We start from the raw sequence: 1,153,433 nt of genomic DNA, 5'->3' as shown, positions 1-1,153,433 counted from the left end.
GTATGATTGTTGGTGTCTCGCCTGGGCTATCTGTTTCGTTCGGTGTGATTGCTGGTATCTCGCCTGGGCTGTCTGTTGAGATTGCCCTTTCCTCAGGTTGTTCCCTCTGTCTGTCCACCAGATGTGGTGTGTGTTCCACATTGTAGTCTGCCTCTGGTTCAGCGGTGTTGTTGGTAAATCTACTTTTGATTTGGTCTACATGCCTCCGGCAGGTTTGGCCATTGTCCATTTGTACCACCAGTAGCCTGTTTCCTTCCTTGCCTGTTACTGTTCCTGCAAGCCATTTGGGACCCCTGCCATAGTTTAGCACAAACACTTTGTCTCCTATCTCATTCCACCTCCCCCTCGAATTTCGGTCATGGTACTCAGTTATTTACGGCGCTTTGCCTCAACGATTTCATGCATGTCTGGGAGGATTAATGAGAGCCTTGTCTTTAAGGTCCATTTCATCAATAGCTGCGCGGGGGGAACTCCAGTCAATGAATGCGGACGAGATCTGCATGCCAGCAGCAGTCGCGACAGGCGGCCCTGCAGCGTGGGATCTTGGATTTTGAGCATGCCTTGTTTAATGATTTGCACTGCTCGCTCCGCCTGGCCGTTGGAGGTCAGCTTGAACAGTGCCGTCTTAACGTGATTTATGCCGTGGTCACTTATAAAATCTTGGAATTCTGCGCTGGTGAAGCACGGACCATTATCACTGATCAATATGTCAGGAATGCCGTGCGTTGCAAACATAGTTCCAAGGCTCTCCACAGTGGTAGAGGTGGTACTCGAGTTTAAAATGGTGCATTTGGTCCACTTTGAAAATGCATCCTCAACTACGAGGAACATTTTGCCCATGAAAGGGCCCGCATAGTCTACGTGCACCCGCGACCACGGTTTCATGGGCCAGGGCCAGGGGCTCAGGGGGGCCTCCCTGGGGGCATTACTGAGTTGGGCACAAATGGTGCACCATCGGACGCAGAGCTCCAAGTCCGCATCAATGCCAGGCCACCAGACGTGGGATCTGGCTATGGACTTCATGAGAACGATCCCCAGGTGCTCGCGGTGGAGCTCCCGGACAAATGCCTCTCTGCTTGTAGGGACAGCTCATGCATGCGCCTATGAAAAGGTTTGATCTCCTCGGGGCAGGCATCGCGAGCCTCTGCCCAGTCACCAGTTAAGACGCATCTTTTTACTAGGGATAACATGGGGTCGCTGGTCGTCCAGGCTCTGATTTGGCGAGTCGTCATGGGCGAACCTGTGGACTCAAAGGCATTGATTGCCATGACTATCTCACAGTCCTGTTCGTCAGACCCTTCTGTGGTCACCAGGGGTAGCCTGCTAAGCGCATCGGCACAGTTGTCTGTGCCTGGTCTATGCCTTATGGTGTAGTCGTAAGACGCCAGCATGAGTGCCCACCGTTGAATGCGCGCCGAGGTGTTGGCGTTTATTGCCTTGCTCTCGGATAGTAGGGACATGAAGGGCTTGTGGTCGGTTTCTAACGTGAACTTGGCCCCAAAAAATTATTGGTGCTTCTTTTTGACTCCGTACACGCACGCGAGCGCCTCCTTCTCCACCATTCCGTACCCACGCTCCGCCCGCGAAAGTGACCTGGAGGCATAAGCTATGGGTTGTAATTTACCCGCACCATTGACATATTGTAAAACGCACCCGACCCCGTACGCTGACGCATCACATGTAAGAACTAGCTTTTTACCTGGAGAAAGCCAAAACACTGTTGGAACATAGAAGGTTGCGTGACTTATTGAAGGCGCGTTCCTGGGCATCCCCCCAAAACCAATCGCACCCCTTTCTGAGTAGCACGTGGAGAGGCTCCAGCAGTGTGTTTAAGTTCTGCATAAAGTTCCCAAAGTAATTGACTAGCTCGAGAAAGGCGCACAGTTCCGAGACATTCTGGGGTCTGGGTGCCAGACGAATTGCTTCGGTTTTGGATTCTGTTGGGCAGATTCCATCAATGGCAATCCTTCTGCCCAAAAATTCAACCTCGGGCGCGAGAAACAGGCACTTGGATTTCTTAACTCTTCGGCCTACCCGATCCAACCACTTTAGTACTTCCTCCAAATTGCGGAGATGGGAGTCGGTATCCCTGCCCGTGATAAGTATGTCGTCTTGAAATACAACCGTCCCCGGGATGGACTTGAGCAGACTCTCCATGTTGCGCTGGAATATAGCAGCTGCCGACCTGATGCCGAATGGGCATCGATTGTACATGAAAAGGCCTCGATGTGTGTTGATGGTGGTGAGTAGCTTAGACTCGTCGGTCAATTCTTGCGTCATATACGCAGATGTGAGATCTAGTTTTGAGAATAGTTTTCCTCCAGCCAATGTGGCAAATAGGTCCTCCGCTCTAGGCAGCGGGTATTGGTCCTGTAGGGAGACTCTGTTTATGGTAGATTTGTAGTCCCCACAGATTCGTACGGATCCATCAGGCTTCATGACTGGGACGATGGGACTTGCCCAGTCGCTAAATTCCACGGGTGAGATAATGCCTTCTCGCAGAAGCCTGTCCAGTTCATATTCAATCTTTTCCCTCATCACATAGGGCACAGCTCTAGCCTTGTGATGGACCGGCCTAGCATCCTGTGTGATGTAGATTTTGACTTTAACCCCTTTGAAGGTGCCCACACCTGGCTGAAAGAGATGTTCAAATCGACTTAGAACTGTTGAGCAGGAGGTCCGTTCCTCTGACGACATGGCGTGAACATCATCCCATTTCCAGTTTAGTTTTGCCAGCCGGCTTCTCCCCAGCAGTGCTGGGAGATATCTGAGGACAATCCACAGGGGAAGTTCACTGTCCCTTTGTGTGTGACTGAGAGCATGGACGATTTCTTTGGTATAGGTCCTTAGTTTGGTGTTGACCCTTGTGAGTTTTGGTCTGTCTCTTTTGTGCGGCCACAGCTGTTCAAATTGTTGAGCGCTCATGAGAGATTGGCTCACTCCCGTATCCAGCTCCATGTTGACGGGTATCCCGTTGAGTAGGATCCTCATCATTATTGGAGGCGTCTTGTTGTAAGAGCAGTGGCCATTGATCGTATTGAACCGCTGTACCTCGGTGTCCCGGGTACTGTCCCCACCGTCTTCTCGTCCGCTTTCCGATCCTTCTGATTGGTATACCAGCCGAGCTGCCATTTTTCTGCACATGCGGGCCAGATGCCCTGTATAGTCGCAGTTTCTGCAAACAGCTTGCTGAAATCAACACCCCCTTGATGAGTGCCTTCCTCCACATCTCCAGCACAGACCGCTTCCATTGTTTCCAAAGGATGAGCTGCGTCTGGCTGATCTCTCTTGAGCTTCTCTCAGTTTGTAGTTGATTGCTCGCATTGTGGGTGGATGAGGTGTGAACGGCCGTTCATGTGGCCCTTGATGGCTTCTGGTGCCACTGCCTGCTGTTGCGGGCCTGCTCTCCTGCCTTTGTCTGTGTGTGGGGGTAGCGGCTTGTTTCACGCTGTGAACCCCTTGTTCCGATGTTTCATTAGTTGTCGTACCCACAGTGTAGATCAACCTCGTTTCTTCTTCTCCTGCCAAGAATGTCTGTACAACCAGTGCTGCTGCCTCTAGGGTCAAGTTCTTGGTCTCTATGAGCTTTCGGAATATGCCTGCGTGGCCTATTCCTTCAATAAAAAAGTCTCTCAGTACTTCTCTCCTTAGTTCATCGGAGAACTCACATAAACTAGCCAGCCTCCGAAGTTCCGCCACGAAGTCAGGTATGCTCTAGCCCACACAGTGTCTGTAGTTGCAGAATCTGTGTCTGGCCATGTATAGGCTGCTCGCTGGCTTCAGGTGGTCTCTTAACAGTGTGCTCAACTCTTCAAACGACTTGCTTGCTGGTTTCTCGGGTGCCAGCAAGTCCTTCATTAAGGCGTATGTTTTCGAGCCACAGCTGGTCAAGAGATGGGCTCTTCTCTTGTCTGCCTTATCGTCGCCTAACCAGTCTTTGGTTACGAAGCTTTGCTGGAGCCTTTCTATAAAGTCCTCCCAATTATCTCCAGCATTGTATTTTTCATCTGAGCCGTTGGTCGCCATTCTGTGGATTCTGTAATCCCGTAACTCGTCGCCATTGTAAAGTCCTGTCTCTGCAGTACAGACGCACAAGAGGCACATGCTGAAGTCAAGGTCACTCAGGACCTGCACCTTTATTACACAGCTCTCGTGTGCCACACTTGCCTGAAACCTGTCTTTATATACCTGTCTGGGACATGTATCCAGTGTCTCCTGCAAGTGCACCCCTGGTGGTAAGGTAAGCTTGTGGTTACAGGTCATCTCTAGTTACAGTCATGTATAGCATGGTAAGATACAGTTATGTACAGTAGTGTGAGATACATGACAGGCAGGAGGGTAGGTGCATTTGTGGTGGGGGGCAGAGATTGTGGGGAGGGTGGGGCGGAGAGATCGCCGGGATGAGGTTTACTGAGTAGCTTGGTGGCCCTTGTGCTCCTCCTCTTGCCCACAAGCCATGCTGTAAAGGCACTTGCCTCATTGATCCAGTCTTTCTTGCCTCCCCCGAGGCCTGGAAAACCCAGCCCACGTTAGTTAAAATTAGAGATTTTCTTAAAATGGAGGCACGCAGCTTTCTTTAAAAGGTTTTGATGACCAACCCATCTCCTGAGAGCGGATTGGTCGCCCGTCCCAGGTCCGTTAAAAATGGAGGTAGGCGGGATGGAGACGGGTTGCTGTCAGATTTGGAATTTGTAACATTTTAACTTCCCACCTGTAATGTATGCGCCTGTGCGCTGTTGAGTTGTGAGTGGTTTAGCCTGAGATGTTCACAAGACTCAATAAAACCCCAGCCAGTTGGGTTCGGGGGATCCACGATGAGGCAGGTGGTTGTGAGCCTGGTGGATGAACTGGTAATGTGTAGTGTGATTGTTAAACCTTTGCTAATAAACCAACTAGTTCTTAATAGCAATGTGTTGCTATGAATTCTTAAACAAAGAACCCATGAAGCAAATACATTGCACTACCCAACCCAAACCAACCTGGTTTTTCATACGTCCTTACTATACACTTTAAATGCACACGAAGCCCATGCTTGAGAGAAGGTCAGTCTGTGACCTGTCCTTTATTCCTTAGCACTCAAGTGCAGGAAGTGGGTGGAGCTTCCCCTTTTATCTGTGAAGGTCGAGGCTAGGAGTGTCTCCCACAAGTTCCCCACCTAGTGGTCAGTGTTCTCACGGTGTACAACTTAGGTCAGTTTATACATGGGTTACAATGCTGGTTGAATACATGACATCACCTCCCCCCCCAAAGTCTTATTGGGATCACAGGTTGAGTCTCTCTGGTGGTTTACGGTCCCTTGTAGAGCGCCTGAGTTGGGGCTCCGGTTGTTGGGCGCTGACCTGAGTGTCTGCTGTTTGCGGTGCTTCAGGCCTATCCGGACTGCCCACAGTGACTGAGCTCTGCTCCCTTTGTTCCTGTGTTCGGTAACCTGTGGTGGAGTGAACTCTACATCGTGTTCTTCCTCTGCTTCTTCTATGGGGTTGCTGAACCTCCTTTTTGTTTGATCCACATGTTTGTGGCAGATTTGTCCATTGGTAAGTTTAACTACCAGAATCCTATTTCCCTCTTTGGCAACCACAGTGCCTGCGAGCCATTTGGGCCCTGCAGCGTAGATGAGGACAAAAACGGGATCATTTACATCAATACATTGCGCTCTCGCATTCCTGTCATGGTAGTCATATTGTGACTGGCGCCTGCTCTCGACAATTTCTTTCATGGTGGGGTGTATAAGGGACAATCGGGTTTTGAGCGTCCTTTTCATTAGCAGCTCTGCGGGTGGAACCCCTGTGAGCGAGTGTGGTCGGGATCTATAGGCCAACAGGAGGCATGATAAGCGGGTTTGTAGGGAACCCCCTTGGATTCTGAGCATCCCCTGTTTGATTATCTGCACTGCTCGTTCTGCCTGGCGGTTTGAGGCCGGCTTGAACGGTGCCTTTCTAACATAGTTAATTCCATTGCCTGCCATGAAGCCCTGGAATTCAGTGCTTGTGACCAAGATGTCCGGTAGACCGTGGGCGGCGAACATTGCCCGTAGACTTTCTACCGTGGCAGAGGATGTGTTTGAATTTAAAATGTCACACTCGATCCATTTGGAGTAGGCGTCTACTACAACCAAAAACATTTTCCCCATGAAAGGACCTGCGTAGTCCACATGGATGCGTGACCAAGGCTTGGCGGGCCATGGCCAGGGGCTAAGGGGGGCTTCCCTGGGCGCATTGCCCAGCTGGGCACACGTGTTCCACCTGCGAACACAAAGTTCCAGATCTGCATCTATCCCTGGCCACCAAACGTGTGACCTGGCAATTGCTTTCATCGTGACAATGTCCGGGTGCTCATTGTGGAGTTCTCTGATGAACACCTCTCTGCCCATCTGGGGCATGACTACGCGGTTTCCCCACAGTAGGCAATCGGCCTGAATCGAGGGTTCATCCCTGCGTCTGTGAAATGGTTTAAATTTCTCAGGGCATGCCCTGTACGTGGCTGCCCAGTCCCCATTCAGGACACATTTCTTGACTAGAGACAATAGCGGGTCTCTATTTGTCCAGACTTTAATCTGACGGGCTGTCACGGGTGAGCCTTCGCTTCCGAAAGCTTCAACAGCCATGACCATCTCAGCAGCATGCTCGGTAGCCCCCTCAGTGGTGGCTAGTGGGAGCCTGCTGAGTGCATCGGCGCAGTTTTCAGTGCCCGGTCTGTGCTGAATAGTGTAGTCATAGGCGGCTAACGTGAGTGCCCACCTCTGTATGCGGGCCGATGCGTTTGCATTTATGGCCTTGTTGTCGGCCAAAAGGGACGTTAGGGGTTTGTGATCTGTCTCCAGCTCAAATTTCCTGCCAAACAGGTACTGGTGCATTTTCTTTACCGCATATACACATGCGAGCGCTTCCTTTTCTACCATCCCGTAGCCCCTTTCTGCCTGGGACAGACTTCTGGAGGCATAAGCTACCGGCTGTAACTGACCCTTGGCATTGACACGCTGCAACACACACCCGACACCATAGGACGACGCATCGCACGTTAACACAAGTTTCTTACATAGGTCATATAGCGTTAACAGATTGTTAGAACATAACAAATTGCGTGCTCTATTAAAAGCCCTTTCCTGGCTGTCCCCCCCAGACCCATTCGCGACCTTTGCGTAGGAGCACATGTAGTGGCTCTAGCAGCGTGCTCAATTTGGGAAGAAAGTTACCAAAATAGTTCAGGAGCCCCAGGAATGAACGCAGCTCCGTCATGTTACGGGATCTGGGTGCTCTCTGGATCGCTTCCGTCTTGGACGCAGTAGGGCTGATCCCGTCTGCTGCTACACTCATCCCCAGGAATTCTACCTCTGAAGCTAGGAAGACACACTTCGCCTTTTTCAGTCGAAGCCCTACCCGGTCCAGTCTGCGTAGCACCTCCTCCAGGTTGTGGAGGTGTTCTTCAGTATCATAACCCGTAATGAGGATGTCGTCCTGAAAAACCACTGTTCCTGGAATCGACTTGAGGAGGCTTTCCATATTTCGTTGGAAGATCGCGGCGGCCGAGCGAATCCCGAACGGACATCTGTTGTACTCAAACAACCCCTTGTGTGTCGTGATGGTGGTCAGCTTCTTTGACTCACTCGCCAGCTCCTGGGTCATGTAAGCTGAGGTCAGTTCCAATTTTGAAAAAAGTTTGCCACTGGATAGCGTCGCAAAGAGGTCCTCCGCTCTCGGTAGCGGGTACTGGTCTTGGAGTGACACCCGATTGATGGTGGCCTTGTAATCGCCACATATCCTGACCGACCCATCCGCCTTGAGCACCGGCACAATCGGGCTCGCCCAATCACTGAATTAGACTGGCGAGATGATGCAGGCGGTCCAATTCGCCTTCTATCTTTTCCCGCATCACGTACGGCACCGCTCTGGCCTTGTGGTGTACTGGCCTGGCGTCCGGGTTTATGTGAATCACTCCCTTGGCCCCTATGAAAGTGTCAATGCCGGGTTGAAATAATGAATCAAATTTGTCCAGGATCTATGAGCATGATACTCGCTCCACAGAGGAAATTGCATTGACATCACTCCATTTCCAGTTCAGCAAGCCAACTCCTCCCCAGTAGTGCGGGACCGTCCCCTGGGACAATCCAGAGTGGCAGTCTGTTCTCCGAATCTTTGTGGGTCACGACTACCGTGGCGCTGCCTAGCACCGGAATGAACCGCTTTGTGTAAGTCCGTAGCTGTGCGTCAATCGACGATAATTTTGGCCTCCTGGCCTTGGACGCCCACAACTTTTTGAACTGTTTGATACCCATCAGGGACTGGCTGGCACCCGTGTCTAACTCCATTGATACTGGGATGCCATGGAGGAGCACTTTCATCATTATCGGTGGCGTCCTGGTGTATGAACTGTATATGTGCTCCACATGAACTCGCTGAACTTCAGCTTCCAGCGATTTCCCCCAGTGTCCATTTCTGCAATTTCTGCAGGTATTTTGCTCACCTCTGCAAACTCCGGCTGAGTGTGTGCCTCCACGCCTCCAGCATGAGCTGCGGTTTGAAACAAAAGGTCCCTTGCCAGTCGATCGTCCCTGACTGCCACTGTTATTATCCTTGAGTGCACCATTAACAGGTGTTGATGGCCCCATTACTGGCCGCATTGTCCCTTGCAATGGCGTGAATCGCCGTTCAGCTTGCCATTGTCTCTGTCGAACTCCCCCTCTGGGTTCGACTACATGTTGGGGCATGCCTGACTGCCCTTGTCTGCCTGGAGAACTGTGTGTTGCTTTAACAATGTTTGATCTCTGTCCCAACCATTCCTTAACACAGTACCTCTCGTCTGTTCTGCTAGTGGCCATGGTCGCGTGGTTTAAATCCCAGTTTCTTGTCGCCATTGATACGTCCTTACTATACAGTGTAAATGCACACGAGGCCCATGCTTGAGAGAAGGTCAGTCTGTGACCTGTCCTTTATTCCTTAGCACTCAAGTGCAGGAAGTGGGTGGAGCTTCCCCTTTTATCTCTGAAGGTCGAGGCTCGGAGTGTCTACCACAAGTTCCCCATCTAGTGGTCAGTGTTCTCACGGTGTACAACTTAGGTCAGTTTATACATGACAGTTTTGATGGTTAAATTTCCCCCCATTACGTCAGTCCTTTATTTTTGATGTGAAGTTTATATTCATCAAGGTTAAAGATATTAGAGCTGGGAAATGGCCATTCATTTCAGGCATTCAGTGTCAGCATCGAGCACTTACAGATGCAGACGAACCTCCTTCTGTTCTGTCCCTACAACATACCCTAGCCCGAAGCTCGGGAAAACACTGCCTTCTGCACCAATGAGGCATTTCCCATTCGACCAACGGGCATCCTGTGGACTCTCTGACTCCTGCCAAATTAGGAGAGGCTTTCGGGTTGGCCCGTGCCCACTAGAACATAAGAACATAAGAAATATTCAGCCATATAGCCCCTCGAGCCTGCTCCGCCATTCAATAAGATCATGTCTGATCTGATCATGGACTCAGCTCCACTTCCCTGCCTGCTCCCCATAACCCTTTACTCATTTATCGCTCAAAAATCTGTCTGTCTCCACCTTAAATATATTCAATGACTCAACCTCCACAGCTCTCTGGGGCAGACAATTCCACAGATTTAAGACTCTCAGAGAGAAGAAATTCCTCCTCATCTCAGTTCTAAATGGGCAACCCCTTATTCTGAAACTATGCCCCCTAGTTCTAGATTTCCCTATGAGGGGAAACATCCTCTCTGCATCTACCTTGTCGAGCCCCCTCAGTATCTTATATATTTCAATAAGATCACCTCTCATTCTTCTAAACTCTAATGAGTAAAGGCCCACCTTGCTCAACCTTTCTTCATAAGTCAACCCCTTCATCTCAGGAATCAACCTAGTGAACCTTCTCTGAACTGCCTCCAATACAAGTATATCCTTCCTTAAATACAGAAACCAAAACTGTACGCAGTACTCCAGGTGTGGCCTCACCAATACCCTGTACAGTTGTAGCAGGACTTCTCTGCTTTTATACTCTATCCCCTTGCAATAAAGGCCAACATTCCATTTGCCGTCCTGATTACTTGCTGTACCTGCATACTAACTTTTTATGTTTCATGCACAAGGACCTCCAGGTCCCTCTGTACCGCAGCAATTTGTCGTCATTCTCCATTTAAATATCACCCCAGAAATATCACACAAACTCATTTCACAAACTCAGTACAGCAGGTTTTTATTCCATTAGTCTGGGTTGGATTTTACTCCAGGTAGACCTATTAATAACTGTCAACATAGTAAACTGACGGGAGGCAACATCATCAGATGCACAAGGAAAACATCAACTGAATTATTATGCTTTGCTACATTACTGACCGAGCTGAAAATACTGCATTCCATTTGGTCACCATTCTTCTAATGGGACGTTGGACATTATGTAGAGAAGAACTCAAAGCTGTGGCCAGCGCTTGAACTGCTTCCAATTGAACATAGACCGCCTAAAGTAATATTATAATATGTGTCAGCTTGGCTCAGGTCACAACGCTGTCACCTCTGGGTCTGAAGGTGTTTTTACAGTGATTTGGATAATTGGATAAATCCTTATTTTTGGCACATATATCTGGCCAGGTGTTTCATCTGGGAGCGGGCAATTCTGCGTTTAGGCACTCATTGCGATGGCCATTGAAGGTGGGAGCTGAAGGGTCATGTGTGGATGGGATTATCTGAAGTGAGCAGCTATGGGACGCAGCTGCACCTCCCTTCCAGGGTTGCGATGGGGGCGACGCCTCCTAGCTCTGGGGCAACGGGGATCCTCCTCCTCCTCCTCCTCCTCCTGCACCTCCTCCTCCTCCTCCTTGGGTGGTACTGCTGGCTCGACCTCCAGCGGCTGTCCCCTCATGATGACCAGGTTGTGCAGCATGCAGCAGACCACGACGATTATGGAGACCTGTTGAGGAGAGTACTGCAAGGTGCCACCAGAGCAGTCCAGGCACCGGAATCTTTGATGATGTACCTGGTGGCACAATGAGTGTCAGTGAGCAATGCTCTGACGCTGTCCTGGGGTTCCGCAGAGGAGTGAGCAGCCAAGTGGACAGGGGATATCCCTTGTCCCCAAGCAGCCAACCGCAAATCTTGATTCGGACCGGTGAAGACGGCAGGCACACTGGTCTGACGCAGAACGAACGAATCATGGCTGCTGCCTGGACACCTCGCATCAACTGCCAGGATCTGACGCTGGTGGTCACACACGAGCTGCACATTCAGTGAGTGGAAGCGTTTGCGGTTCACAAAGATCCCGGGATGATGATGTGACGCCCTCAGCCCAACGTGTGTAGAAGTCAATGGCACCCTGCACCTTAGGGAAGCCTGTCATTCGGGCAAATCCGGCCTGCCACTCCACTTGTTTGTCCCTTGTCATCGGGAAGGAGATGTACTGGACCCTTCTCCTGTTCAGTGCATCTGTGACCTGCCGGATGCACCGATGTGCCAATAATTGGGAGACCTTGCCAACGCTTGCAGTGGCAGCCTGGAAAGACCTCGTCGCGTAAAAATTCAAGGTGATGGTGACCTTGGTCTCCACGGTGAGGGCTGTCCTGAGGCATGTTGGAGGCTGCAGAACCTCTCGCAGGACAGTGCAGAGCTCCCTCAGTACTTCCGTTCGAAATCGTAGCCGTCGCAGGCATTGCTCATCAGTGAGCTGGAGGAAGGAGAACTGAGGTCTGTAGACCCTTCCAGGGTAGGGCTTCCTTCTCCCACGTCTGCGTTGGCCCCCTCCCCTGGCAGCAGCCTGCTGGCCATCTCCCTGGTCCTCCTCAATCTCGGGCTCCTGTGCAGGCTCTTGCTGGAAAGGCTCCTCTCCCAGTATTTGGCAGGGTGGTTAGCGTTCCTCACCCTCCTCCTGATACCAGCTCCCTCCTGGCCACCCTCTCTAGCTGCAGGTCTGCACACATCTGCACGTCCTTCTCTCGCTTGTGCAACCATGGCTGCTGCCTCCCTTGCCCGCTGCCTGTCTGCACGGTGCTGACAGTGATGCCATCTCCTGCGTGCCGCCCTGCGTCTGACCAGGTGTACCAGGTGTCGCCCTCCCTAAACTGAGCCCATCCTCAGGGTCAACCCTGCCAAGCAGGTCTCTGCAGCCCACAATGAGGCCTACAGGCCCTCCAATAAACAGTCAGCAGGATTATTGAAGCAAAAACAATCACTACAACTTATTACACTTTAATTTCAAATCAAAACGTAATAAAACTATTTTCCTGCCAAAGGGCCCCGATTGCGGCAACACTCCAGCGGTATTGCGTTCGAGCACTGACTCGAATACCTGGCGGGGCACTGCCTGAAGAACTCCTATCTTTTTATAGCTAAAAATCCAGGTGGTGTCCGTTTTTCCAGCTGCCCGCCCACTGCTTCCCTCACCGCACAAAACTTCTCCTTTACAGCGGCTTCAACGCGCCGTTTCCGACGGAAGTAAACACCGCTGAAACCCCGCCAAGCTGAATATGGCTCGGGGAAGGAAAAATCCTCGACCACACAGCGGCGCATCGATTTTTCTGATCGACCGCCCAAACTCGGCGGTAGCCATGTGAATTTCGGGTAAGGAGAGCGGCCGATGATGTGGGAGACAAAAACTAACGGAATTGACTGATGTTAACTTCAAAGTAATTGGTGCAGATATAGTACTCTGCCAACCATTGGCTATCAGCGTCTGAGTCCCTGCATGGATATTTCACCTCTGTAAAATCTGTTCCCCTCACACTGCTATCCTCCACATTCTATCCAGACCTTTTTCAGTTTTTTCATAATACCATTGGTTATTTATCCAATGGAATTTTCCATTGAGGAATCGTGGTCGATTTGATGTTGTAATGTATGCACCTGTGAGTATGCTCATGGGTTTGTAGAGCTGTTGTCACCTGGTGCGGAGGGGAGCGGGTAGGTCCGAAGGCCTCCTCGTAGGACTGCTCCTGGGCACGGCCAAGGTGGCCATCAGCCGGTCCAGGCAGCGGGCGGTCGAGGGGGTCGTTCAGCCCGACTGCCTGCTTCTCTTCTGCGGTTACATCCGAGCCAGGGTGTCCCTGGAGATGGAGCACGCGGTGTCCACCGGTACGCTCGCGGCCTTCCGCGAGAGGTGGGCGCCGGAAGGACTGGAGTGCATCATCACCCCCGGCAACCAAATTTTAATTTGATTTTACATGTTTTAAAGTTTAATTTATTTTATTGCCGGGTTTTAGTGTCCCCCAAGTTAGGGGGCACTTGTATAATTTGCCTCTCGGTGCCCAAATAAAACCACAAAAAAAAACCACAAAAAAAAACAAAAATAAAAAACAAAAAAAAGGGCCTTGAAAAATGTTTGGAGTGTTCCCCCCAAAGAGGGCACTTGATTTAATTGGTTAATCGGTTACAACCAAAAGAGTTGTAGAGCTGTTGTCACCTGGTGCGGAGGGGAGCGGGCAGGTCCGAAGGCCTTCTCATAGGACTGCTCCTGGGCCTGGCCAAGGGGGTCATTAACAGGTTCAGGCAGCGGCCGGTCGAGGGGGTTATTCAGCCCGACTGCCTGCCTCTCTTCCGCGGTTACATCCAAGCCAGGATGTCCCTGAAGATGGAGTACGCGGTGTCCACCGGTACGCTTGCGGCCTTCCGCGAGAGGTGGGCGCCAGAGGGACTGGAATTCACCATCACCCCCGGCAACCAAATTTTAATTTGATCTGCTGGTTTAAAGTTTTATTGTTAATTTGTGGGTTCTAATATCCCTTTAATATGGGGGCAATTGGCTTTACCGTTTAATTTAAAATAGTTGTAGAGCTGCTGCATTGTGAGTGGCTTAGCCAGTCACGTGATGTTCACAAGACTCAATAAAACCCCAGCCAGTTGAGTCTAGGTCATCCACGATGAGGTATGCAGTTGTGAGCCTGGTGGATGAACTGGTAATGTGTAGTGTGATTGTTAAACCTTTGCTAATAAACCAACTAGTTCTTAATAGCAATGTGTTGCTATGATTTCTTAAGCAAAGAACCCATGAAGCAAATACATTACAAACATTTTCTGGATTTCTTCACAGCAATGATCTGAACCAACAAAAGAGGCAGAGGTGGAGGCTACTGAGAATCTCCAGACATCGGTAGTCAAACGCTTTCCTTCATCAATATAAGGTGATGGAAAGGATCACCAAGCTTCTCTTACATATGTTGCTCTTGGACGTTCCTTTAGCTGATTTCTGAAATAGGAGTACCCTGGCTTAGACCAGATCAGTCCTTCACTCTTGAGAAGGTTTGTAGTGTCCTTGGCTTATGTTTGTAAGGAACATAGAGAGGCTTCACTTACACTGAGGATGACGAGTAAAATTTACCAACATATTGGATAAGGCAGAGTTACCTCAACTCATCGAAGCTTCACAGGAACACTAACAACACGGCAATCAGTATCAGAACTGTCAAACACCCATCAGTTATTTCCATCACATCGATGATAACATTTTCAATAAAATATCTGCAGCGCAGTCAAAGGACGATGCACTTTCCTACATCAAACTGAAGGCTTTAATTATAGGCCTTGCACCCTTCTCTGAATCCTCAGATAATGTGAACCCAGAGAAAGTGCGAGAAGAATTAAACTAAAATGGGCAGCCAAGTGAAGTGAAATGCAGAGATTCATACAGAAAGGGCAGCAAAGTACACGGTAAAAGAGTACGGGAAACAACTGGACTCGATAGATTGCAGAAAAAAGCAAAAAATAAAAGGAAAGAAAAATGGTTAACGACAACAATAAAATAAATTGAAAAATGGTTTGCCATGACTAAGAAAACAATTTTCACCTTAAGTGAGAAAAAACTTTGTTGGAGAAGTTAACACCTGAATTATAGGTTTTTATTTAAATGAAACAAAAACCTCATTCTTTCAGGACTAGGGTGCCAAAATGGCGCAGTCTTTGCGATAGATCCTAAAATAGCTCAGAATGAGGTAAGATATGTGAATCACATAAGCAATTATCACTTACAATTAATCGTGATATAATCTCTGATAACATTTAATTTTAGTTAGTGTGATAATTATAAAACATCAAAAACCATCACTGTGCGAAGGGGTGAGAATTTATTAATCGCTCAACCATCGGTGGCTGTGCCTTCAGCTGCCTGGGCCCTAAGATCTGGAACTCCCTCCCTAAACCTCTCCGCCTCTCTACCGCTCTTTCCTCGTTTAAGACACTTCTTAAAACCTACCTCTTTGACCAAACTTTTGGTCATCTGCCGTAATTTCTTCTTACATGGCTTGGTGTCAAATTTATTTGTTTTGTCTTAAAACACTGCTCTGAAGCACCTTGGGACATTTTATTACATTAAAGGTGCTATATAAATACAAGTTGTTATTATTGTTGTTGACATATAAGCAGTTTAAGAGGAACGAGAGATGACCTCTGAGTAGCACTGGCTGATATTACATAAGAACATAAGAAATAGGAGCAGGAGTAGGTCATTTGGCCCCTCGAGCCTGCTCCACCATTCAATAAGATCATGGCTGATCTGATCATGGACTCAGCTCCACTTCCCTGCCTGCTCCCCATAACCCTTCACTCCCTTATCGTTCAAAAATCTGTCTATCTCCACCTTAAATATATTCAATGACCCAGCCTCCACAACTCTTTGGGGCAGGGAATTTCATAGGTTTACAACCATCTGAGAGAAGAAATTTCTCCTCATCTCAGTTTTAAATGGGCGGCCCCTTATTCTGAGACTATGTCCCCTAGTTTTAGTTTCCCCTGTGAGTGGCAATATCCTCTCTGCATCCACTTTGTCGAGCCACCTCATTATCTTATAATTTTCAATAAGATCACCTCTCATTCTTCTAAACACTGTTTATAGGCCCAAACTACTCAAACTATCCTCATAAATCAACCCCCTCATCTCTAGAATCAACCTAGTGAACCTTCTCTGAACTGCCTCCAATGCAAGTATATCCCTCCTTAAATACAGAGACCAAAACTGGACTCAATACTCCAGGTGTGGCCTCACTAATACCCTGTACAGTTGTAGCAGGACTTCTCTGCTTTTATACTCTATCCCCCTTGCAATAAAGGCCAACATTCCATTGGCCTTCCTGATTACTTGCTGTACCTGCATACTAACTTTTTGTGTTTCCTGCACAAGAACCCCCAGATCCCTCTGTACTGTAGCACTTTGCAATTTTTCTCCATTTAAATTATAATTTGCTTTTCTATTATTTCTGCCAAAGTGGATAACCTCACATTTTCCCACATTGTACTCCATCTGCCAAATTTTTGCCCACTCACTTAGCCTGTCTATAATCCCTTTGCGGATTTTTTGTGTCCTCCTCACAATTTGCTTTCCCACCCATCTTTGTATCATATTGATAAAATAGAGAGAGAGAAAAACAGCTTTGCTAATGTCCCAGTATATAAAGGCACTGTCCATTATAGCCTAAGCCACACACAGCAGAAGGTTACAGGTTCAGTGCTTGGTCTGATCGCACATCTGGGTTACAGAGGGGACAAAATTCAGCTCGGCTTCCTGTTTCTGACAGCTGCTGGAAGATGCGCAGGCAAGGACAGGATTCTGCTCAGCTGTGGTCTTACACATGATGAATAGGCACTTGGGTGAGCAGCAGGTGGCCTCTTCATTGTGGGGTGGGGGTTGGAGGGGAGTGCGCGGTATGATACTGAAATGAGACTGTAGCCCAACAGATGTCAGCACCTTCAGCGGAGAAGGGGAGAAAAATGGAACACAAAGAGGACAAGAAAATGAAGATAGAGAAGTTAGGAACTAGCTGAGAGAGATTGTGTTTTACAATGAATGAATTGGTGGGGTTATTAACCACAATTGATGAGGCCATCTTGTTCCAAGTAGCAGTTAGTAATTTACTTTAAACAAATTAAAATATTTTAAAGTAATTGAATGTTTATCATAGCAGATAACGCCGATAAGTCAACCGGCGCAGTATTAGTGATCCAATTAACACTATTTTCCCAATTGCTAAAAGGAAAATTTAATCCCAAGCGGTTGCCGTTTTCTGGCTTGTTGTGAGGTACTATTGCTCCCTGCTTTTGAAAATGGTCGATGTCATGTATCTTACATTATTATATATAACTGTATCCTAACATGCTATACATGACTGTAATAAGATATGACCTGTAACCACCAGCATACCTTACCACCAGGGGTGCACTTGCAAGAGACAGGTATATAAGGACAGGTCTCAGGCAAGTGCAGCATTCCAGAGCTGTGAAATAAAGGTGCAGGTCCAGAGTGACCTTGACTTCACTACTTGCCTCGTGTGAATCTGTATTGAGGGGACAGGACTTTACAGTCATGGCTTAGCAGCTCAGCCACACGGGGCAGAATGTCCCTTGTCTGTGCTGAGTCAGCTGACACGGTGTTGAGGCTGCGATTGGTCTCAGTGTCGTGGGCTGGGGGGGATGCCACGTTAGCCAGGGTTGCTGCTGCTCACTGGCAATGGTGACACCGGCTGCAAAGTGGATGGATTGAACTCCATATCGATGAACCTCACGGTGGGATAGCCCACTGACTGTCTTGGCTCACACAAGAAGAATGGCCATTTGGGTGAGGTAACGGAGGGTGAGACAAGAACGGGAATTTGTTCCCCAGCATGTTAGTGCTGCCAAGAGAGGAGGAGGGGAGAACATTGTCAAAATATATGACAATTTTGACAGCGCTGCTACTTAACTTTGGGCTAATTTGCTGCCCATAATGTCCAGCATCTGAAAGTACTTTGACTTCACTCCAGTGCCATCAATTGCTGACAAAGTGCAGGCGATGGGACTAGTGAACATACACCTACAAGCTTCATGCAGCCGACAGCAGCAAAGACCACTTTCAACGGTCCAGTGATCTGCTACCAGAAGTCTGTCGTCATTCGCTGACCTTGTACATGCACTGGGATGTCTTTTCACCACGACGCAAGCCTTATGTCTTGGCTCAACATTGGGCATCAAAGCGAAGCTCGTTGCTCACGCATCACATCGACATGATCGCACTGCCAGCACAAATCAGAACAGAGGGTTGTTGTTTTCAAAGCCTAGCTGACACGGAGACTGGAATAAGTTCACTGTACGTATAACAGACTCTGTTGCACGTAACAACAACTTTCACTTATATATCACTTTGAAAAGCATGACAAAAATCCACAGACCCTTTATTGATAGGTGCACAGAATATGAAAACTGTTTTGTCTGTGATGAACTTATGAATGACTCCACGAGGCAATGTGTGTACTCAGACTGTAGTGACCTTGGTCCTTTATTTGTAACTCCAGAGTGAGGCAGCCGCATGGTAGCTCCCCTTTTATACAGCCCCTGCCACCAGGACAGGAAACCCCGGGTTCCACCAGTTGCACCCTCTAGTGGTGCCAGCATAGTATATACACAGTGTAAACCTTATTGATAGTACATCAGATAAGCAAGTCTCCATTTTATGCAACTATACAGTGACTACACAGAGAGTATATCTATAGTCTGTATACATAACATCACTCTTTCCCAAGTCCTTTGTGCCAGTTACTTTTGCACTATGTGCTCTGGCTTAGCTCTCCCCAAGTGCCAATAGCCCTTGCACCTTGGCTGTGCTTGGCTTGGATCTCTCCCTGTTAACCTGCAAGTCCTTTTGCCACAACGTTGGGCAGTGGTTACCAGTTTGGATGGTTCGATGATGCAATGGAGGGTCCAGAGGATTCTGGGTGTGATCCATGTGTGTGTCCATGGCTACATATATCCATTTCCACCGCCGCCCAGTGAGATCAGGCAGCTGGCCCGTTACATTAACATACAGGATCAGACAGTGCAAGTACAAGGAAAGATAGAGTTTGTATCATGACTTACATTCATTATGTTTTACAGTCTTGCGCCAGGATTGGGTAGATTGCATTCATGGTTCAGTCATGGTCAGTACTGAGGTAGCAGTACAAATATGCAAGGACGCTAGTTCCAGAGCAACCGGACAGGGTCCTAGTCGTCTGATGGCGGCGCTACGCCCCCTGCTATCGGGGGGGGGCTTGGTTCGCTCACCTTGCCAAGATTCAGGGCCTTTGTCGTTGCCTAGTGGTGGGCAGAGCCACAGATGTGTGTGGCCTCCCTGTTCTCCTTTGAGGGCTGCCAAATCTTCTGTCTGCTCTCTAACGGTGTTGGGAACCTGGCTGTTCCAGGTCCCATTTGGGGAACTCGTTGGTTCTGACTTTTCGCCCCCGGACATGGTCGAGGTAGTGACTGGGTCTGAGGGCTGCACCGTCTCCACCCGGGTGGTGGGCAACGGCGGCCGACTGCGTGTATTGGCACCATTTTCGTTTCCAGATCCATGGCGAATGGTGCCATCAGCATGGGATAGACCTGGGGCAGGGTATCAGGATTAGTGCCTTCACCCTCCTTAGGTCGCTGGCCTATAGCTTGTGGGGACACCTGGGGCAGGGTATCAGGATCAGCGCCTTTTCCCTCCCGAATTTGCTCACTTGCTACTTTTGGGGACACTCTATTCCTGACATCTCACAACAACATTTTGTTCTTTACATTAGGAATAGTACCGACAATTCGCAACAACATATTGTTCACAATCTTAATCGGTTCGTTACATGATTGCCGTGCATAAAATGTCTCTTTAAGTTCAGTTGGTTGCAGGTCTTCTTTAAGAGAACCCTGCTGGCTTTACCCCAATCAAATCCTTTGTTGGACCCCACGTGTTGGTCCCTCAGCGTTGCACCTCGTGGTATTGCCGTAGCCATCTTTTTTTCAGCCACGCTGCACCTTGCTGTAGCAGGGACGCCATCTTGCCTCTGTCCTCGAGGTCGACTGCCTTGATCCTTCTCTCCCGCGATTCTGCCACAAAAGCTGGAAGAGTGCCTATGAATTCAATCTTCCTCCCCAGGAGTCCTACACTGGAGCCAGGAAGGTACTTTTAGGTCGTTCCGGTCAGATCATTGCCACGCAGTCATGATGGACGGTCTGTGCCTCAGGTGCTGCGCTGGTCTGTTCTCTGATGCCTGGCCCAAGTGAAGGTAAGGTATTGCTCTGCCTCTGAGCACGGGGGACATTGATTGCTGGAGTGAAGAGGTCTTCCCATTTCCACTGGATCTTCCCCATCCACCTTCTGAGTAGCGTTAGACCATCGCCTGCAACAATCCAATCCACAGAGGTAACTTGTGCACCACACCATTATGGATTACACTTACATCCGCACTACCTCGGACTGGGATCAGCTCCTTGGTGTAGGTGTGCAACTTTTCCTGTAATGGAACCAGCTCGAGTCGTTTTTCCTTCCATAGCCTTTCAAAGGCATCCTGGCTCATCACTGACTGGCTCACTTCCGTGTCCACTTCCATGAAGACTGGAACGCCGTTTATCTCGACTTCCATCTTCACTGGAGGACAATCGGTGGTGCAGGTATACACTCCATACACTTCTTCTTGGGGCTGAGCTGCCTCCCTGGCCAAATCATCATACTCCCCGCTGGATTCAAAGTCATCTACCGACTCCTCTGCTAGACGGTCAGTCGTATTTCTTTTACACATACGCTGGAGGTGGCCCTTCGTGCTACAGGCTTTGCATACATACTCAGCAAACCGACACTGGTGAGCCCTATGGTTTCCTCTGCAACGCCAGCATGGTGCTACTCGATTAGCACCCCTCGGCGGACTCTGAGTTCTGGAACCCTGAGGTCTGTGCTCTCTGCCCTGGGCAGAGCCACGTTCTACAGTCTTGCCTGTGAAAGGCACCATTCTGTGTACACTTCTTGCTGGGTTTGAGTCCACAAGATGAATAATTTGCTTGGTGCTGCAGATCGAGGTCATGAACACCTGACTGATGCTGGTGGCCTTCCGCAGGTTGACTGTGGTGTCGGCAAATAATAGCTTGTGAAGGGGGGCCTCGTGGCCAATTCCCATAACGAAGATGTTTCGCAATGCTTCGTTGAGGTCCTACCAAAATCACACGGTGCCGCAAGTCTCCTGAGGTCGGCAGCATATTTTGCAATCTCCTGTCCCTCAGGTCTGCGGTGAGTGTAGAATCTGTGCCTGGCCTTGAGGATGCTCTCTTTTGGTTTTAGTTGGTCACGAATTAGTTCAGTTAGCTCATCGTATGTGTTATCCTTGACCCTCGTGGGTTCCTGACGAGGCGGTGGACCTCGGGCCCACAACTGGTCAGCAGGATAGCCTTGCGCTTCTCCGCCGATGCGTCCGTTTCCCCTGTCAGGTCGTTTGCCATGAAATATAGCTCGAGCCTTTCCATGAAGGCATCCCAATCATCACCCTCTGCAAAGTCTTTTAGTGTGCCAAAGGTAGCCATAATTGTGTGAAAGTCTGTATTCTCATCGCCACTTGTTATGTCTGTAATGTACTTATGAAAGCAATGTGTTGTACTCAGACTGTAGTGACCTTGGTCCTTTATTCATAACTCCAGAGTGAGGCAGCCGCATGGTGGCTACCCTTTTATACAGCCCCTGCCACCAGGGCAGGAAACCCCGGTCTCCACCAGTTGCACCCTCTAGTTGTGCCAGCATAGTATATACACACTGTAAACCTTATTGATAGTTCATCAGGTAAACAAGTCTCCATTTTGTACAACTATACATTGACTACACAGAGAGTATATCTATAGCCTGCATATATAACATATACCAAACTAGGAGAGGAGAGATTGGTCAAAGAGATAGGCTTTCTGAGCAGGTTTTTTTGAAGTAGGAAAGAAAAGTGGAGAGGTTTAGAGAGGGAATTCCAGGGAGTAGAACCGAGGCTGTTGAAAACTGTGCCACTAATGGTGGAGCAGAGGGAGTTGGAGCGTGTAAAAGGACTACTGTGGTAATGCAACTACTGATGTAAATAAAATAAGAGTCATGTGACAAAGTCACATGATGACGGGTTTCTATATTAAGAACCATCTTGTGTAGTGTGCTTCTTAGTGATGTTGTAAGAATATACCACATTGGCGAACGAGGATGGAAAAATCGGATTCCCAAGCTGAAGTTTTTGTTCGTGCATAATCCATCCAACCGACAGAGAGACTTTGAGAGGTTTTTGTTTTGCAGAATAACTAAAAGTCCAGGGTAAATTACAAGCACACTTGGCTTTCGGAATGTATGTGGAGCGGCTAGAAATGTTTTTTCACCGCGAATAGTATCATCGAAGTCCACAATAATGAAAACCGTAACCGGGTGGTGTTAGAAAGAAAACAGGCTATTTTCTTGCCTGAAGCAGGCCCAGAGTTGTATGAAACCTGACAAAGTTGCTACTTCCCATCAAGCCAATGGACACGCCATTGATGGAGATTCAGCACTACAGTCCTGAGCCCCTGGAAATTGCTGAAAGTTATCGTTTTAGAAAACAAAATCACTTAACGGTTGAAAGTATCAGTAAGTACATTGTAGCTTTAAAAAAGCTATCCATTCACTGTCATTTTGGAAACTTTCAGGACCGAGCATTGTGTGACAGCTTTATTTGTAGGCTGAAAAATGAAGCAATCAGAAGAAAATTGTTGACAACTCCTAACTTGACTTTTGATTTAGCTTGTCAGACAGCCATGTCGATGGATATGGCCGACCAATAATCCCGAGAATTTTGTGGCATTTCCAGTCATCAGACAACTGAGGTGAATCACCTGTAGGTTAAAAGTAAAAGGCAGTTGGGCTCCAAGGCCGCAGCAACTGGCCAAGGTAACAGAGCATTGAAGTCATGCTATCGGTGTTTGGGACAACACATTGTTCAAAGCTGTCCATATGTGAACGCAGAGTGTTTCTTCTGCAAGAAATCTAACCATCTTGCGAAGGCATGCCGACTGAAGAGCAAACCAACTTTCAATGCTACAAGTAGGAATCACCAGATACTATATAGCATTGAAGAGAAGCAATAGGATGAGGAGGTTCTGGAGATGCATGTCATCAGGAGCACGAAGGTATCTAACAGCAATTCACAAAGTACATCATCCAAGTAGATGTTGCAGGAACCAGGATACCCATAGAAATCGACACTGGTGCATCCATGGGCATAGTACCGAAATTGCTATATCTCAAAAGGTTAAGTGATTTTCGATTGGAGAAATTGAAGATAGAGCTACGAGGCTACTCAGGAGAACAAATCCCTGTGGTAGGATGTATCACCGTACTGGTGAAACACAAGAATCAGTTTCAGAGCTTGACTCTCATAGTAGGTAGAAATTGGTTGGGATCACTGAAACTAGAAACTGAGAACATTATCTCTAAGGTAGATCTAAGTAATTGGGCTGCACCCATTGTTGTACCTAAGTCAGATAGTAAGGTAAGATTGTGTGGTGATTGTAAAGTAACCATAAACCAGGTTCGAGAGGGTTATTGATCCAATAAATTGACAAATGTAGAAGATTTGTTCATAATGCTGACATGTGGTCAGATCTTCTCAAAGTTAGATTTAACGAATGCCTACCAACAACTTGAGCTAGATGAGGAGTCCAAGTCATGCTTGACTATAAATACTCATCTAGGCCAATCTCAATTTAATAGCTACCATTTGGAGTGTCTTCCGCCCCCATCATATTCCAAGGGGTGATGAACCAGATTCGGCAAGACATTGAAGGGGTAGTATGTTATTTCGATGACATTCTCATTTCAGCACCAAACAGTCAAATCCATAATAACATATTGAATGACGTGCTCAAATGGCTAGAGAAGCACAGAGTACGAGTGACTGCTTGCAAGTGTGAGTTATTTCAAAACTCAGTGGAGTACTTAGGGCACAGCGTAGACAAAGATGGTTTACATCCAACCAAGGGAAAGCTGGATGCAATCAGAAATGCACCCTACTCCCAAGAATGTCACTGAACTTCGATCATTTTGGGGTCTTTTGAACTATTATGGACTGTTTCTACCAAATTTGGCTACAGTGTTAGGTCCACTGAATGAACTGTTGAAAAAAACAGGTCCATTGGAAGTGGTCAAAAGAATGCGATACAGCATTCGAAGAATGTAAAAGCCACTTGGTAGAGAATACCATGTTAGTTCAGTATGATGTAAGGAGATCAAGCTAGCATGTGATACTGCTCCATATGGAGTTGAGGCAGTGATCTGTCACATACTACATAATGGGGAAGAGAGACCAATTGTTTTTACTTCACGCACTCTCAGTGCCAGTGAGCGTAATTTTGCACAAATCGAATGGCAAGCTTTGACATTGATTTTTGGGGTCGAAAAGTTGCACAAATACTTGTATGGTCGTAAGTTTACCATTGTTACTGTCTATAAGCCCCTGACAGTAATTTTCTCTCCAAAGTCCCCAGTTCCAATCTTAGCTGCAGCCCGAGTGCAGAGATGGGCTTTGATTTTGTCAGCATATACATATGACATTGAGTACAGATGATCAGCTGATCAGTAATGTTGATGCTATGTTTAGGTTGCCATCCTCATCACAAGTTACACCCAATAGGGAAGAATTGTTCTATTTTTCATACATTGATCAGCTGTCAGTCACAGCTGAAGAGATTGGTAGAGCAACCAAATGTGACCCAGTTATGTCAAAGGTGTATGATTACATCGCAAATGGATGGCCAAACCAGATATCAGAGGAAGATATTCATCCATACTTCATTAATGTAGATCAAGATCAGCCCTTGGAGAAAAACTCTCCTCAGGCTCAGCCTAGAATGAGTGTAAGTCCTACAACAAGTTTGTAAAGTTCTGTTCAAGGGTGAAGGTAACCCCTTCAAAACTGAAAAATAGTGGTTAAGTTCGATTTGTAAATATGGAAAAATAAGTCCATATCTTTTGTTGTGTATAACTATGCAATTTATGTATGATGATTATTTTGTTATAATTACTTTTTCATTAAGGAGGGAGAAGTGTAATAGAGCTCCCCTAGTGGATGACTGTGGTAATGCAACTACTAATGTAAATACAATAAAGGGTCATAAAGTCACTTGATGACAGTTTTCTGTTAAGAGCCATCTTGTGTAGTGTGCTTCTTAGTGATGTCGTAAGAATATATCACAGAGGGGATGCACAAATGGCAAGTCAGAGGAGTGAGCAGTTTGGGATAGAGTAGGGCTGAAGGAGGTTGCAGAGATTATTACTGGGCAAGGCCATGGAGTCCACTCTCTCCGGGAACCGGCCCTTGGCAATAGATACATCGAGTAAGATGTAGTCTACAGCACAGAAACAGGCCATTCCTGGTCTATTCCAGTGTTTATGCCCCACACAAGCCTTCGCCCATCCTTCGTCATCTAACAACAACAACAACTTATATTTATATAATGCTTTTAACTTAGTAAAGTGTCCCAAGGTGCTTCACAGAAACGTTATCAAAAATAAATAATCCCCAAGCCACATTTGGAGATATTAGTTCTGATGATCAAAAACTTGGTCAAAGAGATGGCTTCTGTCCTTGTGGTGTCCAGAAGAAGGAGAGTCTAACTCAATGAAGATGATGTCAGATCATCATCATATCATCATAGGCAGTCCCTCGGAATCGAGGAAGACTTGCTTCCACTCTAAAAGTGAGTTCTCAGGTGACTGAACAGTTCAATACGGGAATTACAGTCTCTGTCACAAGTGGGACAGTCATTGAAGGAAAGGGTGGGTGGGACTGGTTTGCCGCACGCTCCTTCCGCTGCCTGCGCTTGCTTTCTGCATGCTCTCAGCGATGAGACTCGAGGTGCTCAGCACCCTCCCAGATGCTCTTCCTCCACTTAGGGCGGTCTTTGGCCAGGGATTCCCAGGTGTTGGTGGGGATGTTGCATTTTATCAAGGAGGCTTTGAGGGTGTCCTTGAAACGTTCCCTCTGCCCACTTGGGGCTCGTTTGCCGTGCAGGAGTTCTGAGTAGAGCGCTTGCTTTGGGAGTCTCGTGTCAGGCATGTGAGCAATGTAGCCCGCCCAACGGAGCAGGTCGAGTGTGGTCAGTGCTTTGATGCTGGGGATGTCGGCCTGATCGAGGACGCTAACGATTGGTGTGTCTGTCCTCCCAGGGGATTTGCAGGATCTTGCGAGACATCGTTGGTGGTATTTCTCTGGCGATTTGAGGTATCTACGGTATACGGTCCATGTCTCTGAGCCATATAGGAGGGCGGGTATCACTACAACCCTGTAGACCATGAGCTTGGTGCTAGATTTGAGGGCCGGATGTTCGAACACTCTCCTCCTCAGGCGACCAAAGGCTGCACTGGTGCACTGGAACATCGTCGTCAATGTCAGATAGGCCAGAGGGAGCTATGGGATCACAGAAAGTGGTGGGGAGGTAAGGCTTGGTGCCTTCAGAACAGACATGGGAGATGATGTGACTGAGGGGCAGTGTATAGATGGGGTGAAGGATGGTGAGCTGTCTGGATGGGGTGAAGGAGGGTGAGATGTCTGGATGCCAACAGATTGGGATCCCACCTAAAATCCCTCTAAAAATACAGTCTTGTGGGTGATGATGGCGCCTCAAGTCCTGGTTGTGGGAAATTGTAGATGAATCCAATGCGAGATTTTTTAACGGTTATTATTATTTCGATTATATTAGAAATGGATTGCCCAGCAGAAAAGTAAGTCAAATTGCAAAGAGCCATGTTACAAATGTGTGCTATCGTCAGCAAGCTTCCGTTGGCCAGCCACGCATTTCGGGAAACTAAGGGCTACAATTTTGCAGACAATAAAATTATAATAGCTACAAAGGAATAATGCTTGACTATAATTGCAGGGGAACATCTGTTGTTTCCGTGTTGTGTATCGCTGGAAGTGTTTAAATTAATGACATGTTTCTGTCCGAGTAAAGTGTGAGAGGAACCCCCAGCTCCCAGCTCTCGGCTGGCAATGCATGGCACAACAGCAGCTTCAGTACTCAGCAACTTCAGTCCAATGGCTGGGCTCGAACAGCTTCAGTTTAGATAAATAAATGTAAGTGTTAGTGCATGATTTTAATTTTAATCATTCTCTGGATGTGGGCATCGCTGACAATACCAGCATTTATTGTCCATCCCTAGTTGACCTGAAGAGATAGTGGTTGGCCTTCTTCTTGAAACACTAGTAGCGGTTTGATACAACTGTGGGGCTTGCTGGGCCACTTCAGGAGAGAGTTGAGAGTCAACTACATTATTGTCGGAATGGAGTCACATACAGACCCGACTGGGTAAGGACAACAGGTTTCCTTCACTAACAACAACAACAACTTGTATTTATATAGCGCCTTTAACAGTAAAACATCCCAAGGCACTTCACAGGAACGATATCAAACATCATTTGACAGCGGGCCACACACACAGATAATAGGGTAGGAAATAGAAAGGTTTTAAGGAGCGCCTTTAAGGAGGAAAGAGAAGTACAGAGGTGGTGAGGTTTAGGGGAGGGAATGCCAAAGCTTAGGGTCTTGGCAGCTGAAGGCAAAGCTACCAATGGTTGAGCGATTAAAATTGGGGTTGCTCAAGAGGCCAGAATTGGAGGAGTGCAGGTATCTGGAGTAGGGCTGGGGGAGGTTACAGAGATAGGGAGGGGTGAGACCATGGAGGGATTTGAAAACAAGGATAAGAATTTTAAAATCAAGACATTTCTTAACTGGGAGCCAATTAGGTCAGTGAGCACAGGGTGATGGGTGAACAGGAGTTGGTGCGAGTTAGGGCATGGGCAGCCGAGTTTTGGATGACCTCAAGTTTATGGAGGGTAGAAAGTGGGAGGCCAGCCAGAAGTGCTTTGGAATAGTTATGTCTATAGGTAACAAAGGCATGGATGAGGGTTTCAGCAGCGGATGAGTTCAGGCAGGGGCCGAGTCAGGTGATGTTATGGAGGTAGAAATAGGCGGTCTTAGTGGTGGCCCTGATATGTGGTCAGAAGTTCATTTCAGGGTCAAATACGACACCGAGGTTGCGAACAGTCTGATTCAGCCTCAGACAGATGTTAGGAAGAGGAATGGAGTCAGTGGCTCGGAAACGTTGTTTGTGGTGGAGACTGAAGACAATGGCTTTGGTTTTCCCAATATTTAGTAAGAGGAAATTTCTGCTCATCCAGTACTGGATGTCGGACAAGCAGTCTGACAATTTAGAGACAGTGGAGGGGTCGAGAGAAGTGGTGGTGAGGTAGAGCTGGGTGTCAGCGTACATGTGGAAACTGATGCTGTGTTTCTGGATGATGTCACCAAGGGGCAAGATGTAGATGAGAAATAGGAGGGGGCCAAGGATAGATCCTGGGGGGACACCAGAGGTATCGATGCGGGTGTGGGAAGAGAAGCCGTTGCAGGAGATTCTCTGGCTACGATTAGACAGATAAGAATGGAACCAGGTGAATGTAGTCCCACCTAGCTGGACGACGGCAGAGAGGCATTGGAGGAGGATGGAGTGGTCAACCGTGTCAAAGGCTGCAAATAGATCAAGAAGGACGAGGAGGGATAGTTTACCATTGTCACAGTCATAGGATGTCATTTATGACTTTGATAAGAGTTGTTTCGGTGCTGTAGCAGATTGGAAACCTGATTGGTCAGATTCAAACATGGAGTTCTGGAAAAAATGGCCACGGATTTGGCGATGGCAAATTCAAGGGGGCCGAATTTGGTCGTCGACCATTTCTCGGCAGCCCCTAGGTGGCACCGACCTTTTGCCGCCCGCTGCAGCCGGGTCCCGTTGGGAGCCACTTTCGGCTCCATTGTGTCGGCAGCAGCGGCAGTCGCCGGGCGGGAGTGAGCAGGAGCGAGCAGCCGGCATCATCAGTGTGCAGCAGTTGGAGGCCTCTCCACTCAGGGATCTGCGGAAGGCCTCCAATGCGCATGCGCGAGACTTCACGATTTTTTAGTTGTAGTAGGTTTGGCTTCCGACGTGTCGTCATTTCGGGGCCGTTTGAGGCTGATTGCTGTACTGCGCATGCGCATAAAGGCACACCGTTTTATTCCACCTGTGAGTGTGAGAGGGGAGAGGAGTGAGTTGATATTTGAGAGGACAGAATTGGAGGTTGGTGAGGAGAGTGTTGCAGTTTGGAGAGGGGGCAGTCTGAGTTGCAGAGGGGGCAGGCTGAGAAATTGAGAGCCACAAACTCTTGCACAGCCAATCGTTTCATCATTGATGATGAGTGGCCATAAATCTGCCATGAAGATTGCCAAAACCGGGCCCAGAGCTCCCTGGTTTAATGAGGAGGAATTGGAGGAGCGAGTAACGGAGGTGGAGTGCAGGTACAAAGACCTCACCCAGGATGGTCGTGGCAAGCCTCCACCACCATAATACCAACGCATTTGGAGGGAGATCGCTGAGATCGTGTCCACAATGGGCAACGTTGAGTGGGATGGGACCAATGCCCAAAATGTTGGAACGATTTGGTGGCGGCAACAAGAGTGAGTAAAAATGTATTCACCCCCTCCTGCCAATTCCAAAAGGGTTGTGTGCCAGATGTGTGTGTGTGTTTGTGAGAGTGTGTGTGGGAGTATGTGTGCGGATGTGTGTGTATGGGTGTGTATGGGGGTGTATGTGTGTGTGGGGGGGGGGGTGGGTGAGTGTGTGTGGGGGTGTGTGTGTTGGTGGGTGGGCGGCATCAGCAAAGGGGCTAAAGGCTACAACGTTTCTTTGTGCAGAAGAAAAACGCATCCAAAGCAGCAAGGGGAGGGGGAGCAGCAGAGGTGGTCTAATTGACCAGGAGGAGAAGCATGCGTTGGCATTGGTGGGTGACCGTTGCTGTGCAACCACAACGGTTGATGCAGATCTGATGCCACAGCGTGGTAAGGCTATACTAATCTGCGGTCTGAGCCAGGCTCATAGCATGAAAGGTCATGCAATGTTAAGTCACTCGCAGTTTACCGCACACTTTGTTGCCCAGTATTGGTGTGCCCATGTAGAGATGGAACTCCTTGCTGGCAGAATGTGAGATGGCACGGCTCACATCTCAGCTTGACCAGCACCAGCCCCCCCCCCCCCCCTCCTCCTACAGACTGAAATATTGTCCTCTACTTGCAGGTGATGACTCGGACAGCACGGTTCAAGGCACACAGTCGATCTCTGGCCTTTAGAGAAACCGTCAGTCCCAAACGTCTCTCACTCCGATGTTGCCCCCAGCTCAAGACAGCGGATCCTTCCTCCACCTCGCCCCCGCACCCCCCCCGCCCCCCAAATCACCCATTTCCACCGCTCTCACCTCCGCCACCCAGAGCCACGAAGAAGAGGAGAGAGAGGAGGGAGAAGGGCCCGACTTTGAGCCCCTTGAGCTCCAGGAGCAGGAACAGGATGACAGCAGCCTCCTGCCATGTGAGCCAGGTGTCAACAGAACCTCGGCGTCGGGCTCCGGGTTTGGAACGGACTCCACACTAGCAAGCTCTACCAAGCGCAGAGGCCGTGGCGCGAAGACAAGCAAGGCGCCAGAACCCACCAGGAGTGAGCAACCACCTGAGGATTCACCATGGCTCTCTGCAATTCAGGAGATGGTCCAGCTATCACGGACGAGCTTGCAGATAGGTCGCGATATGCTCCAGACCATGGCTGGGATCGCTGGCAGCATCGCCACCTTCACCCAGCAGAACGATGACAGGATGGACCGGCTCATCGCTGTGTTGGAGCGCACAACCGAGAGCGTTGAGGCGATGAGGCAAGAGATGGCTTCTGGACGCGCAGTGCAAGCCCCCGAGCCCACACCCTCAAGGCAGACAGGTCTGGAGGAGCAGGACGCCTTCGGTCACACCCTCTGCCTTCTCACCAAGACGCACACGTCTGCAGACATCCCGCTGCCCTCCTGCACAACCTCGTCACCCAGAGGCAGTGAGGGGCAGGGGAGTGGGACACCGTGGTGTAGGCGGGGTGAGGAAGAGGAGCTTTGAAGTGGGGGGTGGGCGGGGTGGAAAGAGTGGTGGTGGTGGTGGGTAGAGGGGTGGGTGTTGGTGGTGTAAATGGAATAATGTTATGTAACCTTTGTTATTGTGCACTTGTAAATACACTCACATTGTTGACCCTCTCTTGTTGAGTGTCTGATTTTAACATCATGTGTGGTGCTTTGTGAGAAACACACACCTGTCCCTCAGGTCTTCTGCTTTATCAGAGTATCTTCCCATCCACATATGACTGCATTGTATAATGGGTCCTGTCATCAGGCCATCGCAACACGACAAGGAAGGGTCACCAATGCAGGAAGGCTGCCATTCAATGACTCTTACTTTAACCTACTTGCAGGGAAGACCTTAAGGCTTGCACTTCAACCCTCTTTTTCCAAGGCCAAACAAGGCGGAATGCCACCCCTGAGCTGATATGGTCATCAGTTACATTGCAGTACATTAAATGTCTTTCCCCGTGTTCCAGACCTCATGTAATGCTCTTCTGACGATCAGTTGCAGTGATGTGCCATTTCTTTACATCTTCGACCTCTCGCTTATTCAGCCTGACATAATCCCACACCCTCTGCTCAGTCACAATATGCGCCTAAATATGTTCCACATTAAATGCTCTCATGACTCTGGGAGGGCATCTCCACTGAGCCTTTACCATCTTTCGCTACTCATTGCCGCTTCATCCACCACACCTTCCCTTCAACGGAGTCATGTGGAGAAACAGATCTGAACTCTTCCTGTACGGGTAAGGTCCATCACATTACTCTTTATGTGCTGTGAGGGTTATTCCATCTGATGAAAATTATTACATCTCTCAGAATCGACTTATGTCCATCACTACAACAAGGCACGCTGTGATGAATCAGAGTAGATTTTATGAAGTGGTTTCCTTGCAGTACAAAGAAAAACACATTAACAAGGTGATAATGACAGTCTAGTCATTGAAACCTCAACGGTAGGTCACTGAGTCACCACGGCACTTGTCTCTTGCTGTGTTCTATTGACCGTAGTCCTTCCTCAGTTTGCTCTGTAATCGCGCTGCCCCTAAGGTCAAATAGCTGTAACTTTATACCCTTTTCGTCCCAGGCAAATGTTGTCAGAGTCTGCAGCTGTCTCAGGCTTACAATAGATCATTCTAACCCTAACCCTCTCACCCTCTATGTGATATGTAGTGCTTCCCTGAGAACTTAAGAACGTAAGGACATAAGAATTAGGAGCAGGAGTAGACCATTTGGCCCCTCGAGCCTGCTCCGCCATCCAATGAGATCAAGGCTGATCTGATCATGGAATCAGCTCCACTTCCCTGCTCGCTCCCCATAACCCTTTACTCCCTTATCTTTCAAAAATATGTCTATATCTGTCTTAAATATATTCAATGACCCAGCCTCACAGCAGAGAATTCCATAGATTTACAACCCTCTGAGAGAAGAAATTTCTCCTCATCTCAGTTTTAAATGGACGACCCCTTATTCCAGAATTATGTCCCCTAGTTTTAGTGTCCCCATGAGTGGAAATATCCTCTCTGCATCCACCTTGTCGAGCCCCCTCATTATCTTATAAGTTTCAATAAGACCACCTTTCATTCTTCTGAACTCCAATGAGTACAGGCCCAACCTACTCAATCTATCCTTATAAGTCAACCCCCTCATCTCCGGAATCAACCAAGTGAACCTTCTCTGAACAGCCTCCAATTCAAGTATATCCTTCCTTAAATACAGAGACCAAAACTGTGCACAGTACTCCAGGTGTGGCCTTACCAATACCCTGTACAGCTGCAGCAGAACTTCTCTGCTTTTATTCTCTAAACCCCCTGTAATAAATGCCAACTTCTTGAAGGACTGTGTCACAGAATTAATTAATCAGCTTGGGTGGCCAAATGTGAAATGCTGAAGACTTCACTTATTCATAATTATTTTGCCTTCGCCATTGGGCTTCTCAGTGAAGGTCTTTCAGCAAGGTCAAAGAAAAAAGTTCCCATCAGTCTAGACACATTTCAGTCGCTTTTATCACATCCAAATGAAACCTAACCATCAGCAATAAAGTAAAGCAACATTCACCTAACTTTTTCCCAGCAGTCCCACTCCTGATAGTCCAGCACCTGCACCATAGCGGCGATGTGCAGCGCTGCAGCACTCGGAGCCCTTCTCCCTGCCGCCCGACTCACGGCCGGCTCACACCTGCTTTTTGCGAGCGGTCCTTCTGGCGGGCGGCAGGTCGATCTGAGGTCAGCATCCCTGACCAAAAGACCGATTTGCAGCATCCGGCCTGGGCAGGCGGCATGCGTCACACAGGTGGATCCCACCGCGACCAATCTCCCACCGGGCGCAACCTCCACTAATTTCATCCCCAAGGACTTTAGAGAGGAAAAGAAACATAAGAACATAAGAATTAGGAGCAGCAGTAGGCCATTCGGCCCCTCGAGCCTGCTCCGCCATTCAATGAGATCATGGCTGATCTTCTACCTCAACTCCACCTTCCTGCACTGTCCCCATATTCCTTGATTCCCTTAATATTCAAAAATCTATCCATCTCTGTCTTGAATATACTCAAAGACTGAGCCTCCACAGCCCTCTGGGGTAGAGAATTCCAAAGATTCACCACCCTCTGAGTAAAGACATTTCTCCTCATCTCAGTCCTAAATGTCCAACCCCTTATCCTGAGACTGTGACCCCTGGATCTAGACTCCCCAGCCCGGGGAAACATCCTCCCTGCATCTACCCTGTAAGAATTTTGTATGTTTCACTCAGATCATTTCTCATTCTTCTAAACGCTAGAGAATATAGGCCTAGTCTACTCAATCTCTCACCATAGGACAATCCCCCCATCCCAGGAATCAGTCTGGTGAACCTTTGTTGCACTCCCTCTATGATGAGTATATCCTTCCTTAGGTAAGGAGACCAAAACTGTGCACAATACTCCAGGTGTGGTCTCACCAGGGCCCTATATAATTGCAATGAGATGTCTTTACTTTTATATTCAAATCCCAAATAAAGGCCAACATACCATTTGCTTTCTTAATTGCTTGCTGTGCCTGCGTGTTAACTTTCAGTGATTCGTGTACAAGGACACCCAGGTCCCTCTGAATACCAACATTTCCCAATTTCTCACCATTTAAAAAATACTCTGCTTTTCTATTTTTCCTGCCAAAGTGGATAACTTCACATTTCTCCACATTATATTCCATTTGCCATGTTCTTACGCACTCACTTAGCCTGTCTATATCCCCCTTGAAGCCTCCTCACAACTTGCATTCCCACCTAGCTTTGTATCATCAGCAAAACTTGGATATATTACATTTGGTCCCCTCATCCAAATCATTGATATAGATTGTGAATAGCTGGGGCCCAAGCACCGATCCTTACGGTACCCCACTAGTTACAGCCTGCCAACCCGAAAATGACCAGTTTATTTCTACTCTCTGTTTTCTGTCCATTAACCAATCCTCAATCCATGCTAGTATATTACCTCCAATCCCATGAGCCCTCATTTTGTTTAATAACCTCTTGCGTGGCACCTTATCAAATGCCTTCTGAAAATCCAATAACACCACATCCACTGGTTCCCCCTTATCTATTCTATTAGTTACAACCTCAAAAAACTCTAACAGATTTGTCAAACATGATTTCCCTTTCATAAATCCGTGTTGACTCTGCCCAATCCTATTATTATTTTCTAAGTGCACTTCCTCAATGTTAGAATCTAACATTTTCCCTACTGCTGATGTCAGGCTAACTGGTCTGTAGTTCTTTGTTTTCTCTCTCCCTCATTCCTTAAATAGCGGGGTTACCTTCCAATCTGCAGGAACCATTCTAGAATCTATGGAATTTTGAAAGATGACAACCAATGCATCCACTATCTCTATAGCCACCTCTTTCAATACCCTAGGATGTAGGCCATCAGATCCAGGGGATTTATCGGCTTTCAGTCCCATTACTTTCTCCAGTACCATTTTTTTTACTAATACTAATTTCTTTCAGTTCCTCATTCTCGCTAGACCCTTGGTTCTCCACTATTTTCTCGAGGTTTTTTGTGTCTTTTTCCGTGAAGACAGACACAAAGTATTTGTTTAATTTCTCTACCAATTCCTTATTCCCCATTATAATTTCTCCTGTCTCAGCCTGTAGAGGACCCACATTTACTTTTGCTAATCTTTTCCTTTTTACATACCTGTAGAAGCTTTTACTGTCTGTTTTTATGTCTCTCGCTAGTTTACTCTCGTATTCTATTTTCCCTTTCTTCATTAATTTCTTGGTCCACCAATCTTCAGGCTTATTGCTCTTTTTGGCAACATTATAAGCCTCTTCCTTTGATCTAAAACTATCTTTAACTTCTCTTGTTGGCCACAGTTGGACCACTTTTCGTGTGGGACTTTTGTGTCTTAAAGGAATGTATGTTTGTAGTAAATTATGTATTAATTCTTTAAATGTTAGCCATTGCTTGTCTACCGTCATACCTTTTAATGTAGTTTCCCAATCTACTTTAGCCAACTTACCCCTCATATCTACATAGTTCCCTTTGTTTAGATTTAAGCCCTTAATTTTGGATTTAACTAAATCACTTTCAAACTCAATATAAAATTCTATCATATTATGGTCACTCTTCCCTAAAGGCCCCTTTACTACAAGGTTATTAATTAACCCTTTCTCATTGCACAATATTAGATCTAAAATAGCTTGTTTCCTAGTTGGTTCCTCAACACACTGATCTAGCAGGAGGATGGAGATAGTCAGTAGTTTGTAAGGATGAAATGTGAATGGGTTGAATTTTTGAGGAGAGGGATGATGACAGCAGATTTGAAGGTGAGGGGGATAGTACCTGAGGATAGAGAACCGTTAACAATGTCAGCTAACATGGGAGCCAAGGAAGAAAGTTGGATAGTCAGCAGTTTAGTGGGAATAGGGTCAAGGGAGCAGGAGGTGGGACTTATGGACAAGTTCAGTTCGGAGAGGGCATGAGGGGAGATAGGAGAAAAACTAGAAAAAGGTGTGAGTTCAGGCTAGTGCAGAGGGGAACAATCGGGGACGTTTGGCCCAGGGCTAGGGGAAGGGAGGGAAGCGATAGAGGCAGCTGATCGGATGACCTCAATCTTGACCTCCATGAGCTCCTCGCACTTGTTGTTGGAAGTGATGGTGGAGGAGACAGGAAAGTGGTTCAAGAAGTTGGTTTGTAGTGAAGAAAATAAGACGGGGAATATCTTAGCAATCCAGGATGATCCTGGAAAAGTGAGCAGTTTTGGCAGCCGAGAGCAGGCCCTAATAATGTTGTATGTGGTCCAGGCAGAACTAGCGGTGAATGGCTAAACCAGTTGTCCACCACATCCATTCAAGTCTGCGTCCCTTGGACTTGAGGGAGCGAAGAAGAGGGCTGTACCTGTGTGAGTGCCCGGGGTGAGATATTAATGGTTTTACTGGGGATTGGCACATCAAAGGTGGAAGTGAGATTATGGTTGAGCAGTTTGGGAGCTGCATAAATATCATGAATGGAGGGCCAAAGGCAGGACAGTTTGGATTTTGAAAGTGCAGTTGTAAGTGAATTAGGAGAGAAATATTTCCATCATTGTATCCTTCTATTCCTTTCTCCCTCCTGTGTTTATCTATCTTCCCCTTAAACGCATCTACGCTATTCACCTCAACTACTCCCTGTGGTAGTCAGTGCCACTTTCTAACCTCTTTGTGGGTAAAGAAGTTCCTCCTGAATTCTCTATTGGATTTATTAATGACTATCTTATATTGATAGCCTCTAGTTTTGGTCTCCCCCACAATTGGAAACATTTTCTCCATCTGTGGAGAGAAAGCAGAGTTAACGTTTCGGGTCGATGACCCTTGACAACGACCTGAAACGTTAACTCTGTTTCTCTCTCCACAGATGCTGCCTGACCCACTGAGATTTCCAGCATTTTCTGTTTTTATTCCAGATTCCAGCATCCACAGTATTTTGCTTTTGTATTAACATTTTCTCCATGTCTGCCCTATCAAACCTGTTCATTGTCTTAACGGCCTCTCTCAGGTCAACTCTCAACCTTCTCTGTCCTAGAGTAAAGAGCTCCAGCCTGTTCGATCTTTCCTGATAGTTATAACCTCTCACTTCTGGTATCATTCTTGTGAATCTTTGTTTGCACCTTATCCAGTGCCTCTGTAATCTTTTTATAATATGGAGACTAGAACTGCTCACAGTACTCCAAGTGCAGTCTAACCAAGGTTTGATACAAGTTTGACATGACTTTCCTGCTTTTCAATTCTATCCCTCCAGAAACGAACCCCCATGGTTTGCTTTTTTTATGACCTTATAAATCTGAGTCCCTGCTTTTAGTGATCTAGTATCTGTGCCCCTCGATCCCTTTGCTCCTGTATCCCATTATTATCCAAGCAGAATGTGGCCTCCTTATTCTTCAAGTATTGTCTCCTCCATATTCTTTCAAGTAAAAGGGGCTTTCTGAGTTTTCAGTGATGGCTGTGCCTTCTTTAGGGGTGCGCCGAGAGTAGGGCAGGTCTCCAGAATGAGCAGGAAGATTACATTTTCTTCCACTCTGCAAGTTTGAACACGTTGGGGTAAATATTTAATGAATGGTCTAAGCGAGCACGCACTGGAAATGTCTATAAGAGTTAATCAGTTACGACAATCCATGCGTTGTGTCCCTGTGTGTTGAGGGCACACTGAATGATGGAAGAACGAAACTTCATGGTGAGCCTGTCAGTTTCTTTGCCTATCTATAATTTGGCACGGCAGTACATACAAAGCCCATTACTGTATCACTGGGCAATCATACATTATGGATCTTTCTAGCTACACATTTCTAGTGCCCTTTAGCTGAAAATACTACACTGGCTAGACAGTCTTAATTGCCAGTTCAACTGAAAGAGTCAGCTTGACTTAGTAAAGAAGGCAAAGAAAGAAAGAACTTGCATTTATATAGCGCCTTTCATGACTTCAGGACATCCCAAAGTGCTTTACACCCAATTAAGTACTTCTCAATTGTAATCACTGGTGACAGCCAATTTGTGCACAGCAAGGTGCAACAAGCAGCGATGTGACAATGAATATGTGTTTTAGTGATATTGGCTGCGGGATAAATATTGGCCATGACATAAGGGATAACTCCCCTGCTCTTCTTCAAATAGTGCCATGGGATCTTTTACATCCACCTGAGAGGGCAGACAGGGCCTCAGTTTAAAGTCTCATCCAAAAGATGGCACCTCCGACAGTGCAGCGCTCCCTCAGTACTGCACTGCAGTGTCTCTCTAGATCTTGTGCTTTAGTCTCTGGAGTGTGGCTGGAACCTACAACCTTCTGACTCAGAGGCACATTTCCTACCACAGAGCCACGAATGACACGCTCGCGTCTGAATCAGAAGGTTGGAGGGTTCAAGGCCCCTTCTGGGAGATGGGGGTCTGACTGCACCTGATACTCTGGGACACTAGTGAGGGAGTGCTTCATTATTGGACGTGGTATCGAGGCACTTCAGTGGAGACCCTGGGGTAGACTGCCAACTTGTTGCCCGGGTGTAAAACTGGCATTGTGGACCAGCCGCCCATTAAAGAAACCGTCCCATTTCATTTCCACTGAAATCAAAGCTGCGCCATGTGACTTTGTAGTTTGTGCATCAGAAGCTTTTACAGCCAGTATGAGTGAGATTGCTCATCTATTGCTGGCTGTGTGTTATTGCTCCGCAGTTACGGCACTGACATGGCACTTTATCGTATCTTCAGAGTCTTTTACAATCAGTGCATTATGTAGGTAGTAGCCAACCTGTGCTCAGCAAGATCCCAAAAATAGCACATCAATGAATGAATAACCAGATAATTCGTGTTTTATGATGTTGGCTGACGGAGGAATGTTGGGCCCCTGGACACCAGGAAAACTCCGTTCAAGTAGACCCATGGGATCTGTTACACCTGAACAGATAAACAAGGGCTTTTTTCAACACCTTCCAGAAAACGGTGTTTCGCACACTACGGTGCTCCCTCAGTATTGCACTGATATGTCAGCCTAGATTATGTAGTTAAATTCTGGATTGGGGCAGAAACCCACAACCATCTCACTCAGAGGCATGAGAGCTACCACCTGAGGCAAACTGGAACTTGTGCAAGACCCAAAACAATAACTATTTGTTTTTCCCGTGTATTCTCCATTACAAAGAACCTTCCTGGTCCATTTATTTTCTCCAGTCCCTTCTCTCCACTTCCCCAGATGATGCACCAACTACAGTTCAAGGGTCACCTGCATTCAGCTACTTATCTGCTTGTGAGGGCCGAGATAATCTGGTGTATTAACCCCGATACAGCAGCCATGGTATTCCATATTATGGCCAATTAATCTCGCCATCAAGCTCCAAGTCAGTGCCCCATCATGCTATACCAGGGTTATGAGCGAGAACCTCCACTTTTGTGCTTATCGCACAAAAATGGGCGTTATTTCCAGCATGGGCGATAAAAAAGGGTTTTCAGATCGCCGGATTCTTGCCCATTCTCAAAACACCCAGGACTAGGACCTCCACTTTTTTTGCATGCTTAACGCCCACTTAACACCCATTTTACCAATGAAATGACATATAACGCCCATATATCGCCCATTTTGGCACGAAATGGAAACTGCCGGTCATTTTTCAGAAACTTATCGCCGAGCGTTACTTTCCCATGTGCTTAACACCGATAAAAGATATTATCGCACGCCCACTTTTTACATAGAAACATAAAAACATAGACAATAGGTGCAGGAGTAGGCCATTCGGCCCTTCGAGCCTGCACCGCCATTCAATAAGATCATGGCTGATCATTCCCTCAGTACCACTTTCCTGCTTTCTCTCCATATCCCTTGATCCCCTTAGCTGTAAGGGCCATATCTAACTCCCTCTTGAATATATCCAATGAACTGGCATCAACAACTCTCTGCGGCAGAGAATTCCACAGGTTAACAACTCTCTGAGTGAAGAAGTTTCTCCTCATCTCAGTCCTAAATGGCCTACCCCTTATCCTAAGACTATGTCCCCCTGGTTCTGGACTTCCCCAACATCGGGAACATTCTTCCCGCATCTAACCTGTCCAGTCCCGTCAGAATCTTATACGTTTCTGTAATGTCTGTAAGCTTGTAATGTTTGTAGCTCCACAGTGTGGATGTGGACGTATTGTGTAATGCAACTGCAGCATTAATAATAAACAGAACCAGGCAGATTCCGAAGGCTTTCGAGAGAGCTGCCTGCCATGTTAGGAGCTGTGTGTACTGTGTTCTGTGAATATATCACATTTGGCAATGAGATGGGAATTTTCGGATGATTTAAAGCTTAAATTTTGTTGGGGAAGGATTCAGCCAGCCGACAGAGAGACTTTGGAAGTTTCTGTCTTTGGAAAAAAGCTACAAAATCCGAGGTAAAATACAGCACACGGTGTGAACAGCTAAAGATTAAAATGGTAGGTATAATCGGACATTTGGGGGAATAATAGAAACGACCGGGAATATTTTAAAGCATATGTGGATTGGCTAGAAATGTATTTCACTGCAAGTAACGTAATCGAAGTTCCAGACAATGCAGTCCAGAATCGGGCTGTGTTGGAACGTAAGAAAGCGATCTTCTTATCGGAGGCGGATCCGGCATTGTACGAAACCCTTGTAAATCTGCTTGTGCCTGACGAGCAAAAGGACACAACACTTAAAGAGATTTTAACAAAGCTGGAGCAGCGCTATAACCCCAAACTGTTAGAAATTGCTGAAAGCTATCGTTTTGGGATTCAGAAGCAAAAGGCTGATGAAAATATCAGTGATTATATCATAGCATTAAAAAAGCTATCGATGCACTGTAATTTTGGAAACATTCAAAACCGAGCATTACAGTATCGTTTTGTTTGTGGAGCGAAAGGTGATGTGATCAGAAGGAAGTTATTGACGACAGATGACTTGACTTTTGAGATTGCTTGTCAGAGAGCGAGGTCGATGGGCATGGCCGAACAATATTCCCAAGAATGAAATAATAATTACAGACGTCAGTCAACCGAGGTAAATCATCTGCAGGTTCAAAGTAAAAGATGGTGTGGGCCCAAAGTCTCAGAAACTGGAAATTCTAACAGTCGCGTTGAAGTTGTGCTACAGGTGCCTGGGACAACACATTGCTCAAAGTTGTCCATACGCGAAGGCAGAGTGTTTCTTCTGCAGGAAGATTGGGCATCTTGCGAAGGCATGCCGACTGAAGGTAAATCAGCACTCAAAGCTATGAGTCCGGTGTTCAGAGCTATGAGTAGAAATCCCAAGAGACTACATAGCATGGAAGGACAACAACTAGACGAGGAGATGTTAGAGTTACGCGTCATCAGGAGCACGAGGTTAACGGACAGCGATTCGGAAAGCACCAAAATCCACATAGATGTTGCGGGAATCAAAATACCAATGGAAATTGACACAGGTGCATCCGTGAGTGTAGTACTGGAGTCGCTGTACCTCGACAAATTACGTGATTTCCAACTGGAGAAATCCAAGATAGAGCTGCGAGGCTACTTGGGAGAGAAAATTCCTGTAGTAGGTCGTATCACCATACCGGTGAAATATAAAGATCAATTTCAGAACTTGCCCCTAATAGTCGTGAAAGGATACAAGTCTGCCTTACTAGGAAGAAATTGGTTGAGCTCACTGAAGCTGGATTGGAGTAAGATTTTCTGTGTGGAAGCAAGATTTTCATCAACGGATGAAGTATCCGAAGGTGTTCTGCGAAACGGGCAGTCCGATCCAAGTCTTCAAGGCGAGTGTCAGGGTACAGAAGGACGCTAGATCGGTTTACTACAAGCCACGTTCCGTACCATATGCACTCAAAGAGAAAGTTGATCAAGAACAAATTGTAAAATCTGCCCTCATAAAACAAATGTTAGATCCAAATCCAAGGAAACGACAGTTGTCATTGGCTCACAAATTGGCTAATTTTTTGACTACATATCGAAAAACTCCTCATACAGCTGCTGGTAGAACACCAGCAGAGTTGTTTCTCAAACAACAGACATGAACCAGATCCTCATTGTTAAAACCAAATTTGGCACAGTCATAGAAGAGACACAATTAAGCCAGAAAGAGAATGATGATAGAGGTAGAGTAAAAGAGAGAAGAATGAAATTAAACCAGAAGGTGAGAGTGAAGAACCATCACCATAAATGGGTAAAGTGGTTACCAGGAAGAGTGGTGAAGGTATGTGGTCCTCGCACATATTTGGTAAAGATGTTTGATAATGGACAGGTTAGGTTTGTTCATATTGATCATATTTTATCTACAGACATGGAAGGAGTTGAAGGTGGGAATGATTCAATTATTTCTGACTCTTCAGATAGTTTTGATACACCAGTAGCAAATCCTAAATCCAATGTCCTGGAAACAAATCCAGGAGAGAATCAGAATGAAAGCCTGAGTCCGAGTCAGGAAAACAAAGAGCCTGAAGTTAAGTGAGTTCAAATGAAAATCAAGGAAATCCTGTGGAGGAAAACGTTCCTCAGGATGAGCCTCGAATGAGTGTGAAATCAACACCATGTTTGGAAGGTTCTGTTCGAGAGCGAAGGTATCCTCTTCGAAACAGAAAACAAATGATAAAGTTAAATTTGTAAATGTGGAAAAAAAAAGTTTATATCCTGTGTTATGTAACATAAAAGTTATGTATGATGTTTGTTATGATAACTTCTTCATTAAGGAGGGAGAAGTGTAATGTCTGTAAGCTTGTAATGTTTGTAGCTCCACACTGCGGATGTGGACATATTGTGTACTGCAACTGCAAAGTTAATAATAAACAGAACCAGGCAGATTCCGGAGGCTTCCGTGAGAGCTGCCTGCCATGTTAGGAGCTGTGTGTGCTGTGTTCTGTGAATATATCACAGTTTCTATGAGATCCCCTCTCATCCTTCTAAACTCCAGTGAATAAAGGCCCAGTTGATCCAGTCTTTTTGGGGGCGGAATCAGCAGAATGGGCAAAATCAATACCCATAATATCACCCAGCGTTACTTTCTGCACAGATTTAACGCCGAGATTCAATATTAACACCCGCCCACTGTTTTTTGTCGTAAAGAGCATATTTACCCAAACTAGTGTCCATGGAGATCGCCCATCATCAATTTCACCACCTCACACACATATCACCCACAATATCGCTCGCTCAAAAAAACAGCCACAAAAAGTGGAACTAACCGGAACGAATGTCAGCGGTGTGGCTGGCATTTGTTAAATCCCACTCTTACGTGAGGAGCTGATATCTGAAAGATTTGCTTGAAAGAGCGTTGATGTGAGTGACAACACTGACACACTGCTGTGTGTGTGCAGCTCAGACATCAATGGTGCCCATCACCTTGGTGTCAGTTAAAGTTTATGTTGATTGATGTTAAGTTGTATTTAACCCTTTCATGGTAAGGAATCACCAGTGTGTAACAGTCCAGCTATCTGAGACAATGCGCTACAAGGTTATGTTCAATAACAAAAATTTAATACCAACATTGGTCTGAAATCATAAGTATCACAGCCAATAACACCCAATCCCCACCCACACCCCACTTTTTCCACCATTGACATAAATCACATGTTCAACATGTCCACCAACACAGAATACAAAGGCAAAGCAGGAGCGTGGTCCCCAGCCCCCATACATTGCAACAAATTGCATACACCTAGATGGAGATATAACACAACCATCACCTGCGCACATGCACCTCACTTTCCTTCTCCCCTCCCCTTCTTCTCCCCACCTCTACCACTTCCCCTCCTCGCTCCATGGCGCCTGGCCAAGGAGCTCCTCATTGTCGGGGGAGGGAGGTAATGGCCGAAGCGCTGGTTGGATGGATACGGGAGAGGACGGTCCCTAGGTGGGAACGTGCTCCGAGTCAGAAGCAAGATGTTGCTGCTGGCGCTCATGTGTGGTTGGCAATGGGTGTGTGGCACTTGGGGTGCAGTGCCGCTCTCCGGGACCACTGGGACATTACCGCCCATTTGATATCGCTCCCGGTAACGTCCATTTTCAAAAATTGAAACTAGGTGTTTTGAGAATGGGTGAGAAGCCGGCAATCAGAAAAGCCTTTTTTAACGCCCACGCCGGAAATATTTGGGTGAAAAGCACAAAAGTGGAGGTTCTAGCCCCTAGTTTCAATTTTTGAAAATGGGTGTTACCGTGAGTGATATCAAATGGACAGTAGCGTTAAATTTTTTTGACCTTCTGCCGTAAAGTGTGGCTGTCTTTAGCAACGGCATGGCAACGCGCGATTCCCATGATTCAGGAGGTCAAGGGTCATCATGACATGCGCAGAAGAGGAGAATGAGAGAGAGGGAGTTCAGAGGGACTAAAAGCGTGTGTGGCTGTGGTGTGTGCTTGTTTGGCTGTTGTAAGAGGAATAATGGAGATTCACCAGTAGTAAAAAGCCTACTAAGCACCAAGAACATAGTTGGCACAGAGTTTTTGTCCAACAAATAAGATATAACATGGAAGGGCTGGAGGAGGCCCTGGAGCTGGTAGCCAGGAACACTGGTGGCAGAGGGCTCGCAATGATCCCGGAGCGCCGCACTGCACTCCAAGGTGCTGCAGCCCCATTGCCAACCACACATGAGAGCCAGGAGAAACATCTTGCTTCTGACTCGGAGCATGCTCCCACCTCAAGACCGTCCTCTCCCGTATCTGTTCAAGCAGTGTTTCGGCCGTCACCCCTCCCCCCCGCGCCCCGCCACCCCCAATGAAGCATCGCCTGAGGACCTCCTCAGCCAGGCGGCTTGGAGTCAGGAGAGGAAGGGGTAGAGGTGGGGAGGAGAAGCTGGGGGTGGGGGGGGAGGGAAAGGATTGGTTTGTACAGAAATAATGATGATTTCAGACTAATGTTCGGTTTAAATGTTTTTTATTTAACAAAATCTTGTACCACATTGGCTCAGATAGCTGCACCATTACACGCTGGTGATTCCTTTACATCAAAGAGTGTAATCAAACTTAACTTCAATTAACTTAAACTTTAACTGTCACCAAGGTGATGCCCACCATTGATGTATGACCTGCACACCCAGCAGTGTGTCAGCCTTATAAATAACACCAATGTTCTTTCAGGCAAAGCGAGCATTGATGAGCTCCTGATATAAGGCTCTTGCATCTATCATGCCACCACGGGCCCTTTCATGCGGTCTACAGGGGGGCAGGGGCATGGCTTCAGCGTCAGCCTGATTGTCTGGACCGATGTCAGCGTCTGCCTCCTCGTCCTCCTCTTCCTCTCTCTGGTGAGTTGGACTGTCAGACTCATCAGGCAATTCTTGTCCCCTCCTGAGAGCCAAGTTGTGCAGCATGGAGCACACCACCACGAATTGAGCTACCTGCTCAGGGTGGTATTGGAGCTCGCCTCCTGAGTGGTCCAGGCATCTAAAGCACTGCTTCAACACTCCAATAGTTTTCTTCAAGATATTGCGAGTTGGTCTGTGGCTCTCGTTGTATCGCCTCTCGGCTTCGATGTGGTTGTCACGCGGTGGGGGGGTCATCAGCCAGGTGGCGTGGCCATATCCTTTATCACTTAGCATCCACCATTGATCTTGTGGCTGATTGTTAAACAAGTCAGATACAGTGTTCTCACACAGGATATGAGCATCATGGATGCTGCCCGGATATTGAACATTCAATCGACAACCTGTTGGACATTCAGTGAGTGGAATCCCTTGCGATTCCTGAAAACCTCAGCATCCTGAAAAGGTGCCCGCATCGCGATGTGCGTACAGTCTATTGCTCCCTGCACTTTGGGGAAGTTTGCAATTCTGGAGAAACCTCGAACCCTCTCACTCTGAGTCTCCCTGGTCATAGGGAAGCTGATCAAGGCCCTCCTGCGTGCGTACAGGGCTTCAGTGACCTGTCTAATGCAGCGATGTATGGCATGCTGAGAAAGTCCGCAAATGTCTCCAGCTGTGGCCTGAAAAGAACCCGATGCGTAGAACGACAGTGCCGCAGTGACTTTGACCTCGACGACAGTGCGGTACTGATGGTGCTGGCAGGCTGCAGATCAGCCCTTATCAGCTGGCATACCTCAGTGATAACCTCTTTGTGGAAGCACAGTCTCAGATGGTGTCGAAGAAGTCGAGGTAAGAATGCTTCTCCCTGTACTTACAACATCTGGTCCTCTTCATCAGTCTGTCACGTCTTACCTTGGGCACATAATGCAGTGCAGCATTCCTTCGATGATGTCGAGTCTGCTGCAAGTAATTGGTCAGCAAGAGAGGTTGAGAAAGGACAGGCCCCATTACAGTAGCTCACTATTTTCCGCTGGTGACACACAAGGAATGCCCCGACGAAGACACAGTGTGGTCAAGGTGTTTTTACAGATGTTCACATCAACTCCAACGACCTGCAGAGTACATCCAAACTCCCCTGAGGTTGAAGCACAGCAGCCTTTTAAAGGATACGACATGTGATCTACAACATGGTGTCCATAACGCTGTGATTCATTCCGGTTAGTTCCACTTTTTCTGGGCAGTTTTCTGGACGAGCGATATTGTGGGCAATATGTGTGTGAGGTGGTGAAAGTGACGCTGGGCGATTCCATGGCCAATAGTTTCGGTAAATATGCTCTTTACGACCAAAAAAAATGGGCGGGCGTTAATATTGAATCTCGGCGTTAAATCTGTGCGGAAAGTAATGCTGGGCGATATTTGCCCATTCTGCTGATTTTGCCCAAAAAAAGTTGGTGGGCAGCAATATATTATCCCGCCGTTAAGCACATGGGGAAAGTAACGCTCAGCGATAAGTTTCCGAAAATGCCCGCCAGTTTTCATTTTGTACCAAAATGGGCGCTATATGGGCGTTATACGTCATTTCAGCGGTAAAATGGGTGTTAAGTGGGCGTTAAGCAGGCAAAAAAAGTGGAAGTTCTAGCCTTGCATCATTAACAGAGTACGGTGGGAGGCCAGCCAGGAGTGCTTTGGAATAGTCAAGTCTAACAACGGCATAAATGAGGATTTCAGCAGCGGATGAGCTGAGGCAGGGGCAGAGACGGGCAATGTTACGGAGGTGGAAATAGGCGGTCTTAGTTATGCCACGGATATGTGATCGGAAGCTCATTTCAGGGTCAAATATGACACCGAGGTTGCGAACAGTCTGGTTCAGCATCAGACAGAAGTTGGGGAGAGGGATGGAGTCAGTGTCTAGGGAACGGAGTTTGTGGTGGGAACCGAATACAATGACTTCGGTCTTCCCAATATTCAATTGGAGAAAATTTCTGCTCATCCAGAACTGGATGTCAGACAAACAGTCTGGAAATTTAGAGACCGTGGAGGGGTCGAGAGAAGTGGTGGAGAGGTAGAGCTGGGTGTCATCAGCGTACATGTGGAAACTGAAGCTGTGTTTCCGGATGATGTCGCCAAGGGGCAACATATAGATGAGAAATAGGAGGGGGCCAACGATAGATCCTTGGGGGACACCAGAGGTAACGATGCGGGGACGGGAAGAGAAGCCGTTGCAGGTGATTCTCTGACTACGATTAGATAGATAAGAATGGAACCAGGCGAGTGCAGTCCCACCCAGCTGGACGTTGGTGGAGAGGCGTTGGAGGAGGATGGAGTGGTCATCCGTGTCAAAGGCTGCAGACAAGTCAAGAAGGACAAGGAGAGATAGTTTACTTTTGTCACAGTCACAAAGGATGTCATTTGTGACTTTGATGGGAGCCGTTTCAGGACTGTGACAGGGACCACACAAATAAATACAGACCAGCCCACGACCATAAAACAGGATAGTTACCAACGCCCACAAAACATGTAGATTTAATGGACATCCATTTGCTGTTTCTGGGATCTGGCCTCCGTTACAGAACAACATTGATGATGCCTCCAAAATTTATTTGGATGTGAAGTCCTTTTGGAAGTGGCCTTTGAGTATTAGAAAAGGCCAAATTTGGCAATCTTAATAATTCATCCCCTCAGCCATCTATTCTGATCATCAGTCTGAGAGTAGATGTGACAGAGATTCACTGGACTCATTCCTGGGATGAGAGGGTTGTCCTATGAGGAGAGCTTGAGTAGATTGGGCCTATACTCTCTGGAGTTTAGAAGAATGAGAGGTGATCTCATTGAAACATATAAAATTCTGAGAGGGCTTGACAGGGTAGATGCTGAGAGGTTGTATCCCCTGGCTGGAGAATCCAGAACTTGGGAGCATAGTCTCAGGATAAGGGGTAGGCCATTTAGGACTGAGATGAGGAGAAATTTCTTCACTCAGAGGGTGGTGAATCTTTGGAATTCTCTACCCCAGAGGGCTGTGAAGGCTCAGTCTTTGAGTATATTCAAGACAGAGATCGATAGATTTTTGGACACTAAGGGAATCAAGGGATAGTGCAGGAAACTGGAGTTGAGGTAGAAGATCAGTCATGAGCTCATTGAATGGTGGAGTAGGCTCAAGGGGCCGAATGGCCTACTCCTGCTCCTAATTCTTATGTTCTTATCTTACCGATGTAGCTTGTTTCTTCCTAAATTGGGTCAGTAAACGCCAAACCTGAGATGGCCCAGTTTGCGTTCCTTCATCTTAGCCAGATAGCAATTGGGCTGCGGGGTGGGGGGGGGGGCGGAGGGATGCGGGGGTGGAGGGGGAGCGGAGGGGTGCGGGGGTGGGGGGGCGGAGGGGTGCGGGGGGGGCGGAGGGGTGCGGGGGGGAGGGGTGCGGGGGGGCGCGGAGGGGCGCGGAGGGGTGCGGGGGGGGGCGGAGGGGTGCGGGGGTGGGGGGGGCGGAGGCGTGCGGGGGGGACGGAGGGGTGCAGGGGGGGCAGAGGGGTGCGGGGGGGGTGGGCGGAGGGGTGTGGGGTGGGGGGGTGGGCGGAGGGGTGCGAGGGGGTAAAATTAGATTCAGGATTCCTTGGATATGGAAGGGAAAAGAACCAGAGTCCACATTATTGACTGGTACTCAGTGGCCTCTGTTGGAAAGTTCTTGGGGTCGAAATTCAGGTGGGCCAGAAAGCTGGCACACCTATGAGTTGTTAGTTGGTACTCACCGCTGGAACTCTTGGTCCGGTGAGTAGATCCATTTTCAGGCCGAGCCGCACTCACTCTGCAGAGGATGCACCGGTAGAAAAACCTACCGGGGTCAGGGGATCGACAGATCGAGCTGAAAATGGATAGATAAGTTTTTATTTTATTTTAAATTGGCGGTGCATCTATTTGGGCGGGGATGGGGTGCAGGCCGAATAATCCCTGACCTGAATTTAGGTCGGGTCGGCCTGTTGACCCAAAAGCGGCGGCTATTCGATTTTTAGGAATGGCCGCCACAAACGGGCATTACCGGTCTCTTTGAGCTCCTAAATTTCGGCCCCCTTAACTCTACACATTGGCGGAGGTCAGGATTAACTGCATTGCCCTCGACAATTGAATAACCGATTGACATTCACCCGTCCGGCTCATACGTGAAGAATGGCCTCATGGGCGAGGTAGCAGAGGGCAACTGATACCCCAGCAAAAGTCAGGAGAGGAGCGTATAAAAGGCCCAGACACACCATTTTATATTCTACTTTTGGTTTCGTTCAAATTTATGAAAGTGTCGGCAACATTGATGATACCTTTTGGAGCAAGGTCCTAGAGGTGCCTTGAACTGACAGCCATTAAAAGGGATCTTGGATTAGCCACAGCTCGGTCACTGCGGAAGGTAAAACATACATTAACTAACACACGCCCGTATTTGATTAACACAGTGAAGTATGTCAGCAGTCTCACTCAGAGAGGCCACGGCGTGGTGTGCACTGTTGGAGATTGACGCATTCTGCAACACAGGTTGATTAAGGCACTGGTTGGGGCAGAGTAACAAGTCATTGGAATTCAGAAGAATGAGAGGAGATCTTATCGAAACGTATAAGATTATCAGGGGACTTGATAAGGTGGGTGCAGAGAGGATATTTCCACTGATGGGGAAGACTCATCATCGTAGGCAGTCCCTCGGAATCGAGGAAGACTTGCTTCCACTCTTTGCATGAGTTCTTAGGTGGCTGTACAGTCCAATACGAGAACCACAGTCTCTGTCACAGGTGGGACAGATAGTCGTTGAGGGGAAGGGTGGGCGAGGAGTTTGGTTTGCTGCACGCTCTTTCCGCTGCCTGCGCTTGATTTCTGCATGCTCTCGGCAACGACACTCGAGATGCTCAGCGCCCTCCCGGATGCACTTCCTCCACTTAGGGCGGTCTTTGGCCAGGGACTTCCAGGTATCCGTGGGGATGTTGCACTTTATCAGGGAGGCTTTGAGGATGTCCTTTTAACGTTTCCGCTGCACATCTTTGGCTCGTTTGCCGTGAAGGAGTCCCGAGTAGAGCGCTTGCTTTGAGAGTCTCGTGTCTGGCATACGGACAATGTGGCCTGCCCAGCGGAGCTCATCAAGTGTGGTCAGTGCGTCAATGCTGGGGATGTTGGCCTGGACAAGGACGCTGATGTTGGTGCATCTGTCCTCCCAGGGGATTTGTAGGATCTTGCGGAGACATCGTTGATGGTATTTCTCCAGCGACTTGAGGAGTCCACTATACATGGTCCATGTCTCTGAGCCATACAGGAGGGCGGGTATTACTATGGCCCTGTAGACCATGAGCTTGGTGACAGTTTTGAGGGCCTGGTCTTCCTCAGGTGGCCGAAGGCTGCGCTGGCGCACTGTAGGCGGTGCTGGATCTCATCGTCAATGCCTGCTCTTGTTGATAGGAGGCTCCCGAGATAGGGGAAGTGGTCCACATTGTCCAGGGCATGCCATGGATCTTGATGTCTGGGAGGCAGTGCTGTGCGGCGAGGACAGGCTGGTGGAGGACCTTTGTCTTACTGATATTTAGTGTAAGGCCCATGCTTTCATACGCCTCGGTAAATACGTCAACTATGTCCTGGAGTTCAGCCTCTGTGTGTGCACGGACGCAGGCGTCATCCATGTACTGTAGCTCGACGACAGAGGTTGGAGTAGTCTTGGACCTGGCCTAGAGACGGCGCAGGTTGAACAGCTTCCCACTGGTTCTGTAGTTTAGTTCCACTCCAGCGGGAAGCTTGTCAACTGTGAGGTGGAGCATGGCAGCGAGGAAGATTGAGAAGAGGGTTGGGGCGATGATGCGGCCCTGCTTGATCTCAGTCCAGACAGAACTAGCGGGCATAATTTTAGAATAAGTGGCCGCCCATTTAAAACTGAGATGAGGAGAAATTTTTTCTCTCAAAGGGTTGTAGATCTGTGGAATTCGCTGCCTCAGAGAGCTGTGGAAGCTGGGACATTGAATAAATTTAAAACAGAAATAGACAGTTTCTTAAACGATAAATGGATAAGAGGTTATGGAGAGCGGGCAGGGAAGTGGACCTGAGTCATATAAGAACATAAGAAATAGGAGCAGGAGTCGGCCATTTGGCCCCTCGAGCTTGCTCCACCATTCAATAAGATCATGGCTGAACTGATCTTGGCCTAAACTCCACTTCCCTGCCCGCTCCCCATTACCCTTGACTCCCCTATAATTCAGAAATCTGTCTATCTCCACCTTAAATATATTCAATGACCAAGCCTCCACAGCTCTCTGGGATAGAAAATTCCACAGATTTATAACCATTTGAGAGAAGAAATTCTTCCTCATTTCCATTCTAAATGTGCGACCCCTTATTCTGAAACTATGCCCCCTAGTTCTAGATTCCCCCACGAGGGGAAACATTCTCTCTGCATCTACTCTGTCGAGCCCCCTCAGAAGCTTATACATTTCAATAAGATCACCTCTCATTCTTCTAAACTGCAATGAGTATAGAACCAACCTGCTCAACCTTTTTCCATAAGACAATCCCTTCATCTCAGAAAGCAACCTTGTCAACCTTCTCTGAACTGTCTCCAGTGCAAGCATATCCTTCCTTAAATACGGAGACCAATACTGTATGCGGTACTCCAGGTGTGGTCTCACCAACGCCCTGTACAGTTGTAGGAGGACTTCCCTACTTTTATACTCTATCCCCCTTGCAAAAAGGCCAACATTCCATTTGCCTTCCTAATTGCTTGCTGTACTTGCATGCTAACATTTTGTGTTTCATGCATAAGGACTCCTAGGTCCCTCTGTACCGCAGCATTTTGTAATCTCTCCCCATTTAAATAATAATTTGCTTTTCTATTTTTCCTACCAAAGTGGATAACCGCACATTTTCCAAACATTACACTCCATCTGCCAAATTTTTGCCAATCACTTAGCCTATCTATATCCCTTCGCAGATCCTTTGCATCTTCTTCACAACTTGTTTTCCCACCTATCTTTGTATCATCAGTAAATTTGGTTACATTACACTCAGTCCCTTCATCCAGGTCATTAATATAGATTGTAAATAGTTGAGACCCCAGCACTGATCCCTGTAGCACCCTACTAGTTACAGTTTGCCTACCTGAAAATGACCCATTTATCCCGAATCTCTGTCTTCTGTTGGTTAGCCAATCCTCTATCCATGCTAATATATAACCTCCAACCCCATGAACTTTTATCTTGTGCAGTAACCTTTTATGTGGCACCTTATCGAATGCCTTCTGGAAATCCAAATAGACGACATCTACTGGTTCTCCCTTATCCACCCTGCTCGTTACATCCTCAAAGAACTCCAGCAAATTTGTCAAACATGATTTCCCTTTCATAAAACCATGCTGACTGCTTTATGATTTTCTAAATGTTCTGCTACTACTTCCTTAATAATGGACTCCAGCATTTTCCCAACAACAGATGTTAGGCTTAACTGGTCAATAGTTTCCTGCTTTCTGTCTGCCTCCTTTCTTAAATAGGGGCATTTCATTTGCGGTTTTCCAATCCGCTGGGACCTCTCCAGTATCCAGGGAATGTTGGTAAATTACAACCAATGCATCCACTATCTCTGCAGCCACTTCTTTTAAGACCCTAGGATGCAGGCCATCAGGTCCAGCATCTCTTCATCTTTAGTCCCATTAGTTTGCCTAGTACTTTTTCTCGAGTGATAGTGATTGTTTTAAGTTCCCCTCCCCCAATAGCCCCTTGATTATCAATTATTGTGATGCTTTTAGTATCTTCTACCATGAAGACCAATACAAAATATTTGTTCCATTTCCTTGTTTCCCATTCGTAATTCCCCCGTCTCATCCTCTAATGTTTACTTTAGATACTCGCTTCCTTTTTATATCCCTGTAGAAGCTCTTACTGTCTGTTTTTATATTTCTTGCCAGTTTACTCTCATAAGCTATCTTTTCTCTCTTTATCATTTTTTAGTCATCCTTTGCTGGTTTCTAAAACTTTCCCAATTCTCTGACCTTCCACTGATCTTCGCAACATTGTATGCCATTATTTTCAATTTGATACTTTACTTCCTTAGTTACCCAGGGATGGTTCATCCTTCTCTTAGAGTCTTTCTTTCTCACTGGGATATATCTTTGCTGAGAGTTAAGAGCCATTGCTTTTCTACCATCTCACCCTTTAAGCTATTTTCCCAGTCTACATTAGCAAACTCTGTCTTTATATCTTTGTAATTACCTTTATTTAAGTTCAGGAGGCTAGTTTGAGACCTAGCTTCCTCACCCTCAAATTGAATTTGAAATTCTACTATGCTATGATCACTCTTCCCAAGAGGATCCTTCACTACGGGATAATTAATGATAACCAGAGTGTGACAGTAAGGGACAGAGTATAAACATAAGAATGCATCAGAAAGTGAGGTCAGAGTCAGGAAAAATAGTAAAAGGACAAAATTAAAAGCTCTTTATCTGACTGCATGCAGCATTCGTAACAAGATAGATGCGTTGACAGCACAAATAGAAATAAATGGGTATGATCTGATCATTACAGAGACGTGGTTGCAAGGTGACCAAGCCTAGGAACTGAACATTCAGGGACATTTGCCTTTTCGGAAGGATAGGAAGAAAGGAAAAGGAGGTGGGGTACCTCTGTTAATAAAGGATGAGATCAGTGCAGTAGTGAGAAATGATATTGGCTCAGAAGATCAAAGTGTAGAATCAGTTTGGGTGGAGATAAGAAATAATAAGGAAAATAAGTCACTGATGGGCGTAGTCTATAGACCCCGTAACAGTAGCTACACTGTAGGACAGAGTATAAATCAAGAAATGATGGAGGTTTGTAAGAAAGGTACAGCAATAATCATGGACGATATTAATCTTCATATTGATTGGACAAATCAAATTGGCAAAGGTAGCCTTGAGGAAGAGTTCATAGAGTGTATGCGGGATGGTTTCTTGGAACAGTACATTGTGGAACCAACCAGGGAGCAGACTATTTTAGATCTGGCAATGTATAACGAGCCTGGATTAATTAATGATCTCATAGTGAAGGAACCTCTTGGGAAGACTGATAATAGCATGGTAGAATTTCAAATTCAGTTTGAGGGTGAGAAAGCTAGGTCTCAAACTAGTGTCCTGAACTTAAATAAAGGTAATTACAAAGGTGTGAAGGCAAAGTTGGATAAAGTGGACAGGGAAAATATATTAACGAGTAAGACTGTAGAAAAGCAGTGGCAAACATTTAAGGAGATATTTCATAACTCCAGTGAGAAAGGAAGACTCTAAGAGAAGACTGAACCATCCCTGGCTAACTAAGGAAGTAAAGGATGGTATCAAATTGAAAACAAAGGCATACAATGTTGCAAAGAACTGTGGCAGGCCAGAGAATTGGGAAAGTTTTAGAAACCAGCAAAGGACGACTAAAAAAATGATAATGACAGAGAAGATAGATTATGAGAGTAAACTAGCAAGAAATATATAAACAGATACTAAGAGCTTCTCGGGTATATAAAAAGGAAGCGAGTAACTAAAGTAAACGTTGGTCCCTTAGAGGATGAGACTGGGGAATTAATAATGAGAACAGGGAAATGACAGACACTTTGAACAAATATTTTGTATTGGTCTTCATGGTAGAAGACACTAAAAACATCCCAATAATTAATAATCAAGTAGCTACTGGGGAGGTGGTGGGGGGGACTTAAAACATTCATTATCACTAGAGATAAAGTACTAGGCAAACTAATGGGACTGAAGGTGGACAGGTCCCCTGGACCTGATGGCCTGCATCCTAAGGTCTTAAAAGAAGTGGCTGCAGAGATAGTGGATGCATTGGTTGCAATCTACCAAAATTCCCTGGATTCTGGGGAGGTCTCAGCGGACAGGAAAACCGCAAATGTAACACCTCTATTTAAGAAAGGAAGGAGACAGAAATCAAGAAACTATAGATGAGTTAGCCTAACATCTGTGGTTGGGAAAATGCTGCAGTTCATCATTAGGGAAGCAGTAGCAGGACATTTAGAAAATCATAATGAAGTCAAGCCGCATCAGCATGGTTTTATGAAAGGGAAATCATGTTTGACAAATTTGCTGGAGTTCTTTCAGGATATAACAAGCAGAGTGGATAAGTGGGAAGCAGTTGATGTTGTGTATTTAGATTTCCACAAAGCATTTGATAGGGTGCCACATTAAAGGTTATTGCACAGGATAAAAGTTCACGGGGTTGGGGGTAATATATTAGCATGGATAGAGAATTGGCTAACTAACAGAAAACAGAGAGTCAGGAGAAATGGGTCATTTTCAGGTTGGCAAACTGTAACTAGTAGGGTGCCACAGGGATCAGTGCTGGGGCCTCAACTATTTACAATCTATATTAATGACTTGGATGAAGGGACCGAGTGTAACATAGCCAAATTTGCTGATGATACAAAGATAGTTGGGAAAGATAGTTGTGAAGAGTTTGCAAAGAATCTACAAAGGGATATAGATAGTCTAAGTGAGTGAGCAAAAATTTGGCAGATGGATTTTAATGTAGGAAAATGTGAGGTTATCCACTTTGGGGGCAAAAACACAAAGGCAGAATATTATCTGAATGGCGGCAGATTAGGAAAAGGGGAGTTGAAACGAGACCTGGGTGTCATGGTTCAGCAGTCACTGAAAGTGGGCATGCAGGTACAGCAGGCGGTGAAGAAGGCAAATGGTATGTTGGCCTTCATAGTTAGGGGATTTGAGTATAGGAGCAGGGAGGTCTTACTGCAGTTGTACAGGGCCTTAGTGAGGCCTCACCTGGAATATTGTGTTCAGTTTTGGTCTCCTAATCTGAGGAAGGACGTTCTTGCTATTGAGGGAGTGCAGCGAACGTTCACCAGACTGATTCCAGGGATGGCTGAACTGTCATATGAGGAGAGACTGGATCAACTGTGCCTTTATTCACTGGAGTTTAGAAGGGTGAGAGGGGATCTCATAGAAATGTATAAGATTCTGACGGGACTGGACAGGTTAGATGCGGGAAGAATGTTCCCGATGTTGGGGAAGTCCAGAACTAGGGGACATAGTCTTAGGATAAGGGGTAGGCCATTTAGGACTGAGATGAGGAGAAACTTCTTCACTCAGAGAGTTGTTAACATATGGAATTCCCTGTCGCAGAGAGTTGTTGATGCCAGTTCATTGCATATATTCAAGAGGGAGTTAGATATGGCCCTTACGGCTAAGGGGATCAAGGGGTATGGAGAGAAAGCAGGAAAGGGGTACTGAGGGAATGATCAGCCATGATCTTATTGAATGGCAGTGCAGGCTCCAAGGGCCGAATGGCCTACTCCTGCACCTATTTTCTATGTTTCTATGTTTCTATGTTTGGTGGGAAAAAGAAAAAAGAAAATTAGTATTTAAATGGGGAGCGATTACAAAATGCTGTAGTACAGAGGGATCTCGGGTTCTTGTACATGAAACGCAAAAAGTTATCATGCGGGTACAGCAAGTAATCAGGAAGGCAAATGGAATGTTGGCCTTTATTGCAAGGGGGATGGAGTATAACAGTAGGGAAGTCCTGCTCCAACTGTATAGGGTATTGGTGAGGCCACACCTGGAGTACTGAGTACAGTTTTGTTCTCTTTATTAAAGGAAGGATATACTTGCATTGGAGGCTGTTCAGGGAAGGTTCACGAGGTTGATTCCTGAGGTGAAGGAGTTGTCATAAGAAGAAAGGTTGAGCAGGTTGGGCCTATACTCATTGGAGTTTAGAAGAATGAGAGGTGATCTTATTGTAACATGTAAGATTCTGAGAGGGCTTGACATAGAAACATAGAAACATAGAAAATAGGTGCAGGAGTAGGCCATTCGGACCTTCTAGCCTGCACCGCCATTCAATGAGTTCATGGCTGAACATGCAACTTCAGCACCCCATTCCTGATTTCTCGCCATACCCCTTGATCCCCCTAGTAGTAAGGACTTCATCTAACTCCCTTTTGAATATATTTAATGAATTGGCCTCAACAACTTTCTGTGGTAGAGAATTCCACAGGTTCACCACTCTCTGGGTGAAGAAGTTCCTCCTCATCTTGGTCCTAAATGGCTTACCCCTTATCCTTAGACTGTGACCCCTGGTTCTAGACTTCCCCAACATTGGGAACATTCTTCCTGCATCTAACCTGTCTAAACCCGTCAGAATTTTAAACGTTTGTATGAGGTCCCCTCTCATTCTTTTGAACTCCAGTGAATACAAGCCCAGTTGATCCAGTCTTTCTTGATAGGTCAGTCCCGCCATCCCGGGAATCAGTCTGGTGAACCTTCGCTGCACTCCCTCAATAGCAAGAATGTCCTTCCTCAGGTTAGGAGACCAAAACTGTACACAATACTCCAGGTGTGGCCTCACCAAGGCCCTGTACAACTGTAGCAACACCTCCCTGCCCCTGTACTCAAATCCCCTCGCTATGAAGGCCAACATGCCATTTGCTTTCTTAACCGCCTGCTGTACCTGCATGCCAACCTTCAATGACTGATGTACCATGACACCCAGGTCTCGTTGCACCTTCCCTTTTCCTAATCTGTCACCATTCAGATAATAGTCTGTCTCTCTGTTTTTACCACCAAAGTGGATAACCTCACATTTATCCACATTATACTTCATCTGCCATGCATTTGCCCACTCACCTAACCTATCCAAGTCGCTCTGCAGCCTCATAGCATCCTCCTCGCAGCTCACACTGCCACCCAACTTAGTGTCATCCGCAAATTTGGAGATACTATATTTAATCCCCTCGTCTAAATCATTAATGTACAGTGTAAACAGCTGGGGCCCCAGCACAGAACCTTGCGGTACCCCACTAGTCACTGCCTGCCATTCTGAAAAGTCCCCATTTACTCCTACTCTTTGCTTCCTGTCTGACAACCAGTTCTCAATCCATGTCAGCACACTACCCCAATCCCATGTGCTTTAACTTTGCACATTAATCTCTTGTGTGGGACCTTGTCGAAAGCCTTTTGAAAGTCAAAATATACCACATCAACTGGTTCTCCCTTGTCCACTCTACTGGAAACATCCTCAAAAAATATCAGAAGATTTGTCAAGCATGATTTCCCTTTCACAAATCCATGCTGACTTGGACCTATCATGTCACCTCTTTCCAAATGCACTGCTATGACATCCTTAATTATTGGTTCCATCATTTTACCCACTACCGATGTCAGGCTGACAAGGTAGATGCAGAGAGGATGTTTCCCCTCTTGAGGGAATCTAGAACTAGGGGGCATAGTTTCAGAATAAGGGGTCGCACATTAAAAACGGAGCTGAGGAGGAATTTCTTCTCAAAGAGAGTCTTGAATCTTTGGAATTCTTTGCCCCAGAGAGCTGTGGAGGCTGGGTCATTGAATATATTTAGGTGGAGATAGACAGATTTTTGAATGATAAGGGAGTCAAGGGTTATGGGGAGGGGGCAGGGAAGTGGAGCTGAGTCCATGATCAGATCAGCCATGATCATATTGAATGGCGGAGCAGGCTCGAGGGGCCAGGTGGCCTACTCCAGCTCCTAGTTCTTATGATCTTATGTGACCTCCGATCTCCTCACACCTCATGGTGACCTAGCATGTCTGGCCCCGTCACGAGTTACTTGTCTGCCTTCATGCCGCCTCCATTTGTGGTGGAACCCAGCCCGGTCCTGCAGCACTGATGCACTTCTCCTTACCAAGCCCAAGGTTGACACTTTCTCCAGTAAAAGTTCCCGTGTCACTTGCAGGTGAGCGGTTCGTTATTTTTGCCGACTGCAGATGATTAGTTTGTTCGCGTAGGTCAGTCCAGGCAGAGCGACTCTCAGAAACAATTGATTGAAAGTTGCCACAAAAGCATGGGGCAGCCTTTGCTCTTCAGCTCCAGGGCCCAAAGCATTGCAGGGGTGGAGCGGTGAGAGGAAAATTGGGCGGAGTGGATTGCACAAGAGTCACATAGCCTGCCCGATTTTTAGAAACCAAAGCCCAGGAACTCCTGGAAACAACTCAGAAAGTCAGACAGCATCAGTTGAGAGAGAACAGCGGAGTTAAATTCTTGCCACAGATGCTGCCTGACCATCTGGCTGTGTCCAGCATTTTCCAGGTTTTGTTTCAGATTTCCAGCAGCTGCAGTTTTAGCTCTTTGTCTGATTTTTCGTAATTATTAATGAACGGATGGAAAAGTGGACGGGCTGCGTTACAGGGGTATGGTCTGCCTGATGACTTTGGTCAGATGTGTTGCATCCATGCTATAGTTTAGGCCCAAGCACTACAGAGGGAAATCTGTCCTTGTAGATGCAAAGGCTTCCCCAGTGGCCAAAAGAAAGAAAGACTTTCATTTATATAGCACCTCTTAAAACATCCCAAAGTGCTTTACAGCCAATGAGGTCATTGTTGTAATAAAAAAAAGAAAGACTTGCATTTATATAGCGCCTTTCACGACCACCGGACATCTCAAAGAGCTTTACAGCCAATGCAGTACTTTGGGAGTGAAGTCACTGATGTAATATAGGAAACGCAGCAGCCAACTTGTGCACAAGCAAGCTCCCACACACAGCAATGTGATAATGACCAGATAATCTGTTTTTTTAGTTATGTTGATTGAGGGATAAATATTGGCCAGGACACCGGGGATAATTCCTCTGCTCTTCTTCGAAATAGTGCCATGGGATCTTTTAGGTCCACCTGGTAAATTCAGTGCGGCACCTCATTGAGCACCCGCCAAAAACAACGTCTGGATAAACAGTGGGTCCAGGCTTGCAGAGTCGGTAACTGGTGGCTACTTAACGGGATGAGGAAGCGTTTCACTCGGAGGTCACAGTCAGTGCAACGTTTACACACAGCTCGGTGCGTGAGCCTCCCAGTTTGCAGTGGCAGACAGACAGAACAGTACAGGTTGAAAACAAGTGGTTTTGAAAACTTTAATGGGTGCATTACTATGCCGCGCCTTTAAGACTCGGCTGTTGCTGGGGTCTGACTCAGAGTTCCGCGCATGCGCAATGGGGCTGCAAAATTTACCAACCAATCTTTCATTATCAACGCCCCCCCACCACCCCACCCCCCCGCCCCCAGATCTGCTGTGCAACGGCTGATTTAGTGCCTCGTCAGCTCTTCGACCAATTCTGACATATGTCTGGGCAGGAGGCGCAAACTTTTTCATGGCGCTAAAAGTACCGCTCCGTCTGGATTAACGCCACAACAGAGGCACGACCGAATTTCTCCAAAAGGGTCCATGTGGCTGAAGGCTGCCAGAGCTGAGGAATCAAACCCAGCCTGGCGACAATGCCGTCAGGTGATTGGTGGGAGGGAGGGTTGCTGAGTCTGGATGGACATATTCCTGGAGGTTTCATCACATGACCGCTGTCTCCACTTGCTCTCTGCCGCTCCCCCGCCACACACACACTCCTGCCATTGATCACTTGACAAGTCCCCCCCTCCTCTGCATGCCCCCATCCCATGGACAATTGGAAAGTGAAAAGATTCAGTGTCAGCTGTGGCTCAGTGGGGAGCACTCTCACCTCTGACTCTGAACGTTATGAGTTCAAGTCCCACTTCAGAGACTTGAGCACGTAAATGTAGCTTGACACTCCCAGTGCAGTGTTGAGGGAGCGCTGCACTGTCGGAGGTGCCATACTTTGGATGAGATGTTAAACCGAGGCCCTGTCTGCTCTCTCAGGTGGATGTAAAAGATCCCATGGCACTATTTCGAAGAAGAGCAGGGGAATTATCCCCGGTGTTCTGGCCAATATTTATCCCTCAATCAACATAACAAAAAAACAGATTATCTGGTCATTATCACAATGGTGTTTGTGGGAGCTTGCTGTGTGCAAGTTGGCTGCTGCATTTCCTACATTACAACAGTGACTACACTCCAAAAGCACTTCATTGACTGTAAAGCGCTTTGGAGCATCCGGTGGTCGTGGAAGGCGCTATATAAATGCAAGTCTTTCTTTTCTTTTCGTTACCCAATTGGATGATTCTTGGTTGTCAGTCAAACATACTTTTTTCCCATTTCTTATATTTTTAGAACGAATAAAAAACATTTTAGAAAACGCATCATTTTTGTTTGAATGTCCTGATGATTTTGTTCCCCTGGGTTGCCCAGTGAAGCGATATTAATCTTTAATTCCTGGGAACCCCAGGACACTGTGCAGGGTTGGTAACCCAAGTGGGAGGGAGGGAGGGATGGAGGGGCTGGAATTGATGTGAAAAGGATTTTGTAAAATGGAGGGCAAGTGAGCCAATTCCAAGTGCATCAACACAGCCGGTGTACATGTGAGCGCTGGTGGGAACACACGGTAAACATTGGGGCTGATTACTTCCCAGTCAGCAGGACTGTTCCCAGGTCACTCGGCTCGGCCTGACTGTCAATCAGCAACTTTTAATGAAGCATTTTGCAGGTCACTGGCCTTTCAGCTCTTATCTGACTCTGAGGGCCCAAGTTTCGGGCCGCACCTAGAACGACGCAGCCCCGACCTGGACGCCCGTTTTTCGCGCCAGAAGGTGCGCCTAAAAAATACTTACCGATTCTCTGGCTCCCTGGAGCTGGGCGCGGCACAGCATGAGCTGTGGGGGGCTGAGCCAGGTCCCTGCACTGAAAACAGTGCCGGGACCTCTGTACAGGCGCGCTACAGTGGGCGCGCATGTGCAGTAGCTCCAGGCACCCAAAACTGTGGGAGGGACCCGAAGCATGCAGCCCCTAGCCCTGGCCAAATGGCCTCACTGGGGCGGCGTGGATCAGGCTGCACCTCCCACGCCCAGCTCCTGCTTCCTCCCTTCAGCTGGCTCTCTCAAACACCCCCCACCCCCCAGCTCCCGCTCCGACTCCCCACCCCCGGACCCAACCCCCGCGCCCCCCCCCCCCCACCGGACCCGACCCGACCCGTGGCCACCTACCTTAAAATCCGGTGCTGGGGGCGGGCCCCGCCCGAAGTCTTGGGCCCGACTGGGCCCCGCCCATTCAGCCTCCCTCCCCTCTCCTCTCTCTCCTCCCTCCCTCCCTTCTCCCAATCCCTCCCTTCTCCCCCCCTCCCTCTCCATCTGCCCCCTCCCCTCCCTCCTTCCCTCTCTCCCTCCCTCCCCCCTGCTCCTCCCTCTCTACCCCCTCTCTCCAACGCCCTCCCCTCCACGCCCCTCCTCCCCCTCCCCTCGCTGTCAGAACACAGGCACTGACAGACAGAGAGTGAAAGAGACACACACAGACAGACAGAGAGATAGAGACACTGACAGAGACACACAGGGGGGTGCTGGGGGAGCCGTCCCAGCACGCTGTTGAAGGGCTCCCGGTGCTGCAGTCAGTAAGTAGAAAATGTTTTATTTATTGATTTTTTTAAAAAAATTATTTTTTATTAATTTTTTTTGATTGATTTATTGCTTGATTTATTGATGTATTTATCATTTATTATTAATGATGGTTCCTTATTTGTAAAACTGATGTGTTTAATGTTTGTAAACTTCCCTTTAAACTCTCCGCCCATTCCCTACGCCTGATTTGTAACCTATGCCTGATTTTCTAAGTGTAGACAAGGTTTTGCTGAGTGTACAAAAATCTACACTTACTCCATTCTAAGTTAGTTTGGAGTAAGTTTTCACTGCCTAAACTTTCAAAACGGGCATAAGTGGCCGGACACGCCCCCTTTTGAAAAGAAAATCTGTTCCAAACTGAAACTGTTCTAACTGACTCGAACTGGAGCAAACTAAATGCTGAGAATTGCAATTTCTAAGATACTCCATTCTAAACCAGTTGCTCCAAAAAAAAACAGGAGCAACTCAGGCCGAAACTTGGCCCCTGAGGGTGGTATTCAATCTTTATGTAAAAAATAAAATCTCGAACAATTCTTAGAAATTTGGCATTCAAACCCATGAATGAAACATTCATTCCAGACAAATTATATAACCGTACTTCTCTGGTGTTCTTCCAAAGTAAAATTCTTTTGCATTGCAGGAAATGACTGTCTGTAAATTTCCACAGGGATGTGTGTGTGTGTGAGGACACAATCCGGTCTGGCAGGAAGTCCGACTGCTTTGTAGTATCCACAATAATAATCTAATGACACAGAGTGAAATAAGGGATTTCTCTTCTATTTTCAGCTGGATGTATTTTCTGACGTTAGCTCACTGGCCAGGGTGCTGTAATGTACTTACTGCATGGGTTCTTTGCTTAAGCAATAGAAACATAGAAACATAGAAACTAGGTGCAGGAGAAGGCCATTCGGCCCTTGGGGCCTGCACCACCATTCAATAAAATCATGGCTGATCATTCCTTCAGTACCACTTTCTTGCTTTCTCTCCATACCCCTTGATCCCCTTAACCATAAGGGCCATATCTAACTCCCTCTTGAATATATCCAGTGAACTGGCATCAACAACTCTCTGCAGCAGGGAATTCCACAGGTTAACAACTCTCTGAGTGAAGAAGTTTCTCCTCCTCTCAGTCCTAAATGGCCTACCCCTTATCCTAAGACTATGTCCCCTGGTTCTGGACTTCCCCAACATCGGGAACATTCTTCCTGCATCTATCCTGTCCAGTCCCGTCAGAATCTTATGCGTTTCTATGAGATCCCCTCTCATCCTTCTAAACTCCAGTGAATAAAGGCCCAGTTGATCCAGTCTCTCCTCATATGGCAGCCCAGCCATCCCTGGAATCAGTCTGGTGAACCTGTGCTGCACTCCCTCAATAGCAAGAACATCCTTCCTCAGACTAGGAGACAAAAACTGAACACAATATTCCAGGTGAGGCCTCATTAAGGCCCTGTACAGCTGCAGTAAGACCTCCCTGCTTCTAAATTCAAATCCCCTAGCTATGAAGGCCAACATACCATTTGCCTTCTCTACTGCCTGCTGTACCCGCGTGCCCACTTTCAGTGACTGATGAACCATGACACCCAGGTCTCGTTGCACCTCCCCTTTTCCTAGTCTGCCGCTATTCAGATAATATTCTGCCTTCGTGTTTTTGCCCCCAAAAATGGATAATCTCACATTGATCCACATTATACTGCATCTGCCATGTATTTGCCCACTCAACTAACCTGTCCAAGTCACCCTGCAGCCTCTTAGCGTCCTTCTCACAGCTCACACTGCCACCCAGTTTAGTGTTATCCACAAACTTGGAGATATTACACTCTATTCCTTCATCTAAATCGTTAATGTACATTGTAAAGAGCTGGGGTCCCAGCACTGAGCCCTGTGGCACTCCACTAGTCACTGCCTGCCATTCTGAAAAGGACCCATTTATCCCGACTCTCTGCTTCCTGTCTGCCAACCAGTTCCCTATCCACGTCAGTATATTACCCGCAATACCATGTGCTTTGACTTTGCACACCAATCTCTTGTGCGGGACCTTGTCAAAAGCCTTTTGAAAGTCCAAATACACCACATCTACTGGTTCTCCCTTGTCCACTCTGCTAGTTACATCCTCAAAAAATTCCAGAAGATTCGTCAAGCATGATTTCCCTTTCATAAATCCATGCTGACTTGGTCCGATCCTGTCACTGCTTTCCAAATGCGCTGCTATTTCATCCTTAATGATTGATTCCAACATTTTCCCCACTACTGATGTCAGGCTAACTGGTCTATAATTATCCGTTTTCTCTCTCCTTCCTTTTTTAAAAAGTGGTGTTACATTAGCTACCCTCCAGTCCATAGGAACTGATCCAGAGTCGATAGACTGTTGTAAAATGCATCCATTATTTCTAGGGCCACTTCCTTAAGTACTCTGGGATGTAGACTATCAGGCCCCGGGGATTTATCAGACTTCAATCCCATCAATTTCCCTAACACAATTTCCCGCCTAATAAGGATATCCTTCAGTTCTTCCTTCTCACTAGACCCACTGTCCCCTAGTACCTTCAGAAGGTTATTTGTATCTTCCTTCGTGAAGACAGAACCTAAATATTGGTTCAATTGGTCTGCCATTTCTTTGTACCCCATTATAAATTCACCTGAATCCGACTGCAAGGGACACACGTTTGCCTTTATTATTCTTTTTCTTTTCACATATTTATAGAAGCTTTTGCAGTCAGTTTTTATATTCCCTGCAAGCTTCCTCTCATACTCTATTTCCCCCCTCCTAATTAAACCCTTAGTCCTCCTCTGTTGAATTCTAAATTTCTCCCAGTCCTCAGGTTTATTGCTTTTTCTAGCCAATTTATATGCCTCTTCCTTGGCTTCAACACTATCCTTAAATTTCTTTGTTAGCCACGGTTGAGCCACCTTCCCCGTTTTATTTTTACTCCAGACAGGGAAGAATAATTGCTGAAGTTCATCCATGTGATCTTTAAATGTTTGCCATTGCCTATCCACCATCAACCCTTTGAGTATCCTTTGCCAGTCTATTCTAGCCAATTCACGCCTCATACCGTCGAAGTTACCTTTCCTTAAGTTCAGGACCCTAGTTTCCGAATTAATTTTGTCACTCTCCATCTTTATAAGGAATTCTAACATATTATGGTCACTTTTTCCCAAGGGGCCTCGCACAACAAGATTGCTAATTAGTCCCTTCTCATTACACATCACCCAGTCTTGGATGGCCAGCTCACTGGTTGGTTCCTCGACATATTGGTCTAGAAAACCATCCCTAATACACTCCAGGAAATCCTCCTCCACCGCATTGCTACCAGTTAGGTTAGCCCAATCAATATGTAGATTAAAGTCGCCCATGATTACTGCTGTACCTTTATAGGATAGCAATACATTGCTATCAAGAACTACTTGTGTTTTTAACAAAGGTTTTACAATCACACTACACATTACCAATTCATTCATCAGGCTCACAACCACCTACCTCATCGTGGATCCCCCGAACCAAACTGGCTGGGGTTTTATTGAGTCTTGTGAACATCATGTGACTGGCTAAGCCACTCACAATGCAACAGCTCAACAGCGATTTTAAGTTGTCAACAGTGCCACAATTATTTTGTGTAAAACCATAAATCAAGTTCCCCGTTATTAACGGGGGGCATTAAAATCGACAATTAAACCAATTAACTTTTAACCAGAAACTTAAATTAAATTAAAATTTGGTTTCCGGGGGTGATGATGCACTCCAATCCCTCCGGTGCCCACCTCTCGCAGAAGGCCGTGAGCGTACCGGTGGAGCAACAGCTCTACAATTATTTTGTTGTAAACTAATAATCAAGTGCCCCCTGATTAAAGTGGGGGTGGGCGCGGGGGGGAGGGCACAGTCCAAAGAACTTTTCAAGTGCCCTTTGTTTTTTTTTGGTTTTTTTGAGGGCACAAAAACACAAATTATACAAGTGCCCCCTGGCTAAAAGGCGGGGGGGGCACTAAAACCTAAATTTCTCCCAGTCCTCAGGTTTGTTGCTTTTTCTAGCCAATTTATATGCCTCTTCCTCGGCTTTTACACTATCCTTACATTCCTTTGTTAGCTATGGTTGAGCCACCTTCCCAGTTTTATTTTTACTACAGACAGGGAGGAACAATAGCTGAAGTTCATCCATGTGATCTTTAAATGTTTGCCACTGTTTATCCACCGTCAACCATCACGGGCACTAAAATATAGACAAATTAAACTTTAAACATTAAAGATCAAATTACAATTTGTTTGCTGGGGGTAACGATGCACTCCAGTCCCTCCGGCGCCCACCTCTCGCGGAAGGCCGCGAGCGTACCGGTGGACACCGCATGCTCCATCTACAGTGACACCCTGGCTCGGATGTAACCACAGAAGAGAGGCAGGCAGTCGGGCTGAAAGACTCCCTCGACCGCCCGCTGCCTGGACCGGCTGATGGCTCACTTGGCCGTGCCCAGGAGCAGTCCTACGAGGAGGCCTTCCGACCTACCCGCTCCCCTCCACACAGAGTGTCCAAAGATCAGGAGTGTGGGACTGAAGTGCAACCAGAATTTGAGGAACAGCCCCTTCAGATATTGGAAGAGGGGCTGCAACCTCTCACACACAACATATACATGGAACACGGACTCTTCCAGACCGCAGAAATTGCAGGCGGCCTGGGAGCCCATAAACCGACTTAAAAATTTATTGCACGGGACTGCTCCGTGCAATACCCTCCAGGCCAAGTCCCCAATAAATAGAGGGAGGACTCTCACGTAGAGTGCACTCCATTGGGGACCCCCGCCTCCTCCGGACGGCAAGATGGTACGCCATGGCGTGTCCGGACGGCAGACGAGGATGGCAAGGTGGAGAGTGTGCAGGAGCAGCCCGTACAGGAAACCTCTCCATGCAGAACTGAAAAGCACGGAGGCGATTTCCCCGAGGCGGCTCAAGTTGTGAGGCGCCGGCTCCCGAGGGAGGTTTCGGGGCTTGGCGCCGATGAGGAATTCCGTCAACAGCTCTACAAACCTGTGAGCATCCTCACAGGTGCATACACTACAGCGGGTAAAGGCACTGGGGGTTGCAGCATCGATCCACACAGCCCGCAAGATTTCGGGCTTGATCGCTGGTCTGTGCGGAGTTTGTCGATGGCAGGTAGGACTCCGTGGTTGTCGCAGTGCCCTTTCGTCTTGGGATCCTGACCCCTGCCCAGTGACCTCGGCTGGAAAGTGCAGATTTATACATGGGCAGGGGACAAGGACAGGGTTGTGTTGCCCTTTGTGTGGATAAGCTCGCAGCCACTTAGTTAGTGGGCTCTGACGTGAAGATTGGCTTGGGGTAGGGCTGCTGCTACTTATGGAGCTAAATCCCAGCAAGACTCAACATCTGCAAGACTCAGAATGTATTTCAGCGACAGTGGAGCGATGTGAAGCAAATCTGATCTCGCTCTTACCTACAAGTTTATCTTGAGATGGCCGTGGATGAAATCCCTGCTTTCCAACTATGCTATTGCTTAATTAATTTTGACGGACAAGATAGGGGTGGCACGTTCCCTTTCCTGAAGGCCATTAATGAACCCGTTGGGTCACTAGAACAATCTGGAAGTTTCCGTGAGTGACAGCACACAAATTGCCAGGCTGACTGAATTCAGTTCCACAAATTACCTTAAGTAGGATTTGAACTCATAAATCACAAGGTTGCTGGGCCCATACCATAACCACCTGCACATGCACTGGTCCTGAAGATGCTGGTTGTTACTGGGATACAGACCACATGGGAGCCCTCCAAAACCTCAGCCTCGCAGCCGTTCTTCATATATTTAAAGAAAGACTTGGATTTATATAGCACCTTTCACGACCACCAGACATGTCAAAGCACTTTACAGCCAATGAAGTACTTTTTGAAGTGTTGTCACTGTTGTAATGTAGGAATATATATATATATATATATATATATATATATATAAATATGTATATGTACACGAGACTGGACATGTTGAGTGTCAGATAGCTGTTCAACTATGGGGGTATCATAATTTGGTGCAATCCCACCCTCACCTGAGGCACACCTGCACACGTTCCAGCGAAGATTACTGGATAGCAATCAGGAGCAGGAACCATGGCATATTTTCTACAGCCCACGAGTGCTGAGGCCAATTGTATACCTCCTCTAATGCCCCAGCAAGATCAGCTAACTGACCACAGGCTAAGAATTGGCTCCATAATCCCTTAATACACTTGGCTATAAAAAATCTACTGCTCTCAGATTTAACATTATTAATTGAGCGAGTATCTGCTGCATTTTGTTGGAGAGAGTGCCCCACTCCTACCATGCTTTGTGTGAAGGCGTGTTTCCTAACGTCTCTCCTGAGTGGCCTGCTTCTGATTTTCAGGTTATGTCCCGTTGTCCTCGACTCCCCCACCAGTTTCTCTCTATCTGCCCTAGCAATTCCTTTGAAAATCTTAAAACCTCAATCAGATCACCCCTGAGCCTTCTATAGTCCAGGGAACACATGCCTGGTTTATGTAATCTCTTCTCATAATCTAACCCTGCATTCTGGTGAATGCTCTCCTTCCAAGGCCAATACCATGCGGTGCCCAGAACTGTACACAGTGCTCCAGATGTGGTCCAACCAGGGCTTTTGATATATTTTTTGTACCTGCCCACGAGCTTTTAGTGATGTTTAGTAATATATTGGCCTTGGAGGGGATGCAGCGCAGGTTCACCAGAATGATACCGGGGCTAAAAGGGTTAAATTATGAGGACAGGTTGCACAGACGGGGCTTGTAATCTCTTGAGTTTTGAAGATTAAGGGGTGATCTAACTGAGGTGTATAAAATGATAAAGGGAATCAATTGGGTGGATAACAAGAAACTATTTCCTCTGGTGGGTAGTCTAGAACAAGGGGGTGCAACTTTAACATTAGAGCAGGGTCTTTCAGTGGTGATGCCATGAAGCACTTGTTTTACACAAAGCATAGGTGATATATTTTGGTAGGAAGAGTGATGAGACAAGCAATGTTGAATGGTACAATATGAATGAAAGAATGAAAGAATGAAAGAAAGAAAGACAGACTTGGATTTATACAGCACCTTTCATGACCGCTGGATATCCCAAAGCACTTTACAGCCAATGAAGTATCGTTAGTTTTGTAACGCAGAAGCCAATTTGCGCACAGTAAGCTCCCACAAACAGCAAGGTGATAAATTGTTTTAGATGCTGATTCAGGGATTGGCTAGGACACCAGGTATAATTCCCCTGCTCTTCTTCAAAATAGTGTCTTAGGATCTTTTACATGCAACTGATAAAGGACAAGGCCTCAGTTTAATGTCTCATCTGAAAAATGGCACCTCCGACACTCACTCAGTACTGCACAGTTGTATCAGCCTAGATTTATGTATTTAAGTCTCTGGAGTGGGACTTGAACCCACAACCTGCTGTTTCAGAGACAAGAGTGCTGCCCACTGAGCCACAGCTGACACTTATAGGTTAGGGTGGAAAGAACAGAGAGACCTGGGGGGGGGGGGGGGGAGGTTTGTGCACAAATCTTTGAAAGTGGCAGGCCAAGTTTCCAAAGCAGTTAATAAAGCACATGGGATCCTGGGTTTTATAAACAGAGGCAGAGAATACAAAACCAGGGAGTTATGTTAAACCTTAGTGTGGAGTGGACCCAGCTGGAATATTGTATCCAATTCTGGGCACTGCACTTTAGGAAGGACGTGAAGGCTTTGGAGAGGGTACAGAGGAGATTTACTCGAATGGTTCCAGGGATGAGGGATTACAGTTACGTGGATAGACTGGAGAAGTTGGAATTGTTCTCCTTAGAGCAGAGAAGGCCAAGAGGAGATTTAATAGAGATGTTTAAAATCACAAAGGGTTTAGATAGAGTAAATAAAGTGAAACTGTTTCCAGTGGGTGAAGGGTCAATAACCAGGGGGCATGGATTTAAGGTGACTGGTAAAAGAACCAGAGGAGACATGAGCAAAAACATTTTTGCACAACGAGTGGTCAGCATTTGGAATGCACGGCCTGATAGGGGGGTGGATACAGATTCAATCGTAGGCTTCAAAAGGGAATTGAATAAATACTTGAAAGAGAAAAATTGCACGGATATGGGGAAAGAGCGGGGGAGTAGGACTAACTGGATTGCCCTTTGAAAGGGCCAGCACAGAGTCGATGGGTCAAACGGCCTCCTTTGGTGCTGTACTGTTCTATTCTTTCCAAGGCCAATATATTCTTTCTAAGGTGCAGTGCCCAGAATGGTACAAAATACTCCATATATAGTCTAATCATATAGGTGTCACCTATGGCTCAGTGTGTAGTATTCTCACCTCTGAATCAGCAGGTTGTGGGTGCAAATCCCACTATGAACTTGAGCACAAAAATCTAAGCTGACATTCCAGTGGAGTACTGAGGGAGTGCTGCACAGTTGGAGGTGCTATCTTTTGGATGAAACATTAACCATTAAACTGACATGTCTGCTCTCTCAGGTGGACGTAAAAGACCCCATGGCACTATTTCGAAGAAGAACAGGGAAGTTATCTCCGGTGTCCTGGCCAATATTTATCCCTCAATCATGCATTGTTGTTTGTGGCAGCTTGCTGTGTGCAAATTGGCTGCTGCATTTCCGACATTAAAACAGTGAGTACACTTCAAATAGTACTTCATTGGGACGTCCGATGGTCATGAAAGGTGCTATATAAATGCAAGTCTTCCTTTTTTTTAATCAGGGCTTAGTATAGCTGTTGCAAAAATTCCTCCCCTTTATATTCTAGCTCTCTACTTATAAAGGCTAACATTCCATTAGTCTTTTTGATTATTTTTTGTACCTGACCACAATATTTTAGTGATCTGTGTACATGAACCCTTGAACCTCTTTGGACCACCACTGTTCCTAGCTTTTCACCATTTGCACAGGATTGCATGGGATATACGGCACAGAAACAGGCCATTTGGCCCAATCAGTCCATGTCAGTGTTTATGCTCCACTCGAGCTTCCTCCCGTCTTTCCTCATCTAACTCTATCGACGTAACCCTCTATTCCCTTCTCCCCCATATGCTTGTCCAGCCTCCCCTTAAATACATTCGCTTCAACCACTCCCTGTGGTAGCGAGTTCCACATTCTCACCACTCTTTGGGTAAAGAAGTTTCTTCTGAAATCTCTGTTGGATTTCTTGGTGACTATCTTATATTAATGGCCTCTAGTTATGTTCTTCCCCACAAGTGGAAACATTCTCTCTGTATCCACTCTATCAAAACCTTTCAGAATTTTAAAGACCTCTATTAGGTCACCCCTCAGCCTTCTGAGAAAAGAGACCCAGCCTGTTCATCCTTTCCTGATATGTATACCCTCGCATTTCTGGTATCATCCTTGTAAATCTTCTCTGCACCCTCTATATCCTTTTTATAATATGGTGACCAGAATTTAAATGACATTCGGATCTATCTGTTTTGGTCAAAAAGTCTTACCAAATCTTGATGCAGTGGCAGTGGTGCTGGAGGAATGAAAGCCTTTGCAAAAGGACAAAGACTAAGAAACGATGATAAGAACATAAGAACATAAGAAATAGGAACAGGAGTAGGCCATACGGCTCCTCGAGCCTGCTCCGCCATTCAATAAGATCATGGCTGATCTGATCATGGACTCAGCTCCATTCCTTGCCCGCTCCCCATAACCCCTTATCCCCTTATCGTTTAAGAATCTGTCTATTTCTGTCTTAAATTTATTCAATGTCCCAGCCTCCACAGCTCTCTGAGGCAGCGAATTCCACAGATTTACAACCCTCTGAGAGAAGAAATTTCTCCCCATCTCTGTTTTAAATGGGCGACCCCTTATTCTAAGATCATGCCCTCTAGTTCTAGTCTCCCCCATCAGTGGCAACATACTCTCTGCATCCACCTTGTCAAGCCCCCTCATAATCTGATACGTTTCGATAAGATCACCTCTCATTCTTCTGAATTCCAATGAGTAGAGGCCCAACCTATTCAACGTTTCCTCATAATTCAACCCCCTCATCCCCGGGATCAACCTAGTGAACCTTCTTTGAATTGCCTCCAAAGCAAGTATATCCTTTCGTAAATATGGAAATCAAAACTGCACGCAGTATGCCAAGTGTGGCCTCACCAATATCCTGTATAGCTGAAGCAAGACTTCTGCTTTTATACTCCATCCCCTTTGCGGTAAAGGCCAAGATTCCATTGGCCTTCCTGATCACTTGCTGTACCTGCATACTATCTGTTATATATGTGGACTTGTATTTACTCTGTACATCCACCAGAGGGATCATTCCCTGGAGTCCCAAGGGATCCCATAATCCCTTGGGAGCACAGGTACTTAAGAAGGCTTCACAGGTTGGAGAGACACTCTGGAGACCTGCAATAAAAGACTATGGTCACACTTTACTTTGAGCTCAGTGTTCAGTCTGACTCTTTCTCCATACACAACAACTGGTGACGAGATACAGATAGCGAACCCAAAGATGCAGAGAACAGTGGGCATCCTGGAGAAATTTTCAGAGGGAGATGATTGGGAAACTTTTGTGGAGCAACTCGACCAATACTTCATGGCCAACGAGCTAGATGGGGAAGAGAGCGCTGCCAAACGAAGGGCAATCCTCCTCACCGTCTGTGGGGCACCAAGGTATGGCTTCATGAAGAATCTGCTCACTCCAGCAAAACCCACGGAGAAATCGTACGACGATTTGTGCACACTGGTCCGAGAGCATTTGAACCCGAAGGAAAGCGTTCTGATAGCGAGGTACAGGTTCTACACCTACAAAAGGTCTGAAGGCCAGGAAGTGGCGAATTACGTCGCCGAGCTAAGGCGCCTTGCAGGACATTGCGAATTTGAAGGACATTTGGAGCACATGCTCGGAGACTTTTTTGTACTTGGCATTGGCCACGAAACCATACTTCGCAAACTTTTGACTGTAGAGACCCCAACCTTGAGTAAGGCCATAGCGATAGCCCAGGTGTTCATTGCCACCAGTGACAATACGATGCAAATCTCTCAGCACACAAGTGCTGCTACAAGTACTGTGAACAAAGTGATGTTGTTTTCGAATCGTGACGTATAGGGCAGGTCACACATACCTGCAGCTGCATGTCTGCAGATGACTCAGAGTCCACCATCAAGGGTGATGAATGCAAGGCCATTAACACATTGTTGGCGCTGCGGGGTGATCATCGCTTCCATTTATGCCGATTCAAAGGATATGTTTGCAAGGGCTGTCGAACAATGGGACACCTCCAACAAGTGTGCAGGCAAGCTGCTAAGCCTGTTAAACCTGCAAAAGCACCATGTTGCAGAGGAGGATCACAACAAAACAGAGCCTCAGATAGAGGAGGCAGAGATACATGGGGTGCACACATTCACCATGAATTGTCCCCTGATAATGCTGAATGTTGAACTAAATGGACTCCCAGTGTCAATGGAGCTGGACACGGGTGCAAGACAGTCCATCGTGGGCAAAAAGACTTTTGAAAGATTGTGGTGCAACAAGGCCACAAGGCCAGTCTTAACTCCAATTCGCACAAAGCTAAGAACTTACACAAAAGACCTGATTCCTGTAATCGGCAGTGCTACCGTAAACATCTCCTACGATGGAGCGGTGCACAAGCTACCACTCTGGGTGGTACCGGGTGATGGTCCCACGCTGCTCGGCAGGAACTGACTGGGAAAGATACTCTGGAACTGGGACGACGTCCGAGCACTATCGCCCACTGACGACACTTCGTGTACCCAGGTCTTAAACAAATTTCCTTCGCTGGTCAAACCAGGCATCGGGAAATTCCAAGGAGCAAAAGTGCAGATCCACCTAATTCCGGGGGCGCGACCCATCCATCACAAGGCGAGAGCAGTACCACACATGATGAGAGAAAGGGTTGAGATCAAGCTAGACCGGCTACAAAGAGAGGGCATCATTTCACCGATCGAGTTCAGCGAGTGGGCCAGTCCTATTGTCCTAGTCCTCAAGGGAGACGGCACCGTCAGAATCTGTGGGAATTACAAAGTAGCTGTCAATCGTTTCTCCCTGCAAGACCAATACCCACTACCAAAAGCCAACGACCTCTTTGCAACGCTGTCAGGAGGAAAGACGTTCATGAAGTTGGATCTGACTTCAGCCTACATGACGCAGGAGCCGGAGGAATCATCGAAGGCCCTCACCTGCATCAAAACGCACAAAGGTCTTTTTGTTTATAACTGATGCCCGTTTGGAATCTGATCAGCGGCGGCGATATTCCAGAGAAACATGGAAAGTTTACTGAAGTCGGTCCCGCACACCGTGGTCTTCCAGGACAACATCTTGGTCACAGGTCGGAACACAGTCGAGCATCTGCAGAACCTGGAGGAGGTTCTTAGTCGACTCAACCGCATGGGGCTCAAGTTAAAATGCTCGAAGTGCGTTTTCCTGGTGCCTGAAGTGGAGTTCCTGGGAAGGAGTATTGCGGCGGACAGCATCAGGCCCACCAACGCGAAGACGGAGGCAATCGAAAACGCACCGCTGCCACAGAACGTGATGGAGCTGCGGTCGTTTCTGGAACTCTTGAACTACTTTGGTAACTTCTTACCGGGTCTCAGCATCCTGCTAGAACCACTTCATGTCTTACTACGAAAAGGGGGCGAATGGGTTTGGGGCAAAAGCCAAGAAAATGCCTTTGTAAAAGCGAGAAAATTGTTATGCTCAAACAAATTGCTTGTGTTGTATGATCCATGTAAGCGTCTGGCACTAGCATGTGTTGCGTCGTCATATGGCGTCGCGTGTGTATTGCAACAAGTTAATGATTTCGTGAAGCTGCAACCAGTTGCTTATGCATTCAGGAGTCTGTCTAAGGCCGAGAGAGCCTGCAGCATGATTGAAAAAGAAGCGTTAGTGTGTGTCTATGGGGTAAAGAAAATGCATCAATACCTGTTTGGGCTAAAATTCGAATTGGAAACAGTCCACATGCCACTTATATCCCTGTTTTCCGAGAGAAAAGGAATAAATACCAACGCAACGACTTGCATCCAGAGATGGGCACTCATGTTGTCCGCATACAACTACGCCATCCGCCACAAGCCAGGTACAGAAAACTGTGCCGATGCTCTCAGTAGGCTGCCATTGCCCACCACGGGGTTGGAAATGGCGCAGCCCGCAGATCTAGCCATGGTTATGGAAACATTTGAGAGTGAGCAATCACCTGTCACTGCCCGTCAGATCAAAACCTGGACAAGCCAGGACCCCTTATTATCTCGAGTCAAAAGCTGTGTGCTTCACGGGAGCTGGTCCAGTGTCCCAGTGGAAATACAGGAAGAGATTAAGCCGTTCCAGCGGCGCAAAGATGAAATGTCTATACAAGCAGACTGCCTTCTGTGGGGCAATCGAATAGTGGTCCCCAAGAAGGGCAGAGATACCTTCATCAATGATCTCCACAGTACCCACCCAGGCATCGTATTGATGAAAGCGATAGCCAGATCCCACATGTGGTGGCCCGGTATCCATGCGGACTTAGAGTCCTGCGTTCACAGATGTAATGCTCGCAGTTAAGCAATGTACCCAGGGAGGCGCCGCTAAATTTATGGTCTGGGCCCTCCAAACCGTGGTCTAGGGTACACGTCGACTATGCAAGCCCATTCTTGGGTAAAATGTTCCTTGTGATTGTAGACGCGTACTCCAAGTGGATTGAATGTGAAATAATGTCGACTAGCACGTCCGCTGCCACTACTGAAAGCCTGCGGGCCATAGTGTTGTGCATGGAGAAAGAGTCAGACTGAACACTGTGAGCTCAAAGTAAAGTGTGACCGAAGTCTTTAATTGCAGGTTCCCAGAGTGCCTCTCCAACCTGAGATTGAAGTCAATGATCCTGTATTTGTATTAAATTATGGACAAGGTCCCAAGTGGCTTCCCGGCACTGTCGTGGCCAAAGAGGGGAGCAGGGTGTTTCGGGTCAAACTTTCAAATGGACTCATTCACCGGAAACACTTGGACCAAATCAAACTCAGATTCACGGACTATCCTGAGCAACCCACCTTGGACCCCACCTTTTTTGATCCCCCAACATACACACCAGTGGCAACTGACACCATGGTTAACCACGAAGCAGAACCCATCACCCACAGCAGCCCTGCAGGGCCCAACACACCAGGCAGCCCAGCAAGGCCAGCTGCACAGCAGCTCAACGAGGGTCCAACAAATGATTCAACAACACCAGCTTTCACACCGAGACAATCAACCAGGACAAGAAGGGCCCCAATCGACTCACATTGTAAATAGTTACACTATTGACTTTGGGGGGAATGTTGTTATATATGTGGACTTGTATTTACTCTGTACAGCCACCAGAGGGTTCATCCTCTGTGTCCCAAGGGATCCCATAATCCCTTGGGAGCACAGATATTTAAGGAGGCTTCGCAGGTTGGAGAGGCACTCTGGAGATCTGCAATTAAAGACTTCGGTCACACTTTACTTTGAGCTCACTGTGTTCAGTCTGACTCTTTCTCCATACACAACACTATCCTTTTGTGTTTCATGCTCAAATACCTCCAGGTCCCGCTGTACTGCAGCACTTTGCAATCTTTCTCCATTTAAATAATAACTTGCTCTGATTTTTTTTCTGCCAAAGTCACACTTTCTAACATTATACTCCATCTGCCAAATTTTTGCCCACTCAATTAGGCTGCCTATGTCCTTTTGCAGATTTTTTGTGTCCTGCTCACACATTGCTTTTCCTTCCATCTTTGTATCATCAGCAAACCTAGCTACATTACATTCAGTCCCTTCTTCCAAGTCGTTAATAAAGATTGTAAATAGTTGGGCTCCCAGCACTGATCCCTGCAACACCCCACTAGTTACTGGTTGCCAACCAGAGAATGAACCATTTATCCCGACTCTCTGTTTTCTGTTAGTTAGCCAATCCTCTATCCATGCTAATATATTAGCCCCAACCCCGTGAACTTTTATCTTGTGCAGTAACCTTTTATGTGGCACCTTGTCAAATGCCTTCTGGAAGTCCAAATACACCACATCCACTGGTTCCCCTTTATCTACCCTGCTCATTACATCCTGAAAGAATGATGAAAGAGTACAGAGATAGGAAACCAGAGGAGTATGAAGAACAACCGAAGGAAGGAGAAGATGGCAGCTAGGGGCAGTCAGGTCTGGAGAGAGGGAGTGCTGGAGTTGAGGAGGAAAAATCCCTGGAATAAACAAAGTGTCGACGTTCTGGAGGCAACCAGCAGCATGTAATCTAACTTCAGAAAAAAGCAGAAGGGAAAGGCAAGAACTCAGATGTGCACCAGGGTGAATGAGGAAATTGGAATGGCAGAAAGATGAAGTTAAGGCAGTGGTGAGTTTATTGTGGTCAGCAGGAATCTGGAGCTCACTCATTCCCTTATTTAAAAATCTCTAAACCAAACAACTGATAAAACCAGATATGTAGAGCTCCTAAGCCGAAGAACAAGAGAAGAGTTCTGACGAAGGGTCATTGACCGGAAATGCTGGCTCTGTTTCTCTCTCCTGATGCTGCTTGACCTGCTGAGCATTTCCTCACTGTCTGAGTGAGTACAGAGGAAGCGAATATACCCACGAGACGTTGAAGCGTCCAATCAACGCCTCAATGGAATCCAGATGGCGCCATTGTGTCTGTGGCGCAGCTTCAAATGCTGCCTAACGCCCGGATGTTGAGGCCCCATTAACTGCCCACTTACCGCCTTCAGGTAAGTGTGCAAAGCCATGATTTACCGCTGCAATCCACTTTACAGCCGGCAAAAACTGTATCCCACGATTCAGGGCCGTGCCTAACGCCTGCCGTTAAAATATCCAGTCAGCCAGTGACACCGCCTCAAAAACAGCAAGATCCAATTTCAGCCCCTAAATCTTTATAAATCACAATTGTGATCCTCAATTGTGGCCAATTCTGGGCACCGCACTTGAGGAAGGATGTCACGGCCTTGGAGAGGGTGCCGGGGAGATTTACTAGAATGGTGCCGGGGGTGGGGGACTTCAGTTATGTGGAGACTGGAGAAGCTGGGGTTGTTCTACTCAGAGGGAGAAAGTTAAAGGGAGATTTGATAGAGGTGTTCAAAATCATGAAGGGTTTTGATAGAGTAAAGAAGGAGAAACTGTTTCCAGTGGCAGAAGGGTCAGTAACCAGAGGGACACAGATTGAAGGTCATTGTCAAAACAACCAGCGGGGGGATGAGGAGAGGTTATTTTACAGAGCGAGTTGTTGTGCCTGAAAGGTGGTGAAAGCAGATTCAATAGTAATTTTGAAAAGGAAATTGGGGGCCAAAATTCACGTCCCCAAAGGGATGGCTACCGCGGGGTTTGGGCGGTCGATCGAGAAAAACGATGGGCCGCCGTGGTCGGGTGTTTTTCCCTCCCCGAACCATATTTAGCTCGGGGGGATGGGGGAGGGGGGGGGTAATTTGAGCGGTGCGCACTTCCGCCAGAAAGGATGGGGTGAAGCCGCGGCAAAGGAACGTTTGCAGCAGGACCTCAGCAGCGCGGCCACGACAGCGAAATTGAGCATCGAAAAGGTAGGATTTTTCCCAGCTGTGCCCCTGTGAGGTTTTCCAGCCGGTGCACGAAAGCGATACCACTGGAGTGGTGCCGCGATCGGGTCCGTTTGGTCGGGAAATAGTTTTATTACTTATTGGTGCTTTTATTTCAGATTCCAGCATTCGCTGTATTTTGCTTTTGAAATACTTTTATTAATTGTTTTGGCTCCATTAAACCCGCTGAGTGCTGCTCAGAGGTTTGCACATTCCCCTGTACTTTTGTACAACTTTCAGGTCTGACTCTTTAGTGGAGGCCTGTGGGCTGCAGAGACCTGCTTGTCAGGGTTCACCCTGAGGATGGGCTCAGTGTTGGGAGGGCGACACCTGGTACACCTGGTCAAAAGCAGGGCAGCACGAAGGAGAAGGTGTCACCTTCAGCACCGTGCAGACAGGCAGCGGGCAAGGGAGGCAGCAGCCATGATTCGTTCATTCTGCACCCGACCAGTGTGCCTGCCCGAATCAGGATTGTGGTTGGCTGCTTGGGGACAAGGGATATCCCCTGTTCACTTTGCTGCTCACTCCACTGCGGAACCTCAGGACAGCGCCAGAGCATGCGTACAATGATGCTCATTGTGTCATCAGGTGCATCATCGAGCAGTGCATAGGCATCCTACACTCCAAAAGTTCTTCATTGGCTGTAAAGCGCTTTGAGAAGTCCAGAAGGTGCTGTATAAATTAAAGTCTTTCTGTCTTTTAGGTGGTCCTAGGTTTACTCCTCATAAACCGTGGGAGGGGTTTTGGCCAAGAAACTTGCCCAGCTACTTACTCCACTTCCAGGGTGATGAGCAACAAAGTGAGTCAGTTGGAACCCTTAGTCTCAATGACCCTTTACCTCTCTGGCAAAAATCCAACACGGTTGCGGACAAAACTGTAACAGTACACTGGGGACATCAGGTGCTGTATCCCATTGTTCAGCTCATTGTTCACGAAATGCCTCGGGCAGATATTCTGTGATCATCCCTTACAATGTCATCGAACCCATGATTGATGAAGATATTGAGTCGGATGCATAGCAGTAGACAATCGCCACACTCCTCTTTAGAGCGGAATAGGTTTAATGCGAGTCTCCTGTCTCTGCTAATATCGATCTTGGAGCTGGAGTGGAGCTCTGGATAAATTCCAAGATTTGGCCATGTGCCCTGTAGTTTCCATCTCCTTCATCAGGGCCACAAGAGGCACTGGGTCATAAACCCTGTGAAGATCAATGAAAGCATTGGGATTGCCCTGAGTATGTACGATCCTGCATAAAGCTGCAACCTGCTCTACATATTCCTCACAGCTTTTCCTTTTCTGTTTACGCCAAAGCATTCAAAATAATGCCACAATGCCCAGGCCGACTGCCTTAACAGCCTGTGCTCTCAGCAGGAGTTCGTAAGAACATCAGAAATAGGAGCAGGAGTAGGCCATCTGCCCCCTTGAGCCTTCAATAAGATCATGGCTGATCTGATCTTGGCCTCAACTCCACTTCACTGCCAACTCCCCATAACCCTTGACTCCCTTATCGTTCAAAAATTTGTCTGTCTCCACCTTAAATATATTCAATGACCCAGCCTCCACAGCTCTCTGGGGTAGAGAATTCCAGAGATTCATGACCCTCTGACAAAAGAAATTCCTCCTCACCTCCGTTTTAAATGGGCGACCCCTTATTCTGAAATTATGCTCCTAGTTCTAGATTCCCCCATGAGGGGAAGCATCCTCTCTGCATCTACCCTGTCAAGCCCCCTCAGAATCTTATACGTTTCAATAAGATCACCTCTCATTCCTCTAAACTCAGAGGGCTAGAACCTCTACTTTTTTTGCATGCTTAATGCCCACTTACCGCCCATTTTACCGTTGAAATTACGTATAATGCCCATATATCGGCCATTTTGGCACAAAATGGAAACTGCCGGGCTTTTTTAGGAGACTCCGGGAAAAAATATTACCGCCCGCCCACTTTTTTGGGGCAGAATCAGCAGAATGGGCAAAATCAACGCCCATAACATCACCCAACGTTACTTTCCGCACGGAATTAACGTCGAAATTCAATATGAACGCCCGCCCACTGTTTTTTGTCGCAAAGAGCATATTTACCCAAACTAGCGGCCATGGAGATCGCCCATCATCAATTTCACCACCTCGCACACATATCGCCCACAATATCGCTCGCTCAAAAAAACGCCCACAAAAGTGGAACTAACCGGAACAAACGCCAGCGGTGTGGCTGGCATTTGTTAATCCCACTCTTACATGAGGAACTGATATCCTCTGGTAGGCCTTTGGGGTGGGCTTCCCACGCCCTAGCTGTGTCAAATCACCCCAGTGTAACTCCTGCAGGAAGGAGACATTTACCTCGTCCGAGAACCTCCTGGCTGTTTTCCAGCCTCCAAGTGCTCCTCTCCCACCTCACTGCTCTCTCCAGCATCAGTCTCCACAGTGTGCTGTGATGCCTCCTCCTCTCTCTCCATTATAGGCCAAATTCAGTCAAATATGTGGCTGGTAACAGCTACTTTTTGTTTGCCTACTTGCTGTGAAACTCTAAAGTCTCCCTCCTTCCTCCCAAAGCAGCCACACCACACCCAGCCACGCCTTCAGTCCCTCTGAGCTCCCTCTCTCTCTGTCTCCTCTTTTGCTCATGTCATGATGACCCTTGACTTCCAGAATCGTGGGAATCGAGCGTTGCCATGCCGTTGCTAAGGACGGCCACACTGTGCGGCAGAAGGTCAAAAAAATTTAACGCTACCGTCCATTTGATATTGCTCGCGGTAACAGCCATTTTCAAAAATGTTAACTAAGTGGTTTGATAATGGGCGAGAAGCCGGCGATCTGAAAATCCTTTTTTACTGCCCACGCCGGAAATAACGCCCAATTTTTGGGCGATAACCACAAAAGTGGAGGTTCTAGCCCAGAGTCACAGATACCAACGAGATCGTTATTAGTGTTTATTCTTCCCCTCCCTTCAACAACAACAACTTGCATTTATATAGCACCTTTAACGTAGTAAAACATCCCAAGGCGCTTCTCAAGCGCGTTTTCAGACAAAATATTTCACACTGAGCCACATAACGAGATATTAGGACAGATGCTCAAAAGCTTGGTTTAGGGAGGGGGTTCCAGAGCTTGGGGCCCAGGCAGCTGATGGCACAGTTGCCAATGGTGTACTGATAAAAATCTGGGACGCACAAGGGGCCAGAATTGGAGGAATGCAGAGATCTCGGAGTGTTGGAGGGCTGGATGAGCTCACTGAGATAGGAAGATAGGGGGCCATGGAGGGATTGGAACACAAGGATGAGAATTTTAAAATCTTCTTGATGCTAGAAACCATAACTGAGCCTGGGAGCAGTAAAGATACGTTGCTGGTCCCTGCGCTGATTTATAGCACTGACATAAAAGCACCAACACCCAGCACACACCATCCACACTGAAGGGCAAAGTGAAAGGTTTGAAGATATCAAACAGTGAAGTAGAGTGACAACTGAGCAGGAGGGAGAACAGACAGAAAGTAAAACCCATGCACACATGAAGGTTATGTTCTTATGGGAAAGTGGAGTTGAGGTCAAAGATCAGCCAGGATCTTGTTGAATGGCGGAGCAGGCTCAAGGGGCCATACGGCCTACTCCTGCTCCTATTTCTTATGTTTTTATGTTGAGGGCCTTGAGAAGGAGTGAGAGATAACCCCTCTCAGTTAAAAGGTGAGAGCTTGGTAAAAGAAAGAGAGGGAGACTGAGAAATCTGCATTGGCCTCACAGAGTGACTGGTGAGACATTCCACCCTTTGAGATAAACAGCTGGAGGAGAAAGGGTTAAAGATGAAAATGGACAGAGAGAAAGAACTTGCATTTATATAACGTCTTTCACAACTTCAAGTTACTCATAAGTGGAGGACTGGACACAGCCAGTTAAATATGTTTGGCGTGTAGTCACTGTTATAATGTAGAAAAACACGGCAGCCAATTTGCGCACAGCAAGCTCCCGCAAACAGCAATGTGATAATTGTTGTGTATAGAAGAACTCCACGAGGCTGAGTACTGTGAGCTAAACTTAGTGTGACCTTAGTCTTCTTTATTACAACTCCAGAATGCCTAAACAACATGGCAGCCAACCTTTTATACTGGCCCTGCACGTGTGTGTGCAGGTGACCATTAGCACTCCAACAGTCGCGTCCTCTGGTGGCAAGTATTACATAGTTACATACATAATAATAATGACCAGATAATCTGTTTTTGTGATGTTGATTGAGGGATAAATATTGGCCAGGACACCAGGGATAATTCTCCTGCTCGTCTTCGAAATAGTGCCATGGGATCTTTTGCAAACTGTCGAAATCTCAACCTCCGATAAATGACTCAGACACCTTCAGCTCCAGCAGAAGTTTCTTTAATTTACTTGCTAGCAAGGGAAAGGTCGCACTCAGTCAATGGCTAAGTGAACACCTTAAAAATGGTACAGTTTCACGAGATATTTATACAGTAAAACCAAAGTTATGGCCTCTCCATATGTATTGGCTCTGTCTCGCAGTCAGTGAATACAGATAAAGAATTAATTACTACATCCTTGTCCTGACGTGGTTTTCAGATATTTCCTTTTGTCAGGGTTATTAGATGGCCAGCCGGCCATTACTCGATGAGAGTGTGGTAATGAGCTAATACCTGACTTGCATTGTGTCAGGATTGTCCAGTTTCCTAGTCAGTTATCTTTTTGCATCAAATGGATGAGGTCTCTACAAGAGATAATGGCTGGTGGTTTGAGTACTTTGAAAAGGGTGGGGTGGAGTGGAACTGGTGTCGTATAGACAATAGGAGAGCACCATGGGGGGTGGGGGGGTACTTGTCTCAGCAGGACTTGCCTCCTAGTTGTCTGGTGACTATCAGCCATTTCAAGCCAGTTTTAGCTGTTTATGCAAGCTGACTGCTTTATGCAGAAATTTCTGGAAGGACCAGGACTCAATTTAGTTATATAATGCAAAGGGCACAAAAATACCATGTGGTATCAGCTTAGATAAAAATACATTTCCACAAAACACCTGAGGGTAGTTGAGACAAAAAGAAAATACTGTGGATGCTGTAAATCTGAAATATGTCATCGACCTGAAACGTTAACTCTGTTTCTCCCTCCACAGGTGCTGCTTAACCTGCTGAGTATTTCCAGCATTTTCTGTTTTTATTAGGGCAGTTGGGATCTCGGTTTAGCGTCTCACAGAGCAGCATTCCCTCGGCACCACACTGGAGTGTCAGCCTGGATTTTGTGCTCAATAATGAACAGAAATGATCAAATGCAGGGATTGAACTAGGATCATGGGATCACCTTCTGCGAGCACAGGCGAAGAGAGCTGAGTGATGCAGAGTGCGTCAATATTCTGGTGTGTTGGTGGATAACATTATGGGGAAAAGGGGCAGCTGTTCTAACACTGAGGGGTCGATTTTCAGCACCTTACTGCCCGCTGCTGCCCACTGCCGCCGACATTCCTCCTGAAGATCTACCCAGTGCCACTTTGGAGGTGGCCTGGAGCGGGCAGAAGAGGAGAGCCGCCGGGAAACACCCGCTGACATCAGCGGGTGGCCAAGTGGCGCAACTGAGCTCCCGCCCGCCGAGCTCCCAGATTCCTGTGAGCGGGAGTCGGCGGCAGAACGTGGGTGGATCGCTACGATCCCCGACGGTAAGTATGAAGAACCTGAAAAAAAGGTAAGTGAACATTTTAATACTTTTTTTCAACAGCGACTTACCTCGATGGGGTCCCCTGAAGGTCTTCAGATACTTATTTTTTTCAGGTCTTCAACCCTCCGTGGGCCCGACTCCATCCTCGGCGGCACTTGGAGAATGCGACCTCCCGCCCGCTGCCGCCCAGATTGGCGGCGTACGTCGACCATTTGCCACCCGCCAACCTTCGAGGGACCTTCTTCATGAATATCCTGCCCAAAGTACCGTCCAGTACCTCAGCAGCCATCGGCAGCACTTTGGGCGGCACTTGGGCGGGCGGAGGCCTTGTCAGCCTCCAAGTCTCAGGGGGCGAGATAGCTAATTATACCCAATCTGACAAAGGACCTTTCCCACTTCCACGCTTTCTGGAATTCCAAAGTTATTCTATCTGGATATCAGCTTGAGATTATATTTTCGGATATTCAGCTGTTATTGCAATAAATTGCGTGTCTGCTTCTGGTTAGACTCTTGAGTTTCTGGGCGGAATCGGTGAATTTTAAACGTAGCTGAGCTACGCCCAAAACCACTTGCATTCATCTTTTCCATGAGCTTTACCGCTGGTTTAAGATTCTGTTTGCCCGAATCAGGCCCCGCCCACAAAACTGGCACCGCCCCCTGGTCAACAGTGCAGGATTCCGCCAATTGCGCTGGTTCAAGAAGGTCTTCAAATCGCACTCGTCGGCACATTTCTCAAATCAAAACATATTTAGTTTACTAAGAATCTGACTAGTGTGCACCAATGAAACTATTAAATGCTTCAGTATCATTTCTTTAAGTCATTCTTAGCGATTTTAAATCAAGTTACTCACAGGTGGAGGACTGGAAACTCTTATTAGAAATGTTTGGCATAAACCCATTTTCAGTTGCATGAATCAAACTGCACCAGGTTACCACTCTTACCTACTTCATGGAATACATTTTAATGGAAAGAATAAATAAGAATCGATTGTGTTCTATGACGCTGCTGATAGCGCTGGTTCATAGAAGACTGCACATGTGTAAATTTTTGCAAATGAATTTTAGCGGAAACTTGAAGGGTAACCGAACCAGCCAAATCTCCAGCGCATTTTGCCCACAATTTCCCACTTGCGGCCAAACCAAAATCTCTGCCTCCTCACGTCCCAATGCATCGTGTGTTACATCGCACTGTGCGGGTACAATTCTTTTTCCTCAAGACGCTGCATTGATGCAGAGCTCAGTGCTGATAATTAGCTCCTGTCCTTTTCACCATTTGTTGTTTATTTTGCCAATTGTTCTTTCTGACCCAAAGGCTCTGACTCCATGTTCAACCTTGCTTTCATAGGAGCCAGCCGTCATCCCATAATCTGACCAGGCTGCCATTCTGAGGCACACGTATAAAGAATAAGAACATAAGTATAAGACATCTTGCTGCAATTATATAGGGCTCTGGTGAGACCACACCTGGAGTATTGTGTACAATTTTGGTTTCCTTACCTAAGGAAGGATATACTTGCCATAGAGGGAGTGCAACGAAGGTTCACCAGACTGATTACTGGGTTGGGGGGGATTGTCCTATGAGGAGAGATTGAGTAGACTAGGCCTATATTCTCTAGAGTTTAGAAGAATGAGAGGTGATCTCATTAAAACATACAAAATTCTTACAAGGCTTGACAGGGTAGATGTAGGGAGGATGTTTCCCCCAGGCTGGTGAGTCAAGAACCAGGGGTCACAGTCTCAGAATAAGGGGCTGGCCATTTAGGACTGAGATGAGGAGAAACTTCTTCACTCAGAGGGTGGTGAATCTTTGGAATTCTCTACCCAAGAGGGCTGTGGAGGCTCAGTCTTTGAGTATATTCAAGACAGAGATCGATAGATTTTTGGATATTAAGGGAACCAAGGGATATGGGGACAGTGCAAGAAAGTGGAGTTGAGGTAGAAGATCAGCCATGGTCTCATTGAATGGCGGAGCAGGCTCAAGGGGCCGAATGGCCTACTCCTGCTCCTAATTCTTATGTTCGTATATTCTTATTCTTTATGCATGTACCTTGCCAGAGGGTGTTGGCAGGGGCATCACATCAGAGCTCCCCCCTGCCCTTGCCTGCTGTCCACATGCAGAGACCACCAGCAATAACCCAAAGTTGCTGAGTCTCGCTAACCGCTGCATTGCTGTGGTGAGGGAACTGAATCAGGAATCTTTCTGAACAAGCCGAGCCTCTGGGACGGCCAGAAGCATCTTCAATTTGAAATAGTTTTGTCGATGAATTATGAAGAAATCAGCAGTTCAAAGACTGCACGAGAAACAGAGAGCCAATACCCCGCAGATGGAGGTGAAATGGAAACAGATCTTCACCATCTCTCTTCAAATGAATTTACATTTCTATAGCACCTTTAACAACCTCAGGGCATCTCAAAATGGTTTACAGCCAATGAAGTAGTTTTGAAGTGTAGTCACTGTTGGAAAGTAATGTAGGGAAACACGGCAGCCAAACTGTGCCCAGCAAGGTCTCACAAATAGCAGATAAATGACCAGATCATTTGTTTTCAGTGATATTGCTTCAGGGATAAATATTGGCCAGAACACTGAGATGAACTCCTCTGCACTTCCAATAGTGCCATATGTATGGGTCTGTCTATAAGATAGGGGCTACAGTACTGGTGGATATAGTCACATCACTACATGACACTGGGGTACAGTACTGGTGGGTAGAGGTCTGTCACTGTATAACTGGGGTAGAGTACTGGTGGTGACAGGTCTGTCATTGCATAACACTGGGATACAGTACTGGTGGGTACAGGTCTGTCACTGTTTAACACTGGGGTACAATACTGGTGGGTACAGGTCTGTCACTGCATAACACTGGGGGTACAGTACTGGTGGGTACATCTCTGTTACTGTATAACACTGGGGTACAGTGCTGGTGGGTACAGGTCTGTCACTGTATGACACGTGCGTACAATACTGGTGGGTACAGGTCTGTCACTGTATAACACGGGAAAAGTACTGGTGGGTATGGATCTGTCACTGTATAACACTGGGGTACAGTAATGGTGGGTACAGGTCTGTCACTGTAGATACTGGAGTACAGTACTGGTGGGTACAGGTCTGTCACTGTATAACACTGGGGTACAGTACTGGTGGGTACAGGTCTGTCACTGTAGATACTGGAGTACAGTACTGGTGGGCACAGGTCTGTCACTGTATAATACTGGGGTACAGTGCTGGTGGGTACAGGTCTGTCACTGTATAACACTGGGGTATAGTAGTGGTGGGCACAGATCTGTTGCTGTATAACACTGGGGTACAGTACTGGTGGGTACAGGTCTGTCACTGTATGACACTTGCGTACAATACTGGTGGGTACAGGTCTGTCACTGTATAACACTGAGGTACAGTGCTGATGGGTACAGGTCTGTCACTTTATAACACGGGAAAAGTACTGGTGGGTATGGGTCTGTCACTGTATAACACTGGAGTACAGTAGTGGTGGGTACAGGTCTGTCACTGTAGATACTGGAGTACAGTACTGGTGGGTACAGGTTTGTCACTGTATAACACTGGGGTACAGTACTGGTGGGTACAGGTCTGTCACTGTAGATACTGGAGTACAGTACTGGTGGGTACAGGTCTGTTACTGTATAACACTGGGGTACAGCACTGGTGGGTACAGGTCTGTCACTGTATAATACTGGGGTACAGTACTGGTGGCTGCAGGTCTGTTACTGTATAACAATGGGGTATAGTACTGGTGGGTACAGGTCTGTCATTGTATAACACTGGGGTACAGTACTGATGGGTACAGGTCTGTCATTGTATAACACTGGGGTACAGTACTGGTGGGTACAGGTCTGTCACTGTATAATACTGGGGTACAGTACTGGTGGGTGCAGGTCTGTCACTGTATAACAATGGGGTATAGTACATGTAAGAAAACTACATGTAGGACCAACCTTCCGAATATGCCAACTTAACATCGACGGCGTTTCTCACTCAAATAACACAGGATTGACACACATCCAACAGTTCGACACAAGAGGACGTATCAAGTGATAAGTGACCTAATCATTTGCAATAACAACAACAACTTATATTTATATAGTGCCTTTAACATAATAAAATGTCCTAGGGCACTTCACAGGAGCGTTATCAAAAAAATACATTTGACACCGAGCCATATAAGGAGATGTTAGGACAGATAACCAAAAGCTTGGTCAAAGAGGTCGGTGTTAAGGTGCGTGTTAATGGAGGAATATGGCCTGGCGTGCTATGTCCGAAACGGCATCAAAGGCTGCATCAAACTCAAGCGTACCACTATTGCAAGAGTTTTCACCTCAGCGATACGCATAGGAGAGCTAACAATCTCCAATATCTAAATAAAGCCCCACTCGTACAGTGGCCTGACCCACCACTCCCTCCTGGTCAACATCCATCCATCCATCTCGGAGAGAAACAGCCATCGCACAATGTGGAGCTACGTAGACGGCAACTACGGCAGTGATTCTCAAACTGGGCTCCGCAGACCCCCGGGGATCCCGAGAGACTTTCCAAAGGGTCTGTGAAAGAATGAGTTAGCCAGGAGATAAATCAGTGCAGATCCCTGCTGCATTGTCAGAGGCGTGAAGAATGCACTCAACACATTATTGATCGTTGGATAGCATTATAAGGATAACAGTTACTTGTGCATAAATCAGTGTCGGAACTGTGGGAGGCATTCAAGGAGGAGATCCGGAAGGCTCAGGCCAAACATGTGCATTTAAAGAAAAAGGCTGGGAAAAATAATTCTAGAGCCCTCTGGATATCTGGGGATTTACAGGGGAGGATTAAGAAAAAAAGGCACTCTTATGTCATATATCAACGGCTAAATACTTTAGAATCTTTAGAAGAATATAGAAAGTTAAGAAGCAAAATTAAAAAGGATATTAGGAATGCTAAGAGAGAGCACGAGAAATTCTTGGCCAGTAAAATTAAGGAAAACCCTAAGATGTTCGGTAAATATATTAAGAGTAAGAGGGTAACTAAAGAAAGGGTAGGGCATATTAGAGACCATGAGGGTAATCTTTGTGTGGAGGCGGAAGTTGTTGGTTCTTAACGAATACTTTGCATCTGTTTTCACAAGGGAAAGCGGTAATGCAAATACTGCTATCGAGGAGGAGTGTGATATTCTGGACACGGGGAGATTCCCCTCCTGTAAACCAGTCTGATTGAAAGGCTGGCTTCCAGTCGGTCACGGAACACTGGACAGGACGCTACAACCAACGGGTAGGTGTGGGGTCCAGAGGGGTTCACTCTACGGTGAACGGGGAAACCCGACCCCGGTTTACCCCCGCACCCCCCCACAACCCCCCGCTCCAGGCAGGTCGTAAACTTCAAACTTCAGGCAATAGACTTTATAAAAATGTCATTTACATGGTCCATCAGTGTAGAGCCATTGAATATTCAATCATCCAAGTCTATACTCATTCTATTATCTGCAGTCCTGTTCCTAATCTGATATTTAATCAGCCTTTTTTTCCAAAAATAATTTAATTCCTGCTGATTTCCGTCTTTATTTTCTCTGTTGCATCATAGCCAGTGAATATTTGTTTCTATTGGAGGGCTATAACCTGCCTTGAACAGGATGAATCCTCGGAATAGTGAACAAAATAGGAGAATAAAATTCTAAAGTAAGAAGGAAAGTCCTGGGACTGCAAAGCAAGTCCATTAACGTGCCTGACCAGTAGGGGGAATTTGAACCCCAAAAAATGGATGGATTGGGGTCGTGTGGGAAGTTAAAGTGTTAAAAATCTGAATCTAACCCAACACGGCCACTTCCGGTTTTAATGGAAGCGGGATGGGGGCGGGTAGCCCACTGTTTCCAGGAGGCAGGTTGTCCATTTAAATATTATAATGAAGCTGGAAGTCTCTGATTTAATCACCATGTTGAATTTAACAGTTGCTGGCTGGGTTTTGCAATGCTCGTGAAACCTGCTAGCTAAAGTAAGGCAAAGACTGCTGGATCCAAGAGATAAGTGCCTTTACACTTACCGCCTAGCTCCAGCGTCCCTACATAACCCACCCCCCGCAAATCGGAGACACCCTCCACGAGGCTGACGATTTTTCCCCGCTCCCCTCCCTCCCCTACCCCCCCCCCCCACTTCCTCAACGAGGCCATCCATCCCACCCCACTCCCCAAATTCAGCCCTGCTCTTCCTGGACCCCCAATTATGCTGCAACCACCCTCACCCCTCCCAATCTCTCTGCTCCTCTGGCCACCGATCATTCCCGACCACCACCAGCCCCCCGCCCTCCCCCGCCCCTGGCAGCTTCCCAAGCTGTTAAATTTGACAGGGTCTGCAGGAAACCTGTTCTCCTGCTTCGGAAACCACCCCCCCCCACTACTCACAACCTGCCTCCCCATTAAATTTCAGGCCATTATCGCTACAAAGTGTTAGGGGCCCAGGGGCAGCACGGCCAGCCCACACTGCGATATGTGTGCGCACTAGGTCCGTGCAGCAGAGCTGGTCTCCAGTCGTCTTGGGTAATCCTTGCCACTGGATCAAGACCTAGATCTGTCAAGCCCGTGTGGTGGCTGGTGTGCAACGGTCACCACACGTTAAAAAAATTCACATACAGGCATCTTCCACCCTTCAGGATTTAGTTCAGGTCCTTCATTGAAACACCTGTGAACTCATCCTTTTTTGGCGTGGAAGCAAGTCATCCTCATTTCAAGGGACTGCCTATGATGATGATGATGATATTCTGAATGAAATAAATATAGTGAGAGAGGAAGTATTAAGGGGTTTAGCAGCTTTGAAAGTAGATAAGTCCCCAGGCCCAGATGAAATGCATCCCAGGCTGTTGAGCGAAGTAAAAGAGGAAATAGCAGAGGCCTTGACCATCATTTTCCAGTCCTCTTTGGATCTGGGCATGATGCTGGAGGATTGGAGGACTGCTAATGTAATACCCTTGTTTAAGAAGGGAAAAAGGGATAGGCCGAGTAACTACAGGCCTGTCAGCCTAACCTCAGTGGTGGGAAAATTATTGGAAAAATTGCTGAAAGACAGGATAAATCTGCATTTGGAAAGGCAAGGATTAATTAGAGATAGTCAGCATGGATTTATGGATTTGTTAAGAGAAGATTGTGTTTGACTAACCAGATTGAATTTTTTGAGGAGGTAAGCAAGAGGGTTGTTGAGGGTAGTGCGTACGATGTAGTATATATGGACTTTAGCAAGGCTTTTGATAAGGTCCCACATGGTAGACTGGTCATGAAGGTTAAAGCCCATGGGATCCAGGGCAAAGTGGCAATTTGGATCCAAAATTGGCTTGGAGGTAGGAAGCAAAGGATAATGATTGATGGATATTTCTGTGACTGGAAGGATGTTTCCAGTGGGGTTCCGCAGGGCTCAGGACTGGGTCCCTTGCTTTTTGTGGTATATATCAACGATTTAGATTTGAATATAGGGAGTATGATTAAGAAGTTTGCAGATGACACTAAAATTGGCTCTGTGGTTGATAATGAAGAGGAAAGTCATGGGCTGTAGGAGGATATCAATCTACTGGTCAGGTGGGCAGAGCAGTGGCAAATGGAATTTAATTCAGAGAAGTGTGAAGTGATGCAATTTGGGAGGACGAATAAGGAAAGGGTATACACATTAAGCGGTGGGCCACTTAATAGTGTAGATGAACAAAGGGACCTTGGAGTGCTTGTCTACAGATCCCTGAAAGTAGCAGGCCAGGTGGATAAGGTGGTTAAGAAAGCATATGGAATGCTTGCCTTTATTGGCTGAGGCATAGAATATGAGCAGGGAGGTTATGCTTAAATTGTATAATACTTTGGTTAGGCCACAGCTGGAATACTGCGTGCAGTTCTGGTCGCCGTATTATAGGAAGGACGTGATTGCACTAGAGAGGGTGCAAAGGAGATTTCCTAGGATGAGGACAGATTGGATAGGCTGGGTTTGTTCTCATTGATGGAGGGGTCTATTACGAGGGGGCATAGTTTTAAGGTGGTTGGTGGAAGGTTTAGGGGGGGGGGCTTCTTTACGCAGAGGGTTGTGGGGATCTGGAACTCGCTGCCTGGAAGAGTGGTGGATGCAGAAAGAGATGGTTGGATGGGCATTTGAAGTGCAGTAACCTGCAGGGTTACGGACCTGGAGCTGGTAATTGGGATTAGACTGGATGACCTTTTGTTGGACGGCGCAGATATAATGGCAAGTATTGCAGGGAATAGAATCCGGCCAGGATGATCTCCTGGACTAGTTTCAATTGCCTGGATGGGTCGGAGAGGAATATTCCCAGATTTTTTTCTCCCTAAATTGGCCTGGGCTTTTATCTGGTTTGTGCCTCTCCCAGGAGATCACATGGCTCCGATTGAGTTGAACTGTAGAATGTTTCAGTATAAGGGGTGTCGCAGTTGTGTGGGGTGGACTGGTTGGGCTGGGTGCTCTTTGCCTTTCCATCATTGTTCATTGTTCATAGGTTTATATGTAACCTTTAGGACTGCTGTCCAAGGGTCGTGTGGCTCTTTGTCGGCCAGCATGGACACGATGGGCCGGAATGGCCTCCTTCTGCGCTGTAAATTTCTATGCTTCTAGAACAACAACAACAACCTGTATTTATATAGCACCTTTAACGTAGTAAAACATCTCAAGACACTTCACAGGAGTGTTATAAGACAAAATAAATAAATTTGACACCGAGCCACATAAGAAGAAATTACGGCAGATGACCAAAAGCTTGATCAAAGAGACAGGTTTTAAAGAGCGTCTTAATGGAGGAAAGAGAGGCAGAGAGGCGGAGAGGTTTAGGGAGGGAGTTCCAGAGTTTAGGGCCCAGGCAGCTGAAGGCGCGGCCACCGATGGTTGAGCGATTATAATCAGGGATGCTCAAGAGGGCAGAATTATAGGAACGCTGACATCTCGGGGGGTTGTGAGGCTGGAGGAGATTACAGGGATAGGGAGGGGCGAGGCCATGGAGGGATTTGAAACAAGGATGAGAATTTTGAAATTGAGGCGTTGCTTAACCGGGAGCCAATGTAGGTCAGCGAGCACAGGGGTGATGAGCAAGCGGGACTTGGTGCGAGTTAGGACTCGGGCAGCCGAGTTTTGGATGACATCAAGTATACGTAGGGTAGAATGTGGGAGGCGTGCATTGGAGTAGTCAAGTCTAGAGGTAACAAAAGCATGGATGAGGGCTTTAGCAGCAGCTGAGCTGAGGCAGGTTTGGAGGTAGGTGATGTTACGGAGGTGGAAATAGGCATTAACAGTTATATGATGAAACCTATTTAACCAAAGAATGCACAAAGGGAAGGTGAAGCTCCTCAAAGCTCTGAATATTGTTTGAACAACAAAGGGGAAGAACAGAAATGTGAGCCTCGCAGTCTGAGCGTACTGAGGCGAAGTGAGAGCAGCCCATTCACAGAGTGCAGATTATTGCTGTGCCTCCGTATAACGCTGTGATTTCTCAGAATTTACATCCACTACTTCCTTCCACTAATTAAATCATTAACAGACAAATTGCAGCTAAGCCACATTAAACTTTAAACCACAAAACCAACATTTAATCCCATAACACAGAGGTTCCCAAACTGTGGGAGACGAGGTGATCAAACTCTGCAGTGAGAAGGCGGCACACCCACCTCACTGAGACCTGTCAATAAATACCTGTTTAAAAGCATTATTAAAACACTCTTTACATACGGCACTTTCATATTATGAGCATTATATAATAGAATTTGGACGGAAGTTCCATAATTACTATTCCGTTTGAAAAGGGGTCCTTCAACCAAAAAAGTTTGGGAACCACTGCTCTATAATGGAGAAGCAATTGTGCAATGGGCTTCACGAGAGTACAAAGTCTTCCTTGTTGATGCCAAAGATCGAGGTACATTCCATTCGTCGTGGTAGCAGAGAGAATCTAACCCAGACCTAAGTTTTCTCTCTGTAGACAGCAAAGGAAACCCAATCATCACCTCCAGAACCGTTCTTGAACAACTTCCCCGACAGTCAACACAGGCCCTCAATCATCAACACCGGCATCGGAATTCCTGTCATTACATCAACACTGCAACCACAATGGAACTTCAATAAAGCAGACTGGGAAACCTTCCAAAGGTCAGTTGACACCAACATCAGGTGGATTCTGCCAACTAGCAATGCCTTCAACAGATTTATAGGAATTATTAAAGCCCCACCGTAAAATGCATGACATCTCAGGGGTTTAGAAAGACATATTCCTTGTTGGACGGAAGAAAGTGAGGCTCTCTACCAGGAGTATTCTCTGAACAAGAACCCAACCACAGCCACCGCACTCCTGGAGTCCTTGAGCTCGGCGAGGCGTGAAAGGTGAAGGAGCCTTGTGGAGAAGTCTAACTTCACTCACTCCAGCAGGAAAGCACGGGCCCTGCTCCGTCAACTTGAGGGGGAAAACCCCTATAAACACAGGGTGACCATCAGAGCAGCACCATTGCATCCCACTCGATGCAAACATCAAAAGCTCCGGTGGACAAAGAATTTTGCCATCAGGTGAAGCAGCAGCTTTTGATAAACTTATCGGTGGCACCAAGATCGTCAACTAGATCTGATCCTTTCACCTTGGATGGACTAAAGGCAGTCCTGTCGTCAACCAAATCTGGAAAAGCTGCTGGTCCAGATGGTGTTTACCAGAATTCTTAAAAGCCCTGGGACCCAGAGTGAAGAAATGGTTGACCGCCTTCTTCTCTGAGGTACAGACAACCGGTAAAATTCCACCTATTTGGAGGGAGACTAAAATAATTGCACTCCTGAAGCAGGGGAAAATGCTTGTGAAGCTTCCCGCTACGCTCGATCGCCTTACTTTGCATTTGTTATAAAGTGCTGGAGAGCTTACTACTCTACACACTAGCCCCCATCATCGAGCCAACCATTCCTAAGGAGCAAGCGGGCTTCCGGAGTGGCCATAACTGCTGCGACCAAATGGTAGTTTTAACAACGCACATCGAAGCTGGTGTCCATTGCCAGCTCAAGACCGCCGTAGCACTCGTGGATCTGTCAGCGGTGTACGACACACTGTGGAAACATAGACTGCTTTTCACGCTCTCCACTATTTTACCCTGCAGAACAACGATCCATCTCCTGAACTCCATGCTTAGCAACCGACGCTTCCGGGTGTACTCTGGCACCGAGAAGAGCAGATCTAGGACATTGAACAATGGACTCCCACAGGCTTCTGTCCTGGCACCCATGTTGTTCAACGTTTACACCAGGGACCTTCCCGAAACAGAGTCCCGCAAGTTCGTATAGACTGATGACATTGTCTTGGCCACGCAAAACATGAATCTATCCGCTACCAAAGAGATCCTGACCAGTGATTTACAGAGGATGGAGGCCTACTCCGGCCAAACCTGCTAAAGACCATCACCTCGACATTCCACCTCAACACCCATCAAACAAACCAAGCTTTGAAAGGCTCTTTTTGCGGCGCAGAAGTAAACCATGCCAAAAAAATCCTCCTATTTAGGAGTCACGCTTGATCGCACCCTGTTATATAGGCAACATCTCTGGGACCTTGGGAAGAAACTAAAGGGTCAATGTGATCCAGAAATTGGCCGGATCCACATGGGGAGCAGTCACTCAAACCCTCTGTACGGCAGCAATCGCCCTGGTGTACTCTACAGCGGAATACTGCTCTCCAGCATGGCTATCAGTCCACATCTCAAATCCGTTAATGTCCAGCTGAATTCTATTGTGAGAATTATCACCGGCACGCTTTTATCGACAACAACACCTTGCCTCCCAGTGCTTGCAAACATCGTCCCACCATACCTACACTGCGAATATGCAGTCTCCAGAGAATACAACCACTACACCAACAAAGACATACCGATCCAGGCCGACTTGAACAACCTACCATCAACCCGTCTCAAATCTAGAAGGCCATTTTGGACCATCGCCGATGCCCTTCAGCCATCTCCCCTCAGCCTTGATGACCGATGGCGAAATGCTTCGAAGAACTGTGACAACGGAATGGATTCTTTACAGAGGACCCCACAGTACAACCTGAAGGATCAAACCTTCCTCGCAAACAGTGGATGACCATCAGCCGCCTCATAACCGGTCACGGTCGATGCTGCCACCTTCTCCATAGATGGAAGATTAAAGCATCCGCTTCATCCGACTGTGGAGCTCCTAATCAGACCTTGGTGCGCATCATTGAGCACTGCCCTCAGAGGGAATTCGCACGCAGCCTACAAGATATGCACGCTGTTACACCAGAAGCTTTGTCCTACATATCTGACTTAGATATTAATATTTAATTTGTTTTTGGCTGCTATCAAACGAAAGAAGAAATACTGGTGAGTACAGGTCTGTCAGTGTATGGGGTCACTGTACTGGTGGGTACAGCTCTGTCACTGTATAACACTGGGGTACAGTACTGGTGGGTATAGGTCTGTCACTGTATAACACTGGGGTACAATACTGGTGGGTACAGGTCTGTCACTGTATAACACTGGGATACAGTACTGGTGGGTGCAGGTCTGTCACTGTATAACACTGGGGTACAGTACTGGTGGGTACAGCTCTGTCACTGTATAACACTGGGGTACAATACTGGTGGGTACAGGTCTGTCACTGTATAACACTGGGATACAGTACTGGTGGGTGCAGGTCTGTCACTGTATAACACTGGGGTACAGTACTGGTGGGTACAGCTCTGTCACTGTATAACACTGGGGTACAGTACTGGTGGGTATAGGTCTGTCACTGTATAACACTGGGGTACAGTACTGGTGGGCACAGGTCTGTCACTGTATAACACTGGGGTACAGTACTGGTGGGTATAGGTCTGTCACTGTATAACACTGGGGTACAATACTGGTGGGTACAGGTCTGTCACTGTATAACACTGGGGTACAGTACTGGTGGCTATAGGTCTGTCACTGTATAACACTGGGGTACAGTACTGGTGGGTATAAGTCAGTCACTGTATAACAGTGGGGTACAGTACTGGTGGGCACAGGTCTGACACTGTATAACACTGGGGTACAGTACTGGTGGGTACAGGTCTGTCACTGTATAACACTGGGGTACAGTACTGGTGGGTACAGGTCTGTCACTGTATAACACTGGGGTACAGTACTGGTGGGTACAGGTCTGTCACTGTATAACACTGGGGTACAGTACTGGTGGGTACAGGTCTGTCACTGTATAACACTGGGGTACAGTACTGGTGGGCACAGGTCTGTCACTGTATAACACTGGGGTACATTACTGGCGGGCACAGGTCTGTCACTGTATAACACTGGGGTACAGTACTGGTGGGCACAGGTCTGTCACTGTATAACACTGGGGTACAGTACTGGTGGCTATAGGTCTGTCACTGTATAACACTGGGGTACAGTACTGGTGGGTACAGGTCTGTCACTGTATAACACTAGGGTACAGTACTGGTGGTACAGGTCTGTCACTGTATAACACTGGGGTACAGTACTGGTGGGTACAGGTCTGTCACTGTATAACAACAACAACTTGTATTTATATAGCATCTTTAATGTAGTGAAACGTCCCAAGATGCTTCACAGGAGTATGATACGATAAACATTTGACACGGAGCCGCATAAATAGAAATTAGGGCAGGTGGAGGTAGGTTTTAAGGAGCTTCTTGAAGGAGAAAAGAGAGGCAGAGAGGCGGAGAGGTTTAGGCAGGGAGTTCCAGAGCTTGGCGCCTAGGTAACAGAAGGCACGGCCACCAATGGTTGAGAGGGCAAAATTAGAGGAATGCAGACATCTCGAGAGGTTGTGGGGCTGGAGGTGATTACAGATATAGAGAGGGGTGAGGCCACTTGGAGAGATTTGAAATAAGGATGTGAATTTTGAGAGTGAGGCATTGCTTAACCGAAAGCCAATGTAGGTCAGCGAGCACAGGGGTGATGGGTGAGCGGGACTTGGTGCAAGTTAGGACACGGGCAGCCGGGTTTTAGATCACCTCTAGTTTATATAGGGTAGAATGTGGAAGTCCAGTCAGGACTGCGTTGGAATAGTCTAGTCTGGAGGTAACAAAGGCATGGATGAGGGTTTCAGCAGCGGATGAGCTGAGGTAAGGGTGGAGACGGGCGATGTTACGGAGGTCTTAGTTATGCTGCGGATATGTGGTCGAAAACTCATTCAGGGTCGAATATGACACCGAGGTTGCAAACAGCCTGGTTCAGCATCAGACAGAAGTTGGGGAGAGGGATGGAGTCAGTGTCTAGGGAATGGAGTTTGTGGTGGGGACCGAATACAATGGCTTTGGTCTTCCCAATATTCAATTGGAGAAAATTTCTGCTCATCCAGAACTGGATGTCGGACAAGCAGTCTAACAAATATTTACCCATCAATCAACATAACAAAAACAGATTATCTGGTCATTATCACATTGCTTTTTGTGGGAGCTAGCTTTGCGCAAGTTGATTGCCGCGTTTCCCACATTACAACAGTGGCCACAGTTCAAAAGTACTTCATTGGCTGTAAAGTGCTTCTCGACGTCCGGTGGTTGTGAAAGACGCTATATAAATGCAAATCTAATTTAACTGCTGGTTGCAATCACCCACCCCCTATTCTCCTCACACCCCCTCCCCACCCCCGGGAATAACCTGAGGGTGGCTGCCAGATAGGTATGTGATCCAAACTGGTTCATGAAAAAGCGAGGAGCCAGCAGCTCACCACACCAACATCAGTGTCCTCGCCCAGGCCAACATCCCCAACATCGAAGCACTGACCACACTAGACCAGCTCAGTTGGGCGAGCCACATCGTCCACATGCCCGACACGAGACTCCCTAAGCAAGCGCTCTGCTTGGAACTGCTACACGGCAAGCGAGCCTCAGGTGGGCAGAGGAAAAGCTTCAAGGACACCCTCAAAGCCTCCTTGATTAAGTGCAACATCCCCACCGACACCTGGGAATGACTGGCCCAAGACCGCCCTAAATGGAGGAAGAGCATCCGGGAGGGCGCTGAGCACCTCAAGTCTCGTCACCGAGAGCAAACAGAAAACAAGCGCAGGCAGCAGAAGGAGTGTGCGGCAAATCAGGCTCCCCACCCACCTTTTCCTTCAACCATTGCCTGCCCCACCAGCGACAGAGACTGTATTTCCCATATTGGACTGTTCAGTCACCTGAGAACTCACTTTTAAGTGGAAGCAAGCCTTCCTCGATTCCGAGGGACTGCCTATGTTTATGATGATGATGATGCACACTAAAATTAGGCCAAAGGCCAATTTCAGGCCCTCCGGTTCGGGCATGCATTGTTTTTGCCCGCTTTAAACGGGGCACAACAAATTGTTCCCCATTAGCAGGTATTACACACAAAAGCAGCCCCCCTTTTTTAGGTTAAAAAAAATTAGGCAGATTTTGGACTTCTGCTGGGATGTGAGAACACGTCTTAGAATCTGCGAAGCCCTTCAGAATTCAGCGAGTCTCGCCATATCTGTTACTTAGATCATTACAGATTAATTATTCATGAGAGAAACCTCCGTAGATACAACGAGCTTCATTTATCTCTTATTTTATTTCCCTCAAAATAACACATTCTAAATACTTTATGCCTAAGAGCCACATCCATCATCATCCCATCTTGGATCAAGGCCATACGTTTGAGAGGAGTTAAAAAGCACTTTAAAGATCCCAGGTCGGATTGCTTTGTGTTGTTCTGTGTACATTCACAGCTGCTGCATGTCATAATACATAAGAAGTCAGAGATGATGAAAGACCATTCATCCCATAAAAGCCCATCCCAGTCGATAATTCTCCCGTCATGGTATCTGATTGCATTTTGAATAAGTCCACTGTGTTGGTCTCTCTTAACTTGTCCATAGATTATTTTGAACAGTACTCAGCCCTTGATAAAGATTTCCTTGGATTTCCAATCACAATCTGAGCTCAGCTTCTCTATACTGTTGTGTATCTGTAAAGCATGCACTCCTATGTTCCGACACCAGGGAGCACTGTATATAAGCCGGTCCCTAAGGCCTGTTCCTCACTCTGGAGTGTCTTAATAAAGACTGAGGTCACTGTTACTTTAACCTCCCTGTGTACAGTCTCATCTGTGTTAGGAACACAACAACTGGCGACAAGTATATAAATCCGACGCAAAGATGCAGCAAACTGTGGGCATCCTGGAAAAGTTCTCGGAGGGTGAGGACTGGGAAGCCTATATCGAACGGCTGGACCAGTACTTTGTAGCCAATGAGCTGGACGGAGAAGGAAGCGCTACAAAAATGAGAGCGGTCCTCCTCATGGTCTGCAGGGCACCGACCTACGGCCTCATGAAGAATCTTCTGGCTCCGGTGAAGCCCACAGATAAGTCATATAAGGAGCTGTGTACACTGGTTCTGGAGCATCTTAACCCGAGGGAGAGCGTGCTGATGGCGAGGTATCGGTTCTACACATGCCAGCGATCTGAAGGTCAGGAAGTGGCGAGCTATGTCACTGAGCTAAGGCGACTTGCAGGACAATGTGAGTTTAATGGCTACCTGGAGCAGATGCTCAGAGACTTTTTTGTACTGGACATTAGCCACGGGACCATCCTACGAAAACTTTTGACTGTAGAGACACCGACCCTCATTGCGATAGCACAGGCATTTATGTCCACCAGTGATAACATCAAACAAATCTCTCAGCACACAAGTGCTAGCAATGTTCATAAAATAACTGGAACTATGTCTGCGAGCAGAAATGTACAGGACAAAAACCACGAGTCTGCAACTGCCAGCAGGCCTCAGGTGACCCAGATGACTCAGAGTCCGCAACAAAGCATGAATGCAAGGCAATTCACATCTTGTTGCCGTTGTGGAGGCTTCCATTCAGCCGAGCTGCAAGCTCTGCAAAATCTGCTAACCATCACGTGGCAGAGGAAGATCGGTCCATGGTGGATCAAAGCAATTTTGAGCCTCAGAGAGAGGAGGCAGCTGCTGAAGTACACGGGGTGCACACATTTTCGACAAAATGTCCACCTATAATGCTAAATGTAAAATTGAATGGCTTACCCGTAGCCGTGGAACCGGACACTGGCGCTAGCCAATCCACCATGAGTAAAAAGATGTTTGAGAGACTGTGGTGCAACAAGGCACTCGAAAGTGAGAACATACACCAAAGAGCTCATCACTGTCCTGGGCAGCGCCATGGTCAAGGTCACCTATGAGGGCATGGTGCACGAACTGCAACTCTGGATTGTCCCGGGCGATGGCCCCACACTGCTTGGAAGGAGCTGGCTGGGCAAAATCGCGGCGGACAGGATTCGGCCCACAGACGCCAAGACAGAGGTTATCAGGAACGCGCCCAGACCACAGAATGTCACGGAGCTGCGGTCATTCCTGGGACTCCTCAACTATTTTGGTAACTTCCTACCGGGGTTAAGCACTCTCTTAGAGCCCCTACATGTGTTATTGTGTAAAGGTGAGAACTAGGTATGGGGAAAAAACCAAGTAATTGCTTTTGAGAAAGCCAGAAACATTTTATGCTCCAACAAGCTGCTTGTATTGTATAACCCGTGTAAAAGACTTGTGCTAGCATGTGATGCATCGTCATACGGAGTCGGGTGTGTATTACAATAAGCTAACGTTGCGGGGAAGTTTCAACCTGTCACCAATGCCTCCAGGAGCTTGTCTAAGGCCGAGAGGACCTACAGCATGATTGAGAAAGAAGCATTAGCGTGTGTGTACAGGGTAAAGAAAATGTATCAGTACTTGTTTGGCCTCAAATTTGAGCTGGAAACCAATCACAAGCCCCTCATATCCCTGTTCTCTGAAAACAAGGGAATAAATACTAATGCCTCAGCCCGCATACAAAGGTGGGCACTCGCGCTATCAGCGTATAACTATACCATTCGCCATAGGCCAGGCACCGAGAACTGTGCGGATGCTCTCAGTCAGCTACCATTGCCCACCACGGGGGTGGAAATGGCGCAGCCTGCAAACTTGTTGATGGTGGAGCAGCCCGCAGACTTATTGATGGTCATGGAAGCGTTTGAAAATGATAAATCATCTGTCACGGCCCGCCAGGTTAGGACTTGGACCAGCCAAGACCCTCTGCTGTCCCTAGTAAAAAACGGTGTACTGCATGGGAGTTGGGCCAGCATCCCCGTTGAAATGCAAGAGCTAATCAAGCCATTCCAGCGGCGAAAGGACGAGCTGTCCATTCAGGCAGACTGCCTGTTGTGGGGTAACCGCGTAGTGCTACCCAAAAAGGGCAGGAAGACGTTCATCTCGGATCTCCACAGCACACACCCAGGTATAGTAATGATCAAAGCAATAGCCAGATCCCATGTGTGGTGGCCCGGAATCGACTCTGACTTGGAGTACTCTGTACGCAATGCAGTGTATGTGCTCAGTTGAGCAACGCGCCCAGAGAGGCACCACTATGTTTGTGGTCCTGGCCCTCCAGACCATGGTCGAGAATCCATGTCGACTATGCGGGCCCGTTTCGCGGTAAAATGTTCCTGGTGGTGATGGATGCTTTTTCAAAATGGATTGAATGTGAAATAATGTCGGGAAGCACTGCCACTGCCACCATTGAAAGCCTGAGGGCCATGTTTGCCACCCACAGTCTGCCTGGCATTCTGGTCAGTGACAACGGGCCATGTTTCACCAGTGCCGAATTTAAAGAATTCATGACCCGCAATGGGATCAAACATGTCACCTCGGCCCCGTTCAAACCAGCCTCCAATGGGCAGGCAGAGCAGGCAGTATAAACAATCAAACAGAGCCTTAAACGAGTCACAGAAGGCTCACTCCAAACCTGCCTGTCCCGAGTACTGCTCAGCTACCGCATGAGACCCCACTTACTCACAGGGGTGTCCCCGGCTGAGCTACTCATGAAAAGGACACTTAAAACCAGACCCGCACTGGTTCACCCCAACCTACATGATCAGGTAGCGAGCAGGCGGCAGCAACAAAATGTAAACGATGGTCGCGCCACTGTGTCACGGGAAATTGATCTGAATGAACCTGTGTATGTGCTAAACCATGGACATGGTCCCAAGTGGATCGCAGGCATGGTGATAGCTAAAGAAGGGAGTAGGGTGTTTGTAGTCAAACTAGACAATGGACAAATTTGCAGAAAGCACCTGGACCAAATGAGGCTGCGGTTCACAGACTGCCCTGAACAACCCACAGCAGACACCACTTTTTTCGAGCCCACAACACACACCCAAAGGATCAACGACACCACCCCAGACCAGGAAATCGAACCCATCACACCCAACAGCCCAGCAAGGCCAGGCTCACCCAGCAGCCCTGCAGGGCCAACAACACGCCAGCCCAGCAAGGGCACAGCCAACACATCAGAACAGACATTTGTACCGAGGCGGTCCACCAGGGAAAGAAAGGCTCCCGACCGCCTCACCTTGTAGATAGTTTTCACTTTGATTTTGGGGGGGAGTGATGTTGTGTATATGTAAAGCATGCATTCCCATGTTCCGACACCAGGGAGCGCATCCCCTGAAGTCCCAAGGGATCCCAGCATCCCTTGGGAGCACTGTATATAAGCCGGCCCCAAAGGCCTGTTCCTCACTCTGGAGTGTCTTAATAAAGACTGAGGTCACTGTTACTTTAACCTCCCTGTGTGTAGTCTCATCTGTGTTAGGAACACAACATATACCATTTAATATTTTATACATTTGAATTGGTTCCCACTCTTTTTTCCATTGAGTACAGCTTATGATTTACGATTATGTGGCCTAGACTGGAGAATTTTAGCTATGAAGAAAGATTGGATAGGCTGTGTTTGTTTACTTCGGATGCTGAGGGGAGACCACATTGAGATGTATAAAATTATAAGGGGCCTGGATATAGTGGATAGGAAGGACCTATTTCCCTCAGCAGAGGGGTCAACAACCAGGGGGCATAGATTTAAAGTAATTCGTCGAAGGTTTAGAGGGGATTTGAGGGGAAATTTCTTCACCCAGAGGGTGGTGGGGGTCTGGAGCTCACTGCCTGAAAGGGTGGTAGAGGCAGAAACCCTCACCACATTTAAAAAGTACTTGGATGTGCACTTCAAGTGCTGTAACCTACAGGTCTATGGATTGAGAGCTGGAAAGTGGGATTAGGCTGGAAAGCTCTTTTTCGGCCGGTGCAGACACTGGGCCTAAGTGGCCTCCTTCCATGCTGTAAATTTCTATGCTTTTAGGATTTTCTCATTTTTCGCCACAGCTCATCAGTGTCAGCCATGGCTCAGTTGTTAGAATGCTTGCCTTTCAGTCTGAAGGTTGTGGGTTCAAGCCTCACTCCAGAGATTTGAGCACAAAGTCTAAGTGCAGTGCAGTGCTGATTATCTGCTCATTTATTTTATTGCTGTTTGTGGGATCTTGCTGAGTGCAAATTGGCTGCCACGTTGCCCACATTACAATAGTGACTGTACATCAAAAGTACTTTATTGGCTGTGAAGCGTTTTTGATGTCCTGAGATCGGGAAAGGCACTAAGGGCGTTATTTTGGCCAAAGGGTGGAAACAGGCTCCAAGGCTATGTGAAAGTCTGGATTTAGCACGCAATTTTGGTCCTAATTGATGATTACCACAATTAAACTTGCCTGGAGGTGCTAAACCAGAAACCTGCAGGCTTAGCACTCAAGTGCGAATTAGACACAGTTTTGGTGGAGCAGTTTTTGTGAGTTCCTCTCACCCACTTCCATTGAAGGTGTGGCGTGCTCTGGCTGGCACACAGAGGCCCATTGCAGGATGGCTCAGTGACCGAGGGAGAGGGTGCACAAGTGCTTGGGCACAGCACTGGAGGTCCTGGTGGAAGAGGTCCAGAGGGGGAGAGATGTCCTGTACCCGCAGTGGGGAAGGATGCCACCCTCTCTCCTGCAGCAGCTGGTGCTGCTCCACCTGGTCTCATGTCCTCCTCCCATTCCTCATTCAGACCAAGGGCGAGCCCTAGAAAGATGCCGATGACCAAGCACTCCCTATAAGGTGGAGTAGCACAGCACTGAAATCAACATCAACCCCATGTTTACTGCCAAACAGCTGTGCGTTGTTGGGAGCGGGCGTTAGTTGAAGCGCAAGCCACCAGAATGCCGTGCAGCCTCTTTAATAAGCCCTAGTTAATTCCGGGGATGAGGGGTGTGATGTCTGTAACTGCTGTAAGCTTGTAATCCTTGTAGCTCCATACTGTGGATGTGGACGTATTGTGTACTGCAACTGCAGAGTTATAATAAACAGACAGGCAGCTTCCGGTAGCTTCCGGACAGAGAGCCTGCCATCTTAAGAGCTGTGTGTGTGTGCTCTGTGAAGATATCACAGTTGGCGACTGAGGATTGAGATTTTTCGGATGTTTAAAGCTTAATTTTTGTTGGTGAAAGATTCAGCCAGCCGACAGAAGACTTTGGAAGTTTCTGTCTTTGAAAATAAAGCTACAAAATCCGAAGTAAACTACAGCACATGGTGAGAACAGCTAGAGATTAAACATGGCAGATGTAATCAGATATTTGGGTGAATATAGACACGACCAGGAACGTTTAAAAGTGTATGTGGATCGGCTAGAAATGTATTTCACTGCAAATAACATAATCGAAGTTCCAGACAATGCAGTCCAAAACCAGGTTGTATTGGAACGGAAGAAAGCGATTTTCTTATTGGTGGCAGGTTATTATTATACGAAACCCTTGTAAATCTGCTTGTGCCTGATGAGCCAAAGGACACAACACTTAAAGAGATTTTAACGAAGCTGGAGCAGCGCTATAACCCCAAACCGTTAGAAATTGCTGAAAGCTATCGTTTCGGGATTCGGCAGACAGCGAGGTCGATGAGCATGGCCGAACAATATTCCCGAGAATTAAATAATGATTACGGTCATCAGTCAACCAAGGTAAATCATCTGCAGGTTCAAAGTAAAAGACGGCCAGGGCCAAAAGTCTCAGAAACTGGAAATTCTACCAGAGCATCGAAGTCGTGTTATAGGTGCCTGGGACAACACATTGCTAAAAGTTGTCCATACGTGAAGGCAGAGTGTTTCTTCTGCAGAAAGACTGGGCATCTTGCGAAGGCATGCCGACTGAAGGGTAAACCAGCTTTTAAAGCTATGAGTCCAGCGTTCAAAGCTATGAGTAGTAATCCAAAGAGACTGCATGGCTTGGAAGAACAACAGCAGGACGAGGAGATGTTAGAATTACACATCATCAGGAGCACGAGGTTAATGGAGAGCGATTCGGAAAGCATTAAAATCTACATTGATGTTGAGGTATTCAAGATACCAATGGAAATTGACACGGGTACCTCCATGAGTGTAATACCGGAGTCACTGTACCACGACAAATTGCGTGATTTCGAACTGGAGAAATCCAAGATAGAGCTGCGAGGCTACTCGGGAGAGAAAATTCCTGTAGTAGGCCGTATCACCGTACCGGTGATATATAAAGATCAATTTCAGAACTTGCCTCTAATAATAGTGAAAGGAGACAAGACTGCTTTACTAGGAAGAAATTGGTTAAGCTCACTGAAGCTGGATTGGAGTAAGATCTTCTCTGTGGAAGCGAGATTTTCATCAACGGATGAGATTATCAAACAGTATCCAAAGGTGTTTTGCGAAACGGGCAGTCCGATCCAAGGCTTCAAGGTGAGTGTCAGGGTACAGAAGGACGCTAGATCGGTTTACTACAAGCCACGTTCCGTACCATATGCACTCAAAGAGAAAGTTGAGCAAGAACTCAAAAGACTAGAGACTGAGAACATTATTTGTAAGGTAGATCGATGTAATTGGGCTACACCCATTGTTGTTGTACCTAAGTCTGGTGGTAAAGTAAGATTGTGTGGTGATTATAAGATAATTGTAAACCAGGTTCGAGAGGGTAATGTCCCCAATACATTGCCGAATATAGAAGATTTGTTCACAACACTGACAGGTGGTCAGATCTTCTCAAAACTGGATCTTACGAATACCTACTTATAGCTTGAACTAGATGAGGAGTCCAAGTCATGTTTGACTATAAACACTCATCTAGGCCTATATCAATTTAATAGGCTACCGTTTGGAGTGTCTTCTGCCCCTGCCATAATCCAAGGGGTGATGAACCAGATTTTGTAAGGTATTGAAGGGGTAGTATGTTATTTGGATGACATACTAATTTCAGCACCAAATAGGCAAATTCATAATAAGATATTGAATGAAGTCCTCAAACGGCTAGAGAAGCACAGAGTATGAGTGTCTGCTCGTAAGTGTGAGTTATTTAAAAACTCAATGGAGTACTTAGGGTACAGAGTAGACAAAGATGGTTTACATACGAGCAAGGAAAAATTGGATGCAATTAGAAATGCACCCACTCCCAGGAATGTCACTGAACTTCGTTCATTCTTGGGTCTTTTGAACTATTATGGGAAGTTCCTACCAAATCTGGCTACCGTATTACATCCACTGAATGAACTTTTAAAAAAACAGGTCCAGTAGAAGTGGTCAAAAGAATGCGAAACAGCATTCAAGGAGTGTAAAAACAAAGTGGTAGAGAGCACCATGTTAGTTCACTATGACATATCTAAGGAGATTAAGCTAGCATGTGATGCCTCTCCGTATGGAGTTGGGGCAGTAATCTCTCATGTATTAAGTAGTGGGGAGGACAGACCAATTGCTTTTGCTTCACCCACTCTCAGTGTCAGTGAGAGAAATTATGTGCAAATTGAAAGGGAAACTTTGGCATTCATTTTTGGGGTCAAGAAGTTTCACAAATACTTGTATGGTTATAAGTTTACCATCATTACAGACCATAAGCCCCTAACAGCAATCCTCCATCCAAAGTCCCCAGTTCCAACATTAGCTGCAGCCCGAATGCAGAGATGGGCTTTGATTTTGTCAGCATATACATATGATATTGAATACAGACAATCAGCTGATCACAGTAATGCTGATGCAATGTCTAGATTGCCTTCCCCATCACAGGGTATACCCGATAGGGACGAAGTGTTTTATTTTTCATTCATTGATGAACTGCCAGTCACAGCTGGGGAGATTGGTAGAGCAACCAAACATGACCCCGTGATGTCAAAGGTGTCTGAGTATATTGCAACTGGATGGCCAAACCAGGTAACAGACAAAGATACACATCCATTCTTCATTCATAGAAATGAATTATCAGTAGATAAATATTGTATTATGTGGGGTGCAAGAGTGGTTATACCAAAGAAATTCAGGTCCAAATTATTTGGAGACCTCCATGACCAGCACCTGGGAGTGTGCTTGACCAAGAGTTTTGCACGTAGTTATTTATGGTGGCCAGGTCTTGATAAAGATATAGAGTACATTGTGAGTCAGTGTACGACATGTCAATCAGTAAGCAAGCAACCACCACCAGTACCATTACAGCCATGGAAATGGCCTCCCAGGGTGTGGCAAAGGCTACATATTGATTTTGCTGAGTTAGATGGACAACAATTGTTCATTGTCATTGATAGCCATTCAAAGTGGGTTGAGGTGTTTCCAATGTGGAAAATAACAACAAGTAAAACATTGGACATTTTACGAAAATTATTTTCTGCATTTGGCCTCCCTGAAGAAATTGTTTTGGATAATGGACCACAATTTCGTTCAGAAGAATTTGCACAATTCACAAGCAAAAATGGTGTGAAACATACCAAGGTTCCACCATACCACCCTGCTTCGAATGGTGCAGCAGAGCGCACTGTACAAATTGTCAAACGTGCCCTCATAAAACAAATGTTCGATCCAAATCCAAGAAAACAACAGTTGTCATTGGATGACAAATTGGCTCATTTTTTGATTACATATCAAAATACTCCTCATACAATTACTGGTAGAATGCCAGCGGAGTTGTTTCTCAAACGACAGCCACGAACCAGATTCTCATTGTTAAAGACAAATTTGACACAGTCTGTAGAAGAAACACAAATTAGACAAAAAGAGAATCATGATAAAGGGAGACTAAAAGAGAGAAGAATGAAATTAAACCAGAAGGTGAGAGTGAAGAATCATCACCATAAATGTTTAAAGTGGTTACCCGGAAAAGTGGTGAAGATATGTGGTCCTCGCATATATTTGGTAAAGATGTTTGATAATGGACAGGTTAGGTTTGTCCATATTGATTATATTTTACCTGCAGACATGGAAGGAGTTGAAGGTGGGAATGATTCAATTATTTCTGACTCATCAGATAGTTTTGATATACCAATAGCATATCCTACATCCAATGTACTGGAAACAAATCCAGGAGAGAATCAGAATGAAAGTCTGAGTCCAAGTCAGGGAAACAAAGAGCCTGAAGTTCGAGTGAGTGCAAATGAAAATCAAGGAAATTCCATGGAGGAAAATGTTCCTTAGGATGAGCCTCAAATGAGTGTGAAATCAACACCATGTTTGGAAGGTTCTGTTCGAGTGCAAAGGTATCCTCTTCGAAACAGAAAACAAGTGGTAAAGTTAAATTTGTAAATATGTATAAAAGTGAAGTTATTTATGATGTTTGTTATGATGGTTTTTTCATTAAGGAGGGAGAAGTGTGATGTCTGTAAGTGCTGTAAGCTTGTAATGCTTGTAGCTCCATACTGTGGATGTGGACGTATTGTGTACTGCAGCTGCAGAGTTATAATAAACAGACAGGCAGCTTCCGGTAGCTTCCGGACAGAACGCCTGCCATCTTAAGAGCTGTGTGTGTGTGCTCTGTGAAGGTATCATAAGGGGGTTGACGTATGAAGAAAGGTTGAGTAGGTTGGGCCTCTACTCATTGGAATTCAGAAGAATGATTGCTGATCTTATCGAAATGTATAAGATTATGAGGGGGCTTGACAAGGTGGATGCAGAGAGGATATTTCCACTGATGGGGGGAAACTAGAACTAGAGGGCATGATCTTAGAATAAGGGGCCACCCATTTAAAACAGAGATGAGGAGAAATTTCTTCTCTCAGGGGGTTGTGAAATTCGCTGCCTCAGAGAGCTGTGGAAGCTGGGACATTGAATAAATTTAAGACTGAAATAGACAGTTTCTTAAATGATAAGGGGATAAGGGGTTATGGGGAGCGGGCAGGAAAGTGGACCTGAGTCCATGATCAGATCAGCCATGATCTTATTGAATGGTGGAGCTGGCTCGAGGGGCCGTATGGCCGACTCCTGTTCCTATTTCTTATGTTCTTAATATGTTCTTTTAAGTGACAATCAGCTGTTTAACAAGCCTCAGGGTGACCATTCCTAGCGCAGGTTTCAACTCCTTTACCAAGATGGTGTCTTGGGCTAAACGCAAGCTAAACTGGCGATTCAGCTTAAGGCCCCATCTTGGCTACCTCAGAGGCTCTATCGCACCTAAATTATTCGGCTAAAATTGCCCACTATATAAATGCAGGTCTTTCTTTATTTCATTTACTCTGGATTTGCAATTAGTCTCTTCCATTTCTAATGTTTCAGTGGTCCAGTGATCAAGATTGAATATTATAAGATCGATTTGTCCATTTAGCTGGTTGGATCCCACTGGTATCGAACATTTGAGCGCAGGACTGGGGGTTGCTTTCAAATGATTCCCATCCCATGCACACTGACTGAAATCTTCCATCTGAACTTTTATTCAGTACTAAAGGAGCTTTCTTGCATGAGATGAAGGAACGGTTCATTAAGATCCCAAAGGTTATGCCACCGAATTGAAAGTAAGCCAATGGGAGATTCTTCAAAGCTCCAACCTCAATGGCTGCAATGAAAATTCCAGACTTGGGTATTCCTGCTGGGCGCTTCTCCCTCACTGAGTGTTTTGGAGGAGGAACACAAGGCACTGAGGAGGAATGAGGGGCAGGTTTGCTTGTAGTGGAGGTCGACTGGCCTTGCCCAGGAAGCTGAGTGCACAGATCCTCGGACAGTGACCTGAGAATGACCGAGGAGAACTTGCCCTTGCACGCTCCGCTTCACCGAGGAGATAAAGTCATGCCATCTGCTCAAGCCTGACATGCAGACACGATGGACCTGGGGACTGTGCCATTGGCTGCGGGGGTGACTGCAGCACTGAACACCATTGCTTCCGGATCCTTTCAAAGCACCTCGGGGGATGTTTGCAACTTGTTTAAAACTTCAGTCAATCAGCAGTGCACTGATGTATTCAGCAGATGATAAATGCCAGGGCTTATTCCTTCAGAAGTGGAGAGCCAGCAGCAACTTAAGAAGGCACTACACTTCTTTTTAAAGGTCCAGGTTCCCCACAGAACAGGGTCTTCTAGATTGAACTCACATCCATGGTCTTCACTATCCAGAAGAGGCTCCTTTCAGTGAATGGGCGGGTGGTCGGTGACTAGCAGCGTTCGATACCCCAGTAACGGTGTTCATTTCAAGGGCAGTCCTTCATGCCTTTGTTATTTGAAGCTGAAGGCAGAGCGGACATTTGTCAGCTAGTTAAGGATATTCTCGTTCAGTCCTGCCTCATGACCCCATTGCTGAACAGTGATCTAACGAGCCACGCGGAGAATTGTTGATTGTGCAATCAGTGTGGTGAAGCAGTGCATCAGGAAGCTGGTGAGATGAGTATAGGTCTGCTAAAGAGAACAGTAACCTATCAGTAAAAGTCACACCAACAGCACGTAAATCTAGGCTGACACTGAGGGAGTGCTGAACTGTCAGAGGTGCCGTCTTTTGGATGAGACATTAAACCGGGACCCCCATCTGCCTTCTTAAGTTGATGGAAAAATCCCGTGGCACTATTCAAAGGAATTCTGGTCATTATCACTTTGCTGTTTGTGGGAGCTTGCTGTGCACAAATTGGCTGCTGCGCTTCCTACATTACAACAGTGACTACACTCTAAAAGTGCTTCATTGGCTGTAAAGCGATTTGGGATGTCCTGAGGTTGTGAAAGGTGCTATATAAATGCAAGTTCTTTCTTTTCTTTCAACCTCTAGGGCCAGATTTTCTGCAGGTTTGCGACCCGGGTTTCTGCCGCGATTTGACTCTCCGCAGCGAAAACTCAGTCGCAAAGCCCTGTTCGTGGCGGCGCTTCCAAGTACCGCCAGGGAGAGGAGCACCGGCATGTAACGACGCGGATTGCGTTTGCGACCAGCTTTCGGATCTCTCCCAGCCCGTATGCCACGCCCAGAATAGCAACAGGGTCAAACCTGTCAGTGCAGCCCTGCCAGCAGCGGTAAGTATGAAAACCTGCAAAAAAGGGAAGTTAAAGTTCTTATTTTTAAATTTTTTTGCAGCGATTACTTAGTTAGGGGTCTTTTTTTGTCTCTTCGGGAGGTCTCTTCCGCCCATCCGCAGGGACGAGAACCTCCCTGCGTGCTCTGACTACCTCCACAAGAATATGTCAGGAGTCATCGGAAAACCTTGGTGCAGCCCCCTGCCTTTGGGAAGTCATTTGTAAAGTCTCAGCAATAATAAGACCCTCCAGATACTCCCTCCACAGTCCGAGATGAACCTTCAAATGCGATGTGGCCAAGGCTGCTTTAAATATCCCCACTGGAAAGGAGTCATCGATGACGTCATCAGACCCACACCATTAAATAGGGCCGGGAAACACACCTGAACAGGGGCCATTAATTGAACGATGCTCTGAGGAGCGGGATGATCAGTACAACGCGGTTCCGACCCGCCACGTGGCCTGCATGTCCCCCCGACCCGACTCGGTAAGGAGAATTTTGGTCATTATGTTATCCGGGTGCTTTGCAGGTGGCTTCAGTTAGGCAGTAACAGGGTGAGAGGATATCCTTTGTGGAAAGCATACCCTCAAGTCGCTGGAGAAATACCACCAACGATGTCTCTGCAAGATCCTACAAATCCCCTGGGAGGACAGACGCACCAATGTTAGCATCCTCGACCAGGCTAACATTCCCAGCATCGAAGCACTGACCACACTTGATCAGCTCCGCTGGGCAGACCACATAGTTCGCATGCCAGACACGAGACTCCCAAAGCAAGCGCTCTACTCGGAACTCCTTCATGGCAAACGAGCCAAAGGTGGGCAGAGGAAACGTTACAAGGACACCCTCAAAGTCTTCCTGATAAAGTGTAACATCCCCACTGACACCTGGGAGTCCCTGACCAAAGACTGCCCTAAGTGGAGGAAGTGCATCCGGGAGGGTGCTGAGCACCTCGAGTCTTACCGCCGAGAGCATGCAGAAATCAAGCGCAGGCAGCAGAAAGAGCGTGCGGCAAACCAGTCCCACCCACCCTTTCCCACAACGACTATCTGCCCCACCCGTGACAGGGACTGAGGCTCTCGTATTGGACTGTACAGTCACCCAAGGACTCACTTTTAGAGTGGAAGCAAGTCTTCTTCAATTCCGAGGGACTACCTATGAGGATGATGATGATGATGTGGAAAGCATGCTCTGCCCCATTACTTTGTCTAGGGAGGTGCTGGGTAGTCTTACGTCGGCTGTGTTCCAGAGGCAGGGAGCAAACTGCTTACTCGTCCACTCCCAGTTGCCCTGTATGTTGAACATAGTGCTGACCCTTTCTGCTGGGACAACGCACCTTTCGTCCACTCCCTGACGTGGCCGCCGCAACAACTGAAAGGTGGTGTTGTCCTACACAGCTCCCTTCCTTCAACAAGAGTTCTTAGCAGTCTCCAGATTTCCGTCTGTGCATAAACATCATCTCCCCTTTAAATGGAAGGCCAACCCTTTAAAAGTGCAGGGAAGATACCCCCAATCCACACCACCCCACCCCCCTCGCCCACGTCATGTTATTCTGGGATTATTAGGTCAACCCCAGAAAATCTAGTGACATCGGATGTTCCCATAGCACTGCAGTCACACTGGGACAAAAAAAATTCAATCCTGGTGTGGTCCGACCAGTACCTTTGCGTCTTTCTGTTTTGGCAATATATCCCAGCATTCTATTTGTGTTTCTGATGACCTCACCACATGCAGCAATATATCGCTTCTCATGTGCAGCTGCCCCAGTAACAACAGTAGAACGATTGGCAGCCTACGGGAATGCAGAGCCTCCCTACTACGTGGGCCCCATGAGCTGCTCACTCCTGATTCTCCTGGGGAAAGTCACCCATCTTTCAAACTAGATCTTGACTGCTCCATGAAGCATTTCCAGTCTTAAGGGTACTACCATTGAATGGGGGGTGCTGAGCAGAGGCCGGGCCTCACCAGTGAGGGGTAGGGGGGTCTATCTGTGTCAGTATTGTCCTCTCTCTAATGCCACTCCCAGTTACAGAGAGGCTTTGTCAGGGATCCAGGGAAAAGTCTACGGACCGAAATTGCCCTCCGCCCAAAACGGGGCGCGCGCACCACGTTTCTAGTATTTTTACCGCCGCAATGGTTAAGATGGCCTCTTGAGTGAAATTCCGCTCTTTGGCTTTTTTGTTCAGGTGGACCGGAAGTCGCTCATAGTGGGGGCGGAAGTTGGGTAGTGAGCACACTAGAGGGGGGAGGTTGGGGGGTGAGCACACTAGAGGGGGGAGGTTGGGGGGTGAGCACACTAGAGGGGGGGAGGTTGGGGGGTGAGCACACTAGAGGGATAGAAGTGGGGCGGTGAACACACTAGAGGGGCAGACATTGAGGTGGTGAGCACACTAGAGGGGCGGAGGTTGGAGGGGTGAGCACACTAGAGGGGGGAGGTTGGAGGGTGAGCACACCACAGGGGCATAAGTTGGGCGGTGAGCACAATAGAGGGGGGAGAGGTTGGGGGTGAGTACACAAGAGGGGGGAGGTTGGGGGGTAAGCACACTAGAGGGGGGGAGGTTGGGGGGTGAGCACACTAGAGGGATAGAAGTGGGGCGGTGAACACACTAGAGGGGCAGACATTGAGGCGGTGAGCACACTAGAGGGGCGGAGGTTGGAGGGATGAGCACACTAGAGGGGGGGAGGTTGGGGGTGAGTACACAAGAGGGGGGGAGGTTGGGGGTGAGCACATTAGAGAGGGGGAGGTTGGGGGTGAGCACACTAGAGGGGGGGAGGTTGGGGGTGAGTACACTAGAGGGGCAGAGGTTGGGGGTGAGCACACTAGAGGGGCAGTAGTGGGGGCGATGAGCACACTAGAGGGGCAGAGGTTGGGGGTGAGTACACTCGAGGGGCAAAGGTTGGGGGTGAGCACACTAGAGGGGCAGTAGTGGGGGCGATAAGCACACTAGAGGGGGGGAAGTTGGGGGTGAGCACACTAGAGGGGCAGAGGTTGGGGGTGAGTACACTAGAGGGGGGGAGGTTGGGGGTGAGCACACTAGAGGGGCGGAGGTTGGGGGTGAGTACACTAGAGGGGGGGAGGTTGGGGTGAGTACACTAGAGGGGGGAGGGTTGGGGGTGAGCACACTAGAGGGGCAGAGGTGGGGGTGAGTACATTAGAGGGGGAGAGGTTGGGGTGAGCACACTAGAGAGGCAGAGGTGGGGGTGAGTACATTAGAGGGGGGGAGGTTGGGGGTGAGCACACTAGAGGGGCAGAGGTGGGGGTGAGTACATTAGAGGGGGGGAGGTTGGGGGTGAGCACACTAGAGGGGCAGAGGTGGGGGTGAGTACATTAGAGGGGGGGAGGTTGGGGGTGAGTACATTAGAGGGGTAGAGGTTGGGGGTGAGCACACTAGAGAGGGGGAGGTTGGGGTGAGTACACTAGAGGGGGGGAGGTTGGGGCGATGAGTACACTAGAGAGGCAGAGGTTGGGGTGAGCACACTAGAGGGGGGGAGGTTGGGGTGAGCACACTAGAGGGGGGGAGGTTGGGGGTGAGCACACTAGAGGGGGGAGGTTGGGGGTGAACACACTAGAGCGGGGGAAGTTGGGGGTGAGCACACTGGAGGGGGGGAGGTTGGGGTGAGTACATTAGAGGGGCAGAGGTTGGGATGAGCACACTAGAGGGGGGGAGGTTGGGGGTGAACACACCAGAGGGGGGGAGGTTGGGGGTGAGTACACTAGAGGGGGGGAGGTTGGGGGTGAGTACACTAGAGGGGGGGAGGTTGGGGGTGAGTACACTAGAGGGGCAGAGGTTGGGATGAGCACACTAGAGGGGCAGAGGTTGGGGGTGAACACACTAGATGGGCAGAGGTTGGGGGTGAGTACACTAGAGGGGCAGAGGTTGGGATGAGCACACTAGAGGGGCAGAGGTTGGGGGTGAACACACTAGAGGGGGGAGATTGGGGGTGAGTACACTAGAGGGGGGGAGGTTGGGGGTGAGCACACTAGAGGGGCAGAGGTTGGGGGTGAACACACTAGAGGGGGGAGATTGGGGGTGAGTACACTAGAGGGGGGGAGGTTGGGATGAGCACACTAGAGGGGCAGAGGTTGGGGGTGAACACACTAGATGGGCAGAGGTTGGGGGTGAGTACACTAGAGGGGGGAGGTTGGGGGTGAGCACACTAGAGGGGGGGAGGTTGGGGGTGAGCACACTAGAGGGGCAGAGGTTGGGATGAGCACACTAGAGGGGCAGAGGTTGGGGGTGAACACACTAGAGGGGGGAGATTGGGGGTGAGTACACTAGAGGGGGGGAGGTTGGGGGTGAGCACACTAGAGGGGCAGAGGTTGGGGGTGAACACACTAGAGGGGGGAGATTTGGGGTGAGTACACTAGAGGGGGGGAGATTGGGGGTGAGTACACTAGAGGGGGGAGGTTGGGGGTGAGCACACTAGAGGGGGGGAGGTTGGGGGTGAGCACACTAGAGGGGCAGAGGTTGGGATGAGCACACTAGAGGGGCAGAGGTTGGGGGTGAACACACTAGAGGGGGGAGATTGGGGGTGAGTACACAGAGCGGGGGAGGTTGGGGGTGAGTACACTAGAGGGGGGGAGGTTGGGGGTGAGCACACTAGAGGGGCAGAGGTTGGGATGAGCACACTAGAGGGGCAGAGGTTGGGGGTGAACACACTAGAGGGGCAGAGGTTGGGGGTGAACACACTAGAGGGGGGAGATTGGGGGTGAGTACACTAGAGAGACGGAGCTGTTCCTTTCGTGTCTTTCGTCTCTCTGTTTGTCCATCCTCCAGCTTCTTTTCCTTCCTGTGTGTTCCCGCCCCGACTTCACCCCGGCCCCCCTCCGTCCCTTTTTCCTCTGCTGCCCGACCTCACCTACCTCGGGTCAGACAAGGAACTCCTCCATGGCGGCAGGGCCCCACCCGAACATTTCCTCGGTGGCGGGTGCCCCCACGCTTCTGACGTTCTGAAATCCAGAAATACCCGAACCTGGGCTCGGGTGTTACCGGATTAGTGACATCACAAAGACGTTCCGAAGTCCGGAAAAACACGTAAACCGGCTCAGCCTTGGTCCCGAGGTTGCCAAATTTGGGATGTCGAACCTGTATCACCTTGATGGATCTTACCTGCTCCAAGATTGGAATTCCAATGGTACCGGACTGTAGTGTATGTAGGCACCTTTAGTAATGAGCCTTTATTTGCAGCTCCTGAGTGCAGACAACAAGTTGTGTGTTCCCTTTTATACTGGGTTACCTGCAGTGCTTAGCAGCAGCACCCTCTGATGTACCGGTAAGGTGTGTGCAGTATAAGGATACATTCAATGTGACATAACAATGTTACAGACATCGCACAGTAAATAGGCATGCATACACAATAATACTGCCCCCTGAGCATTTTTCATATCCTTATTGTCATGCCCAGGGGAGGTGATCAGTGGTGGGCTATGGGAAGTTGTGGTGAGGGTTGTGCGGTTGCCAGGTGTGACCCCTGTGCTTGAGGCTGGCCTCATGCGTTTCCCCTCCCTTACACACAGACCATGAGGGTGTTATTGTTGTGGGATCCCTCGGGGGGGTAACCATGGCAGCAGTGGGTGGTGTGTATACACTGTGATGTGCGTAGTTGTGGGCAGAGCCACAAGACTGGATGGGCTCCTTGTCCACCAATTGGGATGAGGGTCAGGTCATCCCAGGGTTTGCCAGAGAAGCTGGAGGGTATTGGCCTCATGCTCCTGGTGTTGGCCCTGGTGGCCAGGGGTTGTAGGACTGATCTGGTGCAGGCTGCCATTGGTGGTGGCTGGGCTGCCCATTGACCACTGTCCCTGTAGTGGGTCTGCTCCCACTGCCTGTGTGTGTGTCCTGCAAGGGACATCACATTCGTTCCAAAGGTCCAGGCTACATGGTCAGGTAGCCTGCTGGACCGGGGGGTCTCCCACAGGGGGATTCCATTGGCATCAGCATGGTCCCTATAGAACCCAATGTCCTTTGGCAGTGTCCTATCGGTATACCCGACACCTTGGCTCTGATCACACATAGTCGAGCCGGCATTATACATTCTAGCATTTGGGTGTCCTGGTTTCAACAGACATGGTTACATTAGGCATTTCACATTCTTTATCATTATTGTTAAGCATAATAAACTTGTTCTTAACCTTACTGACACCTGCATTCATCTCATTAGTCACATTAGTTAAACCAGCATCACAATTCATGGTTACATTGCATACATTTTCATACTTGCACCCTTTAATTGCAACTTTAGCTTTAAAGTCAGTGTACTCAAATAGTTGAAACTTCCCCTTTAAATTTTTTTGGTTACAGGTCTCCTTTAAGGGAGCCTTCAAATCCGATTGGCTGCTCGATGTCACATGATGCTCCTCCATGTTCACTCGTGGCATGGCGAAGGCCATTTTGATTACAGGTTCTGCTGCTTGTGGTGCTGCAGCCATTTTCTGGTCTTGCTGCAGGTAGGCTGTGGTGCTCTTTTCTTCCACAGGTTCGATCGTGGACATTGGGAATCCATTTCTTTCGTCAATGTTCTCTTCTTGGAGTGCTGCCCCACCCGGAAAGTGGAGTTTGGATCCTCAGTCTCGGAGATTTTGCCGGGGTGTTGTGGGCAGTTGAGCTGCACAGTGGAATCTCCGGATGCTGCGATGGATCCATGTTCGAGGTCGAGAAAAAAAAAAAAATCGGGGATTGCCAGAGCCCGGAGGCCTGGGAGCAGCTTCGCTTGGACAGGCGGCCATTGTGGTCGATTGGCGGGATTCATCCAAAGTTCTTCAAAGGTCGCTTGGCTCATCACAGACTGGCTCGTCCCTGTGTCGCCCTCCATAGAAACTGGAACCCCGTCGACAACTGCTTTCATCACCCACGGAGAACTTTCTGTGGAGCAGGTATGTGTCATGTATTCAACTATCATTGTAACCCATGTATAAGCTGATCTAAGTTGTACACCTTGAGAACATTGACCACAAGGGGGTGAACTTGTGAGAGACACTCCTAACCTGGACTTTCAGGTATAAAAGGGAAGCTCCACCCACCTTCATCATTTGAAGTCTTGGTAATAAAGGTAACTGGTCACAGAGTGACCTTCTCTCAAGTATGGGCCTCGTATGCATTTATACTGTATAGCAAGGACATATCATTGGCAACGAGAAACTGGGATTTAAACCACGCAAGCATGGCCACTAGCAGCACAGAAGAGAGGTACTGTGTTGCTGATGATTGGGGCGACTTTATTGAGAGACTACAGCAAAGTTTTGTCACTAAGGAATGGTTGGGACAGGATTCGGCCGACAAACGCAGGGCTCATCTCCTGACGGTTTGTGGATCCATAACGTACTCTCTGATGAGGACCTTCTAGCGCCAGAGAAGCCAGCGGACAAGACGTTCGAAGAGCTCAGTAAGTTGATTGGGGAACACCTTAAACCGGTGAGCAGCATGCACATGGCGAGGCACCGGTTTTACACACACCGGCCGGCGGCAAGAAGGGCAAAGCGTTCCTGACTTCGTGGCAGATCTCTGACGACTGGCGAGCCTATGTAAGTTCACAGATGCATGCAGAGCAGAGATGCAGTGAGACTTTTTTATTGAGGGCATCGGGAACGCTGGGGTTTTCAGGAAACTGATTGAGACCAAAGACTTGACCTTGGAAGTGGCGGCTCTGATAGTCCAGACATTTATCTCAGGGGAGGAAGAGACCAGAATGATGTATGACAAAAATCTTGGCTCAAATGCGGCAAACGACCAGGGAGTCAACATTGTTAACGCAGCACACAGTTCTCTAGGCAGACAAGGGCAATCGGACATGCCCCAGCATGTAGTCGAACCCAAAGGGGGAACTCAACAGAGACAATGGCTAGCTGAACGGTGATTCATGCCATCGCAATGGACAATGCGGCCAGTAATGGGGCCATCAACACCTGTTAATGGTGTGCTTAAGGACAGTTACAGAGACAGTCAGAGACGATCGACTGGTAATGGACCTTTTGTTCCCAACAACGGGGCCTCCAGCTCATGCTGGAGGTGTGGAGGCAAACACCCAGGCAGAGCTTGTAGGTATCAGCAATATACCTGCAGAAACTGCAACCACAAGTGGTCACTTGGCGCATATGTGCAGGAAGCCTGCAGCCAGGTTGATGTATGAGGAGGACGGGCCCGATGTAAGCCATACGAGGCCAAATGAATACTGGGTGAAATCGCTGGAAGCTGAAGTTCAGCGAGTTCATGTGGAGCACATATATAGTTCATATACCAGGACGCGATCGATAATGATGAAAGTGCTCCTCAATGGCATCCCAGTATTAATGGAGCTAGACACGGGGGCCAGCCAGTCCCTGATGAGTATCAAACAGTTCGACAAGTTGTGGCCGTCCAAGGCCAGGAGGCCAAAATTATTGCCGATTGACGCACAGCTACGGACTTACACAAAGCAGATCATTCCGGTGCTAGGCAGCGCCACGGTAGTCGTGACCCACAAAGATTCGGAGAACAGGTTGCCACTCTGGATTTTCCCAGGGGATGGTCCCGCATTACTGGGGAGGAGTTGGCTTGCTGTCATGAACTGGAAATGGGGCGATGTCAATGCAATTTCTTCTGTGAAGCGAGTATCATGCTCACAGGTCCTGGACAAATTTGACTCATTATTTCAACCCGGCATCGGCACTTTCATGGGGACCAAGGTAGTGATTCACATAAACCCGGACGCCAGGCCAGTACACCACAAGGCCAGAGCGGTGCCATACGTGATGCGGGAAAAGATAGAAGGCGAATTGGACCGCCTGCTGAGGGAAGGCATCATCTCGCCAGTCGAATTCAGTGACTGGCAAGTCCGATTGTGCCGGTGCTGATATGTGGTGATTACAAGGCCATCATCAATCGGGTGTCACTCCAAGACCAGTACCCACTACCGAGAGCGGAGGACCTCTTTGCGACGCTATCCGGTGGCAAACTTTTTTCAAAATTGGACCTGACCTCAGCTTACATGACCCAGGAGCTGGCGAGTGAGTCGAAGAAGCTGACCACCATCACGACACACAAGGGGTTGTTTGAGTACAACAGATGTCCGTTCGGGATTCGTTCGGCCACCGTGATCTTTCAGCGAAATATGGAAAGCCTCCTCAAGTCAATTCCAAGGATGGTGGTTTTTCAAGACGACACCCTCATCACGGGTCGCGATACTGAAGAACACCTCCACAACCTGGAGGAGGTGCTACGCAGACTGGACCGGGTAGGGCTGGACTGAAAAAGGCAAAGTGCGTCTTCTTAACTCCAGAGGTAAAATTCCTGTGGAGGAGGGTAGCAGCAGACGGGATCAGACCTACTGCGTCCAAAACGGAAGAGTGATTCAGAGAGCACCCAGACCCCGTAACACGACGGAACTGCGTTCGTTCCTGGGGCTCCTGAACTATTTTGGTAACTTTCTTCCCAAATTGAGCACGCTGTTAGAGCCGCTACACATGCTCCTTCGCAAAGGTCGCAATTGGGTCTGGGGGGACAGCCAGGAAAGGGCTTTTGATAGAGCACGCAACTTGTTATGCTCCAACAAACTGTTAACATTATATGACTCGTGTAAGAAACTTATTCTAACGTGCGATGTGTCATCCTGTGGGGTCGGGTGTGTGTTGCAGCATGTGAATGCCAATGGTCAGTTACAGCCGGTAACTCATGTTTCCAGAAGTCTGTCCCAGGCAGAAAGGGGCTACGGGATGATAGAAAAGGAAGTGCTAGCATGTGTATATGCAATTAAAAAAATGCACCAGTACCTGTTTGGCAGGAAATTTGAGCTGGAGACAGATCACAAATCCCTAACGTCCCTTTTGGCCGACAACAAGGCCATAAATCCAAACGCATCGGCCCGCATACAGAGGTGGCCACTCACGTTAGCCGCCTATGACTACACAATTCGGCACAGACCGGGCACTGAAAACTGCGCCGATGCACTCAGCAGGCTCTCACTAGCCACCGCCGAGGGGGAAACTGAGCATGATGCTGAGATGATCATGGCTGTTGAAGCTTTCGAAAGTGAAGGCTCACCTGTGACAGCCCGTCAGATTAAAGTCTGGACAAATAAAGACCCGCTACTGTCTTTAGTTAAGAAATGTGTCCTGAATGGGGACTGGGCAGCCACGTACGGGGCATGCCCTGAGGAATTTAAACCATTTCATAGGCGCAAGGATGAACTCTCGATTCAGGCCGATTGCCTACTGTGGGAAACCGAGTAGTCATGCCCCAGAGGGGCAGAGAGGTGTTTATCAGAGAACTTCACAATGAGCACCCGGGCATTGTCATGATGAAGGCAATTGCCAGGTCACACATTGGTGGCCAGGGATAGATGCAGACCTGGAACTTTGTGTTCGCAGGTGCAACACGTGTGCTCAGCTGGGCAACGCACCCAGGGAAGCCCCCCTTAGCCCCTGGTCCTGGCCCGCCAAGCCATGGTCACGAATCCATGTGGACTACGCAGGTCCTTTCATGGGATAAATGTTTTTTGTTGTAGTAGACGCCTACTTCAAATGGATCGAGTGTGACATTTTAAATTCAAGCACATCCTCTGCCACGATAGAAAGTCTACGGGTAATGTTCGCCGCCCATGGTCGACCGGATGTCTTGGTCAGCGACAATGGCTCGTGCTTCACAAGCACTGAATTCCAGGACTTCATGACAGGCAATGGAATCAACCATGTCAGAACGGCACCGTTCAAGCCGGCAAGGCGGAATGAGCAGTGCAGATAATCAAACAGGGCTGCTCAGAATCCAAGGGGGTTCCCTACAAAGCCGCTTATCATGCCTCCTGTTGGCCAATAGATCCCGACCACACTCGCTCACAGGGGTTCCACCTGCAGAGCTGCTCATGAAAAGGACACTCAAAACCAGGTTATCCCTTATACACCCTACTATGAAAGAAATTGTTGAGAGCAGGCATCAGTGACAATGTGACTACCATGACAGGAATGCGAGGGCGCAATGTATTGATGTCAATGACCCTGTTTTTGTCCTTAATTACACTGCAGGGCCCAAATGGCTTGCAGGCACTGTGATTGCCAAAGAGGGGAATAGGGTTTTGGTAGTTAAACTTACCAATGGACAAATTTGCCGCAAACACGTGGATCAAACTAAAAGGAGGTTCAGCAACCCCATAGAAGAAGCAGAGGAAGAACACGACGTAGAGTTTACTCCACCACAGGTGACCGAACACCGGAACCAAGTGGAGGAGAGCCCAGTCACTGTGGGCAGTCCAGACAGGCCTGAGGCACCGCAAACAGCAGACACTCAGGCCAGCGCCCAACAACCGGAGCCCCAACTCAGGCGCTCTACACGAAAGCGTAAACCATCAGAGAGACTCAACCTGTGATCCCAATAAGACTTTGTGGGGGAGGTGATGTCATGTATTCAACTATCATTGTAACCCATGTATAAGCTGACCTAAGTTGTACACCTTGAGAACATTGACCACAAGGGGGTGAACTTGTGGGAGACACTCCTAACCTGGACTTTCAGGTATAAAAGGGGAAGCTTCACCCACCTTCATCACTTGAGGTCTTGGTAATAAAGGTAACTGGTCACAGAGTGATCTTCTCTCAAGTATGGGCCTCGTGTGCATTTATACTGTATAGTAAGGACATATCAGTATGAGTTCCATACTTTTCTTCCAGGGGTTGAGCAACTTCACCTTCCTCTGTGTCGGAGCCCCGGTGATCAGCCAACTCATCAGAGACGCAGTGAGTAAAGCTTTTTCTGCACATCCTTTGAAGGTGCCTTTTCTCTTTGCCTGCATAGTCTTTATAGCGGCACTGATGGGCCCTGTGGTTTCCTCCACAGCGCCAGCACGGGGCCATCCGGTTTGCCCCATGTGGCGGACTCAGGGTTGCGGGACTCGGGGCAGTGTTTCTGCCCTTAGAAGTATCAAAACGGTGCACTGCTCTCGTCAGTTTAGAGTCCCTTAGTGCTTCATTTAGGTGGTCGCCAAAGTCGCACGATGCAGCCAGTCTCCTGAAGTGTTCTAATCTTTCTACAAAAGTGTCCCAATCTTCCCCATCGGTAAATTGCTGAAAGTTGCTGAGATTCGACATACTGAGCGTGTGGTTCGTGACCTCGTATTCCCGTCGCCAGTTGTAGTGTATGTAGGCATCTTTAGTAATAACTCCACGAGGCAGGGTATGATACTTAAACTGTGCAGACCTGCAGTCCTTTATTTGCAGCTCCTGAGTGCAGACAACAAGCTGTGTGTTCCTTTTTATACTGGGTTACCTGCAGTGTGCAGGTAACCCTTAGGTCTCCAGCAGCAGCACCCTCTGGTGTACAGGCAATGTGTGTACAGTGTAAGGGTACAATTAGTGTTGCATAACAGTGTTACAGACATCACACAGTAAACAGGCATGCATACACAACATGGACAATTCCTTGTTAAAAATCTTCCGTTCGCAGACAATGCATGTGAAATGCCAGAAATGCCTTATTACTTAAACACCTCACACTACACAATTTCCTGCAGACGCAAGGAGATCATACACTTTTCTAGGTTTAAATCGACTCACATCTGGATGGGTGGTAACGAGTGTGACAGACCCATTCACTATAACCTTGGTCAAGTACAATGGCACAAGGGAAAAACACGGAGGAAGGAAACTTCTTTGTAGTTCAACATTATCCTCCAACGGGGCATATACCTGTCATAAAAATAATTAAGTTCCCAATGACACTTCACCCAGGACACCAGAATTCCCTGGCATCAGAGTTTATTCACTTTACTCCTGGGGTAAGGACATCGGCTGGGATACAGTCAAGAGTAAACTACAAAAAATATTGGTTTATGCCAACAGAACCTTACCGATTCAGAATTGAGCAGAGTCCATATTTGGAGCCTAATTCCACGTTCAATTCTACCTCCATGATATATGATTTCCTGCGTGCGGAGGAATGCACTAATCAGGGGTTCCTTATCTGTAATAAATGGAAAAAAATGTAAGCAATGTGGCAACGGTTCTGATAGGGCAAACTGCCCTGTTATCTCTACACCAGTGGGGCCGGATTACTGGAGACATTTCTCTTTGGGGAATTGATCCTATGCGGTCATTACAGCTTCCAAGTGGTCCGACTGTGGTCTGGACACAGGCACTTGGATAATAACACTCTCTAAAGATGTCACCCATTGTGGACACATTCCCCAATACCTTAAATCCTCTCAATCTAGGAATTCCTATTCCCCTAGTATTATTAATGCAGCTATCAAACTTAGCAATCTAAGTACACTTCTTAGTCAGTTACAGTGCATGGAACTGATTCTTACCTTTACCAATGACTCAGTCGAGGATACTATTAAAAGGATACAACTCTTGATGTCACAAATTGAACTGGATAATATTTGGCAAGCCCCAGATTGGCTTGATGCTATAGGTCAAAGTATTATAGAGGCAATGCCATGGTTATCATTGGTTACTAAATCCACTATTGATTGGATCACTGATGCTGTCTCAGGAGTATTTGAAAGTATTTTTGGTGTCTTCTTATACATCATTCCAGAACTTAGTGTGACTGGGATTGTGATCCTCATCTTGGTTCAAAAATAATAACCTATCTCTCCACAGATGCTGCCTAACCTGCTGAGATTGCCAGTATTTTATGTCTTTGTTTCAGATTCCAGCATCAGCAGTATTTCTTCTTTTGTATTATAACCTTCATATTGCTTCCAAAGATTGGACTACTTTGGCATCCACTCCAAGGGTTGCAAAAACTTGGACTAAAGCATCACAACTTGCAAGCATTGCTGCTGCAGTCCTTTAATCACATATACGGGTCCTCGGAAACACATGAATGAGCACACGGCCTTGTGCTCCACATCGCGACTTACCCTTTCTAACGTAAATTGAGTTTGTAAGCCTACACACAGACATTCAAAACTCATCTTCCACCACTGCACCTCTATTGAATCCTACACCTTATCGACCGGATTCAATTATCAATTGCTAATGTTATGAGAGTGTATCAAGCTCCAGCCAGCTCAAAATACACTGCAACGTCTCCTTGACTCACCTGAATAACTCACCTCTACAGAACATTACATCTACTAATTAGACATTCTAATTACATGTTGTTCCACTAATTGTATGAAAATGTATCTATCATTCTTCAAAATTCTGTCCAATGTGAAATAAGGCAAAACATTGGCTTTGGAATGATTTAGACGAACTTTGATGTAGCACATGCTTAGAATATTGTAAATCTCATCATATTAATATTGTTCGATGTACTCTTGAAACCTTGTTTGATAAATATTGAACAAATCCTGCCCTTGCTGCTTGTGCTCATGTTGATCAAGAGGAGGGTGTGAAGGAATTCTAGCTATGAAAGAATTCTTGCCTTGAAGGGCTGACCCTGGATAAGTTACTTTATAACTTCTTAAAATAAGATCATTGTTGAAAGAGCAGTTGGGTGAATTGACTAATTTGAAGTACTTCTCGCATAAACTAGACCAATTCTTGTGACCCTGGGTGAGTTATTTTATAACTTCTTACAATGGGACATATGTTGTAACAACAGCAAAGGGGCATAAATGGCATCTGCCCTTTGACCATAAATGATAACCTCACAATGATCATATAATGATACAGTGGTTAGCTGGATGCAAAAGGCAGCTAAAATATAACTAGTGTTAATTAACTTGATCAACAAGAAACACTTGTGAAAAACAACTGAGGAAGGTATAAATATTGAGAGCTCGGCTGAGATTTTTTAGATTCGCTTAGACTCACTGAAGCGTCGCTCAACTATCAGAGCAGGGCAGAGGCATCATGCCGGCTCTATAGTCCTCTACCACTCAGGGATTTAAGGTAAATGTTACCTTGATAATTAATGGATATCCTGCTTAAACAAGAACTGTAATAATGTAACGAAATTTAGATTTAAAAGTTAGATTCTCTACTAGAAATAAGATAGTACTTTTCACCTTTTTTAAGAACTGTTAACATTGCGATTGACTCACCAACTGTAAATTGCAGATCGGTTCTTTAATAAATCTCTATATATTTTAGAATTGTCTCCCACAGTCTTCTGTATCACTAACTGGTGAACCACGTCTCCATACACTCTTTTGCTGAAGAGGTACATTATTGAGGAGGGACCCTTACAATATCTGGGACATTATAATCTGGCTGAAACTTGCTAAAAAGTGCTCTCTGGAGCACGGTAACATTCTTGGGTTGTCCCTTTCCTTTGGGCCAGATAGACCAGACCTTCAGATCCATTCAGTGTCTTTAGGATTTGGCTACCCCAACCTTAAGTTGAGAGTGGACAGAACACCTGTGACGTATGCTTGATCCGGGATAGGCCCAAAGGGGCTCGGATTGTAATAATCACTACAGACGGGTAAATGGAGTTGAGGTACAGATCATCCATGATCTGATTGAATGGTGGAACAGGCTCAAGGGGCTGAATGGCCTACTCCTGCTTCTGTTCCTACTCTATGCTCCAATGCGATGAGAACAGTGCAATGAAAAGGATTGCCTGCAACGTTACGAGTCAGGGCCCCGCAGGTGATTGGGGGGGGCCTCATGGGACACGTGGCTTGGTGTCAATAAAAAATTGTCTTATAACACTCCTGTGAATCACCTTGGGACGTTTTACAACGTCAAAGGTGCTTTATAAATACAAATTGTTATTGTTTAAGATATAACAAAGTACCTCAGATGTGTTGTGACTTTAGTACTTTGTATCAGGGCAACATCAGTTACAGATATCTTTATGGACCCAAATTTCCACATGATTTGCACCTGATTTTTAGGAGCAACTGGTGGAGAACGGACTATCTTAGAAATCGCAATTCTCCACATTTTTTTTTCTGCAGTTCTAGTCAGGTAGAACAGTTCCACTTTGGAACAGAATTTTTTCTTCAAAAGGGGGCGTGTCCGGCCACTGACGCCTGATTTCAAAGTTTCCACAGTGAAAACGTACTCCAAACTAACTTAGAATGGAGCAAGTGAAGATTTTTGTCGAACTGAAAAAACCTGTTCTACACATTAAAAAATCAGGCGCAGGTTACAAATTAGGCGTCCAGAACGAGGTGGGGGAGGAGGGGGGGGGAAGAGAAGTCATTAAATTCTACAATAAATCCTTATTTATACTTCTACAAATATTATACAAATAAATCCAACCTGAATAAAAATTTACAAGCAAAGAAAAGATTAAATAAACCATCTTCCTACCTGTGTGAAAGTGCTTCAGCCAGCCTCACAAGTTCGTTCGTTCGTTCCCGATGGCAGGGGGGGAGGAGGAAGACGTTCCCGATGGCGGGCGGGCGGGAGGGAGGGAATGTGGGACCGACCAACCGACCGACCGCCCGAACGCAGCGGGGGGGGGGAGGAAGCCGTTCCCGATGGCGGGCGGGAAGGAGACAGTGAGACATGGGGCCGTCGGGAATGGCTGCTCAACTTCTGAGGCTTCCTGCAGCCTTCTCACTGCTGCAAGAAGCCTCAGTGCTGATGGGCTGATGGCAATGTGCTTTTATTAAAAAATGTTCAAAAATTAAACAGCTACAAAAAACTACAAAAATGGCCGAGTGCCAATGTTTCCTTCACACTGAGCATGCGCGAACGCTCCAACGCGCACGCGCAGCGTTGCCGGCAGGAAAAAAACTAATTTAAATAGTACCCGCCCCCTCCCACTTACAAAATCGGCGAGAGTGTAGGCTCCGCCCCCCTGGGCGCCGCGCCAAACAGACAAGGAGCTGCAGGGCTCTCCAGAATCGCGAGGTTTTTTTCCGGCGCCGTTTTAGGCGCGAAATACGGGCGCCCAGCTCGGAGGGGCGCCCGTTTTTTATCGTGTGGAAACTTGGGCCCAATGTGTGGTTGCTGATTTGCTTTGGGCCTAGATAAATTGATATTTTCATCTCTCCTAAATGAGCCTAGTTTGGGGTAACTTTCCATCTTAATATTGAATATAGAAATCATTAAATATTCAGCTATCACGTGGAAGTTAATTAGACATGTGGATCTCAGTTATGTTGGTACAGTACGGTGAAACTTGCTTTGCCTGTCAAACGTAAATGGCTCATCATCCAAGCAACGTGTTTCTACAACAACTGCAGCATTTTATCGAAATCTAGGAGCGCTTTACACGAAGGGAGGAAAGGTTTGTGCTGCACACAGGAGGGCGTGTGATGGGGAACCGAAGGCTGGCTCAACGGGAGGGAGGGGGGTGGGGCGGCTGGTGTTTGAGGAGAAACAGGAAGGAGGTGGGAAGACAGAAAGAACTGGGGAACTGAGGGCAGGAGTGCAGTGCCTGAATGAGCATCCACTAATGGGGAAATGGGAGGGAGGGGCTGAAGTCTGATGTTACAGGAGTGAAATATGGCATTTAGTGATTAAATATTGGCCAATACACAAGGGAAAACTCTCCTACTTTTATTCAAAATAATAGCCATGAACTCTTTCACATTAACCTGAAAGGGCAGACATGGCTTCAGTTTAACATTTCATCTGAAAGGTGGCACTTCCAACAGAGCCGTACTCTCTCAGTACAGCACTCCCTTGGTGCAGCGCTCCCTCAGTACAGCACTCCCTCAGTGCAGCGCTCTCTCAGTACAGCCCTCCCTCAGTGCAGTGCTCCCTCAGTGCAGCCCTCCCTCAGTGCAGCTCTCCCTCAGTGCAGCACTCCCTCAGTGCAGCGCTCCCTCAGTGCAGCCCTCCCTCAGTACAGCACTCCCTCAGTGCAGCCCTCCCTCAGTACAGCACTCTCTCAGTGCAGCACTCCCTCGGTGCAGCACTCCCTCAGTGCAGTACTCCATCAGTGCAGCGCTCCCTCAATGCAGCACTCTCTCAGTGCAGCCCTCCCTCAGTGCAACTGTTCTGCCATTACTCCAGCTGAGATCAGCGTGTGCACTGGAGTGTAAGCTTAGATTTCATGCTGAGGTTTCTGGAGTGGGACTTGAACCCACAAACCTCTGATGCCTCTGATGCAGAAGTGAGAGTGCTACCTACTGAGCCATGGCCAACACTGTCAACAAAGGATGCATGCAGGGACATAAGGCAGGGGGAGATTATCAAGGTAGGGTGGAGTGATGCCATAGAGAGATTTGAAAACAAGGACAAGAGTTTCAAACTGACACTGGAACATAAGGATGTGGAACTTGGAGAAGATGGGTTGTAATGGGAATAAGGCAAGATTCGTGGCACACTGTGAACAAATATATTTATTATAATCGAATTATGTGGAAGGGTTATGTAATTTTAATAATCTTGCAAATTGGATTTTTTTTCCCCGTTTCTCACCAATGAAGGTGTTGATTCCTCATTACAGTGCAGTCCCTTGGCTGCACAATGTGTCCACTGCGATGTCTAACAAGTGGCTGAGCTCAGGCACATTACGGCTATGTCCGATTCTGTCCTCAACCAACATCCGCGAGCATGGCTTTCACCGGGTAGCAATAAGGAGAGGGGACCCTGGCTGATTGCTCCTCCACAACTCTGGGCACTGAGGCCAATTGTAGCAGTCCTACCATCACTTCAGCATAGATCAAGGATCACAATTCAACAGCAACAGCAACTTGCATTTATATAGCGCCTTTAACACAGAAAAACGTCCCGCCGCTGCCATCAGGGGTGTCATCAAAACAAGATTTGACACCGAGCACATAAGGCGATAATGGCCTGGAAATCCCGCCTCCCCAGGTCCGTACGGAGTGTGTACGGAGTGTGTACGGACCCGGGAAGGCATCGCAAAAGCTGGTTTTCAGCGCACAAAGTGGGTGCGCTGCAAACCAGCTTTTCCGATCTGTCAAGCTCCTCTGTATCTCCACATCCAGGACATTTGCAAGGGATTGCGGTATTTACCCATATCTTGCCCTGCAAATGTTCTGAATTCTCCTGCACCTGATAAAAGTAGGCGAATAGCCTACTGTTACAGGCGTAAGAGTTTTAAAACACACAAAAACATTGTAAAATAAAATTTTAAAAACATCTTTTATTGTTAAAAACCCTGCCCACTACAGTAAGTTTATTTTAAACCATAATTATAAAAACGTTTTTAAAAATCGGAAAAATATATATTTTTTCTAAGACATTTATTAACTTTGATTTCAATTCATTTTAATTATGTGAGGTGTGTTTTTGATTATTTATTACAATGAGAACTGGTAGATACGGAGTTCCCATTGCTATCAATGAGAAAGCTGTGGAATACTGTACCTGATTGGCTGAGCAGTCACGGGAAGAGAAGGCCTCCCCACCGGAATCCCAGGCGCCTCCGAGACCATCAGGTAAACTCGTAAAAATTCTCCGATTGGAGGCGTTCGTTCGAAAGATGCCTCCGGCCGGAATTTCAGGGCCATTAGGAAAGGTGACCAAAAGCTTGGTCAAAGAAGTAAGTTTTAAGGCGTATCCTAAAGGGAGAGTTAGAGACGGAGAGATTTAGGGAGGGAATTCCAGAGCTTGGGGCCTTGGCAGCTGAAGGCACGGCCACCGATGGTGGGGCGATTAAAATCAGGGATGCTCAAGAGGCCAGAATTGGAGGAGTGCGGAGGACTTGGAGGGTTACACAGATAGGAAGGGGCGAGGCCATGGTGGGATTGGAAAACAAGGATGATAATATTAAAAGCTTCTTGGTCTGTATGAGCAACCGAGTCATCAGTGCAGCAGGATATCTATATCTATATATATATATATACATGTCCAAATGCAATTAGAATGTTTCTAATTTCCACATCTCATGTGAATGTGTCATTTCTGTAAACCTTTAGCAAAGCAAACCTCTGTGTTGTGACATTTTGTGGGAGTCTGTTTTCCCTTCTCTAATGCATCAATTTCAACACCAGGCCAACAAAAAAATTGAGAAATTATACTTTGGAAATGAACAGTCCCAATACAAGGACATTTTGTTGCTGGTTTTAATTTTTGGCAATTTTTCTGAGCTCATAAAGATAAGAGATGGGAAATGGAGCAGTTAGAATCGTATCACATCTCTTAGTATCATCTCAAAGCACTTCATGTAAAACGAATACTTCGAAATGTAGTCAGCTGTTGTTATGTAGGAAAATGCAGCAGGCATTTTGCACACAAGCTTCCACAAACAGCAATGAGACCAATGAGCAGTTCAGTTATTGTTAAGAGTGTTGGCTGATGGAGCAATGTTGGCCTAGTGACCTGCTCTTCATTGAATAATCTCAGGGGATATTTAAAATCCATGGGGCCTTCAACATCTCCTGCACAACTGCAGCAGACCGACAGTGCATCAGGTTAAAGTCTCACCTGAAGGACAACAGCTCGATAGGGCAGCACACTCTGAGCGCCAGCACAGATTATCCTCTCAAAGCTTGGTATGGGGCTCCATCCCAACCCCCTGACCCGGGGCCAAGAGTGTTAGCAACTGAGCCAAGCTGAGCCAGGGTATTTCACCTTTGGCTCCCAGTGTCAGCATCAAATGTGTAACATGGCCAGGCACATTTTACAGATAGTCTGGAGTTTTGCTTGGTTTGCTTTTGTGAAGTGAGAAGGGCAAGATAAAACCTCACAGATTCCCTCCTCAGGACATTAAATGGATAGGGGAGAGGCCAGAATAGACAGCTTTGTGCTTGGTCTATGGAAGGATGGCCTCCTCTCATTTAGTGTTTTCAATGGTTCTGCTCTGGGATCTAGGCTGGAGGGATGGGATGGGGTGGGGTGCAGTGGGAGAGAGAATCATGGTCAAAAGACACTATATCTGGCCTAGATTTTCCTCCCATTTGAGGTGGATTCTAGGCAAACAGTTGAAAAAATGGGGCTGGGAGGCCTCCCAATTCCTGGCCAGTCACAAACCCGGTTGCAGTTTCTGCCAGCAAGCATGGGCAAGTGGGTTCTAAATGATGTCCAACATTGGATTTGCTTCCTGTCTACCACTTTTCTTTTATTTGTTCACAGGATGTGGGCATCCCTAATTGCCCTTGAGAAGGCGGTGGTGAGCCGCTTTCTTGAACTGCTGCAGTCTGTGTGGTGTTTTTATAGCAGTTTGGTATGACTGAATGGCTTACTAGGCCATTTCAGAGGGCAGTTAAGAGTCAGCCGCATTGCTGTGGGTCTGGAGTCACATATATACCAGACTTCCTTCCCTACAGGACATTAGTGACTCAGATGGGTTTTTATGACAATCTGGTAATTGCATGGTCACCATTACTGGTACAAGCTTTTTATTTATTTAATTAATGGAACTTAAATTCCCCAACTGCTGTGGTGGGATTTGAACTTATGTCCCACATAATTAGTCCAGGCCTCTAGGATTTCTAGTCCAGTAACGTAACCAGTATGCTACCGTACCACACATGGCTCTCCTCAGAAAGAGATCAGTGCCTGTATGAAAGGGACACTGCTGGTTACTGGGCAATGTCTAACTTTGGTCTAACTTTGCTGCTGAAGAATTGTAGGGTTTTCTTTTGCTTTGTTGGGATTTTTCCATCTCCTGGCTACCAATACCTTCAGCATTACTGCTGGTGCTGTGTGGATTATATACATATATTTTTGGCCCTTCAGACATGAAGTACAGGACACAGTGATGCTTCCATTAAGGATTCCTTGTTTTGAAGGGGAAAGTGAAGATGGACTATCAGGTGTGGTAGCCCAATGGTGATTGTATTGGACGAGCAACTGATAGCTTGTGAGATCAATCTCCACTATAAAAAGAAAGAAAGAAAGACTTGCATTTATATAGCACCTTTCACGACCACTGGATGTCTCAAAGCACTTTACAGCCAATGAAGTACTTTTGAAGTGTAGTGAAATGTGGGAAACACGGCAGCCAATTTGCACACAGCAAGCTCCCACAATATGATAATGTCCAGATCTATTTGTTTTTGTTATGTTGATTGAGGGATAAATATTGGCCAGGGCACCAGGGATAACTCCCCTGTTCTTCTTCGAAATAGTGCCATAGGATCTTTTACGTCGACTTGAGAGAGCAGATGGGGACCTTGGTTTAACATCTCATCTGAAAGATGGCACCTCCGACAATGCAGCGCTCCCTCAGCACTGCACTGGAGCATCAGCCTGAATTTTCTTGCGCTCAAGTCCCTGGAGTGGGACTTGAACCCACAACCTTCTGACTCAGAGACGAGAGTGCTACCTACAAATTGAATCCAATAAATCTGGTGCCTCTAATCCTACAATATGCGGTTGACTGCTAATGCTTTGGGTAATTTCGGATGAGTAAATAAATTCTGCCTTGTCATGGCTAACCAAGAGAGGGAAAACGGCGTAAGCAGGCAGCTGAGGAAAAGGTTGCCCAGGCGAGCCTGCTGTCAGGTTACCAGGCATCGCCCAGATCCAGCTCATGAGGGACAGCTTTCCCTAAACAAGAGCTGTGCAAAATCAGTACAATAGCAAAATACTGCGGATACAAGAGGGCACGAACTCTACCCAGGACAGCATGGGTGATATAATTCACGTCCTGTACTGTAAACTGCGCTAAGGCTGGCCTTTGTGCAATACCTAATAAAGTACCATTGTACCAGATTGGAGTCACCTCGAACAATTGGGAAAGGGTGCACAAACTGTTATATATGCATGCTTGTACTGTTATATGATGTCTGTAACACTGAATGTACCTTTACACTATACACACGTTACCTGTACACCAGAGGGTGCTGCTGCTGGAGACCTAAGGATTACCTGCACACTGCAGGTAACCCAGTATAAAAGGGAGCTCACCTCTAGGCATCCTCACTCGAGGAGCTGCAAATGAAGGACTACAGTCTACACAGTTTGAGTACCATACCCCTGCCTTGTGAAGTCATTAACAAGGTGCCTACATACATAATAACTGGCGACGAGGTCTTGAACTACAGCATGTCGAATCTCAGCAACTTTCAGCAATTCACCGATGGCGGAAGATTGGGACGCTTTTGTCGAACGACTGGAACATTTCTTCATAGACCTGGATGGGGACACACCGGCTACACGACCGAACAAGTGCAGGGCCATCCTGCTTAACAGTTGTGGGCCCACCATCCATTGTCTCGTCAGGGACTTGCTAGCCCCGGAGAAGACAACCACCAAGAGCTATGAGGAACTTGCAACACTAATACAAGAGCAACTAAAACCAAAAGAAAGTATCCTCACAGCCAGGCACCGGTTCTACACTTACCAATGACCCGAAAGCCAAGAAATTACTAAGCATGCTGCACATTTAAGAAGACTAGCTGCACCGTGTGATTTTGGTGACCACTTTAATGAAGCACTAAGGGACATATTTGTCATCGGAATCGGCCACGAGGGCCTCCTACACAAATTGTTCTCTGCAGACATCACAGCCACCCTGCAGAAAGCAATTCAAGTGAGCCAGGCCTACATGGTTTCGGCCGGCGACTCCAGGTGAATACTGACCCAGGACTCTAAACCGGCGAACCCAGTGCACCGAATGGAATATTCTAAAGGCAGAAATGTTGCCCCAAGTCCCACAACCCTGAGTCCGTATTATGGGGCAAACCGGCTGGCCCCGTGCTGGCGCTGTGGAGGAAACCACAGGGCCCACCAGTGCCACTACAAAGACTATACATGCAAAAGCTGCAAAGAGAAAGGGCACCTTCAGAGAATGTGCAGAAAAAGCTTTACTCACCACGTCACTGAAGAGTTGGCTGATCACCTGGGCTCCGACACAGATGAAGATGAAGCTGCTCAACCCCTGGAAGAAGAGTATGGAATCTATACCTGCTCCACCGAAAGTTCTCGATGGAAGATGGAAGTAGACATCGACGGAGTCCCAGTTTCGATGGAGATCGACACAGGGGCGAGCCAGTCTGTGATGAGCCAAACGATCTTTGAAAAAATTTGGATAAATCCTGCCAATCGACCAAAACTGTCTCCTGTCCAAGCAAAGCTGCTCACTTACACCAAAGGTAAAATCCCGACTGTTGGCAGCGTGGACGTCCAGGTCTCCCAGGGCGGCGTGATGAACAAACTCCACCTGTGGATCATTGCCGGTGATGGTCCAACGTTGCTGGGAAGGAATTGGATGAACCCGGTCCAAGTCAGTCGAAGTGGCGACAGCCTCCAGGCTCCAGCAATCGACATCCCACGCAGCCCTGAACATAAATCAATCGCTGCATCTAGAGATCCCACCATCCAGCTCAACTGCGCGGCGACGATTCCACAACACCATGACGAAATCTTCAGGACCGAAAGTCCAAACTTCCACCTTCTGGGTCGGAGCAGGACTCCAAGAGACGAATATCGTCGAGAAAAGTAGATTCCCGACATCCATGGCCGAACCTCAGGAAGAAAAGATCACCACAGCCTACCTGGAGGAGAGCCAGAAGATGGCGGCCGCACCACGAGAAGAAGAACCTACAATCAAAATGGCCGCGACCAAATCACGAGGGGCAGCGTTGGAGGAGCGACACGTGGCACCAAGCGGTGAATCGGTTTGGAAGGCTCCCTTAAAGGAGACCGGTAACCAAAAACATTTTTCAACTGAAAGATGACAAGGACTTTAAAGTTAAAAATGCAGTAACGGGTGCAGGTATGATAATGTAACAAGGAATTGTGATGCCGGAGTAACTGATGTAAAAAATGAAATGAATGCTTGTGTAAGTAAGGTTAAGAACAAGCTTGCAATGTCTGATGATTATGATAGAAAGTTCGAAATGACTAATGTAACCATGTATGATGAGACCATGATACAAAAAAGTGATGCAAATGCTGTCATTAACAATGTAAAGGTAGTCAATAATGTAGCCTCGACTATGTATGATCGGAACCAATGAGTCATGTATACAGGAAGTAGACTGTTAAAGGACACTGGGTTCTACAGGGACAATGTAAATGCTAGAGGAATGCCCCCGTGGGAGACCCCCAGATCTAGCGGGCTACCAGACCATGTAGCCTGGACCTTTGGAACAAATGTGATGTCCCAGGAAGGGCTCACACACACCCAGTGGGAGCAGACCCACTACAGGGACAGTGGTCAATGGACAGCACAGCCACCACCACTGGCAACCTGCCCCAGACTGGCACTACACCCCCTGCCCACCAGGGCCAACACCAGGAGCGAGAGGCCAATACCCTCCAGCTTTCCTGGCAAATCCTGGGATGACCAGACTCTCATCCCAAATGGAGGACAAGGAGCCCACACAGTCCTGTGGCCCTGCTCACCACCACTCACTTACCCACACCACAGAGTATGGACCCTACCCACTGCTGCACTGGCTCCCCCACTGAGGGATCCCACAACAGTGACACCCACATGGTCTGTGTGTGAGGGCGGCGTTGGAGGTTGGGGGGGGAATGTATGAGGCCAGCCTCAAATACAGGTATCACACCTGGCACCCACACAACCCTCACCACAACCTCCCATAGCCCTACTGATCACCTCCCCAGGTCATGACAATAAGGACTTGAAAAATGCTTAGGGGGGAGTGTTGTTATATATGCATGCTTGTATTGTTATATGATGTCTGTAACACTGAATGTACCTTTACACTGTACACACCTTACCTGTATACCAGAGGGTGCTGCTGCTGGAGACCTCAGGGTTACCTGCACACTGCAGGTAACCCAGTATAAAAGGGAGCTCACCTCTACGTATCCTCGCTCGAGGAGCTGCAAATAAAAGACTACAGTCCACACAGTTTGAGTACCATACCCCTACCTCATGGAGTCATTAACAAAGTGCCTCCATACATAATACAAACCATGACAAATCTATGCAAAATCAGTCCTGCCACTCTAGCCTCCTTTGGCAACTCAGCATGGAGGTCTCCTCCACAACCGCATCTTGCCCCAAATTGTTCCACACACACTAATAAGAACATTGTAAAGTAAACAAATCTGTATGCTTTCCTATCGTTATCATGGCTCCATGCATCCTCTCGGTGCCTCCTTACTTCTAAGTTAGCGGAGGTTCTGAGGCATCTGCTGATGGTTTTCAGCCGGAGCCTTGGGAAACTGAGGTGGAACTTTAAGACACCAGTTTGGTTGAGGCCGTTTTCCCCTTTAAGAGAACAGTAAGGATGGTGGAGGGACTCTGCTTGCCCTCGGGTGTCGGGAAGCATTTCATTATCGAGGCTGATCACAGGTGCAAAAGACAGGCAATTACAGGCCATGTGAGGTTTTTAACCAAGTGAAGGAAGGAAGAGGTTGTGGTGCTTCTTGCACACTGCTGGTCAGTTGTAAATAGTGCCGAAGATAGTGAGGCCAATGTGGCTGCAAATGTGTAAAGTGCTTATTATAGTGCTCTATTTACAAGGCATGTAACCTCCAGCTCTACAACCTTTCAAGAACCTCTACATTCCTCTATCTCTGGCCTCCAGTGCATCCCCCACTTCCTCCAGCCCCACCTGTGGTGGCCGGGCCTTCAGCCATCTAGGTCTTAAACCCCAAACAACTTTTCCTTTCTCTGCTCCTTCTAGTGCTGCTTGTGATATCTTTAAGAGACCACTAACAAGTACACACACTCAAGATGGCTCTTTGACAAGACTGTACTCATGTGACCTTGTCACATGACCTTTATTATTAATACATCAGTAGTTGTTATTACATCAGTCGTTCACTAGGTGGAGCTCTAATACACTTCTCCCTCCTTATTGAAGAAGTTAATCAGATCAAAATAATGATTATACATAACTTGCAAGGTATACACAACAAAGGTATGAACTAATTTTTCCATATTTACAAACCACTTTTTTTCTGATTCGAAGAGGATACCTTCGCTCTTGAACAGAACTTTCCAAACTTGGTGTAGGACTTAGATTCATTTTAGGCTGAGCCTGAGGAGAGCTTTTCTCCCAGGGCTGATCTTCATCTATATTTGGACTCTCTACAACCAGACTGTTTGTCTGGCTGACTTGTACTCAGACTTAAATTCTGACTTTCTCTTGGGTTTGTTTCGAGTACATCTGATGTGCTACTGGTACGTTACTTGTAACAAGACTATCTGACTCATTAGAAATAATCGAATCATTCCAACTTTCAACTCCTTCCACATCTGTAGGTAAAATATGATCAATGTGAATAAACCTAACCTTTCCATGATCAAACATCTTGACCAAGTATGTGCGAAGGCCACATATATTCACCACTCTCCCTGGTAACCACTTTAATCATTTATGATGATGGTTCTTCACTCTAACCTTCTATTCAATTTCACACATCTCTTTCTTACTCTACCTCTATCATGACTCTCATTCTGTCTCAATTGTTTCTCTTCTACTGACTGTACTGAGTTTGGCTTCAACAACGAGCACCTGGTTCGTGCCTGTTATTTGAGAAACAACTCTGCTGGTGTTCTACCAATAGTTGTATGAGGAGTATTACGATAAGTAATCAGAAAATTTGACAGTTTGTGGTCCAACGACAACTATCATTTCTTTGGATTTGGATCCAACATTTGCTTGATGAGGGCACATTTTACAATTTGTACTGTGTGCTCTGCTGCACCATTTGAAACAGGGTAGTATGGTGGAACCTTGGTATGTTTCACACCATTTCTGCTCATGAACTGAGCAAATGCTTCTGAATATAATTCTAGCCTGTTATCAGACACAATTTCTTCTGAGAGGCCATATGAAGAAAATAATCTTCTCAAATTGTCTAGTATTTTACTTGTTGTTATTTTCTGCATTGGAACCACCTCTACTCATTTCGAATGACTATCAATCACAATGAACAATTCCTGTCCTTCTTGCTCAGCAATATCTACATGTAACTTTTGCCACACCCTGGGAGGCCATTTCCATGGCTGTAATAGTACCGATGATGGTTTCTTGCTTACCGATTAACATGTAGTACACTGACTAACGATGTACTTTATCTCTTTAACTAAACCTGGCCACCATAAGTAACTGCGTGCAAAACTCTTGGTCAAGCACATTCCCAGGTGCTGGTCATAAAGATCTCCTAACAATTTGGATCTGAACTTATTTGGAATATCCATTCATGCTCCTCATATGATACAATCTTTATCCATTGACAATTCATTCCTATGAACAAAGTATGGATGAATATCTTCCTCTAATACCTGGTTTGGCCAGCTATTTGCTATATAATTATACACCTTTGATATAATTGGGTCACGTTTTGTTGCTCTACTAATCACTTCAGGTGTGACTGTCATTTCATCAATGTATGAAAAATAATAAACTACTTCCCTATTGGGTGTAACTTGTGATGGGGTTGGCAACCTAGACATAGCATCAGCATTACTGTGATCAGCTGATTGTCTGTACTCAATGTTATAAGTATATGCTGTCAAAATCACCATATTGGGTAGATTACACTCTAGAACCTGGTTTACAGTTATTTTATAATCAACACATAACCTTACCTTACCATCTGGCTTCGGCACAACAATAATAGGTGTAGCCCAATTACTTAGATCTACCTTAGAGATAATGTTCTCAGTCTCTACTCTTTTGAGTTCTTGCTCAACTTTCTCCTTGGTATGGTACAAGACATGGCTTGCAGTAAACTGGTCTAGCATTCTTCTAGTCGGGGAGACTAGAACTAGGGGGTACAGCCTCAAAATACGGAGGAGCCAATTTAAAACCGAGTTGACAAGGAATTTCTTCTCCCAGACGGTTGTGAATCTGTGGACTTCTCTGCCCAAGGAAGCAGTTGAGGCTAGCTCAATGAATGTATTCAAATCACAGATAGATAGATTTTTAACCAATAAAGGAATTAAGGGTTACGGGGAGCGGGCGGGTAAGTGGAGCTGAGTCCACAGCCAGATCAGCCATGATCTTGTTGAATGGCGGAGCAGGCTCGAGGGGCTAGATGGCCTACTCCTGTTCCTAATTCTTATATTCTTATGTTCTGTACTCTGACACTCACCTTGAAGTCTTGGATCGGACTGCCTGTTTCACGGAACACCTTCGGATACTGCTTGATTACGTCATCTTTCAATATAAATTTTGTTTCCACACACACAAAAAATCTCATTCCAACCCAGCTTCAGTGATCCCAACCAATTTCTACCTATCAGGGCAGGCGTGTGTCCTGCCACTACTATGAGAGGCAAGCTCTGAAATTGATCCTTGTATTTCCTGGTAATACTTCCTACAACAGGGATTTGCTCTCCTGAGTAACATTGCAGTTCTATCTTCAATTTCCCCAGTTGAAAATCACACAACTTGTTGAGATATAGCGACTCCGGTAGTACACTCACGGATGCACCAGTGTCGATCTCCATGGTTATCCTGATTCCTGTAAAGTCTACTTGGATGACGATACTTCGCGAATCGCTGTTAGTTACATTCGTGCTCCTGATGACATCTATCTCCAGAAATTCCTCGTCCTGTTATTTCTCTTCAATGCTATATAGTGTCTGCCGATTTCTACTGATAGCCTTGAAAGTCGGTTTACTCTTCAGTCGGCACGCCTTTGCAAGATGCTCAGTTTTCTTGCAGCAGAAACACTCTGCCTTCACATATGGAGAGCTTTGACCGATGTGTTTTCCCAGGCACGACTTCAATACCCTGTTACCTTGGCCAGTTGCTGAGGCCTTGGGGCCCAACTACATTTTACTTTTAGCCTGCAGCCGATTCACCTCGATTGTCTGATGACTGGAAATGGCGTGAAATTCTCGAGAGTATTGGTCGGCCATATCCATCGACATAGCTGTTTGACAAGCGAAATCAAAAGTCAACAATTGTCTTCTGATGGGTTCATTTTTCATCCCACAAACAAAGCGGTCACACAATGCTGGGTCCTGAAAGTTTCCGAAATGACAGTGAATGGATAGATTTTTTAAAGTTACAATGTACTCACTGATACCCTCATCAATTAATTGATTTTGTGTTCCAAAATGCTAACTTTGAGCAGTTTCCAGGGGCTCAGGACTGTAGTGCTGTTCTATCAGTGGCGTGTCCTTTGGCTTGACGGGAACAAGCACCGTTTCAGGGTTTCCTACACCTCGGGGCCTGCTTCAGTCAAGAAAATAGCCTGTTTCCTTTCTAAAACTGCCCAGTTACGGTTTTCATCATCGGGGACGGCGACGATACTATTCGCGGTGAAAAACATTTCTACCCGCTCCACATACGCTCCGGAAGTCTCTCGGTCGCGATGGAACTCACCAAGCACCTTATTATTCCCATAGGCGGGGCCATCTGGATGCTGGCAACGTCGACAGTTCAGCCAAATGTGCTTGAAATTTGCCTTGGATTTTTAGCTGTTCTGCAAAACAAAGAACCTCTCACAGTCTCTCTGTCGGTTGGCAGGATTATCCACCAACAAAAATGTCAGCTAGGGAATCAAAAATCCTACCCACGTGGCTGATCTGTGATATCTTTAGACACCACTACACAAGCACACACACACACACACACACACACACACAAGATGGCTCCTTACCAAGACTGTGATCACATGACCTTGACACATGACCATTTATTGTTATTACATCAGTAGTTGTTATTACATCAGTAGTTCACTAGGTAGAGCTCTATTACAGTGCTTAAAACCTACTCCTTGACCAAGCCTGAGGTCACCTGTCCTAATGTCCAACTTTGACTCAGTGTCAATTTTTTTCAGATTACACTCAGGATGTTTTACTATGTTAAAGATGCTGTATAAATGCAAGTGTGTGGTTGTTGACATCTCCTCTTAACGTGGCTGCCCCGGTGGAGGCAGTGAAGCTGGTGTGCTCAGTATCAAGGTTGTCTCCTTCCACCAGGAATGGCTTGGCTTTTTGTGGGCATCCTTCCCTAAAAAGTTTGCTTTCTCCTTTCCTGGAATTTAGCCAAGATGCCGCAGCTGAAATGTGCGTAAATTTGAGACCTTGGTGCCCTGAAGGACCAGCAGCCTCAAATGTTGAAGCGAGCAAATAGTTTCAGATACAAAATGGCAGTATGCATCTGTGAGTATGCTCACAGGTTTGTAGGGCTGATGATACATTCGTGCCAGGGTGTCCCTGGAGATGGAGCACGCAGTGTCTACCGGTACTTTCGTGGCCTTCCACAGGAGGTGGGCACCGGTGGGACTGGAGTGCATCATTAGAGCAGGGAACAGATTTTTAATTTGATTTGTTAAGGTTCCTTTAAAGTTTATTTGTTTATTTGTGGGTTCTAGTGCCCTTACCAAAGGGGGCACTTGGCTTAAAGCTTTAATTTAAAATAGTTGTAGGGCTGTTGAGTTGTGAGTGGCTTAGCCAGTCACTAGACGTTCACAAGACTCAATAAAACCCCAGCCAGTTGGCTTCAAGGGATCCACGATGAGACAGGTAGTTGTGAGCCTGGTGGATGAACTGGTAATGTGTAGAGTGATTGTTAAACCTTTGCTAATAAACCAACTTGTTGAATGGGGCAGGTAGGATAGGGTCAGCCTGCGGGTGGACATGTAGTCCTGGTATAGTCCTGGTGCACTCCTGGTGTAGCCCTGGTGCACTCCTGGTGTAGTCCTGGTGCACTCATGGTGCACTCCTGGTGTAGTCCTGGTGCACTCCTGGTGTACTCCTGGTGTAGTCCTGGTGTAGTCCTGGTGCACTCATGGTGCAGTCCTGGTGCACTCCTGGTGCAGTCCAGGTGCACACTTGGTGTATTCCTGGTGTAGTCCTGGTGTAGTCCTGGTGCACTCCTGGTGTAGTCCTGGTGCACTCCTGGTGTAGTCCTGGTGCACTCCTGGTATAGTCCTGGTGTATTCCCGGTATAGTCCTGGTGTAGTCCTGGTGCACTCCTGGTGTATTCCTGGTGCACTCCCGGTGCACTCCTGATGTACTTCTGGTACATTCCTGGTATAGTCCTGGTGTGTTCCTGGTGTGTTCCTGGTGTATTCCTGGTGTATTCCTGGTGCACTCGTGGTGTAGTCCTGGTGCACTCCTGGTATAGTCCTGGTGTATTCCCGGTGAAGTCCTGGTGTATTCCTGGTGCACTCCTGGTATAGTCCTGGTGTATTCCCGGTGAAGTCCTAGTGTATTCCTGGTGCACTCCTGGTGTAGTCCTGGTGCATTCCTAGTGCACTCCTGGTGTAGTCCTGGTGTATTCCTGGTGCACTACTGGTGCAGTTCTGGTGTAGTCCTGGTACATTCCTGGTATAGTCCTGGTGTGTTCCTGGTGTATTCCTGGTGCACTCCTGGTGCACACCTGGTGTATTCCTGGTGCACTCCTGGTGCGGTCCTGGTGTAGTCCTGATGCACTCCTGGTGCATTCCTGATGCACTCTTGGTGTAGTCCTGGTGCACTCCTGGTTCAATCCTGGTGTATTCCAGGTACACTCCTGGTACACACCTGGTGTAGTCCTGGTGTAGTACTGGTGCACTCCTGGTGTATTCCTAGTGAGGTCCTGGTGTAGTGCTGGCGCACTCCTGGTGTAGTCCTGGTGCGCTCCTGGTGCACTCCTGGTGCATTCCTGGTGCACTCCTGGTGTATTACTGATGCACTCCTGGTGTAGTCCAGCTGTAGTCCTGCTGCGCTCCTGGTGTAGTCCTGGTGCACTCCTGGTGTAGTCCTGGTATAATCCTGGTGTATTCCTGGTGCACTCCTGGTGCACTACTGGTGTAGTCCTGGTGTAGTCCTGGTGTATTCCTGGTGCGCTCCCGGTGTATTCCTAGTGCCGTCCTGGTGTATTCCTGGTGCACTCCTAGTGTAGTCCTGGTGCACTCACGGTGTATTCCTGGTGCACTCACGGTTTATTCCTGGTGCATTCCTGGTGTAGTCCTGGTGCACTCCTGGTGTAGTCGTGGTGCACTCCTGGTGTAGTCCTGGCGTAGTCCCAGTAGCAAACCTGCAATAGAGGTAATTGGCCCTGCTTTAACCCTTTAAAGAACTGCACTACTCTCCTGGACCTGATTGGCACCAACTGGCCTTGCGCATAAGAACATAAGAAGTGGAGCAGGAGTTGGCCATTTGGCCCCTTGAGCCTGCTCTGCCATTCACTATCATGGCTGATCTGATCCTGGCCTCAACTCCACTTCACTGCCCGCTCCACATAACCCTTGACTCCCTTATCATTTATAAATCTGTCTATCTCCACCTTAAATATATTCAATGACCCAGTCTCCACAGTTCTCTGGGGCAGAGAATTCCAAAGATTCACAACCCTCCGAGAGAAGAAATTCCTCCTCATTTCCGTTTTAAATGGCCGACCTCTTATTTTGAAACTATTCCCCCGAGTTCTAGATTCTCCCATGAGTGGAAACATCCTCTCTGCATCTACCTTGTCAAGCCCCCTCAGAATCTTATACATTTCTGTCACGTATGTACATTCTGTTTATAGCCACCAGATGGTGTCATTGTTGGAGGCCACTGAGCAGCATGCAGATGGTGCTGCTCAGGTATAAAAGGCCAGCCATTTTGAGAGTCAGGCACTTTGGGCCTAAATAAAGTAGAGCCAAGGTTGTACCTTGCTTAGCTAAACAGTACTCAGTTTGAACCTTTATTCCATACATAACATTTGGCGATGAGAATACAAGAATCTTTGTTTGCCAAATGAGCACGATTGGATTTTTAGAACGATTCGTGGAGGGAGAAGATTGGGCAGACTTTGTGAGCCGTTTGAACCAGTACTTCGTGGCCAACAAAATGAAGGGGGTCGACGATGCAGATCGGCACCGGGCCGTGTTCCTCACTGTGTGCAGTTCAAAGATCTACGGTCTGATAAAGAATCTACTCATGCCTAGTGATCCAACAGAGTAAACATACGAGGAGTTGTGAACATTGGTACGGGAGCACCTCAAGCCAGATGATGGCATCATCATCTCGAGATACAGGTTTTATAGACACATTCAATCGGAGGGCCAGCGCACGGCAGAATTCGTTGCCGGCCTGAGACGTCTAGCGGGACCATGCAAGTTCGGGACAGTGTGGGCAGACATGCTGCAAGACCTCTTTGTTATCGGTATCAACCACGAGGTGATCCTGCACAAACTTCTGGCGGTGGAGGAGTTGGATTTAAAAAGGGCCATCCAGATCGCTCAATTATGTATGATGAAGGTCAGGAGTTTAAAGCAAATATCAGTGAAGAACCGAACCTCGGCAAGTACAGTAAATGTGATTGATTCGGCGTTCAGCAGAGCGGCACATGGCTGGGCCTATCCGGCTGCGTCCGCGAAACCTGTAGCTTCCCAATGTCGCCAGCGGGAATGTATCCGACTTCTCCATGTTGGCATTGTGGGGGAAATCATCGGCACCAGCAGTGCTGATTTAAGCAATATAGTTGCAAAGGCTGTCGGAGAGTGGGGCATCTCCAGCGTAAGTGTCCACAGATGAGCAAGGGTGCTGTGACACACCACGTGGAGGATGAGAGTCAGACTAGCGCGGATCCGGATACGCAATCTGAGATGCCAGAGGAGGAAGTGTATGGACTGTACTCCTTCATAACCAAGATGAAACCAATTTTGAATAAAGTGAAGTTTAACTGGATACCGGTATCGATGGAACTGAACACGGAGCGAGTCAATGAATGAGAAGACATTTTATAAGCTGTGGGATACTAAGACTGTGTGGCCAAGGCTGAGCCCTGTTAACGCCAAGCTGCGCACATACACCAAAGAATTGATACAGATGATTGGCAGTATACAAATTAAAGTGTCATATAACGATGCGGTTCATAAGTTACCACTGTGGATTGTTCCAGGCAATGGCCCAACGCTGCTCGGCAGGAGCTGGTTGAAGAAAATCAGATGTGACTGGAACGACATAAAGATGTTGTCGTCGGAGGAAGATACATGTGCCCAAGTATTGAGCAAGTTTCCCTCGCTGTTCGAATCGGGTAGCGGCAACTTCATGGGAGCCAAGGTGCAGATCCATGTGGACTCAGATGCAAGACCCGTCCATCTTAAAGCTCGGGCAGTGCTGTATATGATGAAGGACAAAGTCGAAAGTGAACTGGACAGACTCCAGCGTGAAGGGATCATATCACTGGTTGAATTTAATGAATGGGCTAGCCCTATTGTTCCTGTGCTGAAAATTGATGGCACAGTCAGAATCTGTGGAGACGACAAGGCTACAATCAACAGGGTTTCGAAACAAGATCAGTACCCGTCACCGAAGGCTGATGACTTGTTTGTGATGCTAGCTGGAGGGAAGTCGTTCGCAAAACTGGACTTGACATCGGCCTACATGACACAGGAGTTGGCCGAGCCGTCGAAGAGACTTACGTGCATTAACATGCATAAAGGTCTGTTTATTTACCACAGGTGCCCTTTTGGAATTCGCATGGCTACAGCCATATTCCAGAGGAATATGGAAAGTCTACTGAAGTCTGTTCCCAGAACCGTCGTGTTCCAAGATGACATCCTGATCACCAGTCGTGACTCCAAAGAACATCTGAACAACCTGGAAGAGGTTTTACTGCGATTAGATAGAGTGGGACTGAAGCGCTCGAAGTGCATCTTCATGGCACCGGAGGTCGAATTGCTCTGGAGGAAAATCGCCGCTGATAGCATCAGACCTACTGATATGAAAATCAAGGCCATCAAAAATGAATGCTCCCAGGCCGCACAACGTGACGGAGCTGCGCTCGTTCCTGGGTCTACTCAACTATTTTGGTAACTTCCTACCTAAATTGAGCACCTTACTAGAACCATTGCACATGCTATTGAGAAAAGGCGACAACTGGGTGTGGAGAGCATCGCAAGCCAGAACTTTCTAGAAAGTTACCATCTGCTTTGCTCGAACAAGCTGCTGATACATCATGACCCATGTAAACGTTTAGTTTTGGCCTGTGACGCATCGTCATATGGAATTGGTTGCGTACTCCAACAATCCAATGAGTCGGGGAAACTTCAACCTGTCGCATCTGCATCCAAATGTTTGTATAAAGCAGAAAGAGCCTACAGCATGGTAGAAAAAGAAGCCTTAGCGTGTGTGTACGGTGTTAAAAAGATGCATTAATATCTGTTCGGTCTGAGGTTCGAATTAGAGACTGATCACAAGCCGCTCATTTCATTGTTTTCCGAGAGCAAAGGTATCAATACCAACGCATCCAAAGATGGGCGCTGACATTGTCTGCCTATGATTATGTCATTCGCCATGACCTGGCACAGAGAATGGTGCCGATGCTTTGAACCGGTGGCCATTGCCCACATCGGAGGTGGGAATGCCACAACCGGCGGATCTAATGTTAATCATGGATGCTTTTGAGAGTGAAGGAACTCCTATCACGAATCAACAAATTAAGACCTGGACCAGCCAGGACTCGATATTATCGGTGGTAAAGGGTTGCATCCTCAAAGGGGATTTGTCTGCCATACCTAAGTAAATATGCAAGGAGGCCAAACCGTACATCCGTCGCAAGGACGAACTGTCTATTCAAGCAGATTGCATATTGTGGGACAATCGAGTTGCAATGCCCAAGAAAAGAAGAGAGAAGTTCATGCGTGAGTTACACAGCACACATCCGGGTATAGTGGTGATGAAGGCCATCGCCAGGTCCCATGTATGGTGGCCAGGAATTAATTCTGAGCTGGAAGCATGCGTGCATCAGTGCAACACTTGCATGCAGCTCAGCAAAGCACCAGCGGAATCGCCGCTGAGTCTGTGGTCATGGCCATCCAAACCCTGGTCCAGGATCCATGTAGACTTTGTAGGTCCCTTCCTGGGCAACATGTTTTTAGTGGTGGTGGGTGCTTATTCGAAGTGGATAGAATGCATAATCATGTCATCCAGCATGTCCACGGCAACCATAGAGAATCTCAATGTCATGTTCGCGACACATGGTCTGCCTGACATAGTGGTGAGCAACAATGGGTCGTGCTTCACCAGTCAGGAGTTTCAGGAGTTTGTGAAACTTAATAGCATAAAACATGTTAGGTCAGCACCGTTCAAGCCTGCATCCAACGGGCAAGCTGAACATGCAGTACAAATTATCAAGCAAAGCATGAGGAGCGTAACCCAAGGATCACTGCAGACCCGCTTGTCCTGCATACTGCTGAGTTACAGGTCAAGACCACACACTCGCAGGGGTCTTGCCTGCTGAACTCATGATGAAAAGAGGTCTCAAGACCAAACTATCTCTGGTACACCTGGATTAAATGATCATGTTGAATACAGAAGACAAAGTCAACAAGGGTACCACGATCGTGTAACTGTGTCACGCGAGATTTCTGTTAATGATCCTATATATGTGTTGAACTATGGTCAGGGTCACAAATGGATCGCTGGTACGGTCATGGCTAAGGAGGGCGATAGAGTATTCATTATTAAGCTCAAGAATGGGCAAACTTTCAAGAAACACATGGATCAGCCAAAGCTGAGGCACACAGACGAGCCAGAGCAGTCGGACGAAGAAACCGTCGACGACCAACCAACCTACCAGCAGCCTTCAGTGGACTCAAGGGTCATTAGTGAACCCGGAATTTCAACATGGACCTGTTCAATAAGAATGGACTTGCAATTCCTGACATGACCACTGCCATCCCCAACAAGTCAATCATCCAGCTATCAGCCACAACATACCCCGCACACTCACTCAAGGCTGGAATCGAACTGAGACGATCAACCCGGGAGCGCAAAACACCGGACCATCTCAACCTGTGAAAGACTGTGATAAGATCTCAGAGGGGGGTATTGTCATGTATGTACATTCTGTTTGTAGCCACCAGATGGCGTCATTGTTGGAGGCCACTGAGCAGCATGTACGGTGCTGTTCAGGTATAAAAGGCCAGCCATTTTGAGAGTCAGGCACTTTGGGCCTAAATAAAGCAGAGCCAAGATTGTACCTTGTTTAGTTAAACAGTACTCAGTTTGAACCTTTATTGCATACATAACAATTTCACCTCTCATTCTTCTGAACTCCAATGAGTATAGGCCCAATCTGCTCAACCTTTCTTCATAAGACAAACCCTTCATCTCAGGAATCAACCTCGTGAACCTTCTCTGAACTGCCTCCAAAGCAAGTATATCCCTCCTTAAATAAGGAGACCAAAACTGTACGCAGTATTGTACTTGAAAGTGATGGTGAGGATTCTTTCAGTGTTGAGATGTATGATAGGAGCTGGTAATTATGCCCTGGTGGTATTGCCGTAGAGTTTGCTTAACAGTCTGACAATGGTATAGACAAGGTTTTTTGAACGTATCGCTTAAAGTGAGCAATGCTTTTAATAAATGCTCTTGCTGTGTTAGCAAAGTGCAATAATGCACAGATTTTATTTCAAAGCAATTAAATACAAGGTCGGGTGAGATTTTTTGACATAGTATTGATTTCCCAACTTGGGCAAAAAAAGTCTATCTTTGTTTTCTTCAACTCCATAAATTGAACCCTCATTTCAATGTACACGGTTTCAGCCATGTCTTTTTAGTGCACCCTCACCTCTGAGTCAGAGGTTGTGGGTTCAAGTCCCACTCCAGAGACTTGAGCACAAAATTCAAGCTGACACTCCAGTGCAGTGCTGAGGGAGTGCTGCACTGTCGGAGGTGCCGTCTTTCGGATGAGACGCCAAACTGAGACCCTGTCTGCTCTCTCAGGTAGACATAAAAGATCCCATGACTCTATTTGAAGTAGAGCAGGGGAGTTATCCTGACAATATTTATCCTTCAGCCAAAGGCTTTTGACAAGGTCCCACACAAGAGATTGGTGTGCAAAATTAAAGCACATGGTATTGGGGGTAATGTACTGATATGGATAGAGAACTGGCTGGCAGACAGGAAGCAGAGAGTCGGGATAAACGGGTCCTTTTCAGAATGGCAGGCAGTGACTAGTGGGGTACCACAGGGCTCAGTGCTGGGACCCCAGCTATTTACAATATACATTAATGATTTGGATGAAGGAATTGAGTGTAATATCTCCAAGTTTGCAGATGACACTAAACTGGGTGGCGATGTGAGCTGTGAGGAGGATGCTAAGAGGCTGCAGGGTGACTTGGACAAGATAGGTGAGTGGGCAAAAGCATGGCAGATGCAGTATAATGTGGATAAATGTGAGGTTATCCACTTTGGGGGCAAAAACACGAAGGCAGAATATTATCTGAATGGCGGCAGATTAGGAAAAGGGGAGGTGTAATGAGACCTGGGTGTTATGGTACATCAGTCATTGAAAATTGGCATACAGGTACAGCAGGCGGTGAAGAAGGCAAATGGTATGTTGGACTTCATAGCTAGGGGATTTGAATATAGGATCAGGGAAGGCTTACTGCAGTTGTACAGGGCCTTGGTGAGGCCGCACCTTGAATATTGTATTAGTTTTGGTCTCCTAATCTGAGGAAGGACGTTCTTGCTATTGAGGGAGTGCAGCGAAGGTTCACCAGACTGATTCCCGGGATGGCTGGACTGACATATGAGGAGAGACTGGATCGATTGGGCCTTTATTCACTGGAATTTAGAAGGATGAGAGGGTATCTCATAGAAACATATAAAATTCTGACGGGACTGGACAGGTTAGATGCAGGAAGAATGTTCCCGATGTTGGGGAAGTCCAGAACCAGGGGACACAGTCTAAGGATAAGGGGTAAGCCATTTGGGACTGAGATGAGGAGAAACTTCTTCACTCAGAGAGTTGTTAACCTGTGGAATTCCTTGCCGCAGAGAGTTGTTGATGCCAGTTCACTGGATATATTTAAGAGGGAATTAGATATGGCCCTGACGGCTAAAGGGATCAAGGGGTATGGAGAGAAAGCAGGAAAGGAGTACTGAAGTGAATGATCAGCCATGATCATATTGAATGGTGGTGCAGGCTCGAAGGGCCGAATGGCCTACTCCTGCACCTATTTTCTATGTTTCTATCACTAAAACAGATTACCTGGTCATTATCACATTGCTGTTTGTGGGACCTTGCTGTGCGCAAATTGGCTGCCGTGTTTCCAACATTACCACAGTGACTACACTCCAAAGGTACTTAATTGGCTGTAACATGCTTTGGGACGTCCTGAGGTCATGAAAGGTGCTCTATAAATCTAAGTCCTTTCCTTTCTATATGCATTTATGCTTTCCTTTTACATCACCTGCAGTGGCTCCAACATTCAGGGGCTGAAAATGCCCCTCTCAGAACTCGGAGGATAACTCCCCTGCTCTTCTTCGAATAGTGCCATGGAATCTTTTAAATCCACCTGAGAGAGCAGACGGGGCCTCGGTTTAACATCTCATCAAAAGACTGTACCTCCGACAGTGCAGCGCTCCCTTATTACTACACTGCAGTCTAAGCCTAGATTATGTGCTGACGTCTTTGGAGTGGGTTTTGAACCCATGATCTTTGGTGAGAGTGGTAGCACTGAGCCACGAATTACTCTGAAAGCTTCAAAGGCTGAAACACCAGGTTGGTGACCAGACTGAAGTATCAGCAACAGATGAGGCAATAAACAATATTAAGTTAGAAAGGGTAATGGTCTGTGACAGAGACACATCAACATCAGTAATCATTTCATAGATTTTCCCATTCTTGCCCATCAGTACGCTCATTTTTCCAAATGCATTCACAAGCTTCGGAAGATCATTTACACTGAGAAATTAGTTGTTTGTGCTTCTCGTTAGCCTCTCATTTTACTTCCTATCGTTGGTTCATCTCTTCACCTTGGCAACATCGATCACTATCTCAGCTGCTTCCAATAAAATGATTTAGTTACAAGTTACGTACAGTGTTTGAGAAAGGAGCAGCTATGGGTACATTGGCAGCTTTTGGTATTGATATTTAAGATGTTGAGTATTCTCCGCCACCCTCCCCCCCCCCACCCCCTCCATCACCACTGTCCACCACATATAGATTCCCAAACTAGCTTCCTCCCTCAGCCCTCGGGAATCTGCCAAGGAATCAGATTGCTGTGTTTTTCTGTCGAGCTAGCACATTCATCTTGTCTTCCTTCAGATAATAGGCAATTTTTGGAAATTAGGATGGGGGGCTTAAAAGAATGAGCTTGCATTTAGGCAGAGCTTTCACAACCACGGGACGTGCGTATCAAAGCGCTTTTCAACCAATGAGTTATTTTTGAAGCGCAGTCACTGTCATGTAGGCAAACACAGCAGCCAACTTGCACAGCAAGATCCCACAAACAGCATGAGATTAATGACCAGGGCCATGAGAGAACAGACATCCTGCCTGTCTTCAAATAGAGCCACCTGAACAAGCCGACTCATTCAGTAAATGGCACCTCCAGAAAGCTAGCCCCCTCTCAGTACTGTACTGACATGTCAGCCTAGATTATATGCTTAAATTCTGCAATATGTCTTGAACCATCAGTCTTCTATTCCAAGGCAAGAGTGCTACCAACTGAGCTGAGCTGAGATTGTCAATATTGGTGAGAGAAACATTTGAAAATCATCGCCTTGGAGAACCCTTTAGGAATTTGGCATGAATAAGTTAGGTACTTTCAGCCTCAACAAGACATAGAAACATAGAAACATAGAAAATAGGTGCAGGAGTAGGCAATTCGGCCCTTCGAGCCTGCACCAAGATTCAATAAGATCATGGCTGATCATGCAACCTCAGTATCCCGCCCCTGCCTTCTCTCCATACCCCCTGATCCCATAGCTTAACAGGATTGATCACGTAAACGAAAGAATGCCAATCACACCAGGACAAGAGGGTGCAGGTTCATGATTGTGAAGGGCATGTCTGGGTCCATGCAACAGAGCAGGTCTCCAGTCGCCTTGGTTAACCCTTGCCACTGGACCAAGACCTAGCTCTGTCAAGCCCGTGTGGTGGCTGGTGTGCAACGGCCACCCCACGTTAAAAAAATCCACACACAGGCATCTTCCACCCTTCAGGATGTAGTTCGGGATCTGGAATATTAGGTCCTTCATTGGAACACCTGTGAACTCATCCCTTTTTGGCGTGGAAGCAAGTCATCCTTGATACAAGGGACTGCCTATGATGAACATTTCTCTACACAGAGGGTGATCTACAACTGAAATGGTTTGACAGGAAGGGTGGCTGATAGCAACAACAACTTGCATTTATATAGTGCCTTTAATGTCATAAAACATTCCAAGGCGTTTCACGGGAGCGTTATCAGACAAAAATTGACGCCGAGGCAACGAAGGAAACATTTGGACATATGACCAAATGCTTGGTCAAAGAGGTAAGTTTTAAGGAGCTTCTTAAAGGAGGAGAGAGAGGAGGAGAGATTTAGGGAGGGAGTTGCAGTGCTGGGGACCCACATGGCTGATGGCACAGCCGCCAATAGTGTGGCGAAGGAAGTGGGGTATTTGAGTCGATACGCACCCTTGACCCATTTTGGCCCATCCCTCCTTTCTTCTCCAGACCATGCCCATTCCACCCGGATCATCCCATTTCTGACAAAGGGGTACCACATTAACCTTCTTTTACTTTCAGATACTGATCATCCGACTGTGCATGTCCAGCCACTTCTGTTTTGCCTCATATTTTGTAAAGTATCTTGCTTGGCATTCTGTGCCAAGCTCCAATCCTCTTTGCTTCATAAGAGGCTGCAGGAAAAAAATAATAATAACTAGCTTGGACTGCAGTATGAGTATGAACAATTTGCCACATGATTGCATTTTAAAATTACTCACGAAGGATTCAATTTTTTTTATCTCCAAGTAGATGGCCGCTTCATAATCAAGTCCGGATTGTAACTTTAAAAGCAGCGCAGGTGAAAAATTAAGCAGCTTTTTGAGATCTTTTTAAAAACTCAATATGCCTTTTAAAAAAACTGATTTATTTGTGCATCAGTCATTAGTTGCTCCAAATATATGGCACCTTTTCGGTTGTCATAGAGTTGCTGCAGCTCGAGCCCAGCTGCGGTTTATATAACGTTGGTTTCAATTTGAGTCCAATATATGTGGAGACAATGCAACCGTGCCATCTGTGGCTCAGTGGGTAGCACACTTGCCTCTCAGTTAGAAGGTTGTGAGTCAGGGACTTGAACATAAATATAAAATCTAGGTTGACATTCCAGTGCAGTGCTGAGGGAGTGCAGCACTGCTGGAGATGCTGTCTTTTGGATGAGGCCTGTCTGCTCTCTCAAGTGGATGTAAAAGATCCCATGGCACTCGTTTGAAGAAGAGCAGAGGAGTTATCCCTGGTGCCCTGGCCAATATTTATCCCTCAATCACCATTAACAAAAATCCCCAGATTATCCGGTCATTATCACATTGCTGTTTGTGGAAGCTTGCTGTGGTGGCTGCCGCATTTCCCACATTACAACAGTGACCACACTCCAAAAGTACTTAATTGGCTGTAAAGCGCTTTGAGACGTCCGGTGGTCGTGAAAGGCGCTATATAAATCCAAGTCTTTCTTTTTAACAGTGACTACACTTCAAAAGTATTTCATTGGTTGTAAAGCATTTGGGACGTCCTGAGATCGTGAAAAGCGCTATAGAAATTCTTGGCTTTTTGTTTTGTAGTTTTATTGTCTTATAGGGACATGTCACATGACTGAGCAGCTTAAGTTCGGTCTGAAAGTTAACCGGTCTGAAAACTTCACTTTTACAGGCACCATTTTTCTTTCAATTCCTCTCCCCACCGCCCCCCCCCCCCTTTTCCTGAAGGTCCGGACCCTTGCTGATTTCCGTTCCACTGATGAAACACATCTCCAGTCTCTCTCCCTCCCCCACCCCTCCACGAGTGTTTGTTCTTTGTACGCGAGCTTGGCCAGTGAGTGTCAGCGGGCGATTTGACTGAGGAGAGCCAACACAGCCAAACCCATGCACTTTCTGGTGGGGTCACTGGACAGCCCATGGTTTTGTTGTACAGTGTGCACTGCCTTTACCCACTTGGCAATCAGGGAAGTGTATCATTAAAGAAAAACACGTCATTGTATCGGCAACCTTCTTTTTGCTCTCAGTTCAGGGCAACTAGGGTCGGTCAATAAATGTGGCCGTGTCAATGTTGCCCCCGTCCTGAGTTGGTTTGTTCGGCCACTTCAGAGTCATGAGTCAACCACCTCGTGTTGATTAGGGTCTTGTGTCGGCCAGACTCGGTTGTGATGGCAGGTTTAGTTCCGTGAAGGACATTAGAGAACCAGTTGGCTTTTTATGACCATCCAGCAAATTTCGTGGGCCGATTTATTGCAGTCAGCTCCTCACTGTGCCCTGGCTGGATGTGAGTTGACAACTGCTGGGTTGCTAGTTTGCTACGATAACCACTACACTGTTGTGTCTGCTACCAGTTGCATTGGTGGGGGCCCACTTGCTCAGCAGAAACCTGACGGGTGGACAGTTAAAATCGCCCTGGCTCTTTCCTGTCTGAAAGCCACCATGATCGCAACATCTGCAATTTTAACCTGCTCTCCTGAGCAGGCAGCAAGGACACTTGTCCAGACCCAACAACGTCCTTCTTTACAGACGCATGTTGCGGCCTGATCACATAATTGAGGCCCGACTGTAACTTTAACACAGGCCTGAGTGGGGAATCCACCTAGAATTAAAATCAGGGCCATTTTGTTCAGGATTGGCTGATAAAATTATATCCCAACGTCCAAGCTTCCACTGGGCAGCTCCAGTAATGTGGCTCAGCTTGAACCTCCATCACAGCACCAGCGTGATATTTAACGAGTGCCGCACATCGGGGCGGAAATTGGTCACAGCCGTTTCCAAGTCCAGAACCAGCGGTACGCTGACCACGGCCTCCCAGCCGGCTCCAAATTGGTCCCCGGGCTTTGTTGACAGTTTACGCACGAGCTGCCGGTGCCTGTCACAGGAGGACGGATGCCGGGCTGCTCAAAGGTAAGTCCCGGGGGGAGGATTGTACCTGGCAGAAAAGCCTGCTCCGCTCAGTGAAAATACATTTCCCGGAGAGTTCCTTAAACAGGCTTGACACCCCTCACCAACATATGTAAGGCCACTCGGCGGACATGCCTAAAGGTTAGGCCCGCCAAATTTAGCAGAGGCCCGAACGTCCACACAGATTGGGCGCCGGCCGTCCCACTGCTAAGTTAGTCCGCAGTGCGCCCGTGTTATGCTCGTAAAATGAGTACTACATACAGCAATTTCTACCCCAAACGGTCCTGGTGTCACCTGGAAAAGAGACTGACATACGAAGGCCAATTATGGGCCTTTGTGCAGTGAGCCTGTGCTCACTAGTACCCGATCCCCAGAGCTCGTGCTCACTAGTACCCGATCCCCACAGCCCCTGCTCACTAGTACCCAATCTCCACAGCCCCTGCTCACGCGTACCCAATCCCCACAGCCGTTTCTCACTAGTACCCGATGCCCAAAGCTCGTGCTCACTAGTACCCGATCCCTACAGCCCCTGCTCACTAGTACCCAATCTCCACAGCCCCTGCTCACGCGTACCCAATCCCCACAGCTCCTGCTCACTAGTACCCGATCCCCACAGCCCCTGCTCACTAGTACTCGATCCCACAGCCCCTGCTTACGAGTACCCGATCTCCATAGCCCCTGCTCACTAGTACCTGATCCCCACAGCCACTGCTCACTAGTACCCGATCCCCACAGCCCCTGCTCACTAGTACCCTATCCACAGAGCCTGTGCTCACTAGTACCCGATCTCCAGATCCTGTGCTCACTAGTACCCGATCCCCACAGCCCCTGCTCACGAGTACCCGATCCCCAGATCCTGTGCTCACTAGTACCCAATCCCCAGAGCCCGTGCTCACTAGTACCTGATCCCCAGATCCTGTGCTCACTAGTACCAAATCCCTAGTGCCCGTGCTCACTAGTACCCGGTCCCCAGAGCCCGTGCTCACTAGTACTCGATCACTAGAGCCCGTGCACACGAGTACCCTATCCCCAGAGCTCGTGCTCACTAGTACCCGATCCCCAGATCCTGTGCTCACTAGTACCCGATCCCCAGAGCCCGTGCTCACTAGTACCCGATCCCCAGAGCCTGTGCTCACTTATACCTGATCCCCAGAGCCCGTGCTCACGAGTACTCGATCACTAGAGCCCGTGCTCACGAGTACCCTATCCCCAGATCTTGTGCTCACTACTACCCGTACCCCAGAGCCCGTGTTCACTAGTACTCGAGCCCCAGAGCCTGTGCTCATTAGTATCGGATCACTAGAGCCCATGCTCACTAGTACCCGATTCCCTGAGCCCGTGCTTACTAGACCCGATCCCGAGAGCCTGTGCTCACTAGTACCCGACCCCCAGAACCCGTGCTCACTAGTACCAGATCGCCAGAGCCCGTGCTTACTAGTACCCGATCCCCAGAGCTCGTGCTCACTAGTACCTGATCCACAGAGCCCGTGCTCACTAGTACCCGATCCCCAGATCCTGTGCTCACGAGAACCTGATCCCCAGATCCTGTGCTGACTAGTACCCGATCCCCAGATCATGTGCTCACTAGTACCAGATTCCCAGAGCCCGTGCTCACTAGTACCAGATTCCCAAGCCCGTGCTCACTAGTACCCGATCCCCAGAGACCGTGCTCAGTAGTACCAGATCGCCAGAGCCCGTGCTCACTAGTACCCGATCCCCAGAGCCTATGCTCACTAGCACCAGATTCCCAGAGCCCGTGCTCACTAGTACCCGATACCCAGAGCCCCTGCTCACTAGTACCGATCCCCAGATCCTGTGCTCACTAGTACCCGATCCCCAGATCAGGTGCTCACTAGTACCCGATCCAAAGATCATGTGCTCACGAGTACCCGATCCCCAGAGACCGTGCTCACTGGTACCAGATTCCCAGAGTCCCTGCTCACTAGTACCTAATTCCCTGATCCTGTGGTCACTAGTACCCAATCCCCAGATCAGGTGCTCACTAGTACCCGATCCCCAGAGCCCGTGCTCACTAGTACCTGATACCCAGAGCCCGTGCTTACTAGTACCCGATCCCCAGAGACCGTGCTCAGTAGTACCAGATCGCCAGAGCCCGTGCTCACAAGTACCCGATCTCCCGAGCCTGTGCTCACTAGTACCCGATTCCCAGAGCCCCTGCTCACTAGTACCTGATCCCCAGAGCCTGTGCTCACTAGTACCTGATCCCCAGAACCCGTGCTCACAGGTACATGATCCCAAGATCCTATGCTCACTAGTACCCGATCCCCAGAGCCCGTGCTCACTAGTACCCGATCTCCAGATCCTGTGCTCACCATTACCCGATCCCTAGAGCCCGTGCTCATAGGTTCCCGATTCCCAGATCCTGTGCTCACTAGTACCCGATCCCCACAGCTCGTGCTCACTAGTACCCGATCCCCAGAGCCCGTGCTCACTAGTACACAATCCCCAGAGCCTGTGCTCACTAGTACCTGATCCCCACAGCTCGTGCTCACTAGTACCTGATCCCCAGAGCCCATGCTCACTAGTACCCGATCCCCAGAGCCCATGCTCACTGGTACCCGACCCCCAGAGCCCTTGCTCACTAGTACCCGATCCCCAGATCATGTGCTCACTAGTACCCAATCCCCAAAGCCCGTGCTCCCTAGTACCCGATCCCCAGAGCCCGTGCTCACTAGTACTTGATCACTAGAGCCCGTGCTCACGAGTACCTTATCCCAAGAGCCCGTACTCACTAGTACCTGATCCCCAGAACATGTGCTCACTAGTACCCAATCCCCAGATCATGTGCTCACAAGTTCCAGATTCCCAGAGCCCGTGCTCACTAGTACCCGATACCCAGAGCCCGTGCTCACTAGTACCCGATACCCAGAGACCGTGCTCAGTAGTACCAGATCGCCAGAGCCCGTGCTCACTAGAACCCGATCCCCAGAGCCCGTGCTCACTAGTACCCGATCCCCAGAGCCCGTGCTCACTAGTACAGGTTCCCCAGAGCCCGTGCTCACTAGTACCCAATCCCCCGAGCCTGTGCTCACTAGTACCCGATCCCCAGAGCCCCTGCTCACTAGTACCTGATCCCCAGAGCCCGTGCTCACTAGTACCCGATCCCCAGAACCCATGCTCATGAGTACCTGATCCCCAGATCCTATGCACACTAGTACCCGATCCCCAGAGCTCGTGCTCACTAATACCCGATCCCCAGAACCCGTGCTCACTAGTACCCGATCCCCAGATCCTGTGCTCACCATTCCCCGACCCTAGAGCCCATGCTCACTAGTACCCGATCCCCAGATCAGGTGCTCACTAGTACCCGATCCAAAGATCATGTGCTCACGAGTACCCGATCCCCAGAGACCGTGCTCACTGGTACCAGATTCCCAGAGCCCCTGCTCACTAGTACCTAATCCCCAGATCCTGTGCTCACTAGTACCCAATCCCAAGATCAGGTGCTCACTAGTACCCGATCCCCAGAGCCCGTGCTCACTAGTACCTGATACCCAGAGCCCGTGCTTACTAGTACCCGATCCCCAGAGACCGTGCTCAGTAGTACCAGATCGCCAGAGCCCGTGCTCACTAGTACCCGATCCCCAGAGCCCGTGCTCACTAGTACCCGATCCCCAGAGCCCGTGCTCACAAGTACCCGATCTCCCGAGCCTGTGCTCACTAGTACCCGATTCCCAGAGCCCCTGCTCACTAGTACCTGATCCCCAGAGCCTGTGCTCACTAGTACCCGATCCCCAGAACCCGTGCTCACAGGTACCCGATCCTCAGATCCTGTGCTCACCATTCCCCGACCCTAGCGCCCATGCTCACTAGTACACGATCCCCAGATCATGTGCTCACTAGTACCCGATCCAAAGATCATGTGCTCACGAGTACCCGATCCCCAGAGACCGTGCTCACTGGTACCAGATTCCCAGAGCCCCTGCTCACTAGTACCTAATCCCCAGATCCTGTGCTCACTAATACCCAATCCCCAGATCAGGTGCTCACTAGTACCCGATCCCCAGAGCCCGTGCTCACTAGTACCTGATACCCAGAGCCCGTGCTTACTAGTACCCGATCCCCAGAGACCGTGCTCAGTAGTACCAGATCGCCAGAGCCCGTGCTCACTAGTACCCGATCCCCAGAGCCCGTGCTCACTAGTACCCGATTCCCAGAGCCCCTGCTCACTAGTACCTGATCCCCAGAGCCTGTGCTCACTAGTACCCGATCCCCAGAACCCGTGCTCACAGGTACCCGATCCCCAGATCCTATGCTCACTAGTACCCGATCCCCAGAGCCCGTGCTCACTAGTACCCGATCTCCAGATCCTGTGCTCACCAATACCCGATCCCTAGAGCCCGTTATCATAGGTTCCCGATTCCCAGATCCTGTGCTCACTAGTACCCGATCCCCACAGCTTGTGCTCACTAGTACCCGATCCCCAGAGCCCGTGCTCACTAGTACACAATCCCCAGAGCCTGTGCTCACTAGTACCTGATCCCCACAGCTCGTGCTCCCTAGTACCCGATCCCCAGAGCCCGTGCTCAATAGTACTTGATCACTAGAGCCCGTGCTCACGAGTACCTTATCCCTAGAGCCCGTACTCACCAGTACCTGATCCCCAGAACATGTGCTCACTAGTACCCAATCCCCAGATCATGTGCTCACAAGTACCAGATTCCCAGAGCCCGTGCTCACTAGTACCTGATACCCAGAGCCCGTGCTCACTAGTACTCGATACCCAGAGACCGTGCTCAGTAGTACCAGATCGCCAGAGCCCGTGCTCACTAGAACCTGATCCCCAGAGCCCGTGCTCACTAGTACCCGATCCCCAGAGCCCGTGCTCACTAGTACCGGTTCCCCAGAGCCCCTGCTCACTAGTACCCAATCCCCCGAGCCTGTGCTCACTAGTACCCGATCCCCAGAGCCCCTGCTCACTAGTACCTGATCCCCAGAGCCCGTGCTCACTAGTACCCGATCCCCAGAACACATGCTCATGAGTACCTGATCCCCAGATCCTATGCACACTAGTACCCGATCCCCAGAGCTCGTGCTCACTAATACCCGATCCCCAGAACCCATGCTCACTAGTACCCGATCCCCAGATCCTGTGCTCACCATTCCCCGACCCTAGAGCCCATGCTCACTAGTACCTGATCCCCAGAGCCCATGCTCACTAGTACCCGATCCCCAGAGCCCATGCTCACTGGTACCCGACCCCCAGAGCCCGTGCTCACTAGTACCCGATCCCCAGATCATGTGCTCACTAGTACCCAATCCCCAAAGCCCATGCTCCCTAGTACCCGATACCCAGAGCCCCTGCTCAATAGTACTTGATCACTAGAGCCCGTGCTCACGAGTACCTTATCCCTAGAGCCCGTACTCACCAGTACCTGATCCCCAGAACATGTGCTCACGAGTACCCAATCCCCAGATCATGTGCTCACAAGTACCAGATTCCCAGAGCCCGTGCTCACTAGTACCTGATACCCAGAGCCCGTGCTCACTAGTACTCGATACCCAGAGACCGTGCTCAGTAGTACCAGATCGCCAGAGCCCGTGCTCACTAGAACCCGATCCCCAGAGCCCGTGCTCACTAGTACCCGATCCCCAGAGCCCGTGCTCACTAGTACCGGTTCTCCAGAGCCCCTGCTCTCTAGTACCCAATCCCCCGAGCCTGTGCTCACTAGTACCCGATCCCCAGAGCACCTGCTCACTAGTACCTGATCCCCAGAGCCCGTGCTCACTAGTACCCGATCCCCAGAACCCATGCTCATGAGTACCTGATCCCCAGATCCTATGCACACTAGTACCCGATCCCCAGAGCCCGTGCTCACTAGTACCCGATCCCCCGAGCCTGTGCTCACTAGTAGCCGATCCCCAGAGCCCCTGCTCACTAATACCTGATCCCCAGATCCTATACTCACTAGTACCCGATCCCCAGAGCCCGTGCTCACTAGTACCAGATTCCCAGAGCCCGTGCTCACTAGTATCCGATACCCAGAGCCCCTGCTCACTAGTACCGATCCCCAGATCCTGTGCTCACTAGTACCCAATACCCAGATTAGGTGCTCACTAGTACCCGATCCCCAGATCATGTGCTCACTAGTACCAGATTCCCAGAGCCCGTGCTCACTAGTACCAGATTCCCAGAGCCCGTGCTCACTAGTACCCGATCCCCAGAGACCGTGCTCAGTAGTACCTGATCGCCAGAGCCCGTGCTCACTAGTACCCGATCCCCAGATCAGGTGCTCACTAGCACCCGATCCAAAGATCATGTGCTCACTAGTACCAGATTCCCAAATACCGTGCTCACTGGTACCAGATTCCCAGAGCCCCTGCTCACTAGTACCTGATCCCCAGATCAGGTGCTCACTAGTACCCGATCCCCAGAGCCCATACTCACCAGTACCTGATACCCAGAGCCCGTGCTCACTAGTATCCGATCCCCAGAGACCGTGCTCAGTAGTACCAGATCGCCAGAGCCCATGCTCACTAGTACCCGATCCCCAGAGCCCGTGCTCATTAGTACCTGATCCCCAGAGCCTGTGCTCACTAGTACCCGATCTCCCGAGCCTGTGCTCACTAGTACCCGATCCCCAGAGCCCCTGCTCACTAGTGCCTGATCCCCAGAGCCCATGCTCACTAGTACCCGATCCCCAGAACCCGTGCTCACAAGTACCCGATCCCCAGATCCTATGCTCACTAGTACCCGATCCCCAGAGCCCGTGCTCACTAGTACCCGATCTCCAGATCCTGTGCTCACTAGTACCTGATCCCCAAAGCCCGTGCTCCCTAGTACCCGATCCCCAGAGCCCGTGCTCACTAGTACTCGATCACTAGAGCCCGTGCTCATGAGTACCTTATCCCTAGAGCCCGTACTCATTAGTATCTGATCCCCAGAACATGTGCTCACTCGTACCCAATCCCCAGATCAAGTGCTCACAAGTACCCGATCCCCAGAACCCGTGCTCACTAGTACCCGATCTCCAGATCCTGTGCTCACTATTACCCGATCCCTAGAGCCCATGCTCACTAGTACCCGATTCCAAGATCCTGTGCTCACTAGTACGATCCCCACAGCTCGTGCTCACTAGTACCCGATCCCCAGAGCCCGTGCTCACGAGTACCCAATCTCCAGAGCCTGTGCTCACTAGTACCTGATCCCCACAGCTCGTGCTCACTAGTACCTGATCCCCAGAGCCCGTGCTCACTGGTACCCGATCCCCAGAGCCCATGCTCACTAGTACCTAACCCCCAGATCATGTGCTCACAAGTACCAGATTCCCAGAGCCCTTGCTCACTAGTACCCGATTCCCAGAGCCCGTGCTCACTAGTACCCGATCCCCAGAGCCCGTGCTCACTAGTATCCAATCGCCCGAGCCTGTGCTCACTAGTACCCGATCCACAGAGCCCCTGCTCACTAGTACCTGATCCCCAGAGCCCGTGCTCACTAGTACCCGATCCCCAGAACCAGTGCTCACGAGTACCCGATCCCCAGATCCTATGCACACTAGTACCCGTTCCCCAGAGCCCATGCTCACTAGTACCTGATACCCAGAGCCCGTGCTCACTAGTACCCGATCCCCAGAGACCGTGCTCAGTAGTACCAGATCGCCAGAGCCCATGCTCACTAGTACCCGATCCCCAGAGCCCGTGCTCACTAGTACCCGATCCCCAGAGCCCGTGCTCACTAGTACCCGATCTCCCGAGCCTGTGCTCACTAGTACCCGATCCCCAGAGCCCCTGCTCACTAGTACCTGATCCCCAGAGCCCGTGCTCACTAGTACCCGATCCCCAGAACCCGTGCTCACAAGTACCCGATCCCCAGATCCTATGCTCACTAGTACCTGATCCCCAAAGCCCGTGCTCCCTAGTACCCGATCCCCAGAGCCCGTGCTCACTAGTACTCGATCACTAGAGCCCGTGCTCACGAGTACCTTATCCCCAGAGCCCGTACTCACTAGTACCCGACCCCCAGAACCCGTGCTCACTAGTACCCGATCTCCAGATCCTGTGCTCACTAGTACCCGATCCCCACAGCTCGTGCTCACTAGTACCCGATCCCCAGAGCCCGTGCTCAGTAGTACCAGATCGCCAGAGCCCTTGCTCACTAGTACCCGATCCCCAGAGCCCGTGCTCACTAGTACCCGATCCCCAGAGCCCGTGCTCACTAGTATCCAATCGCCCGAGCCTGTGCTCACTAGTACCCGATCCACAGAGCCCCTGCTCACTAGTACCTGATCCACAGAGCCTGTGCTCACTAGTACCCGATCCCCAGAACCCGTGCTCACGAGTACCCGATCCCCAGATCCTATGCACACTAGTACCCGATCCCCAGAGCTCGTGCTCACTAGTATCCAATCGCCCGAGCCCGTGCTCACGAGTACCAGATTCCCAGAGCCCGTGCTCACTAGTACCCGATACCCAGAGACCGTGCTCAGTAGTACCAGATCGCCAGAGCCCTTGCTCACTAGTACCCGATCCCCAGAGCCCCTGCTCACTAGTACCTGATCCCCAGAGCCTGTGCTCACTAGTACCCGACCCCCAGAACCCGTGCTCACTAGTACCCGATCCCCAGATCCTATGCACACTAGTACCCGATCCCCAGAGCTCGTGCTCACTAGTACCCGATCCCCAGAACCCGTGCTCACTAGTACCCGATCCCCAGATCCTGTGCTCACCATTACCCGACCCTAGAGCCCGTGCTCACTAGTACCCGATTCCCAGATCCTGTGCTCACTAGTACCCGATCCCCACAGCTCGTGCTCACTAGTACCCGATCCCCAGAACCCGTGCTCACTAGTACCCGATCCCCAGATCCTGTGCTCACCATTACCCGACCCTAGAGCCCGTGCTCACTAGTACCCGATTCCCAGATCCTGTGCTGACTAGTACCCGATCCCCACAGCTCGTCCTCATTAGTATCCAATTCCCAGATCAGGTGCTCACTAGTACCCGATCCCCAGATCATGTGCTCAGTAGTACCAGATTCCCAGAGCCCATGCTCACTAGTACCAGATTCCCAGAGCCCCTGCTCACTAATACCTGATCCCCAGATCCTGTGCTCACTAGTACCCGATCCCCAGATCAGGTGCTCACTAGTACCGGATCCCCAGAGCCCGTGCTCACTAGTACCCGATCCCCAGAGCCCGTGCTCACTAGTACCCGATCTCCCGAGCCTGTGCTCACTCGTACCCAATCCCCAGAACCCGTGCTCACAAGTACCCGATCCCCGGATCCTATGCTCACTAGTACCCGATCCCCAGAGCCCGTGCTCACTCGTACCGGATCCCCAGAACCCGTGCTCACTAGTACCCGATATCCAGATCCTGTGCTCACCATTACCCAATTCCTAGAGCCCGTGCTCACTAGTACCCGATTCCCAGATCCTGTGCTCACTAGTACCCGATCCCTACAGCTCGTGCTCACTCGTACCCGATCCCCAGAGCCCGTGCTCACTAGCACCCAATCCCTAGAGCCCATGCTCACTGGTACCCGATCCCCAGAGCCCTTGCTCACTAGTACCCGATCCCCAGATCATGTGCTCACTAGTACCCAATCCCCAAAGCCCGTGCTCCCTAGTACCCGATCCCCAGAGCCCGTGCTCACTAGTACCTGATCCTCAGATCATGTGCTCACTAGTACCCAATCCCCAGATCATGTGCTCACAAGTACCAGATTCCCAGAGCCCGTGCTCACTAGTACCTGATACCCAGAGCCCGTGCTCACTAGTACCCGATCCCCAGAGACCGTGTTCAGTAGTAACAGGTCGCCAGAGCCCGTGCTCACTAGTACCCGATCCCCAGAGCCCGTGCTCACTAGTACCCGATCCCCAGAGTCCGTGCTCACTAGTATCCAATCCCCAGAGCCTGTGCTCACTAGTACCCGATCCCCAGAGCCCCTGCTCCCGAGTACCTGATCCCCAGAGCCCGTGCTCACTAGTACCCGATCCACAGAACCCGTGCTCACGAGTACCCGATCCCCAGATCCTATGCACACTAGTACCCGATCCACAGAGCTCGTGCTCACTAGTACCCGATCCCCAGAACCCATGCTCACTAGTACCCGATCCCCAGATCCTATGCTCACCATTACACGATCCTAGAGCCCGTGCTCACTAGTACCCGATTCCCAGATCCTGTGCTCACTTGTACCTGATCCCCACAGCTCGTGCTCATTAGTACCTGATCCCCAGAGCCCGTGCTCACTAGCACCCGATCCCCAGAGCCTGTGCTCACTGGTACCTGATCCCCAGAGCCAGTGCTCACTGTTACCCTATCCCCAGATCATGTGCTCACTAGTACCCAATCCCCAGAGCCCGTGCTCCCTAGTACATAGAAACATAGAAACATAGAAAATAGGTGCAGGAGTAGGCCATTCGGCCCTTCTAGCCTGCACCGCCATTCAATGAGTTCATGGCTGAACATGCAACTTCAGTACCCCATTCCTGCTTTCTCACCATACCCCTTGATTCCCCTAGTAGTAAGGACTTCATCTAACTCCTTTTTGAATATATTTAGTGAATTGGCCTCAACAACTTTCTGTGGTAGAGAATTCCACAGGTTCACCACTCTCTGGGTGAAGAAATTCCTCCTCATCTCGGTCCTAAATGGCTTCCCCCTTATCCTTAGACTGTGTCCCCTGGTTCTGGACTTCCCCAACATTGGGAACATTCTTCCTGCATCTAACCTGTCTAACCCCGTCAGAATTTTAAACGTTTCTATGAGGTCCCCTCTCATTCTTCTGAACTCCAGTGAATACAAGCCCAGTTGATCCAGTCTTTCTTGATAGGTCAGTCCCGCCATCCCGGGAATCAGTCTGGTGAACCTTCGCTGCACTCCCTCAATAGCAAGAATGTCCTTCCTCAGGTTAGGAGACCAAAACTGTACACAATACTCCAGGTGTGGCCTCACCAAGGCCCTGTACAATTGTAGCAACACCTCCCTGCCCTTGTACTCAAATCCCCTCGCTATGAAGGCCAACATGCCATTTGCTTTCTTAACCGCCTGCTGTACCTGCATGCCAACCTTCAATGACTGATGTACCATGACACCCAGGTCTCTTTGCACCTCCCCTTTTCCTAATCTGTCACCATTCAGATAATAGTCCGTCTCTCTGTTTTTACCACCAAAGTGGATAACCTCACATTTATCCACATTATACTTCATCTGCCATGTATTTGCCCACTCACCTAACCTATCCAGGTCACTCTGCAGCCTCATAGCATCCTCCTCGCAGCTCACAGGGGCTGGTCAATTCATAAGTTATTATACCATGGATTGCATGACTTACAATCAGGGTTTTCATACACTACTGTTCCCAGGTCATATAAAAGGGGTCGGCCAGCGCAGCCTTCGGTCACCTGAGGAAGAGAGCATTTGAAGACCAGGCTCTCAAATCTGGCACCAAGCTTATGGTCTACAGGGCTGTAGTAATAACTGTAGTGTATGTAGGCACCTTTTGTAATGACTCCATGAGGCGGGGTATGGTACTTAAACTGTGTAGACTGTAGTCCTTTATTTGCAGCTCCTCGAGTGAGGACACCAAGCTGTGAGCTTTCTTTTATACTCGGTTACCTGCAGTGTGCAGGTAACCCTTAGATCTCCTACAGCAGCACCCTCTGGTGTACAGGTAAGGTGTGTACAGTGTAAAGGTACATTCAGTGTTACAGACATCACACAACAATACAAGCATGCATACATAACAACATTCCCCTCTAAGCATTTTTAATATCTTTATTGTCATGACCTGGGGAGGTGATCAGTGGTAGGCTATGGGAGGTTGTGATGAGGGTTGTGTGGGTGCCAAGTGTGATCACTGTACTTGAGGCTGGCCTCATACATTTCCCCTCCCTCACACACAGACCATGTGGGTGTCACTATTGTGGGATCCCTCAGTGGGGTAGCCACAGCAGCAGTAGGTAGGATGCATACTCTGTGATGTGGGTAGTTGTGGGGTGGTGGGCAGGGCCACAGGACTGGGTGGACTCCTTGTCCTCCAATTGGGATGAGGGTCTGGTCATCCCAGGATTTGCCAGGGAAGCTGGAGGGTATTGGCCTCTCGCTCCTGGTGTTGGTCCTGGTGGCCAGGGGGTGTAGGGCCGGTCTGGGGCAGGTTGCCATTGGTGGTGCCTGGGCTGCCCATTGACCACTGTCCCTGTAGTGGGTCTGCTCCCACTGGGTGTGTGTGGGTCCTTCCAGGGGCATCACATTTGTTCCAAAGGTCCAGGCTATATGTCTGATAGCCAGCTGGACCTGGAGGTCTCCCACAGGGGGATTCCTCTAGCATTTGCATGGTCCCTGTAAAACCCAATGTCCTTTAGCAGTGTCCTACCTGTATACATGACACCTTGGCTCTGATCACACATAGTCGAGCCTACATTATAAATTACAGCGCTGGCATCACTTTTTGGTGTCATGGTCTCACCAGACGTGGTTACATTGGGCATTTCAAACTCTCTGTCATAATCATCAAACATAACAAGCTTGTTCTTACCTTACTTACACAAGCATTCATCTCATTTGTCACATAGTTATATCAGCATCACAATTCATGGTTACATTATCATACTTGCACCCTTTTACTGCATCTTTCCTTTTAAGTCCTTGTCCTCATTTCGTTGAAACTGTCCCTTTAAATTTTTTTGGTTACCTGCCTCCTTTAAGGGAGCCTTCCAATCCGGTTGGCCGCTCGGTGCCACGTGTTGCTCCTCCAACGCTGCTCCTCGTGGTCTGGTCGCGGCCATTTTGATTGTAGGTTCTTCTCTTCGTGGTGCGGCCGACATCTTCTGGCTCTCCCCCAGGTAAGCTGTGGTGGTCTTTTTTTCCTCAGGTTCGGCCATGGGCGTCGGGAATCCACTTCTTTTGGAGTCCTGCTCCGGCCTAGAAGGTGGAGTTTTCGGTCCTGGAGATTTCGCCGCGATGTTGTGGAGTCGTCGCCGTGCAGTCGAGCTGGACGGTGGGATCTCTGGCTGCAGCGGTGGATCCATGTTTGATGTCGATTGCTGGAGCCCAGAGGCCGTCGCCACTTTGACCGACTTGGACCGGGTTCATCCAATTCTTTCCCAGCAGCATGGAACCATCACCGGCTATGATCCACAGGGGAAGTTTGTTCAACACGCTGCCCTGGGAGATCTGGACGTCCACGCTGACAACGACCGGAATTTTATCTTTGGTGTAGGTAAGCAGCTTCGCTTGGACAGGAGACAGTTTTGGTCGATTGGCGGGATTTATCCAAATTTTTTCAAAGGTCTTTTGGCTCATCACAGACTGGCTTGCTCCTGTGTCAATCTCCATAGAAACTGGGACCCCGTCGATGTCTACTTCCATCGTCCACGGAGAACTTTCGGTGGAGCAGGTATAAATTCCATACTCTTCTTCCAGGGTTGAGCAGCTTCACCTTCATCTGTGTCGGAGCCCAGGTGATCAGCCAATTCATCAGAGATGCGGTGAGTAAAGCTTTTTCTGCACATTCTTTGAAGGTACCCTTTCTCTTTGCAGCCTTTGCATGCATAGCCTTTGTAGCGGCACTGGTGGGCCCTGTGGTTTCCCCCACAGCGCCAGCACGGGGCCATCCGGATTGCCCCATGTGGCGGACTCAGGGTTGCTGCACTCGGAGCAGCATTTCTGCCTTTAAAAGTATCCATGCGGTGCACTGCGCTCGCCGGTTTAGAGTCCTGGGTCAGTATTCGCCTGGAGTCGCCGGCCGAAACCATGTAGGCCTGGCTCACTTGAATTGCTTTCTGCAGGGTGACCGTGATGTCAGCCGAGAACAATTTGTCTAGGAGGCGCTCGTGGCTAATTCCGATGACAAATATGTCCCTTAGTGCTTCATTAAGGTGGTTTCAAAAATCACACGGTGTAGCTAGTCTTCTTAAATGTGCAGCCTGCTTAGTAATTTCTTGGCCTTCGGGTCGCCGGTAAGTGTAGAACCGGTGCCTGGCTGTGAGGATGCTTTCTTTTGGTTTTAGTTGCTCCTGTATAAGTGTTACAAGTTCCTCATAGCTCTTGGTGGTTGTCTTCTCCGGGGCTAGCAAGTCCCTGACAAGACAATGGATGGTGGGCCCACAACTGCTGAGCAGGATGGTCCAGCGCTTGTTCGGTCGTGTAGCCGGTGTGTTCCCATCCAGGTCGTTGGCAATGAAGAAATGTTCCAATCTTTCTACAAAAGCATCCCAATCTTCATCAACGGTAAATTGCTGAAAGTTGCTGAGATTCAACATGCTGAGTGTGTAGTTCGTGACTTTGTATTCTCGTCACCAGTTGTGGTATATGTAGACACCTTTTGTAACAACTCCACGAGGCAGGGTATGGTACTTAAATTGTGTAGACTGTAGTCCTTTATTTGCAGCTCCTCGAGTGAGGACACCAAGCTGTGAGCTTCCTTTTATACTCGGTTACCTGCAGTGTGTAGGTAACCCTTAGGTCTCCAGCAGCAGCACCCTCTAGTGTACAGGTAAGGTGTGTACAGTGTAAGGGTACATTCAGTGTTACAGACATCACGCAGTACAAGCATGCATACATAACAATAACCGCCCTCCTATATGGCTCAGAGATGTGGACCATATACAGTAGACACCTCAAATCGCTGGAGAAATACCACCAACGATGTCTCCGCAAGATTCTGCAAATCCCCTGGGAGGATAGACGCACCAACGTCAGTGTTCTCGATCAGGCCAACATCCTCAGCATCGAAGCACTGACCACACTCGACCAGCTCCATTGGGCGGGAAACATTGTCCGCATGCCCGACACAAGACTCCCAAAGCAAGTGCTCTACTTAGAACTCCTACACGGCAAACGAGCCCCAGGTGGGCTGAGGAAACGTTTCAAGGACACCCTCAAAGCCTCCTTGATAAAATACAACATCTCTACTGACACCTGGGAATTCCTGGCCAAAGACTAAGTGGAGGAAGAGCATCCGGGAGGACGCTGAGCACCTCGAGTCTCGTCACCAAGAGCATGCAGAAACCAAGCACAGGCAGCGGAAGGAGCGTGCGGCAAACCAGACTCTCCACCCACCCTTTCCCTCAACAAATGTCTGTCCCACCTGTGACAGAGACTATAATTCCCGTATTGGACTGTACAGTCACCTGAGAACTCACTTTTAGAGTAGAAGCAAATCTTCCTCGATTTTGAGGGACTGCCTGTGATGTTGAGAAAGCAAATGGGGGAAGATTAATAAGAAGGGTTTTCTAAACTCTCCCCAGCTGCTTTAAGACAACTGTGGAAAAGTGTGGCTGAGGAAGTTTCCTCAATGGATTCCATCAGGAGGGACCACAAACAATGTCGAAAAAGGTGGAAGGACCACTACAAGATTGTCAGAGGAAGTAATATTTTTATTGATGCACTCCTATTACTTAAGTTGCAAATGTGACACATGTTTGTATCGATAGGCTTAGTGTTGCTCCTTATTTGCCATGAATGATCGTCACGCATAATAAAGACTGCTTTTTGACATCTTCAAAGATGTTTCTGCACTTCGAAGTCTTCCTCATGAACCACCTGCAACTACCAGGGCCATTAAATACAGGACTGTATTAAATGCACACAGTACAGTATAAGTGCTTCGATGACTATCTGTGTGTGCCACAAGAGCAGAAGGCCCCTCTGGTAATCATTTGTATTGCCATTTTTGCAGGGAAAGATGTCCTACAACCGTCGGGAGCAGCGACGGACAGGCAGCGGTCCCCCCCAAATAATCCCACTCACCGACCTCGAGGAACGCGTAGCAGGTCTCCTTGGTGCCTCACAAAGTGCTGAGCCCTCGTTTTTGAGTGAGGGTAAGTCCTGCTGGTTTGAGGCAATGTAATGTACTGTCTGTGGGCAAGGGTTGGGGCAATGTGATGTACTGTCTGTGGGCAAGGGTTGGGGCAATGTGATGCAGTGTCTGTGGGCTAGGGTTGGGGCAATGTGATGCAGTGTCTGTGGGCAAGGGTTGGGGCAATGTGATGCAGTGTCTGTGGGCTAGGGTTGGGGCAATGTGATGCAGTGTCTGTGGGCAAGGGTTGGGGCAATGTGATGCAGTGTCTGTGGGCTAGGGTTGGGGCAATGTGATGCAGTGTCTGTGGGCTAGGGTTGGGGCAATGTGATGCAGTGTCAGTGGGCTAGGGTTGGGGCAATGTGATGCAGTGTCTGTGGGCAAGGGTTGGGGCAATGTGATGCAGTGTTTGTGGGCAAGGGTTGGGGCAATGTGATGTACTGTCTGTGGGCAAGGATTGGGGCAATGTGATGTACTGTCTGTGGGCTGGTTTGGGGCAATGCGATGTACTGTCTGTGGGCAAGGGTTGGGGCAATGTGATGTACTGTCTGTGGGCAAGGATTGGGGCAATGTGATGTACTGTCTGTGGGCTAGGGTTGGGGCAATGTGATGCAGTGTCTCTCGACGACATATAATGCAGTAGTGGTGGTCATTCAAATGAGCCTGCGCTATGTGACCTTACTCATGTCACCCTGTCCCCTCCCCTGCTGCTAACCACTCATCTGTTGTTTTCTATTTTGCAGATGAGGATTCTGAGGCGTCACATCCTGCAGTGGAAGGCCCCACCTTGGCCCATCCTATGGGGGTGGAAGAGGCAGATATTAGCCATGCCGAGGAACCTCTACGGGAGCAGGAGGAGGACGAAGACCATGATTAAATTGGAGGAGTGTCGGGGGGGCCCTCGCAGGCACTAACTACTTAGCTGCGGCCACAGTTCGTAAGAGGAATCACCACATTCTCTGGCATTGCCCCCATCCGAGGCCCCGGGTACAAGAGGGTTGCAGCAACAAGCTCCCAGGGTTGAATCCTGTATGCCGTCTCTGTGGAGGCTGAGTCAGCAAAGCCGCTCTGCCGAAAGGCAGGCAGACACTCACCTGGAATTGGTGAGACTGTCTCAGGAAAGCATCCAGCTCAGCCGACAGCTCCTCGAGGTCCTGGTTGGGATCTCCGGCAACACTGCCGCAGTATCTACGGACATGAGGGAGGGCATGTCGCAGATTGTAGCGGCAACAAGGGAGAGCACCGAGGCTGTCAATGCCACTCGGCAATTGACGGTCTCGACTCTTGGCACTCCAGCCACCCAGACTGACAGCACCAGTGACTGGTGAGGCAGAGCAACAGGCTTGCCACTGGGAAGCTGGGCCTTCCTCAGCCCCAGCTGCTCCAGAGGGTCCAATGCCATCTCCTACGTCTCTCCCCAACAAAAGCAGCGTCCTGTGCGCGTTGCTGCAAAACATCTTGGACCCAACATGGGTAGGGTTAGGGATAGGGGCAGGGGCAACAATCGACGGCGAGGTGGTTAAAACTAGGGGGAGGTACAGGTGGCTGCAGCTAAAGGATGTTAGGTGGAGGTGTTGTTCTTTTGTTGTTGTTGTTTTGCTGTAGTTTTGGTGTTATTTTATAAAAGTTTACAAAACTTTTACCATTGCTGTTTATGTTAACATTTTATTGAAGTTACTAAATTAAAGTTTCCAAACTTTCATTAATGTAAAAATGTTTAATAAATTTAATAATGTTTTATAAATTGTTTTTTTCACCTTAACCATTCTAGTGCAGTGTCTCACTTGCAGAATAAGAGGGGGCTAGTCAACATGGTGGGATAGAGTGGGGAGTGAACTATGAGTCAAGTATGAAACATGCCGTTCAGCCTTCATGCAAAGCGTTGAATTATGAGCTGTTGACGTGAGGCTTTTGCAGTGGTGAAAGCTCCACAAGGCCTCCCCTGTGGTGGTGGGGGTGCTGGCATAGGTTCATTGATAGGCTTCTCGTCATCCTCCTCCTCCTCCCCACTCTCTCTCCTGAGGTAGTCCTGCAGTCGCCAGTGGCAAATCCTGTCCCCTCATGATGGCTAAGTTGTGTAGCATGCAACACACCACAATGAACCCTACTGTGGGGAATATTGTAGGCAGTCTCCAGTGTGGTCCAGGCATCAGAAGTTCTGCTTGAGCACTCCAATTGTCTTTTCAACGATATTGCGTATGGCTATATGGCTGTCATTGTAACGATGCTCGGCTTCTGTCTGAGGGTTCCGGAGGGGGATCATGAGCCAGGTGGCGAAGCCGTAATCTTGGTCCCCCACCATCCAGCTCTGGCCTTGTGGCTGACGCTCAAACAGGTATTGAGACACTGCTCTCATGCAAGATGAAAGCATCCCTGGAAATTGGGCATTGACTGTCATGATGCGCTGCATATGGTCGAACCCTAAGCCTAAACCTAACCCTAGCCCTAAATGTCCTTAAATGTCCTTAAATATCCTTAAAATAACAAAGTATAAACTCACAAAAAACTCAAGGTGTAAAACGCAGCCTTCCCTCCAAATCCTTTTATGCACTGAACTCTTGCTCTGTTTTTCAAGATGGCGCAGTTAGCGCTGGGTGCGTGGTGACTCCAACCTGGTAAGACATGATTTTTTTCGGGTGGGTTTTTGGGCAGGTGGTAAAAATGACAATGTCGGCAAATTTTGCAAAAATGGCGATAGCAGAGCTTTGCACGACGATTGACGTCATTAAAAAAAAGGGCGGGCGATAATTTTTAGCGTGGGCGCAAAACCGATGCCGAAACTTACGAAATGGTGATAAATTATTTTACCACCAAAAAAACACACTTTCCGCCCAATAATAGCAGTAAAACAGGCACAAACCTGGCAAATTTCTAATCCTGTGTCTAAAGCCACTGCCTCATCCAGTCTACGATTGTATGGAATATGAAAAAACAGAATAAATGAAGCACTTCTGATTTTGTTTGCTTTTACCATTTTCCTCTCCTTCTAACTCCTCATTCCACAGTTCCACTTGTACTGTTCCTCTCTCTGTGAGCCTGGACAGCAACCAACCAGAGCGTCACAGCTGATGGCAAATTTACCCTGGCTCATCAGCTTCTCCGGCAGGAGTCACTGGTTAACAATCGGGAACCGGGAACCTGGCTGATTTTACCTTCCCTTGCCCAGGAAAGCGAAGGCAGAGATTAACAAAATGAGTACAGTACAGTGGACTGGGACTGGACTGGCATATCTTGGGAAATTAGGAACAGTGCACATGTTGATCTGAATTCAGCTCCGAGTCACAGCTCGGGGTAAAAGATTTCAACTCTAAACCCAAGCATTGGGGACAGGGCCGATACCTCGAAAAAAGTGATCAAAAGACAATTCAATTAATAAAATATGACCGTGTCATTGTGCATTATGTAATTTTCTTTAGTTTTGTTAAAATCCTCACATTAGAAATTTTAATTACGGCAGGAAAAAAGGCCAATTATAAAAAGTATTGAGTATTTTGAGTGATTTATGGAACCTATTGGCCAGATTGCACAAACATTACTCTTGAATTGCAGCTATTGGCCCTGAAATCCCGGCCTCCCCGGGTCCATATGAAGTTTCTACGGATCTGGGAAGGCATCAGAAAAGCTGGTTTTCAGCGCACAATGTGCATACGCTGAAAACCGGCTTTTCCAATCTGTGGAGCTTGACAGATCCTTCGCATCTCGGGAGCGAGGACATTTGCCAGGGCAAGATTGCGGGATTTACCCATATCTTGCCCAGCAAATGTCCTCAAAATTCTTGCGCCTGATAAAAGCCTACTTTTACAGGCGTAAGAGTTTAAAAACATACAAAAATATAATTAAATTAAATTTTAAAAACACATATTATTTTTTTAAAACCCTGCCCACTATGTTACATTTAATTTTAACAATAATTTTTAAAACTTTTTAAAAACTCGGAAAAAAATGTTTCTCTCAGATATTTATTAACTTTAATTTCAATTAATTTTAATTATGTGAGGTATGTTTTTTATTTTTTATTACATGTGTTCAGTGTCTTTGTTTCTTTTTCTTTGTTTTCTTTTCCCATTAATAGCAATGAGAACTGGTAGATACAGAGTTATTGCTATTAATGAGAAGGCTGTGGAATACTGTACCTGATTGGCTGAGCAGTCACACGTGACTGCATCTTCTGCGTGGGAACCTGGAGGACGGGAATGCGCTTCGCAGCACGGGAAGAGAAGGCCTCCCCACCGGAATTGTAGGCTCCTCCCAGACCACCAGGTACTTCCGTAGAAATGTTTCAGATCTGAGGCAATTGCCCGTGGAAAGCCTCTGACCGCAATTTCAGGGCCATTGTGTGTGATATAGCCTATGACAGAGCAGTGTTGCACCTTTAGCATTGAAAACACCTGTCACAGTGCCATCTACAGGAGTAACAGATACTGCAGGTACTTAGAAAGAGTATTCATTGAAATAAGCATCACACTTGCCAGATTTAATATTTATCCCTCAACCAACATCACTAAAACAGATTATCTGATCATTATCACATTGCTGTTTGTGGGAGCTTGCTGTGTGCAAATTGACTGCTGCATTTCCCACATTACAACAGTGACTACACTTCAAAAATACCTCTTTACTGTAAAGCGCTTAGGTACATCTTGAGTTCGTGAAAGGTGCTATATCAATGCAAGTTCTATTCATTTAATGCATAATGGATATTTCATCATAAACCTGCTCTGTATGTCTGTTCTTTCCACCTATTTAACTTCAGGCACCTCGCGTTACACCTCAAATCACCTGATGGCTTACATCTTAGAGTCTTAAAAGAGGTTGCTGCAGGTATAGGTTGCATTGGTTGTAATCTACCAAAATTCCCTGGATTCTGGGGTGGTCCCAGCTGATTGGAAAACTGCAAATGTAACACCCCTATTTAAAAAAGGAGGCAGCGAAAAGCAGGAAACTATAAACTAGTTAGCCTAACATTTGTCATTGGGAAAATGCTGGAGTACATTATTAAGGAAGCTGTAGCAGGACATTTGCAAAAGCATAATTCAATCAAGCAGAGTCAGCATGGTTTTGTGAAAGGGAAATCATGCTTGACAAATCTTCTGGAATTTTTTGAGGATGTCTCCAGTAGAGTGGACAAGGGAGAACCAGTTGATGTGGTATATTTGGACTTTCAGAAGGCTTTCGACAAGGTCCCACACAAGAGATTAATGTGCAAAGTTAGAGCACATGGGATTGGGGGTAGTGTGCTGACATGGATTGAGAACTGGTTGTCAGACAGGAAGCAAAGAGTAGGAGTAAATGGGGACTTTTCAGAATGGCAGGCAGTGACTAGTGGGGTACCACAAGGTTCTGTGCTGGGGCCCCAGCTGTTTACACTGTACATTAATGATTTAGACGAGGGGATTAAATGTAGTATCTCCAAATTTGCGGATAACACTAAGTTGGGTGGCAGTGTGAGCTGCGAGGAGGATGCTATGAGGCTGCAGAGCGACTTGGATAGGTTAGGTGAGTGGGCAAATACATGGCAGATGAAGTATAATGTGGATAAATGTGAGGTTATCCACTTTGGTGGTAAAAACAGAGAGACAGACTATTATCTGAATGGTGACAGATTAGGAAAAGGGGAGGTGCAAAGAGACCTGGGTGTTATGGTACATCAGTCATTGAAGGTTGGCATGCAGGTGCAGCAGGCGGTTAAGAAAGCAAATGGCATGTTGGCCTTCATAGCGAGGGGATTTGAGTACAGGGACAGGGAGGTGTTGCTACAATTGTACAGGGCCTTGGTGAGGCCACACCTGGAGTATTGTGTACAGTTTTAGTCTCCTAACCTGAGGAAGGACATTCTTGCTATTGAGGGAGTGCAGCGAAGGTTCACCAGACTGATTCCTGGGATGGCGGGACTGACCTATCAAGAAAGACTGGATCAACTGGGCTTGTATTCACTGGAGTTCAGAAGAATGAGAGGGGACCTCATAGAAACGTTTAAAATTCTGACGGGGTTAGACAGGTTAGATGCAGGAAGAATGTTCCCAATGTTGGGGAAGTCCAGAACCAGGGGACACAGTCTAAGGATAAGGGGGAAGCCATTTAGGACCGAGATGAGGAGGAATTTCTTCACCCAGAGAGTGGTGAACCTGTGGAATTCTCTACCACAGAAAGTTGTTGAGGCCAATTAAATATATTCAAAAAGGAGTTAGATGAAGTCCTTACTACTAGGGGAATCAAGGGGTATGGTGAGAAAGCAGGAATGGGGTACTGAAGTTGCATGTTCAGCCATGAACTCATTGAATGGTGGTGCAGGCTAGAAGGGCCGAATGGCCTACTCCTGCACCTATTTTCTATGTTTCTATGTTTCGATGTTTTATGAAAGGGAAATCATGTTTTTAATTTGCTGGAGTTGTTTCAGGATGTAACGAGCAGGGTGGATAAGGGGGAACTAGTGGATATGGTGTATTTGGATTTCCAAAAGGCATTCGATAAGGTGCCACATAAAAGGTTATTGCACAAGATAAATTTCACGGGGTTGGGGGTAATATATTAGTATGGATAGAGGATTGGCTAACTAACAGAAAACAGAGAGTCGGGATAAATGAGTCATTTTCCGGTTGGCAAACAGTGACTAATGAGATGTCGCAGGGATCGGTGCTGGCTCCTCAACTATTTACAATCTATATCAATGACTTGGATGAAGGGGCCGAGTGTAATGTAGCCAAGTTTGCTGATGATACAAAGATGGGTGGGAAAGCAAATTGTGAGGAGGTCACAAAAAATCTGCAAAGGGATATAGACAGGCTAAGTGAGTGGGCAAAAATGTGGCAGATGGAGTATAATGTGGGAAAATGTGCGGTTATCCACTTTGGCAGAAAAAATAGAAAAGCAAATTATAATTTAAATGCAGAAATATTTCAAAGTGTTGCAGTACAGAGGGACCTGGAGGTCCTTGTGCATGAAACACAAAAAGTTAATATGCAGGTACAGCAAATAATCAGGAAGGCAAATGGAATGTTGGCCTTTATTGCAAGGGGGATAGAGTATAAAAGCAGAGAAGTCCTGCTACAACTGTACAGGGTATTGGTAAAGCCAAACCTAGAGTACTGCATACAGTTTTGGTCTCCGTATTTAAGGAAGGATATACTTGCATTGGAGGCTGTTCAGAGAAGGTTCACGAGGTTGATTCTAGGGATGAGGGGGTTGACTTATGAAGATAGGTTGAGTAGGTTGGGCCTATACATATTGGAGTTCAGAAAAATGAGGAGATCTTATCAAAACATATAAGATATTGAGGGGGCTCAACAAGGTGGATGCAGAAAGGATATTTCCACTCATAGGGGAAACTAAAACTAGGGAATATCGTCTCAGAATAAGGGGACGCCCATTTAAAACTGAGATGAGGAGGAATTTCTTCTCTCACATGGTTGTAAATCAATGGAATTGTCTACCCTAGAGAGCTGTGGAGGCTGGGTCATTGAATATAGTTAAGGCGGAGATAGACAGATTTTTGAGCGATAAGGGAGTAAAGGGCTATGGGGAGCGGGCAGGAAAGTGGAGTTGAGCCCATGATCAGATTAGCCATGATCTTATTGAACGGCAGAGCAGGCTCAAGGGGCCAAATGGCCTACTCCTGCTCCTATTTCTTATGTTCTTATGTAAGTCTGTGTCACATTCATCTTATCTTATGTACTCAGCAAACAGTGACATCGCAATTGAATAAGTCGGCACAATAGCAACTGAACATGAGCAAAGCAGACAGATAATCTTCCAAGGGCTTGTCAACACAATAAATCTCAAAATAATCAGTCTGAACACCCTTCAGCAAAAGAGAGGAGACTGTGAACCAATCAAGTCATTCAAAATAGTTTGAAACTTCATTTTGGTTCTCGGACTGCAGTTTGTGATGACAAAACTAGATACTAATATAATGAAGACATAAAATGGACATTGCGCAATATGAGTGACAAAATTACATGGGCTTCTTTCTTACTGTCAGAGCACACGAGATGTTTAAAATCAAGAGCCCAGAAAGTGGTCCAGCTTGTTTTAATACAATATATCCCAGAATATAGACATTGTGTCTGGCTAAGTATCTGAGGGAGGAGGCAACAACAACAACTTTTATTTATATAGCAGCATTAACGCAGTAAAATGTCCCAAGGCGATTCACATGAGTATTGTAAGTTTTTAAAAATTGACAAGCCGTGAATCATAAGAAAGAAGGCCTTGCATTCCTATAGCACCTTTCACGATCTCAGGATGTCCCAAAGCATTTTCCAGTCAATTAAGTACTTTTGGAGTGTAGTCACTGCTGTAATGTAGGAAACGTGACAAGCCAATTTTCACACAGCAAGCTCCCACAAACAGCAATACGGTAATGACCAGATCATCTTTTTTCGTGATGTTAGTTGAGGGTTAAATATTGGCCAGGACACCGGGGTATCTCCCCTGCTCTTCTTCGAAATAGTTCCATGGGATCTTTTACGTTTGCCTGAGAGGTTTAACGTCTCATCCAAAAGACAGAGAATGATACAGCACAGAAGGAGGCCAGTCAGCCTATCGTACCTGTGCCAGAATATATGCATCTTATGAGTTTTATTTATAGGTAATGTTTGGCAGCTGCTTGTGAGTTTGAGACATATAACTTGGAGCGTGCCTTTACCTTCACATATATTTACATTTTGTTTATCTGGTTTTCGTTCAAACAGTTTGTCTTGTCCAAATTGAATAGCCCATCTAAAGCCATCAGAGAGACACAGAGAGTCTGAATGACAGTCAGCAGGAGGGATAGTTAAACCTTTAAATACTTAACAACAACATTTACATTTAAATTGCCCCTTTATCGCAGCAAAATGTCCCAAGGTGCTTCTCAGGAGCAAAATCAGACTAAAGTTAACACTAAGCCAAAGAAGGAGACAAAGAAAGAGGGAACGGAGGCCAGCTATGGAGGAGCGCAGAGATCTCGGCGCGCTGAAGGACTGAAGGAGATTGCAGACATACGGAGATAAGAAAGGATTTGAAAATGAGGTTGAGTTTTTTAAATTGGAGGCCTTTCTGGACTGGGACCCAATATAGGTCAGCGAGCACAGGGATGATGGGTGAACAGGACTTGGTGCGAGTTAGGACACGGGAAGCAGAGTTTGGAATGAGTTGAAGTTTATGGCGGGTTCGGATGGGAAGTCGGCTAGGAGAGCATTAGAACAGTCATGTCTAGAGGTGACAAAGGCATGTGTTGTGTATCTGTAAAGCATGCACTCCCATGTTCCGCCACCAGGGAGCTCATCCCCTGAAGTCCCAAGGGATCCCAGAATCCCTTGGGAGCACTGTATATAGCCGGCCCCTAAGGCCTGTTCCTCACTCTGGAGTGTCTTATTAAAGACTGAGGTCACTGTTATTTTAACCTCCCTGTGTGCAGCCTCATTTGTGTTAGGAACACAATAACTGGCGACAAGAATACGAATCCAACGCAAAGATGCAGCAAACTGTGGGCATCCTGGAGAAGTTCTCGGAGGGTGAGGATTGGGAAGCCTATGTTGAACAGCTGGATGATTACTTTGTACCCTGGACAGAGAAGGAAGCGCTGCAAAAAGGAGAGTGTCCTCCTCACAGTCTGCGGGGCACCGACCTACAGCTTCATGAAGAATCTTCTGGCTCCAGTGAAACCCACAGATAAGTCGTATGAGGAGCTGTGTACACTGGTTCGGGAGCATCTTAACCCGAGGGAGAGCGTGCTGATGGCGAGGTATCGGTTCTACACGTGCCAGCGATCTGAAGGTCAAGAAGTGGTGAGCTACGTCGCCGAGCTAAGGCGACTTGCAGGACAATGTGATTTTGATGGCTACTGGAGCAAATGCTCAGAGACTTTTTTGTACTGGACATTAGCCACAAGACCATCCTATGAAAACTTTTGACTGTAGAGACACCGACCCTCAGTAAGGCCATTGCGATAGCACAGGCGTTTATGTCCACCAGTGATAACACCAAACAAATCTCTCAGCACACAAGTGCTAGCAATGTTCATAAATTAACTGGAACTGTGTTTGCGAGCAGAAATGTACAGGGCAGAACCCACAAGTCTGCAACTGCCAGCAGGCCTCAGGTGACCCAGATGACTCAGAATCCCCAACAAATGGTGAATGCAAGGCAATTCACACCTTGTTGGCGTTGGTGGAGGCTTCCATTCAGCCTATTCATGCCGCTTCAAAGGGTATGTTTGCAAGAGCTGTGGAACAATGGGGCACCTCCAACGAGCTTGCAAACGAGCTGCAAGCTCTGCAAAACCTGCTAGCCACCACATGGCAGAGGAAGATCGGTCCATGGTGGATCAAAGCAATTTCAAGCCTCACAGAGAGGAGGCAGATGCTGAAGTACACTAGGTGCACATATTTACGATGAAATGTCCACCCATAATGCTAAACGTAAAATTGAATGGCTTACCCATAGCCATGGAACTGGACACTGGCGCTAGCCAATCCATCTTGAGTAAAAAAATGTTTGAGAGACTGTGGTGCAACAAGGCATTCAGACCAGCCCTGAGCTCCATCCACACGAAACTGAGAACGTCCATCAAAGAGCTTATCACTGTCCTGGTCAAGGTCACCTACGAGCGCACAATGCATGAACTGCCAATCTGGATTGTCCTGGGCGATGGCCCCACACTGCTTGGAAGGAGCTGGCTGGGCAAAATCTGCTGGAACTGGGATGACATCCGAGCGCTATCACATGTCGATGAGGCCTCATGTACCCAGGTTCTTAACAAATTTCCTTCCTTTTTGAACCAGGCATTGGAAACTTTTCCGGGGCGAAGGTGCGGATCCACTTGGTCCCAGGGGCACGACCCATTCACCACAAGGCGCGAGCGGTACCTCACATGATGAGGGAGAGAGTGGAAATTGAGCTGGACAGGCTGCAACGTGAGGGCATCATCTCCCCAGTGGAATTCAGCGAGTGGGCCAGCCCGATTGTTCCAGTACTCAAAAGTGATGGCATGATCAGGATTTACGGCAATTATAAAGTAACTATTAATCGTTTCTTGCTACAGGACCAATACACGCTACCTAAGGCAGACGACCTATTTGCGACGCTGGCAGGAGGCAAGACATTCACGAAGCTCGACCTGACTTCAGCCTACATGGCGCAGGAGCTGGAGGAGTATTCGAAGGGCCTCACCTGCATCAACACGCACAAGGGATTGTTCATCTACAACAGATGCCTGTTTGGAATTCGGTCGGCTGCAGCGATCTTCCAGAGAAACATGGAGAGCCTGCTCATGTCGGTACCACGCATGGTGGTCTTTCAGGACAACATAATGGTTACGGGTTGGGACACCGCCGAGCACCTACAAAACCTGGAGGAGGTCCTCCAGTGACTGGATCGCGTAGGGCTGCGGCTGAAGAGGTCGAAATGCGTCTTCATGGCAACAGAAGTGGAGTTTTTGGGGAGAAAGATCGCGGCGGACGGTATTCAGCCCACAGACGCCAAGACAGAGGCTATCAGGAATGCGCCCAGGCCATAGAATGTCACGGAGCTGCGGTCGTTCCTGGGACTCCTCAACTATTTTGGTAACTTCCTACCGGGGTTAAGCACCCTTTTAGAGCCCCTACATGTGTTATTGTGCAAAGGTGAGAACTGGGTATGGGGAAAAAAAACAAGGAATTGCTTTTGAGAAAGCCAGAAACATTTTATGCTCCAACAAACTGCTTGTATTGTATAACCTGTGTAAAAGACTTGAGCTAGCATGTGACGTGTTGTCGTACGGAGTCGGGTGTGTATTACAACAAGCTAACGTTGCAACCTGTCGCCTATACTTCCAGGAGCTTGTCGAAGGCCGAGAAGGCCTACAGCATGATTGAGAAAGAGGCATTAGCGTGTGTGTTCGGGGTAAAGAAAATGCATCAGTACCTGTTTGGCCTCAAATTTGAGCTGGAAACCGATCACAAGCCCCTCACATCCCTGTTCGCTGAAAACAAGGGGATAAGTACTAATGCCTCAGCCCGCATACAAAGGTGGGCACTCGCGCTATCAGCATATAACTATACCATTCGCCACAGGCCAGGCACCGAGAACTGTGCGGATGCTCTCAGTCAGCTACCATTGCCCACCACGGGGGTGGAAATGGCGCAGCCTTCAAACTTGTTGATGGTGGAGCAGCCCGCAGATTTGTTGATGGTCATGGAAGCGTTTGAAAATGATAAATCACCTGTCACGGCCCGCCAGATTAGGACTTGGACCAGCCAAGATCCTCTGCTGTTTCGAGTAAAAAACTGTGTACTGCATGGGATCTGGGCCAGCATCCCCGTTGAAATGCAAGAGCCAATTAAGCTGTCCATTCAGGCAGACTGCCTGTTGTGGGGTAACTGCATAGTGCTACCAAAAAGGGCAGGGAGACATTCATCTCGGATCTCCACAACACACACCCGGGTGTAGTAATGATGAAAGCAATAGCCAGATCCCACGTGTGGTGGCCCGGTATCGATTCTGACTTGGAGTACTCTGTACGGCAATGCAGCGTATGTGCTCAGTTGAGCAACGCACCCAGAGAGGCACCACTATGTTTGTGGTCCTGGCCCTCCAGCCCATTGTCGAGGATCCATGTCGACTATGCGGGCCCGTTTCGCGGTAAAATGTTGCTGGTGGTGGTGGATGCTTTTTCAAAATGGATTGAATGTGAAATAATGTCGGGGAGCACCGCCACCACCACCATTGAAAGCCTGAGGGCCATGTTTGCCAGCCACGGCCTGCCTGACATACTGGTCAGTGACAACGGGCCATGTTTCACCAGTGCTGAATTTAAAGAATTCATGACCCGCAATGGGATCAAACATGTCACCTCAGCCCCGTTTAAGCCAGCCTCCAATGGGCAGGCAGAGCGGGCAGTACAAACCACCAAACAGAGCCTTAAACGAGTCACAGAAGGCTCATTCCAAACCCGTCTGTCCCGAGTACTGCTCAGCTACCGCACGAGACCCCACTCGCTCACAGGGGTGCCCCCGGCTGAGCTACTCATGAAAAGGACACTTAAAACCAGTCTCTCGCTGGTTCACCCCAACCTGCATGATCAGGTAGAGAGCAGGTGTCAGCAACAAAATGTAAATGACGGTTGCGCCACTGTGTCACGGGAAATTGATCTGAATGACCCTGTGTATGTGCTAAACTATGGACATGGTCCCAAGTGGATCGCAGGCACGGTGATAGCTAAAGAAGGGAATAGGGTGTTTGTAGTCAAACTAGACAATGGACAAATTTGCACAAAGTATCTGGACCAAACGAGGCTGCGGTTCACAGACTGCCCTGAACAACCCACAGCAGACACCATCTTTTTCGAGCCCACAACACACACCCAAGGATCAATGACACCACGCCGAACCAGGAAATCAAACCCATCATGCCCAACAGCCCAGCAAGGCCAGGCTCACCTAGCAGCCCTGCAGGGCCAACAACACGCCAGCCCAGCGAGGGTACAGCCAACACACCGGAATAGACATTTTTACCGAGGCGGTCCATCAGGGAAAGAAAGGCTCCCGATCGCCTCACCTTGTAAATAGTTTTCACTTTGACTTTGAGGGGGGAGTGATGTTGTGTATCTGTAAAGCATGCACTCCCATGTTCCCCCACCTCATCCCCTGAAGTCTTAAGGGATCCCAGCATCCCTTGGGAGCACTGTATATAAACCGACCCCAAGGCCTGTTCCTCACTCTGGAGCATCTTATTAAAGACTGAAGTCACTGTTACTTTAACCTCCTGTGTACAGCCTCATCTGTGTTAGAAACACAATAGCATGGATGGGGGTTTCAGCCGCAGATGGGCTGAGGCAGGGGAGGAGACGGTTAATATTACGGAAGTGGGAGTTGGTGGTCATTGTGATAAGAGTGAAAGATGTGATTGCACGAGAACGGGTACAAAGGAAATTTACCAGGATGTTGCCTGGACTGGAGAATTTTAACTATGAGGAAAGATTGGATAGGCTGGGGTTGTTTTCTTTGGAACAGGGGAGGCTGAGGGGAGACCTTATTGAGGTGTATAAAATTATGAATGGGCCTAGATAGAGTGGATAGGAAGGACCTATTTACCTTAGCAGATGGGCCAAGAACAAGGAGGCATAGATTTAAAGTAATTGGTAGGAGGTTTCGAGGGGATTTGAGGAAAAATGTCTTCACCCAGAGGATGGTGGGAGTCTGGAACTCTGCCTGAAAGAATTGTAGAGGCAGAAACCTTCATCACATTTAAAGGGTACTTGGATGTGCACCTGTAACCTACAGGGCTATGGACCAAGAGCTGGAAAGTGGGATTAGGCTGGATAGCTCTTTGTTGGTCGGCGCGGACACAATGGTCCGAAATGGCCTCCTTCCGTGCTGTAAATTTCTCTGATTCTAGTGAAGATGGGGTTGGAAGCTCACCTTGAAAGTTGACATTCTGAGGACATCAAATATAATCAAATATAATTGCAAGTTTTTTTTAAAATTCAGTCAGGGTGGTTGAAGGAGGCTGCTGACACAGAGAAGGAATGATTACAGCATCTGTGTTAAAGCTTAGAATTGAAAACAATGGTTGTTTTTTATGCGGATAATCATCTATTCAGCGGTAATGGGTAATTATAAAACGCTAATCATTTTCTTGGAGCCAATTGAACAACGTTTGCTTCACTATCTCTGGGCAGTAGTCTTAAACTTCCTTCCAAATTCTTTCTTTGGTGGGATATATAACCCTCCAGCACTTTCACAGCAACCCACCCTGCTTAAGATAGGCAGCTAGACCGTCTGGCTCCAAAAGACAAAGAAACATCGAAAGCAATAATAGAACCTTTTTTTGTTGTTTAAGCGGTGAATTGTTTATGATGTTTATGGATGTTTATTTATCCAGCTGCAGTCAGGAGGGGAAACGCCATTGCTTCATTCTCCAGGCGCCATTCAAAGAACACTTGCTTACCTGCCAAGAACTCCTTCACAGCAAACAAGCCAAAGGTGGGCAGAGGAAACGTTTCAAGGACACCCTCAGAGCCTCCCTGATAAAGTGCAACATCCTCACTGACACCTGGGAGTCTCTGGCCAAAGACCGCCCAAAGTGGAGGAAGTGCATCTGGGAGGGCGCTGAGCACCTTGAGTCTCATCGCTGAGAGTATGCAGAAATCAAGCGCAAGCAGCGGAAGGAGCGTGCGGCAAACCAGTCCCACCCAACCTTTCCCTCAACCACTGTCTGCCCCACCTGTGACAGAATCTGTGGTTCTTGTATTGGATCGTTCAGCCACCTAAGAACTCATGTTAAGAGTGGAAGCGAGTCTTCCTCGATGCCGAGGGACTGCCTATGATGATGATGGATGATGCTTCCCTGCCTCTGGGCAGAGAGCTCAGAAAATGCTTTCCAAATTCTTCCCTGGGCGGTGTGCACCCCACTGCCGCGGCAGAGCCATCGGACTCACCCATCATGGGAGATTTGCTAGTATTTATAAATCATTTCTCACACTTCAGATGTCACACTGTCTCATTTGCAAATTTATGTCATTTTATTTCCATTTGGGACAGGGGCTGGTCAATTCATAAGTTATTATACCATGGATTGCATGACTTACAATCAGGGTTTTCATACACTACTGTTCCCAGGTCATATAAAAGGGGTCGGCCGGATATAAAAGGGGTCGGAGGGTCTAGTAAGGAGGAGGAACTGAGGGAAATCCTTATTAGTCGGGAAATTGTGTTGGGGAAATTGATGGGATTGAAGGCCGATAAATCCCCAGGGCCTGATGGACTGCATCCCAAGTACTTAAGGAGGTGGCCTTGGAAATAGTGGATGCATTGACAGTCATTTTCCAACATTCCATTGACTCTGGATCAGTTCCTATGGAGTGGAGGGTAGCCAATGTAACCCCACTTTTTAAAAAAGGAGGGAGAGAGATAACAGGGAATTATAGACCAGTCAGCCTGACATCGGTTGTGGGTAAAATGATGGAATCAATTATTAAAGATGTCATAGCAGTGCATTTGAAAAGAGGTGACATGATAGGTCCAAGTCAGCATGGATTTGTGAAAGGGAAATCATGCTTGACAAATCTTCTGGAATTTTTTGAGGATGTTTCCAGTAGAGTGGACAAGGGAGAACCAGTTGATGTGGTATATTTGGACTTTCGGAAGGCGTTCGACAAGGTCCCACACAAGAGATTAATGTGCAAAGTTAAAGCACATGGGATTGGGGGTAGTGTGCTGACATGGATTGAGAGCTGGTTGTCAGACAGGAAGCAAAGAGTAGGAGTAAATGGGGACTTTTCAGAATGGCAGGCAGTGACTAGTGGGGTACCGCAAGGTTCTATGCTGGGGCCCCAGCTGTTTACACTGTACATTAAAGATTTAGATGAGGGGATTAAATGTAGTATCTCCAAATTTGCGGATGACACTAAGTTGGGTGACAGTGTGAGCTGCGAGGAGGATGCTATTAGGCTGCAGAGCGACTTGGATAGGTTAGGTGAGTGGGCAAATACATGGCAGATGAAGTATAATGTGGATAAATGTGAGGTTATCCACTTTGGTGGTAAAAACAGAGAGACAGACTATTATCTGAATGGTGACAGATTAGGAAAAGGGGAGGTGCAAAGAGACCTGGGTGTCATGGTACATCAGTCATTGAAGGTTGGCATGCAGGTGCAGCAGGCGGTTAAGAAAGCAAATGGCATGTTGGCCTTCATAGCGAGGGGATTTGAGTACAGGGGCAGGGAGGTGTTGCTACAGTTGTACAGGGCCTTGGTGAGGCCACACCTGGAGTATTGTGTACAGTTTTGGTCTCCTAACCTGAGGAAGGACATTTTTTTGAGGGAGTGCAGCGAAGGTTCACCAGACTGATTCCCGGGATGGCGGGACTGACCTATCAAGAAAGACTGGATCAACTGGGCTTGTATTCACTGGAGTTCAGAAGAATGAGTGGGGACCTCATAGAAACATTTAAAATTCTGACGGGGTTAGACAGGTTAAATGCAGGAAGAATATTCCCAATGTTGGGGGAGTCCAGAACCAGGGGACACAGTCTAAGGATAAGGGGTAAGCCATTTAGGACCGAGATGAGGAGGAACTTCTTCACCCAGAGAGTGGTGAACCTGTGGAATTCTCTACCACAGAAAGTTGTTGAGGCCAATTCACTAAATATATTCAAAAGGGAGTTAGATGAAGTCCTTACTACGAGGGGGATCAAGGGGTATGGCGAGAAAGCAGGAATGGGGTACTGAAGTTGCATGTTCAGCCATGAACTTATTGAATGGCGGTGCAGGCTAGAAGGGCCGAATGGCCTACTCCTGCACCTATTTTCTATGTTTCTATGTTTCTATAGATTGCAACAGTAACAGTCTGAATTCTTAAGGAGTTTTTTTCTTGGAAAGGGTGGAGATCAGCTTCAGTGGAGTGTTTGCTTGCTTGATTCCAATAGGATCCATCCAGCCTCTGGAAGACCTTATTTGAGATACTGTGTGTGACAATTGGGCGAGGAAGTGGATGTGGTGTATAGCAAGAAATATAGCACCTTTAATGACCTCGAGAAATTCCAAAGCGCTTTGCACAGTTGTAATGTAGGAAACACAGCAGCTAATTTGCACACAGCAAGGTTCCATATACAGCAATGTGATAATGACCAGATAATCTGTTTCACGACCTCAGGACATCCCAAATACTTTACAGCCAATAAAGTACTTTTGAAGAGTACTCACTTTTGTAATAAAGAAAACATGGCAACCAATTTCCGCACAGCAAGCTCCCACAAACAGCAATGTGATAATGACCAGATAATCTGTTTCAATTATGTTGGTTGAGGGATAAATATTGGCCAGGACACCGGGAAGAATTCCCCTGCTCTTCTTCAAAAACAATGCCATGGGATCTTTTAATTCCACCTGAGAGAGCTGACGGGGCCTCAGTTTAACATCTCTTCCGAAAGACAGCACCTCCGATACTGCAGTACTCCCTCAGCACTGCAATGGAGTGTCAGCCTAGATTTATGTGCTCAAGTTCCTGGAGTGGGACTCAAACCCACAAGCTTCTGACTCAGAGCCAAGAGTGCTACCCACTGAGCCATGGTTGACTCAGGAAATGTGGTGCAATGTTATGGGTGAGTAGTAACCACATCGTTTGTAAAAACAACTCCAATAGCTTTGGTAGGAGGTTAGCATCTAATATCAGAATGCATAGATGATTCATTATCATATCCTGGGCCTTTCGTGCACTCCACCAACCATCTCTGTACTTTCCTGCAAAAGCGTCTCTATAATAGAGGCTGAAACAACCCTCAGAGTGACCAAGCTTGTAAAGGTACCACCCAGTTTAGTACTCTCGGTGGGGTATTGTTCCATGGGCACTCATAGTCCCCAGTAACTCGCCGAAATGGTCATCCTTCACATCACTAGATTGTCGTGCCATACAGACCAGCATCTCCTCCAGTTCTGATTCCCAGAATCTGCAGAAGTAGCTGATCTGTACCTGGGCAGTCGCTGGGTTGCTGCCATTGACCTCAGTGCCCACGGATTAAGCAGAGGATAGCCAGCCCGAGTTGCGGTTGCAACACGGTCACTGATCCCTGGTGAAAATAGCACCTGTGTATCGGGTAAGGTGAGAAAGAGAAGGGGCTCTGCTGAAGTGCCATCCTCTGCCAAATATCCCCTCTGGAAAAGAGAATGCTGCAGGGGGATGCGGGGGGGGACCTGATAGTGGGCTTCAAAATGATGAAGAGGTTTGACAGGGTAGACGTAGAGACGATATTTCCATTTGAGGGGGAGTTAAAAACTAGGGGCCATAAATCTAAGATAGTCACTAATAAATGCAATAGGAAATTCAGGGAAACTTCTTTAACCAGAGAGTGGTTAAAATGTGGAATGCACTACCACATTCTCCAACATGACACTAACATCCCCTACATTATAACAGTGACTACACTTCAAGCGTACTTCATTGGCTGTAACGCACTTTAGAATGACCTGAGGTTGTCAAAGGTGCTACAGAAATTCAAGTTTGTCTTTTTTTCTTCTTTCCTTATAGTTGAGGTGATGGGCAGAGTTGCATTTGCTGGGAAGCTAGATAAACACACGAGGGAGAAAGGAATAGAAGGATATGTTGATTGGGTGAGATGAAGTAAGGTGGGAGGAGGCTTGTGTGGAGGATAAACACTGGCATAGACCTATTGGGATGAATGGCCTGTTTCTGTGCTGCAGCTGTAATGTAATGCTTTTCACCACTCATTGTCTGGGTAAAGAATATAGGAACAGAAGTAGGCCATTCAGCACCTCGGCCTCTTCCGCCATTCAATTAGATCGTGGCTGAATTGTATTTCAACTCTATTTACCTTACCTATGATCCAAATCCTTTGATATTACTTCCTTAACAAAAATCTATCGATCTCAGTCTTGAAAATTTCAATTGCATTCAGAGCTTTTTGGGGGAGAGTTCCAGATTTCCACTACAGTTCGTGTGAAAAAATGCTTCCTGATTCCTCTCCTGAAGGAATGTCTCTAATTTTAAGATTATGCCCCCTTGTTCTGGATCCCCCATTGGAGAAAATAGTTTCTCTCTATCTACCCTACTAAATCCCTTTATCATTTTGATCAATCTCAACCACAAAGGAATGTAAGCCAAGTAAGTGTATGTCGTCTTAATTTAACCCTTTAATCCGTGGTGTAATTTTGGTGAATCTGCTCTGTATCCGAGGCCAATATCTGTTCTCTGAGGTTCAGTGCTCAAAACTGAAGGCAGTGCTCCAGACATGGGTCAGACCAAGGCTGGTGCATAATTGACCACTCGGGCGTGGTATCAGAGGGCTGCTGATACCAGTGGTATTTACACCACAGTAAGAGTCGGTGTCCTTGGGAGATGAGGCGAGAAACGCCTGTTTTAGTACAGAGCTACAAACCATCTTTGGGTTTGAGTGGTTCTGCTGGCCTCATGAGCAGCAGGGACAAAGTGTGAGCAGAGACTGGATCAACAAGAGAGGATTACTGCCTCCACCCTGCAACCAGGCATCATTATATTACAAAGACTGTGCTTTATTTTTTGACATTGAAATAGAAGCTGAGTTTGGCTCTTCCAGTGGCTTGCTGGGTAAACGAACCGACCCTGGTCTCACGTGACCTGCACCCAATTGCACATTCAAACAGTGGTCACCAGATGGGGATCAGGAGGAGCAGGAACCCTGGCTGATTTATTTATTCTACCCCTCCCCCCACCCTTTTAATCCAGGGGTGCTCAGGCCAATTGCATCTACCATTGATGTAGTTGAGGCCAGCACGGATTCCTGCTCTGATCAATACACCGCCCGTGACCCCTGCTGTAAAGTCCACATGAATGAGCATCAGGTTAAAACAGCTTTGTGCTCCAGTCACTTCTAGCCAGTGAGCCACAAGGGAACTATACTTAGCTGCAAGGAAAGGAACAGCTGTGATTCTCTCTCTCTCCCCCTCCCCCAGCCACAGTGGCTAAACAGTCTAGGCCAATTCAATAAGGAACCGCAGGCTTGTTGCACGTAGAACCCGTGCACTGACCAAGGCTCGGTGCATTACGGAGAGGGGCGGGGAGTGGGGGCGGTATGAGTGGTGAACTGTAACCCTGACGCATTCAGCAAAACATTCTGATAAATGAAGTGGAATGTGTCAGCACATTCCTGCATCTATCAGTCCAGGCATGTTGTGCAATATAACAATAATAATGTAACATAACAAAACAGATTATCTGGTCATTATCACAGTGCTGTTTGTGGGATCTTGCTGTGCGCAAATTGGCTGCTGCGTTTCCCACATTACAACAGTTACTACACTCCACAAGTACTTCATTAGCTGTAAAGTGCTTTGAGTGGTCGTGAAAGGCGCTATATAAATGCAAGTCTTTCTTTCTTTAATATTGTTTTTTATCTTCAGCATGGAGAATAGTAATTTAAAAACAAAAAATCCTCTTTGGCAGCTGTCACTTGGACAAGTTTTTAATTCGGTAAATGCAGAGAGGATGTTTCCCCTCATGGGGGAATCTGGAACTAGAGGGCATAGTTTCAGAATAAGGGGCTGCCCATTTAAAACAGAGATGACAAGGAATTTCTTCGCTCAGAGGGTCATGAATCTTTGGAATTCTCTGCCCCAGATTGCTGTGGAGGCTCGGTCATTGAATATATTTAATGTGAAAATTGACAGATTTTTGAATGATAGTAGAGTCAAGGGTTATGGGGAGCGGGCAGGGAAATGGAGATGGGCCATGATCTTATTGAATGGTGGAGCAGGCTCGAGGGGCCGTATGGCCTACTCCTGTTCCTATTTCTTATGTTAACGTAAGAAATAGGAGCAGTAGGCCATTCGGCCCCTCGAGCCTGCTCCGCCATTCAGTAAGATCATGGCTGATCTGATCTGGGGCTCAATTCCACTTCCCCGACCGCTTCCCTTGACTCCCTTTAGTCCTTGAAAAACAAACACAAAATCCTCCTCGGCAGCTGTCGCTGGAGGCGAGGACGGGGTGGGTAAGTTTTTAATACTGTGCCCATGGTGATCAAGGCCGAGGACCAATGGTTTACGGTGCTGAGCTGTGGCTCCCGATCCGGCTGGCGGAGGCAATCCGGTCCGGGTGTTGCGGTCGGCCGCCGAGTGCCGGAGCCGGGCGGCGCGCTGATTGGCTGGCGCGAGCGCTCGGATGCCGGCACAGCGCCCCAGCTGATCGCTGCTCCCACTCCCCGCTCCGCTCCGATCCGCGCCGCGCGTCGGGCCAGTGCCAGAGCCGGCCCCACTCGCTGACAGCCCGCTCCCGCCCGCGCGTGTGTCGTCCGTCCGTCCACCCTGCTCACCCCCTCAGCTCCCGCACCGCACCGCACACACTGGGCCCAAGTGGCCAAGGGGAAGCCGGCTTGTCTGCTGCTTGCTGGCCCCCTCTCTCTCTCCCCCTGCAGCCCCATGGCTGCTCGGCTTTAAAGGCAGCGTCCTTCCTTTCTCTTCCCCCTCCTCCCCGCCTCCTCATAAAGTCCAGGCGCTCGGTGTGTGAGAGAGAGTGAGTGAGGCAGCGCCCGAGGGCGGGAGACAAGCCAGCGATCGCCAGCCACCAAACTCGCTGCCCTTCCCCGCGACTGGAGCGCCGCCTGTTCCAAGGTAAGCGAACGCCGCTTTCTTCATGTGGGAGTGTGTGATGGACGTGCCAGCCTCGCCCGCCACTTCTCGAAGCCCAACGCCGGCCAGTTGTGGTTGCATTCGCGGTTTTGGTTGAAAGCGATTCCTGTTAAAAACAAAGGTGGAGAAGCTTGTTCTTGCTCAGAAGCAGAGAAGGTTCAGGGCAAGAGGTGCTCAAAATCATGAGTAAATGAGGAGAAACTGTTCCCACTGGCGGGAGGGTCTGTAACCAGAGGACACAGATTTAAGATCATCTGAGAACCAGAGAGGAGCTGAGAATTATTTTTACGCAGCGAGTTGTTGTGATCTGGAATGCAATGCACTGCCCTGAAAGGCTGGTGGAAGCAGATTCAATAGTAACTTTCAAAAAAGAATTAGATAAATACTTGAGAAGGAAACATTTGCAGAGCTGTGGGGAAAGAGCAGGGCAGTGGGACTATTTGGATAGCTCTTTCAAAGAGCTGGCACAGGCACGATGGACCGAATAGCCTCCTTTCCCTGCTCTATGATTCTCTGAATCTGCTACTACACTGCAGCAGCTCTTTTTAACATCACTTTTTAAAAAGCGTTTCTGCACAGCAGCAGGGGCATTGTGATAGTGAATCCTGCGGATTGTAGCGCTTGGGAAGTGTTTGCATCCGGATGGCCCACTCACTGAAGCGATGGACAGTGAGGCCGAAGCCGGTGAGCCAAAACCTCCTGAGGCAGATTACCCGTCCGCCCCCCCCCCCCAGGGTTGTGCTGAGTGTTGGTGGCCCTCTCCTGGAGGGGGACAGGTGAAAACGTGTGGAGGTAGGGTGAGGTGTAATAGGGTTGTGGCGGCGGGGGAGCGAGGAGGTAAATGTGTGGCGGTCGGGTGAGGTGTGATAGGATTGCAGGAGGTGGGCGGTATAGAGAGTGTGGAGGTAGAGTGAGGTGTGATTGGGCTGCCACTGCCTGGCATCACCTCTCCATCCTAGCCAGTGGCACCTGTGCTTAGCACAAAGTAAATGTTTTTGAAACAATAACAAATGGAAAAACACCTGCCCTGTATAATACGAGGTGTGCAGGTAGTTTACCAAAGCGGCTGAACCTGATTGATCTACTTGACCAGGAGGCAGAAACGTTCTGCATTGGCCCACAGTGTCCCTAAAGGTGTGTGCTGCCAACCAGCTGAGTGTCAGTGGTCGGGGCACAGAGACTATTCCGGGATCTGGGACCTCCAGCTAATTAGAGACCTGGGCTATTGTCTTTTGCTTTTCTTTTTAATTAGGTGCCTGTCACTTTCTTGCACTGAATCTGCATATTCCTGCAGTCGGAATAATGGCTTAGCTCCTAAGTACTTAAAACTCTTAAAACGTACAAGAAAAACTGCTTTGCACATCATAGCCTTCAGCTCTTCACCGACATTGTCGCAATTAAGTGTTTTATTCAGTCTGTTATAAATAGAGGCTCATTTCTGCCAGATTCATCACATTTTAGCTTTGAAACAAAAAAAATTGATGCACAGAGCTGGGCTTCATTAAATTCCTGTGAGTTTCCTTTGTATCAAAGCCCCGTTGGCAAGTTAGGAAACCATTAAGTAAACAAGGAAAGAACGGCAGGTACAAAGAGAAGGTTATCTTAACTCACATAGGAAATACAATTGCCTTAAAATTCATAGCTATTCTACATCCATTGTGCGAGGTATGATAACTGGCTTCTTAAAGGAGAGCCGAGCAGCAGTACTTTTTGCTCTATTGCAAATGAGGTTTTTTTTCTCTCCTGATTTTCTTACCCACACCTTGCTGCTAGGCTGATTCATTGGCATCATTGAGCATCAGATATCAGCGGGCAGCCCCCCTCCATTGCAACACATTCTCTTGTCAGGCTTTCCCTTGCCCCTTTAAACATCGCTAATGTTGTGCTGTTCAATGTGAATGTGTGAACTTGAGTCAGGTTAAAATCCAGAATGATTTTTTTTAAAGCTAGTTAGGATTGTGTTACAAGGGATGCGACGCAGATCGGGAGGGAGGGAGAGGGCTGGGTTCTGATGGCCATATTAGCAAGAGTGACGGTCCAAATGGTTCACAAGGTTCTGTATGGGTGACTTTCAACTTGGGGCAGGGTATAAAATGGGCAATATTGGGTTGGCTGCCCTGTTAAATACCCCGCCCAATTTTCAGTTCCATCAGGGCGAGGGTTTATCACGAGCGGCTGTTCCGATACCCCCAGTTTCTTACTGGGTGGGTTGGGTTAAAATTCCCCCACCCCTCGCTGACCTACATTGGCTCCCAGTTAAGCAACGCCTTGATTTCAAAATTCTCATTCGTGTTTACAAATCCCTCCATGGCCTCGCCCCTCCCTATCTATGTTAGCTCCTCCAGCCCCACAACCCTCCAAGATGTCTGCGCTCCTCTAATTCTGCCCTCTTGAGCATCCCTGATTATAATCGTTCAACTATCGGTGGCTGTGCCTTCAGCTGCCTGGGCCCAAGCTCGGAAACTCCCTCCCTAAACCTCTCCGCCTCTCTACCCCTCTCTCCTCCTTTAAGATGCTTCTTAAAACCTACCTCTTTGAGCAAGCTTTTGGTCACTTGTCCTGTGTGGCTCGATGTCAAATTTATTTGTTTTGTCTTATAACACTGCTGTGAAGTGCCTTGGGATGTTTTACTACGTTAAAGGTGCTATATAAATACTTGTTGTTGCCTGAGCTCAGCTAGCGCAACACAGTCTGAGGATGGTACCCGAGACCTGCTCTGTACCCTTCAGTATGCCATCAGGCAGTGGGTTTACTGATTCGGCGATTGAGTGAGCTTTAAAACTTTTATTTCACTGAACAGCCGAATGTCTCCTCATCACAATTAATGTGGGGCGTAAAGAAGCCGAGTCTCTTGCCTGATTTGCAATGCTGAAATTTTCAGGCTGTCATTGTACATAACTGGACAGGCGGTGAACTACGCTGATTCAGGGCTTGGCTGAGAGCAAGAGAAGGAGTTTTGTTGGGAATTAATATTGTTTTTACTGAAGACTAACACAACTTTGCATATTATTGAGTGAAGAATCTTTCAGTGTGAGATTTTCAGTCACAAGTTGTATGTAAACAAATTTGGTTTAAATCAACAGTCTCCATCGATCACGTAGGCTACAGGATACAATACGTACCCTTGATATATTCGTCTTCTCCCTTTGATTTTCTATGTGCTTTCTCGTTTCTACTTCTGGATGTAGTTCTATTTCTCTGTTCGAGATTTCTAAATATTTTATCTTGTAGCCATGGCGACGCTGCCTTTCGGATGAGACATTAAACCGAGGCTCCGTCTGCCCCCTCGGGTGGATGTAAACGATTCCATGGCACTATTTTGAAGAAGAGCAGAGAGGAGTTATCCCCAGTGTCCTGGTTAATATTTCTCCCTCAACCAACATCACCAAAACATTATCTGGTCATTATCACATTGTTGTCTGTGGGAGCTTGCTGTGCATGAATTAACAGCCAGATTTCCTACATTACAACAGTGACTACGCTTCAAATGTACTTCATTGGCTGTAAAGCGCTTTGGGACATCCTGAGGTCAGGAAAGACACTTTATAAATAAATGCAAGTCTTTCTTTACTGAAGGAAAGCAAGAGGAATTCTTGGGATTGCCAACACCATCTGCACACTCTTGAAGCCGCTATCTTGAGGTGGGAGGGGGATTTGAAGGCAGTGCCACATGTGAGTCTCTCGCCTCAGTCCTGGAAAGTTAGAAGGCCATAGTTACTTTCTGCAACCTACTTTTGCACCAATTAATGACAAACATTTTTCGGTCACTGACTTGTGCTGCCGATTCCTACTCTACTCCAACCTTTACCTCTCAAATCAAACCAGCAGCTGCAAAATAGTATATAACCAACCGGGCTCTAGATTTATTTGCGACAGTCAAACCTCACTGGAAGGATAACTCACCATGGGGAAGAATATTTCTGCTGGAATTCATACTTGGAGTTAGAGCTGGAACTGAGGCGATCTGTTGTCTGCCTGACTGCTTGTATTGAAAACATATATCTCCCTATGACCAGGTGAGAAGATGCACTTATGAGTAAAAATATTAGCCACATAGAATGGATAAAGTCACATTTGATGTATGGCATCTGTGTGAAACTATAGGATATAATCTGTCAGTACTGATCTCTATGCGTAAACAGCAAGGTTTGATTTTTTTTCCCCCGTATGCTCGCTGACCTACACTGGCTCCTGGTTAAGCAATGCCTCGCATTCAAAATTCTCATCCTTATTTTCAAATCCCTCCATGGCCTCGCCCATCCCTATCTCTTTAATCTCCTCCAGCCCCACAACCCCCCCGAGATGTTTGTGCTCCTCTAATTCTGCCCTCCTGAGCATCCCTGATCCAAACGCCATGCCACTTGTTGTCTGGGCCCAAGCTCTGAAACTCTCTGCCTAAACCTCTCCGCCTCTCTTTCCCCTTTCACGGCGCTCTTTAAAACATACCTCTTTGAGCAAGGTTTTGGTCACCTGCCCTAATTTCTACTTATGCGGCTTGGTGTCAAATTTTTTAGTGCATAATACTCCTGTGAAGTACCTTGGGACGTTTCACTGTTAAAGGTGCTATATAAATGCATGTCATTGTATAGTTGGGGAAGTTCAATATTCTGTTTCTATTTTTAACAGTACATTGAGAGCTCCCCCTATGGCTCAGTGACTTCATCCAATGAATAGCTGAGCCACCTAAATTAGGAAGGCCCCGGGTTCGAGCTGTCTACCCCGAGTTAGCCAGTTGCAGTTGGGACACGGCAATTGGCATCGCTACCTCTGGTCTAAGGTGGTGAAATTGCCCATGGTTCCCACCCCTGAGCACCTGCCCAGTGATCCCTGCTGCAAAGGTGGACTTTGGATTAAGTTTGGCATGAATACCCGGGTGACAAACTGGAAGAGTGATTGGCTCACGTGGAATTGTATTCTAGAAAGAAAAAAGAAAGACTTGGATTTATATAGCGCCTTTCACGACCAACAGACGTCTCAAAGTGCTTTACATCTGTTGTAATGTAGGAAAGGCGGCAACCAATTTGTGCACAGCAAGCTCCCACAAACAGCAATGTGATAATGACCAGATAATCTTTTTTTTTGTTATGTTGATTGAGGGATAATTATTGGTCAGGACACCGGGGATAACTCCCCTGCTCTTTGAAATAGTGTTCTGGGATCTTTTACGTCCACCCGAGAGGACATACTCGGTTTAACATCTCATCCGAAAGACAGCACCTCCAACAGTTCAGCACTTCCTCAGCACTGCACTGGCGTGTCAGCCTAGATTTTTGTGGAGTGGGACTTGAACCCACAACCTTCTGACTCAGAGGTGAGTGCTGCCCACTGAGCCACAGCTGGCACAACAAGTAACTAACAGCCAGAAATATTTTTTAAATAACCAACTTATGAAACGATGTGTGCAGAGATATTTCAGTGTCTACACTTTGCTCACTCATATTGGGCATGTGCAGACTTCCTTTGATAAACATGGCAGCACCTAGGTTTGCTTAACTAAATGCAAGAAAGTCACCATTCTTCAAAGGGTGACGGTTCATGCTGAAGTGAAGCAGCTCATGACTGCTCAGTGTCATAGAAACATAGAAAATAGGTGCAGGAGTAGGCCATTCGGCCCTTCTAGCCTGCACCGCCATTCAATGAGTTCATGGCTGAACATTCAACTTCAGTACCCCATTCCTGCTTTCTCGCCATACCCCTTGATCCCCCTAGTAGTAAGGACCTCATCTAACTCCTTTTTGAATATATTTAGTGAATTGGCCTCAACAACTTTCTGTGGTAGAGAATTCCACAGGTTCACCACCCTCTGGGTGAAGAAGTTCCTCCGCATCTCGGTCCTAAATGGCTTACCCCTTATCCTTAGACTGTGACCTCTGGTTCTGGACTTACCCAACATTGGGAACATTCTTCCTGCATCTAACCTGTCTAACCCCGTCAGAATTTTAAATGTTTCTATGAGGTCCCCTCTCATTCTTCTGAACTCCAGTGAATACAAGCCCAGTTGATCCAGTCTTTCTTGATAGGTCAGTCCCGCCATCCCGGGAATCAGTCTGGTGAACCTTCGCTGCACTCCCTCAATAGCAAGAATGTCCTTCCTCAGGTTAGGAGACCAAAACTGTACACAATACTCCAGGTGTGGCCTCACCAATGCCCTGTACAACTGTAGCAACACCTCCCTGCCCCTGTACTCAAATCCCCTTGCTATGAAGGCCAACATGCCATTTGCTTTCTTAACAGCCTGCTGCACCTGCGTGCCAACCTTCAATGACTGATGTACCACGACACCCAGGTCTCTTTGCACCTCCCCTTTTCCTAATCTGTCACCATTCAGATAATAGTCTGTCTCTCTGTTTTTATCACCAAAGTGGATAACCTCACATTTATCCACATTATACTTCATCTGCCATGCATTTGCCCACTCACCTAACCTATCCAAGTCGCTCTGCAGCCTCACAGCATCCTCCTCGCAGCTCACACTGCCACCCAACTTAGTGTCATCCGCAAATTTGGAGATACTACATTTAATCCCCTCATCTAAATCATTAATGTACAGTGTAAACAGCTGGGGCCCCAGCACAGAACCTTGCGGTACCCCACTAGTCACTGCCTGCCATTCTGAAAAGTACCCATTTACTCCTACTCTTTGCTTCCTGTCTGACAACCAGTTCTCAATCCATGTCAGCACACTACCCCCAATCCCATGTGCTCTAACTTTGCACATCAATCTCTTGTGTGGGACCTTGTCGCACTCCTTCTGAAAGTCCAAATATACCACAGCAACACATCCAAATATACCACATCACTTAATACAAATGTAATCTCTTTCCAGTTTATTTTCGAGTTTATTATTCAGTTTCATATTATTGCATTGACTACTGAATAAGACATTTTGTTTTATGTAGCAACTGATTTGGCCGGCGAGCTCCTGTTCACCCAGCTGGATTAGTGGGAGCTGCACGCAGTTGATGCAACATGCTACAAGCCCTCTAATCCCCCTCCCCTGCCAGGTTTCCCCGATGGCTCATCTGCTTAAGGCAGTGAGCCGCTGGGATACGCAGACCAAGATAGCTCCTGGTTAAATTCCTAATCTGTACAAGAATGGTAGTGAGGTCACTAAAATTGACCTGGATTCGCCTCCCTATCTCCATAATCTTTTCTAGACCCGCGATGTCTGCGCTCCTCTAATTCTGCCCTCTTGCGCATCCCTGATTATAATCGCTCAACCATTGGTGGCCGTGTGCCTTCAGCTACGGGGGAAGCCATTAGGACCGAGATGAGGAGAAACATCTTCATTCAGAGAGTTGTGAACCTGTGGAATTCTCTACCACAGAAAGTTGTTGAGGCCAGTTTGTTAGATATATTCAAAAGGGAGTTAAATGTGGCCCTTACGACTAAAGGGATCAAGGGGTATTGAGAGAATAAAGGAATGGGGTACTGAAGTTGCATGATCAGCCATGATCATATTGAATGGTGGTGTAGGCTCAAAGGGCCGAATGGCCTACTCCTGCACCTATTTTCTATGTTACCTAGGCCCCAAGCTCTGGAACTCTCTGCCTAAACGTTTCCTCCTCTCTACCTCTCTTTCCTCTTACAAAACGCTCCTTTAAAACATATGTTTTTTACCAAGCTTTTGGTCACCTGCGATAATTTCTACTTACGTGGCTTGGTGTCAAATTTTTTATCTCAATACTCCTGTGAAGCGCCTTGGGACGTTTTAGTACATTAAAGGTGCTATATGAATACAGGTGGTTGTTGTTGGATTCGGGAGGATGAAAAGTGGTGCTTGATCACGCATGAAGTAGGCCCAAGACAAAGTATCAAAGGGTAGCCAGGACCTACAGAACAGCAGTGCAGCAAGGGAGAGGGGAGGAAGGGAAGGGAAGGGTTGCCTTGCATGCTTATAACCCTTGCCCTGAAGCCATTGCCTCGGCTGTGATCCTTACTGTGCTGTGGCAAATGTAAGACCGACAGTTGATTTTTAGTTTTGACCCCTGCCCTACTGAATAAGGCCAAGTGGCAGCAACAACATTAGGGGTGCTCAAATTGAGGCTGGATGGGAAAATCTGATTATTTGAGTGTTATTTTTAGCCCATTTGCTGCTGAAACCCTCATTCACGGTTTTCTCACCTCCAGACCTGACTATTCCAATGCCCTCCTGTCCAGCCTCCCATCTTCCACCCTCCATAAAAACAATACTGCCCGTGTCCTAACTCACACCAAATCCTGCTCACCCCTGTGCTCACTGACCAACACCGGCTCCAGTTCCGGCAACATCTTGATGCTAAAATTCTCATCCCTTGTTTTCAAATCCCTCCGTGGCCTCACCCCTCCCTATCTATGTAATCTACTTCAACCCTTCGAGATCTCTGCACATCTCCAATTCTGGTCTCCAGCTCATCCCCAATTTTAAATTGCTCCACAATTAGTGGCGGTGCCTTCTGTTGCCTTGACCCTAAGTTCTGGAATTCCTTGCCTAAAGCTTTTCACCTCTCTACCTCACTACCTCACTCTCCTCCTCTTTTAAGATGCTCCATAAAACCTACCTCTTTGACCAAACTTTTGCCCCAATATCTCCTTATGTGGCTTGGTGTCCAATTTTGTTAACGCTCCTGTGAAGCGCCTTGGAACGTTTTACTACTTTAAAGGTGCTATATAAATATAGGTTGTTGTTGATCTTTGAGGGACCAAATTACTTATTCTTGTCCTGTTTCAAATACTGTGGTTCTCCTCCCTTGGGCTGAATACCCAGGCGTCTATATCATCAGCACAACAATCACTGTCACCAAAATAATACTTTACATTGCACCATATCATGTTGTTGAAGTGCCTCGAAATACATGATTATTTTTGAAATGAGATGACCGTTGTGTAGCCGAATGGGGCAACCAGTTGTTCACTGCAAACAGGAATGAGATGAATCATAGAATCACGCCGCACAGAAGGAGGCCATTCGGCCCATTGTGCTTGTGCCAGCTCTTTGAAAAAGCTGTTCAATTAGTCCCACTGCTCAGCTCTTTCCCCATAGCCCTGCAAATTTTACCTCCAAGTATTTATCCAGTTCCCTTTTGAAAGTTACGATTGAATCTGCTTCCACCACCCTTTCAGGCAGCGTGTTCCAGATCATCATAACTTGCTTCATAAAAATAAATTCTCATCTCCCCTCTGGTTCTTTTGCCGATTATCTTAAATCTGTGTCCTCTAGTTACCGATCCTCCTGCCAGTGGGAACAGTTTCTCCCTAACTACTCCATCAAAACCGTTCATAATTTTGAACACCGCTATTAAATCTCCCCTTAACCTTCTCTGCTCTAAGGAGAACAATCCCAGCTTCTCCAGTCTCTCCACCTAACTGAAGTCCCTCATCCCTGGTACCATTCTCGGTAAATCTCCTCTGCACCATCCCAAGGCCTGACTGAATGATTAGTTCATGTGTTTGGCTCTGGGTTGAGGGAAGAATGTTGGCCAGGACAGCGTGTGAACTGCCTGCTCTTCAAATAGCGCCATAGAATCTTTAGCTTCTGCCTGAAACACCGGGCGGGCGGGGCCTCGGCTTAACATCTTAACCGAAGGACAACACCCAGTGTAGCACTTGAACCCACAACCTTCTGGTTGAAGGTCACCCACTGAGCCAAGCTGATATTAGCAACAAGGACAAAGAGGTGATTTGATACTGTATGTGTAGGAGAGACTGATGGCAGGCTGCAAAACAAAAAATACTTGTATATCTACTGATAGGGGTCAGCAAAATTATGAAGGGGCTTGATAGGGTGGATGTGGAGGAACTGTCTGCTTGTGAGTGATTCCAGAACAAGGGAGCACAAATATAAGATAGCCTCCAGCAGATCAAAGGAAGAATTTCTTTACACAGAGCGGTGAGAACGTGGAACTCGTTGCCACGTGGAGTGTTTTAAACTGATCGCATTGATGTATTTAAGGGGAGACCTGATGCATACTTGAGGGAGATGGGAATTGAGGGATATGAGAACAGGATAGGAACGGGTCATTTGAGTGGGAGGAGGCTCGTGTGGAGTATAAACACCGGCATAGACCAGTTGAGCGGAGTGGCCTGTTTCTGTGCTGTAAGTTCAATGTAATGGGCTGAAAGGCTGGGTTGCCAATAAAAGGATAACTCTGAGGAAAGAATCAATTAAATGTTGAAATTCCACAAAAAAAGCCAGATACAAAAATCAGAGGAATGAAATTCCTCTCCCTGTTTCGAACTCACTGCTCAGCACATTTGTAAGACATTGCTGTGTAGGTAATGTCATTAATCCACTTCAATAAATCTAATCACTTTGTTGAAATATCGCACACAGCCATTTGGACATGAAGAGGTTAATGGCTAACTAGTGCACAGAAAGAGGAATTTCAATCCTTTGAAGAAAAGGATGAAAGCACACAGATAATGCCAGCTCATCATCATCATAGGCAGTCCCTCTGAGTCGAGGATGACTTGCTTCCACATTAGAAATTAGTTCTCAGGTGACTGAAGAGTCAGACGGTGGTTGGAGGGACGGGTGGGTGGGGAGCCTGGGTTGCCGCACGCTCCTTCCGCTGTCGACGCTTGGCTTCAGCTTGCTCTCGGCGAAGAGACTCAAGGTGTTCAGCGCCTTCCCGGATGCGTTTCCTCCACTTTGGGCGGTCTTGGGCCAGGGATTCCCAGGTGTCGGTGGAGATGTTACATTTTTTCAGGGAGGCTTTGAGGGTGTCCTTGAAGTGTTTCCTCTGCCCACCTGGGGCTCGCTTGCTGTGTCGGAACTCTGAGTAGAGCACTTGTTTTGGGAGTCTCGTGTCGGGCATGCGGACGATGTGGACTGTCCAGTGGAGCTGATCGAGCGTGGTCAGTGCTTCAATGCTGGGGGTATTGGCCTGAGCGAGGACACTGACGTTGGTGCGCTTATCCTGCCAATGGATTTGTAGGATCTTGCGGAGGCAGCGTTGATGGTACTTCTCCAATGTTTTGAGGTGCCTGCTGTACATAGTCCATGTCTCTGTGCCATATAGGAGGGCAGGTATCACCACTGCTCTGTAGACCATGAGCTTGGTGCCGGGTTTGAGGCCTTGGTCTTCAAACACGCTCTTCCTCAGGCGACCGAAGGTTGCGCTGATGCACTGAAGGCGGTGTTGGACCTAGTCGTCTATGTCTGCCCTTGTCCTTGTTTGACAGTAGGCTCCCGAGGTATGGGAAATGGTCTACATTGTCCAAGGCCTCTTCGTAGATTTTGATAACCCAGGGGGGCGGGCGGCAATGCTGTGTGGTGGGGGCAGGTTGGTGGAAGACTTTTATCTTACGGATGTTTCGCGTAAGGCCCACGCTCTCGTACACCTCGGTGACGATGGCTTGGAGTTCGGCCTCCGAGTGTGCGCACACACATTCAGGGCAGCAGATCACCACACTCAGCCATTCGAGGGAGAGAAGTATTGGCGGCAAAAGAATCGCCATGGATGGGAATGGAAAGATGCATGTGTGCCCTTTCCATTCTCAGTGCATGCAGCCTCCAGCAGGTGTCAGTCTGTAGTAGTCAGGCAGTTGGATCCTGGCCACTCGCACTCCTGCCTATCCCAGGGCACTCGGCTCCGCTGTAGAACACCTCCTTTGGGGTGGCCATCTCTCCGGGATTGCCCTGAGTCTCCAGGAATGAACCGTTCAGTCTCCAGGGCACAGCTGTGAGCAACTCACGAGAAAATCATCGGCATGTTAACAAAACAAATTTTTTTTTTTCCATTTTCTGTAAACACTTTTGTTGATCAGATATTTATAGATTGTTTTTAGAAGGCTGATTGACAGTCAAAATTCATCCTATCGGGTGACACAGAATCTGTTTGCTTTCCGATTGGTGTGGGAAAACGATGCTGTGAGGGGGGAACGTGTCGGGTGACCAATGGTGGGCGGAGGGCGGCTGGAGGAAGGAGGTCATGTGATACAACTTGCATTTATATAGTGCCTTTAATGTAGTGAAACATCCGCAGGCACTTCACAGAAGTGTTGTACGATAAAAATTTGACACCGAGCCGCATAAGTAGAAATTAGCGCAGGTGACGAGGTATGTTTTAAGGAGTGTCTTGAAGGAGGAAAGAGAGGTGGAGAGGTTTAGGCAGGGAGCTCCAGAGCTTGGATTCTAGGCAACAGAAGGTACGGCCACCAATGGTTGAGCGATTATAATCAGGGATGCTCAGGAGGGCAGAATTAGAGCAGTGCAGCTATCTCGGTGGCGGGGGGGAGATTTGAAAATAAGGATGAGAATTTTGAAATCGAGGCGTTGCTTAACCGGAAGCCAATGTAGGTCAGCGAGCACAGGGGTGATGGGTGAGTGGGACTTGTTGCGAGTTAGGACAAGGGCTGCCGAGTTTTGGACCACCTCTAGTTTACGTAGGGTAGAATGTGGGAGGTCAGCCAGGGGTGTGGTAGTCAAGTCAACCTCCAGGAATACGTCCAACCAGAGTTGAGAAACTCACCACAGCTGCGTGTCAGGGAATTGAATCTGGGAGCTGTGCTCTCACTAGGCCACCAGGTAGTACTCCCATATTCGCTCTCTTTAATACATCACTTGTATTTACGCAGTTAACAGCGAGAGGAAAGCAGTACGTGTAGAAATTAATAACAGCAAGCACAAAACTTCCGCTCCTGGTGGGCTTGTTTATATGTTGACCTATTTTTATTTCCTTCGCAAATTGAAACACACTGACGTATTAGAGAGACGGCGCATGGAATTCTTTAATTTGAAACAGTAGACTTTGTACAGTTAAGTTTGAGGGTGGCATATTATGAATCATTTGATAGAACAGCACTCTTTAACAAAGTGGGTAGATTTTAATCAATACATTTTTTCTAAAGATTTAATGCAGTCAGTTCTGTGTCTGTGAAGCTGCATGTAAAAAGTAGACACGTGTATGTACTGGTAGTGGTGGAATGAAGAGGTAACTCAAAAAATAGATTAAGCGCCCAATCGCTGACTTCCTACTCCTCAAACAGGAATTAGAAACACTGGGGAATATCAAGACATGTTTATTAAAGGTCATGAATGATGAACAATTACTACGGTATTCTCCCAACTATGAAGCACATCGAACTGTGTGTTCTGCACAAGTTCAAGTCTAATATTAATAATGGCAATAGTCAAGAGTTGTGTAAATGGACATCTGTGGGGTTTTGAACTCCCTTCCTCATTGTGGCTTCTTTGTGTTCTCCAAGTGTGTTGAATCTGGCCATGGCTGCCCATGGAGTCTTTACCCCCCGAAACCTCCACAGTACAATTGGGAACATCTCATAAGAGATTCTCCTACTGTCCCATGGACTGCAAGTGAGGTCTCCATTGCAGAGGTCACTGGTGTTGTCCTATAATCAGAAGACAACTGCAGTGCAGACAACTGGGGTTAGACAGGTTAGATGCAGGAAGAATGTTCCCAATGTTGGGGAAGTCCAGAACCAGGGGTCACAGTCTAAGGATAAGGGGTAAGCCATTTAGGACCGAGATGAGGAGAAACTTCTTCACCCAGAGAGTGGTGAACCTGTGGAATTCTCTACCACAGAAAGTTGTTGAGGCCAATTCACTAAATATATTCAAAAAGGAGTTAGATGTAGTTCTTACTACTAGGGGGATCAAGGGATATGGCGAGAAAGCAGGAATGGGGTACTGAAGTTGCATGTTCAGCCATGAACTCATTGAATGGCGGTGCAGGCTCGAAGGGCCAAATGGCCTACTCCTGCATCTATTTTCTATGTTTCTATGTTTCACAGGGTAGAGGACAGGGGGAAACTGGGTGCTTGACTTTCCCATCCACCTAGACTGCTTTACAATGTCATGTGTAATGAGACAAGGGACTTTGCAATACGGTGTTGCTGTTATAATACCAATGTCTGTATCATGTCCCATTCACCCATGACCCCCTCTCTCAGTGACTTCTGTTGGCTCCTAGTCCCTCAGCTTCTCCAATTTAAAACTCTCATCCTTGTATTTAAGTGCTTCCATGGCCATGGATCTCCCTAGGTCTGTAATCTACATTATTTATGTTTAGAGACACTTATCCACGCGGGAACTGTATTATGACACATACCATTCTGCATTTGTGTCATCATCATCATAGGCGGCCCCTCGAAACGGGGATGACTTGCTTCAACACCAAAAAAAGGACGCGTTTACAGGTGTTTCAATGAAGGACCCGAACTACATCCTGAAGGGTGGAAGATGCCTGTGCGTGAATTTTTTTAACGTGGGGCGGCCGTTGCACGCCAGCTACCACACGGGCTTGACAGAGCTAGGTCTTGGTACAGTGGCAAGGGTTAATCAAGACGACTGGAGACCAGCTCTGCTGCACGGACCTAGTGCACACACGTATCGCAGTTTGGGCTGGGCCCCTGGCCGCGATCTCGTGCCTCCCCTGGGCCCCGATCACGTCCCTCTACAGTCTCTCACCGCTCCTTCGCCGCTCTCACTGCTCCTGCTGGATCTGCCCACGCTTCAATTACCGACCTGGATCTTGATGACATCACTCTTCACAACCGTTGCCCTCCTGCACCAGCTTGCGCTGTACCTTGCAGTGGTATGCCGCCACGCTGTTCCTGGGCCTCCGCACGACGCTCCTTTTATGGTCCCATCCTGCCGCTGATGTTTCCTCGCAGGCCGGGGCCTCCGCTGTATTTGTATAGCAATCGTGTGAATGAATCTGTTTGTGTAATATAACAATCGCAACTTGCATTTAACATAGTAAAATGTCCCATGGGCTTTAACAGAAGTGATTATCAAATAAAATGTAACACTAAGCCACATGAGGAGATATTAGGACATTTGACCAAAAAAGAGGTAGGTTTTAAGGAGCGTATTAAAGGAGGAAAGCAAGGTCGAGAAGCGGAGCAGTTTAGGAAGGCAATTCCACAGCTTGGGGCCCAGGCAGCTGAAGGAACTGCCACCAATTGTGGAGCGGTTAAAATCGGAGATGCACAAGAGGCCAGAATTGGAGGAGTGCAGAGATCTTGTGTGGTTGTCGGGTTGGAGGAAGTTAGAGAGCTAGGGAGAGGCGAGGCCATGGAGGGATTTGAAAACAAGGATGAGAATTTTAAAATCAAGGGTGATGGGCGAACTTGGTGCAAGTTGCGATACAATATGGGCAGTAGAGTTTTATATGAGCTCAAGTTTATGGAGGGTGAAATGTGGGTGCAAAACATAGGGTGGCAGAAATTCAGGGTCTGTTACTATCTATTTGCAGCAGCCATTCGGCAGAATCGCGTGGCTTCCGCTTTGGGGTCAACTAGCCAACTCGACCCAAATTCAGGGTGGGGTTTTTTTCGGCCTGGGCCCGATACCACCCGATTCTGATGACCGCCGCAAGCGCGTCATTCGAATGCGCACCGCCGCTTTCCCTCACATTATAATGAACCAACCGAAATTCCGATCGAAAATTCTAACCCCCGTCTCGCGATGCCCCGACAGCTTTCTGTGTCGGTGCATCTTATCCCCAGTGTGTGCCGCCCTTCAAGGGGAGGCTCCACTGTCGTGGCCGCCATATTTTTATTTTTGCTGGCCGACTTCCCAATCGGCCGGCAAAACAGTGCCCCCCTGCCCCGGGTTCGGCCGGGCCACCAGTGGGCAGCCTGGCACCCTTCTTGGGTGCCAGGCCGCTGGCCTGACCGAAACCCAGTGTCCGAAGATCTAAAAACATAGAAAATAGGCGCAGGAGTAGGCCATTCGGCCCTTCGAGCCTGCACCACCATTCAATAAGATCATGGCTGATCATTCACCTCAGTACCCCTTTCCTGCTTTCTCTCCATACCCCTTGATCCCTTTAGCCGTAAGGGCCATATCTAACTCCCCCTTGAATATATCTAACAAACTGGCATCAACAACTCTCTGCGGAAAGAATTCCACAGGTTAACAATTCTCTGAGTGAAGAAGTTTCTCCTCATCTCAGTCCTAAATGGCTTACCCCTTATCCTTAGACTGTGACCCCTGGTTCTGGACTCCCCCAACATCGGGAACATTCTTCCTGCATCTAACCTGTCCAGTCCTTTCAGAATTTTATGTTTCTGAGATCCCCTCTCATTCTTCTAAACTCCAGTGAATACAGGCCCAGTCGATCCAGTCTCTCCTCATATGTCAGTCCAGCCATCCCTGGAATCAGTCTGGTGAACCTTTACTGCACTCCCTCAATAGCAAGAACGTCCTTCCTCAGATTAGGAGACCAAAACTGAACACAATATTCCAGGTGAGGCCTCACCAAGGCCCTGTACAACTGCAGCAAGACCTCCCTGCTCCTATACTCAAATCCCCTAACTATAAAGGCCAACATGCCATTTGCCGCCTTCACCGCCTGCTGTACCTGCATGCCAACCTTCAATGACTGATGTACCATGACACCCAGGTCTCGTTGCATCTCCCCTTTTCCTAATCTGTCACCATTCAGATAATATTCTGCCTTCGTGTTTTTGCCCCCAAAATGGATAACCTCACATTTATCCACATTATACTGCATCTGCCATGTATTTGCCCACTCACCTAACCTGTCCAAGTCACCCTGCAGCCTCTTAGCATCCTCCTCACAGCTCACACTGCCAGAATCTCTCCCCTTTAACGGAGGGGAGAGAGCATGGTGATGCACACGCGCTGTGACATCAACAACGTTCCACCGCTGATTGACAGTGGCCGAGTCCCTCCGACCCATATTCAGCCTCTCAGTCTATGTCCCGCCCCCACTATGACAGATTTCCTGTGAGACTTTGAAAACATTTCAAAGTCCTGAAAATTACTCTTCTGACCGCATCATGGATCGTGTGGTAAGTACAGAAAAAAAATCATGGGTGCGCCAGCTTTCTTGCGCTACTGAATTTCAGCCCCAGGATATCTCATTCATGTGGTATTGGCACTTGTCCTTTGTGGTGTACCATTCTGTGCCCAACCAGTTCCTGCCAGACTCTCTACAGAACAAATCCACCATTCTTTTCCCAAATAGCATGCTTGTATGTGTCAAAAACTTTCAAATTAAATGTTAATGATGTGAATAGAAGCAGGGTGACTTGGCTTATAACATTCCCTTTCTGTCGTATATTGTTTCCCCCATAATGCCCATGCATCAAGTTGGGTGCAAAATTTTTCTCTTTTTGCTTCTGGTAAATATCCTTTGTGAATCTAAGCCGAGTGTACTCTTGGCTTAGCGATTGCACTCTCCCCTCCGTGAGTTAGAAGGTGGAACTCTAGCATGTACTCGAGGCTAACCTGTTGGTGCTGTTAATATGGATTCTTTTTCCCTCAATCTGTTTCAGCGAATACACTGACTTGAACACCAAAGCAGCTTATAACAAAGCAGTCTTTATTAATTGTTTCACTGGCCGGGACTTATCAGAACAAAAGAACGCTCTCCCTCAGAGTGCGCCCACTTCCCTCGGACAAGCCCCGTTACAATGTAGGGGCGCAATGGTTATACACTTTCAGTACGTAATACAATTGAGGGACATTCAGTTCACCCTATCCTTTGTGATCCCTCCGTCCCTTTGTCCACTCATGAGCCGATACCTGACCTTCCTTGCCCAATTAGATACGGGCAAGTGGTTATAGCAACTGTTTTGCACAAAGAGCTTTTTCACCCATTGCTTGTAAATGTTACAATTTTACTGGTGTGACTAGTAACTAAGACCTTGAGCAAGTCTGTTATTTGTGCTGATGTTGTAACATTTACAGTCTGACATTCTTTTAGTTATCCTTCCATGATTCCTTTGTTCACTTCACTGTCTCTATTGCTATACATACATTTTCGCACATTCTCATTCCCCCCTTTTATCATTCCATGATAACCCTGGTGACTATTCCAGGAGTATCGCATTCAGCCGTTCGCACTCTCTTTCCTGATCCTCCTTGTCGAGTAGGTCTTTAGTTTGCTGGATCATAACCCGGGAGCCCATGGCCACAAGAGGGTTTGCTAACCTTGCCATCATGACTTTACAACAAAGGTTAAAGCAACCAATAATCAAGCAACAGGTAATTATTACTACGATGAGAATAATTGCTCCATGCATTCGATACGATCCCCCAGGATCCACCTAATAGCCAATCAAACCAGCTAGATCCTCCTGCTGGCGTGGATAACTTCTTTACCTCCCTTCTTATGTGATCAGCGAGATTGGTTATGTTTTCTGAACTATCGGGAATGTAAGTGCAACATTCAGATCCCATCAGGGCACACGTTCCCCCTTTCTCAGCTAACAGATAATCGAGGGCCATTCGGTTTTGTAATGCCACGGTCCGTATTGCTACCATTTCGGCCGTGATGTCCTCCAGAGCTTCAGCAGTATAGTTAGCTATCTGTTCCAATACCCTCTCTAGGTTCTGTACTTCATGGTGCGTCCTATCCCGAATGGGAACATCATGACCCCAAAGAACCTCTCGACGGGGGTGAGGGGTCGGCTGGAGGCATGTGCTTCCGCCAGGGTACGTGTTTGCCGCACAAATGGCACCACATATCCCAAATAGCAGGACCCTGTCCATTGCCTAGGTAACCAGGGGTATGCCCTATGCCCGCACACAAAATACGTGCCGTTATACGCTGCCTTTATATATATTGTGTTGGGGTTCCAAGACTGGGCCCACAGACCTCCACCTGTTTTATTCGGAAGGTGAGAGAGGATAGTGACTCGTGCACCTGTTGTGATGTTGAGGTTGTGTGGGCAATCGCTGTACCCTATGATATGTCCCTTTTTGCTGGTGTCATTTCGGGTTAAACATATGGTCCCGGTTGGCCTCCCGATCCCCGAGGTATTGGTCAGGACTAAGAATGGGGATTCCTTTTTATGGTCATAGGGTGGTTGGTACCATCCCTGGAATGTTTGACTAATGGAGTAGCCAGCACTCTCCCACTCGGTGACGTCCCCGTGGTTGTCCACGCGGTAACGGTATAATGCTCCTCCTGCCCTCCATGATCCCTCTCTTAACCCGCCTTTCATCTTTCGTATTTGTATTGGCCCCCCTCCTCTCATGCTAGTCTTGCTCAGAAGCCACTTGACAGTCTCAGTTAGGGTCAGTGGAACGGGGCGCAAGAGAATTCCCCCTTTGGAATGTATAGGGATATGTGAGCACACCCAGCAACTAGAAAAGTTCCCATTTCGCGCATAAACATAAGCCATATACAAAAAGGTGTTTACATGGAGCTCTCGCTTCAGTCTCGCTTCCCATGCGCCGCACTTGACGTACACCAACGCTACTATACAGACTGTGGCACACAGACACAGTTTCATCTTATCGCTCTAGGTTAACAATTACTCGAGAACAAAATGTTTCTTGTAGCGTCTCTATGGACAAGGATAAATAGTCCGAATATTTTGCTGATTCAAAGAGTTCGGTTTTCTCGCCTCTCTTCTCAGGTCACCGTCGGTGTAGCTGGTTGTCTATCACTACGGGCAGGGGTTCAATCTGTTCTCCTCGGGACCCACTCGGTTAGTCGGGACGCTCCTAGGAATGACCTTATTCAGCGATGGAGAAGAGGAAGTCTGGAACAGAAACAGGGGTTAGGACAACCAGTAAAATAGGTTTGTTATGGGGTGACAAGTTTACAGTGGTGCAGGTGAACCCAGGCGCTTCTCCCCTCAACCTTAGCTGCAGTGGGGGTGGTAAGCAACACCTGAAAAGGCCCCTCCCATCGTGGCTCTAATCCCTTTCGAATCCATTTCTTAATCAGGACATACTTCCCTGGTGCCACGAGGGACAATTCGGGCGAAACTGGGAGGTCGAGGTGAGCATCTAGAACCTGGTTGTGGGCTATTCGCAGAGCCTGAGTCAGGGAAAGAACATAGGTGGTCATTTCCTCAGTCATGTGGTGGAATTGGACAGTAGAGGGAACATTCTGATTCCATGGGGTCCTAAGGGGCTCTACCATAATTGACCTCCACGGGGGTCAGTCTAGCCTTGCCGGTGGGAGTAGTTCGGATCTGGAATAGGGCTATGGGAAGGAGTTTGAGCCAATTGAGTCCGGTTGATGCTACCAGTTTTGCAAGCTTGGTTTTAAGAGTTTGATTAGCACGTTCAACTAATCCCGCAGCTTGGGGTCGGTAGGCACAATGCAGCTGCTGGTTAATGCGCATCTGGGAACAGAATTCTTTGTTAACTTGGCCAATAAAGTGACGGCCATTATCAGAACTCAGTCGAGCTTGGGATATCGTATCTAGGAACAATTTCCCTCATTAACACTTTAACAACAGTTTGAGCCTTATTGTCCAGGGTAGGGTAAGCTTCGATCCATTTGCTAAACACATCCACTATTACTAACACATATTTGTAACACTGAACTCTTTGCAACTCAATGTAGTCCAACTGCAAGGTCTCAAAGGGACCTTCTGGTAGGGGCGTCCTACCCCAATCACAGGGGACTCCCTTCCCTGGATTATGCTGTTGGCAAACAAGGCAGCGACTACTGATGTTCTGGGCCAGCGCCTGGAGTCTAGGGTGCCACCAAGTGGCCAAAAGCATGTCATTTGTTGTCCATGTTCCACAATGAGTAGCAAAGTGCATACATTCAATAACCCATCGGGCTAACTCGTCAGACATGCAAGTCTGTTCCGCGGGAGTGGTCCAGAGTTTAAAGACATTGTCATAAGTACATCCATAATCTTTCCACAACAATTTATCTTTTTCAGGAGCGTCCTCCTGTGCTTTAATGACATCTTGGATGGTTGGCATTGGTTTTTCCGAGGCTAACTTATCCTTTGCAGGATTTTTAGTTTGACTCATCATTCTGGGCACCACCATTTGTTGTCCACGAGAGGCCTGTTTGGCCTCTTGGTCAGCACAGCGGTTTCCTATGTCAACCGGAGATTTTCCGGTAGTGTGGGCGGTACATTTGACAATGGCAATGTGCTTGGGGAGCATGAGGGCTTGCAACAAGTCAGATACTAGCTGCTTATGGGATATCTCATTCCCATTTGAGGTTAGGAATCCCCTATTTTTCCATAATTGTCCGAAATCATGGGCTATTTCAAAGGCATACCCAGAGTCGGTATAGATATTGACCTTGAGGTCTTTAGCCAAGATACAGGCTCGGGTGAGGGCGAATAGTTCAGCTTGTTGGGCGGAATAGGCGGTCTCAAAGGCGGCAGATTCCAGGACCTGATTCTCCTGGTCTACTATGGCGTATCCCGAATTTCGTCCGCCTTCTGGGTCAATGGAAGAGCTTCCGTCAACATACATAATACAGTTAGTGTCCTCCATTGGTACATCAACTAAATCCTACCTGACCGAGGTAGCTTCTTGAATTAAAGATAAACAGTCATGACTCGGTTCTTCCTCATCTTGGGGTGGCTCGGTAAGAAAACAGGCCTGATTAATGGCAGTACAGTGCCGAAAAGTAAGCCTAGGATTATTTAGTAGGTAGATCTCATATCTACTCTGCCTGGCCATGGTAAGATGTTGAGTCTGCAGTTGACCCAAGAGGGCAGCTGCGGAGTGAGAGGTATATACAACAATATCCTGCTGGAGGGTAAGGTTGGCGGCAGATTGTAGGCTATTGTAGATGGCAATTAATATTTGAGTACATACAGGGTGCCCCAAGACAACGGGGTCTATTTTAGAAGAGTAGTAGGCAACAAGCCTATGCTTATCCCCGTGTTTCTGAGTTAAGACAGTGGTAGCACAATCTTTCAGGATCGTACAATACAGTTGAAAGGGCCGGTCATAGAGGGGCCGGCCCAAAGCCGGAGCTTGCAGCAGGGCTATTTTTAGTTCCTTAAAGGCTTGGACGTCTGTGGTTTCTATTTCAAAGCTGCCTTCCTTGGTTGTGTACGGTGTGAGGTGCTTGGTCATCAGGGCAGCATTAGGGATCCAGGATCTACAGTAATTGATCATCCCCAACCACTGCCGCATTTGTTTAGCCGTGCTAGGGACTAAAAACTGGCAGATGGGTTCGACTCGGCTAGCCTCCAAGGCTCGGTGGGTGCCTTGAGACTGGCCAATTTTGACCTTTGATGGGGAAACTATGTATCCCAGGGAGGACAAGTAATTCAGTAACTGATTAGCATCCTCCCGATTACTTGGTTCATCTGCGCTGGCTACCAGTAAATCGTCCACATACTGAGTTAAAGTGGATCCCTTAATCAGCGTGAGGGACTGTAACTGTTTCTGCAGGCACCTTGAGAATAAGGTCGGGGAGTGGATGAACCCTTGGGGAAATCTAGTCCATGTATATTGCTGTCCCTGGTAAGTGAAGGCGAACAGGTACTGACTCGCCTGGGCTAGCGGCAAGGAGGTCTATTATTACGAAGATCTTGGCGTTTGCTGGGATTTACGACAGTATCTGTGCTGGGTTGGGAACCAGAGCATGTAGGGGCTGGACGATAGCATTGATGGCTCGAAGGTCCTGGACCAGACGCAACTGATTTATTTTGCCTGGCTTAGGGACTGCCAGTATTGGTGTATTACACGGGGACTGACATTGAACCAAAATCCCCTGTTCCACTAGTCCCTTGATCAATCGGTGGATACTTGGTATTGCCTGTGGTTTCAGTGGGTACTGACGGATGGAGGGCCAGTCCACATTGTCCTGTACTAGGATCTCAATCGGATCGATTGAAGTATAGCCCACTTGGGAGGGGTCCTCTGCCCATATGTGAGGATCCACGTAATCGGGTGTATTGGTACCGGTATGGTGGCATAGTACCGTCAGGACCTTCTCGGGATCCCTGTGAAATTGGACCGTCCGGCCATGTCCCACAATCTGCAAATCCGGGCTGGTAGGGTCAGCCTCGTCTATATAGCTTGGCGCACCATAATTCCTAAATCTCTGGCATGGTGGGGAGGTAATATTTCGCGAGTGATGTGGGGTGCCACCTTTGGGGGCTGCCGCCACAACTTTCTATTCATTTCCACGAAATCTGCTTTCCCCCCCGGTCCAGACACTCTGGCTCTTAGGAGGATTTCCCACTCCTCTCCCATGTGATCCTGGTAGAGATTCTGGAGATCCTGATTCTTACCACTAAGATCATAGGCGAGGGTCACATGATAGGGCGCTTGGGGCAAATCCAGGGACCACCATTGAGGGGTCCGGGTAGTGTAGCACTGCCGTTTAAAGGTTCCTTGCTTTACAATGATCCCATCGTCCCCGCATTCCAGATGCAACTGAAATTTACAGAGGAGATCCCTAGCCATCAAGTTACAGTCCAAATTGGTGGTAATAACAAACCGATGTTCCACAGATTCTTCCTTGTAATGGTTCTGACACTGGGAATGTTGAGACTTGTCCCAGGAACCCTGACAGTCCCTGTGTCTCAGTGGAAGCGGGGAGTTTAAGCTTCGACTGCACAGAGGACATGGAAGCTCCTGTATCTATTAAGAAGGGTTGCCACTCATTTTGAATTTTTAGCGATATCATTGGTTCCTCATCCGAGGAAGGTCCTCGTACAGTCAAGCTGCGTGGTCAGTATTGCTATTCGGGTGACAGTTGGGCAAAGAGGTTGTTCTGGGAGAAGTTAGTATAAGATCCCCGTCCTCTCCCCCCTTGCCCCCCTCCTTTTCCTCCTCTTCCTTTTTCGTGCCGATGGGAGGGGCATTCCCTGCTCCAATGTCCTTCCTGTCCACAATTAAAGCATTGTCCGCTCCTTCCCCAGCCCTGGCCGCCTCCCATACCCGATCGAGGGCCATAAGGGGGTCCATAGTTTGCGGGGCCTGGACCGTTGGGGTGTTGGGTATACCTATATTTTTGGTTATCCACCCATCCCCTTACACAGTGCTGTGATTCCATTTGATATCCCCTTGGGGCAGGTTTCGGCCTTTCCTCTCGAGGAGGCTCTTCTTTCTAGTCACGTATTCAGTCTTGACCTGGGTTGGGGGCGCACCTCCCTCCTCTCCTTTCTTTTCCTGCCAATAATATTTCATTGCTCTCTCCATCTGGGCCTGACTGTTATCTGCCCAATTCATATTATTGGTCCGGATAACGTGAGCAATCGAATGGGGTAGGCACTGAAGTAGAATAGCGCAGAATTGAGGTGAATTATCCCCCGCCCGGAAGGCATTATCTCCAGATTGACCTCCGTATATTTCAATGAATCTTTCCATGAATTCGTCGGCATTTTCGTCTCGCTTGGGTTTAGTTTCTAATACTGCGGCCATACTGATGGGCTTCTGAAGGGTCGTGCCGAGGGCGGTGAAAACAGCGTTTAGGCGGTCATGGGCGTTTAGGGTGTGCAGCCAACAATGCGTCATGGGTTGCACGTCTTAGGTGAGCTAGAAATCTGGAGTGCTCAGTTGGGCTCAGGGTCTGTTGTACCAGGGCCCACAGGTCCCTTGATTCTTCATTATAAACTGCAATGGTAGTCCGGAGATGATCTATAAACTTGACAGGTTCCCTTTTTCGATCTGGCATGGTGGCCAGAATGGCCATAATTTCACTCGGTTTCCAAGGCACATAGACATCTATGGTGGGGTGGTCTGCAGCTTGTTGTGTGTCAGGGTTTGGCATTGGTCGAATCGGGAGCTGCCGCCGGGGCTTAGGGGTGGGGGTGTCAATCTCGGAAGACGTTTCTGGGTCGGAGGGTGGCTCGGAGCCGTATGACCGCACAGCACCTCCGCGTCCCGATCGGCGGGAGGGTTTGTTTTGCCTTTCGCGACTGGCATTCTGACTAGCGGATTCACGGGACTGCCTGTTCCTTCGAGATATAGATCTGCCCTTCCGGGTGTGAGATCTGGTCATCTCGGCTACATGGCTCGTGAACTTGGGATTTGAGTCGCTATCAGAGGATGAAGGGTCCGTCTGGGCTTGTTGGTTCGTTGGTGTGGGGTTATGGTTATCCTTACCTCCTACCGCCGGAGTGTAAGGTGGAGGTTGTAAAGGGGACTGTAGTCAGGGGCTGCGGGAGGCGCCGTTGGGCGCCGAGTCAGTGACCATTCATCAATTTCATCATCAGCCTCGGTCAATGCAAAGCCAACCATTTGACTACGTAGTCGGTCAATACCTTTCTCAGAGGTTCCAGTGGATCTCTTAGTACGTTTTTCGTGCGCGCATTCTTTTTTAAGACATCTACGGTTTTAACATGTCCTCCTTCTCTCAATGAGAGTCCTAATTTAGTGGCGTTTTCCTGCCAAATTGACAGAAGTGATGCATCTTTTAATTTTTGACAATAATGTCGCCACGTGGCAATTAAATTCTTGTCCCTTTTCCCTCGTCCTCTTTTCCAAATCAATCCCTGTGCCCTTTTTGCTACCTCCACGCTTCTAGTGCCTCCTAGGGGCCATTGGTCATCTCCTAATAATTTGTTCAGGGCTCCAGCTAACAGTCTAAATTGTTCAGCTCTTTCAGGGAATTCTTCACATAACTTTTGTAGCGGACTACCCGCATCCGTAGTCATATCTAACTGATTACCCATCCTCGCGTCGCCCCGCATATTGTCAATGTTCTAATTAGTCCCGATTGTCCCCGCGTCGCCCCGCAGTGGAATAAGTTATCTTATCCAAAGCCGAGGCGGACCAAGTGATATACAATTTCGACGCCGTACCTGGCATAAGTACAATTTTAAATTTACACAGTCCCACGTCGCCCCGCAGCTTAATTTTACCTAATTCCCTGTCCTCCGCTCCTGGTGGGCTTGTTTATATGTTGACCTATTTTTATTTCCTTCGCAAATTGAAACACACTGACGTATTAGAGAGACGGCGCATGGAATTCTTTAATTTGAAACAGTAGACTTTGTACAGTTAAGTTTGAGGGTGGCATATTATGAATCATTTGATAGAACAGCACTCTTTAACAAAGTGGGTAGATTTTAATCAATACATTTTTTCTAAAGATTTAATGCAGTCAGTTCTGTGTCTGTGAAGCTGCATGTAAAAAGTAGACACGTGTATGTACTGGTAGTGGTGGAATGAAGAGGTAACTCAAAAAATAGATTAAGCGCCCAATCGCTGACTTCCTACTCCTCAAACAGGAATTAGAAACACTGGGGAATATCAAGACATGTTTATTAAAGGTCATGAATGATGAACAATTACTACGGTATTCTCCCAACTATGAAGCACATCGAACTGTGTGTTCTGCACAAGTTCAAGTCTAATATTAATAATGGCAATAGTCAAGAGTTGTGTAAATGGACATCTGTGGGGTTTTGAACTCCCTTCCTCATTGTGGCTTCTTTGTGTTCTCCAAGTGTGTTGAATCTGGCCATGGCTGCCCATGGAGTCTTTACCCCCCGAAACCTCCACAGTACAATTGGGAACATCTCATAAGAGATTCTCCTACTGTCCCATGGACTGCAAGTGAGGTCTCCATTGCAGAGGTCACTGGTGTTGTCCTATAATCAGAAGACAACTGCAGTGCAGACAACTGGGGTTAGACAGGTTAGATGCAGGAAGAATGTTCCCAATGTTGGGGAAGTCCAGAACCAGGGGTCACAGTCTAAGGATAAGGGGTAAGCCATTTAGGACCGAGATGAGGAGAAACTTCTTCACCCAGAGAGTGGTGAACCTGTGGAATTCTCTACCACAGAAAGTTGTTGAGGCCAATTCACTAAATATATTCAAAAAGGAGTTAGATGTAGTTCTTACTACTAGGGGGATCAAGGGATATGGCGAGAAAGCAGGAATGGGGTACTGAAGTTGCATGTTCAGCCATGAACTCATTGAATGGCGGTGCAGGCTCGAAGGGCCAAATGGCCTACTCCTGCATCTATTTTCTATGTTTCTATGTTTCACAGGGTAGAGGACAGGGGGAAACTGGGTGCTTGACTTTCCCATCCACCTAGACTGCTTTACAATGTCATGTGTAATGAGACAAGGGACTTTGCAATACGGTGTTGCTGTTATAATACCAATGTCTGTATCATGTCCCATTCACCCATGACCCCCTCTCTCAGTGACTTCTGTTGGCTCCTAGTCCCTCAGCTTCTCCAATTTAAAACTCTCATCCTTGTATTTAAGTGCTTCCATGGCCATGGATCTCCCTAGGTCTGTAATCTACATTATTTATGTTTAGAGACACTTATCCACGCGGGAACTGTATTATGACACATACCATTCTGCATTTGTGTCATCATCATCATAGGCGGCCCCTCGAAACGGGGATGACTTGCTTCAACACCAAAAAAAGGACGCGTTTACAGGTGTTTCAATGAAGGACCCGAACTACATCCTGAAGGGTGGAAGATGCCTGTGCGTGAATTTTTTTAACGTGGGGCGGCCGTTGCACGCCAGCTACCACACGGGCTTGACAGAGCTAGGTCTTGGTACAGTGGCAAGGGTTAATCAAGACGACTGGAGACCAGCTCTGCTGCACGGACCTAGTGCACACACGTATCGCAGTTTGGGCTGGGCCCCTGGCCGCGATCTCGTGCCTCCCCTGGGCCCTGATCACGTCCCTCTACAGTCTCTCACCGCTCCTTCGCCGCTCTCACTGCTCCTGCTGGATCTGCCCACGCTTCAATTACCGACCTGGATCTTGATGACATCACTCTTCACAACCGTTGCCCTCCTGCACCAGCTTGCGCTGTACCTTGCAGTGGTATGCCGCCACGCTGTTCCTGGGCCTCCGCACGACGCTCCTTTTATGGTCCCATCCTGCCGCTGATGTTTCCTCGCAGGTCGGGGCCTCCGCTGTATTTGTATAGCAATCGTGTGAATGAATCTGTTTGTGTAATATAACAATCGCAACTTGCATTTAACATAGTAAAATGTCCCATGGGCTTTAACAGAAGTGATTATCAAATAAAATGTAACACTAAGCCACATGAGGAGATATTAGGACATTTGACCAAAAAAGAGGTAGGTTTTAAGGAGCGTATTAAAGGAGGAAAGCAAGGTCGAGAAGCGGAGCAGTTTAGGAAGGCAATTCCACAGCTTGGGGCCCAGGCAGCTGAAGGAACTGCCACCAATTGTGGAGCGGTTAAAATCGGAGATGCACAAGAGGCCAGAATTGGAGGAGTGCAGAGATCTTGTGTGGTTGTCGGGTTGGAGGAAGTTAGAGAGCTAGGGAGAGGCGAGGCCATGGAGGGATTTGAAAACAAGGATGAGAATTTTAAAATCAAGGGTGATGGGCGAACTTGGTGCAAGTTGCGATACAATATGGGCAGTAGAGTTTTATATGAGCTCAAGTTTATGGAGGGTGAAATGTGGGTGCAAAACATAGGGTGGCAGAAATTCAGGGTCTGTTACTATCTATTTGCAGCAGCCATTCGGCAGAATCGCGTGGCTTCCGCTTTGGGGTCAACTAGCCAACTCGACCCAAATTCAGGGTGGGGTTTTTTTCGGCCTGGGCCCGATACCACCCGATTCTGATGACCGCCGCAAGCGCGTCATTCGAATGCGCACCGCCGCTTTCCCTCACATTATAATGAACCAACCGAAATTCCGATCGAAAATTCTAACCCCCGTCTCGCGATGCCCCGACAGCTTTCTGTGTCGGTGCATCTTATCCCCAGTGTGTGCCGCCCTTCAAGGGGAGGCTCCACTGTCGTGGCCGCCATATTTTTATTTTTGCTGGCCGACTTCCCAATCGGCCGGCAAAACAGTGCCCCCCTGCCCCGGGTTCGGCCGGGCCACCAGTGGGCAGCCTGGCACCCTTCTTGGGTGCCAGGCCGCTGGCCTGACCGAAACCCTCTCTGGTGGCCCAGTGTCCGAAGATCTAAAAACATAGAAAATAGGCGCAGGAGTAGGCCATTCGGCCCTTCGAGCCTGCACCACCATTCAATAAGATCATGGCTGATCATTCACCTCAGTACCCCTTTCCTGCTTTCTCTCCATACCCCTTGATCCCTTTAGCCGTAAGGGCCATATCTAACTCCCCCTTGAATATATCTAACAAACTGGCATCAACAACTCTCTGCGGAAAGAATTCCACAGGTTAACAATTCTCTGAGTGAAGAAGTTTCTCCTCATCTCAGTCCTAAATGGCTTACCCCTTATCCTTAGACTGTGACCCCTGGTTCTGGACTCCCCCAACATCGGGAACATTCTTCCTGCATCTAACCTGTCCAGTCCTTTCAGAATTTTATGTTTCTGAGATCCCCTCTCATTCTTCTAAACTCCAGTGAATACAGGCCCAGTCGATCCAGTCTCTCCTCATATGTCAGTCCAGCCATCCCTGGAATCAGTCTGGTGAACCTTTACTGCACTCCCTCAATAGCAAGAACGTCCTTCCTCAGATTAGGAGACCAAAACTGAACACAATATTCCAGGTGAGGCCTCACCAAGGCCCTGTACAACTGCAGCAAGACCTCCCTGCTCCTATACTCAAATCCCCTAACTATAAAGGCCAACATGCCATTTGCCGCCTTCACCGCCTGCTGTACCTGCATGCCAACCTTCAATGACTGATGTACCATGACACCCAGGTCTCGTTGCATCTCCCCTTTTCCTAATCTGTCACCATTCAGATAATATTCTGCCTTCGTGTTTTTGCCCCCAAAATGGATAACCTCACATTTATCCACATTATACTGCATCTGCCATGTATTTGCCCACTCACCTAACCTGTCCAAGTCACCCTGCAGCCTCTTAGCATCCTCCTCACAGCTCACACTGCCAGAATCTCTCCCCTTTAACGGAGGGGAGAGAGCATGGTGATGCACACGCGCTGTGACATCAACAACGTTCCACCGCTGATTGACAGTGGCCGAGTCCCTCCGACCCATATTCAGCCTCTCAGTCTATGTCCCGCCCCCACTATGACAGATTTCCTGTGAGACTTTGAAAACATTTCAAAGTCCTGAAAATTACTCTTCTGACCGCATCATGGATCGTGTGGTAAGTACAGAAAAAAAATCATGGGTGCGCCAGCTTTCTTGCGCTACTGAATTTCAGCCCCAGGATATCTCATTCATGTGGTATTGGCACTTGTCCTTTGTGGTGTACCATTCTGTGCCCAACCAGTTCCTGCCAGACTCTCTACAGAACAAATCCACCATTCTTTTCCCAAATAGCATGCTTGTATGTGTCAAAAACTTTCAAATTAAATGTTAATGATGTGAATAGAAGCAGGGTGACTTGGCTTATAACATTCCCTTTCTGTCGTATATTGTTTCCCCCATAATGCCCATGCATCAAGTTGGGTGCAAAATTTTTCTCTTTTTGCTTCTGGTAAATATCCTTTGTGAATCTAAGCCGAGTGTACTCTTGGCTTAGCGATTGCACTCTCCCCTCCGTGAGTTAGAAGGTGGAACTCTAGCATGTACTCGAGGCTAACCTGTTGGTGCTGTTAATATGGATTCTTTTTCCCTCAATCTGTTTCAGCGAATACACTGACTTGAACACCAAAGCAGCTTATAACAAAGCAGTCTTTATTAATTGTTTCACTGGCCGGGACTTATCAGAACAAAAGAACGCTCTCCCTCAGAGTGCGCCCACTTCCCTCGGACAAGCCCCGTTACAATGTAGGGGCGCAATGGTTATACACTTTCAGTACGTAATACAATTGAGGGACATTCAGTTCACCCTATCCTTTGTGATCCCTCCGTCCCTTTGTCCACTCATGAGCCGATACCTGACCTTCCTTGCCCAATTAGATACGGGCAAGTGGTTATAGCAACTGTTTTGCACAAAGAGCTTTTTCACCCATTGCTTGTAAATGTTACAATTTTACTGGTGTGACTAGTAACTAAGACCTTGAGCAAGTCTGTTATTTGTGCTGATGTTGTAACATTTACAGTCTGACATTCTTTTAGTTATCCTTCCATGATTCCTTTGTTCACTTCACTGTCTCTATTGCTATACATACATTTTCGCACATTCTCATTCCCCCCTTTTATCATTCCATGATAACCCTGGTGACTATTCCAGGAGTATCGCATTCAGCCGTTCGCACTCTCTTTCCTGATCCTCCTTGTCGAGTAGGTCTTTAGTTTGCTGGATCATAACCCGGGAGCCCATGGCCACAAGAGGGTTTGCTAACCTTGCCATCATGACTTTACAACAAAGGTTAAAGCAACCAATAATCAAGCAACAGGTAATTATTACTACGATGAGAATAATTGCTCCATGCATTCGATACGATCCCCCAGGATCCACCTAATAGCCAATCAAACCAGCTAGATCCTCCTGCTGGCGTGGATAACTTCTTTACCTCCCTTCTTATGTGATCAGCGAGATTGGTTATGTTTTCTGAACTATCGGGAATGTAAGTGCAACATTCAGATCCCATCAGGGCACACGTTCCCCCTTTCTCAGCTAACAGATAATCGAGGGCCATTCGGTTTTGTAATGCCACGGTCCGTATTGCTACCATTTCGGCCGTGATGTCCTCCAGAGCTTCAGCAGTATAGTTAGCTATCTGTTCCAATACCCTCTCTAGGTTCTGTACTTCATGGTGCGTCCTATCCCGAATGGGAACATCATGACCCCAAAGAACCTCTCGACGGGGGTGAGGGGTCGGCTGGAGGCATGTGCTTCCGCCAGGGTACGTGTTTGCCGCACAAATGGCACCACATATCCCAAATAGCAGGACCCTGTCCATTGCCTAGGTAACCAGGGGTATGCCCTATGCCCGCACACAAAATACGTGCCGTTATACGCTGCCTTTATATATATTGTGTTGGGGTTCCAAGACTGGGCCCACAGACCTCCACCTGTTTTATTCGGAAGGTGAGAGAGGATAGTGACTCGTGCACCTGTTGTGATGTTGAGGTTGTGTGGGCAATCGCTGTACCCTATGATATGTCCCTTTTTGCTGGTGTCATTTCGGGTTAAACATATGGTCCCGGTTGGCCTCCCGATCCCCGAGGTATTGGTCAGGACTAAGAATGGGGATTCCTTTTTATGGTCATAGGGTGGTTGGTACCATCCCTGGAATGTTTGACTAATGGAGTAGCCAGCACTCTCCCACTCGGTGACGTCCCCGTGGTTGTCCACGCGGTAACGGTATAATGCTCCTCCTGCCCTCCATGATCCCTCTCTTAACCCGCCTTTCATCTTTCGTATTTGTATTGGCCCCCCTCCTCTCATGCTAGTCTTGCTCAGAAGCCACTTGACAGTCTCAGTTAGGGTCAGTGGAACGGGGCGCAAGAGAATTCCCCCTTTGGAATGTATAGGGATATGTGAGCACACCCAGCAACTAGAAAAGTTCCCATTTCGCGCATAAACATAAGCCATATACAAAAAGGTGTTTACATGGAGCTCTCGCTTCAGTCTCGCTTCCCATGCGCCGCACTTGACGTACACCAACGCTACTATACAGACTGTGGCACACAGACACAGTTTCATCTTATCGCTCTAGGTTAACAATTACTCGAGAACAAAATGTTTCTTGTAGCGTCTCTATGGACAAGGATAAATAGTCCGAATATTTTGCTGATTCAAAGAGTTCGGTTTTCTCGCCTCTCTTCTCAGGTCACCGTCGGTGTAGCTGGTTGTCTATCACTACGGGCAGGGGTTCAATCTGTTCTCCTCGGGACCCACTCGGTTAGTCGGGACGCTCCTAGGAATGACCTTATTCAGCGATGGAGAAGAGGAAGTCTGGAACAGAAACAGGGGTTAGGACAACCAGTAAAATAGGTTTGTTATGGGGTGACAAGTTTACAGTGGTGCAGGTGAACCCAGGCGCTTCTCCCCTCAACCTTAGCTGCAGTGGGGGTGGTAAGCAACACCTGAAAAGGCCCCTCCCATCGTGGCTCTAATCCCTTTCGAATCCATTTCTTAATCAGGACATACTTCCCTGGTGCCACGAGGGACAATTCGGGCGAAACTGGGAGGTCGAGGTGAGCATCTAGAACCTGGTTGTGGGCTATTCGCAGAGCCTGAGTCAGGGAAAGAACATAGGTGGTCATTTCCTCAGTCATGTGGTGGAATTGGACAGTAGAGGGGACATTCTGATTCCATGGGGTCCTAAGGGGCTCTACCATAAATGACCTCCACGGGGGTCAGTCTAGCCTTGCCGGTGGGAGTAGTTCGGATCTGGAATAGGGCTATGGGAAGGAGTTTGAGCCAATTGAGTCCGGTTGATGCTACCAGTTTTGCAAGCTTGGTTTTAAGAGTTTGATTAGCACGTTCAACTAATCCCGCAGCTTGGGGTCGGTAGGCACAATGCAGCTGCTGGTTAATGCGCATCTGGGAACAGAATTCTTTGTTAACTTGGCCAATAAAGTGACGGCCATTATCAGAACTCAGTCGAGCTTGGGATATCATATCTAGGAACAATTTCCCTCATTAACACTTTAACAACAGTTTGAGCCTTATTGTCCAGGGTAGGGTAAGCTTCGATCCATTTGCTAAACACATCCACTATTACTAACACATATTTGTAACACTGAACTCTTTGCAACTCAATGTAGTCCAACTGCAAGGTCTCAAAGGGACCTTCTGGTAGGGGCGTCCTACCCCAATCACAGGGGACTCCCTTCCCTGGATTATGCTGTTGGCAAACAAGGCAGCGACTACTGATGTTCTGGGCCAGCGCCTGGAGTCTAGGGTGCCACCAAGTGGCCAAAAGCATGTCATTTGTTGTCCATGTTCCACAATGAGTAGCAAAGTGCATACATTCAATAACCCATCGGGCTAACTCGTCAGACATGCAAGTCTGTTCCGCGGGAGCGGTCCAGAGTTTAAAGACATTGTCATAAGTACATCCATAATCTTTCCACAACAATTTATCTTTTTCAGGAGCGTCCTCCTGTGCTTTAATGACATCTTGGATGGTTGGCATTGGTTTTTCCGAGGCTAACTTATCCTTTGCAGGATTTTTAGTTTGACTCATCATTCTGGGCACCACCATTTGTTGTCCACGAGAGGCCTGTTTGGCCTCTTGGTCAGCACAGCGGTTTCCTATGTCAACCGGAGATTTTCCGGTAGTGTGGGCGGTACATTTGACAATGGCAATGCGCTTGGGGAGCATGAGGGCTTGCAACAAGTCAGATACTAGCTGCTTATGGGATATCTCATTCCCATTTGAGGTTAGGAATCCCCTATTTTTCCATAATTGTCCGAAATCATGGGCTATTTCAAAGGCATACCCAGAGTCGGTATAGATATTGACCTTGAGGTCTTTAGCCAAGATACAGGCTCGGGTGAGGGCGAATAGTTCAGCTTGTTGGGCGGAATAGGCGGTCTCAAAGGCGGCAGATTCCAGGACCTGATTCTCCTGGTCTACTATGGCGTATCCCGAATTTCGTCCGCCTTCTGGGTCAATGGAAGAGCTTCCGTCAACATACATAATACAGTTAGTGTCCTCCATTGGTACATCAACTAAATCCTACCTGACCGAGGTAGCTTCTTGAATTAAAGATAAACAGTCATGACTCGGTTCTTCCTCATCTTGGGGTGGCTCGGTAAGAAAACAGGCCTGATTAATGGCAGTACAGTGCCGAAAAGTAAGCCTAGGATTATTTAGTAGGTAGATCTCATATCTACTCTGCCTGGCCATGGTAAGATGTTGAGTCTGCAGTTGACCCAAGAGGGCAGCTGCGGAGTGAGAGGTATATACAACAATATCCTGCTGGAGGGTAAGGTTGGCGGCAGATTGTAGGCTATTGTAGATGGCAATTAATATTTGAGTACATACAGGGTGCCCCAAGACAACGGGGTCTATTTTAGAAGAGTAGTAGGCAACAAGCCTATGCTTATCCCCGTGTTTCTGAGTTAAGACAGTGGTAGCACAATCTTTCAGGATCGTACAATACAGTTGAAAGGGCCGGTCATAGAGGGGCCGGCCCAAAGCCGGAGCTTGCAGCAGGGCTATTTTTAGTTCCTTAAAGGCTTGGACGTCTGTGGTTTCTATTTCAAAGCTGCCTTCCTTGGTTGTGTACGGTGTGAGGTGCTTGGTCATCAGGGCAGCATTAGGGATCCAGGATCTACAGTAATTGATCATCCCCAACCACTGCCGCATTTGTTTAGCCGTGCTAGGGACTAAAAACTGGCAGATGGGTTCGACTCGGCTAGCCTCCAAGGCTCGGTGGGTGCCTTGAGACTGGCCAATTTTGACCTTTGATGGGGAAACTATGTATCCCAGGGAGGACAAGTAATTCAGTAACTGATTAGCATCCTCCCGATTACTTGGTTCATCTGCGCTGGCTACCAGTAAATCGTCCACATACTGAGTTAAAGTGGATCCCTTAATCAGCGTGAGGGACTGTAACTGTTTCTGCAGGCACCTTGAGAATAAGGTCGGGGAGTGGATGAACCCTTGGGGAAATCTAGTCCATGTATATTGCTGTCCCTGGTAAGTGAAGGCGAACAGGTACTGACTCGCCTGGGCTAGCGGCAAGGAGGTCTATTATTACGAAGATCTTGGCGTTTGCTGGGATTTACGACAGTATCTGTGCTGGGTTGGGAACCAGAGCATGTAGGGGCTGGACGATAGCATTGATGGCTCGAAGGTCCTGGACCAGACGCAACTGATTTATTTTGCCTGGCTTAGGGACTGCCAGTATTGGTGTATTACACGGGGACTGACATTGAACCAAAATCCCCTGTTCCACTAGTCCCTTGATCAATCGGTGGATACTTGGTATTGCCTGTGGTTTCAGTGGGTACTGACGGATGGAGGGCCAGTCCACATTGTCCTGTACTAGGATCTCAATCGGATCGATTGAAGTATAGCCCACTTGGGAGGGGTCCTCTGCCCATATGTGAGGATCCACGTAATCGGGTGTATTGGTACCGGTATGGTGGCATAGTACCGTCAGGACCTTCTCGGGATCCCTGTGAAATTGGACCGTCCGGCCATGTCCCACAATCTGCAAATCCGGGCTGGTAGGGTCAGCCTCGTCTATATAGCTTGGCGCACCATAATTCCTAAATCTCTGGCATGGTGGGGAGGTAATATTTCGCGAGTGATGTGGGGTGCCACCTTTGGGGGCTGCCGCCACAACTTTCTATTCATTTCCACGAAATCTGCTTTCCCCCCCGGTCCAGACACTCTGGCTCTTAGGAGGATTTCCCACTCCTCTCCCATGTGATCCTGGTAGAGATTCTGGAGATCCTGATTCTTACCACTAAGATCATAGGCGAGGGTCACATGATAGGGCGCTTGGGGCAAATCCAGGGACCACCATTGAGGGGTCCGGGTAGTGTAGCACTGCCGTTTAAAGGTTCCTTGCTTTACAATGATCCCATCGTCCCCGCATTCCAGATGCAACTGAAATTTACAGAGGAGATCCCTAGCCATCAAGTTACAGTCCAAATTGGTGGTAATAACAAACCGATGTTCCACAGATTCTTCCTTGTAATGGTTCTGACACTGGGAATGTTGAGACTTGTCCCAGGAACCCTGACAGTCCCTGTGTCTCAGTGGAAGCGGGGAGTTTAAGCTTCGACTGCACAGAGGACATGGAAGCTCCTGTATCTATTAAGAAGGGTTGCCACTCATTTTGAATTTTTAGCGATATCATTGGTTCCTCATCCGAGGAAGGTCCTCGTACAGTCAAGCTGCGTGGTCAGTATTGCTATTCGGGTGACAGTTGGGCAAAGAGGTTGTTCTGGGAGAAGTTAGTATAAGATCCCCGTCCTCTCCCCCCTTGCCCCCCTCCTTTTCCTCCTCTTCCTTTTTCGTGCCGATGGGAGGGGCATTCCCTGCTCCAATGTCCTTCCTGTCCACAATTAAAGCATTGTCCGCTCCTTCCCCAGCCCTGGCCGCCTCCCATACCCGATCGAGGGCCATAAGGGGGTCCATAGTTTGCGGGGCCTGGACCGTTGGGGTGTTGGGTATACCTATATTTTTGGTTATCCACCCATCCCCTTACACAGTGCTGTGATTCCATTTGATATCCCCTTGGGGCAGGTTTCGGCCTTTCCTCTCGAGGAGGCTCTTCTTTCTAGTCACGTATTCAGTCTTGACCTGGGTTGGGGGCGCACCTCCCTCCTCTCCTTTCTTTTCCTGCCAATAATATTTCATTGCTCTCTCCATCTGGGCCTGACTGTTATCTGCCCAATTCATATTATTGGTCCGGATAACGTGAGCAATCGAATGGGGTAGGCACTGAAGTAGAATAGCGCAGAATTGAGGTGAATTATCCCCCGCCCGGAAGGCATTATCTCCAGATTGACCTCCGTATATTTCAATGAATCTTTCCATGAATTCGTCGGCATTTTCGTCTCGCTTGGGTTTAGTTTCTAATACTGCGGCCATACTGATGGGCTTCTGAAGGGTCGTGCCGAGGGCGGTGAAAACAGCGTTTAGGCGGTCATGGGCGTTTAGGGTGTGCAGCCAACAATGCGTCATGGGTTGCACGTCTTAGGTGAGCTAGAAATCGGGAGTGCTCAGTTGGGCTCAGGGTCTGTTGTACCAGGGCCCACAGGTCCCTTGATTCTTCATTATAAACTGCAATGGTAGTCCGGAGATGATCTATAAACTTGACAGGTTCCCTTTTTCGATCTGGCATGGTGGCCAGAATGGCCATAATTTCACTCGGTTTCCAAGGCACATAGACATCTATGGTGGGGTGGTCTGCAGCTTGTTGTGTGTCAGGGTTTGGCATTGGTCGAATCGGGAGCTGCCGCCGGGGCTTAGGGGTGGGGGTGTCAATCTCGGAAGACGTTTCTGGGTCGGAGGGTGGCTCGGAGCCGTATGACCGCACAGCACCTCCGCGTCCCGATCGGCGGGAGGGTTTGTTTTGCCTTTCGCGACTGGCATTCTGACTAGCGGATTCACGGGACTGCCTGTTCCTTCGAGATATAGATCTGCCCTTCCGGGTGTGAGATCTGGTCATCTCGGCTACATGGCTCGTGAACTTGGGATTTGAGTCGCTATCAGAGGATGAAGGGTCCGTCTGGGCTTGTTGGTTCGTTGGTGTGGGGTTATGGTTATCCTTACCTCCTACCGCCGGAGTGTAAGGTGGAGGTTGTAAAGGGGACTGTGGTCAGGGGCTGCGGGAGGCGCCGTTGGGCGCCGAGTCAGTGACCATTCATCAATTTCATCATCAGCCTCGGTCAATGCAAAGCCAACCATTTGACTACGTAGTCGGTCAATACCTTTCTCAGAGGTTCCAGTGGATCTCTTAGTACGTTTTTCGTGCGCGCATTCTTTTTTAAGACATCTACGGTTTTAACATGTCCTCCTTCTCTCAATGAGAGTCCTAATTTAGTGGTGTTTTCCTGCCAAATTGACAGAAGTGATGCATCTTTTAATTTTTGACAATAATGTCGCCACGTGGCAATTAAATTCTTGTCCCTTTTCCCTCGTCCTCTTTTCCAAATCAATCCCTGTGCCCTTTTTGCTACCTCCACGCTTCTAGTGCCTCCTAGGGGCCATTGGTCATCTCCTAATAATTTGTTCAGGGCTCCAGCTAACAGTCTAAATTGTTCAGCTCTTTCAGGGAATTCTTCACATAACTTTTGTAGCGGACTACCCGCATCCGTAGTCATATCTAACTGATTACCCATCCTCGCGTCGCCCCGCATATTGTCAATGTTCTAATTAGTCCCGATTGTCCCCGCGTCGCCCCGCAGTGGAATAAGTTATCTTATCCAAAGCCGAGGCGGACCAAGTGATATACAATTTCGACGCCGTACCTGGCATAAGTACAATTTTAAATTTACACAGTCCCACGTCGCCCCGCAGCTTAATTTTACCTAATTCCCTGTCCTCCGCGTCGCCGCGCGTTTTTTTTATCCCTCCATGTCGCCGCGCAGTTTGTGTCGCCGCGCGATTTAGCCTAGCCCTATCTAACCTAGCCCTATCCTCCACGTCGCCGCGCGATTTAACCTAGCCCTATCTAACCTAGTCCTATCCTCCATGTCGCCGCGCGATTTAACTTAGCCCTATCTAACCTAGCCCTATCCTCCACGTCGCCGCGCGATTTAACCTAGCCCTATCTAACCTAGCCGTATCCTCCGCGTCGCCGCGCGATTTGAATCCAATCAGTGCCTAGACGGGCCAAGTGATATACAAGGTAGACGTCACACCTGACTTGGACACTTATTCCCTATCCTCTGCGTCGCCGCGCGATTTCCCTAATTCCCTATCCTCCGCGTCGCTGCGCGGTTTCCCTAATTCCCTATCCTCTGCGTCGCTGCGCGGTTTCCCTAGTCCTCCGCGTCGCCGTGCGATTTCCCTAATTCCCTATCCTCCGCATCGCCGCGCGGTTTCCCTAGACCTCCGCGTCGCCGCACGGTTCACGTCACCGCGCGATTTAAATCCAATCAGTGCCTAGACGGGCCAAGTGATATACAAGGCCGACGTCACACCTGACTTGGACACTTATTTCCTAAGTTGAGAAGCTATTCGCCAGATTGACGTGGATCTCGCTGGAGAACCAACGAGTGGCCAAACTTTCCTCAGACTTTTGGAACTGAAGGAAACTGAAGCGGTATTTTAAAGGGTACTCACTCCAGTGGCCACTTTCCTCCCGTCTCGTCCAAGGCTAGTCTGGCTCTTAATTCGCAAGTTTTTGGCAGTCGTCTGTTGAGATCCCACGCCTGACACCAAATGTTAATACGGATTTTTTTTCCCTCAATCTGTTTCAGCGAATACACTGACGCGAACACCAAAGCAGCTTATAACAAAGCAGTCTTTATTAATTGTTTCACCGGCCGGAACTTATCAGAACAAAGGAACACTCTCCCTCAGAGTGCGCCCACTTCCCTCGGACAAGCTACGTTACAATGTAGGGGCGCAACGGTTATACACTTTCAGTATGTAATACAATTGAGGGACATTCAGTTCACCCTATCCTTTGTGATCCCTCCTTCCCTTTGTCCACTCATGAGCCAATATCTGGCCTTCCTTGCCCAATTAGATACGGGCAAGTGGTTATAGCAACTGTTTTGCACAAAGAGCTTTTTCACCCATTGCTTGTAAATGTTACAATTTTACTGGCGTGATTAGTAACTAAGACCTTGAGCAATTCTGTTATTTGTGCTGATGTTATAACATTTGCAGTCTGACATTCTTTTAGTTATCCTTCCATGATTCCTTTGTTCACTTCACTGTCTCTATTGCTATACATACATTTTCGCACATTCTCAGTGCAGGACAGAGAACGTGATGCTTTGTCAGAATTGCTGTCTTTTGGGTGAAATGTTAAAGCGATGCTCTGCCTGTTGCGTTGGATGTAAGCGATCCCATGGCACTTTATTGGGGGGAAAAAGTAGGGAGTTCTGGTGTCCTAGCCAACCTACATCCCTTAAACAAATCCACCAAAACTCATCATCTGGTCATTTATCTCATTACTGCTTGTGGAATCTTGCCGGGTGCAAATTGGCTGCTGCATTTGCCTACATTATGAAAGTGACTACACTTCAAAAATAATTAATTGGTTGTGAAATTCTTCAGCATGTGGTGAGGGACACCATATAAATGCAAGTTATTTGCATTTATCAACAACAACAACTTCTCCATGTCTTGTGCCCTCCTTTATAGTAATATTGATGCCTTAGGATTGATGTATCGCACCTGGCACCTTATTGATGTCCGGGGTCTGTCCATATATCCAACCAAATATGCTCTTGTCTCCAACCATGCTCATTCAGCACTCACAGAGCACCCTCTCTGAACCTGCTGCCATTTTCATCACAATTAGTTTCTCCAACTTTCAGTATTTCTCTGGGTCAAGCAGCTCCGTAGTTGTTTGAAGCATGAGAGAATCCTTGCTGGAGGAGCATAGGAGCAGCCCCTTAAGTCTGCACCACCATTCATTTGGATCATGGCTGATCTCTACCTCAATTCCATTTACTTGCCTTTGATCCATATCCCTTGATATCCTTCCCCTTCAAAAATCTATCGATCTCGGTCTTGAAAGTTTCAATTCCCCCCAGCATCCACAGCCTTCAGGGGGAGAAAGTTCCAGATTTCTGCTATCTTTTATGTGAAGAAGTGCTTCCTGACATCACCACTTAACGGCCTGGCTCTAATTATAAAATGGTGTCCCTTTGTTCTGGAATCCCCCACCAGAGGAAATAGTTGCTCTGTATCTACCCTATCAAATCCTTTTTAACTTTTTAAACACCTCGATCAGATCAACTCTCAATCTTCTATATTCATGGGAATACAAGCCAGGTTTATGCAACCTGTTCTCATAATTTAACCCTCAAAGCCCCGGTAACATTCTGGTGACCCTGTGCTGCATCCGCTCCAAGACCATTATAGCCTTCCTGAGGTGCGGTGCCCAGAACTGAACGCAGTTACTCCAGATAGTGACCAAGGCATTGTACAACTGAAGCACAACTTGCCCCCTTTATATTCCAGCCCCCTTGAGGTAAAAGCCAGCATTCCATTACTCATTTTGTACCTGTCTGCTAGCTTTTAGTAATTTGTGCATGGATACCCAAATCTCTGACTCCTCCACAGCCCTTAGTCTCACTAAGAACATGTTCTGATTTGTCTTGCTCGGATCCAAAGTGGATGACCTCACACTTCCCCACATTGAACTCCATCTGCTGCAGTTTTTCCCGCTCACTTAATCTGTCTATGTCCCTGTGTAATTTCCTGCTCCCATCTGCACAACAGTGAGCCCCCTCACTGTGCTGCAGTGCTTTGACTAGCAGACCCATTAAAAGTAAAAAAAAAACAACAGGCTTTGCATGTCATTGTTTGGCAAACGAGGCATTTCAGGACCTGCTTCAATTAACTTTACTGTGGTTACACTGAGCATTGTCAGTTTGTCAATCATGCAGATAATGGTCAGTCAGTCGCGGCATTGTCGTGAATGGTCTCCGTGGTAACAAGAATTTTGATACAGTATGATCGGAAGTAGGCTTCCAATAGGTTATTCGGAGTTTTATCAGTTCAGTTGATGATTCTGATTCTTTCCCCCACCCCTCCCCCTGTGTTTGTCCTTGACTTCATCTTGCTCAGTGAAGATAAATTCCCTTGTTAGTCAAGTAACTGCTGTTACTGCCGCCACAACCATTTCACCACCACACATACACATCCCACCAGCAGTATGATACATGCAGCAGTTTGTGCCTTCACAACAACTTGCATTTATATAACAACTTTAATGTAGTAAAACATCCCAAGGCACAACACAGGATCGTTATCGAACTATTGGACACTGAGCCATATAGAGATATTAGGACAGATAACTAGAACCTTGATCAACGAAGTAGGTTTTAAGGAGATTCTTCAAAGAGAGAGAGATAAAGAGGCCGAGAGGTTTAGGGAGGGAATTCCAGAGCTCGGAGCCTCGGTAGATAAAAGCACGGCCGCCAATGATGGAGCAATGAGACTAGAATTGGAGGATCTCTCGAAGGTTGTAAAGCTACAGAGATAGGGAGGGGCGAGTCCATGGAGGGGTTTGAACACAAGGATGACCATTTTAAAATCGAGGTGCTGACGGACCAGGAGCCAGCAGTGATGGGGTGAACGAGACGGTGCGAATCCAGTATGGGCAGCAGGATTTTGGATGAGCTCAGGTTTACGGAAAGAAAGAATGACTTGCATTTATATAGCGCCTTTCACGACCACTGGATGACTCAAAGTGCTTTACAGCCAATGAAGTACTTTTGGAGTGTAGTAATGTGGGAAACGCGGCAGCCAATTCGCGCACAGCAAGCTCCCACAAACAGCAATGTGATAATGACCAGATAATTTGTTTTGTTATGTTGATTGAGAGATAAATATTGGCCACGACACCGGGGATAACTCCCCTGCTCTTCGAAATCTTTTACATCCACTTTAGAGGGCAGATGGGGCCTCAGTTTAACGTCTCATCTGAAAGACGGCACCTCTGATAGTGCAGCACTCCCTCAGCACTGCACTGGAGTGTCAGCCTAGATTTTTGTGCTCAAGTTCCTGAAGTGGGTCTTGAACCCATGACCTTCTGACTCAGGCTAGAGTGCTGCCCATTGAGCCACAACTGACAATGTAAATCGGGGAAGATGATCGGACTTGGTTGTGATTCTCCCCCTGCTGTGTGCATTTACACACTATGAATTGCCACTTGGACAAAGTGCTGGAAACCTCTGGTTGCTATGCAGCCATATCCTGTTGAGCCACAGCACATTCAGGAGAGAAGGGGAGAGTGTAAAGGGTTGGGAAAAAACCTTCAAATAAATGGAGGTAACTCATCATCATCATCATCATAGGCAGTCCCTCGGAATCGAGAAGACTTGCTTCCACTCTTAAAATGAGCCCTTAGGTGGCTGAACAGTCCAATACGAGAGCAACAGTCCCTGTCACAGGTGGGACAGACAGACAGCCGTTGAGGGTAAGGGAGGGTGGGACTGGTTTGCCGCACGCTCTTTCCGCTGCCTGTGCTTTGTTTCTGCATGCTCTCAGCAATGAGACTTGAGGTGCTCAGTGCCCGCTCGGATGCACCTCCTCCACTTAGGGCGGTCTTTGGCCAGGGACTCCCATGTGTCAGTGGGGATGATGCACTTTATCAAGGGGGCTTCGAGGGTCCTTGTAGTTTTCTCTGCCCACCTTTGGCTACATGCTGAAGTATTTACAGTTCCAGGATGGACGTGGCCCATGGTGGGGAGGGGAGTCGAGTGGAGGGAGGGAGGGAGGGAGGGAGGGCGGGAGGTGGGGAGGTGTCACTGCGGCTAGCTGCCTTCTTTCCACGTTATTATCCACGCCCAGGCAGCCCTGGAGGGGGAGCAGGCGGTGCCCAGCAATAGATGCAAGACCTTCCATAATCAGTTGGGACTGCAAGGAATAGTGTGTCTGATCGACACTGGCAACAATCTTATGATTTTGTTTCATTCGTTTCATAGAATCATAGAAATTTACAGCACAGAAGGAGATCGTGTCCACACCGGCCAACAAAGGACTGTCCAGCCTAATTCCACTTTCCAGCTCTTGATCCGTAGCCCTGTAGGTTACGGCACTTCGAATGTATATCCAAGTATTTGTTAAATGTGGTGAGGGTTTCTGCCTCTACCACCCTTTCAGGCAGTGAGTTCCAGACCCCCACTAACCTCTGGGTGAAAATATTTCTTCTCAAATCCCCTCTAAATCTCCTACCAATTACTTTAAATCTATGCCCCCTGGTTATTGACCCCTTTGCTAAAGGAAATAGGTCCTTCCTATCCATTCTATCCAGGCCCTGCATAATTTTACACTCATCAATAAGGTCTCCCCTCAGCCTCTGTTCCAAAGAAAACAGCCCCAGCCTATCCAATCTTTCCTCACCGCTAAAATTCTCTAGTCCAGGCAACATCCTCGTAAATATCCTCTGCAGCCTCTCTAGTGCAATCGCATCCTTCCTGTAATGTGGTGACCAGAACTGCACGCTGTACTCCAGTTGTGGCCTAACTAATGTTTTATACAGTTCAAGCATAACCTCTCTGCTCTTATTCCTTTTGTTTTGTTGAAAAGTACTCTTTTTATGTTTAAGTTCCTTTGTTAGTTGCGTCTCCTTTATTAACAACAAAAGGGGTGGAGAGGGATGTAATTTTATTTATTTTCTGTTGCTGGATTGTCCCAGAGTCATCTTGGGATTTTTCTGATCGATATGGCTCAGTACACAGTCCATGTTGTCGAGTGAGCCAAGCTGGATGCACAGAGTGAGTTTTACCAGATGAATGAATGACACTGCCATCAGTAATCATAGATCTGCACAAAAGGGTTAGTTTACAATATGCCAAGTGCGAGTGTTGGGCTCGAACTTGAATCGCGCCAGACCGAGTGGACATAAAAACCCAACTGTCGAATACTGAAAAGGGTCTGGAGTGAAATGGCTGTTCGTAGCAACATGCAGTACAACTGAATGCACTCAGCCAGATTAGTAGAAGACAGCTTTACTTGGGCTGTGATTATGGCAGGTTATTGGGGCAGAGTTGTGACCTGGAAGTACTTCACTTTTGCTACTGGATACAAAAGGTGGGCAAAAGTGTTGTGTTCACAAGCGTTATTGTCTCCCCTCCCCTCCTCCCCCTCCCTCTTCCCTGCCCCTCCACCCCCCCCTGCCAAAAAAATGCCAAGCTACAGCAGATAATGGACTTCCAGAAGGCATTTGACAAGATGCCACATGAAAGGTTACTGCACAAGATAAAAATTCACGGGGTTGGGGGTAATATATTAGCATGGTTAGAGGATTGGCTAACAGAGTTGGAATAAATGGTTCATTCTCTGGTTGGCAACCAGTAACTAGTGGGGTGCCGTAGGGATCAGTGCTGGGACCTCAACTATTTACACTCTATATTAACGACTTGGAAGAACGGACTGAGTGTAACGTAGCCAAGTTTGCTGATGATACAAAGATGGGAGGAAAAGCAATGTGTGATGAGGACACAAGAAATTTGAAAAATGACACAGACAGGCTAAGGGAATGGGCAAAAATTTGGCAGATGAAATATAATGTTGGAAAGTGTGAGGTCATGCACTTTGGCAGAAAGAATCAAAGAGCAAGTTATTATTTAAATGGAGAAAGATTACAAAGTGCCGCAGTACAGCGGGACCTGGGGATACTTGTACATGAAACACAAAAGGATAGTATGCAGGTACAGCAAGTGATCAGGAAGACCAATGATATCTAGGCCTTTATTGCAAAGGGGATGGAGTATAAAAGCAGGGAAGTCTTGCTACAGCTATACAAGGTCACACCTGAAATACTGCGTGCAGTTTTGATTTCCCTATTTACGAAAGGATATACTTGCTTTGGAGGCAGTTCAGAGAAGGTTCACTAGGTTGATTCTGGAGATGAGGGGGTTGACTTATGAGGAAAGGATGAGTAGGTTGGGCCTCTACTCATTGGAATTCAGAAGAATGAGAGGTGATCTTATCGAAATGTATAAGATTATGAGGGGGCTTGACAAGGTGGATGCAGAGAGGCTGTTTCCACTGATGGGGGAAACTAGAACTAGAGGGCATAGAAAATAGGTGCAGGAGTAGGTCATTCAGCCCTTCGAGCCTGCACCACTATTCAATAAGATCATGGCTGATCATTCACCTCAGTACCCCTTGATCCCTTTAGCTGTAAGGGCCACATCTAACTCCCTCTTGAATATATAACCAACGAACTGGCATCAACAACTCTCTGCGGTAGGGAATTCTACAGGTTAACAACTCTGAGTGAAGAAGTTTCTTGTCATCTCAATCCTAAATAGCTTACCCCTTATCCTTAGACTGTGTCCCCTGGTTCTGGACTTCCCCAACATCGGGAACATTCTTCCTGTATCTAACCTGTCCAGCCCCATCAGAATTTTATATGTTTCGATGAGATCCCATCTCATCCTTCTAAACTCCAGTGAATAAAATGCCCAGTAGTTGATCCAGTCTCTCCTCATATGTCAGTCCTGCCATCCCAGGAATCAGTCGAGTGAACCTTCGCTGCACTCCCTCAATTGTCCTTCCTTAGATTAGGAGACCAAAATTGAACACAATATTCCAGGTGAGGCCTCACCAAGGCCTTGTACAACTGCAGTAAGACCTCCCTGCTCCTATACTCAAAACCCCTAGCTATGAAGACCATTTGCTGCTTTCACTGCCTGCTGTCCTGCATGCCAACTTTCAATGACTGATGTACCATGACATCCAGGTCTCATTGCACCTCCCCTTTTCCTAATCTGCCGCCATTCAGATAATATTCTGGCTTCGTGTTTTTGCCCCCAAAATGGATAACCTCACATTTATACACATTATACTGCATCTGCCAAGCATTTGCCCACTCACCGAACCTGTCCAAGTCACCCTGCAGCCTCTTAGCGTCCTCCTCACAGCTCACACCGCCACCCAGCTTGGTGTCATTTGCAAACTTGGAGATATTACACTCAATTCCTTCATCTAAATCATTAATGTATATTGTAAATAGTTGGGGTCCCAGCACTGAGTCCTGCGGCACCCCACTAGTCACTGCCTGCCATTTTGAAAAGGACCCGTTTATCCCGACTCTGCTTCCTGTTTGCCAACCAGTTCTCTGTCCACGTCAGTACATTACCCCTAATACCATGTGCTTTAATTTTGCACACCAATCTCTTATGTGGGACCTTGTCAAAAGCCTTTTGAAAGTCCAAATAGACCACATCCACTGGTTCTCCCTTGTCCACTCTACTTATTACATCCTTAAAAAATTCCAGAAGATTTGTCAAGCACGATTTCCCTTTCATAAATCCATGTTGACTTGGACTGATCCTGTCACTGCTTTCCCAATGCGCTGCTATTACATCTTTAATAATTGATTCCAACATTTTCCCCACTACTGATGTCAGGCTAATTACCCGTTTTCTCTCGCCCTCCTTTTTTAAAAAGTGATGTTACATTAGCCACCCTCCAGTCCATAGGAACTGATCCAGAGTTGATAGACTGTTGGAAAATGCATCCACTATTTCTAGGGCCACTTCCTTAAGTACTCAGGGATGCAGACTATCAGGCCCCAGTGACTTCTCGGCTTCAATCCCATCAATTTCCCCAACACAATTTCCTGTCTAATAAGGATATCCTTCAGTTCCTCCTTCTCACTAGACCCTCGGTCTCCTAGTACTTCCGGAAGGTTATTTGTGTCTTCCTTCGTGAAGACAGAACCAAAGTATTTGTTCAACTAGTCTGCCATTTCTATGTTTCCCATTATAAATTCATCTGAATCTGACTGCAAAGGACCTACATTTGTCTTCACTAATCTTTTTCTCTTCACATATCTATAGAAGCTTTTGCAGTCAGTTTTTATGTTCCCGGCAAGTTTACTCTCCTACTCTATTTTCCCCCTCCTAATTAAACCCTTTGTCCTCCTCTGCTGAATTCTAAATTTCTCCTAGTCCTCAGGTTTGCTGCTTTTTCTGGCCAATTTATATGCCTCTTCCTTGGGTTTAACACTCCTTAATTTCCCTTGTTAACCATGGTTGAGCCACCTTCTCCGTTTTATTTTTACTCCAGACAGGGATGTACAATTGTTGAAGTTCATCCATGTGATCTTTACATGTTTGCCATTGCCTATCCACCGTCAACCCTCTAAGTATCCTTTGCCAGTCTATTCTAGCCAAGTCACGTCTCATATCATCGAAGTAACCTTTCCTTAAGTTCAGGACCCTGGTCTCTGAATTAACTGTGTCTCGCTCTATCTTAATAAGGAATTCTACCATATTATGGTCACTCTTCCCCCAAGGGGCCTCGCACAACAAGATTGCTAATTAGTCCTTTCTCATTACACATTACCCAGTCTAGGATGGCCAGCCCTCTAGTTGGTTCCTCGACATATTGGTCCAGAAAACCATCCCTAATACACTCCAGGAAATCCTTCTACAACGTATTGCTACCAGTTTGGTTAGTCCAATCTATATGTAGATTAAAGTCGCCCATGATAACTGCTGTACCTTTATTGCATGCATCCCTAATTTCTTGTTTGATGCTGTCTCGAACCTCGCTACTACTTTTTGGTGGTCTGTACACAACTTCCACTAGTGTTTTGTGCCCTTTGGTATTCTGCAGCTCCACCCATACAGATTCCACATCATCCAAGCTGATGTTCTTCCTTACTATTGCGTTAATTTCCTCTTTAACCAGCAACGCTACCCCACCTCCTTTTCCTTTCTGTCTATCCTTCCTGAATGTTGAATACCCCTGGATGTTGAGTTCCAGCCTTGGTCACCCTGGAGCCATGTCACCATCTTGCCAATTATATCATATTCATTAATTGCTGCCTGTGCAGTTAATTCGTCCACCTTATTACGAATACTCTTCGCATTGAGGCACAGAGCCTTCAGGCTTGTCTTTTTAACACACTTTGCCCTTTTTGATTTTTGCTTTGGGTTTCTCTGCCCTCCACTTTTATTTTTCTTATTTCTATCTTTTGCTTCTGCCCCTATTTTACTTCCCTCTGTCTTCCTCCATAGGTTCCCAACCCCCTGCCATATTAGTTTAACCCGTCCCCAACAGCACGAGCAAACATTCCCCTCGGACATTGGTTCTGGTCCTGCCCAGGTGCAGACCGTCCGGTTTGTACTGGTCCCACCTCCCCCAGAACAGGTTCCAATGTCCCAGGAATTTGAATGCCTCCCTTCTGCACCACTCCTCAAGCCACATATTCATCTGAGCTATCCTGCGATCTTAGAATAAGGGGCTGCCCATTTAAAAGAGATGAGGAGGAATTTCTTCTGAGGATTGTAAATCTGTGGAATTCGCTGCCTCAGAGAGCTGTAGAACATAAGAATTAGGAACAGGAGCAGGCCATCTAGACCCTCGAGCCTGCCCCGCCATTCAATAAGATCATGGCTGATCTGGTCGCGGACTCAGCTCCACTTACCCGCCCTCTCCCCGTAACCCTTAATTCCCTTATTGGTTAAAAATCTATCTATCTTTGACTTGAAAACATTCAATGAGCTAGCCTCAACTGCTTCCTTGGGCAGAGAATTTCACAGATTCACAACCCTCTGGGAGAAGACATTTTTTCTCAACTCGGTTTTAAATTGGCTCCTCCATATTTTGAGGCTGTGCCCCCTAGTTCTAGTCTCCCCCACCAATGGAAACAACCACTCTGCCTCTATCTTGTCTATCCCTTTCATGATTTTAAATGTTTCTATAAGATCACCCCTCATCCTTCTGAACTCCAAGGAGTAAAGACCCAGTCTACTCAATCTATCATCATAAGGTAACCCCCTCATTTCTGGAATCAGCCTAGTGAATCGTCTCTGTACCCCTTCCAAAGCTATTATATCCTTCCTTAAGTAAGGTGACCAAAACTGCATGCAGTACTCCAGGTGCGGCCTTACCAATACCTTATACAGTTGCAGCAAGACCTCCCTGCTTTTGTACTCCATCCCTTTCGCAATGAAGGCCAATATTCCATTTGCCTTCCTGATTACCTGCTGCACCTGCAAACTAACCTTTTGGGATTCATGCACAAGGACCCCCAGGTCCCTTTGCACCACAGCATGTTGTAATTTCTCCCCATTCAAATAATAATCCCCTTTACTGTTTTTTTTCCCAAGGTGGATGACCTCACACTTTCCGACATTGTATTCCATCTGCCAAACCTTAGCCCATTCGCTTAACCTATCCAAATCTCCTTGCAGTCTCTGAGTCCTCTACACAACCCGCTTTCCCACTAATCTTAGTGTAATCTGCAAATTTTGTTGCACTACACTCTGTCCCCTCTTCTAGGTCATCTATGTATATTGTAAACAGTTGTGGTCCCAGCACTGATCCCTGTGGCACACCACTAACCACTGATTTCCAACCGGAAAAGGACCCATTTATCCCGACTCTCTGCTTTCTGTTCGCCAGCCAATTCTCTATCCATGCTAATACATTTCCTCTGACTCCGCGTACCTTTATCTTCTGCAGTAACCTTTTGTGTGGCACCTTATCGAATGCCTTTTGGAAATCTAAATACACCACATCCATCGGTACACCTCTATCCACCATGCTCGTTATATCCTCAAAGAATTCCAGTAAGTTAGTTAAACATGATTTCCCTTTCATGAATCCATGCTGCGTCTGCTTGATTGCACTATTCCTATCCAGATGTCCCGCTATTTCTTCCTTAATGATAGTTTCAAGCATTTTCCCCACTACAGATGTTAAACTAACCGGCCTATAGTTACCTGCCTTTTGCCTGCCCCCTTTTTTAAACAGAGGCGTTACATTAGCTGCTCTCCAATCCGCTGGTACCTCCCCAGAGTCCAGAGAATTTTGGTCGATTATAACGAGTGCATCTGCTATAACTTCAGCCATCTCTTTTAATACCCTGGGATGTATTTCATCAGGACCAGGGGACTTGTCTACCTTCAGTCCCATTAGCCTGTCCAGCACTACCCCCCTAGTGATAGTGATTGTCTCAAGGTCCTCCCTTCCCACATTCCTGTGGCCTGCAAATTTTAGCATTGTTTTTGTGTCTTCCACTATGAAGACGGAAGCAAAATAATTGTTTAAGGTCTCAGCCATTTCCACATTTCCCATTATTAAATCTCCCTTCTCATCTTCTAAGGGACCAACATTTACTTTAGTCACTCTCTTCCGTTTTATATATCTGTAAAAGCTTTTACTATCTGTTTTTATGTTTTGCGCCAGTTTACTTTCGTAATCTATCTTTCCTTTCTTTATTGCTTTCTTAGTCATTCTTTGCAGTCATTTAAAATTTTCCCAATCTTCTAGTTTCCCACTAACCTTGGCCACCTTATACGCATTGGTTTTTAATTTGATACTCTCCTTTATTTCCTTGGTTATCCACGGCTGGTTATCACTTCTCTTGCCGCCCTTCTTTTTCACTGGAATATATTTTTTTTGCGCACTATGAAAGAGCTCCTTAAAAGTCCTCCACTGTTCCTCAATTGTGCCACCGTTTAGTCCTTGTTTCCAGTCTACTTTAGCCAACTCTGCCCTCATCCCACTGTAGTCCCCTTTGTTTAAGCATAGTACCCTCGTTTCTGATACAACTTCCTCATCCTCAATCTGTATTACAAATTCAACCATATTGTGATCACTCATTCCGAGAGGATCTTTTACGAGGAGATCGTTTATTTTTCCTGTCTCATTACACAGGATCAGATCCAAGATGGCTTGCTCCCTTGTAGGCTCTGTTACATACAGTTCTAAGAAACAGTCCCGTATGCATTCTATGAATTCCTCCTCCAGGCTACCCCCTGTGATTTGATTTGACCAGTCGATATGTAGGTTAAAATCCCCCATGACTGCTGTCGTTCCTTTTTCACATGCCTCCATTATTCCCTTGATTATTGCCAGCCCCACCGTGAAGTTATTATTTGGGGGCCTATAAACTACGCCGACCAGTGACTTTTTCCCCTTACTATCTCTAATCTCCACCCACAATGATTCAACATTTTGTTCATTGGAGCCAATATCATCCCTCACAACTGCTCTGATATCATCCTTTATTAACAGAGCTACCCCACCTCCTTTCCCCCCTTGCCTATCTTTCTGAATCGTCAGATACCCCTGTATGTTTAATTCCCAGTCTTGGCCACCTTGCAACCATGTTTCTGTAATGGCCACCAAATCATACCCATTTGTAATGATTTGTGCCGTCAACTCATTTACTTTATTTCGAATGCTGCGTGCATTTAGGTAGAGTGTTTTCATCCTCGTTTTTAAACCATGATTTTTAGTTTTTACCCCTCCTGCAGCCCTTTTATATTCAGTGGCCCTTTTTGTTTCTTGCCTTTGGTTTCTCTGCCCTCCATTTTTACTCATCTCTTTTCTGTTTTTTGTTTTTGTCTCCTTTTTATTTCCCTCTGTCTCCCTGTATTGGTTCCCATCCCCCTACCATATTAGTTTAACTCCTCACCAACAGCACTAGCAAACACTCCCCCTAGGACATTGGTTCCATTGCTGCCCAAGTGCAGACCGTCCAGTTTGTACTGGTCCCACCTCCCCCAGAACCTGTTCCAATGCCCCACGAATTTGAATCCCTCCCTGCTGCACCACTGCTTAAGCCACGTATTCATCTGTGCTATCCTGCGATTCCTACTCTGACTAGCACGTGGCACTGGTAGCAATCCCGAGATTATTACTTTTGAGGTCCTACTTTTTAATTTAACTCCTAGCTCCTTAAATTCGTCTCGTAGGATCTCATCCCTTTTTTTAAACCTATGTCGTTGGTACCAATGTGCACCACGATAACTGGCTGTTCTCCCTCCCTTTTTAGAATGTCCTGCACTCGCTCGGAGACATCCTTGACCCTTGCACCAGGGAGGCAACATACCATCCTGGAGTCTCGATTGCAGCCGCAGAAACGCCTATCTATTCCCCTTATGATTGAATCCCCTATCACTATCGCTCTCCCACTCTTTTTCATGCCCTCCTGTACAACAGAGCCAGCCACAGTGCCATGAACTTGGCTGCTGCTGCTTTCCCCTGATGAGTCATCTCCCTCAACAGCACTCAAAGCAGTGTATCTGTTTTGCAGGGGGATGACCAGGTGGGACCCTTGCACTACTTTCTTTGTACTACTCTTCCTGCTGGTCTTCCATTCCCTAGCTGGCTGTGGATCCTTCTCATGCGGTAAGACCAACTCACTAAACGTGCCACTTATGTCATTCTCAGCATCGTGGATGCTCCAGAGTGAATCCACCCTCAGTTCCAATTCCGCAACGCGGTACATCAGGAGATGGAGGCGGATACACTTCTCACACACGTAGTCGTCAGGGACACCGGAAGCGTCCCTGAGTTCCCACATGGCACAGGAGGAGCATATCACGTGACCGAGCTCTCCTGCCATGCCTTAACTCTTAGATACCCTTAAATTGGTAATAACAATGTTACAGTTCACTTACTGATATAAAAAATAAAAAGAAAAGCTACTCGCCAATCACTTACCCCATTGGCTGTGACGTCACCTTTTGATTCCTTTCTACTTCTTTTTTGCTTTCTCTCCCGCTGTAGCTGCACCGGTACGCCTTTTATAGGCCGCTCCGACACTGCTCCCACCTCTCGCCAACTGCCGCTGACTCTCGAGCTCCCGCTGGGCCTTTTATAGGCCGCTCCGACACTGCTCCCACCTCTCGCCAACTGCCGCTGACTCTCGAGCTCCCGCTGGGCCTTTTATAGGCCGCTCCGACACTGCTCCCACCTCTCGCCAACTGCCGCTGACTCTCGAGCTCCCGCTGGGCCTTTTATAGGCCGCTCCGACGCTGCTCCCACCTCTCGCCAACTGCCGCTGACTCTCGAGCTCCCGCTGGGCCTTTTATAGGCCGCTCCGACGCTGCTCCCACCTCTCACCGACTGCCGCTGACTCTCGAGCTCCCGCTGGGCCATTGAATAAATTTAAGACAGAAATAGACAGCTCCTTGAACGATAAGGGGTTATGGGCAGCGGGCGTGGAAGTGGAGCTGAGTCCATGATCAGATCAGCCATCATCTTATTGAATGGCGGAGCAGGTTCGAGGGGCTGTATTGCCTATTCCTATTCCTATTTCTTATGTTCTTATGAAATGTTGCCCTAATTAAATAAATGCAGTAAATTGCGCTCTGTCATTATTCACTAATCGAAGATGAATAAAGATTCAATTTAAAGTGCTTGGAGATCAATAAGGTATTAAAACTTCTCAAATGTACACCAAATATTTGCTCTTGGGCCTTTATCATTGTGCTCTATTATTCTAACTGAATGCAACAGTGTAATGAATCCAAATGAACAGTTTCCCAATTGCTGCTAATAGTTTCTCTTTGATAAAGGCAAAATTAATTTTGTTCATTCAAAATTATTGAACTTTTAACAAAAATAAAATTGCATTTCCAATTACTTTCGCAATGATCTCTCTGAGTGGAGAATTTATTGTTTTTGCCGATGATCATTTTAATGACGTTATTTTAGAAATTTCTTCCGTTTGACTGCTTTCTTCTACCCGTTTTGCCCGCTCAAGATTATTAGCATGGGAGATCCACATATGGGCAATGGCTGAGGACAGGATCAGGCTTGTTCTGATGCCTGCTGCAGTCAAACAGCCTTTAGTCACTCGGGGCTACGTTCGGGACAGGCGGGGAGCTCAGCTTTGTAAAACTGGCTGAGAAACAGTGTTGACGTGCATTTAAAAGTAAAGTTTGAACCTGGCAACTTTTAAACTTTGACTGGAAAGAAAGAAAGGCTTGCATCGATATTGATCCTTTCACAACTTTAGGATGTTGCAAAGTACTTCACAGCCCATGAAGTACCTTTTGAAGTGTGGTTGCTGTTGTAATGTGGGAAATGCGGCAGCCAATTTGCACATGGCAAACTCTCACAAACAGCAATGAGATAATGTCCAAATCATCTGTTTCAGTTACATTGGTTAGGACACCAGGGAGAATTCCCCTGCTCTTCTTCAAACGGTGCGATTCAAGTTTTCACAAACACTTGAGAGGGAAGATGGCGCCTCGGTTTAACGTCTCATCCGAAAGATGGCAACTCCCGACAGTGCGGTGCTCCCTCAGCACTGCAGTGGTGTGGCCTGGACTATGTGCTGAAGTCTCTGCAGTGGGACTTGAACCCACGACCTTCTGTCTTTGAGGCGAGAGTGCTGCCCACTGAACCAAGTGTGACCTTGCCCCTGTGGAATTTAGTGTTACTGGGAGTGAGATCACGAATGTGACTTCCACGTTTGCTTGTTTGATGATTGTTTGAAACAACTTTGTGTTTGCACGAGAGCAACATGTAACGTAGCCTGTGTTTTTTGGGAGATGTTGGTGTATTTTGCTCTTGGATGCGAGCTATCAGTGGGAGATGGAAGACTTAACGCCTGTTTGGCATTAGGTTTCGGCCATTCAAGGATTGATTTAAAGGCACACGGGTCAAAGGTGCATCAAAAATGAGAGCCTGGAGGAGGCTGAGAAAACCAGGAAGGGATCGTAAAAATAAGTTAGACTAGGCTAATTGGAAAAACAGCTCTTGTTCAGAAATAAAGGAAGATTAATGATGTATACAGTCTTATCTAGAAGGGAAAAGGCTGTATAGGATTGGCAAATTCAAGAGGGAATTGGCTAGATAATTGGCAGAGAATGTGGCTGAGGTTTATGAAAGAGAGACTTGTGTGTGGTGATTTTTGGAATCAGGACCTCTGCATTCCTACATAAAAGCAAAATACTGCGGATACTGGAATCTGAAATAAAAACAGAGAATGCTGGAAATCTCAGCGGGTCAGGCAGCATCTGTGGAGAGAAAAACAGAGTTAACGTTTCAGGTCGACGACCCTTCGTCAGAACTGGCGAATGTTCGAAAAGAACACTTTCTTAAGCACTGAAAGGGGGAGGGGAAGAAAGAACAAAAGGGAAGATCTGTGATAGGTTGGAAGGCAGGAGAGATTAGAGAGACAAAAGGGATGATGGGCTGAATTGAAATGGTAATAATAGAAGTTAGAAAAAGCTTAATCTGGATAGGGAGTGAATGGCAGAGTAATAACCAGCTGCCATTATAGACAGAGAGAGAAAAAAGACAAGAAAGAAGAAAAAAAAACTAATATTCCTCTGCATTCCTATGTCACTTTCACCACCGACACACTGTTTGGATTGATGATTTTATGGGAACATTGCACCTTCCATACATAGTTTACTGTGGGGTGGGGGAGGGGGCGTGGTGCGGGGAAGAGAGAGTACGAAATGGACAATTCCGTCATCCCACCATCCATGCAGGGAGTTAAGAACATAAAAACAAGGAGCAGGAGTAGGCCATTCGGCCCCTTGAGCCTGCTACACCATTCAATAAAATCATGGCTGATCTTCTACCTCAACTACACTTTCCTGCACTGACCCCATATCCCTTGATTCCTTTAATATTCAAAAATCTATCGATCTCTGTCTTGAACATACTCCGTAAAGATTGAGCCTCCTCAGCCCTCTGGGTTAGAGAATTCCAAAGATTCACCACCCTCTGAATGAAGACATTCCTCCTCATCTCAGTTCTAAATGGCCGACCCCTTATTCTGAGACTGTGACTCCTGGTTCTTGACTCCCCAGCCAGAGAAAACATCCTCCCTGCATTTACCCTGTCAAGCCCGGTAAGAATGTTGTATGTTACAATGAGATTGTGCTTGGAGAGTACAGATTGGAGATAATGACTGTTGACACTGTGGCTTCAATTTACACCTGCTGTGGGAGAGGCTCTCCTCTGGGAGTGTGGGATTGCGGGATCATCCCGAGAAGCCAACACAGGAGCGAGGGGAATCTTATCATTTGAGGCAGAGATACAGGAGTCTTTCGTGAGGCTGAGCTCCGCAATAAAACCAGAGTCCACAGTCAGAAGGGAGCTTCTGTTGGGAAAAGAGTCTAACGAAAGGGAACACAAGACCAGTGTAGTACAAGAAAAATCCATTCAGCCACTCAAAGCATATTGCACGTGCTCTAACTCTCTCCCGTTATGGCATTGAAGTCCATTTTGAAATATCTTTTTTCCCCCCCTCTTTACTGGCCTCCTGCTCCCTCCCCCAGCACGTTATTGAAAATGTCAAGCACTCTTTGAGTAAAGCCCTAGCTTATATCCAGCTTTGAATGAAGTCCTAGGCTTTTGATAAGGTCCCACATGGCAGACTGGTCACGAAAGTAAAATCCCATGGGATCCAAGGCAAAGTGGTAAGTTGGATCCAAAATTGGCCCAGAGGCAGGAAGTAGAGGTTGATGGGTGTTTTTGTGACTGGAAGGCTGTTTTCAGTGGGGTTCCGCAGGGCTCAGTACTAGGTCCCTTGCTTTTTGTGGTTTTTTTCAATGATCTAGACTTGAATATAGGGGGTATAATTAAGAAGTTTGCAGACAATGCAAAAATTGGCTGTGTGTTTGATAATGAAGAAGAAAGCTGTAGACTGCAGGGAGATATCAATGTACTGGTCAGGTGGGCAGAACAGTGGCAAATGGAATTCAATCCGGAGAAGTGTGGGGTAATGCATTTAGGGAGGGACAACAAGGCAAGGGAATACACATTAAATGATAGGACACTGAGAAGTGTAGAGGAAAAAAGGGACATTGGAGTGCATGTCCACAGATCCCTGAAAGTAACAGGCCAGGTAGATAAGGTGGTTAAAAAGACACATGGAATACTTGTATTCTATGCCTCAGCTAATAAAGTCAAGAGCAGAGAGTTTATGATTGAACTGTGTAAACCACTAGTTAGACTACAGCTTGAGTATTGTGTGCAGTTCTGATCACCACATTACAGGAAAGATGTGATTGAACTAGAGAGTGTACAGAGGAGATTCACGAGGATGTTGCCTGGTTTGAGAATTTTAGCTATGAGAAAAGATTGGATAGGCTGGGTTTGTTTTCTTTGTAACAGAGGCTGAGGGGAGACCTTATTGAGGTGTATAAAAGTATGAGGGGCCTGGATAGAGTGGATAGGAAAGGACCTAGTTCCCTTAGCAAAGGGGTCAACAACCATGGGGCATAGATTTAAAGTAATTGGTAAAGGTTTTGAGGGGAGATTTCTTCACCCAGAAGGTGGTGGGGGTCTGGAACTCACAGCATGAAAGAATGGTAGAGGCAGAAACCTGCACCACATTTTTAGAAGTACTTGGATATGCACTTGAGGTGCTGTAACCTACAGGGCTATGGACCAAGAGCTGGAAAGTAGGATTAGGCTGGATGGCTTTGTCGGCTGGCGTGGACACGATGGGCTGAAATGGCTTCCTTCCGCGCTGTAAATTTTATATGATTCTATGATCTGCTTGAAATTTATTTTTCACTCATTTAAATTTCTGTCCTTGGCTTAATTTGAAGAAGGTTATGCATGAACCTCATTGACTTAACATTAAAGAACCCTTAATGGACTGAAAGCCATCAGGAGAGGGCAAAGGCTAAATTCTGAGGAAGCTGGAAATCTGAACTATAAACAAAAAATGCTGGAAATAAGCAGCCGAAGAGAGAAAGCGAGCTAACGTTTCAGGTTGGTGACCTCAGAACGGTCATCTCTAGTTCTGACGCAAATCATCGACCTAAAACGCTAACTTTGTTTCACTCTACAGATGCGGCCTGACCTGAGTGCGACATTTTCTGTCGATATTATAGTAGAGGACAGAGCCTTGGCTGCTTCGTGAGTCTTCCAGCATATGCACCGCTGCCATCAAATGTGGTCCAGCAAATGGTATTGATTTAAATATGTAATTGTTAATATGCACAGGCCCCAAAATCTCAGCCCGTTTATACCTCTGAATGACTACTTGAAGAAAATTTCAACCTAGATAAACTGAAGTTACAACTCGATTATTGACGTCAAGTGCATTAATGCACTATCACAATTACAGTTTAACATTATTAATGACACCCTGTTAAAATCTGAATGAATTCTTTACAATCTTGTCTGATGCACAGTGTAGCTGCGCTCAAGTGTTTTATTGCCTAGTCACTGAAGTGCAATAATTGCCCGTGAGCTTTCATCATCAGTTTAATGCTCAGAGAAGCAGGTCTTCATTTACAGCTGAAGATACATTATTACAAAAATACATTGCAATTAAAAAACAAAAGGAAAGTATTTTACCATTTCATTCCAGGGTTTTCTTTCCTCTGCTCACCGAGTTGCTTGTTTGTGCTGGGAGGGTATGTGGGGAGGAGGAGTTCCAGAGATGGTGGGCAGCCTTTTGAAGCCTTGTCGAATTGACCTTTCTTTGTGCATGTGTCTAAACGAGACTGTCCGCGGGTGATTGGACCTTGCAGGGCCAATCCTGTCCCCTCCTCCAGTGAACAGGAGTAGGACAAGAACAAGAGTAGGCCATTCACCCCTCAAGCCTGCTGTGCCATTCAATTAGATCACGGCTGATCAGTACCTCAACTCCATTTCCGCACCTTGTATGTCCCTTTGATATCCTTACCGAACAAAAATCTATTGATCTTGGTCTTGAAAGCTTCAATGCGCCCAGCATCTGGTGTTCTGATGTTGGCCAATATTCATCCCTCAATCAACATCACTAAAACAGATTATCTGGTCATTATCTCACGGCTGTGTGTGGGAGCTTGCTGTGTGCATTGGCTGCCACGCTTCCTCTATTACAACAGTGACTGCACTTCAAAAGGACTTGATTGGCTGTAAAGCACTTTGGGATGTCCTGAAGTCATGAAATGCATTTTATTTTCTTTTATGATGTCAATCTCATGTAAACACCCTACCACGAACCCAGCAAAGAATTCTTAGCAAAGTTTTTTTCCCCTCATGCAAACTAGCAGATGTCCCATGGCATTGCTCATTGTGTAATTTCAGCAGAGCAGTCACGTGGGGTGAATGGAGATCTTGAGATGCGCTCAAATAGTGAAGTAAGTGTCGAGGTGCCTTTGTATAAAATTTGTCAGGAACCATAGGATTACACAGGATTACATAGGATATACGGCACAGAACAGGCCATTTGGCCCAACCAGTCCATGCCGGCGTTTATGCTCCACTCGAGCCTCCTCCTGTCTTTCCTCATCTAAATCTATCCGCATAACCCTCTATTCCCTTCTCCCTTATTTTTTGTCTAGCCTCCCCTTAAATACATGTATACTATTTGCTTCAACCACTCTCTGTGGTAGCGAGTTCCACATTCTCTCCTCTTGGTAGTCTGTCGTATCCAACAAAGACGTTGATGTGCTAATCATCAATGGCATGTGTCTTCAAGTGGCTGTATAAGTCTCTTGTACGTCGGACAAGAGGAGTTCGATGTGCCTAATGCTGACAGTACTGCCACCTGATGTCGTCTATCTCTAGTGTCCCACAGGCGTTGACATCGGCTTTCTTCGAAGGTCTGGCATGCAGTCCTCGTGAGGGTTCGCCACTGGATTTTATTAGCTGCTGTATTCTCGAGGTCCTTTGGTCGGATGCCACAGTACTGGAGGTTAGCCTTGATGCAATCTTTGTAGCGCTTGCGGGGGTGCCCCTGGTGTCTTTGACCTTCACAGAGCTCGCCGTGAAGAAGCTGACGAGGGATCCTTGACTCATCCATGCGGATGACATGTCCAGCCCACTGGAACTGGGCTCGCATGATCATCACCTCGATGCTAGTTGATTGTGCTCTCTCCAGAACCTCAAAGTTTGACACCCGGTTTTGCCAGCGTATGTGGAGTATAGATCTGAGACTGCGCATATGGAAAGCTTCCAACTTTTTGATGTGACGCCTGTAGGGTGTCCAGGTCTCACATCCTTAAAGAAGAGATGAGAGAACGACTGCTCTATACACCAACAGTTTAATTGACAGTCGGATGTGGTGGTGACTCAACACCTTATTGCGCAAGCGACCAAGTGCCTGGCTGGCTTTACAGATCCTTGCATCAATCTCCTTGTCCAAGGACCCATCACTTGATATGGTGCTGCCAAGGTATTTGAAGCTGTCCACTGACTTTAGTTGTATACTGCCGATGAAGACTGTGGGAGCAGGTGCAGTGCTGCCAGAGGCAGGCTGATAGAGAACCTCAGTTTTACTAAGGCTGATGGCTAGGCCAAACAATTCTGTTGCACTCCACTCTTTGGGTAAAGAAGTTTCTTCTGAATTCCCTATTGGATTTCTTGGTGACTATCTTATATTGATGGCCTCTAGTTTTGCTCTTCTCTACAAGTGGAAGCACTCTCTCTCTAGTATCCACTCTATCAAAACCTTTCATAATTTTGTAGACTGCTATTAGGTCACCCCTCAGCTGCCTTTATTCAAGAGAAGAGACCCAGCGAGTTCATCCTTTCCTGATATGTATACCCTTGCATTTCCGGTATCATCCTTGTAAATCTTCTCTGCACCCTCTTCAGTGCCTCTATATCCTTTTTATAATATGGCGACCAGAACTGTACGCAGTACTCCAAGTGTGATCTAACCAAGGTTCGATACAGGTTTAGCATAACTTTCTTTCTTTTCAATTCTGTACCTCTAGAAGTAAACCCTAGCGCTTGGTTTGCTTTTTTTATGGCCTTTCTAACCTGTGTCGCAGCTTTTAGTGATTTGTGTATTTGTACTCTGATCCCTTTGTTCCTCTACCCCACCCAGACTTGCATCCTCCAAGCAATAAGTGACCTCCCTATTCTTCCTACCGAAATGTAATACCTCACATTTATCTGTGTTGCACTTTATTTGCCCATTCTGCAAGTTTATTAATGTCCTCCTGTAATTTGTTACAGTCCTCCTCAGTATTGACTATTCCCCCCCCGCCCCCCCCCCGCCACAATTTGGTATTGTCCGCAAATTTAGCAATTGTGCTTTTGATTCCAAAGTCTAAATCATTAATGAAAGTTTCATATTTTAAAAAACTGAAGCAAATTACAACTCAATAGGCAACGAATATATCAATCAAACCATCTACACAAACAGAAAACAATCCCATCCCCATTCAAATCAAAGAACACTTGGCCACCTAACTTCATTGGCACCGAGGACATGTGAACACCTAAAATATCCCAGGAGCCACTCCGAAGGGACTTGGACAGTAAAGTAAGAGCTGGTATTTTGATTGGTTCCTGGGTAGTTTCGGCTGATCAGGATTTTTGTGTGACCAAGATTTTATGTGTTGCATGCAGTTCAGTACAGCAGATATCATGGTACAGTATTCGCAGTGAGTCATAAGTTATGCTGTTGCAACACACATGCTGTGCCTGGAACATGGGACGTGATAGTTTTCTGTTCATGTAGATGGTTTGATTGGTACATTCGCTGCCTGTTGAGTCGTGATTTGCTTCGGTTTTTTGAATATGAAATTTTAAGGCAATGAAAAGCATTTGCATATAGAAGAGACTGATATTAAAATGTGGCTGTTGAAATGTGGCAGAGGAAGCATGTGATGGAAGAATTGTTTAACATATAGATTGTGTTCATGTGGTGTTTCTAATTGCATGATGCTTCTGATGGAGTCGAATGGATTGGGCGCAAGGGGTCAGCAACGGTGGGGGCTAAGATTGGTACATGGGGGAAAATGTAAGGAAGACGCAAATAAGAAGGGAAATGGGGAAAGAGAAATAGGAAATGCCGAGGTGGGAAAGAAAGGTATAAAGTGCTGTGGTTGTAAATGAATGAACAAATGAGGAAATGGATGCATTGTAAAGCGGACAAAAATGAATGCGATTCACAGGAAGGAAAAACAAGTGAAAGATTAAGGGTCGAGGCAACAGGATAATAAAGAAGAAATCGAATGGAAGGAAGCAGTGTTGGAAATGATGAAGAGGGTCGTTCAGGGTGGAAATAAAACTTTGGGGAGGATTGGCTCTAATGGAAACGAATCAATACAGAGGGAATATCAGCGCTGAAATACGGGCCAGTAGTACGGGAAGTCATGAGCCAAACCTTGCTGGAAAAATAATGTTGTGTTCATGACGCACGCGTTATTAATGAGCAAGTCGGCCAGAAATTTGAAGGGATGAAGAGATACGGCGTGAGTTGTGAATCTTCAGAACTTGCTGCTCGATTTACACCGCTCTGTCGCTTGCTTCGCACTAACAGCACCTCGTCCTCAGCCTCCCCGTTATTTTTAAGAATGTGCTGGATTTGCACATTAATTGCCCATTAGGGCTAGTAATTAATAGTGTAAGTACCCTTTGAATGGCATGATAATTGTTCATGCGATGCCAATCACCCTCTCTGGCCCAGAAAGGGGACGAGTTAAACTAACCAGCCTCAGTCCAACATGTGGTGAATTCTTTTCAGAGAATTTTTTTTTCTTGGTCTTCATTTCTACCACTTTGTTCTCTCTCTCCATCTAATCTTTCTTTCCCTCTTTATTTCTCTTTCTGTACCCAATTTGACTCTAAATGACCCTCCTCCTCTGTCATTCTCTGTTTCTTTCTCAATCTCTAAATCTCGGTGGTTAAGGAGATGTTGGTCCTGTTCACTAAGGTCCCGGATGCCCCGTTGCCACTTCCAGAAAGTTATGCAGCAAAATGTTTGCGAGCTGAAGTGTGCAGGGAAAAATTTATATAATGGGGCATGCTGAGAGATGCTCTGTTCCAGCAAGATCTGACCTGTTGTAATAGTTGTTTTGTTGAAGATGTGACCGATTGAACAGGTAAAGAGAATGCAATGTGTTTGAATATTTAGACTGATTTCAGTTTGGTGTCTTGTGTGAGGTTTGTTATGAAAATTCAATTGTGTCATATAAAAGGAATGTAGCGCAGATCGAATGTTGGTTGATGGGCAGGAAACAAATTGTTTATCGAGTTAATACACTCACTTCACTGAAGAAAAAAATTGAAGATTCACAATATTTCAATATGGGCATTGACTGCAATGAAACTGAATACAGGGCGGGGCTTATAACGGGTGGCGGTTGCTGTACTGTTCGTTGTACTCTACTGCCCAAAGTACATTTCTACCCCGGCCCCTCTCGCCTCCAGCCTCAACTGCTTTCTCTTTATTGCAACCTTTCCTGTCTTTCTCTACTATACCAATGCTCCTCTGCTCATTGCTCTGTCAGCTGTGGCTCAGTGGGTAGCACACTCACCTCGAAGTCAGAAGATTGTGGGTCCCACGCCAAGAACTTGAGCACTAAAATCTAGGCTGACACTCCAGTGCAGTGCTAAGGGAGTGCTGCACTGTCAAAGGTGCTGTCTTTCGGATGAGATATAAAACCAAGGCCCTGTCTGCTCTCGGGTGGCACTATTTCGAAGAAGAGCAGTGGAGTTATCCCCGGTGTCCTGGCCAATATTTATTCCTCAATCAACATAACAAAAAACAGATTATCTGGTCATTAACACAATGCTGTTTGTGGGAGCTTGCTGTGTGCAAGTTGGCTGCCGTGTTTCCACACTACAACAGTGACTACACTTCAGAAGTACTTCATTGGCTGTAAAGCACTTTCGGTAGTCATGAAAGGCGCTATATAAATCCAAGTCGGTCTGTCTTTCTCTCTCCAACGGTATTCCCACATGCTGCATCTCACTAGTCAAAGCCCTTTTGTACCGTCATCTGCATTTCATTCTTTCCCAGTAGACCTTCTCATCTCCTGCTGTCTTCCCTCCCTCCTGCATTTGGCAGGCTTTCAAAGTCCAGCCTTGATGGTGCAGACCTAATACTAGCTGAGTTAACTTGTATTTCTCTCCTGCTCTCCGACCTCTCAATCTGAAACAAATACTCCAGCCTGTAAACTGCGGGAGATGGTTTTGCTGTGAAATGATGCTCGCTGGCTATGAACTCTGTGTACTCCTCACTGAAAAGGAAAAACTGCTTTGAATGGAAAGATTACAGTTGTACAGTGGAATGGAAATGCATTCAAGTGTGCTGCCGGGGATGTGTAGGTGTTTTTGTTCTAGGGCACCAGCCAATGCACAAGAGGTCAGAAGGTCGGTTCGTCACCCCAACGTGGGATGTTGCTGAAGATTATTAATGTTCGAGGAGCAGCTGTTCAATGCCATTTTATTTTTATGTTTTTCTGCACAGTGTGAAACTCTGGAAATCAAGTTGTTCAATTTTCCTCAGTGAATCCTATCTGACAAGCATATTGACCCTTTTAAAGAAAGAATGAAAGCAAGAATTCCCATTTCTATAGTTCCCTTCATGACCTCAGGATGTCCCAAAGCACTTTACAGCCAATGAAATTTTTTTTGAAGTGTAGTCGCTGTTGTAATGTTGCAGCCAATTTACGCACAAAATATGTGGTAATGTCCAGATCTATTTGTTTTTGTTATGTTGATTGAGGGATAAATATTGGCCAGTACACCAGGGATAACTCCCCTGCTCTTCTTCGAATAGTCTCATGGGATCTTTTATGTCCACCTGTGAGGGCAGACGGGGCTTTGGTTTAATGTATCATCTGAAAGACGGCACCTTCGACAGTGCAGCGCTACCTCAGCACTGTTCGAGGGGGCCTTACCACTCGGGCACTTTTTAAAATCAAACATTGGCAGAGTAATGTAACTAACAATGGAAGGGAAACCTTAGGTTAGATTGAATTCTAACTCGAGGACTCTGCCTAAAACGTTAACCTGACCTCCCTCTTTCAGATGCCGAGGGATCTGTCCCGACTAATTTTCCAACCACATCTTTCATCGGCGCATATATCCAGATAGCGTAGGTATCTGCCCGTTAAATTTAAATGGATGGAAAATCATCCAGTATACACAGTACAGTGAAAGGAACACGGTGGCACTTATGTTATCGGGTAAATGCTCAGTTGTAAATACATAGCTAAAAATCTAATAACATTCTTGCATGTAAATTATTGCTATGTTTAATAATTAATTTTTCAGCTTACATCGTTGCAAAAATGTTAGTAGATTGTGCTCATTATGTTCTGAAAATGATAACCAATATATGCAGGAGTTGAGTGGGGTCCTCTCTAGGCGAGATGCCCCTCTTGGGTTACCCCACCCCCACCCCAACATGTTCATAAAGTTGGCCCTCTTGTCAATTTTCCATTTATTTGCCATCTCGTGCTGCCAGGTTGTAAATTGGCTGTAATGGGTGTAGTTGATAAAATAGCACTGCTGAGTGTGAATACTGTGCCAGGCTTTTAATCCTGAAAGCACCAGGACCAAACCAGCATTTATTGCGCTATGGGATGATATTCAGTGGAGCAGGCTTTGACATCATGACACCGTCTCGGGACTGAATAATGAAGATTATATGACGAGCTACCTCACTCAATCCAGAACAGTTGAAACAGAGGACCCAGCCTGCACTCGAAGGGGGGTAACTTCAAAATTAATCTGCGGAAACGATGGCCTGGATTTTGTGGTAAGCGCGCTCGCCACTGACCTGGGGGAAAGCGGCTCACAAAGATCCAGCGATCTCTGTGGCATGAATTTCTGCTCTCCCAACCTTGGTTTGAATCCGATGCTACATCAATCGAATCTCCAGCGTTCAGCAACAGTGATGTCAACCAGCAGGCTGAACAGCCAATCACATTAAAGAATGCTCACAGACACAAACCAGGAAGTAAAATGCACAGATTCTAATTTACTTTTTTATAAATTTTACTGAGCAAAATAACAATTGGGACATACACAAAGGAATTAGGTAGAAGCTGAAAAATCATAAACAAACTTTAAAAAAAAAAAATTAGAAACCATTTTTGGGCGGTAAGTAGGCAATAATATGATGAATTTCTAGCCCCATGTAAGTAATTACATTAATGGGAAAAAAAACTGACCTTCCACAAATATAAAATTAGTTTTTCAGGACCAGAACGGTTGTTCAGCAGTCAGGATGTGTTAAAACCCAGCTACACCTCTTTCATCAAGGCTTGACTTTTATTAGGGGGGGTGGGGTGCAAAGTTAAGAGATATTCCGGCGTAATAGGGAAGCTTTTGTCGTTCAGAGTGATTTGAATTGATTTCCGGCTCTGGAGTTCCACAGCGCCACCTGTGAAGGAACAGGGAATGACTGACAGAAACTTCTGGATTTCCGCCTTTATCTACGCATGTGCTGACTCCAGAACTTTGTCACTTTCAGAGAATTAATGGCAGCGAACGCTAACAGCTTTGCCATCTCTATCACTGCAAAGTCCGGGCCAATATTTCAGTGAGCAAGTGGTCAATCTCTGGAACAGGCTCTCCAGGGAGATGGTGGAAGCAGTTAGTATTCATTCATTCATTCAAATGTAAACTAAGATGGATTTCTTTCAGGAAAGACATTTTGGGAGACACTGAGTAATTTTAAACATGATGTGCTAAGTGTAGCGGGCTTGGGAGGGACAGGTGACTTTCAACCTATGATTCCCGAAGCTCTCCACCACTGGGGGGTTTTCCTCGCCTCACGTCTGGGTCTGTTGTAGACTCATTGATAGAGATTGTTGCTGTGATTGGTCAACATCTCCATTATCGTTGTATCATGTGACTACCAGGATGGGAGAAGGCGAACCAGATGGATCTTTTATCATCGAGCAATTCCTCTGTTCCTTGCAGTGATGCACTGCTTTGCTGGAGTTTGTGTTCAGATCACCTTTGGTCAGAAATTGAAGAGGCTTGTTCTTGTTGGAAGTGTTCCCTATGATCGTACCCCCCCTCTTCCCGCCACCCCCTCCCCCAAGGGGATTAAATATGAGTCCGCGATAGAGCAAGTTTTAAATTCTCTTCTGTGTTGCAACCCACTTGTGAGTCCCTCGATTTGCATAATCTTTTTTAATGCACCTGATACAACTGAGGAATTTAAACACCTGGACAGCTACCTTCCAGTTTCCTGTCTGAATCGTGACCTTTCAACAAATAAAGTAGACTGTGAATCATTCGTGTTGGCAGGAGCTGATTCCCACGAGCTACGTGGCCTGCTCCTAATCTATACTTGATGTCCAGGTGTATGTTCCACCCATCCTGGGTAGACACGGACAGTCAACATCTTGGCGAATCCACCATCGGTGGCCGTGCCTTCAGCTGCCAAGGCCCTAAGCTCTGGAATTCCCTCCCTAAGCTTTTACAGATATATAAAACGGAAAAGAGTGACTAAAGTAAATGTTGGTCCCTTAGAAGATGAAAAGGGGGATTTAATAATGGGAAATGTGGAAATGGCTGAGACCTTAAACAATTATTTTGCTTCCGTCTTCACAGTGGAAGACACAAAAACCATGCCAAAATTTGCAGGCCACAGGAATGTGGGAAGGGAGGACCTTGAGACAATCACTATCACTAGGGGGGTAGTGCTGGACAGGCTAATGGGACTAAAGGTAGACAAGTCCCCTGGTCCTGATGAAATGCATCCCAGGGTATTAAAAGAGATGGCGGAAGTTATAGCAGATGCATTCGTTGTAATCTACCAAAATTCTCTGGACTCTGGGGAGGTACCAGCGGATTGGAAAGCAGCTAATGTAACGCCTCTGTTTAAAAAAGGGGGCAGGCAAAAGGCAGGTAACTATAGGCCGGTTAGTTTAACATCTGTAGTGGGGAAAATGCTTGAAACTATCATTAAGGAAGAAATAGCGGGACATCTAGATAGGAATAGTGCAATCAAGCAGACGCAGCATGGATTCATGAAAGGGAAATCATGTTTAACTAACTTACTGGAATTCTTTGAGGATATAACGAGCATGGTGGATAGAGGTGTACCGATGGATGTGGTGTATTTAGATTTCCAAAAGGCATTCGATAAGGTGCCACACAAAAGGTTACTGCAGAAGATAAAGGTACGCGGAGTCAGAGGAAATGTATTAGCATGGATAGAGAATTGGCTGGCGAACAGAAAGCAGAGAGTCGGGATAAATGGGTCCTTTTCCGGTTGGAAATCAGTGGTTAGTGGTGTGCCACAGGGATCAGTGCTGGGACCACAACTGTTTACAATATACATAGATGACCTAGAAGAGGGGACAGAGTGTAGTGCAACAAAATTTGCAGATGACACTAAGATTAGTGGGAAAGCGGGTTGTGTAGAGGACTCGGAGAGGCTGCAAGGAGATTTGGATAGGTTAAGCGAATGGGCTAAGATTTGGCAGATGGAATACAATGTCGGAAAGTATGAGGTCATCCACCTTGGGGAAAAAAAAACAGTAAAAGGGAATATTATTTGAATGGGGAGAAATTACAACATGCTGTGGTGCAGAGGGACCTGGGGGTCCTTGTGCATGAAACTCTTTTAGGTATTCTCTCGAACGTTGACTTGCAAGCTGGCAACAACAACAACACGTCTCGACAACCGACACTCGAGTCTTTAAACCGCCGCCCCCAGACAGCACCAGCTCGCGGGAGCCGGAGGGGGAGCGTTTAGGTACCCTGTACCAATAAAGGGAGAGTGACTAGTGCGACCAAAGTGTCACCGCGTGGGGAAAGAAAGCCGGGCCTGCATCATCGGTTCAGTCCCTGTGGAGCTCACAATGGCCGTTCGCCGAGGTCCCGACGACGAGCCGCCAGGCAACGTTCAAGCCCGCAGAAGCTCCCTTCAATTCGACTGCGGTATAATGTTGCAAGACGGTGGCAAGTCCATTGCCGGTCCGGACGAGCAGTGTGCGGTGCGGGGAAAACAGCGGGAGCAATGGCGAGAGAGAGAGAGAGAGAGAGAGAGAGAGAGACAGCCACATGCACAAGACTGGACGAGACGGAAGTCGAAAGAAGGGCCGCAGGCCAAGGTCACACAGGACCAACGAACAGCGGGGGTTGTGCGGTGTGGAGCGGCAGTAAGTAGGCAGCAGAAAGACGAGGGCGAGGCATTTCTATCAAAAGCCAGGACACCTCCACCTTGCTCTGCCCGTCATCCAACCGCAGACCAGCTGACCAAAAAGACCAAGCATGCCAGGGCCGTCCCTGTCTCAAGCCGACCGAAACGTCTTCTGTGTGCGCGAACGTTCAACTCTCTTCTCGCTCTCTCTCTCTCTGTAACACGACTCTCATCTGCTGACCCACATCTCGCTCGTTTCGCATCCGGGCCGAGCCGGTTGGGTGCGACATTTGCCTGTTCGTGCGAGTTCGGTTCTTCGTTGTGCTTTTTTTTCGGAAAGAACCTCTCGCCCGCGCAAGAGGCACCGGACGCGGTCGACCAAGGCTCCGGGCCTGCAGCATCCCGGGAAGCACTCCTGCTGGCCTCCACGCCTCAATCCCAAAAGATTAGTTTGCAGGTGCAGCAGGTAATCAGGAAGGCAAATGGAATGTTGGCCTTCATTGCGAGAGGGATGGAGTACAAAAGCAGGGAGGTCTTGCTGCAACTGTATAAGGTATTGGTAAGGCCGCACCTGGAGTACTGCGTGCAGTTTTGGTCACCTTACTTAAGGAAGGATAGCTTTGGAAGGGGTACAGAGACGTTTCACTAGGCTGATTCCAGAAATGAGGAGGTTACCTTATGATGATAGATTGAGTAGACTGGGTCTTTACTCCTTGGAGTTCAGAAGGATGAGGGGTGATCTTATAGAAACATTTAAAATCATGAAAGGGATAGACAAGAAAGAGGCAGAGAGGTTGTTTCCATTGGTGGGGGAGACTAGAACTAGGGGGCACAGCCTCAAAATACGGAGGAGCCAATTTAAAACCGAGTTGAGAAAGAATTTCTTCTCCCAGAGGGTTGTGAATCTGTGGAATTCTCTGCCCAAGGAAGCAGTTGAGGCTAGCTCATTGAATGTTTTCAAGTCAAAGATAGATAGATTTTTAACCAATAAGGGAATTAAGGGTTACGGGGAGAGGGCGGGTAAGTGGAGCTGAGTCCACGACCGGATCAGCCATGATCTTATTGAATGGCGGAGCAGGCTCGAGGGGCTAGATGGCGTACTCCTGTTCCTAATTCTTATGTTCTTATGTTCTTAAACCTCTCTGCCTCTCAATCTCTCCTCCTTTTAAGATGCTCCTTCAAAACCTGCCTCTTTGACCAAGCTTTTGGTCATCTGCCCTAATATTTCCTGATGGGGCTCGGTTTCAAAATCTGTTTGATAATTGTTCCTGTGAAGCGCCTTGGGATGCTTTACTACGTTAAAGGCGCTATATAAATGCAAGTTGTTGAATCAATCGGGTTTGTAGTCGCTGATGAAAGTTAGCCTGAGTCCCTCCATTCCCTCTTGACCCCTTTTAACAGGTACCCAGAGTTACACATACTGTGCATGCTGGGTACTTTTTGAAGACCTTCATCTCCAGAGGTTGTGCTGGGGCATGTTTCATGGGTGTCTGCAGCTCTCCCGTCATGTTCCTTAATAGGCAAACATATTCAAATAACCAAGATCTGCCATCCAATAATTTCCATCATGTGACCCTTTTGTTTTTTGCTTTTGCCTTTGTGAATCAATTAAAAGAAAAGAAAGACTTGGATTTATATAGCGTCTTTCACGACATCGGACGTCTCAAAGCGCTTTACAGCCAATTAAGTACTTTTGGAGTGTAGACACTGTTGTAATGTGGGAAACGCAGCAGCTAATTTGCGCACAGCAATGTGATAATGACCAGATAATCTATTTTTTTTTGTTATGTTGATTGAGGAATAAATATTGCCAGGGCACCGGGAATAACTCCCCTGCTCTTCTTCAAAATAGTGCCATGGGGTCTTTTACATCCACCTGAGAGGGCAGACGGGACCTCAGTTTAACGTCTCATCCGAAAAACGGCACCTCCGACAGTGCAGCGCTCTTTTAGCACTGCACTGGAGTGTCAGTCTAGATTTCTTTGTGCTTAAGTCTCTGAAGTGGGACTTGAACCCACAACTTTCTGACTCTTAGGCGAGTGTGCTACTCACTGAGCCACAGCTGACATTATTCTGCAGTTAACATGAAAATGCACGTTATTGTTATAACAGCACTGATCGTAGAGGAAGCCGAGGTTGCTATAGGACCATTTTAAAGTGTACACGGCCCAGAAACGTAAGCAATCGATTGCAGACCGATCACTTGCGCAGGCTTTGCCGCCAAGTTGAAACAAGTCTGAGTCTATACCAGCAGGAGTACGGAGATGGTCAGCAACGCTGCATTCTGGCAAACCGCAATGCTGCACTACGGGCGGGTTCCCTGACCTCTGACCTGGCAAATCCAGCAGAATGGTCTCGAGGCCAGCATGTGGGTTGAGTTCGCAGGCGCCGGGCTGAAGCCCCGCCTCCCGGAAAGCGCACCCCATTCCGCAGTGACAGAAATCCTGCCTCCTGGTGCTCGGCCATGGTGGGGGGGTGCGGCAGGGGAAGAGGAAGAATCGGTTGAACCATACACGTGCAGGGGTCGCGGGGCCAACGGAAAGAAACGGGAACCCTGGCCGATGTTTGTTCCCTGCTGGGTGCAGAAAGCTGTTGTTTCCTTATAAAGTACATCGTTACCAGCTCCCTTCTCAGCCAGTTTTAAAAGGTAGCTGAAAACGCTGCCATCTTCCATCACCATCAAGAGGAATAAATTCCATTGTTCCGTCTTTTATTACTGTTACCCTGAACACAGACATTCTCTCCATCTGTTTCTGTATTTGATTATTTTTGGCCAATTTAAAGCTGCTACTGTGGGCTGTATTGCCACGGTCACTAAAACCTTTAAGGGTGTTTATTATTGCTGCAGGGCTCCGTATAGAGTTGGCAAAGATTGCTGTCTATTACATTTTCCAGCGTGTCTGGTGAATAGCAAGTACACATCACAATCATTTGCAGCAGTGGTCTTGTTCCATGTACTGAGAATGTTTCCCCGGCCTACTGGAGGCTTTTAGCCTCCATTTTGATACAGTCCTCGCAATGCCCCCTCCCTTGAAACTGTGTAGCTGATCCATCGGCGGATGGGGAGGGTGGGGAGAGAAAGGGAAGAGGCGGGGGGTGGGGGGGGGTGGGTGAAGAATGGGGGATGTAGGGAGAGAGAACACGGCAACAAGTTTGAACTGATATTCTTCAACTGGGTTTATTTTTTTTAAAACAATTGTAAAAAATAAAACTAAATGCTCAGATTGAAAATTAGGTCGAATTTAGACTTTTTAGTAAGTGAATCAGTTTTTGATTTTCATAAAATCAGTCTCTCTGCATCTAAATCACCATCTGTAAAGAAAGGCATTTATATGGTGCGTTTCACGATCTTAGGATGTCCCACAGTGCTTCACAGCCAATGAAGTACTTTTGAAGTGTAGTCACTGTTGTAGCCGGGTCATTGAATATATTTAAGGCGGAGATAGACAGATTTTTGAACGATAAGAGGATAAGGGGTTATGGGGAGCGGGCAGGGAAGTGAAGCTGAGCCCATGATCAGATCAGCCATGATCTTATTGAATGGTGGAGCAGGCTCAAGGGGCCAAATGGCCTACTCCTGCTCCAATTATGTTTTTTTGTAATGGAAACACTGTAGCCAATTTTCACAGTCTCTGAAGTGGGACTTGAACCCACAACCTTCTGACTCGGAGGCAAGAGTGCTGCCCGTTGAGCCACAGCTGACGCCAAAAACCGGGTTCTAAAACTGCAACATACCATGCACAGAACAGAACCACAATCTCTTTTTTTTGGAGGGAGCAGGCACAGCACTCGCTGATTGGAAAGGAACGGAACCCGTAGCATCACTAGCAGTAAGTTGTTTCCCCTCGCCCCTTTCAAGCATGCCGGTGAAGGAAAGGTGGAGCCGGCCAAGAGTTCACCAGTTTCGAGGTGCGTTCGATGATTTGACTAGGAGGTGGGGTGTGTAGTCTGCAGTGCAAGGTAATGTACATTTCCAATTGGTGAAGACGGGCAGACAATCTCCTGCCACACCTCTGCCACAGAAGCCTGAGTCTGGCCCAGCTTGACTTGTGTTCTGATTTTTGCATTTCACTCCTTGTGAAGGCACTTGGGTTTCACTCAACCTTTCTCGCATTCAGATTTTCCTTGGGTTTTCCACTGTTTCTCAGACAACAGGCTGGGTCTGTTGTAGGTTAGAGATTGATTGCCTGGATTAGACGACAACTCCATTATCGTTGCATTATGCGACTACCAGGATGGTAGTCCTACCTGCAAATCCTCTGGGAGGATAGATGCACCAATGTCGTCAGCATCCTTGATCAGGCCAGCATCGAAGCACTGACCACACTCAACCAGCTCCGTTAGGCGGGCCACATTGTCCCCATGCCCGACGCAAGACTCCCTAAGCAAGCGCTCTACTCTGAATTCCTACACGGCAAGCGAGCCCCAGGTGGGCAGAGGAAACATTTCACGGACACCCTCAAAGCCTCCTTGATAAAGTGCAACATCCCAACCGACATCCGGGAGTCCATGGCCAAAGACCGCCCTAAGTGCAGGAAGAGCATCCGGGAGGGCGCTGAGCACCTCGAGTCTCGTTGCTGAGAGCATGCACCAAACAAACGCAGGTAGTGGAAGGAGCGTGCGGCCAAACCAGACTCCCCACCCACCCTTTCCTCCAACCACTGTCTGTCCCACCTGTGACAGAGACTGTAATTCCATATTGGACTGTTCAGTCACCTTTTAGAGTGGAAGCAAGTCTTCCTCGATTTCGAGGGACTGCCTATAATGATGATGATGGGTAGAAGGCAAACCAGGTGGACCTTGGTCTTTTTTAGTCTAGCAATTCCTATGTTCAGTCATGATGGTGTGACAGTCACTACTTGGGAAATTAGAAGTATGTTACTGCCACTGCCTGCCACACTGCGTTGCAGACTACACATGCTACCTTCTATTCTAGCTCCTTCCTTCCCCAGTACCTCATTACCTGTTGAACTCCTGCCTGTTTCATATTTCCCTCACAAGCTTTTAAAACCCTATTGTGGTCTCAAGTAATCTCCATTTCTAGATGCTGCATCTCATTCCTCTTACCTTGGTACTGCCCTGCCCTGCCCTGCCCTATGGATCTTTCTCAATAAGACAGGCCTGATCAGCTGTGTCAGCCTCAGGCTCGTGCTCAGGGCTCTAAACACGTTTATTGCACACACGTGAGTATCATTCCTGATCACCAAGGTTGGCACAATGATTTATCAGAATGCTAATTGTTGTTCTGTACTGGACTTAATCACACGTTACCTCAGCTATTAGACTCTCCTGCTGACTGACAGCTTCTAAGAAATGAGTGTTGTCATTGGAAACCTTTGCGTCTTATTAATTTCAGTGAAAGTGATCTTCCTGTCATGGTCTGCAACTTGCAGTCAAACAGAAGCTGACAAACTATTGACATCATCAATTATTGCACACAAATGAAAACAATCTGAGAATTAGCAGTGACAAAAAAGAAATATTGCCATAATTATTAAACCCAATTCATAACATCGCAACCACTCTCCCAAAACACACAAAAATCAGTGCTCCAATTCACTTCTCTTCTTTTTTCCTTTGCTCACTGCAAGGGACAATATAGACAATCACTTTAAGGCGAGTACGTTGGTATTTAAATGGATTGAAACGGGTCAAAGAGTACAAATTTGTGTTCATTTAGACAGCTGAACCGAGACCAGTGTTGGCTCCAGAAACTGCACTGACAGTGGAAATAAAGCCATGGTGTACTGATGGGTGGCAATGATAACATCATGAATCATGTCCTGAAAATGTGCTTCTACACCTGAACCAGCTGTAGGGGCTGTGTCCTCCCGGGTCGGGCTGTCAATGTGCCTTATGTGTTTATCAGTTACCCATCCCCAACATTTTAACTTCATGTCAAAGGTTTTTCTCTTGGTGATCAGGCTTTTGCTGAGGTGACGCGCTTCCTTTCCACTCAGGGTCCTTCCTTTATGTGCTCGAGGGACTTGAGCACATAAATCTAGGCTGACACTCCAGTGCAGTGCTGAGGGAGTGCCGCACTGTCGGAGGCGCGCCGTCTTTCGGATGAGGCGTTAAACCGAGGTCACGTCTGCTCTCGGGTGGACGTAAAAGATCCCATGGCACTATTTCGAAGAAGAGCAGAGGAGTTATCCCCGATGTCTTGTCCAATATTTATCCCTCAATCAACATAACAAAAAGATTATCTGGTCATTATTGTCATGTATTCAACCAACATTGTAACCCATGTATAATCTGACCTAAGTTGTACACTGTGAACACTGACCACTAGGTGGTGAACTTGTGGGAGACACTCCTAACCTGGACCTTCAGATATAAAAGGGGAAGCTCCACCCACTTCCATCACTTGAGTGCTATGAAATAAAGGACAGGTCACAGACTGACCACCTCTCAAGCATGGGCCTCGTGTGCATTTATACTGTATAGTAAGGACGTATCAATGGCGACAAGAAACTGGGATTTAAACCACGCGAGCATGGCCACTAGCAGAACAGACGAGAGGTACTGTGTTAAGGAATGGTTTGGACAGAGATTCAACTTTGTTAAAGCAGCACACAGTTCTCCTGGCACACTCCAGGACAGTCACAGGGGCAGTCAGAGACGATCGACTGGCAAGAGACCTTTTGTTTCAAACAGCAGCTCATGCTGGAGGTGTGGAGGCACACACTCAGCCGGAGTTTGCAGAGGTGAGCAAAATACTTGCAGAAATGAACGCTGGGGGAAATCGCTGGAAGCTGAAGTTCAGTGAGTTCACGTGGAGCACGTATACAGTTCATACACCAGGACGCCACCGATAATGATGAAAGTGCTCCTCAATGGCATCCCAGTATCAATGGAGCTAGACATGGGGGCCAGCCAGTCCCTGATAGGTATCAAACAGTTCGAAAAGTTGTGGGCGTCCAAGGCCAGGAGGCCAAAATTATCGCCGATTGACGCACAGCTACGGACTTGCACAAAGCAGATCATTCCGGTGCTCGGCATCGCCACAGTAGTCGTGACCCACAAAGATTCGGAGAACAGACTGCCACTCTGGATTGTCCCAGGGGACGGTCCCGCACTACTGGGGAGGAGTTGGCTTGCTGTCATGAACTGGAAATGGAGTGATGTCAATGCAATTTCCTCTGTGGAGCGAGTATCATGCTCACAGATCCTGGACAAATTTGATTCATTATTTCAACCCGGCATTGGCACTTTCATGGGGGCCAAGGTAGTGATTCACATAAACCCGGATGCCAGGCCAGTACACCACAAGGCCAGAGCGGTGCCGTACATGGTGCGGGAAAAAATAGAAGGCGAATTGGACCGCCTGCTGAGGGAAGGCATCATCTCGCCAGTCGAATTCAGTGACGTCGTGTTACGGGGTCTGAGTGCTCTCTGGATCGCTTCCGTCTTGGACGCAGTAGGGCTGATCTCGTCTGCTGCTACCCTCATCCCCATGAATTCTACCTCTGGAGCTAGGAAGACACACTTCGCCTTTTTCAGTCGCAGCCCTACCCGGTCCAGTCTGCATAGCACCTCCTCCAGGTTGTGGAGGTGTTCTTCCGTATCGTAACCCATAATGAGGATGTCGTCCTGAAAAACCACCGTCCCTGGAATCGACTTGAGGAGACTTTCCATATTTCGTTAGAAGATCGCGGCGGCCGAGCGAATCCCAAACGGACATCTGTTGTACTCAAACAACCCCTTGTGTGTCGTGATGGTGGTCAGCTTCTTCGACTCACTCGCCAGCTCCTGGGTCATGTAAGCTGAGGTCAGGTCAGGTCAGCTACACGTGCTCCTACACAAAGGTCGCGAATGGGTCTGGGGGGACAGCCAGGAAAGGGCTTTTAATAGAGCACGCAATCTGTTAACGTTACATGACCCATGTAAGAAACTTGTTTTAACGTGCGATGCGTCGCCATATGGTGTCGGGTGTGTGTTGCAGCATGTCAATGTCAAGGGTCAGTTACAGCCGGTAGCTTCTGCCTCCAGAAGTCTGTTCCAGACAGAAAGGGGCTACGGGATGGTAGAAAAGAAGGCGCTCGCATGTGTATATGCGGTAAAGAAAATGCACCAGTACCTGTTTGGCAGGAAATTTGAGCTGGAGACAGATCACAAACCCCTAACGTCCCTTTTGGCTGACAACAAGGCCATAAATGCAAACGCATCGGCCCGCATACAGAGGTGGGCACTCGCGTTAGCCGCCTATGACTACACAATTCGGCACAGACCGGGCACCGAAAACTGCGCCGATGCACTCAGCAGGCTCCCACTAGTCACCACTGAGGGGGCTACTGAGCATACTGCTGAGATGGTCATGGCTGTTGAAGCTTTCGGAAGCGAAGGCTCACCCGTGACAGCCCGTTAGATTAAAGTCTGGACAAATAGAGACCCGCTATTAAATGTGTCCTGAATGGGGACTGGGCAGCCACGTACATGGCATGCCCTGAGAAATTTAAACCATTTCACAGGCGCAAGGATGAACTCTCGATTCAGGTTGATTGCCTACTGTGGGGAAACCGTGTAGTCATGCCCCAGATGGGCAGAGAGGTGTTCATCAGAGAACTTTACAATGAGCACCCGGGCATTGTCATGATGTCATGCTTATCACGCCTCCTGTTGGCCTACAGATCCCGACCACACTCGCACACAGGGGTTCCACCCGCAGAGCTGCTAATGAAAAGGACGCTCAAAACCCAGTTATCCCTTATACACCCCACCATGAAAGAAATTTCTTTGCTTTTCTTTTTTTCCTTTTCTTTCTTTCCTTTTCTTTCTTTCCTTTTCTTTCTTTCTTTCCTTTTCTTTCTTTCTTTCTTTCCTTTTCTTTCTTTCTTTCTTTCCTTTTCTTTCTTTCTTTCCTTTTCTTTCTTTCCTTTTCTTTCTTTCTTTTCTTTTCTCTCTATCCCTTTTCCTTTTCTCTTTCCTTTTTCCTTTTCTCTCTTTCCTTTTCTCTTTCCTTCTCTCCTCTCTCTCTCTCTCTCTCTCTCGCTTATTTTCTCTCTCTCTCTCTCTCTCTCTCTCTCTCTCTCTCTCTCTCTCTCTTGACAACAACTTGTGCCTTTAACGTAGCAATAAGTCTCAGGAATGTAAGAAGATAATAGGACAGGTGACCAAAAACTTAGTTAAAGAGGTAGGTGCTAAGGAGCATCCAGAAGGAGGAGAGTTTTAAGGAGGGAATTCCGGAACTTGGGGCCTTGGCAGCTGAAGGCCCGGCCACCAATGGTGGGGCGATTAAAGTCAGGGATGCTCGAGGCCAGAATTGAAGCAGCTCACATTTACTTGCATTCCTATTAGTAGTTTGAAACTCTCATCATTTGATAAAATACATAATTTTCAGTAAAATTCTTTGTATGAAACAGAAGCAGAATTTCTGATGATGAAAGACTAAGCCAGTGACATTGAGTCCTGAAATTGAGATCTTAAAAATAACTTGCTAAAATTGTCACCACCCATCTGCCTTGATTCGAAGCCTGTCTTATTGCGTTGAGTCAGGAACCCGTGCATTTCTTTGTCTCAGTGCTTTATCTGAGCCTTCACCTGTACAAAGGTCTGATGTCGGTATAAGATCAAATGGATATTTATGGCCCAATGTAGACATTCCGACCAGAAGAGACTAGCAAAAACCGCATTTCCTGGGATGAGTAGAGAAAAAAAAGAGAGTAAAATGAGGGATAAAAGGGACATGCGACAAATCTAATAATAGATCAGAAAATCTAGCAAAGTATAGAAATTATAGAGAAGCACAAAAGCTTGAATGGTTATGAACAAAAACTAACGGGCAATACAAAATTAAATAATAATCGATTTTATCAAAATAAATAATTGTAGAATAATGAATATAGAGCCCATTAGAAATGAAAAAGGAAAGCTTCTTCTGGTAGATGAAGGGATGGCAGATACTAAATAAGTCTTTGCCTTGGTTTTTACAGAAAAGTGTGGCAGTGAGAATGAAAAGATACAAATGGAGGAGGGGAGCAATTCGATAGGGTTGGGGTTCAACAGTGTAACTATAGATAAGGAAGTAGCAATGAGAAAAATTGGTGGATCTCCAAGAAGGAGAGGGGGGTGGGTTTTGGATTTCGGGGTGGGGGGGGGGGTGATTTTAACTGGGAGCGGGTTTCGGAGAGGCAGGTGGGCAGGGTGGGTGTAAACCCTTTCCCCGCCCCCTCCCCATTGACTCCATCAACAACAACAGCTACTTGCATTTCTATAGCACCTTTAACGTAGTAAAATTCCCAATGCGCTTCACAGACGCATCATCAAACAATCTGACCCCAAAACCACAAGCTGATGTTGGGGCAGATGAAGAGGTAGGGGCCGAAATTTAGGGGCGGTAACAAAGGTTGGATTTCCTGTGCCCGACGCGCAAGCCCCGCCCCAGCCACGAAATTGGAGTCACTGCCCCCGAGAGGGGCTGGAGCGCAATGTCGGGCGCTCCACTTTCTCTCGGGGGCGGGACCGGGGCGCTAAGCGATGCAATTTACCAGCGCTACACAGGAGCACAGGGCTCTCCCCCTCTGTTTGAAAGGGGAGGGCACGCTGTGAGCTCTGCAGTGGGGCAAGGGGCCACCACTTCTCCACCGGGGGTGGGGGAGGAGCGGTGCGGGGTAACGTGGCGGCATGGACCCCACAAAATCTTCCAACGCAAGGCCGCGGCCGGTAAGTTGGTCATTGAGACAATCCACCCCCCACTTTAATATTCGCCCACCAAGAGCAGAGTGCGGCCCGGTTCGTGGCACGTGGCGCCAACATCACCTGTGGCAGCCTCGCAGGGCACTACCCATTTTCCATTCTGGGGCGAAAACTGGTTGCTGCGCATGGTGATGATGTGCCTGGGGGGGTCCCGGCAGGTGCGGGGTGCTGCCGGTTTGTGCTTCTGCTAACTCCCACCCAATTTCGCAGGAGGCGGTAGCGGCCCAGTGTGAAAGCCGTTAGCGCCCCGGGAGGAGCAAACAATGCGAATTTCTCCCCTGTAAGTTTTAAGAAGCATCTTAAAGGAGGAGAGAGAGGCAGAGACGTTTAGCGAAGAACTTCTAGAGCTACGGGCCTAGGTAGCTGAAGGATGGAGCGATTAAGATCGAGGCTGTGCAAGAGGCCAGAATTGGAGGAGCGCTGAGATCTCTAGGGGTGGGGGGCGCAGATGGAGGAGATTACAGAGATGAGGGAGCGAGGCCACGGAGGGATTTGAAAACGAGGATTATCATTTTAAAATTGAGTTGTTACTCAACTGGGAGCTAAAGTAAGTCAGCGAGCACAGGGGCGATGGGTGAGCGGGACTCGCTCCAAACAAGGTTGGCGAGATGAGAATGCTGGCTCGACGATTCACTGGAAGGGTTACAGTCACTGGTCGATTGGGAAAAGGGACTGAGTCATATTTTAGCAAGGCCAAGGCTTCCCGCGCTGGCTCGTTCACAGATCGGAGAATCGGTGCAGAGATCTTAATGCGCAGTTGATGTCCCTGATCATAAACCAGGAGTGCTGCGAATCCGATAGGCCGACCCCCACCCCCCGCCACACCAATTCTTCAATTGGTGCTCCCTCTGGGCAAGGCTCCATGCTGGGAGTGGACGTTGCAAAATTCACCTTCGTGACTTTGATTCTAACCCTAGCCGTTACAAGTCTCCCAGCATTGTTGGCCCCCTCACTCTTGATGTGGTTAAATCTTCGGCCCACACAGTTACAGGCAGGGTACCGGAGCAGGCCAGTTGGAAGGTTGGACTGCAGCATTCGGGCTTGACAGCCTCAATTCTCCCAGATAGATTGGGAGACCTCTTTAGGTTTTTTTTTTAAACTCCTATTCCTGATTTTTCAGGATTGGTGCAGCTCATCTCACCTTTGCCATTGGCCTGCCCAGTTTCTAAAGTGCTGCAGGCCTCTGGATGATGCTCATCATCACTTTTGAACATCTGGCCTTTCCCACATGGACTGAGGCACTTTAACTTCAGTGGCCCCATCGAGATCACCTTAAACATCTAGAACCTCAAGCTTCTCCAGGCCTGAAGTAAAAACAGAAACTTCCAGAAATGCGCAGCACCTGAAAGAAAAGAAAGACTAAAGTGAAAGAAAAAGAATTACTTGCATTTCTACAGAGCCTTTCACTATCTCAGGCCATTCCAACGCACTTTACAGGAATTGAAGTACTTTTGAAATGCAGTCACTGTTGCAATGTAGGAAACACAGCAGCCAATGTGCGCACAGCAAGGTCCCACAAACAACAAATCACCAGATAATCTGTTTTAGGTCAAAGGCAAAATACTGCGGATGCTGGAAATCTGAAATGGAGAGAGAACAAGCTGGGTACACTCAGCAGGGAAGGCAGCATCTGAGGAGAGAGAAACAGAGTTAACGTTTCAGGTGGATGACTTTTCATCAGAATTTGTTTTAGGTGTTGGTTGAGGGATAAATGTTGGCTCCCCTGCTCTTCTTCCAATAGTGCCGTGGAATCTTTTACATTCACCTGAGAGGGCAGATGAGTCCTCAGTTTAGCGTCTCATCCAAAAGACGGCACCTCCGACAGTGCAGCACTCCCTCGACCAGCACTCTCAGCCTGGATTATGTGCTTAAGTCTCTGGAGTGGGTCTTGAACCCACAATCTTCTGAGTCACGGCTGACACCACATTCTGGATTTATCAAAGCTGTAAATTGCAGCATTTGAAATCGTTACAAACTGAATTTTGATTTAGCATTTGCACCAGGATTAACGACCTCGAGTGATTCAATTCCGGGATCGCTGTCTGTCCAATCGTTTTTAATAAATGTTTTCTTCATTTTTTTAAAAAACTGATCAGATCTCGCTTACTCATGAGTCAACTGTTGCAGTCGGTGTTGGGCTTTAGAGGGGGGGGAAGAATTGCACATCACTGTCACTCTTCTCAGGATTCTGTCACCATGGGCCCAAGTTTCCACACGATAAAAAACGGGCGCCCTTCCAAGCTGGGCGCCCGTTTTTCGCGACTAAAACGGCGCTGGAAAAAAACTCGCAATTCTGGAGCGTTCTGCAGCTCCTTGTTTGTTTGGGGGGCGGAGCCTACACTCGCGCCGATTTTGTAAGTGGGAGGGGGCGGGTACTATTTAAATTCGTTTTTTTCCTGCCGGCAACGCTGCGCGTGCGCGTTAGAGTGTTCGCGCACGCGCAGTGTGAAGGAAACATTGGCACTTGGCCATTTTTGTAGTTCTTTGTAGCTGTTTAATTTTTGAACATTTTTCAATAAAAGCACATTGCCATCAGCACATCAGCACTTGCAGCCTTCTCACTGTCCCCTTCCCCCCCCCCCCCCCGACGGGAAGAACGGGCGCCTCCTCCCCCCCACCCCTCCCCCACCGTGGGGAGAATGGGCGCCTCAGGCTGACTGCAGCATTCTCCGTGCCTGAAGCACTTTCACACAGGTAGGAAGATGGTTTATTTAATCTTTTCTTTGCTTATAAATGTTTATTCAGGTTGGATTTATTTGTATAATATTTGTAGAAGTATAAATAAGGATTTATTGTAGAATTTAATGACTTCCCTTCCCCCCCCTCCCCCCCCACCTCGTTCTGGATGCCTAATTTATAACCTGCACCTGATTTTTTTTAATGTGTAGAACAGGTTTTTTCAGTTCTACAAAAATCTTCACTTGCTCCATTCTAAGTTAGTTTGGAGTACGTTTTCACCGTGGAAACTTTGAAATCAGGCGTCAGTGACCGGACATGCCCCCTTTTGAAAAAAAAATTCTGTTCCAAAGTAGAACTGTTCTACCTGACTAGAACTGCAGAAAAAAAAATGTGGAGAATTGGGATTTCTAAGATAGTCCGTTCTCCACCAGTTGCTCCTAAAAAAATCAAGCGCAAATCATGTGGAAACTTGGGTCCCATTTTTCTACCAAACCGACTTGGCACAAAGTGACTTCAGTATGAGGCTTGCCTGAGATGGAGCCGTTCCTCCACTCATCCCCATGCTGGGTTGGTCATCCATAGGCAGGCAGGAGGTGATTTGAAATGCAATTGTTTTGCACAAGTGTTAAACAATGACCCATTCATTTGCGCTTTCTGCTCATTCAGGAAACATCTGGCATCTTGCTGTGACAAAATTCCTTTGATCTCTGCTAGACTTTGAAGGGAGGCTTTTTAAGAATCAACAGACCACCAGGGATCAGCCAACTCAGGTAGCAGAAAGGCAGAGGGGGAACTAACAGTGTCGGTGGAAAAGAGAGCAGAGCAAATGTATCTTCCTACGTTAAGTAAGATTCCCCAGTAAGCGTGTGTGCTTTATGTTTGACGTGGTTATGCTACTGGACTCATAACCCGCCGTTTAAATCCCACCATGGTAGTTTGAGACATTGAAATTTGTTTTGAAAGAAAAATAAAAGTGCAAATGAAAATTTGGTGCAGGTAGCAGTAAAAGTGACCACGAAGCTGTAGGATTGCTGTTAAAAACCAGTTCACTCATGACTTTTAGGGAAGTAAATCCTGCCATCCTTACCCAGTCTGGCCTATATGTCAGTCCAGTCCTACACCAACATGGTTGACTCTTAACTGCTCTCTGAAGTGGTCAGGTTTTTTTAAAGTAAGTCTCTGGGGTGAGTCTTGAACCCACGACTTTCTGGTTACTAACTGAGCTGCGGCTGACTGTGGTCCCAGGCCCCTCGGTACTGAATAGAACCTGTTCAAATTGACTCGGTGGTCTCAAATTACAAGGCCCTTTCCCATCCAGGGAGGACTACAAGTCTACTCCCGAATTGTGTGTGAGTAAATAAACATGCATCATCGTGCAGCCAGGCAGTGTTGTAAGGATGTTTTGCAGGCTCACTTTTCCAAATGTGAATGCTGTAACTATTCCAATTTGAAGTTGCAGCAATAGTCTTCTTTGCTGCAGGGCTTGCACGTAAAGAGATGTTTTCTGAGGGGTTAGTTACACTCTGGTCTTACAACAGCAACTTATATTTATATAGCGCCTTTAATATAGTGAAACATCCCAATGCACTTCACAGGAGTGTTATAAGACAAAACAAATAAATTTGACACCGAGCCACATAAGAAGTAATTACAGCAGGTGAGCAATAGCTTGGTCAAAGAGGTAGGTTTTAAGGAGCGCCTTAAAGGAAGAAAGAGAGGCGGAGAGGTTCAGGAAGGGAGTTCCAGAGCTTAGGGCCCAGGCAGCTGAAGGCACGGACACCGATGGCTGAGCAGTTATAATCAGGGATGCTCAAGAGGGCAGAATTTGAGAACTTCAGCACTGGGATCATTTCAACAATGTGACTTCAACCGCAATGATGCTTGGAAAGCTGAATGGACTTCACAAGAAGTCATAAACACAGACCCCGTGAAAGTCCCGGTGTGGAAGGTCTCTGGCTTTGATCGTCCACGAAGCTTATGGGCAACCCAAAACCGCATCCGCACAAACCGTGGCAGATGCGGATACTTGATGCACAAATGGAGAATTAAAAATTCTCCAGTGTGCGATTATGGTCATCCAGAACTGACCACGGAACATAGAACGACTCGATTCCCGATTCCCACATACAGAGAAGGCATCACAACGATAACACTCCGCTACTTCTGAAATGGTGGGCCGTTATTATAAAAACGGCATCACCAAAACCAACTCCATATTAGTCACAGGAAACTATCAGTCCGCACTCTGGGTTTGGCATCTCACCCATTGGGAACACACATGCATAGAACGACCCCTCGTGTCTAACTAACAGCAACCCAATGTTTAATGATTCTTCATTCAGGAACAATATTCCATGCAAAAATATAATATAAATTGTAAATGAAAATAAATTCACATAGACTCTAGTAAAGTAAGAGAGACAACTTTATTGCTAACAGAGCTCTGGGAGAAGAGTTGAGGTCCCGCGATCTGCGAATCACCTTCTCCCCGAGTGCCTTGTGCCGCGGGGTTATAAGCAGTTTACAGGGGGCGGAATACAATCATTTAAATTCATTTACATACAACCAATCAATCCATATGGCAACGCAATTCATTTACATACAACTTTTTAGTCCTAGTTAAACCTGATAGCATGGCGCGAGTTTGGGGGCCCTTCCTCTATCTTCTTTTGTGGTTAGTTATTCTGTTGCAAAGCTTTCTATGAAATAGTGGCCTGCACCTGGCTAGGAGTCACTTGTTGCTGCAGAGTTCATATCAGGGACAGCAGATAGGTTTCTTGGTACAAAGTTAATTTAGTGGTGGCTTACCCCATCCTGCTTTGCTATGTCCGAAAATCCAGTCCAACAGTTCCCCCTGTTGGTCCTGGAGGATGTTCACGAAATCCAGAGGACCACAATGAAGGTGGCTCAGTGCCTATCTTCGAGGCAAGTTACTTCCCTGCCTGCCTGTAGCTCTAGCCCACCCTTCATAGGTAGTGGTCTGTGCCTGCGTCGTCCGCTCCATCTTCCTCGGCGTCTCCGGGTCTTCCCACCAGATGTTCTTTTCCGGTGATCACGCTGGCAACCGGCACTATTCGGGCCATCATGACTTTACAGCAGATATTAAAACATCCGATAATCAAGCAACAAGTAATTATTATTACAACAAGAATAACTACTCCATGCGTTAAATAGGACCCCCAGGATCCCCCTAATAGCCAGTCAAGCCAGCTTATTCCCCCCTTTTGTCTGAACTCGTCACGCTGCTTTCTTATGGCATCAATGGCTTGGGTGATATTGTATGATTCATCCATAACATGTGTTATACATTTGTCTCCTATTATTGTGCATACTCCCCCCTGTTGGGCTAACTGATAATCTACGGCATAACGGGTCTGCTGCATATATAATCTTAATTCAGACAGCTCCCGGTTGATGGCATCCAATCCCTTCGATGTGCTGTTTCCCAGAATGGTTAATCCACAAATAAGGTAGTTCCGATTTTTGGCACTAATTACCCCCGCTGATACCCCCGCTGATACCCCCCCCCCCCCCCCCCCCCACAGACAGGGTCCCGAGGAACCCGTGGCCGAGTGATAATCCCAGCGTGATAGGATCCTCCCAATCGGCACAGAACTCCTTGCTGATGGCCCGTGTTACTATCCTTCTCCGGGTATGCCCCCTTTGGGGGCATGGAACAGTGAGTGGTCCTATAGTTCCCACTGCAAACAGGAGGGTCGGTGTTGCGGTCTTGAAGGTGACGTTGAGGAGGAACACGATTCCCTCCTTAGCTCTATAACACTTTACGTCGGTGTTGCTAACACTCGTGAACTGCTTATACCACCAATTGCTCGGTTCCCTTGAATTTGAGCCCGATCCTACCAATTGGTAAGCATCAAATGGGTATGCCCATGTTTCTGAGCTGACATGAGTTCTGTTGCACTGACCGCAGATAACTTGCCTCCCTGCGGTCACCTTCAGGCATCTTTGCTCGTTGCAGGTGCAAGTAAACTGGCCTCTATGCACTCGACAGTGCTGACGGGCACACTGCGTCTGCACACAGGTGATGTTCTCGGGGACCAGGGCATATGCACACCCCCATCCTTGCCCCGAGAAGCAAAGCGGGTAGCTTGCATTGTCTGCGCATACTGTTTCGTCCTTTCCCCGGGACCCCCTGCACACAGGATCTGTGGGATTTATTAATACCACGCAGCTTCCCTGTATACCCCTTCTATATTCGCCCTTTTGTCCCTCACAGGGTGCGTCCGAGGTATCCGCCGTATATAAGTCACGGGGGGGTCCACCCAGGGGTGGCCACGAACAGGGCCTCTAGTGATTGGGCTAGTGGGTAACACAGTTCGATTGCCGTGTAAACGTATATGGGTCTTGAAAAACAAGTTATCTTCTAATCCTATTAGCTTTACAACCGTGACAACATAGAGTAACGCGATTATATACCCTATCTTAGACATGTTTGTTACGCTCAAACAATACAATATTTACACATTAACAGTAGCCGTAATTTGGACTTGCTTGCAGTCGTCACCTGTTCGGGGTGCATAAACAAGTATCCTGGTTACATTATCATGAATCACATGTCTTATGTTTAATCATTAGTTTCTTTGTACAATTTCAACTGGGTCGAATGTTTCCACACACTCTTCCCTCATGTCCAGACAGGCACAGGTGTCTCCACTGATTATGACCTCATATGGGCCATTCCATTTTGGTGCAAACCCTGGTTTTTCAGGTAATGTTTTTACCATGACGCGACGTCCCGCCAACGGGACGTCAGGGTGCCTTTCAAGCTCTTTCTTAGCGTCTCTCGCTTCCTGATTGTCTCTTACTAATTTACGCATCCCTTTGAGTTGAGTGCTTAGTTCCAAAACATACCGTTTAATTTTGGCTTTTAATGGGCCTACGTCGGCCCCACCTGTTATGATGCTTTCTGGTAATTGCATCGCCCTTCCTGTCATTAGTTCATAAGGGGTTAATCCGGTTGTCCGGTTTACCGTGGCTCTTAACTTCATTAATATAATAGGTAATACTTCTGTCCACGTTCTTCCTGACATTTGCATGGCCTTGGCCAGGACGTTCTTAAGGGTACGGTTCATGCGTTCCACCATTACAGAACTCTGCGGGTGGTAGGGGATGTGGAATTTTTGTTTTATGCCCATTAGCTGGCATATTGTTTTTACAATCTTCCAGGTGAAGTGGGTGCCTTGGTCGGAATCTATCTAAAGAGGCACTCCCCATTGGGGAATCACCTGCTTGGTCAATATCCTTGCCACTGTTGAGGCAGTGCAATCACGTGTGGGGAAAGTTTCCACCCACCGGGTAAATTGATCTATAATCACTAGGCAATATCTTTTTCCATGGGATGGGGGCAAAGGACCTGTGAAATCAATTTGTAAATGTTTTTATGGCCCCCGTGGACGGGGCTGGTGTCCCATTTTAATTTTAATGGGCCTGCCTAGATTATATTGTGCGCACGTAACACATCGATGGCAATGTTTGGCAATATCTCTCCCCATCCCCTTCCACCACCAATCGCTTCCAAGACTCCTGGTCATGGCCTCTCGTCCCGAATGGGACAGGCCATGGTGCAACTCCAATAAGGTATTCTGTATGCATTCAGGCGCCGTTTCGTCTCCAAACGTTATCCTTTCCTTGCATTGCGCCCTGCTTTGTCCACATACCCCTTTCTTCCCCAGAAGTGTCCTGGTGTAGTTTCTCGATACTTATCTGTTTGTCTCGGACACCAGCGGCGCTGACTGAGGCTTCCTCACACTCCTCTTGTTCTAATGCCTCTTGTGCAGCTAAGTCCACAGCTTGATTTCCCTTGTGACTCAGCCAATCTGGACTGGTTCGGTCCGGTTCCCTTTGGTGGGCTTTAATTTTAATGACCGCTACCTGTTTTGGTTTATTACTGGCTGCTAAGAGAGCTTCTATTCTCAGCTGGTGTTTTATGGGATGTCCGCTGGTTGTGATAAAACCCCTCCTCCCCCATGCTGTCATATAATCGTGTACTACCCCGAATGCATATCTACTGTCCGTATAGATATTAACGATCTTACCCTCTGATAGTTCCAGTGCCCGAGTGAGGGCTACCAATTCTGCCACCTGAGCTGACGACCCCCCATTAATTCGCCCTGATTCGACTGTCTCTAGATCCTGGTTAACTACAGCCCATCCGGTACGAGGTAGTCCCTGGTTAACTACAGCCCATCCGGTACGAGGTAGTCCCTCTACGTATTTTCGCGAGCCGTCCACAAACAAGGTTTGTTCTGCGGTTTGAAGAGGCGTGTCTTTTATTCTATCCTCTTCCATGTCCATATCCACGTCCCCGCAATTGTGGGGCTCTCCCTCTTGCACTATGCCCTCCGCGGGGTTTTCCCCTACATCTCTAATTATAGTTACTGCTTTGTTGGGTGGCGAGAGGACTGCTTCCCACTTTTCCCGTCTCATATTAGAAACGGTTCTCCGTTTTCCTGTGTTTAACATTTCTACCAACGTGTGTTTGGTGTGGAGAATGATGTTTCCGGTAATTACCACCGGCTCGCTTATTTTTACTGCCCAAGCTGCGCAGTCAAGTGCAGCTATACATCGGGATAATCCGGTCACCACCGGACCTTCGGCGGTGGAGTAATAGGTATAGGTCTCCTTTTATCCCCGTGATCTTGGGTGACCACGGCCGTATAGAACCGATCTTCATTGGTACAGAGGATGTGGAAATCTTTAACCATGTCAGGCAGTCCCAATCCAGGTGTGGAGACTAGTTCTGACTTGAGTTTACTATACGCCTGTTTTCGTTCAGGGCCCCACTCTATAAGGTCTAGGGCCGGTTTTCCTCCCTTTACTAGTCTTTGTATAGGCTCGGCAATCTTTGCAAACTCAGGGATAAAGTTCCGGCTGTAATTAAAGAGACCCAGTACCTTCCTCACCCCCCTCACCATTACTGGTCTAGGCATGTCCTTGACAGCCTTTTTCCTATCCGAGGGCATTTCTTTCAACCCCTTTGAAAGGCAGTACCCTAGGTACAGGACTTGGGTTTTCCCTACCTGGGCTTTCTTGGGGTTGACCTTAAGGCCTGCCGTCTCCAAAGCTCGTAACACCAGGTATAAGGTTGCCTGATGTCTCTCCATGGTTTCTGAAGCTATTAATATGTCGTCGACATATTGTAAAATACTATTTCCTGCCGGTACTTCTATTTGTTTTAGTACGTCGCTCATGACTGGTGGAATATGGCAGGACTATTATGGAACCCTTGTGGTAATCGGGTCCAAGTATATTGTTTATCCTCCACCGTGAAGGCGAATTTCTCTTGTGATTCTGGGTCGAGGGGAAGTGCCCAGAAGCCATTGGCTATGTCCAGGACTGTAAAGATTTTATGTTCAGGGGATAATCCATTAAGGATTGTGGAGGGACTGGCCACTATTGGGTACAGTTTGGGGGTGACCTTATTAAGGGCAGTGTAGTCAATGGTTATGGTTAGTCTATAACTCCCATCTGGCTTCCCTACTGGCCATGTTGGGGAGTTAGTGGTGCTAACAGTTTCTCTTAAGATACCTTTTTTCACTAGTCCCTTTACTATTTCTACAACTGCTGTTCTGGCTTCGGGTCTTATAGGGTATTGCCGGTGTGGTTTATGAGATGGTCCAGGGACCTTAATAGGGTCCATGTCTGCCTTTCCGGTATCCAGTTTTGTCTGTGCCCAAACCCTGGGCACAGAGGCACAAATGCCACTATATCCTCCAGTCTCGGTATGCCAGTTGGTTTTGTGGCTGTTGCTACACCTAAACTTTCCATATGGTGAGCGATCTCTCTTACTGCCTTCTGACTTTGGCCATGTTAATTTCCCCTCACCACAATCAATCAGGGCCTGGAAGTCCTTCATTATGTCATTCCCCAATATTGTTCCCTCACGATTTTTGCATACGTAAAATCTCATGGGTATACAGAAATTATCAATTTCCACCACTTGGGTGGTGCTCAGGTAGGCCAGTGTTGGCCGTCCATCTATTTCGTTTGTTAAAGCCTTTTTGTTGGTTACGGGAAGGGGTAGATTGGTAATGGATATTGAGGCTCCAGTGTCCATTAGCATCTCACACTGTCGGCCCCCTACTAGTGCAGACACATATATACTTCCCTCCTTTTTACTTTGTACAGGGGCCGCCGGTCATCACAGGATGGCTTTGTACTCCTGCCACTGCTGGTATTCCTGTTCTGACAGGGTCCTTGCCTTATTAGGATAGCCATTTTTACTATAGCAGGTCGCGTCTAAATGTCCCTTTTTGCCGCAATATGTGCATTGTTTTTCCATGCTTTTCCCCTTACATTCTTTGGCAAAGTGACCCACCTTCCCGCAGTTATGGCATGTCCCCTTTTTCTGTCCTTCCCCCCCCCCCACCCCCACCCCCGTCCCTGCTGCAAAAACCCTTTCTTGTTTTATCTTTGGGATTTTTCTTCGCCCCCTCCCTGGACGCCACTAGCCCACTCGACCAGTTCATCATAATCCTGGGTTACAATTGCTCCCATTTTTATAATGGTCTGGTGTGCAGCGGATAGTCCATCCTTAAATGCCTGGATAAATGCTCTGTCGCCGTGGCCCGGGTTTCCCTGTCCAGAGCATTCTTGATATATCTGGAATAATCGTTCCCCATACTCTGAGGCTCCTTCCCCCTTTTGTTGTTTGGTTGTAGTAATTTTACTCCAATTAGTAGGGGCATTACCTAAAACTCATTGGATCTCGGTTTTAAAAGGGTCAAAGGCCGCCTGTTGACCATCTACTTCAGTGGTTAAAGGTACCGCATGTGTCCCAACGTCCCCCTGAAAAGTCGGCATTGGCTGCTCCTGCGGCTTCTCCGGCCACTACTCTCCACCGATCTGCCGGGCAAGCCGCTCGGACTAGTTGGTGGATATCTCTGAGGTGTAGTTGGTGGCCCACCCAAACAGTATCCAGCTCTGCCCAAAATTTGGTATTCGCACACGGGGTTGTAATTTACCCAGGGATGCCATTATCTGCCGGGGGTAAATGGTTTATAGGTTGCAGTGGGATTCGCTGCAGTTCCTCCCCTGGTGACTGGCGCCGCCAGGAAGGTTTCTAGATCTTCCTGACCCGGGGTTGTTGCCTCACTTTGGTAATCTTCGTAAAGGGGAAGTGAGGCTGTTTCTCCCCCCAATTGGGAACGGTTCTGAATCTGTTCTAACGCCAGGCATTTCTTTTCCCATTCCCTACAGTTTCCTTGTGCCTGACTTAATTGTTTACTTTTTTCTTCCCTTTTCTCTCTAACGTCCTTTACTTGCTCAATTAGTCCTGCTAACTGATGTACTAGTAATACTCCGGCCTTTTTGGTTTTATCTTTCTTTTGTTTTGCCATCTAATTTAGTTTTGTTCTAATGTCTGAGATGCATCCCAGCCTTCTTTCTGCATTTTTTTTAATTAAGACTTGTCGTTCGGTCATGTAAGAGTTAATTAGGGACCCGGGTGGTCCACATTTTACGTCTGTTTCCATACCTGCCATTGAAGATGTTTATTCTATGTTCCTGTATTCCCCTCTAGTTTATGGAATTTCCGAACTTAAATACTCACTGCCATGATTCACCTCGCAGAGACCTCTTGTCTTGCTCGCGAAGATTAACGTGTTTCCTTACCACCGGAGTCGGCTCTTGGTTGGAGTGATCAGCTCCCTTCCGCACCGATTTCTATATCACCTTCTATGAACATTGGACTAAAATAATCAACCTCCGCATCACTAATTACTTTACTTTCAGTTGTACGCCACGACAGTCTGAATTTCTTAACTCTTATCACATACTATCAAGTTATGTCTCTTTCCTCACTTAATCTATTTTATTCGTTTGATACCACTTCGCCGGCCAGCCGCTTCCCCCAGTATAATTTCTGGGTGGTCAGAAATTGACTACTATCCCGTTCTACTGGGTCATACGACTATCCAGCTCCGCGGTATCCTGTTCGTGACGCCAATTTGTTAATGAAAATAAATTCACATAGACTCTAGTAAAGTAAGAGAGACAACTTTATTGCTAACAAAGCTCTGGGAGAAGAATTGAGGTCCCGCGACTTACGAATCGCCTTCTCCCCGAGTGCCTTGTGCCGCGGGGTTATAAGCAGTTTACAGAGGGCGGAATACAATCATTTAAATTCATTTACATACAACCGATCAATCCATATGGCAACGCAATTCATTTACATACAACTTTTTAGTCCTAGTGAAACCTGATAGCATGGCGCGAGTTTGGGGGCCCTTCCTCTGTATCTTCTTTTGTGGTTAGTTATTCTGTTGCAAAGCTTTCTATGAAACAGTGGCCTGCACCTGGCCAGGAGTCACTTGTTGCTGCAGAGTTCATATCAGGGACAGCAGATAGGCTTCTTGGTACAAAGTTCATTTAGTGGTGGCTTACCCCATCCTGCTTTGCTATGTCCGAAAATCCACTCCAACATTAAGGATGAAGAAAATGAATCATTAAATCTTTGCTTTAATCTCCATCTCCCCAAAATCCAGACTATCTGGCTCCCCCTTTTGTCCACTCTTCTATCCTTACTCTCTCGCAGTTCTTTTGTAAATCTCTTAAAATTTCTTTATCCTCTTAATACGACAAAGTGAGCTGGAAAATTGGATGTGATAACAAAGAGCAGCATTGTAAAATAGCTTTCATCATTTGGTGAACATGGAGCTGAACCATTGATAGCTTCTTCAGATCTACCTGCTGCTTACTTTGCATCACAAGCAGTATTCGGATCCCGGGGACTAAAGGCTAGCCTCTATTATGAAACGCACTCGGCAGCAATTTTAAGTGTTGGCAGATTGAGATCGCTTGGCAAGCATCCTTCTCCTTACCCCCATCCAACACATTCTGCATCTCTGTTTAACAAAAAGGGCCGTGTTGCTGATTGAAAGCACCAAGATACTGTTGAATGCTGGCCAATTTTAGAGGTGAAATCTGTATCACACAAAATTTGCTTTGAGCATATTAATAAGTAAGCTTCCTGTAAGGTCTCATTTCCAAGTACCAGTTCAAATGGTGCAGGTGAAAGCATCTTTTATCCTGAGATTGTCCTCCCTCCCCTCGAGCCTGTTTCTCTCCCGAGATCTTTTTCAGCGAAGAACAGGGGAATGCGTAGTAAAAGAAAAAAGAAAGACTTGCATTTATATAGCGCCTTTCACGACCACCAGACGTCTCAAAGTGCTTTTACAACCAATGAAGTACTTTTGGAGTGTAGTCACTGTTGTAATGTGGGAAACGCAGCAGCCAACTTGCAGACAGCAAGCTCCCCCACACAGCAATGTGATAATGAGCAGATAATCTGTTTTTTTTGTTATGTCGATTGAGGGATAAATATTGGCCAGGACACCGGGGATAACTCCCCTGTTCTTCTTCTTCGAAATAGTGCCATTTGATAAACATAAGAAATAGGAGCTGGTGTAGGCCATTTGGCCCCTCGAACCAGCTCCACCATTCATTAAGATCATGGCTGATGTGTTTTTTACGTCCACCTGAGAGGGCAGACGGGACCTTAGTTTAACGTCTCATCTGAAAGACGACACCTCAGAGTCCCTCAGCACTGTACTGGACTATCACCCTATATTTTTTTTGTGCTCAAGTCTTTGGAGTGGGACTTGAATCCACACCCTTACTGACTGAGTGAGGCGAGAGTTCTACCCACTAAGCCACAGTTGACATGACATGTATACATTAATCTGGCTTCCTAGCAATGCGATTCAGCATGTGCAGCTTCAGCCATTTTACGAGCATCTAGAACCTAGGATGTTCTAGACATGCAGGTTTAGTGGAATCCCTTGCCTCTAACTGCTTACTCCAGGTCGTTAGATTTGGCGGGCTTTGGCAAAGAGGCATACCCACTGTGAGGCTGATTTCAATTGTCCGACAGAGCGATATAGACCAAAGCCCAATTTCCTTGTTCCCGAAAAAGAAAGTGCTATACAATGAATGAACTTGGGCAGCCTGAAATATGTGTCTGACCTGGGAAGTGTTGTGCTCGACTCTAGTCACTGGAGAGATTTTCACTGCATTCTTGCGATTAGCTCCCGTAACCCACGGTTCACACAGTTGTCTGTTCAGCTATTTTGCGAGTGTGCTTGATGTCCGCTGAACATCTCTGACGTGCCTGGGAACAATAAGTGAATGTGAATTGGCAACATGAGCTTCACCCCTTCCCCACCCCAAGTGACAACCCACTTAACCTGCAATGTGTCAGAGGGTGGAATGCAGGGCAACCTTGGGTGGGAGTGCAGTTTTTCGTAGAACAGGAAAATCAGGCCATTTTTATTCCGCCTTCGGAATCTTGCGCCACATTACTGCTTTTCTTAAGACGTGCTTTTTATTCACGCTGGGACACCCTGTCGAAACAAAACAGTTGAGAGCTAGGCCCAGACACTTCTGGAAGTGAGTTCTGCTTTCATTGCCGCTGCCTTCAACTTGATTGACAAAATTGGAAAAACGAGGAGGGGAAAAAAAGAATAATCCTCCCCTCCGACGTTGGATTACTTTTGATGCAGAAATCCTTGCGTGGAGTTAAGGTCGCTTGCTCCTTATGCCATTTAAGCCCAAAATCTGGTCAAAAAACAATGAACAGTATTTTCTGCTGAGAGGTTTGGGAGCTCGCAGTTGATGTTGGCTAGATTTACCTCAGTCTCTTGATCTGTCCTGCCTCTTACTGCAGTCATCATCATCATCATAGGCAGTCCCTCGAAATCGAGGCAGCCTTGTTTCCACTCTAAAAGTGAGTTCTCAGGTGACTGAACAGTTCAATACGGGAATTACAGTCTCTGTCACAGGTGGGACAGACAGTGCTTGACTGAAAGAGTGGGTGGGGAGCCTGGTTTGCCGCACATTCCTTCCGCTGCCTGCGCTTGTTTTCTGCATGCTCTCGGCGACGAGACTCGAGGTGCTCAGCGCCCTCCCGGATGCTGCTCTTCCACTTAGGGCGGTCTCTGGCCAGGGACTCCCACGTGTCGGTGGGGATGTTGCATTTTATCAAGGAGGCTTTGAAGGTGTCCTTGAAACGTTTCCTTTGCCGGGTAGGAGTTCCGAGTAGAGCGCTTGCTTTGGGAGTCTGTTCGCATGCCTGACACACATGTGGCCCGCCCAGCAGAGCTGGTCAAGTGTGGTCAGTGCTTCGATGCTGGGGATGTTGGCCTACTCGAGGACACTAATGTCGATCGAGTACTGATCGATCGGGTACTGAGGGAACGCTGCACTATCAGAGGTGCCGTCTTTCAAATGAGATGTTAAACCAGGGCCCTGTCTGCTCTCTCAGATGGACATAAAAGATCCCACAGCCACAATTTGGAGAAGAGCAGGGGAGTTATCTCTGGTGTCCTGGCCAATATCTATCCCTCAACTAACATTAGATGATCTGGGTCATTCATCGCATTGCTGTCTGAGGGAGCTTGCTTGTGCGCAAATTGGCTGCTGTGTTTCCCACATTACAACAGTGACTGTACCTCATTGCCTGTAAAGTGATTTGGGACGTCCTGAGATTGTGTGCGGCGCTATAGAAATAAACATATAAAACACCTGTGAACTCATCCCTTTTCGGCGTGGAAGCAAGTCATCATCGTTTCGAGTGACTGCCTATGATGATGAGGATAGAAATAAAAGTCTGTCCCTCCTGGAGCAGCAGAGCAACACTTGTTCAACTAATTGGAGGGGTGGCGGGGGGGGGTGGAATAGTAAGAAATGAAAGGTTACATTGCACGGCTCTACCAAAATAGCTGCTCTTTCACTCCTGTTGCTGCTAGGGGATTCAAAGCTGTGCCCACGGTCAGCACTGGCATTTACCATCTCGAGCACACACTCTTCACAGCCGAGCATCGGAAAGGATGCTAATCCACATTGCCCCTTAGGGCTGCTTACTGACTCATCCGGCAGCTGATCCCTACCTTGTCTTTGTAGCTCTCCGCAGAGAAGAGAACTGAATTTAAACTCTTTGCGTGGTCGCAATGCTTTAAAATTATTTCTTTTTTCTTTAGCTGAATTGGCATAGGGGAGGGGGGAGATATTTGACAGTAAAAGTACTTCTCCTGCATGGCTTCGATATCCTCTGGTTAGCAGTTTCTGCGGTGTAGACCCATCCCCACGAGAAATGGGATGGAGAATGCTCAAACTAATTTCACACAGGATCCTTGCGAAGCAGAAGCAGGACAATCTCACCCCATCGCGCTATGCTGCATTTCAACCCAAGCCCCAGAGGTTAAAGCCCAGGATTCAACCCACTAAAGGTGAAAGGACTGGCTGGTACGGCGGGGCCTAGGACTAGGGACTACACTGGAGCCTAAGGCCTGGATTCAAATGCACCCCAAACTGATGGGGTGAGAATTTCCACTCTAATTCACTGTACCACTCAGTCTTTTGGCCCCTGAGGAGAACGACTGTTCCACTATACCATTCATTCCTTCAATCTTCAAAAAAGTTAGAGTTTCTTGCTCTGTGGATTCATTATCCCAGGTGGTTTTCCTTAGAATCTGGTAACATTGTCCACCACATTTCGCCCAAATTGCCCCAGATTTGTATTGAACCATGTGCACTAAGCCGAGAAACCAGACACTCGCATGGAAGGTTCTCCAACTGACCAGGGCCATTATTTTAGAGATTATCACATTACATGCAAATCACATTATGAAAACAATACAGCTGATCTGAGAAACACTTTATTTTGGTTGTTCCATTGATTAGTTCCATCTTTCAGCTGCGAATTCATTTGTAAACTCGCAAGTCTTTTAGCATTCAGCTTCCCTGCAGTTGTAAAGAGTCAAATGTGCAGAAGCATTCCCCGCTCTCGGAGGAGCACTGCCCCTATCAAGATCGCTGTGTAATGAAAATATATATATTTTTTAAAACTGCGCTAGCAGGCACTGCAAACAAAAATAGCTGCATTAACTCATCAAAATAGCAAGTTTCTTTTAAAAAGAAAAAAAAAATGACTTGCATTTATATAGCACCTTTCACGACCACCTGTTGTCTCAAAGCGCTTTACAGCCAATGAAGTACTTTTGGAGTGCCATCATCATCATAGGCAGTCCCTCGGAATCGAGGACCAGCTTCCACTCCCTGAATGAGTTCTTTGACGGCTGAACAGTCCGATACGAGAGCCACAGACCCTGATACAGGTGGGACAGACATTTGTTGAGGGAAGGGATCGGTGGGGCTCCTTCCGCTGCCTGTGCTTGGCCTCTTCACGCTCTTTGCGTTGAGACTCAAAGAGCTCAATGCCCTCCCGGATGCACTTTCTCCATCTCGGGCGGTCTTCGGTCAGGTGTCAGGGTCTCCCAGGTGTCAGTGGTGGTGTCGCACTTTACCAGGGAGGCTTTGAGGGTGTCCTTATAACGTTTCCGCTGTCCTCCTTTGGCTCGTTTACCACAAAGAAGCTCCGCATAAAGCATTTGCTTAGGGAGTCTCGTATCTGGCATGTGAACTATGTGGTCTGCCCAGCGAAGCTGATCGAGTGTGGTCAGTGCTTCAATACTGGGGATGTTAGCCTGATCAAGGACACAGATGTTGGTGTGCCTGTCCTCCCAGGGGATTTGCAGAAACATCATTGGTGATATATCTCCAGCGACTTGAGGTGCCTTCTATACATCGTCCATACCTCAGATCCATACAGGAGGGCGGGTATTACTACAGCCCTGTAGACCATGAGCTTGGTGTAGATTTGAGGGCCTGGTCTTCAAAAACACTCTTCCTCAGACGGCCGAAGGCTGCACTGGCACACTGAAGGCGATGTTGAGTGTAGTCACTGTTGTAATGTGGGAAATGCGGCAGCCAACTTGCACATAGCAAGCTCCCACAAACAGCAATGTGATAATGACCAGATAAAATGTTTTTTTTAATGTTGATTAAGGGATAAGTATTGGCTAGGACACCAGGGATAACTCTCCTCTTCTTCGAAATAGTGACCATGGGATCTTTTACGTCCACCTGAAAGGACAGACAGGACCTCGGTTTAACGTCTCATCCAAAAGACGGTGCTTCTGACAGTGTAGCACTCCCTCAGCACTGCACTGGAGTGGGACTTGAACTCACAACCTTCTGACTTCGAGGCGAGAGTGCGACCCACTGAGCCACAGAAAATATAAACGCTGTTTTCTGAATTTTGTGCTCATGAAGGTGAGGGATGTTGGTGTCGAGGCAGTCTGAGGTCAGGTACAGCCCGGATTCAGTCTGTCCCAGTAACGTGCCCCAAGCCCCAATCTCCGAAGAGCAGCTCCTGCTACACCATTTTTAGCCTTTCCCCAACTGGCCATCCCGTGGCCTTTGTGAGACTGCCAGGTTGGTGCCAAAGTGTCGGGGCGTGCTGTGCGCTGTAAGATCACGCCAACTAGGAACCCGATTTATGCTGGCCTAACTCATTGAAGCTGTGATTTTATTTTTGTTTGGTCTGTGTGTATTTGGTGACACCTCCTGGTGCTCCAAAACATCCGGTGGTTTTGGATGCCACAATTGAAAAACGGAAAGAAATGTTTTATTGTATCATAGAAAAATAGACGGTTATTGCTTAATGGTTTATGTTCCACTTCTTATGGCCAATTAGTGTTAGTTTTGTGCCTTGTGGATTTTAATTGCTCAAATTCTTCATCCAACGGGTAGATTTTATCCATCCGCACTGCCAGCTCTGCAGCGGGAGAGCATTTGGGGAATTTGGTTGCAGAGGTCGCACACCCGACTCGACCTAGCTTCCATTAAAACATAATGGGTGTGTGAAATATTCACTATCTGGCCACTGAACTATAGCCTTGACCAGTGGAAAAGGCGTCCTGGGTGCAGAGCCTTGGGTTTGAAGCTGTAATTCCCGGGTTTGATTTCAGATTTATTTAAGCCCATCCTGTCCATCACCTTAACCATCCCGTCCCTCCCCCACCGGCCCACCGCGACTGCAGTGTGCATTACCTACAAGATGCACTGCAGCAACTCGCTAAGGTTTCTTCGACAGCACCTTCCAAACCCACGATCTTTACCACCTGCAGGACAAGGGCAGCAGGCGCATGGTGTTGGCAGTCAGTCTCCTTCTTTCGATGGTTCACACCAGCACACTTCATATTTTGTAGTGTAGCATATGGAACAGACTTTATTGATATCTAGGATGACCCAACCTGGATCAGAATGGCTTTTTGGTTTCAAGTTCCATCTTTCAAGCCATCTGAAGAACTTGAAAACCATGCTCCTTTACACTATATTTTGCCTACATCAAAGATACATTTCATAGATAAAACCTCCTCATGTATCTATTCCCACATCCTTTGAAAACAGACTATTCATGTAAACATTTGTAGTTGTAGACTCCAAAGCGACTTCCCTTAAATAAGACTTCCTGACCTAACTGTTCCCAACCTCTTTGAAGAACAGGCTTTATTAGCCGTTATCTTTCTACACTATAGCTAATGGATTCTTTTAGCTATGTTTATTACCCTAGCCCCTAAAGTTGCACTTTAATCACTCATTGCTGACGTCATTACTGTCATGTAAAGTGCTCGTGTTAAAAAAACACATATCAGAAGACGAGCAATATATTCCTCGCCTGACACTTCAAGGTTACCCTGTTTATCTTGGAAAGCCTGTTGCTCCAAGATACAAAGAAGTTTGACTATTAATCCTTAACTCCCCAAGATGTCCAACACATGGAAACGCCACCACCTCCCAAGTCATGCACAATCCTGTCATGGACATATATCGCTGTTCCTCAATCATTGCTGGGTCAAAGAAATTAGTGTGCAAAATTAAAGCACATGGTATTGGGGATAATGTATTGACGTGGATAGAGAACTGGTTGGCAGACAGGAAGCAAAGAGTAGGAATAAACGGGTCCTTTTCAGAATGGCAGGCAGTGACTAGTGGGGTGTACCGCAAGGTTCAGTGCTGGTATCCCAGCTATTTACAATATACATTAATGATTTAGACGAAGGAATTGAATGTAATATCTCCAAGTTTGCAGAATGACACTAAGCTGGGTGGCAGTGTGAGCTGTGAGGAGGATGTTAAGAGGCTGCAGGTGACTTGGACAGGTTAGGTGAGTGGGCAAATGCATGGCAGATGCAGTATAATGCAGATAACAGTGAGGTTATCCACTTTGGTGGCAAAAACAGGAAGGCAGAATATTATCTGAATGGTGACAGATTAGGAAACGGGGAGGTGCAACGAGACCTGGGTGTCATAGTACATCAGTCATTGAAAGTTGGCATGCAGGTACAGCAGGCGGTGAAGAAGGCAAATGGCATGTTGGCCTTCATAGTGAGGGGAATTGAGTATAGGAGCAGGGAGGTCTTACTGCAGTTATACAGGGCCTTGGCGAAGCCACACCTTGAATATTGTGTACAGTTTTGGTCTCCTAATCTGAGGAAGGACATTCTTGCTATTGAGGGAATGCAGCGAAGGTTCACCAGACTGATTCCCGGGTGGTAGGACTGACATATGAAGAAAGACTGGATTGATTTGGCTTATATGCACTGGAATTTAGAAGAATGAGAGAGGATCTCAGAGAAACATATAAAATTCTGACGGGATTGGACAGGTTAGATGCAGGAAGAATGTTCCCGATGTTGAAGTCCAGAACCAGGGGTCACAATCTAAGGATAAGGGGGTAAGCCATTTATAGGACTGAGATGAGGAGAAACTTTTTCACTCAGAGAATTGTGAACTTGTGGAATTCTCTGCCACAGAAAGTTGTTGAGGCCAGTTCGTTAGATATATTCAGAAGGGAGTTAGATGTGGCCCTTATGGCTAAAGGGATCAAGGGGTACGGAGAGAAAGCAGGAATGGGGTACTGAAGTTGCATGATCATATTGAATGGTGGTGCAGGCTCGAAGGGCCGAATGGCCTACTCCTGTACCTATTTTCTATGTTTCTAAAATCCCGGAACTCCCTACCTAACGGCACTGTAAGAACGAACACCTTTACCGCGTGGACTGGAGCAGTTGGAGAAGGCGACCTACGACTACCTTCTCGAGGGCAACTAGGGATGGGAAGCAAATGATGGCCTTGCCAGCAACGCCCACATCCAGAGAATTCATTAAAAAAAACTAAATGCTCCTCATCAGCAGTACAATTGTAGATTTTGCACCTTCTAAATTTGTGTTGGGAACAGCGCATGTTGACCTGCATAAACTAGGGTGTAATGTTGATGGGTACGAATGGGAATAATTTGGAGTAATGAATTGAAACCGTGACACAACATTTAAAGTGCACTGGTTTAAGTTTGATCTTTCCCACTATGTATGAGTAATCTTCTAAATGAGTCAAATGGCAAATGGCCGGTATGTGAAGTTCTAATTTACTTTGAAAGATCGTTTGACATTGAAGTGTCACTCGAGTTTATGACACCATTAAAATTAAATTACAACCCTTACACTCTACCAACAAGCCGTAACAGTACTTCTAAAGAGAGAACACCCCATTCTATAACCCTGTGTGATTTATTTATTACATTGTACTGTATATAACCTGAGTTTAGATAAAAGTTTGAACAGTGGTAGTCTATAAGTAACAAGTTAAATCTTGATATGTTAGTTTTGTAGGGATGTTCCATCGAGGAGGTAACCAGGAGGGTTGATGAAGGCAAAGCGTATGATGTAGTGTAGATGGATTTTGGCAAAGCTTTTGATAAGGTTCCACATGGCAGACTGATCACAAAAGTGAAAGCCCATGGGATCCACAGCAAAGTGGTAAGTTGGATCCAAAATTGACAGAGATTAAGCAAAGGGTAATGGTTGATGGGTGTTTGTGCGACTGGAAGGATGTTTCCGGAAGTGGGGTTCCGCAGGGCTCAGTACTAGGTCCTTGCTTTTTGTGATATACATCAATGATCTAGACTTGAATATAGGGGGCATGATTTAAGAAGTTTGCAGATATTAAACTCGGCTGTGTGGTTGGTAATGAAGAACGCTGCGAACTGCAGGAAGATATCAATCAACTGGTCAGGTGGGCAGAACAGTGGCAAATGGAATTTAATCCAAAGAAGTGTGAGGTAATGCATTTGGGGAGGGCTAACAAGGAAAGGGAATACACATTAAATGGTAGGAAACTGAGAAGTGTAGAGGAACAAAGGGGCCTTGGAGTGCATGTCAATAGATCCCTGAAAGTAGCAGGGAGGTAGATGAGGTGGTTAAGAAGGCATACGGAATGCTTACCTTTATTAGCCGAGGCATAGAATACAAGAGCAGGGAGGTTATGCTTGAACCATATAAAATACTGGTTAGGCCACAGCTGGAGTATTACATGCAGTTATGGTCACCGCATTACAGGAAGGATGTGATTGCACTGAAGAGGGTATGGAGGAGATTTACGAGGATGTTGCTGGGAGTGGAGAATCTAAGCTATGAGGAAAGATTGGATAGGCTGGATATTGTTTCCTTTGGAACAGAGAAGGCTGAGGGGAGACCTCATTGGGGTGTATAAAATTATGAGGGGCCTTGATATAGTGGATAGAAAGGGCCTATTCCCCTTAGCAGAGAGGTCAACAACCAGGGGGCATAAATTTAAAGTAATTGGTAGGAGGTTTTTTGAGGGGCAATTTCTTCACGCAGAAGGTTGTGGGGTCTGGAGCTCACTGCCTGAAAGGGTGATAGAGGCAGAAATCCTCACCACATTTAAAAAGTATTTGGATGTGTACTTGAAGTGCCGTAACCTACAGGGTTACAGACCAAGAGCTGGAAAGTGGGATTAGGCTGGATAGCCTCTTGTTGGCCGGCATGGACACGATGGGCCGAAATGGCCTCCTTCTGTGCTGTAAATTTTTATGATTCTGTGATCTCAGTTTATCTGTGTTTCTTCATGGGAGTTGGGGAAACTATCACCGTGTCGTACCGAAGCAATAATACATATGCTGGAGAAATGGATCTGATTGCTAACATAGAAGGTACATCAGAGTTAGTACAAAGGGTCATGTAAATTTTAAATGGTTGCGCACAGCATCCCCTTGGTATTCATCTAGAGTCATTAAACACCCTCTAAAAGCTAGGAGTTACAGCTTCAGGATCAAGGCCACACTTGTCTTCCAAGGAACCTTCACTCATGACATACTGTTCTCTGGTCAAGGCTATAGCAGACTGGCTTATGTCCGTGATAGTCGTGAGAGTTACAGCCTCTAGAATCAGACTGTTGTGGGCCAGGCTTTCTTTATTAAATTGATGAAGAGCCAGGAGCCATAACACAGGACAGTACCAAGGGTGAAAAGAGTAGAAAGAAAGACAGAGTAAATGAGCAAGCGATGATTTAGCTGACGGCAAGCTTGGGTTGGTGCAGAGCTCATCTGATGGCTCAGCTAGATTGTCCAGTGATATAAGGAATGTCCCAGATCATAGAAACATAGAAAATAGGTGCAGGAGTAGGCCATTCGGCCCTTCTAGCCTGCACCGCCATTCAATGAGTTCATGGCTGAACATGCAACTTCAGTACCCCATTCCTGCTTTCTCACCATACCCCTTGATTCCCCTAGTAGTAAGGACTTCATCTAACTCCTTTTTGAATATATTTAGTGAATTGGCCTCAACAACTTTCTGTGGTAGAGAATTCCACAGGTTCACCACTCTCTGGGTGAAGAAATTCCTCCTCATCTCGGTCCTAAATGGCTTCCCCCTTATCCTTAGACTGTGTCCCCTGGTTCTGGACTTCCCCCAACATTGGGAACATTCTTCCTGCATCTAACCTGTCTAACCCCGTCAGAATTTTAAACGTTTCTATGAGGTCCCCTCTCATTCTTCTGAACTCCAGTGAATACAAGCCCAGTTGATCCAGTCTTTCTTGATAGGTCAGTCCCACCATCCCGGGAATCAGTCTGGTGAACCTTCGCTGCACTCCCTCAATAGCAAGAATGTCCTTCCTCAGGTTAGGAGACCAAAACTGTACACAATACTCCAGGTGTGGCCTCACCAAGGCCCTGTACAATTGTAGCAACACCTCCCTGCCCCTGTACTCAAATCCCCTAGCTATGAAGGCCAACATGCCATTTGCTTTCTTAACCGCCTGCTGCACCTGCATGCCAACCTTCAATGACTGATGTACCATGACACCCAGGTCTCTTTGCACCTCCCCTTTTCCTAATCTGTCACCATTCAGATAATAGTCTGTCTCTCTGTTTTTACCACCAAAGTGGATAACCTCACATTTATCCACATTATACTTCATCTGCCATGCATTTGCCCACTCACCTAACCTATCCAAGTCGCTCTGCAGCCTCATAGCATTCTCCTCGCAGCTCACATTGCCACCCAACTTAGTGTCATCCGCAAATTTGGAGATACTACATTTAATCCCCTCGTCTAAATCTTTAATGTACAGTGTAAACAGCTGGGGCCCCAGCACAGAACCTTGCGGTACCCCACTAGTCACTGCCTGCCATTCTGAAAAGTCCCCATTTACTCCTACTCTTTGCTTCTTGTCTGACAACCAGTTCTCAATCCATGTCAGCACACTACCCCCAATCCCATGTGCTTTAACTTTGCACATTAATCTCTTGTGTGGGACCTTGTCGAAAGCCTTCTGAAAGTCCAAATATACCACATCAACTGGTTCTCTCTTGTCCACTCTACTGGAAACATCCTCAAAAAATTCCAGAAGATTTGTCAAGCATGATTTCCCTTTCACAAATCCATGCTGACTTGGACCTATCATATTACCTCTTTCCAAATGCACTGCTATGACATCCTTAATAATTGATTCCATCATTTTACCCACTACCGATGTCAGGCTGACCGGTCTATAATTCCCTGTTTTCTCTCTCCCTCCTTTTTTAAAAAGTGGGGTTACATTGGCTACCCTCCACTCCATAGGAACTGATCCAGAGTCAATGGAATGTTGGAAAATGACTGTCAATGCATCCACTATTTCCAAGGCCACCGCCTTAAGTACTCTGGGATGCAGTCCATTCAGCCCTGGGGATTTATCGGCTTTCAATCCCATCAATTTCCCGACTAATAACGATTTCCCTCAGTTCCTCCTCCTTACTAGACCCTCCGACCTCTTTTATAAGATCTATGATGAAAGAGTCGAGCTTAGCTGGAAAGGCCGTGTTGGGAGTGGGGGAGGGTGTGGTGTGTGCTAAAAGGATGTGCTGAGCTTTATTATTTTGCCTCATATTGCTTGGGAATCTTTCCCGTGGTGGCTACAATTGGCCTTGTGCCCCAGCTTAGGGTGGGCCTAGACTGCGAATGGTTGGCCGCAAGAAGACAGCACAAATGACGCAATGGCCTTCCTGTGGAAGCTGCCAGTGGGAATGTCGGATCAGGGGTCTCTGGACTGGGAAGCCTGGCTGATTCCTTTCAGTCCTCAGGCCAATTCCAGCCCTCCCATCTGCTAAAAGTTTACAGCTTGCTAGCACCTCCAACAGTGCCTTTACACTGGATCTCCAGCTAAGACTCCCTTGTTAAAGAGGAAGAATTTTCCGTCGGCTGTAGTTGGAGATTTGGGAGAAAGCACTAGACTTTCCAGGCCTTCGAGAATTCAAGCTCCCTCACCATTAGGCAAAGAGTGGCGGGCTGGTTTGAGGGGCAGTTGTGGAACGTGTTGGGTCAACCCTTGTTTTTCCAGCTAACATCACTGCGGGTTTTTTTTTTAAAGTATGAAGAACCATATTTTGGAAGAACCCAGTGATAATGGTTCATTAGTCTGAGAAAAAAACTGAACCTGTGGTCACATTTGTACAACGTCACTGAGTTCATATAAATACATGCACACCGACCTCGTACACACACAACGCCATCTTGTCCTTTACAAGCACGCACTTCCCCAGATTTCCCCCGAGACCAAAGGATTGGAGACATTCCAGCACTGATGCTGCTGCTCTCTGCAACCACACCTCCAGTCACGACTGTTGAGATACAGTGCACACCTCGAGTTCCCTGTAACACTTGATGAGGTGTTCACAGCCAGGCTACAGGAGCAGAGGAACAGGGGTGGGCCATTCAGCTTCTCGGGCCTGATCCGCCATTCAATTAAATCAGATTAACTCCAGCTACCTGCCTTGGTTCTAAACTGTTAATACCCCTACCCCACAAAAAAAATCCGTTTTAAGCTGGACTTAAGTGAACATTTTGGTTTTGTGGAACGACTGGGCTTGATGGGAGCAAGTGGCCTCCTCTTCTTCCATGTTTTCTTACAAGTGGGTAAAAAATCTATTGTGGTTATCTGTCGAATATGACTTTTACTTATTCTCAGCTCCCTGTTGGTATATATGCATGTCACGATCTATTTTACTTTATTACTGTCTACTAGCTAAAGGTGCCAGTACTCCATGCTAACTGGTCAATTTGCAGCAACAGGATATATATTGGGTGCAAATCGATTCAAGCCACAAATACTGAACATGTTATTAACTGGAAAAAAACACACCAGAAAGATTCACTCTCGGGTTGCCAACCCTCCAGGATTGCCCTGGAGTCTCCAGGAATTGAAGATTAATCTCCTGGGCACTGCTGTGAGCAACCCAGGAGAACGATCATAGAAGCATTAAAAATAAATGGTGTGTGTTTTCATTTTCTTTGAACACTTTTGTTCATAGAAATATTGGAAATGGGGGTTAAGGCTGTTTGACTGGGTGGGGCCATTGGAGGTGGGAGGTCATGTGATATGTAATAGAGCTCCACCTAGTGGACTAACAAAAGGTCGTGTGATCACAGTGCTTGTTAAGGAGCCATCTCGTCGTGTGTGTGCTTGTGTAGCTGTGTCTAAGATATCACATGATGAAACCTCCAGGAATTCGTCGAACCAGAGTTGGCAACCCTAACTTACTGCTGCTGTGCGATTCGACAGTGAAAGTAAACACCGTGCTCAACAACTGCAGACAGTCTGGTTTCAGTCAAAAGTTCCCGGATGTCACTTACTCCAGGGTGTGATTAATTATTGACCAGCCAGCTGGCCCGCTAAATGGACACGGAGTGGCAGAAGTGTCACTGGGGGGAGGGGGAGAGCTAGGATTCTTCCTGCTTGGCACCAGATAAGCCCGTTAGCTAATGCCTCAGTGGGTAGGCTGATCTTAGTTAAATACAACAGTGGGAACTGTACTAGTGCTGTGTGCTGTGCGGATTTACCTGGTTAAGTGCTGGCACTGCAGGGATAGTGTACAAGGAGTGGGTGGACACTCCCATGCGGATTCCTCACCAGCTTGGTTTGGATTATTTTTAAAGTCGAACAGTGGGTTTTTATGCCTGTCAGATTCCAGGTTCCAAGGAAGAAAGCATGCGAGCGATTCGATAAATGTTCCTATTTTCACCATAATCTGTGCTCTTTTCTTTTACTTCAAAACCAGCACACTCTCCTTCTGACTGTCTCCAGGGACTGTCTCCAAATAGTCATTGAATTTTTAAGTGTTAATGCAGTGGTCAGTTTTTAAAATTCTCTTTACCCCTTCCCCGCCCTCTTGTTAACTTTGGCTTACTATACTCACGACCTCTTCAGCTGTTCTACAACTTACAAGAGACAAAAAAACACACGCAGCGTGCGCAAAGCTTGTTTTCATTCTGCTTGAACTCTGAACTGGCAATACTAATTTGCATAAGTTGCAGCTGTTCTTAAAGGGGCAGTCCTTGTTTTCACTGACGTTCATGCTGTTGTGTGATTTCATTACAGGAGCACATGTTGAAACAGTATTGGTGGTATGAACAGAAATAGCTGGAAATACTCAGCAAGTAAGGCAGCATCTGTGGAGCGAGAAACAGAGTTAACATTTCAGTTTGCACTAGAGGGTACAAAGGAGATTTATAACGATGTTGCCTGGACTGAAGAATTTTAGCTATGAGGAAAGAAAGCTTGGCTAGGCTGGATATTGTTTTCTTTGGAGCAAGGAAGGCTGCGGGGAGACCTTATTGAGGTGTATAAAATTATGAGGGGCCTAGATAGAGTGGATAAGAAGGACCAATTTCCCTGAGCAGAGGGGCCAACAACCAGGGGGCATAGATTTAAAGTAATTGGTAGGAGGTTTAGAGGGGATTTGAGGGGAAATTTCTTCACCCAGAGGGTGGTGGGGTCTGGACCTCACTGCCTGAAAGGGTGATAGAGGCAGAAACCCTCATCACATTTAAAAAGTACTTGGACGTGCACTTGAAGTGCCGTAACCTACAGGGCTACGGACCTAGAACTGGAAAGTGGGATTAGGCTGGATAGCTTTGTCGGCCGGCGTGGACAAGCTGGGCCGAAATGGCCCCCTTCCGTGCTGTAAATTTCTCTGATTCTATGACCTATTCGCTCCTACTGCCCTGTCCCCATGTTGCCTCCACTGTCGGCCAACATGTCTGTTATATATGTAAACCTGTAAATACCATATTTAACCATCAGAGGGCTCATCCTCTGGAGTCCCAAGGAATCCCACAATTCCTTGGGAGCACCTGTATATAAGGAGGCCTTACAGGCTGGAGAAGCACTCTGAGACCTGTAATAAAGGACTACAGTCACACCTTACTTTGAGCTTGCAGTATCTGCAGTAAAGGTCTGACTCTTTAGTCAAGACATAACAATGTCCACTCTCACAGGGCAACGTCTTCCCATCCCAATTGGAAAGCGAAAAGTCTCTACACTACCCGACAGCCTTTTCTTTACAACTCCCTACATTTTTATAACTAATAAACGAGTGTTTAAGGAAAGTGATTTTTGTTTTTAAGGTCCCTATGAATTTTCTCCCGGGTTACTCCCTGCAGTGTCTGGGAGATTAATCTTCAGTTCCTGGAGACTCCAGGGCAATCCTGGAAGGTTGGTAACCCAAACGCAGCATCTTTGGTTACTGGATCCATTGATGGTGAATTCACTGTGGCCTTTTAAACAATGGGATTGGACTAAATGGAAGATTGTGTACCCACTGCTTCAGGTGATAGCCTCTAGAATGTTTTATTTTTCAATTTTCTCCTCTCCTGAAGGCATGTTGGGGGTTGGTTCCATGGGCGCTCTTCTACCTCATCAAACTGTCCCATTCTGTGTTACACAGGATTACATAGGATATACGGCAGAGAAACAGGCCAATCAGCCCAACCAGTCCATGCCGCGGTGTTTATGCTTCCCTCGAGCCTCCTCCAGTCTTTCCTCATCTAAATTTATCCGCATAACCCTCTATTCCCTTCTCCCTCATGTTTGTCTAGCCTCCCCTTAAATACATCTATACGATTTGCTTCATCCACTCCCTGTGGTAGCGAGTTCTACATTCTCACCACTCTGGGTAAAGAAGTTTCTTCTGAATTCCATATTGGATTTCTTGGTGACTATCTTATATTGATGGCCTTTAGTTATGTTCTTCCACACAAGTGGAAACATAATCTCTCTCTCTCTCTCTATCCACTCTATCAAAACCTTTCATAATTTTAATGACCTCTATTCGGTCACCCCTCAGCCGCCTTTTTTTCAAGAGAAAAGAAACCCAGCCTTTTCATCCTTTCCTGATATATATACCCTCGCATTTTTGGTTTCTGGCACGGGCTTGACTGGCCGAATTCCCTTCTTCCGTGCTGTAACCATTCTATGATTCTGCGATCATCCTTGCAAATCTTCTCTGCACCCTCTCCAGCTCTCCCTCTCCAGTGCCCCTTACAAGAAGCACAAAAATAGGCTATTCAGCCCATTAAATCTGTGCCAGTGTTTTTCACTTGAGTCACGGAGTCTAATTGCGCTCTTCTGCTCACTCCCCATGAGGGTGACCAACTCCTGTTGGACTTATTCCTGGAACTTTCATCACATGACTTCCCACCTCCAATCGCCCCACTTGGTCAAACAACCTTCTTTTCCCATCTCCAATATTTTCATAACTAATAAACAAAAGTGTTAGAAAATGAAAAATACACAGACCTTTTTTAAATATCCTGATGATTTTTCTTTCCCAGCTTGTTCATTGCACTATCCAGGAGATTAATCTTTAATTCCTGGAGACCCCAGGATAATCCTGGAGGTTTGGCAACCCTACTCCCCACGCTGTTCAACAGTCCTCATGTTCAAGTAAGTATTATAATTTCGTCTTGAAAGTACGTATAGGGCTCTTCAGCAATGGTTTGTGGCAGAGCATGCCACAGTCTTAACTATCCTATCTAATATTTTTAAAAAAAAATCTCTATCCTCCTCATTCCTCTTGTGGTAATCTTAAACTTGTGGTGCCTTGTTACAGTTTCACCATCCAATGGAAACTATCTGTCACTAATTATCCTATCATAACCGCTCATAATCTCCCAAGGCCTTTATTGGCCCCTCCGCTCAACCGTTCCAGCTCCAGGGAAAAAAGCCCTAACTTCTCCATGGCTAACCCCATTATTCCTGGTAATATTTTAGTGAATTGACTCTGCATCTCTCCATTGCTGTTGTATCCGCTCGAGAATAGGGTGGTCAACACTATACACACCACTCCCAACAGAGGCCGAAAGACTTGTATAAGATCCACATTGTCTTTGTTTTTGTATTCTATGTCTCCAGATATAAAACCAGGGACTCCCTTTGTTTTGTTTTTAAAAAGCCTTATGTACATGCTTCGTTACCTTTAATGACTCATGTACCTTCATGTTAAAGTGTCCCAGCTCCTCTCCTCTCATTCATAATCTTCTCATTTGAGGTATTTCTTCCTTGTGACTTCTAAATGTATTACATCATATTTCTCTTCAGTGAACTGATCTACCATCTATCTTCCCACCCTGCTAGCTCACCTATATTCTCCTGAGATCTTTCATCCTCCTGTTACAATTTACCATACCAGTGTTGATATTGTTCAGGAGTGCACATTATGCCAGTTTACTTTCCCTGCTCCTCAGCGTAGGGGAATTGGGGCTGATTATCGTGCCTCGACTATTGCCCTGCCCGAGACCAGCGAACTCAGCACTTATAAGGTGGTTAAGAAGGCATACGGGATACTTTCCTTTCTTAGCCGAGGCATAGAATATAAGAATAGGGAGATATTGCTTGAACTGTATATCATCATCATCATCATAGGCAGTCCCTCGGAGTCGAGGATGACTTGCTTCCACACTAAATATGAGTTCTCAGGTGACTGAGGAGTCCAATATGGGAATTACAGTGTCTGTCACAAGTGGTGCAGACAGTGGTTGAAGGAACGGGTGGGTGGGGAGCCTAAGTTGCCATGCGCTCCTTCCGCTGTCGGCGCTTGGCTTCAGCTTGCTCTTGGCGAAGAGACTTAAGGTGTTAAACGCTTTCCCGGATGTTTTTCCTCCACTTTGGGTGGAAATGGGCCAGGGATTCCCAGGTGTCAGTGGGGATGTTGCATTTTTTCAGGGAGGCTTTGAGGGTGTCCGTGAAGCATTTCCGCTGCCCACCTGTGGCTCGCTTGCCGTGTCGGAGCTCAGAGTAGAGCGCTTGTTTTGGGAGTCTTGTGTAGGGCAGAGAAACCCAAGGCAAAAAAACAAAAAGGGCCACATTACAGAAAAATTCTAAAGGGGCAAAGTGTGTTTAAAAAGACAAGCCTGAAGGCTCTGTGCCTCAATGCAAGGAGTATTCGGAATAAGGTGGACGAATTAACTGCGCAGATGGCAGTTAACGGATATGATATAATTGGCATCACGGAGACATGGCTCCAGGGTGACCAAGGCTGGGAACTCAACATCCAGGGGTATTCAACATTTAGGAAGGATAGGCAGAGAGGAAAAGGAGGTGGGGTGGCGTTGTTGGTGAAAGAGGAAATTAATGCAATAGTAAGGAGGGACATTAGCCTGGATGATGTGGGATCGGTATGGGTGGAACTACGGAATTATAAAGGGCAGAAAACGCTAGTGGGAGTTGTGTACAGACCACCAAACAGTAGTAATGAGGATGGGGACAGCATCAAACAAGAAATTAGGGATGCGTGCAATAAAGGTACAGCAGTTATCATGGGCGACTTTAATCTACATATTGATTGGGCTAACCAAACTGGTAGCAATGCGGTGGAGGAGGATTTCCTGGAAAGTATTAGGGATGGTTTTCTGGACCAATATGTCGAGGAACCAACTAGAGAGCTGGCCATCCTAGATTGGGTGATGAGTAATGAGAAGGGACTAATTAGCAATCTTGTTGTGCGAGGCCCCTTGGGGAAGAGTGACCATAATATGGTCGAATTCTTTGTTAAGATGGAGAGTGACACAGTTAATTCGGAAACTAGGGTCCTGAACTTAAGGAAAGGTAACTTCGACGGTATGAGGCGTGAATTGGCTAGAATAGACTGGCAAATGATACTTAAAGGGTTGACCATGGATAAGCAATGGCAAACATTTAAAGATAACATGGATGAACTTCAGCAATTGTACATCCCTGTCTGGAGTAAAAATAAAACGGGGAAGGTGGCTCAACCATGGCTAACAAGAGAAATTAAGAATAGTGTTAAAGCCAAGGAAGTGGCATATAAATTGGCTAGAAAAAGCAACAAACCTGAGGACTGAGAGAAATTTAGAATTCAACAGAGGAGGACGAAGGATTTAATTAAGAGGGGGAAAATAGAGTACGAGAGGAAGCTTGCAGGGAACATAAAAACTGACTGCAAAAGCTTCTATAAATATGTGAAGAGAAAAAGATTAGTGAAGACAAACATAGGTCCCTTGCAGTCGGATTCAGGTGAATTTATAATGGGGATAAAGAAATGGCAGACCAATTGAACCAATACTTTGGTTCTGTCTTCACGAAGGAAGACACAAACAACCTTCCGAATGTACTAGAGGACAGTGGGTCGAGTGAGAAGGAGGAACTGAAGGATATCCTTATTAGGCGGGAAATTGTGTTAGGGAAATTGATGAGATTGAAGGCCGATAAATCCCCGGGGCCTGATGGTCTGCATCCCAGAGTACTTAAGGAAGTGGCCCGAGAAATAGTGGATGCGTTGGTGATGATTTTCCAACAGTCTATTGACTCTGGATCAGTCCCTATGGACTGGAGGGTAGCTAATGTAACATCACTTTTTTTTAAAAAAGGAGGGAGAGAGAAAACGGGTAATTATAGACCGGTTAGCCTGACATCAGTAGTGGGAAAAATGTTTAAATCAATCATTAAGGATGAAATAGCAGCGCATTTGGAAAGCAGTGACAGGATCGGACCAAGTCAGCATGGATTTATGAAAGGGAAATCATGCTTGACGAATCTTCTGGAATTTTTTGAGGATGTAACTAGTAGAGTGGACAAGGGAGAACCAGTGGATGTGGTGTATTTGGACTTTCAAAAGGCTTTTGACAAGGTCCCGCACAAGAGATTGGTATGCAAAATCAAAGCGCATGATATTGGGAGTAATGTACTGACGTAGATAGAGAACTGGTTGGCAGACAGGAAGCAGAGTGTCGGAATAAACGGGTCCTTTTCAGAATGGCAGGCAGTGACTAGTGGAGTGCCGCAGGGCTCAGTGCTGGGACCTCATCTCTTTACAATATATATTAATGATTTAGATGAAGGAATTGAGCGTAATATCTCCAAGTTTGCAGATGACACTAAACTGGGTGGCAGTGTGAGCTGCGAGGAGGACGCTATGAGGCTGCAGGGTGACTTGGACAGGTTAGGTGAGTGGGCAAATGCATGGCAGATGCAGTATTATGTGGATAAATGTGAGGTTATCCACATAATGAGGTTAAACACGAAGGCAGAATATGATCTGAATGGCGGCAGATTAGGAAAAGGGGAGGTGCAACGAGACCTGGATGTCATGGCTCATCAGTCACTGAAAGTGGGCATGGAAGTACAGCAGGCGGTGGAGAAGGCAAATGGTATGTTGGCCTTCATAGCTAGGGGATTTGAGTATAGGAGCAGGGAGGTCTTGCTGCAGTTCTACAGGGCCTTAGTGAGGCCTCACCTGGAATATTGTGTTCAGTTTTGATGATCTAACCTGAGGAAGGACGTTCTTGCTATTGAGGGAGTGCAGCGAAGGTTCACCAGACTGATTCCAGGGATGGCTGGACTGTCATATGAGGAGAGACTGGATGAACTGGGTCTCTATTCACTGGAGTTTAGAAGGATGAGAGGGGATCTCATAGAAACATATAAGATTCTGACGGGACTGAATAGGTTAGATGCGGGAAGAATGTTCCTGACGTTGGGGAAGTCCAGAACCAGGAGATATAGTCTTAGGATAAGGGGTAGGCCATTTAGAACTGAGATGAGGAGAAACTTCTTCACAGAGAGTTGTTAACATATGGAATTCCCTGCTGCAGAGAGTTGTTGATGCCAATTCATTGGATATATTCAAGAGGGCGTTAGATATGGCTGAAGGGATCAAGGGGTATGGAGAGAAAGCAGGAAATGGGTACTGAGGGAATGATCAGCCATGATCTTGAATGGCGGTGCAGGCTCGAGGGGCCGAATGGCCTACTCCTGCACCTATTTTCTATGTTTCTATGTCACGCATGCAGGCGATGTAGCCCGTCCAGCGGAGCTGATCGAGAATAGTCAGTACTTCGATGCTGGAGATGTTGGCCTGAGCGAGAACACTGACGTTGGTGCGCTTATCCTGCCAATGGATTTGCAGGATCTTCTGGAGGCAGCACTGGTGGTACTTCTCCAGTGTTTGAAGTGCCTGCTGTACATAATCCATGTCTCTGAGCCATGCAGGAGGGTAGGTATCACCAATGCTGTGTAGACCATGAGCTTGGTGCGGGGTTTGAGGTCCTGGTCTTCAAACACACTCCTCCTCAGGTGATCGAAGGCTGCACTGGCACACTGAAGACAGTGTTGGACCTCGTCGTCGATGTCTGCCCTTGTTGACAGTAGGCTCCCGAGGAATGGAAAATGGTCCACATTGTCCAAAGCCTCGTCGTGGATTTTGATGACCGGGGCAGTAGTGCTGTATGGCGAGGGCAGGTTGGTAAAGAACATTTGTCTTATGGATGTTTAGTGTAAGGCCCATGCTCTCCTATGCCTCGGTGAAGGTGTGGACGATGGCTTGGAGTTCGGCCTCTGAGTGTGCGCAGACGTAAGCGCTGTCTGCATACGGTAATTCGATGACAGAGGATGGGACGACCTTAGATCTGGCTTGGAGGCAGCGGAGGTTGAACAGATTCCCATTTGTCCTGTAATTTAGCTCCGCTCCAGCGGGGAGCTTGCTGAGGGTGAGATGGAGCATTGCAGCAAGGAAGATCGAGGAGAGCATTGGTGCGATGACACAGTCTTGATTGACCCCGGTCCACATTTGGGTCTGTGATGGATCCGTTGGTCAGGCTCACAGCTTGCATGTCAACGTGGAGCAGGCGGAGGATGGTGACTAACATTTGGGGGCAGCCGAATCTGAGGAGAAGGCTCCATAATCCCTCACGGTTGTGAGGTCAAAGAAGGCCATGTACAAGGGTCGGTGCTGTTCCCTGCATTTCAGTTGTATCTGCTGTGCGGTGAAGATTATGTCCATTGTGCTCCTTAGTGGGCAGAATCAGCATTGCGATTCTGGGAGGAGCTTTTCAGCCACAGGGAGAAGGTGATTGAGGAGGATTCTTGTGATGACTTTCCCAGTGTTCGACAGCAGGGAGATTCTCTGTAGTTACCACAGTCGAACTTGTCACCTTTCTTGAGGATGTTCACGATTACAGCGCCTAAGATCTCCTGGCATGATCTCCTTCCAGTTAAGAGAAATGAGTTTGTGGATCCCCGCCAGTAGTGCTTCTCCGCCATGTTTTAGTGCTTCGACGGGAATTCCGTCTGCTCCTGATGACTTGTTTTTCGATTATCGGATAGCCTTTTCAACTTTGTGCCGGGCAGGGGTTGTGATGAGGTGGTGGTGGTGGGTAACATGCCGTGCGATGGAGTTGAGGACACTCACGTTGAAGACAGAGTCTCATAGAAGCATAGAAATTGGGTGCAGGAGCAGGCCATTCGGTCTTGGCTGGTCATTCAACCTCAGTACCCCTTTCCTGCTTTCTCTCCATACCCCTTGATCCCTTTGGCCGTAAGGGCCATATCTAACTCCCTTTTGAATATATCTAACGAACTGGCCTCAACAGTTGAGGAGATCTTCGAAATGCTCCTTCCTGCGGGCACTGACTACCTCTCTGTCCTTGATGAGCACCTCTCTGTTCTTGGTCAGCTATGGGGTAGGGTCTTGGATGCATGGGTTGTAGGTGGTCTTGACTGCACTGAAGAATCCTCGCACATCGTGGTTGCCAGCTAGCTGCCGGATTTCTTGAGCTTTCTCCACCCATCATCTGTTCTTTAGGTTGCGGGTTTTCTGTTGGACCTCGGCCTTCAGACGTCTATAGAGCTGATTTCTTGCCCTCGAGTTGCATTGCTGCTTCCAGTCCAAGAATGCCTTGCGCTTGCTGCATATTAACTCCTGGATCTCCTGGTCGTTCTCGTCGAGCCACTCTTGGTGGTTTCCTGATCGAGTGACCGAGCGTCTTTTCGTAGGACAGCGAAGGACTGTCGGAGGACAGCTGGAGCCTAGAGGTCGGAGGGCAGCGGGAGGCCTGGAGGTTGGAGAACAGCGGGAGGTCTTCCAATCAACGAGGCCCGGAGGTCTGATGCCGTGAGCAGCAGGGTCGTTGCCCAGGAGCGGCGTAGCTGACGGTAGGAGTATGCGTGTGTGTTTATGAACTAGACCCATACAGCAGAGCCTGATCTCCAGTCGTCTTGGATCCCCTTTCCACCGGGCCAAAACCTAGCTCTGTCAAGCCCATGCAGCAGCTGGTGTGCAACGGCCACCCCACGTTAAAAGAATTCAGACACCGGCATCTTCCATACTTTTTAAGATGAAGTTCGGGACCTGGAATGTCAGGGCCTCATGGATAACCCTAACATTAACAGACCGGAATGTTGCACCGCTATCGTTGCCCAGGAACTCGGGCACTTCGACATTGACATCGCCGCCCTAAGCAAGACCCAGCAGGCAGGGGAAGGCCAGCTCAAAGCTACACCACCTGGAAAGGTAAACCAGAAGCAGAATGCTGCCTCCATGGGGTTGGGTTTCACCACAAAAAATGAGCTAGTGGGCCATCTCAGAGACTCCCCTTGCGGTATAAACGAATGCCTCATGGCTCTTTGGCTCATCATAGCCCGGAACCAACACTGGAAGCTACAGATGAGACCAAAGAGGAATTCTACTCCAGCTTCGAACAATCCCTGTCCTGAGTCCCAACGGGCGACAAGTTGATCCTCCTTGGCGACTTCAACGCCAGAGTCAGAAAGGACTCAGACCTCTGGGGAGGTGTGATCAGCAGAGAGGGGGTTAGGAAAGCCAACTCCAATTGCACCCACCTCCTGACGAAATGCTTAGAACATGCCCTCGTCTTAGCTAATGCTCTGTTCCGTCAGAAGGCCAAATATAAAGCTTCAAGGCAACACCCTCGCTCCAAGCACTGGCATCTGCCAGACTGTCATCATCCGAGCGAGGGACCGCAAAGACATGCGCATCACTCGCACCATGACAGGAGCTGACGACTGCTGGACAGACCACCGCCTAATTTGCTCTGTCATCACCATCAACATTGCCCCAAAACAGCGACGGCAACAGAAACAATGCCGCAGAAAAATCAATGCTGGAGCACTCAAAGACCCTGTTAAAGAAGCCCTATTCTGCCAGCGCCTCGCGATCAACCCGACGACTCCCATTTACCCAGAGACGCAGAATGTTCACAGTGCCTGGAGTGCCCTCAAGGCCTCCATAACTGTATACAAAACTAGTGAGGCCGCAGCTGGATTACTGCGTACAGTTCTGGTCACCACATTACAGGAAAGATGAGAGAGTACAGAGGAGATTTGCGAGGATGATTCCTGGACTAGAGAATTTTAGCTGTGAGGAAAGATTGGATAGGCTGGGGTTGTTTTCTTTGGAACAGAGGAGGCTGAGGGGAGACCTTATTGAGGTGTATAAAATTATAAGGGGCCTAGATAGAGTGGATAGGAAGGACCTATTTCTCTTGGAGGGGTCAATAACAAGGGGCATAGATTTAAAGTAATGGATAGAAGGATCAGAGGGGATTTGAGGAGAACATTTTTCAACCAGCGAGTGTTCGGGAGGGGGGTGGGGGGAGGGGGTCTGGACCTCACTGCCTGAAAGGGTGGTAGAGACACAAATACTCATCACATTTTTAAAAGGTACCTGGATGTGCATTCTTGAAGTGCCGTAACTTACAGGGCTACGGACCAAGAGCTGGAAAGTGGGATTAGGCTGGGTAGCTCTTTTTCAGCCAGCACAGACACGATGGGTCGAATGGCCTCCTTCTGTGCCATAAATTTATCTGATTCTATGACCAGGGATCAAACTTGGCACCTTCTGGCCTGTGACTCGGTACCACATTGGTGCTGCGTGTCCCCACTCGGTCATTTAGCCCTTGTTTTCTTTCTGCGTTGGAGGCTTGCGTCACTTTTTGTTTGTTTGAGTCTGAGGTGATGTGCCTGGGAGCACTTCTACTGCCCAAATTGAATCTTTTCAAAATTAAATTATGTTGCAAATTAATTTGTAAACTTTTCTTCTGATCGCATAACCCATTGCTGAATTCAGTTATCAATTTCTCAATTTAATAATTCATTCGAAAAGATGTATGTTCATTCTTGAAGATAATAGTGAAATCCATTTTGCCAATTAATTCACTAATTGTTTTCTTAAATTGAGAAGTATATTTGTCTGGTGATTTTGAAATCTAACACATTAAGGACTTAAAAAAAAAATTAATGCTTAATGTTTTTCCTGAGATGTATTTCCAGCATCAGACATATTATAGTCTCCCGCTGTATAATAAAAGGCTTGGGTTACCACATTTAAAAAGTACTTGAAGTGCCATAACCTGCAGGGCTACGGACCAAGAGCTGGAAAGTGGGATTAGGCTGGATAGCTCCTTTTCGGCCGGCATGGACACGATGGGCCACTATTGGTGAGGCCATGAATTCAAGAAGGTTCCAGAATCGATTGGCAACCTGTGCTGAGTCAGCTGGGTGTTATCGATAGTCGCAAAGCCCGCGGGCCACGTACACACCTGGGAAAAATCATCGTGTTCCTGCTCCTGATTGATATTGAGTGACCCCTGCCAACAACAACTTTCATTTATATAGTGCCTTTAACATAGTAAAGCATCCCAAAGCGCTTCAGAGGAACGTTGCCAGACAAAATTTCACACACAACCACATGAGATGTTCAGGTAGATAAGAAGTAGGTTTTAAGGCACATCTTAAAGAGGAGAGAGAGGTTTAGGGAGGGAGTTCCAGAGCTTGGGACTTCGGCAGCTGAAGGCACAGCCACCAATGGTGGAGCGATGAAAATCGGGATGCACAAGAGGCCAGAATTGGAGGAGTGCAGAGATCTCAGAGGGTTGTAGGGCTGGAGGAGGTTACAGAGATCGGGCGGGGCGATGCCATGGAAGGATTTGAAAACCAGGATGAGAATTTAAAACTGCGGATTTGTGGAAGTTGGGTGAGAATGGACTCGAGCTTAAGCCCCCACCCTGGGAGAATAGCCGACCGCAACTCACTGAGCTGAAATCGCGGAAGGCTGTAGACTCGGCAAAAGACAGCCCTTTCCAGCGAGGAGAGAAAAAAATTGGAACGGCAAAATAAAATAACTGATAATCTCTCAACAGCAATATTTAATCATCAGTCTGCTACCTTTACTTTTGAATGACTTGTGTTATTCGAGAGTGTGTGATGCATCAGAGGATGTTGTGGTGAAGGATGTGTCCATGACAAGCTGTTTTAATTGGATTTTATTTACTGATGAGAGAGCTGTAAGCAGTTTGTGTAATATCATAGATTGTATTGCTGCAGAGAGGCACTCAGTTTTATATGATCTCTATTACTGAAGAGTCATAAATAATGTGCATCCTATTGGGAGTTATTTTTAAAAGGATACTGCGAGGATTTATTGGATGTGAGTTCCCACAAAATAGATTAAGACAAACTTTTCAGAGAAAACACAAATGATACTTTGAATTCTACACCCAGAGTTGGTTTTAAAAAAAAAAGAAATACTGGAAATGCAGAAAGCTATTGCGATGTTAGAGAGAGTCGTGTAATGTGCAGAACAAATCTTAATCTTGGATTTCACACCTTTTTCTGGTTCCCTGTCGTGAGCCCAACTGGCTAACCAGCAGCTGTTGGGTAGGATGTTAACGAGAACAGAAAATTTCACACCCCCTAGATAGACTTCAGATTGGAATATGTAAACTAGAACAGAGAATTCCCCACACTCCACACTGTGTTGTTAATTTGAATGATTGGACAAGGATGAGGGCGAGTGTGAGGGATGGCTAGTGAGATGGGGAAATGATAACGTAGATAGAGAGAGATGGGTGGAAGTGTAAAGCCAGTTGATGTGAGTATGGATGTGCAAGGGTAGGGAAGGCAGAGTGATGGGGATGTGATGAGTGGCACAGCAGAATGAGGTTGAGTGTGGCTTTGCAGTAACATTTCGTGATCTACTGAGATAGAAACATAGAAAATCATTGAAAGGCTTACGCCACTACAGCCAGGTCCATCTGACGACATACCTGCTTGTTCCCTCCTCTGCAATGTGCAACCAGGCTGTGTTGATCTGCTGAGGAGGTCTTTTCCGCCCATTGGTAGGGAAGAAAACCTCCCTGCGTGCTATGACTCCCTCCATAAGCATCTGAAGGGAGTCATGGGCGACCCTGGGTGCAGCTGTGCACCTTTGTGCAGTGTTTGTCAGTGTTTGCAGCAGCTCAATGTTGTAGAACATGAACTCACAACTGTCAAAATGAATGTGGACATGATCCCTTTAAGGACTCGCTTCCTTTTAATTGGCCGGGAACCTTGCAGGGCTGGCTTAACAAGCCCAATCAGGGCAAAATCACTTGGGGGAAGCGGGATGCAGACGGAAGCGGGGTTTGAGGCCGCTGTCACTCTGGCTGCACCGGACTCGCCACGGCTGGCGAAATCGTGGCCGCAGAGTACATAGAAACATAGAAAATAGGAACAGTAGTAGGCCATTCAGCCCTTCGAGCCTGCACTGCCACTCAATATGATCATGGCTGATCCTCTATCTCAACACCATATTCCCGCTTTTTCCCCATACCCCTTGATGCCTTTTGTTTCTAGAAATCTATCTATCTCCTTCTTAAATATATTCAATGACTTGGCCTTCACAGCCTTCTGTGGTAGAGAATTCCACAGGTTTACCACTCAATGAAAAAATTTCTCCTCATCTCGGTCCTAAATTTCCTACCCCGTATCCTGAGACTGTGACCCCTTGTTCTAGCCTTTCCAGCCAGGGGAAACATCCTCCCTGCATCCAGTCTGTCCAACCCCGTCAGAATTTTATACGTTTCAATAAGATCCCCTCTCATTCTTCTAAATTCAATTGAATACAGGCCTAGTCAACCCAATCTCTCCTCATACGACAGTCCTACCATCCCAAGAATCAGTCTGGTGAACCTTCGCTGCACTCCCTCTATGGCAAGTATATCCTTTCTTAGGTAAGGAGACTAAAACTGGGCACACTACTCCAGGCGTGGTCTCACCAAGGCCCTGTATAACTGTAGTAAGGCATCCTTGCTCCTGTACTCAAATCCTATTGTAATGAAGGCCAACATACCATTTGCCTTCCTAACTGCTTGCTGCACCTGCATGTTTGCTTTCAATGGCTGGTGTACAAGGCCACCCAGGTCCCTTTGTACATAGACACTTCCCAAGCTATCTCCATTTAAATAATACTTTGTTTTTCCTACCAAAGTAGATAACTTCATATTTACCCACGTTATACTGCATCTGCCATGTGTTTGCCCACTCACTCAACCTATCTTAAATCGCCTTGCCATTTAGGACTGAGATGAGGAGAAACTTCTTCACTCAGAGTGTTAACCTATGGGATTCCCTGCCACAGAGAGTTGTTGATGCCAGTTCATTGGATATATTCAAGAGGGAGTTAGATATAGCCCTTACGGCTAAGGAGATCAAGAGGTATGGAAAGAAAGCAGGAAAGGGGTACTGAGGGAATGATCAGCCATGATCTTATTGAATGGCGGTGCAGGCTCGAAGGGCCGATTGGCCTGCTCCTCCACCTATTTTCTATGTCTATGTCTATGTAGCATCTTTGCATCCTCCTCACAACTCACAATCCCACCTAGTTTTGTGTCATCAGCAAACTTGGAAATATTACATTTGGTTCCCTCATCCAAATTATTTATTTATATTATATAAATATATATATATATATTTTTTAAACATTATATATGACTAGCTGGGGCCCAAGCACTGACCCCACTAGTCACTGCCCGCCACCCTGAAAAAGACCCATTTATTCCCACTGTGTTTCCTGTTAGTTAACCAATTTTCATTCCACGCATAACGGGAACTCAAGTGCATGCCCAATTTAAAAAGACAAAAGTATACCCCCTGAATTGACACTCTGAGCAAAATGGAGAAATGTGACACCGGTGCAGTCATGTGTGATCTCCTGAGATTTGGCCTGAGATATATTGCTGGGGCAGAGCAAAGGGAACTTTGATCTGTACTCCAGTGTGCTGTTACCTGGCTAAGGGGTATTTAATATTGCCACTGAGTGCCAGAAATAGAAAGTTCCATTCACCATCACAGGTGGACCATCTGGCTCCTCTTCTTTTCTCCAAATCCCTTTCTTTCCTGACCCTTTGGGAATTGTTTCACGAGCACCCTCTGCTACCTGGCCGAAGTGGTCATCATTTCTGTGTGAGCTTTGTAGTTAGTTTTGACAGGCTTTGGGAGGAGGGGGCATCACACAAGCGTGATCCTGTCGTCACATGACCGAGAATGCTTTCCTTTGGTCCACACCCAATATCCAGCACCAAGCCCTGGGGTAGATCTGTGGCTTAAAACAGGGGATGGTTGCAGGGGGGAAGGGTTCCAGTCTATGTTGTCTTGAGCACCCTTTGGCTGAGTGAGGGGGGGAGGACGCATGGAATGAGCCTCATCATCGACTTATCAATGCCTGAAGCAAGCCTGGAATGCAGCATTGGAATTGGCATCTAAAGCAATAAAGTGGCTGGCACGTCATAAATGGTCCTGCATAGGTTCTTCCATCAAGCTGAAGACAGATGCCTGTTGTACAGTTGATGAGGATGTTCTTGAGAGTGGGCACAATGGCTGCTGGAAGACATTACCTGGAAGTCAGATGTTTGAACAGGTGCTCATATATAATATATATATATAAAAAAAAAGAGTTCGGTGCCTATGGGATTGGGTTGCCTCAATCCCAGGAATTAATCTAATGAACCTTCGTTGCACTCCCACTAAGGCAAGTATATCCTTCCTTGGGTACACAGTACTTCAGATGCGCTTTCTCCGATGCCCTATGTAATTGCAGTAAGACTCCTTTACTTTTGTACTCCAATCTCTTGGCAACAAAGGCCAACAATACCCTTTGCTTTCCTAATTGCTTGCTGCACCTGCAGGTTAACTTTCTGGGATTCGTGTACAAGGACACCCAGATCCCTCTGAATACCAATCTAATTTTTTTTTTTAATTCTGCTTTTCTATTTTTGTACCAAATTGGATAACTTCACACTCCTCCACATAACATTCTATCTGACATGTTCTTGCCCACTCACTTAACCTGTCTATATCTGTTTGAAGCCTCTTTGTGGCCTCCTCACATCTTACTTTCCCACCTAACTTTGTATCATCAGAAAACTTGGATACATTACACTCGGCCCCTCATCTAAGTCATTGATATAGATTGTAAATAGCTGAGCCCCAAGCACTGATCCTTGCTGCACCCCACCAGTTACAGCCTGCCAACTAGTCACTCAAAATGTAACTCCTGACTATGGGACATTGGAACAAAGTCAAACCCTCTGACTGGCTTGATATTCCAATCCCTGAGCCATTCAGCACTGCAGTTCTTCAAGGCAGTGTTGACGATTACATAGAATTATATAGAGCGTGCAGCACAGAAACAGGCTAAATGGGTGTGTCCATATAGTGAAAGAATATGAACTCCCATATCTGGCAAATAGACACTACCTGTGTAGATTTCTCAGTAAGGAAACAAAGCTTGCATTCCTATAGTACCGTATAATTTTGTTGCATTGTATCATAAGAACATAAGAAATAGAAGCAGGAGTAGGCCATACAGCCCCTCGAGCCTGCTCCGCCATTCAATAAGATCATGACTGATCTGATCATGGACTCAGCTCCACTTCCCTGCCCGCTCCCCATAACCCCTTATCCCCTTATCCTTTAAGAAACTGTCTCTTTCTGTCTTAAATTTATTCAATATCCCAGCTTCCACAGCTCTCTGAGGCAGCGAATTTCACAGATTTATAACCCTCTGAGAGAAGAAATTTCTCTTCATCTCAGTTTTAAATAGGCGGTCCATTATTCTAAGATTATGCCCTCTAGTTCTAGTCTCCCCCATCAGTGGAAACATCCTCTCTGCATCCACCTTGTCAAGCCCCCTTATAATCTTATACGTTTCGATAAGATCACCTCTCATTCTTCTGAATTCCAATGAGTAGAGGCCCAACCTACTCAACCTTTCCTCATAAGTCAACCCTCTCATTCCTGGAATCAACCTAGTGAACCTTCTTTGAACTGCCTCCAAAGCAAGTATATCCTTTCGTAAATATGGAAACAAAAACTGTATGCAGTGTTCCAGGTGTGGCCTAACCACTACCCTGTATAGCTGTAGCAAGACTTCCCTGCTTTTATACTCCATCCCCTTTGCAATAAAGGCCAAGATGTCATTTGCTTTCCTGAGCACTTGCTGTACCTGCATACTATCCTTTTGTGTTTCATGCACAAGTACCCCCAAGTCCCGCTGTACTGTAGCACTTTGCAATCTTTCTCTGTTTAAATTTTTGATTTTTTGATTCTTTGATTTTTTTTTTGCCAAAGTGCATGACCTCACACTTTCCAACATTATATTCCATCTGCCAAATTTTTGCCCACTCACTTAGCCTGTCTATGTCCTTTTGCAGATGTTTTGTGTCCTCCTCACACATTGCTTTTCCTTCCATCTTTGTATTGTCAGCAAACTTGGCTATGTTATACTCGGTCCCTTCTTCCAAGTCATTAATATAGATTGTAAATAGTTGGGATCCCAGCACTGATCCTTGCGGCACCCCACTGGTTACTGATTGCTGTTTTCTGTTCGTTAGTTAATCCTCTATCCATGCTAATATATTACCCCCAATCCCGTGACCTTTTACCACAACGATCAGGATAGTGGAAAGGGAATTAAATGGACCGTGGTCTTTTTTCATTCAGTAATTTTTCTGTTCTGAGTTTTGGCTCAGCAAGGCCGCACAAACAGCAAGTGAGATGTACGCGCAGTTATTCTGTTGTTTTGGTGCTGCTGGTCAGTTGGAGACAGAGCATGGATCGGGAGTAGGATCCCCAGCCAATTTGTGACATTAATTCCTTCATGAAAGAAAGAACATGAATTTATATAGCACCTTCCACATCCTCCGGATGTCCCAAAGCGCTTCCAGCCAACCAAGTACTGTGGAAGTGTAGTAATGTAGCACTGAGCCAAGAGCCAGCGCGACACTTCAATGCAATACTGAGGGGGTGCTGTACGGTCAGAGGCGACAGCTTTGGGAAGAGACATTAAACCAAGGCCCCTCCAGACCACTCAGGCGGCGTGGCCAACATTTATTCCACAAACAGCAATGAGATAAATGACCAGGTGGTGTTTGTGGAATAAATGTTGGCCACGCCGCCTGAGTGGTCTGGAGGGGCCTTGGTTTAATGTCTCTTCCCAAAGCTGTCGCCTCTGACCGTACAGCACCCCCTCAGTATTGCATTGAAGTGTCGCGCTGGCTCTTGGCTCAGTGCTGGCAGCTGTCAGTCAGAAGGTTGTAGCTTTAAGCCGCACTGCAGAGATGGACCCTGAGAACTTCCTGGCTTGACCTGTGTAGTGCAGCTACTGATGAGACAAAGGAGATCCAGTTGAATTTCCCCCCCCTCCCTTTTCACATTTTGTGCTTCTCCAGGTGAGGGACATCATTGCTGGGAATGGAACTGCCCTGCCTCAGGCACCCATTGTCAGCATCATACACCAGTGCCAAGTATAACATAGCTAAGAAAAAGACTTGGATTTTAGGCTTTGATGTTTTTGCGGCAATAATGGTGGCGGGGCGGGAAAGTTAGCGGCCAGGAATAGTTTGTGCCTCAGCAGGTAAGTTTGGGCAGCTGGGCCCTGAGTCAGGGGGCGCAGCGCTAAGGGAGCCGTTGAGCACGTCTCTTGGTGCTAGCATGGGAAACTCCCGAGCTAAAGAGTCGGGCCGGGAGCGTCCGAGAGACGTCTGGGGGGGCGGGGGGGAACCGAAACCCCCCACCCCCCCCACAAAAACATTCAAACATTGCCCACGCCACCACAACACAACTCGCAAAAAAATTTAAAGTATAAAATAAAAACAATCACACTTACCTTTAGGAGTCCATTATTCACGTCTTCGCCGACTGGATGGTTGGACCGCCCTGATTTCCCAGATAGTTATTGTGGGTCCACTTTAGGGCGGACGGGCCGGGCAGGAGCTCAAGCTCGTGCTGGTGTCGCCACTTGGGGCGTTGCACACCGACCGGACGCAGCTCTTCTGAGCGGTGCTGCTCCGGGGCGAAAAACAGAGCGCAGGAGACTGGAAAATCCAGCCCTTGGATTCATATAGCTCCTTCCACAACTATGAGAAGTCTCAAGAGCTTTACAGCCAATGAATGTACTTTTGGAGTGTAGCCACTGTTGTAATGTGGGAAAAACAGGGTGAAGCTCAAACAAAATACTGCAGATGCTGGAAAGCTGCTGGAACTCCATTCCAACAACATGTCTCAGCCTCAGCCACAGAAGACATGTTTTCAATTCCCCACACCACCCTAGTGTAAGAGTGCCCAAAAGCGGAGGTTTTATCTTGTAGGCCTTTTTAAAAAAAAAAATTAAATCTCTGGAATCTTGGCACCCTGATCATTATTGCGCATCCCTAGTTGCCCTGAGAAGGTGCTGTTGAGCTGCTGCCTTGAACCCATTGGTAGTGGTTTGATACAATTGAGGGCCATTTCAGAGAACAGTTAAGAGTCAACCTCGTTGGGGTAAGACTGGGTAAGGATGGCAGTATTCTTTCCCTGAAAGGCATTAGTGAACCAGTTCTTTTTAAATTAAATTATGACAATCCAACAGCTTCATGATCACTGTTACTGTTACCAGACAATTCAGATTCTCTAACTGCCACGGTGGGATTTGCACTAGATTATTAGTCCAGTAACGCAACCATTACACTGTGTGTCTGTGCCCACTCCAAGTTGGATTGAAATTGCTCAAACTCATTTCAGACTAAGCAAACTTTCACCTCATTAGCCTGGACCGGACTTGAAGTGAAAGGTCAGTATCGAACCCATTGGCCCATCCAGTTCCCACTCCAGTTGGCTTGATTTTCTGATGGCGCAAGGTATTTTTTACAATAAGATTTTTTTGTCGGTTCAGTTTCAGTGGACGGAATGAGATGATCTTGCATCTTTTGTGTCTGGTTACCTGAGGGGTTTAGCATAACAAAGAATATTGTAAATACATTAGTAGTGTATTAAAGTAGAGCAACACTCTGGCAGTTTGCTACTTCAGCAGGTATATTTATGGCACATTGGAACATCATAATTATAAATTCTGTCACAAGCAGCTTTTCTTCTGGTTTCACTCGCAGTACAAGGCTCCACAACAATTCACTGATCACTGCTTCTGACACGATTGCCATAACATTGAGGAAGATCCACCTTGTAATCAGTCTTATCTGCATATGTAAACTAGGCCTAATTAGCATAATTCATTAGTATTTTCTCCCTTTCAGTGTGTGATGATAATTTCTAAATTTTATCAAGACAGGACATGTGGTTTTTGAATTATAGTGTAGAATCTGTTTTGTAATCAACTTATAATTTATGTATATGTAAATTAATTTCAAAGTGTATAATTGGTGTGTTCTCCTGTGCAGCTCAATGATTTTACCAAGCCAGTGAAAACTGTTTATACATGGCTGCTTGTTCGTTTGGATTTCAGGAGATCAGTGTCTGTGTGACCGATCATTAGATCTGGCTCCTTTATCCCAGCAACAGAATTGTGAATCCAGTCAATCCTGGATAATAGAACATAAGAAATAGGAGCAGGAGTCGGTCATTTGGCCCCTCGAGCCTGCTCCGCCATTCAATAGATCATGGCTGATCTGATCTTGGCCTCAACTCCACTTCCCTGCCCCCTCCCCATAATCCTTGACTCTCTTATCATTCAAAAATCTGTCTATCTCCACCTTAAATATATTCAATGACCCAACCTCCACAGCTCTCTGGGGCAGAAAATTCCACAGATTCACGACCCTCTGAGAAAAGAAATTCCTCTTCATCTCCGTTTTAAATGTGCGACCCTTTATTCTGAAACTACGCCCCCTAGTTCTAGATTCCCCCACGAGGGGAAACATCCTCTCTTCATCTACCCTGTCAAGCCCCCTCAGAATCTTGTACGTTTCAATAAGATCACCTCTCATTCTTCTAAACTCCAATGAGTATAGACCCAACCTGCTCAACGTTTCTTCATAAGGCAACCCCTTCATCTCAGGAATCAAGCGAGTGATCCTTCTCTGAACTGCCTCCAAAGCAAGTATATCCCTCCTCAAATGAGACCAAAACTGTACGCAGTACTCCAGGTGTAGTCCCACCAATGCCCTGTACAGTTGTAGTAGGACTGCCCTAATTTTATACTCCATCTCCCTTGCAATAAAGGCCAACATTCCATTTCCAACTCTGTCCTCAGGATAACGGAACTGGATGTTGTAGAGTAAACTCAAGGAGGCGACTCTCGGATATCAGTCTCCCAGTATCTGCCAGTCTATAAGATTGTTGTGATAGGATAGCTACCGGGCTATTATTCAAAGTCTAGAAGCACCATGTAATTGCCATCTGTCTCCCTTCTTTCCTTCACCCACTTTTCCCTTCTTGCTTTCCTTCACCCACTTTCTCCTTCCTTTCCCTCGACATTATCCTCTTCCTCCTGTTAACTTGCTCACTTTGTCCTCTTCCTCATTTAGTTTACAAGATAGTAAGATAATTATGGTCGAGTAATGCAATTTGGCCCACCTGAATTCAGACAAACTCTGACGAGCCCCGTTGCAACATCTAATTGTTTCTTACAAGTTTTTGTCTCCATCTGGAAATTCATTCACTTCCTTTTCCTCCTGTATGCTACTTACTTTCTTTTGGGAGATTAAAATTTTGAAATAGTTAAGAAATCAATTTTATGTGAAAGAATCACCTGTATTGCTTCCATTTTATTAGTTCTGTAGTTAAAATTTTAGAATTAAAAAACCTTCAAATGTAGCTGGCTGCAATATCTGTCAAATGTCAACAAATCGCCATATAACACAGCCTTGGAGAGTCTGATCTTCTCATGGACACATCTCGATGTGTATTCTTTTCTATGGAGTAAATAGATAAGGTAGATCACATTATGTCCTGTAATTGTGCCTTTTTGAATCTTGGTGTGTTAAGCTAATAATAATGTAAAACCAAGAGTGATGATGATGGAAAGGCCTTTGAACTGAGTTTAAAAGCAAGACCATTGTAATGTGAGGTTGGGAGCTGAAACATAGGGCCCAAATTTCCCCAACCCCTTTTTACGGCGCGCACTCCCAAAATGCGCCGACTTTGTGTGCTCAAAACGGCGCCAAAAAACTTACCAATAATTCTGGCCGCTCTGCTCTGTGTCCCGGGTCCTGGCATGGCGTTTCTCATTGAGTGGGGGGCGGAGCTACAGCCCTGCACCGAAAACAGTGGCGGCAGCTGCGCACATGCGCAGTAGCTCCTCGCCCTTCCAGTGTGTCACCGCCCCAACCCTGGCCGAAGGGACGACCCGATGCTCGCCACCCCTATCCCTGGCCGAAGAGATCTCAGCACGGCTGTGTAGATGTGGCCTCAGAGTCAGTGTGTTCCGGACCCCGATCACAATCCAGTGACACCTGTTGGAATCGCATTCGTGTGAACGTCAAGTAAGGATGGGATCAGGCACAGCTGTGATGCCTCACCGCGGCTGAACAGCCTGCTGATACTCACTTGCATGGGAATAATTGGCGATTGGGCAGGGGGTGCCTGTGCAAAGCAAAGAATCAAAAGCCTCCAGAGACAATGGCCCCAAGTTTCCACATGATTTGCTCCTGATTTTTAGGAGCAACCGGTGGAGAACGGAGTATCTTAGAAATCAGAATTCTCCACATTTAAGTTTTCTGCAGTTCTAGTCAGGTAGAACAGTTTCACTTTGAACAGAATTTTTTTTTCAAAAGGGGGCGTGTCCGGCCACTGACGCCCGATTTGAAAGTTTCCACAGTGAAAACGTACTCCAAACTAACTTGGAATGGAGCAAGTGAAGATTTTTGTACGTTTGAAAAAACCTTGTCTACACATTAAAAAATCAGGCGCAGGTTACAAATTAGGCGTCGGGAACGAGGTGGGGGGGGGGTGGGGGGGGGAGGGGGGGGGGTAAGGGAAGTCATTAAATTCTACAATCAATCCTTAGTTATACTTATACAAATATTATACAAATAAAACCAACCTGAATAAAAATTTATAAGCAAAGAAAAGATTTAAATAAACCATGTTCCTACCTGTGTGAAAGTGCTTCAGGCAGGCCTTTCAGGCAGCGGTGTGGCGTCGGTCCTGACGGCAGGGGCAAGAAGCAGCAAGCAGCCTCAGTGCTTGAGGCAGTGGTGTACCGTGGCGTCGGTCCCGACGGCAGGGGCAAGAAGCAGCAAGCAGCCTCAGTGCTTGAGGCAGTGGTGTACCGTGGCGTCGGTCCCGACGGCAGGGGCAAGAAGCAGCAAGCAGCCTCAGTGCTTGAGGCAGTGGTGTACCGTGGCGTCGGTCCCGACGGCAGGGGCAAGAAGCAGCAAGCAGCCTCAGTGCTTGAGGCAGCGGTGTCCCGTGGCATCGGTCCCGACGGCAGGGGCAAGAAGCAGCAAGCAGCCTCAGTGCTGATCATGGAGGGGCAATGTGGTTTTATTAAAAAATGTTAAAAATTGAACAGCTACAAAGAATTTGAATAGTCTCAAACAAGTGCATGTGTCCCGTTTATCACAGTCTTATCTTTAATTACAGAATGAGTGGTGGAGATTGAAACGGTAACGAGTTGTAAAGGCTGAATTAAAATGCACAGTTGCTGCAGTAACACTGGTTAAAGAGCCAACATTAATTCAGCAGGTGATTTATTCAGCAGTGCTGCTAAAAGCACTCCCTCACACACAGAAATATCAAGAAAATTAAAATGCAAGCCTTTGCAAGGGTTCAATAAACAAATGTTCACTTTTTCTGCAGCACTTTTAAAGGCCATTTAGGACAGAGATGAGGAGGAATTTCTTTACTCAGATGGTTGTGAATCTTTGGAATTTTCTGACCCAGAGGGCTGTGGATGCTGAGTCTCTGAATATATTAAATGCCGAGATAGATAGATTTTTGGAGTCTAGGGGAAATCAAGCGATGTGGAGATCGAGTGGGAAAGTGGAGTTGAGGTTGATGATCAGCCATGATCTTATTGAATGAAGGAGCAGGCTCGAGGGGCCGAAGGGCCTACTCCTGCTCCTATTTCTTATGTTCTTATTTTACCTTCCCTGTTCTAATCCCTGATGTACTTTTCCCCCAAATCTTGTTACCTTTCTTACTGACACAACTTCCTGTCTCCACCATGGCATTGCACGCTTACTCCTACTCCCATCTTCAGCTGTATTACCGAGGCAACGGAAAATGAGAGAGTGAGCAAGTGTGCCATTTTACTTCAGTAGATTAGAAGGTTACAGCTGTAGGAATTGTCTAATGTGATGAGTCAACTGCCTAATAAAATTTTATTTGGCTTTTAAATTGTACTTTAGTGTGTCATACACCAAGGGGAGTTAGGGCCAATTTACTGCACCACTATGCACAATGTCTCGGGATCATCAATATACAGCAGATGGAAGTAGCGGAAAGGAGAATTGGATCAACTCGTAAAGATGGAAAGGAAATTCCCGACGATGTGGGAAGGAGAATCCAGATCAATTATTGAAAGTGTGCTTTACCCACTTCGTAAAATGGCCAGCTGCTTGGCAGACCATGCCGATTTAACCTGTCGGTTAGCCTCTGATTATCGCTTCCTTTTCACAGGTCAGCTCTGTGCCTCCCTCACCTCAAGACAAGGCAGAGATGTGGCACTAGAAAGAAATAGCAGAGCATTTAAACACATTTTAATGCACAAAGTGTGAAGGGAATCAGATTTCGACAAAGAGAAAAGGGTTGAACAATCTTGTGAATTTTCTGAAGAAAATACCTAGATTGTCATCACACGCACTGTTTGTAGATGGGTGATCTGCACTGAACCCTGACATCTTTTCCCGACAATTATTCTTTAAACTCGCCCCTTGACCTTCATTTTTATAAGGGTAGCACGAGGATTCTTCAAACATATCACACATTATTAAAAAGGTATGTGACTCTGGAGGCTTTGCTTTCAGAAATAATTTCACTTTTCACTAATGGCCAGCTGGTTGTTATGCTCCTTCATAACCTATTTTAGAATTCCCCCACCCTTCCACCCCTGCCACTGAAGGAATTGACTCCTACTAGGGCAAGATACCATGGACACTCTAGTCCAGTACCTCATCCAAGTGGTCATTCTGTACGCGTGAGTATTGGCAGATTATTTTACCATAGCATGCTGCCCCAGCTCAGATAGCTCACTCAGCACAAACCGACAATCAAAAACCTATTCTCTATCGGTCTGGTCCCAGAGTTAAAAGAAAAGTGTCTAAACCAATGGGCCATCTAGTCTCCTTTGAATATAACACCACTTTTTCCATGGCTCAGTATGAGCCCATGCAGTGTATTTACCCACTAGCTATCAGGGGAGCCTTTTCTTCACAATATCTTAGCATATAGGCATTTTGAAATAATTGGTGATTGACTTGTCTTGACGTAGCAACACCGCGACTTTAAAATTCTTATCCTTCTTTACAAGTTCCTCATGGGCCTCGCCCCTTCCTAATTCTCGAATTCTCGAATTTCCTCCAGCCCTACAACCCTCTGAGATCTCTGCACGCCTCCAATTCTGGCCTCTTGCGCATCCCCGATTTTAATCGCTCCACCTTTGGTGGCTGTGCTTTCAGCTGCCTAGGCCCTAAGCTCTGGAATTCCCTCCCTAAATCTCTCTGACGCCTTCACTTCTCTTTCCTCATTTAAGATGCTCCTTGAAACCTAACTCTTTGACCAGACTTTTGGTCATCTGCCCAAATATCATCTTTATATGGTTCTGTGGCAAATTTTGTTTTTATTGATAATAAAAGCACCTTGGGACATTTTATTACGTGAAAGGCATTATATAAATATAAGTTGGTGGTGAGATAGAGCTTAATCGCGAAGACTTCTAGAATGCCTGTGCTCTGTAGTAACATTGTTACCTCTTATTCAGGAGGCCATGGATATCGGTTCTGCTCCAGTGATTTAAATTTATAACCGAGGATCAATGTTCCCTGTAACTTTATTTTGGGTGTGTGGCCCCTTTACGGGGATGCGTAACCCATTCAAACTTACGCGCATGGGCGGTTTTTCCATTGATCAAGCGGCCTGCGGGGGAGCTTCAGAGAGCTACGTGGCCGGGCGGCTAAGTGGGTACATTGCCGAGGAATACACTTTGTTTGGTGCAGTACTTCATTGTCAGAAGTGCTGTCTTTCAGATGATACGTTAAATCGAGGTGCCATTTGCCTGCTCAGGTGGATGTAAAAGATCCCATAGCGCAATTTAAGGATTGTGAAATGTTTATCCCTCAACCAACATCACTAATACAAGTTACCAGATCATCTATCTCACTGGGACTTGTGTGAAAATTAGCTGTCACGTTTCTTGACATGACCACAGTGACTGTACTTCAACAGTACTTCATTGGCTGTGAAATGCTTTGGGACGTCCTGAGTTTATGGAGTGGTCCCGCAAGTTTGTTTGTTCCTTTCTTTCCATATCCCTGTAAATTTCTCAGTGAAAGAAGCCCAATTTTTCACACCCTTTTTTGTAATTTCTCATTCCTGGTGTAATTCTAGTGAACCTTTTGTCTGGTACAATTGGATTTCCCTGTGGTTGTGCTCATGGTTTGTGGTCGGAAGTGTTGTGCCTTTTATATTGTGCCTGCTGTAGCAGGCTGAGAAGTTGGAGCACCACCTCTGGAGCAGGCAGAAACAGCAGGTATTCTTGTTTGATTTAGCTTTTTTTCATTTGTTGCAACAGCACCTCTGGAGAAAGTCAGCAAGGTGCTCCTGCTGCAACATTACCCATTGATTGCAATGGGCCTTGGGCGTGACACCATTACCATCTCAAACACATGTATAATTGTTTAACTTAAAGTTCAAGTCCCACTCCAGAGACTTGAGCACATAATCTGGGCTGACAATCCAGTGCAGTACTAAGGAAGTGCTGCACTGTTGGAGGTGCCGCCTTTTGGATGAGATGTTAAAACATATCTGCATTCTCAGGTTAATACAAAAGATCCCTTGCACGATTTCGAAGAAGGGCAGGGGAGTTATCCCCGGTGACCTGGCCAATATTTATCCCTCAACCAACATCACTAAAACAGATGATCTGGTCATTATCACATTGCTGTTTATGGGAGCTTGCTGTACGCAAATTGACTGCCACGTTTCCCACATCATCATGGGCAGTCCCTCGGAATCGAGGAAGACTTGCTTCCACTCTAAAAGTGAGTTCTCAGGGACTGTACAGTCCAATACGGGAACCGCAGTCTTCTTCACACGTCACAGTCACAGGTGGGACAGAGAGTGGTTGAAGGAAAGGGTGGGTGGGGTGTCTGGTTTGCCGCACGCTCCTTCGGCTGACCGCTTGTTTTTTGTATACTCTCGGCGACGAGACTCGAGGTGCTCAGCGCCCTCCCGGATGCTCTTCCCCCACAGGGCAGTCTTTGGCTACCGTTCTCCACACTACAACAGTGACTACACTTGAAAATACTTCATTGGCTTTAAAGCGCTTTGGGACATTGAGGTCCTAAAAGGTGCTGTATAAATGCAAGTTCTTTAAGAGGCAGAACTAATCTGACTGGCCTGTAACCGAAGCTTTTAGCTCTATGCTTAAATCTTATGGAAAGCAAATTGAACATTGAGGATAAAACTGTAAGGAGATGCCATAAAAAGGATTCTGCCCCCTTGATGTCCATGGAATCTCTCTTGTAGAATGAGATGAGGTAAGTAGAATATCCTGAGGTAATCTATCAGCATTAACGATCGGTGTCTGGAACTAAAGTTGTGAGGCTTAAAGTGGCAGTACGTCAATCCCTATCTCCGAACAGTCCTTGAGAAAGTTTGAGTTACTGATGGCAGAAAGGAGGAAATAAATATGTTTTATGGGTTTGGCCATGTGAGTGGTGCACACTTCGCCACAGATAGTACTCTGACAAATGAATGCGCCTCGTCTGTGGGCCGCATAGAAATCTGTCAAGAGTGTCTGTGGAAGCAGGCCGGGATGCTCTGTTCGATCAGCCCCCTTTTGATGCAGCATTATCAGATAAGGTACGCTCAGCCTTTTGCTGGCAGTCATTCAGATCCTGAGTTACTGCACCCGGCACTGGATGTGACCTTGTCCGTTGAGGCTGATGCAGTTGCGGTCTCCAGTTTGAAAATCTTAAATGTGGTTCTTTCGAGACCCATTGTGCAGATTTCCGGAGGGCCGCGAAGACTGTCAGTAACTTCAAACCGTTGATGTGCAATCGCCATTTTGGTGTCTGTTTGTCTTTGATGCCTCGCCCTTTCAGGTTGCCTCGCCAAGCTTCTTTCAAAGCATGTTTCTTGAGGCCGCGAGCAATCGAGGTAAAAACAGAAAGAAGCTGGTAGGATTCTCTGACTGGAGAAGCTTGACCTGAATATCTCTGTAAATCATATTGTGACCAATCTTGCATCTCATGGTGCACTCCGTTAAACTTTTTCCTGCATCCTTCAGCTCAAATGTTTTGCCCCGCAAATTTCTGGAAGTGCGAGCAGATCACTAGGGCAACGGGGCATCTGGGACCTCAATGAATGCGGGTCCAAAGGTCTATCTCCTCAACCAATGAGATTCAAGGATTGAGAAACAAATCATCGTCGCCATCATAGGCAGTCCCATAAACCAAGGATATCTCGCTTCCACGGCAAAAAGTTCACAGGTGTTTCAATGAAGCACCTGATATTCCAGGCCCCGAACTAAATATTGAAGGGTGGAAGATGCCTGTGCATGGATTATTTTAACGTGTGGTGGCTGTTGCACACCAGCCACCACACGGGCTTGACAGAGCTAGGTCTTGGTCCAAGATGACTGGAGACCAGCTCTGCTGCACTGACTTAGTACGCATACATGTCGCAGTGTGGGCTGGCCTGTGTGAGAAACAAATAGGGGAACAACGGAGAAGGAAGTAGGATGAATTGGAGCAAAATCAAGAACAGAAATAGAAATAAAGAGGAGAAAGATTGGATTAAGAGAGAGACAAAATGGAGACCGAAAGGAAAAGCAAGCAAATTAAAAAAAAATTTTAATCTCTAAGAACAATGTGCTACCTGTAGGAATGAGACTGAACAGTTTAAAAGTTCCCTTTCTGGGCCCGAGACATTGATTGGCATTGCATTAACAATTACACGTTGTTAAAAATATACGTAACGCTCATAATTACCAGCCCGAGCTTTCTGTGGCAAGTTTCATGGGCAATTAATGTGCAAATCCAGCAAGCTCTTCAAAATAATAGGGAACTAGCAGCAATCTAGAGATTTGTAACTCACACCGTATCTCTTCATCCCCTGAATTTGCTGGTCGAATTGGACATTAATAACGGTGTACATTGCTAACGCACCGTTAATTTTCCAACAAGATTTGGCACATTATCTTTGGGACTGCTGATACCAACCCTTCCCTCTTGTTATCGTTGGGGTAATTTAATGAGCTTGATTTATGATCCTGCTCCTTATCGAACCTAAATTCTACCTATAGCTCAGATATTAGAATATCTAAGCTGGAATTAGGTTTGCGTTTTCATCACCCCAAAGCCTGATCAAGTGGGTTCTCATTTTATGGCCTATATCTTTCAGATAAGACGTTAAACCGTGGCCCCGTCTGTTCTCTCAAGTGGAAGTAAAATATCCCATGGCACTATTTTGCAGAAGAGCAGGGGAGTTATCTCTGGTCCTGGCCAATATTTATCCCTCAATCAACATAACAGATTATCTGGTCATTATCACATTACTGTTTGTGGAAGCTTGCTGTGCGCAAATTTGCTGCCGCATTTCCTACATTACAACAGTGACTGCACTCCAAAAGTACTTAATTGGCTGTAAAGTGCTTTGAAACACAAAAAGTTAGTATGCAGTACAGCAAGTAATCAGGAAGGCAAATGGAATGTTGGCCTTTATTGCAAGGGGGATGGAGTATAAAAGCAGAGCAGTCCTGCTACAATTGTACAGGGTATTGGTGAGACCACACCTGGAGTACTGCGTACTGTTTTGGTCCCCTTATTTAAGGAGGGATATACTTGCATTGGAGGCAGTTCAGAGAAGGTTCACTAGATTGATTCCTGAGATGAAGCGGTTGATTTATGAAGAAAGGTTGAGTAGGTTGGGTCTATATTCATTGGAGTTCAGAAGAAATGAGAGGTGATCTTATTGAAACTTATAAGTTAATGAGGGGGCTTGACAAGGTAGATGCAGAGAGGATGTCTCCACTCATGGGAGAATCTAGAACTCGGGGTCATAGTTTCAGAATATGGGGTTGGCCATTTAAAACTGAGATGAGGAGGAATTTCTTCTCTGAGGGATGTAAATCCCAGAGAGCTGTGGAGGTTGGGCCAGTGAATATATTGAAGACGGAGATAGACAGATTTTTGAGCGATAAGGGAATAAAGGGTATTGGGGAGTGGGCTGAGTCCATGATCAGATCAGCCATGATATTAAATGGCGGTGCAGGCTCGAGGGGCCAGGTGGCCTACTCTTTCTCCGATTTCTTATGTTCTTATGAGACTTCCGGTGGTGGTGAAAGGTGCTATATAAATGCAAGTCTTTCTTTATTGCGGACCTTAGACTTGATCTGATCTAATCCTGAGGTTCCTGACCTAGAGCTGCTCAGCCCCTGAGACACGGATGTGATGTTCCAGCTCCGAGCTCCAAAGGTTGTTCCTTTGGCTACACTGTATTTTATAAGATCCCATGGCACAGTTTGCAGAAAAGCAGAGAGCTCTCCTGGTGTCCTGGCCAACATTCAAACAACATCACCAAAAATAATCAACTGGCCATTCATCTCATTTGTTGATTGTCAAGCCTTGTTGTATGTAAAATTGGCTGCAGTGTTTGCTTACATGCCAACTGTGACTGTTCTGCAAAAGTAATTTATTGCTTATTAAGTGCTTTAGGACATCCTGAGGATGTGATGAGGTAATATATTATATCTATAAAACTGGATAATCTAAGTGATTTAAGGACTATCAATCTAACTAGTTTTTCCGAAACCACAGAATTATGTGACTAGCTTTTTAGAGTTTATTTTATTTGTAGAAGAGACAGAGATCTAATTGAAGCTTTTAAGGTTATGAAGGGGATTAAAAGTTGATTCAGGAAATTGCTCACTATGGTAAAGGGTTTCAATATTGACGAGTAGAAGTTAAAATGAGGAATTTAGGAAAAGGAAGGGAAGACACAGATCTTTATCACCCAAAGGAACATTACATCGAATTTACAGCTCAGAAACCGGCCATGCAGCCAAGCTGGTGTTTGTACTCCACATAAGCCTCCTCCCATCCTACCTCCGCTCACCTTACCTTCATATCCTTTTATTCCTTTCTCCCTTATGTGTTTATTTAGCCTCCTCATAAATGCATATATGGTATTTGCCCCACCTACTCCCCATGGTGGCACATTCCCCCTGCCCACTACTCTGTGGGTAAATAAGTTTTTCCTGAATTCCTTATTTTATAAAATTGTGGAATAAGTTAGCAGGAAAGGATATTGAAGCAGATAGTGTGAATAGGCTCAAGACCTCAGGAATATAGTTAAAAGGAGATTGATGTAATTGATCTTTGAAAACACTAGTTAGACCTAATGGCATTTTTTCCTATAGATTCTTATGTTCAATTATGTAAAAATAAAACATAACCTTTATAGTGATCCATGCTGGATCCGATTTATCCTGTACAGGAAACATGCTAAGTGCAGATTATATTACCGCCATAGTGATCTGTGCTAAATTTGGCATGGGCCTAATTTATTATAGCCTGTTATAGATCATGAGTCACTGAACAGCCCAATATATCCCTAGCAGTTCTTATGGTTGACCTATGTATGTGTTTGTGAAGGAATGGAGATGTTTGAGAATCACCATAGGATTCCAAGTGAGGTCTGACTAGTGTATTTATAAAGTTTCAATATAACCTCTGTAGATGTATACCCCACTGTTCTGGGGATATATCCGAATGTTCTGTTTGCTTTTTTTTGATAAAACTGATTTGTCGCGTTAGCTTGACATTGAGCATGTTGAATTTCTTATCATTCCCAGCCCCCTTTGTTGGTACAACATGCAATACTAAATTGTCAGCTGTAGCTCAGTGGATGGCACTCTCTCTCTCACCTAAGTTAGTAGGTTGTGGATTCCAGTCCCACTCCAGAGACTTGAACACAAGATCCGGGCTGGCACTTCAGTGCAGTGCTGAGGGAGTGCTGCACTGTCGGAGGTGCCGTCTTTCAGAGGAAACGTTAATCCGAGGCCTCGCCTGCCCTCTCGAGTGAACATAAAAGATCCCACGGTACTATAAGGGAGTTATCCCCGGTGTTCTGGCCAATATGTAGTCCTCAACCAGCATCACTTTTATATAAAAAAAAATTATCCGGTCATTATCACTTTGCTGTTTGTGGGAGCTTGCTGTGCGCAAAATGGCTGCCGCATTTCCCACATTATAACAGTAACTACACTTTCTCTTTCTTTCTCTCTTTCTTTTTGCAAAACTGATCTAAATCCTCCTGCAAAATCTTGTAAACAGCCTCCTGTGCTCCCTATTTAAGCACCTGTAACTTGTTGAACTTAATTGGGTGCATTTGATACCCTCCTCTATACCTTTTCACCTCTACATTCGATTTCTCCAATGGCCTCCTTGCTGACTCCTTCTCCATCCTCCACAAAGCCCAACTTCTTCGAAACTCAGCTGCCTGTATCTAGTTGTGTTTGCCCAACTCTCCCACCCTCACTAACCGACGTGAGGGTCATTGTTCCCCTAACGCAATCAATTTAAAACCTTCAACCTTTTATTCAAGTTTCTCTAGAAAGAAAGAATGATACTGGGATTTATATAGCGCCTTTCACGACCACCGGACGTCTCAAAGCGCTTTACAATGAAGTACATTTGAAGTGTAGTCACTGTTGTAATGTGGGAAACACGGCTGCCAATTTGCGCACAGCAAGCTCCCACAAACAGCAATGTGATAATGACCAGATAATCTGTTTTTGTTATGTTGACTGAGGGATAAATACTGGCCAGGACACCAGGGATAACGCCCCTGCTCCTCTTCAAAATAGTGACATGGGATCTTTTACATCCAATTGAGAGGGCAGACGGGGCCTCGGTTTAACGTCTCATCTGAAAGACTCCCTCAGCACTGTGAGTGTCAGCCTAGATTTTTGTGCCCAAGTTCCTGGAGTGGGACTGGAACCCACAAACCTTCATGACTCAGAAGCGAGAGTGCCAGCGACCGAGCCACAGCTGACTCTTGAGCCCAGTGCCACTTTACCTCTGCAATTAACGCAAATGGAATTGAGGAGAGATGTAACACGGGTTGCTGAATCGCTACTACCCGCTTCACACTATCACACAAAGTCCCTGTTTCCACCTGCCAGACAGGCGTTGGCAAGTTTGTCAGCAGATGCCAAAAGGAGAAAATAGACTTTAAAAAAAAGATTAAAAAAACTGTTATAGATCTGCTTTATCTGCACGCATTCTTCAACAGAATGATACAATCAATATTGTACTCGGGCTTTGTCACAAACCTCTTAGTTTGCAGGAGGGGGGGAAATAATTGTATTGACATGGAGTATGTTTCACAGAACACAAGGGAATCCAAGATAGTGACTGAACAGCACATTATTTTCAATGGCTCCTGCTAGCTGAAAGTACAATGCCAATAAAACTGCTTGGATCATAACAGACAGTTTGGGGTTGTATTCAGCGGAGAGGCCTGTACAGCACTGGGCTCTACAGGTGGTTGCTGCTTTTATGTTACAATTGACTACAGGTTCTCAGTTGGCCGCGTTCTCAAGTCTAAATATTGAGAGCTCGAGGAGCAGACAGCAGTAGGGATCCAGGGAAACGACAGGTCTACGATTTTGCTGACAGCTTAAGGCTATCTGTTCCAGGTAGATAACTGTGAGGGGTGGCTCCCATACATTGCCACTCTGGGACTACCCCACGATGCAGCCCTGAGCCCCCTCATACCTATACAGTCCAGACTTCCCCCAAACAAGGACAAGAAGGTTCAGTGATTGTAAATGTGACGTAAATCTGCAGCGTAGTAGAAAAAGAGAAGGCGTACATTACTCGAGGGATCAGCACCGTGATCTTTATTTTGAGACCAGGTTGGATTCATCAGGAAAGGCTAATTAATCAAGAGGCTGTCCTTTTCCTGATAGGCCTTCATCTTATGATGTCATAAGAACATAAGAAAAAGGAACAGGAATAGGCCATACGGCCCCTCGAGCCTGCTCCGCCATTCAATAAAATCAGAGCTGATCTGATCATGGACTCAGCTCCACTTCCCTGCCCGCTCCCCATAACCTCTTATCTCCTTATCGTTTAAGAAGCTGTCTATTTCTGTCTTAAATTTATTCAATGTCCCAGCTTCCACAGCTCTCTGAGGCAGCAAATTCCACAGATTTACAACCCTCTGAGAAGAAATTTCTCCATCAATTTTAAATGGGCGGCCTCTTATTCTATGATTATGCCCTCTAGTTCTAGTCTCCCCCATCAGTGGAAACATCCTCTCTGCATCCACTTTGTCAAACCCCCTCATAATCTTATAAGTTTTGATAAGATCACCTCTCATTCTTCTGAATTCCAATGAGTAGAGGCCCAACCTACTCAACCTTTCCTCATAAGTCAACCCCCTCATCTCTGGAATCAACCTAGTGAACCTTCTCTGAACTGCCTCCAAAGCAAGTATATCCTTTCGTAAATATGGAAACCAAAACTGCATGCAGTATTCCAGGTGTGGCCTCACCAATACCCTGTATAGCTGTAGAAAGACTGCTCTGCTTTAATACTTCATCCCCTTGCAATAAAGGCCAAGATTCCATTTGTCTTCCTGATCACTTGCTGTACCTGCATACTATCCTTTTGTGTTTCATGCACAAGTACCCCCAGGTCCCGCTGTACTGCAGTACTTTGCAATCTTTCTCCATTTAAATAATAACTTGCTCTTTGATTTTTTTCTGCCAAAGTGCATGACCTCGCACTTTCCAACATTATACACCACCTGCCAAATTTTTGCCCACTCATTTAGCCTGTCTATGTCCTTTTGCAGATTTTTTGTGTCCTCCTCACACATTACTTTTTCTTCCGTCTTTGTATTGTCAGCAAACTTGGCTATGTTACACTCAGTCCCTTCTTCCAAGTCATTAATATTGATTGCAAATAGTTGGGGTCCCAGCACTGATCCCTGCAGCACCCCACTAGTTGCCAACCAGCGAATGAACCATTTATCCCGACTCTCTGTTTTCTGTTAGTTAGCCAATCCTCTATGCATGCGAATACATTACCCCCAACCCCATGAACTTTTATCTTAGAAACATAGAAACATAGGAAATAGGTGCAGGAGTAGGCCATTCGGCCCTTCGAGCCTGCATCGCCATTCAATAAGATCATGGCTGATAATTCCTTCAGTACCCCTTTCCTGCTTTCTCTCCATACCCCTTGATCTCCTTAACCGTCAGAGCCATATCTAACTCCCTCTTGAATATATCCAGTGAATTGGCATCCACAACTCTCTGCGGCAGGGAATTCCACAGGTTAACAACTCTGAGTGAAGAAGTTTCTCCTCATCTCGGTCCTAAATGGCTTACCCCTTATCCTAAGACTATGTCCCCTGGTTTTGGGAACATTCTTCCCGCATCTAACCTGTCCAGTCCCGTCTCAATCTTATGTTTCTATGAGATACCCCCTCATCTGTCTAAACTCCAGTGAATAAAGGCCCAGTTGATCCAGTCTCTCCTCATATGACAGCCCAGCCATCCCTGGAATCAGTCTGGTGAACCTTCGCTGCACTCCCTCAATAGCAAGAATGTCCTTTCTCAGACTAGGAGACCAAAACTGAACACAATATTCCAGGTGAGGCCTCACTAAGGCCCTGTACAACTGCAGTAAGACCGCCCTGCTTCTATATTCAAAACGCTATGAAGGCCAACATACCATTTGCCTTCTTTACCACCTGCGTGCCCACTTTCAGTGATTGATGAACCATGACACCCAGGTTGCGTTGCATCTTCCCTTTTCCTAGTCTGCCACCATTCAGATCATATTCTGTCTTTATGTTTTTGCCCGCAAAATGGATAACCTCACATTTATTCACATAATACTGCATCTGCCATGCATTTGCCCACTCAACTAACCTGTCCAAGTCACCCTGCAGCCTCTTAGCATCCTCCTCACAGCTCACACCGCCACCCAATTTAGTGTCATCTGCAAACTTGGAGATATTACACTCTATCCCTTCATCCAAATCGTTAATGTATATTGTAAAGAGCTGGGGTCCCAGCACTGAACCCTGCGGCACTCCACTAATCACTGCCTGCCATTCTGAAAAGGACCCGTTTATCCCGACTCTCTGCTTCCTGTCTGCCAACCAGTTCCCTATCTACGTCAGTATATTACCCCCAATACCATGAGCTTTGATTTTGCACAACAATCTCTTGTGTGGGACCTTGTCAAAAGCCTGCTGCAAGTCCAAATATACCACATCCACTGGTTCTCCCTTGTCTACTCTGCTAGTTACATCCTCAAAAAATTCCAGAAGATTCGTCAAGCATAATTTCCCTTTCATAAATCCATACTGACTTGGTCCGATCCTGTCACCGCTTTCCAAATGCGCTGCTATTTCATCCTTCATGATCGATTCCAATATTTTCCCAACTACTGATGTCAAGCTAACAGGTCTATAATTACCCGTTTTCTCTCTCTCTCCTTTTTTAAAAAGTGGTGTTACATTAGCTACCTTCCAGTCCATGGGAACTGATCCAGAGTCGATAGACTGTTGGAAAATGATCACCAATGCATCCACTATTTCTCGGGCCACTTCCTTGAGTACTCTGGGATGCAGACTATCAGGTCCCGGGGATGTATGGGCCTTCAATCCCATCAATTTCCCAAACACAATTTCACGCCTAATAAGGATATCCTTCAGTTCCTCCTTCTCACAAGACCCACTGTCCCCGAGTACCTTCGGAAGCTTATTTGTATCTTCCTTCGTGAAGACAGAACCAAAGTATTTGTTCAGTTGATCTGCCATTTCTTTGTACCCCATTATAAATTCACCTGAATCCGACTGCAAGGGACCCATGTTTGTCTTTACTAATCTTTTTCTCTTCACATATTTATAGAAGCTTTTGCAGTCAGTTTTTATATTCCCTGCAAGCTTCCTCTCGTACTCTATTTTCCCCCTCTTAATTAAACCCTTAGTCCTCCTCTGTTGAATTCTAAATTTCTCCCAGTCCTCAGGTTGTTGCTTTTTCGAGCCAAATTATATGCCTCTTCCTTGGCTTTAACACTATCCTTAATTTCCTTTGTTAGCCATAGTTGAGCCACCTTCCCAGTTTTATTTTTACTCCAGACAGGGATGTACATTTGCTGAAGTTCATCCATGTGATCTTTAAATGTTTGCCATTGCTTATCCACCATCAACCCTTTGAGTATCGTCTGCCAGTCTATTCTAGCCAATTCACGCCTCATACCGTCGAAGTTACCTTTCCTTAAGTTCAGGATCCTAATTTCCGAATTAACTTTGTCACTCTCTATCTTAATAAGGAATTCGACCATATTATGGTCACTTTTCCCCAAGGGGCCTTGCACAACAAGATTGCTAATTAATCCCTTCTCATTACACATTACCCAGTCTAGGATGGCCAGCTCCCTGGTTGGTTCCTCGACATATTTGTCTAGAAAACCATCACCTTATTCCGTATACTCCTCGCATTGAGGTACAGAGCCTTCAGGCTTGTTTTTTTTAAACACACTTTGCCCCTTTAGAATTTTGCTGTAATGTGGCCCTTTTTGTTTTTTGCCTCGGGTTTCTCTGCCCTCCACTTTTAGTATTATCCTTTCTATATTTTGCTTCTGATTCCATTTTATTTCCCTCTGTCTCCCTGCATAGGTTCCCATCCCCCTGCCATATTAGTTTAACTCCTCCCCAACAGAACTAGCAAACACTCCCCCTGGGACATTGGTTCCGGTCGTGCCCAGGTGCAGACCGTCCGGTTTGTACTGGTCCCACCTCCCCCAGAACCAGTTCCAATGTCCCAGGAATTTGAATCCCTCCCTTCTGCACCACTCCTCAAGCCACATATTCATCTGAGCTGTCCTGCGATTCCTACTCTGACTAGCACGTGGCACTGGTAAGATTGCTACTTTTGAGGTCCTACTTTTTAATTTAGCTCCGAGCTCCCTAAATTCGCCTCGGAGGACCTCATCCCGTTTTTTACCGATGTCATTGGTACCTATATGCACCACGACAACTGGCTGTTCACCCTCCCTTTTCAGAATGTCCTGCACCCGCTCCGAGACATCCTTGACCTTTGCCCCAGGGAGGCAACATACCATCCTGGAGTCGAGATCGCGGCCGCAGAAACGCCTATCTGTTCCCTTTACAATTGAATCCCCTATCACTATTGCTCTCCCACTCTTTTTCCTGCCCTCCTGTGCAGCAGAGCCAGCCACAGTGCCATGAACTTGGCTGCTGCTGCTCCCCCCTGATGGAAACATAGAAACATAGAAAATAGGTGCAGGAGTAGGCCATTCGGCCCTTCAAGCCTGCACCGCCATTCAATGAGTTCATGGCTGAACATGCAACTTCAGTACCCCATTCCTGCTTTCTCGCCATACCCCTTGATCCCCCTAGTATATTTAGTGAATTGGTCTCAACAACTTTCTGTGGTAGAGAATTCCACAGGTTCACCACTCTCTGGGTGAAGAAGTTTCTCCTCATCTCGATCCTAAATGGCTTACCCCTTATCCTTTGACTGTGACCCCTGGTTCTGGACTTCCCCAACATTGGGAACATTCTTCCTGCATCTAACCTGTCTAAACCCATCAGAATTTTAAACATTTCCCCTTTCATTCTTCTGAACTCCAGTGAATACAAGCTCAGTTGATCCAGTCTTTCTTGATAGGTCAGTCCCGCCATCCCGGGAATCAGTCTGGTGAACCTTCGTTGCACTCCCTCAATAGCAAGAATGTCCTTCCTCAAGTTAGGAGACCAAAACTGTACACAATACTCCAGGAGTGGCCTCACCAAGGCCCTGTACAACTGTAGTAACACCTCCCTGCCCCTGTACTCAAATCCCCTCGCTATGAAGGCCAACATGCCATTTGCTTTCTTAACCGCTTGCTGTACCTGCATGCCAACCTTCAATGACTGATGTACCATGACACCAAGGTCTCGTTGCACCTCCCCTTCTCCTAATCTGTCACCATTCAGATAATAGTCTGTCTCTCTGTTTTTACTACCAAAGTGGATAACCTCACATTTATCCACATTATACTTCATCTGCCATGCATTTGCCCACTCACCTAACCTATCCAGGTCACTCTGCAGCCTCATAGCATCCTCCTCGCAGCTCACACTGCCACCCAACTTAGTGACATCCGCAAATTTAGAGATACTACATTTAATCCTCTCGTCTAAATCATTAATGTACAATGTAAACAGCTGGGGTCCCAGCACAGAACCTTGCGGTACCCCACCAGTCACTGCCTGCCATTCTAAAAAGTACCCATTTACTCCTACTCTTTGCTTCCTGTCTGCCAGCCAGTTCTCAATCCATGTCAGCACACTACCCCCAATCCCATGTGCTTTAACTTTGCACATTAATCTCTTGTGTGGGACCTTGTCGAAAGCCTTCTGAAAGTCCAAATACACCACATCAACTGGTTCTCCCTTGTCCACTCTACTGGAAACATCCTCACAAAATTCCAGAAGATTTGTCAAGCATGATTTCCCTTTCACAAATCCATGCTGACTTGGACCTATCATGTCACCTCTTTCCAAATGCGCTGCTATGACATCCTTAATAATTGATTCCATCATATTACCCACTACCGATGTCAGGCTGACCGGTCTATAATTCCCTGTTATCTCTCTCCCTCCTTTTTTTTTAAAAGTGGGGTTACATTGGCTACCCTCCACTCCATAGGAACTGATCCAGAGTCAATGGAATGTTGGAAAATGACTGTCAATTCATCCGCTATTTCCAAGGCCACCTCCTTCAGTACTCTGGGATGCAGTCCATCAGGCCCTGGGGATTTATCGGCCTTCAATCCCATCAATTTCCCCAACACAATTTCCCGACTAATAAGGATTTCCCTCAGTTCCTACTTCATACTAGACCCTCTGACCCCTTTTATATCCGGAAGTTTGTTTGTGTCCTCCTTAGTGAATACCGAACCAAAGTACTTGTTCAATTGGTCTGCCATTTCTTTATTCCCCGTTATGACTTCCCCTGATTCTGACTGCAGGGGACCTATGTTTGATGTCTTTTCTAACCTTTTTCTCTCTACATAGCTATAGAAACTTTTGCAGTCCGTCTTAATGTTCCCTGCAAGCTTCCTCTCGTACTCCATTTTCCCTGCTCTAATCAAACCCTTTGTCCTCCTCTGCTGAGTTCTAAATTTCTCCCAGCCCCCGGGTTCACTGCTATTTCTGGCTAATTTATATGCCACTTCCTTGGCTTTAATACTATCCCTGATTTCCCTTGAGCCACCTTCCCTTTTTTATTTTTACACCAGACAGGGATGCACAATTGTTGTAGTTCATCCATATGGTCTCTAAATGTCTGCCATTGCCCATCCATCAACCCCTTAAGTATCATTCGCCAATCTATCCTAGCCAATTCACGCCTCATACCTTCAAAGTTACCCTTCTTTAAGTTCTGGACTTTGAATTAACTGTTTGATTCGCCATCCTAATGTAGAATTCCATCATATTATGGTCACTCTTCCCCAAGGGGCCTCGCATAACGAGATTGCTAATTAATCCTCTCTCATTACACAACACCCAGTCTAAGATGGCCTCCCCCCTAGTTGGTTCCTCGACATATTGGTCTAGAAAACCATCCCTTATGCACTCCAGGAAATCGTCCTCCACCGTATTGCTTCCAGTTTGGTTAGCCCAATCTATATGCATATTAAAGTCACCCATGATAACTGTTGCACCTTTATTGCATGCACCCCTAATTTCCTGTTTGATGCCCTTCCCGACATTACTAGTACTGTTTGGAGGTCTGTACACAACTTCCACTAACGTTTTTTGCCCTTTGGTGTTCTGCAACTCTACCCATATAGATTCCACATCTTCAAAGCTAATGTCCTTCCTAATTATTGCATTAATCTCCTCTTTAACCAGCAATGCTACCCCACCTCCTTTTCCTTTTATTCTATCCTTCCTGAATGTTGAATACCCATGGATGTTGAGTTCCCAGCCCTGATCATCCTGGAGCCACGTCTCTGTAATCCCAATCACATCATATATATTAACATCTATTTGCACAGTTAATTCATCCACCTTATTATGGATACTCCTTGCATTAAGACATAAAGCCTTCAGGCTTGTTTTTTTAACACCCTTTGTCCTTTTCGAATTATGATGTAGTGTGGCCCTTTTTCTTTCTTGCCTTTGTTTACTCGGCCTTCCACAATTGCTTTTTACCTTTCTACCATCTGTTTCTGACTCCATATTACGCTGCATAGGTTCCCATCCCCCTGCCATATTAGTTTAAACACTCCCGAACTGCATTAGCAAATGTTACCCCTAGGACATCAGTTCCAGTCCTGCCCAAGTGCAGACTGTCCCTTTTGTACAGGTCCCACTTCCCCAGAACTGGTTCCAATGTCCCAGGAATTTGAATCCCTCCCTCTTGCACCACTGTTCAAGCCACGTATTTATTCTAACTATCCTGCTCCCTCTATTCTGATTAGCACGTGCCACTGGTAGCAATCCAGAGATTACTACCTTTGAGGTCCTACTTTTTAATTTAACTCCTAGCTCCCTAAATTCAGCTTGTAGGACCTCTTCCCGCTTCTTACCTATATCGTTGGTACCTACATGTATCACGACAACTGCCCCCTCCCTCTCCAGAATGTTCTGCAGCCGCTCCGAGACATCCTTGACCCTTGCACCAGGGAGGCAGCATACCATCCTGGAGTCTCGGTTGCGGCCGCAGAAACTCCTATCTATTCCCCTTACATTAGAGTCCCCTATCACTATAGCTCTCCCATTCTTTTTCCTGCCCTTCTGTGCAGCAGAGCCACCCACGGTGCCATGAACCTGGCTGCTGGTGCCTTCCCCTGGTAAGTCATCTCCCCCAACAGTATCCAAAATGGTGTATCTGTTTTGCAGGGGAATGACCGCAGGGGATCCCTGCACTACCTTCCTTGCACTGCTCTTCCTTTGGTCTTCCATTCCCTATCTGGCTGTGTACCCTTTACCTGCGGTAAGACCAAGTCACTAAACGTGCTATTCACGTCATTCTCAGCATCGCGCATGCTCCAGAGTGAATCCACCCGCAGCTCCAGTTCCGCAACGCGGTTCATCAGGAGCTGGAGGCGGATACACTTCCCGCACACGTAGTCGTCAGGGACACCGGCGGCGTCCCTGATTTCCCACATAGTACAGGAGGAGCATAACACGTGTCCGAGCTCTCCTGCCATGACTTAACCCTTAGATACACTTAAATTGGCAACAACAATGGTAAATATTATTTACTGATAAAGAAAAAGAAAAACTACTTATCAATCAACAGCCAATCACTTACCCCCTTGGCTGTGACATCACCTTTTGATTTCTTTCTACTTCTTTTTTGCCTTCTCCCTGTAGCTGTACAAGCTGGGCCTTTATAGGCCTCTGCCGATCCCCGGACTCACGCCTCAGCGACCACGAACTCCCGCTGCCTCTCGCGGCCTTATAGGCCTCTGCCGATCCCCGGACTCATGCCTCAGCGACCACGAACTCCCGCTGCCTCTCGCAGCCTTTATAGGCCTCTGCCGATCCCCGGACTCACGCCTCAGCGACCACGAACTCCCGCTGCCTCTCGCGGCCTTATAGGCCTCTGCCGATCCCCGGACTCATGCCTCAGCGACCACGAACTCCCGCTGCCTCTCGCAGCCTTTATAGGCCTCTGCCGATCCCCGGACTCATGCCTCAGCGACCACGAACTCCCGCTGCCTCTCGCGGCCTTATAGGACTCTGCCGATCCCTGGACTCACGCCTCATGGACCACGAACTCCCGCTGCTCTCGCAGCCTTTATAGGCCTCTGCCGATCCCCGGACTCATGCCTCAGCGACCACAAACTCCCGCTGCCTCTCGCGGCCTTTATAGGCCTCTGCCGATCCCCGGACCTCACGCCTCTTGTGCAGTAAGCTTTTATGTGGCACCTTGTCAAATGTCTTCTGGAAGTCCAAATATACCAAATCCACTGGTTCCCCCTTTAATCCACCCTGTGTGCCAAAGTAAGAGGTAGGTCAGTTAACACGGCAAACGAGCCCCAGGTGGGCAGAGGAAAAATTTCAAGGACACCTTCAAAGCCTCCTTAATAAAGTGCAACATCCCCACCAGCACCTGGGAATCCCTGGCCCAAAACTACCCTAAGTGGAGGAAGAGCATCCGGGGGGGGCGCTGAGCATCTCGAGTCTCGTCGCCGAGAGCATACAGAAAACAAGTGCAGGCAGCGGAAGGAGCGTGCGGCAAACCAGACTCCCCACCCACCCTTTCCTTCAACTACTGTCTGTCCCATCTGTGACAGAGACTGTAATTCCCATATTGGACTGTCCAGCCACCTGAGAACTCACTTTTAGAGTAGAAGCAAGTCTTCCTCGATTTCAAGGGACTGCCTATGATGATGATGATAAGTGCCAATGTAAGTATCTGCCTGCCTTAGTTTGGTCACACTGTTACCTCGAGGTAGAAAGTTGTGGGTTCAAGCCCCACTCTGGCACATAATCTAGGCTAGCATGCCAGTGCAGCACTGAGGAACCACTTTACTGTTGGAGCTGCTGTCTTTCAGGTGAGACTTGGGCCAAGTCTGCCTGCTCAGGTGGGCACAAAAGATCCCATGACACTATTTGAGGAAGAGCAAGGAGTTCTCCTGGTGTCCTAGCCAACATTCATCACTTGCCCAACAATGAACTCGCCATGCCTCTCATTTGCTGTCCATGGGTCCTTGCTGTGTATAAAGTGGCTGCGACGTTTGACACACAACAATAGTGACTGCACTGCAAGTGTAATTCATTGGTTGTGAAGCACTTAGCTGATCCTGAGCATGTGATGAGGTGTTATATAAATGTGGTTTCTTGAAATGAAGGAAGCTCATTGTAGTGGATGCAAATCAATGAAAAGGGGTATGATTGCCAAATGTTTTGGCTGACAAATGTTTGTTTTGATGCAAGGCATCGAACAGCCTGTGCAGTATTGAATGTTAATTGATTAACTTCACATGTATGGATTTACTGCTGAAAAAGAACTTGCATTTCTACAGCGCCTTTCACAACCTCAGGACATCCTAAAATGCTTTACAACCAATGAAGTACTTTTTTGAAGTGTTGCCACTGTTGTAATGTAAGAAAAGTGGCACCCTATTTGTGCACAGCAAGGTCCCACAGACTGCAACGCGATAATAAGCAGATCATTTGTTTTATTTAGTTATCTGGGTTGAAGGATAAATATTGGCCAGGACACCAGGGATAACTCTCCTGCTCTCCATCGAAATAGTACCATGGGATTGTTTATGTCCACCTAAGAGGGCAGACGGGGCCTCAGTTTAACATCTTGTCTGAAAGACGGCACCTCTGACATTGCAGCGCTCCCTCAGTACTACATGAAATGTCACCTTAGATTTATGTGCTTAAGTCTCTGGGTCAGAAGGTTGTGGGTTCAAGTCCCGCTCCAGAGTTGAGAGTGCTACCGACTGGGCCACAGCTGACACTTCTACATTCACTTGTGCTGAATAACTCTCGACCCATTTTTCTCCCCATCTCTTTTGAAGGCACTGGCTCACGCCTGGGGTGCAGTAACACAATCACCAGCTGCCATTGGCATCCGATCCCCTCAATTTCCCAGTGGGCAGGTTAGGTTATAATTGACCCCAAATTGTATTTTGTTATTCGTTCACGGAATGTGGACATCGCTGGCAAGGCCAGCATTCGTTGTCCGTCCCTAATTGGCCTTGAGAAGATGGTGGTGAGCCGTTTTCTTGAATGCAACTGAGTGCCATTTCAGAGGGTAGAGTCAACCACTTTGCTGTGGATGTGGAGTCACATATAGGGCCAGATAGGGTAAGGACGGCAGATTTCCTTTATTCGTGAACCAGATGGATTTTAACGACAATCTGGTAGTTTCATGATCGCCATTACTGGTAGTAGCTTTTTATCCCAGATTTATTTTCTTAATGGAATTAAAATTCCCCAGCTGCTGTGGTAGGATTTGAACTCATGCCTCCAGATCATTAGTCCAGGTCTTTGGATTATTAGTCTAGTAACATAACCACTATGCTACTGTACCCAATTACTTCAATGGGATGTATAAAAAGGACCGAGAAACAGGAAAGATTAGGATAGAGAGGCAGTTTGCAGACGAGAGGTGAAGGGAATGATCACCAACTAGATAACGAGCTCTCCGCTGTATCCTGTCCAGGAATGCGAGAGAGGTGCTGGAATAGTCTCCCTAGATTTGGGCACAGAAAGAAAGAAAACTTGCATTTATCCATTTATACAGCTCCTTTTCTCAGGATGTCCCAAAGCACTTCACAACCAATAATCACTTTTGAAGTACCACTATTACGAAGAAAGACGCAGTAGCTGATTATACACAGCAATGTCCCACAAACAACAAGGGTGATAAATGACCAGATAATCAGTTTTGGTGGTGTTGGTTGAAGGATTTGTTGTTTTGGTGGCGTTGGTTGGCCAGGACACTTGGGGAACTCCCTGCTCTTCTTCGAATAGTGCTATGGTATATTTTCCGTCCACTTGAACAAGACATCGGAACCTCAGTTTAACATCTCATCCAAAAGACAGTGCAGCTCACTCTCAGTACTGAAGTGTCAACCTGGATTAGGAAAGGTGAGAGGGAGAAACCAGGAAATTACAGAACTGTTGCTCTAACATCTGTTGTGGGAAATTATTGAAATCTATAATTGAGGACAGAGAGACTGAGCACTTAGAGAAATTTAAGCTGATTAGAGACAGTTAATGTGGATTTGTAAAAGGTAGGTTATGTCTAACAAATCTAATTGAATTTTTTGAGTGAGTATTGGACAGGGAAATGTCTTATGGATATAGTTTAAATGGACTTTCAGAAGATATTTAACAAGGTTCCACATAAGAGACTATTAGCTAAAATTAACGCTCTTGGAATTGAAGGCAAATTATTGACCCAGTTAGGAGATTGATTTGGGGGTAGAAAGCAGAGAGTATGGATAATGGGTATGTACTCGAATTGGAAGGAAGTGACTAGTGGTGTCCCACAGGGATCTGTGTTGGGGCCTCAACTAGTCACTATATTTATTAATGACTTGGATAATACAATAGACAGCCATATTTGAGGATGTAAACAAAGATTGATAGCGTAGTAAGTAGCGTAGTTGGGAGCATAAAATTACAAAGAGACATTGATAGATTAATTGGGTGAGAAAACTGAGATGAAGAGGAATTTCTTCTCTGAGGGTTGTAAATCTGTGGAATTCTCTACCCCAGAGAGCTGTGGAGGCTGGGTCATTGAATATATTTAAGGCGGAGATCGACAGATTTTTGAGCAATAAGGGAATAAAGGTTATGGGAAGCGTTCAGGGAAGTGGAGCTGAGTCCATGATCATATCAGTCATGATCTTATTAAATGGCGGAGCAGGCTCGAGGGGCCAGGTGGCCTACCCCTGCACCTATTTCTTATGTTCTTACGTTCTAAAAACTGTGCCAGATGTATTTCAACACCGGTAAGTGTGAGCCCTCCATTTTGGCAAAAAAATGGATAGATTTGCATATTATAAAATGGTGAAAAGCTAGGTACAGCAGAAGTCCAAAGAGATTTAGTGGCCCATGTACACATCACTAAAATATAGTAGTCAGGTACAAAAAGTAATCAAAAAGGCTAATGAAATGTTGGTCTTTATATCTAGCGGGCTAGAATATAAAGGGGAGGAAGTTTTGCTATACAAAGCCCTGGTTAAACCACAACTGACGCACTGTGTACAGTTCTGGGCACCGCACCTTAGAAAGGATTTATTGACCCTTAGAGAGAAACTTTTTCTGCTGGTGGGGAATCTGGGATCAGGGGACTTCTTTACGCAGAGGGTTGTGGGGATCTGGAATTCGCTGCCTGGAAGAGTGGTGGATGCAGAAACCCTCACCACTTTTAAGAAATGGTTGGATGAGCACTTAAAGTGCAGTAACCTGCAGGGTTACAGACCTAGCGCTGGTAATTGGGATTAGACTGGATGATCTTTTGTTGGACGGCGCAGATATAATGCTAAGTACTGCAGGGAATAGAATACAGCCAGGGTGATCTCCTGGACTAGTTTCGATCGCCTGGAGTTCAGGATTAGAATATCGGGTCCTTCATTGAAACATCTGCGAACTCGTTCCTTTTGGTGTGGACGCAAGTCATCTTCGTTCGAGGGACCGCCTATGATGATGATCTGTAACCTTTAGGACTGCTGACCAAGGGCCGTGCGGCTCTTTGTCGCCTGGCGTGGACAAGATGGGCCGAAATGGCCTCCTTCTGTGCTGTAAATTTCTATGTTTCTATAACCTTAAAATCAGAGCCAGGCCATTCAGAATAGAAGTTCGGAAACACTTCTTCACAAAGGGTGGTAGAAGTGTGGTACTCTCTCCCAGCAAAATGCAGTCGATGCAAGCTCAATTAATAATTTTAATTTTGAGATCCATAGATTTTTGTTAGCCAAGGGTATTTAAGGGATATGGAGCCAAAGTGGGTGGATGGAGTTAGGATACAGATCATCCATAATCTCATTGAATGGCTGTACAGGCTAAGGGCAACCTGAATGGCCTACTCCTGTTCCAATGGGCCCAAGTTTCCACATGATTTGCGCCTGATTTTTAGGAGCAACTGGTGGAGAACGGACTATCTTAGAATTTGCAATTCTCCACATTTTTTTTTCTGCAGTTCTAGTCAGGTAGAACAGTTCTACTTTGGAACAGAATTTTTTCTTCAAAAGGGGGCGTGTCCGGCCACTGACGCCTGATTTGAAAATTTCCACAGTGAAAATGTACTCCAAACTAAAGTAGAATGGAGCAAGTGAAGATTTTTGTAGAACTGAAAAAACCTGTTCTACACATTAAAAAATCAGGTGCAGGTTACAAATCAGGCGTCCAGAACGAGGTGGGGGGGAAGGGAACTCATTAAATTCTACAATAAATCCTTATTTATAACTTATACAAATATTATACAAATAAATCCAACCTGAATAAACATTTATCAGCAAAGAAAAGATTAAATTAACCCATCTTCCTACCTGTGTGAAAGTGCTTCAGCCAGGAAGAATGGTGCAGCAAACCTCACAAAACGAGGGAGCCGATCGAACGCGGGTGGGGGGGGAGGGAGCCGACCGAACGCGGGCCGGGGGTGGGGGGAGGGAGCCGACCGAACGCGGGCCGGGGGGGGTGGTGGGGAGGAGGGAGCTGACCGAACGCGGGTGGGGGGGGAAGAGGGGAGGGAAGGGAAGGGAAGGGAGCCGACGAACGCGGGGGGAGGGAAGGGAGCCGACGAACGCGGGAGGGGGGGGGAGGGAAGGGAGCCGACGAACGCGGGAGGGAGAGAGCCGACCGAACGCGGGCGGGCGGGCGGGAGGGAGGGAGGGAGCCGACCGAACGCGGGGGGGGAGGGAAGGGAGCTGACCGAACGCGGGGGGGGGGGGGGAGAGGGAAGGGAGCCGACCGAACGCCAGGGGGGGGGGGAGGGAAGGGAGCCGACCGAACGCGGGCGGGGGGAGGGAAGGGAGCCGACCGAACGTGGCGGGGGGAGGGAAGGGAGCCGACCGAACGTGGCGGGGGGAGAGAGGGAAGGGAGCCGACCGAACGCGGGCGGGAGGGAGGGAGCCTCCTGAACGCGGGGGGGGGTGGGGGGGTGGCAGGGAATGGAGCCGATCCAGACGGCTGGCGGGAAAGAGAGAAGGCTGCAGGAAGCCTCAGAAATTGAGGAACCATTTCCCGACGGCAAAAGGGGGAGGTCGTCGGGAAACGGCTGCCTCAACTTTCTGAGGCTTCCTGCATCCTTCTCAATGCTACAAGAAGTCTCTGTGCTGATGGCAATGTACTTTTATTAAAAAATGTTCAAAAACTAAACAGCTACAAAGAACTACAAAAATGGCCGAGTGCCAATGTTTTTTTCACACTGAGCATGCGCGAACGCTCCAACGCGCACGTGCAGCGTTGCCGGCAGGAAACAAACTAATTTAAATAGTACCTGCCCCCTCCCACTTACAAAATCGGCGCGAGTGTAGGCTCCGCCCCCCTGGGCGCCGCGCCAAGCAGACAAGGAGCTGCAGAACGCTCCAGAATCGCTCGTTTTTTTTCCGGCGCCGTTTTAGGCGCGAAAAACAGGCGCCCAGCTCGGAGGGGCGCCCGTTTTTTATCATGTGGAAACTTGGACCCTATGATCCAACAGTTATGGGCTCAAGTCTCAGGAGTGGGGCTTGAACCCTAGCCTTCTCTCTGAGGCTGGTGTGCTACCACTGAGCCAAGGCTAACATTGATTGAAGTTGTGGACTGAGTGGGCATTTTAGAGAAGTAAAATTGAAACCAGTGCATAAGTTAAGGGGAAAAATAGGTAATAACATAACAGGATACACTGGAGAACAAACTGACTCTGGTGCCTCATACTTGAGTTGCAGTTTGTGCTATTCAAGATATTTGTTGTACAATCCATTTTTACATAGAATTACAAAGAGTCTGCAGCTCAGAAACAGGCCGTTTGGTTCAAATGGTCTATGCTGGTATTTATACACCACACAAGCCTCCTCCTAATCCACTTACCTCTTCTTATTCTGACCCCGTGTCCCTCTTCCCTTTCCTGTCATTTGCATCAAGCCTCCCTTTGATGGAATGCTTTCTGCCTCAAGCTCTCAAAGCTAAAACCGATAACTTTAAAGCCCATCATTTTTTTTCTGTCCTTTTCCTCAAACAGCCAGTGAAGATGTCGTCCTGATCCGAGCTGGGGTCAGTGGGTATTTGTGGAGCCTGGCAATGTGAATTGACATCACAGTTGAAATGAGATGATCACTGAGGCATCCTTGGTTTTAGGGTTGCATAATCCAATAATTGCTATCCCTTGTACTACCGGGCTCAGCAATCGCCATCAAAAATAAAAGGATTTAACATTCATTCTAAATTTTACTTGGAACGTAGTAAGGATTCCCTCTTTGGAGATAGACACAAATTATGCACGCACTCAGATGTTCTGAAGTAGTTCCAGCTGTGAGTGAACTGCCAACTTTAACTCTGTGCACTGTGCATTAAATTAGGTTGTGACAACCCGGAGTCTGTGGCTCACTCAGAATGTTGTGCTGAGCACAGGTGATTGATGGACAACATCCCATAATAAGGACGGGTGCCTTTTGCCAGTGCAAAGATTGGCACTGGGCTGTGTGTATGTGTGTGTGTATATAGTAATTTAGTTTCATTGTGCTCTGCAACCCGCTTCATTCCAGAATAGAGTGGATGGATAAACACACAACTCCAGTAACTAGGCCAATCAACATTGGAAGAATGGTCCAGCACTGAAACAGGCACAGCTCATCCCTGCTAGTGTTTTTCTCCCATTCCTGTGCTCACTCCTGATATTCCTTAATAATCTTTCTTTCCTGAAACAACTGCCTAACTCCCTTTTAAAAGTACAACAGTTTGTGGCAGAGAATTTCACATTTTAACTACCTTCTGTCTAAAGAATGCTTTTTAGCCTCCTGTTTAATTTTTATGATTAACTTAAATCTTTGCCCTCTCATTACAGTCTGGCCGACAATTGATCAGTATTTAATCTATTGTAATCCTGAAGATCTCGGTCAGGCCACACCTCAACCTTCTCGGCTGTAGTGACGAGAAGCCCTAAATTCTTAAGCCTCTCTTCGGAACTATGATTCTCCATCCTTGGTGAAATCCTCATGAATCTGGGCTGGAATCTTTCCATTACTTTTGGTGCTCAAAGCCACTCATGGTCTCTCTGTTACATGTGAGCTTTCTGTGAAGGTCCAAACTAGACCCCTTTGGCATTTGTCATCACGGAATGCTGTTGCAGTCTTGTATATTAGAAAGAAAGACCGTGCGTTGATATAGCACCTCGGGATGTGTGCTAGCACTTCGCACCCAACAGTGCAGTAATAGTTGGTCTGTAAGCGAATGTGGCAGCCAGTTTGAGCACAACAAGGTCGCACAAACAGCAAATGAACGAAAGATGAGATTATGTTTTTGGTGGTGAGAGTTGTGGGAGAAATGTCAGCCAGGACATTTGTAGAATTCTCTGCTCAAGTTCAAAAAATGTCATGGGATCTTTTATGTACACTCAGCAAGCAATGTCTTGTCCAAAAGGCGGTACTCCACCAGTGCCGTGACCTCTACCACCAAGGACAGGAGCAGCAATATTATGGGATTATTATCGCTTTCAAGTTCCCCTCACAAGTTACACACCCCTCATGGCTTGGGATATATATTCCAACTGCTCCAGTCCATACGGTAATGGTGAGGGTTGCCCAGAATTCCCCTCACCATCACCGTATGGACTAGCGGTTTCAGAAGGCCCACCTCTCAGGGCAACTAGGGACGGGCAATAAATATGGCTTTGCCAACGATGCCTACATTCTGTCAGCACTTTATAAAAAAAACCCACACCGTTCAACAGTGCGGCACACTCTGTCCTGCACTGAAGTGTCAACCTCAATGATGTGCTCAAGTCTGCAGTGGGACTTGAGCTCACAACCTCTGACTCGGGTGACAGTGCTATGAACTGAGCCAAGTTGCAACTCAACAGTTCCGTATTAACCATGTGTAAACTCTTATCGCTGAAGACTACAGAGTAAATTTAAGCACAATAGATTTCCGAAATGTTTCTGCCCATCCTTCAGTGGATTAACAGGAACCTACTGTACTCCCACCGAATTGACAAGTCATTTTTTTTCTTCTCTAATATATGCCGAATGTTTTGGATACAAATGTGCACGTTGCTTTAACTTAGATACTTGCTCCTCCAGTATCGTGTTTTTATCCACTTGTGAGGTAGACCATTTGGCTTTTTTTTAACAATAATAAAAAAATCTGCATTTTTACAAATGGCATTCAGGACAAGTTCTGATTGGCTTGTTCTGTTTTTTCCAATAATCTCTTCCTCTTTCTCCCGCTTGCCTTTCTTTTCCCCCGTTCTGTCACTCATCTCTCTCTTTCCCCCCCCCCCCCCCCAATTCTGTTACCTGTTTTCCCCCCCTTCCCATTCTCTTACTCATTCACTCTGGCTCCTATTTTATGTTACCAGTTGATTTCTCATGCCGTTGTGGATGGAAATTATTTTAAAAATAGTGCCCCCTCTTTTCCCAAAAAGAATTCTGGGACTCTTGGAGCTTTCAGGACTGAGATCAATGGATTTTTATTAGGGCAGGGTGTCCAGGGATATGGAGGATTGACGGGAAATTAAGTTGACGTGTTGATCAGCCATGGTCTAATTGAATGGTGGAGATGGCTTGAGGGGCTGAATGGCCTCCACCTGTCCCTTATGTTCCTAACCATCTCCTCATTTCTATCTGTCACTATCCCTTTCACTATCACTTTTTCCTGCAATTTTTTTATCTGTCTTTCCTTGTGTTCTTCTCATTGACTTTGTCTTGTTACCATCTCTAAGACATATTATTTATTATTTTGCTTATTGCTGTCTACAGTGATCTATCTATTATAAGCCCATTTCTCCAAAACAAAAATCATCTTTGAAGCATTTGCTGAAAATGGTCCAAAGCATAAATTAGCCCATTTTAAATGCAGATTGAAGCCTCGATTTAAACCCACAAGGTCAATGGCTGCCCCAAGTAGAATGGAGCAAGTGAAGATTTTTGTAGAACTGAAAAAACCTGTTCTACACATTAAAAAATCAGGTGCAGGTTACAAATCAGGCGTCCAGAACGAGGTGGGGGGGAAGGGAACTCATTAAATTCTACAATAAATCCTTATTTATAACTTATACAAATATTATACAAATAAATCCAACCTGAATAAACATTTATCAGCAAAGAAAAGATTAAATTAACCCATCTTCCTACCTGTGTGAAAGTGCTTCAGCCAGGAAGAATGGTGCAGCAAACCTCACAAAACGAGGGAGCCGATCGAACGCGGGTGGGGGGGGAGGGAGCCGACCGAACGCGGGCCGGGGGTGGGGGGAGGGAGCCGACCGAACGCGGGCCGGGGGGGGTGGTGGGGAGGAGGGAGCTGACCGAACGCGGGTGGGGGGGGAAGAGGGGAGGGAAGGGAAGGGAAGGGAGCCGACGAACGCGGGGGGAGGGAAGGGAGCCGACGAACGCGGGAGGGGGGGGGAGGGAAGGGAGCCGACGAACGCGGGAGGGAGAGAGCCGACCGAACGCGGGCGGGCGGGCGGGAGGGAGGGAGGGAGCCGACCGAACGCGGGGGGGGAGGGAAGGGAGCTGACCGAACGCGGGGGGGGGGGGGAGAGGGAAGGGAGCCGACCGAACGCCAGGGGGGGGGGGAGGGAAGGGAGCCGACCGAACGCGGGCGGGGGGAGGGAAGGGAGCCGACCGAACGTGGCGGGGGGAGGGAAGGGAGCCGACCGAACGTGGCGGGGGGAGAGAGGGAAGGGAGCCGACCGAACGCGGGCGGGAGGGAGGGAGCCTCCTGAACGCGGGGGGGGGTGGGGGGGTGGCAGGGAATGGAGCCGATCCAGACGGCTGGCGGGAAAGAGAGAAGGCTGCAGGAAGCCTCAGAAATTGAGGAACCATTTCCCGACGGCAAAAGGGGGAGGTCGTCGGGAAACGGCTGCCTCAACTTTCTGAGGCTTCCTGCATCCTTCTCAATGCTACAAGAAGTCTCTGTGCTGATGGCAATGTACTTTTATTAAAAAATGTTCAAAAACTAAACAGCTACAAAGAACTACAAAAATGGCCGAGTGCCAATGTTTTTTTCACACTGAGCATGCGCGAACGCTCCAACGCGCACGTGCAGCGTTGCCGGCAGGAAACAAACTAATTTAAATAGTACCTGCCCCCTCCCACTTACAAAATCGGCGCGAGTGTAGGCTCCGCCCCCCTGGGCGCCGCGCCAAGCAGACAAGGAGCTGCAGAACGCTCCAGAATCGCTCGTTTTTTTTCCGGCGCCGTTTTAGGCGCGAAAAACAGGCGCCCAGCTCGGAGGGGCGCCCGTTTTTTATCATGTGGAAACTTGGACCCTATGATCCAACAGTTATGGGCTCAAGTCTCAGGAGTGGGGCTTGAACCCTAGCCTTCTCTCTGAGGCTGGTGTGCTACCACTGAGCCAAGGCTAACATTGATTGAAGTTGTGGACTGAGTGGGCATTTTAGAGAAGTAAAATTGAAACCAGTGCATAAGTTAAGGGGAAAAATAGGTAATAACATAACAGGATACACTGGAGAACAAACTGACTCTGGTGCCTCATACTTGAGTTGCAGTTTGTGCTATTCAAGATATTTGTTGTACAATCCATTTTTACATAGAATTACAAAGAGTCTGCAGCTCAGAAACAGGCCGTTTGGTTCAAATGGTCTATGCTGGTATTTATACACCACACAAGCCTCCTCCTAATCCACTTACCTCTTCTTATTCTGACCCCGTGTCCCTCTTCCCTTTCCTGTCATTTGCATCAAGCCTCCCTTTGATGGAATGCTTTCTGCCTCAAGCTCTCAAAGCTAAAACCGATAACTTTAAAGCCCATCATTTTTTTTCTGTCCTTTTCCTCAAACAGCCAGTGAAGATGTCGTCCTGATCCGAGCTGGGGTCAGTGGGTATTTGTGGAGCCTGGCAATGTGAATTGACATCACAGTTGAAATGAGATGATCACTGAGGCATCCTTGGTTTTAGGGTTGCATAATCCAATAATTGCTATCCCTTGTACTACCGGGCTCAGCAATCGCCATCAAAAATAAAAGGATTTAACATTCATTCTAAATTTTACTTGGAACGTAGTAAGGATTCCCTCTTTGGAGATAGACACAAATTATGCACGCACTCAGATGTTCTGAAGTAGTTCCAGCTGTGAGTGAACTGCCAACTTTAACTCTGTGCACTGTGCATTAAATTAGGTTGTGACAACCCGGAGTCTGTGGCTCACTCCTGTTTAATTTTTATGATTAACTTAAATCTTTGCCCTCTCATTACAGTCTGGCCGACAATTGATCAGTATTTAATCTATTGTAATCCTGAAGATCTCGGTCAGGCCACACCTCAACCTTCTCGGCTGTAGTGACGAGAAGCCCTAAATTCTTAAGCCTCTCTTCGGAACTATGATTCTCCATCCTTGGTGAAATCCTCATGAATCTGGGCTGGAATCTTTCCATTACTTTTGGTGCTCAAAGCCACTCATGGTCTCTCTGTTACATGTGAGCTTTCTGTGAAGGTCCAAACTAGACCCCTTTGGCATTTGTCATCACGGAATGCTGTTGCAGTCTTGTATATTAGAAAGAAAGACCGTGCGTTGATATAGCACCTCGGGATGTGTGCTAGCACTTCGCACCCAACAGTGCAGTAATAGTTGGTCTGTAAGCGAATGTGGCAGCCAGTTTGAGCACAACAAGGTCGCACAAACAGCAAATGAACGAAAGATGAGATTATGTTTTTGGTGGTGAGAGTTGTGGGAGAAATGTCAGCCAGGACATTTGTAGAATTCTCTGCTCAAGTTCAAAAAATGTCATGGGATCTTTTATGTACACTCAGCAAGCAATGTCTTGTCCAAAAGGCGGTACTCCACCAGTGCCGTGACCTCTACCACCAAGGACAGGAGCAGCAATATTATGGGATTATTATCGCTTTCAAGTTCCCCTCACAAGTTACACACCCCTCATGGCTTGGGATATATATTCCAACTGCTCCAGTCCATACGGTAATGGTGAGGGTTGCCCAGAATTCCCCTCACCATCACCGTATGGACTAGCGGTTTCAGAAGGCCCACCTCTCAGGGCAACTAGGGACGGGCAATAAATATGGCTTTGCCAACGATGCCTACATTCTGTCAGCACTTTATAAAAAAAACCCACACCGTTCAACAGTGCGGCACACTCTGTCCTGCACTGAAGTGTCAACCTCAATGATGTGCTCAAGTCTGCAGTGGGACTTGAGCTCACAACCTCTGACTCGGGTGACAGTGCTATGAACTGAGCCAAGTTGCAACTCAACAGTTCCGTATTAACCATGTGTAAACTCTTATCGCTGAAGACTACAGAGTAAATTTAAGCACAATAGATTTCCGAAATGTTTCTGCCCATCCTTCAGTGGATTAACAGGAACCTACTGTACTCCCACCGAATTGACAAGTCATTTTTTTTCTTCTCTAATATATGCCGAATGTTTTGGATACAAATGTGCACGTTGCTTTAACTTAGATACTTGCTCCTCCAGTATCGTGTTTTTATCCACTTGTGAGGTAGACCATTTGGCTTTTTTTTAACAATAATAAAAAAATCTGCATTTTTACAAATGGCATTCAGGACAAGTTCTGATTGGCTTGTTCTGTTTTTTCCAATAATCTCTTCCTCTTTCTCCCGCTTGCCTTTCTTTTCCCCCGTTCTGTCACTCATCTCTCTCTTTCCCCCCCCCCCCCCCAATTCTGTTACCTGTTTTCCCCCCCTTCCCATTCTCTTACTCATTCACTCTGGCTCCTATTTTATGTTACCAGTTGATTTCTCATGCCGTTGTGGATGGAAATTATTTTAAAAATAGTGCCCCCTCTTTTCCCAAAAAGAATTCTGGGACTCTTGGAGCTTTCAGGACTGAGATCAATGGATTTTTATTAGGGCAGGGTGTCCAGGGATATGGAGGATTGACGGGAAATTAAGTTGACGTGTTGATCAGCCATGGTCTAATTGAATGGTGGAGATGGCTTGAGGGGCTGAATGGCCTCCACCTGTCCCTTATGTTCCTAACCATCTCCTCATTTCTATCTGTCACTATCCCTTTCACTATCACTTTTTCCTGCAATTTTTTTATCTGTCTTTCCTTGTGTTCTTCTCATTGACTTTGTCTTGTTACCATCTCTAAGACATATTATTTATTATTTTGCTTATTGCTGTCTACAGTGATCTATCTATTATAAGCCCATTTCTCCAAAACAAAAATCATCTTTGAAGCATTTGCTGAAAATGGTCCAAAGCATAAATTAGCCCATTTTAAATGCAGATTGAAGCCTCGATTTAAACCCACAAGGTCAATGGCTGCCCCAAGAACCTGACCACACCTGCACGGTGTCGAGCTCTGCGTGCTCACAGTTAATTCCAGGAAGTACATTTAGCTTGGGAGTTATTAAATATCCAGTATGTGTTACACTATCAGAAGAGCACATATGTGTAATACCTAAAGCCCTCCCTCTTCAAAGAGCCGGCACAGGCTCGATGGGCTTAGTGGTCTCCTTCTGTGCGGTTGGATTCTATGAAAGGAGTTAATCAGCACACTATTAACTGATTTGGATGGGAGGCTGAATTTTTTGAAAAAAATAATTTCCGAGTTGTTCAAAACTTGCTAATATTGAGCTCCTGTCTCCTCTGTTCCTGTGATCATAGTTCAAATGTAATAACCCACTTACATCTATCTGTATTACCTGTGGATTATCTGCACTCAGACATGAATTACATCTTCTCAATTTTCTTCTCTCCAAAGAAAATGAGTTCAGTTCTTTGAAGTTTTCCTCATAATTTGTGATTCCGAGTTTCAGAATCATTCTTCCTTGACATTCTGTCCCGAACCCCCTCCAACACATTAATGTCCATTTGAAAGTAGGACATCCAAAATCATACTGATTGTTGCAAATGTTGCCTTCCCGATGAGCTGCCGTGATAGAAATGCCCAACTCTACTTGCCTTTAAATGCACACGAGATACATCTCAGTAGGTGATTAGCCTCGTTGATAACTTCTCATTGATGGACAGGTCAATAATCGTTCCCAAACCTCCCTTCCCATGTGAGCCATGGGGCACCATTCACTATATCCTTTCTGATGCTTTCTGTATCAAGTACACACGTAACAGTCCAATAGGGATTCATTGTGTGTAGTGTTTTGAGTCATTTCAAAGTGATGAGGCTCTCTTCAAGTACAAATTATGTTATTTTGTATATCCACTCTGAATTTCACGTCCCTGTTCCTCAGCTCACTCACATTGTCTGGCCAGATTGCTTTGAACATTCTTGCAAGAATTTCCCTCCTCCGTATTGTATATGGGCAGCAGAGGACCCAGCACGGAACTCCGTGGAACTCCACTCTTTATTGCACTTTTCACCCTGCTGAGCTTTCTGACACTTGGCAAAGTGGGATGAGCATTCCCAACTTGCCCCTATGCTCCTAACTACAGTATTAAGGGGTTTAGCAGCTTTGAAAGTAGATAAGTTCCCAGGCCCAGATGAAATGCATCCCAGGCTGTTGATCGAAGTAAAGGAGGAAATAACAGAGGCCTTGACCACTCTTTTCCAGCCCTCTTTGGATCTGGGCATGGTGCCGGGGGATTGGAGGACTGCTAATGTAGTACCCTTGTTTAAGAAGGGAAAAAAGGATAGGCCGAGTAATTACAGGCCTGCCAGCCTAACCTCAGTGGTGGGAAAATTATTGGAAAAAATCCTGAAAAACAGGATAAATCTGCATTTGGCAAGGCAAGGATTAATTAGGGACAGTCAGCACGGATTTGTTAAGGGAAGATCGTGTTTGACTAACCTGATTGAAATTTTGAGGAGGTAACTAAGAGGGTCGATGAGGGTAGTGCGTTCGATGTAGTATATATGGACTTTAGCAAGGCTTTTGATAAAGTCCCACATGGTTGACTGGTCATGAAGGTTAAAGCCCATGGGATACAGGGTAAAGTGGCAAGTTGGATCCAAAATTGGCTTGGAGGTAGGAAGCAAAGGTTAATGATGGATGTTTTTGTGACTGGAAGGATGTTTCCAGTGGGGTTCCGCAGGGCTTAGTACTGAGTCCCTTGCTTTTTGTGGTATTTATCAAAGATTTAGGTTTGAATATAGGGAGTATGATTAAGAAGTTTGCAGAAGACACTAAAATTGGTTGTGTGGTTGATAATGAAGAGGAAAGTCATGGGCTCCAGGAGGATATCAATCTACTTGTCAGGTGGGCAGAGCAGTGGCAAATGGAATTTAATTCAGAGAAGTGTGAGGAGATGCACTTTGGGAAGGCTAATAAGGAAAGGGTTTACACATTAAGCGGTGGGCCACTTAATAGTGTAGATGAACAAAGAGACCTTGGAGTGCTTGTCCACAGATCCCTGAAAGTAGCAGGCCAGGTGGATAAGGTGGTGAAGAAGGCATATGGAATGCTTGCTTTTATTGGCCGAGGCATAGAATATAAGAGTAGGGAGGTTATGCTTAAATTGTATAATACTTTGGTTAGGCCACAGCTGGAATACTGTGTGCAGTTCTGGTCGCCGTATTATAGGAAGGACGTGATTGCACTAGAGAGGGTGCAGAGGAGATTTACTAGGATGAGGACAGATTGGATAGGCTGGGTTTGTTCTCATTGGTGGAGGGGTCTATTACGAGGGGGCGTAGTTTTAAGGTGGTTGGTGGAAGTTTTAGAGGGGATTTGAGGGGGGACTTCTTTACGCAGAGGGTTGTGGGGATCTGGAACTCGCTGCCTGGAAGAGTGGTGGATGCAGAAACCCTCACCACTTTTAAGAGATGGTTGGATGGGCACTTAAAGTGCAGTAACCTGCAGGGTTCCGGACCTAGAGCTGGTAATTGGGATTAGACTGGATGACCTTTTATTGGACGGCGCGGATATAATGGTAAGTACTACAAGGACTAGAATGCACCCAGAGTGATCTCCTGGACTAGTGTCGATTGCCTGGATAGGTCGGAGAGGAATTTTCCCAGATTTTTTTCTCCCTAAATTGGCCTGGATTTTTATGTGGTTTTTGCCTCTCCCAGGAGATCACATGGCTCCAGTTGGGGTGGAGTGTAGAATGTTTCCGTATAAGGGGCGTTGCAATTGTGTGAGGCGGACTGGTTGGGCTGGGTGCTCTTTGTCTTTCCGTCATTGTTCATAGGTTTATATGTAACCTTTAGGGCTGCTGACCAAGGGCCGTGCGGCTCTTTGTCGGCCGGTGCGGACACGATGGGCCAAAATGGCTTCCTTATGCGCTGTAAATTTCTATGTTTCGATATTTCTCTGTTTTACAGGAGCCTTCAGCTTCTTTCAAATTCTTGCGTGCCACATTATATCGAAAACACGTTTAGAAAACCCAAGTAACAAGATTTTCACTGGACAGGTGGCATCTGTTAATTTAGTTACTTTTTCAAAGAATCCTAGTAACTTTGTGAGAGATTGTTCCCAGTGATGTGCTAGTTTCCTTTTGTGTCATGATCTTTATGCCTCGCTTGTTCGCCCCTCCATAACTTCATCTTCATCTTTAATAGTACAAGTTGAACCCCTCTTGTCGGGGTCTCCCTTCCTGGTCGCCAGGTGGTGAATGCGCAGAACATGGCCGTTAAAATCCTACTCACCAATATAATCTTTCTCCTCAATCGGCTGCTTCCTCCTCGTCGCCCTGCTGGAACTCCTGCAGCCACAGTCCTCGGGCCGATTGCTCCTCCCCACAGCGCTCCCTCCAGGGAGTCAGGCCGACTCTTTGGGGCCTGCCGGCTCTTTGAGGCCCCCTGCACACTGATTGGCTGGCTGACTGACTGACAGTCGATTCAGCCAATCAGCGCGCACACATACTTACCCCAGCAACGGCACTTAAAGGCGCAGTCCACCCAAACACGTGACCACCCCTCATCTGGCAAAATCCTTTGTTTGGGACAGGCCAGGTCCCGATGGTGCCGGATAAGGGAGGTTCAACCTGTATTGTCCCATTAGATCTCACAGTCCATTATGGTACAACAGCTATCTCCACAGCCTCAAATCCCGCGGCCTGATGCTTAAGTGTACACGGTGTGACATTGGCCTGGTAATTCACCACCAGCTTTGGCTTAATACGTGACACGATACATTGCTGCTTCCTGTTCTCCCTGACTAAATTCACTTACTGCTCCAAAATTATGTTGGTGAGTAGAAGCAGCTTCAAATTGCTATTATGCACCAACAACCATCTCCTCGCCCAATCCTCCAAGTATAAGGAGCTTATGGATCTCCATTTCAAAAATTGAGGCAATCTGTAACAGCATTGCAACTTCAACTCCAATCTCTTGCTCCTTCACGATTTCAAAATCTTGGCTGCATCCCACTCTTATTCCATTCCCATTCCAGGGACTTGAGCACAACATCGAGGCTAACACTCCAGTGCAGTGCTGAGGGAGTGCTGCATTGACGGAGGTGCCGCCTTTCGGATGCGAAGTTAAACCTCCCTGCCCTATCAGGTGGATGTAAAAGATCCCATGGCATTATTCGAAGAGATGCAGGGGAGGTCTCCCAGTGTCCTGGCCAATATTTATCCTTCTGGTGCCATCGCTTTCAGTTGCTAGGTGCCTCTGCATTCATCAAGCTCCCTGACTCCCACATCAGGGGAAGCCTTGTGGTTGTGGTTATGGTATCTTGGCATCTTGCTCGATCCAAAGCCCACGTTGGCTTGGCACCGAGACCACCACTTTTCACCTTCACAATGTCGTCTGTCTCCGCCAATATTTCTCCCCGACTGTTGTGGAGACTTTATCACTTCGAGGTTCAGTTTTGTTAATGCTTTCCGAGTCTGCTTCCCCACTTCCACTGTGCACAAACTGCTACTTATTCAGAATGCCACTGCCTGCGTTCTTATCCACTGAAAGCTTCATACATTTATCCCCCTGATCTTCACAAGGATCCTCTCTGCTCCTGTTGTTTGTTCTTGCCCCGGCCTACTTCAGCGACCTTTTCCAGCCCTATGTCCTTGCCCGTACCCGTCATTCCTCTGACATCGGTCTACTCCGTATTCCCCATCCTTGGAAATCCATCACTTGTGACCATTCCCACGTCCATCATACCTTGCTGCCTCAAACTACCTCCCTGCTTTCAAAAACCTGAGAGGGATTTTTCCTTCAACCACTCTGAGCCCTGTAACACCATTTTCCCTGGTTTTTTCTTCTTGCTTGGTATTCATGTTCTTTCTGTAAAGCTCCATCAGACGTCTTTCTGTCATGAGGAGCAAGTTGTTATCATTGGCATCTTGAAAATACTCGCACCTTAAACGCACTAAAAAAAATTCCACTGCCAATGCTAATTGGTCCAAATTAATCTCTCTCTCTCTCTCTCTCTCTCTCTCTCTCTCTCTCATCTGCCAGCACATACTCAGAATATTGTGTCTCCATGTCTAAATTCACGACATTTTTATCCAGCAGTCTTTTCCTCACTCAAATAATTAATTGTACACTCCCTTCCAGGAGTTCTGAAGCCAACCATCTCTCTGCTGTTCATGTTTTTTTGCTCTCTGACACACACACGTATAGATAGATGAGAAATTCTACTCTTCCCCTACCACTCCGAAACTATTACAAAATAAACAAACTTTGCAAAGTTTCAAATGTGACGTTTTCCTTTGTTACACACACAAGCCCAAAAAATGACCTCTTTATTAATTTGCCATCCATTGTTCTGGGCATTTGGTGGCAAACAGCTGGTAACAAAAGGGTCAATAAGAAGACAATTTTATCAATGGATTTTTAATTGCCTTCATTGATGGGATTTTATGAAGACTTTAAAAGATATAATAGAGAAACACATAAACTGGTAATTAGAAATCTGCCTCAGTAGTTTGGTGTTTTGCAGTCAGCTGGAATAGTTTGTTGTTTTAGGCATTCATTCCCGGCCTGTAAAATTGTGTTTAATTGTGGGTGTTAGAGTGAGCAGACTTTAATCATCTGGTGGAAAACTCAAGAAATAAAAGCATCTTATTTCATCCTTTCATTGATAGATCGTTGAACCTCTTGCCCCACTTGAGTTGTTCAATTTAAACGGTATTTTTTTATTTGTCAAAACATAAAATTTTAATTTATTTTATTTGCTCCTTCTGTCTTCAATTTTTAAAAACATTCGCTCCTTCCTTTCTCCCAACACTGATTGTTGCCTGGCCAGGTAAATGAACAACTGGAGCGGGTTCCCTGTTCCTAGGCTCTTCCCAATCCCGCTGTGGCCAGCTGATGCCAAAGGCCCAGGACCAGCAGCGCCTTGACGTGTCTTGCCTTGTTTATTTGTTTTGTATTTCCATCTACGGAGAAACCTCCGTAAAGAGTCATGGTTCATAGTGCAGGACACCACCATGTGAAGCCAAGTTTGGATTTCAACGTTCTGAAGATCGGTAGAGCGAGGGAAGATTGGTAGGGGGAGAGATACTGGGGAAGAATGATTTGAGAAGCAGATTGTGCGTTGAGTCCTCAATTCAACACCACGAGGATGAAGGGAAGAGGAAGAACATGTTGGATGAGGTCATTACAGAAAATGAAAGAAGGGTTCAGAGAAGCGTTGACCAAACTAATACTAATATAGCAGAGTCAAAAAGATTACAATGGTGACAGAAAGATTAGGGATAAAAGATGAATAAAGAATCACTTATCAAGCAGTAAGATCTTTCTTGCATACAATGCAGGAAGTCTTAGAAAGGCCGAACCAGCCTTGTAACTGGTGTCCAAGTCCAGAACACCCATATGAGGTATAAAATATTAAGCACTGCAGAGAGGCAAGAAATGTTTGATATAAGAACATAAGAATTAGGAACAGGAGTAGGCCATCTAGCCCCTTGAGCCTGCTCCGCCATTCAACAAGATCATGGCTGATCTGGCCGTGGACTCAGCTCCACTTACCCGCTCGCTCCCCGTAACCCTTAATTCCCTTATTGGTTAAAAATCTATCTATCTGTGACTTGAATACATTCAATGAGCTAGCCTCAACTGCTTCCTTGGGCAGAGAATCCCACAGATTCACAACCCTCTGGGAGAAGAAATTCCTTCTCAACTTGGTTTTAAATTGGCTCCCCCGTATTTTGAGGCTGTGCCCCCTAGTTCTAGTCTCCCCTACCAGTGGAAACAACCTCTCTGCCTCTATCTTGTCTATCCCTTTCATTATTTTAAATGTTTCTATAAGATCACCCCTCATCCTTCTGAACTCCAACGAGTAAAGACCAAGTCTACTCAATCTATCATCATAAGGTAACCCCCTCATCTCCGGAATCAGCCTAGTGAATCGTCTCTGTACCCCCTCCAGAGCTAGTATATCCTTCCTTAAGTAAGGTGACCAAAACTGCATGCAGTACTCCAGGTGCGGCCTCACCAATACCCTATACAGTTGCAGCAGGACCTCTCTGCTTTTGTACTCCATCCCTCTCGCAATGAAGGCCAACATTCCATTCGCCTTCCTGATTACCTGCTGCACCTGCAAACTAACTTTTTGGATTCATGCACAAGGATCCAAAAAGAGTTTCATGCACAAGGACCCCCAGGTCCCTCTGCACCTCAGCATGTTGTAATTTCTCCCCATTCAAATAATATTCCCTTTTACTGTTTTTTCCAAAGGTGGATGACCTCACACTTTCCGACATTGTATTCCATCTGCCAAACCTTAGCCCATTCGCTTAACCTATCCAAATCTCTTTGCAGCCTTTCTGTGTCCTCTACACAACCCGCTTTCCCACTAATCTTTGTGTCATCCGCAAATTTTGTTACACTACACTCTGTCCCCTCTTCCAAGTCATCTATGTATATTGTAAACAGTTGTGGTCCCAGCACCGATCCCTGTGGTACACCACCAACCACCGATTTCCAACCCGAAAAGGACCCATTTATCCCGACTCTCTGCTTTCTGTTCGCCAGCCAATTCTCGATCCATGCTAATACATTTCCTCTGACTCCGCGTACCTCTATCTTCTGCAGTAACCTTTTGTGTGGCACCTTATCGAATGCCTTTTGGAAATCTAAATACACCACATCCATCGGTACACCTCTATCCACCATGCTCATTATATCCTCAATGAATTCGCATAGTTACTTTTCAAATATAATCACTGTTGTAATGTAGGAAAACGCGGCAGCCAAATTGTGCAAAGGAAAATCCCACAAACAGCAGTGAGGCAAATGACCAGATAACCTGTTTTAGCGCTGTCAGTGAGGGATATATCTTGTTCGGGACACCCCTGCTCATCTTCAAATAGTGCTACGGGATATTTTACATCACCTGAGAGGACAACCTTGGGGCCTCAGTTTAACGTCTCATCCGATAGACGGCACCATCGACAGTGCAGCACCCCCTCGGTACTGCACTGGAGTGTCGGCCTGGATTATGAGCTCCAGTCTCTGGAGTGGGACTTGAACCCACGACCTTCTGACTCGGAGGCGAGAGTGCGACCCACTGAACCACAGCTGGCACCATCGACTCGTCTTGACTCAGTAGTAAAAGCAGTCACTCGACAAAGACCCAGCACCTTTTCTGTGGCAACTCCAGCTTCTTGAGCAACTGGGGATGGGCGATAAATGTATCGTGCCAGTACCGGCCACATCCTGAAAACAATAACAATAAAAAAAGACCCAGTCTGTCATTGACTGTCATGTTAGTGTTGTGTTCAGTCTGAGGCACACCAGGACAGTGGGACATGTACCAATTGCGTACAAGTTGTTCGCAAATTGCAGGAGTACAGCTTCAGTTTGATCTATTTGTGGATGGAATAATGGGCTTTTAGGAAGGAATTACGAGGCAACTGCACAAAGGGTTTAGATAACGTCACGAGTGACAAGAACCTTAAGCAATTAGTCTTGGGTGAGCTGCTGTAGCCCTCGATATCCTCCCAGCTGTCTATTTAAAATTATCTTACTAAAGTGGTTGCAATTTGAAAAATCCTGTAGTGTACGAACCGTCTCCATTGTTTGTCAAGAAGCTGAAAAATTTTCCCAAGTTCCTACTGGGGATTTGTACCAAAATTACAAGTCTCTGGGTCCTGCACTGGGCACAATGTCGTCTGAAGAGTCCATTTATTGTGAGAGGTAGGCGTTCGGATACCTGGTGCATAATTGGATGAGGGGACCAAACGTAATACAGGTTGAACCTCCCTTACCTGGCATCCTCGGGACCTGGCCTGTCCCGAACGAGGGATTTTGCCGGATATGGAGAGGTCACGTGTTTGGGTGGACTGCGCCTTTAAGTGCTGTTGCTGGGGTAAGTGTGTGTGTGCGCGCTGATGGGCTGGACCATCAGTCAGTCAGCTAATCGGTGTGCAGAGGGCCTCAAAGGATCGGCCATTTAGGATGGAGCTGAGGAGAAACTTCTTCACTCAGAGGGTGGTGAATCTTTGGAACTCTCTACCCCAGAGGGCTGTGGAGGCTCAGTCTTTGAGTATATTCAATACAGAAATTGATAGATTTTTGAATATTTAGGGAATCAAGGGATATGGAGACAGTGCAGGAAAGTGGAGTTGAGGTAGAAGATCAACCATGATCTTATTGAATGGCGGAGCAGGCTCGAGGGGCCAAATGGCTGACTCCTGCTTCTATTATGTTTTAAGTAATTGGTAATCGCTCAGATGTTTTTAAATTGCTCAGATTATACTTTACATCCTGCTCAGAACGTCCAACTGTGTCCAATAGAGAGCCTGGACTTGGAGCAGTAGCTGCAGAATGCCTGGAAGGTCTTAAAATTCTGACTAGTTCATAGAATGAATGCGTTCAAATTCACGTTCCGTGCAAGTTACATGTGCAACAGCAAACAGTCCCAGTATGTTCCAAGGCAGTAACGTGAGCCTAGAAATGAGTGTTGGCTTGAGGAATTACATTCCAGTTCAGGAGAGTTAGGCAGAAAATTGTGTGTTTGCTCTTTGATACCTGAGCGCTCCATCCCGTATCACTGACTATGTAGAGATTTTTGTGCATATAATGGGAGGGAAATACGATTGAGACCACTGACACGGAGAGGTTTAGGGAGGGACTTCCAGAGCATAGGGCCTAGGCGGCTGAAAGCATGGCCGTCAATGGTGAGGCGATGGAAGTGGGATGCACAAGAGGCCAGTTTTGAGGGAATGCAGTGATCTCGGAGGGTTGTGAGGCTGGAGAAGGTTACCAAAATTGGGAGATGCGAGGCCATGGAGGGATTTAAACATAAGGACGAAAATGTTAAAATCAAAGGTGTTGCTGGATCAGGAGCCAACATAGGTCAGCGAGCACGGGCGTAACACCTTCATCATCATAGGTATTCCCTCGGAATCAAGGAAGACTTGCTTCCACTCTAAATATGAGTCCTTAGGTAACTGAACAGTCCAATACGAGAACCACAGTCCCTGTCACAGGTGGGACAGATTCCTCCCTATGGCTGAGGAGCTCCTCCTGGAGTCACAGTGCGGATTTCGTCCCCTACAGGGCACAATGGACATGATTTTGCTAGAAAAATGCATTGAACAGCAACAGCTCTTGTACATAGCCTTCTACGACCTGTCAACTTGAGGGTCTGTGGAGTGTCCTCCTCTGTTTCGGATGCCCCCAAAGTTTGTCACCATTCTCCGCCTACTCCGCGACGACATGCAGGCTGTGATCCTTACCAACGGATCCATTACAGACCCAATCCACGTCCAGACCGGGGTCAAGCAGGGCTGCGTCATCGTGCCAACCCTCTTCTCGATCTTCCTCGCTGCTATGCTCCATCTCTCGCTCAACAAGCTCCCTGCTGGAGTGGGACTAAACTACAGAATCAGTGGGAACCTGTTCAATTTATTGAATACATTGAGTGATGTGTGACTGAGAGCAGTGTGCTTTGCTACTCTAGACTGTGTGAGTGATGTCTAACACCCAACTTTCTGGTTTTTCTAAATGATTCCCTGGAGGAAGGAGTGTGTGTAATAGGCTGGCTTTGCTAGCAGTGTACCCTGCAGGATCTCCTCGCATTGCAAGGGCCCTGAATGTGAGTCAGGTCTCGGTGGCTGGCTGGTGTTGCCTGATTTCAACGAGCTACCCTAGGACTTTGAATGTGGCCAAGTGTCTTCTCTGTTTGTTGGTTGTAAGTGTCCTACAGTCTCTGTCAAGCTCTTTATATGTAAGAACGCACGTTAAATCCCGCCCACTCAATTTATAGCTTTTTGAATCGGGCCTCGCTGGCATTTGGTACAAGATGTGGCCTTTGAGAGGATCTCGTGGCGATCGCAAAGTCATCAGATTGCTGTCTGTCTAGCGTAAGGTTTCTGTATTCATTGTATTCATTGACTTCCTGGCGCATTTCTCTTCCTGTACATTAATACAAAAGATTCTCTTCAATCATCGCACAGTGTTGCTTTAGAAGTTGATAGTTTCTTTTTGGAAGTTGGGACACAAGGTTCCTGGAAGTGTCAGTGTTTACACAGGACCCCTGGAAGTGCGTTCGTATTTACAAGAGGTCCATGGGAGTGTACCAATGTTTACATGGTACTCCTGGGAGTGTGTTAATATATACAAGGACTCCCTGGACGTGTGTTACTGTTTAAAAGAGTCACCAAAACTAGGTCACTGAATGGAACATTTTTTTAAGCACTGTCCAAATTCATCACGAATTGAAAATAAATTGCCGAGCTGACTCAGAGGTTTGAGGGTGTTGGAAATGGAACAAAATGTCACATTGCTGCACGAGGGGACACTCTCCTGTGATTTGGGACTGAGACGCACTATTGGGACAGCGTAGAGGGGGCTTTACCTTGTCTGCTGTACCTAACCTGGGAGTGCTCGATACTGACACCAGGAAGGGTTCCAATACCCAGCACAAACATCCATCACCTTTGAGCCCAAAAACTCACATGCATTGTAAAAAAAAAATGACGCTCCACCATGCAATCTGACAGAGATTTATAAAAAGAAAGACTTGCATATATATAGCGCCGTTTGCCTCAGGACGTCCCATATGCGCTTCATAGCCAATGAAGTACTTTTTTTGAAGTGCTGTTATGTTGTAATGTAGGAAAGGTGGCAGCCGATTTGAGCACAGCAAAGCTCCCTCACACAGCAATGTGATAATGACCAGATCATCTGTTTATGATGTTGGTTGCGTCATAAATATTTCTTAGTGGACAAGGAAGAACTCCCCTGTAACTAAATGACAGAGATAAAGATATCAGCTTGTACAGACAAGTTAGAATAATTAGACATCACTGGAAAGTGGAAAGGATTGCAATGCCCCAAAAATCTATGAACCCGTGTAATAAAAATGGAATGATGCTCGTCCATTTACTAAAATCTGATCATGGAGAATAGCAGCCTTTCTATACATTAAAGCAACACCCCCGGTTTCCCCATGTAAACATAAGAAGGCCCAGAATTGTGGATGCAATTTCCAATAGAGCAACAAAAATCCCAAGAATTCGGTACAATACAAACAAAATTGGACTGATTGAGTCATGGTAAACCAGTGGGCCTGGTAACTGAAGGCATGAGAAGCCTTATACTATGCCACTATGCAGCAAGCAGCATCAAATGAAGCCTGGTGGGGGGGAGGTTTCCCGATCTAAGCAAGTCTATTGTGCATGCTCAGACCTGGGTGTGGTCCATACTAGGGTGTCGACCTTGGGGAGAGAGACAACAAAGAAGCTTGTCCTGCCTGCCATTTTGAGCTTCTTACAAAGATACAATTTCATCATGGGGGCAATACTGACCATGCCATACCTCATCTCGTGCAAGCCTTCTGCATGATGGTGCTGCGGAGGAGACAAATCGCATGAGGAATCTCCGAGCGCGTAGGATGATGAGCAGGAGTCCGACCCACGTTGGGTATATCGAGACAGGCGTTCATACCTGCATCTGAGTGATGCAGACTGTGTCAGAAGGCTGGGTTTCTGCAGAGAAGTTGTAACTGAAATCTGAGAGTTAGTAAAAGCAGACCTGCAACCGAGAAGCGCCAGGAGGATTGCTTTGTCAGTTGAAGTAAAGGTTACAGCTGCACTTTCATTCTATGCATCTGGATCGTTCCAGGCCACAACTGGGGATGTCTGCATCATTTCTCAACATGCAACACATATCTGCATTCGGCAGGTGACTGCTGCACTATGTGCCCGGAGGAATGACTACATAAAGTTCCCCATGATCACCCAGGCAATGCGAGAAAGGGCTGTGGGCTTCTCCAGGATTGCTGGCTTCTCAAAGGTACAGGGCTGCATTGATTGTACCCACATCGCCTTGCGAGCACCTTTGGAGGATTCCGAGATGTACAGGAACATAAAAAGCTTCCACTCTGTTAATGTGCAACTCGTGTGTGACGACATGCATCGCATCATGTCAGTTGATGCAAGATACCCTGGGAGTACCCATGATGCATTCATCCTACGCGAGAGCGCAACATCTGCCATGTTTCAGCTGCAGTCAGAAGGGCAGAGCTGGCTACTGGGAGACACAGGGTATGGCCTTGCCTCCTGGCTCATGACGCCCCTACGCATAACCTGGACGGAAGCTGACCGGGAAGACAACATGTCGCATATTGCGACGCACAGCATGATAGAGAGGACCATTGGCATCTTGAAACAGTGTTTCGATGCCTGGACCATTCCGGAGGCTACTTGCAACACTCCCCTGAGATTGTCGGTCAGTTCACTGTTGTGTACTGCAGGCTGCATAACTTAGCCATCACGAGGCAGCAGCAGCTGGTAGTAGAAGACCCACCTGAGGTGAGAGTGGCTGATGATGAGGAAGAAGATACGGACGATGAGGAAGCCATGAAACTACCTGAACCTGGAGCACGACGGCGGAGGAGAGCGGGCTGTCGTGCCCCTTTAACGATTGCTCAAGCCTTGCACCAGCAGCTCATCCGTGAATGCTTTGCTGTCTGAAGGCTCCGCGGCAACTATTCCAAATGGACCATGTTTACTGTTTGGACCTGTTCCGTAATGTTGTGTTGTGTTGTGTTGCGTTAATGGAACAAATGATGGAAATGATTCTTGTTTACTTCAAAAAGTTGTGTTAATAATGGAACAAATAATGGAAATGATTCTTACAATTTAAAATATATTTTATTCAAAAGTTGAACAAACATTTGTTTGTACTTAACTTTAATAAAAATATTCTCGCATCAAACTTTGACGTTTTCACTTACAAACTCTAAGATCGCTTACAAACTTTTAAAGTTGTAAATTTACATAATTTATCAACATTTTTTAATTTGAGAACAGTAACAACAATAATAACAACAGCAGCAAAGAAAGGCTGCACCCATCTCTCCTCCACCTTATTCAAAGACCGCCCGCTGCGCTTGGTCTTGTTGACTCCACCCCTGCCCGCAGGCAGTGGCGCAGCGTTTCTCGGGTTGGTACCAAGCTTATCCTTATGAACATCTCTGGTAATGTGCACTTCTTGATTTGGGTGGGGCGGGGGGGGCGGCGGTGGTGAGGGGCAAGCTGGTAATGTGGAAGGCCTGGCTTGGGCCTCTTCAGAGGCTGGTCTGGGGATTGGAGTGGGAGTGGCAATTGATTCTGTCAATGGGTGCGGGGTCTGGGCGTGTTCCTTTATTGCAGCAGCTAACTCCGACATTCCCTCCGTCATGTGCCCTGACAGTGTCTCGGCTACCTGTGACATGCCCTCCCTCATGTTGAGCAACAGTGTGTCAACTACCTGCGACATTCCCTCCTGCATGTGCACCGACATTGTATTCGCTGCTGAGACATTCCCTCCCTCATGTTCCCGGACAGTGTTCACATTTCTCGTGAGGGTGTTACTTCTCTCGACAGTCCCGATACCTCATCACCCACTCCACTGATGGTGTCCAAGAGTGATCACGTAAGGTCCATGCTCCTCACTCAGTGCCTTCATCTGAACCACATCTGTTAGATCCTGCACCTATGGAGAGCACTGTTGAGCTCTCCTTCCCCTCCTTACCCTGGGTGTGGCTCACAGCATCCCAGTTGGACCCACAACCTCGGACGATGGGGCCCTGGGTGTGCCTCGCTGCATCCCACTGGGACCCACAGCCTCGGATGATGGGGTCCTGGGTGTGCCTCGCTGCATCCCACTGGGACCCGCAGCCTGGGACGGTAGGAAACCATGGAATGTCCCAGCAACACTCGAACCACTCAGGAAAGGGGCTGGCACCTCAATGGGTGGCACCTGCACCTCCTCCAAAGTGAGTATAACAGTGGGGGCTTCATCCATCACCTCCCCCTCATCCCCTTGGTCTTGGTCTGAAAGGTGGGATTGGAAAATGTTCTCCTCTTCAGGCTCATCCTTGTCTGAATCTTCTCCTGCATCGTCAGGTTTGGCCTCAAGTCTGCAAAATATAACAGAACAGCAGAGGAGGGGGCATGAGTAGGCTCACACAGTGCAGGCAGCAGGCTGATTTGAAGGACCACGATGAATGATAGCACATTGCATCAACCATAGTGTAACTGAAGGAGACATCCCTGTGAACTGAAACATGGCTAGCCCACGCAGTACTTAACATTTAACAAAGCCACTCTCTGGAATTTGCAGGACATACCCTCTCCCTCGAGTGTGGGCCCAGCTTGTGCAGTGGTGGTTGGTCACCATTGCACCGTAATCTTCAAGTTGGTTCCAGCGTTTCTTCATTTCTTTTGGTGAAACTTTTATGTGACCTCTGCTGGTGTCCAACTCGTGCCATCTGGCCTTAATCACAGTAACCAGTACCTCCACTTCATCCTGTAAGAAATTTTTGGCCCATGAGCCGCATTGATCTTGTATTGCAGCTCCAATTTTTCCAATGAGAATCAAAGTTCTCACACACAACTGGCTCTTTAAAAATGGTCGAATGCAGACCGGGTGCTGTACTGGTAGTTATTTTTTTTGAAGTAGTTGGGACCAGAAAAAATCGGCATAATTCTGGCAAGACGCCAAAAAACGGCATTGGGGAAAATTGAGCCCTAATGCTTTTGCTAGTTTATCATTTCTCGGAGCGTTTTGTCAGGTTTCTTTTTCAACTCTCTCACCAATTTTGACACTTGTTAAGGCAGGGGATGAAAGGCTTTTCCATTTAAATAACACTCATTATTCAGTATCAAACACTCCTTGGGTCAGCTTTTAGTGCAGGTTAAATGCAGAGTAGAACTGCTTCCGTTCTGCTCTAACAGCATGCCTTAAACTTGACCTCAGGAAAAAGAAAGATTTGCATTTCTGCCGTTCGTGACATCCAATGACAGCCAAATGAAGTACTTTTTGAAGTGTAGTCACTGTTGTAATGTGGGAAATGCAGCAGCCAATTTGCACACCGCAAGCTCCGACAAACAGCAATGTGATAAATTATGAGATCATCTGTATTGAGGGATAAATATTGGCCAGGAGACCGGGGAGAACTCCACTGCTCTTGTTCGAAATAGTGGCTATGGAATCTTTTAAGTCAACCTGAGAGTGCAGATGGGACCTCGGTTTAATGTCTCATCCGAAAGGCAGCACCTCCGATAGTGCAGCGCTCCCTCAGTACTGCACTGGAGTGTCAGCCTAGATTCTGAGCTCGTGTTGCCTAAATTACAAATGTGACTACACTCCAAAAAGTACTTCATTGGCTGTAAAGTGCTTTGAGACACCTGGTGGTTGTGAAAGGTGCTATATAAATCTAATTCTTTTGTTTTTCTTTCAAGTCACTGGACCTTCTAACTCAGGCAAGCGAGTGCTACCCACTAAGTTCCGGCCAACACTGAGTCGTTCCCCAGTGACATTTTTCAATTTTCCAAATTAACCATCTAATACCTTTATAAGTGAGTGTCACATAAGTACCAATCAGGCATGCTCTGGTTTTCATTTCCTCCAGTGCTACCCTGCACTATTGCTGCCGCCTTATTCTTTGACTTTTTAAATTTTCGCTCACCTGAATCCTGCTCCGCACTAATTAGTTTAAAGCCCTCTCTACAGCCCGAGTTATTTGATTCGCCAGGACCCTAGTCCCAGCACGGTCTAAGTGGAACCTGTCCAAACGGAACAGCTCCCTTGTACCCCAGTACGGGTGCCAGTGTCCCACGAACCAAAACCCATTTCTCCCGCACCAGTCTTTGAGCCACGTGTTTATCTGTCTGATCTTATTTGCTTCCTATTTAAAAAAGGAGGAAGACATCTGTGGATGGGAAAATGCTGGAGTCCATTATTAAGCAGTAGCGGGACATTTGGAAAAGCATAATTCAATCAAGCAGAGTCAGCATGGTTTTATGAAGGGGAAATCATGTTTGACAAATTTAATGGAGTTCTTTGAGGATGTAGCGAGCAGGGTGGATAAGGGGGAACCAGTAGATGTAGTGTATTTGAATTTCCAGAAGGCATTCCATTAGGTGCTACATAAAAGGTTTCTGCACAAGATAAAAGTTCATGGGGTTGGGGGTAATATATTAGCATGGATAGCATGGTTAACTAACAGAAAATAGAGAGTCGGGATAAATGGGTTATTTTCAGGTTGCCAACCAGTGACGAGTGGGATGCCACAGCGATCGCGCTGGGTCCTCAACTATTTACAATCTATATTAATGACTTCGATGAAGGGACTGAGTGTAATGTAGCCAAGTTTGCTGATGGTACAAGGATGTGTGGGAAAGCAAATTGTGAGTATTGTGTATGGAGAAAGAGTCAGACTGAACACTGTGAGCTCAAAGCAAAGTGTGACCGTAGTCTTTTATTGCAGGTCTCCAAAGTGCCTCTCCAACCTGTGAAGCCTCCTTAAATACCTGTGCTCCCAAGGGATTATGGGATCCCTTGGGACTCCAGGGGATGAGCCGTCTGGTGGCTGTACAGAGTAAATGCAAGTATACATATATAACAACATTCCGCCCCCCCCCCCAAAGTCAATGGTGTAATTATTTACAATGTGAGTCAATCTGGGGCCCTTCTTGCCCTGGTTGATTGTCTCGGTGTGAAAACTGGTGTTGTTGAATCATTTGTTGGGCCCTCGCTGGACTGCTGTGCAGCTGGCTGCCTGGTGTGTTGGGCTCTGCAGGGCCGCTGTGGATGATGGGTTCTGCTTCGTGGTCAACCGTGGTGCCGGTTGCCAATAGTGTATATGTTGGGGGATCAAAAAAGGTAGGGTCCAAGGTGGGTTGCTCAGGATAGTCCATGAATCTGAGTTTGATTTGGTCCAAGTGTTTCCGATGAATGAGTCCATTTGAAAGTTTGACCTGAAACACCCTGCTCCCCTCTTTGGCCACGACAGTGTCGGGAAGCCACTTGGGACCTTGTCCATAATTTAAAACAAATACTGGATCATTGATTTCAATCTCGCATGACACATTTGCGCGCTCATGGTATGCACTTTGTTGAAGTCGCCTGCTCTCTACCTATTCATGTAGGTCAGGGTGAACTAATGAGAGCCTTGTCTTAAGTCCCCTTTCCATGAGCAGTTCAGCAGGTGGGATCCCAGTGAGTGAGTGGGGTCTCGTGCGGTAGCTGAGCAGGACTCGGGATAGGCAAGTCTGCAGCGAGCCTTCAGTTACCCTCTTCAAGCCTTGCTTGATGGTTTGCACTGCTCTCTCTGCCTGACCATTGGACGCTGGTTTAAACGGGGCAGATGTGACATGTTTGATCCCGTTACAGGTCATGAATTCTTTGAACTCAGCACTGGTAAAACATGGCCCGTTGTTGCTCACCAGGACATTGGGTAAGCCGTGTGTGTCAAACATGGCCCACAGGCTTTCAGTAGTGGCAGCGGACGCGCTAGCCGACATTATCTCACATTCAATCCACTTGGAGTATGCGTCTACAACCACAAGGAACATTTTACCCAAGAACGGGCCTGCATAGAGGACATGTACCCAAGACCACGGTTTGGAGGGCCAAGACCATAAACTTAGCGGCGCCTCCCTGGGTGCATTGTTTAACTGCGAGCATGTATTACATCTGTGAACGCAGGACTCTAAGTCTGCATCGATACCGGGCCACCACACATAGGATCTGGCTATCGCTTTCATCATTACGATGCCTGGATGGGTACTGTGGAGGTCATTGATAAAGGTGTCTCTGTCCTTCTTGGGGATCACTACTCGATTGCCCCACAGAAGGCAGTCTGCCTGCATAGACATTTCATCTTTGCGCCGCTGGAACGGCTTTATCTCTTTCCTGCATTTCCACTGGGACACTAGATCAGCTCCCGTGAAGCACACAGCTTTTGACTGGAGACAATAAGGGGTCCTGGCTTGTCCAGGTTTTGATCTGCTGGGCAGTGACGGGTGATTGCTCACTCTCAAATGCTTCCATAACTATGGCTAGATCTGCGGGCTGCGCCATTTCCACCCCCGTGGTGGGCACTGGCAGCCTACTGAGAGTATCGGCGCAGTTTTCTGTGCCTGGCCTATGGCGGATGGCGCAGTTGTATGAGGACAACGTGAGCGCCCATCTCTGGATGCGGGCCGATGCGTTGGTATTTATCCATTTACTCTCAGAAAGCAGGAATATAAGTGGCTTATGGTTAGTTTCCAATTCGAATTTTAGCCCAAACAGGTATTGATGCATTTTTTTTACCCCATAGACACACGCTAACGCTTCTTTTTCAATCATGCTGTAGGCTCGCTCAGCCTTAGACAGACTCCTGGATGCATAAGCAACTGGTTGCAGTTTCCCGAAATCATTAGCTTGTTGCAATACACGGCCAACGCCACATGACGACGCATTACATGCTGGTACCAAACGCTTACATGGATCATACAACACAAGCAATTTGTTTGAGCATAACAATTTTCTCGCTTTTACAAAGGCATTTTCTTGGCTTTTGCCCCAAACCCATTCGCCTACTTTTCGTAGTAAGACATGAAGTGGTTCTAGCAGTGTGCTGAGATCCGGTAAGAAGTTACCAGAGTAGTTCAAGAGTCCCAGAAACGACCACAGCTCCGTTACGTTCTGTGGCCTCGGTGCGTTCTCGATTGCCTCCATCTTCGCGTTGGTGGGCCTGATGCCGTCCGCTGCAATCCTCCTTCCCAAGAACTCCACTTCAGGCGCCAGTAAAACGCACTTCGAGCGTTTTAGTCTGAGCCCCACGTGATTGAGTCGACTAAGAACCTCCTCCAAGTTCTGCAGGTGCTCGACTGTGTTCCGACCTGTGACCAAGATGTCGTCCTGGAAGACCACGGTGTGCGGGACCAACTTCAGTAAGCTTTCCATGTTTCTCTGGAATATCGCCGCCGCTGATCGGATTCCAAATGGACACCTGTTATAAACAAAAAGATCTTTGAGCGTGTTGATGCAGGTGAGGGCCTTCGATGGTTCCTCCAGTTCCTGCGTCATGTAGGCTGAAGTCAGATCCAGCTTCGTGAACGTCTTTCCTCCCGCCAGCGTTGCAAAGAGGTCGTCGGCTTTTGGTAGTGGTCCTGCAGGGAAGAAACGATTGATAGTTACTTTGTAATTGCCACAGATTCTGATGGTGCTGTCTCCCTTGAGGACTGGGACAATAGGACTGGCCCACTCGCTGAACTCGATCGGTGAAATGATGCCCTCTCGTTGCAGCTGATCTAGCTCGATCTCCACCCTTTCTCTCATCATGTACGGTACTACTCTCGCTTTGTGATAGATGGGTCGCGCCCCCGGAATTAGGTGGATCTGCACTTTTGCTCCTTGGAATTTCCCGATGCCTGGTTCGAACAGCGAAGGAAATTTGTTTAAGATCTGGACACATGAAGTGTCGTCAGTGGGCGATAGCACTCGGACGTCGTCCCAGTTCCAGCGTATCTTTCCCAGCCAGCTCCTGCCAAGCAGCGTGGGACCATCGCCCGGTACCACCCAGAGTGGTAGCTTGTGCACCGCTCCATCATAGGAGACCTTTATGGTAGCACTGCCGATTACAGGAATCAGTTCTTTTGTGTAAGTTCTTACTTTCGTGTGAATTGGAGTTAAGACTGGCCTTGAGGCCTTGTTGCACCACAACCTTTTGAAAGTCATTTTGCCCATGATGGACTGACTCGCACCCATGTCCAGCTCCATTGGCGCGGGAGTCCATTTAGTTCAACATTCAGGATTTAAGGGGGACAATTCGTGGTGAATGTGTGCACCCTGTGTACCTCTGCCTCCTCTATCTGAGGTTCTGTTTCGTCGTGATCCTCCGTGGATCTGTCCTCCTCTGCAACATGGCGGTTTGCAGGTTTAACAGGCTTAGAAGCTCGCCTGCACACTCGTTGGAGGTGTCCCATTGTTCCTCAGCCCTTGTAAACATACCCTTTGAATCGCATGAATGGAAACGATGATCACCCCCGCAGCGCCAACAATGTGTTAATGGCCTTGCATTCATCACCCTTGATGGTGGACTCTGAGACATTTGCGGACGTGTAGCTGCAGGTATGTGTGACCTGCCCTGTACGTTACGATTCGAAAACAACATCACTTTGTTCACAGTACTTGTAGCAGCACTTGTGTGCTGAGAGATTTTCTCCGTATTGTCACAGGTGGCAATGAACGCCTGGGCTATCGTTATGGTCTTACTCAAAGTTGGGGTCTCAACAGTCAAAAGTTTGCAAAGTATGGTTTCGTGGCCAATGCCAAGTATGGAAAAGTCTCTGAGCATGTGCTCCAAATGTCCTTCAAATTCGCAATGTCCTGCAAGGCGTCTTAGCTTGGCAACATAACTCGCCACTTCCTGGCCTTCAGACTTTTGTAGGTGTAGAACCGGTATCTCTCCATCAGAACGCTTTCCTTTGGGCTCAAATGCTCTCGGACCAGTGTGCACAAATCGTCGTACGATTTCTCCGTGGGTTTCGCTGGAGTGAGCAGATTCTTCATGAGGCTCAACATTGGTGCCCCACAGACGGTGAGGAGGATCGCTCTACATTTGGCCACGCTCTCTTCCCCATCTAGCTCGTTGGCCACGAAGTATTGGTCGAGTCGCTCCACAAAAGTTTCCCAATCATCTCCCTCCGAAAATTTCTCCAGGATGCCCACTGTTCTCTGCATCTTTGGGTTCGTTATCTGTATCTTGTCGCCAGTTATTGTTTATGGAGAAAGAGTCAGACTGAATACTGTGAGCTCAAAGTAAAGTGTGACCGTAGTCTTTTATTGCAGGTCTCCAGAGTGCCTCTCCAACCAGTGAAGCCTCCTTAAATACCTGTGCTTCCAAGGGATTATGGGATCCCTTGGGACTCCAGGGGATGAGCCCTCTGGTGGCTGTACAGAGTAAATGCAAGTATACACATAGAGCAGTGAGGAGGACATAAAAAATCTGCAAAGGGATATGGACAGGCTAAGTGAGTGGGCAAAAATGTGGCAGATGGAATATAATGTGTGAAAATGTGAGATTTTCCACTTTGGCAGAAAAAATAGAAAAGCAAATTACAATTTAAATGCAGAAAAGTTGCAGTACAGAGGGACCTGGGCGTCCTTGTACATGAAACACAAAAAGTTAGTATGCAGGTACAGGATGTAATTTGGAAGGCAAATGGAATGTTGGCCTTTATTGCAAGGGGGATAGAGTATAAAAGCAGAGAAGTTCTGCTAAAACTTTACAGGGATTTGGTAAGGCCACACCTAGAGTACTGCGTACAGTTTTGGTCTCCGTATTTAAGGAAGGATATACTTGCATTGGAAGCTGTTCAGAGAAGGTTCACTAGGTTGATTCCAGAGGTGAAGGGTATGACTTACGAAGATAGGTTGGGCCTATACTCATTGGAGTTCAGAAGAATGAGAGGTGATCTTATTGAAACGTATAAGATAATGAGGGGGCTCGACAAGGTGGATGCAGAGAGGATATTTCCACTCATAGGGGAAACTAAAACTAGGGGACATAGTCTCAGAATAAGGGGCCGTCCATTTAAAACTGAGATGAGGGTTGTGAATCTGTGGAATTCTCTGCCCCAGAGAGCTGTGGAGGCTGGGTCATCGAATATATTTAAGGCGGAGATAGACAGATTTTTGAGGGTTATGGCAAGCGGGCAGGGAAGTGGAGCTGAGTCCATGATCAGATCAGCCATGATATTAAATGACGGAGCAGGCTCGAGGGGCCAGGTGGCCTACTGCTCCTATTTCTTATGTTATGATTTGAGCCTGAGCATTTGAATGAAGCATTTCTGTATGATTGAGCATGATAACACGCCTCCAACGCTGCCATGCTACTTCAGCAATACAAAGGAAAAGGCTTTCCTCACTGAAGCAGCGTCCTAGGTTAACACAATGGATTTTTGTGACGATGGTTTGGTTGGTTGTCGGGCAGTTTGCTTGGGGGAGCTGAGCCACTCACTCCAAGTCCAGACCATGCAGTGCAGATGGCTCATTCAGATACTTGTCTAACCACAGCAGCTTTATTGAATTGAACAACTCGTCCTTTAAATTCATCAAGCTCCGGTTACTATTTCACAGCAATTTATCAGCCTGCCCTTTTCAAATCGATGAGCTTTATTTGGAGCCTTCAAAGAACGCATGTCTGGAACTACCAAAGGGACATAGCAGACTCCACAGCTGACAGAAAATATTTGAAAAATGAGACACTAAAATATATTAATTTGAAGTTTTCGCACTAGAGTTACAAACTATGTTATTTTTACCATGACGAGCTAGCAAAATATAAGCATTACCGTACAGAATAGCAGGTAGTGTAGTGGTTATGTTACTGCACTGGATTCTTCTCACTGGGCTCCCAGAGATAGGACACGCACTTAAGTTACTCTTTAGAAAGGGCGGTGCTTGAGTAGAAACAAGCACAGTGCCAAATAGACAAGAAGGCTTCAGATTCAATCCCCACTCTTAACTGATCTGGGCTGTGGCACCACACTTGGCCTCCCATGTCCTTTGTCTTTAAAGGGGAAAAGTCGGTCAGAGTTTCTGATTTTGCGTGTTGTCCCGTGATCCTTGTTGGAAGTGGCAGTGTACGGATGTCGGGAGAGGTTGTGATGGGACTAGCATATGATGCCTCCACAGCTGAACAGTCTGACTTTCAGTTTCTTTGAGATACTGGAGATGTCCATCAGCATTAGTCAGGAAAGTGGTCCGGGGGAATATGTGTCATATGCAAAATTAAGGGTTAACTTTAACCTTAGCCGCCCGGTGAAAGCAAGCGTGGTTTGGGCACAGGCCTGTTTTAAACCCCGCCTTATTTTATTCTCCATTTAAGTCAACGGAGCATGAAATCAGGAGGGTTGTCAAACAGGACTCCGACCCAAAGATGCCCCTTTCCGCCGGGCGGGTTAGTTATAATGACCCTCTTGGGGGATTTGTTTCCATTCAATCCATTCCCCACTTAGTCAGCGGAACAACCAACATTATCAGAGCCACACTAAATAACACCAATGGGGGACTGTTGAGACAAGGTGGGAAATGGCATTCGAATGTGTGAATTTCCCCGTCGTTTGCTGGCTGGCGATCTTTTCCTTGCACTGGACCTCCACATTAATTCTGCTCTCCTTATGACAAAAGGTCATAGAGGCACTGGAGAAGATGCAAAACAGATTGAAAAGGATACTACCAGAACTGAGCGGTGACAACCTTCAGGAAAGACTGAACAGGCTGGGGCTTTTTTCTCGAGAAAAGAGAAGACTTTTAAAATTATGAAGAGATTCAATAGTGTAGACATAGTGACGATGTTTCCACTTGTGGAGGAGACCAGAATTAAGAATCAAATATAAGATAGTCACCAATAAATGCAGCAGGGAATTCATGAGAATCTTCTTTACCCAGAGCTACCACAGGGAGTGCTTGAGGTGAATAGCATAGATGTATTTAAGGGAGCCTGGGTAACACATGAGGGAGACAGGATTAGAAGGATATACTGATGGATGAGATGAAGAGCGGCGGGAGGAGGCTCGTGTGGAGCATAAACACCAACTTTGAGCTGTTGGGCCGAATGGCCTGTTTCTGTGCAGTTAATACTATGTAAGCGATAGGGTTGGAGGAGGCTTGTATGGAGCCTTCCTAAACCCATACCCTCTTTACCCCTCACTCCCTAAACCCCTTCTCCTCTTTACCCCTCCCTCCTTAAACCCCTCCTCCTCTTTACCTCTTCCTCCTCTTTACCCCTCCTCCTCTCTACTTCTCACCTACGTCAAAAATGTTCTCCAAGAACATCTTTTCACCCAAGGCTTTAGTCATCCCTTTAAACTCTCTCCCTTTGCTGGTCTCTGCTCCTTGAACTGGGCCTCTGTACAGGGCCTTGGGACATTTACAATGCTAGCAGTACTATATTGCTGCTGGTGGCCCTTTTCCTTTTACTCTCCAATTATGGAAGTTAGCTGGCTCAGCTAATTCTCCGTAGGTATCAAACTAACTCTCTTCAAAAGATGTTTGAGAACTTGAACTCAATTTGAAAAGATCTGGAAATAAAAAGCTATTTAGATTCTTGCCTCTTTGAAAGCCTTTTATTGATTCATGGGCTGTGGGCATAAATGGTAAGGTCAGCATTTATTGCCCATTGTTCCCTATGCCACTTCAGGGGGAGGTTAAAAGTCAACCACAGTGGGGTGGGACTGTAGTCACTTATAGGCCAGGATGGTGGGTTTCCTTCCCTGAAGGACATCAGTGAACGAGTTGGGCTGTCCTCTGGATTATTCGTTACTCATATCCGGAGAATCAGTTGAAGTGGAAGTGGAAGCCTGGCTGTGTGGAAAGAATAGGGCAGTCCGCAAAATGACCAAACCGCTTAATACATGGGAGAGCTGTAAGCTGAAACTAATATCACAGGAGAACAGACAAGGACATTGTACAGCTCCCATTAAACCGAATACAGATAATGTGCGGGATGTGCACAATTCATGATTTCATTAATGTGCTCCTTAATGTTAACAACTGTGTTGATTTTAAGGTTAACGCATTGGCTACAAACCTGGCATGACAATGCAATTTTAATTGCGTATGTGTCCATTGGAGGGAGCCAGTCATGGATGTAATGCAGTCATTCATGTGGTAGGTCTTGCCTGATCTACATGTGAGTCATTTGTGTTTCCCTGAACCGGTTCAACATACCAACAACAAAAACTTGTATTTATATAGTGCCTCTAACATAGTGAAATGTCCCAAGGTGCTTCACAGGCATATTATGAGATTTAAAAAATTTGACATCGAGCCACATAAGTAGAAATTAGCGCAAGTGAACAAAAGATTGGTCAAAGAGGTAGGTTTTAAGGAGAGTCCTGAAGGTGGATAGAGAGGCGGAAAGGTTTAGGCAGGGAGTTCCAGAGCTTGGGGCTGAGGCAACAGAAGGCACGGCCTCCAATGGTTGTGCGACTATAATCAGGGATGCTCAAGAGGGCAGAATTAGAGGAGCGCAGACATATCAGGGGATTGTATGGCTGGAGAAGATTACAGAGATAGGGAGGGGCGAGGCCATGGAGGGATTTGAAAATAAGGATGAGAATTTTGAAATCGAGGAGTTGCTTAACCAGGAGCCAATGTAGATCAGCGAGCACAGGGGTGATGGATGATCGGGACTTGGTGCAGCCAAGGGGCAGCCAGTTTTAGATCACCTCTAGTTTACGTTGGGTTGAATGTGGGAGGCCAGCCAGGAGTGCGTTGAAATAATCAAGTCGAGAGGTATCAAAGGCATGGATGAGGCCTTCAGCAGCAGATGAGCGGAGGCAGGGGGCGGAGACGGGCGATGTGACGGCGGTGGAAATAGGCGGTCTTAGTTATGCTGCAACAGTATTTGATAGTGGGCACTCCAGCAGATTTCTTCCCTCTCCTCGCTAACCCATGGCAAATAGGGTTGCCAATCCTCCAAGATGGAGTCTCCAGGGATTGAAGATTAAACTCCTGCAGTGAGCAACTTGAGAGAAAATCATAAGGGCATTAAAAAAAATTTTTTTTCACAGTAGAATCACTTTCTCCTTATTTACTCTATTGAAACCATTCATGATTTTGAATGCAACTATCAAATCTCCCCTTAGTTTTCTCTTCTCTTAAGGAGACTCCAGGGCAATCGTGGATGATTAGCAACCCTATTTGCCCTGGGTTAGAGAGAAGGGGGAAAAATCAGATGGACTGCCCACTGTCAATTACTGTTCTATGTTTCATTCATTATAGAAATATTGGAAATGGAGGGAAAAAAATGCTGTTTGACTAGGCAGGGCAGCTGGAGACGGGCGGTCACGTGATGAAAGCTCCAGGAATAAGTACAACCACAGTTGGTAACTCCAAGGGCAAATGGCAGCACGCCAACTGCTCCCTAACTGAGATCAGCGAAATGAGCGAGCAGGAATCGTGCCGAGTCCTGCTGTTCTGTACGGGTTATACTGCACCGGGTGATACCCGCAGGGATCGCCACAATGGCGGGAAATTTCCCCGGAGCTGCTCTCCCTCCGCCACTGGAACTGCGGCCGATGCCTCGTGTCAGTGGGGATTCACCGCTTCCACCACAACCTCTGGCCCAGTGTAACAGCACGGAGGGTATGCTCAACCGTTATGCAACACTGGTTAGGCCCCAACTGGAGTGTTGTGGCCAATCCTGGACACCGCACTTCAGGAAGAATGTCAAGGCGTTGGGGAGGGTTCAGAGGATATTTACTGCAATGGTACCAGGGATGAGGGACTTCAGTTTCCTGGAGAGACTGGAGAAGCTGGGATTGTTCTCCTTCGAGCAGAGAAGGTTGAGAGGAGATTTGGTAGAGGTATTCAAAATCACGAATGGTTTTGATACAGTAAATAAGGAGGAACTGCTTCCACTGGCAGGAGGGTCAGTAACCAGAGGGCACATATTTAAGATAATTGGCAAAAGAACCAGAGGCGAGGTGAGAATTATTTTTAAGCAGCGAGTGGTTATAATCTGGAATGCGCTGCCTGAAAGGGCGGTGAGAGCAGATTCAGTAGCAACTTTCAAAAAGTGAATTGAATATCAATTAGAAAAGGAAAAATTTGTAGGGCTGCAGGGAAAGAGTGGGGGAGTGGATCTAATCCGATAGGTCTTTCGTATAGCTGGCACAGACACGACGCAGAGGAGTGAGAGCGATCTCCGAGGAAAGTCACAGCCAATGTATTGGCTCATACTTGCCTCCCTTTCCCTGGGCTAACCTTGCAAGGTGAAGTGACTCAGCAACTGAAGATAACGCAGCAGGGAGAAAAAAACGCATCTTTCGTTCTGTTTGCTTAGATTGATTTTGATGATTTACAAGTACGATGTGCTTCCTGTGTTTTTGAGTGAATAACTGAGTCTGATAATAGTTACGATATATCTGCTTTATGGACAGCAGTTAGTCAAATACAAATAAGAATCTGAGTTTGAATTAATCTGAGTTTGAATTTCATTGCAAACAGGTTTTGATTACTGGAGTATATCAAACTTATTTTCACGGACACTGGTATGATCACACAAGTTAAAATAAGGACGAGGAAAAGCAATTTCCCCATCTATCTAGAAAAGCCTCGAGGCTCCCTATCTCTCATCACAGCATCTTACTAACTCTCTTCATTACAGGTGTAATGTAGAAAAACAATTCAAAGATGCAGCCTCCAAGATATCGGCAGATTAACGGCATGAAGTGGTGATATCATTAACTCAACGGTATGACTGCCCCGATCCATTGCGTCAGTTTTATTTGTAGCGATAGTTATCTTAAGGTTTTATTTTTTTTGGTCAATGCCTGCCAAACATCCTGCAAGACACTCAAGAAATAATGAGAATAAAACCGGCATCGACCTCCGCGCCAGCTACGGCCACGACAAAGGCACACACATGCCAGCCCAGTCGACCCTGCAAAGTCCTCCTCCCTTCCAAGTCACACACCAGCCTGACTTGGAAATATATCACCATTCCTTCATCGTCGCTAGGTTCAAAATCGTGGTACTCCCTCCCTAACAGCACTGTGGGAGCACCTTCACCACACGGACTGCAGCGGTTCAAGAACGGTATCCAATGAAAAAACAGGGCATACAAAGTGGCCAAAACTAGTGGGAGGACAGAAGACTGGGAAGCTTTTAAAAGCCAGCAAAGAATGACTAAAAAAATGATTATGAAAGTAAACTAGCACAAAATATAAAAACAGATAGCAAGAGTTTCTATAGGTATATGAAAAGGAAAAGGGTGGCTAAAGCAAATGTTGGTCCCTTAGAGGACGAGACCGGGGAATTAGTAATGGGGAACATGGAGATGGCAGAAACTCTGAACAAATATTTTGTATCAGTCTTTACTGTAAAGGACACTAACAATATTCCAACAGTGGGTAGTCAAGGAGCTATAGGGGGAGAGGTGGTACTCAGTACGATAATGGGACTAAAGGCAGATAAATCCCCTGGACCTGATGGCTTGTATCCTAGGGTCTTAAAGAGAAGTAGCGGCAGGGATAGTGGATGCATTGGTTGTAATTTACCAAAATTCCCTGGATTCTGGGGAGGTTCCAGTAGATTGGAAAACTGCAAATGTAACACCCCTATTTAAAAAAGCAGGCAGACAAAAAGTAGGAAATTATAGTCCAGTTAGCCTAACAACTGAGGTTGGGAAAATGTTGGAGTCCATTATTAAAGAAGCAGTAGCAGGACATTTGTAAAAGCAAAATTCAGTCAGGCAGAGTTAGCATGGATTTATGAAAGGGAAGTCATGTTTGACAAATTTGCTGGAATTCTTTGAGGATGCAACGAACAAGGTGGATAAAGGGGAACCAGTGGATGTGGTGTATTTGGACTTCCAGAAGGCATTCCATTAGGTGCTACATAAAAGGTTACTGCACAAGATAAAAGTTCACGGGGTTGGGTGTAATATATTAGTACGGATAGAGGATTGGCTAACTATCAGAGAGTCGGGATAAATGGTTTATTCTCTGTTTGCCAATCAGTAACTAGTGGGGTGCCGCAGGGATCAGTGCTGGGACCCCAACTATTTACAATCAATATTAATGACTTGGAAGAAGGGACTGAGTGTAACGTAGCCAAGTTTGCTGACTATACAAAGATGGGAGGAAAAGCAATGTGTGAGGAGGACACAAAAAATCTGCAAAAGAACATAGACAGGCTAAGTGAGTGGGCAAAAATTTGGCAGATGGAGTATAATGTTGGAAAGTGTGAGTTATTATTTAAATGGAGAAAGATTACAAAGTGCTACAGTACAGCGGGACCTGGGGATACTTGGGCATGAAACACAAAAAGATAGTATGCAGGTACAGCAAGTGATCAGGAAGGCCAATGGAATCTTGGCCTTTATTGCAAAGGGGATGGAGTATAAAAGCAGGGAAGCCTTGCTCCAGCTATACAGGGTATTGGTGAGGCCACACCTTGAATACTGCATGCAGTTTTGGTTTCCATGTTTATGAAAGGCTGTACTTGCTTTGGAGGCAGTTCAGAGAAGGTTCATAGGTTGGTTCTGAGGATGAGGGGGTTGACTTATGAGGAAAGGTTGAGTAGGTTGGGCCTCAATTTGTTGGAATTCAGAAGAATGAGAGGTGATCTTATCGAAATGTACAAGATTAAGAGATTTGACAGACTGGATGCAGAGAGGATGTTTCCACTGATGGGGAAGACTAGAACTAGAAGGCATAATCTTAGAATAATGGGCCGCCCATTTAAAACTGAGATGAAGAGAAATTTCTTCTTTCAGAGGGTTGTAAATCTGTTGCATTCGCAGCCTCAGAGAGCTGTGGAAGCCAGGACATTAAATAAATTTAAGACAGAAATAGACAATAAGGGGTTATGGGGAGCAGGCGGAGAAGTGGAACTGAGACCATGATCAGATCAGCCATGATCTTATTGAATGGCGGAGCAGGCTCGAGGGGACGTATGGCCTAATCCTGTTCCTTTTTCTTATGTTTAAGAAGGTGGCTCACCACCATCTTCTCAAGGGCAATTAGGGATGGGCAATAAATGATGGCCTTGACAGCGTCGCCCACATTCCAGGAATTAATTAGAAAGAAACTGTGCAGGGTAAAATGTAATCGGCCAATATCACACAGCCAGCTGGAGCTCTTTGCCCATTCGGGCATAGGTTTACCGGAGCCAAGTGGGAGAAATCCCAGTCCCTAATGACAGGCATAGGAAAACTGGTGAAAATGGTGGAGTCCCATGGATTTAGCTTTACCACCATAATTGAGTAGAATGGGAATATACTCTCGAGTTTAGAAGAAGGTGAGGTGATCTCATTGAAACAATATTCTTAGTGGGTTTGACTGGGTAGATGCTGAGAGGCTGTTTCCTCTGGCTGGAGAGTCTAGAACTGGGGGGGGCAGAGCCTCAGGATAAGGACTCAGCCATTTGGGACTGAGATGAGGAGAAATCTCTTCACTGAAAGGGTTGTGAATCTTTGGAATTCTTTACCCCAAAGGGCTGTGGATGCTCATTCATTAAGTATATTTAAGGCTGAGATCAATAGATTTTGGGGCAATAAGGGAATGAAGGGATATGGGGATAGTGCAGGAAGGTGGAGTTGAGAGCGATGATCAGCCATGATCTTATTGAATGGCGGAGCAGGCTCGAGGGGGCCGTATGGCCTACTTCTGCTCCTGTTTCTGATGTAAAACTATGGGCCCGGCTCATAGACCTGTTTTCATAGCTCAGTTGTTGGTTGTCATTTGAATTATTAGCTTTTTCTTGGAGCTATTGCCGGCTTTTGTGAGCTTTTCTTGGTTGTCGTGTATGTGACACATTGTGGGTTTTGGCTCAAATGAATGTTGGGGTCACTCATCCCTCACTAAGCTGTTTTTAAAAAAAAACAATAGTCCCGAATTCTGGCCAGGAACGTACCCAGCCCGAGTATGACTTTGGAGAAATATTGTATTTGTCCATCTTGAAGAATTGATACAGGTTTGACACATGTCCGTCTCAGAATCAGTCCTTTCGATGACCTCGCTCCTGTACACCACAGGACCCAGTCTCCCCACGTTGGTCCATAGAAAGGGGCTCCAATGTTATTTGCTGAGAGTTTCCATATTTTTCCCACCTCACTTACTCTTTAATGAAACAGACGGCCACCGTTATTAATCTCACTCGGAAAGGAGGGGTACATGGCGTGCCAGGAATGCAAATGTCCTGGCCAAACAAGCTTCCTTCAGATGAAAGGGTTTGCTCTTGTGAAGTGCCCCTTCTCCATTTGAGTGTGTGAAGCACAACCTGCAAATCAGGCTTTGGCGATCAGACATCTGCAGAAGGTTGAGCGATTTGTTTTGGCGTTGCAGGATGATGAGTTTAATGAACAAAGGAAATCCTTCGTTAATTGGCTCCTCTGACTTGGCTCAAGGCCTTGCAACTCTTAAAATACCTCGCATGTGACACCCAATTTGTCTTTCAGCAGCCCTCCGCTCCCTGTATCTCTAATTGAAACTTGCGCGTAGCCCATAATTCGCCAGCACTGCAAGAACCAGGCGACTGTCGAGATCTTATCACATCAGCTGTGCTATTTATATTTTACGGCTGCAGCCTTCGCAGAATGCCAAATGCTTCTGTAAATAAGTTCAATGTTGTGTGTCGCACAAGTTAAATACACATGTGAGTTATTTGTTCTGCGAGCTGTAAGATTATTGATGGGGCTTACAGAATGCTAAAACCACTGTGTGTCTTACTCTTTAGTGAAACAAATGCTAACAGTTATTAATCTCACTCAGAAAAGAGAGGGGCATACAGAGTGCCAGGAATGCAAATGTCCTGGTAAAGCAGTCTTCGCTCACACCAAGTCCCGCTCACCCATCACCCATGTGCTCGCTGCCCGTGTTCTAACTCGCACTAAGTCCCGCTCACCCATCACCCCTGTGCTCGCTGACCTACATTGGCTACCGGTTAAGCATTTCAAAATTCTCATCCTTATTTTCAAATCCCTCCACGGCCTCGCCCCTCCTTATCTCTGTAATCTTCTCCAGCCCCACAACCCCCCGAGATGTCTGCGCTCCTCTAATTCTGCCCTCCTGAGCATCCCAGATTATAATTGCTCAACCATTGGTGGTCGTGCCTTCTGTTGCCTAGGCTCCAAGCTCTGGAACTCCCTGCTTAAACCTCGTCCCTTCTCTACCTCTCTTTCTTCCTTCAAGACGCTCCTTAAAACCTACCTCTTTGACCAAGCTTTAGGTCACCTGCCCTAATTTCTACTTGTGTGACTCGGTGTCAAATTTTTTATCGCATAATACTCCTGTGAAGCATCTTGGGATGTTTCACTACGTTAAAGACGCTATATAAATACAAGTTGTTGTTCGTTCAGATGGAAGGCTTTGCTCTTGTGCAACCTGCAAATCAGTCTTTGGCAATTGAACATCTGAGGAAGGTTGAGCGATTTGTTTTGGTATTGCATGATTAGTTTAATGAGTGAAGGAAATCCTTCGATAATTGGCATCAATTTTGTACCGGCAGATATATCACCTCATGATGTTGAGAAATCTTTTGAGGACTCATGAGCCACTGTCAACAACAGCAACATGCATTCATACGGCACCTTTAACAACGAAAAATATCCTGAAGCGCATTTGCAGAGGGGCAATCACAAAAATGGAGAAGCTTCAAACTCCTTTGACGACTACCAATGAAATCATAGAAATTTACAGCACGGAAGGAGGCCATTTCGGCCCATTGTGTCCGCGCCGATCAACAAAGAGCTATCCAGCCTAATCCCACTTTCCAGCTCTTGGTCCATAGCCCTATAGGTTACGGCACTTCAAGTGCACATCCAAATACTTTTTAAATGTGGTGAGGGTTTCTGCCTTTACCACCCTTTCAGGCAGTGAGTGCCAGACCTCTAGCACCCTCTAGGTGAAGAAATTTTCCCTCAATTCCCCTCTAAATCTTCTACCAATTACTTTAAATCTATGCCCCCTGGTTCTTGACCCCTAGTGCGAAAGTGTGGCTTGGGAATGAGAGATCTTGTTAGTGCGCCATTCAGTACAAAAAAATAAATAGAATTATCCTGTTCTTCAGTAAAAGAAAAAACAAAACACGCATTCCATTCAGTGGGATAACCATTCATCCCTGTATTGAACACATCTGTGCATAAAAGAAATGCCTTTGGTATATGCAGCTAAAGGACAAGGTACTGTAAGGGGGACTGATTCTTCTGATAGGATTCCCTGCAGTCCTGACTCTGAGCTTGCATTCTATTGTTGGAGCTCGATGTTCTTCGGTCGATATGAGCATGACGCTGTGGGAGCGTGTGGGTGGTCTTCCCACGCGGTCGTACATTAGGAAGGCTCAAGGTTAATGAGCTTTCTCTGATTTAAAAGCCAGCACAGGGCCTGCTTAAAATGCATTCAATCAAAAAGTAAAGTGAACTAATGTAAATTAAATCTGAATCTCTCACTCACGCTCGCTCACTCTCTCGCGTTCTCTTTTGTCACTCGCTCTCGTTCGCTTGCTCTCTTTTCTATAAACGTACACGTTGCGCACGTTTCTGTCCATTAGGTGGTGGTCCCGAACATTCCACACAGTGCCTGTAGGTGGTGCTGTGATGGATCATATCAAGGTTACAATGGGCCATCATGGTTTTGAAATATCTGTACAAGTGGGCGTCCACTGGACGCCGTCCCCACTGTTCAAATAGATTGAGTGCAATGGCTCAGCCATTTAAACAATTCACATGCTGGGCATTTGAACACCTCGCACCTTGTCACGCCCACTGCAGCCTACCTGTCCAGTCTCTGAACTGATGACTTTCTTATGAGAATTAACTCGGCTTGCCAACTTTGGTTGGACAAATTCCTGGAAGGTTTCATCACATGACCTCTCGACACCAACTGCCCCGCTCAAACAACCTTTTTTGTCCCACCTCCAATATTTTTACGACTAATAAATAAGTGTTTAAAGAAAACAAAAACAGCACACAATTCTTTTTAATGCTCCTATGATTTTTCTCCTGGTTTGCTTGCAGCAGTGTCCAGGAGATTTGTCTTTAATTCCCGGAGTGTCCAGGATAATCCTGGAGGGTTGGAAACTCGAGTATTACCCTGTGTGGCCTTGGCTTTAAACCAGTGGCACACGTCTTTCGATGACCCACCATTTATTACCCTTCCCCTGTTGGCCTGAGAAGATGTTGGTGAGCCTATGTCTTGAACCACTGCAGAGCGGTTTGATACAACTGAGTGGCTTGCTCGGCCAATTCAGATGGAAGTTAATAGTCAATCCTGCTGGTGTAAGATTGGAGTCACATATAGGCCATACCGGGAGAGGACAGCAGATTTCCTTCCCTAAAGGACATTCGTGAACCTGTTGGGTTTTTGGGTTTTGACGGCTTCATAGTCACTTTTACTGACACCAGCTTTTTATTAATTGAATTCAAATTCTTCTACTGTCACGGTGGAATTTGACTTCGCATTCACTGGATTATTATCCCAGGCCTCTGGATTACTAGTCCAATAACACAACCACTACACTACTGTACCCAGTCATAAATGCTGATTGTAGCAATGGAAGGTACAAGATTGAAAATTTAACCCAAACAAAAGTCCTTTTGGATTTAATTTCCTGTGGTAGTGGCCTGCTTACAACATTCATATAAAATTCCTTCAACAACGCAACAACAATTTGCATTTATGTGGCACCTTTTGTGCAGAAAAAACATCCCAAGATGCTTTGCAAAGACTGCAGCAGTGGAGCCAAAGCAGGAGTTATTATGAGGGGCACCCAAAAGCTTGGTCAGAGAGGAGACAGAGATGAAAAGGCAGAGGGGTTTAGCGAGGGAATTCCAGAGTGTGGGACCTAGGTGGCTGAAGGCATGGTCGCCAATGCCCAATTTTAACACAGTTGTTGACCTATTTATTTTAAATGAGTTAAAATGACACATCCAGGCCAAGTTGTTCAATGGTGTACTACTGGAAGCAATTAAAGTATGTCAGCCATGGCTTGCCTCTGAGTGAGGAGGTTGTGAGTTCAAGTCTCACTCCAGAGACTTGAGCACAAAATCCAGGCTGACACTCCCAGTGCAGTGCTTTTCGGATGAGACGTTAACCCGAGGCTCCGTGTCGCGCCTCAGGTGGATGTAAAAGATCCCATGGCATTATTCAAAGAAAAACACGGTATGATGGGCCGAATTACCTCTCTCTGTGTTGTATCATTCTGTGATACTCCCCGGTGTCCTGGCCAATGTTTATCCCTCAACCAACAGATTAGCTGATCATGATCACAATACTGCTTGTGGGACTTTGCTGTGCACAAATTGGCTGCCGCGATTCCTATACTTAAAAAAAAAAGTAGTTGATTGGTTATAAAGAAAGTCTTGGATTTATAAAGCGCCTTTCATGACCACTGGACGTCTCAAAGCGCTTTGCAGCCAATTACATACTTTTGGAGTGTAGTCACTGTTATAATATAAGTCGCCTTGAGACCTCTTTGACCAATGCTCTTCTGTGCGGCCTCACACCTTGCACCCTCTGTAAACTTGCGCTCATCCAAAACTCTGCCAGCAGTGTCCTAACTTGCACCAAATCGCATTCACCCATCACCCCTGTGCTCACTGACCTACATGGGCTCCCGGTCCGGCAACGCCTCAATTTTAAAATTCTCATCCTTTTCAAATCTCTCCATGACCTCGCCCCTCCCTATCTCTGTAGCCTCCTCTAGGGCTACAGCCCTCCGTGATCTCTGCGCTCCTCCAATTCTCGCCTCTTGTGGATCCCGTGCCTTTAGCTGCCTGGGCCCAAGCTCTCAGACTCCCTCCTTAAACCTCTCTGCCGCGCTACCCCTCTCTCCTCCTTTAAAACGCTCCTTAAAACCTACCTCTTTGACTAAGCTTTTGGTCACCTGTCCCAATGTTGCTCGGTGTCAAAGTTTGTTTTATAACGGTCATGTAAAGCGCCTTAGGACAACTTTACTACGTTAAAGGTGCTATTTAAATGCAAATTGTTGTATATAAATGCAAGTCTTTATTTTAAACAGTAATGTCCCCCAGAGGCAGCAAGGGCAGCTAGTGATGGAAATATAAAAAAGTCATTGTGTAGTTAGGGCAAGGAGCGAGAGTTTTATTCAGCACCTAAAAAGTCTTCTGTTCCTCAGCACAAAGTAACATCATATTCTGAGCACAAACGTTCACAAAGCAAAAGAGGAATTAAATTGTAATGCTATGATTGTTTATTTTAAACACGAACACCCATGTGTTGCACTGTCTATCCCAGACTCTCGACAATCCTGTGATTATCTTCCTGGACTCTAGAATTATTTCATTAGTGCATCTGGAGGAGAGAGGGAAAGGGAAGATTATCTCTGCTCGCAGTGTGATACCAACATTGTAAACATAGTGGGGAAATCTGTTTTAGCGACATTATTCTGAAAGAACAAGCTTATCATTTCATTAAAAATAGTGATCGGGGGAATTCAACCCCCGCTGTTATTGATGTTGCTAACACATGGCAAACTAGAGGCAATGCGCGCTCTTCCCTGCACTCGTACTATTGACAGCATAGAATTAATGTGACTTGAAGGAATATTGCTTTGTAATGAAGTTATCCAAAAGTTTCTCATTCAATTCCTGACTCTCTTCTATTCCCCTGTGCTCCCATTTGTGGCTGATCTCCCAATTGGAGCCATTATTTTTTCTCTCTTGCCACCTATAACTGGTGCAAGCTGCTCCCAGTCTCCCCAGACAGCGCCAACTTCCCTGGAGTGTCTCCCATCATTTTCTGGCATAATATTCAGAACTTATCTGATTGACACTGAGCAATGGATCTTCGTAAGGGTTTTAAGAGAAACTCACCATCTTAAAATTAGAGCCAGGTCATTTCGGAGGGAAATTGGGAAGCACTTTTTTTTAATACAAAATGCAGCGGAAATTTGGAACTCTCTCCCCAAAGGCTGTGGATACTCGGGGACAATTGGATCTTTTAAGACTATTGTTGATCGATCTTTGTTCGGTAAAAGTATCGAGAGATATGGAGTAAAGGCAGGTAAATGAGGAGGTACAGATCAGTAGTGATCTAATTATAAAGCAGAGCAGACTCGGGGACTGAATGGGCTGTTTCTGTTCCTATGTTAACATGAGACCTGTTCTGTTCTGATTGACTGACTTTTTTTTAAAAAAGGGTGTTGCATTTTCCAGAGTGAAATGCTCGATGGGAATTTGTGAGTGTAAGTGAGGATGTCTGAGTGTTGCAAACTGGAAAAATTGCAAAAATAGAGGTCAGCCATTTAGTTTCACAGCATCAGTTTCCACATGTACGCTGACGGCACCCAACTCTACCTCAACACCACCTCTCTCGACCTCTCCACTGTCTCTAAATTGTCAGACTGCTTGTCCGACATCCAGTACTGGATGAGCAAACATTTTCTCCAATTAATTATTGGGAAGACCGAAGCCATTGCCTTCGTTCCATAGCCACTTATTTCATCTCTCTCTCCCTGGCAACATGTCTGAGGCTGAACCAGACTGTTTGCAGCCTAGGTGTCATATTTGACTCCGAGTTTCTAACTACATATCCGTGCCTTCACTAAGACCATCTGTTTCCACCTTTGTAACATCACCTGCCTCAGCTCAGCTGCTGCTGAATCCCTCATCCATGCCTTTGTTACCTCTAGACTTGACTATTCCAATGCACTCCTGTCCGGCCTCCCAAATTCCACCCTCTGTAAACTTGAGATCATCCAAAACTCTGCTGCCCGTGTCCTAACTCTCAACAAGTCCTACACTGGCTTCCGGCTAAGCAAAGCCTCGATTTTAAAATTCTCATCCATGTCTTCAAATCCCTCCATGGCCTCGCCCCTCCCTAGCTCTGTAAACCCGTCCAGCCCTACAACCCTCCAAGATATCTACGCTCCTTCAATTTTGGCCTGTTGTGCCTCTCCGATTTTAATTGCTCCACCATCGGCGACAGTACCTTCAGCTGCCGAGGCCCTAAGCTCTGGAATTCCCTCGCTAAACCACTCTGCCTCTCCTCCTTTTAAGACGTTCCTTAGAACGTACCTCTTTGATCAAGCTTTTGGCCATCTGCCCTAATATCTCCTTATGTGGCTCGGTGTCAAATTTTGTTTAATAACGCTCCTGTGAAACGCCTTGGGATGTTTTACGATGCTAAAGGCGCTATATAAAAAACAAATTGTTGTTGTTGTAGACAACTCTACTGTTTTCATCAAGAGGCCCTTGAAATAAATATTTTGACATTCTGAACATGGAGAAAATGTGCTGGGCCATACCATACCTCAGCACAACCAGACAATACCTCAATCCATCATAGTTTTTATGCGCCACTCTCTTTTCTCCCCAACTTTCCCCTTCCTGTCCCAGAAGTGTCAACTCGTGCTGAAGCACAGCTACTGCCACTCTTCTTCTCTGATCCCAAGTGTGCATTCTTTGTCAGACTAGACAGTGACTGTTGCCTTGTTATTCAACTGGCAATACTCTGGGCCCAATCCTCTTCAACCGATACCTACATTCAGAAAGAACAACGAATTTGCATTTATATAACTCCTTTCATGACTTCAGGACATCCCAAAGCGCTTCACAGCTAATGAAGTACTTTTGACGTACAGCCACTGTTGTAATGTACAAAATGTAGTGGCCAATTTGTGCACCACAAGCTCCCGTAAACAGCAATGAGATAAATGACGAGTTTCCTTTGTGTTTAGGTATCAGTTGAGGGTTAAATATTGGCCGGGACACCGGGGAGAACTCCCCTGCTCTTCAAATAGTAATCTGAGATCTTTTACGTCGACCTGAAAGACGGCACAGTGCAGCGGAGGCTCCCTCAGCACTGCACTGGAGTGTCAGCTTAGATTATAAGGATCGTAAGAAATAGCAGCAGGAGTAGGCTATTTGACTCCTCGAGCCTACTCTGCCATCAACAAGATCATGCCTGATCTGATCATGGACTCAGCTCCACTTCACCGCCTGCTCCCCATAACCCTTTACTCCCTTATCACTCATAAATCTGTCTATCTCCACCTTAAATATATTCAATGACCCAGCCTCCACAGCTCTCTGGGACAGAGAATTCCACAGATTTACAACTCTCAGAGAAGAAATTTCTCCTCATCTCAGTTTTAAATGGGCGGCCCCTTATTCTAAGACTATGTCCCCGAGTTTTAGTTTCCCCCATCAGTGGAAACATCCTCTCTGCGTCCACCTTGTCGAGCCCCCTCATTATTTTATACGTTTCAATAAGATCACCTCTCATTCTTCTGAACTCCAATGTGTATAGGCCCAACCTACTTAACCTATCCTCATAAATCAACCCCCTCATCTCCAGCATCAACCTAGTGAACCTTCTCTGAACAGCCTCCAATGCAAGTATATCCTTTCTTAAATGCAGCGACTGTTCTCCAGTCCCATGAGTGAGACTTTGAAATCAGAGCTAACACTGGGCCATGGCTGATATTTGCACAAACTTTCTGGCAAAGATCACTGGTTTACAAATAGGAGCATTCAACTAGGGTAATTGAAATGAGTATTTTTCACCTCAACTGTTCTCTTGGCTGAGATGAGCTCACAAACACCCAATCGACCTGGGACGTTCTGGTGTGGGAGGTGTTATTGGGCAGTGTCTGGATCCAGTGTACTACGGGGAAGCTATAGCCAGTATTTATTTTGAGGCACACCTTCATGAAGTGTTTGGCAATCCTATCCTCACTTGAGAGACTGAAGAGAGCTGTGTGACATTTTCTTAACATCCCTTGATTTACTTGGTTGTTGTGTTTCACTGTGACTTAAGGGATTGCTCCCAGAAAGACATGAAAAAGGAGGCTGGGCCAAGTATTTTACACTGAAGGAGCTGCCCTGCTAAATGATTCCGTGACTTCCCTTTCACTTCTTGTTGGGGGCCTTTCACCTCAACGCGTTGTCCTTCTACACTGGGGAAGTAAAGGTACCTAAAACTCTGTGACAACGCTACACGAGTCATTGAAACGGGGGTGGAAGGTGCAATTGCAAACTCTTCACAATCTCTGATGGACACTAGCTGCAAATGAAATCGAGCTGAGTTGGGGCGGTGGGGAGAGGATTTCATGAGCGAATTGTTCGGAGGAGAAAGGGTTAAGAAGGGACTGTTTTGGCAGATTGAGAAGGTTAAAGCCAGAAGGTGCAGGGCTGACTCTTGCTTTGTATATCCAAGTCTGATGCTTTTGGTGATGTGTCAAACACACTTCCTTTTTTGGGGGGAAAATGAAAGGACTTGAGTGTCATGGAGACATTTTTGAAAACTATCAAAACCAAACCAGGAAATTTTATTTCAAAAATACTGATTTTTAAAAATCATTCAGTGCTTCGTACGTTGGAAATTTTGGTCAAACTATTGTGTGAGGCAGAAAAGGTGATGTTGGTGAACTGGCATTGGTGTGTTGCTGGAGAAATACCACCAACGATGTCTCCGCAAGATCCTACAAATCCCCTGGGAGGACAGGCGCACCAACATCAGCGTCCTCATTCAGGCTAATATCCCCAGCATTGAAGCACTGACCACACTCGATCAGCTCCGCTGGGCAGGCCACATTGTCCGCATGCCCGACACGAGACTCCCAAAGCAAGTGCTCTACTCGGAGCTCCTTTACGCCAAACGAGCCAAAGGTGGGCAGCGGAAATGCTACAAGGACACCCTCAAAGCCTCCCTGATAAAGTGCAACATCCCCACTGACATCTGGGAGTCCCTGGCCCAATGCCGCCCTAAGTGGAGGAAGTGCATCCGGGAGGGCGCTGAGCACCTCGAGTCTCAACGCCGAGAGCATGCAGAAATCAAGTGCAGGCAGCGGAAAGAGTGTGCGGCAAACCAGTCCCACCCACCCCTTCCCTCAACGACCATCTGTCTCACCTGTGACACAGTCTGTGGCTCTCGTATTGGACTGTTCAGCCACCAAAGAACTCACTTCAGGAGTGGAAGCAAGTCTTCCTCGATTCCAAGGAACTGCCGATGATAATGGTGATGATGTTGCAGCAGCTCAAGTGCTCACATTTCTTCAGGAGTGACATCACTGCAGTGGTAAACCCTGCCAGAAAAAAATCCTATTTAGGAGTCACGCTTGATTGCACCCTATCACATAGACAGTATCTCCAGAACCTTGGGAAGAAACTAAAGGGTCAACTTGATCCAGAAACTCGCCGGATCCACATGGGGAGCAGAAGCTCAAACCCTCCGTACGGCAGCACTCGCCCTTATGTACTCTACAGCGGAATACTGCTCTCTGGCATGGCTATCAGTCCGCATCTCAAATCCGTTAATGTCCAGCTGAATTTCACTATCGACACCAGCACCGTGCCTCCCCGTGCTTGCAAACATCGCACCATCACACCTACGCCGCGAATATGCAGTCTCCAGAGAATACAACCACTGCACCAGCAAAGCCATGCCGATGCAGGCCGATTTGAACAACTTACCACCAACCCGTCTCAAATCTAGAAGGCCATTTTGGACCATTGCCAAAGCCCTTCAGCGATCTCCCCTCAGCCTTGATGACTGATGGCGAAATGCTTGGAAGAACTGCGACATACGGAATGGATTCCTTACAGAGGACCTCACAGTACAACCTGAAGGATCAAACCTACCCCGCAAACAGTGGACAACCATCAACCGCCTCAGAACCGGTCACGGTCGATGCTGCCACCTTCTCCATAGGTGGAAGATTAAAGCATCCGCTTCATGCGACTGTGCAGCTCCTAATCAGACCTTGGAGCGCATCATTGAGCACTGCTCTCAGAGGGAATTCGCACGCAGCCTACAAGATATGCACGCTGTTACACCAGAAGCATTGGCCTGGATATCCAACTTAGATATTGACATTTACTTTGCTACTACCATACAAAAGAAGAAAAAGACTGCAGTGGCGAGGACTATTATGAGGGCAAAAATTTTAGGTCCCCTACTTAGCTGTTTTATTGAAAACGCTCATTAAAAGGATGAACTTGTATTTGTATTGCACCTTATCGCATCTTTGAGATGTCCCAAAGCATTTTACAGTCAACAGGTTACATTCAAAGTTGCTGTTATGGAGGCAAGTGCGGCAGTCAATCTTTGCAGAGGAAGATCCCACAAATGGGATGTGTTTCGGTGTGATTAGTTGAGGGGGAAGTTTTGGCTAGGATATCGGGGATGACCTCCCTGCTCTACATTGAGTAACATCATGAGATCTTTCATATCCTCCTGAACAGTCCGACAAAGCCTCTGTTTAAGACAATGCCACGCTGTATTCTTCAGTACTGCGCTGAGGTATCAGCCTAGATTATGTGCTCTAGCCCTGGAGTGAGTGGGGCTTGAATCTGAAAGCCTCTGGGCGAGAGTATTACCCACTGAGCCATGCTCCATTTCCAGCGCTGTACACTGACAACATTCAAACTACAAAGAAGATGTAAATGTTGTCTGTAACTGGTTGATACCCATTCAGTGTCCGGTGGTATTTAAGTGGCCTTCATCGCGATGAATTGCGGTTGGAGATGAAAGCAGTGGGTGTGCTGAAAGCTGAGCCAGTGAGTCAGGACGTCACAGCCAGAACAAGGCTGGCTGCATTTCAGTCAACTGGCTGAGAATCATTCCTTTGGTATAATATGAAACTGAAAAGTCAGAGCAGAGAAAGAAATCTGTTCCCTACCACTGCTGCCTCGCACTTTGAAGGTGGCCACACGTGGGATCTTTCAAAAAAAATATGTTCCATTCCGCAGCATTGTAACCGTGCACATTTAGAATGCAAAGTATCTCAAAAAAAGTACAGACTGTGCCAAGTCTTTGAAGCTTTTAAGTCTCCCCAGTGCTTGCAGATAAGTACAGTAAAGGCAACATGATGCACCAGGCTCTGCTTCCTTCTCTCTCTCCTCCTCCTCCTCAAATGTCAATCTGTCACGTCTCCTGAGCTGTGAAATAGGGGGTTGTCAACTGGAGAAAGTAAGAGAGATCTCCACCATCACCGAGTTCAGAATACAATTTCATGGTGCTATTATTTTGAAGGGGAAAGAAAATTTGTCTGTCAGCTTAGTTGATGTCCAAGGAAGTGAGCATAGTGAAGTCGACCTGGATGATTTCAGCTGAATTTCGGAAGTTAATTTCTTCGCTGAATTGCCACTTTGCTATTCTTTTAGGGCAACAGCTGACGATATCTTCAATACTCACGCTCCTCTTCAGCTTGTGATCAAGGGTTCAGGGACAAAGCTATCTGGGAGTGAACTGGCTCTGTTAATTGAAGATCCTGTAACTCCCATTCTTTAGGCAGGAATAGAACACTGAGCGAATGGAACTAGTGTAAACCTGGTTTGAATTCTGAGTCCTGTGCTCGAGTGTTCCCTGAAAGTCACCTCTGCAGAAAAAGTCATCAAAGAACCTGCCAAAATTTGTTCTGTGGCCACACCATTTGTCTGAGAACTAGAAACCCACTCATACAGTTACTGAGATGATGGAGACATGGACAGAGCTTTCCCCAACAATAATTTCGCTGGCCCTGCCCTCGAATGTTAGTTCCCCTGCCGTGCTGACTGTACACCTTATCCAGTTTACCTGTGTATTCAAGCTTTGAGCAAAGTTGAAGGAGGTTGAGCTGGTTTGCTATGGAAAGGACGAGACTTCAAGGTGAGCAAATTGAAGACTTATGAAGAGCGTTGATGAGATTGATCTAAGTGATTTGTTTACTGTAGTGAAAGGTTCAAATGCCAGGGAGCGGAGGTTCGATGTTAGGAATATAGGAGTGAGAAGGGAAGTCAGGTGGAAATGTTTTCATTCAAAAGAATAATAGAATTTGAGATGAAGTTATGAGGGCATATGGTTGAAGCAGATGGTATGAACTATTAGATGGGTTTCATCGAGACAGAAGGGAGTCAGGGTTAGTGAGAGGAGGGAGTCAGGGTTAGTGAGAGGAGGGAGTCAGGGTTAGTGAGAGGAGGGAGTCAGGGTTAGTGAGAGGAGGGAGTCAGGGTCAGTGAGAGAAGGGAGTCAGGGTTAGTGAGAGGAGGGAGTCAGGGTTAGTGAGAGAAGTGAGTCAGGGTTAGTGAGAGGAGGGAGTCAGGGTTAGTGAGAGGAGGGAGTCAGGGTCAGTGAGAGAAGGGAATCAGGGTCAGTGAGAGGAGGGAGTCAGGGTCAGTGAGAGGAGGGAGTCAGGGTTAGTGAGAGGAGGGAGTCAGGGTTAGTGAGAGGAGGGAGTCAGGGTTAGTGAGAGGAGGGAGTCAGGGTTAGTGACGGAGTCAGGGTTAGTGAGAGGACGGAGTCAGGGTTAGTGAGAGGACGGAGTCAGGGTTAGTGAGAGGAGGGAGTCAGGGTTAGTGAGGGAGTCAGGGTTAGTGAGAGGAGGGAGTCAGGGTTAGTGAGAGGAGGGAGTCAGGGTTAGTGAGAGGAGGGAGTCAGGGTCAGTGAGAGAAGGGAGTCAGGGTCAGTGAGAGAAGGGAGTCGGGGTCAGTGAGAGGAGGGAGTCGGGGTCAGTGAGAGGAGGGAGTCGGGGTCAGTGAGAGGAGGGAGTCGGGGTCAGTGAGAGGAGGGAGTCGGGGTCAGTGAGAGGAGGGAGTCGGGGTCAGTGAGAGGAGGGAGTCGGGGTCAGTGAGAGGAGGGAGTCGGGGTCAGTGAGAGGAGGGAGTCGGGGTCAGTGAGAGGAGGGAGTCGGGGTCAGTGAGAGGAGGGAGTCGGGGTCAGTGAGAGGAGGGAGTCGGGGTCAGTGAGAGGAGGGAGTCGGGGTCAGTGAGAGGAGGGAGTCAGGGTCAGTGAGAGGAGGGAGTCAGGGTTAGTGAGAGGAGGGAGTCAGGGTAAGTGAGAGGAGGGAGTCAGGGTTAGTGAGAGGAGGGAGGCAGGGTTAGTGAGAGGAGGGAGTCAGGGTTAGTGAGAGGAGGGAGTCAGGGATAGGGCGAGGAGGGATTGAAGAATAGGGAGAGGGGGGATTGAGGGATAGGGGATGGAGCGAGAATGGCCTTTTCATGTTAATAACAATCATGTTCTGATAGATGGGAGTGAGCTGTGAGCTTTTACTGAAAAGTGGTAAACGTTTCAGTATCTACTTTGGAGTCTCTGAAGATTCAAGTACAGGTACAACATCCCAAATCCGGAATTCTAAAAACCGGAATTGTCCGAAACCCGGACATTGTGCAGATTGCAAGAGTCGTTGTCCGGAATCCGGAAATATTTCCCGAAAACCGGACTTTTAAGCTGTACATACCTTTTTCAAACATGAATCAAAAAAAGAATACGCAGCCTGGCCCGGCCCAGCCCAGCCTCAAGGTTGCTGGATTCGGGCCGTCGGATTTAATGCTCTGAAATCCGGAAATACCCAAAACTCGGCCCAGGGGTTTCTGGATTCAGGACGTCGGATTTCTTCTCCCAAATCCGGAAAAACTGGAATGGCCTTGGTCCCGAGGTTTCCTGTTTCAGGACGTTGGACATGTATTCGCAAAATTGAACTTTAGACTTGGAGAGAAAAATTTGCATTGCAATAGCACTTTAATGTGTCTCTTGAAGTGTTTCACATGTAGTGACTAACTTTGGGTGCAGTAATCATTGAACAATGAAGTCGTCGTTGTGGGTCAGAGACTCCCCATCGGCAGCAATGAGACAAAGGGTCAATGGTTGAGGGAGCAGTATTGGGCAGGGCATTGGGACAAGTCCCTGCATCTCTTCAATCCGTGCCGTGGGATCTTTTAACACCCACCCAAACTGACAACTTTCTGAGGAGCGTCCCCTCTAAACACTCCCTCAGAGCTGCACTGTGTCAGCCTGGATTATATGCGCATGTGCTGCAGGATCCACTCTCAATTTTTAAAAATGACAGTGCATGATGAGAAGTGAATGAGGATCTATTGAAAATGTACGGTCTTGAGCCTCTGCACGCTGGTGTGCTGTCACACCGATGGAGCACATCAGAGTCCACTGACCCGCCTGGGATCATGGACACAGTTCTATTCACCAGGCATTCTTGATTTCAGTCAGCCAGGAGAGGGTGCTGAGGGAAAGTGACTCACTTCATTGTGAAGTGGAAGGGAGGCTAACGTCTATACAACACGTGTGCACTTTCTTCATGCCTTGTAAAAGAAAGACTTGGATTTCTATAGCACCTTTCACGACCACTGGATGTCTCAAAGTGCTTTACATCCAATGAAGTACTTTTTGAAGTATGGTCATTGTTGTAATGTGGGAAATGCGGCAGCCAACTTGCGCACAGCAAGCTCCCACAAACAGCAATGTGATAATGACCAGATAATCTGCTTTTGTTATGTTGATTGAGGGATAAATATTGGCCAGGACACCAGAGATAACTCCTCTGCTCTTCAAAATAGTGCCATGGGATCTTTTACATCTACCTGAGAGAGCAGACGGGGCCTCAGTTTAACGTCGCATCCGAAAGACGGGACCTCCAACAGTGCAGCACTCCCTCAGCACAGCACTCCCTCAGCACTGCACTCCCTCAGCACTGCACTGGAGTGTCAACCTAGATTTATGTGCTCAAGACCCTGGAGCAGGACTTGAACCCACAACCTTCCGACTCAGAGGTGAGTATGCTACCCACTGAGCCACAGCTGACCTTGTCAGACCAAGTGGAAGTTTGGGAACGACCCCAGATGTGGACACGGAGAGCTGAGTTATTACTGAATGTGGCCTGATGGAGTGCCACCCCCGTCAACATCCTGCACACCCGAGGAAATACTCAAGATAATTGTGTACACGTAAATAACTGACAAACTGAGCCAGGAGTAATGTAACTGAACTTAACTGTGCTTTTATACAACCCAAAATGGAGTCCCCAAACCGGCATGAACCAGAATGAGTACAGCAACTGTGAATAGTTCCCGCGGGGTCCTAAAGCCCGTCCAGTGAGCTGTAACAAATAAATAGAGCATCATCAACACAACATATTTCCCCCCTTTTTAAAACCATAGTCTATATACAGACAAAGTCCTTGAGATAGCCAGGTGGTGTTCTGATACGCTGAGACCGGCGTGGAGCTTGTGTTGTTTGCTCTAGGTTTTGGTTGGGAAACAGAACGATGCCTCTGTTCCATCCTACTAGTCTCTTCGCGCTAGGTTTGGCTGGGGGTTTGAGAATGTCCAGTAGCCAGCAAAGATTCCACCCAATCATGAGCTCAGCGGGTGTCTTCCCCGTTAGTGAGTGCTTTGTCGAACGGTATGTGCGGAGAATGGTTTGAACTGCTTCATCGAATGTTTGGCCGGCTGTGAGGTTGGCTTTCAAACCCTCTTTGATGACGCGGTTAAAACGCTCAACACCTCCGTTGCTTTGAGGATTGTACCGAGCAATAAGGTGATGCTCGATAGCATGACGAGTGAGGAAATCCGCGAACTGGTCGGATACAAACTGTGGTCCATTGTCAGTGATTATGACTTCTGGGAGGCCCCACTTTGTGAACATATGCTGCAGAATAGTGATGATCGTTGATGAGGTCACTGAACTTGTAGCGATTTCTGTCCATTTGGAATGCAGGTCATGTACTACAACAAGGAGACGCTGGTGCTGTGGAGCTGCTTCAACAGGACCGAAGATATCCAACTGAAGTTGTTGCCATGGTCTTTGTGGCCATGGAATGGGCTTCATTGGCGCTGGTCGGATGTTTGTGGCCTTTTTGCTCAGACTGCAAGCTTTGCGAGTGTCAATCCAAGCCACCACACTGAATTGCGACATCTCTGCTTCATGCAGACAATGCCAGGATGTCCGTCGTGTGCCAATGAGAGAACGCGCTGTTGAAGTGACTTGGGAATTACTGCTCTATCACCACGAGCTAGGCAGCCATCGTTCCAAACGGAAAATTCATCGTGAAGTCTGTGGAATGTTTTCAGTTCTTCCTGAATTTGTTTAGGCCACTCAATCTGGAGGAAGTGGCACACATGCTGGAGCGTAGCATCACTCTGTGATTTGGCTTTGAGTTCGTCGCAGGGTCCTAAAGCCCATCCAGTGAGCTGTAACAAATAAATAGAGTATGAACACAACAATAATACTTGAGATAAACGGCTATTTCGGGGCCTGGCTGAGGTTTTGGAGTAACAAGCTATGATGAAGATCCTCATGGCTGATTGAAGAGCAGCATAGACCAAGGCCTGGGAGAGTGGTGACCCCTGACCCCCTCGCACCACTAACACCCGCCTTCCATTGCAGAGGTCTTGCTCAACGCTTCTGATTCCCACAGGATTTAACATAAAAACCTGTCTGCAAATAACAGGGCTCGATGGGGAGCTGCAAAGTTCAGGGTCGCTGTCGCTCCCTATGTTGGGGGATATGGTGCAACGCAGTGGTGCTAAACGACAGAAGTCCGCAAAACTAACAGCGAGGAAGGGCTTTCGGTAAGCTTGGTTGCTTGGTGAAAAGAAACAGCCGCTAATGGATCAAGGGCTTATAGGGTTAAATTATGAGCACAGGTTGCATAAACTTGGCTTATATACTGAGGTGTTTGTGTACTGAGGATTAAAGGGTGATCTAATCGAAGTGTTTTAAATGAGTGAGGATTCAATATGTCCAATATAGCGAAACTATTTTCTGTGGTGGGGGAAATCAGGAGGGAGCAAAGGGAAATCAGGAAATCGTGAGGAAACATACCTTAAAATTAGAACCAGGCCATTTAGGAGGGAAATTAAGAAGCACTTTTTCACATAATGGATAGTGGAAATCTGGAACTCTCTCCCCCAAAATTCTGTGGATGCTGGGGGTCAGTTGGAGCTTTCAGTCCTCAGATTGATAGATTTTTGTTGGGTGAGGGTATCGAGATATGGAGCTAAAGTGGGTAAATGGAATTGCGGTGCCGATCAGCCACCATCTAATGAAATGGTAGAACAGGCTCAAGGGACTGAATGGCCTCCGCCTGCTCGTATAATAGAGGGAAACATGTGACGCACTGTACTTTCACCGTGCCCAATTTCATCATTTATCTCATTCCATTGCCACTTTATTCCTGTTTTAAAAAGTTGGGTCATTATTGCAACAGGTGTTAACATGAGGCGAGTAGTTTTCCCCCATTTCTGCTGCGCGCTCTCAGTGAAATTGGAGCTTGATTTCAAGTTTAAGAACTTCGAAAATACCAATAGGAAAGCAGTCGCTGATGGCTGAGTTAAACTGTGATACATTACCGATCCACCATGTTATACAAATAGAGAACAGAACGTTCTACTTCTTCCATCCCACCCCCCTCCTCAGCTACTGATGTTGACTTGCTGGTTTCACAGGAGTTAGCAGCCATGTGTATTCAACCATGCAAGGCACCACAGTTGAGCCCAATTCTGTTCTACAAACATGCAGGAATGAAAGATTTCAGTTATGTGGATAGACTGGAGAAGCTGGGATTGTTCTCTTTAGAGCAGAGAAGGTTAAGGGACGATTCGATAGAGGTGTTCAAAATCTTGAAGGGTTTTGATAAAAGTAAATGAGGAGGACCTGGTTCCAGTGGCAGGAGGGTCGGTAACCAGAGGACACAGATTAAAGGTAAATGACAAAAGAACCAGGACTTTTTTTTTTATACACAGCAAGTTGTGATGTTCTGGAATGCACTGCCTGAAAGGGCGGTGGAAGCAGATTCAGTAATAATTTTCAAAAGGGAATTGGATAAATACCTGAAAGGAAAAATTTGCAGGGCTGTGGGGAAACAGCAGGGGACGTGGGACTAATCCAAAAGCTCTTTCACAGAGCCGGCATGGGCACGATGGGCCGAATGGTCTTCCTTTGTGCTGTATCTTTCTATGATTCTACAGAGAGTTAGCACCCACCACACAGGCTGGCAAGGCAATCCAGAGGGTCCGTATTCTCTGGGAAATGAACCACTGAGCATCTAGCCTATTCCAACTTCTGCGTAGTTTAAATGCATGGCCCCGATCCTCCCTAATCTGTCAAATTGAAAAAAATCTGTCACTAGGCATGCAATTATTTTATAAACCTCTATCAGGTCGCCTTTAAGTCTACGCTGCTGTCAAGTAAGTAGACCCAGCTCTTTAAGTGTATGTGAGTATCTAAGCTCCTCATCCGAAATGCACACATATACATGTTGAAGCAAGCTGGGTAATAAATGGGGGGAGAAAACCCTGGCTGGTTACCCCACCTCCACCCTCCAGAAGCCCAGGGCACTGAGAGCAATTGTGGTGGGCCCCCAACCCCTGGCTGAACAAAAGAACAGGAGTAGGCCCTTCAGCCCCTCGAGTCTGTTGTACCATTCATAACTGATCTGTAGCTTAACTTTATCTACCCACCTTGGTTCTGTAACCCATAATACCCTTGCCTAACAAAAATCTCGCAATCTCATACTTGAAATGTCAACAATTTTCAACCCCCAGCCTCAGCAGCTTTTTGGGGAAGGGAGTTCCAGATTTCCACTGCCCTTTGTGTGAAGAAGTGCTTCCTGACATCACCCCTGAATGGCCTGGCTCTAATTTTAAGGTTATACCCCTTGTTTTGGACTCCCTCCACCAGAAGAAATAGTTTCTCTCTCTATCTACCCGATCAAATCCTTTGATCGTCTTAAACATCTCAATTAGATCCCCCCTTGATCTTCTCTACTCAAGGAAACACAAGCCTAGTCTATGCAACCATCCTCATAATTTAACCCTTCTAGCCCCAGTCTCATTTTGGTGAATCTGTGCTGTACCCCCTGAGATCAGCTAACTCAGGCTAGTAAAGGACTTGGGAACTTCTGATCTGCATGACTCCGAGCTATACTGAGCAAATTAGGCCCCTTCCAAATAGAAACCCCATCAAGACACAAAGCCACCTCAAGACAGAATTGGAACTGCAAGTGACACTCGAATCTGCTTGATGTCAGTGCACTCTCTACCTGCGTGTATTGGTTAGAGAGCCCTGGCACATACATCATCATCATAGGTAGTCCCTCGAAATCGAGGAAGACTTGCTTCCACTCTAAAGGTAAGTTCTTAGGTGACTGTACAGTTCAATATGGGACTGTCATCTGTCTCTGTCACAGGTTTGGGCAGACAGTCGTTGAAGGAAAGGGTGGGTGGGACTGGTTTGCCGCACGCTCCTTCCGCTGCCTGCGCTTGGTTTCTGCATGCTCTCGGCGATGAGACTCGAGGTGCTCAGCTGGGTGCACTTCCTTCACTTAGGGCGGTCTTTGGCCAAGGATTCCCAGGTGTCGGTGGGGATGTTGCATTTTATCAGAGAGGCTTTGAGGGTGTCCTTGAAACATTTCCTCTGCCCACCTTGGGCTCGCTTGCCGTGTAGGAATTCCGAGTAGAGCGCTTGCTTTGGGAGTCTTGTGTCAGGCATGCAAACAATGTGGCTCGCCCAGCGGAACTGGTCGAGTGTGATCAGTGCTTCGATGCTGGGAATGTTGGCCTGATCAAGGACGCTAACGTTGGTGCGTTTGTCCTCCCAGAGGATTTGCAGGATCTTGCGGAGACATCGTTGGTGGTATTTCTACAGCGATTTGAGGTGTCTACTGTATATGGTCCATGTCTCTGAGCCATACGGGAGGGCGGGTATCACTACAGCCCTGTAGACCATGAGCTTGGTGCCATATTTGAAGGCCTGATCTTCGAACACACACTCTTCCTCAGGCGGCCGAAGACATCACTGGCGCACTGGAGGCGATGTTGAATCTCGTCATCGATGTCTGTCCTTGCTGATAATAGGTTCCCGAGGTATGGAAAGTGGTCCACGTTGTCCAGGGCCGTGTCATGGATCTTGATGACTGGGGGGCAGTGCTGCGTGGCGGGGTCAGGTTGGTGGAGGACCTTTGTCTTACGAATGTTTAGTGTAAGGCCCATGCTTTCGTATGCCTCAGTGAAGATGTTGACTATGACTTGGAGTTCAGTCTCTGAATATACACAAACGCAAGCATCGTCCGCGTACTGTAGTTCGACGACAGAGGTTGGGACGTTCTTGGATCTGCCCCGGAGAAGACAAAGGTTGAACAGGTTCCCACTGGTTTGTAGTTTAGTTCCACTCCAGCGGGGAACTTGTTGAGTGTGAGGTGGAGCATTGCAGTGAGGAAGATCGAGAAGAGGGTTGGCATGATGAAGCAACCCTGCTTGACCCAGGTCCGGATGTGAATTGGGTCTGTAATGAATCCGATGGTCAGGATCACGGCTTGCATGTTGTCATGGAGCAGGCGGAGGATGGCAACGAGCTTTTGGGGGCAGCTGAAATGGAGGAGGTCGCTCAAGAGTCCCTCGAGTTTGACAGTGTCAAAGCCTTTGTACGGTCAAAGAAGGCCATGTACAAGGGTTGGTGCTGTTCCCTGCATTTTCCTTGCAGCTGTCGCGCTGTAAAAATCATGTCGTTGTACCCTGTAGAGGACGAAATCCGCATTGTGACTCTGGGAGGAGCTCCTCAGCCACAGGATTGAGGAGGATTCTAATGACGACTTTCCCAGTGGCTGAAAACGGAGATTCCTCTGTAGTTGCCGCAGTTGGACTTCTCCCCTTTTTTAAAGATGGTCACGATTACTGCAGCTATGAGATCTCCCGGCATGCTCTCCTTCTTCCAGATGAGAGAAATGAGATCATGCATTCGTGCTAATAGTGTCTCTCCGCCATACTTAGTGCCTCAGCGGGGATTCCATCCGCTCCTGTTGCCTTGTTCTTGAGCTGGATGATGGCCTTTTCCAGCTCATGCAGGGCTGGGGTTTTGCTGAGATAGTAGCGGATAGCATGCTGCGGGATGGAGTCGAGGACACACGAGTCAAAGGCAGAGTCTCGGTTAAAGAGATCTTTGAAGTACTCCTTCCAGCGGGTCCTGACTGCCTTGGTGTCCTTGATGAGTGTTTCCCCGTTCTTGGCCAGCAGTGGGGTGTTTGGGCCGTAGGTGGCTTTCACTACGGTGAAGATTCCTCGCACATCATGGCTGTTGGCCAGCTGCTGAATCTCCTATGCTTTCTCCACCCACCATCTATTTAGGTCATGGGTTTTTGTTGGACTTCGGCCTTAAGCCATCTGTAATGCTGCCTTGCTGTTTCCGAGTTGGGTTATTGTTTTAGGTTCAGAAATGCCCTGCGCTTGCGATTTATTAGCTCTTGGATCTCCTGGTCATTCTCCTGGTTGAGTGACCGAGCGTCTCTTCACAGGCACTGGTTATGATGGCCTGGAGGGCAGACCAAATGTTGTGGGCATTCTGCGTCTCGGGGTCATCAAGGGACGCCAGGTTAGCAGTGAGGCGCTGACTGTATAGGGTCTCTTAGCTGGGTCTTCAAGTGCCCCGGCATTGACTTTTTTGCGGCACTGCTTCTGCTGCCGTCGCCGCTTTGGGGTGATGTTGATGACGGAATGTGCAAAGCCAAGCCCTTCGGAGCCTGAAAATCTATATAGTGGTCTTTTATTAAAAACTCTCATCTGGAGGTCTACCTGTTATCTAATAAAATGGTTACAGAAGATTAGCTGGTCGCTTCAATACACTTTAATCTTGCCCTTTTGCCGGCGGGTATGTACCAAGAGATAATTGTTTGGATCACAGTTCAGTCTCTCCTGCATTCATTGTAAGTACCCAGGTAATGCAGGCCTGTAAGTGTTCCAGAAATTTTATGTACTGTATTGTAAGTGACAGGGGAATAATTTAATACTTTACAACTTTACAACAATAGCAAGAGACCAGATGTCTTGGAATTCTTTCTGTGAGTGGAATAAAATTCTCAGAATTCCCTAATGACGAGTTTAACTTCCAGTTATAAAAACAGAAAATGCTGGAAATGTCAGTGGGTCAGGCAGCATCTGTGGAGAGAAACCAAGTTAACGTTTCAGGTCGATGGTCCTTCATCAGAACTTAATTTCCAGTGTCTCCCACTCTTGAAAAGGTTGACTGTTGCTGGGATGTGTTTCTACAGGCACTGGTAACCTTCTGTTGTCTCAGTGGCCATTTTGTGTGTGAGAGTCTAGACAGTGAACGCTAGCGGCTGGAGGGCCTCCCTGCCCAGCCAATCCCATCCTCTCCTGTCCATAGCCGGATAACAATCCCAATACTGTTGCTCTGAGAACAGGGCAATGGGATTGGTTTGGGATTGTTATAGGGCTAAGGGGAGAGAGTGGGGCAGTGGGATTGGTTTGGGATTGTTATAGGGCTATGGGGGAGCGAGTGGGTAAGAAGTGGGAGTGGTTTGGGATTGCGAAAGGGCTATGTGGAGAGAGTGGGGTTGGTTTGGGATTGTTATAGGGCTATGGGGAGAGAGTGGGGCAGTGGGATTGGTTTGGGATTGTTATAGGACTATGGGGAGAGAGCGGAGCAGTGAGATTCATTTTCGATTGCTCTAGTTAAGGGCCGTAACAAACACAAAGTTCCAACTTGTATGATCCACTGTGCCACGTGGACCACTTCCCATATCTCGGGAGCCTTCTATCAACAAGAGCAGGCATTGACGACGAGATCCAACACCGCCTCTAGTGTGCCAGTGCAGCCTTCGGCTGCCTGAGGAAGAGTGTTTGAAGACCAGGCCCTCAAAACTGCCACCAAGCTCATGGTCTACAGGGCTGTAGTAATATCCGCCCTCCTGTGGCTCAGAAACATGGACCATGTACAGTAGACACCAAGTCGCTGGAGAAATACCACCAACGATGTCTCCGCAAGATCCTACAAATCCCCTGGGAGGACAGATGCACCAACGTTAGCGTCCTCGATCAGGCCAACATCCCCAGCATCGAAGCACTGACCACACTTGATCAGCTCTGCTGGGTAGGCCACATAGTTCGCATGCCAGACACGACACTCTCAAAGCAAGCACTCTACTCGGAACACCTTCACGGCAAACGAGCCAAAGGTGGGCAGCGGAAACGTTATAAGGACACCCTCAAAGCCTCCCTGATAAAGTGCAACATCCCCACTGATTCCTGGGAGTCCCTGGCCAAAGACTGCCCTAAGTGGAGGAAGTGCATCGGGAGGGTGCTAAGCACCTCGAGTCTCATCGCCGAGAGCATGCAGAAATCAAGCGCAGGCAGCGAAAGGAGCGTGCGGCAAACCAGACTCCCCACCCACCCTTTCCCTCAACGACTATCTGTCCCACCTGTGACAGGGACTGTGTTTCTCGTATTGGACTGTACAGCCACCTAAGATCTCATGCTAAGAGTGGAAGTAAGCCTTCCTCAATTCTGAGGGACTGCCTACGATGTGATCTCTCCAGGGAACCAAGTGTTGCGACTGGCTGCAATGATCCTGGATTAAAGAGGGTAAAATTGGCCATATTCCTCCTGGTTGTCACCCAGTGGCCTCTGTTGGAAAGTTCATGCGTATCGATCGCAGGCGAGCATTCCGCTGGGCTGACATGCTCTTTGCTGTTGCTAGACTCACTGAGACTCGCAGTTCAGGTGCACACTTGGAGATTGGCCACTGGGTGCCAGAGGGACTGCAGGGAATTGGGAAATATCAGCACCTTCAGGAGGGGAGAGGAAAAGGCTTTGCATATTTCCCCTCACCAGCACACTCGCACTTTAGTCGTGTCAGCTGTGGCTCAGTGGGTAGCACTCTCGCCTCTGAGTCAGAAGGTTGTGGGTTCAAGTCCCACTCCAGGGACTTGAGCACATAAATTTAGGCTGACACTTCAGTGCAGTTCTGAGGGAGTGCTGCACTGTCGGAGGTGCCGCCTTTCAGATGAGACGTTAAACCGAGGCCCCGTTTGCTCTCTCAGGTGGACGTAAAAGATTCCATGGCACTATTTAGAAGATTAGCAGGGGAGTTATCCCCAGTGTCCTGGCCAATATTTATCCCTCAATCAAAAAAACAGGTTATCTGATCATTATCACATTGCTGTTTGTGGGAGCCTACTGTGCGCAAATTGGCTGCGCATTTCCCACATTACAGCAGCGACTACACTCCAAAAGTACTTAATTGGTTGTAAAGCGCTTTGAGACGTCCGGTGGATGTGAAAGGCGCTATATAAATCCAAGTCTTTCTTTACAGCTTGGCTCTCTCAATAGCGATCAGCTGTTAGCATCTTGTTAAAGTGCAATTATTTTAGTGAGGAGATTCTGGATCCAATTGCTAATAATTAGAAGAAGCAGTTGCTAAGTGAGGTGTGCTGCTTTAAAAAAAATATATGTTGGTTACTTACCTTTGTGGTTTTTACCGTCTACTGTGTATAGAGGGCAAATCGGGTTATTCCAGCTGCCTTGGCCCTAAGCTCTGGAATTCCCTTTGTAAACCTCTCCGCCTCTCTCCCCCTCTCTCCTCCTGTTAGACGCTCCTTAAAACCTATCTGTTTGACCAAGCATTTGGTCACCTGTGGTAATATCTCTTTATGTGGCTTGGTGTCAGATTATGTTTGATTACGGTGCTGTGAAGCGCCTAGAGAGAGCCAACATGGTTTTGCGAAGAGTAGGTCATGTCCAACGAGCCTAATTGAATTTTTTGAGGCAGTAACTAAAGTATTGGACAGGGGAATGTCTATGAATACAGTTTATATGGACTTATAGAAGGCATTCGATAAGGTTCCACATCATAAACTGTTGGCTGAAATAGCTTATAAATTGAAGGCAAATTATTGACTTGGTTAGGGGGTAGAAGGAAAATGGGTATGTACAGGAATTGGAAATCCCACAGGGATTTGTGCAGAGGCCTCAACTATTCACTCTATTGTTTAATGACTTAGATAATGCAATAGACAGCCATATATCCAATTTTGCTGATGACACAAAGATTGGTCAATATAGCAAGTAGTTTGGACGGGAGCATAAAATTACAAGGAGACATTGATAGATTCAGAGAGTAGACAAAATGGTGGCAGATGGATTTCAATGCTGGTAAATATGAGGTCATCCATTTTGCACCAGAAAAGAATAGACCAGAGTATTTTTAAAATGGTGAATAGCTCAGAACAGTGGATGTTCAAAGAGATCTAGGGGTGTACACCGATCACTAAATGTAGCGATTAGCAGTGTTCTCGTTTAGCTGCGCCGCTGTCTGAAGCTCACGTTCAGGCTGCTTGCAGGTTTCTCAGTGGAAAAACCGCGCGTATGCGGAAGTTTGAATTGGCTGCCGCGCACCCAAAAACAATGAAAGGGAATATTGGTGGCCAGGTACAAAAAGTAATCAAAAAGGCTAATGGAATATTAATCTTCATGACTAGAGGGCTAGAATACAAAGGAGAGGAAGTTTTGTTACCGATACACAAAGCCCAAGTTAGACCACATCTGACTTACTGTGCACAGTTCTGGGCACTGCACCTTAGAAAGGATATATTGGCCTTGGAAGGAGTGCAGTGTAGATTTATTAGATTGTTGCCAGGACCCCAAGGGTTAGATTATGTGGAGCGATTACATAAACTAGGCTTGTATTCCCAGGAATATAGAAGGTTAAGGGGTGATTTGATTCAAGGTTTTTAGGCTTTTGCTAGAGTAGGTAAGGGAGAAATTTTTCCGCTGGTAGGGGAATCTAGGACCAGGGGACATCACTTTAAAATCAGAGCCCGGCCATTCAGGAGAGATGTTAGGAAACACTTCCTCACACGAAGGGTGGTAGAAGTGTGGAACTCTCTCCCACAAACAGCAGTAGATGCTAGCTTAATTAATAATTTTAAATCTGAGATCCATAGATTTTTGTTGGCCAAGGGTACAAAGGGATATGGAGCCGAGGTGGGAGGATGGGGTTAGGATACAGATCAGCCATGATCTCACTGAATGGGGAAACAGGCTCGAAGGGCTGAATGGCCTCCTCCTGTAACTATGTTTGCTACGTTAAAGGCATTTATAAGTATAAGCTGTTATTGTTGCATAGTAGGATGTGTTTCTTTGAGATTGGGTTTAAGGCTCAATCATGAGTAGATTATTTGAGTAAGTAGGTAGCTGTTATTTTGTATTGCTATCTGTTTTCTCACTAACATTAGTGAAGGCAGCAATTACCCTCACGCTGCGACGGGCAGCAATGTGTTCCATTTCAGAGCAGTGTCGAGGCCCATCTTGATAAGCAAATTGTTTTTGCTAAAAAAAATAAATGCAGTGTTTTGTAACAAAGCAGGTGCTGGAAGATCAAAGTGTTTCTGAAAGACAACCTTTTAAAAGTGCTAGTATTCTCCATCAGCCAGCTTTAAGGAAGGGATGATTTGAATAGAGGCTTTGAAGTGAAAATGTGGAAATTTGTCGGACAAAAAGTGAAGATTTTATTATCTTGTGTCTGCGTGAATTGCAACACCGTTTTATATATATATATATAAAGAAATAAGTGCTTGTCATAATTAAGTCATCAAAGGCCTTGCAGTTTTTGGGTGTATAAAAATTGTCAATACTTTTTTTGGTCTCTATTTTCACATTGCGCACTTGAAGGTATTGATACTGAGCACAGGGACACCAAGCTAGACCATGAACTCCGGATCGTGCGCTAGAACATGAACTCAGGGACACTGAGCTAGAACATGAACTCGGGGACAGTGAGCTGGTACATGAACTCGGGGAGTGAGCTGAAACATGAACTTGGGGACATTCATGGTCAGTGAGTTATTGATTTTTCTTCCGGATTTGCTCGCATCAGAAAATTAATCTTTCATTCCTGGAGATACCAGGAGTCTTGGTGGGTTGGCGACCCTGTACACACTGTGAGTGAAACACCATGACTCAATCACTTTCCGTGGGGAGTATTACTGGTAGCTGAGGTTTACAAAAAGTTCTCAACCTGCTCACTCTGAGTTACCAAGGGCCGTTGTATCAGATGCAATAGTTCCGCACCTTGTTTGGCGGGTGGTGTTCTGGGGTAAACGCCAGTTTGTGCAGTTGCTGCACCACTGCATGCTCCTTGCTGACAAACTGGGCCGGTTGTCTTGCAAAAACCTTTCTCTTTCTCGCTGATAGGGCTGCTTTAGGAGAGAGACTGGGTCCCGCACATATAGGAGAGCAAGTTGCCAAAGTAATCCTGTCTTTTGAATTTCAGGGATTAACATGCACGTGGCTGAGGATCTGATGTTACCCACCTAGGATCAGTGCAGCCCCCGACTCCCACATTCCCCAGGATGCTGGGAATTTGCAGAGGGCGCAGGAAGTTCCTCGCGGCCACACTGACCGTTCTCTTCGTGCCCGCGTTCACCTGGATTTACCTCTTCTCCGGGACCTTTAAAGGCAAGTGCCGCACCTAGTCTATTCCCTGCAGCGTGGCAATTGTGTTTGTATCTCTCGTCCTCCCCCACCCAACCGAAGGTTCAGCAAACCGTATCGGGGGAGGTGATTGGACTTGGTTTCGGGTTGAGGTGTCGGGATGTACCTCACACAAAGAATAGTCAACACCCCGAGTGGGCCCCTGGGGTCAGCAGTTGACATTTCAGAAATGGTTGGGTGCTGACTTTGACATATCGGGTTACCAACCCTCCAGGATTGTCCTGGAGACTCCAGGATGTAAAGACAAATCTCCAGGACTTTGGTTCGCGAGCGACCCGGGAGAAAAATCATCGGGCATTAAAAATAGTTTTCTTTTTAATTTTCTTTGAAAAATTTTGTTTATTGGTTATAAAAATGTGGACAAGGGGGACAAATAGCTGTTGACAGACGGTAAAGAATCATCCAATTGGGTAATAAAGTCTACTCACTTTCCAATGGGTGTGGGAAGGCAGGGTCCCGCGATGATGGACATGTCAGGTGACCAATGGCGGGGCGGTTGGTAGCAGATGGTTATGATGAAATCTCCAGGAATATTTCCAACTAGAGTTGGCAACCTTATTGGGGGCTGGGATATGGGTTTTTAAGACGGGCTAGCTCGGTCAGAGTGGTTTTCTTCTGTATTCAGCTTGTGATGCAGAGATTCAGACAGAGAGAATTCGTACCTTGTGAATGGGTGAGGGGATTTCACTCTCAAAGGTTTCAACACTGGGACACGGTTAAACTGAGCAAACGTGTCCGGAGATATTATTGGCTTTGTCCTTTTGCGCCAGGGTTAACTGTGTGGACATGAAACACTTGTGACATTGAACAAAGTTCTTTGCAGCACAGCCCGGGCGCTACAATGTACTTGTGCAATATTTAAGTCATGTGATGTATTTTGCACCCCCACTCCAGCAGCCACCTTAGTAAAGTTATTGACCAAGAAATTCAGCCCAACGAACGCAAAATGGCCTCCTAAGCATCCAATATGGCGGGCAGGAAGGGCACGTTGATTACGAGCCAGAAGTGCGCTGCCCTCCATATTGGTCAAGGCCAAAATGCACTTGCACTGCTATTTGGAAGCTCTAACTTTCTGCAGCAAGTTTAATGGGTAGTTCATAGTGTTATGTCTCACATAAAGCAATGTGACTGAGTACTGTAGACTTGAGTAAGTGTGACCTTAGTGTCTCTATTCTGACTCCAGAGTGCCGGCACAGCATGGGAGGCCTGCTTATATTCAGTGCTCCCAAGACACACTGGGATCCCTTGGGACTTCAACAGATGCGCCCTCTGGTGGCGGTAGAATGCTGGTTACAAGGTGTTATATACATCACATCACTCCCCCGCCCCCCCCCCCCCCTCCCCAGAGTCAATAGTACACTTATTTACATGGTGAGACAATCTGGGGCTTTCTGCTCCCTAGTCGATTGTCTCGGTATAAACACAGATGCAGGTGAGTTGGTTGGTTCTTCGCTGGGCTGCTGGGGATGATGAGTTCAGCTTCGTGGTCAACCGTGATGTCGGTTGCCACTTGTGTGTATATCGCAGGGTCGAAATTGTTGGTGTCCTCTTCAGGTTGCTCGTAGCTGTCTGTGAATCATAATTTGTTTTGGTCCAAATGCTTTCTGCAAGTTAGTCCATTTGCAAGTTTGACCTCAAACACCCTACTCCCTTTGGCTACGACAGTACCAGCAAGCCATTTGGGACCATGTCCAAAGTTAAGTACAAATACAGGGTCATTGACTTCAATATCGTGTGACAAATTTGCGCGATCATGGTACATGCTTTGTTGATGCCGCCTGCTCTCGACGTGATCATGGAGATCAGGGTGGACTAGAGAGAGCCTTGTTTTGAGTGCCCTTTTCATGAGCAGTTCAGCAGGGGGAACCCCGGTGAGCGAGTGGGGTCTTGTGCAGTAGCTGAGCAGGACTCGGGACAGGCGGGTCTGCAGGCAGCCTTCCGACACGCGTTTCAAGTTTTGCTTGGTGGTTTGGACTGCCCGTTCTGCCTGGCCGTTAGATGCGGACTTGAACGGGGCAGATGTGACGTGCTTCATCCCATTGCAGGTCATGAATTCCTTGAATTCAGCGCTGGTGAAGCACGGCCCATTGTCGCTGACAAAGACATCAGGCAGGCCATGTAAACATGGCTTGTAGGCTTTCGATGGTGGCAGTGGACATGCTTACAGACATTATTACACACACAATCCATTTTGAATAGGCATCCACAACAACCAAAAACATTTTGCCTAGAAACGGGCCAGTGAAGTCAACCTGGATCCAAGACCACAGTTTGGAGTGCCACGACTACAAACTTAGAGGTGCCTCCCTAGGTGCATTACTCAGTTGAGAGCAAGTGTTGCATTGGCGCACGCAAGACTCCAAATCTGAGTCGAAGCTGGACCACCACACATGGGATCTGGCTATAACTTTCATCATTACTATGCCTGGGGTGGGTACTGTGTAGGTCGCGTATGAACGTTTCCCTGCCTTTCTAAGGCAAAACCATGCGATTACCCCACAAAAGACAGTCCGCCTGTATGGATATTTCGTCTTTGCGCCGCTGGAACGGCTTGATCTCTTCATGCATCTCCGCTGGGACACTGGACCAGCTCCCACGGAGGACACAGTTTTTTTACAAGGGACAGTAAAGGATCTTGGCTGGTCCAGGTCCTGTTCTGGCGGGCCGTGACAGGTGACTTTTCGTTTTCAAATGCATCCATCACCAAGAGCAAGTCTGCAGGCTGTGCCATTTCCACCCCGGTGGTGGGCAATGGTAGCCGACTGAGAGCATCAGCACAGTTCCCTGTGCCTGACCTGTGGCGAATTACATAGTTGTATGCAGACAGCGTGAGCGCCCATCTTTGGATGCGAGCAGAGGCATTGGTATTAATAACTTTTGCTCTCTGAGAATAGCGATATGAGCGGCTTATGATCAGTTTCTAACTCGAACTTAAGCCCAAACAGACACTGGTGCATTTTTCTCACCCCATAAACGCATGCCAGAGCTTCTTTTTCAATCATGCTATAGGCCCTTTCGGCCTTGGACAAACTACTGGACGCATAAGCGACCGGTTGCAATGTTCCCAATTCGTTTGATTGTTGTAACATACTCCCGACCCCGTACGAAGACGCATCACAAGCTAGCAGTAAACGTTTACATGGGTCAAACAGAACAAGCAGTTTGTTGGAACATAACAGATTTCGGGCTTTCTCAAGGGCAGTCTCATGCGATTTCTCCATACCAAGTCATCACCCTTGCAAAGCAACACATGTATAGGTTCTAGCAAGGTGCTTAACCCGGGTAGGAAATTACCAAAATAATTGAGGAGTCCCAGGAACGACCGCAGCTCCGTCACGTTCTGTGGTCTCGGCGTATTCTTGATGGCCTCCGTGTTGGCGTTGGTGGGTCTGATGCCGTCTGGCGCGATTCTTCTCCCTAAGAACTCGACCTTTGGGGCCAGGAAAACACACTTCGAGCGTTTCAACCTGAGTCACACACGATCTAGCCGACTTAGAACCTCTTCCAGGTTCTGCAAGTGTTCGATGGTGTACCGACCTGTCGTCCTGGAAAACCACGGTGCGCGGAACCGACTTTAGCAGACTCTCCATGTTTCTTTGAAAAATAGCCTCGGCTGATCAAATCCAAAACGGGCATCTATTGTAGATAAACTTTGTGCCTGTTGATGCAGGTGAGGCCTTTCGAAGATTCCGCCAGCTCCTTCGTCATGTAGGCTGAAGTCAGGTCCAACTTGGTGAACGTCTTCCCTCCTGCCAGCATCACAAATAGATGGTTTGCCTTGGGTAGCGGGTACTGGTCCTGCAGCGAAAAATGGTTAATCGTTACTTTATAGTCCCCACAAATTCTGACCGTGCCATCGCCCTGGAGAACCGGAACAATCGGACTGGCCCACTCGTTGAACTCAACCGGCACGATGATACCCTCTTTTTGAAGCCTGTCCAGCTTGATAGCCATTTCCTCGCGCATAATGTATGGCACCGCACATGCCTTGTGGTGGATGGGTCGTGTACCGGGAACCAAGTGGATCTGCACCTTCGCCCCAGAGAAGTTTCCGATGCCTGGCTCAAACAACGACGGGAACTTGCTCAAAACCTGGGCACATGAGGCATCGTCGACGGACGAAAGCGCTCGGATGTCGTCCCAGTTCCAGCGGATTTTTCCCAGCCAGCTTCTGCCGAACAGTATGGGGCCATCTCCTGGTACAATCCATAGTGGTAGTTTGTGCACCGTTCCATCATTGGAGATTTTTACAGGGATCAGCTCTTTAGTGTAAGTTCTCAGCTTGATATGAATAAGGCTCAGCTTGGGCCTTTGTGCCTTGTTGCACCACAGCCTCTCGAAGGCCTTTTTGCTCATGATAGACTGACTCGCACTCGTGTCCAATTCCATGGATTCTGAATTCCGTTCAGTTCAACTTTTAGCATGATCGGTGGACATTTTGTGGTGAAGGTGTGTATCCCGTACCCTTCTGCCTCCTCTGTTCGAGTCTAGTTCAGTTTGATCCGCTATGGATCGGTCTTCCTCTGCAATGTGGTGGTTTGCAGGGTTTGTTCTTCACATTTGCTGGAGGTGTCACATAGTTCCACAGCCTTTGCACGCATAGTGTTTGAAGTGGCATTGATGGGCTCGATGATCACCTCCGCATTCGCACTTGACAGCGGACTCTGAGTCATCTGAGGTCGTGCAGCTGCAGGCGTGTATGCTCTGCCATATGCGTTCCTGCCTGAAAACGACGTTACTTTGTGCACAGTACTTGTCAATGCATCTTTATGCTGCGAAATTTGTTTGGTATTATCGCTGGTGGACATAAATGCCTGGACTATCATTATGGCTTTGCTCAGGTTCGGTGTTTCAACAGTCAATAGTTTACGAAGGATAACCTCATGGCCAATGCCAAGCACAAAAAAGTCTCTTAGCATTTGCTCCAGGAATCCACCGAATTCGCAACGTCCTGCAAGGCGCCTTAGTTCGGCGACATAGCTCGCCACTTCCTGGCCTTCAGACCGTTAACATGTATAAAATCGATACCTTGCCATCAGAATGCTCTCCTTCGGATTTAGGTGCTCCTGGACCAATGTACACAGTTCTTCATACGATTTGGTTGTTGGTTTCACTGGAGCAAGAAGGTTCTTCATCAGACCGTAGGTTGTTGCCCCGCAGACGGTGAGGAGGATCGCCCTTCGTTTGGCAGTGTTCTCATTCCCTTCCAGCTTATTGGCCACGAAGTATTGGTCGAGTCGCTCCACGAAGGCTTCCCAATCGTCACCTTCTGAGAATTTCTTCAGGATACCAACAGTTCTCTGCATTTTTGTGTGATGGTTCATTATCTATTACTCGTCGCCAGTTGTTATGTCTCAAATAAAGCGATGTGACTGAGTACTGTAGACTTGAGTAAGTGCCGGCACAGCATGGGAGACTGGTTACAAGGTGTTAGTCTCTTTATTCTGATTCCAGAGTGCCTGCACAGCATGGGAGACCGGCTTATATGCAGTGATCCCAAGGGATGCTGGGATCCCTTGGGACTCCAACAGATGTGCCCTCTGGTGGCAGTAGAATGCTGGTTACTAGGTGTTGCATACATAACACATAGAATCATGAATACTACAGCCCAGAAGTAGGCTGACCGGCCCATCGAGTCCGCGGCGGCTCTTTCAAAGAGAATTTGCGCAATTAATGTGTGAATTCAGCAACTTCATGAAACTCACGGTGGTTGCCTTTTCGTGAGGCTAACAGCGGAGCATTGCGAATTGTCCAACAACTTGTGGCTATTTGCAATTCACTGGGTCTCTCTTCCTCGCCACAAGTTTGCTGGGCGATTTACTCATTAATAATGGCGGGTGCCATTAAATTCACCATTATTTCGGCAGCATTCTCTGGGCCAATGTTGTACTTGTGCAGCAAGAGGCTCCTCCTCTCTGAGCTACGGGGCACGATGCTGTTGACACGCTTGGGAAAGCTATGGAGTCCAGCCTCCCCCCACCCTCCCAAGTGCCAAATGCCATTACTGGGGCAAAATGGAACACAACCATTACGCAGTCTTGTGAAACCCACACGTGTACACTGCATTCTTTATTCGTTCCCAGCCAATCTTTCATACCTGGCACAATAATAAAACAAAGAAAATATTATCCACAAATCTGCCGAATGTTGTTTTCCATCATCTAAGCGGGGAGATTAATCTTAATCAGGAGTGTCAGACGCTATCTTTCCCTGCTCATTGCCTGGTGATGCCTGTCACTTGCATGGCTGTTCAAGGGGATAACTATAATGTACCATTCAAATATTGGAATTGTTTAGAAATACCTTATCATCTGCTTATTGAGAGGGTTCCAGGGCCATTGCAAATGATGTTTTATTTGGGAGTCGCTGCTGAGTGATTATGAATCTAATTCGGTGTGTCAATTGGTGAGGACTGTGGAGGGAAGCTCGCAGACAGTGATATTGTTTCACGGATTTAGAGGCACAGATAGGTGTGGGGGCGAGCAAGTCTTTGTTTAACCACATCATCTCTCCTTATTGCAAAAAATAATAGACCTGCCCAGGCAGGCATAAAATTGATTTCTATCTGGTCCTCGCTCTGGGTTTACAGATCATATTACAAGGGGGAGCCCTTGAGGATTAAAATTCAACAATTGGTCTCATGTTAAGTTTATGCGAAGCACTTTTATCAGATTGAAGGAAAAGATCTCAGCTGCCTCAAATCTGCTGCCCAGAACCAGGCCATTCGGCCCAACAGCTCCATGCCAGTGTTTATGACCCACAAGAGCCTCCTCCCATCCTGCTCCATCTAACCCTTCTATCCTTCATTCCTTTTCTCCTCATCTGTTTATCTAGCTTTCCCTTCAATGTATCTATACTCTTTGCCTCAACTACTCCTTGTGGCAGCAAGTTCCACATTCTAATAACTCCCTGAGTGAAGAAGTTTCTCCTGAATTCCTTATTGGATTTATTGGTGACTGTCTTATATTTACGGCTCCTAGTTCTGGTCTCCCTCACAAGTGGAAACATCTTCTCTACGTCTACTCTATCAAACCTCTTCATAATCTTAAAAACCTCTATCAGGTCAGCCTTTCCTTTTCTAGAGAATTGTTGCTTCATTTGCCTGAGAAACCAGTAGGTTTGATGAGTTGACCTTCAGTTTCCGCTTATTTACTTCGCAAATTGAATTTCATTAAGTATTTTGGCTGCATACAACAACGACAGCTCCTTGCATTTATATAGTGCCTTCATCCCAAGGCTCTTCACAGGAGCACTATCAGACAAAATTTGGCACCGAGCCACATGAGATATTAGGACAGGTTGAACAAAAGCTTGATCAAAGAGGTGGATTTTAAGGAGTGTCTTAGAGAGAGGTGGAGTTGTTTAGGGAGAGAATTCTAGAACTTGGGGCCTAGACAGCTTAAGGCACGGCCACCAATGGTGGGGCGAAGGAAATTGGGGATGCACAAGAGGCCAGAATTGGAGGAATGCAGAGATCATGGAGGAGGCTACAAGATAGGAAGGGGCAGAGGATTGATGGAGAAAGTCAAAGCTCTTAAGATGTAACACTCACAAGTTAGAAGATGCTCAGACTGGAAGGTCCCATCTTCAAACCCCAGTCTTGGTTTGTCTCAGTTGGGACAGGACTTGTGTGGTTCTATCATTGGTCCTGCCAGGGTCGCTAATCCTGATTCATCATCATTGGCAGTCCCTTGGAATCGAGGAAGACTTGCTTCCACTCTAAAAATGAGGTGGCTGAACAGTCCAATATGAGAATCACAGTCCCTGTCACAGGTGGGACAGCTAGTCGTTGAGGGAAAGGGTGGGTGGACTGGTTTGCCGCACGCTCTTTCCGCTGCCTGTGCTTGATTTCTGCATGCTCTCGGCGATGAGAATCGAGGGGCTCAGAGCACTCCTAGATGCACTTCCTCCACTTAGGGCGGTCTTTGGCCAGGGACTCCCAGGTGTCAGTGGGGATGCTGCATTTTATCAGGGAGGCTTTGGCTCGTTTGCTGTGAAGGAGTTCCGCGTAGAGCGCTTGCTTTGGGAGTCTCGAGTCTGGCATGCAAACAATGTGGCCTGCCCAGCGGAGCTGATCAAGTGTGGTCAGTGCTTCAATGCTGGGGATGTTGGCCCAGTCGAGGATGCTAACATTGGTGCATCTGTCCTCCCAGGGGATTTGTAGGATCTTGCAGAGACATCGTTGGTGGTATTTCTCCAACGACTTGAAGTGTCTACTGTACATGGTCCATGTCTCTGAGCCATGCGGGTATTACTACAGCCCTGTAGACCATGAGCTTGCTGTCAGATTTGAGGGCCCGATCGTCGAACATTCTTTTCCTCAGGCGGCCGAAGGCTGCACTGGCACATTGGAGGTGGTGTTGAATCGCATCGTCAATGTCTGCTCTTGTTGATAGGAGACTTCCGAGGTATGGGAAGTGGTCCACGTTGCTATCCATGTGACCCCTAGTTTACATTATGGGTGTCGGGTAAAGACAGGGTTGGTCTCATGAATAATGCTTTATGTGGTCAAATAGCCTACTGGCACTCAGTACTAAAGCTTCTGATCGTAGACTCCATGCTATGGGCAGTTTTTTATTTGTTCTTGGGATGTGGGCAAACCTGCCAAGGCAGCGCATATTGCCCATCTCTAGTTGCCAAAAGACATTCAGAGTCATCCATGCAGTATGGGACCAGAGTCACATGTCGGCTAGACCGAGTTGGGATGGCAAGCTTTCTACGAAGGGCATTCGTGAGTCAGATGGGTTTTTATATCAATTCGGCTAGTGCACAAACTACATATTTTATTAAATTAAATTTCACAACTTATCACTGTGGAATTTGAACTCACGATTTCTGGATTGCTCGTTCAGTAACATAACCAGCAAAATATTTATACGCGCTGAAAAATGTTCTGCAGAATCTAATGGCGAACAGTCACTGTTGTACACTCTCCATTATTGCGAAACAGTGGAGATCCACAATGAGAGTGGAAAATTCCTCATAAGATCTGCAAGCTGTCTTGTGGAGCCCAATATGGTAGAACAACAGCAATCTTTTGGGAGAAAGAAAAATTACAAATCTCTGACTCCTCTGACCGTGCATGAACCTGCCCTTCATTAAACGCCGAGTTTTATTTGCAATTATTTTTCAGCATCTCGGAACAGGACTCACCTTGGCCCTCTGATGTGAAAGTAGTATGGCCCTCTTAAATGTGTATGTGATTTTCTCCATCTTTTATAGATCACAGCTCAGAGTATGACCCAGAGGAGTGAGAGGCAAAAGATTGCTGTTGTTCTACCATATTGGGCTCCACAAGACAGCTTGCAGATCTTATGAGGAATTTTCCACTCTCATTGTGGATCTCCACTGTTTCGCAATAATGGAGAGTGTACAACAGTGACTGTTCGCCATTAGATTCTGCAGAACATTTTTCAGCGCGTATAAATATTTTTAACGTGTCACACTTGGCTCAGTGGGTAACACTCTTGCCTCAGAGTCAGAAGATCATGGGTTTAAGTTCCACTCCAGAGCACAAAATCTAGGCCAACACTCCAGTGCCTACTGAGGGAGTGTTGCGCTCTCGGAGGTACCGTCTATTGGATGGGATGCTAAACCTATCTGCCTTCTCTCGTGAATCTAAAAGATCCTATGGCACTGTTTTGAAGAAATCCTGGCCAACATTTATGCCTCAATCAGCAACACTAAAACAGACTTTTTGGTCATTATCTCATTCGAAGGAGAGCAGGGGAGTTCTCCCTAGTGCCCCGGCCAATATTTATCGACATCACTTAAAAAAAATATTGGGCTCAATTTTCCCCAATGTCGTTTTTTGGCGTACTTCGTGTAACGCCCATTTTTTGGGGGCCCAACTACGCCCCCAAAAAATCATCCAACTTTCCCCGTTTGAATTATTGATTTTGCTGCTGCCTAGCCTATCCTTCAGCTTTGCGGGTAGAGCCTAAGATCTGCGCCAATAAGATCGGGTTGCCAGGGTAACGAGGGACTGAGGCTGGAAAGTGAAACATACAACACATTCTGGCCAGCTCACAGCAACCGGCACAAGCACCTTAAACATTGCAGCAGCTTACCAGCATTAAGCTATTAAAGAGTTTATGCCAAATGTCTATCCCCATTCCCTGCTCCCTCTCCGGTGTTGGGTGCCATTCCTAACCCTGGCCGAAAGGCATCCCCTATCTTCCCCCTCTCCACTCCCCCTCTCCACCCCTCTCCTCTCCCTCTCTCCACCCCTCTCCTCTCCCTCTCTCTCTCCCTCTCTGCTGCTGCTGTCCGGGCCGTGGAACTGCATCGACTGTGCTGATTCTCTTACCTGTGCCGATTTTCTTAACTGCCCAAGAAGCTTTTTCCAGAGCGGTCACATACGCCGTCCTAGAAAAAATTGGCGTAAATCAGAGCTGGCCAAACTTGCTTAATTGGCCAGAATTGGCGTGGGTGGTAGGTTACGTCCCCAATGGCGCTAAGAAAAACTAACCTAAAAAAATCACAACTAACTGAGTTACACTGGCGCAAGATCTTTGGAGAAACTTGGATATTTTAATTTAGGTCAAAAAAAGCGCCGTGTACCAAAAAAATGGCGTAGATAACAGGGGGAAATTGAGCCCATTATCTGGTCATTATCACATTGCTGTTTGTGGGACCTTGCTGTGTGCAAATTGGCTGTTGCGTTTCTCTACATTACAACAGTGATTACGCTCCAAAAGTAATTAATCAGCTGTAAAAAGATTTAGATAGCACCTTTGATGACCACCTTAAAGCTCTTTACAGTCCAGGAAGTACTTTTGGAGTGTAGTCACTGTTGTAATGTGGCTGTGAAGTGTTTTGGGATGTCTTGAGATCATTACAGGCACTATAGAAATGCAAGTCTTTCATTCTTTCATGTACTGCAGAAATGAAGGAATCTCAGAGCTTGGTTATATTTAAATGTAAGTCAATCATTCTTGTGCATTCCAGCTTATAAGAAATGGCTTGGTCCATGAATACGGGCAACGGTTTTGCACCTGGAAGATATATGATCTGAACGAAATAGCTATTTTGTCGTGCAGCGTCAGTTTTGCCTTTACTAGTTGAGAAAGAAACTTGCAAGAGATTTTGTTGGCTGACAAGGTGAGGGAACTGAATTAACATCAGTATCAACACAGTCATTAACCCAGTTGTGCTTCAGTGACCTTGTCATTCCAAGCACATTAATGTTAATTCATTTCCCTCACATTGCTGGACACATTACCTATGAGCTTTATGATCTCCTATCCTGTTGGTAATTGCCAGTATTTCTCTTGCTTTCTCTGACTGGAAGGCTAGTGTATGGTGCAGCCTATCTCTGCATTCATAGTGCTATCCGAAACCATCCATTGTGATGATTCTTCTTAGGCAGTCCCTTGGAGTCGAGGATGACTTACTTCCACACTAATATGAGTTCTAAGGTGACTGCTGAGCCAATGTGGGATCTACAGTTTCTGTCACAGGTGGGGCAGGTAGTGGTTGGAGGGACGAGTGCGTAGAGTGCTTGGTTTGTCGTACGCTCCTGGTGTTTGTACTTGGCTTCCACGTGCTCTTGACGAAGAGACTCAGGGTTCGGCGCCTTCTCGGATGCTCCTCCTCCAGTTTGAGTGGCCTTGGGCCAGTCGGTGGGGATGTTACACTTTTTCAGGGAGACTTTGAGGGTGTCCTTGTAGCGTTTTCTCTGCCCTCCTGGGGCTCACTTGTCGTGTCGGAGCTCGGAGTAGACTGCTTGCTTCGGGAGTCTAGCATCGGACATGCGGACGATGTGGCCCGCCCATCGGAGCTGATTGAGCGTGGTCAATGCTTCGATGCTGGGGATGTTAGCCTGAGAGAGATTATCGGGCCTTTGGCTTTAATAGTGGGCTTGTACTGTTGGTATGAATGCTGGGAGAGCCCTGCCTCCAGCGCTGTCTTTTTCTTGCTCCCATTCCCTGGCAAGAGACCATGGTTGTAACTTGCAGACACATGGATGTGAAGATATGAAGATAAATGTAGAAAAAGGGATATGGATAAAGAGAAAATAGGAAAGAGTGAATAGACAAATACATTAATGAACGCATTAATGTGAGTGGCTATTTGTTACATTGGCTCGTGTCTGAAAGTCTCCTATTCAAGATTTATAGCTCTGATTACCTTATCAAACCAAATTCCTCTGATGATGTCACCAGGCGGTACAATTTAGACAAAATAGTTTTTGAAATCACTCATAGTTCATTCGAATGACTTGATGTTTGAACAAAGCCCTGATGGGGAGACTCCCTCTTGAAACTGACCTATTAGAAGGATGCTCTCACTGTTTAATATTTACATCGTTGAGAATGGGGGCATTGCAACTTAATGGTCGTACCTTAGATATTCTGTTGGGTACAGTGGTGCTAGTCACGGTGCTAGACCATCGTAAGTTGTCTGAACGTCTTAAGTTTAAGGATGTGCCCGTACTACTCGATATCTAACCATGTGCTAGCATAACCCAGGAGTGTAACCACAGTATCCCCATGTCATCTGTACTGGGTATTCATGTCTTGGGAATGTGTTCTTTCAATCCCTCCAAAGGAGGATCAATCAACATTGAGTGAGACAAGGACAGGCACTCCTTCATTAAGCTGTGAAAGTACACAGTAATAGTTATGATTGGGTTCACTTATTTCAATCAGTGGCACTTCTGTTTGCAGAATAATGCAAAATAATGAGCACACCACACTCCCCCACATCAGTGGGTCATCTTGCTTGTCTTAAATTCTAATTGCCCCCTGCATTTGAACTTTCTTGCAGCGTTTGTGAGGCCTGACTGCCTCACAGCAACCTGAGCGACTCCCTGTGTCTTTGTCTCTGTGATTTGTCTCTCTCCGTTCACAGCTACACTGGGTGAGACACTTTCCGACATAATAGCCGTGAGGTATTTATTGATAACAAATTGCTTAATGCTCTCAGTCTTTGGGAAACATAACTTACATTGGCATATTATCCACTTTTTGTCCAGGTACTTCCACTCCCCCCCCCCCCCCCCCCCCCCCCCCCAACCCCCCACCCACCTAAACTTGGATGAATACACTATTAAGACCACACAGTTGTATTTCTTTTTTCTCCCCAAGGCCATTCTGTAGAAAAATGTTCAAGAAGAATCTTAAAACATAACAGGGTAATCTGTGTGTGTAATACTATACCATTTAAAGCAAAGTCAACCATACTTTATGTAACCTTACTCTGTAATTTTCAGAGTATTTCTACATGGTTAAAAACTAGAAACAGTGGTGGAACTTCGGGGGGGGGGGGGGGCGCTGTTACATCGATCATTAAAATGTCATGGACAGGTACAGAAAATAATCAAAAATGCTAATGGAATGCTGGCCTTTATATCTATATCTAGAGAACTAGAATACAAGGGAATATACATCACGCTACTGCTGTACAAAGCCCTGGTCAGACCACACCTGGAGCACTGTGAGCCGTTCTGGGCACCACACCTTTGGAAGGATATATTGGCCTTGGAGGGAATGCAGTGTAGATTTACCAGAATGATACCCGGACTCCAAGGGTTAAGTTACGGGGAGAGATTACACAAATTAGGGTTGTATTCCCTGGAATTTACAAGATTAAGGGGTGATTTGATTGAAAATATTAAGAGGAACTGACAGGGTAGATGGAGAGAAACTATTCCTGCTGGTTGGGGAGTCTAGGTCTAGGGAACATAGTAAAAACATTAGAGGCAGGCCTTTCAGGAGTGGAATTAGGAAACACTTCTACATGCAAAGGGTAGTAGAAGTTTACAACTCTCTTCCGCAAAAGGACATTAATGCTAGATCAATTAATTTTAGATCGGAGGTTGACAGCTTTTTGTTAACCAAAGGTATTAAGGGATATGGAGCCCATGTGGAGTTAGGTCACAGATCAGCCATGACCCCATTGAATGATGGAAAAGACTCGAGGGGCTCAATGACTTACTCCTGATCCAATGTTCCTATGTTCTCCCCTTTTTGATGAAGATACTGATTCTGGAAAACCTTTGGTGCAGTGGGACCCAGCTGCCCTTATGTCGCGTACCCAAATGGCTGCTCTTCATTTGTGAGCCTGTGCAGTGTGTACTGACAGGTTATTCAATGGCAGTGTCCAATCCTGCCCTCCTTCCAGCAGAGGTCACTACCTGCAAAGAAACATCTGATTGCCCCCTGACCCCCTCAATGGGATTGAGGCCAGTGACAGTGCCCCAACTTGGCTGAGATCAGCTAAGTCAACGCAACCCGGGTGTTCTCCCTTTATCAGCTGGGCTGTCAGGGGAGCTTCACTGTAGTATTTTGAATAGAACCAATGCCTTCAAACACAGTTGAGCCTGTGGAATTACACAGAAAGTACACCAGACACAGGCCATTCAGCCCAACCAGTCCTTGCTGTTATATAGTACAATATAAAAACAGAAAATGCTGGAAATATCAGCAGGTCAAGCAGCATCTGTGAGAGAAACAGAGTTAATGTTTCAGGTTTATGACCCTTCGTCAGACCTCAGTTGTGACGACGGGTCACAGACCTGAAATATTAACTCTGTTTTTCTCTCTCCACAGATGCTGCCTGACCCGCTGAGATTTCCAGCATTTATTTCAGATCTGCAGTATTTTGCTTTTGTCTTGTTGTGATATATCCTGCACACACAGAATCACAGGATCTTACAGCACAGAGGGAGGCCATTCGGCCCATCGTGCCTGGGCCAGCTCTTTGAAAGAGCAATCCAATTAGTCCCACTTCCCCGCTCTTTCCCCATAGTCCTGTAAATTTGACTTTTTCAAGTATATGTATATATCTAATTACCTTTTAAAAGATACTATTGACTATGCTCTCACCACCCTCTCAAGGAGTGCATTCCAGATCATAGCAACTCTCTGCGTAATACAAATTCTCCTCATTTCCTCCTTGGTATCGTTGCCAATTATTTTAAGCCAGTGACCTCTGATTTCCAAACCTCCTGCCAGTGGAATCAGTTCCTCCCCATTTACTCTATTAAAATGCTCCACGCGAGCAGTATGTACTGATAGTGATGTGATGCTTTTAGCGTCTGTCACTGGCCATGCCCTCCTCTCCCGTTCCTGTATTTGGTCCCACTATTTAAGGCCCTTTATAATTGTACTCAACGCTTCCCCCATCCATGTCGCCAGTTCCTTTTCACGGATGCAGGCTGTTCTTTGAGGCACCTGAGCAAAAGGAGTGTGAATAAAGCCCCACAGCCAAACCTCAGACCTTCCACCCTTTATTTTGAAGCCCTCAAAAGGTTCACTGAGCCACGATGCACACAAGCCTTTGATGAGCTCAGTTCTATCCTTCGATTTACTGGCACGCACCATTTATTTGATACAGCCTGCAGCATCAGGGAACATCAGCAGCAGTTTCTAAAATTGTATTTCTATTCTGGGCCTGAGCACTACGCTCAGTGACTAAATTGGGAAGGAATACACCGAGAATGCAGTTGCACTGCCTCGGGAAGTTTTATTTTTCAACAAATGCTTTGCAAGGTCCCAGATTTCACCCGCCAAATTTAACTGCTTCAAAGCCCCATCCTTGTATTGTGGAAGCTTCACAGAGTAGTTCTGTAATCTAATGTCAGCCGTGGCTCAGTGGGTAGCACTCTCGCTCCTGAGTCAGAGGTCATGGGTTCAAGTCCCACTCCAGGGACTTGAGCACAAAAATCTAGGCTGACACTCCAGTGCAGTACTGAGGGAGTGTTGCACCGTCGAAGGTGCTGTCTTTCGGATGAGACGTTAAACCGAGGTCCCGTCTGCTCTCTCACATAAAAGATCCCATGGCACTATTTCGAAGAAGAGCAGGGGAGTTATCCCCGATGTCCTGGCCAATATTTATCCCTCAATCAACATAACAAAAACAGGTTATGTGGTCATTATCACATTGCTGTTTGTGGGAGTTCGTTGTGCGCAAGTTGGCTGCCGCATTTCCCATATTACAACAGCGACTGCACTCCAAAAGTACTTCATTGGCTGTAAAGTGCTTTGAGACGTCCGGTGGTCTGCAAGTCTTTCTTTATCACTGCCCAAGGCAACTGGTTATCAGTTTTCCGCAGAAAAGCAGATGGTATTTGTGGTGTCCCTGCACCTTACTACAAATTCACACGAGGCATGTATTGCAGACACAGTCACTCCGTGACCTTAACCTTTATTCCCAGGACCAAGGAGTGCTGACCCTGGGTGGGACCTCCCCTTTTATACCTGGAAACCCAGGTGAGGAGTGTCTCCCACAAGTTCACCCCCTGTGGTCAGGGTGTGCATTTCTAGGGTATAAGTAGTTGCATGAAGGTTACAGTTACATGAAGATTACACTTGCATGATGGTTACATACATGACAGTATTACGGAATGCGATTCCCAAAAAAGGGTATAAATCCCGGAATGAAAATGATGTTTGAGTTCTTCAATCACCATGAACTAGTGGCCTGGTTGAGTTTAAGAGCGGATTAGTTGCAGCGGTCACCTGGTTCCAATCCTGAGATTGTAAGCGTCACGCGCAGACGTTCAGGTAGACTTTCTCTCCATTCATGCAGTCATAGCTGTGGTGTAAACACCGAGGGTTAGTGCTGATTTGGGTTTATAGAGTTTAACTGCTCGTAAGCACACACACACACACACACACACACACACACACACACATACGGCATGCACTTAAACAGCAGATGAGTGGACTGGTGCCAGCCTTAGTACATCTGAGCCTCTTAAATGGGTCAGTTTAATGCCTAATTTTTTACTTCCTAGCAGAGTGTAGATGGTGTAAACTTTAGACAACAGTTCTTTCAGCAGCTGCAAACTCTCCGCGATGCACTAGGTTCTTGGATGGATCTGCAGCAGGGACTGTGCTCCTCCCCCTCTTTCCCATCCCCCCCCCCCCCCCCTCCAGTTCTCCTGCTTTAATGGAAGATCATTGGCTTTTTCTTATACCTTCTTCCTCATTGTATTTTTTCTCTCGCCTTCTCTCTGCTGACTCTCACTGGGGGTGGGGGTAACAGTTCTACAGGCGATGGCAATCCTCCAGTACCTCAACCATTCTTCATCTGTAAGCCAATAGTACGTGGGAAGCAATGGAGGCTGATCCAGCCTTGGCGGAGGCAATTTCTAACAGGGGTTGCTGGACCGCGATCAGGAGCAGGACCCAGCTACGGTCATATAACATCGATTATGGTTCAGTTGAACAGCAGGCAGTGTTCCCACCTGATTGGTTTCCTGGGGGCATGTTGCTTTATTTTTCTTTAAAGATTAATATAAAGGCAAAAAGCACTTTACTGGCCCCATTACGCCCTGGGATTGCCTCTCGCCAGATACAGCTACCCAACATTGTAAAAATGCTTGAAGTATTGAATTCCTGAGGCTCTTTTTGCTCTAATCATTACGATTGCTGCCTGCATAAGTCAGTTGTGGATCCTGGGCGAGTATTATGGGCCTCGCGACTCCACATCAAGACCAAAGACCAAAGACTGAGCGTGTTGCCAAATGTCCTACTTCCTGCTGTGCAGGGACAGTGAGCCTGCTGTTTGTACTCTTCCAGCGTGCCTTCAGTGCTGTACTATCATCACAGCGCAAGTACATATGGCAGATGTATATCAGGAGTCAGACAGGAGAAAACTTTGCTGACCCAATATTACGATAATGTTTGTATCAATCTGGAGTGCGATGAATTCAGTTTATAATCACTTCATATATTACCAATTGTTGTGATCTATGTCTCCAGTTTTGCATTGTTGTTCACATCACAAACTTAGGCGACTTCATTTTTTTTTGCATTTCTTTACGGCATCTGTACCCCAGGAAGTTCCTTTGCATCATTTCCTGCAGAACGTGCTGAATTCTGCTCCAAACATTTCTTCCATTTTTCTTTTTAAACGCCATCTGGTATAATGCCGAGGCTCAGAGCTCGAATGACCCTGGGTTTGTAACTCTGTCTGCGCTGTCGGCTGATCTCAACCCTGAGCACTTGGGAATGTGCGATCGGACACAATGAAAAGAAAAGGAAAGGCTTGGATTTCTATAACGCTTTTAACGACCACCAGATGTTGCAAAGCACTTTACAGCCAAGGAAGTACTTTTTGGAATGTAGTCAATGTTGTAATGTGGGAAACGCGGCAGCCAATTTGTGCACAGCAAGCTCCCACAAACGGCAATGTGATAATGACCAGATAATTTGTTTTTTTGTTACGTTGATTGAGGGATAAATATTGGCCCCAGGACACAGGGGATAACTGTCCTGCTCTTCTTCTAAATAGTGTCATGGGATCTTTTATGTCCATCTGAGAGAGCAGACCTTGGTTTAATGCCTCATCCAAATGACTGCACTTCCGGCAGTGCTCCCTCAGCACTGCACTGGAGTGGGACTTGAACCCACGACCTCCTGACTCAGAGGCGAGTATGCTACCCATTGAGCCACGGCTGACGCAGAATGGAAAGAGTTCACAAGAGTTCCTGGTTCAGATCGCTAGCCAGTAACTCCTGCTGGAAAGTGTTTGCTTTTGAATCTCAGTTGCTCTCCTGGCATGCTTCCCATCTTCCACTCTCCATATACTTGAGGTCATCTAAAACTCTGTGGCCCATGTCCTAAATCTCGCACCAAGTCCTGTTCACCAATCGCTCGCTGACCTACGTTGGCTCCCAGTCTGGCATCGCCTCGATTTTAAAATTCTCATCCTTGTATTCAAATCCCTCCATGGCCTCGCCCCTCACTACCTCTGTAACCTCCTCCAGTGACACAACCCTCTGAGATCTCTGCATTCCCACAACTCTTCCCCTTTGTCCATCCTCCACTTTCTTCGCTCCACCATCGGTGGCAGTGCCTTCAGTTGTCTAGGCCCTAAGCTCTGGAATTCCCTCCCTAATCCTCTCCGCCTTTCTCCTCCTTTAAATCGCTCCTTGCAACCTACCTCTTTGACCAAGCTTTTGGTCACCCATCCTAATGCCTTGTTTTTTGGCTTGATGTCATTTTTAGTCTGATTTGGGATGCTTTAGCATGTTAAAGATGCTACACAAATGCAAGTTGTTGTGAACAGGTTGGATGTGATGCCCCCTCCCCCACCCCACGGTCAAATATATCTGACCGGCATACTCTGCTCAGGCGTGCAGAATGGCCGCTTAGGGTAAACGTACCACGATAAATAAGGATGGAGGAGGCCACTCAAAGCTCATGGCCCTCTAGAAACCTATGGGTCCCCACTACAGCTTCCAACTGCAAACCTCCAACTCCAGAGGATTGCCAGTGTCTGTGGAACTGGACTCCTCGCAAGGATTCAACCCCTTCTGGAAGGGCAGCTAGAATATTGAAAAATAGACACCAAATTCAACTTGACAATTTCATTGGAAAACTACAATGGGCCAGATTTTGTTGGAGCGGGACGTCTTTCAGCATGTCCCGCTGGTTGGATTTTTTCCCTCACCCTTCTGCTCGAAATGTTTTTGCCCTGTAACTTGCTGGAAGTAGGAGTTGATACCGGCGCAGTGAGGGGAACAGGACGTGAGTGAGCAGTGGGACCAATACTCTCCTTCACCAATGAGATCTAAAGTTTGAGAAACAAACAGCAACTGTGGAGAAGGAAATATGGTGAATTAGAGTCAAATCAGGCACAGAAAGAGAAATCAAGAGAGCGAAAGAAAGATTGGATTAAAAGAGAGACAGAGAGGAAAAGTAAAAAAAAAAATATTTAAAAATAAAATATTTTGAAAAACCTAACAATTTACTACTCTGTAAGAATGAGATTCCACAGTTTAAATTGTTCCCTTTTCTGAGCTGGAGCGGTTGAGTGGCATTGCAGGAACATAATTCCCCTCATTAAAATGGTCCTTACGCTGTTAAGTACTAGCCCTAACTTTCTGCCGCCAGTTTAATTGGTAATTGATGTGCAAAAGCAGCAATTTAATGAAACTGACGGGGGAGGTTTTCGCGAGGCTCATGGCGGTGCGCCGCAAATTGTTCAGAAACCTGTGGCGACTTGCAATTCACGGGGCGTTTCTTCCTTGCCACAAGGTGCTGGACGATTTACCTGTTGATAACGGCAAGCGCCGTTAAACTCGCCGTTATTTTGGCAGAAAATTCTGGGCCAATACCTCAGGATTCTAAAGGTCTGCTCAGGCTTAAAAGCAGCTAGGGTAGAAGCTGAGGAAGGGACAAGGCAGAGAGTCAGAATCCCCTCAAAAGAATTCCATACCACAGTAAAGGCAGACCCCTCACTTCACACTCGTTATCACTGTAAATTGTATTTCCTCCAGCCATGATAAAGATTCTAAAAAAGCTCGAGATGAGAAAACCATTCCTTTCATGTCCATGCATGACTACCTCGGTCATGGGCTCTTACCTTCAGCATACCAAGAAACTAATTGTTGAATTCACTTTGAAGTGTGCGTGTGTGTGTGTGGAGAATCGTTCAACATGGGCTCTCTTTCTGCCTTAAGGTAAATCAAGCAAAACCCCAGAATATGCAGCTCAGGTCGCACGCTGCGTTACTGACCTTTGACCCGTCGCCTTCCTTGGCGTGGCACCTCCGTGCACGTGCAGCTCAAATTCCACATCGCGTTTGGTCAGCCCTATTGGGCATTCTACTTACAGCCCTCTATTAGTATTTTTAAATTACGGAATAAATTAAGTTCAAGATGTCTTGTTAGCATCAGAGGTTCTTGGTGTTAACGGCCGAGTAGCTATACTAATGAAAGCAGACAGTTTAAAAGACATGATTAAAAGCTGCTTCATGCTCTCCCGATGGCTCGGCAAATGTATCTAGTCGGTGTCTAAGAGTTGGAGAGCAGGGAGGTCCCAACTTTCTGGCCCATGTCAGTTCCAAGTTGGTTCAGCTCAGCTAGCTTTCGAGATTAAGACTGAGGAATAGTACGGGAAACGATTTTCTGAGAGTTTCAATTATGTCAGGTTCCGTTTTATATTTTGTAGCCAAACCTTGCATTTATATAGCGCTTTTCACGTCCCAAAGCGCTTTACAACCAATTAAGTACTTTTTGGAGTGTAGTCACTGTTGTAATGTGGTAAATGCAGCAGCCAATTTGCGCACAGCAAGCTCCCACAAACAGCAATATGATAATGGCCAGATAAGCTGTTTTTGTTATTTTGGTTGAGGGATAAATATTGACCAGGACACCGGGGAGACATCTCTGGCCCCTATTAAAATAGTGCCATGGAATCTTTAAAGGCCTGGGGAGAAAAAAAAATGTGAAAACTGTTATGTCTTGAATAAAGAGTCAGACTAGATCCTGCAAGCTCAAAGTAAGGTGTGACCGTAGTCCTTTATTACAGATCTCAGAGTGCCTCTTCAGCCTGTGAGGCCTCCTTATATACAGGTGCTCCCAAGGGATTGTGGGATCTTTTGGGACTCCAGGGGATAAGCCCTCTGGTCGTTAGACATGGTATTTACAGATTTACATACATATCAACACTCCTTCCCCCCCCCCCCCCCAAAGTAATAGTGTATTTACAATGTGAGTCGATCTGGGGCCTTCCTTTCCCTGGTTGATCGTCTCGGTGCAAATGCTGGTTTTGGTGAGTCGTTTGTTGGGCCCTCGCTGGTCAGCTGGCCTTGCTGGGCTGCTGGGGGTGGTGAGTCCTGCTGGGCTGCTGTGGGTGATGGATTCTGCTTCATGGTCAACCGCTGGGTCGCTTGCCACTTGAGTGTGTGTTGGAGGGTCGAAAAAGGTGGAGTCTATTGTGGGTTGTTCTGGATAATCCGTAAATCTGAGTTTGGTTTGGTCCAGGTGTTTCCAGTTGAGAGTTTAACCACAAACACCCTACCTTCCCTCTTTGGCCAAAACCGTGCCAGGAAGCCACTTGGGACCTTGTCCATAGTTCAACACAAATACAGGATCATTTATCTCAATTTCGCGTGACACATTTGCGCGATCATATGTATTCTGTTGAAGCCGCCTGCTCTCTACCTGTTCGTGAAGATCAGGGTGTACTAACAAGAGCCTTGTCTTAAGTGCCTTTTTCATGAGCAGTTCAGCGGGAGGGACCCAGTTAGCGAATGGGGTCTTGTGCCGTAACGAAGCAGGACTTGGGATAAGCGAGTCTGCCGTGAGCCTTCAGTTACCCTTTTCAAGCTCTGCTTGATTGTTTGAACTGCTCGTTCTGCCTGACCGTTGGACGCTGGTTTAAACGGGGCATATGTGACATGTTTGATCCCATTGCGGGTCATGAACTCCTTGAACACGGCACTGGTAAAGCACGGCCCATTGTCACTTACAAGGACATCAGGCAGGCCGTGCGTGGCAAACATGGCCCGCAGGCTTTCAATGGTGGCAGCGGACGTGCTTGCTGACATTATCACACATTCAATCCATTTGCAGTACGCATCTACAATTTTTCCCAAGAATGGGCGTGGGTCGGCATGGACCCTCGATCACGGTTTGGAGGGCCAGGACCATAAACTTAGTGGCACCTCCCTGGGTGCATTGCTTAACTATGAACATGTATTACATTTGTGCACGCAGGGCTCTAAGTCTGCATCGATACCGGGGCATCACACGTGGGATCTGGCTATCGCTTTCATCATTACGATGCCTGGATGGGTGCTGTGGAGATCACTGATGAAAGTGTCCCTGCCCTTTTTTGGCACCACTACCCGATTACCCCATAGGAGGCAGTCTGCCTGTATAGACATTTCATCTTTGATTGTACAGCTGGTACAGCTTTATTTCCTCCTGCATCTCTAACGGGGCACTAGACCAACTCCCGTGGAGCACGTAGTTTTTTACTAAGGACAGTAAGGGGTCCTGGCTCATTCAGCTTCTAATCTGTCGGGCGGTAACAGATGATTGCTCACTCTCGAATGCTTCCATTACCATAACTAAATCTGCAGGCTGTGTTATCTCCACCCCTGTGGTGGGCAATGGCAGCCTACTGAGAGCATCGGCACAGTTTTCTGTGCCTGGCCTGTGGCGACGGTGTAGTTGTATGCGGACAACGTGAGTGCCTATCTCTGGATGCGGGCCGATGCATTCGTATTTATCCCCTTGCTTTCAGAAAAAAGAGGGATATAAGTGGCTTGTGGTCGGTTTCCAATTCAAATTTGAACCTGAACAGATATTGATGCATTTTCTTTACCCCATAAACACACGCTAATGCTTCTTTTTCGATCATACTATAGGCCCTCTCGGCTTTAGACAGACTTCTGGATGCATAAGCAACCGGCTGCAATTTCCCAAATTCATTAGCTTGTTGCAATACACAACCGACCCCGTACGATGACGCATCGCATGCTAGTACCAAACGCTTACATGGATCGTACAACACAAGCAATTTGTTTGAACATAACTGCTTCGTAGCTTTCTCAAAGGCATTTTCTTGGCTTTTACCCCATACCCATTCATCTTTACGCAGTAAAGAGTACAGGGGTTCTAACAATGTGCTAAGACCCGGTAAGAAGTTACCGAAATAGTTCAGGAGTCCTAGAAACGACCGCAGCTCCGTCACGTTCTGTGGTCTCGGTGCATTCTTGATTGCCTCCGTCTTCGACTTGGTGGGCCTGATGCCATCCACCGCGATTCTTCTCCCCAGGAACTGCGTTTTAACCTGAGCCTCACACGATTAAGCCGACTAAGAACCTCCTCCACGTTCTGCAGATGCTCGACGGTGTCCCGACCTGTAACCAAGATGTCGTCCTGGAAGACCACGGTGCACAGGACCGACTTCAGCAAGCTTTCCATATTCCTCTGGAATATCGCAGCGGCCGATCGAATCCCAAACGGGCATCTGTTGTAAATGATGAGACCTTTGTGTGTATTGATGCAGGTGAGGCCTTTCGATGATTCCTCCAGCTCCTGCGTCTTATAGACTGAGGTCAAGTCCAGTTTCGTGAACGTTTTCCCTCCCGCCAGCGTCGCAAATAGGTCGTCTGCCTTCGGTAGTGGGTATTGATCCTGCAGTGAGAAGCAATTGATAGTTACTTTATAATCACCACAGATTCTGATGGTGCTGTCTCCCTTGAGGATTGGAACAATCGGACTGGCCCATTTATTGAATTCGATTGGCGAAATGATGCCTTCTCGTTGCAGCCTGTCCAGTTCGATCACCACCCTCTCTCTCATCATGTAAGGTACCGCTACCGCCTTTTGATGGATGAGTCGCACCACCGGAATCAAATGGATCTGCACTTTTGCTCCTTGGAACTTCCCGATGCCTGGTTCAAACAGCAAGGGGAACTTGTTTTGGACCTGGGCACATGAGGTGTTGTCGACGATTGAAAGCGCTCGGACGTCGTCCCAGTTCCAGCGTATCTTTCCCAGCCAGCTCCTGCCGAACAGCGTGAGGCCATCACCCAGAGTGGTAACTCGTGCACCGTTCCATTGTAGGAGACCTTTACGGTAGCACTGCTGATTACGGGAATCAGTTCCTTTGTGTACGTTCTCAGTTTAGTACAAATGGGAGTCAGGACCGGCCTTGAGGCCTTGCTGCACCACAATTTATCGAAAGTCTTTTTGCTCATTATGCTTGCGCCCGTGTCCAGCTCCATGGACACACGGAATCTATTTAATTCAACCTTCATCATTATCAGGGGTACACTTTGTGGTAAATGTGTGTACCCCATATTCCTCTGCTTCCTCCGAGGCTCTGGTTCGTCGTGATCCACCATGGATCTGTGCTCCTCTACAACATGGTGGTTTGCAGGATTAGCAGGGTTTGCAGTTCGCCTGCATACGTTGGAGCTGTCCCATTGTTCCACAGCCCTTGCAAACATATCCTTTGAAGCAGCATGAATGGAAACGATGATCACCCTCACAGCACCAACAAGGTGTTAATGGCCTTGTATTCACCACCCTTAATGGTGGACTCTAAGTCATCTGCGGACGTGCAGCTGCAGGCGTGTAAGTCCTACCCTGTACATTTCGATTTGAAAATAACGTTACTTTATTCACACTCTTGTGCTGAGAAATTTGTTTGGTATTGTCACTGGTGGCGATAAACACCTGGGCTATTGCTATGGATTTACTCAAGGTTGGGGTCTCCACAGCCAAAAGTTTGCAAAGTATTACTTCATAGCCAATGCCAAGTACAGAGAAGTCCCTGAGCATGTGCTCCAAGTGTCCTTCAAATTCGCAATGTCCTGCTAGGCGTCTTAGCTCGGCGACGTAGCTCGTCACCTCTTGGCCTTCAGACCTCTTGTACGTGTAGAACCTATACCTCGCCATCAGAACGCTTTCCTTCGGGTTTAGATGCTCCCGGACCAGTGTGCACAACTCATCGTATGACTTGTCTTGTGGGTTTCACTGGAGCGAGCAGATTTTTCATGAGGCCATACGTTGGTGCTCTGCAAACGGTGAGGAGGATCGCCTTTCGTTTGGCAGCGTTCGCTTCTCCTTCCAGCTCGTTGGCCACGAAGTACTGGTCGAGTCGCTCCACGAAGGTTTCCCAATCATCTCCCTCCGAAAATTTCTCCAGGATGCCCACGGTTCTCTGCATTGTTGCGTTGAGGTTCATCATTTGTATCTCGGCGCCAGTTGTTATGTCTTGATTAAAGAGTCAGACTAGATACTGCAAGCTCAAAGTAAGGTGCGTCCGTAGTCCTTTATTACAGATTTCAGAGTGCCTCTCCCGCCTGTGAGGCCTTATATACAAGTGCTCCCAAGGGATTGTGGGATCCCTTGGGACTCCAGGGGATAAGCCCTCTGGTGGTTAGACATGGTATTTACAGGTTTACATACATAACAAAAACAACCCCAAAACATTCCCAATTAATAACTCATGCCACCACAATATAAATTACAAAACGAACCCCCCAAAGGAACAATCACACTTTCCCGGGGTTGGACATTACTTACCTCACTGCAGCCACAACAGGTCGGGCCGCCCGCTTTCACAGGCGGCCGCACCAGAGTGCTCTATGGAGCGCTATGGGTTGGATGGGATCCAGAAATCGAGCCGGTGTCGCAACCTGGGGCATTGCACACCGGCTCGCCCCTTCCGGGCGGTAATGCTCCACGCCTCGCCGAAACCAGCCCCAAAACGCGGCAGCCAATTTGCGCACAGCAAGCTCCCACAAACAGCAATGTGACAATGACCAGATAATCTGTTTTAGTGATATTAATTGAGGGAGAAATATTGGCCAGGATACTGGGGATAACTCCCCGGCCCTATTCAAAATAGTGCCATGGGATCTTTCACATCCAGCTGAGAGAGCAGACTCAGTTTAACATCTCATCCGAAAGGCGGCACCTCGAACATTGCAGCAGACCCTCAGCACCGCACTGGAGTGTTGGCCTGGATTTTTGTGCTCAAGTCTCTGGAGCCACAACCCACTTGAACCCACAGCCTTCTGACTCAAGGCGAAGGTGTTGCCTACTGAGCCACGGCTCACACTTACACTTAAGATGAGAAAAGTAGACAGGGTTCCTGCTCTCGTAACTCCTGTTGAAAAAGCCTCACGCGAACAGCCAGTGAGCACAGGATTGCGCCTGGCTGTGACTTCCCTGTACTGAATCACACTTGTATTTACATCGCCATGTCGCGCTGCACATGAGTTACTCGTGAAGTGCAGTGACTTTTGTTATGTAGGGAGACGCGGCAGCGAATTTGCGCACAGCAAGCTCTCACAAACCGCAAATTAAATGAAGGTGTAAGGGTTAAATTATGAAGATAGGTTGCATAGACTGGCCTTGTATTCCCTCGAGTACAGAAGATTGAGGGGTGATTAAAGGCTTTGATAGGGTAGATGGAGAGAAACAGTTTCCTTTGGTGGGGGAGTCCATAACCTTAAAATTAGAGCTAGGCCATTCAGGGGTGATGTCAGAAGCATTTCTTCACACAAAGAATAGCTGAAATCTGGAAAACTCTCCCCCAAAAAGCTGTTGAGGCTGGGGGTCAATTGAAAATTTCAAAATTGAGATTGATAGATTTTCGTTTGACAAGGATATTAAGGGTTATGGAGCCAAGGTGGGTAGATACAGTTCAGATACAGGTCAACCATGAGCTGATTGAATCGAGGAATAGGCTTGAGGGGTTGAATGGTGTGGTGGCCGTGCCTTCTGTTGCCTGGGCCCTAAGCTCTGGAATTCCCTCCCTAAACCTCTCCGCCTCTCTGCCTCTCTTTTCTCCTTTAAGACGCTCCTTAAAACCTACCTCTTTGATCAAGCTTTTTGGTCACCTGCCATAATTGCTTCTTATGTGGCTCGGTGTCAAATTTATTTGTTTTGTCTTATGACACTGCTGTGATGCAACATGGAATGTTTTACTTCATTAAAAGTGCTATATAAATAAAAGTTGTTGTTATTCCTAGTTCCCAGAAGAGCCAGGGGCAGCACGGGCCAGCCCACACTGCGATATGTTTGCGCACTAGGTCCGTGCAGCAGAGCAGGTTGTCCTGGTTAACCCTTGCCACTGGATAAAGACCTAGCTCTGTCAAGCCCCTGTGATGGCTGGTGTCCAACGGCCACCACACATTAAAAAAATCCCGCACAAGCATCTTCCACCCTTCAATTGGAGTTCAAGACTGGATGATGTTTCCATGTAAATGAATGTCTAGTTTATTTGGTAATGTTGGCCAGTGCACCGGGGGAGTTCCTTGCTATTCTTTGAATACTGATCAGACAGACGGGACCTCAGTTTAACATCTCATCCAAAAAACACCTCCGACAGTAAAGCTCTTCTTCAAGTAATTATGTGCTCATATCCTTCAGTGGTCTTGAACCCTCAAACGTTCTGACGCAGAGGCATGAGTGCTTTCAGGCACACTGGAAGGGCAGCTGCCCTGCCAACAGTGTCTAGGTTCACACTTGAAGACTGGCCATTTGGATCAAGTATAGGAATGAAGGTGATTGACGCCCATGAAACTGTACCTGATAATCTGTCCTTCCGAAAGGGAATGGAGCAAATTGGAGCAAAAACTGAGAGAAGGAACAATTTGGCCCCTTGAACCGGCTCCGCCATTCAATAAGATCATAGTTGATCCTCTACCTCAACTCTGCTTTCTCACCCTATTGCCATATCCCTTGATTCCCTTCGTGCCCAAAAATCTGTTGATCTCTGTCTTGAATATATTCAAAAGACTGAGCCACCACAGCCCTGTGGGGTAGAGAATTCCAACGAATCACAACCCTCTAAGTGAAGAAATTTCTCCTTATCTCAGTCTTAAATGGCCAACAATCTTATTCTGAGACTATGACCCCTAGTTCTAGACTCCCCAGCCAGGTGAAACAGTGTCTCAGCATCTCCCCTGTCAAGCACTCTCAGAATCTTGTGTTTCAATGAGATCACCTCTCATTCTTATAAGCTCCAGCGAGTATAGGTCCAATCTATCAGTCTCTCATTGGATGGCTCTCTTATCCCAGGAACCAATCCAGGGATTGCACCCCGTCTAAGGCAAGTATATCCTTCCTTAGGTAAGGAGACAAAAACTGTGCACAGTACTCCAGATGTAGCCTCATCAAAGCCCTGTGTAATTGCAGCATTATTTGCAACAAAAGTAAATTCTTGATTTAACTTGCAATTTTAACCCCAAATCTTCAGCAGTTGGTCCATCCATTCATCTCGACCTCCTCCTGAGGTCCTCACCATTACAGAAGCCAGTTTGATTCACACCACGTGATATCAAGATACGGCTGAGTGCACTGGATGCAGCAAAGGCTATGGGCCCCGACAACATCCCGGCTGTAGTGCTGAAGGTTAATGCTCCAGAACTAGCCACGCATCAAGCCAAGCTGTTCCAGTACAGCTACAACACTGGCATCGACTCAACAAAGTGTAAAATTGCCCTGGAATGTTCTGCCCACAAAAAGCAGGACAAATCCAATCCATCCAATTACCGCCCCATCAGCTTACTCTCAATCATTAGCAAAGTGACAGAAAATGTTGTCGACAATGTTATTAAGTGGCACATACTCATCAATAAGCTGCCCACAAATGCTCAGTTTGGGCTCTGCCAGGAACACGCGACTCCAGACCTCATTACAGCCTTGGTGCAACATCAGTTGTGGCTCAGTGGGTAGCTCGCTCGCCTCTGAGTTAGAAGGTTGTGGGTTCAAGACCCATTCCAGGGACTCGAGCACAAATAAATCTAGGCTGACAACACCATTAAAACAGATTATGATATTGCTGTTTGTGGGAGATTGCTGTGTGCAAATTGGCTGCCACGTTTTCTACATTACATGAGTAATGCATTTCAAAAAGTACTTAATTGGCTGTAAAGAACGTAATGCAACTGCTTGCAGCTTTGGGACAGCCGGTGGTCATGAAAGGCGCTACACAAATGCAAGTTTGTCTGTCTTTCTTTCTTACTTTGGTCCAAACATGGACAACAGAGCTGAATTCCAGAGGTGAGGTGAGAGTGACTGCCCTTGACATCAAGGCAGCATTTGACCAAATGTGGCATCAAGGAGCCCTAGTAAAACTGAAGTCAATGGGGATCAGGGGGAAAACTCTCCACTGGCTGGAGTCATACCTAGCACAAAGGAAGATAGTTGTAGTTGTTGGAGGACTTTCATCACAGCCCCAGGACATCGCTGCAGGAGTTCCTCAGGGCAGTGTCTTAGGCCCAACCATCTTCAGCTGCTTCATCAATAACCTTGCCTCCATCATAAGGTCAGAAGTGGGGCTGTTCGCTGATGATTGCACAGTGTTCAGTGCCACTCACAACTCCTCAGATAATGGAGCAGTCCATGCCCGCATGCAGCAAGACCTGGACAACATTCAGGCTTGGACTGATAAGTGGCAAGTAACATTCGCACCACACAAGTGCCAGGCAATGACCATCTTCAACAAGAGAAAGTCTAGCCATTTTTCCTTGACATTCAATGGCATTATCATCGCCGAATCCCCCACTATCCTGGGGGTCACCATTGACCAGAAACTTAACTGGACCAGCCACATAAATACTGTGGCAATAAGAGTAGGTCAGAGGCTGGGTATTCTGCAGTGAGTGTCTCACCTCCTGACTGCCCAAAGCCTTTCCACCATCTACAAGGCACAAGTCAGGAGTGTGATGGAATACTCTCCACCTGCATGGATGAGTGCAGCTCCAACAACACTCAAGAAGTTCAATACCATTCAGGCCTGCTTGATTGGCAGCCCATCCACCACCTTCAACATACACTCCCTCCACCACCGGCGCACCGTGGCTGCAGTGCGTACCATCTACAAGATGCACTGCAGCAACTCCCAACCCGTGACCTCCAACACCTAGAAGGACAAGGGCAACAGATAATTGGGAACACCATCACCTGCAAGTTCCCCTCCAAGTCACACATCCTGCCTTGGAAATATATCGCCGTTCCTTCATCGTCGCTGCGTCAAAATCCTGGAACTCCCTCCCTAACAGCACTGTGGGAGTATCTTCACCACACGGACTGCAGCGGTTCAAGAAGGCGGCTCACTACCACTTTCTCGAGGGCAATTAGGGATGGCAATAAATGCTGGCCTTGCTTGCAATGCCCACATCCCAGGAATGAATAAAATATAAATAAATGAATACTTGTTTGAATTAAATGTCGAAGCAAGTCAGCGGTTGGTTTGCAGTCCTGTCGAACGAAACAGGATCAGCAAATATGGCGTGGCCCTCTCCTATTTTACTCTGTTTCCTCTGATTTAATATTGGATCTCAGCACATCAGTCATGCAGCACTTTCCTCAAAAAAAACTCTCGTGCAATGTCCTTGTCAGTCTCTATCTCCTTGTCTCTCTCAGAAACGTTACTACAATGCCCTTCGCTGATCTCATACAAATGCTTCCTGTCACTATCAGAACAGTGCACTTATATCTACTGTGCATTCTGCCTCTTGCAAATATCTCTCACTTTACAATCATCAACCTCTGTGTTCTTTTTTAACAAAATCCTCTTGCAATCTTCCTCTTTCAAAAGATCAGGCGTGTGTCACCCTTGGCTTTCAAACTTTGAGTGATGGGGTAGTAATAATTGAAATCGCAGCTGTAGGAATCTCCTTTCTTTGGTGTGAACTCAGCAACAACAACAACTTGCATTTATATAGCGTCTTTAACATAGTAAAAAGAGGTAGGTTTTAAGGAGCATTTTAAAGGAGGAGAGAGCGGTAGAGAAGTGCAGAGATTTAAGGAGGGAATTCCAGAGGGCCCAGGCAGCTGGAGGCATGGCCACCAATGATGGAGCAATTAAAATCGTGGATGCTCAAGAAGCCAGAAGTAGAAGAGCGTAGAGGATTGTAGGGTTGAAAAAGGTTACAGAGATGGTGAGGGGCAAGGCCATAAAGGAATTTGAAAAGAAGGATGATAATTTTAAAATTGGGGCATTGCCGGACCGTGGACCAATGCAGGTCAGCAAGCACAGGGGTGATGGGTGAGCGGGACTTGGTGGGAATGGAAAACATCCTGGTGAGATGGGAGAGAAGACACATTGTGTATGTTTGCTCTCAATTTATTTCTTATATTTAAAGTAACTGCAATTATTTTGTTTCCCATTTTCTTCTATTTCAGAGCACCTAAGCTTTTCATAGAATCGTACAGCACAGAGGAGGTCATTTGGCCCATTGTATCTGTGCCGGCTCTTTGAAAGAGCTATCCAATTAATCCTATTTCCAAAAGGCCTGCAAATTTTTCCTTTTCAAATATATATCCAATTCCCTTTTGAGAGTTCTAATTGAATCTGCATCCACCAGCCTTTCAGGCAGTGCATTCCAGATCACAACAATTCGCTGCGTAAAGAAATTTCTCCTCATCCCCCCCTCTGGTTCCTTTGCCAATTATCTTAAATCTGTGTCCTCTGCTTACCGACCCTCCTGCCAGTGGAATCAGTGTCTCCTCATTTATGCTATCAAAACCCCATATATATTCTAGAGATAGCTGTGAATGTTCAGCCGTTGAGTATATTCAAGACCGAGATCGATTGATTCTTGGACACCAAAGGAATCAAGGGATTCCTTGATTCGGGAAAGTGGAGTTGATGTAGATCAGCCATTGAATTTTGGAGCAGGTTCGAGGGGCCGTATGACCTACTCCTGCTCATGTTCTTATAGTTTTGGACATCTCTAACTATACTTCTCTGCTTTCAGGAGAATAACCCCAGATTCTGTTGCCCTGGCACAGCACTTTTTGGATGCCCGCCTGTCTGTCCAATCACGTTTAGGTCAATGGTATTTTGAATGGAACTGTTTGCAGCTCCCTACACCCCGCCCCCCACCCCCCCCCCCCCCCGGCCTCCCTGGGCATGATTACTGTGCCATGTTCCTCGGGGCCTCAATTCACTGGCTGTGGGACGATGGGCAAGCTGGGAGTCGATGCTGTTCCTTCTGCTTTCCTTGCTGTCTGGGGACAGAGACAAAGAATGCTGCTGAAGACATCCCAAAGTGCTTTATAGCCAAGTGTAGTCACTATTGTAATGTGAGAAACACAGCATTCAAAATGCGCACAGCAAGCTCCCACAAACAGCAATGTGATAACGACCGGATAATCTGATGTTGGTTGAGAGATAAATATTCGCCAGGACACTGGGTTAGAAGGTTGGATTTTCCTAGCCCCCATACAGCAATCAAATGGATCCATTACAATGGAACTCTTAGATTGGGAAACTACATTAAAAGGTGTGAAGATAGACAAGCAATGGCTAGCATTTAAAGAATTAATACATAATTTACAACAAACAGGCACAAAAATCCCACAGGAAAAGTCGTCCAACTGTGGCTAACAAGAGAAGTTAAAGATAGTATTAGATCAAAGGAAGAAGCTTATAATGTTGCCAAAAAGAGCAGTAAACCTGAGGATTGGGAGGATTTTAGAGTTCAGCAAAGGAGAACCAAGAAATTGATAAAGAAAGGGAAATTAGAATATGAGAGTAAACTAGCAAGAGAATTAAAAACAGTCAGTAAATGCTTGTACAGGTAAGTAAAAAGGAAAAGATTAGCAAAAGTAAATGTGGGTCCCTTACAGGCTGAGACAGGAGAAATTATAATGGGAAATAAGGAAATGGCAGAGAAATTAAACAAATACTTTGTGTCTGTCTTCACGGAAGAAGACACAAAAAACCTCCCGGAAATAGTGGAGAAGCAAGGGTCTGGCAAGAATGAGGAACTGAAAGAAATTAGTACAGGTACAACGTCCTGAACCGTAATTCCGAAAACTGTAATTGTCTGAAAACTGGACATTTTTGAGGCAGCCAAGATGGTGACATTGGGAGGCGAGGGACGAGGAAACCGGTAAAAAATGCAGCACCGGAGGACTGCAGATGGCGGGAATCGGCGGGCGGCGAGGAGCGGAGGATCGGCAGGCCAACAGAAACGGCAACCGCGGGGTCTGAAATCCGGCAAAACACAAAAACCGGCACGGATTTGGTCCCGAGGTTGCTGGATTTCAGATTATTGCTTTTCTTCTCTGGAATCCAGCAAAACCCAAAACCCGGCGCGGACTCAATCCTGAGGTTTCCGGATTTCAGACGTTGTACCTGTATAGTAAAAAAATAGTACTGTAGAAATTAATAGGACTGGAAGCCGATAAATCCCCTGGATCTGATGGCCTACATCCTAGGATTTTGAAAGAGGTGGCTATCGAGATAGTGGATGCATTAGTTGTGATCTTGTAAAACTCCATAGATTCTAGAACGGTTCCCACAGATTGGAAGTTAGCTAATGTAACCCCACTATTTAAGAAAGGAGGGAGAGAAAAACGGGGAACTACAGACTAGTTAGCCTGACATCAATGGTAGGGAAAATGCTAGAATCTATTATTAAGGACATGGTAACAGGGTACTTCGAAAATAATAATAGGATTGGGAAGAGTCAACACGGATTTATGAAATCATGTTTGACAAATCTGTTAGAGTTTTTTGAGGTTGTTACTAGTAGAATAGATAAGGGGGAACCAGTGGATGTGGTGTATTTGGATTTTCAGAAGGCAGTGGATAAGGTGACACACAAGAGGTTATTAAATAAAATTAAGTCTGAGGATTAAAGGTAATCTACTAGCATGGATTGATGATTAGTTAACGGACAGAAAAAGGAGAGCAGGAATAAACGGGTCATTTTTGGGTTGGCAGGCTGTAACTATATTGGGTTACCGCAAGGATCAGTGCTTGGGCCTCAGCTATTCACAATCTATATCAATGATTTGGATGAGGGGACCAAGTGTAATATATCCAAGTTTTGCTGATGATTCAAAGCTAGATGGGAATTTAAGTTGTGAGGAGGTTGCAAAGAGGCTTCAAGGGGATATAGACAGGCTAAGTGAATGGGCAAGAACATGACAAATGGGATATAATGTGGAGAAATGTGAAGTTATCCACTTTGGTAGGAAAAATAGAAAAGCAGAGTATTTTTTAAATGGTGAGTGATTGGGAAATGTTGGTGTTCAGAGGGACCTGGGTGTCCTTGAACACGAATCACTGAAAGTTAACATGCAGGCACAGCAAGCAATTAAGAAAGCAAATGGTATGTTGGTCTTTATTACAAGAGGATTTGAGTATAAGAGTAAAGACGTCTTACTGCAATTATATAGGGCCCTGGTGAGACCACACCTGGAGTATTGTGCACAGTTTTTCTCTCCTTACCCAAGGAAGGATATATTTGCCATAGAGGGAGTGCAACAAAGGTTCACCAGACGGATTGTCCTATGGTGAGAGATTGAGTAGACTAGGCCTATATTCTCTAGGGTTTAGAAGAATGAGAGGTGATCACATTGAAAAATACAAAATTCTTACAGGTCTTGACAGGGAAGATGCAGGGAGAATGTTTCCTCTGGCTGGGGAGTCTAGAACCAGGTGTCACAGTCTCAGAATAAGGGGTCGGCCATTTAGGACTGAGATGAGGAGAAATTCCTTCACTCAGAGAGTGGTGAATCTTTGGGATTCTCTACCTCAGAGGGCTGTGGAGGCTCAGTCTTTGAGTATATTCAAGACAGAGATCGATAGATTTTTGAATATTAAGGGAATCAGGGGATATGGGGGACAGTGCAGGAAGGTAGAATTGAGGTAGAAGATCAGCCATTATCTCATTGAATGGCAGGGACTGGAATAACGGGTCCTTCATTGAAACAACTGCGAACTCATTCCTTTTGGTGTGGAAGCAAGTCATCCTTGTTTGAGGGACCGTCTATGATGGCGATGAATGGTGGAGCAGGCTCGAGGGGCTGAATGGCCTCCTCCTGCTCCTAATTCTTATGTTCTTATGTAATCAAACTATTGCTCTGATATTTCAGTCTCCATCACTTACACCATCCATTATTATCACAGGCAGCTTCTTCTATTGGAAAAATGGCGTCAACCATTTCCCGTTACTATAGGAGACAATTGACAATTTCAAAGTTGCCGCTTGTAACGTATTATAACACCGAATATTTTGGGCAGACTTGGAATCCTAATTTTACCAGATATTCCTAGTGCAAGAACCACTCGTTTACGTCCCTCATCCATTTCTCGTCTTCTGGCAGATACTAGGAGTGTGTTTTTCTTCTTCTCCCCTTTCCCTTCTTGCTGTACTCCCCGTTGAGCTGGATGAAAGGTCAGTGCAACAGCCCCACGGAGTCCGCATGGATTGACCGCGTGGTTTGAATCGGTTTTGCTTCTGATATGTTCCGAGTAAAAATGCAATGGATGTTTTTAAAACTTAAACATACACTGTTTGTTGGGTCGACCTTCCTCCGAGTTTATAAGGATGATAACAGAACTTAGAGATTATAACTTATCAGGAAAGATTGAACAGGCTGGGCTCTTTTCTGTAGATAAGAGAATGCTGAGGAGTGACCTGATAGAGAAAATGTTTCCAATAAATCCAATAAGGAATTCACGAGAAACCTCTTTACCCAGAGAGCGGTTAGAAGGTGGAATCGTTACCAGAAGGAGTGGTTGAGGCGAAGGGGCATTAATGCATTTAAGACGAAGCTAAATAAGTACATGAGGGAGAAAGGAACAGAAGGATTATGCTGGTAAACATAAAAACATAGAAAATAGGTGCAGGAGTAGGCCATTCGGCTCTTCGAGCCTGCACCACCATTCAATAAGATCATGGCTGATCATTCCCTCAGTACCCCTTTCCTGCTTTCTCTCCATACCCTTTGATCCTTTAGCCGTAAGGGCCATATCTAACTCCCTCTTCAATATATCCAATGAACTGCCATCAACAACTCTCTGCGGCAGGAAATTCCTCAGGTTAACAACTCTGAGTGAAGAAGTTTCTTCTCATCTCAGTCTTAAATGGCCTACCCCTTATCCTAAGACTGTGTCCCCTGGTTCTGGACTTTTCCAACATCAGGAACATTCTTCCCGCATCTAATCTGTCCAATTCCGACAGAATCTTGTACATTTCTATGAGATCCCCTCTCATCCTTCTAAACTCCAGTGTATAAAGGCCAAGTTGATCCAGTCTCTCCTCATATGTCAGTCCAGCCATCCCTGGAGTCAGTCTGGTGAACCTTCGCTGCACTCCCTCAATAGCAAGAATGTCCTTCCTCAGATTTGGAGACCAAAACTGAACACAATATTCCAGGTGAGGTCTCACCAAGGCCCTGTACAACTGCAGTAAGACCTCCCTGCTCCTATACTCAAATTCCCTAGCTATGAAGGTGAACACACCATTTACCGCCTTCACCGCCTGCTGTACCTGCACGCCACCTTTCAATGACTGATGAACCATGACACCCGGGTCTCGTTGCACCTCCCCTTTTCCTAATCTACCGCCATTCAGATAATCTGCCTTCGTGTTTTTGCCCCCAAAGTGGATAACCTCACATTTATCCACATTATACTGCATCTGCCGTGCATTTGCCCACTCATCTAACCTGTCCAAGCCACCCTGCAGCCTCTTAGCGTCCTCCTCATGGCTCACACCGCCACCCAGTTTAGTGTCATCTGCAAACTTGGAGATATTACACTCAATTCCTTCATCTAAATCATTAATGTATATTGTAAAGAGCTGGGGTCCAAGCACTGAGCCCTGCGGCACTCCACTAGTCACTGCCTGCCATTCTGAAAAGGACCCGTTTGTCCCGACTCTCTGCTTCCTGTCTGCCAACCAGTTCTCTATCCATGTCAGTGCATTACCCCCAATACCATGTGCTTTGATTTTGCACACCAATCTCTTGTGTGGGACCTTGTCAAAAGCCCTTTGAAAGTTCAAATTCATCACATCCACTGGTTCTCCCTTGTCCATTCTGCTAGTTACATCCTCAAAAAATTCCAGAAGATTCGTCAAGCATGATTTCCCTTTCATAAATCCATGCTGACTTGGTCCGATCCTGTCGCTGCTTTCCAAATGCACTGCTATTTCATTCTTAATGATTGATTCCATTATTTTTCCCACTATTGATGTCAGGCTAACCGGTCGATAATTACCTGTTTTCTCTCTCCTTACTTTTTAAAAAAGTGGTGTTACATTAGCTACCCTCCAGTCCATGGGAACTGATCCAGAGTCGATAGACTGTTGGAAAATGATCACCAATGCATCCACTATTTCTAGGTCCACTTCCTTAAGTACTCTGGGATGCAGACCATCAGGCCCCGGGGATTTATTGGCCTTCAATCCCATCGATTTCCCTAACACAATTTCCCGCCTAATAAAGATATTCTTCAGTTCCTCCTTCTCACTAGACCCTCAGTCCCCTAGTACATCTGGAAGGTTATTTGTGTCTTCCTTCGTGAAGACAGAACCAAAGTATTTGTTCATTATAAATTCACCTGAATCCGACCGCAAGGGACCTAGGTTTGTCTTCACTAATCTTTTTCTCTTCACACACCTATGGAAGCTTTTGCAGTCAGTTTTTATGTTCCCGGCAAGCTTCCTCTCGTACTCTATTCTTCCCCTCTGAATTAAACCCTTTGTCCTCTTCTGCTGAATTCTAAATTTCTCCCAGTCCTCAGGTTTGCTGCTTTTTCTGGCCAATTTATATGCCTCTTCCTTGGATTTAACACTATCCTTAATTTCCCTTGTTAACCACGGTTGAGCCACCTTCCCCGTTTTATTTTTTACTCCAGACAGGGATGTACAATTGTTGAAGTTCATCCATGTGATCTTTAAATGTTTGCCATTGCCTATCCACCGTCAACCCTTTAACTATCATTTGCCAGTCTATTCTAGCTAATTCATGGCTCATATCGTCGATGAAATAGGGTGGGTAGAGCATAAATACTAGCAGACTGGTTGGGCCAAATGGCCTGTTTGTGTGCACATGTTTTACAGTCCACTGTGTATTGCGAGCAAATTGCATTAATATCAACACGGCCACTTTAAGCGATGGGGACTTTATTCCCTCCCCCCCGCCCCATGTGTAGAAGTGCCCTCACTAGGCAACTCGCAATGTGGTTATCGTGAGAAGGTGGGTTGGTGAGTTTGAAATGGACCAGTTTGGCATGAATAGCCTTTTCTTGTTCCTAAAAGTTCTAAGGATTGCAATCTGGAGCTAATCACGTAGGGAATCTTAGGTACTGACTTGTGCCCATGTTGCAGCATTCAGGGGAGTGTCCCTGAGGCAAGGTATTGCGGCACTCGACAAAATTCTGGGGAGGGACACTGGTTTCGGACGACTGAGATATTGAGCAAGTTGGATAAAACGCAGAGGAAGAGATGATGGAAAAACAACAATTGCATTTATATAGTGCCTTCAGCAACAACAGCAACACCTTGTATTTATATAGCGCCTTTAATGTAGTACAACGTTCCGAGGCGTTTCACAGGAGCGTTAGCAAGTAAAATTTGACACCGAACCACTTCTTTGATGAAGTAGCAGAGAGGGTGGCTGATGTTGCGTATATGGACTTTCACAAGCAATGTTCCCCCTAATTTTTGGGGGGGTGTAATGTATGCAAATGCACCTCTGTGTAAGCTCACGGGTTTGTAGAGCTGTTGCACTGAGTGGCTTAGCCAGTCACATGATGTTCAGAAGACCCAATAAAACCCCAACCAGTTGGGTCCAGGTCATCCACAATGAGGTGCGCAGTTGTGAGCTTGGTGGACGAACGTAATGTGTAGTGTGATTGTTAAGCCTTTGTTAATAATCCTAATAGTTCTTAATAGCAACGTGTTGTGATGAATTCTTCAGCAGGAACCCAGGAAGCAAATTACAGGGTGCGCGTCCCCTTTAAGGGGCTGCGTGGCCCATTCAAAGTTTCGAGCATGTGTGAAATTTCACATTGGAAAAGACGGTCTTGGGTTGCGGGGGATGGACAGACAGCTGTGCAGCCACGCAGCTTTTGGGAATGTTGTTCACAAGGCCTTTGATAAAATACCACATAATAGACTTGTTTGCAAAATGAAAGGGGCAGTGGCTGCATGGATGTCCATTGGTTCAGGACAGAAAGCAGAGAGTAATGGTAAGCGGTGCTGTTCAGATTTGAGGGAAGTACACAGTGGTGTTCCCCAAAGGTCATTATTAGGAGCACTGCTCTTTTTGATATATATTCATTGCCCCTGAACAACACTGCAGGAGTTCTCCCCTGTAGATTTAAATGTTCAGAGATACTGTGGATCGCCAGGCACTCTGCAATTCTCCTGTGCGTGATGCTTGAAGCTGCTTCATGAAGGACCACCTCCACTTCAGTAGTCATCAAGTAAGGGGCTGCACCATCACTTGCCTCTCCTTGTGCCTGTACCTTGGGTATTCCTTCACTTCACCTTGGTCTGTTGCTTTCCAGTCCTCGCCCCTTCAGCCTTGTCGATGGATGCTAATGGACATAGAACTTTCACAAGCAATGTTCTTTGAACTTTGCAAAGGCTTTCAGAATTTTTGTCACCCTATTCTGACACACGCCTTTACTTGGCTGCCGTGGCTCAGTGGGCAGCACACTTGCCTCTGAATCAGAAGGTTGTGGGTTCAAATCCCACTCCAGGGACTTGAGCACATAAATCTAGGCTGACACTCCAGTGCAGTGCTGAGAGAGTGCTGCATTCTCGAATGAGACGTTAAACCGAGGCCCCGTCTGCCCTTTCAAATGGACGTAAAAGATCTCATGGCACTATTTCGAAGAAGAGCAGGGGAGTTATACCCGATGTCCTGGCCAATATTTATCCCTCAATCAACATAACGAAAACAGATTATCTGGTCATTATCACGTCGCTGTTTCTGGGAGCTTGCTGTGCGCAAGTTGGCTGCCGCATTTCCTTCATTACAACAGTGACTTTATTCCAAAAGTACTTCATTGGCTGTAAAGTGCTGAGACATCCTGTGGTCGTGAAAGGCGCTATATCAATCCAAGTCTTTCTTTCTTTTCCTTTAAATTTCACTTCCACACAATTTTGAGTTACCTGCACATGTTCAAATCTGTACCTGGCGATATGCTAATGAGCTGGTCCCGGAACATTCTGAGAATGTGATTTCATTCGACCTTCTCCTGATTCTCGCTAAGATGTTCAGGGCCAATAAAGAATCTTTTCTATTGCACGAAGCAGTGCGAGAGACACCATTCTCATCACAGGAACTACAGCGCAGGCACATTCTGAATCACCAAAACAAAATGACAGGCTTGCCTTTCGCAATTGAAAATCCATGAGGGTTATATAAGTCATTAACATTTAGCTGAAATGCTGGCTAACCATATTTCTTTATTGCCTTACCCTAAATTACTTTCTTGAAAATAAGGAAGGCTTTGGCCTATGTGTGAGGCTTCAGTGCTGCTAATGGTGTCGACTAATATTAACTTAATAAATTCAAGTGGTATTATGAAGTCAGTCAGAATATCTAAGCAGGTATTGGTTGAGTTCTGATAGCACTTTGCTGTAGCCATAAATCAAAAGCTTATCTGAGAAAGGTTGCAACAAGGGCAAGGTGACCCACAGGTCAGAATCATAGCGAGGGATGGCTGGCACAGAGCAAGGCACATGATTTGTAATGGAATCTGTATTAAACAATGACCCTTCAACCAAAGCTGGCTCTGGTAATAAATGGTATAAACCGTCCAACATGATCGAGGCACCGCCTGATAGCACGGACCACGGACCTGAGCCCCTCCAGAAGGTTGCAAACTCTATCTGATCGTTGATGTTCCAACTTTTCATTCAACTCTGCAAAGCCCATTGTAAAGTTGCATGTGGAATTTAAAGGTCTTGTGTTGTCTTCTCTTTATGCTCACCAAAGCGAGGGATGTCAGTGCTGGGGAACGGACGGTTTTCCATTTACCGCACCCTGGTGCATTAAGCCTTCTTGGGGTCAGATATATAGCGCAGCCAGAGGCAGAGCAAAGTTCCTTCCATTCTGTCCCAATCACAGGGTTTGACTTCAACCTCAGAACAACCCTCATCTCCACTGCATCATGTGACCTTGCTTCCATTTCCCACAGTAACTTGCCTTTGACCCGTGCGAGTGATATTGCCAGTTAGTGTTGAATTCGGGAGAGTTTTCTGCGGTGGGAACATTACAGCTGCTGGACACAGACATCCAATCCCCATTAGAGTGGTTTCTCTAAAAGTTGCAGGGTTGCTGATTCCAATTCCTAGAAGAGTTGACCAAAGGAATCGCGGGAATCCAGATTTGGAGTCCTCACATTTCCCATCTTTGTCTGATGGGATACCTGATAGTGTAGTAACATTAGCGTGCTGTCCCTCCCGGGCAAATAATGTCCCTGAAAGAATCCCGGGTCATGAAACTCGTCCCCGAATACCTGAACTTTCTTGTGTTGGAATATGTCTGGTAGTCGATGTCGCAGCACACCGCGCGTCACCTGACTAGGCGGGTAAAATGTGATTCAGTGATTATAGTTAGCGCAGGTGCAGCTGATGTTTACAATCAACAGCTTCAGTTGTCACGTGCTGCAGGCGCCGCCCACCATGTCATCAAACCGGGGTGACTGGTGATTGATGGCGGAATTGACCAATCAAAGCTGCGTCTTTATCATAAATAAATGAGCCGAATAAAGTGTGGGCAGAGGTAGGATTATGGGGGTGAAAACCGGAGGGTCTTGTGGGAAGTGTCATTGTGAAAGGGCAGAGTGAGATGGAACAGAGGGAACGTGCCAAATTTAAGAAAATAATTTTATTTAACCATTACCTTTTAAGTACTTGGATATGTTATGTTCTTACTAATTGAGATGCTTTAGTCAACTCTTAGTTCTAAACAACTGTGGTCCCAAAAATCTATTTATTTTCATAGATGTTGATTGAGCTATATGATTTTGTTTCAAAAATGTCGTTTTTTAAAAAGTATATCTTTACCGTCCACAGATTAATTTTTTAAGCCCTTTCATCTTTGTTTTTAGCCTGTGTGCTGTGATATTGAAATAAACTCGAGTCGTACATAGGTCACTAATGATTAATGGCCCACAGTTTCGTGGGAATGGGGACAAGGGAGCCAGGAAGTGGTTCTCATTCAGATAGAAAGTCCAGGAGGTAAGGGAGAAACTAAAGAAAGACATGGGTTCAGGGCTAGGGCACAGGGGAGAGGTTTGGCAAGGGGTTGGGGGGTGTAACAAACCAGCCTGTGAGCTCCTTCCAGGTTGTGATGGTGAAAACATTGGAATGTCTATCATACACACTGGAGACAATGCTGAAAGCTGCAAACCCTCAGCTATGGGAGGAAAGGTGGGCTGGAGCAGGAGAAGAGATGGGCAATATACGGAGGTGGAAGTGGGGAGAGGGGGAATTTGTGATGAAGAAGATTATTGGTTGGAAGCTCAGTTCAGTGACGCTGAGGTGGCAAACCATTTGGTTTAACCTGAGACAGTGATCAGGGAACATAAGATAGGAGTAGACCATTCAGCCCTCCAGCCCTCGAGTCTACTCCGCCATTCAATCATATCATGACTGATCTTCTACCTCAACTCCACTTTCTTGCACTGTCCCCATATCCCTTGATTCCCTTAATATCCAAAAATCTATCGATCTCTGTCTTGAATATACTCAAAGACTGAGCCTCCCCAGCCCTCTGGGGTAGAGAATTCCAAGGCACGGAGAAGGAACCGGTGGCCAAGGATCGGAGTTTGTAGTGGGCTGAAAACAATGGCTTCGGTGTTCCCAACGTTGAACTGGAGGAATTTTTGGCTCATCGGCATTCGATGTCAGACGAGCAATCTGACAACACAAAGGCAGGGGAAGTGTTGAGAGAGGCGGTGGAGAGGTAGAGCTGGGTGCCAGTCAGTGTACAGGAAGCTTGGAACTAACGGGTGGTCAGGAAGATGGGAGAACCGTCAGTGACTAGCGACGATTGATGGAGGTTAACCTCTACCCATATTCTACTAGCAGAATCAACCAATCATCATCATCGGCAGTCCCTCAGAATCAAGCAAGACTTGCTTCCACTCTTAAAATGAGTCCTTAGGTGGCTAAACAGTCCAATACGAGAACCACAGTCCCTGTCACAGGTGGGACAGATAGTCATTGAAGGAAAGGGTGGGTGGGACAGGTTTGCCGCACGCTCTTTCCGCTGCCTGCACTTGATTGCTGCATGCTTTCGGCGATGAGACTCAAGGTGCTTAGCGCCCTCCCGGATGCACTTCCTCCATTTAGGGCAGTCTTTGGCCAGGGACTCCCAGGTGTCAGTGGGGATGTTGCACTTTATCAGGGAGCCTTTGAAGGTGTCCCTGTAACGTTTCCTCTACCCACCTTTGGCTCGCTTGCCGTGAAGGAGTTCTGAGTAGAGCGCTTGCTTTGGGAGTCTATCTGGCATGCGAACGACGTGGCCTGCCCAGCGGAGCTGATCAAGTGTGGTCAGTGCTTCAATGCTGGGAATGTTAGCAGAAGCAGCAAAGTCGTCTTGCCAAATTTCTTTAAAGGGGAGGTAGCACAGAGGTCATTGATAAATCTGTGAAAAATAAATGATATGGGCAGTGATCTGAAAGAAAGATTTGCTGAATAGGCCATATAGACTGCATCGTGGACAGGTACAGCAGGAGTGGCGAGGTCGGGGCAAAGGAGCAGCGAAAGATTGTAGAGGGATGTGATCGGGCCCAGGAAAGGCAAGAGTTCGGGGCACAGAAGAGGCGTGGGCCCAGGGGCAGCACGGGCCAACCCATACTGCGATGTGTGTGCGCGATAGGTCTGTGTAGCAGAGCAGGTCTCCAGTCGTCTGGGTAATCTTCAAACCCGTGTAGTGGCTGGTGTGCAACTGTCACCACACATTAAAAAAAATCCACGCACAGGCATCTTCCACCCTTCAAGATGTAGTTTGGGACCTGGAATATTAGGTCCTTCATTGTGAATTCATCCCTTTTCGGCGTGGAAGCAAATCATCCTCCGTTCCAGGGGCCGCCTATGATGATGATAGACAGTGGGTACAAAAAACTGATGTTTCTGAAGAGTGTTATTGTATTATTCATACACGGTGTCTGAATGCGTTTCAATAGTCTGACGACACGTCCGTGGTAATTACATGCACATTTGTTTTGCATTTGTCGTGTATCTGTTGAAATATAGGCTGCTAAAAGTTTTCGCTAAGCTGCACAACCAATATTTTCCATCCTGGCTACTTTGCTGTGCTACCAACCGGGTGTGCCCGGATTCGGGTTAGAAGATATGGTCACCCTAAGTAAAATAGACCTTTTCTCACTCTTTTCGACCCTATAAATGAAAATTTTACCCCACCCCTCGATAAATAAGCCCCTGTGACCACTTATACCCCTCCCCCCGATAAATAAGCCCCTGTGACCACTCATACCCCTCCCCCCGATAAATAAGCCCCTGTGACCACTCTTTTACCTGCTCCCCCCCCCCCCCCCCCACCTGATAAATAAGCCCCTGTGACCACGCTTGCAAGTCCCTGTTGTAGCGGTGCCATTTCCTTGGAGTTGAGGTGAAATTGTACGATACATTGGCTAGATGCAGCCTGCCACCACTGGGACCTCCCAAACTCCATGGGCACAGAGGGGTTTCATCATCGTCCCGTTTGGCTTGCAGAGTTACAAAGGAAACTGGAGTTCCACAAAAAGTGCATCACTGTGGTGACATTAACCTGCCTTACTCGTGACACCACCCTAATACAGCGATACATAACAGTGCGAGGCATCCGAATCAACAGAAGGTCAGAACGCCACAGTTCCTGAAGAACTGCTGGGTTTGAAAGAAAGAAAGAAAGACTTGCATTTATATAGCGCCTTTCACGACCACCGGACGTCTCAAAGCGCTGTACAGCCAATTAAGTACTTTTGGAGTGTAGTCACTGTTGTAATGTGGGAAATATGGCAGCCAATTTGTACACAGCAAGCTCCCACAAACAGCAATGTGATAATGACCAGATAATCTGTTTTTTTTGTTATGTTGATTGAGGAATAAATATTGGCCAGGACACCAGGGATAACTCCCCTGCTCTTCTATAATAGTGCCATGGGATCTTTTACGTCCAGTTGAGAGGGCAGACAGGGCCTCGGTTTAACGTCTCATCTGAATGATGGCACCTCCGACAGTGCGGTACTCCCTCAGCACTGCACTGGAATGTCAGCCCAGTTTTATGTGCTCAAGTCCCTGGAGTGGGACTTGAATCCACTACCTTCCGACTTAGAGGCGTGTGTGCTACCCACTGAGCCACAGCTGACAGTGCTACATAACAGTGTGAGGCAACTGAAAAGACAGACGGTCGGAATGGCACAGTTCCTGAGGAAGTGTTGTGTTATTGGTATCTCTGCTGATGTTGGTCCAGGCCCCTCACACTGCTGGCCACAGTGATTCCTTCACACAGGTTGCCTTGAGAACTTTCTTTCTGATAACTGCATTGTAGAAGCAGCAAAGGCATCGAGTAAAGACAGAGTTGGGTGCGAAGTCCCTATTTAAATGAAAAATGGGAGTTGGTTGTTGTATTTTGTCCACAATCAATGCCGGCTAACAGAATCAAAGCTCGCGGCTTTGCTGCAGGCAACTTCTGAATTTTGTTCGTAGGTCATTAATCATAAGAGAAAATACAGCATTCCCTGGTTTTTCAATACACAAAGAATTTCATTCGTGGCTGTTGAGCAGCGGACGTAATGTACTTTGGGGGTGGGAGAGTTTACCACGTCCCTCCTCCCTAACAATTAGCCAATCGGCACTCTGGGTCCACACTTGTGGTTGGTTCTGGAACCATATCACAGGAGTCATCACCTTCAGAAGAGTCGCTAGACCTGCTAAACAATGGCTTCTAAATACTAGGTGCCACTTAAACCGGTTGCAAACAAGTGTCCGAGGTCCAGATTTAGACCCTGGTCTCACGTCAGACATGGCAAGAGCTTTGGAGTTAAGCTGCCCTGCACTAAGAGATCTTGCAGTGCACACACTGAGAAGACGTTCACTGCTCCCCCCCCATGCTCGCTCAGCTTCGCTTTGCCAAACACGACTATACAGACGCACAACTAAAAGATTGCATTGCGGCAAGGCAATAGGAAACATTCTATCACAGGGCCAAGTCATTTATCTTTCAATTGATGTGTACTTTCTGAGGCTGATTCCCTGAGCCACAAAGCTGATGGGTAACTATAAATCTCGGCGGCTGTGCAGGAGGAAGAGGGATTTGTAAAGAGAGAATCAAAAATGCCACTTTCTGAAGGGGACCGGACCACAAACATTTATCATCGTCTGGCACGAATGAAAAACATCTGTCTGGGGAGAGGGAAGCTGGAAGCAGCCACATCTCTCTTACTCTCACTGTTTCACACCCCTTCCAGCCTCACTCTGCCAAGTCCCATTAAATTATCGCTTCCCCAACCCCGCCCACCGCACCCCCCCACCTGCCATTTTGTCTCCCCCTCTTTCCTGAAGGTGGCAGCTCTTGTTAGGATACAGGTCTACAGGCGATGTTGGATGCTGGCTGACCATCTTCAGCTACCTCACCAAGTGACCATTCGTCATGATGAGGCCAGCCAGTGCGTGCTGGCAAGCTCTTCGATCATGGGGGACCTTGCCTTCATCCAACATCCACAGTTGTGCAATTTACAACAGGGATAAGGATCAGAATTACAATATTTCTATGGGGGTGGGACCCACTATGGGAAACAAATGTTTGCGTAGAAAATATATATTCATAGAATCATAGAAATTTACAGCACGGCAGGAGGCCATTCGGCCCATCGTTTCCGCGCCGGCGACAAAGAGCTATCCAGCCTAATCCCACTTTCCAGCTCTCGGTCTGTAGCCCTTTAGGTTATGGCACTTCAGGTGCACATCCAAGTACTTTTTAAATGCGGTGTGGGTTTCTGCCTCTACCACCCTTTCAGGCAGTGAGTTCCAGACCCCCACCACCCTCTGGGTGAAGACATTTCCCCTCAAATTTCCCCTCTAAACCTCCTACCAATTACTTTAAATCTATGCACCCTGGTTGTTGACCTCTCTACCATGGAATATAACTCCTTCTTATCCACTCTATCCAGGCCCCTCATAATTTTATACACCTCAATAAGGTCTCCCCTCAGCCTCTTCTGTTCCAAAGAAAACAACCCATCCTATCCAATCTTTCCTCATAGCCAAAATTCTTCAGTGCAGGCAACATCCTCATAAATCCCCTCTGTACCCTCTCGTGCAATCACATCCTTCCTGTAATGTGGTGACCAGAACTGCACACATTATTCTAGCTGTGACCTAACTAATGTTTTATACAGTTCAATCATAACCTCCCTGCTCTTGCCTTCTGTGCCTTGGCTAATGAACGCAAGTATTCCGTATGCCTTCTTAACCACCTTATCTAGCTGGCCTGCTACCTTCAGGGATCTGTGGACATGCACTCCAACGTCCCTCTGTTCTCTATACTTCTCAGTGTTGTACCATTTAATGTGTATGCCCTTGCCTTGTTAGCCCTCTCCTAGTTGAGGTATAGAACATAGAGGACCTGGAGTATTTTATGGGAGGTACACAGTATCTGTTTGTATGAGGTTAAGCCATACTGTTTGTTGCTTTGGTCCCATTTATCAGGTTCCACAGACAAATACTTCATCAACTGAACAGCCTTGCCCACGCTCAAATATCAACCACTTTATTACCAGAACAGCTTGTCCCACTCTTAAACACCAGCTACTTCATCAAAAGAAAAGGTCCCGTCAATGGGATAGGAGGCGATGGAGGAGGGACTGCATGAACTACCTGGGGAGATCTGAGGCTTTAAGAACGACTGACGTACCGTGTACAAATCAGGCTTTGCGGATTAAAGCCTTTTCACGGGTTTTAAATCATCCGCAAAAGAAAGTGGAGGCATCGAGGAATTACTGTTGTTGCTTTTAACAAAAGCAAAGTAAATTTTTTTTAAAACCAGGAAGCTGAGCTGCAAATTGGATGTAGGCTGTGGCCTTTGGAGATACTGGATTTATCCCTGGTCTTTGGCCCTTTGCTTTAAATACAGTCGACTTCGAACACATGCTCCCAGGCTAAAGGCTGCCTGATTGAAAGGAATCAGAATTTGAACGTGGAGCATGTCCACTCGTCCTTCAATACCAAAGAATTTTGAAGCAGCGAGGCATCACATTTGTCCCTCACTCCAGTGTACTCAGCAACTCCTTTTTACTTAGAATTCTCATCCCTGAGAAGGAAGCGTTTATCTTAGTATTTAATGGGATAGAAAAAATCAACTGGAAAGAATGTTTTCTGTTCCACAAAGGTAGCAGAACATGAGCACGTGAGTTCATAAGAACATAAGAATTAGGAGCAGGAGTAGGCTATTCGGTCCCTCGAGCCTGCTCCGCCATTCAGTAAGATCATGGCTGATCTCCTACCTCAACTCCACTTTCCTGCACTATCCCCATATCTCTTTATTATGTATGCAATAAAGGTTCAAACTGAGTACTGTTTAACTAAGCAAGGTACACCATGTGCGTACTGCTCAGTAACCGCCAACAATGACGCCACCTGATGGTTACAAACAGCATGTACATACATGACAATACCCTCCTCTGAGATCTTATCACAGTCTTTCACAGGTTGAGATGGTTCGGTGCTTTACGCTCCCGGGTTGACCGTCTCAGTTCAATTCTGGCCTTGGGTGAGTGTGCAGAGTCTGTTGTGGCTGGTGGCTGGATGGCTGACTTGTTGGGGGTGGCAGTGGCCATGTCAGAAATTGCAAGTCCATTTTTATTGAGCAAGTCCTTGATGGAAATTCCGTATTCACTGATGACCCTTGAGTTCACTGAAGGCTGCTGGTAGGTTGGTTGGTTGTTGACAGTTTCTTCGTCCGATTGCTCTGGCTCGTCTGTGTGCCTCAGCTTTGTTTGATCCATGTGTTTCCTGAAAGTTTTCCCATTCTTGAGCTTAATAACAAATACTCTGTTGCCCTCCTTTGCCATGATCGTACCAGCGATCCATAATTCAACATATATACAGGATCATTAACAGAACTCTCGCGTGACACAGTTGCGCGATCGTGGTACCCTTGTTGACTCTGTCTTCTGTATTCAACATGATTACTTAAATCCGGGTGTACAAGAGATAAATTGGTCTTAAGACCTCTTTTCATCATGGGGTTCAGCAGAAGAAACCCCTGTGAGTGTGTAGGGTCTTGTCCTGTAACTCAGCAGTATGCAAGACAAGCGGGTCTGCAGTGACCCTTGGGTTTCTCCTCATGCTTTGCTTGATAATTTGTACTGCACGTTCTGCTTGCCCATTGGACGCAGGCTTGAACGGTGCTGACCTTACATGTTTTATGCCGTTAAGTTTTATAAACTCCTGAAACTTCTGCCTGGTGAAGCACGACCCATTGTTGCTCACCACTATGTCAGGCAGACCATGTGTTGCGAGCATGACATTGAGATTTTCTATGGTTGCCGTGGACGTACTGGATGACATGATTATGCATTCTATCCACTTCGAATAAGCGTCCACCACCACTAAAAACATCTTGCCCAGGAAGGGATCTGCAAAATCTACATGGATCCTGGATCAAGGTTTGGATGGCCACGACCACAGACTCAGCGGCGATTCCGCTGGTGCTTTGCTGAGCTGCATGCAGGTGTTGCACTGATGCACACATATTCCAGCTTAGAATCAATTCCTGGCCACCATACGTGGGAGCTGGCGATGGCCTTCATCATCACTATTCCATGATGTGTGCTGTGTAACTCACGCACAAACTTATCTCCCTTTCTTAGGCATTACAACACAATTGCCCCACAATATGCAATCTGCTTGAATAGACAGTTCGTCCTTGCGACAAATGTACGGCTTGGCCTCCTCGCACATTTGCTTAGGTATGGCAGACCAATCGCTTTTGAGGATGCAACCCTTTACCACCGATAATATCGGGTCCTGGCTGGTCCAGGTCTTAACTTGTTGAGCTGTGACAGGGGTACTTTCACTCTCAAAAACATCCATGATTAACATTAAATCTGCTGGTTATGGCGTTTCCACCTCCGGTGTGGGCAACGGCAATTGGTTCAAAGCATCGGCACAATTCTCTGTGCCAGGTCTGTGGCGAATGACATAATCATAGGCAGATAATGTCAGTGCCTACCTTTGGATGCAGGATGAAGCGTTGGTATTGATACCTTTGCTCTCAGAAAATAACGAAATGAGCGGCTTGTGATCGGTCTCTAATTCGAACCTCAGATCGAACAGGTATTGATGCATCTTTTTAACGCCGTACACACACGCTAATGCTTCTTTTTCTACATACTGTAGGTAGTTTCTGCTTTAGACAAACTTTTGGATGTATACGCGACAGGTTGAAGTTTCCCCGACTCAATGGCTTGTTATAACACGCAACTAATTCCATATGACGATGCATCACAGGCCAAAACTAAACATTTACATGGGTCATAATGTACCAGCAGCTTGTTCGAGCAAAGCAGATTGGTGGATTTCTCGAAAGCTTTGTCTTGCAATGCGCCCCACACCCAGTTGTTGTTTTTTCTCAATAACATGTGCAGTGGTTCAAGTAAGGTGCTCAATTTAGATAGGAAGTTACCAAAGTAGTTGAGTAGACCCAGGAACGAACGCAACTCTGTCACATTCTGCAGCTTGGGTGCATTCTTGATGGCTTTGGTTTTCACGTCAGTAGGTCTGATGCCATCAGCGGCGATTTTCCAACCGAGGAATTCGACCTCCGGTGCCATGAAGACGCACTTCAAGCATTTAAGTCTGAGGCTTACTCTGTCCAAACACAGTAGAACCTCTTCCAGGTTGTTCAGATGGTCCTTGGAGTCACGACCGGTGACCAGGATGTCATCTTGGAACACGACGGTTCTGGGAACGGACTTCAGTAGACTTTCCATATTCCTCTGGAATATTGCTGCAGTCGAGCGAATTCCGAAAGGGCACCTGTGGTAAATAAACAGTCCTTTGTGCAGGTTAATGCACATAAGTCTCTTCGACGTCTCGACCAACTCCTGCGTCATATAGGCCGACGTCAAGTCCAGTTTTGTGAACGACTTCTCTCCGGCTAACGTCGCAAACAAGTCATCAGCCTTCGGTAACGGGTACTGATCTTGTTTCGAAACCCTGTTGATCGAAGCCTTGTAGTCTCCATAGATTCTGACTGTGCCATCACTTTTCAGCACAGGAACAATGTGGCTGGCCCATTCATTAAATTCGACTGGTGATATGATCCCTTCACTCTGGAATCTGTCCAGTTCAATTTCGACCTGCTCCCTCATCATATACGGTACTGCCCGAGCTTTATGATGGACGGGTCTTGCATCTGAGTCCACGTGGATCTGCACCGTGGCTCCCGTGAAGTTGCCGCTACCCGGTTCGAACAGCGAGGGGAACTTGCTCAATACTTGGGCACATGTATCTTCCTCCGACGACAACGCCTTTATGTCGTTCCAGTCGCATCAGATTTTCTCCAACCAGCTCCTGCCGAGCAGCGTTGGGCCATTGCCTGGAACAACCCACAGTGGTAACTCGTGAACCGCACCGTTATGCAACACATTAATTCGTGCACAGCCAATCACCTTTATTAGTTCTTTGGTGTGCATGCGCAGCTTGGCGTTAACAGGGTTCACAGTCTTAGTATCACACAGCTTATTAACTGCCCTCTAGTTCATGATCGATTGACTCGCCCCTGTGTCCAGTTCGATCGATCCGGTATCCCATTAAACTTCACATTAATCAAAATTGGTTTACTCTTGGTTATAAAAGAGTACAGTCCATACACTTCCTCCTCTGGCATCTCGGATTGCGTATCCGGATCCGTGCTGGTCTGACTCTCATCCTCCACGTGGTGTGTCGCAGCATGCTTGCTCATCTGTGGACACTTGTGCTGGCGATGCCCCACTCTCAGACAGCCTTTGCAACTATATTGCTTAGCCGATGATTTCCCCCACAACGCCAACATGGAGAAGTCGGATACATTCCCGCTAGCGGACTTTGGGCAGCCACAGGTTTCGCAAACGCAGCCAGATAGGCCCTGCCATGTGCCACTCTGCTGAACGCCGAATCAATCGCATTTGCAGTACTTGCCGAGGTTTGCTTCTTCACTGACATTTGCTTTAAACTCCTGTCTGTCGTCCTGCATGATTGAACGATCTGGATGGCCCTTTTTAAATCCAACTCCTCCATCGCCAGAAGTTTGTGCAGGATCACCTCGTGGTTGATACCGATAACAAAGAAGTCCCGCAGCATGTCTGCCAACACCGTCCCGAACTTGCACGGTCCCGCTAGACGTCTCAGGTCGGCAACGAATTCCGCCGTGCTCTGGCCTTCCGATTGAACGTGTGTATAAAACTTGTATCTCGAGATGATGATGCCGTCGTCTGGCTTGAGGTGCTCCCGTACCAATGTATTCAACTCCTTGTACGTTTTCTCTGTTGGATCACTAGGCATGAGTAGATTCTTTATCAGACCGTAGGTCTTTGAACTGCACACAGTGAGGAACACGGCCCGGCGCCGATCTGCATCGTCGATTCCTTTCATTTTGTTGGCCACGAAGTACTGGTTAAAACGGCTCACAAAGTCTGCCCAATCTTCTCCCTCCATAAATCGCTCTAAAAATCCAATTCTGCTCATTTTGCAAACAAAGGTTCTTGTATTGTCGTCACTAAATGTTATGTATGCAAAAAGGTTCAAACTGAGTACTGTTTAACTAAGCAAGGTACAACCTTGCCTGTGGTTTATTTAGTCCCAAAGTGCCTGACTCACAAAATGGCTGGCCTTTTATACCCGAGCAGCACCATGTGCGTGCTGCTCAGTGTTCTCCAACAATGACACCATCTGGTGGCTACAAACAGCATGTACATACATGACACCCTTACTATCCAAAAATCTGTCGCTCTCTGTCTTGAATATACTCAAAGACTGAGCCTCCACAGCCCTCTGGCGTAGAGAATTCCAAAAATTCACCATCCTCTGAGTGAAGAAGTTTCTCCTCATCTCAGCCCTAAATGGCCGCACCCTTATTCTGGGACTGTGACCCCTGGTTCTAGACTCCCCAGCCAGAGGAAACATCCTCCCTGCATCTACCCTGTCCAGTCCTGTAAGAATTTTGTATGTTTTAATGAGATCACCTCTGATTCTTCTAAACTCTAGAGAATATAGGTCGAGTCTACTCAATCTCTCCTCATAGGACAATCTCTCCTCATAGAACAATTCCCCCATCCCAGGAATCAATTTGGTGAACCTTCGTTGCACTCCCTCAATGGCAAGTATATCCTTGCTTATGTAAGGATATCAAAACTGTACACAATACTCCAGGTGCGGTCTCACCAGGGCCCTACATAATTGCAGTAAGACGTCTTTACTCTTGTACTCAGGAGCGTGAAGATGCTAGTTAGTACACAGAGGGAATGGGTTTGCAGGCCACTTGGCTCATCTAAGTTGCCCTGGCCAATATTTGTCCCTCAAAGCATCACTAAAACACATGATCCAGTCATTATCTCATTTCTGTTTTTGGGATCTTGTCTTGCGCAAATTTTCTGCCACATTTCCAACATTACAACAGTGACTCAACTTCAAAAATGCTTAATTAGCTGTAAAATGCTTTGGGACGACCTGAAACTTTATTTATTTAGGACGCAGTAATGGGAAGATCTCGGGCTGATTTTCCAGAACAGAGCAACAGTTTGGAACTGGCAGCTGGATACAGCAATCAGCGATGCGAACCCCTGTACATAGCAATGCCAATCCCAGGCATACAATGTGAGACCCTCGTACACTCTTGTGCAGTGTCCCCAATGCACACAAAAAGCGAGATCTCAAATAGGCATAAACAGGATCCCCTTATACACAGAAAGTGAGACCCCTTACACCAAAGATATACTGGCTTTGGAGGGGGTACAGAGACGATTCACTAGGCTGATTCCGGAGATGAGGGGGTTACCTTATGATGATAGATTGAGTAGACTGGGTCTTTACTTGTTGGAGTTCTTGAAGGATGAGGGGTGATCTTATAGAAACATTTAAAATCATGAAAGGGATAGACAAGATAGAGGCAGAGAGGTTGTTTCCACTGGTAGGGGAGACTAGAACTAGGGGGCACGGCCTCAAAATACGGGGGAGCCAATTTAAATCCGAGATGAGAAGGAATTTCTTCTCCCAGACGGTTGTGAATCTGTGGAATTCTCTGCCCCAGGAAGCAGTTGAGGCTAGCTCATTGAATGTATTCAAGTCACAGATAGATTTTTAACCAATAAGGGAATTAAGGGTTCCGGGGAGAGGGAGGGTAAGTGGAGCTGAGTCCACGGCCACTTCAGCCATAATCTTATTGAATGGCGGAGCAGGCTCGAGGGTCTAGATGGCCTACTCCTGTTCCTAATTCTTATGTTCTTATGTTCAAAGTGAGATGCCCCCACTGCACAGAAAAGGCAAGGTTCCCATTGCACAAAAAAATAGCTCCTCTATATGTAAGAAATGCAGTCAGCTTCATGCTTACAATGCTCCCAAATTCATCTCGTTTTAAAAATCCTGGGCCTGGATGACTGACTGGACAAAAATCACTTATCAGAGAAACCAAGAAATCACAGAGCTGTCAGTTGAACATCAGTTGTGGGGAAGTTATTGGAATCTATCTTCAAGGACAAAGTGAGCGAGCACTTTGCCAAGGATGAGCTGATCAAATAGGATCAGCATGGATTTGTGACAAGATGGTCAGGTCTGACTAACCTAGTTGTATTTATTTGAGGAGGTCACTAACATGGTGAGCAGGCGTGTCGATGGATGTTGTTTATATGGACTTCATCACCAGACATTAGGAGCAAAAATAAAACGGTGCAGAATTAGAGGTATACTAATGACATGGGTTGATAATTGGTTGCAAGGTAGGAGATGGTGAGTGTGGATGAGGGGAATATACATTGATTGACGAGCTGTGGCAAGTGCTGTTCCCCAGGGATCGGAACTGGGTCCTCGGCTTTTCACCAAGTAAATCAGTGACTTAGATGATGGAATAGAAAGCTGTATATCCAGGTTTGCAGGTGTCACTAAGTTAGGAGGCACAGTAAGTTGTGTAGATGGGAGCAGCAAGTTATAAAGAGACATATTGGGGAGGAAATGCTGTCCGAGGCTTCCTGCGGGCGTACGCCTCCGACCAAAATTTTTGTTACAAAAGTACCTGGTGCTTCCGGAGGAACGTACGATTGCGGTCGGAGGCCTCCATTCGCTGTGCAGCGTATGGGAACACACCTCCCAGGTATGTATGTGCAACCTGGGATCACGTGGGCCTGGACCACCAATCAAGATCTAGTATTCTCATTGATAATAATGGGAGCTCCGTTTGTACGTTCCCATTACTGTCAATGAGAATAACCCCCTAAAACACCGAAACACAGCACAATAAATTAAAAAAAACACTTCATATATTTAAAATTAATTGAAATTTAATTAAATTAAATCTTTTAGAAAAAAAAAATTATTTTTTAAAATAGGGTTAAAAATAAACTTGCCTTAATGGACAATGTTTTTAATATAAAAATTCGTGACTCCATTTAATTTTTTTATGTTTTAATACGCTGGTAAAAGTGGGTTATACACCTGCTTTTACCAGGCGTAAGAGTTTGAAGGACATTCACTGGGCAAATAGCCCAAATCTCCGCCCCGCGGATGTCCTTCCTGCGGGGATGCATGCGAACTGTCAAAAGACATTTTGGCAGGTCGCAAAAGCCGGTTGTTGCTGAGAACCGGTAATTGCAAGGCCTCTTCGGGTGTATATGATGTGCGCACATTGTACGCCCCCGGAGAGGCCGCAATTTTTGGCCCAGTCAGATTAGTGAGTGGGCAAAACTATGGCAGAGGAATTTCAATCTGGGGAAATGTGGGGTCATCTACTTTGGATCGAATAAAGGTGAATCAGATTGTTTTTAATGGTGAGAGACAAGGAACTGCGGAGAAAGAAAGGAGGTTGGGTGTCCAGGTACACAATTCACTGAAGGCTAGTGCACAGGTACAAAAACTAATCGATACTCATGGAATGTTGGCCTTTGTCTCAAGGGGGCTGGAATACGAAGGTTGAGAAAGTTATGCTTTAGTTCGACAGAGCCTTGGCTAGACCCATCTGCAGCACTGCATTCAGATTTGGGCACCGCATCTCAGGAAGGATATATTAGCCTTGGAGCGGGTGCTGCACAAGTTCACCAGAATTAGACCAGGGCTTAAAGGGTTAAGTTACGAGGACAGGCTGTATAAACTTGGGTTTAGATGGTTGAGGGGTGATCTAATTGAGGTGTTTAAAATAATAAAAATGATTTGATAGGGTAGACACAGAGCTGCTATTTCCTCTGATGGGACAATCCAGAGCAAGGGGGCACAATCTGAAAAGTAGAGCTAGGCCATTTAGGAGTGAAATCAGGAACCACGTTTTCACCCAAAGGCTAGTGGAAATCTGGAACATTCTCCCCCAAAAGGCTGGGACAATTGAAGCTTTCAAGGTCTCTCTTTGATGGATAAGGGTGTCGAGGGATACAGAGTTAAAGCAGGTCAATGGGATTGGGGTACAGATCCGCCATCATTCAATGGTGGAACAGGCTTGATGGGCTGAATGGCCTCCTCCTGTTCCTGTGCTCCTAGAAAATAGTTTTGCCATACTATCAAATCAATTTAACATTTTAAACACCTCGATCAGATCCTCAACCACATAATTTAACCTTCCAAGCCATGGTATCATTCTGAAATATCCCAGTCGCCATGCTAACTTAACACAAACCGGAGATCAAACCGTGGGCCTTCCCGATCTGTATGCTTCTGCAACTCACTGAATAGTAGGGTTGTCAACAATGTTCCCTGTAAAATTTTGTTATGCCTTTAAATGTTTTGCATGCCCGTGCTCGCGTGGTAAGAGCTTGTGAGCAGCCTGCGCGGTACCTTCAAGGTTGCTACTTGCCCATGCCCGCGCCCAGCTTGGAGGCAACATTGGTTGCCAATCCTCCAGGACTGTCCTGGATACTCCAGGAATTAAAAATTAATCTCCTGGATGCTGCTGCGAGCAAACAGGAGAAAAAAATCATCGGGGCATTAAAAAACACTTTTATATATTAGTTATACAATATTGGAGATGGGGAGGTGTGGGATAGGCGGTTTGAGAGTCAGCAATCGTCCAAGTGAGTAATGAAGAGTCCACGCACTTCGCAATTGATGTGGGAAGGCAGTGCACTGTTTGGTCGCCCGGCCAGTCCGTCCCATGTCGGGTGCGTGGGTCGGGCAGTGAGAGGTCGTGTGATGAAATCTCCAGGAATATATCCAATCAGAGTTGGCAACAACAATGTTCCCTCTAATTTTGGGGGGGTCCCGCGGCCCCTTTAACAGCCACACGGACCTTTCAAAATTCCGCGCATGTGCGGTTCTTCCATTTAAAAGCTGGTGAGCCGGCTGCGCGGGACTTCCAGAGCGGTCCATGGTGGCGCAGCTTAAAGGGAACATGAGTTCACAAACTTATTGGATAAACCTGTGCAGCAAGGGAGCAGAGCCCCCAATGACTTCTATTCCCTGTGATTAGAAAGTCGAAGATTGTCGATTTGCTTGATGGTACGGACCATATTTTACAATATTCTCCAACAGCGAAGGACCCCTATTGCTCTGTCACGTTGGAGTGTACTATGATGAATGTGTTGCTTCCAGCCTGTAAGCGATTGACCCAGTTTCATAACGCATGGTTCGGGGGGGAAAGAAAATTGCACCGAAATCCGTAAGTGTTATCTGATGTTTCCAGCTTTATGTGGTGATTTTTTATTTTCTTTCCGAGATCAAATTGATGGTGTTTTTTTTGCTGTTTGTGCTCAGCATTAATGTTACAGTAAAAATGAGGGCAGATCTGTGTGAGCTTGTTGTACTGATGTTTGCAGCAAAATGAGAGGAGGCTATTCTTGGGGGGGGGTGTGGAGGGAGCGGGGGGAGGGACACACATCTGCTCTGCACACTGAAGCCTGATCGGGATTCTGTTCTGTAAACGTGCTGCCAATTGATTGTCACATTCCTTGAACAGTTAACAGCAGGTCTGTCATCCGTGTCTTCAGACTACAGTTATACCATTATGAAACAACTGACTATTTATTTTAAAAGATTTTACATTTCTAACAAATTATGACGATTTGATATCTGGATTGTGAAGTCTGGAATATGATGGACACAAGTTTGATTCCAAAATTGTATTTGCCAAAATTGAGGCAGTGCCCACAATAAGTTGGGGAGTGCACTGTTTTTAGGTACAAGGTCTGTTCTGTTTTGGGACTTTTGACCATTTTGTAGTGGAAAGGGCTTGGGGATGAGTTATATTGAAGTTACTGTTTCCGAGCTTACAGCTCGCATCCCACCGTAGGCAACTAGGCTCATACAGCAGTGCCTGGTCCCCAGTAATCTTGGACCCCCTTGCCACTGGACGAAGACCTTGCTCAGCTAAGTCCGTGTGGTAGCTGGTGTGCAACAGCCACCCCACGTTAAAAGAACTCACGCACGGGCATCTTCCACTACTCTTAACATGAAGTTCGGGACCCTCATGGGCCAACTCAACTCACTTTTGGAATAGAAGCAAGTCTTCCTCGATTTCGAAGGACTGCCTATGATGATGATACTGATCTAAAACCAGCGGCAGCACGCAATTCGCAGCTGGCAAGTTATACTGTAGGCTGTGCACTGCCTGCTAGGAGTGGGTTCTGCGCATGGCTTTGCTCCGCTGTGCGGGGTCGTTCTTGAAATGTTGACAAAGAGCGGGTGAGAGGGCCTACTTGCTCACGATGCTTATAAGGACAGGAGGAGGCCATTCAGCCCCTCGAGCCTCTGCTGCCATTCAGTTAGATCATGGCTGATCTGTACCTTAACTCCATCGACCCGCCTTGGTTCCATAACCCTTAATACCAATGCTTAACATAAATCGATCAATCTCAGTCTTGAAATTTTCATTTGACCCCCAGCCTCAACAGCTTTTTGGGGGAGAGAATTCTGGATTTTTACTAAACTTGTATGAAGAAATGCTTCCTGACATTACCCCTGAATGCCCTCGCTCTAATTAAGGTTATGTCCCCTTGTCCTGGACTCCCGTTCCAGAGGAAATAGTTTCTATTCTTATCAAATCCTTTAATCATCTTTAAACACTTTAATTAGATCACCCTTTAATGTTCTATACTTGAAGGAATATAAGCCCATTGTATGCAACCTTTTAGCCCCGGTACCATTCTGCTGAATCTGCAATTCAGATTCTTAAAAACTTCTTATAAGGCTCAAGAAAAACCTTATAAAGTGCCCAAGAAAATCCAAGGACCAGCCTGAGCACTTATTAAACTGGTTTCACACTAGACTGGAGCTATACCGCACCTTGTGCTGAGCAAAACTGGTACAAGGGTCAGCTGCAATGCCCCAGGTTAGGTGCACAGCAATGCAAAAGAAAAAGCAACATAACTTGTCGTACCAATCTGATTCCTCAACACAGCTTGCCCTTGGATTTTGTGCATTCTGTAGTCAGCTTGAGACCTGAGTTATAAGCCATTTAGGACTGAGATGAGGAGAAACTTCTTCACTCAGAAAGTTGTTAACCTGTGGAATTTCCTACCGCAGAGAGTTGTTAAAGCGTTAGATATATTCAAGAGGGAGTTAGATATGGTCCTGACGGCTAAAGGGATCAAGGGGTATGGAGAGAAAGCAGGAAAGGGGTACTGAGGTGATCAGCCATGATCTTATTGAATGGTGGTGCAGGCTCGAAGGGCCGAATGGCCTACCCGTGCACCTATTTTCTATGTTTCTGAATCGATGTGCACCAGTTTCTGCTTTGCATTGACAGGAAAGTGACAGTATGACTTGCAGCCTTAACGTCAAACTCCAGTCATAAAGCAACTGGGAGAAAATGGTCGGGAATATAAATTAAGCAGCATTCTTGTAATGAAATGTAGAATCCAGACCTGAAGCATTACGACTCCACACTTGCAATGCTGAATTTTCAGTGCCAGAGAGGTTGATTGACACTTGACGCGTCATTAAAGGGGTACTTACGCTTGCAACAACAAGACTTAACTTTCTGTGACATGTTTATTGGACAATTAATAGGCAAATATAACAACGTCACAAATCTCACGGGGAGGCTAGGGGCGAGAGACGTTCTGCAAAGCAGCTCGACAGCAACATTTGGATATTCACACGTAACCGAGTGTCTGTTCCTTGTCTTCTTCTTTCGTATGGTCGTAGCAAAGCAAATCAAACATCAATATCCAAGCCTGATATCCAAGCCGAAGCTTTCGGTGTAACAGCATGGGTATCTTGCAGGCTGCCTGCCAATTTCCTTGTCTGAAGTTGGTGTCCAATTTATCCATAAATAGCGGTGAGCATCATTAGCCTCGCCATTCTTTTGACAGCAAATTCTGGCCCATTGTGTTTGTCTACGGACAAGTTGCTATGACCACGATTGCATCAAACATTTCCCAGCCTGATGTTTTTGTAATAAAAAGGCAATGTACCAGTTAATGAGGAAAAACAAAACAAATGTATTGTGGGGAGGAGGAGAAGAAAGAATGCAGCTTCACTAACCAGGAAAGGGAGAAGTGAGTTGCTCTTGTGTATAGGAACAGCACGTCGGGCCTTCCCTGCAATGTTAGTCTGCATTCACATAAAGTGCCTTTGATGAGCTGTCAATCACTGTCAAGTGCAACACATTTTCTTGACAAATGGGTTTGACCTCGGAGTGTGGAAAAGCATCCAAATGGGGCGAGTAAATAAGGAAAATGGGAATACGGCATTGGCGTTCGGCTCCTTCATAATAAATCTTTATTGATCTTAACAGCGGCAAAACAAATGTCTGCTAGTGAAGAATGGCACGAGGAACAAATACGATGATGTTTAACAAGAGGAAATATTCAGTGACGAGCAACATTTCAATCAATCACTCTTCCTGGTGTCGTTAGCACATCCTGAATTTCTACTCGCCAACTGCTAGTGTCTTTGCTTTCTCCCTCCCCATCCCCAAACCTTCTCCCACTTCTCCATTTTTCTTTCGACTGGGGATTTTGCTCCGACATTGCCGGGGGCAGTGCCTGAATGGCATTTTTTGTAATGGCCGGGCAGCCTAATTCCCCCAAAATATATAGGTTATGTAGAGATGAGGGAGGGCGGACCGAACAGAACCCATTCCCCTGATACGGCAAGCACCAAATCCCCCGCACCAGACACCCTTTTCATTCAACCCATGGTGGGCTCGTATTTCAGGTGATTTAAAAAAACATTTGTTGCTGGGATGTAGGTGTCGCTGGCAAGGCCGGCATTTATTGCTCATTCCTAATTGCCCCTTGTGAAGGTGATGGTGAGCCACTGCCTTAAATCGTTGCAGACTTTGTGGTGAAGGTGCTCCCAGTGCTGTTAGTGAGGGAGTTTCAAGATTTCGACCCAGCGCTCCCATGCGCCTGCTGCCCTTGTCCTTCTAGGCGGTAGAGGTCGCGGGTTTGGGAAGTTAAGCCTGTCTGTTTAGGAGAACCTAAAATATTGAATTGCTTTATTCAATGAAGTTCTTCCGATTGAGGTTTGGGTATCCGGCCCCAACACTTATTCATCATCCAAGATTACCTAAAAAGGTTAAGTGCTCATTACTCGCACTGCTGTCGTGGGATCTTGCTGTACGCATATTTGCTGCTGCACTTAGCTCCGTAACAATGGATTTACCTCATTTCAAACAAATATCTGAAAGTGCAGGGAGGTGTACATTCCACAGGCCCCCCCCCCCCCCATCCCCAGGGTCTGAAAGACTAAAACTCACAAAGACATGTACCCTGAGTGGTTTTAGGCCCTGTAGTGCTGGGGTGCTTTGTTGGGAGGATGGAAGAATGGCCTGAGAAGGTTTCTACCCACCTTTAGTTTATTTTAATTGTTCTCGATCCTCCCTTCCTTCCCCACACATCGAATATAGACAACTCGTTATGTCCAAATAAATACTCAAATTTGTGGGGTTAACTAATTGCTTTCATTCCTGGACCCTTCAGGAACTTTCCATCAAAGAATTACAAAACAAAGGCAATACGAGAAAGAAAAGACACAAAAACAACTTGCATTGTATAGCGCCTTTAATGTAATAAAATGTTTACATAGATCCTTTCACAAGCTCAGGATATCGTGACGTGCTTTATAGCCAATTAACTATTTCTGTTGACTGTTGTCACTATTCTAATGTAGGAAAATGCCACCCCGCCCTGCACCCAATAAACCCCTCCGCAACCAACACCCCCCCCCGCACCCAACACCACTCCCTGCACCCAACACCCTCTCCTTGCACCCAACACCCCCTCCCGCACCCAACACCCCCTCCCGCACCCAACACCCCCCCCTGCACCCAACAGCCCCCCCCGCACCCAACACCCCCCCTGCACCCAATACCCCCCCGCACCCTACACCCCCCCTGCACCTAACACCGCCCCCTGCAACCAACACCCCAAACACCCCGCCCCCCCGCACCCAACACCTCCCCCCGCACCTAACACCCCCTCCTGCACCCTACACCCCAGCCCCCCGCACCCAACACCCCCCCCTGCACCCAACACCCCCCCGCACCCAACACCCCCCCGCACGCAACACCTCCCCCCCCCCTTGCACCCAACAACCCCCCTTGCACCCAACACCCCTCCCCCCGCACCCAACATCTTCCCCCCTTGCACCCAACCCCCCCACCGCACAACCCCCCTTGCACCCAACACCCCCCCCCGCACCCAACACCCTCCCCGCACCCAACACCTCCCCCCCCCCTTACACCCAACCCCCCCACCGCACCAACACCCCCACACCCCCCCCCCCGCACCCAACAACCCCCCCCCGGCACCCAACCCCCCCCCCGCACCCAACACCCCCCCCCCCCCGCACCCAACACCCCCACCCCCGCACCCAACAACACGCACACCCGCCTGCCGCACCCAACAACACACCCCCCATCCCCCCCACACCCAACAACACACCCCCCCCCGCACCCAACAACACACCCCCATCCCCCCCACACCCAACAACACACACCCCCTCCCACACCCAACAGCACACCCCCCCCCCGCACCCGACAACACACCCCCATCCCCCCCACACCCAACAACACACACCCCCTCCCACACCCAACAGCACACCACCCCCCCCCGCACCCGACAACACACATCCCCTCCGCACCCATACTCCTCTTCCCCCTCTGCATCCATACTCCCCACACCCCCAAGCCTCCCACACCCAACTCCCTCCACACACAAATCCCCTACCCCCAAACTCGGAGTAACCATCAAGCATCCATCCATTGTGTTGGTGGCACTGGTTGATGGAGGAGCCTGGGCTGGAGCGAGCGTGAGTCTTCAAGTGGGATCTCCGATGTCCAGCTGAATGGAGGGATGGAGCTTCGGCCAAAACATCTGAGCGGAAGGTCGGCACTCCCTTGGGAGTCTTGGCCTGGATTTTGTGCACGACTGCTGGGACCTAATTACTGCTGATTCATTTGATGGATTAGAACTCAACACGTCCCCAAGCCTTTCACTAGCCTTTTGTAAAAACGCACAGCAAGGGACAAAGTGAATTATTCTCTGTACATTCCCTTTTATTTCCCCCTCCTAATCTCTGTTAATTATTTTATAATCTTGGTGAAATTTCCCTGACGACTTGCATCCGATTTATCTCATTTGTACACAGAATGTTGCTCTGATTTGAAATGCTATTGTGTCTCATCCTTTTTCATTTGGTGTAATCATTAGTAAATCTGGCGCATGCAAGAGGCTTCTAATCCTTGCAAGACCCCTGGGTAGTGCACAGCTGCAGGCACTAATGAGCCAAGGATTACGGAGGCCAGAGGAAGATTGAGGCAGACCCGGATTTGCGACCTTGCACGAACTTTGAACCATTTGAAATAAAATGTCAATGCCACAGAAATTCATGAGGCAGTAATATTCAGGAACATTCCAATCTCTATGAAAACATCTGCCCAGAAGTGTAACTGTTGTCCTGAAAATGAGTTTTAATTACTTTTGGTCGCAGTCACTTGCAAAGAGCTAGTTTCTTTGAGCCTGGTCTTAATGTAAAGGCGCCACAACCATTACGGAGCGTAATTAGCTGCCGACTGTTTGCCCTCGACTTGTTACCAGAGGATTGAGAAGTCAAGCCGCAAACAAGGAGTGTGGTGCTGAGCAAATGAGCAGACATTAAAAATGCATTATTGTTTGCGTATTTATCAAAGTGTTTGAACATCTGTAGGTCGACATTAATACAAAAGCAAAATATTGCGGATGCTAGAATCTGAAATAAAAACAGAAAATGCTGGAAATCTCAGCGGGTCAGGCAGCATCTGTGGAGAGAGAAACAGAGTTAACGTTTCAGGTCGCTGACCCTTCGTCAGAACTGATGAAAGTTCCATATTAACAGATTCCTAAGGAGTGCTGAAAGGGGGAGGGGCAGAAAGAACAAAAGGAAAGGTCTGTGATAGGATGGAAGGCAGGAGAGATTAGAGAGACAAAAGGGATGATGGGCCGACTTGAGATGGTAATGTCAAAAGTTAGAAAAAGATGAGTCTAGATTGGGTCCAAATGGCAGAATAATTACCAGCTGCCATGGGAGACAGAGAGAAAGAATACATAAGATCGGGGGGCGGGGGGGGGGTTAACAAAAAAGGAGGAAGGGAGCAAAGTATGGGCAGAAATTGTTGAACTCGATGTTGAGTCCAGAAGGCTGTAAAGTGCCTAAACGAAAGATGAGGTGCTGTTCCTTGAGCTTGTGTTGAGCTTCATTGGAACAGTGTAGGAGGCCGAGGATGGAGAGGTCAGAGTGGGAGTGCAGAGGAGAATTAAAGTGACAGGCGACCGGAAGCTCGGGGTCACACTTGCGGACTGAATGATGTGTCGACATTGGCTCTTCTGCACCTTGTAAGATCTCCAGCCTTGTTGATGTCTGAGATGTCTGCGCTCCTCTAATTCTGCCCTCCTGAGCATCCCTGATTATAATCCCTCAACAATTGGTGGCCGTGCCTTCTGTTGCCTAGGCCCCAAGCTCTGGAAATCCCTGCCTAAACCAATCCTCCTCTCTAACCTCCCTCTTCTCCTTCAAGACGCTCCTTAAAACATCTCTCTTTACCCAAGCTTTTGGTCACCTGCACTAATTTCTACAAATTCTTATCGCAAAATACTCCTGTGAAGCGCCTTGGGACATTTCACTACGTCAAAGGCGCTTTATAAATACAAGTTGTTGTTCTTGATGTTGTTGATCAAAGCACATCAACAGCAGAGGAAACAACTCCACCCACAATCTGTCAGTTTTATTGCAACCATCATGCTTTTTGATGTTTTGTTATCTCATCGCACAATTTTTTTTAAAAACACAAGACAGCGATGGTATTTTCTACATGTTTTTCACTGACTCATAGAATGTTTACAGCACAGAATGAGGCCTTTCAGCCCGTCGAGCCTGAGCTGACTCTCTGCACGAGCACTTCAGCCAGTCCCACTCACCCATCCTTTCCCCGTAGCCCTGCAAATTTTTTTCCTTCAGGTACTTATCCAATTCCCTTTTGAAAGCCATGAATCAATCTGCCTCCACTAGCCTTTCAGACAGTGCATTCCAGATCCTAATCACTCGCTACATAAAAAAGTTTTTCCTCATGTCGCCTTTGGTTCTTCTGCCAACCATCTTAAACCTGTGTCCTCTGGTTCTCGACCCTTCTGCCAATGGGAACAGTTTCTCTCTATCTACTCTCTCGACCCCTCATGATACTGAACACCTCGATCAAATCTCCTCTCAACCTTCTCTGCTCTAAAGAGAACCTCAGCTTCTCCAGCCTATCCACGTAACTGAAGTCTCTCATCCCTGGAACCATTCTTGTAAATCTTTTCTGCACCCTCTCTAAGGCCTTCACTTCCTTCCTAAAGTGCGGTGCCCAGAATTGGACACAATACTCCAGTTGATGCCAAACCAGTGTTTTACAAAGGTTCATCATAACTTCCTTACTTTTGTACTCTTTGTCTTTATTTATGAAGCCCAGGACCCAGTGTGCTTTTTTAACCGCTTTCTCAACCTTCCAAAACTTTCAATGATTTGTGTACATAATCTAGGTCTCTCTGTTCATGCACCCCCTTTAGAATTGCACCCTTTAGTTTATATTGCCTCTCCTTGTTCTTCCTACCAAAATGTATGCACTTTTCTGTGTTAAATTTCATCTGCCACATGTCTGCCCATTCCACCAGCCTGTCTATGTCCTCTTGAGGTCTATCACTATCCTCCTCACTGTTCACTATACTGCCAAGTTTTGTGTCATCCGCAAATTTTGAAATTGTGCCCCGTACACCCACGTCTAAGTCATTAATATATATCAAGAAAAGCAGTGGTCCTAGTACCGAACTTTCAGTAGTTAGGGCAGCTCATCAAGGTCTTTCTTTCCTCAGTGTCAGTTGTGGCTCAGTGGATAGCACTCTCTCCTTTGGGCCAGGAGGTTGTGGGTTCAAGTCGCACTCCAGAGACTTGAGCACAAAAGCCAGGCTGAAGGAGTGCTGCACTGTTGGAGGTGCCGACTTTCAGATGAGACGTTAAACCAAGGCCCCGTCTTCCCCTGCAGGTGGACGTAAAAGTTCCCGCAAGCAATATTTGAAGAAGAGCAAGGGAGTTCTTTTCACCCCCTCCCCCACCGTGTCCTGGCCAACATTTAACCTTCAACCAACATCACTAAAAAATATTATCTGGTCGTTATCACATTGTTATTTGTGGGACCTTGCTGTGCGCAAATTGGCTGCCGTGTTTCCCACATTACAACAGTGACTACATTTCAACAGTACTCAATTGGCTTTAAAGTGCTTTGGGATGTCCTGAGGTTAGCAAAGATACTATATAAAAGTAGGTTCGTTCTTTCTTTAGGAACAAGAGTAGGTCACTTGGTCCATTGAACCTGTTTCACCGACAGGCAAACCTTGCCCAGCACGCAACACTCTATTCCTATTAATTGGCAATATCAGTACAAAACTTGTCTGCCGTGGAAAACCATCATTAAGTGGTGCTCTATGCATGTGTTTGCCTGCAGCTGCACAACTAGAAATTTGCCATTTGCCCACCAGTCAGGGATGAAAGTGTACAGTGATCCTTCGCTACGCAAACACTGCCATTACGGACCGAGTCCAGTGCAACAGCTGCACAGCATAATAAAAGATGTCAGATTCTCTGACAATGTTCCACAAAGGTTGAGGTGAGAGTTCTTGAAAAGCAATCCTCCATCCAGTTGGTGGCGCTCTCGGTTGTAGTGAGAGTGCTACCAACTGAGCTAAGGCTAACGAGGCTATTGTGATTCTGAAAAAGGGCAAGATGGGCCTTGCATTTTCCGTGCCCAATAAAAGAACCCCCTCCCTCCACCGGCACTTTACTACAAGCTTGGGATATTCTGGCACTCTCCCATCATCAGTAACAGCACAAGTGGCTGTGAGATGAAAGTGATTCTCAACAAGGCCAGATAGATTGATTGCTCTATTAACTTGGGACCCTGTTGTCTGGCGGAAGCTAACAGACAATTCTCCACAGGAGTCTTGAATTCCTCAAGAAATAATGTGATTAGTTCTGCCAGGTTCTCAACCACGGGCCTTTGGGCAAAGGGTTTCATTCCCGGAACAGCCGGGTTCCCAGAGAACTGGAATCCAAATAGGCGCTGCTAACACAGAGGTCGTGACAAAGGTCAAAGCACCACAGCTTGGCTCGGCTCGGCTAACTCTGGGAGAGTTTTATATCTGATGACAGGCATGCTGCTTCGAGTGCACTTTCTAGCAGGCTTTTCTTACCACGGCTTTATTTTCTGAATCTAATTCCTGGCTCTTTGTTCAACGTGGCCACTTGTCTTATTCCTTTCATAGGTGAATTCTTCTTCCTAGTAAAACTGTGATTGACTTCTGCCCTGCTGCACATTCAAACGAGATAAAAATACTTAATTTTAAGTCCTGCTCAACCAAGAAATGATGAAAACAAATGAAAAGTAGGAAATCTTGGGCTGAGAAAAGGCCATCCAGTCTGGCAGGCCCCATCCTTCCACAGTCCATGCTTAATTCACTTTATTAGGGAAACATTTAACCATTTTACCTTCTGAAGAAAGATTTGTGCAACTTTCCTTACTGTCCCCTAACACAATTAACTGAGGAATCCTGCCAGCCTTGCTTCCTGCATGATGTATCGCAGATGGCACTTTCAGGATTAACAGCAAAAAGCTGTGTGCAATGTAAAAGTGATTAAATAACCGAATTGTACAGTAGAAATGAGATGGCTGTAGATTTGAGTCTGGTACAAGGAGTTTGAACTGATAATCCATGCTGTAATGTGGAAATGTTGCATCGTCAATCATGCCGACCACTGAATGAAACAGCGGACCGGAATTTGCGGGAGCGGGGCATCTCCAGGTGTACACCGTTAGACTTTTTCCTGCACCCTTCAGCTCAAAAGATTTTTGCACCATAACTTGCTGAGAGTGTAAGAGCAACGGTGAACGATGGGACCAACGCTCTATCTCCAACCAATGAGATTTAAGGATTGAGAAAGAAACAGAGGAACGATGGAGAAGGAAATAGTGTGAATCAGAATCAAATCAGGTACAGAAAGAGAAATAAAAAGAGGGGAAAAAAGATTGGATTAAAACAAAGAAGAAAAAAAAGTCTGAAACTAAAAGTAAGAACATGTTTTTAAAAACTTTAATTTTAAATCTCAAGGAACAATTTACTACCTGAAGGAATGAGACTCCACAATTTAAATTGTTCAATTTCTGGGCCAGAGAGGTTGAGTGGCATTGCATTAACAATCATCATGCTGCTGAAAGGGTACTTATGCTCTTAATTATCAGACGTAGCTTTCTGCGGTGGATTTAATGGATAATTAATGTGAAATCCAGCAAGTTCTTAACAATAACCTGGGGAGGCTGAGGGCGAGATGCTGTTAGTGCAAAGCAAACGGCGCAGCGGTGTAAATCAAACAGCAAATTTAGTAGATTTGCACCTCGCAGCATATCTCTTCATCCCCTGAACTTGCTGGCTGATTTGCTCATTAATAATGAGGCGTGTCGTGAACACACTTGTTATTTTTCCAGCAAGATCCGGCCCATTAATCTAAGGCCCCGTCTGCCTGTTCCAGGGGCTTTAGGTGGATCCCAAGACACCATTTGAAGAATAGCTGCGAGCTTGTCCAGTGTCTGGATCAACTTTCCTTCCTCAGTTAACTCCATCAAAACTGCTTACCTAGTCATTCATTCGTTGCTGTCTGTGGGATCTTGCTCTGTGTAAAACGACGACTACATTTTCCTCATGGACCCACTTCAAGATGGCTCAATTCATACGAGACATTCTGTGGCATTATTGTGAATGTGATAAGGTGCAATATGAATGCGAGCCTTTTACTTGTGGGTTATCACCTGCTTGTCTTGCTGGTACCGACCCTGCAAAAACATTTAGTGACAAGATCACTGAATCATAGGGCCGAAATTGCTGAAGTCCCACCACCGCCCGTTTCTCGGTGGTATTCCGGCGGTACGAGGTTTTTTACCGCCCACATACTGCTAAGATCGACGACCGCTAATTTGGTGACTTTTTTTAGGACGGTATGTAGTGGTCAGTGGCGGGCATTGTAGCCGATCGAGATCGACTTTTTTCTCGATCGCGAAAAGAACGGACTTCTGCGCATGCACAATTTTTTTTCTGAGGTTTTTCCCGCGATTTTTTTATAGCTAACGGTCCCTAGTCTGAGGACTTCCAACGATTTAGATTCATGCCAGTTTTCCACGTTCAACATTGGGGTGAAGAACAAGAGTCCAACAGTCAGCACAATGACTGCAGCAACAGAGTAAAAATAACAAAGTGAAAATGATCCGTGTGGAATCATTTTGTAAATTCAACATAGTGACGGGGGAGTGGGGGATGTGGAGGGAGTTGTTTAATCATCGATTTGAGTGAAAGGGCCTTGAATGATAAACTTTAAACTGGATGAAGAAAACAAAACAGAAAAAGAAATTCCAGTTTCTGAGGACGCTAGAGACTAATCTTCAGCAGCCTTTCATCAAATGCTCCCGCTTCCAAAATGACGTCCATAACGTTCGCTTAAGAATGGGTAAGAGCTGCTTTTTCAGGGCGGTATTTAGGTCCAGCGGTAAATGGATCTTAATGATGAAATTACCATTTTGGGCAGTAGTTGGGCCTTAAACAATGGGCGGGCAGTATCGAATATCGCCGGTGGTAAATGGCTGATGAATTTGCCACCCGCAGTATTGTGGGCGGTATCTGGACAGTAAATAATTTTTTTTTGATGAAATTTGCATTTCTGGGTGGTAAATGGGCGGTAATATGATGAATTTCGGGCCCTATCATACAGCACAGAAGGAGGCCATTCAGCCCATCGTGCCCATGTCGTCTCTCTGAAAGAGTGATCCAATTCGTCCCGTTCTTTCCCCACAGTCCTGCAGCCCAGCTTGCTGTTGTAGTTGTAAAGGAGGAGTTTGGTTTCAGTATCCTGTCATTCAGCACCTTCTGCGCTTGCAGTGATAATTTCTCTGAATGAGGTCGATACTTGCTGACTAGCAGCATGGGCAGGAAAGTGACCATCAATAGACGCGCCCTTAGTGGTAAGGAGCTTTGCAACTAGATTTATAATAATAAGTGGGTGTAATTAAACTACGTGTGGTTGGAAATATAGCCAATTTTAGGGGTATCTGTAATGCAAACAGATGCGCCAGGCAAAATCTCTGTGATTGCTTTCTTTATGTTTGCCTTTGGGATAATGTTTTTAAATATTGACTCCCAATAACGGTATTTTTAAATAGTCTCTGTGAGGAAACTATAACTTGTATTTATGCAGCATCTTTAACAAAGTAAAACGTCCCAAGGCGCTTCACAGGAGCGTAATCAAACAAAATTTGACACCGAGCCACATGAGGAGAAATTAGGGCAGGTGACCAAAAGCTTGGTCAAAGAGATAGGTTTTAAGGAGTGTCTTAAAGGAGTGAAGAGATGCGGAGAGGTTTAGGCAGGGAGTTCCAGAGCTTAGGGTGAGGGCGGAGCATTCGGGATCAAATTGAGAAAGATGACAGTTCGGCAAGGTTCAGAGAGATGGGGGTCAGAAGCAAGTGAAGGGATTGGGGGGGGGGGGGGGAAATCGGGGATGGGACAACATCCAAAAGGTGCTTGGGCATTCAGCTCTTAATATTTTAAAGAAAAAAAACAATTTTGTTGTTGGGAATACAGAATGAAATGATGGATGATGTGAGACTAAGGACAGCTCGGGTATAGATTGAGAATAAAGGTTGAGGGCATGCTGGAGACAGTGGACAGTGGAACGTGTGAAGCACTGAGCACAATAGTCAGGAGAACGTAGAACAGCGCAAAGGTATTCATGGTCAAGCATTGCTCTGAAAGAGGATTGAAAAAAAGACTTGCATTTATGTCACAACATTGACAACCTCAGGACATCCCAAATGCTTTATAGCCAATTAAATACTTTTGGAGTGTAGTCACTGTTGTAATGTAGGAAACGCGGCAGCCAATGGCGCACAGCAAGCTCCCACAAACAGCAATGTGATAATGATCAAATAATCTGTTTTTGTTATGTTGGTTGAGGGATAAATATTGGCCAGGGCACCGGGGAGAACTCCCCTGTTCTTCTTCCAATAAGGTTATGTGGTAGACTTGTAGAAACTGTTTTTATATTGCCAGCCCAAGTAAGAGAGTGCCAGAGAGATGCTGAATTGGTAGAACTGCATAGTTTGTTTAAAAGGAATATACGAATTAAAAACATAAATTTTGTGTGGCAATTTTATGGCCACTTAAGGAATAAGATGAAAGGCATTCACTGCTGGTGTGGGTTCTCTGTTAATGGTGCCACAAAACACCTTCTTCACACAAAATATAGTCCGCTGTGAATCCCAAGCTGAAAAAGCTCACTTCTGATCTTTAATTAAAAAAGGGAGTTGCGAGATATTCATGGAGACGATGGGAAATTCGTCTGTTGAAAGACCTCCTGGGGCCCACGTTTAGTAGTGTAGTGAGTGCAGAAATGCTCGATAGATTGAATTGTGGTGCCTTTGCTGAACAAACCGAGATAAGTTTTCAACACCTTGTGGACCTCATTAACTTTATAAAAATTCACTCCTTGTATTATTACTCACCCACAATTGTGTTTACCTAGCAAACCTATGTTTTTATGAATATTTGCCCGCACTAAGTGAAATACAAATTTTGATGATTGACGACTCCTTTTTTTTGTAAAGTAAAAGCCAAAGTAACAATTGAAATAAAAGTAAAACAGGGGATTAGGGACCTGAGGGGCCTGGTTGGGCATATTCCAGGGCGCTTTCATCACATGACCTCCTGCCTCTAACCATGCTCCCGCCATTGATTGTCTGACATATCCAGTCTCGTGGCGCTTCGCCTTCCCGTGGCTAATTGGAAAGCGAACATACTGAATCGGATGATTTTTTTATGCCCCTATGATGTTTCTCCCGGGTTGCTCGCAGCAGTGTCCTAGCGATTAATATTTAATTCCTGGAGACTCCAGGGCAATCCTGGAGAGTTGGCTCTGAGTGCTATGCCAGCCTGTGTTGCTGCCCAAATCCAACTACCCTGAGGCCAGCAGGCGTGGGGCATGTAGGGCCATGGGGAAGCCTGTATTTACAGAGACAACACATTGCATAGTTTTAATATCAAACTCCACCTTTGTGCTTTCAGCTTGGTGTTCTCCATTTCAGTCCACGTGTTCAGTGCTCCATCCTTAAAATATGTAGCAGGGCATCCAGACATTCAGATACTTGAAAACGTGTGTGTTGATTCCCCCACTGAGGGAAGCAGCTTTTTCCCATCTGGAGCACTATGCTCAGTTTTGGGCTCCGCGACATCAGGAAGGATATATAGGCCTTGGAGGGGTGCTGCGCAGATTGAACAAAATGATACCAGGGCTTCGAGGGTTAAGTTATGAGGGCAGGCTGCATAAACTTGGCTTGTATTCCCTTGAGTATAGAAGGTAATCTGATCGAGGTGTTTAAAATGTTAAAAGGATTCAATAGAGTAGGTATCGGGAAACTATTGCCTTTGACGAGGATTCAATAGGGTAGGTATGGGGAAACTATTGCCTTTGACGAGGATTCAATGGAGTAGGTATGGGAAAACTATTGCCTTTGACGAGGATTCAATGGAGTAGGTATGGGAAAACTATTGCCTTTGACGAGGCAATCAAAAACAAGGGACTATCTTAAAATTAGAGCCAGGCCATATAGGCAGACAATCAGGAAGCATTTTTTCACACAAAGGGTTGTGGAATTCTGGAACTCCCTCCCCAAACCTCTTCGCCTCTCTACCACTCCCTCCTCCTTTAAGCTGCTCCCTAAGACCCACCTCATTGGCCAAGCTTTTGGACACTTGTCCTAATGTGTGTATAGTGTCAAATTTTGTCTGATTACGCTCCTTTGAAGCTCCTACGTTAAAGGTAGTTGTTGTAATGCTGTGTTTCTCTCGCTCCAAGAACATACCAATTCAACAGTATCTGCAAATGAATTGACCTGTCCATCAAACAAAACTGAGATCATTATTTGCAACTTGACCTTTACATGAACCCACAATGCGTCTCAAAAATACAGAGCAATTGAACCTAGCATTAAAGGAACAGACACCTACATTCTGTTTTACGCTGTACAGTGTTTCTCTTATAAAACCCCACAGCCTTTGAGCAAGGCAATGGAAGGTGTGCTGGTGTGTAAATGAGCATATTATAGAGTCTATATATTAGACAGTGTTTACGGGAATAGTACATTACACCAAGGTTCCATGGCATGCTTATAATGGGAGCCTTTGGTGGAATTGAATGAAGAATTTTTTAAGGCACTCAGGAAAGAGGAAGTTGACAGATTCCTCAGGGGAGCTGTAGTTCATCCTTCGTTCATGACTAGCGGCATATTCATTTGAGTATGAGAACTTATAAATATGCCTTTAACACCAATAAATACCTGTCTCAGTATTGGAACTGAGCAACCGGCATGAAGCAGACTGAAGTGTGACAGTCTCCAATGTGAAGGTTGTAAACATGTGGCTATGTTGCTGAATGTTGCCTGAACTGAAAAGTTGAATTCTATTGCAATAAATATAGTGGCTCGTCCTTCCTCATCCAACGCAAGCAATTAGGAACCGAAACAACAATGTAACGTAACACAATCAGACTTTTCCAAAAGGAAACTAATTGACTCATCCCTGTCTCCAGCATCTGCTGGCTTGTGCAGTTAGATTGCCTTGCGGCAAAAAGATTATAAAGAAACGTTGGAAATAATAATAATAAGAGGAAAAAAAATACATTAAAATCTTCACTAGTCCAACCCACCCCCAGTGCATTAACACCAGATGAGAGTTTGCCACAGTTTGTTTCTCTGCTCCTCCATTTTTTGTGAATGTATTTTTCCGGAGATTAACCAGTCTGGCTCATCAATCAGTGCTTGAGACACATAGAGCTAGGTTCAGGCTGACACTTACAGAGCAATCTGTCTGCACCGTGCTTCACATCAGCCGATAACCGAGTGCCTGTCACAGCAGATGGATGTTGGGTAGGTCTTTGTATTCCTGGATGATTATCCCACAATTTGACAGGAATATATACATTTCATATCAAAATGCCTCAGGCTCTTTGAACAGTTTTCACTGTAAATCATATTTTCTTGAGTAAGCTTTACCCTGAAAGATTTTTGTTTTTTTAATTTGGATTTTCTAACTTTAAAGGAAACAGGAGCAGGAGGCCACACAGCCCCGAGCCTGCTTTCCCGTTCAGTTACATCGCGGCTGGATCTGTAGCTCAACCCCCTTTGCTCCATGTGCCTTGATACCTGTAATAGAAACATAGAAATTTACAGCGCAGCAGGAGGCCATTTCGGCCCTCAGTCAGCAGCCCTGAAGGTTACATATAAACCTATGAACAATGACGGAAAGGCAAAGAGCAACCAGCCCAACCAGTCCGCCTCACACAACTGCGACACCCCTTATACTGAAATATTCTACACTCCACCCTAATGTATGCACCTGTGCATATGCTCACAGATTGGTCGAGTTTTAGTGTCCCCCTCCCCTTTTATAGGGGGCACTTGTAAATTATATGATTTTAATGCCCCAAATAAAATCACAAAAAAAACACACAAAGAAACAAAAAAACCCCAAAAAATAAAAAAAAAAGAGGGCAGTTAAAAGTGTCTGGAGTGTCCCCCAGATCGGGGGGCGCTCGATCTAATGTTTATTTTGTTCCCCCCCCCAAAAGAGTGGTAGAGCTGTTGAGTTGGGAGTGGCTTAGCCAGTCACGTGATGTTCACAAGACTCAATAAAACCCCAGCCAGTTGGGTTCAGGGGATCCACGATGAGGCAGGTGGTTGTGAGCCTGATGGATGAACTGGTAATGTGTAGTGTGTTTGGTAAACCTTTTGCTAATAAACCAACTAGTTCTTAATGGCAATGTGTTGTTATGAATTCTTAAGCAAAGAATCCTTGAAGCAAATACATTACAAAACCCTTACCCAACAAGAATCTGTTGATCTCAGTCCTGAAAGCTCCAATTGTTCCCCAGCTTCCACAGCCTTTTGGGGGAGAGTTTTCCAGATTTCCCATTGTGTGAAAAAGTGCTTCTTGATTTTCCTCCTTAATGACCGAGCTCTAATTTTAAGATTATGTCCTTTCATTCTAGATTCTCCCACCAGAGGAAATACTTCTCTGTATCTACCTTATTGAAACCCTTTAATCACTTTAAACACTTCAATTAAATCACTCCTTAATCTAAATGAGAGGATTTAAGCTGTACTCCAGATGGGGTCTGACCAAGCCTCTATATAACTGTAGCATTGCTTCTTCCCTTTGCCTTTCAGCCCCTTGAGATAAAGGGTGATATTCCATTTTGATTGCTTTTTGTACCTCCAAAACCTTATTTCCTTTTGTATTTATGCTCTTGTCTCCTTCTGTGTCCTGGCAAGCCTCAGTTAGTAGCATTCTCATTAATGCATAACAAGAGGGCAGGCCTGATTTTAACTCGGGGCGGGAATTGGGGGCTGACTCAGATGGTGAGCCCCCCCCCCACCACCCCACCACCCACAGAGCGTGAGACCTGGGAGTAACTAACTTCCCGACACTGACTCCTGCCCAAAGCCTGCAGAAATTGTTTCAGTGCCAGCGGGCGGGAGTCACAATTATTGGGGGTTCAAGTCACACACCGGGACCCCAATCCAGAGACTTGAGTATATAATCCAAGCTGATACTCCAATGCGGTGCTGATGGAGTGCTGCACTGTCGGAGGTGCCGTCATTTGGATGAGATGTTAAACCGAGGCCCCGTATGTCCTCTCAGTTGGACATAAAAGATCTCATGGCACTACTTGAAAACGGGCAGATGCCTGTCCTGCTGTCCTGGCCAATATTGATCCCTCAACTGACATCACTAAAGACACAGTTTTTCTGGTCACTATCATATTTCTGTTTGTGGGAGTTTGCTGTGCACAAATTAGCTGCTGAATTTCCTACAATACAACAGTGACTATGCTACAAAAATACTTAATTGGCTGTATAGCTATTTGAGACATCCTGAGATCATGAAAGGCGCTATATAAATGCAACTTCCTTCTGACAATTCTCTCTTCTTCATAACCTCCCTAACCTGTACAAAGGATTCATTGAAACTGTAAATATAACCAGTAAAATTTTTCCAATTTGTGAACAATAGCTGATTTGAGAGACAGTATGTGAGTAATTTTAGGTATGACATTGTGGTAAGTGTAGCAGGCTCGGGAGGAACAGGTGACTTTTGACCTATGGGGGTAGACTTTCCCCAAGGCCCTCACCGCTCGATTGCCACCCAGAAAATACCGCTAAGCTTCATCAGTTAATGCCGGCGAAAGTTTCTACTAATTAGGTAATTAAAACCGCCCAGCGAGAAAATGGTTCTTACACCAAGATTCTCGGCGGTTTCTTGGTGGTTACAGCCGAAAGTAGCCAAGAACGGGAGGTTCTTCAAATTTTTTTTAAAATTTAGTCCGAGGCTGCGGATGGGCCTAGGGAGGGGGGAAAACTCAAAAAATATTTTTTCACTTAAACAAAAAATAAAAAGTTATAAAACAATCTCAAGACACTTTTTTAAATGTAATCGCCGTTTTAGAATTTTAAAAATAATTATAAAAACCTCTATAACTTACCTTTCCTTGCAGGGTATGTGGGCAGTTTCCTCGGCGGTGCGTATGGGTCCCCGTTAAGGCAAAACTTAGATCCTGGCGGTTTACTCGGCGGTGCACGCAGATGCACTCGGGCGGTTTGCTAGCCGGTGGGCTTTTCAAAATGTGGACGGAACTCTTTTTTAAAAAAAAATAAAGAGCAAACTTTCGCCGGGCGGTTTTTCACCAAAAATCATCTGTACCGTCAAGAAAACCATTGAAAATGAAGAGGGAAATCTAGCCCCATGGTTCCCATAGCTCTCCACCACTGGGGGTTTTCCTCACCTCATGTCTGTTGTAGACTCATTGATAGAGATTGTTGCTGTGATTGGTCAACCACTTCCCTTCAACCACTGTCTGTCCCACCTGTGACAGGGACTGTGGTTCTCGTATTGGACTGTTCAGCCACCTAAGAACTCATTTTTAGAGTGGAAGCAAGTCTTCCTCGATTCCGAAGGACTGCCTCTGATGATAATGATGATGATTAGTCAACAACTCCATTATCGTTGTATCATGTGACTACAGAATGGTAGAAGGTGAACTAGATGGACCTCGGCCTTTTTGCATGTAGCAATTCTTATGTTCTGAGAATCTTAATTTAGATCCAACACAGGGAGGTCCTGTACCACTTCCAGCAGGTGCTGTCTTGGACACAAAAAACTGCCCCATGGGGATTTAATGTACTTCCATACACGATTGGATTTGCTCAGGGACTGGGCGATGCAGTGTACTTGGAGCCCTGATTACATCCCGCTTGTCTTGTACTTGACCAGGAATTACGTGGCCTTGCCATTGGGTGCTGAATGCAACATTATCGAGTCCCCCAAGGCTATCAGCCTGAGGATTTTACAGGTAAACAGACTCAACCATGAAATACAACCCACAAGACACCACACTCATTGCAAAATAAAAACAGAAAATAACTTATTGACTGTGCTGGACCCTAACCATGATCCTATAAAGCACTCTCCAAAAACCCTGCTAAAAATACTGGAATCCCCTGTAACTAAACAGAATTGGTCTTAATCAGTCACTGGAAAATTGTTCTGACAATCACAATGCTGAGTACAAGATAGGAAATGTATCGTTAATATTTACAGCATTGACCTTTCCTGCCCTCTCAAAAACATTTTCAGGTAAGTTTACAAAACATACTGGTAAGAATTCCCCTGGCCCCTGTGTGCAGCGACAGATTCAATGTGTTTGTGAAGATGTGCTCTGTTCATTATTACTAGCAAGATCATAACCGTCTTCTGAGAGACTCCCAGGGTCAGGAACTAGTCATCAGAATTCTTTAGGCCAGTTCATGGCTGACTTTTACATTACAGTGGCATTCAGGCTCGTGAGTCACAGCACCCAGCTGCAATGCTGTGTATTCATCATCATCATCATCATAGGCGGTCCCTCAAACGAGGGTGACTTGCTTCCACAATAGTTCAAAGATGTTTCAATGAAGGACCTGATGTTCCAGTCTTGAACTCCAATTGAGGGGGTGGAAGATGCCTGTGCGTGAATTTTTTTAACGTGTGGTGGCCATTGCATATCAGCCACCACACAGGCTTGACAGACCTAGGCCTTTATCCAGTGAAGGGTTGAACCAGGATGACTGGAGATGTGCTCTGCTGCACGGACCTAGTGCGCACACATATCGCAGTGTGGGCTGGCCCGTGCTGCCCCTGGGTCCTCGGCTCTTCTGGGCCCCGTATCCTCTTGGTGTACCTTCGCCCACGATGTTCCAGGCCCCCCCCCCCCCCCGAACTGTCCTATGATCAGCAATCACCATCAAAAATAAAAGGATTTTACATTAATTCTAAATTTTACTTGGAACGCAGTGCGGATTCTCTCTTCGGAGATGGACACAAATTATGCACGCACTCAGATGTGTCTAAAGTAGTTCCAGCTGTGAGTGAACTGCCAGCTTTAACTCTGTGCACTGTGCATTAAACTAGGCTGTGACAACCCGGAGCCTGTGGCTCACTGAGAATGTTGTGCTGAGCACAGGTGATGGATGGACAACATCCCATAATGACTGGTGCCTTTTGTCAGTGCAAAGATTGGCTGTGTATTAACTAGCAGTTGTCTTACATAGAATTTGCAGCACAGAAATAGCCCATTGGGCTCAACAGGTCTATTCCTAGCATTTATGGTCCACATGACTCTCCTCTCTCCCTATATCATCTCACCCTATCAACAGATCCTTCTATTCCTTTTTTTTTCCTCCTTGTTTCCAATGGCAGCTGGTCATTATTCCGCCATTCACACCCTATCTTGACTAAGCTTTTTCTAACTTCTGCCATTGCCATTTCAATTCGGCCCATCATCCCTTTTGTCTCTCTAATCTCTCCTGCCTTCCACCCTATCGCAGACCTTCCCTTTTGTTCTTTCTTCCCCTCCCCCTTTCAGTGCTCCTCAAGAATGTTCTTTTTGAACATTTGCCATTTCATCGACCTGAAACGCTTACTCTGTTTTTCTCTCCAACGATGCTGTCTATCCGCTGAGATTTCCAGCATTTTCTGTTTTTATTGCAGATTCCAGCATCTGCAGTATTTTACTTTTGTATCTTTCTATTCCTTTCTCCCTCTGTACTTATCCAGCTTGCCCTTAAAACATCTATGCTATTCGCTTCAACTACTCCTTGTGGTAGCAAGTTCCACATTCATATGACTCTGGGTGAAGAAATTTCCCCACAATTCCTTGTTAGATTTATTACTGACCATCTTATATTTATATCCACACATCATCCACAGATGCTGTCTGACCTGCTGAGTATTTCCAGCATTTTCTATTTTTATTTTACATTAATGTCTCCTAGTTCTGGTTTTGTCCGCAAGTGGAAACATCTTCTACGTCGACCTTATCGAATCACTTCATAATTTAAAAAACCTCTATCAGATCACTCCTCCGCCTTCTCTTTTCTAGACAAGAAAGTCCCAGCCTGTTCAGCCTTTCATGATAGCCGTACTATCTCAGTTCTGGTATCGTCGTCGTCAAACGTTTTTGCACTTTCCTCACTTCTGCAGTCATTTCCCATCGCTGAATTGTTTGCCTATTCCTAAAGAATGTGCTTTTGTTATTTAAAGAAATAGATTTTATTTTTCGGCCATCTCCTTCACTTATCTGAAGGTGCTGCTTCATCCCTGCCGCCCTCTGCAGTGCCCTTCAGACAATCATTCTTCATTATGTGCGTGTCCAGGCAGTGAGTGTGGGTGATCCATTCAAACCACAAGGGCTGGATTATCTGGTCATTATCACATTGCTGTTTGTGGGAACTTGCTGTGCGCAAATTGGCTGCCGCATCTCCCACATTACAACAGTGACTACACTCCAGAACTACTTCATTGGCTGTAAAACGCTTTGAGACGCCCAGTGGTTGTGAAAGGCGCTATAAAAATGCAAATCTTTCTTTCACACATATAATATTGGGAATACTGTGTACCTACCACAAGATGCAAGTACTTCCTATGTCCATGCTGCATATGCAGCATTTGTTTAAGGTTCAGGTACTTTCTTTATTCTTCCCTCCTCAAAACCGTATCCCATTTCTCAGTTATTTACATGATGCATAGCATCATGCAGCCAAAAGGAGGCCATTCGGCCCATCGTGCCTGTGCCGGCTCTTTGAAAGAGCTATCTGAACAGTCCCACTCCCCTGCTCTTTCTCCATAGCCCGAAAATGTTTCCCCTTCACGTAGTTATCCAATTCCCTTTTGAAACTTCTTATTGCATCTGCTTCTACCACCCTCTCAGGCAGCGCATTCCAGATCGTAACTTTTTTTCCCTCATGTCGCCTCTGATTCTTTTGCCAATTATCTTAAATCTCTGTCCTCTGGTTATCAATCTTATCTGCCACTGGAAACTGTTTCTCCTTATTTACTCTTACCAAAACTCCAGTCTCGCTACAGAACTGAAGTCCCTGATACCATTCCAATAAATCTCCACCACACCCTCTCTAAGGGCTTGACATCCTTCCGAAAATCGAATACACCAGCTGGGGCCGAATCAGTATTTGTATGGCACAGGCTGGATGGACCTGAGGGTCATTTCCTGTCCGTCATTGTTCGTATTATGCATCTTCCTCTCATGCAAAGAGAATTTCTTAAGGAGCTCGAACTCTCCAGTCCAATGAGATGGATTATCCTGGTGTATTCTGGGCGTTGTAGTGCCACAGGATCAGGCTGCAAACTCAGAATGACCCGCTCCACCCTCACTCACACACCATGCATAAATTTGTCAGCAGCAGCTGGAAATTCCAGATCCAGGCCCACGCTCAGGTGAAATTTGCAACTCAAGGCCCAGGATCTAGATAGAAAGACAGGCCCTTAGAAGGGGATCTTCTTGCAGGCATTTCTAATTAACTAATTTTATGGGTACGTTTGGTTATTTTTCTGATGTGTTTATGTTATGTGACGAGCTGCGTACAGTCACCGCAGTGTGGGGCAAAATGTGGAATGAAAACTGTGAAGAACAGAAGAAATGATTTGAGCAATTTGATTGGTCTTGGCTGGTGTGTGGCCACTTTGGGAGAAACGTAAGGGATTTGATTGCTCAGTTGATATCGAGTCCTTAATGTAGAACGTGTCTCAAGGCACAAGGTGTGAGGAAAAAATTGCTTCACTGACAAGTTATTAATGGGCCCAAATTTCCCCTTGAGTTGTTCTGTTTTTTTTTGGAGCAACTAGATTTTTTGGAGTAACTTAAAAATCTCAATTCTCCACATTTAAGTTGCTCCAGTGTAATTGAGTTAGGTTTTTTTTTAGTTCAGGTTTTTTTTCAAAAGGGGGCGTTACCAACCACTTACCCCTGTTTTAGCCATTTATGCAAGTTTAGACAGTTAAAACTTACTCCAAACTAACTTAGGCCAGAGTAAGTGTCCACTTTTGTACGTTCTGAAAAACCCTGCGGTGAATTAAGAGTTCAGCGCAGGTAGCCAGAGACAGGGGGTGGAAAGCATTAAACACATCACTTTAACCAATAAAGAATCATATAAACCATAACATTTCGTAAATAATAGAAAATGTAAAATAAATCAAGTAATAATTAGTAAAAAGTCTTACCTTCCCGACTGGAGCACGCACCGGCAATGCCCTTCGGCCAGGGCTAGGTGCGGGAGCCTCGCAGCCAGCAGTGGTGTAGCCGTTCTCCAGTGGTCCAGTACAGACTCCAGTCGGGTTGAGGATACCTTCTACTCTTGTTTAATCTTTTTGGTTGTTTGGGCTTTCCTCTGTCCACTATTTGTCATATCTGGGTTGCTGTGGCTTTGTGTCTTTCTGCTCCCAGTTCCCTTGGAGCGCTAAAGCAAGCAAGAGGGATGGTAGCAGTACAAGGGAACCTTCCCTCCCTTAAAGGGAAGGATCAATGCTGCAGGCTCTGCATGAAAATGATGCCCCTCGTTGCCGACGGCAGCCGCGATCCGCGATGATCAGCCCCAAGCACTTTAGCAAAGTGCAAGGCTGCCCCGCCCCGCCTCCACCGGATCAAAACTCTTCCTCCTCCCCCCAAACCCTTTCCACCCCCCCCCCAACTCTTCCCCCCGCCTCCCCCCAAACTCTTCCCTCCCCCCTCTTCCCTCCCCCCAATAAAACTTTTTCCCCTCACCAACCTGTCTCTTGTAGCCCTCAGCACGGAAAGGCAGCGGCTGGCCTGTGCGGCAGGCCAGTCGGCCTGGGATAGGGATGGCGAGCGTTGGCCCCTCCCACACAGCCTGCATCACACACACACTCAGATTTTGGAGGCTAGGAGCTACTGTGCATACCCTAGCACGCATGTCCAGAGGTCCCGGCACTGTTTTCACCGCCGGGACCTGGTTCTGCCCCCAAATCCAGTTGCCACGCTACGCCACCATGGAGGAGAGGCTGGGGAACGGCCAAACTTGGCCCGAAGATTTTTGGCGCCCTTGGAGTTCTACAAAAGCGGCGCACCTCTGGTGAGTGCGCCAGAAATCTGTACTGGCCAAATTTGGGCCCATTAGCACTGAAGAAATATGTTGAAGTAGGAATAGCTTGAACTGATTGTTTATATACCTACATCTAGTTCAGCTCCACATGCCTTGTAATGAAATGGGTACAATTCTAGATTTCAAATTGCCAACTGCATTTTGATGAATCGAATTCATTGCAACACACCTGTACTTCTGGTCAGCATGTGTTAGCAATACTGTAAACATAATGGGAGAATTTCCTCTGATGGTAATTTCTACCACACTTGTAAAATCTTTTGCACCATTTTTTACAAATTCATTCGCAACGGTGAGCAGAGGACTACATGCCACTGCGTTACGATGTTGCTAACACACTTCCATTTGGTTACTAACTCTTAACAATTGGTAATGTATTTGTTTCATGGGTTCTTTGCTTAAGGATTCATAACAACACATTGCTATTAAGAACTAGTTGGTTTATTAGCAAAGGTTTAACAATCACACTACACCTGACCAGTTCATCCACCAGGCTCACAACCACCTGCCTCATCGTGGATCCCCCGAACTACAACTGACTGGGATTTTATTGTGTTGTACACATCACGTGACTGGCTAAGCCACTCACAGTACAATAGCTCTACAAACCTGTGAGCATACTCACAGCAACTAATAGTAATGTGAGCATACTCACAGGTGCATACATTACACAATTACCCACCAGTATCTCATCCAAATGGCCATTGTTTATGCCTGAACCTTGACAGGCTGTTTGACCTTGGAGGCCATCATAGTCCAGCCTTATTTTACCCACGCACTTCCAGGAGCAGGGGTCCTGTCTGATTTCTCCCTCCCTGATCCGGGGGCAATGAAGCCAACTCTATTGGCCTTATTGCCACCTTGGAGGAAATCAGTTCACTTACCAGAGATCAGGGATTCAATTTGGGACCTTTCTAGTCTACATGGTTCAGTTATTCACTGGATGTACTCCCCGAGAAGGATCGGACTCTGAGGTACTCCTAATGGCAATTCATGTACACGTCATAATTTTTTACTTCAGAATATCTTGGGAAATTTATTTACAATGTGAATTCTCATTATTGCAAAGCCAAAGAAATGTAATGTTGCTGAGGAATGAAGGTGAGCTCATCAGCAACACAGCTCAGCAAGTGATTTATGCCATTAATTTTTCATAAACCATCATTGCTACATTTTATTTTCTATTTCCATGCCACACTGGAATGCCATTTGCCTATCAGAATAAGACAAAACCAGACCATTATTCTGTCTATTCCGGGCACCGTTGCTGGTTCAGAATGACTCGCAGTGCCGGAAGATGCTGTGGTGATTGCAGATGGTGCTGCCTTGCTCCCATCAAGTGGTGTTAAGCAGGCCCCAGGCCTCAGCCAAGATTTTGAGAGTACATGTGTTGTGGGGCAAGGGAGGGAGGTATGTTGGATCAAGAAAGAGTAGGCTTGAGCATTTCCAGCATTGACAAGGTTTTGACCTTTTTCTCACATCTTCTCTCTGTCTCTACGCGCCCGCCCCCCCACTCCCTGCAGTGATGGTTATTATTAACCAGTTTCACACGTACCAGGCCCTTTATAGGACTTTGCCTAAATGGGCCCAGCCACGGAATGTTTGCAGACCATTTGTTCATAAGAACATAAGAAATAGGAGCAGGGTTAGGCCATTTGGCCCCTCGAGCCTGCTCCGCCATGCAATAAGGTCATGGCTGATCTGATCTTGGCCTCAACTCCACTTTCCTGCCTGTTCCCCATAACCCTTGACTCCCCTTTCATTCAAAAATCGGTCTATCTCCACCTTAAATATATTCAATGACCCAGCCTCCACAGCTCTCTGCGGTAGTGAATTCCAAAGATTCATGAGAGATTCTGAGAGAAGAAATTCCTCCTCATCTTCGTTTTAAATGGGTGACCCCTTATTCTGAGACTATGCCCCCTAGTTCTAGATTCCCCCACAAGGGGAAACATCCTCTCTGCATCTACCCCATCCAGCCCCCTCAGAATCTCATGCATGTCGTTTCAGCCAATCCCTGTCCTACCCGACATTCACATAAATGTCTTCTCCAGCTGGGGTTTCTCAGGTAGAATCAGAAGTGGGAAAGCTGACTTGATTCCATTCCCCCCTCCCCCTCCCCCCCCCCCCCCACTCCCCACTCCACAGCTCACGGGCACATGTGGTCCATTGACACGATGCAGACCAACCAACAACCCTGGAACATTATGGTCTGTATGGCTGACTGGACAGATCCTTTACGCACTGGGCCTGGAATGTCCAAACTGAGGTCTGTGGGCTATCTGTGACCACATAAGCCCAGGCAATCTGCTCCACGAAGCTCCACACACTCCACTTGCACTTGTATTACTTACTCACCACTCTGTCCCAGTTTGCATTTTATGGGCCTGGAGGTCTGTAAATTGGCTCTGGTTTGGGTATGATTCTATTCTCGATGTGAGTTGTGTCAGATTCAGGATCACAGGTCACTCACAGATACCCAAAGGGCCTTGGGAGTTATAAGGCAATTTATTAAGGGAGCGATAGTTCAAATATAGTCAAACACAACACACAATCAGGATAGACATAGTAGACATATGACCGTGACAAATAGCTGTTATTAGTCCCAATCGAACAGACTGTTGGTGGTACGAACAGTTCTTATCTTCACCGTCTGCCCTGAATCACCTTCTGGGTCTTTCTCTTATTCTCTTTTTAGGGGTGGGCCTGGTGTAGGATATTGACAGGACCGTTTAACCGATGATATGTCGGGTTCTTTGTCTCAACTCTTGGCTGAAACCCTCCCCTTCACATCCTCCCAAGGTTGGAGTCAGACAGGCCATTCTCACCTTCCGATGTTTGGAGCTGCCTGTTATCAGTTATTTATGTTTACGCTGTTCAAGTAGCTTTAGCTATTGTACCATGGAATGAACTTTCCAATTCTAACACCAGTCTGAAGAGACATCTTGGGTCTCAAGTTATTTCCTCCAATTCATGATTTCTTGCAGTTGTTCCAATTTACCCAGGTGACTCCGGCCGGTGAGTAACAGTGGGCTACTTAAAGGTGCGATGCCTCTGTAATGTGACATCAGCACACTGTGGGGTTGAAATTCAGTCGCTTAGCACCCCTGGAAAGGGTCGGAGCCGCGAGCGCTGGTATTCGTGCCACTCGGCACATTCAGTGTGCTGGTGCCGGTGATGTTGACCAGTTCCGCTCGGGAACGTCGACCCGACCTGGTGTGCAATGCCCCCAGTTTCGACAGCATTTCGATATTAGGTTGTAGCGGCACCTGTAGTGCCCCATGGTGACAGCACTTTGAAAGCAGGTGTGAAAGCATGGGTCTTACGCTAAACATCCGTAAGACAAAGGTCCTCCACCAACCTGTCCTCGCTGCACAGCACTGACCCCCAATCATCAAGATCCACGGCCCTCGGCCCTCAACAACGTGGACCATTTCCCATACCTTGGGAGCCTCTTGTCAATAAAAGCAGACATTGATGCGGAGATTCAACACCGCTTCCAGTGCACCAGTGCAGCTTTCGGCTGCCTGAGGAAAAGAGTGTTCGAAGACCAGGCCCTCAAATCTACCACCAAGCTCATGGTCTACAGGGTTGTAGTAATACCCGCCCTCCTGTATGGCTCAGAGGCATGGACAATGTACAGAAGACACCTCAAGTCGCTGGAGATATATCACCAACGATGTATGCGCAAGATCCTGCAAATCCCCTGGGAGGACAGGTGCACCAACATCCTCGCCCAGGCTAACATCCCCAGCATTGAAGCACTGACCACACTCTATCAGCTTCGCTGGGCAGACTACATAGTTCGCATGCCAGACACGAGACTCCCAAAGCAAGTGCTCTATGCGGAACTCCTTCACGGCAAACGAGCCAAAGGTGGGCAGCGGAAACGCTACAAGGATACCCTCAAAGCTTCCCTGATAAAGTGCGACATTACCACTGATACCTGGGAGTCCCTGGCCAAAGACAGCCCTAAGTGGAGAAAGTGCATCCAGGAGGGCGCAGAGCACCTCGAGTCTCATCGCCGAGAGCACGCAGAAATCAAGCGTAGGCAGCGGAAGGAGCATGCGGCAAACCAGTCCCACCCACCCCTTCCCTCAACGTCTGTCCCACCTGTGACAGAGACTGTGGCTCTCGTATTGGACTGTTCAGCCACCAAAGAACTCACTTCAGAGTGGAAGCAAGTCTTCCTCGATTCCGAGGGACTGCCTATGGTGATGATGATGATGCAGAGCTGTTCCTGGGCGCTACGGGAAGGAATGATTGGAAAAGGTAAGTTAAATTAATATTTCTCGGAGTTATTTTTGTGACTCACCTGTATTTGGGGGGAATAATTTATCGGGAATGTTTTTTGTTCTGATTTTTTTTTCCAGGCAGGCCTCTCTTAGGGTGCTCCGAAACCGGCTCTTTAGCTTGGGATTTTCAGTTGCTCACCCGGCTTAGCGCCCTAAGAGAGATGTGGACTTCCTCCCTTACCACTCCGCTCCACTCTCAGGGCGCAGCAACCAAATTTTTTGGCTGCGGTCGCAAACCATTTTATGGCGCAAAATTTACCGTTCCGCCACCATTAGCGCCCTAAGAAGTCTTCAACCTAATTTTCACCCCAATCACTTTCCAGTACCTGTGGAACCAATGTGAGTCAGCACCTTCAAGGGGAGGAGAGGAGAAAATTATGAGGAAATTTATTTTCAAGAGCTGCTTTCCACTCCCAGAAACAAGGCAGCAAACCTTATTCATGTCTCCCCTTCCAGTGTACCTGGGGCCAGCAATTCAAATTGAAAGTACTCTAACCCTTTTAGTGATAAACTCCTTTAAGTGGGTCTTTGCAGTGGCCAGCAGCTCCCCTGGTGATTGTTTTATATCCAGGTGCATTTTCTCTGCTGTAGAGAGTAGAAAAGCAAGGAAGTTATGCTAAACTGTTAAAAATCGCTGGTTAGGCCTCAGCTGGAGGATTGTGTCCAATTCTGGGCACCACACTTTGGGGAGGATGTCAAGGCCTTGGAAAAGGTGCCGAGGAGGTTTATTGGAATGGTACCAGGGTTGAGGGACTTCAGTTATGTGGAGAGACCGGGGATGTTGGGGTTGTTCTCCTTGGAATATAGAAGGTTAAGGGGAGATTTAAAAGAGGTGCTCAAAATTATGAAGGATTTTAATAGATAGGGAGAAAGAGCAGGGGAGTGGGACTGATAGGATAGCTCTACCTATCAGCCAGCACAGGCATGATGGGGCAATTGGCCTCCTTGTGTGCTGTATGATTCAATAATGGAGCTGGATCTCACCACTCATGGGCTTACAAGTGGTTAGCACATTTAATAATTAGGTGATGAAGTCGGGTCCTCATTTCGAAAGGTTACTATGCCATTATTTTGGCCTCATGAAGTTTTCCAATGGCCAAAGACCTACTCAGCAGTACAACATGTTGCAGCATTGCTGGGAGTGAGCCCTGAGCAACATGCTACTTGTCAATGTGACCCTCAATAACATGTTAAAACTCCCGCCGTCACTGGGTGATGCCAGGGATCAGAAACAATTGTTATGCGGAGAGACTTGAGATACTGGGTCGATGTGCGCTGGAGCAGATGTTAAGGAAGCATTATTTCAGTGAGCGAATGGTCAATCTATTAAACAGGCTCGCCAGGGAGACGGTGGAAGCAGTTAGTATTGATTCATTCAAATGCAAATTGCATAGATTTCTTTCAGAAAATAATAATTTGGAATACAGTATATGAGTAATTTGAGATGTGACGTGTGGTAAGTGTAGTGGGCTTGGGAGGAACAGGTGACCTTGGACCTATGATTCCCAAAGCTCTCCACCTCTGGGGGTTTTCCTCACCTCATGTCTGGGTCTGTTGTAGACTCATTGATAGAGATTGTTGCTGTGATTGGTCAACAACTCCATTATCGTTGTATCATGCGACTACGAGGATGGTAGAAGGCAAACTAGATAGACCATGGTCTTTTTAGTCTAGCAATTCCTATGTACCAAAGAGAAGATTTAATAGAGTATTTTTTTTTAATTGTGAAGGGTTTTGAAAAGGTGAATAGGGAAAGACAGCTCTGGTTGGGTCATCAGTTTAAAATGATCACTGAGAGAGTGAGGGGAGAGATTGAATGACATTTCTTTAGGTGGAGTTTGTGGAGCTGGGATTGCGTGCCCACAGGGAGTGGTTGAGGCAGAGACCATTGCATCTTTTAAGGAATAAATATTTGAACCGGAGGAGGCTAAGTGGAGAGAGCAGGACAGTGGGATTGGTTTTGGATCGCACTAGTAAAGACCCAGCACTGACACAAAGGGCCAATTCTGCTGTAAACTTCTATGCTTCTGGCAAATACGCAGATGGAAGAAGCTGAGCCACCAATCTTTTCAGAGTTATCTTTAATAAATCTTCAACCCTATTCAACCCTAAGCGGTAGCTTGAATGACACTGAGCACAAATCCCACCTTAGATTGCTCTGACAGCAGTGAGATTCAGTAAAAAAACAAAAATAATGGCTAAAAGTGTCAAGCTTCATCTGACACAGGGACAGCCATGCCTTCACTACCTCTATCTTTTCCTCTGGTTTTCCTTCCTTTTCAGTCCAACCAGTCACGGAGTGTAAGGTTCTTCCTGCTGTAGAGTTATGGTGGTGGTACTATCCCAGCATGCACAGCAGCACTGAAGGCCCTCTAATAAAGCTGTGTTGGTGGGTGGGGGGTAATTGTCCCAGTACGTGCTGTCACAGGGAGAACCTGGGCCACAGCCAGTGTGTACCAGAACATCACAGGCATGCAATCCCAGCTCTCACATCCTTCTGCCTAAAGACATTTCTCCTAACCTCCATCCTCACTCTCTTAGTGACAATTTTAAATCGATGACCTAACCAGAGGCAGCGTCTTTCCTTATTCACTCTAACAAGACCTGTCAGAATTTGTTTTTCAAACTCTTATTAAATCACCTCTTAACCTTCTCTGCTCCAGTGGATACAGACTCAGTATCTCAAGTCTCTCCGCATAACAATAGTTTATTATCACTGGTATCATCCAGTCACTGCGGGAGTTTTAACTTGTTAGGAGCAATAGATGACTTTGGACTCCACCACTGGGGATTTCCTCGCCTGATGTCTGTTGTCAGTTGTCAACTCATTGATAGAGATTGATTGCTATGATTAATCAACAACTCGATTATCATTGTATCAGGCAGCTCATAGGCGGTCCCTCGAAACGAGGATGACTTGCTTCCACGCCAAAAAGGATGAGTTCATAGGTGTTTCAATGAAGGACCCCAACTACATCCTGAAGGGTGGAAGATGTCTGTGTGTGGATTTTTTTAACGTGGGGTGACCGTTGCACACCAGCCACCACACGGGCTTGACAGAGCTAGGTCTTAGTCCAGTGGCAAGGATTACTCAAGACGACTGGAGACCAGCTCTGCTGCATGGACCTAGTGCACACACATATCGCAGTGTGGGCTGGCCCGTGCTGCCCCAGAGCCCCTGGCCCCGAACTCACGCCTCCCCTGGGCCCCGATCATGTCCCTCTACAGTCTCTCGCCGCTCCTTCGCCCCAATCTCGCCGCTCCTGCTGTACCTGCCCACGCTCCAATCACTGACCTGGACCTTGATGACGTCACTCTTCACTGCTGTCACCCTCCTGCACCAGCTCGCGCTGCTCCCTGGAGTAGTGCGCCCCTACGCTGCTCCCCGAGACCTCCATGCTGCTTCTTTTATGATCCCGACCTGCCGCTGGTATTCTCACGCAGTTAGGGGCCTCCACGCTGCCAGGATGGTTAAGGCAAACTAGATGGACCTTGGTCTTTTTTCTGTTTAGGAATTCCTATGTTCCTATGTAGGCGTTGCTGGACAGTAATCAGGAACAGGAACCATGGCTGATTTTCCCATTGTTCTATATGCACCTCTGAGTATGCTCACAGGTTTGTAGAGCTGTTGCATTGTGAGTGGCTTAGCCAGTCATGTGATGTTGACAAGACTCAATAAAACCCCAGTCAGTTGGGTCTAGATCATCCACGATGAGGTATGCAGTTGTGAGCCTGGTGGATGAACTGGTAATGTGTCGTGTGATTGCTGAACCTTTGTTAATAAACCAACTAGTTCTTAATAGCAATGTGTTGTTATGAATTCTCAAGCAAGAACCCATGAAGCAAATACATTACACCCATCACCCGGAATCGATCTGGAATAGAGGTGCTGAAGCCAATTGCAGAACAACAACAACTTTTATTTATGTACCGCCTTTAACGAAATAAAACGTCCCAAGGCGCTTTACAACAGTGTTATAAGAACTTTAGTTTACCTTTGTCACACTCACAAAGGGTGTCATTTGTGACTTTGATGAGAGCCGTTTTGGTACTGTGGCAGGGACAGAAACCAGATTGAAGGGATTCAAACATGGATTTCCGGGAAAGATGGTCACGGATTTGGGATGCGACAACACGTTCAAGGACTTTGGGGAGGAAAGGGAGGTTGGAGATGGGGCAGTAGCTAGCAAGCAAAGTGGGGTTGAGGGTTGGTTTTTTTAAGGAGAGGGGTGATGACCACAGTTTTGATGAAGAGGAGGACAGTACCTAAAGAGAGCGAACCGTTAAGAATGTCGGCTAACATGAAAAAAAGGAAGTTGGGTGGTCAGCAGTTTAGTGGGAATAGGGTCAAGGGATCAGGAATTGGGTCTCATGGAAAGGATGAGCTTGGAGAAGTCAAGACCGGAGATCAGAGAGAAACTAGAGAAAGATGTGAGTTCAGGGCTCGGGCAGGGGGGAGCCTCAGAGGAAGTTTGGCCCAGTGGACTAGGGGAAGGAAGGGACCTCGCAGAGGCAGCTGATCGGATGGTCTCAATCTTTGAGACAAAGAAGTCCATGAGTTCCTCACACATTGTTTTGGAGGTGAGTGTGGTGGAAACAGGGGAGAGTAGTTTAAGAAGATGTTAACAGTAGAGAATAGTAGCCGTGGGTTATCTTTGAATTCCAGAATGATGCTGGAATAGTGACCAATTCTTGCAGACAAGAGTCGGACCCGATAATGCTTTATGTGGTCGAGCCAGATCTAGCGGTGAATGGCTAAACCAGTTGTCTGCCACATCTGTTCAATTCTGCGCCCCTTGGACTTGGAGGGAGCGAAGATGAGGACTGTACCAAGGGGAGTGGCCAGGGTGAGAGAGAGTTAATGGTTTTAATAGGGACTAACAATAGTACCCTGGTTGCTATCCAGTTGGGTTCGCACACATCAGGGCTCAAGCCTGGGACTGGCCTGGTCTGCAATGGCTCAGCTACTCATTGCTTTAAGCCGATGAGCTGCGGAAAAGGAAAGGTTTTTAATAAAAATGTGTTAGGTGGACAGATCAGGCCTTCACAGGCTGGAGAAATGAGAAAATGTTCCCATCACTGAAATAGCTCCTTCAGGTTTGTTTATTTAATTACAGTTACTGGAAAAGCAGAAAAACATTCCCTGAAAGGTCAGATTATCAAATTCCTGTTCCTCTTAGTTACCAAAAAACACATTGATTTACCCTGACTTCCTAACAGAAATAATGCAAACAGATACTTATAAGGCTGATCACTGCCGATAATTCTTTGTTAATCCTAGTTATTCACAAGAAAAAAAATAATCCCTCTCACCTCCATTCGCCATCCCTCTCCCCTGATATTGCTATGGTTAGTATTCCTGCCTTTTGCCCCCTAAAATCTAGTTACTATCTCTGACACAATCTTCCTCCTCTATACAGCCTCACCATGTTGACATCAGTTCATCACACCATTTACCCCTCTTACAGGTCCTTACTCTGGAACTCCTTACCATCCTCAGCTCTTCCTCCTACAATATTCAAAGCCTTTAAAACCATCCTGTGGCCTCCATGACGGAGACTGCTGATAGATGCCATATTAGGGGCCGTTTTGTGCTGTGGGACCATGACTACCAGGAGCTGGATGGAAACTTCCCAAGCTCTATTTGTACAGAGCTCGGGTTGCCAACTCTCCTGGATTGCTCCAGAATTACCAGGAATGAAAGACTATTCTCCAGGACACCCAAGAGAAAAATCATAGGGGCAATAAAATAATTGTGGTATTTCAAAGATTTCTCTGAACGTTTTTGTTTACTTGTTATATAAATACTGGACATAGGCGGGAGGGGTGTGGGCGTTTGACTGACAGTCAAGAATCATCCAATCGGGTAATAAGTCTGCTCGCTTTCCGATTGGTCATGGGAAGGTGGTGCATCTTGAGGATGGACATGTCAGGCGACTAATGGCGGGAGTGTGGGGGAGGGGTGATTGGAGGCAGCAGCAGGACATAAAGGAGAGAGCGGAGGAACAGCGTGGACCTAATCGGAGGCAGAGGCGGCGTACCTTCCATCGGGTATTTCCCCCCCAAAAAACAAGCAGGAATGTCACAGGACAGCAGGTAGATGCTTGGTTGGTGAGTATCACTGTTGTCTTTTCTTCTCTCAAGTTAAGGCAGAGAGGTATACTTTAGTTAATAATCTAATAAATAGAGGCATGGCAGGGTAGCTCAGTCCCATGGAATGCACATCCTGTGTCATGTGTGAAGTCCTGGACGCTTCTCGTGGCCTGGATGACCACATGTGTGGGAAGTGTCGCCAGCTAGAGCAGCTCAAGGTCTGGGTTTTGGAGCTTGAGCGGCGGCTGGCGTAATTGCAGTGCATCCGTGAGGCTGAGAACTTCGTGGGTAGTATGTTTCAGGAGGTGGTCACCCCGCAGCGTAAGAGTGTGCAGGCAGAGAGGAAATGGGTGACTGCCAGACAGACGAGGAGTACCAGGCAAGTAGGGCAGGAGTCCCCTGAGTGCATCTCGCTCGCTAACCGGTTTTCAATTCTGGATACTGGTGAGGGCGATGGTTCCTCTGGGGATTGCAGCCAGAGCCGCATCCATGGCACCACAGGTGGATCAGCTGCATGGGCGGGGAGGAAGAAGAGTGGAAGAGCAATAGTGGTAGGGGATTCAATAGTTAGGAGAACAGACAGGTGTTTCTGCGGCCGCAGACGTGACTCTTGGATGGTATGTTGCCTCCCTGGTGCCAGGGTCAAGGATGTCACAGAGCGGATGCAGGGCATTCTGGGGAAAGAGGGTGAACAGCTAGAGGTCGTGGTCCATAACGGCGCCAATGACATAGACAGAAAGAGGGATGAGGTCCTACAGGCAGATTTTATTGTGCGAGGCCCCTTGGGGAAGAGTGACCATAATATGGTGGAATTCTGCATTAGGATGGAGAATGAAACAGTTAATTCAGAGACCATGGTCCAGAACTTAAAGAAGGGTAACTTTGAAGGTATGAGGCGTGAATTGGCTAGGATAGATTGGCAAATGATACTTAAGGGGTTGACTGTGGATGGGCAATGGCAGACATTTAGAGACCGCATGGATGAACTACAACAATTGTACATTCCTGTCTGGCGTAAAAATAAAAAAGGGAAGGGGGCTCAACCGTGGCTATCAAGGGAAATCAGGGATAATATTAAAGCCAAGGAAGTGGCATACAAATTGGCCAGAAATAGCAGCGAACCCGGGGACTGGGAGAAATTTAGAACTCAGCAGAGGAGGACAAAGGGTTTGATTAGAGCAGGGAAAATGGAGTACGAGAAGAAGCTTGCAGGGAACATTAAGGCGGATTGCAAAAGTTTCTATAGGTATGTAAAGAGAAAAAGGTTAGTAAAGACAAACATAGGTCCCCTGCAGTCAGAATCAGGGGAAGTCATAACGGGGAACAAAGAAATGGCAGACCAATTGAACAAGTACTTTGGTTCGGTATTCACTAAGGAGGACACCAACAACCTTCCGGATATAAAAGGGGTCAGAGGGTCTAGTAAGGAGGAGGAACTGAGGGAAATCTTTATTAGTCGGGAAATTGTGTTGGGGAAATTGATGGGATTGAAGGCCGATAAATCTCCAGGGCCTGATGGACTAGAAACATAGAAAATAGGTGCAGGAGTAGGCCATTCGGCCCTTCTAGCCTGCACCGCCATTCAATGAGTTCATGGCTGAACATGCAACTTCAGTACCCCATTCCTGCTTTCTCACCCTACCCCTTGATTCCCCTAGTAGTAAGGACTTCATCTAACTCCTTTTTGAATATATTTAGTGAATTAGCCTCAACAACTTTCTGTGGTAGAGAATTCCAGAGGTTCACCACTCACTAGGTGAAGAAATTCCTCCTCATTTCGGTCTTAAATGGCTTACCCCTTATCCTTAGACTGTGTCCCCTGGTTCTGGACTTCCCCAACATTGGGAACATTCTTCCTGCATCTAACCTGTCGAACCCCGTCAGAATTTTAAACGTTTCTATGAGGTCCCCTCTCATTCTTCTGAACTCCAGTGAATACAAGCCCAGTGGATCCAGTCTTTCTTGATAGGTCAGTCCCGCCATCCCGGGAATCAGCCTGGTGAACCTTCGCTGCACTCCCTCAATAGCAAGAATGTCCTTCCTCAGGTTAGGAGACCAAAACTGTACACAATACTCCAGGTGTGGCCTCACCAAAGCCCTGTACAACTGTAGCAACACCTCCCTGCCCCTGTACTCAAATCCCCTCGCTATGAAGGCCAACATGCCATTTGCTTTCTTAACCGCCTGCTGTACCTGCATGCCAACCTTCAATGACTGATGTACCATGACACCCAGGTCTCGTTGCACCTCCCCTTTTCCTAATCTGTCACCATTCAGATAATAGTCTGTCTCTCTGTTTTTACCACCAAAGTGGACAACCTCACATTTATCCACATTATACTTCATCTGCCATGCATTTGCCCATTCACCTAACCTATCCAAGTCACTCTGCAGCCTCATAGTATCCTCCTCGCAGCTCACACTGCCACCCAACTTAGTGTCATCCGCAAATTTGGAGATACTACATTTAATCCCCTCGTCTAAATCATTAATGTACAGTGTAAACAGCTGGGGCCCCAGGACAGAACCTTGCGGTACCCCACTAGTCACTGCCTGCCATTCTGAAAAGTCCCCATTTACTCCTACTCTTTGCTTCCTGTCTGACAACCAGTTCTCAATCCATGTCAGCACACTACCCCCAATCCCATGTGCTTTAACTTTGCACATTAATCTCTTGTCGAAAGCCTTCTGAAAGTCCAAATATACCACATCAACTGGTTCTCCCTTGTCCACTCTATTGGAAACATCCTCAAAAAATTCCAGAAGATTTGTCAAGCATGATTTCCCTTTCACAAATCCATGCTGACTTGGACCTATCATATCACCTCTTTCCAAATGCACTGCTGTGACATCCTTAATAATTGATTCCATCATTTTACCCACTACCGATGTCAGGATGACCGGTCTATAATTCCCTGTTATCTCTCTCCCTCCTTTTTTAAAAAGTGGGGTTACATTGACTACATCCCAGAGTACTTAAGGAGGTGGCCTTGGAAATAGCGGATGCATTGACAGTCATTTTCCAACATTCCATTGACTCTGGATCAGTTCCTATGGAGTGGAGGGTAGCCAATGTAACCCCACTTTTTAAAAAAGGAGGGAGCGAGATAACAGGGAATTATAGACCGGTCAGCCTGACATCGGTAGTGGGTAAAATGATGGAATCAATTATTAAGGATGTCATAGCAGTGCATTTGGAAAATGGTGACATGATAGGTCCAAGTCAGCATGGATTTGTGAAAGGGAAATCATGCTTGACAAACCTTCTGGAATTTTTTGAGGATGTTTCCAGTAAAGTGGACAAGGGAGAACCAGTTGATGTGGTATATTTGGACTTTCAGAAGGCTTTCGACAAGGTCCCACACAAGAGATTAATGTGCAAAGTTAAAGCACATGGGATTGGGGGTAGTGTGCTGACGTGGATTGAGAACTGGTTGTCAGACAGGAAGCAAAGAGTAGGAGTAAATGGGTACTTTTCAGAATGGCAGGCAGTGACTAGTGGGGTACCACAAGGTTCTGTGCTGGGGCCCCAGCTGTTTACATTGTACATTAATGATTTAGACGAGGGGATTAAATGTAGTATCTCCAAATTTGCGGATGACACTAAGTTGGGTGGCAGTGTGAGCTGCGAGGAGGATGCTATGAGGCTGCAGAGTGACTTGGATAGGTTAGGTGAGTGGGCAAATGCATGGCAGATGAAGTATAATGTGGATAAATGTGAGGTTATCCACTTTGGTGGTAAAAACAGAGAGACAGACTATTATCTGAATGGTGACAGATTAGGAAAAGGGGAGGTGCAACGAGACCTGGGTGTCATGGTACATCAGTCATTGAAGGTTGGCATGCAGGTACAGCAGGCGGTTAAGAAAGCAAATGGCATGTTGGCCTTCATAGCGAGGGGATTTGAGTACAGGGGCAGGGAGGTATTGCTACAGTTGTACAGGGCTTTGGTGAGGCCACACCTGGAGTATTGTGTACAGTTTTGGTCTCCTAACTTGAAGAAGGACATTCTTGCTATTGAGGGAGTGCAGCGAAGATTCACCAGACTGATTCCCGGGATGGTGGGACTGACCTATCAAGAAAGACTGGATCAACTGGGCTTGTATTCACTGGAGTTCAGAAGAATGAGAGGGGACCTCATAGAAACGTTTAAAATTCTGATGGGTTTAGACAGGTTAGATGCCGGAAGAATGTTCCCGATGTTGGGGAAGTCCAGAACCAGGGGTCACAGTCTAAGGATAAGGGGTAAGCCATTTAGGACCGAGATGAGGAGAAACTTCTTCACCCAGAGAGTGGTGAACCTGTGGAATTCTCTACCACAGAAAGTAGTTGAGGCCAATTCACTAAATACATTCAAAAGGGAGTTAGATGAAGTCCTTACTACTCGGGGGATCAAGGGGTATGGCGAGAAGGCAGGAAGGGGGTACTGAAGTTGCATGTTCAGCCATGAACTCATTGAATGGCGGTGCAGGCTAGAAGGGCTGAATGGCCTACTCCTGCACCTATTTTCTATGTTTAGGGAGCTAGGAAAGAGATTAAATACAAGGACCTCAATAGTAGAAATCTCCGGATTACTGCCGGTGCCATGTGCTTATGAGTACAGAAATAGGAGGATAGAGCAGATGAATGTGTGGCTAGATACATGGTGCAGGAGGGAGGGCTTTAGATTTCTGAGACATAGGGACCTGTACAAACCAGACGGGTTGCACCATAACGGGGCCAGGACCAATATCCTCATGGAAGGGTTTGCTCGTGCTGTTGGGGAGAGTTTAAACTAGCTTGGCAGGGGAATGGGAACCTGAGAGTATATTTAGGAGCGAGAGAAAAAAAGCTGGAAATGGAAGGCAGAAAATTAGTAAGCGAGCTTGGAAGGCAGAGGAAACAAAGGCTAGAAAATAGACAACAAATGAGTTTGGCACTGCTAAATGGTATATACTTCAATGCAAGGAGTCTGGGGAATAAGACAGATGAGCTGAGGGCACAGATAGACATGTGGGAGTATGATATTATAGCTATTACTGAGTCATGGCTGAAAGAAGGGCAGGAATGGCTGCTAAACATTCTGGTTACAGGGTTTTCAGACGGGGTAGAGAGGGGGATAAAAAGGAGGGGGGTCGCAGTACTGATTGAAGAAACAATTACAGCTGTGAGGAGGAATAATATGTTGGAAAGATCATCAAATGAGGTCATATGGGTTGAACTGAAGAACAAAAAGGGGGCAATCACACTGCTGGGAATGTACTATAGATCTCCAACAGTCAGAGGGAGATAGAAGAGCAAATATGTCGGCACATTTCTGAAAAGTGCAAAAATAATAGGGTAGTAATAATAGGGGATTTTAACTACCCTAATATTGACTGGGATAGAATTAGTGTAAAAGGTATAGAAGGAGCAGAATTCTTAACATGCATTCAGGATAACTTATTTAGCCAGTACGTAGCAAACCCAACAAGAAAGGGGGCGGTTCTGGACAGTTTTAGGGAATGAAGCTGGCAGATAGAAGGGGCATCAGTGGGAGAGCATTTTGACGCTAGTGATCATAATTCAGTTAGATTTAAGGTAGTTATGGAAAAGGACAAAGATAGACCAGGAATAAAAGTTCTCAATTGGGATTCAGCTAATTTTACTAAGCTGAGATGTGATTTAGCCAAAGTAGACTGGAAACAGCTACTTGAAGGTAAATCAGTGTCGGAGCAGATAGTGAGGGTTCAGAGCAAGTGTGTTCCCTTAAAGAAAAAGGGTGGGGTTAATAAATCTAGAGCCCCTGGATGTCAAGGGGCATACAGGGCAGGATAAAGAAAAAAAAGGGAAGTTTATGACAGATATAGAGGGCTCAATACTCCAGAAACCCTAGAGGAGTATAGAAAGTGCAGGGGTGAAATTAAAAAGGAAATTAGGAAAGCAAAGAGAGGGCATGAAAAAATATTGGCAAGTAAAATCAAGGAAACCCCAAAGATGTTTTATAAATACATTAAGAGCAAGAGGATAACTATAGGCAGAGTAGGCCTTTTAGAGACCTGTGTCTTGAGGCGGAAGACATGGCTATGGCTCGTAATGAATACTTTGTATCTGTTTTCACAAAAGAGAGGGATGATGCAGACATTGGAGGAGGAGTGTGAAATATTAGATGAAATAAACATGGAGAGAGATGAAGTATTAAAGGGTATAGCATCTTTGAAAGTAGATAAATCCCCAGGTCCGGATGAAATGTATCCCAGGCTGTTAAGAGAAGCAAGAGAGGAAATGCTTGGGACCCCAACTATTTTCAATCTATATTAACGACTTGGAAGAAGGAACTGAGTGTAACGTAGCCAAGTCTACTGACGATACAAAGATAGGAGGAAAAGCAATGTGTGAGGTGGACACAAAAAACCTGCAAAAGGACATTGACAGGCTAAGTGAGTGGGCAAAAATTTGGCAGATGGAGTATAATGTTGGAAAGTGTGAGGTCATGCACTTTGGCAGAAAAAAAATCAAAGAACAAGTTATTATTTAAATGGAGAAAGATTGCAAAGTGCCGCAGTACAGCTGGACCTGAGGTACTTGTGCACGAAACGCAAAAGCATAGTATGCACTTACAGTAAGTGATCAGGAAGGCCAATGGTATCTTGGCCTTTATTGCAAAGGGGATGGAGTATAAAAGCAGGGAAGTCTTGCTACAGTTATACAGGGTATTGGTGAGGCCACATCTGGAATACTTCATGCAGTTTTGGTTTCCATATTAAGAAAGGATCTACTTGCTTTGGAGGCAGTTCAGAGAAGGTTCACTAGGTTGATTCCGGAGATGAGGGGGTTAACTTTGAGTAGGTTGGGCCTCTACTCATTGGAATTCAGAAGAATGAGAGGTGATCTTATCGAAACGTATAAGATTATGAGGGGGCTTGACAAGGTGGATGCAGAGAGGATGTTTCCACTGATGGGGGAGACTAGAACTAGACGGCATGATCTTAGAATAAGGGGCCGCCTATTTAAAACTGAGATGAGAAATTTATTTTCTGAGGGTTGTAAATCTGTGGAATTCGCTGCCACAGAGAGCTGTGGAAGCTGGGACATTGAATAAATTTAAGACAGAAATAGACAGTTTCTTAAATGATAAGGGGTTATGGGGAGCGGGCAGGGAAGTGGAGCTGAGTCCATGATCAGATCAGCCATGAACTTATTGAATGGCGGAGCAGGCTCAAGGGGCCATATGGCCTACTCCTGATCCTATTTCTTATATTCTTATGAAATAGCAGAGGTTCTGACGATCATTTTCCAATCCTCTGGCTACAGGTGTGGTGCCAGAGGACTGGAGGACTGCTAATGTTGTACCATTGTTTAAAAAAGGAGGAAGGGATAGACCGAATAATTACAGGCCAGTCAGCCTAACCTCGGTGGTGGGAAAATTATTGGAAAAGATTCTGAGGGACAGGATAAATCTTCATTTAGAAAGACATGGATTAATCAAGAACAGTCAGCGTGGATTTGTTAAGGGAAGGTCATGTCTGACTAACTTGATTGAATTTTTTGAGGAGGTAACAAGGAAGGTCAATGAAGGTAGTGTGTTGGATGTAGTTTATATGGATTTTAGCAAAGCTTTTGATAAGGTCCCACATGGCAGACTGGTCATGAAAGTAAAAGCCCATGGTATCCACGGCAAAGTGGCAAGTTGGATCCAAAATTAGCTCAGAGGCAGGAAGTAAAGGGTAATGGTTGATAGGTATTTTTGTAACTGGAAGGCTGTTTCCAGTGGGGTCCCTTGATTTTTGTGGTATATATCAATGATTTGGACTTGAATGTAGGAGACTTGATTAAGAAGTTTACAGATGATACTAAAATCGGCTGTGTGGTTGATAGTTAAGAAGAAAGCTGTAGATTGCAGGAAGATATCAATGGACTGGTCAGGTGGGCAGAACAGTGGCAAATGAAATTAAATCTTGAGAAGTGTGAGGTAATGCATTTGGGGAGGGCTAACAAGGAAAGGAAATAAATGGTGGGACACTGAGAAGAGTAGAGGACCAAAAGGACCTTGGAGTGCATGTCCATAGATCCCTGAAGGTAGCAGAACAGGTAAAGTGGTTAAGAATGTATATGGAATACTTTATTAGTCGAGGCATAGAATACAAGAGCTGGTAGGTTATACTTGAACTGTATAAAGCGCTAGTTAGGCCGCAGCTGGAGTACTGCATGCAGTTCTGGTCACATTACAGAAAAGATGTGATTACACTCGAGAGGATACAGAGGAGATTTACGAGGATGATGCCTTGACTGGTGAATTTTAGCTATGAGGAAAGATTGGATAGACTGGGGTTGTTTTTTTTGGAACCGAGGAGGCTGAGGGGGACCTAATTGAGGTGTATAAAATTATGAGGGGCCTAGGTAGAGTGGATAGGAAGGACCTATTTCCCAGCAGACGGGTCAATAACCAGAGGGCATAGATTTAAAGTAATTGGAAGGAGGTTTAGAGGGGATGTTAGGAGAGATTTATTTTCACCCAGAGGGTGGTGGGGGTCTTGGACTCACTGCCTGAAAGGGTGGTAGAGGCAGAAACCCTCATAGCATTTAAAAAGCACTTGGGTATGCACTTGAAGTGTCGTAACTTACAGGGCTACAGACCAAGAGCTGGTAAGTGGGATTAGGCTGGATAGCTCTTTGTCGGCTGGCGCAGACATGATGGGCCATGGCCTCCTTCTGTGCTATAAATTTCTACGATTCTATGTGACGACACCTCCAGGAATATGTCCAGCCAAAGCTGCTAACCCTAAACTGGGCCATTCAGCCAACAGAGAGAGAAGACTTTCGTCCCAACCATTTGGATTCAAGCCCAGTTCCCAGAAGTGAAAAGCTGGAGTCCAATCCACTATACCATCCAGTTCCCTTTCCCACTCTACATGGGTTGTTCCGTCAGTTGTCGCCACTCATGTGCGTTTGTTCGGCTGCTTGTTGTAATTTACCAGGGATCCATGCTGTGTGGCAAAGGTGACGCTGTATCAACATTGGGGTAACTTTGCATCTATACTTAAATACAGGAGCCTCACTGATAGTTTCCTCTGACTAGGCAATATTTGTAGGAATGACGTGAAAAGATGCCTGTTGAATACCAATCACATGTTTGAAGCTCTGCAGACTTCTCTAGCTTGCTACTAAACAAGGACCTAAACTGGCATCTTGGGGATCAGTTTGAAGATGTCTAATTGACAGATGCAGGTTGTGCACTAAAATTACCTGATAATAAACCATCTTCTTCTTCGGCAATCCCGTGGAGTCGAGGATGACTTGTTTCCACATGAGTTCTAAGGTGGTTGATGAGTCCAATGCAGGATCTACAGACTCTGTCACAGGTGGGGCAGGTGGTGGTTGGAGGGACGGCTGGGTGGGGTGCCTGGTTTATCGTACGCTCCTTCCGCTGTTTGTACTTGACAAAGAGACTCAAAGTATTCGGCCTGTTCCCGAATGCTTCTTCTCCACTTTGCGCGGTCATAGGCCAGCGATTCCCAAGAGTCAAGGACGATTTGAGGGTGTTCTTGAGGCGTTTTCTCCTGGGGCTTGCTTTCCGTAGCGGAGCTCAGAGTAAAGTGCCTGTTTTGTGAGTCTTGTATTGGGCTTGCGGACAATGTGGAGCTGTTGAGCGTGGTCAATTCTTCGATGCTGGGGATGTTGGCCTGAGCGAGAACACTGATGTTGGTACGCCTATCCTTTCAATGGATTTGCAGGATCTTGCGGAGGCAGCGTTGGTGGTACTTCTCTAGTGCTTTGAGGTGCTTACTGCCTACTGTACAATAATAAACCACAAGTTTGAAGTTCTGCAGTCTTCTCTAGTTTGTAACTACTGAACTTAATAACAATTCCTTTCAAATCTGCAGTTAAAACTTTACAGAACTTGCTCCACTGAGTTCTCTCTGAAATACGTAAAGCTGTATTGTGCTCACATTGAATCCCAGTAATTGCCAGCTTAGATCGTTTGTTTTCCTTATTTACTTTTTACTGGCACAGTCTATTTCTTGATGACTAACTTTTAAAATTGTCTGAACTTTGAAAGCATTAGCTCACTTGGATAAATTCTTGGCAGCAATGGAAGTCTGACCTCTAATAATGGTACCATTAGCACAAGTGCATAATCTCAAGAGGTTTGATTCATTGCAGCCTATCATTGCTTATTTTTGTCCCCTTTCGAAAGCATCTGTGTGCAGCTTGCCCTGTGCCTTGGACTGTTTGAATATAGATCTGTGGTGCGATAGGGATCAAAGCACATTTTTGATTTCCTCCTGGCCAATAGGAGAATGGGAAGGAAAAAAAGGTCAGGAACTTGCACGTAAGGAAGTCTGAAGCACTAGGGGTGCTCAATTTCCTTCTTGTAACCATAAAAGGTGTCCTATGTATATAAGGAGATTTTATTCAATGGAAACTGTCACACAATATTGTAGATTTTGTACCAAAGATCACTGAATACCACTGAATAAAATCTCCAATTAGAAAGAGCTTACTGACAATTCTTACTGACTTGCACATTACAACACAGTGGCTCCTCCATTATTCACCAGAAAGGAGGGGAATAGGAATTGGTGGGAAATCCATGTCCCAAAATGTTGCCCCTCCTATCTGGTGTAGCAATCCCCTTGGCACGGGAATGGAGACAAGTCCAGACCAAAACTGTGCGCAGAATTCCAGGTGTGGTCTTACCAACGCCCTGCACAGTTCTGGCAGGACTTCCCTACTTTTATACTTCATCCTCCTTGCAATAAAGGCCAGCATTCCATTTGCCTTCCTGATTACTTGCTGTACCTGCATAAGGAGCGTTGTGCAGCCCAGGATGCAGCATGAAGGCCCCGACCTGCGAGAAATCATCAGCGGCAGGTTGGGGCATAAAAGGAGTGGCTTGCGGCCCAGGGAGCAGTGTGGAGGCATGCCACTACAAGGTCCAGCGCAAGCTGGTGCAGGAGGGCGACAGCAGCAAAGAGAGATGTCAGCAAGGTCCAAGTCGATAATTGGAGTATGGGCAGATGCAGCAGGAGCGGCGGGAGACTGTGGAGGGTTGTGATTGGGGCCCAGGGGAAGCGTGAGTTCAGGGACCCAGGGGCAGCACAGGCCAGCCCACACTGCAATATGTGTGCACACTAGGTCCGTGCAGCAGAGAAAGTCTCCAGTTGTCTTGGGTAATCCTTGCCATTGGGCCAAGACCTAGCTCTGTCAAGCCCGTGTGGTGGCTGATGTGCAACGGCCATCACACTTTAAAAGAAAATCCACGCACAGGCATCTTCCACCCTTCAGGATCTAGTTCGGGTACTTCATTCGAAACACCTGTGAACTCATCCTTTTTTTTTGGCGTGGAAGCAAGTCATCCTCGTTTCGAGGTACTGCCTATGAAGATGATATAAGGACTCAGTCTTTGCTCAGTGGTAGCACCCCCACCTCTGAATAAGAAGGTTGTGAGTTCAAGCCCCACTCCAGGGACACGAGCACAAAATCTAGGCTGACACTCCAGTGCAGTGCTGAGGGAGCGCTGCACTGTCAGAGGTGCAGGTTGTTGGATAAGACTTTAAACTGCTCAGGTGCACGTAAAAATCCCATGGCACTATTTCAAGCGGTAGAGTTCTCTCCTAATAATTATCGTTCAACCAATATCACCAAAGCAGGTGATCCAGTCATTTATTTAATTGCTGATTGTGGGAGCTTGCTGTGTGCAAATTGGATGCCGTGTTTCTTACATTACAACAGTGAGCACACTTCTAAAATACGTAATTGGCTCTAAAGCGGCATGAGATGTCCTGAGGGGGTGTAAGGCGCTATATAACTGCCTGTATTTCTACCAATGTCAGTACGTCGAGGAACCAACTCGAGAGTTGGCCATCCTAGACTGGGTGTTGTGTAATGAGAGAGGATTCATTAGCAATCTTGTTGTGTGAGGCCCCTTGGGGAAGAGTGACCATAATATGGTAGAATTCTTCATTAAAATGGAGAATGAGACAGTTAATTCAGAGACTAGATTCCTGAACTTAAAGAAAGATAACTTCGATGGTATGAGACGTGAATTGGCTAGGATAGACTGGCGGTTGATACTTAAAGGGTTGACGGTGGATAGGCAATGGCAGACATTTAAAGATCACATGGATGAACTTCAACAATTGTACATCCCTGTCTGGCATAAAAATAAAACGGGGAAGGTGGCTCAATCGTTGCGAACAAGGGAAATTAGGGATAGTTTTAAATCCAAGGAAGAGGCATATAAATTGGCCAGAAAAAGCAGCAAACCTGAGGACTGGGAGAAATTTAGAATTCAGCAGAGGAGGACAAAGGGTTTAATTAGGAGGGGGGAAAATAGAGTATGAGAGTAAGCTTGCAGGGAACATAAAAACTGACTGCAAAAGCTTCTACAGATACTTGAAGAGAAAAAGATGAGTGAAGACAAATGTAGGTCCCTTGCAGTCAGAGTTTATAACGGGGAACATAGAAATGGCAGACCAATTGAACAAATACTTTGGTTCTGTCTTCACTAAGGAAGACACAAATAACCTTCCGGAAATACTAGGGGACCGACGGTCTAGCGAGAAGGAGGAACTGAAGGAAATCCTTATTAGTCAGGAAATTGTGTTAGGGAAATTGATGGGTCTGAGGGCTGATAAATCCCCGGGGCCTGATAGTCTGCATCCCAGAATACTTAAGGAAGTGGCCCTAGAAATAGTGGATGCATTGGTCGTTATTTTCCAACATTCTATAGACTCTGGATCAGTTCCTATGGATTGGAGGGTAGCTAATGTAAACCCACTTTTTAAAAAAGGAGGGAGAGAGAAAACAGGGAATTATAGACCGGTTAGCCTGACATCGATAGTGGGATCAATTATTAAAGATATAATAGCAGCACATTTGGAAAGCAGTGACAGGATCGGTCCAAGTCAGCATAGATTTATGAAAGGGAAATCATGCTTGACAAATCTTCTGGAATTTTTTGGGGATGTAACTAGTAGAGTGGACAAGGGAGAACCAGTGGATGTGGTGTATTTGGACTTTGAAAAGGATTTTGACAAGGTCCCACACAAAAGATTAGTGTGCAAAATTAAACCACATAGTATTGGGGTAATGTATTGATGTGGATAGAGAATTGGTTGGCAGACAGGAAGCAAAGAGTAGGAATAAACGGATCCTTTTCAGAATGACAGGCAGTGACTCGTGCGGTACCGCAAAGTTCAGTGCTGGGACCCCAGCTATTTCAATATACATTAATGATTTAGACAAAGGAATTGAATGTAATATCTTCAAGTTTGCAGATGACACTAAGCTGGGTGACCGTGTGAGCTGTGAGGAGGATGCTAAGAGGCCGCAGAGTGACTTGGACAGGTTAGCTGAGTGGGCAAATGCATGGCAGATGCAGTATTATGTAGATAAATGTGAGGTTATCCACTTTGGTGGCAAAAACAGGAAGGCAGAATATTATCTGAATAGTGACAGATTAGGAAAAGGGGAGGTACAACGAGACCTGGGTGTCATGGTACATCAGTCATTGAAAGTTGGCATGCAGGTTCAGCAGGCGGTGAAGAAGGCAAATGGCATGTTGGCCTTCATAGCGAGAGGATTTGAGTTTAGGAACAGGGAGGTCTTACTGCAGTTGTACAGGGCCTTGGCGAAGCCACAGCTTGAATATTGTGTACAGTTTTGGTCTCCTAATCTGAGGAAGGACGTTCTTGCTATTGAGGGAGTGCAGCGAAGGTTCACCAGACTGATTCCCGGGATGGCAGGACTGAGATATGAAGAAAGACTGGATCGACTAGGTTTATAGTCACTGGAATTTAGAAGAATGAGAGGGGATCTCATAGAAACATATAAAATTCTGACGGTATTGGACAGGTTAGATGCAGGAAGAATGTTCCCAATGTTGGGAAGTTCAGAACCAGGGGTCACAGTCTAAGGGTAAGGGGTAAGCCATTTAGGACTGAAATGAGGAGAAACTTCTTCACTCAGAGAATTGCAAACCTGTACTACAGAAAGTTGTTGAGGCCAGTTCGTTAGATATATTCAAAAGGGAGTTGGATGTGGCCCTTACGGCTAAAGGGATCAAGGGGTATGGAGAGAAAGCAGGAATGGGGTACTGAAGCTGCAAAAATGATCAGCCATGATCATATTGAATGGTGGTGCATGCTTGAAGGGCCGAATTTCTATGTTTCTATGCACCTATTTTCTATATTTCTATGTTTCTAAGTAGCTTTTGTGGTGGGCTGATAGCACATTGCAGAATAGTGCATGTGACATGGGGAGGGGGTATTGGAAATGTAAAAAAGAGAAAATACCTTACTGGAGATCAATGTTTCAGTCGACATTTTTCCCTCTTTTTTTCTGGCCGAGGTGCCGATTCTCGCTGGTTGTCTGGATCCTCAGGAGCTGGCCGTTCTCGAGTATCTGACCCCACTACTATCTGAAACTAGAAATTGGCCTGCGCTGGGTTTGGGATGCACAGCTCGAATTAAAAGAAAATTTAGCGCCCGGCAAGAATTGGGCTCTTAGAGCCGAAAGATGTTGTGTGTCGGTAGCAGGGCATTTACGGAGCGCACGCTCAGCACATCAGCGCCACGCAATGACGTCAGCCGACTCGGATGTGCCGCGACACGTAACATCCTCCCTTTTAAAGGGGCCGCTACAAACTCTGCAGACGCTTTTGTGTTGCCCACTGGGCCACCAGGGAGAGTGCCAGGCTGCATGTTGGCTGGAAAGTCGGCTGACACAGAAAAGATGGCAGCTGCAACGCTGCCACTTCCCCTTTAAGGGTGGCTGAGTCGCCGCAGCTCTCGCTCCACGCGTGCTGCAGGGTAATTTCCCCCGCGGGGCTGAAAGGGGTTGGCGCGGGGCGATAAGAGGTCGGCACGCACAGTGATGACGTCATTGGCATGCGTGCGCCATGGCAGTGCGCTAATTGCGGGGCGCGGCACAAAACATTTCCGCGCTCCGAGTTCTGGGGGTGCGCACTCTGGCCACCGCGCCCTGGTGAAAACACTTTAGTGCCCTGTTAGCACTCTGTTAGAGGCGCTAATAGGCCTTTCTGAGAGGGGTAATTTTGGCCCCTGAGTGTTGGTGTGAGCATCAGAGCTAAGTTGTGAAAGACATTAGTTTCATGAAAAGTCACATTTTAGCTTGCAGATGTATGCCTTTTACTTGTGTAAGTCAGCAAATCTCTGTGTACCTTGAAAAACCGTTATTGATTAACAGTGCAGTGGCACAAATCGCATCGATGAGTAGAATCTGCTTTTATTAAATATAGTATTTTTTATTTATAACGTGGATCAAGAATAAAAAGGTCACTTTAAAAAAAAAGTTGATTGTCATTTTTTGACACCCAATTATGGATGTGTTTTTTTGCTGAGTAAAGTGAACGCTGCCAGTCCTGGGGAGAGGAACACTCCTGCACAGTTTGTATCCTATGTCAGCATCAAGGACTCCCAAGGTTGGATCCTATACCACAACAACAACTTGCCTTTAACGCAGTAAAACGTCCCAAGGCGCTCAGGGGAATATAATCAAACAAACATTGATTCCGAGCCAAGGAAGGATAAATTAAGATTGGTGACCATATGAGGTAACTTTTCAGGTGGATCTTTGAGGTTGATGCAAAGAGGTCTAGAGAGGGAATTCCAAAGCTTAGGGCCTAGATGGCTGAAAACACAGCCACTAATTGAGGGGCGAAGGAAGTGAGGTTTGTACAAGAGGCCTGCGTTGGAGGCACATAGAGTTCTTGGAGGGTTGTAGTACTGGAGGAGATTACAAAGATGACAAGGGTGAGGCCTTGCACAAATTGGATACAGAGCTAAGACCTCTTCAGTCTATCCCAAACGAATGCTCTGATAACCTTTTGCTACTACACTGGCCTCCTTGACAAAGTGCAACATCCCCACTGGCACCTGGAAATCTCTGGCCAAAGACCGCCCTAAGTGGAGGAAGAGCATCCGGGAGGGTGCTGAACACCTCGTGTCTTGTCACTGAGAGCGTGCAGAAAACAAGCACAGACAGCGGAAGGAGCGTGCGGCAAACCAGGCTCCTCAACCACCCTTTCCTTCAACGACTGTCTGCCCCACCTGTGACAGAAACTGTAATTTCCATATTGAACTGTACAGTCACCTGAGAACTCACTTTTAGAGTGGAAGCAAGTCTTCCTCAATTTCAAGGGACTGCCTATGATGATGACGACACTGGTACAGACACTTCATTTTGTAACTTCAGCCCATGCACACGGCAACTGCACAGAGCAAATAATCTGGTAGAACTGACTTTTGACTTTTACATGTTTTCATCATTTCCTTTCCCAGAACCCCCAACACAGCTCGCACATGCTCATTAAGTACATGAGCCACATAGTACCCCACAGCTTCAACCCCTGACCTCCAAAGAGTACCCAGCCCCCACATTAGCCGTGTGATTTCCATGTTCCAACACCAACTACCCTGTAGCCATTTTGGGCAGGAGTGCCAATGGCGAATGAATTACTTTTCTGCTGTGGGCCTGCAGCGAAACACGTCCAATGGAAAGCTCAGCTCCTCTCTCAGTACTATTTAGCCTAGACATGAGAAAGCAGTCTGTGCATGACAACTGACTCACATTCATTTCTTCAAAATGTACAATACAGTTCAGCAGCCTTTCTTACTGTCAGCCCCAGTGGGGCCAGTCAAAAATCTCAAGCAAACGCTGAAAGATGTGGGCTCCTTCGTGGCTCAATTGGTCTGTATCATACAGACCAGGAAGGCCTCAGGTTTGATTCCCCTGTCCCCCCTCACCCCCACGGCCTAGAGACAGCTTCCCTCAGCTGCAATTGGGAAGCCACAGTTGGCCTCAGCATCTTTGGGTTGGGCGTGCAGAAAGATAAGTGAACGTTAATTCTCAGGATGTGGGCGTTGCTCGCAAGGCCCGTCCCCAGTTGCCCTGAGCATGTGGTTGTTGGACCACCACCTGGTAGTGATTTGATAAAATCAGAGTTACTTGCTCAGCTACCTCAGAAGGCAGTTAAGAGTCAATGAGACCGAAATTCAGGGGCACCAGAAAGCTGGCGCATCTATGAGTTTTTAGCAGGTGCTCACCGCTGAAACTCTTGATGCGGTGAGTAGATCCATTTACAGGACTTTGAAATTCAAAGTCCTACAGGAAATGGATCATAATGGGGGCGGGACTTAGACTCAAAGCCAGGATGACTGGCTGAAAATGGGTCGGTGGGGCTGTGACAGCGGCGGAGTCGTGGCGGTGTCACAGCGCGTGTGACCACAGTGGTCTCACCACAGGGTCTCCCCTCCATTAAAGGGGAGAGATTCTATCATTATTTAATTTTGGCCACTGGGCCACCAGGGAGGATTTCCTGGCACCCAAGAGAGCAGTATTTTGCCGGCTGATTGGCAAGTTGGCCGGCAAAAATATTTCCATTGCGGCCGTGGCGGTGGGCCCTCCCCTTTAAGGGCAGCCGCGATTCCCGGCCGCACTCAGTGCAGAGATGGTGCACCAGCAGAGAAACCTGCCGGGGGCACCACGCGGCGGGGGATCGACGTATTCAGGTGACAATCGATGAGTAAGTATTTTTTCTTCGAAATAGTGTCGTGGGATCTATTATGTCCACCTGAGAGAGCAGACGGGGCCTCGGTTTAACGTCTCATCCGAAAGACAGCACCTCTGACAGTGCAACACTCCCTCAGCACTGCACTGGAGTGTCAGACTGGGTTAGGTGCTCTAGTGGTGTGTGCCTAGCTTGTGATCTCAGAATCCAGCTACCGTGAGCTCGTGATGTTACCTGGATCGCATGCGCTTGATTTTGGAGTGACGTCGCCATGGAATTTGGTTATCGGTGAGTTGGGGAGAGCTTTGCAAGGTTTAAGCTGGAGGAAGCCTCTAGTCCTCTTGAATTGAGAATGTTTGTATGAATATAATCTTTCATAATAGACTCTAAATTGCCTATTGATTTCTTTTGAAGAGATGATAATTGTTCCACTGGCAGGTGAGGAGGCTGGAATTAGCTTTGCTGTTTCATTTTTTCTTTCTTAAACAATGAGCTAAAAGCTTTCCTCTTCTTTCACACTCCATAAACTTCAATGTCTCACCAAGGAAACAATTCAAATCTTGCCTAATATCTTCCAGCTTCGAGAAGCCTTTGTTCAGCTTTATAAACTTATAATTGCAGTTGCTGCACTTTCACACTATTGGCTGGATCTACATATTCAATTAAAAAATATATGGTTCATGGCCAATTCAATGCTTTAGGGTTTGTGATGGCCTGGCTTTGATTGTACTATAGGAGCGAGATAGAAAGAAAAGTAAGATTATATAGATCCTTTATATCCTCAGGATGTTCCAAAGGGCTTTACAGCCAATCAGTTCCTTTTGAAGAGTAGTCACTGTTGTAGTGTAGGAAACGCAGCAGCCAATTTGCGCACAGCAAGCTCCCACAAACAACAATAATTACCAGATAATCTTAATGATGTAGATCGATGGATAAATATTGGCCAAGACATTGGGCATACTCCCCTGCTCTTCTTCAAATAGGAGGATTTTCTTCTTTCAGAGAATTGTGAATCTTTGGAATTCTTTGCTCCAAAGAGCTATGGAGGCTGGGTCATTGAATATATTTAAGGAGGAGATGGACAGATTTGTGAATGATAAGGAAGTCAAAGGTTATGAGGAGTGGGCAGGGAAGTGGAGTTGAGGCCATTATCAGATCAGCCATGATCTTATTAAATGGCAGAGCAGGCTCGAGGGGCCAGATGGCCTACTCCTGCTCCTATTTCTTATGTTCTTATGAATAGTGCCGTGGGCTATTTTACGTCTAGCTGAAAGGGCAAACGAGGCCTCGGTTTAACGTCTCACCCAACAATGCAGCACTCCCTCAGTACTGCGTTGAAGTGTCAGCCCAGATTATGTAATCAAGTCAGACAGTAAGGTTTGAACTCATGACCTCCTGATTCAGTGAGTGCTACCACTGAGCCACAGGTGGCACGCCATGGCTTTTCAAACTGGACTGGTTTCTGTGTGACCGACTTATGCCTTATGAATAGAGGGTCTCAAGTTTTCCATGTTCTGTAATTGGGATGAAAATCTTGAAGCTGAACACTCATTTCACCTATTGCAAAGGGGAAGAGACCTGTTACAGAATGTCGGGCCAAATGATTGTCACATCAATTTAACCGTCCTGCTCCTCAGGAAGTCAACCATTTATTTTCAACCCAACATCCCATCTTGACCTCTAAGCTAGTCACCCACTTGCCAAGTTCAGGAGATGAGATGAGACAGGTTTGCTACTGTACCATAGAAAATGGAGAAAGTACCATAGGGACATAGAAACAGGAAGGAGACCATTCAGCCCCTCGAACCTATTCCACCATTCAGTTCGATCATGGCTGATCTGTATCTGAACTCCATTTATCTGTGTTGGTTCCATATCCCTTAATATCCTTACGCAACAAAAAAAAAATCAATGTCATTTAAAAAAATTTGAGTTGCCCCCCAGCATCCACGGCACTTTGGGGTAAGTGTTGCAGATTGCCACTAGCCTTTGTGTGATAAAGTACATTCTGCCATCATCCCTGAACGGCCTGGTTCTAATTATAAGATTATGCCCCTTTTTCTAGACCCCCTCACCAGAGGAATTAGTTTTTCTGTATCTAGCGCATCATCTCCTTTAATCACCTTGAATAACAACAACTACTTGTATTTATATAGAGCCTTTAACATAGTAAACGTCCCAAGGCGCTTCAGGGCAGTGTTTTAAGACAAAATAAACACATTTGACACCGAGCCACATAAGAAGAAATTAGGGCAGGTGACCAAAAGCTTGGTCAAAGAGGTAGGTTTTAAGGAGCGTCTTAAAGGAGGAAAGAAAGGTGGAGAGGTTTAGGGAGGGAATTTCAGAGCTTGGGGCCTTGGCAGCTGAAGGCACGGCCACCAGTGGTTGAGCGATTATAATCAGGGATGCTCAAGAGGACAGAATTAGAGGGGCGCAGAAATCTTGGGGGATTGTGGGGCTGAAGGAAACATAGAAACATAGAAAATAGGTGCAGGAGTAGGCCATTCGGCCCTTCGAGCCTGCACCACCATTCAATAAGATCATGGCTGATCATTCACCTCAGTACCACCTTCCTGCTTTCTCTCCATACCCCTTGATCCCTTGAGTCGTAAGGACCACATCTAACTCCCTCTTGAATATATCCAATGAGCTGGCATCAACAACTCTCTGCGGTAGGGAATTCCACAGGTAAACAACTCTCTGAGTGAAGAAGTTTCTCCTCATCTTAGTCCTAAATGGCTTACCCCTTATCCTTAGACTATGTCCCCTGGTTCTGGACTTCCCCAACATCGGGAACATTCTTCCTGCATCTAACCTGTCCAGTCCCATCAGAATTTTATATGTTTCTATGAGATCCCCTCTCATCCTTCTAAACTCCAGTGAATACAGGCCCAGTCGATCCAGTCTCTCCTCATATGTCAGTCCTGCCATCCCGAAAATCAGTCTAGTGAACCTTCGCTGCACTCCTTCAATAGCAAGAATGTCCTTCCTCAGATTAGGAGACCACAACTGAACGCAATATTCCAGGTGAAGCCTCACCAAGGCCCTGTACAACTGCAGTAAGACCCCCCCTGCTTCGATACTCTCATCCCCTAGCTATGAAGGCCAACATACCATTTGCCTTCTTCACCGCCTGCTGTACTTGCATGCCAACTTTCAATGACTGATGTACCATGACACCCAGGTCTCGTTGCACCTCCTCTTTTCCTAATTTGCTGCCATTCAGATAACATTCTGCCCGTGTTTTTGCCACCAAAGTGGATAACCTCACAATTATCCACATTATACTGCATCTGCCATGCGTTTGCCCACTCATTCAACCTGTCCAAGTCACCCTGCAGCCTCTTAGCGTCCCCCTCACAGCTCACACCACCACCCAGCTTAGTGTCATCTGCAAACTTGGAGATATTAAACTCAATTCCTTCATCTAAATCATTAATGTATATCGTAAATAGCTGGTGTCCCAGCACTGAGTCCTACGGCACCCCACTAGTCACTGCCTGTCATTCTGAAAAGGACCCGTTTATCCCGACTCTCTGCTTCCTGTCTGCCAACCAGTTCTCTATCCACATTAGTACATTACGCCCAATACCACGTGCTTTAATTTTGCACACCGATCTCTTGTGTGGGACCTTGTCAAAAGCCTTTTGAAAGTCCAAATACACCACATCTTCTGGTTTTCCCTTGTCCACTCTACCAGTTACATCCTCAAAAAATTATTTCCCCATCATAAATCCATGCTGACTAGGACCGATACTTTCCAAATGTGCTGCTATTTCATCTTTAATAATTGATTCCAACATTTTCCCCACCACTGATGTCAGGCTAAGCGGTCTATAATTACCCGTTTTCTCTCTCCCTCCTTTCTTAAAAAATGGTGTTACATTAGCTACCCTCCAGTCCATAGGAACTGATCCAGAGTCGATACACTGTTGGAAAATGAACACCAATGCAGCCACTATTTCTAGGGCCACTTCCTTAAGTACTCTGGGATACAGACTATCAGGCCCAGGGAATTTATTGGCCTTCAATCCCATCAATTTCCCTAACAATTTTCTGCCTGATAAGGATTTCCTTCAGTTCCCCATCCTCACTAGATCCCTAGTATTTCCGGAAGGTTATTTGTGTCTTCCTTCGTGAAGGCAGAACCAAAATATTTGTTCAACTGGTCCGCCATTTCTTTGTTCCCCATTATAAATTCACCTAAATCTGACTGATGTTTGTCTTCACTAATTTTTTTCTCTTCACGTATCTATAGAAACTTTTGCAGTCAGTTTTTATGTTCCCAGCAAGCTTCCTCTCATATCTTATTTTCCCCCTCCTAATTAAACCCTTTGTCCTCCTCTGCTGAATTATAAAATTCTCCCAGTCCTCAGTTTTGCTGCTTTTTCTGGCCAATTTATATGCCTCTTCCTTGGATTTAACACGATCCTTAATTTCCCTTGTTAGCCACGGTTGAGCCACCTTCCCCGTTTTATTTTTACTCCAGACAGGGATATACAATTATTGAAGTTCATTCATGTGATCTTTAAATGTTTGCCATTGCCTATCCACAGTCAACCCTTTAAGTATTATTCGCCAATCTATTCTAGCCAATTCACATCTCATACCATCGAAGTTACCTTTCCTTAAGTTCAGGACCCTAGTCTCAGAGATAGGAAGGGGCGAGGCCATGGAGAGATTTGTAAACAAGGATGAGAATATTGAAATCGAGATGTTGTTTAACCGGGAGCCAATGTAGGTCAGCGAGCACAGGGGTGATGGGTGAACGGGACTTGGTGCAAGTTAGGACATGGGCAGCCAAGTTTTGGATCACCTTTAGTTTACACAGGGTAGAATGTGGGATGCCAGCCAGGAGTGCATTGTAGTAGTCAAGTCTAGAGGTAACAAAGGCATGGATGAAGGTTTCAGCAGGAGATGAACACATCTGTAAATTGACTAGTTCACTTTTGACCAGTCCTATGGAGACTGTCTTCGATGGGTCCCCCTGTAATGCATTTCCATTCTTGAGCAGGAATGTTACTCTTCTGCTGACTACAACATTCCCTCCCTCCCAGAAGATGTCATACACGGAGGTGGAGTTTGTTGAGGTTTTCATCCTGCCAGTGTGTATACACAAGTGGTGGCAACGGTTTCTTGCACCTCCATGAATTCTGAGTCTGATGTCAATAACTGGAATGGTTGCAAGCAGTTCCAGGGCACGTTGACCTCTACACTCTCCAGCAGAGGGCACTGGAGAGCAATCATGAACAGCTTTTATTTTTTCCTTCCTTAGCTAAAAGGTGCTGAGGCTAATTCTTCTGCCCCAGTTGCAACCCCAGTGGAGATTAGCTAACTCAGAACAGACCTGTAATTTGGGACCTTCCTATGCCACATTGTGCTATTGGGAGCTCTGCTTTGTTATTAACTTTTAACATAGGAACGGAGCAGCCCATTCAGCCCCTCCAGCCAGTTCCGCCATTCAGTTAGATCATGGCTGATCTGCACCTCAACTCCATATTCCTTAATACTCTTGGTTCCATATCCATTGATCTTGGTTACACATCCCTTACATTGCCTAACAGAAAGCTATCAATCTCAGCTATGATATTTTTTAATTAGCCCGCCCCAGCCTCAGCAGCTTTTTGGGGGAGAGGGTTCCAGATTTCCATTAGCCTTTGAAGAAGTGCTTCCTGGTATCACCCCTGAACGGCCGAGCTCTAATTTTAACGACTCCAGCATCAGGATATCAAACCAGTGGATTAATCACACGGCCCTTTAGCTGGTCATGGAACAAGATGAATAAAATTAGAGTATTACAATGAGCTGCAGAGCTGCAGCCAGCACAGTCTCCCATTGCATGCTTTTTTTTATTCACTGCAAATTGTAGCACCTGAACCTGTGCATCCAATGTCTATCTGTAGCCCTACCCTATCTCCATAATCTCCTCCAGCCCCACAACCCCCCGAGATGTCTGCGCTCCTCAAATTCTGTCCTCCTGAGCATCCCTGATTATAATCGCTCCACCATTGGTGGCCGTCGTGCCTTCTGTTGCCTTGGCCCCAAGCTCTGGAACTCTCTGCCTAAACCTCTCCGCCTCTCTACCTCTCTTTCCCCCTTCAAGACGTTCCTTAAAACTTACCTCTTTGACCAAGCTTTTGGTCACCTGCGCTAATTTCTACTTATGTGGCTCGGTGTCAGTTTTTTTAATCTCATAATACTCCTGTGAAGTGCCTTGGGATGTTTCACTATGTTAAAGGCGCTATATAAATACAAGTTATTGTTGCTGGAAACATGGCTTGAGGACATGTTTGTTGTTGGGGCTTTGAATAACTAATCCATAAAACACCAAGAACCTAAATATAATGAGCCGAAGGGACTGGACCGAACTTACTAAAGTGGTTCGAACACTTAGTTCCTCTTTGGAATGACACCTTATTTCCCTTGATTGTACTCTCCCCATCTTTCATCCTGTCTCTACTCTCCTCCCCTCTGCTCTCCTCCAGTCAATTAAGTTCATTAAAAAGGCACAAGAATGCGTGGGTTTACCATGCATGGTATCTCATATTTTGACCATTTATAGCTCTAGGTGTGATGGCCCTGACTTGAAGTCCAGTGAGAGGTGTGCGCACACATTATTCACTCGAATCAATACTGCCGAGGTCCTGTGGGAATGATTAAACGGGAGTCTTCATCACCCCTATATGTTTCCTGACATTTCCTTAATACGCTCTCACAAAGACCGTGCTCTGGGAATAGATTATTTTCTTCCTTCACTCAGCAGACTGTGAAAAATGGACAACTTCACAAACATAAGCACAGCAGGATCTGTCCGTCGGAGCCTCGCAAATGTCACTTTGGGAACTTTTCATCAGCATTCTGTCATCTCGTGTTCCCTTAAAACATTATCAATTTAGTTTTAACGATGCTTGCTTGTTGTGTCTGCTTTATTTTTTAATAAGTCATGCACTCCTTTTGTCCGGACATTTTTTATGCCAAGCCATCAACATCAGAGGACGATTAGCAGGGAAATGTATGATTGAAAAGTTTCAGACAGATCGCAAACTCATTGAATCATGTGGTTTTATTTTTAGCAATGAGATAAATCACTACAGGTTTAATTTTTTTTAACCCAAATTAGTCTGATTTAAGCCTTTGGGGGGTGGGGGGGGGTAATTTCTTTGGCTCGATTTCTAGCACATTGTTCACTGTATTCCCACCAAATTCACGTTTGCAGTTCATCCACCAGGTTTACAACTGCATACCTCATCATGGATGACCTAGACCCAACTGATAGGGGTTTTATTGAGTGTTGTAAACATCACGTGACTGGCTAAGCCACTCAAAATGCAACAGCTCTACAAACCTGTGAACATACTCACAGGTGTATACATTACAATACCCTTACCCAACAAAAATCTATCGATCTCAGTTTTAATGCAGTTGTATTTGTTTACTTTAAGCAGTGAACAGTGGATGTTAAATCCCCCCCGATACCCATTCCGAGCAGAATCTCACTGTTGAGTGGCACCATGCTAGGGTAGTGGTACATACGTCTCCAGACTGCCCATTGCTGCCTGTCATGGGAAGGAGCCTGAATTCAACTCCAAATTTTCCCCTCCCAGGGTGTTGGCTAGAACTGCAGCCAGCAACCAAACTGGGACACGCTAAACGGAATGGGGCTTCGAGGGTTACATTATGAGGACAGGCCGCATACACTTGACTTCTGTGCTTTTGAGAATAGGAGATTGACGGAAGATCTGAGCGAGGTGTTTATAATTTTAAAAGGAGAAACTATTTCCTCTGGTGGGGGAAATCAAGAACGAGGGGACATAATCTTAAAATTAGAGCCAGGCCATTCAGGAGTGAAATCAGAAAGCACTTTGTCAACACAAAGGCTAATAGAAATCTGAAAAGGCCGTTGAGGCTGGGCGTCAATTGGAGCTTTCAAAACTGAGATCGATAGAATTTTGTTGGGTAAGGGTATTGTAATGTATGCACCTGTGAGTATGCTCACAGGTTTGTGGAGCCGTTGAAGGAAGGCCTCCTCGTAGGACTGCTCCTGGGCGCGGCCAAGGGGGCCATCAGCCGGTCCAGGCAGCGGGCAGTCGAGGGGGTCATTCAGCCCGACTGCCTGCCTCTCTTCCGCGCATACATCCGAGCCAGAGTGTCCCTGGAGATGGAGCATGCGGTGTCCACCGGTACGCTCGCGGCCTTCCGCGAGAGGTGGGCGCCGGAGGGACTGGAGTGCATCGCCACCCCCGGCAACCAAATTTTAATTTGATTTTATAAGTTTTAAAGTTCTATTTGTTTTATTGCCGGGTTTTTAGTGTCCCCCGAGGCAGGGGGGAACTTGTATAATTTGCCTCTCGGTGCCCTTAAAAAACCCCCCAAAAAACACAAAAAAACCCACAAATAAAAAGGGCACTTGAAAAATGTTTGGAGTGTTCCCCCGCCCCTTTATTAAGGGGGCACTTGGATTAATTGTTTCTTTGTGTTTGCAACAAAAGAGTTGTGGAGCCATTGAGGGAAGGCCTCCTCGTAGGACTGCTCCTGGGCATGGCCAAGGGGGCCATCAGCCGGTCCAGGCAGTGGGCGGTCGAGGGGGTCATTCAGCCCGACTGCCTGCCTCTCTTCAGCGGTTACATCCGAACCAGGGTGTCCCTGGAGATGGAGCACGCGGTGTCCACCTGTACGCTCACGGCCTTCCGCGAGAGGTGGGCGCCAGAGGGACTGGAGTAAATCATCACCCCCGGCAACCAAATTTTAATTTGATTTTAATGTCCAAAGGTTAATTTGTTTAATTTGCCGGTTTTTAGTGCCCCCCCCCGCCCCTTTTAGCCAGGGGGCACTTGTATAAATTGTATTTTGGTACCCACAAAAAAAAACAAGAGGGAATTTGATTTAATGATCATGTTTTTACAGATTACAACAAAATAGTTGTAGAGCCGTTGCATTGTGAATGGTGGAGCAGGCTCGAGGGGCCAAATGGCCTACTCCTGCTCCTATTTCTTATGTTCTTATGTAAGAGTCAAAATCGAACCCCTTTGAGTTTCTTACCACGATTTAATGCTTTCTACTCACTTTCAAGATTCCGGAGCCAGGTTGACTGGATGTGCAGCTGTCCCTGTAGAATTCCTATAGCACATTCACTGATCTCCCAAACTAACCCTGAAAGGACCAATCTAGTCTTTAATCTTCTTCCTTTTTTTTAATAATCTTTTGCAAGCAACATTTGTCCTCCTTTCTGTATTTCTCCTGCTAATACGCACTTATCCCCAACTGACCCTTATACCTCTCTCCCTGTCCACAGGAGTTATTAGACTTGCTGTATTTTTAACTGAAAATAATTAGTTGTGAGCCTTGATGTTAGCTCTAAGCTGCTTACAGCACTCTTGTTCTGCTTCTTCTTCCTCATGTTTCTCACAGGAACGCACTTCCTGTCACGGCGCTTAGAGTCAGATTGAAAAAAGATTTGAGTCCTGTTTTATTTTCTAATTCCTCCTTCCTGGAACTCAGCACATAGCCCCAGAGTTACCTCTCTGAAAGTCTTTGTTATTTTTGGCCTTTGCCTCAACATTGCCAACCTAAACTACTCGCAATAGCTGACAACTGAAGAATGGCTCTAAATATAAGCTTATGACGTGAAAACAAGTCGTTTCGAGGGCTCTCTATGCCGAACGGGTATCCAACTTGTACTGAAAGAGCAAAAGCAAACTTGCTTATCAAAAGAGCTGGTGCAGACTGATGGGCTGAATGGCCTCCTTCTTTGCTGTACTATTCTATGATTCTATAATATGTACATGAAAACCTGACCAATTTTAGCTGCACATAATTGGTGATCTATTTCTGGTGTCTCAGAGGAGTTTGAATTTTTGCATTAAATATGATGCCTTCTATTTCACTTTAAGAACTTTTATACAAAACAGTTTATTACTTTTCCATTATTTTTATGACTGACCTCCACAGTCATTTTCCCACCTTCAGCACCCCGACCCTACCCCCGTCTAGTGAGACAGTGTGCCCCGACCAACTCCCCACCCTTTCACAAACAGGCTCTCTCCTTCTCCTCCTCCAGCTCCACGGTTTGTACTGGCACTTTTCTCCCTCTCTCCAGTAAATCTGGCACTCTCCCACCCCCCTCAAACTAAAACTGTTCTCGGGCTCCCTCCTCAATTTAACCTGGCATTCTTTTCCCCTCCAATCCTATTCAAGCTCTCCGTCCCTCCTTTTAATTCCACTGTGCTTTGAAACTACACTGATCCACACCGATCTGAGATGAAAGCTGTTGCGATGCTGCTTGTTACCATAGTTACAAGCGGACACATCAATCATTGGACTAAGTAGGTACCCGGTACAAGCTGCTTTGTTCTTCGATAGAGATATCCTGTACCGCTGCAAGGTAAAGCAGGCAGGTACTCAAACAAGACTGTGTGATGGAGACTCCAACAGATGAACCCAACATTCCTGTTGAGTGATGTGAAGTTCTTCCCTGAAACAAGGCAGAAGGCAACAGGAAACAAGCATCCAAGTGAAGATTTGTCCTAAATAGAGTGGTAATGCTTGATCCCATGTCTGTCAGATGTTTTTGCTTGTTATTCTGACTAACATGACCCACTGGACAATTTCATAAAACACAAAAGAAAAAGAAAGACTTGCATTTATATAGCGCCTTTCACGACTACCAGACGTCTCAAAGCGCTTTACAGCCAATGAAGTACTTTTGAAGTGTAGTCACTGTTGTAATGTGGGAAATGCCAACTTGCACACAAGCAAGCTCTCACAAACAGCAATGTGATAATGACCAGGTAATCTGCTTTTTTTTTGTTATGTTGATTGAGGGATGATTTATTGGCCAGGACACCAGGGATAACGCCCCTGCTCTTCTTCAAAATAGTACCATGGGATCTTTTACTTGAGAGAGCAGACGGGGCTTCGGTTTAGCGTCTCATCCGAAAGACGGCACCTCTGACAGTGCAGCATTCCCTCAACACTGCACTGGAGTGTCAGTCTAGATTTTTTTGTGCTCACATCTCTAGAATGGGACTTGAACCCACAACCTTCTGACTCAGTTTCTGAGTGCTACCCACTGAGCCACAGCTGACACCAGTGATAAAGGTGTGACTATTTATTGTGTTGCGAATCTGATGGTGTATCACATCTGATCCAGGTAACCTACAGATAGTTTATGGTCGATTTTCACTCCCTTCGCCTGGCATTATCAGCCTTAGAATGGGTTTGGGGGCCTTTCTGCTCCATTAACACCCATGATGCAGCCACCGGCATTTTGAAAGGGGCCTCCCACCGGGTGTCCGAGGTGCCCACCTGTTTCGGGCGATCGGCCCCTTTTAATATGGAAATCAGGGTCGTATGACGTAAATAATTACCCGACTGCTACTTTAGATCAGAACTATTTGGAGGCTGCACTGTGCACTGCGTTTGACTTTAGTTCTGATGCATTAGCGCCATAAATTCAATATTATACAACTGTGAGCCACGAGCGGCAGGTCAATGGACACAACTTGTAACCCATGTGGGTCACCAGCCCATTGTGTCGAGCTGTAGAGCTTTGGATTCCAACCAGAGACTCCGGAGGTTTTAATCCCAGCCTTACTTAACACATGAGATCACTTAGATTGTTCTCTTTAGCGTCCTGGCATTGAACTGATACTAGAACTGAGAGGTTATACCTAGCTGGAAAGATTGAACAGGCTGGAGCTCTTTTCTCTCGAAAAGAGAACACCTGAGAGGTGACCTGATAGAGGTCTTTAAAATTACGAATGGGTTTGATAGGGTAGATGCAGAGAAGGTGCTTCCACTTGCACGGAGTCCAAAACTAGGGGCCATAAATCTAAGATAGTCACTAATGAATCCAGTAAGGAATTCAGCAGTAATTTGTTTACCCAGAGAGTGGTTAGAATGTGGACCGTGCTACCACAAGGAGTAGTTGAGATGAATAGCGTAGATGCACTTAAGAGGAAGCTAGATAAGTGTATGAGGAAGAAAGGAATAGAAGGATATGCTGATGGGATGAGATGAAGTAGGATGGGAGGAGGCTCGTGTGGAGCATAAACGCTGGCATAGACCAGTTGGACCGAATGGCCTGTTTCTGTGCTGTACAGTTTCAAGTAACTTGACCCACTGCAAGTGCATATCGGTGTAAAGTATTTGCTTCATGGGTTCTTTGCTTAAGAATTCATAACAACACATTGCTATTAAGAACTAGTTGGTTTGTTAACAATGGTTTAACAATCACACTACACATTACCAGTTCATCCACTAGGCTCACAACTGCATATCTCATCGTGGATGACCTAGACCCAGCTGGCTGGGGTTTTATTGAGTCTTGTGAACATCACATGACTGGCTAAGCCTCTCCCAACTCAACAGCTCCACAAACCTGTGAGCATACTCACAGGGGCATACATTACAATTGGAAATTTGGACTATGGACAGAAAATCATGGGAAACGTGTACCTGATCTTCCACTAGGTGCACCTGGTGAGTGAAGCTCTACACTGGGATGCTGCAGACCAAATTCTGGGTCCCAGTGTCATTGTGTTAAGTTATACAGAGCCCCAACCTGGCCATGAAACACTGCACATCAATGGTGCACCGCACGTCGGGATGGAGAGGGACCAGAGATGGAGGTTAACCACGGCAACCTGAGCAAAAGAATGAGAATCTGAGCAACACAAATTCAAGAGCAAGAGGGTTAGCATCTTACAAACTGAATGAAATAGAAGGGGCAGATGTCATTTTTTTATCATTGGTGACATGTAACTATCGTGGATTCAGTATAACTCAATTGTACAGACAACCCCCCACTCCCCCCTACTCTACGTCAATCTTGGAACAATTGGAGATTTCAAGACTGAGATCAATAGATTTTTGGTGGGCAAGGGTATCATGATATGGAGCAAAGGCGGGTGAATGGATTGGGGTGCAGATCAGCCATGATCTAAGTGAATGGGGGAACAAGCCTGAGGGGCTGAATGGCCTCCTGGTCCTACATGCAGCAACTGGGGAACCTATCAGGAAGTTTAAGATTTTATCACCTTAGTTACCCTCTGTGGAAACCACGACCAAAGCAGATCACAAAGGCGGCATATTGTCTCAATTTTGGGACTACATTTGAAAAGGGCCCAATCTAGGTCTTTCCCGATTTGGGTGCACATGTTCCCTGGCAGGGGGAAGGGGGGAGAAATAAGGATGCGGCAAGGCATGCGGCAAGGCAAGCCTCCTGTAGGTGGAGACAGCAACTCAGCGGACCATAGGCGGGTCGATCCAGCAGGATTAGTTGTGATGTTGTACCTTGCCTTGCAGTGGAAGTGCTGACTGCAGTCTCGGACGGACTAAGCAATACATTGCAGTGGATCAAACTTTCTCGGCTGGATTTTAGGCTTTGCAGATTTCGGGCCGGTAACGGCGGCGGGGCAGTAAAGTTTGCGCCCGGGAACAGTTTGCGCCTCAGTCAACAAAATACGGCAGCTGGGCCCTTAGTGTGGGGCGGCGCAGTAAGGGAGGCATTGCACACCTCTCTTAGGGTGCTAGGCCGGCTGAGCAAACAAAAATCCTGAGCTAAACAGCCGGCCCGGGAGCGCTCTGAGAGAGGCCTGGGGAGAAAAGAAAACCTGAAACAAAACTCCCACAAAAACATTCCCAATACAGAGCCCATGCCACCACAACATAAATCGAAAAAAAATTAAAAGAAAAACAATCACACTTTCCTGAGGTGGATATTACTGACCTCTCTGCAGCCGGTATAGGACAGACCGCCCGCTTTCCCTGGCGGTTCCAGCATGGCACGCTACGGGTCGGGCGGGACTCAGAAAGCGATCCAGTGTCGCAACCAGGGGCATTGTACAACGGCTCGCCTCTTCCGGGTGATAATGCCCCGCGCCCCGACAAAACGGGCCCCGAAAACCCCCGCGTGGCGCTGGAGTCTGACTGCCCGCCCAGAACAGCTCACCGCCGCCATTGTCGTCCCTCCGGGGTGAGAAAAGAAGCACATAAGGCTGGAAAATCTGCCCCTATGGTCTATAAAGTTAATGGCCTAAAATTTGCTGTCAAAATAATGGTAGGCTAATGGCTCTCACTGTTATTTATGCGTAAACGGTACAACAACGTCAGGTGAAGGGCAGTTGCACGATTAAACACGGATATCCAAACATTGCTGTCCCAGTTACGCTGTTCCGCCATTAGCATCACAGAAATGGCATTGTGTTGTTGGCATTGCATTGTCTGTCTCGCCTTTGAATGCATTGAATGGTGTGAAGTTGCTGTATTCACATGGTAGATATGAACTAAACTCACTACAGAGAGTTAAGTCTTGTAAGTTCAAGTGCATGTACCCTTTTAACGACAAGATAATTGTTAATTACAGCCAATTAACCTCTTTGGCACTGAAAATGAACTATTACAAATGCGAAGTCTCATTCCTTTAGGTTTTAACTTTATTAGAGATTTTATTTTAATTCAAAAAGTTTTACTTTATCTTTCTGTCTCTTTTTTTCTCTCTCTCTTAATGCCTTTGTTACCTCTAGACTTGACTATTCCAATGCACTCCTGGCTGGCCTCCCACATTCTACCCTACGTAAACTAGAGGTGATCCAAAACTCAGCTGCCCGTGTCCTAACTCGCACCAAGTCCCACTCGCCCATCACCCCTGTGCTCGCTGACCTACATTGGCTTCCGGTTAAGCAACGCCTCGATTTCAAAATTCTCATCCTTATTTTCAAATCCCTCCCTGGCCTCGCCCCTCCCAATCTCTGTAATCTCCTCCAGCCCCACAACCCCCCAAAATGTCTGCGCTCCTCTAATTCTGCCCTTTTGAGCATCTCTGATTATAATCGCTCAACCATCGGTGGCCGTGCCTTCTGTTGCCTGGGCCCCAAGCTCTGGAACTCCCTCCCTAAACCTCTCCGCCTCGCTACCTCTCTTTCATCCTTCAAGACGCTCCTTAAAACATACCTCTTTGACCAAACCTTTGGTCACCTGCGCTAATTTCTACTTATGCGGCTCGGTGTCAAATTTTTATCGCATTATATTCCTGTGAAGTGCCTTGGGACTTAAAGGCGCTATATAAGTACAAGTTGTTGTTGAAATGCGCACCTATTTTTGTGTCTCCTTCCGCTGCTGCAGGTTCAATTTGGGTTGAAGGTGCATCGAGGATATATCATTGAGAATGATACGGGGCGTAATTGGAGCAGCTGCATGGGAGGCAGGCTAGTTTGATTTCCTGAAATAAGGCTCATTACTTAAAGGCGTGTTGACAATTAGCTGGCTCCTTTTGTGTTTGGTTACCTTGGCTGAATCTTAATTGGAATTTAAGTAAAGTTGTTGAGAGAACTTTGCTTCTCCTGAGAGCACTAAAACCCACACTCACGCAGCAGTGCCGAAATATTCCGAGAGCTCGTTGAAGCTTTATTGCTGGATTCAGAGCAGAGGGAGGATTAAAGACCTTAGTTTGCGGGCACTAATCATGCATTAAAAAGATTACATTAGATGAGAATGCGTCTTTTCACTGAGTGACAAGGGCTGTCAATCAGAACTGCGGCAATGCAAAAGGATTGTTTTTCTGTTAAACAAAGAATCCTTTCTAAGCTGTAGCTCAACATTGCCCCAAAAAACAAATGCAAAATAGTAACATCATGTTCTTCGAAAAGGCTCAATAAGGATGAATTCTAAGAGTATTGGATGGGTATTTGGTGAGAGAATCAATTGCGTGATGCAGGTAGTGAACTGCACGTCCTGCTTGAACTCTGGGGGTTGCTGCTGAAATCAATAGATTTTTGTTAGGCAAGGGTATCATGGGATAGGGATAGGGAGATCCTTTGCAGATCGAGGGAATCACTTCGCTGAACACCTCCGTTCAGTCCTCAAACGTCACCCTGAGCTTCCGGTCGCTTGCCACTTTAATTCTCCATCCCACTCCCACTCTGACCTCTTTGCCCTCTGCTTCCTACTCTTCCAATGAAGCTCAACGCAAACTCGAGGAACAAACAGCTCCTCTCTTTACCGTGCACTTTGCAACCTTTCGGCCTCAACATTGAGTTTAACAACTTAACAAAATCCACAGTGTGTTTTGTTTTTGGCCCTTTCCACCTCCATGTTCAGCTGAGGAGAGCAGTACCCTTTATTTGTGCTGTGAGCTGGGTATTGCGATTGATCCACATAACTATTCAGGTTTCTCATAGCCATCAAATCATTCAGGCTGTGTGGGAAGAGGATCAGGCTTGGCCTGAACGCTATTAAGTAACGTTTCTCTCCGTGTTAGCAATGGCTCACTGGAAACATTCTCACCTCTGAGTCAGAAGGTTTGGGTTCAAATCATCTAGGTTGACATTCCAGTGCAGTTCTGAGGGAGCACAGATAGATAGATTTTTAACCAATAAGGGAATTAAGGGTTACGGGGAGAGGGCGGGTAAGTGGAGCTGAGTCCATGGCCAGATCAGCCATGATCTTATTGAATGGCGGAACAGGCTTGAGGGGCTAGATGGCCTACTCCTGTTCCTAATTCTTATGTTCTTATGTTCTGTCGGAGGTGCCGTCTTTCGGATGAGTCGTTAAAATGAGGCCCTTTCAGGAGGTTGTAAAAGAACCCGAGGCTCTATTTAGAAGAAGAACAGGGCAATTCTCCCCGACGTCTGGGTCTGTATTTATCCCTCAACCAACACTAAAAAAACAGATTATCTGGCTATTGATGTTTGCAGGAGCTTTCTGTGCGCAAATTGGCTGACACATTTCCTACATTGCAACAATGACGGCACTTTAAAAATACTCCATTGGCTGTCAAACGCTTTGGGGAAACCTCAGGTCTTGAAAGCGGGGTGTATAAATGAAAGTGATTCTCCGACTGTGAACGATCTGCAGCTACTCGCTATGCTGCTTCACCCATGAAGCATGGTGACTCCGAGGCAGTACTAGCGGGCTATCAATGCCGATATACACTTCAGGGCAGAGAGAGAGGAATACAGGGAGAAAACTGGAAGGAAAGGAAAAAGATCGCATAATTGCCATAATGTAACTTGTGATCCACCATTTTCCGATATATTACTCTCGCCCCATGGGTACTGGGATTAATTTGTTTCAGTGTGAAAATCTTTTAATGTTTATTTTCCTGCATTCTGCTAACCTTGGGTTGCTCTCCGAATCAACACTCATTTTTCAAACTCTGGTGTTCCTGAAAGGATAATTCCACTTGCTCAGATAGTCTGCCTGCTATCCATCATCATAGGCAGTCCCTTGAAATCGAGGAAGACTTGCTTCCATTCTAAAAGTGAGTTCTCAGGTGACTGTACAGTCCAATGCGGGAATTACAGTCTCTGTCACAGGTGGGACAAACAGTCGTTGAAGGAAAGGGTGGGTGGGACTGGTTTGCCGCACGCTCCTTCCGCTGTCTGCGCTTGATTTCTGCATGCTCTCGGCAACGAGACTCGAGGTGCTCAACGCCCTCCCAGATACTCTTCCTCCACTTAGGGCGGTCTTTCGCCAGGGATTCCCAGGTGTTGGTGGGGATGTTGCACTTTATCAAGGAAGCTTTGAGGGTGTCCTTGAAACATTTCCTCTGCCCACCTGGGACTTGCTTGCCATGTAGGAGTTCTGAGTAGAGCGCTTGCTTAGGGAGTCTTGTGTCGGGCATGCAGACAATGTGGCTGCAAGATTTCCTGCTATCAATCTTGCAGTGTCACACAAACAAGCAAGAGCCACTTTAATAGCGAGCCCCTTGCAGGCCTCACTGATGACGCAGTCCACCCAGAATATTCAGCTTCATTCTCGTCGTACCAAAGACCACTTTTCAGTGTTAGACTCATGAACTTAGTCAATAATAAGCAAACTGTAGAGCAGTATCAGTACCCTTGTCAGTCTCTGCTCATGTCAGGAAATCAAGCTCCCCAACTTCCGCACAGAGAGAGTATCTAAGAACATAAGAACATAAGAAATAGGAGCAGGAGTAGGCCATTTGGCCACCTTGACCCAGCCTTCACAGCTCTCTGTGGTAGGGAATTCCAAAGATTCACGACCCTCTGAGAGAAGAAATTTCTCCTCATCTCCGTGTTAAATGGGTGACCCCTTATTCTTAAACTATGCCCCCAAGTTCCAGATTCCCCCACGTGGGGATCTCTGCATCTACCCTGTCGAGCCCCATCAGAATCTTATATGTTTCAATAAGATCATCTCTCTTTCTTCTAAACTCCAATGAGTACAAGCCCATCTGCTCAACTTTTCTTCATAAGACAACCCCTTCATCTCAGGAATCAACCCAGTGAACCTTGTCTGAACTGCCTCCAGTGCAAGTATATCCTTCCTTAAATAAGGAAACCAAAACTGTACGCAGTACTCCAGGTGTGCCCTCACCAATACCCTGTACAGTTGTAGCAGGACTTCTCTGCTTTTATACTCCATCCCCTTGCAATAAAGGACAACATTCCATTTGCCTTCCTAATTGCTTGCTGTACCTGCATACTAACTATCGTGCGTGAAATTGTATTATTATGCCCTCCTATGTCAGTAGAGACTGTGCTGGTGATTCCTATTCTTCCCCAGCAAGTGAAAGCAATGGAGGCAAGCTACAGCATCGTGAAAACCCTCTATTAGCAACATAGCAATGGCTAGACGGAAGAAGACCCTTTCTCGTGTGTCTTTACTGTACCCTTTCCATAGCTCTTAATATCCTTCCTATAATGGGGTGCCCAGGACTGTGCCCAGTGTTCTAACTGTGGCCTTTTAATACTCTGTACAAAATCAGCATCACTTCTTTCCTTTGATATTCAATGCTTCTATGTGTAAAAAAAAATCCTACATTTGTCTTTTTATGGCCTTTTCTACAAATCCAAAAGAGGTCCAAGCGCTGGTCTCTGGGACACACCACGAGCTGCATGCTGACAATTTAAGTAAAATATCCATTTATCCATTCTCTGCATTTTTTGTCTACTAGTCACACCTCTCTCCAGGCAGGTTCATAGCATTTCATACCTAAATAATTGCACCAAGGGAAGCACCTTGTCCAATCACCAGCTGGAAATCCATAAATACAGCATCCTCCACATTCCTTTTATCTACACACTCTGTGATTTTCCACATAACATAACATGTAGCATGACTCCAGAGACTTGAACACATAAATCTAGGCTGACACTCCAGTGCCGCACTGTCGGAGATGGCGTCTTTCGGATGAGACGTTAAACTGAGGCTCCATCTGCCCTCTCAGGTGGATGTAAAAGATCTCATGGCACTATTCAAAGAAGAGTAGGGGTGTCCCTGGTGTCTTGGCCAACATTTATCCCTCAACGAACAGCTAAAAAACACATGATCTGGTCATTTACTCATTGCTGTTTGTGGGAGCTTGCTGTGTACAAATTGGCTGCTGCATTTCCAACATTACAACAGCAACTACACTTCATTAGCTCTAAAGTGCTTTGGGAAGCCCCGAGGTCATGAAGCGCGATAGAAATTCTTTCCTTTCCTGTTGGTTCTTCTAGAGATAGTCTTGAATTTGTGGTCCTTTGTTGCAGAACTTGAAATCTCTTATGATTTTGAATATTTCTATTAGACTCCCTTACTCCACCCCTTGCAAAAAGCCCTACTTTTTCAAAGCAGTAAAAGTAACCACAGTCAATCTTGAAGCCCTCCTTATAATGGATTTCCGTTCAACTTTGTCTACTTCTGTTAAAGAAAATATTAAATACTGTAAAATGCAAAATTCAGTTTAACAGTACTGCTTTTTTGTGATGAGTATTAGATCCAATTGGAGAACAGATTGAGGGTCCAATTAGCATACCCCAACAACCCACCATTGGCTGCCGCGCATCCTACATTGCAACAACAACTTGTATTTATATAGTGCCTTTAATGTGGTGAAACACCCCAAGGCACTTCACAGGAGTATTATGCAATAAAAATGTTATTCTGAGCCGCATAAGTAGAAATTAGCGCAGGTGACCAAAAGCTTGGTCAAAGAGGTACACAAGAACATAAAAAATAGGAGCAGGAGTAGGCCATTCGCCCCCTCATGACTGATCTCATTGCTGTTTGTGGGAGCTTGCTGTGTACAAATTGGCTGCTGCATTAGAGGTATGTTTTAAGGAGCGACTTGAAGGAGGTAGAGAGATGGAGAGGTTCAGGCAGGGAGTTCCAGAGCTTAGGGCCTAGGCAACAGAAGGCACGGCCACCAATGGTTGAGCGCTTACAATCAGGGATGCTTGAGAGGTCAGCATTAGAGGAACGCAGACATCTTAGGGGGTTGTGGGGCTGGAGGAGATTACAGATATAGGGAGGGGCGAGGCCATGGAGGGATTTGAAAATAAAGATGAGAATTTTGAAATCAAGGCATTGCTTAACCGGGAGCCAATGTAGGTCACAGAGTACAGCGGTGATGGGTGAGCGGGACTTGGTGCGAGTTAGGACACGGGCAGCAAGCACAGGAGTGATGGGTGAATGGGACTTGGTGCGAGTTAGGACACGGGCTGCCGAGTTTTGGATCACCTCTAGTTTACGGAGGGTAGAATGTGGGAGGCCAGCCAGGAGTACATTGGAATAGTCAAATCTAGAGGTAACAAAGGCATGCATGAGTATTTCAGCAGCATATGAGCTGAGGCAAGGGCAGAGACGGACAATGTTACGGAGTTATGCTGTGGACATGTAGTCGAAAGCTCATTTCAGGATCAAATATGACACCACAGTTGTGAACAGTCTGGTTCAGCCTCAGACAGAAGTTGGGGAGAGGGGTGGAATCAGTGTCTACGGAATGGAATTTGTGGTGGGGACTGAAAACAATGGCTTTGGTTTTCCCAATATTCAATTGGAGAAAATTTCTGCTCATCCAGAACTGGATGTCGGACAAGCAGTGTGACAATTTGGAGACTGCTTTAATTTACATTAAAGGCGCTATATAAATGCAAGTTGCTGTTGCTTTTGTAAAGCGCTTCGGGACGCCCTGAGGCCATGAAAGACGTTATATAAATACAGGTCTTTCTTTCTTGAATATACAAAACATTGAACTGATAATTGTGACCACCTACAAATTCGCTTATAAATTTCGAAACCTAGTAAGAGCTCGCAGTTAATAAGATGTGATTTACATCGCAGAGTTTTGATTAAACATTAATATTGATGACATGTATAATTAGTTTTAGCAAATATAGGATTGTTTGAACAAATGTAACTTTTAATAAAGAACTCACATTTAATTTAGTTTTCAGACCCGAGAGTATTTCAGTGGTAACTTGCAGCTTGACAATGATAATCCTTTTTTAAATGTTGCATTTCAATTCCACAGATGCTCTACTTTTAAAAATGTGTAAGCAGTATCTTCCTTCTAACTATTCTATAACAATAAGAGACAATAATATGAGTTTTATTAAAAATGCATGCTTTATTAGATTTCAGCAACAGAAAAAATGCATTGCAGTCATAATTAAGTTATGATTAATAAAATATAGTGTATTTTCATCATAAATGAATTTCAATGTCATTTTTGGCTCAGTGGTAGTATCTTGCCTTATGGCTTGTGGGTTCAAGCCCCACTCCAGATACTTGAGCCCATTATCTAAACTGACACTCCAGTGCATTGCTGAGGGAGTGCTGCACTGTCGGAGGTGCCGTCTTTCGGGTGAAATGTTAAACCGAGGCCCTATCTGTCCTCCCAGGTGGGTGTAAAAGATCCCATGGCACTCTTTCGAAGAAGAGCAGGGAGTTATCCCTGGTGTTCTGGCCAATATTTATCCCTCAATCAACATCACTAAAACAGATTATCTGGTCATTATCACATTGCTGTTAGTAGGAGCTTGCTGTGCGCATATTGGCTGCCGCGTTTCCTACATTACAACAGTGACTACATTTCAAAAAATACTTCATTGACTGTAAAGTGCTTTGGGATTTCCTGTGGTTGTGAAAGGCGCTATCTAAATGCAAGATCTTTCTTTATGAAAGGGTTTGATAGGGTAGATGTAGAGAAGAATTGTCCACTTACAGGAAAGACAGGAATTAAGGGCCACAAATATAAAACAATCACTAATAAGTCCAATTGGTTATTCAGAAGAAACCCAGAGAGTGGTTAGAATATGGAACTCGCTCCCACCAGGGGTCGTTGAGGCGACTTAACATTGATGCATTTAAGGGAAAGCTAGATAAACACATGAGGCTGAAAGGAATAGAAGGATGTGTTGTTGGGGTTAGGTGAAGAGAGGTGGGAGGAGGCTGTTGTGGGACATAAACACCAGCATGGACCAGTTGGGCCAAATGGCATGTTTCTGATGTAAGTGCTAATACTTTGTTGACTGTGAAGCGTCTTGGGACATTCTGAAGTCGTGAAAGGCGCTATTTAATTAGTCCACTATAGCTACAGTAATAACTTCCTCTGATGACCTAGTGGATAGAAATGTAGCACTAAATATGTTGCAGAGTTCTGGGTAGTGGGACTAATTGGATAGCACCTTTTCGTGCCTGTGAAAGAGCTATCAGATTCTATGACTCTATAAAACCTACAGATCAGGCAGGCCCCAGCTTAAAACCCGGGTGTGTGTTAGCTGAGTTAGCTAATCTCAACAGAGGCAGTAGTTGGGGTACTGCAGGTGGCCTCGAAGCCAAGGGAGCGAAAAATCAATGAGGTTCCTTCCAATTGCTAGCCAGTGACCCCTGCTGCAAAGTTCACTTATGTGCCCATCGGGATGGGGATCATAAGAACTAGGAACAGGAGTAAGCCATCTAGCCCCTCGAGCCTGCTCCGCCACTCAACAAGATCATGGCTGATCTGGCCGTGGACTCAGCTCCACTTACTCGCCCGCTCCCCGTAACCCTTAATTCCCTTATTGGTTAAAAATCTATCTATCTGCGATTTGAATACATTCAATGAGCTAGCCTCAACTGCTTCTCTAGGCAGAGAATTTCACAGATTCACAACCCTCTGGGAGAAGAAATTCCTTCTCAACTCGGTTTTAAATTGGCTCCCCCGTATTTTGAGGCTGTGCCCCCTAGTTCTAGTCTCCCCAACCAGTGGAAACAACCTCTCTGCCTCTATCTTGTCTATCCCTTTTATTATTTTAAATGTTTCTATAAGATCACCCCTCATTCTTCTGAACTCCAGCGAATAAAGACCCAGTCTACTCAATCTATCATCATAAGGTAACCCCCTCATCTCCGGAATCAGCCTAGTGAATCGTCTCTGTACCCCCTCCAAAGCCAGTATATCCTTCCTTAAGTAAGGTGACCAAAACTGCATGCAGTACTCCAGGTGCGGCCTCACCAATACCCTGTACAGTTGCAGCAGGACCTCCCTGCTTTTGTACTCCATCCCTCTTGCAATGAAGGCCAACATTCTATTCGCCTTCCTGATTACCTGCTGCATCTAACCTTTTGGGATTCATGCACAAGGACCCCCCAGGTCCCTCTGCACCGCAGCATGTTATAATTTTTCCCCATTCAAATAATATTCCCTTTTACTGTTTTTTTTTCCAAGGTGGATGACCTCACATTTTCCGACATTGTATTCCATCTGCCAAACCTTAGCCCATTCGCTTAACCTATCTAAATTTCTTTGCAGCCTCTCTGTGTCCTCTACACAACCCGCTTTCCCACTAATCTTTGTGTCATCTGCAAATTTTGTTACACTACACTCTGTCCCCTCTTCCAGGTCATCTATGTATATTGTAAACAGTTGTGGTCCCAGCATCGATCCCTGTGGCACACCACTAACCACCGATTTCCAACCCGAAAAGGACCCATTTATCCCGACTCTCTGCTTTCTGTTAGCCAGCCAATTCTCGATCCATGCTAATACATTTCCTCTGACTCCGCGTACCTTTATCTTCTGCAGTAACCTTTTGTGTGGCACCTTATCGAATGTCTTTTGGAAATCTAAATACACCACATCCATCGGTACACCTCTATCCACCATGCTCGTTGTACCCTCAAAGAATTCCAGTAAATTAGTTAAACATGATTTCCTCTTCATGAATCCATGTTGCGTCTGCTTGATTGCACTATTCCTATCTAGATGTCCCGCTATTTCTTCCTTAATGAAAGCTTCAAGCATTTTCCCCACTACAGATGTTAAACTAACCGGCCTATAGTTACCTGTCTTTTGTCTGCCCACTTCGGATTCGGATGCACCGTGATGTTTGCCACGGTCTCGCTCGCTGTGTAGACCCATGCATGGCGAGTGGCCAATTGGGTAAGGCATTGGAGGTCTACCAACCTCTGTGGAACCACACCCAGTATGAATCAGCACCTTCAGGAGAGGAGGGGGGAAACATCTATGAAATATCTGGGGGGACAATCCTTCCTCTCACCTGCTGAGAAACAATTCCATCCCAGCTCTTTGTTAACATTAACTATTGATGGATTTTGTACACACCTTGTTTTTTTTGTTGATGGAATCTGATTGAAGGTCCAAGGCCATAGTGCAGGACGCCACCAAAGTTGAAGAGAAGACGAGGCAAGTAAGGAAGTAGACTCCAAGCTTTGGAGTATAAAAGCCTCTAGCTTGTCGAAGCAAGGGAAAGTTGAAGGAGATAATGAGTTCCACAGTTTGTTGGTCCTGCCCGAGAATGAACTCAAGTAGGAGGCTCTCCTTGAAGATGCATGCAGGAGAGAGTGTGTGGGACAGCATATTTGTATTTGGCACCTTAAACAACCACTCCCTCCACCACCGGCGCACCATGGCTACAGTGTGTGCCAGCTACAAGATGCACTGCAGCAACTCGCCAAGGCTTCTTTAACAGCACCCCCCAAACCCGCGACCTCTACCACCTAGAAGGATAAGAGCAGCAGGCGCATGGGAACACCATCACCTCCAAGTTCTCCTCTTAAGTCACACACCATCCTGACTTGGAAATATATCAGAGTTCCTTCAACGTCGTTGAGTCAAAATGCTGGAACTCCCTCCCTAACAGCACTGTGAGAGCACCTTCACCACACGGACTGCAGCGGTTGAAGAAGGTGGCTCACCACCATCTTCTCAAGGGCGATTAGGAATGGGCAATTAATGCTGGCCTTGCCGGCAATGCCCACCGCCCAAGAATGAATAAAAAAAGAGTATGTGTGTTAAACACAGCATGCAGCAGGATTCTTATCCAGGATTATCATCGTAGAGATGTCTTTCTGTATTCGGCGAATGTGTTTTAAATTGCGCTATAAACATTTTTGACCGCTGTCCGTTGTGGTGTATGTAGCACACAAATCACTGACTCTCACGGTCTGGTGTAAATCTAATTGCTGTGACCTTCGTCCTTTATTGTTCAGCTCCAGAGTGCCTCTCAGGTGTGGTAGTCAGCCTTATATAGTGCCTGTTCTAGGTACTTCCAGGTTTCCCACCACAGGTCCCTCTGTGGTGTGGCATAGTGCTTACATTACATTTAAGGTACTGGGACGATACACACAGCATTACATAACATCACCTTCCCCACCAGGACGCAGGACAACGATACACACATCATTACATAACATCACACTTATCCAATGGAAGGCAGGTAGGCATGGACAGCGCGTTAATGTGGTACATATTATCTGGTACATTAACTAGTTATTGACTGGTAACGGATCCTTGATTTCCTTGTTAGCCCTTATCATTAATTTTACTTCATCCATTATTTTACACAAATACAGTGGCCATTCAGCATTAAAAAATTAATTCTTATTATAAATTCGCTATCTCACATTAACATAGCTCATTTTAGACTCGCTCTGCCTTACAGAAGTCCTTTGTGGGGACCACCTCTTGGTAAGGCCCTTTTAAGACTCCCGGGTGCATTTCCTTTTTAAGGCGCCATCTTTGATGCAGGAGGATTCCACGAGGCTTCTCCTTGGGCGCCGCCATCTTTGATGCTCTGCTGCTCTGAACACGATGCCGCCGTCATCTTCTTCTCCGCCGCTCCGGATGCCCTCCGCTGTCGCAGCCTCCGCTCCCCTCCGCTGCCACCTGACTTGCCGCCTCCCCCGCGGCCTCCGTAGCGGCCTCCCATGCGGCCGCCGTGGCCGCCGACCTCCAGCTGCTGCCGCCGCCCGACGCTAACAGTTCCTCAGCGGGGCCCGCCCAACGGCACCTTCCTCTGCAGGGCCCGCCCGACGGCAACTTCATCAGCGGGGCTCTTCCGATCCGCCGGCCATCCTTGATCCCTCGCACCCCACCGGCTCACAGCCCCCCGCCCCCCCCCCCACTAGGCCCCTCTGTGCATGGCTGCTTGCTTGTGGGGGCTGAGGCTGCAGGACCTCTGTGGCTTGAGGTCCGGGCCTGGGGCTTGCCTGTGGGTGTATTGAGGCTGCAGCTCCAGCTCGGTCGGCGCTGCTCTCTGGGAACCCGGGGCACGGCAGCACCCCGGGGAGCAGTAGCCTGTGGAGTGATGAAGTCTTCCCAGCTCCCACGGACCGTCCCCATCCACCTCCGGCTGAGGAGTGTCGGCCCATTGCCTGCAACGACCCACAAAGGTAAACCGTGCGTCTCGTCCCGGTGGGATACCTGCACTATCGCTCTGCCAAGAACAGGTATCAGTTCCCTGGTGTAGGTATGCAGCTTCGCCTTGACCGGGACCAGCTTGGGTCGTGCAGCTGGGTTAATCCACAGTTTATCAAAAGTTCTCTGACTCATCAACGACGGACCCGAGCCCGTGTCCACTTTCATACTCACTGGGACTCAGTTGATTTTTACTTCCCTTATCATTGGGGGCGAATCGTCAGTACACGTGTACAGTCCAAACACCTCATCATCTTCTACCTGCTCGTCGCTGAACAGTAGGTCATCCCCCATCTCCTCAGCCACATGGTGAGTCCGATTTTTTTTACACATACGCTGAAGGTGGCCTTTAACGTGGCAGGTATTGCATGTGTACTCCGCAAACCTGCACCGGTGAGCCCCATGGCTTCCTCCACAACGCCAGCATGGTGCTGCTTGATTGGCCCCCCTCAGCAGACTCTGAGTTCCAGGACCCCGAGGTCCGTGCTCTCTGCCCCGGGCAGAGCCACGTTCTGCAGGTTTGTCCGTGGTGGGTGCTATCCTGTGGACAGTGCCTGCCGGGTTCGAGACTGTGTGGATTATTTGCTTGGTGCTGCAAGTCGAGGTCATATATGGCTGATGGTGATGGCCTTTGTCAGACTGACTGTGGGTTCCGTGGCTAGCAGTTTGTGAAGGAGGCCCTCATGGCCAATCCCCGTGGCGAAAATGTCCCGTAACGCCTCGTCAAGGTATGCGCCAAAATCACACGGCGCCGCGAGTCTCCTGAGGTCCGCAGCATATGTGGTGATATCCTGGCCCTCAGGTCTGCAGTGATGGTAAAATTTGTATCTGGCCGTGAGGATGCTCTCCTTCGGTTTCAACTGGTCATGAATGAGTTCAGTTAGCTCCTCGTATGACTTGTCCCTGGCGCTCCGGGTGCCAGAAAATCCCTGACGAGACAGTAAACCTCATCTCCACAACTGGAGAGCAATATCGCCTTACGCTTATCTCTCATTGCGTCCGTGTCCTCCGTCAGGTCGTTTGCTGTGAAGTAGTACTCGAGCCTTTCCGTGAAGGCCTCCCAATCATTGCCCACCGTAAAATCCTTTAGCGAGCCCAGAGTAGCCATGGTTGCGTGGAGTTCGTCCGCTTCCTCGTTGCCAATGTGGTGTATGTAGCACACAAATCACTGACTCTCACGGTCTGGTGTAAATCTAACTGCTGTGACCTTCGTCCTTTATTGTTCAGCTCCAGAGTGCCTCTCAGGTGTGGTGGTCAGCCTTATATAGTGCCTGTTCTAGGTACTTCCAGGTTTCCCACCACAGCGCCCTCTGTGGTGTGGCATAGTGCTTACATTACATTTAAGGTACTGGGACGATACACACATTACATAACATCCGTCACTGTCAGTTCGTGCCTGCGAACCTCACTTTGAACTGAGCAGCGGTATGTCAGAGTGAATGGGCTGGAAAGGTGATCAAGGAGTTGGTAACGAAAGGCAATCAAGATGTGCCCATGTGTCGTGTATTTTTTTAAAGAGAGCCTCATTATGCAAAATGACGTTTCCTTTTTCAGTGATAGTTTGGGGAAGCGGAGGATGGGAAAATAGGCTTGTTGTGGAAGGGCCACTGAACTGATGTAGTGGGTAATTGGTTCTGGCAAGGAGGCCACTGCTGCTTCTGGTCATGGCCCTGGAGCACTTTAGTACCAGACAAGCATGCAGCATAAATATAGACAATGTCTTAGAGGACTTTGGATTCTCTGCCCCAGACGGCTATGGATGTTGAGTCTCTGAATATATGCAAAGCTGAGATCAATAGATTTTTGAGGTCTAAGGGAATTGAGCGATATGGAGATCGGGCAGGAAAGTGGAGTTGAAGTCGATGATTAGCCATGATTGTATTGAATGGCGGAGCAGGCTTGAGGGGCCGTATGGCCTACTCCTGCTTGTATTTCTTATGTTCTTATGTTCTTAATACTTTGAGGTTGAAATGCTCATGAGTTATTTTTATAATGTTCCCCCTCCTGATTTTTCTCCCTCCTGAAGGTGCACACTCACGTCGGCCCACAATTCCATGGGCGGTCAACATCCTGGGCTTCAGGTTTAAGCCTTCAGGTGAGGACTCGAAGGGCACTATAGCCCAGCCTGATCCTGTCATCATGAGATACCTATGCAGCTTTTTAGTAGAACACTGGAATACAAGGCAAATCCAGCCTGATTACCTAACCCTCTCCCTAGCCCAGAAGCTGCTGAACTGTAAATGACGGCAAAAAGACATTTGAAATGGCATGGCAATGATTATTATTCTGTGTAGAGATGTGAGAACATAAGATCATAAGAAATAGGAGCAGGCGTAGGCCATTTGGCCCCTCGAGCCTGCTCTGCCATTCAATAAGATCATGGCTGATCTGATCTTGGCCTCAACTCCACTTCTCTGCCCTCTCCCCAGAACCCTTCACTCACTTATCTTTCAAAAACTGTCTATCTCCACCTTAAATAATTCAATGACCCAGCCTCCACAGCTCTCTGGGGTAGAGAATTCCAAAGATTCACGATCCTCTGAGAGAAGAAATTTTTCCTCATTTCCGTTTTAATTGGGCGACCCCTTATTCTGAGACTATGCTTCCAGTTCTAGATTCCCCCACGAGAGGAAACATCCTCTCTGCATCTACCTTGTTGAACCCCCTCAGAATGTTGTACGTTTCAATAAAATCACCTCTCATTCTTCTAAACTCCAATGAGTATCGACCCAACCTGCTCAACCTTTCTTCATATGACAACCCCTTCATCTCAGGAATCAACCTCGTGAACCTTCTCTGAACTGCCTCCAATGCAAGTATCTCCCTCCTTAAATAAGGAGACCAATACTGTACGTGGTACTCCAGTTGTGGTCTCACCAATACCCTGTACAGCTGTAGCAGGACTTCCCTGCTTTTATACTCTATCCCCCTTGCAATAAAGGCCAACATTCCATTTGCCTTCCTGATTACTTGCTGTACCTGCATACTAACTTTTTGTGTTTCATGCACAAGGACCTCCAGGTCCCTCTGTACCTCAGCATTTTGTAATCTCTGCCCATTTAAATAATAATTAGCTATTTTATTTTTCCTACCAAAGTGGATAACCTCACATTTTCCCACATTATACTCCATCTGCCAAACGTTTGCCCGCTCACTTAGCCTGTCTATATCCCTTTGCAGATTCTTTGCATCCTCCTCACAATTTGCTTTCCCACCCATCTTTGTATCACCAGCAAATTTGGCTACATTACACTCGGTCCCTTCATCCAAATCATTAATATAGATTGTAAATAGAGAAATGGTACAAATGATATTAGAAGAAAAGTGACTTCAATTTGTTTATATATCAATGCTATTTTTGCCTGGGCTATTGAAAGAAAATAAATATTTGCATTTATACAGCGCCTTTCATGACCTCAGAATGCCCCAAAGCACTTTACAGCAAATGAAATGCTTTTGGAGTGTAGTCACTGTTGCAATGTAGGTAACGCAGCAACCAATTTGCACATAGCAAGGTCCCACAAGCAGCAATGTGATAATGACCAGATAATATGTTTTGGGATGTTGATTGAGCGATAGATATTGGCCAGGACATATTGCAATTATGGACGCAAGTAAACACCTCTCATATTGTACAGTGATTCCACCTTTATCTTCACCAGAAGATCACTTTCTGCCATCTTCAACATCCCATTGGTGGGAATTAAAAGTTAGACATTTTTGGCCTAAACCACTTGAGTTACTTCTGCACTTTGTCGTGGAGCTTTTTTAAACTTCTAGCTCTGTGACCTCTTGATGCTAAATGTGATACAAATTTAAATGTACTGCAGGTTGGACCTCTCTTGTCTGGGACTCTCTGGTCCGTAAACATCTGTGGTTCAGCATTAGCTGAGCTGGAGGGAAAGGAGGGTTTATTAAAAAAAAAAGTTTTGATTGGCTGGAGTGGCTGTCAGTCAGTGAGTGTGTTCGGCGATTGGCTGGAGCGGCTCTCAGTCAGTGAGTGTGTTCGGCGATTGGCTGGAGTGGCTGTCAGTCAGTGAGTGTGTTCGGCGATTGGCTGGAGTGGCTGTCAGTCAGTGAGTGTGTTCGGCGATTGGCTGGAGTGGCTGTCAGTCAGTGAGTTTGTTCGGCGATTGGCTGTCAGTCAGTGAGTGTGTGCAGGTGCTGAGGGAGCCGCCCACGGGCTGCCAACACGCACACACACGCACAGGAGCCTGGGCGCTGTCGACAGGTACCGGTAAGCATGACCTCCCGTGGTTCAGAAAATTCTGCGTTCCAGGTCCTGAGGGTGCCAGACCACAGAGATCCAACGTGTAGCAGCATTTGAATGATGAATTTATGTAAAACACCAGTTTGGTCACGGGTGGAATGCTGCGTGGAGTTTTAGGAGCCTTATTATGGAAAGGACATTCAAACCACAGAGAGTTTGCCGTGTAGTGCCAGGATGGTGCCAGGGATGGGAAACGGTAGTTATGAGGAGTGTCTTGAGATATTCTCTCCCCTGTGCTTTCTTTTTTAATTTTCACTTAAATAATTGCACTTACAAGGCCCCTCCATGAAGCCTTATGACCATTTTCTGAAGTCTATATGCTCTGTGCTGGTGCCGGGCAGGCATTTCAAACTTCTCCGGTGGAAAACCCTTACAGATATCGTCAAATTCCTGAGCACGTATGGACTCACTCCTGGGGATCCTCTGCAAATATTGACACACACCCCAGAATATCACCTCTCAATATTGACAAACTTGGGAATACTCCATCCTCACCTCCAAAATACACAGCCAGTTACTGACAGGACAACGTGCTGGCATTGCAGAGAAGGTTTATTAGTATACAGCTAGTTTATCTCGAAATGTGAGTGACACTGACAAAGCTACATTTATTGCCTATCCCTAGTTGCCCTGAGAAGGTGGTGATAGGCCTTCTCCTTGAACCGCTGCAGTCTGTTTGGTGAAGGTGCTCCTACAGTCCTGTTCGATAGGGAATCCCAGGATATTGAGGGGATTTGGAGGTGATGGTGTTCCTATGACATTGCTGCTCTTTGTCCTTTTCAGAGGTGGGGTCATGGGGTTGGGAGGTGCTGCCCAAGTAAACTTGGTGAGTTACTGCAGTGAATCCTGTAGATGGTGCATACAGCAGCCACAGTATGCCGGTGGGCATGGATATTGAACCCAGTGGTGGGGACGGCAGCCAAGAGCACTGCTCTGTCCTGGATTGTGTTGAGCTTCTTGAGTGTTGTTGCAAGTATACTCATTCAGGCGAGTGGTGATCTGCTCTTAGTCTATTCCTCTTACCATAGTAGTAGTGCCACAGTGCATGATGGAGTGTGCTTTCACAGTGCTGACGAGATTTTGTCTTCATAAGGACTGTGCGGTGGTAACTCCCAGCAGTGCCATTTTGTGGACAGGTGTATCTGAGACAGAAGGTCAGTGAGGACGAGGTCAAATGAGTATGTCCTCCTGTTGGTTCCCTCACCACCTGAACCAGCCCCAGTCTGGCGGTTATGTTCTTCAGAACTTGGCCAACTTGGTCCATGGTGGTACTACTGAGCAACTCCTAGTGGTGGCCATTGAAGCCCTCCACCCAAGGATTTCCTGGGCCTTTGCTTTCCTCAGTGCATCTTCCAAGTGGTGCTCACTGTGGAGAAATATAGATTTGTTAGTTGCCAGGGGCCAATATGTGGTTATCAGCAGGACTGCCCTTGTTGGGACTGAAGCCATGGGACATCATGGGGTGTGGAGTCAATGTCCCAGGGCAGTGGCCGCCCAATTGTATACCACTGTGTCCACTCTGGTGGATCTCTGCTGCTGGTGTGACAAGACTTGCCCAGGGATATGGTTATGGAGGAGTCTAAAATATTGGCTGATAGATATGAGTCTGATGCTTGACTGGTCTGCGGGACAGCTGCCTCAACTTGAACACTAATCCCAGATGTTTGTAAGGAGGACTTTCCAGGGTCGTCCCGGTTGAACTTGCCTTGGTCTTGTCCTGCTTGATGTCTGGATCATTGCTGATAGGTCTATCTGAATGTTATTCTTATTTTTGAACTTCAAAGTATTTGTATTACAGCTGAGTGGCTTGCTCGGTTATTTCATCGGGCATTAAGAGTTAGGAGCTGACGGAGACATTGCTATGTGCTTATTATCACTTTAATTTTCACTGAGGTGAAAAACAGGTGCTGGATAAGGAACTGGTATAATAAAATAATTTTTATTTTGGCGTTTAGTTAAATCTATTTAATAGTTATTACCATCTGTTATATCTATATATGAGTAAACTGTATTAGAATTTCTTTTAAATGAGTCCTCCCAAGCTTAGTTACTCAGTAACCATTTTTTGGTGAATTTTATGCTGAAGATGAGGGGCCCGAAATTCAGTCCCGCTGCTCCGCCCACCTTTTTGGGGCCATTAGCGTTGAAATGCTTTTGTGACTGGGCCACCCCATATTCAGCTCCAAAAGTGAACAAATGGATTCCAGCACTAATGAACCCTTCCAAAGTGTATATTTCAGCGGTGTGGCTGTCTTAATTTGAGCGTTATCATCACTGAGAAATTCAGCATGCAGGTAAGGGTTTCTAATGAGCCAGCTGCTCGCTGGCCTTTTTAAAGACCAGTGTTTGCAGCAAGGCCCTGAGGGGGTAAGGAGGTTGGAAGGAGACTGGTGTAAGAGGTGCAAGGAGAGCCAACAGGTTCACTGATATGGAGCTGGAGACACTGATGAACGGTGTGGAGGACAGAAGAAGAATACTGTTTCCTGACATCGGGAGACCTGGCAGACCGCCAGTACATAATGCTTGGAGAGAGATTGCAGGGGAGGTGTCAGGCACCTCCATATATGTGAGGATGCACCCTCCCAGGAGGGTGCTGGCCAGTCTGCACCCAGCCCTTCCAGGGTGGCAATTGGTTGCCGCCTCCTAGCTCTGGGGTGACGGGGATCCTCCTCCTCTTCCTCCTCCTCCTCCTCGGGTGGTATTGCTGGCTCGACCTCCAGCGGCTGTCCCCTCATGATGGTCAGCTTGTGGAGCATGCAGCAGACCACGACGATTATGGAGACCTGTTGAGGAGAGTACTGCAAGGTGCCACCAGAACCTCTGCTTAAGGATGCCTATGCACTGCTCGGTGATGCACCTGGTGGCACAATGAGTGTCATTGTATGCATGCTCTGGCACTGTCCTGGGGTTCTGCAGTGGAGTGAGCAGCCAAGTGGACAGGGGATATCCCTTGTCCCCAAGCAGCCAACCGCAATCCTGATTCGGGCTGGTGAAGACGGTGGGCACTCTGGTCGGGCGCAGAATGAACGAATCATGGCTGCTGCCTCCCTTGCCCGCTGCCTGTCTGCACGGTGCTGACGGCGATGCCTTCTCCTGCGTGCCGCCCTGCTTCTGACCAGGTGTACCAGGTGTCGCCCTCCCAACACTCTCCCCATCCTCAGGGTCAACTCTGACAAGCAGGTCTCTGCAGCCCACAGGACTCCACTAAAGAGTCAGACCTGAAAGTTGTACAAAAGTACAGGGGTGTGTGCAAACCTCTGAGCAGCACTCAGCAGGTTTAATGGAGCCAAAACAATTAATAAAACTATATGAAAACATAAATACTGCAGATGATGCAATCTGACATAAAAACAATAAAATTAATAAAACTATTTCCCTACCAAAGGCCCCCGATCGCGGCAACACTCCAGCGGTGTCGCGTTTGAGCATCGACTCGAATACCTCGAGGGGGCACTACCTGAAGAACTCCTACCTTTTTGGAGCTGAAAATCCCTGTCCTGGCTGCTTTCCAGTGGCCTGCATGCTGCAGACCTCAACGCTGGAAACTTACCTTTACAGCGGCTTCACCCTGCTGTTTCTGGCGGAAGTGCTCACCACTCAAACCACCACCCACGCCTCCCCCACCCCACCCCGAGCTGAATATGGCTCGCGAAGGGAAAAGTCCCCGACCGCGACGGCCGATCATTTTTTATCGATCGACCGCCCAAACCCCGTGGTAGCCGTCTCTTCGGGGTCGGTGAATTTCGGCCCCAAGGGATGTTGGACCACTTTCCATTTTCAGTCAGTCAGTGTTTGTATCCCAGGTCAGGTGTAGCATCAGTCAATACACAGTATAGCTTAGACCAAATATAAGAAATAGGAGCAGGAGTAGGCTATTCGGCCCCTCGAGCCTGCTTCTCTACTTAATAAAGTCATGACTGAACTTCTATATCAACTCCACTTTCCTGCACTATCCCCATATCCCTTGATTCCCTTAGTGCCCAAAAATCTATCGATCTCAGTCTTGAATATACTCAAAAGACTGAGCATCCACAGCCTTCTGGGTAGAGAATTCCAAAGATTCACCATCCTCTGAGTGAAGAAAATCCTTATCACTGTCTTAAATGGCTGACCCCTTATCCTCAGACTGTGACCCCCTAGGTCATAGGTGCACCTGAATGTTAACTTTCTGTGATTTGTATATGACACCCAAATCGCACTGATTACCAACTTTTACTAGAGTCTCACTTTTTTAAAGATATCCTCCTTTTCCATTCTTCCTACCAAAGTGGATGATTTCGCACTTCCTCATATTATATTCCATCTGCCACCTTCTTGCCCAACTGGTCTGCATCTCTTTGCAGCCTGTTTACGTCCTCCTCACAGCTTACGTTCCCACCGAGCTAAACTGTTCCATTAAGCACTCGTAGGTCTGATACAGCTTGAGTAGATACAGAGTGAAGCTCTGTTTACACTGTTCCATCAAGCACAGCAGGTCAGGTGTAGCATGGGTAGATACAGAGTGAAGGTCTACCTATTATGTTCTATCAAGGACTCTAAGGTCTGGTGTAACATGAACAGATAGAGTGTGAAGCTCTGCGCACTTTGCCTCACAGTTTTGCCACAAACCCAATATTAAAGAGTGTCTCCAACTGCACCATGAGAACATAAGAGCCTAAGAAATAGGAGCAGGAGTAGGCAATAGGCTCCTCGAGCCTGCTCCGCCATTTCATAAGATCATGGCTGATCTGATCTGGGCCTCAACTCCACTCTGTTTTCTGTTAGTTAGCCAATCCTCTCTACATGCTAATATATTACCCCAAACCCCATGAGCAGTAACTTTTTATGTGGCACCTTATCAAATGCCTTCTGGAAATCCAAATGCACCACATCCACTGGTTCCCCATTATCCACCCATCCACCCTGCTCGTTATATCGTCAAAGACCTCAAGCAAATTTGTCAAACATGATTTCCCCTTCATTGTATTATGATTTTCTAAATGTCCTGCTCCTACTTCCTTTGTAATGTACTCCAGCACTTTCCCAATGACAGATGTTAGGCTAACTGGTCCCAGTTATCCTGTTGTTTCTGAATGAGGTTTCCTACTAATGCTGCATTTGGAGCCAAGTTTGTTCGCTAGTAACTGCATTACATGAGTGACTACATTTGAAAAGTACTTCATTAGCTGTAAAGCGTTTTAGCACATCCTGCGGTCATGAAAGGCGCTATATAAATGAAAGTCTTTCTTTTATAAACATATAAATAGTAAAAAGGCAGTCAAAGGAAGGATGGGGCTGATTAGGGACCAAAATGCAAATCTTCTTGTGGAGGCAGACGGCATGGCTGAGGTATTATAAGTACTTTGCATCTGTCTTCACTCGAGAAGAGCATGCTGCCAATGTAACAGTAGAGGAGGAGGCAGTAGCGATATTGAATAGGATAAAAATAAAGAGGATGCACATAAAAGGTTGGGAGCCCTCAAAGTAGAAAAGTCACCCAGTCTGGATGGGATGCATCCTAGGTTACTGAGGGAAGTAAGGGTGGAAATTGCGGAGGCTTTGGCCACAATCTTCCAATCCATGTGGGGGTGGTGCCAGAGGACTGTGGGATTGCAAATGTTACATCTCTGCTCAAAAAAGGGGAGAGGGTTAAAGCTGGCAATAACAGGCCTGTCAACCTAACATCGGTGGTGGAAAATCTTTGAGGCAATAATCCAGGACAAAATGAATTGCAACTTGGAAAGAATGGACTAATTAATGAAAGTCAACAGGGATTTGTTAAAGCAAAATCATGTTTTATTAACTTGATTCAGTTCTTTGATGAAGTAACGAGAGGGTTGATGAGGATTGTGCAGTTGATGCTGTGTACATGGACTTTCAAAAGGCATTCGATAAAGTACCACATTATGGGCCCAAGTTTCCACAAGAAAAAAAACGGACGCCCCTCCGAGCTGGGCGCCCGTTTTTCGCGCCTAAAACGGCGCCTAAAAAAATCCTCAGTATTCACCACCGACTTACAGGTCCTGTGGCACTCGGCGCAGCCGGCACGAGCTGTGGGGGGGGCGGAGTCAGGTCCCTGCGCTGAAAACAGTGCCGGGACCTCTGCACATGCGCGCTACAGTCGGCACGCAAGTGCAGTAGTTCCAGGCGCCGAACTGTGTGGGAGGGGCCCGAAGCACGCAGCCCCTAGCCCTGGCCCAATGGCCTCACTGGGGCTGCGTGAATGAGGCTCCTCCCACGGCCAGCTCCTGCTCCCCGCCCGACCAGACCCGACATTCGCTCCCCCCCCCCCCCGCCGACCAGACCCGACCCGACACCCGCTCCCCTCCCGCCCCGACCCGACACCCGCTCCTGTTCCCCGACCCCCCCCTCTCTTCCCTCCCCCCCTCTTCCCTCCCCCCTCTCTTCACCCCCCTCTCTCCCCTCCCCCCCCTCTCCCCTCCCCTCCCTCCCCTCCCCTCCCTTCCTCTCTCCCCTCCCCTCCCTCCCTCTCTCTCTCCCCTCCCCTCCCTCCCTCTCTCCCCTCCCCTCTCTCCCCTCCCTCCCCTCCCCTCTCTCCCCTCCCTCCCCTCCCCTCTCTCCCCTCCCTCCCCTCCCCTCCCCTCCCTCCCTCTCTCCCTCTCTCTCTCCCTCCCTCTCTCTCCCCTCTCTCTCTCCCCTCTCCCTCCCTCTCTCTCCCCCCTCTCTCCCTCTCTCTCTCCCCTCTCCCTCCCTCTCTCTCCCCTCTCTCTCTCCCCTCTCCCTCCCTCTCTCTCCCCTCTCCCTCCCTCTCTCTCCCCTCTCCCTCCCTCTCTCTCTCCCCTCTCCCTCTCTCGCTCAGCAGCACGAACAGCTGCAGAATTCTCCCTGGCTGAAGCACTTTCACACAGGTAGGAAGATGGTTTATTTAATCTTTTCTTGGCTTATAAATGTTTATTCAGGTTGGATTTATTTGTATAATATTTGTAGAAGTATAAATAAGGATTTATTGTCAAATTTAATGAGTTCCCTTCCCCCCACCTCGTTCTGGGCGCCTAATTTGTAACCTGCGCCTGATTTTTTAATGTGTAGAACAGGTTTTTTCAGTTCTACAAAAATCTTCACTGGCGCCATTCTACTTTAGTTTGGAGTACATTTTCACTGTGGAAACTTTCAAATCGGGCGTCAGTGGCCGGACACGCCCCCTTTTGAAGAAAAAATTCTGTTCTAAACTAGAACTGTTCTACCTGACTAGAACTGCAGAAAAAAAAATGTGGAGAATTGTGATTTCTAAAATAGTCCGTTCTCCACCAGTTGCTCCTAAAAATCAGGCGCGAATCATGTGGAAACTTGGGCCCAATAGGTGGTAGCAAAATTAAAACCCATGGGGTTTAAAGGGACATCGGCAAAGTGGATGCAAAATTGCCCAAGGGACAGAAAGCAGAGAGTAGTGGTTAAATGATTGTTTTTAAGACTGAGAAAAAAATAAAGACTTGCATTTATATAGCGCCTTTCATAACCACCGGAGCAAAGCGCTTTACATCCACTGCAGCAATTTTTGGAGTGTAGTTACTGTTATAATGTCGGAGACTGGAGGAAAATATACTGGAGGGTGTGCCTCAGGGGTTGTTTTCGGACCACTGCTCTTTTTAATATATATTAATGACCTGGACTTGGGTATACTGGCCAAAATTTCAAAGTTTGCAGATGACATGAAACTCGGAAATGTAGTAAACAATGAGGAGGATAGTAACAGACTTCAGGAGGACATAGACAGACCGGGGAAAAGGGCAGACAGACTGAAGAAAAGGGCAGACACATGGCAGATAAAGATTACATAGGATATATGACACAGAAACAGGCCATTTGGCCCAACCAATCAATGCCGGCGTTTATGCTCCACTCAAGTCTCCTCCCATCCTTCCTTATCTAAATCTATCAGCATAACCCTCTATTCCCTTCTCTCTTATATGCTTGTCTAGTATTAGGCAGGCCCTTGTATCGATGATGACCTGCTTCCACACCAAAAATAGATGAGTTCACAGGTGTTTCATTGAGGGACCTGACAATCTAGGTCCCGAATTACATACTAAAGGGAGGAAGTTGCTTGTGCATAACCCTCTATTCCCTGCTCCCTCATATGTTTGTCTAGCCTTCCCTTCAATACATCTATACTATTCACCTCAACCACTCCCTGTGGTAGCGAGTTCCACATTCTCACCACTCTCTCGGTAAAGAAGTTTCTTCTGAATTCCCTATTGGATTTCTTGGACTATCTTATATTGATGACCTCTAGTTTTGTTCTACCCCACAAGTGGAAACATTCTCTCTGTATCCACTGTATCAAAACCTTTCATAATTTTAAAGACCTCGATTAGGTCACCCCTCAACCTTCTTTGTTCATCCTTTCCTGATATGTATACCCTCGCATTTCTGGTATCACCCTTGTAAATCTTCTCTGCACCCTCTCCAGTGCCTCTATATCCTTTTCATAATATGGCGACCAGAACTGTACACAGTACTCTTAAGGTTCGATACAGGTTTAGCATAACTTCCCTACTTTTCAATTCTCTAGAAATAAACCCTAGTGCTTGGTTTGCGTTTTTTATGGCCTTGCTAACCTGTGTCACAGCTTTTAGTGATTTGTGTATTTGTACTCTGAGATCCCTTTGTTCCTCTACCCCACCCAGACTTTCACCCTCCCAGTAATAAGTGACCTCCCTATTCTTCCTACCAAAATGTAACACCTCACATTTATCTGTGTTGAACTTCATTTGCCAATTAAATGCCCATTCTGCAAGTTTATTAATGTCCTCCAGTAATTTGTTGCAGTCCTCCTTGGTATTGACTATTCCCCCAATTTGATGTAATCCTCAAATTTAGAAATCCAAAGTCTAAATCATTAATATAAATTGTGAACAGCAGTGGTCCCAGCACTGAACCTTGTGGAACATCACTACCCACCTTCTGCCACTGTGAATAGCTACTCTTTACCCCACTCTCTGCTTTCTGTCTTGATGCCAGCTCGCTATCCATTCTGCTACTTGTCCCCTGACTCTGCATTCTCTGACCTTGTTCATCAGTCTATTATGGGATATCTTATCGAAGGCCTTTTGAAAATCTGGATAAATTACATCTACTGCATTATCATTGCCAACTCTCTCTGATAACTCGTCAAAAAATTCAATGAGTTTGGTCAAGCAAGACTTTCCCTTTTGAAATCCATGCTGACTATTCATTATTATATTTTTGGTTTCTAGATATTCTTCTATTTTCTCCTTTAGTAGGGATTCCATTATGTTTCCTACTATCAATATTAAGCTAACTGGTCTATAAATCCCTGGACATGTTCTCCTTAAATATAGGTATTACTTTAGCTATCCACCAGTCCTCTGGCACATCTTTTTCTAACAAATTATTAAATATGTGGAATATTAAGATAGAAGGCATTTTAGTTATATTTTTTTCATCGAAAAATATTCTGGAGATTTAAAAAGAATGGGGACTGTACTATCTCAGCCTGTATTGCTGACAACCTGTCTAATGGAGGAACCAGATGTGAGAAGGTTTATTGAGCAGAATTATAGAGCTGCATTTTGGGACCCTGGTGACTGTTAGCCCAAAAAGGTTGACACTGCACAAGATGCTTAAATTCAATTCAAACGTTTATGTAAAAATCTCAATTATCTACAATAATTTTAAAACTTAACTATAAAACAACTGTAACAACTTTAACAACAACTTTAACAAAACTTTTACAACTTTAATAAAATTTAACAAATCAAACTTAAATTATTCAATGAACAAGTACAACAAAAAGACCCTTTACTGTCCTCGGCCACGATCTCGGCCCCTTCTTCGACCGCGTACTACATCACCCTTGGGACTATTACCCCCTTTCTTACTCCCGCCCTTCCCTTTCCCAGTGCCGCTGAGCCTGGACCTCCCCATGTTGGTACCAAGCCAGCGTGCAGCATCGCACTCCGAGTGCTGTTGCTGTGGTTTGGGGGCGGGGGGGAGCATTGCAGGTGCAATAAATAGGGCCTCAGGAGAAGCCCGTGATGTGGAAGGCACGGCTTCAGGGCTGTCAGCTCCCCACCCTCAGGTGCTGTCGATCTGACTACTATGGCATGGGGAGGGGTTCCACGCCATGTCCCGATCTCGTCGATTGCCACATGGCTTTGACGGCGGGCGTCAGCAGTTCACTCCATCGCAGTGATCATATGCGACATATCCTCGACTGCCACTCTGGTAGAGCCGCGATGTTTGCGGCTGTCATAGTCATGGCTTTGAGCAGCTCTTGACCTATGTCGACGCTGGCCTGTGATAGATGCACCATGTCCTGGTACACGCCTACAGCAACCGACCTTTCCTGCACCAACCTTCGTCGCTGCGACAAAAGGTGCTGCAACACTGGAGGTGCCTTGCTGCGCACGGCTTCGTCCGGTAGAATTAGAGGAGCCATGGGGGAATCCCCTGAATACACACTCCGTGGTGGAGGATGTTCCAGCTGTCCCACATGGAGCTGGCATATACTCCTCTGTCTCCACCCCCACCTCCACCTCCACTGGCTGCAAGATCAGCGGCTCTTCCTCTTCCTGTTCCTCTTCGTCTTCCTCATCTCTGCCAATGGTGAAGTTGGGAGAGGGCTGGGTGATGCCAGAGATGGAGGCAGTGGGTCTGTCGTCTGTGTCAGTGTGGTCGGAATCATCCGAGTCTGGAAGTACAAAACAACATTTTTAAAAGCTTGGCACCAGGGGAGGGGTCAGGGTTACATGAGTACATAGTATAGTGACTTATCACAGTCTTACTTAAATGTCCACCACTGTTGGAGTACTGCATTACATATCGCAGACAGACAATACATATATGCATTGCGTTACAACATTGCAGTCCATCACATGAGGCCAACATTATAGTACAATAAACTTACATTGCATTACATCAGGCCAATATTACAGTTACAGTTACATTACATGACATAAGAGGACCACAACACAGACTGCATTTTATTCAACTTACCATCCTGTGTGAGTGGGTCAGCTCCAATGCTGGTGGTGGCATGGTTGATATGCCCGACCAGGGACAGGACACGGATCTCGATGTCAGTCAGAGGCTGCTGCATTGTGGGTCGTCCCCCCCTGTATACCGCTGATCGGTTGCTGTTGCAGATGTCTTCTTCTGCAGAAAGTAAAGTAAAAATCTTCAATCTATTTAACATCACAGGCACACAGGATTACACACACACACATACATAAAAAAAACACTGCATTGATCCTCTTGGCATTGCCTGAAAGCACGAATATATCGCTATAACCTTTACATTCGTGTGACACAAAACCTACATTTACATGGTACATGGCACATGGGAGGTGCATAAATAAAATCATTACTTACTCTTGCTACCCTCACCAGGTCGTTCCACCTCTTACTGCACCTTTCCCCGGTACATACCATGGTACTTTTGGAGGACACAGCCTCCCCAATCTCGTCCCATATCCTGTTGTACTCCTTTGGGGAGGAGGGGCTTTCCACGACCACCCTTCGTTAGCTCAGATTATCGCTCTGTTATATGTTCGAGAAGGGCAGGAAACTCCGTCTCGTCGAAGGCCGGTGCCCTCAACCTCCCGTCCTTTTCGATGTTGCTGCGCATTGATTTTTTTTTAACATTTCCATAATATTTATGTTGCTTTTTGCTTTGTAAAATATGTCTTATTCTTCAAACTGTAGAATTATTAGTTGTCAGGAATATTTTTTAACTCTGCAATGTGTTTTTAAAGTAACTGCCTGTCGACTAGCTTGCTGCTCCTTCTCACTCTCTCCCCCTCCTCGTCAAGTCACTGCGCATGCGTGGGTGACCCCTGAAATCACAGGTAAAACGCTTCTGTTAAAGAAAACAGGAAAAAAAAACGCGCATGCGCAAATCATCGAAAAGAAAGTCAATCTGGATCTAGGTTACATACTGCCCGCTGCAAAGCGCTGGCATAACGGCGAAAACATTTTGACCAATTTTGTCCTCTCGGTCTCGCTGGTATGCTGGCGGTTTGAAACGACGCACCACCAATATACCGCCGAGAAATGGAGGAACTTATGCATCAACCAATTTCGGGTCCATGGGGTTTTATCCTCTTTGAGTTTGATTAGATTATTTAATATAACCCCTCTTTTTATTTTAAATGTGCTTATCTCATTACTAATCTCATTATCCAATGTCATGTCCACCTGTTCTATCTCCCTGGTAAATACTGAAGCAAAATAATTATTTAATATTTCTGCCATCTCTCTATCGTTACCTGTGATATTATTCTGTCAAGCCATTAATGGCTATATTCCCATCCCAAGCTTCCTTTTTTTTTGATGTGCCTGTAAAATATTTCACTATTTTGCTTTATGTTCCTTGATAATTTAATTTCATCGTTCCCCTTTGCCTTCCTAATTGTTTTTTTGACTTCCCTCCTAATCTTATCGTATTCTCCCTTATCATGCACTTACCTGCTATCTATATAGTTAATATATTCCTCTTTCGTACCCACATTTGTCCCTTATGGCTTTATTCATCCATGGAGCCTCATTAGTGTTTAGTTTGTTCTTTCCTTTTAGCGGAATATATTGTTCCTGCCTTCTGTTGAACACTGTTTTAAATGTTCCCCATTGCTGTTCTACATTGTTCTTTGCCAGTATTGTTGCCCATTATATTTTCCCAAGTTCTATTTGCAGCCCCTCAAAATTAGCATTTCTCCAATCTATTGCCCTGGTTTTCATCATACTAATGTCCTTCTCAATTATGATCTTAAAGTGTATTATATTATGGTCACTATTGCCTCGATGTTCCCTTACTTTTACTTTTCTTACCTGCTGTGGTTCATTCCCCGTTACTAGATCCAATAGCGAATTCTTCTTTGTTGGGATTTTTACAGAAAGGAGTCCTGTAGATATTGTAGGAACTCCATTCCCTTATCCCCTTTAGCTACCTCTTCTGTCCAATTAATATCAGGGTATTTGAAATACCCCATGATTATTGTTCTATGTTTTATACTCATTTCCCTAATTTGTCTGCATATTTCTTCCTCCATCTCCCTTCCACTATTAGGTGGTCTGTAAACTACACCTATTAGTGTGATTAATCCTTTATTATCTTTTATCTCTATTCATGTGGATTCTACTTTGTCTTGCTGATAGCTGTGTCACTTTTTACTGCAGACAAAATGTTATCCCTAGTAAGTACAGCTACTCCACCTCCCCTTTTTCCCTCTCTATCTTTTCTAAAAATGCAATACCCTGCACTGTTTAATTCCCAGTCCTGATTTTTCTGTTGCCATGTCTCAGTAATCCCTACTATGTCTGATTCCTCACACTGCATGATTGCCTCCAGCTCCTGTTTTATTACGGACACTGTGTGCATTGCTGTACAGAGAGTTTAACTCATTTTTAATAGGATTTCCTCTCACTGTATGTTTAACCATCTTATTAGACTCCTTTTTATAACTATTTATTCCCTTGCCATCAATGTCCTCCCTTATTTTATTATTTTCTATGCTCTCTTTTCCTGTTTTGTTTATATTTAGGCTGGTTATGTTTCTTGTAGATCCCTCCCCCCATCTTACTAGTTTCAACCCTTTGCCACCTCTCTATTTATCCTTTCCGCTAGGACATGGGTCCCATCCCAGTTCAGGTGGAGCCGGTCCCATCAGTGCAGCTCCTTCCTGTCCCGTGAAAAGGAACCCCTCTTTCCCACACCAGCCCTTTAGCCACGTATTAATTCTCCTGATCTGTCTGCTTCTCTTCCAATTTGCAGAGATTATTACCCTCGAGGTCCTGCTTTTCAATTTAGAGCCTAACCCTTGATACTGTTCCTACCTATGTCGTCTGTTCTGATATGGACCACGGCAACTGGATTTGCCCCCTCCCTTTCCAAGTTCCTTTTCAATCGCCGTGAGAGATCTCTTACTCTGGCACTGGGTAGGCAACACATCCTTCGGGATTCTTGTTCTTGGCTGTAGAGGATGCTATCCCCCTAATTATAGAATCCCCTATCGCTACTACATTTCTATTCTGCTCTTCCCCCCGCCCCGCCCGGGACAGCCTCCTGAGCCATGGTGCCTTGGTCTGTATTGTGGCTGTCCTCCACGTAGTCTTTCTTCTTGTCCTCACGGGTAGCGTACCTGTTGGACAGGACCAGTGTCTGTGGGAACTTCTTCTTAACCTTTCCTAAATCCCCACTACCTGGCTCTCTAATAGTCACACCCTCCCTTTCCTGAACCTGTGCTTTCCTCTGGTGTGTGACTGTATTCTGGATGAAACTGTCCAGAAAGTCTCCAACTCGCACTCTAGCTCAATGAATCTGAGCCAGAGAAATTCGAGATGGAGACAACTCCTGCAGACGTGTTTGCTCGGGACAGTGTTGCTGTCCACAAACGCCCACATACTGAAGTCCAGACACTCAACCTGCTCTGCCATATCTGTTAGCACAGAGAAGTGCAAAGTAATTCATTTTAGTAGGAAAAAAGGAGAGGCAATATAAACTTAATGGTACAATTTAAAAGAGGTTGCAGGAACAGAGAGACCTGAATGTACACAAATCTTTGAAGGTGGCAGGTCAAGTTGAGAAAGCTGTTAAAGTGCATGGAATCCTTGGTTTTATTAATAGAGGCATAGATTACAAAAGCAAGGAAATTATGCTGAACCTTGATAAAACACTGGTTAGTCCTCAGCTGGAGTATTGTGTTCAATTCTGGGCACCACACTTCAGGAAGGATGTGAAGACCTTGGGGAGGGTGAAGAAGAGATTTACTCGAATGGTACCTGTGATGAGGGACTTCAGTGATCTGGAGAAGCTGGGGTTGTTCTCCTTAGAGCAGAGAAAGTTAAGAGGAGTTTTGATAGAGGATTTCCAAACATGAATGGTTTTGATAGAGTAAATAAGGAAAAACATTGGCAGAAGGGTCGGTAACCATGAGACACAGATTGAAGGGATTGAAAAAGAACCAGAGGTGATGTGAGGAAAAAATACTTCAATGCAGATACTTGTCTGAAAGCAAATTCAATAGTAACTTTCAAAAGGGAATTGGATAAATATTTAAAGGGAAAAGAATTACAGGGCTATGGGGAAAGAACAGGGGAGTGGGACTAATTGGCTAGCTCTACAAAAGAGCCGATGCAGGCACCATGGACCAAGTGGCCTCCTTCTGTGTTGTGTCATTCTATGATTCTATAAACTGGATTGAGAACTGCACCAAAGTCCTTTCATGTTGAACCTTTGCAAGTAGCAAAGATTTTCCCCGCATTAATCTGGACTGGACTTGAACTCAGATCCTTTAGCTGAAAGGAAATATCTAACCCACTGTGCCACCCACTGCTGAATCCCTCAGGGCAAGTAACTCAATTTAAAACAAATAGGTTACTCACTGAAAACAAATCGCTTTCACTTTCTGCTGTCCTTAGGCCAGCTCTGGTCACAGTCCAGAAGGAGCGCATGTTGACTTTGTGTTCACCGCTGTGACCTTACTCGCGTCTGTTCATTTGCAGATGAGAAGCCAGTCTCACTGTCTCCCTACGAAGCCCCAGCAAATAGCCCTCGGTACATGTTCAATCAGAGAGAGCGGGAATCCCTGGAGGTGCGAATGCAAGAGGTAGAAGAGGAAAACCAGGCCCTTCGTAAGCAGCTCAGCCTGGCCCAGAGCCGCGTCCATCGCCATAAGAACCATTCCAAAAGCTATTCCACCGAGGAAGGCACAGGAGACAACGAGGTGGTGCATGCGTTGGCATGGAATGGCTCGGAATGTGGCAAACGGCCCACTGTGGAAAAGTGTGAGGTAATTCTGCTTCTATTCCTTCATGCTTGGTTCTCTAGGCTTGTGTCCATCTCTGTCGTTCATTTTTCCCCGATGGTGGTAGAATTTTATATTTTTGATAAAAGTTTTAAACAGAAGGATGCCATTTGGCTACTCCCACATCCCTGCTCTCCCCTGTATCACCATCTGATTCAAATATATATCCACTTTTCCCATAAAAAATGCAATGGTCTCTGCCTTGAACACTTCCCATGATACAGTATTACAAACTCTGACATGTTGTTTAATTTGCCTCAATTTATTTACCACCTTTTATTCTGTCAGTTTTCTGCTTTCCTGTTTTCCCCACGGCTAATTTTTTTTGCCCCTCCCTCAGGAGCGCTGAGGCTAATTGTAAAACCGCTCCAGCTAACCAGTCACGATCAGCAACCTCAGCGGGGACTGGGAATTGAATTATAGATCCACTGAGCTGTGGCTCAGCTCATTATTTTGTAAAATTCACTCCTGGACTTCCTAGCTGGGCCTGCAGGGAAGCACTCCTCTCCTCCTGGGCTACAGGATCTGGGCATTGCTGACATTGCCCATTGCCAATTATCCTTGAAACGGTGGTGGTGGGCATTTGCCTACTGAGCTATCGAGCAGCTTAGCCCAGTCTGATCATGAAATATTGACTGGCATTATCTCTTTCTGATACTTGATTGACCTGCTGTGCATTTCCATCAGATTCTCTCTCTTTTTAAGCAGTTGTAGTTTCCCCCCCCCCTGCTGTCCCTCATTATACGTTCTCACAATTAGCAATGTGAGCAAGTGGGACTGGCTCGAGAGAGATGTCGATATTTGAATTTTCTCCCACCCCTTTTTTTCCCACATATAATGCAGTTTCTATAAACAGACACCAAGCCTTGCACCCTTCTGTGTGTCTTGAATGGGATAGCATACCACAGCACTAGCAGTTACCCCTGGAATGGTATAATGCATCAAAAACCATGAGGTATGCCTACCATGATCTGTTGCAAAAGATGGTAAGTGGAAACTCTTAAGTTTTATTCAGGCTAAGACTAATATTCAGATTCTTGCACAGGTTAGACAATTATACAGAAGGAGAAAGCAATTAAGAACAACAGCTTATTAAATAGAGCTTTTAATGTAAAAATGTTACAAAATCACTTTACAGAATAGTAGCCAGAGGAACAAAAACACCAGATTGCAATACGAGACTTGAACACGATATAAACTGTATCAAAACAAGAAATGAGACTGTCTGAAACCTTTCTAGTTCTTTCAATAGTCTCTGACTGAGTCTGTGATTCTAACCAGCACACATCATAAAGACAATGTGTAGCAGGTTACTCAAATCCACGGGGATTACTGTAAATTAGTGACTATTCTTTGATGTAAAGGTAGGCTCCACACAGTCTGCTGTTAAACGCCTACTGACCACTGAAACCTGATCTTGTCTCGTTCTTGCATACCCGTCAATGCGATTAAACAATGTACAACCTGATCTCCTCTTAGAACAAAGCTCCCTTGATGATTCCGCAATTTAGGATGTAATGCATTGATCCGTAAGCTTTTAACATTTGCCAGAAATTGAAACCAATCCTGTGTCAGATTAGCATGAGCTTAGAACTACATTAAAATTGCCCGCTGTCCTTCAAATACATTGATTAGCACCCAGGACCAAGCTTCTGCATTCTGGCACAACTACAGACCAAACAGCCTGCCTACATCCTCACAAATAAATAGCTGGGCTCCATTTTGAAGTTTAATCAGGAAAGTTATCTTGCATCTTAACTAAAGTTACTTAATGACAGTGTAAATGATGTAACGTAACTGAAATTCTCCTCGTTTGACACGTATCGAGAATCTGTTTTCGGCACATTGTTGATTGCTGATTCTGTTGCTGACGAGCGGGAGTGATAGTCCTTGTGACAGTGTGGCAAAGACAGTACCATGGCATCTCCATCAACTTTGCACACAGTTTCTGCACTGGTGTCAGCACTCTCACCAAGTGAAGGATGACTACCATTGGTTGGGTTAGTGGTGGATAACTGGCACTGGTTGGGTTAGTGGTGGATAACTGGCACTGGTTGGGTTAGTGATGGATAACTGGCACTGGTTGGGTTAGTGGTGGATAACTGGCATTGGTTGGGTTGGTGGTGAATAACTAGCATTGGTTGGGTTAGTGGTGGATAACTAGTATTAGTTGGGTTAGTGGAGGATAACTAGCATTGGTTGAACGGCACCCAGCATAAGGAATTGTCTTCAGGAATATAAGAGAGAATAAAATTGATAAACAAAAGTTATCCCAGCGCCTATGCTGTAGCCACAGGCCATGGAAACCATCAGGACAGTGTCAGTGAATAGCTTCCTGATATGTTTTAGTAAAAGCATCATTCATTAACTAGCCCATTGGTGCTCATACAGCCTGGGGGCCATTTGCTGCCCCCCCCCCCCCCCCCCACTCCTGAGGCACTTGCACTCTTGCTGTCCACGTGCTCACGGATCTCCTTTCGCAGCCAGTGTAAAGGTGATGGGTTGACCAAACTTGGATTTGGCACCTCTCCCTGTCACAAGGGCAGAGGAAAGCAAGGGGGATGCAATGAGGCAACGGGGTTATAGCAGCTTCCATACAGCAACTGAAAGCTGACACCTAAATGATAACTGTTCTAGTTTTTGTTCTCTTCCTGTGGAAACATACACAGCCTTTACATGACAACAACAACAGAAATTTGTATTCCTACATTACAACAGTGACTACACTCCAAAAGTACTTCATTGATTGTAAAGCACTTTGAGGCGTCCAATGGTTGTGAAAGGCGCTATATAAATGCAAGTCTTTTTTTATATAGTGCCTTTAACATAGTAAAATGTCCCAAGGCACTTCACAAAATTTGTCATCGAGCCACATAAGGAGATTTTCGGACTTAGGTAGAAGTAGACGTAGTAAACTGATTGAAGCCTGGAGTTTGCTGAGGCAAAGATCTGTGTCCTGTCCTTTCATGGTGTTGCAGCATTACTAAAGAGTGGCTCTTGATCAAGTCATTGATCACGATTGTATTCCTTGATAGAAAGTTACTGAGAAAAAGAGAATTGATCTAGCCTGCATTGATCAGAGAGGGAGCCAATCTCTAATGCTCTCTCAGTGGTCACAGAGTTAACTCCGAGTTATTAGGAACACCAGTATAAGCTGTGCTCAAGTATTATCCTGGTGGTCATACCAGAGTCCAAATACCCAAGCAGATCATGATGTAATTTTGAAATTCCCCCAGTGGTTTTGTAGGTACAGACACCACCTGGTGTTGTACTAAGACATACAAAGGAAAATATCCCGGGTGCAGTCCTCAATCTGTGCTAAACCTGTTGGTCTCAGCCAGTGCAGCAGTTGAGAACCTTCAGTTGGCTTAAGCACCCGCTGCCTTAGGGAAGAGAAAAATCCCCCAGGTTTCCTGCTCCTGATTGTTACCCAGTGGTAGAAGTGATGATAGAAAGTGCACGACTGTGGACATTTGGTTAAGAACAGGATCAGGTTTGACTGTGATGCCTGTCTTGGTTGGTCACTGTCTGAGCCCACACATTGACAGATGACCACTTGGGTGAGGTGCCAAGAGGTAACCAATGTCATGGAACCAGCTATCTCCTTCAGAAGGGGAAAAGATTAATTTGACCATTAGGAAATATAATTGTTTTTGTCTTTTGCAGACAATCCACATTGCCATTGTGTGTGCGGGATACAATGCGAGCCGTGATGTTGTGACGCTTGTAAAGTCCGTTCTATTTCACCGGTACGTATGCACGATGCATTATTTCAATAGTCTTCAGTATGTGTTTTGCAGAAGTACGGAATTCGACATCTTAAGCCTTGGGCAACCATCCCATTTCAACTCTCCTCACCTACCCAGGCATGCTGACTAATGCACTAATGGCCTTCCAGTACCTTGCTCAAGTGCAAATGCAAATATGGGCAGTGAGTGTCAGCCAGCTATTCAAGCATGGAGAGCATTGATCACGTTCTCACCCAACATCCAATACCTCAATTTTCCAATGTTGGATAGCAATAATAAGTGGGAACTCCAGCTGACTTCTTTGTTATTCCCAACCGAGGGTCAATTGTATTGGTCACAACTCCCACCTTAGCTGAGATCAGCTAGGAATGGGCTTTGGGCCTTTCTGGTCTTTATGCCTCAATCACACAATGTCTTCTTACCCCCTCGGGGAGTTGCCACCTTTCAGTTGTAAAACGACTTTTATACAGGGAGTGTGGGGTAAATGGAGGTTATTTGGCCCTTTGCTTCGTTCCAGTTCTGTTCAGTATTTTCTTTCCAGATACTCCCTTCAGTCTGCGCTGCAACTTTGTTTGAGAGTCGCAAAACATTATGGTCTGAAAATTCTGCCCTCACCGGGTCCGTACAAAACCAGCTTTTCCGATCTGTCAAGATCAATCAAAAGTAGGCGCATAGCCTACTTTTACCAGTGTAAGAGTTTTAAAACATATAAAAATTAAATTTAAAACTCATTTTTATATATTAAGGTAAGTTTATTTTTACATTAAAAAAAATTCCCCCCCAAAAATATTTTTTCTAAAACATTTAATTACATTTAATTTCAACTAATTTTAAATATGTGAGGTGTTTTATTTATGTATTATGCTGTGTTTGGGTGTTTTAAGGGTTTTTCTCATTGATTGTAATGGGAGTCCGTACAAACAGAGCTCCCATTTTTATCATTGAGAATACTGCATAGTGATTGGTGGTCCAGGCCCACGTGACTCCAGTTGGTATGTACGTACCTGAAAGGCATCTTCCCATGCGCTGCGCAGCGCATCTAGGCCTCCGACTAGAATCTCTAGGTTCTCCGGGACCGACAGGTACTTTCATAGATTTTTTTCAGTTCGGAGGCATTTGTACGGAGGAAGCCTCCGACCGCAATTTCCCCCCCTGTATTTCGATAGCTTGTCAACTGGATGGTTAAAATTTTCAGTTTAGTGCCACTTTTGGATGAGACATTAAACCAAGGCCCAGTCTGCTCTCATGGGTGGATGTAAATGATCCAATGCTATTATTTGAAGATGAGCGAGGGAGTTCACCTGGTGTCCTGGCCAACATTTATCCTTTAACCAACATCACTGTAACAGATTTCCTGCTCATTTATCTCATTGCTGGTTGTGGGACCTCGCTGTGTGAAAAAATTCTGCCTCGTTTCTTACAGTGACTACACTTCAGAATACTTTATTGGCTGTAAAGGGTTTTGGGATGTCCTGAGGTCATGAAAGGCGCTATAGAAATGCAAATCTTTTCACTGGGACTGTAACATTTTAGCAACCCTGGCTCTTTAGTGAGAAGGCTGTGCTGTTTTCTATTTTCCCATTGAATCATAGAATTGGAATGATCAGTCAGCTTTTTGTTCCGTCCCACAATTTCGCTCCTCTTCTGAAGAATTTGATCATGCAAGGGTACAGTTCCACCTGCTTCAGCTCCCCTCCATCATTTTGCTCAATGAGCCATTCTTCACAAACACACTTGGACAGTAACTACTATGTGTCAGCTGTGACTGAATGGGTAGTGACAGTGGCGTGACTTTCGGATTTTGTCCAGTCCAATGCACACATGCACCGAGCGCTCGGAGAAATCAACCAGGTCTAGGGGAAGGAGAGGGAGAAGGGGGTGGGGTTGGAAGAATGAGATCCATCTTACCTGAGTTTCCTCTCTCTCTCCCCTCCGATCCCCTCTCCCCGTCCCCTCTCTCCCCCAGTCTCTCTCTCGGCCTCTCTCTCTCTCTCGCTCTCTCTCTCTATCTCTCTCATAAGAACATAAGAAATAGGAACAGGAGTAGGCCATACGGCCCCTCGAGCCTGCTCCGCCATTTAATACGATCATGGCTTAGCCGATCATGGACTCAGCTCCACTTCCCTGGCTGCTCTCCATAACCCCTTGTTCCCTTATCGTTTAAGAAACTGTCTATTTCTGTCATAAATTAATTTTAATGTCCCAGCTTCCACAGTTCTCTGAGGCAGCGAATTCCACAGATTTACCCTCTGAGAGAAGAAATTTCTCCTCATCTGTTTTAAATGGGCGGTCCCTTATTCTAAGATCGTGCCCTCTAGTTCTAGTCTCCCCTATCAGTGGAAACATCCTCTCTGCATCCACCTTGTCAAGCCCCCTCATAATCTTATGTTTCGATAAGATCATCTTTCATTCTTCTGAATTCCAATGAGTAGAGGCCCAACCTACTCAACCTTTCCTCATAAGTCAACCCCCTCATCTCTGAAATCTCCCTCCCCCAGTCGCTCTCTCCCTCCCCCAATCGCTCTCTCCCTCCCCCAGTCGCTCTCTCTCTTTCCAGTCGCTCTCTCTCTCTCTCCTCCCAGTCGTTCTCTCTCTCTTCCCCAGTCTCTCTCTCTCTCTTCCCCAGTCTCTCTCTCTCTCTCCCCCAGTCTCTCTCTCTCTCTCTCCCCCAGTCTCTCTCTCTCTCCCCCAGTCTCTCTCTCTCTCCCCCAGTCTCTCTCGCCCCCAGTCTCTCTCTCTCCCCCAGTCTCTCTCTCTCTCTCCCCCAATCTCTCTCTCTCTCTCTCCCCCAGTCTCTCTCTCTCTGCCCCCAGTCTCTCTCTCTCTCACCTAGTCTCTCTATCTCTCCCACAGTCTCTCTCTCCCTGTGCCCCAGTCTCTCCCACCTCCAAATTTTTCTCTCTATCAGAAGACCGCAAAAATGTTAATGTAGATAATCACAGCGATAATCTAGGCAAAAGTCTTGCAGATAACCCCAGAAGCAGTTCCAGTGGCTCGTAGTTCGGCTCTATTTCCGGCTTGTTCTTTTATGGCACTGCACATGTTTGCCCGGATCAAGTGTGCATGCGTAAAAGGGGGGGGGGGGGGCGGAGTCCAAGGTGCACATGCACAGAAGGAATCAAAAATAATCACATCGAGGAGTTATCCCCGGTGTTCTGGCCAATATTTATCCCTCAATCAACATAACAAAAAAAACAGATTATCTGGTCATTATCACAATGCTGTTTGTGGGAGCTTGCTGTGCGCAAGTTGGCTGCCGCATTTCACACATTACAACAGTGACTACACTTCAGAAGTACTTCATTTGGCTGTAAAGCACTTTGAGATGTCTGGTGGTCATGAAAGGCGCTATATAAATCCCAAGTTTTTTTTTTCTTTTTACTGGATGGTCATTGTACCTGGGCGAGGCAGGGCGGAGCGGGGTGGGGTGCGGCATCATAGCCGAATCCAATCCTGCCCCCCTCCACCATCCCTGCACATATGTGATTTCCAGTAGGATCCACTGGATAATGCTAAGGAGCCTTAGCTAGGATCTTTCTTTATTTTAACACTGGCCCAATTGGCACTTTGACCAATTGTAGCACAACCACTGCTCTGGCTGAACCTGGAACCTTCTGGTCTGTATGGCGTTGCGTTAAACAACTTCTTAATGAATACTGAAACAGTAAAGCCCCTATTCTCCAAATTTTGTCTCTTCTGTGACAAATTTAAGTTGGAGACTTTTTCTGGATGGGGACACTATAAAGTGACCAGAAATATAAAAGGGCCTGAACTTATTGAACAATCTCCATTATCATTGCATCGAAAGTAAAAATCTGAATGCACATTTTCTTCCTGAGAGTGATAATTGATACCATACTCGTTTAAAATAAATACCTGGCTTTTATATAGCGCCTTCTCACATCATGGGAATGCCCCAAAGCACCACACATCTAACAAACTCTGCTGCCCATATAGTATCCTGCATCAAGCCCATCTCACGCACAGCCACCCCTCCTCAACACCACCGCCCCCAACCCAACCCAACACCCCCCAACCCAACCCCCCCTCAACGCCACCCCCCTCAACCCCACCCTCTTTACCCCCACCCTCTTCAACCCCACCCCCTCAACCCCACCCTCTTCAACCCCACCCTCTTCAACCCCACCCCCTCAACCCCACCCTCTTCAACCCCACCCTCTTCAACCCCACCCCCTCAACTCAACCCCCCTCAACACCACCCCCCTCAACCCAACCCCCCCAACCCAATCCCCTCAAACCCCACACCCCTCATGCCAACACCCCTCGACCCCACACCGCTCGACCCCGCACCCCTCGACCCCACACCCCTCGACTCGACCCCACACCTCTCGACCCGACCCCACACCTCTCGACCCCCAACACCCCTCGACTCCCCACACCCCTCGACCCCCAACACCCCACACCCCTCGTCCCCCAACACCCCTCGTCCCCCAACACCCCTCGACCCCACACCCCTCGACCCCACACGCCTCGACCCCACACCCCTTGACCCCACACCCCTTGACCCCACACCCCTCGACCCCCAACACCCCCTCGACCCCCAACACCCCTCAGCCCCACACACCTCGACCCCCCACACCCCTCGACCCCACACCCTCGACTCGACCCCACACCCCTCGACTCGACCCCACACCCCTCGACTCGACCCCACACCCCTCGACTCGACCCCACACCCCTCGACCCCTCACCCCTCGACCCCATACCCCTCGACCCCCCAGACCCCCCCACACCCCTCGACCCCATACGCCCCTCGACCCCCCACGCCCCTCGACCCCCCACGCCCCTCGACCCCCCACGCCCCTCGACCCCCCACGCCCCTTGACCCCCACACCCCTCGACCTCACACCCCTTGACCCCACACCCCTCGACCCCCCACACCCCACGACCCCCCACACCCCTCGACCCCCACACCCCTCGACCCCCAACACCCCTCGATCCCACACCCCTCGACTCGACCCCACACCCCTCGACCCCCAACACCCCTCGACCCCACACCCCTCGACCCCCAACACCCCTCGACCCCACACTTCTCGACTCGACCCCACACCCCTCGACCCCCAACACCCCTCGATCCCACACCCCTCGACCCCACACCACTCGACCCCACACCCCTCGACCCCCAACACCCCTCGACCCCACACCCCACGACCACACACCCCTCGACCCCACACCCCTCGACCCCCAACACCCCTCGACCCCCACACCCCTCGACCCCCCACACCCCTCGACCCCCCCACACCCCTCGACCCCCCACATCCCTCGACCCCCCACATCCCTCGACCCCCCTCACCCCTCGACCCCCCACACCCCTCGACCCCCCACACCCCTCGACCCCCAACACCCCTCGACCTCAACACACACCGACCCCAACACCCCCCACCACCGACCCCAACAACCTCCCCGACCCCAACCACCCCACCGCCACCAACCCCAACACCCCCACCCCCGACCCCAACACCACCCCCCCGGTCCCAACACCCCCCCCGACCCCAACACCCCCCTGCCCCGATCCCAACACTCCCCCCCCCCCCCCCCCAATCCCAACACTCTCCCCCCCCCGACCCCAACCCCCCCCCCCCGATCCCAACACCCCCTCCAAGCCCAACAACCCCCCGAACGCCAATTCCCTCGATCTCACCCCCCATCCTTGCTGACCTACATTGGCTCCCAGTCGTCCAATACTTCAAATTGAAAGTTTTCATCCTCATACATCGATTCCTACATGGTGTTGCCTCTCCCTGTCTCTGTCGCCACTTCTGTTATTGCAAATCTGGTCTCGTGCATCCCACCATTGGTGGCTTCGTCTGCCTCTGACTCCTGCTCTGGAATTTCCTCTCTAAATCTCTGCACCTCCCTCTTCTCCTCCTCTGTGAAGCATTTTGGAGCATTCTTCTATATTTAAGGTACAATATAGAGGCAAGTTGTTGTTGTAGAATTACTTTGTGAATTATTTTACTATGGTTATGTAAGCAAAAATAGCAATGGATTTGTGCACAGCAAGGTCCCACAAACAGCCAATGAATGATGAGTTAATCTGTGCTTGATGTTGATGGTCGTGGGAGGAATGTTGCCAGGACACTAGGCGAATTCCCTGCTCTTCTAGGCAGGGTTGCAGTTTAACACCTCAACTGAATTTCAGAGCACCCCTAAGAATGGATAGGGCTGTTACCTTGGATTAAGTGTTTATGTAATGGGGCTTCAACCCCAACCTTCTGGCTCCGAGGTAACAATTCTACCAGCTGAGGCAAACTGATACTTCTATATGGAATAACGTGAATACTCACTCTTCAGGTATAGTGTACTGAATTTGTCCTACACAAGGTCATACGATAAATACAGGTGAGGAAGGCTATTCAGCCAACTCTGCCCATCCATCCAGAGAAACCTTCTATTCCTCCGTTACAACATCCACTGTTCCTTAAATGATACCAGGCTTATAGCTTCCATGACCCTAGCTGGAAGTCCATTCCATGTGTAAAGAATCTCATGCCATCTGTTCTAGAAAGGAACTAACTAACTTACATTTATATAGCACCTTTCACGCTCTCCAGACGTCCCAAAATGCTTCATACAAAGTACAGTAGGAAAGGTGGCAGCCAATTTGCACACAGCAAGCTCCCACAAACAGCAATGAGAAAATGATCAGAAAATCTGTTTTACTGATGCTGGTTAAGGGCTAAATATTATCCAGGACACCATGCAAAGTCCCCTGCTCTCCTTTGATTAGTGCCACGGGATCTTTTACCTCCACCCGAGAGGGCAGACATGGCCTCGGTTTAACGTCTTATCCAAAAGACAGCACCTCAAGCAGTGCAGCACTCCCTCAGTACAGCACTGAAGTGTCAGCATAGATTATGTGCTCAAGTCCCTGGAGTGGGCTTAAAACCCACGACCTACTGACTCAGAGGCGAGAGTGCTACCCACTGAGCCAAGGCTAAATTTGCCTTTTACTGGTTTGAACCCACTATTGGGTTAGAAGTCAATTTCCCCTTATACCTTTTCCAAACCCGTTTACACCAGGAGTCATTGGGGACATAGCTGTCTTTTATACCTTTTTATTTGGAAGATTTTTTAATTACAATTGCTACAAAACACAAGCAACAAAGCAAAAGCACATTAGAGAAAAATAAGTTGCCATCACACAACACACAACAGAGTAGCGAAACTGCAGCAATCACAAACTTGAGAGCCAGTTTGTAACACTGTTATAAACTGCCGTCCAGTTTATATCACAGAAGTAGTGCCAGATTTAGTTGGACAAAGATTATTTTATTTGGAGAATACCTAATAATGTATCTGGCTTTCAAAGCTCGTCACAGCATGACTTCCATAAAAGACCATCGGGTCAAAGGTGACGAATGGCACCACCATTTTTGCTCTCAAGCCAAAAACATGGTCCGTCATGTCCCTCCCCAACACTGCCCTCATGGCTCGATGAGTTTCTTGAGTGATAGTCCAATCAATCAACAGAGTAACGATTATACAAAACTAAGGCAAATGTTGTAGTGAGAGCATCGATGAGGCAAGGAGAACTACAGGAGCCTCATTCAGTTTGGCAGGGCTGCTGGGTTCAGAATGAGGAAAGACAACATAATAAAGGGCCAACATTCCATTTGCCTTCCTGATTACTTGCTGTACCTGCATGCTAACTTTTTGTGTTTCATGCACAAGGACCACTTAGGTCCCTCTGTACTGCAGCACCCTGCAATCTCTCTCCATTTAAATTATAATTTTCTTTTCTATTATTTCTGCCAAAGTGGATAACCTCACATTTTCCCACATTATATTCCATCTGCCAAATTTTTGCCCACTCACTTAGCCTGACTATATCCCTTTGCATATTTTTTGTGTCCCCCTCACAATTTGCATTCCCACCCATCTTTTGTATCATCAGCAAACTTGGCTACATTACACTCGGTCCCGTCATCCAAGTCATTAATATAGATTGTAAATAGTTGAGGACCCAGCACCGATCCCTGCAGCACTCCACTCGAACCTCCTCCCGTCTTTCCTCATCTAAATCTATCAATGTAACCCTCTATTCCCTTTTTCAGCAATATAGTAAGTAAGGGTTTTGTGAATGGTTTTTTTGCAATTTTTTGGGGTGCTTTTCCCCCCTCCCAAGGCCTCTCTCACAGCTTCTATTGGCCCCGGACTAAAGTTGCCGAAATTCGCAGTTTGCGCCGTGAATCCTCGTGCAACACCGATTTTTACCGATGCGCAAATTAAAGGCCGAAAATCGGGCCTAAAAACAGTGGCGAAGTGAAAACGTTAATTTTCGTGTAAAACTAACGTTTTCGCTAAAAAATGAAATTCTAGCCTTTAGTGATTTGTGTATTTGTACTTCAAGATCTCTTTGTTCCTCTTCCCAGTTAAACTCTCGCCCTCCAAGTAATAAGTGACATCCTTCTTCTTCCCACTAAAATGTAATACCTCATATTTATCTGTGTTGAACTTCATTTGCCCAAGTTTATTAATGTCCTCCTGTAATTTGTTATAGTCCTCCTCAATATTGACTATCATTTGGTGTTATCCGCAAATTTAGAAATTGTGTTTTTGATTCCCAGATCTAAATTGTTAATATAAACAGTGGTCCCAACACTGATACCTGTCAAACATCTTCTGCCACTGTGAATAGCTACCTTCTATCCCTATTATCTGCTTTCTGTCTTGAGGCCAGCTCGCTATCCATTCTGCTACTTGTCCCCTGACTCTGCATTCTCTGACCTTGTTCATCAGTCTATTATGGGGTACCTTATCGAAGGCCTTTTGAAAATCTAGATAAATTACATCTACTGCATTATCATTGCCAACTCTCTCTCTTACCTCGTCAAAAAATTCAATGAATTTGGTCAAGCAAGACTTTCCCTTTTGAAATCCATGCTGACTATTCAATATTATATTTTTGGTTTCTAGATATTCTTCTATTTTCTCCTTTAGTAGGTATTCCATTATTGACTGACTGGTCTATAATTCCCTGCACATATTCTATCTCCCTTCTTAAATATAGGTATTACGTTAGCTATCCGCCGGTTCTCTGGCACTACATCTTTTTGTAAGGAATCATTAAATATGTGTCATCATCATCGTCATAGGCAGTCCTTCGAAGCGAGGCTGACTTGCTTCCACGCCAAAAAGTTCACAGATGTTTTAATGAAGGACCTAATATTCCAGATCCCGAACTACATGGTGAAGGATGGAAGATGCCTGTGCGTGAATTTTTTAAAATATGTGTAATAATGTCTCTGCTATCTCTTCCCTACATTCTTTTAAAATGCAATCCATTTATCTTCTTTGAGTTTGATTATTTTATGTAATATATCCACTCTTTTTATTTTAAAAACACTTATCTCATTACTAATCTCATCATTCAATGTCATGTCCACCTGTTCTGTGTCTCTGGTAAATACTGAAGCAAATTAATTATTTAATATTTCTGCCATCACTCTATCGTTACCTGTGGTTTTATCCTGTCTATCCCTTAATGCCCCTGTTCCCATTCCAACCTTTCTTTTTTATTGATGCGCCTGTAAAATATTTTACTATTTTTTTATGTTCCTTAATAATTTAATTGCATAATTTCTCTTTGCCTTCCTAATTATTTTTTTGACTTCTCTCCTAATCTCTTCGTAGTCTCCCTCATCATACACTCCCCTGTTGTCTATGTACTTGTACGGAAATGCCATCCAGTTTATATCACAGAAGTAGTGCCAGATTTAGTTGGACAAGGATTATTTTATTTGGAGAATACCTAATAATGTATCTGGCTTTCAAAGCTCGTCACAGCATGACTTCCATAAAAGACCGTCGGGTCAAAGGTGACAAATGGCACCAGCATTTTTGCTCTCAAGGCAAAAACATGGTCCGTCATATCCCTCCCCAGCACTGCCCTCATGGCTCGATGAGTTTCTTGAGAGTGATGACTGGTTGAGACAACCAAACCAAGGAGATTCCAGCTTCCAATTTGGACCTCTTCCAAATCAGCTGATTGCAGGGCAGTGACAGCCATTCCCCTGTTGGTCTCAGTGCCCTCGGGCAATGGAGTGGGACATTATCCAGGATATCTATTCCTGATCACTCGCTAGCAGCCCATGCTAGAAGTAACGTGTGTATGGATGGACAGTGAGAGCAGGATCGGGCTGGCACTTCTGCCTCAGTTGACTTAGCCGTGGCTGAGTGGGTTGTGCTCTCGCTTTTGAGGCAGAAGGTTGTGGGTTCAAGCCCCACTCCTGAGACTTGAGCCCAAAGATCCAGGCTGACACACCAGTGCAGTGCTGAGGGAGCGCTGCTCTGTCGGAGATGATATCTTTCGGATGAGACATCAAACCGAGACTCTGTCTGCCCCCTCAGATGGTCGTAAAAAAATCCCATGGCACTGTTTGAAGGAGAGCATAGTTGTGATGGGAATGTGACTGATTTTTCCCATCCCTGTTCCAGGCATGCTGAAGCCAATTGTAATTCCCCCGAAGGGCTGTCCCAGCTGACAGCTGCTATCTCAGCAAAGAGGAGTGGGAAGTTGATTTTAACTTGAGATAGTATCGGCATGGTGGGGGGCAGGGGATGCGGCTCCCAAAGCAGACTTGGCCGATTGTAATTGCCGAGCCTCATTCCTGCTCCCACCCGCCGGTTATGATGTGAGGGTGGGCAAAGGGGGAGACCAGAAATTGGGGCGGGATTCAGGCAGTACCAAGGAACCACACAGACTGTCCTGGCATACGGCAAGTGCTGGGAGCAAGGGGGTTGGCAGCTGATGGTGGTGCTAGGAATGAGAGGCAAGGCTGTGGCCTGGGCTACCCATGGATTCCTAGCATGGCCTGCGTGTAAGCACTCCCGCTCCTCTTGGCTCACAAGGATTCCACATCAGAGTACAATTTTACCGTGGCTTCTTCTGGCCAGTCTGCAGACTCTCCTGCCATGGGCAAAGTTGTCAGGACCGGTCCCTTGCGGATCTTCTGAACCCGTGATTTAAAATAGCAGTGCAGATGATGTCATCAGGTCACGACTTTTAGATTTAAAATGGGCCCTCGTCTGCTTGCAGAGGGAGCCTCGGCCTGTGTCCAAGTCAGTGAAGGTAAAATGTCACCGAGTGGGATCAGTGCAGCCTCGGATTGATAGCTGGACTTGGGGACATTTTATTCCCTTGCACACACCATTCCTGCTGTGTTTTATCGTCTTTTGAACACTCTTAGTTCAACTTAACTCTATTTGGGAGATTTCAGACTGTAGTGTATGGAGAAAGAGTCAGACTGAACACTGTGAGCTCAAAGTAAAGTGTGACCATAGTCTTTTATTGCAAGTCTCCAGAGTGCCTCTCCAACCTGTAAAGCCTCCTTAAATACCTGTGCTCCCAAGGGATTATGGGATCCCTTGGGATTCCAGGGGATGAGCCCTCTGGTGGCTATACAGAGTAAATACAAGTTTAGATATGTAACAACACTCTCTCCCCTCCCCCCCACCAAAGTCAATAGTGTAACGATTTACAATGTGAGTCGATCTGGGGCCGTTCTTGCCCTGGTTGATCATCTCAGTGGGCCCTCGCTGGGCTGCTGTGCAGCTGGCCTTGCTGGGTTGCCTGGTGTGTTGGGTCCTGCTGGGCTGCTGTGGATGATGGGTTCTGCTTCGTGGTCAACTGTGGTGCCGGTTACCACTGGTGTGTATGATGGGGGATCAAAAAAGGTAGGGTGCAAGGTGGGTTGCTCAGGATAGTCCGTGAATCTGAGTTTGATTTGGTCGAAGTGTTTCCGGTGAATGAGTCCATTTAAAAGTTTGACCCGAAACACCCTGCTCCCCTTGTTGGTCACGACAGTGCCGGGAAGCCACTTGGGACCTTGTCCATAATTTAATTCAAATACAGGATCATTGATTTCAATCTCGTGTGACACATTTGCGCTATCGTGGTATGCACTTTGTTGAAGCCGCCTGCTCTCTACCTGTTCATGTAGATCAGGATGAACTAACGAGAGCCTTGTTTTAAGTGCTCTTTTCATGAGCAGTTCAGCAGGTGGGATCCCAGTGAGTGGGTGGGGTCTCGTGTGGTAGCTAAGCAGGACTCGGGATAAGCGAGTCTGCAGTGAGCCTTCAGTTACCCTCTTCAAGCCTTGCTTGATGGTTTGCACTGCCTGATCATTGGATGCTGGTCTAAACAGGGCAGATGTGACATGTTTGATCCCGTACCGGTCATGAATTCTTTTAAATTAGCACTGGTAAAACATGGTCCGTTGTCGCTCACCAGGACATCGGGTAGGCCGTGTGTGGCCGGCTTTTAGTAGTGGCAGTGGGCGTGCTAGCCAACATTATCTCACATTCAATCTACTTGGAGTACGCGTCTACAACCACATGGAATATTTTACCCAAGAACGGGCCTGCATAGTCGACATGTACCTTAGACCACGGTTTGGAGGGCCAAGTCCAAAAAATTAGCGGTGCCTCCCTGGGTGCATTGCTTAACTGCGAGCATGTATTACATCTGTGAACGCAGGACTCTAAGTCTGCATCGATACCGGGCCATCACACGTGGGATCTGGCTATCGCTTTCATCATTACGATGCCTGGGTGGGTACTGTGGAGGTCATTGATGAAGGTGTCTCTGCCCTTCTTGGAGACCATTACTCGATTGCCCCACAAAAGGCAGTCTGCCTGTATGGACATTTCATCTTTGCGCCGCTGGAACACCTTTATCTCTCCCTGCATTTCCACTGAGACACTGGACCAGCTCCCGTGAAGCACACAGCTTTTGACTTCAGATAGTAAGGGGCCCTGGCTTGCTCACTCTCAAATGCTTCCATAACCATGGCTAGATCTGCGCCATTTCCACCCCCGTGGTGGGCAATGGCAGCCTACTGAGAGCATCGGCGCAGTTTTCTGTGCCTGGCCTGTGGCGGATGACGTAGTTATATGCGGACAACGTAAGCGCCCATCTCTGGATGCGGGCCGATGCGTTGGTATTTATCCCTTTACTCTCAGAGAACAGGGATATAAGTGGCTTATGGTCAGTTTCCAATTCGAATTTTAGCCCAAAGGTATTGATGCATTTTCTTTACCTCATAGACACACGCTAACGCTTCTTTCACAATCGTGCTGTAGGCTCTCTCAGCCTTAGACAGACTCTTGGATGCATAAGCAACCGGTTGCAGTTTCCCGAAATCATTCGCTTGTTGCAATACACACCTGATGCCATATGACGATGCATCACATGCTAGTACCAAACGCTTACATGGATCATACAACACAAGCAGTTTGTTTGAGCTTAACAATTTTCTCGCTTTTACAAAAGCATTTTCTTGGCTTTTGCCCCAAACCCATTCATCCCCTTTTCGTAGTAAGACATGCAGTGGTTCTAACAGTGTGCTGAGACCCGGTAAGAAGTTACCAAAGTAGTTCAGGAGTCCCAGAAACAACCACAGCTCCGTCACGTTCTGTGGCCTCGGTGTGCTCTCGATTGCCTCCACCTTCGCGTTGGTGGGCCTGATGCCGTCCACCGCAATCCTCCTTCCCAGGAACTCCGTTTCAGGCGCCAGGAAAACGCACTTTGAGCGTTTTAACCTGAGCCCCACGCAGTTGAGTTGACTAAGAACTTCCTCCAGGTTCTGCAGATGCTCGACTGTGTTCCGACCTGTGACCAAGATGTCGTCCTGGAAGACCACGGTGTGGGGGATCGACTTTAGTAAGCTTTCCATGTTTCTCTGGAATATCGCCGCCGCTGATCGGATTCCAAACGGGCATCTGTTATAAACAAAAAGACCTTTGTGCATGTTGATGCAGGTGAGGGCCTTCGATGATTCTTCCAGTTCCTGCGTCATGTAGGCTGAAGTCAGATCCAGCTTCGTGAACGTCTTTCCTCCCGCCAGCATTGCAAAGAAGACGTCGGCCTTTGGTAGTGGTGCAGGGAGAAACGATTGATAGTTACTTTGTAATCGCCACAGATTCTGACGGTGCCATCTCCCTTGAGGACTGGGACGATAAGACTGGCTCACTCGTTTGAACTCGATTGGGGAAATGATGCCCTCTCTTTGCAGTCGGTCTAGCTCGATCTCTCCCCTTTCTCTCATCATGTACGGTACTGCTTCCGCCTTGTGATGGATGGGTCGCGCCCCCGAATTAGGTGGATCTGCACTTTTGCTCCTTGGAATTTCCCGATACCTGGTTCGAACAGCGAAGGAAATTTGTTTAAGATCTGGGCACAGTGTCGTCAGCAGGTGATAGTGCTCAGATGTCGTACCAGTTCCAGCGTATCTTTCCCAGCCAACTCCTGCTGAACAGCGTGGGATCATCGGCCGGTACCACCCAGAGTGGTAGCTTGTGCACCGCTCCATCATAGGAGACCTTTACGGTAGCACTGCCGATTACAGGAATCACTTCTTTGGTGTAAGTTCTTAGTTTCGTGCGAACTGGAGTTAAGACTGGCCTTGAGGCCTTATTGCACCACAACCTTTCGAAAGTCTTTTTGTCCATGATGGACTGGCTCGCGCCCGTGTCCAGCTCCATTGACACCGGGAGTCCATTTAGTTCAACATTCAGCATTATCGGGGGACAATTTGTGGTGAATGTGTGCACCCCATGTACCTCTGCCTCCTCGATCTGAGGCTCTGGTTCGTCGTGATCCCCCGTGGATCTGTCCTCCTCTGCAACATGGTGGTTTGCAGGTTTAACAGGCTTTGCAGCTCGCCTGCACACGTTGGAGGTGTCCCATTGTTCCACAGCCCTTGCAAACGTACTCTTTGAAGCGGCATGAATGGAAACGATGATCACCCCCGCAGCGCCAACAAGGTGTTAATGTCCTTGCATTCATCACCCTTGATGGTGGACTCTATGAGACATCTGCGGACGTGTAGCTGCAGGTATGTGTGACCTGCCCTGTATGTCACGATTCGAAAACAACATCACTTTGTTCACAGTACTTGTAGCAGCACTTGTGTGCTGAGAGATTTGCTTCATATTGTCACAGATGGCAATGAACGCCTGGGCTATTGCTATGGCCTTACTCAAGGTTGGGGTCTCTACAGTCAAAAGTTTGCAAAATATGGTTTCGTGGCCAATGTCAAGTACAAAAAAATCTCTGAGCATGTGCTCCAAATGTCCTTCAAATTCGCAATGTCCTGCAAGGCGTCTTAGCTCGGCGACATAACTTTCCACTTCCTGGCCTTCAGACCTTTTGTAGGTGTAGAACCGGTACCTCGCCATCAGAACGCTTTCTTTTGGGTTCAAATGCTCTCGGACCAGTGTGCACAAATCATTGCATGATTTCTCCGTGGGTTTTGCTGGAGTGAGCAGATTCTTCATGAGGCCATACCTTGGTGCCCCACAGACGGTGAGGAGGATCGCCCTTCATTTGGCAGCGCTCTCTTCCCCATCTAGCTCATTGGCCACGAAGTCTTGGTCGAGTCGCTCCAAAAAAGTTTCCCAATCATCTCCCTCCGAGAATTTCTCAAGGATGCCCATTGTTCTCTGCATCTTTGGATTCGCTATCTGTATCTCGTCGCCAGTTGTAGTGTATGGAGAAAGAGTCAGACTGAACACTGTGAGCTCAAAGTAAAGTGTGACCGTAGTTTTTTATTGCAGGTCTCCAGAGTGCTTCTCCAACCTGTCAAGCCTCCTTAAATACCTGTGCTCCCTTGGGACTCCCGGGGATGAGCCCTCTGGTGGCTGTACAGAGTAAATACAAGTTTACATATATAACACAGACAGCCATGTGGAGCTTTAAAATGGCGTTCCTTCACAGACCCTCTCAATACAGTATATCGATACCTCCTAGCTAGAGGGGGCTATACAGTATCTTGTTACACCTGCCATGCGGAGGGATTTATAATTATCACCCCACCGTAATGTATTAGCTTCATGGGTTCTTTGCTTAAGAATTCATAGTAACACATTGCTATTAAGAACGAGTTGGTTTATTGGCAAAGGTTTAACAATCACACTACACATTACCAGTTCATCCACCAGGCTCACAACCACCTGCCTCATTATGGATCCCCCGAACCCAACTGGCTGGGGTTTTATTGAGTCTTGTGAATATCACGTGGCTTGACAATTATTTTAAATTATACCTTTAAGCCAAGTGCCCCCTTTGGTAAAGGCACTAGAACCCACAAATTATCAAATAAATTTAAGGGATCCTTAGCAAATCAAATTAAAATTCTGTTTCCTGCTGTAATGATGCACTCCAGTCCCTCCAGTGCCCACCTGTCGCAGAAGGCCGCGAGCACAACAGCTCCACAAACCTGCGAGCATCCTCACAGGTGCATGCATTACACCCCCCTTACCCACCACCCCCCACCCAGCAATCAAATCTTCGGACTTGGTGCTACATTAGATGATCGATCTACCCACTAGGCCATGGAGAGAGCTGGCTCTTTGAAGGATCTTCAAACTGGTGATGTGAACAAAGGGAAAAGAAATCTAAGGAGCTTTAAACAAGCTGTCGCACAGAGTGTGCTCTCGACTAGAATGATATGCGCATTCCTTTTGTGCTCACTGAACTTGGCAATTTCCAGTGGCTGACTGCTGCTCACGGCTTCTTCAGGCTCCAGTGCTTGACGGGCAGCATCAGTGAGTTCACATCAGATGCATTCTGACAGAAGCAAGTGGCAATCAGAAGCTACGGGAAGGGTCTGTGACCTGTTCGACTCGCGCCCCCTATGGAGGCTACTTTGAGGAGATGTAGCCCTGGAGACGCAGGGGGGTGGGGTGGGGGAGGGTCTGTTACAAAACTCATCACACAGATATGATCACAGTGAGGATGAATCAGCTCTTGCGATCTTCATTGCCCTTTAAGTATTTCCCGGAGCCTTTTCAGAATTAGAAGCAGCCTCCGTTCAGATTGAAGCGATTCATCTTAGGTGAAAGAAGGCCCTTGCAGTGAAACAGTCGAAGAATTGGATCACAATGCACAATGAGCTTGGTCTTGTCCCAACTTGCATTCAACAACAACATAAGAACATAAGAAATTGGAGCAGGAGTAGGCTATTTGGCCCCTCGAGCCTGCTCCGCCATTCAATTAGATCATGGCTGACCTGTCAAGTTGGCTGAACAAGTCAGTATTAACTCCCAAGCTGCCATTTTTTAACCCTCGCTTTTCCAGTCTGGCTTCTCTGGCTCCTATAAAGCTCTGTGCAAGCCCAACCACTTGTCTGGAGGATTTATTTTTCTCGTGGCATTTCCCTTTAATTTTGTCTTTCAAGGCTTAACATTCCCCTGGCCTGTCAAGGACGGAGGCACAACTCTCCTCTGTAACGCGACTCGTTCACCTTTCCGCCTCCAAGGATCAGCCCACCAGTTTCCTCGAGGAATCTGCTGCTTGCACTAGACTACAGGGACTCGACTCCACCCTCTCCCACCCCACCTCCCAAATTAAAATGTAGATGAGCTAAAAATGGGCACAAACTCTAGGCGCCAACTGTTGTTGCCAGCAGTTTCCCGTCATCAGCTATAAAGGTGAGGGCACATGCAGTTGAATAGGATAAATTGGCAGCATGCATGCATGCACAGAGTGGCTGGTGTCATTATTTTCTTGGCAGAGTCATAAGTTTCTGCGCTCATCAGTGTGAGTGTAAGACTGACATAGTTGAGGCCTGTTTCGTTTGAATGTTCTTGTTTGAAGATGTCCGTTTTTGGCACTGTTGCATTAATGTTGTAGTAATATTGCCGCAAGCTGTAAATGGTTCGATAGCTTGTTTGTTTGTGGCACAGAGCTGCGACTTGTGCCCCACCTGAGTGGTGGCTTCCCTTCCCTCTTTATCCAAAGCTCGAGAGCAGGACCAAGTGATCGATAGTGGAGCCAGCGCGTTCCGAATTGTGGACCCTCTTGCTGCCCCCCCATCCCTGCCTGCCCCCGAAAGGAGAAGGTGAGAGAAGGCCATCATGCCCAGCCGCACCCACACTATTCATTAAATAATACTAAGGCGTTCCCCAGCCATGGGCCCAAACCTCTAGTAGTTCTAACTCCTGGTCAACTATGGCTGAGCTTGGGAAAAGCTGTGAAATTCCTTCCTCACTCCCCAATCAATCAAGTAAGCTCCGTGAGACCATAGTTACCCATCCCAAATTTCTAGACATTCTTAAGGTACCACTCCCCCACACCCCCATATATCCAAATTTCTTTAACATGGAATTACACAAGATCTGAAATGACCATCTCCATTCATCGGGCCAGTCCCAAAGGTGTAGCTTCTTAGCCCATTTGATCACCTCTAACCCTGTCTGTCAAAATATGTACCCATAACTTTCTGGAAATGGCTAACATCCCCAGCTCCCACTTGCCTCCGTCAATGTGTGCAATAAGTCAGGCAGCTGACCATGTGGGCACCAGAGTCATAGACGGCCTTTTTCTACCAATTCTCAGACTAGTCCATGACATTACACGTCCCATTGCTTGTATTTTCTTGTCGCTAGCAGAGTGCCACTGATGGCAGTTGTAGAAAAGCCTACAAGCCCAATTCCATTCTTCTGGTGATACCTGATGAAGTCACAAATGACATCCTTTGTGACTGTGACAAAGATAAACTATTTCTCCTCGTCCTTCTTGACTTGTCTGCAGCCTTTGACATGGTTGACCACTTCACCCTCCTCCAATGCCTCTCCACCATCGTCCAACTGGGTGGACTGCACTCGCCTGGTTCCATTCTTATCTATCTAATTGTAGTCAGAGAATTTCCAGCAACGGCTTCTCTTCCCACCCCCGCATCGTTACCTCTGTATCTCTGGTGTCCCCCAAGGATCTCACCTTGGCCCCCCTCCTATTTCTCATCTACATGTTGCCCTTGGCAACATCATCCGAAAGCACAGCGCCAGTTTCCACATGTACGCTGATGACACCCAGCTCTACCTCACTACCACGTTTCTCGACCCCTCCATGTTCTCTAAATTGTCAGACTGCTTGTCCAACATCCAGTTCTGGATGAGCACAAATGTTCTCTAATTAAATATTGGGAAGATCGAAGCCATTGTTTTCAGTCCCCACCGCAAACTCTGTTACTAGCCACTGAGTCCATCCCTCGCCCCAACTTCTGTCTGTGGCTGAACCACACTGTTCGCAACCTTGGTGTTATATTTGACCCTGAAATGAGCTATCAACCACATATCCATAGCATAACTAAGACCGCCTATTTCCACCTCTGTAACATCGTCCGTCTCCGCCCCTGCCTCAGCTCATCTGCTGCTGAAGTCCTCATCCATGCTTTTGTTACCTCTAGACTTGACTATTCCAACGCACTCCTGGCTGGCCTCCCACATTCTACCCTGTGTAGACTTGAAGTAATCCAAAACTTGGCTGCCCATGTTCTAACTCGCACTAAGTCCTGCTCACCCATCACCCCTGCGCTCGCTGACCTACATTGGCTCCTGGTTAAGCAACGCCTCAATTTCAAAATTGTCATCTTTGTTTTCAAATCCCTCAATGGCCTCCCCCCTCCCTATCTCTGTAATCCCCTCCAGCCCCACAACCCCCCAAGATGTCAGCGCTTCTCGAATTCTGCTCTCTTGAGCACCCTGATTATAATCGCTCAACCATTGGTGGCATGCCTTTTGTTGCCTAGGCCCCAAGCTCTGGAACTCCCTGCCTAAACCTCTCCTCTCTATCTCTCTTTCCTCCTTTATGATGCTCCTCAAAACCTACCTCTTTGACCGAGCTTTTGGTCACCTGCCCTAATTTGTCATTATGCTGCTTAGTGTCAAATTTTTTTGTCTCATAATACTCCTGTGAAACGCCTTCGGACGTTTCACTATGTTACAGGCGCTATATAAATACGAGTTGTTATTGAGAAGGAAATATATAATAGAAGCCTAGAATTATAGAATAGTACAGCACTGAAGGAGGCGACTCACCCCATCGAGTGTGCGCTGGCTCCTTCAAAGTGCAATCCAGTCAGTCCCACTAATGTTCCCTCTAATATTTTTTGGGTTGCGGGGCCCCTTTAACGGGCTGAGCGGCCCATTCAAATTTCCGCGCATGCGCGGTTTTCCTCATCATAAACATAGAAACATAGAAAATAGGTGCAGGAGTAGGCCATTCGGCCCTTCGAGCCTGCACCACCATTCAATAAGATCATGGTTGATCATTCCCTCAGTACCCCTTTCCTGGTTTCTCTCCATACCCCTTGATCCCTTTAGCCGTAAGGGCCATATCTAACTCCCTCTTGAATATATCTAACGAACTGGCATCAACAACTCTCTGCGGTAGGGAATTCCACAGGTTAACAACTCTCTGAGTGAAGAAGTTTCTCCTCATCTCAGTCCTAAATGGGTTGCCCCTTATCCTTAGACTGTGTCCCCTGGTTCTGGACTTTCCCAACATCGGGAACATTCTTCCTGCATCTAACCTGTCCAGTCCCGTCAGAATTTTAGATGTTTCTATGAGATCCCCTCTCATCCTTCTAAACTCCAGTGAATAAAGGCCCAGTAGATCCAGTCTCTCCTCATATGTCAGTCCAGCCATCCCGAGAATCAGTCTGGTGAACCTTCGGTGCACTCCCTCAATAGCAAGAACGTCCTTCCTCAGATTAGGAGGCCAAAACTGAACACAATATTCCAGGTGTGGCCTCACCAAGGCCCTGTACAACTGCAGTAAGACCTCCCTGCTCCTATACTCAAATCCCCTAACTATTAAGGCCAACATGCCATGCCAGGGGCCTGTGCGGGACCTCCAGACCATGGTGTGGCCACACATCTTAACAGGAACTTTGGTCCCACTCCCCCGCTCTTTCCCCCTACCCCTGCAATATTTTCTCCTTCAAGTATTTATCCAATTCCCTTTTGAAGGCTGCTATTGATTGTTACCACCACCCTATCAGGCAGTGCATTCCAGATCATAACCACTCGTTGCGTAAAAATGTTTTTCCTCATGTCGCTTCTGGTTCTTTTGCCAAACACTTTCAATCTGTGCCCTCTGGTTATTGACTTCAGCCATTGGAAACAGTTTCTCGTTATTTACTCTATCTAAACCTTTCATAATTTTAAACACCTCGATCAAATCTCCTCAGCTTTCTCTGCTCTAAGGAGAACAACATCAGCCTCTCCGGTCTATCCCAGTAACTGCAATCCCACATCTCTCATCACATGAGCAATCAAAGAACTATTAGAAGTCAGCTATGGCTCAGTGGTAGCACTCTTGCCCCTGAGTCAGAGTCAAGACCCACTCCAGAGACTTGACCACAAATCTAGGCTGACTTTCCAGAGCAGTGCTGAGGGAGGGCTTCACTTTCAGATGAGACATTAAACCGAGGGCCATGTCTGCCCCCTCAGATGGGTGTGAAAGATCCCATGGCTCTATTTTGAAGAAGTGCAGGGGAGTTATCCCCAGTGCCCTGGTCAATATTTATCCCTCAACCATCATCACTTAAAAACAGATGGTCTGGTCATTATCTCAATACTGTTTGTGGGATCTTTGCTGTGCACAAATTGGCTGCCGCATTTCTCTAATTACAACAGTTCAAAAGTACTTCATTGGCTGTAAAGCGCTTTGGGTCATCCTGAAGTTGTGAAAAGCGCTGTATAAATGCAAGCCTTTATTCTTTCTTTCTTTCTATTATCAATGCATCTGATTAAAGGGACTATGGGAAATCAATCGGAGTTCTCTTTCAGAAGTTCCAACCAACCCGATGGTCAATGATTAGGAAGTAACAATCTGTATGTTATATTTACAGTCCCATCTTGTGTCTTCATAGGCGAAACCCTTTGCATTTCCATTTCATCACGGATGCCATTGCCAAGCAAATCCTGGGCTATCTCTTTGAGACGTGGATGGTTCCAGCAGTGACAGTCAACTTTTATGATGCTGATGAATTGAAGGTTGGAGTTTATATATTCTCTCTCCTTGCCCCCAACACCCCCCCCCCCCCCCCCCCCCCGCACCACACACACACACACACTTCATGTGATTGGTTGTCCCAACAGCTAAATTTAAAAAGGCTGGCTGGACTGGGAGGGATAGCAGTCCTGTGCCATCAGGGAGCATCCCATCTTTTATCCCATCAGTTGGTTCTCATCATCACAGACATCCTTTATTGATTCCAATAGACCAAAATAAAATACAAAGAAGTTAGTTCACAGTTATATAAAACTCTAGTTAGACCCCATCTGGAGTAACTACATTCAGTTCTGGGCCCCACACCTCAGGAAGGATTTGTTGGCCTTGGAGGGGGCGCAGCGCAAGGTCATCAGAATGACACCGGGGTTATTATGAAGACAGGTTGCATAGATTAGGCTTGTATTCCCTTGAATATAGAAGAGCGAGGGATGATCTAATTGAGGTGATTAAGATGATTAAAGGAGTCGATAACGTAGCTAGAGAGAAACTATTTTCTCTGGTGAAGGAGTGCAGAACCTTAAAATTGGAGGTGGGCCATTCAGGGTGATGTTAGGAAGCATTTCTTCACACAAAGGGTAATGGAATTCTGGAACTCTCTCCCCCAAAAAGCTGTTGAGGCTACTGGTCAGCAAATGTCAAAACTGAGATTGATCGATTTTTATTCGGCGAGGGTTTTAAGGGATATGGAGGAAAGGCGGGTAGACAGAGTTTCAGATCAGCCATGAAGGCATGAGGGGCTGAATGGTCTACTCATCTTCCTGTACCAGTGTCAGTTTGCAGCCTCTTTATGAAGGGCCATTCTCCTGAATGCTGCAACCCAAGATGATGGGACACAGATCTGTATCTGTCACTGTCCATTCAGTGCTTGTGTGGCAGTGGCCAAGTGAAGGCAGGGTTCAAGGACAGAAAGGGTTTTACTTCATTTGAGCCCTTTTGTTGTACGGGGATTGGGGTAACCCACCCTCCCAATAGCATTCCATTCACTTCTTTCACTGCGGGCAAGAACTACGAGGGAGCAATGTTAAATCTCAGAGAGGTCAATACTTTACAGTCAGGGCCATTTCATTGGTGGGCATCCCTGGCAAGGCAACATCATTAATGGGCTTCCAGATCCCTGGAGCAGTAGGTTTACCGAGCGTCACGGGCCGGAGGAGATGGTTGAAAATGAAACTGGCGCCGTGTTGTGAGTACCACAGCACAGAATTACATCAAGTCTACAGCACAGAAACAGGCCGTTCAGCCCAGTGGGTCCGTGCCGGTGTTTATTCCCCACACGAGCCTCCTCCCCGCCCTCTTCATCTAACCCCATCAGTGAACCTGATAGTATAACTGGAGCGTACCGAAGTAGCTTGGACAGCAGTGATGCTTCAGGTTGAGTTATTCCGGCTCACAGCGGCAGCACACGGCCGGGAACCGCAGAGGACTGGAACACCTTATCATCTGATCAACTGGGCAGGCATTGCTGTTCCAACCCCGTCAGTACATACAGCTCACACACACACACAGATCACACGCACACACAGACTGCACACACACCTCACACGTACACACCACTCACTCTCACTCACTCACCGCACACACCTCACACACCTCACACACACACACCTCACGCACACACACCACACGCACACACACCTCACACGTACACACCACTCACTCTCACTCACTCACTCTCTCTCACACCACACACACACACCTCACACGCACACACACCTCACCTGCACACACACCTCACACACACACCTCACGTGCACACACACCTCATGTGCACACACACCTCACGCACACACACCTCACATGCACACACACCTCACGTGCACACACACCTCGCGTGCACATACCTCACATGCACACACACCTCACGTGCACACACGCACACACACCTCACATGCACACACACCTCACGTGTACACACACCTCACGCACACACACCTCATGTGCACACACACCTCACGCACACACACATCACGTGCACACACACCTCACACGCGCACACACCTCACGTGCACACACACCTCGCGTGCACACACACCTCACGCACACACACCTCACGTGCACACACACCTCACGCGCACACACACCTCACGCACACACACCTCACGTGCGCACACACCTCACACGCACACACCTCACACACGCACACACACACCTCACGTGCACACACACCTCACACGCACATACACCTCATGCACACACACCTCACACGCACACACACCTCACGTGCACATACACCTCATGCACACACACACCTCACGCGCACACATACACACATACACACAAAGCACACACGCACACATACACACACCGCACACATGCACACATCACACACACACGCACACACACACACCGAGTCTTGTGTCGGGCGTGCAGACAGTGTGGCCTGCCCAACGGAGCTGGTCGAGTATGGTCAGTGCTTCAATGCTGGGGATGTTGGCCTGATTGAGAACACTGACATTGGTGCGTCTATCCTCCCAGGGGATTTTCAGGATCTTGCGGAGACATCGTTGATAGTTTTTCATACACACGTGCACAGACACCGTGAGTTTGCCCCCTCCAAGCGCTGTGCCAAGAGACTTGCGTTGGGCTGTTCCTTGTAATTTATGCAAGCTTCAAATCAAATTGAAGTTGAACCAATTTAACTTTGCCTTTCAGCCAGAAGTTTCGTGGATTCCAAACAAGCATTACTCAGGGATATATGGACTAATGAAACTGGTCCTCACCAAGACTCTGCCTGGGTCTCTGGAAAGGGTCATTGTCCTTGACACAGATATCACCTTTGCCACGGACATCGCAGAACTTTGGGCCGTGCTGCACAAGTTCAAAGGTACGTGTTCAAAGATGTTTATATGTTGGTGTGTATATTTGTGTGTGTGTCCTTTCACTGTGCTACCTGCAAATTCTAAAGCAGGGCAAATTGCTTTGAGATACAGATTGGAAGTTTTTGAGTCTAACGCTGGTGAGAATGAGAGGGCAGATTCAGTTCGCGGTGTAGCAGCTGTGTACATGTTACCACTCGGGTTAGTTTGAAGCATTGTATGTGTCTGTGTTGAATTGGCAGATCTCAGTCTGGGCAACAATTGGTATGTTACAGTGATGCCTATTGGACGTGGGCATTGGTGGGGGGGACTTTGGGTGAGAACACGATGAAGCTAGATTGTGATGTCCTAAACGGTCAAGACCCCCAATGACAATCATTACCTGGAGGATATCTAATGTATGTGGAGCTGTACCCATATGAGTCAGAGCCTGTGGGGTGGGGGAAGAGAATTGTAAAGAAAGTATGGGCTAGAAATTTGTTTTGCCAAAAATACCGCTTTCACTCTGCTACCACCACGAGGCAGAAAATTCAGGCTTCAATGTGCGCAGCGGTAAAAATCGACGTCGCACAAGGATTTGCGGCACAAACCGCCAAGTTTCTGCAACTTTACTCCGAGGTCGATACTACTGAGAGCGAGGCCTTGGGAGCGAGGGAAACACCAAAACAAAATTGCAACAAACAAAAGGTAAAAGATCACAAAATATTCACAAGGCACTTAAGAATCGCTGAAAAAGAATGAAAAAATAAAAGCTTTAACTTACCTTTTTTGAAGGTCTTCATACCTACTGCTGTACCAAGGGCTGCAATGTAGGTTTTTTCCTGGCGGATTTTTTCGCGCAGGTTATGAGTTCGTGCTGAACCACATTTTTGGCGAACGCACTATTTTGAGTCTTGCACAGCGGCGGTCCGCTCCCCAGCGGTATTTAAAACCGCCGCCACAAGACTTCTCCAAATTTTCTGCCGCACTGTTTTCCACCAAATCGGCGAAATATCGGCAAAAAGCCGGGCGCAAGGTTGCCGACTTTTTAGCCCTTTATCTCTATCAAATATGTGAAATCAGATTTACTTTCACTTCTAAAGTGTGATATGTAGAGACAACAAACAACTTGCATTTATATAGCACCTTTAACGTAGTAAAATATTCCAAAGTGCTTCACAGGAATATAATCAGACAAAGAAATTGACACAGCCAAATATTCGGACAGGTTGGCCAATGAGGTAGGTTTTAAGGAGCGTCTTAAAAAGGAGGATAGAGAGACAGAGAGGTTTGAGGATGAAATTCCAGAGCTGAGGGCCTAGACGGTTGAAGGCATGGCTGGAAATGGTGGGGCGAAGGGAGTGTGGGTATATAAGAGACCAGAGTCGGAGGAACACAGAGATCACACTCTGTGATGGAGCCTTTTAAATTAAGTCAGTATTTTCTCGCCCAATTCCAATCATTTAATTTAATGAAACATCCACCCTTTTTATAGCTATTACAATAAAAACATTGAAACCTTTACTGGTTTCTCCTGGTTCGCAATGTGTGCCAAGTCCACAATGGAGAAGGAAAAGTAATGATTGCTTATTGACCTTTCTCTGAAGCTTTCCAATCAATGTGAGCTGTGAGCAACAACGACTGATCTAACATTAGGATGCTCCTTGAAGGGACTTGACTATATGGCGAGATAACCAACTGTAACCTTATATCGAGTGGTTTCAGGGCTTGTGGCTCACAGTCACCAGGAGAGTCTTCCCTGAATTGAGCTTGTTTTCATTGGAGGGAGAAAATTTGAGAGGCGATCGGAGCTCCATTGCTGCTGCTGCAAATAGGTTTCCGTATAAAGTTGCAATCCTGGAGGAGGATCCTGTGCCATGTTTTAAACGTACCTGGGGTTGATTTATGTGCTTAGAAAGTGAGGCTGATCCCAATGTTCTCTGTAATGCTTTTTTGGGGCCTCGCAGCCCGTTCAAAATTCCGCACATGAAGTATTTTTCTGTTTAAGAACCAGCACACTAGCTATGCGGGACCTCCAGAGCACTGCCCGCAGCTTCTAGGGAACACTGGCTGCACCCACTAATGCTCTCTCAATGTTAACCTTTGACAGCAAGGTGAGGGAGGCCTGTCTAAGCACAAGTGGACAGAACACTATCCAGAGCTGAGAACCAAAGAGCTTTACAGTCTGTGCTAGCTCTTTGCTAGAACTATGCAAAACGAATCATATTATTTTTGAGACAATGAAATGTGGATTATCACAGGGACCAGGGACACAGGCCTGGGATTATCACAGGGACACAGGCCCGGGATTATCACAGGAACCAGGGACACAGGCCTGGGATTATCACAGGGACCAGGGACACAGGCCCGGGATTATCACAGGGACTAGGGACACAGGCCTGAGATTATCCCAGGGACCAGGGACACAGGCCTGTGATTATCACGGGGACTAGGGACACAGGCCCGGGATTATCACAGGGACTAGGGACACAGGTCTGGGATTATCCAGGGACACAGGCCTGGGATTATCATAGGGACCAGGGACACAGGCCCAGGATTATCACAGGGATCAGGATTGAGTTTAGATGTACAGTATTTTGCTGGACTAGTTACCTAGAGGTCTTGAGTATTAATCCAGAAAACGGGAGTTCAAATCCCACGAGGGCACTTCGAGAATTTGCATTCAGTTTTAAAAATTTGCAAATAAAAAACACATACCAGTAAAAATTGGATTATCCTCAAAATCCAACTGGTTCAGTCATGTCCTTTAGGGAAGGAAACCTGTGCTTACTCAGTCTGGCATATACGAGTCTCTAGTCCCACACCAAGTTGGTTAACTGTTACCTGCCCTCCGCAGTGGCTTTTCAAGCCTCTCTGTTCAGTCAAACGGCTACAAAGAATAAAGAGGTCCAGGACCCCCATCACCTTCGGCAACTAGGGAATGGCAATAAATATTGGCCTATCCAATAATGTCCAAATCCCAAAAGTGAATTAAAGAATGGGGACTACTTCATGACAGGTGGCTATTGGCACAGAGGCTATAATATCATTTAGAAAGGGAATTGGATAAGTATTTGAAAAATAATATAACATGTCTAGTGAAACAGGACTAGAGTGGATAGTTGAAAAGATAACACTGGCATAATGGACCAAAAGGCCTCCTGTGCTTTTTTAGGCATCCAAAGCTGTATACTCTTGCTCATTTGGAGTGAGATACACTCATTTTGTTTTAAATATAAATAATAAATATCCCGTGTTATGACATTCGGGTTGTATTAGATGTCACTCTTGATCATGAATTTCACCCCTCGCATCTTCCTGAAGCTGATACTCTGATGTAAGCTTCATCAGATGTTACAATGCTTGCTCTTGGAGGAAGTGAGGGGTGGGGGGTGGGGGGGCGGTGGCAGGGTTGGTTGTTCTGTGCTCACACTGTGGTTACTATTAGGGCAGAGAAAGTAGGTGTTTTCTCGAAGGATGAAGGTGACATCTAATGGACAGACCACCAATCTGGCGATGCCAATTCACTGACTCTTCGCTGGGAAAGGGTGCACTGTGCTTTCATGCAGAACCTGTTGAAGAGAACAAGGAGGAAATAGCAATGGAATATCTTTTGTTTGGGCCTCTCTTAGTTATATCTCTGATATTAGCATATTAGCACTGAGAATAATGAAGCCGAGCTCGAGGCTTTCACTTAACCTGAAGATGTGCATTGATGTCCCGTAACGTCTCATGTAACATCACCCAAAGGGTAAATTGGCTCCAGAGTAATACATGGCACAATTTAGAAAAATATGCAGTTGCTTATTCCTAACATAAGGCAAGGCCATTCACCCAATCAATGCCCATCCCTCGAGTGCATTAACGCTCTTGTCATAGCATCTCATTGCATTCCAAAAATCCCCAGTGTTTTGCCTCTATTGCTATATTTGTAGGTTATTCCAAAAACATAACTGTCTATGAAAAATAACTTTTTCCCACCATTGCTGTTCCAAATTTACTTTTCACTATTTCCATTTATATCTTCAGTTCTTTCAGTGTACTTTTGAAGTAATAATTTTGGTTTAACTAAGTTTTTCTAATGTTGTCTCATAAAGAAAGAAAGAATTTGCATTTGTATAGCGTGTTTCTCCTTCGTGGGACGTCCGAGTGCTCCACAGCTGATTAACTACTTTCTGAAGTGCCATCACTGTTGTTATGTAGACAAACACAACAGCCATTATATACACAGGAAGCTTTCAAAAACAGCAATGCAATGCAGTTCATCTCACTTTGGTGGTGCTGGCGAGGGGTGCATGTTGGCCCCTGCACTTTTTCTAAAAGCGCCACCTGACGAGACACACAAGACCGTTAACATCTCATCGGAAAGATGGCAGTTCTGACAATGCAACACTCCCTTAATTCATCTGAAATGTCAGCCTAGATTATACACTCACTCCTTTACACTTAAGATCAGTCTAGTTGCTCTTCTTTGTACACTATGTAGATGTGCCAAGTCTCGCTTATTAGTGATCTGCCTTGTCCTTTTTGATTATAAATCTCACAGTTCCCTGATCATAACACTTATGACTTTCGAATGTACTTGTTGTTTCTCATGACTACTGAATCTGGAAGGGGTTATGTCGGAGACATATACAAGACATCTGGCATAAACCGACCTGAGAACTTGTTGCATGCACCAAGTAAATACGCAACAGTTGCGGCAAACCCTATCGCTCGGGGAGAGAAAGTAGCTGGCTTAATCGGTTTGCATTTGGTTGCATCATCTCCGAGCTCTGGGTTCAATGCTGATCATTTACCTCTTGGATCAGGGTTTGAATCCAGACCAAACCAATAGGATGAAAGCCTCCAGCTGTAACGATCCTACAGATTTTGGGGAGTTCAATCCAGCCTCTACTGGGTTTAGCCAAAATCACTCACAGCACAAAACTGCCCCTAATTCAGCATAAATTGCTAATCGTCCTCAGAGGCCAGACAATGACTGGTGTGGGAAATAGAAAAAAAGGTCGACACTGGTGGAGTAGGTGGCACTTGTCTGAGTTTGGAGTTATATACTTTCAGGCTATGGGGGTCTTTACTCTGCTGTACTTGACCAGGAACATCTTGATTGAACATCTTGATACTGTCAGTGCTTGCCTGAAGTGGCAAATGTTCCATCGCTTAGCACGGACACCCCTCACCTGGATGAGCACAAGATTGACCAGCAAAAGGGGTGGGGCGGGGGTAATGATTTGAGAGTGTACGGTCACAAATAACAATATTCAGTGATATGATCAATGATATAATGGGCATGTACTCTAATTGGCAGGGTGTGAATAGTGGCATCCCGCAAGGATTTGTGTCGTGGCCTCAACTATTCACCTTATTTATTAACAACTTAGATGATGGGATAGAAAGCCACACATCCAAGTTTGCCGATGACACAAACATAGGTGGCATTGTAAGCAATATAGATGGAAGTATAAAATTACAAAGAGATATTAATATATTAAGTGAACGTTCACAACTGTGGCAAATGGATTTCAACGTAGACAACGCAGATCAGAGTGCTTTCTAAATGGTGAAAAGCTAGAAATAGTGGAGGTCCAAAGAGACTTAGGGGTCCGTGCACATAGATCATTAAAATGTCATGAATAGGTACAGAAACTAATCAAAACAGCTAATGGAATGCTGGCCTTTATATCTAGAGGACTAGAATACAAGCAGGTATAAGTTATGCTGTACCTGTACAAAGCCCTGGTTAGACCCCACCTGGAGCACTGTGAGCAGTTCTGGGCACCACACCTTAGGGAGGATATATTGGCCTTGGAGGGAGTGCAGTGTAGGTTTACCAGAATGATACCCGGACTCCAAGGGTTCAATTACGATGAGAGATTACACAAACTACTATTGTATTCCTTGGAATTTAGAATGTTAAGGGATGATTTGATTGAAGTTTTCAAGATATTAAAAGGAACTGATGGGTAGATCGAGAGAAACTATTTCTGCTGGTTGGGGAGTTTAGGGCTAAGCATTAGAGCCAGGTCTTTCAGGACTTCTACACGCAAAGGGTGGTAGAAGTTTGAAACACTCTTCCACAAATGATGCTAGGTCAATTGTTAACTTTAAATCTGAGATTGATAGATTTTGTTAACCAAAGGGATTATAGGATTATGGAGCAAAGATGGGTATATGGAGTTAGTTCACAGATCAGCCATGATCTCATTGAATGGCGGAACAGGCTCGTGGGGCTGAATGGCCTGCTCCTGTTCCTATATTCCTATGGACAACCCTCTCAGTTTTTCACCCAAACATCCTTCTGAAAAGATTTCAGGGCAGTTCCTCTCCCAGAAGAACCTTAATCCTGCAGTGACTTCACCATGAGTGTGCACTCTACTCATAAGAGATGGAAATTCATCTTCCCTCTGTCATGCTGAAAATGTTGTGAGGAACAATAAATATAGAAAGAGGTCACTGTGGAGGGCATTGTGTGAGGTTGGCTAGATGTCATCTACATTCAGGAACATGCGATAACACAGCACATGACAGCTAGATTGATGCTGCCTCCAAGAAACATGGAGCGTATTTTGTTTGACAGCCATTATGTATGACAAGGTTAATGCTAGTTGTGATTGTTTTAAGAATACCATTAACCCAAGCTGCACTGGATGGGATTTCGGCATATGGATTCTAAAGTTTAGATTGTCAAATGATAATAGTTCTGTTTGTCACTAACCAAGCAGATCTACTATTGACTCTCAACTGGAAGGCTGTGAAATTGGATTTCCAAGGCCTTTTTTTCCGTTAAATGATATTACTAAAGTTCTAAACTGGGCCAGGATAGCTTTGGGTGAAAAAGAGCCATTTGATCTCATCCTTTCAGATACCAACACTACATAATCCCCATTGCAGCATCTTGCTGTTTCTTGGATGAGCTTAGTGTCCTGTCCAGCCACCATTGCTAGAAAAATGCTCCAGCAGGTCAAATGCCATTTGGAGGTGGTATCACCTCGACAGAGAGGAAGGATATTTCTGACTGTTGCCTTTTCATAAAGTAAGGTTTGACATTGGTCATGGAGAAGATCAGGCCAGTGCTGGAAGGTTCCAAGTCCCCTCTCTAGTTAGTTAGCTAATCTCGGCGACGACATAGAGAAGGTGCGACCAATATTCCCAGGCCGCTAAAGTTCCCGCCCTGATCATCATCGAATCGCTCGAGCTGGACACATAGCTGAGGTCCGTGTTCATTGGTGTTGCCTCACTAAAGTCGAACAGCCTGCCCACATTCACGATCCAGGGCTCATACAAGGTGAGGGCCAAGGGTGTTGCGGAAGTTGACTGCAGCATCACTCAGTGGTTGGGTGAGAGAAAATAGACTGGAGAAAACCGGCAAGAGAAACAAAATAAAGTCTATTCTGAGCACTGAGTAATTAGTTCCTTGCTCAGTCACTAAAAATAACAAGATTAGCCTTTATCATTTTCATCTGTCGGGACCCATCCTGCATGGATGAGTATAATTAGGACAAGGTTGGCATTTTTTAGGTCAATGGCAATACATTGTTATTCTCTCCACACTGAGAAAAAAATCTTGTGCCCAGTGAGGAAGAATGAGAAGGTCAGCATTTAGTTCACCCGCATAATGTTAACTCTCGACTCTCCTGATGGCATAGCGAGCCCCCCTAGTGATTTACTGAGCCATACAGGACAGGCAGGGTCCAGGTTCAGTGCCAGCTCTGGCCTCCGCTGATCTCAGCCAGTGTTGCTTAGGAAAGCTACAATTATCATCGATGCCCTGGATTAGGGAAGGAAAAATTGGCCAGGGTTCACATTTCTGATAAATTATACAGATTATTTCAATTTCTGTTCTTTAAGTTGAAAAAAATGGATGTTGGCCAACACCACCAAGGTTGCTAAGCAGAAAAATAAGAGACAGTGATTTGGTGTCAATCTTATTTTAAGTCTAAAGGTTATAGAAGGAAATGAAGACTGAAGCAGACAAGGAATTGGTATCCTGGGAAAGATTGAATTAGAACAAGAGATTTGAACACATTGAAGAGGATGAGCTTGCCAGATAATGTATTTCTAGCTTCAGATGAACTAGAAGAAAGTTCAGAGGAACAGCCAAGGTAGGATCAATGAAGTAGAGATTGGTAAGGGAGGAGGCATTGGATAAAGGCTCAGCACCAAGCCACGGACTGTTGGGGATGAGTGTGCTCAATACAAGGTGAAGGGCTGGTTTAAAATTCAGCTTCCTGGAATTGTTTAGAGGATTACAGATTGCGATGGTTGCTGTCAATGAAGGTGCTCAGAATACTCTCTTCACTATTTTAAGGAAGACATTAACCCAATTATTTTAAGTAGCAACAAGATTGTATCAGAAAAAAATAACGCTTTAATTACCAATCTCACATTAACACTTTCATTACCAATCTCACATTAACCTTTTCATTACCAATCTCACATTAACATTTTTATTTATGAATCTCAGATTTAACACTTTCACTACCAATCTCACATTAATGTTTTCATTACCTATCTCACATTAACACTTTCATTCCTAATCTCACATTAACACTTTTATTACCAAACTCACGTTAACACTTTCATTACTAATCGCACATTAAAGGTAGAAGAGTTATGGGGAGCGGGCAGGGAAGTGGAATTGAGCCAGGATCAGATCAGTCATGATCTTGCTGAATGGAGGGGCTAATGGCCTACACCTGCTCCTACGAACATATGAAAAATGACGGATAGGTAAAGAACACCTGGTCCATCCAGCCTGTCCCACACAATTGCGATACCTTTTGTATCACAACATATACACTCCACCCCAGCTGAAACCGTGTGATCTCCTGGGAAAGGCAAAAAACAGATGAAAAACCCAGCCCAATTTGAGAAAAAAAAATCTGGGAACTTCCTCTCTGAGCCATCTAGGCGATCGAAACTAGTCCAGGAGATCACTCTGGCCATTAAATTCCCTGCAGTACCTACCTTCTGTAAGAAGTAATCTCTGCCACAGCCAGAAACAAATCCAGCTTTTGCTTGAAGGAATTCAGTGAGTCTGCACCCACCACATAAAATGGCAGTTTGTTCCAGAGGTCTGCTATTCTCTGGGAAAAGAACCATCTCCTGACATCTAACCTAGATCTAGCCTTATACAACTTAAATTTGTGCCCCTGGTCCTGCCTAACCTATTTAATTGAAATAAACGATCAGCTGGAACACTATCTATTCCCTTCATTATCTTATAAACTTCAATCATGTTCCCCCCTAAGTCTACGCTGCTCTAAGGTAAAGAATCCCAACTCTTTTAACCTATCTTGATAACCAAGATGCTTTAGACTTGGAATTAGTCTAGTGGCCCTCTTCTGTACCCTTTCCAGAGCCTCAATATCACCCACCATGTGAGGAGACCAAAACTGGGCACAATGGGCCTGAAATTCTGGTCAGAGGCTTCCTTCAGACGAACGCCTCCAACTCGAGAATTTTTTACGAACTTATCTGGTGGTCCCAGAGGCGCCTGCGATTCCGGGGGGGGGCCTTCTCTTCCTGATCTTCGGAGTGCGTTCCCATTCGGACGCAGAAGGTGCAGTCACATGTGACTGCACAACCAATCAGGTACAGTATTCCAAGTGCAACCTGACTAAGGTCTTGTACAAGGACAAAACAGTACTCAACCCCTACATCCTACTTGTTCATGCTGCACGGTATTGCTTGTGTACCTTTAAGGATGTATACACTAGAATGCCCAAATCTCTTTCTATCTCCACCATCTTTAATGCCTTTCCCTGGAGGGTGTATGAATGTTGAGCATTTGCCCTGCCCACATGCACTTAATCTAAGTTATACCTCATTTTCCAGTCATGCGCCCGGGCACCCAACATATTAAGATCTGCCTGAATCAGACGAGCCTCTTCTACAGTTCTAATACTCGCACAGATCTTGGTATCATCTGCATATTTGCAAATTGTGCCGCCAACCCCTGAGTCCAGATCATTAATAAAAATAGTAAAAAGCAAAGGTCCCAACATTGATCCCTGCGGGGCGCTACTGGTGACCCGTCTCCAAACAGATCCAAATCCATCTATAACTACTCTTTGCCGGCGTCCTGCCAGCCAGTTCTGTATCCAGCTCACTATATTTTCACCAATACCAGAGGCTCCGATGTTATAGAGAAGTCTTTTGTGCGGTATCTTGTCAAAAGCTTTTTGGAAATCTAGGTAGACAATGTCTACTGGGCTTCCCTCATCCTCCAATTTTGTAACCTTTTCAAAAAATGCAATTAGATTTGTGAGACATGACCTCTTTTTTTATGAAGCCATGTTGTGTATCTCTAATATGTCCCTCCTTATCCAAGTATTCATATATTGCATCCCTTATGATTCTTTCAAGCATTTACCTATTACTGGTGTTAAACTGATAGGCCTATAGATACCCGATTCTGCCTTGTCACCATTTTCTTATCTTATGTTCTTATGACACTTTCATTACCAATCTCACATTAACACTATCATAAGAATATAAGAACATAAGAATAGGAGCAGGAGTAGGCGATTTGGCCCCTCGAGCCTACTGTATAGCCATTCAATAAGATCATGGCTGTTCTGATCCCGGCCCCAACTCCACTTCCCCGCCCAATCCCCATAACCCTTGATACCCTTATCTTTCAAAAAACTGTTTATCTCCACCTTAAATACATTCAGTGGCCCAGCCTCCACAGCTCTCTGAGGTAGAGAATTCCAAAGATTCACGACCTTCTGAGAGAAGAAATTCCTCATATCCATTTTAAATGGGTGACCCCTTATTCTGATTCAATGCCCCCTAGTTCTAGATTCCCCCACGAAGGGAAACATCCTCTCTGCATCTACCCTGTCAAGCCCTCTCAGATTATTATACGTTTCAATAGGATCACCTCTAAGTCTTCTGAACTACAATGAGTATAGGCACAACCTGCTCAACCTTTCTTCATATGACAACCCCTTCATCTCAGGAATCAACCTCGTGAACCTTCTCTGAACTGCCTCCAATGCAAGTATATCCCTCCTTCCATAAGGAGACCAAAACTGTATGTAGTACTCCAGGTGTGGTCTCACCAATACCCTGTACAATTGTAGTAGGACTTCCCTACTTTTATATGCCATCCCCCTTGCAATAAAGGCCAACATTCCATTTGCCTTCCTAATTACTTGCTGTACCTGCATACTAACTTTTTGTGATTCATGTACAAGGACCCCCAGATCTCTCTGTACCGCAGCATTTTGCAATCTCTCCCCATTTAAATAATAGTTAGCATTTTTATTTTTCCTACCAAAGTGGATAACTTCACATTTTCCCACATTATACTCCATCTGCCAAATTTTTGCTCAATCACTGAGCCTATCTATATCCCTTTGTAGATTCTTTGCGACCTCCTCACAACTTGCTTTCCCACCTATCTTTGTATCGTCAGCAAATTTGGCTACATTGCACTCGGTTCCTTCATCCAAGTCATTAATATAAATTGTAAATAGTTGATACCCCAGCATTGATCCCTGTGGCATTCCACTAGTTACAGTTTGCCAACCTGAAAATGATCCATTTATCCCAAATCTCTGCTTTCTGTTAGTTAGCCAATCCTCTATCCATGCTAATGTATTACCATCAACCCTGTGAGCTCTTATCTTGTGCAGTAACCTTTTATGTGGCACCTTATCGAATGCTTTCTAGAAATCCAAATACAGGTGCAGCGTCCCGAATCTAGAACCCTCGGGTCCGAGGCCATTCCGAATTTTGCATTTTGCTGGACTTTGGAACGTCTTTCTGACGTCACGAATACGGAAACATCCGAGCCCAGGTTCGGGTATTTCTGGATTACAGAACGTCAGAAAGTGGGGTGGGGGTGCTCGCCGAAGAGCTGTTTGGGTCGTCGGGCGGGGCGCTGCTGTCGTGGAAGTGTTCGGGCGGGGCCTTGTCGAAGAGGAGATGGTCAGGCGGCCCCGTTGCGGAGGAGGTGTTCGGGAGGATCGGCGAGGTGAGGCCCGAGGTTGGGCAGCGGCGGTACCTCGAGGTCGGCAGAGTCCGGATTCTGGGACATTTTACGGATTCCGGACGACCCTGTCACCAATCGGTCTGGAGTCCGTATTCCGGAACATTCCGGAACTCCGGATTTTGTCTGCTGCACCTGTACACAACATCTACTGGTTCCCCTTTATCCAACCTGCTTGTTACATCCTCAAAGAGCTCGAGCAAATTTGTCAAACATGATTTCCCTTTCATAAAACAATGCTGACTCTGTTTGACTGCATTATGATTTTTTAAATGTCCTGCTACTACATCCGTTATGATGGACTCCAGCATTTTCCCAATGCCAGCTGTTAGACTAACTGGTCTATAGTTTCCTGCTTTCTGTCTCCCTCATTTCTTAAATAGGGACATTACATTTGTGGTTTTCCAGTCCGCTGGGACCTCTCCAGAATCCAGGGAATTTTGGTAGATTACAATCAATGCATCCACTATCTCTCCACTATCATTACCAGTCTTACAATACTTTCAATCCATTTCTCACATTAACACATTCATTACCAAACTCACATTGAAGGGAGTCAAGGGTTATGGGGAACGGGCAGGGAAATGAAGTTGAGGCCACGATAACATCAGCCGTGATCTTATTGAATGGTGAAGCAGGCTTGAGGGGCCAAATGGCCTACTCCTGCTCCAAATTCTTATGATCTTATGTTCTGATGACACTTTCATCGTCAATCTCATGTTAACGTTTTCATTACCAATCACGCGTTAACACTTTCATTACCAATCTCGTTAATACTTTAATTCCCTTTCTCACATTAATGTTTTCATTAACAATCCCACAAAGACGCTTTCATTATCAATCATACATTAACACTTTCATTGCTAATCTCACATTAATGCTTTCATTAACAATCCCACTTTAATGCTTTCATTACCAATCATACATTAACTCTGCCATGTCGGCCCGACAATTATGCGCCCGGGTTCGGTGGGGACCCCAACAGGCAGCCTCTGTTGGGTGCAAGGCTGCTGGCCCGGCTGAAACCCTCCCTGGTGGCGTAGTGGGCCGAAGTTTTAAAATCGCGAAGGCTTTCTCCTTTAAGTGAAGGGGAGAGCCATGGTGAGGCTGCGCCGTGATGACTTCCATTGCAGTGGTGACTCGGCTCTGCCCCCAACTTCCGTCCCTCAGGAGTTGCCACCGCCTCGTAAACCTGCCCCTCCCATGTAGTCACCGCCCCTATTAAGAGCAACTTCCTGATCTGAATTTAAAAAAAACAAAGCGGAATTTCTCTCAAGGCGACCTCAACCACAGCCGCGGTAAAAACTATTGAAATGGGGTGCGTATTAACGTTACAGTCCTCGTGTTATGTCCGTGTGTTACACTCTGTGAGCTACAGTATACGTGTTACCAATCCCTTTCATTACCAATCCCACATTAACGCTTTCATTCCCAATCTCACATTAACTCTTTCATTACTAAACCCGCATTAATATTTTAATTACCAATCATACATTAACGTTTTCATTACCAACCTCTCATACTTTTTCGTTACCAATATCAAATTAACTCTTTCATTACCAATCTCACCATAATCTTTACATTACCAATCATACATTAACTCCTTCATTACCAATCATACATTAACCCTTTCATTCCCAATCTCTCTAACACTTTCATTATCAATCTCACATTAATGCTTTCATTACCAAACTGACTAACACTTTCGTTACAAGTCTCACATTTAAGGGAGTCAAGGGTTATGGGGAGCGGGCAGGCAAATGAAGTTGAGGCCACGATCAGATCATCCATGATCTTATTGAATGGCGGAGCAGGCTCGAGGGCCAAGTGGCCTACTCCTGCTCCTAATTCTTATGATCTTATGTTCTGATGACACTTTCATTGTCAATCCCACATTATCTCTTTCATTACCAATCTCTCATTAACACTTTGATTATCAATCTTGCATTAACACTTTTTGTTACCAATCACATATTAACTTTCATTACCAATCTCAAATTGAAACTCTTTCAATACCAATCTCATATTAACACTTTCATTGCATTCCCACATTAACTTTTTCAATATCAATCTCACATAAGCTCTTTCATTACCAAATACGACATGAACACTTTCATTACCAATCTCACGTTAACTCTTTCATTACCAATCCCATGTTGATACTTTCATTACCAATCTCACCTTAATCCTTTCATTACCAATCATACATTAACTCTGCCATGTTGGCCTGACAATTACGTGCCCGGGTTTGGCGGGGACCCCAATAGGCAGCCTCTCTTGGGTGCCAGGCCGCTGGCTCGGCTGAAATCCTCCCTGGTGGCCCAGTGAGCCGAAGTTTTAAAATTGCAAAGGGGAGGGCCGTGGTGACGCAGCGCCGTGATGATGTTATCGCGGTGGTGACTCCACTCTGCCCCCAACTTCCACCCCTCAGGTGTTGCCACCACTCCGTATCCGCCCCTCCCATGTAGTCACCGCCCCCATTAAGAGCAAATTCCGAATCCGAATTAAAAAGAAGCAAAGAGCGGAATTTCGCTCAAGGCTGCGGTAAACACCATTGAAACGGAGTGCTTGTTAATGTTTCAGTCCGAGTGTTACAGTCCGCGCGTTACAGTCTGCGTGTTTCAGTCTGAGTGTTTCAGTCCACGTGTTACCAACCCCACATAACCCTTTCATTTCCAATCTCACATTAACACTTTCGTTACCAATCACACACTTACTCTTTCATTACCAATCTCGCATTTACACTTTCATTAACAATCTCACATTAACTCTTTCATTACCAAACTCAACTTAACTCTTTCATTACCAATCCCACATTAACTCTTTCATTACCAATCTCACATTAACACTTTCTTTGCGTTCTCGCATTAACACTTGCATTATCAATCATACCTTAAGTCTTGCAATGTTGGCTGGGACGCCAGGCTGCTGGCCCGGCCGAAACCCTCCCTGGTGGCCCAGTGGGGCAAAGTTTTAAAATCGCGAAGACTCTCCTCTTTAAGTGAAAGGGAGAGCTGCGTTTACACAGCGCCGTGATGACGTCATTGCGGTGGTGAACTCCGCTCTTCCCCCAACTTCCGCCCCCCCGCCCCAGTGTTGCAACTGCCCGTATCTGCCCCTCCCGTATAGTCATTGGCCCCACTAAGAGCAACTTCCGGATCCGAATAAAAAGAAACAGCGAAATTTCGCTCAAGGGTTGACCTCAACCACAGCTGCGGTAAATACCATTGAAATGGGGTGCGTGTTAATGTTGCAGTCGGTGTGTTGCAGTCCATGTGTTGCAATCTGTGTGTTGCAGTCCATGTGTTGCAGTCCATGTGAGACAGTCCCTGTGTTACCAGTCCCACATAACCCTTTCATTACCAATCTCACATTAACGCTTTGATTACTAATCTCGCATTTACACTTTCATTACCAATCTCACATTTACGCTTTCATTACCAATCACATATTAATGTGCTTTCATTACCAATCCTACATTAACCTGGGTTTTTATGAGGTTTATGTCTTTCCCAGGAGATCACATGGCTCCGGTTGGGGTGGAGTGTAGAATGTTTCAGTATAAGGGATGTCGCAGTTGTGTGAGGTGGACTAGTTGGGCTGGGTGCTCTTTACCTTTCCCCCATTGTTCATAGGTTTATATGTAATCTTTAGGGCTGCTGACCAAGGGCCGTGTGGCTCTTTGTTGGCTGGCGCGGACACGATGGGCCGAAATGGCGCTGTAAATTTCTATGTTTTTATGTTTCTTCAATTACCAATCCCACATTAACGCTTTCATTACCAATCAACATTAAATCTTTCATTACCAATCTCACATTAACGCTTTCATCACCAAACACACATTAACACCTTCGTTACAAGTCTCACATTGAAGGGAGTCAAGGGTTATGGGGAGCGGCCAGGGAAATGAAGTTGAGGCCACAATCAGATCATCCATGATATTATTGAATGGCGGAGCAGGCTCGAGGGGCCAAGTGGCCTACTCCTGCTCCTAATTCTTATGATCTTATGTTCTGATGACACTTTTATTGTCAGTCCCACATTAACACTTTCATTACCAATCTCACATCAACACTTTCATTTCCAATCTCTCATTAACTCTTTCATTACAAATCATACATTAACTCTGCCATGTCGGCCCGACAATTATGTGCCCGGGTTCAGACGGGACGCCAACAGGCAGCCTCTCTTAGCTTCAGTGCTGGCCTGGCTGAAACCCTCCCTGGTGGCCCAGTTGGCCGAAGTTTTAAAATCGTGATGGCTCTCCTCTTTAAGTGAAGGGGAGAGCCGTGGTGACGCAGCGCCATGATGACCTTATCGCGTTGGTGACTCGGCTCTGCCCCCAACTTCCGCCCCTCAGGAGTCGCCACCGCCCCGTATCCGCCCCTCCCGTGTAATCACCGCCCCCATTAAGAGCAACTTCTGAATCCGGAAAAAAAACAAAAAGCGGAATTTCGCTCAAGGGGCGACCTCAACCACAGCTGCGGTAAAAACTATTGGAACGGGGTGAGTGTTAATGTTACAGTCCGTGTGTTACAGCCCCCGTGTTACAGTCCGTGTGTTACCAATCCCACATAACTCTTTCATTACCAATCCCACATTAACACTTTCATTACCAGTCTCACATTGAAAGGAGCCAAGGGTTATGGAGAGTGGGCAGGGAAATGAAGTTGAGGCCACGATCAGATTAACCATGATGTTATTGAATGGCAATGCTGACCAATAGACCAAATGGCCTCCGCCTGCTTTTATTCCTTATGATTTTATGTTCTTATGACATTTTCATTACCAATCACACATTAACCCTTTCATTACCAATCACACATTAACCCTTTCATTACCAATCACACATTAACCCTTTCATTACCAATCTGACATGAACACTTTCATTACCAGTCTCACATTGAAGGGAGCCAAGGGTTATGGGGAACAGGCAGGGAAATGAAGTTGAGGCCACAGTCAGATTAGCCATGATATTAAATGGCAATGCAGGCTCAATGTGCCAATTGACCTATTCCTGCTCCTATTTCTGATGATCTTATGCTCTTATGACACTTTCATTACCAATCTCACGTTAACACATTCTTTGCCAATCCCACAATAACACTTTCATTACCAATCTCACGTTAGCGGTTTGTGATGTGAGTTTGATGAAAATGTTAACTTGAGAATGGGAATGAAAGCGTTAATGTGAGATTGATAATAGAAAGCGATAATGTGAGGGAGCAATGAAAGTGTTAATCATAGAATCATAGGGGATGATTTTGCTGAACTCACCGCCCACTGCCGGCAACGTTCCTCTGCTCGAACTGCCCAGTGCCACGTTCGACGTTGCCTGGAGTGGGCGGGAGGAGAGAAGCTCCGGGAAGTGCCCGCCGACGTCAGCGGACGGCTGATGCGCGTAAGTACACTCCCGCCCGCCGAGATGTCAGATTGGTGCAGGCGGCAGGACGGCGATGCACCGCTGCGTGGAGGCTGCTTTACCGGAATGGTGAGTGTCAAGATCCTGTAAAAAAGGTAAGTGGAATGTTTTTAAATAATTTCTTTGCAGGTACTGACCTGGATGGGGTCCCCTGAAGGTCCTCCGATGTTTTTTTTTGTTGATGATTTTTATTTTTATGTCTTCGACCCTCCGTGCGCTCAACTCCATCCTCGGCAGCACTGAGATCTGCCGGCAGATTTGCGGCATACGTTGTTGATTTGCCGGCCGATGATCTTCGAGGGACCTCGGCGATGAAAACCCCGCCGAAAGTACTGTTCGTTACCTCGGCGGCCTTCAGCGGCATTTTGGACAGCACTTGGACGGGCGGAGGCCTTGACCAAATTCGGCCCCATTGAAATTTACAGCATGGAAGGAGGCCAATTCGACTGATCGTGTCTGTACCGGCCGACCAAGTGTTATCCAGTCTAATCCCACTTTCTAGTTCTTGGGCTACAGCACTTTAAGTGCACATCCAAGTATTTTTTAAATTTGGCGATGCTTTCTGCCTCTACTACCCATTTAGGCTGTGAGTTCCAGACCCCCACCACCCTCCGGGTAATGAAATTTCCCCTCAAATCTCCACTATAGCTCCCCTCAATTACTTTAAATCTAAGTCCCCTGGTTGTTGACCCCTCTGTTCCAAAGAAAACAGACCCAGCATCTCCAATCTTTCCTAATAGCCAAAATTCTCCAGTTCAGGCAACATTCTTGTAAATCTCCTCTGCACCCTTTCCAGTGCAATCACATCTTTCCTGTGATGTACTATAGCTGCGGCCTAACCAGTGTTTTATACAGTTCAAGCATAACATCCTTGCTCTTATATTCCACGCCTCGACTAATAAAGGCAAGTATTCCATATGCCTTCTTAATCACTTTATCTACCTGGCCTGCTACCTTCAGGGATCTGTGGACCTTCACTCCAAAGTCCCTTTGTTCCTCTGCACTTTTCAGTGTCGTACCATTTAATGTGTATTCCCTTGCCTTGTTAGACCTCCCCAAATGCATTCCCTCACACTTATCCGGATTGAATTCCATTTGCCACTGTACTGCCCACCTGACCAGTATATTGATATCTTCCTGCAGTCCGCAGGTTTCTTCTTCATTATCAACAACACAGCCTATATTAGTGTCATCTGCAAACTTCTTAATCATATCTCCAACATTCAAGTCCAAGTCATTGATATATACCACAAAAGCAAGGGTCCCAGCACTAAGACCTGTGGAACCCCACTGGATACAGCCATCCAGTCACAAAAACACCCATCAAATTACCCTGTGCTTCCTGCCTCTGATCCAATTTTGGATCCAACTTGCCACTTTGCCCTGGATTCCATGGGCTGTTACTTTTGTGGCCAGTCACGATGGGTCAAATGGCCTAATGGCCTATGCCTGCTCCTACTTCTTATGTTATTATGACACTTTCATTCCTAATCTGACATTAAAACTTTCATCATCAATCTCAGATCAATGTTCCATTACCAATCTCACATTAACACTTTGGGGCCAAAATTGTCCCTCTCCTTACGGCCTGTTACCAACGCAAATCGGCGGCCACGCTGCGGAGTGGGGTGGCCGCCGACTTGCTGTGGAATGGCCCCGGCTGACCCAATTGCCCTTCCGAGGTTTCCCGGTGGTGCCCCACCCCCACTGCTCCACCACTGCCGAGCCATGTTAAGTGCGTCATCATCGTGCGCACCGCTGATCTACCCCCCAGCCGGCGACATTCCCCTTTGAAAACTTTCGGCCCGCCCGGCGATGCAAAAACCTGTTATTTCCCGGTGGTCCAGTGAGGTGTGACCTTCTGCAGCAACGGTGCAGCTTCCCTTAAAGGGAGGTCTCACTGTCGCTTCCGACATGTTTTTATTTGTCGGCCGACTGCCATGTCGGTCTGACAATTATTTGGCCGGGCTGGCAACAGGCAACCCTGTACCCACTCTTGGATGCCAGGCTGCTGGCCCGGCCAAAACCCTTCATGGTGGCGAAGTTTTAAAATCGCGGAGGCTCTCCCCTTTAAGTGAAGGGGAGCGGAGTGGTGACGCGGTGCCGTGATGACGTCATTGCTGCGGTCTCTCTGCACTGCCCCCAACTTCCACCCCTCAGTTGTTGCCACAGCCCTGTATCCGCCCCTCCCGTGTAGTCACCGCCCCCATTAAGAGCAATTTCCAGATCCAAATAAAAAAAAACGCGGAATTTCGCTCAAGAGACGACCGCAACCACAGCTGCGGTAAAAACCACTGAAAGGGGGTGCGTGTTAATACTACAGTCCATGTGTTACAGTCCATGTGTTACATTCCGTGGAGGCGTACCACTCCGGGGAACAACATGAGCTGCGACAGCAGCGAAGAGTGACATCAGCAAGGCCCAGGTCGGTGATTGGCGCATGGGCAGGTGCAGCAGGAGCAATGAGATGGACGAAGAAGATATGAGAGACTGTGGAGGGATGTGATCGGGGCCCAGGGGAGGCGTGAGTTCGGGGCCAAAGGCCATGGAGCAGCACGGGCCAGCCCACACTGCGATATGTGTGCGCACTGGGTCCGTGCAGCAGAGCAGGTCTCTAGTTGTCTTGGGTATTCTTTGCCACTGGACCAAGACCTAGATTTGTTAAGCATGTGTGGTTGCTGGTGTGCAACAGCCATCACACGTTAAAAAAATCCATGCACAGGCATCTTCCACCCTTGATGATGTAGTTCGGGTTCTTCTTTCGAAAAACCTTTTTTTTGGTGTGGAAGCAAGTCATCCTTGTTTTGAGGGACCACCTATGATCATGAGTTGCAGTCCGTGTGTTGCAGTCCGTGTGTTGCAGTCCGTGTGTTGCAGTCCGCGTGTTGCAGTCCGCGTGTTGCTGTCCGCGTGTTGCTGTCCGCGTGTTGCTGTCCGTGTGTTTCAATCCGTGTGTTACCAATCCCATATAACCTTTTCATTACCAATCTCACAAACACTTTCATTACCGATCATACAAAAACTCTTTCATTACGAATGTGACATTAATACTTCATTACAAATCTCACATTGAAGGGAGTCGAGGGTTATGGGGAGCCGGCAGGGAAATGAAGTTGAATCCACGATCAGATCACCCATCATCTTATTGAATGGCAGAGCAGGCTCGAGGGGCCAAATGTCCTACTCCTGCTCCTATTTCTTATGATCTTATGCTATGATGACATGTTCATTACTATTCTCATATTAACACTTTCATTACCAATCATACATCAACTCTTTCATTGTCAATCATACATCAACTCTTTCATTACCAATCTCACATTAACTCTTTCATTGTCAATCCCACATTAACTCATTCATTACCAATCTCACATTAACTCTTTCATTACAAATGACACGTTAACACTTTCATTACCAATCTCACATTGAAGGGAGCCAAGGGTTATGGGGAGCGGGCAGGGAAATGAAGTAAAGGCCACAATCAAATCAGCCATGATCTTATGCAGGCTTGAGGGGCCAAATGGCCGCCTTCTACTTCTATTTCTTATGATCTTAAGTTGTTGTGACACGTTCATTACTATTCTCATATTAACACTTTCATTACCAATCATACATCAACTCTTTCATTACCAATCTCACATTACCTCTTTCATTACCAGTCTCACATTGAAGGGAGCCAAGGGTTATGGGGAACGGGTAGGGAAATGAAGTTGAGGCCACAATCAGATCAGCCATGATGTTATTGAATGGCAGTGCAGGCTCGTTGTGTCAAATGGCCTACTCCTGTTCTATTTCTTATGATCTTATGTTCTTATGACACTTTCATTACCAATCTCACGTTAATGCTTTGTGATGTGAGATTGGTGTTGAATGTGTTAACGTAAGACTAGGAATGAAAGCGTTAATGTGAGATTGATAATAGAAAGCGGTAATGTGAGGTAGCAATGAAAGTGTTAATCATAGAATTATAGGGGCCGATTTTGCTGAACTTACCGCCCACTGCCGCCAACATTCCTCTGCTCGAACCACCCAGTACCACGTTCGACATTGCCCGGAGCGGGCGGGAGCGGAGAAGCTCCGGGAAGCGCCCGCCGACGTCACCAGACGGCCGATGCACGTAAGTACACTCCCGCCCGCCGAGATGCCAGATTGGTGCAGGTGACAGGACGGTTGCGTGGAGGCTGCTCTGTTCGGAATGGTGAGTGTCAAGATCCTGTAAAAAAGATAAGTGGAATGTTTTTAAATTATTTATTTACAGGTACTGACCTGGATGGGGTCTCTTAAAGATCCTCCGATGTTTTTTTTGTTGGTGATGATTTTTATTTTTATGTCTTCGACCCTCCGTGGGCCCGACTCCATCCTCGGCGGCACTAAGACCTGCCGCCAGATTGGCGGCATACGTCGTTGATTTGCCGGCCGCCAACAGTACTATAGCTGCGGCCTAACCACTGTTTTATACAGTTCAAGAGACTGGATCGACTGGGCCTGTATTCACTGGAGTTTAGAAGGATGAGAGGGGATCTCATAGAAACATATAAAATTCTGACAGGACTGGACAGGTTAGATGCAGGAAGAATGTTCCGGATGTTGGGGAAGTCCAGAACCAGGGGACACAGTGTAAGGATAAGGAGTAAGCCATTTAGGACCGAGATGAGGAGAAACTTCTTCACTTAGAGAGTTGTTAACCTGTGGAATTCCCTACCGCAGAGAGTTGTTGATGCCAGTTCATTGGATATATTCAAGAGGGAGTTAGATATGGCCCTTACGGCTAAAGGGATCAAGGGGTATGGAGAGAAAGCAGTAAAGGGGTACTGAGGTGAATGATCAATCATGATCTTATTGAATGATGGTGCAGGCTCGAAGGGCCGAATGGCCTATTCCTGCACCTATTTTCTATGTTTCGAGGGACCTTGGCGATGAAAATCCCGCCGAAAGTACCATTCGGTACCTCGGCGACCTTCAGCGGCACTTTGGGTGGGAGGAGGCCTTGACCAAATTCAACCCCATAGAAATTTACAGCATGGAAGGAGGCCAATTCGACTGATCGTGTTTGTGCCGGCCGACCAAGTGCTATCCAGCCTAATCCTACTTTCCAGCTCTTGGGCTACAGCACTTTAAGTGCACATCCAAGTATTTTTTTAATTTGGCGATGCTTTCTGCCTCTACCACCCTTTTAGGCTGTGAGTTCCAGACCCCCACCACCCTCTGGGTAATGAAATTTCCCCTCAAATCTCCACTATAGCTCCCCTCAATTACTTTAAATCTAAGTCCCCTGTTGACCCTTCTGCCAAGGGAAACAGGTCCTCCCTATTCACTCTATCCAAGCCCCTCATAATTTTATACACCTCAATCAGGTCTCCCCTCAGCTGCCTCTGTTCCAAAGAAAACAGACCCAGCATCTCCAATCTTTCCTCATAGCCAAAATTCTCAAGTTCAGGCAACATTCTTATAAATCTCCTCTGCACCCTTTCTAGTGCAATCACATCTTTCCTGTAATGTGACCAGAACTGCACACAGTACTAAAGCTGCGGCCTAACCGGTGTTTTATACAGTTCAAGCATAACCTCCTTGCTCTTGTATTCCATGGCTCGACTAATAAAGGCAAGTAATCCATGTGCCTTTTTAACCACCTTATCTACCTGGCCTGCTACGTTCAGGGATCTGTGGGTCTGCACTCCAAGGTCCCTTTGTTCCTCTGCACTTTTCAGTGTCGTACCATTTAATATGTATTCCCTTGCCTTGTTAGACCTCCCCAAATGCATTCCTTCACACTTATCCGGATTGAATTCCATTTGCCACTGTACTGCCCACCTGACCAGCACATTGATATCTTCCTGCAGTCCGCAGCTTTCTTCTTCATTATCAACGACACAGCCTATTTTAGTGACATTTGCAAACTTCTTAATCATATCTCCAACATTCAAGTCCAAGTCATTGATATATACCACAAAAGCAAGGGTCCCAGCACTGAGCCCTGTGGAACCACACTGGACACAGCCGTCCAGTCACAAAAACACGCATCAACCATTACCCTATGCTTCCTGCCTCTGATCCAATTTTGGATCCAACTTGCCACTTTGCCCTGGATTCCATGGGCTATTACTTTTGTGACCAGTCACAATGGGTCAAATGGCCTCATGGCATATGCCTGCTCCTACTTCTTATGTTACTATGACACTTTCATTCCTAATCTGACGTTAAAACTTTCATCATCAAATCTCAGATTAACGTTCCATTACCAATCTCACATTAACACTTTAGGGCCAAAATTGCCCCTCTCCTTACGGCTTGGTACCAACACAAATCGGCGGCCACGCTGCGGAGTGGTGTAGCCGCCGACTTGCTGTGGAATGGCCCCGGCTGACCCAATTGCCCTTCCGAGGTTTCCCGGTGGTGCCCCACCCCCACTGCTCCACCACTGCCGAGCCATGTTAAGTGCGTCATCACTGTGTGCACCGCCGATCTACCCCCCAGCCGGCGACATTCCCCTTTGAAAACCTTCGGCCCGCCCAACGGTGCCAAAACCTGTTTTTTCCCGGTGGGCCAGTGAGGTGTGACCTTCTGCAGCGGCGGTACGGCTTCCCTTAAAGGAGAGGTCTCACTGTCGCTTCCGACATGTTTTTATTTGTCGGCTGACTGCCATGTCGGTCTGACAATTATGCGCCCGGGTTCGGCCGGGCTGGCAACAGGCAACCTTGTACCCCCTCTTGGATGCTATGCTGCTGGCCCGGCCGAAACCCTCCCTGGTGGCCCAGTGAGCCAAAGTTTTAAAATCACGGAGGCTCTCCTCTTTAAGTGAAGGGGACAGCTGTGGTGACGCGGCACAGTGATGACGTCTTCGTGGCGGTCACTCCACATCGTCCCCAACTTCCGCACTTCAGGTGCAGCCTCTGCCCTGGGTCCGCCCCTCTCGTGTAGTCACCACCCCCATTAAGAGCAACTTCTGGATCCGAATAGAAAAAACCATAGAGCGGAATTTCATTCAAGAGGCAACCTCAACCACAGCTGCAGTAAAAAAAACATTGAAATGGGATGAGTGTTAAAGTTACAGACGGTGTGCTGCAGTCCATCTTCCGCAGTCCGTGTGCTGCAGTCCCTGTCAGATAATCCCTGAGTTACAGTCCGTGTCAGACAGTCCGCGTGTCACAGTCCGTGTGTCACAATTCGTGTGTTACAATCTGTGTGTTACAGGCCATATCAGGCAGTCTATGTGTTACAGTCCGTGTCAGACTGTCCGTGTCAGATGGTTCGTGTCAGACGGTCCATGTCAGACGTTGCGTGTCAGGCGGCCCGTGTGTTACAGTCCTTGTGTTACAATTGGTGTGAGTCAGTCCATGTCTTACAGTCCGTATATTACAGTCCGTGTGAGACAGTTCCTGTCTTACAGTCCGTGTCTTACAGTCCGTTTATTACAATCTGTGTGGTACAGGCCATATCAGGCAGGCTGTATGTTACAGTCCGTGTGTTACCATTCGTGTGTTACTGTCCCTGTCTGACAATCTGTATATTACAGTCTGTGTGTGACGGACGGTGTGTGACAGTCCGTGTGTGACGGTCCGTGTGAGACAGTTCTTGTGTTACAGTCCGTGTCTTACAGTCCGTGTGCTACAGTCCGTGAGTCAGTCCATGTGTTACAGTCTGCGTGTTACAGTCTGTGTGTTACAGTCCTCGTGAGACAGTCCTCGTGAGAAAGTCCGTGTGTTACATTCCGTGTGTTATTGTTCATGTGTTACAGTCCGTTTGAGGCAGTCTGTGTATTACAGTCTTTGTGTCACAGTCCACGTCAGGCAGTCTATGTGGTACAGTCTGCATGTTACAGTCCTTGTGAGATAGTACGCGTATGACAGTCCATGTGTGATAGTCCGTGTGTTACAGTCCGTTTAATACAGTCCGTGTGTTACGGTCGGTGTGAAACATTCCGTGTGTTACAGTCCATGTGTTACAGGCCATGTGTTACTGTCCGTGTGTTACAGTCCATGTCAGACAGTGTGTGTTGCAGTCCATGTGTTACGGTACGTGTATTACAGTCCATGTGTTACAGTCCGAGTGAGACAGTCCATGTGTTACAGTCCGTTTGAGGCTGTCCGTGTGAGACAGTCCGTTTGTTACAGTCCACGTGTTACAGTCCATGTAAGACAGTCCGTTTGTTACAGTCCCTGTGAGAGAGTCCCTGTGTGAGAGTGTCCCTGTGAGACATTCCCTGTGAGACAGTTCATCTGTTGCAGTCCAATTGTTACAGTCCATGTCAGACAGTCCATTTGTTACAGTTCATGTGTGAAACAGTCCCCGTGAGACAGTCCGCGTGTTGCAGTATGTGTGTTACAGTCCGCGTGTTATAATCCGCGTGTTACAGTCTGTGTCAGACAGTCCATTTGTTACAGTCCATGTGTGAGACAGTCTGTGTGTTACAGTCCGTACCAGACAGACTGTGTGTTACAGTCTGTGTGAGACAATCCGTGTGTTGCAGCCGTGTGTTACCATCCGTGCGAGACAGTCCGTGTGTTTCAGTCAGCGTGTTACAGTCCTTGTGAGCCAGTCCCTTTGAGACATTCCCTGTGAGACAGTCCGTGTGTTGCAATCCATGTGTTACAGTCCGTGTCAGACAGTCCATTTGTTACAGTCCATGTGTGAGACAGTGCGTGTGATACAGTCCATGTCGGACAGTCTGTGTGTTAGTCGGTTTGTTACAGTTAGTGTGTTACAGTCCCTGTGAGACAGTCCTGTGAGACAGATCCTGTGTTACAGTCCGTGTGTTACAATCCGTGTCAGACAGTCTGTGTGAGACAGGCCATTTGAGGCAGTCCGTATGAGACAGTCCGTGTATTACAGTCTTTGTGTTACAGTCCATGTCACGCAGTATGTGTTATACAGTCCGTGTCAGATAGTCCGTCTGTTGCAGTCCGTGTGTTGCAGCTCATGTGTTGCAGTCGTCATGAGACAGTCCTCGTGAGAAAATCCGTGTGTTACATTCTGCGTGTTGCAGTCTGTTTGAGGCGGTCCGTCTGAGGCAGTCCGTGTATTACAGTCTTTGTGTCACAGTCCATGTCAGGCAGTCCGCGTGTTACAGTCCGCATGTTACAGTCTGTGTGTTACAGTTCATGTGTTACAGTCTGTGTCAGATAGTCCATGTGTTACAGTCGGCGTGTTACAGTCTGCGTGTTACAGTCCGTGTGTTACAGTCATCGTGCGACAGTCCTCGTGAGAAAGTCCGTGTGTTACATTCCGCGTGTGACAGTCCATGTGTTACAGTCCGTTTGAGGCAGTCCATATGAGGCATTCCGTGTATTAGTCTTTGTATCACAGTCCATGTCAGGCAGTCTGTGAGAGACAGTTCGTGTGAGACAGTCCATGTGTTACAGACCGTGTGTTACAGTCCATGTCAAACAGTCCGTGTGTTACAGTCAGTATGGTACAGTCCGCATGTTACAGTCCGTGTGTTACAGTCCAAATGTTACATGTCATATATTACATGCCGTGTGTTACAGTCCGTGTCAGACAGTCTGTGTGTTGCAGTCCATGTGTTACGATACATGTGTTACAGTCTGTGAGACAGTCCATGCGTTACAGTCCGTTTGAGGCAGTCTGTGTGTTACAATTCGTGTGTTACCATTTGTATGTTACCGTCCGTGTGTTACCGTGAGACAGTCTGTGTGTTGTAGTCCATGTGTTACGATACGTGTATTACAGTCCGTGTTGCAGTCCGTGTGTTGCAGTCCGTGTGTTACAGTCCGTGTGAGACAGTCCATGTGAGACTGTTCGTGTGAGATTGTTCATGTGTTACATTCGATGTCAGACAGTCCGTGTGTTACCATCCGTGTGTTACCATCCGTGGGTTACCGTCCGTGTGAAACCGTGAGACAGTCTGTGTGTTGCAGTCCATGTGTTATGATACGTGTATTACAGTCTGTGTGTTGCAGTCCGTGTGTTGCAGTCCCTGTGTAACAGTCCACGTGTAACAGTCCACGTGTTGCAGTCCTTGTGAGCCTGTCCGTTTGTTACAGTCCCTGTGAGCCTGTCCGTTTGTTACAGTCCCTGTGAGACATTCCCTGTGAGACAGTCCATGTGTTACAGTCCATGTCAGACAGTCCATTTGTTATAATCCATGTGTGAGACAGTCCGTGTGTTGCTGTCCATGTGTTACAGTCCGTGTCAGACAGTCCGTTTGTTACAGTCCGTGTGTTACGGTCGGTGTGAGACAGTCCGTGTGTTACGGTCGGTGTGCGACAGTCCGTGTGTTACAGTCCGTGTGTTACAGACCGTGTGTTACAGGCTGTGTGAGACAGTCCATGTGTTACAGTCCATTTGAGGCTGCCATGTGTTACAGTCCGTTTGAGACAGTCCGTGTGTTACAGTCCGTTTGAGACAGTCCGTGTGTTACAGTCCCTGTGAGACAGTCCTTGTGAGGCAATCCCTGTGAGACATTCCCTGTGAGACAGTCCATGTGTTACAGTCCGTGTGTTACAGTCCATGTCGTACAGTCCGTGTTTTACAGTCCTTGTGTTACAATCCATGTGTTACAGACTGTTTGTTACAGACTGTGTGTTGCAGTCCGTGTGTACAGTTCGTGTGAGACTCTTCGTGTGTTCCATTCGGTGTCAGACAGTCCGTGTGTTGCCATCCGTGTGTTACCGTCCGTGTGTTACCGTCTGTGTGTTACCGTTCACGTGTTACTGTGAGACAGTCTGTGTGTTGCAGTCCATGTGTTACGATATGTGTATTACAGTCAGTGTGTTGCAGTCCATGTGTTGCAGTCCTTGTGTTGCAGTCCGTGTGTTGCAGTCCGTGTGTTGCAGTCCGTGTGTTGCAGTCCGTGTGTTGCAGTCCACGTGTTGCAGTCCACGTGTTGCAGTCCACGTGTTGCAGTCCACGTGTTGCAGTCCACATATTGCAGTCCACGTGTTGCAGTCCATGTGTTGCAGTCCATGTGTTACAGACCGTGTGAGACAGTCCCTGTGTTACAGTCCGCGAGTTACAGTCCTTGTGAGCCAGTCCATTTGTTACAGTCCCTGTGAGACATTCCCTGTGAGACAGTCCATGTGTTGCAGTCCGTGTCAGGCAGTCCATTTGTTACAGTCAATGTGTGAGACAGTGTGTGTGTTAAAGTACATGTTGGACCGTCCGTGTGTTGCAGTCCATGTGAGACATTCCATGTGTTGCATTCCGTGTGTTGCAGTCCGTGAATCAGTCCGTGTCTTACAGTCCATGCCTTATAGTCTGTGTATTACAATCTGTGTGCTACAGGCCATATCAGGCAGACTGTGTGTTGCAGTCCGTGTCAGACGGTCCGTGTGTGACGGTCCTTGTTTTACAATCCTTGAGTCAGTCTGTATCTTACAGTCCATGTATTACAATCTATGTGCTACAGACCATATCAGGCAGACTGTGTTTTACAGTCCGTGGCAGACAGGCCGTGTCAGACAGTCCGTGTGCTACAATCCATGTGCTACAATCCATGTGCTACAGTCCTTGTGTTACAGTCTGTGAGTCAGTCCGTGTATTACAGTCTGTGTATTACAATCTGTGTGCTACAGACCATATCAGGCAGACTGTGTGTTAAAGTCCATGTGTTACAGTCCGTGTGAGACTGTCCGTGTGTTAAAGACCGTGTGTGAAAGTCCATGTGTTGCAGTCCACGTGTTGCAGTCCGTGTACCACAGTCCGTTTGTTACATCCCTGTGAAAGAGTCACTCTGTAAGTGTCCCTGTGAAACATTTCCTGTGGGACAGTACATGTGTTGCAGTCGAATTGTTACAGTCCGAGTCAGACAGTCCATTTGTTACAGTTCATATGTGATTAAGTCCCTGTGAGACAGTCCGCGTGTGACAGTCCACGTGTTGCAGTATGTGTGTTACAGTCCGCATGTTACAGTCCATGTGTTACAGTCTGTGTCAGACAGTCCATTTGTTACAGTCCATGTGTGAGACAGTGCGTGTGTTACAGTCCATGTCGGGCAGTCTTTGTGTTACAGTCCGTGTCAGACAGACCGTGTGTTACAGTCGATGTATTACCGTCCGTGTGGGACAGTCTGTGTGTGACCATCCGTGTGTTGCAGTCAGCGTGATGCAGTCCATGCGTTACAATCCGTGCGAGACTGTCCCTGTGTTACAGTCCACGTGTTACAGTCCTTGTGTGCTAGTCCGTTTGATACAGTCCCTGTGAAACAGTCCCTGTGAGACATTCTCTGTGAGACAGTCCATGTGTTGCAGTCCATGTGTTACAGTCCATGTCAGACAGTCCATTTGTTACAGTCCATGTGTGAGACAGTGCATGTGATACAGTCCATGTCGGACAGTCTGTGTGTTACAGTCGGTTTGTTACAGCCCGTGTGTTACAGTCCCTGTGAGGCAATCCGTGTGAGACAGTCCATTTGAGGCAGTCCGTATGAGACAGTCCATGTATTATAGTCTTTGTGTTACAGTCCATGTCACGCAGTATGTGTTATACAGTCTATGTCAGACAGTCCGTGTGTTGCAGTCCGTGTGTTGCAACCTATATGTTGCAGTCCACATGTTACAGTCCGTTTGAGGGGGTCCGTATGAGGCAGTCCGTGTATTACAGTCTTTGTGTCACAGTCCATGTCAGACAGTCTGTGTGAGACAGGCCGCGTGTTACAGTCCGTGTGTTATAGTCATCGTGAGACAGTCCTCATGAGAATGTCCATGTGTTACATTCCGCGTGTGACAGTCCATGTGTTACAGTCTGTTTGAGGCAGTCCATATGAGGCATTCCGTGTATTACAGTCTTTGTATCACAATCCATGTCAGGCAGTCCGTGTGAAACAGTCCGTGTGAGACAGTCCATGTGAGACAGTCAGTGTGGTACAGTCCGCATGTTACAGTCCTTGTGAGACAGTCCATGTGTGACAGTCCGCGTGTGACAATCCATATGTGATAGCCCGTGTGTAACAGTCTGTGTCATACAGCCCATTTGTTACATTCCGTGTGTTACGGTCGGTATGAGGCAGTCCGTGTGGTACAGTCCGTATGTTACATGCCATGTGTTACATGCCGTGTGTTACAGTCCGTGTCAGACAGTCTGTGTGTTGCAGTCCATGTGTTATGATATGTGTATTGCAGTTCGTGTGTTGCAGTCGCCATGAGACAGTCCTCGTGAGAAAATCCGTGTGTTACATTCTGCGTGTTGCAGTCCGTTTGAGGCGGTCCGTATGAGGCAGTCCGTGTATTACAGTCTTTGTGTCACAGTCCATGTCAGGCAGTCCGTGTGTTACAGTCCGCATGTTAAAGTCTGTGTGTTACAGTTCATGTGTTACAGTCTGTGTCAGATAGTCCATGTGTTGCAGTCGGTGTGTTACAGTCTGCGTGTTACAGTCCGTGTCTTACAGTCATCGTGAGACAGTCCTCGTGAGAAAGTCTATGTGTTACATTCCGCGTGTGACAGTCCATGTGTTACAGTCCATTTGAGGCAGTCCATATGAGGCATTCCGTGTATCACAGTCCATGTCAGGCAGTCTGTGAGAGACAGTTCGTGTGAGACAGTCCATGTGTTACAGACCGTGTGTTACAGTCCATGTCAAACAGTCCGTGTGTTACAGTCAGTATGGTACAGTCCGCATGTTACAGTCTTTGTGATACAGTCCGTGGGTTACAGTCCAAATGTTACATGTCATATATTACAGGCCGTGTGTTACAGTCCATGTCAGACAGTCTGTGTGTTGCAGTCCATGTGTTACGATACATGTGTTACAGTCTGTGTGAGACAGTCCATGCGTTACAGTCCATTTGAGGCAGTCCGTGTGTTACAGTCTGTGTGTTACAGTCCGTGTGTTACACTCCGTGTGAGACTGTTCGTGTGAGATTGTTCGTGTGTTACATTCGGTGTCAGACAGTCGTGTGTTACCGTCCGTGGGTTACCATTTGTATGTTACCGTCCGTGTGTTACCGTGAGACAGTCTGTGTGTTATAGTCCATGTGTTACGATACGTGTATTACAGCCCGTGTGTTGCAGTCCGTGTGTTGCAGTCTGTGTGAGACTGTTCGTGTGAGATTGTTCATGTGTTACATTCGGTGTCAGACAGTCCGTGTGTTACCATCCGTGGGTTACCGTTCGTGTGTTACCGTCCGTGTGTTACCGTGAGACAGTCTGTGTGTTGTAGTACATGTGTTACGATACATGTATTACAGTCCGTGTGTTGCAGTCCACGTGTTGCAGTCCGTGTGAGACAGTCCATGTGTTATAGTCCGTGTGTTACAGTCCGTGTGTTACAGTCCGTGTGAGACTGTTCGTGTGAGATTGTTCATGTGTTACATTCGGTGTCAGACAGTTCGTGTGTTACCATCCGTGTGTTACCGTCCGTGGGTTATTGTTCGTGTGTTACCTTCCTTGTGAAACCGTGAGACAGTCTTTGTGTTGCAGTCCATGTGTTACGATACGTGTATTACAGTCTGTGTGTTGCAGTCCGTGTGTTGCAGTCGCTGTGTAACAGTCCACGTGTTGCAGTCCCTGTGAGCCTGTCCGTTTGTTACAGTCCCTGTGAGACAGTCCATGTGTTACAGTCCATGTCAGACAGTCCATTTGTTATAATCCATGTGTGAGACAGTCCATGTGTTGTTGTCCATGTGTTACAGTCCGTGTCAGACAGTCCGTTTGTTACAGTCCGTGTGTTACGGTCGGTGTGAGACAGTCCGTGTGTTACAGTCCGTGTGTTACAGACCGTGTGTTGCAGGCCATGTGAGACAGTCCATGTGTTACAGTCCATTTGAGGCTGCCATGTGTTACAGTCCATGTGTTACAGTCCGTGTGTTACAGTCCGTGTGTTACAGACCGTGTGTTACAGGCCGTGTGAGACAGTCCATGTGTTGCAGTCCATTTGAGGCTGTCCGTGTGTTACAGTCCATGTGTTACAGTCCGTTTGAGACAGTCCGTGTCAGACAGTCCATGTCAGACAGTCCATGTGTTACAGTCCGTGTGTTACAGTCCATGTCAGACAGTCCGTGTGTTACAGTCAATGTGGTACAGTCCGTGTTTTACAGTTCTTGTGTTACAATCCATGTGTTACACTCCGTGAGTTACAGTCCATGTGTTACAGACTGTGTTACAGACTGTGTGTTGCAGTCCGTTTGTACAGTTCGTGTGAGACTCTTCGTGTGTTCCATTCGGTGTCAGACAGTCCATGTGTTGCCATCCGTGTGTTACCATCCGTTTGTTACCGTTCGTGTGTTACCGTCCGAGTGTTACTGTGAGACAGTCTGTGTGTTGCAGTCCATGCGTTACGATACGTGTGTTGCAGTCCTTGTGTTGCAGTCCACGTGTTGCAGTCCACGTGTTGCAGTCCACGTGTTGCAGTCCACGTGTTGCAGTCCACGTGTTGCAGTCCACGTGTTGCAGTCCACGTGTTGCAATCCACGTATTGCAGTCCACGTGTTGCAGTCCGTGTGTTACAGACCATGTGAAACAGTCCCTGTGTTACAGTCCGCGCGTTACAGTCCTTGTAAGCCAGTCCATTTGTTACAGTCCCTGTGAGACATTCCCTGTGAGACAGTCCATGTGTTGCAGTCCATGTGTTACAGTCCGTGTCAGACAGTCCATTTGTCACAGTCGATGTGTGAGACAGTGTGTGTGTTAAAGTACATGTTGGACCGTCCGTGTGAGACATTCCATGTGTTGCAGTCCGTGTGTTACGATACATGTGTTACAGTCTGTGTGAGACAGTCCATGCGTTACAGTCTATTTGAGGCAGTCTGTGTGTTACAGTCTGTGTGTTACAGTCCGTGTGTTACACTCCGTGTGAGACTGTTCGTGTGAGATTGTTCGTGTGTTACATTCGGTGTCAGACAGTCCATGTGTTACCGTCCGTGGGTTACCATTTGTATGTTACCGTCCGTGTGTTACCGTGAGACAGTCTGTGTGTTGTAGTCCATGTGTTACGATACGTGTATTACAGCCCGTGTGTTGCAGTCTGTGTGAGACTGTTCGTGTGAGATTGTTCATGTGTTACATTCGGTGTCAGACTGTCCGTGCGTTACCATCCGTGGGTTACCGTTCGTGTGTTACCGTCCGTGTGTTACCGTGAGACAGTCTGTGTGTTGTAGTACATGTGTTACGATACGTGTATTACAGTCCGTGTGTTGCAGTCCACGTGTTGCAGTCCGTGTGAGACAGTCCCTGTGTTATAGTCTGTGTGTTACAGTCCGTGTGTTACAGTCCGTGTGAGACTGTTCGTGTGAGATTGTTCATGTGTTACATTCGGTGTCAGACAGTCCGTGTGTTACCATCCGTGTGTTACCGTCCGTGGGTTATTGTCCGTGTGTTACCTTCCTTGTGAAACCGTGAGACAGTCTTTGTGTTGCATTCCATGTGTTACGATACGTGTATTACAGTCTGTGTGTTGCAGTCCGTGTGTTGCAGTCCCTGTGTAACAGTCCACGTGTTGCAGTCCTTGTGAGCCTGTCCGTTTGTTACAGTCCCTGTGAGCCTGTCCGTTTGTCACAGTCCCTGTGAGACATTCCCTGTGAGACAGTCCATGTCAGACAGTCCATTTGTTACAGTCCGTGTGTTACGGTCGGTGTGAGACAGTCCGTGTGTTACAGTCCGTGTGTTACAGACCGTGTGTTGCAGGCCATGTGAGACAGTCCATGTGTTACAGTCCATTTGAGGCTGCCATGTGTTACAGTCCGTGTGTTACAGTCCATGTGTTACAGTCCGTGTGTTACAGTCCATGTGTTACAGTCCGTGTGTTACAGTCCATGTGTTACAGTCCGTGTGTTACAGACCGTGTGTTACAGGCCGTGTGAGACAGTCCATGTGTTGCAGTCCATTTGAGGCTGTCCGTGTGTTACAGTCCATGTGTTACAGTCCGTTTGAGACAGTCCGTGTCAGACAGTCCATGTCAGACAGTCCATGTGTTACAGTCCGTGTGTTACAGTCCATGTCAGACAGTCCGTGTGTTACAGTCAATGTGGTACAGTCCGTGTTTTACAGTCCTTGTGTTACAATCCATGTGTTACACTCCGTGAGTTACAGTCCATGTGTTACAGACTGTGTGTTACAGACTGTGTGTTGCAGTCCGTGTGTACAGTTCGTGTGAGACTCTTCGTGTGTTCCATTCGGTGTCAGACAGTCCGTGTGTTACCGTCCGTGGGTTACCATTTGTATGTTACCGTCCGTGTGTTACCGTGAGACAGTCTGTGTGTTGTAGTCCATGTGTTACGATACGTGTATTACAGCCCGTGTGTTGCAGTCTGTGTGAGACTGTTCGTGTGAGATTGTTCATGTGTTACATTCGGTGTCAGACAGTCCGTGTGTTACCATCCGTGGGTTACCGTTCGTGTGTTACCGTCCGTGTGTTACCGTGAGACAGTCTGTGTGTTGTAGTACATGTGTTACGATATGTGTATTACAGTCCGTGTGTTGCAGTCCACGTGTTGAAGTCCGTGTGTTGCAGTCCACGTGTTGCAGTCCGTGTACCACAGTCCGTTTGTTACAGGTCCCTGTGAAAGAGTCACTGTGTAAGTGTCCCTGTGAAACATTTCCTGTGGGACAGTACATGTGTTGCAGTCCAATTGTTACAGTCCGAGTCAGACAGTCCATTTGTTACAGTTCATGTGTGATTAAGTCCCTGTGAGACAGTCCGCGTGTGACAGTCTACGTGTTGCAGTATGTGTGTTACAGTCCGCGTGTTACAGTCCGTGTGTTACAGTCCGTGTCAGACAGTCCATTTGTTACAGTCCATGTGTGAGACAGTGCGTGTGTTACAGTCCATGTCGGGCAGTCTTTGTGTTACAGTCCGTGTCAGACAGACCGTGTGTTACACTCCGTGTGTTACAGTCCATGTATTACCGTCCATGTGGGACAGTCCATGTGTGACCGTCGTGTGTTGCAGTCGACGTGATGCAGTCCATGCATTACAGTCCGTGCGAGACTGTCCCTGTGTTACAGTCCACGTGTTACAGTCCTTGTGAGCTAGTCCGTTTGATACAGTCCCTGTGAGACATTCCCTGTGAGACAGTCCGTGTGTTGCAGTCCATGTGTTACAGTCCATGTCAGACAGTCCATTTGTTACAGTCCATGTGTGAGACAGTGCATGTGATACAGTCCATGTCGGACCGTCTGTGTGTTACAGTCGGTTTGTTACAGCCCATGTGTTACAGTCCCTGTGAGGCAATCCGTGTGAGACAATCCGTGTGAGACAGTCCATTTGAGGCAGTCCGTATGAGACAGTCCGTGTATTATAGTCTTTGTGTTACAGTCCATGTCACGCAGTATGTGTTATACAGTCCATGTCAGAGAGTCCGTGTGTTGCAGTCCGTGTGTTGCAACCTATATGTTGCAGTCTGCGTGTTACAGTCCGTTTGAGGGGGTCCGTATGAGGCAGTCCGTGTATTACAGTCTTTGTGTCACAGTCCATGTCAGGCAGTCTGTGTGAAACAGTCCGCGTGTTACAGTCCGTGTGTTATAGTCATCGTGAGACAGTCCTCATGAGAATGTCCGTGTGTTACATTCTGCGTGTGACAGTCCATGTGTTACAGTCTGTTGTCCGTGTATTACAGTCTTTGTATCACAGTCCATGTCAGGCAGTCCGTGTGAAACAGTCCGTGTGAGACAGTCCGTGTGAGACAGTCAGTGTGGTACAGTCCGCATGTTACAGTCCTTGTGAGACAGTCCATGTGTGACAGTCCGCGTGTGACAATCCATATGTGATAGCCCGTGTGTAACAGTCTGTGTCATACAGTCCATTTGTTACATTCCGTGTGTTACGGTCGGTATGAGGCAGTCCGTGTGGTACAGTCCGTATGTTACATGCCATGTTTTACAGTTCTAGTCAGACAGTCTGTGTGTTGCAGTCCATGTGTTATGATACGTGTATTACAGTTCGTGTGTTACAGTCCGTGTGAGACAGTCCATGCCTTACAATCCGTTTGAGGCAGTCCGTGTGTTACAGACTGTGTGTTGCAGTCCGTGTGTTACAGACTGTGTGTTGCAGTTCGTGTGTTGCAGTCCGTGTGTTGCAGTCCTTGTGTTACAGTGCACGTGTGAGACAGTCCATGTGTTACAGTCCATTTGAGGCTGTCCGTGTGTTACAGTCCGTGTGTTACAGTCCATATGTTGCAAACCGTGTGTTACAGTCCGTGTGTTACAGTCCATTTGAGACAGTCCATGTCAGACAGTCCGTGTGTTACAGTCCCTGTAAGACAGTCCCTGTGATACATTCCCCGTGAGACAGTCCGTGTGTTACAGTCCATGTCAGACAGTCCGTGTGTTACAGTCAGTGTGGTACAGTCCGCATGTTACAGTCCTTGTGAGACAATCCGTGTGTGACAGTCCGCGTGTGACAATCCATGTGTGATAGCTCGTGTGTTACAGTCTGTGTCATACAGTCCATTTGTTACATTCCGTGTGTTACAGTTGGTGTGAGACAGTCCGTGTGTTGCAGTCCATGTGTTACATGCCATGTGGTGCAGGCCGTGTGTTACAGTCCGTGTGAGACAGTCCATGCGTTACAGTCCATTTGAGGCAGTCCGTGTGTTACAGTCCGTGTTTTAGAGTCCGTGTGTTACAATCCATGTGTTACACTCCATGTGTTACAGTCCATGTGTGACAGACTGTGTGTTACAAATTGTGTGTTGCAGTCCGTATGTACAGTTCGTGTGAGACTCTTCGTGTGTTCCATTCGGTGTCAGACAGTCCGTGTGTTACCGTCCGTGTGTTACCGTTCATGTGTTACCGTCCGTGTGTTACCGTGAGACAGTCTGTGTGTTACGATACGTGTGTTGCAGTCCACGTGTTGCAGTCCACGTGTTGCAGTCCGTGTGTTACAGTCCGTGTCAGACAGTCTGTGTGTTGCAGTCCATGTGTAACAAACGGACTGTCTTACACGGACTGTAACACGTGGACTGCAACACGTGGAATGCAACACGTGGACTGCAACACACGGACTTTAACACACGGACTTTCACACATGGACTTTAACACACGGACTTAACACACGTTTATTACAGTCCATGTGCTACAGTCCGAGTGAGACAGTCCATGTGTTACAGTCTGTTTGAGACTGTCCTTCTGTTACAGTCCATGTGTTACAGTCCGTGTGTTGCAGTCCGTGTATTACAATCCATTTGAGACAGTCCGTGTGTTACAGTCCGTGTCAGACAGACCGTATCAGACAGTCCGTGTGTTATAGTCCCTGTGAGACATTCCCATTGAGGCAGTCCATATGTTGCAGTCCATGTGTTACAGTCTCTGTCAGACAGTCTATTCATTACAGTCCATGTGTGAGACAGTCCGTGTGTTACAGTACATGTCGGACTGTCTGTGTGTTGCAATCCGTGTGTTACAGTCCGTTTGTTACAGACCCTGTGAGAGAGTCCCTGTGTGAGTGTCCCGTTGAGACATTCCCTGTGAGACAGTCCATGTGTCGCAGTCCAATTGTTACAGTCTGTGTCAGACAGTCCATTTGTCTCGGGATTGCTACCAGTGCCACGTGCTAGTCAGAGTAGGAATTGCAGGATAGCTCGGTTGAATACGTGGCTTGAGCAGTGGTGCAGTAGGGAGGGATTCAAATTCCTGGGGCATTGGAACCGGTTCTGGGGGAGGTGGGACCAGTACAAACCGGATGGTCTGCACCTGGGCAGGACCGGAACCAATGCCCTAGGGGGAGTCTTTGCTAGTGCTGTTGGGGAAGGAATTAAATTAATATGACAGGGGGATGGGAACCAGTGCAGGGAGACAGAGGGAAACAAAATGGAGACAGAAGCAAAAGACAGAAAGGGGATGAGTAAAAGTGGAGGGCAGAGAAACCCAAGGCAAAAAACAAAAAGGGCCACTGTACAGCAAAATTCTCAAGGGTCAAAGTGTAATAAAAAGGCAAGCATGAAAGCTCGGTGCCTCAATGCGAGGAGTATTCGGAACCCAGGAGAGGGCTCTGAGCTAGTTAGAGTGGGTGAGAGCTCAGATGAACAGGACCCCAAGAAAGAATGCAAAAGGCAGGAGGCAACAGAGCAGAGTAGCACTAGGGTAAGTGTAAACCACAAGGTGATAGGAAGGGACAATATGTATGAATATAAAGGGGCTGCAGGAGGGGTCAAAACTGAAAATCATGGTTTAAAAACTAGTATTAAAACACTCTACCTAAACGCACGCAACATTCAAAATAAAGTAAATGAGTTGACGGCACAAATCATTACAAATGAGTATGATTTGGTGGCCATTACAGAAACGTGGTTGCACGGTGGCCAAGACTAGGAATTAAACATACAGGGGTATCTTACAATTCGGAAAGATAGACAAGTAGGGAAAGGAGGTGGGGTCGCTCTGTTAATAAAGGATGATATCAGGGCAGTTGTGAGGGATGATATTGGCTCGAATGAACAAGATGTTGAATCATTGTGGGTGGAGATTAGAGATAGTAAGGGGAAAAAGTCACCGGTGGGCGTGGTTTATAGGCTCCCAAATAATAATTTCACGGTGGGGCGGACAATAATCAAGGGGACAATGGAGGCATGTGAAAAAGGAACGGCAGTAATCATGGGGGATTTTAACCTACATATCGATTGGTCAAATCAAATAGCACGGGGTAGCCTTGAGGAGGAATTCATAGACTGCATACGGGATTGTTTCTTAGAACAGTATGTTACAGAACCTACAAGGGAGCAAGCTATCTTAGATCTGGTCCTGTGTAATGAGACAGGAATAATAAACGATCTCCTGGTAAAAGATCCTCTCGGAATGAGTGATCACAGTATGGTTGAATTTGTAATACAGATTGAGGGTGAGGAAGTAGTGTCTCAAACGAACGTACTATGCTTAAACAAAGGGGACGACAGTGGGATGAGGGCAGAGTTGGCTAAAGTAGACTGGGAACACAGACTAAACGGTGGCACAATTGAGGAACAGTGGAGGACTTTTAAGGAGCACTTTCATAGTGCTCAACAAAAATATATTCCAGTGAAAAAGAAGGGTGGTAAGAGAAGGGATAACCAGCCGTGGATAACCAAGGAAATAAAGGAGAGTATCAAATTAAAAACCAATGCGTATAAGGTGGCCAAGGTTAGTGGGAAACTAGAAGATTGGGAAAATTTTAAACGACAGCAAAGAATGACTAAGAAAGCAATAAAGAAAGGAAAGATAGATTACGAAAGTAAACTTGCGCAAAACATAAAAACAGATTGTAAAAGCTTTTAACGATATATAAAACGGAAAAGAGTGACTAAATTAAATATTGGTCCCTTAGAAGATGTGAAGGAGGATTTAATAATGGGAAATGTGGAAATGGCTGAGACCTTAAACAATTATTTTGCTTCGGTCTTCACAGTGGAAGACACAAAAACCATGCCAAAAATTGCTGGTCACGGGAATGTGGGAAGGGAGGACCTTGAGACAATCACTATCACTAGGGGGGTAGTGCTGGACAGGCTAATGGGACTCAATGTAGACAAGTCCCCTGGTCCTGATGAAATGCATTCCAGGGTATTAAAAGAGATGGCGGAAGTTATAGCAGATGCATTCGTTATAATCTACCAAAATTCTCTGGACTCTGGGGAGCTACCAGCGGATTGGAAAGCAGCTAATGTAACGCCTCTGTTTAAAAAAGGGGGCAGACAAAAGGCAGGTTAGTTTAACATCTGTAGTGGGGAAAATGCTTGAAGCTATCATTAAGGAAGAAATAGCAGGACATCTAGATAGGAATAGTGCAATCAAGCAGACGCAACATGGATTCATGAAGGGGAAATCATGTTTAACTAATTTACTGGAATTCTTTGAGGATACAACGAGCATGGTGGATAGAGGTGTACCGATGGATGTGGTGTATTTAGATTTCCAAAAGGCATTCGATAAGGTGCCACACAAAAGGTTACTGCAGAAGATAAAGGTACGTGGAGTCAGAGAAAATGTATTAGCATGGATCGAGAATTGGCTGGCTAACAGAAAGCAGAGAGTCGGGATAAATGGGTCCTTTTCGGGTTGGAAATCGGTGGTTAATGGTGTGCCACAGGGATCGGTGCTGGGACCACAACTGTTTACAATATACATAGGTGACCTGGAAGAGGGGGCAGAGTGTAGTGTAACAAAATTTGCAGATGACACAAAGATTAGTGGGAAAGTGGGTTGTGTAGAGGACACAGAGAGGCTGCAAAGAGATTTAGATAGGTTAAGCGAATGGGCTAAGGTTTGACAGATGGAATACAATGTCAGAAAATGTGAGGTCATCCACCTTGGAGAAAAAAAAAGTTAAAGGGAATATTATTTGAATGGGGAGAAATTACAACATGCTGCGGTGCAGAGGGACCTGGGGGTCCTTGTGCATGAATCCCAAAAAGTTAGTTTGCATGTGCAGCAGGTAATCAGGAAGGCGAATGGAATGTTGGCCTTCATTGCGAGAGGGCTAAAGTACAAAAGCAGGGAGGTCCTGCTGCAACCGTACAGGGTATTGGTGAGGCCGCACCTGGAGTACTGCGTGCAGTTTTGGTCACCTTACTTAAGGAAGGATATACTAGCTTTGGAGGGGGTACAGAGACGATTCACTAGGCTGATTTCGGAGATGAGAGGGTTACCTTATGATGATAGATTGAGTAGACTGGGTCTTTACTCGGAGTTCAGAAGGATGAGGGGTGATCTTATAGAAACATTTAAAATAATGAAATGGATAGACAAGATAGAGGCAGAGAGGTTGTTTCCACTGGTTGGGGAGACTAGAACTAGGAGGCACAGCCTCAAAATACGGGGGAGCCAATTTAAAACCGAGTTGAGAAGGAATTTCTTCTCCCAGAGGGTTGTGAATCTGTGGAATTCTCTGCCCAAGGAAGCAGTTGAGGCTAGCTCATTGAATGTATTCAAATCACAGATAGATAGATTTTTAACCAATAAGGGAATTAAGGGTTATGTGGAGTCGGTGGGTATGTGGAGCTAAGTCCACCCGGCCAGATCAGCCATGATCTTGTTGAATGGCGGAGCAGGCTCGAGGGGCTCGATGGCCTACTCCTGTTCCTAATTCTTATGTTCTTATTTTCTTATGTACAGTTCATGTGTGAGACAGTCCCTGTGAGACAGTCGATGTGTTACAGTTCGTGTATTACAGTCCATGCGTTACATTCCCTGTGAGACAGTCCCTATGTTGCAGTCCATGTGTTACAGTCCGCGTGTGAGACAGTGCATATGTTACAGTCCGTGTCAGACAGACCGTGTGTTGCACTCCGTGTGTTACAGTCCGCGTGTTACCGTCCGTGTGAGACTGTCCCTGTGTTACAGTCCATGTGAACTAGTCCGTGTGAGACTGTCCCTGTGTTACAGTCCATGTTTTGCAGTCCATGTGTTACAGTCCGTGTAAGACAGTCCTTTTTTTGCAGTCCATGTGTGAGACAGTGCATGTGATACAGTCCATGTCGGACAGTCTGTGTGTTACAGTTGGTTTGTTACAGTCCGTGTGTTACAGTCCGTGTGTTACAATCCCTGTGAGACAGTTCATGTGAAACAGTCCGTGTGAGACAGTCCGTTTGAGGCAGTCCGTATGAGACAGTCCATGTATTACAATCTTTGTGTTACTGTCCATGTCACGCAGTATGTGTTTTACAGTCCTCGTCAGACAATCCGTGTGTTGCAGTCTATATGTAGCAGTCATCATGAGACAGTCCTCTGTGTTAAATTCCGTGTGTTACAGTCCGTTTGAGGTGGTCCGCATGAGGCAGTCCGTGTATTACAGTCTTTGTGTCACAGTCTATGTCAGGCAGTCTGTGTGAGACAGTCTGAGTATTACAGTCCACATGTTACAGTCTGTGTGTTACAGTTCATGTGTTACAGTCTGTGTCAGACAGTCCATGTGTTACAGTCAGTGTGTTACAGTCTACGTGTTACAGTCCATGTGTTACAGTCATCGTGAGACAGTCCTCGTGAGAAAGGCCGTGTGTTACATTCCGCGTGTGACTGTCGGTGTGTTACAGTCCGTTTGAGGCAGTCCATATGAGGCATTCCGTGTATTACAGTCTTTGTGTCACAGTCCGTGTCAGACAGTCCATGTCAGTCAGTCCGTGTGTTACAGTTAGTGTGGTACAGTCGGCGTGTTACTGCCCTTGTGAGACATTCCGTGTGTGACAGTCCGCGTGTGACAATCCTTGTGTGATAGCCCTTGTGTTACAGTCTGTGACATACAGTCCGTTTGTTACAGTCTGTGTGTTGCGGTCTGTGTGAGACTGTCCATGTGAGACAGTCCGTGTGTTACAGGCCGTGTGTTACAGTCCATATGTTACAGTCCGTGTCAGACAGTCAGTGTGTTGCAGTCCATGTGTTACGATACTTGTATTACAGTCCATGTGTTACAGTCTGTGTGAGACAGTCCATGCGTTACAATCCATTTGAGGCAGTCCGTGTGTTACAGTCTGTGTTTCAGTCCGCGTGTTAGAGTCCATGTGTTACAGTCCGTGTGTTATAGTCCGTGTGTTACAGTCCGTGCGTTACAGTCCATGTGTTACAGTCGGTGTGTTACAGTCTGCGTGTTATAGTCCTCGTGTGACAGTCCTCGTGAGAAAGTCCGTGTGTTATATTCCGCGTGTTACTGTTCGTATGTTACAGTCCGTTTGAGGCAGTCCGTATGAGGCAATCTGTGTATTACAGTTTTTGTGTCACAGTCCACGTCAGGCAGTCTGTGTGGTGCAGTCCGCATGTTACAGTCCTTGTGAGATAGTCTATGTGTGACAGTCCGCGTGTGACAGTCCATGTATGATAGTCCGTGTGTTACGGTCAGTGTGAGACAGTTGGTGTGTTACAGTCCATGTCAGACAGTCTGTGTGTTGCAGCCCATGTGTTACGGTACGTGTATTACAGTCCATGTGGTACTGTCCGAGTGAGACGGTCCAAGTGTTACAGTCCGTTTGAGGCTGTCTGTGTGTTACAGTCTGTGCGTTACATTCCGTGTGTTGCAGTTCGTGTATTATAGTCCATTTGAGACAGTCCGTGTTTTACAGTCCGTGTCAGAAAGTCCGTGTGTTACAGGCCGTGTGGTATAGTCCCTGTGAGACAGTCCCTGTGTGACATTCCCTGTGAGACAGTCCATTTGTTACAGTCCATGTGTGAGACAGTCCGTGTATTACAGTCCGTGTGTTACAGTCATCGTGAGACAGTCCTCGTGAGAAATCCGTGTGTTACATTCCGCGTGTGACAGTCCGTGTGTTACAGTCCGTTTGAGGCAGTTCATATGAGGCAGTCTGTGTATTACAGTCTTTGTGTCACAGTCCACGTCAGGCAGTCTGTGTGGTACAGTCCACATGTTACAGTCCTTGTGAGATAGTCCGTGTGTGACAGTCCGCGTATGACAGCCCATGTGTGATAGTCCGTGTGTTACAGTCCATTTAAAACAGTCCGTGTGTTACGGTCGGTGTGAGACAGTCGGTGTGTTACAGTCCATGTCAGACAGTCTGTGTGTTACGGTACGTGTATTACAGTCCATGTGTTATAGTCCGAGTGAAACGGTCCATGTGTTACAGTCCGTTTGAGGCTGTCCGTGTGTTACAGTCTCTGTGTTACATTCCGTGTGTTGCAGTTCGTGTATTACAGTCCATTTGAGACAGTCCGTGTGTTACAGTCTGTGTCAGACAGTCCGTATCAGATATCAGACAGTCCGTGTGTTACAGTCCGTGTGTTACTGTCTGTGTGTTGTAGTCCCTGTGAGACAGTCCATGTGTTGCAGTCCATGTGTTACAGTATGTGTCAGACAGTCCATTTGTTACAGTCCATGTGAGACAGTCCGTGTGACACAGTCCGTGTGAGACAGTCTGTGTGTTGCAGTACGTGTATTGCAGTCCGTGTGTTACAGTCCTTGTGTTACAGTCCTTATGTTACAGTCCATGTGTGACAGTCCCTGTGTTACAATCCCTGTGTTACAGGCTGCGTGTTACAGTCCTTGTGACAGTCCGTTTGATACAGTCCCTGTGAGACAGTCCCTGTGAGACATTCCCTGTGAGACAGTCTGTGTGCTGCAGTCCATGAGTTACAGTCCGTGTCAGATAGTCCATTTGTTACAGTCCATGTGTGAGACAGTGCATGTGATACAGTCCATGTCAGACAGTCTGTGTGTTACGGTACATGTATTACAGTCCATGTGTTACAGTCCGAGTGAGGCGATCCATGTGTTACAGTCCGTTTGAGGCTGTCCGTGTGTTACAATCTGTGTGTTACATTCCGTGTGTTGCAGTTCGTGTATTACAGTCCATTTGAGACAGTCCGTGTGTTACAGTCCGTGTCAGACAGTCCGTATCAGATATCAGACAGCCCGTGTGTTACAGTCCGTGTGTTACAGTCTGTGTGTTATAGTCCCTGTGAGACAGTCCATGTGTTGCAGTCCATGTGTTACAGTATGTGTCAGACAGTCCATTTGTTACAGTCCATGTGAGACAGTCCGTGTGACACAGTCCGTGTGAGACAGTCTGTGTGTTGCAGTCCGTGTGTTACAGTCCATGTGTTACAGTCCGTGTGTTACAGTCCGTGTGTTACAGTCCGTGTGTTACAGTCCCTGTGTTACAGTTCCTGTGTTACAGTCTGCGGGTTACAGTCCTTGTGAGCCAGTCCGTTTGATTCAGTCCCTGTGAGACATTCCCTGTGAGACAGTCCATGTGCTGCAGTCCATGTGTTACAGTCCGTGTCAGACAGTCCATTTGTTACAGTCCATGTGTGAGACAGTGCATGTTATACAGTCCATGTCGGACAGTCTGTGTGTTACAGTCGGTTTGTTACAGTCCGTGTGTTACAGTCCCTGTGTTACAGTCCCTGTGAGACAGTCCGTGTGAGACAGTCCGTATGAGACAGTCCGTGTATGACACTCCGTGTGTTACGGTCATCGTGAGAAAGTCCGTGTGTTACATTCCGCGTGTGACAGTCCGTGTGTTACAGTCCATTTGAGGCAAGTCAATATGAGGCATTCCGTGTAGTACAGTCTTTGTGTCACAGTCCATGTCAAGCAGTCTGTGTGTTACAGTCCGTGTCAGACAGTCCATGTGTTACAGCCCGTGTGTTACAGTCCATGTCAGACGGTCCATGTGTTACAGTCAGTGTGGTACAGTCCGCATGTTATAGTCCTTGTGAGACATTCTGTGTGTGACAGTCCGCGTGTGACAATCCTTGTGTGATAGCCCGTATGTTACAGTCTGTGTCATACAGTCCGTTTGTTACAGTCCGTGTGTTACGGTCGGTGTGAGACAGTTCGTGTGTTACATTCCGTGTGTTACAGGCCGTGTGTTACAGTCCTTATGTTACAGTCCGTGTCAAACAGTCTGTGTGTTGCAGTCAATGTGTTACGATACATGACATGTATTACAGTCCGTGTGAGACAGTCCATGCGTTACAATCTATTTGAGGCAGTCTGCGTGTTACAGTCTGCGTGTTACAGTCCTCGTGTTACAGTCCATGTGTTACAATCCATGTCAGACAGTCTGTGTGTTACAGTCCATGTCAGACAGTCCATGTGTTACAGTCTGCGTGTTGCAGTCCTCATGAGACAGTCCTCGTGAGAAAGTCCGTGTGTTACATTCCACGTGTTACTGTTCATGTGTTACAGTTCGTTTGAGGCAGTCCGTATGAGGCAGTCTGTGTATTACAGTCTTTGTGTCACAGTCCATGTCTGCAGTCTGTGTGGCACAGTCCGCGTGTGACAGTCCATGTGTGATAGTCCATGTGTTACAGTCCGTTTAATACAGTCCGTGTGTTATGGTCGGTGTGTTACAATCCGTGTGTCACAGGCCGTGTCAGACAGTCTATGTGTTGCAGTCCATGTGTTACGGTATGTGTATTACAGTCCATGTGTTACAGTCCGAGTGAGACAGTCCATGTGTTACAGTCCGTTTGAGGCTGTCCGTGTGTTACAGTCCATGCGTTACAGTCCGTGTGTTACAGTCCGTGTGTTGCAGTCTGTGTGAGACAGTCTATTTGAGACAGTCCGTGTCAGACAGTCCATATCAGACAGTCCGTGTATTACAGTCTGTGTAAGACAGTCCATGTGTTAAAGTCCGTGTGTTGCAGTCCACGTGTTGCAGTCCGTGTCAGACAGTCCATTTATTACAGTCCCTGTGAGAGAGTCCCTGCGTGAGTGTCCCTGTGAGACATTGCCTGTGAGACAGTCCATGTGTTGCTGTCCAATTGTTACAGTCCATGTCAGACAGTCCATTTGTTACATTTCATGTGTGAGACAGTCCCCGTGAGAAAGTCCCTGTGTTACAGTCCGTGTGTTACAGTCCGTGTGTTACAGACCGTGTGTTACAGTCCGTGTGTTGCAGCCCGTGTGTTCCAGTATGTGTGTTACTGTCCGCGTGTTACAGTCTGCATGTTACATTCCGCGTGTTACAGTCTGTGTCAGACAGTCTGTGCGTTACAGTCCCTGTCAGACAGACCGTGTGTTACACTCCGTGTGTTACAGTCCGTGTCTTACCCTCCGTGTGAGACAGTCCGTGTGTTGCAGTCCGTGTGTTACAGTCCGTGTGAGGCAGTCCCTTTGTTACAGTCCGCGTGTTACAGTCCGTTTGATACAGTCCCTGTGAGACAGTCCGTGTGTTGCAGTCCATGTGTTACAGTCCGTGTCAGACAGTTCATTTGTTACAGTCCATGTGTGAGACAGTGCATGTGATACAGTCCATATCGGACAGTCTGTGTGTTACAGTCGGTTTGTTACAGTCCGTGTGAGACAGTCCTGTGAGACAGATCCTGTGTTACAGTCCGTGTGTTACAATCCATGTCAGACAGTCCGTGTGAGACAGGCCATTTGAGGCAGTCCGTATGAGACAGTCCGTGTATTACTGTCTATGTGTTACAGTCCATGTCACGCGGTATGTGTTTTACAGTCCGCGTCAGACAATCCGTGTGTTGCAGTCCGTGTGTTGCAGACCATATGTTGCAATCGTCATGAGACAGTCCTCGTGAGAAAATCCGTGTATTACATTCCGCGTGTTACAGTCCGTGTGTTACAGTCCGTGTATTACAGTCTTTGTGTCACAGTCCATGTCAGGCAGTCTGTGTGTTACAGTCTGTGTGAGACAGTCCGCGTGTTACAGTCCACATGTTACAGTCTGTGTGTTACAGTTCATGTGTTACAGTCCATGTCAGGCAGTCCATGTGTTACAGTCGGTGTGGTACAGTCCGCATGTTATAGTCCTTGTGAGACATTCCGTGTGTGACAGTCCGCGTGTGACAATCCTTGTGTGATAGCCCGTATGTTACAGTCTGTGTCATACAGTCCGTTTGTTACAGTCCGTGTGTTACGGTCGGTGTGAGACAGTCCGTGTGTTACATTCCGTGTGTTACAGGCCGTGTGTTACAGTCCTTATGTTACAGTCCGTGTCAAACAGTCTGTGTGTTGCAGTCAATGTGTTACGATACATGACATGTATTACAGTCCGTGTGAGACAGTCCATGCGTTACAATCTATTTGAGGCAGTCTGCGTGTTACAGTCTGCGTGTTACAGTCCTCGTGTTACAGTCCATGTGTTACAATCCATGTCAGACAGTCTGTGTGTTACAGTCCATGTCAGACAGTCCATGTGTTACAGTCTGCGTGTTGCAGTCCTCATGAGACAGTCCTCGTGAGAAAGTCCGTGTGTTACATTCCATGTGTTACTGTTCATGTGTTACAGTTCGTTTGAGGCAGTCCGTATGAGGCAGTCTGTGTATTACAGTCTTTGTGTCACAGTCCATGTCTGCAGTCTGTGTGGTACAGTCCGCGTGTGACAGTCCATGTGTGATAGTCCATGTGTTACAGTCCGTGTGCTATGGTTGGTGTGTTACAGTCTGTGTGTTACAGGCCGTGTCAGACAGTCTATGTGTTGCAGTCCATGTGTTACGGTATGTGTATTACAGTCCATGTGTTACAGTCCGAGTGAGACAGTCCATGTGTTACAGTCCGTTTGAGGCTGTCCGTGTGTTACAGTCCGTGTGTTGCAGTCCGTGTGAGACAGTCCGTGTCAGACAGTCCATATCAGACAGTCCGTGTATTACAGTCTGTGTAAGACAGTCCATGTGTTAAAGTCCGTGTGTTGCAGTCCGTGTGTTGCAGTCCACATGTTGCAGTCCGTGTCAGACAGTCCATTTATTACAGTCCCTGTGAGAGAGTCCCTGCGTGAGTGTCCCTGTGAGACATTGCCTGTGAGACAGTCCATGTGTTGCAGTCCAATTGTTACAGTCCATGTCAGACAGTCCATTTGTTACATTTCATGTGTGAGACAGTCCCCGTGAGAAAGTCCCTGTGTTACAGTCCGTGTGTTGCAGTCCGTGTGTTGCAGTATGTGTGTTACTGTCTGCGTGTTACAGTCTGCATGTTACATTCCGCGTGTTACAGTCTGTGTCAGACAGTCCATTTGTTACAGTCCATGTGTGAGACCGTGCGTGTGTTACAGTCCATGTCGGACAGTCTGTGCGTTACAGTCCCTGTCAGACAGACCGTGTGTTACAGTCCGTGTCTTACCCTCCGTGTGAGACAGTCCGTGTGTTGCAGTCCGTGTGTTACAGTCCGTGTGAGGCAGTCCCTGTGTTACAGTCCGCGTGTTACAGTCCGTTTGATACAGTCCCTGTGAGACAGTCCGTGTGTTGCAGTCCATGTGTTACAGTCCGTGTCAGACAGCTCATTTGTTACAGTCCATGTGTGAGACAGTGCATGTGATACAGTCCATATCGGACAGTCTGTGTGTTACAGTCGGTTTGTTACAGTCCGTGTGAGACAGTCCTGTGAGACAGATCCTGTGTTACAGTCCGTGTGTTACAATCCATGTCAGACAGTCTGTGTGAGACAGGCCATTTGAGGCAGTCCGTATGAGACAGTCCGTGTATTACTGTCTATGTGTTACAGTCCATGTCACGCGGTATGTGTTTTACAGTCCGCGTCAGACAATCCGTGTGTTGCAGCCCATATGTTGCAATCGTCATGAGACAGTCCTCGTGAGAAAATCCGTGTATTACATTCCGCGTGTTACAGTCCGTGTGTTACAGTCCGTGTATTACAGTCTTTGTGTCACAGTCCATGTCAGGCAGTCTGTGTGTTACAGTCTGTGTGAGACAGTCCGCGTGTTACAGTCCACATGTTACAGTCTGTGTGTTACAGTTCATGTGTTACAGTCCATGTCAGACAGTCCATGTGTTACAGTCGGTGTGTTACAGTCTGCGTGTTACAGTCCGTGTGTTACAGTCATCGTGAGACAGTCCTTGTGAGAAAGTCCGTGTGTTACATTCCGCGTGTGACAGTCCGTGTGTTACAGTCCATTTGAGGCAGTCCATATGAGGCATTCCGTGTATTACAGTCTTTATGTCACAGTCCATGTCAGGCAGTCTGTGTGTTACAATCCGTGTCAGACAGTCCATGTGTTACAGTCCATGTCAGACAGTCCGTGTGTTACAGTTAGTGTGGTAAAGTCCGCATGTTACAGTCCTTGTGAGACAGTCCGCCTGTGACAATCCTTGTGAGATATCCCGTGTGTTACAGTCTGTGTGTTACGGTTAGTGTGAGACTGCTCTTGTGAGACAGTCCGTATGTTACAGTCCATGTCAGACAGTCTGTGTATTGCAGTCCATGTGTTACGATATGTGTATTACAGTCCGTGTTTTACAGTCCATTTGAGGCAGTCCATGTGTTACAGTCCGTGTGTTACAGACTGTGTTACAGACTGGGTGTTACAGTCCATGTGTTACAGACCTTGTGAGACTGTTCATCTGTTACATTCAGTGTCAGACAGTCCATGTGTTGCAGTCCGTGTGTTACAGTCCATGTGAGACTGTCCATGTGAGACAGTCCATGTGTTACAGTCCGCGTGTTACAGTCCTTGTGAGCCAGTCCCTTTGTTACAGTCCCTGTGAGACATTCCCTGTGAGACAGTCTGTGTGTTGCAGCCTATGTGTTACAGTCCGTGCCAGACAGACATTTGTTATAGTCCATGTGTGAGACATTCCGTGTGTTGCAGTCCATGTGTTACAGTCCGTGTCAGACAGTCCATTTGTTACAATCCATGTGTGAGACAGTGCATGTGATACAGTCCATCCCGGACAGTCTGTGTGTTACAGTCTGTGTGTTACAGTCCATGTGAGAGTTCCTGTGAGACAGATCCTGTGTTACAGTCTGTGTGTTACAGTCCGTGTCATACAGTCCATGTGTTACGATCAGTGTGAGATAGTCCATGTGATACAGACCGTGTGTTACAGTCCCTTTGAGGCTGTCCGTGTGTTGCAGTCCGTGTTTTGCAGTCCGTTTGTTACAGTCTGTGTGAGACAGACCGTGTGAGACAGTCTGTGTGTTACAGTCCGCGTGGTACAGTCCGCGTGGTACAGTCCACGTGTTACAGTCCATTTGAGGCAGTATGTGACAGTCCGTGTATTACAGTCTTTGTGTTACAGTCCATGTCATGCAGTCTGTGTTTTACAGTCCTTGACAGACAGTCGTGTGAGACAGTCCATGTGTTACTGTCCGTGTGAGACAGTCCGTGCGTCGCAGTCCGTGTGAGACAGTCCGTGTGAGACACTCCATGTGTTCCAATCCGTGTGTTACAGTCCGTGTGTTAAAGTCCGTGTGTTAAAGTCCGTGTGTGACAGTCCATGTGTGTTACAGTCCGTTTGAGGCGGTCCGTATGAGGCAGTCCGTGTATTACAGTCTTTGTGTCGCAGTCCTTGTCAGGCAGTCTGTATGTTACAGTCCGTGTGTTGCACTCCCTGTGAGACAGTTCCTGTGGGACAGTCCATGTGAGACAGATCCTGTGTTACAGTCCGTGTGAGACAGTCCGCATGTGACAGTCCATGTGCGATAGTCCGTGTGTTACAGTCCGTGTCATACAGTCTGTTTGTTACGCTCCATGTGTTACATTCAGTGTCAGACAGTCCGTGTGTTACAGTCAGTGTGTTACAGTCCGTATGTTACAGTCCGTGTGTTACAGTCTATGTGTGAAAGTCCATGTGTTGCAGTCCGTGTGTTGCAGTCCATGTGTTACAGTCTATGTCAGACAGTCCATTTGTTACAATCCATGTGTGAGACAGTGTGTGTGTTACAGTCCACGTCGGACAGCCTGTGTGTTACAGTCCATGTGTTACAGTCCGTGTGTTACAGTCCGTGTGTTACAGTCCGTGTGTTACAGTCCATGTGCTACAGTCCATGTGAGACAGTCCGTGTGTTATAGTCTGTGTGAGACAGTCCCTGTGAGACAGTCCCTGTGAGACAGTCCCTGTGAGTCATTCCCTGTGAGACAGTCCCTGTGTTACAGTTGGTGTCTTACAGTCTATGTGTTACAGTCCGTGCGTCACAGTCCGTGTGAGACAGTCCGTGTGAGACAGTCCGTGTGTTACAATCCGCGTGTTACAGTCTGCGTGTTACAGTCCGTGTGTTAAAGTCTGTGTGTGACAGTCCGTGTGTGACAGTCCATGTGTGTTACAGTCCGTTTGAGGCGGTCCGTATGAGGCGGTCCGTGTATTACAGTCTTTGTGTCACAGTCCATGTCAGGCAGTCTGTGTGTTACAGTCCACGTGTTACAGTTCATGTGTTGCAGTCCGTGTGTTACAGTCCATGTCAGACAGTCTATGTGTTACAGTCGATGTGTTACAATCTGCGCGTTACAGTCCGCGTGTTACAGTCGTCATGAGAAAGTCCGTGTGCTACAGTCAGTGTGTTACAGTCTGATTGAGGCAGTCCGTTTGAGGCAGTCCATGGAGTACAGTATTTGTGTCACATGTCCATGTCAGGTAGTCTGTATGTTACAGTCCGTGTGTTGCACTCCCTGTGAGACAGTCCCTGTGGGACAGTCCATGTGAGACAGACCCTGTGTTACAGTCCGTGTGAGACAGTCCGCATGTGACAGTCCGTGTGTTACAGTCCGTGTCATACAGTCCGTTTGTTACACTCCGTGTGTTACATTCAGTGTCAGACAGTCCGTGTGTTACCGTCTCATGTATTACAGTCGGTGTGTTATAATCCGTGTGTTATAGTCCGTGTGTTACAGTCCGTGTGTTACAGTCTATGTGTGAAAGTCCATGTGTTGCAGTCCGTGTGTTGCAGTCCATGTGTTACAGTCTGTGTCAGACAGTCCATTTGTTACAGTCCATGTGTGAGACAGTGTGTGTGTTACAGTCCACGTCAGACAGCCTGTGTGTTACAGTCCGTGTGTTACAGTCCATGTGCTACAGTCCATGTGAGTCAGTCCGTGTGTCACAGTCCGTGTCAGACAGTCAGTGTGTTACAGTCCCTGTGAGACAGTCCCTGTGAGACAGTCCCTGTGAGACATTCCCTGTGAGACAGTCCCTGTGAGACAGTCCATGTGTTGCAGTCCATGTGTTACAGTCCGAGTCAGACAGTCCATTTGTTACAGGTAATGTATGAGACAGTGCATGTGAGACAGTCCCTGTGAGACAGTCCGTGTGTTACAGTCCGTGTCATACAGTCTGTTTGTTACGCTCCATGTGTTACATTCAGTGTCAGACAGTCCGTGTGTTACAGTCAGTGTGTTACAGTCCGTATGTTACAGTCCGTGTGTTACAGTCTATGTGTGAAAGTCCATGTGTTGCAGTCCGTGTGTTGCAGTCCATGTGTTACAGTCTATGTCAGACAGTCCATTTGTTACAATCCATGTGTGAGACAGTGTGTGTGTTACAGTCCACGTCGGACAGCCTGTGTGTTACAGTCCATGTGTTACAGTCCGTGTGTTACAGTCCGTGTGCTACAGTCCATGTGAGACAGTCCGTGTGTTATAGTCTGTGTGAGACAGTCCCTGTGAGTCATTCCCTGTGAGACAGTCCCTGTGTTACAGTTGGTGTCTTACAGTCTATGTGTTACAGTCCGTGCGTCACAGTCCGTGTGAGACAGTCCGTGTGTTACAATCCGCGTGTTACAGTCTGCGTGTTACAGTCCGTGTGTTAAAGTCTGTGTGTGACAGTCCGTGTGTGACAGTCCATGTGTGTTACAGTCCGTTTGAGGCGGTCCGTATGAGGCGGTCCGTGTATTACAGTCTTTGTGTCACAGTCCATGTCAGGCAGTCTGTGTGTTACAGTCCACGTGTTACAGTTCATGTGTTGCAGTCCGTGTGTTACAGTCCATGTCAGACAGTCTATGTGTTACAGTCGATGTGTTGCGGTCTGCGCGTTACAGTCCGCGTGTTACAGTCGTCATGAGAAAGTCGGTGTGTTACAGTCCGTTTGAGGCAGTCCGTATGAGGCTGTCCGTGTATTACAGTATTTGTGTCACATGTCCATGTCAGGCAGTCTGTATGTTACAGTCCGTGTGTTGCACTCCCTGTGAGACAGTCCCTGTGCGACAGTCCATGTGAGACAGACCCTGTGTTACAATCCGTATGAGACAGTCCGCGTGAGACAGTCCGCATGTGACAGTCCATGTGAGACAGACCCTGTGTTACAGTCCGTATGAGACAGTCCGCGTAAGACAGTCCGCATGTGACAGTCCATGTGTGATAGTCCGTGTGTTACAGTCCATGTCATATAGCCCGTTTGTTACAGTCCATGTGTTACATTCGGTGTCAGACAGTCTGTGTGTTATCGTCCGTGTGTGACCGTCCGTTTGTGACAGTCCATGTGTTACAGTCCGTGTGTTACAGTCCGTGTGTTACAGTCTATGTGTGAAAGTCAGTGTGTTGCAGTCTGTGTGTTGCGGTCCATGTGTTACAGCCTGTGTCAGACAGTCCATTTGTTACAGTCCATGTGTGAGACAGTGCGTGTGTTACAGTCCACGTCGGACAGCCTGTGTGTTACAGTCCATGTGCTACAGTCCGTGTGAGACAGTCCGTGTGTTACAGTCTGTGTGTTACAGTCTGTGTGAGACAGTCCATGTGAGACAGTCGGTGTCTTACAGTCTATGTGTTACAGTACGTGCGTTACAATCCCTGTGAGACAGTCCCTGTGAGACAGTCCCTGTGTTACCGTCGGTGTCTTACAGTCCATGCGTTACAGTCCGTGCGTTAAAGTCCGTGTGTTACAGTCCTTGTGACAGCCCATGTGTTGCAGTCCGTGTGTTATAGTATGTGTGTTACAATCTGCGTGTTACATTCCACGTGTTGCAGTCTGTGTCAGACAGTCCATTTGTTACAGTCCAAATGTGAGACAGTGTGTGTGTCACAGTCCATGTGTTACAGTCTGTGTGTTACCGTCCGTGTGAGACAGTCCATGTGTGACAGTCTGTGTGTAACAGTCCGTGTGTGAAAGTCCGTGTGTGAAAGTCCGTGTGTTGCAGTCCACGGGTTGCACTCCACGTGTTACAGTCCGTGTGAGACAGTCCGTGTGAGACAGTCCGGGTGTTGCAGTCCGTGTGAGACAGTCCGCGTGTTACAGTCTATGTCAGACAGTCCATTTGTTACAGTCCATGTGTGAGGCAGTGCGTGTGTTACAGTTCATGTCGAACAGTCTGTGTGTTACAGTCCGTGTGAGACAGTCCGTGTGTTACGGTCCGTGTGTTACAGCCTGTGTATTACCATCCGTGTGCTACCGTAGATGTGAGACAGTCCGTATGTCGCAGTCCATGTGTTACAGTCCGGGGCGTGTTAGAGCCCGCGTGTTACAGTCCCTGCCAGACAATCCGTGAGTTGCAGTCAATGTGTTACAGTCCATGTCATACAGTCCATTTGTTACAGTCCATATGTGAGACAGTGCGTGTGTTACAGTCCATGTCGGACAGTCCGTGTGTTACAATCCGTGTGTTACAGATCGTGTGTTGCAGTCCATGTGTTACAGTCCTTGTGTTACAGTCCGTTTGAAACAGTCCCTGTGAGACAGTCCGTGTGTTACAGACCGTGTGAGACAGTCGGAGTGTTACAGTCCTTGTGAGCCAGTCCATTTGTTACAGTCCTTGTGAGACAGTCCGTGTGTTGCAGTCCATGTATTACAGTCTGTGTCAGACAGTCCATTTGTTACAGTCCATGTGAGACAGTGCATGTGTTACAGTCCAGGTCAGGCAGTCCGTGTGTTACAGTCTGTGTGTTACACTCCGTGTGAGACAATCCGTGTGTTACAGACCGTGTGAGACAGTCGGAGTGTTACAGTCGTAGTGTTACAGTCCTTGTGAGCCAGTCCATTTGTTACAGTCCCTGTGAGACAGTCCATGTGTTGCAGTCCGTGTATTACAGTCCATGTGTTACAGACCATGTGAGACAGTCCGTGTGTTACAGTCCGTGTGTTACAGTCCGTGTGTTACAGTCCTTGTGTTACAGTCCGTTTGAAACAGTCCGTGTGAGACAGTCCGTGTGAGACAGTCCGTGTGTTACAGTCCGTGCGTTACAGTCCGTGCGTTACAGTCCGTGTGTTACAGTCCGTGTGTTACAGACTGTGTGAGACAGTCGGAGTGTTACAGTCCTTGTGAGCCAGTCCATTTGTTACAGTCCCTGTGAGACAGTCCGTGTGCTGAAGTCCGTGTATTACAGTCCGTGTGTTACAGACCATGGGAGACAGTCTGTGTGTTACAGTCCGCGTGTTACAGTGACGTGTTACAGTCCTCGTGAGACAGTCCTCATCAGAAAGTCCATGTGTTACATTCCGCGTGTTACAGTCCGTGTGATACAGTGCATTTGAGGCAATCCGAATGAGGCAGTCCGTGTATTACAGTCTTTGTGTCACAGTCCATGTCAGGCAGTCTGTGTGTTACAGTCCATGTGAGACAGTCCGTGTGTTGCAGTCCCTGTGAGACAGTTCCTGTGAGACAGACCCTGTGTTATAGTCCGCAACTTACTGTCCGTGTGAGACGGTCCATGTGTTACAGTACGTGTGTTACAGTATGTGTGTTACAATCCGCGTGTTACATTTCGCGTGTTGCAGTCTGTGTCAGACAGTCCATTTGTTACAGTCCAAATGTGAGACAGTGTGTGTGTTACAGTCCATGTCGGACAGTCTGTGTCAGACAGACCGTGTGTTACAGTCCATGTGTTACAGTCTGTGTGTTACCGTCCGTGTGAGACAGTCCATGTGTGACAGTCTGTGTGTAACAGTCCGTGTGTGAAAGTCCATGTGTGAAAGTCCGTGTGTTGCAGTCCACGGGTTGCACTCCACGTGTTACAGTCCGTGTGAGACAGTCCCTGTGTTACAGTCTCTGTGTTACAGTCCGTGTGTTACAGTCTGTGTGACACAGTCCGTGTGTTACAGCCTGTGTATTACCATCCGTGTGCTACCATACATGTGAGACAGTCCGTATGTTGCAGTCCGTGTGTTGCAGTCCATGTGTTACAGTCCGGGGCGTGTTAGAGCCCGCGTGTTACAGTCCCTGCCAGACAATCCGTGAGTTGCAGTCAGTGTGTTACAGTCCATGTCATACAGTCCATTTGTTACAGTCCATATGTGAGACAGTGCGTGTGTTACAGTCCATGTCGGACAGTCTGTGTGTTACAATCCATGTGTTGCAGTCCGTGTGTTGCAGTCCATGTGTTACAGTCCGTGTGAGACAGTCCGTGTGTTACAGTCCGTGTGAGACAGTCGGAGTGTTACAGTCCTTGTGAGCCAGTCCATTTGTTGCAGTCCTTGTGAGACAGTCCGTGTGTTGCAGTCCATGTATTACAGTCTGTGTCAGACAGTCCATTTGTTACAGTCCATGTGAGACAGTGCATGTGTTACAGTCCAGATCAGGCAGTCCGTGTGTTACAGTCCGTGTGTTGCACTCAGTGTGAGACAGTCCGTGTGTTACAGACCGTGTGAGACAGTCGTAGTGTTACAGTCCTTGTGAGCCAGTCCATTTGTTACAGTCCCTGTGAGACAGTCCATGTGTTGCAGTCCATGTATTACAGTCCATGTGTTACAGTCCGTGTGTTACAGTCCATGTGTTACAGTCCGTGTGTTACAGTCCGCGTGTTACAGTCCACGTGTTACAGTCCTGGTGAGACAGTGAGTGTGTTACAGTTCATGTCGGACAGTCTGTGTGTTACAGTCCGTGTGTTGCAGTCTGTGTGAGACAGTCCGTGTGTTACGGTCCGTATGTTACAGCCTGTGTGTTACCATCCGTGTGTTACCGTCCGTGTGAGACAGTCTGTATGTTGCAGTCCGTGTGTTGCAGTCCGTGTGTTGCAGTCTGGGGCGTATTACAGCCCACGTGTTACAGTCCCTGCCAGACAATCCGTGAGTTGCAGTCAATGTGTTGCAGTCAATGTGTTACAGTCCATGTCATACAGTCCATTTGTTACAGTCCATATGTGAGATAGTGCGAGTGTTACAGTCCATGTCGGACAGTCCGTGTGTTACAATCCGTGTGTTGCAGTCCGTGTGTTGCAGTCCATGTGTTACAGTCCTTGTGTTACAGTCCTTGTGAGCCAGTCCATTTGTTACAGTCCCTGTGAGACAGTCTGTGTGTTGCAGTCCGTGTATTACAGTCCGTGTGTTACAGACCATGGGAGACAGTCTGTGTGTTACAGTCCGCGTGTTACAGTCCACGTGTTACAGTCCACGTGTTACAGTCCTCGTGAGACAGTCCTCATCAGAAAGTCCATGTGTTACATTTCGCGTGTTACAGTCCGTGTGACACAGTCCATTTGAGGCAATCCGAATGAGGCAGTCCGTGTATTACAGTCTTTGTGTCACAGTCCATGTCAGGCAGTCTGTGTGTTACAGTTCCTGTGAGACAGACCCTGTGTTACAGGCCGCGACTTACAGTCCATGTGAAACAGTCCATGTGTTACAGTACATGTGTTACAGTCCATGTCAGACAGTCCATGTGTTACAGTCAGCGTGGTACAGTCGATGTGAGACAGTCCGTGTGTTACAGTCCTTGTCATACAGTCCGTTTGTTACGGTTGGTGTGAGACAGTCCGTATGTTGCAGTCCGTGTATTGCAGTCCCTGTGAGATCTTCCCTGTGAGACAATCCGTGTTTTGCAGTCCATGTGTTACAGTCCATTTGTTACATTCCATGTGTGAGACATTGCATGTGATACAGTCCCTGTGAGCCATTCCTTGTGAGACAGTCCGTGTGTTGCAGTCCATGTATTACAGTCTGTGTCAGACAGTCCATTTGTTACAGTCCATGTGAGACAGTGCATGTGTTACAGTCCAGATCAGGCAGTCCATGTGTTACAGTCCGTGTGTTACAGTCCGTGTGAGACAGTCCGTGTGTTACAGACCGTGTGAGACAGTTGGAGTGTTACAGTCATAGTGTTACAGTCCTTGTGAGCCCGTCCATTTGTTACAGTCCCTGTGAGACAGTCCATGTGTTGCAGTCCGTGTATTACAGTCCATGTGTTACAGACCATGTGAGACAGTCTGTGTGTTACAGTCCGCGTGTTACAGTCCGCGTGTTACAGTCCTGGTGAGACAGTCCTCGTCAGAAAGTCCATGTGTTACATTCTGTGTGTTACAGTCTGTGCGATACAGTCCATTTGAGGCAGTCCGTGTATTACAGTCTTTGTGTCACAGCCCATGTCAGGCAATCTGTGTGTTACAGTCCGTGTGAGACAGTCCGTGTGTTGTAGTCCCTGTGATACACTCCGTGTGAGACAGTCCGTGTGTTACAGTCCGTGTGTTACAGTCTGCGTATTACAGTACGCGTGTTACAGTCCGTTTGTTACAGACCCCGTGAGACAGTCTGTGTATTGCAGTCCACGTATTACAGTCTGTGTCAGACAGTCCATTTGTTACAGTCCATGTGTGAGAAAGTGCATGTGTTACAATCCATGTTGGACAGTCCGTGTGTTACAGTCCATGTGTTATAGTCCGTGTGAGAAAGTCTGTGTGTTACACTCTGCGTGTTACAGTCCGTGTGAGACAGTCTGTGTGTTGCAGTCCCTGTGAAACAGACCCTGTGATACACTCTCTGAGACAGTCCGTGTGTTACAGTCCGTGTGTTACAGTCCGTGTGTTACAGTCTGCGCGTTACAGTCTGCGCGTTGCAATCTGCATGTTACAATCCTTGTGTGACAGTCCCTGTGAGACAGACCCTGTGATGCAGTCCGTGTGAGACAGTCTGTGTGTTACAATTCGTGTGAGACTGTTCGTGTGTTACAGTCGGTGTGTTACAGTCACTGTGAGACAGACCCTGTGTTACAGTCTGTGTGAGACAGTCCGTGTGAGACAGTCAGTTTGAGACAGTCCGTGTATTACAGTCCCTGTGAGACATTCCCTGTCAGACAGTCTGCGTTTTGCAGTCCATGTGTTACAGTCCGTGTCAGAGAGTCCATTTGTTACATTCCACGTGTGAGACAGTGCGTGTGATACATTCCATGTCGGACAGTCTGTGTATTACAGTCCGTGTGTTGCAGCCCGTGTGTTGCAGTCCGTGTGTTACAGTCCGTGTGAGACAGTCCCCGTGTTATGGACCCCGTGTTACAATCCGTGTGTTACAGTCCTTGTGAGCCAGTCCGTTTGTTACAGTCCCTGTGAGACAGTCCGTGTGTTGCAATCCATGTGTTACAGTCTGTGTCAGACAGTCCATTTGTTACAGTCCGTGTGTGAGACAGTGCGTGTGTTACCGTCTGTCTATAACAGTCCGTGTGTTGCAGTCCGTGTGTTGCAGTCTGGGGCGTATTACAGCCCACGTGTTATAGTCCCTGCCAGACAATCCGTGAGTTGCAGTCAATGTGTTGCAGTCAATGTGTTACAGTCCATGTCATACAGTCCATTTGTTACAGTCCATATGTGAGATAGTGCGAGTGTTACAGTCCATGTCGGACAGTCCGTGTGTTACAATCCGTGTGTTACAATCCATGTGTTGCAGTCCGTGTGTTGCAGTCCATGTGTTACAGTCCTTGTGTTACAGTCCTTGTGAGCCAGTCCATTTGTTACAGTCCTTGTGAGACAGTCTGTGTGTTGCAGTCCGTGTATTACAGTCCGTGTGTTACAGACCATGGGAGACAGTCCATGTGTTACAGTCCACGTGTTACAGTCCGCATGTTACAGTCCACGTGTTACAGTCCTCGTGAGACAGTCCTCATCAGAAAGTCCATGTGTTACATTCCGCGTGTTACAGTCCGTGTGACACAGTCCATTTGAGGCAATCCGTGTATTACAGTCTTTGTGTCACAGTCCATGTCAGGCAGTCTGTGTGTTACAGTTCCTGTGAGACAGACCCTGTGTTACAGGCCGCGACTTACAGTTCATGTGAAACAGTCCATGTGTTACAGTACATGTGTTACAGTCCATGTCAGACAGTCCATGTGTTACAGTCAGCGTGATACAGTCGATGTGAGACAGTCCGTGTGTTACAGTCCTTGTCATACAGTCCGTTTGTTACGGTTGGTGTGAGACAGTCCGTATGTTGCAGTCCGTGTATTGCAGTCCCTGTGAGATCTTCCCTGTGAGACAATCCGTGTTTTGCAGTCTATGTGTTACAGTCCATTTGTTACATTCCATGTGTGAGACATTGCATGTGATACAGTCCCTGTGAGCCATTCCTTGTGAGACAGTCCGTGTGTTGCAGTCCATGTATTACAGTCTGTGTCAGACAGTCCATTTGTTACAGTCCATGTGAGACAGTGCATGTGTTACAGTCCAGATCAGGCAGTCCATGTGTTACAGTCCGTGTGAGACAGACCGTGTGAGACAGTTGGAGTGTTACAGTCATAGTGTTACAGTCCTTGTGAGCCAGTCCATTTGTTACAGTCCCTGTGAGACAGTCCATGTGTTGCAGTCCGTGTATTACAGTCCATGTGTTACAGACCATGTGAGACAGTCTGTGTGTTACAGTCCGTGTGTTACAGTCCGCGTGTTACAGTCCTGGTGAGACAGTCCTCGTCAGAAAGTCCATGTGTTACATTCTGTGTGTTACAGTCTGTGCGATACAGTCCATTTGAGGCAGTCCGTGTATTACAGTCTTTGTGTCACAGCCCATGTCAGGCAATCTGTGTGTTACAGTCCGTGTGAGACAGTCCGTGTGTTGTAGTCCCTGTGATACACTCCGTGTGAGACAGTCCGTGTGTTACAGTCCGTGTGTTACAGTCTGCGTATTACAGTACGCGTGTTACAGTCCGTTTGTTACAGACCCCGTGAGACAGTCTGTGTATTGCAGTCTACGTATTACAGTCTGTGTCAGACAGTCCATTTGTTACAGTCCATGTGTGAGAAAGTGCATGTGTTACAATCCATGTTGGACAGTCCGTGTGTTACAGTCCATGTGTTATAGTCTGTGTGTTACAGTCTGTGTGTTACAGTCTGTGTGTTACAGTCTGTGTGTTACACTCTGCGTGTTACAGTCCGTGTAAGACAGTCTGTGTGTTGCAGTCCCTGTGAGACAGACCCTGTGATACACTCTGTGTGAGACAGTCCGTGTGTTACAGTCCGTGTGTTACAGTTTGCGCGTTACAGTCTGCGCGTTGCAATCTGCATGTTACAATCCTTGTGTGACAGTCCCTGTGAGACAGACCCTGTGATACAGTCCGTGTGAGACAGTCTGTGTGTTACAATTCGTGTGAGACTGTCCGTGTGTTACAGTCCGTGTGTTACAGTCCGTGTGTTGCAGTCCGTATGTTGCAGTCCATATGTTGCAGTCCCTGTGAGACCTTCCATGTGAGACAGTCCGTGTTTTGCAGTCTATGTGTTACAGTCCGTGTCACACAGTCCATTTGTTACATTCCATGTGTGAGACAGTGCGTGTGATACATTCCATGTCGGACAGTCTGTGTGTTACTGTTCGTGTGTTACAGTCGGTGTGTTACAGTCACTGTGAGACAGACCCTGTGTTACAGTCTGTGTGAGACAGTCCGTGTGAGACAGTCAGTTTGAGACAGTCCGTGTATTACAGTCCCTGTGAGACATTCCCTGTCAGACAGTCTGCGTTTTGCAGTCCATGTGTTACAGTCCGTGTCAGAGAGTCCATTTGTTACATTCCACGTGTGAGACAGTGCGTGTGATACATTCCATGTCGGACAGTCTGTGTATTACAGTCCGTGTGTTGCAGCCCGTGTGTTGCAGTCCGTGTGTTATAGTCCGTGTGAGACAGTCCCCGTGTTATGGACCCCGTGTTACAATCCGTGTGTTACAGTCCTTGTGAGCCAGTCCGTTTGTTACAGTCCCTGTGAGACAGTCCGTGTGTTGCAATCCATGTGTTACAGTCTGTGTCAGACAGTCCATTTGTTACAGTCCGTGTGTGAGACAGTGCGTGTGTTACCGTCTGTCTGTAACAGTCCGTGTGTTACAGTCCGTGTGTTACCATCCATGTGCTACCGTCCATGTGTTACTGTCCGTGTGTTACAGTCCGTGTCAGAATGTCCATTTACTACAGTTCATGTGTGAGACAATGCATGTCGGACAGTCTGTGTGTTGCAGTCTGTGTGTTACAGTCCCTCTGGGACAGTCCCTGTGTTGCAGTCGGTGTGTGGCAGTCGGTGTGTTACAGTCGGTGTGTTACAGTCTGCGTGTTACAGTGCGTGTATTACAGTCCACGTGTTACAGTCCGTTTGTTACAGTCCCCGTGAGACAGTCCGTGTGTTGCAGTCCATTTATTATAGCCTGTGTCAGACAGTCCATTTGTTACAGTTCATATGTGAGAAAGTGCATGTGTTACAGTCCATGTTGGACAGTCCGTGTGTTACAGTCTGTGTGTTGCAGTCCATGTGAGACAGTCCCTGTGAGACAGACCCTGTGATACATTGTGTGTATGACGGTCCGTATATTACAGTCCGTGTGTTACAGTCTGCGCGTTACAGTCTGCGCGTTACAATCTGCATATTACAGTCCTTGTGAGACAGTCCCTGTGAGACAGACCCTGTGATACAGTCCGTGTGAGACAATCCGTGTGTTACAGTCTGCGCATTACAGTCTGCACGTTACAGTCTGCGCGTTACAGTCTGCATGTTACAGTCCCTGTGAGACAGTCCGTGTGTTACAATTCGTGTGAAACAGTCTGTTTGGTACAGTCCGTGTGTTACAGTCCATGTGTTACAGTCCGTGAGTTACAGTCTGTGTGTTACAATCTGTGTGTTACATTCCGCGTGTTACAGTCCGTGTGATGCAGTCCATTTCAGGCAGTCCAAATGACACAGTCTGTGTATTACAGTCTTTTTGTCACAATCCATGTCAGGCAGTCTGTGTGTTACAGCCCGTGTCAGACAGTCCGTGTGTTGCCGTACCCATGAGACAGTTATTGTGAGACAGACCTTGTGTTACAGTCTGTGTGTTACAGTCCGTGTGAGACAGCCTGTGAGAGACAGTCCATGTGTTACAGTCCATGTCAGACAGTGTGTTAGAGTCAGTGTGGTACAGTCCGCATGTTACAGTCCTTGTGAGACAGTCCGTGTGTGATAGTCTACGTGTGACAGTCCATGTGTGATAGTCCGTGTGCTACAGTCCATGTCATTTAGTCCGTGTGTTACCATCTGTGTGTGACAGTCCGTGTGTTGCAGTCCGTGTGTTGCAGTCCGTGTGTTGCAGTCCACATGTTGCAGTCCGTGTGTTACAATCCGTGTGAGACAGTCCGTGTGTTACGGTTCATGTGTTACAATCCGTGTGTTAGTCGGTGTGTTACAGTCTGCGTCTTAGTCGTCGTGAGACAGTCCTCGTGAGAAAGTCCACGTGTTACATTCCGTGTATTACAGTCCATTTGATGCAGTCCATATGAGGAAGTCCGTGTATTACAGTCTTTTTGTCACAGTCCCTGTGAGACAGACCCTGTGTTACAGTCTGCGTGTTACAGTCCGTGTCAGACAGTCCATATGTTGCAGTCCGTGTGTTACAGTCCATGTCACACAGTCCGTGTGTTACACTCAGTGTGGTACACTCCACATGTTACAGTCTTTGTGAGACAGTCAGTATGTGTCAGTCCGCGTGTGACAGTCCATGTGTGATAGTCCATGTGTTACAGTCCGTGTCATACAGTCCGTTTGTTACAGTCCGTGTGTTGCGGTCAGTGTGAGACAGTCCGTGTGTTACAGTTCTTGTCAGACTGTTCATGTGTTAGCATCCGTGTGTTACCGTCTGTGTGTTACAGTCTGTGTGTTGCTGTCCATGTGTTGCAGCCTGTGTGTTGCTGTCCATGTGTTGCTGTCCGTGTGTTGCTGTCCGTGTGTTGCTGTCCGTGTGTTGCTTTTTGTGTGTTGCTGTCCGTGTATTGCAGTCCGTGTGTTACAGTCCCTGTGAGACATTCCCTGTGAGACATTCCCTGTGAGACAGTCCGTGTTTTGCAGTCCACGTGTTGCAGTCCGGGTGTTACAGTCCGTGTAAGACAGTCCCTGTGTTACAGTCCGCATGTTACAGTTCACGTGTTGCCGTCCTTGTGATTCAGTCCGTGTGTTACAGTCCCTGTGTGACAGTCCTTGTGAGACATTCCCTGTGAGACAGTCTGTGTGTTGCAATCCATGTGTTGCAGTCCATGTGTTACAGTCCGTGTCAGACAGTCCATTTGTTACAGTCCATGTGTGAGACAGTGCGTGTGATACAGTCCATATCGGACAGTCCGTGTGTTACAGTCTGTGTGTTACCGTCCCTGTGAAACAGTCCGTGTGTTACAGTCCGTGTATTACAGTTCATGTGAGACAGTCCGTGTGAGACAGTCCACGTGGTACAGTCCACGTGGTACAGTCCACGTGGTACAGTCCGCGTGTTACAGTCCGCGTGTTACAGTCCGTGTTTTGCAGTCCGTGTTTTACAGTCCGTTTGAGACAGTCGGTGTGTTACAGTCCGAGTGGTACAATCCACATGTTACAGTCCGTTTGAGGCAGTCCGTATGTGACAGTCCGTGTATTACAGTCTTTGTGTTACAGTCCATGTCATGCAGTTTGTGTTTTACAGTCCTTGACAGAGTCCATGTGAGACAGTCACTGTGTTACAGTCCGTGTGAGACAGTCCGCGTGAGACAGTCCGCGTGAGACAGTCCGTGTGCTACAGTCCGTGTGTTACAGTCCATGTGTTACAATCCGTATCATACCGTCCTCGTGTTACAGTCCACGTTTTACAGTCCATGTGAGACAGTCCGTCTGTTACAGTCCGTGTCAGACAGTCCATGTGTTACAGTCCGTGTGCTACAGTCCATGTGTTACAGTCCGTGTCAGACAGTCCATTTGTTACAGTTCATGTGTGAGGCAGTGCATGTAATACAGTGCATGTCGGACAGTCTGTGTGTTACAGTCCGTGTGTTACAGTCCCTTTGAGACAGTCCCTGTGTTGCAGTCCGTGTGTTACAGTCCGCGTGTTACGCTCCATGTGTTACAGTCCGTGTGTTAGTCCGTTTGAGACAGTCCGTGTGTTACAGTCTGTGTGTTACAGTCCATGTGTTGCAGTCCGTGTCTGTTACAGTCCGTGTGTTACAGTCCATTTGAGACAGTCTGTTTGAGACAGTCTGTGTGTCACAGTCCGTGTCAGACAGTCCCTGTGAGTCAGTCCCTGTGAGACAGTCCATGTGTTGCAGTCCATGTGTTGCAGTCCATGTGTTACAGTCTGTGTCAGACAGCCCATTTTGTTACAGTCCATGTGTGAGACGGTGCGTGTGTTACAGTGCGTGCGTTCATAGTCTGTGTGTTACAGTCTGTGTGTTACAGTCTGTGTGCTACAGTCTGTGTGTTACCGTCCATCTGTTACAGTCCATCTGTTACAGTCCGTGTGTTACAGTCCTTGTGTTACAGTCCATGTGAGATAGTCTGTGTGAGACAGTCTGCGTGGGACAGTCGTGTGAGATAGTACGTGTGTTAAAGTCCGTGTGTGACAGTCCGTGTGTTATAGTCCTTGTGGCACAGTCCATGTCAGACCGACGGTGTGTTACAGTCCGTGTGAGACAGTCCGCGTGGGACAATCCACATGAGACAGTCCGTGTGTCACAGTCAGCGTGGGACCATCCATGTGTTACAGTCCGTGTCAGACTGTCCGTGTGTTACAGTCCGTGTGTGACAGTCCATGTGTGACTATCCGTGTGTGACAGTCAATGTGTTATAGTCCGTGTCAGACAGTCCGTGTGTTACAGTCCATGTGCTACAGTCCGTGTGTTACAGTCCATGTCAGGCAGTCTGTGTTTTACAGTCCTTGTCAGACAGTCCGTGTGTTGCAGTCCGTATGTTACAGTCCGTGTGAGACAGTCCGGGTCAGACAGTCCGTGTGTTACAGTCCGTGTGCTACAGTTCATGTGTTACAGTCCATGTCAGGTAGTCTGTGTTTTTCAGTCCTTGTCAGACAGTCCGTGTGTTGCCTTCCGTGTGTTCCAGTCCGTGTGAGACAGTCCATGTGTTACAGTCAGCGTGGGACCGTCCGTGTGTTACAGTCCGTGTGTTACAGTCCGTGAGTTACAGTCTGTGTGTTACAGTCCGCGTGACACAATCCATGTGAGACAGTCTGTGTGTTACAGTCCATGTGTTACACTCCTTGTCAGACTGTTAGTGTGTTACATTCGGTGTCAGACAGTCCATGTGTTACCGTCCGTGAGAGACAGTTCGTGTGTGACAGTCCGTGTGTGGCAGTCCGGGTGTTGCAGTCCACGTGTTGCAATCTGGGTGTTACAGTCCGTGTAAGACAGCCCCTGTGTTACAGTCCATGTGTTACAATCCTTGTGAGCCAGTCCGTTTGTTACCGTCCCTGTGTGACAGTCATCGTGAGACAGTCTTCGTGAGAAAGTCCGTGTGTTACATACCGCGTGTTACAGTTCGTGTGTTACAGTCCATTTGAGGCAGTCCGCATGAGGAAGTCCATGTATTACAGTATTTGTGTCACATGTTGATATCAGGTAGTCTGTATGTTATAATCCGTGTGTTGCACTCCCTGTAAGACAGTCCCTGTGAGACAGACCCTGTGTTACAGTCAGTGTGAGACAGTCCGCATGTGACAGTCCGTGTGTTACAGTCCATGTCATACAGTCCATTTGTTACCGTTCTCGTGAGACAGTCCGTGCGTGAAAGTTCGTGTGTTGCAGTCCGTGTTACAGTCTGTATCAGACAGTCCATTTGTTAAAGCGCTTGTGTGAGACAGTGCGTGTGTTACAGTGCATGTCAGACAGTCTGTGTGTTACAGTCCATGTGTTACAGTCTGCGTGTTACAGTTCGCGTGTTACAGTCCATGTGAGACAGTCCATCTGTTGCAGTCCTTGTGCTACAGTCCATGTGAGACAGTCCGTGGGAGATAGTCTGTGTGTTACTGTCCATGTGTGACAGTCCATGTGTTACAGTCAGCGTGGGACCATCCATGTGTTACAGTCCATGTCAGACAGTCCATGTGTTACTGTCCGCGTGTTACAGTCCGAGTAAGTTACAGTCTGTGTGTTACAGTCAGCGAGGGACCGTCCGTGTGTTACAGTCCATGTGTTACAGTCCATCTGCTACAGTCAATGTCAGACAGTCCATGTCAGGCAGTATGTGTGTTACAGTCCATGTCAGACAGTCCATGCGTTGCGGTCCATGCGTTACTGTCCGTGCGTTGCAGTCCGTGTGTTATAGCCCGTGTATTACAGTCCGTGCGAGACAGTCCGTGCGAGACAGTCCGTGCGTTACACTCCGTGCGTTACACTCCATGTGTTTCATTCCACGTGTTTCAATCTGTGTGAGATAGTCCATGTGTTACAGTCTGCGTGTTACAGTCCGTGTGTTAGTCGTTGTGAGACAGTCCCCGTGAGAAAGTCCGTGTGTTACAATCCGTGTGTTACAGTCCGTGTGATACAGTCTGTTTGAGGCAATCCGTATGAGGCGGTCCGTGTATTACAGTCTTTGTGTCACAGTCCATGTCAGGTAGTCTGTGTGCTACAGTCCATGTCAGAAAGTCCATGTGTTGCAGTCCATGTGTTACTGTACGTGTGTTACAGTCCGTGTGTTACAGTCTGTATTATAGTCCACGTGTTACAATCCACGTGTTACAGTCCGCGCATTGCAGTCCCTTTGAGGCAGTCCATGTGAGACGGTCCATGTGTTACAGTCCGCATATTACGGTCTTTGCGTTGCAGTCCACGTCAGGCGGTCCGTGTGCTACATTCTGTGTGAGAAGGTACGTGTGTTACATTCCGTGTTTTACAGTCGTGTTTTACAGTCCGTGTGTTACAGTTCGTGTGAGTCAGTCATTGAGTTACAGTCTGTGTGTTATAGGCCGTGTAAGACAGTCCGTGTGTTACAGTCCTTGTATTACAGTCCGTGTGTTACAATCCATGTCGGAGAGTATGTGTTACAATCCGTGTGTTACAGTCCCTGTGCTTCAGTCCGTTTGAGCCAGTCCGTATGAGGCAGTCCGTGTGTTACACTCTTTGTGTCACGGTCCATGTCAGGCAGTCAGTGCGTTACAGTCCATATGTTGCAGTTTCTGTGAGACAGTCCGCGTTTGATAGTCCGTGTGTTACAGTCCGTTTCATACAGTCTGTTTGTTACAGTCCATTTGTTACAGTCCATGTGTGAGACAGTGCGTATGATACCGTCTCTGTGTGTTACAGTCTGTGTGAGACAGTCAGTGTGTTACAGCCCATGTGTTACAGTCCATGTGTTACAGTCCGTGTGTTGATAGTCCGTGTGTTACAATCTGTGTGTTACATTCCGCGTGTTACAGTCCGTGTGATACAGTCCGTTTGAGGCAGTCCATATGACACAATCCGTATATTACAGTCTTTGTGTCACAGTCCATGTCAGGCAGTCTGTGTGTTACAGTCTGTGTCAGACAATTCCTGTGAGACAGACCTTGTGTTACAGTTCGTGTGAGACAGCCCGTGTGAGACAGTCCGCGTGTGACAGTCCATGTGTGATAGTCCGTGTGTTACAGTCCGTGTCATACAGTCCGTTTGTTACCCTCCGTGTGTTACATTCGGTGTCAGACAGTCCATGTGCTACCGTCCGTGTGTGACAGTCCGCGTGTTGCAGTCCCTGTGAGCTAGTCCGTTTGTGACATTCCCTGTGAGACAGTCCATGTGTTGCAGTCCATGTGTTACAGTCCGTGTCAGACAGTCCATTTGTTACAGTCCATGTGTGAGACAGTGCGTGTAATACAGTCCATGTCGGACAGTCCGTGTGTTACAGTCCCTGTGAGACAGTCCCTGTGTTACAGTCCATGTATTACAGTCCGTGTGAGACAGTCCATGTGAGACAGTCCGCGTGGTACAGTCCACGTGGTACAGTCTGTGTGTTAGAGTCTGTGTGTTACAGTCTGTGTGTTACAGTCTGTGTGTTGCAGTCCGTTTGTTATAGCCTGTGTGAGACAGTCCATGTGAGACAGTCTGTTTGTTACAGTCCGCGACGTACAGTCCGCGTGTTACAGTCCGCGTGTTACAGTCCATGTGAGACAGTCCGTGTGAGATAGTCTGTGTGTTACTATCCGTGTGTGACAGTCCATGTGTTACAGTCAGCGTGGGACCATCCATGTGTTACAGTCCATGTCAGACAGTCCATGTGTGACAGTCCGTGTGTTACAGTCCGCATGAGACAGTCCGTATGTTACTGTCCATGTGTTACTGTCCGCGTGTTACAGTCCGAGTAAGTTACAGTCTGTGTGTTACAGTCAGCGAGGGACCGTCCGTGTGTTACAGTCCATGTGTTACAGTCCACCTGCTACAGCCAATGTGAGACAGTCCATGTCAGACAGTCCATGCGTTGCGGTCCATGCGTTACTGTCCGTGCGTTACAGTCCGTGTGTTATAGCCCGTGTGTTACAGTCCGTGCGAGACAGTCCCTGCGAGACAGTCCGTGCGTTACACTCCATGTGTTTCATTCCGCGTGTTTCAATCTGTGTGAGATAGTCCATGTGTTACAGCCCATGTGTTACAGTCCATGTGTTACAGTCCGTGTGTTACAGTCCATGTGCTACAGTCTGCGTGTTATAGTCCGTGTGTTACAGTCGTTGTGAGACAGTCCCCGTGAGAAAGTCCGTGTGTTACAATGCGTGTGTTACAGTCCGTGTGATACAGTCTGTTTGAGGCAATCCGTATGAGGCGGTCCGTGTATTACAGTCTTTGTGTCACAGTCCATGTCAGGTAGTCTGTGTGTTACAGTCCATGTCAGACAGTCCGTGTGTTGCAGTCCATGTGTTACTGTACGTGTGTTACAGTCCGTGTGTTACAGTCTGTATTATAGTCTGCGTGTTACAATCCACGTGTTACAGTCTGCGCATTGCAGTCCGTTTGAGGCAGTCCATGTGAGACGGTCCATGTGTTACAGTCTGCATATTACAGTCTTTGTGTTGCAGTCCACGTCAGGCGGTCCGTGTGTTACATTCTGCGTGAGAAGGTACGTGTGTTGCATTCCGTGTTTTACAGTCGTGTTTTACAGTCCGTGTGTTACAGTTCGTGTGAGTCAGTCATTGAGTTATAGTCTGTGTGTTATAGGCCATGTAAGACAGTCCGTGTGTTACAGTCCTTGTATTACAGTCCGTGTGTTACAATCCATGTCGGACAGTATGTGTGTTACAATCCGTGTGTTACAGTCCCTGTGCTTCAGTCCGTTTGAGCCAGTCCGTATGAGGCAGTCCGTTTGTTACACTCTTTGTGTCACGGTCCATGTCAGGCAGTCAGTGCGTTACAGTCCATATGTTGCAGTTTCTGTGAGACAGTCCGCGTTTGATAGTCCGTGTGTTGCAGTCCGTTTCATACAGTCTGTTTGTTACAGTCCATTTGTTACAGTCCATGTGTGAGACAGTGCGTGTGATACTGTCTCTGTGTGTTACAGTCTGTGTGTTACAGTCTGTGTGAGACAGTCCGTGTGTTACAGCCCATGTGTTACAGTCCGTGTGTTACAGTCCGTGTGTTACAGTCCGTGTGTTGATAGTCCGTGTGTTACAGTCTGTGTGTTACAGTCCGTGAGTTACAGTCTGTGAGTTACAGTCTGTGTGTTACAATCTGTGTGTTACAATCTGTGTGTTACAATCTGTGTGTTACATTCCGCGTGTTACAGTCCGTGTGATACAGTCCGTTTGAGGCAGTCCATATGACACAATCCGTATATTACAGTCTTTGTGTCACAGTCCATGTGAGGCAGTCTGTGTGTTACAGTCTGTGTCAGACAATTCCTGTGAGACAGACCTTGTGTTACAGTCCGTGTGAGACAGCCCGTGTGAGACAGTCCGCGTGTGACAGTCCATGTGTGATAGTCCATGTGTTACAGTCCGTGTCATACAGTCCGTTTGTTACCCTCCGTGTGTTACAGTCGGTGTGAGACAGTCCATGTGTTACAGTCCTTGTCAGACTGTTCGTGTGTTACATTCGGTGTCAGACAGTCCATGTGTTACCGTCCGTGTGTGACAGTCCATGTGTTGCAGTCCCTGTGAGCTAGTCCGTTTGTGACATTCCCTGTGAGACAGTCCATGTGTTGCAGTCCATGTGTTACAGTCCGTGTAATACAGTCCATGTCGGACAGTCCGTGTGTTACAATCCATGTGTTACAGTCCCTGTGAGACAGTCCCTGTGAGACAGTCCGTGTGTTACAGTCCATGTATTACAGTCCGTGTGAGACAGTCCATGTGAGACAGTCCGCGTGGTACAGTCCACGTGGTACAGTCTGTGTGTTACAGTCTGTATGTTACAGTCTGTGTGTTGCAGTCCGTGTGTTGCAGTCCGTTTGTTACAGCCTGTGTGAGACAGTCCATGTGAGACAGTCTGTGTGTTACAGTCCGCGACGTACAGTCCGCGTGTTACAGTCCGCGTGTTACAGTCCATTTCATTCAGTCTGTATGTGAAAGTCAGTGTATTACAGTCTTTGTGTTACAGTCCATGTCATGCAGTCTGTGTCTTACAGTCCTTGATAGACAGTCTACATGAGATAGTCCATGTGTTACAGTCCGTGTGTTATATTCCGCGTGTTACAGTCCATCTGTTACAGTCCGTTTGAGGCGGTACGTATGAGGCAGTCCGTGTATTACAGTCTTTGTGTCACAGTCCATGTCAGGCAGTCTGTGTGTTATAGTCCGCGTGAGACAGTCCGCGTGTTACAGTCCACGTGTCACAGTCCATGTGTTACAGTTCACGTGTTACAGTCCATGTCAAGCAGTCTATGTGTTACAGTCCATGTGTTGCACTCACAGTGAGACAGTCCCTGTGAGACAGACCCTGTGTTACAGTCCGTGTGAGACAGTCCATGTGAGACAGTCCATGTGTGATAGTCTGTGTGTTACAGTCCATGTCATTCAGTCCGTTTGTTACCGTCCTTGTGAGACAGTCCGTGCGTGAAAGTCCATGTGTTACAGTCCGTGTGTTACAGTCCGTGTGTTACAGTCTGTGAGTTACAGTCCGTGTGTTACAGTCCATGCGAGACTGTCCGCGTGAGACACTCCGTGCGTTATAGTCCGCGCGCTACAGTCCGTGCATGACAGTCCGTGTGTTACATTCCGTGTGAGACAGTCAATGTGTTACAGTCCGTGTCAGACAGTCAATGTCAGGCAGTTTGTGTTTTGCAGTCCTTGTCAGACAGTCCGTGTGTTGCAGTCCGTGTGTTACTGTCCATGTGAGACAGTCCATGTGAGACAGTCCGTCTGAGACAGTCCATGTGTTACAGTCAGCGTGGGACCGTCTGTGTGTTACAGTCCGTGTGAGACAGTCCATGTCAGACAGACCGTGTGTTACAGTCCGTGTGTTACAGTCCGTGTGTGACAGTCCATGTGTTACACTCTCTGTGTTACAGTACATGTCAGACTGTCTGTGTGTTATAGTCCATGTGTCACAGTCAGCTTGGGACCGTCCATGTGTTACAGTCCCTTTGTTATAGTCCGTGTCAGACAGTCCGTGTGTTACAGACCGTGCATGACAGTCCATGTGTGACAGTCCGTGTGTGTCTGTCCGTGTGTGTCTGTCCGTGTGTTGCAGTCTATGTGTTACAGTCTGTGTCAGACAGTTCATTTGTTACAGTCCATGTGTGAGACAGTGCGTGTGTTACAGTCCACGTCGGACAGTCCGTGTGTTACAGTCAGCGTGGGACCGTCCATGTGTTACAGTCCGTGTGTGACAGTCCGTGTGTGACAGTCCATGTGTGACTATCCGTGTGTGACAGTCAATGTGTTATAGTCCGTGTCAGACAGTCCGTGTGTTACAGTTCATGTGCTACAGTCCGTGTGTTACAGTCCATGTCAGGCAGTCTGTGTTTTACAGTCCTTGTCAGACAGTCCGTGTGTTGCAGTCCATATGTTACAGTCCGTGTGAGACAGTCCGGGTCAGACAGTCCGTGTGTTACAGTCCGTGTGCTACAGTCCATGTGTTACACTCCATGTCAGGCAGTCTGTGTTTTGCAGTCCTTGTCAGACAGTCCGTGTGTTGCCGTCCGTGTGTTCCAGTCCGTGTGAGACAGTCCATGTGTTACAGTCAGCGTGGGACCGTCCGTGTGTTACAGTCCGTGTGTTACAGTCCGTGTGTTACAGTCCGTGAGTTACAGTCCGTATGTTACAGTCCGTGTGTTACAGTCCGTGAGTTACAGTCTGTGTGTTACAGTCCGCGTGACACAATCCATGTGAGACAGTCTGTGTGTTACAGTCCATGTGTTACACTCCTTGTCAGACTGTTAGTGTGTTACATTCGGTGTCAGACAGTCCATGTGTTACCGTCCGTGTGAGACAGTTCGTGTGTGACAGTCCGGGTGTTGCAGTCCACGTGTTGCAATCCTTGTGAGCCAATCCGTTTGTTACAGTCCCTGTGTGACAGTCCCTGTGAGACATTCCCTGTGAGACAGTCTGTGTGTTGCAGTCCATGTGTTGCAGTTCATGTGTTACAGTCCGCATCAGACAGCCCATTTGTTACAGTCCATGTGTGAGACAGTGCGTGTCATACAGTCCATGTCGGACAGTCCATGTGTTACAGTCCATGGATTACAGTCCGTGTGAGACAGACCATGTGAGACAGTCTGTGTGTTGCAGTCCGCGTGGTACAGCCCGCGTGTTACAGTCTGTTTGAGGCAGTCCGTATATGACAGTCCGTGTATTACAGTCTTTGTGTTACAGTCCATGTCATGCAGTCTGTGTTTTACAGTCCTTGACAGATAGTCCATGTGAGACAGTCCCTGTGTTACAGTCCGTGTGAGATAGTCCGCGAGTTACAGTCGTCATGAGACAGTCCGTGTGTTATATTCCGCGTGTTACAGTCCGTTTGAGACGGTCCGTGTGAGGCAGTCCATGTATTACAGTCTTTGTGTCACAGTCCATGTGTGTTACTGTCCACGTGTTACAGTTCGTGTGTTACAGTCCATTTGAGGCAGTCCGTATGAGGAAGTTCGTGTATTACAGTATTTGTGTCACATGTCCATATCAGGTAGTCTGTATGTTATAATCCGTGTGTTGCACTCCCTGTAAGACAGTCCCTGTGAGACAGACCCTGTGTTACAGTCAGTGTGAGACAGTCCGCATGTGACAGTCCGTGTGTTACAGTCCATGTCATACAGTCCATTTGTTACCGTCCTTGTGAGACAGTCCGTGCGTGAAAGTTCGTGTGTTGCAGTCCATGTGTTACAGTCTGTGTCAGACAGTCCATTTGTTAAAGCCCTTATGTGAGACAGTGCGTGTGTTACAGTCCATGTCAGACAGTCTGTGTGTTACAGTCTGTGTGTTACAGTCCATGTGTTACAGTCCGTGTGAGACAGTCCGTGTGTTACAGTCTGTGTGAGACAGTCCATGTGTTACAGTTCGTAAGTTATAGTCCGTGTGTTACAGTCCGCGTGAGGCAGTCTGCGTGTTACAGTTCACGTGTTACAGTCCATGTGAGACAGTCCGTCTGTTGCAGTCCGTGTGCTACAATCCGTGTGTTACAGACCATGTCAGGCAGTCTGTGTTTTGCAGTCTGTGTGGGACAGTCCGTGTGCTACAGTCCGTGTGAGACAGTCCATGTGTTACAGTCAATGTCCGATAGACCGTGTATTACAGTCCGTGTGTTACAGGTCCATGTGAGATAGTCTGTGTGTTACTATCCGTGTGTGACAGTCCATGTGTTACAGTCAGCATGGGACCATCCATGTGTTACAGTTCATGTCAGACAGTCCATGTGTGACAGTCCGTGTGTTACAGTCCGCATGAGACAGTCCGTGTGTTACTGTCCATGTGTTACTGTCCGCGTGTTACAGTCCGAATAAGTTACAGTCTGTGTGTTACAGTCAGCGAGGGACAGTCCGTGTGTTACAGTCCATGTGTTACAGTCCACCTGCTACAGTCAATGTGGGACAGTCCATGTCAGGCAGTATGTGTGTTACAGTCCATGTCAGACAGTCCATGCGTTGCGGTCCATGCGTTACTGTCCGTGCGTTACAGTCTGTGTGTTATAGCCCGTGTGTTACAGTCCGTGCGAGACAGTCCGTGCGACACAGTCCGTGCGTTACACTCCATGTGTTTCATTCCGCGTGTTTCAATCTGTGTGAGATAGTCCATGTGTTACAGTCCGTGTGTTACAGTCCATGTGCTACAGTCTGCGTGTTACAGTCTGTGTGTTACAGTCGTTGTGAGACAGTCCCCGTGAGAAAGTCCGTGTGTTACAATCCGTGTGTTACAGTCCGTGTGATACAGTCTGTTTGAGGCAATCCGTATGAGGCGGTCCGTGTATTACAGTCTTTGTGTCACAGTCCATGTCAGACAGTCCGTGTGTTACAGTCCATGTCAGACAGTCCGTGTGTTACAGTCTATTATAGTCCGTGTGTTACAATCCACGTGTTACAGTCCGCGCATTGCAGTCCGTTTGAGGCAGTCCATGTGAGACGGTCCATGTGTTACAGTCCGCATATTACGGTCTTTGTGTTGCAGTCCACGTCAGGCGGTCCGTGTGCTACATTCTGTGTGAGAAGGTACGTGTGTTACATTCCGTGTTTTACAGTCCGTGTGTTACAGTTCGTGTGAGTCAGTCATTGAGTTATAGTCTGTGTGTTATAGGCCGTGTAAGACAGTCCGTGTGTTACAGTCCTTGTATTACAGTCCGTGTGTTACAATCCATGTCGGACAGTATGTGTGTTACAATCCGTGTGTTACAGTCCCTGTGCTTCAGTCCGTTTGAGCCAGTCCGTATGAGGCAGTCCGTGTGTTACACTCTTTGTGTCACGGTCCATGTCAGGCAGTCAGTGCGTTACAGTCCATATATTGCAGTTTCTGTGAGACAGTCCGCGTTTGATAGTCCGTGTGTTACAGTCCGTTTCATACAGTCTGTTTGTTACAGTCCATGTGTGAGACAGTGCGTGTGATACTGTCTCTGTGTGTTACAGTCTGTGTGAGACAGTCCGTGTGTTACAGCCCATGTGTGAGACAGTGCGTGTAATGCAGTCCATGTCGGACAGTCCGTGTGTTACAGTCTGCATATTACGGTCTTTGTGTTGCAGTCCACGTCAGGCGGTCCGTGTGCTACATTCTGTGTGAGAAGGTACGTGTGTTACATTCCGTGTTTTACAGTCGTGTTTTACCGTCCGTGTGTTACAGTTCGTGTGAGTCAGTCATTGAGTTACAGTCTGTGTGTTATAGGCCGTGTAAGACCTTGTATTACAGTCCGTGTGTTACAATCCATGTCGGACAGTATGTGTGTTACAATCCGTGTGTTACAGTCCCTGTGCTTCAGTCCGTTTGAGCCAGTCCGTATGAGGCAGTCCGTGTGTTACACTCTTTGTGTCACGGTCCATGTCAGGCAGTCAGTGCGTTGCAGTTTCTGTGAGACAGTCCGCGTTTGACTGTCCATGCGTGATAGTCCGTGTGTTACAGTCCGTTTCATACAATCTGTTTGTTACAGTCCATTTGTTACAATCCATGTGTGAGACAGTGCGTGTGATACCGTCTATGTCAGACAGTCTGAGTGTTACAGTCTGTGTGAGACAGTCCGTGTGTTACAGCCCATGTGTTACAGTCCGTGTGTTACACTCCGTGTGTTGATAGTCCGTGTGTTACAGTCTGTGTGTTACAGTCCGTGAGTTACAGTCTGTGTGTTACAATCTGTGTGTTACATTCCGCGTGTTACAGTCCGTGTGATACAGTCCGTTTGAGGCAGTTCATATGACACAATCCGTATATTACAGTCTTTGTGTCACAGTCCATGTGAGGCAGTCTGTGTGTTACAGTCTGTGTCAGACAATTCCTGTGAGACAGACCTTGTGTTACAGTCCGTGTGAGACAGTCCGCGTGTGACAGTCCATGTATGATAGTCCGTGTGTTACAGTCCGTGTCATACAGTCCGTTTGTTACCCTCTGTGTGTTACAGTCGGTGTGAGACAGTCCATGTGTTACAGTCCTTGTCAGACTGTTCGTGTGTTACATTCGGTGTCAGACAGTCCATGTGTTACCGTCCGTGTGTGACAGTCCGCGTGTTGCAGTCCCTGTGAGCTAGTCCGTTTGTGACATTCCCTGTGAGACAGTCCATGTGTTGCAGTCCATGTGTTACAGTCCGTGTCAGACAGTCCATTTGTTACAGTCCATGTGTGAGACAGTGCGTGTAATACAGTCCATGTCGGACAGTCCGTGTGTTACAATCCATGTGTTACAGTCCCTGTGAGACAGTCGGTGTGTTACAGTCCATGTATTACAGTCCGTGTGAGACAGTCCATGTGAGACAGTCCGCGTGGTACAGTCCACATGGTACAGTCTGTGTGTTACAGTCTGTGTGTTGCAGTCCGTGTGTTGCAGTCCGTTTGTTACAGCCTGTGTGAGACAGTCCGTGTGAGACAGTCTGTGTGTTACAGTCCGCGACGTACAGTCCGCGTGTTACTGTCCGCGTGTTACAGTCCATTTCATTCAGTCTGTATGTGAAAGTCAGTGTATTACAGTCTTTGTGTTACAGTCCATGTCATGCAGTCTGTATTTTACAGTCCTTGATAGACAATCTACATGAGATAGTCCATGTGTTATATTCCGCGTGTTACAGTCCATGTGTTACAGTCCGTTTGAGGCGGTACGTATGAGGCAGTCCGTGTATTACAGTCTTTGTGTCACAGTCCATGTCAGGCAGTCTGTGTGTTACAGTCCGTGTGAGACAGTCCGCGTGTTACAGTCCACGTGTCACAGTCCATGTGTTACAGTTCACGTGTTACAGTCCATGTCAAGCAGTCTATGTGTTACAGTCCATATGTTGCACTCACAGTGAGACAGTCCCTGTGAGACAGACCCTGTGTTACAGTCCATGTGAGACAGTCCGTGTGAGACAGTCTATGTATGATAGTCTGTGTGTTACAGTCCATGTCATTCAGTCCGTTTGTTACCATCCTTGTGAGACAGTCCGTGCGTGAAAGTCCATGTGTTACAGTCCGTGTGTTACAGTCCGTGTGTTACAGTCCGTGAGTTACAGTCCGTGTGTTACAGTCCATGCGAGACTGTCCGCGTGAGACAGTCCGTGTGAGACAGTCCATGTGTTACAGTCCGTGTCAGACAGTCCATGTCAGGCAGTCTGTGTTTTGCAGTCCTTGTCAGGCAGTCTGTGTTTTGCAGTCCTTGTCTTGCAGTCCGTGTGTTGCAGTCCGTGTGTTACTGTCCATGTGAGACAGTCCGTGTGAGACAGTCCGTCTGAGACAGTCCATGTCAGACAGACCGTGTGTTACAGTCCGTGTGTTACAGTTCGTGTGTGACCGTCCATGTGTTACACTCTCTGTGTTACAGTCCATGTCAGACTGTCTGTGTGTTACAGTCCATGTGTCACAGTCAGCTTGGGACCGTCCATGTGTTACAGTCCCTTTGTTATAGTCCGTGTCAGACAGTCCGTGTGTTACAGACCGTGCATGACAGTCCATGTGTGACAGTCCGTGTGTGACTGTCCGTGTGTTGCAGTCTATGTGTTGCAGTCCATGTGTTACAGTCTGTGTCAGACAGTTCATTTGTTACAGTCCATGTGTGAGACAGTGCGTGTGTTACAGTCCACGTCGGAAAGTCTGTGTGTTACAGTCCATGTGTTACAGCCCGTGTGTTACAGTCTGTGTGAGACAGTCTGTGTGTTAATAGTCCGTGTGTTACAGTCCGTGTGTTACAGTCCACGTTTTAGAGTCCAAGTGTTACACTCCATTTGAGGCAGACCGTATGAGGCAGTCCATGTGTTACAGTCTGTGTCAGACAGTCCATTTGTTACAGTCATTGTGTGAGACAGTGCGTGCATTACAGTCCACGTCGGACAGTGTGTTACAGTCAGTGTGTTACAGACCATGTGTTACAGTCCGTGAGTTACAGTCCGTGTATTACAGTCCGTGTGAGACAGTCCGCGTGAGACAGTCCGCGCGTTACAGTCCGCGCGTGACAGTCAGTGCGTGACAGTCCGTGCTTTACAGTCCGTGTGAGACATCCGTGTGTTACAGTCCGTGTGTTACAGTCCGTGTCAGACAGTCCATGTGAGACAGTCCGTCTGAGACAGTCCATGTGTTACAGTCAGCATGGGATCGTCTGTGTGTTACAATGCATGTGTTACAGTCCGTGTGAGCTGTACGTGTGAGACAGTCCATGTCAGACAGACCGTGTGTTACAGTCTATGTGTTACAATCCGTGTGTGACAGTCCATGTGTTACACTCTCTGTGTTACAGTCCATGTCAGACTGTCCGTGTGTCACAGTCAGCGTGGGACCGTCCATCTGTTACAGTCCCTTTGTTACAGTCCGTGTCAGACAGTCCGTCTGTTACAGACCGTGTGTGACAATCCGTGTGTGACTGTCCGTGTGTTACAGTCCGTGCCTGACAGTCCATGTGTTACAGTCTGTTTGTTACAGACTGGATGAGACTGTCTGTGTGTTACAGTCCATGTCAGGCGGTATGTGTGTTACAGTCCATTTGCGACAGTCCGTGTGTTGCAGTCCATGTGTTACGGTACGTGTGTGACAGTCTGCGTGTGACAGTCCGTGTGTTACAGTCCGTGTCATACTGTCCGTTTGTTGCAGTCCGTGTGTTATGGTCGGTGTGAGACAGTCCTTGTCAGACTGTTCATATGTTACATTCGGTGTCGGACAGTCCATGTGTTACCATCCGTGTGTTTCTGTCCTTGTGAGACAGTCCATGCGTGACAGTCCATGTGTTACAGTCCGTGTGTTGCAGTACATGCGTTGCAGTCCATGTGTTACAGTCTGTGTCAGGCAGCCTATTTGTTACAGTTCATGTGTGAGACAGTGCGTGTGTTACAGTCCACGTCGGACAGTCTGTGTGTTACAGTCCATGTGTTACGGTCCATGTGTGACAGTCCGTGTGTTACAGTCTGTGTGAGACAGTCCGTGTGTCACAGTCCGTGTGTTACAGTCCGTGTGTTAATAGTCCGTGTGTTACAGTCCACGTGTTACAGTCCACGTGTTACAGTCCATGTGTTACACTCCGTTTGAGGCAGACCGTATGAGGCAGTCCATGCATTACAGTATCTGTGTCAGACAGTCCATGTGTTACAGTCCATGTGTGAGACATTGCGTGTGTTAGGGTCCATGTCGGACAGTCTGTGTGTTACAGTCCGTGTGTTACGGTCGGTGTGAGACAGTCCATGTGTTACAGTCCTTGTCAGACTGCTCGTGTGTCACATTCGGTGTCAGACAGTCCGTGTGTTACCCTCCGTGTATTGCAGTCCGTGTGTTGCAGCCCATGTGTTACAGTCTGTGTCAGACAGTCCATTTGTTAGTCCATGTGTGAGACAGTGCGTGTGTTACAGTCCACGTCGGACAGTCTGTGTGTTACAGTCCATGTTACAGTCCATGTGTTACAGTCCGTGTGTTACAGTCCGTTTGAGGCAGACTGTATGAGGCAGTTCATGTGTTACAGTCTGTGTCAGACAGTCCATTTGTTACAGTCCACGTCGGACAGTCTGTGTGTTACAGTCCATGTGTTACAGTCCATTTGTTACAGTCCATGTGTGAGACAGTGCGTGTGTTACAGTCCATGTCGGACAGTCTGTGTGTTACAGTCCGTGTTACAGTCCGTGTGTTACAGTCCACGTGTTACAGTCCGTGTGTTACAGTCCATGTATTACAGTCTCACAGGGAATGTCTCACAGGGACTGTCACACAGGGACTGTAACAAACGGACTGGCTCACAAGGACTGTAACACGTGGATTGTAACACGTGGATTGTAACACGTGGACTGTAACACGTGGACTGTAACACGTTGACTGTAACACGTGGACTGTAACACAGGGACTATAACACAGGGACTGTCTTACACGGACTGTCACACACGGACTGCAACACGTGCACTGCAACATCCGGACTGTCACACACGAACTGTCTCACACGGACGGTAACACATGGACTGTCTGACACCGAATGTAACACAGGAACAGTCTGACAAGGACTGTAATACATGCACTGTCTCACACCGACTATAACACACGGATGGTAACAAACGGACTGTATGACACAGACTGTAACACACGGACTATCACACATGGACTGTAACACATGGACTGTCTTACAGGGACTGTAACACACGGACTGTCCGACATGGACTGTATCACACGCACTGTAACACAGGGACTGTTTCACAGAGACTGTAACACACGGACTGTAACACACAGACTGCCCGACATGGACTGTAGCACACGCACTGTCTCACACATGGACTGTAACAAATGGACTGTCTGACACGGGCTGTAACACATGGACTGCAACACACGGACTGTCTCACAGGGAATATCCCACAGGGACTGTCACACAGGGACTATAACAAATGCACTGGCTCACAAAGACTGTAACACGCGGACTGTAACACAGGGACTGTCTCACATGGACTGTCACACACGAACTGTCTCACGCGGATGGTAACACATGGACTGTCTGACACCGAATGTGACACACGAGCAGTCTGACAAGGACTGTAACACATGGACTGTCTCACACCGACCATAACACACGGACTGTAACACACGGACTGTCTCACACAGACTGTAACACACGGACTGTCTCACATGGACTGTAACACACAGACTGTCCGTCATGGATCCTAACACGCAATGTCTCACACATGGACTGTAACAAATGGACTGTCTGACACAGACACTGTAATACATGGACTGCCTCATACGGTCTGCCTCAAACGGACTGTAACACGTGGACTGTAACACGTGGACTGTAACACACGGACTGTAACACATGGACTGTAACACACGCACTGTCTCACACATGGACTGTAACAAATGGACTGTCTGACACAGACTGTAACACATGGACTGCAACACACGGACTTTCACACACGAACTTTCACACACGGACTATAACACACGGACTGTAACGCACTGACTGTCACGCATGGACTGTCTCACAAGGATGGTAACACACGGACGGTAACACATGGACTGTCTCACACGGACTGTCTCACACAGACTGTAACACATGGAATGTCTCACATGGACTGTAACACATGGACTGTAACAAACGGACTATCTGACACGGACTGTAACACAGAGAGTGTAACACATGGACTGTCACACACACACTGGCACACACGGACTGTAACACATGATCTGTCTGACATGGACTGTCTCACACGGACTGTCTCACACAGACTGTAACACACGCACTGTAACACACAGGCGGTCCCACGCTGACTAACACATGGACTGTCTCAGACGGACAGTCTCACACGGACTGTCTCACACGGACAGTAACATACGGACTGCAACACACGGACTGTTTGACAAGGACTGCAAAACACAAGACTGCCTGACATGGATTGTCTGACACGGACTGTCTCACACAGACTGTCTCACACGGACTGTAGCACACGGACTGTCACATACGGACTGTAGCGCGCGGACTGTAACACGCGGACAGTCTCACATGGACTGTAACACACGGACTGTAACACACGGACTGTCTCACACAGACTGTAACACGTGGACTGTAACACGTGGACTGTCTGACACAGACACTGTAATACATGGACTGCCTCATACGGTCTGCCTCAAACGGACTGTAACACGTGGACTGTAACATGTGGACTGTAACACGTGGACTGTAACACATGGACAGTAACACATGGACTGTAACACACAGACTGTCCGACGTGGACTGTAACACACGCACTGTCTCACACATGGACTGTAACAAATGGACTGTCTGACACAGACTGTAACACACGGACTGCAACACACGGACTGCAACACATGGACTTTCACACACGGACTGTAACGCACGGACTGTCACGCACGGACTGTCACGCATGGACTGTCTCACAAGGATGGTAACACATGGACTGTCTCACACGGACTGTCTCACACAGACTGTAACACATGGAATGTCTCACATGGACTGTAACAAACGGACTATCTGACACGGACTGTAACACAGAGAGTGTAACACATGGACTGTCACACACACACTGTCACACACTGACTGTAACACATGATCTGTCTGACATGGACTGTCTCACGCGGACTGTCTCACACAGACTGTAACACACGCACTGTAACACACAGGCGGTCCCACGCTGACTAACACATGAACTGTCTCAGATGGACTGTCTCACACGGACAGTAACATACGGACTGCAACACATGGACTGTCTGACAAGGACTGCAAAACACAAGACTGTCTGACATTGATTGTCTGACACGGACTGTAACACACAGACTGTCTCACACGGACTGTAGCACACGGACTATAACACACGGACTGTCACATACGGACTGTAGCGCGCGGACTGTAACACGCGGACGGTCTCACATGGACTGTAACACATGGACTGTAACTCACGGACTGTCTCACACGGACTGTCTCACATGGACTGTAACACACAGACTGTCCGATGTGGACTGTAACACACGCACTGCCTCACACAACGACTGTAACAAATGGCCTGTCTGACACAGACTGTAACACATGGACTGCAACACACAGACTTTTACGCATGGACTGTCTCACAAGAACGGTAACAAACGGACTGTATGACATGGACTGTAACACACGGACTATCACACATGGACTGTCACACGCGGACTGTCTCACACGGACTGTCTCACATGGACTGGAACACAGAGTCTGTCTCACAGGGACTGTCTCACAGGGAGTGCAACACATGGACTGTAATACACAGACTGCCTGACATGGACATGTGACACAAGTACTGTAATACACGGACTGCCTCATACGGACTGCCTCAAACGGACTGTAGCACACGGACTGTAACACACCGTATGTAACACACGGACTTTCTCACGAAGACTCTCACGATGACTGTAACATGCAGACTGTAACACATCGACTGTACCACACAGATTGCATGACATGGACTGTAACACAAAGACTGTAATACATGGACTTTCACATACGGACTGACTCAAATGGACTGTAACACGCGGACTGTAACACACAGACGGTCTGACATGAACTGTATCACACATGGATTGTAATAAATGGACTGTCTGACACGAACTGCAACACATGGACTGCAACACACGGACTGTCTCACAGGGAATGTCTCACAGGGAATTTCTCACAGGGACTGTCACACAGGGACTGTAACAGACGGACTGGCTCACAAGGACTGTGACACGTGGACTGTAACACGAAGACTGTAACACAGGGACTATAACAGTCCATTTATTACAGTCCATGTGTGAGACAATGCGTGTGATACAGTTCATGTCAGACAGTCCGTGTGTTATAGTCCGCGTGTTACAGTCCGTTTGAGTCAGTCTGTATGTGAAAGTCTGTGTATTACAGTCTTTGTGTTACAGTCCATGTCATGCAGTCTGTGTGGTACAGTCGATGTGTTACAGTCTGCATGTTACAGTCATCGTGAGACAGTCTTCGTGAGAAAGTCCGTGTGTTACATACCGCGTGTTACAGTCCGTGTGTTACAGTCCGTTTGAGGCAGTCCGTATATTACAGTATTTGTGTCACATGTCCATGTCAGGCAGTCTGTGTGTTACAGTCCATGTGTTGCACTCCCTGTGAGACAGACCCTGTGTTACAGTCCGTGTGAGACAGTCCGCGTGTAACAGTCCATGTGTGATAGTCCGTGTGTTACAGTCCATGTCATACAGTCCATTTGTTACCGTCCTTGTGAGACAGTCCGTGCTTGAAAGTCCCTATGTTGCAGTCCGTGTGTTGCAGTCCATCTGTTACAGTCTGTGTCAGACAGTCCATTTGTTACAGTCTGTGCGAGATAGTCTGTGTGTTACAGTCCATGTGTTATGTTCGGTATGAGACAGTCCATGTGTTACAGTCCTTGTCAGACTGCTCGTGTGTCACATTCGGTGTCAGACAGTCCGTGTGTTACCGTCCGTGTACTACCGTCCGCGTGAGACAGTGCGTGTGTTACAGTCCACATCGGACAGTCTGTGTGTTACAGTCCATGTGAGACAGTCTGTGTGAGACAGTCCGTGAGTTACAGTCCGTGTGTTACAGTCCGTGAGTTACTGTCCGTGAGTTACAGTCCGCGTGAGACAGTCCGCATGTTACAGTCCGCGCGCTACAGTCCGTATGAGACAGTCTGTGTGTTACAGTCCGTGTTAACAGTCCATGTCAGGCAGTCTTGTGTTTTGCAGTCCTTGTCAGACAGTCCATGTGTTACCGTCCGTGTACTACCGTCCGCGTGAGACAGTGCCTGTGTTACAGTCCACATCGGACAGTCTGTGTGTTGCAGTCCGTGTGAGACAGTCCGTGAGTTACAGTCCATGTGTTACAGTCCATGTGTTACAGTCCGTGAGTTACTATCCGTGAGTTACAGTCCATGTGTTACAGTCCGCGCGCTACAGTCCCTGCGCTACAGTCCGTGTGTGACAGTCAGTGTGTTACAGTCCGTGTGCTACAGTCCGTATGAGACAGTCTGTGTGTTACAGTCCGTGTTAACAGTCCGTGTCAGGCAGTCTTGTGTTTTGCAGTCCTTGTCAGACAGTCCATGTGTTGCAGTCCGTGAGTTACTGTCCGTGTGAGACAGTCCGTGTGAGACAGTCCGTCTGAGACAGCCCATGTGTTACAGTCAGCGTGGGACCGTCTGTGTGTTACAGTCCGTGTGAGACAATCCATGTCAGACAGATCGTGTGTTACAGTCTGTGTGACAGTCCATGTGTTACACTCTCTGTGTTACAGTCCATGTCAGGCAGTCTGTTTGTTACAGTCCGTGTATTACAGTCCATGTGAGACAGTCCGTGTGTTACAGTCTGTGTGAGACAGTCCATGTGTTACAGTCCGTGTGTTACGGTCGGTGTGAGACAGTCCATGTGTTACAGTCCTTGTCAGACTGTTCGTGTGTCACATTTGGTGTCAGACAGTCTGTCTGTTACCGTCCATGTATTACCGTCCATGTGTGACAGTCCCTGTGGGATATTCCCTGTGAGACAGTCTGTGTGTTACAGTCCGTGAGTTACAGTCTGTGTGAGACTGTCCGTGTGAGACTGTCCGCGTGAGATAGTCCGCATGTTACAGTCCGTGTGAGACTGTCCGTGTGTTACAGTCCGTGTATATAGTCCGTGTCAGACAGTCCATGTCAGGCAGTCTGTGTTTTGCATTTCTTGTCAGACGGTCCGTGTGTTGCAGTCCATGTGTTACTGTCCATGTGAGACAGTCCGTTTGAGACAGTCCGTCTGAGACAGTCCATGTGTCACAGTCAGCGTGGGACCGTCTGTGTGTTACAGTGCATGTGTTACAGTCCGTTTGAGACAGTCCGTGTGAGACAATTCATGTCAGACAGATCCTGTGTTACAGTCCGTGTTTGACAGTCCATGTGTTACAGTCAGTGTGTTGCAGTCAGCATGGGACAGTCTGTGTGAGACAGTCCATGTGTTACAGACCGTGTGTTACAGTCCGTATGAGACAGTCCGTGTGTTACAGTCCATGTGTTACACTCTCTGGGTTAAAGTCCGTGTCAGACCGTCCATGTATTACAGTCCATGTGTTACAGTCCGTGTGCTACAGTCAGCGTGGGACCGTCCATGTGTTACGGATTGTAACACAGGGACTGTGTCAGACAGTCCATGTCAGACAGTCCGTGTGTTACAGACCGTGTGTTACATTCCGTGTGTGACAGCCCATGTGTGACTGTCCGTGTGTTACAGTCCATGTGTTACAGTCCGTGTGAGACAGTCCGTGTGTTGCAGTCTGTGTCAGACAGTCCATGTCAGGCAGTCTTGTGTTTTGCAGTCCTTGTCAGACAGTCCGTGTGTTGCAGTCCGTATGTTACTGTCTGTGTGAGACAGTCCGTCTGAGACAGTCCATGTCAAACAGATCGTGTGTTACAGTCCGTGTGTTACAGTCTGTGTGTGACAGTCCATGTGTTATACTCTCTGTGTTGCAGTCCGTGTCAGACAGTCCGTTTGTTACAGTCCGTGTGTTACAATCCACGTGTTACAGTCTGCGTATTACAGTCCGTTTGAGGCAGTCGGTGTGAAACAGTCCATGTGTTACACTCCGCATATTACAGTCTTTGTGTTACAGTCCATGTCAGGCGGTCCGTGTGCTACAGTCCATGTGAGAAGGTTCGTGTGTTACATTCCGTGTTTTACAGTCCATGTGTTACAGTCTATGTGAGTCAGTCATTGTGTTACAGTCTGTGTGTTACAGGCCTTGTATTACAGTCTGTGTGTTACAGTCCATGTGAGACAGTCCGTGAGTTACAGTACGTGTGTTACAGTCCGTGTGAGACTGTCCGCGTGTTACAGTCCGTGCGCTACAGTTCGTGCGCTACAGTCCGTGCACTATAGTCCGTGTGTTACAGTCCGTGTGAGACAGTCCGTGTGTTACAGTCCATGTGTTACAGTCTGTGTCAGACAGTCCATGTCAGGCAGTCTTGTGTTTTGCAGTCCTTGACAGACAGTCCGTGTTTTGCAGTCCGTATGTTACTGTCCGTGTGAGACAGTCCGTCTGAGACAGTCCATGTGTTACAGTCAGCGTGGGACCGTCTGTGTGTTACAGTGCATGTGTTACAGTCCGTGTGAGACAGTCCATGTCAAACAGATCGTATGTTACAGTCCGTATGTTACAGTCTGTGTGACAATCCATGTGTTATACTCTCTGTGTTGCAGTCCGTGTCAGACAGTCCGTTTGTTACAGTCCGTGTGTTACAGTCCATGTGTTACAGTCCATGTGAGACATTCCGTGTGTTACAGTCCGTGTGAGACAGTCCGTGTGTTACAATCCGTGTGTTACGGTCAGTGTGAGACAGTCCATGTGTTAGAGTCCTTGTCAGACTGTTCGTGTGTCACATTCAGTGTCAGACAGTCCATGTGTTACCATCCGTGTATTACAGTCCACGTGAGACAGTTCGTGTGTGACAGTCCAGGTGTTGCAGTCCATGTGTTGCAGTCCGGGTGTTACAGTCCGTGTGAGACAGTCCCTTTGTTACAGTCCGCATGTTACAGTCCTTGTGAGCCAGTCCGTTTGTTACAGTCCCTGTGGGGTATTCCCTGTGAGACAATCCATGTGTTACAGTCCGTGAGTTACAGTCCGTCTGTTACAATCCGTGTGAGACTGTCCATGTGTGACAGTCCATGTGTTATAGTCCGTGCGTGACAGTCTGTGTGTTACAGTCCATGCGAGACTGTCCACGTGAGACAGTCCGTGCGTTATAGTCCGCGCGCTACAGTCCGTGCGTAACAGTCCGTGTGTTACATTCCGTGTGAGACAGTCAATGTGTTACAGTCCGTTTGTTACCATCCTTGTGAGACAGTCCGTGCGTGAAAGTCCGTGTGTTGCAGTCCATGTGTTACAGTCTGTGTCAGACAGTCCATTTGTTACAGTCGTGTGAGACAGTGCGTGTGTTACAGTCCACGTCGGACAGTCTGTGTGTTACAATCCATGTGTTACAGTCCGTGTGTTACAGTCCATGTCAAACAGATCGTATGTTACAGTCCGTATGTTACAGTCTGTGTGACAATCCATGTGTTATACTCTCTGTGTTGCAGTCCGTGTCAGACAGTCCGTTTGTTACAGTCCGTGTGTTACAGTCCATGTGTTACAGTCCATGTGAGACATTCCGTGTGTTACAGTCCGTGTGAGACAGTCCGTGTGTTACAATCCGTGTGTTACGGTCAGTGTGAGACAGTCCATGTGTTAGAGTCCTTGTCAGACTGTTCGTGTGTCACATTCAGTGTCAGACAGTCCATGTGTTACCATCCGTGTATTACAGTCCACGTGAGACAGTTCGTGTGTGACAGTCCAGGTGTTGCAGTCCATGTGTTGCAGTCCGGGTGTTACAGTCCGTGTGAGACAGTCCCTTTGTTACAGTCCGCATGTTACAGTCCTTGTGAGCCAGTCCGTTTGTTACAGTCCCTGTGGGGTATTCCCTGTGAGACAATCCATGTGTTACAGTCCGTGAGTTACAGTCCGTCTGTTACAATCCGTGTGAGACTGTCCATGTGTGACAGTCCATGTGTTATAGTCCGTGCGTGACAGTCTGTGTGTTACAGTCCATGCGAGACTGTCCACGTGAGACAGTCCGTGCGTTATAGTCCGCGCGCTACAGTCCGTGCGTAACAGTCCGTGTGTTACATTCCGTGTGAGACAGTCAATGTGTTACAGTCCGTTTGTTACCATCCTTGTGAGACAGTCCGTGCGTGAAAGTCCGTGTGTTGCAGTCCATGTGTTACAGTCTGTGTCAGACAGTCCATTTGTTACAGTCGTGTGAGACAGTGCGTGTGTTACAGTCCACGTCGGACAGTCTGTGTGTTACAATCCATGTGTTACAGTCCGTGTGTTACAGTCCATGTGTTACAGTCCGTGAGTTACTGTCCGTGAGTTACAGTCCATGTGTTACAGTCCGCGTGAGACAGTCCGCGTGTTACAGTCCGCACGCTACAGTCCCTGCACTATAGTCAGTCTGTGTGTTACAGTCTGTGTGTTACAGTCTGTGTTTTACAGTCCTTGTCAGACAGTCCATGTGTTGCAGTCCGTGTGAGACAGTCCGTGTGAGCCAGTCCGTCTGAGACAGTCCATGTGTTACAGTCAGCGTGGGTCCGTCTGTGTGTTACAGTGCGTGTGTTACAGTCCGTGTGAGACAATCCATGTCAGACAGATCGTGTGTTACAGTTTGTGTGTGACAGGCCATGTGTTACACTCTCTGTGCTACAGTCCATGTCAGACAGTCTGTTTGTTACAGTCCGTGTGTTACAGTCCATGTCAGACGGTCCGTGTACTACAGTCCATGTGAGAAGGTACGTGTGTTACATTCCATGTTTTACAGCCGTGTTTTACAGTCCGTGTGCTACAGTCCGTGTGAGTCAGTCATTGTGTTACAGTCTGTGTGTTACAGGCCTTGTATTACAGTCCGTGTGTTACAGTGCATGTCAGACAGTCCGTGTGTTACAGTCCGTTTGAGGCAGTCCGTGTGTTACAGTCTTTGTGTCACAGTCCATGTCAGGCAGTCGGTGCGTTGTAGTCCCTGTGAGGACAGTCCGCGTTTGACAGTCCATGTCATACAGTCCGTTTGTTACAGTCCATGTGTGAAACAGTGCGTGTTACAGTCCGTGTGAGACTGTCCGCGCGCTACGGTCCGCGCTACAGTACGTGTATGGCAGTCCGTGTGTTACAGTCCGTGTGTTACAGTCCGTGTGTTACAGTCCATGTCAAACAGTCCATGTCAGGCAGTCTGTGTTTTGCTCCTTGTCAGACAGTCCGTGTGTTGCAGTCCATGTGTTACTGTCCGTGTGAGACGGTCCGTCTGAGACAGTCCATGTGTTACAGTCAGCGTGGGACCGTCTGTGTGGTACAGTGCTTGTGTTACAGTCCATTTGAGACAGTCCGTGTGAGACAGTCCATGTCAGACAGACCATGTGTTACACTCCGTGTGTGACAGTCCATGTGTTACACTCTCTGTGTTACAGTCCGTGTCAGACTGTCCGTGTGTTACAGACTGTGTGTTACAGTCAGCATGGGACAGTCTATGTGTTACAGACCGTGTGTTACAGTCCGTGTGAGACAGTCCGTGTGTTACAGTCCATGTGTAACACTCTGTTTTCCAGTCCGTGTCAGACCGTCTGTGTGTTACAGTCCATGTGTTACAGTCCGTGTGCTACAGTCAGCTTGGGACCGTCCATGTGTTACAGTCCCTGTGTTACAGTCCGTGTCAGACAGTTCATTTCAGGCAGACCGTGTGTTACAATCCGTGTGTGACAGTCCGTGTGTTACAGTCTGTTTGTTACAGACTGGATGAGACTGTCCGTGTGTTACAGTCCATGTATTACAGTCTGTGTGTTACAGTCCATGTCAGGCAGTATGTGTGTTACAGTCCATATGAGACAGTCTGTGTGTTGCAGTCCATGTGTTACGGTACGTGTGTTACAGTCCGTGTGAGTCGGTCCGCGTGTGACAGTCCATGTGTGATAGCCCGTGTGTTACAGTCCGTGTCATACCGTCCGTTTGTTACAGTCCGTGTGTTATGGTCGGTGTGAGACAGTCCGTGTGTTACAGTCCTTGTCAGACTGTTTGTACGTTACATTCGGTGTTGGACAGGCCATGTGTTACAGTCTGTGTGAGACAGTCCATGTGTTACAGTCTGTGAGTTACAGTCCGTGTGTTACAGTCTGTGGATTACAGACTGTGTGAGACTGTCCGCGTGAGTCAGTCTGTGTGTTACAGTCCGTGCGCTACAGTCCGTGCGTGACAGTCCGTGTGTTACAGTCCATGTGTTACTGTCTGTGTGAGACAGTCCGTGTGGGACAGTCCATGTCAGACAGCCCGTGTGTTACAGTCCGTGTGTGACAGTCCATGTGTTACAATCTGTGTCAGACTGTCCGTGTGTTACAGTCCATGTGTTACAGTCAGCGTGGAACCGTCTGTGTGTTACAGTCCGTGTGAGACAGTCCGTGTGAGACAGTCCATGTGTTACGACTGTGTGTTACAGTCCGTGTGAGACAGTCCGTGTGTTACAGTCCATGTGTTATAGTCTGTGTGTTACAGTCAGTGTGGAACCGTCCATGTGTTACAGTCCCTGTATTACAGTCCGTATCAGGCAGTCCATGTCAGGCAGTCTGTGTTTTGCAGTCCTTGTCAGACAGTCCGTGTGAGACAGTCCATCTGAGACAGTCCATGTGTTACTGTCAGCGTGGGACCGTCTGTGTGTGACAGTCCATGTGTTACACTCTGTGTTACAGTTCATGTCAGACTGTCCGTGTGTTACAGTCCGTGTGAGACAGTCCATGTGTTACAGACCGTGTGTTACAGTCCGTATTAGACAGTCTGTGTGTTACAGTCCATGTGTTACAGTCCGTGTGTTACAGTCAGCGTGGGACCGTCCATGTGTTATAGTCCCTGTGTTACAGTCTGTGTGTCACATTCCGCGTGTTACAGTCCGTGTGATACAGTCCATTTGAGGCAGTCCATATGACACAGTCCGTATATTACAGTCTTTGTGTCGCAGTCCATGTCAGGCAGTCTGTGTGTTACAGTCCGTATGTTGCAGTCCCTGTGAGACAGACCCTGTGTTACAGTCCGTGTGAGACAGCCCATGTGTGATAGTCCGTGTGTTACAATCCGTGTCATACAGTCCGTTTGTTACCGTCCGTGTGTTACATTCAGTGTGAGACAGTCCATGTGTTACCGTCCGTGTGAGACAGTCCGTGTGTCACAGTCCTTGTCAGACTGTTCGTGCGTTACATTCGGTGTCAGACAGTCCATGTGTTATAGTTCATGTAAGACTGTCCGCGTGAGACAGTCCGCGTGTTACAGTCTGCGCGCTACAGTCCGTGCAATACAGTCCATGTGTTACAGTCCGTGTGCTACAGTCTGTGTGAGACCGTCCCTGTGTTACAGTCCATGTCAGACAGTCCATGTCATGCAGTCTGTGTTTTGCAGTCCTTGTCAGACAGTCCGTGTGTTGCAGTCGGTGTGAGACGGTCCTGGTCAGATAGTCCGTCTTAGACAGACCATGCGTTACAGTCAGCGTGGGAGTGGCTGTGTGTTACAGTCCGTGTGAGACTGTCATGTCAGATAGACCGTGTGTTACAGTCCATGTGTTACACTCTCTGTGTTACAGTCCGTGTCAGACTGTCCGTGTGTTACAGTCTGTGTGTTACAGTCAGCGTGAGATCGTCTGTGTGTTACAGTCCGTGTGAGACAGTCCATGTGTTACAGACCATGTGTGACAGACCGTGTGTTACAGACCTTGTGTTACAGACCACGTGTTACAGTCCGTGTGTTACAGTCCATTTGAGGCAGTCCGTATGAGACAGTCCATGTATTACAGTATCTGTGTCAGACAGTCCATGTGTTACAGTCCATGTGTAAGTCATTGCGTGTGTTAGAGTCCACGTTGGACTGTCTGTGTGTTACAGTCCGTATGTTGCAGTCCGTGCGTTGCAGTCCGTGTGTTGCAGTCCGTGTGTTGCAGTCCGTGTGTTGCAGTCCGTGTGAGACAGTCTGTGTGTTACAGACCGTGTGTTACAGTCCGTATTAGACAGTCTGTGTGTTACAGTCCATGTGTTACAGTCCGTGTGTTACAGTCAGCGTGGGACCGTCCATGTGTTACAGTCCCTGTGTTACAGTCTGTGTCAGACAGTCCATGTCAGACAGTCCGTGCGTTACACTCCGTGTGTTTCATTCCGCGTGTTTCAATCTGTGTGGGACAGTCCGTGTGTTACAGTCCGTGTGTTACAGTCGGTGTGTAACAGTCGGTGTGCTACAGTCTGCGTTTTACAATCCGCGTGTTACTGTCGTTGTGAGACAGTCCCCGTGAGCAAGTCCGTGTGTTGCAGTCCGTGTGATACAGTCTGTTTGAGGCAGTCCATAAGAGACAGTCCGTGTATTACAGTCTTTGTGTCACAGTCCATGTCAGGCAGGCGGTGTGTTGCAGTCCCTGTGAGACAGTCCGCGTTTAACAGTCCATGTGTGATAGTCCGTGTGTTACAGTCCATGTCATACAGTCCGTTTGTTACAGTCCATGTGTGAGACAGTGCGTGTGTTACTGTCCATGTCGGACAGTCTGTGTGTTACAGTCCATGTGTTACAGTCCGTGCGAAACAGTCCGTGTGTTACAGACGTCTGTTACAGTCCATGTGAGACTGTCCACGTGAGACAGTCCGCGTGTTACAGTCTGCGCGCTACAGTCCGTGTGTTACAGTCCGTGTGTTACAGTCCGCGTGTTACAGTCTTTGTGTTACAGTCCATGTCAGGCGGTCCGTGTGCTACAGTCCATGTGAGAAGGTACGTGTGTTCCATTTCGTGTTTTACAGTCCGTGTGAGTCAGTCATTGTGTTACAGTCTGTGTTTTACAGGCCGTGTAAGACAGTCCGTGTGTTACAGTCCTTGTATTACAGTCCATGTGTTACAGTCTTTGTGTCACAGTCCATGTCAGGCAGTCGGTGCGTTGAAGTCCCTGAGAGACAGTCCGCGTGTGATAGTCCATGTGTTACAGTCCGTGTCATACAGTCCGCTTGTTACAGTCCATGTGTGAGACAGTGCGTGTGTTACTGTCCATGTCGGACAGTCCGTGTGTTACAGTCCGTGTAAGACAGTCCGTGTGTTACAGTCGGTGTGAGACAGTCCATGTGTTACTGTCCATGTGTTACAGTCCGTGTGCTACAGTCTGTGTGAGTCAGTCATTGTGTTACACTCTCTGTGTTACAGGCCGTGTAAGACAGTCCGTGTGTTACCGTCGGTGTGAGACAATCCATGTGTTACAGTCCTTTTCAGACTGTTCGTGTGTTACATTTGGTGTCGGACAATCCATGTGTTTACGTCCGTGTGAGACAGTCCGGGTGTTGCAGTCCGTGCGAGACAGTCCGAGTGAAACAGTCCATTTGTTACAGTCCATGTGTGAGACAGTGCGTGTGTTACTGTCCATGTCGGGCAGTCCGTGAGTTACAGTCCGTGAGTTACAGTCCATGTGTTACAGTCCGTGTGAGACAGTCCATGTGAGACAGTCCGTGTGTTACAGGCCGTGTGTTACTGTCCTTGTATCACAGTCCGTGTGTTACAGTCCATGAGTTACAGTCCGTGTGTTACAGTCTGTGTGTCACATTCCGCATGTTACAGTCCGTGTGATACAGTCCATTTGAGGCAGTCCATATGACACAGTCCGTTTATTACAGTCTTTGTGTCGCAGTCCATGTCAGGCAGTCTGTGTGTTATAGTCCGTATGTTGCAGTCCGTGAGACAGACCCTGTGTTACAGTCCGTGTGAGACAGTCCGCGTGTGACAGCCCATGTGTTACATTCAATGTGAGACAGTCCATGTGTTACCGTCCGTGTGAGACAGTCCGTGTGTCACAGTCCTTGTCAGACTGTCCGTGTGTTACATTCGGTGTCAGACAGTCCATGTGTTACCGTCCGTGTGAGACAGTCCTTGTGTTACGGTCCATGTGTTACAGTCCATGAGTTACAGTCTGTGTACTACATTCCGCGTGTTACAGTCCGTGTGATACTGTCCGTTTGAGGCAGTCCATATGACACAGTCCGTGTATTACAGTCTTTGTCGCAGTCCATGTCAGGCAGTCTGTGTGTTACAGTCCGTGTGTTGCAGTCCCTGTGAGACAGTTCCTGTGAGACAGACCCTGTGTTACAGTCCATGTGAGACAGTCCGTGTGTAACAGTCCATGTGTGATAGTCCGTGTGTTACAGTCTGTGTCATACAGTCCGTTTGTTACCCTCCGTGTGTTACAGTCAGCGTGAGACAGTCCATGTGTTACAGTCCTTGTCAGACTGTTAGTGTGTTACATTCGGTGTCAGACAGTCCATGTGTTACCGTCCGTGTGAGACAGTCCGGGTGTTGCAGTCCGTATGAGTCAGTCTGTGTGTTACAGTCTTTGTGTTACAGTCCTTGTCAGACTGTAAGTGTGTTACATTCGGTGTCAGACAGTACATGTGTTACCGTCCGGGTGTTACAGTCTGGGTGTTACAGTACGTGTGTTACACTGACAGTCCGTGTGTTACAGTCGGTGTCAGACAGTCCATTTGTTACAGTCATTGTGTGAGACAGTGCGTGTGTTACAGTCAATGTCGGACAGTCCGTGTGTTACAGTCCGTGTGTTACAGTCAGTGTGAGACAGTCCATGTTTTAAAGTCCTTGTCAGACTGTTCGTGTGTTACATTCAGTGTCAGACAGTCCATGTGTTACCGTCCATGTGAGACAGTCCTTGTGTTACAGTCCGTATGAGGCAATCCGTGAGTTACAGTCTGTTTGTTACAGTCCATTTGTTACAGTCCGTGTGAGACTGTCCGCGTGAGACCGTCCGCGTGTTACAGTCCGCACGCTGCAGTCCGTGTGAGACAGTCCCTGTGTTACAGTCCATGTGTTACAGTCCGTGTCAGACAGTACGTGTCAGGCAGTCTGTGTTTTGCAGTCCTTGTCAGACAGTCCGTGTGTTGCAGTCCGTGTGTTACTGTCCGTGTGTTACTGTCCGTGTGAGACAGTCCGTGTGAGACAGTCCGACTGAGACAGTCCATGTGTTACAGTCAGCGTGCGACTGTCTGTGTGTTACAGTGCGTGTATTACAGTCCGTGTGAGACTGTCCGTGTGAGACAGTCCATGTCAGATAGACCATGTGTTACAGTCCGTGTATTACAGTCCGTGTGTTACAGTCCATGTGTTACACTCTCTGTGTTACAGTCCATGTCAGACCGTCCATGTGTTACAGTCCATGTGTTACAGTCCATGTGTTACAGTCCGTGTGTGACTGTCCGTGTGTTACAGTCCACGTGTTTCAGTCCGCGTGTTTCAGTCCGTTTGAGGCAGTCCGTATGAGACAGTCCATGTATTACAGTATCTGTGTCAGACAGTCCATGTCTTACAGTCCATGTGTAAGTCATTGCGTGTGTTAGAGTCCACATTGGACAGTCTGTGTGTTAACATAGAAACATAGAAAATAGGTGCAGGAGTAGGCCATTCGGCCCTTCTAGCCTCCACCGCCATTCAATGAGTTCATGGCTGAACATGCAACTTCAGTACCCCCTTCCTGCTTTCTCGCCATACCCCTTGATCCCCCTAGTAGTAAGGACTTCATCTAACTCCCTTTTGAATATATTTAGTGAATTGGCCTCAACAACTTTCTGTGGCAGAGAATTACACAGGTTCACCACTCTCTGGGTGAAGAAGTTTCTCCTCATCTCGGTCCTAAATGGCTTACCCCTTATCCTTAGACTGTGACCCCTGGTTCTGGACTTCCCCAACATTGGGAACATTCTTCCTGCATCTAACCTGTCTAAACCCATCAGAATTTTAAACGTTTCTATGAGGTCCCCCCTCATTCTTCTGAACTCCAGTGAATACAAGCCCAGTTGATCCAGTCTTTCTTGATAGGTCAGTCCCACCATCCCGGGAATCAGTCTGGTGAATCTTCGCTGCACTCCCTCAATAGCAAGAATGTCCTTCCTCAAGTTAGGAGACCAAAACTGTACACAATACTCCAGGTGTGGCCTCACCAAGGCCCTGTACAACTGTAGCAACACCTCCCTGCCCCTGTACTCAAATCCCCTTGCTATGAAGGCCAACATGCCATTTGCTTTCTTAACCGCCTGCTGTACCTGCATGCCAACCTTCAATGACTGATGTACCATGTCACCCAGGTCTCGTTGCACCTCCCCTTTTCCTAATCTGTCACCATTCAGATAATAGTCTGTATCTCTGTTTTACAGTCCATGTGTTACAGTCCATGTGAGACAGTCCGTGTGTTACAGTGTGTGTGAGACAGTCCGTGTGTTACAGTCGGTATGAGACAGTTCATGTGTTACAGTCCTTGTCAGACTGTTCGTGTGTCACATTCAGTGTCAGACAGTCCGTCTGTTACCGTCCGTGTGAGGCAGTACGTGCGTGACAGTCCGGGTGTTGCAGTCCAGGTGTTACAGTCCGTGTGAGACAGTCCGTGTGAGACAGTCCCTGTGTTACAGTCCGCGTGTTACAGTCCGCGTGAGCCAGTCCGTTTATTACAGTCCGTGTGAGACAGTCCGTGCGAGACGGTCCGTGCGTTACACTCCGTGCGTTTCATTTCGCGTGTTTCAATCTGTGTGAGACAGAACATGTGTTACAGTCCATGTGTTACAGTTGGTGTGTTACAGTCGGTGTGCTACAGCCTGCGTGTTACAGTCCGCGTGTTACTGTCGTTGTGAGACAGTCCCCGTGAGCAAGTCCGTGTGTTACAGTCTGTGCAATACAGTCTGTTTGAGGCAGTCCATATGAGGCAGTCTGTGTATTACAGTCTTTGTGTCACAGTCCATGTCAGCCAGTCCGTGTGTTACAGTCCATGTGTTACAGTCGGTGTGTTACAGTCGGTGTGCTACAGTCTGCGTGTTACAGTCCGCGTGTTACTGTCGTTGTGAGACAGTCCCCGTGAGCAAGTCCGTGTCTTACATTCCGTGTGTTACAGTCCGTGTGATACAGTCTGTTTAGGGCAGTCCATATGAGGCGGTCCGTGCATTACAGTCTTTATGTCACAGTCCATGTAAGGCAGTCTGTGTGTCACAGTCCATGTCAGACAGTCCATGTGTTACGGTACGTGTGTTACAGTCTGTGTATTACAGTCTGCGTGTTACAATCCACGTGTAACAGTCCGCGTATTACAGTCCATTTGAGGCAGTCGGTGTGAAACAGTTTGTGTGTTACAGTCCGCATATTACAGTCTTTGTGTTACAGTCCATGTCAGGTGGTCCGTGTGCTACAGTCTATGTGAGAAGGTACATGTGTTACATTCCGTGTTTTACAGTCCGTGTGCTACAGTCCGTGTGAGTCAGTCATTGTGTTACAGTCTGTGTGTTACAGGCCGTGTGAGACAGTCCGTGTGTTACAGTCCGTGTGTTACAGTCGGTGTGAGAGAGTCCATGTGTTATAGTCCTTGTCAGACTGTTCGTGTGTTGCATTCGGTGTTGGACAGTCCATGTGTTACCATCCATGTGAGACAGTCCGGGTGTTGCAGTCCGTGTGAGACAGTCCGTGTGAGACAGTCCGTTTGTTACAGTCCATTTGTTACAGTCTATGTGTGAGACAGTGCGTGTGTTACTGTCCATGTCGGGCAGTCTGTGTGTTACAGTGCGTGTGTTACAGTGCGTGTGTTACAGTCCGTGTGAGACAGTCCATGTGAGACAGTCCGTGTGTTACAGTCCTTGTGTTGCAGTCTGTGTGTTACAGTCCGTGTGTTACAGTCGATGTGCTACAGTCTGCGTGTTACAGTCCGCGTGTTACTGTCGTTGTGAGACAGTCCCCGTGAGCAAGTCCGTGTGTTGCAGTCCGCGTGATACAGTCTGTTTGAGGCAGTCCATATGAGACAGTCCGTGTATTACAGTCTTTGTGTCACAGTCCATGTCAGGCAGTCGGTGTGTTGCAGTCCCTGTGAGACAGTCCGTGTTTAACAGTCCATGTGTGATAGTCCGTGTGTTACAGTCCGTGTGAGACAGTCCATGTGAGACAGTCTGTATGTTACTGGCCTTGTGTTACAGTCCGTGTGTTACAGTCTGTGTGTTACATTCCGCGTGTTACAGTCCATGTGATACAGTCCGTTTGAGGCAGTCCATATGACACAGTCCGTGTATTACAGTCTTTGTGTCGCAGTCCATGTCAGGCAGTCTGTGTGTTGCAGTCCCTGTGAGACAGTTCCTGTGAGACAGACCCTGTGTTACAGTCCGTGTGTGACAGTCCACGTGTGACAGTCCATGTGTGATAGTCCGTGTGTTACAGTCCGTGTCATATAGTCTGTTTGTTACCGTCCGTGTGTTATATTCAGTGTCAGACAGTCCATGTGTTACCGTCCATGTGAGACAGTCCGGGTGTTGCAGTCCGTGTGTTACAGTCCGTATGAGACAGTCCGTGTGTTACAGTCTTTGTGTCACAGTCCATTGCAGGCAGTCGGTGTGTTACAGTCCGTGTGTTATAGTCCATGTGTTACAATTCGTGTGTTGCAGTCCCTGTGAGATGTTCCCTGTGAGACAGTCCGCGTTTGACAGTCCATGTGTGATAGTTCGTGTGTTACAGTCTGTGTCATACAATCCGTTTGTTACAGTCCATGTGTGAGACAGTCCGTGTGTTGCAGTCCATGTCGGACAGTCCGTGTGTTACAGTCGGTGTGAGACAGTCCATGTTTTACAGTCCTTGTTAGACTGTTCGTGTGTTACATTTGGTGTCAGACAGTCCATGTGTTACCGTCCGTGTGAGACATTCTGGGTGTTGCAGTCCGTGTGAGACAGTCCGTGTGTTACAGTCGGGTGTCAGGCAGTCCATTTCTTACAGTCATTGTGTGAGACAGTGCGTGTGTTACAGTCCATGTGTTACAGTCCGTGTGCTACAGTCCATATGAGACAGCCCGTGTGTTACAGTCCGTGTCAGACAGTCCATGTCAGGCAGTCTGTTTTGCAGTCCTTGTCAGACAGTCCGTGTGTTGCAGTCCATGTGTTAATGTCCGTGTGAGACAGTCTGTCTGAGAAAGTCCATGTGTTCCAGTCAGCGTGGGACCGTCTGTGTGTTACAGTCCGTGTGAGACAGTCCATGTCGGATAGCCCGTGTGTTACAGTCCGTGTGTTACAGTCCGTGTGTGACAGTCCATGTGTTACACTCTCTGTGTTACAGTCCGTGTCAGACTGTCCATGTGTTACAGTCAGCGTGGGACCGTCCATGTGTTACAGTCCCTGTGTTACAGTCCGTTTCAGACAGTCCATGTCAGACAGACCGTGTATTACATTCCATGTGTGACAGTCCGTGTGTGACTGTCCGTGTGTTACAGTCCACGTGTTACAGTCCGTGTTTTACAGTCCGTTGAGGCAGTCCATATGAGACAGTCCATGTATTACAGTATCTGTGTCAGACAGTCCATGTGTTACAGTCCATGTGTAAGTCATTGCGTGTGTTACAGTCCGTGTGTTACTGTCCGTGTGTTACAGTCCGTGTGTTACAGTCTGTGTGTTGCAGTCAGTGTGTTGCAGTCAGTGTGTTACAGTCTGTGTGTTGCAGTCTGTGTGTTGCAGTCCGTGTGTGACAGTCTGTGCGTTACAGTCCATGTGTTACAGTCCATGTGTTACAGTCCGTGTGCTACAGTCTGTGTGAGTCAGTCATTGTGTTACAGTCTGTGTGTTACAGGCCGTGTAAGACAGTCCGTGTGTTACAGTCAGTGTGAGACAGTCCATGTGTTACAGTCCTTTTCCGACTGTTCGTGTGTTACATTCGGTGTCGGACAATCCATGTGTTACCGTCCGTGTGAGACAGTCCGGGTGTTGCAGTCCGTGTGAGACAGTCTGTGTGAAACAGTCCGTTTGTTACAGTCCATTTGTTACAGTCCATGTGTGAGACAGTGCGTGTGTTACTGTCCATGTCGGGCAGTCTGTGTGTTACAGTCCGTGTGTTACAGTCCATGTGTTACAGTCCATGTGTTACAGTCCGTGTGTTATAGTCCGTGTGTTTCAGTCCGTGTGAGACTGTACGCGTGAGACAGTCCGCGCGCTACAGTCCATGTGTTTCAGTCGGTGTGACGCAATCGGTGTGTTACAGTCCATATGTTACAGTCCGTATGCTACAGTCCGTGTGAGTCAGTCATTGTGTTACAGTCTTTGTGTTACAGGCCGTGTAAGACAGTCCGTGTGTTACAGTCGGTGTGAGACCGTCCGTTTGTTACAGTCCATTTGTTACAGTCCATGTGTGAGACAGTGCGTGTGTTACTGTCCATGTCGGGCAGTCCGTGTGTTACAGTCCGTGTGTAACAGTCCGTGTGTTACAGGCCTTGTGTTACAGTCCGTGTGTTACAGTCTGTGTGTTACATTCCGTGTGCTACAGTCCGTGTGAGTCAATCATTGTGTTACAGTCCGTGTATGACAGTCCGTGTTTTACAGTCCGTTTGTTACAGACTGGGTGAGACTATCCATGTGTTACAGTCCATGTATTACAGTCTGTGTGTTACAGTCCATGTCAGGCAGTATGTGTGTTACAGTCCGTGTGTTGCCGTCCATGTGTTACGGTACGTGTGTTACAGTCCATGTGAGACAGTCCGCGTGTGACAGTCCATGTGTGATAGTCCGTGTGTTACAGTCCGTGTCATACCGTCAGTTTGTTACAGTCCGTGTGTTACGGTTGGTGTGTTACAGTCCGCGTGTTGCAGTCCTTGTGTTACAGTCCTTAGGTTAATAGTCCGTGTGTTACAGTCCATTTGAGGCAGTCCGTATGAGACAGTCCGTGTATTACAGTATTTGTGTCATATGTCCATGTCAGGCAGTCTGTGTGTTACAGTCCGTGTCAGACAGTCCGCGTATTGCAGTCCCTGTGAGGTAGTTCCTGTGAGACAGACCCTGTGTTACAGTCTGTGTGTTACAGTCTGTGTGTTACAGTCCGTGTGAGACAGTCCGCGTGTGACAGTCCATGTGTGATAGCCCGTGTGTTACAGTCCGTTTGTTACCGTCCGTGTGTTACAGTCGGTGTGAGACAATCCATGTGTTACAGTCCTTGTCAGACTGTTCGTGTATTACATTCAGTGTCAGACAGTCCATGTGTTACCGTCCGTGTGTTACAGTCCGTGTGTGACAGTCCGTTTGTTACAGACTAGGTGAGACTATCCATGTGTTACAGTCCATGTATTACAGTCTGTGTGTTACAGTCCATGTCAGGCAGTATGTGTGTTACAGTCCGTGTGTTGCAGTCCATGTGTTACGGTACGTGTGTTACAGTCCGTGTAAGACAGTCCGCGTGTGACAGTCCATGTGTGATAGTCCGTGTGTTACAGTCCATGTCATACCGTCCGTTTGTTACAGCCCATGTATTACGGTTGGTGTGAGACAGTCCGTGTGTTGCAGTCCTTGTGTTACAGTCCGTGTGTTACATTCCGTGTGTTACAGTCCGTTTGAGACAGTCCGTATGAGACAGTCCATGTATTACAGTATTTGTGTCATATGTCCATGTCAGGCAGTCTGTTTGTTACAGTCCATGTGTTGCACCCCCTGTGAGACAGTCCCAGTGTTACAGTCCGTGTGAGACAGGCCACGTGTGACAGTCCGTGTATTACAGTCCGTGTGTTGCAGTCCGTGTGTTACAGTCCTTGTATGAGACAGTGCGTGTGTTACAGTCCACGTCGGACAGTCTGTGTGCTACAGTCCGTGTGCTGCAGTCCATGTGTGACAGTCCGTGTGTTACAGTCCGTGTGCTACAGTCCGTGTCAGACTGTTCGTGTGTTACATTCGGTGTCAGACAGTCCGTGTGTTGCCGTCCTTGTGTTACAGTCTATGTGTTACAGTCCGTGTGTGAAAGTCCGTGTGTGAAAGTCCGTGTGTTGCAGTCCATGTGTTTCAGTCTGTGTCAGACAGTCCATTTGTTACAGTCCATCTTTGAGACAGTGCATGTGTTACAGTCCACGTCGGACAGTCCATGTGTTATAGTCCGTGTGAGACAATCCGTGTGTTAATAATCCGTGTGTTACAGTTCGTGTGTTGCAGTCCGCGTGTTACCGTCCTCGTGTTACAGTCCGTCTGTTACAGTCCATTTGAGGCAGTCAGTATGAGTCAGTCTGTGCATTACAGTATTTGTGTCACATGTCCATGTCAGGCAGCCTGTGTGTTACTGTTCGAGTGTTGCACTCCCTGTGGACAGTCCCTGTGTTACAGACCGTGCATGACAGTCCGTGCGTTTCATCCGTGCGTTACAGTCCGTGTGTTGTAGTCCGTGTGTTACAGTCCATGTGTGAAAGTCCGTGTGTTGCTGTCCATGTGTTGCTGTCCATGTGTTAGTGTGTGTCAGACAGTCCATTTGTTACAGTCCATGTATGAGACAGTGCGTGTGTTGCAGTCCACATCAGACAGTCTGTGTGTTACAGTCCATGTGTTACAGTCCGTGTGAGACAGTCCGTGTGTTACAGTCTGTGAGAGAGTCCGTGTGTTACAGTCCACGTGAGACAGTCAGCGTGTTACAGTCCATGTCAGACAGTTCGTGTGTTACAATCCATGTGTTACTATCCGCGTGCGACTGTCCGCGTGAGACTGTCCGCGTGAGACTGTCCGCGTGAGACTGTCCGCGTGAGACAGTCCGCGTGTTACAGTCCGTGTGTTACGGCGAGATCCAACACCGCCCCCAGTGCGCCAGTGCAGCCTTTGGCCGCCTGAGGAAAAGAGTGTTTGAAGACCAGGCCCTCAAAACTGCCAGCAAGCTCATGATCTACAGTAATACCTGTTCTCCTGTATCGCTCAGAGAAATGGACCATGTATAGTAGACATCTCAAGTTTCTGGAGAAATATCACCAACGATGTCTCTGCAAGATCCTACAAATCCACTGGGAGGACAGGCGCACCAACATCAGAGTCCTCATTCAGTCTAACATCCCCAGCATTGAAGCACTGACCACACTCGATCAGCTCTGCTGGACAGTCCACAGTCTGCATGCCAGACACGAGACTCCCAAAGCAAGTGCTCTACTCGGAGCTCCTTCATGGCAAATGAGCCAAAGGTGGGCAGCGGAAACGCTACAAGGACACCCTCTGAGTCTCCCTGATAAAGTGCAACATCCCCACTGACACCTGGGAGTCCCTGGCCCAAGACCGCCCTAAGTGGAGGAAGTGCATCCGAGAGGACGTTGAGCACCTCGAGTCTCAACGCCGAGAGCATGCAGAAATCAAGTGCAGACAGCGTAAAGAGCGTGCGGCAAACCAGACCCACCCATCCCTTCCCTCAACGACTATCTGTCCCACCTGTGACAGAGTCTGTGGCGCTGGTATTGGACTGTCCGCGTGTTACAGTCCGCATTTTACAGTCGGTCTGTTACAGTCTGTGTGTTGGAGTCCATGTCAGGCAGTATATGTGTTACAATCCGTGTCAGACAGTCCATGTGTTACGGTATATGTGTTACAGTCTGTGTATTACCATCCGCATGAGACAGTCCGTGTGAGACAGTCTGTGTGTTACACACTTTGTGTTACAGTGCGTGTGAGACAGTCCGTGTGAGACTGTCCATGTGAGACAGTCCGTGCGAGACAGTCCATGCGAGACTGTCCATGCGAGACAGTCCTTGCGTGAAAGTCCGTGTGTTACAGTCAGTGTGAGACCAGCCCTGTGTTACAGTTCATGTGTTACAGTCCGTGTGTTACAGTCCATTGAGGCAGTCCGTATGAGAAAGTCCGTGTGAGACAGTCCTTGTGTTACAGTCCGTGTGTTACAGTCCATGAGTAATAGTCCTTGTGTTACAGTTTAGGTGTAATAGTACGTTTGTTGCAGTCCGTGTGATACAGTCCTTGTTAGACAGCCCGTGTGTTACAGTCCGTGTGTTACAGACTGTTTGAGACTGTCCATGCATTACAGTCCGTGTGTCACAGTCCGTGTAAGTCACTCCGTGTGTTACAGACCGTTTGAGACTGTCTGTGTGTGACAGTCCCTGTGTTACAGTCCCTGTGTTGCAGTCCTTGTGTCACAGTCGGTGTGTTACAGTCCTTGTGTCACAGTCCGTGTGTTACAGTCCATGTGTGTTCCACTCCCTGTGTTACAGTCCTTGTGTCACCATCCGTGTGTTACAGTCGGTGTGTTACAGTCCGTGTCAGACAGTCCATGTGTGTTACAGCCGTGACAAACAGTCCATGTGTTGCAGTCCATGTGTTACGGTCCGTGTGAGACAGTCCGTATGTTAGTGTCCGTGTGTGACAGTCTGTGTAAGACAGTCCATGTGTTGCAGTCCGTTTGAGGCAGTTCGTATGAGCAAGTCCTTGTTTTACAGTCTATGTGTTATAGTCCATGTCAGGCAGTCTGTGTGTTACAGTCCGTGTGTGACAGTCCGTGTCTTACAGTCCTTGTCTTACAGTCCGAGTTTTACAGTCCGTGTGTGACAGTCCGTGTGTTGCAGTCAGTGTGAGACCGTCTGTGTGTTACTGTCCATGTATTAAAATCCATGTGTTACAGTCCGTGTGTTACAGTCCGCGTGTTACACTCCATATATTACAATCCGTGTGTTAGTCTTTGTGTTACAGTCCATGTCAGGCAGTCCATGTGAGACAGTCTGTGTGTGTCACAGTCCGTGTGTGACAGTCCGTGTGAGACAGTCCATGTGTTACAGTCCGTGTGTGACAGTGTGTGTTACAGTCAGTGTGAGACCGTCCGTGTGTTACAGTCCGTGCATTATAGTCCGTGTGCTACATTCCGTATGTTACAGTCTGTGTTTTATTGTCCGTGTGAGACAGTCCCTGTGTTACAGTCAGTGTATTACAGTCCATTTGAGGCAGTCCGTATGAGAAAGTCCTTATATTGCTGTCTTTGTGGTACAGTCCATGTCAGGCAGTCCGTGTGATACAGTCTGTGTTAGACAGTCCGTGTGTTACAGTCCGTGTGAGTCAGTCCGTGTGTTACATACCATTTGAGACTGTCCGTGTGTTACAGTCCGTGTGAGTCAGTCCGTGTGTTACATACCATTTGAGACTGTCCGTGTGTTACAGTCCATATGAGTCAGTCCATGTGTTACAGACCGTTTGAGACTGTCCGTGTGTGACAGTCCCTGTGGTACAGTCCCTGTGTTACAGTCCGTGTCAGACTGTCCGTGTGTTACAGTCTCTGTGTTACACTCCCTGTGTTACAGTCCATGAGTTACAGTCCTTGTGTTACATTCTGTGTGTTACAGTCCGTGTGTTACACTCCATATGTTACAGTCAGTGTGTTACAGTCTTCATATCAGGCAGTCCATGTTTTGCAGTTCGTGTTTTACAGTCCATGAGTTACAGTCCTTGTGTTACAGTCCGTGTGTTACACTCTGTGTGTTACAGTCCGTGTGTTACAGTCCATGCGTGACAGTCTGTGCGTTACAGCCCATGTGTGACATTTCCATGTGTTACAGTCCATGTGTTGCAGTCCATTTGAGGCAGTCCGTATGAGAAAGTCCTTGTATTACTGCCTTTGGGGTACAGTCCATGTCAGGCAGTCCGTGTGTTACAGTCCAGGTGTTACAGTCCGTTTGTTACAGTCCATGTGATACAGACCGTGTTAGACAGTCCGTGTGTTACAATCCGTGTGTTACAGTCCGTGTGAGTCAGATCGTGTGTTACAGACCGTTTGAGACGGTCCGTATGTTACAGTCCATGTGTTACAGTCCATGTGTTACAGCCGATGTGTGTTACACTCCCTGTGTTACAGTCCTTGTGTCACTGTCCGTGTGTTACAGTCCATGTGTTACACTCCCTGTGTTACAGTCGGTGTGTTACAGACCGTGTCAGAGAGTCCGTGTGTTACAGTCGGTGTGTTACAGTCTTTGTCAGACTGTCCATGTATGTTACAGTCCGTGTCAGACAGTCCATGCGTTGCAGTCCATGTGTTACGGTACATGTGTTACGGTCCGTGTGTGACAGTCCGTGTGTTACAGTCCTTGTGTTCCAGTCCGTATGTCAGTGTCCATGTGTTAGTGTCCGTGTAAGACAGTCCATGTGTTGCAGTCCATTTGAGGCAGTTCATATGAGAAAGTCCTTGTTTTACAGTCTATGTGTTATGGTGCATGTCAGGCAGTCCGTGTGTTACAGTCCATGTGTGACAGTCTGTGTGTTTCAGTCCGTGTGTGACAGTCTGTGTGAGACCGTCTGTGTGTTACTGTCCGTGTATTAAAATCCATGTGTTACAGTCCGTGTGTTACAGTCCGTGTGTTACACGCCATATGTTACGGTCTTTGTGTTACAGTCCATGCCAGGCAGTCCGTGTGAGACAGTCTGTGTGTGTTACAGTCCATGTGTTATAGTCCCAGTGTGACAGTCCATGTGATACAGTCAGTGTGAGACCGTCCGTGTGTTACATTCCGTATGTTACAGTCTGTGTTTTATTGTCCGTGTGAGACAATCTCTGTGTTACAGTCAGTGTATTACAGTCCATTTGAGGCAGTCCGAATGAGAAAGTCCTTGTATTACTGTCTTTGTGGTATAGTCCATGTCAGGCAGTCCGTGTGTTACAGTCCAGGTGTTACAGTCCGTGTTAGACAGTCCGTGTGTTACAGTCCATGTGTGACAGTCCGTGTGAGACAGTCCATGTGTTACAGTCCATGTGTTACATTCCGTAGTTACAGTCTGTGTTTTATGTCCGTGTGAGAAAGTCCCTGTGTTACAGTCCGTGTATTAAAGTCCATTTGAGGCAGTACATATGAGAAAGTCCTTGTCTTACAGTCTTTATGTTACAGTCCATGCCAGGCAGTCCGTGTGTTGCTGCCCATGTGTTACAGTCCGTGCGTGACAGTCCGTGCGTGAACGTCCGTGTGTTACAGTCAGTGTGAGACCATCCCTGTGTTACAGTTCATGTGTTACAGTCCGTGTGTTACAGTCCATTTGAGGCAGTCCGTATGAAAAAGTCCTTGTATTACAGTCTTTGTGTTACAATCCATGTCAGGCAGTCCGTGTGTTACCGTCTGTGTGAGACATTCCTTGTGTTACAGTCCATGTGTGACAGTCCGTGTGTTGCAGGCAGTGTGAGACCGTCTGTGTGTTGCAGTCAGTGTGAGACCGTCTGTGTTGCTGTCCGTGTGTTAAAATCCATGTGTTACAGTCCATATGTTACACTCCATATGTTACAGTCCGTGTGTTAGTCTTTATGTTACAGTCCATATCAGGCAGTCCATGTTTTGCAGTCCGTGCGTGACAGTGCGTTCGTTACAGTCCATGTGTGACAGTCTGTGTGTTACAGTCAGTGTGAGACCGTCCCTGTGTTACGTCCATGTGTTGCAGTCCATTTGAGGCAGTCCGTATGAGAAAGTCCTTGTATTACTGTCTTCGTGGTAGTCCATGTCAGGTAGTCCGTGTGTTACAGTCCAGGTGTTACAGTCTGTGTGTTAACAGTCCGTATGAGTCAGATCGTGTGTTACAGACTGTTTGAGACTGTCCGTGTGTTACGGTCCATGTGTTACAGTCCGTGTGTTACAGTCCGTGTGAGTCAGTCCGTGTGTTACAAACCGTTTGAGACTGCCCGTGTGTTACAGTCTGTGTGTTACAGTCCGTGTCAGACAGTCCGTGTGTTGCAGTCGGTGTGTTACAGTCCGTGTCAGACATTCCATGTGTGTTACAGTCCATGTCAGACAGTCCAAGTGTTGCAGTCCATGTGTTACGTTACATTTGTTATGGTCCGTGTTAGACAGTCCGTGAGTTACAGTCCTTGTGTTACAGTCCGTATGTTAGTGTCCGTGTGTGACAGTCCAAGTGTTGCAGTCCATGTGTAGTCTGTGTTTATTGTCCATGTGAGACAGTCCCTGTGTTACAGTCCCTGTATTACAGTCCATTTGAGGCAGTTCGGATGAGAAAGTCCTTGTTTTACAGTCTTTGTGTTACAGTCTATGTCAGGCAGTCCGTGTGTTGCAGTCCGTGTGTTACAGTCCGTGTGTGACAGTTCGTGCGTGACAGTCCGTGCGTTACAGTCCGTGTGTTACATTCCGTATGTTACAGTCTGTTTTATTGTCCGTGTGAGACAGTCCCTGTGTTACAGTCAGTGTATTACAGTCCATTTGAGGCAATCCGAATGGGAAAGTCCTTGTATTACTGTCTTTGTGGTACAGTCCATGTCAGGCAGTCCGTGTGATACAGTTTGTGTCAGACAGTCATGTGTTGCAATCCGTGTGAGCCAGTCCGTGTGTTACAGACCGTTTGAGACTGTCCGTGTGTTACATTCCGTATGTTATAGTCTGTGTTTTATTGTCCATGTGAGACAGTGCCTTTGTTACAGTCTGTGTATTACAGTCCATTTGAGGCAGTCCGTATGAGAAAGTCCTTGTATTACTGTCTTTGTGGTACAGTCCATGTCAGGCAGTCCATGTGTTACAGTCCGTGTGATACAGTCCATGTTAGACAGTCCGTGTGTTACAGACGGTTTGAGACAGTCCGCGTGTTACATTCCGTATGTTACAGTCTGTTTTATTGTCAGTGTGAGACAGTCCCTGTGTTACAGTCAGTGTATTACAGTCCATTTGAGGCAATCCGAATGGGAAAGTCCTTGTATTACTGTCTTTGTAGTACAGTCCATGTCAGGCAGTCCATGTATTACAGTCCATGTGTTACAGTCCGTGTGTTACAGTCCATGTGTTACATTCCGTGTGAGACAGTCCGTGTGTTACAGTTCGTGTGTTACAATTTGTGTCAGACAATCCATGTGCTACAGTCCGTGTGCTACAGTCTGTGTGTTACAGTCTATGTCAGGCAGTCTGTGTTTTGCAATCCTTGTCACACAGTCCTTATGTTGCAGTCCGCGCGTTACTGTCCGCGTGTTAACAGTTCGTGTCAAACAGTCCGTGTGCTACAGTCCGGGTGTTACATTCCATGTCAGGCAGCCTGTGTTTTGCAGTCCTTGTCACACAGTCCATATGTTGCAGTCCGTGCGTCACAGTCCCATGTTATAGTCCGTGTCAGACAGTCCGTGTGTTGCAGTCCGTGTGTTACAGTCAGCGTGGGACCGTCCGTGTGTTACAGTCCTTGTGTTACACTCCCTGTATTACAGTCCTTGTGTCACAATTTATGTGTTACAGTCCGTGTGTTACAGTCGGTGTGTTACATTCCATGTCAGACAGTCCATGTGTGTTACAGTCTGTGTCAGACAGTCCATGTGTTACAGTCCATGTGTTATGATACATGTGTTACAGTCCGTGTGTGACAGTCCGTGTGTTACAGTCCATGAACTACAGTCCTTGTGTTACAGTCCATGTGTTGCAGTCTGTTACAGTCCGCGTGTTACAGTCCATGTCAATCAGTCCGTGTATTACTGTCCGTGTGTTACAATCCGTGTGTAACACTCTGTGTGTTACAGTCCATGTGTTACAGTCCATATGTTAGTCCGTGTGTTAGTCTTTGTGTTACAGTCCATATCAGGCAGTCCATGTTTTGCAGTCCGTGTTTTGCAGTCCGTGTGTTACAGTCCGTGCGTGACAGTCCGTGCATTACAGTCCATGTGTGACAGTCTGTGTGAGACCGTCCCTGTGTTAGAGTCCGTGTGTTACAGTCCATGTGTTGCAGTCTGTATGAGAAAGTCCTTGTATTACTGTCTTTGTGGTACAGTCCATGTCAGGTAGTCCGTGTGTTACAGACCGTTTGAGACTGTCCGTGTGTTACAGTCCATGTGTTACAGTCCGTGTGTCACAGTCCGTGTGAGTCAGTCCGTGTGTTACAAACCGTTTGAGACTGTCCGTGTGTTACAGTCTGTGTTAGACAGTCCGTGTGTTACAGTCGGTGTGTTACAGGCCGTGTCAGACAGTCCATGTGTGTTACAGTCCGTGTCAGACAGTCCAAGTGTTTCAGTCCATGTGTTATGGTCCGTGTGAGACAGTCCGTGTGTGACAGTCCATGTGTGACAGTCTTTGTGCTACAGTCCATGTCAGGCAGTCCATGTGAGACAGTCTGTGTGTGTTTCAGTCCGTGTGTGACAGTCCATCTGAGACAGGCCATGTGTTACAGTCCGTGTGTGACAGTCCGTGTGTTACAGTCAGTGTGAGACCGCCCGTGTGTTACAGTCCATTTGTTACAGTCCGTGTTAGACAGTTCGTGTTTGACAGTCTGAGTGTTACAGTCCGTGTGAGTCAGTCCGTCTGTTACAGACCATTTGAGACTGTCCATGTGTTACAGTCCGTGTGTGACAGTCCCTGTGTTACACTCCCTGTGTTACACTCCCTGTGTTACAGTCCTTGTGTCACAGTTCGTGTGTTACAGTCAGTGTTTTACAGTCGGTATGTTACAGTCCGTGTCAGACAGTCCGTGTCAGACAGTCCATGTGTTGCAGTCCATGTGTTAGGGTATATGTGTTACAGTCCGTGTGTTACTGCCCGTGTGAGACAGTCCGTCTGAGACAGTCCATGTGTTACAGTCCGTGTGTGACAGTCTGTGTGTTACAGTCAGTGTGAGACCGTCCGTGTGTTACAGTTCATTTGTTACAGTCCATGTTAGACAGTTCGTGTTTGACAGTCCGAGTGTTACAGTCCGTGTGAGTCAGTCCGTCTGTTACAGACCATTTGAGACTGTCCGTGTGTTACAGTCCGTGTAAAACAGTCCATGTGTTGCAGTCCATTTGAGGCAGTTCGTATGAGAAAGTCCATGTTTTACAGTCTATGTGTTACAGTCCATGTCAGGCACACTGTGTGACAGTCTGTGTGTTGCAGTCCATATGTTACAGTCCGTGTCAGACAGTCCGTGTCTTGCAGTCTTTGTCTTACAGTCCGAGTTTTACAGTCCGTGTGTGACAGTCCGTGTGTTGCAGTCAGTGTGAAACCGCCTGTGTGTTACTGTCCATATGTTACAGTCCATGTGTTACAGTCTTTATTTTACAGTCCATGTCAGGCAGTCCGTGTGAGACAGTCTGTGTGTGATACAGTCCGTGTTAGACAGTCCGTGTGTTACAGTCCGTGTGAGTCAGTCCGTGTGTTAGACAGTTTGAGACAGTCCGTGTGTTACAGACCGTTTGAGACTATCCATGTGTTACAGTCCGTGTGTGACAGTCCCTGTGTTACAGTCCGTGTCAGACCGTCCGTGTGTTACAGTCCCTGTGTTACACTCCCTGTTTTACAGTCCTTGTATCTCAGTCCTTGTGAGACAGCCTGTGTGCGTTACAGTCCGTGTGAGACAGTCCGTTTGTTACAGTCAGTGTGTTACAGTCCTTGTATCATAGTCCGCGTGTTACAGTCCGTGTGTTACAGTCCATGTCAGGCAGTCCATATGTGTTACAGTCCATGTCAGATAGTCCATGTGTTGCAGTCCATATTACGGAACATGTGTTGCAGTCCGTGTGTTACGGTCCGTGTGTTACAGTCCGTATGTTAGCGTCCATGTGTTAGTGGCCGTGTGTGACAGTCCGTTGTAAGACAGTCCGTGTGAGACAGTCCCTGTGTTGCAGTCCATGTATTACAGTCTATTTGAGGCAGTACGTGTGAGAAAGTCCTTGTTTTACAGTCTATGTGTTACAGTCTATGTAGGCAGTCCGTGTGTGACAGTCCATGTGTGACAGTCCGTGTGTTGCAGTCTGTGTGTTGCAGTCCATGTGTTACAGTCCGTGTCAGACAGTCCGTGTGTTACAGTCCGAGTTTTACAGTCCGTGTGTTACAGTGTTTGTGTTATAGTCCATGTCAGGCAGTCCCTGTGAGACAGTCTGTGTGTGTTACAGTCCGTATGTGACAGTCCATCTGAGACAGTCCATGTGTGACAGTCCGTGTGTTACAGTCAGTGTGAGACCGTCCGTGTGTTACAGTCCGTGTGTTACAGTCCCTGTCTTACATTCCGGATGTTACACTCTGTGTTTATTGTCCATGTGAGACAGTCCCTGTGTTACAGTCCGTGTATTACAGTCCATTTGAGGCAGTTCGGATGAGAAAGTCCTTCTTTTACAGTCTTTGTGTTACAATCCATGTCAGGCAGTCCGTGTATTGCAGTCCGTGTGTTACAGTCTGTGCGTGACAGTCCGTGCGTTACAGTCCATATGTGACAGTCCGTGTTAGACAGTCCGTGTGTTACAGTCCGTGTGAGTCAGTCCGTCTGTTACAGACCATTTGACACAGTCCGTGTGTTACAGTCCGTGTGATACAGTTCGTGTGTTACAGACCGTTTGAGACTGTACGTGTGTTACAGTCCGTGTGTGACAGTCCCTGTGTTACAGTCCGTGTGTTACAGTCCCTGTGTTACACTCTCTGTGTTACAGTCCTTGTATCACAGTCTGTGTGTTACAGTCCATGGGTTACAGTCGGTGTGTTACAGTCCATGTCAGACAGTCCGTGTCAGGCAGTCCATGTGTGTTACAGTCTGTGTCAGACAGTCCATGTGTTGCACTCCATGTGTTACGGTACATGTGTTGCAGTCCGTGTGTTACAGTCCGTATGTTAGTGTCTGTGTATGACAGTCCGTTGTAAGACAGTCCAAATGTTACAGTCCGTGTGTTATTTTCCGTGTGAGACAGTCCCTGTGTTACAGTCCATGTATTACAGTCCATTTGAGGCAGTTCGTGTGAGAAAGTCCTTGTTTTACAGTCTATGTGTTACAGTTCATTTAGGCAGTCCATGTGATGCAGTCTGTGTGTTGCAGTCCGTGTGTTACAGTCCGTGTCAGACAGTCCGTGTCTTACAGTCCGAGTTTTACAGTCTGTGTGTTACAGTCCATGTCAGGCAGTCCCTGTGAGACAGTCTGTGTGTGTTACAGCCCGTGTGTGACAGTCCGTGTGTTGCAGTCAGTGTGAGACCGTCTGAGTGTCACTGTCCGTGTGTTAAAATCCATGTGTTACACTCCATATGTTACAGTCCGTGTGTTACAGTCCATGTCAGGCAGTCCGTGTGAGACAGTCTGTGTGTGATACAGTCCGTGTGTTACAGTCCGTGTGAGTCAGTCCGTGTGTTACAGACAGTTTGAGACTGTCTGTGTGAGTCAATCCGTGTGTTACAGACCGTTTGAGACTGTCCGTGTGTTACAGTCCGTGTCAGACCGTCCGTGTGTTACAGTCCCTGTGTTACATTCCCTGTGTTACAGTCATTGTATCACAGTCCGTGTGTTACAGTCCATGTGTTACAGTCCCTGTGTTACATTCTATGTGTTATAGTCCGTGTGTTGCATTACGTGTGTTACAGTCCGTGTGTTACAGTCTTTGTGTTACAGTCCATGTCAGGCAGTCCATGTTTTGCAGTCCCTGTGTTGCAGCCCATGTGAGACCATTCGTGTGAGACAGTCCATGTGTGGCAGTCCTTGTGTTGCAGTCCGTCTGCTATAGTCCGTGTGTTACAATCCATGTATTACAGTCCGTGTGTGATAGTCCATGTATTTACAGTCCGTGTGTGACAGTCCGTGTGTTACAGACAGTGTGTTACAGACAGTGTGTTGCAGTCAGTGTGTTGCAGTCCGTGTGTTACAGTACTTGTGTTACAGTCTGTGTGTTACACTCAGTATGTTACAGTCCGTGTGCTACAGTCTTTGTGTTACAGTCCATGTCAGGCAGTCTGTGTTTTACAGTCCGTGTCAGACAGTCCATGTGTTACAGTCCGTGTGCTACAGTCCCTGTGTTATAGTCCGTGTGTTACATTCCGTGTGAGACCGTTTGTGTGAGACAGTCCATGTGTGGCAGTCCGTGTGTTGCAGTCCATGTGTTGCATTCCGTGTGCTATAGTCCGTGTGTTACAGTCCTTGTGTGACAGTCCGTGTGTTACAGTCCATATGTTACAGACCTTGTGTTACAGTCTTTGTGTTACTGTCCATGTCAGGCAGTCCGTGTTTTTCAGTCCGTGTGTTACAGTCCATGTATTACAGTCCGTGTGTGACAGTCCGTGTGTTATGGACAGTGTGTTGCAGTCCGTGTGTTACAGTACTTGTGCTACAATCCGTGTGTTACACTCGGTATGTTACAGTCCGTGTGTTACAGTCTTTGTGTTACAGTCCATGTCAGGCAGGCTGTGTTTTACAGTCCGTGTCAGACAATCCGTGTGTTACAGTCCCTGTGTTATAGTCCGTGTGTTACAGTCCATGTGTTACAGTCTTTGTGTTACAGTCCATGTCAGGCAGTCCATGTTTTGCAGTCCCTGTGTTGCAGCCCGTGTGAGACCATTCGTGTGAGACAGTACATGTGTGGCAGTCCTTGTGTTGCAGTCCATGTGTTGCAGTCCGTGTGCTATAGTCCGTGTGTTACAGTCCTTGTGTTACAGTCCTTGTGTGACAGTCCGTATGTTACAGACCTTGTGTTACAGTCTTTGTGTTACTGTCCATGTCAGGCAGTCCATATTTTTCAGTCCGTGTGTGACAGTCCGTGTATTACAGTCCGTGTGTTATAGACAGTGTGTTGCAGTCAGTGTGTTGCAGTCCGTGTGTTACAATACTTGTGCTACAATCCATGTGTTATAGTCCGTGTGTTACAGTCTTTGTGTTACAGTCCTTGTCAGGCATTCCGTGTGTTACAGTCCATGTGTTACAGTCCATGTGTTACAGTCCATGTGAGGCAGTCCGTGTTTTTCAGTCCGTCTGTTACAGTCCATGTGTTACAGACAGTGTGTTGCAGTCAGAGTGTTACAGACCGTGTCAGACAGGCCGTGTGTTGTAGTCCATGTGTTACAGTCCATGTGTTACAATCCGTGTGTTACAGTCCATGTGAGGCAGTCCGTGTTTTTCAGTCCGCCTGTTACAGTCCGTGTGTTACAGACAGTGTGTTGCAGTCAGAGTGTTACAGTCCGCATGTTACAGACCGTGTGAGACAGGCTGTGTGTTACATTCCGTGGATTACGAGTGCATGTGTTACAGTCCGTGTGAGACAGTCCGTGTGTTGCAGTCCGTATGAGAAAGTCCTTGTATTACAATCTTTGTGTTGCAGTCCATGTCAGGCAATCTGTGTTCTACAGTCTGTGTAAGACAGACGTGTGACGCAGTCCGTATGAGAAAATCCTTGTATTGCTATCTTTGTGTTGCAGTCCATGTCAGGCAGCCTGTGTTCTACAGTCCGTGTGGTACAGTCCGTGTGTTACCGTCTTTGTTTTACAGTACATGTTATGCAGTCCGTGTTTTGCAATCCTTGTGTTGCAGTCCGTGTGAGACCGTCCATCTTTTGCAGTCCGTGTGTTACAGTCCGTGTGTTACAGTCCTTGTGTTACAGTCCTTGTGTTGACTGTCCGTGTGTGACAGTCCGTGTATGACAGTCCGTATGTGACAGTCCATGTGTTACTGTCCGTGTGTGACAGTCATTGTGTGACAGTCCATGTGTGACAGTCCGTGTGTGACAGTCCTTGTGTGACAGTCCGTGTGTTACAGTCCATGTGTTACAGTCCGTGTAAGACAGGCCATGTGAGGCAGGCCGTGTGAGACAGTCGGTGTCTTGCAATCTGTGTGTTACAGACTGTGTGAGATAGTCCCTGTGTTACAGTGCGTGTATTACAGTTCCTGTGAGACAGCCCATGTGAGACAGTCCGTGTGAGACAGTTCGTGTGAGACCATCCGTGTGTTACAGTTCGTGTGTTACAGCCCGTGTGTTACAGTCCGTGCATTACAGGCTGTGTGAGATGGTCCGTGTGTTAGTGCGTGTGTTACAGTGCGTGTGTTACAGTTCGTGTGTTATAGTCCGTGTGAGACAGTTCGTATGAGACCGTCCGTGTGTTATAGTCCATTTGCAGCAGTCTGAATGAGAAAGTCCTTGTATTACAGTCTTTGTGTTACAGTCCATGTCAGGCATTCCGTGTGTTACAATCCATGTCTTACAGTCCGTGTGTTGCAGTCCGTGTCAGACAGTCCATGTCTTACAGTCCGTGCCTTACAGTCTGTGTTTTACAGTCCGTTTGTTACAGTCCAGGTGAGACAGTCCATGTGTTACAGACCGTGTGAGACAAGCCGTGTGTTGCAGTCCATGTGTTACAGTCCGTGTGTTACAATCTGTGTGTTACAGTCCATGTGAGGCAGTCCATGTGTTACAGGCCGTGTGTTGCAGTCCATATGTGACAGGCCATGTGAGACAGTCCGTGTTTTGTAGTCTTTGTGTTACAGTCCGTGTCAGGCAGTCCGTGTTTTGCACTCCACGTGTGACAGTCCGTGTGTTACAGACAGTGTGTTGCAGTCAGAGTGTTACAGTCCCCGTGTTACAGACCGTGTGAGACAGACTGTGTGTTACACTCCGTGGATTACGAGTGCGTGTGTTACAATCCGTGTGTTGCAGTCCGTATGAGAAAGTCCTTGTATTACAGTCTTTGTGTTGCAGTCCATGACAGGCAGTCTGTGTTCTACAGTCCGTGTGTTACAGTCGATGTGTTACCGTCTTCGTTTTACAGTCCATGTCAGGCAGTCCGTGTCTTGCAGTCCTTGTGTTGCAGTCCATGTGAACCCGTCCATGTGTTGCAGTCCGTGTGCTACAGTCCGTGTGTGAAAGTCCGTGTGTGAAAGTCCATGTGTGAAAGTCCTTGTGTTACAGTCCATGTGAGACAGTCCGTGTGTGACAGTTCTTGTGTGACAGCCCGTGTTGACAGTCCGTGTGTTGCAGTCTGTCTGTTACAGTCCCTGTGTTACAGTCCGTATGTTACAGACTGAGATTGTCCGTGTGTTACAGTGCATGTGTTGCAGTCCATGTGCAACAGGCCGTGTGTTACAGTCAGTGTGAGACCATCCGTCTTTTACAGTCCGTGTGTTTCAGTCCGTGTGTTACAGTCCATTTGAGGCATTCCGTATGAGAAAATCCATGTATTACAGTCTTTGTGTTACAATCCATGTCAGGCAGTCTGTGTTTTACAGTGGGTGTCAGACAGTCTGTGTGTTACAATCTGTGTTTTACAGTCAGTTTGTTACAGTCCGTGTCAGACAGTCCATGTGTTACAGTCCATGTTTTGCAGTCCGTTTGTTACAGTCCATGTGAGACAGACCGTGTGAGACAGTCCGTGTGTTACACTCCGTGTGTTACAGTCCGTGTTTTACAGTCCATGTGTTACAGTCCATGTGTTACAGTCCGTGTGTTGTACTTCGTGTGTTACAGTCTGTGTGTTATAGTCCCTGTGTTACTGTCCGTGTGTTGCAGTTTGTGTGTTACAGTCCGTGTGTTACTGTCCCTGTGTTACTGTCCCTGTGTTACTGTCCCTGTGTTACTGTCCGTTTGAGGCAGTCCATGTGTTGCAGTCCGTATGTTACAGTCCGTATGTTACAGTCAGTGTGAGACAGTCCGTGTGTTAAAGTCCGTGTGTTGCAGTTCATGTGTTACAGTCCCTGTGTTACTGTCCCTGTGTTACTGTCCATGTGAGGCAGTCCGTGTGTGACAGTCTGTATGTTACAGTCAGTATGTTACAGTCAGTGTGAGACAGTCCGTGTGTTACAGTCCGTGTGTTAAAGTCCATGAGACAGTGCGTGTGTTACAGTCCGTGTGAGACAGTCCGTGTGAGACAGTCTGCGTGTTACAGACCGCATGTTACAGTCCGCGTGTGACAGACCGTGTGACACAGCCCGTGTATTACAGTCTTTGTGTTATAATCCATTTGAGGCAGTCCGTATGAGAAAGCCCTTGTATTGCAGTCTTTGTGTTACAGTCCATGTCAGGCAGTCCATGTGTTAGAGTCCGTCTGTTACAGTCCGCGGCAGACTGTCGGTGTCTTACAGTCCGTGTGTTGCAGTCCGTGTGAAACAGTCCATGTCTTACAATCCGTGAGAGACAGGCTGAGTGTTGCAGTCCATGTGTTACACTCCGTGTGTTACAGACCGTGTGAGAAAGTCAGTGTCTTACAGTCCATGGATTACAGTCCGTGTGTTACAGTGCGTGTGAGACAGTCCGTGTGTTACAATCTGTTTGTTACAATCTGTGTTTTACAGTCCACGTGAGACAGTCCGTGTGTTACAGTCCGTGTGAGACAGTCTGTGTGAGACAGTCCGCGTGTTACAGTCCGCGTGTGACAGACCGTGTGACACAGGACGTGTGTTACATTCCATGTGAGACAGTCCATGTGAGACAGCCTGTGTGTTACAGTCCGTCTGTTACAGTCCGTGTGTTACAGTCCGTTTGTTACAATCTGTGTTTTACAGACCGTTTGTTACAATCTGTGTTTTACAGTCCGTGTGCGACAGTCCGTGTCAGACAGTCCGTGTGTTACAGTCCGTCTATTACAGTCCGTGTGTTACAGTCCGTGTGTTATAATCCGTGTTTTACAGTCCGTTTGTTACAGTCCATGTCAGACAGTCCGTGTGTTACAGTCCGTTTGTTACAGTCTGTGTTTTGCAGTCCTTTTGTTACAGTCCATGTGCGACAGTCCGTGTGTTACAGACCGCGTGAGACAGTCCGTGTGAGACAATCTGTGTGTTACAGTCCGTTTGTTACAATCCGTTTGTTACAGACTATGTCAGACAGTCCGTTTGTTCCAGTCTGTGTTTTACCGTCCGTTTGTTACAGTCCGTTTGTTCCAGTCAGTGTGAGACAGTCCGTGTGTTACAGCCTGTGTGTTACAGCCTGTGTGTTACAGCCTGTGTGTTACAGTCCGTGTGTTACAGTCCGTGTGTTACAGTCCGTGTGTTACAGTCCGTGTGTTACAGTCCGTGTGTTGTACTTCGTGTGTTACAGTCCGTGTGTTATAGTCCCTGTGTTACTGTCCATGTGTTGCAGTCCCTGTGTTACTGTCCCTGTGTTACTGTCCCTGTGTTACTGTCCCTGTGTTACTGTCCGTTTGAGGCAATCCATGTGTTGCAGTCCGTGTGTGAGAGTCCATATTTTACAGTCAGTGTGAGACCATCCGTGTGAGACAGTCCATGTGTTTCAGTCCGTGTGAGATAGTCCGTGTGTTACAGTGTGAAACCATCCATGTGTTACTGTCCGTGTGAGGCAGTCCGTGTTAGACCGTCCGTGTTTTTCAGTCGTGTCTTCCAATCCGTGTGTTACAGACCATTTGAGGCGTTCCATATGAGAAAGTCCATGTATAACAGTCTTTGTGTTTCAGTCCGTCTCAAACAGTCCGTGTGTTACACTCCGTATGTGACAGTCCGTGTGTTACAATCGTTGTGTTACAGTCCATGTCAGGCAGTCCGTGTTTTGCAGTCCGTGTGCTTACAGTCCGTGTGCTTACAGTCCGTGTGTTACAGTCTGTGTGTTACAGTCCGTATGTTACAGTCAGGGTGTTACAGTCCACATGTTACAGTCCGCGTGTTACAGACCGTCTGAGACAGGCCGTGTGTTGCAGTCCATGTGTTACAATCCGTGTATTACAATCCGCATGTTACACTCTGTGTGTTGCAGTCTGTGTGTTACACTCTGTGTGTTAGAGTCTTTGTGTTGCAGTCCATGTCAGGCAGTCCGTGTGTTACAGTCCCTGTGTTACAGACAGTATGTTACAGTCCGTTTGTTGCAGTCTGTGTGTTACAGTCCACGTATTACAGACCGTGTGAGACCGTCCGTGTTTTACAGTCGTGTGTTATAGTCCATTTGAGGCATTCCGTATGAGAAAGTCCATGTATTGCAGTCTGTGTGTTACAGCCCGTGTCAGGCAGTCTGTGTATTACAGTCCATGTCAGACCGTGCGTGTGTTACAGTCCGTCTGTTACAGTCCGTTTGTTACAATCTGTGTTTTACAGTCCGTTTGTTACAGTCCGTGTGTTACAGTCCATTTGTTACAGTCTGTGTTTTGCAGTCCGTTTGTTACAGTTCATGTGAGACAGTCCGTGTGTTACAGACAGTGTGAGACAGGCTGTGTGATGCAGTCCGTGTGTTACACTCCATATGTTACAGTCTGTGTGTTACAGTCTTTGTGTTACAGTCCATGTCAGAAAGTGTGTGTTTACAATCCGTGTGTTACAGTCCGTGTAAGACAGTCCGTGTGTTACAGACAGTGTGAGACCATCCGAGTGTTACTGTCCGAGTGTTACTGTCCATGTGAGGCAGTCCGTGTGATGCAGTCCGTGTGAAACAGTCCATGTGTTACTGTCCGTGTGTTTTAGTCCATTTGCGGCAGTCCACATGAGAAAGTCCTTGTATTACAATCTTTGTGTTACAGTTCATGTCAGGCAGTCCGTGTGTTAAAGTCCATGAGTTACAGTCCGGGTGAGACAGTCCGTGTGTTACAGACAGTGTGAGACAGTCCGTGTGTTGCAGTCCGTGTGAGGCACTCCGTGTGTTCCAGTCCATGTGTGACAGTCAGTGTGAGACCGTCCGTGTTAGACCGTACGTGTGTTTCAGTCCGTGTGTTTCAATCCGTGAGTTACAGTCCATTTAAGGCATTCCATATGAGAAAGTCCATGTATTACAGTCTTTGTGTTTCAGTCTATGTCAGGCAGTCCGTGTCAGACAGTCCGTGTGTTACAGTCCGTTTGTTACAATCTGTGTTTTACAATCCGTTTGTTACAGTCCGTGTGAGACAATCCATGTGTTACAGTCCGTTTATTACAGTCTGTGTTTTGCAGTCCGTTTGTTACAGTCCATGTGAGACAGTCCGTGTGTTACAGACCGTGTGACACAGTCTGTGTTTTAAAGTCTGTGGATTACAGTCCGTGTGTTATAGTGCCTGTGTTACAGTCCGTGTGTTACAGCTCTTGTGTTACAGTCCGTGTGAGACAGTCCATGTGTTACAGTCCGTGTGTTACAGTCCATGTGCTATAGTCCGTGTGTTACAGTCCGTGCAAGACAGTCCATGTGGGACTGTCCGTGTGTGACAGTCCGTGTGAGTCAGTCCGTGTGTTACAGTCCGTGTGAGTTAGTCCGTGTGTTAAAAACCGTGTGAGACTGTCCGTATGAAACAGTCCGTGTGTTACATTCCTTGTGTTACAGTCCATGTCTTACAGTCCATGTGTTGCAGACCGTGTCAGACAGTCCATTTCTTATAGTCCGTGTCTTACAGTCTGAGTTTTACAGTCCATTTGTTACAGTCCGGGTGAGACAGTCCGTGTGTTACAGACCATGTGAGACAGGCCGTGTGTTGCAGTCCATGTATTACTGTCAATGTGTTACACTCCGTATGTTACAGTCCGTGTGTGACAGTCTTTGTGTTACAGTCCATGTCAGGCAGTCCGTGTGTTAGAGTCGGTGTGTTAGAGTCGGTGTGTTAGAGTCCGTGTGTTAGAGTCCGTGTGTTACAGTCCATGTGTTACAGTCCGTGTGTGACAGTCAGTGTGTTGCAGTCCGTATGTTGCAGTCAGGGTGTTACAGTCCACGTGTTACAGACCGTGTGAGACAGGCCATGTGTTGCAGTCCATGTGTTTCAGTCTGTGTGAGACAGTGCGTGTGAGACAGTCCGTGTGAGACAGTCCGTGTGTTATCGACCGCGTGACACAGTCCGTGTGTTACAGTCCGTGTGTTACAGTCCGTGTGAGACAGTTCATGTGAGACAGCCCGTGTATTACAGTCCGTGTGTTACAGTCCGTGTGTGACAGTCCGTGTATTACAGAAAGTGTGTTACAGTCGGTGTGTTGCAGTCAGAGTGTTACAGTCCGCATGTGACAAACTGTGTGAGACAGCCCATATGTTACAGTCCGCGTATTACAGTGCGTGTGTGACAGTCCGTGTTTTACAGTCCGTATGTTGCAGTCCATTTGAGGCAGTCCATATGAGAAAGTCAGTGTATTACGGTCTTCGCGTTACACAGTCCATGTCAGGCAGTCTGTGTTTTACAGTCCATGTCAGACAGTCGTGTGTTACAGTCCGTCTGTTACAATCCGTTTGTTACAACCTGTGTTTTACAGTCCATTTGTTACAATCTGTGTTTTACAGTCCATTTGTTACAGTCCGTGTGAGACAGTCTGTGTCAGACAGTCCGTGTGTTACAGTCCGTCTATTACAGCCTGTGTGTTACAGTCCGTGTGTTATAATCCGTCTTTTACAGTCCGTGTGTTACAGTCTGTTTGTGACAGTCTGTGTTTTGCAGTCCTTTTGTTACAGTCCGTGTGAGACAGTCCGTGTGAGACCGTCGGTGTGAGACAGTCTGTGTGTTACAGTCCGTGTGTTACAGTCCGTGTGTTACAGTTCGTGTGTTACAATCCGTTTGTTACAGTCCATTTGTTACAGTCTGTGTTTTGCAGTCCTTTTGTTACAGTCCATTTGTTACAGTCTGTATTTTGCAATCCTTTTGTTACAGTCCATGTATTACAGTCCGTGTGTTCCAGTCAGTGTGAGACAGTCCCTGTGTTACTGTCCCTGTGTCACATTTGAGGCCGTCCATATGAGAAAGTCAGTGTATTACGGTCTTCGTGTTACACAGTCCATGTCAGGCAGTCTGTATTTTACAGTCCATGTCAGACAGTCCGTGTGTTACAGTCCAACTGTTACAGTCCGTTTGTTACAATCAGTGTGTTATAATCCGTGTTTTACAGTCCGTTTCTTACAGTCCGTGTGAGACAGTCCGTGTGTTACAGTCCGTTTGTTGCAGTCTGTGTTTTGCAGTCCTTTTGTTACAGTCCATGTGAGACAGTCCGTGTGTTACAGACCGTGTGAGACAGTCTGTGTGAGACAGTCCGTGTGAGACAATCCGTGTGTTACAGTCCATGTGAGACAGTCCGTGTGAGACAGTCCGTGTGTTACACTCCCCGTGTGACAGACCGTGTGTTACAGTCCATGTTTTACAGTCCATGTGTTACAGTCCGTGTGAGACAGTCCCTGTGTTACTGTCCCTGTGTCCCATTTGAGGCTGTCCATTTGTTACAACCTGTGTTTTACAGTCCATTTGTTACACTCTGTGTGAGACAGTCTGTGTCAGACAGTCCGTGTGTTACAGTCCATCTGTTACAGTCAGTGTGCTACAGTCCGTTTTTTACAATCTGTGTTTTACAGTCCGTTTGTTACAGTCCACATGAGACAGTCCGTGTGCTACAGACCGTGTGTTACAGTAGTGTGTATTACAGTCCATGTGTTACAGTCCGTGTGTTACAGCCCATGTGTTGCAGTTCGTGTGTTACAGTCCATGTGTTACTGTCCGTGTGTTACTGTCCGTGTGTTGCAGTTCGTGTGTTACAGTCCGTGTGTTACTGTCCCTGTGTTACTGTCCCTGTGTTACTGTCTGTCTGAGGCAGTCCATGTGTTGTAGTCCATATTTTACACTCAGTGTGAGACCATCCGTGTGAGACCATCCGTGTGAGACAGTCCGTGTGTTACACTCCGTTTGTTACAGTCCATGTGCTCCAGTTCGTGTGAGACAGTCCGTGTGACACAGCCCATGTGTTAAAGTCCGTGTGTTACAGTCTTTGTGTTATAGTCCATTTGAGGCAGTCCGTGTGTTAGAGTCCGTCTGTTACAGTCCGCGGCAGACTGTCGGTGTCCTACAGTCCATGTGAAACAGTCCATGTCTTACAATCCGTGAGAGACAGGCTGTGTGTTGCAGTCCACGTGTTACACTCCGTGTGTTACAGACCGTGTGAGAAAGTCCGTGTGTTACAATCCGTTTGTTACAATCTGTGTTTTACAGTCCGTTTGTTACAGTCCACGTGAGACAGTCTGTGTGTTACAGTCCATGTGAGACAGTCTGTGTGAGACAGTAGTGTGTATTGCAGTCCGTGTGAGACAGTCGGTGTGTTGCAATCCATTTGAGGCAGTCCGTATGAGAAAGTCAGTGTATTACGGTCCTTGTGTTACATTCCATGCCAGGCAGTCTGTGTTTTACAGTCCATGTCAGACTTTCCGTGTGTTACAGTCCGTGTTTTACAGTCCATTTGTTACAGTCCGTGTGAGACAGTCTGTGTCAGACAGTCCGTGTGTTACAGTCCGTCTATTACAGCATGTGTGTTACAGTCCGTGTGTTATAACCGACTTTTACAGTCTGTGTGTTACAGTCTGTTTGTTACAGTCTGTGTTTTGCAGTCCTTTTGTTACAGTCCATGTGAGACAGTCCGTGTGAGACAGTCCGTATGAGACAGCCCGTGTGATACAATTCCTGTGTTACAGTTCGTGTGTTACAGTCCATGTGAGACAGCCCGTGTATTACAGTCCGTGTGTTACAGTCCGTGTGTGACAGTCCGTGTATTACAGAAAGTGTGTTACAGTCGGTGTGTTGCAGTCAGAGTGTTACAGTCCGCATGTGACAAACTGTGTGAGACAGCCCCTATGTTACAGTCCGCGTATTACAGTGCGTGTGTGACAGGCCGTGTGTTACAGTCCGTGTGAGACCGTTCGTGTTTTACAGTCCGTATGTTGCAGTCCATTTGAGGCAGTCCATATGAGAAAGTCAGTGTATTACGGTCTTCGCGTTACACAGTCCATGTCAGGCAGTCTGTGTTTTACAGTCCATGTCAGACAGTCGTGTGTTACAGTCCGTCTGTTACAATCCGTTTGTTACAACCTGTGTTTTACAGTCCATTTGTTACAATCTGTGTTTTACAGTCCATTTGTTACAGACCGTGTGAGACAGTCTGTGTCAGACAGTCCGTGTGTTACAGTCCGTCTATTACAGCCTGTTCCTGTTAAAGTCCGTGTGTTATAACCGACTTTTACAGTCCGTGTATTACAGTCTGTTTGTTACAGTCTGTGTTTTGCAGTCCTTTTGTTACAGTCCGTGTGAGACAGTCCGTGTGAGACCGTCGGTGTGAGACAGTCCGTGTGTTACAGTCCATGTGTTACAGTCCGTGTGTTACAATCCGTTTGTTACAGTCCGTTTGTTACAGTCTGTGTTTTGCAGTCCTTTTGTTACAGTCCATTTGTTACAGTCTGTGTTTTGCAATCCTTTTGTTACAGTCCATGTATTACAGTCCGTGTGTTACAGTCCGTGTGAGACAGTCCCTGTGTTACTGTCCCTGTGTCACATTTGAGGCCGTCCATATGAGAAAGTCAGTGTATTACGGTCTTCGTGTTACACAGTCCATGTCAGGCAGTCTGTATTTTACAGTCCATGTCAGACAGTCCGTGTGTTACAGTCCATCTGTTACAGTCCGTTTGTTACAATCAGTGTGTTATAATCCGTGTTTTACAGTCCGTTTCTTACAGTCCGTGTGTGACAGTCCGTGTGTTACAGTCCGTTTGTTGCAGTCTGTGTTTTGCAGTCCTTTTGTTACAGTCCATGTGAGACAGTCCGTGTGAGACAGTCCGAGTGTTACACTCCCCGTGTGACAGACCGTGTGAGACAGGCCGTGTGTTACAGTCCATGTTTTACAGTCCATGTGTTACAGTCCGTGTGAGACAGTCCCTGTGTTACTGTCCCTGTGTCCCATTTGAGGCTGTCCATTTGTTACAACCTGTGTTTTACAGTCCATTTGTTACACTCTGTGTGAGACAGTCTGTGTCAGACAGTCTGTGTGTTACAGTCCATCTGTTACAGTCAGTGTGCTACAGTCCGTTTTTTACAATCTGTGTTTTACAGTCCGTTTGTTACAGTCCACATGAGACAGTCCGTGTGCTACAGACCATGTGTTACAGTAGTGTGTATTACAGTCCATGTGTTACAGTCCGTGTGTTACAGCCCATGTGTTGCAGTTCGTGTATTACAGTCCATGTGTTACTGTCCGTGTGTTGCAGTCCGTGTGTTACAGTCCGTGTGTTACAGTTCCTGTGTTACTGTCCCTGTGTTACTGTTCCTGTGTTACTGTTCCTGTGTTACTGTCTGTCTGAGGCAGTCCATGTGTTGTAGTCCATATTTTACACTCAGTGTGAGACCATCCGTGTGAGATCATCCGTGTGAGACAGTCCGTGTGTTACACTCCGTTTGTTACAGTCCATGTGCTCCAGTTCGTGCGAGACAGTCCGTGTGACACAGCCCGTGTGTTAAAGTCCGTGTGTTACAGTCTTTGTGTTATAGTCCATTTGAGGCAGTCCGTGTGTTAGAGTCCGTCTGTTACAGTCCGCGGCAGACTGTCGGTGTCCTACAGTCCGTGTGTTGCAGTCCGTGTGAAACAGTCCATGTCTTACAATCCGTGAGAGACAGGCTGTGTGTTGCAGTCCATGTGTTACACTCCGTGTGTTACAGACCGTGTGAGAAAGTCCGTGTGTTACAATCCGTTTGTTACAATCTGTGTTTTACAGTCCGTTTGTTACAGTCCACGTGAGACAGTCTGTGTGTTACAGTCCATATGAGACAGTCTGTGTGAGACAGTAGTGTGTATTGCAGTCCGTGTGAGACAGTCGGTGTGTTACAGTCCGTGTGTTGCAATCCATTTGGGGCAGTCCGTATGAGAAAGTCAGTGTATTACGGTCCTTGTGTTACATTCCATGCCAGGCAGTCTGTTTTTTACAGTCCATGTCAGACTTTCCGTGTGTTACAGTCCGTGTTTTACAGTCCATTTGTTACAGTCCGTGTGAGACAGTCTGTGTCAGACAGTCCGTGTGTTACAGTCCGTCTATTACAGCATGTGTGTTACAGTCCGTGTGTTATAACCGACTTTTACAGTCCGTGTGTTACAGTCTGTTTGTTACAGTCTGTGTTTTGCAGTCCTTTTGTTACAGTCCGTGTGAGACAGTCCGTATGAGACAGTCCGTATGAGACAGCTCGTGTGAGACAATTCCTGTGTTACAGTTCGTGTGTTACAGTCTATGCGAGACAGTCCGTGTGAGACAGTCCGTCTGTTACAGTCCATGTGCTACAATCCGTTTGTTACAATCTGTGTTTTACAGTCCGTTTGTTACAGTCCACGTGAGACAGTCCTTGTGTTACAGTAGTATGTATTACAGTCCGTGTGAGACAGTCGGTGTGTTGCAGTCCATTTGAGGCAGTCCGTATGAGAAAGTCAGTGTATTACGGTCCTTGTGTTACATTCCATGCCAGGCAGTCTGTGTTTTACAGTCCATGTTTTACAGACCATTTGTTACAATCTGTGTTTTACAGTCCATTTGTTACAGTCCATATGAGACAGTCTGTGTCAGACAGTCCATGTGTTACAGTCCGTCTATTACAGCCTGTTCCTGTTACAGTCCGTGTGTTATAACCGACTTTTACAGTCCGTGTATTACAGTCTGTTTGTTACAGTCTGTGTTCGGCAGTCCTTTTGTTACAGTCCATGTGAGACAGTCCGTTTGAGACAGTCCGTGTGTTACAGTCCGTGTGTTACAGTCCGTGTGAGACAGTCCGTGTGAGGCAGTCCGTGTGTTACAGTCCATGTGAGACAGTCCGTGTGAGACAGTCCGTGTGTTACACTCCGCGTGTGACAGACCATGTGACACAGGCCGTGTGTTACAGTCCATGGTTTACAGTCCATGTGTTACAGTCCGTGTGAGACAGTCCCTGTGTTACTGTCCCTGTGTCCCATTTGAGGCTGTCCATTTGTTACAACCTGTGTTTTACAGTCCATTTGTTACACTCTGTGTGAGACAGTCTGTGTCAGACAGTCCGTGTGTTACAGTCCATCTGTTACAGTCAGTGTGCTACAGTCCGTTTTTTACAATCTGTGTTTTACAGTCCGTTTGTTACAGTCCACATGAGACAGTCCGTGTGCTACAGACCGTGTGTTACAGTAGTGTGTATTACAGTCCATGTGTTACAGTCCGTGTGTTACAGCCCATGTGTTGCAGTTCGTGTGTTACAGTCCATGTGTTACTGTCCGTGTGTTACTGTCCGTGTGTTGCAGTTCGTGTGTTACAGTCCGTGTGTTACTGTCCCTGTGTTACTGTCCCTGTGTTACTGTCTGTCTGAGGCAGTCCATGTGTTGTAGTCCATATTTTACACTCAGTGTGAGACCATCCGTGTGAGACCATCCGTGTGAGACAGTCCGTGTGTTACACTCCGTTTGTTACAGTCCATGTGCTCCAGTTCGTGTGAGACAGTCCGTGTGACACAGCCCATGTGTTAAAGTCCGTGTGTTACAGTCTTTGTGTTATAGTCCATTTGAGGCAGTCCGTGTGTTAGAGTCCGTCTGTTACAGTCCGCGGCAGACTGTCGGTGTCCTACAGTCCATGTGAAACAGTCCATGTCTTACAATCCGTGAGAGACAGGCTGTGTGTTGCAGTCCACGTGTTACACTCCGTGTGTTACAGACCGTGTGAGAAAGTCCGTGTGTTACAATCCGTTTGTTACAATCTGTGTTTTACAGTCCGTTTGTTACAGTCCACGTGAGACAGTCTGTGTGTTACAGTCCATGTGAGACAGTCTGTGTGAGACAGTAGTGTGTATTGCAGTCCGTGTGAGACAGTCGGTGTGTTGCAATCCATTTGAGGCAGTCCGTATGAGAAAGTCAGTGTATTACGGTCCTTGTGTTACATTCCATGCCAGGCAGTCTGTGTTTTACAGTCCATGTCAGACTTTCCGTGTGTTACAGTCCGTGTTTTACAGTCCATTTGTTACAGTCCGTGTGAGACAGTCTGTGTCAGACAGTCCGTGTGTTACAGTCCGTCTATTACAGCATGTGTGTTACAGTCCGTGTGTTATAACCGACTTTTACAGTCTGTGTGTTACAGTCTGTTTGTTACAGTCTGTGTTTTGCAGTCCTTTTGTTACAGTCCATGTGAGACAGTCCGTGTGAGACAGTCCGTATGAGACAGCCCGTGTGATACAATTCCTGTGTTACAGTTCGTGTGTTACAGTCCATGTGAGACAGCCCGTGTATTACAGTCCGTGTGTTACAGTCCGTGTGTGACAGTCCGTGTATTACAGAAAGTGTGTTACAGTCGGTGTGTTGCAGTCAGAGTGTTACAGTCCGCATGTGACAAACTGTGTGAGACAGCCCCTATGTTACAGTCCGCGTATTACAGTGCGTGTGTGACAGGCCGTGTGTTACAGTCCGTGTGAGACCGTTCGTGTTTTACAGTCCGTATGTTGCAGTCCATTTGAGGCAGTCCATATGAGAAAGTCAGTGTATTACGGTCTTCGCGTTACACAGTCCATGTCAGGCAGTCTGTGTTTTACAGTCCATGTCAGACAGTCGTGTGTTACAGTCCGTCTGTTACAATCCGTTTGTTACAACCTGTGTTTTACAGTCCATTTGTTACAATCTGTGTTTTACAGTCCATTTGTTACAGACCGTGTGAGACAGTCTGTGTCAGACAGTCCGTGTGTTACAGTCCGTCTATTACAGCCTGTTCCTGTTAAAGTCCGTGTGTTATAACCGACTTTTACAGTCCGTGTATTACAGTCTGTTTGTTACAGTCTGTGTTTTGCAGTCCTTTTGTTACAGTCCGTGTGAGACAGTCCGTGTGAGACCGTCGGTGTGAGACAGTCCGTGTGTTACAGTCCATGTGTTACAGTCCGTGTGTTACAATCCGTTTGTTACAGTCCGTTTGTTACAGTCTGTGTTTTGCAGTCCTTTTGTTACAGTCCATTTGTTACAGTCTGTGTTTTGCAATCCTTTTGTTACAGTCCATGTATTACAGTCCGTGTGTTACAGTCCGTGTGAGACAGTCCCTGTGTTACTGTCCCTGTGTCACATTTGAGGCCGTCCATATGAGAAAGTCAGTGTATAACGGTCTTCGTGTTACACAGTCCATGTCAGGCAGTCTGTATTTTACAGTCCATGTCAGACAGTCCGTGTGTTACAGTCCATCTGTTACAGTCCGTTTGTTACAATCAGTGTGTTATAATCCGTGTTTTACAGTCCGTTTCTTACAGTCCGTGTGTGACAGTCCGTGTGTTACAGTCCGTTTGTTGCAGTCTGTGTTTTGCAGTCCTTTTGTTACAGTCCATGTGAGACAGTCCGTGTGAGACAGTCCGAGTGTTACACTCCCCGTGTGACAGACCGTGTGAGACAGGCCGTGTGTTACAGTCCATGTTTTACAGTCCATGTGTTACAGTCCGTGTGAGACAGTCCCTGTGTTACTGTCCCTGTGTCCCATTTGAGGCTGTCCATTTGTTACAACCTGTGTTTTACAGTCCATTTGTTACACTCTGTGTGAGACAGTCTGTGTCAGACAGTCTGTGTGTTACAGTCCATCTGTTACAGTCAGTGTGCTACAGTCCGTTTTTTACAATCTGTGTTTTACAGTCCGTTTGTTACAGTCCACATGAGACAGTCCGTGTGCTACAGACCATGTGTTACAGTAGTGTGTATTACAGTCCATGTGTTACAGTCCGTGTGTTACAGCCCATGTGTTGCAGTTCGTGTATTACAGTCCATGTGTTACTGTCCGTGTGTTGCAGTCCGTGTGTTACAGTCCGTGTGTTACAGTTCCTGTGTTACTGTCCCTGTGTTACTGTTCCTGTGTTACTGTTCCTGTGTTACTGTCTGTCTGAGGCAGTCCATGTGTTGTAGTCCATATTTTACACTCAGTGTGAGACCATCCGTGTGAGATCATCCGTGTGAGACAGTCCGTGTGTTACACTCCGTTTGTTACAGTCCATGTGCTCCAGTTCGTGCGAGACAGTCCGTGTGACACAGCCCGTGTGTTAAAGTCCGTGTGTTACAGTCTTTGTGTTATAGTCCATTTGAGGCAGTCCGTGTGTTAGAGTCCGTCTGTTACAGTCCGCGGCAGACTGTCGGTGTCCTACAGTCCGTGTGTTGCAGTCCGTGTGAAACAGTCCATGTCTTACAATCCGTGAGAGACAGGCTGTGTGTTGCAGTCCATGTGTTACACTCCGTGTGTTACAGACCGTGTGAGAAAGTCCGTGTGTTACAATCCGTTTGTTACAATCTGTGTTTTACAGTCCGTTTGTTACAGTCCACGTGAGACAGTCTGTGTGTTACAGTCCATATGAGACAGTCTGTGTGAGACAGTAGTGTGTATTGCAGTCCGTGTGAGACAGTCGGTGTGTTACAGTCCGTGTGTTGCAATCCATTTGGGGCAGTCCGTATGAGAAAGTCAGTGTATTACGGTCCTTGTGTTACATTCCATGCCAGGCAGTCTGTTTTTTACAGTCCATGTCAGACTTTCCGTGTGTTACAGTCCGTGTTTTACAGTCCATTTGTTACAGTCCGTGTGAGACAGTCTGTGTCAGACAGTCCGTGTGTTACAGTCCGTCTATTACAGCATGTGTGTTACAGTCCGTGTGTTATAACCGACTTTTACAGTCCGTGTGTTACAGTCTGTTTGTTACAGTCTGTGTTTTGCAGTCCTTTTGTTACAGTCCGTGTGAGACAGTCCGTATGAGACAGTCCGTATGAGACAGCTCGTGTGAGACAATTCCTGTGTTACAGTTCGTGTGTTACAGTCTATGCGAGACAGTCCGTGTGAGACAGTCCGTCTGTTACAGTCCATGTGCTACAATCCGTTTGTTACAATCTGTGTTTTACAGTCCGTTTGTTACAGTCCACGTGAGACAGTCCTTGTGTTACAGTAGTATGTATTACAGTCCGTGTGAGACAGTCGGTGTGTTGCAGTCCATTTGAGGCAGTCCGTATGAGAAAGTCAGTGTATTACGGTCCTTGTGTTACATTCCATGCCAGGCAGTCTGTGTTTTACAGTCCATGTTTTACAGACCATTTGTTACAATCTGTGTTTTACAGTCCATTTGTTACAGTCCATATGAGACAGTCTGTGTCAGACAGTCCATGTGTTACAGTCCGTCTATTACAGCCTGTTCCTGTTACAGTCCGTGTGTTATAACCGACTTTTACAGTCCGTGTATTACAGTCTGTTTGTTACAGTCTGTGTTCGGCAGTCCTTTTGTTACAGTCCATGTGAGACAGTCCGTTTGAGACAGTCCGTGTGTTACAGTCCGTGTGTTACAGTCCGTGTGAGACAGTCCGTGTGAGACAATCTGTGTGTTACAGTCCGTGTGCTACAATCCGTTTGTTACAGTCTGTGTTTTGCAGTCCCTTTGTTACAGTTCGTTTGTTACAGACTATGTCAGGCAGTCCGTGTCAGACAGTCCGTTTGTTACAGTATGTGTTTTACCATCCGTTTGTTATAGTCCGTTTGTTCCAGTCAGTGTGAGTCAGTCCGTGTATTACAGATTGTGTGTTACAGTCGTGTGTTACAGCCTGTGTGTTACAGTCCGTGTTTTACAGTCCATGTGTTAGAGTTCGTGTGTTACAGTCCGTGTGTTACTGTCCGTGTGAGGCAGTCCATGTGTTGCAGTCCGTGTGTGACAGTCCATATGTTACAGTCAGTGTGAGACCATCCATGTGAGACAGTCCGTGTGTTACAGTCCATGTGAGACAGTCCCTGTGTTACAGTCCGTGTGTTGCAGATCATGTGTTACTGTCCGTGTGAGGCAGTCCGTGTGTTGCAGTCTGTGTGTGACAGTCCGTATGTTACAGTCAGTGTGACACCATCCATGTGAGACAGTCCATGTGAGACAGTCCGTGTGTTACAGTCCGTATGAGACAGTCCGTGTGTTACAGTCCGTATGAGACAGTCCGTGTGTTACAGTCCATGTGAGACAGTCCGTGTGTTACAGTCCGTGTGCTACAATCCGTTTGTTACAGTCTGTGTTTTGCAGTCCCTTTGTTACAGTTTGTTTGTTACAGACTATGTCAGAGAGTCCGTGTCAGACAGTCCGTTTGTTACAGTATGTGTTTTACCGTCCGTTTGTTATAGTTAGTTTGTTACAGTCTGTGAGACAGTCCGTGTGTTACAGTCCGTTTGTTACAGTCTGTGTTTTGCAGTCCTTTTGATACAGTCCACGTGAGACAGTCGATGTGTTACAGACCGTGTGAGACAGTCTGTGTGAGGCAGTCCGTGTGCGACAGTCCGTGTGTTACAGTCCATGTGAGACAGTCCGTGTGAGACAGTCCGTGTGTTACACTCCGCGTGTGACAGACCATGTGACACAGGCCGTGTGTTACAGTCCATGGTTTACAGTCCATGTGTTACACTCCGTGTGAGACAGTCCCTGTGTTACTGTCCCTGTGTCCCATTTGAGGCTGTCCATTTGTTACAACCTGTGTTTTACAGTCCATTTGTTACACTCTGTGTGAGACAGTCTGTGTCAGACAGTCCGTGTGAGACCGTCGGTGTGAGACAGTCCGTGTGTTACAGTCCGTGTGTTACAGTCCGTGTGTTACAGTTCGTGTGTTACAATCCGTTTGTTACAGTCCGTTTGTTACAGTCTGTGTTTTGCAGTCCTTTTGTTACAGTCCATTTGTTACAGTCTGTGTTTTGCAATCCTTTTGTTACAGTCCATGTATTACAGTCCGTGTGTTACAGTCCGTGTGAGACAGTCCCTGTGTTACTGTCCCTGTGTCACATTTGAGGCCGTCCATATGAGAAAGTCAGTGTATTACGGTCTTCGTGTTACACAGTCCATGTCAGGCAGTCTGTATTTTACAGTCCATGTCAGACAGTCCGTGTGTTACAGTCCATCTGTTACAGTCCGTTTGTTACAATCAGTGTGTTATAATCCGTGTTTTACAGTCCGTTTCTTACAGTCCGTGTGTGACAGTCCGTGTGTTACAGTCCGTTTGTTGCAGTCTGTGTTTTGCAGTCCTTTTGTTACAGTCCATGTGAGACAGTCCGTGTGAGACAGTCCGAGTGTTACACTCCCCGTGTGACAGACCGTGTGAAACAGGCCGTGTGTTACAGTCCATGTTTTACAGTCCATGTGTTACAGTCCGTGTGAGACAGTCCCTGTGTTACTGTCCCTGTGTCCCATTTGAGGCTGTCCATTTGTTACAACCTGTGTTTTACAGTCCATTTGTTACACTCTGTGTCAGACAGTCTGTGTGTTACAGTCCATCTGTTACAGTCAGTGTGCTACAGTCCGTTTTTTACAATCTGTGTTTTACAGTCCGTTTGTTACAGTCCACATGAGACAGTCCGTGTGCTACAGACCGTGTGTTACAGTAGTGTGTATTACAGTCCATGTGTTACAGTCCGTGTGTTACAGCCCATGTGTTGCAGTTCGTGTGTTACAGTCCATGTGTTACTGTCCGTGTGTTACTGTCCGTGTGTTGCAGTCCGTGTGTTACAGTCCGTGTGTTACAGTTCCTGTGTTACTGTCCCTGTGTTACTGTCCCTGTGTTACTGTCTGTCTGAGGCAGTCCATGTGTTGTAGTCCATATTTTACACTCAGTGTGAGACCATCCGTGTGAGACCATCCGTGTGAGACAGTCCGTGTGTTACACTCCGTTTGTTACAGTCCATGTGCTCCAGTTCGTGCGAGACAGTCCGTGTGACACAGCCCGTGTGTTAAAGTCCGTGTGTTACAGTCTTTGTGTTATAGTCCATTTGAGGCAGTCCGTGTGTTAGAGTCCATCTGTTACAGTCCGCGGCAGACTGTCGGTGTCCTACAGTCCGTGTGTTGCAGTCCGTGTGAAACAGTCCATGTCTTACAATCCGTGAGAGACAGGCTGTGTGTTGCAGTCCATATGTTACACTCCGTGTGTTACAGACCGTGTGAGAAAGTCCGTGTGTTACAATCCGTTTGTTACAATCTGTGTTTTACAGTCCGTTTGTTACAGTCCACGTGAGACAGTCTGTGTGTTACAGTCCATATGAGACCGTCTGTGTGAGACAGTAGTGTTTATTGCAGTCCGTGTGAGACAGTCGGTGTGTTACAGTCCGTGTGTTGCAATCCATTTGGGGCAGTCCGTATGAGAAAGTCAGTGTATTACGGTCCTTGTGTTACATTCCATGCCAGGCAGTCTGTTTTTTACAGTCCATGTCAGACTTTCCGTGTGTTACAGTCCGTGTTTTACAGTCCATTTGTTACAGTCCGTGTGAGACAGTCTGTGTCAGACAGTCCGTGTGTTACAGTCCGTCTATTACAGCATGTGTGTTACAGTCCGTGTGTTATAACCGACTTTTACAGTCCGTGTGTTACAGTCTGTTTGTTACAGTCTGTGTTTTGCAGTCCTTTTGTTACAGTTCGTGTGAGACAGTCCGTGTGAGACAGTCCGTATGAGACAGTCCGTATGAGACAGCTCGTGTGAGACAATTCCTGTGTTACAGTTCGTGTGTTACAGTCCATGCGAGACAGTCCGTGTGAGACAGTCCGTCTGTTACAGTCCATGTGCTACAATCCGTTTGTTACAATCTGTGTTTTACAGTCCGTTTGTTACAGTCCACGTGAGACAGTCCGTGTGTTACAGTAGTATGTATTACAGTCCGTGTGAGACAGTCGGTGTGTTGCAGTCCATTTGAGGCAGTCCGTATGAGAAAGTCAGTGTATTACGGTCCTTGTGTTACATTCCATGCCAGGCAGTCTGTGTTTTACAGTCCATGTTTTACAGACCATTTGTTACAATCTGTGTTTTACAGTCCATTTGTTACAGTCCATATGAGACAGTCTGTGTCAGACAGTCCATGTGTTACAGTCCGTCTATTACAGCCTGTTCCTGTTACAGTCCGTGTGTTATAACCGACTTTTACAGTCCGTGTATTACAGTCTGTTTGTTACAGTCTGTGTTCGGCAGTCCTTTTGTTACAGTGAGACAGTCGTTTGAGACAGTCCGTGTAAGACAGTCCGTGTGAGATAATCCGTGTGTTACAGTCCGTGTGTTACAGTCCGTGTGAGACAGTCCGTATGAGACAGTCCGTGTGAGACAATCTGTGTGTTACAGTCCGTGTGCTACAATCCGTTTGTTACAGTCTGTGTTTTGCAGTCCCTTTGTTACAGTTCGTTTGTTACAGACTATGTCAGAGAGTCCGTGTCAGACAGTCCGTTTGTTACAGTATGTGTTTTACCGTCCGTTTGTTATAGTCCGTTTGTTCCAGTCAGTGTGAGTCAGTCCGTGTGTTACAGATTGTGTGTTACAGTCGTGTGTTACAGCCTGTGTGTTACAGTCCGTGTTTTACAGTCCATGTGTTAGAGTTCGTGTGTTACTGTCCGTGTGAGGCAGTCCATGTGTTGCAATCCGTGTGTGACAGTCCATATGTTACAGTCAGTGTGAGACCATCCATGTGAGACAGTCCGTGTGTTACAGTCCATGTGAGACAGTCCGTGTGTTACACTCCGTTTGTTACAGTCCGTGTGTTGCAGATCATGTGTTACTGTCCGTGTGAGGCAGTCCGTGTGTTGCAGTCTGTGTGTGACAGTCCGTATGTTACAGTCAGTGTGACACCATCCATGTGAGACAGTCCGTGTGTTACAGTCCATGTGAGACAGTCCGTGTGTTACAGTCCGTATGAGACAGTCCGTGTGTTACAGTCCATGTGAGACAGTCCGTGTGTTACAGTCCGTGTGAGACAATCTGTGTGTTACAGTCCGTGTGTTACAGTCCGTGTGCTACAATCCGTTTGTTACAGTCTGTGTTTTGCAGTCCCTTTGTTACAGTTTGTTTGTTACAGACTATGTCAGAGAGTCCGTGTCAGACAGTCCGTTTGTTACAGTATGTGTTTTACCGTCAGTTTGTTATAGTTAGTTTGTTACAGTCAGTGTGAGACAGTCCGTGTGTTACAGTCCGTTTGTTACAGTCTGTGTTTTGCAGTCCTTTTGATACAGTCCACGTGAGACAGTCGATGTGTTACAGACCGTGTGAGACAGTCCGTGTGAGGCAGTCCGTGTGTTACAGTCCATGTGAGACAGTCCGTGTGAGACAGTCCGTGTGTTACACTCCGCGTGTGACAGACCATGTGAGACAGGCCGTGTGTTACAGTCCATGGTTTACAGTCCATGTGTTACACTCCGTGTGAGACAGTCCCTGTGTTACTGTCCCTGTGTCCCATTTGAGGCTGTCCATTTGTTACAACCTGTGTTTTACAGTCCATTTGTTACACTCTGTGTGAGACAGTCTGTGTCAGGCAGTCCGTGTGTTACAGTCCATCTGTTACAGTCAGTGTGCTACAGTCCGTTTTTTACAATCTGTGTTTTACAGTCCGTTTGTTACAGTCCACATGAGACAGTCCGTGTGCTACAGACCGTGTGTTACAGTAGTGTGTGTTACAGTCCATGTGTTACAGTCCGTGTGTTACAGTCCATGTGTTGCAGTTCGTGTGTTACAGTCCCTGTGTTACTGTCCGTGTGTTGCAGTTCGTGTGTTACAGTCCATGTGTTACAGTTCCTGTGTTACTGTCCCTGTGTTACTGTCCCTGTGTTACTGTCCGTCTGAGGCAGTCCATGTGTTGCAGTCCATATTTTACACTCAGTGTGAGACCATCCATGTGAGACAGTCCGTGTGTTTCAGTCCGTGTGTTACAGTCCATGTGAGACAGTCCGTGTGTTACACTCCGTTTGTTACACTCCGTTTGTTACAGTCCATGTGTTGCAGTTCGTGTGTTGCAGTCCCTGTGTTACTGTCCCTGTGTTACTGTCCATGTGAGGCAGTCTGTGTGTTCCAGTCCGTGTGGGACAGTCCGTGTGAGACAGTCTGTGTGACACAGCCCGTGTGTTAAAGTCCGTGTGTTACAGTCTTTGTGTTATAGTCCATTTGAGGCAGTCCGTATGAGAAAGTCCTTGTGTTACAGTCTTTGTGTTAAAGTCCATGTCAGTCAGTCCGTGTGTTAGAGTCCGCGGCAGACTGTCGGTGTCCTACAGTCCGTGTGTTGCAGTCCGTGTGAAACAGTCCATGTCTTACAATCCGTGAGAGACAGGCTGTGTGTTGCAGTCCATGTGTTACACTCCGTGTGTTACAGACCGTGTGAGAAAGTCCGTGTGTTACAATCCGTTTGTTACAATCTGTGTTTTACAGTCCGTTTGTTACAGTCCACGTGAGACAGTCTGTGTGTTACAGTCCATATGAGACAGTCTGTGTGAGACAGTAGTGTGTATTGCAGTCCGTGTGAGACAGTCGGTCTGTGTTTTACAGTCCATGTCAGACTTTCCGTGTGTTACAGTCCATGTTTTACAGACCATTTGTTACAATCTGTGTTTTACAGTCCATTTGCTACAGTCCATGTGAGACAGTCTGTGTCAGACAGTCCGTGTGTTACAGTCCGTCTATTACAGCATGTGTGTTACAGTCCGTGTGTTATAACTGACTTTTATAGTCCGTGTGTTACAGTCTGTTACAGTCTGTGTTTTGCAGTCCTTTTGTTACAGTCCATGTGAGACAGTCCGTGTGAGACAGTCCGTATGAGACAGTCTGTATGAGACAGCCCGTGTGAGACAATCTGTGTGTTACAGTTCGTGTGTTACAGTCCATGTGAGACAGTCCGTGTGAGACAGTCCACGTGAGACAGTCCGTGTGTTACAGTAGTATGTATTACAGTCCGTGTGAGACAGTCGGTGTGTTACAGTCCGTGTGTTGCAGTCCATTTGAGGCAGTCCGTATGAGAAAGTCAGTGTATTACGGTCCTTGTGTTACATTCCATGCCAGGCAGTCTGTGTTTTACAGTCCATGTCAGACAGTCCGTGTGTTACAGTCCGTGTTTTACAGACCGTTTGTTACAATCTGTGTTTTACAGTCCATCTGTTACAGTCCATATGAGACAGTCGATGTGTGTTACAGTCCGTCTATTACAGCCTGTTCCTGTTAAAGTCCGTGTGTTATAACCGACTTTTACAGTCCGTGTATTACAGTCTGTTTGTTACAGTCTGTGTTTTGCAGTCCTTTTGTTACAGTCCGTTTGAGACAGTCCGTGTAAGACAGTCCATGTGAGACAATCCGTGTGTTACAGTCCGTGTGAGACAGTCCGTATGAGACAGTCCGTGTGAGACAGTCCGTGTGAGACAATCTGTGTGTTACAGTCCGTGTGCTACAATCCGTTTGTTACAGTCTGTGTTTTGCAGTCCCTTTGTTACAGTTCGTTTGTTACAGACTATGTCAGGCAGTCCGTGTCAGACAGTCCGTTTGTTACAGTATGTGTTTTACCGTCCGTTTGTTATAGTTAGTTTGTTCTAGTCAGTGTGAGTCAGTCCGTGTGTTACAGATTGTGTGTTACAGTCGTGTGTTTCAGCCTGTGTGTTACAGTCCGTGTTTTACAGTCCATGTGTTAGAGTTCGTGTGTTACAGTCCGTGTGTTACTGTCCGTGTGAGGCAGTCCGTGTGTGACAGTCCATATGTTACAGTCAGTGTGAGACCATCCATGTGAGACAGTCCGTGTGAGACAGTCCGTGTGTTACACTCCGTTTGTGACAGTCCGTGTGTTGCAGTTCATGTGTTACAGTCCGTATGTTACAGTCCTTGTATTATAGTCAGTGTGTTAATTTCCCTGTGTTACTATCCGTGTGAGGCAGTCCGTGTGTTGCAATCCGTATGTTACAGTCAGTGTGAGACCATCCGTGTGTTAGTCTGTGTGTTACAGTCCATGTTTTACAGTCTGTGTATTACAGTCCATGTGTTACAGTCCTTGTATTACAGTCCGTGTGTTACAGTCCCTGTGTTACTGTCCCTGTGTTACTGTCCGTGTGAGGCAGTCCGTGTGTTACAGTCCATGTGAGACAGTCCGTGTGTTACAGTCCGTATGAGACAGTCCGTGTGAGACAATCTGTGTGTTACAGTCCGTGTGTTACAGTCCGTGTGCTACAATCCGTTTGTTACAGTCTGTGTTTTGCAGTCCCTTTGTTACAGTTCGTTTGTTACAGACTATGTCAGGCAGTCCGTGTCAGACAGTCCGTTTGTTACAGTATGTGTTTTACCGTCCGTTTGTTATAGTTAGTTTGTTCCAGTCAGTGTGAGTCAGTCCGTGTGTTACAGATTGTGTGTTACAGTCGTGTGTTACAGCCTGTGTGTTACAGTCCGTGTTTTACAGTCCATGTGTTAGAGTTCGTGTGTTACAGTCCGTGTGTTACTGTCCGTGTGAGGCAGTCCGTGTGTGACAGTCCATATGTTACAGTCAGTGTGAGACCATCCATGTGAGACAGTCCGTGTGAGACAGTCCGTGTGTTACACTCCGTTTGTGACAGTCCGTGTGTTGCAGTTCATGTGTTACAGTCCGTATGTTACAGTCCTTGTATTATAGTCAGTGTGTTAATTTCCCTGTGTTACTATCCGTGTGAGGCAGTCCGTGTGTTGCAATCCGTATGTTACAGTCAGTGTGAGACCATCCGTGTGTTAGTCTGTGTGTTACAGTCCATGTTTTACAGTCTGTGTATTACAGTCCATGTGTTACAGTCCTTGTATTACAGTCCGTGTGTTACAGTCCCTGTGTTACAGTCCCTGTGTTACTGTCCCTGTGTTACTGTCCGTGTGAGGCAGTCCGTGTGTTGCAGTCAGTGTGACACCATCCATGTGAGACAGTCCATGTGTCACAGTCCATGTGAGACAGTTCGTGTGTTACAGTCCGTATGAGACAGTCCGTGTGAGACAGTCCGTGTGTTACAGTCCGTGTGCTACAATCCGTTTGTTACAGTCTGTGTTTTGCAGTCCCTTTGTTACAGTTCGATTGTTACAGACTATGTCAGAGAGTCCGTGTCAGACAGTCCGTTTGTTACAGTATGTGTTTTACCGTCCGTTTGTTATAATTAGTTTGTTACAGTCAGTGTGAGACAGTCTGTGTGTTACAGATTGTGTGTTACAGTCGTGTGTTACAACCTGTGTGTTACAGTCCGTGTTTTGCAGTCCATGTGTTAGAGTTCGTGTGTTACTGTCCGTGTGAGGCAGTCCATGTGTTGCAATCCGTGTGTGACAGTCCATATGTTACAGTCAGTGTGAGACCATCCGTGTGAGACAGTCCGTGTGTTTCAGTCCATGTGAGACAGTCCGTGTGTTACACTCCGTTTGTTACAGTCCGTGTGTTGCAGTTCATGTGAGACAGTCCGTGTGTTACAGTCCTTGTATTACAGTCCGTGTGTGACAGTCCGTATGTTACAGTCAGTGTGAGACCATCCGTGTGTTACAGTCTGTGTGTTACAGTCCATATTTTACAGTCCGTCTATTACAGTCCATGTGTTACAGTCCTTGTATTACAGTCCGTGTGTTACTGTCCCTGTGTTACGGTCCCAGTGTTACTGTCCGTGTGAGGCAGTCCATGTGTTGCAGTCTGTGTGTGACAGTCGGTATGTTACAGTCAGTGTGACACTATCCATGTGAGACAGTCCGTGTGTTACAGTCCGTATGTTACAGTCCATGTAAGACAGTCCGTGTGAGACAGTCCCCGTTTTTACAGTCCGCGTGTGACAGACCGTGTGACACAGGCCGTGTGTTACAGTCCATGTGAGACAGTCCGTGTGAGACAGCCTGTGTGTTACAGTCCGTGTGTTACAGTCCATGTGTTACAGTCCGTCTGTTACAATCTGTGTTTTACAGACCATTTGTTACAATCTGTGTGTTACAGTCCGTGTGTTACAGTCTGTGTCAGACAGTCAGTGTATTACAGTCCGTCTTTTATAGTCTGTGTGTTACAGTCTGTGTGTTATAACCCATGTTTTACAGTCCGTTTGTTACAGTCCGTGTGAGACAGTCCATGTCAGATAGTCCGTGTGTTACAGTCCGTTTGTTACAGTCTGTGTTTTGCAGTCCTTTTGTTCCAGTCCATGTGAGACAGTCCGTGTGTTACAGACCGTGTGAGACAATCCGTGTGTTACAGTCCGTGTGTTACAATCCGTGTGTTACAATCCGTTTGTTATAGACTATGTCAGACAGTCCGTTTGTTACAGTCTGTGTTTTACCGTCCGTTTGTTACAGTCCATTTGTTCCAGTCAGTGTGTTTCAGTCAGTGTGTTACAGATTCTGTGTTACAGTCCGTGTGTTACAGCCAATGTGTTACAGTCGATGTTTTACAGTCCGTGTATTACAGTCCATCTGTTACAGTCCGTGTGTTACAGTCTGTGAGTTACAGTTCGTGTGTTTCAGTTTGTGTGTTACAGTCCCTGTGCTACAGTCCCTGTGTTACTGTCCGTGTGTTGCAGTTCGTGTGTTACAGTTCGTGTGTTACAGTCCCTATGTTACTGTCCGTTTGAGGCAGTCCGTGTGTGACAGTCCATATTTTACAGTCAGTGTGAGACCATCCATGTGAGACAGTCCCTGTGTTACTGTCCCTGTGTTACTGTCCATGTGAGGCAGTCCGTGTGTTTCAGTGCATGTGTGGCAGTCCGTGTGTTACAGTCCGTGTGAGACAGTCCGTGTGTTACAGTCCGTGTGTTACACTCCGTGTGTTACAATCCATGTGTTACAGTGCGTGTGAGACAGCCCGTGTGTTACAGTCCGCGTGTGATCGACCACGTGACACAGGCCGTGTGTTACAGTCCATGTGAGACAGTCTGTGTGTTACAGTCGGTGTGTTGCAGTCAGAGTGTTACAGTCCGCGTGTGACAGACCGTGTGAGACAGCCCATGTGTTACAGTCCGTGTATTACAGTGTGTGTTACATTCCGTGTGTTACAGTCCGTGTGAGAAAGTCCGTGTGTTACAGTCCATGTGAGACAGTCCATGTGAGACAGCCCGTGTGTTATAGTCCATGTGTGACAGTCCATGTGTTACAGTCCGTGTGTTACAGTCCGTGTGTTACAGTCCGTGTGTGACAGTCTGTGTATTACAGAAAGTGTGTTACAGTCGGTGTGTTGCAGTCAGAGTGTTACAGTCCACGTGTGACAGTCCGTGTGTTACAGTCCATGTGTTACAGTCCGTGTGAGACAGTCCGTGTGTTACACTCCGCGTGTGCCAGACTGTGTGAGACAGTCCGTGTGTTACAGTCCGTGTGTTACCGTCCATATGAGCCAGGCCGTGTGTTACAGTCTGTGTGTTGCAGTCCATTTGAGGCAGTCCGTATGAGAAAGTCAGCGTATTATGGTCTTCGTGTTACACAGTCCATGTCAGGCAGTATGTGTTTTACAGTCCATGTCAGACAGTCCGTGTGTTACAGTCCGTCTGTTACAGTCTGTGTGAGACAGTATGTGTCAGATGGTCCGTGTGTTACAGTCCATCTATTACAGTCTGAGTGTTACATTCCGTGTGTTATAATCCGTTTGTTACAGTCTGTTTGTTACAGTGTGAGACAGTCCGCGTGTTACAGATTGTGTGTTACAGTCTGTGTTTTACAGTCCGTGTATTACAGTCCGTGTGTTACTGTCCTTGTATTACAGTCCATGTGTTACAGTCCGTGTGTTAATGTCCGTGTGCGGCAGTCTATGTGTTGCCGTCCGTGTGTGACAGTCTGTATGTTACAGTCAGTGTGAGACCATCCGTGTGAGACAGTCTGTATGTTACAGTCCGTGTGTTACAGTCCGTGTGTTACAGTCCATGTGAGACAGTCCGTGTGTTACAGTTCGTGTAGCAAAGTGTTTGTGTTACATTCCATGTCAGGCAATCTGTGTTTTACGGTCCGTGTCAGACAGTCCGTGTGTTACCGTCTGTGTTTTGCAGTCCGTTTGTTACAGTTGGTTTGTTACAGTCCGTGTGTTACAGTCCGTGTGTTACAGTCCGTGTGTTACAGTCCTTGTGTTACAGTCCTTGTATAACAGTCCGTGTGTCACTGTCCGTGTGTTGCAGGCTGTGTGTGACAGTCCGTATGTTACAGTCAGTGTGAGACCATTCGTGTGTTACAGTCCGTGTGTTACAGTCCGTGTGTTACAGTCCGTGTGTTACAGTCCTTGTGTTACAGTCCTTGTATAACAGTCCGTGTGTCACTGTCCGTGTGTTGCAGGCTGTGTGTGACAGTCCGTATGTTACAGTCAGTGTGAGACCATTCGTGTGTTACAGTCGGTGTGTTTCAGTCCGTGTGTTTCTGTCGGTGTCAGACAGTCCGTGTGAGGCAGTCCATGTATTACAGTGCGTGTGTTACAGTCCGTGTATTACAGTCCATGTGCTACAGTCCATGTGTTACAGTCCGTGTGTTACAGTCCATGTGCTACAGTCCGTGCGAGACAGTCTGTGCGAGATAGTCCGTCCGAGACAGTCCGTGCGTTACAGTCTGTGCGAAACAGTCCGTGCGTGACAATCCGTGTGTTACAGTCAGTGTGAGATCATCAGTGTGAGACCGTCCGTGTGTTACAGTTCGTGTGTTGCAATCCATGTGAGACAGTCCATGCCTTACAGTCCGTGTGAGACAGGCCGTGTGTTGCAGTCCATGTGTTACAGTCCGTGTGACACAGCCCGTGTGTTACAGTCTTTGTGTTATAGTCCATCTGAGGCAATCCGTATAAGAAAGTTCTTGTATTACAGTCTTTGTGTTACAGTCCATGTCAGGCAGTCCGTGTGTTAGAATCCGTCTGTTACAGTCCGCGGCAGACTGTCGGTGTCTTACAGTCCGTGTGTTGCAGTCCATGTGTTACACTCCGTGTGTTACAGTCCATGTGTTACACTCCATATGTTACAGTCCGTGTGATACAGCCTTTGTGTTACAGTCCATGTCAGCCAGTCCATGTTTTGCAGTCCGTGTGCTACAGTCCGTATGTGACAGTCAGTGTGTGACAGCCAGTGTGTTGCAGTCCATGTGAGACAGTCCGTGTGTTACAGTCCGCGTGTAATCGACCGCGTGACACAGGCCGTGTGTTACAGTCCGTGTGAGACAGTCCATGTGAGACAGCACGTGTGTTACAGTCCGCGTGTTACAGACCATGTGAGACAGGCCATGTGTTGCAGTCCGTGTGTTACACTCCGTGTGTTACAGTCCATGTGTTACACTCCATATGTTACAGTCCGTGTGATACAGCCTTTGTGTTACAGTCCATGTCAGCCAGTCCACGTCAGGCAGTCCATGTGTTGCAGTCTGTTTGTTACAGTCCGTATGTGACAGTCAGTGTGTGACAGCCAGTGTGTTGCAGTCCGTGTGTTACAGTCCGTGTGTAATCGACCGCGTGACACAGGCCGTGTGTTACAGTCCGTGTGAGACAGTCCATGTGAGACAGCAAGTGTGTTACAGTCCGCGTGTTACAGACCGTGTGAGACAGGCCATGTGTTGCAGTCCGTGTGTTACACTCCGTGTGTTACAGTCCATGTGTTACACTCCATATGTTACAGTCCGTGTGATACAGCCTTTGTGTTACAGTCCACGTCAGCCAGTCTACGTCAGGCAGTCCATGTGTTGCAGTCCGTGTGTTACAGTCCGTGTGTTACAGTCCGTATGTGACAGCCAGTGTGTTGCAGTCCGTGTGTTACAGTCCGCGTGTAATCGACCGCGTGACACAGGCCGTGTGAGACAGTCCATGTGAGACAGCAAGTGTGTTACAGTCTGCGTGTTACAGACCATGTGAGACAGGCCATGTGTTGCAGTCCGTGTGTTGTAGTCCATGCGTTACAGTCCGTGTGAGACAGTCCGTGTGTTACAGTCCGCGTGTAATCGACCGCGTGACACAGGCCGTGTGTTACAGTCCGTGTGTTACAGTTGGTGTGTTGCAGTCAGAGTGTTACAGTCCGCGTGTGACAGACCGTGTGAGACAGTCCATGTGTTACAGTCCATGTATTACAGTCCGTGTGTTACAGTCCGTGTGTTACAGTCCATGTGAGACAGTCCGTGTGTTACAGACCATGTGTTACAATCTGTTTGTTACAGTGTGTGTTTTGCAGTCCCTTTTTTACAGTTCGTTTGTTACAGACCATATCAGACAGTCCGTGTGTTACAGTCTGTGTTTTACCGTCCGTGTGTTACAGTCTGTTTCTTACAGTCAGTGTGAGACAGTCTGCGTGTTACAGATTGTGTGTTGCAGTCCGTGTGTTGTAGTCCATACGTTACAGTCCGTGTGAGACAGTCCGTGTGAGACAGTCCGTGTGTTACAGTCCGCGTGTAATCGACTGCGTGACACAGGCCATGTGTTACAGTCCGTGTGTTACAGTCCATGTGAGACAGTCCGTGTGAGACAGTCCGTGTGTTACAGACCATGTGTTACAATCTGTTTGTTACAGTCTGTGTTTTGCAGTCCCTTTGTTACAGTCCGTGTGTTACAAACCATGTCAGACAGTCTGTTTGTTACAGTCTGTGTTTTACCGTCCGTTTGTTACAGTCTGTTTGTTACAGTCAGTGTGAGACAGTCTGCGTGTTACAGATTGTGTGTTGCAGTCCGTGTGTTACTGTCCGTGTGTGACAGTCTGTATGTTACAGTCAGTGTGAGATAATCCGTGTGAGACAGTCTGTATGTTACAGTCCGTGTGTTACAGTCCATGTGAGACAGTCCGTGTGTTACAGTTCGTGTAGTAAAGTGTTTGTGTTACATTCCATGTCAGGCAATCTGTGTTTTACGGTCCTTGTCAGACAGTCCGTGTGTTACAGTCCGTTTGTTACCGTCTGTGTTTTGCAGTCCGTTTGTTACAGTTGGTTTGTTACAGACCGTGTCAGACAGTCCGTTTGTTACAATCTGTATTTTACAGTCCGTGTGAGACAGTCCATGTGTTACTGTCCGTGTGTTGCAGTCCATGTGAAACAGTCCATGTGTTACACTCCGTATGTTACAGGCCGTGTGTTGCAGTCTTTGTGTTACAGTCCATGTCAGGCAGTCCGTGTTTTGCAGTCCGCGTGACAGACCGTGTGAGACAGACAGTGTGTTACAGTCAGTGTGTTACAGTCCACGTGTTACAGTCCGCGTGTTACAGACCGCGTGAGACCGGCCATGTTTGCTGTCCGTGTGTTACAGTCCGTGTATTACAATCCATGTGTTACACTCCGCATGTTACAGTCTGTGTGTTACACTCCGTATGTTACAGACCGTGTTTTGCAGACTTTGTATTACAGTCCATGTCAGGCAGTCCATGTTTTGCAGTCCGTGTGTGACAATCCGTGTGTTACAATCCGCGTGTTACACTCCATGTGTTACAGTCCGTGAATTACAATCCATGTGTTACACTCCATGTGTTACAGTCCGTGTGTTACACTCTGTGTGTTACAGGCCGTGTGTTGCAGTCTTTGTGTTACAGTCCATGTCAGGCAGTCCGTATGGGAAAGTCTGTGTATTACAGTCTGTGTGTTACAGTCCATGTCAGGCAGTCTGTGTTTTACAGTCTGTGTCAGACAGTCCGTGTGTTACAGTCCGTCTGTTACAGTCCGTGTGTTACAATCCGTTTGTTACAATCTGTGTTTTACAGACTGTTACAATCTGTGTTTTACAGTCCGTTTGTTACAGTCCGTGTGAGACAGTCCGTGTGAAACAGGCTGTGTGTGACAGTCCGTGTGTTACAGTCCGTGTGTTTCAGTCCGTGTGTGACTGTCCGGTGAGACAGTCCATGTGAAGCAGTCCGTGTGAGACAGTCCGTGTATTACAGTCCGTGTGTTACATTTTGTGTGTTACAGTCCGTGTGTTGCAGTCTTTGTATTACAGTCCATGTCAGACAGTCCATGTTTTGCAGTCCGTGTGTTACAGTCTTTGTGTTACAGTCCATGTCAGACAGTCCGTGGTTTGCAGTCCATGTGTTACAGTCCGCGTGTGACAAACCGTGTGAGACAGGCCATGTGTTTCACTCCGTTTATTACAGTGCGTGTGTTATAGCCCGTGTGAGACAGTCTGTGTCAGACAGTCTGTCTGTTACAGTCCGTGTGTTACAGTCCGTGTGTTACAATCCGTGTTTTACAGACTGTTTGTTACAATCTGTGTTTTACAGTCCATTTGAGGCAGTCCGTATGTAAAAGTCCGTGTATTACAGTCCGTTTGTTACAGTCCGTTTGTTACAATCTGTGTTTTGGTGTGCAAAATCAAAGCACATGGTATTGGGGGCAATATACTCACGTGGATAGAGAACTTGTTGGCAGACAGGTAGCAGAGAGTCGGGATAAACGGGTCCTTTTCAGAATAGCAGGCAATGACTAGTGGCGTGCCGCAGGGCTCAGTGCTGGGACCCCAGCTCTTTACTATATACATCAGTGATTTGGATGAAGGAATTGAGTGTAATATCTCCAAGTTTGCAGGTGACACTAAACTGGGTGGCGATGTGAGCTGTGAGGGTGTCGCTAGGAGGCTGCAGGGTGATTTGGACAGGTTGGTGAGTGGGCAAATGCATGGCAGATGCAGTATAATGTGGATAAATGTGAGGTTATCCACTCTGGAGGCAAAAACGTGAAGACAGAATATTATCTGAATGGCGGCAGATTAGGAAACGGGAAGTGCAACGAGACCTGGGTGTCATGGTTCATCAGTCATTGAAAGTTGGCATACAGGTACAGTAGGCGGTGAAGAAGGCAAATGGTATGTTGGCCTTCATAGTTAGGGGATTTGGGTATAGGAGCAGGGAGGTCTTACTGCAGTTGTACAGGGCCTTGGTGAGGCCTCACCTGGAATATTGTGTTCAGTTTTGGTCTCCTAATCTGAGGAAGGATGTTCGTGCTATTGAGGGAGTGCAGCGAAGGTTCACCAGACTGATTCCCGGGATGGCAGGACTGTCATATGAGGAGAGACTGGATCAACTGGGCCTTTATACATTGGAGTTTAGAAGGATGAAAGGGGATCTCATAGAAACATATAAGATTCTGACATACGGGACAAGTTAGATGTGGGTAGAATGTTCCCGATGTTGGGGAAGTCTAGAACGAGGGGACACAGTCTTAGGATAAGGGGTAGGCCATTTAGGACTGAGATGAGGAGAAACTTCTTTACTCAGAGAGTTGTTAACCTGTGGAATTCCCTGCCGCAGAGAGTTGTTGATGCCAGTTCATTGGATATATTCAAGAGGGAGTTAGATATGACCCTTACGGCTAAGGGGATCAAGGGGTATGGAGACAAAGCAGGAAAGGAGCACTGAGGGAATAATCAGCCATGATCTAATTGAATGGTGGTGCAGGCTCGAGGGGCCGAATGGCCTACTCCTGCACCTATTTTCTATATTTCTATGACCGTTTGTTACAATCTGTGTTTTACAGTCTGATTGTTATAGCCCGTGTGAGACAGTCTGTGTCAGACAGTCTGTGTGTTACAGTCCGTCTGTTACAGTCCGTGTGTTACAATCCATGTTTTACAGTCCGTTTCTTACAATCCATGTGAGACAGTCAATGTCAGACAGTCAATGTCAGACAGTCAGTTTGCTACTGTCCGTGCGCTACAGTCTGTGTGTTACAGACCGTGTATTAAAGTGTTTGTGTTACATTCCATGTCAGGCAGTCTGTGTTTTTCGGTCCATGTCAGACAGTCCGTGTGTTACAGTCCGCTTGTTATAGCCCGTGTCAGACAGTCCGTGTCGGACAGTCCGTTTGTTACAGTCTGTGTTTTACAGTCCATTTGTTACAGTCTGTGTGTTAGTCCTTGTATTACAGTCAGTGTGTTATTGTCCATGTGAGGCAGTCCGTGTGTTGCAGTCCGTGTGTTACAGTCAGTGTGAGACCATCCGTGTGTTACAGTCCATGTGTTACAGTCCGTGTGTTTCAGTCGTGTGTTACTGTGCATGTGAGACAGTCCATGTGGGGCAGTCTGTGTATTACAGTGCGTGTGTTACAGTCCATGTGCTAAAGTCCGTGTGTTACAGTCCATGCGAGACAGTCCGTGCGTTACAGTCCGTGCGAGACAATCCATGTGTTAAAGTCAGTGTGAGACCATCTGTGTATTACAGTCCGTGTGTTACAGTCCATTTGAAGCAGTCCATGTCTTACAGTCCGTGTGTTGCAGTCCATGTGAGACAGTCCATGCCTTACAGTCCGTGTGAGACAGGCCGTGTGTTGCAGTCCATGTGTTACAGTCCGTGTTTTACAATCCGTGTGTTACACTCCATGTGTTACAGTCCATGTGTTACACTCCGTATGTTTCAGTCCGTGTGTTACAGTCTTTCAGTTACAGTCCATGTCAGGCAGTCCATGTTTTGCAGTCCGTGTGTGACAGTCCGTGTGTTACAGTCCGTGAATTACAATCCATGTGTTACACTCCGTGTGTTACAGTCCATGTGTTACACTCCGTATGTTTCAGTCCGTGTGTTACAGTCTTTCAGTTACAGTCCATGTCAGGCAGTCCGTGTTTTGCAGTCCGTGTGTTACAGCCCGTGTGTTACAGTCCGTGTGTTACAGTCCGCTTGTTATAGCCCGTGTCAGACAGTCCGTGTTGGACAGTCCGTTTGTTACAGTCCATTTGTTACAGTCTGTGTGTTAGTCCTTGTATTACAGTCCGTGTGTTATTGTCCATGTGAGGCAGTCCGTGTGTTGCAGTCCGTGTGTCACAGTCCGTATGTTACAGTCAGTGTGAGACCATCCGTGTGTTACAGTCCATGTGTTACAGTCCGTGTGTTTCAGTCGTGTGTTACTGTGCATGTGAGACAGTCCATGTGAGGCAGTCTGTGTATTACAGTGCGTGTGTTACAGTCCATGTGCTAAAGTCCGTGTGTTACAGTCCGTGCGAGACAGTCCGTGCGAGACAGTCCGTGCGAGACAGTCCGTGCATTACAGTCTGTGCGTTACAGTCCGTGCGTGACAATCCATGTGTTAAAGTCAGTGTGAGACCGTCAGTGTGAGACCGTCTGTGTATTACAGTCCGTGTGTTACAGTCCATGTCTTACAGTCCGTGTGTTGCAGTCCATGTGAGACAGTCCATGCCTTACAGTCCGTGTGAGACAGGCCGTGTGTTGCAGTCCATGTGTTACAGTCAGTGTTTTACAATCCGTGTGTTACACTCCATGTGTTACAGTCCATGTGTTACACTCCGTATGTTACAGGCCGTGTTTTGCAGTCTTTGTATTACAGTCCATGTCAGGCAGTCCATGTTTTGCAGTCCGTGTGTGACAATCCGTGTGTTACAATCCGCGTGTTACACTCCGTGTGTTACAGTCCGTGAATTACAATCCATGTGTTACACTCCGTGTGTTACAGTCCGTGTGTTACACTCTGTGTGTTACAGGCCGTGTGTTGCAGTCTTTGTGTTACATTCCATGTCAGGCAGTCCGTGTTTTGCAGTCCGTGTGTTACAGCCCGTGTGTTACAGTCTGTGTGTGACAGACCGTGTGAGACAGGCCGTGTTTTGCAGTCTTTGTGTTACTCTCCGTGTGAGGCAGTCCGTATGTTACAGTCAGTGTGAGACCATCCGTGTGTGACAGTCCGTGTGTGACAGTTCGTGTGTTACACTCCGTTTGTTACAGTCCGTGTGTTGCAGTTCATGTGTTACAGTCCTTGTATTACAGTCCGTGTGTTAGTTTCCCTGTGTTACTGTCCGTGTGAGGCAGTCCGTGTGTGACAGTCCGTATGTTACAGTCAGTGTGAGACCATCCGTGTGTGACAGTCCATGTGTTACTGTCCGTGTAAGACAGTCCATGTGATGCAGTCCATGTATTACAGTCTGTGTGTTACAGTGCGTGTGTTACATTCCTTGTGAGACATTCCATGTGTTACAGTCCGTGTTGCAGTCCGTGTGTTACATCTTTGTATTACAGTCCGTGTCAGGCAGTCCGTTTGTTACAGTCTGTGTTACCGTCCATGTGAGACAGTCAGTGTGTTATAGTCCATTTGAGGCAGTCCATGTCTTACAGTCTCTGTGTTACAGTCCATGTCAGGCAGTCCATGTTTTGCAGTCCGTATGTTACCGTCCGTGTGAGACAGTCCGTGTGTTTTAGTCCATTTGAGGCAGTCCATGTCTTGCAGTCTCTGTGTTACAGTCTGTCAGGCAGTCCATGTTTTACAGTCCGCGTATCACAGTGCGCGTGTTACAGACCGCGTGAGACCGGCCGTGCCTTGCTGTTCATGTGTTACAGTCCATGTATTACAATCCATGTGTTACACTCCGCATGTTACAGTCTGTGTGTTACACTCCGTATGTTACAGGCCGTGTTTTGCAGTCTTTGTATTACAGTCCATGTCAGGCAGTCCATGTTTTGCAGTCCGTGTGTGACAATCCGTGTGTTACAATCCGCGTGTTATACTCCGTGTGTTACAGTCCGTGAATTACAATCCATGTGTTACACTCCATGTGTTACAGTCCGTGTGTTACACTCTGTGTGTTACAGGCCGTGTGTTGCAGTCTTTGTGTTACAGTCCATGTCAGGCAGTCCGTATGGGAAAGTCTGTGTATTACAGTCTGTGTGTTACAGTCCATGTCAGGCAGTCTGTGTTTTACAGTCTGTGTCAGATAGTCCGTGTGTTACAGTCCATCTGTTACAGTCCGTGTGTTACAATCCGTTTGTTACAATCTGTGTTTTACAGACTGTTACAATCTGTGTTTTACAGTCCGTTTGTTACAGTCCGTGTGAGACAGTCTGTGTGAGACAGTCCGTGTGAGACAGTCCGTGTGTGACAGTCCGTGTGTTACAGTCCGTGTGTTTCAGTCCGTGTGTGACTGTCCGGTGAGACAGTCCATGTGAAGCAGTCCGTGTGAGACAGTCCATGTATTACAGTCCGTGTGTTACATTTTGTGTGTTACAGTCCGTGTGTTACAGTCTTTGTATTACAGTCCATGTCAGACAGTCCATGTTTTGCAGTCCGTGTGTTACAGTCTTTGTGTTACAGTCCATGTCAGACAGTCCGTGGTTTGCAGTCCGTGTGTTACAGTCCGCGTGTGACAGACCGTGTGAGACAGGCCATGTGTTTCACTCCGTGTATTACAGTGCGTGTGTTATAGCCCGTGTGAGACAGTCTGTGTCAGACAGTCTGTCTGTTACAGTCCGTGTGTTACAGTCCGTGTGTTACAATCCGTGTTTTACAGACTGTTTGTTACAATCTATGTTTTACAGTCCATTTGAGGCAGTCCGTATGTAAAAGTCCGTGTATTACAGTCCGTTTGTTATAGCCCGTGTCAGACAGTCCGTGTTGGACAGTCCGTTTGTTACAGTCCATTTGTTACAGTCTGTGTGTTAGTCCTTGTATTACAGTCCGTGTGTTATTGTCCATGTGAGGCAGTCCGTGTGTTGCAGTCCGTGTGTCACAGTCCGTATGTTACAGTCAGTGTGAGACCATCCGTGTGTTACAGTCCATGTGTTACAGTCCGTGTGTTTCAGTCGTGTGTTACTGTGCATGTGAGACAGTCCATGTGAGGCAGTCTGTGTATTACAGTGCGTGTGTTACAGTCCATGTGCTAAAGTCCGTGTGTTACAGTCCGTGCGAGACAGTCCGTGCGAGACAGTCCGTGCGAGACAGTCCGTGCATTACAGTCTGTGCGTTACAGTCCGTGCGTGACAATCCATGTGTTAAAGTCAGTGTGAGACCGTCAGTGTGAGACCGTCTGTGTATTACAGTCCGTGTGTTACAGTCCATGTCTTACAGTCCGTGTGTTGCAGTCCATGTGAGACAGTCCATGCCTTACAGTCCGTGTGAGACAGGCCGTGTGTTGCAGTCCATGTGTTACAGTCAGTGTTTTACAATCCGTGTGTTACACTCCATGTGTTACAGTCCATGTGTTACACTCCGTATGTTACAGGCCGTGTTTTGCAGTCTTTGTATTACAGTCCATGTCAGGCAGTCCATGTTTTGCAGTCCGTGTGTGACAATCCGTGTGTTACAATCCGCGTGTTACACTCCGTGTGTTACAGTCCGTGAATTACAATCCATGTGTTACACTCCGTGTGTTACAGTCCGTGTCTTACTGCAGTTGTACAGGGCCTTGGTGAGGCCTCACCTGGAATATTGTGTTCAGTTTTGGTCTCCTAATCTGAGGAAGGATGTTCGTGCTATTGAGGGAGTGCAGCGAAGGTTCACCAGACTGATTCCCGGGATGGCAGGACTGTCATATGAGGAGAGACTGGATCAACTGGGCCTTTATACATTGGAGTTTAGAAGGATGAAAGGGGATCTCATAGAAACATATAAGATTCTGACAGACGGGACAAGTTAGATGTGGGTAGAATGTTCCCGATGTTGGGGAAGTCTAGAACCAGGGGACACAGTCTTAGGATAAGGGGTAGGCCATTTAGGACTGAGATGAGGAGAAACTTCTTTACTCAGAGAGTTGTTAACCTGTGGAATTCCCTGCCGCAGAGAGTTGTTGATGCCAGTTCATTGGATATATTCAAGAGGGAGTTAGATATGACCCTTACGGCTAAGGGGATCAAGGGGTATGGAGACAAAGCAGGAAAGGAGCACTGAGGGAATAATCAGCCATGATCTAATTGAATGGTGGTGCAGGCTCGAGGGGCCGAATGGCCTACTCCTGCACCTATTTTCTATATTTCTATGACCGTTTGTTACAATCTGTGTTTTACAGTCCGTTTGTTATAGCCCGTGTGAGACAGTCTATGTCAGACAGTCCGTGTGTTACAGTCCGTGTGTTACAATCCGTGTTTTACAGTCCGTTTCTTACAATCCGTGTGTTACATTCTTTGTGTTACAGTCAATGTAAGGCAGTCTCTGTTTTGCAATCCAAGTGTTAGAGTCCCTGTGTCACAGTTCGCGTGTTACAGGCCTTGTGTTACAGACCGCGTGAGACAGGCCGTGTGTTACAGTCCGTATATTACAGTCCATGTGAGACAATCCGTGTGACACAGTCCATGTGACACAGTCGGGTGAGACCGTTCTTGTGTTACAGTCCATGTGAGACAGTCCGCGGGTTACAGTCCGTGTGAGACAATCCGTGTGAGACAGTCCGTGTGTTACAGTCCGTGTGTGACAGTCAGCGTGAGACCGTCCCTGTGTTACAGTCAGTGTTACAGTCTATGTGTTACAGTCTATGTTATACAGTTCATTTTGTTACAGTCCATGTGAGACAGTCCGTGTGTTACAGTTCATTTGAGGCATCCGTATCAGAAAGTCACTGTATTACAGTCTTTGTGTTACGTCCATGTCGGGCAGTATGTGTTTTACAGTCCGTGTGCTACAGTCCGTTTGTTACAGTCCGTTTGTTAAAATCTGTGTTTTACAGTCTGTCTGTTACAGTCCATGTGAGACAGTTCATGTATTACAGTCCGTGTGAGAAAGTCCGTGTGTGACACTTAGCGTGAGACTGTCCATGTTTTATACTCCATGTGTTACAGTTCATTTGAGGCATCCATATGAGAAAGTCACTGTATTACAGTCTTTGTGTTACGTCCATGTCGGGCAATATGTGTTTTATAGTCCGTGTGCTACAGTCCGTTTGTTACAGTCCGTTTGTTAAAATCTGTGTTTTACAGTCCGTTTGTTACAGTCCATGTGAGACAGTCCCTGTATTGTAGTCCATGTGAGACAGTCCGTGTGAGTAAGTCCATGTGTTTCAGTCCGTGTGTGACACTTAGCGTGAGACCATCCATGTGTTAGAGTCCGTGTGTTACAGTCCATGTGTTACAGTCTTTGTGTTACAGTCCATGTCATGCAACCCGTGTTTTGCAGTCCGTGTATTGTAGTCCATGTGAGACAGTCCGTGTGAGAAAGTCCATGTGTTTCAGTCCGTGTGTGACACTTAGCGTGAGATCATCCATGTGTTACAGTCTGTGTGTGACAGTCCGTGTGTTACAGACCATGTGTTACAGTCCGTGTGTTACAGTCTAAGTGTTACAGTCCGTTTGTTGCAGTCCGTGTGACACAGTCCGTGTGAGACAGTTCTTGTGTTACAGTCCGTGTGTGACAGTCCATGTGTTACAGTCAGTGTGAGACCGTCCGTGTGTTACAGTTCATTTGAGGCATCCGTATGAGCAAGTCCGTGTATTACAGTCTTTGTGTTACAGTCCATGTCAGGCAGTCTGTGTTTTACAGTCTGTGTCAAGACAGTCCGTGTGTTACAGTCTTTGTGTTATAGTCCATGTCAGGCAGTCTGTGTTTTACAGTCTGTGTCAAACAGTCCGTGTGTTACAGTCCTTGTGTTACAGTCCTTGTGTTACAGTCCGTATTTTACAGTCCGTTTGTTACAGTCTGTGTTTTGCAGTCCGTTTGTTAGAGTCCATTTGTTACAGTCCTTGTGAGACAGTCTGTGTCAGAACAGTCCGTGTGTTACAGTCCATGTGTTACAGTCTATGTGTTACAGTCCATTTGTTACTGTCTGTTTTGCAGTCCGTTTGTTACAGTCCATTTGTTACAGTCCATGTGTTACTGTCCGTGTGTTACAGTCTATGTGTTACATTCCATGTGTTACACTCTGTGTGTTACAGTCCGTGTGAGACAGTCCGTGCGAGACAGTCCATGCATTACAGTCCGTGTCTTACAGTCCGTGTGAGACAGTCCATGTGTTACACTTCGTATGTTACAGTCCGTGTCTTACAGTCTTTGTGTTACAGTCCATGTCAGGCAGTCCATGTTTTGCAGTCTGTGTGTTACAGTCCATTTGAGGCAGTCTGTATGAGAAAGTCCGTGCATTACAGTCTTTTTGTCATAGTCCAAGTCAGGCAGTCCGTGTGTTACAGTCCATATGTTACAGTCAGTATGTTACAGTCCTTGTGTTACAGTCCTTGTCTTACAGTTTGTGTTTTACAGTCCGTTTGTTACAGTCCGTGTGAGACAGTGAGTGTCACAGTCCATGTGTTACAGTCCGTTTGTTACAGTCTGTGTTTTGCAGTCCGTTTGTTAGAGTCCATTTGTTACAGTCCTTGTGAGACAGTCTGTGTCAGAACAGTCCGTGTGTTACAGTCCATTTGTTACTGTCTGTTTTGCAGTCCGTTTGTTAGAGTCCATTTGTTACAGTCCATTTGTTACAGTCCATGTGTTACTGTCCGTGTGAGACAGTCCGTGTGTTACAGTCCGTATGAGACAGTCCATGCAAGACAGTCCTTGCGAGACAGTCCATGCGTTACAGTTCATGTGTTGCAGTCCATTTGAGGCACTCCATAAGAGTAAGTCCTTATATTACAGTCCATGTCAGGCAGTCCGTGTGAGACAGTCCATGTGTTACACTCCGTATGTTACAGTCCGTGTCTTACAGTCTTTGTGTTACAGTCCATGTCAGGCAGTCCATGTTTTGCAGTCTGTGTGTTACAGTCCATTTGAGGCAGTCCGTATGAGAAAGTCCGTGTATTACAGTCTTTTTGTTATAGTCCATGTCAGGCAGTCTGTGTTTTACAGTCCGTGTCAAACAGTCCGTGTGATACACTCCATGTGTTACAATCTGTATGTTACACTCCGTGTGTAACAATCCGTGTGTTACAGTCTTTGTGTTACATTCCATGTCAGGCAGTCCGTGTGTTACAGTCCATATGTTACAGTCAGTATGTTACAGTCCTTGTGTTACAGTCTGTGTTTTACAGTCCGTTTGTTACAGTCCGTGTGAGACAGTGTGTGTTACGTCCGTGTGTTACAGTCCGTTTGTTACAGTCTGTGTTTTGCAGTCCATTTGAGGCATCTGTATGAGAAAGTCTGTGTATTACAGTCTATGTGTTACAGTCCATGTTGGGCAGTCTGTGTTTTACGGTCCGTGTCAGACAGTCCGTGTGTTACAGTCCGTCTATTACAGTCTGTGTGTTACAGTCCATTTGTTACATCTGTGTGCTACAGTCCGTGTGCTACAGTCCGTGTGTTACAGTCCGTGTGAGACAGTCTGTGTGAGACAGGCCGTGTGAGACAACGGCGTGTGTTACAGTCCGTGCGTGACAGTCCGCGTGTTACAGTCAGTGTGAGACCGTCCGTGTTTTACAGTCCGTGTGTTACAATCCATGTGTTACAGTCCATGTGAGACAGTCCATGAAAGAAAGTCCGTGCGTTACAGTCCGTGTTTTACATTCCACTTGTTACAGTCCATGTGAGACCATCCATGTGTTACAGTCCATGTGAGACAGTCCTTGTGAGACAGTTCGTGTGTTACAGTCCGTGTGTTACAGTTCATTTGAGGCAACCGTATGAGAAAGTCCGTGTATTACAGTCTTTGTGTTGCAGTCCATGCCGGGCAGTCTGTGTTTTACAGTCCGTGTCAGACAGTCCATGTGTTACAATTCATCTGTTACAGTCCGTGTGTTACAGTACATTTGTTACAATCTGTGTTTTACAGTCCGTTTGTTACAGTCCGTGTGTCACCGTCCGTGTGTCACCATCCATGTGTGACTGTCCGTGTGTTACAGTCCGTGTGTGACAGTCCATGTGTTACAGTCTGTGTATTACAGTCGTTGTGTTACAGTCCATGTCAGGCAGTCTGTGTTTTACAGTCCGTGTCAGACAGTCCTTGTGTTACAGTCCTTGTGTTACAGTCCGTGTGTTAGTGTCCATGTATTACTGTCCGTGTATTAGTGTTCATGTGAGACAGTCCGTGTGTTGCAGTCCGTGTGAGACAGTCCATGTGAGATAGTCCACGTGTGACAGTCCGTGTGTTACAGTCCGCATGAGACAGTCCGTGTCAGACAGTCCGTGTGTTACAGTCCGTTTGTTACTGTCTGTGTTTTGCAGTCCTTGTGTTTCACTCCATGTGTTACAGTCCGTGTGTTCCACTCCGTATGTTACCGTCCGTGTGTTACAGTCTTTGCGTTACAGTCCGTGTGTTACAGTCCATGTCAGGCAGTCAGGGTTTTGCAGTCCGTGTTTTGCAGTCCGTGTTTTGCAGTCCATGTGTTACAGTCCTTGTGTTACAGTCCTTGTGTTACACTCCTTGCAGTCCGTGTGTTTGTGCCCATGTGTTAGTGACCGCGTGAGACAGTCCGTGTGAGACAGTGCTTGCGAGACAGTTCCTGTGTTACAGTACATGTGTTACAGTCCATTTGCTACAGACCGAATGTTACAGTTCGTGTGTTGCAATCCTGTGTGAGATAGTCCGTGTGAGCCAGTCCGTGTGTGACAGTCCGTGTGTTACAGACTGTGTTACAGACTGTGTGAGACAGTCTCTGTGTTACACCCGTGTATTACAGACCGTGTGAGACAGTCTCTTGTTACACCCCGTGTGTTACAGACCATGCGAGACAGTCTCTGTGTTACACCCCGTGTGTTACAGACCGTGTGAGACAGTCTGAGTGTTACAGTCCGTGTATTACAGTCTGTGTGTTACAGTCCATGTCAGGCAGTGTGTGTGATACAGTCCATGTGTTACGGTACGTGTGTTACAGTCCATGTCAGACAGTCCGTGTGTAAGAATGTCCGTGCATTACAGTCCGTGTTTTACACTCCGTTTGTTACAGTCCGCGTGTTACAAGTCCACGTGAGACAGTCCACGTATTACAGTCCTCGTGTTACAGTCCATGTGTAACAGTACATATCAGGCAGTCTGTGTCAGAAAGTCCGTGTCAGACAGTCCATGTGAGACATTTCGCGTGAGACATTCCGTATGTTGCAGTCCGCGTGTTGCAGTCCGTGTGTTGAAGTCTGTGTGTTGCAGTCCGTGTATTACAGTTTTTGTGTTAACTGTCCATATCAGGCAGTCCGAGTTTTACAATTCGTGTCAGACAGTCCGTATGTCGCAGTCGGTGTGACACAGTCCGTGTGACACAGTCCGTGCATTGCAGTCCGTGCGTTGCAGTCTGTGTGTTGCAGTCTGTGTGTTGCAGTCCGTGTGAGACCATGTATTACAGTCTTTGTATTACAGTCCATGTATTACTGTCTTTGTGTTATAGTCTATATCAGGCAGTTTGTGTTTTACGGTCCATGTCAGACAGTCCATGTGTTACAGTCCATATGAGACCATCTGTGTGTTACAGTCCTTGTGTTGCAAGCCATGTGTTACAGGCCATATGAGACAGTCCATGTGAGACAGTCCGCGTGTTACAGTCCGTGTGTTACAGACCGTGTGTTACCAATCCCACATAACACTTCCATTACCAATCTCACATTAATACTTCCATTGCCATTCTCACATTAACGCTTTCATTTCCAACCTCATATTAACACTTTCATTACTAGTCTCACATTGAGGGGAGTCAAGAGTTATGGGGAACGGGCAGTGAATTGAAGTTGAGGCCACGATCAGATCAGCCATGATCTTATTGAATGGTGGAGCGGGCTTGAGGGGCTAAATGGCCTACTCCTGCTCCTAATTCTTATGATCTTATGTTCTGGTGAACTTTCATTGTCAATCCCACATTAACACATTCATTACCAATCATACATTAACACTTTCATTACCAATCCCACATTAACACATTCATTACCAATCATACATTAACACTTTCATTACCAATCACACATTAACATTTCCATTACCAATCATACATTAACCCTTTCATTACCAATCTCACATTACCACTTTCACTGCCAATCCCACAATAACACTTTCATTTCCAATCTCACGTTAACGCTTTGTGATGTGAGATTGGTGATGAATGTGTTAATGTGAGATTAGGACTGAAAGCGTTAATGTGACATTGGTAATTGAAAGCCGTAATGTGAGATTAGCAATGAAAGTGTTAATCATAGAATAATAGAAATTTACAGCACGGAAGGAGACCAATTCGGCTCATCATTGTCCCCGCCGGCCGACCAAGTGCTATCCAGCCTAATCCCACTTTCCAGCTCGTGGGCTTCGACACTTTAAGTGCACATCCAAGTATTTTTTAAATGTGGTGATGCTTTCAGCCTCTACCACCCTTTCAGGCAGAGTTCACCACCCTCTGGCTGAGACATTTCCCCTCATCTCCTCTATACCTCCTCCCAATGACTTTAAATCTATGCCGCCTGGTTGTTGACCCCCTCTGCCAAGGGAAACAGGTCCTTCTTATCTATATCCAGGCCCCTCATAATTTTATACACCTCAATCAGGTCTCCCGTCAGCCTCCTTTGTTCCAAAGAAAACAAACCCAGCATCTCCAATCTTTCCTCATTGCCAAAATTCTTCAGTTCAGGCAACATTCTTGTAAATCTCTCCTGCACCCTTTCCAGTGCAACCACATCATTCCTGTAATGTGGTGACCAGCACTGCACACAGTACTCCAGCTGCGGCCTAACCAGTGTTTTATACAGTTCAAGCATAATGTCCTTGCTCTTGTATTCCATGCCTTGACTAATAAAGGCAAGTATTCCATTTGCCTTCTTAACCAACTTACCTACCTGGCCTGCTGCCTTCAGGGATCTGTGGACCCACACGCAACGTCGATTTGTTCCTCTACATTTTTCAGTGTTGCCATTTAATCTGTATTCCTTTGCCTTGTTAGACTTCCGTGTATTGGACAGTCCGTGTGTTACAGTCCGTGTGTTACAGTCCATGCGTTACAGTCCGTGCATTACAGTCTGTGAGAGAAAGTCAGTGTGTTGCAGTCCGTGTGTTGCAGTCCGTTTGAGGCAGTCTGTGTGTTACAGTCTTTGTGTAACAGTCCATGTCAGGCAATCTATGTTTTGCAGTTCATGTGTTGCAGTCCGTGTGTTGTAGTCCGTGTGTTACAGTCCATTTGAGACAGTCCGTGTGTTACAATCCATGTGTTACACTCCATGTTAGGACACTCCGTGTGATACAGTCTTTGTGTTACAGCCCATGCCAGGCAGTCCGTGTTTTGCACTCAGTGTGTTGCAGTCCATGTGTTGCAGACCGTGTATTACAGTCCATGTGAGGCAGTACGTGTGTGGCAGTCGGTGAGACAGTCCGTGTGTTATAGTACATGTATTACACTCCGTGTGTTACAGTCTTTGTGTTACAGTCCATTTCAGGCAGTCTGTGTTTTGCTATCCGTGTCAGACAGTCCATGTATCGCAGTCCGTGTGTGACAGTCCACGTGAGACAGTCCGCGTGTTATAGTCCTGTATTAAAATCTGTGTATTACAGTACATGTCAGGCAGTCTGTGTGTTACAATCCGTGTCAGATAGTCCGTGTGTTACACTCCTGGTGAGACAGACCATGTGTGAGACAGTCCATGTGTTACAATCCTTGTGAGACAGTCCTTGTGTTACAGTCCGTGTATGAGATAGTCCATGTGTTACAGTCCGTATCAGACCATCCATGTGTTACAGTCCGTGTGTTATAGTCCATGTCAGACCGTCCATGTGTTTACTTTCCATGTGACACAGTCCGAGTGAGAGAGTCCGTGTGTTACAGTACGCGCCAGACTGTCCTTGTGTTACAGTCCGTGTCAGACCGTCCATGTGAGACAGTCCGTTGTTACAGTCCGTGTGAGGCAATCCTTGTCTTACAGTCCACGTGCTACTGTCCGTGTTACAGTCCATTTGTTACAGTCCGTGTGAGACAGTCCATGTGAGACAGTCCATGGATTACAGTCTGTGTGAGACAGTCCTTGTCTTACAGTCCACGTGCTACAGTCCTTGTTACAGTCCATGTGAGACAGTCTGTGTGTTACAGTCCGTGTGAGACAGTCCTTGTCTTACGGTCCACGTGCTACAATCCATGTTACAGTCCGTGTGTAGCAGTCCGTGTATCACAGTCCGCGTGTTACAGTCCTCATGTTACAGTCCGCGTGAGACAGTCCGCGTGTTACAGACTCTGTATTAAAGTCTGTGTGTTACAGTACATGTCAGGCAGTCTGTGTGTTACAGTCCGTGTCAGACAGTCCTTATGTTACACTCCTGGTGAGATAGCCCATGTGTGTGACAGTCCGTGTGTTACAGTCCATCTCAGACAGTCCTTGTGAGACAGTCCATGTGTGAGACAGTCCGTTTGTTACAGTCCATGTCAGACCGTCCGTGTGTTACTGTCCATGTGAGACAGTCTGTGTGAGACAGTCCTGTGAGGCAGTCCGCGTGTTACAGTCCACGTGAGACAGTCTGCGTGTTACTGTCCGTGTGTTTTAGTCCCTGTATTAAAATCTGTGGGTTACAGTACATGTTAGACAGTCTGTGTGTTACAGTCCGTGTCAGGCAGTCCGTGTGTTACACTCCTGGTGAGACAGTCCGTGTGTGTGACAGTCGGTGTGTTACAGTCCATCTCAGACAGTCCGTGTGTTACAGTCCTTGTGAGACAGTCCGTATGTTACAGTCCATGTGTGAGACATTCCGTGTGTTACAGTTCATTTGAGGCATCCGTATGAGCAAGTCCGTGTATTACAGGCTTTGTGTTACAGTCCATGTCAGGCAGTCTGTGTTTTGCAGTCTGTGTCAAGACAGTCCGTGTGTTACAGTCTTTGCGTTATAGTCCATGTCAGGCAGTCTGTGTTTTACAGTCTGTGTCAGACAGTCCGTGTGTTACAGTCCTTGTGTTACAGTCCTTGTGTTACTGTCCGTATTTTACAGTCCGTTTGTTACAGTCTGTGTTTTGCAGTCCGTTTGTTAGAGTCCATTTGTTACAGTCCTTGTCAGAACAGTCCGTGTGTTACAGTCCATTTGTTACTGTCTGTTTTGCAGTCCGTTTGTTAGAGTCCATTTGTTACAGTCCATGTGTTACTGTCCGTGTGTTACAGTCTATGTGTTACATTCCATGTGTTACACTCTGTGTGTTACAGTCCGTGTGAGACAGTCCGTGCCAGACAGTCCATGCGTTACAGTCCGTGTCTTACAGTCCGTGTGAGACAGTCCGTTTGTTACAGTCTGTGTTTTGCAGTCCGTTTGTTAGAGTCCATTTGATACAGTCCTTGTCAGAACAGTCCGTGTGTTACAGTCCGTGTGAGACAGTCCATGTGTTACACTTCGTATGTTACAGTCCGTGTCTTACAGTCTTTGTGTTACAGTCCATGTCAGGCAGTCCATTTTTTGCAGTCTGTGTGTTACAGTCCATTTGAGGCAGTCCGTATGAGAAAGTCCGTGCATTACAGTCTTTTTGTCATAGTCCAAGTCAGGCAGTCCGTGTGTTACAGTCCATATGTTACAGTCAGTATGTTACAGTCCTTGTGTTACAGTCCTTGTCTTACAGTTTGTGTTTTACAGTCCGTTTGTTACAGTCCGTGTGAGACAGTGAGTGTCACAGTCCATGTGTTACAGTCCGTTTGTTACAGTCTGTGTTTTGCAGTCTGTTTGTTAGAGTCCATTTGTTACAGTCCTTGTGAGACAGTCTGTGTCAGAACAGTCCGTGTGTTACAGTCCATTTGTTACTGTCTGTTTTGCAGTCCGTTTGTTACAGTCCATTTGTTACAGTCCATGTGTTACTGTCCGTGTGAGACAGTCCGTGTGTTACAGTCTATGTGTTACAGTCCGTATGAGACAGTCCATGCAAGACAGTCCTTGCGAGACAGTCCATGCGTTACAGTTCATGTGTTGCAGTCCATTTGAGGCACTCCATAAGAGTAAGTCCTTATATTACAGTCTTTGTGTTACAGTCCATGTCAGGCAGTCCGTGCGTTACAGTCCGTGTGAGACCGTCCATGTGTTACACTCCGCATGTTACAGTCCGTGTCTTACAGTCTTTGTGTTACAGTCCATGTCAGGCAGTCCATGTTTTGCAGTCTGTGTGTTACAGTCCATTTGAGGCAGTCCGTATGAGAAAGTCCGTGTATTACAGTCTTTTTGTTATAGTCCATGTCAGGCAGTCTGTGTTTTACAGTCCGTGTCAAACAGTCCGTGTGATACACTCCATGTGTTACAATCTGTATGTTACACTCCGTGTGTAACAATCCGTGTGTTACAGTCTTTGTGTTACATTCCATGTCAGGCAGTCCGTGTGTTACAGTCCATATGTTACAGTCAGTATGTTACAGTCCTTGTGTTACAGTCCTTGTGTTACAGTCTGTGTTTTACAGTCCGTGTGAGACAGTGTGTGTTACGTCCGTGTGTTACAGTCCGTTTGTTACAGTCTGTGTTTTGCAGTCCATTTGAGGCATCTGTATGAGAAAGTCTGTGTATTACAGTCTATGTGTTACAGTCCATGTTGGGCAGTCTGTGTTTTACGGTCCGTGTCAGACAGTCCGTGTGTTACAGTCCGTCTATTACAGTCTGTGTGTTACAGTCCATTTGTTACATCTGTGTTTTACAGTCCGTTTGTTACAGTCTGTGTGAGACCGTCCGTATGAGACAGTGCGTGTGCTACAGTCCGTGTGCTACAGTCCGTGTGTTACAGTCCGTGTGAGACAGTCTGTGTGAGACAGGCCGTGTGAGACAACGGTGTGCGTTACAGTCCGCGTATTACAGCCAGTGTGAGACCGTCCGTGTTTTACAGTCCTTGTGTTACAGTCTGTGTGTTACAATCCGTGTGTTACTGTCCATGTGAGACAGTCCATGAAAGAAAGTCCGTGCGTTATAGTCCGTGTTTTACATTCCATTTGTAACAGTCATTGTGTGACAGTCCACGTGTTACAGTCCGTGTGAGGCAGTCCTTGTGAGACAGTTTGTGTGTTACAGATCGTTTGTTACAATCTGTGTTTTGCAGTCCATTTGTTACAGTCCGTGTGAGACAGTGTGTGTCACAGTCCGTGTGTTACAGTCCGTTTGTTACAGTCTGTGATTGCAGTCCATTTGTTACAGTTCGTGTGAGCCAGTCCATGTGTTACAGATCGTGTGAGCTAGTTCGTGTGTTGCAGTCCGTGTATTACAGTCCATTTGTACAATTTGTGTTTTACAGTCCGTTTGTTACAGTCTGTGTGAGACAGTCCGTATGAGACAGTGTGTGTGCTACAGTCTGTGTGCCACAGTCCGTGCATGACAGTGCACGTGTTACAGTCAGTGTGAGACCGTCCGTGTTTTACAGTCCATGTCAGACCGTCCGTGTGAGACAGTCCATGTGTGAGACAGTCCGTTTGTTACAGTCCATGTCAGACCGTCCGTGTGTTACTGTCCATGTGAGACAGTCTGTGTGAGACAGTCCATGTGAGGCAGTCCGCGTGTTACAGTCCACGTGAGACAGTCTGCGTGTTACTGTCCGCGTGTTTTAGTCCCTGTATTAAAGTCTGTGTGTTACAGTACATGTTAGACAGTCTGTGTGTTACAGTCCGTGTCAGGCAGTCCGTGTGTTACACTCCTGGTGAGACAGTCCGTGTATGTGACAGTCCGTGTGTTACAGTCCATCTCAGACAGTCCGTGTGTTACAGTCCTTGTGAGACAGTCCGTATGTTACAGTCCATCTGTGAGACATTCCGTGTGTTACAGTCCGTGTTTTAGAATCCATGTCAGACCGTCCGTGTGTTTACAGTCCTTGTGACACAGTCCGAGTGAGACAGCCCATGTGTTACAGTCCGTGTGAGGCAGTCAGTGTGACACAGTCCATGTGTTACAGTCCGTGGGTTACAGTCCGTGTGAGACAGTCCTTGTCTTACGGTCCACGTGCTACAGTCCATGTTGCAGTCCATGTGAGACAGTCCATGTGTTACAGTCCTTATGTTACAGTCTTTGTGTTACAGTCCATTTCAGGCAGTCTGTGTTTTGCTGTCCATGTCAGACAGTCCATGTGTCGCAGTCCGTGTATCACAGTCCGCGTGTTACAGTCCACGTGAGACAGTCCGCGTGTTACAGTCCCTGTATTAAAGTCTGTGTGTTACAGTACATGTCAGGCAGTCTGTGTGTTACAGTCCATATCAGACAGTCCTTATGTTACACTCCTGGTGAGACAGTGCATGTGTGTGACAGTCCGTGTGTTACAGTCCATCTCACACAGTATTGTGAGACAGTCCGTGTGTTACAGTCCATGTGTGAGACAGTCCGTTTGTTACAGTCCATGTCAGACCGTCTGTGTGTTACTTTCCATTTGAGACAGTCTGTGTGAGACAGTCCATGTGAGGCAGTCCACGTGTTACAGTCCACGTGAGACAGTCTGCGTGTTACAGTCCGTGTGTTGCAGTCCCTGTATTAAAGTCTGTGTGTTACAGTACATGTTAGACAGTCTGTGTGTTACAGTCTGTGTCAGGCAGTCCGTGTGTTACACTCCTGGTGAGACAGTCCGTGTGTGTGACAGTCCGTGTATTACAGTCCATCTCAGACAGTCCGTGTGTTACAGTCCTTGTGAGACAGTCCATATGTTACAGTCTATGTGTGAGATATTCCGTGTGTTACAGTCCGTGTTTTAGAATCCGTGTCAGACCGCCCGTGTGTTTACAGTCCGTGTGACACAGTCCGAGTGAGACAGTCCGTGTGTTACAGTCCGTGTGAGGCAGTCAGTGTGAGACAGTCCTTGTAAGACAGTCCATCTCAGACAGTCCGTGTGTTACAGTCCTTGTGAGACAGTCCGTATGTTACAATCCATGTGTGAGACAGTCCGTGTGTTACAGACCGTGTTTAGAAACCGTGTCAGACTGTCCTGTGTTTACAGTCTGTGTGACACAGTCCGAGTGAGACAGTCCGTGTGTTACAGTCCGTGTGAGGCAGTCCATGTGAGGCAGTCCTTGTGAGGCAGTCCGTGTAAGACAGTCCGTGTGAGACAGTCCGTGTGTTACAGTCCATGTGAGACAGTCCGTGTGTTACAGTCCGTGTGAGGCAGTCAGTGTGAGACAGTCCTTGTGAGGCAGTCCGTGTGTTAGTGTCCGTGTGAGACAGGATGTGTGTTACAGGCCGGGTGAGATAGTCTGTGTGTTACAGACTGTGTGTTACAGTCCGGGTGAGACAGTCCATGTATTACAGTCCTTCTGTTACGGTCCCTGTGTTCTGGCCCCCGGCCTGCGAGCACCATCGGAGCAGGCCGGGGAGCGGAAGGAGCAGCGTGGCAGCATACCACTCCAGGGAGCAGCACGTGCTCGAGCAGGAGAGCAACGGCAGTGGAAAGGGAAGTCACTAAGGTCCAGGTCGGTGATTGGAGCGTGGGCAGGTGCAGCAGGAGTAGCGAGATTGGGTCGAAGGAGCGGCGAGAGATTGTAGAGGGACGTGATCGGGGCCCAGGAGAGGCGCGAGTTCGGGGCCCAGAGGAGGCGAGGGCCCAGGGGCAGCACGGGCCAGCCCACACTGCGATATGTGTGCACACTTGGTCCATGCAGCAGTCATCTTGGTTAATCCTTGCAACTGGACCAAGACCTAGCTCTGTCAAGCCCATGTGGTGAATGGTGAGCAACGGTCACCACACGTTAAAAAAATCCAAGCACAGGCACTTTCAAGATTTAGTTCGGACCTGGAATTTTAGGTCCATCATAGAAACACCTGTGAACTTTTTGACGTGGAAGCAAGTCATCCTTGGTTCAAGGGACTGCCTATGATGATACAGTGTGTTACAGTCCGTGTATTACTGTCCATGTGAGACAATCCATGTGAGACAGTCCATATGTTACAGTCCGTGTGTTACAGTCCATTTGCAGCAGTCCGTAGGAGAAAGTCCATCTATTATAGTCTTGGTGTTATAGTCCATGTCAGGCAGCCTGTGTTTTACAGTCCGTGGCAGACAGTCTATGTGTTGCAGTCCGTGTTTTACAAGTCGTATGTTACAGTCTGTTTGTTACAGTCCGTGTGAGACAGTCCACGTGTTACAGTCCGTCTGAAACAGTCTGTGTGAGAAGGTACGTGTGTTACATTCCATGTTTTACAGTCCATGTGTTACAGTCCGTGTGAGTCAGTCCTTGTGTTACAATCCGTGTCTTACAGACCTGTGTCACAGTCCGTGTGCTACATCCATATGTTACATTCCGTGTATTACAGCTGTGTGTGACAGTCCGTGTGTTACAGTCCATCTCACACAGTATTGTGAGACAGTCCGTGTGTTACAGTCCATGTGTGAGACAGTCCGTTTGTTACAGTCCATGTCAGACCGTCTGTGTGTTACTTTCCATTTGAGACAGTCTGTGTGAGACAGTCCATGTGAGGCAGTCCACGTGTTACAGTCCACGTGAGACAGTCTGCGTGTTACAGTCCGTGTGTTGCAGTCCCTGTATTAAAGTCTGTGTGTTACAGTACATGTTAGACAGTCTGTGTGTTACAGTCTGTGTCAGGCAGTCCGTGTGTTACACTCCTGGTGAGACAGTCCGTGTGTGTGACAGTCCGTGTATTACAGTCCATCTCAGACAGTCCGTGTGTTACAGTCCTTGTGAGACAGTCCATATGTTACAGTCTATGTGTGAGATATTCCGTGTGTTACAGTCCGTGTTTTAGAATCCGTGTCAGACCGCCCGTGTGTTTACAGTCCATGTGACACAGTCCGAGTGAGACAGTCCGTGTGTTACAGTCCGTGTGAGGCAGTCAGTGTGAGACAGTCCTTGTAAGACAGTCCATCTCAGACAGTCCGTGTGTTACAGTCCTTGTGAGACAGTCCGTATGTTACAATCCATGTGTGAGACAGTCCGTGTGTTACAGACCGTGTTTAGAAACCGTGTCAGACTGTCCTGTGTTTACAGTCTGTGTGACACAGTCCGAGTGAGACAGTCCGTGTGTTACAGTCCGTGTGAGGCAGTCCATGTGAGGCAGTCCTTGTGAGGCAGTCCGTGTAAGACAGTCCGTGTGAGACAGTCCGTGTGTTACAGTCCATGTGAGACAGTCCGTGTGTTACAGTCCGTGTGAGGCAGTCAGTGTGAGACAGTCCTTGTGAGGCAGTCCGTGTGTTAGTGTCCGTGTGAGACAGGATGTGTGTTACAGGCCGGGTGAGATAGTCTGTGTGTTACAGACTGTGTGTTACAGTCCGGGTGAGACAGTCCATGTATTACAGTCCTTCTGTTACGGTCCCTGTGTTCTGGCCCCCGGCCTGCGAGCACCATCGGAGCAGGCCGGGGAGCGGAAGGAGCAGCGTGGCAGCATACCACTCCAGGGAGCAGCACGTGCTCGAGCAGGAGAGCAACGGCAGTGGAAAGGGAAGTCACTAAGGTCCAGGTCGGTGATTGGAGCATGGGCAGGTGCAGCAGGAGTAGCGAGATTGGGTCGAAGGAGCGGCGAGAGATTGTAGAGGGACGTGATCGGGGCCCAGGAGAGGCGCGAGTTCGGGGCCCAGAGGAGGCGAGGGCCCAGGGGCAGCACGGGCCAGCCCACACTGCGATATGTGTGCACACTTGGTCCATGCAGCAGTCATCTTGGTTAATCCTTGCAACTGGACCAAGACCTAGCTCTGTCAAGCCCATGTGGTGAATGGTGAGCAACGGTCACCACACGTTAAAAAAATCCAAGCACAGGCACTTTCAAGATTTAGTTCGGACCTGGAATTTTAGGTCCATCATAGAAACACCTGTGAACTTTTTGACGTGGAAGCAAGTCATCCTTGGTTCAAGGGACTGCCTATGATGATACAGTGTGTTACAGTCCGTGTATTACTGTCCATGTGAGACAATCCATGTGAGACAGTCCATATGTTACAGTCCGTGTGTTACAGTCCATTTGCAGCAGTCCGTAGGAGAAAGTCCATCTATTATAGTCTTGGTGTTATAGTCCATGTCAGGCAGCCTGTGTTTTACAGTCCGTGGCAGACAGTCTATGTGTTGCAGTCCGTGTTTTACAAGTCGTATGTTACAGTCTGTTTGTTACAGTCCGTGTGAGACAGTCCACGTGTTACAGTCCGTCTGAAACAGTCTGTGTGAGAAGGTACGTGTGTTACATTCCATGTTTTACAGTCCATGTGTTACAGTCCGTGTGAGTCAGTCCTTGTGTTACAATCCGTGTCTTACAGACCTGTGTCACAGTCCGTGTGCTACATCCATATGTTACATTCCGTGTATTACAGCTGTGTGAGACAGTTCGTGTGTTACAGTCCTTGTGTAACAGTCCATGTGAATCAGTCCACGTGAGAAGGTACATGTGTTACATTCTGTGTTTTACAGTCCGTGTGTTACAGTCTGTGTGAGTCAGTCTTTGTGTTGCAGTTTATGTGTTACAGTCCGTGTGTTACGGTCCGTGTGGTAGTGTCCGTGTGAGACAGTCCGTGTGAGGCAGTCCATGTGTTACAGTCCTTGTGTTACAGTCTGTGTTACATTCGGTGTATTACAGTCCTTGTGATACAGTCTTTGTGTTACAGTCACTGTCAGGCAGTCCGTGTTTTGCAGTATGTGTGTTACATTCCGTGTGTTACAGTCCTTGTATTACAGTCCGTGTGTTACATTCAGTGTGTTACAGTCCTTGTGTTACTGTCCGTGTGAGACAGTCCGTGTGTTACAGTCCGTGTGAGGCAGTCCATGTGTTACAGTCCGTGTGTTACAGCCATGTGTGACAGTCAGTGTGAGCCCGTCCGTGTGTTACAGTCTTTGTGTTACAGTCCGTGTCAGGCAGTCCGTATGTTACAGTCCGTGTCAGACAGTCCGTGTCTTACAGTCTGTGTGAGACAGTCCGTGTGTGACAGTCTTTGTGTTACAGTCCATGTCAGGCAGTCTGTGTTTTGCAGTCCGTGTGTTACAGACCATGTGTTACAGTTTGTGTGTTATAGCCCGTGTGTTACTGTCCGTGTTTTCCTGTCCGTGTGAGACAGTCCGTGTGAGACAATCTGTGTGTTACAGTCCGTGCGAGACAATCCATGCAAGACAGTCCATGCGGGACAGTCCGTGTGTGACAGTCCGTGTGTTACAGTCCATTTGCAGCAGTCCGTAGGAGAAAGTCCATCTATTATAGTCTTGGTGTTACAGTCCACATCAGGCAGCCTGTGTTTTACAGTCCATGGCAGTCAGCCCATGTGTTGCAGTCCGTGTTTTACAAGTCGTATATTACAGTCTATTTGTTACAGTCCGTGTGAGACAGTCCATGTGTTACAGTCCGTCTGAGACAGTCTGTGTGAGAAGGTACGTGTGTTACATTCCATGTTTTACAGTCCGTGTGAGTCAGTCTTTGTGTTACAGTCCGTGTCTTCCAGACCATGTGTTACAGTCCATGTGCTACATCCATGTGTTACATTCCGTGTATTACAGTCTGTGTGAGACAGTTCGTGTGTGACAGTTCGTGTGTTACAGTCCTTGTGTAATAGTCCATGTGAGAGAGTCCGCGTGAGAAGGTACGTGTGTTACATTCCGTGTTTTACAGTCCGTGTATTACAGTCTGTGTGAGACAGTCCTTGTGTTGCAGTCCGTGTGTTACATTCCGTGTCTTACAGTCCGTGTGTTACAGTCCGTGTGGTAGTGTCCGTGTGTTACTGTCTGTGTGTTACTGTCCTTGTGTTACTGTCCATGTGAGACAGTCCGTGTGTTACAGTCCGTGTTTTGCAGTCCATGTGGTAGTGTCCGTGTGAGACAGTCTGTGTGTTACAGCCCGTGTGTTACAGTCCGTGTGAGACCGTCTGTGTGTTACAATCCGTGTGTTACAGCCATGTGTGACAGTCAGTGTGAGACCGTCTGTGTGTTACAATCCGTGTGTTAGTCTTTGTGTTACAGTCCATGTCAGGCAGTCTCCGTGTGAGACCATCCATGTGAGACAGTCTTTGTGTTACAGTCCATGTCAAGCAGTACGTGTTTTTCAGTCCGTGTGTTACAGTCCGTGTGTTAGTGTCCGTGTGTTGCTGTCTGTGTGTTACGGTCCGTGCGAGACAGTCCGTGTGAGACAGTCTCTGTGTTATAGTCCATGTGAGGCAGTAAGTGTGTTACAATTCGTGTGTTACAGTCCGTGTGTTACAGTCCGTGTGTTACTGTCCGTGTTTTCCTGCCCGTGTGAGACAGTCAGTGTGAGACAGTCAGTGTGAGACAGTCCGTGCAAGACAGTCCGTGCGAGACAATCCAGGCGGGGCAGTCTGTGCGTGACAGTCCGTGTGTTACAGTCCATTTGCAGCAGTCCGTAGGAGAAAGTCCGTCTATTATAGTCTTGGTGTTACAGTCCATGTCAGGCAGCCTGTGTTTTACAGTCCGTGGCAGACAGTCCGTGTGTTGCAGTCCGTGTTTCACAAGTCGTATGTTACGGTCTGTTTGTTACAGTCCGTGTGAGACAGTACACATGTTACAGTCCATCTGAGACAGTCTGTGTGAGAAGGTACGTGTGTTACATTCCATGTTTTACAGTCCATGTGTTACAGTCTGTGTGAGTCAGTCCGTGTGAGTCAGTCCGTGTGAGTCAGTCCGTGTGAGTGGGTCCGTGTGTTATGGTCCGTGTGTGCCAGTCCATGTGTTACAGTCTGTGTGTGACAGTCAGTGTGAGACCGTCTGTGTCTTACAGTCCGTGTGTTACAGTCCATGTCAGGCAGTCTGTGTGAGACAGTCCCTGTGTTATAGTCCATGTTTTTCTGCCCATGTGAGACAGTCCGTGTGAGGCAGTCTGTGTGTTACAGTCCGTGTGTTACAGTCTGTGTGTTGCAATCCATGCGTTACAGCCACGTGTGACAGTCAGTGTGAGATCGTCTGTGTGTTACAGTCCATGTGTTACAGTCCTTGTGTTACAGTCCTTGTGTTACAGTCCGTATGTTAGTGTCCGTGTGTTGCTGTCCGTGTGTTGCTGTCCGTGTGTTACGGTCCGTGTGAGACAGTCCTTGTGAGACAGTCCCGTGTTACAGTCCATGTGATGCAGTCCGTGTGTTACAGTCCATGTGTTACTGTCCGTGTTTTCCTGTCCATGTGTTGCAGTCTGTGTGTTACAGTCTGTGTGTTACAGTCTGTGTGTTACAGTCTGTGCGAGACAGTCCGTGCGAGACAGTCCGTGCGAGACAGTCCTTGCGAGACAGTCCATGTGTTACAGTTCATTTGAAGCAGTCCCTATGAGAAAGTCCATGTATTACATTCTTTGTGTTACAGTTCGTGTGTTACAGACCGTGTGTTACAGTCCGCGTGAGTCAGCCCTTGTGTTACAGACTGTGTGTTACAGACCGTGTGAGACAGTCCTTATGTTACAGTCCATGTGTTACAGTCCGTATATTACAGTCCGTGTGTTGCTGTCCATGTGTTGCAGTCCGTTTGAGGCAGTCTTTGTATTACAGTTTTTGTGTTACAGTCCATGTCAGGCAGTCTGTTTTTTACAGTCCGTGTCAGACAGTCCGTGTGTCACGGTCCATGTGTCACAGTCGGTGTGTTACAGCCCATGTGTTGCAGTCCGTGTAAGACAGTCCATGTGTTACAGGCCATGTGTTACAGCTCATTTAAGGCAGTCCGTGTGAGACAATCCATGTGTTGCAGTCCGTGTGTTACAGTCCGTCTGTTACAGTCCATTTGAGGCAGTCCGTATGAGAAAGTCCATGTGTTGCAGGACGTGTGTTCCAGTCCATGTGAGACCATGTATTACATTGTTTGTGTTACAGTCTATGTATTACAGTCTTTGTGTTACAGTCCATGTCAGGCAGTCCGTGTGTTACAATCCCTGTGTGTTACAGTCCCTGTGTGTTACAGTCCGTGTGTTACAGACCGTGTGTTACCAATCTCACATAACACTTCCATTACCAATCTCACGTTAATATTTCCATTGCCATTCTCACATTAACTCTTTCATTTCCAACCTCACCTTAACACTTTCATTTCCAACCTCACCTTAACACTTTCATTACCAGTCTCACATTGAGGGGAGTCAAGGGTTATGGGGAACGGGCAGGGAATTGAAGTTGAGGCCATGATCAGATCAGCCATGATTTTATTGAATGGTGGAGCGGGCTCGAGGGGTCAAATGGCCTACTCCTGCACCTAATTCTTATGATCTTATGTTCTGGTGACACTTTCATTGTCAATCCCACATTAACCCTTTCATTACCAATCATACATTACCAATCATACATTACCTCTTTCATTACCAATCTCACGTCAACCCTTAAAATACCAATCATACATTAACACATTCATTACCAAGCACACATTAACCCTTTCATTACCAATCTCACATTACCACTTTCACTGCCAATCCCACAATAACACTTTCATTTCCAATCTCACGTTTACGCTTTGTGATGTGAGATTGGTGATGAAAGTGTTAATGTGAGATTAGGACTGAAAGCGTTAATGTGACATTGGTAATTGAAAGCCGTAATGTGAGATTAACAATGAAAGTGTTAATCATAGAATAATAGAAATTTACAGCACGGAAGGAGGCCAATTCGGCTCATCGTTGTCCCCGCCAGCCGACCAAGAGCTGTCCAGCCTAATCCCACTTTCCAGCTCTTGGGCTTCGAAACTTTAAGTGCACATCCAAGTATTTTTTAAACGTGGTGATGCTTTCTGCCTCTACCACCCTTTCAGGCAGAGTTCCAGACCCCCACCACCCTCTGGATGAAGACATTTCTCCTCATATCTCCTCTATACCTCCTCCCAATGACTTTAAATCTATGCCCATAGTTGTTGACCCCTCTGCCAAGGGAAACAGGTCCTTCTTATTTACTCTATCCAGAGCCTCATAATTTTATACACCTCAATCAGGTCTCCTTTGCCTTGTTAGACCTCCGTATGTTGGACAGGCCGTATGTTACAGTCCATGTGTTACAGTCCGTGTGTTGCAGTCCATTTGTTACAGTTCTTGTGAGACAGTCTGTGTGTGGCAGTCCGTGTGAGACAGTCCATGTGTTACAGTCCGTGTGTTACAGACCGTGTGAGACAGTCCGTGAGTTGCAGTCCATGTGCTACAGTCCATGTGTTACAGTCCGTGTGTTACAGTCCATGTGTTACAGTCCATATCAGACAGCCCACGCCTTACAGTCCCCGTGTTAAAGTCCGCATGTTACAGTCCGTGTGTTACAGTCCGTGTGTTACAGTCTGCGTGTTACAGTCCGCGTGTTACAGTCCGCGTCAGACCGTCCATGTGTTGCAGTCCGTGTGTTACAGTCTGTGTGTTACAGTCCGCGTGAGACAGTCCGTGTGAAACGGTCCATGTGTTACAGTCCGTGTGAGGCAGTCCTTGTCTTACTGTCTGCGTGCTATTGTCCGTGTTACAGTCCGTGTGAGACAGTCCGTTTGTTACAGCCCATGTGAGACAGTCCATGTGAGACAGTCCACGTGCTATAGTTGGTGTTACAGTCTGTGTCAGACAATCCGTGTGTTACAGTCCGTGTGTTACAGTCCTTGTCAGACAGTCCATATGTTACAGCCTGTGTGTTGCAGTCCATTTGAGGGAGTCCGTGTATTACAGTCTTTGTGTTTCAGTCCATGTCGTGGAATTCTGTGTTTTACAGTCTGTGTGAGATAGTCCGTGTGTTGCAATCGATGTGACACAGTCCGTGTGAGACAGACCGTGTGTTACAATCCGTGTGTTACAGTCCGTTGTAACAGTCCGTGTGAGACAGTCCTTGTCTTACAGTCCACGTGTTACAGTCCGTGTGAGACAATCCGAGTCAGACAGTCGATGTGTTACACTCCGTGTGTTACACTTTGTGTTACAGTCCATGTCAGGCAGTCTGTGTTTTGCAGTCCGTGTGTTGCAGTCCGTGTGTTACAGTCCACGTGAGACAGTCCGTGTAAGAAAGTCCATGCATTACAGTCCATGTGAGAAAGTCCGGGTGTTACAGTCCATGTCAGACCGTCCATGTGTTACAGCCAGTGTGTTACGTTTCGTGTCAGACGGTCCATGTGTTACAGCCCGTGTGTTACGTTCCGTGTCAGACCGTCCGTTTGTTACAGTCCGTGTGAGACTGTCCATGTGAAACAGTCCATGTGAGACATTTCGTGTGTTACAGTCCGTTGTTACAGTCTGTGTCAGACAGTCCTTGTCTTACAATCCACGTGCTACTGTCTGTGTTACAGTCCTTGTGAGACAGTTTGTGTTAGACAGTCAATGCGTTACAGTCCTTGTGAGACAGTCTGTGTGAGACAGTCCATGCGTTACAGTCCGAGTGAAACAGTCCGTGTGTTACAGTCCATGTGTTACAGTCTGTGTTTTACAGTCAGTTTTTTATAGTCCATGTGAGGCAGTCCATGTGAGACAATGTGTGTGTTACAGTCTGTGTGTTGCAGTCCATGTGTTACAGTCCGTGTGTTGCAGTCCATGTGAGACAGTCTGTGTGTTGCAGTCCATTTGAGGCAGTCTCTGTGTTGCAGTCAGTTTGAGGCAGTCTGTGTGTTACAGTCTTTGTGTTACAGTCCTTGTCAGGCAAACCGTGTGTTGCAGTTCATGTGTTGCAGTCCATGTGTTGCAGTCAGTGTGACACAGTCCGTGTGAGTCAGTCCGTGTGTTACAATCTGTGTATTCCAGTCCATGTGTTACAGTCCGTGTGAGACTGTCTGAGTCAGACAGTCCATGTGTTACACTCCATGTGTTACAGTCTTTGTGTTACAGTCCATGTCAGGCAGTCTGTGTTTTGCAGTCCGTATCAGATAGTCTGCGTGTTGCAGTCCTTGTGTTGCAGTCCTTGTGTTGCAGTCCTTGTGTTGCAGTCCATGTATTACAGTCCATGTATTACAGTCCATGTGTTACAGTCCGTGTGTTACAGATCGTGTGTTACCAATCCCACATAACCCTTTCATTACCAATCTCACGTTACACTTCCATTACTAATCTCACGTTAACACTTTTATTACCAATCTCACATTAACACTTTCATTGCCAGTCTCACATTGGGGGGAATCAAGGGTTATGGGGAACGGGCAGTGAATTGGAGTTGAGGCCACGATCAGATCAGCCATGATCTTATTGTCTGGTGGAGCAGGCTCGAGGGACCAAATGGCCTACTCCTGCGCCACTTCTTGTGGGGCTAGAACCTCCACTTTTTTTGCATGCTTGACGCCCACTTAATGTCCATTTTATAGCTGAAATGTTGTACAACGCCCATATATCGCCCATTTTGGCACAACATGGAAACTGACGGGCATTTTTAGGAAACTTATCGCCGAGCATTACTTTCCCCATGTGCTTACCACCGGTAAAAAAATATTACCGCCTGCCCACTTTTTTTGGGCAGGATCATCAGAATGGACGAAATCAACGCTCATAATGTCGCCCAGTGTTACTTTCCACACGGAATTAACACCGAGATTCAATAGTACCGCCCGCCCAATTTTTTTTTTGATGTAAAGAGCACATTTGGCGAAACTAATGCCCAGGAGATTGCCGAGCGTCACTTTCACCGCCTCGCACACATATCTCCCACAATATCGCTCGCCCAAAAAAGCGCCTAGAAAAAGTGCAACTGTTCTGAACTAAAGCCAGCGGTGTGGCTGCCATTTTTAAAATCGCATGTCGCTTCATTCAAAAGGCTGCTGTGCTTCAACCTCGGCGGAGTTCAGATGTACTCTGCAGGTCATTGGAGTTGATGTGAACATCTCTACAAACATCTTGACCATACAGTGACCGATTGGAATTGAATAGGTGACTTCGTCGGGACATTCCTTGTTTGTGACCAATCGGTGGAAAACAGAGAGCTACTCCAATGGGGCCTGTCCTTTCTCACCCTCTCTTGGTGACCAATTACATGCAGCAGACTCGAGATCGCCAAAGGAACGCTGCACTGCATTATGTGCCCAATGTACGAAGTGACAGACAGATGAGGAGGACCAGATGTTACATCCCCCGCAAGTAGAAGGAGAAGCATTCTTACCTCGACTTGCCCGACACCACCTGCCTTGGGAGACTACGCTTCCACAAAGAGGTTATCACTGAGGTATGCCAGCTGATAAGGGTAGATCTGCAACCTGCCAGCACCATCAGTATTGCACTGTCCGTCGAGGTCAAAGTCACCGTGGCACTGTCGTTCTACGCCTCACGTTCTTTTCAGGCCACAGTTGGAGACATTTGTGGGCTTTCTCAGCATGCCACACATTGCTGCATTAGACAGGTCACTGAAGCTTTGTATGCATGCAAGAGGGACTTGATCAGCTTCTCTATGACCAGGGGGACACAGAGTGAGAGGGCTCTGGGTTTCTCCAGAATTGCAAACTGCCCCAAGGTGCAGGGAGTAATAGACTGTGCGCACATCGCAATGCGGGCACCTTTTCAGGATGCAGAGGTTTTCAGGAACCGAAATGGATTCCACTCCCTGTATGTCCAACTGGTTGTCGACCACCAACAAATTGTGCTGGCTGTGAATGCTCAATTTCAGGGCAGCATCCATGATGCGCACCTCCTGTGTGAGAGCACTGTATCTCACGTGTTTAACAATCAGCCACAAGGTCAATGCTGGATGCTTGGTGACAAAGGATATGGACTCGCCACCTGGCTGATGACCCCCCTGCGTGACACCCACACCGAAGCTGAGAGGCAATACAACGAGAGCCACAGAGCAACTCGCAATATCGTGGAGAAAACCATTGGAGTGCTGAAGCAGCACTTTAGATGCCTGGACCACTCAGGAGGCGAGCTCCAACACCACCCTGAGCAGGTAGCTCAATTCGTGGTGGTGTGCTCCATGCTGCACAACTTGGCTATCAGGAGGGGACAAGAATTGCCTGAAGAATCTGACAGTCCACCTCACCAGAGAGAGAAAGAGGAGGACGAAGAGGCGGACGCTGACACCGGCCCAGACAATCAGGCTGATGCTGAAGCCATGCCCCCGCTCCCCTGTAGACTGCATGAGAGGGCCTGTCGTGACATGATAGCTGCAAGAGCCTTACGTCAGGAGCTCATCAATAATCACTTTGCCTGAAAGAACGTTGGTGTTATTTACAAGGCTGACACACTGCTGGGTGTGCAGGTCATACATCAACTTGGTGACAGTTAAAGTTTAAATTGATGAAAGTTAAGTATAATTATACCCTTTGATGTTAAAGAATCACCAGCGTGTAACTGTGCAGCTATCTGAGCCAACGCGCAACAAGGTTTTGTTAAATAAAAAACAATTAAACCGAACATTAGTCTGAAATCATCAATAGTTCTGTACAAAAAAAACCTTCCCCCCCCCCGCCCCCCCTCCACTTCTCCTCCCCACCTCTACCCCTTCCCCTTCCCCTCCTGACTTCAAGCCGCCTGGCCGAGGAGGTCCTCAGGCGATACTTTATTTGGGGGGGGGGGGGGAATGGGCAGGGGGCTGACGGCTGAAACGCTGCTTGGACGGATATGGGAGAGGACAGTCCCGATTTGGGTGGGAATGTGCTCCGAGCCAGAAGCAAGATGGAGACTTGGAACTAGAACCTCCACTTTTTTGCATGCTTAACGCCCACTTAACATCCATTTTACCGCTGAAATGACGTATAACGCCCATATATCGCCTATTCTGGCACAAAATGGAAACTGACAGGCTTTTTTAGGAGACTTATCACCGAGCGTTATTTTCCCAATGGGCTTAACGGCGAGAAAAAATATCACCGCCTGCCCATTTTTATGGAGCGGAATCAGCAGAATGGGCGAATTCAACGCCATAATATCGCCCAGCGTTACTTTCCACACGGATTTCACGCCGAGATTCAATATTAACGCTCGCCCACTGTTTTTTGTCGTAAAGAACATATTTACCCAAACTAGCGGCAATGGAGATCGCCCATCTTCAATTTCGCCACCTCGCACACATATCGCCACAATATCGCTCGCTCAAAAAACGCCCACTAAAAGTGGAACTAACCGGAAGGAACGCCAGCGGTGTGGCTGGCATTTGTTAAATCCCCACTCTTCCGTGAGGAGTTGATATCTGAAAGATTTGCCTGAAAGAGCGCTGATGTGAGTGACAATGCTGACACACTGCTGTGTGTGTACAGCTCAGACATCAATGGTGACCAGCACCTTGGTGCCAGTTAACGTTTACGTTGATTGATGTTAAGTTGTATTTAACCCTTTCATGGTAAGGAATCACCAGTGTGTCATGGTCCAGCTATCTGAGACAATGCTCAACAAGGTAATGTTCAATAACAAAAGTTTAATACCAACATTGGTCTGAAATCATAAGTATCACAGCCAATAACAACCAACCCCCGCCCACACCCCACTTTTCCCACCATTGACATAAATCACATGTTCAACATGTCCAGCAACACAGAATACAAAGGCAAAGCAGGAGCGTGGTCCCCAGCCCCCATACATTGCAACAAATTGCATACACCCAGATGGAGATACAACACAGCCATCACCTCCGGACATGCACCTCACTTTCCTTCCCCCCTCTCCTTCTCCCCACCTCTACCCCTTCCCCTCCTCACTCCATGGCGCCTGACCGAGGAGCTCCTCAGGCGGTGCGTCATTGGGGGGAATGAATGCAGATGCGTTGGTTGGACGGGTACGGGAGCGTGGGATGCCAAGGGGGCAACATTCTCTGATGCAGACGCAGGATCTTGGTCCTTGCTCTCATCATAGTGGTGGTGCAGAACCTAGGGGTGGAGTGCCGCGCTCGGGGACCACTGGGAGGCCTGTGGCAGCAGTATTCCTGGCTATCGCATCCAGGGATTCCGCCATGCGCAGAGTGTACTCGGTCATGGTGGCCAGGTGTCGGGATATGCCCCCCAAAGCTTCGATGAGCTGGTCACCAATGTCTACAGTGCTCCTGAACAACTATACTATCTCTCCGCAGTCATGTCGCACTCGTGGAACAGACCTGCTGCGTCCATGAGGCCTCCGCGGGGTCGGCGCCGTCCTGGGGAGCAGAGTGGAGGCGGGAATGACCGGAGGATCACTAGATGGCCTTGGGGTGGAATGGGTTCTGGAGCGTGGCGATGCAGGTTCTTCGAAGTCCGCGCTCTCATCTGTCGAGAACAGACCCAGCGGATTGACGGGCGACAATCGGAGCTCCTCAGCACCACATAGAAACATAGAAACATAGAAAATAGGTGCAGGAGCAGACCATTCAGCCCTTCTAGCCTGCACCGCCATTCAATGAGTTCATGGCTGAACATGAAACTTCAGTACCCCCTTCCTGCTTTCTCGCCATAACCCTTGATCCCCCGAGTAGTAAGGACTTCATCTAACTCCCTTTTGAATATATTTAGTGAATTGGCCTCAACTACTTTCTGTGGTAGAGAATTCCACAGGTTCACCACTCTCTGGGTGAAGAAGTTTCTCCTCATCTCGGTCCTAAATGGCTTACCCCTTATCCTCAGACTGTGACCCCTGGTTCTGGACTTCCCCAACATTGGGAACATTCTTCCTGCATCTAACCTGTCTAAACCCGTCAGAATTTTAAACGTTTCTATGAGGTCCCCTCTCATTCTTCTGAACTCCAGTGAATACAAGCCCAGTTGATCCAGTCTTTCTTGATAGGTCAGTCCCGTCATCCCGGGAATCAGTCTGGTGAATCTTCGCTGCACTCCCTCAATAGCAAGAATGTCCTTCCTCAAGTTAGGAGACCAAAACTGTACACAATACTCCAGGTGTGGCCTCACCAAGGCCCTGTACAACTGTAGCAACACCTCCCTGCCCCTGTATTCAAATCCCCTCGCTATGAATGCCAACATACCATTTGCTTTCTTAACCGCCTGCTGTACCTGCATGCTAACCTTCAATGACTGATGTACCATGACACCCAGGTCTCGTTGCACCTTCCCTTTTCCTAATCTGTCACCATTCAGATAATAGTCTGTCTCTCTGTTTTTACCACCAAAGTGGATAACCTCACATTTATCCACATTATACTTCATCTGCCATGCATTTGCCCACTCACCTAACCTATCCAAGTCACTCTGCAGCCTAATAGCATCCTCCTCGCAGCTCACACTGCCACCCAACTTAGTGTCATCCGCAAATTTGGAGATACTGTATTTAATCCCCTCGTCTAAATCATTAATGTACAATGTAAACAGCTGGGGCCCCAGCACAGAACCTTGCGGCACCCCACTAGTCACTGCCTGCCATTCTGAAAAGTACCCATTTACTCCTACTCTTTGCTTCCTGTCTGACAACCAGTTCTCAATCCACGTCAGCACACTACCCCCAATCCCATGTGCTTTAACTTTGCACATTAATCTCTTGTGTGGGACCTTGTCGAAAGCCTTCTGAAAGTCCAAATATACCACATCAACTGGTTCTCCTTTGTCCACTTTACTGGAAACATCCTCAAAAAATTCCAGAAGATTTGTCAAGCATGATTTCCCTTTCACAAATCCATGCTGACTTGGACCTATCAATTCCAGAAGATTTGTCAAGCATGATTTCCCTTTCACAAATCCATGCTGACTTGGACCTATCATGTCACCATTTTCCAGATGCACTGCTATGACATCCTTAATAATTGATTCCATCATTTTACCCACTACTGAGGTCAGGCTGACCGGTCTATAATTCCCTGTTTTCTCTCTCCCTCCTTTTTTAAAAAGTGGGGTTACATTGGCTACCCTCCACTCCATAGGAACTGATCCAGAGTCAATGGAATGTTGGAAAATGACTGTCAATGCATCCGCTATTTCCAAGGCCACCTCCTTAAGTACTCTGGGATGCAGTCCATCAGGCCCTGGGGATTTATCGGCCTTCAATCCCATCAATTTCCCCAACATAATTTCCCGACTAATAAAGATTTCCCTCAGTTCCCCCTCCTTACTAGACCCTCTGAACCCTTTTATATCCGGAAGGTTGTTTGTATCCTCCTTAGTGAATACCGAACCAAAGTACTTGTTCAATTGGTCTGCCATTTCTTTGTTCCCCGTTATGACTTCCCCTGATTCTGACTGCAGGGGACCTACGTTTGTCTTTACTAACCTTTTTCTCTTTACATACCTATAGAAACTTTTGCAATCCACCTTAATGTTCCCTGCAAGCTTCTTCTCGTACTCCATTTTCCCTGCCCTAATCAAACCCTTTGTCCTCCTCTGCTGAGTTCTAAATTTCTCCCAGTCCCCAGGTTCGCTGCTATTTCTGGCCAATTTGTATGCCACTTCCTTGGCTTTAATACTATCCCTGATTTCCCTAGATAGCCACGGTTGAGCCACCTTCCCTTTTTTATTTTTACGCCAGACAGGAATGTACAATTGTTGTAATTCATCCATGCGGTCTCTAAATGTCTGCCATTGCCCATCCACAGTCAACCCCCTAAGTATCATTCGCCAATCTATCCTAGCCAATTCACGCCTCATACCTTCAAAGTTACCCTTCTTTAAGTTCTGGACCATGATCTCTGAATTTACTGTTTCATTCTCCATCCTAATGCAGAATTCCACCATATTATGGTCACTCTTCCCCAAGGGGCCTCGCACAATGAGATTGCTAATTAATCCTCTCTCATTACACAACACCCAGTCTAAGATGGCCTCCCCCCTAGTTGGTTCCTCAACATATTGGTCTAGAAAACCATCCCTTATGCACTCCAGGAAATCCTCCTCCACCGTATTGCTTCCAGTTTGGCTAGCCCAATCTATGTGCATATTAAAGTCACCCATTATAACTGCTACACCTTTATTGCATGCACCCCTAATTTCCTGTTTGATGCCCTCCCCAACACCCCTATTACTGTTTGGAGGTCTGTACACAACTCCTACTAACGTTTTTTGCCATTTGGTGTTCTGCAGCTCTACCCATATAGATTCCACATCATCCAAGCTAATGTCTTTCCTAACTATTGCATTAATCTCCTCTTTAACCAACAATGCTACCCCACCTCCTTTTCCTTTTATTCTATCCTTCCTGAATGTTGAATACCCCTGAATGTTGAGTTCCCAGCCCTGATCATCCTGGAGCCACGTCTCCGTAATCCCAATCACATCATATTTATTAACATCTATTTGCACAATTAATTCATCCACCTTATTGCGGATACTCCTTGCATTAAGACACAAAGCCTTCAGGCTTGTTTTTTTAACACCCTTTGTCCTTTTAGAATTTTGCTGTACAGTGGCCCTTTTTGTTCTTTGCCTTGGGTTTCTCCGCCCTCCACTTTTCCTCATCTCCTTTCTGTCTTTTGCTTTTGCCTCCTTTTTGTTTCCCTCTGTCTCCCTGCATTGGTTCCCATCCCCCTGCCATATTAGTTTAAATGTAGTAGGATCGTCCGCCGCCTCCTGCCCCGCGCCCCCACATTCTGGCCTCTGTGGCCTTGCCTGGGGCCATGCTGCTGGCTGAGCTGCAAGATACAATTGAGGTTATTAGAGGAGAAGGGGGTGCTAGGGTCACAAGGTGAGTCCAGCGCTACACACAGCATATGCACGACAAAAGCACCACCGCTCTCAAAATCATCGCAGACATCACATTTCATGACCATCAACACATTGTGCATTGCAATGATTTTCATTAGGCCAGAATTATTTCTATGACACTTTTAGCAATCATCTATTATATATGATTGTTTGGATATAAGTTAGTGTGGCATCTATTGACTTTACATCATGCAGTGGTGTAAGCTTTACTCACGTGGCAACACTTCAGGGTCTGTAGATACATCCGGGGATGCTTCTCCACGAGTGCTAGCACTCGCTCCTCCATCTCTGTGATGTCGCTGGGGACTGGTGGCCCCCCCCACTCATTCGCCTCTGCACAGACCTCATCATCGATAGCTTCTTCTGTAAAAGGTGACAGGATGATATGGCATGAGATCATTGCGTGACATCATTGCTAGGTACTGTCACAGAGACTGATACAACACATAACCGACAGATGTAATCATGATTATTATGATTATTATCATTCTTTACTTAAAGACGTACACCATGACCGCAGGTTTGAGTAAAACATTCCCGGTAAAAGTGAAAGACCTCACATCTGTTGATAGTCACTCATGACTGTTACAAATCAAATTATATAAATACATAAGTACATGTAAATCAATGTAATACTTACTGTTGTGGATCCCACAAGATCGTTCCATCGTTTGTGGCATTGGTTGCCCTCACGCACCTCGTTGGTCGCTGACGAGACCACCTCTGCTATCTCGGTCCATATCCTCCGGTAGGCCTTTGGGGTGGGCTTCCCACGCCCTCCCTGTGTCAAATCACCCCAGCGTAACTCGACCTGCAGGAGGGAGGCATTTGCCTCATCCGAGAACCTCCTGGCTCTTTTGCGGCCTCCAATGTGCTCCTCTCCCACCTCACTGCTCTCTCCAGCGTCACTCTCCACAGCGTGCTGTGATGCCTCTTCCTCTCGCTCCATTATAGGCCAAATTCGGTCAAATATGTGACTGGTAACAGCTAATTTTTGTTTGCCTACTTGCTGTGAAGCTCTAAAGTCTCCCTCCTTCCTCCCAAAGCAGCCACACCACATCCAGCCACGCCTTCAGTCCCTCTGAGCTCCTTCTCTCTCTCTCTCTCCTCTTCTGCGCATGTCATGCTGACTCTTGACCTCCAGAATCGTGGGAATTGAGCGTTGCCATCCCGTTGCTAAGGACAGCCACACTTTACGGCAGAAGGTCAAAAAAATTAACGCTACCACCCATTTGATATTGCTCACGGTAACGGCCATTTTCAAAAATGTAAACTAGGTGTTTTGAGAATGGGCGAGAAGCTGGCGATTTGACAACTCTTTTTACCGCCCATGCTGGAAATAACGCCCATTTTTGGGCGATAAGCACAAAAGTGGAGGCTCTAACTCTAGGTGCTTTGAGAATGGGCGAGAAGCTAGCGATCTGAAAACCCTTTTTTACCGCCCACGCCAGAAATATCGCCCAAGCACAAAGGTGGAGGTTCTAACCCATGATCTTATGTTCTGGTGACACTTTCATTGTCAATCCCACATTAACACTTTCATTACCAATCATACATTAACTTTATCATTACCAATCTCACATCAACCCTTAAATTACCAATCATACATTAATCCTTTCATTACCAGTCACGCATTAACACTTTCATTACCAATCCCACAATAACACTTTTATTACCAATCTCTGTAACACTTTCATTACCAGTCCCACATTAACTCTTTCGTTACCAATCTCACATTGAAAGGAGCCAAGGGTTATGGGGAGCGGGCAGGGAAATGAAGCTGAGGCCACAATCAGATCAGCCATGATGTTATTAAATGGCAATGCTGGCTCGATGTACCAAATGGCCTACTCCTGCTCCTATTTCTTATGATCTTTGTTCCTGTGACACTGTCATTACCAATCTCACGTTAACGCTTTGTGATGTGAGATTGGTGATGAAAGTGTTAATGTGAGATTAGGACTGAAAGCGTTAATGTGACATTGGTAATTGAAAGCCATAATGTGAGATTAGCAATGAAAGTGTTAATCATAGCATCATAGAAACTTAAAGCACAGAAGGAGGCCAATTCGTCTTATCGTGTCCCCACCAGCCGACCAAGAGCTATCCAGCCTAATCCCACTTTCCAGCTCTTGGGCTTCGGCACTTTAAGTGCACATCCAAGTATTTTTTAAATGTGGTGATGCTTTCTGCCTCTACCAACCTTTCAGGCAGAATTCCAGACCCCCACCACCCTCTGGGTGAAGACATTTCCCCTCATATCTCCTCTACTCCCAATGACTTTAAATCTATGCCGAATGGTTGTTGACCCCTCTGCCAAGGGAAACAGGTCCTTCCTATTTACTCTATCCAGGCCCCTCATAATTTTATACGCCTCAATCAGGTCTCCCCTCAGCCTCCTCTGTTCCAAAGAAAACAAACCCAGCATCTCCAATCTTTCCTCATTGCCAAAATTCTTCAGTTCAGGCAACATTCTTGTAAATCTCCCTTGCACCCTTTCCAGTGCAATCACATCGTTCCTGTAATGTGGTGACCAGCACTGAACTCCGCACTCCAGCTGCGGCCTAACCAGTGTTTTATACAGTTCAAGCATAATGTCCTTGCTCTTGTATTCCATGCCTTGACTAATAAAGGCAAGTATTCCATTTGCCTTCTTAACCACTTGATCTACCTGGCCTGCTGCCTTCAGGAGTCTGTGGACCTGCATGCCAAAGTCGATTTCTTCCTCTACACTTTTCAGTGTCGTACCATTTAATCTGTATTCCTTTGCTTTGTTAGACCTCCGTGTGTCAGACTGTCCGTGTGTTACAGTCCATGTGTTACAGACTGCGTGTTACAGTCCGTGTGTTACATTCCATTCTTTACAGTCCATTCGTTACAGTCCATGTGAGACAGTCCGCGTGTTACAGTCCGCGTGTTACAGTCCGCGTGTTACAGTCCGCGTGTTACAGTCCGCGTGTTACAGTCCGTGCGTTACAGTCCGTGCGTTACAGTCCGTGCGTTACAGTCCGAGTGAGAAAGCCCGTGTGTTGCAGTCCATGTGGTACAGCCCGTGCGTTACAGTCCATGTGACAGTCTCTGCGTTACAGATCATGTGTTACTGTCCGTGTGTTACAGTCCATGTGAGACAGTCCATGTGTTGCAGTTCATGTGAGACAGTCTGCGTGCTACAGTCCGCGTGAGACAGTCTGCATGTTACAGTCCATGTGAAACAGTCCCTGTGTTGCAGTCCGAGTGATACAGTGCATCTGTTACAGTCCGTCTGTTACAGTCCGTGTGTTACAGTCCTTGTGTTACAGTCCTTATGTTACAATCTGTGTTACAGTCCATGAGAGAAATTCCGTGTGAGACAGTTTGTGTGTTACAGTCCATGTCACACAATCCGCATGTTACAGTCCGCATGTTACAGTCCACGTGTTACAGTCTGCGTGTCACAGTCCATGTGTCGCAGTCCGTGCATTACAGTCTGTGCGAGACAGTCCGTGTGTTACAGTCCATGTGAGACAGTCCGTATGTTACAATCCGTGTGAGACAGTCCTTGTGTTACAGTCCGTGTAAGACAGTCCACGTGTTACAGTCCGTGTGGCAGTCCGCATCAGACAGTCCACGTGTTACAGTCCGTCAGATAGTCCGTGTGTCACTGTCCATGTGTTACAGTCTGTGCTACAGTCCACAAGAGAAAGTCTGTGTCTTACAATCTGCATGAGACAGTCCATGTTTTATAGTCCGTGTGTTACAGTCCATGTGTTACATTCCTTGTGTTACAGTCCGTGTGAGACAGTCCGTGTGAGACAGTCTGTGCATTACGTTCCGTGTGTTACAGTCTGTATGTGCCAGTCCGTGTGTGCCAGTCCATGTGATACACTACATGTGTTACAGTCAGTGTGTCAGAGTCCATGTGACGGTCTCTGCGTTACAGATCATGTGTTACAGTCCGTGTGTTACAGTCCGTGTGTTACAGTCCGAGTGTTACAGTCCATGTGTTACAGTCCGTGTGTTACATTCCGTTCTTTACAGTGCGTTCGTTACAGTCCATGTGAGACAGTCCGCGTGTTGCAGTCCGAGTGAGACAGTCCGTGTGGTACAGTCTGTGCATTACAGTCCATGTGAGACAGTCCGTGCGAGATAACCATGTGTTACAGTCCGTCTGTTGCAGTCCACGTGTTACAGTCCGTGTGTTACTGTCCCTTTATTACTGTCCGCGTGTTACAGTCCATGTGTTAAAGACCATGTGAGACAGTCCGTGTGTTACAGTCCATTTGTTACTGTCCACGTGAGACAGTCCGCGTGTTACAGTCCGCGTGTTACAGTCCGTGTGTTACAGTCCACGTGTTACAGTCCACATGAGAAAGTCTGTGCCTTACAATCCGCATGAGACAGTCCATGTTTTATAATCCGTGTGTTACAGTCCATGTGTTACATTCCTTGTGTTACAGTCCATGTGTGCCAGTCCGTGTGTGCCAATCCGTGTGTTACACTCCATGTGTTTCAGTCCGTGTGTTACAGTCCGTGTGTTACAGTCCATGTGACGGTCTCTGCGTTACAGGTCATGTGTAACAGTCCGCATGTTACAGTCCATGTGTTACAGTCTGTGTGTTACATTCCGTTCTTTACAGTGCGTTCGTTACAGTCCATGTGAGACAGTCCGTGTGTTACAGTCGAGTGAGACAGTCCGTGTGGTACAGTCCATGCGTTACAGTCCGTGCGTTACAGTCCATGTGACAGTCTCTGCGTTACACTTCGTGTGTTACAGTCCGTGTGTTACAGTCCGTGTGAGACAGTCCGTGTGAGACAGTCCGTGTGTCGCAGTTCATGTGAGACAGTCTGCGTGTTACAGTCCGCGTGAAACAGTCCGCGTGTTACAGTCCATTTATTGCAGTCCATGTGAGACAGTCCCTGTGTTACGGTCCGAGTGATACAGTCCATCTCTTACAGTCTGTCTGTTACAGTCCGTGTGAGACAGTCCATGTGTTGCGGTCCATGTGTTGCAGTCCGTGTGAGACAGTCCATGTGTTGCGGTCCATGTGTTGCAGTCCGCGTGAGACAGTTCATGTGTTGCAGTCCGCGTGAGACAGTTCATGTGTTACAGTCCGTGTGTTACCGTCCTTGTGAGACAGTCCTTGTGTTACATGCCATGTGAGAAATTCCGTGTGAGACAGTTTGTGTGTTACAGTCCGTGTGAGACAGTCAGCGTGTTACAGTCCTTGTGTCACAGTCCGTGCATTGCAGCCCGTGTGAGACAGTCTATGTGTTACAGTCTGTCTGTTGCAGTCCACGTGTTACAGTCCGTGTGTTACTGTCTGCGTGTTACAGTCCGCTTGTTACAGACCCCGTGTTACAGTCCATGTGTTACAATCCGTGTGAGTCAGTCCATGTGTTGCAGTCCGTGTGTTACAGACCGAGTGAGACAGTCCGTGTGTTATAGTCCGTGCAGTAAGTGTATCCAGCTGCAGCTCCTGACAGACCACATTGCGGCACTGGAGCTGTGCATGGACTCACTCTGAAGCATCCACGATGCTGAGGATGTCGTGAATAGCATGTTTAGTGAGTTGGTCACAGTGCAGGTAAAGGTTACAAAGGCAGATAGGGAATGGGTGACCATCAGTCAGAGCAGGAGTAGGAAGGTAGTGCAGCGGTCCCCTGCAGTCATCTCCCTCCAAAACAGATATACCACTTTGGATCATATTGAATGGTGGTGCGGGCTCAAAGGGCCGAATGGCCTACTCCACCTATTTTCTATGTTTTTATGTGTGTTCATTTCCATGTGTTGCATCCGCGTGTGACAGTCCATGTGTTACAGTCCGTGTGTTACAGTCCGTGTTACAGTCCATGTGTTGCAGCCCGTGTGTCACAGTCCGTGTGTCGCAGTCCATGTGTCACAGTCCATGCGAGAAAGTCCATGTGAGACAGTCCGTATGTTACAGTCCACGTGTTACAGTCCGTGTGAGACAGTCCGTGTGTTACAGTCCTTGTGTTACAGTCTGTGTGAGACAGTCCGTGTGAGACAGCATGTTACAGTCCTTGTGTCACAGTCCATGTGTCACAGTCCTTGCATTACAGCCATGTGAGACAGTCCGTCTGTTGCAGTCCACGTGTTACAGTCAGTGTGTTACTGTCCCTTTGTTTCTGTCCGCGTGTTACAATCCGTGTGTTATAGCCTGTCTGTTGCAGTCCACGTGTTACAGTCCGTGTGGGTTCTGTCCACATGAGACAGTCCGCATGTTACAGTCCATGTGTTACAGTCGATGTGTTACAGTCCGTGTAAGACAATCCGTGTGTTGCAGTCTGTGTGCTACCGTCAGTGTGTTTCAGTCAGTGTGTTGCAGCCCGTGTGTTACAGTCCATGTGACAGTCTGTGTGTTACATTCCATGTGACAGTCTCTGTGTTACAATCTATGTGTTATGGTCCGTCTGAGACGGTCCGTGTGTCACAGTCCGTGTGTCACCTTCAGTGTGTCACAGTCCATTTGAGACAGTCCGTGTGCTACAGTACGAGTGAGACAGTCCATGTGGGATAGTCCGTGTCAGGCTATCCGTGTGTTACAATCCATGTGAGACAGTTTGTGTGTTATGGTCTGTGTATTACATGTGTGTTACAGTTCTTGTGTCACAGCCTGTGTGAGGTAGTCCATGTTTTATCCGTGTGTTACGGTCCACATGAGATAGTCCGTGTGTTACAGTCCATGTGCCCCAGTCCGTGTGTTGCAGTCCGTGTGTTACAGTCAGTGTGTTACAGTCCGAGTGAGACAGTCCGCCTGGGATAGTCCGTGTCAGGTTGTCCGTATGTTACAATCCATGTGAGACAGTTTGTGTGTTATAGTCCGTGTGTTACATGTGTGTTACAGTTCTTGTGTCACAATCCTTGTGTCACATTCCGTGTGAGATAGTCCATGTGTTATCCGTGTGTTATGGTCCACATGAGATAGTCCGTGTCTTACAGTCCATGTGCCCCAGTCCATGTGAAACAGTCCGTGTGAGACAGCCCACGTGTTACAGTTCTTGTGTCACAGTCCTTGTGTCACAGTCTGTGTGTCACAGTCCGTGAGAGACAGTCTGTGTGAGATAGTCCATGTGTTACAGTCCATCTGTTGCAGTCCACGGTTATAATCCGTGTGTTACTGCCCCTTTGTTACTGTCCGCGTGAGACAGTCCGCCTGTTACAGTCCATGTGTTACAGTCCTTGTGTTACAGTCAATGTGCCCTAGTCCATGTGAGACAGTCCGTGTGAGACAGCCCGCGTGTTACAGTCCTTGTGTCACAGTCCGTGTGTTGCAGTCCGTGCATTACAGTCCGTGTGAGACAGTCCGTGTGCTGCAGTCCATGTGTTACAGTCCGTCTGTTGCAATTCACGTGTTACAGTCCATGTGTTACGGTCCCTTTGTTACTGTTCTCGTGAGACAGTCCGCGTGTTACAGTCCGTGTGTTACAGTCCATCAGACAGTCCGTGTGTTACCTTCCGCGTGTTACAGTCCACGTGTTGCAGTCCGCGTATTACAGTCCGCGTGTTACAGTCCATGTGAGAAAGTCTGTGCGTTACAATCCACGTGAGACAATCCATGTTTTACAGTCCTTGTGTTACACTCCGTGTGTTACAGTCCATGTGTTACAGTCCTTGTGTTACAGTCCATGTGAAACAGTCTGTGTTACGTTCCGTGTGTTACGCTCCATGTGTGCCAGTCCCTGTGTGCAAGTCCCTGTGTGCCAGTCCGTGTGTTACAGTCTCTGTGTTACAGTCCGTGTGTGACGGCCCGTGTGTTACAGTCCACGTGTTACGGTCCTTGTGTTGCAGTCTGTGTGTTGCAGTTCGTGTGTTACAGTCCATGTGTTGCAGTCCTTGTGTTACAGTCCGTGTGTTGCAGTTCGTGTGTTGCAGTCCGTGCATTGCAGTCCGTGTGTTAGTTTCTGCGTTACAGTATCTGTGTTACAGTCCGTGTGTGACGGTCCGTCTGTTACAGTCAGTGTGTTACAGTCCGTGTGTGACGCTCCGTGTGTGACGCTCTGTGTGTTGCAATCCGTGTGTTGCAGGCCGTGCGTTACAGTCAGTGTGTTACAGTCCGTGTGTTGCAGTCCTTGTGAGACAATCCGTGTTTAACAGTCCATGTGTTGCAGTCCGTGTGTTGCAGTCCGTGTGTTACTGTCCGTGTGTTACTATCAGTGCGATACAGTCCGTGCGTTACTGCCTGTGTGTTACTGTCTGTGCGTTACAGTCCGTGCATTACAGTCCGTCTGTTACAATCCGCGTGAGATAGTCCGTGTCAGACTGTCCGTGTGTTACAGTCCTTGTGAGCCAGTTTGTGTGTTATAGTCCGTGTGTTACATGTGTGTTACAGTCAGTGTGTTGCAGCCCGTGTGTTACAGTCCATGTGATAGTCTCTGTTACAGTCCGTGTGAGACGGTCCGTATGTCACAGTCCATGTGTCATAGTCAGTATGTCACCTTCAGTGTGTCACAGTCCATCTGAGACATCCGTGGGTTACAGTCCGAGTGAGACAGTCCGCGTGGGATAGTCTGTGTCAGACTGTCCGTGTGTTACAATCTGTGTGAGACAGTTTGTGTGTTATAGTCCGTGTGTGTGTTACGGTTCTGTGTGAGATAGTCCATGTGTTATCTGTGTGTTACAGTCCTTGTGTTACAGTCCGCATGAGATAGTCTGTATGTTACAGTCCATGTGTTACAGTCTGTGTCCTACAGTCCGTGTGTAACATTCTGTGTGTGCCAGTCCGTGTGTTACAGTCCATGTGTTACAGTCCTTGTGTTATAGTCCGTGTGCCCCAGTCCATGTGAGACAGTCCATGTGTTACAGTCCATGTGTTCCAGTCCTTGTGTTACAGTCCGTGTGCCACAGTCTGTGTGAGAGAGTCTGTGTGAGAGAGTCCACATGTTACAGTCCTTGTGTCACAGTCATTGTGAGACAGTCCATGTGTTGCAGTCCGTGTGAGACAGTCCATGAGTTACAGTCCATCTGTTGCAGTCCACATGTTACAGTCCATGTGTTACTGTCCCTTTGTTACTGTCCTTGTGAGACAGTCCGCGTGTTACAGTCCGCGTGATACAGTCCGTGTGTTACAGTCCACGTGTTACAGTCCACATGAGAAAGTCTGTGCCTTACAATCCGCATGAGACAGTCCATGTTTTATAATCCGTGTGTTACAGTCCATGTGTTACATTCCTTGTGTTACAGTCCATGTGTGCCAGTCCGTGTGTGCCAATCCGTGTGTTACACTCCATGTGTTTCAGTCCGTGTGTTACAGTCCGTGTGTTACAGTCCATGTGACGGTCTCTGCGTTACAGGTCATGTGTAACAGTCCGCATGTTACAGTCCATGTGTTACAGTCTGTGTGTTACATTCCGTTCTTTACAGTGCGTTCGTTACAGTCCATGTGAGACAGTCCGTGTGTTACAGTCGAGTGAGACAGTCCGTGTGGTACAGTCCATGCGTTACAGTCCGTGCGTTACAGTCCATGTGACAGTCTCTGCGTTACACTTCGTGTGTTACAGTCCGTGTGTTACAGTCCGTGTGAGACAGTCCGTGTGAGACAGTCCGTGTGTCGCAGTTCATGTGAGACAGTCTGCGTGTTACAGTCCGCGTGAAACAGTCCGCGTGTTACAGTCCATTTATTGCAGTCCATGTGAGACAGTCCCTGTGTTACGGTCCGAGTGATACAGTCCATCTCTTACAGTCTGTCTGTTACAGTCCGTGTGAGACAGTCCATGTGTTGCGGTCCATGTGTTGCAGTCCGTGTGAGACAGTCCATGTGTTGCGGTCCATGTGTTGCAGTCCGCGTGAGACAGTTCATGTGTTGCAGTCCGCGTGAGACAGTTCATGTGTTACAGTCCGTGTGTTACCGTCCTTGTGAGACAGTCCTTGTGTTACATGCCATGTGAGAAATTCCGTGTGAGACAGTTTGTGTGTTACAGTCCGTGTGAGACAGTCAGCGTGTTACAGTCCTTGTGTCACAGTCCGTGCATTGCAGCCCGTGTGAGACAGTCTATGTGTTACAGTCTGTCTGTTGCAGTCCACGTGTTACAGTCCGTGTGTTACTGTCTGCGTGTTACAGTCCGCTTGTTACAGACCCCGTGTTACAGTCCATGTGTTACAATCCGTGTGAGTCAGTCCATGTGTTGCAGTCCGTGTGTTACAGACCGAGTGAGACAGTCCGTGTGTTATAGTCCGTGCAGTAAGTGTATCCAGCTGCAGCTCCTGACAGACCACATTGCGGCACTGGAGCTGTGCATGGACTCACTCTGAAGCATCCACGATGCTGAGGATGTCGTGAATAGCATGTTTAGTGAGTTGGTCACAGTGCAGGTAAAGGTTACAAAGGCAGATAGGGAATGGGTGACCATCAGTCAGAGCAGGAGTAGGAAGGTAGTGCAGCGGTCCCCTGCAGTCATCTCCCTCCAAAACAGATATACCACTTTGGATCATATTGAATGGTGGTGCGGGCTCAAAGGGCCGAATGGCCTACTCCACCTATTTTCTATGTTTTTATGTGTGTTCATTTCCATGTGTTGCATCCGCGTGTGACAGTCCATGTGTTACAGTCCGTGTGTTACAGTCCGTGTTACAGTCCATGTGTTGCAGCCCGTGTGTCACAGTCCGTGTGTCGCAGTCCATGTGTCACAGTCCATGCGAGAAAGTCCATGTGAGACAGTCCGTATGTTACAGTCCACGTGTTACAGTCCGTGTGAGACAGTCCGTGTGTTACAGTCCTTGTGTTACAGTCTGTGTGAGACAGTCCGTGTGAGACAGCATGTTACAGTCCTTGTGTCACAGTCCATGTGTCACAGTCCTTGCATTACAGCCATGTGAGACAGTCCGTCTGTTGCAGTCCACGTGTTACAGTCAGTGTGTTACTGTCCCTTTGTTTCTGTCCGCGTGTTACAATCCGTGTGTTATAGCCTGTCTGTTGCAGTCCACGTGTTACAGTCCGTGTGGGTTCTGTCCACATGAGACAGTCCGCATGTTACAGTCCATGTGTTACAGTCGATGTGTTACAGTCCGTGTAAGACAATCCGTGTGTTGCAGTCTGTGTGCTACCGTCAGTGTGTTTCAGTCAGTGTGTTGCAGCCCGTGTGTTACAGTCCATGTGACAGTCTGTGTGTTACATTCCATGTGACAGTCTCTGTGTTACAATCTATGTGTTATGGTCCGTCTGAGACGGTCCGTGTGTCACAGTCCGTGTGTCACCTTCAGTGTGTCACAGTCCATTTGAGACAGTCCGTGTGCTACAGTACGAGTGAGACAGTCCATGTGGGATAGTCCGTGTCAGGCTATCCGTGTGTTACAATCCATGTGAGACAGTTTGTGTGTTATGGTCTGTGTATTACATGTGTGTTACAGTTCTTGTGTCACAGCCTGTGTGAGGTAGTCCATGTTTTATCCGTGTGTTACGGTCCACATGAGATAGTCCGTGTGTTACAGTCCATGTGCCCCAGTCCGTGTGTTGCAGTCCGTGTGTTACAGTCAGTGTGTTACAGTCCGAGTGAGACAGTCCGCCTGGGATAGTCCGTGTCAGGTTGTCCGTATGTTACAATCCATGTGAGACAGTTTGTGTGTTATAGTCCGTGTGTTACATGTGTGTTACAGTTCTTGTGTCACAATCCTTGTGTCACATTCCGTGTGAGATAGTCCATGTGTTATCCGTGTGTTATGGTCCACATGAGATAGTCCGTGTCTTACAGTCCATGTGCCCCAGTCCATGTGAAACAGTCCGTGTGAGACAGCCCACGTGTTACAGTTCTTGTGTCACAGTCCTTGTGTCACAGTCTGTGTGTCACAGTCCGTGAGAGACAGTCTGTGTGAGATAGTCCATGTGTTACAGTCCATCTGTTGCAGTCCACGGTTATAATCCGTGTGTTACTGCCCCTTTGTTACTGTCCGCGTGAGACAGTCCGCCTGTTACAGTCCATGTGTTACAGTCCTTGTGTTACAGTCAATGTGCCCTAGTCCATGTGAGACAGTCCGTGTGAGACAGCCCGCGTGTTACAGTCCTTGTGTCACAGTCCGTGTGTTGCAGTCCGTGCATTACAGTCCGTGTGAGACAGTCCGTGTGCTGCAGTCCATGTGTTACAGTCCGTCTGTTGCAATTCACGTGTTACAGTCCATGTGTTACGGTCCCTTTGTTACTGTTCTCGTGAGACAGTCCGCGTGTTACAGTCCGTGTGTTACAGTCCATCAGACAGTCCGTGTGTTACCTTCCGCGTGTTACAGTCCACGTGTTGCAGTCCGCGTATTACAGTCCGCGTGTTACAGTCCATGTGAGAAAGTCTGTGCGTTACAATCCACGTGAGACAATCCATGTTTTACAGTCCTTGTGTTACACTCCGTGTGTTACAGTCCATGTGTTACAGTCCTTGTGTTACAGTCCATGTGAAACAGTCTGTGTTACGTTCCGTGTGTTACGCTCCATGTGTGCCAGTCCCTGTGTGCAAGTCCCTGTGTGCCAGTCCGTGTGTTACAGTCTCTGTGTTACAGTCCGTGTGTGACGGCCCGTGTGTTACAGTCCACGTGTTACGGTCCTTGTGTTGCAGTCTGTGTGTTGCAGTTCGTGTGTTACAGTCCATGTGTTGCAGTCCTTGTGTTACAGTCCGTGTGTTGCAGTTCGTGTGTTGCAGTCCGTGCATTGCAGTCCGTGTGTTAGTTTCTGCGTTACAGTATCTGTGTTACAGTCCGTGTGTGACGGTCCGTCTGTTACAGTCAGTGTGTTACAGTCCGTGTGTGACGCTCCGTGTGTGACGCTCTGTGTGTTGCAATCCGTGTGTTGCAGGCCGTGCGTTACAGTCAGTGTGTTACAGTCCGTGTGTTGCAGTCCTTGTGAGACAATCCGTGTTTAACAGTCCATGTGTTGCAGTCCGTGTGTTGCAGTCCGTGTGTTACTGTCCGTGTGTTACTATCAGTGCGATACAGTCCGTGCGTTACTGCCTGTGTGTTACTGTCTGTGCGTTACAGTCCGTGCATTACAGTCCGTCTGTTACAATCCGCGTGAGATAGTCCGTGTCAGACTGTCCGTGTGTTACAGTCCTTGTGAGCCAGTTTGTGTGTTATAGTCCGTGTGTTACATGTGTGTTACAGTCAGTGTGTTGCAGCCCGTGTGTTACAGTCCATGTGATAGTCTCTGTTACAGTCCGTGTGAGACGGTCCGTATGTCACAGTCCATGTGTCATAGTCAGTATGTCACCTTCAGTGTGTCACAGTCCATCTGAGACATCCGTGGGTTACAGTCCGAGTGAGACAGTCCGCGTGGGATAGTCTGTGTCAGACTGTCCGTGTGTTACAATCTGTGTGAGACAGTTTGTGTGTTATAGTCCGTGTGTGTGTTACGGTTCTGTGTGAGATAGTCCATGTGTTATCTGTGTGTTACAGTCCTTGTGTTACAGTCCGCATGAGATAGTCTGTATGTTACAGTCCATGTGTTACAGTCTGTGTCCTACAGTCCGTGTGTAACATTCTGTGTGTGCCAGTCCGTGTGTTACAGTCCATGTGTTACAGTCCTTGTGTTATAGTCCGTGTGCCCCAGTCCATGTGAGACAGTCCATGTGTTACAGTCCATGTGTTCCAGTCCTTGTGTTACAGTCCGTGTGCCACAGTCTGTGTGAGAGAGTCTGTGTGAGAGAGTCCACATGTTACAGTCCTTGTGTCACAGTCATTGTGAGACAGTCCATGTGTTGCAGTCCGTGTGAGACAGTCCATGAGTTACAGTCCATCTGTTGCAGTCCACATGTTACAGTCCATGTGTTACTGTCCCTTTGTTACTGTCCTTGTGAGACAGTCCGCGTGTTACAGTCCGCGTGATACAGTCCGTGTGTTACAGTCCACGTGTTACAGTCCACATGAGAAAGTCTGTGCCTTACAATCCGCATGAGACAGTCCATGTTTTATAATCCGTGTGTTACAGTCCATGTGTTACATTCCTTGTGTTACAGTCCATGTGTGCCAGTCCGTGTGTGCCAATCCGTGTGTTACACTCCATGTGTTTCAGTCCGTGTGTTACAGTCCGTGTGTTACAGTCCATGTGACGGTCTCTGCGTTACAGGTCATGTGTAACAGTCCGCATGTTACAGTCCATGTGTTACAGTCTGTGTGTTACATTCCGTTCTTTACAGTGCGTTCGTTACAGTCCATGTGAGACAGTCCGTGTGTTACAGTCGAGTGAGACAGTCCGTGTGGTACAGTCCATGCGTTACAGTCCGTGCGTTACAGTCCATGTGACAGTCTCTGCGTTACACTTCGTGTGTTACAGTCCGTGTGTTACAGTCCGTGTGAGACAGTCCGTGTGAGACAGTCCGTGTGTCGCAGTTCATGTGAGACAGTCTGCGTGTTACAGTCCGCGTGAAACAGTCCGCGTGTTACAGTCCATTTATTGCAGTCCATGTGAGACAGTCCCTGTGTTACGGTCCGAGTGATACAGTCCATCTCTTACAGTCTGTCTGTTACAGTCCGTGTGAGACAGTCCATGTGTTGCGGTCCATGTGTTGCAGTCCGTGTGAGACAGTCCATGTGTTGCGGTCCATGTGTTGCAGTCCGCGTGAGACAGTTCATGTGTTGCAGTCCGCGTGAGACAGTTCATGTGTTACAGTCCGTGTGTTACCGTCCTTGTGAGACAGTCCTTGTGTTACATGCCATGTGAGAAATTCCGTGTGAGACAGTTTGTGTGTTACAGTCCGTGTGAGACAGTCAGCGTGTTACAGTCCTTGTGTCACAGTCCGTGCATTGCAGCCCGTGTGAGACAGTCTATGTGTTACAGTCTGTCTGTTGCAGTCCACGTGTTACAGTCCGTGTGTTACTGTCTGCGTGTTACAGTCCGCTTGTTACAGACCCCGTGTTACAGTCCATGTGTTACAATCCGTGTGAGTCAGTCCATGTGTTGCAGTCCGTGTGTTACAGACCGAGTGAGACAGTCCGTGTGTTATAGTCCGTGCAGTAAGTGTATCCAGCTGCAGCTCCTGACAGACCACATTGCGGCACTGGAGCTGTGCATGGACTCACTCTGAAGCATCCACGATGCTGAGGATGTCGTGAATAGCATGTTTAGTGAGTTGGTCACAGTGCAGGTAAAGGTTACAAAGGCAGATAGGGAATGGGTGACCATCAGTCAGAGCAGGAGTAGGAAGGTAGTGCAGCGGTCCCCTGCAGTCATCTCCCTCCAAAACAGATATACCACTTTGGATCATATTGAATGGTGGTGCGGGCTCAAAGGGCCGAATGGCCTACTCCACCTATTTTCTATGTTTTTATGTGTGTTCATTTCCATGTGTTGCATCCGCGTGTGACAGTCCATGTGTTACAGTCCGTGTGTTACAGTCCGTGTTACAGTCCATGTGTTGCAGCCCGTGTGTCACAGTCCGTGTGTCGCAGTCCATGTGTCACAGTCCATGCGAGAAAGTCCATGTGAGACAGTCCGTATGTTACAGTCCACGTGTTACAGTCCGTGTGAGACAGTCCGTGTGTTACAGTCCTTGTGTTACAGTCTGTGTGAGACAGTCCGTGTGAGACAGCATGTTACAGTCCTTGTGTCACAGTCCATGTGTCACAGTCCTTGCATTACAGCCATGTGAGACAGTCCGTCTGTTGCAGTCCACGTGTTACAGTCAGTGTGTTACTGTCCCTTTGTTTCTGTCCGCGTGTTACAATCCGTGTGTTATAGCCTGTCTGTTGCAGTCCACGTGTTACAGTCCGTGTGGGTTCTGTCCACATGAGACAGTCCGCATGTTACAGTCCATGTGTTACAGTCGATGTGTTACAGTCCGTGTAAGACAATCCGTGTGTTGCAGTCTGTGTGCTACCGTCAGTGTGTTTCAGTCAGTGTGTTGCAGCCCGTGTGTTACAGTCCATGTGACAGTCTGTGTGTTACATTCCATGTGACAGTCTCTGTGTTACAATCTATGTGTTATGGTCCGTCTGAGACGGTCCGTGTGTCACAGTCCGTGTGTCACCTTCAGTGTGTCACAGTCCATTTGAGACAGTCCGTGTGCTACAGTACGAGTGAGACAGTCCATGTGGGATAGTCCGTGTCAGGCTATCCGTGTGTTACAATCCATGTGAGACAGTTTGTGTGTTATGGTCTGTGTATTACATGTGTGTTACAGTTCTTGTGTCACAGCCTGTGTGAGGTAGTCCATGTTTTATCCGTGTGTTACGGTCCACATGAGATAGTCCGTGTGTTACAGTCCATGTGCCCCAGTCCGTGTGTTGCAGTCCGTGTGTTACAGTCAGTGTGTTACAGTCCGAGTGAGACAGTCCGCCTGGGATAGTCCGTGTCAGGTTGTCCGTATGTTACAATCCATGTGAGACAGTTTGTGTGTTATAGTCCGTGTGTTACATGTGTGTTACAGTTCTTGTGTCACAATCCTTGTGTCACATTCCGTGTGAGATAGTCCATGTGTTATCCGTGTGTTATGGTCCACATGAGATAGTCCGTGTCTTACAGTCCGTGTGCCCCAGTCCATGTGAAACAGTCCGTGTGAGACAGCCCACGTGTTACAGTTCTTGTGTCACAGTCCTTGTGTCACAGTCTGTGTGTCACAGTCCGTGAGAGACAGTCTGTGTGAGATAGTCCATGTGTTACAGTCCATCTGTTGCAGTCCACGGTTATAATCCGTGTGTTACTGCCCCTCTGTTACTGTCCGCGTGAGACAGTCCGCCTGTTACAGTCCATGTGTTACAGTCCTTGTGTTACAGTCAATGTGCCCTAGTCCATGTGAGACAGTCCGTGTGAGACAGCCCGCGTGTTACAGTCCTTGTGTCACAGTCCGTGTGTTGCAGTCCGTGCATTACAGTCCGTGTGAGACAGTCCGTGTGCTGCAGTCCATGTGTTACAGTCCGTCTGTTGCAATTCACGTGTTACAGTCCATGTGTTACGGTCCCTTTGTTACTGTTCTCGTGAGACAGTCCGCGTGTTACAGTCCGTGTGTTACAGTCCATCAGACAGTCCGTGTGTTACCTTCCGCGTGTTACAGTCCACGTGTTGCAGTCCGCGTATTACAGTCCGCGTGTTACAGTCCATGTGAGAAAGTCTGTGCGTTACAATCCACGTGAGACAATTCATGTTTTACAGTCCTTGTGTTACACTCCGTGTGTTACAGTCCATGTGTTACAGTCCTTGTGTTACAGTCCATGTGAAACAGTCTGTGTTACGTTCCGTGTGTTACGCTCCATGTGTGCCAGTCCCTGTGTGCAAGTCCCTGTGTGCCAGTCCGTGTGTTACAGTCTCTGTGTTACAGTCCGTGTGTGACGGCCCGTGTGTTACAGTCCACGTGTTACGGTCCTTGTGTTGCAGTCTGTGTGTTGCAGTTCGTGTGTTACAGTCCATGTGTTGCAGTCCTTGTGTTACAGTCCGTGTGTTGCAGTTCGTGTGTTGCAGTCCGTGCATTGCAGTCCGTGTGTTAGTTTCTGCGTTACAGTATCTGTGTTACAGTCCGTGTGTGACGGTCCGTCTGTTACAGTCAGTGTGTTACAGTCCGTGTGTGACGCTCCGTGTGTGACGCTCTGTGTGTTGCAATCCGTGTGTTGCAGGCCGTGCGTTACAGTCAGTGTGTTACAGTCCGTGTGTTGCAGTCCTTGTGAGACAATCCGTGTTTAACAGTCCATGTGTTGCAGTCCGTGTGTTGCAGTCCGTGTGTTACTGTCCGTGTGTTACTATCAGTGCGATACAGTCCGTGCGTTACTGCCTGTGTGTTACTGTCTGTGCGTTACAGTCCGTGCATTACAGTCCGTCTGTTACAATCCGCGTGAGATAGTCCGTGTCAGACTGTCCGTGTGTTACAGTCCTTGTGAGCCAGTTTGTGTGTTATAGTCCGTGTGTTACATGTGTGTTACAGTCAGTGTGTTGCAGCCCGTGTGTTACAGTCCATGTGATAGTCTCTGTTACAGTCCGTGTGAGACGGTCCGTATGTCACAGTCCATGTGTCATAGTCAGTATGTCACCTTCAGTGTGTCACAGTCCATCTGAGACATCCGTGGGTTACAGTCCGAGTGAGACAGTCCGCGTGGGATAGTCTGTGTCAGACTGTCCGTGTGTTACAATCTGTGTGAGACAGTTTGTGTGTTATAGTCCGTGTGTGTGTTACGGTTCTGTGTGAGATAGTCCATGTGTTATCTGTGTGTTACAGTCCTTGTGTTACAGTCCGCATGAGATAGTCTGTATGTTACAGTCCATGTGTTACAGTCTGTGTCCTACAGTCCGTGTGTAACATTCTGTGTGTGCCAGTCCGTGTGTTACAGTCCATGTGTTACAGTCCTTGTGTTATAGTCCGTGTGCCCCAGTCCATGTGAGACAGTCCATGTGTTACAGTCCATGTGTTCCAGTCCTTGTGTTACAGTCCGTGTGCCACAGTCTGTGTGAGAGAGTCTGTGTGAGAGAGTCCACATGTTACAGTCCTTGTGTCACAGTCATTGTGAGACAGTCCATGTGTTGCAGTCCGTGTGAGACAGTCCATGAGTTACAGTCCATCTGTTGCAGTCCACATGTTACAGTCCATGTGTTACTGTCCCTTTGTTACTGTCCTTGTGAGACAGTCCGCGTGTTACAGTCCGCGTGATACAGTCCATGTGATGGTCTCTGTGTTCTGGTCCGTGTGTCACAGTCCGTGTGAGACAGTCTGTCAGTCAGTCCATGTTTTACAGTCCATGTTACAGTCCGTGTATTACATTCTGTGTGAGACAGTCCATGTGTTACAGTGCGTGTGTTACAGTCCATGTGTTACGTTCCGTGTGTTACAGACCAAGTGAGACAATCCGTGCAAGAAGTGAATCCAGCTGCAGCTCCTGACAGACCGCATTGCGGCACTGGAGCTGTGCATGGACTCACTCTGGAGTATCCACGATGCTGAGGATGTCGTGAATAGCACGTTTAGTGAGTTGGTCACAGCGCAGGTAAAGGTTACAAAGGCAGATAGGGAATGGGTGACCATCAGTCAGAGCAGGAGTAGGAAGGTAGTGCAGCGGTCCCCTGCGATCATCTCCCTCCAAAACAGATATATCACTTTGGATACATGATCAGCCATGATCATATTGAATGGTGGTGCGGGCCGAATGGCTTACTCCTGCACCTATTTTCTATGTTTCTATGAGTGTTACAGTCCATGTGTTGCATCCGTGTGTGCCAGTCCATGTGTTGCAGTCTGTGTGTTACAGTCCATGTTACAGTCCATGTGTTGCAGCCCGTGTGTTACAGTCCATGTGAGACAGTCCGTGTGTCACAGTCCGTATGTTACAGTCCGTGTGAGACAGTCCGTGTGTCACAGTCCGTGTATTACAGTCCTTGTGTCACAGTCCGTGCATTACAGCTGTGTGAGACAGTCCATCTGTTGCAGTCCACGCGTTACAGTCCGTGTGTTACTGTTCCTTTGTTACTGTCCACGTGTTACAGTCCGTGTGTTACAGTCCATGTGTTACAGTCCATGTGACAGTCTCTGTGTTACGGTCCGTGTGGGACAGTCTGTGTGTTGCAGTCCGTGTGTCACAGTCCATGCAATACAGTCCGTGCGAGACAGTCCGTGTGTTACAGTCCATGTGAGACGGTCCGTATGTTACAGTCCTTGTGTTAGAGTCTGTGTGAGACAGTCCGTGTGTTACAGTTCTTGTGTTACAGTCCGTCTGTTGCAGTCCACATGTTACAGTCCGTGTGCTACTGTCCCTTTGTTACTGTCCGTGTGTTACAATCCGTGTGTTACAGTCCGCGTGTTACAATCGTGTGTTATAGTCCATGTGTTACAGTCTGTCTGTTGCAGTCCACGTGTTACAGTCCGTGTGTTACTGTCCACGTGAGACAGTCCACATTTTACAGTCTGTGTGTTACAGTCCGTGTATTACAGTCTGTGTGTTACAGTCCGTGTGTTACAGTCCATGTGACAGTCTCTGTTACAGTCCGTGTGTTACAGTCTGTGTGTTACATTCCATGTGACAGTCTCTGTGTTACAGTCCGTGTGTTATGGTCCGAGTGAGACAGTCCGCGTGGGATAGTCCATGTCAGGCTGTCCGTGTGTTACAATCCATGTGAGACAGTTTGTGTGTTATAGTCCGTGTGTTACATGTGTGTTACAGTTCTTGTGTCACAGTCCTTGTGTCACAGTCCGTGTGAGATAGTCCATGTGTTATCCGTGTGTTACGGTCCACATGAGATAGTCCGTGTGCCCCAGTCCATGTGAGACAGTCCGCGTGTTACAGTCCTTGTGTCACAGTCCGTGTGAGACAGTCCATGTGTTACTGTCCATCTGTTGCAGTACATGTGTTATAATCTGTGTGTTACTGCCTCTTTGTTACTGTCCGCGTGAGACAGTCCGCCTGTTACAGTCCATGTGTTACAATCCATGTATTACAGTCCTTGTGTTACAGTCATGTGCCCTAGTCCGTGTGAGACAGTCCGTGTGAGACAGTCCGCCTGTTACAGTCCATCTGTTGCAGTCCACGTGTTACAGTCCATGTGTAACGGTCCATTTGTTACTGTTCTCGTGAGACAGTCCGCGTGTTACAGTCCATCAGACAGTCCGTGTTACCGTCCGCGTGTTGCAGTCTGCGTGTTACATTCCGCATGTTACAGTCCGCATATTACAGTCCGCGTGTTACAGTCCATGTGAGACAGTCTGTGCGTTACAATCCGCGTGAGACAATCCATGATTTACAGTCCCTGTGTTACACTCCGTGTGTTACAGTCTATGTGTTACAGTCCGTGTGAAACAGTCCGTGTGTTACGTTCCGTGTGTGCCAGTCCATGTGTGCCAGTCCCTGTGTGCCAGTCCATGTGTTACAGTCCGTGTGTTACAGTCCATGTGTTACAGTCTCTGTATTACAGTCTGTGTGTGACGGTCCGTGTGTTACAGTCAGCGTGTCACCGTCCGTGTGTTACAGTCCGTGTGTTACAGTCCGTGCGTTGCAGTCCATGTGATACAGTCTCTGCGTTACAGTCTCTGTGTTACAGTCCGTGTGTGACGGTCCATGTGTTACAGTCAGTGTGTTACAGTCCGTGTGTTACAGTCCGTGTGTTACAGTCCGTGTGTTGCAGTCCGTGTGTTGCAGTCCGTGTGTTACAGTCCGTGTGTTACAGTCCGTGTGTTGCAGTCCTTGTGAGACAGTCCGTGTTTAACAGTCCATGTGTTGCAGTCCGTGTATTGCAGTCCGTGTGTTGCAGTCCGTGTGTTGTAGTCCGTGTGTTACAGTCCATGTGTTACTGTCTGTGTGTTACTATCCATGCGATACAGTCCGTGCTTTACTGTCCGTGCGTTACAGTGCGTGCATTACAGTCCATGTGTTACAATCCGCACGAGATAGTCCGTGTCAGACTGTCCGTGTGTTACAGTCCTTGTGAGCCAGTTTGTGTGTTATAGTCCGTGTGTTACATGTGTGTTACAGTCAGTGTGTTGCAATCCGTGTGTTACAGTCCATGTGACAGTCTCTTGTTACGGTCCGTGTGAGACGGTCCGTGTGTCACAGTCCGTGTGTCATAGTCAGTATGTCACCTTCAGTGTGTCACAGTCCATGTGAGACATCCGTGTGTTACAGTCCGCATAGGATAGTCCGTGTCAGACTGTCCATGTGTTACAATCCGTGTGAGACAGTTTGTGTATTATATTCCGTGTGTGTGTGTGTTACAGTTCTGTGTGAGATAGTCCATGTGTTATCCGTGTGTTACAGTCCTTGTGTTACAGTCCGCATGAGATAGTCCGTGTGTTACAGTCCATGTGTTCCAGTCTGTGTCTTACAGTCAGTGTGTTACGTTCCGTGTGTGCCAGTCCGTGTGTTACAGTCCGTGTGCCCCAGTCCATGTGAGACAGTCTGTGTGAGACAGTCCTTGTGTCATAGTCCTTGCATTACCGTCTGTGTGAGACAGCCCATGTGTTACAGTCTGTCTGTTGCAATCCAAGTGTTACAGTCCATGTGTTACTGTCCCTTTGTTACTGTCCGCGTGAGACAGTCCGTGTGTTACAGTCCGTGTGTTACAGTCCTTGTGTTACAGTCCGTGTGCCCCAGTCCGTGTGAGAGAGTCTGCATGTTACAGTCATTGTGTCACAGTCCGTATGAGACAGTCCATGTGTTGCAGTCCATGTGAGACAGTCCATATGTTACAGTCCGTGTGAGACAGTCTATGTGTTACAGTCCGTCTGTTGCAGTCCACGTGTTACAGGCCGTGTGTTACTGTCCCTGTGTTACTGTCCCTTTGTTACTGTCCTCGTGAGACAGTCCGCGTGTTACAGTCTGTGTTATACAGCCCATGTGTTACAGTCCATGTGTTACAGTCTGTGTGAGACAGTCCGTGTATTACAGTCCGTGTTGCAGTCCACATCAGACAGACCGCATGTTACAGTCCATGTGTTACAGTCCATCAGACAATCCGTGTTTTACAGTCCCTGTGTTACAGTCCGTGTGTCACAGTCCGTGTGTCACAGTCCGTGTGTCACAGTCTGTGTGTTACAGTCAATGTGACAGTCCGTGTGTTACGGTCCATGTGTTACAGTCAGTGTGAGACAGTCCATGTGACACTGTCCGTGTGATATAGTCTGTCTGTCACAGTCCGTCTGTCACAGTCTGTGTGTCACTAACCGTGTGTCACAGTCCCTGTGTCACAGTCTCTATGTCACTGTCCTTATGTCACAGTCCGTGTGTTGCAATCCGTTTGGGGCAGACCGTGTGAGACAGTCCCGATGAGAATGTCGGTATGTTACAGTCCGTGTGTGAGACAGTGCGTGTGTTACAGTCCATGTCGGACAGTCTGTGTGTTACAGTCTGTGTGTTACAGTCTGTGTGTTACAGTCTGTGTGAGACAGTCTGTGTGAGACAGTCCGTGTGTTACAGTCTGTGTGTTGCAGTCCACGTGAGACAGTCTGTGTGTCGCAGTCCATGTGCCACAGTCCACGTGACACAATCCGTGTGTCACAGTCCGCGTGTTACGTCCGCGTGTTAATGTCCATGTGTTATTGTCCGTTGTCCGTGAGTTATGTTCTGTGTGTTGCAGTCCGTGTGTTACATTCCGCGTGTTACAGTCAGTGTGAGACAGTCCATGTGTTACAGCCCGTGTGTTACATTCCGAGTGAGACAGTCTGTGTGAAACAGTAAGTATGTTACAGTCCGGGTGAGACAGTAAGTGTGTTGCAGTCCGTGTGTTACATTCCGCGTGTTACAGTCAGTGTGAGACAGTCCATGTGTTACAGCCCGTGTGTTACATTCCGAGTGAGACAGTCTGTGTGAAACAGTAAGTATGTTACAGTCCGGGTGAGACAGTAAGTGTGTTGCAGTCCGTGTATTGCAGTCCGTGTGTTGCAGTCCGTGTGTTACGGTCCCTGTTCCGGTCCTTGTGTTACGGTCTGTGTGTTACGGTCTGTTTGTTACGATCCGTGTGTTACGGTCCATGTGTCACAGTCCGTGTGTCACAGTCCACGTGTCACAGTCCGCAAGTCACAGTTCGCGTGTTACTGTCTGCGTGTTACAGTCCATGTGTTACTGTCTGTGCGTTACTGTCCGTTGTCAATGTGTTATGTTTCATGTGTTAGATTTCATCTGTCAGATTCCGTGTGTTACAGTCTGTGTGTTACAGTCTGTGTGTTACAGTCCGAGTGAGACAGTCCGTGTGTTACAGTTCGTGTGTTACAGTACATTTGTTACAGTCTGTGTGTTACAGTCGGTGTGTTACAGTCGGCGTGCAACAGTCTGCGTGAGACGGTCCATGTGTTACATTCCGTGTGTTGCAGCCCATGTGTTACAGCCCATGTGTTACAGTCCGAGTGAGACAGTCCATATGTGACAGTCCGAGTGTAACAGTCCGTGTATTCCAGTCCGTGTGACAATCTCTGTGTTACAGTTCGTGTGTTACAGTCCATGTGAGACAGTCTGTGTGTTGTAGTCCATGTGAGACCGTCCTTGTGTTACAGTCTGTGTGAGACAGTCCATGTGTGACAGTCCATGTGCTACAGTCCATGTGATACAGTCCGTGTATTACAGCCGTGGGTCACAGTCCGTGTGTTATAGTCCGTGTGTTACAGTCCATGTGAGACAGTCCGTGTGTCACAGTCCGTGTGTTACAATCAATGTGTCACGGTTCGCGTGTTACAGTCCATGTGACAGTCTCTGTGTTACAGTCCGCGTGTCGCAGTCCGTGTGACACAGTTTGAATTAGGCAGTCCATGTGTTACAGTCTGAATTAGGCAGTCCATGTGTTACAATGCTTGTGTTACAGTCCGCATGTTACAATCCGTGTGTTACAGTCGGTGTGTCACAGTCCGTATGTTACAATCTGTGTGAGACAGTCCGTGTGTTATGTTCCGTGTGTTTAAGTCCATGTGTTCCAGTCCATGTGGTACAGTCCGAGTGAGATTGTCCGTGTGTTGCAGTCCATGTGAGACAGTCCGAGTGAGAAAGTCCATCTGTTGCAGTCTGTGTGTTGCAGTCTGTGTGTTACAGTCCGTGTGTTACAATCAGTGTGTTACAGTCTGTGTGTTACAGTCTCTGTGTGACAGTCCATGTGTTACATTCTGTGTGTTACTATGTCAAGACGGTCCGTGTTTTACAGTCCTTGTGTTGCCGTCCGCATGTTACAGTCCGCGTGTCACAGTCAACGTGTTACAGTCAATGTGAGACAGTCCGTATGTTGCAGTCCATGTGAGACAGTCATTGTGCTACAGTCCGTGTGAGACCGCCCATGTGTTACAGTCCTTGTGTTACAATCCATGTGTTACAGTCCACATGAGAAAGTCCATGTGTTATAGTCCGTGTCCGACAGTCCATTTGAGATAGTCTGTGTGTTACAATCTGTATGTTACAGTCCGTGTGTTACAATCCTTGTTTACAGTTGGCGTGTGATAGTCTGCGTCAGACTGTCCGTGTGTTACCGTGCATGTGTTACAGTCCTCATGGTGCAGTCCGTGTGTTACAGTCCTTGTGTTACAGTCCATGTATCCCAGTCTGTGTGAGACTGTTCGTGTGTTAAATTCCGTGTGTTAGATTCCGTGTGTTATAGTCCGTGTGTTACAGTGTGAGTACGACAGTCCATGTGAGGCAATCCGAGTGTTACAGTCCATGTGTCACAGTCCATGTCTCCCAATCCGTGTGTTACAGACCATGTGAGACAGTTCGTGTGTTACAGTCCATGTGAGACAGCCCATGTGTTACAGTCCGTGCGAGTGAGACAGTCCGTGTGAGACAGTCCGTGTGAGACAATCCGAGTGAGACAGTCCGAGTGAGACAATCCGAGTGAGACAGTCCGAGTGAGACACACTGTGTGTTACAGTCCGTGTGTTATAGTCCATTTGTTACAGTCCGCGTGTTGCAGTCTGTGTGTGCCAGTCCGTGTGTTACAGCCCGAGTGAGACACTCTGTGTGAGACAGTAAATGTGAGACAGTGCGTGTGTTACAGTCCGTCTGTTACAGTCCATGTGACTGTCCGCGTGTTACGGTCCTTGTGTTACGGTCCTTGTGTTATGGTCCTTGTGTTACAGTCCATGTGTTCCAGTCCGTGTGAGACTGTCCGTGTGAGACTGTCCGTGTGTCACAGTCCGTATGTTACAGTCCGCGAGTCACAGTCCGTGTGTTACGTTTCACATGTGCCAGTCCGTGTGTTAGATTACGTGTGTTAGATTACGTGTGTTAGATTACGTGTGTTAGATTCCGTGTGTTACAGTCCGTGTGAGACAGTCCGAGTGAGACAGTCCATTTGTTACAGTCCATGTGTTACAGTCGGTGAGAGTCAGTCCGTGTGTTACGGTACATGAGTGATATTCCGTGTGTTGAAGTCCGTGTGTTACATTCTGTGTGTTACAGTCCGTGTGAGACAGTCCGTGTGTTACAGTCCGTGTGCGATTGTCCGTGTGTTATAGTCCGTGTGTTACAGTCCATGTGAGACAGTCCGTGTGTCACAGTCCGTGTGTTACAATCAATGTGTCACAGTTCGCGTGAGACGGTCCGTGTGTTACAGTCCATGTGACAGTCTCTGTGTTACAGTCCGTGTGACACAGTCCGTGTGTTACAGTCTGAATTAGGCAGTCCATGTGTTACAGTCCGTGTCTTATGGCCTATGTGTTACAGTCCGTGTCTTATGGCCTATGTATTACAGTCCGTGTGTTACAGTCCATGGGTTACAATGCTTGTGTTACAGTCCGCATGTTACAATCCGTGTGTTACAGTCGGTGTGTCACAGTCCGTATGTTACAATCTGTGTGAGACAGTCCGTGTGTTATGTTCCGTGTGTTCAAGTCCGTGTGTTCCAGTCCATGTGTTACAGTCCGTGTGTTACAATCTGTGTGTTACAGTCCAAGTGAGATTGTCCGTGTGTTGCAGTCCGTGTGAGACAGTCCGAGTGAGAAAGTCCATCTGTTGCAGTCTGTGTGTTGCAGTCTGTGTGTTACAGTCCATGTGTTACAATCAGTGTGTTACAGTCTGTGTGTTACAGTCTCTGTGTTACAGTCCGTGTGCGATTGTCCGTGTGTTATAGTCCGTGTGTTACAGTCCATGTGAGATAGTCCGTGTGTCACAGTCCGTGTGTTACAATCAATGTGTCACAGTTCGCGTGAGACGGTCCGTGTGTTACAGTCCATGTGACAGTCTCTGTGTTACAGTCCGTGTGACACAGTCCGTGTGTTACAGTCTGAATTAGGCAGTCCATGTGTTACAGTCCGTGTCTTATGGCCTATGTGTTACAGTCCGTGTCTTATGGCCTATGTATTACAGTCCGTGTGTTACAGTCCATGGGTTACAATGCTTGTGTTACAGTCCGCATGTTACAATCCGTGTGTTACAGTCGGTGTGTCACAGTCCGTATGTTACAATCTGTGTGAGACAGTCCGTGTGTTATGTTCCGTGTGTTCAAGTCCGTGTGTTCCAGTCCATGTGTTACAGTCCGTGTGTTACAATCTGTGTGTTACAGTCCGAGTGCGATTGTCCGTGTGTTGCAGTCCGTGTGAGACAGTCCGAGTGAGAAAGTCCATCTGTTGCAGTCTGTGTGTTGCAGTCTGTGTGTTACAGTCCATGTGTTACAATCAGTGTGTTACAGTCTGTGTGTTACAGTCTCTGTGTGACAGTCCATGTGTTACATTCTGTGTGTTACTGTGTCAAGACGGTCCGTGTTTTACAGTCCTTGTGTTGCCGTCCGCATGTTACAGTCCGCGTGTCACAGTCAATGTGTTACAGTCAATGTGAGACAGTCCGTATGTTGCAGTCCATGTGAGACAGTCATTGTGCTACAGTCCGTGTGAGACCGCCCATGTGTTACAGTCCTTGTGTTACAATCCATGTGTTACAGTCCACATGAGACAGTCCATGTGTTATAGTCCGTGTCAGGCAGTCTGTGTCCGACAGTCTATTTGAGATAGTCTGTGTGCTACAATCTGTATGTTACAGTCCGTGTGTTACAATCCTTGTTTACAGTTGGCGTGTGATAGTCTGCGTCAGACTGTCCGTGTGTTACCGTGCATGTGTTACAGTCCTCATGGTGCAGTCCGTGTGTTACAGTCCTTGTGTTACAGTCCATGTATCCCAGTCTGTGTGAGACTGTCCGTGTGTTAAATTCCATGTGTTAGATTCCGTGTGTTATAGTCCGTGTGTTACAGTGTGAGTACGACAGTCCATGTGAGGCAATCCGAGTGTTACAGTCCATGTGTCACAGTCCGTGTGTCACAGTCCATGTATCCCAGTCTGTGTGTTACAGACCATGTGAGACAGTTCGTGTGTTACAGTCCATGTGAGACAGCCCATGTGTTACAGTCCGTGCGAGTGAGACAGCCCGTGTGAGACAATCCGAGTGAGACAGTCTGAGTGAGACACACTGTGTGTTACAGTCCGTGTGTTATAGTCCATTTGTTACAGTCCGCATGTTGCAGTCCGTGTGTTACAGTCCGAGTGAGACACTCTGTGTGAGACAGTACGTGTGAGACAGTGCGTGTGTTACAGTCCGTCTGTTACAGTCCATGTGACTGTTTGCGTGTTACGGTCCTTGTGTTATGGTCCTTGTGTTACAGTCCATGTGTTCCAGTCCGTGTGCTACAGTCCATGTGACTGTCCACATGTTACGGTCCTTGTGTTATGGTCCTTGTGTTACAGTCCATGTGTTCCAGTCCGTGTGAGACTGTCCGTGTGAGACTGTCCGTGTGTCACAGTCCGTGTGTTACAGTCCGCGAGTCACAGTCCGTGTGTTACGTTTCACATGTGCCAGTCCGTGTGTTAGATTCCATGTGTTAGATTCTGTGTGTTAGTCCGTGTGAGACAGTCCGAGTGAGACAGTCCATTTGTTACAGTCCGTGTGTTACAGTTGGTGTGAGTCAGTCCGTGTGTTACGGTACATGAGTGATATTCCGTGTGCTGAAGTCCGTGTGTTACGGTCCATGTGTTACAGTCCGAGTGAGACATTCCGTTTGTTGAAGTCCATTTGTGCCAGTCCGTGTGTTACATTCCGTGTGAGACTGTCCGTGTGAGACAGTCCTTGTTACAGTCGATGTTTTGCAATCCGAGTCAGACAGTCCACGTGAGACAGTCCATGTATTATAGTCCTTGTTTTATAGTCCATGTGAGACAGTCCGTGTGTTACAGTCCGTGTTGCCAGTCCATGTGTTACATTCCATGTGTTACAGTCCATGTGAGACAGTCCGTGTGTTACAGTCTGTGTGCTACAGTCCGAGTAAGATAGTCCATGTGTTGCGGTCCGTGTGTTGCAGTCCGTGTATCACGGTCCGTGTGTTACAGTCCATGTGAGACAGTCCGTGTGTTACAGACTCTGTGTTGCAGTCCGTGTGTTACAGTCAGTGTGAGACAGTTCATGTGTTACAGTCCGTGTGAGACAGTCCGTGTGAGACAGTCCGTGTCTCCTCAACCATCTTCTCCCTGTGGCCGAGGAGCTCTTCCCCGAGTCGCAGTGTGGATTTCGTCCCCTACGAGACACAACGGACGTGATTTTTGCAGCGCGAAAACTGCACAAAAATGCCGGGGACAGCAGCAGCCCTTATACATGGCCGTCTTCAACCTTACAAAGGTCTTGACACTGTCAACCACGAGGGTCTATGGAGCGTCCTCCTCTGTTTCGGATGCCCCCAAAAGTTCGTCACCATCTTCCGCCTGCTCCACGACGACATGCAGGCTGTGATCCTCACCAACAGATCCATTACAGACCCAATCCACGTCCAGATCGGGGTCAACAGGGCTGCATCATCGCCCCAACCCTCTTCTCAATCTTCCTCGCTGCCATGCTCCACCTCAGAGTCAACAAGCTCCCTGCTGGAGTGGAACTAAACTACAGAATCAGTAGGAACCTGTTCAACCTTCGCCGTCTCCAAGCCAGGTCCAAGATCACCTCAACCTCTGTCGTCAAGCTACAATACGCATACGACGCCTGCGTCTGCGCACATACAGAGGCTGAACTCCAGGACATAGTCGACATATATACTGAGGTGTACGAAAGCATGGGCCTTACGCTAAACATCAGCAAGACAAAGGTCCTCCACCAGCCTGTCCTCGCCGCACAGCTCTGCCCCCGAGGCATCAAGATCCACGGCGCGGCCCTGGACAACGTGTACCATTTCCCAAACCTCGGGAGCCTCTTATCAACAAGAGCAGACATTGACAACGAGATTCAACACCGCCTCCAGTGCGCCAGTGCAGCCTTCGGCTGCCTGAGGAAAAGAGTGTTCGAAGACCAGGCCCTCAAAATTGCCACCAAGCTCATGGTCTACAGGGCCGCAGTAATACCCATTCTCCTATATGGCTCAGAGACATGGATCATGTACAGTAGACACCTCAAGTCGCTGGAGAAATACCACCAACGATGTCTCCGCAAGATCCTACAAATTTGCGGGAAGGATAGACGCACCAACATTAGCGTCCTCGACCACCAACATCCTCAGAATTGAAGTACTGACCACACTTGATCAGCTCTGCTGGGCAGGCCACAATGTTCGCATGCCAGATACGAGACTCCCAAAGCAAGTGCTCTACTCGGAACTCCTTCACGGCAAATGTGCCAAAGGTGGGCAGAGGAAACGTTACAAGGACACCCTCAAAGCCTCCCTGATAAAGTGCAACATCTCCACTGACACCTGGGAGTCCCTGGCCAAAGACCGGCCTAAATGGAGGAAGTGCACCCGGGAGGGCACTGAGCACCTCGAGTCTCATCGCCAAGAGCATGCAGAAATCAAGCGCAAGCAGCGGAAAGAGCATACGGCAAACCTGTCCCACCCACCCATTCCCTCAATGACTATCTGTCCCACCTGTGACAGGGACTATGGTTCTCGTATTGGACTGTTCAGCCACCTAAGAACTCACTTCAAGAGTGGAAGCATGTCCTCCTCGATTCCGAGGAACTGCCTATGATGATGATACAGTCCGTGTGTTATGGTCTGTGTGTTACGGTCCATGTGTTACGGTCCATGTGTTTCGTCTGTGTGTTTCGTTCCGTGTGGTACAGTCCCTGTGAGACAGTCCATGTGTTACAGTCCGTATGTTACAGTCCGAGTGATACTGTCCATGTGTTACAGTCCCTGTGTTACAGTCCGTGTGTTACAATCCGTGTGAGACAGTCCGTGTGAGACAGTCCCTCAACCGTCTTCTCCCTGTGGCCGAGGAGCTCCTCCCAGAGTCGCAGTGTGGATTTCGTCCCCTATGGGGCACAACGGACGTGATTTTTGCAGCCCAACAGCTGCAGGGAAAATGCAGGGAACAGCGCCAGCCCTTATACATGGCCTTCTTCGACCTTACAAAAGACTTTGACATTGTCAACCGCGAGGGTCTATGGAGCATCCTCCTCCATTTCGGATGCCCCCAAAAGTTCGTCACCATCCTCCGCTTGCTCCCCGACGACATGCAGGCCGTGATCCTTACCAACGGATCCATTACAGACCCAATTCACGTCTGGACTGGGGTCAAACAGGGCTGTGTCATCGCCCCAACCCTCTTCTCAATCTTCCTTGCTGCCATGCCCCACCTCAAAGTCGACAAGCTCCCCGCTGGAGTGGAACTAAACTACAGAACCAGTAGGAAGCTGTTCAACCTTCACCGTCTCCAGGCCAGATCCAAGACCACACTAACCTCTGTCGTCGAGCTACAGTATGCGTACGACGCCTGTGTCTGCGCACATACAGAGGCTGAGCTCCAGGACATAGTCGATGTATTTACTAAGGCGTACGAAAGCATGGGCCTTACGCTAAACATCCATAAGACAAAGGTCCTCCACCAGCCTGTCCTCGCTGCACAGCGCTGCCCTCCCAGTCATCAAGATCCACGGCATGGCCCTGGACAACATGGACCATTTCCCATATCTTGGGAGACTTTTAGCAACAAGAGCAGACATTGACGATGAGATGCAAAACCACCTCCAGTGCGCCAGTGCAGCCTTCGGCTGCCTGAGGAAAAGAGTGTTTGAAGACCAGGCTCTCAAAACTGCCACCAAGCTCATGGTCTACAGGGCTGTAGTAATACCCGCCCTCATGTATGGCTCAGAGACATGGACCATGTACAGTGGACACCTCAAATCGCTGGAGAAATACTACCAACGATATCGCTGCAAGATCCTACAAATCTCCTGGGAAGACAGATGCACCAACATTAGCGTCCTCGACCAGGCCAACATCCCCAGCATTGAAGCACTGACCACACTTGATCAGCTCCGCTGGGCAGGCCACATTGTTCGCATGCCAGACACGAGACTCCCAAAGCAAGCACTCTACTCCGTGTGCTACAGTCCGTGTATTATAGTCCATGGGGCTAGAACCTCCACTTTTTTTTGCCTGCTTAACGCCCACTTAACGCCCATTTTACTGCTGAAATGAGTATAACTCCCAGATATCGCCCATTTGGGCACAAAATGGAAACTGACATTTTAGGAGACATTGCTGAGCGTTATTTTCCCAATGGGCAAAATCAGCAAGATGTGCGGATTCAACGCCTATAATTTCGCCCAGCGTTACTATCTGCACGGAATTAACGCTGAGATCCAATATTAGCACCCGCCGACTTTTTGTCGTTAAAGAGCATTTTTACCCAAACTAGCGGCCATGAAGATTGCCCATCGTCAATTTCACCACCTCGCACACATATCGCCCACAATATCGCTTGCTCAAAAAAAACATCCACAAAAAGTGAAACTAACCGGGACGAATCACAGCATTATGGACGCCATGTTGTAGATCACATGTCGCATCCTTTAAAAGGCTGCTGTGCTTCAACCTCTGAGGAGTTCGGATGTACTCTGCAGGTCGTTGGAGTTGATGTGAACATCTCTGAAAACATTTTGACCGTACTGTGACTGATTGGACTTGAAGAGGTGTCTTCGTCTGGACATTCCTTGTTTGTGACCAATCGGTGGAAAACAGAGAGCTACTGCAATGGGACCTGTCCTTTCTCACCCTCTCTTGGTGACCAAATACATGCAACTGACTCGACATCGCCGAAGGAACTCTGCACTACATTATGTGCCCAATGTACGAAGTGACAGACAGATGAGGAGGACCAGACGTTACACCCCCCACAAGTACAAGGAGAAGCAGTCTTACCTCGACTGCGCTTCCACAAAGTGGTTATCACTGAGGTATCCCAGCTGATAAGGGCGGCACAGAGTGAGAGGGCTCTACGTTTCTCCAGAATTCCAAACTTCCCCAAGGTGCAGGGAGCAATAGACTATACTCACATCGCAATGCAGGCACCTTTTCAGGATGCTGAGGTTTTCAGGAACCGCAAGGGATTCCACTCCCTGAATGTCCAACTAGTTGTCGACCACCAGCAAATTATACTGCAGTGAATGCTCAATTTCCGGGCAGCATCCATGATGCACACATCCTGCGTGAGAGCACTGTATCTGACTTGTTTAACAATGAGCCACAAGGTCAATGCTGGATGTTTGGGGACAAAGGATATGGCCTCACCACCTGGCTGATGACCCCCCTGCGTGACACCCACACCGAGGCCAAGAGGCGATACAACAAGAGCCACAGAGCAACTCGCAATATCGTGGAGAAAACCATTGGAGTGCTGAAGCAGCACTTTAGATGCCTGGACCACTCAGGAGGCAAGCTCCAATACCACCGTGAGCAGGTAGCTCAATTCGTGGTGGTGTGCTCCATGCTACACAACTTGGCTATCAGGAGGGGACAAGAATTGCCTGATGAGTCTGACAGTCCACCTCACCAGAGAGAGGAAGAGGAGGACGAGGAAGCAGACGCTGACCATCGGGCCACACAATCAGGCTGACGCTGAAGCCATGCCCCCGCCCCCCTGTAGACCGCATGAAAGGGCCCACCGTGGTCATGATAGCTGCAAGAGCCTTACGTCAGGAGCTCATCAATGATCGTTTTGCCTGAAAGAACGTTGGTGTTATTTCTAAGGCTGACACATTGCTGGGTGTGCAGGTCATACATCAATGATGGGCATCACCTTGCTGACAGTTAAAGTTTACGTTGATTGAAGTTAAGTGTAATTATACCCTTGATGTTAAGGAATCACCACAGTTTAATGGTGCTGCTATCTGAGCCAATGTGCTGCAAGGTTTTGTTAAATTAAAAACATTTAAACCGAACATTAGTCTGAAATCATCAGTATTTCTGTACAAGCCAACCCTTCCCCCCCACCCCCACTTATCCTCACCACCTCTACCCCTTCCGCTTCCCCTCCTGACTCCAAGCCACCTATCCGAGGAGGTCCTCCGATGATGCTTCATGGGGGGGGCGGGGGGTGACGGCCGAAGCGCTGGTTGGACAGATACAGGAGAGGACGGTCCCGAGGTGAGAGTGTGCTCCGAGCCATAAGCAAGATGTTGCTGCTGGCTCTCGTGTGGTTGGCAATGGGGGCGTGACACCTTGGGGTGCAGTGCGGCGATCCGGAACCACTGGGAGCCCTCTGCCACCAGTGTTCCTGGCTACCAGCTCCAGGACTCCTCCATCCCTTCCATTTTATATATTATTTGTTGGACAAAATCTCGATGCCAACTATGTTCTTGGTGCTTAGTAGGCTTTTTGCTGCTGGTGAATCTCCCTCATGCCTCCCACAACAGCCAGACAAGCACACACCACAGCTACACACGCTTTCAGTTACTCTCAGCTCCCTCTCTCTCTTGGCACCTCTTCTACGCATGTCATGATGATCCTTGACCTCCTGAATCGCGGGAATCGAGCGTTGCCATGCTGTTGCTAAGGACGGCCACACTTTACGGCAGAAGGTCAGAAAAATTTAACGCTACCACCCATTTGATATCGCTCGCGGTAACACCCATTTTCAAAAATGTAAACTAGGTTATTTTGAGAATGGGCGAGAAGCCGGCGATCTGAAAAGCCTTTTTTTAACCGCCCACGCAACAATGCCCATTTCTGGGCGATAAGCACAGAAGTGGGTGTTCTAGCCCATGTGTTACAGGCCGTGTGTTGTAGTCCGTGTGTTGCAATCCATGTGAAACAGTCCATATGTCACAGTGTGTGTGTCACGGTCTGTGTGTCACAGTCCGTGTCGGACTGTCAGTGTGTTACAGTCCATGTTTTACAGTACATGTGAGACAGTCCATGTGTTACAGTCCATGTGAGACAGTCCGTGTGTTACAGTGTATGTGTTACAGTCCATGTGTTACAGTCCGTGTGTTACAGTCCTTGTGTTACAGTCCGTGGGCTAGACATTCCATTATTGTGCAGATCACCCAAAAATGGGCGTTTTTTTAGATTGCCGGATTATCGCCCATGTTCAAAAATGGGCGTCAGCGGGAGCAATGTGAAATGGGCATTCACGGTATTTTCTTTTTCTTCTGTCATAAAATATCAGCGTCCATAGCAACGGTCTTTTCCCACGTTTTAGGAGGTCAGGGGTCATCAATATATGCGCAGAAGAGGAGAGGGCAGAGAGGAAGAGAAAGCTTGTGTGGGTTTGTTGTGTAGGTGTTTGTGGTTTGTTTGGCTGTTTGGATTTTTATGAGGAAGGATTTTTATGAGGAGTAATCATAAAAAATAGCACTATTTAGCTTTGTGCGACAGAAATATCTGTCGCAAAAGAAAAAATGGAAGGCATGGAGGAGGTATGAGAGCATGGTGTGGAGGTGGGGGAGGCTGGTGAGGGCACTGAGGGCGGAGAGGAATTGGAGATGGGAGGATGAAAAAGAGCGAGGAGCTTCTCGGACGAGGCAAATGCTGCCCTCCTGCAACAGGTGGATTCACTTTGGGGTCAATTGACCCGGGGTGGGCATCGGAAGCCCATCCCGAAGGTTTATCAAAAGATTTGAGCCAAAATCGCTGAGGTGGTCTCGTCAGTGACGCGCGAGGTGCGTGAGGGCAACCAGTGCCGCAAGTGCTGGAATGACTTTGTCGGCTCCGGCAAAGTAAGTATTACATATATTTACATTTACTTATATATTTATATAATTGGAATTGTAAGTGTAATGAGTAAATAAATTCAGATCTGATGTATTGCAATTAGACCAGTGATGTTTTACTCAAATCCTACGTTTACGGTGTACGTGTTTAGGTTAATAATGATAATAATTATAACATCTGTCGGTTATGTGTTGTATCAGTGTCTGTGACAGTGCCTAGCAATGATCTTATGCCATGTCGTGCTGTTGTTAACTTTTGCAGAAGAAGCTTTCGAAGAATAGGGCCAAGCAGCGGCGCACGGGTGGCGACCCACCAGTGATGTGTAAGCTGACCGACATTGAGGAGCGGGCGCTGGCACTAGTGGGGACCTACAACTGCTCCTAGATATAGAAACATAGAAAATAGGTGCAGGAGTAGGCCATTCGGTCCTTCGAGCCTGCACCACCATTCAATATGATCATAGATGATCATTTATGCAACCTCAGTACCCCATTCCTGCTTTCTCTCCATATCCCGTGATCCCTTTAGCCGTAAGGGCCACTTCTAACTCCCTTTTGAACATATCTAACGAACTGGCCTCAACAACTTTCTGTGGTAGAGAAGTCCACAGGTTCACAATTCTCTGAGTGAAGAAGTTTCTCCTCATCTCGGTCCTAAATGGCTTACACCTTATCTTTAGACTGTGACCCCTGGTTCTGGACTTCCCCAACATTGGGAACATTCTTCCTGCATCTAACCTGTCCAATCCCGTCAGAATTTTATATGTTTCTATGAGATCCCCTCTCATTCTTCTAAATTCCAGTGAATGTAAACCTAGTAGATCCAGTCTTTCTTCATATCTCAGTCCTGCCATCCCGGGAATCAGTCTGGAGAACCTTCGCTGCACTCCCTCAATAGCAAGAATGTCCTTCCTCAGATTAGGAGACCAAAACTGTACACAATATTCAGGGTGTGGCCTCACCAAGGCCCTGTACAACTGTAGTAAGACCTCCCTGCTCCTATACTCAACTCCTCTTGTTATGAAGGCCAACATGCCATTTGTCGCCTTTACCGCCTGCTGTACCTGCATGCCAACTTTCAATGACTGATGTACCATGACACCCAGGTCTCGTTGCACCTCCCCTTTTCCTAATCTGTCACCATTCAGATAATATTCTGCCTTCCTGTTTTTGTCACCAAAGTGGATAACCTCACATTTATCTACATTATACTGCATCTGCCATCCATTTGCCCACTCACCTAACCTGTCCAAGTCACCCTGCAGCCTCTTAGCATCCTCCTCACAGCTCACACTGACACCCAGCTTACTGTCATCTGCAAATTTGGAGATATTACATTCAATTCCTTCGTCTAAATCATTAATGTATATTGTAAATAGCTGGGGTCCCAGCACTGAACCTTGCAGTACCCCACTAGTCACTGCCTGCCATTCTGAAAAGGACCCATTTATCCCAACTCTCTGCTTCCTGTCTGCCAACCAGTTCTCTATCCACGTCAATACATTCGCCCCAATACCATGTGCTTTAATTTTGCACACTAATCTCTTGCGTGGGATCTTGTCAAAAACCTTTTGAAAGTCCAAATACACCACATCCACTGGTCCTCCCTTGTCCGCTCTACTAGTTACATCCTCAAAAAATTCTAGAAGATTTGTCAAGCATGATTTCCCTTTCATAAATCCATGCTGACTTGGACCGATCCTGTCACTGCTTTCCAAATGCACTGCTATTACATCTTTAATAATTGATTCCAACATTTTCCCCACTACCGATGTCAGGCTAACCGGTCTATAATTCCGTGTTTTCTCCCTCCCTCCTTTTTTAAAAAGTGGGTTTACATTAGCTACCTTCCAGTCCATAGGAACTGATCCAGGGTCTATAGAATGTTAGAAAATGATCACCAATGCATCCACTATTTCTTGGGCCACTTCCTTAAGTACTCTGGGATGCAGACTATCAGGCCCTGGGGATTTATCAGCCTTCAATCCCATCAATTTCCCTAACACAATTTCCTGACGAATAAGGATTTCCTTCAGTTCCTCCTTCTTGTTCGACCCTCGGTCCCCTAGTATTTCCGGAAGGTTATTTGTGTCTTCCTTAGTGAAGACAGAACCAAAGTATTTGTTCAATTGGTCTGCGATTTCTTTGTTCCCCATTATAAATTCACCTAATTCTGACTGCAAGGGCCCTACATTTGTCTTCACTAATCTTTTTCTCTTCACATATCTATAGAAGCTTTTGCAGTCAGTTTTTATGTTCCTGCAAGCTTACTCTCATACTCTATTTTCCCCCTCCTAATTAAACCCTTTGTCCTCCTCTGCTGAATTCTAAATTTCTCCCAGTCCTCAGGTTTGCTGCTTTTTCTAGCCAATTTATATGCCTCTTCCTTGGATTTAACACTATCCCTAATTTCCCTTGTTAGCCACGGTTGAGCCACCTTCCCCGTTTTATTTTTACGCCAGACAGGGATTTACAATTGTTGAAGTTCATCCATGTGATCTTTAAATGTCTGCCATTGCCTATCCACCATCAACTCTTGAAGTATCATTCGCCAGTCTATCCCAGCCAATTCACGTCTCATACCATCGAAGTTATCTTTCCTTAAGTTCAGGACCCTAGTCTCTGAATTAACTGTGTCACTCTCCATCTTAATGAAGAATTCTACCATATTTTGGTCACTCTTCCCCAAGGGGCCTCGCACAACAAGATTGCTAATGAATCCTCTCTCGTTACACAGCACCCAGTCTAGGATGGCCTGCTCTCTAGTTGGTTCCTCGACATACTGGTCTAGAAAACCATCCCTTATACACTCCAGGAAATCCTCCTCCACCGTATTGCTACCAGTTTGGTTAGCCTAATCTATATGCAGATTAAAGTCACCCATGATAACTGCTGTACCTTTATTGCACGCATCCCTAATTTCCTGTTTGATGCCATCCCCAACCTCACTACTACTGTTTGGTGGTCTGTACACAACTCCCACTAACGTTTTCTGCCCTTTGGTCTTTCGCAGCTCCACCCATACAGATTCCACATCATCCACGCTAATGTCCTTCCTTACTATTGCGTTAATCTCTTTAACCAGCAACGCTACCCCACCTCCTTTTCCTTTCTGTCTCTCCTTCCTGAATATTGAATACCCCTGGATGTTGAGTTCCCAGCCTTGGTCATCCTGGAGCCATGACTCCGTAATCCCAATTACATCATATCCATTAATAGCTATCTGCGCAGTTAATTTCATCCACCTTATTACGAATGCTCTTCGCATTGAGACACAGAGCCTTCAGGCTTTTTTATTTAACACTCTTTGTCCTTTTAGAATTATGTTGTAATGTGGCCCTTTTTGATGTTGTAATGTGGCCCTTTTGTCCACCCATGCAGCAGCAGAACCTGATGTTATGCCAAGTGAGTAAAGTATACACCATTGCTAATGTAAAGTCAATAGATGCCACACCCACTCATATCCGAACAATATATGATAGATGATTGATGAGAGTGTTATGTAATTAATGATGGGTTCATGAAAATCATTGTAATGCAGAATTTGGTTATGTTCATTAAATGTGATGTCTGTGATTATTTTGATAGCGGTAGTGCTGTTCTCGTGCATATGCTGAGTGTAGCATTTCAATCACCCTGTGACCCTAGCACCCCCTTCTCCTCTAATTACCTCATTTATGTTTTGTAGCTCAGCCAAGAGCACAGTCACTGCCAACTGCACCGAGGCGAGATGATGAGCCTGCGGCGGCGTCTGCGGTGGATCGTGCTTCTGGTTGTGAGGAGCCCCTAATAGCGCCCGTTGAGCTGCAGTTTGGCTTCTCCACTGCGGACAGTGAGGAGTTGGAGGAGCCTGCAGCAACAAGCTCCACATCAAGCACACCTATTACATTTAGTGCTCCTGCAGCAATGTCCTCCTCCACCATAGAGGTAGTGTGCCCAAGCACTTTGCCGCAGGGCACCCCAAGTGTCTCCATGCAGGCGCCCACCCCGCGGAGGTTGGTTCGACGCAGCAGGACTGCTCCACGATCGGCAGATCTCAGCGGGGACATGGTACATTAGTCCAGGAGTGTTGACATAGGTCAGCAGATCCTCCAGACAAGGGGGGGCATATCACAACAGCTGGCCACCATATCCGCGACCATGACCGAGTACATGCTGCGGATGGCGGTGCTCCTGGAGCTGATAGCCAGGAACACTGGTGCCAGAGGGCTACCAGTGTTCCCAGAATGCGTTGCTGAACCCCAAGGTGCCGCACCCCCATTGCCAACGACATATGAGAGCCAGGAGGAAGCTCTTGCTGCTGGCTCGGAGCACGTTCCCTCCTTGGGACAGTCCTCTCCAGCATCCCCCCCAATGAAGCAGCGCCTGAGGAGCAATGCGGCAAGGCGGCTTGGAGTCGGGAGGGGAAGGGGAAGGGGCAGAGGTGGGGAGTAGATGCGGGGACGGGGAAAGGAAAATGAGGTGCATGGCCGCAGGAGTTGGAGTTGTGACAGTATTGTTCTTGTTTTTGTTGCTAGTTAGTAAATGTTGGGAGGTTTAGGGGAAGGGGGGGAGGTGGAGTGGGGTACCTTGTTGTATTTGCATTTGTGTTATTAGTGTTATTGGAAATATTAAAAATGTAATAAGTTTTATAAATTTGTTGTGTGGGGTGTTTTTTAGAGTTATAATTATGAATTAATACAAATGTTATCATTAAAAATGTTTTATTTAACATAACATTGTTGCGCATTTTCTCAGATAGCTGTAATATTAAACACTGGTGATTCCTTAACATGAAAGGGGATAATTCAATATAACTTGAATCAATAACTTTAACTGTCACCAAGGTAAAGCACACCATTCATGTATGAGCTGCAGGCAAAGCAGTCTTGCAGCTTTGTAAATACCACCAACGTTATTTTAAGCAAAGCGCTCATTTATGAGCTGCTGACGTAAGAGTCTTGCAGTTATGTAGCCACCACGGGTCCTTTCCTGCGGTCTACAGGGGGGCGGGGGCATGGTTTCATCGTCAGCCTGATTGTCTGCCCCGAGGTCAACGTCCACCTCATCGTCCTCCTCCTCTTCCTCTCTCTCCTGAGGTGGACCGGCAGGCCCTTCTGGCAATTCTTGTTCCCTCCTGATTGCCAAGTTGTGCAGCACACCACTACGAATTGAGCTACCTGCTCAGGATGGTATTGGAGCTTGCCTCCTGAGTGGTCCAGGCATCTAAAGTGCTGCTTAACCACTCCAATTGTCTTTTCGACGATATTGCGTGTGGCTATGTGGCTTCCATTGCATCGCTTCTCAGCTGCTGTCTGGGTGTTACTCAGGGAGGTCATCAGCCAGGTGGTGAGGCCATATCCTTTGTCACCAAGCATCCAGCATTGATCCTGTGGCTGACTGGTAAACATGTCAGATACAGCGCTCTCAAGCAGGATGTGAGCATCATGGATGCTGTCCAGAAATTTGACATTTACTGCCATTATAATTTGCTTGTGGTCAACAACAAGTTGCACATTCAGGGAGTGGAGTCCCTTTCGGTTCGCAGGGTGATGTGTGTACAGTCTATTGCTCCCTGCACCTTGGGGAAGTTTGCTATTCTCAAGAAACCCAAAGCCCTCTCAGTCTTTGCCTCCCTGGTCATAGGGAAGCTGATAAAGCCCATCCTGCCAGCGTAAAGAGCTTCAGTCACCTGTCGAATGCTGCAATGTGTGGCATGCTGAGAGATACCGCAAATGTCGCCAGCTGAGGCTTGAAAGGAACCCGATGCATAGAAAGAAAGTGCCGCAATTACCTTGACCTCAACGGACAGAGCGGTCCTGATGGTAGACTGTAGATCTCCCCTAATGAGCTGGCATATCTCACTGCTGACCCCTTTCTGGAAGCGCAGTCTCCTAAGGCACGTGTTATCGGACAAGTTCAGGTAAGACCGCTTCTCCTTGTAAGTGCGTTGGGTGTAAGTTCTCATCCTCCTCCTCCTCAATCTGCCACCTCTTTGATTGGGCACATAATGCTCTTCAATATGCCTTCTGCCATCTCTAGTCTGCAGCATGTGTGTAGTCATCAAGACAGGCTGAGAAATTACAGGCCCCATTACAATAACAATCACTATTATACCTATTGTTCACAAGCAATAAATTTACCTACTAAAACAAATAAAATAAATTCAATTCATCCAGAGTATGAAAAGATGTTTGTTCAGATTTTCAAATCACCTTAAAATAATTCCAGATTACATCAAAATTCCCCAGAAGTTGAAGCAGCCTTTTATATGAAAAGTCCTCCGATTTACAAAACGCCGTCCACACCGCTGGGTTAAGGTCATGTGAGGGCAGCTTTTCTTCAGCGTTTTTTTCTGCGTGCGATATTTTCGGCAAGATGCCGAAAGTAATGCTTGCCGATATTATGAGCGTTAGTTTACATTTTTCTGACGCTTACGGCGTGTTACAGTCCGTGTGTTACAGTCCGCGTGTTACAGTCTGCATGTTACAGTCCATGTGTTGCAGTCCATGTGTTACATACCGTGTGTTACAGTCCGTGGGTTACAGTCCGTGGGTTACAGCCCGTGTGAGACAGTCCGCGTGTTACAGTCCATGGGTTACAGCCCATGTGAGACAGTCCGCGTGTTACAGTCCATGTGAGACGGTCCGCGTGTTACAGTCTGCATGTTACAGTCCATGTGAGATAGTCGCGTGTTACAGTCCGTGTGTTATAGTCCGGGTGTTACAGTTCGTGTGTTACAGTCCATGTGTTTCTATAACTGTGTCACAGTCCGTGTGTCACAGTCCATGTGTTACAGTCCGTGTGTTACAGCCCTTGTGTTACAGTCTGCGTGTTACAGTCCTTGTGTCACAGTCTGTGTGAGACAGTCCGTGTGTTACATGCCATGTGTTACAGTCCGTGTGAGACGGTCCATTTGTTACAGTCTATGTGAGATGGTCCATTTGTTACAATCCTTGTGTCACAGTCTGTGTGAGACAGTCCGCGTGTTACAGTCCATGTGTTACAGTCTGCGTGAGACAGTCAATGTGAGTGCGCGTGTTATAGTCTGCGTGTTATAGTCTGCGTGTTATAGTCCGCGTGTTACAGTCTGTGTGAGACAGTTCGTATGTTACAATCCATGTGTTACAGCCCGTGTGAGACAGTCCACATGTTACAGTCCATGTGAGACAATCCATGTGTTGCATTACATGTGTTACAGTCCGTGTGTTACAGTTCATGTGTTACAGCCTTGTATTACAGTCCGTGTGTTAGAGTTCTTGTGTTACAATCCTTGTGAAACAGTCTGTGTGTTACAGTCCTTGTGTCACAGTCTGTGTGTTACAGTCCATGTGATACAGCCCGTGTGTTACAGTCCAGGTGACACAGTCCGTGTGAGACAATCCGTGTGTTACAGTCCATGTGAGACAGTCCGTGTGTTACAGTCCGTTAGTGCTTCAATGCTGGGGATGTTAGCCTGGGCGAGGACACTGATGTTGGTACGTCTGTCTTCCCAGGGGATTTGCAGGATCTTGCCGAGCCATCGTTGGTGATATATCTCCAGCAACTAGATGTGTCTTCTGTAAGTCGTCCATGCCTCTGATCCATACAGGAGGGCGGGTACTCCTACAGCCCTGTAGACCATGAGCTTGGTGGTAGGTTTGAGGGCCTGGTCTTCGAACACTCTTTTTCTCAGGCAGCCGAATGCTGCACTGGCGCACTGGAGGTGGTGTTGAATCTCATCGTCAATGTCTGCAATTGTTGATAATAGGCTCCCGAGGTATGGGAAATGGTCCATGTTATCCAGGGCCACGCCATGAATCTTGATGACTGGTCGCATGATACAGTCCATGTGTTGCATTACGTGTGTTACAGTCCACATGTTACATTCCGTGTGTTACAGTCCTTGTGTTACAGGCCGGTGTTACAGTCCGTGGGTTACAGTCCGTGTGTTACAGTCCGTGTGTTACAGTCCGTGAGTTACAGTCCGTCTGAGACAGTCCTTGTGTTACTGTCTGTGTGTTACTGTCCATGTGAGACAGTCCGTGTGTTACAGTCCTTGTGTTACAGGCCGGTGTTACAGTCCGTGGGTTACAGTCCGTGTGTTACAGTCCGTGTGTTACAGTCCGTGAGTTACAGTCCGTCTGAGACAGTCCTTGTGTTACTGTCTGTGTGTTACTGTCCATGTGAGACAGTCCGTGTGTTACAGTCTGTGTGTTACAGTCCTTGTGTTACAGTCCGTGTGAGACAGTCCATGTGAGACAGTCCGTTACAGTCGTTGTGTAACAATTGTAGTATTACAGTCCGCGTGTTACAGTCCTTGTGAGATAGTCCTTGTGTCACTGTCCGTGTGTTACTGTCCGTGTGAGACAATCCGTGTGTTACAGTCCGTGTGAGACATTCCATGTCTTACAGTCCGTGTTTTACAGTCCGTGTGTTACACTCCGTGTGTTACGGTCCATGTGTTACAGTCGCATGTTACAGTCCGCGTGAGACAGTCCGTGTGAAACAGTCCGTGTGTTATAGTCCATGTGAGACAGTCCGTGTGAGACTGTCCGTGTGTTACATTCCATGTGTTCCAGTCTGTGTCCGACAACCCTTGTGAGACAGTCCGTGTGAGGCAGTCGGTGTGTTACAGTCCTTGTGTTAAAGTCCGTGTGGGACAGTCCATGTGTTACAGTCTGTGTGTTACAGTCTGTGTATTACAGTCCATGTGTTACAGTCTCTGTTACAGTCCATGTGAGACAGTCAGTGTGTTACAGTCTGCGTGTTACAGTCCGCATGTTACAGTCCGTATGTTACATTCCGTAGGTGTTACAGTCAGTATGTGACAGTCCATGTGAGAAAGTCCGTGTGTTACAGTCCTTATGTTACAGTCCGTGTGAGACAGTCCGTCTGAGACAGTCCTTGTGTTACTGTCCATGTGTTACTGTCCATGTGAGACAGTCCGTGTGTTACAGTCTGTGTGTTACAGTTCTTGTGTTACAGTCCTTGTGTTACAGTCCGTGTGAGACAGTCCGTTACAATCGTTGTGTAACAATTGTAGTATTACAGTCCGCTTGTTACAGTGCACGTGAGAAAGTCCGCTTGTTACAGTCCCTGTATAACACTCCGTGTATTACAGTCCTTGTGAGATAGTCCTTGTGTCACTGTCCGTGTGAGACAATCCGTGTGTTACAGTCCGTGTGAGACATTCCATGTCTTACAGTCCGTGTTTTACAATCCGTGTGTTACACTCCTTGTGTTACGGTCCATGTGTTACAGTCGCATGTTACAGTCCGCGTGAGACAGTCCGTGTGAAACAGTCCATGTGTTCCAGTCTGTGTCCGACAACCCTTGTGAGACAGTCCGTGTGAGGCAGTCGGTGTGTTACAGTCCTTGTGTTAAAGTCCGTGTGGGACAGTCCATGTGTTACAGTCTGTGTGTTACAGTCTGTGTATTACAGTCCCTGTGTTACAGTCTCTGTGTTACAGTCCATGTGAGACAGTCAGTGTGTTACAGTCTACGTGTTACAGTCCGCATGTTACAGTCCGTATGTTACATTTCGTAGGTTACAGTCAGTATGTGACAGTCCATGTGAGAAAGTCCGTGTGCTACAGTCCGTGTGTTACAGTCCATGTGAGATAGTCCGTGTGAGACAGTCCGTTTGTTACAGTCCGTGTGTTACAGTCCGTGTGAGGCAGTCCGCGTGTTACAGTTCGTGCGTTACAATCCTTGTTTTACAGTCCCTGTGTTACCGTCCATGTGTGAGTCTGTGTGAGACAATCCTTGTGAGACAGTCTATGTGTTACACCCCGTGAGTTACAGTCCGTGTGTTACAATCCCTGTGGGGCTGTCTTGTGTACATATGACCTTTGGTGCTTTGGAGGATGAGGTGCAAATGTGGGAATGTCTTCCAAAATTTTAAATTTGTTTTGCCGAAACAGGAAAATGGAGTTGTTTCTCCCATGAAAGGATGGAATTATAAATCTCCAGTTGGTCTGTTTTGTATTTAATCAGTGTTTACGTATGACCCTGTAACAGGTTAACTGGCTGTAAATTTGATGATTTGACAGGTTAATTTGATGGCTTGAATTTCAATTATAAAGCAAACATTAGCAGTGATGTGTTGTTTAATGATGTGATATCAACGCAATGCTTTCTGGAGGAGGGTTCCATGTAATTTTAAGTGCTAAGTGTGCTGTTAGATTAACCGCCTGCACTGTTGCAGTAGTACAGGGACCACAGCCATGTTTAATCCTGGATAGCTATGGTGTACAGCTCGTGCGTCAGTGAGCTGCGGACAGCAGAACAGCTTGGCTTCCCAGAATTAAGCCTGAAAGAAGCGTTCACTTGTCTTTATTCTGCTGCCCACTCCCTTTGGCCTTTCATATTATTCCTTTACAAATATTTATTTACTTCCCTTTTAAAAGCTATTATGGGCCAGTGTTTGCTGTGGACTCATTGATAAAGATTGATTGCCAGGATTAGTCAACAAGTGCATTATCGCTGTATCAGCCGACTACCAGGATGGTCGGAGGTGAACAAGGTGGACCGTGGTCTGTTTACGACCAGCAATGCCTATGTTCCTATAGATCCAGCTTCGATCACAGCTTCTGCTGGGGCATTCTGCACAATAACATCTTTCTGCTTATTTAAAAAAAATGCTTCCTCTATCCCTCACCCTTTTGATGATGGTAAATTTATGCTCCTCGATCAGTTTACCCCATCGCACGTCCTCATGATTTTGATCATCACTATATTCATCTCCTCAGCCCAAGCATCCCCAGTCTCTGATCAAAGTATCAGCTTCGTGAATTGTTGCAGCACCATCTCCATGATCTTGATATCATTCCTAATATGACCAAATCTCCATGCCCGATGCTAACTACAGTGGTTAACAATGGTTGGATACACAGGCCCAAAAATATGGCCCGCTTTTGCGCCTCCGTTATCGCCTCCGGGAGGTCTGATAATGGGGCGCGAACCACTTACCGACTGGGCGTGGCAAAAGAAATGGCTACCTGTGGCGGCAGTAACCCCTGGCACCTAGACCTCCTGCGCCCGGAGATCATGACGTCATTGTCCTGCGCATCGCTCCGGTAACGCCACGAACCTGAACTTCGGTCCTGCCCCCTGCAGCATCGCCAAACGACACCGACAGCTGCAGGAGGCATTGTTCGAGAGGCCGGGCGCTTGGGGGGGAAAAGTTGCAAAGTGTTGCAATACAGAGAGACCTGGGGGTCCTTGTGCATGAAACACAAAAATTAGTATGCAGGTACAGCAAGTAATCAGGAAGGCCAATGGAATGTTAGCCTTTGGAAGGGGGATAGAGTATAAAAGCAGAGAAGTCCTGCTACAACTGTACAGGGTATTGCTGAGGCCACAGTACTGCATACAGTTTTGGTCTCCGTATTTAAGGAAGGATATACTTGCATTGGAGGCTGTTCAGAGAAGGTTCACTCAATTGATTCCGGAAATAGGGGGGTTGATTTATGAGGATAGGTTGAGTTGGTTGGGCTATACACATTGGAGTTCAGAAGAATGAGAGGTGATCTTATTGAAACTTATAAGATAATGAGGGGGCTCAACAAGGTGGATGCAGAGAGGATGGTTCCACTCATAGGAGAAACTAAAACTCGATGACATAGTCTTAGAATAAGGGGCTGCCCATTTAAAACTGAGATGAGAAGAAATTTCTTCTCTCACAGGGTTGCAAATCTGTGGAATTCTCTGCCCCAGAGAGCTGTGGAGGCTGGGTCATTGAATATATTTAAGGCAGAGATAGACAGATTTTTGAGAGATAAGGAAGTAAAGGGTTATGGGGAGCGGGCAGGGAAGTGGAGCTGAGTCCATGATCAGATCAGCCATGAATGGCGGAGCAGGCTCGAGGGACAAAATGACCTACTTCTGCTCCTATTTCTTATGTTCTTAAAAGTTAAAGGGGTTGTTGGTGCGGGTAAGAAAAAAAATTTGCGAATGCATAATGGTAATTTTTCTGATTTTTCTTCAGCCGCGATCGATCAGCCCTGCTCTCTTCGGCAGAGCTTGGGGCTGATGGGGCCAGATCGCGACTGGCGTTGGGGACCAGCTCACCGGTCCCAATGCAGGGCCTACAGTGATAGCCCTTCCCTATAAGGGAGGGAAGGAGACTTGGAACCTGGCAGCGCTGCACAACTACTGCTCCGCCCCCGTCCTTTAGTGCTCCAATATCCAGTTTAGAGAAAGCTGAGAATCATTAGCGCTTGACGCTAATTTTTCCAGATTTCAAAAGGTAGCGTCTCCGAATTTCTCCCCCCAGGTCTGTGTTGAGTGATCAGATCTCAGACAAAGTATTCTTGAAGCAGGAGATCCGGAAGGCTCAGGGCAAACATGTGCCCTTAAAGAAAAAGTGTGGGAATAATAATTCTAGAGCCCCTGGATATCTAGGGACTTACACGGGAGGATAAAGAAAAAAAGGGATGCTCATGTCATATACCGACAGCTAACTACTATAGAATCATTAGAGGAATATAGAAAGTTAAGAGGCAAAATTAAAAAGGATATTAGGAATGCTAAGAGAAAGCACAAAAAATTCTTGGCTAGTAATATTAAGGAAAACCCTAAGACGTTCTATAAATATATTAAGAGTAAGAGGGTAACTAAATAAAGGTTAGGGCCTATTAGAGACCATTAGGGTAATCTTTGTGTGGAGGCGGAAGATGTTGGTAAGGTTCTTAACGAATACTTTGCATCTGTTTTCACAAAGGAAAGGGGTAATGCAGATGCTGCTATTGAGGAGGAGTGTGATATTCTGGATGAAATAAATATAGTGAGAGAGGAAGTATTAAGGGGTTTAGCAGCATTAAAAGTAGATAAGTCCCCAGGCCTGGATGAAATGCATCCCAGGCTGTTGAGCGAAGTAAAAGAGGAAATAGCAGAGGCCTTGACCGTCATTTTCCAGTCCTCTTTGGATCTGGGCATGGTACCGGAGGATTGGAGGACTGCTAATGTAGTACCCTTGTTTAAGAAGGGAGAACGGGATAGGCTGAGTAATTACAGGTCTGTCAGCCTAGCCTCAGTGGTGGGAAAATTATTGGAAAACTCCTGAAAGACAGGATAAATCTACATTTGAAAGTCAAGGATTAATTAGGGACAGTCAGCACAGATTTTTTAAGGGAAGATTGTGTTTGACTAACCTGATTGAATTTTGAGGAGGTAACCAGGAGGGTCGATGAGGGTAGTGCGTACGATGTAGTGTATATGGACTTTAGCAAAGCTTTTGATAAGGTCCCACATGGTAGACTGGTCACAAAGGTTAAAGCCCATGGGATCCAGGGCAAAGTGGCAAGTTGGATCCAAAATTAGCTTAGAGGTAGGAAGCAAAGGGTAATGGTTGATGGATATTTTTGTGACTGGAAGGATGTTTCCAGTGGGGTTCCGCAGGGTTCAGTACTGGGTCCCTTGCTTTTTGTGGTATATATCAACGATTTAGATTTGAATATAGGAGTATGATTAAGAAGTTTGCAGAAGACACTAAAATTGGCTGTGTGGTTAATAATGAAGAGGAAAGTCATGGGCTGCAGGAGGATATCAATCGACTGGTCAGGTGGGCAGAGCAGTGGCAAATGGAATTTAATTCAGAGAAGTGTGAGGTAATGCACTTTGGGAGGGCTAATAAGGAAAGAGTATACACATTAAGCGGTAGGCCACTTAATAGTGTGGATGAACAAAGGGACCTTGGAGTGCTTGTCCACAGATCCCTGAAACTAGCAGGCCAGGTGGATAAGGTGGTGAAGAAGGCATATGGAATGCTTGCCTTTATTGGCTGAGGCATAGAATATAAGAGCAGGGAGGTTATGCTTAAATTGTATAATACTTTGGTTAGACCACAGCTGGAGTACTGCGTGCAATTCTGGTTTCCGTATTATAGGAAGGACGTGATTGCACGAGAGAGGATGCAGAGGAGATTTACTAGGATGCTGCCTGGAATGGAGAATCTTAGTTATGAGGACAGATTGGATAGGTTGGGTTTGTTCTCATTGGAACAGAGGAGGTTGAGAGGAGACCTCATTGAGGTGTACAAAATATTGAGGGGCCTCGACATAGTGGATAGTAAGGGCCTATTTCCATTGATGGAGGAGTCTATCACGAGGGGACATAGTTTTAAGGTGGGTGGTGGAAAGTTTGGAGGGGATTTGAGGGGGAGCTTCTTTACGCAGTGGGTTGTAGAGATCTGAAACTCATTGCCTGGAAGAGTAGTGAATGCAGAAATCCTCACCACTTTTAAGAGATGGTTGGATGGACACTTAAAGTGCAGTAACCTGCTGGGTTACGGACCTAGAGCTGGTAATTGGGATTAGACTGGATAACCTCTTGTTGGCCGGTACAGATATAATGGTAAGTACAGCAGGGAATCGAATATGGCCAGGGTGATCTCCTGGACTAGTTTTGATCGCCTGGATGGGTCGGAGAGAAATTTTCCCAGATTTTTTTCCCTAAATTGGCTTGGGTTTTTATCAGGTTTTTGCCTCTCCCAGGAGATCACATGACTCCGGTTCGGGTGTAGAATGTTTCAGTATAAGGGGTGTCGCAGTTGTGTGGGGCGGACTGGTTGGGCTGGGTGCTCTTTAACTTTCTGCCATTGTTTATTGTTCATAGGTTTATATGTAACCTTCAGGGCTGTTGACTGAGGGATTTGTGGCTCTTTCTCGGCTGGCGCGGACACAATGGGCTGAAATGGCCTCCTTCTGCGCTGTAAATTTCTATGTTTCTATGTTTACTGCGGTGGGGGAGGGCTGGAAGAGTCTGCAGAACACGTCCAAATGACCTTTCTTCCATCTGTGTGTGATGTGTGAGTGCTGAGGATATGGTCAGGTTCGCTATGATGCCTCAACAGTTGAATAGCCTGTGCACTGCCTCCAGCATCTCATCACCAGAAATAGACACAGCATTCAAGGTGGGGTCTGATCGGAGCACTATACAGTTTGATCATGACTACCTCTGGCTTGTAGTCTACTGTTTTGCCTATGTGGTTAGACATTGTATTCGTTTTGTTGATTCTAGCACTGCATTGGTTGAGCATCAAGTCTACTCAGACTCCTAGGTCTCTTTCAACTTGATCCTTCCCTATTTCAGCACCACTCATGGACTATCTGTCTCACCCATCTTTCCAGCAGATATGCAGTACTGCTCAATTTTCTGCGTTAAGTTTCAGCTGCCATGGTTGCAGCCGCATGTATATTTTGTCCAACTCATTCTGTGTTTGCTATGCTAGCTCCTTCGATTCCGCTGCTATTTGGCAATATAAATGAACTGGTACAATTTAAAAGAGGGTGCAGGAACAGAGAGACTTGGGGTTGACATACATCTTTGAAGGTGGCAGAACAAGTTGAGAAGACTGTTTTAACAAACATGCGGTATACTTGGCTTTATAAATAGAGGAAAAGAGTACAAAAGCAAGGAAGTGATAGGAAACCTTTATAAAACGCTGTTTAGGCCCTAGCTGGAGGATTGCGTCTGATGCACTTTAGGAAGGATGTCACGGCCTTGAAGAGAGTTCAGAGGAGATTTACTAGAATTGTACCTGGGATGAGAGACTTCAGTTATGCGGAGAGACTAGAGAAGCTGGGATTGTTCATCTATAAGCAGAGAAGGTTAGAAGGAGATTTAATAGAGGGGATCAAAATCATGTGTATTCAAGGTGGAGGGGTGCGGGGAAATTCTACTTTGCCCTCTGAGTCGAACTAGATCAGATACAGAATGTCCTAAGTGGATGCTGAAACTTCTTCAACATTGGCGGAATTTCAGCTGCATCAGTCAGAACAGGATTCCCAACTGAACCAGTGTGACAGACCCATTTACACCAAACACCCTGCTTGTTTTTTTTTGGCCAGCCAGATGTGGGGTTTGGGTTTAGATCCTGACTAAGAATGATCTCGTGTGCTGACTGACAAATGGGTGGCGCAGTGCTTTGTAAATACAGCCCAGGCTGACGAGGGGATAGCGCCTTTTTCAGATCATTCATGTTATAATGATTGGTATTGTGCAATTCAGTGCCTGGGTCTCAACTCAGTCTAGTCACAGGGAATGAAGACCTCCAGCCTCCGATGAGGATTAGGTATTACTTGTTCGCTGTTGTATCATTAGTTTCTTCTCCTTGGTCTGGAAGGGAACCGTGACTAAATTAAATGTTTCTCCTCTCAAAAGAGCGCTAATGATCCTGTGTAAAGTAGATGTCGTTCATCTCAATCTGCTTGAGTCACTGTCAAACCACAGCGGTAAACTGCCCTCATGTTTCGTACTGCTCGCGTCGTCCAGTGCAGAATAGAAACATAAGGTGCGGGAATTGGACAAGCCACAGTGATGCAAGGGGCCACCCATGCTAGTTTGGGATTGAGATAGATTGCCGGGTCAAGCCATGAAGGGCTCTATTAATTTGGCTCTATCTGACCTCGGAATGGTTGATGGTGTCGAGAGGGTATCAAATCCTTCTTTACAGGCATCAGAGAAATGTAAGAGTAAGGCCATGTACCTCCAGACTAAAACCTCGCGAACATTCTCCTTCAATAAGGGAGTCGAGGGTTATGGGGAGCGGGCGGGGAAGTGGAGTTGAGGCCAAGATCAGATCAGCCATGACCTTATTGAATGACGGAGCAGGCTCGAGGGGCCGAATGTCCTTCACCTGCTCCCATTTCTTATGTTCTTATGTTCTTCAATGGTGCGTAGTAATCCCCCAGCTCCGTGCACTGGATATGACAGTGGTAGCAGGTTGCAGGAGTTAATATGACAAGGCCAGCCTTTTCAATCTGCTCCCAGTCACAGTGCCACAGTCTCGCCAAATCAAAGAAGGCAATCCCTCCCCGCAGTCTGGGACTACTTATACTTCAATAGCAGATAATCTTCCCTGATCAATAAGCAGTCAGGAGCCATCAATCACATTAAATCACCGCTTTTGGTCAACGATGCTCATTAGGGTGTAGTGTAGCGTCACTGGGCAGCGATGGTCGGCTATGAATAATTCAGCAGTGAGGTGCTCGGAGTAAGGGTGGGCTGCCCAATCCCACGTGGGCGAAAGTAAGAACTTGCATTTATATAGTGCCTTTTCCTAAACCAGGAGCTCAGTTGTAACACCCCTACTGCCGCCCCAGTTGCAAGCAAATAACTCGGCACGGACTCTGAAGGGAGCCAGGGACCTGCCAGGTCTGCATGACACAACTGTTCACACAGTCAATCCGATGAGCCATTGAGCAAGGTCCCAGAAGGCCTCGGCTTCAGTTCCTGGTCTCGGCTGGGTTGGTTGATCTGGGCTAAGGCAGCATTAGGACGATCGGGCTCAGTGACCAGGGAGACAAAATATTAACCAAGATTGACATTGCTATCCATGTGTGGATCTGACCATACGATTCTCTTAACAAAAGTCCATTTACTGCTATCACTGGGAGTCATGTAGGAAATTGGGCCGTTTACCATGATCCCTGTCCTCTACAAAACTACAAAAGGACCTTCACGTGACACAAGTCGATGCAAATATGAGCTTGCATAAAGAAAGTGTCGGTGACAGAAACAACCGTGGACACAGAGTAACCCTTTGCTGTTTCCTTGTTCACAGGTCAGCAGGTTCTTGGATTGGTGGAGAATCAGAGTGATTGGTACCTTGGGAACTTGTGGAAGAATCACAGGCCTTGGCCGGCGCTGAGTCGAGGATATAACACAGGTAAGCAACCCATCAAATTATAAAACGGCAGGCACTAATCCCTTCTGCTGTAACTATTTTGTCTCCACTGGGCAATTTCCCAATCTTTCTCTAATTGATGCTAATTGGAACGGTGACACCTCACCTATATGGATGGATCTGAGCAAACAGTTTCTTCAGCATGAATCAAAAATCTAGTTCAAATTTCAGACCATACTAATTTTAGAGTGAATCGATATTAGACTTTATAATTGTTATCCTGGTTTCCTCTTTAACAGTTCAATAGTTAGAACAAATGTAAAGTGATCTCTTGATGGCTAGCACACAGCAGGATGGAGCTACAGGGCAGAAATCCCTCCCCTCCTGAGTCACCATATAGGGCACAGGCACTATGTCTCTCCCCTTTCCAAATTCCCAACACAGAACAGGCAGAGACATCCCCCCCCCACCTCTTCCCCAAATTCCCCATTCAGCAATTAGGCAGGGTTTTCTCACTCCCAAATTCCCCATACTGGGAATGAGCAGAGATTCCCGTCTCCGCTTTTCCACATTCCCCACAACAGGAGCAGCCCACTTCACCTGGTAAGGTGGCAAATGGAGTTTTCCTCTGAGACCAACTCACACAGTGCCAGCTGTGGCTCAGGAGACAGCTTTTGAAGATGCACTCACTGACCTTGACCAATGATCTGAGTTCATGAAACTTCTTTGGCCACTGGAGCCAGGTGGTAGGGGCGACACTGCTGGGTATCAATGACTATGGAACACAGGCTGGTAGAGGAGTTGAGGTACTCCTGTGCGTAATAAAAAGTTGTTCTTCAACTTCTGCCTCAAAAGCTAATTAAAGCTTCTCCTCTGACTTATCAGCCCCACCTAGCACAATTACATCAGTAATATGTTTGGGCTGCACATTTGTTTTTCAATAAGGAAACATAAGAAAAAAAGAAAGACTTGCATTTATATAGCGCCTTTCACGACCACCAGACGTCTCAAAGCGCTTCACAGCCAATGAAGTTCTTTTGGAATGTAGTCATTATTGTAATGTAGGAAACGCTGAGCCAATTTGCGCACAGCAAGCTCCCACAAACAGCAATGTGATAATGACCAGATAATCTGTTTTTTTGTTATGTTAATTGATGGGATAAATATTGTCCAGGACACCGGGGATAACTCCCCTGTTCTTCTTCAAAATAGTGCCATAGGATCTTATACATCCATCTGAGAGAGAAGGCGGGGCCTCAGTTCAACATCTCATCTGAAAGTCGGCACCTCCGACAGTGCAGCACTTCCTCAGCACTGGGATTGTCAGCCTAGATTTATGTGCTCAAGTCCCTGGAGTGGGACTTGAACCCACAACCTTCTAAGTCAGAGGCCAGTGTTCTACCCACTGAGCCACAGCTGACACTGTCCATAATCCATCTCATCCTCCTTAAACTGCTTGTATAGCTAAAATACCCATTGTATAAGTTGTATTGAGCAACATGGGACTATACCTTGCAATGTTTCTGGACACTCTTCTCCCTCCTCCATCGAGGTGCTGGTTCATCGCAGGGGTCCAGCTCACATTGTCCCAATTGTCCAATAGTGAAACCTGGAGTATAGCAATAGTACTCCTTTGTGCCCTGAAGCTGTCGTTCACACATCTCTCCAAAGGTGGGCCGTTTAAAGAGGAAACCACATCAAAGCTAGCTCATTAGCATCTTAATTAACGATCACCTCCGAGCCCTTCCCTAAACTGGTATGAATATGCTATGCTTTTAAAAAGTCAACATTAAAGATAACTCTTTCTAAATCCTTTCTGGAGAAAAATTGGTCAAAAGGTCCCAAAATGTTTATTTTATCCCGCCACTCCCTGTTTGAAAGCTTACAGCACACAGCTCCTCTCCTTTGCCCCACCATTGGTGGCCATCCCTTCAGTATCCAAGGTCCCACTCCGAAATCCCTTCTCTAAACCTCTCCAACCCTCAAGCTCCTTCTCTTCCTTTAAGACCGTCCTTAAAACCCACATTTTTGCCCAAGCCTTTGTCACCTCTCTCATCCTCTCCTTTGTCCAAATACCCATTTTGCTCTGGTCGATTGGGATTTTTTGCTACCTTACAAGCATGAGGCAAACACAACGTTTTCGTCCCTCAACTCTGAATGCAGACTTCATTGCCATAAACTCACATCCATCCTCCTTACTTGCACGCATTCCTGGTAACGATCTCTGGCTCTCCTTGCTTAATGGATACAGGATAATGTTGTGTGGCCATACTTGTGGAAAAATCACCCGCTGCTGCTCACAGATAGCTGCAACCATGTGCTTGGCTCGTAAGTTAATCAGTTGGAATTGAGTCACAGATCAAAGGACTTTTGCGACAGAGTTGCCAGGGAGACTTTCGGAGAACTTAAGATGTGTAAAATAAAGAAGAGCACCAATCAATCAAATCTAACCTCGCAGCCGAAAGTTAAAAAGCTGTTTGAATCTAGATGAGCTTCAGAAACATATACAGGAGTTTTTACCAATTGTGTACAATACCTGCATTGGTTGTCTGGGTTGCAAAAAAAAAAGCCCATCAACATTCAGGGAGTTTTGGAGCGAGAAATTAACTATTACATAAGAAATAGGAGCAGGAGTAGGTCATTTGGCCCCTTGAGCCTGCTCCGCCATTCAATAAGATCATGGCTGATCTGGTCTTGGCCTCAGTTCCACTTTCCTGCCTGCTCCCCATAACCCTTGACATCCTTGTTTATCTAGCTTCCCTTTGAATGCATCTATGTGGAAGCGTCATCAGTTTAGCAACGGAGCGGGTGTGCTGTTGTGCCACCCCGTGTTAAGGGACCGTGTGCGCCTCACTGGAGACTGGGAAGAGGCCAGGACTCTTTGATTGTACAAGAGCATGGTTTAAAGAGAGAGAGAGAGAGAGACGGAGGCTTTTCACTGCTGGCATGCTGCGGAGACACAAGGGACTTCGTCTTTAATCTGCTGTCAACAGAGACAGAAGGCAGATGTGTTCAAAATGTTGCTTTCATGTTTCCTCTCTGCTCCTCCCAAGGGATCCAAAGGTTAACATCCCTGTTCTCCCGCTTTCTGTTGATTGTCAGTTTGAATAGACTGGATGTACAAGACATGCGTTGTCAAGGTAACGTCTGCAGCTCTTCCTTGGCACCCAGGGTGCCTGCAGCTCAGCCTATGCCACGCAAAATCAACTGCAGTGTCTTCTGGGAAAAGCAGCATTCGATTGATTAATTTGGCAAGAGCACTGTACGGCAGTATTACATCGAATGTACAGCACAGAAACAGGCCACTCAGCCCAACTGGTCCATGCCGATGTTATGCTCCTCACGAGCTTCCTCCCTCATCTAACCCCATCAACATATCCTTCTATTCCTTTCTCCCGCATGTGCTTATCGAGTTTCCCCTTAATTGCATCTTTGCTGTTCACCTCAACCACTCTCTGTGGTAGCGAGTTCCACATTCTAACCATTCTCTGGGTAAAGAAGTTGCTCCTGAATTCCTTATTGGATTTATTAGTGACTATCACCTTCCAAAGCCAGTTATTGCGCAGGGCTCTGTGAGCTCCCTGACCCATCCCCACTATATCAGTGAAAGACCCTGACCCCTAATTAAATGTATTCATCTCTGTACGACCCTCAGTGGATATATTTGCAACGACCGCATGTGAAATTTTCTGAAGTCAATTAAGTGTCTTGTATTGATGGCCCCTAGTTCTGGTCTCCCCCTCAAGTGGTAACATCTTCTCTACGTCTACCCAATCAAGCCCTTTCATAATCTTGAAGACCTCGATCAGGTCACCCCTCAACCTTCTCTTTTCCAGAGAAAAGTGCCCCAGCCTCTGCAACCTCTCAGTTCTGGTATCATCCTTTGAATCTTTTTTCCACCCTCTCCAGTACCTCTACAGCCCTTTTATTATTTGGAGACCACAACTGTACACAGTACGCCAAGTGTGGTCTAAAGAAGGTTCAATACACGTTAAGCATAACGTCTCTGCTTTTCAGTTCTATTCCTATAGAAATGAACCCCACTGCTTGGTTTGCTATTTTTATGGCCTTATTAACCTGCATCGCTACTTTGCTCGTCCACATTTCATTCAACAAGAGCAACATTAGGAAGTATTAACCAATATTCCTACCTCTAAACACTGGGAGCGAGATACCCTCCCTTGTAGCTGGGGGACAATGAATCTCCGGTCTCCACCATGTCTTGATTCGGAGAAGCGCATGAGCGAAAGTAGAACACTTTTCCCACAGTATGCCTCAGATTAAAATCCATCCCCGCCATCCCTCCTGAAAAACGGCTCGCTCTTTTCAACTGAAAGATCCAGACACATCCTGTTTTTTTTAACCAAAGTGTCATCCCAAACACACACGCAATGTAAATAACACAGGAGCACAGTTTGCATTTAGAAGCAGTGTCTTTTTGGAAATGATGCCTGATATCTCAAGTGTGCAAAGACGTTTGCTGTCAATCATAGGAATAGGTATAGGTGATGGAGAAAGGAATGTTCCAGAGAGTCTTTGCCAAGCAGTCTCTTGTGCAAGTGAAATTATAGCCAGTGCTTTTAGATATAAACCATCCGGAAAAGGCCTGCCTGTAATTTTCTGTAAAGATGGTGCCCTTTAAACAAGGCACAACTAAAACTAACTTAGTTGGAACCATGGCCTCTGTTTAACACAGAACTAGAACAAAAAACAATTCTCCACTCTGTGGCTTGGCTCGAATGTATTTGCTTCATGGGTTCTTTGCTAAAGAATTCATAGCAACACATTGCTATTAAGAACTAGTTGGTTTATGAACAAAGGTTTAACAATCACACTACACATTACCAGTTCATCCACCAGGCTCACAACCACCTGCCTCATTGTGCTAAGCCACTCACAATTCAACAGCTCCACCAACCTGTGAGCATACTCATCCATGCATACATTACTCACAGGTGCATACATTACATTGGGAAGGGACAAATTTTAGGGGATCCTTGTTGGGAATGTTGCGGAAAGGGGACCCCACACCTCACAGTGTTTCCCCACTCAGTCCATGTGTCACTACCAGCACTCTCAATGACTTACACACCGTCCAAAGAAGTTATTGAGCAGGGCTCTGTGAGCTCCCTGACCCATCCCCGCTATATCAGTGAAAGACCCTGACTCCTAATTAAATGTATTCATCTCTGTACGACCCTCAGTGGATATATTTGCAAGTACCGCGTATTAAATTTTCTGGTCAATTAAGCTTTGCCGCTTCCTTCCTCTCCTGCCGTGTTGACTCCAGGCATCATTCCAGTACCTTATCCAAGTCTGTGCGTTGGCAAGCTATTTGAATGTGGAAGGCATCATAACCCAGCTTGATCCTGTTCGCAACCAGCGCCCATACACAGGCATTTTCTGGTAGGGGGCTGCTGGATAGATATCAGGAGCAGGAACCCTGGCCGATCTTCCTCTCTCTAACCTAGATGCGCCAAAGTCCTTTTCAGCATCCCATCTGGCTCTTGGTCTGATATCTGCGAACTCAGAACAGAATAGAGTTCAAAGCTGGTCTGTGTGGTTCCGTTATTCACTGGATAAACTTGCCGAACCATCGGGGAAGCCACTTTTATATAATACCCTGTCTCATAAGAACATAAGAGCATAAGAATTAGGAACAGGAGTAGGCCATCTAGCCCCTCGAGCCTGCTCTGCCATTCAAAAAGATCATGGCTGATCTGGCCATGGACTCAGCTTCACTTACCCGCCCGCTCCCCATAACCCTTAATTCCCGAATTGGTTAAAAATCTATCTATCTGTGATTTGAATACATTCAATCAGCTAGCCTCAACTGCTTCCTTGGGCAGAGAATTCCACAGATTCACAACCCTCTGGGAGAAGAAATTCCTTCTCAACTCAGTTTTAAATTGGCTCCCCCGTATTTTGAGGCTGTGCCCCCTAGTTCTAGTCTCCCCGACCAGTGGAAACAACCTCTCTGCCTCTCTCTTGTCTATCCCTTTCATTATTTTAAATGTTTCTATAAGATCACCCCTCATCCTTCTGAACTCCAAGGACTAAAGACCTAGACTACTCAATCTATCATCATAAGGTAACCCCCTCATCTCCGGAATCAGCCTAGTGAATCGTCTCTGCACCCCCTCCAAAGCTAGTATATCCTTCCTTAAGTAAGGTGACCAAAACTGCACGCAGTACTCCAGGTGCGGCCTCACCAATACCCTGTACAGTTGCAGCAGGATCTCCCTACTTTTGTACTCCATCCCATAGAGGTGTACCGATGGATGTGGTGTATTTAGGTTTCCAAAAGGCATTCGATAAGGTGCCACACAAAAGGTTACTGCGGAAGATAAAGGAATACGGAGTCAGAGGAAATGTATTAGCATGGATAGAGAATTGGCTGGCTAACAGAAAGCAGAGAGTCGGGATAAATGGGTCCGTTTCGGATTGGAAATCGGTAGTTAGTGGTGTGCCACAGGGATCGGTGCTGGGACCCCAACTGTTTACAATATACATAGATGACCTAGAAGAGGGGACAGAGTGTAGTGCAACAAAATGTGCAGATGACACAAAGATTAGTGGGAAAGTGGGTTGTGTAGAGGACACAGAGAGGCTGCAAAGAGATTTAGATAGGTTAAGCGAATGGGCTAAGGTTTGGCAGATGGAATACAATGTCGGAAAATGTGAGGTCATCCACCTTGGAAATAAAAACAGTAAAAGGGAATATTATTTGAATGGGGAGGAATTACAACATGCTGCGGTGCAGAGGGACCTGGGGATCCTTGCGCATGAATCCCAAAAAGTTAGTTTGCAGGTGCAGCAGGTAATCAGGAAGGCGAATGGAATGTTGGCCTTCATTGCGAGAGGAATAGAGTACAAAAGCAGGGAGGTCCTGCTGCAACTGTACAGGGTATTGGTGAGGCCGCACCTGGAGTACTGCATGCAGTTTTGGTCACCTTACTTAAGGAAGGATATACTAGCTTTGGAGGGGGTACAGAGATGATTCACTAGGCTGATTCCGGAGATGAGGGGGTTACCTTATGATGATAGGTTGAGTAGACAGGGTCTTTACTCCTTGGAGTTCAGAAGAATGAGGGGTGATCTTATAGAAACATTTAAAATAATGAAAGGGATAGACAAGATAGAGGCAGAGAGGTTGTTTCCACTGGTCGGGGAGACTAGAACTAGGGGGCACAGCCTCAAAATACGGGGGAGCCAATTTAAAACCGAGTTGAGAAGGAATTTCTTCTCCCAGAGGGTTGTGAATCTGTGGAATTCTCTGCCCAGGGAAGCAGTTGAGGCTAGTTCATTGAATGTATTCAAATCACAAATAGATAGATTTTTAACCAATTCGGGAATTGAGGGTTATGGGGAGCGGGCGGGTAAGTGGAGCTGAGTCCACGGCCAGATCAGCCATGATCTTGTTGAGTGGCGGAGCAGGCTCGAGGGGCTAGATGGCCTACTCCTGTTCCTAATTCTTATGTTCTTATGTTTTCTCGCAATGAAGGCCAACATTCTATTCGCCTTCCTGATTACCTGCTGCACCTGCAAACTAACTTTTTCGGATTCATGCACAAGGACCCCCAGGTCCCTCTGCACCGCAGCATGTTGTAATTCCTCCCCATTCAAATAATATTCCCTTTTACTGTTTTTTTTCCCAAGGTGGATGACCTCACATTTTCCGACATTGTATTCCATCTGCCAAACCTTAGCCCATTCGCTTAACCTATCTAAATCTCTTTGCAGCCTCTCTGTGTCTTCTACACAACCCGCTTTCCCACTAATCTTTGTGTCATCTGCACATTTTGTTACACTACACTCTGTCCCCTCTTCCAGGTCATCTATGTATATTGTAAACAGTTGTGGTCCCAGCACCGATCCCTGTGGCACATCACTAACCACCGATTTCCAACCCGAAAAGGACCCATTTATCCCGACTCTCTGCTTTCTGCTAATTAGCCAATTTTCTATCCATGCTAATACATTTCCTCTGACTCCGCGTACCTTTATCTTCTGCAGTAACCTTTTGTGTGGCACCTTATCGAATGCCTTTTGGAAATCTAAATACACCACATCCATCGGTACACCTCTATCCACCATGCTCGTTGTATCCTCAAAGAATTCCAGTAAATTAGTTAAACATGATTTCCCCTTCATGAATCCATGTTGCGTCTGCTTGATTGCACTATTCCTATCTAGATGTCCCGCTATTTCTTCCTTAATGATAGCTTCAAGCATTTTCCGCACTACAGATGTTAAACTAACCGGCCTATAGTTACCTGCCTTTTGTCTGCCCCCTTTTTTAAACAGAGGCGTTACATTAGCTGCTTTCCAATCCGCTGGTAGCTCCCCAGAGTCCAGAGAATTTTGGTAGATTATAACGAATGCATCTGCTATAACTTCCGCCATCTCTTTTAATACCCTGGGATGCATTTCATCAGGACCAGGGGACTTGTCTACCTTGAGTCCCATTAGCCTGTCCAGCACTACCTCCCTAGCGATAGTGATTGTCTCAAGGTCCTCCCTTCCCACATTCCCGTGACCAGCAATTTTTGGCATGGTTTTTGTGTCTTCCACTGTGAAGACCGAAGCAAAATAATTGTTTAAGGTCTCAGCCATTTCCACATTTCCCATTATTAAATCCCCCTTCTCATCTTCTAAGGGACCGACATTTACTTTAGTCACTCTTCTCCGTTTTATATATCGGTAAAAGCTTTTACTATCTGTTTTTATGTTTTGCGCAAGTTTACTTTCATAATCTATCTTTCCTTTCTTTATTGCTTTCTTAGTCATTCTTTGCTGTCGTTTAAAATTTTCCCAATCTTCTAGTTTCCCACTAACCTTGGCCACCTTTTACGCATTGGTTTTTAATTTGATACTCTCCTTTATTTCCTTGGTTATCCACGGCTGGTTATTCCTTCTCTTACCACCCGTCTTTTTCACTGGAATATATTTTTGTTTAGCACTATGAAAGTGCTCCTTAAAAGTCCTCCACTGTTCCTCAATTGTGCCACCGTTTAGTCTGTGTACCCAGTCTACTTTAGCCAACTCTGCCCTCATCCCACTGTCGTCCCCTTTGTTTAAGCATAGTACGTTCGTTTGAGACACTACTTCCTCACCCTCAATCTGTATTACAAATTCAACCATACTGTGATCACTCATTCCGAGAGGATCTTTTACCAGGAGATCGTTTATTATTCCTGTCTCATTACACAGGACCAGATCTAAGATAGCTTGCTTCCTTGTAGGTTCTGTAACAAACTGTTCCAAGAAACAATCCCGTATGCATTCTATGAATTCCTCCTCAAGGCTACCCCGTGCGATTTGATTTGACCAATCGATATGTAGGTTAAAATCACCCACGATTACTGCCTTCCTTTTCACATGCCTCCATCATTCCTTTGATTATTGTCCGCCCCACCGTAAAGTTATTATTTGGGGGCCTATAAACTACGCCCACCAATGACTTTTTCCCCTTACTGTCTCTAATCTCCACCCACAATGATTCAACATTTTGTTCATTAGAGCCAATATCGTCTCTCACAACTGCCCTGATATCATCCTTTATTAACAGAGCTACCCCACCTCCTTTCCCTTCTTGTCTATCTTTCCGAATTGTCAGATACCCCTGTATGTTTAATTCCTAGTCTTGGCCACCCTGCAACCACGTTTCAGTAATGGCCACCAAATCATACCCATTTGTAATGATTTGTGCCGTCAACTCATTTACTTTGTTTCGAATGCTTCGTGCGTTTAGGTAAAGTGTTTTAATACTAGTTTTTAAACCATGATTTTTAGTTTTGACCCCTCCTGCTGCCCCTTTATATTCATACATATTGTCCCTTCCTATCACGTTGTGGTTTACACTTACCCCAGTGCTACTCTGCTCTGTTGCCTCCTGCCTTTTGCATTCTTTCTTGGAGTTCTGTTCATCTGAGCTCTCATCCACTCTAACTAGCTCAGAGCCCTCTCCTGGGTTCCCATCTCCCTGCCAAGCTAGTTTAAAGCCCTCCCAGCCACACTCTCAAAACCACCTGCGAGAACATTGGTCCCGTCTCTGTTGAGGTGTAACCTGTCCGACTTGTACAGGTCCCACCTACCCCAGAAGCGGTCCCAATTGTTCAGGAAACTAAAGCCCTCCCTCCTACACCAATGCCCCAGCCACGTATTTATCTGACTAGCCTTCCTATTTCTACCCTCGCTAGTACGTGATACTGGCAGTAATCCCGAGATTACCACCTTTGAGGTCCTGACTTTCAATTTTACTCCTAGCTCCCTAAACTCAGCTTTCAGGACCTCACCCCTCTTTCTACCTATGTCGTTGGTACCAATGTGGACCACAACCACTGGCTGTTCCCCTTCCCTCCCCAGAATGCCCTGCAGTCGCTCAGTGACGTCATTGATCCTTGCACCAGGGAGGCAGCACACCATCCTGATGTCACTTTTGCTGCTGCAGAAGCGCCTATCTGCTCCTCTAACTATTGAATCTCCTATCACTATAGCCCTTCCCGTCTTCTTCCTCCCCCGCTGTGCAGCTGAGGCAACCACGGTGCTGTGGACTCCCCAGAGGCATCACCGCCCTCGCCAGTAGTCAGAATAGAGTACCGGTTGGAGAGCGGGATAGCCTCAGGGGACTCCTGCACTACCTGCCTCGCCATACTCTTGTGTGCGACGGTCACCCATTCCCTATCCTCCTGTACCCTTTTAATCTGTGGGGTGACCAACGAGCTATCCACGTACCTCTCGTTCTCTTGGATGCTCCTCAGTGCCTCCAGTCCTCGCTCAAGCTCCGAGACTCAGCGCTCAAGTTGGAGGAGCTGGAGACACTTCCTGCACATGTGGTCATCCCCGTTGCAGGAAGCATCCAGGAATTCCCACATGGCACAGGTGTTGCACTCCGTTTGAGCGAGCTGCCCTGCCATCCCACTAGTTACCCTTAAATTATCCAGCAAAAACACTGACTCCCACTACACACACCAAACAACTATTTAGTAATTTATCCTCTTATCTATTAGAACACAAAATCAAAGAGATATACTCACCAGCCGATCAGCCAACCACTGACCAGTTTGGCTGTGACGTCATTTTTTGATTTCTTGTCCCTCCTCCCCGCACTGCTCGCTCACAGATTGCCGCTGGGCCTTTGTAGGCCGCTAACCCCGGACTGCCGCTGACGCTGCTCCTCCCCTCTCCTTCACTTTACATACTATCAGAAGCCACATTTGAGATTCTAGATGGTCGTGGAATTATGGAATTCCGTGAATGCTAAGGGATCGAGGGTCTAGTGAGAAGGAGGAACTGAAGGAAATCCTTTTTAGGCAGGAAATTGTGTTTGGGAAATTGATGGGATTGAAGGCCGATAAATCCCCGGGGCCTGATAGTCTGCATCCCAGGGTATTTAAGAAAGTAGCCCTCGAAATAGTGGATGCATTGGTGATCATTTTCCAACAGTCTATTGACTCTGGATCGGTTCCTATGCACTGGACGGTAGCTAATGTAACACCACTTTTTAAGAAGGGAGGGAGAGTGAAGGCGGGTAATTATAGACCAGTTAGCCTGACATCAGTGGTGGGGAAAATGTTGGAATCAATTATTAAAGATGAAATAGCAGTGACAGGATCGGTCCAAGTCAGCATAGATTTTTGAAAGGGAAATCATGCTTGAATTTCTTCTAGAATTTTTTGAGGATGTAACTGGTAGAGTGGACAAGGGAGAACCGGTGGATGTGGTGTATTTGGACTTTCAAAAGGCTTTTGACAACGTCCCACACAAGAGATTGATGTGCAAAATTAAAGTACATAGTATTGGGGGCAATGTACTGACATGGATGGAGAACTGGTTGGCAGACAGGAAGCAGAGTCAGGATAAATGGATCCTTTTCAGAATGGCAGGCAATAACTAGTGGGGTTCCGCAGGGCTCAATGCTGGGACCCCAGCTATTTACAATATACATTGATGATTTGGATGAGGGAATTGAGTGTAATATCTCCAAGTTTGCAGATGACACTAAGCTGGGTGGCGGTGTGAGCTGTGAGGAGGACACTAATAGGCTGCAGGGTGACTTGGACAGGTTAGGTGAGTCGGCAAATGAGTGACAGATGCAATATAATGTGGATAAATGTGAGGTTATCCACTTTGGTGGCAAAAACACGAAGGTAGAATATTATCTGAATGGCGGCAGATTAGGAAATGGGGAAGTGCAATGAGATCTGGGTGTCTAAATACATCAGTCTTGATAGTTGGCATGCAGGTACAGCAGGCGGTGAAGAAGGCAAATGGTATGTTGGCCTTCATAGCTAGGGGATTTGAGTATAGGAACAGGGAGGTCTTACTGCAGTTGTACAGGGCCTTAGTGAGGCCTCACCTGGAATATTGTGTTCAGTTTTGGTCTCCTAATCTGAGGAAGGATGTTCTTGCTATTGAGGGAGTGCAGCGAAGGTTCACCAGACTGATTCCCGGGATGGCAGGACTGACATATGAGGAGAGACTGGATCGACTGGGCCTATATTCACTGGAGTTTAGAAGGGTGAGAGGGGATCTCATAGAAACATATAAAATTCTGATGGGATTGGACAGGTTAGATGCAGGAAGAATGTTCCTGATGTTGGGGAAGTCCAGAACCAGGGGACATAGTCTAAGGTTAAGGGGTAAGCCATTTAGGACTGAGATGAAGAGAAACTTCTTCACTCAGAGAGTTGTTAACCTGTGGAATTCCCTACCGCAGAGAGTTGTTGATGCCAGTTCATTGGATATATTCAAGAGGGATCAAGGGGTATGGAGAGAAAGCAGGAAAGGGGTACTGAGGTGAATGATCAGTCATGATCTTATTAAATGGTGGTGCAGGCTCGAACGGCCGAATGGCCCACTCCTGCACCTATTTTCCATGTTTCTATATTAATGCTGTAAATGGAGAGCTAATTTTCTCCTCAGTACCACCTCGCCTCACCTACGCATTGGTGCATCAAATAGGCTCTGAATTGTGCTGTGTTGCTCCATGTTCATGAACTGAAATTGCACGGACATTAATAAAACCACAGCGGAAAGTGAGAGGCAGAAGATTTGATTGTAAATGATACTGGCATGAAATTATGGCCTTACAGTATTTATTGCCAGTGGAATTTGCTTTCATTTGCTTGATATGACGCATAAATTGTGTTGCAATGAATCGAGGGAGTTCTACATATGAAGATTGTAAACAGGATTACATCTGATGAGAATTTGTGAGGACTATAAGTAGTATGTTAAAACCAATCCAGCTCTTGAATGTGTGACTCGTATCTCCTGATGGTAATCAAGTTGTTAGCCTTTATCTTCTTTTACAGAACAACTTACTTCCCCCTTGTAATGTATCTGCTTCATGGGTTCTTTGCTTAAGAATTCACAGCAACACATTGCTATTAAGAACGAGTTGGTTTATTAGCAAAGGTTTAACAATCACACTACACATTACCAGTTCATCCACCAGGCTCACAACCAGCTGCCTCATCGTTGATCCCCCGAACCCAACTGGCTGGGGTTTTATTGAGTCTTGTGAACATCACATGACTGGCTAAGCCACTCACAATGCAACAGCTCTACAAACCTGTAAGCATACTCACAGGTGCATACATTATACCCCTGAATTCCTTCACTGTTTGACTCGTGTCTATTGAAATGAATATATTAGCTTGGATTATTGTAGTCCCGTGCTATGATACAATGAGAATGTAGGGATTACCAAGACTAGTGAAGACCGTTGTGATCTTTTGTAGCCTCTCCTCTTAGTTCCGGTGACAAATCCCAGCTCTCAATTTTAGTCCTCCTTTGCTGCTCTCCCTGACTGTCTTTTCCATAATACAGTAACCAGAATTGTAGACACGAGTCGTGGTGGGTCTGGACCATGTTCAGAATCACTTCCTGACCATCGTGCCCTAGTCCTCAGCTTCCATAGCCCGAGATTGTAATTGCTCTCCTTACATCTGTGCCGATGGATTCACCAGTATCTCCACATTGCCTCTCCTGTCTCGTGTCTGTAGAATTGTACCATTTAGCTTATATTGCCACTGCTTAATAACCTTTCCCAATCTCATGAATCTGCACTAACCCACGTTCAGTGCATTTTCCACTCACCAGCCCAGCGCCCTGGACGATCTCGTGTCTGCTGTCTTTGATCAGCCTGCTCCCTGTTGTTTTCAGGCCCTCGCACTTTGGTACCATCTGCAAACTTGGAGAGCTTTGTTTCTTGCCCCACTTCCAAGTCATTACAATCATAGAACAGTACAGCATAGAAGGAGGCTATTCCGCCCATCGAGTCTGCGCCGACTCTTTCGACCTATCCAGTTGGTCCCACTCCCTCCCTCTTTCCCCATATCCCTGCAATTTTTTCTCCTTCAAGTAAGTGTACAATTTCCTTTTGAAGGCTACCATTGAATCTGTTTCCACCACCCTATCAGGCAGCGCATTCCAAATCCTAGCCACTCATTCCGTAAAAAAGTTTCCCCTCGTGTCACCTCAGGTTCTTTTGTCTTAAATCTGTGCCTTCTGGTTATTGGCTGGATATTGCACCATCAGATCCAGAATCAAGCTTCATGTTTAGCCTGACAACATACTTGAATTTCAAGCTCAGAGGTACATCCCTTACCATACCAGTGTCACTTTTTTCCCCCATCAGTCGCACCACACATCATGACCTCAGTGTGATGCCCTGTTGGGGCCGATACACACTAGACCAGATTGAAACTGCACTAGAATATTTCATGTCATTTTTACAGCACCAGCGCTAATCCCACGCTGATCAAGCTCCACATGCAATCACCCTTTGCATCCGCTGTTTCAGACAATCTTCAATCAATATTAGAAACCCCCTGCCTATGTTTTTTCTTCCAATCTTGTACATTTTTATCAAAAGCTCTGTTGAACTCCAAACGATCATCCCATAAAGCTACTCCTGTCCACATGGTTTGTTCTCTCCTCAAAAAACTCCAAGATGGTCGTCAAACATAATGTCCCTCATTAATCCAAGCGGGCTCCCTCATATGGTTCTGTATTGTTCCTTGTGGTTAATCACTCATTTCCTCAGGGTGCCTTTCAGTATCTTTCCAATAATCGATGTCATTAGGGTCATGTACCCTTTTTTTCCAATCCTCAGTCACAATCTCCATTTCCAAGGATTGCCTGAAGATATGTGAGAGAGTGTGAGCAATGTCATTAGGTAGTGCCCGAGGATGTAATGTATCCGGACCCGGGGAATGGTCCCCCTTCAGTTTGTCCATCTCTTTATCGTCTATTTCTTTTTTTCTTAAAATCTCATCACCTTGCCTTAGAAATTCTACCCCAACAGTAAGAAAGCTGTTTGAGGTTAGCTCTATGTACACAGACATACAGATTTCATTCAGCATGCTTGCTATTCCTTGGTGACTTGATTGAATGTTTCCTTTGAAGCTCTTTCCTTGCCTGTCTGTTTGCTACAGATATATTTCCAAAACACTTTTACATTGTGTTTTATAGTCCCAGCAATCCCCTCCTCTCTTCCAGGTTCTTTCATTATTTTGTCCATGTGTTTTCTGTCATGTTACCCCCATTATGACCCCCCAGTTTATCCCTGATAAATTCTAATCTCACAGAACAACTGTGTTCAATTCCCCCACATCTTTTCCTTGTTTGAGTATAAAGTTCCAGGTCACCTAAAAACCAATTCCAATCATTAGTTTCTTCTTCTTTACAGCTCAAACTTAACCACACCTGGTTCTGATTTGTCTAGCTCTTTCATTTATGTCATCATTTACATTAAAGAACCATTTTCCCTCCTACTTCATTCTTTCTATCCTTGCAAAGCAATCTATTCCCCTGTAAATCACAACATTCCCCTATATCTGCCACATCCACATTGCAATAACTTTGTTAGAGCAGACTTCAAGATCTTCAATTTTGTTACTAAGACTCTTGTCATTTGTGGATAGAATTTTGAGGCTCCATTACCGCTGTACATCAGCCTAATGTGTCCATTATTACGATCACTCTTTACTTCTTCTCCTTCTTAGACAGTCGCTTGGAATCGAGGATGACTTGCTTCCACACTAAAAATGAGTTCTCAGGTGACTGATGAATCCAATGCGTGACCTACAGTCTCTGTCACAGATGGGGCAGACTGTGGTTGAAGGGACGGGTGGGTGGGGTACTTGAGTTGTCATACGCTCCTTCCGCTGTTTGCAATTGACTTCCGCTTGCTCCCAGCGAAGAGACTCGAGGTGTTCGATGTCTTCTTCTCCTGAACTTTGAGCGGTCTTGGGCCAGGGATTCCCAGGTGTCGGTAGGGATGTTGCACTTTTTCAAGGAGGCTTTGAGGGTGTCCTTGAAGCGTTTCCTTTGCCCAGCTTGGGCTCGCTTGCCGTGTTGGAGCTCCGAGTAGAGCGCTTGTTTTGGGAGTCTCGTATCGGGCATGCGGACAATGTGGTCTACATCTATGCGTGTTTATATATTTACACATAGTAACTCACAGAATTTCTTGCCTACAATGATGAACTCTTGGAATGTTGTGTGTTAAGAAGGACTTGCATTTATTTAGCACCTTTCTCGACCTCAGGATATCCCAATACAATTCAGTCAATGAAGTACTTTTGAATGTAGTTGCTGTTGTAATGTAGGGAAACCAGGCAGCCAATTTGTGCACAGCAAGGTCCCATAAATAGCAGTGAGATAAATGACCAAATAATCTGTTCTAATGAAGTTGGTTGAGGGTTAAATGTTGGCCAAGAGACAGAAAGAATTCCCTGGCTCACTTTCAAACAGTGCAGTGGGATCTTTTATATCCACCTGAGAGGGCAAACGGGACCTCGCTTTAACATCTCATCTGAAACACCCCAGTACTGTTCTGAAAGGTCAGCCGACAATATGTGCTCAAGTTTGTGGAAGGTAACACGGAAAGGGATTTGATCCTTCAGAATTGTGTTTAAAGAAAGACAGTGCGACATATTGTGGTGTGTGACTGTTATGTAACGAGCATTCGTACAGTTCGAATGTTGTGTAGTGGAAGCCAATTGGTACATTGGAGTGCTGCACCAGGGCTTCCTGCTATCGTACTTAACCACCCGTGACTTTCTGCCCACTCATTTTAACGGGAGAAAAATCATGGGCTGATGTGATCTGAAGCGGAAAACCCAGCCCTCCTCTTTGAAGTGGTTTGGAACTACATTTTCCCCCTTACTACTAAGGGGATCAAGGGGTATGGCAAGAAAGCAGGAATGGGGTACTGAAGTTGCATCATCAGCCATGAACTCATTGAATGGCGGTGCAGGCTAGAAGGGCCGAATGGCCTACTCCTGCACCTATTTTCTGTTTCTATGTTTCTATGTTTTAATGGGACTGAATGAATGGAAGGTTAATATGCAGCACTAAGGAAGCGCTGCACTCTCGGAGGTGCCGTCCTTCGAATGAGATGTTAAACGAAGCCCGTCTATCCACTCGGATAAAAGAACCACTATTTTGAAGAGCAGGGATGTTCTCCCTGGGATTCTGGTCAACACTTATCCTCAGTCAACATCACTAAACCAGGTTATCTGCTCATTATCACATTCCTCTTTGTGGGAGCTTGTTGTGTGCAAATTGGCTGTCATATTTCCTACATTGCAACAGTGACTACACTTCTAAAAGTATTTAATTGTCTGTAAAGCGCTTTGACCTGCAATTGTGAAAGCTGCTATACAAATGCAGGCCTTTCTTTTATTTCCTCTGATGAAATTCTATTTGGTATGACGGGGCAAAGCTATTGTATATTGGAACAGTAGTTGGATATTCTGAGTTCTCAGCTCAGCCCACGTAGAAGCAAACATTGAAACATCACCAGCAGTTTCCCTTCTCTTGACATTTTCCAAGTGAGGACTCAGAAAATCTAGCTATTGTGTAATGGGATTGAATATGACTTGATGTATTGCAATGTGTACAATGGCACTAAGTAGAAATTGGTTTGGTGCATTGGAAATCTGTACAGCACAATGGGAACTAATTTAATCTGAAGGAATTCTATCGAAAGGGAGCTAATAGGAACTGACTCGCTGTATTGAAATTCAATATAATAGAACATGATTTGGTTCTTTCGAATCGGGAGGACAAATTTAGGACTGACGTCAAGATTAATTGGTGCATTTTGATTTGATTATCCCCAAGGATCAATAAGACATTACAGTTGTCTCTCTTTGGACAACTTACTTGAAGATAGTCAATTCAACAGAGCAAATTTGGGAGAGACACCAAGAAATATTTATTTGCACATTGTGCTCAACAGGGGGCCAGGAAGGCCAGCTGAATCCAAGACACTGGACTCCTTAAAAAAAACAGCTGGATGATGTGATGAGGTGACAGTCGAGTTGGTATTCTGGACGGACGAGGGCAGACGCACCTTCTCCATTGGACCCAATCCTGTGAATTCTGTTCCCGGATTAGGAATTTATCTTTTTGTGCGTGTGGAATTGACAGTTGTAATGTATGCACCTGTGAGGATGCTCACTGGTTGGTTGAGCTATTGAGTTGTGAGTGGCTTAGCCAGTCCTGTGATGTTCACAAGACTCAATAAAACCCCAGCCAGTTAGGTTCGGGGATCCACGATGAGGCAGGTGGTTGTGAGCTTGGTGGATGAACTGGTAATGTGTAGTGTGATTGCTAAACCTTTTGCTAATAAACCAACTTAATAGCAATGTGTTGCTATAAATTCTTAAGCAAAGAACCCATGAAGCAAATACATTACAGTAACTCACTTTCTTTGCATCTAGACTTTTATTGAGTTTTCTTACAAAAGGGAATATGTTTTTGTGTCTCCCAGGTGTTATCCTGCTGCTGTTGGACAAGCTGCGGAAGATGAAATGGGAGCAGATGTGGCGACTGACTGCTGAACGGGAGCTGATGAACATGCTGTCCACGTCACTGGCTGATCAGGTACACAAACTTCTTCCCACAATATTAACTCAGTCCATTATAGTTAACATCTGATACATTTTTAACATGTGACAACAGAGACTGGATTATACCACTAATTCCCCCCTTAGGCCCAATCGGGAAAAGACAGAGGATTTGTCCTCCTTCAATTTATTGGTTTTGACCAGATTGCATCCTCCTCTCCCCCGCCTGGAATCTCAGAATTACCCTGGTGACCTCTCTCATCCCTCCTCCACCCAGTTCTTTATTTGTCTTTGATCAAAGTCCCAGAGCTGTCTATGTGTAGTGTAAATAATGCCAGTTTTCCAATCTGCCACAGGATCGACTAACACACCATTGCAGACATCCAGGGCAGAATAAAAGGAAGAATCAGCAGCACATTGCAGGGCACGGTTAGCTTTTGTCAGGCAATATGTGACCGTGACAAAAGTGAGACAACTCTGCAGGGAGGTTTTGTGCCCTCCTAGTTCTTTGTTGGGAGATTTTTAAAATTTAATTAAAGATAAGCCACATTTTTCAAATTGTCGAATCGAGTATTATAGACATGACACATTTCTCAACTAGGTGTTTCAATACACGGCCTCATTTATAAAGACATATTTTAGGTTTTTCAGCTTTCGGGGCGAAAACAGGCGGGGCGGGAAAGTTACCAGCCGGGAATAGTTTGCACTTTAGTATTTAAGTTTGGGCAGCTGGGCCCTGCGTCAGGGTGCGTAGCGCTAAGGGTGGCGTTGTGCACCTCTCGTGGCGCAAGGATGGGAAACTCCCGAGCTAAAGTGCCGGGCTAGGAGCGTCCGAGAGAGGCCTGGGGTGGGGGTAATCAAAAAAACAGCGAAACGTTCCTAACACATTGCCCACACCAACACAACACAAATCGCACAAAAATTAAATAAAAAAACACTCGCACTCACTTTTACAGCTCATTACCTTGTTCTGTGCTGCCGGCATGGCTGGACCACTCTGATTTCCCAGGCGGTAAATTGCAGGCGCACTTCCAGGCCGACGGGTCGGGCAAGAGTCAAAACTTGTGCCGGTGTCACAACCAGAGGCATTACACACTCGGTGCAGCTCTTCCCGTCGATCCTGCTCAGCGACGCCACAAAACCCGACCAGAGGATCACGATGGGGCGCAGGAGACCTGAACGCTGCCTTTCACGCCGCTCCAGGGCGAAACCCCGAGCGCAAAGGACCAGAAGATCCAGCCCAAAGTACCCATTGTGTAAAAAGTTCCTCAGGTTCAGGATTATCAATGGAAACATGAAAGGAGAACTAAAAGAAGCTCTTTAGAGGGTTATTAAACATGGAATGCTTCTCCACACTGGCTATTGAGACATGGAGAGTTCATTTTTATCTAACTCACCGACATAAAACTAACGGTGGAATGCTGGATTTACATCCCGCATGATGTGTTTTTTTTTAATTCATTCATGGGATGTGAGTATCACTGGCAAGGCCAGCATTTATTGCCCAACCCTAATTGCCCTTGAGAAGATGGTGGTGAGCCACTGCCTTGAACCACTGCAGTCCGTGTGGTCCGTCTGGTTTTATTCTTATTATTGTTTCTTGTAGTGGTTTGTTACAACTGAGGGACTTGCTAGGCCATTCCAGAGGGCAGTTAAGAGTCAGCCACATTGCTGTGGGTCTGGAGTCACATATAGACCAGACCGGGTAAGGATGGCAAACTTCCTTCCCTAAAGGACATTAGTGAGCCAGATTGGATTTTACGACAATCCGATAGTTTCATGGTCACTATTACTGATACTAGCCTCTTTTTTTTATCCCAGATTTATTTCATTAACTGAATTTAAATTCCCCAGCTGCCGTGATGGGATTTGAACTCACGTCTCCATTGACTATAATAAAGAGTAAAATCGGGCAGGGTGTGAAACCACGTCACGCCCAACCCCGTCAGTTTCCCGCCTAGCAGGTTATGTTAAAATTGTGCCCTTTTAGATTTTAAAATCGTTAAAAGGGGGTTGGATAAGCATTTGAAAAGGAAGAGTAATAGAAACGATACGGGGAAAGGGAACAGAAATGCATTGGAAGAAGCAGCTGCTGTTGAAGATCGCACACCAACACAGACACGATGGGCCAAATGGCCTCCTCCTCTGATTCTATAACAATTGGGCTGAGCTGAGCATGAGAACATAAGAAGTAGGAGTAGGCCATTTGGCCCCTCAAGCCTGCTCTGCCATTTAATAAGATCGTGGCTGATCTGATCTTGGGCTCAGCTCCACTTCCCCGCCCGCTCCCCATATAGACTTTTATTCTGTCTGAGAAACTAATTACAACTTGACTGGAAGCTGTGGTGCGGAGTGGAGTGGAGCCCTTCCCCAACCGTGGTAGAAGCTCGCTCAGCATGCAACACAATGAAGTAACTTGGAGAGAAATCCTAGCAGCTACGCCGAAGTTGAGCCATCCCACAGTGCAAGTGGAAAAGGATGACAAGAAATCATAGCTTATTCACAGTTGAGCGGTTTGACAGGAAAAAGCCAAAGCCAAGCTTGGCGAGATGGAGGCTCAGATTTATTACAGTAGTAAAGCAAGGGATGTGCAGCAAGCCTGTGTTTCGCTGTGTTGAACTGGAGGAGGGAATGGCAATTTTTAGTGGTTGCTTTGTTGAGAGGCTGTTCATTCGTCCTGAAAATAAGCACGGTGGTCCAGGTACACAAATCACTAAAAGCAAGTGCACAGGTGCAAAAAGCAATCAAAAAGGCTAATGGAATATTAGCCTTTATCTCCAGGAGGCTGGAATACAAAGTGGTGGAACTGATGCTTCAGTTGTACAGAGTAGGGGTCAAAGAGCATCTGGAGTACTGCGTTCAGTTTTGGGCACCGCTCCTCAGGAAGGATGTATTCGCTTTGGAAGGGCTACATCGCAGATGCACCATTAATGAAAGGGTTAAATTATGAGGACCGATTGCATAAACCTGGGTTATATTCCCCTGAGTTTACAAGGTTGAGGGGCGATCTAACTGTAACGTATTTGCTTCATGGGTTCTTTGCTGAAAACTTCATAGCAACACATTGCTATTAAGAACTAGTTGGTTTATTAGCGAAAGGTTTAACAATCACACTACACATTACCAGTTCATCCACCAGGCTCACAACCACCTGCCTCGTTGTGGATGCCCTGAACTTAACTGGCTGGGGTTTTATTAAGTCTTGTGAACATCACGTAACTGGCTAAGCCACTCCCAACTCAACAGCTCTACAAACCTGTGAGCATACTCGTGGATGCATATGCTACATTAATCGCGATGTTTTATATAATAAAGGGATTCGATAGAGTAGATACAGAGGGCTCAAAATTGGCCAGGAGTTGCTCCGTTTTTTTTGGGGCAACTTGATTTTTCTGGAGTAGCTTAAAAATCCCCATTTTGCTCATTCAATTTGTGCCAGTGTAAGTGAGTTAATTAGGATTTTTTTTAGTTTAGTTTAGTTTTTCTCAAAAGGGTACGTTACCAGCCACCTACGCCAGTTTTGGCCATTTAGGCCACTTTGGCCAGCTAATAGTTACTCCAAATCTACTTAGGCTAGTGTATGTGGCCACCTCAGAAAACCCTTGCGGAGAGTTAAAATCAGTGCAGGTAGGTACATCGGAGGCCAGCAGAACTTAATGACTTGACTAAAGACTGTGAATAGGATTAAACAGCTATACAGGACATCATGGGCCCAAGTTTCGAGCCGCACCTAGAACGGCGCTGTCCCGACCTGGACGCCCGTTTTTCGCGCCACAAAGTGCGCCTAAAAAAAACTTCCAGATTCTCCACCTCCCTGCAGGTCCTCTGGCCCTCGGCGCATCGCAGCACGAGCTGTAGGGGGCGGAGCTAGGTCCCTTCACTGAAAACAGTGCCGGGACCTCTGCACATGCGCGCTACAGTGGGCGTGCATGTGCAGTAGCTCCAGGCGCCCAAAACTGTGTGGGAGGGGCCGAAGCACGCAGCCCCTAGCCCTGGCCGAATGGCCTCACTGGGGCTGTGTGAATAAGGCTCCTCCCACGCCCAGCTCCTGCTTCCTCCCGAACCGACCCGACTCCCGCTTCACCCCCCCCCCCGCCCCCGGACAGGACCCGACACCGACCCGACTCCCGCTTCCCGCTTCCCCCCCCCCCCCGCCCCCGGACTGGACCCGACCTGACCTCCCTCCCCCCGACCTGACCTCCCTCCCCCCGACCCGAACCGACCTCCCTCCCACCACCCCCCCGACCCGCGCTCCCCCCGACCCGACCCGCGATCTCAACCCGACCCAACGCCACCTACCTGTAAATCTGGTGCTGGGGACGGGCCCTGCGCAAAGTCTTGGGCCCTGCCCGAAGTCTCGGGCCCGGCTGGGCCCGGCCCGTTCAGCCTCCCTCCCCCATCTCCTTCCCCCCCCCCCCCATCTCCTTTCCCCCCTCCCCATCTCCTCCCCCCCCCATCTCCTTTCCCCCCCCATCTCCTTTCCCCCCTCCCCCTTCTCCTCCTCCCCCCTCCCCCTCCCCCTTCTCCTCCCGCCCTCCCCCTCCCCCTTCTCCTCCTCCCCACCCCTTCTCCTCCTCCTCCCCCTTCTCCCCCATCCCTCCCCCTGCTCCCCCCCTCTCTCCCTCTACCCCCCTCCTCCCCCTCCCCTCGCTGACAAAAACACAGACACTGACAGACAGAGAATGAGAGATACATACAGACAGACAGACAGACAGAGAGATAGAGACACTGACAGAGACACACTGGGAGGGGTGGCGGGGGACATCTCAGCACGCTGTTGGAGGGCTCCCGGTGCTGCAGTCGGTAAGTAGAAAATGTTTTATTGATTTAAAAAAAAAATGATTTCTTATTAATTTTTTTTGATTGATTTATTGGTTGATTTATTGATGTTTTTATCATTTATTATTGATGATGGCTCTTTATTTGTAAAACTGAAGTATTTAATGTTTGTAAACTTCCCTTTAAACCCCCCCTCCCCATTCCCTACGCCTGATTTGTAACCTATGCCTGATTTTCTAAAGTGTAGACAAAAATCTTTACTTACTCCATTCTAAGTTAGTTTGGAGTAAGTTTTCACTGACGAAACTTTGAAAACAGGCGTAAGTGGCCGGACACGCCCCCCCTTTGAAAAAAAAATTCTGTTCCAAAGTGAAACTGTTTTAACTGACTAGAACTGGAGCAAACTAAATGGCGAGAATTCCGATTTCTAAGATACTCCGTTCTGCACCAGTTGCTCCTAAAAATCAGGAGCAAATCATGGCGAAACTTGGGGCCCATATAACAAACATCGCAAAGTTAATTTACTACACAACAGAAGCATTCATGGGAGCTTAAACTACAAAAATAAAAGAAGTAAAAGATAGTTAAATAAAATTGCCTCAATCTCACAACTAATTTAAACAACTATTTGTTTGCAGAGATTATACTGGGTCAAGATTGAGCCCATATGATCTAAATAAAGTCTACTTCCATAAATAAGATATTCTCTCAGTGTTCCTCCATCACTTATGTTCTTTTTTCACAATAGCACCAGGTGAATGGGCTTGACAAATGGTCACCACTATTCACATGAGACAAAACATATTTACATAATTTTTTTCAAAATATCATAAAGTCCAGGAAAATGACAAGCCATTAAGAAAGTTCAAAAATAGCTACGGTGCATAAAATTTCAAACCTGAGGTCGATCGCACCGGGAGGCCACTCGGCCAGGGATAGGGGCGGGCATCGGGTCCCACACACACAGCGTCTGCAGCATGCACACTGAGAGGCTGGGGGCGAGGAGCAACTGCACATGCGCGGACACTCCATTGCGCATGTTTTCAGCGCAGGACGCTGGCTCTGCCCCCGACCTGACTGGCCACGCTGCGCAAAGACCGAGGAGAGGCCGGACAGCGGCCAAAGAGGGAGCGATTTTTTTTCAGTGCACTTATCAACGGAGAAAAGCGGCGCATCTCCGGAAAGTGCACCGAAAGAAGGGGTGGGCCAAATTTGAGCCCAGAGAAACTATTTCCTCTGTTGGGGGAAATCCATGTGGTATTTTTCACTCTCCATTTGTTGCCACTTGGTTCTCACTACACATCCTCAAGCCAGAAATGTAAAATTGTCCAGATCAAAAAAAAAGAAAGACTTGGATTTATATAGCACCTTTCACGACCATCAAATTGTCTCAAAGCGCTTTACAGCCAAGGAAGTATTTTTGGAGTGAAGGCACTGTTGTAATGTAGGAAACGCGGCAGCCAATTTGCACACAAGCAAGCTCCCACATACAGCAATGTGATAATGACCGGATAATCTGTTTTTTTGTTATGTTGATTGAGGGATAAATATTGGCCAGGACACCGGGGATAACTCCCCCGCTCTTCTTCAAAATAGTGCCATGGGATATTTTACATCCACTTGACAGAGCAGAAATGGTTTAACAAATCACCCCTCAGCACTGCACTGGAGTGTCAACCTAGGTTTTATTGAGCTCAAGTCACTGGAGTGGGACTTGAACCCACAACATTCTGACTCAGAAGCGAGAGTGCTACCCACTGAGCCACAGCTGACATAAGGTGTCCAAGCTATAGCACTTGGGCCACATGAAGAATGCATATTATTAAGAACCACTGAACTCTCAAACTGAATTAAAAATTGCAGTACAGGTATATCCCTCTTCTAACAAAATGCCCTTAGTCAATTGATGAGAACAAAAGGGACTTTGTTAATCAGAGATGCAGTCAGCATTCTGTATGGATTTCAAATGTCCTAAAATGTCAACATTGGCTGTGCATTTTCTTATTTTCCTCCTTTATGTGCACATAAATCTAGGCTGACACTCCAGTGCAGTACTGAGAGAGCCTTTCGAATGAGACGTTAAACCGAGGCCCCGTCTGCTCTCTCAGGTGGACGTAAAAGATCCCATGGCAATATTTCGAAGAAGAGCAGGGGAGTTATCCCCTGTGTCCTGGCCAATATTTATCCCTCAATCAATATAACAAAAACACAGATTATCTGGTCATTATCACATTGCTGTTCCCACATTACAACAGTGACTACGCTTTGAGATATCTGGTGGTCGTGAAAGGCGCTATATAAATGCAAGTTTTTCTTTTTCCTTTTGACTGCCACGTGTCTCCCTTTCTCTCCTTCCTATAATGTGTGACGCTGGTTTATGAGGAGTATTGATAGGGAATCGAACCTGGGGACCTTCCTTGCCCTGCACGGCTGGGCAACTCATGAGATAAGGTCACTATGCAATTCAAGGGGCTTAGTCACACTTAGTGACGTACGTGTGAGTTTAAAGCGTAAGATGGTCCCACGGTTGGTGTGTTACAGAGAGCCATTGTGATCAGTTGTAATGTGGCACCCCCATTGGCTTGTAATACTACACACCTGGTAAGCTTATAGTGCCACAGTCATTTGGGACAGAATACACCTGGTTACATTCTTTCTCTGTAATTTAATATATGGCAGCACCTTGTTAGTTTCAGTGTTCTGGTTATTTAGAATGTGTGGGTATGTTTGCCTCTGATGGCTAAAGTATCTGGAAAAGATAAAAGAGGCAATCACATTTTATAGTTGCACAAACACTTTCATTCACATTAGCACTAAGTGGGAAGCACAGATGTCTGTGGTCTTGATAGTTCAGACGACCAGCATGCTAAAATGTTTCAAACACATGAATCATTACACGCACCCAAAGCAACAATGATTTATGAAAACTAGTCTGGAATGTCTTTAAGTTATTATTTCCCAGGAATACATGAAGCACCTTTGGCTCTCAATAAGCAAAAAGAAGCCTCCAGGCAGTTCCAGCCATTCCAGCTCAAAGATATTTCACCGAGCCAAGAGTCAACATGTCACAAAACCAGGAGGACTGGAATTGAGGCATAACGGGTCTTGTTATTAAATGGGAAATGTACTCTCTAAACCACTAACGATTGGCATGAGTTTTCCCCTACCTGTCGGAAGTGGCTCAAGGCAGGAGTTCCGCCTGCTGGCATGGCCCGACCCATCTCCCTGGATCAGGGTCAATGCCAGATGCAGGCTTGGCTCCCAGCAGTATCTCCGCAGTCCAGCACTGGAGAGGGAAACATAGCACGATGATGCAGTAGAGGACTCGGCGCAGCACAGGAAATGGGAGGTGCTCTGACAAAGGAACCAGAAAGGCCCTTAAAGTGCCTCCTTATTCATAGCAGTAGGGATAGAAGTGGCCAAAACAATGATTTCTCCCTCCTCAACAATCCCTCTTGGGAGCAGTCTTGCTATGGGTCAGCTGCACTAGAATCATACAATCATAGAATGGTTACAGCAGGGAAGAAGACCATTCGGCCCATCGAGCCCGTGCCGGCTCTCAGCTAGTCCCACTCCCCCGGACTCGGCACCTCCGACAGTGCAGGACTCCCTCAGCACTGCACTGCAGTGTTAGCAAGATTAGGTGCTCAAGTCCTGGAGCGAGACTTGAACCCACAACCTTCTGACCCAGAGGGGAGAGTGATATCACTGAGCCAAGGCTGACATCAAATGCCACCGGCATTGACTGCATCTGCCACCTTGTGCCAAGCACACTGACCCTCTATCTTCCTGACCCCTTCCTCTTTCTAGTCTCGATGGAAAAGAAAGAGAGAACTTGCATTTATAGAGCGTTTTCATGACCTCAGGACATTCTGAAGTGCTTTGCAGCCAATGAAGTACTTTTGAAGTGTATCGCAGCGAAACCAACATCACTGAATAATCTCACTTTGCTGCCGAGTGCTGCCATATTTAATCAAACCCTGTGGTCCCCACTGTCAGCCACCAGCCATCTCCGACACCAAAGGCACATTTTATGCTACCACAAGGGAAGAGAGAAATGAGGCCTTTGAGATTTGCAGCAGCGTCTCAAATTCCCACCCGGCACGCATGTACGCTATCTAAATGTTGTGAACAACAACAACTTGTATTTATATAGCACCTTTAACATAGTAAAATGTCCCAAGGCGCTTCACAGGAGTGTTATAAGACAAAACAAATTAATTTGACACCGAGTCACATGAGAAGAAATTATGGCAGATAACCAAAAAGCTTGGTCAAAGAGGTAGGTTTTAAGGAGAGTCTTAAAAGGGGAAAGAGAGATACAGAGGCGGAGAGGTTTAAGGAGGGAGTTCCAGAGCTTAGGGCCCAGGCAGCTGAAGGCACGGCCACCGATGGTTGAGCGAATTATAATCAGGGATGCTCAAGAGGGCAGAATTTGAGGAGCGCAGACATCTCAGGGGGTTTTGAGGCTGGAGGAAATTACAGAGATAGGGAGAGGCGAGGCCATGGAGGGATTTGAAAACAGGGATTGAGACCTGGAAACACAGAGGGGCTCGGTCACTCCTGACTCAGGAGATGTGCGGCATGCACCACTCAATGGGCCATCAGTTGGGGAAGAAAAGGAAAATCGGTTCCTCACGTCTTGTGACTGAATGAAGCCAGGATTCAATAATAGGAGACAGAGAAAACACAGGAGGAACAATGCAGCTAGATGCAGGTGTCTTCGATATTCAGGTACCTGGGCGGATGGGTGGGTGGGTGGGAGGTGCAGCTCAAATAATGTGTAGAGGAGTAAGAAACCAAAAGTGTGAAGGAGAGATAAATGACTAGGGGTAGAGCGAACACCATCAGCCCAGTACTTAGCTGCATTGAAAAAAGAGAAGTAGATTATAGCACCAGTGGGATAGAGTACCAATTACAAGAGCTTGCAGTGTTGCTGTGTAAACATGGCTCACAGCCCACCTGGAGTGCTCTGTACAGTACTGGTTGACTACTCACAGGAAGGCTATCATTGATCTTGAGATAAAAGGAATAAAGATTATTTTGGCAATTTCATTTATGAGCAAAGTTTTTGGAAGTTGGCCTTGTCTTTTTTTTTAAGTTGCATCACAATAGTTGCACTTCAAAAAGTAATTTACTGGCTGTGAAACTCGTTCTGAGGATGTGATAAGGCACTAAAGAAATGCTTACTCTTTTCTCCATCTATTTCTGTGTCTGTCTGTGTCTCTATCTCACTCTCCTTCGCTCTCAATAGAGGAGATTTTGAGCTGATCAAGTTGGGGTTTTCAAGCTAATGAAGCAGATTGAGACAGACAATGCACAAAAGGTGAAGGGTTCAAATAGCAGTGAACACGGGCTGCAGATTAGAACGTTAGGGCTAAGGCAGAAAGTCAGACGTAACTTATTCTGGAATAAAGGGGGAGAAGTTCCCCAGCGCCCCGATTGGGGGCGGTAACCGACTCGGGCGAGACTTCCTGTGCCCGGCGCCAAAGTTATGCACTGGTCATGAAATTGTGGTTACTGCCCCTCACAGGAAGTGGAGCAAAATCTCATGCTCCATTTCCTGTTGGGGCAGGTTCCGGGGCGATGCTAGGGCGCATTGGTCAGCGTTACACAGCTGCTCCGCGTAGAGCTGATGAGTTTCAACGTCCCTCCCCTTCGCTTAAAGGAGAGGGCCGCTGCACACTGTGCAGGGCCTTTGAAGGTCTCCACTAGGCCATCAGGGTGATGTGGTGCCGCAGCCCAGCACTTTAAAACGGAGTGCCAGGCTGCACGATGGTGGCCTGCACCACGCAAGGGAGGCACAAGTCGGGACGACTGGTTAGTCAGCCAAACCGGCAAGATGGCAGTTCCCCACCTTCCCTTTAACTTCCGCCCCGCGAGCGAAGGTCGGCCCTGTTCGCGACCCACGAGGCTGGTGCTGACACCGCTCGTGACATTCTTGCAGAGAAATATCCGCCGTGGGGCGGAAAGGGGTCGACGCAAAGAGGTCACTGCACACGATAATTATGTCATCGTTGGTTGCGCGGCGGCCCGGACCGCTACCGTGGCAATGCCTCCGCTAACTCCTGCGCAATTTCACCGGAGCCATTAACCCCCCCCCCACTGCTGAAAACTGTTTTGCGATCCATTAGTGCCCCCATCAGGCGCTACCAGACATCGCAAAACAGGGCAATTTCACCCCCAAAGTTCTCAGGGAAGAACATCGTGGCAGACATTGTAAATTGGATGATGTTTTGGAGAGACTAAAGATTAAGTGATACGAGGGAAGCTGCCTTTCTAGTGTGGAGCTATGCTCATCAGGAATGGGGATCATAGGTAGATCCCTTAGCATTGTAGAGTCAATGTGACAGCCCACATTAGGTGCACACGGTCACTATTCACCTGCAGAGAAGAGGAAGACGTGGTTGAGACAAGCGTTTGTTGGGCCTAATGTCCTTTCCCAATTCCTAACATGCCCACTAATCTGAATAAGGTGCACCGAATCAATTAATGTTTGTTTATTAAATATTGGCTCATTTCTTGTCACTAAATTGTGATGCCACCATTGGCAGTTTGATGCTGTTGTCAATGTTAATTGTGAAATAAGGACCTCTCTGATCAATTTGTTCTGACCAGTAAGACTGCGATCATTAGACAGGTCACCTAGGGTTGCCAACCCTTCAGAATTGTCTTGCTAAACGATTAATCTCCTGGACACTGCTACGAACATCCCAAGGGATAAATCATTTTCTTTGCACACTTTAGTTTATTAGTTACAATAATATTGCTGATGGGATATAAAGGCTGTTTGACTGACAGTCCAGAATGATCCAATCGGGCTATAAAGAGCCTGTTTGATTTCCGATTGGCGTAGTCAGGTGACGGACTGGAAGGATGGAGGTGTAGAGTGACCAGCGGTAGGGTGGGGGGGGGGGGAGGGGGCAGTTGGCGGGGGGAGGTCATGTGATGAAACCACTTGGAATATGTCCATCCAGCATTGGCAGCTCAAAGGTCATCACAGTAACCAACAACAACTTGTATTTATATCGCGCCTTTAGCGTAGTGAAACGTCCCAAGGCGCTTCACAGGAGTATTATGAGGTTAAAAATAATTGAGCCGCATAAATAGAAATTACAGCAGGTGACCAAAAGCTTGGTCAAAGAGGTAGGTTTTAAGGAGCGTCTTGAAGGAGGAAAGGGAGGCAGAGAGGTTTAGGGAGGTAGTTCCTAGGCAACAGAAGGCATGGCCACCAATGATTGAGCGATTAAAATCACAAATTACATCAACGCATTTTTTTATTTTGACTCTTTTCATAAATGAGAAATCTGGCACACAAAATCAAGCCTTTAGTTGGATGCCTGTAGAACAAATCTGATCCATGTAAGTGAGATTGTATAACTGTTCGAAGTCTCGATATGATCCTCAAGGCAATTTTAAAAATATATAATACCAGCAAAATGATTGTGGCTAATACTAAAGACATTGGATTCTTGTATTAAAATGTCCACATGTTGACAACATGTTGGGTGATCTCTTCTCTCAAACTTTCTTTGTCTATTCACCCCCCCTCCCCGCCCATCTTCTCTCACTAATTCCGTTTTTTTCCCTTCCTTTCCCTCCGTCCCTCTGCAGGATATTTTTAATGCTGTCATCAAGCAGAATCCTTTCCTGGTACACCAGCTTCCATGTTTCTGGAACGTTCAGCTGTCGGATCACACGCGCTCCGAACAGTGCTACAAGGATGTGTCAGACCTCAAGGTAAGGCTTGTTATTGGGGCATCATGGTTGGGAGAGACTCCCAACTTCATAAAGCCAGAGGTAACTTAGTAACTTCTGAGCATCTTACAGGTTGCAACCACTTTTAAAGCTGAAGTCCACAGTGCAATCTTCCGCCTCATTCCTTTATACTTGCAGATCAACAGGAGGCCAGAATAGGCTTAAACTGCATACAACAACTTGTATTTATATAGCACCTTTAACATAGTGAAACATCCTAAGGCACTTCAAAGGAGTGTTAGCAGACAAACATTTTGACACCAAGCCACATAAGGAGAAATCAGGGCAGGTGACCAAAAGCTTGTTCAAAGAGGTAGGTTTTAAGTAGCGTCTTGAAAGGGGAAAGAGAGGCAGAGAGGTTTAGGCAGGGAGTTCCAGAGCTTGGGACTCAGGCAACAGAAGGCACGGCCACCAATGGTTGAGCAATTATAATCAGGGATGCTCAAGAGAGCAGAATTAGAAGATTGCAGACATTTCAGGGGGTTGTGGGGCTGGAGGGGATTGCAGAAATGGGGGGCGAGGCCGTGGAGGGATTTGAAAACATGGATGAGAATTTTGAAATCGAGGCGTTGCTTAACTGTAAGATCTGTCCGAAGAGACTTGACGGTGACCACAACAAACCACACTGGGTACAGGTATATTGTAAATAAGCACAACAGATTTTATTAAGTAGTTTACTTCCAGTACAAAGAAATATAACTTAACAAGGCAATAGACAGTCTGTTCCTTGAAACCTCAGCGGAGTCTCACCGAATGACTGCAGCGCTATCTCTTGCTGTGTTCTGTTGACTGTAGTTCTCCTCCAGTCTTCCTCTGTGTTCATGCTGCCTTCAGGGTTCAATAGCTGCTTCTCTTATACCTTTTTCCACCCTTTCAAATGCTGTGAGAGCCTGCAGCTGCTTAAGCCTCACAATACATCTCATTCTAAGACCTTCAATAGCACAGTTTATCGTTATCTTGCTAAACTCCCTTTTGCAGAAGGAATCATTTTCCCTCTGAGAACTTCTACACAGACAATTATACATAACTCATAATTAAGCTTGGTTTTGCAAAATTGGGATAAGAAAATGATACCCTTTTCTTACTAACTAACATTCTGGCCTTGGCCACCCTAGCTCGAGGCGTTGCCTCACCGGAAACCAATGTAGGTCAGCAAGCACTGGGGGGATGGGTGAGCGGGACTTGGTGCGAAATAGGACACGGGCATCCAAGTTTTGGATCACCTCTAGTTTACATAGGGTAGAATGTGGGAGGCCAGACAGCCAGCCTATCAGGTAATTTCCACAGTATGTTTCATCTGAGACAGCACCATCTCTTTCTTTGTCTTCCATGTTGCTGGCCATTGTAGCCGAGCACGACTGCTCTTCAATATCGTCAGATACTTTTCATGTTAGAGCCTCTTTTTAAAGGGTCATTTTAAAAATCTCCCAATCCCTTTGGGATGACTACACTCTATTGTCATCTTTGCTACACTAGACAATTGGCATGACTTGAGTGGTCCCTGCAGTGAGAGTGGGCTGTTGTGATATAGTACCAGCCTTGCAAGTTCCTACTTCTCCTACCACACCCAAGTGTCTTGCATCGCTTCAACTTACTCGAAAATAGGCAAAATATCCAATCAGAGTAGGTGAGAAGGCTAGGAATCAAACTCAAGGTCATCAGGATGGGAATGCGGAGTTAAGCTGTTAAGTCCACAGGGCCGTGCGGAAAGCCGCTGGTTTTCAAAGAATGAAACAGCAACGAAGGAGGCCATTCGTCCCATCATGCCTGTGCTGGCTCTTCGAAGGAGCTATCCAATTAGTCCCACTCCCCCGCTCTTTCCCCAAAACCCTGTGGGTTTTCTCCCCTTCAAGTATTTATCCAATTCCCTTTTGGAAGTTGCAATTGAATCTGCTTCCACCGCTCTTTCAGGCAGTGCATTCCAGAGGGCCATCCAATGGAATGAAGCGTAGACTCGGGTGGGAGCCGTGTGCTCAGCTCCTTGCATTGACGGGCTGCAGACAGAGTTGTGATCGTGCATTAGAGTCCTGGACATGGAACTCTGTAATTGGATGGTCGACTTTTCGAGCAACATTATAAAACTATAAGGCTGCCTGCCGCCAATAAATGAGGCCACAAGACTGACTCATGAATATGTAATGGCATTTTTTTACAATCTCATAAATAATAATGGCAGCTAATTTTGATGGTCCTTCTCTGTTCTCTTTGGAGCACATTAACATTTTGTAAAGGGTGTGCATCGCCTGCTAATAAGTGGCTGACGATTTCAAATGGAAGATTAATGTCTTCTTTTTCCTCAATAATGGGACTTTTAATGAACAATATTGGGTGGAAATAACATCACCATGGGAGTCTGTAGAAATGGAATGAGAATACTCTGCTGTCCTTCATGAAATGCAGACTGTCACATTTGTGTGTGTGTGTGCGAGAGTGGTACCAGCAAAATCTGAGAGTCATTGTTTCACTTTCCCTTGATCGTCATTGAGATATTGCTGCTCTGCCTCCTGGCCATGTATTTGTCATTGCAAAGTAGATAAGTTAAGTTGGACACTCACTAAAAATTGTATCTTCCAAGAGGCTATCCATAATTGTCACCGTTTTCAAACTATACAATACCAGAAGTGCTTTTTTTTGCTTACCTGCTCTGAAAAAACTCCCGTCCTTCCAAAATAAAGAAATAACTTGCTTCATCACCACATCCTCAAGACATTCCGAAGCGCTTCACAACCAGTGAAGTTATTTTTGGAGTGTAGTCACTGTTAAGTAAGAAACGTGGCAGCCAATTTGCACACAGCAAGCTCCCACAAACAGCAGTGAGATCTTGTCCATATTATCTATTTTAGTGATGTTGGTTGAGGGATATATTTTCACCAGGAGATCGGGAGAATTTATCCCTCAAACAACGGCACTAAAAAACAGTTTAAATTGGTCACTTATTTCACTATTGTTTGTGGGACCTTGCTATGCACAAATTGACTGCTGCATTTTCACACAGTACAACAGTGACTACACTTCAAACGCAACGCATTGGCTGTAACGTGCGTTGGGGCATCCTGAGGTCATGAAAGACGTGATATAAGATTCTTTCTTCTCTTACCCAAGCTGCCATTCTTGATATTCTGGATTTGATGGCGATTATCACAAAGTTATATAATAGTGGAAGATGTCACAGCCGAGCCCTATTCTGTTCTTACCTGATGCCCACGTATGTTCCAATTGGAGAGGGGGCAGTCAATGGATGGGATCATAAATGGGAACCTTGTTGGATTTTTCCTTTCCCGAGCCTAGGAAATGCTGAGCCCAATTGAATTGCCCCAACTGCGCCCCCAGGTGAAACTCACTGACTTGGCACTGAATGCGACTTGAACGAGGCACTTTCTGTGTTAGTGAGACACTAGGTGATGTAATTGGCCCGAAAATTGCGGTCGGAGGCTTCCTGCGGGCGGACACCTCCGACCGAAATATTTTTTACGAAAATACCTTGGTGGTCCAGGAAGAACGTGAACTTGCATTCTGAGAACTACTTTCGCAGTCCAGCGTACGTGGACATGTCTTCCAGGAGCGTATGCGTATCCTGGGATCACGTGGGCCTGGACCACCAATCACAATGAAGTATTCTCATTCATAGTAATGGGAGCTCTGAGCTTGGGGGCCCAAGTTTCGAGCCGCACCTAGAACGGCGCAGTCCTGACCTGGACGCCCGTTTTTCGCGCCACAAAGTGCGCCTAAAAAATTCTCCACCTCCCTGCAGGTCCTCTGGCCCTCGGCGCAGCGCAGCAGGAGCTGTAGGGGGCGGAGCCAGGTCCCTGTGCTGAAAACAGTGCCGGGACCTCTGCACATGCGCGCTACAGTGGGCGCGTATGTGCAGTAGCTCCAGGCGCCCAAAACTGTGTGGGCGGGGCCGAGGGGCCGAAGCACGCAGCCCCTAGCCCTGGCCGAATGGCCTCACTGGGGCTGTGTGAATAAGGCTCCTCCCACGCCCAGCTCCTGCTTCCTCCCGACCCGACCCGACTCCCGCCCCCCCCCCGCCTTCGGACCCGACTCCCGCCCCCGCCCCCCCCCCCACCCCCGCCTCCGGACCCGACTCCCGCTCCCGCCCACCCCCGCCCCCGCCTCCAGACCCGACCCGACTTAACTCCCGCTCCCCCCCGCCCCCGGACTGGACCCGACCCGCCTCCCCCCCGACCCCGCCTCCGGACCGGACCCGACACCGACCTGACTCCCGCTCACCCGCCCCCGGACCCGACCCGACCCCCCAGACTGGACCCGACCCGACTCCCACTCCCCCCCCCGCCCCCGCCTCCGGACCCGACACCGACCCCGACCCGACACCCGCTTCCCCCCCCCCCGCCCCCGGACTGGATCCGACCTGACCTCCCTCTCCCTCCCTCCCCCCGACCCGAATCGAACCGACCTCCCTCCCACCACCCTCCCGACCCGCGCTCCCCCCGACCCGACCCAACGCCACCTACCTCTAAATCTGGTGCTGGGAGCGGGCCCTGCCCAAAGTCTCGGGCCCGGCCCGTTCAGCCTCCCTCCCCCTTCTCCTTCCCCCCCACTTCTCCTTTCCCCCCCCCTTCTCCTTCCCCCCACCCCTTCTCCTTCCCCCCCACCCCTTCTCCTTCCCCCCCACCCCTTCTCCTTCCCCCCCCAATCTCCTTCCCCACCCCAATCTCCTTCCCCACCCCAATCTCCTTCCCCCCCCAATCTCCTTCCCCCCCCCCAATATCCTTCCCTCCCAATCTCCTTTCCCCCCCCAATCTCCTTCCCCCCAATCTCCTCCCCCCCCAATCTCCTTCCCCACCCCAATCTCCTTCCTCCCCAATCTCCTCCCCCCGCAATCTCCTTTCTCCCCCTCCTCCCCTTTATCCCCTTCTCCCCCGCCTCCCCCTCCTCCCCCCTCTCCCTCCTCACGCCTTCTCCCCCCCCTTCTCCCCCTTCCCTCCCTCTGCTCCCCCCCTCTCTCCCTCTACCCCCTTCCTCCCCCTCCCCTCGCTGTCAGAAACACAGACACTGACATACAGAGAATGAGAGACACTGACAGAGACACACTGGCGGGGGCATCTCAGCACGCTGTTGGAGGGCTCCCGGTGCTGCAGTCGGTAAGTAGAAAATGTTTTATTTATTTATTTTTAAAAAAAAATTATTTCTTAATAATTTTTTTTGATTGATTTATTGGTTGATTTATTGATGTATTTATCATTTATTATTGATGATGGCTCTTTATTTGTAAAACTTCCCTTTAACCCCCCCACCCTCCACCATTCCCTACGCCTGATTTGTAACCTACGCCTGATTTTCTAAAGTGTCGACAAGGTTTTTTCGAGCATACAAAAATCTTCACTTACTCCATTCTAAGTTAGTTTGGAGTAAGTTTTCACTCACAAAACTTTGAAATCAGGCCGGACACGCCCCCTTTTGAAAAATAACTTCTGTTCCAAAGTGAAACTGTTCTAACTGACTAGAACTGGAGCAAACTAAATGATGAGAATTCTGATTTCTAAGATACTCCATTCTGCACCAATTGCTCCTAAAAATCAGGAGCAAATCATGTGGAAACTTGGGGCCAGTATTATATCAATGAGAATACCCCTAACATCAAATAAAACACAAACGTAAGTTTAAAAAAAACTTTTCTTTTTAAAAATTAATAGAAATTGCTTTACATTAAATGTTTTAGAGAAAATTTATTTTCTTTAATTTTTATTAAACATTTTTTAATAGTGTTAAAAATAAATGTACTTTCATATACAGGGTTTTTAATATAAAAATAAGTAATAACATTTAATTTTCTATGTTTTAAAACTCTTATGCTGGTAAAAGTGGGCTTTTACCAGGCGTAAGAGTTTGAAGGACATTCGCTGGGCAGGAGTTGAGCAAATAGCCCAAATCTCCGCCCGCGAATGTCCTTCTCCCAGGGATGCATGCTATTTTGACAGATCGCAAAAGCCGGTTCACGGTGCATGCGCATCGTACACCGAGAACCGGCATTTGCGAGGCCTCTTCGGGTGCGAGCACACATCGTGTGTACCCAGAGGGGCCGCAATTTTCGGGTCATTATCCAGCAGGTCATCAGCAGAGTTCTGAATGTTTATTACTGTTTCATATTTATGATTAATAACAGCTTCACTTACAGACAGAATTCCCAGTAATGTCACGTCTCAGCCTCATTAATCTCCGCGCCCCCCACCCCACCGCTTGTTGGTCTTGTGGCGAACCAAGGAACAGGGGCTGCACGTGGGAGACCGACATGTACATGACTACCTGCAGCGATGTGCTTTCGAACACGCACCACAAACTGCTGTTACTAGAAAAAAAAACCTTCAGCACTGATGTCCAGTGGGGGAGAACGGGCTTCAAATTTTTTTTAAATCTTGTCATTTAACTTCAGTTGGGCGCCGGCCAATTTTGAGTTTAGTAATAAGAAATACCAGCCATCCACATCGCAAGTAATTAGGGTTGTTTTCCATCTCCCCCACCCATCAAACTTGTGTTTTCTTTTGTTTTGGGGCTTACGTGAAGGACAGAAAAGGTTGTGGAAAAATTGTGCACTCTGCAGTTTTTCCTCTTCTTTGGTGAAATCTTGTGAGACGAGGCTCCCACTGCAGACCATCTCCAGCAACGAGTGCTGCGTTGGAGATGGGGGCTACTGTGGAGATGGGGGGACGAATGTGGAGAATGGGGGCTGCTGCAGAGATGGGGAGGCTACTGAAGAATGGGGGCTGCTGTGGAGAATGGGGTTGCTGCGGAGATGGGGACTGATGCGGAGATGGGGGGGCTACTGTGGAGAATAGGGGCTGCCACGGAGATGAGGGCTTCCAGCAATGAGCGCAGTCGTGAGATGGGGACGACTGCACTGCAGCCACGACATCCTAGCCCGTGCTTGCAGCTTGCGAGGTTCTTGGGGGTGGGGGGGGGGGGGGGGGGCGCCTCGCCCGAGAGCACTGCCTACCTCGTCACAACCACGTCCGCTTGCCTGATGATTCAGTCAGTACATATGTGAGCCATTGTAATGATGCTGAGGGGTTAGGCTACTGGAAGCCGAGGTTATAGCTTCTCCCACCCCTGGGGAGGGGAGGGGGAAGCTGTCATTTTATATAAGGCCAAAGCCAGAATGTTCTGTAAAGTTGAGCAGAAGCCGAGGGGGAGGGAGGGATGAGGGAGCAGGGAAGGAATGAGGGAGGGGCAAGGGACCAGGGTGGGAGGGAGGGGTGAGGGAGCAGAGTGGGAGGGAGGGGTGAGGGAGCAGAGTGGGAGGGAGGGGTGAGGGAGCAGAGTGGGAGGGAGGAGAGAGGGAGGGAGGGGTGAGGGAGGAAGGGAGGAGTGAGGGAGCAGGGAGGGCTGAGGTGCAGGGAGGGAGGGGTGAGGGAGCAGGGAGGGAGGGACTGGTGAGGGAGCAGAGTGGGAGGGAGGGGTGAGGGAGCGGAGAGGGAGGGGTGAGGGAGCAGAGGGGGAGGGAGGGGTGAGGGAGCAGAGAAGGAGGGAGGGGTGAGTGAGGGAGGGAGGGAGGAGTGAGGGAGCAGAAGGGAGGGAGGGTGAGGGAGCAGTGAGGGAGGGAGCGGTGAGGGAGCAGAGAGGGAGGGAGGGGTGGGGGAGCAGAGAGTAAGGGAGGGGTGAGGGAGCAGGGAGGGAGGGAGAGGTGAGGGAGCAGAGAGGGAGGGGTGAGGGAGCAGAGAGGGAGGGAAGTGTGAGGGAGCAAAGTGGGAGGGAGGGATGAGGGAGCAGAGTGGGAGGGACGCGTGAGGGAGCAGGGAGGGTGGGAGAGGTGATGGAGGGAGGAGTGAGGGAGCAGAGAGGGACGGAGAGGTGAGGGAGCAGAGAGGGAGGGAAGTGTGAGGGAGCATAGTGGGAGGAACGGGTGAGGGAGCAGAGACGGAGGGAGGGGGTGAGAGAGCAGAGAGGGAGGGAGGAGTGAGGGAACAGGGAGGGCGAGGTGGGGGAGCAGAGAGGGAGGGAGGGGTGAGGGAGCAGGGAGAGAGGGAGGGGTGAGGGAGGGAAGGAGGGGTGAGGGAGAAGCGAGGGAGGGAGGGGTGAGGGAACAGAGTGGGAGGGAGGGGTGAGGGAGCAGAGGGAGAGGTGAGGGAGGCATGGGGAGAAGAGAGAAAGGGAAAGGTGGGAAAGCTACAAATCCATAATTCACTCAAGTAGCCATTCAAGTAAGATAGACAGAAAGGAAAAGGAGGTGGGGTGGCATTGCTGGTTAAAGAGGAAATTAATGCAATAATAAGGAAGTACATTACCTTGGATGATGTGGAATCTGTATGGGTGGAGCTACGGAATACCAAAGAGCAGAAAACGCTAGTGGGAGTTGTATACAGACCATCAAACAGTAGTAATGAGGATGGAGACAGCATCAAGCAAGAAATTAGGGATGTGTGCAATAAAGGTACAGCAGTTATCATGGGCGACTTTAATCTACATATTGATTGGGCTAACCAAACTAGTAGCAATGCGGTGGAGGAGGATTTCCTGGAGTGTATTAGGGATGGTTTTCTGGACCAATATGTCGAGGAACCAACTAGAGGGCTGGCCATCCTAGACTGGGTGATGTGTAATAAAAAAGGACTAATTAGCAATCTTGTTGTGCGAGGCCCCTTGGAGAAGAGTGACCATAATATGGTAGAAACATAGAAACATAGAAAATAGGTGCAGGAGCAGGCCATTCAGTCCTTCTAGCCTGCACCGCCATTCAATGAGTTCATGGCTGAACATGAAACTTCAGTACCCCCTTCCTGCTTTCACGCCATACCCCTTGATCCCCCAAGTAATAAGGACTTCATCTAACTCCCTTTTGAATATATTTAGTGAATTGGCCTCAACTACTTTCTGTGGTAGAGAATTCCACAGGTTCACCACTCTCTGGGTGAAGAAGTTTCTCCTCATCTCGGTCCTAAATGGCTTACCCCTTATCCTTAGACTGTGACCCCTGGTTCTGGATTTCCCCAACATTGGGAACATTCTTCCTGCATCCAACCTGTCCAAACCCGTCAGAATTTTAAACGTTTCTATGAGGTCCCCTCTCACTCTTCTGAACTCCAGTGAATACAAGCCCAGTTGATCCAGTCTTTCTTGATAGGTCAGTCCCACCATCCCGGGAATCAGTCTGGTGAATCTTCGCTGCACTCCCTAAATAGCAAGAATGTCCTTCCTCAAGTTAGGAGACCAAAACTGTACACAATACTCCAGGTGTGGCCTCACCAAGGCCCTGTACAACTGCAGCAACACCTCCCTGCCCCTGTACTCAAATCCCCTCGCTATGAAGGCCAACATGCCATTTGCTTTCTTAACCGCCTGCTGTACCTGCATGCCAACCTTCAATGACTGATGTACCATGACACCCAGGTCTCGTTGCACCTCCCCTTTTCCTAATCTGTCACCATTCAGATAATAGTCTGTCTCTCTGTTTTTACCACCAAAGTGGATAACCTCACATTTATCCACATTATACTTCATCTGCCACGCATTTGCCCACTCACCTAACCTATCCAAGTCACTCTGCAGCCTCATAGCATCCTCCTCGCAGCTCACACTGCCACCCAACTTAGTGTCATCCGCAAATTTGGAGATACTACATTTAATCCCCTCGTCTAAATCATTAATGTACAATGTAAACAGCTGGGGCCCCAGCACAGAACCTTGCGGTACCCCACTAGCCACTGCCTGCCATTCTGAAAAGTACCCATTTACTCCTACTCTTTGCTTCCTGTCTGACAACCAGTTCTCAATCCACATCAGCACACTACCCCCAATCCCATGTGCTTTAACTTTGCACATTAATCTCCTGTGTGGGACCTTGTCGAAAGCCTTCTGAAAGTCCAAATATACCACATCAACTGGTTCTCCTTTGTCCACTTTACTGGAAACATCCTCAAAAAATTCCAGAAGATTTGTCAAGCATGATCTCCCTTTCACAAATCCATGCTGACTTGGACCTATCATGTCACCATTTTCCAAATGTGCTGCTATGACATCCTTAATAATTGATTCCATCATTTTACGCACTACTGAAGTCAGGCTGACCGGTCTATAATTCCCTGCTTTCTCTCTCCCTCCTTTTTTAAAAAGTGGGGTTACATTGGCTACCCTCCACTCGATAGGAACTGATCCAGAGTCAATGGAATGTTGGAAAATGACTGTCAATGCATCCGCTATTTTCAAGGCCACCTCCTTAATTACTCTGGGATGCAGTCCATCAGGCCCTGGGGATTTATCGGCCTTCAATCCCATCAATTTCCCCAACACAATTTCCCGACTAATAAAGATTTCCCTCAGTTCCTCCTCCTTACTAGACCCTCTGACCCCTTTTATATCCGGAAGGTTGTTTGTGTCCTCCTTAGTGAATACTGAACCAAAGTACTTGTTCAATTGGTCTGCCATTTCTTTGTTCCCCGTTATGACTTCCCCTGATTCTGACTGCAGGGGACCTACATTTGTCTTTACTAACCTTTTTCTCTTTACATACCTATAGAAACTTTTGCAATCCACCTTAATGTTCCCTGCAAGCTTCTTCTCGTACTCCATTTTCCCTGCCCTAATCAAACCCTTTGTCCTCCTCTGCTGAGTTCTAAATTTCTCCCAGTCCCCAGGTTCGCTGCTATTTCTGGCCAATTTGTATGCCACTTCCTTGGCTTTAATACTATCCCTGATTTCCCTAGATAGCCACGGTTGAGCCACCTTCCCTTTTTTATTTTTACGCCAGACAGGAATGTACAATTGTTGTAATTCATCCATGCGGTCTCTAAATGTCTGCCATTGCCCATCCACAGTCAACCCCTTAAGTATCATTCGCCAATCTATCTTAGCCAATTCATGCCTCATACCTTCAAAGTTACCCTTCTTTAAGTTCTGGACCATGGTCTCTGAATTAACTGTTTCATTCTCCATCCTAATGCAGAATTCCACCATATTATGGTCACTCTTCCCCAAGGGGCCTCGCACAATGAGATTGTTAATTAATCCTCACTCATTACACAACACCCAGTCTAAGATGGCCTCCCCCCTAGTTGGTTCCTCGACATATTGGTCTAGAAAACCATCCCTTATGCACTCCAGGAAATCCTCCTCCACCGTATTGCTTCCAGTTTGGCTAGCCCAATCTATGTGCATATTAAAGTCACCCATTATAACTGCTGCACCTTTATTGCATGCACTCCTAATTTCCTGTTTGATGCCCTCCCCAACATCACTACTACTGTTTGGAGGTCTGTACACAACTCCCACTAACGTTTTTTGCCCTTTAGTGTTCTGCAGCTCTACCCATATGGATTCCACATCATCCAAGCTAATGTCTTTCCTAACTATTGCATTAATCTCCTCTTTAACCAGCAATGCTACCCCACCTCCTTTTCCTTTTATTCTATCCTTCCTGAATGTTGAATACCCCTGGATGTTGAGTTCCCAGCCCTGATCATCCTGGAGCCACGTCTCCGTAATCCCAATCACATCATATTTGTTAACATCTATTTGCACAGTTAATTCATCCACCTTATTGCGGATACTCCTTGCATTCAGACACAAAGCCTTCAGGCTTGCTTTTTTAACACCCTTTGTCCTTTTAGAATTTTGCTGTACAGTGGCCCTTTTTGTTCTTTGCCTTGGGTTTCTCTGCCCTCCACTTTTCCTCATCTCCTTTCTGTCTTTTGCTTTTGCCTCATTTTTGTCTCCCTCTGTCTCCCTGCATAGGTTCCCATCCCCCTGCAATATTAGTTTAACTCCTCCCCAACAGCACTGGCAAACACTCCCCCTAGGACATTGGTTCCGGTCCTGCCCAGGTGCAGACCGTCCGGTTTGTACTGGTCCCACCTCCCCCAGAACCGGTTCCAATGCCCCAGGAATTTGAATCCCTCCCTGCTGCACCACTGCTCAAGCCACGTATTCATCTGCGCTATCCTGCGATTCCTACTCTGACTAGCACGTGGCACTGGTAGCAATCCCGAGATTACTACTTTTGAGGTCCTACTTTTTAATTTAGCTCCTAGCTCCTTAAATTCTTTTCGTAGGACCTCATCCCTTTTTTTACCTATGTCGTTGGTACCAATGTGCACCACGACAACTGGCTGTTCTCCCTCCCATTTCAGAATGTCCTGCACCCGCTCCGAGACATCCTTGACCCTTGCACCAGGGAGGCAACATACCATCCTGGAGTCTCGGTTGCGGCCGCAGAAACGCCAATCTATTCCCCTCACCATCGAATCCCCTATCACTATCGCGCTCCCAATCTTTTTCCTGCCCTCCTGTGCAGCAGAGCCAGCCACGGTGCCATGAACTTGGCTGCTGCTGCCCTCCCCTGATGAGTCATCCACCCAACAGTACTCAAAGCAGTGTATCTGTTTTGCAGGGGGATGACCACAGGGGACCCCTGCACTATCTTTCTTGCACTGCTCTTCCTGCTGGTCTTCCATTCCCTATCTGGCTGTGGACCCTTCTCCTGCGGTAAGACCAACTCACTACACGTGATACTCACGTCATTCTCAGCATCGTGGATGCTCCAGAGTGAATCCACCCTCAGCTCCAATTCCGCAACGCAGACCATCAAGAGCTCGAGGCGGATACACTTCCCACACACGTAGCGCCCAGGGACACCGGAAGTGTCCCCGAGTTCCTACATGGTACAGGAGGAGCATATCACGTGACCGAGCTCTCCTGGCATGTCTTAACCCTTAGATACCCTTAAATTGGTAGTAACAATGCTAAAGTTCAGTAGAATTCTTTATTAAGGTGGAGAGTGACACAGTTAATTCAGAGACTAGGGTCCTGAACTTGGGGAAAAGTAACGTCGATGGTATGAGTCGTGAATTGGCCAGAATAGACTGGCGAGTGATATTTAAAGAGTTAACGGTGGATAGGCAGTGGCAAACATTTAAAGATCACATGGATGAATTTCAACAATTGTACATCCCTGTCTGGAGTAAAAATAAAACGGGGAAAGTGGCTCAACCGTGGCTAACAAGGGAAATTAAGGATCGTGTTAAATCCAAGGAAGAGGCATATAAATTGGCCAGAAAAAGCAGCAAACCTGAGGACTGGGAGAATTTTGTAATACAGCAGAGGATGACAAAGGATTTAATTAGGAGGGGGAAAATCGAGTATGAGAGGAAGTTTGCTGGAAACATAAAAACTGACTGCAAAAGCTTCTATGGATATGTGAAGAGAAAAAGATTAATGAAAACAAACGTAGATCCCTTGCAGTCAGATTCAGGTGAATTTATAATGGGGAGCAAAGAAATGGTGGACCAGTTAAACAAGTACTTTGGTTCTGTTTTCACGAAGGAAGACACAAATAACCTTCCGGAAATAGTCGGGGACCGAGGGTCTAGTGAGAAGGAGGAACTGAAGGATAACCTTAAAGCGGGAAATTGTATTCGGGAAATTGATGGGATTGAAGGTCGATAAATCCCTGGGGCCTGATAGTCTGCATCCCAGAGTACTTAAGGAAGTGGCCCTAGAAGTAGTGGATGCATTGGTGATCATTTTCCAACAGTCTATCGACTCTGGATCAGTTCCTTTGGACCGGAGGGTAGCTAATGTAACACCACTGCTTAAAAAAGGAGGGAGAGAGAAAACAGGTAATTATAGACCGGTTAGCCTGACATCAGTAGTGGGGAAAATGTTGGAATCAATTATTAAAGATGAAATAGCAGCGGATTTGGAAAGCAGTGACTGGATCGGTCCAAGTCAGCGTGGATTTATTAAAGGGAAATCATGCTTGACAAATCTTCTGGAATTTTTTGAGGATGTAACAAATAGAGTGGACAAGGGAGAACCAGTGGATGTGGTGTATTTGGACTTTCAAAAGGCTTTTGACAAGGTCCCACACAAGAGATTGGTGTGCAAAATTAAAGCGCATGGTATTGGGGGTAATGTACTGACGTGAATACAGGACTGGTTAGCAGACAGGAAGCAGAGAGTCGGGATAAACGGGTCCTTTTCAGAATGGCAGGCAGTGACTAGTGGAGTGCCGCAGGGGTCAGTGCAGGGACCCCAGCTCTTTACAGTATACATTAATGATTTAGATGAAGGAATTGAATGTAATATCTCCAAGTTTGCAGATGACACTAAACTGGGTGGCAGTGTGAGCTGTGAGGAGGACGCTAAGAGGCTGCAGGGTGACTTGGACAGGTTAGGCGAGTGGGCAAATGCATGGCTGATGCAGTATAATGTGGATAAATGTGAGGTTATCCACTTTGAGGGCAAAAACACAAAGGCAGAATATTATCTGAATGGCGACACATTAGGAAAGGGGGAGGTGCAACGAGACCTTGGTGTAATGGTTCATCAGTCATTGAAAGTTGGCATGCAGGTACAGCAGGCGGTGAAGATGGCAAATGGTATGTTGGCCTTCATAGCTGGGGATTTGAGTATAGGAGCAGGGAGGTCTTATTGCAGTTGTACAGGGCCTTGGTGAGGCCTCACCTGGAGTATTGTGTTCAGTTTTGGTCTCTGAATCTGAGGAAGGACGTTCTTGCTATTGAGGGAGTGCAGCGAAGGTTCACCAGAATGATTCCAGGGATGGCAGGACTGACATATGAGGAGAGACTGGATCAACTGGGCCTTTATACACTGGAGTTTAGAAGCATGAGAGGGGATCTCATAGAAACTCTGACGGGACTGGACAGGTTAGATGCGGGAAGAATGTTCCCGATGATGTCCAGAATTAGGGGACACAGTCTTAGGATAAGGAGTAGGACTGAGATGATGAGAAACTTCTTCACTCAGAGAGTTGTTAACCTGTGGAATTCCCTACTGCAGAGAGTTGTTGATGCCAGTTCATTGGATATATTCAAGAGGGAATTAGATATGGCCCTTACAGCTAAAGTGATCAATGGGTATGGAGAGAAAGCAGGAAAGGGGTACTGAGGTGAATGATCAGCTATGATCTTATTGAATGGTGGTGCAGGCTCGAAGGGCCGAATGGCCTACTCCTGCACCTATTTACTATGTTTCATGTGTGCGCCTGACCGGTAAGTATCAGTGGGCTATTCCACTATAGGGCCTATGCATGCTCGTGGACAAGGTTGGGAGCAGAAACACATTCTGTCCACGAGTACACCTATCCAGCAGAGGCTTCTGAGCTGCAGACTCTGGCTGATTTGTTTCCACCTCCCTAAGCCAAGGGCCCTGGCTCCGATCAGCTAACCACACAGGTTGGAGATAGAACCCGGGTCCTTCCAGGTCCACAAGTTTTAGCTACTCTCTGGATAGAACTGCACAGAATGTACAGCACAGAAACAGGCCATTCGGCCTAATTGCTCCATCCCAGTGTTTATGCTCCACACCAGCCTCCAATATACTCCTCTTCATCTCACCCTAACAGCATAACCTTCAATTCCTTTCTCCCTCGTGTTTTTGTGTGGATAATGTTGCTGAGCCCTTGGGAGAGTTTCAGAATATGTTTTCCAATGTTTCTGCGCTACATGTGTGCTGTTTAATGCAAATCTACATCAATGTTCCAGCTGAAATTGGGCCCTTTGGGCACACTGAGGCTGGTTAGTTATTTTCGGCAGTAATTTATGTAGCTGCTGGCATCACCTGCAAGGTCGGCAAATCCGCAGGCATAGAATTGGTGGGAATTCACAGGGTCTCTGCACCATTACCAGTTATCTGCAGTTTATATCCAAAGCTTTTCACATGGAAAAAACTGCATGTTAATTAGAGCCCTTGTCCTGGAGTCGTGTCTGACCACGAGGGAACGGCAGCGTTGTGGTTATGTTACTGGGCTAGTAATCCAGGCCTCGGTGAGTTTAAATCCCACTGTGGCAGCTGGGGAATTTAAATTTAGTTAATTAAATTAATCTGGAACAATTTTTTAAAAAGCTATCAGTAAATGGTATCCATGAAACTACCGGATTGTCGTAAAAACCCACCTGGTTCACTAATGTCCTTTAGGGAAGGAAATGTGACGTCCTTACCGGACTAGCCTATATGTGACTCCAGACTCACAGTGGTTGACTCTTAATTACCCTCCAAAATGGCGTCTCACCACCACCTTCTCAAGGGCAATTAGGGATGGGCAATAAATGCTGGCTTTGATGGCGACGTCCACATTCCATGAACTAATTGTAATGTATTTGCTTCATTGCTTAAGGATTCATAGCAACACATTGCTATTAAGAACTAGTTGGTTTATTAGCAAAGGTTTAACAATCACACTACACATTACCAGTTCATCCACCAGGCTCACAACCATCTGCCTCACCCCAACTGGCTAGGGTTTTATTGAGTCTTGTGAACATCACATGACTGGCTAAGCCACTCACAACTCAACAACTCTACAACTATTTTAAACTAGACTTTAAATCAAGTACCCCATAAAAGCTATACAAACCTGTGAGCATCCTCACAGGTGCATACATTACACAGATACATTTTTAAAAAACACATCTCATTGGCCAACCTAACTTAAAATGGCAACGATCTCTGCCCCACCGCTCCCCACACCCAAACCTATCTGATGGAATTAGTTTGCTGAGGGATCGGGCTGGGCCGCAGACACTAGGAAAGCTCCATTTGCAGCCCGCTCTGAGTCAACTGGTCGTCTTCAGATGGATAGTATGGTTCCTCAACAAGGCAGTGGAAAGTTCAGCAAGGGTTCATGATTTCAATGACTCCTGGCAGAATATGCGCCAGTGTGGACATCGGGCGAAGGCAGGAGTGGGCTCGGGTGCTGCCACCGCAGTCAAATAGCTGGGCATCCCTCGCTTTCTAGGCTCATGCAATCGCATTTGCTACTTGGGTGGGGTATAAGTGGAGGGTCTCTGTGGCTGTGCAACTGCACACCAGCCCATTCAGGAGAGGGGAGGTTATTGGCCAATATTAGAATTTCATGTAATGTTTGGTTTTGACCAACCCGTGATGCCTGCATTAGCACCATGAGCTGAAGTTGCACCTTACAACCTGGCAGAATTTCCCCCCTGCAGTTGGTCTGGGCCACCAAGACTCCCACATCATAGGTTTACCTGAGACATCGAAGCAATCGCATGTCACACAACAACAACAACTTGCATTTATATAGCGCCTTTAACTTGGTGAAACGTCCCAAGGCACTTCACAGAAGTATTATGTGATACAAATTTGACACCGAGCCGCACAAGTAGAAATTAGGGCAGGTGGCAAAGAGGTAGGTTTTAAGGAGCGTCTTGAAGGAGGAAAAAGAGGTAGAGAGGCAAAGAGGTTTAGGCAGGGAGTTCCGGAGCTTGGGGCCTCGGCAACAGAAGGCACGGCCACCGATGGTTGAGCGATTATCATTAGGGATGCTCAAGAGGGCAGAATTAGAGGAGCGCAAGGTGAATAAAAGACCCGTCACATTTTGGGATTTGTTAGATCACTTTTTTTTCTTCACTGAAATGATTTGGAGATTGAGTTATGTTTCTGGGTTCTGTTTTAAAATAAAATGAAATCATACAGGTTTTAAAAAGAATAAATAGCCACAGGCTGCAGACATTGAAGATGTGTATTAAAGCTAGATGAGCCAATTTGTGGAATGTCACAGCTCACAGTCTATTCCAGTCTGATACATTGAAGGTCAATTATCTCATTCCAAACCCATTGGCTAAATAATATTTTGAGAACAGCAAGAAAGGTTTACTTTAAACGCACAATCAAGAAGGGGGTGGGGGTGGAGGTGGGCGCGGTGCAAGATAGCCGGTTTTATTGCAAGGCTTACTGGAGGGTCACTGACCAGAAAGGAAATCAACATCACAGTACTTGTATTGCCATCTCCTTCCCACTGGAAACACAGCAAGAAAAGGCCAAAGTGGTACATAGGCAGTCAGTTTTAAACAAGAGGCTGCAAGGTGTTGCCTTGGGGGCCTGAGCTGAAAGCTAAAATGCAGGAGGTCAGGTTTTGCGATTGGATGTAAATAAGGTAATGCCAAAACGAGTAAGTCAATTTACAAAAGCGATAGGGTGCATAGTTTATTACTTATTTCACAATTTTTGCAGAAGGTAAGTGTGATTTGCTTTGACTGTTACTTTGTATGTTTATCTGGTGTCTGTGATATAAAGCAGCTTCATAATTCATGTCTGACCTCGTGTTACTGGGTGTTAGCTGGTGATGCACATGAGGGCAGGTGTAAAAGACACGGGCTGAAATTGCGCCGTGCTCCATTTGGGAACGGCAAGCTTTGTGAGGCCGGACATTCCGCGCCTGGCACAGGAACGAAATTGGGCTTACTGCCCAAAACAGGAAGGGGAGCACAATGTCGAGCACTCCACTTCCTCTCAGGGTGGGCTCGGGGGCGTTACCCGGGTGAGCGTCGGAGCACTACGCGGCCTCTCCGCGTAGCGTTGACAAGTTCCAAGGGCCCTGCCCTTGTGTTAAATGGGAAGGATGCTGCGAGCTCTGCAGGGCTTTTGACGGAGATGCGGGTCACCGTGGCCACAGCCCGGCACCGCAACGAAATGCGGGACTGCACCATCACGGCATGGACTCCGAGGCCGGAGGGCGGCGCAAAATGATGCCGCGTACCTGCTCGTTAAATTTCGCCCCGCGACCCGTGAGGCTGGTGCTGACACTGCCTGCAGGAGACTCACGGGGAGCTGCCCAATTTCTGCCACAGGGCGAAAAGGGGTCACCGCGCACCGTTACCGTCCCTCTGTTACTTACCACCACAGCGTCCTCTTGGCTACAGTGCTGAAATAAAAACCACCACAAAGTAAACTTTCCACTCCAACTTTATCCAATGTTACATCAACAAAATCAACTAATCACCCTGTGCATTCTCTTAGTGAGTGCCTTGCATGCCTCTTTGCTTATCCTAGTGATGTCACGCAGTGCTACCCAAGTGGCAGCAGCATGGCTGGAGGAAGGCTGCTGACTTTCAGTGGGGGACACTGCAGATGGCCTTGTAGGACGACCTCGAGGAGCTGGTGGCTGGGAGTGTGAAATCAAGAAATGGTGCTTCTTCTTCATCACTCACCTCTCCCTCTCCTTGGTCAACCATTGGCTGGATTTCTTGGGTGACTGAAAAGAGAAGGCACAAGGATCGGGTTGTGGTGAGGGGAGGGGGAAAGCAAGAGGTGCATGCTTACACCATGCGCAGCTTGTACATCAGAAGGTATTGTGGGATGAGGGGGAAGTGGGATGTGAGGAGGAGGATAACATATGAGGATACCGGCATCTTATATTCTTTCAGCCCCGCCGCTGGCCAAGGGCTCAGCCAAGCCCCTGCCAAGAATGGCCTGCACTGTCTCCTCCAAGAGGATGAGGGGAAGCTAGGAATGTCAGGTGGGCTTCGTGTTTGATAGAGATTGTTGTCAGGTGAGTGATGGGAGCAGGGGTCGTGCATTGAGCAATGTGTGAGGCTAGTGGTGCAGTTGTAGAAGACAGCTTTTGAAGATGCATTCACTGACCTTGACCATTCTTCTGAAGTCATGAAGTTTCTTTGGGCACTGAAGCCAGGTGGTGGGGGCGACACTGCTGGCAGTAACAGCCTCGGCGATCTGGTCCCATATTCTTCTTCCTGAAGGGCCTTCTGGCCCCCTGTGGGTAGAGGACATCGCTGCCAGTGTTGACCCCTGCACAAAGCTGGAGTGCTGCGTTTGAGACCCTGGGAGTCCTTTTCCTGGCCTGTGAGCCATTTGTGTCAGTGCTGAAGCACTTTTAGCATTTTTTATGTGCAGAAGGCAGTTTAACTTTAAGAGCTGCAGACTGCCTAGTTTTGAAGGATTATTATTTTTTTTTCATAAGGCAGTTCAGTTTTAAGGGCCAGAAGAGACTGCCTTGAAAAGGAACAGGCTAACTTTAAGTAAAGGCTGCCTCGCTTCAGCGAGGAGCACTTGGGCCCGTGCTGAGCGCAAAACCTGTCAGCAACACATTAGTCGCCAGGCTGTGCGCTACAGTCATGTAAAGTAGCAGGCAGCAGCAGCTTGACGTGCTGCCTGCTCTTTCTGAACGGGTGCAGGCACATCTCGCATTGGGGGGGCCCACGCTCATTTTCAGGCCACATCGAATTTCACCCCCTGTGATTCTAAGTCATTCTAATTTTATTCATAATTTTTTTTTGTCCAATTATATGAGAGGCTCGTGCATCTCTGGTGATTTACCTGCACATGTTTCTCCCCAAGGGCAGCAAGCGTTCCATCTGTAATTTCAGCAAGTGCCCTGACAGAATTTTCTGTAAAGCCTCCGAACCCAATTCCGCTGATGTTTGTCAGACTGATCTTGACAGATAATCATAAATTTCGACTTCATTTTGTTGAGTTTAGCGATGGTGGAGAGAAAACAAAATTGGACTGTGATTTTGAACAACATCATCTATAATACCTGGTTCATAAACTCCAAGCATTTAGCGACCCATTCCATCACCACGGAGGATGTCTGTTGGGAAAGATGAATTGATTATTGGAGTTAACATTTGCTCCTAATTTCAATAATTTAGCATCTGATTGCTCCCAGCCTGGGAATTTAGAAGATTTAGTGCAGAACATGTTGACAAGTTTCGATATGCGAAATTTGTGAGTGGAAATAGCCAATAACGTGAGGGATTTTATTACATGCAGGCCTCCAGAATGGGCCTTTTGACTTTGATGCACATTAGTGCTTGAAAAGAATCTTCTCATTATAGAACTTCATTTTGTTTCATTAAGGTAGATAGTTATAGAATATATTCGAGCGTCGTGAGCTTGAATTTTTGACCCCTCCTGCAGGTCCCGGGGTACTGTTTTGTGGGTTCTGGCCATTCTACTTGTCTGAGCCCACGGACAAGTGTCAGCAGAACATTTGGCAGTCAGGGGAGGTGGGGGAGGCGGGAGCATTACCTCCCAACCAAGCCTCATGCTGTATTTACCTGACATCGACACATACTGTCCAGCAGGATTCAGTGGGCGACAGCTGGAAACCTGGCTGACTCGTGCAAAGGCCAGTGGCCTATTTGCTACCCAAGAGACCATTAGGGTAATCTTTGTGTGGAGGCGGAAGATGTCGGTAAGGTTCTTAACGAATAGTTTGCGTCTGTTTTCACAAAGGAAAGGGGCAATGCAGATACTGCTATCGAGGAGGAGTGTGATATTCTGGTTGAAATAAATATAGTGAGAGAGGAAGTATTAAGGGGCTTATCAGCTTTGAAAGTAGATAAATCCCCAGGCCTGGATGAAATGCATCCCAGGCTGTTGAGCGAAGTAAAAGAGGAAATAGCAAAAGCCTTGACCATCATTTTTCAGTCCTCTGGATTTGGGCATGGTGCCAGAGGATTGGAGGAATGCTAATGTAGTACCCTTGTTTAAGAAGGGAGAAAGGGATAGGCCGAGTAATTACAAGCCTGTCAGCCTAACCTCAGTGGTGCGAAAATTATTGGAAAAAAACCTGAAAGACAGGATAAATCTACATTTGGAAAGGCAGGGATTAATTAGGGACAGTCAGCGTGGATTTGTTAATGGATGATCCTGTTTGACTAACCTGATTGAATTTTTTGAGGAGGTAACCAAGAGGGTCGATGAGGGTAGTGTGTACGATGTAATGTATATGGACTTTAGCAAAGCGTACGATGTGTATATGGACTTTAGCAAGGCCATACCTGGAATACTGCGTACAGTTTTGGTTTCCATATTTACAAAAGGATATACTTGCTTTGGAGGCAGTTCAGAGAAGGTTCACTAGGTTGATTCCTGGGATGAGGGGGTTGACTTATGTGTAAAGGTTGAGTAGGTTGGGCCTCTACTCATTGGAATTCAGAAGAATGAGAGGTGATCTTATCGAAACGTATAGGATTATGAGGGGGCTTGACAAGGTGGCTGCAGGGAGAATGTTTCCACTGATAAGGGAGCCTCGAACTAGAGGGTGCAACCTTAGAATACGGGGCCGCCCATTTAAAATGGAAATGAGGAGAAATTTCTTCTCTCAGAGGGTTGTACATCTGTGGTATTCGCTACCTCGGAGAGCTGTGGAAGCTGGGTTATTGAATAAATTTAAGACAGAAATAGACAATTTCTTAAATGATAAGGGGTTATAGGGAGCGGGCGGGGAAGTGGAGCTGAGTCCATGATCAGATCAGTCATGATCTTATTGAATGGCGGAACAGGCTCGAGGGGCCGTATGGCCTACTCCTGCTCCTATTTCTTATATTCTTATTTTGATAAGGTGCCACATGGTAGACTTGTCAAGAAGGCTAAAGCCCATGGGATCCAGGGCAAAGTGGCAACTTGGATCCAAAATTGGCTTGGAGGTAGGAAGCAAAGGGTAATGGTTGATGGATTTGGTTTTTGGTGATGGAGGGTAATGGTTTTTGTGACTGGAAAGATGTTTCCAGTGGGGTTCCGCAGTGCTCAGTACTGGGTCCCTTGCTTTTTGTGGTATATATATCAACGATTTAGATTTGAATATAGGGAGTATGATTAAGAAGTTTGCAGACGACACTAAAATTGGCTGTGTGGTTGATAATGAAGAAGAAAGTCATGGGCTGCAGGAGGATATCAATCACCTGGTCAGGTGGGCAGAGCAGTGGCAAATGGAATTTAATTCAGAGAAGTGTGAGGTGATGCACTTTGGGAGGGCTAATAAAGAAAGGGTATATACATTAAGCGGTAGGCCACTTAATAGTATAGATGAATAAAGGGACCTTGGAGTGCTTGTCCACAGATCCCTGAAAGTAGCAGGCCAAGTGGATAAAGTGGTTAAGAAGGGATACGGAATGCTTGCCTTTATTGGCCGAGGCATAGAATATAAGAGCAGGGAGATTATGCTTAAATTGTATAATACTTTGGTTAGGCCACAGCTGGAGTAATGCGTGCAGTTCTGGTGGCCGTATTATAGGAAGGATGTGATTGCACTAGAGAGGGTGCAGAGGAGGTTTACTAGGATGCTGTCTGGAATGCAGAATCGTAGTTATGAGGACAGATTGGATAAGCTGGGTTTGTTCTCATTGGAACAGAGGAGGTTGAGAGGAGACCTCATTGAGGTGTACAAAATATTGAGGGGCCTGGATATAGTGGATAGTAAGGGCCTATTTCCATTGGTGGAGGGGTCTGTTACAAGGGGGGACAGTTTTAACGTGGGTGGTGGTAGGTTTAGAGGGGATTTGAGGGGGGGCTTCTTTACGAAGAGGGTTGTGGGGATCAGGAACTCGCTGCCTGGAAGAATGGTGGATGCAGAAACCCTCACCACTTTTAAGAGATGGTTGGATGGGCACTTACAGTGTCGTAACCTGCAGGGTTATGGACCTAGAACTGGTCATTGGGATTAGACTGGATGACCTTTTGTTGGCCGATGTAACATTAATGGTAAGTACTGGAGGGAATTGACTACGTCCAGGGTGATCTCCTGGACTAGTTTCGATCACCTGGATAGGTCTGAGAGGAATTTTCCCAGATTTTTTTCTCCCTAAATTAGCCTGGGTTTTTATCTGGTTTTTGCCTCTCCCAGGAGATCACATGGTTCCGGGTGGAGTGTAGAATGTTTCAGTGTAAGGGTTGTCGCAGTTATGTGTGGCGGACTGGTTGGGCCGGGTGCTCTTTGCCTTTCCGTCATTGTTCATTGTTTATATGTAACCTTCAGGGCTGCTGACCAAGGGCTGTGCGGCTCTTTGTCGGCCGGCGTGGATACGATGGGCCGAAATGGCTTCCTTCTGCGCTGTAAATTTCTATGTTTCTATGATTGAGATCAGTTGGCTCAAGCACAGACCAAGAATTGAACCTGTTCTGTGGGCTCACAACTACATTGGATCCTTACCCACAAGACCAATTGGGCCAGTTTTGCATAGGAACTTATTGTAATGTATGCCTCTGTGAGTATGCCCACAGGTTGGTGGAGCTGGTGAGTTGTGAGTGGCTTAGCCAGTCACGTGATGTTCACAAGACTCAATAAAACCCCAGCCAGTTGGGTTTAGGGGATCCACGATGAGGCAGGTGGTTGTGAGCCTGGTGGATGAAATGTGTAGTGTGATTGATAACCCTTTGCTAATAAACCAACTAGTTCTTAATAGCAATGTGTTGCTATGAATTCTTAAGCAAAGAACCCATGAAGCAAATACATTACACATACGAAGAATTACGGACAGGAAAAGACCTACTGGTTGATCCAGCCTGTCTCACATGATTATGATACCTTATTATTATCATACATTCTCGCCACACCCCACCCAGAGCCATGTGATATCCTGGGGGAGGCAAAGAATCAGATAAAAATCCAGGCCCCCTATTCGGAGAATAACAACTGGAAAATTCCTCACCAACCCCCTTAGGAAATTAAACCATCCAGGAGACCACCCTGGCCCTGACTAATGTTACCAGGTACCTTCCATTTGTATAAAGGGGGTTCCACCCTAGCCACCAGAAACAGGTCTAGTTCTCACTTGAAGGAATATGGCAAATCAGCGTCCACTGCACGGGACAGCAGCTTGTTCCAGAGGTCCTCTATTCTCTGCCACCTCCTGACATCTAACTGAGTTCTGATTTTACATAACTTAAGACTGTGACCCGTGGTCCTCCCAAACCTATTTACTTGCAATAATTTACCTCCACAAACACCATCTAATCCCTTCATCATTTTATAAACCTCGATCAAACCAGCCCTAAGTCTGCAATTCTCAAAAGCATAGAGACCCAGCTCTTTGAGCCTATATGGGTAAGTCAAGATGCTTTAGACTAGGAATTAATCTTGTGACCTAATTCAATTCTTAATTGTGAAATTGCTTTATTTGAAACCCTTATAACATTTTTCACTAGTACCAGAGGTTCTCTCATGGTGTTACTCAGAGTGAGTCAGAGGCGATGTTGTTTTATGAGGAGCATTATCTTGCTCAGGGGAAGCTGCATGTAAACCTGGTGTGACCCTTTAAGGCCAAAAGATTTACCTGCTGTGAGTAAGTGCATCCTGAGGCCAATTAAAGGGTATTTTCTGCAGCCAGGGAGGTTTCGCTGTAACTGTCCAGATCAGAAGAAACAAGCAGACATTATCTCTCGTTTTTTAATACGTTCTTTCCCCCCCCAAGTGTGTGAACCAAAAAAAATGTTGCTGTGTGTTGCTTGGAATGTCGCAACCATTCTTACTACACGAGTAAGAATTTAGGGAGCTCGGAGCTAAATTAAAAGGTAGGACCTCAAAAGTAGTAATCTCAGGATTGCTACCAGTGCCACGTGCTAGTCAGAGTAGGAATCGCAGGATAGCTCAGATGAATACGTGGCTTGAGGAGTGGTGCAGAAGGGAGGGATTCAAATTCCTGGGACACGAACCGGTTCTGGGGGAGGTGGGACCAGTACAAACTGGATGGTCTGCATCTGGGCAGGACTGGAACCAATGTCCTCGGGGGAGTGTTTGCTAGTGCTGTTGGGGAAGGGTTAAACTAATATGGCAGGGGGATGGGAACCTATGCAGGGAGACAGAGGGAAGTAGAATGGGGGCAGAAGCAAAAGATAGAAAGAAGAAAAGTAAAAGTGGAGGGCAGAGAAACCTAAGGCAAAAATTACAGCAAAATTCTAAAGGGTCAAAGTGTGTTAGAAAGACAAGCCTGAAGGCTCTGTGCCTCAATGTGAGGAGTATTCGGAATAAGGTGGACGAATTAACTGCGCAGATAGCAGTTAACGGGTATGATGTGATTGGCATCACGGAGACATGGCTCCAGGGTGACCAAGGCTGAGAACTCAATATCCAGGAGTATTCAACATTTAAGAAGGATAGACAGAAAGGAAAAGGAGGCGGGGTCGCATTGCTGGTTAAAGAGGAAATTAATGCAATAGTAAGAAAGGACATTAGTTTAGATGATGTGGAATCGGTATGGGTGGAGCTACGGAATACCAAAGGGCAGAAAACGCTAGTGGGAGTTGTGTACAGACCACCAAACAGTAGTAGTGAGGTTGGGGACAGCATCAAACAAGAAATTAGGGATGCGCGCAATAAAGGTACAGCAGTTATCATGGGTGACTTTAATCTACATATTGATTGGGCTAACCAAACTGGTCATAATGCGGTGGAGGAGGATTTCCTGGAGTATATTAGGGATAGTTTTCTTGACCAATATATCGAGGAACCAACTAGGGAGCTGGCCATCCTAGACTGGGTGATGTGTAATGAAAAAGGACGAATTACAATCTTGTTGTGCGAGGCCCCTTGGGGAAGAGTGACCATAACATGGTAGAATTCTTTATTAAGATAGAGAGTGACGCTGTTAATTCAGAAACTAGGGTCCTGAATTTAAGGAAAGGTAATTTCGATGGTTTGAGGCGTGAATTGGCTGGAATAGACTGGCAAATGATACTTAAAGGGTTGATGGTGGATAGACAATGGCAAACATTTAAAGATCACATGGATGAACTTCAGCAATTGTACATCCTTGTCTGGAGTAAAAATAAAACGGGGAAGGTGGCTCAACCGTGGCGAACAAGGGAAATTAAGGATAGTGTTAAATACAAAGAAGAGGCATATAAATTGGCCAGAAAAAGCAGCAAATCTGAGGACTGGGAGAAATTTAGAATTCAGCAGAGGAAGACAAAGGGTTTAATTAAGAGGGGGAAAATAGAGTACAAGAAGAAGCTTGCCGGGAACATAAAAACTGACTGCAAAAGCTTCTATAGATATGTGAAGAGAAAAAGATTAGTGAAGACAAACGTAGGCCCCTTGCAGGTGAATTTATAATGGGGAACAAAGAAATGGCAGACCAAGTGAACAAATACTTTGGTTCTGTCTTCATGAAGGAAGACACAAATAATCTTCAGAAAGTACTAGGGGACCGAGGGTCTAGTGAGAAGGAGGAACTGAAGGATATCCTTATTAGGCGGGAAATTGTGTTAGGGAAATTGGTGGGATTGAAAGCCGATAAATCCCCGGGGCATGATAGTCTGCATCCCAGAGTACTTAAGGAAGTGGCCCGAGAAATAGTGGATGTACTGGTGATCATTTTCCAACAGTCTATCGACTCGGAATCAGTTCCTATGGACTGGAAGGTAGCTAATGTAACACCACTTTTTAAAAAGGGAGGGAGAGAGAAAGCGGGTAATTATAGACTGGTTAGCCTGACATCAGTGGTGGGGAAAATGTTGGAATCAATTATTAAGGATGAAATAGCGACGCATTTGGAAAGCAATGACAGGATCGGTCCAAGTCAGCATGGATTTATGAAGGCGAAATCATGCTTGACAAATCTTCTGGAATTTTTTGAGGATGTAACTAGTAGAGTGGACAAGGGAGAACCAGTGGATGTGGTGTATTTGGACTTTCAAAAGGCTTTTGACAAGGTCCCACACAAGAGATTGGTGTGCAAAATTAAAGCACATGGTATTGGGGATAATATACTGACGTAGATAGAGAACTGGTTGGCAGACAGGAAGCAGAGAGTCGGGATAAACGGGTCCTTTTCAGAATGGCAGGCAGTGACTAGTGGGGTGCCGCAGGGCTCAGTGCTGGGACCCCAGCTATTTACAACATACATCAATGATTTAGATGAAGGAATTGAGTGTAATATCTCCAAGTTTGCAGATGACACTAAGCTGGGTGTCAGTGTGAGCTGTGAGGAGGATGCTAAGAGGCTGCAGGGTGATTTGGACAGATTAGGTGAGTGGGCAAATGCATGGCAGATGCAGTATAATGTGGATAAATGTGAGGTTATCCACTGTGGGGGCAAAAACACGAAGGCAGAATATTATCTGAATGGCGGCAGATTAGGAAAAGGCGAGGTGAAACGAGACCTGGGTGCCATGGTACATCAGTCATTGAAAGTTGGCATGCAGGTACAGCAGGCGGTGAAGAAGGCAAATGGTATGTTCGCCTTCATAGCTAGGGGTTTTGAGTATAGGAGCAGGGAGGTCTTACTGCAGTTGTACAGGGCCTTGGTGAGGCTTCACCTGGAATATTGTGTTAGTTTTGGTCTCCTAATCTGAGGAAGGATGTTCTTGCTATTGAGGGAGTGCAGTGAAAGTTCACCAGACTGATTCCAGGGATGGCTGGACTGACATGAGGAGAGACTGGATCGACTGGACCTTTATTCACTGGAGTTTAGAAGGATGAGAGGGGATCTCATAGAAACATATAAAATTCTAACGGGAGTGGACAGGTTAGATGCGGGAAGAATGTTCCCGATGTTGGGGAAGTCCAGAACCAGGGGACACAGTCTTAGGATAAGGGGTAAGCCATTTAGGACTGAGATAAGAAGAAACTTCTTCACTCAGAGAGTTGTTAACCTGTGGAATTCCCTGCCGCAGAGAGTTGTTGATGCCAGTTCATTGGATATATTCAAGGGGGAGTTAGATATGGCCCTTACGGCTAAGGGGATCAAGGGGTATGGAGAGAAAGCAGGAAAGGGGTACTGAGGGAATGATCAGCCATGATCTTATTGACTGGTGGTGCAGGTTCGAAGGGCCGAATGGCCTACTCCTGCACCTATTTTCTATGTTTCTATGTTTCTATGTTTAGTAGCTCTCCAGTGGCATTGCTCACCGTGAGTCAGACGATAATGGCCTAATAAAGCAACAGGGGTGTTACACCATGCAGTATTGTTAGGGTCACTGACTTATGGCAACTGAATACAATCAGTTGTGATTTTATTACATGGTACAAAACACAAAATCATGCCAATGGCAACCTGGTGTGTCTGATGAATACCATCAATTCCAAGGCTAATCCAGTAATTCATAGACTCTTGCAGCACAGAAGGAGGCCATTCAGTCTATTGTTCCTGTGCCGGCTCTTTAAAAAAGCTGTCCAATTAGTCCCACTCATTTGCTTTCTCCATAGCCCTGCAAATAAATTGCTTCTTTGGTAAGACACATGCCTGCTGCTAATCAATGTTACTGGTTTGAGTGGCTTCTTTCTGATGCACTTGAAGCACAGCCAACTTCCCATCATGCAGTTACAGAAGCCATTTTTTGAAGAAACCACCTTTCTTAAAAGCATCTGTTTATAAGGTGAGAAATGCGGTATAATTATAGCACACCTTATAGACAAAATGACTCCAGTTTGTCACCTTGTTAAACCCTCACTTTGTGTGTTGGTCTCTGGCTGGCTAGTTATGTCTGAAGTCGGTTCCCTCTCTCTGAAATAAAAGGTAAAAGTTTACCTGAAAATTCATTCTGCAGCTTATTTTCAAATCACTTGCGGGAAAAAAACTCTCTGGCATCCTTTTGTACCATGAGGAGATCTACCTCCACGTGTACTGAGTGAATCATGCTGCTGGTTGCTGGGACAATGCACATTGTATATACTCACACTGTGCCAGTTCCCTTCAGTTGACAGAGTGTTGTATCTGGGGAAACATAATCATTCCGAGCCCAAGCTTTTGAGGCCTTGAAGTAAAAAAACGTTCACAAAGGTACTCAAAGACAGAAAAGACAATTGTCTAATGTTTCTGTGACATATGTATCTTTTATATTACAAACCCTACTTTGAACATTAGGGCCTAGAAATTCCGTATTGTCTCGTTGGGTGCGGTAGCATCTGAGAGACGTAAAATGTTTGTCCCGCCCCCGCTAGATAAATTCGGGTTACTGCCCTGGGAGGAAGTGGAGTGCTGCTCCACCTCTTCCTGGGGTGGTAACGGGGGCGGACGCCGGGCCGCATAGTGCTGCCGTGTCTGAGGGGCCCTTCCCTCAATTAAAGGAAGAAGGCACCTACCTGGACCACTGGGGAGCGGGGGTGCCACGCCATCAGGCCGGCACTCAAGCAGAGTGTCGGGCTGAGCGATTGTGGCCACGACCCCACGAAGAAACCGCATCAGGACCAGCAACGAATAGGTGAGGTTTTGTCAGCACTCGGCCACCTCCCCTTTAATTTTTGCGCCGGTAATGGCCGGCTGCCCGAAACACAGCCCCTGAAGCTGTCGCTATTATTGTCTCGCGCTGCTGCAGGGGGCAAAAGCCAATTTCGGGGCCGGGGCACTAACGGGGAATGGCGTCATGATCTCCGAGCGGAGATCGGGGCGCAACGATGTAGCACCACCGCTAAACCCCCACCCAATATGGCAGGAGTTGTTAATTGCCCCGCATCCGGTCGAAAACATATTTGCATCCCGTTAACTCCCCCCCCCCGCCATGGCACTAAACGGGAGGCGCAAAGTAGCCCAATTTCTCTTCCTAGGGAGAGCATGCACTGAGAAAGGAAAATAACAAATGAAAGGATTTTCACAGGTGTCTTCAGCAGTTTGATTGGTTGCCTTTCATGAGTTGGGATAGTTACAGAGCTGTGGCTTGTTTTATTTTATTTCACCCAATCCAAAAGTGTGATGCTAGCGTATGACATAGGAAGTGTAATGTCAGAGCATGTGGGCAGGAACAGCACACTATTGTTTTTAATCTGTCATGGTATACTAGCAGATCTCACATAATTTTGGTTACAATGGGTCAGAGGATACATTGATTTATAAGAACATGGGTGTTGTGCTATGTGACATGTCATGCATTATCAGAGTTACTAAATTACTGTGACTGAGTACATCGCATTACATTTTTATTACATGTACTCTCGGGGCTTCTACTCGTGTTTCATCGGGGATTGGTTGGGGGGGGGACTTTCCAGGAAATTCTGGGCCGGTGTACAAACTGATAAAAGGCAAGTTCAGGACTGGTATTAGGAAACATGCCTCAGCCACATAAAGAGTGACTAATACTTGGAACGGTCGTGAAGGCAAACATTTTGGACCCAATTGAAAGCTAATTAAATGCTGTGATAGAAGATTCTATAGAAAGATGGGCTAGATGGACAGAATGGCCTCCATACTTGATACTTATTTTTCTTTTTTTTTATGAACAGAGGACCCCTAACTTAGGACTCTGTGATTGGGAGTCAAGTGTTTAGGTGGTACAGTTTTCTGTGTCACTTTTTGCGTACTGCAAGGTAGCTCCTTGGTGGTGACCTTGAAACAATCCAAGAGACTCTGTACATTGTGCATTCTCTTAATCTCCAGTCGCAGTTAACATAGACGCTGTACAATGAAGGTTTGCTGGAGAGCATCCAACTTATTTCTGAGCTGAAACAAAAAAAAAATGAATCATTCCAACATCTTGCCAACCCCAGGTTCCATTAGTCAATGACGTAAATAGCATTAACCTTGAGAAAGTTCAATCCATGTGACTGATTAGCTGCACAACACATAAAGTCCTCCTTGAATTGTGATAAGTTGATCAGCAGGAGGTCAGTAGGAGTTGCACATTCAAGGGATGGAAAGTATGATGGGCGTTACTTACTGTTGAAAGTACCCCTCCCCCCCCCACCGTGCCCACTTGAGTGTGAAAAATGTAACATATGAGCACATGTATTATCAGCACTGAAATATCCTGGGATTTCTGGTGTGACTGTGCTATGCCATATCACTGTACAGAGTTGCTCTCTGATGTCATTATTGGGAATGGATCCGCCTAATTCTCAGCACAGGCCCATCCATCAATGGAGTTGGTACTTCTGACCAGCCTGGGCGCCAATATGAAAGAAAGACTTACATTTATATAGCGCCTTTCATGACCTCAGGATGTCCCAAAGCTCTTTACAGCCAATGAAGTACTTTTGAAATAAATGATGGAAACACTCAGCAGGTCAGGCAGCATCTGTGGAGATAGAAAAACAGAGTTAACGTTTCAGGTCGATGACGTTTCTGTAGAACTGGAAGAAGTTCGAGATGTGACAGGTTTTAAGCAAGTGCAGAGAAAGGGAAAGGGGCGAGGGGAGGAGAGAACAAAAGGGAAGGTCTGTGGAGGACAGGAGTGATTAAATGACAAAAGGGATGATGGTTCAAAGCAAAGGGTGGTAGTAACGGAGCAAGTAAAGAAACAAAAGATGGGTCTAGAGGAGGTGTAAATGGCAATAGCAGAACTTACTGTCTGACAAGACAGAGCAATGGTTATAATCTGAAGTAATTGAAATCGATGTCGAGTCCGGGAGGTTGTAAAGTGCCTAATCGAAAGACGAGGTGCTGTTCCTCGAACATCCATTCAGCTTCATTGGAACAGTGTAGGAGGCCGAGGACGGAGAGGTCCGAGTGGGAGTGGGGCGGAGAATTAAAATGACAGGCGACCGGAAGCTCTGGGTCACACTTGCGGACTGAACGGAGGTGCTGCGCAAAGTGATCACCCAATCTGCGTTTGGTCTCCCCAATGTAGAGGAGACCGCATCATAAGCAGCGAATGTAGTATGCTAAACTGAAAGATATGCAAGAAACTCACTGTTTCACCTGAAAGGAGTGATTGGGGCTCTGGACGGTGGGAAGAGAGGAAGTGAAAGGGCAGGTGTTGCATCTCCTCTGCATGCACGGGTAGGTGTCGTGGGAAGGGGAGCGGTTGTTGGAGTGATAGAAGAATGGACCAGGGTGTCACGGAGGGAACCGTCCCTTCGGAATACTAAAAGGGGAAGGAAGGGCAAGATGTGTTTTGGTGGTGACATCAAGTTGGAAGTAATGGAAATGGCGGAGGCTGATCCATTGAATGTGGAGGCTGGTGGGGTGGATGGTGAGGATAAAGACCCTATCGTGTTTCTGGGAGAGAGGGGAAGGGGTGAGAGCAGAGGTGTGGTACATGGTCCAGGACCCTGCCAACCACGGTGGGGAGGAATCCTCGGTTAAGGAAAAAGGAAGACATGTCGGAAACACTTTTGACATGTAGTCACTGTTGTAATATAGGAAACGCGGCAACCAATTTGTGCACAGCAAGGTCCCGCAAACAGCAATGTGATAATGATCAGATAATCTGTTTTAGGTATTGGTTGAGTGATAAATATTAGGCCAGGAGACTGGGGATAGCTCCCCTGCTTTTCGTCGAACAGTACCATGAGATCTTTTATGTCCACCTGAGAAGGCCGAAGGGGCCTTGGTATAACGTTTCATCTGAAAGGCGGCACCTCCGTTAGTGCAGCACTGCCTAAAGTGCTACCCATGAGCCATGGCTGCCATATGGAGCCACGCGATCCCAGAAAGTCACCCACCGCTCTCCCCCCCCCCCCCCCCCCACCATCTGAGCAAACATTGAAAACTAGAAGGAGGCAGTTTATCTGGCAGCGGAGGGCTTGGCATTGGAGCGTAGATTACATTGTCTGCAAGAAATTAGGAGAAGCTGAGCTCATTAACCTATCTCACATTAAAAGGGTCAAGGAAGCCAGGCAGCTTGCTGGCTTCTCTGAGTCAATAACAGGAACATTTGTGTGTGTAATAGGTCAGGAGTTTTGTGTCATGTGATACAGGGAGAGACGGGGGGCAGAAATACCACACCTTGTGTATGCCATTGACAGCAGAAAATGGTGGGTTCATAGAGTTGTTTAATCTAGCCCACCCACTCTCTGAAATCTGGACACTAAAGGGTGTGTTATTTTGTAGAGTTTGCTTTGATTGGAATGCAGGAGGAAGAAATTGTTTCCTGCCTAAACCCTAATGGATCTCGGTTTCCATCATCCATTACACAAAAGAGTCTTCGAGCTACCACGGAAGCAGCAGGTTTTGACAACAGAAAACAATCTGTTATTAGAAGCAGTCTGTGCAGTCGGTTTTCCTCAATGCCATCATGGGTTTCATTGCCTCCCGAGGCAAACCCAAGGCGTTCACAGTACACAATAAAATCAGATTCAAACATCTTCCCTACTCAGAGAGACAGTTGGGTCTGATTTGGTGCTTGGGATAATCACTCGACCTTCTTACTGCAACTCAATTCCTCCCTCTAAACCGTAACAAATTGGTGAGCAAACTTTAAAGCAGTTTGACTTGACAATTTCCTCGCAGTAATAAATGGATGTGACAAGGCCTGTGAAGTTCACCATAGCAACAGAAACAACTGGCTCCTACAGAGACCACGGCTGGCTTCAGGAATTGACTTTTCTGAGTAAGCATTAGTTTAAATTTACGAACCGGAGATTGACTGGGCAGTCTCTGAAATTGGAGTAAAATGGAGACACTGGTGCAAATCGCAACAGCTTAGAAATCGCTCCTTCCGCTTCCAGTCAGCGGTTTTACCTCGTCATGTCTAGCACTACAGCAGGTTATTCACCCTCAGAGCAACTTTACAAAGGCAACTCTTGTACTTCTTTACAAATAGGCTTGGTGCAGTGTTGCGCCGCTTTTATTTTTGCGGAAATTTGCTCATAACTGCTTCACGCCATCTTTATGCACAAATGCTCTCCCGGCCAGCTTCCCTCCATAAACTTGAGCACATCCAAAACTCTGCTGCTCGTGTCCCAACTCCCACCAAGTCCCGTTCACCCATCGCCCCTGTGCTCGCTGACCTACATTGGCTCTTGGTCCAGCAATGCCTCGAACTTAAAATTCTCATCCTGGTGTTCATTCATCCAGCCCCACAAATTCTCATCCATGGCCTCGCCCCTCCCTGTCTCTGTAACCTCCTCCAGCCCCACAACCCCTGAGATCTCTGCATTCCTCCAATTCTGGCCTCTTGCATATCCCCCCATTTCCTTCTCCCCACCATTGGCGGTCGTGCCTTCAGCTGTCTAGGCCCCAAGCTCTTGAATTCCTTCTCTAAACCTCTCTGCCTCGCTGCCTCTCCTCCTTTAAGATGCTCCCTAAAACCTACCTCTTTTACCAAGCTCCTGTCCTAATGTCTCCTTCTTTGGCTCGGTGTCAATTTTTACATTATTACGCTCCTGTGAAGCGCCTTGGGACGTTTTACTATGTTAACGGCGCTGTATAACTAAGTTGATGTTGTTTGTTGTGAATGGCAGACTCACTGATTCATGGCGGGTAGAGCTATCACTGTGTGGAGTGCCAGGTCACAGCAACTTGGTGATGTCTCATTCCCCCCCTCCCCATCTCAGTGATGGAGCTCTTCCCCTAAGGTCGTCGGAGGATGCAGTCATGGTGAATGTTACCAATGTTCTGTTACTCTGCTTGGGAATCAATGGCTCACGCTGGGAATGTAGAAACTAGCTTGGTCATTCTTCCAGTGGATCCACCACTTCAGGAGCAGCAACAAAAGAGTCAATTGAAAATTTCAAACCGAGATCGATAGACTTTTGTCAGGCAAGTGTATTAAAGATTAGGGAACCAAGGCGGATTAGGGAATCAGCCATGATCTAATTGAATGGCGGAAAAGGCTCGAAGGGCTGAATAGCCTACTCCTGTTCCTATCTTCCTAAAACAACAAAAGAGATTCAACAGAACTGTCAGCTTATCAAAGTTGACGAGCTGGAAATTTTCAGCGAATTAATTTGTTAAGGAGCTACTATGAGGGTCTCTGGGGGAGGCGGGCCAGATAGAACAGCTACACATCTATTTTTCTCAAGATTATCTGACAGTGTTGATTTGTGACAAACCTTTGGGACTCGTGTCCTCACATTCCCACTGTTTGATGAGCACTCCAGACCGCACCGGGTTAATTGCGGTGCAGAGGTGATATGTCCTTACTATACAGTACAAATGCACACGAGGCCCATACTTGAGAGAAGGTCACTCTGTGACCAGTAACCTTTATTCCAGCACTGAAGTGAGGAAGATGGGTGGAGCTTCCCCTTTGTATACCTGAAAGTCCAGGTTAGGAGTGTCTCCCACAAGTTCACCACCTAGTGGTCAATGTACTCACGGTGTACAACTTTGGTCAGTTTATACATGGGTTGCAATGACAGTTGAATACATGACAAAAGGGAGATTTACGGGTGAGATCAGGATCTGCTGCCCTCCTGCCTTGGGATTACAATCTGACACTGCGGTGAGAAAAAGGAAGCGAATATGATGGAAGTAGGCCTACTAATAACACTACTGATAAAGGAGAGAGAGTACGTGGAGAGTAAGATCATGAGGAGGGAAGAATTATACATTCATTGGTTTTTTCTTTGTTGTTGGGTGTGGGCGACACTGGTACAGCAGCATTTATTGCCTATCTCTCGTTGGTGGTCCATTTTCACCCTTGTAATGGGCCCAGTTTGCCACCTTTCAGCAGATGTCAGCCATGGCTCATTTGGTAGCACTCCTGCCCCTGAGTCAGAAGCCTCAAATGCAGTATATTCTTCCTTAAATACGGAGACCAAAACTATGCAGTACTCCAGGTGTGGCCTCACCAATACCCTGTACAGTTGCAGCGGGACTGCTCTTCTTTTATACTCCATCCCCCTTGCAATAAAGGCCAAGATTCCATTTGCCTTCCTGATTACTTGGTGTATCTGCATACTAACCTTTTGTGTTTCATGCACAAGGCCCCCCAGGTCCCTCTGTACTGCCGCACTTTGCAATTTTTCATTGGCTCTGAAGTGCTTTTGGATGTCCTGAGGTCACGAAAGGTCATAAATGCAAGTACCTTTGTTCCTTCTCCTCCCAATGCCACCTCTGTAGTGTCCTAACAGTCCATTCTGACCCTCTTAGATCTCTCATCTACATCGGTGTCATCTGTGGGCAGGTAGTCAGCTTCCATATGTATGCTGAGACAGCTCTACTGTACTACCACGACCCTTGACTTCACCACGCTGGCTGACTGCTTGTCCAGCATCCAATTGTGGCTGAGACAAACCTACGTCCAACTTACAATCCCAAGACCCAAATTATACTTCAGATCCCACCAAAAGCTCCATAACCTGTCCCCTGACTTCATCCCTTCAGCTCACGTAGGTAGACAATGAAGCCTTTGTGTCCTGTTCAATATGGAGTTGAAGTTCAAATCTTAAATCCTATCCATCACTAAGACTACTAGTTTCCACCTCAGGCCTTATCTTCCCTCATTTACAATGCAGCTGAGACTGACTGTATCACCTCCAGGCTCCAATTCTCCAATGCTCTCTTCACTATACTGCTAGTTACATAAACTCCATATTGTCCAGAGCTCTCTGGCTTGCTTCCTGTCTTGCTCCCCTATCACCCCCTGTCCTCACCAACAACTTATGGTTCCCAGTACACGAGCAAATGTAATGCAAAATCATTGTCCTTATTTACAAATCCTCCTGTGACCCCATCCGTCCTCCCCCTGCAACCCCTCCCCCACTCTACATGTCCTGTGTTCTGATATCAATCTCCCTTGCATCCTCTTCCATCCCACCAGTAGATGTTTCAGCCATCATGACCCTGCATCCCAGAACAGTCTCCCTAACATCTTCCATCTTGCGACCTTTTCAACTTCGCAGCCAAATCCTAATCTTTTCATTGGACATTGAATAGGGCTAACGATTGTAATGATTTTTTTTTTGCCTCTGTCTCTAGGGGAGCTGAAGCCAATGACAGTACCCAGACTGAGATCAGCCGATTGAGCATAGACCAGGAGTTAAACCTGGTTAGCTGGCCTTTTTGGTGATTGGTGCTCCATTGGGCTGGACCTTTACCTACCAGCCGATAGAGAGGAGCTATGCTTGTTGACTCATTCCTTATTGGAAGTTTCTGCCTCGACTATTGTTCCCAGGAATATCGAACATGTTCACTCCTTGTAATGTATTTGCTTCATGGCTTCTTTGCTTAAGAATTCATAGCAACACATTGCTATTAGGAACTCATTGGTTTATTAGCAAAGGTTTAACAATCACACTGCATATTACCAGTTCATCCACCAGGCTCACAACCACCTACCTCATCATGGCTGGCTTAGACTCAACTGGCTGGGGTTTTATTGAGTCTTGTGAATATCACGTGACTGGCTAAGCTATTCACAATGCAACAGCTCTACCAACCTGTGAGCATACTCACAGATACATACATTACACTCCCTTTCTCAGAGTATTTGACAGGTTTTGGAATGTCATCAGAGAAATTGAAGTTGGTATAAACTGATAGAGCTGCAGTGATATAGAATACTGCAAAGCATTACAAGGTGAGGGAAGTAACCTCGTGGATGGCTTTCTGCCGTAGTGTCTAGCCTGTTTTCAAACGCTAATGGTAGCACATCACAGCGATAGCCTTCGTTTCTGAAGGTTACATCCTGCAATATCAACACTTATTTATAAATTAATCTCCCAGTGTACTGCAGGCATGTGTTCTGGAAATCAAACCGTTATTTCTCTCCCCTCCCTCAGCTTGTGCTTTCATAAAGAACAACAACCTTCCCCCAACCCCCATCCCTGATGACTTAGCTGGTTGTGGCAGTAAGGAGCTGTGTTATAATGACGAGGAAGTTCTCATGTACAATCCCCAGGCTGTGCTGAGTTAGCTGAATCATAGAAAAATTATGACACAGAAGGAGGCCATTCTACCCATTGTGTCCATGCTGGTTGAAAAACAGTTATCCAGACCTTCCAGCTCTTGGTCCGTAGCCCTGTAGGTTACGGCTCTTTAAATGCACATCCAAGTACTTTTTAAATGTGATGAGGGTTTCTGCCTCCACCACCCTTTCAGGCAGTGAGTTCCAGACCCCCACCACCCTCTGGGTGAAGAAAATTTTCCTCATCTCCCCACTAAACCTACTACCAATTACTTTAAATCTATGTCCCCTGGTTATTGACCCCTCTGCTGAGGGAAATGGATCCTTCCTATCCACTCTGTAGTTGATCTCTCCTATTCAGTTGAGCTAATCGACTGCTTCAGTGTGACATAGCTATTCACAGCCACATCCAGGCTTTAGGTGGCCTTGAATAGGATTCCTGAAATCGATGCAAGAATAGCCACCATAGGCCCAATTTTCCGATGTGCCAAAACCTGTTTTGCAGAAGTCCAGTGGCGTTTTTTTCTGGTTATGCGTCAACCTTCCGGATATAAAAGGGGTCGGAGGGTCTAGTAAGGAGGAGGAACTGAGGGAAATCCTTATTAGTCGGGAAATTGTGTTGGGGAAATTGATGGGATTGAAGGCCGATAAATCCCCAGGGCCTAATGTACTGCATCCCAGAGTACTTAAGGAGGTGGCCTTGGAAATAGTGGATGCATTGACAGTCATTTTCCAACATTCCATTGACTCTGGATCAGTTCCTATGGAGTGGAGGGTAGCCAATGTAACCCCACTTTTTAAAAAAGGAGGGAGAGAGAAAACAGGGAATTATAGACCGGTCAGCCTGACATCGGTAGTGGGTAAAATGATGGAATCAATTATTAAGGATGTCATAGCAGTGCATTTGGAAAGAGTTAATATGATAGGTCCAAGTCAGCATGGATTTGTGAAAGGGAAATCATGCTTGACAAATCTTCTGGAATTTTTTGAGGATGTTTCCAGTAGAGTGGACAAGGGAGAACCAGTTGATGTGGTATATTTGGACTTTCAGAAGGCTTTCGACAAGGTCCCACACAAGAGATTAATGTGCAAAGTTAATGCACATGGGATTGGGGGTAGTGTGCTGACATGGATTGAGAACTGGTTGTCAGACAGGAAGCAAAGAGTAGGAGTAAATGGGTACTTTTCAGAATGGCAGGCAGTGACTAGTGGGGTACCGCAAGGTTCTGTGCTGGGGCCCCAGCTGTTTACACTGTACATTAATGATTTAGACGAGGGGATTAAATGTAGTATCTCCAAATTTGCGGATGACACTAAGTTGGGTGGCAGTGTGAGCTTCGAGGAGGATGCTATGAGGCTGCAGAGCGACTTGGATAGGTTAGGTGAGTGGGCAAATGCATGGCAGATGAAGTATAATGTGGATAAATGTGAGGTTATCCACTTTGGTGGTAAAAACAGAGAGACAGACTATTATCTGAATGGTGACAGATTAGGAAAAGGGGAGGTGCAACGAGACCTGGGTGTCATGGTACATCAGTCATTGAAGGTTGGCATGCAGGTACAGCAGGCGGTTAAGAAAGCAAATGGCATGTTGGCCTTCATAGCGAGGGGATTTGAGTACAGGGGCAGGGAGGTGTTGCTACAATTGTACAGGGCCTTGGTGAGGCCACACCTGGAGTATTGTGTACAGTTTTGGTCTCCTAACCTGAGGAAGGACATTCTTGCTATTGAGGGAGTGCAGCGAAGGTTCACCAGACTGATTCCCGGGATGGCGGGACTGACCTATCAAGAAAGACTGGATCAACTGGGCTTGTATTCACTGGAGTTCAGAAGAATGAGAGGGGACCTCATAGAAACGTTTAAAATTCTGACGGGGTTAGACAGGTTAGATGCAGGAAGAATGTTCCCAATGTTGGGGAAGTCCAGAACCAGGGGACACAGTCTAAGGATAAGGGGGAAGCCATTTAGGACTGAGATGAGGAGGAATTTCTTCACCCAGAGAGTGGTGAACCTGTGGAATTCTCTACCACAGAAAGTTGTTGAGGCCAATTCACTAAATATATTCAAAAAGGAGTTAGATGAAGTCCTTTCTACTAGGGGAGTCAAGGGGTATGGTGAAAAAGCAGGAATGGGGTACTGAAGTTGCATGTTCAGCCATGAACTCATTGAATGGCGGTGCAGGCTCGAAGGGCCGAATGGCCTACTCCTGCACCTATTTTCTATGTTTCTATGTTTAACTACATAATATGGTTGTGTTATGTGCTCTCAGTGGACAAGACTCCTCACCGAGGCTCCTCCAGTTACCCCTATCATGCAGCCTTGGCAGCCGGTCTTCATATTTAATTATAATTATTTATCAACTGCTTAAAAGTATGCACCAGCACAAAACCGATGTGAGATACAGGGGATGTTGTGGACAGTTTTGTAACTTGGAAGGTCACAGGACTTGACATCACCATCAGCAGCATTTTTAATTGCAAAATAAATTGTATAACAATGGTACCAATGGAATTACCATTATTATTTTAACTAAACAAGACGTAAGTGAAGGGTTAAGGTTCATTCTGCACAACACCAGGGTTGAAACGAATAAGCGAGAAGCTGAGCTAAGTGAGGGCAATGGTATTTATTTGATGCCTTTACTTACAGCGTGAAGACTGCAGGAGAGAGGAAAAAGAAAGAAGTGCATTTCTGTAGCGCCTTTCACAACCCCAGGACATCCCAAAGCGCTTCACAGCCAATGAAGTACTTTTGTACTATGGGAAATGCAGCAGCCAATTTGCGCATAGCAAGCTCCCACAAATAGCAATGTGATAATGACCAGATAATTTTTTTTAGTGATGTTGGTTGAGGGATAAATATTAGCCAGGGTACTGGGGATAACTCCCATGCTCTTCTTCAAAATAATGCCATGAAATCTTTTACATCCACCTCAGAGGGCAGACGGGGCCTTGGTTTAATGTCTCATCCGAAAGACAGCACCTCTGACAGTGCCGTGCTCCCTCAGCACTGCACTGGAGTGTCAGCCTAGAATTTCTGTGCTCAGGTCCCTAGATTGGGACTTGAACCCACAACCTTCAGACTCAGAGGCGAGTGTGTTACCCACTGAGCTATGGCTGACACGCCAATGTAGGTAAAGGATCTTGAAGTACTAGCAAAGAATGAGTTAGAATAGGACACTGTACAATGAGTCTTGATTTCAAAACCATGAGGGGGCAAGAGTGTGCAGGCCAACATATTTGAAGCTTGGGAAGAAGAGGGCAAAGTTCAGAAGAGCACAGACCACTGCAGTATCGATGCAACATGGACAGAGAGGAGGATTGGAGACCAGAGATGAGAGAGTCTATCAGATGACAAAGGTTTTTCTTGTACACAGGGAAATAATTTTTGGATGTTATCCAGCATATAATCCTAACAGCCTTTGAGTTTGTCGGTCACATTTTCTTTAAGTAGACTATTTTCCATAAGACCACTATAAGTCATTCTGTGTGCACTCCAGGCAGCATTATGCTACGCGACAATCACCAGTGCCTTGCTGATTCCTCTTAAAGAACATCCTTTTGGGATCGGAGTAGTTCAGCTGGTTAAGGCAGTCAGTAGCTAACTTCACTGCCCTGGGTTAGGGAAGAGAAAAATCAGCTTCGGTTTCACTAACCAGTTACCACTGTGGAAAGGACTGGGTGGGGACTTGGGTGTGACAGCTGCTGCAGTTGAGTAGCCTGCTGACAGTCACTGTCTCGGCTCACACATGAAGAATCAACACTTGAGCAAGGTACTGGAGGGCTGCTGGAACATACCCCAGTAAGAGTCAACAGGCAGAAATTGGTGCTTGCTCCATTTTTGGGGGCAAAAAGACCTGTTTGAGGGTGCAAGAACCCCGTGCCCAATTGGCACATGCGTTATGGGCGCCACCATATTGGTAAAGGAGGCCATCGCCATATTGGTAAAGGCGGACACCACTATATTGGTAAAAGAGGCCGCCTAAACAGGTATTACATCCCTTACATTCGTAAATGAGTGACTAACGCCTATTCTCAGTCCCCTTGCAGAAATTGATTTAGGATAAAGAGAGCAAGCTCCAGGCCTGCTCCGCTCATGATTCCCTAGCATTTACTGCAGCCTATCCAACAACCATCACCAAACATTATTAAAAAAATACTATTTCAATAGACTTTGCTGTGGAGCCAGGAGGAACTGGAGTGCTCCCCAACTCCACAATACTCGGTGATGGTGCTCCTCTCTCGCTCCCTTTCCTCCAGTTGCCGCTCCAGCCCCTCCCTCTTCTGGGACTTACCTCAGGGACACAGCTGGTGAGTCAAGCGGCCCAACATCCATCTTTGTAAAATGCACGAGCTCCACGGGCATCGCGTCCGATTAATATTAATGAGGTCAGAGTCCCATTCGGGATGTCCTTGAGGCTTCTGATGGTTGTCAACCCTCCGGGATTGTTCTGGAGTTTCCAGGAATTAAAGATTACTCTCCAGAACCCTGCTGTGAGCAGGTATAACAAGCAATTAGGAAAGCAAATGGTATGTTAGCCTTCATTGTAAGGAGGTTGGAGTACAAGAGTAAAGAAGTCTTGTTGCAATTATATGGGGCTTTGGGTGTTTTCCCCTTGGATGAGCGGATTGTCCAGTGAGGAGGCATTGAGTAGACTAGGCCTATGTTCCGTTGAGTTCAGAAGAATGAGAGGTGATATCATTGAAACATATAATAGTCTGATAGAACTTGACAGGGTAGATGCTGAGAGGCTGTTTCTCCTGGCTGGAGAGTCTAGAACCAGGGATCATACTCTCAGGATAAGAGGTTGGCCATTTCGGACTGAAATGAGGAGAAATTTCTTCACTCAGAGGGTTGTGAATCTTTGGAATTCCCTACCCCAGAGGGCTGTGGATGGGCTCAGTCAATGAGTATATTCAAGACTGAGATCAAAGATTTTTGGGCACTAAGGGAATCAATGGATATGTGGATAGTGCAGGACGATGGAGTTGATGTAGAAGATCAACCATGACCTTACTGAATGGCGGAGCAGGCTGGAGGGGCCAAATGGCCTATTCCTGCTCCTATTTCTTATGTTCTTAACACAGCAACAAGATTATAGGTGCATTACAAAATTATGTTTTCATTTTCTTTGAACACTTGCATTTATTAGTTATAAATAATATCGGAGCTCGAAAAAAGGCTGCTTGATAGACAGTCAAGCATCGTCCAATCAGGTAACGAAGAATCTGTTCTCTACCAATTGGCGTGGGAAGGCAGAGCACCGTGAGGATGGACGTGTTGGGCGACCAATGGCGGGAGTATAGGGGCGGGGTGATTGGAGGTCATGTGATGAAACCTCCAGGAATATGTCCAACCAGAGTTGGCAGTCCTGGGCCTTCTGGTTGGGGTTCGCGGTCTGTCCACCACTGGCAATGAACTAGAAGCAATTTCTACCCTAGTGCCTTGAATAAACTAAAGGGGGAGAAAAATGTATTCAGAAAACTGCCACAATCGGAGGTGTCCCCCAATATGTCCCCCTCACTGCCACAATCGGAGGTGTCCCCCAATATTTCCCCCTCACTGCTACAGTCGGATGTTTTCCCCAGTATTTCGCCCCTTTCTCACACGAAGGGATTAACTGACCAAAATTGATTTTTTTTTTGTCTCTGGGTTAGATTTTCATTTTTCATTCTGTGTTGCCGGAAGCAGTACACCCAGTTTTATTTACATTTGGTTTTATTTGGCATTTTCTGATAGCTACAAGTATAAAAGTTCCGGTTTGGCAGGCCGAGGGCAATTAATATGTGTCTCAATTATTAAAATGTGTCTCAGTTAAGGAGAATTGAATATGCTAACAGTGTCTTTGATAGCTGGCTGGACCGGGTGGTAGTTACCAGACAATGCAGATAATTCATGTATATCTGGAATAGATCACTGAATCAAACCATCCTGGGTTAGTGATTTTGATTGACAGCTGTGTCTGGGGTGAAGATGTGGGTCCGACTTATGAGTAGGAGGAAGGCCAATGATTGTTTGTAGTCCGAGGGTTCCAATTACAGTTTTACCTTGGGCTACTTGTGCTTTGCTCAGCAATCAACTCCTAGCTAAGATGGGCACTGTGCTATGTTTAATTCTATGGTGATGTTCTGCCATGTAAGAAATGAGTGACCATGGGCTAGAACCTCCACTTTTTTTGCATGCTTAACGCCCACTTAACACCCATTTTATCACTGAAATGACGTATAACGCCCAGATATCGCCCATTTTGACACAAAATGGAAACTGATGGGCTTTTTTAGGAGACTTATCGCCGAGAGTTATTTTCCCAATCTGCTTAACGGCGGGAAAAAATATTACTGCCCCCCCCACTTTTTTGGGGCGGAATCAGCAGAATGGGCGAAATTAACGCCCATAATATCGCCCAGTGTTACTTTTCACATGGAATTAACGCCGAAATTCAATATTAACGCCCACCTACTGTTTTTTGTTGTAAAGAGCATATTTACCCAAACTAGCGGCCATGGAGATTGCCCATCGTCAATTTCACCACCTCGCACACATATCGCCCACAATATCACTCGCTGAAAAAACCGCCCATAAAAAGGGGAACTAACTGGAATTATCGACAGCAGTGTGGCTGGTATTTGTTAATTCCCACTCTTACATGAGGAGCTGATATTGGAAAGATTTGCCTGAAATAGCGCTGATGTGAGTGACAATACTGACACACTGCTGTGTGTATCAGCTCAGATATTAATGCTGCCCATCACCTTGGTGCCAGTTAAAGTTTACGTTGATTGAAGTTAAGTTTTATTTAACACTTTCATGGTAAGGAATCACCAGTGTGTGACAGTCCAGCGTAACAATGTTTAATAACAAAAGTTTAATACCAAGACCATTGGTCTGAAATCATAAGTATCACAGCCAATAATACCCAACCCCCGCCCACACCCCACTTTTTCCACCATTGACATAAATCACATGTTCAACATGTCCAGCAACACAGAATACAAAGGCAAAGCAGGAGCGTAGTCCCCTACCCCCATACATTGCTACAAATTGCATACACCCAGATGGAGATATAACACAGCTATCACCTGCGGACATGTACCTCACTTTCCTTCCCCCCTCTTCTTCTTGTCCCCACCTCTACCCCTTCCCCTCCTCGTTCCATGGCGCCTGACCAAGGAGCTCCTCAGGCGGTGCCTGATTGGGGGGATGAAGGCAGATGCGGTGGTTGCACAGGTACGGGAGCAGGGGGTGCTGAGGGGGCAACATTCTCTGATGCAGAAGCAGGATCTTGGTCCTTGCTCTCATTGTCATTCGCAGTGGTGGTGCGGAACCTAGGGGTGGAGTGCCGCACTCTGGGACCACTGGGAGGCCTGTGGGAGCAGTGTTTCTGGCTATCGCATCGAGGGACTCCGCCATGCATGGAATGTACTTTGTCATGGTGGCCAACTGTCGGGATATAGCCCCAATGCTTCGATGAGCTGGTCACCAATGTCTACAGTGCTCCTGAACAACTGTACCATATCTCCGCTGTCATGTGGCGCTCGTGGAACAAACCTGCCACGTCCACGAGGCCTCTGCGGAGTCGGTACCGTCCTGGGGACAAATGGGGTGGCCTGTGGAGAGCTGCTTGGGGCCTGTACCTCCAGAATGGAGGTGGGAATGACCGGAGGACCACGAGATGGCCTTGGGATGGAATGGCTTCTGGAATGTGGCGATGCAGGTTCTTCGATATCTGCGCTCTCCTCCGTCGAGAACAGACCCAGCGGATTGACAGGTGAGAATCGGAGCTCCTCAGCACCAGATGTAGGATCGTCCGAAAAGTCGGGACCAGCGCCCCCACCTTCTGTCCTCTGTGGCCTTGCCTGGGGCCATGCTGCCGGCTGAGCTGCAAAACACAAATTAGGTTAATAGAGGGTGCTAAGGTGAGTCCAGCGCTACACACAGCATATGCACAACAAAAGTACCACCGCTCAAAATCATCGCAGACATCACATTTCATGACCATCAACACATTGTGCATTGCAATAAAAGCATAGAAAATAGGTGCCTTCGAGCCTGCACCATTCGATGAGATCATGGCTGATCATTCCCTCAGTACCCCTTTCCTGCTTTCACTCCATACCCCTTAATCCCTTTAGCCGTAAGGGCCATATCTAACTCCCTCTTGAATATATCCAATGAACTGGCATCAACAACACTCAGCGGCAGAGAATTCCACAGGTTAACAACTCTCTGAGTGAATAAGTTTCTCATCATCTCAGTCCTAAATATCCTATCCCTTATCCTAAGACTGTGTCCCCTGGTTCTGGACTTCCCCAACATCGGGAACAATCTACCCGCATCTAACCTGTCCCGTCCCGTCAGAATCTTGTATGTTTCTATGAGATCCCCTCAAATCCTCCTAAACTCCAATGTATAAAGGCCTAGTTGATCCAGTCTCTCCTCATATATCAGTCCAGCCATCCCGGGAATCAATCTGGTGAATCTTCGCTGCACTCCCTCAATAGCAAGAACGTCCTTCCTCAGATTAGGAGACCAAAATTGAACACAGTATTCCAGGTGAGGCCTCAGCAAGGCCCTGTACAACTGCAGTGAGACCTCCCTGCTCCTATACTGAAATCCCCTAACTATCCCCTAACATACCATTTGCCTTCTTCACCGCCTGCTGCACCTGTATGCCAACTTTCAATGACTGATGAACCATGACACCCAGGTCTCGTTGCACCTCCCCTTTTCCTAATCTGCCACCATTCAGATAATATTCTGTCTTCGCATTTTTGCCCCCAGAGTGGATAACCTCACATTTATCCACATTATACTGCATCTGCCATGCATTTGCCCAAGCAGCTAACCTGTCTAAATCACCCTGCAGCCTCTTAGCAGCCCCCTCACAGCTCACACCGCCACCCAGTTTAGTGTCATCTGCAAACTTGGAGATATTACACTCAACTCCTTCATCCAAATCATTGATGTACATTGTAAAGAGCTGAGGTCCCAGCACTGAGCCCTGCGGCACTCCACTGGTCACTGCCTGCCATTCTGAGAAGGACCCGTTTATCCCGACTCTCTGCTTCCTGTCTGCCAACCAGTTCTCTATCCATGTCAGTATATTACCCCCAATACCATGTGCTTTGATTTTGCACACCAATCTCTTGTGTGGGACTTTGTCAAAAGTCTTTTGAAAGTCCAAATACACCACATCCACTGGTTCTCCCTTGTCCACTCTACTAGTTACATACTCAAAAAATTCCAGATTTGTCAAGCATGATTTCCCCTTCATAAATCCATGCTGACTTGGACCGATCCTGTCACTGCTTTCCAAATACGCTGCTATTTCATCCTTAATGATTGATTCCAACATTTTCCCCACTACCAATGTCAGGCTAACCGGTCTATAATTACCCGCTTTCTCTCTCCTTCCCTTTTTAAAAAGTGGTGTTACATTAGCTACCCTCCAGTCCACAGGAACTGATCCCGAGTCGATAGACTGTTGGAAAATGATCACCAATGCATCCACTATTTCTAGGGCCACTTTCTTAAGTACTCTGGGATGCAGACTATCATGCCCCGGGGATTTATCGGCCTTCAATCCCATCAATTTCCCGAACACAATTTCCCACCTAATAAGGATATCCTTCAGTTCCTCCTTCTCACTAGACCCTCGGTCCCCTAGTACTTTCTGAAGGTTATTTGTGTCTTCCTTCGTGAAGACAGAACCGAAGTATTTGTTCAATTGGTCTGCCATTTCTTTGGTCCCCATTATAAATTCACCTGAATCCGCCTGCAAGGGGCCTACGTTTGTCTTCACTAATCTTTTTCTCTTCACATATCTATAGAAGCTTTTGCAGTCAGTTTTTATGTTCCCGACAAGCTTCTTCTCGTACTCTATTTTCCCCCTCCTAATTAAACCCTTTGTCCTCCTCTGCTGAATTTTAAATTTCTCTCAGTCCTCAGGTTTGCTGCTTTTTCTGGCCAATTTATATGCCTCTTCCTTGGATTTAACACGATCCTTAATTTCCCTTGTTAGCCACGGTTGAGCCACCTTCCCCGTTTTACTTTTACTCCAGACAGGGATGTACAATTGCTGAAGTTTATCCATGTGATCTTTAAATTTTTGCCATTGCCTATCCACCGTCAACCCTTCAATCTACTCTAGCTAATTCACGCCTCAAACCATCAAAGTTATCTTGCCTTAAGCTCAGGACCCTAGTTTCTGAATTAACTGTGTCACTCTCCATCTTAATAAAGGATTCTACCATATTATGGTCACTCTTCCCCAAGGGGTCTCGCACAACAAGTTTGCTAATTAGTCCTTTCTCATTACACATCACCCAGTCTAGGTTGGTTCCTCGACATACTGGTCTAGAAAACCATCCCTAATACACTCCAGGAAATCCTCCTCCACCGCATTTCGACCAGTTTGGTTAGCCCAATCAATATGTAGATTAAAGTCACCCATGATAACTGCTGTACCTTTATTGCATGCATCCCTTATTTCTTGTTTGATGCTGTCCCCAACCATACTACTACTGTTTGGTGGTCTGTACACAACTCCCACGAACGTTTTCTGCCCCTTGGTATTCCGCAGCTCCACCCATACCGATTCCACATCATCCAAGCTAATGTCCTTTCTTACTATTGCATGAATTTCCTCTTTAACCAGCAATGCCACCCCGCCTTCTTTTCCTTTCTGTCTATCCTTCCTAAATGTTGAATACCCCTGGATGTTGAGTTCCCAGCCTTGGTCACCCTTGGGCCATGTCTCCGTGATGCCAATTACATCATACCCGTTAACTGCTATCTGCGCAGTTAATTCGTCCACCTTATTCTGAATACTCCTCGCATTGAGGCACAGAGCCTTCAGGCTTGTCTTTCTCACACAATTTGCCCCTTTAGAATTTTGTTGTATGTGGCCCTTTTTGCTTTTTGCCTTAGGTTTCTCTGCCCTCCACTTTTACTTTTCTTCTTTCTATCTTTTGCTTCTGCCCCCATTCTACTTCCCTCTGTCTCCCTGCATAGGTTCCCATCCCCCTGCCGTATTAGTTTAACTCCTCCCCAACAGCACTAGCAAAAACTTCCCCTGGTACATTGGTTCCGGTCCTGCTCAGGTGCAGACCGTCCAGTTTATACTGGTCCCACCTCCCCCAGAACCGGTTCATTGTCCCAGGAATTTGAATCCCTCCCTGCTGCACCACTCTTCAAGCCACGTATTCATCTGGGTTATCCTGCGATTCCTACTCTGACTAGCATGTGGCACTGGTAGCAATCCTGAGATTACTATTTTTGAGGTCCTACTTTTTAATTTCGCTCCTAGCTCCCTAAATTCGTCTTGTAGGACCTCGTCCCTTTTTTTACCTATATCGTTGGTACCTATATGCATCACGACAACTGGCTGTTCACCCTCCCCTTTCAGAATGCCCTGCACCCGCTCCGAGACACCCTTGACCCTTGCACCAGGGAGGCAACATACCATCCTGGAGTCTCGGTTGCGGCCGCAGAAACGTCTATTTATTCCCCTTACAATTGAATCCCCTATCACTATAGCTCTCCCACTCTTTTTTCCTGCCCTCCTGTGCAGCAGGGCCACCCACGGTGCCATGAACTTGGCTGCTGCTGCTGCCCTCCCCTGGTGAGTCATCCCCTCAACAGTACCCAAAGCGGTGTATCTGTTTTGCAGGGGGATGACCGCAGGGGACCCCTGCACTACCTTCCTTGCACTGCTCTTCGTGTTGGTCTCCTATCCCCTATCTGGCTGTCTACCCTTTTCCTGCGGTAAGACCAACTCACTAAACGTGCTATTCATGTCATTCTCAGCATCATGCATGCTCCAGAGTGAATCCACCCGCAGCTCCAGCGCCGCAATGCGGTCCGTCAGGAGTTGCAGCCAGATACACTTCCCGCATACGTAGTCGTCAGAGACACCGGAAGCGTCCCTGACTTCCCACATAGTACAGGAGGAGCATAACATGTGTCCGAGCTCTCCTGCCATGCCTAACCCTTAGATAAACTTAATTTGGCAACAACAATACTAAAGGTTACTTACTGATAAAGAAAAGAAAAAGAAAAACTACTTACCAATTACCAGCCAATCACTTACCCCCTTGGCTGTGACATCACCTTTCGATTTCTTTCTATTTCTTTTTTGCCTTCTCACCCTGCTGCAGCTGCACCGGCTGGCCTCTTGTAGGCTGCTCGCCACCCGAACTCCCGCCTCCGACCACGAACTCCCGCTGCTCACTGACGGGCCTCTTGTAGGCCGCTCGCCACCCGAACTCCCGCCTCCGACCACGAACTCCCGCTGCTCACTGACGGGCCTCTTGTCGGCCGCTCGCCTCCCGAACTCCCGCCTCCAACCATGAACTCCCGCTGCTCACTGACGGGCCTCTTGTCGGCTGCTTGCCTCCCGAACTCCCGCCTCCAACCACGAACTCCCGCTGCTAACTGACGGGCCTCTTGTCGGCTGCTTGCCTCCCGAACTCCCGCCTCCGACCACAAACTCCCACTGCTCACTGACGGGCCTCTTGTAGGCCGCTCCGACCACGAACTCCCACTGCTCACTGACGGGCCTCTTGTAGGCCGCTCGCCTCCCGAACTCCTGCCTCCGACCACGAACTGGCAATGATTTTCATTGGGCCAGCATTATTTCTATGACACGTTTAGAAATCATCTATCCTATATGATTGTTCGTATATGAGTGGGTGTGGCATCTATTGACTTTACATTACGCAATGATGTAAGCTTTACTCACGTGGCATCACTTCAGGGCCTGCAGATGCATCCATGGCTGTCCGGGGTTGCTTTCCCACAAGTGCGAGCACTCGCTCCTCCACCTCTGTGATGTCGCTGGGGACTGGTGGCCCCCCACCTGTTCACCTCTGCATGGACCTCATCGTCGATAGCTTTTTCTGTAAAAGGTGACAGGAAGACATGGCATGAGATCATTGCGTGATATCATTGCTAGGTACTGTCACAGAGACTGATACAACACATAACCGACAGATGTAATCATGATTATTATGATTATTATCATTCTTTACCTAAAAACGTACACCGTGATGCAGGCTATGAGTAAAACATTCCCGGTAAAAGTGCAAGACCTCACATCTGCTGATAGTCACTCATGACAAATCAAATTATATAAATACATAAGTACATGTAAATCAATGTAATACTTACTCTTGCGGATCCCACAAGGTCGTTCCATCGTTTGCAGCATTGGTTGCCCTCACGCACCTCGTTGGTCGCCGACGAGACCATCTCTGCTATCTCGGTCCATATCCTCTGGTAGACCTTTGGGGTGGGCTTCCCAAGCCCCCCCTGTGTCCAATCACCCCAGCGTAACTCGACCTCCTGCAGGAGGGAGGCATTTTCCTCGTCCGAGAATCTCCTGGCTCTTTTGCGACCTCTAATGTGCGCACCTCACTGCTCTCTCCAGCGGCAGTCTCCACAGCGTGCTGTGATGCCTCCTTCTCTCTCTCCATTATAGGCCAAATTTGGTCAAATATGTCGCTGGTAACAGCTTACATTTGTTTACCTACTTGCTGTGAAGCTCTAAAATCTCCCTCCTTCCTCCCAAAGCAGCCACACCACACCCAGCCACGCCTTCAGTCCCTCTGAGCTCCCTCTCTGGCTCCTCTTCTGCGCATGTCATGGTGATCCTTGACATCCAGAATCACGGGAATCGAACGTTGCCATGCCGTTGCAAAGGACAGCCACACTTTACAGCAGAAAGTCAAAAAAATTTAACGCTGCCGCCCATTTCATATCGCTCACGGTAACGCCCATTTTCAAAAATGTAAACTAGGTATTTTGAGAATGGGCGAGAAGCCGGCGATCTGAAATCCCTTTTTTTACCACCCACGCCATAAATAGCACCCATTTTTGGGTGATCAGCACAAAAGTGGAGGTTCTAGCCCCATGTTTTCAAGGTTCAATTCTATATGGGAGAACACAAAGGAGAAGCATCCTTGTTGTACCTGTATTGATATACCCAGAAGATAGGAAAGTTTGTAAACTGGAAATAGACAATATTATTCTCTTAACTGGTAAGTGTTAAATAAATTCTGATGATATTCATTCGAAGCCTCAGTCTGATAAAATGCATATTCAGTCCTCCTACTGAAGATAGGAGAATTGTGTCGCAGCTTGTGATACATTCCAATAATCTAGAGCCAGTGTTCTCTGTTCAACCCCTGGGTCTTGGTATTGTTCACTGAGATATTCAGTACATTAGGGACCACTTATAGGAGTGGTCAGCGATGCTGAACCTCAGCACAACATGTACAAATCTAGTAGCATAACATTGATACCTCCTGGGCCACAGGTCCATGGGTACTAGCCGGGGGTTTGTTCCTCACTCAAGTGGCATGTGGATCTGTGACAATGAGTGTTGGTAGGCGATTCGATTTTGACGACATCACAGCCAACCCAGTTATTGCAGGATCTCTACACATGTCCACAAGCTAAAGTGGCCAGAAGTAGAAACCCTGGGTTGTAATCCTCCCCCACCTTCCCCCTCCATCACCCAGGGGCACTGAGACAAAATCTAGCCTACAGCTTTGTGTTACTAAACGTTGTTGCTTAAATGCATATGTTTAAAATTCAGGACTTTTATTCAGAGCCTCCCTCCGAACTTGAATAAATGTACAATCTTTCAGAGTTTTCACTGTTTATATTAACTTTTCTTTTGCTGTTTTCCTCTAAAGAGTTCTAAGAATAAGACAAATGAAGGAAAGGCAGGTGGTATAACTGTTTAGAATATAAAATATAAAGATTAAACAATGCCAAGTTTCCAAGTGGGAAGTTTCATTAATCACACATGTAACATGCTGCATTAATCAGTAGCCTATAGCGTGTTATTCAGGAAAGTTACCGGGGAAAAGTTTACCCGTCTTCACTTCACCTTGTTTTGATTTTATACACAAAAGAATCACTGACTGTCATTGCACCTAATGGGGGGAATTCCTCAGTCATTCCCCATCAATACGAAGGGGTGAAGTGCTGAATGCTCATTGTAGATTGCTTGTTTTCACATTCCCCCAGCAGTTTGTCGTTGGAACATAAGAAATAGGAGCAGGAGTAGGACATTCGGCCCCTCGAGCCTGCTCTGCCATTCAATAAGATCATGGCTGATCTGATCATGGACTCAGCTTCACTTCCCTGCCCGCTCCCCATAACCCTTGTGCTGACTTTAGATTGATTCATCCACTGACTGCTCAGGTGTGACTTGTAGTTTCATGAACTTGTGCAGTGAGTCAGTCAGGTTGATGTCGACTTTGCACATGAATCGTGGCACCTGCTACACACAAGAATGGCAGACCTAGAGCACGCATTGTTTTATAACAGGTGCGTTGTTTTATAACAGGTGTGTTATGCCTAGTTTATTGCGCCATAAATCATTCTCAGGACCACTAATTTACAATGATTTGATTCGTCAAATTTAATCTGAGTTATTCTGGAATTTTCCACAATTCTATTCAAGTGTCCATGTAAAATTTAAATCTGTTGCCTTAATTTTTTAAATGATAATATATCCCTTTACATCTGTACTAAGTTTTGTGTGAGCTGTGACTCAGTGGGTAGCACTCTCACCTCTGAATCAAAAGGTTGTGGGTTCAAGTCCCACTCCAGGGACTTGAGCACGAAAATCTAGGCTGACACTCCAGTGCAGTGCTGAAGGAGTGCTGCAATGTCGGAGGTGCTGTCTTTCGGATGAGCTGTAAAAACAAGGCCCCATCTGTTCTCTCAGGTGGACATAAAAGATTCCCTGGCACCGAGTTATCCCCGGTGTCCTGGCTAATATTTATCCCTCAATCAACATAACGAAAGCAGATTATCTGGTCATTATCACATTGCTGTTTGTGGGAGCTTGCTGTGCGCAAGTTGGCTGCTGCATTTCCCACATTACAACAGTGACTACACTCCAAAAGTACTTAATTGGCTGTAAAGCGCTTTGAGACTTCCAGTGGTCGTGAAAGACGCTATATAAATGCAAGTCTTTCTTTACTCAGGTTTATCTCTTACTTTTGAGGCTCAGGATAGACAACGAAATGGTAGGCAACAGGTACCAGGCTGCAGGTAGAAAGATACCTGTCATTTAGCGGCTCTGAGGTGAGTGGGGATGTTTATCAGCACTGGGGAAGTCCTACATTGGCAATACATTCAGCCTTATATCCACACACATTTTGGGGTGAAGCTTGCCAGCGACAATTGCTGGCATTTAATTCACTTGACTCAGAAGAGAAAGACCCTTTCTTACATTTGGAGCCAAAATCTACAGGGTGGAGACTTGTAGTTAAAGCACATGGGATTGGGGGTAGTGTGCTGACATGGATTGAGAACTGGTTGTCAGACAGGAAGCAAAGAGTAGGAGTAAATGGGGACTTTTCAGAATGGCAGGCAGTGACTAGTGAGGTACCGCAAGGTTCTGTGCTGGGGCCCCAGCTGTTTACACTGTACATTAATGATTTAGACGAGGGGATTAAATGTAGTGTCTCCAAATTTGCGGATGACACTAAGTTGGGTGGCAGTGTGAGCTGCGAGGAGGATGCTATGAGGCTGCAGAGCAACTTGGATAGGTTAGGTGAGTGGGCAAATGCATGGCAGATGAAGTATAATGTGGATAAATGTGAGATTATCCACTTTGGTGGTAAAAACAGAGAGACAGACTATTATCTGAATGGTGACAGATTAGGAAAAGGGGAGGTGCAAAGAGACCTGGGTGTCATGGTACATCAGTCATTGAAGGTTGGCATGCAGGTGCAGCAGGCGGTTAAGAAAGCAAATGGCATGTTGGCCTTCATAGCGAGGGGATTTGAGTACAGGGGCAGGGAGGTGTTGCTACAGTTGTACAGGGCCTTGCTGAGGCCACACCTGGAGTATTGTGTACAGTTTTGGTCTCCTAACCTGAGGAAGGACATTCTTGCTATTGAGGGAGTGCAGCGAAGGTTCGCCAGACTGATTCCCGGGATGGCGGGACTGACCTATCAAGAAAGACTGGATCAACTGGGCTTGTATTCACTGGAGTTCAGAAGAATGAGAGGGGACCTCATAGAAATGTTTAAAATTCTGACGGGGTTAGACAGGTTAGATGCAGGAAGAATGTTCCCAATGTTGGGGAAGTCCAGAACCAGGGGACACAGTCTAAGGATAAGGGGTAAGCCATTTAGGACCGAGATGAGAAGGAACTTCTTCACCCAGAGAGTGGTGAACCTGTGGAATTCTCTACCACAGAAAGTTGTTGAGGCCAATTCACTAAATATATTCAAAAAGGAGTTAGATGAAGTCCTTACTACTAGGGGGATCAAGGGGTATGGTGAGAAAGCAGGAAAGGGGTACTGAAGTTGCATGTTCAGCCATGAACTCATTGAATGGCGGTGCAGGCTAGAAGGGCCGAATGGCCTACTCCTGCACCTATTTTCTATGTTTCTATGTAGTGATCGACTGCTGTAGCAGCCAGTCACGCGGAATCCAGGCATTTACTGAGAGAGAGAAAACAGTCATCAAAGCCCAAACTAATAATTCAAATTCTTTTATCTGATAAAACAAGCAAATACTGTTGCAGTCTGAACAGAAATATTCTACAGGGAGTCATTGCTTTGGATTGAAAGATCTAATAAATTCTCAGGCGTTCGTCACCCATTGTTTTCCTTCTCTCTGTGAGACAGGCTGTGTCCTTGAAGTAAAATTAATCAGTTCATAATCGCTTTAAGTGGTTCATAATCCTGTAACTGTGAGCTTAGCTGAAAGAAAAATGAAAATATTCTTCTACAGTTTGTTTTCAAACCATTTGGGGAAAACAAAAACTGAGATAATTCTGTTAAACCATGAAGTAAGGCAGCCGTGAAAAAGGAATTCAACTTGTGCATTCTGGGAATTCTGCACAGGCTCCATCTGCAACACCTCCTCGCAGTTCAGACTGAAAGCTTTCAATTTCAAGGCTTTGTAAGATGCTGAGTCCTTCAAGTAAAAACATTCCTAAAACTATTCGAAGATACAGAAGGCAGTTTTAATCATTGTGAAATAACTTTTTTTTATGTCTTTATCATTTTATAAACTTAATTTTGGAGATTAGAAATTTCAGTTACTGAAATATAAATGTGCATTGTTATTGAATCAACATTAAATTATGAATTTGGTTTAAGCTCAGATAGACGAAGGGTCGTCGACCCAAATCGTTAACCCTGCTTTCTCTCCACAGATGCTGGCTGATCCTCTGAGATTTCCAGCATTCTCACTCTCTCTCTGTGTCCTTTTTCTTTTTGTCCAATTTCTCTGTGCTTTCTTTCTCTTTCTTCTTTCTCTCTGTCCTTTCCCTCTCTTTCTCTTTCTCTGTCCTTTCTCTCTTTCTCTCTCCTCTCCAAGTGGAAATCAACCATACTGCCCTTTCCAGCCGCAGAAATTCCGGGACTGGGGGTCGGGGTGGGGGGTGAAATGGAGGGGGGCGGGGGGGTTGGCCTATTTTTGGCAATATTCTCACTTCCTCTCCTAAAGATGTTGAGGGAGAATAATTTGAATAAAATGAATCCATGGGGCGGAGAATAGAGGGTTGTATAATTCGGAGCGGCAGTGTTTGGGGGCGGGGGTGTTTTTGGAGCAGGGCGGTGACATGAGCGGTGCGCTGAGCATGACAGCACAACATTTATGACATCAGCGTGATGCGGACGTGCCTTGTCACGCTGACGTGTCACAACGTCCCTCCGCTTCACTTAAAGGGGAGGGCCACTGCAAACTCTGCAGCCACTTTAGTGGCGCCCACTGGGCAACCAGGGAGGGCTTCGGCCGGGCCAGCGGTCTGACACCCAAGAGGGGGTGCCAGGCTGTCTGTTGGCAGCCCGGCCAAACCCGTGGCCACCATTGACGGGCTGACTTCCGAGATGGCCGACCACTAAAATAAAATGGCGGCCGCGGTGGTGCGTCCTACCCTTCAAGGGCAGACGCGCCGCCCAGCCACTGGCAGCTTCCTGCAGCGAAAAGCTGTCGGGGGTACCCGACCGGCGGCCCCTCCGCTCCCGCAGGGCAGTTTCCCTCGCCGGATGGAAAAGGGTTGGCACGTACCTAACGGGGCAGGAACACGGGCAGGGTTGAAACCCATTTCCGCTGCCCCCGACCCGGGGCAATTTCAGTTGGGTCGGCCCATCCGCCTGCCCAAAGTCAAAAAAGCTTTACCGCTCCAATACCGCCTCGTAATGGATCTTAAAGAGAGGGGTAATTTCTGCCCCGTTGCCTCTTCTCACTGGAGTACAATCCCCTGTCTGATGGCCATACGTGGCCACTATTTATGGGTGAGCTTTGACAATGATCATCAGTCAGCTAGTCAGACTTTGGAGGGGGACACCTAGCCGAGCCCATCCTGCCCTCGTCCAGCACGCATCATCCTCAACTATCTCAGAAGAGCTCGCTGGAATGTGGCTAGGGGCAGGAACCTGGGCTGATTTTCTCCAACCAAATCCAGCGGCACTGAGGCCAATTGTAGCACCTGAACTGCTGCCCTGGCTGAGACCAGCTAGCTCAGCACAGGCCAGAGATAAACCAGGGCCAGCATAGGCTGGGTAAACTGAGCCATCGGGACAGCCCTCTGTAGTACATCTAACAGATGTTTCCTGTAGGACTGAATGGTGCTAGACAGAGGACTATAAATTCTAGCAGAAATTCTGTAATATACTACAGGGCTATTTATCACAATTGTAATGAAGTCTGCACTTGGAAGGGAATTGTTTGTATTTGGATGGATTTATGTGCAAGGTAGAAATGTAAAAATTCCTTAATTCAGCAGGAATTTAATGAGAGGAGAGAGACAGCGAGCATGTATCAAACCGCAGTCCCAGTGGGGGTTGCTTCATGAGCTGCAGATGTCCAATAGTCATTTCAGCACTATCTGTGGCTGTAGACTGGCATAAATGAATCACTTGGGGATTTCTGTGTTTATATTAATGATAAAAGCAGCAGAGAGGAGAATCCTCAGAGCGATGGCCTTTAACCCCCGCCAGTTTGGAATGGACCATTAACCCCCACTTTCAGATCAAAAGGAGGCCTATCCCATCCAGCTGACTATTTGAGCCACTGAGAGTGTTACAGACCCAGTGGAAGTGGTTTTGTAGATAAGGTGGTTTCCCTCGCTGCCAATCTAAACCCGGTTATATCGCAGGGCCGCATCAGGCAACAACAAAATGGCTGCACATGCGCGAATTACAGCCTGTTTTTTGGCTATGAAGTTGCCAATGGCTTGTCAGAACTTGGTAATGTTTATGCTGGCCTCACTTAGAGTGCAGAATTATCACTGACATGTGTTGGCCACTACCTAGGGGTCAGATAAAACATGTGGCATTGGAAACAGAACAAAAATCAGGTTGGTGCAAAGCACTTTTGAGGCTGGGCTGAAGGACCATTGGAACAGAGAGCAGTGATCTTTAACCTGCAGCCATGTACCAAAGGATGTTGACTCCATCTGAGCTTACACCAAGCCAATCATATTTACTGCTGATTCAACAACAAATTGCATTTCCATGGTGCCTTTAACATAGAGAAGGTAATGCCTAGGCGTTTCACAGGGCCACAGAGCATGACATCCCGTCAAAGCAGCTACACGTTGACATTTCATCTCTTGGTCTGGTTGAATAAAAATATTAAAAGCACCAGGTTAAATAAAAAGAGAAAGGGCTAAAAATTCATCTACTTACCGCCATTCCGTAGCACCATAAAATGGCAACGGCTGCTCTTTCGCCAGCTGATGGCGGGTCCCGCACGACCGCCATATTTGTGTCCCCCTTTGCACTGCTTAAAGTCACAAACACGGTCTTCGACCCTAGCGCTGAATTCAGCGCTGGATCCTAAGCATGCCAGGTTAACCTGATGTGCAAGCAGGCTGACAGTCACGTTGTTTTAACCCCTTAAGAGGACACACGCATCGTTAGGTAATTTTAAATTTAAGGGTTTGGACTGTTTTTTAAAAAAACATTTATTGAAGTGGTGGCTTGCTGCAATAGATGTGAAAAGTGCAGGAAGTGCTGCTGGATGTTTGCAAGGGTTCGGATGGTAAATGAAGGCCTTTGAGAAGACAGAACATGCTGTGAATACTCAGCAGGCTGCGCAACATCTGTGGAGAGAAAAACAGACTTCACGTCTCAGATCGAGATGCTGCCTGACCAACTGAGTATTTTCAGCATTTTATGCTGTATTTTCACATTTACAGCATCCACTTGCAGAAGGAAGAGGAAGACGCCCAAGAGGAAGCCGAAGAGGGGGAAGCAGATGGAAGGATGCATCCCAGACAGCCCCTTTGTGGCCAGAATATCTGGGATGGAATCATCCGTCTGCGTCCCAGTGACTACAACCCCAATTCCCCTTTCAATATTAGTCCCATACTTTACCTCATCTGTTACTGATCTTCACATAGAAACATAGAAAATAGGTGCAGGAGCAGGCCATTCAGCCCTTCTAGCCTGCACCGCCATTCAATGAGTTCATGGCTGAACATGAAACATGAACATGAAACTTCAGTACCCCCTTCCTGCTTTCTCGCCATAACCCTTGATCCCCCGAGTAGTAAGGACTTCATCTAACTCCCTTTTGAATATATTTAGTGAATTGGCCTCAACTACTTTCTGTGGTAGAGAATTCCACAGGTTCACCACTCTCTGGGTGAAGAAGTTTCTCCTCATCTCGGTCCTAAATGGCTTACCCCTTATCCTCAGACTGTGACCCCAGCAATGCCACCAGGACGGCGTTGTACGCAAGGTAAGTGCTGCGCCACCAATCTCCAGCTGCCCCCAGACCAATTTTGCTCCATTAGCGTTGTGGCCATTTTCAGCAGCCATTATCTTTGCTGGTGAACACACATATCTCCCCCAGAGTTTTTAGCAGATGGAAAATCTGGAAGACAGACAAGCTTATCCAAGCTGGGTCTTGAATCTTGCTTCAAGTGCCAAGTCTAAAACCCGCTGCTCATTACATGATCCTCAGACAGAATCCAAGGATGAGTAAAGAGAGGTAGAATCTGTTTCTAACATCCATTCTGACCAAAGTATCCCTTGTCCGAAGACTTACTGAGTGGTGTGCCACTGCTCTGTGGATAGGACATAGTTACTGTGATCAAGGGCCCCTTGTGTCAGGATGGCCAGCACTTGTATCACCCCATCATCTTCTTGGCACCAATTCAATCTCGTCAACGAAGAACAGTTCAGCTCCTGAGCACTTTTATTATTATTCATAAAGACCAAAGCGGACCTCTTTCTCCGCTCCTAACAGTCTGCTCCTGAACTGAAACATTGCTTGTTCCATGCATTTTGTTTCTGACATTGGGAACCTTGCTGGCTCCCATCATCCACTCCCGAAAGTGCTAGTGCGCTAATATAACAGGAGTGGATGTACACCTCATCACATTGTGCATCACCATATTTGCCAACAGGTCATTCAAAATCAAATAACAGAACGTCCATCAAAATGCAGCTCAAGCAACTGAATGGAGACCAGTCACTGTGTTGTCACATTTGAACTGTGCTGGGGCAAAAAAAATGGTACAGCTGTATAGAATAGCTACTGGAGGAAGGGGGCTACTGAAGAAAGCTTTGTTCTATTTGCCACTGTTGGGGAACCTCAGTGCTCTACCAAACTTGTATCTGGCCAAGGATGTAATAGCTGCAGTCCTGTTAGAAAGACTATAGAGGCCAGATCTTGCTTCTGGACATAGTAAAGTCTAAAATATGCAGATCAGCTGACTGGTTAAGGATGCCATCCTCCATGACACAGTACCCCTTCTACAACAATCAGAGAGGTGTGCCTGAATCGGAGACTTCTACTGGCCATGGCTGGAGTGCTATTGCAACAATTGGTTGTTGCTTAAACTATATTTGTCAGGAAATCAAGAGTTGCTGCAATTGCACCTTTAAAAAAAATATTTGTTCCAAGATGTGGGCATCGCTGGCAAGGTCGGCATTTATTACCCGTCCCTAATTGTTCATGAGAAGGTGGTGGTGAGCCGCCTTCTTGAACCGCTGCAGTCCGTGCTCCCACAGTGCTGTTAGGGAGGGAGTCCCAGGATTTTGACCCAGCGACGATGAAGGAATGGCGATATACTTCCAAGTCAGGTGTGTAACTTGGAGGTGATGGTGTTCCCGTGCGCCTGCTGCTCTTATCCTCCTAGGCTGTGGAGGTCACGGGTTTGGGAGGTGCTGCCGAAGAAGCCGAGGTGAGTTGCTGCAGTGTATCTTATAGATGGTGCACACTGCAGCCACGGTGCGCCGGTGGTGGAGGGAGTGAATGTTTACGGTGGTGGATGGGGTGCCAATCAAGCGGGCTGCTTTGTCCTGGATGGCCCGTCGAGCTTCTTGGGTGCTGCTGGAGCTGCACTCATCCAGGCAAGTGGAGAGTATTCCAGGTCTTGTGCATTGCAGACTTTAATATTCCATATCTGCACTCTTTCACAATTAGTCTCTCGCAGGGAAGAGCAGTGAGATTGATCCCTCGTGACAGCACCGAGTCAGGAGGATAGAATGGAAAAACTTGGCATTTTCAGCCTTGAAAGGACATTTCTAAAAGGTGACCTTGCAGAAATATAGTAAGCAAAGAAAAAAGGTACATGTGTAGCATTTGGTTTTTTTAAATTAAACTGGCACTAGGGAAAGGAGCATAGATTCAAACAAGCAAAGGCAAATTGAGATCCAAGATCACACATGGATTGATCAATATTTTGAATGAGCTTCAGTGTAAAGCAATAGAAACAAAAACCCTGGACTCATTCAAGGACCAATTAGACATTGTGAGGGGGAAGCTATATATTTTCTTTCTTTAAATAGAGGCAAAAGTAGAGAAGCAAGGAAGTGATATTAAACCTTTACAAATCACTGGTTGGGCTTCAGCTGAGTATTGGGTCCCAATTGTATCAATTTCAAAGCTTTGGCGACGGTGCCGAGGAGATTTACGAGAATTGTATCAGGGATGAGAGACTTCAGTTATGTGGAGAGACGGCAGAAGCTGGGTTTGTGCTCCTTAGAACAGGGAAGGTTCAGGGTGGACTTAATAGACGTGTTCAAACACACAGCTAGTCCACGCTGTACTAAACCTTGTACTGCTTGTGTTTGACATTCAAGGAGGTCATTCTAACCTTTCCCGCCCAGCGAGCGAGGTTAAAATTGCCCCCACGGTTTTTTTATAAGTGTTCCGCGTCCCGCGGTTTTGATGAGGGAGTATTGGCCTTTTCAGGTTTCAAGAGGTATCTGGTATGTGATCTTATGACGGTAATGTTAACATTATGGAAAAGGTAATGACCTTCGATTGAATTGGAAGATTAGGATTGTGAGCCACAGGCTCAAACTAGTAAAAGAAAATCTCGGACCGATATTTGGAAGTTCTTCTTCACGCAAAGAACATTCCACACTTGGGAGTGGACTCCCGGATCAAGCTCCTCAAATTCTGCCCTCTTGAGCATCCCTGATTATAATCCCTCAATCATTGGTGACCATGCCTTCAGCTGCCTGGGCCCTAAGCTCTGGAACTCCCTCCCAAAACCTCTCCGCCTCTCTACCTCTCTTTCTTCCTTTAAGACGCTCCTTAAAACTTATCTCTTTGACCAAGCTTTGGTCATCTGCGCTAATTTCTTCTTATGTGGCTCAGTGTCAAATTTTTGTCTTACAACATTCCTGTGAACCATCTTTACTACTTTAAAGGCACTATATAAATACAAGTTGTTGTTGTAATGAAGGCAAAACCTTGGAATTATTGAAGAAGCTGCAATAGGGGAATGTTAGGCTCTTCTTGGGTGGATCAACTAAAATGGATTAGAAGGCCTGCCTCATCCATAAATATTGGGTGAAGAACAAAATTCAAGTGGATCAACAAATAGGAAGCAGGAGTGAGTGGTGCTGAGGAGAATGGGACCCCTCTTGTTTCTTATTTACATGAATGTCCCGGATGGAGAAGCGAATTCTGAACTTGTCAGGTTAGCTGATGAGAGCTGAAGATGAGGTTGCAGGGCCAGGGTTGAGAAGGACAAGTTGAAGGTAGATACCAGGAAGTATCTCGTTGCACAGACGGAGATCCCCTGGGTTTGCAACAACAAATAGGCCCCTGGATTCATTTGGCACGGCAATGGGAAGATGGATGCGTTGGTCTCCTATGTCCGGGGATTTATGGTCAGAAGACAGACAGGTTGGATTGATCCATAAAACAACGAGACTGGCTTATTGGGCCTAATGATCTCATCCTATTTCCGGAAAAGACTTCTGTTTTTATCTGACTGAGAATACCAAGACCTTGAAATGAGGGCTGCTCAAATATTGGCATGGACACACGCAATGGGATAGATGTTGAGTCCTCCTGCAATCTCTGTGACCACCACAATGGCCCCTTTAAAATGTGAATCAGGATCCAATGACATACCATTGCAGGACAGCGTTTCACCCATGATCAGCGGACAGTACAGCCCAAGACCAGCAAGCTTGTGATCATTAACGTTGGTCTCGTATTCCCCCGGGGATGCCGACTGTTCTAACATGGATGGTGTGGCCTCTCTCCCTGGTCACCTCACAGTAGCAAAGGGACTTCCCCATGAACCCGTTAACAAACCGAGGACACCTTTCAGAGTTACAGAACACAGCTGAGCACTGCAGCTCGCCCACAAACAGGCCAATGATCCAAGTCAAGCATCACGGTAGTACAAAATCCTAAGTATGGGACCGAGTAAACTTCCTGTGAGGGGCCTAGATTGAGTGGATAGGACGGACCTATTTTCCTTAGACGGGTCAACAACCAGGGAGCATAGATTTAAAGTAATTGGTAGGAGGTTTAGAGGGGATTTGAAGTGAAATGTTTTCACCCAGAGAGTGGTGGCGGTCTGGGAACTCACTGTCTGAAAGGATGGTAGTGGCAGAAACCCTCACCACATTAAAAAAAGTACCTGGATGTGCACTTGAAGTGCCGTAACCTACAGGGCTACCAAGCAAGAGCTGGAGTGTGGGATTAGGCTGGGTAGCTCTTTGTCGGCCGGCGTGGACACGATGGGATGAAATGGCCTCCTTCCATGCGGTAAATTTCTATGATTCTAAGTGTCTTCAGGGCCTAGTGAGGTAACACTCTCGCCTCTGAGTCAGAAGTTTGTAGGTTCAAGTCCCACTCCAGACACTGAAGCACGTGAACTAGGCTGGCACTTCAGTGCAGTACTGTGGGAGTGCTCCATTGTCGGTGGTGAGACTTTAAGCTGCCTGTCTGTGCGCAGTTTTGGGCTTCATACTACAGGGAGTATGTTGAGGTACGAGGCAGGGTACAGGCAGATTCAATAGAATGCTGCCGAGTGTGAGGGAATACAGATACAATCCCCAAGGGGTGTCAACCTGATGTTCCCGCTATACGCGATGGCCGTTGTAATCAAAAAATATAAAAAGGAGTACTTTACAGACATGAGACGCAACAGGCTGGCAGGAAGGCCTCACAGGAGGCCGGGGGTGACTGAAGGTGGCAGTTACCCCCACCCCACCTGCCTCCTGTAGTCGGTAACTGTGCAACCAGCTGATCGAAGCTGCCAGAAGCTGTTCGCACTGTTAACAATCACCAGGGGCAGTGGGAAGGTGGAGACTTCAATCAGCTGACATACTTAACGTGAGATCAGGTCAATCTCTGCTACAATGTGCTGAATTTTAAGGAGGAAGGCTGGTTGGGGCCGGAATGGGGCGGGGGGGCTGGTTGGGGCAGGGATGGGGGGGCTGCTGGTTGGGGCAGGGATGTCGGGGGATGGGGTTGGGGCGGGGATTGGGGGAGCTGGTTGGGGCGGGGGTGAGTGGGCTGGTTGAGGCGGGGGTGGGGGGGATGAGAATGGGGGGTGGTGGTCAGCCCCAAGGCGGTTGGGACACCCAGGAGGCCGGGTTACCCACAGGCCCATGCCGGCATTAATGGCAGAGGTCTGGGTTTGCCGCTCACAGCCAAGCAGATTGAGAGGCTGGCTGGCTGCGGGTGAGTAGGCCTGCAGCACTCGACCACACAAAAAGAGGGCTGAAGGGTTTGCAGAGGGGGCCGGGCTGTTGAAGGGATCGGATGGATGGTGGGGGGGGGGGGAGTAGGGCAGAGGATCAGCATGCCCCAGCCACAAGAATACCTTCCGTTTTTTGCACGGTAAGGGTTTGTTGATGTCAGTTGTGATAACCTCGTGCAGCATTCCACAGCTGCAAAGTTTGGTCAAAAGGTCAGACTGGAAGTTAATAAGCTGAAGAAAAGAAAAGGATGTGGAAAGTATTGGCGCGGCTTCACACGGTCATGGGAGGAGGCAGCGGGGATTCAGGTGAACTCCTGAATGAGTTTGCGATGATCCTTTGGACCCAGGCCCTCGTGGCACAATCTTTTTAAATTAACATTTTAGACGATTATTGACTCGCACCAGCTGCCAGAAACGGCCAGCCTGCTAAAATGTTGTGCCTCAGCTAATGAGGAGAAGTTCACGGATTCAATAATAGCTCAGTACGACGAGAGCTTACAAAACAAATGAACCAGCCAAACGGTGGCGGCAGATTAAATTCCCCCCACTGCCGTACATTGATCTCAGTCGAGTTTCTACAGGGTTCAATAGTCACAGAGAGTTTCATTTTTAATGACTTCTATTATATTTTTCGGATTCAGGCAGTGCCGTTTGTTTTCTTACAAATTATTCTGGCAGCATCCCCGGCATATGACAGGTTGAAATGATGAGTTAAATAGGTTTGAATAAACCGAAGAGAAGATTGCAGCAGGACTGAATTATGTTGACTGTAGCAAAGATGAGCAAATACATTTTGAATCATCACTTGATCCCACTAGCGAAATTCTTGACGAGCTTTTTCTGACAAGTTACATTCTGAATGATTTATATTCTGTAGGATTGGTAATCACACCAAATGATGCGCAGATGGGGCTGTTGTTCTATCAGCGATCAGCCCTGTTGATAAAATAAACAATGAACATGACATTTAATGCACAACAAAGGTTAGTGGCAGCAAACAAAGTCTTGTCAGCAATAACTTAATGTCAGCGAGCTAGCTGGCAAATAGCGGCTGTTTGTGGGATCTTGCTGTGTGCAGAGCGGCCCCTGCGCTTGGCTAGAAAACACTTGCCGTTGGAATTGTAATTCATTGTATGTGAAGCTTCTCTCAGATGTGACAAGGCATTGCATAAATACCAATCTTTCTTTCTTCAAAGGCTTTTATATCACGAATAGCTGCACACATAGCAACAACCACTTGCGCTGATATAGCGCTGTTAATGTAGAAAAAGGTGCCACGGTGCTTCATAGGAGTATAATCAGACCAACATTGAGACTGAGCCGCAAAAAACAAGTTCAAGGAAATCACAGTGACCATGAAAGAAAGAAAGAACAACTTGCATTTATATAGCGCCTTTCACGACCACCGGACATCTCAAAGCGCTTTACAGCCAATGAAGTACTTTTGGAGTGTAGTCACTGTTGTAATGCGGGAAACACTGCAGCCAATTTGCACACAAAGCAAGCTCCCACAAACAGCAATGTGATAATGACCAGATAATCTGTTTTTTTTTGTTATATTGATTGAGGGATAAATATTGGCCAGGACACTGGAGATAACTCCTCTGCTCTTCTTCAAAATAATGCCATGGGGTCTTTTACGTCCATTTGAGACACAGTTTAATGTCTCATCCAAAAGATGGCAGCTCTGACAGTGCAGCACTCCCTCAGCACTGCACTGGAGTGTCAGCCTAGATGTTTTGTGCTCAAGTCCCTAGAGTGGGTCTTGAACCCACAACCTTCTGACTCGGAGGTGAGAGTGCGACCCACTGAGCCACGGCTGACACAGGTACAAATAGAAGTCCCACCTACATTCTGTACGCAGTGATATTAGCCACTGCAGGAACATAAGAAATTAGATATTCCACAATAACATGATCAAACTTAACCATAAAATATATTTTGTGTCTTTGTGTTCCTTCATTCTAACACTTTCACTGAAGGCCTACGCCTCTCTCAAGGGTCTGGTTTTGCTCTTGATATTTTTACCCAGAACTAGAAAGAAAGACTTGCATTTCTATAGCGCTTTGAACAACCTCAGGACATTCCAAAGTGCTTAACAGCCAATAAAGTACTTTTGAAGTATAGTCACTGTTGTAATTTAGGAAACACTTTTGGAAGGATGTCAAGGCCTTGGAGAGGGTGCAGAGGAGACATGCAAGATTGGTGCCCGGGCTGAAAGCTTTCAGTTATGAGGAACGACTGGAGAAACTGGGGTGTTTTTTCTTGGAGCAGAGAAGGTTAAGGGAAGAGATGTTCAAAATCATGAAGGGTTTTGAAAGAGTAAATAAGGACCAACTGTTTCCTGTGGCAGAAGGGTCAGTAACCAGAGGACACAGACTTGGGGGGGTGACATGAGAAAAATAAATTATGCAGCAAGTTATGATAATCTGGAATGCACGGCCTGAAAGGGTGGTGGAAGCAGATTCAATAGTAACAAACTTTAAAAAAAGAATTAGATAAATACTTGAAGTGGAAAAAAATTGCAAAGCTCTGGGGAAAAAAGCAGGGGAGTGGGACTAATTGGATAGTTTTTTTACAGGCATGATGGGCCAAATGGCAGCCTTCTGTACAGTATCATTCTATGATTCTATGGCAATTAATTAGTGCAAATCAAACCCCCACAAACAACAATGAAATAAATAGCCAGATCATCTCTTTTAGTGATTTTGGTAGAGGGATAAATATTGTCCAAGACACCAGGGATAACTCTTCTGCTGTTCTTCGAATGGCGCTATGGGATCTTTTACATGCACCTGAGAGGGCAGACAGGGCTTTGGTTTAACGTCTCATCTGAAAGACGGCACCCCTGCCAGGGCAGCACTCCCTTAGCACTACACTGGAGTGTCAGCCTGGATTATGTGCTCAAGTCCCTAAGTGGAATTCAAACCCACAACCTGCTGACTCAGAGACAAGAGTGCTACCCACTGATCCTCGGCTGACACACACAACTATGGCTGTTAGCTGTAAGCAGATCCTGGGGAACCATAACTAGGAGCCATAAATAAAAGAGAGTCACTAATAAATCCAATGGGGAATTCAGGAGAAACTTTTTTTAATCCAGGGAGAGGTTAGAATGTGGAACTCACTACCACAGGGAGTAGTTGAGGCAAATAGCGTAGATGCATTTAATGGGAAGCTAGATAAACACAGGAGGGGGAAAGGAATGGAAGGATTGTTGATGGGGTGAAATGCAGTAGGGTGGGAGGAGGCTTGAGTGGAGTATAAACATCAGCATAGACCAGTTGGGCTAAATGGCCTGTTTCGGTGCTATACAATACTTATTTGTGATCTTAACACGGGCATTGGTAGCCTTTATCAGCCCAATCAAAGAATTTTACTCCACAGCCTCCAACACTCTGTTTATCCATCATTAAAACTATTTTTGAATAAAAGGTAGAGAATGAATTTCAAAAGCTTTATTCAGGCAAAATTAACATTGCGTGTGTTTTTATACAGAGAGGCTGTGTGCCAAGTAGACCGATGTTTCCAACAGAGCTGAATACACACTTGTGACTGCTTTCATTTATCTTTCAATTATTTTTTCCCAGTAGAAAGTCAAATTGTGTCTTTGTGTATAATATTATTTCAGTTTGTACACTGTTGAATATGATTTCATCACAAATGGATTATGAATTTAAGTACAATTTTAACTAAGGTTTTAAAGAGAATCTATTGATGTCAGCTGGTGTTCTCCATGGCTCAGTACTAGCACTCTCGCCTCTAAGTCAATCCAGAGACATAGGCACAAAATCCAGGCTGACGCTCCAATGCAGTACCGAGGGAGTGTTGCACTGTCGGAGAGGCAGTACTGAGGGAGCGCTGCACTGTCGGAGGGGCAGTACTGAGGGAGTGCTGCACTGTCGGAGAGGCAGTACTGAGGGAGTGCTGCACTGTCGGAGGGGCAGTACTGAGGGAGCGCTGCACTGTCGCAGGGGCAGTACTGAGGGAGTGTTGCACTGTCAGAAGGGCAGTACTGAGGGAGTGTTGCACTGTCGGAGAGGCAGTACTGAGGGAGCGCTGCACTGTCAGAAGGGCAGTACTGAGGGAGTGCTGCACTGTCAGAAAAGCAGTACTGAGGGAGTGCTGCACTGTCAGAAGGGCAGTACTGAGGGAGTGTTGCACTGTCGGAGAGGCAGTACTGAGGGAGCGCTGCACTGTCAGAAGGGCAGTACTGAGGAAGTGCTGCACTGTCGGAGAGGCAGTACTGAGGGAGTGCTGCACTGTCAGAAGGGCAGTACTGAGGGAGCACTGCACTGTCGGAGGGGCAGTACTGAGGAAGTGCTGCACTGTTGGAGCGGCAGTACTGAGGGAGTGCTGCACTGTCGGAGGGGCAATACTGAGGGAGTGCTGCACTGTTGGAGGGACAGTACTGAGGGATTACTGCACTGTCAGAGGTAAAGCCAGAGATCAGCTGCCTATCCCAGCTGTCCACATCTTGTGGTCCAGTGGTGTCCCAGGTGGCCCAGAACTATCACAATCAGCTGAAGACACTTCATAAAATAATATTGCTGTGGACAGGATCCAGAATTGTTTTTTAACGGTTAATAGCAGGATGAAAATAGACACCATTTGTAGGATCAATGCAAGTAACTGGAATTTGTCTTTACATAAAAATATCAAAAATGAGATCAAGTTTGAGCTCTTCAACTTTTTCTGAGATAATAGGAACAGGAGGAGGCCATTCAGCCCCTCGAGTCTGTTCTGCCATTCTATTAGATCATGGCTGATTGGTAGCTCAACTCCATTTACTCGTCATTGCTCCACGAAAAGGGGTTCCTGCAAAGCAGCCTTTTGGGAGAGAGCGTTCCAGATTCCTGCTACCTTCGGTGTGAAAATGTGCTTCCTGATTTTACTTCGGCCTATCTCTTATTTTAAGATTGTGCCCCCATTATTCGGGACTCCCACACCAAAGGAAATTGTTTCTCTCTATCTACCCTATCAAATCCCTTTATCATTTTAAATACCTCGATTAGATCACCCCTCAACCCTCTGAACTCAAGGGAATATATGTCTAGTCTATGCAACCTGTCCTGATAATTTAACACTTGTAGTCCTGGTATAATTCCGGTGACCCTGCGCTGCACCCACTCCAAGGCCAACAGATCCTTCCTCAGGTGCAGTGCCCAGACCTGAACGCAGTTAATCCAGATAGGGTCTAACAATTGCAGCATAACTTCCTCCTCTTTGTATTCCAGCCCCCTTGAGATAAAAGCCATCATTCCATTAGCCATTTGAATTGCTTTTTGTACCACAGTGATTTCTATACCAGGACACACACATCCCTTCGCTCCTCCACAGCACCCAGTCTCTCCTCATTAAAAAAATATTCCAATTTGCCTTTCTCGGGTCCAAAGTGGATGACCTCACACTTCCCCTCATTGAACTCTCATCTGCCACAGTTTTACCCGCTTACTTAATCTGTCGATGTTCCTTTGTAACCTCCTGCGCCTATCTGCACTCACCCTGCAGTTGGTTGCTCTCCCTGAGGTGCAGGTAAGGGAGTGCAAATCGATTGCCCTGCAGTTGATTGCTTTCCCTGAGGTGCAGGTAAGGGAGTGCGAATCGATTGCCCTGCAGTTGATTGCTCTCCCTGAGGTGGGTCATTTAATTTGGCTGGGGTGACGGATGCTTCTGGCGTCCAGCGGAAGTGATGGTGAAAGATAATACAGGCCACTAAATGGGTGGGGATGTGGTGGGTTGGGATCTGGTAGGGAGGGATCCAGTGGGATATAATCTGGTGCCCATCCACCACCTTCAACATTCACTCCCTCCACTACTGGCGTACCGTGGCTGCAGTGTGTACCATCTACAAGATGCACTGCAGCAACTCGCCAAGGCTTCTTCAGCAGCACCTCCCAAACCCGTGACCTCCATCACCTAGAAGGACAAGGGCAGCAGGTGCATGGGAGCACCATCACCTCCAAGTTCCCCTCCAAGTCACACACCATCCTGACTTGGAAATATATCGCCGTTCCTTCATCGTCGCCGAGTCAAAATCCTGGAACTTCCTCCCTAACAGCACTGTGGGAGTACCTTCACCACACGGACTGCAGCGGTTCAAGAAGGCGGCTCACCACCACCTTCTCAAGGGCAATTAGGAATGGGCAATAAATGCTGGCTTTCCCACGTCCCGAAAATTTTTTAAAAAGCCTGTAATTTACCTGACAGATTAAATCTATCATATTTAGACCAGGAAGGTCGAAACATCTTCCACCTGCAATGGCTCAAATCTTTGCTGGTTCTCATGCGCAACAATTTAATTTAACTTGATTAATAGAAGCTGACCTATTCTGAGTGGGATGAATATTATGTTTCTAATGGTACATTACTCTTTTGTACACATTATTATTGGGATAACCAGTCACTGTACTGAATTGTAAGATGATTCTCGCCAGATAGAAGTTAAACCGCTTTCTTTATCTATGCAGCATGATGCCTAACTTTTATTCTTTTTCAACTAAATACTTTATAAAAAAAGAAGTGAGTAGGATCAACAGTGCAGAAGGATGCCATTCGGCCCATCACACTGACACCATTGTTTGCCCTTTAGCTGGAGCACTCTACTCTATTCCCATTTCCTTTCCCTTTCTCCATGCTCCTTTATATTATCTATCTTCAAATATTGATCCAATGCCCTTTTCAATGGTGTTCAAGGGCTGGGTTTTAGGTTTTTCTGTTTTCGGGGCGAAAATGGAGGTGGGGCGGGAAAGTTACCGGCTGGGAATAGTTTGCGTTTTGATAAGGAAGTTTGGGCATCTGGGCCCTACGTCAGGGGGCGCAGCGCTAAAGGAGGCGTTGTAACTTTTTGTGGCGCAAGGTTGGGAAACTCGCAAACTAAAGTGCCGGGCCGTGTACGTTCCGAGAGAGGCCTGGGGGGGAGCGGGAGAGGGGTCGGGGGGTGGGGGAGGAACCTTAAAAAATAAACACTCGCACTTATCTTCAGCGTATTTTGCCTTCCTCTGTGCCGCTGGCTATGCTGAAGTGCTCTGATTTCCCAGGCGGTCATTGCGGGCGCACTTCTGGGCAGACGGTGTTGCATCGAGAAGCGTTGCATACCCGGCGCAGCTCTTCCCAGCGGTGCTGCTCAGCGACGCCGCAAAACCCGACAGGAGGATCGCGACGGGGCGCTGGAGACCTCAACGCCGCCTTTCACACCGCTCCGGGGCGAAACCGCGAGCGCAAAGGACTGGAAAGGCTTTCACAAGAACCACTTGTGGTAAAGCATTCCATGTTCAAATAACCCTCTGTGTTTGGAAAAAACTCTTCTCGTTTCCCCCGTGGTTTCAGTGTTAGTTGTGGCTGAATTGGTCGCACTCTCGCCTGAGTCAGAAGTTTGTGGGTTCAAGTCCCACTCCAGAGACTGGCGCACAAAATCCAGGCTGACACTCCAGTGCAGTGCTGAGGGAGTGCTGCACTGTCGGAGATGCTATCTTTTGGATGAGATGTTAAACCGAGACCCTCTCAGGTGGACGTAAATGTTCCTGTGCAGGAGAGTTATCCCCAGTGTCCTTCCCACTATATATCCCTCAACTAACATCACCAAAAAAAGCAGATGACATGGTCATTATCACATTGCTGATGGTGGAAACTTGCTGGGTGCAGATTGGCGATTCCAACATTACAACAGTGACTACACTTCATTGGCTGTAAAGTGCTTTGGAATGTCCTGAGGTCATGAAAGGCGCTATAGAAATTCTTTCCTTTAAGAACAGAAGAATTAGGAGCAGGAGTAGGCCATGTGGCCCTTCGAGCCTGCACCACCATTCGATGAGATCATGGCTGATCATCGACCTCAACTCCACTTTCCCGCCTGATCCCCATATCCCTTGATTCCCCTAGAGCCCAAAAATCTATCCATCTCGGCCTTGAATATGCTCAATGGCTCAGCATCTACAGCCCTCTGGGGTAGAGAATTACAAAGAAGAATTACAAAGATTTTCTTTTTGGTTCTTTGAGCGATAGTCTTGAATCTTTGGCCCTTTGTTACAGAACTTGAAATCCCTCATGATTTTGAACATTTCTATTCGATCCGCCCCTCCTTATTCTCCACTTGCAAAAAGCCCCACTTTTTCAAACCGTTATACGTAACCACAGCCTGTCAATTCTGAGCCAAGTCTCCCGAACCCCTCCTTCTAATGGATTTCCCTACAACTTTGTACACTTCTGTTTAAATCCTCCCCAACAACCCAGTATAAACATACAGTTACTCGAAATCCAGCAGGTGATGACTGTGAGGATGCCACCAAGCATCAAAGCCCTGATGTTAACCTGACCCACCTGATGGGGACGAGGCAGGCTTAGCTTAGATGCCCGATGTATAACTTGCCCCATTTTACACTTTATTGACTTCAGTGGAGAGTATAATCGGGCGTCCAACCAGAATCCGCCCCAGGAGAGCGAGATTAAAATCGGGGCTCAGGCGTCTGCCTAGAGTGATGTAAATTAGACGCAAACTCCGACTAGGTTGTCCGGGGAACTGGGATCAGCGAGCTCTTACCTGAAAGGCAAGGAGAAGGTGCGGAAAATACCCACGAGACCGGCAGTTAAACTGGGTGGTCCTTACGAGACCATTCAGGAAGTCGGACACAAGCTCCCGCTGCACCGCCCGGGAATGAGAAACATATCCTTGCTGGAGTTTGATTCCGGAGGTGTGTAGTTACTAGACCTCGATACTCAACAGGTACCAGTGGCTTCCCAGACTGACACTTCACCTGGACACAGGACACAGGAACAGGCAAAGGCCATTCAGCCCCTCGAGCATGACTAATCTTATCTTAACTCCAACTATCCGCCTTGGTTCCATAACCCTTAATACCCTTGCCGAACGAAAAATCATCATTCCCAGCCTCAACAGATTTTTGGGGGAAGAGTTTTCCAGATTCCCACTACCCTTTGTGTGAAGAAGTGCTTCCTGACATCATCTTCTTAGGCAATCCCCCGGAGTCGAGGATGACTTGTTTCCACACTAAAATGAGTTGTAAAGTGACTGATGAGCCCAATGCAGGATCTACAGTCTCTGTCACAAGTGGGGCAGATGGTGGTTGAAGGGACGGGTGGGTGGGGTGCTAGGTTTGTTGTTCGCTCCTTCCGCCGTTTGCTCTTGGTTTCCGCATGCTCCCGACGAAGAGACTCGAGGTGTTCTTCTCCACTTTGAGCGGTCCTGGACCAGGGATTCCCAAAAGTCAGTGGGGATGTTACATTTTTTCAAGGAGGCTTTGAGGGTGTCCTTGAAGCGTTTTCTCTGTCCTCCTGGGACTCGCTTGCCATGCCATAGCTCGGAGTACAGTGCTTATTTTGGGAGTTTGGAACTCTCCCTCTCCCATCCTCTGCCCTCTCCAACTGGCTGAGGCTCATTGTAACGTCACCTAGCGCCCTCCTCTCCAGATGAGATCAGTGGGAAGGAACATAAGTTGAAGGGCGGAGTTAATAACCATTAGGTGATCTATGTTTTAAAAAATATATATATTCAATTAACAACGAAGAATAAGTGAGAATGGAAGCTTAGCAACAGCCAGTGCTTGGTGACGGTGCGGAGCTCCAGGCACAGTGTCAGTCGGTCAGCTCCAGTCAGTGGTGGGACAGTGAGGTGTGTACACCGCTGTGGTGGGGCAGTGAGGTGTGTACACCGCTGTGGTGGGACTGTGAGGTGTGTACACCGCTGTGGTGGGACTGTGAGGTGTTTACACCGCTGTAGTGGGACAGTGGGGTGTGTACACCGCTGTGGTGGGACTGTGAGGTGTTTACACCGCTGTAGTGGGACAGTGGGGTGTGTACACTGCTGTAGTGGGACAGTGAGGTGTGTACACTGCTGTAGTGGGACAGTAGGATGTGTACATCGCTGTGGTGGGACAGTGAGGTGTGTACACTGCTGTGGTGGGACAGTGAGGTGTGTACACTGCTGTAGTGGGACAGTGAGGTGTGTACACTGCTGTAGTAGGACAGTGAGGTGTGTACACCGCTGTGGTGGGACAGTGAGGTGTGTACACCGCTGTGGTGGGACAGTGAGGTGTGTACACTGCTGTAGTGGGACAGTGAGGTGTGTACACCGCTGTGGTGGGACAGTGAGGTGTGTACACCGCTGTGGTGGGACAGTGAGGTGTGTACACTGCTGTAGTGGGACAGTGAGGTGTGTACACTGCTGTAGTGGGACAGTGGGGTGTGTACACCGCTGTAGTGGGATGTGTACACCGCTGTAGTGGGACAGTGGGGTGTGTACACCGCTGTGGTGGGACAGTGAGGTGTGTACCACCGCCCCTCTTGGGCTAGCTTGTGGATGTGACGTCAATCATGCTTTGTTGTCCTGCAGGTGATCCACTGGAATTCTCCCAAGAAACTGCGAGTGAAGAACAAGCATGTGGAGTTCTTCCGGAACCTTTACCTGACGTTTCTGGAGTACGACGGGAATCTCCTGCGCCGCGAGCTGTTTGGCTGCCCCAGCGAGGTCGACAAGAACAGTCAGAACGTAAGTGCAGAGAAAGCCTGTTTGTGGGAGCTTGCTGTGCGTAAATTGGCTGCTGCGTATCCTATATTACAACAGTGACCACACTTCAAAAAACTTAACTTGGTTGTAAAGCGCTTTGGGATATCCTGTGGTCATGAAAGGCGATATACAAAAGCTACCCGACATCAACGGTACTGTTTGGCTGGGCGTCTTGCGACTCACTAATGGTGTATTCCTCGGTGTCAACCAGGGCTCAGTGGGCAGCACTCTCGCCTCTGAGTCCCAAGGTCGTGGGTTCAAATTCCAGTCCAGACACTTGAGTACATGATCTAGGCTAGCTCTTCAGTGCAGTGCTAAAAGAGTGCTGTCTTTCAGATGAGATTTTAAACCGAGGTCCCATCTGCCCCCTCAGACTGACGTAAAAGATCCCACGGCACTATTTTGAAGAAGAGCAGGGTGTTCTCCCCGGTGTCCTGCCAATATTTATCCTTCAATTAGCATTCGCTAAAAGAGATTATCTGGTCACTTATCTCACTGCTGTGTGTGGGAGCTTGCTGTGCGTAAATTGGATGCTGCGTATCCTACATTACAACAGTGACTACACTCCAAAAAACTACTTAACTTGGTCGTAAAGCATTTTGGGATGTCCTGTGGTCATGAGAGGCGCTATATAAATGCAGGTCTTTCTTTAGCAAGTACAGGAAAGGTGAGTGCCTCTCCAGTGAAGTGCCTGCACTGCAAAGTCAATGACAACACCCCAACTCCCAAAAATAGTCATGTCAAATCCCACCCTCATCTTGCAATTTTCCTTTATGAGTTCGCTAGTTCCTAATGAATTTAGTTGGATTTCTTTTCACAATCAATGACCAAAAAACACAATCCAGGCAAGTCGGCCTCATAGCCAAGCGGGTAACGGCACCGCCTCATGTTGTACTGGTCCAGAATGTCCCAGGTTTGATCACTGGCTTGTGCTGCATGGTCTGATCAAAGACAGGACAGCAATCGGGATACTGCAACTCTCCTTGGCTGAACGAGAGGAAAAATCCGCCTGGACTTTCAGTCCTGAGGCTTTTCCCACAACCATCGCTGGACAGGGCCTGCTGGATTTGTATCTGGTTTCTGGGTGGATTTGGGTATGATATCTGGATGGATTTGAGCCTGGTTTCTGGATGGATTTGGGCCTGGTTTCTGAGTGGATGGGGTCTGGTTTCTGAGTGGATGGGGTCTGGTTTCTGAGTGGATGGGGTCTGATTTCTGGGCGGATGGGGCCTGGTTTCTGGGTAGATTTAGGCCTGGTTACTGGGTAGATTTAGGCCTGGTTACTGGGTAGATTTAGGCCTGGTATCTGGGTGGATGAGACCTGGTAGCTGGATGGATTTGGGCCTGGTTTCTGGGTAGATTTGGGGTTGGTTTCTGGGTAGATTTAGGCCTGGTTTCTGGGTGGATGGGGCCTGGTACCTGGGTAGATTTGGGCGTGGTTTCTGGATAGATTTGGGCCTGGTTTCTGGGTGGATGGAGCCTGGTTTCTGGGTGGATTTGGGCCTGGTTTCTGGGTGGATTTGGGCCTGGTTACTGGGTGGATTTGGACCTGGTTTCTGGGTGGATGGGGCCTGGATTCTGGGTGGAGCACAGTAAGGTGCCTGTGGCGTTCTCATTACCATGGTCATGAAGCAAAGTTCTTTCAATTCACTGAAGTTTCAGTTCGCCCCCTAAATCGCAGCATCTTATGAAGTATATAAAATGAGTTTCTCTAGCTGGTTCTACTTTCTTGTAATTAAAGAACTTAAATGGACAGAAATACCTATTCCAAGGGGCCAGGACGTGCAAAAATGTACATGTCAGTAGTCTGCTTGAATCCGATTTCCCTACTCTGGTTGTACATCCAGTGGAAAGATGCTGCAATGTCAGTATAAACTACTCTATTGCCATCAGACACATGGGAACACCACCACCTTCACTTTCCCCTCCAAGTCACACACCATCCTGACTTGAAAATATATCGTCATTCATTCATTGTCACTGGGTCACAATCCTGGAACTCCCTCCCAAACAGCACTGTGGGAGCACCTTCACCACACGGACTGCAGCGGTTCAAGAAGGCGGCTCACCACCACCTTCTCAAGGGCAATTAGGGACGGACAATAAATGTTGGTCTTGCCAGCCATGCCCACATCCAATGAATGAAAGATAAATCTAGTGACAGAAACATGGAGCTTTCTCAACAGTTTCACAAACCGGAAACCTTTCCGTTTTCAGACTGAGATTCCTCTTGTCCTGCAGAGGATGGAAAGCCTGTTCTTCTTCGAATAGCGTCAGGGGATCTTTTGCATCCACCTGAGAGGGTAGGTGGGGCCTCGGTTTAACATCCCATCCGAAAGACAGAGGCACAGTAAATAGTTCTGAGGACCAAGGGTTTGTTGATAAGATGGTAGAATGGATAGAAAAAGTGGCAAATGTATTCAGTGTCAGTAAATGTGAGCTGGAACATTTTGGTAAAAGAATAAAAGTAATACTTTGGGGGAGGCTGGGTGATGTGGAAGAGCAGAGGGATTAGGGGCTTCTAGATGAGATCGCTATCAAAAGCTTTCATAATTTTAAATCTCTCTAAGTTCACCCCTCAGCCTTCTCGTTTTAAGAGAAAAGATACCCAGCCTGTTCATCCTTTCCTGATGGGTGTACCCTCACATTTCTGGTCTCATCCTTTTAAATCTTCTCTGCATCTTCTCCAGTGCCTCTATATCTCTTTTATAATATGGCGACCAGAACTGTACGCAGCACTCCCAAGTGTGGTCTAACCACGATTCAATATAGGTTTAGCATAACTTCTCTACTTTTCCATTCTCTCCCTCCAGAAATAACCCCTAGTGCTTGGTTTTCTTTTTTTAATGACTTGTGTCGCTACTTTTAGCGATTTGTGCATTTGAACTCGCAGAGCCTTTTGCTCTTCTGCACCATTTAGATTCTTCTTTTCCAAATAATATGCAGACTCCGTGCTTTCCTTTCCTCATATTTATCGGTATTGAAATCCATTTACCATTCTCCAAATTTATTAATGTCTTATCATTTTTTCCTTTATGTCTTTACGCGTCGAACTTGATATACTTGGTGAACAAAACAGTAAGTGCAGGACTGTACTGCAGACCAGCAGCGTCCAGTTCATTTAAAGCCAATGAAACGGATTTTCAAGGACCATTGGTAACTGGGCCAGTTATGTTCTCAACCTACAATCTGTCTTCTTTGCCCTGGATAAATACATCACGTTTGAATGTGTTTTTCTTTTTGCTTTATTTAATTCAACGGCCACCTTTGAAGTGCTGATCACTGGGCCTCAAGGGACATTCCATTTTCTAAGCACCGCAGAGGACAATGATTCATCCAGGTGTTGTTGGGCTCCAGGCATTATGCACCTGCCAGCAGTACCCCAAAATGGGGCTCCTGGGATGAGAGGGCTGTCTTACGATGAGAGATTGTGTAGAATGGGCTGACACGCTCTCGAGTTTAGAAGAATGAGAGGTGATCTCATTGATTCCGAAGGGGATTGACAGGGTAGATGCTGAGAGGTTGTTTCCCCTGGCTGGAGTGTCTAGAACTAGGGGTCACAGTCTCAGGATAAGGGGTCGGCCATTTAAGACAGAAATGAGGAGGAATTTCAGAAAGTTGTGAATCTTTGGAATTCTCTGCCCCAGGGGGCTGTGGATGTTGAGACCCTGAATATATTCAAGGCTGAGATAGATAGATGTTTGGAGTCTAGGGGAAACAAGGGATATGGAGATTGGGCGGGAAAGTGGAGTTGAGGTCAATGATCAGCCATGATCTTATTGAAGAAGTAGAAAGAAATCGAAAGGTGACGTCACAGCCAAGGGGGTAAGTGATTGGCTGGTGATTGGTAAGTAGCTTTTCTTTTTTCTTTATCAGTAAGTAACATTTAGCATTGTTGTTGCCAAATTAAGTTTATCTAAGGGTTAAGTCATGGCAGGTCAGCTCGGACACATGTTATGCTCCTCCTGTACTATGTGGGAAGTCAGGGGCGCTTCCGGTGTCCCTGACGACTATGTGTGCGGGAAGTGTATCCATCTCTAGCTCCTGACAGACCGCATTGCGGCACTGGAGCTGCGGGTAGATTCACTCTGGAGCATCTACGATGCTGAGAATGACGTGAATAGCACGTTTAGTGAGTTGGTCTTACGGCAGGTAAAGGGTACACAGCCGGATAGTAAATGGGTGACCAACAGGAAGAGCAGTGCAAGGAAGGTCGTGCAGGGGTCCCCTGCGGTCATCCCCCTGCAAAACAGATACACCACTTTGGGAACTGTTGAGTGGGATGACTCATCAGGGGGGAGCAGCAGCAGCCAAGTTCATGGCACTGTGGCTGGCTCTGCTGCACAGGAGGGCAGGAAAAAGAATGGGAGAGCGATAGTGATAGAGGATTCAATTGTAAGGGGAATAGATAGGTGTTTCTGCGGCCGCAACCGAGACTCCAGGATGGTATGTTGCCTCCCTGGTGCAAGGGTCAAGGATGTCTCGGAGCGGGTGCAGGACATTCTGAAAAGGGAGTGTGAACAGCCAGTTGTCGTGGTGCATATAGGTACCAACGATATAGGTAAAAAACGGGATGAGGTCCTACAAGATGAATCTAGGGAGCTAGGAGATAAATTAAAATGTAGGACCTCAAAAGTAGTAATCTCAGGATTGCTACCAGTGCCACGTGCTAGTCAGAGTAGGAATCGCAGGATAGCTCAGGTGAATACGTGGCTTGAGGAGTGGTGCAAAAGGGAGGGATTCAAATTATTGGGACATTGGAACCGGTTCTGGGGGAGGTGGGACCAGTACAAACCGAACGGTCTGCACCTGGGCAGGACCAGAACCAATGTCCTAGGGGGAGTGTTTGCTAGTGCTGTTGGGGAGGAGTTAAACTAACATGGCAGCGGGATGGAAACCTATGTAGGGAGACACAGGGAAATAAAATGGAGGCAGAAGCAAAAGATAGAAAGGAGAATAGTAAAAGTGATGGGCAGAGAACAAGGCAAAAAAAAAGGGCCACATTACAGCAAAATTCTAAAGGGGCAAAGTGTGTTAAAAAGACAAGCCTGAAGGCTCTGTGCCTCAATGCAAGGCGTATTCGGAATAAGGTGGACGAATTAATTGCGCAGAGCGCAGTTGATGGATATGATGTAATTGGCATCACGGAGACATGGCTCCAGGGTGACTAAGGCTGGTAACTCAACACCCAGGGGTATTCAGCATTTAGGAAGGATAGGCAGAGAGGAAAAGGAGGCGTGGTGGCGTTGCTGGCTAAAGAGGAAATTAATGCAATACTAAGAAAGGACATTAGCCTGGATGATGTGGAATCGGTATGGGTGGAGCTGCAGAATACCAAAGGGCAAAAAACGCTAGTGGGAGTTGTGTACAGACCACCAAACAGTAGTAGTGAGATTGGGGACAATATCAAACAAGAAATAAGGGATGTGTGCAATAAACGTACAGCAGTTATCATGGGCGACTTTAATCTACATTGGACTAACCAAACTGGTAGAAATGCGGTGGAGGAGGATTTCCTGGAGTGTATTAGGGATGGTTTTCTAGACCAATATGTCGAGGAACCAACTAGAGAGCTGGCCATCCTAGACTGGGTGATGTGTAATGAGAAGGGACTAATTAGCAATCTTGTTGTGCGAGGCCCCTTGGGGAAGAGTGACCATAATATGGTGGAATTCTTTATTAAGATGGCGAGTGACACAGTTAATTTGGAAACTAAGGACCTAAACTTAAGGAAAGGTAACTTCGATGGTATGAGGCATGAATTGGCTAGAATAGACTGGCAAAGGATACTTAAAGGGTTGACGGTGTATAAGCAATGGCAAACATTTAAAGATCACATGGATGAACTTCAGCAATTGTACATCCCTGTCTGGAGTAAAAATAAAACGAGGAAGGTGGCTCAACCGTGGCTAACAAGGGAAATTAAGGATAGTGTTAAAACCAAGGAAGAGGCTCGAAAAAGCAACAAACCTGAGGACTGGGAGAAATTTAGAATTCAACAGAGGAGGACTAAGGGTTTAATTAAGAGGGGGAAAATAGAGTACGAGTGGAAGCTTGCAGGGAACATAAAAACTGACTGCAAAAACTTCTATAAATATGTGAAGAGAAAAAGATTAGTGAAGACAAACGTCGGTCCCTTGCAGTCGGATTCAGGTGAATTTATAATGGGGAACAAAGAAATGGCAGACCAATTGAACAAATACTTCGGTTCTGTCTTCACGAAGGAAGACACAAATAACCTTCCGAATATACTAGAGGACAGTGGGTCTAGTGAGAAGGAGGAACTGAAGGATATCCTTATTAGGCGGGAAAATGTGTTGGGGAAATTGATGGGATTGAAGGCCGATAAATCCCCGGGGCCTGATAGTCTGCATCCCAGAGTACTTAAGGAAGTGGCCCTAGAAATAGTGGATGCATTGGTGATCATTTTCCAACAGTCTATCGACTCTGGATCAGTTCCTATGGACTGGAGGGTAGCTAATGTAACTCCACTTTTTAAAAAAGGAGGGAGAGAGAAAACGTGTAACGATAGACCGGTTAGCCTGACATCAGTAGTGGGGAAAATGTTGGAATCAATCATTAAGGATGAAATAGCAGTGCATTTGGAAAGCAGTGACAGGATCGGTCCAAGTCAGCATGGATTTATGAAAGGGAAATCATGCTTGATAAATCTTCTGGAATTTTTTGAGGATGTATCTAGCAGAGTGGACAAGGGAGAACCAGTGGATGTGGTGCATTTAGACTTTCAAATGGCTTTTGACAAGGTCCCGCACAAGAGACTGGTGTGCAAAATTAAAGCGCATGGTATTGGGGGTAATGTACTGACGTGGATAGAGAACTGGTTGGCAGACAGGAAGCAGAGAGTCAGGATAAACGGGTCCTTTTCAGAATGGCAGGCAGTGACTAGTGGAGTGCCGCAGGGCTCAGTGCTGGGACCCCAGCTCTTTACAATATACATTAACGATTTAGATGAAGGAATTGAGTGTAATATCTCCAAGTTTGCAGATGACACTAAACTGGGTGGCAGTGTTAGCTGTGAGGAGGATGCTAAGAGGCTGCAGGGTGACTTGGACAGGTTAGGTGAGTGGGCAAATACATGGCAGATGCAGTATAATGTGGATAAATGTGAGGTTATCCATTTTGGGGGCAAAAACACGAAGGCAGAATATTATCTGAATGGCGGCAGATTAGGAAAAGGGGAGGTGCAACGAGACCTGGGTGTCATGGTTCATCAGTCATTGAAAGTTGGCATGCAGGTACAGCAGTTGGTGAAGAAGGCAAATGGCATGTTGGCCTTCATAGCTAGGGGATTTGAGTATTGGAGGAGGGAGGTCTTACTGCAGTGGTACAGGGCCTTAGTGAAGCCTCACCTGGAATATTGTGTTCAGTTTTGGTCTCCTAGTCTGAGGAAGGACGTTCTTGCTATTAAGGGAGTGCAGCGAAGGTTCACCAGACTGATTCCAGGGATGGCTGGACTGTCATATGAGGAGAGACTGGATCAACTGGGCCTTTATTCACTGGAGTTTAGAAGGATGAGAGGGGATCTAATAGAAATGTATAAGATTCTGACGGGACTGAACAGGTTAGATGTGGGAAGAATGTTCCCGATGTTGGGGAAGTCCAGAACCAGGCGACATAGTCTTAGGATAAGGGGTAGGCCATTTAGGACTGAGATGAGGAGAAACTTCTTCACTCATAGAGTTGTTAACCTGTGGAATTCCCTGCCGCAGAGAGTTGTTGATGCCAGTTCATTGGATATATTCAAGAGGGAGTTAGACATGGCCCTTACGGCTAAGGGGATCAAGGGGTATGGAGAGAAAGCAGGAAAAGGGTACTAAGGGAATGATTAGCCATGATCTTATTGAATGGTGGTGCAGGCTCGAAGGGCCGAATAGCCTACTCCTGCACCTATTTTCTATGTTTCTATGAATGGCAGAGCAGGCTCGAGGGGCCGTATGGGCTCCTCCCGCTCCTAATTCTTATGCTCTTATGTTCTTAAAACGTGTGTGACATAACCGTGTTCATCTCCCAAGACTGGGTTTTGGATTGGCTGAAATAATGGCCTTGAAAACCAATGAAAACTTTTGGAGGTATTTTAACACCTTCAGCCCTCTCTGCGTGAATGGCAGGGGCGGGGGAGGGGAAATTGCAGTGTGTTCACGTCCAGCATCTTAACTTGCCTGAAATCAGGCATGGGAAGGACGCACGCCCCAGAGTAGCGAGGGCCTCATTTACTCAGCGGGATAAGCGCTACCATTTTAAGGACCCACAACCCAAAGCAACCTCGTGGCCCAACCAAGGAAACTGCGAGCCTCCTCTGCTCCAGGCCACCCCACACCGTCTGCAGCCACGATCCAGTCAGAACCCCCTCATTGACCTTGTCGGGGGCTGTTCTACCAGGTCCCCAGCATCGTCTCACCTGCCGGCTCCAGGAAGGAGATAGTGCCGAGGCGTGTGTGGGGGGGTTTCCCTCCCATTCCACACCGAATGCGCCCCGATTTAAAAAGGGGGCTGTCGTTTTCTCAACTTTCTCCCACCTCCAAAATGAATGGAAAAAATAAGAAGGAGATCGAAAATTGTAAACTTCACGGCAGGGAAAAGTTATTTGGCGAAGATAGGTTAAATCCCAAAAGGACAAAGATTGGGGGAAATGAAATGAGAGGGCAAGCAAAAATGATGTTTTTAATTTCAATTGTGTTTTCAATGTCACTGTTAGTTTCTTGGTAGAGTAATAAAGCTAATTTTGACCACTGTGAGTAGTTTTATTACTATAATATTCATGTTCAATGCAGCGTCAGAGTGTGTGAGCTATAAACATAGAAAGCCTGTTGGCCCCAGGACATGGTGTCATGTAGGGTCTCAGATCTACCAGCAGTCTAAGGATTTTTAAAGTATTATTGTGAGCTTAGAAATACATCAGGACTTCAAAAAGAAAGAGCAATGTGATAATGACTAGATAATCTTTTATTTAGTGATATTAATTGAGACAGAGAGAGAGCGAGAGACAGACATTGAAACAGAGGTAACGAGAGAGACAGAAGCAGAAGCCTCGAAAAGTAATTGACATACAGAATGCTTAAATCGCACCCTGTAGTCTGAAAGAAAAATGCAAATTTTGTTACAACGACACAATAATTATTACTGCATGACCGTGGTTCAGGGTCTGATAGGGGGGCCCGCTGAAAGCTGGGATTGGAGTGGGAGACTGTCATGGTGGCTGGGATTTTAATGATGCAAATCCATAAATCTTGGAGAGACTGATGTGTCCATGCCTAAATCCGTTGATATGCTTTTATTTGCATCATTTACTCTGCTGATGGCAATGATAAATCTAACAACCCAATCTTTTCATTTAAAAATGATGGGCTCAATTTTCCCCAATGCTGTTTTTTGGCGTATTGCAAGAGTTATGCCAGTTTTTTTTGGCCCCGACTACTCCAAAAAAAAACTAGCAAGTTTCTCCGTTCTATTTTTTGAATAGGCTGTGCAGCCTGTCCTTTAGCTTCTGGGGGTGGAGCCTAAAGTCTGCGCCGAAAAAGCGATGCCCCAAGACGGGTGACTGGCTGCCTGTTGGTGGCCCAGCCGAACCCGTGGCCACCATTGTCGGGCCGACCTTGGAGTTGGCCCGACAATTCAAATAAAATGGAGGCGCGGCAGAGCGACCTCCCCTTTAAGGGTGGACATTCGGCCCAGGCACGCACAGCTTCCCGCTGGGGAAATCTGTCGGGGACACCGACTAGCGGCAGCGCCGCTCCCGCGGGGTAATTTCCCACTGGGGTCGGTGAGGGGGTCGCCGCCGGGTGGTGTGGGGTTGGCGCGTGCCCGACGGAGCGGCAGCATGGCCGGCGTGGTAACCCGTTCCCACCGCTCCCGGCCCGGGGGACAATATAGGCGGGGTCACCCATCCGTCTGCCCCTCCATCGGTGACGCCTCTCCGCTCCATTAATGGAGCTTAAGGAGGGGGACAATTTCGGCCCCCTAGTCTTTTCCAAATAGGTGTTTTTAAGCCGTGCCAATGGCCTTCGCTCTATCATCCACCTCAAACTGAGCAGTTTGTAACCCAGAAACAGGTGCAGCACCAACTGGGTAAGTTACCACAACATGCGCAACAGTTACAAAATTAATTTTATATTTCTGTGAGGACATGGATGGAACACTCACGTGTTTGATTTGTCAGCAACAAGTAGCTGTGGTGAAAGAATACAACATTCGAAAAGGAGGTGAGAAATATGAAAAGGACACGGCAAAATTAGGTGACGATAAATGTTCTGAATTACTACAGTCATAGAGTGATACAGCACAGAAGGAAGTCATTCGGTCCATCGTGCCTGTGCCAGCTCTTTGAAAGAGTTATCCAATTGGTTCCCCTCCCCTAACTTTCCTGTTAGACCGGCAAATTTTTCCTTTTAGAACATAAGAACATAAGAAATAAGAGCAGGAGTCGGCCATTTGGCCCCTTGAGCCTTCTCCACCATTCAATAAGATCATGGCTGATCTGATCTTGGCCTCGACTCCACTTCCCTGCCCGCTCCCCATAACCCTTGACTCCCTTATCGTTCAAAAATCTGTCTATCTCCACCTTAAATATATTCAATGACCCAGCCTGCACAGCTCTCTGGGGTAGAAAAATCCAAAGACGAGGAGAAAAAAATTCCTCCTCATCTTTGTTTTAAATGGGCGACCCCTTATTCTGAAACTATGCCCCCTAGTTCTAGATTCCCCCACAAGGGGAAACATCCTCTCTGCATCTACCTTGTCAAGTTCCCTCATAATCTTTAACGTTTTGATAAGATCACCTCTCATTCTTCTAAACTCCAATGAAGTATCCATTCAATTCCCTTTTGAAAGTTACCGTTGAATCTGCTTCCAGGCACTGCATTCCAGATCATAACAACTCACTGCGTAAATAAAATTCTCCTCATCTCCCCCCGATTCTTCTGCCAATTACCTTAAATCTGTGGCCTCTGGTTACTGACCCTTCTGCCCTTCTGCCACTGGAAATAGTTTCTCCTTCAAAACCTATCACAATCTCTCATAATATTGAACATCTCTATCAAATCTCCACTTAACCTTCTCTGCTCTAAGGATAACAACCCCAGCTTCTGCATGCTCTCCACATAACTGCAGTATTTGTAAAAGCAGCGAATGCTCCCCACATGAGTGATGCTTCTGTTAAAGGCGAGCTAAGAGATTGCCCTTGATGTAACACGTGCTAAATTCTGCAGAAACACGTCTAGATAATGTCTGCTGAATGTGGCCCTCACCAAGTGGTTGGATCAGGCCCACCATCTGCAATGAGTTTGACACCGCTGGTCTAATATTGGCCCACTAAATGAAATGCTGTTCCTTTTCCTTTGTCTTAGTGTTCATGTCTTTTTGTTTTTCAGCTTCAGAAGCAGTTATTAGAACTGGATGAGGACGACCCCTGCTACGAATTCCGAAGGGAGCGTTTTACTGTCCATCGCACCCATCTCTATTTCTTGCACTACGAGTTCGAGCCTTCTGCTGACCACACCGAGGTTACGCTGGTGGCCCAGCTCTCGATGGACAGGTCAGTGTGATAGTGTTCCACTAAGTGGACTACTGTGGTATTGCAACTGCTGCTGTAAATACAATAAAAGTCACACGATGTATAGGAGCCATCTTGTGTAGAATGTGTGTATTTGTGATGTCACAATCAGGAAGCTTTGTCCTCTTATTTTGCCTTCATGGAGGTGAAGGATGTTAGTGGTGCAAAGCAATGCAATTTCTAACTTTCGATCATGTAGTACCCTCAGGAATAGGGTGGTGCAAATGTGAATGCCTCTACTCTACCCCAACTCTGCACAAAGGGAACTTTTCCCACCTTCCACGTCAATTTCATAGACTGCCAACTGGTGCTGAATCTGCCCCGCTATTTTGTGTGGATGAGCTTATGCCAACAAGAAACTAGGTCAATCTCTATCTCATAGGTCCCTTACATTGAACAGACATTCGCCGTCTTTGAACCAAGATCCCAGAATCTTCTGTTCTGTTTCCTGGTTGGTGACTTCCCCTCGCAATTCCCCCGCCCCTCCCCCCTGCAGTTTTAAGTTAGCTAATCTCAACTAGTTCAGAGATACTGTGTTAGAGAGAGTGGAAGTTAGCCAAGGTTCCCACTCTTACTCACAATCCCGTGATCTCTAGTGGAAGAGCGCGCATGTGTAGTCATGAGGCGAGGACATGAGCGTGTGATGCCCCCTCCCATGGTAAATGGCCAACTGTCTCGAACTTGTGTAGGCTCGAACGTGAAGAATGGCCCCTTGGTAAAAGTGCTGGAAGGTGGTTGGTTCCCATGAAACTTATCCCAGTGAGAGCCAGCGCCTTCAGGAGAGAGGCGGGGGGAGATAAGTAAATGTGAGTGACTCCAAGTTAGTCAACTCATCTTCTGGTTCCACTGATAAGCAAATCAGGTTTGGCTCTTGAGGTATATGATGTCACTTGACCCCTATCGAAGTGAGAGTGCCTGTAATTGCTCGCACATCTCCATTACCTTTTGGTAAGGCCCATTGTCCTGTGGTTACTCCCGTGCTTTCCCCCTCAGGCATGAAAACATGAGAACATAAGAATTAGGAGCAGGAGTAGGCCATTCGGCCTCTCGAGCCTGCCCCTCCCCCCCCATTCAATACGATCATGGCTGATCTTCTATCTAAACTCCACTTTCCTGCACTATCCCCATTTCCCTTGATTCCCTTAATATTTATAAATCTATCAATCTCTGTCTTGAATATACTCAAAGATTGAGCCTCCACAGCCCTCTGGGGTAGAGAATTACAAAGATTCACCACCCTCTGAGTGAAGAAGTTTCTCCTCATCTCAGTCCTAAATGGCCAACCCCTTATCCTGAGACGGTGACCCCTGGCTCTAGACTAAAACAGTACGGAATGAGCCATAGTTTTTCTGAACAGCTCTTTTTTGATTGTAACCAATCAGTAGGCACCAGGCAGTAGGCATCGCCGAGAGCATGTAGAAATCAAGCCCAGGCAGCGGAAAGAGCGCGCGGCAAATCTGTCCCACCCTCCCTTACCCTCAACGACCATCTGTCCCACCTGTGACAGGGACTGTGGCTCTCGTATTGAACTGTTCAGCCACATAAGGACTCATTTTAAGAGTGGAAGCAAGTCTTCCTCGATTCCGAGGGACTGCCCATGATGATGACCAGGCTGTGCATGGGGCTAGGGGGTGCGACCTCAACGGCGAGTGAGCCAAGCGCAGCCATTGAGAGGAGTCAAGTGCGAATGACAGCGAAGGCTGGGACTCCAGTTCAGGACTTCAGTATTGTGCCATTATCGCACTAACTGCCTTTAAACCTTGCAGTTTCTTCACAGAACTATGAAGGTGGCATGTCTCACAGCTCTGACAGTAAGTGGACAGAGAGTAAGTTTAAATACAAAGAGACAGGCAATCATAGAATCATACGGCACAGAAGGAGGCCATGCAGTCCAACATGCCTGTCCCGGCTCTTTGAAAGAGCTATCCAATTAGTCCCGCCCTCCCGCCCCCCCCACCCCACTCATTCCCTGTAGCCCTGGAATTATTTTCTCTCAAGTATTTTTTCAGTTCCTTAGGCTTTCAGATAAGGTTCAGTGGCTAAAGCATGTAAGGGCGTTTAACCATGGCAAGCTGTTTGCTCAACTGCGAGCGTCCATGTGTCGCTGGCATTAAGTGGCGGAATCTGTCTCTTGTGCAGGTAAAATCCATTTGGGAGCTACGAGTGTCTGTAAGTAGGATTCTCTCACCTTCTGATCGTATGATTCGCTGGATAGAAATCACTGAGGGGAGCTTAAGGTTGGAGTATTTTAAGTTCTGACAGTTCAGCCCACTGCTTGGTATCAAGGGTTCAGGGGACAGACCTTGACCCATCTATAGTGTCTTGTGTGTTGTCCACTGCTTCAGTTGCTGATCCGATCTTGAGATTAGATTCTGCCACGATAAAGCTCACCAAATGCAAAAGATATGTACAGTCCCCACTGCTTACAGCAGGCGCATTTGTGCGAATGAGATTTGTCCTCTATAGGCTAGTATAACCAGGTAACAACAACAACTTGTATTTATATAGCGCCTTTAACGTGGTGAAATGTCCCAAGGCGCTTCACAGGAGTATTATGAGACAAAAAATTTGACATCGAATCACATAAGGAGAAATTAGGGCAGGTGATCAAAAGCTTGGTCAAAGAGGTAGGTTTTAAGGAGCGTCTTGAAGAAGGAAAGAGAGGTTAAAGAGGCGGAGAGGTTTAGGGAGGGAATTCCAGAGCTTGGGGCCTAGTCAACAGAAGGCACGGTCACCGCTGGTTGAGCGATTATAATCAGGGATGCTCAGGAGGGCAGAATTAAAGGAGCGCAGACATCTCGGGGGGTTGTGGCACTGGAGGAGATTACAGACATAGAGAGGGGCGAGGCCATGGAGGGATTTGAAAACAAGGATGAGAATTTTGAAATTGCTGCATTACTTAACCTAATTTATGTAATCTCTCCTCATAATTTAACCCTTGGGGCCCTGGTAACACTTTAATAAATCTGTGCTGCCTTCCTTCTAAGGCTTTCTATGGTGCGGTGCCCGGAACTGTACACAATACTCCAGGTGTGGTCTAACCAGGGCTTCGTGTAGCTGTAACAAAACTTCCTCCCCTTCATATTCTAGATATAAAGGCTAACATTCCACTAGCCTTTTTGATTATTTTTTGTACCTGACCACAACATTTTAGTGATCTGTGAACATGGACCCCTAAATCTCTTTGGACCTCCATTGTTCCAGCTTTTCACCATTTAATAAATACTCAGATATAACATTGTTTGGTCCAAAATGGATGACCTCACACTCCACTGCTGAAACCCTCATCCATGCCTTTGTTACCTCTAGACTTGACTATTCCAACGCACTCCTGGCTGGCCTCCCACATTCTAGCTTACATAAACTAGAGGTGATCCAAAACTTGGCTGCCCGTTTCCTAACTCACACCAAGTCCTGCTCACCCATCACCCCTGTGCTCGCTGACCTATATTGGCTTCCGGTTAAGCAACGCCTCGATTTCCCCTGTTTATTTAGTTACTCCCTCAAAAAATTCAATTAGTTTTGTTAGACATGACCTACCCTTTACAAATCCATGTTGGTTCTCTCTCTAATCAGCTCAAATTCCTCTTTAAGTGCTCAGTCACTCTGTCCGATTATAGATTCCAGTAACTTCTCCACAACAGATGTTAGACTATCGGGTCTATAATTTCCTGGTTTCTCTCTCACTTTTCTCAATATTGGAATTGCATTTGTAATTTTTCAATCTAAAGAGACAATTCCTGAATCGAGAGCTTTGGAAGATTATGGCTAAAACATCTGCAATTTCCTCACCTACTTCCTTTAAATCCCTGGGTAGAAACCATCAGGTGCTGTGGATTTGTCGGTCTTTAGCGCCATTACTTTTTATCATTCTGATTCTTACTATGTTAACCTTAGTGAGTTTCAGTCCTTGATTCAATATTCGTTTCCCTGGAGTGTCAGGTATATTATCCTCTTCCTCTACTGTGAAGACCGACAAAAGTAATTATTCAACAAGTCTGCCATTTCCTGATTTTAACTTGTGATATTCTGTCTTTAAAGGCGTGCATTACTCTTGACTACCCCTTTTTCTTCTAAAACAATTCTAAAAGCGTTGTGTGTTAATCTTGATAACCCTCGCAGGTTTCTTTCCGTATTCCCTTTCAGCAACGGTCCACCATTGATTAACGTTGCTGCTTTCTCTCTGTCCTCAGGCTGCAGATGTTGGAGGCGATCTGCAAGCACTGGGAGGGGCCGATCAGCCTTGCGCTCTACCTGTCCGATGCCGAGGCCCAGCAGTTCCTCCGCTACGCCCAAGGCTCCGAGGTCCTGATGAGCAGGAGCAACGTTGGCTATCACATTGTGTACAAGGAAGGCCAGTTCTATCCGGTCAATCTGCTGCGGAACATAGCGATGAAACACGTCAACACGCCCTACATGTTCCTGTCCGACATTGACTTCCTGCCCATGTATGGTCTCTATGAGTACCTCAGGTATTTAAGGAGAGCACGAGCTTTTACACAGGCTAAGGTCACAGTTGCCACACATTGCCCAAATAGCAGGCTGAATGGCGCCAGCATTTGAAATATAATTACGTAAAGTTACATCGGCCGGAATTTTAATCTGGAGGCAGGTCGGAAGCCGGGGGTGGGGTGGAGCATGGGGTTGGGGGCTAGAGAGCGGTCGGGAGCCCCTGGAGAATGGATTATCCGCATGCCCTGACCGAATTAAATGGCAGGGCCTCATTAACATTTCAAAGCTCTGTTTCCACCCGCAGCCAGCCAGTTTCAGAATTTCTTCTCTGAGAGTCGTGAATCTTTGGAATTCTCTGCCCCAGAGAGCTGTGGAGGCTGGGTCATTGAATATATTTAAGACGGAGATAGACAGATTTTTGAAGGATAAGGGAGTCAAGGGTCGTGGGGAACGGGCAGGGAAGTGGAGTTGAGGCCAGGATCAGATGAGCCATGATCTTATTGAATGGCGGAACAGGTTCGAGGGGCCAAATGGCGACTCCTGATCCTATTTCTTACGTTATGTTCTTAGATGAAGAGGCTGGCTGGTTGCAGGCGGGTAGGCCTGCAACACTCGGCCCCAGGGAGGAGGGAGGGAGGGGAGGGACCGCGGGCGGGGGTCCAGCAGTCCCCGCCTTCCTTTAGCTGCTGGGCTCCCCGAGGCCTGGGGAAACCCGGCCAGCCAGAATTAAATTTGAAATGGAGGATCACCATAAAACAAGCCAGCCTCATGGTAATATTTAAATAGGCGGATTGGCTGCCCCCAGCCCCACCCCCGTCCCGCCTCGGTTAAAACCGTAAGTGGGTGGGTTGGAGTCAGATTGTGGTCGGGATTTCATTTTTTTAACTCGTTAACATCCCATCAACCTCAAGTCAGCTTGTTTTTTGAGGTTCAAATTCCGTCCATAGAGTCTGCAGCACAGAAACAGGCCATTCATCTCACCCCATCAACATATCCTATTCCTTTCTCCCTCAGGTGGTTATCTAGCTTCCCCTCAACTGCTCCCTGTAGTATTGAGCTCCACATTCTAACCTCTCTCTGGGTAAAGAAGTTTCTCCTGAATTCTGTCTTGGATTTATTAGTGACTATCTTATATTTATGGCCTCTAGTTCTGGTCCCTCCCACAGGTCTTCATTACAGCTACCCTATCAAACCCCCTCATAATCTGAAAGACCTCTATCAGGTCACCTCTCGGCTTTCTCTTTTCTAGAGAAAAATGCCCCAGTCTTTCCTGATAAATATAACCTCTCAGATCTGGTATCATCCTTGTCAATCTTTTTGTACCATCTCCAGTGTCTCTATATCCTTTTGTTGTAAAATGAAGACCATTACTGTGCACAGTACTCTTAACTCTGACAGAACTGCGTCTCAATAGAATATCTTGAGGAATCGCAAGGTAAATATTCAGCTGTCGGAAAGCTGATCAGAGAGAGGGACAGATTGGTGCAATGGGTTACACACTGGCCTTTCAGTTTGTAGTCTGTGTTCAGATCCAGCCCAACGTAATCTGGGCCTAAGCCACACCTCCTGCTCCCTGCATCCTCATGGTGCTGATATCAGGACTCATCGCACCGTCTCCCAGCTGTAACTCATCTTTTCCTAAGGCCTCAAACCGCAGAACTTCCTTCTCTCAGTCTTCCCTCTTCCCGGCCCCTCCCGCTCTGTACCTGTGGATGTTTCTCACCTCACATTTACTGTTGTAACCCCTGGTGACGCCTTGCACTTTAACACCTTTCACCACGTTGTTTTCTCAATATGTAAATAGGGAAAGCCTTTTGAAAGAAAGACTTGGATTTATATAGCGCCTTTCACGACTACCGCTTTACAACCAATGAAATACTTTTGGAGTGTAATCACTGTCGTAATGTGGGAAATGCGGCAGCTAATTTGCACGCAGCAAACTCCCACAACAGCAATGTGATAATGACCAGATAATTTGTTTTTGTTATGTTGATTGAGATATAAATATTGGCCAGGACACCGAGGATAACTCCCCTGCTCTTCTTCGAAATAGTGCCATGGAATCTTTTACGTCCACCTGAGAGAGCAGATGGGGCCTCGGTTTAAACGTCTTACCCGAAAGATGGCACCTCCGACAGTGCAGCACTCCCTCAGTACTGCACTGGAGCCTGGCTTTTTTTGTGCTCAAAGTCCCTGGGACTTGAACCGACGACCTCTGACTCAGAGGCGAGAGTGTTTCTCACTGAGCCACAGCATGAAATGGCTGTGGGGTTTTAAATGACCACCCCCAGCCCCTGGTTCCCTGACACGCACCGTGCGATTCCCCCAGGGAATACTCACTCAGACCTGCAGTAATGAGGGGAGACCTGCTCACCCTCCCAGCAACAATGGGCACATTCTTCTGCTCAATGGGCCGGCAGCATCACCTGCAGGAACGTGTCGGTACTGCAGCCGCTGGAAGTGTCACATTGAAGAGCATGGGCCAGTAATGACTATTGCCGGTACTTGATTATCACTCTTCTCCGCGGGGCACTCCTCTGTCCTCCTGTTTTTTACATTTTAAATGTCTCCATTAAAGTAATGGCCGCAGGAATTTTTACCGCATGCGTTGAGTTGACCTGCTATTATTCCCAACAGTAATTTCTAGCCTGCTGAAATTTTAGGTTCTGACGTTCAAACCCACACTCATTTCATTGCAATAGCAGTGCTGTACTGCACTTGTGTTATCTTCTCCTTTGTCTCCCGTACACTGTTCTGTTCCAGTCCACCTCTGCATTCCTGCTCCAGCTTCCATTTAATTACTTCCTTGCCCCTCCACCCCTTTTTTCTCTTCCTTTGCCCCTCCCTCTTTCTTTGTTTCTTTCCCTCTGTCTCTCCCTCATCCGTTTCCTCCTTCCCTCTATCTTTCCCCCTTCTCTCCTCCATCTTTCCCCTCTTCTGGGTCACACCCTCCATCTCCCCTGTCTCTTCCCCCTCCCTCCTTCCTCCCTGCACCCCTTCTCTCCCGCCTCTCTCTCGCTCTCCCCTCCCACGTACATTCACCTCACTCCTTAGGTGTTAGCCTGGCTCAGTGGGAAACACCCTTGTCTCTGAGTCAGAAGTTTGTGGGTTCAAGTCCTACTCCAAAAATCTAGGTTGACACTCCAGTGCACTACTGAGGAAGTGTTGCACTGTTGGAGGTGCTGTCTTTTGGATGAGACATTAAGCCGAGGCCCCGTATGCTCTCTCAAGTGCATGTAAAAGATCCCATGGCGTTGTTCAAAGAAGAGCAGAGAAGTTATTCCCGGTGTCATGACCAATATTTATCCCTCAACCAACATCACTAAAAAACAGATTATCTGGTCATTATCTCATTGTTTGTGGGAGCTTGCTGTGCACAAATTGGCTGTCGTGTTTCCTATATTACAACAGTGACTACACTTCACAAAAGTATTTAACTTGGCTGTAAAGGGTTTGGGGATGACCTGAGGTCAGGAAAGGCACTATATAAATGCAAGTCTTTCTTCTCCCTCCGTCTACTCACTTCCTTCATGTCTTCTTCCTCTCTCCCCCATGCCTCCTCTGTCTGTCTCCTCTTCCCCTTCTCATACGTGGTGCCCTGGATATTATCGTGCGATCTGAATTGTTTGTAGTTCTGAAGACTCTGTGTGTCCTTCTCTTGCAGGAAGTCTGTTGTCCAGCTTGATATGGCTAACACGAAGAAAGCTCTAATTGTGCCAGCGTTTGAGACTCTCCGCTATCGCCTGTCCTTCCCAAAATCTAAAGCGGAGTTATTGTCCATGTTAGACATGGGGACGCTCTTCACTTTTAGGTAATGATTGAGGAGGTGATATCTTTTATACCTATAACACATATATGACCACATGTATACAATCATATGTAATGTATTAAGCTGGATTTTTATACAATATATATGTATAAAATATGTTACATTTGATTTCAGCAATTGTATCGCCCCTGGAAGTGTTTGACGGGACATTGTAGAGGGACCTTTTCTCTGTATCTAACCCCATGCTGTACCTGCCCTGGGAATGTTTGATGGGACAGTGTGGAGGGAACATTAATCTGTATCTAATCCGTGCTGTACCTGCCCTGGGAGTGTTTGATGGGACAGTGTAGAGGGAGCTTTACTCTGTATCTAACCCCGTGCTGTATCGGCCCTGGGAGTGTTTGATGGGACAGTGTAGAGGGAGCTTTACTCTGTATCTAACCCCGTGCTGTACCTGCCCTGGGAGTGTTTGATGGGACAGTGTAGAGGGAGCTTTACTCTGTATCTAACCCCGTGCTGTACCTGCCCTGGGAGTGTTTGATGGGACAGTGTAGAGGGAGCTTTACTCTGTATCTAACTCCGTGCTGTACCTGCCCTGGGAGTGTTTGATGGGACAGTGTAGAGGGAGCTTTACTCTGTATCTAACCCCGTGCTGTACCTGCCCTGGGAGTGTTTGATGGGACAGTGTAGAGGGAGCTTTACTCTGTGTCTAACCCCGTGCTGTATCGGCCCTGGGAGTGTTTGATGGGACAGTGTAGAGGGATCTAACCAGTGCTATAATGAAAAATATCAGAACTGAACTATAACAGAATGATTTGTTGATAAATGATCCCAGATGAATACATTTAACTGTAAACCACGTTGACTACGTTGCTCCACTTTCAGCCCTCCCTCTGTGGACTGGGTGAAAGTTCACTGCACAAAAGGAGCATTCTTGCTACCCTGTTATACCGGCCATCACATATAGTGGGCAAATCCCATTCACATGAACACAGCCCCTAGATCTGTAACTTGCATTACCTTCCCCACTGAGAACACCTCGGACTCAAGGTCCATACTCTGTTCTGCAGGTATCATGTTTGGACTAAGGGTCACGCTCCAACGAACTTTGCCAAGTGGCGGACAGCCACCACCCCCTACCACGTGGACTGGGAGGCAGACTTTGAGCCTTATGTTGTAGTAAGGCGGGACTGTCCGGAGTACGACAGAAGGTTCGTCGGGTTTGGCTGGAATAAAGTCGCACATGTCATGGAGCTGGATGCGCAGGTACTGTATCCGATCGGCATCCGTAGGCAAACACCGTATCGTCAGAACAGTGCCATCAGCTGTTGTATTTATCACATTGAAAGATGTATGGACTGGAGAAAATCACCCTTTAGCTGATATACTCTAATGCGCAGTATGCTTCATGTGTGCCACTATTGACCCATCATCTCAAATTGCTCCCATCGTTGTCGCCAGCAGTTTTTTTTCCCAATATTTCACCTTTAAGTTACACACCTCAGAGGCGTTGAGATTCCTCTTCTAAGATAAAATATCAAAATGTCTGACTTGCTCCGTAGGAGCGTGAGATTTCTGAGAATATAACTCCGTTATATGGTCGCTAATTCATTCTCCAATGTGTCATTGTCTTTCTGCCCCAGAATGCTCTCTCTAGACACAGCCCAAATTTGGAAGGGCAGAAAAAAGAAAGACTTGCATTTATGTAGCGCCTTTCACGACCACCGGACGTCCAAAGTGCTTTACAGCCAATGAAGTACTTTTGGAGTGTAGTCACTGTTGTAATGTGGGAAATGCAGCAGCCAATTTGTGCACAGCAAGCTCCCACAAACAGCAATGTGATAATGACCAGATATTCTGTTTTTTTGTTATGTTGATTGAGGGATAAATATTGGCCAGGACACCGGGGATAACTCCCCTGCTCTTCTTTGAAGTAGTGCCATTTTTATGTCCACCTTTAATTGTAATTGTACTGCCGGTATATAATTTTTGACAGTTCAAATAGACTTAGTAAAAAGAATGTCACCTCCCTCCCATCATTACACTTTACTGCAATCCTAATGGTAACATTAGGGTAATTAAATTCTGTGATGAAATCAAGATCCAATGACAGCCCAGAATCTCTGTTATATGAACAGGTGGCACTTTGTCCTCATAGAAACCGTCAGGATTTAAATTTAAACTCTTAAGTTACATTTTTAATTCCAAAATATAGAATTTCTCTAAGGAACTGACTTTATTACCATTGAATAGCTTCTCTTTAAAGCTCTCGCGATGGTTCAATTGGTAAACAGAGCCATGTAGGCTAGAGCAGTCCAGGCTTGATCCCTGGCCTGTACAGAGTGGTGATAGGGGACCTACAATTGGGGCTTTATTGACCTGAGAAGGAAATAAATCACCCAGGGTTCCTACTGCTGGGCAGTGTCTAGTGACTCCTGTAAATGTACAGAAATGTCAGTTGAGCTCAGAATGTGCCTCGACAGTCATGCACTCCATGGCCAAATAGCCTTGCCAGCACTCTGAAGACTGGCTGTGTGGTTGAGGAAGTGTACCCCAGCTGGAGAGGAGGGGAACAAAATGGGGTGGAAAGACTTCTGAGATTTGAATCTGTATTGTAGAATCAGAGAAATTTACAGCACGGGAGGAAGCCATTTCCGTCCATCGTGTCCACGCCAGCTGACAAAGAGCTATGCAGCCTAATCCCACTTTCCATTTCTTAGTTCGTAGCTCTGTAGGTTACGGCACTTCAAGTGCACATCCAAGTACTTTGTAAATGTGGTGAGGGTTTCTGCCTCTATCACCCTTTCAGGCAGTGAGTTCCAGACCCTCAGCACCCTCTGGGTGAAGAATTCCCCTCAAATCCCCTCTAAACCTCCTACTAATTACTTTAAATCTATGCCCCCTGGTTGTTGACCCCTCTGCTAAGGTAAATAGGTTCTTCCTATCCATTCTATCTAGGCCCCTCATAATTTTATACACCACAATAAGGTCTTCCCTCAGCCTCCTCTGCTCCAAAGAAAATAACCCCAGCCTATCCAATTTTTCCTCATAGCTAAAATTCTTCAGTCCAGGCAACATCCTCGTGAATCTCCTCTGTACCCTCTCTCGTGTAATCATACCTTTCCTGTAATGTGGTGACCAGAACTGCATACAGTACTCTAGCTGTGGCCTCACATTTTTTTGTTGAAGTGGCTATCTGTATTCCTGGCAGTGGGAGCTTTCTTCTGATACCTGAAGGCTGAGTCACTACTGTCCATTCATCTGTTGTGTGCTACCCTGGGCCAGGTCCTAACTCAGGTCTCACACTTGAGTTAGTTTTTCGTTCCTTCCTCGCGGTTTTTAATCTTTGGGGTACCTTCTCCTATTGAGGGAGGGCGGGGGGGGGCTTGCTGCCGAGGCCAAAGCGGCCCACCTACCCTTAACGGTGGGGTTCACCTGTGCCCATCAGACCTGTGTACCCCCGCTGGATGTCAACCCTGTATTGAGAGTCGAGACTGTCTGTAGTGGAACCTGAGCCCAGCCCTCTGATTCAGAGGTGGGAATACTACCCCTGAGCCAGCGATCGCTCTAACCAGACACACATCTCCCGCTGGATGTCAGCCCAGTATTTAGAGACCCTATTCTAGTCTCAACTTTCCTGGAGCGGGGTTCAAACCTGCCACCATCTGACTTGGAGGCGGGAAAAAAGACTTTGATTTATGTAATGCTTTTCACAACCACCAAACGTGTCAAAGCGTTTTTCTGCCAATGAAGTACTTTTGGAGTGTCGTCACTGTTGTAATGTAGGGGACGCTACCATTAAGCCAAAGGCTCGCTCCGACAGTCTTCTGTGCCTACACAAACATATCTAACAGGATGCTCTCCACCTGTCTCTCTCTCTGTTGTTGCAGGAATATGAGTTTATCGTGCTCCCCAACGCTTACATGATCCACATGCCTCACGCCCCCAGCTTCGACATCACCAAATTCCGTTCCAACAAGCAATATCGGATTTGCCTGAAGACGCTGAAGGAAGAGTTCCAGCAGGACATGTCGCGTCGCTATGGGTTCGCGGCGCTCAAATACCTAACTGCCGAAAACAACAGCTGAGACCCCGGACTGTCCTCGACCGACTTCACTTGAGACACTGCGAGGAGTGAAATAGGGGTGCTGTGTACAGCCAGTCGTGCAAAAATCAAAACCAAAATTTACGTGTGTACCCGCCAACGGTCAGGATTTGGATGGAAGAGTTGTACCTACAAGAGCTTACTTTGAGTCCTCCAAAAGGCGTGTTAAAATATTCCTGTCGTTCGCTATTTAAGGCCTCTCCACCGTCCCACCCCATCTTATCGCCTTGCCCTTAAGACGGGTCACCAGTGTCCACGCAGCCTCTTGCAGATAGGAGGGCGGGATGGTCCAGGCTTTAACGCACAGCTGCCACCGCAACGTTGCTCCTTGATTGTTCAGAGGGCTTTCACCCTCGAGTGCACCCCTTCAAGAGCTTAACACTTTGTGGTCGTGGCCTCGCACACACAAAAGAAACAAGAATAGGCGGATGCATTGGAGACCACCAGTAACAGCTGTGCTGTTCTTGGGTTGGTGTAACTTAGCAACTAGCATTAACGAGCTACTGCAATGTTGATTTTCCTTTACCATCTTTTTGCCATTCTTAATCCTCGTAGGTTCCTGCACTACTCTGATTTCCCAGCTGCCTCAGGCAGGTTCAAGGGTCAGGATTCAGCCCTGCTGTAAAAGCAATGCCAATGCCCTTAGGCTGTTGGGCAGCGACGGCCATCCCAAATCCTGCTCCGTCCAAAACTTGAGAGTGTAGATTCAATAAGACTCCGCCTCCTGTTCTTGGCTTGGTTCGGGAGGGGGTCCCCAAGGGTAGCTAAGGTGGGTGTTTCCAATGGCAAATGGAAAGCTTGCCGCAAAGTTTTGACTCTTATTGGAGGTGGAACTTTGGGAGCAAGTGGTTGATGTAGCACGAAACTGCGCTCCTCCCAATTACCAGAGTGGGCTTTGAGGCTTCAGTTATAAAAAATAAAGTGGGAGTGTGGTTTGTCAACTTCTGTGAAAGTAAATAAATCAGATTCTACCCAAGGATCGTGCCTTGGTTTGTAAAATCTTATTTAACTTGTCTAAATCAGAAGGACAGGTCCTAGCCCTTGTGCCAGCATCACTGAACAATAGGATAATTTGTGATATTGAGTTCACTAGGAGTGAATTGGAATCAAAGAAATTAATGGCAGGTTTGTCGCGACTGGGGAGGTGTTGACATATATTCCCGATCCCTAAAGTTTCCAATTTGGGCCTTTTCACAAATTAATGAAATGTGACAATTGCTTAAATTGATGCATCTGAAGAGGAAGATTTCTGTACTCAACACTCATTGGAGCTGCTGAATTCTCTAAGCCTTATTGTTAATGTCAAAATTGAAATCATGAAGGACATGGAGCTGCCCTTAATGTTCAAGTCAGAGTCGAGTTGAGGAGTGAAAAAGAGCAGAACTGTGCAGTGTAACTTGTCTAGGATGGGCAATGAGGCTGGTGGTGTTGAATTCATTGGATTGATTGCCCAAATATATGACATTTCCGCTCTCTCCATAGACCCGCAGTGATTCATTTCATTGAGCACATTTAGGACAAGCTGACTCGAAGTAGAGGGAGATCAACAGGTTGCTAGGAATGGGGATTGAGGTTGGGACACTAGGTTAATGCAAGAAACAACTGGAAGCTGCAATGGGAAGATGGTAGGATGTTATTTGGAAGGACATGGGCCTTCTTCATCCAAACCTATCTTATCATCTTCCTCAAGAAGTCAACTAAATTGAGGGAGAATTCACAATAGTGCAAACTGTACATGATCTGTTGGAGTGGAGAGGGTTTGGTAGCCTACATGGCCAATTCTCAGTCTGTGCTTGTGTGCGGGAGAAACCCTGCCCAGTTTCAATGTACCAATGTCTCTTCTCCCGAGCGTGAATGAATCTGCTTCAGACAGTTGATGAGCGCATCAACCGTTGGCAATATCTCGGTTCCTTTCTGTTGAAGTCTTATCATATTCTGATAAGAAGTCTGAGTTTGTGCTTCTGTGTGCCCTTTTCGAAAGCTGTCAGTCCCCATGTGGTGGAAGCTGCCAAGGTATTTTTGATGATTCCATGATGTACAGTTTGTCCTGTAATCCCTACCCTATCTCACAATGGATAAATATTGATGGAACCAACCAGTACAAATGACTGACAAAAAAAGATCATAATTTCTTGGTGTCCCACAAATAATCTGATGGTATCTTTCAGGTATAAAAAATAAATATACCCTTCTTTAACACTTTCTGTCCTCAGGGAGAGCATGATGGATGAACTGTAGACTAATTACTAGCTTATATAAGCCTCAGGTTGCTTGGATCAGAGCACAGTGTTGTAGTGGACTGGACAATCAGTGAAAGACTGTTGGACTATTTGAAGCACCTTTGCACTGTTTGAGAATCATTGGATTATTATGGGACAGTGTGGTGGATCGGTGGACTGTTTGAGAATCACTGGATCATTATTGGACAGTGTGGTGGATAATTGGACTATTTGAGAATCACTGGATCATTATTGGACAGTGTGGTGGATAATTGGACTATTTGAGAATCACTGGATCATTATTGGACAGTGTGGTGGATAATTGGACTGTTTGAGAATCACTGGATCATTATTGGACAGTGTGGTGGATAATTGGACTGTTTGAGAATCACTGGATCATTATTGGACAGTGTGGTGGATAATTGGACTATTTGAGAATCACTGGATCATTATTGGACAGTGTGGTGGATAATTGGACTATTTGAGAATCACTGGATCATTATTGGACAGTGTGGTGGATAATTGGACTATTTGAGAATCACTGGATCATTATTGGACAGTGTGGTGGATAATTGGACTGTTTGAGAATCACTGGATCATTATTGGAAGTGTGGTGGATAATTGGACTGTTTGAGAATCACTGGATCATTATTGGACAGTGTGGTGGATAATTGGACTGTTTGAGAATCACTGGATCATTATTGGACAGTGTGGTGGATAATTGGACTGTTTGAGAATCACTGGATCATTATTGGACAGTGTGGTGGATAATTGGACTATTTGAGAATCACTGGATCATTATTGGACAGTGTGGTGGATAATTGGACTATTTGAGAATCACTGGATCATTATTGGACAGTGTGGTGGATAATTGGACTATTTGAGAATACAACTGGATCATTATTGGACAGTGTGGTGGATAATTGGACTATTTGAGAATACAACTGGATCATTATTGGACAGTGTGGTGGATAATTGGACTATTTGAGAATCACTGGATCATTATTGGACAGTGTGGTGGACAATTGGACTATTTGAGAATCACTGGATCATTATTGGACAGTGTGGTGGATAATTGGACTATTTGAGAATCACTGGATCATTATTGGACAGTGTGGTGGATAATTGGACTATTTGAGAATACAACTGGATCATTATTGGACAGTGTGGTGGATAATTGGACTGTTTGAGAATCACTGGATCATTATTGGACAGTGTGGTGGATAATTGAACTATTTGAGAATCACTGGATCATTATTGGACAGTGTGGTGGATAATTGAACTATTTGAGAATCACTGGATCATTATTGGACAGTGTGGTGGATAATTGGACTGTTTGAGAATCAATGGATCATTATTGGACAGTGTGGTGGATAATTGGACTGTTTGAGAATCACTGGATCATTATTGGACAGTGTGGTGGATAATTGGACTATTTGAGAATCACTGGATCATTATTGGACAGTGTGGTGGATAATTGGACTGTTTGAGAATCACTGGATCATTATTGGACAGTGTGGTGGATAATTGGACTGTTTGAGAATCACTGGATCATTATTGGACAGTGTGGTGGATAATTGGACTATTTGAGAATACAACTGGATCATTATTGGACAGTGTGGTGGATAATTGGACTATTTGAGAATACAACTGGATCATTATTGGACAGTGTGGTGGATAATTGGACTGTTTGAGAATACAACTGGATCATTATTGGACAGTGTGGTGGATAATTGGACTTTTTGAGAATCACGATCATTATTGGACAGTGTGGTGGATAATTGGACTATTTGAGAATACAACTGGATCATTATTGGACAGTGTGGTGGATAATTGGACTATTTGAGAATACAACTGGATCATTATTGGACAGTGCGGTGGATAATTGGACTATTTGAGAATACAACTGGAGGATTCTTTGGACTGTGAGGCACTATTGGAATGCTTCAATTATTGGACTATTGACGTTACTCAAACATTTGTGGCACTATTGGACTCAATGGGCCCGAACTTGGTCAATGCTAAGGCCACCCAAAAGCCCACCTGATGGTACTTTGCCAGCGAGATTCCACAAAAAGATCTACAAAGACCGCCCGGTAGCAAAAAAACAACTTACGCCGTGAATCTGGGTGGCAGCGGGCGAGAGCTCCCAATCTCGGCGGCAAATACAATCCTCGCCAAAGTGCCGCCGAGGATTGAGTCGGGCCCGGGAGGGGGGATCACAGAAAAATAAAAATTTGCACAGAAAAAAAGCACTGGAAAACATTCAAGGGACCCCATCCAGATGAATCGCTGCAAAACAAAAAAATAAAAGTTCACTAACCTTTTTTTGCAGGTCTTCATACTTACCGTTGAGGTTAGACCTGCCTCCACACAACGGTCCTTCCCCCTGCTGCCGCCAACTCCCGCTCAGAGGAATCTGCCAGCTCGGCGGGCGGGAGGTCACTTGCACGCCTGGTGCGCTAGCGGCCGTCAGCGGGCGGTTCCCGGTGGTCTTCCCGTCCCGCCGGCGGGAGGCCTAGTGGAAACTGCCACCGAGGGGAGACCACCCAAAAAACTCGATGGCAGCGGGAAGTAAGGCCACCAAGTTCGGGTCCTTTGAAACTCCAACGGGCCAGCTGCAGGATTGTATGGGAAGAGGATTCTGTGGACTGTTTAATACACTGTTGGCCTGCTTCAATTATTAGATTTGTTGGAATATTACTGGGCCAATTATGTCACCATTGGGTTTTTGCAGTACTATTAAATTGTTTGGCAATTCATTGCAGAACTATTGAACTGTTTGGAGTAAAATTGGAAGTCGAGTGGAGTGGGAAGAGTACCATTGAAGGATTGTTGGACTATACTGGGTACCATTGGAGAACTGTTGGACTATTTGGAATACCATTGGACTGCTGGAAGTACGATTGGGGAATAGATGGATCACTGGGAGTGCGAGGGGAGGACAGTTCAATTGCTCAGAGTACTGCTGGAAAAATGTTGACTCATTGGAGCACAGTTGAAGGTCCAGCTAGGAGCATCATTGGAGGATTATATGGACAGCTAAAGCATTTATATAGCGCCTTTCACGACCACCGGACGTCTCATAGCGCTTTACAGCCAATTAAGTATATTTGGAGTGTAGTTACTGTTGCACAGCTAGGAGCATCATTAGAGGATGGTTGGACAGTTAGGCGGACTGCTCAGGGTACTATTGGTGGACAATCGGGTGGACTGGAGGACTGGTGGGCTGTTTCCAATCATTGTACAACAGATTTTACTCTTTACCACAATGGGCAGGATGACTGTTGAGAGAACTGGTCAGTCGGCACGAAGCAGAGCTGTCTTTTGTCATTGTGCAAGTGACAGAATAATAAATAAAAATGTAAAAATCCATGAGACTTGTAGCCCTGTTCACCTTACTTTTATAAATAATGTTTTTTATGACACTCATATTTTTAACAATTGATTATCAGCGAGCAAATAAACGAACTGCGGTCATTTTTCTCTTGGGCTCAAAAAAAGTTGCTCCTGCAAAGGCCTGGTGGGTGAGGGCACTGCCTAGTGTGGCATGGAGCCTCACACACCACAAGGCCCCAGGTTTGGTAGGCAGTCCGGGCTGAAGGAAGTAATCGCCGACAGGGCACATTACACTGGGCCTCCGAGCCCCTGGGTGAGAGACTGGGAGAAAATCAGTCCTGATCACTATCAAGTGAAATAACGAGCAAGTGCATGCGTGGGGTGTTGGGTCAAAGCAGGATCAGGCTTAGCTGTGTTGCCTTCCACATTCAAATAGCCCACCAACATGCTCTATCTAGGCTCAGTTTGGGGTGTAGCTCAACAAGAGGTCAATAAAGCTGGTATTCCACTGTAGTGGGTCTGATATGTGACCAAGTTACAAGCGCAACACAGGAGAAGTGTTACTCAGGCTCTCATCCTGCCCCGCCCCTCATTTCCTGTGTCCAAACTTTGTCAATTCAGGAATGCTGGACTGCAGCACGCCAGGAAGGGGCATAGACATTAAAATCTTATTTAAATTGATGTCAAATTATGTCACTCAGGTCTGCGGCTAGCGTCTCTTCACCTCTGCTCACTGCAGGTCAGTGAGCAGGGCACCCAAACTGCTGTGCTGCATTTCACTGGCTGCCAGATTTAAAGGTACAGGCTGCACATTGAAAGTAAGACCATTTCTGGTGCTCTTTTTTCTGTTGCTACTTTCGGAGAGCTTTGCATTTGGCCACGGACGTCTTTGTGGCGAGAAGTCTAAGGCCCTGGATATTAATGTTGTGCCCCATCCCTATAGAACTATGAGGGTGCCATATGGCATTTTTAAGAGGATGAGGGACAGAGTAAATAGGAGGCCATTTTAGATGCCAAAGAAATTAGATATTATAGGTGGGAGAGAGAAAGAAAGAAAGAATTACATTAACATAGCTTCTTTCACCATCTCAGAACATCCCAAAGCGCTTCACAGCCAATGAAGTACTTTTGAAGAGTAGTCACTGTTTTACTGTAGGCAACAGAAGGCACCTACTTAACCTGGAGCATTGTTAAAAATTGCCACTCAATAGCTCAAGTTCCCCCTGGAATCCCAATGGCACTCAGCCCTTCAGGCTCTTGCTCAAAGAATTCTCCTGACATGAACTGCAAAAGCTTCACATCCATCAATGTGCAGCGAATATGTGATTGCCAGGCTGAAAACAAGACACTATATTCTCTGGGCCTGAAATTGAAGAACTTACCGCCGACATGCCTCTGCTCGAACCGCCCAGTGCCACTTCCGATGTGGCCTGGAGGGGGGAGGGGAGAGCCGCCGGGAAGTGCCCGCCGACATCAGCGGACGGCTGAGTAGCGTAACTGAGCTCCCGCCCGCCGAGCTGCGATATTGGTGCGGGCGGCAGAACGGGCAGGGGTGAGCCGCTGGCTGGAGGCTGGTCTATCGCCAACGGTAGGTAGGAAGATGGTGAAACAAAGGTTAGTACACTTTTTGTAATTTTTTTCTTTATAGAGACTTCCCTCGATGGGGTCCCCTGAAGGTCTTCAGATGTTTAAAAACATTTTTTTTAATGCTTTTGCTTTTCAGCTCTTCAACCCTCCGTGGGCCCGACTCCATCCTCGGCAGCACTTGGGCGGCAAGCCACTTTGTCGCCGAGAATGGGAGCTCCCGCCGACTGCCACCCAGATTGGCGGTGTAAGTTGCTCATTTGCCGCCCCACTGACCTTCGAGGGACCTTTTTAATGATAACCCCGCCCAAAGTACCGTCCGGTACCTCGGCGGGCAGAGGCCTTCATCGATTTCGGGCCCTCTGAAATTCAGAAGAATGAGAGGTGATCTCATTGAATCATACAAGATTCTGAAGGGATTGACAGGGTAGATGCTGAGAGGTTGTTTCTCCTCGGCTGGAGAGTCTAGAACTAGAGTGGTATAGTCTCAGGACAAAGGGTCGGCCATTTAAGACTGAGATGAGGAGGAATTTCTTCACTCGGAGGGGAGTGAATCTTTGGGATTCTGGCGGTGGAGGCTGGGTCATTGAGTATATAAAAGGCTGAGATCGATAGATAAGAGAATCAAGGGAGATTGGGATCGAGCGGGAAAATGGAGTTGATGTCGAAGTTCAGCCGTGATCTTATTGAATGGCAGAGCAGGCTCGAAGGGCAGTATGGCCTACTCCTGCTCCTAATTCTTATGTTCTTTCATTTTGAGAGGGTGAACAGGTTTGGAGACTCCCCAGATCAGGAAGGGCAGGCTCCCGCGGACCATGGCGCTGCACTTCTCTTACCATTTTGGCTCAACTGCCTATTCGAGTGTGTGATATATTCTTACGACATCACTAACAAACACACTCCACAAGGTGACCTTGTCACATACATCAGTAGTTGCATTACTACAGCAGTCCACTAGGTGGAGCATTAATCCACTAGGGGGAGCTCTATTACGTAATGGTCGTCTTGCAGGAATCCCACCGGCAAGAGACTGGGAGGTGGGTGTCAGTTACATGCCGAGCAAAAGCTCTTGTGACCTTGAGCTGGCCTTCAAACCCCATAACCTCTCCATCACTAAGACTGCCTACTTCGACCTCTGTAACATCAGCCGTCTATGACCCTTGCATCAGTCTGTCTGCTGCTGAAACCCCTCATCCAGGCCTTTGTTGCCTCCAGACTCGACTATTGCAATGCTCTCCTGGCCGGCCTCCCATCTTCCACTCTACATAAACTACAGCAGATCCAAACCTCTGTTGCCCATATCCGAGCCCGCATGAAGTCCCGTTCACCCATCACCCTTGTGCGTGCTGATCTACATTGGCTCATGGTCCACCAATGTCTCAAGTTTAAAAATCAATTCCCAGGAAGATGAACCTTTATAAAACACTGGTTCGACCTCAGCTGGAGTATTGTGTCCAATTCTGGGCACCGCACTTTAGGAAGGATGTGAAGGCCTTAGAGAGGGTGCAGAAAAGATCTTCAGTGACATGGGTAAACTGAAGAAGCTGGGGTTGTTCTCCTTAGGGCAGAGAAGGTTGAGAGGAGATTTGATCGAGGTGTTCAAAATCATGAGGAGTCTAGACAGAGTAGATAGAGAGAAACTGTTCCCATTGGCAGAACCAGAGGACACAGGTTTAAGGTGATTGACAGAAGAACCAAAGATGACATGAGGAAAAACTTTTTGACGCGGTTCACTGCCTGAAAGTGTGGTGGAGGCAGACTCAATCGTGGTTTCAAAAGGGAGATGGCTAAGTACCTGAAGGAAAAAAAATTGCAGGGCTCCAGGGTAAGGGCGGGCGAGTGGGACTAGCTGGAATTGCTCTTACAGAGAGCCAGCATGGGCTCAACGAGCCAAATGGCCTCCTGTGCTGCAACGATTCTATGATTAGAATCATAGAAATTTACAGCACAGAAGGAGGCCATTCGGCCTAAAGTGTCCATGCCAGCCAACAGCTATCCAGTCCAATCCTATTTTCCAGCTCTTGGTCCGCAGTCTTGTAGGTTACGGCACTTCAAGTGCATGTCCAAGTATTTTTTAAAAGCTATGAGGGTTTCTGCCTCTACCACCCTTTCAGGCAGTGAGTTCCAGAAACCCAACACCCTCTGGGTGAAAAATGTTCTCCTCAAATCCTCTTCCTACCTCCTACCACATTAGATCTATGACCCCTGGTTGTTGACCCCTCTGCTAGTGGATATAAGTCCTTCCTATCCACTCTATCTCGGCGGCTCATAATTTTATACACCTCATTTAGGTCTCCGCTCAGTCTCCTCTGTTCCAATAATTCTAAATTCCTTCAAAGTCTCACCCTCCCTATCCTTGTAATCTCCTCAACACCTCCAAACACCTCCCCCCTGAAACGTTTCATTCCTGTGATTCTGGCCTCTTTTCCAACCCCCTCCCTTTCTGATTGGTGGCCGTGCCTTCAGCCACCTAGGCCCCACATTCTGGAATTCCCTTCCTAAACCCTTCCGTGCCTACACGTCGCTCTACTTTTAAGATCCTCCTTAAAAACCCCATCTTCCACAAGCTCTTGATCATCCTTCCTAATATCTCTTTTTTTCTTTAGCTTGGCATCCAATCTTTTTGTATAAATACACCACTGTAAAGTGCTTTGGGACATTTTTCTATGTTAAATGTAAGCTGTAGTTGGATCCAGATTGGGAGATTTCTTTTCAAATTCATTCTTGGAGTGTGAGCATCTCTGGCAAGGCCAGCATTTATTGCCTGTCCCTAGTTGCTTTGAGAAGGTGGTGATGTGTAATGTATTTGCTTCATGGGTTCTTTGCTTCGGAATTCATAGCAACACATTGCTATTAAGAACTAGTTGGTTATTAACAAAAGGTTTAACAATCACACTACACATTACCAGTTCATCCACCAGGTTCACAACTGCATACCTCATCGTGGATGATCTAGACCCAACTGACTGGGGTTTTATTAAGTCTTGTGAACATCACGTGACTGGCTAAGCCACTCACAATGCAACAGCTCTACAAACCTGTGAGTATACTCACAGATGCATACATTATAGTGATGGGCCTCCTTGGCCTGATGGCAATTGTTTAATATAACTGAGTGACTTGCTTGGCCATTTAAAGAGGGCAGTTAAGAGTCAACCACGTTGGTATAGGACTGGAGTCATATATAAGCCAGATCGGGTAAGGACGGCAGGTTTCCTAAGGACATTATGAGCTCCATGGTCACTTACTGAAACCATTTATTTCCAGAGTTAGTCGAGGCCTCTGGATTGCTAGTTCAGTAACATAGCCACTTCCCTTCCCCCATTTATGTATGATATCATTGTTGATTCTCCGAATGGTGGAAAATATTGCTGTTTAATAAACTCGTGAATCAAAATCACCTTTTTAATTCAGTTGTTTGATTGTACACAGAGTAGAGTAGGCCCAATGTGCATTAATAAAGTTGCATCTTGTGTGGTCAACCACAACTTGAAGCCTGGCCTGTGACCTAGGAACCATTGCCTGCGATGCAAGAAAGGTTGGTCACCGATTGATTTGTGTGCAGCACTCAACGTGAACTAGGCAACAGTGCACGGGCCAGGGCTTGCTGTACAGGAGACGGACTAGATATAAAGTTACAACCGAGCTTTTGACCAGTAGTCTTGTGATCACAGAGGTAGCCGGTCAAAGGTTATTCGTACATGTTCTGTGGACCTGTTTGTGGCTGTGTAGTCTGTACTATCAAGCACAGGGCTTCTTGAGTCATGTGGTTGTTGCTGTTTCCATGGTAACCATTCTCCCTCCTGCTGTGGACGGTGTTGCATTTCAAAGTTGTCTACTTTGTGCTGCAGTGTTGACTCAATCTGTCCCACTTGTTTCTGTTACTAGTTCAGCTTACATAATCAATAAAAAATAAATCCCACTGCCAATCTGCATTAAAGAACAATTTGCTTTGAAGCATTCATTAGAACATAAGAAATAGGAGCAGGAGTAGGCCATTTGGCCCCTCGAGCCTGCTCCGCCATTCAATGAGATAATGGCTGATCTTCTACCTCAATTCCACTTTCCTGCACTGTCCCCATATCCCTTGATTCCCTTAATATCCAAAAATCTATCGATCTCTGTCTTGAATATATGCAACGACTGAGCCTCTGGGGTAGAGAATTCCAAAGATTCACCATACTCTGAGTGAAGAAATTTCTCCTCATCTCGGTCCTAAATAGCCGACCCCTTATTCTGAGACTGTGACCCCTGGTTCTAGACTCCCCAGCCAGAGGAAACATCCTCCCTTCATCTATCATGTGAAGCCCTGTAAGAATTTTGTATGTTTCAATGAGATCACCTCATTCTTCTAAACTCTAAAGAATATAGGCCCAGTCTGCTCAATTCCTTATCCCTCAGTCCAGACTCCCAACTGAAGGCCGTGACGTGATAGTTGCTGTGCATCGGTGCCCAATCCATGGTGCTTGACAGGGGTGGAGCTGGAAGAGTGTTAACAAGCACTCTTCCAGCGACCCAAGTCACGGAGGGCAATCCTATTTTGGTTGGCCAGCAGCATCGCGTATTTTGGTTGACCAGTATAGGCTGGCATGATAATGGATAGAGTGCAAACCAAATCAAGGCAATCACAGTCAGCAATAAGCAATACCTTCCCTAAAATGAGCAGACTTATTTAAATGAAGTGATAATGACTGGCAGCATCATCCAGCCCATTTTGCACCATTACTCTTCAGCACCTATCACACTCATATAAAACAGGGGTGCCCAGGGTTATTAGATGGCAGTGTTGGGTACAAATGGATTTAAAGGGATCGGCAGCTGTAACCAAAGGATTCCTGGTAAGCTTATCTTTCTGAAACGTATAAGATTCTGAGGGGGCTTGACAGGGTAGATGCAGAGAGGATGTTTCCCCTCATGAGGGAATCTAGAACCAGAGGGCATAGTCTCTGTTATGTATGTAAACCTGTAAATACCATGTCTAACCACCAGAGGGCTCATCCTCTGGAGTCCCAAGGGATCCCACAATCTCTTGGGAGCACCTATATATAAGGAGGCCTCACAGGCTGGAGAGGCACTCTGAGATCTGTAATAAAGGACTGCGGTCACACCTTACTTTGAGCTTGCAGTATCTAGTCTGACTCTTTATTCAAGACATAACAACTGGCGACGAGATACAGATCACGAACCCCACCGCAACAATGCAGAGAACTGTGGGCATCCTGGAGAAATTTTCGGAGGGAGATGATTGGGAAACCTTCGTGGAGTGACTTGACCAATACTTCGTGGCCAACGAGCTGGAAGGAGAAGCAAACATTGCCAAATGAAGGTCGATCCTCCTCACCATTTGTGGGGCACCAACATATGGCCTCATGAAAAACCTGCTTGATCCAGTGAAACCCACAGACAAGTTGTACGATGAGTTGTGCACACTGGTCCGGGAGCATCTAAACCCGAAGGAAAGCGTTCTGATGGCGAGATATTGGTTCGTCATGCACAAGAGGTCTGAAGGCCAGGAATTGGCGAGCTACGTCACCGAGCTAAGGTGCCTTGCAGGACATTGCGAATTTGAAGGACACTTGGAGCACATGCTCAGGGACTTCTTTGTGTTTGGCATTGGCCATGAAGTAATACTTCGCAAACTTTTGACTGTAGAGACCCCAACCTTGAGTAAAGCCATAGCGATAGCCCAGGTGTTTATCGCCAGCAGTGACAATACAAACAAATTTCTCAGCACACTAATGCTGCTGCAAGTACTGTGAACAAAGTAACGTTGTTTTCCAATCGGAATGTACATGGCAGGACTTACACGCCTGCAGCTACACATCTGCAGATGACTCAGAGTCCACCATCAAGGGTGGTGAATACAAGGCCATTAACACCTTGCTGGCACTGCAGGAGTGATTATCATTTCCATTCATGGCGCTTCAAAGGATACATTTGCAAGGGCTGTGCAACAATGGAACACCTCCAACACATGTGCAGGCGAGCTGCAAACCCTGCTAATTCTGCAAACCACCATGTTGCAGAGGAGGACAGATCCACGGTGGATCACGACGAACCAGAGCTTCAGACCGAGGAGGCAGAGGTATATGGGGTGCACACATTTACCACAAAGTGTCCCCCGTTAATGCTGAAGGTTGAATTAAATGGACTCCCGGTGTCCATGGAGCTGGACATGGAAGCAAGCCAGTCCATAATGAGCAAAAAGACTTTCCATAAGTTGTGGTGCAACAAGGCTTCAAGGCCAGTCCTGACTCCCATTCGTTCCAAACTGAGAACGTACACAAAGGAACTGATTCCCATAATTGGCAGTGCTACCATAAAGGTCTCCTACGATGGAGCAGTGCACGAGTTACCACTCTGGATGGTACTGGGCGATGGCCTCACACTGTTCGGCAGGAGCTGGCTGGGAAAGATACGCTGGAACTGGGATGACATCTGAGCGCTTTCATCCGTCGACGACACCTCATGTGCCCAGGTCCTAAGCAAGTTCCCCTCGCTGTTCGAACGAGGTATCGGGAAGTTTCAAGGAGCAAAAGTGCAGATCCATTTGATTCCGGGGGCGCAACCCATCCAACAGAAGGCGAGAGCGGTACCGTACATGATGAGAGAGAGGGGGTGGAGATCGAGCTGGACAGGTTGCAACAAGAGGGCATCATTTTGCCAATTGAATTCAATGAATGTGCCAGTCTGATTGTTCTAGTTCTCAAGGGAGACCGCGCCGTCAGAATCTGTGGTGATTACAAAGTAACTATCAATCGTTTCTCACTGCAGGATCAATACCCACTACCAAAAGCAGACTACCTATTTGCGACGCTGGCGGGAGGGAAAACGTTCATAAAGCTGGACCTGACCTCGGCCTACATGACACAGGAGCTGGAGGAATCGTCGAAAGGCCTCACCTGCATCAACACGCACAAAGGTCTCTTCATTTGATGCCTGTTTGGGATTCGATCGGCCACGGCGATATTCCAGAGGAACATGGAAAGCTTGCTGAAGTCGGTCCCGCGCACCGCGGTCTTCCAGGACGACATCTTGGTTACAGGTCAGGACACCGTCGTGCACCTGCAGAACCTGGAGGAGGTTCTTAGTCGGCTTAATTGTGTGCGGCTCAGGCTAAAACGCTCGAAGTGCGTTTTCCTGGCACCTGAAGTGGAGTTCCTGGGGAGAAGAATCGCGACGGACGACATCAGGCCCACTGATTCGAAGACGGAGGCAATCAAGAACGCACCAAGACCACAGAACGTGACGGAGCTGCGGTCGTTTCTAGGACTCCTGAACTATTTTGGTAACTTCTTAACAGGTCTTAGCACATTGTTAGAACCCCTGCACTCTTTACTGCGTAAAGGAGATGAATGGGTATGGGGTAAAAGCCAAGAAAATGCCTTTGAGAAAGCTAGGAAGCAGTTATGCTCAAACAAATTGCTTGTGTTGTAGAATCCATGTAAGCGTTTGGTACTAGCATGTGATGCGTCGTCGTACGGGGTTGGGTGTCTATTGCAACAAGCTAATGAATTTGGGAAATTGCAACCGGTTGCTTATGCATCCAGAAGTCTGTCTAAGGCTGAGAGGGCCTAGAGTATGATCGACAAAAAAGTGTTAGCGTGTGTTTACGGGGTAAAGAAAATGCATAAATATCTGTTTGGGCTCAAATTTGAATTGAAAACCTCTTTTCTGAAAGTAAGTGGATAAATACGAATGCATCGGCCCGCATCCAGAGATGGGCGCTCACGTTGTCCGCATATAACTACGCCATCTGCCACAGGCCAGGCACAGAAAATTGTGCCGATGCTCTCAGTAGGCTGCCATTGCCCACCACCGGGGTGGAGATGGCACAGCCTGCAGATTTAGTTATGGTAATGGAAGCATTCGAGAGTGAGCAATCATCTGTTATCGCCCAACAGATTAGAACCTGGACGAGCCAGGACCTCTTACTGTCCTTAGTAAAAAACTGTGTGCTCCATGGGAGTTGGTTTAGTGTCCCGTTAGAGATGCAGGAAGAAATAAAGCCGTACCAGCGGCGCAAAGGTGAAATGTCAATACAGGCAGACTTTCTCCTATGGGGTAATCAGGTAGTTGTGCCAAAAAAGGGCAGGGACACCCTCATTAGTGATCTCCACAGCACCCACCCAGGCATCGTAATGATGAAAGCGATAGCCAGATCCCACGTGTGGTGACCCAGTATCGATGCAGACTTAGAGTCCTGCATGCACAAATGTAATACATGCTCCCAGTTAAGCAATGCACCCAGGGAGGCGCCACTAAGTTTATGGTCCTGGCCCTCCAAACCTTGGTCTAGGGTCCATGTCGACTATCCAGGCCCATTCTTGGGGAAAATGTTTTTAGTGGTTGTAGATGCGTTCTCCAAATGGATTGAATGTGTGATAATGTTGACAAGCACGTCCGCTGCCACCATTGAAAGCCATGCCACCATGTTTGCCATGCACGGCCTGCCTGATGTCCTTGTAAGTGACAATGGGCCATGCTTTACCAGTGCCGAATTCAAGGAGTTCATGATCCGCAATGGGATCAAACATGTCACGTCTGCCCCATTCAAACCAGCGTTCAACGGTCAGGCAGAACGAGCAGTTCAAACAATCGAGCAGAGCTTGAAAAGGATAACTGAAGGCTCTCTGCAGACTCACTTATCCCGAGTCCTGCTTAGTTACCGCACAAGACCCCACTCACTCACTGGGGTCCCTCCCGCTGAACTGCTCATGAAAAGGGCACTTAAGACCAGGCTCTCGTTAGTCCACCCTGATCTACACGAACAGGTAGAGAGCAGGCGGCTTCAACAGAATACATATCATGATCGCGCAAATGTGTCACGCGAAATTGAAATAAATTATCCTGTATTTGTGTTGAACTATGGACAAGGTCCCAAGTGACTTGCTGGCACTGTTTTGGCCAAAGAGGAGAGTAGGGTGTTTGTGGTCAAACTCGCAAATGGACTCACCTGCAGGAAACACTTGGACCAAACTAAACTCAGATTTACGGACAATCCAGAACAACCCACAACAGACTCTAACTTCTCCGATCCTCCAACATACACACAAGGGGCAAGCGACCCAGCGGTTGACCACGAAGCAGAACCCATCACACGCAGCAGCCCAGCAGGACTCACCACCCCCAGCAGTCCAGCATGGCCAGCTGCGCAGCAGCCTAGCGAAGGCCCAACAAATGACTCGCCAACACCAGCATTTGTACCAAGACAATCAACCAGGGAAAGGAAGGCCCCAGATCGACTCACATTGTAAATAGTTACACGATTGACTTTTGGGGGGGGGGACGGGGGGTGGGGGGGAGAGTGTTGTTATGTATGTAAACCTGTAATTACCATGTCTAAGCACCAGAGGGCTCATCCCCTGGAGTCCCAAAGGATCCCACAATCCCTTGGGAGCACCTGTATATAAGGAGGCCTCCCAGGCTGGGGAGGCACTCAGAGATCTGTAATAAAGGACTACCATCACACCTTACTTGTGAACTTGCAGCATCTAGTCTGACTCTTTATTCAAGACAAAACAGTCTCAGAATAAAGGGTCGCCCATTTAGCACAGAGATGAGGAGGAATTTCTTCTCTCAGAGGGTTGTGAATCTTTGGAATTCTCTACCTCAGAGAGCTGAGGAGGGTCATTGAATATATTTAAGGTGGAGATAGACAGATTTTTCAATGATAAGGGAGTGAACAGTCATGGGGAGCGAGCAGGCAAGTGGAGTTGAGGCCAAGATCAGATCAGCCATGATCTTATTGAATGGTGAAGCAAGCTTGAGGAGCCAAATGGCCGACTCCTGCTCCTATTTATTATGTTCTCCCATAATAATGTTTTTTCTCTTTGCCAGCTGACCACTGCTTCACCACGCTGCCTGTCGCCTTTTGCTGTGTGAGACTCCCATTTTTCACAATCCACCCCAGTTCTAAAGAGGTCACGATGGGTTTCCCATTGGGAAAGCGTCTGTCTCTGAGGGATTGTTTGAGGGGAGGGCACAGCAGAGGGTGATCAGTTTGGTCAGTTACATAAGAAGCAGCTACCCAGTAGTATCCTTACTCTGGACAAAAGGGCTCGAACGCTAGCCAAACCAGGAGCAACCAAGAGAAGCCATCAATGTGTTAAGCTGCATGCTGCAACCTGGCCTGCAGCATAGGCCCCGCACCAACAATGGCTGTGAAGGTCACAATCACCTTGACCTCTCATCTCATAGGCTCATGCCTGGCTGTCATGACAGACCTCAGTACGAATAACCAATGAATCAGTTGTGATTTCTGCGAGAGCAACCCAGTCCGTTACCTTCCCCGTGGACAGTCCCTGTCACTGTGGCCAGGCACTGCAACTTTACAGAAAGGCTGGATTCCCTGTGGTCTAAGGAGTCAATGATTGCACCCACATAGCCCATTGTTCTCCCTCAATCAGTCCTACCACCTACAGCAACAGGAAAGGATCTCAGTCTAATAGAGTATTCAAACAGGCTCATTTAGACAGACTGTGAAAATTCACAGACCCCCAAGTCAAGGCTGCAACATGCAGTTCGGCATGTTGCATTAACTGATCAATCAACTTGACATTTTCGGACCTTGGATAGCGAGCCAATTAAAACGTTAAAAGAATATTGATTGAGCCAATAAGGTCAAAGAAGGCGAGTTCTTTTCTGTAAATTTTCTATAAAATACAGCCATTTTGACCATGTGTCACAGTAAGAACAAAGACCTGGCTTGAAGCCAAGAAGTTTGTTGCTCTCTGCCAAGATTAAAAAGTTAAAACTACCATCGGAGTTCGTATTTCATTGGAAATTAAGAGATCTAACAATTTTGGTGCTGCGAGCAGGGTCACTGAGGAAAGAAACTGAATTTTGGACATCGGACCTACATATTGAGGTAAGGACTCCTCTTTTTAAAAAAGTCCTCGGTCAAAAGTCTAAATTCGCCTCTCCTTCTACGCGATTCCGAAAGCCTCCGGTTTGCGAACCCTTCGGTTGGTAGTCGGCTCGAGGTCGCATAGATGTCTAAACTTCGGCGGTGTGTTAGTTAATTAATCACCAACCTATTGATCGGCTAGCAGGCCTACGACTCGAGACCCCAGTAAAAAACTCAGTATAATGGCAGCAGGACATAAGGGCAAAGAATTGCCTACAACTGTTAAAGGTGGGCAGGCACCACCTGAGGTTTCGATAGATTTAATTCTCGAACAGTTGAAAGAATACATAGAGCAACAATTCAACTGATCTAAAACCTATATTAAGATCGAACAAAAGTACGGAACCTCCAAAGGACAATGGTCCTTGGACGAAATTAAAAGGGTCTGGGGAAAAACGACCCGTATGAAAAATAAAGAGCGAACTAGATGGTCCCTAGCCGTTATGGGACAGATCCGAAACCGGAATGAAATTATAATGCGTTCCCAACATGATCGAGAACTGACCAGTACAAAGGATCAATTGCAAGCAGTTTGTGCACAGCTGTGACAGAAAAAGCTTGAACTTGAAAAGCTGGAAGCGGAAGTTAAAGATCTTAAAGGTGAAATTAAAGAATGGAAAAAATCATTAGGTCAAGAGACAGTAATAGGAAAAGGAAAATGTATTGATCAATTCCCAGAGTACCCATGTTTGGATAAATTAAAAGCGCAAACCCGAAGACACGACCGAGGAATAGATACGGTTTCTGAATTCCCCGACAATACAGTGTCGGAGGATGATGAAGAATTAGGGGTGCGCTTTGCCCGTTTAAAAAAAGACGAGTTGTAGTCAAATCAGAAGAGACTGCGGATGAGGGCGGAACCAAAAAAACAAAGAGAAGGGTGTACGAAAAATACTTAGTTCATGATCCGGCAGACCCAGAGAAAATTGATAAATGGTCCAAGGAATTGCCCAATCCAAAGAAAGGGGGAGTAAAAACGTGGGACCAATTGGACCGCTTAAGAAATATTTATCAACTTCATCCCTGGGACGGAGTGCAAATTTTGACCATAATGGTGCCAAAAACACAGGGAAGAAAATTGCACGACAAGGTAGATGAAGCTTTGGGGCAGAATGAGCAAGAATTAGACGCAGGATGGGAGGCGATTAAACACTGGCTGCAAGCCTTCAGTCCAGCTAAGACAGACTGGGGAAAAATTGCAGCCTGCCAACAGAAAGGAACAGAGGAGGTCCTGGAGTATGACGAGCGGTTTAGATGCACGTGGCTAGAACATTCAGGTATGAATAATACGGATGAGGAAATGGATGAACAAGCGTTTGGACCCCTGAAAGCAGCCCAGAACTGTCCAAAATGCTTACGGTAGTGTTACCGGACTGGGAAGGTAGAGGAATTACCTTTGCAGCATTGGTGGATCGATGTAACCAATTAGATCGGGATATGGGAGCTAAAGTCCGAGCTGTACAGGCTATGGGATGGAAATCCCAGGATTCCGATAAACAGTCATTAGGAAAATTACCCGGAAAATGTCATTATTGTGGGAAAGAAGGTCACTGGGCCAAGACGTGCAGGGCAAAACAGAAAGGTCGTGGCTGGGGAAGAGGACGCAGCCAGGGATACAATTCAGCCAACAAACCAGGCTTGTCACAAGATAACGACCTCATAGAAGCATTTAAGCGACTGACAATACAACAACAGAAGGAATTACTTGGGATAGCAAAAAACAATTAGAGCCCATCCTGGCCCCCCTCCTCGCACTAATACAACAAAGGGAAGATGGGCTATATATAACTGTGAGGGTGGGCGATAAGGATGTAGACTGTCTTTTAGACACAGGGGCGGAATTAACATGCTTACCCCTACAATATGGAGACTTTTTGCCATTGGATGGTAGGGCACGTACAGCCTATGGAGTTGGGGGTCATAAAATGGAAATTAAAAGGACAACACCGTTACTTATAGAAACATAGAAAATAGGTGCAGGAGCAGGCCATTCAGCCCTTCTAGCCTGCACCGCCATTCAATGAGTTCATGGCTGAACATGAAACTTCAGTACCCCCTTCCTGCTTTCTCGCCATACCCCTTGATCCCCCGAGTAGTAAGGACTTCATCTAACTCCCTTTTGAATATATTTAGTGAATTGGCCTCAACAACTTTCTGTGGTAGAGAATTCCACAGGTTCACCACTCTCTGGGTGAAGAGGTCTCTCCTCATCTCGGTCCGAAATGGCTTACCCCTTATCCTTAGACTGTGACCCCTGGTTCTGGACTTCCCCAACATTGGGAACATTCTTCCTGCATCTAACCTGTCTAAACCCGTTAGAATTTTAAACGTTTCTATGAGGTCCCCTCTCATTCTTCTGAACTCCAGTGAATACAAGCCCAGTTGATCCAATCTTTCTTGATAGGTCAGTCCCACCATCCCGGGAATCAGTCTGGTGAATCTTCGCTGCACTCCCTCAATAGCAAGAATGTCCTTCCTCAAGTTAGGAGACCAAAACTGTACACAATACTCCAGGTGTGGCCTCACCAAGGCCCTGTACAACTGTAGCAACACCTCCCTGCCCCTGTACTCAAATCCCCTCGCTATGAAGGCCAACATGCCATTTGCTTTCTTAACCGCCTGCTGTACCTGCATGCCAACCTTCAATGACTGATGTACCATGACACCCAGGTCTCGTTGCACCTTCCCTTTTCCTAATCTGTCACCATCAGATAATAGTCTGTCTCTCTGTTTTTACCACCAAAGTGGATAACCTCACATTTATCCACATTATACTTCATCTGCCATTCATTTGCCCACTCACCTAACCTATCCAAGTCACTCTGCAGCCTCATAGCATCCTCCTCGCAGCTCACACTGCCACCCAACTTAGTGTCATCCGCAAATTTGGAGATACTACATTTAATCCCCTCGTCTAAATCATTAATTAGGGCTGGGTCCACATGAACTAACCACGCCGGTCTGGATAGGCCCAGTAGATCAACCCCTTTTGGGAATGGACGTTCTAATCCAAATAGATTCATCGTTGCATTTCGAGGATGGTCAGGTGACATGGTCACTTAGAGCTTTGAAGAAAGAAGAATTGAAGGAACACCCGATATGGGCTAAAGATAAGAACGATTGTGGCCTACTCCAGATGGAGCCTGCGTCATTTACAGGGACCAAGCCTCCATGCACTAAACAGTATCCCATCAGTCCAACTGCCATCGCGGGAATCTTACCGGTTATTGAGCAATTGGAGAAACAAGGGGTGCTTATTAAAACGCATAGCTCCTCCAATGGCCCCGTGTGGCCGGTACAGAAATCTAATGAGACTTGGCGTTTGACTGCCGATTGTAGGAAAGCTAACCAGTGTATTGATCAAAAAGCTCCTTTGGTCGCAGATCCCTCCACCATTTTTAATGCCCTCAAACCGGAACATAAATATTTCTCGGTTATAGATATGGCCAACGGATTTTGGTCGGTGCCTCTGGCACCGGAGGTTCGACAGTGGTTTGCTTTCACGGTCCAAGGACAACAGTATACTTGGACCCGGTTACCGCAGGGTTTCCACAACAGCCCTATGGTATTCCACATGGCTTTACAAAGCCATTTGTGAAAAATTACTTTCCCTGTCATCCACAGTCATCCAATATGTAGACGATATCCTGCTAGCTTCAAACACGGAAGAACAGCATGAACAAGATTTATGAGCTTTGCTGGATCACCTTCGGCTGAAAGGACATAAAGCCAGCATCGACAAAGTACAAATATCCCAAGAAGAGGTTGTATACCTGGGACAAAAGATTTCACAAGGAAAGAGAGAACTTACCCAGGATAGAACTGCAGCCATTCGGGCTGCTAAAAAACCCACCACTATTCAGGAACTAAGGTCTTTTTTGAGATTGTGTAACTTTAACAGAAATTGGATTGACTCCTTCACACAGCTTGCTCAGCCATTGAATGATATTTTAAAGGGGAAACGTGCCTCTAAAGAAGCCATCACCCTCACTAAAGAACAGCAAGAGGCCTTCCTGAGTTTGAAAAAGGCTTTGTGTTCGGCACCGGCTCTGGGAATCCCCGACAGTGGTAAGCCATTTACCTTGTTTGTCCATGAGAAAGAAGGATACATGACAGCTATACTGACATAAGAACATGGGGATCGGCAAAGACCTATTGGCTATTATTCGGCAAAACTGGATGCGGTAGCCCTCGGATGGGGAAGTTGCCTAAGGGCCATGGAAGCTACATGTTGAGCGGTAATGATCACTGCAGGTCTAGTCCTCGACCAAAAGCTGATTGTCAAGTGTTCCCACACCGTACATGCTTTGCTGTCTATGAATAGAATGTCTCAGGTGACGGCAGCAAGATGGACCCGCTGGACAGCAGTTTTGGAAGCTCCTAATCTGCATATCTTCCGAGCCAGCCCGGTTAATCCCGCAACTATGCTCCCAATGTCAGAATCGAGGGAGCAAGAGGGGGGAGAATGTGAAGAGCATGACTGCGTGGAGATTTTAAAAGAAACAGAAGAAGCAGCCTTAGCAGCAGAGGAGCCTCTGCACAACCCAGACCTCATCCTGTTTACAGATGGTTCCTCCTTTGTTGACAATGGTACCAGAAAAGCAGGATGGGCAGTTACAACCTTATATGAGGTAGTGGCAAAAGGATGTTTACCCTCAGGAACGTCAGCACAACAGGCCGAGTTACGGGCCCTGTCAGAAGCATGTCGAATAGCAGAAGGACAGACAGCTAACGTCTACACAGATTCACGTTATGCTTTTGGAGTCGCTCACGACTTTGGTCTGTATTGGCGGAAAAGAGGATTCCTCACTGCTGCTGGTACACCTATCCGAAATGGAAAAGAAGTCCGAGACTTACTGGAGGCCATACAATTACCTCAGGAAGTGTCCATCCTGAAGTGTAAGGCCCATACCAAGGAAAATACCACAGAAGCACAGGGAAATGCCCTAGCCGACCAGGCAGCTAAAGATGCCGCTCACAGGGCGCTCCCCCAGGAGAACCAACACAGATGTGCAGATTGAAAGCACTCAGGACTCTGACACAAGACCTTCAAACAATGCAAGGCGAGTGCTCCCGAGAGGAAAAATGGATTGAGGCAGGAATTAAGCTATGCGAAGATGGTGTCTGGAGTCAAAGAGTTACCGACAAGCCAGTTGCGCCACAAGCGCTTATGCCTTTTTTAGCCCAACAGATCCACTCGTGGGACACTTGGCCTCACAACAGATGACGGCACGGTTCCAGAAAAGCTGGTGGGGTTGGGGATTTAAAAAACATGCCCAGCTGGTAACAGACCGCTGTGTGGTCTGCCAGAAAAATAATTCTGGACCCATCACGGTAATGCCCCAACTGAGGCCCCCTGCCCCTGTCGGACCATTCCAGCATCTGCAGGTTGATTATATATCTCTTCCTTCATGCCAAGGATACACTAACATTCTTGTTATGGTCGACAGATTCTCTAGATGGTAGAAGCTGTCCCAACTAAAAGAGCCACAGCCAATCACACTGCAAAGGTCTTGTGTAAGGATTACATTCCCCGATGGGGAGTCCCGAGTAGCATTGACTCAGATCAGGGAACACACTTCACAGGTGCTGTCTGCCAAGAAGTCTGTAGGTTACTGAACATTACGTGGGATTTACACTGTCCTTATCATCCACAATCATCAGGACAAGTAGAGCGAATGAATCGAACTCTGAAACAACGGCTTGCCAAATATCACCAAGAAGGAACACCATGGCCCCAGGCACTACCAATAGTGCTATGTAGCATTAGGGCAACCCCGAACAGAACCACAGGTCTAAGCCCATTTGAAATTATAACAGGAAGACCCATGTCGCTGCCAGGAACTATCGATTTACGGAAAGCTGATGTTCACTTAATGAATGACACTTTGTTATCATACTGTCAGAACTTAACCAATGTTATTAGTTCTGTTTCCCGACAGGTATCGGCAGCTTGGGGTAATCCACCCGAAGGAGGACATGACATCATCCCGGGAGTCTGGGTCTATGTGAAAAAGTTGCATAAAGAATCTTTGGGTGCCAAGTGGGAGGGACCTTATCAAGTGTTATTGACCACCCAGGCAGCTGTTAAAGTCCAAGGAAAGAAAGCCTGGATCCACGCTTCACACGTTAAATGAGCACCCGTAACTGAAGCTGAAATCTAATAAGGACAATTACTTTTTGCGAAAATATATAAATTTACTGTATTATTGATTACTTTTTGCGAAAATGTATAAATTTACTGTATTATTGATTGTAGGTATTATAGGCATAGGTCTACTTCTTACTAGCCGACCCTCTGCACCAAAGGGAAATAGTAGAATACCAAGGGAATTACATGTAAATACCTTTTACTTTTATATTGTTTGTTTATGTTGATTAAATGTTGTTGCGACCAGGCGACTGTCCCACAGGTGAGACACCTTGCAGGTCCCAGCAGACCGTCTGTACATGGCACAGGGGTATGTTATGCTTAAGGAAAGGTTGTTTACTGGTTGAATTAAGATATTGATTTGGATTAAATTGGAATAAGGTTAATTAACCTACTAAAACCAGACTTCCATTGTGGCCACGATGGAACTCGGGTTGGTGTAAATTTGTGTGGAAGCTACTAGTCCGGACATGTGGCGAAACACATCAACAAATTTTAGAAGGAAACTCTATTAACATGTATGAAATTATTTTGTAGAATGTTTAACCAGTGATACCTGATGTTTTATGATTCAGTTTGTGAAAGAATCAAAGGGGGGATTGATAGAGTATTCAAACAGGCTCATTTAGACAGACTGTGAAAATTCACAGACCCCCAAGTCAAGGCTGCAACATGCAGTTAGGCATGTTGCATTAACTCATCAATCAACTTGACATTTTCGGACCTTGGGTAGCGAGCCAATTAAAATGTTAAAAGAATATTGATTGAGCCAATAAGGTCAAAGAAGGCGATTTCTTTTCTGTAAATTGAACCCAGTATAAAATACAGCCATTTTGACCATGTGTCTCAGTAAGAACAAAGACCTGGCTTGAAGCCAAGAAGTTTGTTGCTCTCTGCCAAGATTAAAAAGTTAAAACTACCATCCGAGTTCGTATTTCATTGGAAATTAAGAGATCTAACACAGTCTTTCAATGTCTATTCCGCTTGTGACCATATTGTGCGAGTGAGCGCTCACTATCCGGGCAGCAGCCACGATGGCTCCGCCATGCCACAACTATTCCACCCTGAAAGGATGGTGCCTGTGTGGATCCTAGGAGATCAAGGCTTCATTCCATAGCCATGGCTGATAATACTTTATATTATTTTCCCAGGACACTAGGCCAATTCTACCCCTGAGTCTTCACGGAGCTCACAGTTGGGGTTTTGAAGACCTGCTCCAAGTATGTGGGGGTGCTCCACAATACAGTCCAGCCAGTGCCTTGAGGATTCTGGTGCTTTGCCACTTACTGCACAACTTTGCCTTACAAAGAACCCTCGTCATGGAGTATCCTATTCCTCCATGTGCTTTCTCAACAGTGGCCAGACATCAGCTTGATGTCTTAGCAGTCTTGACTGCCATGACTCTCGCACCCCTTTCCTGATTTATCTTCGCCTGCACTTTCCCATTAATCCAATAATCCCTCTACTTAAATCATATCTAGAAGTGCAGGATTTATCTGTATTCAACTGCATCTGCCAATTACTGGCCCACTGTTCCAAACTGTCTAGGCCCCCTTGAAACTTTTCCCCATCTTCCACCATAATCACCACACCTGCTATTTTCCCATGAGGTTACTCTTTCACGCCACTTATGAAGAATATCGGGAATTATAGAATCATTGCACTGAAGGAGGCCATTCGGCCCATCGAATCTGCACCGGATCTTTCGAAGAGAAATCCAGTTAGTCCCACTTATAGTTTGCCATGAGACACCTTATCAAAAGCTTCACTAAAGGATTATGAGCCATTTTGACCAGTTGGACACTAAGTAGAAACCATTCAGTGCCTGCAGTCTCTTTTGCCATTTAATTAGATCATGGCTAATCTGTATCTTAACTCAATTTACCCATGTTGGCTCCGTAATCCTTAATACCCTTGCTGACAAAAATCGATCAATCTCAGTTTTGAAGTTTTCAATTGACTCCCAGACACAATAGCTTTTTGGCAAGAGTTCCAGTTTTCCACTACCCTTTGTGTGAAGAAATGCTTCCTGACATCACTCGTGAACGGCCTGGCTCTAATTTTAAGGTTATGCCCCCTTGTTCTGGACTCCCCACCCAGAGGAAATAATTTATCTCCATCTACCCGATCAAACCCTTAAATCATCTCAAACACCTCAGTTAGATCACTGATTAATCTGCTATATTCAAGGGAATACAAGCCTAGTCTATGCAAACTGTCCGCATAATTTAACCATTTTAGTGCATCTCCTCCAAGGCCAATATATCCTTCCTGATATATTCTGGTGCCCAGAACTGAACGCAGAACTCTAAATGGAGACTAACCAGAGCTTTATATAACTGTAACATAACTTTCACCCCTTTGTATTCCAGCTCCCTTGAAATAAAGGCCAACATTCTATTAGCCTTTTTAATCAGAGATCAATAGATTTTCGGACATTAAAGGAATCAGGGATATGGGGACAATGCAGGAAAGTGGAGTTGAGATAGAAGATAAGCCATGATCTTATTGAATGGTGGAGCAGGCTCGAGGGGCCAAACAGCCTACTCATGCATATAATTCTTATGTTCTTAATTATTTTTGTCTCTGTCCACTAGAGTTTACTGATTTTCGACTTGGAAAATCTCTCTACTTATCCACAGTTTCTAGTTTCTCACCATTTAGAAAATACTCCGATTTATCTTCCTTATGTCCAAAGTGGATGACCTCACACTTCATAGAAACATAGAAAATAGGTGCAGGAGTAGGCCATTCGGCCCTTCGAGCCTGCACCACCATGCGATAAGATCATGGCTGATCATTCCCTCAGTACCCCTTTCCTGCTTTCTCTCCATACCCCTCGATCCCTTTAGCCATAAGGACCATATCTAACTCCCTCTTGAATAAATCCAATGAACTGGCATCAACAACTCTCTGCAGCAGGGAATTCCACAGGTTAACAACTCTCTGAGTCTCCTTCTCCTCATCTCAGTCCTAAATGGCCTACCCCTTATCCTAACACTGTGTCCCCTGGTTCTGGACTTCCACAACATCAGGAACAATCTACCCACATCTAACCTGTCCCGTCCTATCAGAATCTTGTATGTTTCTAGGAGATACCCTCTCATCCTTCTAAACTCCAATGTATAAAGGCCCAGTTGATCCAGTCTCTCCTCATATGTCAGTCCGGCCATCCCAGGAATCAGTCTGGTGAACCTTCGCTGCACTCCCTCAATAGCAAGAACATCCTTCCTCAGATTAGGAGACCAAAACTGAACACAATATTCCAGGTGAGGCCTCACCAAGGCCCTGTACAACTGCAGTAAGACCTCCCTGCTCCTAGACTCAAATCCCCTAGCTATGAAGGCCAACATACCATTTGCCTTCTTCACCGCCTGCTGCACCTGTATGACAACTTTCAGTGACTGATGAACCATGACACCCAGGTCTCGTTGCACCTCCCCTTTTCCTAATCTGCCGCCATTCAGATAATATTCTGTCTTCGCGTTTTTGCCCCCAAAATGGATAACCTCACATTTATCCACATTATACTGCATCTGCCATGCATTTGCCCACTCACCTAACCTGTCTAAATCACTCTGTACCCTCTTAGCGTCCCCCTCACAGCTCACACCACCACCCAGTTTAGTGTCATCTGCAAACTTGGAGATATTACACTCAGTTCCTTCATCCAAATCATTGATGTATATTGTAAAGAGCTGGGGTCCCAGCACTGAGCCCTGCGGCACTCCACTAGTCACTGCCTGCCATTTTGAAAAGGACCCATTTATCCCGACTCTCTGCTTCCTGTCTGCCAACCAGTTCTCTTTCCACATCAGTATATTACCCCCAATACCATGAGCTTTGATTTTGCACACCAATCTCTTGTGTGGGACCTTGTCAAAAGCCTTTTGAAAGTCCAAATACACTGGTTCTCCCTTGTCTACTCTATGATTTACATCCACAAAAAATTCCAAAAGATTTGTCAAGCATGATTTCCCCTTCATAAATTTATGCTGACTTGGACCGATCCTGTCACTGCTTTCCAAATGCAGTGCTATTTCATCCTTAATAATTGATTCCAACATTTTCCCCACCACTGATGGCAGGCTAACCGGTCTATAATTACCCGCTTTCTCTCTCCCTCCTTTTTAAAAAAATGGTGTTACATTAGCTACCCTCCAGTCCATAGGAACTGATCCAGAATCGATAGACTGTTGGAAAATGATCACCAATGCATCTACTATTTCTGGGGCCACTTCCTTAAGTACTCTGGGATGCAGACTATCAAGCCCCAGGGATTTATCGGCCTTCAATCCCATCAATTTCCCTAATAAGGATATCCTTCAGTTGCTCCTTCTCACTAGACCCTCGGTCCCCTAGTACTTTCTGAAGGATATTTGTGTCTTCCTTCGTGAAGACAGAACCAAAGTATTTGTTCAATTGGTCTGCCATTTCTTTGTTCCCCGTTATAAATTCACCTGAATCCGACTGCAAGGGACCTACGTTTGTCTTCACTTATTTTTTTCTCTTCACATATCTATAGAAGCTTTTGCAGTCAGTTTTATGTTCCCGGCAAGCTTCTTCTCGTACTCTATTTTCCTCCTCTTAATTAAACCCTTTGTCCTCCTTTGCTGAATTCTAAATTTCTCCCAGTCCTTGGGTTTGCTGCTTTTTCTGGCCAATTTATATGCCTCCTCCTTGGATTTAACACTATCCTTAATTTCCCTTGTTAGCCATGGTTGAGTCACCTTCCCCGTTTAATTTTTACTCCAGACAGGGATGTACAATTGCTGAAGTTCATCCATGTGACCTTTAAATGTTTGCCATTGCCGATCCACCGTCAACCCTTTAAGTATAATTTTCCAGTCTACTCTAGCCAATTCACGCCTCAAACCATCGAAGTTACCTTTCCTTAAGTTCAGGATCCTAGTTTCTGAATTAACTGTGTCACTCTCCATCCTAATAAAGAATTTTACCATGTTATGGTCACTCTTCCCCAAGGGGTCTTGCACAACAAGATTGCTAATTAGTCCTTTTTCATTACACATCACCCTGGTTGGTTCCTCGACATATTGGTCGAGAAAACTATCCCTAATACACTCCAGGAAATCCTCCTCCACCGCATTGCTATCAGTTTTTTTAGCCCAATCAATATGTAGATTAAAGTCACCCATGATAACTGCTGTACCTTTATTGCATGCATCCCTTATTTCTTGTTTGATGCTGTCCCCAACTTTACTACTATTGTTTGGTGGACTGTACACAACTCTCACTAGCGTTTTCTGCCCCTTGGTATTCCGTAGCTCCACCCATACCGATTCCACATCATCCAAGCTAATGTCCTTTCTTACTATTGCATTAATTTCCTCTTTCACCAGCAATGCCACCCCACCTCCTTTTCCTTTCTGTCTATCCTTCCTAAATGTTGAATACCCCTGGATGTTGAGTTCCCAGCCTTGGTCACCCTGGAGCCATGTCTCCGTGATGCCAATTATATCATATCCATTAACTGCTATCTGTGCTGTTAATTCGTCCATCTTATTCCGAATACTCTTCACATTGAGGCACAGAGCCTTCAGGCTTGTCTTTCTAACACACTTTGCCCCTTTAGAATTTTGCTGTAATGTGCCCCTTTTTGCTTTTTGCCTTGGGTTTCTCTGCCCTCCACTTTTACTTTTCGCCTTTCTATCTTTTGCTTCTGCCCCCATTCTACTTCCCTCTGTCTCCCTGCATAGGTTCCCATCCCCCTGCCGTATTAGTTTAACCCCTCCCCAACAGCCTTAGCAAACATTCCCCCTAGGACATTAGTTCCGGTCCTGCCCAGGTGCAGACCGTCCGGTTTGTACTGGTCCCACCTCCCCCAGAACTGGAATTTGAATCCCTCCCTGCTGCACTATTCCTCAAGCCACGTATTCATCTGAGCTATCCTGCATTGAGCTCCATCTGCCACAGTTTTGCCCACTCTAGGGGACACTAGTCAAATCATTGGTTTCTGGGACCTTGCTGTGCACATATTAGTTGCGTATTTCTTACGTTCCATCACTTCAACAGTAATTCATTGTCTCTCAAGCACCTTGGAACATCCTGAGGTCATGAAAGGTGCTATATAAATGCAAGTCTTCCTTTCTTTGTCTCAAATGTCAAAGATATGAAAGTGAAGCTTACACAATGAGTGAACAGCAATCAAAAGCTATGGAATCAGGACAGTCCAGGCCACTGCTAAAGTCAGCTTTAACCAACTAGCGGATTCCCTATTGGTGGGGAGCTGATTGTCTTCCTCACATTTCATGGACCAATGATAAAGCTGTAAGTCTGAGATGGTTGCACATATTTTCTAAAGTAAATATTTATACAGATACAGATGCAGCATCGAGAATCTGGAACCCTCGGGACCGAGGCTGTTCCAGATTCCGGGCATTTTTGGACTTTCGATCGTCTTTCTGACGTCACGAATCCGAAAATACCCGAGCCAGGTTCGGGCATTTCCGGATATCGGAACGTCAGAAGGAGGGGGGGGGGGGGGGTCCCTGTCAAGGAGCTGTTCGGGCAGAGCCCCATCATGGAGGAGCTGTTCGGGCCGGCCGACCCTGTCGCGGAGGAGGTGTTCGGGCGGGCCAGCAAGGAGGCCCCGAGGTAAAGGCAGCGGCGGCGAGCATAGCGAGGTAAGGGCAGCGGAGGCGAGCAGCGGCGAGGCTCGAGATTGGACAGTGGCAGGGCCCTGGGGTGGGCAGGGTCAGTGGGTCTGGGTTCCGGAACACTTTACGAATTCCGGATGACCATGCCATTGGTCGGTCCGGAGTCCGGAACTCTGGATTTTCAACGTTGCACCTGTACAGCAACAACTTACATTTATGCACCGCCTTTAATGTAGTAAAATGTCTCCAGGCGCTTCACAGAAGCATTATCAAACAAAAATTGTCATCGAGCAAAAGAAGGAGACATTAGGACAGGAAGAGATACATTTTGAAGGAGGGCCTTAAAGAAAAAAGGGTGCAAAGATAAACCCAGCAACAACAGTCAGTTTAACTTCGGTTATAAAAACTGAAAATGCTGGAAATACTCAATGGGTCAGGTAGCATCTGTAGAGAGAGAATCAGAGTTAATGTTTCAGGTCGATGATCCTTCGTCAGAACTGGAAAAAGTTAGAGATGTAACAGGTTTTTAAGCAAGTGTCGGGACAGGGAAAGTGAGGGAGGAAAGAACAAAGGGGAAGGTCTGTGATAGGGTAGAAGGCAGGAAATGGCAATGGGACAAGTTAAGAAATAAAAGATGAGTCTAGATAGGGTGTAAATGGAGATGGCAGAATCATTAACAGCTGCCATGGGAAAGAGAAAAAAAAAAAATAGGGGCAAGGGTCTGAAATTGTTGAACTCAATGTTGAGTCCAGATTATGAAAGTAAACTAGCAAGAAATATAAAAACAGACAGTAAGAGCTTCTACAGGTATATAAAAAGGAAGCAAGTAGCTAAAGTAAATGTTAGTCCCTTAGTGGATGAGACTGGGGAATTAATAATGGGAAACAGGGAAATGGCAGAGACTTTGAACAAATATTTTGTATCTGTCTTCATGGTAGAAGACACTAAAAGCATCCCAATAATTGTAGAAAACCAGCAGGCAAAATGAAGGGAGGAAATTAAAACAATCATCATCACTAGAAAAAAGTACTAGGCAAACTAATGGGACTAAGGGCTGACAAGTCCCCTGGACCTAATGGCCTGCATCTTCGGGTCTTAAAAGAAGTGGCTGCAGAGATGCATTGGTTGTAATCTTCCAAAATTCCCTGGATTCTGGCAAGGTCCCAGTGGATTGGAAAACCACAAATGTAACACCCCTATTCAAGAAAGGAGGGAGACAGAAAGAAGGAAACTCTAGGCCAGTTAGCCTAACATCTGTCATTGGGTCAAGGGAATCAAGGATTATGGGGAGTGGGCAGAGAAATGGAATTGAGACCAAGATCAGATCAGCCATGATCGTATTGAATGCCGGAGCAGGCTCGAGGGGCCAAATGGCCGACTCCTGCTCCTATTACTTATGTTATATTCTTATTGGGAAAATTCTGGAATCCATTATTAAGGAAGTAGTAGTAGGACATATAGAAAATCATAATACAATCAAGAAGAGTCAACACAGTTTTATGAAAGGGAAATTGTGTTTGACAAATTTGTTAGAGTTCTTTGACGATATAAGGAGCAAGGTGGATAATGGGGAACCAGTAGATGTAGTGTATTTGGATTTCCAAAAGGCATTTGATAAGGTGCCACGTAAAGTGTTATTACACAAGATAAGAGCTCATGGTGTTGGGGGTAATATATTAACATGGATAGAGGATTGGCTAACCAACAAAAAACAGAGAATCGGGATAAATAGGTCATTTTCAGGATGGCAAACAGTAACTAGTGGCCACAGGGATCAGTGCTGGGACCTCAACTATTTACAATCTATATTAATGACTTTGATGAAAGGACAAAGATAGGTGGAAAACAAGTTGTGAGGAGAACACAAAGAATCTGCAAAGGGATATAGATAGGCAAAGTGAGTGGGCAAAAATTTGGCAGATTGAGAATAATGTGGGAAAATGTGAGGTTATCTACTTTGGTAAGAAGAATAGAAAAACAAAATATTATTTAAATGGAGAGAGACTACAGAATGTTGCAGTACAGAGGGACCTGGGGGTCCTCGTACATGAAACACATAAGTTAGTATGCAGGTACAGCAAGTAATTAGGAGGGCAAATGGAATTTTGGCCTTTATTGCAAGGGGGATGGAATATAAAAGTAGGGAAGTCCTGCTACAACTGTACAGGGTATTGGTGAAACCACACCTCGAATACTGCATACAGTTTTGGTCTCCTTATTTAAGGAGGGATATACTTGCATTGCAGGCAGTTCAGAGAAGGTTCACGAGATTGATCCCTGGGATGAGCGGGTTGACTTATGAAGAAAGGTTGAGCAGGTTGGGCCTGTACTCATTGGAGTTTAGAAGAATGAGAGGTGATCTTATTGAAACATACAAGATTCTGAGGGGGCTTGACAAAGTAGATGCAGAGAGGATGTTTCCCCTCTTGTGGGAATCCAGCACTAGGGGGCATAGTTTCAGAATCAGGGGTCGCCCATTTAAAACGGAGATGAGGAGGAATTTCTTCTCTCAGAGGGTCATGAATCTTTAGAATTCTCTACTCCAGGGAGCTGTGGAGGCTGGGCCATTGAATATATTTAAGGCGGAGATAGACAGATTTTTGAACGATAAGGAAGTAAAGGGTTATGGGGAGTGGGCAGGGAAGTGGAGCTGAGTCCATGATCAGATCAGCCATGATCTTATTGAACAGCAGAGCAGGCTCGAGGGGCCAAGTGGCCAACTCCTGCTCCTGTTTCTTATATTCTTATCTTCCAGAAGGCTGTAAAGTGTCTAAACGAAAGATGAGGTGCTGTTCCTCGAGCTTACGTTGAGCTTTACTGGAACAGTGTAGGAGGCCGAGGGCGGAGAGGTCAGAGTAGGAATGGAGCGGAGAATTAAAGTGACAGGCGACCGGAAACTCGAGGTCATGCTTACGGACTGAAGGGAGGTGTTCTTTAAAGCGGACACTCAATCTACGCTTGGTCTCCCAGTGTAGAGGAGACCATATGGTGAGCAGTGAATACAGTATCCTAAATTGAAAGAAGTACAAGTAAATCGCTGTTTCACCTGGAAGGAGTATTTGGGGCCCTGGACAGTAGGAAGGGAGGAGGTAAAAGGGCAGGTGTTGCACCTGCTGCGCTTGCACAGGAAGGTGCCGTGGGAAGGGGGCGGGTGTGCTGGGGGTGATTGAGGCGTGGACCAGGGTGTCGCAGAGGGAGTGGTCCCTTTGGAATGTTGAGAGGCGAGTCGAGGGGAAGATGTGATTGGTTGTGGGATCACGCTGGAGGTGACGGAAACGGCGGAGGATGATCCGTTGAATGTGGAGGCTGGTGGGGTGAAAGGTGAGGACAAGGGGAACCCTGCCGTGGTTCTGGGAGGGAGGGGAAGGGGTGAGAGCAGAAATGTGGGAAATAGAACGAACACGGTCCAGGGCCAAATCAACCAGAGAGAGGGCAATCCTCAGTTGAGGAAAAAGGAAGACATATCGGAAGCACTAGTATGGAAGGTGTGACGGAGACGGAGAAACTGGGAGAATGGAATGGAGTACGTACAGGAATCGAGGTGGGAGGAAGTATAGTCCTGTTGCTGTGGGAGTCAGTGGGCTTATGGTGGATGTTTGTTTGTCAATAGCCTTTCCCCAGAAATGGATACAGAGAAGTCGAGGAAGGGAAGGGAAGAGTCGGAGATGGACCATGTGAAGGTGATGGAAGGGTGGAAATTGGAAGCAAAGTGAATGAAATTTTCTAGTTCAGGGCGAGAGCAGGAAACAGCATCAATACAGTCATCAATGTACCGGAAAAAGAGGTGGGGATCGGCTACTGACAAACATTCAGTATAAGGCCACTGACTCCCACAGCTACCTGGACTACACTTCCTCCCACACTGCATCCTGTAAGGATTCTATTCCATTCTTCCAGTTTCTCCGTCTCCGTCGCAACTGTTCTGACGATGCCACCTCCATACTAGTGCTTCCTATATTACTTCCTCTTTCCTCAACCGAGGATACCCCTCTACTGTGGTTAACATGGCCCTGACTGAGTCCGTTCTGTTTCCCACACTTCCGCTCACACTCCTTCCCCTCCCTCCCAGAACCACGATAGGGTTTCCCTTGTCCTCACCTACCACCCCACCAGCCTCCACGTTCAACAGATCATCCTCCACCATTTCTGCCACCTCCAGCATGATCCCACCACCAAACAAATCTTCCCCTCCCCTCCCCTCTCAGTATTCTGAAGGGACCGCTCGCTGACACCCTGGTCCACTCCTCAATCACCCCCCGTACCCCCCTCCCCTTCCTATGGCACCTTCCTGTGCAAACGCAAGAGATGCAACACCTGCCCTTATACCTCCTCCCTTCCCACTATCCAGGGCCCAAACACTCCTTCCAGGTGAAGCAGCGATTTACTTTAAAGTTTAGTATACTGTATTCGCTGCTCACGATGTGGTCTCCTCCACATTGGGGACACCAAATGCAGATTGGGTGGCCGATATGTAGAACGCCTCCATTTAGTCCGTAAGTGTGACCCTGAGCTTCCGGTTGCCTGTCACTTTAATTCTCCGCTCCACTCCCACTCTGACCTCTCCGTCCTCGGCCTCCTGCACTGTTCTAATGAAGCTCAACGTAAGCTCGAGGAACAGCATCTCATCTTTTGTTGAGGCACTTTACAGCCTTCTGGACTCGACATCGAGTTCAACAATTTCAGTCTGTAACCCCTGCCTCTATTTTTTTCCATTTTTTTCTGTTTTTTTTTAATCTTTCCCACAGCATCTGTTGGTGATTCTGCCATCTCCATTTATACCCTATCCAGACTCATCTTTTGTTTCTTAACTTGTCCCATTACCATCTCCTCTTACCTTGCACCATCATCCCTTTTGTCTCTCTAATCTCTCCTGCCTTCCACCCTATCACAGACCTTCCCCTTTGTTCTTTCCTCCCCTCCCCCTCCCCCTTACCCTGCCCCGACACTTGCTTAAAAACCTGTCACATCCCTAATTTTTTCCAGCTCTGATGAAGGGTCATCGACCTGAAACATTAACTCTGTTTCTCTCTCCACTGATGCTGTCTGACCTGCTGAGTATTTCCAGCATTCTCTGTTTTTATTTCAGATTTCCAGCATCCGCAGTATTTTGCTTTTGCATTAGAGTTTAACCTCGATAGTGGGAAGATTTTAGAAATGATAATCAGCGAGAAAATTAACAATTACTTGGACAAGTACGGATTAATAACAGAAAGCCAGCACGGATTTGTTAAAGGCAAATCGTGTTTAACTAACTTGATTGAGTTTTTTAATGAGGTAACAGAGAGGGTTGATGAGGGCAATAAAGTTACCGTGGTGTACTTGGATGTCCAAAAGGCGTTTGATAAAGTGCCACATAATAGACTTGCCAGCAAAGTTGAAGCCCATGGAATAAAAGGGACAGTGGCAGCATGGATACAAAATTGGCTCAATGACAGGAAACAGAGAGTAGTGGTGAACGGTTGTTTTTCGGACTGGAGGAAGGTATACAGTGGTGTTCCCCAGGGGTCGGTACTGGGACCACTGCTTTTCTTGACGTATATTAATGATTGCGACTTGGGAGTACAGGACATAATTTCAAAATTTGCAGATGACTCAAAACTTAGAAGTATAGTGAACAGTGAGGAGGATAGTGATAGTCTTCAAGACACAGACACAGTTGGTGGAATGGGCGGACACGTGGCAGATGACATTTAACGCAGAAAAGTGCAAAGTGATGCAAATTGGTAGGAAGAACGAGGAGAGGTAATATAAACCAAAGGGTACAATCCTAAAGTGGGTGCAGGAACACAAAGACATGGGATATATATGCTCAAATCGTTGAAGGTGGCAGGACAGGGTGAGAAAGTGGTTAAAAAAAGCTTACGGGATCCTGGGCTTCATAAATAGAGACATAGGGTTAGAAATGCAGTTTTCAGCGAAAATGATATTTTTTAGCCAAAATGAACGTTGTCACTTCGCTACCATTGGTAGGACGGATATTCAGCCTTTAATTTGCGCAGCGGTAAAAATCGGCGTTGTACGAGGATTCGCGGCGCAAACCGCTAATTTCAGCATCTTTAGTTCAGGGTCGATAGTGCTGCGAGAGAGGCCTTTGGAGGGGGGAGACACCAACATTCACAAAACATTCACAAAACCCTTACCTACTAAATCACTGAAAAAAAATGTAAAAATAAAATCTTTAACTTAGCTTTTTTGAAGGTCTTCATACTTACCACTGCTGGTAGGGCTGCACCACAGGTTTTTCCCTGTCGGTATTCTGGGCGCAGAATACGGGTGCAGAGAGAGCCAAATATCGGGCGAAAACGCTATTTCGGGTCTTGCATGGCGGCGCTCATCTCCCTTATGATACGTGGAAAGTGCCGTCGCAAAATGTTGTGTTCATGCTCTTTGTTTGTTGCACAAACTCTCACTGGGTAGACATTAGGACCCTGCGGGAGCTATTCACACACTGCTGTAAACATGCTGGTTCATGCTGGTTTTGGGACACCATTTTGGGAGTTGCTATAAAGGACGCAGTTAGTTACGTTACTCCTGGGTCAGTTAATCTGTTTATTTACGTACACAACATAATTTGGTGATGAGGATTAATCAAATTAACCTCCCTACCACCCCCCCCCCTCCCCCCGCCTTTCCTCTCCACACCCGAAGACCTTCCAATCCCATGCCCGAGGTGGATAAAAAGCTTTTCTACGTTCATCACGGTGGGTTAGACGGCGACAACGTAACACCAGCTCGCCGCTGTGCAATACTTATCCACTGCCTCGGCACTGAAGGCCAACGCATCTTTGGCCAAATCGAAGACATGAAGTCCTATGACAAAACGGTAAGCGCTCTAGAGAAATATTTTGGGGCAAAGAAAAGTATCATGATAGAGAGATACAAATTTCATCAAACGGGGCAAGGGAACGGTGAACCAATCAAATAGGATATAATTTCATTAACTGAACTGGCCGCTACATGTTACTTTGGAGCACTCACAGAGGAAATGATCAGGGATCAAATTACTGAGAAAACAACGATCCCCCGCATTCGGGAACGCTTGCTAAAGGAGGATGGCAAATTGACACTGGACAAAGCAACTAATTTGGCCATCCAAATCGAATATAAAGCGATCAGATCCCCTGCTCCCCCTGTGCAGCAGACTGCAGCTACAGCCCATGTGTAAGGCGTTCATCCAAAGCGGAAATCACAGCAGAGACCCAGGGCTAGTAATAAGCCACCCACTACAGATCACGGGCCTAACTTCCACTGCTTTAACTGTGGGAACAAATCACATTCAGCAAAGAGTCCTAACAGCCCTGCACGCAGGAAGAAATGCTCTGCATGTGGTAAAATGAACCATTTTGTTAGTGTCTGTCGTTCATCGCAGCATATTCGACATATGAACAACCCCGATAGTGATGAACCCAGTATGGTTTACACCGTTAGTGACATTTCGTACATTGGTTCGGGCAAATTCAAGGACTGTGAGGTAAACATTGACGGCACGCCCATCGGTCTCCGCATTGACCTTGGAGCCAAAGTCTCCATATTGAGCGAGGCTGTGTACAAAACCCACTTCACGCACTGTCAACTGCAGCCCGCAACTTTCACTCTACATATGTACTCCGACTCCAAAATTGAGGCACTTGGGGCCATATCTGTCCCGATATACTACAAGGACATAACATTGGAGAACTTTTCCTTTCATGTCGCGATGAGACGAAGCCTCAAGGGTGTTGACCTTTTTGACAAGCTTGGGTTCAAAGTTTATGACCCAACCGGCACCCCTGTGAACACGGTGGACTTTGACAAGCAGTATCCCTCAATCTTCGCAGGGTTTGGAGTGACAACAAAATTCTGCCATTGTCCCCACATTGACCCTTCCGTCAAACCGGTTACGCAGTGACTTCGCCATCTCCCATTCACGATCCGTGACCAAGTATCCACAGAATTAACGCAACTAGAATCTCAGGGAATTATTGAGAGCATCGACTCCTCACCCTGGATCTTGAACTTAGTCATGACTTGGCATAAAAATGGGGAGATCCGCCTATGCTTCGACCTGAAAGAGGTCAACAAGGCCATCATCCCCGACATAGAAACATAGAAACATAGAAAATAGGTGCAGGAGTAGGCCATTCGGCCCTTCTAGCCTGCACCGCCATTCAATGAGTTCATGGCTGAACATGCAACTTCAGTACCCCATTCCTGCTTTCTCGCCATACCCCTTGATCCCCCTAGTAGTAAGGACTTCATCTAACTCCTTTTTGAATATATTTAGTGAATTGGCCTCAACAACTTTCTGTGGTAGAGAATTCCACAGGTTCACCACTCTCTGGGTGAAGAAGTTTCTCCTCATCGCGGTCCTAAATGGCTTACCCCTTATCCTTAGACTGTACGACAAGTACCCTCTTCCTATCATCAACGAACTATCTTCAGAATTCCACGGCTCAATAGTTTTTACAAAACTCGACATGCTCCGCAGTTACCTGCAAGTACCCCCTAGTGGAGGACAGCAAACCGCTCATGGCATTCACGACGCATGATGGCCTGTATCAGTATTGACGCATGCCTTTCGGACTAGCTTCTGCACCAAGTGCATTTCAGAAGATTGTCACTACTATGCTAGCAGGCATAGAGGTAGCCCTCAATCTACTTGATCATATCGTTGTCTATGGACGGACAATGGAAGAACATGACCAGCGACTTCACGCAGTTATGGCTAGACTTGCTACACATAACATTGCACTTAATGCCGATAAGTGTACATTCGCTGCTGGAGAAATAAACTTTCTGGGCCACAGAGTCACAGCACAAGGTGTCACATTGACGTGATCCAGCGAAGGGATGAAGCCTCAAGGGTGTTGACCTTTTTGACAAGCTTGGGTTCAAAGTTTAAGACCCAACCGGCACCCCTGTGAACACGGTGGACTTTGACAAGCAGTATCCCTCAATCTTCACAGGGTTTGGAGTGACAACAAAATTCTGCCATCGTGCTGTGCTCTCACAATAGATTGACGTCCTGGAACGCCCAGTCACCTTCGCCTCTCACATGCTCTCGTCTGAGGAACGTAAATACTCTACAGGAGAACGTGAAGCACTCGCCATAGAGGTAGATGTGAACGCTAGCACATCTACCTCTATGGCAGGAAATTTACTCTCCGTACGGATCACCAAGCACTAACTATGCTTCTCGCCACAACTGGATTTGGGCACAGACCACTACGAATCAGCCGATGGTCAGATCGCCTTCATCAATATAACTTTGATGTACAGTACATCGCTGGCAGTCGCAACCACGTAGCTGACATGCTCAGCCGCTCGACACCTGTTTCGGACTCTGGTGCTGACTTGTTCACAGATGACGACACATATGTCACGTCGCTCATCACTCAGCCCATCAGAAACCTTGTCTCCTGTGACAAACTCAAAATCGAATCATAGCGTGATGCTACGCTCCAGCATGTGTGCCACTTCCTCCAGACTGAGTGGCCTCAGCAAATTCCAGAAGAGCTGAAAACCTTTCACAGACTTCGCGATGTATTTTCCGTTGGCTGCCGAGCTCGTGGTGATAGAGCAGTAATTCCCAAATCGCTTCAATAGCGCGGTCTCTCATTGGCATACAATGGACACCCTGGCATTGTCTGCATGAAGCAGCGATGTCGCGATTCAGTATGGTGGCCTGGGATTGACACTCGCATTGAGGAGTTTGTCTCACACTGCAAAGCGTGCAGTCTGAGCAAAAAGGCCACAAGCATCCGACCAGCGCCAATGAAGCCCATTCCATGGCCACAAAGACCATGGCAACAACTTCAGTTGGATATCTTCGGTCCTGTTGAAGCAGCTCCACAGCACCAGCGTCTCCTTGTTGTAGTACATGACCTGCATTCCAAATGGACAGAAATCGCTACAAGTTCAGTGACCTCATCAACGATCGTCACTATTCTGCAGCGTATGTTCACAAAGTGGGGCCTCCCAGAGGTCATAATCACTGACAATGGACCGCACCTTGTGTCCGACCAGTTCGCGGATTTCCTCATTTGTCATGCTATTGAGCATCGCCTTATTGCTCGGTTGAATCCTCAAAGCAACGGAGGTGTTGAGCAATTTAACCGCGTCATCTAACAGGGTATGAAAGCCAACCTCACAGCCGGTCAAACATTCGACGAAGCAGTTCAAACCATTCTCCGCACATACCGTTCAACAATGCACTCACTAACGGGGAAGACACCCGCTGAGTTCATGATTGGGTGGAATCTTCACTGGCTACTGGACATTCTCAAAGCCCCCAGCCAAACCTAGCGTGAAGATAACCACACTCACATCCCAGATTTTGGAATGCCAACGAAAAGCAAAGTCATACACTGACACAAAACGACATGCCCAACTGAAGAACGGAGATTAGGTCAGAGTTAAATGTCCAAACCGGAGTCATAAGCTCGCATCTTCACTTTCGTCTCCAAAACAGATCAGGCGAAAGTTCAGCCCTCACACCTACGAGCTCAATGATGGAACTCGCTCGTAGACTGATCCCAACTCACAGGCCAACAGACCAGCAGGATGGAACAGAGGCACCGTTCTGTTTCCCAACCGAAAACCTCGATCAGACACCACAAGCTCCACGCCTGTCTCAGCGTATCAGAACACGGCCTGCCTATCTCAAGGACTTTGTCTGTTCATATACTGTGTTTTCAAAATGGGGGAAATATGTTGTGTTCATACTCTGTTTGTTTGTTGCACGAATTCTCACTGAACGAGCATTAGGACCCTGCGGGATCTATTCACACACTGCTGTAAATATTCTGGTATTGCTGCTTTTGGGACACCATTTTTGGAATTGCTATAAAGGACACAGTTAGTTACATCACTCCTGGCTCAGTTAGTCTGTTTATTTACGTACACAACACAAAACGTCACCAAATTTCATACCGACCGTTTTTTCGCCAAATATGGTGAAATATCGCCAAAAACCCGATTGCAAAACCGGGGAATTTCTAGCCATAGAGTGTAAAAGCAAGGAAGTTTTAATGAACCTGTATAAAACACTGGTTCGGCCTCAACTGGAGTATTGTGTCCAATTCTATAGGAAGGATGTGAAGGCCTTAGAGAGGTTGCAGAAAAGATTTACAAGAATGGTTGCAGGGATGAGGGACTTCAGTTACATGGATAGACTGGAGAAGCTGGGGTTGTTCTCCTTAGAGCAGAGAGGGTTGAGAGGAGATTTGATAGAGATGTTCAAAATCATGAGGGGTCTGGACAGAGTAGATAGAGAGAAACTATTCCCATTGGTGGAAGAGTCGAGAACCAGAGGACACAGATTTAAGGTGATTGGCAGAAGAACCAAAGGCGACATGAGGAAAAATGTTTATACAGCGAGTGGTTAGGATCTGGAATGCACTGCCTGAAAGGGCAGTGGAGGCAGATTCAATTGTGGCTTTCAAAATAGAATTGGATAAATACCCAAAGGAAAAAAATTTGCAAAGATACAGGGAAAGAGCGAGGCAGTGGGACTGGCTGAAGTGCTCTTGCAGAGAGCCGGCACGGGCTCGACGGGCCGAATGACCTCCTTCTGTGCTGTAACCATGCTATGATTCTAAGAGCAAGAGGCAGAGAGATGGGGGTTTAGGGAGAGAATTCCAGAGCTTCAGGCCTAGACAGCTGAAGGCACAGCCACCGATGGAGGGCTAAAGGAAGTCGGGGCAGCACAAGAGGCAGGAATTGGAAGAAGGCAGAGTTGTCGGCTAGTTGTTGGGCTGGAGGAGGTTGCAGAGATCGGGAGGGGTGAGGCTATGCGAGGATGAGAATTTTACAACAGAAGCAGTGCCGGACTGGGAGCCAGTGTAGGTCAGCGAGCACAGGGGTGAGCGGGACTTGGTGCGAGTCAGGATACTGCAGTTTCATTGTGTAAAGTTATGTGTCAAACTCATTAAGCCACCAGAGAATCGTTACATTTATCAGGTTTCTCAGATGAGAAAGACCCCTGTTTACAGTCGGTTTCTAGATCTCTACTGGCTAAAATATCGGATACTTTATAACCGATGCAAGCCCGCTGATGCACTGGCCTGTCTCTGTGCATCGCGAAGGACACAGGAGAAGATTGCGTGTTCTTACGCCGGATCCTGAGACCGCCCCGTCAGCTGTGCGGGGTTTGGGTTCCGAGCGCCGTCAATTGCACAAGAACTGGCAAACCGACAATCAATGGCACCGTAGTAATGGCATTGCCTGACCAATATTTATCCCTCAACCAACATCACTAAAAAAAAAGGTTATCTGGCCATTATCACATTGCTGTTTGTAGGATCTTGCTGTGTGTTCATTGGCTGCCGCGTTTCCCACATTACAACAGTAACTATACTTCAAAAATACTTCATTGGCTGTAAAACACTTTGGGACATCCTGAGGCCATGAAAGGTTCTATGCGTTCTGTAGTGCGGTGTAAAACTCGGGGAGATGTGTTGGGATTAAGATTGTGTGCATCACCACCAACTGTGCGAGTTCTGGCCTTCCTCAGTCTACTCTTCCTCCTAGAATCTAGGAGACATTCCAAAACCTGAGTGGAGTCAATTTAAACATCTCAAATCCCCATACTTGGATGTTCATGTGGGCAGCACTGTGGAGCATAGTGTTCTGCAACAGCTCAGGAGCACCACCATCTGTAACCTGGTGGTACTGCAGCTCACTATACACAACACTGAAATAACTCTGAAAATCTTAATGACTGTCAAATTATTTTAATTCAGAAACAATTAAACTTAATGACTGTGAAAATTGAAAGGGCTAGAGTGTAAACACAGTGAATAACTTGGTACCTCAACGTTTAAAATACCTTTGAGTTTTACCATTTGTAATCGCCAATGGCAAATTCAGACTTATTCCAAAATCTCCAAGTGTTGTTAGAGCAGACCAACCATAAAACATTCATCCCCAATGATGATTACGGATGCTATAAGTGCATTAGTCTTGCAATAAGGTATCAGTCGTGATTCAGTGGGTCGCGCACTCTGAGCCAGGAGGTTGCGGGTTCGAGTCCCACTCCAGAGACTTGAACATATTCTCCAGGCTGACACTCCAGTGCAGTGCTGAGGGAGCGCTGCGCTGTCGGAGGTGCCGTATTTCAGATGAGACATTAAACCGAGGCCCTGTCTACCCTCTCAGGTGGACACAAAAGATCCCATGACACTAATTTGAAGAAGAGCAGGGGAGATCTCTCCAGTGTTCTAACCAATATGTGCCCCAGAACCAACTAAAAATAGATTTATCTGGTCATTATCTCATGACTGTTTGTGGGAGCTTGCTGTGCACAAATTGGCTGCCGCGCTTCCTACATTACAACAGTGACTACATTCCAAAAGTACGTTATTAGGTCCTGAGGTTTTGAAAGGTGCTATAGGTTCTTTCTTTTGAAACTAAAATTGATTGAGGCCAATTCTAGAAGACCATCATCCTGGCGGGGAGTCTCCCCATAGCGAGTGGTAAGTCACAGGGAGCATGTCCTTGAATCTCCGATAGTCACTCCCACTGGGCAAGGCTCACCCTCTCAGAAAACCCAGCCATAGTTTACTTTCCCCATAACTTGTGGTGTGGGACCTGATAGGGACCTGGATTCAAGTCCAGCCCAATTTGATAGGATAGAGCTTCCCTCTCTCACGAATGTAACTCTAAGTCACTGGCTCTGGTACAATTGCTCCACACACATACTCGGAGGGGTAGAAATCGGTTATAGCCCATTTTATGACTCGTCCAGAAATGTCCCCAGAATATCTGATTCTACACTCCAAAACCAAGTACAGTCACTTAAATCTGTTAATTCGGCAGCTGCAGCTCCTGAAATCACTTCACTAGTTAGGAAAGACAAGGAGGCGAAGAATGGTTTCCCACTCTGTGTTTGTCCATGTGTGACTGAGAACTTTAAAGGAAGAATGGTTTATTATTCAAAGTGATTAACTGCACGAATATTTTCGTGTCCAACTGCGCATGCTTGTGGTTGGCACCACCCCTTTCTGCGCATGCGCACTTCACCGAGGTCTGGCCGCGCAGGCACAGACCCCCCACAGTTACAGCTGCAGTGCAGCATGGGCCACACTTTCTTCAGCTCCATGGGACATGGCCCCTCACTGGGTTCATGGGGAGAGAGGAGGGGGAGAGAGAGGGGGAAAGAGATGGGGGAGAGAGAGAGGAGGGAGAGAGAGAGGGGGAGAGAGAGGGGAGGGAGAGAGAGATGGGGAGAGAGGAGGGAGAGAGATGGGGGAGAGAGGGGGAATAGGAGGGAGAAAGAGAGGGGATCGAAGTGAGAGAGGGGAGATGGAGAGGGGGAGAGGGAAAGGAGGATCGGAGGGAGGGGGGGATAGAGGGGGATCAGAAACTTGGGGGGGGGCAGGGACTTGTTTAGTGGGGGTTCCAAGTGAGTTCTTTTCTGTCTGGAGTCAGCAGTCAGAATGGTTTGAATTACTCATTGCAAGGTCACTGATTACGTAGGCAGAGAGAATCTAATTACACATTCCAGAGAAACTGCTGGGTGCATCTTATCCTCCAAGGGGACCAATTAGCAATCAGGACTTGTCATCTACGGAGGTCAATCAGAGCTTTAGGGGTTATAAATTAACACGTCCTTTACTATTACCTCGAAAGTCAATAGTCCGGACCCACGTGTGAAGCACTGTAAATCAGCGAGGTGGATTCATTGTGCTGGATTTTACCAACCTCGTGGGTCTATGGCGGGTGACATTGGTGGTGGGTCCTGACCTCACTGCTGGCTCCAGACCGCTGTACAGAATGATTTTCCTCTGATTGGGCCTGTTAAGCATACCCAGCGTGTTTTCCGGCCAATTGAAGGAAGCGAATCTGATGATGTCATTTGATGATTTGTCATCAGCTGGTTTCCTTAAAGGGATCATGTGCAACTTTAGGTTGACAGTTGTGCTGTTAGTGTACCACAGCACTAAGATGCTGCAAACACTGACAAACACTGCACAGAGTGGCACGCTTGCACACAGGCTCTCGCACGACTCCCTCATCACGCAGGGAGGTTCTCTTCCCTTCCAATGGGTGGAAGAGACCTCCCCAGGAGACCATCGCAGCCTGATTGCACATTGTACAGAAGAGCACAAGCAGGGATGTCATCAGGAGGACCTGGCTTAGTGGCGAAAATCTTTCAATGATCTCAGTAGATCATGAAACGTTACTGCATAGCCACACTGAACCTCATCCTGCTGTGCCACACATCACATCCCCATCACTCTGTCTTCCCTACCCTACTCCTACACATCCTTACTCACACCAACTTACCTTGCACCTCCATCCATCCCTCTCTCTCTATCTATACTCATCATCATCATCATCATAGGCAGTCCCTCGGAATCGAGGAAGACTTGCTTCCACTCTTGAAGTCAGTTCTTTGGTGGCTGAACAGTCCAATACGAGAGCCACAGACTCTGTCACAGGTGGGACAGATAGTCGTTGAGGGAAAGGGTAGGTGGGATTGGTTTGCCGCACGCTCTTTCTGCTGCTTGCGCTTGATGTCTGCATGCTCTCGGCGACTCGAGGTGCTCAGCGTCCTCCCGGATGCACTTACTCCACTTAGGGCGGTCTTGGACCAGGGACTCCCAGGTGTCAGTGGGGATGTTGCACTTTATCAGGGAAGCTTTGAGAGTGTCCTTTTAACGTTTCCTCTGCCCACCTTTGGCTCGTTTGCCGTGAAGGAGCTCCGAGTAGAGCACTTGCTTTGGGAGTCTCGTGGCTGGCATTCGAACAATGTGACCTGCCCAGCGGAGCTGATCGAATGTGGTCAGTGCTTCGATGCTGGGGATGTTAGACTGATTGAGGTCGCTGATGTTGGTGCACCTATCCTCCTAGGGGATTTGTAGGATCTTGCGGAGACATCGTTGGTGGTATTTCTCCAGTGATTTGAGGTGTCTACTGTACATGGTCCCTGTCTCTGAGCCATACAGGAGGGCGGGTATCACTTCCCCATCTCACTAGCCACCCCTCACACTCACCCTCATCCTTGCCCAATCATACCAACTAACAACACACATGGGTAGGAACGTGTGTGTTGTACCCAATGTTCATGTGAAGTTTTTGTTAATGTGTTGTCAAACATTGAAATCTTTATTTTCAACACTTTGCATTCTAGGACTTGCATTCCATGCACCTTTGGAAGTGGCTTTGTGAGTTGAAATGAATGGTGAGACATAATGGGACACCCCCTCCCCCCATCCCACCCACTCTGCAATGCTGATGAGTGTAAAAGGAATGGCTTAGAACATAAGAATTAGGAGCTGGAGTAGGCCATTCGGCCCCTCGAGCTTGTTCTGCCATTCAATGAGATTATGGCTGATCTTCTACCTTAACTCCACTTTCCCTCGCTATCCCCATATCCCTTGATTCCCTTAATAACCAAAAATCTATCAAACTCTATCTTGAATATATTCAACAACTGAACCTCCACAGCTCCCTGGAGTAGAGCATTCCAAAGATACATCACCCGCTGAATGAAGAAATTTCTCCTCATCTCAGTCCTAAATGGCCACACCCTTATTCTGAGACTGTGACCCCTGGTTCTAGACTCCCCAGCCAAAGGAAACATCCTCCCTGCATCTATCCTGTCAAGCCCTGTAAGAATTTGGTTTGGGCATTGTAGCGATGCTTTATGGTCTTGGTGTGGGGTCGTGCCAACCTGGCGCATCATGTGGCAGCCAGGGTGTACAGCGTCAAGAGAAGTAAATCTGCCCATGGTGAGGCCATCCCTGGCGTTCCGGGTAGCAATGCGTTCAGATGCTGATGCCCTGTGTCCTGTGCAGCATCAGTTGATTGCGGAGAAGGTTGCTGTTGGTGTGCCTGGTGAGGGTGGTGTTTGGGCTGATTGTGGTGGGCTTCTTGTTATATATGCAGACTATAAATATACTCTCAGTGTAGTCACTGTATAGTTGCATAAGATGGAGACTTGTTACCTGATGTACTATCAATAAGGTTTACACTGTGTATATACTTTGCTGGCACCACTAGAGGGTACAACTGGTGGAGACCGGGGTTTCCTGCCCCTGTAGCAGAGGCTGTCCACTAGAGGGCACTGCAGTGGGAGATCTGTGGGTCACCTGTATAGGTGTGCAGGGCCCAGTATAAAAGGCTGCCCACCATGCTTGTGCATCACTCGAGTTATGAATAAAGGACCAAGGTCACTACAGTTTGAGTACAACACATTGCCTCATGGAGCCATTCATAAGTGCATTACAGACATAACAATTCTGAAGATCAAGGTGAGAGAGTATAAAGTGCACCGATGCTGATGGAATAGATGGCCGGTGAAGTAGAGATGACAGAAGCGATCTGTCAATGGTGGGAGAGGTAATGAGGTCAGACTGGACGGAGATTTGTGTAAAGACTTGCAGCGTTCTGAATCTGTTGTGGGAATGCAGTTTAGAGAAGCTAATGGATAAGAGAACATTTCGCAATCAGCTGGGAGCTTTGACTTGACATTTGAAGCTGTCAACTCATCAACTGATTCAATGGCCACTGATCTCCCGCCTCAGCTTCACTGATGAAGTCTGGGCACAGCGGGAAACCGGTGGGCGACCTGTCAAATCAAAAAGCTGGGAAAAAAGCATTGATAAGTGGCTGCAAACAAGCCATTAATGATTTCAATTGCCTCCCCCTGCCACTGCGTGTTAGGTCCACTCAGCGCTGGCTGACCCGACATTTGGTAAAGGCGTCACCGATCGTGCCCGCTGACCCTCCGGAAAATCCCCCCCTTTGTCTCTCAAAATGGACGCCGGTTGGCCGATGGTGGCCAAAGCGGAAACTCTACCCACTGATATCCACACTGATGCCATCACATAACGTTACAGCTACTATAGGCAAGCTCTGACCATATGATCCAAAACTGGGGGCCTGAGGGCAAGCAGTGAGCCCTGCTACAGCTATGGGATATCATGACACAGCCTGTATTCGTGCCCAATAAACCTGAGCACAGGGTCGATCTCTGTGTGTGAACGGGTAGGCCTTAGGCATGCCTAATAGTGGGCCTCGGGCCTCATTATCATTGGACCTAGTAGGTGTCCTCAGGCAGCCAGAGAAGAGGCCTCGACAATCGGGCCGCTGCGTCGTCAAACAGGGCCCCCATGTAAGTCCTCAAAGGGGACCGCCAGTGGGAGGGTGGGTGCGTGGTTCGAATCGGAGGGTTGGGTGGCAAGCGTTGGCCAGCATTGGTCCGCGGTTTGGATGTGGAACCCGGAGGAACAGCTGAGTATTTTTAATAAAGTAATCTTTTGGTTGCAGCCTGCAGCAGTCCATTTCAGGAATTGCGACTGGGCTGCATGTAAGCCTGATTTTCCTGAATGCAGCCACCTGCCTCAGGACAAACCAATCTTGCAAAGGAGGCCTCGAATGGGCATTAGACCCTTATTTGTATGTGCAAAGGGAGCTGGTGCCTACACCAACATGGCGCTTCAGGCATGAGCCTGTGAAGCCTACACCAACATGACGCTTCAGGCATGGGCCTATGAAGCCTACACCAACATGGCGACGGGGCCTCCGGCCTGCCTATTGGAGGCCCAAGTGCCCATTTAGCATCTGAAAAACTGGTGTGGCGCCACTGAATTGCTAGCCCCTGAACCAACAGAAAAACACCATGGTGATGGATTGTGTGTCTGGAGCTAAACTAATTAGCTTTATTATGAAGTGAGATTAAAGAGAAACAGAGTAGAACAGCAGGTTAAATCCTTTAGCTCTCGCGGGTACTGGCCTGCGCGATCATCATAATGAATCGTTGTGGGATTCCTTGGGGCCTTTTCTCAGAATTGTTCAACTGAGATTTATATAGTGCCTTTTAATGTAGTAAAACCTCCCGGATGCTCTTTGGCCAGGTACTCCCAGTGTCGGTGGGGATGTTGCACTTTATCAAGGAGGCTTTGAGGGTGTCCTTGAAACGTTTCCTCTGCCTACCTGGGGCATCTGGGAGGGCGTTGAGCACCTCGAGTCTCGTCGCCGAGAGCATGCAGAAAGCAAGCGCAGGCAGCAGAAGGAGTGTGCGGCAAACCAGACTCCCCACCCACCCTTTCCTTCAACCACTGTCTGTCCCACCTGTGACAGAGACTGTAATTTCCGTATTGGGCTGTACAGTCACCTGGAAACTTACTTTTCGAGTGGAAGCAAGTCTTCCTCGATTCTGAGGGACTCCCTAGGATGATGATGAAAACGTCCCAAGGTGCTTCACAGGAGCGTAATTAGGCAAAAATTTAACACCAAACCACATAAGGATGGAGTTTCTGATGCAAGACCTGAAACATTTCTCTCTCCACAGATGCTGCCTGACCTGCTGAGTAGTATGTTTCTATTTAAAGTGATATTAGAATAGGTGACCAAAGGCTAGATCCAAAAGATAGGTTTTAAGGAGTGTGTTAGAGGAGAGAGAGGTAGAGAGGTGGAGAGGTTTAGGGAGAGAGTTCCAGAGCTTGGGGCCCAGGCAGCTGAAGGCACGGCCACCGATAGTTGAGCAGTTTATCATCAGGGATGCGCAAGAGGGCAGAATTGGAGGAGCACAGAGATCTCGGGGGGTTTGTAGGACTGGAGGAGATTACAGAGATAGGGATGGGCAAGGCCATGGAGGGATTTGTAAACAAGGATGAGAATTTTAAAATGGAGGCGTTGCCGGGCACGTGGATTCCTGGCTCTCAGCTGCGATGCCCTGTTAAGTACTCGCGTCACAAAGGCGGCTGTGTTTGTACTCGTGTTGGGAGGCCTCCGCAGATGCAGCTGTCGATCGAGTCAGCCTCCATGGACTGAGTAAGGGATAAATCTTCCGATTTGAGGATGCCCCTGGGAGCCTCGCCAGGAGGCTGCGCGCACCACGGGACTCTCGGTCACCTTGCTTGTAAGTGGCCACCTCAGATAGCTCGTGTTTGTGCCTCCACGGTGTCAGCTGTGGCTCAGTGGGTTGTGCTCTTGCCTCGGAGTCAGAAGGTTGTGGGTTCAACTCCCACTCCAGGGACTTGAGCACAAAGATCTCAGCTGACACTTCAGTGCAGTGCTGAGGGAGTGCTGCACTGTCGGGGGTGCTGTCTTTCAGATGAGACGTTAAACTGAGGCCCTATCTGCTCTCTCAGGTGGACATAAAAGATCCCATGGCACTATTTTGAAGAAGAGCAGGGGAGTTATCCCTGGTGTCCTGGCTAATATTTATCCCTCAATCAATTTAACAAAAAACAGATTATCTGGTCATTATCACATTGCTATTTGTGGGAGCTTGCTGAGCACCAATTGGCTGCTGCATTTTCCACATTACAACAGTGACTGCACTTCAAAAATACTTCATTGGCTGCAAAGTGCTTTGAGACGTCCGGTGGTCGTGAAAGGCGCTTTATAAATGCAAGTCTTTCTTTTTTTTCTCTCCACCTCTCTCCACGCTGCTGAAAACCATTCACTTTGACCAAGCGTTTGGTCATCTGCCTTAATATCTCCTCCCGAGGCTCAGTGTCCATTACTTTGCCTATTTGCACTCCTGTGAACAGCCTTGGGACATTTTACTACGTTAAAGATGCTATATAAATGCAAGTCCGTGTTGTCTGTGTTCTTTAATACCTGGCTGATAGGAATCCCGAAAGTGTGAATTCTGTTATTCTGAAATAGAAATCACAATGTTTCAATTTAAAAATGTAATTAAAAAAACAAATGGACGGGTTGTTACAACCTGAAATGGGATGAATCCTCTGGTCCTTCTCAGACTATCTGTCGGAGCAGTGGCATTGTAACTGACAGAGTGATTTATAGGTTGAACAACATATAGAAGCAGGGAGACAGAGCAAGATACCGAGTGTATTGCACAAAAGCAACAGAGGAGCACGATAGTGTGGTGGTAATGTAACTGGATGAGTAATCCAGTAGAATGAGGGTTCAAGTCCCACCATGGCAAGTTTGTAAAATTGAATTTAGTAAATCTGGCATCGTAACCATGTAGCTGTCAGATAGTCGTTAAAAACCCAACTAGTTCACAAATGTTCATGTTGGTCTTACCCAGTCTGGCCTGATATTTATTCTTCAAAATATCTTCAGACTGGGTGCTGCTGCAAGATGCTCCTCTCCACCTGAAGCGGCACTATGTTACAGCGAGAGACAACAAACCATTGTGGGGCTTAAAAGTCATTTTCTCTCTATATTTCTACGAAGAACTTTTAGCATTTCATGATTGTTTATGGAAGTTTTTCTGTTTATTAAAGCCTGTGTTGTGTCACCTCAGCTGTTTTATGTGGTTTCCAAGATTTTAGACAAGGAAAAATGACTATTGAGGCCCAAAAACAGTTAGTTGCTTTTCGCCGTAACCTCACTGATGGTTCAGGTGGAGAAGGCACCTTGTGCCAGGACGCAGGCAACGTTCTCTCAATGTTCGCACAGCTCGCGACAGGTTTGTTCAATGGTAAATCGGCCAAAATTGTAAATGGGCCACACAGCCCCTTCAAGGCACCCCAAAATATAATTACAGGGAACATTGGACTCAGGCTGAAGATATTTTTAAGAACAAGCTTACTTGTTAACATGCAGGTACAGCAAGCAATTAAGACAGCAAATGGTGTATTGGCCTTTATTACAAGAGGATTTGAGTATGAGTAAATATGTCTTATTGCAATTATATAGGGCCCTGGTGAGACCACACCTGGAGTATTGTGTACCGTTTTGGTCTCCTTACCTAAGGAAGGATAGACCTGCCATAGAGGGAGTGCAACAAAGGTTCACCAGACTGATTCCTGGGATGGGGGGATTGACCTATGAGCAGAGATTGAGTAGACTAGGCCTATATTCTCCAGAGTTTAGAAGAATGAGAGGTGATCTCATTGAAACATACAAAATTCTTACAGGGCTTGACAGGGTAGATGCAGGGAGCATGTTTCCCCTGGCTGGGGAGTCTAGAACCAGGGGTCACAGTCTCAGATTAAGGGGGTGGCCATTTAGGACTGAGATGATGAGAAATTTCTTCACTCAGAGGGTGGTGAATCTTTGGAATTCTGTACCCCAGAGGACTGTGGAGGCTTAGTCGTTGAGTATATTCAAGACAGAAATCGATAAAATTTTGAATATTAAGGGAATCAAGGGATATGGGAACAGTGCAGGAAAGTGGAGTTGAGGTAGAAGATCAGCCGCGATCTCATTGAATAGCGGAGCAGGCTCGAGGGGCCGAATGGTCGACTCCTGCTCCTATTGCTTATGTTCTTACTTGACTGGTTTCCTTGTGGGGAAACCTCGGCCTTCTCGCTTTTGTCTGCCTTCAGTTGCCCTAGCAACAGTGGACGCCAAGCACACACAGGCATCCCTTGCGCCCAATGTTGCTCAGGGTCCAAGTGTAGGAAGGAAGCCGTGTGACATCATCTACCGCATTTGCATGTGTGTGCCCATTTATGGGCATATTGTCCACCCTCCTCCAAGTGGGCCAGACATTCTGACAGCAGAAAAGGTCCAACCTCCATTTCTGGTCTTTCCCTGAATGTGACTTGATGATGCCAAAAAATACCAATGAGGTTGGGAGAGGTGGTCTCATGCTTCGTAGAATGATGCAGCACAGCAGGAGGCCATTCAGCCCATCGTGCTCCTTGGTAGAGCAATCCAAATAATCCCACACCCCCGCTCTTTCCCCATGGCCCTGCACTGTTGTTTTTTCCCTTTAAGTATTTATCCAATTCTCTGTTGAAGGTTATTATTGAATCTGCTTCCACCGCCCTTTCAGGCAGTGCGTTCCAGATCGCAATAACTCGCTGCGTTAAAAAATGTTTCCTCATGTTGCCTCTGGTTCTTTTGCCAGTCACCTTAAATCTGTGTCCTCTGGTTACCGACCCTTCTGCCACTGGAAACTGTCTCTCCTTATTTACTCTATCGAAACGATTCATGATTGTGAACACCTCTATACATCTCCTCTTAACCTTCTCTGCTCTATGGAGAACAACCCCAGCTTCTCCAGTCTCTCCACATAACTGAAGTCCCTCCTCCCTGGAACCATTCTGGTAAACCTCCTCTGCACCCTCTGCAAGGCCTTCATATCCTTCCTAAAGTGTGGTGCCCAGAATTAGCCACAAACCTCCAGCTGTAGCCTAACCAGTAAAGATTTAGCATAACTTCCTTGCTTTTGTACTCTATTCATCTATTAATAAAGCCTAGGATACCATATGCATATCTTTTAGAAAAAGAAATCAGACTCTCAAATCTCCACAGGAATGAGGAGATGCACTCTTCTGTTCCAACTCAGAAACTTACTGCAGCACGCTGAGAAATTTTGCAATCTGCATGTTCTCAGAATGCACAGATGTCGTTGGTAATTCACTTCAACTGCTTGGGGGAGACAATATTCAATCAGCACAGGCTGAGGACTTCAAGTGAAAACACTTTAATTAAGGTATTAAAACTAAAGGGAATTCAATGGGTAAATCTAACCATGTTATTGTGAAACGTGTAATATTTTGTTTAAAACCATATTTTAGATATTAGTCATTTCTGCTACTAAGAAAAACAAGTTATGGGCGAATTTTTTTTCGGTGTCGGGATTGGTTCCCTTTGATTTGTGGTTGTCATTCGAGATTGGTTGACTTCATAAGTCCATAGTTGTTTCTCATTGGCTGCCGTAAATGAAAGCTTGTGTGGTTGCTGGGATCCATCCAGGTTTTGAAAAGTGCTTAAAAAGGTGGGATTTTCGCTGATTGGCATAAGTACAGTATAAAGGAACCTAATTATGTCAACACTCCAATAGGAAGTGAACCAGGCTTCTCTGCATCTCGTCGCACAGTCAGATTGAGCTACTGTAGGGAATCCAATTGCCTCTCTTCAGCTGCGGCCGGGAAATGTTGTTACGTATTCTCTGCTGAGCTGACGGATGGGAATTTAGTGGTGATAGTATTCTACAGGCATAACAGTAACAAAATAGCAACAACAACAACTTGTATTTATATAGCACCTTTAACGTAGTAAAACATCCCAAGGCGCCTCACGGGAGTGTTTTAAGACAAAACAAATAAATTTGACACCAAGCACATAAGAAGAAATGATGGCAGATAACCAAAAACTTGGTCAAAGAGGTAGGTTTTAAGGAATGACTTAAAGGAGGAAAGAGAGGTAGAGGGACGGAGAGGTTTAGGGAGGGAGTTCCAGAGTTTGGGCCCAGGCAACAGAAGGCACGGCCACCAATGGTTGAGCGATTATTATCAGGGATGCTCAAGAGGGCAGAATTTGAGAAGTGCAGACATCTCGGGGAGTTGTGGGGCTGGAGGAGATTACAGAGATAGGGAGGGGCGAGGCCATGGAGGGATTTGTAAACAAGGATGAGAATTTTGAAATCGAGGTGTTGCTTAACTCGGAGCCAATGTAGGTCGGCGAGCACAGGGGTGATGGGTGAGTGGGACTTGGTGTGAGTTAGGACACAGGCAGCCGAGTTTTGGATCACCTCATGTTTACATAGGGTAGATTGTGGGAGGCCAGCCAGGAGTGCGTTGGGAGTAATCAAGTCTAGAGATATTAAAGGCAGGATTAAGATAGGAATCGGGCCAGTAACGGTGAGCAAGATCAACTCACAAGAGGTGATACTGAAATGGCTGGGGTAATGGATTCGTTACTTCAACTCCTCCCTCCCATCAAAGATAGTGCGGGCAGGGAGGTTCAGTTGACGGGTGTGACCCGCTGTGCCCCCATCATCTAATTCACCTCAAAACAGGCATAGGAGGGCTGCCTGGCCCAGCACATGGGGGCGTACTTTATAGTGGCCCGATGATGCCTTTGGTGCCGCAGTGCCATATTAGCTAAAAAGATTCAAGGGGCCAAGTGTGACGTCAAGACTAGTGCGAATCAGCGAAGTGGGCGGGAATGGCCAAGCAAGGTGTATAAGTTTATATTTTAGGAGAATTCCCTGTGGCCCAGGAGGAGGAGTGCTACCAGGGCCCCACAATGGGTCCTTGAGCCTCCCCTGCTATGGCCTTGCCTCCCTGTCCTCGCATCGGCATCTGCTGTCAAACCCCCTCCCCCTGCACTAGCTTCCTGCCCGGGAACGTTCCTTATGCCCCCGGCGTCTTCGTGCTACCCTCCCAAGCTTCACGCGCGCTTGCTGGCCATGGTGTTACTTCTGCCAATTTTGGATAGGAGGCATAATAGTAACAGGAGGAGGCCATTCAGCCCCTCGAACCCCTTCTGCCATTTTCATTGAGTAGACTAGGCCTACATTCGCTAGAGTTTAGAAGAATGAGAGCTGATCTCATTGAAACATACAAAATTCTTTCAGGGCTTGACAGGGTAGATGCAGGGAGGATGTTTCCCCTGGCTGGGGAGTCTAGAACCAGGGGTCACTGTCTCAGAATAAGGGGTTGGACATTTAGGACTGAGATGAAGAGAATTTCTTCACTTAGAGGGTGTGAATCTTTGGAATTCTTTATTCCAGAGGGCTGAGGAGGCCAAGTCATTGAGTATATTCAAGACAGAGATCGATAGATTTTTGATATTAATGGAGCCAAGGGATATGGGGACAGTGCAGGAAAGTGGAGTTGAGGTAGAAGATCAGCCATGATCTCACTGAATGGTGAAGCAAGCTCGAGGGGCCGAATGGCCTATTGCTGCTCCTAATTCTTAGGTTCTTATGTTCATTCAACCAGATCATGGCTGATCCGTACCTTAACTTCATTTACCTGCCAAGGATCCTTATTCCTTGAAAAGCGAAAACATTTGCAGGGCTGTGTGGAAAGTGCAGGGGAGTGGGACTAATTGGATCACTGTACCAAAGCTTCGGCGCAGACACAATGGGCCAAATGGCCGCCTTCTGTACTGTATAATTCTGCGATTCTATCACTACTTGGCTACCACCTCCTGCACTGGACACACCTAGAAACATGAGCAACTGTGAATTGCACTGGCTTTCTTTGTTCAGCCAATTGGACAATTATGGTGGCAATAATATGAGTAAAGCTAGAAGAATTATTTGTAGCAGTACTAAATTTTTGGGCTTTAATGTCTCGAGAAAGGAGAAAACCAATAGGTTCCCTCAGTCGAGTGCGGGGAAAGACATATTCTCATAGCTCACCATATTTAGAAGTTCAGTGGTTCAGTTTGAATACAGTTGAGGTCGCAGAGGGAGAGATAGGCCAGAATGAAATCAGCTGTCTCAGGGTTGACTATTACTTTATGAACTCATTTTAGTTCTACCACAAAGTTCTGGATGGTGTGACTCACACCATCGACTCACGGTGGAAGGAATCGATAAGATGAAATGACTGCATCAGAAGGTCTACTCTGGTTGGTGGATATTCTGCAATCAGGGTTCCCAATATGCACTTCACCCTCAAGTGCCAACCCTCAGCCACACCGGCTCAGGCCAACGACTGATGTTGGCATAGCGATGGAACACGCTCCTCTGTGGGGGCGGGGGGGGGGGGGGGTCCAGAGCAGCCGAGAGGGCGAACATTGGTCAATGGGCGAGCTTCACAAAGTGGTAGACGAGCCGTTGGGATGTGTGGGGTTTGCGGATGATCCTGTTGCTGTAGTACTGGTGGATGGAGCGGCTGAGATTGTCGTCATTCATGGCTGGCCGGCTTTTCCTCTCTCCCCAGAGCCTCACGACTTCAGCCGAGTCCTCGATTTAAAAACAACGCCTGGGTTTTGAAATAGAGTAACAAATTGAGGTTGGGCGTTGGCTGGTGCTGCTTACAGGACTACCATGGGCAGAGCGGGGACTTCTGGAACACTATGGCGACTCATTGTTCGTCTATCTGTTGACCAAGGGTCCCCCTTCAGCTCTTTACAAGGTTTGACACGCTCAGTGTAGAGGAGTGACTGATCCAAAGGCTGATTCTCCCTTGCACTGCTCCTGACAAGGAGTGACACCTGCAGGGACACTGGTCGGGAAATCACCAGCCCAGATTTGCCAACCGTTGCTGCTACTTACTGGGCAAAATATAGAATTACATGGAATATACAGCACAGAAACAGGCCATTCGGCCCAACCAGTCCATGCTCCACCTGAGCCTCCTCCCATCTAATTCTATCAGCATAGCCCTCTACTCTTTAGTCCCTCATATGCTTGTCTAGCCTCCCTTAAATGCATCAATAGTATTCGCCTCAAACACTCCCTGTGGTAGCAAGTTCCACATCCTCATTACTCTCTGGATAAAGAGGTTTCTTCTGAAATCCCTTTGGATTTCTTGCCGATGATCTTATATTGATAGCCTCTAGTTTTGCTCTACCTCATAAGTGGAAACACTCTCTCTGTATCCATTCTATCAAAACCTTTCATAGGGCCGTAATTTGTGGCTTCTATGAGTGCATACGAGGTGCACACATGCGCATATTCCGGGTTTAGTGGACAGGACATACCTGGGCGGTTTTCCACATTGTCGGAGAGATGCCAGTGTTGTAACTGTACTGGAACAGCTTGGCTAGAGGCTTGGCTAGTTCTGGAGCACAAATCTTCAACACTGCAGCCGGGATGTTGTTGAGGCCCATAGCTCTTGCTGTATCCAGTGCACTCAGCCAATTCTTGATATCATGTGGTGTGAATCGAATTGGCTGAAGACTGGCTTCTGTGATGGTGGGGACCTCACGAGAAGGCAAATATGGATAATCCAGTCGGCACTTCTGGTTGAAGATGATTGTGAACATTTCAGCCTTGTCTTTTGCATTCACATGCTGGGCTCTGTCATCGTTGAGGATGGGGTATTCATGGAGCCTCCTCCTCCCATTGGTTGTTTAATGGTCCACTACCATTCACAATTTGTAGAGAGTGAATCATGTCTCACGAGCCTAGATACATTTTTTGGAGGAGGTAACTGACATGGTAGTTAACGGGGAGTAATAAATCTTACTCTGCTGGGCCTCCTTGGCCCTTGTCCCAAGTCATGTCACCGCAGCTTTCCTGGGGACAGTCAGCACTGTGGGGTTAAAGTTGGGTTGGGGTCTGAATGACATCGTCGAACCCCAATGTTTGAATATTTATGTTGCCCTGGCCTGTCTACAGCGAGGTTGTCACTCACCTCCCGAAAATAATGGCCAAAAAACGTGCAGCGGGAACGAGGAGGTGGCTACTCTACCCCGAATTTAACCCCCTCTTCCCCCCCATTGGATGAGAACTGGGTTAAAAGCGAGGCTTTGGTGTTCATTTAAGATTCTTTCAACTGAATCTCCTATTGTTACGGGACAGGCATTTCACTCCCACAGAATCCCTCTCACCATCACGTTGTGGGTATAGGCAGAGCAGCGGGAATTAAACAAATTCAGGCTTCCGTTAACGTTTCAGGTCGGTGAGCTATCGGGTATACAGATGATGCCTGACTCGCTGAGTATTTTCAGCATTTTCTGTTTTTATTTCAGATTTCCAGCGTCCGCAGGATTTTGCTTTTGTAACTTTAGACTTGTGTCTGGATCACCCTGGATGAAAGCAGTCCTTTCTCATTATCAATTGTATTTGCATTTAGGAAGATTAATGTGTGTTAACGCCATCGTCTTGACTGACTATTTGCTTTGGTTTTGTTTTAATATATATACTTGGATTGCATATCAAGCAGCTTATGCCTGACATGTGTCTGCCAGTTTTGCATTTCAAAGACGAAAGGGTAATTTATGAGTACGCATAATGACTTCCTTTGGGGAAATCATCTAAGAACTAATACCTTCTTTAGATAGATTTGTTTATTACCCTATGTCCTCCACACAGACAAAAAACTTCAAAGAAAACAACCCATTTCAAATTTGCAATATATTGCCCTTTCTAAAATGTTATATGAGGAAGGTCCTCACTGGAGTGGAACTAATCTACAGAATCAGTGGGAACCTGTTCAACCTTCGCTATCTCCAGGCCAGGTCCAAGACCACCCCAACCTCTGTCATCGAGCTACAGTACGCGGACGATGCCTGCGTCTGCGCAGATACAGAGGCTGAACTCCAGGACGTAGCTGATGTATTTCCTGGGCGTACGAAAGCATGGGCCTCACGCTAAACATCCGTAAAACAAAGGTCCTCCACCAGCCTGTCCTCGCCGCACAGCACTACCCCTCAGACATCAAGATCCATGGCGCGGCCCTGGACAACGTGGACCACGTCCCATATCTCAAGAGCCTCCTATCAACAAGAGCAGGCATTGACGACGAGATCCAACACCGCCTCCAGTGCGCCAGTGCAGCCTTCGGCTGCCTGAGGAAAACAGTGTTTGAAGACCAGGCCCTCAAATCTGCCACCAAGCTCATGGTCTACAGGGCTGTAGTAATACCCGCCTTCGTATATGGCTCAGAGACATGGACCATGTACAGTAGACATCTCAAGTCGCTGGAGAAATATCACCAGCGGTGTCTCCGCAAGATCCTACAAATCCCCTGGGAGGACAGACGCACCAACATTAGCGTCCTCGACCAGGCCAACATCCCCAGCATTGAAGCACTGACCACACTTGAAGAGCTCCGCTGGGCAGGCCACATAGTTCGCATGCCAGACCCGAGATTCCAAAAGCAAGTGCTCTATTCGGAACACCTTCACGACAAATGAGCCAAAGGTGGGCAGTGGAAACGATACAAGGACATCCTCAAAGCCTCCCTGATAAAATGCGACATCTCCACTGACACCTGGGAGTCTTTGGCCAAAGACCGCCCTGAGTGGAGGAAGTGCATCCGGGAGGGCGCTGAGCACCTCGAGTCTCATCGCTGAAAGCATGCAGAAATCAAGCGCAGGCAGTGGAAAGAGCATGCAGTAAACCAGTCCCACCACCCCTTCCCTCAACGACTATCTGTCCCACCTGTGACAGAGTCTGTGGCTCTCATATTGGACTGTTCAGCCACCTAAGAACTCATGTTAAGAGTGGAAGCAAGTCTTCCTCGATTCCGAGGGACTGCCTATAATGATGATGATGGATGAGGAAGGTATAACACAGAGATTGTACTATTGGAAGAAACATGGAACCACATTCACTGTCAAGGCTCCCAAATGAAGACGAACTACTTGAGTGGGGTACCAGAAGGCTACTTTAATGTATGCACCTGTGAGTATGCTTACAGGTTTGTAGAGCAGTTGCAAGCAGAGGCCGCGTGGCCTAATGGATAAGGCGTCTGACTTCAATTGCAACTGTGACATTATCAGAAGATTGCAGGTTCAAGTCCTAGTGCGGACAATTAGTTCGCTGCGTGAAATTTGTTGGTTCAATGGTGTAATGGTGTGGACTCTGAATCCAGTGATCCGAGTTCCAATCTTGGTAAAAGCTGAATTTTTCCACCGGTACGCTCGCGGTCTTCCGCGAGAGGTGGGCGCCGGAGGGACTGGAGTGCATCGTTACCCCCGGCAACCAAATTTTAATTTGATTTTATATGTTTTAAAGTTTAATTTGTTTTAATTGCCGGTTTTAGTGTCCCCCTCCTCTTTTATAGGGGGCACTTGTAAAATATATGGTTTTAATGCCCCCCCCAAAAAATTTTAAAAACCCAAAAGAAAACAAAAAAAACCCAAAAAACATTAAAAAAATAAAGAGGCAGTTAAAAGTGTCTGGAGCGTCCCCCAGATCGGGGGGGGGGGGGGGGCACTTGACCTAATGTTTATTTTGTTCCCCCCCAAAGGAGTTGGAGAGCTGTTGCATTGTGATTGACTTAGCCAGTCATGTGATGTTCACAAGGCTCAATAAAACCCCAGTCAGTTGGGTCTAAGTCATCCATGATGAGGCAGGTGGTTGTGAGCCTGGTGGATGAACTTGTAATGTGTAGTGTGATTGTTAAAACTTTGTTAATGAACCAACTAGTTCTTAATAGCAATGTGTTGCTATAGATTCTCAAGCAAAGAACCGATGAAGCAACTAAATTACAGCAACCAGCTTGCTTTAAGTTGTCACAGCAAGAGTCAGTCGAGGAGTGTGAGACAATATATTTTTTTTAATTTTTAGTAAAAATGAATATTTCAATATTCACCTAAGACACATTTAGAGGAAGTAAAACACTTTGGAAGATGATCTGTTACTGGATTTGTTGTAGAGTTGCACTCTGTACTGAGTTTGACTTTCCCTGGACAAAGGGTTCCAGTAAGGAAGGGGGTTAATTCCTCTTCTCATCTGAAGGTATTTCTTGCAGTAGATGAATTCTAAGGGAGCTAGGTGTTTTATTTATGTCGGTACATGTTTGGGTTACTGTCTTCTGTCAAATTGAAAAGCAGACTGAATCCAATACAGCCTCTCTTCAGGGAATAGATTTCAGGCTAGCTAACATAAAATGCAGCAAAATCGACATGTCCCACATGTCTTTGGAGAATTTACTTCAAACACAGTTACACTTTAAGGACTCCATCATGAAACAGTCATAGTCAGCCACTGGGTCAAAAGGTTGTGGGTTCAAGCCCCACTCCAGGGACTTGAGCACATAAATCTAGGCTGACACTCCAGTGCAGTGCTGAGGGAGTGCTGCACTGTCGGAGGTGCCGTCTTTTGGATGAGTCATTAAAATGAGGCCCCGTCTGCCCTCTATGAGGTGGATGTAAAATATCCCATGGCACTATTTCAAAGAAGAGCAGGGAGTTAATCCCGGTGTCCTGGCCAAAACTAATCCCTCAATCAATATCACCAAAACAGTTGATCTTGTCTTTATCACATTGCTGTTTGTGGGAGCTTGCTGTGCGCAAATTGGCTGCCGCGTTTCCTAAATTACAACAGTGACTACACTTCAAAAAGTACTGCATTGGCTGTAAAGCACTTTGGGACGTCCGGTGGTCATGAAAGGCGCTATATAAATGCAAGTCTTTCATTCTTTGTTCTTAATCAAACACAAGAGTTGCCATGGTGACATTCGGCAAGGTAGAGCCCTGAGACCTTTAAAAAAACAGAAAATGCTGGAAATCTCAGCGGGTCAGACAGCATCTGTGGAGAGACCTTTCCTAGTTATACTTGGAGTCGGTACTTTCAAACTGCAAATGAACACAATTACTACCCCCCCCCCCCCGACCCCCAAATTTGGGGAAGGTTTGCCCTAAAATGGCTTGCGTCACAGTGAAGAAGTTTCAGAACAATGCAAAACTGACAGCGGCCGGAATTTTAACTTCTGAGTCGGGTCGGGTGCGTGCCGAGTAACGGGTCGGGAATGTGATGTCTTGACCAGCCCGCTCCTCTGAGCAACTTTAGCGTAATGGTCCCAATTAAACCAGCCATGCGCATTTCCCGATCCTATTGCAGGGTGCGGGTCTGATGACATAATCGATGACCCATTTCCAGCGCCTATAGTTAAAGCAGCCTTGCACACAACTCATTTGAAGATTGGTAAAGGAGTGTGGAAGGAGTATCGGAAAGGTTGGAGTTATTGTGCAAAGTGAAAAATATGAATCACCAAAGACAGAGGGCTGCACCCCACTTTGCAGATACCTCGCTGCATATTCTGGTGGAGGCAGTAAGACCATGCAGGGAGGACCTCTTCCCAGCAGATGGACGCAGGAGACCTCTCCAGGAGACCAAAAGTGCCTGGCTGGAAATAGCAGAGGAGGTCAGCAGCAGGGAGGTCATGAGGGCGACATGGATCCAGTGCAGGAAAAGATTCAATGATCTGATGAAGTCAGGAAAGGTGAGTATAAAGCCACATTCACCTTCATCCTGATGTGCCTGTCACCATATCCCTATCACTCTGCCTTTCCAAGCCTGCTCCTGCACTTCATTACTCACACCAACATACCTTGCACATCCACCCATCCCTCTCTCTGTCTATACACTGACTCACATCCCCATCTGAATAACCACCCCTCACACTCACACTCACCCTAATGCAATCAGAGCAGCGAACACCACAGAAGGAGGCCATTTGGCATTGGCTCCCCACTCCCTCATTGTCACCCTCTACAGATGTAACCCATCCATTCCTTACACTCATTCCATCACTCTCACTCAAACTTCTCTTCTTTCCCTCACTGCAGGAGAAAAAAGCCCAGAACCCAAGGTGGCCCTCCAGTCTTTGCACACCTAACACCAGCAGAGGAGGGGGCCCTGGAGATATCATGAGTTGCAGAGCTGCTGGTGGTGAGAGACGGAGAGGGAGGGACATCCGAGCAACCTGGTGACAGAATTACACCTCATACAGCCACATGGCATACAGCATGTGACTGATGTCAGCAGCCAGTGAAATGTCATCATGTGCATAATGGTAACGTTACTCATTATTATAAGACTGCAAATTCATCTCTGCACTCTCCCACAGGTCCATCAACTGCACCTCCCCCCTCCCCACTGTCCAGCCAGAGGAAGAAAACGACTCCTCAGAGGAACCGCCAGCCTCTAAGGTTAGCAACTTCAGCAGACCCAAGCGCACCCAGGACCAGAGGAGATACGCACACCTGGGTGGGTCCTATGCGAGATAGAATAGTGTTGTCACCTGGAGACTCACACTGCACAAGTGAGCAAGAGCAGATGATGGAGACAGGGACAGCAGTGGAGACTCCTCGCCGGAGGGTGCAGGACGCTCCCAGCTCTGCTCAGCTGCATGCAGACGCTGAGCCTCGGGGACCATCGGGAAAGAGGGCGATCCTGGAGGGGCAGCAACAATTACAAGAGGCTCTGGCATCTTTTGCGGCTACAATATGTGAAAATGTGCAGAGATTGAAGGAGTCCATCTCCATCATGACCACCACCGTATCGCAGGTGATGGCGACGATGTGTTGTTCCATGGACAGGATGGCCACATGCACGGAGCAGTTAATGTGCCAGTCACATGAGCACATACAGGCTGTGGGCAACAGACGTCAGACGCACATAGACCTCCTCTCTAGGAGGGATATAAATGTAGACTTGGGCATTAATTGCCCCACTGCTGTGCAGCAAGCTGCTCGCCAGCTCCTTGGGGAAGTGCGGGTGGCCCATGAGAGGGTCGATGGTGAGAGGGGTCATGGAAGTGGGGGCTCCTCTCAAAGTGCTCCCACTTCTCCCCCATTGCCTCCCCCTCAGTCAGAGCCCCACACGCTTCCTCAGATCCCGATGGATGAGTCTGCCCTTGGCCCAGAGAGCTATTTCCGGTGTCCTGGCCAATATTTATCCCTCAATCAACATAACAAAAATAGATTATCTGGTCATTATCACATTGCTGTTTGTGAGAGCTTGCTGTGCGTAAGTTGGCTGCCGCGTTTTCATGAGGCAAGTAATGAGGTGTAATGTGGGAGTATTTATGTGTTTTCTCAGCTCTCAATGGATGAACTCACCAATGGCCACTGAGGTTCCCCGGCTGCGTGAATCCCGTGCTCCGGCAGTAAAACTCAGAAGCTGGCATTAAAATCACTCTTAAGGGTTTTTAAACAGGCATTAAATGATTTCAATGAGGTTGTCCACCTTTACCGATCAGGTCCGTGTCGCGCCTTCAAAGCCTCCTGAGTTAAATGAGCGAGGGAACGGGATGACGGTGGGTTCACAGCCCACTCATTATTTCTAGGATTTTTATTGCCGACCCGCTCCCAAACCCATGCGTGGCAACGTGAAAATTCCGGCCGTATAACTATGCAATCTGACTCCAGAAAGCAGTGCCGAGAGGCCTCTTCACGTTAATGAATGAATGGACCATCAGGCCTGCGGGCACTTGATTTCCACAGCAGCGAGGGCCAATCCTTGCCGAGGGCCCCCGATCGAAGGATCAGCCCTATAGGACTAAAACTGGGAAAAGAAACAAAGACTTGCATTTATATAATGCCTTTCACAACCACCGGTTGTCCCAAAGTGCTTTACAGCCAATGATGTACTTTTCAAGTGTAGTCACTGTTGTAATGTGGGAAACGTGGCATCCAATTTGCGCACAGCAAGCTCCCACAAACAGCAATGTGATAATAACCAGTTAATCTGTTTGTTTATTGATTGAGGGATAAATATTGACCAGGACACTGGGGATAACTCCCTTGGTCTTCTTTTAAATACTGCCATGGGATCTTTTACATCCACCGGAGAGAGAAGACAGGACCTCAATTTAACGGCTCACCTGAAAGATGGCATCTCCAACAGTGCAGAACTCCCTCAGTACTGCACTGGAGTGTCAGCCTAGATTGTTTCATTATCAAGTCCCTGGAGTGGGCCTTGAACCCACAACCTTCTGACTCAGAGGCGAGGGCGCTGCCCACTGAGCCACGGCTGACACTACTAAAACAGTGAACGCCATCCTGTGCTACAGCTCTCTCAATAAAATTATGCCTTTCTCTTTAATAAGTATCAAAAGACACAAATCACGGCCTACCTGTTTGCCAGATATCAGGGTGTGTGAGAGACTTATCATGCTCCTCTCCTAGGGCTCAATTTTGGCCGAGCCCATGTTACGCCGCTTATGTAGCTTCCCAGATGCGCCGAAAAAAAATGTTGAAACTTAGGCCGCTGTCTGGCCTCTTCACTGCAGTCGCGCAGTGTGGCCAGTCGTTCTGTGCTGGAAAATGTGCCGGGATGTCTGCACATGCGCAGTCGTGATTCATGATGTCCGCGCGTGCGCAATAGCGCTGCGAGTCTGCAACAACAGACCCAATTGATGTCGGTCTCTCTGTCAGTTTCAGAGCATGGCGATGTTCTTCCTCCCTGTGATGTTGGGCTCCTAAGGTAAAATTCTGTATCTCATAAATTCTGCTTCCTATGTTGGGCTAGGGGCAGGCAGGAGAACTAATCATGCTCCTGCCTGCCGATGATTTCGATCAGTTCTCCTGCCCACCCCTAGCCCTGGCCGTGTAGCCACCCGGTGCGATCGATCTCTTAGTGCTCCTGCCTGCCGGTGATTTCTAAGAGATCCGGGATGTCTGGAGTTTATCCTCTATATCCATTAGTAGTCTTGATTTTTCTTTTGTTATTCATGTGTCTGCAGAATACTTTACTATTTCTTTTCATATTCCTCAATAATTTAATTGAATTGCATAGTTCCTTTTTGCTTTCTCAATTGTTTTTTTGACTTTTTTCCTAACGTCTTCATATTCCCTTTTGTCATCTTCTTCTTTATTGTCTACAATGTTCCCACTGAGGTGCGAGGCTGCGGAGTAACCTCAAGGTCCTGCACTGGCCGCTCACTGGCTTTTATACCGAACAAAGCACAGCCTACAGGGAACGTTGATCGTCTATGTACTTAGTGCATGTCGTCTTGAGTTTCAATTTGACCCTTATCTCTTTATTCATCTATGGTGTTTCATTATTGGCTAGTGTGTTCTTGCATTTTAACAGAATATATTTCTTCTGAAATCTATTGATCATCGTTTTAAATATTTCCCATTGCTGTTCTATCTCTTTGTCTGTCATTTTTTTCCCCAGTTTACCTATTCTCAAGCCCTCAAAATTATTTTTTCCCAGTCTATTACGTTGTTCTTTCTCGATCATTATTTTAAACTTTATTACATTATGATCGCTGTTGCCTAGATGTTTCCCTATGTTTATTTCTCCTACCTGCTCTGGTTCATTTCCCATTACTAGATCCAGTAGTGCTTCCTCTATTGTTGGGCTTCTTATTTACTGGGTAAGAAAGAAGTCCTGGACACATTGTAAAAACTCTAATCCCTTTTCCTCTTGTCCTACTGCTTCTTGCCATTTTATTTGTGGGTAGTTGCGATCTCCCATGATAATGATGCTCGGGGCTAGAAATTCATTATCGCCCTGTTTGGGGGTCGTAACATCTGGGAGGCAGGACATTTTGCGCCAGGGGCGGAAGTCCTGCCCTGCCCTGAGAGCTTAAGCTCTCCACTTCCTTCCGGGGGGCATTAATGGGGGCGCACGTCTCAGCAGCTCCATGCACTGGGCCGCGTAAGAGGGGCTCTTCCTGCAATTACAGGGAAGGGCCCACGCTGTATACTCTGCAAAAGAAAAACCCACATATCTGGACCATCAGGGAGCGGGGGTGCCGAGCGATCAGTCCGGCACTCGAGCAGAGTGCTAGACTGAGCGATCGCAGCACCGACCCCATGACCAAAGCACAACTGGAGCGGTAAGGAAAATGGCACATTTATTTTCGGAGTGACTACGTGCACGAACATTTTTGTGTCCTTCTGAACATGTGCGCCGTGGACTCCGTCCCCTTTTTGAGTATGCGCGTTCAATGCGGTCGGGCATGCGCAGTACAATACATGAGGACACCGGAAGTACAGCTGAACCATGAAGCGCGAGGAGCTCATTGCTGCTCGAGCCTGGAGCTGGAGCTGCTTCTGGGGCTTTTGGGTTATCTCCAAGACTTTTGCCGAGAATATGACTGTGATTATCCACACGAACATTTTCACGGCCTTCTGAAAGAGAGAAGAAATTGGAGGCGGGAAAGAGCGGTAGACTGGGGCAGAGGGAGCGAGAGACTGGGGTGAGACTGGGGCAGAGGGAGAGAGAGACTGGGGTGAGACTGGGGCAGAGGGAGAGAGAGACTGGGAGAGAGAGAGAGAGAGAGACTGGGGCAGAGGGAGAGCAAGACTAGGGGAGAGGGAGAGAGAGACTGGGGCAGAGGGAGAGAGAGACGAGAGAGATGGGGAGAGAGAGACTGGGGGAGAGAGAGAGAGTAGGGCCAGAGAGCGAGTGCGAGAGAGAGAGAGAGAGACTCGGGGGGGGGGGGGGGGGTGGGGGGGATGAGGAGAGAGAGAGAAACTGGGGAAGAGAGAGAGCGAGAGAGAGACTGGGGAGAGAGCGAGATACTGGAGGAGAGAGAGATAGAGACTGGGGAGAGAGAGATATACTGAGAGGAGAGAGAGAGACTGTGGAGAGAGAGAGAGAGAGAGAGAATCACTGCGGGGAGAGAGAGAGAGAGACACTGCGGGGAGAGAGAGAGACGGGGAGAGAGAGAGAGATATTGCAGGGAGAGAGAGACTGAGGAGAGAGAGACTGTGGGGGCGGGGGGGGGAGAGAGAGACGGGGAGAGAGGGGCTGAGGGAGAGAGAGGGGAGCGGGGAGAGGAGATCGGAAGAGAAAGAAAGAGAGAGGGAACTCAGTAATGGGGGGATGTAAAGAGCAGGGAGAGCACAGTGGGGATGGGAAAATTGAGAGTGAGAGCATGATCCAGATGGTAGGACAGGTCCTGTTCTTCCAAATCCACCTCCTTTATACCCGCACCACTTTCTCCCTCTCCTTCCCTACACCTGGTTGATTTCTTGGAAAGCTCGGTGCATGTGTGGCAAGTGACTTCATTATATTGGACGAAATCTGGAAGTCATGACACTGTCACTTTTTACTTTATACCCAATAAATCTGTTAACAATCCGTGACCCACACACAATACCCCATCTATGGCGTGGAGGGGGGGTAGGGGGGATGGGTTGCAGGGGTGTAAGGTCAGGAACTTAGGCAGGGGGAAGGTCAGGCACTTGTGGGGGAGTGGTGGGGGCAGGAACTTGGGCAGTGGGGGGAGAAGGTCTTATCACATGAGAGTGAGCCCTGTCTGTTTCAAGTGAGCTCTGGTCTGTCTGGAGTTGGCAGTCAGAATGGCTCGAATTACACTTTGCAAAGTCACAGATTATGTAGACAGGACCATTCTAAATACACATTCTAGAGAAACTGCTGGGTGTGCCTTATCCTCCAAGGGGACCAATCAGCAATGGAGACTTTCATCAAGGGGGTCCAATCAGAGCTTCAGGTGATACAAATAAATGCGTCCATTTATTTTCTCAGCAGCCAGCCACCTCCCCTTTAAATCTCACCCCGGTAGCAGCTCCTCCTGAGGCTGTCACTGTCATCGCCTGGCGTAGCTTCAGGGGACGAACCCCAATTTAGGGACCGGGTTGAAAACGGGGCAATGTGCATGCTGATGACATCACAGTCTCTGGACATAGGAGGTCAGGGCGCAATGCTTTAGTGCCGCCACTAAACTCCCGCCGAATTTAGCGAGAGTCGTTAGCAGCACCGTGCCCAGTCGCAAAATCATTTGCGCTCAGTTAGCACCCCCCAGAGGTGCTCATGGTGGGTTCAAGTGCACCCAACTTCTCACCCCAGGTCTTTCACTAGTTTCATAGATTTGCCTACATACTTCCTTTTCCAATTCCCTTCCATTATTAGGTGGCCTGTCACGTGGGGTGGTGGGTGGGGGCGTTAAAAAGGTGAAAATATCTTGTTTAAATAAAGCATGAGTTCGTAGCCTGAATCTTAGTCTGTAAGTATGTATATTCAGTCTGCCTTTTGAAGAGAGGATATAATGTGGTGGTCCGTGACACTTACAGTAGCCAATGCACAGAGTAAGGGTTCTCTGTTGTGATCCCTGGGTCTCGCTCTTGTCGAACTAGACATTGGGCAGGCTAAGCCACGCTGCAGATCATATGGGATGTGAGGTCTACTGAAAAGGCTGACCAGTGATAGTGAACCTCAATTAGCACTTAAAGTATGAGAACCCCAAAATGTGATAGAAGGCAACCACTTGTCTGATAGCACTGTGGGAGCACCTTCACCACACGGACTGCAGCGGCTCAAGGCGGCTCACCACCACCTTCTCAGGGGCGATTAGGGATGGGCAATAAATGCTGGCCTTGACAGTGGCGCCCACAGCCCATGAATGAATAAAAAAAAACAAATATACAGGTTGAAGTTTTCATCAAAACAAAATCGGGATATTTTTACCTGCACAGGTGCTTCTGTTAGTGCTGTGGTTCTTCGGTGTAATGATAATCCCTCCTTCACCATAGCTGGTAGTTGTCTCTGTGTCTTGTTGGGTTGGGAGGGGCTCTGATTTGGTGTTCTCACTGAAACAGTCATTCTGCTGATGGGTCTGATTTGAGTGATCCAGCGCTGTCCAATCTTCCTGGAGTTTTTCCATTTATTCATCAGGGTTACAAAAGGAAGTGATGCTGGAGTTGGTATCCGCTTCTGGGAGCCAGTTTTGAGGTGCAATCGTGTTAAAGGGCATGGATTCCTAAAACAAGGAAGCAAAATAGACAGTAGAAAACATGATGTGTTGGAATACTGGGGTCCATCTATACAGGGGGTTGCACCTGAGATTGCCGTGTTCCTGTGCATACCCACAGCAACAGGAGGAGGCCATTCAGCCCCTCCAAACTGTTCTGTCATTCATTGGATCATGGCTAATCTGTAACTAATAAAGGAAGCCGAGCCAAATATCAAGCCACAAAGTTGAGTCTATGAGCAAACATGGAGTGGGCAATGCTTGGCTGGTAAAGTGAATGTGTTGGTACATGAGGCAAGTGTGAAGAGGCTTGCATTGGTTGGTACCCCAGGACACCTTACCTAGAGGACAGTAGTGCACCTTAGCTGGCCGGAGGAGGCAGCCAGACTGAACACTCTCGACAGTATTTGAAAACAGACATGGGAAAAGTTGACACACACGAAAGAATCCGGCTGGGTAAGGCTAACCAACAGCATCACGCATCAAGTAGATGAGGCGTGCAAAGGTTACTGCTTGTCATTCCAGGGACTTGAGCATAAAATCTAGGCTGACAGTCCAGTGCAATACTGAAGGAGATGCCGTCTTTCGGATGAGACGTTAAACCAAGGTCCCATCTGCTCTCTCAGGTGACGTAAAAGATCCCATGGCACTATTTTGAAGAAGAGCAGGGGAGTGCAAGAAAGACTGGTATTAGAGATTCATTTGGAAAAGCAAAATTCGGTCAGGCAGAGTCAGCATGGATTTATGAAGGAGAAGTCATGTTTGACAGATTTGCTGGAGTTCTTCGAGGATGTAACGAACAGGGTGGATAAAGGGGAACCAGTGGATGTGATGTATTTGGACTTCCAGAAGGCATTTGACAAGGTGCCACATAAAAGGTTACTGCACAAGATAAAAGTTTACGGGTTGGGGGTAATATTTTAGCATGGATAGAGGATTGGCTAACTAACAGAAAACAGAGAGTCAGGATAAACGGTTCATTCTCTGGTTGGCACCCAGTAACTAGTGGGGTGCCGCAGGGATCAGTGCTGGGACCCCAACTATTTACAATCTATATTAACGACTTGGAAGAAGGGACTGAGTGTAACGTAGCCAAGTTTGCTGACGATACAAAGGTGGGAGGAAAAGCAATGTGTGAGGAGGACATAAAAAATCTGCAAAAGGACATAGACAGGCTAAGTGAGTGGGCAAAAATTTGGCAGATGGAGTATAATGTTGGAAAGTGTGAGGTCATGCACTTTGGTAGAAAAAAAATCAAAGAACAAGTTACTATTTAAATGGAGAAAGATTGGAAAGTGCCGCAGTACAGCGGGACCTGGGGGTACTTGTGCATAAAATGCAAAAGGATAGTATGCAAGTGATCAGGAAGACCAATGGTATCTTGGTCTTTATTGCAAAGGGGATGGAGTATCAAAGCAGGGAAGTCTTGCTACAGTTGTACAGGGTATTGGTGAGGCCACACCCGGAATACTGCGTGCAGTTTTGGTTTCCATATTTACGAAAGGATATATTTGCTTTGGAGGCAGTTCAGAGAAGGTTCACTAGGTTGATTCTGGGGATGAGGGGGTTGCAAAAAGAGCCACATTACAGCAAAATTCTAAAGGGGCAAAGTGTGTTAGAAAGACAAGCCTGAAGGCTCTGGACCTCAATGCGTGGAGTATTCGGAATAAGGTGGACGAATTAACTGCGCAGATAGCAGTTAACGGATATGATGTAATTGGCATCATCGAAACATGGCTCCAGGGTGACCAAGGCTGTGGAATACCAAAGGGCAGAAAACGCGAGTGGGAGTTGTGTACAGACCACCAAACAGCAGTAGTGAGGTTGGGGACAGCATCAAACAAGAAATTAGGGATGTATGCAATAAAGGTATAGCAGTTATCATGGGCGACTTTAATCTACATATAGATTGGGCTAACCAAACTGGTAACAATACGATGGAGGAGGATTTCCTGGAGTGTATTAGGGATGGTTTTTTGGACCAATATGTCGAGGAACCAACTAGAGAGCTGGCCATCCTAGACTGGGTGATGTGTAATGAGAAAGGACTAATTAGCAATCTTGCTTTGCAAGGTCCCTTGGGGAAGAGTGACCACAATATGGTAGAATTCTTTATTAAGGTGGAGAGTGACACAGTTAATTCAGAGACTAGGGTCCTGAACTTAAGGAAAGGTAACTTTGATGGTATAAGATGTGAATTGGCTAGAATAGACTGGCGAGTGATACTTAAAGGGTTGATGGTGGATAAGCAATGGCAAACATTTAAAGTTCACATGGATGAACTTCAACAATTGTACATCCCTGATTGGGATAAAAAATAAAACAGGGAAGGTGGCTCAACTGTGGCTAACAAGGGAGATTAAGGATCATGTTAAAACCAAGGAAGAGGCATATAAATTGGCCAGAAAAAGCAGCAAACCTGAGGACTGGGAGAATTTTGTAATACAGCAGAGGAGGACAAAGGGTTTAATTAGAAGGGGAAAATAGAGTATGAGAGTAAGCTTGCAGGGAACATAAAAACTGGTTGCAAAAGCTTCTATAGATATGTGAAGAGAAAAAGATTAGTGAAAACAAACGTAGGTCCCTTACAGTCAGATTCAGGTGAATTTATAATGGGGAACAAAGAAATGGTGGACCAGTTAAACAAATACTTTGGTTCTGTCTTCACGAAGGAAGACACAAATAACCTTTCGGAAATACTAGGGGACCAAGGGTCTAGGGAGAAGGAGGAACTGAAGGAAATCCTTATTAGGCAGGAAATTGTGTTAGGGAAATTGACGGGATTCCCGGGGCCTGACAATCTGCATCACAGAGTACTTAAGGAAGTAGCCCTCGAAATAGTGGATGCATTGGTGATCATTTTCCAACAGTCTATCGACTCTGGATCGGTTCCTATGGACTGAAGGGTAGCTAATGTAACACCACTTTTTAAAAAAGGAGGGAGAGAGAAAATGGGTAATTATAGACCAGTTAGCCTGACATCAGTAGTGGGGAAAATATTGGAATCAATTATTAAAGATGAAATAGTAGCACATTTGGAAAGCAGTGACGGGATCGGTCCAAGTCTGCATGGATTTATGAAAGGGAAATCTTCTGGAATTTTTTGAGGATGTAACTAGCAGAGTGGACAAGGGAGAACCAGTGGATGTGGTGTATTTGGACTTTCAAAAGGCTTTTGACAAGGTCCCACACAAGAGATTGGTGTGCAAAATTGGGGGTAATGTACTGACGTGGATAGAGAACTGGTTGGCAGACAAGAAGCAGAGAGTTGGGATAAACAGGTCCTTTTCAGAATGGCAGGCAGTGACTAGTGGGGTGCCGCGGGGATCAGTGCTGGGACCCCAGCTATTTACAATATATATTAATGATCTGGATGAGGGAATTGAGTGTAATATCTCCAAGTTTGCAGATGACACTAAGCTGGGTGGCGGTGTGAGCTGTGAGGAGGACACTAAAAGGCTGCAGGGTGACTTGGACAGGTTAGGTGAGTGGGCAAACGCGTGACAGATGCAGTATAATATGGATAAATGTGAGGTTATCCACTTTGGTGGCAAAAACGCAAAGGCAGAATATTATCTGAATGGCAGCAGATTAGGAAAAGGGGAGGTGCAACTAGACGTGGGTATCATGGTACTTCAGTCATTGAAAGTTGGCATGCAGGTACAGCAAGCGGTGAAGAAGGCAAATGGTATGTTGGCCTTCATAGCTAGGGGATTTGAGTGTAGGAACAAGGAGGTCTTACTGCAGTTGTACAGGGCCTTGGTGAGGCCTCACCTGGCAGTTTTGGTCTCCTAATCTGAGGAAGGATGTTCTTGCTATTGAGGGAGTGCAGCAAAGGTTTACTAAACTCATTCCCGGGATGGCAGGACTGACATATGAGGAGAAACTGTATCGACTGGGCCTGTATTCACTGGAGTTTAGAAAGATGAGAGGGGATCTCATAGAAACATATAAGACGGAACTGGACAGGTTAGATGCAGGAAGAATGTTCCCGATGGTGGGGAAGTCCAGAACTAGGGGACATTGTCTAAGGATAAGGGATTTAGGACTGAGATGAGGAGAAACTCCTTCACTCAGAGAGTTGTTAACCTGTGGAATTCCCTACCGCAGAGAGTTGTTGATGCCAGTTCATTGGATATATTCAAGAGGGAGTTAGATATGGCCCTTACGGCTAAAGGGATCAAGGGGTATGGAGAGAAAGCAGGAAAGGGGTACTGAGGTGAATGATCAGCCATGATCTTATTGAATGGTGATGCAGGTTCGAAGGGCCGAATGGCCCACTCCTGCACCTATTTTCTATGTTTCTATGTTTGACTTAGGAGGAAAGGTTGAGTTGGTTGGGCCTCTACTCATTGGAATTCAGAAGAACGAGAGGTGATCTTATCTAAACGTAAAAGATTATGAAGGGGCTTGACAAGGTGGATGTAGAGAGGATGTTCCCACTGATGGGGTAGACTAGAACTAGGGTGCATGATCTTAGAATAAGGGGCCTCCCATTTAAAACAGAGATGAGGAGAAATTTCTTCTCTCAGAGGATTGTAAATCTGTGGAATTCACTGCCTCAGAGAGCTGTGGAAGCTGGGACATTGAATAAATTTAAGACAGAAATAGGCAGTTTCTTAAACGATAAGGGGTTATGGGGAGTGGGCAGGGAAATAGAGCTGAGCCCATGATCAGATCAGCCATGATCGTATTGAATGGCGGAGCAGGCTCGAGAGGCCGTATGGCCTACTCCTGGTCCTATTTCTTATGTTCTTGTATATTCAATTTGTAGTCATTGACCAACTAATCTTACCCATGATTCTCTGTGGGCATTAGTGTGGGCGATCACCTCAGCGATCACCTTGGTGATGTGAGCCGAAAGTTGGGACGTCAATTTTCCGGCGATGTGCCGGCCTAACTTTCCACTTTTGAATCAAAATGGGTGATAGCAGGCCGTTTTGAGCGATATATGGGCACTAGCCCAGCGATGTGAAGTGGAAAGTCTAGCCCATCATATAAGAAAAAGCCCTGCCTCATAATTCCATTTCCGAGGGCTTTAGATTGGACATAGGGCAGCAATCAGTGACCCCCTGCACTTGGGGCAATGCACCAATATGGTGACATTGGACTTTCATCTCTCTCTCTCTTGTGATTGCCAAGATCCCAAACCGCAAACCTCTCCATTGCTCGGAGAAAGCTTGCATTGGCAGGCATAACATGGAGAGATCGGGAGGTTACATCAGATGAGAGGTGGAAATGTCTCTCGGGTACATTGCTCAGACAGCACAGGGAAAGCACCTCACCTCAGACTGCTGCAGATGTCACCTGTCTGCATTTCATACAGGCAGTCAGTGTTTCACCAGTTGTATCAGCGACACCACTCGGAAATCAGCCCCCAAGTATGACTGAGTGTGTGATGGGAATCCGGAAACTTGCAAGAATCAGCCAAAGGTTATTGAGCGTGCTCGCTCAACAGCATTTGGTGAAAGTCGCGAAAGGCATTGATGTGTGGGAGGAAGAAACAATACTGCTTTAATGTCTGTACATGGCAAGATTGTATATTGAGTCACAAAGCCCGTTAACGACTGATTGTCACCTGTTACTGAGTTTGAAGCTGTTGGTCATCTTTTGCTAGTTTACTAGCTTAGAATGTATACTGCTGTAATCATTCTCTCAGGGAATCTGTCTCTTCCCAGCAACAACAACAAAACTACCAACTTATATTTATCTAGCTCCTTTACAGGGAGGATGTTTCCTCTGGCTGGGGAACCAGGGGTCACAGTTTCCGAATAAGGGGTCAGCCATTTAGGTCTGATGTGAGGAGAAATTTCTTCACTCAGAGGATGGTGAATCTTTGGAATTCTCTACCCCAAGGGGCTGTGGAGGCTCAGTCTTTGCGTATGTTCAAGACAGAGATCGATAGATTTTTGGATATTAAGGGAATCAAGGGATATGGGGATAGTGCAGGAAAGTGGAGTTGAGGTAGAAGATCAGCCATGATCTCATTGAATGGCGGAGCAGGCTCGAGGGCTGAATGGCATACTCCTACTCCTAATTCTTATGTTTTTATGTTCTTAACATAGTAAAATATCCCAAGGCACATCACAGGGGCATAATCAGACCAAAACTGACACTGAGCCACTTAAAGCGATATTAGGGCAGATGACCAAAAGGTCAAAGAGGTCAATTTTAAGGAGCATATTAAAGGAGGACAGAGAGGTAGAGAGGCAGAGAGGTTTAGGGAGGGGGTTCCAGAGCTGGGGCCCAGGCAACAGAAGGCACGGCCACCAATAGTGGAGTGATTATAATCAGGGATGCTCAAGAGGCCAGAATTAGAGGAGCACAGAGATCTCCTGGGGTTTGTGGGGCTGGAGGAGATTGCAGAGATAGGGAGGGGCAAGGCCATGGAGGGATTTCAGAACAAGGATGAGAATTTTGAAATCCAGGCATTGCTTAACTGAGAGTCAATGCAGGTCAGTGAGTGCAGGGGTGATGGGTGAATGGGACTTGGTGCGAGTTAGGACACAGGTAGCTGAGTTTTGGATGACCTCAAGATTATGGAGGGTGGAAGGTGGGAGGCTAGACAGGAGTGTGTTGGAATAGTCAAGTCTAGAGGTAACAAAGGCACGGATGAGGCTTTCAGCAGCGGATGAGCTGAGACGGGGCGGAATTGGGTGATGTTACAGAAATGGAACTAGGCAGTCGTAGTGATGGCACAGATATCTGGTCAGAAGCTCACCTCGGGGTCAAATATAACAGCAAGGTTGCGCACAGTCTGGTTCAGCCTCAGACCAGGGAGAGGGATGGAGTCACGGCTAGGGAACATCAAGCGGCCGAAATTCAGTGCAACCAGAAAGCTGGTGGTGTTAAGGCCTTTTTTCCCCCCATTAGTGCTGCAAAGTTTGCGGGGCCATTGGATCCTAATTCAGTTTTTTGACCACAATAAAGTGTTCCAGTCTTATGAGCCCTTCAAACCTGAAAGTTTGCAATCTTAATTGGGGTGTTATTCCCACAGGAAATTCATCCTTAGGGCGATGTGGCAGCTGCCATTGCAGCACAGGCGCGAGGGAACGAGCTGCTTTGGAGAGGATGGCCGCTACTCTGCAAGAGTTGACGGAGCGTCTAAGTGCTGTCATATCTAGTAGCTTTCAGACTGTGGCTGCCCCCATGCAGTCTCAGCTGGATGCCCCCCGAGACCTCAGTGTTGCTTTCGCGGCTGGGTCCACCACAGGCCACGGGTGACCTTCCGGTGTGGCGCCGCAGCACCGACCTGAGCTCCCTCTGATTGGTGGTGGTGGTATTGTGCTGCCCCTGGTGAGTTACTCAGGCTCCTCGGGCCAGGATACGGATGATGCGCTCCTTCCGGCTCACAGCATTCCTGGCCCCAGACCGGTCACTCCGCCAGTGCCTCCACGCATAGCCTCGCCTGAGCCAAGTCAGACTGAACCCTCCCAGGAGGGTGTTGACCAGTCTCCAGCCGGCCCTTTCAGGCCCAAAGCTGCTCAAGGGCGTCCTAGAAGGACATCTGCAGCTTCCACACAGGGAGCACAGCAGCCTTTCCAGACCCATGAGGCAGCCACTGAGGCGAAGTCGCAGTTTAGGCACACATAAGATCATCGTAGGCAATCCCTCGAAGTTGAGGATGACTTGTTTCCACTCTAAAAGTGAGTTCTCAGATGGCTGAACAGTCCAATGTGGGACCTACAGTCTCTGTCACAGGTGGGACAGACAGTGGTTGAAGGAAAGGGTGGGTGGGGAGTCTGGTTTCCGCACGCTCCTTCCGCTGTCTGCGCTTGGTTTCTGCATGCTCTCGGTGACGAGACTCGAGGTACTCAGTGCCCTCTTGGATGCTCTTCCTCCACTTTAGCCGATCTTGAGCCAGGGATTCCGAGATGCTGGTGGGGATGTTACACTTTATCAAGGAGGCTTTGAGGGTGTCCATGAAAAGTTTTCTCTGCCCACCTGGGGCTTGCTTGCCCTGTCGAGGCTACGAGAAAAGCACTTGCTTTGGGAGTCTCGTGTCAGGCATGTGGATGATGTGGCTTGCCCAGCGGAGCTGGTCGAGCGTGGTCAATGCTTCGATGCTGAGGATGTTGGCCTGAGCGAGAAAACTGACTTTGGTGCGTCTATCCTCCCAATGGATTTGCAGGATCGTGCGGAGGCTGCATTGGTGGTACTTCTCCAGCGCTTTGAGGTGTCTACTGTAAATAGTCCACGTCTCTGAGCCATATAGGAGGGCGGCTATCACTACTGCCCTGTCGACCATAAGCTTGATGCCAGATTTGATGTCCTGGTCTTCAAACACTCTCTTCCTCAGGCGACCGAAGGCTCCGTTGACACACTGAAGGCGGTGTTGGACGTCATCATCGATGTCTGCTCTTGCTGACAGTAGACTCCTGAGGTATAGAAAATGATCCACGTTGTCCAAGGCCTCACCGTGGATTTTGATGACTGGGGGGCAGTGCTGTGTGACGGGGTCAGGTTGGTAGAGGACCTTTAACTTACGGATGTTTAGTGTAAGGCCCATGCTTTCATACGCCTCAGTGAAGGTGTTGATGATGGCTTTGAGTTTGGCCTCCGAGTGTGCACAGACGCAAGTGTCGTCTGCGTACTATAGTTCGATGACAGAGAATGGGACGACCTTGGATCTGGCCTGGAGGCGGCGGAGGTGGAACAGATTCCCATTTGTTACCGGGCAGAATGCTGAGCTGGGGCGACGTTTCCAGTCTGAGCCCCTGGACTGGGATTTCCGTTTTCTCTCTGTGAATCTCGGGATCTCTATTTCTCTCTCTCTCTCTAGTTTTTATTCCCCTTTTCTCTTTCTCTATTCTTATTTCTCTATTTCTCCCTCTCCTAACCAAATTTTCTCATTCTGTTTCTCATTCCCATTCTTCACTTCTATCTCTTTCTCGTTCTCCTTTCTTTTTTGCTTCCTTCCTCTTCTCTCTCTCTCAACCTCTCTCTCTCTTTCCCACTCCCCCTCTCTCTCTCTCTCTCTCTCTCACCCTCTCTCTTTCCCTCTCCCTCTCTCCCCTTGAGTACGGATTCTGTGCTGAACATCCTCAGGTTTGGATCTTACCTTCTTGTCTCTCTCCACTCCCACAGCTCCGAGATCTCTGCCACTCTGCACTGGCACTACAAGCTGGCGGGGGGCACCATCAGGTGAAGGGCCGGCTGTTTCACGCTGTAAATGGGTCCGGCGGGGGAGCGGCAGCTGTGTGCACTTTTATCGTGTCACTACTGTCGCAAGCCCCACACTGCCACCAGAGTCGGCGGTGGCCCACACCACTGCTAGGCCTCCCGGGCCGAGTCTATGTCGGGGCGGCCAGTTGAGCCCAATGTGGCGGCCGCCGCCACAAACAGCAGTAACGGTCCTTCTCGGGACCGTGAATTTCGGGGACGCCATGTGCTTTTATACATTTGTTTTTCTGCCTGCTCATTAATTTAAAAGACCTCACAAAGGAGAAATCCCAACATTGAATTAGAATAACATTAATTAGAATGCACAAACACAAACTCCAACAATCCTCTGTGTAAATAAATTGTTCCAAACCGTTCTCCTCATGATAAATTGGCGATTCCTCATCACCGACTCCCCAGCCGGAGGAAATCGTTTTTCCCTCTTCACTATGTCAAAGCACTGTATAATTTAAAAAACCTCTATTGAATTTCCTCTTAGACCTCACTACACCCTGGAAATAGTCCCAGTATCTCATCTCTCCTCATAAATATAGTTCCCAACTCTGGAAACATCCTGATATATCTACACTGTAAACTCTCTGTGGCTTTATTGTCCTTTCTGTAATGGGATGGGCACCTTGGCACACCGTACTCTCACTGTGCTCCCACCAATGTTTGGTTTGCAATCTTTATTTCTTCTTTACTCTTGGACTCTATGCCCTATTTATATACACAGGAACAGAAGGAGGCCATTCAGTGTCTCGAGCCTGCTCCACCATTCAATTAGATCATTGCTCATCTGTATCTTAACTCCATCTTGCCACTTTGCTTCCACAACCTGTAATATCCTTACCTAACATAAATCGATCAGTTTTGAAATTTACAATTCACCCCCAACCTCAACAGCTTTTTGGGGAAGAGAGTTCCAGATTTCCACTACGCTTTGTGTGAAGAAGTGCTTCCCGACATCACCGCTGAATGGCAGAACTTTAATTTTAAATTTATACGCCCTTGTTCTGGACTCCCCCCACCAGAGGAAATTGTTTCTCTCGATCTACCCTATCAAATCTTTTTGATCATCTTAAACACCTCAATTAGATCACCCCTCGATCTTCTACACTCAAGGGCATATACACCTAGCTACAGATGAGCTGAGGCAGGTACGGCAACGGGCAATGTTACGGAGGTGGAAGTAGGGGGTGTTGGTGATGAAAAGGATATGGAGTTGGACGCTGAGCTCAGGGTCAAATAGAATGTGAACCTATTTGACCCTCGACAGTGGCCAGGAAGAGGGATTGAGTCCGTGGCTAGGGAACGGAGCTTGTGGTGGGGACCAAAGACAATGGATTCGGTCTTACAAACATTCAGTTGGAGGAAACTTCTGCTCATCCACTATTGGATGTTGCACAAGCAGCGTGACAAATCAGAGACAGTGGAGGGGTCGGGAGAGGTGGTGGTGAGGTAGAGCTGGGTGTCGTACCCGTAAATGTGGAAACTGACTTTATGTTTTTGAATGAAGTCACCAAGAGGCAGCATGTAGACAAGAAAAGCAGCACCCATTCTCCCTAACTCTTTATTTCCTGGCCCTGTCCATGCTGTTACTTTTCCTCTTGTGCCTGAATGTTCCCAACGAGCTTCTTAACGAATGCCTTCTGAAAATCCACATACTCTATGTTATGTATGTAAACCTGTAATTACCATGTCTAACCACCAGAGGGCTTATCCCCTGGAGTCCCAAGGGATCCCACAATCCCTTGGGAGCACCTGTATATAAGGAGGCCCCACAGACTGGACGAATAGGTAGAGAGCAGGCGGCTCCAACAGAATACATATCATGATCGCGCAAATGTGTCACGAGAAATTGAAATAAATGATCCTGTATTTGTGTTGAACTATGGACAAGGTCCCAAGTGGATTGCTGCCACTGTTTTGGTCAAAGAGGGGAGTAGGGTGTTTGTGGTCAATCTCGCAAATGGACTCACCTGCAGAAAATACTTGGACCAAACCAAACTCAGATTTACGGATTATCCAGAACAACCCACAATACACTCTACCTTTTTTGACCCTCCAACACACATACAAGTGACAACTGACCCAGCAGTTGACCACGAAGCAGAACACATCACCCCCCAGCAGTCTAGCAAGGTCAGCTGCGCAGCAGTCCAGCGAAGGCCCAACAAACAACTCACCAATACCAGCATTTGCACCGAGACGATCAACCAGGGAAAGGAAGGCCCCAGATCGACTCACATTGTAAATAGTTACACGATTGACTTCGGATGGGGGGAGTGTTGTTATGTATATAAACCTGTAATTACCATGTCTAACCACCAGAGGGCTTATCCCCTGGAGTCCCAAGGGATCCCACAATCCCTTGGGAGCACCTGTATATAAGGAGGCCTCACAGACTGGAGAGGCACTCTGAGATCTGTAATAAAGGACCATGGTCACACTTACTTTGAGCTTGCAGTATCTAGTTTGACTCTTTATTCAAGACATAACACTCTGCATCTATTACATACCTTCCTCATCACTTCATAGAGTAACTCACACCTTTGTGCTTTGACCTGCTGATCTACAATAGTCCCTAGAATGGTCCTTGTTGCCTTTGTGTTACAGACTTCCAGCCAGACTCGCTCATTGAGAAAGTTCCCTGAACCAACGGGCTTCCTTCCTTCATCTCTCCAATAGAAAATCAGATGGTCAGATTTTCAAGTTGTTGCAGGTGGGATTGACTGTGAACTCGGAGAGTTCAAATTTGAGCTCCAAAGAAGTGTCCGAGGTCAGCGCTCCCGGGACGGCATGTGAACGTATGAAAGTGTCAGGCAGGAATAGACGTTAGGGGCGGTAACTTTTGAGAAGCGGGAAACTTAGCACCAGGCTAATATCAATTTGGGAAACTGGCGCAATTTATGCTTGGATTGCCGATTGCGCCCAAAGCAGAAACTCTGCCCCTTTCAGTTTACATAAGAACATAAGAAATAAGAGCAGGAGTAGGCCATCCGGCACCTCGAGCCTGCTCCGCCATTCAATAAGATCATGGCTGATCTGATCATGGACTCAGCTCCACTTCCCCGCCCACTCCCCATAATCCTTCACTCACTTATCGTTCAAAAATCTGTCTATCTCCGCCTTAAATATATTTACTGATTAATGTTTGTTTACATTAATCCAACGGGCCCAAGTTGGATTTCGGATAGATGTTTAATTTGAAACTTACAACAGGTGACATTCTGATAGCCTCTGTGTTTAATGGCTAACTTTGTTGTGCTCGATAACAAACAAGTATTTACCTGTGTACAGTCCTTCCAGGTGTCTCACTCAGTAATTTTGTGCTGTCCATCCCTTTGTGTGTGGATTTGACTGGTGACAAACTGAGCTCGAAGCTTTACCCCGGGAGTGGTGACTGTGGGTCTGAGGCCAACGATGATACAGATCTCTGCAGGGGCGCAGTGACTGAGAGGTGGCACCATCGCTGTGGGGCTAGCACTGCCAGTGATCAACTCTTCGAATCCAACAGAGAAAAGGGATACCATTAAAAGGAGAAAGGTGAAAGCTCCCTAAATGACTTCTGCTTGTACTCCATTATAGGTTGTGTGCTGTCACATGTCCTGCGGGTTGTAGAGTGGGACAATGCCGATCCCGGGCCCACCTGAAACTGCACCAACATTACCTCATGATCAGCTAACGAGAGCACAATTTATCTATAGCCTGTCCGCTGAAGTGCTTCCTTTTCTCCATGTCCTCCAATCCTTTCCCTATCCTTCTTTGTTGATATTTCTCTTACTGTTCATTATATGATGGACACAACAGGAACCAGGGGTGTGTGGTGGGGTGGGGGGGGGGGGGCGGCGAGTGGTGGGGAGTGGGGGGGAGTCCTTCCTGCATCAAGCAAGCAGATACACAACTGACCCTGGAATTGTACAGACACATGCGCATTTTTGCTCAGCCTTTAAATGCACAATGTTCAAATCAAGACCCGAGAGCACCGGACAGCTCCTCACTTGTCCACTCGCACCATGGTGGCACTAGTGAGTCAGTTAAAGGCAGCACTTGTTTCCTTTGACTTGCAAGACTTTGAAACACGTGGCTCCAAAAAGCTGTCGGTGACGTCTCCTTAGATGCTCTAACAATGACTCCACGAGGTACTGCGCTGTACTTGAACTGTAGTGACCTTAGTCCTTTATTAGTTAACTCCAGAGTGAGGATCACACCTGGTAGCCTGCCTTTTATACCAGGCCAGACACACCTGTACAGGTAACCTACGAGTCTCCCACTGCTGTGCCCTCTGGTGGCACACCTTGAGATAGTACCAACAGTAGCCTTGTAGGATACATGACAGTCGGGGTCACAGAGGCTGGGTGGTTAGATCAGAGTGTGGTCGACTAAGAGACTAGGGCCCACCTCCCATCAACAGTACTCAATATCAAAGTCCTGAATGCTGGAAACTTTGGGTTGGTATGTCAGTGATACTTCATCCTTCCCGGTTGCTCAGTGACGGAATATCTCACTGTGGCCCATTTGTTTAGATCTGGGACTAACCGCCTGGCAGTGTTGTTGAGGGAATGGAGCTCATGGGGCTGGATTTTCCAGTAATGTGTGCTTCTGTTTTTGCCCCGGAGGGGTGGCAATGGCGGTGAGCTGTTCTGGGCGGGCAGTCAGCTTCCAGCACCCCGCCGGTGTTTTCGGGGTCGGTTTCGGTTGGGCGCGGAACATTACCGCCCGGAAGAGGCGAGCCGGTGTGCAACGCCCCTAGTTGTGACATCGGCTCGATTTTTGACTCCTGCCCGACCCATATGCCCCGTAGAGCGCTGAGCTGGGACCGCCTGAGAAAGTGGGTTTTCAGACTTGTACCGGCCGCAGTGAGGTAAGTAATGTCCACCTCAGGTAAGTGGGGTTGTTTTTTCTTTTATTTTGTTTGCGATATGTGTTGTGGTGGTGTGGGCTCTGAATAGGGATATTTTTAATTTTCAATTTTTTTCTCCCCCAGGCCTCTCTCACAGCGCTCCCGGGCCAGCTGTTTAGCTCGGGATTTTCCCATGCCCAACCGGGCCTAGTGCCCTAAGAGAGGTGTATAATGCCTCCCTTAGCGCTCCACCCCACACTCAGGGCCCAGATGAGAAGGGGGATTTAATAATGGGAAATATGGAAATGGCTGAGACTTTAAACAATTATTTTGCTTCAGTCTTCACAGTGGAAGACACAAAAACCATGCCATAAATTGCTGGTCATAGGAATGTGGGAAGGGAGGACCTTGAGACAATCACTATCACTAGGGGGGTAGTGCTGGACAGGCTAATGGGACTCAAGGTAGACAAGTCCCCTGGTCCTGATGAAATGCATCCCAGGGTATTAAAAGAGATGGCGGAAGTTATAGCAGATGCATTCGTAATAATCTACCAAAATTCTCTGGACTCTGGGGAGGTACCAGCGGATTGGAAAGCAGCTAATGTAACGCCTCTGTTTAAAAAAGGGGGCAGACAAAAGGCAGGTAACTATAGGCCGGTTAGTTTAACATCTGTAGTGGGGAAAATGCTTGAAACTATCATTAAGGAAGAAATAGCGGGACATCTAGATAGGAATAGTGCAATCAAGCAGACGCAGCATGGATTCATGAAGGGGAAATCATGTTTAACTAATTTACTGGAATTCTCTGAGGATATAACGAGCATGGTGGATAGAGGTGTACCGATGGATGTGGTGTATTTAGATTTCCAAAAGGCATTCGATAAGGTGCCACACAAAAGGTTACTGCAGAAGATAGAGGTACGCGGAGTCAGAGGAAATGCATTAGCATGGATAGAGAATTGGCTGGCGAACAGAAAGCAGAGATTCGGGATAAATGGGTCCTTTTCAGGTTGGCAATCAATGGTTAGTGGTGTGCCACAGGGATCAGTGCTGGGACCACAACTGTTGACAATATACATAGATGACCTGGAAGAGGGGACAGAGTGTAGTGTAACAAAATTTGCAGATGACACAAAGATTAGTGGGAAAGCGGGTTGTGTAGAGGACACAGAGAGGCTGCAAAGAGATTTAGATAGGTTAAGCGAATGGGCTAAGGTTTGGCAGATGGAATACAATGTCGGAAAGTGTGAGGTCATCCACCTTGGGAAAAAAAACAGTAAAAGGGAATATTATTTGAATGGGGAGAAATTACAACATGCTGAGGTGCAGAGGGACCTGGGGGTCCTTGTGCATGAATCCCAAAAAGTTAGTTTGCAGGTGCAGCAGGTAATCAGGAAGGCGAATGGAATGTTGGCATTCATTGCGAGAGGGATGGAGTACAAAAGCAGGGAGGTCCTGCTGCAACTGTATAGGGTATTGGTGAGGCTGCACCTGGAGTACTGCGTGCAGTTTTGATCACCTTACTTAAGGAAGGATATACTGGCTTTGGAGGAGGTACAGAGACGATTCACTAGGCTGATTCCAGAGATGAGGGGGTTACCTTATGATGATAGATTGAGTAGACTGGGTCTTTACTCGTTGGAGTTCAGAAGGATGAGGGGTGATCTTATAGAAACATTTAAAATCATGAAAGGGATGGACAAGATAGAGGCGGAGAGGTTGTTTCCACTGGTAGGGAAGACTAGAACTAGGGGGCACAGCCTCAAAATACGGGGGAGCCAATTTAAAACCGAGTTGTGAATCTGTGGAATTCTCTGCCCAAGGAAGCAGTTGAGGCTAGCTCATTGAATCTATTCAAGTCACAGATAGATAGATTTTTAACCAATAAGGGAATTAAGGGTTACGGGGAGCGGGCGGGTAAGTGGAGCTGAGTCCACGGCCAGATCAGCCATGATCTTATTGAATGGCAGAGCAGGCTCGAGGGGCTAGATGGCCTACTCCTGTTCCTAATTCTTATGTTCTTATGTTCTTATGTTCTTATGTTCTGTCCAATTTTGCTGACTGAGGCGCAAACTGGTCCCGGGCGTAATTTCTACCGCCCCGCCGCCATTACCGCCCCAAAATCAGTAAAGCCTAAAATCCAGCCCGTGAAGTTATTACTGGGCTTCATCATCATTGATCAACCACCTTCGTAGTTCCTCTGGCTGTCTGCCATGCCTCATTAATAAGGTAGGGACCTGAACCCTGGTGCTGTGTCTGGGGCTGTCCATGGTCGCTCACTCATTGACCTGTTCTGTACGGCAGCTGGGTGACAGTTTGCAGCTTGTGGACCGCCTTTGGCTAATTCATGGATTAGCTCATCTGTCAATTGATGGCATTGCCTCAATGGAGGGTCCCACACCCCTCCTCCAGGCGCTTATCCAACCCGAGGCGCTGAGGCTTTCTGGAGATGGTCCAGACACTTGATCACTCGCCACTCGGTGTTGAACAATCACAGGTAGCATCATCTACTGACAGTACAGGCAGCGGGTCTCGCCACCTGACATCACTAATTACTAGGTCCGTAAACCCACTAAATGGGTTGCTTAGCATACAAGTTCATTGGGCAATGGAAGTTGTACCCCAATGGGCTATTTACAGAGCAGTCAAAGCCTCTATCTGATGGGCCATTTACACAGTGGGCAGAACATAAGAACATAAGAAATAGGAGCAGGAGTCGGCCATTCGGCCCCTCGAGCCTGCTCCGCCATTCAATAAGATCATGGCTGATCTGATCATGGACTCAGCTCCACTTCCCCACCCACTCCCCAGAACCCTTTACTCCCTTATCGCTCAAAAATCTGTCTATCTCCACCTTAAATATATTCAACGATCCAGCTTCCACAACTCTCTGGGGCAGAGAATTCCACAGATTTACAACCCTCTGAGAGAAGAAATTTCTCCTCATCTCCGTTTCAAATGGGCGACCCCTTATTCTGAAATTATATCCCCTTGTTCTAGATTCCCCCATGAGGGCAAATATTCTCTCTGCATCTACCCTGTCAAGCCGCTTCTCAATTTTATACGTTTCAATAAGATCACCTCTCATTCTTCTAAACTCCAATGAGTAAAGGCCCAACCTGCTTAACCTTTCTTCATATGACAACCCCTTCATCTCTGGAATCAACCTGGTGAACCTTCTCTGAACTGCCTCCAATGCAAGTATATCCCTCCTCAAATAAGGAGACCAAAACTGTACGCAGTACTCCAGGAGTTGCCTCACCAACAATTGTAGCAGGACTTCCCTTCTGTTATACTCTATCCCCCTTGCAATAAAGGCCAACATTCCATTTACCATCCTAATTACTTGCTGTACCTGCATGCTAACTTTTTGTGTTTCATGTACAAGAACTCCCAGATCCCTCTGTACCGCAGCATTTTGTAATCTCTCCCCATTTAAATAATAATTTGCTTTTTTATTTTTCCTACCAAAGTGGATAAACTTGCATTTTCCCACATTATACTCCATCTGCCAAATTTCTGCCCACTCACTTACCTATCTATATCCCTTTTCAGATCCTTTGCATCCTCCTCACAACTTGCTTTCCCACCTATCTTTGTAACATCAGCAAATTTGGCTACATTACGCTCAGTCCCTTTATCCAAATCATTAATATGGATTGTAAATAGTTGAGGCCCCAGCACTGATCCCTGTGGCATCCCACTAGTTACCATTTGCCAGCCAGAAAATGACCCATTTATCCCGACTCTCTGTTTTCTGTTAGTTAGCCAGTCCTCTATCCATGCAAGTATATTATCCCCAACCCTGTGAGCTTTTATCTTGTGCAGTAACCTTTTTTTGTGGCACCTTATCGAATGCCTTCTGGAAATCCAAATACACCACATCCACTGGTTCCCCTTTATTCACCCTGCTCATTACATCCTCAAAGGACTCCAGCAAATTTGTCAAACATGATTAGAACGCCTACCTGATGGGCTATTTACACAGCGGGTAAAGCTCACCACTCTCTGGGTAACGTACTCCCTATGGATTTATTAGTGACGATAGCCCCTAGTTTTTGTCTCCCCCACGAGTGGAAAACATCTTCCAAATACGTTAAAGAAAAATGAGGTGTTTCTCTTACCTCATCCTTGTATTCTCAGTGTTCCTTGCTGTCCCAGGGCATCCCCACATCAGGAATAAATTGAACAACTTTTAAACATTTAGGGACAAGGGCCCCAAGTTTCCACATGATTTGCTCCTGATTTTTAGGAGCAGCTGGTGTAGAATGGAGTATCTTAGAAATCGGAATTCTCCACATTTAGTTTTCTGCAGTTCTAGTCAGGTAGAACACTTTCACTTTGGAACTGAATTTTCTTTTCAAAAGGGGGCGTGTCCGGCCACTGACGCCTGATTTGAAAGTTTCCACAGTGAAAACGTACTCCAAACTAACTTAGAATGGAGCAAGTGAAGATTTTTGTACGCTTGAAAAAACCTTGTCTACACTTTAAAAAATCAGGCGCAGGTTACAAATTAGGCGTCGGGAATGAGGTGGGGGGGTGGGGGGGGGGGAAGGGAAGTCATTAAATTCTACAATCAATCCTTAGTTATACTTATACAAATATTATACAAATAAATCCAACCTGAATAAAAATTTATAAGCAAAGAAAAGATTAAATAAACCATGTTCCTACCTGTGTGAAAGTGCTTCAGGCAGGCCTTTCAGGCAGCGGTGTGGCGTCGGTCTCGGGGGCAGGCAGCAAGCAGCGCTTCAGGTAGCGGTGTGGCATCGGTCTCGGGGGCAGGCAGCAAGCAGCGCTTCAGGCAGCGGTGTGGTGTCGGTCTCGGGGGCAGGCAGCAAGCAGCGCTTCAGGCAGCGGTGTGGTGTCGGGCTCGGGGCCAGGCAGCAAGCAGCGCTTCAGGCAGCGGTGTGGCATCGGTCTCGGGGCCAGGCAGCAAGCAGCGCTTCAGGCAGCGGTGTGGCGTCGGTCTCGGGGCCAGGCAGCAAGCAGCGCTTCAGGTAGCGGTGTGGTGTCGGTCTCGGGGGCAGGCAGCAAGCAGCGCTTCAGGCAGCGGTGTGGTGTCGGTCTCGGGGGCAGGCAGCAAGCAGCGCTTCAGGTAGCGGTGTGGTGTCGGTCTCGGGGGCAGGCAGCAAGCAGCGCTTCAGGCAGCGGTGTGGTGTCGGTCTCGGGGGCAGGCAGCAAGCAGCGCTTCAGGTAGCGGTGTGGCGTCGGTCTCGGGCCAGGCAGCAAGCAGCGCTTCAGGTAGCGGTGTGGTGTCGGTCTCGGGGGCAGGCAGCAAGCAGCGCTTCAGGCAGCGGTGTGGCGTCGGTCTCGGGGCCAGGCAGCAAGCAGCGCTTCAGGCAGCGGTGTGGCGTCGGTCTCGGGGGCAGGCAGCAAGCAGCGCTTCAGGCAGCGGTGTGGCGTCGGTCTCGGGGCCAGGCAGCAAGCAGCGCTTCAGGTAGCGGTGTGGCGTCGGTCTCGGGGGCAGGGGCAGGCAGCAAGCAGCCTTGTGCTTGAGGCAGGCCTTCATTCCCCGCGAAGATGCAGCACCTGGAAGGACTTGAGGCCATTCGGCCATGGGATTGCAGCGGCGTCAGTGGCTGGTCGCGAGCAGCAGCAGCCTTCTAGCTGTGAGGGGGACTGACTGCTAAAAGCATTCCCTCACACACAGAAATATCAAGAAAATTAAAATACAAACCTTTGCAAGCGTTCAATAAACAAATTTTCACTTTTTCTGCAGCACTTTTAAAAATGGCCGGGTGCCAATGTTTACTTCAGACTGCGCGTGCGCGAACGCTCCAACGCGCACGCGCAGGGTTGCCGGCACCAAAAAAACTCATTTAAATTGTACCCGCCCCATCCTACTTACAAAATCGGCGCGAGTGGTAGGCTCCGCCCCCTGTGCGCCGCGCCAAGCAGACATCGAGCTGCAAGGAGCTCGAGAATACCGCGTTTTTTTTCAGGCGCTGTTTTCGTCACGAAAAACAGGTGCCCAGCTTTGAGGGGCGCCTTTTTCGCCGCGTGTGGAAACTTGGGGTCTTTATTTCTGAGAAGCATGTTGAGCAGTTTCCATTGGTTTTAGCTTAAAGCATTTTCTCGAATGAGTTGCCTTTCGGAAATCCTTCAGTCCCCTGTGCATTTTTGAAGTGATTTCCCTTCACCTGTTACTCCCGAGACATTTAGCCTCTCCCTCGATCACCGCTGATGGGACCGCCAGTCGGTTGGAGGCACTTTAATACCAGAGATACCAGGACTCCTGGGATATGAATCAGCACTATGAAAATCCACCTGAAACAAAGGACCCCTATACCTGCCGTTCAGTCTCAGGCACTCAAATTGTTGCTAAAGTCAGCATCAGTCACTCAACGCTTGAGGGCACTTCAAAATAGAGGCCAGCATATCTAATGCAGTGCATTCCTTTGCTGTGAAGAGCTATTATCTCATGGTTTATGTGTGTTTAACAGGAGACAATGTAACGCCTGAAGACTAATTTGGTGGGGGAAATAATTGTTCATTTATATATCTAGTAATTGGACAGTGTGGGCCCATTTACAAAGAGTTGCACTGACTAGTAGTGAATAATGAGGTCTCTAAGTGACTCTTTGGGTAAGCAACTGTTTCTATCGAGTGAGTGTGTGTAAATATGCCAAAGGTTCCCATTGGATCTGCAGGACAAATGTTGAGGGGAAGATGGAACACTGGGGACAAAATTGTCCCTTTTTGAGAGGCGGACTTTAAAGGGGAGGTCGCCATTGCCCCACGCCGCCATCTTTAACGTTCTGCCAGCTCTCGGATTGGCTTCAGCTCGTCCCCCCGAGCGTGGTCAGGGCCACCATCGTGCAGCCCGGCACTGCGCTGCCCCAGTGGTCCAGCGGTGGCCATCAGAGGCCCGGCAGAGTGCACAGCGGCCCTCCCCTTTAAGCAAAGGGGAGGAGCATCCTCATAGCGCCGAACAACTCACCACGTTAGCGTCGTTGGAACCGCCCCTAAAGGAAGTGGAGCGCGTGAGATTGCGTCCACTTCCTCTAGAAGGTAGTAAGCCCAATTTAGCGGTGGCGGGGGGGAGGGGGGAGGTGGGACTTCTGCACCGGACGCAGGAAGTCCCAGCCCCAGCAGGTTACCGCCCCCAATCGGAGCGCTGGAACCGCCCCTAAAGGAATGGGGGTGAGTTGTTCGGTGCTACACAGATGCTCCTCCCCTTCACTTAAAGGAGAGGGCCGCTGCACACTCTGCCGGGCCTTTGATGGCCTCTTAGCTGGCCGAAAAATTTCCCATGCTACTATTTCGCAGAGGAGCAGGGGAGTTAACCTTGGTGTCCTGGCCAATATTTATCTCTCAATCATCATCAGTAACTAACAGATTATCTGATCATAATCACAATGCTGTTTGTGGGCACTTGCTGTATGCAAGATGGCTGCTGCGTTTCCCATGTTGCATCAGTGACTACTCTTCAAAAAGTATCTAATTGGCTGTAAAGGGCATTGGGACGTCCGGTGGTCATGAATGTCGCTATATAAAATGGGAGTTCTTTCTTTTTATTCCTAAAACTCCTCCATAGAGAAAAATGGGCTTGCACCAGACAGTGCCTTTATGTTTTACAATGACTTACTTTCACATATAAAGGCTTTAGGCATGTAGACAATTCATAACATGCTAGATGAGAAAGGAATGGTGGCTGGGACACCAAGGGAACTTGCTACTTTTCTTCGAATGGTCTGTGGGATCTCTAACATCCACTGGTGAGCCATTGTCTTAGCGGAATGGTTTTGATAGTTGGTAGCGATGGGGGTAGTGATCAGAAAGCCCACCCTGTGTCGCCAATGAGATCTCCAAACCATTTGATGGTCTGTTGGTGAACATCATGTGCGTTTCTCGCCCTGATGGGCAGCTCGCCATTTTGGGAGGGTGGGAAATCCAGTAGGTCAGGCACACAGCCTGGGCCTCCTGCTACACTTAAATAGGGGGACTAGGCCAATCGGTGCAGGTGATAGAAAGTATGAATAAAGGGGCGGACATAGGGCAGGGGTGGAGGCAGGGACAGTATGGTGGAGGGGGGGGGGGTAGGAGAGGGGTGGGTTGGGGTGATGGACAGTGTGGGGGGTGGGGGAGGCCAGGAGTGGAGTCAGGGACAGTGTGGGGGGTGGGTGGGGTGGAGTCAGGGACAGTGTGGGGGGTGGGGGAGGGGTGGAGTGGAGTCAGGGACGGTATGGGGGGTGGGGGAGGGATGGAGTGGAGTCAGGGACGGTATGGGGGGTGGGGGTGGATTGGGGTGATGGACAGTATGAGGGGTGGGGGAAGGGGTGGGGTGGAGTCAGGGACAGTGTCGGGGGCACGGGGTGGGGTGATGGACAGTTTTTGCTATTTAAAAGCCCGTGAGCTGGCTGCACAGGGCTGCGTGACCGTGCAACTTAAAGGGAACATTGGTTACGACCATAGTAACAGTGTCTGAATGTAAGAGAGACGCACATTTATATAGTGCCTTTCACGACCTCAGAACGTCCCAAACTCTTCACAGCCAATGAAGTCCTTTTGACGTGTGGTCACTGTGGTAATGGAGGAAAACGCAGCAGCCAATGTGCACACAACAAGGTTCCACAAACAGCAATGGGACAACGAGCAGATAATCTGTTTTAGTGATGTTGATCGAGGGATAAATATTGGCCCCAGGACACTGGGGATAACTCCCCTGTTCTTCTTTGAAATAGTGCCATGGGATCTTTTGCGCCCACCTGAGAGAGCAGACGGGGCCTCGGTTTAACGAAAAGTCGGCACCTCTGACTCCCTCAGCACTACATTGGTGTGTCAGACTAGATTCTGTGCTCAAGTCTTTGGGGTGGATCTTGAACTCACGACCTTCTAACTCAGAGGCGAGAGGGCTACCAAATATTTTCTGCTTGTGGGACCTTGTTTGGCTGCTCCGTTTCCTACATTACGACAGTGACTACACTTCAAATAGTACTGCATTGGCTGTAATGCGCTTTGAGACATCCGGAGGTCCTGAAAGACCCCTTTCATCTGGTCATTGTCACATTGCTGTTTGTGGGACCTTGCTGTGTGCAAGTCCTTTCTTTAAATATCCTTGCCGTGTGTGGCACTGCTCCCAAAACGGGCCCGATAGGAGTGTGGGCCGGTATTTCTGTGTGCAGTCTTAGATTGCGGAATCCAGCTCCCACTCACTCCCACATGCAGGGCACCAATAGAGATGAGGAGTTAGAATCATAGAATCATAGAAATTTACAGCACAGAAGGAGGCCATTTCGGCCCATCGTGTCCGCACCGGCCGACCAAGAGCTATCCAGCCTAATCCCACTTTCCAGCTCTTGGTCCGTAGTCCTGCAGCTTACAGCACTTCAAGTGCACACCCAGGTACCCTTTAAATATGGTGAGGATTTCTGCCTCTCATCATCATCATAGGCAGTCCCTCAGAATCGAGGAAGACTTGCTTCCACACTTAAAATGAGTTCTTAGGTGGCTGTACAGTCCAATACGAGAACCACAGTCCCTGTCACAGGTGGGACAGATAGTCATTGAAGGAAAGGGTGGGTGGGATTGGTTTGCCGCACGCTCCTTCCGCTGCCTGCGCTTGATTTCTACATGCTCTCGGTAACGAGACTCGAGGTGCTCAGCGCCCTCCCGGATGCACTTCCTCCATTTAGGGCGGTCTTTGGCCAGGGACTCCCAGGTGTCAGTGGGGATGTTGCACTTTATCAGGGATGCTTTGAGGGTACCCTTGTAACGTTTCCACTGCCCAACTTTGGCTTGTTTGCCGTGAAGGAGCTCCGAGTAGGGCGCTTGCTTTGGGAGTCTTATGTCTGGCATGTGGACAATGTGGCCTGCCCAGCGGAGCTGATCAAGTGTGATCAGTGCTTCAATGTTGGAGATGTTGGCCTGGTCGAGGACACTAATGTTGGTGCATCTGTCCTCCCAGGGGATTTGTAGAATCTTGCCTCTCTCACCCTTTCAGGCAGTGAGTTCCAGACCCCCACCACCCTCTGGGTGAAAATATTTAAGATATTTCTTCACTTCCTTTATACTGCAGGGGCTGCTGGTGGAGAAGGAATTCCATGCATTGTGCGAGGCCCCTTGGGGAAGAGTGACCATAATATGGTGGAATTCTGCATTAGGATGGAGAATGAAACAGTTAATTCAGAGACCATGGTCCAGAACTTAAAGAAGGCTAACTTTGAAGGTATGAGGCGTGAATTGGCTGGGATGGATTGGCGAATGATACTTAAGGGGTTGACTGTGGATGGGCAATGGCAGACATTTAGAGACCGCATGGATGAACTACAACAATTGTACATTCCTGTCTGGCATAAAAATAAAAAAGGGAAGGTGGCTCAACCGTGGCTATCAAGGGAAATCAGGGATAGTATTAAAGCCAAGGAAGTGGCATACAAATTGGCCAGAAATAGCAGCGAACCTGGGGACTGGGAGAAATTTAGAACTCAGCAGAGGAGGACAAAGGGTTTGATTAGGGCAGGGAAAATGGAGTATGAGAAGAAGCTTGCAGGGAACATTAAGACGGATTGCAAAAGTTTCTATAGATATGTAAAGAGAAAAAGGTTAGTAAAGACAAACGTAGGTCCCCTGCAGTCAGAATCAGGGGAAGTCATAACGGGGAACAAAGAAATGGCGAACCAATTGAACAAGTACTTTGGTTCGGTATTCACGAAGGAGGACACAAACAACCTTCCGGTTATAAAAGGGGTCGGGGGGTCTAGTAAGGAGGAGGAACTGAGGGAAATCCTTATTAGCCGGGAAATTGTGTTGGGGAAATTGATGGGATTGAAGGCCGATAAATCCCCAGGGCCTGATGGACTGCATCCCAGAGTACTTAAGGAGGTGGCCTTGGAAATAGTGGATGCATTGACAGTCATTTTCCAACATTCCATTGACTCTGGATCAGTTCCTATGGAGTGGAGGGTAGCCAATGTAACCCCACTTTTTAAAAAATGAGGGAGAGAGAAAACAGGGAATTATAGACCGGTCAGCCTGACATCGGTAGTGGGTAAAATGATGGAATCAATTATTAAGGATGTCATAGCAGTGCATTTGGAAAGAGGTGACATGATAGGTCCAAGTCAGCATGGATTTGTGAAAGGGAAATCATGCTTGACAAATCTTCTGGAATTTTTTGAGGATGTTTCCAGTAGAGTGGACAAGGGAGAACCAGTTGATGTGGTATATTTGGACTTTCAGAAGGCGTTCGACAAGGTCCCACACAAGAGATTGATGTGCAAAGTTAGAGCACATGGGATTGGGGGTAGTGTGCTGACATGGATTGAGAACTGGTTGTCAGACAGGAAGCAAAGAGTAGGAGTAAATGGGTACTTTTCAGAATGGCAGGCAGTGACTAGTGGGGTACCGCAAGGTTCTGTGCTGGGGCCCCAGCTGTTTACACTGTACATTAATGATTTAGATGAGGGGATTAAATGTAGTATCTCCAAATTTGCGGATGACACTAAGTTGGGTGGCAGTGTGAGCTGCGAGGAGGATGCTGTGAGGCTGCAGAGCGACTTGGATAGGTTAGGTGAGTGGGCAAATGCATGGCAGATGAAGTATAATGTGGATAAATGTGAGGTTATCCACTTTGGTGGTAAAAACAGAGAGACAGACTATTATCTGAATGGTGACAGATTAGGAAAAGGGGAGGTGCAAAGAGACCTGGGTGTCGTGGTACATCAGTCATTGAAGGTTGGCATGCAGGTGCAGCAGGCGGTTAAGAAAGCAAATGGCATGTTGGCCTTCATAGCAAGGGGATTTGAGTACAGGGGCAGGGAGGTGTTGCTACAGTTGTACAGGGCATTAGTGAGGCCACACCTGGAGTATTATGTACAGTTTTGGTCTCCTAACCTGAGGAAGGACATTCTTGCTATTGAGGGAGTGCAGCGAAGGTTCACCAGATTCCCGGGATGGCGGGACTGACCTATCAAGAAAGACTGGATCAACTGGGCTTGTATTCACTGGAGTTCAGAAGAATGAGAGGGGACCTCATAGAAACATTTAAAATTCTGACGGGGTTAGACAGGTTAGATGCAGGAAGAATGTTCCCAATGTTGGGGAAGTCCAGAACCAGAGGGCACAGTCTAAGGATAAGGGGTAAGCCATTTAGGACCGAGATGCGGAGGAACGTCTTCACCCAGAGAGTGGTGAACCTGTGGAATTCTCTACCACAGAAAGTTGTTGAGGTCAATTCACTAAATATATTCAAAAAGGAGTTAGATGAGGTCCTTACTAATAGGGGGATCAAGGGGTATGGCGAGAAAGCAGGAATGGGGTACTGAAGTTGAATGTTCAGCCATGAACTCATTGAATGGCGGTGCAGGCTAGAAGGGCCGAATGGCCTACTCCTGCACCTATTTTCTATGTTTCTATGTTTCTATGTGTCTGTCTGCGTCTTATTGATGAAGTACGAATAAAAGGCACAACACAATCAATTAGCTGTAGAGTCACGATCGATGGATTCTTCACAGTGCAGCTTGAATGCAAACAAGAGTGGTCAATTCCAGCCATATAACCTTTGTGAGGCAGTTCAGTCTGATTACTCATTAGGCACAAGTCCTTGAGAGGCACATTATCTTTACTAGGACAGATGGTATATTCTCTCGTCCCGGAATATCTGTCGAAACAACCGTGCTGCTATCTTTTTGTTTTATGGGCGGCTTGATTCATCTAGCAATTCTGAATGAAAGGCAGGCAGATTTAAAGGGTTTAATTCAACAAAACCCGTGGAGGTAATCAGTACACAAACAAAGGGAAAGGCTACAATTTCAGCAGCGTATCAGCACTGTGCAGTTAATTAAAAATTATCGTCCGTTTAATTGAAACCCTCTTTTTAAGTCTCACTCAGATTCCCTGGGACCTGCCACTGCTGTGGAACAACTTCTCCTGTCTGCTGTTGCAGGATTCAATGCGTGGGCGGGCGGGCACACTCATTACAGGCCGGATGTACACTGCCCGCCATATTGGTTTCACACAGCATCCTGACGGAAATATGTCACCGTTCCATTATCGTCGCTGGGTCAAAATCCTGGAACTCCCTCCCTAACAGCACAGTGGGAGTACCTTCACCACACGGACTGCAGCGGTTCAAGAAGGCGGCTCACCACCACCTTCTCAAGGACAGTTAGGGATGGGCAATAAATGCTGGCCACACCAGCAAAGCTCACATCCCGACAACGAATTAATTTTTTTTTTAAATAGGCTAGTGGTATGTTTTTCTCAATCAATTTTCTGCTCTATTCAAGACTTTGAGCAGATATTCATCAGTACCTTACCCAAGCGGCCATTGGTCATATGAGAGCCTGGACTTTGTCTAGGGAGGCTATTTAACCACAGAAGACTGCACGGACAATCCCTTCATGCATCTATATTTCCATCTTGGGTTACCAGATAGCAGTCAGGAGTAAGAATTCTGGTGTATATCCTCCTTTCTAACCCAAGGCCAAAGTGGGAGACATCAGCAGGTTTGTCTTTGCATCGAGGACAATCAAAAAAAGCACTACCAATAAGATGTTGTTGTTTTTGGCAGCTCACGGACGTCTCAGTTCTCTCCCAATGGCACTTGGATTCAACCCTGTAAGGCACTAAAATTCCACACAGTGTAGTGTTTGTCAGCTTCCGGCAATGCACAGGGTGGGACATCTGGTCACAGGGTGGTATCAGGGTCTCGGGCAGTGCTGGGAGTGGGATATCCCTCACTCTGGACACAGGCTGGTATCAGGGTCGGGAACAGTACTGGGAGTGGGATATCCCTCACTCTGGACACAGGTTGGTCTCAGGGTCTCGGGCAGTGCTGGGAGTGGGATATCATTCACTCTGGACACAGGTTGGTCTCAGGGTCTCGGGCAGTGCTGGGAGTGGGATATCATTCACTCTGGACACAGATTGGTCTCAGGGTCTCGGGCAGTGCTGGGAGTGGGATATCATTCACTCTGGACACAGGCTGGTATCAGGGTCGGGGGCAGTGCTGGGAGTGAGATATCATTCACTCTGGTCACAGGTTGGTCTCAGGGTCTCGGGCAGTGCTGGGAGTGGGATATCCCTCACTCTGGACACAGGCTGGTATCAGGGTCGGGGGCAGTGCTGGGAGTGGGATATCCCTCACTCTGGACACACGCTGGTATCAGGGGCGGGAGCAGTGCTGGGAGTGGGATATCCCTCTCTCTGGTCACAGGGTGGTATCAGGGTCGGGGGCAGTGCTGAGAGTGGGATATCCCTCACTATGGGCACAGGGTGGTGTCAGGGGCAGTGCTAGGTGTGGGATATCCCTCTCTCTGGTCACAGGGTGGTATAAGGGTCGGGGGCAGTGCTGGGAGTGAGATATCCCTCTCTCTGGTCACAGGGTGGTATAAGGGTCGGGGGCAGTGCTGGGAGTGAGATATCCCTCTCTCTGGACACAGACTGGTATCAGGGTCTCGGGAAGTGCTGGGAGTAGGATATCCCTCTCTCTGGTCACAGCGTGGTATCAGGGTCGGGGGCAGTGCTGGGAGTGGGATATCCCTCACTCTGAACACAGGGTGGTATTAGGGTCGGGGGCAGTGCTGGGAGTGGGATATCCCTCACTCTAGTCACAGGGTGGTATCAGAGTCTCGGGCAGTGCTGGGATTGAGATATCCCTCACTCTGGACACAGGGTGGTATCATGGTCGGGGGCAGTGCTGGGAGTGAGATATCCCTCACTCTGGACACAGGGTGGTATTAGAGTCTCGGGCAGTGCTGGGAGTGAGATATCCCTCACTCTGGACACAGGCTGGTCTCAGAGTCTCGGGCAGTGCTGGGAGTGGGATATCCCTCACTCTGGACACAGGGTAGTATCAGAGTCTCGGGCAGTGCTGGGAGTGAGATATCCCTCACTCTGGACACAGGGTAGTATCAGAATCTCCGGCAGTGCTGGGAGTGGGATATCCCTCACTCTGGACACAGAGTAGTATCAGAATCTCCGGCAGTGCTGGGAGTGGGATATCCCTCACTCTGGACACAGGGTGGTATTCGGGTCTCGGGCAGTGCTGGGAGTGGGATATCCCTCACTCTGGTCACAGGGTGGTATCAGAGTCTCGGGCAGTGCTGGGAGTGAGATATCCCTCACTCTGGACACAGGGTGGTATCAGGGTCGGGGGCAGTGCTGGGAGTGAGATATCCCTCACTCTGGTCACAGGGTGGTATCAGAGTCTCGGGCAGTGCTGGGAGTGGGATATCCCTCACTCTGGTCACAGGGTGGTATCAGAGTCTCGGGCAGTGCTGGGAGTGAGATATCCCTCACTCTGGACACAGGGTGGTATCAGGGTCGGGGGCAGTGCTGGGAGTGGGATATCCCTCACTCTGGACACACGCTGGTATCAGGGGCGGGAGCAGTGCTGGGAGTGGGATATCCCTCTCTCTGGTCACAGGGTGGTATCAGGGTCGGGGGCAGTGCTGAGAGTGGGATATCCCTCACTATGGGCACAGGGTGGTGTCAGGGGCAGTGCTAGGTGTGGGATATCCCTCTCTCTGGTCACAGGGTGGTATAAGGGTCGGGGGCAGTGCTGGGAGTGAGATATCCCTCTCTCTGATCACAGGGTGGTATAAGGGTCGGGGGCAGTGCTGGGAGTGAGATATCCCTCTCTCTGGACACAGACTGGTATCAGGGTCTCGGGAAGTGCTGGGAGTAGAATATCCCTCTCTCTGGTCACAGTGTGGTATCAGGGTCGGGGGCAGTGCTGGGAGTGGGATATCACTCACTCTGAACACAGGGTGGTATTAGGGTCGGGGGCAGTGCTGGGAGTGGGATATCCCTCTCTCTGGACACAGGGTGGTATCAGGGTCTCAGGCAGTGCTGGGAGTGGGATATCCCTCTCTCTGGACACAGGGTGGTATTAGGGACTTGGGCAGTGCTGGGAGTGAGATATCCCTCACTCTGGACACAGGGTGGTATCAGGGTCGGGGGCAGTGCTGGGAGTGAGATATCCCTCACTCTGGTCACAGGGTGGTATCAGAGTCTCTGGCAGTGCTGGGAGTGGGATATCCCTCACTCTAGTCACAGGGTGGTATCAGAGTCTCGGGCAGTGCTGGGATTGAGATATCCCTCACTCTGGACACAGGGTGGTATCAGGGTCGGGGGCAGTGCTGGGAGTGGGATATCCCTCACTCTGGACACAGGGTGGTATCAGAGTCTCGGGCAGTGCTGGGAGTGAGATATCCCTCACTCTGGACACAGGCTGGTCTCAGGGTCTCAGGCATTGCTGGGAGTGGGATATCCCTCACTCTGGACACAGGGTAGTATCAGAGTCTCGGGCAGTGCTGGGAGTGAGATATCCCTCACTCTGGACACAGGGTAGTATCAGAATCTCCGGCAGTGCTGGGAGTGGGATATCCCTCACTCTGGACACAGGGTAGTATCAGAATTTCCGGCAGTGCTGGGAGTGGGATATCCCTCACTCTGGACACAGGGTGGTATTCGGGTCTCGGGCAGTGCTGGGAGTGGGATATCCCTCACTCTGGTCACAGGGTGGTATCAGAGTCTCGGGCAGTGCTGGGAGTGAGATATCCCTCACTCTGGACACAGGGTGGTATCAGAGTCTCGGGCAGTGCTGGGAGTGGGATATCCCTCACTCTGGTCACAGGGTGGTATCAGAGTCTCGGGCAGTGCTGGGAGTGAGATATCCCTCACTCTGGACACAGGGTGGTATCAGGGCCGGGGGCAGTGCTGGGAGTGAGATATCCCTCACTCTGGACACAGGGTGGTATCAGAGTCTCGGGCAGTGCTGGGAGTGTGATATCCCTCACTCTGGACATAGGCTGGTCTCAGGGTCTCAGGCATTGCTGGGAGTGGGATATCCCTCACTCTGGTCACAGTGGTATCAGAGTCTCGGGCAGTGCTGGGAGTGAGATATCCCTCACTCTGGACACAGGGTAGTATCAGAGTCTCGGGCAGTGCTGGGAGTGAGATATCCCTCACTCTGGTCACAGGGTGGTATCAGAGTCTCGGGCAGTGCTGAAGGTGGGATATCATTCACTCTGAAATTCCGTACAATGTAAACAGATTAATTCCACCCCTCAGCTCTAGTGTTGGTGGCCAGTATTCCTGGAGGCTCTTTCAATCTCATTACTGCCTGACTTCAGCTAACACGATGTTCTCTTCAAAGACTGACTGCCTGACTCCTGATTCCCTCACTGTTTGCTCACATTTACTGTGATAGATCTTGTCCGGGGACAGGATGGGATTGTGTTTGTAACATTGAATTAACCTTTGCTTCATAACTTTCTCTTTCTCTCTTTGCTCGTGTTCAGATCCCTCCATGGCCTCACCATTCCTTATCGCTGTAACCTCCTCCAGTCCTACAACTCTCTCAGGTCTCTGAGCTCCTCCAATACCGACCTCTTGTCCATCTCCCACTTCCTTTGCCCAAACATTGGCGACTGTGCCTTCAGCCGTCGAGGCCCTAAGTTCCGGAATTTTCTCCCTAAACCTCTCGGCCTCTCTGCCTCTCTCTCCCGCTTCAAGTTGCTGCTTAAAACCTATCTCTGTGATCAAGCTTTTGGTTGCATCTGCCCTAATATCTTCTAATGAGACACGGAGGTCAAATTATTTTCCGATAACGCTCCTGTGAAGCGCCTTCAGACATTTTACTATGTTAAAGGCGCTATATAAATGCATGTTGTTGTTTGTTGTGCCCAGATTATTCTGTAACACAAGAACAAGCGGACATCGCCTCCTGAAGGTTTGCATCTCTTGTATGGGGGAGGCACTGGAATCGGTTGTGGAAGGGTCAGTTTGTCTCGTTGCAGCCAAATATTAAAGAGCAAAAACAAGGAGGGAATCCAGATCGAAATGTTGACGACTGGTTTGATCAGATTCCCTCAGGAAGAATAATTAGTACGGCCGCAGCTGGAAGTTTCGAGACATTAAATCAGTTCGGATAACCAAGACTTCGGATAATTGGCATCACTCATTTAAGAGTTCAGCTAATCAGGGGTACTCTTTGTTTACTGTTTATCAAGAACGGGTCCTCCTGAGGCAAGCGGTTGCTAATTCTGTTGGGCTGAGTGGAGAAAAATTAAACATGAACCGAAAATGTATTTGTTGCAGGGAGCTTGCGGTGCACACATTGGCTGCCACATTTCCCACATTACAGCAGTGACTACACTTCAAAACGACTTCATTGGACGGTATTAGCCGCACATCATTGGGGTGGACAGAGTGCCCCCCGACGGAAGGGGCGATGGGATTCTGCCCAGTCGGAAGGTCGTGCTTCAAATTCCTGCTCCAGAGACTTGAGCACATAATCTAGGCTGACACTCCAGTGCAGTGCTGAGGGAGTGCTGCACTGTTGGAGCTGCCATCTTTCAGGTCAAACGTTAAACTGAGGCCTCGTCTGCCCTCTCAGGTGGACATAAAAAATCCCACGGCGCTATTTTGAAAAAGAGCAGGGGAGTTATCCCGGGTGTCCTGGCCAATATTTATCCTTCAATCATCATAACAAAAACAGATTATCTGGTCCTTTATCTCACTGCTGTTTGTGGGATCTTGCTGTGGGCAAATTGGTTGCCATGTTTCCTAAATTATCGCAATGACTACACCCCGTACGTATTTCATTGGCTGTATCGCGCTTTGGGACATCCTGAGATTGTGAATGGCGCAATTGAAATGCAAGTTTTTCTTTCAAGTGGAAAATCCCGTGGTGAGCACACAGTGCGGTGTGCATCAGAACGTGGTGTGACCACCAGACCACAGCTCAGCCACAGTGCCCCTTGCTGTCAGATTACAGATTTACAACCATCTGAGAGAAGAAATTTCTCCTCAGCTCTGTCTTAAATGGGCGGCTCCTTATTCTAAGGTCATGCCCTCTAGTTCTAGTCTCCCCCATCAGTGGAAACATCCTCTCTGCACCCACCTCATAATCTTATACGTTTCGATAAGATCACCTCTCATTCTTCTGAACTCCAATGAGTAGAGGTCCAACCTACTCAACCTTTCCTCATAAGTCAACCCCCTCATCCCCGGAGTCAACCTAGTGAACCTTCTCTGAACTGCCTCCAAAGCAAGTATATCCTTTTGTAAATATGGAAACCAAAACTGCACGCAGTATTCCAGGTGTGGCCTCACCAATACCCTGTATAGCTGTAGCAATACATGGCTAATCTTCTACCTCAGCTCCACTTTCCTGCACTGTCCCCATATTCCTTGATTACCTTAATATCCAAAAATCTATCGATCTCTGTTGTGAATATACTCAAAGACTGGGGCCGAAATTCACCGTCGCCGAAGGGACGGCTATCTCGGAGTTTGGGCAGTCGACCGGAAAAAATCGATTGTCCGCACAGTCGGGTACTTTCCCCCCCGCCTCCCCGAGCCATATTCAGCTCGGGAAGGATTTGAGCGGTGTTCACTTCCGCCGGAAACGGCACAGTGAAGCCGCTGTAAAGGAAGGTTTCCAGCGGTGAGCTCTGCAGTGTGTGAGCTGCTGGAAAGGGACTACCACAGCAAAATTTACCGAAGAAAAGGTAGGACATTTCCCGGCAGTGCCCTCGCGAGGTTTTCGATGCGGTGCTCGAACGTGACACCGCTGGGACCCTTTGGTAGGTAAACAGTTTTATTACTTATTAGTGTTTTTATTTCATTTTCAGCATCCGCAGTATTTACTTTTTGAAAAAGTTTTATTACTTATTGTTTTTAATTCAATTTTCAGCATGCATCCGCAGTATTTATCTTTTGATATAGTTTTATTAATTATTAATGTTTTGATTTCATTTTCCATGGTCCGTAGTTTTTATCTCTTGATATAGTTTTATTAATTGTTTTGGCTCCATTAAACCTGCTGAGTGCTGCTCAGAGGTTTGCACATACCCCTGTACTTTTGTACAACTTTCAGGTCTGACCCTTTAGTGGAGGCCTGTGGGCTGCAGAGACCTGCTTGGCAGGGTTCACCCTGAGGATGGGCTCAGTGTTGGGAGGGCGACACCTGGTACACCTGGTCAGAAGCAGGGCAGCACGCAGGAGCAGGCATCGCCGTCAGCACCGTGCAGACAGGCAGCGGGCAAGGGAGGCAGCAGCCATGATTCGTTCATTCTGCACCAGACCAGTGTGCCTGCCATCTTCACCGATCAGGATTGCAGTTGGCTGTTTGGGGACAAGGGATATCCCCTGTCCACTTGGCTTCTCACTCCTCTGCGGAACCCCAGGACAGCGTCAGAGCATGCATACAATGACGCTCATTGTGCCACCAGGTGCATCATCGAGCAGTGCATAGACATCCTTAAACAGAGGTTCCGGTGCCTGGACCGCTCTGGTGGCACCTTGCAGTACTCTCCTCAACAGGTCTCCATAATCGTTGTGGTCTGCTGCATGCTGCACAACCTGGCCATCATGAGGGGACAACCGCTGGAGGTCGAGCCAGCAATACGACCTGAGGAGGAGGAGGAGGAGGAGGAGGAGGTGCAGGAGGAGGAGGATCCCCGTCACCCCAGAACTAGGAGGCGTCGACCCATCGCCACTCTGGAAGGGCCGGGTGCAGACTGGCCAGCACCCTCCTGGGAGGGTGCATCCTCACATTTATGGAGGTGCCTGACACCTCCCCTGCAATCTCCCTCCATGCATTATGTATTGGCGGTCTGCCAGGTCTCCCCACATCAAGAAACAGTATTCTTCTTCTGTCCTCCACACCATCCATCAGTGTCTCCAGCTCCATATCAGTGAACCTGTTGGCTCTCCTTGCACCTCTTACACCAGTCTCCTTCCAAACTCCTTCCCCCCTCAGGGGCTTGCTGCAAACACTGGTCTTTAAATAGACCAGGGAGTAGCTGGCTCATTAGAAACGCTTGCCTGCATGCTGAATATCTCAGTGGTGATAACGCTCAAATGAAGACAGCCAGACCGCTGAAAAATCCAATTTGGAAGGGTTCATTAGCACTGGAACCCATGTGTTCACTTTTGGAGCTGAATATGGGGTGGCCCAGCCACGAAAACATTTCGGCACTAATGGCCCCAAAAGGTGGGGGGAGCAGCAGCTTTCCAGCGGGACTGAAGTTTGGACCCTGAGGCTCCACAGCCTTTTGGGGTAGGGAATTCCAAAGATTCACCGCCCTTTGTTTGAAGAAGTTTCTCCTCATCTCAGTCCTAAATGTCCGACCCCTTATTCTGAGATTATGACCCCTGGTTCTAGACTCCCCAGTCAGAGGAAACATCCTCCCTGCATCTACCCTGTCAAGCTCTGTAAAAATTTTGTATGTTTCAATGAGAATATAGGTCTAGTCTGGACAATCCCCCCCCCATCCCAGGAATCTGACTGGTAAACATTTGTTGCACTCACTCTAAGGCAAGTATATCTTTCCTTGGGTAAGGAGATCAAAACTGTGCACAGTACTCCATGTGTGGTCTCATCAGGACGCTATATAATTGCAGTAAGATAGTATAATGTATATATAGCTCCACCCAGTGGATTGCTATGGTAATGCAGCCATTGCTGTTTACAACAATAAAGAGGGAACAGATCACTTGACAGGTTCCTGAAGTTATCAGCCATCTTAAAGCCTGTGTTTATTTTCTTCATTTGGCCTCCCAGAAGACAATTTTGTTCAGAAGAATTTGCACAGTTCACAAGCAAAAATGGTATGAAACATACAAGCAGAGCGCACTGTACAAATTGTAAAACGTGCCCTCATCAAACAGATGTTGGATCCAAATCCGAAGAAACGACAGTTGTCATTGGACCACAAATTGGCTAATTTTCTAATTACATATTGTAATACTCCTCATACAACTACTGGTAGAACACCAGCAGAGTTGTTTCTCAAAAGACACCCACGAACCAGATTCAAGTTGTTAAAACCAAACTTGGCACAGTTCGTAGAAGAGTAACAATTAAGACAGAAAGAGAATCATGATAGAGGTAGAGTAAGAGAGAGAAGTGTGAAATTAAATCAGAAGGTGAGAGTGAAGAACCATCATCATAAATGGTTAAAGTGGTTACCAGGAAAAGTAGTGAAGATATGTGGTCCTCACACATATTTGGTCAAAACGTTTGATCATGGAAAGATTAGGTTTGTTCACATTGATCATATTTTACCTAGAGATGTGGAAGGAGCTGAAAGTTGGAATGATTCGATTATTTCTGACTCATCAGATAGTTTTATTATAAGTATGTGTACCAGTAGCATATCCTTACATCAAATATACTAGAAACAAGTCCAAGAGAAAGTCAGAACTTAAATCTGAGTCCGAGTCAGGCAAACAGTCTGAAGTTGTAGAGAGTTCAAATGTAGATCAAGAGCATCCCTTGGAGGAAAACTTTCCTCAGGAACAGACTAGAATGAGTCTAAGTTCGACACCATGTTTGGAAAGTTCTGTTCGAGAGCAAAGGTATCCTCTTCGAAACAGAAAACAAGTGGTTAAACTTGACTTGTAAATATGGCAAAATAAGTCCATAACCTTGTCATGTATAACTGCAAGTTATGTATGATGATTGTTTGTTATAATTACATCTTCATTAAGAAGGGAGAAGTGTAATATATATATAGCTCCACCCAGTGGATTACTATGGTAATGCATCCATTGCTGTTTACAACAATAAAGAGGGAACAGGTCACCTGACAGGTTTCCGAAGTTATCAGCCATCTTAAAGCCTGTGTGTTTGTGAGGTGGTACAGAAGATATAATAGACGTCTTTACTCTTATATTCAAATCCTCTTGTAATAAAGGCCAACATACCATTTGCTTTCTTAATTGCTTGCTGTACCTGCATGTTAACTTTCAGTGATTTGTGTATAAGGACACCCAGGTCCCTCTGAACACCAACATTTCCCAATCTCTCACCATTTAAAAAATACTCTGCTTTTTTATTTTTCCGACCAAAGTGGACACATGTCCCGCCTTTAAACACATGTGACGAGGGATATCATCCAATGGATAATGTGATCGGAATAACGGTAAAAGGCGGACAACACAAGCGCACATGGGGTGTGCCTCGAACTGTCCTGACCTGTGTATCAACAACAACAACTTGTGTTCATAAAGCGCCATTAAAGTAGTAAAAACGTCCTAAGCTGCATCAGCTGTGGCTCAGTGGGAAGCACTCTCGTCTCTGAGTCAGAAGGTTGTGGGTTCAAGTCCCACTCCAGGGACTTGAGCACAAGATTTAGGCTGACACACCAGTGCAGTGCTGAGGGAATGCTGCCCTGTCAGAGGTGCTGTCTTTCAGATCAGACGTTAAACCATCTACCATCTCAGTTTGATGTATAAGATCCCAAGGCACTATTTCGAAGAAGAACAGGGGAGTTCTTTCCAGTGTCCTGTTTGATATTTATCTCTCAACCAACATCACTAAAACAGATGATCTGGTCATTATCACATTGCTGTTTGTGGGAGCTTGCTGTGCGCAAATTGGCTGCTGTGTTTCCCACATTACAACAGTGACTACACTCCAAGAGCACTTCATTGGCTGTAAAGCTCTTTAGGACATCCTGAGGTTGTGAAAGAAGCTACATAAATGCAAGTTCTTGCTTTTCACAGGGGTGTAATCAGACCATAAATATGACACTGAGGTAAAGGTGGAGACATTAGGAGAGGTGGCCAAAGGCAAAGATAGGTTTTAAACAGCGTCTTAAAGCGGGGAAAGGCCCATGAGGGGTAAAGAAAGAAACAACTAAATACTTGCTTTATATAGCGCCTTTCACGATCACCGGACGTCTCAAAGAGCTTTACAGCCAATGAAGTACTTTTGGAGTGTAGTCATTGTTGTAATGTGGGAAACACAGCAGCCAATTTGCGCACAGCAAGCTCCCACAAACAGCAATGTGATAATGACCAGATAATCTGTTTTTTTATGTTACATTGATTGAGGGATAAATAGTGGCCCCAGGACACCGGGGATAACTCCCCTGCTCTTCTTCAAAATAATGCCATGGGATTTTTTATGTCCACTTGAGAGAGCAGACAGGGCTTTGGTTTAACGTCTTATTCGAAAGACAGCACCTCCGACAGTGCAGCACTCCGTCAGCACTGTGCTGGAGTGTCAGCCTAGATTTTGTGCTCAAGTCCCTGGAGTAGAACTTGAACCCACAACCTTCTGACTCAGAGGCAAGGGTGTTACCCACTGAGCCACAGCTGACACAAAGAGTAGAGACAGGGAGATAGATGTAATGGGCTCGGATCCAGAGCAGCAGCCAATGCTCAAGTGAATGGACACAGGGAATCTGTCTCTAAACGGTTTCAACACCGGGGTTCGATGGAGTGATTAAGAGGCGGCAGCATTTAAAACAAAGTAGCAACTTGAATCAATTGTACGACGTAATAGAAATAACTGTCCCTGATGTCAGGCCTGTTGGGCATTGGCCATCCGCTGTCAGTCGTGGCCTGCCCACCTTTCCGCTCCAGGCTCCTCCACCGGCTCTCTGGCACTGTTTGTGCTGCAGAATTACGGCCCTGAGCTGAATGCTTTGAGCTGGTCTTTAATCTTCTCCGCAGCCCCGTCTCTGGGTAACGGCATGTGTCGGAGCCTCTGTATTAGCAGTGTTGCCCATCCAAGTCACGGAGCAAGCCGGATGTAAGACGAGTTCAAGGCTGATCAGTACTAACATTAAGCGAGGTACACGGGGGTGGCAGTGGGGAGGGGCGCGGGGGGGGTGCCGGGTGGGGCTTCGAGTACAGAGGCCTCGGGCCCACACTACAGGTGGAAGCATAGCTTCAGCTAGCAACTCCTATTGCGAGAGGCAGCAGGACGCGGTGGCTTTATGAGCCACAATGTTATCAGGCAGTTTTATTGAACACTGGTTACAGTGTAATCCAAGCCAGGCCTCATTAATGATCATAAGGCATGATAGTCCACTAAACTGCTCATTCATTGGACGAACAGCCAAAAGGATTGTGTAGGAACAGTAAATATAATTTAAAATAAAGCAGGTTAGACAATAGTAGGACAGCTGCATTGGGAGGGGGGGGTGTGTGGGGGTGGGGGCGGGGACTGAAACGAAAGGCGTCCGAGATTCGGAATAGAAGTTAAGTTGGTTTTAAAGGAAAATAAGGCAGAGCCACAAACTCGTGAGGAGATAAGGTGTGGAGAATCCTCCGATTGTTTTTCCGGACTGTTTTACTTTAAGGGTGGTGGAGGGAAAGAATGAGCAGCGGCAGAGATCCAAGGAGCAGAGATAGGCCTGTCCTGACTCACTCCATGGAGGAAATCTTGAGCCGGCCTTGTCAGCGAGGCTGGGGCCAGGAGAGGCCGGGTGCCGGGAGAAGCAGTCTGCCCGACGACAGGGTCTCCAGGCAACCGGAGGATCATCACAGACACAGCATATTAGGTAAGGCATGGTGGTGGTGGCTGCGGGGGGGAGGGGGGGATGGGGAGGAGGGGTAGTGAGGGGTGGGGGGGAAAAGGGAGGATAGTGAGGGGGATAATGAGGGGTGGGGGAGAGGAGGGAGGAGAGGGGGGATAGTGAGGGGTGATGGGGAGAGGGGGGATAGTGAGGGGTGGTGGGAGAGGAGGGAGGAGAGGGGGGATAGTGAGGGGTGGGGGGGAGAGGGAGGATAGTGAGGGGAATAATGAGGGGTGGGGGGAGAGGAGGGAGGAGAGGGGGGATAGTGAGGGGTGGGAGGGAGAGGGAGGATAGTGAGGGGGATAATGAGGGGTAGGGGGAGAGGAGGAGGAGAGGGGGGATAGTGAGGGGTGGGGGGAGAGGAGGGGGAGAGGGGGGATAATGAGGGGTGGGGGGAGAGGGGGGATAGTGAGAGGTGGGGGGGAGAGGGAGGATAGTGAGGGGGATAGTGAGGGGTGGGGGGAGAGGAGGGGGAGAGGGGGGATAGTGAGGGGTGGGGGGGAGAGGAGGGGGAGAGGGGGGATAGTGAGGGGTGGGGGGAGAGGAGGGGGAGAGGGGGGATAGTGAGGGGTGGGAGGGAGAGGAGGGGGAGGGGGGATAGTGAGGGGTGGGGGGGAGAGGAGGGGGGAGAGGGGGGATAGTGAGGGGTGGGGGAGAGGAGGGGGAGAGGGGGGATAGTGAGGGGTGGGGGAGAGGAGGGGGAGAGGGGGGATAGTGAGGGGTGGGGGGAGAGGGGGGATAGTGAGGGGTGGGGGGGAGAGGGGTGAGAGGGGTGGCTGCAGGGGGGCGGGGGGGTAGTGACGGGTGGAGGGGAGAGGAGGGGGAGAGGCAGGAACTTGATTGAAAATAAGGGTAAATATCAGGGCAAATTAAATGATCGTGGAATTCTTCAGAAAAAAAAATCACCGAGCACAAGATTCAACCCGCTTCCCATCATCCCCGCCTTGTGCCTGCACCAGAGTGACAGTAAGGGAAATGTTACCCAGTGCCTCCCAACCCAGAAGATGGCATTTTCAGCCTGGGGTCCTTGTTTGAATTGCTGAGCAGTGCTACAGGACAGGAGTGGGACAGGGTGTGATACTGCTCACGGCCAGCATTCACTGTACTCACTCACGGTCAATGCAGAACTGCTGCCGGGCAAAAGTCAGCACCTTCGGGAGAGAGGGGTGAGAAAATTCAGGATTGGACTGGGTGGTGGGGGGGGGGGGGGAGAGGGGTGCAGGGGAATGTGCTGACTGGATTGGTAAATATTTTATCTTTCTTTAAATGTGTAAAGATGGAGCAGTGAATCGGAGGGTTATCGAGTTGTTTCAAAGAGCGCCAGACATGGGGTTGCATCTATCAAAGTGGGGCTGAGAACTTATGAGGACATGAACCTGCCTTGCAGTCCCTTGAGTTTAGAAGATTGCAGGTTGGTCTGATTGAGGTGTTTAAATGTTAAAGGATTCGATAGAGAAAGTGTTTCCTCTGGTGGGGTAATCAAGGACAAGGGGGCATCATAAAATTAGAGGCAGGCCGCTCAGACTGAAATCAGGAAGTGCCTCTTCACACAACTTGTGCTGGAAATCTGGAACTCTCTTCCCTTATCATCATCATAGGCAGTCCCTCGAAATCGAGGAAGACTTGCTTCCACTCTAAAAGTGAGTTCTCAGGTGACTGAACAGTCCAATACGGGAATTACAGTCTCTGTCACAGGTGGGACAGGCAGTGGTTGAAGGAAAGGGTGGGTGGGGAGTCTGGTTTGCCGCACGCTCCTTCCGCTGCCTGCGCTTGTTTTCTGCATGCTCTCGATGACAAGACTCGAGGTGCTCAGCGCCTTCCCGGATGCTCTTCCTCCACTTAGGGCGGTCTTTGGTCAGGGACTCCCAGGTGTCAGTGGGGATGTTGCACTTTATCAGGGAGGCTTTGAGGGTGTCCTTGTAACGTTTCTGTTGTGTCCTTAGATGCTCTAACAATAACTCCACGATGTTGTACTTGAACTGTAGTGACCATAGTCCTTTATGAGTTAACTCCAGAGTGAGGATCACACCTGGTGACTTGCCTTTTATACTAGGCCAGGCACACCTGTACAGGTAACCTACGAGTTTCCCACTGCTGTGCCCTCTGGTGGCACACCTTGATATAGTATCAACAGGGGCCATGTAAGATATATGACATCACTCCCCTCTGAACCCTTAGTGCAAATCGCCGCTGCATTAACTATGCTCTGGGCTTAACTCTATATGGGTTCTGTCTGATGGACCTCTGGTGGGCCGGCTCAACCTTGGGTGGGTCATTGGTGCAGTAGCGTGCTGGTGGTTGCTGTTCGTGTGTGTGTGTTCCTGACCACTCCATTCTGCCCCCCTCCCACGTTGGTGTGGTGGAGGCTCCTGGCATTCATGTACCTACAAGCTCAGGTGAGTGGGTTTTATGTTTCTCTTTTTTTTTGTGGTTCCATGTTGTGACAAGAGCATTCGATGCCTTGTCGATGTGGTGACTGGTGCATAAGGACGGCTAGTTCCCGAGCTGCTGGATGGTGTCCCTGCAGTCTGGTGATGGTTCAGTGCCCGGTGCTGGCAGTGGGAAGCTGGTTGGCTCTCATAGCTTGCTCTCAGGGCTGTTGCCATGGTCCCTAGCGGCAAGCAGGTTCACAGATGTCTGTGACCCCCCCCCACCCCCGTCCTTTCTTTACACCTTGAGTCCCAGCTGCTCCCTGAGGAGCTGTCGTCTAGCAGTGCACAGGGAACTGCTGACTTACTGGCCTGGGCATCACTTGGTTCGTAATCCCGGCTGGTGCTTGTTTCCTCTGGGAAAACATTGGCGGGTGACCCTACATCTAGGGGTATGGCCTTGGGGCAGTCTACTCCTTCAGGCTTGTGGCCGTTGCTGCCATCGGTTGCCTGAGAGATGGAGCCGTTCCAGGGCATGGTATCACTACCGTTGCCGTTGCCCTGCTGAGGTTGCTTGCTCCGCAGCTCGTGTGTGTTGGCTGCTTGTGGCCACACTTCGTGGTGCATGACTCTGGTCCCCGGGACGCAGGCTACAAAATTGGGTAGCCTGCTGGACCTGTGTGCACCCGATGGGTGTCTGCCCATTGCATTGGCCGCATGCAGGGGGAATCCTGCATCGCACAGCGTTTCCTTGCTTATGATGGACACTCTAGGGGTCCGAACACGATCGCGCGACTTTTCCTCGCTGGTTGCATGTATACAATTCCGATCATCAATTATGCATTTTACACGGTCAGTTACACATTTTACATGATCCGTTGCACTTTTACTCTCCAACTTACAATTCTTGTTACATTGCTTAATTGTGTGGAACTGTCCCTTTAATTGTAGTGGGTTGCAGGCCTCCTTTAAGAGAGCCTTGCTTGCTTTACCCCAATCCGCTTCTCCGTTTGGTGCCACGTGTTGCTCCATCAGCACCTCGTGGTCTGGTCGCGGCCATCTTTGTCTTCAGCGCATCGCCTCGTGCGCAGGTGTCATCTTTTCTTCGTCCATGATGTTGACTGCGGTGATCCTCTTCTCCCCGGGTTCTGCCTCCGCAGTAGGGAAGTCACTGCTGGATCCATTCTTCTCCCTCCAGAGTCCTGCCACCGGAGCCTGGAAGGTGCGTTCGGTTCATCTCAGCTGGATCATCTCCACACAGTCGTGCTGAGCAGGCTGTGTCTCGGGTGCCGTGCTGGTCAGCTCATTGGTACCGGGTCCACCCTCAGGTGTGGGCTTGCTTTGCCTCTGAGCGCAGAGGGCTTCAATCGCTGGAGGGGTGAAATCTTCCCACTTCCACTGGATCTTCTCCATCCACCTTCTGCCGAGCAGCGTTGGTCCATCACCTGCAACAATCCACAGAGGTAACTTGTGTACCGTGCCATCATGGAGTACTTTTACATTCACGCTACCAACGACTGGGATGATTTCACTGGTGTAGGTGCACAATTTTGCCTGAACCGGGGCCAACTTGGGTCATTCAGCCGGATTGTCCCATAGCCTCTCAAAGGCTTCTTGATTCATCACTGACTGGCTCTCCCCCATGTCCACTTCCATGAAGACTGGAATGCCATTTATCTCGACTTCCATCCTCAACGGGGAATACTCGGTGGTGCAGGTAAACATGCTATATATCTCATCGTGGGGCTGAGCTGCCTCTCTGTCTAATGATTCGTAATCCACGCTGGATTCATGGCCATCTGCAGACTCCTCATCGACACAGTGAGTCCTATTTCCTTTACACAATCACTGGAGGTGGCCCTTTGTGCCGCAGCCTTTGCAAACATAGTCTTTAAAACGGCACTGGTGAGTCCTGTGATTCCCTCCGCAACATCAGCATGGTGCTACTCGATTAGCCCCCCTCGACGGACTCTGAGTTAAGGGACTTGGGGGCCTGTTCTCTCTCCCCTGAGAGGATTCGCGCTCTACAGTCCAACTCCTGAACGGCACCACTCTGTGCACAATACCTGCTGGGTTTGAGTCCTGAGGGTGAGTCATCTGTCTGGAGCTGCAGGTCGTGGTCATGAATGCCTGGCTCACGGGGATGGCCTTCTGCAGTGTGACTGTGGTATCCGCCGACAGCAGCTTGAGAAGAAGACCCTCATGGCCAATGCCAATGACAAAAATGTCCCGCAACGCTCCGTTGAGGTGGTCGCCGAACTCGCACGGTGCCACCAGCCTCCTGAGGTCTGCGGCGTACTTCGCGACTTCCTGGTCTTCGGGCCGTCGGTGGGTATAGAACCGGTGTCTGGCTGTGAGGATGCTCTCCTTGGGCTTGAGTTGCTCCTGGATCAGGGTTATGAGCTTCTTGTACGACTTGGTCGTTGTCTTCGTTGGTGCCAGCAAGTCTCTGACGAGGCCATAGATGGTGGGCCCACAACTGGTCAGTAGGATAGCGCGGCGCTTATCAGCCAGTGCGGCCGGGTCATCTCCTGCTAAGTCGTTTTCTCCACAAAGGTGTCCCAATCATCACCATCGACGAACTGCTGCAACGTACCAAGGGTAGCCATTTTCGCATGAAAGTTCGTATTCTTGTTACCAGTTGTTGTGTCCTTAGATGCTCTAACAATGTCTCCACGAGGCAGTATGTTGTACTTGAATTGCAGTGACCTTAGTCCTTTATTCGTTAACTCCAGAGGATCACACCTGGTGGCCTGCCTTTTATTCTCGGCCAAGCACACCTGTACAGGTAACCTTCGAGTCTCCCACTGCTGTGCCCTCTGGTGGCACACCTTGATATAGTGCCAACAGTGGCCATGTAAGATACATGACTGTTTCCTCGGCCCACCTTTGGCTCGTTTGCTGTGAAGGAGCTCCGAGTAGAGCGCTTGCTTTGGGAGTCTCGTGTCTGGCATGTGAACAGCATGGCCTGCCCAGCGGAGCTGATCGAGTGTGCTTCAATGCTGGGGATGTTGACCTGGTTGAGAATGTTTAATGTTGGTGCATCTGTCCTCCCATGGAATTTGCAGGATCTCTGCCCTTAAATGCTGTGGTTGCTGGAGGTCAATTGAAATTGTAAAACTGAGATCTATAGATTTTTCGTTAAGTAAGGGTACCAAGAGATACGGAGCAAAGATAGATAAAGTGGAATTAAGATACAGGACAGTCGTGATCTAATTGAATGGGAGAGCATGTCCATGGGGCTGAGTGGCCTCCTCCTGTTCTTATGTCATAGACCATGCAATGAGCTTCCAATCTGAGCCATATCATCCACAACAAAGAAAGAAAGACTTGGGTTTCTATCGCGCCTTTCACGACCACCGGACCTCTCAAAGCGCTTTGCAGCCAATTAAGTACTTTTGGAATGTAGTCACTGTTGTCATCATCATAGGCAGTCCCTCGAAATCGAGGAAGACTCTAGAAGTGAGTTCTCAGGTGGCTGTACAGTCCAATGCGGGAATTAGTCTCTGAACAGGTGGGACAGACAGTGGTTGAGGGAAGGGGTGGGTGGGGAGTCTGGTTTGCCGCACGCTCTTTCCGCTGCCTGCGCTTGTTTTCTGCATGCTCTCAGCGATGAGACTCGAGGTGCTCAGCGCCCTCCAGGATGCTCTTCCTCCACTTAGGGCAGTCTTTAGCCAGGGACTCCCAGGTGTCAGTGGGGATGTTGCATTTTATCAAGGAGGCTTTGAGGGTGTCCTTGAAATGTTTCCTCTGCCCACCTGAGGCTTGCTTCTATGTAGGAGTTCCAAGTAGAGTGCTTGCTTAGGGAGCTGCGCTGGCACCCTGGAGGAGGTGTTGGACCTCGTCATCGATGTCTGCGCTTGCTGATAGTAGACTACCGAGGTATGGAAAATGGTTCACATTGTCCAGTGCTGAGCCGCGGATTTTGATGACTCGGAGGGGGCAATGCTGTATGGCAGGGTCAGGTTGGTGGAGGATCTTTGTTTTACGGATGTTAAGAGTGAGGCCCATGCTTTCATACACCTCGGTGAAGGTGTTGACGATGGCTTGGAGTTCGGCCTCTGAGTGTGTGCAGATGCAAGCATCATCCGTGTACAGTCGTTCGATGACAGAGGATGGGACGACCTTGGATCTAGCCTGGAGGCGACGTAGTTTGAACAGATTCCCATTGGTTTTATAGTTTAGTTCCACTCCAGCTGGGAGCTTGTTGATAGTGAGATGGAGCATTGCAGCAAGGAAGATCAGAAGAGCGTTGGTGCGATGACGCAGCCCTGCTTGACCCCAGTCCGGACGTGGATTGGGTCTGTGGTGGATCCGTTGGTCAGGATCACAGCCTGCATGTCGTCGTGAAGTAGGCGGAGGTTGGTGACACACTTTTGGGGGCAACCGAAACAGAGGAGAATGCTCCATAGTCCCTCACAGTTGACATTGTCAAAGGCCTTTGTGAGGTCAAAGAAGGCCATGTACAAGGGTTGGTGCTGTTCCCTGCATTTCTCTTGTAGCTATCGCGCGGTGAAGATCATGTCCGTTGTACCCCTTAGTGGAAGGAATCCGCACTGTGATTCTGGGAGGAACTCTTCAGCCACAGGGAGAAGATGGTTGAGGAGGATTCTTGCGATGACTTTCCCAGTGGCTGACAGCAGGAAAATTCCTCTGCAGTTGCCGCAATCCGACTTCCCCTTTTTTGAGGATGGTCACGATTACGGCGTCTCTGAGATCTCCTGACATGCTCTCCTCCTTCCAGATAAGAGAGATGAGATCATGCATTCGTGCCAATAGTGCTTCTCCACCATCATTTAGTGCCTCAGCAAGGATTCCATCTGCTCCTGATGCCTTGTTGTTTTTGAGCTGACGGGTTGCCTTTTCTACCTCGTGCAGGGCTGGGGTTTTGCTGAGATGGTGGTAGGTAGCATGCTGCGGGATGGAGTCGAGGACACTCATGTCAAAGGCAGAGTCTCAGTTGAGGAGATCTTCAAAGTGCTCCTTCCAGTGGGCCCTGACTGCCTCGTTGTCCTTAATGAGTGCCTCTCCGTTCTTGGCCAGCAGTGGGGTGGGGCCTTGGGTGCTTGGGCCATAGGTGGCCTTGACTGCGCTGAAGAATCCTCGTGCATCATGGTTGTCAGTCAGCTGCTGAATCTCCTGTGCTTTCTCCATCCACCATCTATTCTTTAGATCGTAGATTTTTTGTTGGACATTGACCTTAAGCCGCCTGTAGAGCTGCATTGCTGCTCTCGAGTTGGGTTGCTGTTTTAAGTTCACGTCACTGTTTTAATGTGGGAAACGCGGCAGCCATTTTGCGCACAGCAAGCTCCCACAAACAGCATTGTGATAATGACCAGATAATCTGTTTTTTTGTTATGTTGATTGAGGGATAAATATTGGCCAGGACACGGGGATAACTCCCCTGCTCTTCTTCGAAATAATACCATGGGATCTTTTACATACACTTGAGAGAGCAGACGGGGCCTCGGTTTAACATCTCATCCGAAAGACGGCACCACCAACAGTGCAGCACTCCCTCAGCACTGCACTGGAGTGTCAGCCTAGATTTATGTGCTCAAGTCCCTGGAGTAGGGTTTGAACCCACAACCATCTGACTCAGAGGTGAGAGTGCTACCCACTGAGCAAGTCTTACACAGCCAGCTCCACACAAGAGTACAGAATTGGGACTGAGCTGGCTGCCTGGGAACTATTACAGGGTGCAGTAACAGAGGGGCAGGAGGGAAATGGGGGAGGGGGGGAACCACACACAAAAGGAACCTATTGTAAGGTCACAACAAAGCATCATTCAGTATGCAGCCCAACACTGGTATGTCTAATGAGGGCGATGGATACAGATGACCAACCTCAATGAGATACCTTTATGTATGATAGTGCAGTGGTTGTGTTACTGGACTAATATCCAGAAAACCAGAGTTCAAGTCCCATGGTGGCAGTTTGAGAATTTGAATTCAGTTTAAAAATTCTGAAATAAAACTTTGAAAAGTGACCATGAATCTGTTGGATTGTCATAAAACCCACCTGGTTCAATAATTAGGGAAGGAAACCTGCTGTCCTTACCCGGTCTGACCTATGTCCAGTGCAGTGCTGAGGGAACGCTGCACTGTTGGAGGTGCCGTCTTTTGGATGAGACGTTAAACCAAGGCCCCGTCTGCTCTCTCGGGTAGACATAAAAGATCTCATGGCACCATTTCGAAGAAGAGCAGGGGAGTTATCCCTGGTGTCCTAGCCAATATTTATCCCTCAATCAACGTAGCAAAAATATAGATTATCTGGTCATTGTCACATTGCTGTTTGTGGGAGCTTGCTGTGCACAAATTGCCTGCTGCATTTTCCACATTACAACAGTGACTACGCTTCAAAAGTACTTCATTGGCTGTAAAGCACTTTGGGACGTCTGGTGGTTGTGAAAGACGCTATATAAATCCAAGTCTTTCTTTCTTTATAAGTAACTGCAACCAATGTGGTTGACTCTTAACTGCCCTCTGAAATGGTTGAGCAAGCCTCTCCGATGTACCAAACCAATACGTTGCAGCGGTTTGAGAGGCAGGCTCAACTTTTCAAGGGCAACTAGGAATGGGCATTAAATGCCAGCCTTGCCAGTGATGCTCGCACCCTGAGGATCAATACAAAATAAATAGTATGAAGCCTATTCTTATTTTAAGAACAAGATGTGGTGGGGGGGGCGGGGGGGGGGGGAGGGGGCTGGAGAAGAAATGTAATGAATGAGGAATTGTCGTTCAATGCGAGTGGGATAAGTTTACAGCTGCTTTGTTCAGGGAAATCACTTGTGTTTCACAGTATGTGTGTGTATGTTACATTTTGATGCAGATTACATCATATCAGTTGGCCCGCAGTGTGTGCTGACTGGGCTTTTCCCTAATTGGTGTTTGATAAATGTCCACTGATCGCATCGCATTCAATAAAGCTGTAATGTGGACCCAGTACAGAACGCAGGGCTTGTTCACCCTATGGGGAAACAGTGAAATGGCAGAGACTCCAAACAAATATCTTGCATCAGTCTTCGCGGTAGAAGACACTAAAAGCATCCCAATAATAGATAATCAAGGGGCTATAGGGAGGGGGGATCTTACAACAATCACTATCACTACAGATAAAGTACTAGGTAAACCAATGGGACTAAAGGTGGACAAGTCCCCTGGACCTGATGGCCTGCAACCTAGGGTTTTAAAAGAAGTGACTGCAGAGATAGTGGATGCATTGGTTGTAATCTACCAAAATTCCCTGGATTTAGGAGAGGTCCTAGCAGATTGGAAAACCGCAAATGTAACGCCCCTATTTAAGAAAGGAGGGAGACAGAAAGCAGGAAACTATAGACCAGTTAGCCTAACATCTGTTATTGGGAAAATGCTGGAGTCCATTATTAAGGAAACAGTAGCAGGACATTGAGAAAATCATAATACAGTCAAGCAGAGTTAGCATGGTTTTATGAAAGGGAAATCATGTTTGACAAATTTGCTACAGTTCTTTGAGGATGTAACGAGCAGGGTGGATAAGGGGGAACCAGTGGATATGGTGTATTTGAATTTCCAGAAGGCATTCGATAAGGTGCCACATAAAAGGTTATTGCACAAGATAAAAGCTCACGGGGTTGGGGGCAATGCATTAGCATGGATAGAGGATTGGCTAACTGACAGAAAAGAGAGTCGAGATAAAGGGGTAATTTTCTGGTTGGCAAACTGTAACTAATGGAGTGCCACAGGGATCAGTGCTGGGGCCTCAAATATTTACAATCTTTATTAACGACTTGGATGAAGGGATTGAATGTAATGTAGCCAAATTTTCTGATGATACAAAGATAGGTGGGAAAGCAAGTTGTGAGGAGGACACAAAGAGTCTGCAAAGGGATATAGACAGGCTAAGTGAGTGTCAGATGGAGTATAATGTGGGAGAATGTGAGGTTATCCACTTTGGAGGAAAAATAAAAAAGCAAGTTATTATTTAAATGGAGAGAGATTACAAAATGCTGCAGTACAGAGAGGGGTCCTTGTACATGAAACCCAAAAAGTTAGTATGTAGGTATAGCAAGTAATCAGGAAGGCAAATGGAATGTTGGCCTTTATTGCAAGGGGGATGGAGTATAAAAGCAGAGAAGTCTTGCTACAACTGTACAGGGTATTGGTGAGATCACACCTGGAGTACTGCATACAGTTTTGGTCTCCGTATTTAAGGATGGATATACTTGCATTGGAGGCAGTTCAGAGAAGGTTCACCAGGTTGATTCCGGAGATGAAGGGGTTGTCGTATGAAGAAAGGTTGAGCAGGTTGGGCTTATACTCATTGGAGTTTAGAAAAATGAGAGGTGATCTTTTTGAAATGAATATGGTTATGAGGGGGCATGACAAGGTAGATGCAGAGAAGATGTTTCCCCTCATGAGGGAATCTAGAACTAGGGGCATAGTTTCAGAATAACGGGTTGCCCATTTAGAACTGAGATGAGGAAGGTTCTCTCAGAAGGTAGTGAATCTTTGGAATTCTCTGCCCCAGAGAGATGTGGAGGCTGGGTCATTGAATATATTTAAGGTGGAGATAGACAGATTTTTGAGTGATAAGGGAGTAAAGGGTTATGGGGAGCAGGCAGGGAAGTGTTGAGGCCAAGATCAGATCAGCCATGATCTTATTGAATGGCTTGGGGGGCCAAATGGCCTACTCCTGCTCTTATTTCTTATGTTCTAATATTTATGTTCTTATGTTGATCATCAGTAAAGGCACAGCATGATGCAACACTGAATCAGGTAGACCAACACAATAACAACAGCAACTTGCCTTTAACGTGGTAAAACGCCCAAGACGCTTCCCAGGAGCGTTATCAGACAAAATTTGACACCAAGCCAAAGAAGGAGATATTAGGGCAGGTGAGCAAACGCTTGGTCAAAGAGGTAGGTTTTAGGGAGAATCGTGAAGGAGAAGAGAGAGGTAGAAAAGGTTAGTGAAGGAATTCCAGAGCTTAAGTCCTCGGCGGCTGAAGGTACAGCCACCAATGGTGGGGCGCAGAAAGTAGGAGATGGAGAAGAGGCCAGAGTTGGAGGAAGGCAGAGATCTTGGAGGGTTATCGGACTGGAGGAGGTTACAGAGGTAGGGAAGGGAGAGTGACCAAGTGTTGATGGCTGGTCGGTGCTGAGCTCAACTAGGGTGGCAGTTGGCACACCACAATTGGGCTCAGTACCACTGAACTATGAAGGAGAGAAATGAACCGTAAGGGGCTCACAACTCATCCTCCATCCTTGACTTTTTTTCTGACCTGCGAGCCAGCGTAACTTGAGGGGGAAAATTTGTTGAGTGTGACAGAAGAATGAGGGGTGATCTTAAAGAAACATTTAAAATAATGAAAGGGATAGACAAGATAGAGGCAAAGAGGTTGTTTCCACTGGTCGGGGAGACTAGAACTAGGGGGCACAGCCTCAAAATACGGGGGAGCCAATTTAAAACCGAGTTGAGAAGGAATTTCTTCTCCCAGAGGGTTGTGAATCTGTGGAATTCTCTGCCCAAGGAAGCAGTTGAGGCTAGCTCATTGAATGTATTCAAATCACAGATTAGATAGATTTTTAACCAATAAGGGAATTAAGGGTTATGGGGAGCGGGCGGGTAAGTGGAGCTGAGTCCACGACCAGATCAGTCATGATCATATTGAATGGCGGAGCAGGCTCGAGGGCTTAGATGGCCAACTCCTGTTCCTAATTCTTATGTTCTTATGTTCTTATGTTCTTATGTGACTACCAGGCCGAGATATTGGAGGGCTGACCGTTCCTATGGAAACCCAATGAAAATCAGTGCAATGAGGAATAGAAAAGAAAGACATTTTTTTGTTGAAAACTCCCGCCTGCCTCACAATGGAACCTCAATAATACAAAATCCATCGACTTCTTACCAGGGTTTCAGTCCCCAATGTTCAAGGCCCAGTCCTAACAATTGATGGAGCTTTCAGCAATGTCAGCAATCCTGCTTTGGTTCATGCCAGGCCTGTGTAGTAATGGGATGGCACTGTAATTATTTACAGAATTCATTATATTAAATCTAATCTAACATTAACACACTCCATTCAGGTCGAGATGGTATCTATACCGAGTATATCTTGGATTTAAACAGTACAAAGGTATCTGCATTCAGTGTAACCAGGGCTGGCCTTACGGGTGGGTGACATGTGCGACCACCCAGGGTGCTGTGGTTGTAGTTGGGGGGGTGGGAGGAGGGGTGGGGTGGTGCCATGGTCAAGAGGACCTGATATTAATGGCATCAAGCTCTTCAAAGAACTTGGCCATTTCCAAAGAATAGCAAACTTCAAGTTTCAAGAGCAAGTTCCCAAACACATGGACAGAGGTCAAGATCCTGTTAACCATTCCCATGTCGATGGTGATGGATAGCACTCAGGATCCTGTTAACCGTGCCCGGCCCGTATCGGTGGTGAGCAATGAACGGAGCTTCTCGACGTTGAAGCTGATAAAAACATATTCGACCATAGGGGACAATAGACTATCTTCACTGGCCATCCTGTCTATCCAGAATGATGTGGCTCAAAGTTTTTTATTTGTTGTTGTTATTTATTAGTTTAGTGCTTAATTTAATATTAAGTTTATTTGTCACTACGCTACAATTTTTTTAGGACCTATACCGTTTATTATTTAAATTATAAAAAACTTTTGCGATTACAGCTTTATTTCTGAAACTTTCAATAATACGGGTAGATGGGGCTAGATTTTACACTTTTGTACATATTGCCCAAAAATGGGCGTTATTTCCGGCGTGGGCGGTAAAAATGGGTTTTCAGATCGCCGGCTTCTCGTCCATTCTCAAAGCACCCAGTCTCCATTTTAAAAATTGGACGTTACCGCATGCGATATGAAATGGGTGGTAGCGCTAAATCTCTCTGACTTTCTGCCGTAAAGTGTCGCCGTCCTTAGCAACGACATGGCAATGCTCGATTCCCGTGATTCAGGAGGTCAAGGGTCATCATGGCATGCACAGAAGAGACAGAGAGAGACGGAGCTGAGAGGGACTGAAAGCGTGTGTAGCTGTGGTTTGTGCTTGTTTGGCTGTTGTGGGAGGCATGAGGGAGATTCACCAGCAGCAAAAAGCCTACTAAGCACCAAGAACATAGTTGGCACTGAGTTTTTGTCCAACAAATAAGATATCACATGGAAGGGATGGAGGAGGCCCTGGAGCCGGTAGCCAGGAACACTGGTGACAGAGGGCTCCCAGTGGTCCCGCCACTGCACCCCAAGGTGCCACACCCCCATTGCCAACCACACGAGAGCCAGCAGCAACATCTTGCTTCTGGCTCGGAGCACGTTCCCACCTTGGAACTGTCCTCTCCCGTATCCATCCAAGCAGCGGTTCGGCCGTCACCCCCACCTCCCCAATGAAGCATCGCCTGAGGACCTCCTCGGCCAGGCGGCTTGGAGTCAGGAGGGGAAGGGGAAGGGGTAGTGGTGGGGAGGAGAAGCGGGGAGGACGGGATGGAAAGGGTTGGTTTGTACAGAAATATTGATGATTTCAGACGAATGTTCGGTTTAAATGTTTTTTATTTAACAAAATCTTGTTGCGCATTGGCTCAGATAGCTGCACCATTACACGCTGGTGATTCCTTAACGTCAAAGGGTATAATTACACTTAACTTCAATCAACTTAAACTTTAACTGTCAGCAAGGTGATGCCCACCATTGATGTATGACCTGCACACCCAGCAGTGTATCAGACTTGTAAATAACACCAACGATCATTCAGGCAAAGCGCTCATTGATGAGCTCCTGATGCAAGGCTCTTGCAGCTATCATGCCACCACGGGCCCTTTCATGCGGTCTACATGGCTTCAGCATCAGCTTGATTTTCTGGGCCGATGTCAGCATCCGCCTCCTCATCCTCCTCTTCCTCTCTCTGGTGAGGTGGACTGTCAGACTCATCAGGCAATTCTTGTCCCCTCCTGATAGCTAAGTTGTGCAGCATGGAGCACACCGTCACGAATTGAGCTACCTGCTCAGGGTGGTATTGAAGCTCGCCTCCTGAGTGGTCCAGGCATCTAAAGTGTCGCTTCAGCACGCTAATCGTTTTCTCCACGATATTGCGAGTGGTTCTGTGGCTCTTGTTGTATCACCTCTAGGCTTCAGTGTGGGTGTCACGCAGGGGGGTCATCAGCCAGGTAGCGAGGCCATATCCTTTGTCACCAAGCATCCAGCACTGACCTTGTGGCTGATGGTTAAACAAGTCAGATACAGTGCTCTCATGCAGGATGAGAGCATCAAGGGTGCTGCCCTGAAATTTAACATTCACTGCCATTATAATTTGCTGGTGGTCGACATTCAGGGAGGAATCCCTTGCGGTTCCTGAAAACCTCAGCATCCTGAAAAGTGCCCGCATCATGATGTGCGTACAGTCTATTGCTCCCTGCACCTTGGGGAAGTTTGCAATTCTGGAGAATCCTAGAGCCCTCTCACTCTGTACCTCCCTGGTCATAGGGACGCTGATCAAGTCCCTCCTGCAGGCGTACAGGGCTTCAGCAACCTGTCTAATGCAGTGATGTGTGGCATGCTGAGAAAGTCCGCAAATGTCGCCAGCTGTGGCCTGAAAAGAACCCGATGTGTAGAACGACAGTGCCATGGTGACTTGACCTCGACGGATGGTGCTGGCAGGCTGCAGACCTCCCCTTATGAGCTAGCATATCTCAGTGATAACCTCTTTGTGGAATCGCAGTCTCTGAAGGCAGGTGGTGTTGGGCAAGTCGAGGTAAGACCGCTTGTCGCTTGTTGCAGGGGGTGTAACGTCTGGTCCTCCTCATCAGTCTGGCACGTTTTACATTGGACACATAATGCTGTGGAGTGTACCTTCGGCCATCTCGAGTCTGCAGCATGTAATTGTCCATCAAGAGAGGGTGAGAAATGTTAGGCCCCATTGCAATAGCTCTCTGTTTCCCACCGATTGGTCACAAACAATGAATGTGCCAACGAAGATACCTATTAAATTCCAATCGGTCACAGTATGGTCAAGATGTTTGTATGGATGTTCACATCAACTCCAATGGCCTCCAGAGTACATCCGAACTCCCCCGAGGTTGAATCACAGCAGCCTTTTAAAGGATGCGACATGTGATGTAGAACATGGTGTCCATAATGCTGTGATTAGTTCTGGTTAGTTCCACTTTTTTCGGGCGCTTTTTTGGGCGAGCGATATTGTGGGCGATATGTGTGTGAGGTGGTGAAAGTGACGCTGGGCGATCTCATGGCCGCTAGTTTCGGCAAATACGATCTTTACAACAAAAAAAAAGTGGGCGGGCGTTATTATTGAATCTCAGCGTTAATTCAGTGCGGAAAGTAACGCTGGGCGATATTATGGGCGTTGATTTTGTCCATTCTGATGATTCTGCCCCAGAAAAGTGGGCGGGAGGTAATATATTTTCCCGGCGTTATGCACATGGGGAAAGTAACGCTCAGCGATAAGTTTCCGAAAAATGCCCGTCAGTTTCCATTTTGTGCCAAAATGGGTGATGTATGGGCGTTATATGTCATTTCAGCGGTAAAATAGATGTTAAGCAGGCAAAAAAAGTGGAAAATTTAGCCCTTAGACTCAAAGAAAGGGCGTCAAAATACAAATTTGCCCAGGGTGCAATTTTTCCCAATGCCGGCCCTGAGCGTGACTGGGAGTTAAACATTACTCACCCTTTGAGTGAAAAAGTGCTTCCTGATCTTACACCTGAATAGCCTAATCTTGTTATGCCTCCTTGTTCTGGATGCCCTCACGAGAGGAAATAGTATCGCTCCATCTACCTTATCGAATCCTTTGATCATATTAAACACCACTTAGCACTTGGTGGTACTCAAGTCTCCCTTTGTATGAAATCAATAATTCATAGCAACATTCAACCCATAAGAACATAACAAGAATATAAGAAATAGGAGCAGGAGTAGGCCATTTGGCCCCTCGAGCCTGCTCCGGCCTTCAATAAGATCATGGCCGATCTGATCTTGGCCTCAACTCCACTTCCCTGCCCACTAACCCTTGACTCCCTTATTGTTGACAAATCTGTCTATCTCCACCTTGAATATATTTAGTGACCCAGCCTCATCAGCTCTCTGGGGCAGAGAATTCTAAAGATTCACCGCCATCTGAAAGAAGAAATTCTTCCTCATTTCCATTTTAAATGGGCGACCCCTTATTCTGAAACTATGCCCTCTAGTTCTAGATTCCCCCACGAGGGGAAACATCCTCCCTGCATCTACCCTGTCAAGCCCCCTCAGAATCTTATATGTTTCAATAAGATCACCTCTCATTCTTCTAAACTTCAATGAGTATAGGCCCAACCTGCTCAACCTTTCTTCATAAGTCAACCCCTTCATCTCAGGAATCAATCTGGTGAACCTTCTCTGAACTGCCTCCAATGCAAGTATATCCCTCCTTTAATAAGGAGACCAATACTGTATGCAATACTCTAGGTGTGGTCTTACCAACGCCCTGTACAGTTGTAGCAGGACATCCTTACTTTACAACCCAGCTGTTCTTTGGGTGTTGAAGTAGCACTGGAATTGTTTGTACTGTCTCTCCTTTCAGGTTTCCCGACATAATTTCTGTCGGTTCATTTCAGATCAGGAAGAGACCCAGAAATCGGCTCGGGAGCTACTGAGGGAGGCACTGAAGTCGGCGTTTACACCACCCGCCCCCCAGAGCAAGCTAAGTGCCGCCATCTTGGAAAGCCACTGTGAGGAGGACCTGAGGGAGGACAGGGACTGTGGGGAGGAGTCGAGTGAATGTGACACCACATTCTATGGTAGGTGGTGTCTCGCGAGCAAAACAAAAGCCAGGAGGTTCAGAATAAGGAAGAAAGTCAGAAGGAGCTTTGTCTAGCTGCAGAATAAGTTATCAGGGAAGGACTTGGAAGCTGATAGACTGAGTGGGTGCGACAGGCATTGGCTGAATCTCTGGAGGTCAGATTGAGAACATGGACAGGTCAGAGGGATCTATGGAAAAGGAACAGGTTTATTCGACCTAATGGCATTTCCTACTAATCGATCTTCCCTGGCTCACAGGGGAAATTGAACAAAATTGTGTCTCTCCGTGAATTCTAGTTCTTTCCGGCTCTTTAATTGTTATCTCAGTCTTTCTATTTGTGTTCTACCCTTTCTCACCATGCTCACTTTAGCCACTTGATTTATCTCTGATTCTAAGATCTAGAAGTTTGTCTCGGGGGCGTTGGTGCGGAGCGGTCGGTGTGGGATCAGACGCCCTGATATTCAGTTCCAGCGACTGCAATGGGCGGCCGATCTCATACTGCCCACTTTGCTCCACAGCCCAAGACAAATTTCTAGTCCTAGTTCTCAATCTGTATCTCCTCTTGTCCCTTTATGTCTCCCAATCTGTCTCTGTGTGGCTGTGATACCTGTTCCTTGACTGATGTACTCACAATCTCCTCATGAATGTAACAGCTGTGGTCTCCTTAACTCAACAATGAGCTCAGGAATGTGTGTGTGATGGACATGACAATATGTGCTGCCCATGTGCTCTGTGAGTACCTCCCAGGTGTATGTTCCATTGGTTGGCACTGGGTTTTGCATGTTTTGCAGTTATTTTGGCTTAAATTGACAATGAGACCACTGATTTATGACAAGTTGGATAAGTTTATTAAGCATACAAGTAAATATATCTTAACAAAACTAGACAGCTGTGATATATTCTTACATCACTAAAAAGCACTCAACACACAAGATGGTTCTTAACAGAAACTGTCATCATCTGACTTCGCCACATGACTCTTTTATTGTATTTACATCTGTAGTTGCATTATAAATTAGTCCACTAGGGGAGCTCTGTTACACTTCTCTCTCCTTATTGAAGAAGTAATCATAACAAAATAATCATTATACATAAATTGCATGGTTACAAATCAAAGCTAACCACTGGTTTTCTGTTTCGAAGAGGAGGCCTTTGCATTTGAACAGAACATTTCACTCTTGTTTTAGGAATTAGACTCTTTCTAGGCTGAGCCTGAGGAGAGTTTATCTCCAAGGACAACCCTTAATCTACACTCGGACTTCCTACAACTTCAGACTCGGACCCAGGCAGCCATTGCACTGTTGTAAAGACCCAGCTGGTTCAGTAATATCCTTTAAGGAAGGAAACCTGCTGTCCTCACTCAGTCTGGTCTTTCTGGGACTCCAGTCCCACACCAATGTGGTCGACTCTTAACTGCCCGCTGAAGTGGCCTGGCAGGACCATCAATTGCACCAGGGATGGACAATAAATGCCAGCCTTGCCAGTGAAACCCACATCCCGAGAATGAATAATACAAAATATCCTCAGACAAGGCAGGCAAGCTTTTTGTTACAAGGCAGAGACAGCTGGGGTGTGATCCATTGTGGGGTATCCTGGGAGGAAAGCAGCTGTCTTCAACATCAACATCAGTGGTGTAAACGGCTCCGTTTGGCATGAAGGCCTTGAGATGGTTGCTCGTCTTTAGTTCAATATGCTTCTCATGGCAGTGCTGTGACAGAGCTACATAGTGCCTGTTGACCCTGCAGGTGGTGAAGTTAGCCAGACATTAAATTTAGAAAATCTGACCCTCGGGCTATTTCTGACCCAGGCAGGTCTGGTCCCGACATGGACATTGTGAAATGGACTGAACCTTCACGGGTGGTATCAGTGGGCATATGATGGGGGATGGCTGTTCTGCAAATGCTGGGCCTGTACGGTAATTGAGCTCATTCTTTGGTTGTCTACCTCCAGACGAGAGGAAATCGAAGCGCAGAGTACGGACGACCTTCGCCACAGAGCAGCTCCGTGAGCTGGAGAAGATCTTTCAGATCACACACTACCCGGACGTTTACACACGTGATCAGCTCGCAGCAAAGATTAACCTGCCTGAGGCCCGGGTTCAGGTGAGCGGACTTCCTACCTTTCCTTATGTTTCAGCCGTGGCTCAGTGGGCAGCACACTCGCCTCTGAGTCATAAAATGGTGGGTTCGAGTCCCACTCCAGGGACATGAGCACAGAGATCTAGGCTGACACTCCAGCGCAGTGCTGAGGGAGTGCTGCACTGTCGGAGGTGCCATCTTTCAGATGAGATGTTAAACTGAGGCCCTGTCTGCTCTCTCAAGTGGACATAAAAGATCCCATGGTACTATTTTAAAGAAAGAATGAAAGAAAGACTTGCATTTATATAGCGCCTTTCACAACCACCAGACATCTCAAAGTGCTTTACAGCCAATGAAGAGCAGGGGAGTTATCCCTGGTGTCCTGGCCAATATTTATCTCTCAATCCACATAACAAAAACAGACTATCTGATCATTATCACGTTGCTGTTTGTGGGAGCTTGCTGTGTGCAAATTAGCTGCTGCATTTCCCACATTACAACAGTGACTACACTCCCAAAGTACTTCATTGGCTGTAAAGTGCTTTGAGACATCCGGTGGTCATGAAAGGCGCTATATAAATGCAAGTCTTTTTTTTTTCCTTCATCTCCTGAAATGTATAAGATTATGAGGAGTCTTGACAAGGTGGATGCAGAGAGGATGTTTCCACTGATGGGGGAGAATAGAACTAGAGGGCATGATCTTAGAATAAGGAGCCGCCCATTTAAAACAGAGATGAGGAGAAATTTCTTCTCTCAGAGGGTTGTAAATCTGTGGAATTCACTGCCTCAGAGAGCTGTGGAAGCTGGGACATTGAATAAATTTAAGACAGAAATGGACAGTTTCTTAACCGATAAGGGAATAAGGGGTTATGGGGAGCGGGCGGGGAAGTGCAGCTGAGTCCATGATCGGATCAGCCATGATCTTACTGAATGGTGGAGCAGGCTCGAGGGGCCGCATGGCCTACTCCTGTTCTATTTCTGATGTTCTTATATTCTTATTGTCCTGGGAGAGGGTTCTGTGGGCACTACCAACCGGTCGATAGCTGGTCCAAGAATCCATTACAGAGTCCTGACCCTGGACAGCGAGCATCACGGGCCATGCAAAACCTTTCAAAAATGGGAGATATATATTTTTGTTGGCCAAGAGTATCAAGGGATATGGAGCAAAGGTGGGTAAAGGGAGTTGAGATACAGGTTAGCCAGGATCTCACTGAATGGCAAAACAGGTTCAAAAGACTCAACCTATTCCTATGTTGCCTTGTGCACAACAAGCTCCCACAAACTGCAATGTGATAATGGCAAGATAATCTGATTTTTGGTGATACTGGTTGAGGGATAAATATTGGCCAGGGCACCAGGGATAACTCCCCTGCCCTTCTTCGAAATAGTGCCATGGGATCTTTCCTATTCACCTGAGAGGATAGCTAGGGCCACAGTTTAAGATTTCATCTGAAAGACAGCACCTCTGACAATGCAGAATTTCCGTACTCATTACTGTTAGCCTAGATTTTGTGCTCAAGTCTCTGTGGTGGGGGTTAAACCCGCAATCGTCTGACTCCGAGGCGAGAGTGTTACCACTGAGCCATAGCCAACACCTAAAGCTCCCAGGTTTGATTCCCAGTCTGCAGACAGTTCGCTAATCTCGGGCCGGCTCCAAGTAATAGGAAAAGAAAAGAGGTGCCTTTATATAGCACCTGATCGCATCCTCAGGATGTGCCAAAGTGCTTCACAGCCAATGAATTGTATTTGAAGTGCAATCACTGTCGTTATGTATGTCAATCACAGCAGTCAATGTGTAACAACAACAGCTGGTATTTATATAGCACCTTTAACATAGTAAAACATCCCAAGGCGCTTCACAGGAGTATTATAAAACAAAACAAATAAATTTGACACTGAACCGCATAAGAAGAAATTACGGCAGATAAATTGGTCAAAGAGGTAGGTTGTAACAAGCAGCTTAAAGGAGGAAAGCGAGGTAGAGAGGCGGAGAACAGCAAAGGTCCCACAAATGGCAAATTCATTCATCAGCAGTTAATCTGTTTTTGTTGATGGTGTTGGTTGAGTCGTCAATGTTGCCGTGTGGGGGGTTGCGGGGTGGGGGGTGAGATGGGTTGGGGGGGTATGTGGGGGGATGGGATGGAGTGGGGGGGTGGGGGGTGGGATGGTGGGGGTGTGGGCGTGGGGAGCGCGGGGGGGTGGGGGGTTGGAGGGGTGTAGGGGCGGTGTGGATTGGGGGTGGGGGGGCTGGGTGGATGGTTTAACCTATCCTCTGAACGTGAGGCCTTAGTGCAATCTGCCTCAGTGTTTCTGGGTTCGTGAAAGAAAAATAAATCAACCAGGATTCCTGCTCCTGTGTGGAATATTGGGTGAGGAGGAGCAAGCTTGACTGTGATGCTATTCGTAGCTTATCACACTATCTTGGGTCAACTTAAGGGAAGCTTGCTGGCATCCATACAGCAACAATTTACCTTAATGTAGTTCCAAGGAACATTCACAGGAACATTATCAGACAACATTTGACACTGAGCCACATAGAGATATTAGGACAGGTGGCCGAAAGCTTAGTCAAAGAGGTAGTTTTTAAGGAGAGACTTAAAGGAGGAAAGAGAAGTAGAGAGGCAGAGAGATCTATGGAGAGAATTCCAGAGCTCAGGACCTCGACAGCTGAAGGCACGGCCAGGCAATGTAGAGTGATTAAAATCAGGGATGGGCAGGAGACCAGAATTGGAGGAATGCAGAGATCTCAGAGGGTTGTCGGCTGGAGAAGGTTATGGGGCTGGGAAGGGATGAAGCCATGGAGGGATTTGAACACGAGAATGTGAGTTTTAAATTTGCGGTGTTGCTGGATTGGAAGCCAACATAGGTCAACGAGCGCTGGGGTGATGGGTGAATGGGACTTAGGATGCAGACAGCAGGGTATTGGAATCAATCCCCCAGCAAGAGTTTCCCCAGAGAGTTTTAAAAATAAAAATAAAACACTTTTCTAATCAAACTTGAATTAAAACATCCCCTTCTGACGGAGCAGAGTAAACACTCTGTTACTAGGTTACTCCACTTATTTTGATCAGGTTATTGCGTCCAATAAAATAACAGACTGGAGATCTGTCCCTTAGGATGTGCGATCATTACCCAACAGTGTCCATCTCTTGAGCCATTCCCTGCCCTCCCTATAATTCCCGCACTGATTGCATATGAGGCAGTTCTCATTTGTTTGATTGGGTAATATCTCAGACGCTGCAGCTATTTATGGCCTGTTGTCAAAAGATCCTGGCAGCTTCCAACTAATTAATAATTGGATTGAGATTTTTACTTTGCCAATCTCAGCCTTGAATTCACTGTGTGCGCTATCATTGAGCGCACTTAGTGCTTTCCTCTCAAATTGTCTGTCTGCCATTTTGACAGCATGATTAACCCATTTAACATTAGCTTATGTGAAATAATGAAGAAAGGGATTTTATTTAGGTGTTTATACATTATTATCGCGCCCAGAATTTCTCAACCCCTGGGTTTAATTCAATAAAAATGTAGTTCTTTACAATACACAACAGAGTATTAAAGGGAATCTCCTCAGATGATGTTCCCAAATACAAGAATTCCCTTACCCACTGGTCATTGTTAGCTATGGACAAGGTAGACTCGCAGTTAAAGGAGAAAGCCACCCATGGGCAATTATCCTTGGAATTCTTCTTTGGTTCTGTTTTGGTGGCTGGAAGCAGAAGAAGGTTCTGCACCTCTGATCAAGTCCGAAGGATGCCTTGCTAGTAATCCACCTTCCCTCTGTTGGTTGCTGGTCCTGTTTTGACCCTTTAAGCATCTGCAGCATCGTGCCTCTCCGGAATGCATGGGTCCCTGTTCTGTTCCAGCGTTCCTAATGATAATGACAGCAAGTGCGTCACATGTCTCCATCAGTATCATCTCATCAATACTCTTCCATACTGTGCTGAAGTGTCAGACTAAAACCCTGCGGTGGGGCTTGAATCCATAACCTTCCTGACGTGGGGAAAGTAGGGGGTGGGGGAAGGGGGTAAAATGCTTACCCGCTGAGCCAAACTGGCTCTTTCCCTTCAAACAGCGCAGCTCCTGGGATCTGAAGCTTCGCCAAGGTCCGCAGGAAGCAACTGCTCGTTTCTAAGTGCTGTTCATTTTTATCAAGCAGATTTGGTTCCAAAACCGGCGAGCCAAATGGAGGAAGTATGAGAAGCTGGGGAATTTTGGAGGATTGCAACACCTCACGGAGGTAGATGTGGTTCCTGCTCCCAAATCCCAAACCACGGTGAGTACCTAGGAACATAGGCATCACTAGACAATAAAAGACCGAGGGGTCGAAATTCGAATAATGGGCAGCAAAGGACTTACCGTTGGCGGGGGCTGGGGGCGGGTACCTGACCCCCAGTTGGGCGGTGGGGGCAGTGCCAAGAGGTACCCCTGCGTGCTCACGTGGTGACGTCATCGAGCATGAAACGCCCCCTTGCCGCCACCGCGGCTGCAAGATTCGTTGAGTACGGTGGCCTTATCGGCCGGTCTGGGAAAGGTGGTGGGACATCCGGGATCCTTGGGCGGGAATGTCTGGGGATCAAGGTAAGCGGTTATCTTTAATTTGTGTATTAATGGCACCAGTGGGGAAGTATGGCTGTGGGTCAGAGACATTTTTGGAAACTTTTCTTTTTCAGTTTTTCAACTCGCAGCCTATCGTGGGGAAATTGGGTCGGCCTCTTGAGCTACTGCCCTGTTGGCACCTGAGGATGAGTGAGCAATGTCACTTTTAGCGCTGCTCTCTTATCTTTGGGCGGAAAATTTGAATTTGGCATTTTGAGGCAGTGATTACTACCTGGCGGTGTCACCGCCTCCAAAACTACGGTACCGAATTTCGACCCTCCATGTTCATCTGGTTCGCCTTCTACCATCCTGGTAGCCGCCTGATACAATGATTATGGAATTGTTGACCAATCACAGCAACAATCTCTATCAATAAGTCTAAAACAGACACAGACATGAGGAGAGACAATTCCCCAGAGGTGGAGAGCTTTGGGAACCAAAGTTCCCTGTTCCTCCCGAGCCTGCTACACTTAGCACGTCATGTCTCAAATTACTCATATAGGGTAGCCTAAAAAAATATTAGTTTCTGAAAGACCTTTGAAGCATTTGCGGCATTGTGCCTCTCCGGGGAGCAGTGGATCCCTGTTCTGTTCTGAAAGAAATCTAGCTAATTTCCTTTAGAATGAATCAATACTAACTGCTTCCACCATCTCCCTAGTGAGCCAGTTCCATAGCTTGACCTCTCGCTCACTGACAATATTGTTTCCATGTAATGAAGCATTCAATTGCAGTTTGAGCTTTTCTAATTGCAAAACCAGTGGCTGGCTGAGACGTAAGAGCAGGATGGTCACTGGTTCGATGCTTGTGTGCGCTGTGTTTGCTGATCTCAGATGTTGTCCTCAGATGCCCTGTATTGTCCTGTAAATATTACGGAAAATCAGTCCACAACAACAACAACTTGCATTTATAGAGCACCTTTAATGGACCAAAACATCGCAGTAGCGTTATCAGGCAAAATTTGACACCAAGCCACATAGAGATATTAGGACAGGTGACTAAAAGCTTTGTCAAATAGGTAGATTTTAAGGAGAATTTTAAAGGAGGAGAGAGAGGTAGAGATGCGGAGAGGTTTAGGGAGAGACTTCCAGAGCTTAGGGCCCAGGCAGCTGAAGGCACGGCCACCGATGGTGGGGGCAATGGAAATCAGAAGATGCACAAGAGGCCAGAATTGCAGGAGTGCAGAGATCTCGGAGGGTTGTGAGGCTGGAGGATATTACGAGATAGGGAGGGGGCGAGACCATGGAGGGATTTGAAAACAAGATTGAGAATTTTAAATGATGGACCGGGATCCAATGTAGGTCAGCGAGCACAAGGGTGATGGGAGAACGGGATTTGGTGAGAGTCAGGACCTGGGGAGCAGAGTTTTGGATGAGTTCAAAGTTATGGAAGGGGGGTAGGAGGGAGGCCAGCCCGGAGAACATTACTCCTGATTGTTGTCGAACGACCCCTTTGTGTGGAGTGTGGCTCTTGGGTGAGGGATAGGACCAACTTGGCCTGAACATCCTCACAGTTCAACCTCAAACTTGATGTTTGACCACTTGGGTGAGGGATCGGACAGCTGCCATTACGGACACCTCATAATCCACCTGAAGCCTTTAGGAGACAAGGAGAAAACATTTTTTTTTCTGCAGTCCTGTAACATGAAGAGTTTGTTGTTGTTTTTCTCCTGTCGCTCTCAAGATGCAAAGTTCCATTAATCAATGGGTTTTGGGGTTCTCTTTATTTGCACCACAAACTTGTCCTTGTCTTTATTTGCAGAGTCCAGGCATGATAACCAAGAAAGCATCAACGGCCCCATCATTGTCCAGCTACTACCCCGTCGCACCAGAGACTTTGACATCAATGTTGGCACCGTACTCTTTAGTGTTGGCACCGCTGCCCGCAGTTGATACCATCACCATGCCAAAGCTTCAGCCTCATTTCTTATGGGTTCCACCGTATCATGTACCCATCTCCACTAGGCCACAATGGGATATGACTTGCATGGGGTTAAGGAGAAACAGCCCAAATTAACCACTACAGACTACAACACGTACCCAGCAGGAGGCCGGCAAAATACCGGAAGCGTTCAGGAGCCCCGCCTTGAGGAGACGGTGTGTTTTGTGTTGTACATACGTGTCACCACTTGGCGAGAGGCTGCACCCAATAGTGACCAGAAACGCTCATGCCGAGGGAACAGGGATTCCCCAACATTGCCCTGAGAACCTTGAGGAAGGTGTCCTCTCTGGACCAGTGTTGTGGGGGGGGGGGGGGGTGGGACAGGCGGGGAGGGTTGGTGCACTCTGACCTCGGGACACTGACTCAGGGTCAGCCCGCTGGTGCCTTGTTGATTTGTTTAGCGAACTAGATTGGAGTTCCTCGCGAGCCCTTTTCACCATTGATGACGAGAATGAAGAGCCCCTTCATTCCCTGCTGTCAACTACTGTTGTTCATAAGAACTTAAGAATTAGGAGCGGGAGTAGGCCATTCGGCCCCTCGAGCCTGCTCCACCATTCAATGAGATCATGGCTGATCTTCTACCTCAACTCCACTTGCCTGCACTTTCCCCATAAACCCTTAATATTCAAAAATGTATCGATCTCCATCTTGAATATACTCAAAGACTGAGCCTCCACTGCCCCCTGGGATAGAGAATTCCAAAGATTCACCACCCTTTGAGTGCTGTGCCCACCGATCCCCATTGGGTTGTGTGGACACTATTCTTCCCTCTCTCTCTATAGCTGCCATAATAGACGGGGGAGTCGGGGTAATGTGGATTGGGTAGAGGCCATGACAGAGCTGATTGTTTACGGATTGTGGAACAAACAGGGTGAATGAGCTGAATGGGCCTGTCCATTATTTGTGAGAATGTGTGGAGGGATAACCAGAGTGTACCTATCTGGTTTTGAACCCTCTGCTCACGTGTATAGTTGGCCAGTGTTGGTGCTACCTGTGTGGATGATGTTAATCTGTTCATGATGTTTGATTGAATCTGTTTGATCAGAACTTAAATAAAGTTGTTGTATTTAAGATCAAATTTTTTTTGAGAGGGAACTGGAAGTACTTTGAGACAGGTTTGAGAAAATGTATAATTGGCAACAGCATGTTGGAGGATAGTTTCATTTCTAATGTATCACGCCCGTTTTAGGGCACCAAGAAAGTCGCCCTGACTTTCCCTCTCTAGATCACGTGCTAAGTTCTCATGAGGCCAGAGGCAAAGAGTCACTTTCTCTCTTTCATGGTCCACGCCATGATAAAGATAAGAGTGACTATTTGCACTGTGTTTTTTCTGCGCCTGTGTCCTCTGGACTCTGCCCCCGACGCCTGACGCCATGCGCAGACTCCTCGGACCCGGATTTGGGGCTCCTGATCTTCCGACGAGTCTGCATGGAGTCCGCTGCTGAAACATTTCTGCCGCTGAAGCCTGGAGCTGGATTTGCTTCCTGCTTTTGCATCATTTGGAACATTTTCATGGCTGTCTGTGGGAGAGAAACATTGGAGATAGTGGGAGAGAGAGAGAGGCGGCAGGCGGGCAGAGAGAGAGAGGCGGGGGGCGGGGCAGGGGGAGAGAGACATGGGCAGGGGGAGAGAGATACACGGGCGGGGGGAGAGAGACACAGGCGGGAGGAGAGAGACGGGGCGGGGGGAGAGAGATATGGTCGGGGGGAGAGAGATACACGGGCGGGGGTAGAGACGGGCGGGGGGAGAGAGACATGGGCGGGGGGAGAGACGGGCGGGGGGAGAGAGACGGGGCGGGGGGAGAGAGACACGGGGGGCGGGGGAAGAGAGAGAAATGGGTGTGGGAAGAGAGGGAAACATGGGAGGGTCAGAGAGAAAGTCACGGGGTGTGGCGGGGTGGGTGAGAGAGACATGTGGAGAGTGCGAAAGAGAGACATGGGCGGGGGGAGAGAGAGAGACATAGGAGGGGTGAGAAAGAAAAACACGGTGGGGGGGAGAGAGAGAGAGACGGGTAGATTGGAAGGGAGAGAAGGAACTCAGGGAAGAGTTCTTCCAACTCCCTTTACACACACACCTGATTTCTCGGAAAGCTCAGTGCATGTGTTACAAGGGACATCATTGGAGTGGATGAAATCCGGAAGTCACGACACTGTCACTATTCACTTCATACCCAATAAACATGTTAACAATCCGTGACCCACACACAATGCCCCATCTATGGCGGGGGGGGGGGGGGGGGGGAGAGGGGGCGAGGTCTGGAACTTGGGCTGGGGGAGGCATGCACTTGGGCTGGGGCGGGGGCCGGTGGCGGGGGGTGGTGGTTGGGCTCAGGCACTTGGGAGGCTTTTGCTGGGTTGGTGGGGCTCAATCCTCTGCAGGTTCTGAAGTATCGTGTCCCCCCACCACTGCTTCCCCCTCCTCCCTGCATTTAATGAACGGTAAAGTCTACTTGTGGAGGAATTGGCACCAAGTCAACACTTTGCAGGGGACCAAACATCCACTTCACAAGTTTATACAAAATAACCGCTGGTCATTTAAATATTACAATAAGGCAACATGCTTCAGAATTAACCACCGTTTTAAATTTAACCCAGACCTCGGGAAACCCGGTAGCTAAAAGAAGACAAAGACTGCTGGATCCAGGAGTTAGATGCCGTTCCACCGACCTACTGGATCCAGCTTCACATACCCCCGCGATCAGACCCCACCCCAGCCCCAACTCTTTCAAACTCCCCCTGACACTTTCAAACTCCCCCCCCCGACCCTTTCAATCTCCCCCTGACCCTTTCAATCTCCCCCCGACCCTTTCAATCTCCCCTCGACCCTTTCAATCTCCCCCCGACCCTTTCAATCTCCCCCCCCCCGACCCTTTCAATCTCCCCCTGACCCTTTCAATCTCCCCCCGACCCTTTCAATCTCCCCCTGACCCTTTCAATCTCCCCTCGACCCTTTCAATCTCCCCCCCCCGACCCTTTCAATCTCCCCCTGACCCTTTCAATCTCCCCCCGACCCTTTCAATCTCCCCCTGACCCTTTCAATCTCCCCTCGACCCTTTCAATCTCCCCCCCCCGACCCTTTCAATCTCCCCCGACCCTTTCAATCTCCCCCATGACCCTTTCAATCTCCCCCCGACCCTTTCTATCTCCCCCTGACCCTTTCAATCTCCCCCCCGACCCTTTCAATCTCCCCCCGACCCTTTCAATCTCCCCCCGACCCTTTCAATCTCCCCCGACCCTTTCAATCAACCCCCGACCCTTTCTATCTCCCCCTGACCCTTTCAATCTCCCCCCGACCCTTTCAATCTCCCCCCTGACCCTTTCAATCTCCCCCCGACCCTTTCAATCTCCCCCCGACCCTTTCAATCTCCCCTCAACTCATTCAATCTCCCCCCCGACCCTTTCAATCTCCCCCTGACCCTTTCAAACTCCCCCCGACCCTTTCAATCTCCCCCCGACCCTTTCAAGCTCCCCCGACCCTTTCAATCTCCCCCCCCGACCCTTTCAAACTCGCCTCGACCCTTTCAAGCTCCCCCGACCCTTTCAATCTCCCCCCCCGACCCTTTCAATCTCCCCCGACACTTTCAATCTCCCCCGACACTTTCAATCTCCCCCCGACCCTTTCAATCTCCCCCTGACCCTTTCAATCTCCCCCAACCCTTTCAATCTCCCCTCGACCCTTTCAATCTCCCCCCGACCCTTTCAATCTCCCCCCGACCCTTTCAATCTCCCCCCGACCCTTTCAATCTCCCCCAACCCTTTCAATCTCCCCTCGACCCTTTCAATCTCCCCCCAACCCTTTCAATCTCCCCCCGACCCTTTCAATCTCCCCCTGACCCTTTCAATCTCCCCCAACCCTTTCAATCTCCCCTCGACCCTTTCAATCTCCCCCCGACCCTTTCAATCTCCCCCCGACCCTATCAATCTCCCCCCGACCCTTTCAATCTCCACCTGACCCTTTCAATCTCCCCCTGACCCTTTCAATCTCCCCTCAACTCTTTTAATCTCCCCCCGACCCTTTCAATCTCCCCCAACCCTTTCAATCTCCCCCCGACCCTTTCAATCTCCCCCTGACCCTTTCAATCTCCCCCTGACCCTTTCAATCTCCCCCCGACCCTTTCAATCTCCCCCCCGACCCTTTCAATCTCCCCCCGACCCTTTCACTCTCCCCCCCCCGACCCTTTCAATCTCCCCCCGACCCTTTCAATCTCCCCCCCGACCCTTTCAATCCCTCCCGACCCTTTCAATCTCCCCCCCGACCCTTTCAATCCCTCCCGACCCTTTCAATCTCCCCTCGACCCTTTCAATCTCCCCTCGACCCTTTCAATCTCCCCCCCGACCCTTTCAATCTCCCCCCGACCCTTTCAATCTCCCCTCAACTCTTTCAATCTCCCCCCCGACCCTTTCAATCTCCCCCCGACCCTTTCAATCTCCCCCCGACCCTTTCAATCACCCCCCGACCCTTTCAATCTCCCCCCGACCCTTTCAATCTCCCCCCGACCCTTTCAATCTCCCCCCGACCCTTTCAATCTCCCCCCGACCCTTTCAATCTCCCCCCGACCCTTTCAATCTCCCCCCGACCCTTTCAATCTCCCCCCGACTCTTTCAATCTCCCCCCGACCCTTTCAATCTCCCCCCGACCCTTTCAATCTCCCCCCGACCCTTTCAATCTCCCCCCGACCCTTTCAATCTCCCCCTGACCCTTTCAATCTCCCCTCAACTCTTTTAATCTCCCCCTGACCCTTTCAATCTCCCCCCGAGCCTTTCAATCTCCCCCGACCCTTTCAATCTCCCCCGACCCTTTCAATCTCCCCCCGACCCTTTTCAATCTCCCCCCGACCCTTTTAATCTCCCCCCCGACCCTTTCAATCTCCCCCCGACCCTTTCAATCTCCCCCCGACCCTTTCAATCTCCCCCCGACCCTTTCAATCTCCCCCCGACCCTTTCAATCTCCCCCCGACCCTTTCAATCTCCCCCCCGACCCTTTCAATCCCTCCCGACCCTTTCAATCTCCCCCCCGACCCTTTCAATCTCCCCCCGACCCTTTCAATCTCCCCCCCGACCCTTTCAATCCCTCCCGACCCTTTCAATCTCCCCCCCGACCCTTTCAATCTCCCCTCAACTCTTTCAATCTCCCCCCGACCCTTTCAATCCCTCCCGACCCTTTCAATCTCCCCCTGACCCTTTCAATCTCCCCTCAACTCTTTTAATCTCCCCCCGACCCTTTCAATCTCCCCCCCGACCCTTTCAATCCCTCCCGACCCTTTCAATCTCCCCCCCGACCCTTTCAATCTCCCCCCGACCCTTTCAATCCCTCCCGACCCTTTCAATCTCCCCCTGACCCTTTCAATCTCCCCTCAACTCTTTTAATCTCCCCCTGACCCTTTCAATCTCCCCCCGAGCCTTTCAATCTCCCCCGACCCTTTCAATCTCCCCCCCGACCCTTTCAATCTCCCCCCGACCCTTTCAATCTCCCCCCGACCCTTTCAATCTCCCCCCCGACCCTTTCAATCTCCCCCTGACCCTTTCAATCTCCCCCCGACCCTTTCAATCTCCCCCCGACCCTTTCAATCTCCCCCCGACCCTTTCAATCTCCCCCCGACTCTTTCAATCTCCCCCTGACCCTTTCAATCTCCCCCCGACCCTTTCAATCTCCCCCTGACCCTTTCAATCTCCCCTCAACTCTTTTAATCTCCCCCTGACCCTTTCAATCTCCCCCCGAGCCTTTCAATCTCCCCCGACCCTTTCAATCTCCCCCGACCCTTTCAATCTCCCCCCGACCCTTTTCAATCTCCCCCCGACCCTTTTAATCTCCCCCCCGACCCTTTCAATCTCCCCCCCTGACCCTTTCAATCTCCCCCCGACCCTTTCTATCTCCCCCCGACCCTTTCAATCTCCCCCCGACCCTTTCAATCTCCCCCCGACCCTTTCAATCTCCCCCCGACCCTTTCAATCTCCCCCCCGACCCTTTCAATCTCCCCTCTACTCTTTCAATCTCCCCCCCGACCCTTTCAATCTCCCCCCGACCCTTTCAATCTCCCCTCTACTCTTTCAATCTCCCCCCCGACCCTTTCAATCTCCCCCCGACACTTTCAATCTTCCCCCGACCCTTTCAATCTCCCCCCGACCCTTTCAATCTCCTCCCGACCCTTTCAATCTCCCCCCGACCCTTTCAATCTCCCCCCTGACTCTTTCAATCTCCCCCCGACCCTTTCAATCTCCCCCCTGACCCTTTCAATCTCCCCCCGACCCTTTCAATCTCCCCTCGACTCTTTCAATCTCCCCCCGACCCTTTCAATCTCCCCTCGACCCTTTCAATCTCCCCCCCGACCCTTTCAATCTCCCCCCGACCCTTTCAATCTCCCCTCAACTCTTTCAATCTCCCCCCCGACCCTTTCAATCTCCCCCCCGACCCTTTCAATCTCCCCCCGACCCTTTCAATCTCCCCTCAACTCTTTCAATCTCCCCCCCGACCCTTTCAATCTCCCCCCCGACCCTTTCAATCTCCCCCCATCCCTTTCAATCTCCCCCCCGACCCTTTCAATCTCCCCCTGACCCTTTCAATCTCCCCCTGACCCTTTCAATCTCCCCCAGACTCTTTCAATCTCCCCCCGACCCTTTCAATCTCCCCCCGACCCTTTCAATCTCCCCCCCGACCCTTTCAATCTCCCCCCGACCCTTTCAATCTCCCCCCCGACCCTTTCAATCTCCCCCAACCCTTTCAATCTCCCCCCGACACTTTCAATCTCCCCCCGACCCTTTCAATCTCCCCCCGACCCTTTCAATCTCCCCCCGACCCTTTCAATCTCCCCCCGACCCTTTCAATCTCCCCCCGACCCTTTCAATCTCCCCCCGACTCTTTCAATCTCCCCCCGACCCTTTCAATCTCCCCCCGACCCTTTCAATCTCCCCCCCGACCCTTTCAATCTCCCCCCGACCCTTTCAATCTCCCCCCGACCCTTTCAATCTCCCCTGACCCTTTCAATCTCCCCCTCGACCCTTTCAATCTCCCCCCGACCCTTTCAATCTCCCCTCAACTCTTTCAATCTCCCCCCGACCCTTTCAATCTCCCCCTGACCCTTTCAATCTCCCCCTGACCCTTTCAATCTCCCCCAACCCTTTCAATCTCCCCTCGACCCTTTCAATTTCCCCCCCGACCCTTTCAATCTCCCCCCGACCCTTTCAATCTCCCGCAACCCTTTCAATCTCCCCCTGACCCTTTCAATCTCCCCTGAACCCTTTCAATCTCCCCCTGACCCTTTCAATCTCCCCCAACCCTTTCAATCTCCCCCCGACCCTTTCAATCTCCCCCCGACCCTTTCAATCTCCCCCCGACCCTTTCAATCTCCCCCCGACCCTTTCAATCTCCCCATCGACCCTTTCAATCTCCCCCTGACCCTTTCAATCTCCCCCTGACCCTTTCAATCTCCCCCGACCATTTCAATCTCCCCCGACGCTTTCAATCTCCCCCCGACCCTTTCAATCTCCCCCCGACCCTTTCAATCTCCCCCTGACCCTTTCAATCTCCCCCAGACTCTTTCAATCTCCCCCCGACCCTTTCAATCTCCCCCCGACCCTTTCAATCTCCCCCCATCCCTTTCAATCTCCCCCCCGACCCTTTCAATCTCCCCCCGACCCTTTCAATCTCCCCCCCGACCCTTTCAATCTCCCCCAACCCTTTCAATCTCCCCCCCGACCCTTTCAATCTCCCCCCGACCCTTTCAATCTCCCCCCGACCCTTTCAATCTCCCCCCGACCCTTTCAATTCTCCCCCCGACCCTTTCAATCTCCCCCCGACCCTTTCAATCTCCCCCCGACCCTTTCAATCTCCCCTGACCCTTTCAATCTCCCCCTCGACCCTTTCAATCTCCCCTCAACTCTTTCAATCTCCCCTCAAATCTTTCAATCTCCCCCTGACCCTTTCAATCTCCCCCTGACCCTTTCAATCTCCCCCTGACCCTTTCAATCTCCCCCAACCCTTTCAATCTCCCCTCGACCCTTTCAATTTCCCCCCCGACCCTTCCAATCTCCCCCCGACCCTTTCAATCTCCAGCAACCCTTTCAATCTCCCCCCGACCCTTTCAATCTCCCCTGAACCCTTTCAATCTCCCCCTGACCCTTTCAATCTCCCCCAACCCTTTCAATCTCCCCCCGACCCTTTCAATCTCCCCTGAACCCTTTCAATCTCCCCCTGACCCTTTCAATCTCCCCCAACCCTTTCAATCTCCCCCCGACCCTTTCAATCTCCCCCCGACCCTTTCAATCTCCCCCCGACCCTTTCAATCTCCCCCCGACCCTTTCAATCTCCCCTGACCCTTTCAATCTCCCCCCCGACCCTTTCAATCTCCCCCCGACCCTTTCAATCTCCCCCAACCCTTTCAATCTCCCCCCGACCCTTTCAATCTCCCCCCCGACCCTTTCAATCTCCCCCTGACCCTTTCAATCTCCCCCGACCCTTTCAATCTCCCCCCGACCCTTTCAATCTCCCCCTGACCCTTTCAATCTCCCCCGACCCTTTCAATCTCCCCCCGACCCTTTCAATCTCCCCCCGACTCTTTCAATCTCCCCCCATCCCTTTCAATCTCCCCCCCCGACCCTTTCAATCTCCCCCCAACCCTTTCAATCTCCCCCCCGACCCTTTCAATCTCCCCCTGACCCTTTCAATCTCCCCTGACCCTTTCAATCTCCCCCCGACCCTTTCAATCTCCCCCGACGCTTTCAATCTCCCCCCGACCCTTTCAATCTCCCCCCGACCCTTTCAATCTCCCCCTGACCCTTTCAATCTCCCCCTGACCCTTTCAATCTCCCCCTGACCCTTTCAATCTCCCCCCGACCCTTTCAATCTCCCCCGACGCTTTCAATCTCCCCCCGACCCTTTCAATCTCCCCCCGACCCTTTCAATCTCCCCCTGACCCTTTCAATCTCCCCCTCGACTCTTTCAATCTCCCCCCGACCCTTTCAATCTCCCCCCCGACACTTTCAATCTCCCCCCGACCCTTTCAATCTCCCCCTGACCCTTTCAATCTCCCCGACCCTTTCAATCTCCCCCCCGACCCTTTCAATCTCCCCCGACCCTTTCAATCTCCCCCCCGACCCTTTCAATCTCCCCCTGACCCTTTCAATCTCCCCCCCGACCCTTTCAATCTCCCCCCGACTCTTTCAATCTCCCCCCGACCCTTTCAATCTCCCCCCGACCCTTTCAATCTCCCCCCCGACCCTTTCAATCTCCCCCTGACCCTTTCAATCTCCCCCCCGACCCTTTCAATCTCCCCCCGACTCTTTCAATCTCCCCCCCGACCCTTTCAATCTCACCCTGACCCTTTCAATCTCCCCCCTGACCCTTTCAATCTCCCCCCGACCCTTTCAATCTCCCCCCGACCCTTTCAATCTCCCCCTGACCCTTTCAATCTCCCCCTGACCCTTTCAATTTCCGCTGACCCTTTCAATCTCCCCCCGACCCTTTCAATCTCCCCCCCGACCCTTTCAATCTCCCCCCGACCCTTTCAATCTCCCCCCGACCCTTTCAATCTCCCCCTGACCCTTTCAATCTCCCCCCGACCCTTTCAATCTCCCCCTGACCCTTTCAATCTCCCCCCGACCCTTTCAGTCTCCCCCCGACCCTTTCAATCTCCCCCCGACCCTTTCAATCTCCCCCCCGACCTTTCAATCTCCCCCGACCCTTTCAATCTCCCCTCGACTCTTTCAATCTCCCCCTGACCCTTTCAATCTCCCCTCAACTCTCTCAATCTCTCCCCCGACCCTTTCAATCTCCCCTCGACCCTTTCAATCTCCCCCCCGACCCTTTCAATCTCCCCCCATCCCTTTCAATCTCCCCCCGACCCTTTCAATCTCCCCCCGACCCTTTCAATCTCCCCCCGACCCTTTCAATCTCCCCCCATCCCTTTCAATCTCCCCCGGACCCTTTCAGTCTCCCCCCGACCCTTTCAATCTCCCCCCCGACCTTTCAATCTCCCCCGACCCTTTCAATCTCCCCTCAACTCTTTCAATCTCCCCCCGACCCTTTCAATCTCCCCCCATCCCTTTTAATCTCCCCCCGACCCTTTCAATCTCCCCCGACCCTTTCAATCTCCCCCCGACCCTTTCAATCTCCCCCCCGACCCTTTCAATCTCCCCCCGACCCTTTCAATCTCCCCCCGACCCTTTCAATCTCCCCCCGACCCTTTCAATCTCCCCCCGACCCTTTCAATCTCCCCCCGACCCTTTCAATCTCCCCCCGACCCTTTCAATCTCCCCCCGACCCTTTCAATCTCCCCCCGACCCTTTCAATCTCCCCCCGACCCTTTCAATCTCCCCCCGACCCTTTCAATCTCCCCCCCTCCCTTTCAATCTCCCCCGACCCTTTCAATCTCCACCCGACCCTTTCAATCTCCCCCCGACCCTTTCAATCTCCCCCCCGACCCTTTCAATCTCCCCCCCGACCCTTTCAATCTCCCCCCCGACCCTTTCAATCTCCCCCCGACCCTTTCAATCTCCCCCATCCCTTTCTATCTCCCCTGACCCTTTCAATCTCCCCTGACCCTTTCAATCTCCCCCCAACCCTTTCAATCTCCCCCCCGACCCTTTCAATCTCCCCCCGACCCTTTCAATCTCCCCCATCCCTTTCTATCTCCCCTGACCCTTTCAATCTCCCCTGACCCTTTCAATCTCCCCCCAACCCTTTCAATCTCCCCTGACCCTTTCAATCTCCCCCCCGACCCTTTCAATCTCCCCCACGACCCTTTCAATCTCCCCCCCGACCCTTTCAATCTCCCCCCGACCCTTTCAATCTCCCCCATCCCTTTCTATCTCCCCTGACCCTTTCAATCTCCCCTGACCCTTTCAATCTCCCCCCAACCCTTTCAATCTCCCCCCTGACCCTTTCAATCTCCCCCCCGACCCTTTCAATCTCCCCCATCCCTTTCTATCTCTCCCTGACCCTTTCAATCTCCCCCTGACCCTTTCAATCTCCCCCCGTCCCTTTCTATCTCCCCCTGACCCTTTCAATCTCCCCTGAACTCTTTCAATCTCCCCCCGACCCTTTCAATCTCCCCTCAACTCTTTCAATCTCCCCCCTGACCCTTTCAATCTCCCCCTGACCCTTTCAATCTCCCCTCAACTCTTTCAATCTCCCCCCTGACCCTTTCAATCTCCCCCCGACCCTTTCAATCTCCCCCGACCCTTTCAATCTCCCCCCGACCCTTTCAATCTCCCCCCGACCCTTTCAATCTCCCCCCGACCCTTTCAATCTCCCCCCGACCCTTTCAATCTCCCCCCGACCCTTTCAATCTCCCCCCGACCCTTTCAATCTCCCCCCTGACCCTTTCAATCTCCCCCTGACCCTTTCAATCTCCCCTCAACTCTTTCAATCTCCCCCCTGACCCTTTCAATCTCCCCTCGACTCTTTCAATCTCCCCCCGACCCTTTCAATCTCCCCCCGACCCTTTCAATCTCCCCCCGACCCTTTCAATCTCCCCCCCGACCCTTTCAATCTCCCCCTGACCCTTTCAATCTCCCCCCGACCCTTTCAATCTCCCCTCAACTCTTTCAATCTCCCCCCGACCCTTTCAATCTCCCCCCCGACCCTTTCAATCTCCCCCCATCCCTTTCAATCTCCCCCCGACCCTTTCAATCTCCCCCTGACCCTTTCAATCTCCCCCCGACCCTTTCAATCTCCCCCCGACCCTTTCAATCTCCCCCTGACCCTTTCAATCTCCCCCTGACCCTTTCAATCTCCCCCCGACCCTTTCAATCTCCCCCCGACCCTTTCAATCTCCCCCTGACCCTTTCAATCTCCCCCCCGACCCTTTCAATCTCCCCCCGACCCTTTCAATCTCCCCCTGACCCTTTCAATCTCCCCCTGACCCTTTCAATCTCCCCCCGACCCTTTCAATCTCCCCCCCCGACCCTTTCAATCTCCACCTGACCCTTTCAATCTCCCCCCCGACCCTTTCAATCTCCCCCCGACCCTTTCAATCTCCCCCCCGACCCTTTCAATCTGCCCCCGACCCTTTCAATCTCCCCCGACCCTTTCAATCTCCCCTGACCCTTTCAATCTCCCCCTGACCCTTACAATCTCCCCCCGACCCTTTCAATCTCCCCCCATCCCTTTCTATCTCCCCCTGACCCTTTCAATCTCCCCTGACCCTTTCAATCTCCCCCCGACCCTTTCAATCTCCCCCCGACCCTTTCAATCTCCCCCCGACCCTTTCAATCTCCCCCCGACCCTTTCAATCTCCCCCCGACCCTTTCAATCTCCCCCCGACCCTTTCTATCTCCCCCCGACCCTTTCAATCTCCCCCCTGACCCTTTCAATCTCCCCCCAGCCCTTTCAATCTCTCCCCAACCCTTTCAATCTCCCCCCAAACCCTTTCAATCTCCCCCAACCCTTTCAATCTCCATAGAGACCGTGAGCTCAGGTGAGTGGCACATGAGCTGCTCCATGCAGGTGGCCATCCTGTCCATGGAAGAGCCGACAGTCGCCATCACCTGTGACACGGTGGTGCCCATGTTGGAGATGGATTCCTCCATTCTCTGCACATTTGCAGAGATCTTGCTCACAAAACCTGTCACAGCCTCCTGCGCTTCTTGCTGCACCTCCAGGATCGCCCTCTTTCTGGATGGCCCCCAAGTCTCAGCGTCTGCATGCAGCTGAACAGAGCTGGGAGGGTCCTGCACCCTCCGGCGAGGAGTCTCCACTGCAGTCCCTGTCTCCACCATCTGCTTTTGCTCACTTGTGCAATGTGAGACACCAGGTGACAACACTCTATCTCGCGTGGGACCCACCCAGGTGTGTGGCTCTGTACTGGTGCTGGGTGTGATTATATCAGCTGACGCTGCGCCCTCCGAGGCTGGAGGCTCCTCTGAGGAATCGTCTTCCTCTTCCTTCTGAGCAGTGGGGGGTGAGGAATGGAGCTCTTGATGGACCTGTGGGACAGTAAAAAGATGAGTTTGATATGCCATATGAAGAATGGATACACATGCCATTATGCACATGATGAACGTTCAGTGGCTGATGACATCAATCCTCATATGAGTGACTGCTGTAGGCCATGTGGCTGTATGAGATGTAATTCTGTCACCAGGTTGCTGAGATGTCGCCCTCTCTCTGACTCCCACCTCCAGCTGCTCGGTCACTCTCGATATTTCCAACGCAACCTCCTCTGCTGTTGTGAGGGTGGCAAATGATGAAGGAAGGGCCATCTCCAGTTCTCTCCCTCTCCCTTTTATTGTGGGCTCTCTTTTCTTGCAAGGAGCGATAGAAGAGAAAGTTGAGTGAGAGTGATGGAATGAGTGTAAGGAATGGATGGGTTACATCTGTAGAGGGAGTCTATGATGGATTGGGTGGAGAGGGGGAGGGGGGTAATGCCAAATGGCCTCTGTAAGCAGTTTTGATCCTAGCCCAATTGCTAGATAGACGGTTCGAATCACCCCCGCCTCACGATAATTCTATACCCGGGGATTATTATTCAGGGTGTAAATGGAATAAGTCACGGACAGGAATGCTTTGGTGAAAAATCGTACTTCTACTTATTTAGTCTAGCATACAAGACTAAACGAAATCACTGTCTCTGTGGAGAATAAAATCCAGATTACAAACAACATACATACAGTACAAAACAGAGGACCGGTAACATGCAGTAATTCCCTTGTTGCTATGGTGGATTCTAACTTCACCCCCACCAACAAATTACCCAGTCGCAGCCCCTTTGCCTGACTAAACCAAATGAAGCTTCCTCCCCAGAATAGCCCTGAAAAGCTTCACTTCTGAGAAAACCCTGAGCCCTTACAGCTCACCCAGCTTGCCTGGGATATCTGGTTACCGGCTTGGGACACTCGCGACCATGCTCACCACCACACACAGTCCGTCTCAATCGCTCAGATCAGCTGTGAGAAGTCACTGCCTGGAGGCCGCACCCTGTGAGAGGGATGTGGTTCTCTGTCTCGGCGGCTTCTTCTGCGGAACTGCGGCTTCCTCCTCTGGTACTTCTTGTTACGTCGAGAGCGAGAGGGAGAAGGGTTAGCGAAATGGTGGAAAAGAGTCTATCTGTATAGGAGTCTTGCTACCCTATCTTTCCCGCCAATCTTTAAACCCCTTTTGTTTCTAAGCACTCCGGTGCTTAGTCAGTGATGGGCCATCAGACCCATGTGTATTGGACTAATGGCCCTGAGTCTGGGACATATCTCGGTCTTTGTGTTGGGAAAAAACAAACAGGAAAACTGGCTCCTCTTTGGCTGGCCAGGCTAGTGGGTTCATTGTTCTGCTTTCCTTCTGGGATGGAGATGAGAAGTGCTTTTGCATATGGCCCCCTTCCTTTAGCTGGGACTGGCGGGCGAACCCGTACATTCTGGATGACTGACAGTTCTTTTGTCACAGCCAACTGCCATGCGGTCTCTCTGCACAGGGTGATCCCATCACAGGGAAAAATACCCTCAGAAAAATCCCATAAAGTTCACGAAATATTCTCAACTAAGTCCATTCTTTAAACAGAGACTTTGCGATCTCTCCACCTCCTTGTGTGGTGTTAGTTGGTATGATTGCATTAGGATGAGGGTGAGTGTGAGGGGTGGCTAGTGAGATGGGGGTGGGATAATGTAGATAGAGAGAGGGGGATGGGTGGAGGTGCAAAGTATCTTGGTGTGAGTAAGGATGTGCAGGAGCAGGGTTGGGAAGGCAGAGTGATGGGAATGTGATGAGAGGCTCAGCAGGATGAAGTTGAGTGTGGATTTATATTCACCTTTCCAGATCTAATGAGATCATTGACGTGTTCCCGAGGGGTTTTGAGTATAGGAGCAGGGAGGTCTTACTGCAGTTGTACAGGGCCTTGGTGAGGCCTCACCTGGAATATTGTGTTCAGTTTTGGTCTCCTAATCTGAGGAAGGACATTCTTGCTATTGAGGGAGTGCAGCACAAGTTCACCAGACTGATTCCCGGGATGGCTGGACTGACATAGAAACACAGAAACATAGAAAATTGTGCAGGAGTAGGCCATTTGGCCCTTCGAGCGTGCACCACCATTCAATAAGATCATGGCTGATCATTCCCTCAGTACCCCTTTCCTGCTTTCTCTCCATATCCCTTGATCCCTTTATCCATAAGGGCCATATCTAACTCCCTCTTGAATATATCCAATGAACTGGCATCAACAACTCTCTGCGGCAGGGAATTCCACAGGTTAACAACTCTCTGAGTGAAGAAGTTTCTCCTCATCTCAGTCCTAAACGGCCTGCCCCTTATCCAAAGACTGTGTCCCCTGGTTCTGGACTTCCCCAACATCGGGAACATTCTTCCCACATCTAGTCTGTCCAGTCCAGTCAGAATCTTAAATGTTTCTATGAGATCCCCTCTCATCCTTCTAAACTCCAGTGTATAAAGGCCCAGTTGATCCAGTCTCTCCTCATATGTCAGTCCAGCCATCCCTGGAATCAGTCTGGTGAACCTTCGCTGCACTCCCTCAATAGCAAGAACGTCCTTCCTCAGATTAGGAGACCAAAACTGAACACAATATTCCAGGTGAGGCCTCACCAAGGCCCTTTACAACTGCAGCAAGACTTCCCTGCTCCGATACTCAAATCCCCTTGCTATGAAGGCCAACATGCCATTTGCCTTCTTCACCGCCTGCTGTACCTGCATGCCAACTTTCAATGACTGATGAACCATGACACCCAGGTCTCGCTGTACCTCCCCTTTTCCTAATCTGCCGCCATTCAGATAATATTCTGCCTTCCTGTTTTTGCCCCCAAAGTGGATAACTTCACATTTATCCACATTATACTGCATCTGCCATATATTTGCCCACTCACCTAACCTGTCCAAGTCACCCTGCAGCCTCTTAGTGTCCTCCTCACAGCTCACACCGCCACCAAGTTTAGTGTCATCTGCAAACTTAGAGATATTACACTCAATTCCATCACCTAAATCATTAATATATATTGTAAAGAGCTGGGGTCCCAGCACTGAGCCCTGCGGCACTCCACTAGTCACTGCCTGCCATTCTGAAAAGGACCCGTTTATCCCGACTCTCTGCTTTCTGTCTGCCAACCAGTTCTCTATCCACATCAGTACATTACCCCCAATACCACGTGCTTTGATTTTGCACACCAATCTCTTGTGTGGGACCTTGAAAGAGTCTTTTGAAAGTCCAAATACACCACATCCACTGGTTCTCCCTTGTCCACTCTACTAGTTACATCCTCAAAAAATTTCAGAAGATTTGTCAAGCATGATTTCCCTTTCATAAATCCATGCTGACTTGGACCAATCCTATCACTGCTCTCCAAATGCGCTGCTATTTCATCCTTAATGATTGATTCCAACATTTTCCCCACCACCGATGTCAGGCTAACCGGTCTATAGTTACCCATTTTCTCTCTCCCTCCTTTTTAAAAAAGTGGTGTTACATTAGCTACCCCTCAGCCCATAGGAACTGATCCAGAGTCGATAGACTGTTGGAAAATTATCACCAATGCATCCACTATTTCTAGGGCCACTTCCTTAAGTACTGTGGGATGTAGACTATCAGGCCCTGGGGATTTATCGGCCTTCAATCTCGTCAATTTCCCTAACACAATTTCCCGCCTAATAAGAATATCCTTCAGTTCCTCCTTCTCACTAGACCCTCGGTCCCCTATGAGGAGCGACTGGATCGACTGAGCCTTTATTCCTTTATTCACTGGAGTTTAGAAGGATGAGAGGGGATCTCATAGAAATATATAAAATTCTAAAGCGACTGGACAGGCTAGATGCAGGAAGAATGTTCCCGATGTTGGGGAAGTCCAGAACCAGGGGACACAGTCTAAAAATAAGGGATAAGCCATTTAGGACTGAGATGAGGAGAAATTTCTTCACTCAGAGAGTTGTTAACCTGTGGAATTCCCCACCGCAGAGAGTTGTTGATGCCAGTTCATTGGATATATTCAAGAGGGAGTTAGATGTGGCCCTTACGGCTAAACGGATCAAGGGGTATGGAGAGAAAGCAGGAAAGGGGTACTGAGGGAATGATCAGCCATGATCTTATTGAATGGTGATGCAGGCTCAAAGGGCCGAATGGCCTACTCCTGCACCTTTTTTCTATGTTTCTATGTTTCCGGCACTGCATCCAGGTCCTCCTGAACACATTCCTGCTGTTGACCTCTGCAATTTGGAGCCAGGATCTTTTTGCCTCCTGGGGAGGTCTCTACCACCCATCGGAAGGGAAGAGGATCTCCCTGCGTGCTCTGGCTAACTCCACAATCTCAAGTCATGAATTTCTGACTCAGAGGCAAGAATACACGTTCCATCCTTTTTGTTCTTTCTAGTGTAGTTCCCGATGACGTAGTGTCTCACAGTTCCACCAACTTTAAAAAAATGTGTTCATGAGATGTGGGCGTCGCTGGCAAGGCCAGCATTTATTGCCCATCCCTAATTGCCCTGAGAAGGTGGTGGTGAGCCGCCTTCTTGAGCTGCTGCAGTCCGTGTGGTGAAGGAACTCCCACAGTGCTGTTAGGGAGGGAGTTCCAGGATTTTGACCCAGCGACGATGAAGGAACGGCCGATATATTTCCAAGTCAGGATGGTGTGTAACATGGAGGGGAAGGTGCAGGTGACGGTGTTCCCATGCGCCTACTGCCCTTGTCCTTCTAGGTGGTACAGGTCATGGGTTTGGGAGCTGCTGCCAAAGCAGCCTTGGCGAGTTGTTGCAGTACATCTTGTAGATGGTGCACACTGCAGCCACGGTGTGGCGGTGATGGAGGGAGTGGATGTTTATGGTGGTGGATGGGGAGCCAACCTAGCGGGCTGCTATGTCCTGGATGGTGTTGAGCTTCTTGAGTGTTGTTGGAGCTGCACTCATCCAGGCAAGTGGAGAGTATTCCATCACACTCCTGACTTGTGCCTTGTAGATGGTGGAAAGGCTTTGGGGAGCAAGGAGGCGAGTCACTCACCGCAGAATACCCAGCCCCTGGCCCGCTCTTGTTGCCATAGTATTTATGTGGCTGGTCCAGTTAAGTTTCTGGTCAATGGTGACCCCCAGGATGTCGATGGTGGCGTTCGGTGATGGTTATGCCGTTGAATGTCAAGGGGCAAGGGTTAGACTCTCACTTGTTGGAGACAGTCATTGCCTGGCACTTGTGTGGCGCAAATGTTACTTGGCACTTATCAGCCCAAGCCTGAATGTTGTCCAGGTCTCGCTGCATGTGGGCATGGACTGTTTCATTATCTGAGGAGTTGCGAATGGAACTGAACACTGTGCAGTCATCAGCGAACATCCCCACTTCTGACCTTATGATGGAGGGAAGGTCATTGATGGAGCAGCTGAAGAGGGTTGGGCCTAGGACACTGCCCTGAGAACTCCTGCAGCGATGTCCTGGGCCTGAGATGATTGACCTCCAATAACCACAACCATCTTCCTTTGTGCTGGGTATGACTCCAGCCAGTGGGGAGTTTTCCCCCTGATTTCCATTCACCTCAGTTTTACTAGGGCTCCTTGGTGCCACCCTCGGTCAAATGCTGCCTTGATGGCAAGGGCAGTCACTCTCACCTCACCTCTGGAATTCAGCTCTTTTGTCCATGTTTGTCCAGGTCTGGAACTGAGTGGTCCTGGCAGAACCCAAACTGAGCATCAGTGAGCAGGTTATTGGTGAATAAATGCTACTTGATAGCACTGTCGATGACATCTTCCTCACTTTGCTGATGATAGAGAGTAGACTGATGGGGCGGTAATTGGCCGGGTTGGATTTGTCCTGATTTTTGTGGACAGGACATACCTGGGCAGTTTTCCACATTGTCGGGCAGATGCCAGTGTTGGAGCAGTAACTGTACTATGAAGCCATTCAGATCAGAAGTTGCAGATCCTGTTCCCAGTCTTTGGGGGGGGGGGAGGGGGGGGGTGGTGCGTTTGGCAGCTGCTGTCAGCACGCCTGCCCCTGCCTTTGCTCCCTAGGCTCGGAGTGGGGTGGGGGTAGGGGCCGGAGCAGAGAGAAAATCTGAGCAAGATATGGATTTTTGGGTCCTCTGCGCCCCGTTTTTCGCCCCGGAGCGGCGGAAATAGCGGCGGTGAGGTGTTCTGGGCAGGCGGTCAGCCTCCAGTGCCCCGCGGCGATCCTCGGGTCCGGTTTTGCGGCGGTGTGGAGCAGCATCGCCCAGAAGAGCTGCGCCGATGTGCAACGCCCCTGGTTGTGACACCGGCGCGAGTTTTGACTCTTGCCCAACCCGTCCGCCCCACAGCGCGCCCTGCAGTGACCGCCCGGGAAATCGGACGGTGCAACGATACTGACAGCGAGAGGTGAGTAATGGACTCCTGAGGTAAATGTGATTGTTTTTTTCTTTTAAATGCTTTTGCGATTTGTGTTGTGGTGGCGTGGGCAATGGTTTGGGAATGTTTTTGTGGGGGGGGCGGTTTTGGTTTCCCTCTCCCCCCGCCTCCCCCAGACGTCTCTCGGACGCTCCTGGGCCGGCTCTTTAGCTTGGGAGCTTCCCATGCTAACGTCCCGAGAGAGGTGTACAACGCCTCCCTTAGTGCTGCACCCCCTGAATCAGGGCCCCGCTACCCAATGTTACTGACTGAGGTGCAAACTGTTCCCAGGCGCTAACTTTACCGCCCCACTGTCATTACCGCCCCAAAAACGTCAAAGCCGAAAACCCAGCCTATTAACTTTGTTTCTCTCTCCACAGATGCTGCCTGACCTGCTGAGTATTTCCAGCATTTTCTGTTTTTATTTCAGAATTCCAGCTCCTGCAATATTTTGCTTTTGTTTCTCATTCCTGCCTCAGTTTAAATTTGTGTCGCATTTATCATCTCCTGTCTCAGTTTAAATCATGTCTTGTTTGGCAATTCCTAGCTCAGTTTATATTTGTGTCTGGTTTGACAATTCCTGACTGTCATTAAATCTTCTCTCATTTAAAGGTACCTACCTTTGATTGGTCTCATTCACGGATCCCTATCTCTATTTTAAATTGTGCCCTCTAAATATACCATTAAAGTTTTGATAAATGTTTTGGCGAGGTAATAAATTACCTTATCTAAATGAGTGATATATTCCAACGTGTATAATAGACGTTGTGTGAAGCCTGACACTGGCATGTATAACCTTGAGGCACACGGAACAGAAAAAAAGTAAGCTACAAGGTCAAGTGCTACGATTCAGTTTTCAGTCCCCATCTAAGGGAGGCTGATAAATGGGAGAGGTGACAGATAGAAGTGTCAGGTCTCCCAGATATCTCCCTAAACACTCCCCACCTCTCTCTTCCTTTAAGACACTGCTTAAAACCTACACCTTTGGCCAAGCTTTTAGCCACCTGTCCCAATATCTCCTCCTTTGGCTTGGTGTCAATTTTTGTCTGATTAGGCTGCTGGGAGGGCCTTGGTTTTTTTTTAGGGGAAACTAGATAAACACATGAAGGAGAAAGGGATAAAAGGTTCTGTTGGTAGGGTTTGATGAAATAGGGTGGGAGGAGGCTCGTGTGGAGCATAAACACTGGCATGGACCAGTTGGGCCGAATGGCCTGTTTCTGTGCTGAGTATTCGATGTAATCTATGTAAAGGCACTATATAAATACAAGTTATTATTGTTGAATTCCTGTGTAGACAGCACATTGCAGTGGCTGTGTTAACCTGGCTCAGTTGGCAGCACCTGCATCTCTGAATCAGATGGGTTATGGGCTGAAACCCACTCCAGGATTTAGTCTAGACTGACAGACAAAGAAGTGGTGCCAGAATCCTACGGCAGCACATGACGAAGAACAGAGAGTGACCTTGACTAACGTTCCTCTCTCATACAACACCACAAAAAACAGATGAACTTATCATTCATCTCATTGTTGTTTGTGGGACCTTGGGGGCTGGAGTTTCAGCTCATTTTTGTCCCAATTAGCGCCTCGGCGTGAAACGAGGCGCATAAGATTTTGCGCCCGGGCGGATTTTCGAGCATATTGCCCGATTGAGCGTCCGCCCGAGAACCCGCCAAGACAAAGCAGTCGGACCCTGGGCACACCGGGCGCTAACGCTGCCATGTTGAAAGCGGAGGAGCAAGTTGCAGTTGTGAGCGATTAAAAGCATTGAGAGAAGAATGCTGCCTTACTGCATACTTTTGATTGTGAAGTTTATGTGAGTTTCTAGTTTGTTTTATAAAGGACATTTCAGGGCATTTTAAAAGATGGGGGCCATGCTAGGTCAGGAGCCAGTAATCCTGGCTGCTATTGCCATACGGTTTCAAGCTGGAAGAAGGTTTATTGTTGATCATTTGCAACATAATCGAAGAGGTCACAGACGTATGGGGAGGAGGCCTTACCCCCCCCCCCCCACGAGTTTATAGGGAACATCTCTCATATCTCCAGCTCTCTGAGGCACAGTGCATTAGAAGGCTGTGCTTCGAAAAGAGGTGGTCACAGAGATATGCCAGCTCATACAGGCAGACCTACAGCCTACCAGCAGCAACAGGACTGCACTGCCCGTTGAGGTGAAGGTGACTGTGGCACTTGCCTACTATGCCTCCGGCTCCTTTCAGGCATCAATGGGGGACATATGCTCCATCTCGCAGCATGCTACACAATGCTGCATTCGCCAGGTGACTACTGCACTGTATGCACTCAGAATGGACTTCATAAACTTCCCAATGAGCAAGGAGACCCAAAGTGAGAGGGCTGTAGGTTTTGGGCGATTTGTTGTCTTCCCCAAGGTTCAGGGTGCCCTTGACGGTATGCACATCGCCTTTACTCAATCCGGAGGTTTACCGAAACCGAAAGGGATTCCACTCCATGAATGTACAGATCATCTGTTCCAGCGTCAACGCAAGGCCAGAGCTGGATGCTGGGGGACAAAGGTTACGGCCTCACCACCTGGCTCATGACCCCCCTCCGGAACCCTCAGGCAGAAGCCGAGCATTGCTATAATGAGAGCCACGCAGCCACACGCAACATCGTGGAACAGACAATTGGAGTGCTCAAGCAGCGCTTCCAATGCCCGAACCACACTGGAGGCTGCAGGTCTCTGAGTTCATTGTGGTGTGCTGTGTGCTACACAACTTAGCTGTCATGAGGGAACAGGAATTGCCAATGGGGATTGCAGGAGAGGGGGGTGGGGGGAGGAGGAGGGAGACGAGGAAGAGCAACCTGGCGAGAAACCTATGCCACCACCACCCCCACCACAACCACAGGGGAAATTCTGTCGCTGCAAAAGCCTTGCTTCGGCAGCTCATAATTGAACGCTTTGCTTGAAGAGCGAACGGCAGGTTTGAGCGTTGCCTGGCCACTCTATCCCACCGTGTTGACTATTCCCCCTCTTATTCTGCAAATGAGACACTACACAGGAATGGTTAAGGTGAACAAATTAATTAATTAAGCATTGTAAACTTTGTAAACTTTAATAAAATAACATAAATTAGCTGCATCCAGCAGTGTGATAATTCAACGACAACAGCAACAACAACAACAACAAATGGAACAGCATAAATCAAACATAATAATAAAACATAAAACATCGGATGCATCCAGCATCAACAACATAAATGCAGCAACCCCTGCCCCGCTATCTTTTACCACCGGCTTCTCCCCCCTTCTCCTATCACCCTCCCTTACCTGCTGCTCCTATCCAAAGTGGCACCAAGATGGCGTGCAGCAACGTTGCCAGAGTGCTTGTGTTGGGGGGCGGGAAAATGGAGACACCGCCTGGAGACACATTGAACCAGCTCGTGATGTGGAAGGCCCGGCTTCTGACTGGCGAGCCTCTTCATCGATGTTGCCAGTCACAGGTGGTTTGGGTCTGGGTGTGACACCAGGGAACACAGAAAGCATAGTGGGAAGGTTTATGGACTGCGTTACCTGCCCAAGCTGAAGCAGAGCTTTGGGCCTGTGTAGCATCATATTCCGCAAGGCTTCGTGTCATGTGGGCATTGATGGCCTTGCAGGTTTCATGGCTTGCACTGACAATCTGTGACCCTACCTCCGTTATGGTCATAGTGAGACTCTCGATGGTCATGGGAATCCTACCCAGGACATCAAGGAGCTGACAGGTGAGCTGGATGCTCTCCCTGGACAGTACCACCATGTCCAGTTCCACATCTGCCTGACTTTGCCGACTCACCCTCCGGAGAGATGGCATACAGGATTCAACCCCAGAACTGCATTGCTGCATGCCACTCATCCCAGGAACCTCGAGTTTTTGAACCCCGAGAAAGTTACATCGTTGTCCTCAGACGAGGCGAGTGCCGGTGGTGAAAGAGGGGTGGATTGCATCTGCCCCAGAGTCGGCTGATCTGCAAACTCGTCCTCCTCTTCATCCTCCTCCTCCTTCTCCTTTACACGATGGCCTGACATGGAGTGGCCCCTTGAGGGATGCTGCGACTGTGGCTGGTCATCTGGAAGTAGAAATCAACAGACGAGTGGTTAGCAGCAGGAGAGGAGGTAGGGTGACATGAGGAAGGTCGCATAGCACAGGCTCATACTCCCATTATATCTAGCCCACAGACAGTACATCACATTGCCCCAACCCTAGCCCACAGACAGTACATCACATTGTCCCAACCCTAGCCCACAGACAGTACATCACATTGCCCCAACCCTAGTCCACAGACACTGCAGGACTTTGCCCCAACTCTAATCCTGACACAGCGCCCCCCAGTGACAGTTGCCTGACCGGAGATGCCGATGAGGCCTGCCACTCGCTCCTCAATGTCCGTGAGTAGCAGGGTCTGAGGCGGATGGCCGCCTGTCCTCACCTGTTCGCGCTGATTATGAGACTTCTTTGTCTGCAAAGATGAAAATGGGAATACTTGCAAGAGGATCCATCTGCTCTTGTGGCACAGATAGCCACCAAAGCACTTATACCATACTGTCTGAATGGAATAGAGTCCTCTGTTTAATGGCCTTGGAAGTTGCACGTGGTTCATCAGGAGGACATCGAAGTGCGGAAACATTTTATGAGATCTCAGAAAGCAATCTTAATAATATATAAAGATCATTCATGGCAAATAAGGTGCCGAACTAAGCCTACCTATGTGTCATGCATTTTAGGAGGCAACCCACAGAGTGCTGAGAGACAGCAACAGCATGAGAACAAATAGTGTGTCAGATTTATAATTGAAGTAATGAAGGAGTGCATGAATTAAAATTGTACTCTCTCTAACGACCCTCACAATTCATTGAACTTCTTTCGGCACTGTGTGCTACTCCTGACCAAGGTGTGTGAGGCAGAGACCTCCTCAGCGAATTACCTCCATATGCATTTAAAAATGGATGGCAGGGATCTAGATCTACCGCTGCAATGTAACTCCTGCTATCTTCTCTTCACAGCCCCCACTAGAGATTTGTTAGCCTCATGGCTAAATCGCCTGGCACGCTGTGTTGACTCCTCGTGCTCCATGATCAAAATCCAATTATAAAATGGCTGATTCGGCCCCGGGTGTACTGCGCATGCACATGGCCATGCCCTGCATTAGCGTTTGCGATCGGACAGCAGACAGAAGCGCGGGAAGAAAATAAAATTTAAAATTTGCGCATGCGCAGAATGGCCAATTTTTTTTAGCACCGGAACTTTTGGCTCCGGCGCACAAAGTGTGTGGTGCAACGCTGGAGTTAACACTAATGCTCCTCATGAACTTTCATTTGGCGAAAATTGTGCGCTCTGGCGCTAATGCTAACCCACCGCAAAATTTTTGAATCCGCCGCGAATTGCGCCCAGAGACGGACGAAAACGCAAAAAGTCGAAAATACAGCCTCCTTATCTGCAAAATGACTGCTGCATTTGTCCAAATAATATCAGTCACTGTAGTTCATTGTATATGAAGGATTTAGAGATGTTTCTGAGAGTTGTGAAAAGTTGCTACATAAATGTATATCGTTTACTTTTTAGAAATCGCTACACATGAACAAATCTCCCATCGCCCGACCTAGGACGTGCCACCTTTCAGGGGACACCTGGTCCCATGTTCTGGAACTCTCAACTCTTTGGAACAGAGGAGGCTGAGGGGAGACCTGATTGAGGTGTATAAAATTAGGAGGGGCCTAGATAGAGTGGCTAGGTCAAGAAAAAAGGATTATGGATTTAAAGTAATTGGTAGGAGGTTTAGAGGGGATTTGAGGGGAAATTTCTTCACCCAGAGGGTGGTGGGGGTCTCGAACTCACTGCCTGAAAGGGTGGTAGAGGCAGAAACCCTCACCACATTTAAAAAGTACCTGGATGTGCACTTGAAGTGCCGTAGCCTACAGGGTTACGGACCAAGAGTTGGAAAGTGGGATTAGGCTGGATAGCTCTTTGTCGGCCGGTGCAAACACGATGGGCCAAAATGGCCTCCTTCTGTGCTGTAAATTTCTATATGATTCTATGATTCTTAAACCTCTCCACCTCCCTCTCCATCTTTAAGGCTGACGGGGTTAAAAATTAGATCAGCAGCTTAACTGACTAGCTGGCTGATGTAATAAAGGAGAAGTCTGGCAAAACAAAGACAGTTGCTGATAGTTGGAAAAAGCATATTACACGATAATTGGGAGAGTGAAAGGCGGCAAGGAGGCGATGCATTGAACAATCAAGGACGTGCGATCAATGCTTGGAATCAGGGCAAATGAGATAAACAAGATGTGTTTTGTAGAGATGTGATTAAGTGTATGTGACTTGGACAATTGTATATAAGCCAACTGCTCAAATGTAAAAATTAGACTTTTGTCTCAGCTGTGGCTGAGAGGAACCTCTCCCTGCATGTGCTGGAATAAAGATCACTTGAAATCCGTACATGCTCGTTTCCATCTGCATTGGGGCAGAGAAAAAAAAACAACAAAGACCCTCCTTAAAACTCAGCTCTTTGAACAAGCTTTTGGTTACTCCCCACTGTAATATCTCCTCCTTTTGGCTCAGCATTCGTTTTTGTCTGATTACGCTTCTGTGAAGCACCTTGGGATGCTTGCCTATGTTAAAGGCACTATATAAATGCAAGTTGTTGCTGTTGTCACATTAACCCATTACCCCTGTGCTTGCTGGCCTTTATTGGCTCCCAGTCCAGCAATGCCTCAAATTTAAAATTCTCATCCTTGTGTTCAAATCCCTCCATGGCCTCGCCCCTCCCTATCTCTATAACCTCCTCCAGCCCTGTAACCCTCTGCGATGTCTGCGCTCCTCCAATTCAGGCCACTTTGAGAATTCCCAATTCCCTTCGTCTTACCATTGGTGGTTGTTCCTTGAGCTGTCTCAGCCCTAAGTTCTAGAATTCTGTCCCTAAATCTCTCCACCTCCTTTAAGACACTCCTTAAAACCTACCACTGACCAAGCTTTTGGTCACGTCCTAATATCTCTTTATGGGTCTTGCTGTCAAATTTTGACTAATAAAGCTCCTTTTAAACGGCTTAAGATGTTTTTATTATGTTAAAGGCGCTATATAAATGCAAGTTGTTGTTATTGTTAACTGGCATCAATGGCCATCCCAAAGGGAATCCTCCCGATTGATGTGTTTGGAAGATGAGGAGGACCCTCGAAGGGATACCAGGCAGGTCAGGCTGTCCGACACTGGCTTCTTATTGCCCTCTTGTTGTCCGAGAGAGCTGAAAGTACCTCACTTTTCCAGGCATAGTAATGGTGGAAGTTCCTCTCGCCAAAGCAACTGTACCAGCAGACACTGAAGACATCGTCACACTGTATGAGCGCCCCTTATGCTTCTTTAGTAGCATTACCAGTTCAGCATGTTGTACAACGCTGATTGAAAGAAAGATAGAAAGGAAAGAAGCACTTTACAGACGTTCACAACCTCAGGACGACCCAAAGCGCTTTACAGCCAATGAAATACTTTTGGAGTGTAGTCACTGTTGTAATGTGGGAAACGCAGCAGCCAATTTGTGCACAGCAAGTTCCCACAAACAGCACTATGATAATGACCAGGTAATCTGTTTTCATGATGTTGGTCGAGGGATAAATATTAGCCAGGACACCGGGGAGAACTTCCCTGCTCTACTTTGAATAGCGTCAAGAGATTTTGACGTCGACCTCTGAGGGCAGACAGGGCTTCAATTTAATGTCTCATCCAAAAGACAGCACCTCCAACAGTACAGCACTCCCTCAGCACTGCACTGGAGCGTCAGCTTGGGTTTTGTGCTCAAGTCTCTGGAGTAGAACTTGAACCCACAAGCTTCTGACTCAGAGTTGAGCATTCTGCCACTGATCCACAGCTGCTACCTAAACCGTCATAAGAGCCACCCTATCGACTATTTCCAGCAGGCCAATTTCGGGTGATTTCTCTCTGAGGGTTTTTTAAATGTTAATTCTCAGGATGTAGACGTCACTGGCAAGGCTGGCAGTTATTCCCAACCCCTAGTTGCCCTGATAGTGGCTTGATACAATTGAGCAGCTTGCTAAGCCACTTCAGAGGGCAGTTAATGGTCAATCATGTTGGCTGGAGTCACATGTAGGCCCAGACCGGGTAAGGACGCTAAGTGAACTAGCTGGGTTACGGGAGCAGTTTGTACTGCGGGGGAGGGGGCGGCGGCACCCAAATGGTCCTGTTGGGAACAGAGCCCGGTGTCCTTTAAACCAACACGGGCATTACGCAAACACAATGTTACACCCTGACTTTGAGCCGACCTTGTTCATACCCGCAGTTTTCAAAGAACTGTCTGATTCCCGCAGCAATCAATAACCTGATTATTTTATAGAAACTCAAGAGATAGCTGCTTTTACAACACCAGCTCCTCACAGATCTTCCTTTATCTGATGATAATTCAACAGCCGGTAGATGTTACGAAATTAGACTTCAAGGAGACATGTGACACTAACTTTGTCCTGCGATGGCAATAATCATATCTGTGTGAAGGCACCAGAGCGACAATGGTTCAATGCTGTAATGATACAAGGTCAGTTCACATCAAGAAGGCCTGGCAGTCTATTCTATCTCATTCTCCTGTAATCCCTATCCTACAGCATCACCCTTAGCTCATTGCTCGAACTCATGCCTCTGAGTCAGAAGGTCGTGAGTTCAAACCCCCTCCAGAGGCTTGAATACATAATCATGTGCTGCACTGTTACATAAGGAAATAGGAGCAGGAGTAGGCCATTCAGCCCCTCGAGCCTGCTCTGCCATTCAATAAGATCATGGCTGATCTGATCTTAGCCTTAACTCTACTTCCCCACCCGCTCCCCATAACCCTTCACTCCCTTATCATTCAAATATCTACCTATCTCCACCTCAAATATATTCAAAGACCCAGCCTCCACAACTCTCTGGGGCAGAGAATTCCAAAGATTCACGACCCTCTGAGAGAAGAAATTCCTCCTCATTTCCATTTTAAATGGGCGACCCTTATTCTGAAACTATGCCCCCTAGTTCTAGATTCCCCCATGAGTGGAAACGTTCTCTCTGCATCCACCCTGTCCAGCCCCTTCAGAATCTTATATGTTTCAATAAGATCACCTCTCATTCTTCTAAACTCCAATGAGTTTGGGCCCAACCTGCTCAACCTTTCTTCACAAGGCAACCCCTTCATCTTAGGAATCAACTATGTGAACCTTCTTTGAGCTGTCTCCAATGCAAGTATATCCCTCCTTAAATACGGAGACCAATACTGTACGCAGTACTCAAGGTGTGGTCTCACCAACAGTTGTAGCAGGACTTCCATACTGAAGCTTCAGTCTTTTGAATAGGACATTAAAACAAGGCCCCACCTGCCCTCTCAGGTGGACCTAAAGATCCCGTGGCACAATTTGAAGAGGAGCAGGGGAGTTCTCCCTGGTGTCCCGTCTAATATTTATCCCTCAACTAGCACTAAAACAGATTATCCGGTCATTATCTCATAACTGTTTGTGGACTCTTGCTGTGCACAAATTGGCTGCCGCATTTCCTGCATTACAACAGTGACTATACTTTAAAAAAAAACTCTCATTAGCTGTAAAGTGCTTTGGGACGTCCTGAAGGGAGACTAGAACTAGAGGGCATGATTTTAGGATAAGGAGCCGCCCATTTAGAACAGAGATGAGGAGAAATTTCTTCTCTGAGGGTTGTAAATCTGTGGAATTCGCTGCCTCAGTGAGCTGTGGAAGCTGGGACATTGAATAAATTTAAGACAGAAATAACAGTTTCTTCATCGATAAGGGGATAAGGGGTTATGGGGAGCGGGCGGGGAAGTGGAGCTGGGTCCATGATCAGCTCAGCCATGACCTTATTGAATGGCGGAGCAGGCTCGAGGGGCCTTATGGCCTACTCCTGTTCCTATTTCTTATGTTCTTATGTTCTTATGAAAGGTGCTATAGAAATGCAAGTTTTTTCTTTACAGTTTCCCTTATTACCGTTTCCTAAATGTCTCCAATATCATGACTTCATCCATCCTCTCGGCAACCTTATAAAGTTGTTGATTGCCCCTCTGTGTCGAAAATACTTCTTGGCGTCCAGGAGCTTGTGTCCTTGGTGATGCTAAAAAGGCCTTTCTACCATTATATTCAGGGTGCAGATATACCGTCGGTAACAGCTTGAGAATGTTACTTGCTTAGAGCAATGTGAAGCTGGTAGACCCAAGTTATACTATCAGATCCGAGTAATTCTGCCATCGGTTGGCCAAATGCCATTTCAATTTTAATGCTGGCATCGAGCCATTAACAATCTGTAGGCATCAGAAAGGATAAAAATGATGGAGGCCCAAGGGATCATGGGGAACTTTTAAAATCGGGAGCAGTTAGACTACAACTGGTGCAAAGCCAACATTGTGTCAGTCCAAATTCGGCAGGTTGTCTCACGTTACATTATTTAAAAGGATACGATAGCGTAGTACTTGCATTGCACCGACTAGTAATCCAGAGAGCTGGCGTTCAAATCCCACCATGACAGTTTGAGACTTTGAATTCAGTTTGAAAAACTGGTTCACTAATGTCCTTTAGGGAAGGAACCCTACTGTCCTTACCCAGTGACTCCAGGTCCACACCAACATGGTTGACCTTGACTGCCCTCTGTCGGAGCCTAACAAGCCACTCAGTTGTATCCAACCACCAGTGGGTCAAAAAGTAGTCCCACCACCACTAAGGCAACTAGGGATGGACAATAAATGCCGGCCTTGCCTGTTACACCCACACCCCGAGAATAAATAAAATAAAATTATCAGCAAAGGAACACCCTCAGTTCACCAAATCCCTCCTGAGTTTTATTGTAGATTTAATATTAATTTATTGCTGAAAACTGTGATATATTCTTAAAGCATCACTAAAGAAGCACACTATACACAAGATGCAGTTTTGGTCTCCTTACCTAAGAAAGAATATACTTGCCATAGAGGGAGTGCAGTGAAGGTTCACCAGACTGATTCCTGGGATAGCAGGACTGTTGTATGAGGAGAGATTGGGTCGACTAGGCCTGTATTCACTAGAGTTTAGAAGAATGAGAGGGGATCTCATTGAAACATATAAAATTCTGACGGGGTTGGACAGACTGGATGTGGGGAGGATGTTTCCCCTGGCTAGGAAGTCGAGAACAAGGGGTCACAGACTCAGGATACGGGGTAGGAAATTTAGGACCGAGATGAGGAGAAATTTTTTCACTCAGAGGGTGGTGAACCTGTGGAATTCTGTGTTCCACAGAATTGGCCTCCACAGAAGGCTGTGGAGGCCAATTCACTGAATATATTTAAGTAGGAGATAGATAGATTTCTAGACACAAAAGGCATCAACGGGTATGGGGAAAAAGCGGGAATATGGTGTTGAGATAGAGGATCAGCCATGATCATATTGAATGGTGGTGCAGGCTCAAAGGGCCGAATGGCCTACTCCAGCACCTATTTCTATGTTTCTATGTTTCTATGTAAGATGGCGCTTAACAAAAACTCTCATCATGTGACCTTGCCATATGATCTTTTATTATTTACATCAGGCCGGGGCCATTGGAGGGAGCAGCGTGCTGCGGCGTACCACTGCAGGGAGCAGCGCGTGCTGCTGCAGTCCGTAGAGGGAAGTGACCAGGGCCCAGGAGAGGCATAAATCTGGGGCCCAGAAGAGGCGAGGGCCCAGGGGCAGCACGGGCCAGCCCACACTGCGATCTGTGTGCGTGCTAGGTCCGTGCAGCAGAGCTGGTCTCCAGTTAGTCTTGGTTAATCCTTGCCACTGGACCAAGACCTAGCTCTGTCAAGCCCGTGTGGTGGCTGCTGTGCAACGGTCACCCCACGTTAAAAAAATCCACACACAGGCATCTTCCACCCTTCAAGGTGTAGTGCGGGATCTGGAATGTTAGATCCTTCATTGAAACACCTGTGACCTCATCCTTTTTGGCATGGAAGCAAGTCATCCTCGCTTCGAGGGACCACCTATGATGATGATATGATTTACATCAGTAGTTGCATTACATCGGTAGTCCACTAGGTGGAGCAGTAGTCCACGAGGGGGCGCTCTATTACAAAACCACTTCTTTTTGATGCAAATTGTGCAGTATAATTGGCCTGTAAGACCCCTTTCTGGTAGTGGTTGGTCACATGGGTTCTTAGTTATTGCATTTTAGTTGAAGGCCAATTGCTAGGATTAGAGCAGAGAAGGTTAAGCGGAGATTTAACAGAGGTGTTCAAAATCTGGAGGGTTTTGATAGAGTAAATAAGGAGAAACTGTTTCCACCGGTAACAGATTTAAGATAATTGGCAAAATAACCAGAGTGGCGATAAGAATAATTTTTGCGCGGTGAGTTGTTACGTTCGGGAATGCATTGCCTGAAACGGCGGTGGAAGCAGTTTCAACAGTAACTTTCAAAAGGAAATTGGATATATATTTGAAAAAATGAAAAATGAAAAATTTGTAGGGCTATGGGGAAAGAGTAGGAATAATTGGATCTCTTTCAAAGAGCCGGCACAGGCATGATGGGCTGAATGGCTTCTTTCTGTGCATTATCGTTCTATGAATTGAAAGCATTGTCATAATATTGGCAGTTCCCTTTGCGTTAAGATAACGGCATATATATAGTGCCTTATCCTATCTCATAAACACTCCATACAGTTATTTTAAGTGAATAACTGCTCTCGAAATAGCCCATATGTAGCAGTGAGACGAATGTCCAGTTTTTGGCAAGGTTGGATAAGGAAAGAATATTGGCCAGGGCAGCGAGGAGAATTCCCCTACTCTTCTTCAAATACTGCCATGGGATCTTTCCTGTTGACCTGAGAGGGTGGACGAGACCTCCAATAAACCTTTTGAAATGATTTAATTCCTTCTGAGTCTTTAACCTAGTCTATATTTTTCATACTGCAAAGAACACATTGAGACACGGTGGATAAGTGTAACTATACTCGCTGGGCGAAAAGCCCACGGGATCGGGTGGAATGTCAGTTTTGCACGCCGCCCAAGATTGCTCTCCATTGGCATTGGAGGAGTGTAAAATCATGTAGGATTACATAGGATATACGGTACAGAAACAGGCCATTCGGCCCAACCAGTTCATGCCGACGTTTATGCTCCACTCGAGCCTCCTCCCATCTTTCCTCATCTAACTCTATCAGCATAACCCTCTATTCCCTTCTCCTTCATATGCTTGTCTAGCCTCCCCTTAAATACATTTATATATTCACTTCAACCACTCCCTGTGGTAGTGAGTTCCACATATTCACCACTCTTTGGGTAAAGAAGTTTATTGATGGCCTCTAGTTTTGCTCTTCCCCACAAGTGGAAACATTCTCTCTGTATCCAGTCTATCAAAACCTTTCATAATTTTAAAGACCTCCATTAGGTCACCCCTCAGCCTTCTTTCTCCAAGAGAAAGGAGACCCAGCCTGTTCATCCTTCCCTAATATGTATACCCTTGCAAATCAGGCGGGGTGTAAACCCAGCGATGCAACAAGTCAGAGAGAGGTGCTGGCAGTGCAGCAATCTGTCAATTTCTACCCTTATGGCCTCCCGATTCAGCACATGTGAGCTCGCGGTTATCCGTTAACGTGAGGGGACGTTGTGGACTGGCGAGGTGGGAAACAGAAAGCTCCGGCTAACGCGCGTGGGTAGAAATCTCAGAAGCTCCCCACACTGTGCTGCCCTCAGCCTTTCGCACGCGCACTGCCGCTTCTTAGCAATGGCTCTGTTGACACACCTTTACACCGCAGTGAATGAGGGTTTCACTATATAATGAAAGGGACAGTGTCGAGGGCAGTTCTGAGCTGTGTTGTATAATTTGGGGTGAGCGGAACCCCCTACCATATCGAGCTGGCTCGACTTTCCCCTGCCCTAACCCTAAATGTGCATATTTCTCTCATTTCTCTCCTATCTCTCCCCACCCCCACCCCCGCCTTGCCCTTTCAAAGCTCATCTTGTCAACGAGACCGACCTCCTGCTCTCGCGACCCTGTTCCTAGTAAATTGCTGACAACCCAACTTTCCTCCCATGTTAGCGGATATTGTTCACGATTCTCTCTCCACCGGTATTGTTCCCCTTTCCTTCAAATCTGCCATCTTCACCCCTCTCCTCAAACTAACAATCCTCGACTCTCCGTCCTTGCAAACTATCACCCCATCACCAACCTCCCTTTCCTCTCCAAAGCTGTTGAACGCGTTGTCGCCTCCCAAATCCATGCCCATCTTTCCCAGAACTCTTTGTTTGAATCCCTCCAGTCAGCTTCCGCCCTCACCATAGTACCGAAACTGCTCTTACCAAGATCACAAATGACCTCCTAATTGACTGCAACAAAGGTAATCTATCCCTTCTCGTCCTTTGACATGGTTGACCACTAAATTCTGCTCCAACACCTCTCCACCATCATCAAGCTGCATGGGACTGTACTCGCCTGGTTTAATTCCTATCTTTCCAGCCGTAACCATAGAATCACCTGCACTGGCTTCTCTTCCCGATCCCGCACTGTCACCTCTGGTGTCCCCCAAAGATCTATCCTTGCCCCCCTCCTATTTCTCATCTACATGCTGTCCCTCGGTGACATCATCCCGCAACACAAGGCGAGTTTTCACATGTACACTGATGATACCCAGCTCCCCCTCTCCTCCACCTCGCTGGAACCCTCCACCATCTCTATACTAGCAGACTGCTTGTCCAACATCCAGCACTGGATGAGTAGAAATTTCCTCCAATTAAATACCGGGTTGACCGAAAGCCATTGTCTTCGGTTCAGGTCACAAACTCCGTTCACTAATTCGATCTCTCTCGGTAACTGTCTCAGGCTGACCAAGGCTATTCGCAACCTTGGTGTCATATTTGATCATGAATTGAGCTTCCTGCCTCATATCTGTTCTACCACTAAGATGGCACAATTCCACCTTTGTAATATCGTTCGTTTCCGCCCTTACCTCAACTTATCCTCTGCTGAAACCCTTATCCATGCCTTTATCACCTCTAGACTTGACTACTCCAACGCACTCCTGGCCGGCCTTCCACATTCTACCCTATGTAAACTTGAGGTGATCTAAAACTCGGTAGCCCAACTCGTACCAAGTCCCCCTCACCTAATCCCCCTGTGCTCGCTGACCTACATTGGCTCCCAGTTAAGCAACACCTCGAGTTTAAAATTCTCAACCTTGTTTTCAAATCTCTCCACGGCCTCGTCCCGCCCTATCTCTGTAATCTCCTCCAGCCCTATAATCCCCCTAGACTGCTGCGCTCCACTTATTCTGGACTTTTGAACATTTCTGGTTTTAAATGCTCCATCATTGGCGGTCGTGCCCTCAGCTGCCTGGGTCCTAAACACTGAAATTCTCTCCGTAAATCTTTCTGCCTCTCTATTTCTCTTTCCTGCTTTAAGACTCTCCTTAAAACCTCCCTCTTCAACCAAGTTTTTGGTCATCTGCCCTAACATCTCCATATATGGTTCGGTGTCACTTTTGTTTTTTGATAGCACTCCTATGAAGCACCTTGGGACGTTTTATTACATTGAAGGCGCTATATAAATATAAATTGTTGTTGTTGATTGTGGGGACCTAGAACATGGGGACATAGATATAAGATTAAATGGAAGAGATTTATGACAGAGATTAGGAGAAACCTTTTTTTTACACAGAATGCACCACCGGAGGGATTGAAACAGAGACCATGTCAACAGTTAAGAATAGATTGTGTAGGTGGTTGAAGGGAGGAGGGTAAAGGAATATGGGAGCAGGACTGAACATGGGATTAGGACTCCTGCCCTTGTGGCCCGGATGGGCTGAATGTTCATGTTCATAATGGTTGAGCTATAAAGTTTATGGATAGGGGATAGCACTTCCACATTCTGCAATATCTGCTGGTCATTTTTTAGAAAATCTCAAATTTGCCTCCCCATCCCAATCCATTTCCATGATGATGCCAAGCAGGTGAGACGTAGCTATATCATCATCACCCACAAAAGATAGCACCAAGGAACGGTGACTGGGGAAGCTGAGCACCATCCAGTACAGAGCTTGGATTCCATTCTCATGTTGCCCCAATGCAGTGCTTGTTGGTTGACCTGTTGGAGGTGGCCAAAAGCAGACTCCTGGTGACGGGGTGGGGTGACACAGTTTTGGAAAGGGTGCACAATTGGTGTGGCCAACAGTAAAAATGCTCACGGTGCGGGACAGGGCCAGCCAGTCCCACTGTCAGTGTGCTGGTCACAGAATACCTTCACAGATAGTTACACTGCAGCATAAACTGTGGCTCAGTGGGAAACTCTCTCACCTCTATGTCAGAATGTCGTGGGTTCAAGCCCAACTCCATAGACTTGAGTACATAATCCAAGCTGACACTCCCAGTGCAGTGCACTCCCAGACCAAGCTCATGGTCTACAGGGCTGTAGTAATACCCGCCCTCCTGTATCGCTCAGAGACATGGACCATGTACAGCAGACACCTCAAGTCGCTGGAGAAATACCACCAACGATGTGTCTGCAAGATCCTACAAATCCCCTGGGAGGACAGACACACCAAGATTAGCGTCCTTGACCAGGCCAACATTCCCAGCACTGACCATACTTGATCAGCTCCGCTGGGCAGGCCACATTGTCCGCATGCTAGACACGAGACTCCCAAAGCAAGTGCTCTACTCAGAACTCCTTCACGGCAAACGAGCCCCAGGTGGGCAGAGGAAACGTTAAAAGGAAACCTTCAAAGCCTTCCTGATAAAGTGCAACATCCCCACCGACACCTAGGAGTCCCTGGCCAAAGACCGCCCTAAGTGGATGAAGTGCATCCGGGAGGGCACTGAGCACCTCGAGTCTCATCGCCGAGAGCATGCAGAAATCAAGCACAGGCAGCGGAAAGAGCATGCGGCAAACCAGTCCCACCCACCCCTTCCCTCAACGACTCTCTGTCCCACCTGTGACAGGGACTGTGGTTCTCGTATTGGACTGTTCAGCCACCTAAGGACTCATTTTAAGAGTGGAAGCAAGTCTTCCTCGATTCCGAAGGACTGCCTATGATAATGATGATGATGATGATGACTTAGGGATTTCTGCACTGTCGGAGGTGCTGCCTTTCAGATGAGATGTTAAAGCGTGGCCCCGTCTGCTCTCTCGGGTCATTTATTTGAAAAGCAGGGCAGTTTTCCTCGGTGTCCTGGTCAATATTTAACCCACAAACAAAATCGCTAAAAACGATTATCCTGTCATTATCACCTCAACCTCAACAAAGGGCGTGGGGCGGGAGGTGGGTGGGTGGGTGGGGGGGGGCGATGGGGAGATTGTGCTAGAGCAGTTGGGGAGGGTTTAAACTAATTTGGCCGGGGGATGGGCATTAGGGTGTAGCATGAAGAAAGGAAAAAAACAGGTGCACAAAGAATTGGGAGAAACAGATAAAGAAAGAAAGACTTGGATTTATATAGCGCCTTTCACGACCACCGGATGTCTCAAAGCACTTTACAGCTAATTAAGTGCTTTTGGAGTATAGTCACTGTTGTAATGTTGGAAACGCAGCAGCCAATTTGCGCGCAAGCTGGCTCCAACAAACAGCAATGTAATAATGGCCAGATAATTTGTTTTTTTGTTATGTTGATTGAGGGATAAATATTGGCCAGGACACTGGGAATAACTCCCCTGCTCTATTTCAAAATAGTACCCTGGGATCTTTTACGCCCACCCGAGGGGGCAGACAGGGCCTCGGTTTAATGTCTCATCTGAAAGACGGCTCCTCCGACAATGCAGCACTCCCTCAGCACTGCGCTGGAGTGCCAGCTTAGATTTATGTGCTCAAGTTCCTGGAGTGGGATACCACTAGAGTAAGAAATAATACGGTATTAGGTGGGGTCAGACTAAGAGAGAATAAATGAAGGTTGAAGAGATTTACAGTGCATGCGTGTAAATGCACGAAGCGTGGTGAATAAGGTTGGTCAGCTGCAGGCGCAAATATCACATGAGAATGTGATGCCATGATAACAGAGACCTGCCGCAAAAAAGGGCAGGATTGGGTATTAAATATTCCTGGATATAAGGTGTTCAGGACAGGTGGGAAGGAAAGAAAGGAGATGAGGTGGACGTATTGGCTAAGGAGAATGTTACTGTTCTGGAGAGAGAGAAGATGTCCTGGAGGGGTCAAGGACAGAATCGAGATAGTTAGAGTTCAGAAACAATAGAGGTGCCATTATACTCCTAGGTGTGTTCTTTCGGGCACCAACTAGTGGGAAGGATATAGAGGAGCAAATTTGCAGAGAAATTACAGAGAGGTGCACAAACTATAGAGAAGTGATAATAGAAGACTTCAATTATCCTAATATAGACTGGGATAGTAATAGTGTAAAGGGCAGAGAGGGGGAAGAATTTCTGAAATGTGTGCAGAAGAACTTTCTTGATCAGTACGTTTCCAGCCCAATGAGGAAGGAGGCATTCCTGGATCTGGTTCTGGGGAGTGAGGTGGGTCAAATAGAGCAAGTGTCAGTAGGTGAACATTTAGGGAACAGTGATCATAGTATCATAAGATTTAGATTAGCTATGGAAAAGGACAAGGAACAATCTTGAGTACAAATACTTAACTGGAGGAAGGACAATTTCAGTGAGTTGAGAACAGATCTGGCTCGGATAAATTGGAATCAAAGAGCGGCAGGCAAAACTGTAATAGAGCAATGGGTTGCCTTTAAAGAGGAGATGGTTTGGCTACAGTCGAGGTACATTCCCACAAAGGGGAAAGGGAGGGCAACCATAGCCAGAGCTCCCTGGATGACGAAAGAGATAGAGCGTAAGATGAAGCAGAAAAAGGGGACGTATGATAGATACCAGGTTGAGAATACAAGTGAGAACCAGGCTGAATATAGAAATCTCAGAGGAGGAAGTGAAAAGGAAATAAGAAGGGCAAAGAGAGGGTATGAGAAATATTGGCAGCTAACATAAAAAGGAATCCTAAAGCCTTCTATAGGGTAGTATGAGGGATGGAGCCGATTAGGGAGCGAAATAGAGACCTACGCATGGAGGCAGAGGGCATGGCTGAGGTAGTAAATGAGTACTTTGCGTCTGTCTTCACCAAGGATGAGGGTGCTGTCAAAATCATATTGAAAGAGGAGGTAGTGGAGATACTGGATGAGATAAAAGTTGATAATGAGGAGGTACGAGAAAATCTTGCTGTACTTAAAGTAGATAAGTCACCAGGACCGGATGGGATGCTGAGGGAGGTCAGACCATAATCTTCCAATCCTCCTTAGATAGGAGTGGTTCCAGAGGACTGGAGAATTGCAAATGTTCAAAAAAGGGTGTAATGATAAACCCAGCAACTACAGGCCAGTCAATTTAACCTCGGTTGTGAGGAATCTTTTAGAAACGATAATCCAGGACAAAATTAACAGTTACTTGGACAAGTTTGGATTAATTATGGAAAGCCAGCACAGATTTGATAGAGGCAAATTGGACTGGATTTTCGGCATTGATGTTTTTGGGAGGATAATGGCGGCGAGGCGAGAAAGTTAGTGCCTGGGAATAGTTTGTGCCTCAATAGGTAAGTTTGGGCAGCTGGGCCCTGAGTCAGGGGGCGCAGCGCTAAGGGAGGCGTTGTACACCTCTCATGGCGCTAGCATGGGAAACTCCCAGCGGGAGCGCTCCGAGAGACACCTGGCGGGGGGGAGGGGAGGGGAAATACCACAAAAACATTCCCAATACATAGCCCACGCCACAACACAAATCACAAAAAAAAATTAAAAGAAATAACAATCTCACTTACCTTAGGAGTCCATTACTCACCTCTCCGCTGTCGGCATCGTTGCACTGCCTGATTTCCCAGGGGTTCGCTGCGGGGCGGACGGGTCGGGCATGAATCAAATCTCGCGCCGGTGTCGTGACTAGGGCGTTGCACACCGGACGGTGCTGCTCAGTGCCACCGCATTACCGGAGCCGAGGCTCGCTGTGGGGCGCTAGAAGCTGACCGCACGCCCAGAACACCTCACCGCCATCATTGCTGCCGCTCCGGGACAAAAAACGCAGTGCAGAAGACCCGATCAAGTTTTTTGATGAAGTAACAGAAAGATTGATGAGAGCAATGCAGTTGATGTGACGTACATGGACTTCCAAAAGGCGTTTGATAAAGTGCCCTCTCAGGTGTATGTAAAGGATCCCAGGGTACTATTGGGAGTTATCCTCACTGTCCTGGGCAATATGTATCCCTCAAAAAACAGATTATCTGGTCATTATCTTATTGCTGTTTGTGGGAGCTTGCTGTGCACAAATTGGCTGCTGCATTTCCCACATTACAAACTTCAAAAGTACTTCTTTGGCTGTAAAACGCTTTGAAACATCCTGAGGTCATAAAAGGCGCTATATAAATGCAAGTTCTTTCTTTTTGCGAGAGATTGCTTTTACTGTGTTTTATTGAGTGCAGTATCAATAAACTCATTAGAGACAAAATTGGAATAAAAAAGTACCTGTCACTGTATGACTAGAGTTTATGGCTTGTTGATGTAATCAGTAAACTGATGAGTGATAAAAACTGGGATGAGAGTAATGATATTATAAAGTGTTATTACAAAGCGGATAAGGTGGGTGAAAAGGTAAGCGGGTGAAAGGTGCATCTTGTGTTGTCCTTCACGGAGAAAAACACACATGGAGCTGCATCAGATTCACTTTGTCTTCCTCCCTTGCTCTCAGGATGGGGCCAAGCTGCAATTACTGCCTCGATCATATCAGACTGGGCGATGTAATCGTACCGATTGTGGCTCAGGTCAGAGGTTACCAAGAGACGATTGGTGAACCTGTCACGTGAGAGTGTAAAAGCCCCAACTGATTCAGGTCACTAAGGTCAAACATTGTGAAGGAGTCACGTGATAGTAAATTGAATAGTTTGGTGTTTACACTAACCAAATGACGGAGAACGTTTGGAAAGTGAAAAGATTTAAGCAACCACAAAATTGTCCTTTTTCATCCTCGTAAAATTTGAGGCATATTGTCCCTCTGTCTCTGTCCCTCTCCTTCTGTCGCTCTCCCTCTGTCCCTCTCCCTGTCACTCTCCCTCTGTCGCTCTCCCTCTGTCCCTCTCTCTCTGTCCCTCTGCCTCTGTCACTCTCTCCCTGTCCCTCTCCCTCTGTCTCTCTCCCTCTGTCACTCTCCCTCTCCCTCTGTCACTCTCCTGTCACTCTCTCTCTGTCCCTCTCTGTTCCTATGACCCTCTGTCTCTCTCCCTCTGTCCCTCTCCCTCTGTCACTCTCCCTCTGTCACTCTCCCTCTGTCCCTCTCCCTGTCCCTCTGTTCCTCTCCCTCTCTCCCTCTGTCTCTCTGTTCCTCTCCCTCTGCCTCTCTCCCTCTCCCTCTGTCCCTCTCCCTCTGTCCCTATGTTCCTCTCCCTCTGTCCCTATGTTCCTCTCCCTCTGTCACTCTCCCTCTGTCCCTCTCTCTCTGTCACTCTCTCCCTGTCCCTCTCCCTCTGTCTCTCTCCCTCTGTCACTCTCCCTCTCCCCCTCTCCCTCTGTCACTCTCCCTCTCCCTCTGCCCCTCTCCCTCTGTCACTCTCCCTCTGTCACTCTCCTTCTGTCACTCTCCCTCTGTCACTCTCTCTCTGTCCCTCTCCGTTCCTATGATCCTCTGTCTCTCTCCCTCTGTCACTCTCCCTCTGTCACTCTCTCTCTGCCCCTCTCCCTCTGTCACTCTCCCTCTGTCACTCTCCTTCTGTCACTCTCCCTCTGTCACTCTCTCTCTGTCCCTCTCCGTTCCTATGACCCTCTGTCTCGCTCCCTCTGTCCCTCTCCCTCTGTCCCTCTCCCTCTGCCCCTCTCCCTCTGTAACTCTCCCTCTGTCCCTCTCCCTCTGTCCCTCTGTTCCTCTCTCTCTGCCACTCTCCCTCTGTCTCTCTGTTCCTCTCCCTCTCCCTCTCCCTCTGACTCTCTCCCTCTCCCTCTGTCCCTCTGTTCCTCTCCCTCTGCCACTCTCCCTCTGTCCCTCTCCCTCTGTCCCTCTGTTCCTCTCTCTCTGCCACTCTCCCTCTGTCACTCTCCCTCTGTCCCTCTCTCATTGCCCCTCTGGGGCTGACCCTGGGCCCTATTGGTATGTCTGGGTAACCACTCAAATAGTAATAACAATCTGGTTTTATGTGCGCACCCTGCGGAATATTCGGTCAAAGAATAACAAAAACAATAAAGACTTTGGAGTGTATTTTCTGCAGTGAGCGACTCCTATCAGTGGGCCACCTAGTGTTCAGTTACCGATCATACCGCTCTCCCCCTCAGAATTTGAAGGTGAAAGTGACCATATCCACCATGAGCCTAGTTAACAGATTGAGCAAAGAAATTCATCTTGCAATAACCTGATAACAAACAATAACTCCAGCTTGCCCCCGTTAGACTGCGGTAAAGATGGGCGATGCCAACATTAGAACCATAAGGAAAAGCACTGACCATGTACAGTAGGGTGTCTGTACATCGCCGTTTTCCAGGGACAGTCCCCAGGTGAGGTATCGTGTCCCCGGGCAAACAATACCCCCGGGCAGAGTCCCTGCTTCACAAAATCCGCCCTGAATAGACCAGAACCATAGTGATTGTAATATATGATATCGTGCCATTTGACATAATCACAGCTTCAGGTCATGGACTGAAGATTGTTATTGTATTATTTATAAACAGTGTCTAAATGTGCTGCAACAGTCTGATGTCACATCCTCGGTAATTATATGCACGTTTGTTTTGCATTTGCAGTGTATCTGTGGAACTGTTGCAATATAGATTGCTAAAATAATTTTGTCTCGCTAAGCTGTGCATCCTACATTTTCCGTCCTGGCTAATTTGCTGGGCTCCCACCCTGTGTGTCCCCGGATTCGGCTTAGAAAATATGGTCACCCTAATGCACAGGTCCAAATGATTTGGAGGTTTACATAAAAACATAGAAACATAGAAAATAGATGCAGGAGTAGGCCATTCGGCCCTTTGAGCCTGCACCGCCATTCAATAAGATCATGGCTGAACATGCAACTTCAGTACCCCATTCCTGCTTTCTCTCCATACCCCTTGATCCCTTTAGCCGTAAGGGCCACATCTAACTCCCTTTTAAACTCCCTTATCTAACGAATTGGCCTCAACAACTTTCTGTGGTAGAGAATTACACAGGTTCACAACTCTCTGAGTGAAGACGTTTCTCCTCATCTCGGTCCTAAATGACTTATCCTTAGACTGTGACCACTGGTTCTGGACTTCCCCAACATCAGGAACATTCTTCCTGCATCTAGCCTGTCCAGGCCCATCAGAATTTTCCGTGGCCTTTGAGGATCTCTTCGAGTAGGATGGACAGGGGGTTGCGGGGGGGGAGATGGAACTAATAACAGGGGCAGTGGACAATGAGTTTTCCGGTTCACAGCTTTCTTTGCAGCCTGTTGTGGAGAGTTCACACCGGAATCAAGAGTGCGAAGAATGTCCTGGGAGATGGCTGGTCCATTACATGTGGGAATGGGCGAAACATCTGAATCTTTGAGAAGCTGTAACAGCTGCTTCCTGAGGTTGAATAGGCATTGCTGGTAGGTCACACTCGATCTTATTATGGAACCTTACAGCGCAGAAGGAGGCTATTTGACCCACTGTGCCCATGCTGGCTCTTTGCTAGAGATATCAAATTAGTCCCACTACCCCGCTCTTTCCCCATAGCCCTGCACATTTCTCCCCTTCAAGTATATATCCAATTCCCTTTTGAAAGTTATTGTGGCATCTGCTTTCACCACCCTTTCAGGCAGCGCATTCCAGATCACTCCGTAAAAATAATTCTCCTCATCTCCCCTCTGGCTCTTTTATCAATTATCTTAAATCTGTGTCCTCTAGTTACCGACCCTCCTGCCATTGGAAACAGTTTCTCCCTGTCTACTCTATCAAAACCCATCATGATTTTGAACACCACTATTAAATCTCCCCTGAACCTTCTCTGCTCTAAGGAGAAAAACCCCAGCTTCTCCAGTCTCTCCACCTAACTGAAGTCCCTCATCCCTGGTACCATCCACCAAAACTAAGAAGGTAACAACTCCAATGTTCTGCTTATGCCATCTTTTTTACACTTCATTTTTTCCACATTCCCACAGAAATCGAAACATAATATTCTTTCTCCCACACTTCGAAGTTGCCAACCCAGTCAGATGGTCCGTTCCTTCTCAACTCTGGTGTTTCCAGGTCGGGTGTGACAGATATCAAAACAAGTGCTTCACTCCATTCCGGTGAAGAACTCAGCAGGTGCTATACATGTAACGGTATGAGGTGCCATACGATAACTCAAAGGAAATGCAGCTCATTTCTGAGATATGGTGCCAGGATCTTGCAACACCTTCTTTGGAGAAATTCTCAATTCACGTAGCACCACCTTAATTCCCCCATGTGACTGCGCGTGTCCGGGTGGAGAAGTAATATTAAACCCACCATTCTTACTTAAAAATGAAGAGCAATCTTAAGACTGAAATGGTCAGAGATCAGCTCCACAGGACGCCCATATCATCGAATCGTACAGCACAGAAGGAGGCCATTCAGCCCATCGTGCCCGTGCCAACTCTTTGAAAGAGCGATGCAATTAGTCCTACACCCCCTGCTCTTCCCTCATAGCCCTGCAAATATTTCCTTTTCAAGTATATCGGGCAAACAAATACTGTAACACGTCAATCGTCGCCTTTAGGTCAGAGGTACTTCGAGCCGTTTCAAATAAGAATCAGTTTCTGCATCTCTGGCTCTGCGAAATCGGCATGAATTTGCTACCACGGTTCTGTTGGCAGTTTCCACAGGGTTTGGAGATAAGTTAATCTGACGGGCTTGGCACACACTTTCCATCATGGTAGGGTGACCATATGTTCCCATTTTCCCGGATTAGGGCAAACAATAACCCTGGAAGAATCCCCGGTTCAAAAAACCCGCGCCGAATAGACTAGAGCCATAGTGATTGCAATATATGCATATCGTACCATTAGACATCATCACTGCTTCAGGTCAATGGTCAAAAGAGGGTTATTGTATTATTTATACACGGTGTCTGAATGCGCTTAGTCTGACGTCACATCCGCGGTAATTAGACGCACGTTTGTTTTGCATCTGTAGTGTATCTGTGCAACTGTTGAAATATAGGCTGCTAAAAATGTTGCCTCGATACGCTGTGCGTCCTACATTTTCCATCCTAGCGACTTTACTGCGTCTCACCTTGTGTGTCCCCAGGTTTGGTCAGTTAGATACGCAACGCTACAGCATATCACCCTGCGCTATCCCGTGTTATATTCTGCCCGGTGAAAGGC

General features: G+C 47.2%; 1 protein-coding gene and 1 long non-coding RNA gene across 5 annotated transcripts; one reads left to right on the top strand and one right to left on the bottom strand.

Moving 5' to 3' along the window:
- Positions 1–194,202: 194,202 nt before the first annotated feature.
- large1 (LARGE xylosyl- and glucuronyltransferase 1) lies at positions 194,203–976,033 on the top strand. 3 transcript variants are annotated; one of them, XM_070900694.1, is made up of 16 exons: positions 194,203–194,621; positions 418,699–418,883; positions 576,183–576,469; positions 580,151–580,233; positions 601,914–602,037; positions 604,709–604,880; positions 626,308–626,472; positions 842,563–842,667; positions 861,416–861,528; positions 873,885–874,010; positions 949,286–949,441; positions 960,847–961,010; positions 965,222–965,500; positions 969,145–969,291; positions 970,320–970,515; positions 973,140–976,033. In XM_070900694.1, the coding sequence occupies exons 2-16, from the start codon at positions 418,778–418,780 to the stop codon at positions 973,335–973,337; spliced, it is 2,421 nt and encodes an 806-aa protein (XP_070756795.1). In that variant the 5' UTR covers positions 194,203–194,621; positions 418,699–418,777; the 3' UTR covers positions 973,338–976,033. The 3 variants fall into 3 exon arrangements, with proteins under 3 accessions (XP_070756795.1, XP_070756796.1, XP_070756797.1); XM_070900695.1 differs by lacking the exon at positions 626,308–626,472 and having other exon boundaries at positions 973,140–976,031; XM_070900696.1 differs by lacking the exons at positions 626,308–626,472; positions 842,563–842,667 and having other exon boundaries at positions 973,140–976,032.
- On the bottom strand, positions 302,467–362,993 carry LOC139280895 (uncharacterized). 2 transcript variants are annotated; one of them, XR_011596787.1, is made up of 4 exons: positions 362,885–362,993; positions 324,259–324,367; positions 322,259–322,440; positions 302,467–302,779 (listed from the first exon to the last, which is right to left on the bottom strand). It is a non-coding gene; the product is annotated as an uncharacterized lncRNA (long non-coding RNA). The 2 variants fall into 2 exon arrangements; XR_011596788.1 differs by lacking the exon at positions 324,259–324,367.
- Positions 976,034–1,153,433: the final 177,400 nt, after the last annotated feature.

Source organism: Pristiophorus japonicus, chromosome 15 (assembly GCF_044704955.1).
Source record: "Pristiophorus japonicus isolate sPriJap1 chromosome 15, sPriJap1.hap1, whole genome shotgun sequence".
Classification (NCBI taxonomy): domain Eukaryota; kingdom Metazoa; phylum Chordata; class Chondrichthyes; family Pristiophoridae; genus Pristiophorus; species Pristiophorus japonicus.
Note: the sequence above shows the minus strand (reverse complement) of the source record. Positions and strands in the feature narration are given on the sequence as shown.

Coding starts and splice junctions, on each gene's coding strand:
- large1 (XM_070900694.1), top strand. CDS start 418,778: ATGCTGGGAATTTGCAGAGGGCGCAGGAAGTTCCTCGCGGCCACACTG. Junction 576,470..580,150: donor CCACTGTGGAAAAGTGTGAG/GTAATTCTGCTT, acceptor TGTCTTTTGCAG/ACAATCCACATTGCCATTGT. Junction 970,516..973,139: donor TCATGGAGCTGGATGCGCAG/GTACTGTATCCG, acceptor CTGTTGTTGCAG/GAATATGAGTTTATCGTGCT.